At 37.1% G+C, this 945,279-nt stretch overlaps 50 protein-coding genes and 7 long non-coding RNA genes across 122 annotated transcripts; 22 read left to right on the plus strand and 35 right to left on the minus strand.

Moving 5' to 3' along the window:
* Positions 1 to 19,020: 19,020 nt before the first annotated feature.
* LOC126873358 (E3 ubiquitin-protein ligase TRIM71) lies at positions 19,021 to 70,262 on the minus strand. Of its 3 annotated transcripts, XM_050634143.1 has the most exons (13): positions 70,096 to 70,262; positions 69,860 to 69,974; positions 36,660 to 36,776; positions 36,489 to 36,579; positions 36,243 to 36,349; positions 29,655 to 32,996; positions 23,798 to 23,967; positions 23,177 to 23,512; positions 22,922 to 22,981; positions 22,658 to 22,825; positions 21,784 to 22,074; positions 20,376 to 20,930; positions 19,021 to 19,890 (listed from the first exon to the last, which is right to left on the minus strand). In XM_050634143.1, exons 7-13 carry the CDS (start codon positions 23,894 to 23,896, stop codon positions 19,309 to 19,311), a joined length of 2,091 nt encoding a protein of 696 aa, XP_050490100.1. In that variant the 5' UTR covers positions 23,897 to 23,967; positions 29,655 to 32,996; positions 36,243 to 36,349; positions 36,489 to 36,579; positions 36,660 to 36,776; positions 69,860 to 69,974; positions 70,096 to 70,262; the 3' UTR covers positions 19,021 to 19,308. The 3 variants fall into 3 exon arrangements, with proteins under 3 accessions (XP_050490100.1, XP_050490099.1, XP_050490098.1); XM_050634142.1 differs by lacking the exons at positions 36,243 to 36,349; positions 36,489 to 36,579; positions 36,660 to 36,776; positions 69,860 to 69,974; positions 70,096 to 70,262 and having other exon boundaries at positions 22,658 to 22,981; positions 29,655 to 33,325; XM_050634141.1 differs by lacking the exons at positions 29,655 to 32,996; positions 36,243 to 36,349; positions 36,489 to 36,579; ... (1 more) ...; positions 69,860 to 69,974; positions 70,096 to 70,262 and adding an exon at positions 28,582 to 28,962 and having other exon boundaries at positions 22,658 to 22,981.
* Positions 37,583 to 39,761, plus strand: LOC126873362 (telomerase Cajal body protein 1). Its single transcript, XM_050634150.1, has 5 exons — positions 37,583 to 37,910; positions 38,023 to 38,711; positions 38,788 to 39,020; positions 39,112 to 39,345; positions 39,422 to 39,761. Exons 1-5 carry the CDS (start codon positions 37,860 to 37,862, stop codon positions 39,637 to 39,639), a joined length of 1,425 nt encoding a protein of 474 aa, XP_050490107.1. The 5' UTR covers positions 37,583 to 37,859; the 3' UTR covers positions 39,640 to 39,761.
* Positions 40,079 to 53,664, plus strand: LOC126873355 (telomere-associated protein RIF1-like). 2 transcript variants are annotated; one of them, XM_050634130.1, is made up of 16 exons: positions 40,079 to 40,866; positions 40,951 to 41,253; positions 41,444 to 41,647; positions 41,765 to 42,059; positions 42,123 to 42,469; positions 42,548 to 43,142; positions 43,227 to 43,429; positions 43,530 to 43,673; positions 43,764 to 43,929; positions 44,009 to 44,216; positions 44,304 to 44,527; positions 44,656 to 45,048; positions 45,143 to 47,770; positions 47,987 to 49,548; positions 49,632 to 49,929; positions 50,036 to 53,664. In XM_050634130.1, exons 2-16 carry the CDS (start codon positions 41,156 to 41,158, stop codon positions 50,750 to 50,752), a joined length of 8,082 nt encoding a protein of 2,693 aa, XP_050490087.1. In that variant the 5' UTR covers positions 40,079 to 40,866; positions 40,951 to 41,155; the 3' UTR covers positions 50,753 to 53,664. The 2 variants fall into 2 exon arrangements, with proteins under 2 accessions (XP_050490087.1, XP_050490088.1); XM_050634131.1 differs by having other exon boundaries at positions 44,656 to 44,943.
* On the plus strand, positions 57,244 to 80,957 carry LOC126873360 (neuropeptide-like 1). Of its 5 annotated transcripts, none has more exons than XM_050634145.1 (5): positions 57,244 to 57,393; positions 74,036 to 74,496; positions 74,899 to 75,665; positions 76,221 to 76,383; positions 78,602 to 80,957. In XM_050634145.1, the coding sequence occupies exons 1-5, from the start codon at positions 57,319 to 57,321 to the stop codon at positions 78,807 to 78,809; spliced, it is 1,674 nt and encodes a 557-aa protein (XP_050490102.1). In that variant the 5' UTR covers positions 57,244 to 57,318; the 3' UTR covers positions 78,810 to 80,957. The 5 variants fall into 5 exon arrangements, with proteins under 5 accessions (XP_050490102.1, XP_050490103.1, XP_050490104.1 ...); XM_050634146.1 differs by having other exon boundaries at positions 76,227 to 76,383; XM_050634147.1 differs by having other exon boundaries at positions 74,036 to 74,481.
* On the minus strand, positions 79,788 to 110,559 carry LOC126873363 (protein gooseberry-neuro-like). Its single transcript, XM_050634152.1, has 6 exons — positions 110,508 to 110,559; positions 105,400 to 105,713; positions 98,879 to 98,990; positions 84,360 to 84,556; positions 83,286 to 83,706; positions 79,788 to 82,745 (listed from the first exon to the last, which is right to left on the minus strand). Exons 1-6 carry the CDS (start codon positions 110,557 to 110,559, stop codon positions 82,513 to 82,515), a joined length of 1,329 nt encoding a protein of 442 aa, XP_050490109.1. The 3' UTR covers positions 79,788 to 82,512.
* Positions 110,560 to 137,064: 26,505 nt separating this feature from the next.
* Positions 137,065 to 160,348, minus strand: LOC126873481 (protein gooseberry-like). The gene is made up of 7 exons (XM_050634363.1): positions 160,294 to 160,348; positions 150,320 to 150,633; positions 149,560 to 149,689; positions 144,486 to 144,488; positions 142,472 to 142,643; positions 142,024 to 142,308; positions 137,065 to 137,326 (listed from the first exon to the last, which is right to left on the minus strand). The coding sequence occupies exons 1-7, from the start codon at positions 160,346 to 160,348 to the stop codon at positions 137,065 to 137,067; spliced, it is 1,221 nt and encodes a 406-aa protein (XP_050490320.1).
* A 7,695-nt stretch (positions 160,349 to 168,043) lies between these two features.
* Positions 168,044 to 176,346, plus strand: LOC126873457 (uncharacterized). The gene is made up of 5 exons (XR_007692407.1): positions 168,044 to 168,161; positions 169,014 to 169,133; positions 172,921 to 173,274; positions 173,636 to 173,766; positions 173,868 to 176,346. It is a non-coding gene; the product is annotated as an uncharacterized LOC126873457 (long non-coding RNA).
* LOC126873452 (facilitated trehalose transporter Tret1-like) lies at positions 169,503 to 172,914 on the minus strand. The gene has a single exon (XM_050634301.1). It carries the CDS (start codon positions 172,816 to 172,818, stop codon positions 171,670 to 171,672), a length of 1,149 nt encoding a protein of 382 aa, XP_050490258.1. The 5' UTR covers positions 172,819 to 172,914; the 3' UTR covers positions 169,503 to 171,669.
* A 2,385-nt stretch (positions 176,347 to 178,731) lies between the features above and the next one.
* On the minus strand, positions 178,732 to 182,395 carry LOC126873394 (facilitated trehalose transporter Tret1-like). The gene is made up of 2 exons (XM_050634237.1): positions 182,257 to 182,395; positions 178,732 to 181,406 (listed from the first exon to the last, which is right to left on the minus strand). The coding sequence occupies exon 2, from the start codon at positions 181,399 to 181,401 to the stop codon at positions 179,251 to 179,253; it is 2,151 nt and encodes a 716-aa protein (XP_050490194.1). The 5' UTR covers positions 181,402 to 181,406; positions 182,257 to 182,395; the 3' UTR covers positions 178,732 to 179,250.
* A 2,186-nt stretch (positions 182,396 to 184,581) lies between these two features.
* Positions 184,582 to 189,923, minus strand: LOC126873395 (mucin-5AC-like). Its single transcript, XM_050634238.1, has 3 exons — positions 188,952 to 189,923; positions 187,866 to 188,836; positions 184,582 to 187,587 (listed from the first exon to the last, which is right to left on the minus strand). Exons 1-3 carry the CDS (start codon positions 189,903 to 189,905, stop codon positions 185,898 to 185,900), a joined length of 3,615 nt encoding a protein of 1,204 aa, XP_050490195.1. The 5' UTR covers positions 189,906 to 189,923; the 3' UTR covers positions 184,582 to 185,897.
* An 8,117-nt stretch (positions 189,924 to 198,040) lies between these two features.
* LOC126873396 (uncharacterized) lies at positions 198,041 to 199,740 on the minus strand. Its single transcript, XM_050634239.1, has one exon. The coding sequence runs from the start codon at positions 199,738 to 199,740 to the stop codon at positions 198,064 to 198,066; it is 1,677 nt and encodes a 558-aa protein (XP_050490196.1). The 3' UTR covers positions 198,041 to 198,063.
* Positions 199,741 to 200,925: 1,185 nt separating this feature from the next.
* Positions 200,926 to 218,163, plus strand: LOC126873458 (uncharacterized). The gene is made up of 3 exons (XR_007692408.1): positions 200,926 to 201,003; positions 210,663 to 210,738; positions 218,080 to 218,163. It is a non-coding gene; the product is annotated as an uncharacterized LOC126873458 (long non-coding RNA).
* Positions 203,969 to 292,137, minus strand: LOC126873447 (facilitated trehalose transporter Tret1-2 homolog). Its single transcript, XM_050634296.1, has 3 exons — positions 291,656 to 292,137; positions 290,701 to 291,009; positions 203,969 to 206,517 (listed from the first exon to the last, which is right to left on the minus strand). The coding sequence occupies exons 1-3, from the start codon at positions 291,699 to 291,701 to the stop codon at positions 204,509 to 204,511; spliced, it is 2,364 nt and encodes a 787-aa protein (XP_050490253.1). The 5' UTR covers positions 291,702 to 292,137; the 3' UTR covers positions 203,969 to 204,508.
* On the minus strand, positions 208,704 to 238,839 carry LOC126873454 (uncharacterized). 2 transcript variants are annotated; one of them, XM_050634303.1, is made up of 2 exons: positions 238,713 to 238,839; positions 208,704 to 211,684 (listed from the first exon to the last, which is right to left on the minus strand). In XM_050634303.1, exon 2 carries the CDS (start codon positions 210,119 to 210,121, stop codon positions 209,561 to 209,563), a length of 561 nt encoding a protein of 186 aa, XP_050490260.1. In that variant the 5' UTR covers positions 210,122 to 211,684; positions 238,713 to 238,839; the 3' UTR covers positions 208,704 to 209,560. The 2 variants fall into 2 exon arrangements, with proteins under 2 accessions (XP_050490260.1, XP_050490261.1); XM_050634304.1 differs by lacking the exon at positions 238,713 to 238,839 and adding an exon at positions 218,165 to 218,281 and having other exon boundaries at positions 208,704 to 210,820.
* Positions 213,100 to 301,208, minus strand: LOC126873444 (uncharacterized). Of its 2 annotated transcripts, none has more exons than XR_007692403.1 (2): positions 297,342 to 301,208; positions 213,100 to 213,610 (listed from the first exon to the last, which is right to left on the minus strand). XR_007692403.1 is itself a non-coding variant. In XM_050634288.1 (2 exons), the coding sequence occupies exon 1, from the start codon at positions 300,414 to 300,416 to the stop codon at positions 297,696 to 297,698; it is 2,721 nt and encodes a 906-aa protein (XP_050490245.1). In that variant the 5' UTR covers positions 300,417 to 301,208; the 3' UTR covers positions 233,821 to 234,037; positions 297,664 to 297,695. The 2 variants fall into 2 exon arrangements, 1 of the variants encoding a protein (XP_050490245.1); XM_050634288.1 differs by lacking the exon at positions 213,100 to 213,610 and adding an exon at positions 233,821 to 234,037 and having other exon boundaries at positions 297,664 to 301,208.
* LOC126873448 (uncharacterized) lies at positions 234,030 to 236,286 on the minus strand. The gene has a single exon (XM_050634297.1). The coding sequence runs from the start codon at positions 236,245 to 236,247 to the stop codon at positions 234,070 to 234,072; it is 2,178 nt and encodes a 725-aa protein (XP_050490254.1). The 5' UTR covers positions 236,248 to 236,286; the 3' UTR covers positions 234,030 to 234,069.
* On the plus strand, positions 243,239 to 311,296 carry LOC126873456 (uncharacterized). 2 transcript variants are annotated; one of them, XR_007692405.1, is made up of 5 exons: positions 243,239 to 243,446; positions 244,211 to 244,359; positions 283,997 to 284,516; positions 292,131 to 292,400; positions 308,957 to 311,296. It is a non-coding gene; the product is annotated as an uncharacterized LOC126873456 (long non-coding RNA). The 2 variants fall into 2 exon arrangements; XR_007692406.1 differs by lacking the exon at positions 308,957 to 311,296 and adding an exon at positions 271,918 to 272,189 and having other exon boundaries at positions 284,400 to 284,516; positions 292,131 to 292,277.
* Positions 270,230 to 270,778, plus strand: LOC126873455 (uncharacterized). Of its 2 annotated transcripts, none has more exons than XM_050634305.1 (3): positions 270,230 to 270,350; positions 270,423 to 270,566; positions 270,639 to 270,778. In XM_050634305.1, the coding sequence occupies exons 1-3, from the start codon at positions 270,263 to 270,265 to the stop codon at positions 270,761 to 270,763; spliced, it is 357 nt and encodes a 118-aa protein (XP_050490262.1). In that variant the 5' UTR covers positions 270,230 to 270,262; the 3' UTR covers positions 270,764 to 270,778. The 2 variants fall into 2 exon arrangements, with proteins under 2 accessions (XP_050490262.1, XP_050490263.1); XM_050634306.1 differs by having other exon boundaries at positions 270,495 to 270,566.
* On the minus strand, positions 275,037 to 277,064 carry LOC126873450 (unconventional myosin-XVIIIa-like). Its single transcript, XM_050634299.1, has one exon. The coding sequence runs from the start codon at positions 276,992 to 276,994 to the stop codon at positions 275,039 to 275,041; it is 1,956 nt and encodes a 651-aa protein (XP_050490256.1). The 5' UTR covers positions 276,995 to 277,064; the 3' UTR covers positions 275,037 to 275,038.
* Positions 279,969 to 282,876, minus strand: LOC126873451 (facilitated trehalose transporter Tret1-like). The gene has a single exon (XM_050634300.1). The coding sequence runs from the start codon at positions 282,851 to 282,853 to the stop codon at positions 281,528 to 281,530; it is 1,326 nt and encodes a 441-aa protein (XP_050490257.1). The 5' UTR covers positions 282,854 to 282,876; the 3' UTR covers positions 279,969 to 281,527.
* LOC126873446 (uncharacterized) lies at positions 288,602 to 314,216 on the minus strand. 6 transcript variants are annotated; one of them, XR_007692404.1, is made up of 7 exons: positions 312,788 to 314,216; positions 312,101 to 312,334; positions 311,688 to 311,866; positions 311,376 to 311,514; positions 308,186 to 308,303; positions 304,511 to 307,556; positions 288,602 to 288,752 (listed from the first exon to the last, which is right to left on the minus strand). XR_007692404.1 is itself a non-coding variant. In XM_050634293.1 (7 exons), the coding sequence occupies exons 5-7, from the start codon at positions 311,397 to 311,399 to the stop codon at positions 305,017 to 305,019; spliced, it is 2,682 nt and encodes an 893-aa protein (XP_050490250.1). In that variant the 5' UTR covers positions 311,400 to 311,514; positions 311,688 to 311,866; positions 312,101 to 312,334; positions 312,788 to 313,374; positions 313,543 to 314,216; the 3' UTR covers positions 304,046 to 305,016. The 6 variants fall into 6 exon arrangements, 5 of the variants coding, with proteins under 5 accessions (XP_050490250.1, XP_050490247.1, XP_050490248.1 ...); XM_050634293.1 differs by lacking the exon at positions 288,602 to 288,752 and having other exon boundaries at positions 304,046 to 307,556; positions 312,788 to 313,374; positions 313,543 to 314,216; XM_050634290.1 differs by lacking the exon at positions 288,602 to 288,752 and having other exon boundaries at positions 304,046 to 307,556.
* LOC126873453 (facilitated trehalose transporter Tret1-like) lies at positions 288,926 to 289,991 on the minus strand. Its single transcript, XM_050634302.1, has one exon. It carries the CDS (start codon positions 289,931 to 289,933, stop codon positions 289,271 to 289,273), a length of 663 nt encoding a protein of 220 aa, XP_050490259.1. The 5' UTR covers positions 289,934 to 289,991; the 3' UTR covers positions 288,926 to 289,270.
* A 1,588-nt stretch (positions 314,217 to 315,804) lies between the features above and the next one.
* Positions 315,805 to 322,444, minus strand: LOC126873449 (phenoloxidase 1). Its single transcript, XM_050634298.1, has 9 exons — positions 322,099 to 322,444; positions 321,525 to 321,717; positions 320,856 to 321,079; positions 320,416 to 320,618; positions 318,391 to 318,808; positions 317,913 to 318,041; positions 317,465 to 317,789; positions 316,968 to 317,197; positions 315,805 to 316,539 (listed from the first exon to the last, which is right to left on the minus strand). Exons 1-9 carry the CDS (start codon positions 322,207 to 322,209, stop codon positions 316,294 to 316,296), a joined length of 2,079 nt encoding a protein of 692 aa, XP_050490255.1. The 5' UTR covers positions 322,210 to 322,444; the 3' UTR covers positions 315,805 to 316,293.
* A 1,614-nt stretch (positions 322,445 to 324,058) lies between these two features.
* LOC126872763 (enhancer of split mgamma protein-like) lies at positions 324,059 to 360,680 on the minus strand. 2 transcript variants are annotated; one of them, XM_050632889.1, is made up of 5 exons: positions 360,541 to 360,680; positions 331,650 to 331,754; positions 331,305 to 331,394; positions 325,662 to 325,937; positions 324,059 to 324,972 (listed from the first exon to the last, which is right to left on the minus strand). In XM_050632889.1, the coding sequence occupies exons 2-5, from the start codon at positions 331,701 to 331,703 to the stop codon at positions 324,613 to 324,615; spliced, it is 780 nt and encodes a 259-aa protein (XP_050488846.1). In that variant the 5' UTR covers positions 331,704 to 331,754; positions 360,541 to 360,680; the 3' UTR covers positions 324,059 to 324,612. The 2 variants fall into 2 exon arrangements, with proteins under 2 accessions (XP_050488846.1, XP_050488845.1); XM_050632888.1 differs by lacking the exon at positions 360,541 to 360,680 and adding an exon at positions 332,325 to 333,171.
* Positions 360,681 to 367,148: 6,468 nt separating this feature from the next.
* LOC126873464 (tubulin monoglutamylase TTLL4-like) lies at positions 367,149 to 370,056 on the minus strand. The gene has a single exon (XM_050634321.1). It carries the CDS (start codon positions 369,742 to 369,744, stop codon positions 368,050 to 368,052), a length of 1,695 nt encoding a protein of 564 aa, XP_050490278.1. The 5' UTR covers positions 369,745 to 370,056; the 3' UTR covers positions 367,149 to 368,049.
* Positions 370,057 to 370,196: 140 nt separating this feature from the next.
* Positions 370,197 to 607,041, minus strand: LOC126873465 (tubulin monoglutamylase TTLL4-like). Of its 10 annotated transcripts, none has more exons than XM_050634326.1 (7): positions 606,938 to 607,041; positions 605,679 to 605,736; positions 589,421 to 589,591; positions 538,950 to 539,017; positions 451,295 to 451,328; positions 374,167 to 374,225; positions 370,197 to 372,945 (listed from the first exon to the last, which is right to left on the minus strand). In XM_050634326.1, the coding sequence occupies exon 7, from the start codon at positions 372,924 to 372,926 to the stop codon at positions 371,244 to 371,246; it is 1,683 nt and encodes a 560-aa protein (XP_050490283.1). In that variant the 5' UTR covers positions 372,927 to 372,945; positions 374,167 to 374,225; positions 451,295 to 451,328; positions 538,950 to 539,017; positions 589,421 to 589,591; positions 605,679 to 605,736; positions 606,938 to 607,041; the 3' UTR covers positions 370,197 to 371,243. The 10 variants fall into 10 exon arrangements, with proteins under 10 accessions (XP_050490283.1, XP_050490281.1, XP_050490282.1 ...); XM_050634324.1 differs by lacking the exon at positions 589,421 to 589,591 and adding an exon at positions 606,743 to 606,836 and having other exon boundaries at positions 606,938 to 606,996; XM_050634325.1 differs by lacking the exon at positions 606,938 to 607,041 and adding an exon at positions 606,743 to 606,930.
* On the minus strand, positions 380,622 to 385,415 carry LOC126873467 (enhancer of split mbeta protein-like). The gene has a single exon (XM_050634333.1). The coding sequence runs from the start codon at positions 381,810 to 381,812 to the stop codon at positions 381,189 to 381,191; it is 624 nt and encodes a 207-aa protein (XP_050490290.1). The 5' UTR covers positions 381,813 to 385,415; the 3' UTR covers positions 380,622 to 381,188.
* On the plus strand, positions 434,656 to 445,573 carry LOC126873469 (uncharacterized). Of its 6 annotated transcripts, none has more exons than XR_007692410.1 (3): positions 434,657 to 443,240; positions 443,331 to 443,436; positions 443,673 to 445,573. It is a non-coding gene; the product is annotated as an uncharacterized LOC126873469 (long non-coding RNA). The 6 variants fall into 6 exon arrangements; XR_007692414.1 differs by having other exon boundaries at positions 434,659 to 442,612; positions 442,730 to 443,436; XR_007692412.1 differs by having other exon boundaries at positions 434,661 to 442,822; positions 442,892 to 443,436.
* On the plus strand, positions 551,359 to 551,850 carry LOC126873468 (uncharacterized). Its single transcript, XM_050634334.1, has one exon. The coding sequence runs from the start codon at positions 551,359 to 551,361 to the stop codon at positions 551,848 to 551,850; it is 492 nt and encodes a 163-aa protein (XP_050490291.1).
* Positions 602,691 to 605,335, plus strand: LOC126873466 (enhancer of split m7 protein-like). The gene is made up of 2 exons (XM_050634332.1): positions 602,691 to 603,668; positions 603,872 to 605,335. The coding sequence occupies exons 1-2, from the start codon at positions 603,594 to 603,596 to the stop codon at positions 604,418 to 604,420; spliced, it is 624 nt and encodes a 207-aa protein (XP_050490289.1). The 5' UTR covers positions 602,691 to 603,593; the 3' UTR covers positions 604,421 to 605,335.
* A 3,502-nt stretch (positions 607,042 to 610,543) lies between the features above and the next one.
* LOC126873367 (trichohyalin-like) lies at positions 610,544 to 612,383 on the plus strand. The gene is made up of 4 exons (XM_050634155.1): positions 610,544 to 610,805; positions 610,885 to 611,222; positions 611,805 to 611,972; positions 612,048 to 612,383. Exons 2-4 carry the CDS (start codon positions 610,932 to 610,934, stop codon positions 612,177 to 612,179), a joined length of 591 nt encoding a protein of 196 aa, XP_050490112.1. The 5' UTR covers positions 610,544 to 610,805; positions 610,885 to 610,931; the 3' UTR covers positions 612,180 to 612,383.
* A 463-nt stretch (positions 612,384 to 612,846) lies between these two features.
* Positions 612,847 to 614,279, plus strand: LOC126873102 (mitochondrial 2-oxoglutarate/malate carrier protein-like). The gene is made up of 4 exons (XM_050633629.1): positions 612,847 to 613,175; positions 613,262 to 613,398; positions 613,548 to 613,896; positions 614,087 to 614,279. Exons 1-4 carry the CDS (start codon positions 612,961 to 612,963, stop codon positions 614,277 to 614,279), a joined length of 894 nt encoding a protein of 297 aa, XP_050489586.1. The 5' UTR covers positions 612,847 to 612,960.
* Positions 613,177 to 613,751, minus strand: LOC126873105 (uncharacterized). The gene is made up of 2 exons (XR_007692304.1): positions 613,615 to 613,751; positions 613,177 to 613,541 (listed from the first exon to the last, which is right to left on the minus strand). It is a non-coding gene; the product is annotated as an uncharacterized LOC126873105 (long non-coding RNA).
* Positions 613,915 to 616,261, minus strand: LOC126873099 (mitochondrial 2-oxoglutarate/malate carrier protein-like). Its single transcript, XM_050633625.1, has 5 exons — positions 616,067 to 616,261; positions 615,808 to 615,941; positions 615,561 to 615,731; positions 615,038 to 615,137; positions 613,915 to 614,980 (listed from the first exon to the last, which is right to left on the minus strand). The coding sequence occupies exons 1-5, from the start codon at positions 616,225 to 616,227 to the stop codon at positions 614,776 to 614,778; spliced, it is 771 nt and encodes a 256-aa protein (XP_050489582.1). The 5' UTR covers positions 616,228 to 616,261; the 3' UTR covers positions 613,915 to 614,775.
* A 781-nt stretch (positions 616,262 to 617,042) lies between these two features.
* LOC126873101 (IQ motif-containing protein H-like) lies at positions 617,043 to 622,237 on the minus strand. The gene is made up of 7 exons (XM_050633628.1): positions 621,763 to 622,237; positions 620,513 to 620,929; positions 619,836 to 620,343; positions 618,377 to 619,547; positions 617,867 to 618,122; positions 617,488 to 617,689; positions 617,043 to 617,311 (listed from the first exon to the last, which is right to left on the minus strand). The coding sequence occupies exons 1-7, from the start codon at positions 621,912 to 621,914 to the stop codon at positions 617,045 to 617,047; spliced, it is 2,973 nt and encodes a 990-aa protein (XP_050489585.1). The 5' UTR covers positions 621,915 to 622,237; the 3' UTR covers positions 617,043 to 617,044.
* Positions 622,238 to 622,343: 106 nt separating this feature from the next.
* On the plus strand, positions 622,344 to 627,131 carry LOC126873090 (dymeclin). 3 transcript variants are annotated; one of them, XM_050633603.1, is made up of 12 exons: positions 622,344 to 622,499; positions 622,996 to 623,299; positions 623,392 to 623,595; positions 623,714 to 623,958; positions 624,050 to 624,269; positions 624,393 to 624,564; positions 624,652 to 624,777; positions 624,849 to 624,962; positions 625,047 to 625,262; positions 625,336 to 625,518; positions 625,592 to 625,708; positions 625,821 to 627,131. In XM_050633603.1, exons 2-12 carry the CDS (start codon positions 623,013 to 623,015, stop codon positions 625,989 to 625,991), a joined length of 2,055 nt encoding a protein of 684 aa, XP_050489560.1. In that variant the 5' UTR covers positions 622,344 to 622,499; positions 622,996 to 623,012; the 3' UTR covers positions 625,992 to 627,131. The 3 variants fall into 3 exon arrangements, with proteins under 3 accessions (XP_050489560.1, XP_050489558.1, XP_050489559.1); XM_050633601.1 differs by having other exon boundaries at positions 622,349 to 622,720; XM_050633602.1 differs by having other exon boundaries at positions 622,349 to 622,720; positions 624,050 to 624,265; positions 624,389 to 624,564.
* A 6,122-nt stretch (positions 627,132 to 633,253) lies between these two features.
* Positions 633,254 to 646,239, minus strand: LOC126873089 (calsyntenin-1). Its single transcript, XM_050633600.1, has 4 exons — positions 645,983 to 646,239; positions 637,990 to 638,269; positions 635,573 to 636,384; positions 633,254 to 635,489 (listed from the first exon to the last, which is right to left on the minus strand). The coding sequence occupies exons 1-4, from the start codon at positions 646,086 to 646,088 to the stop codon at positions 633,832 to 633,834; spliced, it is 2,856 nt and encodes a 951-aa protein (XP_050489557.1). The 5' UTR covers positions 646,089 to 646,239; the 3' UTR covers positions 633,254 to 633,831.
* A 53-nt stretch (positions 646,240 to 646,292) lies between these two features.
* On the plus strand, positions 646,293 to 650,837 carry LOC126873091 (uncharacterized). Of its 4 annotated transcripts, none has more exons than XM_050633606.1 (5): positions 646,293 to 646,401; positions 647,666 to 647,852; positions 648,178 to 648,256; positions 648,380 to 649,142; positions 649,288 to 650,837. In XM_050633606.1, exons 3-5 carry the CDS (start codon positions 648,224 to 648,226, stop codon positions 650,472 to 650,474), a joined length of 1,983 nt encoding a protein of 660 aa, XP_050489563.1. In that variant the 5' UTR covers positions 646,293 to 646,401; positions 647,666 to 647,852; positions 648,178 to 648,223; the 3' UTR covers positions 650,475 to 650,837. The 4 variants fall into 4 exon arrangements, with proteins under 4 accessions (XP_050489563.1, XP_050489562.1, XP_050489564.1 ...); XM_050633605.1 differs by having other exon boundaries at positions 646,310 to 646,587; XM_050633607.1 differs by lacking the exons at positions 646,293 to 646,401; positions 647,666 to 647,852 and adding an exon at positions 647,859 to 648,044.
* A 355-nt stretch (positions 650,838 to 651,192) lies between these two features.
* LOC126873086 (serine/threonine-protein phosphatase 6 regulatory ankyrin repeat subunit A-like) lies at positions 651,193 to 659,013 on the minus strand. Of its 2 annotated transcripts, XR_007692298.1 has the most exons (15): positions 658,715 to 659,013; positions 657,928 to 658,313; positions 657,662 to 657,854; positions 657,391 to 657,580; positions 657,057 to 657,303; positions 656,869 to 656,983; positions 656,479 to 656,789; positions 656,188 to 656,398; positions 655,603 to 656,129; positions 655,379 to 655,533; positions 655,027 to 655,305; positions 654,711 to 654,946; positions 654,505 to 654,634; positions 654,160 to 654,427; positions 651,193 to 654,058 (listed from the first exon to the last, which is right to left on the minus strand). XR_007692298.1 is itself a non-coding variant. In XM_050633597.1 (14 exons), the coding sequence occupies exons 1-14, from the start codon at positions 658,739 to 658,741 to the stop codon at positions 654,315 to 654,317; spliced, it is 3,120 nt and encodes a 1,039-aa protein (XP_050489554.1). In that variant the 5' UTR covers positions 658,742 to 659,013; the 3' UTR covers positions 651,193 to 654,314. The 2 variants fall into 2 exon arrangements, 1 of the variants encoding a protein (XP_050489554.1); XM_050633597.1 differs by having other exon boundaries at positions 651,193 to 654,427.
* A 164-nt stretch (positions 659,014 to 659,177) lies between these two features.
* Positions 659,178 to 666,353, plus strand: LOC126873085 (protein MMS22-like). Of its 3 annotated transcripts, XM_050633596.1 has the most exons (22): positions 659,178 to 659,481; positions 659,557 to 659,753; positions 659,816 to 659,919; positions 660,006 to 661,737; positions 661,838 to 661,972; positions 662,042 to 662,195; positions 662,281 to 662,466; positions 662,556 to 662,669; positions 662,743 to 662,928; positions 663,007 to 663,254; positions 663,316 to 663,413; positions 663,485 to 663,660; positions 663,748 to 663,906; positions 663,975 to 664,212; positions 664,280 to 664,508; positions 664,569 to 664,665; positions 664,737 to 664,931; positions 665,005 to 665,178; positions 665,248 to 665,601; positions 665,683 to 665,885; positions 665,954 to 666,142; positions 666,206 to 666,353. In XM_050633596.1, the coding sequence occupies exons 4-22, from the start codon at positions 661,523 to 661,525 to the stop codon at positions 666,258 to 666,260; spliced, it is 3,405 nt and encodes a 1,134-aa protein (XP_050489553.1). In that variant the 5' UTR covers positions 659,178 to 659,481; positions 659,557 to 659,753; positions 659,816 to 659,919; positions 660,006 to 661,522; the 3' UTR covers positions 666,261 to 666,353. The 3 variants fall into 3 exon arrangements, with proteins under 3 accessions (XP_050489553.1, XP_050489550.1, XP_050489551.1); XM_050633593.1 differs by having other exon boundaries at positions 663,485 to 663,906; XM_050633594.1 differs by having other exon boundaries at positions 665,248 to 665,885.
* LOC126873397 (cilia- and flagella-associated protein 221-like) lies at positions 659,227 to 661,168 on the plus strand. Its single transcript, XM_050634240.1, has 7 exons — positions 659,227 to 659,481; positions 659,557 to 659,753; positions 659,816 to 659,919; positions 660,006 to 660,165; positions 660,253 to 660,512; positions 660,591 to 660,886; positions 660,959 to 661,168. Exons 1-7 carry the CDS (start codon positions 659,227 to 659,229, stop codon positions 661,166 to 661,168), a joined length of 1,482 nt encoding a protein of 493 aa, XP_050490197.1.
* LOC126873098 (high mobility group protein 20A) lies at positions 666,261 to 668,515 on the minus strand. Its single transcript, XM_050633624.1, has 7 exons — positions 668,280 to 668,515; positions 668,013 to 668,205; positions 667,744 to 667,927; positions 667,381 to 667,657; positions 667,224 to 667,305; positions 666,883 to 667,098; positions 666,261 to 666,806 (listed from the first exon to the last, which is right to left on the minus strand). The coding sequence occupies exons 2-7, from the start codon at positions 668,101 to 668,103 to the stop codon at positions 666,670 to 666,672; spliced, it is 987 nt and encodes a 328-aa protein (XP_050489581.1). The 5' UTR covers positions 668,104 to 668,205; positions 668,280 to 668,515; the 3' UTR covers positions 666,261 to 666,669.
* A 105-nt stretch (positions 668,516 to 668,620) lies between these two features.
* Positions 668,621 to 679,638, plus strand: LOC126873080 (serine/threonine-protein kinase atr). Of its 2 annotated transcripts, XR_007692296.1 has the most exons (40): positions 668,621 to 668,804; positions 668,882 to 669,087; positions 669,166 to 669,336; positions 669,393 to 669,550; positions 669,620 to 669,769; positions 669,867 to 670,065; positions 670,138 to 670,277; positions 670,359 to 670,927; positions 670,997 to 671,161; positions 671,226 to 671,708; positions 671,778 to 671,955; positions 672,029 to 672,274; positions 672,348 to 672,464; positions 672,541 to 672,663; positions 672,732 to 672,979; positions 673,043 to 673,264; positions 673,340 to 673,511; positions 673,585 to 673,711; positions 673,773 to 673,897; positions 673,971 to 674,131; positions 674,208 to 674,368; positions 674,449 to 674,642; positions 674,708 to 674,792; positions 674,871 to 675,016; positions 675,085 to 675,201; positions 675,272 to 675,636; positions 675,746 to 676,006; positions 676,075 to 676,300; positions 676,556 to 676,740; positions 676,798 to 676,997; positions 677,066 to 677,238; positions 677,295 to 677,438; positions 677,494 to 677,651; positions 677,719 to 677,950; positions 678,036 to 678,174; positions 678,250 to 678,364; positions 678,448 to 678,601; positions 678,751 to 678,987; positions 679,067 to 679,403; positions 679,483 to 679,638. XR_007692296.1 is itself a non-coding variant. In XM_050633577.1 (39 exons), the coding sequence occupies exons 1-39, from the start codon at positions 668,761 to 668,763 to the stop codon at positions 679,247 to 679,249; spliced, it is 7,479 nt and encodes a 2,492-aa protein (XP_050489534.1). In that variant the 5' UTR covers positions 668,621 to 668,760; the 3' UTR covers positions 679,250 to 679,503. The 2 variants fall into 2 exon arrangements, 1 of the variants encoding a protein (XP_050489534.1); XM_050633577.1 differs by having other exon boundaries at positions 679,067 to 679,503.
* Positions 679,450 to 681,435, minus strand: LOC126873398 (odorant receptor 13a-like). The gene is made up of 7 exons (XM_050634241.1): positions 680,980 to 681,435; positions 680,745 to 680,897; positions 680,484 to 680,664; positions 680,078 to 680,406; positions 679,915 to 680,017; positions 679,726 to 679,830; positions 679,450 to 679,662 (listed from the first exon to the last, which is right to left on the minus strand). The coding sequence occupies exons 1-7, from the start codon at positions 681,153 to 681,155 to the stop codon at positions 679,450 to 679,452; spliced, it is 1,260 nt and encodes a 419-aa protein (XP_050490198.1). The 5' UTR covers positions 681,156 to 681,435.
* A 203-nt stretch (positions 681,436 to 681,638) lies between these two features.
* Positions 681,639 to 684,309, minus strand: LOC126873095 (actin-like protein 6B). Of its 2 annotated transcripts, none has more exons than XM_050633620.1 (6): positions 684,005 to 684,309; positions 683,336 to 683,681; positions 682,922 to 683,251; positions 682,596 to 682,847; positions 682,319 to 682,516; positions 681,639 to 682,242 (listed from the first exon to the last, which is right to left on the minus strand). In XM_050633620.1, the coding sequence occupies exons 1-6, from the start codon at positions 684,109 to 684,111 to the stop codon at positions 682,027 to 682,029; spliced, it is 1,449 nt and encodes a 482-aa protein (XP_050489577.1). In that variant the 5' UTR covers positions 684,112 to 684,309; the 3' UTR covers positions 681,639 to 682,026. The 2 variants fall into 2 exon arrangements, with proteins under 2 accessions (XP_050489577.1, XP_050489578.1); XM_050633621.1 differs by having other exon boundaries at positions 683,897 to 684,075.
* A 164-nt stretch (positions 684,310 to 684,473) lies between these two features.
* Positions 684,474 to 700,152, plus strand: LOC126873082 (neogenin). Of its 5 annotated transcripts, XM_050633580.1 has the most exons (27): positions 684,474 to 684,583; positions 684,662 to 684,801; positions 690,449 to 690,614; positions 690,696 to 690,835; positions 690,909 to 691,196; positions 691,265 to 691,427; positions 691,494 to 691,621; positions 691,709 to 691,868; positions 691,950 to 692,065; positions 692,319 to 692,727; positions 692,806 to 692,956; positions 693,040 to 693,168; positions 693,238 to 693,444; positions 693,531 to 693,822; positions 693,907 to 694,065; positions 694,142 to 694,347; positions 694,421 to 694,576; positions 694,651 to 694,813; positions 694,881 to 695,075; positions 695,255 to 695,293; positions 695,457 to 695,589; positions 695,665 to 695,897; positions 696,174 to 696,278; positions 696,411 to 696,622; positions 696,698 to 696,914; positions 696,994 to 697,130; positions 697,248 to 700,152. In XM_050633580.1, the coding sequence occupies exons 2-27, from the start codon at positions 684,747 to 684,749 to the stop codon at positions 697,344 to 697,346; spliced, it is 4,458 nt and encodes a 1,485-aa protein (XP_050489537.1). In that variant the 5' UTR covers positions 684,474 to 684,583; positions 684,662 to 684,746; the 3' UTR covers positions 697,347 to 700,152. The 5 variants fall into 5 exon arrangements, with proteins under 5 accessions (XP_050489537.1, XP_050489536.1, XP_050489540.1 ...); XM_050633579.1 differs by lacking the exon at positions 684,474 to 684,583 and having other exon boundaries at positions 684,590 to 684,801; XM_050633583.1 differs by lacking the exon at positions 684,474 to 684,583 and having other exon boundaries at positions 684,590 to 684,801; positions 692,556 to 692,727.
* On the minus strand, positions 684,816 to 690,442 carry LOC126873103 (uncharacterized). Of its 4 annotated transcripts, none has more exons than XR_007692301.1 (5): positions 688,399 to 690,442; positions 688,120 to 688,276; positions 687,820 to 688,063; positions 687,457 to 687,746; positions 684,816 to 687,335 (listed from the first exon to the last, which is right to left on the minus strand). It is a non-coding gene; the product is annotated as an uncharacterized LOC126873103 (long non-coding RNA). The 4 variants fall into 4 exon arrangements; XR_007692299.1 differs by having other exon boundaries at positions 687,457 to 687,749; XR_007692300.1 differs by lacking the exon at positions 688,120 to 688,276 and having other exon boundaries at positions 687,457 to 687,749; positions 688,693 to 690,442.
* Positions 700,153 to 700,807: 655 nt separating the features above from the next.
* LOC126873083 (R3H domain-containing protein 1) lies at positions 700,808 to 730,399 on the plus strand. Of its 9 annotated transcripts, none has more exons than XR_007692297.1 (19): positions 714,591 to 715,017; positions 715,124 to 716,018; positions 716,206 to 717,469; positions 718,125 to 718,421; positions 719,022 to 719,197; positions 719,522 to 719,802; positions 719,907 to 720,180; positions 720,267 to 720,686; positions 720,999 to 721,605; positions 721,664 to 721,860; positions 721,951 to 723,020; positions 723,100 to 723,253; positions 723,325 to 723,515; positions 723,599 to 723,772; positions 723,849 to 724,011; positions 724,094 to 724,280; positions 724,471 to 724,574; positions 724,717 to 724,803; positions 725,464 to 730,399. XR_007692297.1 is itself a non-coding variant. In XM_050633587.1 (19 exons), exons 5-18 carry the CDS (start codon positions 719,182 to 719,184, stop codon positions 724,743 to 724,745), a joined length of 3,867 nt encoding a protein of 1,288 aa, XP_050489544.1. In that variant the 5' UTR covers positions 714,591 to 715,017; positions 715,124 to 716,018; positions 716,206 to 717,469; positions 718,125 to 718,421; positions 719,022 to 719,181; the 3' UTR covers position 724,746; positions 725,464 to 730,399. The 9 variants fall into 9 exon arrangements, 8 of the variants coding, with proteins under 8 accessions (XP_050489549.1, XP_050489544.1, XP_050489546.1 ...); XM_050633587.1 differs by having other exon boundaries at positions 724,717 to 724,746; XM_050633589.1 differs by lacking the exons at positions 719,022 to 719,197; positions 724,717 to 724,803 and adding an exon at positions 718,506 to 718,611.
* Positions 700,971 to 707,138, minus strand: LOC126873104 (uncharacterized). Its single transcript, XR_007692303.1, has 3 exons — positions 706,800 to 707,138; positions 702,501 to 706,276; positions 700,971 to 702,420 (listed from the first exon to the last, which is right to left on the minus strand). It is a non-coding gene; the product is annotated as an uncharacterized LOC126873104 (long non-coding RNA).
* A 1,600-nt stretch (positions 730,400 to 731,999) lies between the features above and the next one.
* Positions 732,000 to 804,633, minus strand: LOC126873097 (cuticlin-3). The gene is made up of 9 exons (XM_050633623.1): positions 803,773 to 804,633; positions 799,697 to 799,734; positions 789,230 to 789,290; positions 767,171 to 767,385; positions 738,033 to 738,200; positions 737,569 to 737,774; positions 736,352 to 736,514; positions 735,989 to 736,174; positions 732,000 to 735,674 (listed from the first exon to the last, which is right to left on the minus strand). Exons 2-9 carry the CDS (start codon positions 799,730 to 799,732, stop codon positions 735,471 to 735,473), a joined length of 1,239 nt encoding a protein of 412 aa, XP_050489580.1. The 5' UTR covers positions 799,733 to 799,734; positions 803,773 to 804,633; the 3' UTR covers positions 732,000 to 735,470.
* Positions 804,634 to 806,557: 1,924 nt separating this feature from the next.
* Positions 806,558 to 808,571, minus strand: LOC126873096 (DNA primase small subunit). Its single transcript, XM_050633622.1, has 7 exons — positions 808,239 to 808,571; positions 807,970 to 808,120; positions 807,718 to 807,893; positions 807,459 to 807,657; positions 807,167 to 807,377; positions 806,701 to 807,094; positions 806,558 to 806,632 (listed from the first exon to the last, which is right to left on the minus strand). The coding sequence occupies exons 1-7, from the start codon at positions 808,333 to 808,335 to the stop codon at positions 806,613 to 806,615; spliced, it is 1,248 nt and encodes a 415-aa protein (XP_050489579.1). The 5' UTR covers positions 808,336 to 808,571; the 3' UTR covers positions 806,558 to 806,612.
* A 125-nt stretch (positions 808,572 to 808,696) lies between these two features.
* On the minus strand, positions 808,697 to 823,244 carry LOC126873092 (uncharacterized). The gene is made up of 5 exons (XM_050633609.1): positions 822,658 to 823,244; positions 817,176 to 817,623; positions 815,117 to 815,388; positions 814,099 to 814,636; positions 808,697 to 811,174 (listed from the first exon to the last, which is right to left on the minus strand). The coding sequence occupies exons 1-5, from the start codon at positions 822,775 to 822,777 to the stop codon at positions 810,762 to 810,764; spliced, it is 1,791 nt and encodes a 596-aa protein (XP_050489566.1). The 5' UTR covers positions 822,778 to 823,244; the 3' UTR covers positions 808,697 to 810,761.
* Positions 823,245 to 824,554: 1,310 nt separating this feature from the next.
* Positions 824,555 to 828,679, plus strand: LOC126873087 (mediator of RNA polymerase II transcription subunit 24). Of its 2 annotated transcripts, none has more exons than XM_050633599.1 (9): positions 824,555 to 824,848; positions 824,918 to 825,165; positions 825,239 to 825,364; positions 825,433 to 826,749; positions 826,859 to 827,307; positions 827,374 to 827,466; positions 827,556 to 827,846; positions 827,939 to 828,386; positions 828,473 to 828,679. In XM_050633599.1, the coding sequence occupies exons 2-9, from the start codon at positions 825,037 to 825,039 to the stop codon at positions 828,617 to 828,619; spliced, it is 3,000 nt and encodes a 999-aa protein (XP_050489556.1). In that variant the 5' UTR covers positions 824,555 to 824,848; positions 824,918 to 825,036; the 3' UTR covers positions 828,620 to 828,679. The 2 variants fall into 2 exon arrangements, with proteins under 2 accessions (XP_050489556.1, XP_050489555.1); XM_050633598.1 differs by having other exon boundaries at positions 825,014 to 825,165.
* Positions 828,680 to 828,745: 66 nt separating this feature from the next.
* On the minus strand, positions 828,746 to 852,314 carry LOC126873079 (transformation/transcription domain-associated protein). Its single transcript, XM_050633575.1, has 11 exons — positions 851,630 to 852,314; positions 842,155 to 842,334; positions 841,741 to 842,040; positions 841,458 to 841,652; positions 833,001 to 840,764; positions 831,466 to 832,824; positions 831,189 to 831,363; positions 830,883 to 831,114; positions 830,054 to 830,696; positions 829,732 to 829,945; positions 828,746 to 829,659 (listed from the first exon to the last, which is right to left on the minus strand). The coding sequence occupies exons 2-11, from the start codon at positions 842,278 to 842,280 to the stop codon at positions 829,316 to 829,318; spliced, it is 11,352 nt and encodes a 3,783-aa protein (XP_050489532.1). The 5' UTR covers positions 842,281 to 842,334; positions 851,630 to 852,314; the 3' UTR covers positions 828,746 to 829,315.
* Positions 842,345 to 853,579, plus strand: LOC126873081 (NACHT and WD repeat domain-containing protein 2). The gene is made up of 26 exons (XM_050633578.1): positions 842,345 to 843,150; positions 843,214 to 843,302; positions 843,629 to 843,745; positions 843,818 to 844,021; positions 844,096 to 844,240; positions 844,702 to 844,927; positions 844,995 to 845,193; positions 845,254 to 845,496; positions 845,770 to 845,967; positions 846,208 to 846,347; positions 846,414 to 847,016; positions 847,119 to 847,224; positions 847,283 to 847,455; positions 847,530 to 847,749; positions 847,811 to 848,023; positions 848,443 to 848,644; positions 848,717 to 848,840; positions 848,916 to 849,269; positions 849,355 to 849,573; positions 849,650 to 849,796; positions 850,430 to 850,635; positions 850,703 to 850,902; positions 851,007 to 851,176; positions 851,233 to 851,391; positions 851,457 to 851,646; positions 852,642 to 853,579. The coding sequence occupies exons 1-26, from the start codon at positions 843,048 to 843,050 to the stop codon at positions 852,786 to 852,788; spliced, it is 5,097 nt and encodes a 1,698-aa protein (XP_050489535.1). The 5' UTR covers positions 842,345 to 843,047; the 3' UTR covers positions 852,789 to 853,579.
* LOC126873100 (protein LSM12-like) lies at positions 852,918 to 855,266 on the minus strand. The gene is made up of 4 exons (XM_050633627.1): positions 855,099 to 855,266; positions 854,194 to 854,570; positions 854,044 to 854,128; positions 852,918 to 853,980 (listed from the first exon to the last, which is right to left on the minus strand). Exons 1-4 carry the CDS (start codon positions 855,217 to 855,219, stop codon positions 853,955 to 853,957), a joined length of 609 nt encoding a protein of 202 aa, XP_050489584.1. The 5' UTR covers positions 855,220 to 855,266; the 3' UTR covers positions 852,918 to 853,954.
* Positions 855,267 to 856,535: 1,269 nt separating this feature from the next.
* On the plus strand, positions 856,536 to 939,004 carry LOC126873093 (QRFP-like peptide receptor). Of its 9 annotated transcripts, XM_050633613.1 has the most exons (12): positions 856,542 to 856,787; positions 877,823 to 878,216; positions 879,029 to 879,159; positions 914,163 to 914,284; positions 921,007 to 921,130; positions 924,211 to 924,416; positions 927,726 to 927,849; positions 929,904 to 930,064; positions 932,307 to 932,468; positions 932,715 to 932,766; positions 934,966 to 935,139; positions 936,398 to 936,524. In XM_050633613.1, exons 2-11 carry the CDS (start codon positions 878,087 to 878,089, stop codon positions 935,047 to 935,049), a joined length of 1,296 nt encoding a protein of 431 aa, XP_050489570.1. In that variant the 5' UTR covers positions 856,542 to 856,787; positions 877,823 to 878,086; the 3' UTR covers positions 935,050 to 935,139; positions 936,398 to 936,524. The 9 variants fall into 9 exon arrangements, with proteins under 9 accessions (XP_050489569.1, XP_050489568.1, XP_050489567.1 ...); XM_050633612.1 differs by lacking the exon at positions 936,398 to 936,524 and having other exon boundaries at positions 856,536 to 856,787; positions 932,307 to 932,577; positions 934,966 to 935,106; XM_050633611.1 differs by lacking the exon at positions 934,966 to 935,139 and having other exon boundaries at positions 856,537 to 856,787; positions 932,307 to 932,577.
* The last annotated feature ends 6,275 nt before the right edge of the window (positions 939,005 to 945,279 follow it).

Consider the following 945,279-nt stretch of genomic DNA (forward strand, 5'->3'; position numbering starts at 1 on the left):
CTATACGGAGGAATCTTATCCAATTGCACTGGCGCTTGTTAAGACTGTAATTCGAAAAGAAGACTTCATCGTAGCAGCCGTATTCGCGTCTGATCTGAAACAAATCGCAGTTATGAGAAACTTGGGTTAAAAAAACCGCATGGGTTGCATTAACTGTAATTGCTATCTGTAATACGTACTTAGCACAGCGTGATCTTCTTACGTTTAAAAAAAAAAAAAAAAAAAAAAGAAAATCGAGTTATGGTAACGAGTTTCTCATTTTTAACTTAAGTACTTTTTCTCGATAGAGAGAAAATCATTTTTCGGTATGAAGAGGAATGAATTAACAAATAGAAAATATTCAATTAATGGATATACTGCTTTTGAGAAAGCAATTTCTAATTATTTGCAATCAGTAATTATGAAGCTACCATTTGAAATCAAATGTATTTAAATATAATAAAAAATAAAAATATAAATTATAGAAATTATAAAAAGATTATGTCCCGTAATTAAAACTGTTAATTTCCTTGTTTCAACATGTATATTCAGATTTATACCTTAATAACTTGTAGAAATATTTATTATTAAGTAAACATAATGCAAATTAATTTCACGTCTGAGTAAATAATAACGATCAGGTGAATTTCAGAATCTACGATATTACTGTACCTGTAATATTTCGTAATATTAGCTAGTTGGATGGATAAAAGTTTATTAACCGTTTAACATTATTCATATTTATTAATACTCAATTACGTATTTTGATATTTATCGTGGCTGCTTATAGTTAGTCTGTTCGTTTTCTATTATTTAAAATCGATCAGGACGTGGCATTATCATTAAGCTACAGAAATTCTGCCGATATACCATATTAAAACGACTGAGAAAATCGCATATAAATGTTGATTGAGCAATTACAAAACACTTTAATGTTATTTTAACTACTATGTTGATATTTTCAATATCGGATGCAAATAAGTTATTCCGATGTCTTGTAATTTAAATATAATCGAACACCGATGTAACATTATTCGCATTACATATAATAAATCCTAATTCTAAGACGTTTCAGACTTACATGCCTCGACTCTTTAAAGCAATTTAGTTCCTTTCGTTCATAATCGACACTTAAACTCCCATTTAAATGGAAATTTTAATTCGTAGCTTAATTTATTCGATAAAGGAAGGAGTTTGAAATTTGAAGTTACGATCTGTACTGTTTCTCGTGTTTCTCCGAACGAATTAATTTTGAAATTCATACGAGGGTGCAATTCGTGGAATCCTTATCTTAGATATCTAATAACCAGAGGGCAAGTCCGTGATCAAGAAAATTATAAAGCGAAATCGAATTAAAATGACCATACGACGACTAATACTCGATAGACTAACTTATACTTAAAACTTGTTGTATTTCTTCTACACTATATTTATGAAATATATTTGAGTTTCTATAAGACATACTTATGCTTCACGAAACCAGAATCTGTTCGTTATTAAATGTTATAGCGCAAGCCTTTAGTTCCACTTGGATCTCATAAGCGAAAGATCTCAGATGGCGATCTCTTTACACAATAAGACGTAGAAAGAAGCGGTCGTTTAGAACTATTATTCACATACCTCTAGCCATTATACCCTATTACCTTACGTTCACACTCTTCCATAAGTTTAACGCACGAAAATGTTTTTGCGACTATTCCAACTCGATACCTGTATAATATCGGAATCATCTCCAACTGTAAGCTGCGTTCCATCGATATTCTAAACAACTTACGATGCCGAAGAAATACTCAAACTTTTAATCAAATTTTTGGCTTGCACGCGAAAACCAGCATTACCTCGCCCCTTACAGTCCGAGTCACACCCGACATTTTATCTCGGCTGATTTACATTCAATATCGCGTTTCGTCATTTATTTATATTTTATATATTTCTATCGACGCTAGAATCATCAATTTGCGGAATGTGAATACAGTATAGTCCCTAGAATTAATACAGCTGTGTTATAATTTTTATAGCGTTTAAATATAATTCCAAGTGTTGAAATATAATCCTTGTTTAAATTGTACGCCGCATTACAATTAAAGCGATACTTTCAGCTTTTCTACCGATAAAAGTCGACTAATTCCATTCCTTATCTTCTATTGTATTCTTTAATTCTATTAAAATTGCTTGCATATCGTTGATATTTACAAAGAGAAACGTTTGAGAGGTCAGACAAAACTGTGGTGCATAGAGTAAGGTTTTCTCGTCGACGGAAAGAAACGAGCTCGATACAGGACCGAAATAGATTAACGGCTAAGATCAATCGCAAGAATCCGAACAACGAAAGTTGGAAGAATCTTACGACGAAACACGTTACTTACATCGTTGTCATCGAGAAGGGAGTAAAGGTCAATCTTGTCGAATCGAATGGAGCCCTGAAAGGGGTAGATCAACGTCCCTGCCGGAATAAGCACGTTCGACCATACGGATATCCTGACGTCCGTAACTAAACCGCCTGAATCATTCTTGAAGAGGCCCTTGTAGTTCGATCGATCATTCGCTAGTGCCAAGGAAAATTCTTTGGGTATCAGAACGCAGGTTTCCATAACAAAGGGCCCGCAAAGGGTAGCTTGGGGAAAATCACAGCTACCGTTGTCTCCACTGTTGTAAACACTTTTTCCCACACAACGACAAGATCCTCGATTCTTTCTTTTTTATCGAACGCTTGTTACCAGACGATCGTGCAAAATGACCAAACGTCGATGTCCTTTTCTCTTTTTCTTTTAACAGTCTCTGCCAGAGATGTGGTTTTCGGCAAGAGAAATGGTAACTCGAGATCGATGGAAGAGGGTGGCGAAAGCAACGTTCTGAATTCGAGGGGAACGATGTTAATTATTTTCGTCAAAAGCCACCACGACGTTGAAACGCACTCGAATCGTTTTTTTTAATACAAGTACAGAGAGACACTGTGTGTGGAGCGCACTCGAAACTGTCCCGTGTTCTCCGGTCGTACGTCGTTTTCGTGTCCGCTCCCGACTTAGATCTAAATGAGGAACACGATCGATCGATATACCCTGCGGGCGGGGGGATCGAGCAATTTCAAAAATTGGAGCAAATCGAGCAAGTGCGGCGTGCGACGATCGCAAAGTGAAATTTCAGTTGCGAGCGTGAGGGTCGTTCGTCCTCCAAGGTGCAAGGGCCTCGGCTGACTGGATAGGATTAACCGACTGATCTTGACCTTGCGACGGGTTACCAGCATTTGCTACCGAATGGGTAGCCCTTCCCCTTCCTTACCTCTTTTCCCACTCACATGGCCACAGTACATGGCCCGCTGCAGACTTTTTCAGTGGCGTAGCCCTCTGCTAGTATCCTTTGACGCCGTACTTCGCCCTCTCTTGCCGATCTTCTCTTCACCGTTCTTTTACCGATTTCCACTTCTTCTTTCATTTTCGTTCGACCTCTTCGTTCGACTATTTATCTCCAACGACTCCACTGTCTTCGTATCTCGCGTAATGTTGTTCTCTGTTCTCGTTTCACATAAGGAAGAAGTATACGACGAAGACTCGTTAGAGATAAGAGTAGCCAAACGGTATACACGCCAATGGATCTCTTTGCCCCACTATGTTCATCCTGTGGCGAGTGCACTTGGTGTATAGAACGAGTATCGGCTGCTTCACCATTACAAGGAAGCCGGCTCGTCGTCCTCGTCGTCGTCATCGTCGTCTTCTTCACCCTTCTACCGTCGCTGCAGCACCGTAAAGAGAGAACCCACGTGGGCGATTGGGCACCTGTCGCTCCCTGTGCCCTTTCCTTCTCCTTCGCGCGTTCTGCTCGCTCGTGTCCATCCTCTTCTAGTTCCCTACCATCTTCCCGCTTCCACGCCCTACCATATCCTTTTATCCGCCGCTCTCCTGCTCCTCGCCATTTCTTCCACCTAACAGCCTTCTGGACTCTCTTATTTCTTTCTTTCGTCGCGTTTCCTCGGGCCTGCACCTTGGCGATCTTCTGCCAACCAGCCGAGGCTGCCTCCCTGATTCCACGCCGTTCCCTCTCGCTTCAACCAGCTTCTTCCTCTGCCTCCTGTGTCCAACTTCTTTCCTTCTTCCTCGTTCATCCTCTTCTTCCACTTTGCCTCGTCGTCGCTCGCCGCCACTCTGATCTCTTTCTCTCGCCCTTCTTCTCGTTCGCCGCCGTTCGCTCTACCCGTCACCTGAAAACCTCTCCTTTTATTCGTTCGTTACGACCAAACGTTGGAACACCGAGGAATATAGTTACGAAATCGATCGGGGACCGATCCCTACGCTTTTACCTCGCGATTACTCGCTCCTTCGCTGATTAGAAGTTCGTCTTCTCACGCGTACGATCGTACAGAAGAGTTGACGAGTTTCCAAGGTTTCTAGTTCCTCGGTTTTTATTTTGGAATCGATCCACGTAATGGTAAACGAGAATGTTTGTTTCAGGCGATATTTGAAAAATGTACTCGAAGAAATGGTAGACTGGAATTTTCATAAACGTAGTAGTGTCTTGTGAGATAATTTTATATCATATCCTTTATCCATACTGTTACTATACTATACTGTATCAACGTGTACCGATTGTAAATTACCAACATTTGTATTAAATATGATTATAATAATTTGTATTAATTGTACAATAAACATTTTATATTAAGCATCTTAAAAAAGCGATGGTTTATCGTGTAGTTTAATCATTGGTTGCCGCTTGATGTTTGGGAGTTCCTTGATCTTCGGTAGTCGTTTGGTCTTCAGTAACTTCATCTTCAATAGTCGCTTGGTCGTCGGTAGTTATTTGATCGTCAGTGATCGCTTGATCTTCGGTAGTCATTTCGTCCGTCAGTGGTTCATATTGTGTGCCTCTTGGACTTCTGGTTATATTTCTCAGGTCAAATATGCGTTTCGCAGTTTCTCGAATTCTAATTGCAAGATATATTTGTTCATTTAAGTTTTTAACCATCAAATTATGGCTTGAAAAATATAAGACGATTGTACATTAAGAAAAATAATACATTGGATAGTGAAAATAATTACTGCACATACGTTATGTAATAATAAGATCCTGCGATTATAGTTGCGACTAAAATCAGAAAAAGAACCAATACGAAAACACCGACGTAATCTTCATTTGGCAACCAACCAAAAAAGAAACGCGTTGCCTGATCTTCCATCAAATGCGTACGCCAATTTGGAGGTCCTAGAACTTAAAAATGAACTTTAAAATAAGCGAATTCAGCTAATATAAAGTAAATATCGTAAAATCAAAATATCTTTATTCAAAAAACTGTATCAAATTTAAAACTGGCTCCGCTATTACATCTACTACAAAGGTAGTTCGCTGTATTATCATAAGTGGATAAATTTTATAGAAATATTGTGTTTTGACAAAACATTCAGATAGAAAAGCTTTAAAGTCTACGAGAAATATTGAACGCGAGTAAACAACCGTGTGAAATTCACTTAGGGAAAATTTTCAAATAATAACATCCCTAGAAGATCTTGAATGTAATGTTACCTACACTGTTACCGGTTTTTCCGGTTCCCACAAGTTTCTACCAAGACTCGTTCAGTAAACTGTGCATATATCAAAAAAGTAGATGATTTTACATAAAATAATATTTTCTATTCTATATTCTATTCTAAATTCATTTGGAATTTTCTATGTTCTTTTCATTTCGTATTTGTTACAGATATTAATTACAGATGAACATCGAACTTTAATTATTTTTCTGTATCGTTACAGTATAAGATCTATTTTACATTTGTCAAGATTTATATCGGAAGAATTTATCATGTCTGAGGTAATTGATGGTAATTATCTTATCATGGGAACAGGGAACTTTTATTATACTACGATTTATTAGTCACTTACTACTGTCCGAATACCCTCTCATTAAAATGTTATTCTTTTAGTGAAGAATGTTTCCTTGAAGATAGTGTATCAGTGATGCACATTATATTCTCGTTATAATAATATTCTCTGATGAAAGATCAAAGCACAACGTAAATTATAATACATACATATACCTATTACCAATTAAGAATACAAGTTATGCAAAATACAAGTGCTAACTGTATACTTTTTATACAAAATATTCAGAAATATTTGCTGCACAGCTTATGATTGATACCAGTATAATGATTTAGACGTAGTAGAATAAAAATACGAAAAATATAGGTAAGATTAAAAATAACAATTACCTCTGATATATATCATATTTGTTATCCATACAAAATTTAAGTCATTTTGCTTCACGACACATTGCCACATCCCGTTATGCGTTTTATTAACTTTTGTAATGTGTTCAACATCGGCTGCCATTGGAAGCGTGATGCCATAATTCTTCCACGTTTTATTGCGTACTAACCAAGACACTTCAAGCTCCGAATAAATGTGTCCTAGGATTGCACAATGGCATTGTATGGTTGTGTCTAGAGTTTCCCTTATTTGTATAGTTTCCTCTGCTGGAATCACTGCCAAGGTGACCACTTTGATAATCGAATACGTTCCATCGATTCGACGTAGTGTCATCGCATAAACGCCAGAATCATTTAGAACCGCTTCCATTATCTCTAAATAAATAATTGTTAATTATCTCTGAACAAGAGATTCTCGGTGACAGCGTGATTTCAATAAAAAACCATGAGAAATTATATTTTACCAATGCTGTAATCTTTTAACTCCAATCTTTCGGGCTCTATCTCCACAAAGACACCATTTAAGGACCATTGTAATTCGGAACGAGGAGATTCCTTAGTAATTAATTGCACGATATCCGAGTCGGATTTAATTGTGATAGAACGATGTTCTTTGGCAGTAAGGGCCGTGTGGTTCATTCTAATTCTTCGATTTATCAATTTTATCGTATCTGCGAGCAAAATAGTTTACGTATTATTTTTGCAGAGATGATATCAAGTTTCATTCTGATATTTTTATATCTAATCTTAATACAATTGTTAGACCGAGGATATTCATGCATTTATGGAAATTGAAGAAAGTAGAAGGACTTGATTATATCTTTATATAATTTCTAATTTTACAAAATTTTCATTTTTAATTTTAATATACGTACATGCGATAATTTCTTCTGACAAATCGAAGATAAATTTATTTGCAGCTGGTTCCAATAAATGACAATATGTATACCGTGTGGAAATTCATAGTTCTCGAATGGAACTAGAATTTTTAAAGTTACCTTCGGTTATATCGCCACAAAGAATTTCGTTGCAACGTCCAGTCATTATACTCGGTCCTACACACGGTTCTCCTCTGATGTTAGGTGTTGGCGAGTCGCAACGTCGTTTTCGAATTCCTGTACCACCATTGCAGCTCACGCTGCATGCCCATGGTCCCCATTCTGACCAACCTCCATCAACTGGTGGTCCTTCTATATCTTTCAAGGAAGAAATTTAATTTTATTAATAATGTTTTACAAAAACTAAATCTCTTCCTAAATCTTCCTAGATATTTAATAACAGAATACAAGGGCATGTGTTTCTACCCGTTGGAACGCAATTGACAGACCAAGTAACCCAGCTGTTGGCACCGACGCCGACGGAAAAGAAGTAGAATATGAAAAGACTGGTATGCTGATAATGAAACACATTTGTGGCGTTGGAGTAGATGTTCATCGTATTTGCAGACCATCTGCGAATTTTAAAAAGTAAATGTCACTCAACAAAACTTTCTGAATCGTTGATCCTACTGCGGATCATAAAGGTATCTATCTTTAGTGCATAATATCGAATTATATTTACCAAGTAAAAATTTATACCATTTTTTACCTTATTGTAATATTAGTCCATGAATTCGTTGTGAATAAAGGTACGCGCGATTTTTGTTTGTGGAAAACCGTCACTGTAGGGTACGTAGTTTTTGCGAATAATATCCAACGATCTGGGTCATTAAGCTTGAGCATAAAATATCTATTAAAATAGTATATATCAGTAAATTACGTTTAGTGGAAGCTCTGGTGTTTATTAAAATGAGTATATCACAAGAATTTAACGTCGTTGGGTAACGATAGATCTTTGCGTGTAACTTACAGGAAGTCGAGAGTACAATTTTGGGATAGTAATGCAGCCTGCTGCATGAAAACTGAATATTCATCTGCAAGAGATGTTCGGGCTTTTAAGAACTTTTGAGGAAAGAATTAAAAAAAAGAAGAATTTATAATATGTAAGATTATAATAATAATTAATATATATAACAATAATAACAATAATCTGATTAATATATTACAGTATTATATATATTACCGAAATTATACATGCGAAATTTAGAGATTGAGAAACTGAAAACAGGTGAGAAAATTTATTACATTTACCCTGGAGTCTCGGGCATCAGGTAGAAAGGGAAATGAACTGCACCTTCCCCTCGAAGATGAAGAGTCACTTGTTGAGGAAGCAATATTTCTTCGTCAATCCATGTTGATAACGATAGGATTCTGGTGTATTTATCAGTTCTCGTGTTTTCTATATGACAATCTATTTGTATCAAAAATCATTTATATTCATTTTAACTTGATACTTGTATCTAGATTAAAATATGAAAGGATATTCATGTAAAACATTAAACATTTCTATGTACCGATATTAAACATTCACCCCTATATTTCTCGAGGACATTACTAACATTAATAGTGATTAATAGACTGCAGATTTTCGTGGACTTATGCGAAATTATAATATTTAGTTCGTTTCTTTAATTGTGAACGTACTTGATCCACGTTCGAACGCGAAGCCAACAGCTTTTGACTGTTCGCTGCCATAATAATAATACATTGGTAGAAAAGCATTGGGAGGATCGGGATGAGTCCATTCGAACAATGGTGTAGGATCGTCTTCGTAATAAAGCAATAATTGTCCGCGTGGTATACGGATGATAAAGCTGCTCCATTTTCCTACATAAAGCAAATGTGGCAGAGTTTTCCTCTTGACTAAGGAAATTTCTGTAATTAAACAGACTTCGGTTAAAAAGCGAAATAATTATAACAAGTTGTTCTTAGAAATATTAGAAGAAGGAGTAGGATGGGAATACACCGAACTTGAAATTACAATGCCGTGCTTTAAAGATATTAATTATACGTTCAATAATAGAACAAATTAATTAAAACTTCCTCTTATCCAGTTTTCCTTTAACCGGTTCCCGCGTTAACCTGTTAGCTGCGAAAGACTAGTTAACTCGTCGGGCTACCAATGTTTTAATGATTTTCAGTTGATAATTTGATTAATCGAAGTTCTTTAGTTTCTTTAAACATGCAGACATATTTATCAACTTCTAAAGGATCTCCTGATTGACAGATAACGGTCAATGATGGTGAAAGATAAAAATAAATTATAAATTATTATATTAACATTTGCAAATTTGAAATTGCCGACTCTAAATTCGATCATTGGGAAACAAACAAGTATTCCGACAGAATATATTCGCTAATTACCTGTAGTTTCCGATTCGTAAAAGAGAAGTACTTTTTCGTTGTTCGACGTTCCTATTTTGAGGATGTAACGCGATTTTAATCCATCATCGGCTAAAAAGACAAACACGACAGAATCTGGATTATCCGGTTCCCAAGCTTTCACAGAAAAGTGTAAACCTTCCGAACGATATTCGGGTAAAACGTATATACGCCTATCTAGGCCATCTCCCACGGCAAGGAACGTGTACTCCTCTGTAAAAACGACGATTAATTATAACTTTCATTGTGATTAATTAGAATTAGATTTTATATTAGTATACTTTAATTGCATCCCAAGAAGAGAATCATTACTTTTTAAATAAATAACAAAAATATTGGAATGTCTTTTACCATCATGCTAGAACGCGCTTTACTATTATTACGTTTTAGCTAATAAACAAGGAGGTTCCAAGTCGCTTGACATTTTTTCGATTCGTTTTTTCCTAATGCAAATTACCTGAGGAAACTATTTCATACGGAAGATCTTGAATAAAATATGGAAAATAAAATTTGTGAATAAAATATTGGAGAAAATAATGCCGCAATATTTACCTGGTTTCCCACAATCTCTAACGTTGCATAGATCATGGGGCACCAAAGGATCCTTGGTATAACACCAAGTGCCGGCGATATTACGCGATGGATTTCTGCAATAATTACTGGCATTCTTGGCACTTCCTTCTGGAAAGACGCTATCATTGAAATATTCTCTACCGACTGTCAAACTGGTTTTGGGAACTGCTACATTTGCTCCAATTTTTGCAGATCTGACGTGAGTCGATTTGGTAGTATTTGCTCGAGACGCATTTTGGGCCATCGCTGGTAATTTGGGTCTGATTGGCCATTTGTCACAATCACGTCCTGAACGTGTTTTCGAAAGTGTTCCCATGTAATCGTTCGCCGTACCTGCCATTCGACATTCTGCAAAGGAGAGTTAATCGTCTTTGTTTTGTACTTGTTTTAATGTACGGTAGAACTACGTCGCTGTACTACTCAACTCCACTTATTGCAACGAAATTTTAGGTAACGCCCGGTTAACTGAACTTTTGCTGATTGAATTCGCTTGTCTGTGCGTGACCTCCTGATTAGGAGCTTTCGTTATACGAACGAGAAACTATGAACGAAGATAAGTAGCGAGGAAAGTTGACGAGTTTCTATATAAACCATTTGTCCTGTCTGACAAATTCAGACGAATGGAGCTTTACTGTATTTAAGTACAAAAATTGTATTTATCGGGACGAAATTTTAATTAACACCTAAATAGAATCATTAATTACCTGACGATCTACATTTTCGAATGGAGCAATATCGTTTTGAAATCGTTACACTCTCCCAAGGGACGTATGCGTAACAATAGGGACCATTGGAGTCGCGAGTGGGATTTCTACATTTATTAAGTGCCTTCAAAGCAGATCCGTCGATAAAATTATTGTCATCTTTGTTCTCTGCTGGGATCTTATATACCAAAATGAAAAATTTCATGTTTACAGTAATTATTACAGTAATTGCAACAATTATCGTTGTTCACTGTAATACAGATTTACATATCTACTATGATTGCACGCGTTATGTAAGTATGTACTGTCTGAAAGATCAAGTGTCTGAATCATGTCAAAATCATTTATCTTTTAATTAACATCTTTAGTTTGATATATTAATAATCTTTTCCTAAGTATATTTCTTACTTCTTTCGATATCCATGGAATACATGGAATTTCTTTAATGCTTGTCCATTGTGTACCTTTGAATTGAAAATCTCCTATATCGGACAAACAATTTGGTGGCCAAGCATCTTCTACCGCATCTGATTCTATTTAAACGTAAGTTTCCTATAATCGTCTTTCGTATCGACGTATAATCATTTATCGAGTATATTTTCTTCAGTATAATTGCATTCTACTATGAAATTTAATTTACGCACATCTGACGATAAATACGCGTAACACGAAGATTTAAATCGAGGAATGTTACCTTCCGGAGAACAAAATAGCGTCCATTGCGCTATTGTCTTTTCGCTTCCAATGCTAAACCACCTCAAACTAGCAAAAAAGATTTCGTTCATGTACAATAATTCGATAGCACCTCTCTGCTTATGTGAATACACGCGTAAATGTCCGCCAAAAATGCTACAACGTAAAAGAGAGCAATAAAGTACTAAAGTAGCGAAATGAACGAATGTAATAATTCGATTGTAATATACGAAATCGTCAACCTGATGCTGAACTCCCTCCATGACCAAAAATCGAGCAAGCCTGAGGTGGAGATCTCTTTTAAATAATGTTTGGACGATTCTTCGAATTCTTGATACGTTAGTGTCGTAACGTCTTTGCTTATTATTACCTATATTATATCGTACGGTAATTTAAAAAACGATCTGTCAAGACTCGAATATTAGGATATTTACCGTCACAGAGGGATATTCTATCGATGGAGTTTGATACAAACGTATTTGGATATTTTGGCTCGCACGAACGAAAAGCCGAACATCGATCGTATCGTTATTTTTTTGCATGGCCCAAACTTTCGAAAAATCAATGCCGAAAGTCGTATGCGTCTCGCAATCTGAAAATTTTAGTATATAGCTATTATTACATATAGTTATATAAAACGATTTAGTATTTACTGTAGTTAAGATTTAGATAATTCTCTGGCCAATATATATGAGGCTTAAATTTTAGAAATTTTAGGCTGTGCTTTAACCATATTTAACAATAACATTTTCTTCGTATTCTACTGACTTCGATTTATCGAAAACGTACGAATGTGACAGAACGCGGTGCTCCACAAAACGTTCGTCCCTCGAACCCCATAATACAGAAATGTTTCTGGGTACAAGCTTGTAATTCCATGTTTTTTCTTATATTCCTGCATCACTAAAGGTTTCATTGCTCCCTCGATACCAGCGGAAATGAAACCACCACCCCATGTTATCCATATTCCCGTCCACTTTGAACCGACCAAAATTTCAGGAGTATTTTCAGCGTTTTCTCCTTCCTGATCGGAGAAAAAAGAAATATATTGTTTCATAATCATTAAATCTTGCATATTACAAATCTTTAGCTTCTCGTTTAAATCACAAAAATTTCAACTTTTTATTTAAGTCTAAGTACTCTTATTTCGGATACTCTAAATGTATATTTTCTTATTTTCTTCACTTATAAATTTCCCTGTAAGAAAAGGCATGAATATTCATACTCTATAGATTGTACCACGTAATTAGGAATATAGAAAAGTTAAAACATCGTATTGTTACGAACATCATCTGCTGGAAATGTTTGACGGCTGCCAGAATTTCCGAACACCAGTTCAACTCCTGCAGTCCATATATCTGCTATTGTTTCAGCGGAAGCGGGAATCGGTAAAAGACTAAGCAATATACCAGCTTGCCCCTGTACGTATGCATTATTCTATTAAACTAAGGAATTTTTTTGCCACAAAGAAGAAAAGTAACTAAGATTTAAACCTTAAAATAATTCTCCATCGATATTCCCTATCTATAGAAATTATATATGCGTTGATCTTTTATCTATATCTATTTTATCTTTTATGTTCTATTCTTTCTCCTGAAAGAATATATAAAGGCATACAAAGCTTTAATGGTATACATATACATTGGGATAATCGAGCATTGAAAATAAATAAATAGATGTGTATACCTTTTTCTCGTCATCTGGATTCCACAATTTAACCCAAAACGAAGTGTTGCCACTGGGTGCGTGTAATTTTGTGAGTATAGCATAATTAGACGAATTCTTCGTAAATGCTACGCAATCTAAGAAATGTAATAACAAAATAATAGTAAGAAGAAGAAGATCATGTGAATAGAATCCATGGGATAAATACAAAATCATGTGAAACCTCTATCGTCGCAAAATGGAACATCGCAATACTGCTTCCGAACATATTCGAAATCTTCTTCGACGTAACACCATGGCCCTCCGACGTCACCTGACGGATTTCTGCAGAAATTTTCTGCCTCCCTACGTGATCGATCAGGAAAGTCCTGATCTCTGAACTTTTGACTCTATAAGACAATGTTACATTGTCGAAGGCAAACAACAAAAATTTCTTGAAATTTTATTCGCTCAGTATCGCATTAAGGTTTATTTTATTCACCTTCGAACCTTCAAGCTCGTATCGTTTGTGCCATGATTTACATTTACTTGCGGACGTTGCGATTTCTTTAGTCCCTCCATATTCAGCTCCTGGTCCCGACAGTTTGCATTCTACTCGTTTATACATAATTATAATTATTATTGTAAATATTTTTCAAAAGAAACGTGATTTCGAAAGAAAATTGAATTTTACTGCGATTCTATTCCATTGAAACCTACCTTTATCGATAATTATAAACTTTCTCAATTTTCCTAATGAAATATTTTCGATCAAATTATTTATATAATCTTTTACACAATATTCTGTTACTTAATAAAGTAGGCAAGTTACAAATTTACTTATCTCAAATTTTGTAACATTGTAAGTTTCACTTTTATTATATTACCTCCAAAATTACAAAGTGGTACGTCACATTCGTCGTCTATAAGCGAAGGTTCCAAAGTATAACACCATGGCCCTCTATTGTCACTCGTTGGGTTTCTGCAGTAATTTTTCGCAATTTTTATCGACCTTTCGGGAAAATCTTCGTCGCTTATATCTTTACTAACCTGACATCAAATATTATGAAAATCTCTCTAGGATCTCTGATAAAAGTGCCAAATTTATTATTAATATAAACAGTTATTACAGTTTAAGTTCATAAGTACGTATTACGTAATTGGTAGATCTCGTGTGAAATTTGCCAATTGACTCAGATTCTCGAAGGAATAATCGATAATTCAAAATTTAAAAATTTTTTAATTTCAAGAGTTTGTCTACGACCCGAATGATTTATGAAAACACTTACACGCCCTACATACAATGGTATTGTAGTGGCAACCACAGTAATTAGTAACATTAACGAATATGAAAATTGTTTACGTCGATACGATTGATTATCGTAATGAATATAAAAGAAAGAGAAAAATTAAAAAGAAAAAAATAATATAAGTAAATAAAATAGTTTTGAAGATTTTTAATACTTTCGTAATGATTTTTCTAATTTACCTCGGTTTTCACGAATATTCCAGTATCTATGAAGTTTCAATAAAAAAAAAAAAAAAAAGATAAAAGGCTTAGATAGAAAAATATTTCTTTGAAATTATCATCAATTTCAAATTAATAATTTAGTTTAGATAAAAGCTACCTCGTGTATTGGTTCTTCTGCGTACCAAGATTGGCATCGAATGCCACCGGAAGTTTTGGCTATTGTTCCTCTATATTCCATTCCCTTTTGCGTTAGTTTGCATCTCATTAAATCGGTAAGGATTGCATTACGTGCTACAATGAACAATGAATAAATATTTCCATCTGATAATATTATGTGTCTCATAATTCTATCTTGTTCGAAAATAGTACTCATCTTTATTCGTTTATCGTTCGTTTTTAAGGAGGTATTCGTGATCTATCGTATTTACCTTTTTGACTTGTAGTTAAAACTATCAAAAAGAATATGAATATAAGGTTATAGGTCAGATACAAAAGCATACAATGCTGCATGTTATTTTTTATTGACTTCTTTTAAACGTACTAATCCTTATTCGTTATTTATTACTTTATCCTTATTATTTATTCTATATCCTACGTTTTTAATTGACGCTCACAATGATGTTTCTTCTTTTTGTTCAACGAAACGAACACTAAAATAAATACGTGAATATCAATTGCGTTATACTGTTTTATCTGAAATTCGTTCTGAAAACGAACGTAATTCAAAGGAAACGAAATTTGAGTAAGAAAATGAAACGAGTCGAAAATTTATCATAAACATAGCTGTGGTACATTTAAAAAATTATGTAACCGATTATATTCAAAACCTGAAATATTAATTGGAGGGAGGGAAGAGAATTTTACAAGTGGTATTAAAATTTGAAAAATTTTAATGGGGGTACTTGTAAAACTGAAAGTTTGCGTCGGATAATATCACACATTCGTAAATATAAAAATTATTGTTATAAAAAATTGAAAAATTAAATGTAAACTATGTCGCTTGGACATAATTCCATTTTGTTAACACTGTATTAACCCTTTTGCTATAGTATCCTTGGAATTAAAAATATTTTAATACAAAAAAGACAAAAAATGTTATATCATGCGAAATACACATTTAGAATTTTCACAAATTCGTATATGCACGTCCTTCGCAGCGAAAGGGTTAATTTCAAACATTTCGAAGAGCAACTTTCTTGCTCTCGATTTTTAACTTAAGTAACTAATTATCTTTAAATATTATTAAGTCCTCTCTGATATTTCTTGAAGAGAGTACTAGTTCATTTTCTTAAAAATGAAAAAATTAAAATAATAAATCGCACACGCATTCTCCAATTTTCATCTTTTCTTATGAAAAAAAAAAAAAAAAAAAAATGGGACTGAAATTGGATTATTGCGTGTTAGTCAATGATTATTAGAAGGTGATTACACCTCTTAGTTATGCAAATATGCATGTAAATCAATTAGTACCATTATAAATTTGTTAAAATGCATGGCGTGCATTTTTAACGAGCATAACAAATTTATAACAAATACAGCTTTTAAATGATAGAACTATACTAGAAAATGATTAAGCATAACAATTTTTTCTTTTAATTTTTTTTCTTTTTCTACTGCTTTTTTATCTTTTTTTTGTTATTACGCCACCTCGCAACGTGCAATAGATTGTTAAAAAGAAACAGCTTATCTGTTTCCAAACATCATCTATATTGTAAAAAACTTTGCAGACATACGGAATTTTTTATAAATTTTCGAAAAAAATTTCGATCTGTGTTCATAATTTTTGTTTAGTTTTGATTATTATTTTCTTTAACACGATCATATATCTCATGTCTGCATTTGCCTCACACAAATATCAACTTTTTATCGTATATCGAGCATACAACATGTTCAAATTTTGACAGCAAACTGCCCGTAAAAAGTTCAGCAGTCTAAAAAAATAACAAGAATCAATTTATTTCTTTTGTCTTCTTGTCACAGAAATCTCATTTCCTGGATAATATCATAGCATTCGTAAACTATCTTGTATGCAAGATTTGCAATACTTTTACGTTGTTTAGTATATATACCAGGTATATGTATATATACATATATAAATGTATACGTGTATATATATATATCTGGTATATATCTATTACATTTTCGGTTTACCGAATATAGTTTTATACATACGTATTATAGTGCACTGTGTATACAATATTGAATTCGTATCAGCATCATTCTGTTGTAGTATAAGAAACTATAACAAAACGTTTTCGTTCATCAAATATCTTATAGAAGAACAAACTTATCCATGAATTTTTTTTAAATGGACGTGCAACGCTGGACAATTATTCTCTGGCTTTGCTCTCATGCTAGAAATCATATTATATCGTGTCTCTTTTGAGAAATACTCAATCGAAAATATTTTGTTGTAACTGTCCCTGATTAGTTAAATGTATGTAGTAATTGAGCAGGATGGTACATATTTAAAATTTAGCTTAATCTTTGTGTCTTAACACATGCATTACATAAGGATATTTTGCTAATAAAATTGTTCTATACCAGGGACAACATTATTGCTATATACTCTAACACTAGAGGTCCTTTAATATGAAGAAATTATTTTTTGTAAAAACTTCTTCTGATAAATCATATTTCGTGTGTAAAGACCTCTTCAACAGTATTAACGTTGAACTGCTGTTTTTGAACATGTTTAGCGTAGCGATTTGTTAAAATAGTCTTTATCCTTCTTAATGTTTCTCCCTTCCTTCCACTTTTTAAGTAGTTCGGTTTTGTGAAGACATTTCTACACAATGCAATTGGAGATCATATATCCTTTGAACATGAGTTCCTAGAACTAATATTTAATTGATTGCTGACTGTGTAAACTATTACGCCAATATAAGTCGGTTATTTGGTAAATATATCGCCATCTTACCCGAAAAGAAGGAAGAAAACGAGAAAAAATATAAATAAAATTTGACATAGTACGTATAGGCCAATTAAATTACTCTACTTAAAAATTCGTCAACTGTAATTGTGAATACATCAAAATAAATATTCAAACAAATTCTTCTTTTAAGTCTCTGTATAAGGAAGAAACGAACTGGGAACAAAATTTCACATCTATTAAGTCAGTCTTATTTCAGTCTTACAGAGTGCAAGTGCAACTAATGCCTTCGTGAGTTTCATTAACGGCAAACTAAATTAGATATCCTCACATTCATTTAAGACTGACTAGCGATGCATTGAATTCTTATACATAGTATAGAATTCATATTTTACAGTAAACACCGTTTTGCATTAACTTTTTCCCAATTGTTGTGACATCAATTCGGATAATTAAGATAATAGGTAACGATGTTACTAGTCACGAATGTGATTGCGAAAGGAAAAAGTCGATGAAAATGGTAAATGAAATTAATCATATGCTAACAATAAACATGAACAAAATAATAATGATAATCATTACTAGTCTATAGATACTAGTACAATGATGCTAGTACAAAAAATGTCTTCGATGTATGATATGTCCGAAATATTACTACGACATTGATTTTTTGTATTTCTTTGACAACTGTGGTATCGTTAAGAGACGATGTATTCTCATTCTTTCTTTATGTAAATACTTCCTTCGTAATTCTGTTCATACCATCGACCGTATATATCTAACTTTTATCTTGGTGCATTCCGTTATTTCACCTTAATTATACACACACCGATAAAAGCTTTTTAATCGCAAAGATCCTTCATAAATTGCATTTATATCTCCTTGCGTAATCAACATGAGACGGTTATCACTAATTTAAACAATATCCTGAATTTTGATAGCTGGTCAATTCAGCATTCTACTCTATCATTATTTAATAATGATTTTTTCTTTAAAAAAAACATCTACTATGGATGGCAGCAAATTTTGAAAGTAAAGCTAATGCAAGCTATAGAAGTAGAATTTCGGTATCTTTGTTACGAAATATCTACTATACCAGAGAAAATAGTTACATTTTCATGGGAAATGACAACTATTTTCTTTATATATATATATATATAATTATATCACTTGTATTGTGCTACTCTCAAACTTGCGGCCCGATTTAATAAATATTCCCACCGAAAAAACAGACGAACAATCTTTTAAATTTTTACTAAAATTCGTTAGTGGGTAAAGAAGAAATAAATAAAAGTAAAACAACTCTACCGTTTATAAAACAAAAAAATTCCAATTTACAATGGCCAGCATTTTATATCACACGAAAAATTTTTGATTTATAAAAATTTTCTAATATTCTTTATTGCAAAAAAATTATTATTGCCATAACCATACTCAATTATTGTAATTTTTCGTTTTCTGTTATTACCCATGAATTTACAGATAACGTTAAGTACGTAATAACGTAAAAATAATATTCCTCTCCAAACGGAACATCTATAGAGAAACGTTATTTCCACGTTGTGCTTATTCGCCACAGATGAGAACATCCATAGCGATATGATTTCAGAACGAAAAGTTCTGAAAGTTTCTTTTTTTTTGTACTTGTGTATTTGGCACATAGACAATCCGAAGTTTCGAAAAGAATCTATACGGATTTTCATAAAATATATAATTAGTAAGAAAATATGTCTCTAATAATTTGTCTGACTAAAGCGTTACACGCTTGCTTCTAAAATATCGAACAGTTGTTGTGTTCGCAATCGTCGCGTAATTTTTTTTTCTTTTTTCTTTAGCCCCCATATATAAAATCTTATTCTTACTGTCGCCTTCTTCCCGCCACACCCTCTCTTATTCCTACAACCGGATTGATCGTTTAAATAAGAAGGAGACGATTGTTACCAAAATCTACGACGGCGATTCTACCGTCGAGACATAAAGATATTCCCGATGGTCTGTCCATTTCTTCATCGCCCTTACCGTAGCTGCCGTATCGTCTTATCAACATACCAGACCTGTCGAATATCTGTATTCGATGGTTTCTAGAGTCAGCTACGATAATGTTTCCTTCATCGTCGATTGCCAGACCTTGTGGTCTCAGAAACTGTTTGTTGCCACCAGCGACCTTGCACTCGAAAATGTTGGCGTTTACGAAATCAGCATCGATAACCACTAGTCTGTGATTATTGAAATCAGTGGTAATGACCTTGCCTTGGGGATTGAAAGCAACGCCACGCGGTGAATCAAAATGCTTCCACATATTCGGCGAGGCTTCGAAGCCGTATTTTCGTAGGAAAGTGCCCTCAGGACTGAATAACTGGACGCGATGATTTCTAGTATCGGACACGGCTATCTGGCATTCGCTGTTCACAGCCACATCCCATGGATAATTGAATTGACCACAGCGGCTGCCTTTTTCGCCGAAAAATAGAAGAAATTGGCCATCCATCGTCAAAATCTAAAAATTGACGAAATACGAATGATTCTTCTTTAACCCTGGCAAATTTAAATTTATCGATTTTCTACCTATTCTATTAACAAGTGTTTCGATCGCTTATTTTTAATTATTATGCTTATAATTATTATGCTTTCCTATTTGAATTAATCATAACGACTCTTGTCATGAAAAAAAAAAAAAAAGATTTCTGTAATATCGATATAAAAAATAATAAGATTGAATGATACAACAAATGAAATCATGTTAATTAACAGAATTGTTGACAGTACTTCATATGGCTAACAAATTTGTTATACTTGCTTCTGAAAGTTGTTTCTCACATTTCGCTATATTAGTGGCATGTGACGGGATCATTACAGGTTTGTTTAGTTGGATTTCTGTAATTAAGCGATATCGTACTAAAGATAAACGAGGGTTCAAATACTTTCAAACTCGCTATTCTCTCACTGCTTATTTTTATTATATTTGAGAATAGTTTGAATTACCTGTATACGATGATTATCTTTATCAGCTACAATTACACGGCGACGTGCATCGACGGCTACGCCAGCCGGGCGATCAAAGTGTCCTGGTCCGGTACCATATGAACCAAATCTTCTTAAAAAGGAACCATCTTGTTTATATATTTGAATACGATTGTTTGACCTATCTGCAACGACTATATGTCCTTCTCCATCACATGCTACGCCCCATGGTCGGCACAGATTGTCATCAACATCGCCGTTGTTTCCAATTATTGTTGAGGCTCTCGTTGGCACATCATGGCCTCGATTTACTACGACGGGCGAATCACTTAAAGCAACTGCTCTTCCTCCAATTGGTGAAACTGATAAAAAACAGTATCTATATTCAAAGACCATAGGACGCGGACTTTCATGGTGTCTCAGAGGTCGTCGATCGCCTATAGGTCCCGGATTATTCACCATAATGCTTCCAAAACCTGCTATAGCGCCCATTACATTCATGTCCGTAGAATTGAAAGAGATCCAATTTTCATCATGAGATGGAAGGGATCGATAGTTCTGATAGATTTGGAAAATCTGTATTCGATAAAAATCATGCGTTAGTAGAGTGTTTATGCATCTTAAAGTGACGGAAAGATATAAAATTTATTACTATAACGCTGAAATTTAGGAAGTTAAAGTAATCGATTTCAAATTTGATCTTTATAGCAGATATCTACGAGACGGTGTTATAGTGATTTTTATATTCCTTTATGAGACCTTTAATATTAACATTATTATGAAAAATAATTCAATATCGATAAGCATCCTATACTAAATATTAATCTAATTTTTTCACTAAGGCAGTGACACAATATCTCTAAAAGAATAATGTAAAAGCCATATGAAACAACAAATCAATCAAATCTGTATTAGATTTTAGATAGAACGTATAAAGAAAACGTGTGTATGCAGAGGAAGATAATTTCAGCATGATTCTGTTCGTCTTTTTCATTAGCCTGTAAATTTATGAATATCGGTAATTCTAGAATTAAAATATTCCACGAGAGGAAACGTTTGTCGAAATACTATCTAGATTTTGGAAAATGATGCACAAGCGCAGGATCAGAGAGGTAGAAAAATGTTTTGTGCCATATATTCACGATTGAATATCAGAAGATTGATAACATGTGATATCTACCAACTAATATCAGATTTTAAAGAAACATTTCATATAGAGTAACCTAATAACTACGATGTTACAATTGTTAAATATATTTAGTTACAGTACTATTTTTTGATAACCAGCAATGTCGATAAAATGATAGTAGTGGAAAGGTTTTTAGTACTATTAGTTTCACTACGTATAACGAATGTTGGGAGGATTCGTTAGTTATCTAGATATCGAAAAACTAAAAAATATTAGATATTTGATTTCATTGATCAATACCTCAGCTGAAGCCATATCCTTGGTAACTGTTAGATTCATTGGATTGTTAATATAAGCTTTGTTCTCCATAATTTGACTAAGTTTGTTAGCAGCTCGAGTTAGTCGCATTATTCCATTTCTGATCCCATCCTCTTTTTCCTGTAGCGCAGCATATTTTTCAATTCTGGCTTTCTCTATACTGTCTAACAGTTCTCTTTCTCTTGCCTCCAAAGCGACAGCTATTCTTTTCGTGCACATCGTCAAATCTGCAGCTGCTTGTCTTGCTTTTTGATCTAACAGTTCTGCCGCTACCTGCAAAAGAAATTGTAGACACGAACATTTTACGAATACATTAAAACGCTCCACCTGCACACTTGTTTACTTTCCACCAGTGATTTTAAGTGAATTTTCATTTTCGCCATATTTTTGTTTAAATTTTGCTCTCCTTAAAAGAATCGAAGTAACATGCAGCGATAGAAACTATCGGAGAGTATACTGGAAACCTGGTTAGAAGAGTATTCGGAAATTTTTATATTGAAAAATTTTTGAAAACAAAATCCTAAAAAAGAACAGCTGCATGGATTTAGACAACCCAGTAAGCAGATGACGTCAAAGATAAGATTGCAAGCGGACGGTTAATAGGAGCATTGTTCTGTATATTTAATTTTTCTAAAAACATTGTATCTAATTATATATTTCGACATAGATGTTGATAATGTATCAATAATTCTTGATTTAAGATATCTAATATTAACTGTTATTACTTCAGTCAATTCGCTGTGCTTAATTTTTCTAGAAGGTACCGACACAATAATATTAAACATTCTCGATGTAAACTATCATTATCATATTTTGTTATATCTGCGATAAATGAATTTCTCAAAGGATAACTTACTTGCACATTATCTAATTCATCGGTGAGGACCGAAACTCCAAGCTTAGCGTCTTTCAGTACTTGGCCCGCTTGAATGCAAGTTTCTTCAATGGCTTTATTGAAATCAATTGTAGCGTGGTCCCGATGAAGTTGGAATCCACACTCAGCGCAAATAGGTATGCAACAAGTCTGACAAAATAATCGTTGACCATGATGATGAATATCGCAGTAAAATGGCCTTTGTAAAAGAAACAAATTTGGATTAACGACTGCGGGGTTCAGTACCTCCACCGGTGCATCTTGCGGCGGAGCACATTCGGCCCCGATCTCTGCGTCCGGAAGATTCTGTGTACAAGAAAAAAAGATACTTCATTAGCATATAACATAGTTCTATGGTAGTTCTCAGATACTATTGAAATTTTTACTTTTTAAAATTTATTTTATTCGTCGATAAGAAATCTATAACGAATAAACTTAAGTTAAAGATTACACATAGAAGTTAACCGTTTAAGGAAGGCTGATAGATCAAAATATATTTACCAAACGCTGACGCCTAGAGCACTTTCCGCAAGGTATCTCAGTACAATCCTTGCATACATCATTAGCTTGTAAGAATCTATTACTGCGGGAACCAGATATACCCGATATACCCGGTATACCCGGTATACCCGGTATACCAGATATACCCGATATACTCAAACTACCGCTGCAGACTTGTGCTAAAGTGGTAATCAATTTATCCATCTGACATTCTTCTGGGGATGCACTGTAACCGGGTGGGGAGTTCATGCTGTTTGGGGACGATGCACTAGTGCCTGGTGGACTTGCGCTGGGATTATCGGGTCTGATAAGTGGCGGCTGGTATGCATTGGCCAACTGTAACGAAAGAAAACGTACAAGTGTGATAGAATAAAAATCAAAATCCTTTACTTTATAATTGAACACCTTGGATCCGTTAGTACCTCACTAAGGTATTGCAAAAATGTTTCAAATTTATGTAGAAATGGATATTAAATGAAACTTGCATTAAAAAATCTTGTTTTTACTTGTTTTGTGTGTGTAATGTGTAAACATGTAAAATTATTTAAAACATCCATATTGATCTTGTGTGTGATTCAACATTGGTAAGTGTGAATAATAAAAGTTTCTTTCACTGCATACCCTAAGAAGTTCTGCATTCGGATCTTCCGGTCCTGGGATGTGTGGAAGGCTTGGAGTATGAAAGAAGTAATTTAATCTAGAATTGTGTTTTTGATCCATGACGCTGTAGGTGTGTAATTAAAACACTTCGGGAAATTCAATATGGAATTGTCTCGTCGTGATAACTTCACCTGGAACAAAAATAATTCAAATAATTTAAATCAAGACTTAAGTAATTATTTTCATTATATTACACAAATTTTTGTCAAACGTGAAAGTAAGTAACCCCAAAGCTGTACTCTAGCTTACACGTTGTATCAACCACTACATACACCGTAAACATAATGTAAGGTTCTGTATGTATAAAATCCTAAGAAAATGAATATTAATTTCTTCGCTGATTTCTGCAGAAACTTTTACTCTTAAACAATATGGTGTATATATATATATGTACGCATACATATACAGGATGTCTAAGGTATTCTCAACGAAATTTTGTCAATACATTTTGTAGGTGGAAATTTTATTCGTAACAAACGACGTACTCGTACATAACATCTTCCCCTTACTTACATCCGTAGAAGAAATTGAAGATCGACTTAGAGAAAACTGGGACACTCGACAAGACATAGGGATACTTCTCGTTGGTCCCTTTAACAGTCATACCGTATCGATTGTGACTTACGGGTCAAAAAATATCGAATGTATTTACAGTATCATAGTTACAAGCTGAATCAAGATCGATTCATAGGGGAGTCAACGGAAAAGCATTTTGAATCGTACGGATGACCTCTTGATCTAGTTTTAAAGACGAAACACCCCTGCACAGCTGGTTCAAGGTCATCATACGAGTCCTGCACAGCCAAGAACCGTGATACCCTTTTTAGTTCGGGGGTCGAGAAATGGGATCCCGCTTCCATTGGTGGGACCTCGTAGAAATCAATAACAGTAGGAAATTCGACGTAAGTACACACGTATCGCCGTCTATGTGTTTCTAAATGAATGTTTCAGTCAGCTTCTAATCGTAACTTTCTCCATCCGTTAAAGTACTATTCGTGACTCAAATATAGAGACTTCGATTCGATGGGATAGAATTCGTTACTTCATTCGTTTCATCGTCACCTCTGTTGAAGATGGTATTGAATGAAAATGTATTTCGAATTCATGGTAAATGGCAAAGACACGGAAAATTTTCCAGGTTTCTATTGTTATTTATATGAACTATAGTCAAATCAGGGGATTTCTAAAGAAAAAAAAAAACAGAATCCTTAAAAACGGAGTCGACTTTCAGTTTTCTATGAGGCCACGTGGCTTGAAAGTTACTTATTTCCTTATATTATTATTGCATTATTGCTATCAGATGATATCTATAGCAATTATCTATAGCATCTATCAGATGATATCTATAGCAATTACTAAAAATCTAAATTAATGTGAATCTCATTCTAGTTCAAAAGCTGCTACTCCAATCGCTCTAAAAGTTAGAAATTACACACTATAACTTCGTAACATGATGCGACTACAGTATAAATCACGCTTGCGTCAAGAATAAAATGAAATTAACATCTCAAACAAGCTGACATTAACATTAATGTACGAATATTTGCATTTCTATTTCTAGAAATACTCATGCATCTACTTATAATATATTATAAAATAGCATATTGTAATATATTTAAAGAATGTAAAGGTAAATATTGTTAAAAACGATGTAAACCAAGTCCCATTCTGTGATCTCTCGGGTTTCGAATTACGTAACAAATAAAGTGTTATTAAGAATAATATTTGCTTTTAATTATTAAAAATATTTCTCCTGTAAATTATATTCCATATTATACACAAGATCGAATGCAACAGTTATATGGTGAGTATTTACGTTATGAAATTATGAATTTTAAACTACATTAAAATTTCTATCGTACATTAATAATAATAAATCAAAAGAATTCCTCAATGAGAATTAATAGCAGCGTTTAAACAAGAATTTAGTCTTTTAGTCTTTCAAGTTCTTCAATTTAACGCATACTTCAAACCGAATATTAATATGACAGGGAAATGACTCGTGTTGCCTTCATAAATGTAAAATCTCATACAACGAGTTCAATACTGACAACCGTATGAATGAAACTTCATCGTCTGGCCGATAATACTGTTAATTAGTTTTCAATTGTGTGAATTCCGTTCTTATGTAACCACATAACTCATTAATTGACACGTTTATCAAAGGGTATATTAGAAAATGCATTCTGAAATCTGAATAAAATTATATTCATTAATTACAACTGTAATATTCGTTTAACTATAATTAATGAAATATCAACAACGACAAAATATATTGTACGTTATTTCAGAGTGAGTATATCCCTTAATTATATTTCAGAAATTTCTCTAATACAAAACGTCAATCACAATTTATTTCTTACATAAAATGACTTGTATGCATTATACGTTTAGGAAAAACCTAATTTATTAACTTTCTATCAAAAGTTTAATATAATACCATGCAATTCTATTGCTTTTTATATCGCGTTTAACAAACGTAATTTGTTTTAAATAATTTGTAAAACGTTTGCTAATAATATAATATTGGATTGGCAAAATTCCTGAACAATCATCCTGAACGAAATTATTGAACAATCAAATTTTAATAAAATGCAATATTGCAATACTCGCCTGATAAAATCTGTATGACCCTTATAGTATAAGGATGACCTCCTCTCACTTTTGTATGAAAAAAAAACTGTTCTATTTATCGAATAAGAGTATAAAATCGACAAAGAAAATGTTTCAGGCAAACGAAAAACTTCTAATCTAACATTCGACTAAAAATAGAAATTTACAACACGAAAACAAAAATATTTCTATAAATATTCTACATTTACAATAATTTAATAAATTAATAAAAACAAATCTACTAATTATTTGTTTAATAATATATTTATAAAAGTTGGTCCACTATGACCGCTAAGGATCAGGGATGGTTTGTCTATGAAGAAATGGCACGTTTGGTTTACGATAATTTCAAGCGAAAACCCTACACATTGACCTGCAAACTTTCCCTTTTTCCGTTTTTCCAGCAGCTGGCCTGCAGCAGTTAGGGGGTGCTATCCTTGAAATTACCATGGTGACGAAGGTTAGGCTTGCTATTCTTTTCGAGGGTCAAAAAGAAAGAGAAAGTGAAGTATGTGTATCTGTCATTCCCTGGGACCCCCAGTAACGTATAGCAACAAGAAATTCCGAGGAATTGTAAACGCGGCTAGTAGCAGGTAACTGTCACTATTCTAGGAGATATTTGAAAAATTTGTCCGATGTTTCATTGTCACTAGGTAACAAAGAAAAGAAGATAAGGAAAATATGAAAAGGAATTATCTAGCTGTTTCCTGTTTGGGTTACTGAATATATATATGGGATGCTTCCTTTGTAGGAAAGATGCTGAGAATTGTTTTCCAAGGATATTGTTTTTGGAATTTTACACGAAAGTAAAATTCAAAAGTTTTTACTTTTGATGAATTAATGTATGAAAATATATATAGAATGGAAATAAAAATTAATGAAATATCGCACCGTAGATTTTGATATTCTAAACAATTCATCCGGAAACGATGCTTTTATTTCATGTCGATCAAAAATAGGATAAGCAAAATATGGAAAACTATTTTGAATTTAAATTGGTTTTAATGATAAATTGATTTTAAATTGTATTTTTATTATTTCTCAATATCGACTGTATGAATGTTTTAAAAAAAACTATGCTTAGAGTATAGCAAAAAATAGCTAGAAATTCATACAATGTTTTGCTACCTAACGAGCAATATTATGTACGTAAAGAAAGATTAGCTAGATATTTCGTGTAAATAGTTATTTAAATATATAATGTAATATATTAAAAGTTAAAATTGAAAAAATATAAGTGGACAAAGTATGAATATAAATCGAAATATTTTTATAAGATTTGTTTCTCAGATAAGAGGAAAATACATGCGTCTGCGTATCTATCGGACAATATATACGTGTATATATTTATTTTATTATATTAAAATATAAATTTTTCCATTATATCATTAAACCCAATAAAATTTTTTACAACACACAATCTATACTTACAGTTTAAAAAATTCAGAAAAAAGTTCTTTTAAACATTCAATGTTGATATTTCAAAATGTCTTCTATTCAAATTATATTAAACAAATTCATTTATATACACTTGTACGTATAAATAAAAAAAAATAAAGAACGATTAAATATTAACTTCACGATACCACCGTATTTTTATTGAAAAATATTTTCAAAGTGACAGAAAGTAAGCGATCATAGAGACACGTTTGACAAACCGATGAAAATGAACGAACTTCCCGAATTTCGTTTTCATCGTTGGGTAACGTCGTCGTAGATACTTACTTTCCCTCTCGTTCGAATTTCAATGTCGTTCGAGAAGAGCACTTTACGACACAAATACACGAATGTAAACGAACAACGTTCGACCTGAGTGACAATCAATTTTCAAGCTATCTAATTAACGCCCTACGTCGCTCTATTCGATCACAACATTAATAATACCTTTAAACTGACCGAGAGTCAAGGATCGATGGAATCGTTTTCACTTTCGTTTCATTGCGGGAGCGTACGCTCTCATTTATTTAAAGTTACATGAAACAGGAGAGTCGTTTGCCTCTCTTTGTCTAACGATTTTCATTCAAATTACAAAAAAAAAAAAAAAAAAGAAAAAAGAAAAAAAACAACAAACGAACTATAAATCTAACATATAAAATACGTTAAAATGTTAAAAAAAAAAAAAAGATAAATACCCTTGTTAAGAAGAAGTTGTTCCTAGAAGGCCAAGATGAATGGTTGAAGCAAGAAGTATCAACTGATCCTCCACCGCTGGAGGCTGGCGCGATAATAAGTTTAAATGGATGGAAAGACCGGAAGAAGTGTGAGCACGTGGTCGTCGAAGAATGCAACTGCAGGGGTATGTCGGACCTCTGATGTCTAGTGATCTCCCGAATTCGACAACTCGAGTACTGAGTTCTGGTTTGAAACTCGGATCCCTTTAGCACCCTCTGCCCCTCTCCTTCTCTTCCTCTGCTCCCCCGCTCCAACCCTCGGCCGTCCGTTTAGCCAGGCAAGCGAGCTTTTCTCGACCAATCGAGAGAATGCATTTTTACCCCCACATTCGAATTGGCGATTCACACCCCCGCACTATCTTTCCACGTTGAGGCAACAAATACACAATACTCCCTTTTTCTCTCTCTCTCTCCTAACTGTTCTATCCCTACCATCCCTTACCATCTATTTTCATTCGATTTAACGTTTACGTTCCTCTACGAGGACCTAAGAATTTTCGTTAAATCGAACCATTTCAGATCCAGATATATATCGGACCATTCCACTTCGAGTTATAGGCAGCATATATACAGCTCCAACATTACATATAAATTATTATAAAAATCAATTATTAAGATTTATAAGTTATTTCGTTTGGAAGTGAATTGGAAGAGGTCGGCGCCTCGCAGTGTGAATGCGACTACACGGAAGTAGTAGCATGCAACAATATGTATCCATATGCAATGAAGCTTGAAGTCCAGTTAAACGTGTTATTCACCAGGTGCAGAATAAATGAATGACCAAGCAACGAGGATGAGCGGAAGCCAGTTCCTCATGACTCATATGACGTGCATGACTCTAACGCAAGAATGATGTAGAGCTCGTGGTCGTAAACACGAGAGATGAGAGCTTTTCACCGAGGGAAACACGGTCACATCACTCTATACATGATTACTGTACGGTGTCATTGTGAACGATTGCACTCGTGTGCGTACGTACGTGCATTCGATAGATCGTTAGTATTTGATTTCTCTTACGAGGGATAGAAGCTTACCACTGTGGCGGCATTCCAGGGCGCAGACGATTTAATCGTAGTCACCTCCTCCAGAGCGTACGTGTACATGCAGCTACGTAATCCAGCACCTATATACTCGGCGGAAGAGTTTTCCATATCAAGGGACGATAGGACGCGTGCGCGGGGAAATCATGAATGGAGCCCACCGCTCAATGCGAGGGGAGTCCAGCTACACAATCACAATCATACATCCACTCTACTTTTATTTATATCCCTCCAACGGCGACCTTCAACCAAGGTAGGTTTGATCAGACAAATCAGGTTCTCCATTCTGTGGAGAAACAGGTGTCATATCCGATTGTTCACGATTTTTATACAACGATTGTTCTCGTCAAAGGACGCAAACCGATGATAAATTATGATCCTGAAGTTGGTGCCTTTAGGTCCATGTGGACATTTTATTTGCACAAGGCAATCGATGATCTCTGTTGGAAATCATGCTTGCTAGAGCTATTTGTAATATGCATAATTTTTGGTCTCTCTTGGGGGTGGGTTAAATAGATAAACAATGTGTCAGACATTTACAATTACAGTTCTTTGATGTATTTCATTAAATTTCTTCTTCCTGATAGAAGTTTATTTTATGAAATTGATTTTTCAGTATCTTATACTCTTTATGAGAATATCGTACCAGTTATTGATAACCGTAGGATAATCTAAAATTAAAATTATGTTATACGAGAAGCCTGTTGAACATTCAAATCGAACGAGTAAATGAATATTGATTTCAATCATGGAAGTGTTATAAGTATTTATGTGAAAGATATAAAGAGATAAGGAAAGAGAATAAGGTGGGAGATATAAATCTGAATATTTCTCTTCAGTTTTCACGTCAATTGCTAATTTACCGAACCAGAATAATAGTCGAGCTTATAAACATATCAGGTGATTGATATGTTCTCTTTTGAGTCCACGCGCCTATTAATATGCAAATAAAACTGGACGTAAGACATGAACGATATGAATGGAAAAATATTTCTATGGAGAGTTGTTGGCACGATCAATTCCCGAATTGCATGTGATTCGCTTTTTAAAAGGTCGCCATTAGTAGTAACATTGACGTATGAAGAATTAGCGCAACCTCAGGTTTATGAATGAGTACCTTGGGCGTGAGGATCACGTGGCGCGGCGCTGTGGCGCTTTAACGATCGAGAACATCCTGTCTCCTCCCTTCGTCGAGCTTTATCACACACTCCCCTCTTTTCTCCTTTGATATGACCAGTACAGGATGTATCATTTATAGGATCTGGGTCGTATCGGAGCGATCAGGATTCAGCAAGTACAGATATCCTGCAAACGAAATATCATTTGCTGGAAACATCGTTGTTCAACGGAGAATATCTTGAGACTTAACGCAAAGAATTTTCCGAATGAAATATTTGTTTATAAAGCATACTTAATTGTCGAAACATATAGGAAAGGTTGAATTAGTATCATCTTTTTTTCTGTAATATCTGAAGTTTAATTTTGGGTGATAGAGAAACTATGATTTTATAGGAATGTACGTGTTGACAGTATATGATTTATGATCTTATCGTAATTCACATTTAAGTATTAAGCATTTAATGCCATCTTTTTATATCATTAAATTGTTATACAATCTATCAAAGTAGTTATACAAAGTAATTTACGATTACTTTGAATTACATTTACTATGGACAATCGAAATATTTCTTATGTTTTAAAATGACAGATTGATCAAAACTTTTTAGTGAGTTGTAGGATACAGGATCCGTGGGCGTACCTAAGTGCTTACATAGTTGTGGGTGCACATGTGGGCGGATTTAGCAGGAAAGTATAAAGTCATTGTTTTTGGCAAGATCACGTCTAACGCAAACAGTTAATTCCTTCATACAATAAAAAGATACAAAGTATCTAGACAGACTAATATCTTTCAAAATATACTGTACGTTTCGCTCTACCACATTAGTTTATGTAATTAAATAAATTGTAACTGTCTCAAATTGAATAAGTCTGTATCGAAGTATATTAATTTAAAGGATATTATCATGTCACAGTACTGTTACGAATAAATTATCTTTCACTAACGCTGAATAAGCATATAATAACATAATAACATTATGCCTGTTTAATGTAGCCATTTCTATAAACTGATTCTCAACGCGAGAATTGATTGTTATTTTAATAAATAACAAAAAAAAAAAAATTTCTATAAACTGTTTATGTATTTTGATATGAACAAACAATGCCTGATGTCAGAAGCACGATGTAGCAAACTGACATTTTAATAATAACGTGTACGAATTATGAATGTGATTAGCAGAATATTTAATAATTTTGAAATCTGCAGGAAAGTACAAATGTTCAAAGTATATGAAATATTCTAATAATATTAAAAATATAAAAAAATACATTTTTTTCAATCAGATAGCTACATTTGTAAACAGCTTATCGACCGATAAGATTGAAACTTTGAAACGAAAGTTTTCATGTAAAATTCTACGTTATAGAGTAACCTTTTCTTTCTTTGCCCAAAACTTTGCACCAATGACTACCATGACGAAATTCGGTGGAACGAATTTTTCTCGAAGCGTCAAACTTTCCATCAACAGACACTGTACTAAACCACGATGTAGCCAACTTTCCAGAAGGAAAGTTGGGAGCTTTTTTTCGCACCGAGGTCCGATATATCTCAAAATTTATTATGAGGGAAATTTGGAAGTTTCGATCGGCCAAGGCTGCTGTAACGTTCGTTGTGTCGTGAATTTTCGAGGATAGGATAGTTGAAACTTTTCGTGAATGGACCAGTTCGATGAATTGAAACGGCGTGTAGCACTAGCTATACATAAGTACACGCGTATATAGTCTCTACCCACGCTTTATGCGCGGGCGTCGCGACGAAGGCGTCGTAGCAGTTTCGCTCTTGCGATGACCTTGGAAGCACCCACGCGCCAAAAGAGACCACCACGCGGGGGTGGTTCGTTCATCGACGTTCCAGCTACTCTTCTCGATTTTCCTCCCCATTCTCTCTCTCTCTCTCTCTCTCTCTATGTACTTACGTATTTCCTATACGCAATATAGAATGCGCGTGCGCCATTCTAGCGCGTAAACGGAATTCACCTTCATGTTAAAATTCACGGTTCCCATTTACGTAAGTAGCTTATTATGTCCTCTCTTATTGGCGAATTCGTTCGTTCGTCAGTTTAATTTGACGATAACGCTTTCCAGCGTCAAAGTATATATTGCCAATGTTTAACGTATCATGATAGAAGAAATGAAAATTAGTTATGTCTGTGACGCCTTTGTCTCATAATGTAAAGGAACTGCTTGGTACTTCGTGCAAAGAAATTATTTCCTCACCTATAAAATAAAGGAATTCGATTTTAAAATTGAACGTTAGAATTTTTGTACTTATAGATAAATAATTATAGCATGTAAAATGTAGAAATACTTATTTGTATATACGTTCCTATATAAGTTATTTAGAAGATGAGAAGTATATGTGCGAATCGTCCCTTATACAGGAATCAATTTACTCAGAAACTGATAATTCTGCTTGAAAAATATACGTTATAACGGAAAAATTTAAAAATTATCGCTGCCTATACACGATACAATTATATCTATTTTTTATATAATTTATATATATTAACTATACAGTTATAACGTCTTTTTTCTGGTCAATTTAAAGTACTTCTCAACGCGAGAATTGATTGTAATTTCAACAAATAAATAAAAAAAAAATTTAAAGTACAATTGCTACTCTACCATAAAAGCTGTTTTAGAAAATACGAAATGCACATCGCTATGGTGAAACACAGTTTCGGAACTGTACTTTCTAACCTAATAAATCACCGGTTACCTACTGTCAGCTTAACAATACGCACAAGCAGGGTACAGTAAATGGTAAGTCGGTAAGTGGTAGGAACAGGTATAAAGAGTGTTCGCCAAACAGTACCCAGCTCATCTTTTAAGAAACTTTCCAATCAGTTCTGGCAATCTTCTAAAAAAAATTTTTTCAATCGTCGTCAAAAAATAGATATTGTTCTTTCTTTTTTTAAGAATTAAACGTCGTTACAAATTGGAAAATTTCGAATCACAACTTGTTTCAATTTTATGTCAAACTTTCTCCTGAAACATTGAGAGCCTTCTTGTTTCACGAAATAAGAACGAGATTGCGACATAAAATTTCGAAGATCGTAGAAACTTAATATTCTATGAAAAATTCTAAACAAAGTGGAGTAAATAATTTTTAAATAAAAATAAAATTATTTTTCTATATTCCTATACCTTTATGGTTCTTAACGTGTAAGCTAAGAAAAATGCCATTGTTCACAAAGTATTTACTGAGGCCTGCAAGTACATCCCATTTAAAAGACTTTTTCAGAATTTCCACGAAAACACTTACCGAGTGCAGATGTTTGTTACGGATTATTGTATCTTTTACTACGCATTTATGGCATGGGGTACAAAGCGAAGGACAAAGATCGGAGGCTTTAAAAATTCTTACTTTTGTGGGTGTGTAAGAAGGCACAGGATTGCAATTTCCGTTGAACTTCCGGAGAAAGTTTTCATTATTATGAAGAATTTAAAAATGTCGAACTTCTAACAATTGTAACATAAAATATATCAAGACATACATTATAAATAATATTTATATTGAATATATAACTATACATATATATTGAATTTCAGTTATAAATAGGGATTTGAAGTAAAGTTATATTAAGAAGTAAAATTATTTTTATTTAATGAATTATATACTTTTCTTACTAGGTAATATTTTTGCTTGTTAATGTTATATTAGAAGAGTAAGATATATATTTATAACAATAACAATTAGAATAAATGAAACAAGTATTTTCGGAGACTTGTCTTTGTGATTTAGCAAACAATTATGGTCAAATATAGCCTGCATTTAAATTAACGGTACAAGTAACAATCTACTTGTCAGTTCAGCAATAATACCATGAAGTTGTTAAAATTTATGAGTCGCATAGTGAAATTTTGACCACTTCGACACATCTGCTACAACCCTGGAAACCTTTGTTCCAACAGTATTTCCTTAATCCCTTTCTGTAATTATACCTGCTTGAACTGTAAAAGGAATTTTCGCCAAGGACACAAAAGATATACATAGGTCAAATGGTACAAAGTATGCATGAGTCTATTCTGTAGAATTTCTTTAAGAAGACTAAAACGTAGTTGTTGGATTCTTAAGGTCTAAAATCCATTATCTTGACAGCGCAATAAATCACTATTACACGCAGTAAATCACGACTACATTACCTTTATTTTCTTATATTTATTAAAAATTTTAAAGTGTTTATTAAAAAAAATTAAAAATGAGTAAAAAATATACTCCTAAAAAATGCTCCTAATAATGTAATAATAATAAAAACAAAGATATTTTTAAGATACAATATAATGTATAAGAATACAATATATAAGAATGTAATACAATGTAAGAATATAAATACAATGTACAGGAATACAATAAAACTGACTAAAAAATCTGTAATAAACTCTTCTAAACATTACGCGAATTGAAAAATGTTATAGTTCAAAATAAAACAATATTATATATATATATATATATATATATATATATATATATATATATATATATATATATATATATATATATATATATATGAACAAGAGGGAGAATAGTTAAACATTTGATTAAATTCAACTTTTTAAATTTAAATTTTTAAACATTCTCATAAAATTAGAAAAAGATATTCTGATACAATTATTCGATTAATTACCTATTTATTGTTTCTTCATCATCCTGTTATTTTATTTATCCACGGTTCAACAATAAAATATTTCTTAAATAATCCCTTCTTACTATTTTAAATAATTCCTCTCTTAGTAATGTGCTATTTATAGTTCATGGAGTGTAGCCATACAAATTTCTTTTTTTTTTTTTATTTATTTATTGAAATTACAATCAATTCTCGCGTTGAGAAGCCATACAAATAATTCTAAAAACCTATTTCGTTACCAATATCCACAATATCTCAATATGTACTTGTAAAACGTATTTGAATATCCTTGTATTATAAAATTGATAGAATATATAACCTATACTTATCAATATGTCTTTTATCACCTATTAGGATTCTAGATTTTTTAAATCTGCTTGAATTTTATTACTCTAGTTTACAAAGAAAACCTACACGATGTAACCAGGATTTTATAGATTTTTAATATATGTTAAGTACATATTCAGTGTGCACTATACGTAAGAATTAACGAAACTTGAGTTTTCTGCAATATACGGAATAAATTCCATATTTGACGTATCATATAATATAAATGGGAAGCACAATTTTCTATTAAAACTAACTATTACAATACACTAATAATGAAAAATGCAATGCATGTTTCATATCTGAAAAAATTACGAATTAATCAGCTTTTATCCTTCATACATTTTGTGATTGGTACTATAATGTTTTGAAAAAAAAAAAGAAACATTCGTATTCAGAGCTAATAATGAGTAGTGTTCAAGTGTTCGAACATATATATATATATATGTAGTTTTCATAAAATAAATATAAATAAAATCTAAATATTTATTTCAATAAATGACTTAACTTTTTAATTTAACATTTACAATGGCGTCGCAGGTGTTATGGTTATAAATGGCTTTAGTTTTCTTCTTGTTTTATTTACTAATGACGCTGACCGCTTTATATTTGATTCTAAAAAAGATTAAATGTTAATATACATATAATAGATTATTATTAGCTTTTATACTGAGAAATAACTTTGGCGTTAAGAAATTTCTCTTTCGTATTTATTTTGTTATATTTAAAATTCAAATACTTTAAGACTACTTACTAATTGCAGAATACGTATATAATTGCTTTAAAACGGCAACTGGTCTTATGGGTTTCGTATCGATTCTAGGTGAAACTTCCAGTGTTTCTTCCTCAATAAAGTAGAAAATAGTTATAATTACATTCTATATAGATATAATATTAGGAGAATAAATATAGCAATAACACAAACCTTGTAAATTTATGTTCGGTAACGATGTACTCCGTCTTTTTCCAAATTTGTTTATTGGGCTATGCTCTTCTTGAAATTCAATTGCATCATAGTACTCTGTACTAGAGTTTGATTCACCTGAGTAAGGTAAAAGAAAGCTTTTCTTATTAAAAAGTACTTCATTAATTAATTTTCAATTTTAAAATTGAAATTAAGTTGTATGTTTGTTATATACAATTATATTAAATAATATTTATACTGTATAACATTTTGTTTAGAAGTAATGTGTTTAAAGTAATTTTTGTTACTCATTTTTCTTCTATTAAAACATTTTATCACTTACAATCCCAACTTTCCATCATTTCAACTTCTCTTTATGATTGCTGACTGCTTACTAAGGGATGGAATGTAAATCCTATACTATTTCGGGACAAAAAACGTTACATTTGATTTAGATGTTATGTTTACCAACAAACTTTAAAATACGTGTAAATTTATAGCTAACGATACTCTTCACTAAAAAAGATTCTATTATGGATTAAACAGGATTTGCTTAAAATTTTAATTTTTAATATACATATGTAAAAGATAATGGAAAAGATACAAGATTCTTTTCGTAGTTAATTTTCATTGAAAAAGTTATAAAATATGAAAAGAATTGTATTTCCGTTTTGTCTTTGCCGCGTATCGTAACGTCACTGATAACCATTGGTAGCATTGATGAAGGAGTGAGCCCCTTATTTTCTTTGCCGATATATAGTATTTTGAAATATCACGTGGCTTTCTATCGCAATTGTATCTTTGGTAATTAATACTTGATACCACGGTCGTATTTTAATACCTAAAGTTTTATTCTGGTAATTTATAGAATTTACAGTTAAGTAAAAATAAAATATCCCTATGTTGTTTATTTTTCAGTTAAATCGCTTTTCATTTCATATATGGTGTTTAATTCTAGTTTTATGAACGATCAACACATGCAGATGACAGTAGAACATAATATACTGAAATAATTTATTATATATAGGAAATAATTTATTATGCCGTAACAGATACAATATATATAAAAACAATTCTTTTGATTTATGTATTATTTTATAAATTGTAAAAATATTTTACAATTTATAAATATTTTAATGTTTACAAGTTTGAATTATATAAAATATGTACTTTTTTAAATATAATAAGGTAAAAAGGTAATGTTTTCGTTCATTATTCACAATGGAATGTTGTGAAGATACAGAAACAACTACAAAACCTGTTGTAGATACGGTAAATCTTAAAACTTAAAATTAATATTTTCTTGATGAATTTATAAAAAATTTATAGAGTAATTATTAAATTTTTATTAATATAGTACTTTCTATTTTATTGTATATTTTAGCCAGAATCAGTGGCGATTGAAGAATCATCAATTTTCAAAGACACAAAAGTGTCACAAGATTTTCAAAAAGAAGAAATTTTAAGAGGGAGAAAAGGAAAAGGTGCTACAGAGAAAATACCAGTAGTCGCGGAAAAGATAAGAGAAAATATTACAGGGAAAATACCAGAAGTAACAGAAAAATTAGAGGAAGATATTATAAGGAAAATACCAGAAGTACAAAACAATGAAAGCTTGCTACTTACTAGTGAAATTGAAGCTATAAAAAATATAGAAGAAACATACTCAACCAATTGGTTTTATTACAATTGGAATAATTCTCCAAGATTATTATGCGAAGCAACTGCAGAATATCAGACAACTGAATCATATGAAAATTTTACAAAGGGTTGTCAGTGGTCTCCTGATAGAACATGTTTACTAGTACCTTCAGAAGATTTTAGGATTCGAATTTATGAACTCCCTACAGAATTATATTCTGAAAAAATTCCTTCAAATTTATCATCCACAAAATTTTCAGCAGCTTTAACAGTAAAAGAAGGAGGACTTATATATGATGCTTGTTGGTATCCTTTTATGAATTCATGGGAACCTGCAAGTTGTTGCTTTTTAAGTACAAGTAAAGAAAGTCCTATACATTTATGGGATGCTTTTAATGGTGAATTAAGAGCAACTTATCGAGCTTATAATCAGTTAGTAATATAAATAGTTTACCAATATATTTATATTTTCATTAAGTTTTTATTAAATATTCTATTCTGTTGTTAGAGTTGATGAAGTAGAAGCTGCAATTAGTATACAATTTATTGACTCTGCTAAAGAAGTATGGGCTGGCTTCAAAAATGCTTTAAGAGTGTTTAATGTGGAACATCCAGGTCGCCAAATAAATACCATTCAATTTAAAAGAGATTTTCCAAATGTAATAGGTCTAGTTTCCTGTATTCGAGAAAATCCAATTATGCCAGGATTAGTTGCTTTTGGTACATATTCTAAGAACATTGGTAAGTAAATGATATCGATTATATTTCATTATGAAAATATCACTAATGCTAACAATATAATTCTGATAATTCACTTATATACTTTTGTTAGGTTTATATAGAGATGGGCCATTATGTACTTTTAAAACAGGAAGCGGAGTGACTCAAATTGAATTTAGCCCTTGTGGAACAAAATTATTTTCTGTAGTTAGGCGTAGTAATGAATTTTTATGTTGGGATTTGCGTAACCCAGGTAATGTTCTGTACTCCCTTGAAGGACGCCAGTCTGATACAAATCAGAGAATTCAGTTTGACATTACATCTAATGGAGACGAAATAGTTTCGGGTATGTTAATAAGTAATTATTAAAATATGTTATATTATTGCAAAGATAATTCCTCTTATTATTTTAAATATTTTAGGTGGTACAAATGGAGATATTAAAATTTGGAAATTACCACAAAGTTCAAATTGCGAAGATCTTAATGCATCACATAAAATAAAATTATCATGTGACTGTATAAATGGTGTAAGCTTGCACAAAAGTTTACCCATCATTGCTACCAGTACAGGACAAAGGTTTTGTGATAGCCTACCACAAGGTAGGGACAATAGTGTACGACTATGGTTGTGTTCTTAACTTGATAGTATAATAAACTATTGTAAAAATAGATACAATTACTATTTTATATATATATGGACCTTTCATGATTTGATATATGTATAACATAGATTTTTAAATAAAATATTTATATGATTGCATTTTATTATTTAACTATACAGAACTAAGTTTATCTACGTAATTTTTAAATAAATTGAGTATTTACTTGTACCAATAAATGACATAAAAGTGAAATTTTTAATGGATATAAAATTTATAATAAAATACATTTATAAATAAAAATGATATTTTTATTTTTTAACTTTTTATAATTGAATAACTTTAATTTAAAAGTAAATTAAATAAATGTTTGTAAATCAATTTCTTATTATTTCTAATAATTTCTAGAAAAAATTATGTTTGAAATATTTCAATTTATTTCAAATACTTTATTTACGAATACAAAAGTTCAAATCTAATTACTATAAATTTGGTATTTTCTTTTAATTTGTTTGATGTGTATATTTGGGAGGAAGTACAACAAACGCGTACATGGTAAGTACATGCATTGAAGTAGCATATAAAGGAAGTACAAAGCTTTTTAAAAATTATTTCAAGCAAATATAAAAGTTATAAATATAAATAACTGAATGGAACCTGCTAAAATTCATATTTAAATAAAGTCAAATAATATTTTGCTTATAAATAGAAATTGTTAATGTTTTTAAACAGCATTAAACAAATATTCAATTTTATCTTTGTTCTACCTACATAGTCGTGGATCTGTACATTACAATTTACAATGTACATTAGTGCGTCACAGTCGAGTGAGTCGTCGAGTCAACTTCAGTTTTAGTTTAATATTTGAGCATCACGTGGTAGGGATACATATTTTGGCGGACAGACGATTTTTACTGATACGCATTTTTCGAATTGTATTACGCAGTTTACAAAGTGCCTCTATAATTTAGATACGTAACAAAATAAAGGATATTTTTGTCTTAATAATTAACATAATTCCTTGATTAGATGTAGCGAAAATCTATTGAAAACGGTATCTGAAGTTTACGTGCACTTTGCAAACTCGCCGGGAATGTGAAACGTTGAACTGTTGTATACCCAATTGTATCTCTTTCCAAAAACAAAACTTGTTTTCGTTGGTTGCATTGTGATTTCCTGACACAAAGAAAAAGGCGGGGAGAGGGAAAAAAAGGTAGGAGAAAGGAAAACGTAAACAGAGAAATGAAGAAAGAGCTAAAGTAGAAGGTGTGTGGCAATATGCGCTATGTATTAATGCGTACTAATACTTAATAATTGCTTACTACAACCTGTTTTCTCGGCTGTTTGTAGGAGATAGTCTTTGAAGATATCGAATGTCTATAAAAAAAGATTTTCGAAGGGAATCAGTAAACGATTTCATTTTAATTTCATGTGATATATTAGTAAGAGCGCAGAAGATCTTATTTTAATTTTCGTGGAAAATTCTTCGTAAACACATTTTTGATGAGATGAACGAAATTCCATTGTAATTCTTTGAAAGACGAAGATTTGTAGAATGGCTTCTAACATGCAATCTTTCCCGCGAATGCTGAAAATGCTGCGGGAAAATAGCAATATCAAGGAAAAACGTGAAGCTTTAACCTATATCCGCAGGTACAAATTTCGATATTTTTATCTGTAAATTCATATATATATATATATATATATATATATATATTACCTTATTTTATTTATACCATATCATATTTTAATTATAATAACATTATTAGCTTTTTTATATAAAATATATTGTATTGTAATATGTAGATTTTGTTAAATTTGCTAATAATTATGTTACTTTCAGTAACAGTAAAAAATTAGAATCTACAAAATCTATTAAAGAAGAGCAATATAAGGAATTATGTAAACTGGTTATAGATGCATTTGCAAATGGAAATAATGACATACAGAACGAAGCATATGAAACATTAAATGTAGTTATTCAGGACTTCAAAGATCATACTTTAAATTTATTTGAAGCTATGTGGCAGATAAGTCCAAAAAATAGGTTTGTTTGTATAAAATTTTAAATTTTAATAGTTTTTGTTAGTGGTAAACTATAATTTTATTGGTTTATGTAAGCATTAATAATTTCAGTAACTTCTTTCAATCATTGCAATTTCAGATTAAAAATTCTTAAGTTATTAGAGGTAGTTGAAGACAATGCTATATCAACATTTGCTTATGACGCATATGCTGTAAACTTCTTTAATAATTGTATGTGTACAATACAAACAAATACAATGCCATGGACGGCATCAAATGCATGCGTAGATAATCTACAAGCATTGATAGATGCAGAAACTAAGCCACTATCAGATGACCAAAGGGTAGAAGAAGAAACAATTAACTATTGTATAACTTTATTAAGAAGATTGTATAAAGTGGCTGCAACAACATCAGATATTAAAGTTCAAAGAGTATGTAAGCAATATTTGTAATATTACAAAAATATAAAAATACTAAATTGAATGTCTTTACAGTTTCATGCCCTGTTAATGGATAAAGTAATACTGTTAGCTTATATGGGTCATAAAAGACAAAGAGGTCCTGCTTTGAAACTTTTACAACAAGCTTTAGCTACAAATATAGTATCACATGTTCGTACTAAACTAGCACCTGCATGGACTCGTTATATAGCAACATTACAGTCTACATACTGCAAACGTATGTTACTTTTAGTATCTACATGTGAATTAGATTGGGCTACACAATGGAATGTTAGTATTCAGTTTCTTGGTGTGGACCTCCATCGTGGTGCTGGTTTAATAAATAATTTATTAAGTGTTGAAGAAAAAGCATTTAAATCTACAGATACAATTATACGCAGGTATATATAACGCTTATATCAATAATTATATTTTTCATTAAAAATTAGAAATAATGATGATAATATCTTATGGTACAGGCAAGCATTTCTTTCATGGAAATTACTGGTGGACAATTTTGCTTTAGACCCACAAGAACTTGCTACTGCTAGACGAGTAAAATTGTTATGTATTCCATTGAATGCCAAAAATAGTAAAACTGAATTAATAGCATTAACAAAGTTAGAAGTTTGGTGGCATGTAATTATTAAGCTTTATAAAGACATTCAGAAATTTGTTAATCCCGTAATCACACAGTTTTTAAATTTTTGTTTTGGACCTCTTGGAGATACACCATTATTATCTTCAAAGTTTGATGTGGTAGCCTCACCAGGAAAAAGATTTTTTAAAACAAAAGTTGTTGCTGTGGATGCTTTATGTCAACTTCTTGTCACAAAACAAGATAGTTATACTGCTCCAATTTTGGAAGAAAGACTTCCGCATCCTATATCTGATGTTGTCTTTCGAGAATGTTATAAAAGTATAATTCACAGTGTAGGAGAAGCTCTGCTTGTACTGAGCCAACTTACAAATGCAGAAATGAAAAACAGATATCAATTTGGTAAAATACTATGGACAAGCTTGGTCAGTTATGTAAAAATTAAAATTAGATCAGAATCAAAAGTTGCAGAAAAGGTTGGTTTAAATATTATTAATGAAAAATACATGATTGTTTTAAAATACATTTATATAAAATAATTGCTAAATGATATTTTACAGGAGATTATGTATAAAGATATGACACGGGTTATTACAGAATTAACAAACTATGCTGGGGATAAACCAATGATTAAAGATTTGATTCTTGACACAATCTTATTTGAAATTGCTGATTTGAGTACAGATTTTGATTTTCAAGATGATACATTGTCAAAATTGGTATTCAAATTTCTACAAACTTCAATTCTAAATAAAGCTGAAAAGTGAGTATTGATACAAATATATATTAGTACTAATACTAGTGCAACATATGTTATTGTTATAAAAAGATTCACTGAAATATATTATAACTGTCTCTTTAAGGAATCATTATAAAGCATTAAAATGTCTTTTTTGGCAATGTATTAAGTCTCAAAAGAAAAACATATATTATTTACATGCATTTAATTGTCTGAAAGAAATGCATGAAAAAATATATTTACTATTAAATGCAGAAGATAAAAATGAGTAAGTTATAGGCAATTTAAAATAGTAATTAATATTAATTATAAAGTTAATTTTATCTTACCTTTTTATTATTTTTACAATATTTTCCAGATCTGTTATTCTTGAATTATGGTTTATTTTGGCATGTGTATTAGGAGAATACATGAGTGATATACAAGAAATTAATGAAGGAAGTACTACAGAACATAACTTTAAAACTGTTGAATCTATTGTAGCATTTCCATTTATGTATATAAATTTGGAGGACCACAAACAGGTTAATTTTATTAAATAATTCATAACTTCTAAATTACATACATAAACTTTTATCTTAGTTTGTATGCTATTTATGGTAGGTTCAAGAAGTAGCAAAGGCTTGGAAATGTTTATATAAGCATTTCGAAATGCGAACAGATCTTATAACAACAGTAAAATCAAACGAAATTTTGTTAAATATTGCAAGTATTATGCAACATTGTTTAACAGAAAATAGAGGGTCTTCTAATCTTATTTTAAACTGTTTAGACATTTTGCTGAAAACTATCAACTATAAGCTTTTATTGGGTATGTTACTGATTTAACGGAAGTTTGGAAAGAAACAATCTTAATGAATGTATAAGATAAATATTTAATTTTCAATCTAACTTTCAGCGAATACAGAAGTTCCATCTATTATACATCTTATCGTGGATCTTGTCATGTACTTTTTATCCCATAAAAGAACTAAAGAATGTGAACGTGCTCTTAAAGCACTGTCAGCAGTAATTATTACTATCTATGGATATAATGCAGAGAAAGCAATATTATATTTGCTCGTTTGTAAACCTGCTATTGAGCTCATGCTTCAATCTGAATTAGAAATGCTACATAAAGAGGTATACATACTTTTTAATATTCTTTTATATTTAGTTGATATAATATTCATTTAATTGATGAATATTCTACAATATTTAATTGAATATATAATAAAAATAGAATTAACCTTAAAATATTTCATTTGTAGATAGCAAGTACATGGGAAAGTGTAATTATAATTTTTAAAGGACTTGGTAAACTAATAAATTATAGTCTTCTTTCATCTTACAAAAAAATAATTATTAAAGCATTAAATCATTCAAGTCTTGATATACAAGTTCAAACAATGTCTCTCTTCCAATTGAAAAATGCGTTATGTGATAGTCCTAAATTAATATTGGAAGAAATTGAAAAAGAAGTAGTGACAAATAAGATATTAAGCAAGGCTGAAATTACAGAAATGAAAAATGATCAAATTGAAAAGTCACTAAACCAAGTAAGTAGTGGTTTCTTAAAAGGAACTAATAGCCAAAAATTAGTTAAGGAATCAGAACCAGTCAAAAATACAGAAAAGAAAGTATCAATTGACACAGAGTCACAGGTATATACATATATATATATATACAGGAATTTATGTAATAATTGTAAATATGTTTCTTCTGTAACTGTTATACTTTGCATTTTTTCAATTACAGGATTATGTTTTCATTAAAACAAACTTAAAGTTTGATGTCAATCGCTTGACAGAACACCAGAAAGAGTCTTTGAAACGAAGGAAAGAAGATATTGCAGCATTGTATAATGATTTGTCACAATCTTCATCACAAGATACTCAAAATTTACAAGAATGGTTTGATAAAAAAAGTAAAAGTTTAGGAGAAGCAGAGAAAGATCATAACAAAAAAGATAATATTTCAATAAGAAATATGTTGGACGATGATGCAAATAAAGAAAACAAAATTGAAATGAAGGAATTAGAAGCAGTTAGTAAATCAATTGCTGAAAATGATACAAAATCAACAGACAACGTTGAACAAAACATACCATTAGAATCCATACAAAAAGCAAAAGATAATGCTTACAGTAATGAAAATTTGCTTATAGAAGAAGATCAAATGATAACGGTGAAAAATGCTTATGACAATGCAGATCCAGAAACTTCAGCAGATTTAGATGCTAATACACAAGAGAAATCTTTAGAAAATAAAGATGACAAAAGTCTATCTCCATCTATGTTAGATAGTAGTAAACGACGCAATCGTTATAATGTTGCTGTAAAGCCTGTTACTTCGTCAAAACTTGAAGAAATTATTTACAATCAACCGGGACAGTCAAACACAAATAAAATTTTGCGAAGCAGCTTAAAGACGAAATTAATCCACGACAAGTCTGAAATAATTAATAAACAAAAAGCATCGGAAAATGTAGAAAATAAATTGACCAAAGAAGAAAAAAGAGGTATTAAACGAAAATCAATTTCAGATAGTGAAAGCGAAACAACTAATGTGCGTCAACGAAGGAAAGTTCTTTTAACGGAGACAGCTAGTGATAGCGATAGGTGTGAATCTGTAGAAAATGATAATGCAGTAACGAGTGTAATAGCAATTGATGAAGCGAATTTAAGCCAACGTACTAGGAATGAAATATCTCGTTTACGTATAAATATGGTATTTGACAGTCCCTTATCACGTAGTCGGCGATCCAAATGTTGTGATGATAAAAAGCAACCAGAAGAAAACAAAGGTGCTAATATTGCAAAGAGAGAAGCAAGACATAGAGGCAGACCTAAGAGATCGGATAAAGTTGAAGTTAAAAAAGGTGAAGATACAAGAAAGATCTTACAAAATAAAAAGAGTGGATTAGAAGAACAAAGAAAAGTCAAAGAAAATACAAAAGAAGAAACTGCAGAGACAGAAGTTAATTCAAAAAGTATACCAAATAATAAGTGCGATTTACTTAATACCGAAAGAGCTATTGAAATTAATGATACTGTTCAAAATATTAAATTTACTGAAGGTAGAAGTCACACTCAAGATGATATGGAAGATGTAGTAGAAGATTCACAAGCATTATCTAAATTAGATAAAAGTAAATTATCAAAAGTAAGAATTGAACTTAACAAAATTGAAGATACAAAAGCTATTTCACAGAATAAAAAGAATTCATTAGAAGGAGAAAAAGAAGTAGGGGAAAAGAAACAAAAAGAAAATGTACAGACAGAAATTACTTCAAAAAGTATATCAGATGATAAATGTGATTTACTTTATACAAAAAAATCTACTGAAAATAATGTTGAAGTAGTTAATAATAATAAATCATATAGCGAAACACAAATTTTAAATCAAGATCTTAAGTCCATAGAAGGAAAAAATCAAACTCAAGATGATGCAGAAGATATAGTAGAAAGTTCCCAAGAAATATTAGAATTGTTAAAAAAATGTACTGAAAAACAATGTTTTATTAAAATTAATAAAGTGGACGATATTTCTCCTTTGATGAAATGCTGTGATGCTACAGCTGAGAATGAGGAGGTAGCTAAAATTGTTTCAAATGATTGTGATAACGACAATATCAAAGTTCCTAAAGATAATGTTAAGGAATTTGAAGAAACCAATGAAATCAGTATCAATGAACCAAAGATTTCAACTCCTATTATTGAAAATAATTTATGTGATAATGAAAAGGATAGTGTATCTGAAGTGCAAAAAGTAAATGATGGATCAGTGTTTAAATCCTTGCTTGAGTTATCATCGCCTAAAAGTAATATCAAACGCCAGACAAAATTAAAAACCTTCTCAGCACAAGGACGTGCAGCTCATATGTTAGGGTTAGTAACAAAACAAGCAAGAATGGAAGCTGAAGACTATGTAATAAATTTAGATGAAGAACATACAGTTAAAAGAGTAAAATCCAAAGATACGGACAATGATATGTTGCTTGGAAAAAAAGAACAAGCACCTATGTTGAAAGAAGTTGATAAAATAACAGCAACATGTAGCAGCAGACAAGAGAAAATTTTTAATAATATGAGGTCAACAGATTATTGTTCTTCCCCTCCAATAAAATTATTTTCTAATTTGAAAAATGATGGAGAAAAAGTTTTCACAAAAGCTGACAAATCAGTAGATTGCATATCTGCACAAACTGATGCTCAAAGTGATAAAATAGGTGAAGAAACCATGCTTCAAGTAGATGAACTGCCAATTCTAGAATGGTCAAGTGCAAATCCACCTTCATTGACTGCATCTCCAAGTGCAAGTATATTGAAACGTCAACGTCAATATATTCCAGAACCTGATCCTGAAGCTGTAACTCCTAGTAAGGTAATCTTTTTCAAATGTATAACAACAGGCTATTTAATAAAATATAAAAATATGATTTTATTTATAATTTTATTTATAATTTACATATTTTTATAATTATATTGATATAATACAAAAAATAAATATTTTTATAAAATAAATATAATAGATATTTTTTAACGTAATATTAGAATCCATTAAGACATGTTAATTGTGATATATTATATTTTATTATAGCGAAAAAGAGTAAGCTTTGCGGATCCTCCAGTTTCAAAGGAAATGGGATATGAAATTACATCTACTGACTCAATCTATAAAGCTATTAAATTTACTTCACGTGGACTAGTACGTAAGGATTCGCCATTAAGGTTAAAACAAATTAAGCAGAAATTGGTATCAACAGACTCAGATAAGTTGGAAAAAGATGAAGAAACTGATGTGACAAATGCATCCGAAGTTGACATACAATGTGAAAGAGAAAACGAATTATTGACAAAAATAGCTGAAGAATTAGAATATTCAGAGAATGTTACTATAGATACTGATGTGCAAATGTGTAATTCTGTAGAAGATGAGTCAACAAATGCAGTTCCAATGCCAAATAATATTAAAATTAATAATTTAAATATTGAACTTGAAATTACCCAAGATTCAACGTCTTCCAAACATGTAAAACGGACATTTACAAGCAAAACAGATCAAAGTCAAAAAGATGAAATTTTGGAAGTATCAAAAGATTGTAATGTTAGTTTAGAAAATAATGAATTTGATCATTCAATGACACAGGAAGACATGTTTACCGGAATAGATACTAAACATAATGATTTTGTTGAAGAAAGGACTTCTGATGTTGATACAAGCGCTATAGAAAATACATCTATTATGAATAATTCATTAGATCTGCTGAAATTCAATGTTCAGGACAATTCTATAATAAAACATTCTTCAGAAAAACATGCGAATTCTGAATATTTAGACGATACAATAGATGCAGCAAACCTTACTGTATTGAATTCTTCAGCAAACTCAGACGAAATTTTCTGCGGAAAATTAATAAGGACTAGTACACAAGCAACTGAGAATATGCAAGAGAATATCCAAGAACAAGATACTCTACCCGTTACAGATTCAGTATTTGGAAGCTTACCTTCAAGTCAAGACAGTGAGAATACAAGCGAATTTAATGTAGAAACTCCACATCCAGAATTATTAGATTCTATTCAACCTATATATCGCACATTAATACTGTGTAAAGAACCTATAACATCTATCATTGATCATTTGACTAATCCTCTTTGGGTGCAACATTTACTTACGTGTTTTAAACATAGAAATATTCAAACCATTGGGGATCTCGCCCAATTATCTGAACGTGAAATAAACAGAATTCCAGTAAAGAGTAATTCAAAAGTTGAATTTGTAAAAAATGTTTTAAAATGCTTTGAGAAAAAACATGCTGAAAAAGTATCAAATAACAACGAAGTATCATGTTCTGTAAATATTAATGTACCTGCATCTACACGGAAAGTAACGACCGAAGATCAAGTAATAAAAAGCAGCACTGATGAAATACGTCATGAATTAATAAATCATATACCATTAAGCCGGTCAAGCTCTAGTACAGTTTTTAACAATGTTATAATCGATAAGAATGCATGTAAGATGTTTAAGGAAACAACAGAATCAGCTTCAAATGAATTGTCAAATATGCTTACAGTTGATGCTTCTAAAACTAATTCTCAAGCAACGTATGAAGTTGCACAAACGACTGGATCAGAATCATCAAATGTGACAACTACGTATGTTAATAATAGTATTAAATTATGTATTTATTCTTTTTTCCTTTATGATGATTGTATAACAAAATTCTGTTTTTATTTAGACAAATTACGAGTATACCAGCATCATCTAAGGTTACCATTTCTACATCAGAAAATGATACTGAAAATTCTAGCTCTTGCGCTAGAAATGCAGTGACAACAACACAAGCAACAAAAACTGTTGGAACCTGTACTAGTATTGACTCTATTTATCTATCCAAAGCAGGAGCGAATAAAGCGACAAAATCGGTTGCAGCACAAATGGCTTTGGAAGACCTTTTGGATGAGATAGATGTTAACTTAGTGCTAGAAAGTGCAGTAAGGAGATGCACTCCAGAAAAACTTCTTCTACAATATAAAGTAAATATTTTGTTTGTATTTCCGTATGACGTTTCATCACAGTTCTAATGCTAATTAAAAATTAAAAGATATTTAGCTGAAAATATACAATTATTTGTTTTTTCAGAATAAAATGAGACATGTATCACAGGTGGAATTGGAAAGTGAAACCATCAGAATGCTTGGCACTGAAAATAGAAAAAATTCTAATGAAGTAATATTGAAGATGGCATGCCGTGCTTGTGGAGTGAATAAAGTTTTGCTTCGGCTTCCTGATATTTTCAGTGCTGACAAACAATTTTTTGTAAAAGTATTGAATACATATAGAAAAAAGATAAAGACCAGTGATTGTTTGGATATTCTCGATTTTAACGAAGTTAAGGATGCTGTTTATGAAAAATGTATATCTTCAGAACTTGCTGAAATGTTGTCCAAAAAATTGAAAGAAGAAGAACAACAGGGGATAAGGAAGCCTATGACAGAATTATCTAGTTTAAACGCTATGTTAAAAAGAATGCCAATGGATGTAATCATTAGCCATACAGTCGCAAATGATGAATTAATACCACCGCGTGTCGTTTTAGATATAGCATTGCAAAATAATAGTCCAGCTGACATAGCGCAAGCTTTGGAATCTCAATCTTCTCCTGTTATGGAGAATATTTTCAGTAAACTTTGGTCTTCCCAGTTTGCAGTCGAATGTATCGAACAATTCTGTGAATCGAAAGAGGATTTATTAAAGATTTTTGAAGCAGTCAGTTCGAAGTTCAGTCGGGAAGATCTTCTCCAAGTATTCTATGAATCTATGAAGGCTAAGCTAATGGTAAAACAAGAGAATGACTAAAACAAGTGTTTTTATTTACTGATCGATTCATGATCTTTGTGTATGATATTTATTATTAATATTATTTGTAATTCTCAATGATATGATCCTTGACAACACTGACATGTATTATAGTATCGTTTTCTTCGCAAATTAAATTTTACGGAGAAATCTATCGATAGTATTATGTTATGGCATGACATATATTAACAGCTTTGTACTAAGATATAGAAGGTATTTATTAAGAGAATAATTGTCTCAATGATTTAATATTTTAAAATTCTGGTTGTAATTATATCGAATACCATCAATATCTGACTTAACTAAATATGCTTACTATAGTTGTTATGTTCTCATGTATTGTTTATTATGTAAAAAAAACAACATTTTTCATTATTTAATTTTCGATTATTTTTACATTTATTTCGTCTATTTCGTAAAGTCAATAATGTAATATGCAATAGCTCCAATTATAATTGGACATATTATTTTTATCGATAATTTGTAATTCCAATTTTGAGAATGTAAAAATAGCTACTTTGTATTATGTGATTGCTAGATTACTCATACAGAGAAGTACTTGAGACGTGACTATAAATTGAACCTTTTTGTAAATGTTATGTCATATAAAAGAAAAATACCCTCTGAGCAAGTAAGGATACTCGATAAGACTTAATGCAATAAAATACTGACTGACAGATTAATAGAATATGTTTCATTTCAAATGATGATCGTGCCACTACTTTGATTTTGGTGCGTTCAAAGAAAAGTATTCTATTTCAGTCAAAGTTAGAAATGAAAATTCAACTTATATAAATCTACTATACAAGCTACACATACAACGTCTATTAATTTTAAAGTATACAATATTGTAAATATTACGGATGTAGATTAACTGTAATAATAATTGTTGAAAAAATACCAATATAATCAGTTGGCTATGTATTGGTTACTATGTTGTTAATCTGTTTAGAAGTCAAGGATCAAATATGAATATTTAACACCTAGTTCTTACTAAATTGAGGTGGAAAATTCAAGTCATAGTTTTCCTTGTCTTAATTTAGGAAGAAAGGAAGAAAAAATTTGGAACAAAGTTAGAAAAAAGCTTTTGTTTCCATGTAAAAACTGTGTTCAAACTTTAAAGTATTTTGCACAGACTGGTACTTCAGAGATTATACATTTAAGTACTCTTTTTTGCGTAGAAAGAAAAAAATCTATTTTATAGGTAGTCTTTTGTGACTGTTTGCATTGAAAATAGAGGAGAAAGAAAGGATAAAAGCATAAAACAATGCATATGTATTTTTAAACGTGAATTGACCAAAAGACAGATTCAAATAAGTTCATATTTTTTACTGAAAGCTTGTTCATAATTAACAGTAACTTGAGAAGTTTAATTGCTGATATTGAAAATATCTTATATCAATAGATTTCATGAAATCTCTCATTAATATTAATCGTATCTCCACTGATTGTAATAAAAGCCAGCTATTTTTATCAAATGCTTTATTATTCTTTAGGATGTATATGAATATGTATAACATCTCAACATTACATGATCTGTGAATGAGAAAGTTGTTATTATTTGACTGTTACTATTCTTATGTTATTATCAATTGCCAGTTATTTTCTTTCGTGCAAATAAGTAAATTTAATCGTTAAAATTTTTCTTGTAATGAGATTCATCTGCAATGGATATTGAGCGAGTACTAACAATTGATTTGATTTGACATTTTCATGTTGAGATGTTATATAGTTTAGAAGTAATGTTGTACATACGAGATAGGTACCTTGACAGACAAGATGCACTTGTACCCGTCATATCGCTATAATAATGATAAAAAAAAGTATACATATAGTAAAAAATATAAAAAAAAAAGAACGTTAAATATACTATAATGGATGGTTACGAACATTTACTACCGATTATAAGAAATGATAAGCTTTAAATATTAAAAGTAAGCATTTTACAACGTTCTTTAGATATAATAACGACATATTTATCGTTATAAGCGCATGCTAATATCGATGTGAGATGTACGAGTGCCTCGAACAAGCAGATAATTATACATTTTCAAAGATTGACATTTTGCAAACGTTCAGGTCTTACTTTGCGAAAAACAAGATCTAACGGCAACAATAATAATTTTTCATTAGTGAAAATCTATAGGTAGGGATAAATTGATATGTGTTTATGATTAGTCATTTTCTCCGTATGTCTCACAAGTTAGTGTTTTAAGTAAAATATCTTAAAAAAAGCAGCTTGCTCCTTTCTGCGTTACAGTTTGGTATGATTTATCAGCACGAAGGAAAACAAAATTTCTTCAGTTTTATTAATTAGAATTTATGTTTTAGAATTTAATTTTCGGAAACTTATTTCTCTAATGGACGTTCTAGCTGTTAATTTTTAAAATGAAGATTCTAAAAGAGAAAGAAAATAGAAAAAAAAAAAAGAAGGAAAGAAAGATTAATCGAAGGTTGCACCAATTTTTTCTTTTTTAGGATTAATAACCGCAAAAGCAATTTTGTTGCACGTATCTTTCCAAAGAAGTCTAGTTTATGTAGTAATTTGTGGCTTTTAAATCCTCAAGATTTCTTAATTGGAAAAATCCGTATGTGATCAAAGTAACTATTTATTTATTCGTGTGAATATGAAATTTAAATTATTGGCAGATAACGTACTTCTCTTTATCTAATCTGATCGAAAGGAGCTATATACTTCTGCTAATGCATTAATCATATACATATGTGTAAACGATTTCAGTTACAGTTTAAGCGGTATATACATAGGTTTTCTTGGGTCTTAAACGATATGATACACGTAACAATGATAAATTGTATAATAGATTATACACGTATCCATGTGTGACCTGTAATGATAAATCAATATTTTATACAAATTGATAAGACACAATAAATGAATTTTATAGTCGTCCTATATGCATTTTATCTGAAAACCTGCTTCGCAACACTTGCAGACATTTCGCGAGTGATTTTGATTTTCTCCATTTCTATTTTTAAAAGCAAAGTCGTGGACGTTTTCGAAAAATCGTTCAACTACAATTATTATATCGTTCATGCACAAAGATTACAGCGGTAATGTTATCAAAATTCAATTCGTATTTATATTTTATACTTATGAATTATTTAATTTGATCTTTTTTTTTATTTAATTGATTTTAAACAACGACAGAATCCTCTCTCGCAAAAATGTAGGTTTGCCAGCGTCTTTACTTTTCATTTCGTCTTAAAACATCAATTTTGAGACGCGAAAACAATTCTTTCCGTATTAATACCTATCATTTATAACAGCGAGTATCTATTTTTAGCTACGGTGCTCCATAAATACGTTTTCGTGTAAAGCCGTAATCGCGTACGCGTCTTATTTGAGACATTATCCACGCTTATTGGATCGAAATCAGAGAGATACGCGTTCAATTATATTTGAAATTGTATATTCCCAAAGAAACTTGTATCAAAATACGATGCCCGCTCTTCGACGTCAGGGGATGCGCGCCATATTCTGCTTCTTATAGCACGTGTAATCGATACACGAAATCCAAAGAGTTATGTATTTATTATTCACATTCTATTTTTCGTCGAACAAACGTAGAGAAAAAAATGCTATACGTATGATGTACGTGTTATGAAACAAGCCATCGAATTAAATCGTACGTGTATTTGTGGGAAATTCGAGCGTGCAAAAGTGCATAAAATATGCAAAGTAAAATTCTCCTTATAATATTTATCATACGAGGCAAAACTTTATTTAGATTCTATTTTTCTGGACGTGCTCGGTAGAATATAAATTAAAATATAAAAAAAGCACATACGGACATCTGTTTTTTTTTTTCAGCAATGACCGGAAAGAAAGGCTGGTAATTATTAAATTTAAATATTGTTATCTATATTATCAAAAATTATTAAAATTTTCTTTAAGATCAAACAGAAACGTCGTTTCCCATTTATTTCAAAGTACTATAATAATCTTTAGTATGAATAGAAGTTTCGAAGCTATTAACTGACTTACTTTTAATAAAGAAACATAATGAAACTTATGAAACTAATTATCTTTGTATTTATGAAGGGAGTATAAGTTTCAGAAATATCTATCCCGAAAAAGCGAAGGGCCTAATAAATCTAAATTAAAATATTCACATTTTTGTTTGTTTCGTCCAACACCTGTTTGCAACGCCAAATATTTTGTTACAACATATCTGTGGCAGTGTCAAATATTAGAAATTCATCGATATTTCGTGAACTCAGTTTTCAATACTGAACAATAAGTTATCACGATAAATACCATGAAAATGTCGATATTTTTAATATGCTATCGTATCTGTATCAAGCTGTGATCTTTATTATTAAATCATGACTTGGCCAATCGGTTATTAAACGACTAAGGAAAGCGATAAGTAGTTTAATTACTTGGCTTATAATGGCTGTACTCGGAAAAAGAGTAACGTCACGTTAGTGGGAAATGCTCGAGAATTTGTAAAACGAAGAAGCTCGTTTTATAAAAATGTTAATGCGTGTGGCAGTCGAATATCGTCAAACAATATCGTTAAAATTATCGTTAAATAAAGAGAAAGAAAAAGGATCGAAGAAAAGTGTAAAGTGTTGTATAAAAAGTATCATTTTTGATAGAATGATTTAAGGCTTAAGGAGAGAAAGGGTATTTTCCACTGTTTTTAAAACAATATGACACTATATCCGGGCACTGCATCGATCCATACAGTTTTACACAGGTCAACATCGGCGTAGCGCAATTTTTTTTTTTTGCAATCGCACATTTTCTTTTTTGGTAACACTTTTTTTTTGTCCACATTCTGTGACTTTTTAACGCCTAACGTATTTTCACTCTCTCGTTTTTTTCGTATTTATGCAGCGTGATATCTTCATTTCAACGAGGGATTTATAAAATCGTTTAAATTACTCTGATATAAAGATACATAGAATAAACAATTTAAAAAGTGAAAAAATAGGTACGATTTATACAGGCCAGTTCGAGGAAAGATATACCGTGACTGTATAAACTGCTATATGCTTTTGGATCAGAGTTTCAGAGGGATATTGCATAAAATTCGTTCGTTTTCAAGTTATTCCTTTGTTTATTATTTTACCAAGAGAATGTTCGGTTCGTGCTCTTTTCCATTAATAGTCATTAAACAACTTGATGTTCATTTGTTTATTCGATATTAATTTTGGCGAATTCTCTATTTATTCGGATATGAAACATAATTAAATAAAATAGTAATCTTCGATAATTACTGCAAATTTTACATTATTACAATTATTCCGTTACGTCAGATTTAGTACACGTTTGATAAATGCGACTGAGTATCGTTATACGATATTAAACTAAATTTCAATAGGATTTAAATTTGACACGGTGTTTAATAGCTGACTTAAACGGTGCATTATAATTAATGGTTGATTATACGCTTTGTACAGAATTCTTTGGATGTATTTTATTAAAAATGTTATTCCATCGTAGTTTGACGTTTTCAATGTTTCAAAAATCGAACATGAACTTTGTGATAAAAAGTAAAAATAAGGATACTTTAAAACAGTGTTTTTTAAATGAAAATTATCATCCGCATTTTCACGTCCTTTACACGTTTCCGCACAGATAGCTGCGTTGCATACATCGAAATTTCGGCGCACGAAGATAAAAACGGACCGAAAAATTTCCACGAAAGATTACGTTTTCATGCCTGTTAATTATACAACCATTTCACCGCGATTCCCTTCCCTTTACCATCTATTCCCCTTTTCCCTTAAAGGAGCATCAGAAGCTAATTTCAGACAGTTTCAAACCCCAAGCGAACTCGAAAATAAAACCGCGAAAAGTTACCGACAGCTTTCGCATTTCCCCTCGGAACAACCTCGGTATACCTATCCTGCACAGTTCCTCAAATAAAGTCACAGAAGGTCTTTGTCCTCGATTCAATTATCAAGTGTCGCTGACAATGCGACTCGCTACAATGTGTCCGCTTCTTCGACGAGGGAATCAATGAGCTATTCATCGGCGGATAAAAAAAAACACGCGAAATAAAAATAAACAGGACTAAAAATAAAAAGAAAGGCGAAAGAGAAGTCAAAAGTGCCAATAAAGTTTCCGCAGGAAGTTTTTCCTCGTTCGAGCAACCGAGTCATCGCGTTTTCCCGTCGACACGCAATAATCCACGGGCATATTAACCGAGTCGTAGTTAAAAAATCACGTCGTGTCTCTTTCTTTTTTCTTCGTCTCGATTTAGCTCCCCCTCTTTCTAGTCTCTTCTCTCTCTCTCTCTCTCTCTCTCCCACTCTCTTTTTTTTTTATCCGTTTTTCCTTTTCAAAGTGGTCCATCGGAGGAGGACGAGGTGTACACGGTACAGGAGATCTACGCATATTGCGTGATCCACCAACAGAAATTCTCAGCGATGGTGTGTGTACAGCGTGTACCATCGGGTGTAGGTGTGCTCTATGGGGGATGGAACGCCTGCGCGGGGTGAAATGTACCCTATATAAGGAAGCGGCCGCGTACATAGCCGGTATTCAGATTTGGCGAACCGCGTTGGAAGGACACTGTGACAAAGTTTACGAAATGGGTCTGACCGGAAACCACCTTGTCAGCCTCTTGCTCTACATCTTCGTCGTCAACGAGATCCGTCTTCCTTTGGTGAGTTTATGATTTTTCCTCTTTCTACTCCGTGCCATTCGGTCGTTTCGTCGCAAAGTACTTACTTAAGGTACTTAGCGGGCAACTTTTCTTTTTGTACGTGTTTAGCGTCAGGTGGCGAGCAAAGTTGCGAGAAATTGAGAGAAAGACGAAGTCACTGTAAAGTTACTGGGATTTCGTTACGAACGGAATATGTAGAGTCGTTGGTAGCTTCTTTGGTATTCTCGTTCGTTAGTTTGTCCACGATGGGGTTTGTAATCGTTCTAGTGTGGTTTAATCGAACGAAGATCGTAAAGTAACGCAAATGTGTTCAGTTAAAAAATGGCAATAAACGTAACCATGGGTTTGTTGGATTTTAAAGCGGATCTTTTACGCGATATTTTGATGGCTAGCAATTTTCTAATTTTTCAATTTCTTAAGGTAACGTATCCTTTCAGACTCAGAAAGGAATACCTTAAGCTGATTGCGTGCTGCGATTTTTATTTGTGGAGTAAAAAATTTCATTTACGCAAGGTTCATAAAGGGACTTTCATATTTTTCTTGTAAAATTTAATAAAACATATTTTCACTTTTTTCTTCTATAAGATACAATGACATAGTTTCAACATTCTTGTTGCATTTTGCTACTTTATTAATGTAGTGGTAACATTACGGGAATAAACAAATTTTTAGAATTATTACGATTCAGGAAAAATCAAATTCTGTAGAAATATGCTGGGAAAAGAATTTTGTAGAAGTAACATAATCGTTAAGAGCGAATAATATTTAACGAACTGCAACGTTAAACGAAAATTTAAAAGATCGCAAAAAACTATATTTCAAAATATTCAATAGAATTTAATAATTCTTCGAATATCGGACATTAGTGGAAAAGATTCGCTAAAATAACAATTTTTACTTGTAAAATAAATTATCAATACGTACGTTAATATACATTTATTTAATTTTGTATTAAATTAATTCAGAAGTTTACATACTTTCAAGAAATTTGTTATTTTTATGCAACACAATTTTTCCAATGTTTTTGAGTTACATCTTTTATACAAATATATCTTTTATAGAAATTAATAACAAAGAGAAAGAAATAATTATTCAAATGATTCGGAAACGTTGAAATTAACGAGCGTACAGAACACGAGAACTTCTTCATAGAGTACCAGTGCTTATTAAAAATTTTAGATCGCTTGAAATTTGATGGTTGGGTAATTAACGCTCTCAAAATGCGATCCCAATTTCGCAACAAAGGGAATATCTTGATCAAATGGATTAGCGCTCGAAATACGGAACTATAGAGATCGAATCGCATGTTCTGGTAATAATTAAATTCCGTAGTTGAAAATTGGTAATCTTATTCCGACTTGTCCGCGTGAACGATTTCCCTCTTGCCACAGCGATCGATTAAAGAATTTTTCATTTTTAATTGAAATTATATTATATCTGGTTGATTAGATAGTTCACCATTTGGGAAGAAATCGCAGAAACTTGATAGTAATCATTCCTCATGATTATGATGGCAAGCATATACATAGTTAACATGTCAATTGATATACTATAACATTGATACGGGGGTTAAGATGATTGATATCGACTATAATAGATTATTATTACGTTGATAGATTGTGAATCGCAATACAGTTCACTGATTCGCAATTGTTCTAATCGCAGCATATAAATCTAGCAATAACTGCACTTTCAAAATCTATACGATTCCTAAATAATTCTAACACATTCTTATAATATTAATTTAACGCCTAATTGAAATCATGCGACATATTTTTCTACGAAAATTGTCCAAACGTCATGGGAAAAATATTATATTGGATTGGCAACAGTAAGCGAGTATGGAAATCTTTTAATAAATCGATCGATTCTTTGGTGATAGAATGCTTGATAACCGTACGTCATAATTGGCATTATAAGATTCATTGAATATTCGGAATATCATTTCCTTAAAAAGCTTCATTAATTAGTGCGTTTCTTTGCCGAAGGGTTTAATTCGCAAGTTTTTCTGTGATCCGATCTGAGTAATAAAAGGCACGTTTCAAGGGAGATAAAACGATGGATAACACGGATAAAGTATAGAGATTCATTTTACTCGAGAAATTACAAGTAATCTTTGATGTGACCTAAAAATTTCTTTAATTATTCTAATTAAAAGATTAATTCATTTTAGAAATATAGAAACATACATTCGATGAAAACACCGAACGATTTAATTGCATAAACATTTGTTGCAATTTTTCTTATAACTGATTCGATATAAAACGTTAAGTATCATGTATCATATACATGTATCATATAAATGTGCAATTTTTTCCGCAAATATTTATGTTGCCTTCTCCTTATATATGAATCTAACCCTCGTTTCCTTGTGTCAATTTGACGTGTTCTGATAAATGGGAGAAACCAATAATGCTACGTACATATCTTTATCTTATTCATGAACGATACCAACAGTCTTATTCTTCGATATACGGAAATTTGATTTCAAATAAAAAATGCGTAAATTAAATACTATCTATTCTCCATTATATTATCATTTTTGCCATTGCGTTAATTTAACATGAAAGAAGAAATTAATAATTCGTAAATGCGAAATCAGTAGTTCGTTGTATCAATAAAATACAATCGGTCAGCAGATATGGAAGTAAAAATCGGTTTTAAAAATCTACTACTTTCTTCGAGATTAAATTATAACAGATCATGCAATACGTTTTTAATCAAAATCTATGTCATCTATACGATGAAAAAGAAGGGACAAATATTAGCTACACGTGTGAAAGAAAACAGATAGAAGCGTGGTACCTATCGTCCGAAAAATCCACGGTTTTTAATCATCGTCAGAATCATTTATTCGATGCTCGAGGGCGTAAATCATGACCATCGATGTTTGGATGGTGTACAATAAAGATCACGTAACTAAATCGATCGATCATAAAGAATATGAATTATAGATATTGCGCGATATTTTTATGCGATCTTTTACTAAATAACGAGCAGTATACTTGTTGAAGGATGCACGTGTTTTCAATGAAATAATTATTTACGATAGAAAGGAAATTATATAAAGTATTTTGAATTTTTAAACTGTACGCTCCTTCTATCAATCTTTCTACGACGCTACATCGATACTTTGTTAATTTGAGATAATGTATAAGTTCGTGTAGTCAGAATTCGAATGAAACTTACAATTTTACATAAAATTAATTAAGATACTATACTCGGACTTTTTCTCCTTTTTGCGTAAGAAGTTACACCGCGACAAGTTCTCGAACACGTATTTAAAACTTTAACATCGTGTTAAGTAAAAAGTTTCATAAATTTGAACAAATCGCTTACGACGAGACTGTTCTTCGACGCTTCGGTCGGTTTCCTCGAAAACAAAGTCTCGTAGTTAAAAATTGCCATTTCCAATTTACTTTCCCACGAACAATTCTATCCATTTTCGCATATAAATAATTTCTAATATACCCTGTGTCTAGAATACCTATTTTTATTCATGGACATAAGAAAAGAAGACTTTTCTAAAGGCGTGATGTAACACGCGTATAATTTCACTGTGATTACGAGATAAAAAGAAATAGTAAAAAGCTATCGATTTCTTACACAATGGTCCATTCGAGAACGCCATTGTTCTTTACTCTAGGCAATTCCCAACTCCATTCATCGCCAAGTTTTATTTGTCACAAAGTAGCGAAATTTTCCCAAGATCGCGACAACTTTCTCGATGCAGCAAGTTTTTTAATTTCACCGTGCAAATTTGTATAGAACGTCGATATTGTCGCTGATTCGTCTTAAAGTTCTCTAAGGCCATCGGCAAGCATCTTTATTTCTGCATCATCTTGTTCTTCATGTCCAATTTATCCTTTACCTGTACCTTTTCTCTCGGAGTTGTTTAGTTTCTCTTCTATCGATTCTTTCATATTAACTGATATTAATAGTATCAAAGAAAAGATCATCCTCTAGAGAACATTATTTTTAACCTTTGTAACAGAGTCTCGTTGTTATTTCAAAATTATTTACCTTCTTGTTATTATTTTCTTACTGTACGCCAAATAATCGATTCAGTAAAAATGTGCTTCCGTGGTAATGTATTATATTCATTGCGCAATTAATAGGAAAAATAGCGTAAATAGGTATCGTTCGAGGTAGTTTTACTATCGTTCTTGCTCGTTTTACGCGTCGAGCAGGGGCAATTGCCAGCAAGGAAACGCGTTATCCTTGCAGGAAATTTAATTAGTTTTCGAGAGTGGTTATTCATTGTCTCTTTTATTCACCGCGACCTGTGGATGACACGCGCCCAGCTTCATTTACATTCCGAATATCCTTTGGAAATAAACCGGGACAACGTGTTCACTAGTCATTCGATCATTAGCTGAATCTGGTTTTCATTATATTTTCTACTATTTCATAGTTGCCATCTCATGTTTAACAAACGTTCTATTGAATCGTGTGTCGTGGATTGATTTTAATTGAGTAATCTTATTGGTTTCGAGACGCGAACGACATTATAATTCGATGGAAAAATTACTGTATAACGAAACGATAGATCTGTTCGACATTATGGACAAAAAGTTAGTGAAACGAAGTTCTGCTTTTGAGAAGATCGAACTCGATAAAGATGTACGTTTTTCAAAGTTAAAGTATGTTTTTTAAAGTTAAGTCAAAGAATCAACAATTAAAATTATATATTTCGTCCAATTTCTTAAATTTGCGAATAGAAAACACCAAATGCTCGTTTACTTTTCTCACAGAGATCAATTAGTTTTGTCGTAAAGATACTCGCAATACGAAAGATTAAGCGAAACAGAATATTCTTTTCTTCAAGTTTCTCAAAATTCTCAAACCTCTTCTTGCAAACTTTTCGTGCTATCTACCAGCAAATATTCAGATGTTATAAATACGTAGTTACTACCGACCGACATTTCACGACACACAATCCAGAACATTTGGCATTCGCACGGGAAATGGTAAAGCATACGAAGTTTATCAAAGTGCAAATTCAAGTGTGATCCGCGATGGGGACCTTCTTCAAGACATCGCGCTGGCTTTTATCGACCATCAGTAATTTCCGTCTCGTGAAAGCGCGATGAGAGTCCACAAGAGAGTGGAATACACATTTGAAAACATGGTTGATCAAAGATAATGCTACCGGTGGCAACTAGCGTAACATCTACTCGAGTACTTGAATAACAATTTAATTGTTTAACTTAAACGCATATTTCACAGTTGGTAATGCATGCGCGTAAGAATATTTTCTATAAATTCCATTAGCAGCTTTTGTCATTAAGAATGAATAGAAACGAATAAGAATAAAATCCAATATTGTGGAAAAAAGCAGAAGTATACCGATAGATTCGGAATGTATTTTCTAAACGAGAAATATCATATGAATATCGATTGGAAGTCAATAGTGGACAAGTTAATTAAAGTCGGCGATCTAGATGAATTTTTATGCGCGCAACTGTCGTCAGATATGTTGGATAATAATTGTCTTTTCTAACATCGTTTAAGAGCCAAACAATTCGATCAAAACTAGATCAAAACTTCGGTATAAAAATTTCGCAAACGAATTGCAATTTTACCGGTTAATCAATCATAGTATCTAATAATTGTTCACGTCTACGCTCACATCCAAAATTATTTTCGTATCCCAAAACGATCAATCTTACTTCCAAACGGTTTCCCACCAAATAATCGCAATTCCTTTTTCCCGGATCTTTCATCGAAATAACTAAATCATAAATAATGACAAGCGCGTTACAATAAGAATAAAACCGAATTCGAATGACCTTTTCATTGGAACATTTGCTTCCACCCACTCGAGGGCTGCTGCCATTAATCTACATCACTTTTAGCCCGTTCAAAATCGCGTAGAACAATTTCTTCGAAATTCCATGTCACAGTGATTTCGTCGAGCTTTGCGCATATTGGAGTCGGTATTCCGCGTATCGGACGATTTACGATTTCCGGTGAGCGGAAATATTTTCCACGAAGCAACCCTCGCCATGTACCGGAGTGCCGAAAATGGTCCAACTGAGCAGATTCTCGTTGACCTCGACTGTCGTGTTCCGGGAATCAAACGATAACGAAAAGGTCACATCTCTTTCGCCGGATTATGTGCGAAACTGGCTCGTCGTGCTTTTCGTCCGTGGGGTTTTCGCACGAACGAGCAACCATTGAAGGTGCGGACCTGTCCTTGCTACGTCGTCATCCATGATCCATCCCTTCCTTTCAGCTGATCCTTTTTTTTCCCCTTTGCAAACGTCACTGTCGGTTTACATGCGATAAGCGGAGAAATGTGATTCGCGTGGAAACCTTGATGAAACCCTGTTGAGTGAAACATAACGAATGATATTTCCATCTTTAACCATTGTGATTTTGAACATGTTTGGGAACGATGATGGACTAGGATCGGAGCTCGTTAGCGGGGGAATTGGCAAATTGCCTTGCGGAAGTAGATTATTTGCATCGAACGTTCTTTATTCGTTGTCTTGTTTGCGATTTGTCGATCGGCAAGATTTGGAAAATTGCTTTTAGACAATTCACTTTCATGTATTTTTCTAACTCGTCGTTTACAGCCGCATCAATCACTATAACAGGTTATAGATTATCAATAATCGCTATTACTATCAGGTAGAATTATAAACTGAGCTTTTTTAATATTTGCAAGAGATCGGTACGTTTTAAAAATTTCAGCAACTGTAGTGTCCGATCGAAATCTTTCGAGTTAGCTCTTATGAAATTAAAGTATGTGTCCAGCCTCGGAAAATTTAAGATATTTCTCATAAGAAACGTGAGCGGGATAATTAACTTTTCTTCCAAAAAAAAAAACAAAAAAACAAAAAAACAAAAAAGTTATGACATTATTTTTAGAAAATTGACTACCGCACAGAGTTTTAAAATTCAATACCTGTAATCGTAAAAACGATGAAAAATGCTACTGTAACTGTGTGTAATTCGATTTTAATTAAATACACGCAAGCTAGTAATTAATTAGAGGACAAAGATTAATTTCTGTGAGGGAAGAAATACGAACGCCAATCTTCTGTAGTATTTGCATGGGACGTTATCAGACTACAGTTTAAAATATTTGTCGAAGCATAGAAATTTGGCTGATAGGTCTTTAATTATACGTGCACATATGTTACTGTGAGGAACGTTATTCAAACGATTTTGTCGATATTTTCTCGGTTAGTCTGTGAGGTTGGTGCAAGTGACAAGAATAAATCACGATACAAGAGCAATACGATTCACATCAGGTGACAACACGCGGCGTCCCTATAGTCATGATTAATATATTTTATTTATAACATTTTGTTCCTATCATTTGTTATATTCTAAATGAAAAGAAGGGAAGTTATACAGAAGCTATATTTTGGGAAATATTGTATAATATACAATATGGTTAATAGTTAGACAGATGATAGACAATAGATAATATGTAATAGGAAAATAAGGGTAAAATAAGATTGTGTCTGTGAACGAATGGACGTGCGTATAGATGACTAAGTGAGAATGCAAAGCGATACAGAAGATAATTATGAATCGAGTTCTTTTTATTCCGCTAGGCTAAAAATAAACTCTGCTGCTGCTACTATTATGTAAAACTTAAATAAAAATTCCTCTCGACTATTACGACGAGTGCCATACTTTGGATATTTTATATATTTTTCTACATCAATCTGTACATTTTTGCAATTTTGATCGTTCCAAAAAGAAACATCCACAATTTAGAAATTATATTTTAATTTGAAAACAAATAAAATTAAGTTACATAGCATAGAACTAAATATCTGTAAGAATCTTTTTCTTACACTTCTACGCATTTTATATATTCATTTTTATAAATAAATCTTCTAATGTCACGGAAAATTCTCGCGTAATTTAATAAGGAATAACATGAAAGAAATCCTCTTTCTTTACATATCATTGACACGATCTTATTTCACCCGTGTCGAGCATAATCTCATTCGCAATATTACAGAGTCGATAGGCGGGTTGCAGGTTTACAGGAGTATTAAATCGATTTGCGATAGGCGTATTCTTCGAACGATTTCGAGACCACGTGATAAGTTGCGATACGAAATGCTCGCAAGTCGGTAAAATAGAGAGACAGTTACACACGTAGAATATATGCAATTGCACGTAAAAAAAAAAGACGCGCGCGGAGGATGCGAAATGTTTGCGCAGTTTCTTCTACGAAGGAAGGAACTATGTCTCTCGAGTGGCTGTTATCGAAACTCGTTCTGGTAAATTGGAAAACGCTTTGTCACTTGTCGCTTCAGTTGTCCAAACGATTTCCTGTCCCTCTGTCGGTAAATTCTAATCGGACAAGTTTCATACCGCGAAATCCATACCGACTTCGGAACCAATTTAAAATTTTACGAATGGATCAACTTGCGATACAACTTCCTTGGTGATTTAAAAATGCTTTATTATTTTTATTTCTGTACTTTTTGTATTTTACGATTTCTGAGATCTTAAGGAGTAGGCAATGAGAAATTCTCAATGCAGACATGGCAATACTTATATAAATAAATTAATAATGATACTTTCTGATAATTAATATTCCCACGTAATAAGGTAAAAGTAACTTTCGTCTCTCTATATTCTTACTTATATTTGTAATCCGCCTATTACCCAAATAATAAATGATAATAAGCTTTTTGTCTCTCGTAGTATGAAAAAAGTTGATAAAAAGTCATTTAAACAGAACCGTGTAAAAATAGCTACTGGAACCCACACATAATTTATTTTTTTAATTATTATTACTTTGATGGATTTATTTTCGTTACGATATATAAAAATAAAACAGATAAGAGAAATTCAGTTTAATTCTTCTTTCCCAAGGAAAATAAATATATCTCGATCAATGGAATTGGCTGTTTCCTTTGACAGGGATGATTTTCGCTCGGTTAATTTTGCCGGGCTTTCTCTGAGATCGTTCTTGATTTATGTAACGGAACGAGAAACCCGGTGACTGAAATAACTCAGGGGCAAGCCACGAAATTACAGAAACTTTAAAAGTTTATCCTGTTGAAACGAGATTGAAAAGTAAGGAGTCATCGTCTTTGGGGTTTAGACATTCAAAGAACGCGCTTTAGAATTTCGCTCTTTGATGAATTGACATTCTTGTCATTTCTAAATACACGAAATATTAGGGCTGTATAGATTCTTGTTGACTTTGACGAGATGAATACGAGGCTTGTAATAAATTTTGCGAAACCCTTTGTGACCAACTTATGCAATTTTATTTTTAATACTATTTTTAAAATATTATTCTTAAAATCTTTAATAACTCATATTTCATAAAAATATAAAAGTATAAATATTCGCGGAGAAATATCGGACTGTTATAACGAATACTCAAAATTGTGTGTTCTGTTATCTACAAGAGTCGAATAATGAACATGACGCGACGTAATCTGTTGAACAGTAATGAAGCTACTTCGTGGAATTGGACTAAATTGCAAAGACAATAGCTTAAAGCACAATTACAAAATACACAGTTGCGCTTAAGTTATTATATGGTGGTTTAATTAGGTAATTCGTTGAAATATTCGTTTAACTTTTAAATGCCAGTCGAGCGTCGCTTTAGGAATGCAATTTAATCTACGTGACCAAGGGCAACGTTGTTAAACGTGTACGAAGAAAAGGGGTGAGACGAGGGTAGATTTAATGAGACACGCTCTTGATTATCGGCGACAATACCTACTGCAAGCTAACGTCAACAGTGGTTGGTTTCCCCTTAATATTGTCAAAATGACGTGCATATGATACGCATGATAATTCTTAAGTAAACGAAAATATATTAGAATTTAGAATTTGCTTCTCAAGTTAAAACGTTTCTACTCTGGTACTCTAGTATTTATGTGAATTTGTACTCTGGTATTTATGTGAATCTGCTACCTCGCTCTTAAGTTTGAAATTCATGTTTACCGATGAGAATTGATTTTGAAACACGGCAAATTCGATACTGTGTTTCGGCTAATCAGATAGGTACGTAAAATGTGGCATAGAGAGGAGATCAACATTTCAATAGCATTGCATAGTGTATCAGATGCATAGAATATTCGTTTGATATGCAGCGAATTCATTGATATGCATTATGCATAACTTGTTTAAGTTTCGTAAGATATTGACGAGGTTTTTAATTATTTATATTGGTCGTGTAACAATGCGCAGCTAATAAGGTGAAGTATGCTTGTTACAAATGACGGAAAGAGAATAATTGTACTGAATTATTAAAATACATCTACTATAATAAAATGATCACATCTTCGTTATTCGACGTTACGAGCCATCAAGAAATTCTAGTAGGTAATTTTGTGGATTTAGATCTGGAAAATTAATCGTAAGCTTTACTAGAAGTATGCGTTCAGTATTTTAAGGAACAATAATGATTTGTTAGCAATTCAAGACTGACAGTCTTTCATTGAAATGTAAGTCAAGTGAGAGATCAGAAAATACAATCAAGAACAATGCTGCGTGAAAGACCATTGAAAATAATCCACGGCAAACAGTAGCAAGATAAGAGTTGAAAGAAAATTAAGCTTTCCGAGAACTGATCGTCACTTAAAAAATAAAGGAAATTGACAGATGAATTCCATTTGAATTACACGGTAGAAATTTTCCATTTTTTACTTTTTATTTTATTTTCCTAATGCGTATTTTAATTGCAATATGTTTGTTTTTGAAATGATATCTAAATCAATGAACTGAAGTATTTGCGATAATTTTATTCTGATAAACAAATAAACGAGCAATTAAAATAGAACGAAGGTAGAACAGTTGTTTTTCTTTTTGTTTAATCCGCGAATAACATTTCAATTTTTATTTAATAATAATTGGAATAAATCTGAATGTAAACTATTAACTTTAAATATTGATATGAGAATATACAATATGTTATGTGTTTTACTATTAAAAAAGATATAGTAAGAACGTTATGTAACTAATTTCGAATAGATTTTGCTATGAATTATCATCTTGTCGTCGATTTCTCATACTTTTAGTGTGATAAATACTTTTGCTTCATTGTGGGTTGGCGTATAATGAAGTTCGTGTAATATCGAGCAACTCGGCTGCACGAAATTGCTGTTTAGTTTCACGATACGCAGTTAACGTCCTCGACATTTGTCCCAACTTCATAAAATGTCTGCACCTGCCAGAAGGCGTGAAGTTACGTGTGTTTATTTCACTGTTTCCCTCACAATTAAATATAATTAAATATAGTACGCAAATATCATCTTCCGTTATTATATTTCTCAAGTACTTTCTCGACAAATGGATATTAGTACTACCACGACAGCAATAGGATACATGCAACAAATTTGCAGAAAGTTGGCAGAAAGTTTGCAGAAGTAAACCAAAACGAATTTAACAAGGATATTATATCGACTAAACTGACAGAAATTTATTTTATTTTAATATTGGAGGTAGATATATTATGTCACCTTAATGTTTTGCACATTCTTTTCGTGTATTAAGTTTTAAATGTTTTAAATAATAGACGTATTTACATTGTTCACGATTATGAGGTTGGATTAGTGTTACTGAGCTTTGTTAAACTAGTTTGCTCAATAGAATATGTAAAATTAGAGAACATGCTTATCGTACCTGATTTGACAGGTTCTGAGAAAACCTTACTATTAATTAAATGGATCTTGATCGGATGAAATACGAACATCCAAATGAATTATCAAATAATATTTCTCTTTGTCTGAAATTTTCCTTTAATATTTAACATTTTTATTCGCATGAAAATCTAGAATGCAGAAAAAAGTTTAGAATAGAGAAGAAGTGAAATATGTCTTTTAAGAACTGGCCTCACACTGAACTCAACTTCATCACTCATTTATTTTCTACTTTACATTACCTTATTTAAATATTATTCTGATAAGAAGCGATACTTTTTAATTTAACTTAAAAATAGCCAAATCACAAATTTAATTTCATTTAAAAACATCCTATTTAATTGTAGATTTAATTCTACTTAAAGATATCTGCTAGTGTATCTCACCTAATTGTAAATCTAATTCAAGTTTCCTGTCAAAAAGATGGAAACGTTGAAAAAATTAACGACAAATATATTTATTAAAAAATTGTTTAAGACTCAATGCAAATATCAGATGCAATAATAAAATATTTTATTCAAAGCTAAATATTAATGTAAATAAAATAACAAGAGCAATGTTCGAATCTTGTTTCTTTGATTCCGAAATTTGCTTGTCGCGAAGTTCCTTGCGCAGTATATTAATTTTCATTTTAAAAGTTTATTATGGTAAACATATTTTCAATCCGAGATACTCAAATTAATATAAAATATCAATCGTCAATCTCATCTTAAATTCTAAAATTTTTTTAATTTCTATGTAATACTACCAGTCACTCGTGTCGAATCGAATCTTTCATCCTACGACATGATTGACTGACAGGAGGTACAGAAATGCATGCGACTTACGATTAGACGTGAAGTTCGTTGTTATCGATGGTGTGATATACGAAAAGTCATCTGAAAAGCGGTTATCAAGTAAAAACCGTCGAGTCCCATGGTGGAAGTAGAGATTGTGAAAAATCTTTAACAAAACACGAATATCATAAATTATTATTAAAGGCAGTGTTAATTATTTGGAATATGCGAAATAATGAGAGAAGTTGATCTTTTTAGAATTGAAATACAACATGCAAGTTACTTACATTCTTGGCTTTTGAAGCACTCATTTAATTACAGATTAGATCCTCTCCAGAGAACGGGAAAAAGTGGAGGTTGTAAAAAAACCTTTAAGAAAATGTGAAATATTACAAATTGTTTTTAAAAACAGTGTCGATTGTGTTGCATATCAAAAGTGATCCCGGTGTAATAACGACCTCTTTATGAGAATAATAAAAGTTACATATTTAAAAAAGTCAGGAGATGACGCTACTATAGAAAATTCGTTCGCAAGGTATAAGTTGGAAGCCCATGGTCCTTTTTTTCTAATCTGTAAACTGAGCTCAATTTAGAATGTTAGTTATTTCAATTTCTAGCGAATATAACGAAATCTAGTGTATCTAGTTTAAGCTCAGACATTTGCTAAGCAAATCTACTCTGTTGAACTGTTTAGAATCTCGTGTGAAATCTTCTGCTTTAATTTATTTGGGACAGACAAATAATTTAATATACTCGTAATAGCAAATTAATTTTTATAATCTTTTATAATTTCATCTTAGTATTCTTAACAAGCTATAGATTATCCATTATTCAGCTATGACATATCAATTATACGTTATAAAGTTATGTATCATGGAATGAATAATTGTATTAATAACTAAATATTACCAGTAATCCGGAGAGCAATATGAACACGAGAAGACTGCTTCCGCCAAATTAAACGTTAATTATCACAGCCTCTATATTTTGAATTCCTGTTTCTTTCATGTCGATCTCTCTATTAACCAATAATCTGTGCGAATGGAAACAAATGTACAATACGAAAACCAATTATATTGAAACGAAACAATATACGAGTACAAAATCTGTCTCAAAAGTAAATAGTACGAGCTATTGATAACTATAATAGTCAAATGTACAATCAAAGAATAAAAAACAAAAAAGAACTTGACAGTATATTTAATTTTGTTACAATAATGTTCAATAAATTAATAAATGAATGCGTATTAATAAAACAAACCTAATAGTAGCATATAAACGTAGAAGAATAGCATTGGAAATGTATTACGTAGTTAATGATCTCAAGCGTCGATCGATACGTCTTGACGCCACGATTTTCGACAATCGAATGATGCCCGCGTGTGGTTTCGTCTAACATTCGTATTGGGGTGGGGATGTTTAGCTTCGCGGGAAGTCGAACGTATTCGAACCGACGAATTCTTGGAAGATGCTAGAACATATCATATAGCATACAAATTAGTAAATTCCTCAGATACAATGCGTGAGAATATATTCTGACTCACGAAAATATTTAAAAACTTACCATAGAAAACTGTACATACATATTATGATATATATACATTATATATATATATATATATCATATTACATACATATGTAAAACTTTTTGGAATTTTAGCTAACCATTTATTTTAAATTTTCCACAAAATATTATTTATGTAATCAATCTCACGTAAATAACAGAATAGCATCGTGCATGATGAAATCTGCGTTCAAATGATATGTTCTTTAATTAGTAACAAACCAAATTAATTTTTGATGATAAGACGAACCTGTTTAATTACGACGCATCTGTCCACTATTTCACGCATCACGCGCGCGCCGATTAATTAATTTCCTCGTTTCGACTATGAATTAGAATTGAAAAATTCTCGCTGATTCCTTGGCCTTTTTTCCTGTAGCGTTCCATCAAATATTAAATGTCAGATTATGACACTTGCCAAGTTCACGAACGTGTGTCAACTGTTTAATTTATTTCTTCGTTAATTAATTACATCGAGAATATTCGTCTCGAAAGTTTTATGCTACACCAACGAAATATAATTTCTACAATTTTCGTCTCGCTTGTGCGACGTTATTTTATCGCAATAAATTCAAGTTTAAGTTTTCGTGTTTCCATCTTATTCCAATATTCCACCTCATATTAATTTGCTTGCGTATTTGAATAGTGGCCCTTAAAACTATATAATTAAATTTAGCCTGTGTGGGTGTAGAATACAAATTGTATTCACATTCAAGCTATGACGATTGGAAGGTAAAAGCGAAATAATTTCAGAGTAGGAGGAGCGACGATACTGTAGCAAATGTTCTGTTATAATAGTTTATGATACCTTTATTTTGTTGGAGTAAAACAATCTGCTTTCTTCTCAAACAATATTTATCTTCTTTTGCACGCTTGAGAAAGAAACATATAAAGGCAGAATTTTGTCTTCTAAGGACTGAACTTTCTCTTGTTGGAAGTATCACTTATTCATATTTTTTCCGTTAAAAAATCCAAGTTTTCCTCTCATCGAATAAACGGTCGCAAACTTTTCTAGCTGCACTGCATAAAATACGAGGTTTACTCGGGCAATCTTTATGCATATTATGGATATCCGTTATCCAGTTAGAAATTATTTAGTTTCCCAAGATAGATCGTTCATGCGATACCAAGCGTAAAATAAGCTTTCAGTAACACGTTATACATGTTATTATGCGGTTTTATAATGGACTGATTTTTCCAATTTTGTATGTGCGATTAAACTAATCTTCTTGAATAATATATCAGAATTTGTTTACAACAATTGCTTTATTTGTCATGTCGAAATGGTTGCCTGCTTCTAATCAAACCAATGGCCAGAGTTCAAAACTGACTCTCGATTCGAATGGATTGATAAATTCTTTGACTTTATGAAAGCTATTGATAAATTCCAAAAACGATAGTACAGTCTATGGAATATCTGAAACACCAGGCTTTGCTGGAAATAAATTGAATACACAGTTTATTCAAGGTTGATTAATCACAGTTGTGCAACTAATCAATTCATTATTTAAAATTTAAATACGGAAATGTTATTCGGTACGCTATAAAATCAAGAATTATTTTCACCTATACAATGATCTTAGAATTTAATTTTGCTTTCTTTTGATGATTAAGAAGGTATACGATATTCCTAACAATTTACAATATCTGCAAAATCGATACATATTAGCGTCGATATTGAAGCTACAACTACTTATAACCGATATAAACGAAGGCGAGGTAATAATGGAATAATCGTGAACGGGATTTTCTTATTATACTTTACGTAGTAGTATCAATCTTGCCTGTTATAAGGTTCCCTATCGAGAAAATTGATTTTAAAGAATTATCGACGATACATAGGCGCACAATATAAATCTTTAATGCTGAAAGATAAAATAGCTTTTTAAGTTTCCAATTAAAACAGTCATTTCCTTGTTCGAGACAGGTCCAAGTATAAAAATGTTGGAGAACAACGAACATATTCTTACCAAGACACAATAGATAGAACAAATTATTGCTCTAGTGTTATTTGATAAGCATAGTTTAATTTGAGGTGGTATGGTGATAGGTGCGTAAGGAACTACTCTTGGTGTTTTTAACGAACAATAGTTTATTTAGAACTAATCAACAATCAGAGTTAACAATTAACAATTAACGATTACACTTAACAGACAACTGGTAACAACTAACAAATAACGATAGACACCGAGAGATCATTCGACGCGTTGCTATGCAAATAGTACCGAGGAGTTACACATTTAATGGCGCAAGACAGACTGCCTGCTCTTTTGTTTCGGATCGCGCAGATTCTTCCCTTCGTAGCCCATCGATATCCCCCAATAGCGTGCATTCATTAGATGTGCCGCCAGTGCTGGCACGTGTATGCTCTTCCGAGAATTCGGCGGAAAGAGTGTGAAGATATCGATGGTACATTGGGCACGTCGGTGTTGCGCTTTGGCGGCGTCGCGTTTTGCATCCGGAGCCGTTGAAAAGTTCCGTGGCCCGTGCCGCCACAAATTAAACTATCCTTTTCGACGCTTTAACATTTATATCAAAATTGATTTCTATCGCGAGAAGACATTGAATTTCCACTTCCACTTAGTTTCCATTGGAGAGGTATTTAAACAGTTATCTTCCCAACAAATCCATCGAGCTCAACAAACGCTGTTTTAAATTTACAGGTGACATGCCAGGATGAAGATAACACTCAATGCATGCCAAAAGCAGCCTTCCTGGCTCTGTTGCGTCATCCGGAAGTCAGCTCGAATTTAGCCGCCTATTCTAGAACAGCGAGAATAACTCAGGATGCAAAAAGTCGTAACGACATGGCGCATCTGAGAGCTTTAACCGAGGAGGCTGACGACACGGAGATCTGCGTACCTGGTCGCGTTTATTTGCAACTATTGAAGGATCTCAGTATTATTCTCAATGGAAGAACACAGAAGTTACCGGATCTCCTAGGACGTTTGCTCGACGATAGCGACGAGATGGATGCGAGGGAGTTCCTGCTTGAATCTCAGAAAAGAGGCCTCGCAACGTTGGCCAAAAACGATGATCTACCGATTAGTATCCAGGATCGTATTGCTGAAAACGAAGATGACGAAGAAAAGAGGGCTGCAATTTCCAGGTACAATCGTATTTAGTACGTATGTATTTAGCATTAGTTTGTTCTATCCTAAATTTTGTTCTGTCCTTTGTCTTAATATCTGCTATTCCATTTCTTAATGCATAAATTATTTTGAACGAAATCGCAAATGAAGAGACTACAATAACTTGGTGTTGTTACATTTCAAGAATGTTTAAATCCAGAACTGATAGTAATTCTTGTGAATCTGAAAAAGAATGAAACTAGTTAATCGTTGAGAAAGTACTTTGAAAAATACAACAGAAATTAGAAAATCAGAATAAGGATAAATAATCCCCTAGAAGTTTTGATCAATTGTTTAGCGTTTGTTATTCGAAAAATAAACGGAATGAACCAAAAGTCAGGAATTTCACAATGTACAAAATCGGAGTTAATCTTCACTGAACGTTTTCCAAACAGCGAGCAACCAGGACAAAACGACGCAGGAATCTCCCGTGATTATCTCCTCTCTGGCGGTCGTTCAGATTTGCAGGCCTTCGCACGAGACTTCCAGATGGAAAAACGAAATGTCGGCGCATTAGCTCGGGATTTCGCGTTGCCACCTGGTAGACGTAATATCGCGTCCCTGGTTCGTGACTACGACCAGAGCAAGAGTAACAACCGGGAATCTACTTTGCCTTACAATGGAAAAAGGAACGTCGCTTCCTTGGCGAGAACGTTCACTCTACCTCAAAACGGGAAAAGGAACGTGGCATCCGTAGCCAGAGACTACGGACTCCCTTATGGGAAAAGATACGTCGGTTCCTTGGCCAGAACAGGCGATTTTCCCGCTAGAAACCAGAGAAGCATCGCTTCTCTGGCGAAAAATTCCGCTTGGCCAGTTTCATTGAAGAGAGGAATTTTCTTGCCCGGAAGCGTGATCCTGAGAGCTCTTTCCCGCCATGGTAGATCGATGGTGGACGAAACGAATGCGAGAAACGACCTGTTAGATCTTCAGGAGCTGAGTAACCTGGAACAAAGTCAGAGAAACGATTACGAGACTGCGGAGGAAAAGTTGAACGATTCCTTGACGAAAATCGATTCGAACATTAGGAGACCCAAGAGACAGATTGACTTCTCCGACGAGTATCCTCTGCCTGTTATGCAAAATACGAACGGTTTTGATTACGAAGAGATGATGGAGGCGCTCAGTGGACAGTACCCGAACGCAGAGAAGAGGTTCATGGGTGAGTAAAATGTATTTGCTTCTTTGTGGAATAAGTTGGAAGTTTAGGGGGTGAAAATTGTAATTCGATTCGAGTATCCAGGAAACTCTTTGTGGAAAGATGAGATTGTTGATTCTTCGAGCGAAATTTATTATTTTCTTTTTCTTTAAAAGAAAAATCTAGATTATCCGTATTAATATGTCAAGTAATTTAACAATTACTTTAAACAGAGAAAATGATTCGCGTCAACTCGTATTTTCGAAAAATAGCTGAACAAAGTGTTAAGAATAGAAATAGTTTCTCAAACACCAAATAGCAATTTCCTATCTTTTTCCATTAAATAGTCCATTCCATCCTTACGACAGACTAGATTAATTAACTTTTCAACCGAATAACAGCAATACGACACGCTATGTCCCTCGTAAGCATCCTTGTGCACTCAGAGCCCGATAAAAGTAGACCTCGACCCGTTCGAGCGAGTGTATTTCATGTCGTCGGGAATGGACATGTCAACCACGTAGTTGAACGTGAAAGTCAGAGATCGAGCGTAAATCGAGCGCTATCTGTGAATGTCAGAAACAGGTTCTGCACCGGAGATGCAGCCAGAGGTAGACCAGTTCGGCTACCCGGAAACGTTTCAAGCGAGTAAAAGACACATCGGGGCCCTGGCACGTCTTGGTTGGCTTCCATCTTTGAGGGTCGCGCGATTTTCGCGCTCACTTCGGTATCCGAATGGCAGGTCAGACCATTAGGTTCTCACCTGCTCCGTCGTTCTAGGGCAATTCCGGAAGAGATGGACCTCGTTGTTAAAGAAACATCTCAAACTTATGTATTTTAAAAGATTTACTGGATATTACACCTCCCCGTATAGCGAATAATTTTTTCTAAACTTCATGTATCTTCGTGTAACTACACGATATATTCATACGCAGATGGAGAAAATTTGCAGCTGTACAAAATTTGGGCTTGTGATCCGATTCCTTCCTCGCTTTTACGAGGGATTGGTTTAACGATAGCTATATTATCTTATCAAATCGATTTCCTAAGTTGGCTCTGAAATCATCATCGTAGATCGAATAAACGTAGTTAAAGATTCTTTTACAAACACGATGTAAGCAGTTCCTCTAATAATAGATTCGTACCAATTCCATAATTCTTAGTCTTATCAGATAACGAAATATCGAGCTTTGACAAAATTTTATAGAGATACGATGAATGAAAATCTGCAGACGCGTCCCATTATACAACAAAGCGGAGCTGACGGATAGTTTAACAGATAGTTTGAGAAATACCTGGTTCGTCTCTCCCGATGGTCCATCGTATTTTTTGAATTACTCTATATCTCTCCTATGTCTCTTTGTGTCGTTGTCTTTCTCCGTCTTTCTCTTTGTACTGTCCTCCATTCTCCCCTCGTCATGCTGTCGCGAACGTCTACGGCCGAATAAAAGTGTAGAAAGAATGGAACGAAAGAACGATCGTTGGGAAACAAGTCGTCGAGTCATCGGGAATATTCGAGTATTTCGCAGAGGGAGATTCTGCGGATCGTAGAAAACGCGATGACCATATTACGCCAAACGTTCGCCGATATACCATCCTCCGCTTCTACTTCTTCTACTTCCACGTGGACCGTTCACGGTAGTTAAGTAGCAACTGCAATGTAGGTGTTTCAATGTGGTGCACTTATCGATGTTATGGAACTGTGTACTCGGTGCTACGGCCAATTTACAGCGCTGATGTGGTAGATGTTTTAGATTGGCTGGGATATAACAACATTATTACTCGATAGTCAATAGGTAGTTCTTTGATCATAGTTTTAGAGTTGCCCTTTGTTAAATTATCGTTGCTATATCTATACAGTATACAGGGTCATCTATCTGAACGAGCGTTTCTAACTTCGATTCGTATTAACCTATAATTGGTGATTTATAATCGATACATTAATTTCACAGGAAAATGGAAAGGATGGATATTGTAAAAGCAGAACATACCTTTTTACGTGACTTCGACGAGAATATATTTGATTTACAATGTGTATTTATTTTAGCGCTTTCTCGTTTTCTAAAATCGTAAAGTGTAAGTAACGTTTTGATCTTGTCGATGTTCCTTTTAGTCGAAGAAGAAACGAGTATAGGTACCACAATAGATTACCCTATTCTTTGTCCTTTATTCTGTAGGCAGACAATGTTTTATTACGAATAGAAAATTTATGTTTCTCTCTTTTTTTTATTTTTTTTTGTTTCGGAAAGTGTGTTAAGGTTATTTCATACGGATGCGTATTTGAGATTTTACTAACATTTCGAAGTTCTATCGCTAAAACATTGCTCTGTCTTTGCTGTTAAGTAGTTACGTGTTGAATATTAGATATGTGTTTTGCTGCCAAATTTCTTCGCTCATCGAAATTTCGTTTCTATCAACGAACAACTTGAGTGTTTTGTAAGCTTATATCTGTAGAATTTTTTATGCAGAGACTAATTAATAGATGGCACAAGCTGTTATGCAAACATAACGAAGACCTACCATTGTGTTCGTTTTTTCCTTAGATATGGCAGTTACACGAGACGCAGTCGATAAAATGATACGTTTGGACAGGAAGTAATGCCTCATGCGAAACTAAATCAAAAGTGTAAAATAAACTTTCTTGGAAATTTCTTGCGTACATATTACTATTGTTATAGCATTTAGACAATAGACGCGATAGACATCGCATAAGTAGTATCTCTCGATAATACTTATTTGCCACTTTTGATTTATTTGTACGCAAGGAATCACCTCCTACTCGCTTGTATCATTTTTGTGACCGTAGTCTGTATTTAGTGATATCAGTGTTTAAGCGCTGTGTAGCGTAATAACGATGACTCTATGTAGACTATATGTGCTATATAGACTAGTAACTTGCAGTGTAACTAGAGAAAACATAGTTTCGCGATTTGACACGAATTTTGAATCATGTATTTTAGGGAGAATCCCGCAGATGGGCCCCCGTCCGACTACTCCGCCAACTCGTCGACAAGGTCGCTAAGACCTAACTTCAAATCAAGGAAACACTCCGTTCAAGCCTTGCATGGGGATTGTCGACACGGCTTCAAAAGGTTTCTCGTCTTACCGACTACGGATAATTATTTCCATGAAAAACTTCCTTACTCGTTGCGATCCAAATCGTCATAAATAGTCTTTTTTTTTACTTATATATCACACGATAAATATCGATGAATTAGTCATTCTGTTCATACTTTCGCTCGTACATCTCTGAAATTGAATAACGATTATAAATACGTAAATACTTTGAGAAACGAGATTTATTTTCGAAGAACTTTCGATATTTATCTGTAACTGGTACGAGATTATTAGCTGGTAACTTTCCTCTTGATTTTGAAGTTATCTGGCACTGGTAAATGTCTTTTCGAATCATCGTGTTTGGCAAGTAAAAGTATATGGGGCGCGTTATTGCTTGTTTTTGACGAACTACTGAATGAAAATCATTTCTAAAGATTCAGGGAAATAAGTAGATTTAATTCTCAACTGGTATCGAATCGTAAATGAATTTGCATTAAGTTATTTAATTTTTATGTTCGAGTTTAATTTTTATTCTATTTTACTTTTCATATAAGAGATAGAATACAAGATAGTCTAAAATTAAACAATCTAGCGGAATCTGTTGCGATTACTTACGATCCAAATGTATCGGTTGAGATTAAACGATGGAAGCTCAAATCTGTGGATACTTGCAGAACTATTATATGCGATGGATGACTGGTACTGTATTTATTATTACGGAATGCTACATTTAAAAGCTTTTTCGTGCTTCAAACGGCTATCAATGTTTAACTAGCTCGAAGTATTGACTAACTATTACAGTATTGTTAATTTTCACTAGCAACCGAAGATTTTATAAAGTGAATTATTTACGCTTCCTATCGAGGTATAGTCTGACACGTACTGTTTTATATATATATACATGTAACGACTTTATATACTGTATTTAATTTAGTGCTTACTAACTTAATACTCTAAGCGTACGTTTAAGGGAAAATAGCAGTCAATACGAAAATAGCAGCAATTCAGAGCGACGTTCAATTCTTTACGAAACGTTGCTAATAGATTAGCAAACACCAATTATTGCAGTAATTTATATCACATTCGATCATGTAGCTTTATTAGTCTAGTATTTTATAGTCTACAAAGAAATTATGTTTACACAGAACGAATGGCCCCTTCTTGTACGGCAGCACAGATACTTATCATTTGCAGGAATTTTATTTACTTTCTGAGTAATGTTAACGGCGTGCAAGTGTAATTACCAGAAATATTAGAAAATTGTATGTTGCTCTAATAATATTTACCTAATCTCGACTCTTTACTTTCGTACTAATTTCTCATGCTGTTTAGGTTAGGTTAAACATATCACGTGTACCTTTTAATGTCTCCTGCGACTTCTATTAACATCAAGAAACTTTCTCAGAAATATTTTTCTCCAAAATTAATGTAATTAGACGATAACCAGCGACAATAACGTTATATTAAAAATAATAATCTTAATGTCTGATCTGATTCGCGAAGCTACCTTGCTTATCGTTAGATACATCTGTTTTGCAACGTAAAATATATCTTAATAATATTTAGGATTTTTTTTCAAATTATTTACTAAATTGCTCACAAATTCTATCTAAAACTTTTCACATACTGTTTTTTTTTAACGAGCAGTTTTACACAACATTAGTTTTCATTATTTACGTTCAGTGCATTTACTTCGAAAATACAGATGTATTCGTATGGTAGTAAGTGAAACGAACAATCAGATAGAATTACTCGATGGTTTGAAGCATTTCCGTATCCGAAAGGATTTCATCGTTCGATTGAGAGATGTTCACCGAGCAAGTTGGAGATTCTTTTCGAAGTTTTCATTCGATATTTCTACAGCCGCGGTTCACGATCGCAAATAGAAGAAAAAATGCAGGAAGCCGTGACGCGATCTTCGACGTATAATAGTAGTCGGTGTAAATCTTATAGCGCTGAGGGCTTGCAGGCTCGATAGTAATAACGCAAAATTCAGCTTTCTTTTTGTTCATGATACATGTTTCAGTACTTATCGATAGATCATTGTGTAATACGTGTATGTTAAATGTAAAAGCGCGGTCTCTGGAAGAATTGTGGTAATTACAAGTCGATCGATATCAACGATTTATCACTAATGCGGATAGCGTGTATCGTTGTTCGATCGCCTTCGATTTTATGAGAATGTATCAATGTGTTTGTCTAGACAATAACGAGTAAACGAGATGACAATAAAACGATAATAATAAACGATGAAATAAAGATCTTGTTTGTCGTATCATCAATTGATATCTCTTCCTTTCTTTTCGGTACTTTCCTACGGTCAAATACGTTCATGTAAAATTCATTTATTTTAATTATAGCAGATCGTGTTTTCTTTATTTTAAATATGCAGTTGATTCGTATATTTATGGCAGAATCATGTTTCGTATTTATGAGAATACTATTTTACGGCTTTTCCTTTTCTTTAAATCGCCCTGTATTCAAGATATGTCGTAGTACTTTAAAAGTAATCTCCTAAGGGAGATTAACTCGTTTCATGATGTTGCAAGTGTAATAAATGTCTCGGGTGGTACATAATTTTTGCTAAATTATGTGCACCTTATTCTCGTATTGTGTTACTTCCGTATTTAATCATTGTTAAATAATTCCGCTGTATGAATAACGAGCTGATCCATTTCTGCAGCATACGTGATTCATGTGGCCTACTTGAATAGGATTTAAGAAGACTAAAGATATCGTAGCGGTAGAATGGTAGAGCTACACTTTCTTTGTAAAATAAATTTGTTTATTTTATGAAGATATTTACTTACGTAGATTTTGTGCAATTGTTTCAGTTGTAATCACGGTTACGAATAAGAATGGAAACTTACCTTAATTTTAATCGTTAAGCAACTTTATATTTTGTTCTACAATTTAGGTTATCCGCCTCAAAAAAATTTGAATTTCATATGGGGGAAGAATGGCGTAAAATGTAAAGGATGTTTAGAGAAGAAAGGATTCGATAAGAATTATTTTCTTTGCACATCTAGAAAAAACATTCCGTGTGTATGTCTTATGTATAATAATAAAAATATAAAAATATATCGATTTATTTACGAAAATAGACACATCTCGAAATTTTTACGAAATTTTTCGATACAAACATTAATTTTTATTCTTCATCTAATTAATAAACGATTGCATTCCTGTACTGAAAACGTTTCAATGTTTTCTATACCACACTTTTTCTCTAATTTAGGGACGATGTTAAATACAAAATATTAATTTTTTAAATAAAACAACTATTAATTTAATAAATAATTTCTTTCTATATTTTACAGATTATTCTTTGATGCTCATACGACTTATGCAGTTTGTATAGGATTTGCTAACTATATTACAATTAATGTTATATTAATACAGCACTAAAATGCGTATTGTGCCAACATATTGCCACGTCGCTTACTCTTCATTAAGAACTCTGTTGAAAGCTTTGTCATTCTTTGGAATGTACAGCGATTTAAAACTCTTGCCCAACAGTGTAAATGCCGCATTCTATCTTGCATTATTTACAAAATGTACAATATAACTCGAAGACCACAAGAGACAAGCAGAACATATCTAAATCCACTTTTATCCATTTTCCTTATTTATATTTCTCAGATATCTCGACTGTCTAAAGTTAAGACAAAGCAAACTTGCTAAACTCACAGGGATTATTGAAGAAGAAGATGGAGAACCGGAAAGTTCTCCAGAAGGCGAAACCCATAATGCGCAATAAAACGTCGATCGATACCTAACTGACTTTTACTAATGCCCATGCAATCATCGTCCGTTAAAATATGCCGCCCACGCTTCGATGATAGTTCAACTGAGCGTGTTGGGAATAATCGTAGCCCTGGTCGTACCACTCCGCTGCCGATGCAGAATTCCCGGTACCAGAAGACGGTGTACCAGCATGACTCGCGTGCGAGGAATGTTGATGACTCGAATGACTCGACGTATATTCACCTTGGAAGTGATTGAACTGTCCCCAGCCGAGTTGCGCCCTGGACCAATCGGTGTTTCCTGAAATTGGGTCATCGTCGTTGCTCATTATCGTGTCTCAAGTATTAAAATTGCACGGGATGCGAGCAGATTTAAGATTGTACACATTAATTTATAAATTATAATTTTTGTTAAACGTATTGCACTTTTTCCAAGAAGGTGGTTCAACCAATCATAAAAAGTGCACAGAAAAAGATGATAATAAAAATTGGAAGTTTTCACAAAAAATTGTATCTAATTCGCTGTGATTTTAATTTTCGCACCACGTATTACTCACTATGTACTATCCGTAAACGATTTTTTCAATTCATTACAGCCCCAAGCCAACCAAACCAATTGCGATTCAAGTACCGGGCAGCTGAAATTGTCGAGTTCCTGCACGGGTTCTCGCACTCTACTAATCATGTACGTACCTGACTATTATGAAATTGCGAACATTATAAAAAATAGAATTGATCAATTTGTCTTTGGAGTGGCTCGATAAATAAAAATAGTAAATAAAAATAATATTGCCAAAAGAAGAACGAAATTTCAATATTTCCATAATATAACACAACTCACCAGGGTTATGAGAGAGGGTCGTAGGTGCCCCGTGAGCCGCAGGAGGCTGAATCGTCGGTACTTGTCCAAGTTGCATTGCGTGTCCTTGTAAAGAACTCAAATGTCCCGAAATCGACACCGCGTGTCCTTGAAGGGCACTACCGATCGTGGAAGGCACTTGGGCCACGGAAGTGGTGGTTGACATCTGTGCATTGGTTCCTGGAACCTGATGAACAGCGGTGCTTGCTTGTTGCAACGTCGTTGGGCTATGGTGCAACGTGGTTGGAACTTGCGTTATTCCAGATGGTATTTGAGGGACCTGTGGTATTTGCGCAAGCTCGTGGCTCGCATATTGACAGGGAGTCAATGGCAAGTTTGCTACCGAGTGAACTATGCTTCCTGCATGCTTTCGTAGTCGCGCTCTGCGATTGCTGAACCACACCTGGAATTAGAAGTGTGTAAAGTTTGATTCAAATATCGAGTATAGAACTTCATAGTCAATTCATTTTCATAGTCAAATATTTGTAGTGATATAAAAGATTAAATTATGCGAAAAATACAATGGTGCGTCAATATATCTTGTAGCCATTGTATAAATGTCGAGATAGTGTTTAAAGTAGCAAGGTATTCTTTTTAATTAACGAATAAAAAATCTAATTAAGAGTCGTCCCAGGAAAATTTGATATTTGTAATACTTTCTAGTAATTAAAAAAAAAAAGAAAAAAAATAGAAATTTTAAATTGTACGATGAATGTAATAACATCTTTATGTGCTTCTTTAAAAAATGCGAATAAACTCGTTGCTCGACCTAATATAATTGAACAAACATCCTTCTATTCATTCCTAAAATTGAAATATTTCCATTCAGTGCATAATTTCAGATTTTCGTTCAGCTATTGTATAACTCACCCTGTAACAAGGAACTAGCTTTCCATTTGAATCTCTTTCAAAGTGTACTATTTATTTTAACCATACGAGGCATTCTGTGAATATACATGTATATCTTGAATACCTCAGTAATTTTCACGTTCCTCGCACGACTAAACGCAAAAAGGGTAAATTGCCAGGATACTCGACAAAAGGCATGAGACTCACTTGAATTCTTGCTTCCGTGAGACCAGTCCTCTGAGCCAATTCTTCCCTAGCATAAACGTCCGGATACTGAGCACGCTGGAACGCTGTCTCCAGTTGTTCTAGTTGTTCCCCAGTGAATGTCGTCCTGCTTCTCCGTTGCTTTCGCTTTAGAGGAATTCCAGGTTCGCTTTCCGTATCGGATTCATCACCACAACGACCTGTGGATCGTTGAATCATGCTATCATCTTATTTACTCTGCGTTATACGGATTAATTTCGAGCCACGATGCAGCTTTATGATTAGTGAATCACGTTCAACGATACGCAATTTACATGCTAAATGATATACCTACCTATTCTTAGTTTTTTAAATACAATATATATCAGAATATAATGCTTTTACGAACTTTGAAATTAATTAATTAACTAATTAATCGCGCGAGAATCGATTGATCGATTATCGATCGGATCATTAATACATAGTAAAAGTTACGTACACGTACAATTTTTGAAGCGCGAGATTCAAACACAAGATTTTCATATCGTGTTATCAAGGTAAGAAATACAATAGTTCCTACTATCTACAGTAGTACTTAGACCTGTAAATACTTAATTATTTAATACTTAAATAAATGTAATTATTTAAGAAGATAATTAAAGAAAATATATTTGGATATTAACTAGGAAAAAACATAACCTTCCAAGATCGAAAGAAGAAATTCTCGTACTCATAGGTTTCTCGAAATCGAATCGAACGATTTCTCCGCGTTCCCTGAAACAGTCTGCAGCTTTCACGCCATTTAATTCCGCTTCACGAAACAAATCCGCAGGTAGGCAAACATCAGGAGAACTAATCCCCATCAAAGGTACGTAAATAGTGTCCTGTCATAACAGACTTCTCTCCTTATTCTTGCATTCATTCTACCAGTTAAAAGAGCACGCGAAACGCGTCAGCGATTGAAGATGAAATCGACCGTGCCAGAGCTCTGATTTCGTTTTACCCAAACGATTCGTTGGACACGTTCGATGGAAGCGAAGAACAGTATTTCAATAACCTCAACCACGAGGAATCGATCCTCGATCCAACAATGGGCCTCGTTTCTGGACGCTCGATTGAACGATAATAGCGGACAATCGATGATACAATAGAGAGTCGACTTAGGGGCAAACTGTGCTTCGATTGATCGCAATGGTCATCTTTATTGGCTTATTTCGTGATCCGTATATTGTTATATATCCTTGTGCTTTTTACTGCCATTGAGAGAAATGGATGCACGAGCTGTTTACGTTCTTATATTTGGCCGAATAAATACGAAGGAAGTGTTTAAAGAATACGAAGAGAATATTTAGTTTACAAATCATGAATACAATGAGTAAGAGGATATGAAAATTGGCATTACTGGTTCGAGTATTGAATTGAAAAAGAGAAGACATCTTGAATGTTCTCCCGAGTGTTGTTTGCGTCGATGAAAGAAGATTTCTGAAGGAAAGAATTTTTGCGTGATGCACTTTGATCTCCCAGTGTGATTCCTGGAAGGGATCTGGGTAAGGTGAGTTATGGAAACGCAGTTTGATTTATTTGTTTCTGACGTATTGGAATTACTAATTGTACGCATTGTTTTATTCTATTACTTATATTATTATATTTTCTATTATTACAACCACAGTTTAAAAATCACCGATACAACGAGCAAGAGGTATTTAACAATCGGCATATCAAGTGTGGAGAATCAAATCGAGGAAGGAAAGACAATTTGGATGTTTCTGGTTCTGGGTGAGTGCTGAATGCTGCGATCAAACGAGTGCTGCCACCTACTCCTACACCTGCCAAGTTCATGCTGCCTCTTCCTTCGATAGATGACAGTACCTGGTTAATCGCAGGTAAGAAACACAACAGCGTACGACAGGAACAAATATTATTAAACTTTGTATTGAGATGAATATTTTTTATCAAAACGGAAAGAATCAGGGAAGAGTCAGAATGAGGACAGACCGGATGGAAATTAGTTTCATTTTTTCACTGCCGTCTATCAGAACATACCTGTAGATAGTGTTTCTACATGCGCAAGTTGTAATAAAAGTAATCCAATTCAGCGGATTACTTTGTTAACTTTTGCTATTGCGTCTTCCTAGCTAGAATCATAATTTTCTTCCTTGTATCGTTCGAATTTCGATATACGTCTGCAGAGACGTACAAATTTTTACGCATATATAGGTGCTGACTATATCGGTTGAGTCATTTTTTTTTTGGATAATATTTAATTACTTGAAAACTAGACTTTTTTCAAATGCAACGTAAAATTTCCAGTTTATAAAAATGTCTATAATCACGTGGAATTAATCTAATTCGGCAAAAGTCGAGTGTTAATAAAAAACCACACAAGTATTTCTTATTGTATGTATATGTGAAGTAAAAATGTTCATTCCGATAATATTACATAACGAATTAAGTACAAAGACAGCGTATTCAGGCTGTATTGAAATAATTAAATATGAAATAAATAAATATTCGCTGTATGATTTTCCTTATGGAAGTTTCAAGGCGAAGCAATTTTTAAAGAATACGATATGGAGGACAGTATCCTATAAATCTCCATTGTGAATTCTAAAAAATTCTATTAAAATTCCAAAGAAGAATGTTAGAAGCAGAGATTTTTTTCCTCGTGCAGAAAAAGATAGTAATATTTGGCAAAGAAGAGGGATCAAAATTTGACAAATGTGACGCGGCCTCCAGAAAGTGGAGCCACTTCAAAAGACCGCCGCTGGGAATTCGACAGGCAAATTGCACACTACTGTCGCAGGCTTGGCCGCTCCCCGGCACAAAGTGAAAACCACAGGAAAAGAGGGTATTGTTCATAGCATGGCAAACGATTCGAGACAGGTTCTACTGTCCAAAAGGCAAAACATGACTCGTCGCCGTTTCTCAAGCAAAAGGATTCCCTTTTTCTCGATGACACAATGTCGGTACCTTTGTGGTTTTCTACGTTTTGTTACCATTTCTAAAGATTTATTGAAGTAAAATGAACGAATAGGATAATATATGTTTTGGAAAAGTATACGAGACGAGTTTCTAGATATTAGGAAAAACATCGTTTATTTATAGAAATGACCGTATTCAAGAAATAAATTTAGAATTAATTGTTCTTAATGAATTGTTGTTTCTATCAGGAATAGTAAAGAGTAAAAAATTAGGCAGGATATCTCAGTAACTATAATAACGTATAATTGTGAGGTATAAAGAAAAATTTCAGAAACGTATCCAATAACATTGTAAACCAATAAGAAGCTAAAAAAGCAAGAAAAATCTAAACAATCTCCGATCCTCGAGTTTGACAATTTCGTTTCACCTCGGGTTATTAGAAAAATTTCAGGATCGTCCTTATAAAGCGATCCTAGTCGTCGTTAAATATCCAATGAGTGTATGAAACGTACGCGTCTCGATGATCGTGGTGGGTTTAATGTGCCGTCGTGGTGAAATATCGAAGAACATTTTTTGGTCTGTCCGAGTTGGTCCGCGGTGTCCCACTACGAGGTGACAGGAATTTAAACCGGGTGTCCGTCGGCTTTATTGTAAATGCAACTTGTCTCCGAAGCATTCTTCCATTCTTCCGTTTGTCATAGAAGAAATGCGTACGGGCCGGCAAAGGTGCCGCCAAAGGGATCACCGAGTCTCCTCTGTCGTTCGTGTCCAACGCGGGAAATTTTACTCTTGCGACCGGTAGCCTTCGGATCGAATGGAGAAACGCAACTTTCCAAGCTTCTTCTTCTCGCGTTGTTAGTTAAAAGCGGACCTTGGAACTCGCTATGTTCTTTCATACTACGTGGCTGTGATTCCATTTAAATTAATTTCATTTCGAGCAACGCCACTTTCGCAGCTTCCTTCTTTTTGCTTCGTTAAACAAAAGCGGAGCTTTTTAAGAAGCTTTTTCGTACTTCGTTTATATAACTTAATTTAATTTAATTTATTTCAATTTCGAGAATCATTATTTTCAAATATTCCCCTTGTTATACGCGTAGCTGGTTAAAAGCGGAGATTGGAACTTCGATAATAGTAAAAATTAATTTAACTTGGAGCAACGGTATTTTTCAAGCTTCCTCTTGCTTAGTTAATTGAAGGTACGTGGAAAGAGATCGTGGAATTTAAGAGAACCCCTTGTACCCTGTTCATATAGTTTAATTTAATTCAGTTTCATTTCGAATATTCATCATGTTATACGTATAGTTAATCGAACGAGGTGGAGATTGGGACGTGCTAAGCTCCCGCGCTATGTTCGTATAATTTAACGTGATTCAATTTCGTATAATTGAGTTTCGAGGAACACCACTTTCTGAGATTCTTTTTTGTATTACGTATAATTAGTCGAAAGCAGAGATTGAAATTTATCGAGTTTCCTCCATGGAGGAACCGCACTTTTCCATTTGAATTCCATTTTCGTTTGTACTTTTCATGGCATTTAATTCGTTGCATGGCTGACGACGAGTCAGTTTCGAAGCTTGTTCAGCTGGATAATTGGCGAGAAGCGAGGATTGGAATTTATAAAGATAATTACAGCGAGTTTATTAACAACGTTCGCGTATGAGGGCGACGTGCAGTCAAATTCTGTACAAAGTATACGCGTGTCGCGTTACTTTCATTCTATTTAACACTTTGACTGCCACGCTGAAATCACGTGTTTCGCTGAGGACGCCACGGAAGTATTTTTCTTATTCAAAGCATATAATGGCAAAATAATAATAAATTGACGATGTAAGACAACATTCTTCCCCGATCGACCGTTTATCTTATTGGTGGTCACGGGTGACCACCGTGGCGCCTTGGTAACAGTCGATAGCGACGTATTATAACGAGGCTTCGTTCATTTCAACAAATCATTCGCATTGGTTATTTCGTCATAGGCAAAACGTGCAGAATATATCGTTGAAACGCGTAGAAGATACTGTAAACGGTATTTGCTCGTTCTATATATAATAGCAAGGTACGTGCACACTTCTAACTTCGATTATACGATTATAAAGCAGCATTTACGATTATTTTCTAAGCTGTGTTTATAATAATATTCGTAGATTACCCCTCAGAGATATGGATGCAGACACAGTGCACCGTTAGATGCAAGATTTGTTCTCATTTTTTTTATCGATGTTCCAATAAAAACGTTTAATCGTTCAGTGGGGCATTTTTTACTTCAAAGTATCTTCTATTTATCGGTTATATTCAAAATGCCCTAACTGTCAATTTTCATTCGATTTTTACAATTGTAAGAAGTTGAAGCTCTTCGGTCACCAATGACCACCGTGGAGAAACCGTGGCGGGTCATATATGACCAACGTGGCAGTCAAAGTGTTTTGTGAAAAATCAATAGAGCTCATGCCGAAGATTGAACAGGAACGTCAAAGTGCGAACGATTTTACTTTACACCGAAGCCATAGAGAAGAAGCGTACGTAGGTGACGAGTTATCTAGCCATTTACAACTGTTGCAAGCGGTCGTGCACAGATATCGAGATTCGTTATACGGCGCAACAGTCTCTCGTTCATATGTAAACGTACAGGACTTTGCTCAGCAGGGATGCTGACCAGCACATTTCAGGATGACGTTGCTTCGAAAGAGATATTTGCTCTCGACTTCGCGGCCCTCTCTAATTGATTACACGCATCTTTTCACGCGTTCTATTCAGCCAATCGCCTCTCTTTTCATCTCGGTTGAGGGCCGATATTGATTGTGCCTATCAACGAGTAAACCCGACCGACAGCCGGAGATCGTCCCGTGTGAAGCGAGTAATTCACTGGTCAGGCATTTGTCGTGCGTCAACCAACGTCGTATATCAGCTTCTGATCATGTGCCGTGGATATCGATGAACGTCTTGTCCGTGTATTCTCGTCGCGAGAGCAAGCTCGAATAGAACGATCGAAGAATCGTCGATTTTGAGCGAAATTTCTCTTAGCAGCTTCGAAGGAAAAACAGTATCAACAATAAGAATCCCTAGCGGAAATTTTGCAAGCGGTAAATTTCATGGCAGTTCTTTATCCGCTCAAAACCACATTCTTCTGCTACTCTCTTCGAATCCGCTTCGGATTTTTGTATTAATTCGTTAGAAGACTATTTTGTATTAATTCAATTTTTTTTTATTTATTTATTTAAATTTTACAATTTGTCCAGTAGGACGTTTGGTAAAATATTATAGCGGTATTAATTCGATGGAGCGGTAATGCCATCCTCATTTACGCGATTCGATCGCTGCTTGCAATTTTTCGAAACTTACGAGTGCTCGTTTAGAGCTTCGCAAGCGGCTCGTACAAGTTCGTACAACGAACGAATTGGTCGTTGAAAATCGTGGAAAATCACGGTGGAGGATAAAATTTTGCTGTTCGAAAGGACGACGGAGGCGTCGAATCTGCCCCCTCCCGCAGTAAAAACGAGGCAAACGTATCGCGCCGTAAGCAAACAACGTTGGTTCCTGTTCTGCATCCGTTGTGTCGTAGGGAGAATCGCCGCTTTCCTGCGCCTCCCTTTTGCTTTCCGCGTGTCGAATCGCGGCCTGAATGGTGGAAAAGGTGCCGCACCTTCGTAGGTTATAAATCTAGTCGGGCCCTCCCTGTCCCACCTTTCTCTCTCGCAGCGGTCCTAGGGGGTCTTAGAGCGTGTGTGAGGTCCCCTAAATGGTAACAAATGTCTACAAAATGCCAACAATGAGCCGCGAAGCGGTTGACATCCGAGAGCGCATTTTATTTTCCTGTCAACGCTCCCTCGTGGTGAGACGAGGAAGGAACCATGTGCTTGTCATGGCAAACTGGTATATGCGTCGTTGTTTAAAATTTCGCACGCGAACTCGCTGTCTGATTATTCGAAACAGTTAAATAAATTTCATCTACAGCTACGTTCCGTTAGAATTGATCGTATTCTACTAATTCCATTTTCCATTCCCCACATATATCTCGTTACTTTTCACGTAACGAAATTTCTTTTCCAGAGAACCTTTCGCGCCTATGAAAAATAAGGAAAATTCTTCGAGTTCGTTGATTCTTAATTTCGCTTTTCCTCGCATCGTAAAATATCTTTCCTCGAATATATAGCGACGATAAAGTAGCTCTTACGTAAAGGAAAATCAAATTTCGTGGATGTAAAGTGAACAAGATCGAGCCGAAACCATAAAATGGCGTAGAAAGAGCGAACCGCATAGATGACTATAATTTATCTTGTTGTCAGCGTTGGCCGCAAGGGAAGAAAGAGGAGGTCGATGGGACAAGACTGTCAACACGAACGACTATTCTTTCCCCGTGTATCGACCTGACCGAACCACTATAGCGCAGTTCTTCAAGTACGAATCAGGGCACGTAGGTACTCTTGGGAATTGTAAAGAAGTCACCGCCCAAGGATCATTAACCGCAAGCATGGTGGTCTCTGTTCATGGTGGAAATCGCACGGCAGAATTTTAAGCTCGGATCTAAGGCCCGTTTCCGTCTTTTGCCTGGCAAAAAGGAAATCACAGCGAACGTTGACTCGAAACGGTTCCATCTTCCAACGTTTCCCAAGCAGATAGAATTATAAGATCGATCATCGTTCTGGATAGCAGATTGATCCTTCCGAAGAATTTGGAGGCGACGAAATGCGCATTTAAAATTTCTATTTTAATTTTGAACCCGTGCTTCGAGCTTATACTTTGCTTTTACAGGGTCGACCATGCGAGTTTCTGCATTTTATTTCAAGTAACTTTAAGCGATTGTAATTTTAATTCCTAACGTATTCGCTGGCAAAATTCCGAAAAGATTCGTCGTGGGTGAAAATTCTTTCGTACTAACTTTACGTTTAATTATCTTACATTTGCTTTTATTCGTGGAACGATACGTTTGTTCTCTGAGAAGATCGGTTAATTATCCCTCGATTCGATCGAGCATTCCGCGCTTGGTAAACATTATTCTGCAGCTGCATTTATAAATCTTGCAAATTGCCGATTCCTAGAAAGCACCTATGTCTCCTAGTCGAAGGCAGCGACTCGCATGGTTCATGTACCGCAATGATTTATCGCTATCATTTTGCCTGGTGGTGGCGCAATGCTCGAGCAACGTATATTGTGAAATTTTTAAGATTTCATCGAATCTACGATTCTTCGAGTGTCACACTTCCCAATTCGACGTAATCTCAAACTACTTTTCATCCGACCGCCTCGATCTCGCCCGGTTGCATTAATGTTTTTACCAGGTACCGTTTCACAGATTACAATCAAACGTGAACCATTACATGGATCGGTCGGTGTATTCTCGATCTGAAAAGGATTATATGCTCGCGTGACAAGGACCGCAACAGCTTGCAGCGTAACATATTAGATACACGGCTTGATATCACGCCGGACAGGCTGCTCCTTTTCTTTGACATTGCTCCTTTTTCCATTCTGACACACTCGCCCCTCACCTCTTTTTCATTTGCTCCCATTCTTTTTTAACGTTGATGCTTCATTGCATCGAAACCTCAACCGTCTCTCGCCTGTCTTTTTTTCCCCCGATCGTTTTGATAAGGTTCGCTGGGATCAACGTGGAGCGGAACATTGACGTTTATTTCATACTTTTAGCGATAATATCGTGTCTCTTATAGGTTTATCGAGCGTTGTTTCCGGACAACACCGTAGCCCGTGTTAAGGCAGCGGTTCGACTCGTTCTTTTGTATTATTTCTATCAAATTATGTATTCAGATGTGATTAAAATATGAACCGAAGGTTTACGAGCGGTTTGACGCGATGTCAAACACCAGTGCCAACACACGCGGATATTCTGTAAGAAGTGGTAAACAGACGAGCAACAAAATACCTTCCGCTAGTAAGATAATACGCTATGAAATTATGGTAATTACAGCCGGGAATATTAATATTTATCGAACAGATTTACTTCTAACAAGTAGAGATTCTACCCTCGTAAAGTCCTTCTATCCTTCTAGAAAACTATGGTCGTCGATGTACTCGTAAAAAAATAAATTTACACAGCGTTAATAACGAGTTAAATAGTCTTAACGAGTGTTCGAACGTGGCATTCGACGAATTACAAAGCCAACTCGTTCGTTGCTAGCTCGATCTCAAGCGTCTTTGCAACCCAAATAATCCTCCTTCGCCTCGTAACTCGTCACGTTCCTTGGATCCTCAGCCTTGCGTCTTTTTTACGATGACTAAATACGTAAATAGATCGATTAAAATAACCCTATGCTACCTCGCAATCCGTTAAATTTGCTCGATTTTCAACACCTGTACCAGACCCTAATGACACGTTCTATCTCTTTTCGCGTGTCAGTGTACTTAGTTGGATCGGTTAAATCAATGTCTCGAATTCTCAGCGGCGCGTCGATCGTCGATACAATCAATAAACCTGATTGTGAATCACTTAGCGGCGTTGCTCATCGGGTCGGTTGGTTCTGATTACGTAGGAGGTCGGAGGTGGTGTAAAGTGTAAAGCATCGGAATGGATATACATATAACACACGTGGAAAGGAATAAGAGAGAGAGAGAGAGAGAGAGAGAGAAAGAGAGAAGAGCGAGAGAAGGAGAGGGTGGGCAGGACCCATTAGGCTAATCCCTCGTCGGCGGCCTCGGCCAAAGGAACGGAATAAGAAGGAATGAGAAAGCCACAGGCTACGTGTCATTCCTGCTCGCCTGCCGACACCTATACTCGGCCGACACCTTCGTGGCCGAGCTGTACGAGTATATCCGTTCAGAGGTGCTCCCTATCACGACCGCTCTCTCGTATTCCTTCGCCATCCGCGCTGGAATTCGTCCATTGTCCTTTCTCTGCGTAGCGCGAATCCGCGTACACCCCTGTTCTCCAGCGTTGAAACGCTTACTATGCATAAAAATCGGACGATTCGGATCATCAGTGAAACAACGTATAAAAATTGATCGCGGTTGTACTACCAGTTAGACATTTGAAATCGTCTTTTTTACTTTTTCCATTTTATCTACCTTTGCTATTCGCATTTCTTGGAAATTCTATCAAACATTCGTAATTGATATTGCAAATATTACGTAACGGTGATTTTCTTCGCGTGGATATTTAGGATTTGAGTGAAAACGTTTTCGAAGGTAGCAGAGACGCGGACTATTTGTATTATATTTTTCTAGATTCGAGGGATCTGTGCGCGTGGTGAGTTTGAACTTACAGTGCAGCGAGTAGGATGCTACATGGGATAGTGATTCTTGGATCGTAATGGTTATGCAATGGGCTGCACATATTTGCACTGTGTGAAGGTATTGGAAGCTAGCAAGCGATCTATACAATTCGCCGCATCCAGGAAGGAAAATGGTACCGTTGACAGAATCTTTAGTCCTATCAATCTGTGATCTTCAAATTTGTACGTTGCAATTCCAGTCTTATTTCAACACTTTTAATGTTTTAGTCGTTGAATTTCCATAGGCACCACCCACGGGTGTGGCAGTTATAATACAAGCAAATTGATAGTTTATGGGTTCTAGTGCCTTCCACTGGCTAGTTTAGTATCTATTTCGATATGCTAATTCAAAACACCGCACGATCATTGGTTTCGTTCAAGAAACGTTAAAAGTTGCGAATGTACTATCTCTCGATAGTAAACTATAGCAGTTGTACCACTATATCAGAGAATAATTTATTCCTTTCCTAAACAAATTACTCCTTTCCATATATTTCTCCTAATTCACCCACATTACTGTTTCGAATTAAATCAGAAAACGACGCGGGCGGAATCGAAGAATTCCTACGCAACGTTCGATTGACGAAAGAAGACTGAGCTACCGAAACGAAAGTTTGTCACACCTTGCGTTAAAAATTTTGCAAATCGATGGACGCTAATTTCTGAGTTCTAAAATGTCCGTTTAGGCGATTTAATTTGGGTTTAGCGATCGCTCAACCCCAGCGACGATTAAACGTGATAATTACAAGCGTTCTCGCGAGATCGCCGTGCACGAGAAAGAAGTTTGATGGATTAACTTTTAATTAAAAGGTATTAAACATCAACGACGGTCATTTGCAGGGACGATGAATGCTCGAGCACGGTCTATGCCGATGGATATCTGTAATTGAGGGGTTCAGTTTTAAAGCGGTCCGTAACACTTCGTTCACGAAACGCTTCAACAACAGCCCTCGATGGCTTTACACCTGTTCCGCTTCGCATTTTATTAATATTCATTTACCCCTATCTCCAACGTTGCATCTGATTAACATACTTTAACGTTAATCGTAACAGCTTTATTAATATTCGTGTCGTTTAGGTACTTGCGGATCAGTTAGCAGTTAAACGTCGGATTATATTTAAATATTTCTTTACGTCGAGGTGTAGCTTTTATTCGAGTAATTATTCTTTCAGGGCTACGTCGAACACCATATCCAATCTGAAATTCGCAAGTAGCTTATTCGTTCTTGGATTATTTAGATTTTTCATTATCTATTAGATGACTGTTTCTAATTATGTAAATTATACCCGATGTATTTCCATTGAATATCCATTATTATATTTACAATTACGCCGTTATTAATCATTTCACGTCTAACTGGTCGTTACATCGGCTAGATCAGATCTATTTTCAATGGAGTAGGCAATTAATGCTCTAATCGATCTTCGTCCACGCAGTTTCTTCGACGCTCAATATATTAACGGTACTGCGTCTACAACATTAGCAGCGATTCACGTAATTTCATTAGATTCTTTCCATTTACTGCTACGGGCAAGCGTTGAATCGCGAACAAGACGTAGCAACCTTTGTTCCTTCTTTCCAAATAAATTATTATCTGACGCTTGGTTCAAAGAAGGTTCTAACGTGTCGTGTATCTTGAAAATTATGCAGATCCATTTACGTTCATTTTCCATGTAGTCCTCGCAACGAATATTCTAGTTAACGTTATTATCAGAAAGAAGACGTTACCCGATACAATTCTCATCTGATATTTTTCAATCACTGGAGAAAAATAATACGGCGTGGCATTTCCAACTGATTAAAGATAATCATCGTTTTCGTCATTTTCAAAAGACCTTGTTCACAGCTACACTGCATCGACAACGAAAAAATTCCATTGTCTTTTCATTTCCAGCCCCTTTTCTTCGTAGCCGTCGAAAGCCAACACGTCGAGAGACTCGCATGAAACTTATTCATCAATAGGCTGCATTGCAAGGTGTCACGGTGCTTACGGGGGTCCGTAAATGAGCACCACTGCCGACGTGTGGCAGGCGGCCCGTTTGATCTCCGCGGGACCCTCGCAGGGCCCTACAGTCCCTTTGCCTCTCGCCTCTTTCCTCGCATTCTCCAAGATCCACGATCGAAGGATCTAGCCGTTCTTCTCCCACCTTCTTCTCCTGGGCCCGTTTCCCTCTCGTTTTCTCTCTAAAAATAAACGCACGTATACGCGCGTCTCTTCCTCCACCATGTCTTCCCTCTTCGTCTCTTTCCTTGTCCGTTGCTTCTTCTTCGTCTCTCGTCCTCTTTCCGTTTCCTCCCTCGCTCGCGCAGACTATTTTTATTTATGAGAAGCCGTCTCTCTCCACGTTCAATCGTCTCTCTTTCTGCCTCCCTTCTTGACCGCGGCAACGCGCCTGACGGTCCCGACTTTTAAGACTTCGGAACACCTGTACCGCTAATTCCTCCTTGTCTACCTGTATCACTCACGAAAACAAATTCCCGCCTCGTGTCAACGGGCAGTGACTCGATGTCGCCTGAAATCGTGTTTGAGTGCTTGATACTCGTGGAGGAATTTTGTTGCAGCAGATTGGTGGGGAACATTGGCTTTGTAGTATTTTTCACGCTGGATGTTAATCGACGAGGATATACCTTGTTTCTATGCTACATACGAACGGAACGTTCTCGTCCTTGAGTTTCTTTTTCCTGGCTATTTGATCGATCAGATGGGCAGGACGAAATTGACTTGTAAGTAGGATCTGTTTCTTACGTCGATCACGTACAATTTCTGATTTCTTCGTTTGGAGATCTTTCATCTTTTCACGTGCCGTTTCACTTATCTTGAGAATAAGTTACTTTCTAGCTATTTTTTCATTATACTCGATTAAATAATTTCTTCGATCTTACATATTTTTGCAACTTTAGACAGATTTCGTTTATAGAATATTTTATTCGGGTAACTTATCGAATATTCTCTACGTTTCCGCACTTAAGAATTTTCTATGAAATACATATACGTCTTTAACTCGCACGTTATACGTATTTACAATAATTTGCTCCATTTTATATGGTATATGGCTAAGAGAAAGATCTGTCGCGTGATCTGTATATTTTTAAATACGTAAACATCCGCGATGGACCATCGACTCAATCACCGCGTGTCTCTGTAATTTGCTCCATTTTCTGATACATATCCGCGAAGAAGAATAAGAGGGAAGACGGGCAAAAATAATCCTTCAGAACTTGAAGAAGGAAGTCTCGAAAAGGGGAGTGCACGGATCGCGAATGAAATGAGAAAAACGACGAGAAAGACTAAGAAAGGAGAAGAACAAGACGAAGACGAAGAAGACGAAGAAGAAGAGGGATAATGCGTGCCCCGTAAGATATTGACACTCCTGTAATCCGTTTGTCGGACGTGTGGGCAACCTGGCTAATCCTGCTCACGCCCACCGAAGATTAAATCCTGAAGGCTTCCCGGCTCATTCGGACTAACTTGGCCTAACCGACGACGTAGGACCGGACTTAAAGTCCTGTACACACGCTCGCGTACGTCAAACTTCGTTCGTAGATACAGCAGAGGTTAAAAGCTCTTGATGCCCTCCGACGATGGATCGGCGGCCGTGTTTTTCTTCTTTCTTTTCGTCTTTGGCCTCGCGATATCGTCCCGCATCGCTACCACGTCCTCTCTTTTTTACGTTTTATCACTCGTCGTCATTCTCTGTCTCTAAGTTTCTATCCACGCGTTTTTCCTTCCTCCGGCCAGATGAATAATTAACACGTCGATGACGCGCGCCACGTCCTACGACGCTGTATCTTTCTGTATCTTGTGGAATCGCGATGTTCGCGTTTCAGTTATGCGATCGAATCTTGAGACGATTGTTCTGTAGCGAGGTTCGAGTTTGGGGCTAAGATTGTCGTAGAGATTATCTTCGATAGCTTGATTGCTTTGGCGAAGTAGATAGAGGAAAATTGCACGGATGATGTGGCGAGGATTTTTGTTGTCAAGGGAATCTTTACACTCATAGAAAGAAGAGTAAAAAGAAAACACCCTACTGACCTCACTGAAGAAATAAAGTAAACAAACCCGAAGATGGTATCCCACATGTTGTTCAGCAATTAAGTTAGACAAATTTACCAAATGTCTAGCTGGACAAATTGTAAAGTACAAATTAAATAATCTTTAGTTATCTCAGTGAAATGAATATGCAAGGGAAAATATAGTAAACGTCGTAGTTAGCTCTAGTGACAGTTATTGGAAATTTTTGGTAGTTCGATATTCCCAGTTGTCGTTTGTGGTACTCGCAAACTGTGTGACGAAGAAAATGAGTTTAAAGCAATCGTTCGAATGTCTCTGTTTAATGCAAAGAGTTACACTAAGCTTGAAATCAATTTTATATACTAAATTCTAATCGTGTACTCACCGCCGCCTAGTATACCATCGATGGTGTAGTCCTTTTTCCCATCATCACCAGGTCGTCCACCGCGAAGTAACCTGCTGATGGAGCTGACACTTGGAGGGTCTGAGAAACCTTCCTGCTTGAACGAAATTTCGTCGACGATTAGCAACAGAATAAATATCTTAACGATAAAATACAAAATAAATCTTCCATTCTTAATCGATGTGCCGATAATCGAGATTCTACTGCTGGTAATATTATTTCAGACGTGATCCATCGATATCTTGTGGAAAATCTGCTTTGTCATTACTTAACCCGATCACAGCTATATATCCTAAATTTAATGTCTCCTTTTCGTTTTATTTTCATTACTAATTCGCGAGAACAATGCAAGCTCGCTGCCGGCGCGCCGTGGGTTGCACTTTGCCTGGCATTTGCGATTTGCAAATGCAGCCTACTGCACTACAATTTCGCGCGATCATTTTCAAAGCAAAATATACATTTTGCGCCGCTGAGATTCAGCGTTATTACACATCGCGTTGTGCACCGTTATGCGCAAGTATTTACTACGCTTGAATTCTTCGATGGTACGGTTGGATAGATCGTGAAATCTTTTTTTACCTACGAGACACAGAAAATTTGCTCGAAAAAGCTGTCAGAACGAACGTTTTAGAAATTGTACGCACCTTCCGCGTTACGAAATTCGCTAGCTTTTACGAATTTTGCTAGCCTTCTCCGCTTATTCTTAGATACGATTATTTTGGTCGAAAGACTTAAGAAACTCGGAGACTTAAGGAATTGTTAATGCTGCGTTTTTAAACGCAGGCAAAGAGCGTAGCTTTGTTTGTTATATTTTATTCCATAAAAATTCTAAATTGTAAATTATCAAACGTTTGTCAACAATCTTCGTGGGATTAGACGATATAGTAGAAGGCATTTGGAAATTATTTCCAGCAAGCTATTCAAATATCTGTACTTGGTGGAAATTTAATATTCTCTTTTCTGGAAGCAATACCATAATTACGTTATTCTAAGAATTAGTAATTATCGCATAAATCATTCTGCTAAAGAGCAAGCTTCGACAAATTGAAAATTCGATATATATATTTTAATATTTTAAACAAGTAGATATAATTACTTGAACGTCTCATTATATATGATAAATACGTCTCATTATCGTATTTAACAAATTTCCTATACGTTTTATTTTACACCACAACTATTTGAAACGCATAAAGTTATCGATCGTCGTAACATTCGACCAACTTTTTAACGTAGAATTAGCTGATTAAAATTTTACGACTAATCCATCAATTACGTATTTCAACCGTATATTTTGCAACGGTGGCATGTAACTAATTATCCGATATAAACCTATGATATCGCAATCGAATATTTACCAGAAGTTAATCATATCCAAACGGCCTTTTTACGAGCCTCATGAATATAGTCACAAAATCTGTATTTAATTTTGAGACAGATCAATATACCAATAGCGTCTACAGGCTGCGGACATATTTTATAGACTATAAACGTCGATAAACGTTTTCCTGGAGTAGAGGCGTGAATCGAGCGAGGCGCAAATTACAGAGCCTTCGATTATAATAGCAACAGTAGTTGGGTATGGCCATAAAAGTGTTCGAGTTTTTAATTCGCAGAACATATTTTTCATTTGCAAAACAAATTGAGTTATTAAAATTCTATCAAATACCTTCATCGTCGATATAAAGCAAGAAATGCCTAATTGACACTCCATTTGTTCAAACACTTCGATACGTATTATGAAAAATGACGATGATTTCGCGTAGGAACGAGAAGGAAGATCTTTGATATTCATAGTGAAACGACAGGATACCATAGGGTATACCATACACTATAGGTATATATTCTAAATATTTGATTACAAAATGTCATAGTTCTCGATATTATACAAAATCATCCTTCTTCGATCGACGCGTCCTACGAATGCTAAGCCGAAACAGCGTCTGATCTTTAATCTCTCGATGCCTCTATCGCTTCACGAAGCGTAGATCCCGACCTACTACCACGCACAACCTCCGCAACGAAACGCCGATACTCATATACATATTACCTCGCATACCCGGCGGCATCTTGAAAATCTGTGAAAATCTGCAAGCCATATCGCCGCTTATCGATCTTCCTTATCTCATCGACGAAGCCCGAGAGATAATCCGAAATCTTACACGGTTAAAGGGGAGCTCGAGGAAAACCGAGAAATCGATGGTGGCAGAACAAAATAAAGGAAGGAGGAGGGAAGAATGAAGATTCCTGAGGAATATATCGAAATAAAAAAGAGATCAAATAAAATAGAAGAGGCTAGAGCGTCCTAGGTCTGAGGTGAAGGAACCGCATCCCTATACATACAGTCGGAGCAAAGATAAGTGGAAGAAGGGTAGTGGAACAAGGTATCGATGAATTTTAAACGAACAACTACTTAGTGTTATGTATTCGAGTTTCGTTTGCTATGTATCTTGCTAGTGCATAGATTATTTCGTAAACGATTGAAAACCTGTTAATACCTATTCCCGCTACCTGTCCGCTTATTTTTGCCCTCGACTGTATATTCGACGAAGATGAAGAGAAAGGTGGAGGCCTGACGAGAAGAGTAAAAGAGCCGGGTCGGTGTAAAAAGGGATGGAAGGTGAAAAAAGCGAAAAAGAGGGTCGCCGGTGTCGATGGCTATCTTTCGGATCGGCGATCTCAGAAACAATAACGATCCTTGTGCCCGTTGGTGGCGGTCGAGGCTTTAGGTCCGGGGCGATGACAGCGCGAGAGAGACGAACCTCTCTGTCGAAGAACGAGCAGAGAAACGTTGTAAGAAGGTGGATGAAGAAGGATGAATGCCGCCCCAGGTCTTCGGCACCAGGAACGCCTCCTTCCAACATTAAATGCCGTATTAATGCCGGCCACGACCGCCCGCTTCCACGACTCTGCAACGGCGTACGCGTTCACGAAACCGTTTTTCCTCTTTCGGTCTCGTCCTCCGCCTCTCAGCTTTGCCTCCACGCGTAGCCCGTCTCTCCTGCCCTTCTCTGCCTCTCTTTGTCTCGGTCGATCCTATGCAGGATGCGTATACTGAGCTGCAACCTTCTCCTCTTCCAACATCCAAGGATTTATCTCTCTATCGACGATCGCCCTGGGTTGTACCACGTGGTTCCGCGATGGATCGGTTCTATTGGTTTCGTTGGTTTTGACGAAACGGAATGGAGGGATGGAATTTTTTCCTGGGCATCTCGTAGATTGAGAACCGTATAGCGATCCTTATCTTCGTCGCGGCAGAGATATGCGGGGTTGGTTCTGCCTTTTTTTTTTCATGTTACCAGGCGAGTGCTACCGCTACCCGAATATCTCGATCAGTGGTTTCAGCGGTCGGGTCCGGTCCCGTTTCGGCCACCTTTGAATTCTGGGTGTTCGCGAACTGCGACTATGGTTTTCGGGGAACGCAACATGCCGTGTATTCATTTTACCTTAGAAGCTTGAGGGATGTTCTTAGAGCGTTGATCCAGCTTCTGCTAATCGAATTTCCGTTACGGTGATTTCGGTAGAAGTCGATTGCTGGGCGATACTGATCAGGTAGAAATGTCTCGAACTATTTGTAGAAATAGCCTGTAGCGGTGACCAAATGTTAGATCGAACCAGGCGGGGCACGTTATTCCGTTACATTCTCGGAATTTTCGCTATATTTGCGAACAAATTCGTTTGACGATTTAAATCCTCCTGTTTCGAAAGCCACGTTTTTATTCGTGTCGATGATAGACAACAGACCAACGATGGTAGTTTCCACTCAGCGGGATAATTTTTGGCAACGCTTGAACTACGAACACGGAGTTCTGCACTGGGATTAAAATACAGGGGCGTGTGACAGGTATAACGCAACAGCTGGTCACACGATTGTTCGAAGATCACATAACACGAGTATAACTATGAAAATATACATATAATACTCGAAGCGTTCCAAGATTAATATCAATCTCACATCCCTACGAATACGAACGATTGGAAGCCTATACGCCATGGACACGATTCACGCCCTCGTATAATCGCGTTACACGTTCTTTCTTTTCTTTTTTTTTTAACTGTCCTCTCTATCGAACATTCAGCGAGGAAATTATTATCTTCCGCGGAGTTCCAGCCGGAACATGGCTGTTCGCATGGTGATGCTTACGATTTCTCAAGGTGTCGAGATAAAACGCCGCACACGGAAGAGGCTATTCTTGGAAAAGTCGTTTTGCATACTCGAAAATCGCGGCACGAACGAGGGAGCGTTACGCCAATGAGGTGTGGGTGTAGGCGGCGGGCAGTAACGTATTAAAGGACACGCGAGTCGCCTCGGGGCGCTCACGTACACCCCTGCCCACCTCGTGCACGCCTCGTGCACAAGATTAAAAAGCCCCACTCACTCGCGATCTTTCGAGAGATAGAGGGACCCTGCGGAAACGTCCACCCCCCGATCTAGAGGTCGGACGACGACGCCTTTCAACGTTTTCCACCGTGGAAAACTGGATCCGCGAAATTGCTACTTCGGTACAGAGACGGTACGGTCAGCTGTTACGCGTTCTAGAGCTGTTTCTATCGTTAGACGCAAGCATTTGCATCTTTCGTGGACACATTTGTCTATTGGTTTATCGTCGATTTTAACTGTTATATACTGACACGTTCACTTCTCTAAATATATGCAAATCGTGTATGGCAGTGAATGTGTCGAGGTCCCATATGTTAACACTTTGACTGTCACGCTGAAATCACATGTTTCGTTGAGGACGCAACGGGAGTATTTTTATTATTCAAAGCATACAATGGCAAAATAATAATAAATTGACGATGTAAGACAACATTCTTCCCCGATCGACCGTTTATCTTATTGGTGGTCACGGGTGACCACCGTGGCGCCTTGGTAACAGTCGATAGAGACGTATTATAACGAGGCTTCGTTCATTTCAACAAACCATTCGCATTGGTTATTTCGTCGTAGGCAAAACGTGCAGAATATATCGTTGAAACGCGTAGAAGATACTGGTAAACGGTATTTGCTCGTTCTATATGTAATAGCAAGGTATGTGCACACTTCTAACTTCGATTATACGATTATAAAGCAGCATTTACGATTATTTTCTAAGCTGTGTTTATAATAATATTCGTAGATTACCCCTCAGAGATATGGATGCAGACACAGTGCACCGTTAGATGCAAGATTTGTTCTCATTTTTTTTATCGATGTTCCAATAAAAATGTTTAATCGTTCAGTGGGGCATTTTTTACTTCAAAGTGTCTTCTATTTGTCGGTTATATTCAAAATGCCCTAACTGTCAATTTTCATTCGATTTTTACAATTGTAAGAAGTTCAAGCTCTCCGGTCACCAATAACCATCGCGGAGAAATCGTGGCGGGTCATATATGACCAACGTGGCAGTTAAAGTGTTAAGTGACAGATCTAAAGAACTATCTAAGTGTAGAGGATGGTTGGTTGTGTGGTTTAAACGACGAGATTGTCAAATCTATTTAAAAATATTTAATAAATACAGAGAAAGTTCGCTAAGACGCTCGGTACTAACTGATTTTCTAAAGCCTGTGTATTGATCGCTATTAAAATCCCTCGAGACTAAGACTGAAAAACTGGTCACCTTACGATCGCGTTCGTTTATTTATATTGGTCGGGGAAGTATCGGAAAGCTTCCATTCGTTTTTGTTTCACGGTTACACGTAGCGGCGACATTGTTTTGCCCGGAGTTGGTTTGTTATTACGTTACGTATATCCTAACACTGTTGGTACTCCGAGGCAAAACAACAGCGTGGCTCGAATTGTCCTCTAGCTCATGCGCCGCTACTTAAGAAAAACAATTTTGAAAATATTTTTTAGAACGAGCGTTTTGTTGTTCTACCCGATAAGATCGAAGGCACGTGACGAGGAAAACAGTCGTCACGCCTTTGGATATCGATCGCTAACGATTATCAAAGTTAGAATTTAATGGAGTATTACAGTAGATATTAAGCTTTGTGCCCTCTGCGGGATGAAGCAGGATTCTACAAAAGAGGGTAAAACATTGTCAAAGTATTTTCCAAGAGCGTTTAGTAGGATGGAAACTTAATTATAACAAGCTTAATGTATATTATATTATAAATAGTTACAAGTAACGTAATGGATTTATTAGCGGTAATAACTTTGATTAATACATCTTCCAGTGTTCTACTTATGACTATATTTATTATCTATTCTAAACCTGTATTATCTTAAATCGTATATCCAATAAGCAATTTAACGTGTATTAAGTTGCAGTCTAAGTACCTACATATAATAAAATATATAAGTAGTTGGAATTTCGTACAATTATGAAATTCAAGTACAATCACCTAATACCTGTAATTTAATTATCTATTTAATTATTTCATTATTTAATATCTATTACGTTAACGAAACGTTCTATTCGATTGACACAAGATAATAAATTACGAATGATTGATAAGAGGTAGAAGTAACTTTTCAAGTCGATCTAATAAAACGAATTGCAAAACCGTTTGTTTCTTACCTTCACCAATTTTTCTCTGATTTCCCACGAGAAGATTGCCGGATTGTCCCTTTTCATTTCTTCTATCCTCGCCTCGATTTCAGGGGTTGCTACCCTCGGCTTGCTACCGCCGATGACGCCCGGTCTAATGGAGCCAGTTTCCTGGTAGCGATTCAAAATTTTCGAAACGCAGCCGTGAGAGACGCGAAGTTGTCGCGATATCACGCAAGGGCGGACTCCAGCCGCTGCCATTTCGACAATTTTCAGGCGAATGTGATTCGGTAGCGGTCGGCCGTTGATGAAGACGCCTCCCAATTGATTCATGCGTCCCTGTCCTGTCGGGAACATTCCATCAGTCTTCGTGTATTCGATTCAACGTGCACGAATGTCTCAATCGGAGATTGAATACAGACAATCGCCAGTTTGCTGCGCAACGTCGTATTCTTCATCGTATTTCTGATTTACTTTTGTAGCGTATGTTTATGGAAAATTGATAGAATTTATGGGAAATTGAAACACATGCGATGCATCAGAAATACGTAAAATATTCAGAGCGTAGCAAATCGTTATAAAATTTAGATAGAACCAGTCTCTGTGTAGGATTTATTTCTTTACAATCGTGCAAGTACGAATCGAACGAAAACAATTTGTACATTTAACAGTTTTTTGAGAAAAGACAGTTTTTAAGTTACAGCGTTCCATAAAATTTAACGTACTTGTTGTGTCGAACGTTGTATCGACGAAATATCTGCCAGCAGTTCTACTAACTAAACCATACTTTACGAATAATTCAACTTTAATTCATAAAATGTGCTACAGATCCTCGCTCGAAGTTTCCATTCGATTTACATAAAACATTCCAAGTAGCTATGATGAATTGACGTTTTGAAACTCGTCTCGTACTTTTCCGAGCAGACTTCGATATCCGATCATGGAACACCATGCTCTTCCAGAAGTTAGAAGCGATTGAAAAGTGGAAAGTGAATCAAACCATCAAAGATAGACGCGAACGTTCGAGTCGTGTGAAATTCTATTGCCAAGGAGATTAATAGACACGCGAGTTAGTTCGTTCGGATTCTTCGACACAGGTACAGGGATCGTGTCTAGATTTTCTCCAGGGTCAAAGAATATTCAATTACGCGGCTGCTGGATGAAAGACGGTGCAAAACGATCGACGATGAGGATGCAAAGAATTGCGCGAGAAAGTAGCATGATTTCGTAGCGAGGATGGAAAAAATTCAGAGACGCAATTGCAGTGATTGGGCTTGAAATTAGCGGCTAAATCCGCGTTCAAGGCGCAAACGTGAAATCAGATAACAGGGAATACTGAAAAAAAAAAAAAAAAAAAGAAAACGAAACGGGCCTAACAACCGTAAAATTGAAGAAGTTATGCTCACAGAAGGCCATTTTCAGAAGGCTAACGGGGCCCAAATATCCGATATCGTTAGTCCAATTAGCCACCCTTTCGTGCGCGATATTATTTTCATTATCACGCTCGATTATGCTGCTTGTAATTAGCATTGGAGAGCCGGAATAATAGGCGAATCACGTGGATTGCTGTTTATCGGTACGCCCTTTAATTAACTATAAAAACTTGATAAGTGGATTATCGTACGGAAATATTGGTATGCAAAGGCGATTTTATGGAACATGTGAGAAGTATCTCCGCGTTGTTTCTTTAAATATGCAAATTTAGGTACACGTTAGGTTGTTTGAGTTAATTAAACGAGAGAGATATTCTTTCATCGTTTTCGAAGAGCGTATTTTTTACCAAAACTCAAATTTCACAAGATGCGATGTTACAATTCTCAGACAGGTTTGATCGTGATTACTAAAAAACTAAAGCGTCCAGGTATAACGTTATACGTTTGACAGATAGTTCGAGTTATGCAAACCTGGTTCTGCACTTGCGGCGGTCCATTTGAAAATTAGTCCGTGTTTAATCTCTCGTGAGAGATACAAAAATACAGGATACAATAGCACTATAAGAAGAGTTATATCTTAGTTTAGTATTTTCTACATATTTTCCCAAAATTAGTAAAGAAATTTCGTCTTCTTTCTTGTAACGTCTCTACATATCCGCGAGGAATCATATAAAATTTATTTCCAACGAATAAAGGAATATACGATATTCTGAAGGAATTATTTAAGGGAACGTAATTTAATATGCGCCGGTTTAACAAAAAACAAGAGAAAATCTTAGCGAAACAATGGCTGTATAAAGATCAGGGAGAGACAAAAGATGAGGAAGTTGTGGAAAAAGGAAGCAGATAATGGTGCTCTTCTGTGTGTCTCTTATGTCTTATGTCACGGTATGAAAGTTGGCAGCTTGTGCAAGAGATTGCGCAAAAGATGGTTTTCTAATACCCGACGCTGGCGAGTTTATTCTATTCGTATATGTACAAGCGGTGAAAAAGACTGCTGGTAAAATATTGTTGGTACGGAGTCAGTGTTGTTGGGAAATCGGTCAGTTCCTAGAGCAGAGGACTTGCATGTCAATTACGCGAGTGTCGGTGATGTGGTTCATTCGAAGAATAAATGATGTTTCGGTAGTAGCGGTTTTAAATCGTGATGGATGGTTTCGAACGGCGGGAGGCGTGGAATCTTTCAATTAGCTTCAGAATTTAAGTTTTCTTCGTGATTTCAATGGAGTCGTAATTTAAATATTCATTTTTATAATTCAAATAAAATTGGTAAACATCATCGATGATTAAAACGTAGATAGATAGTTTCTGTTAAAAATGTTCGCTATCTTTGCCACTCGAAATACAAATCGTATTATTCTTTGTATTTACACGTTGATTTTCTAACTCTTTCTGTAACCAGAAATATTCTCAATTTAATAAACAAATTGTTTCAAACGACAGACTTGATTTCTCGCGTTCTTTAATCGCGATAAAATATTCTTCGAAATTTAATTAGTGTATTTAATATTTTCGACGTGCGTATTACACAGCGACTATGAGATAAGAATTCTAATGATACGATTAATTAAAATTCTATCTCGTGACGTCTTCCTGTAATGATATAATACAAATGCTAATTAAGAGTTCAGCGAGATCGAATATTGAATATTTATCAAGCAACGAGGGTAAAGCAATCATTGTAGCCACATCAAGTTGCGATCTGTTCGCGTAACTACAACAGGCAGAATGAATTTATCAGAATTACGACTGCATAATGATCCGAAAGTATCTTGTACGTTCTCTGATTGAATAAAAGAAGTTACGCGTGACTAGGCCTACTCTTTATATATATTGTTGCACGTGTCATGCAAATGTCACATAAATTCCTTTCACCTTTTTCACTGTCGAAACAGGTATTCTGATTTTTCCCCGTCTGGATACGTTTATATCAAAGAACGAATATTTTCTGTTGACAAATCTATACGAGAAACGATCAACAACCGTATTTGTATAAATAAAATATTTGCTCGGCAAATTTAACAATATGTATAGTAAAACTTTGGCCATCCAAATTAATTGTGATACACACGATTGCGGCCATATTTCCTCTTTAATTACTTTTACACAAGAAAAAAAAAGCAAAGAAAAACTAAAATTGAATTTCCATGGTATAGGAATTTGTGCGTGATTTATAACACGGAAAAAGAAACAACTTTAAAAACAATTCGTTTAGACTGTGTTTTGTAAGGAGGACATTCCGGTTTTTCTACCTAAATCCTTCCAATTACCTTTATTGCTCTTTTACCATTCAGACGTCTTGATTTAACAGGATCGTAAAAAGTGCTTGTGTCGTTTCGATAGTTTCCTTTGAAACTTTTTTATACTATAGGTAAGTACCTATACGCTGACCAATAAACACTTGTCAAGCAACGAATGATTTTTAAACTCTATAAATTTTTCCGTGTCACGTTGCAAGATCGATAATTTCTTGAATCTTATAGGCATTTATATTATACAGACGAATAGCTGTTTCTTTCAAGATTTTCCTACGCGGAATAATAAAGAATGTATATACGACGCAAATGCTAATCAACGTTCAAATCCTACGAGCAATTTTTTTCTAAGAACATATATTGAGAGAAAGGGTCTACTATGACATTTATCGATGTTTCGGCGATTATAGCGTATTCCAATGATAGTTTACAGTTTTTATCGGTCCCTTAGAAAAAGATATTCCACGAGACATTCGAACTCCAATTCTATTAATTACATTCGTCAAACTTCAATTTCGATGTGTCATAGCAAAGAAAAAAAAAACATAATATTTTATGAAACATAATATTACGTCCATTCTTGGGAAAACGCTAAAGGACGATTCAAGGTTCTATTTCCTCGAAGATATCAACCACGTGATATTAAAGTTTCACATACACATACGTTAATTTCCAATTCTATTCAACTTCCCTGTTTCAAGAAATAATTCCAAACATTCGTCCAAGAAACACTCGGTGAAAACTCCAGGTATCCATCGGTTCCTGACGAAACAGTACCACGTGGAATCCAAACTACAATGTTATTCGTCACATACGTGAAATTCGAATTCCATTCAGCCTCGTGTCGAATACGATCTCCTCAAATCCTCAAGTCCTCAAATCACTCGCTCAAATCACTTTGTCCAATTCTACGCGCGAAGCTACATTGATCAAGTCTATAGATGGGAAAGCAGAAAAAAGTTATGATAATAAAATGATTCTAAACATTCCGATAAGGAACATTCAATGGAAATTCAAGGCATTTATCAATTTTTGACGAGACAATACCACGTGACATGCAAATTTCAATTTTATTCGTCGCATACGCTAAATTCAATGCCATTCGGTCTCTCGTCAACTACAACCTGTCTTCTTCCACAGAAACAATCTGAAACCTCTTACGATATTTAAGAGACATTTCAGTAAAGCTCGCATTATCTGATACACAAAGCCACATTGATCGACCCACAGATGGAAAGCTAGGTGAAAGTGACAATGTTGCAAACGTCACATCTCAATTCATCCTAGAATTTTCTATCGTTTCTGTCGTCTTCTTGTAACCAATGAACGGACATAATTTATCTCTCGAGACTTAATCGTCTATTTGAGTAATGTAACCGAGAAGCTGATAAAAAATGAAGTGGATCGATACAAAGAAAGACTTCGGAAGGATTGGCGCAACGGTACCAACCTTGAAACGGGTATCCTCCGAAGATGGGTCTCATTCCACTGGTAACGTCCATCCTTCCAGCAACGTAGGAATTCCTCGCAGCCCTCCAGGTCTGTCGCACGTCTTGGTTACTCGCGTCACCCACTTGTTTCCGATCTCACGGTGGACCACACGACTGCCCGTTTTCACTAAACGCGAAACTATACGGTTAACAGACAGGCAGAAGCACGCGGCCGGCACCGTTGGCCCGAGGCAAAACGACTGCTTGGACAAAACGACTGCTTGAACGAAAACGACGGAGGTGGAGAACGACAAGGACAGACGGGGCACATCGGCGTCTCGGGGCGATGGGGGCAGGGCACGCGCGCCAAGATGAAAGGGGGAACGAAGCTGGCAAGCGCCAGACGAGACGCCGACGACTGGGAAGAAAAGAAGGAAAATAAGAATGGAAGGAAAATGGATGGAAAAACTGGCTTGATAGGGTGAATCGTGGCGGTGCAGCACACCAAGGAAGAAAAGGAACAAGCAGGTAGCACGCGTGGCTCTCGTTGCAAGGGGTACCGCTGCAATAACGTGTCAGTTGGGCCGCTGGTCCCCTCGTGTCCCTCCAACTGGCTCTGCGAGAGCAATGGATGGCTGTCTCTTTCTCTTTTCGCCACGACTGCTCCGGAAAAAGGGGGACTGTCGACTCGTTGGGACTAACGGGGTTCCAGTGGAGTCCCATCCAGATGGTTTACGCCCTGTTACTTGGTTGGCAAACCGCCGCTTTCCAGTGGGCGTTCTTTGAAGCGGAAACGCCTACGGAGCCGCTCTTCGACGTTCACTGGATGTTCACCAGGGGTTTACTTTTTTCTTCTTTTCCAAGCTCCACGGGTAGTTGATAGCGTTTTCGTGGTACAGAGGTGGTCCGCTTCTACAGGGAGCGATATTGGTATTCTGAATGGGCATCGCGAACGAAGAGGTGTAGATAAGTAGTAGTTGATGCAATGAAATATGTTGGTGATTTACTTGGGTAGACTTTAGGGTGCGTTTGAATGTGGTTTTAGGGTGCTTGATTATCTGCAGAGAGAGAGAGAGAGAGAGAGAGAGAGGGAGTTTGATAGGATGTAGGCCTGGAATTACGAGATTGTATTTTAACATTTAACAAGATTTGACATAAATTTCCTCCTCCGTTGTTTGCTTATTACGACTATAGCTACGTACAGTTAATATGTGAATGTTACGATTCATTTGAAAAGTAGATTTTTACTACTGGCTTTCAACTTTGCTATTATATAGATATGTAAGTGCTACTTTGAAATAAATAAAAGGAGAAATAGCTACGTATATGCAAATACAAGTGTTATTTTAATTTAATCGCAGTAGCCAAGACTTCGTCTGAAGCTTCTTCCAAATTAATATTCCATCCAGCGGTTATGGCACATATATTCCATCAACGAAATGCCAATGTACGATTATTTGCAGTCGCACGATTCTTCGAATTTTTACATTGAGTTCATCACGGAGTTCGTCACTGACAATTTCCTGTAAGGCGAGAGCCGTACCAAGATTGAAAACGAGCAATTCATCAATGATTAAAGTGTCAAAGTTATCCATATTTTGAAGCAGAGAAAGTTCTACTTCTTCAAACGCGATATTCCGACCCACTCGAACGAGTCATTTCTCCGACTTCCCAAATCTCTCTTTAAAATCTCTGTCTAAAAGAACCTCTATTTTTCCAATTGTCCACGGTATTCACAGGAGATGATACCGTAGCATTCGTGTATCTTCGAATAAAAGCCGTAGGTACCGGCGGACGAATTTCAATTTGGACCCCGTTGCGTTCGATTGCGTTCTAAGGAGTTTCGGATGCTCGAAAACAGCGAATATTTACGGCCTCCACTGTCTGGAAGTAAAATCATAATGAACGCATGATGGACTGCTATAAATTTTTATGAAGGTCTTTTCTTGCGAGTACGGTCGCCCTGTCTGTAAATCTTTCCGTACGGTAGCGAAACGGACGGACAGCGGGAGGTCCTGCGCAATGAGCAAATGCACGTAATGTCCTCGTCTTTTAGGGCGGCGTTGTATCAACCGAAGGACATTTCGCACGTAAATGCTCGTGAAACGTCGTAGTTGTCGTCCGACACCGAACTTCCTCGAGATTTACGATGTAGTTAACGCGATGACTCGTGATGATCGTTTTATGGAAATGGATAATATGCAGTCCCTTTGAGAGCGCAAGATGTGTCGCAGGAAGACCCTGAGAAATTCTGTTCGGTATTATTTCGTTATGGTGATGTATCCTTACGACTTCTTATCGAAGATACTTCTCGCCAATGTCCGAGATCTGCCTCATCATCCACACGATCATTTCAAAACAACCGTTCTGACTAGCTAGAGAAATATCATAAATGATCGGTCGGAGGACCGCACACGTTTCGTAAATAGCAAAAAGGAGGACCCACGCCAACGTAGGAATAAAAATGACTGGACAATTTCGTTTCTCGGTTGAAAAGGAGCGTCTCGAACACGAAGAAGCTACAGAGAGGTAGTACAAGAGGCTGTAAGGAAGCTTGCAGCGGTGACAATAGAGAACGCTGGAAAACGGACTATCGATCCAACGAAATCGGTAGGTTTGCTCCACTCTTTGGTCCCGTGTGACCTTGCAGTTTCTGATCGATGTAAGGACTTTCTCTTGCTAACGCGAGTAAGAGGCATAGATCCTTCCATTCTTCGACTACCGGCACTTGGCCTCAGTTCACGCCAAATTTACCGATTCCTAGACAATACCAGAGCACCCCCGATATTGGAAACATCGGGTCTCGTTTTGTCTACGTAGCGTGGAAACTACGCGGAACTAATAAGAGTTCGCAACACCTCTTTTTCGCATCCGATGCATCGTCTACGGTTTCGGTAATTTCACAATGGACAGCTTTTTCCTCGCGTTAAATGGGACAGGTATCGAAATGGATAGACCAGTTTATCCTGCTGATGGATCTGCGATCCTGATATTATCTGCATTACGGACTGTTTGTTTTTTTATTTCAAAGATTTGCTCGGTCAATGTTCCGTTGTTGATTTGTCACGTGCGTTCTTGGTAGTAGTAGAATTTCGTTTCCCTTGGTGGTGTTGGGATTTAGAACTGGTCGTTGAGTATCGTTTAAGGTGCTGAGTATCGTTTGTGGATGAGATAAGGTGGAAATTGGTTTTTATTTACACGTAGAGTATACGAGGTTTGTCTATGGACTCGTCGATTTGTCTTGATTCTCGATGTCTCACGCGATGAGAGTGTTGGAGTTTTGCTCCTGTTAGCGATATCCAGTGGTTTATTGCTGGTTATTCGACATCGTTTAATCTTCTCCGATTTGTGGGTGATAAAATTTGGTAACTGATCCTGACGATCTTCTGAGAAGGGTTGTGACTCGAAGTTGCGCGAAATCTGTTCCTCTCGCTTGCTTTTTCCTCGCGGAGATACATAAACATAACATATTTCGCAACTATGTAGCGTCATTAATTGCCAGAGGTCGTTTTGCTCTATTTTTTCTCTTATACATCAAACGTTATGTGTTATCGTTAGAAATCGACTAAAGCGTTCGGACATTTACGAGCGATAGATCAAATCTGATGAAATGAAAAAGTCGGAAAAGTATTTGTGTGGTATGTATGTATGTACATTATAATTCAATAATATGGAACGATTCTATGAAATTATTCATAGAGGATTGTTGGAACTGTGAAATTTGGACGTACGACGAGGACTGTAGCTAAATAATTGGTCAATCAATTCGACAAAACAGGATTGCTATATCGTTTAGGAAAGTGGTAACTTTTAAATCTCAATATTATTTTTCAATAAACTGTAACATGAGTTTCTTTGCATTCTGTAAAATACGAACAAAAAGGTAAAGATTAGAAGGAAAAGTAAGCCTCGTGAACCTTATGAAAAGACTTATTGTGCTTATTATGAAATCTCAAACACAAACAGAAGGCTGTATACTGGGTTATAACGTCTTCAAGGTTGATCATTAGAAAGTAACGTTTTCATTGGAGTTAATGGACTTTGTTAATGATCATTAAATTAAGTTTACACAGAAAAAAATTGATTTCTTGAAAATATCTTACACGATTATCGTACTAAGGAATTTGTCAAACATCATCTATTAAACACACTGATCACGTATTTCTTAGCTCACTTATTTATTTGCAATTTTTTTTTTTAGTCAATGATCGAATTGTGTCTTTTAAATATTGTGGCAATGAGAAGGTATTTGTATTACAATTCTATAAAATTTCAAAACATCGTAGAATTTCTTGCACATTACGATCAACGATATCCAATGTCATTTTTTCAAATCTCTAAAATCTCTGTCTGTGTCTCTTCCTTCGTACAATGATTGTACCTTTTGCGTGTAATGACTTCCATTAGAAAGAACTTATTACTTTTATATGTAAGCTTCTCGTACCTTGACAAACCGATACATAAATTACTTTATTTACATTTTTCCATGATGTTGCATTTACGCTACATATTTATATATTATTACATTATGTTGCGAGAGTGAGAGAATTCGCGGTGGATAACGACCGACCAAGAAGCGAGATGAAACGTTAGAATTGAGCTCGGAGTGCCGCTAAACAAGAAGCATCGTTCTTAAATGATGCGCCGGCCAATTTTTCACGTAATTCCCCCCGCGTTATCCGTGATAATCGTTCGTTGAATCAGCTTTTTTCTCACCATCATCGGTCGGTTTGACTTGGAACACGGTGAAAAGAAAAAAAAAAAGGAAAAAGAAAGACGAAGGAAAAAGAAAACTAAGAAAGGCATCGTGGAAGGGTCGAACCGCTAAGTAGACCCTCTGTAAGGCCGCACGAATTTCTATTAAAAGCGGCAATTAGTCTAAGTCTCGATAAATCTTGATGAGTGATACGCCGACATCAGTCTGCTTGTCAAAGACGCCTGTGGCGAGGGCCACACCGATTTCCAACACACATTGTTTCCATGACCGTGCTCGTTGGACGAAAATAGGAGAACGGAGGGATTTCTTCGCTGTCCTGCGGCACAACGACCACGTGAACTAGCCTCGTTGTTATGTTAAACCAGGTGAGAAACGCGTGATGCGTGTACAGCACCATTAGAATTTTTAATGCGACCGTTTAGCGGCTGCTGGCTTCGAGCCGCCGATCTTCGCAACGAATAACCTTAGAAATATATATATATATATATATGTATTATGTATATATGTATATATATGTATGCAGCTACACTTTTCAACGTGTTCTTTATAACACGTTCTCATTCAGATTCGTTAATTTCCGAATTACAAGTCGGATAAGATTTCCCGAAACTGACAGAAAGAAATACACTGGCCATTAAAAAAAGAAGAAGATAAAAATCGGAGATACGTGAAAAATATTCACAAATATTTATAAAATCCTACGAAAACTTACAAATTATTTTCACCGCTCTAATCGTTTTGGTATCAGCTCCTCGTCTTATAATATCGTATCATACCTACCCTATATATGATATGCTTCGTATTTTCGATTTAACAAAGACGAACTATGTTCCTAACGAAGGTTGGTTTCAATCGCGATTCTAATTTCAATTGTTTAGATCTGTGGATACGGATAAAACGTAATATTTCAATATTTTACATCCGACACGGTGTTAACAACGCTGACCAGCTAAATGTAATAGACATACTAAAAAATCATATGGTAACGAAGAAAGTGTGTGTCGATATACGCACGAACGTAACTTCGTCGAACCATTACGACAAGTTCCTGACGACAAGAGCAATAATAAGAGGGTGCAATATTACTCGCGCGTCCCCGGATTTTCGAATAGGCCGTTTCGCCTGCCTCGAGTTATTTAAATAAAACCCTTTGTCGGCCGGCTGGAGTCCATTACCGAAGTACCTTTATAGCCACGCGTGTACGCCGATATGCCGGATTACCGTTTCCTTTTCTAACTCTTTTTACAACCTTTTGCGCCTCTCGCTTTGGTCGCTGCTCGCTCGCGCATACGTCGTTTGCCAATTGAACAGAACTTCGTTGTTGGTAACACTAGAATGATAATTTAACGTCGTCCGACCATGCAAAGCCTATCTTCGTCTCAGATGGGAAAAACTTTAATTAGCAAAATAAATTTTTTAACGTTTTCCTTTTTTTTATTTCAAGCTACTAAATAATATGGGAACGTGAAATGAAATTTATTTGATTCTCACGTAAATGTTTCAGGTCCGTACTTCGTGGATAAGATATTAAGAATTATTTATTCCTATCGATTTTCTCGAAACAGCAATGTAATTAATGTATTATGTTATAAATTATAACTTGCAATTATTTCTAGATATCGATTCATCCGCGTATTTCACTATCGACCCATTAGCAAAAATAGTTGAACTCGTTGAATCAAAAGCGAATATTTGGACGTATTTGGGAAATGACAAAATCTGGACAGATTGGTCGCGTAATAATTTGCATTATCCCAATAATAATAAGATAATAAGAAATAATAGAATATTCCGCTTCTCTGTACATGTTCCTCTTGAGATCTGTTATAGAACGTGAAATACGAATTAAGAAAATAAATAGCAAAAGAGTGATGAGATTTTAACGAGGGGACGATAGTTTCATGGAGAAAGGAACGTATCAACGGAACATAGCGCCGAAGCAAAAGTGTCGCGTAAATCTAAAAGATTATTCTATTTTTATACGAGGAATTCGCGAATGTGACGTCACCATTTTTCCGTCTGACATATAACTCATATTTCTATCGTCGAAGGGAAAGGCAATCAAACGTTAATCTTGAAAGACTTGTGGTGTTCGCGGGTGGTTTCGCCCGAACGACCGAAGAATCCATCTTGCAAATAGAGAATGCGCATGATGCCAAGGGTCGTCACATATCTTATTCCACGCAGCTCCAATACGTATCGAGTATCGCGAATTTACGTTCGGGACATAGCTACCGCGAGAGGAACGAGTCACTTTGAACACCGTTTCGACCTTCACCACCACGGTCGCATGTCTGCTTATATTATGGCAAAAGGTGTCGCGTAAAGCACTCTCGTTTCTACATATTCTCTGATCACAAAGAGTAAGCTATATATGGTCTTCTTGCGTGTGTCCATTCATTGACAAGTAACGTTAAAATCAAACGTTGAGAATATTTTCCAGCCGTTCAAAGTATTTTCGAAAACTTAGTCGCAGAAGTATCACATCGTATTTAACGTTTCTGAACTATATTTATCATGTCTATTTCATGTATTTTATCATCATGTCATATCATGTATATTTATCATTTATCGATCTATTGTAGCATATCTTTACATTAGGTAAGTTTACTTGTCCGAAACAGATAGTTAGAACCAGGAAAATGATCAAACAATAGTAATTTTATATTTAATATTGACTTTATATTAATATTAATTTTTATATTAATTTTATAATTAATATTAATATCTATATTGAACAATATTTGGAGAATATCGCGATACGCTAATGTTAGGATAACCAGCGATCGTTGGAAATTGTTTTGGATATTCTCGAGTGGAGATGAAAACACAGAGAGGGAACAAAGGAGAGAAGCGGAGAGAAAAGCGAAGACTCGGGACAAAGGTGAAAAAGGGGAAGCACGGTCTACGTGTGGGGGCTTATTGGCGATGCATAGTCGCGAATTATGCAACGTGAAAATGTTGCAGAAGCAAGCGGTGCTGCGAACATAATTCAGCTCGTTATACGCAACGCAAGGTCCGGTCGAGCGTTATGGCTTGGTGGCGGAGCTTATGGGGCCTTATGGGCCATACGCCCCGCGCACGAGGTCAGGGGGTCCTCTGTTCCAATTTTGTGCCCAATAAGACTAATTCCTTCAAAGGTGCCGGCGCGTCTGGGATACGGCCACCTTGCTAGCGAGAACTTATCGGCTAATTTTATGTAAATTATGTGACGCCACGGATTATAGCTTACGACCGTTTCTCCTCTAAAAACGCCTTTTTGGGAACGGAATCGAGCTGGCATATGCGCGCAAGAGCTTCGTTCTTGGCAATCGTCGACGACTTCTTCGTAAATACTGTGTATGCGTGTGGTGTGTGTGTGTGTGATCTTGAAGGAAACGTCAATCGACAAATTCCTGTAAATTTGCGAATTTCTGCAAATTGTCGAATGATATAAAACATAAAGCGGAAAACGAGAATGCCGGGGGAATTAACTTTGTACTGAACAAAACGCATCTGGGATGTTGCATTTTATACGAGTCATAAGTAACAAAATTTGTCGAGTAAAATAACTGTGCAGAGTGGACGAAGAATTTCAAAAGTTAATTAATTCTAATACGTTTCTACTTGTTATTAGCATAACGACTATCTCGACTTTCGAAATTCCACGTTATTCTCAGACAAATAACGAGAAAAGTCTTTCACGGCAAGCACCTTGAAAAAATCGAGCAAATAAAAAGGCTCGAGTCTATACTCAAAATCTTATCCCGATCGTTGTCCCGTTCGTTCTAAGGAGCTTCAAAACAGCTGCCTATGAATCTTCCTATTCTCGACGACGCGTACCGGTGAATACCTGTTCGTGGTTACGCGTTTTTCGAAAGACAAGATACCAATAATTTACGAGAGCGCGCGGACAATGCGCGAAGCACAGCAAACAGGGGATTTTGCATAATTTCTGGCTGCGTCCTCGCGTTCGAGAAACATTGAGAAACAGCTCTTTTTTCAAACGACGGCTAAATACCGGGTGGTCGACTTCTGACGGTGTCCCAGTTCCAAAGTTATGCAAAGGACTCATTCATCCGGTCAATAAGGCAATCAGGAAGATATTTCGGCCATTTGGAAGTCTAACGAGGAACGACCACGCTTTTAAGAGACCTACGGTCGAAGACTGAAGATGGAACGCGGTACGATGTTTCCATCGCTATTCACACTGACGACTCCCTCGTTCGGTTTTCAATTAGGGAAAAAGTTCACGCTTTCTCTGGATCATTTGTCTAGGATGATACTAGAAAGATATTATTCCTCTTTTTTTTTTGGTAAGAAATTGAATACAATATATTTCTTAAATAAGAAAAACGTCATAGTTCACCGTCAACGCTAAGCTCACAGAAATATGTGAAATATGTGATACGTAACTATCAATCGTATCATCCTGGAATGTAAGAAATATAACCAGGCAAGAAGGAAATGAAACATCAAAGACAATGCCAGCTTTCTGCAAGATTATTAGAATTTTCTGGACGCAAACGCTTACCTGTAATGTTTTTTAATTCGGTCAATAGTCGCTAATGATCTTGGACGATGACGCGACTCTAAACTCATGAAAAGAAATATATAACATTTTGCGTAAAATTGTTTCGGTCTAAGCGTACGTACCCGATAGATTTTTAAAGTTGTTTTTCTCAAAAACGAAGCAGCATACGTACGTGGATATATTGGGCATTATTAACTTATTTTCTCGCGAAGAATCTACTAATCTCTGACGAATGTAGTAATATGTAATAGAATGATATTACAATATGTCAAAGGAGTTGTGCAGAACTGCAGAAAAATCTGCGTCTTTAACACCTTCGTATCGTATCACTAATTTATTGCACGATTCATAGGAAGAAAGCTTGTCTCGGAAGAAACTGAAGAAAAGAACGAGTTAATATTCACCTGAAAATAATTTGCAATTTAAGCGATAAGTATGTGACAGCTATTAAGCAAATAACCACGGAATTATTCACTCGCGCGAGGCAAAGTAAAAGGATTTAAAATTACTTGCAAAGATTTACTAACGACGAATGTAAACGTCGGTATGGCGATATGTTTGAGCTGCGGTGAAGCTTTGCATACACTTTGACCACCGTAGTACGCTTCTTATTTTTTCTTCTTACTCAATCTGCGGTTCTTCTTTCTCCCTCAGCGAATGAACTTTGCTACAGTTACGTTGTGGTTGAAAATTACACGGGACTATAATAGAAACGAATCTAATAAAACATGTTGACGTTCTTAAAAATTACTACAAATTTCTCTATTCCTTTTTCGTTGATCATCGCTGTATAGATTTATTTTTACCTATCAGATATTAGTTTCAAACTCGATCGAAACGCTTCGTAGTTACATAATTATGACGCTAATATCTTTAGATGTATTTTATTCAAAAATGTAACGAAACCGCCTATTAGTTTTTTCTATTATCGAGACCTAGGCATTTCTTCTATACACACGCGCAATTCTCGATCAAAGAGAAAGTAGAATTCTCCAGTTTTTCAAGGAAGACAGACGAACTCTTACTTTGGTCTGCAACTCGGAAATGAACACGTCATCGGAGGATCGAAAAGGATGTGGAGATACCTACCTTAGGTACCATCTTGCAAATAAACGCCATGGAAGAATTCAGAAGTATAAAAACGGTGATCGATAGCGAGCGAGAAAAGGGAGAAGCAGCGGCATCGTCTGAAGAATCTGTGAGGTGGAAATCGAGGCGGCCGAAGGCAATCGAAAGGGTGTCGTATGCACCGAAACGAAGTAATCCACTAAACGATCGTTGTCGGAGAGGAGGGTGCGTCGAATGGCCGGAGGAAGTCTAATGAAAGGCACGCGCACTCTGACGGTCCGGCGTGAGAATAAAATAATTAGCTGAGCTGCCCTCCGCGCCGTGAACCCTTCCTCATCCTCTTTCTCTCTCGAAACGGCTGGCTGAGAACGCGAAACGAGAGTTGTCGAGGAAGATGGAGCACGATGGAAGCGGCAAGGTGGAAGGGGACGACCGCTCGGGCCAGGTGGGTCGTAAAGCCTTAGAATGATGCTCTAATAAATCCCACTGAAAAATTGCGAGGCCTCAGGCTCGTCGAGAACTTTCTTCTACCATCTTCCTTCGTTTCCTCTCTGCGCCTTCTGCATCCTCCTCTGCCAACATCGTCCTTGTCTTTGTCATAGTTCACTCTCCTCTTGCTCTCAAGCCACGTTGGAGATCCGCTGTTCCCTTGGCTGAGGGCTGAAGCAGACCAGACGAGAGCCTGGCCTCTTTAGCCGTTCTGTTCCGTTCCGTGTTCGTTCGTGACTTTAATGTCTCGAGAAGAAACGCGTTAGAGATGAGTTGTGCGAACTGAGACACGAATGGAGGTCGTCTAGCCTTCGACGCGTTGGCTGGAAACGGGCAACCAGCCTGTCTGGTCCTGGCGAACTCGTGCTCGGTGACTTTGATGCCTCTTAGGGTGGCGTTCTTGGCACGTCTCCGGTCGGTGCGTTTATCGATTCCGAGTTAACATATTTCTCGTCGACCACGTGGAAATACGTCTTTTTATCGTTTAACCTGGTCTCGTAAAAATACTCTCTTTTTCCATTTATATTCGATACTTTTTCCAGCATAGGAATCTCTTTAGCGAATAACTTTAAATCCAAATGCGAGGGTTTTATGAGTGTGTTTCTGTATAACATGTGGTTAATATTCTCCTAACACGTAGAAAGAAAGTCTCGTACAATATTTCGATTTAAGATGAAACCTTGCATCGCGTATTCTACTTTTCGCTCGCATCTTACGTTTTTCTAGCCTGTCCAGAAAAATTTGTACCGCTCCATATAACTTCGCAATTTATTTACGAATCATCACGAGCCCTTTTCCCCAACCACGTAAGTGTTCCCAACACCTACACAACTATACTTAAATCAATGAGTCGTATCTCGAACCTACCGTAAGTTTCGCTGAAAGCAATTCGATCAAACGCCAACGCTATCCGCATTACTCACACCGGATTAAATAAATCCCATCGAGTTGACTTTCCCGAAGAGGGAAGAAAAAGGAAACGTTCACCGCGCAGTCTCGTGCCTGCCATATTTTTCCCCGGCGGAAGCGGGGAGGTTCCAGGCAGAGATCCTTTATGTACACGAGCCAAGTCGCGCGTTCTTTGATTGCGGACCGTGGAAAAAGCTAAAAAGGATCCTTCGATGCCGAGGCGAGTCTGCTGTTTCGTCACAGTCCGCTTGCTCCGTGAACGCGGATTGGATTCGGCCCGGTGTAACTTGCCCGCGACTTCCTCCCATTTACACATTATTTGCCGTATCCTCCTGTCCCGCTCTGTCCTCCTATCCTCGTAGCACCTTCGTGCTACCTCCGTGTCGCCAGAGACCACGACTGCATCGTGATTTCTCCAGGTTGACCCTACCAGCTGCTCAAGATGCCCGTTACGAATCCATAGAACCGAGAAAATCGAGGAACGCTCCCGAACCTATCCACCCTCCACTGCCTTCTGGGAGTTCTCCACTCGTTCGAGACGCGAAAGGATGATCGAGGACGGTTTTATCGAACGACACACCACAGCACCAAAGTCTCGGCGATGACATAGAAGTCTTGCGAGGATCGTCCACGAGGACTCCGGGGAGTTCGATGCTTTTCTGTACGTGCATCGAGTGGGATCGCGTTTTGGGAGATCCCTTTGGCGACTGCAATTGATCGTTTCGTGCGTTGCTAGCGATTATGCGATCAGTCCGATGTTTTCGAGTACTTCATCGTTGTTTGGGATCAAATATATAAATTTCCATGTCTCGTACGTTTTGTCTTACGACTTTAATCATAAAATTCCGTCGAAGGAGAATCTTTCCCCTTTTTCATGTTATTCGGATGTTTGAAACACCTGTATATAATCCACCTGCGGTAGAAATAGCTTAGTTTAAGAGGGCTGTTTTTTCTACAAACATACTGAACACGTGGAAAGCATAAATCCATCCTAAAATAACAGGCGACGAATCAGAGTGTTTTTACCAATAGATAAAGATCGCTTCAGCCTACCTGGTAAATGTCAGAAACGTACCAAACAGTAGTATATTCAATTTTATACGTTCTTCGCTTTAATTATTTGGCCATTGCGTCGAGTGGTGTATCTTTAATTTTCTTTCGTTCCTCTCGCGTCCTCAGAGGCTACCGATTCTTCGTTTATTCCAATAATAAAATAACAGAAGCATGTTTATGCCGATGGAAACCTACATACCGAAGACTAATCTGTTCGAGTAAGTTCGTGATGTACAGTTTAATTTCCACGCGAAGGAACAAATACCGGAGGAAAGCACTGCAACAACTAGCTCTTCGCTTAACCCTGCACACACATTCACAATGATGGACCTATCTGCAATCTCGAGACAATTTTCTCTAGCATTTATAATTTCACCCATCCTGTGTCGCTTCTTCGCTCGAGAATCCTATTCAAGCAAACTATCATTAACCTATCCATAACGTTTCACGCTGCAAGCCTAACAAAAAATCCTAAAATCGCTTGCTGCCGGTTCAGAGTGCAGCCGTGGAGAAATATTTTGTTGGACTCGGGAAGGGGTATCCGTTTACACGGAAAATCAAGGTGACATCCGAGCGGAGGCGAGAAGACAAGCGAAAAAAGACGTTTGCGGAACAACGGTAGATTGTACGAGCGACCCGTGGCTACGGCTTAAACCACGAAGAAGAGATCACCGTGGTGGCTTGGTCGCTGAGCAGAGGACCCCCCAGTAAGATAATGCGTTCTCTCGCCTCGAGACTTAGCCTCGCCTTAGCCGTTGGATAAGCCGCGAAGCTGACACTAACCCCGTTAACCGTTAGGTCCGTGGCTGCTGACTTTTTAAACCGTTGTTTATTTGCTATCTAAAGCCGTTCTAGAAATCCTCGGTCTCGGCTCTTCGACGCGCCGAGGCTGATGATTAACCTCGCGAAAAACCACGGTACTTGGTTCGCTGATTTCACTCGGTTTAATCACAGTTGTAAAAGTTGTAACGCTACAATCGCCTTTAGAAAATGCTATATTGTTCGCGCGATAAGCACAACCGTATCGGTTCGAGTGGAGAAAATAAAGGGACGAAGAAACACTTGGGTGAACAGATGTGACGTAGAAAACTATGTTCGGAAACGCAGATGAGTCGAAGATACGTTCAAAATCAAAGTTTCATTTCCACGTACATAAGACACTTAAAACATTTTCCCCGCCACTCCTATAGCCTCGTGGAAGCTATCATCTCCGGAAGCTATACTTACTGTCCCATGGAAATAACCGCTACGTAATTACGCGACAATAGATAAATCCTTGCACCGTGAGGAAGCCAATAAACATCATCGGTTGGTGACGAACGGCTCGTTTATCCGGTGGAAAAAGAAACCCGTAAAAACAGGCGAATCAAACCGATTGATTTGCCTGACTAAGTTAACGAAGAACGTCGAATTCCCGTGTCCACGTCTATATCAACGTGGTAACCAAACGAGACTAATCTCGGCGGACCGTCTTAACTAGCTTAACTAAAGCAACAAACGGCCGATGTAACCGTGTCCGCGTTTATCCACAGACCCTTCCACGCATTTTTTCCTCGCGTATTCAGCCATGCAGCCTCTTTTTCTGCCACGCGTATACGTTCGTCTATCTCTTAGCTAGTTCGCGGTACGCCAATCGACCGGCTCCAGCTTTCAGCGAGTTTCGAACGTTTGGGGGTTGAAAAGCGTGGCCGTGACTCGGTCGAATCGCTTGTTCAACCCTCGTACGACCCGTACTGCACGGTTAAATCATATTTTCTACCAGCCGTGTAGATCAAGGTTGAAGCAGGGTGACGAAGAAGATGAACCGACCGGCGTCGAAGGACTTTCACGGTTAAGTTACAGATCGTTATGTTTTCACGGGTTTCTTGTTGCTTTCGCATTGAAACTCGATTTCGAGAGGTTCTGCTGATTTTCTGGGGTAGTTACTGTGAATTTTCTTCTTCCGCACCGTAGGACGAAAGAGAGCAGGCAGAACGAAGCTTCTGTCTGTGTGCATTGGATAGAAGAGAGTGTGGTATAACGAGAAATCTTAGAAGATTAATACATTCTATAAGGAATGGCTTCTTATTCGTATTTTAATTATATTGAACGAGCATCATGGACTCACTATATCATGAGAAGATAGTCGAGGGAGTGGCCTGCTTGAAAAGGAAAAATAACGATGGCATTTCCACGTCCATGTCCATAAGGATAGACATATATACCTAATAGTTGGGAGTTGAATGATAGACAGCAGATATGGTACAGTAAAACAAGATTGTTCGCGTGTGAGTGGATGTATGTATGTGTAGATGACTAAGCGAGAGTACAAGACGATAGGAAAATAATTGTAAATCGAATTCCCTTTGCAACTGACAGGCTACAAATAAACTATGCTACTGGTTAGTAAGAAAATGCTAAATTTTATGTAAGAAGGGAGCAGTTAATTTACATTTATAAAACGAAAGATAGAATTTTAAAGGTGAAGACAAAGTGACGTATAATTACTTAAAGGAAAAAAAATTATCGAAGCAATAACGTCAAGATCGCAGATAATATTACACAAAGAAGAATGAAGCTTTAGAACGAAGGAGGAATATATTACGTTATAAAGAACCGCATAGTTAAGAAAAAGGACGAACAAATTTACGGAGGAAATTTTTCTTGGAAGATATTATTCAGAAAGAAAAAATGTTGAAAAGGAGGACGAAAAGGAAATATTGCCGCATAAAGAAAGGCAAAGAATACGTTACAGAAGTGTCATTCATGTGTCTATTACATTGATCTGTCAAACTAATGCATACGCAAATTTCGCTAGGTTACAACTCGTAGTTTCTTGAATGCGACCGGTCGAACAGCGTCCTTGACTTGTCACATCTTTTTGGTTTTTAGTATATGTATTACCTATTCATTATTAACACGTTCCATAGCCAAAGAAAAGTAAACGCATTGGCAGAATTTCAAATTCCAGTGGGAAAGTACAATAGAATATCTAACGAGAGAACATACAGTACAGAGATGAAGGCAAAGCTTACTGCTTTTTAAGCAGTTGAAATTGTTCCTCGATCTAGCGTTTTTGATCTTTCGAAAATAGCAACAGATATTAAACGAAACAATCGTCATTGGCCATATTAATACCGAAAGCAAATTCAAATATGATTGTACAATTTCTGCTGCTTCAATTTTCAATTTATTCCTTCATTTTAAGGATTATAATCTATTGCTTAGAACTTTCCCAATGAAAATTTGTAAAAAATAAATACAAGAAAATTCGTAAACGAGTTAACGAAACGTAATAAAGGAACTGACGTATTAAAAGAATTAATACGAACAGATATAATCGCACGAAGGTATCTATTATAATTTCTGAACAGCATCTTTTCTGCCTCTTAATAGACACATCACTGTTTTTTAAATATCTTCCAACTTACCCTCTAATCTGATTCTCTCAAACCTGTCCAACCACTTTCAAAACGAGGACTCAAAACCAATACGTATTACCTTTGTACGATAGCAACCTCTGTCACGCCAGCACATACAATTTTGACAGGAATCACAGATAATCTCTGCGAATTTCTAGCGAAAAAAGCATAGAGATAGACGCGATAGAGAGATATCCTTCCTCAAAAGGGTTGTAATCCCGAAGGCGCTGGTCCAGCGTGCTTAAGCTTGTCCCGCCCATTCGATGTTTTCACATGTTTCTTCAGGTTTTCTTTCTCGGGTTTCTTTCGTCAGGCCGGGGATTTTTCGATTCTTTCGACCTTTCCGCGTCAAAATCCTCATGGCCAGAGGCAAATCCACGAGCGCGACAATATTTTCCAAAGGATTTCACATGCTCAATACGATCGCGCGGAAATCTGACTTGAGTGGATTTGCGCATCCACTGGAGAAAGTTTGCAAAACTTGGCAGGCTGACTTTTAAAAATTCGAAAATGAAGTTGTTTTGAGTACAGCTTTGTGAAAGTTTGGTTATAATGTTTCCAAACTGTTCCCTATTATCCAGCGTCTCCACTTTCCGAGGCAGCGAATTTGAAGTCCAATCTTTTTTCAAATTTTACAATGTTAAATCACACAAGACGATTAAATGGATAATCGTTAAGGTATAGAGAGGATTCGGAAATACAAACAGTTTACTTTATTTCACACACAACAGCTATACATATATATGTAGAGGATTGATCTTATTAGATATCACGAATTACAGTCTGATCGTTTGTGAGCAATTAATCAAAGATATTAATTCGACACAAAGCACAAGTTCGCGGAATAAATACGCGCAGTCTCAAGAAACTCCGTATACGCGTCTGATACGTCTGTGTGCTTATACTGCGATCGCTCAACTTCCTCGCTCGTCATTTCGTTTGTTTATTTATACTGGTCGGGGGTCGGGAAAGTAGCGGCAACATTGTTTTGCTCGGAGTTCATTACTCCTTGCAATACCTGTGACCTGACGGTCATGATACTCCGAAACAAAACAACAACAGGATTTGAATTTGTCCTGCTCGCGTGCCGCTATATATATTACACTCTGAAGACTTCGACAAACCTTCTTGCACGCACGCTTGTTGTCAACCAGACTGTTCTAGAAGCTTCTCACATCTAACAACAGTCTTTTGTCTCAACTAAGACCTGGACGTCCTCTGACGCTTACACACACACACTCCCATGTACAGTGTAAATGTATCATCTACCTAACAATAATTACATGTAATACGAAACTCGTTATCGCTATGCAAAACGATTCATTAACACTGATAACCTGTAATTTGCGATTTGAAAATTTCGTTCGATCGCGCAAGAAGATCAGCGCTTCGCTTTATTATCAATTTGTTGTATGTACGTGCAATTGCAGGAGCTCGAAATCGGGGAAAAAGGAGAACGAAATGGTGGCGTGGATTTCGCAATTTTGTCAAATACACGCGAAGGACAAAGCGACGTATCATAGACGATTGAAAAGCATAGCTTTTTACAAAAATAAAAGTGGTCGTAAAGTTAACAATTTAACGCCAAATTTTAAGGAAATCGTTAATCCCCGGTTAGATCGGTCGGTTTATTTGACTGTGATTTCAGGGCTTAATAAAGAGACTAATAATTCCGTTCGGCAGTCCATTTTGCGAATTCATCGGGCGTATGTAATAAAGTCGGTAAGTGTTAACGGATATTGCTCGATAATGGGAATCGTAGCATCAAAAGAATTCCTTCGGCGAACGTAACCGCACCGTTTAATTAAGTTTCGTGAGCCAGCCAGGATACAGATAAAGCTTTTCATGGCTCACTAAACGCCACTCAGGATATTACGATTTTGTGCGGCACCGCGCCTAAACGTAGCCGCCGCTTGCCGCGAAACCGCGATCCCTTCAAACACCATTTCCTTTTTTCTTCTTCTTTTTCCTTTGTAGTATGCTGCTCGCATAAAAATCGATATTACGTCGATGAAAAGCCATTCGGTGTAAAATCTATCGAATAATTGGCAAATTTCAGACGATTCAAACGAGAATTACGGTATAAATAATTTCTCATATTATTAACATAAATATTAATATCATTGTTCTTACGACCATGTCTTTTAGTTTTTCCTCTTAAGAAGTAACAGATGGAAGAATTTCATATTAGTGAAAAGAGTGGGCGACTACGAGTGGTAGAATAATTTTAAAATTATTTTTATTTAGTAAATGCGTTGTACAACTAACGATGACAAAAATACATATTTAATTAAACAGAAATAAGCGTAATCAAATGCTAAGATCGTTCATAGGTGCTGGAATTAATCGTCGACATAATGAATTTTAAAATTGCTTTTCTAGAAGACCATTTATCTATAGATTATCATATTTTTCGTTCGTAGTTTTCGATTACTAACGTAATGGTATCGAATGTATGTTAAATTGAATTGTCGAACGTGTCGTCGAAGAATCGCGAAAGAAGGGACTAGCTTCGTTCCGACAAGCGAGCAAAATGGCCGACGCGTTGTGCGGAAAGACGAGGGGTCCGGAAAGTGTTTTGGGCAGAACTAAAAGTTCATAACGCGCGATGACATGCTTACTTATGGCGGCGTTGCCTTTGTGCTTTTCGTCGGTACTACCGCCGGCGGAGAATTTGATTAGGCCAATTATGTGGCGCTGATCGAATCTTCACGTGAAATTAGATTAGCCACGATGGTTATTACGACGGTGGGCAAGCTTTTTATCAAGCTCTTCTACGCATATTGTCAGCAAATGATACAGTATTTATTTCTTTTATCTTCGTTAGCGAAGTAGAAATAGAAATTGGCCGTCAGCTGTCATTATTGAACATCATAAGCGACCAGAATACTCGTGTCATTTCCTTATGCACGATAAATGCAAATCGTAGGGAAGATTTCTCCTTGCTTTACGATCCTTTTAGTCGCTGTACTATACTCAAGTAAGTATTAACTTCCACCGCAAAGTCAATATCTCATTATCGTTTTGTAAATACTCTATGTTCTAATACTTTCTTTACTTCGAATCGCTTCCTCGTTCCTGATGCTTTCTCTCGCTGAAACTCAAGCAAACACGCGATCTTTTTGCCACTTAACGCGTCCCTCGTGTGGCAAAACGTGGATGAAATGAAATGATAAACAGTCAATTTTGCTCCTTGTCGCTGGTTCTGATTCAGAGATTCTTGCGAACGATCTCACCGTTCTTTGTCTCGCGACGAAAAGAAGGACGAAGAGAAGGTACAATACCTCTTCTTCTTTTCTTCGTATTCACAAATTTTGCTATTCGAAGCTTAGATGCTTACTTCACCACTTTTCCTCGAGAGCAATTCCAAATCGACCACAGCAAGTTCTATCGCTGGCGATGGCAAATATTTTCAAGCTTCGCCTTATCAACGAACAACAAACTACGGACACGCTGCGGTGCAGCGTTTTCCTCGCGCGTTTCAACGCGTTAGAACGCAGGGACGAGGAAGAAAGGGAGCGAGCACGGGGGAAAACGGATGGAAAGAAAAGGGATTTTTCGGGTGGTGTTGCAGCCTGTAACCAGGGTCCTGATGAATGAACCGAAGCTTCATGCCGGCCCGCACGGCAGCTGGCTACGCCGCGCTGATTAGACGCGCATCACGCCGCGTTTGTGCATCTTTTGCCAGTGGATACGCACATGTAGGTACCGGCTACCCTAACCAGGACCCCCGTAGATCAACGTGGTTGTTCTAGCCGCCACTTCATGCCGATCACCAATGATCAGCGCTCGATTTTCCTGAATCAATTCTTCCGCTGTTCACCGTCGGCTCTATTGTCCGGCTCGGCCGTGTTTTCCTCTTTTTCGCTCTGCTTACCGACGATTTTTCAGCATCGGATAGCCTTGCCGGGTCTATTTTTGTTGTTTGGAAGTGCTGCTTTGGGATCTTTGAGGCTTTCAGTTTCGCAGGCGTTCTGCGTCGCTCCTAGGTACAGCAGTTCTGAGTTTTTTCGAGTTTGTTCGAATTATTAATCAGAGCTACTACCGGGAATGTTCTAATTAATGTTTGAAAATAGACCCAAGCAAAGACGAAGCTGTGTTTGAGAAAAATATCAGACATGTAAAAGACATTCGTCAAAAGGAGTTGTTTTGGACTGTAAAATGACAAAGCCTCTGCGAGGATACTTCAACGATGCGAATGAACGATTCAATGACGCGATGGGTGAGTTAGCAGGTTGGTGAAAGGCAATCGTAAGTGAAAGAAGGACAATTTTCAGAAAATGTATCTTCATGCAATTAATATTACAATTTACTGAATTTCAGTGTTCCTCTCAGTGATTTTACGTCTGTAGCTTTACTACTCTTTTCTTTCGTTAAAAATTGTTCGTTCTTTTCGGTAAAGAATTCCTCAAGTATATAATTCCAAGACTTCTACTGTATTCATAATTGCCTGAATCATACCTGAACCATAACCATACTCGATATGCATAATCAGAATCTAATCGTAGCGATACAATTTCCTCGCAACGAAGAATTCGAACAAACTGTTCCAACCACCCAAAATGTAAGTACAACGCACACGACCCTAATTCTCGCATCCCTTTCGAAAGAAACTCCTGGTCCATGCGAGTCACGAATGATCCTAGGCATCCGATGATCGAACGGTCGACGCGACATCGTTAAACGTCGTTAAATTCGCAACACCACACGTTCCCATAGCCTCTCCCCCCATGATTCCCCATAATGCAATGCTCGAAAGATTCACTCTCATTCGCGTTGTCCCGGCCACGTTGTAACGGGCAAGCGCGTACCACTGCGAACTATGCATCCCCCACGCGAGATTTGCACGGCTTTCATTGGCTCAGTTAAGTTTGATTAATCTATTCGAGCGTGCCATTGTTCGAAGTATCGCGGCCCACCCTATTGGTCGGCTTGGAGGATCCAGTATGGGTTGCATGGGGAGCCGCATTGCCATTAAGGGGAGCAGCCATGGTGTCCGCGTGAACTGGTTTTGTGTGTTTTTCGCTCTGCCCGTTTTATGCCCGCTTCCACGTCTGCTTAAGCCGACGATGATTTGTGCCCTGCCCCTTTTCCCTCTTCCAAGGGGACACCGCTTCGCGACGCTCGTGCACGATCCTCGTGATACCGCCATCGACATCGAATTAAAGGTACACTGGCTCGTCGAAGTATTTGTACGTTTATGTACCAGCTTACGTAGTAGTTGAGATTTTTCCTTTTCATTTCATTTTTGGAGGAATTTTCCTGCTACGGACGATTCGGCGATTATCGTCGTAAGGCAGATCTTGTTTTTCACGCATGGCGTGGTTCTTTAACGATAACAAGATATGGTTAGAAAGAGGGATATTAGAGACAGATGTCAAAAGTTGGGATAAATTTGTGGAAAATTAATGGTATCGTCGATACGAATTTTCTCAGGTTATTGTCCGACTAATTTTCCGCTTTACTACTATTTTTCTTTTTGTCCGACTGAAACGATATTCTTGTACGGTTAATGCATTTTCGTGCCATATTATTCTTCGAGGTACTTAGGTATCTACCATTATCTACTATTTTAAAAATTAGTGAAACGTTATTTCAAATCAACAACGTCGTAAATACGTCTGGTGTGTAGTAGCGCAAAGAATGGGCTAGGCGTGGCGATTTATCCGTATACTTGACGTTCTGCTTATGAGTCGAAATTCTGATAGTATCAACGTTTATAAATAGATCGATCGAAGAATGAAATTATAGGAAATCCCAACTTTCCTAAAATAAAAGATTTCATCCCGTGTCGTTAACTTAGTTCCAGTTCTGCTACGAATCAACTTGAATTTCCTATAAAGTTCTCGGTGACGAAAAATTTGTTAAATATTGCAAGTAATTTATTCTCGATACGACATTCCGTATGCGCATATTTTAATATTATTTACTTGTAAATAGGTGAACTTGCCGTTTATTATACGATAATCAGATTCAATTGGTTTTTAAAACAGCTGAATTATGCAAATGCAGATACGTTTTACTGAAATATAGCAAATGTAATTATCTGTAATATGCCTATATTATGTATGTATATTACTCTTTTAATCCACATTATGTGTTTTTTATTCCGCTTTCTTGTACGTGACTCAGTTATATCGTATGATACTGTAACATCGAGTAGTATACCTGAATTTTAAAATCGTACAATAATTGTATTACGTAAATAACATTTTGGAACAAGAATCTTTCCGTATAACATTGTTAATTACACACATAATAATTTATAATCAATGTCCTACTTAAGCATCGATTACAATACGATCAGATAATGGCGAGCTTAATTACATGCAATTTCGTAGAGTTTCATTTTATGCATTTAACTTCTTTTCTGTCTACCGAAACGCTGAAGCAAAAATTATTATAAATTCTCTAGAGTAATTAAAATGAATGAATTGCCTCACGAAACTATCGATTTCCAATTCTTCAATTGATTTCAACCACAGCCATCTCTAAGACGCTATTAAATAAAAATAAGAATTTGCGAAAATTAATAAATTGAATTTATACAATTTTCGTAATATCGTAGAAAGTATTGCGACAAAATGGAAATCATAGAAGGAACGCAATCGCGTACACGGAGGAATGACGATAACGCCGCCCCTAGTTTTCCTTCGTGAGGGTGCGGCTTAAACTTGGGAGGTCGTCACACCTATCAGCTTTGCCGTTACCGATACATCTGTCCTGGTTACTACGACGAAAAACTCGCTGGAGAGAAACAAGTAACGCTTCTTACGAAAATTGCGACCTTTCCGAGAACTCGTGCCGGAAAATTGCTATTGTGAAAAAAGATCAAAGAGGAAATGCAACTTTTCGTTTATTCTCTTCATAATTCTTTTTATCTGTTTAGGTGAAAAGAGGAAAAATAAGTCAACTCGTACGATTATATATCGTATCATGAATATTTCGTATTTAAAACTTGCTACCTTTTATACCTAATTATACTGTGTCGAACTATTTCACGAGAATTCATTAATCGAAGGATCAACGTGTCGTTATTAAACGTAGCAAGAGTGGTTTTATTAAAAAATATTAAGATTTGTCAACATTCTAAAACCTGTACACGCTCACGAATTCGAATTTCAGCTTTCTCAGACCCCACATATCGCTTTTCATCCGGGTCGTGATTCGCCATTGAATGGTCCCCGCCCCGTACTCCATCCCCTTTGGGTGTGCCATGGGGTTGCTTAGCCGGCGGTCTCTTTGTATCCCTCCGTTCTCACCCCCATTGGCAATCCTGTTCGACATTCTGTTGGCCAATCTGTTGCTCCAAGATTCTTTGGTATCCTGGTGGCTATAATAAGGTAGGTCAGGGGCGGAGGGGGAATTCTCGTCGGCAAAGGCTCGTTCTAAATCAACCGTGAGAATTCAAAAATGGAAATTTCTGTCCATTTATTTGTATATTCGCTTAAGAGTTGTATTTCTGACGCCTTACTTATAGACCATATAGTACACATTGTTCCAGTAATTCCGTCCAACTTTAAATATCTCCGTTTGTTCGAAGTAGTAACCACGCCTTATAGAAATTATAATTTCATACTTTGAACCTGCTAATGATATTAATATAGTCATTTAAAACGATGTACGCTTCTCGCCCAAATATTTTAGGCCTGTTCTCGGACAAGTACTTTAAAGCTGACAGAAAATTGGAAGCCGCGAAACATCCTGTTCTCAGTCCTCATCCTATTGCTCGGCTTCGTTTGGTATCGCGTAGGCGCGGCCATTAAATTACATTAAAACGGTCTGCTCCCGATTCGTGCCGATTCGGTCGGCCAGCCCAGCTCTGATCAACTCTCCGTACCAGAGACACTGGCTTTCGGCAATGGGAGATTTCTCTGTGCAGAAGGCGAACCGACGATCGGACGTTCGGCGACAACGAGCAATCAGCCTGCCGTATATCTGTTGCTGCTGTCGCCACGCATTTGTGGCCCATTGTGCCATCGAAGTAGGTGGTCGGCCTTCCCGCTTTTTCCCTTCTTCGTACAAAAGGTATCGTACCAGAACTATTCCCTGGGCCCTTGTGACTTTCGACCTGGAACGATACGCCTGTGCACATACTAATTTTTATCGATGCTTGCCTTCCTTGCCATCACTTTTCTCGCGTGTCCTTTTTCCTTCCATTGTTTCACCATTGTTTCACGTTTCTGACGTGGGTCGTATCGCGCCGTTTTCCAAGTAATATCCTCACGCTGAAACGTTTGGTGAGTGAATTTTTACCGACATTGTTCGCTATCGCGTGTTTCTAGTCGATTTTTCTTTTTGACAATTAGGAATACACGATATACCAATGTACCTGATATCGTATGATATCGTAATCGCTCCTATTTAAATGAGTTAGTATATCTAGGTAAACGTTAGCTCTAATATTGGTTTATATCTACCGTTATATTGTTGCAGCTTTCTTAGAAAAATAGACTTCCAGATCTGCGCGTTTCCTTGCTAAATCGTTTTTAATTTACAATCTCTTATGACATGTAACGTAAACATTTACGAATATCAGGTACATTGTATCTCTTCGATAACATCAAACTTACCATTTTACATCTCTTACCATTTAACATCTCACTGTCGATGAAACGAAGAAGGTGATTAAAGAGGATCAACAATCGCATAATCCTTTTAAATGTTCTTTTATTCCGCAACAATGAATTATACATCGGTAATTATATATAATGAATTACAAGAATATTATGTGCATCGAATAAAATCGTCTTTGTACACAACAACCGCAATTAACTGGCCAATTAAATCATCCAATCGTCGAAGCCGTGGTATCGCTTTCGTGACAGATAATTTCACCTACTGCCTTTTGTTACTTTTAATATTCCATTCTTATTAAATACGTGGCTAGGTGTATAACGTGTATGTACAAATTTGTCTGTCAAATTCCTCGACGATCTTCGATCGCGTTCTAATTCACTGGGTGAAGAAAGGCAATTATAAGGCATCGAATTACAACGAGGCACTTCGTTCTTTACGAAGACTAATTAATAAATGTTACAAAATATCGGATTTCTAGAAAATTCGCAGCGTTTTAAATTCTCTCGTGTACTTGGCGAAACTGAAAGAATATCGTCTGTTCAAAAATCTATATTTACTCGAATCTCTGTTGAACGATGGAACGTTGAATTCGGACAAATGCTACTTCTACTTGAGACAGTAAGTACAATTAATAATTCCTTATGGCGCTGTGTGAATTGAAAATCACGCGTACCAATATGTTTATATCTTTAAATCTTATTTTATTCCATTAACACTGTACTATTGTATCGTATATCACTACGGTAAATATCAAATCAAACGATCTATTTACAAGGATTATCAGTTCGTAAGTTTCAGATTAAGGTAACAACAGTGTAATTTTCTCTCGCGAACGAGTCAATCAAAAATTAGCTGGAATATTCGAAGAGTAATTTTAATTCCAACAGTTGATAAATTTTGCTATCGATCTTCGATTAAATTATTGCAAATCATAGCGAACTAAGAGCGTCGCGTTAAATTATTTAGAATAACGTGCCTTTTTCAAAGATTTACTGAGTCTCAAAATGTTGATGACCTCATCGGTGATAATAATAAAAATTAACAACAAACTTTATGACTTCTTAGTAACTTGTTCGTCGAACAACTACGTTGTAATATTTCGCAAACGACAAGTCAAGACACACGGTTGTTAGTACTTTTATATAGGTTGTTATTATATTTAAATATTTACTATAAAACATCTTTTAGAATGTAATTTTCAGACATAATTTCTTTTAACAACAAAAACAGCTGAGAATTAGGTTTCATCGTTTGTAAGATGGAAATAAACGTTAACGTCAATTATTCGCGTCATTACCGAATAAATATGTGCACTTAAAGATATTCCTTCTCGTGTAACATTTTACAAATCTTCTCTCGAAGGAAACGATAACTTGAAACAGCTAAAACGAATTAAGATATCTTAAGATTCAACAGATACTATATATACATTGCGTGTCTAAAAATAGAAAAAGAAAAATAAAAACAATAGAGGCTTACAGCAGCGTTATACTATATACATATTTGCATCGTGGCAGGCGTTAGGATTATAATTTAACATGTCCAAAGAGAGCATTTCGATTTTCCCCCGTGAAACAACGTACAAACGTAATATTTATATCACTCTACGTGTTAAAGGTCGCCTTTCGTAGATTTCCTCGTTTTACCTCCGCTGTAACGTTGTACATTTTCCATGACGTTACATATTTCGTACGGTAAATTCGAAAATGAAAGATCTAGATTTTCTAGAACTTTCACGTTTTTCTAGAATTTAGTGTAATCTTCTCGAAGGGAGTTACACAGGAAAAAGAATTCGGTTACTGGACTCTCGTTTTTCTCTTTCTGCCATTTGAACTGTTTACCGCGGTTCAGTGAACTCTGCCACAGACCTGCGACTCGATTCCACCCAGATAAGGATAGCCGCTCTTCGCCTCGCTGGGGCTGTGGGGTGTTACGTGATGGTTTATCCCTGCCGGGGTTGGCACCCCTGAAGACGCACCCTGGACCATGCACGCGCTCATATTGGACGCTGTAGGGCTGACACTGCCGCTCAGGCTACCTAGATTCAAATTGCTGGTAGTGAGATTAGAGGCCAGATTGCTGCTACCGTAGTGAGAGGCGTTGAACAATCTGCAACGAAAAAAGAAACGGAGCTCTGCAATGGATGTTTTCTCGGGTTTGTTCAAGGATAAGGAGAGGCAGAGTTAATCGTCGTAATTACAGTCTCCGACTTCTGTTACATCAGAGAAGGGAAATTTATGTGCGACTGCGTGAGTGTAGCGCTGCTGAAGTTATTTAGTTGAAAAATCGTTTATGTTAGGTATACGTGTAATCAACTTGTACCCTGGTATTATGTACGTCATATAATAAACTTCTCTGGTGCGATCATCAGCTACTCTTGAAGGAAAAAATAAAGGGAAGTGTAACTAACTACATAGCGATACAAATTTGTTTGATTCCTGACATAATATCGATCTTGGTAATTAAAACGATACGTCGTTGTATGAAAGAAATTTCTATACGAATAAATGTTCGATCGATAGCGAAGAATTTATTATTTCGTTCAAATATCTCTGCAAACCAGAATTGCATTTTGTGAAGCTTCCTGGATGAAGTTTCAATCGAAGAATCCTAAACGTTGCGATTGTTAATCTACTTTCTGCGATTCTGCATCTTTCACAGACATTTTCTGCGTATTTCGAATCGTTATCTCGCACGAACGTATAAACCAATTTTTCGTTTCTTCGATAAGTACCACGTTTTCTACGAGATTAATTAACAAACAAATTAATAGGACCACCTATGATCCGATCTTACATCTACGGTTCGAAGGAGAAACGAACGGAACATGTTAGTTGCCCCAACTATGCGCAGTTTATATTACGGAAGGATTATCTGTACACGTTTAATTTCTCTAAACCTCAAGCATTCCAATTTGCCCTGAAAACGAAACTCCTTCGCAGCATCTGCTGATTACCTGACACTCTGATCGATACGACAAAAAGAAAGAATTTCTCGTCCAATCTTAGAGAGTCATCGGTGGCGTATTAAAAGAATCACGGCCTATAAAGCGCAGATCTACGTGCATCGTGAGTATCCGCGGATGAGATGATCGCGAGAGATGGGGAACGCAGAAGGCAGCGAAATTCATACGCATGTTACGCTGAATGTAAAGCAGGTCGACGACGCGGCGTTCCTGGCGAGCGCAGGCGCGACCGTATCAAAGTATTAAAACTGCGGGGCAGTTTCGCCTGCGCATAACCTCCCGATGAAATTCTCTTTTCGTTTCTCGCGAGTCTCAAAGTAACCGCCGGCCAACTTCTCCCTCGTTTCGCCGTGCAATCAAAGCTCGCTGCTCGTTTGCAAACCGATACCGGGGCAAGGCAGCGAGCTTCACGCTCGCACACGTACGAGTACGAATCGTTTAGGGCGTGTCGAGGCTGCCAACAACCGATTTCAAAACGGAGTAGCGGCCCTTTTGACCGTTTCGGCACAGCAGCACGGTTAAGGACCCTAAAGCGTGCCGATGCTGGAACCATTTAATTCCTCTCTCTCCTTTCTTCTTCCTTTATCCGCGCGCCTTTTTCCTTCGTCGTATTCTCGTCCACCCTTTCTCGTCCTCCTCGTCCTTGCACCTTAATTCCTTCTGGGAAACGGTACAGCGGAAGCTGCACGATTTATCGACCGTCCCCGCGTGCTCTACGAATCTATTTCCCTCTAGCCAACCAACGCTACAAATCATATTCAGCTCTATGGAATTGTTAATGAATTCCAGCGAACTTTAGCTGCAACGAATAATTTACAATCGACGCTCGCTGAAATTAAGGCAGAGGCAAGCGGCTGGAGAATTCGTTTGGCAAAAGGCGTTTACAGATGGGCTGGTTTGAAATTTTTGCACGTTCGGTGAAACATCCTGACATTTCCTTCACACGAGGGTTCTTTACCGGGGAGATATCTTACCGATGCTCGATTAAACCAACTTCGAATATCTTTATCCGAGCTTAGGTTTCCGTTGTTCGATCGCAGATAGCGAGGAAAGTCGATGGTGTCGTTCTAACAAGAACAGCGAATTCCATTTACTTTACGCTGTATGTTACAAGTATAATCTTGTTACGTAGAACTGCAGTCTTCTTATAATTAGATCACTGGCGTGTAGCAAGATAATAAATATCTAGGAAAAATTAATTTTCACCTATTTATATGAAAAATCGAAAGACTACACGAGTGTAATTATTCCTTGACGTTTCTGCACCAGAGACGGAACATGACTAGAGACTTCGAAAGTAATTTGGAATGATTCAGCAGCGATATAGGTGCAATATCCAACGAAAGCAAATTTCAAAATATAGAACATGAAATTGGAAATATCTCTGACTGTTCTAACGATCGCGTTAGCGTTTAATATAATTCCCTTTGTTTTGGCCGCTCCAAAGCTTCCTGTATTTTGAACCATTAATATTCCTCTCGTGCTTCGGCGTCGTTTTGCTCCTCAAACATCCCAATTCCCTGTGAAATTTCATCGGAACGACGCATACGTGCTACTGTCGCATAAAATGCCTGCTGTCCTTCTCCGGCAAAGTCAATTAACCAAAGGCAAAACGCTACTTCATTATATTTCCGATGCTTGGCGTTCGTTTTTAATAACAACGGAGAGAACGGCTGGCACGATGATTATCGCCTGTATAAACGCAAATGGATATCCATAAAACGCGTGTACCTTGAAAGCGGTGCGCCGCGAAATTCAAACGACGATGATATTCAGCTGAATCGAATCGCGTGGCGTAATCTTCTGCCCGATGTGATTTCCGCGATCGCGCGGCTACCACGAGGCCGATAAAACGAATGAAAAATGGTCCGCGGTAATGTCTACGGTGTCGGTGGAATTTCGTAGAGGCAGACCCGAAAATCGTGGCAGTCGAGGTCGAACCGCTTCCGGGGTGAAGCAGAGGCCACGAAGTCCCCCGGTTAAAGCTGGATCATCGGCGAAGATCAAGACCCGCGTTGGATTATTAGCCGGTAGCGTTTCATTACGGGGGCCGAAGAAGCAACATAATTGAGGACCACACAGAAAACGTGTCGGTGGGGTCCCGGCTGCTTCGCCGTGCCGAGCCAACAACTCTCTTTCTCTCCTTCGTCTGCCTTCTTCTCATTCTTCTCTTTTCCTCCTCGGGGAGTCTTTCGTCTCACCTGTTTCATCCACCGCGCGTCGCTTTCTCGTTATTTTCTTTGCTTTTCCCCGCTCGTTCGGCCGATTCTCCTCTTCAGGGATTCCATCGCCCAGAGATTCGTACGGTTCGAAACAGTTCGACGCTCGTCATTTCTTCGTCGTCTGTTTTTAGCTATTCGCGTGGTACATTACGCTGGTCCACAGTTTCGAATCGTCTTTAATATTCATGACTTTCAAAGCAAATCGGCCAGTAGCGTAGTTCGCTGTTATTTCCTGTCTTTGGTAGCTTCGATGGAGATCAAGCGAATCGTATATCGTCGCGTTTGTATTTTAAATTTGCAAATAGTAATCATCGTTCATCGATTCGTTTCGTTAAAGTTGGGCGCTACTTTAATACACCATGGGCATCGTAATATTTCGTCTTATCAGACACCTGATTCTTTCATTGAAGTATCTTATCTGATATATCTCCATTTTTTAATATATGGTAAAATATTCCAGTTTAAGAACTGTAATGTTACGCAGATTCTTATGAAACGATGACTGAACATTCGAAACCGTATAAAGAGGAAGAAAGATAGGAAGAAAGATAGGGAAATTTGAAAAGACTATAGAGATGAATCTAAGGATAAAGAAGGAACGATATGTACTTTGTCAACGATTAATCCATCGATGAAATCTAATCTTTTCGCTGTATAACTACATACCGATTTCAAACATTTGATTCGATACTTGTTCTCTTGTCGAATAAGACAAATTTTCGACCAGTAGATTGCACATGACGTGCACGCACGTATAGTAGAAAGGTTGTCGCGGATTTAACTCTTCCTCTTCCTTTTCTCCAGTTTCAGATTCTCAGATTCCGCTTTCAACTTCTCGCTACGCTCTCCGGTTCGCTGTTTCGTTCGTCTTTCTCCTAGGGACTTTCGTCGTTTGCGGTCTGCGCTGCAGCGAATTGGCCTCTGCACTCGGCGTGTAACAGCACGCTGCAGCAGGCGAGCATTTCGCCAACCTGTTATTACGCCACAATGGCTGAATTAATTGTTCGAAACACCCTGTGAGCACAGGCTGCCTTCGCTCTTTCTCCTCACCGAGTATCTCCCGCATTTCTTTCCTTTTTTCTACTAAAGCTTTCCCCTCCGTAAGGCTTGCCCGCTTTAAACGCCCGGGATAATGTATCTCTACCCCGACAACGTGCACTTTGCTTCGACAGTGGACCTCGTGGGGGGTCCTTCTCTGACTTTTAAGCTCCACCGAATTAATATTTTTCCCACTTACGATTATGTTCGAAGCGCGAAGAATCACAAATGGAAAACTTTCTTCTGGCAGTGGAAACGAGACACAGTTGTCAAAAATAGATCCGCTCGTTTTGCGGAATTCTTACGAGAAGAGAGAAGAGAAGATACGTTTAAAAAGAAGCATCGAAGCTTAACGGGATGGTGGAACTTGGAAAACGAAAGTTCTCTGAGCAAACGATAGTTTAGAAAATGTTTAACGTTAAAATCATCGCCTCTGTTTGCTATCTCGTTTGACTTTGTATTTCGTGTTCCTGACAGGCAATGAATTCTATCAAATTCTATCGGTTCTAACGTTTATCATTCACTGGCTCGTACGTTTTATCGTCTTGTTTAATAAAAGTCTTCGATAAATAGTAACTCACCCGTAATTCTCGGCAGTCGGTCTTGGCCATTGTTGCTGAGCAGCGTAGTAATTCTCGCTATAGTTGTAATGTTGAGGATAACCAGCCGTGGTTGCTGCGGCTGCAGCTACCGATGCTTGGCCATAGCTCTGATAACTTTCAGCACTGCTACCGTAATGTTGAGTTTGAAACGATTGCAAGCTCATTGTGTTGAAGGCGTTCAACTGTTGACTGTTCAACTGCTTGCGAAGTCTGGCTCGTCTGTTACTGAACCATACTTGCACGCGTGCTTCAGTCAAATTTGTTCTGCAACGAAACCGAGAAAGAGATTTTGAGTCGATCGTTTCGTGTAGAAACTACCACGATTCTGTTCGTTTAATCGTAACAATTTGAATCGGTGATTGGATTTTGTATAAACCAATAAGAACACAGAGTAACATTTATATAGAAAGATAAAAATTCCACGTACTTTTGTGCCAACTCTTCTCTGGTATACACGTCGGGATACTGTGTCCGATGGAAAGCAGCTTCAAGTTGCTCCAGTTGTTCACCAGTGAACGTGGTCCTGCTTCTACGTTGCTTCCTCTTCAAGGCGATTCCTGGCTCGCTCTCTGTGTCCGAGTCATCGCCACTGCTGCCTCCTAAAGTCAGAATGTAAAATAAAAATATTAATTAACAATACGAGAATAATGTCGATCTTTCCTTCGTATCAAACTATTTTCTTCTCGTTCGTCGTAACTTAGTTGAACAAATACTATTAAAACTGCAATTGTATCATTGTTGCACCTGAACCGGAGTAAGAAGTCAATTTTCAATGACCATAGTACATTATACAAAACTATGGTTCCGGTCGTGTCAGCTAGACACGTAATGTAAGCTCGAACGATATGTAAAGAATCTTTCCTCCAATAATTTCGACGAAATCCTACGCAGGGCTGAATTATTACTCTCAACCTATTTTTCATCCTACAATCGCGAGGAAAATCTTGTCACCGACCAAACGCTTTGTGCAATATCAAATTATCTTAGAAAAGATCATTCCTGGTATCCAACAGCATAAAGATACTAAAAAACGAATCTCCTATTTTTAAGCAATCAACGAATGAGGAGATAGAAGGAAAAAGTCGTTTGCGTGTGTTATCACGAACGATCGAAAGATTTCTCTCAATCACGATACGTATACGCAGGCGTGATGAAATTAATTATGAAAAGCGGCGTTTTCTGCTGCTTGGCACGCGAAAGAGGAGGAATTGAAAATTCCAGGGAACGCGGCGGACGAAGCCGCGCTCTTATCGACGAAAGGAATCGATGCTAAAGGTCCAAGAGATCCCGGCGAGATGTTACGGAGCACGCTTCTTAATAGCGGCAAGAAGGTCTCCCAGTCCAGCACGTGCTGCACGTCAGATACCGAAGATAGGAAGCGAGTCGTTCACGCCCACAGTTCACACGCCGGACTCGGCAACCCACCATTAAGACCCTCCTGATTACAGCCGTGCCAGCCGAACCTATACTAAACTAAAACACCGGAGAAATTAGGGTCCGCCGCGAAGAAATTAAGTTCTTTGACATGTCCCGTCCCACCCGAGCTAAACGAAAGCCTGTCCAACGTCCACGAGATACTTCCTTTCGTCTGCCCTCGCGAGGCTCCGTACCGGAAACTCTTTCGTCTCTCCAATCGACGTCGAGTTTTACGACAACGTAATTGCGCGCCTCTTCTAACGTTTCTGCCTTTCGTTCTCTGCAGCCTTTCGTTTAACCCTTTCGAGTATCGCCGCTATTGTTTCTAATCTCTATCTTGGAAATGTTGCGAGACGAACGGTTGTGCCGTCAGCTTGAACACGTTGTAAACGCAAGTTTGATTGTATTCAACAATTGCGTAGGGTCAGTGGATTCTTGTCGATTTATTCGCTTGGCAACTAAGTGATTGCGGGTTTTGTCATTAGGTGGTAATGAGAAAATCCGCAATCACTTAGTTGCCTACCCAATACATTGAGATAACAGGTGTCAGATAAAGAGACATGCAGAGTGGTAGGTGTAAAAAGTGTCACAATTGGATAGAATATTCCATGAGACAAAATAAGGAAACATACGGTAAAATTTGTTCGCACGACGCCCCATTTCCGAGAAAAACGAGTTCCATGATATGACAAGTAGACGTAAAACTGGCTGAACTGAACAAGAGTAATCGACAGGAGTTAAATTACACGTGAAAATAAGTAAAAAGCGTGGAATATGAGGCTTGAAAATGAGGCCTTGAACGAAAAATCTTATTTTACATTTACGACTTATTTTCGCACGAATAATAACGCCCTGCCGATTGTTTTCTCGTACCTAGTCTTGGTACTTAGCCAGGTTTAAGTATACTTGGCAAATTTTCAAACTCGATTTTCTCAGAAACGAAGCGTCGTACGAAAGAATTTTATTGCATATTTTCGACTTATTTTTTCACACAGAATCACTCTGTTCCCAATTGTATTCATCACCAGCTACGATCCACCCTTTCTAATCGTTACCAATTGTTCTGTAATTACATTCCAAATGCTGAAGCGTACGAGACGCTGTATATCTATTAATGTCAGTTATTCATGACTAATGATACTGCACTTTGTAACAGAGAGATTGGAACTGCTCATTTTTGCCCAATTTCCTTTAGATTATCGTGGCAATACATCGAAAGTATCGCAATCCAGCAACCTACTCTCCGTAAGTATTTTCTTAAAAAATACCAAATACGTCGTTTTTTAATTTTCGAGAAGATCGAATGCATCGCTTAAATAACAAAGAATTGTTATATAACTATTTTCGTAGAATTAAGACTTTCTTCGGTCTCTTGTGCTGGAAAGAGTCAAGAGGCTACGCGCATCTACACGGATTAAATAAAATCGATCTTCCAAAGAGAAGAGTTTTTTCACTCTTATAATTGTTCGATTTTAAAAATGTCTGTCGAAAGGAAGATCCTCGTTCGAAATATTCCTTAGAAACTTTCCTGTTCCAGCTCCCTAAACTAACGAAGCTACAGTGTCTCAAGTTTGATTAGACGCGCACGTTTAAGTTGAGATCGGAGTTTGCGAACCTTCGAAGATTAATGTTTAAAAAAATTATACGAAAGAATATTTTTTCTGCATTTCGTTAAAATGATAGGCGAATTAAATCGTGATCGCAGTTTCGTTCGCGTCCGTGCAAAAGTTTTTTTTACATTTTCTTCCCCTTTCGACTCAGACACGGCAATTTATGCGTCGATTCCTGAATTAAGTCGATCGATCGACGGGAACGAACGTCTAAATCAATAGCACCTGCGCGAACGTCAGCTCTCGAATTCATGAAGTTGAACGCCGCGAAGTGTACGGCGGTTTCTTCGAGATTAAAGACCTCGCCGCAGCCGTAAATCCTCGTGACGGTTTGAGCAGAACATCTAACCACTTCTCCAAGCCTTCACGCTTTCCACGGCCAGTCAACGCTCGCTTATACCGTGGTTTGTTTCAACAAATAACGAAAAATATCTTGATCGTTCGTTGTTTACTTAAACAGCATGATTTTTTCATTCGTTTAACGCAACGACGCTACGCTTTGAATACACTTCTTTGAATAAAATCGTGTGACTCTTTGCACAGTGTCGCGAAGGATATTACTTTTTCAGCTTTAAATTCTTCTCGTGAGAAAAAGATGCTTTTTGGCTTCTTCTCGATGTTTTCTCCCAACGTACAGCGATAAACGTAATAATAAACGAAATAATAAAATAATCTAATAGTCTGACTCGTTACATGTACAATATCAAAGTTGTACATTTAAAAGATTTGTAAACATAGAGTAAAGAAAAAATATAAAATAATAAATCAAAGATCTGGAATTAATGTACGTTATCAAGTTTTACTCGCGTTTCGTTAAACGTAACGAAGATTCGTTGAACTCGACGAAACGATATCGTTACGCTACAAAGGGCATGATGAATATCGACAGTATAAAGTCAAACAGAGAACCGCAAAGGGTTAATCGTCCAAAACCGTGTAAACAATTACTGTCGGGGGAAGCAGACAGTTATTATCATTATCCCTGACAGTTTCGCTTGACTACCACTTTAGATCAGCGGAACATCTAAATCAATAGAGTCGGACCCTGTTGTTCCTCGAAGAAAACGGCAGGCTCGCTCTGGTGTTGGCGGTTTGTAAGATTAGAGACAGCCGGATACGGAGCACGAGAGACCACACGCCGCGTGTGTACACGCTCTACCTTTTCCTCTCCGTGTCCTCTCTTTCTCTGCTCTGGCTCTCACCGACCTTCTGCCTCTTCTTCTTACCTTAACCTCTTCTTCTGCCCACTATTTTTTGCCTTCGTGCTGCTTTCTAGCTTTCCGTTTTGTACTAACTGGCCGTTTAATTTTTAACGAGGATGAGAATGCTCAGCCGAGTGTTCGAACGTAAGCGCTACGTGGAATTAAACGGGGTAGATATTATTGCTACTTTATAATGGCACTTGTAATTTCATATATCAACATAGGAATAGAGAGCAAGTCAAAAATTAGGACCTTGGGTGGGCGTAAAAGTGGGTATAAAGTTAATTAGTATCGATGTATCGAGGCAGACATTTTTCATTTTTGTAACTTTAATAAAAAAAGTTATTTATGGCGCGATGACTAAATTCGACGTTGTTCGTTTCAGTTAAGGGAAGCTCGTTTATTAGAAGACAATTAGAAAATTAGTCGTGAGAAAATATTTCATTCGTAGAAAATTATTATCGTAATTAACAGGGCTTCTAATTCTTGCAAATTTACCGCGTTACAAGTATGCGTATAGAAGAGCGTAATCTGATAGAATAATTTTAATTCCTTTCATTTATCACAGCCAGCAGCGTTAAAATCCTAACTTACGTAACGTTACTTCTTATTATTTTTCATTTCATATATGCATATCTATTTTTCTTTCTATACAAATCTCCGAAAAACCCACAATCGCGATTGAATGTTTCAAAAGACCTCATTGCCCTTACGTCGCGCGAAAGCAGGAATGAAAAGATCCATAAAGATTTTACATCCAATGGGGAGAGTATTCAAAGAGATTCTTTATCCTTCCTGACATTACGTCGACTGCACGTCAACATGGCGATGGATACGATACTCCAGTCTTTTATTTCAATTTTATATCGTATCATCCGCCATAGCGGTTAATTAATTACATTTTTATGCTTCGTAATATCGATGTAAGCCTATAATACACGAATAATACATATAATACATGAATTCTATCATTTATTAAATCATTATTTTAAATGTTAAAGAAAATCTATTAAAAAATCCAACTTCAAAGTGTTTCAATTCATTTTGTCGAATTTATCCACTTTTCTCTCGTTCTAACACTACCAATAGCTAAACTCGTTCCAATGAACAATCGTCGAATTTCTTATGTCAAAAACAAGAAGAATAACTGGAATCACGAAGCCATTGCAAAGTTGCTTTTCAAGTATGCCTGTTCAACGTTTTACAACTTTAATTTTTATTGTTTTTAAATAAATTCGCAAGTGTTACCGAAACACGGAGAAAAACGTATATGCACAAACTACCGAGGGAATGAGTATAGTTATTCCGTACAAAAGTAAGAAAAAGGATATCGTAAGCTAAAATACACCCTTCCAACCCTTTCGCCTGTCGTCAAAAAAAAAAAAAAAAAAAAAGAAAAAATCTTACTTAAGACGATCATTAGCCGCAACAAACTAATTTTCTCAAACATTTCCCAAGCAACGCCGTTTATATCCGTAGTAAAATGAGAAGAATCGATTCACGTGATTAAGTATACGCAGAGAGATTATTGCCTGAGAAGGAAGTGCAATTGTAGCTCGCTGGTATAGCAATGCTATTTTCTTCTACGGAGGATATGATCGTGGGAATACAAACTTTACTAAATCATGCAACATTTCACTTAGAAAACGCCTTATAACGCATTCCGGATTCTCGAGCCAGCCGGTACAACGTAATTTGACCGAGGACGAAATGAAGATTTGTGCGCGGCGCGGTGCAAACCGATCAACAGGTAGGCCATCCAGCCGTTCTTACATCGGGCTGCAATTCCCCGGCGTACATCTAATCAAAACTAAATCTTCCCGACAAGGTAATAAACTCGACACATCTACGCACCACGGGACGCCTAATATTTCTTCGCGAGCTTCACCGCCACCAATAAATAAAAAAGAAAGGAACTCCCTTTACGTCCGCCGGCCGGACCTATATTCCCGTTAATCTCCTCTTGCCCTCGAAACTATTCAGTCCTTCGAGCGAGCAAAAGTCTCCCGATGAATAGATTTATTTAAAGAAACGTTGCTGATTTTGTGGAAGAGAAGGTCGGTCGAGTTTTACTCTCGCAGATATTTTTATATCTCCGTCGATATTTTTTCTGAACAATGTTTGTCAAATTCTGCTACTTTTTTTTTTTTTTTTAATATTCCTTTTCTATTTTACACTGTACCCTCTTTGCTTCTGACGCGTACATTTATCAAAATTTTATTTGCTTCTACTTGATCTTTAATCGAGCCGTCCTTCCGCTATGTTGTAGCTTTTTCTAAACAAAATTTGTCAAATTGTGCTCCTTTCTTCGAATATACCTTTTCTCTTTTATATACTTCTTTCGTTGTTTGTAGGCAAAATTTCGTTTGATTATATTTCCTGTATAATCGCGTGGTCTCTTCGTTTCCGAATTGTCAAAAAGTGTTATCTCCATAGCTGCAGCAGATTCGAGCTGTGTGTATGCAGACAAATACGGTAGAAAGTGGATACAGTAACAGAAAGACACAAGAAGTTTCAATAGTGTATCGACTGCTCGTATACGATCCATTATGGTTGTTTGAATATAGAGATACGTATATTCTCGGGGATAATTGTAATGGCCTTTCGTACCAATACGGATGATCTATATTTAGTAATATCTTTCAGAGTTATTTTATATGGGATCCGAGTATCTTTTACTGTAGTAATAGATCATGAAAAGAGACGATCGTTATATCGTCAGGATAATACGACCCGTTAATTGAAAAAAATAAACTCTATAAGTCTCTCATCAACGATCTAACAGAAGAAATTTTTACTTATTAGTACGAGTGTTGTAGATACACGAGGATTAAGCCTGATACGCTAACTATAAACCATAGATTGCTTCTATATATAATTTCAAGAAGGAATAAATTCTGAAAATATAGTAGTAGCGTCGCTATTAAAAAAGGAGCCGAAGGAGATGAAATTTTTCTCGCCATTGAGATAACGTAATTTGTTACAAGGATCGTCGTAATACCACGAACTACAGCTTTTTTTCAGCCGGTACAAAATGTACGCGGTATTTATCGCTACGGTACCTTAACTCAATTAACGCAGCCGTACGCTGTAATTACGTTTATCGGTCGATTACCTCGAGCGTTTCATTTACGCTGGCCTAATTGTTTACGCGATGTTAAAACAGCGACAATGTTCGCAAATTTACACGCGTCGTACATCTCTATCGATTTCCATGTACAGGTGGTTTTTTCTCTTTTAAATATCGAATTACACGACGATGATCTTAAAGAAAGAAATGGTCTCACCGAGTATTCCGTCAATGGAATGATTTCTTCGAGGATCATCTCCAGGACGAGTCTGATTCGTGGGGCCACGAAGAAGTCTCGAGATACTGGAAACTGACGGCGCTGACGCTTTGTCACAGATACCATCCTGCTGGCAGAACCACGTTGGACCAGTTAGTATACTAATGGAAATTAATCAAACTTCATTTTCCTCCCTTTTACGTCCTCCATCATGTATTCTGAATATTTAACCGAATGTACGATCGCATAATGGCTTTGAATATTCTTCAAGAATTTACTGTGAAATGTTTCAACGGTAGATGATATACGACGAGAAACGTGATATATTAGAAATTGTATAAATAAAGTACGTGTCGACTTTCGTTTTATATTTTGAATCACTGTACAGCTAGAATTGTGGTAAAGGGTTTGAAGCTGCGTTGAAACCTCGCACAATCGCAAAATGTTCGATCGGATTCTATTCAAGCAATCTACTTACTACAGCGACTCTTGTGCCAATTCTTAATTACCAGACCAAAACAGGAAATTATAATTAATTATTTTCCCCTCATAAACGAGCAAAATTCCGATTTATTTGAAACGTAGTAGCTTATGTCAATCAACTGTCTCTAATAAATAATCGTTAAAGTAATTCGTCAGGAAAAGAGGAATGACGTCGTTTAATTAACAACCACGACGCGTAATTATAAAAACATTGTCTTATAGACCATAAACATTTTTGCACGGAGCGATCAATAGCGTAAAGACATTATCAACAGACCTTTATCAATTTCTCGCGGATCTCCCAGGTGAATATCCCAGGATTCTGTCTCTTCATATCCTCGATTCTCGCCTCGACTTCCGGTGTCGCGACGCGTGGTTTGCTACCGCCGATCACACCTGGCCTTATCGATCCTGTTTCCTGATATCGATTCAAGATCTTCGACACGCAACCATGAGAAACTCTCAATTGTCTGGAGATCACGCATGGTCTTACACCTGCTGCCGCCATTTCCACGATTTTTAAGCGGATGTGATTCGGCAGTGGACGTCCATTGATAAAAACACCTCCGAGTTGATTCACACGACCTTGTCCTGGAAAAAGGAAAGATGGAAATGCGTAATATACTTGCATTGATACTTGGCGTGAGAACTGGCATGGATGGAACACGCGTTAACCCTGTCACGACTATGAAATCATATATGGCGTTCAAACGAACCGCTTGTTACAAACCGAGGATGTACGTACGCATTTGATACTGGTATCACGTTACTGAATATTTCCTTCGTTTTTCGGTTTAACGTTAAATTCGTTTGAGCACCGAGAATAGAAAGATGTCTATACAAGCGTACTCTGTCGCAGAAAGTTCGTTAGAGATGAAAGGGTTAATATGCGATAAATTAAGTATGCAATGGGAATGAAACGCGTTAGTTGATCCTAAATTAGGTTTTTCACGAGGTCAGCACAATTTTAAGAAATTCGTATTGTGCAACACATTTGCAGATACGAAACATCTTGAACTGCTCTAATTTTATAACGTTGACCTGGTCTCCTGAAAGTCTTTTAATCAACTTGTGTACAGCTTTTTTAAACGCTGTTATTAAACTAAATTCTATGAGATTTTCTTCTGGAACGTGCAATTTTTATCAAGATCGAGAAAATCCAAAGTTCTGTGGATAATACAAGCATCTATTTTAGTTGTTTAAAAAATGTTTAAATCCTGCAACAGTAGCAACCACGATAAAACGTCCAGATAGTCACCCAAGTCATCATCAACGCTGATTTCAATTTCAGTGATCGAAACACGCGTGCAATTTCATGCAAACCGTATATGCAGTGTAAAAATACTTCTAAATCAATTTGAAAGCGAGAGTCGATGCAATACGAAAGCTTAAATCTGCGCTGGTATAAAGTGGACATTTTTCGGTTTTATAAAAGTTGTGCAGAAATTTCGGTGTCACGCGAAATGCCACTCAAACGCTAATTACTTGCAATTAGAAACCACTTTAACGAGCCTAATTATAATAACGAAGTGAAACAAGAGAGCAGCAAAATGTAAGCGAAAAAGTAAGTAGGAAGGAGCGGCAACCCTTTGAAAAAGTCTTCGAAGGAGGAACTTCGAAAGAGATGCTATTGTCGGTCCTTTTATTAAGCGCATCGTGAAACTCGACGAAGAAAGAACTGCACGTAAGACAGAAATCCATGACTAAGCAAGAGAAGAGTAACGTGTACCTCATACACTATGCGTATGGTTTTGCATATGCAAATATTATGTCTACAGAATATAATATCGATAAAAGATGCTCTAGATTCATCAAGTTTTATAGAAATCAATTAATATTGATATTAAAACAAGCAACATTTTAATATCTTCAACATGTTAATATTAGGACAAGCGATATTTTTAAAATTATGAAAAGGGCAGAATAATGTGTTCTCTGTGTATTCTTTACACATTGGTTTCGTAATATACAAATCAAAACAGTTGTAAAACAAGCGATAGGTAAATAACCGTTCGCAACGTTGTGCTCGTTTGATATTTTGAAAAGAATAAAACGTTCAACATCGTACAATAGTAACACCCACATATCTGATTTTGAACAACTTACGGATTCAAAATTATCGAACCGAAGATCCTCCATCGATTACCGCACGCAAAGATAAAATTATCAGCGTGTGTAGAAGATTTAGGTTTCTGTAACACTTAATTAATTTCTATTGCGATCCCGTCAATTTGTACATTCGCTGTAAATCTGCATCGAAATAAAAAAAAAAAAAAAAATATCGCTGAACCGCAAGAGTGCACGGTGTGCTACCCGCGATATAAACTTTACGACGCGCACAGGTAATTGGATGCGATAAAGAACCATTGTTTCAAACACGTTGCTCGAGGGGGTGTTCTCGCGAGAGAGCTCTCGTAAGTCTTCTCGTATATGACGTCTCATTTCTTAGAGTAATGTTAGACGAAACATTGAACTCTATGCTCTCGCATCCGCTGACACTTTATCGCTATCCACCCCTCCAATTTCAGGAACAAGATTGCGAATGATCAAGTCGACGGTTCGAAATCGCTGGTTTTTGCTCCACCTACATCCACGTACCCTTATTTCGGTTGGTGTAATTCGTAAAAAATAGGTAACACGGCTAACAAACCAATAAAAATGATTTTTATTCCGCTTCAGATTTTCTGTTTTCGCGATCGACAAGAACATGCAGTTATCCTTCACTAAATTAGACTTCGAATTTTATCGAGGCAGAAACAGGATTATCTTTTGTATTTTCATCACACGTAGCAAATTTGTTCTGTATCTGAGAATTCGTTACGAGATATTTGACCATACCAAGAGCGTAGATCAATCCAGCAAATTAGATGAACAATCGCTAAAAAAGAAATTTTATCTGCCACCTAAAAAAACACCCACTGCAAGGGTTACGTTACAACGACGCGCAGAAACTGCACGTGTAGTCGAAAAGAAACGCAGAAGACCCAATTAATGTCCTAAATAAAGAAACCGCCCGCAATTCGAATGCTGAAGAGATAGGCAATCAGAGGAAGAGAGAGCGAGAGAAAAAGAGATAGTGGAGGCTAACGACTCGCTAAAAATTGATAATCATCGTAGTAATGGGCCTGTCGTTACACGAATCCTTCGTAACACCTGCTACGAAAACTTCTGCTAATTACCACGGCATAACTCAAAAAGATGTACCCCACCATCGTCTCCATCGGCCGTTTTCTGGTGCCGCCAAAGTAGTCCCGTTTCGTCATTCATCAAGTCCGCGAGATTTACATCCCCCTCCCTCCTACTTGGTGGGATCCCGATGGCCCGTAAGGCGCGTAAGGACATATCCACAAGCGCGTGCAACGCACACACCGCGCTCTTAGGCGGATCGTCGCGTACGCACGGCCCTCGGACACCTCTCATGACGTCAGTCAGGCCGCGGGGCCCGACGGGATTACAGGCAAGATCAAAAGGCGCCGACCGCCGCCGCCGACTCGATCTCACTCGCTCTTTCTCTTTTCACGGTCTTCGTCTTTGCCCCACGTTCCTCTCAGTACGCGCGAAGAGAGTCGCGCGGGATCCAAAACGGGCTCGGAGCGAAAGGACCTGGTCACGGGGTGGCCACTTCTTCAGGGTCCCCATGGACTTCGTTGGCGCGACAATATGTGAAATTTTCTGCATAACCCGGTCGATGTGTCCTCCATTAGCGAAACACGGTTACAAGTTGCGCACTGGCATGGTAAGAGCAACTTTGTTGCGCACTGGCATGGTAAGTGCAACTTTGTTGCGACCGACTACTCGAATAACTCGCGGTCGGTGATCCGCTATATACGTGGTGGTTGAGAGGATTTAAAGGAAGCTACTATCTGATAGTCGTTACACAGAGGAGGAAATTTCGATGAACGTAATTCTTGGGAATTTTTTAGTCTCGTCGGAAGTCTTCTCGATCTTCGAATCTTTAATTCTTCGACCTTTTTTACGGGGTTGTAGTATACCTTTTTCGTGGACGAATTATGCGAGGATGTTTAAAAAGCTCAGGGATACACGTAGTTGGAACGTAGCCAGAAATTGATGAAGGAGCACGCGGTCTTGTGATTCGAAGGTATCGACCATATGGTGGACACGCATATTCACTGTATGTGGACACGGGAGGACACGTAGAAAATCTTCGTATAATAGTAATAGGGTAGTAAAGGGATGGTAGTAGTAATAAAAGAAGTAGTAACGTTTTACAAGTAGTAGAACAGCGCGTATACATGTTGGCTAGTGGGAAGGAAGCAAGGTGGATCTTCGTTGATGGTGAGTGGTAATTGGTAGAAATAAGGAAGAGAGGAATATGTCTATGGGTTAATATCGAGGGTCAAAGAGAATTTAAATTGTTGACTCTGTTGGGTTTCAAGAAGACTCTTTTTCGGATAATGAAATTGCAATCGGATTAGTTTTGAGATGTTTTCATTCAGCTTAGGATGATTAGATTTGTGAATGTTAATGTGTAATGGCCAATTAAGAAACATTCGTGTCAATTAATTTTTATTATAAAATTATAAAATTTATTATAAAAGCAGTACCATATCTTTCAAAGTATGGACGTAAGTTACGTAGTATTACGAAGATGTGATGCTAGTGTCATAGGATTATCGTAAACAGGTCGGTCAGTATATCCTCGTTTATCTTTGAACGAGCAACTTCTCTATCTTTGTTTTTCAACGTATTTCGATCCTCCGATGGAAACTACTTGCTGAAGCATAATCTAGATCTAGAGCAAGAAACGTGTGACGCTCATTAACATGTTTGAGAACTTTGTATCTGGTCGCGGAGCTAAGACCACCCTGTAGAAAAGATAAAAGGGGCCGATCTGTTCGGTATGATGGAGAAAATAATTCCCAGCATGAATTATTGATAACAGGTAATTGATTGTGGGCGATCACGCTAATATCCATGATCGTGCCGATATGAAGCGATAGGGGCTTCCCCGATTTGAATTCGCTCGACGCAACTCGCATGATTAAAATTTACCCTAAGGCTATCGAGTTTCAATGGTGTTGGTATTTGTTAGATATCATTTGACTAGCAGTGGCCATAAAGTATACTTAATTTATCAAATCTCGTGTGCACGAAGTAGACTACGCCTTCTATCATCAATAACGTGAATTTTTCTTTTCGATGTTATTAAACGTTACTTTACTATAGAATTGCAGCTTAGATTGGCAATCCATAAGAAGAATACTATTCCTCCATTACTCTGACATATTTATTGTATCTCCTGAATTCGTTATCCTACATTTCACACATTTATTTCTCCTCTAATTCGTTCTCTAACAGTATTTTTAGATCGCTCTTATTAGTAACATTTATAACACGAGTAAGGAAAGATTCAATTTCTATTCGATGCAAGTATAACTTCGAACGATCGAAAGCAAAGGGACAAATATTTCAAGGCCGTAAGGAGCGCGACAAAAATATATATACATAAGAAACATTGAAAAATGATACGTAACACTCGTCTACGATAAAGAATCATCGTTACATGTTCTACGTTATTTGCGGCTGCCTATCGCTGTATTGAAAATGTTAGAATCACGTATGAAAATATAATAACGATCGTATATCGTAACATATTTATTATTTTATAAAATAGCTGTCGTATCTATAAAAAAGTTACTGACCCCTAGAAACCAGAACAAGGAAGTCGATCAACAAACACGAACGTATACAGAACCACGACGATCTAGAAATACAACGATCAAATTAAAATGAAAAGTCCGGCGAAGAATGAAGTAACTAAAATTCACGTGCCAGCTCATCGAACGTATCTCTACGAGGAATAAATCACAGCGAATCAATAAGAACAGCCGGAGCCAGCACTTTAACGAAGCTAACGAACCTAAAATCCATAACGCGGCGCGTTCCGGACGATTTTTCAGAGCGGCCAAACCCGGCAAAACAAACCGCTCGTTAACCATTCCGAGCTCGGTTGATCAAGAATCAATGACCAATTCCGTTCGTTTCGAATAGCATTCGTAACCGCATGATAAATGACGAATTGCGCAAACAATCGGGACGGGAACGTGTCTCGATCGCTGGTTGCCTGCTCGCCTGGCGGCCCCGATGAAAAGCCAAGGGGAAACGATTTGAGAGCCCAGAAGAAGAGGAGGAAGAGGTGGCCGTGTACCTGAGTGGGAGTATCCGCATGTACCAAGAGGATGCATGTACTTAACGTTCGGTGTGAGTTCCGAGTTGCGAAGGCTTCAATCAACGTGCCGTCGCCCGCGGCCTATCCGATATCAGACATTAGGTACCCACGGCTCTGGCTACGTACTTTAACTCTTTCACGTTCCGACGCCCACGAGCGTGGCCTGCCTCACAGCCGAACTTCTTTCCAGACGTAGCATACGCGTTCACCGAGAAAAGGCGCCGAACGCACGATGTTTAACCCCGAACGCGATGGGTCTGCGTGTATTTCGTGCTTATTCTGGCGAGGCCGATGTATTTTTTCTTATGACCTGTACGAAAGTGGAAACGATCGCACGGTTATTCCAACACTCGCGGAAACTTATTCTGGATACAGGTGCCGTTGCAGGGTTCTTCATAAACTGAAAAGTTACAATTAGACAGGCAGATTTTTTAAACATCGTAGGAAATAATATGCAATTAATATAAAATAGTTTTTAAATGTTTGCACGTGTACGGAAAAATTGAAATCTAACGATTGTCGGGTTCGCTTAAAGTTAAATTGAGAATTTTTCTGTTCTTTGTTTGCAAGTGTTCGTAATACTAAATATTCCTCTGATTATTGGACGAATTTTCTGCAACTAGTAAATTAATTAACTTAAGCACGCGAGGGTATTGGAACGAATTTAATAGAATGGAGCTTAATTGATATTTCTACGTCGGTACAGGGGCTTGACTTTGTTTGTTCGATGAAGAAGCTTTTCTATTAACTTTTCCTGTTAAATTTCAGGTTTAATTATTGTTTAATCCGCTCGTTAATTATTTCCCTATTTGCCCGATATCCCATAGACCATAACAAATCCCATCGCATGACAACGTCTACCGAAAATGCTACGAATTTTCTGAAGAAGCAAATAACTTGTGCGATTTTTGTAGCAACGATTTAAATGATAAAGTATATTTTTTACATAGACGTGGATTTAAAGATACAATACGATCAGTCTGTGCAAGATCTGGAGAAAGTCTGGTTGAGTTATGTGTTGAAGAATGTGTCAGAGCACGTCGTATAAGGTTTGGTATGTAAGATAAAGATTTATCGTGTTGTATATTTCATTCTGAGGTTACGCTAGATGGAATGAAAAGTACGTTGTAAAAAAATATAAAGTAACGTGTTCCGGGTATTTTTAATTAAAGATTCGGTTTCTCATCGCTCGATAAAATGTAATACGTTGCTTTTACCGTGTCGTCGACCTCGGAATTGAAAATAATAGTTGGACCGCGTTATGCTAATTGATATATACTTTACATATTACGTGCAGTCTGAAAATTTTTGCATTTTCTCTCATAAATGTATAACGATCCACAGTTTCCAAACCGAGCAATCAAATATACCCGTATTCCTTTGTCTTCTATTTATCATTTAGGGACATTGTATTAATTGTTTAAAAAATCGAGACAGCGAAAGTATATTCTATGAAATACGATTACAGCGCACCCGTCGATTAATTCTAGGCAACCTGCTCCATAAAAGACATTTTATTACAATTCGTTGTAAAATATGTAACAGTAAACTTCGTTGTAACGATGAGATTAAAATTCTACGTTTCTTTGAAGAAAGCGTTCAACATTGTAAGAAACGATGGTCAAACGTAAAAAAATTGGCCGTAATCACCTGAGAATGACCCAAATTCAGCCACCCATGCTCATTAAAATAAAAATAAAATAGATACAAGAATTTTCTGTTTCTCGTAATGATAATTGAGCAACCCTGTATAATGGAGACCGCGAATTAAAGTCGTAAACGCGCGTGCGCTTGTTTCACGCGCGTTTATTCGAAACCTTTCATCGTTTCTGATGGGAATCGGTAATGGTCGAAACTTCGTTGGCCCGAATTAATTCACGCTTTCGCGGGGCCGAATTAAACGGTTTGCGTAACTCGAAGATGAAATGCGTCCGAAGAAGGTCACTCGAGGCGTGGAAGGGAAAAAAAAGGCAAAAGCGTTTAACGGGCGGGGAATAATTCACTCGAAGCGCATCGTAAAACCATTAACATCGGCTGTAAAAGTTCCATCTGCCCTTTGAGAAGCAGCCTCGAAGAGGAGACCGACGTCGATATATGTCGGTATGCGAAACGTCAACTTTAGCCTCGTTTCGATGCATATCGTTTCTGCAATCTTCATTTGCATCGGATTGCAGTGACAATCGCTTTCCAGACGATATTTCGACTATGATTCCATTTATTATTAAGTTTGTTCAAACGTTAGAATTCGCGAATTAATTAATTCATATGCGAGTTATTATCAATCGAAGATGAGGAAGTAACGACAATTTGAGAAGAGAATCGAAATAAGCGTTTACTATGGAAGTTTAAGCTTTGAGAATAATAATTTCAGCAAGATGATACTTGAAAATGTTGCTGCAGACGATATAGAAAAATGTTAGGTGAACATGAATGTAATTGAAAAGATTGGAAACATCTACGTATTATCATCATACATTACGTTATCGAACATTATAATTTTATAAACTTTAATATGAAATTAAATTGCAAACTCAACGATATTAACGACAGAATAGTTTCGCGAAATTGTTCAACGGGTATAAGAATAATTTCAAATTAAATTCAGCAAGTTATAGAGTCTAAAATTTATAAAATATCAAGCCAGATATTACACGAAATCATAATTCATACATTATGTGATAAAGTGTTTTTGATATCCGTCCCTACCGTTATTATGTTATCACATAAATTAAGTTTTTACGCATCGGACCATCCGAGATACATACGCGCTGAAAATGATGAATGGTGTCGAATATAACGGTAAGCGACGGCTCTCTTTCATCGAATTTTGATACTTCCGATTTTTTAAATACACTCATTCGTATATTTTTTTACGTTACACTCGACAACCTATGTGTTGAAAAAAGTTCAACGTTTCGTCGCTGACAAATTTCACGACGCAATGTACCATCTTTTTGTATTATACATGCCAACCTTTGTACCGATTTTTTTTCCAATAGGTGTAAGATTAATAATAGACAACTTATGATAAAAAAAAAAGATAGCTAATCAATACGAAATACCTGTAATAAATATTCTCAACGTGAATAATTACAAATACCTATGTAAAACAGTAAACAAAATAATTTGTACTCAATCTTCGTAAATAATATTTATGAAACTTTTTATCAATTTACAAATAGACATTAGAATTTGAAATTTTATATCGAACTCTTCTAAAGTAAACTTTAACCATGAAAAAGCAAGTGTCTTAAGATTAAAGATGCATATACAACATAGGAAATTGGATATATTAATCCTTCCTATATGTTCAATACGCAAAGTTGTAACGTAGAATCGAATAATAAATATCGTAATTTAATTTTAATAAATATATCGTAAATACGAGGAGTTTATGTAATTCTAACGAGGAGAATTCCTTCTGTTTTCCTTGACGCCGGACAATCTTCGGTGGCTCGTGTTTAGCGACGGTATCCAATAGAAAACGGCGTCCCATAATGTACATAATACGAATGCTTCTACCAATTTTCTTCAAATAAATTAATAAATTTATACAAGAAAGGATACTAATATCTCTTTAAAATAACACTTAATAAATAATCATTGATATTACAGATAATAAATAACGCCGCGTTGGGATTTTTTTGAGAAGACCAAGAAATAACGCATAGGCCAATTACATAGAGACGATGGAGACGCGAGAACGATCAATTAATTAATTAATCAATACGAAGAATGAAATACTCGGAACAAAATCTCAGTTATCCACGATTTGAAAACACATTTCTCTCCAGACTATCGTATTGCTCCAACACAAAACCTCTAAACCGTTCTTTAACACTAGAACCACCAGAGCAGTTAAAACGACGAACTCATAGTGTTGCATAAAACTGTAATATATTCGCAGTATGTCTGTTTGAACAATTATTGCTAAAGTGATTTAATCTCCCGCGTTATTTATCTTTGCACGTTCTACTTGCTCCAATTTCTTCGATACAAAATTCTCTACCGCCTAATATTAACGTACACGCGAGATCATCTCGTCAAACAAACACACGTACCTTGAAAAGGATATCCAGTGAAATAGGGTGCCATGTTCAGAGTGCTGACTGCCATCTAGCTAATCGTGGTCGTCTTCAGCCGTCCTTGGATCACCAAGCCACCACAAAACGCCAGACGTTATCAATAAACGTAACCGAAATACCGTTTCTCCTTTCGATTCTTTCTCAACTGTCCCTTGCAATCACTTCACACGCAACTTGAACAGAACTTACAATAAAGATACGGCAGGAAAAAAGACGAGCTAGAGAAAAAGGAATTGGAGTAATCTGGTCGCGAAACGATCTGTCTTGTCGAGGATGACCGAAACGGATCTGTTTTGCCGGTTGCGAGTAAAACGATCGTGAGACCTGTTTGCTTCGGGGTCTCGGCTCGAACTGTTCGGCTGCCGATTCGTACGGAGGCTGGCGGCAAAGGAGGCTGAGAATAAAAGAAAGGAAAAGAAAGGCCGAGGTAACACCGAGGGCAAAGAAGGCTCCGCCTTCGTTCAGGGGCCCTGTCGAGGTGGGAACGTCTGGGTCCAAGAGCACCTTGATGGCTCTAGTCGAGCGGTGCATTGGTCACCTCGAAGGTGACCTCCTGAAGGTGGAGGTGGTCTCTTCCATGACTCCGCCCGACTTTCTCCTTTCCTTTGCGAGCGCAGGCCTCTTCGGCTTGCTCTCCACGCGTACCTTCACGCTCCTTCGATGTCCGACCGGTGGAGGTAGGATCGGTAGCTAAATGTAATGACGTTTAATCGAACGCGATCGTTTCTCGATAATGTGCTAAAACACAGGGTTACACGAATCAGCTAAGCTTCTACATCTTGAAACTCCACCTTCGAATGATCAAATTTGGGGTACATTGCGAGACAGCTTTAGACTCTAATGCGATAAGCGGTGAGGAAAGAACGAGGGATTATTGGGTAGTTTAGGATCAGCGAGAAAAGATATGAGGAATGAGAGTATGATTTGAATAATACTATGATAGTGTGCAAGAGCTAGTGAAATAAGGAACAAAATATATCTACCTGTAGATAACGAGGAACAATTTTCATAGGACGTATGGATACTTTAACTTTATTTCTTATTTTCATTTTCATTTTATTTCTTATTTTCTCTTCTTCTTCCATTTGGTGGATTTGATCTTCGTTGGAAAGTTTTGTTCGTTTTCGTAGCGACAGCGACCCTGTCTATCAAAATCAGAACGTTGATCGCGAAACTTGGTAACCCTGGTAGAAGCTGCGTCGCGTGATTCGATCAATGGGATCGTGTAAAGTTCAGAGGAATCTATTTCGCACACGTCATAGTCGTTGCTGTGCCTGTGATTCGATTCGCGTCGTTAATTAAAATGAATTGTATTTGACGAGTGATCGTGCGTTTAATTGAATCGCGAAACCCTAGGGATCGATGATGCATCTTCGTGTCGCGTCGAACAAGCGCGACTCATTTTCCATGCTTTAAGGGAATATTTCCATTTAGAAGGGGCGACAAATTATTTTCTTTCCTTGAATATATAGATTGGGGTTAGATTTGTTTTCCTTTCGGTAAATAGAACAACACGAATCGTGGCAATCATTCGTGCTGCGTTTACCGTAAACATGTAAACAGCCTAAATCGACGCATAAACCTGTTTTTACGTGCCAAACTTTTAGTAAATCAAATGTTACACGGAATAACCTACAGAAATATTTAAATAGGTAACATTAGGTACTAAAGCATTTATATTTATTTTTGTAAGATTTTGTTGCCAAAATGAGACCGGTTAAAAGGGTTTTGAACTACAGAATTGCTTTCTTCTAAGAAACAGAAAATGTTTCCAATCCCATCACGTTCTTCTTTTGTGATCTTCAAACGTAATAGCTTCAATTAATTACATTCGTAGCAGATGTAAAAAGTAACCAAAGATATAAATTCTTTCAGTCTCTTCAAACATATTTTATATGATACAAAGGCTAGTACAAATTTCAAGAGATCACGTGACATATTTTAATACGTCAATGATCAATCTTCTTCATCCTTTCTTCGGGCGTTAGGTATGTCGAGCTGATTCCCCGCTGCGACAAAGGAATCTTCTCTGATTCGCGTGTAATCACCTTTGAGATTAGCCGAAAAACAAGCTGGAATCGTCTGGACGAGCGTTATAATCCAACACAATAGGGCTTACAGCCGCGTTAAGACACGAACCCTGTGCATTGCCATTACAGCTTTATTTTCTTCGCGTCCTCGTTAATATTTATTGTCAATAGTGACCTGTTAATCACGACCGTAATCCGAGATGCGTAAACATGGACAAAGAAGAAAAATACACGAAAGAATGCTGATAACAACGAAAAACTGCGAAACCGCTGTAGCAAATTACAAAAGTATTTATGATTTTTTAAATAAATATAACATTTTACAGAACTGATCATGGATCTGGATAATTCAGCTCCGATAGTAATTTATAATAATAAAATAAAATCAAGTATATCAGAAGCAAGTCTGCAAAAGAATTCAATCGTAGATACTACGATGCAACGCAATTAATTAAAACAGCACATAAAAATCAACTAACAGTAAGAATACGTAAAACAAACTAAACAGCAACCAAAAAAAGCACATCATTTTAACGCATCATCGAACCACGTATGTACATACATACACTTTTAACTTACTGTTACCAATCATTTTAATAACCAAGCTCTATATACCAGTAGTTTATAATTGCAAAATAAAATACTCCAAACGCTAGAAATAAATCTTGTTTAAAAAAAAAAAAAGTTCAATTCTTCGTCAACGCATCGCAATTAATTGAATCACGCGGTAAAAATCAGCTGCCGATAAAAACAGGCTAACGAAACAGGCTAAGCAGTAACCAAAACAAAATCGCTTTAACACATCATCTTCGATCCACGTACACCTATTATCACGTTATCCGCAGACTATACGTTATACATACACAGTAACAGTATAGCGGAATCACTATTAATTGCATGGTACAGCGTCGGTATACCGGCTGGACGGTTAAACCGTGATCCGCGAGCGTTTTGAATTCATCTTCCGGAGGATTTAATCCTTCGCAGCTATCGCCTGTTTACAGGGAGCGCAGGATCCACCGCAGGGATAGCACGTGTCGTGATTGTAGTTTATGGGGAGCTGATTGCAGGAGCGTGGGACGGTTGCAAGATTGTGGATGGGCTGAGTCGCCAGGCCTCGTCGCCATTCACCAGTGCACTTACGTATCCAGGCATCGTGTCAGTGTTTCGTTTCGTAATCATTAAGATATGCATTATCCCTCTAATGACGAGCAGCCGTGTGCAACAGCGTGTCCGATCGTGGACTCCGCGCTTCGTTCTTCGCTTCTTCGAGAGGGTACATAAATTTCACGTAAAATGCCTGTACACGAGCCTCCTTCAGTCTCGGCTCTGATTAAAGTGAAACCGTGGCTGCATCTGTCCTATAAATTAATTGGTTCGGCATCATCCCTCGCTTTTGCCCTTTTCAATGTATTCCTGTGTTTCCCGTTTAATGGATTTGCCGAGGAGAACTGCCGAATGTTCGCATTGCTCCCTTAAATCATATTACGCGTCAATTCCTTTCGTGTTATTAGGTTACGCATGATGATGCAAATACATTTGCAGGCTATAAGCATCGCGACACTTATTCGTTATATTTGTCGGAAAAGTCTAATAAATTTTACGTTATAAGGCGCTATGAGAATAAAGCAACTGGTTTGTAGTAAAATAATTAGGAAACGATAGCAGCGCAGAGTGTTCAACGTTTACTAAATATCAGGTGGTCCGAAAAGTTTCTTTTGTTTCGTAAGGAAATAATGGATGCACAACATTTTCCGTTTTATATTATTTTGTCGAATCACGTATGATCCATTTTGTTCTATCAAAATAAAGATCACAACGTTCGACAGATTAGGTTTCGTGTTCGTATAAAGATGCATCGTTGTAAAAGACGGGTCTGTAAAAGAAAGACATTTTTCGGACAACCTAATACAATCAGCTTTCCCAATACGTAGATACTAATGGCCACAGGTGTAAATATATATTTTCAATTATTCAATTTTAAATCAAACTCTACACATACAAAATAATTTGGAACTTTCGGGAAGCTACGAATAATACTATTATAGAGGATTCTCGGAACAGTCGATATCGAGACAAAAAGACAATTTAGTCGAATGGAAAGCGGTGAGAACGAAACTCTCAGGAGCTAGTTCCATCATCAGCGAACACAGATCATTCAATTTCGAACGCTTGGTCCCAAGAGTGATTCTCAAAGACAGTCTTGAATCTGCGCGTAGATCTAACCTGGCCAGAGGTTTCCAGGTGTCTATAGGTAAAATGATCAATCGGTCTATCGGGAATGATTCACCGGAAGTTCTCAAGAAAATGTCTGGCATCTATATCTTGGAAATTCGTGTAAAACGGGACGACTACAAAGAAACATTTCCAGTGGAATGCGGTTGTAGACGCGTACATATATTTATATAAAAATTCAATATCTTGTTATTTCGTCTAAACTTTAATTTTATACCGAGTAAGCGGAATAACTGACGAATATGGAGTAAGCTTCCGATGTAAGCTCTATTCTATCGTATTTTCCTGAAGCTAGAGAAATTCTCTTTCGATAGAAAACGTAATTAAGTCGTAAACGATTGCAGTAGAAACGTCAGTTGTAAACTTCTATTTCCTCTTCTTTTAATTTATATTTATTTTCCACTCGTAATGCACAAATTCAGCACTTCAAATCCTACGTAGATTCTTTTCCAAAAATATTTGACTAAAACGTTTCAATGCATACGGAATACGGTTCACCGAAGAGAGTCTCCGAAAAAGTCCTGCTCCTCGTAAAATTAATCGTCATCGAGATCACGCCCACCAGGTTCTCGCGAGCAAATTGTTCCCAACTATAGTCGCGTCAGTAGGAGGGTAAACTGTCTCCACTGTGTGACACCGAGAGACTTGTCAAAATACGTCAATGCATAAGTAATAGTGCCGGTTCTGTCGCTTTTTGAGCCTCGGTCCCAAGAAACGGGAGACGAGTGAGCCGCGTCCCAGCGCGAGAAAAGGGGTGAATGGATGACAATTAGGTGAATCGTCGTCCTCCGGGAATATTTCCACGAGCAGCAGGCCTCGTCTACCATGTGTCCCTTCAAAGTGAGATTCCAAATATTTCAGTGAAAAACTGAAACTCTCTGGGGATAGCGACAAACCATCGGTAAATCCCATACAATCGAAGCAACGTTACGAGTCAAATTTTACAACCTACAAATTACAAGTTAATCGGTATTAATAAATTCTAACAAAGAACCATCTGCAAGTGGATATGAAGAATTATGCAAATCATTTTATTGAAATTGCGCTGTCAGAAATCGAACGACGTATTGACACTAATATAGATGTGTTTTACCGTTATTACACAGCAATGACTCGTAATGCACCGATGAATAGCTACTTTGGATTCATCATAATATCTGTATACTATTCGTAGTAATTCCACCGAATGGTTTGAAGGATTACGCAGTCTTAACTAGAATAAGAAATTGATGCAACGTGCAATAAGTGAAAAAATATTTTCATTCATCCATAAAGACTATTGCCTCTATCTATGATAGGGTGACCTAAGAAAGGCCAGTAAAAACTCGTGTGTCTCAAGATCTAACACGTATATTCAATAGATGTAGCGAACGAAGCACACGTAACATGATCAAAAAAGCGCTGGCAAACGGTTCTGACAGAGCCAATGATTCAACAAAACTATCAGCCGCGACCGGCTACATCGTTGAAGCGGCTCGTTTCGTCATCCTCTTCCCTCTCGCGCAACCTGGCCAGCTAATATCTCAATCGTTAAAGTGGTTTTCGTCGGTGGCTGGGTATCCACCTATGCACCTATATAGCAATAACCTATACTAAAGTATATTACACGAGCGTGGCTCGATAATACGTGGCCATTTTCATTTACCAGTCAGGCAAGCCGCGTATAGGCAGAGGGAACGCGCATTGGCAGCTTCGGAGAGAACTGGTACATCTGTACCACGCGAACAGAGAGAAAAGGAAAAGGATAGAAAGAGAGGCCGGAGTCGTCAGAAAAGCACCGGCCATTACGAGTGTTACAGCGGCGGTTCGCGCGGCGCGTCAAAGAGCGCTCATTAAATGCTGGCAATTAACTGCGGGCCAAGCTCTTGAAGGTTCTCCTCGAGAACGAAGCCAGAGCTTCGTTCTTTTCCTCTTTCTCTCTCGTCGCGTCCTCTTGTGGGTTCTCTCTTATGCACGCGCTTTCCACGTCGAGCCTCGCAGCTGTAAAAGCGACCCACAACTATACGTATACGCAAATCGACCCACACGGTTTAATGCAACCCCCTTGCCAACAACAACTATCGACATGCGACCCATCTATCACGTAGTTATTTAACGCTGTGCAATTTGACACGATAGAAGAGAGAATTTTTGACGAATCGTAAAACTTCCGTATTTCGAAAGAATTTTCGTATTCCGGGATAAGTTGACGATGGAATTGTTGGAAATATTAAATATTAAGATATCAGCGTACGGTTCATCTATCATACACGCCAGTGGTGGAAATCTAGCACAGTGTAGCTTATCTTAGGTTCCCGGTGGACTTGCGGTTTAACTTGGTGATCTATCGCGTATGGATGTTAAAATTTAGTCGAGTAGATCTATTTCGTCAGGTTTTTTCATTAGGTTTCCACCGGTTCGATGATAATCATGTTGATAGGAGATATGTATGTATAGGAGAAATTGTGATTAGTTAAATTTATCGTATAGCTAGTGTGTGATAGTAGTAGTTTTGCAATTGCTGCTAATAATTACTTTAATAAACGGAAATTCGTTTGCAAAACTGTGTGAAAGATGGTGCACATATTTCCAACTATGTTCGCGTTTAATTTTGTTGCTAGTTTCGAGCTTAGCCGACGGAAAATGAAATTCGAACGAGAATTTGTATCTATCGAGTAATATGGAATTTGTTAATCTTTATATAAGCATTTCCTGGATCAAAATGAAAGTGGGAAGAGAGCCGAAGGTCTAATCTGAGGGACGCGTTTATAAAAGTTCACAAATTAATCTTTTAATTAGTTTTTTTACGAAATAAAAATTTGATCGAAACGTGGACATACTATGACCATCTGGCGGCAGGGAATGAAGTAATTTCCTCATGACCAAATTAAAAGATCAAACTTTCCTTGCAAGCGTAATTTTTGAATTATTTACGGATTAAATAGAAACTTTAACTTTGTAATTGATTAGTTATATACATGTAATTAATGCAGGGTCCTATGGATATAATGGAGCCATCTGGCAGTGAATCAGTGAACACTAACCAGTAGTAAAAGTATCAGTAGTTCATCATAGATGGCGCGACCAGATTATTTTAGTTGATTATATATATATATATATATATATATATATAGATAAGCATAATACGAAAAGTATTTATTTTATTATAAAGTACCATTGAATTTTCTAACTATATTTCTCGAAAACGCTGATCAATATACATACATATTTATAAAAAAATTACACCATTAATGTTGAAATATTTTCATGAGTCACTGTATGTATAATAATGTATAATATATACGTACATATGTATATACGTAGTTGCTTGACGTTCTATCTGCGAAATACGATATGTTCCGAGATAGATACACTTGCGACATTTGTTGATTCAAACGCGGTCGATTTGCCGCCAGTCGAAACATCCCCACCCCAGTACGAAAGTTATTGGGCGAAACTGCGAGTTGCGGGGCAGTCGATTATGGAAGCTTGTTGCGTGAAGATATACGAATTGACATTTCTGATACGTATTCTGTCAATTGCGTATTACACATTTGTACTGCTATCCTGCTGCCTTTATATACTACTACGAGGCATCAGGTTTGTTTTATTACATACGTTTATTATTATAACAAAATCAAGTATTCTTTTGGGTTCTTTTTTATTTTCCCTTGATCGTACGTTGACTGCTGCTTATCGATAGTTTATACTTCTTGCGTCTGAATTAGATTTTATATTCGATCGTTATTTCTTTTTAATGTATTTGATTCTACTTTTGTGTATTTATATTAAATTATTTGTCTTCTTTTGTACAAGTTGTTTGTTAATGATGTGGTTGGCACGAAAGGAATATAAATTCGAACAATGGAGGAAATATGCAACGAAATATAGAACGACATATCGACGAAAATTCTCGATTCTCGATTAATTTGATGGCTTCCGATGATTTGGTAATGTTACCTTCATTTTAATGAGAGCAATCACGTTTGTATTGTCTTTTCATTGAATCATTGAAAATATTTAGTGTACAATTATTTTTTTCATGATACATATATGATATATATAATTAACAATTTCATACTTTTTTTGAGAATATGAAGATTTTTAAGATGCAAGACAGGAAAGTTTTAGGATGCAATTAAAAAAAATTATACAAATCGCATTGCTAGATCGAATATATCGAATAATTTCTTTGTTATAAATGAATTATAAGAATTATTTCATTGTTTTAACCTGTATATTCCAAAATATATTTGTAAATAATTAAACACAGAAGATTTTCATATTTACAGTAAATATGTTGAATTTTGCTGCATTTCCCGCACAATCTTTTACCGTGGCAATATCGGACTTTCTCAATATTAATAATATTAGGTTTTCATTATTTTACACTTTTCAAGTAATCGACACCGTCTTTAAAAACAAATTATAATATTCTACGCTTTGTTACAGGTTTCTTCTAGCCTTCACTTGTTCCATCGAAATCGATGATCCCGAATTGATGATTCCGGCTTGATCACGACTTCCTTCAGCATACAACAATATCGATGATAACGTTCTTCGCATTTAATAGTGAGTCGCATGCATTTTTCTTCCTCTGGTCACTCAATCATGTCGTAGGATGAAAGGTCCGAATCAGCACGGGTGATTGGTTGTATAAGTAGAATTTTTGACGAGCATAGTAACCCCGGGTATTTATTATACCTGTGAGTAGTAACATTTTCTGGTCTATATTTTATTTATTAATTCAGGATAGGTTTTCTTGCACAACGCATTTTAATGTATTATTTTATAATTATTATATTACTAGATATAATTAATATATATATACATATCATTGAAAATTACACAATATATTCAATACAATTATTTATAAAATTAAATTATATTCAGTATTACTATATATTTATAAAGTCCAAATATCCATATGAATATATATATATATATATATATATGAATATTGAAATAAACGACAAAATGACTTCGTTTAAGTATTTTTTAGTGAAGAAGTCTGATACCCTCAGACTTCGTTAATATGGAAATTCAATTATGATTAAAGTTATTATAATGCTGATGAAGATTATAAGTAATATTTACTTTAATCTTTTACTTAACGATGGTATGGAACAGTTTTATTATTTAAGTATACACAGTATTACACATAATTTCAATAAAAATATGAAATAGAGAAGTATATGTTAAAGTATAACTTTGTCTGCCCGTTATGACGGATATTACCAATTTCACGTGCAAGAAAACACTTCGCGACAGGCTGATTTCAGAATCAAAACGGGTTTTAAACGTTTCTTTGTGTTTTTAAAAATGTGTTTTGATAAAGATATCGCTTGAGGATATTTCGAGTAATAGAGTTCATTTAGAGTCCATTGTTATTTATTCATATAAATATTATTTGCATTGAATCTTAATTTATGTTTAATAAATATGTACATTTTTCATTAATTTCCTTCATTCTAGCATAATAGTTTAATTTTTCATTAAAATAATAAAGTAAAATACAGCATAGAATTATTAAAATTTGAAGTGAAATTAGATTGCAAAATCAAAGAATATTAGCCTGTTAGATACAAAATATAATAAATAGGCTAATCATATTTTTAGCATAGGATTTTCAGGTTTAACCCCTTCCATGTTCATTGTCAGGATCTCACTCACTCACGTGCCCAGGCGCGTCTTGGGTGGGAGGAAGGCAATGGACATGATGAGTAGTCTATAAGCTTAACAGTTTTTTCAGCGACTGACGTTGCGTTAGCGTATCGTGCACGACGTATTTTCTACTGAGTGTGTATGTGGTTAGGCTGTGGAATTGGAATTCAATTACCATTGGAAATAACAATGTTAGTAAATGAGTATAGTGGATGTTAATATTAATATTACTAATCTCAGTATTAAACTACAATGATAATTACATCGATTAAAATACGACGACCTATTCCACTCAAATTATTTCTTTAGATGGTGATAGATATACATGATTATATATACAATTATGTGTATTTAATTAAAATTTAAATTTAAATATACTTGAATAATTAAAGTTGGAATATACAGAATATTTTTACGCAATGATCGCTAGCCATCGTCGATTGATTTCAGGAAAATGTACATTAGAGTGTGAAAGTTGTATGCCAAACTCCGGTATCGGAGGCGTTCCGGGACGTCTTTCTAGTGTAGGCTCTTGCGCCCAGGTTATGTGTGAGAACCGTGGAGTGAGCGTGTTGGTGTTGTCTGTTTTGCTATTTTTTAAATATAGGGCTAGGTAGGATAGGTAGTATTACCTTACGGTGTGAATGTTAATTATAAGTAGGTAGGGCCAGGCAGGTTGGCACGGTCTCTGGTCGGGTAGGCGCGATTTCACTTGTCCAGCCTGTTTCAGGAAATTTGATTTGAAAAATCGACGGCGAAGCTGGCATCACGAATGGAGCATACCATTTGTCTTGAGCCTTGCCTACCGATTTTTCGAATATCGCAGTCGTGGTCGCGAGTACGAAGTAGGTTCCGAAACGAACGTTTATTGCTCGAGTACGCACATACGAATGGACAGCGGTGCACGGGGAATAGCATCCGCGGTTTATCTTTTTATTTCATCTAAGTTATTTTTTATTTTGCGATTAGAAAGACTCGAGCTAGATTTAAGTTTATGCTGCAAATTATATATTGCATACAACAAATAACAGCATAGATAACAGCTGAGATATAAAAAATTGTTCTTATCAGTATTATGTCACCTTGTCCTTTTTTAATATATTACTTTTCTTACTTTTGCAAACTGTTGTCCAATTATTTCGAGTTAATTGGTATTGTTACATTGTTCGTGTTATGAAATGGATAAAAAGTTTAGTTCGAGAACATGTATTCCTCTGAGTTCAATGCAAGTCAATTTATGCAATACATATGTTTGTAAATGACCACTAACTTTGTTAGACACAATTCTAAAATTACACGTACAAACGAATAGAACTACGTTACTACAAAAATTGCATATCGTGATAAAATTGTAGATCTTTATCGTTATACTAATAAAAATGAGAAATAAAATATTCCGAGTATGGAGACACCGTGCTATGGATTGTCAGTGCATTTTCTCCTGTCATATTTCACGACTATCCATTTCATCGGTGCTAATTTCTTCATTCGGTGAATTCAAATTTTCACCAACTAGAAGCGCTTTAATCTCGTGATATGTTTTTCCTTTTGTTTCCGGTACCCATATAAACACCATCACAAATGCCAAGAAGGATGATATAGTGAAGATAAAGTAAATCGCATACGATCCTACATTATCGGTAATCACTTGATACAGTTTCGGCACGGTAAAACCAATTATACCATCGAAAATTATAATGATGGCACGAACGGAGTCTTTTAGTTCCGTAGGAAATAACTCGCGTAGGAGAACATTGGGTAACGTACCTAAACCAATGTAAAACATTAATTGAAATATAATTAAGTCGATAACTGGAAGAATAGAGACGTAGGAAACGTCAAACTTATGTTGATCTAACAAAAGATAAATTGCTAGAACAATCAATGTAGAACACGATCCAAGCGTAGACAGAATCAGAAGTTTTCTTCTTCCAATAGATTCCACTTTTAAGTGGGGTAAAGAGCTAGATATAATGTCGGCAAACAGGACCACCATCGTCGCTACATGTGTTTTGAGGCAAATCGTTGTTTTGCTAAACAACACATGCAGATACTGCATAGTGATGAAGTTTCCGCTAAGTTGTTGTGCCATGATCAAGCCGAGCATGATAAACAAAGCTTTTCTGTTGCTTCGTTGTAGTATTTTTCGCAGCTTGGTTGACCAGGTATATTTAGTGAGTATATTTACAAGCTGTAATTTTCTTCTTCCTAGTGGGTGTATTTCGCTTGCGGGCTCTGGGTGTATTTCGCTTGTGGGCTCTGGGTGTACTTCTCTTATGGACTCTGGGTGTATTTCGCTTGTGGATGGTTGGTGTAATTCACTTGTGGATTGTGAGGGTAAATCTCTTCTTGATTGTGAGGATAAATCGCATCCGGATTGTTGGTGTAATTCGGATCTGGTCTGTGCCCGTGGAGCACGTAGTTCCATTTCCTCTGCGCGAGTATTTTCGGTGCAATATTCCATCGATTGCCGTGCTTGCGTCATTTGATCTGATGTCACCGACAAATATCGAGGTGCGGAGAAACACCTGATCGACATGAAGCATATAAAGGATAGTATTACAAGAAGCAGCAGCAGTGACTTGTACATCATCCAGAGTCCTAGTACGTAGAACAATACTGACGCGATAGATACGTTCGCTGCGGTTACAAAACCTACGATGCCTGTGAATTTAATATCGACGATTTCTGACAGGTACATGGGATTTACCGTACTGCCAATACCAATGCCTATACCGAGAATCACTCGAGCAATGTATAGTACTTTCACGTAAGGTGCTTCGTAGATGGTGAACCAGCCTATGGTTAACATTGTGTTGCATAATACGAGGCAGATATTAGAACAGCTGCTGGCGGCCAACTGTGCAGCCACAAGTGAACCGATCATTGAACCAAGTACTGTCAAAGAAACCATCCATGAAGATTCGTCGTGTGTTATCGTCAGCGGAGCGCCGCCGGTCCCGGTTATTAGATAATAAAGAGAAATCGTTGTCCATCCGTTGACTGAACCGCCTATGATCATGGTTAGCATTACTGGAATGAGAGACAGGTAATGCTATATATAGCATATGTTAATTGTATTGCGGTCGTTTGATAATTACACTGCATATATTTATGCAAATTTGTACTTTTAACATATACTGTTAATATATTTATAATTAATACATACCGCAGGCTATAAGTAATTGAACTCTTCGCGATGTTAGCTGGAATGCTTTCCACTAGTTTCACTTCTTAACTATTCTATCATTAATCTGTTAATCCATTCGCATTATATGTGCATTAGGAAAAATACTACATGAAGTAAAATACTACATGAAGTAAAATACTACATGTAGTAAAATTTGTTAGAGACTTGGGATTAGTCTTGGTATATTAATGTGTAATAATGTACATATTTTCGATTTCAGATTTCTCATTAATATATAAAAGTCTGTACTCGATTTATGATATAATAAAGAATCAGTGCGATGAATATCAGAATCGAAATGTCAAATTTATTATAATGTACGATGGAATAGAAATGCAACTTTAAACGATGGTACGTAAGTCATTAGAATTGAGAAATAATTCAAGAACGCCACTATGAAATATCAATTCAAGGAGGCAAAGTAAATTGCATTCTGCGTATTAAAATTACAGATAAATACATGACGCAATATCAAGAGTGAAAACTAACCGATAATAGATATTAGGAATCGCCGGTATTGTGAGTTGTAGACCATAAGAGCATCCTCTTCCGGTGATGGACGGAAAGGATTGAAATCATCGCTCTGAGACGATCTTCTGGAAACCTGGAAAACAGATACCTTTGTTAAGAATAGAAATCGTAATTCCATTCTAATTAGAGAGTCTAAGCAAACTTTTAAGCGAATATAACATCCAAATCGCGGAAAACATATTAATACGTGTTTAAATATTAATATTTTTCCAAAGGAATTAAAAAATTGTCTTTCTCCTATCTTAATAGAAATACAATTTATGATATTTCTATCAACAGCATTAAAATATGCTTGATGTTATTTGATATTATTATAGATAGAAGACGTACCTGAGTTTTTTTACTGACGTTTGCTAAAGGTTATTTGTACTTTTGAAAACTTTCTTCTAAAATCATTTACTTTGAGTGTCCTCCAAATCAATGATAATTTGAGAGGTTTTTATATATTTCTTAAATATTTGTTGTAATTAATGAAATATATTAACATGTCGTATAGATAATACCGAAGAACTGTTTGAACCTTCGAGTATGATTCGATATTTATAAGAGGTAACAGTTTTAAGCTTTGAACATTATGTTTTGGTGGATCGTGACAGTTTAAATCAGGGTGAAAGATTCAAAATTTTAAATGATCACGTTCGATCAAGATTCAGTGTTGAAGATTTAAGATTATTGTGACTTTTAAATATCGAATCATATTCGTAGGTTCAGACGATTCTTTGGTATTATCGACACGATATGTTAATACGTTTCATTATGTGCCAAAACCTTAAATCGAGACGTAGGAATCAAAAATTTAATTGCTATGGATTCGTCTCTGTTATTTGGAAATAAAAGAATAATAGTTAAATTCGCTGAAAATAGGTATATCAAACAGACGCTTTTTTTATATTCTCGTTGAATTAGAATTTAGGATTTGTTACTCTGCGATATTTAATTTCTAGCCGTTAATTTCAAAAATATTTATCATATTATCATATTAAATGCTTACCGTCCTACGCTGGGTCATGCTGCCAGAAATGAGTACTTTCACGCAATTATATAATCACGATTGATTTTCAATAAATCAAGTTGTAGAATCCAGTTCACACATAATTATTTAAAAACTGTACGAAGGATCATTGGTAATTATCTATCGCAAAGTAAGAACAACTGTAAGAAATCTTTACACTGATTCTCGCGATTAACGGATTTCGTATTGATTTGTACCATTTACACGAATGCCACAACCATACTGGGTACTTCTGAGGATACTTCCCCTTTACATACAGTCGACATTATTTCAACACATAAACACTTCTAATTCTCCTTGTTATATCTTTAAATGTAACGAATTAATTTTAAATATTTCGACATAGGAACAATAATATTTTTGTACTTATTATATCTAGGAAACGTCCTAATTATAATGTTAGAACAGTCGAATGCCAACTATTATATGATACATATTTCCTATAATATAAAAATTAAAATGAGCAAAAATAATTGCACATCTTCGTCTATTAGTTATTTTTGTTCTATGTTACAACATGGGCTACGTTGCGATCACAATGCAGCATTTGAATTTATAACATTATAATACTATAATATTATAGCATTTGGGTTTATAAGGAAACCTTTACATTTTTTATAGCTAGGTTTAAGGGAATCTTTATATTCTTGATCGGTAAGAATTACGAAGCCACTCTGTGCCTTTATTATGTTCGGATTTGTACGTATTATGCAGGGCTTGCGAAAACACCTTTAGGTTTCTAATTATAGTATTGAAATTAAATTAGATGTTCTATCAGGTAGAGTTTTTCAAATTTGATGGGACAGGATCTAGAAGGAACGTTTGTGAGTCTGGTGAGTGGTTATGTAGAGTAGCTTTACTGCTAAAAAGCAATGCTTCCTAGAAGCATTAATCCGTCCCTAATAAGTACTTTAATATTTAATTAATTTATACATGCATTTAATTATACATGCATAATTAACAGTACTGTTTAAGTAGATAAGGTAGTTTAAGTAGATAAATAGTATAATTGTTTATGAAACGCATCATTCTCTTTTTTAAAACAATTTTACCACAGACGAGGAACAGGAATAGACGTGATATTCAGTGCTTGTTCACATTTTGCGGGTCGCATGATCTCTCCATACCAGTTTCGTGTCGCATGCGAAGTTACTATTTCAGTTTAATACTGGTTTGAATTAAAACTATAATCTTATACGAAATTATAAATAAAATATAAAACTGGACATCCAATATTAACAACGAAATATAATTCTATCTTGTTACAATATTTCAGTAAACATCACACACTATCAAAATAATAAATTACTGTATAGTAAAGTACTGTAATAAGAATTAAGTGAATCGTTTAATCAGTTTTAAATAAAATTGCTATTTCATATATCTGAAACAAACATGTGAATTTTTAAATCTTTCCTATTTTCATCTTTGTATTCTCAACCCAATAATTAATTATATATTATCAAGTATAGGTAATCTTATTCACGATCAGAAACTCGTAATACAATCTATCGATGAAACCGTCTCGATAATTTATCGATAACGATCAGACGGCGTACCTCGATGTCCCACGGTGTACCTCGATGTCCTACGACATCCCCGACATCCCAAGATGTTCCACGACGTCCCGCGGTGTCCCAGGTCATTCCAAGATGTCCCATGACATCCCACGATATCCTTACGATATCCCATGGTAAATTCTCCCATGGTAAATTCTCTTCGTAGCATTTTGTGTATCAAACTGTACCAACGGTGTCCAACGTTGCAGTCCAGTCTAGATCATCCTATATTCTCTTCATGGCATTCGGTGATTCAAATCGGACCAACGGTGTTCCACGGTGCTCCATTTTGCTGTCCAATCTAGATCATCGAAAATTTTCTTCGTGACTTCTGGTGATCCAAACTGGATTGCATTAGCGTAGTTCTTGGCTTGGTATCGTTTTCCAAAGATTAGTCAACTGATTAATTTTTGGAAAACGATGCCAGTTACCAGATCTCACCACGAGGAGGTAACTACGCACGAGATCCGCCCATGAGTTATTTAACATTACACATCGATCTTGACCTTCAACCTATTGGCAAGAATGCCGAGTTCTGACTCTGCTTAACCATGGGCGTGCCGGGCCGGGACCACCGAACAGAATTATGAATGCACGGCCCCAACTGAACGTGCGACGTCCACCTCCCCGCCCCCCGAACAAAATTACGGAGGACGTGAAATTGCAGATCCGTGTTCGAGTACCCAAGTTCCAATCGGACAGAACTGCATATCCACGACTGAATCCCCAACAGATTCGCAAGCTTCAACGGTGCGACAACTCCCGTGATCCGATGTAAACGTCGAGCAGTCATCGAGCAGTCACCAAGGCAGAGGTGAAATTACAAATTGAAAGAGCTGTCCAGTGCACGTTTACCTGCATGCACCCAGTATACGCGCGAGCGAGTATGCCATGCAATTATATATTTAAATCATTGATTTAAAAGTTAGGAATTGATGTTATTGTTTTAGATTAATTATCAGGAGAATTAATTTATTATTGTAATTTTTTAGATTTTTAAATTTTACAATCCATCAGAATATTATATAACCATTTACAAAGTTCCATAACTTAATTCCAAGTATATAAAACGGAGCACATTCAAACGATCATATAATGGAAATGTAGCGAGTACCCTTGTCAGATAATTACAACCGTCGCGACGCAACGTTATGAATCGTAGGGAGCATGAAAAACACTGATATTTTTCGATGTCGGTATTTCAGAACACGCAACACAGAGTCCCATATAATATCACGTCTAGACCAATTATTTGTAATAGTGAATGTGCGAAATATTGATACATATACGAATTAGCATCTCACAGAGAATTATAATATAAATGACATTTAGTTTTTGGTTTAACTAAATCTTTACTTTCAGGTTTAAATTTACGCTTCTGTCATTTTTAAAGCTCTTTTTGTTATTTGTTTTCCATAACGATCGAAGAGCTAATATTTTTCAAATGAATAGGAATAAAGAATTTGTCCGGAATCTTTTATACAAAATGAGTAATATTTTGGGAAAGAGGAGGGGTGATGTTACCGTGGAAGATGAAATTTGCTATTCAGAGTACTTTACCGAGTGAACTCGGAGGTTTTCTTACCATGTTAATATCGTTCTCGACGTTACCGATTTTGCATGACGTAGGTTTAGGACCTCAGCACTATTTGTTATTACAGTTGACTCGTCTTTATTCGGACTCCTTTAATTAATTTCCGCTAGGGTTGTCTGTAATGAATTCGTCTATAATATAACTTAAATAAAATAGAACATTCAATATCTTGTTTGTGATTTTATATATAGATAGTAATGTTTCCATGTTTCTTGTAGCTTTTTAATAAGGAAGATATTTATTTAAAAGATATACAATAAATACATAATTGTTGATACACAAAACTTTATAAAATTGTCGATATTTCATTTTTCGCGTAAATTATCGTATATTAAAAGTAGGAAATATTATAAATTTCTGAAGTGAACACTATTATTATAGCCGCAATTTACCTAAAATAACATTCAGCTGCTCGTTAGAATTTCTGCCAGACAAGGCTAGGTATTTATCACTGTGTTATGATACAGTAATTACCGTAATATTCGAACAAACGTATTCAAATATTTTTCAGTAATAACTATAATATAACGCTGAAAAAACCGTGTCTTATACATATATAATTGTACATGTATATACATATGCTTATCAGAGACAAGCTCAATGTAATATAAGTACTTATTAGCAATGCGTTATTTTAATTATATTACATTATTTTTAGCATAAATACTGATTTTTCAGCATACAATTGTATGCTGCAAATTATATATTGTAAACAAAAAATAACAACATAGATAACAGCTGAGATATAAAAAATTGTTCTTATCAGTATTATGTCACCTTGTCCTTTTTTAATATATTACTTTTCTTACTTTTGCAAACTGTTGTCCAATTATTTCGAGTTAATTGGTATTGTTACATTGTTCGTGTTATGAAATGGATAAAAAGTTTAGTTCGAGAACATGTATTCCTCTGAGTTCAATGCAAGTCAATTTATGCAATACATATGTTTGTAAATGACCACTAACTTTGTTAGACACAATTCTAAAATTACACGTACAAACGAATAGAACTACGTTACTACAAAAATTGCATATCGTGATAAAATTGTAGATCTTTATCGTTATACTAATAAAAATGAGAAATAAAGTATTCCGAGTATGGAGGCACCGTGCCATGGATGTACAGTGCAATTTCTCCTGTCATATTCTACGAGTATCCATTTCATCGTTGCTAACTTCTTCATTCAAAGAATTAAAATTTTCACCAAATAGAAGCGCTTCAATCTCGTGATATGTTTTACCTCTCGTTTCCGGTACCCATAAGAACGTTATCAGAAATGCCATCCAGCATGATGTCCAGAACATCGTGTAATTCGCAAACGCTCCTATAGTATCGGTAATAGCCTGATTCAGTTTCGACGTGGTAAAACCAATTATACCATCGAAAATCACAACGATGGCACCAGCAATGCCTTTTAGTTTCGTAGGAAATAAGTCGCATAGGAAAACATTGGGTAATACACCTAAACCAATGTGAAACATTATTTGATACAAAACTAAATGGATAAAGGGAGTCAAAGGGATGGTGGAATCGTCAGACTCATGTGAATGTGTGTAAAGATAAGCTGATAAAACAAACGATGTATAACACGTCCCCACAATAGACAGAATCAAAAGTTTTCTTCTTCCACACCAATCCACTATTAACGCGGTTAAATAGCCGGATAAAACGCGGAGAAGCTCGATCCAAATCAACGCGTTGTATCGATCGATAGAGGTCGCTTTTCTGCTAATTAAATCTCGCAGGTGCTGCGTAGCGGTGAAGTTTCCGCTAAGATGTTGAGCCATGATCAAGCCAAGCATGATAAACAGAGCTCTCCTGTGGCGTCGTTGTAGTATTGCTCGCAGCTTGTCTAAACAGGTATATTTAGTTAAATCCATGTATGGCTCAGATATGTCCGTTGATGCTCGTGAATCCACTCTGGTTGGTGTGTGTAAATCGCTTCTGGCTTGTGAGTGTAATTCGCTTCTCATTTCCGGGAGTATTTGGCTGGTGGATGGTTGGTGTATTTGGCTTGTGGATGCTTGGTGTATTTCGCATGTGGGGTCTGGGTGTATTTGGCTTGTCGGGGGATGGTGTATTCGGCTAGTGGATGCTTGGTGTATTTCGCATGTGGGGTCTGGGTGTATTTGGCTTGTCGGGGGCCGGTGTATTTGGCTAGTGGATGGTCGGTGCAAGTCGCTTGCGGACTGTGAGTGTAATTCGCGCGAGGTTTGGAATGGTAATCCGGGCGAGACGCGCGAGTATTCTACACGTAATTCGCCCGTGGTTACTGTGCGTATTTCGCATTTGAATTTTGAGTCTGCTGAGGATATGGATTGTGAGTGTGAGTCGCTACTGGATGGTAAGTTTAAATCGGACGTGGCTTCTGTGCCTACTACTTCCCGTGTGGGGTCTGAGTGTGTTTCGCGTATAGATTGTGAGGGCAAATTGCTTCTGTACAATGGGGGTAAATCGCTTCTTGATGTTGATGGTAAAATGCTACTGTACGGTGGGAGTAAATCGCTACTCGATGCTGCGGGCAAAATGCTACTGTACGGTGGGGGTAAATCGCTACATGATGCTGAGGGAAAAATGCTACTGTACGGTGGGGGTAAATCACTTCTGGATTGTGAGTGTAAATCGCTTGCGGATTGTTGGTGTAATCCGTATCTGGCTTCTGCGCGTAGAGCACGTAGTTCGACTTTCACTTGGTCAGGATCTTCGATGCCTTTGTAATATGCTATCGACTTGCATGCTTGCTCCTTTTTACCTTTTGCCACCAAGAAATACGGAGTTTCGCGTAAGCATATGAGCAGCAAGGTGAATATAGCGGATATTCCTGCAAGAGGCAGCAGGTGTGACGTGTACGTCAGCGAGGGTCCTAGAGCGTATGTTAGTAGTGACCCGGGATATACGTTCGCTGCGATTAGAGTACCCAGGCGTCCTCTGAGTTTGACGTCGGCGACTTCTGACACGAACATGGGATTTATCGTGCGGGCAATACCAACGCCTATACCGAGAACCCCCCGGGAAAAGTATAGCATTTGCACAGAAGGTGAGGAGTGCATGTCGAGCCAGCCTATGATGAACACTATGCTGCATGCAATGAGGCAGTATTTACGACCGATGCGATCGGCCAACTGCACAGACAGAAGTGAACCGATCATTGAACCAAGTACTGTCGAATAAACGACCCATGAATATTCGTCGGGTGTTAACGTTAGCGGCGCGTTCCCGATGCCAGATGTTAAAAGGAGAAATGAAGTCTCTGTCCATCCGTAGACTGTACCGACCAAGCACATGGTCATCGTTCCTGGAATGAGAAACAGATAATGCTATATATAGCATATGTTAATTGTAGTGCGGTCGTTTTATAATTACACTGCGAATATTTACACAAATTTGTATTTTTAATATATACTACTAATTGTTAGGTAGATGATACATTTACACTGAACATGTAAATGTGTGTGTAAGCGTCAGAGGACGTCCAGGTCTCAGGTGAGACAAAAGACGATTGGTAGCTGTTAGTTGAATCTCGAATAGTCTATTGACAACAAGCGTGCGTGTAAGAAGGTAATCGAGGTCTTCAGAGTGTAATATATATGTATAGCTGTTATGTGTGAATAAAGTAAATTATTTATTTTACCGAAACCTCTGTGTAGCTTAACACTATTAGATTTATAATTAATATATACCGCAGGCTATAAGTAAATGGACTCTTCGCGATGTTAGCACGAATGCTTTCCACTAGTTTTATTTCTTAGCTATTTTATTATTAATCTGTTAATCCATTCGCATTATATGTGCATTAAGTAAGATACTACATGAAGTAAAATTTATTAGAGACTTGCGATAAGTATAGGTGTATTAATGTGTAATAATGTACATTTTTTTGCTTTCAGATTTCTCATAAATATATAAAAGTCCGCACTTGGTTCATGATATAAGAAAGCATCAGTGCGATGAATATCTGAATCGAAATGTTAAATTTATCGTAATGTAGGATGGAATAGAAATGCAACTTTAAACGATGGTACGCAAGTAAATAGAAGTGAGAAATAATTTAGGAACATCACTATCGAGGGGAGGAAAGGAAATTGCATTCTGCGTATTAAAAGTACAGATAAATACATGACGTAATATCAAGAGTGAAAACTAACCGATACTACATGCTAGGAATTGCCGGAATTTTAGGTTACACAGCCTACGAGCTGTTTCTTGCAGTGATGAAACGACACGACCCAAACCACTGCCCTCAGACAATCTGCTGGGAGCCTGGAAAACAGATACCTTTGTTATGAATAGAAATCATAATTCCATTCTAATCCGATAGTCTAATCAAACTTTTGAGCGAATATAAATTCCAAATCACGGAAAAGCTATTAAGAAGTATTTAAATATTAATATTTCTTCACAGCAATTAAAAAATTTTCCTTCTTCTTTCTTAATAGAAATACAATTTATGGTATTCTATCAACAGCATTAAAATATCCTTGATGTTATTTGATGTTATTATAGATAGAAGACGAACTTGAGTTTTCCACTGACGTTTGCTAAAGGTTATTTATGCTTTCGACATCTTTCTTCTAAAATCATTTCCTTTGATTGTCCTCCAAATTAATAATCATTTGAAAGGTTTCTATATATTTCTTAAATATTTTTTGAAATTAATGAATTATATTAACATGTCGTATAGATAATACCGAAGAATCGTTTGAACCTTCAAATATGATTCGATATTTATGAGAGGTAACAGTTTTAAGCTTTGAACTTTATGTTTTGGTGGGTCGTGACAGTTTAAATCAGGGTGGAAGATTCAAAATTTTGAATGATCACGATCGATCCATACACAAGGGCAAAGATTTCGGATTATTGTAACTTTTAAATATCAACACGATATGTTAATACATTTGATTATTTGCCAAAACTTTTAATCGAGTCGTAGGAATCAAAACTTTAATTGCTATGGATTCGTATTTCTATTTGGAAATAAAAGAATAATAGTTAAATTCGCTGAAAATAGATATCTCAAACGGACTCTTTTTTTATATTCTCATTCAATTAGAATTTGTTACTCTGCGATATTTAATTTCTAACTGTTTATTTCAAAAATATATATTGTATAATCATATGAAATGCTTACCGTCCTACGCTGGGACATGTTGCCAAAAATAAGTATTTTTACGCAATTATATAATCACGATAGATTTTCAATAATTCAATTTGTAGAATCCAGTTCACTCATAATTATTTAAAAAATGCACGAATGGTCATGGGTAGTTATCTATCGCAAAAAAAGAACAACTGTAAAATATCATTACACTGAATCTCGTGATTTACGGATTTCGTATCGATTTGTTCGATTTCCACGAGTGCCACAACCATACTGGGTACTTCTGGGGCTACTTCCTGTTTACATACAGTCGACATTATTTCAACACATAAACACTTCTAATTCTCCTTGTTATTTGTTTCAATGTAACGAATTAATTTTAAATATTCCGACATAGGAACAATAATATTTTTGTACTTATTATATCTAGGAAATATCCTAATTATAGTGTTGGAACAGTCGAATGCCAACTAGTATATGATACATATTTCCTATAATATAAAAATTGAAATGAGCAAAAATAATTGCACAGCTTCGACTATTAGTCATTTTTGTTCTATGTTGCTACATTGGTTACGTTGCGATCATAATCCAGCATTTGAATTATTTTTAATTTCTTGGAGCATAGGTGCCTTCATCGCGGCAATTCTTGTTCTCTTTACTTTCTCCCTATTTCGACGTTTCCTACTGAAACTGTCGTATTTTCTACGATCTCTCACGCGTCGAAACACTTCTTCGTTTGAAATTTCCTCAGTAGAGAAAAGCTTCGCCCAAATCATTTTCCCTCCTTGCATCTGCATCTCCGTACACTCGGTACACTTGCATCGTATCTATAATTTGTGTGAATGTGTACAGTATTGCTCGATTCCTGGTGAACTTGTCCCAATTACATCGAATAAGATTGCTTTCAGACTCACGACTCAAAGAATCATCGGACTCTTGTATACATTGGCTTTGAGCTATTGAGTATGAAACTAAATGATTGCGGATTTTGTCATTCGGTGGTTTTGAGTGCATAGATTATTTTTTATTATTAAAATATCCAACCTTTACTTGCAGAAGTTTCCTCTTCATTTTCAATAGCGAGTACCCTTTTCAGATAATTACAATCTTCGCGACGCACCGTTATGAATCGTAGGGAGCATGAAAAACACTGATATTTTTCGATGTCGGTATTTCACGGGAAATAAAGTCCCATGTATTGTCACGCCTAGTCGCGTTTTTACAATAGGGAATGTGTGAAATATCGATACATATACAAATTACCATCTGACAGAGAATTATAATATAACTGTTATTTAGCTTTAGGTTTAACTCGATCTTTACTTTCAGTTTTAAATTTCCGCTTCGATCGTTCTTAAAGATGTTTTTGTTTGTTTTCCATAACGATCAAAGAACTAATATTTTGCAAATAAATGGCAAGAAAGAATTTGTCCGAATTCTTTTATACAAAATGATAAATATTTTGGGAAAAAGAAGGGGTGATGTTATCGTAGAAGAGAAAGTTGCTATTCAGAGTACTTTACCCAGTGATCTCGGTGGTTTTCTTACCATTTTAATATCGTTCTCGACGTAACCGATTTACCATGATGTTGGGCTAGGATTTTAGCAGTATTTGGTATTACAGTTGACTCATCTTCATTCGGACTCCTATAATTAATTTCCACTAGGGGTGTCTGTAATAAATTCGTCTATAATATAACTGAAATAATGTAGAACATTCAATATCTTGTTTGTGATTTTATATATAGATAATAATGTTTCCATGTTTCTTGTAGCTTTTTAATAAGGAAGATATTTGTTTAAAAGATATACAATAAATACATAATTGTTGATAGACAAAACTTTATAAAATTGTCGATATTTAATTTTTCGCGTAAATTATTATAGGAAATATTATAAATTTCTGAAGTGAACACTATTATTATAGCCGTAATTTACCTAAAATAACATTCAGCAGCTCGTTAGAATTTCTGCCAGACAAGGCTAGGTATTTATCACTGTGTTATGATACAGTAATTACTGTGATATTCGAACTAACGTATTCAAATATTTTTCAGTAATAACCATAATATAACGCTGAAAAGACTATGTCTTACACATATATATTTATATCTGTATACACATATCCTTATCAGCGACAAACACAATGTAATATAAGTACTTATTAGGAATTCGTTATTTTAATTATATTACATTATTTTTAGCATAAATACTGATTTTTCAGCATACAATTGTATGCTGCAAATTATATATTGCAAACAAAAAATAACAACATAGATAACAGCTGAGATATAAAAAATTGTTCTTATCAGTATTATGTCACCTTGTCCTTTTTTAATATATTACTTTTCTTACTTTTGCTAACTTTTGTTCAATTATCTCCAGTTAATTGGTATTGTTACATTGTTCGTGTTATGAAATGGATAAAAAGTTTAGTTCGAGAACATGTATTCCTCTGAGTTCAATGCAAGTCAATTTATGCAATACATATGTTTGTAAATGACCACTAACTTTGTTAGACACAATTCTAAAATTACATGTACAAGCAAATAAAACTACGTTACTACAAAAATTGCATATCGTGATAAAATTGTAGATCTTTATCGTTATACTAATAAAAATGAGAAATAAAATATTCCGAGTATGGAGACACCGTGCCATGAATGTACAGTGCAATTTCTCTTGTCATATTTCACGACTATCCATTTCATCAGTGCTAACTTCTTCATTCAAACAATTCCAATTTTCACCAACTAAAAGCGCTTTAATCTCGCTATGTGTTTTTCCTTTCGTTTCCGGTACCCATATGAGCACCATCACAAATGCCACCCAGCATGATGTCGCGAAGCTAAAGGATATCGCATACCATTCTACATTATCGGTAATCACTTGATACAGTTTCGACGCGATAAAACCAATTAAACCATTGAAAATCACAACGATGGCACCAATAATGCCTTTTAGTTCCGCAGGAAATAATTCGCATAGGAGAACATTGGGTAACACTCCTAAACCAACATGAAACGATAGTTGATACCAATTTAAGAAGTAAACGGGAAGAGTAGAGGTGGTGGGGTCGACAAACTTATGTACATCTAAGAAATGATAACCTGCTAGAAGAAGCAATGATATACATGACCCAATCGTAGACAGAAACAAAAGTGTTCTTCTTCCAATATATGCAACTATTACCGTCATTGAATAGCCACATACACAGTGGATAGCCTGGACCAAAATCCTCGCTTCGTGCAGATCGATAGAGGCCTTTTCTCTGCTGATCAATTCTTCCAGGTACCGCGTAAAGGTAGAGTTTCCGCTAAGTTGTTGTGCCATGATCAAGCCAAGCATGATAAACAGAGCATTCCTGTTGCTTCGTTGTAGTAATGCTCGCAGCTTGGTTAAACAGGTATATTTAGTCACACCAATGTATGTCTCAGGTATGTCCGTTGATGCTCGTGAATCCACGTTGGATTGTGTGCGAAAATCGCTTCTGGTTTGTGAGTGTAATTCACTTCTCGTTTGTGGGAGTATTTGGCTGGTGGATGGTCCTCGTATTTCGCTTGCTGATAATCGGTATATTTCGCTTGTGGATGGTCGGTGTATTTCGCTTGCGGATAATCCGTGTATTTCGCTTCTGGATGGTCGGAGTATTTCATTTGTGGGTGGTCGGTGAATTTCGCTTGTGGGTGGTCGGTGTATTTGGCTTGTGGGTGGTCCTTGTATTTCGCATGTGGATTGTCGGTGTATTTGGCTTGTGGGTGATCGGTGTATTTGGCTTGTGGGTGATCGGTGTATTTGGCTTGTGGGTGATCGGTGTATTTGGCTTGTGGATGGTCCTTGTATTTCGCATGTGGATTGTTGGTGTATTTGACTTGTGGATGGTCGGTATATTTCGCTTGTGGATGGTCCTTGTATTTCGCATGTGGATTGCCGGTGTATTTGGCTTGTGGGTGGTCGGTGTATTTGGCTTGTCGATGGTCCTTGTATTTCGCATGTGGATTGTCGGTGTATTTGACTTGTGAATGGCCGGTGTATTTCGCTTGTGGATGGTCTGTGTTTTGCGCTTGTGGATGGTCGGTGTATTTCGCTTGTGGATGATCGGTGTATTTCGCTTGTGGATGGTCCTTGTATTTCGCATGTGGATTGTCGGTGTATTTGGCTTGTGGATGGTCGGTGTATTTGGCTTGTGGATGGTCGGTATATTTGGCTTGTGGGTGGCCGGCGTATTTCGCTTGTGGATGCTCCTTGTATTTCGCATGTGGATTGTCGGTGTATTTGGCTTGTAGGTGGTCGGTGTATTTGGCTTGTGGATGGTCGGTGTATTTGGCTTGTGGATGGTCCTTGTATTTCGCATGTGGATTGTCGGTGTATTTGGCTTGTGGATTGTCGGTGGATTTGACTTGTGGGTGGCCGGCGTATTTCGCTTGTGGATGCTCCATGCATTTCGCATGTGGATTGTCGGTGTATTTGGGTTGTGGTTGGTCGGTGTATTTGGCTTGTGGATGGTCCTTGTATTTCGCTTGCGGATAATCGGTATTTTCCGCTTGTGGATGATCGGTGTATTTCGCTTGCGGATAATGGGTGTTTTTCGCTTGTGGATTGTCGGTGTATTTCACTCGTGGGTGGCCGGTGTATTTCCCTTGTGGATGCTACTTGTATTTCGCATGCGGATTGTTGGTGTATTTGGCTTGTGGTTGGTCGGTGTATTTGGCTTGTGGATGGTCCTTGTATTTCGCTTGCGGATAATCGGTATTTTCCGCTTGTGGATGATCGGTGTATTTCGCTTGCGGATAATGGATGTTTTTCGCTTGTGGATTGTCGGTGTATTTGACTCGTGGGTGGCCGGCATATTTCCCTTGTGGATGCTCCTTGTATTTCGCATGTGGATTGTCGGTGTATTTGGCTTGTGGTTGGTCGGTGTATTTGGCTTGTGGATGGTCCTTGTATTTCGCTTGCGGATAATGGGTATTTTTCGCTTGTGGATGATCGGTGTATTTCGTTTGCGGATAGTGGGTGTTTTTCGCTTGTGGATTGTCGGTGTATTTGGATTGTGGATGGTCGGTGTATTTGGCTTGAGGATGGTCCTTGTATTTCGCATGTGGATTGTCGGTGTATTTGGCTTGTGGGTGGTAGGTGTATTTGGCTTGTGAATGCTCCTTGTATTTCGCATGTGGATTGGCGGTGTATTTGGCTTGTGGATGGTCGGTGTATTTGGCTTGAGGATGGTCCTTGTATTTCGCATGTGGATTGTCGGTGTATTTGGCTTGTGGATGGTCGGTGTATTTGGCTTGTGGATGCTCCTTGTATTTCGCATGTGGATGGTCGGTGTATTTGGCTTGTGGTTGGTCGGTGTATTTGGCTTGAGGATGCTCCTTGTATTTCGCATGCGGATTGTCGGTGTATTTGGCTTGTGGATGGTCGGTGTATTTCGCATGTGGATTGTCGGTGTATTTGGTTTGTGGATGATCGGTGTATTTCGCTTGTGGATGGTCGTTGTAATTCGCTTGTAGATTTTGAGTGTTTTTCGCTTGTGGATGTACGGTGTATTTCACTTGTGGATGGTTGGTGTAATTCGCTTGTGGATTTTGAGTGATTTTCGCTTGTGGATGGTCGGTGTATTTCGCCTGCGAATGATCGGTGTATTTTGCTTGCGGTAGGTAATTGTAATTCGGTTGTGGATTGTGAGTGTAATTTGCGCGTTGATTGTATCAGTAATTCATCTGTGGGTTGCAGGTGTACTTCGTATATGACTGCTGAGTGTATTGCGGGTGTGGATTGTGGGAGTGAATCGCTACTGGATGGTAAGTTTAAATAGGACATGGGTTCTGTGTCTACTACTTTCCAAAAGGAATCTGAGTGTGCTTCGCGTCTTGATTGTGAGGGTAAATCGCTTCTGGATTGTGAAGGTAAATCGCTTCTGGACTGTGGGGGTAAATCGCGTCTTGATTGTGAAGGTAAATCGCTTCTGGATTGGGGGGGTAAGTCACGTCTTGATTGTGAGTGTAAATCGCTCCCGGATTGTTGATGTAATTCGTCTCCGAATTGTTGCTGCAGTTCGTATGCGACTTGATCTCGTAGAGCACCTTGTTCGATTTTCACTTTGCGAGGATCTTCGATGTCTTTGTAGTATGCTATCGACAAACGTGCTTGCTCCTTTTGACCTTTTGCCATCAAGAAATACGGACTTTCGGGGAAGCGCGAGATTGGCAAGAGGGATGCAAAGGATGTTATTACAAGAAGCAGCACCTGTGACTTGTACGTCAGCCAAAGTGCTAGAGCGTAGCTTAGTAGTGTCCCGGAATTTGCGTTCGCTGCGATTAGAGCACCTAGAGATCCTCTGTATTTGATGTCGGCGATTTCTGACACGAACATGGGATTTATCGTGTGGGCAATACCAGCGCCTATACCGAGAGTCACACCAGCAAGGTATAGCTTTGGCACGGATGTTGCTTCGTAGATGATGAACCAGCCTATGGTGAACATTGTGCTGCATACAAGGAGACAGTATTTACGACCGCTGCGATCGGCCAACTGGACAGTCAGAAGTGAACCGATCATCGAACCAAGTACTGTCAAAGAAACGACCCATGAAGATTCGTCCTCTGTTAACATTAGCGGCACGTCGCCGCTTCCAGTCGTTAGGTGGACAAGTGAAGTCTTTGTCCATCCGTTGACTGTACCGGCCAAGCCCATGGTTATCGTTGCTGGAATGAGAAACAGATAATGCTATATATAGCATATGTTAATTGTAGTGCGGTTGTTTTATAATTACACTGCGAATATTCACGCAAATTTGTATTTTTAATATATACTACTAATTGTTAGGTAGATGATACATTTACACTGAACATGTGAATGTGTGTGTGTAAGTGTCAGAGGATGTCCAGGTCTCAGGCGAGATAAAAGACGATTGGTAACTGTTAGAAGAATCTAGAATAGTCTGTTGATAACAAGCGTGCGTGTAAGAAGTTTATCGACGTCTTCAGAGTGTAATATATATGTATAGCTGTTGTGTGTGAATAATGTAAATTATTTATTTTTCCGAATTCTCTGTATAGCTTAATATGGTAGCAGAGCGTGGTTACTAATTTTGCAAGCTATTTAGTGCGTGGGTTTTAGTCTTGCGAGTTAGTTCGGATGAGTTTAGTAAGGGAAGAAACGTTCAAAGGATATAAAATAAAAGAAATAATACTTCGAGCACGTAGAAACGCTTGAGTAAAGAATAGAAAATCAATTAAAATGGGAAGATCGGAAATTATGATACCGATATTTGATGGTGAGGATTACGGGATGTGGAAGAAGAGAATAACGATGTTTCTGAGGTATAAATAATGTGATATTGTTATAACTAGAGTGAAGACCGAAACAGACAATCCCGACTGGGAGAAAATGGATCTGAAGGCGATAAATATAATTTATAGTGCCATCTCAAATAGACAATTAGAATATATTAGGGAAGAAAAGACAGCGTATGAAATAATGAAAAAGTTCGACGAAATGTATTTGAGAGAATCGACGGCACTACAGATCGTGTGCAAAAGGAGATTGGAGAGGATAAGTCTCGATAAATACAGTGATTCAGCATCGTTCTTCAGCGATTTTGAAAAGCTAATAAACGAATTAAAAAGTGCAGGAGCACAAGTGAGTGAGAGGGAAAAGCTGAATTACATGCTAAATACGTTACCCGAAGCTACATCGCTAGATATAATAGATGCAGTGAAAGAAGAGAATCAAACGGTAGCGTACGTGAGGAATAAAATAGAAATGGCGGAAAAGAAAAATACATCAAATCGAGGAGAAATGAAAACTAATGCTTTTGCTGCAAAAAAGGAAGGATGCTTCAAATGTGGAAAAGTGGAACATTTTGCAAGAGAGTGTCAAAATGGCGTCCAAGCGAGAAGCACTAACAGTTATCGGCGTGGGTCAACACGGGGTCGCAGCAGAGGAAGAGGAAACAAAGGCAATACGAGCAGGGTATGTGGAAACTTCCATCGTCAATCAGCAGCCGGCACGAGCGAGTATGGCAATTCAGGAGCAGGCACATGGATGGCAACGGTGCACGCAGCACACAGCAGCGAGATGAACGAGATAAATTATAACGAAATAACGTGGCTATTAGATAGCGGTTGTACCGATCACATAATTAACGATGTAAATTATTTTGATAAGTCTATCGATCTTAAAGAACCGGTAAATATATATTTGGGCGATAATAGATCGATAAAGGCAACAAAAGTAGGAAATGTTATAAGCTATTTTGAAGCATTTGGAAAGCGAAATAAAATAAATATGAATAAAGTTTTTTATGTGAAAGAAATGTCCGCAAACTTGATTAGTTTAGGCAAGTTAACGGATAATAATAACATGGTTATTTCAAAAGGAAATATTGCAAAAATAATAGATGAGAACAATAAGCTTTCAGCTGTAGCGGACAAAGAAAATGGAACATATAAAATGAAAAGTATATTGAAAGGGAAGGAGCACTTAGTAAACAGTGCCGAACGTAGTGGTATGAATAAAAAGGAAAGATGGCATAGGATGCTAGGACACGTAAATGTTAAATACTTAAATATTTTGAGTAAAGAGCAGCTAGTGACAGGTATTCCGAATAAATTTGAAAAGGAATTGTTGAAATGTAAGGTGTGTATAGAAAGTAAAATGCATAATTTACCTTTCAAAAATAATCGGACTAAGGCTAGGGAGATAATGAAAATTATTCATACGGACGTGTGCGATCCCTTTAAGACTACCGGATTAAATGGAGAGAAATATTTTATTTCATTTATCGATGATTATAGTAAAATAGGTAGGATCTATTGTATAAAATCAAAAAATGAGATGTTTGATTCTCTCGTACAGTTTGTAAATGAAGTTGAGAACCTAACGGGCAAGAGGTTAAAAATATTGAGATGCGATAATGGAAGAGAATACTTAAACAATCGAATTTATAAATCTGTTAGGGACAAAGGTATCGTAATAAATAATTGTCCAACTTACGTACATGAATTAGACGGAACAGCGAAAAGATATAATAGAACAGTGATGGGCATGGCGCGTTGCTTGTTAACGGAAGCGAAAGTACATAAAAAGTATTGGCCGGAAATAGTATGTACAGCGGCATACTTGAAAAATCGAATACTAGCCAACACTGTAGAGAGAAAGACAGATATGGGAATTCTGTTAGGATATAGTGAAGTAGGTTACAGAGTCCTATTAGGTGGAAAAATAACAGTAGCTAGACATGTAGAGGTCATAGAAACAGACACAAAATGTATCGGTTTTGAGGAGAATTCATTCGATGCAGATAGCGATGATAGTAAAGATAATTATTTATTGGATATCATGAATAAGGAAGAGTTAGAAAGTAGAGAAGATGAAAATGATAGTAGTTCTGAAAGGTTAAAGATCCCTAGGAGATCTACACGTAATAAGAGAACTCCAATAAGGTATCCAGAAAAGGAAAACAGTAGTGAGATTCACGCAAATTATTGTAAAGTAGATATCCCTCGTACATTTGAGGAGGCGATTTGTTGCGAAAATAGTGAAGATTGGAAACAGGCTATGGATAAAGAAATAGGATGTCTCTATAAGAATAAAACATGGAAATTGGTAGAAAGGGTAAAAGGCAAAGAAGTATTAGATGTGAAATGGGTTTACACGAGAAAATCAGATGACAGATATAAGGCTAGATTAGTGGTAAGAGGATTTCAACGAAGCAACGTAGTCGATGACATATATTCTCCAGTAGCGAGTAATCAGACCCTTAAGATATTGCTATCATATTGTTGCCAAAATGGATTAATCATTGAGCAAATGGATGTAGAAACTGCATTTTCAAATGGTGAGGTAAGCTCGGAGGTATATGTAAATCAACTAAAGGGATATGCAGACGGAACGAATAGAGTTTGTAAATTATCGAGAGCGCTTTATGGGTTAAAAGAAAGTCCGAGGGATTGGTATGAGTGTTTTGATAGGTATGTGATGAGATTAGGTTTTAAGAAGAACAACTAAGAATTGTGCCTATATACTCATGGAGAGGGAGAAAATGTTGTTTATTTGCTAATATATGTAGACGATTTGTTAATCTGTAGTAAAAACAAAAAAAGGGATATAAAATATAAAGCAGTTATAAACTGATAAATTTAAAATGAAAGATTTAGGTGAAGTAGAAGAATATATTGAAAAAATGACACTAAGCCAAACAAAATACATTGAATCATTAGCAAAGAAATATAAATTACAAGACAGCAAATTGTACTGTACACCTATGGAGACAAATTTAAAAATTGAAAAAGCTGAGATAAATAGAAAGGACATTGGATACAAGAATTTAATTGGTGCATTGCTGTATATTAGTACAAATACCAGACCCGATATAAGTTATAGTGTCAATTATCTTAAGTAGATTTCAAAATTGTTGTAGCGAGACACATTTTAAATATGCTTTGCGAATATTCAAATATTTGTACCGGACTAGGGATTTAAGGTTACATTATAAAAGGAATGAAAAATGTGAAACGATAGATTGTTTATTAAGTGTACAGTATAAATGTAAGGAGGCGTGTTAGGTAGATGATACATTGCACTGTACATGTCAATGTGTGTAAGCGTCAGAGGAAGTTCAGGTCTCACTTAAGACAAAAGCCAATTGGTAACTGTTAGAAGAATCTAGAATAGTATGTTGACAACAAGCGTGCGTGTAAGAAGGTAATCGAGGTCTTCAGAGTGTAATATATATGTATAGCTGTTGTGTGTGAATAAAGTAAATTATTTATGTTTCCGAATCCTCTCTATACCTTAACACTAATATATTTATAATAAATACATACCGCAGGCTATAGGTAAATGGATTCTTCGCGATGTTAGCACGAATGCTTTCCACTAGTATTATTTCTTAGCTATTTTATTATTAATCTGTTAATCCATTCGCATTATATGTGCATTAAGTAAGATACTACATGAAGTAAAATTTATTAGAGACTTGCGATAAGTATAGGTGTATTAATGTGTAATAATGTACATTTTTTGCTTTCAGATTTCTCATAAATATATAAAAGTCCGCACTTGGTTCATGATATAAGAAAGCATCAGTGCGATGAATATCTGAATCGAAATGTTAAATTTATCGTAATGTAGGATGGAATAGAAATGCAACTTTAAACGATGGTACGCAAGTAAATAGAAGTGAGAAATAATTTAGGAACATCACTATCGAGGGGAGGAAAGGAAATTGCATTCTGCGTATTAAAATTACAGATAAATACATGACGTAATATCAAGAGTGAAAACTAACCGATACTACATGCTAGGAATTGCCGCCGGAATTTTATGTTGCACATCCTACTAGCTGTTTCTTGCATTGATAAAACGACATGACCCAAACCACTGCCCTCAGGCAAATTGCTGGGAGCCTGGAAAACAGATACCTTTGTTATGAATAGGAATCATAATTCCATTCTAATCCGATAGTCTAATCAAACTTTTGAGCGAATATAAATTCCAAATCACGGAAAAGCTATTAAGAAGTATTTAAATATTAATATTTCTTCACAGCAATTAAAAAATTTTCCTTCTTCTTTCTTAATAGAAATACAATTTATGGTATTCTATCAACAGCATTAAAATATCCTTGATGTTATTTGATGTTATTATAGATAGAAGACGAACTTGAGTCTTCCACTGACGTTTGCTAAAGGTTATTTATGCTTTCGACATCTTTCTTCTAAAATCATTTCCTTTGATTGTCCTCCAAATCAATAATCATTTGAAAGGTTTCTATATATTTCTTAAATATGTTTTGAAATTAATGAAATATATTAACATGTCGTATAGATAATACCGAAGAACCGTTTGAACCTTCGAATATGATTCGATATTTATAAGAGGTAACAGTTTTAAGCTTTGAACTTTATGTTTTGGTGGGTCGTGACAGTTTAAATCAGGGTGAAAGATTCCAAATTTTAAATGATTACGATCGATCCAGACACAAGGTCAAAGATTTCAGATTATTGTGACTTTTAAATAACGAATCATATTCGTAGGTTCAGACGATTCTTTGGATCTCGGATATATTGGATTGGATATATTCTCATTCAATTAGAATTTGTTACTCTGCGATATTTAATTTCTAACTGTTTACTTCAAAAATATATGTTGTATAATCATATTAAATGCTTACCGTCCTACGCTGAGACATGTTGCCAAAAATAAGTACTTTTACGCAATTATATAATCACGATAGATTTTCAATAATTCAATTTGTAGAACTCGGTTCACACATAATTATTTAAAAATTGCACGAATGATCATGGGCAGTTATCTATCGCAAAAAATGAAGAACTGTAAGAAATCATTACACTGAATCTCGTGATTTACGGATTTCGTATTGATTTGTTCGATTTCCACGAGTGCCACAACCATACTGGGTACTTCTGGGGCTACTTCCCCTTTACATACAGTCGACATTATTTCAACACATAAACACTTCTAATTCTCCTTGTTATATGTTTAAATGTAACGAATTAATTTTAAATATTCCGACATAGGAACAATAATATTTTTGTACTTATTATATCTAGGAAGTATCCTAATTGTAATGTTAGAACAGTCGAATGCCAACTAGTATATGATACATATTTCCTATAATATAAAAATTGAAATGAGCAAAAATAATTGCACAGCTTCGACTATTAGTCATTTTTGTTCTATGTTGCTACATTGGTTACGTTGCGATCATAATCCAGCATTTGAATTATCTTTAATTTCTTGGAGCATAGCTTTCTTTATCGCGGCAATTCTTGTTCTCTTTACTTTCGCTCTATTTCGACGTTTCCTACTGAAACTGTCGTATTTTCTACGATCTCCCACGCGTCGAAACACTTCTTCGTTTGAAATTTCCTCAGTAGAGAAACGCTTCGCCCAAATCATTTTCCCTCCCTGCATCGGCATCTCCGTGCACACGGTACACTTGCATGGTATCTATAATTTCTGTGGATGTGTACAGTATTGCTCGATTCCTTGTGCACTCGTCCCAATTACATCGAATGAGATTGCGTTCAGACTCAAGACTCAAAGAATCATCGGACTCTTGTATACATTGGCTTTGAGCTATTGAGTATGAAACTAAATGATTGCGGATTTTGTCATTCGGTGGTTTTGAGTGCATAGATTATTTTTTATTATTAAAATATCCAACCTTTACTTGCGGAAGTTTCCTCTTCATTTTCATTAGCGAGTACCCTTTTCAGATAATTAGAACAGTCGCGACGCAGCGTTATGAATCGTAGGGAGCATGAAAAACACTGATATTTTTCGATGTCGGTATTTCACGGGACACAAAGTCCCATGTATTGTCACGTCTAGTCGCGTTTTTATAATAGGGAATGTGTGAAATATCGATACATATACAAATTACCATCTCACAGAGAATTATAATATAACTGTAATTTAGTTTTAGGTTTAACTCGATCTTTACTTTCAGTTTTAAATTTCCGCTTCGATCGTTCTTAAAGATGTTTTTGTAGTTTGTTTTCCATAACGATCAAAGAACTAATATTTGTCAAATGAATGGCAAAAAAGGATTTGTCCGAATTCTTTTATGCAAAATCAGTAATTTTTTGGGGAAAAAGAGGGGGTGATGTTACCGTAGAAGAGAAAGTTGGTATTCCGAGTAATTTACTCAGTGAACTCGGTGGTTCTCTTACCATGTTAATATCGTTCTCGACTTTACCGATCTAGCATGACGCAGGTTTAGGACCTTAGCGGTATTTGGTATTACAGTTGAATCGTCTTCATTCGGACTCCTGTAATTAATTTCCACTAGGGGTGTCTGTAATAAATTCGTCTATAATATAACTCAAATAAAATAGAACATTCAATATCTTGTTTGTGATTTTATATATAGATAGTAATGTTTCCATGTTTCTTGTAGCTTTTTAATAAGGAAGATATTTGTTTAAAAGATATACAATAAATACATAATTGTTGATAGACAAAACTTTATAAAATTGTCGATACTACATTTTTCACGTAAATTATCGTATGTTAAAAGTAAGAAATATTATAAATTTCTGAAGAGAACACTATTATGATAGCCATAATTTACCTAAAATAACATTCAACAGTTCGATAGAATTCCTATTAGACAAGGCTAGATATTTATCACTGTGTTATGATACAGTAATTACTGTAATATTCGAACAAACGTATTCAAATATTTTTCAGTAATAACTATAATATAACGCTGAAAATGCCGTGTCTTACACATATATATTTATATCTGTATACACATATCCTTATCAGCGACAAACACAATGTAATATAAGTACTTATTAGGAATTCGTTATTTTAATTATATTACATTATTTTTAGCATAAATACTGATTTTTCAGCATACAATTGTATGCTGCAAATTATATATTGCATACAAATAATAACAACATAGATAACAGCTGAGATATAAAAAATTGTTCTTATCAGTATTATGTCACCTTGTCCTTTTCTAAAATATTACTTTTCTTACTTTTGCAAACTGTTGTCCAATTATTTCGAGTTAATTGGTATTGTTACATTGTTCGTGTTATGAAATGGATAAAAAGTTTAGTTCGAGAACATGTATTCCTCTGAGTTCAATGCCAGTCAATTTATGCAATACATATGTTTGTAAATGACCACTACCTTTGTTAGACACAGTTCTAAAATTACACGTACAAACGAATAGAACTACGTTACTACAAAAATTGCATATCGTGATAAAATTGTAGATCTTTATCGTTATACTAATAAAAATGAGAAATAAAATATTCGGAGTATGGAGATATCGTGCTATGGATTGTCAGTGCATTTTCTCCTGTCATATTTCACGACTATCCATTTCATCGCTGCTAACTTCTTCATTCGATGAATTCAAATTTTCACCAGCTAGAAGCGCTTCAATCTCGTTATATGTTTTTCCTTTTGTTTCCGGTACCCATATGAACACCATCAGAAATGCCAAGCTGCATAATGTTGCGAAGATAGTGAAAATCGCATGCCATTCTACATTCTCGATAATCACTTGATTCAGTTTCGTCGCGGTAAAACCAACTATACCATTGAAAATGACAACGATGGCACCAACAATGCCTTTTAGTTCCGTAGGAAATAAGTCGCATAGGAGAACATTGGGTAACAGTCCTAAACCAATTTGAAACAATAATTGATACCCACTTAAGAAATGAATGGAAACAATAGTGAAGGTGGGGTGGTCAAAGTTATGTTGATCTAAGAAAAGACAACCTGCAAAAATAATCAATGAAAGACATGACCCCATCGTAGACACAATCAAAAGTTTCCTTCTTCCACAATATGTCACTATTAGCATGGCTATATAGCCAGATACATAGCGGACAACCTGGACAAAAATCATCGCATCCTGCGGACTGAAAGTGGCCCATTTTCTGTCAATGTCTTGTTCCAGGTACTCCGTAACGGAGAAGTTTCCGCTAAGTTGTTGTGCCATGATCAAGCCAAGCATGATAAACAGAGCATTCCTGTTGCTTCGTTGTAGTATTGCTCGCAGCTTGTCTAAGCAGGTATATTTAGATAACTCCATGTATGTCTCAGGTATGTCCGTTGATTCTTGTGAATCCACACTGGATTGTTTGCGTAAATGGCTTCTAGATTGTGAGTGTAATTCGCGCAAGGATTGTGGGCGTAATTCACCTGTGGGTTGCTGGTGTTCTTCACTTACGACTTCTGAATGTATTACGTATGTGGATTGTGAGGGTAAATCGCTTCTGGATTGTGATGGTAAATCGCTTCTGGATTGTGGGGGTAAATCGCGTCCTGATTCTGAGTGTAAATCGCTCGTGGATTGTTGGAGTAATTCGTATCTGACTTGTTGGTGTAATTCGTGTCTGACTTGATCGCGTAAAGTACGTAGTTCCATTTTCACTTTGTCAGGATCTTCGATGCATTTGTAATATACTATCGACTTGCATGCTTGCTCCTTTTGACCTTTTGCCACCAAGAAATACGGAGTTTCGGGGAAGTACAAGGTCGTCAAGATGGATATAAGGGATATTATTACAAGAAACGCCAGCTGTAACTTATACGTCAGCCATACTGATAGTGCGTAGGTTAGTAGTATCCCCGAATTTACGTTCGCTGCGATTAGAACACCTATAGATCCTCTGTATTTGATGTCGGCGACTTCTGATACGAACATGGGATTTATCGTGTGGGCAATACCAACGCCTATACCTAAAGTCACTCCAGCAAGGTATAGCATTGGCGCGGATGTTGCGAAGCAGATGATTAACCAGCCTATGGTGAACATTGTGCTGCATACAAGGAGGCAGTATTTACGACCGATGCGATCGGCCAACTGGGCAGCCAGAAGTGAACCGATCATTGAACCAAGTACTGTCAAAGAAACGACCCATGAAGATTCGTCCTCTGTTAACATTAGCGGCACGTCGCCGCATCCAGTTGTTAGGTGGGCAAGTGAAATCTTTATCCATCCGTTGACTGTACCGACCAAGCCCATGGTTATCGTTGCTGGAATGAGAAACAGTTAATGCTATATATAGAATTTGTTAATTGTAGTGCGGTTGTTTTATAATTACACTGCGAATATTTACACAAATTTGTATTTTTAATATATACTACTAATTGTTAGGTAGATGATACATTTACACTGAACATGTAAATGTGTGTGTAAGCGTCAGAGGACGTCCAGGTCTCAGGTGAGACAAAAGACGATTCGTAGCTGTTAGTTGAATCTCGAATAGTCTATTGACAACAAGCGTGCGTGTAAGAAGGTAATCGAGGTCTTCAGAGTGTAATATATATGTATAGCTGTTATGTGTGAATAAAGTAAATTATTTATTTTACCGAAACCTCTGTGTAGCTTAACACTATTATATTTATAATTTATATATACCGCAGGCTATAAGTAAATGGACTCTTCGCGATGTTAGCACGAATGCTTTCCACTAGTTTTATTTCTTAGTTATTTTATTATTAATCTGTTAATCCATTCGCATTATATGTGCATTAAGTAAGATACTACATGAAGTAAAATTTATTAGAGACTTGCGATAAGTATAGGTGTATTAATGTTTAATAATGTACATTTTTTTGCTTTCAGATTTCTCATAAATATATAAAATTCCGCACTTGGTTCATGATATAAGAAAGCATCAGTGCGATGAATATCTGAATCGAAATGTTAAATTTATCGTAATGTAGGATGGAATAGAAATGCAACTTTAAACGATGGTACGCAAGTAAATAGAAGTGAGAAATAATTTAGGAACATCACTATCGAGGGAAGGAAAGGAAATTGCATTCTGCGTATTAAAAGTACAGATAAATACATGACGTAATATCAAGAGTGAAAACTAACCGATACTACATGCTAGGAATTGCCGCCGGAATTTTAGGTTGCACAGCCTACGAGCTGTTTCTTGCAGTGATGAAACGACACGACCCAAACCACTGCCCTCAGACAATCTGCTGGGAGCCTGGAAAACAGATACCTTTGTTATGAATAGAAATCATAATTCCATTCTAATCCGATAGTCTAATCAAACTTTTGAGCGAATATAAATTCCAAATCACGGAAAAGCTATTAAGAAGTATTTAAATATTAATATTTCTTCACAGCAATTAAAAAATTTTCCTTCTTCTTTCTTAATAGAAATACAATTTATGGTATTCTATCAACAGCATTAAAATATCCTTGATGTTATTTGATGTTATTATAGATAGAAGACGAACTTGAGTTTTCCACTGACGTTTGCTAAAGGTTATTTATGCTTTCGACATCTTTCTTCTAAAATCATTTCCTTTGATTGTCCTCCAAATTAATAATCATTTGAAAGGTTTCTATATATTTCTTAAATATTTTTTGAAATTAATGAATTATATTAACATGTCGTATAGATAATACCGAAGAATCGTTTGAACCTTCAAATATGATTCGATATTTATGAGAGGTAACAGTTTTAAGCTTTGAACTTTATGTTTTGGTGGGTCGTGACAGTTTAAATCAGGGTGGAAGATTCAAAATTTTGAATGATCACGATCGATCCATACACAAGGGCAAAGATTTCGGATTATTGTAACTTTTAAATATCAACACGATATGTTAATACATTTGATTATTTGCCAAAACTTTTAATCGAGTCGTAGGAATCAAAACTTTAATTGCTATGGATTCGTATTTCTATTTGGAAATAAAAGAATAATAGTTAAATTCGCTGAAAATAGATATCTCAAACGGACCCTTTTTTTATATTCTCATTCAATTAGAATTTGTTACTCTGCGATATTTAATTTCTAACTGTTTATTTCAAAAATATATATTGTATAATCATATGAAATGCTTACCGTCCTACGCTGGGACATGTTGCCAAAAATAAGTATTTTTACGCAATTATATAATCACGATAGATTTTCAATAATTCAATTTGTAGAATCCAGTTCACTCATAATTATTTAAAAAATGCACGAATGGTCATGGGTAGTTATCTATCGCAAAAAAAGAACAACTGTAAAAAAATCATTGCACTGAATCTCGTGATTTACGGATTTCGTATTGATTTGTTCGATTTACACGACTGCCACAACCATACTGGGTACTTCTGGGGCTACTTCCCCTTTACATACAGTCGACATTATTTCAACACATAAACACTTCTAATTCTCCTTGTTATATGTCTAAATGTAACGAATTAATTTTAAATATTCCGAGATAGGAACAATAATATTTTTGTACTTATTATATCTAGGAAGTATCCTAATTGTAATGTTAGAACAGTCGAATGCCAACTAGTATATGATACATATTTCCTATAATATAAAAATTGAAATGAGCAAAAATAATTGCACAGCTTCGACTATTAGTCATTTTTGTTCTATGTTGCTACATTGGTTACGTTGCGATCATAATCCAGCATTTGAATTATCTTTAATTTCTTGGAGCATAGCTTTCTTTATCGCGGCAATTCTTGTTCTCTTTACTTTCGCTCTATTTCGATGTTTCCCACTGCAACTGTCGTATTTTCTACGATCTCTCACGCGTCGAAATACTTCTTCGTTTGAAATTTCCTCTGTAGAGAAACGCTTCGCCCAAATCATTTTCCTTCCATGCATCTGCATCTCCGTGCACACGGTACACTTGCATCGTATCTATAAATTTCTGTGAATGTGTACAGTATTGCTCGATTCCTTGTGCACTCGTCCCAATTATATCGAATAATATTGCGTTCAGGCTCACGACTCAAAGAATCACCGGACTCTTGTATACATTGACTTAGTTTGCAACTAAGTGATTGCGAATTTTGTCATTCGGTGGATTTGAGAGCATAGATTATTTTTTATTATTAAAATATCCAACCTTTACTTGCGGAAGTTTCCTCTTCATTTTCATTAGCGAGTACCCTTTTCAGATAATTAGAATCGTCGCGACGCAGCGTTATGAATCGTAGGGAGCATGAAAAACACTGATATTTTTCGATGTCGGTATTTCACGGGACACAAAGTCCCATGTATTGTCACGTCTAGTCGCGTTTTTATAATAGGGAATGTGTGAAATATCGATACATATACAAATTACCATCTCACAGAGAATTATAATATAACTGTAATTTAGTTTTAGGTTTAACTGGATCTTTACTTTCAGTTTTAAATTTCCGCTTCGATCGTTCTTAAAGATGTTTTTGTTGTTTGTTTTCCATAACGATCAAAGAACTAATATTTTTCAAATGAACGGCAAAATAGGATTTGTCCGAATTCTTTTATGCAAAATCAGTAATTTTTTGGGGTAAAAGAGGGGGTGATGTTACCGTAGAAGAGAAAGTTGGTATTCCGAGTAATTTACCCAGTGAACTCGGTGGTTTTCTTACCATGTTAATATCGTTCTCGACTTAACCGATCTAGCATGACGCAGGTTTAGGACCTTAGCGGTATTTGGTATTACAGTTGAATCGTCTTCATTCGGACTCCTGTAATTAATTTCCACTAGGGGTGTCTGTAATAAATTCGTCTATAATATAACTCAAATAAAATAGAACATTCAATATCTTGTTTGTGATTTTATATATAGATAGTAATGTTTCCATGTTTCTTGTAGCTTTTTAATAAGGAAGATATTTGTTTAAAAGATATACAATAAATACATAATTGTTGATAGACAAAAATTTATAAAATTATCGATATTTAATTTTTCGCGTAAATTATCGTATATTAAAAGTAGGAAATATTATAAATTTCTAAACTGAACACTATTATTATAGCCATAATTTACCGAAGATAACATTCATCAGTTCGATAGAATTTCTGTTGGACAAGGCTAGATGTTCATCGCTGTGTTATGATACAGTAATTACTATAATATTCGAACTGACATATTCAAATATTTTTCAGTAATAACTATATTATAACGCCGAGGAGACCATGTCTTACATATATATATAATTGCATATGTATATACATATGATTATCAGCGACAACCACAATGTAATAGGAGTACTTATTATCAATGTGTTATGTTAATTATATTATATTAATTTCACCATAAATACTGACTTTTTCAGCATACCTGCTGTTTATTGTGACAATATTAGCATTTGTATATGTAAATATTTTTCAGTAATAACTATATTATAACGCCGAAGAGACCATGTCTTACATATATATATAATTGCATATGTATATACATATGATTATCAGCGACAACCACAATGTAATAGGAGTACTTATTATCAATGTGTTATGTTAATTATATTATATTAATTTCACCATAAATACTGACTTTTTCAGCATACCTGCTGTTTATTGTGACAATATTAGCATATGTATATGTGATATACATATGTTATATATTGCAACACAAAAAATAACAGCATAGGTAACAGCTGTGATATTAAAAATTGTTCTTGTCAGTATTATGTCACCTTGTCATTCTTTAATATATTACTTTTCTTACTTTTGCAAACTGTTGTTCAATTATTTCGAGTTAATTGATATTTTTCGTGTTATGAAATGGATAAAAAGTTTAGTTTGAGAACATGTGTTCCTCTAAGTTCAATGCAAGTCAATTTATGCGATGCATATGTTTGTAAATGACCATCAGCTTTGTTAGACACATTTCTAAAATTACACTTAGAAACGTATAAAACTCCGTTACTACAGAAATTGCATATCGTGATAAAATTGAAAATCTTTGTCGCTATACTAATAAAAATGAGAAATAAAATATTCCGAGTAAGTAGACACCGTGCCATGGATGTACAGTGCAATTTTTCCTGTCATATTCTACGAGTATCCATTTCATCGTTGCTAACTTCTTCATTCAAAGAATTAAAATTTTCACCAAATAGAAGCGCTTCAATCTCGCGATATGTTTTTCCTTTCGTTTCCGGTATCCATATGATCACCATCATAAATGCCAAACAGCATGATGCCCCGAAGATCATGTAATTCGCATACGATCCTATATTATTAGTAATCACTTGATACAGTTTCGACACCGTAAAACCAATTATACCATCGAAAATCACAATGATGGCACCAACAAAGCCTCTTAGTTCCGCAGGAAATAATTCGCATCGGAGAACATTGGGTAACGTACCTAAACCAATTTGAAACATTATTTGCTGTGTAACTAAGTTGGATATGGGAATAGAGCTGATGGAAACGTCAAACTTATGTTCAACTAGGAGAAGATAATTTGCTAAAATAATCAATGGACAACACGTTCCAAGCGTAGACATAATCAAAAGTGTTCTTCTTCCAAGATATTCCACTGTTGCGATGGTGAATCCGCCAGATAGAATGCTGATAATGTGGATCGCAAGCGTCGTTTTGTATGGATTGAGAGCGATCGCTGTTTTGCTGAGCAACACTTTCAGATACTGCGTAGTGATGTAGTTTCCGCTAAGGTGTTGTGCCATGGTCAAGCCAAGCATGATAAACAGAGCTTTCCTGTTGCTTCGTTGTAGTATTGCTCGCAACTTGGTTGACCAGTTATATTTAGTGAAATCTACGTGTATCTCATCTATGTCAGCCCATTTGCGTAAATACTCATTGGATCCTGATAGTATTTCGCATGTGCGGTCTGGGAGCATTTCGTCTGAGTCGTCTGAGTGTACTTCGCTTGTGGATGGTCGGTGTACTTCGCTTGTGGATGGTCGGTGTACTTCGCTTGTGGATGGTCGGTGTACTTCGCTTGTGGATGGTCGGTGTACTTCGCTTGTGGATGGTCGGTGTACTTCGCTTGTGGATGGTCGGTGTACTTCGCTTGTGGATGGTCGGTGTACTTCGCTTGTGGATGGTCGGTGTACTTCGCTTGTGGATGGTCGGTGTACTTCGCTTGTGGATGGTCGGTGTACTTCGCTTGTGGATGGTCGGTGTACTTCGCTTGTGGATGGTCGGTGTACTTCGCCTGTGGATGGTCGGTGTACTTCGCTTGTGGATGGTCGGAGTATTTCGCTTGTGGATGGTCGGTGTATTTCGCTTGTGGTTTCTGGGTGTATTTCGCTTGTTGCTTCTGGGTGTATTTCGCTTGTGGTTTCTGGATGTATTTCACTTGTGGTTTCTGGGTGTATTTCGCTTGTTGCTTCTGGGTGTATTTCGCTTGTCGAGGGCCTGTGTACTTGGCTTGTGGTTGGTCGGTGTAAGTCGCTTGTGGATTGTGAATGTAATTCGCGCGAGGTTTGGGGTGGTAATCTGGGCGAGTCGCGCGAGTATTCTACGCGTGATTCGCCCGTGGGTTGTGTGTGTACTTCGCATATGACTGTTGAGTGTACTGAGGATATGGATTGTGCATGTGAGTCGCTACTGGATGGTAAGTGTAAATCGGACGTGGCTTCTATGTCTACTTCCCGTATGGGGTCCAAGTGTGCTTCGCATGTGGATTGTGAGGGTAAATTGCTTCTTGATTCTGAGTGTAAATCGCTCGTGGATTGTTGGAGTAATTCGTGTCTGGTTTGTGCGCATTGAGGATGTAGTTCGAATTCCACTCTGTGAGGATCTGCGATGCCTTTGTAATATGCTATCGACTTACGTGCTTGCTGCTTTCGACCTTTTGCCAACAAGAAATACGGAGTTTCGGGGAAACACGTGTTCGAGAAGAGAGATATAAAAGATATTATTACAAGAACCGTGAGGAGTGACTTGTACGTCAGAAAAAGTCCTAGGGTACAGGTTAGCAGTGACCCCTTTAATGCGTTGATTGCAATTAGAGTACCTAGGGCGCCTCTGAGGTTCCTGTTGGCGACTTCTGACACGTACATGGGATTTATCGTGTGGGCAATACCTACGCCTATACCGAGAATCAACCGAGCAAAGTATAGCATTGGCACGGAAGTTGCTTCGTAGATGATGAACCAGCCTACGGTGAACATTATGCTGCATACAAGGAGGCATTGTTTACGACCGCTGCGATCGGCCAACTGGGCAGCCACAAGTGCACCGATTATTGAACCAACTATTGTGAAAGAAACGATCCATGAATATTCGTCGTGTGTTAACATTAGCGGCACGCTGCCGGTCACGGCTATTAAATAATGAAAAGAAATCGTTGTCCATCCGTTGATTGTACCGACTACGAACATGGTTAGCGTTGCTGCAATGAGAAACAGGTAATGCTATACATAGCATATGGTAATTGTAGTGCGGTTGTTTTATAATTACACTGCGAATATTTACGCAAATTTATATCTTTAATATATACTGTTAATATATTTATAATTAATACATATGTTAGATGTTAGATGAAATGCTTCCACTAGTTTTATTTCTTAGCTATTTTATTATTAATCTGTTATTCTGTTATTAATCTGTCCATTCGCATTATATGTGCATTAAGTAAAATACTACATGGAGTGAAATTTATTAGAGACTTGCGATAAGTATTGGTGTATTAATGTGTAATAATGTACATTTTTTTGATTTTAGATTTCTCATAAATATATAAAAGTCTGCACTCGATTTATGTTATAATAAAGCATCAGTGCGATGAATATCAGAATCGAAATGTTAAATTTATCGTAATGTAGGATGGAATAGAAATGCAAGTTTAAGCGGTGGTACGAAAGTGAGAAATAATTCACGAACACCACTATGAAACATCGATTCGGGGAAGGAAAGGAAATTGTATTCTGCGTATTAAAATTACAAATAAATACCTGACGTAATATCAAGAGTGAAAACTAACCGAAATAACATGCTAGGCATTGCCGCCATCGTGATTCGCAGAAACAACAAGAAGCTTTCCTTGGCAGTGATAAACCGTCAGGATCTAAACCATCGCCCTGATTCAATCTTCTGTGAACCTGGAAAACAGATACCTTTGTTAAGAATAGAAATCATAATTCTTTTGCTAATTAGGTAGTCTAATTAAACTTTTGAGCAACATAAATTCCAAACCACGGAACAGATATTAACACTACGTTTACGGGCGTTTTTTATATATCTGTCGGGTTCACATTATGATTAGGGTTAGGGGCGTGTAACGAATCTTCATTTGGATTACACATTGTTGTTATGCAATAGAGAAGATATTTACTAGTACAAATATGATTATTACCGAATTTGACAGTTAACCGTGGTAATTAGATACTCGAGATGCTAATGACTATGATCCCAGGTTCAATAACGAATTCGCGGTTAACGAGATAACAAAATGCGCTTTCTTCCAAAGTCTAACTTATACTCAACTAGCTTGTCTACGGTACAAGTATTACTAAACTAACTCTTTGTTAAAACGTAGAATATTCACCGAGCGTAAACACGCTATGTAACTCGCTAATGAGACCTGGCGAGAGAATGACTTTCCGTCACGATGATGCTGCAGAGGAAAACTATGATGGGGTGTCTCTAAGGACACGAGATTATCGGATTCGTCGACGAAAGCCTTCGTTAGGAAAGTGAGGGAAATGGACGTTCCTGTTAATTGGTTAATTTCTATGTTGGTGGTTGAAGAAGGATGCTAACCGCCCTTGAGAGAAAGTTGCTAGCGGGAAGCGTTGTTCGTGAGAAAAGCAGATTTCCCGTATATTCCCGTAGTAGGTGATAGATTTAGGGACTGTTAAGATAAAGACTGTTTGTCCGTTTGAAGGACCTTAGTTAACTAAATCCTAAGATTTATAGCGGATCCTCCGGCTAGCTGAACATGTACTGTGGAGATGCATCGACATCCGGTAATCATCTTGCCCGAAGAATAGGGTCTGTGTGTGGCGAGCCACGGGACAGAAACTGTTGGAATGTTTACTGTCGCGTGCCGCTACAGTTATTTCTTTTTAACACTAGGTTTACGGGCGTTTCTTATATACCTATTTCTACGAGGATCCGCCAAATTGACGGGTAAACGAAAATATGTATTTTCTTTAAAAAATCGATTTATTCAAATTAAGTCTGAATTGAACAATATTAGGCTTCACTTTTAAATAAGTTATTAATAAGTAGAAAGTCTTTTTTTATACTATCACGGAAATGATAACAATAACATTAACGCTATAGGGTAATCATATTTATTGAGCACATTTTTTACAAATATACTGAATTTTGTTTGTGCATTTTCCGCGTACGATCTTTTTGCAATATATACAACAATTGCAAAATGTTGCTTCTATTTTTTTTGCAGTAGTCCACTTGGCAACTTTTTCGCACTTCGGACGTTGAAAGTGGCAGAAATGAAGCGTCTGATCTTTGACAAAATATGAACTCCTTTCTGGATATTTTCCATCCGGTGCACTCTTTACACAATATCCACGCGTTTATCGCTGCCAAATCTAAAATATTGAAAAAAAACTTGAAAGGGCCATCGGAAACTCTGGTCAACGACGTCCACACCAAACTTTGTTTTATTATAAAAAGCAATGGTTTCTGGAACACGTTTATGATTGCCTTCTACTTGTATACCTGTATGTTTGGTCCTTAGAAGGAGGACTTTTACGTTAGGCTTACTTTTATATACAGTAAGAGTACAGTTTTCTGATTTATATAAATTTGAAGGAAACAAAGTCATCTTGTCCTTTTTTCCCCTGAACATAGAGTTTCATCTTTCCCTATATGAGAGAAACCATTCGAAATATATTCTGTTTGGACGTCCACTGCAAACCAAAACGTAATGCCAAATTTATAAGGCTTATTCGGCATATATTGCGTAAACTTGCATCGGGCTTTCGTTGGAAATAATTGGCCATCTATTAAGACATTTTCATATGGCTTGTAACAAGCCTGGCTATTACTTGTAAATCTGTTCTATATTTCGGATATTATCACAAATTTATCTGTTTGTAATCTTTCGGAGGCTTTCAATGATCTCGCTTCACATGCGCCCCGGGCATATAGAATTCTTAGAAAACTACGTAACTCAGCAACTGTGATTGTCCGTCTTTTTTCAAAACTCGATGAGTCTCGGTCTCAGTGCAATCTTTTATGTGTTCCATTATGTGTATGTCAATTATCAATTCGAAAGAACTAGTTATAGAACCCGACATAATATTTCTCTTAGCATAGCCAGTAGGTCCTGCGATATCCTTGAATATCATACGAACGGGCATCCTACCCCTAGATCTGCCTGCTTTCACTTTTATCCACTGTGTCCTGTCAATTGCCATTTCAATTTCACCCATTACAGTTTGAGATGTGCTTGGAATACTCGTTCTTTCATCCTCGAAGTTAGAACTAGAAAAAATACGCATCTTTCTCTTGTACCGACACACTTTCAAGAAGTTTTCATCTTCACTACCCGAAGGTCCTTGTATCTCTCCACTTTCAGTGTATTCAGAACTTTCGTTGTCAGCTTCGCTTTGGCCTAATTCATATTGATCTTCTTCGGAGGTGTCCTCAGAACGATCTTCATTGATGTTGACAATTATGTTCAATATCTTATTATATCTCTTGGATTTACTCATAATTGCTAGAAAAGGAGGATTGATCAAAAAAAGAAAATACTATGATCACATTCAATTATCCTATTGTAAATACTTATAATAAGCGGATAAAATAATGGGAAATGTCTACAATAACTGAAACCGTTGCACAGTCTTTAAAAATCGGTTTGTTTATGAAATCAGCTAGCCCGTCAATTTGACGGGTTTTAGAGATAGGTATACTACATACAGATTTAAAACATTAGAAAGCCCAGGAAAAAATAATTGTGTATAAATTCTGTAGATGGAACGATTAATTTACGATGCAAAATGGGTAACATTTTTCAGATATTTCATTTCGAAGTTTGAAATCCGTCAAATTGATCGGCCCCGTAAACCTAGTGGTAATAAGTATTTAAATATTAATATTTTTTCAAAAGAATTGAAAAATGTTCTTTTACCTATCTTAATAGAAATACAATTTCTGGTATTTCTATCAACAGTATTAAAATATGCTTGATATAATTTGATGTCATTATAGATAGAAGACGATACTTGAGATTTTCACTGACGTTTGCTAAAGGTTATTTGTGCTTTTGACAACTTTCTCCTAAAATCATTTCCTATGAGTGTCCTCCAAATCAATGATAATTTGAAAGGTTTTTATACGTTTCTTAAATATCTTTTCTAAATAATGAAATATATTAACATGTATAGATAATACCGAAGAACCGTTTGAACCTTCGAATATGATTCGATATTTATAAGACGTAACAGCTTTAAGCTTTGAACTTTATGTTTTGGTGGGTCGTGACAGTTTAAATCAGGCTGAAAGATTTAAAATTTTAAATGATCACGATCGATCAAGACACAAGGTCAAAGATTTAAGATTATTGTGACTTTTAAATATCTACACGATATGTCGATACATTCCATTATTTGCCAAAACTTTTAATCGAGTCGTAGGAATCAAAACTTTAATTGCTATGGATTCGTATCTGTTATTTGGAAATAAAAGAATAATAGTAAAATTCGCTGAAAATAGGTATCTCAAACGAACGCTTTTTTTATATTCTCATTCAATTAGAATTTGTTACTCTGCGATATTTAATTTCTAATGGTTTATTTTAAAAATATATATTGTATAATCATATTAACTGCTTACCGTCCTACGCTGGGACATGTTGCCAAAAATAAGTACTTTTACGCAATTATATAATCACGATAGATTTTCAATAATTCAATTTGTAGAACCCAGTTCACTCATAAATATTTAAGAAATGCACGAATGATCATGGGTAGTTATCTATTGCAAAAAAAGAACAACTGTAAGAAATCTTTACACTGAATCTCGCGATTTGCGGATTTCGCATTGATTTGTTCGATTTACACGACTGCCACAACCATACTGGGTACTTCTGGGGCTACTTCCCCTTTACATACAGTCGACATTATTTCAACACATAAACACTTCTAATTCTCCTTGTTATATGTTTAAATGTAACGAATTAATTTTAAATATTCCGAGATAGGAACAATAATATTTTTGTACTTATTATATCTAGGAAACGTCCTAATTATAATGTTAGAACAGTCGAATGCCAACTATTATATGATACATACTTACTATAATATAAAAGTTGAAATGAGCCAAAATAATTGCACAGCTTCGACTATTAGTTATTTTTGTTCTATCTTGCTACATCGGCTACGTTGCGATCATAATCCAGCATTTGAATTATCTTGAATTTCTTGGAGCATAGCTTCCTTTATCGCGGCAAATCTTGTTCTCTTTACTTTCGCTCAATTTCGACGATTCCTACTGAAACTGTCGTATTTTCTACGATCTCTCACGCGTCGAAACACTTCTTCGTTTGAAATTTCCTCAGTAGAGAAACGCTTCGCCCAAATCATTTTCCCTCCATGCATCTGCATCTCCGTGCACACGGTACTCTTGCATCGTATCTATAATTTCTGTGAATGTGTACAGTATTGCTCGATTCCTAGTGCACTGGTCACAAATTTTATCGAATAAGATTGCGTTCAGGCTCACGACTCAAGGAATCACCGGGCTCTTGTATACATTGGCTTTGAGCTATCGAGTTTGCAACTAAGTGATTGCGGATTTTGTCATGCGGTAGATTTGAGTGCATAGATTACTTTTTATTATTAAAATATCCAACCTTTACTTGCGGAAGTTTCCTCTTTATTATCATTTTTTTTGTTTTCATTAGCGAGTAGCCTTTTCAGATAATTACAATCGTCGCGACGCAGCGTTATGAAGTTTAGGGAGCATGAAAAACACTGTTATTTTTCCATGTCGGTATTTCAGAACACGCAACACAGAGCCCCATATGACACGTCTAGTCGCGCTTTTATAATAGGGAATGTGTGAAATATCGATACATATACAAATTACCATCTGACAGAGAATTATAATATAACTGTACTTTAGTTTCAGGTTTAACTGGATCTTTATTTTCAGTTTTAAATTTCCGCTTCGATCGGTCTTAAAGAAGTTTTTGTGGTTTGTTTTTCATAACGATCAAAGAACTAATATTTTGCAAATAAATGGCAAGAAAGAATTTGTTCGAATTCTTTTATACAAAATGAGTAATATTTTTGAAACAGGAGGGGCGATGTTACCGTGAAAGATGAAAGTTGCTATTCAGTGTACTTTACCCAGTGAACTTCAAGGTTTTCTTACCATGTTAAAATCGTTCTCGACGTAACCGATCTAGCATGACGCAGGTTCAGGACCTTAGCGGTATTTGGTATTACAGTTGAGTCGTCTTCATTCGGACTCCTGTAATTAATTTCCACTAGGGGTGTCTGCAATAAATTCGTCTATAATATAACTTAAATAAAATAGAACATTCAATATCTTGTTTGTGATTTTATACATAGATAGCAATGTTTCCATGTTTCTTGTAGCTTTTTAATAAGGAAGATAATTGTTCAAAAGATATACAATAAATACATAATTGTTGATAGACAAAACATTATAAAATTGCCGATATTTATTTTTTCGCGTCAAGTATCGTATATTAAAGGTAGGAAATATTATAAATTTCTGAAGTGAGCACTATTATTATAGCCATTATTTACTGAAGATAACATTCAACAGTTCGATGGAATTTCTATTGGACAAGGTTAGGTATTTATCACTATGTTATCATACAGTAATTACTGTAATATTCGAACTGACATATTCAAATATTTTTCAGTAATAACTATATTATAACGCCGAAGAGACCATGTCTTACATATATATATAATTGCATATGCATATACATATGCTTATCAGCGACAACCACAATGTAATATAAGTAGTTATTATCAATGTGGTATGTTAATTATAATCTATTATTTTCTCTATAAATACTGCCTTCTTCAACATACCTGCTGTTTATTGTGACAATATTAGCATATGTATATGTAATATACATATGTTATATATTGCAACACAAAAAATAACAGCATAGGTAACAGCTGTGATATTAAAAATTGTTCTTATCAGTATTATGTCACCTTGTCATTCTTTAATATATTACTTTTCTTACTTTTGCAAACTGTTGTTCAATTATTTCGAGTTAATTGGTATTGTTATATTGTTCGTGTTATCAAATGGATAAAAAGCATAGTTTGAGAACATGTGTTCCTCTATGTTCAATGCAAGTCAATTTATACGATGCATATGTTTGTAAATGACCACCAGCTTTGTTAGACACATTTCTAAGATTACACTTAGAAACGTATAAAACTCCGTTACTACAGAAATTGCATATCGTGATAAAATTGTAGATCTTTATCGTTATACTAATAAAAATGAGAAATAAAATATTCCGAGTATGTAGACACCGTGCCACGGACGTACGGTGCAATTCTTCCTGTCATATTCTACGAGTATCCCTTTCATTGGTGCTAATTTCTTCATTCAAAGAATTAAAATTTTCACCAAGTAGAATCTCTTCAATCTCGCGATATGTTTTTCCTCCCGTTTCCGGTACCCATACGAACAACATCACTAATGCAATTAAGCATGATATCCAGAAGAACGCATAATTCTCAAACACTCCTATATTATCGCTAATTACTTGAGTCAGTTCCGACGCGGTAAAACCAATTATACCATCGAAAATCACAACGATGGCACCAACAATGCCTTTTAGTTTCGTAGGAAATAAGTCGCATAGGAAAACATTTGGTAATACACCTAAACCAATGTGAAACACTACTTGATACAAAAGAAAATGGGAAATGGGAAGTAAAGACATGGCGGAATCGATAGACCTACGTTCAGGTGAGTAAAAATAGAATGTTAAAAGAAACGATGTATAAATCGTCCCAGCCGCAGACAGAATTAAAAGTTTTCTTCTTCCACACGAATCCACTCTTAATGCGATTAAATAGCCAGATGAAAGGCGGATAAGCTCCATACAAATCATCACGCTATATCTAAGTATAGAGGTCGCATTTCTGATAATGATATCTTGCACGTACTGCGTAGCGGTGAAGTTTCCGCTAAGATGTTGAGCCATGATCAAGCCAAGCATGATAAACAGAGCTTTCCTGTTGGGTCGTTGTAGTATTGCTCGCAGCTTTTCTAAACAGGTATATTTAGTTAAATCCATGTATGGATCAGATATGTCCGTTGATGCTCGAGAATCCACTCTGGATTGGGTGCGCAAATCGCTTCTGGCTCGTGAATGTAATTCGCTTCTCGTTTCTGGGAGTATTTGGCTGGTGGATGGTCGGTGTATTTGGCTTGTGGATGCTTGGTGTATTTCGCATGTGGGATCTGGGTGTATTCGGCTTGTCGGGGGCCGGTGTATTTGGCTAGTGGATGGTCGGTGTATTTGGCTTGTGGATGGTCGGTGTATTTCGTTTGTGGTTTCTGGGTGTATTCCTCTTGTGGTTTCTGGGTGCATTTCACTTGTGGTTTCTGGGTGTATTCCTCTTGTGGTTTCTGGGTGCATTTCACTTGTGGTTTCTGGGTGTGTTTCGCTAGTTGCTTCTGGGTGTATTTCGCTTGTGGTTTCTGGGTGTGTTTCGCTAGTTGCTTCTGGGTGTATTTCGCTTGTTGCTTCTTGGTGTATTCCGCTTATGGTTTCTGGGTGTATTTCTCTTGTGATTTCTGGAGGTATTTCGCTTGTGGATGGTCGGTGTATTTGGCTTGTGGATGGTCGGTGTATTTCGTTTCTGGTTTCCGGGTGTATTTCTCTTGTGGTTTCTGGGAGTGTTTCGCTTGTGGTTTCTGGGTGTATTTCGCTTGTGGTTTCTGGATGTGTTTCGCTTGTTGCTCCTGGGTGTATTTCGCTTGTTGCTTCTTGGTGTTTTCCGCTTATGGTTTCTGGGTGTATTTCCCCTGTTGCTTCTGGGTGTATTTCTCTTGTGATTTCTGGAGGTGTTTCGCTTGTGGATGGTCGGTTTATTTGGCTTGTGGATGGTCGGGGTATATCGTTTGTGGTTTCTGGGAGTATTTCGCTTGTAGTTTCTGGGTGTATTTCGCTTGTTGCTTCTGGATGCTTTTCGCTTGTGGATGCTTGGTGTATTTCGCATGTGGGGTCTGGGTGTATTTGGCTTGTCGGGGGCCGGTGTATTTGGCCAGTGGATGGTCGGTGCAAGTCGCTTGCGGATTGTGAATGTAATTCGCTCGTGGTTTGGAGTGGTAGTCCGTGCGAGTCGCGCGAGTATTCTACGCGTAATTCGCCCGTGGCTTGTGTACGTACTTCGGATTTGAATTTTGAGTGTACTGAGGATATGGATTGTGTATGTGAGTCGCTACTGCATGGTAAGTTTAAATCGGACGTGGCTTCTGTCCCTACTACATCCCGTGTGGGTTCTGAGTGTGTTTCGCGTATAGATTGTGAGGGTAAATTGCTTCTGTACGGTGGGGGTAAATCTCTATATGATGGTGGGGGGAAAAGGGTACTGTACGGTGGGGGTAAATCGCCACTTGATGACGCGGGCAAATTAATACTGATCGGTGGGGGTAAATCTCTCCTGGATTGTTGGTGTAATCCGTATCTGGCTTCAGCGCGTAGAGCACGTAGTTCAACTCTCACTTGATCAGGATATTCGATGCCTCTGTAATATGCTATCGACTTGCATGCTTGCTCCTTTTTACCTTTTGCCACCAAGAAATACGGAGTTTCGCGTAAGCACATGAGCGGCAAGATGGATATAGCGGATATTCCTGCAAGAGCCAGCAGGTGTGACGTGTACGTCAGCGCGAGTCCTTGAATGTAGACTACTAGTGACCCGAAATATACGTTCGTTGCGATTAAAGTACCCAGGCGTCCTCTGAGTTTGATGTCGGCAACTTCTGACAGGAACATGGGATTTATCGTGCGGGCAATACCAACGCCTATACCGAGAATCCCTCTGGCAAAGTATAGCATTCGCACAGAAGTTGCGAAGTACATGTGGAGCCAGCCTAAGGTGAACATTATGCTGCATGCAATAAGGCAGTATTTACGACCGATGCGATCGGCCAAGTGCGCAGTCAGAAGTGAACCGATCATTGAACTAAGTACTGTCAAAGAAACGCTCCATGAATATTCGTCGATTGTTAACCTTAGCGGCACGTCGCCGATTCCAGTTGTTAGAGGGAGAAATGTAGAGTTTGTCCATCCGTAGACTGTACCGACCAAGCACATGGTTATCGTTCCTGGAATGAGAAACAGTTAATGCATATATATCATATAGCATATGTTAATTGTAGTGCGGTCGTTTTATAATTACACTGCGAATATTTACGCAAATTTGTATTTTTAATATATACTACTAATTGTTAGGCAGATGATACATTATACTGTACATGTCAATGTGTGTAAGCGTCAGAGGAAGTTCAGGTCTCACTTAAGACAAAAGACAATTGGTAACAGTTAGAAGAATCTAGAGTAGTATGTTGACAACAAGCGTGCGTGTAAGAAGGTAATCGAGGTCTTCAGAGTGTAATATATATGTATAGCTGTTGTGTGTGAATAAAGTAAATTATTTATTTTCCCGAATCCTCTCTATACCTTAACACTAATATACTTATAATTAATACATACCGCAGGCTATAGGTAAATGGATTCTTCGCGATGTTAGCACGAATGCTTTCCACTAGTATTATTTCTTAGCTATTTTATTATTAATCTGTTAATCCATTCGCATTATATGTGCATTAAGTAAAATACTACGTGAAGTAAAATTTGTTAGAGACTTGCGTTAGGTCTATGTATATTAATGTGTAATAATGAACATTTTTTTGCTTTCAAATTTCTCATAAATATATAAAAGTCCGCATTCGGTTTATGATATAATAAAGCATCAGTGCGATGAATATCTGAATCGAAATGTCAAATTTTTCGTAATGTAGGATGGAATAGAAATGCAACTTTAAACGATGGTACGCAAGTAAATAGAAGTGAGAAATAATTTAGGAACATCACTATCGAGGGGAGGAAAGGAAATTGCATTCTGCGTATTAAAAGTACAGATAAATACATGACGTAATATCAAGAGTGAAAACTAACCGATACTACATGCTAGGAATTGCCGGAATTTTAGGTTACACAGCCTACGAGCTGTTTCTTGCAGTGATGAAACGACACGACCCAAACCACTGCCCTCAGACAATCTGCTGGGAGCCTGGAAAACAGATACCTTTGTTATGAATAGAAATCATAATTCCATTCTAATCCGATAGTCTAATCAAACTTTTGAGCGAATATAAATTCCAAATCACGGAAAAGCTATTAAGAAGTATTTAAATATTAATATTTCTTCACAGCAATTAAAAAATTTTCCTTCTTCTTTTTAATAGAAATACAATTTATGGTATTCTATCAACAGCATTAAAATATCCTTGATGTTATTTGATGTTATTATAGATAGAAGACGAACTTGAGTTTTCCACTGACGTTTGCTAAAGGTTATTTATGCTTTCGACATCTTTCTTCTAAAATCATTTCCTTTGATTGTCCTCCAAATTAATAATCATTTGAAAGGTTTCTATATATTTCTTAAATATTTTTTGAAATTAATGAATTATATTAACATGTCGTATAGATAATACCGAAGAATCGTTTGAACCTTCAAATATGATTCGATATTTATGAGAGGTAACAGTTTTAAGCTTTGAACTTTATGTTTTGGTGGGTCGTGACAGTTTAAATCAGGGTGGAAGATTCAAAATTTTGAATGATCACGATCGATCCATACACAAGGGCAAAGATTTCGGATTATTGTAACTTTTAAATATCAAGACGATATGTTAATACATTTGATTATTTGCCAAAACTTTTAATCGAGTCGTAGGAATCAAAACTTTAATTGCTATGGATTCGTATTTCTATTTGGAAATAAAAGAATAATAGTTAAATTCGCTGAAAATAGGTATCACAAACGGACGCTTTTTTTATATTCTCATTCAATTAGAATTTGTTACTCTGCGATATTTAATTTCTAATGGTTTATTTCAAAAATATATATTGTATAATCATATTAATTGCTTACCGTCCTACGCTGGGACATGTTGCCAAAAATAAGTACTTTTACGCAATTATATAATCACGATAGATATTCAATAATTTAATTTGTAGAATCCAGTTCACTCATAATTATTTAAAAAATGCACGAATGATCATGGGTAGTTATCTATTGCAAAAAAAGAACAACTGTAAGAAATCTTTACACTGAATCTCGCGATTTGCGGATTTCGTATTGATTTGTTCGATTTACACGACTGCCACAACCATACTGGGTACTTCTGGGGCTACTTCCCCTTTACATACAGTCGACATTATTTCAACACATAAACACTTCTAATTCTCCTTGTTATATGTCTAAATGTAACGAATTAATTTTAAATATTCCGAGATAGGAACAATAATATTTTTGTACTTATTATATCTAGGAAACGTCCTAATTATAATGTTAGAACAGTCGAATGCCATCTATTATATGATACGTATTTCCTATAATATAAAAATTGAAATGAGCGAAAATAATTGCACTGCTTCGACTATTAGTCATTTTTGTTCTATGTTGCTACATCAGCTACGTTGCGATCATAATGCAGCATTTGAATTATCTGCAATTTCTTGAAGCATAGATTCCTTTATCGCGGAAATTCTTTTTCTCTTTACTTTCGCTCAATTTCGACGATTCCTACTGAAACTGTCGTATTTTCTACGATCTCTCACGCGTCGAAACACTTCTTCGTTTGAAATTTCCTCAGTAGAGAAACGCTTCGCCCAAATCATTTTCCCTCCATGCATCTGCATCTCCGTGCACACGGTACTCTTGCATCGTATCTATAATTTCTGTGAATGTGTACAGTATTGCTCGATTCCTAGTGCACTGGTCACAAATTTTATCGAATAAGATTGCGTTCAGGCTCACGACTCAAGGAATCACCGGGCTCTTGTATACATTGGCTTTGAGCTATCGAGTTTGCAACTAAGTGATTGCGGATTTTGTCATGCGGTAGATTTGAGTGCATAGATTACTTTTTATTATTAAAATATCCAACCTTTACTTGCGGAAGTTTCCTCTTTATTATCATTTTTTTTGTTTTCATTAGCGAGTAGCCTTTTCAGATAATTACAATCGTCGCGACGCAGCGTTATGAAGTTTAGGGAGCATGAAAAACACTGTTATTTTTCCATGTCGGTATTTCAGAACACGCAACACAGAGTCCCATGTATTGTCACGTCTAGTCGCGTTTTTATAATAGGGAATGTGTGAAATCTCGATACATATACAAATTACCATCTCACAGAGAATTATAATATAACTGTAATTTAGTTTTAGGTTTAACTGGATCTTTACTTTCAGTTTTAAATTTCCGCTTCGATCGTTCTTAAAGATGTTTTTGTTGTTTGTTTTCCATAACGATCAAAGAACTAATATTTTGCAAATGAATGGCAAAAAAGAATTTGTCCGAATTCTTTTATGCAAAACCAGTAATATTTTGGGAAAGAGAAGGGGTTATGGTACCGTGGAGGAGATTGTCCCTATTCAGAGTACTTTACCCAGTGATCTCGGTGGTTTTCTCACCATTTTAATATCGTTCTCGACGTAACCGATTTACCATGGTGTTGGGCTAGGATCTATTTGGTTTTACAGTTGACTCATCTTCATTCGGACTCCTGTAATTAATTTCCACTTGGGGTGTCTGTAATAAATTCGTCTATAATATAACTCAAATAAAATAGGACATTCAATATCTTGTTTGTGATTTTATATATAGATAGTAATGTTTCCATGTTTCTTGTAGCTTTTTAATAAGGAAAATATTTGTTTAAAAGATATACAATAAATACATAATTGTTGATAGACAAAAATTTATAAAATTGTCGATATTTAATTTTTCGCGTAAATTATCGTATGTTAAAAGTAAGAAATATTATAAATTTCTGAAGAGAACGCTATTATGATAGCCATAATTTACCTAAAATAACATTCAACAGTTCGATAGAATTCCTATTAGACAAGGCTAGATATTTATCATTGTGTTATGATACAGTAATTACTGTAATATTCGAACAAACGTATTCAAATATTTTTCAGTAATAACTATAATATAACGCTGAAAATGTCGTGTCTTACACATACATATTTATATCTGTATACACATATCCTTATCAGCGACAAACACAATGTAATATAAGTACTTATTAGGAATTCGTTATTTTAATTATATTACATTATTTTTAGCATAAATACTGATTTTTCAGCATACAATTGTATGCTGCAAATTATATATTGCATACAAAAAATAACAACATATATAACTGCTGAGATATAAAAAATTGTTCTTATCAGTATTATGTCACCTTGTCCTTTTCTAAAGTATTACTTTTCTTACTTTTGCAAACTGTTGTTCAATTATTTCGAGTTAATTGGTATTGTTACATTGTTCGTGTTATGAAATGGATAAAAAGTTTAGTTCGAGAACATGTATTCCTCTGAGTTCAATGCCAGTCAATTTATGCAATACATATGTTTGTAAATGACCACTACCTTTGTTAGACACAGTTCTAAAATTACACGTACAAACGAATAGAACTACGTTACTACAAAAATTGCATATCGTGATAAAATTGTAGATCTTTATCGTTATACTAATAAAAATGAGAAATAAAATATTCCGAGTATGGAGACACCGTGCTATGGATTGTCAGTGCATTTTCTCCTGTCATATTTCACGACTATCCATTTCATCGCTGCTAACTTCTTCATTCAAAGAATTCAAATTTTCACCAGCTAGAAGCTCTTCAATCTCGCGATATGTTTTTCCTCTTGTCTCCGGTACGCATGCGCCCATCTTCACTAATGCCACACAGCATGATATCGCGAAGAACGCGTACGTCATAAACGCTCCTATATTATCGGTAATCACTTGAGTCAGTTTCGACACGGTAAAGCCAATTATACCATCGAAAATCACAACGATGGCAGCAACAAAGCCTATCAGTTTCGTAGGAAATAAGTCGCATAGGAAAACATTGAGTAACGTACCTAAACCAATGTGAAACACTACTAGATGCAGAATTAAATGGATAAGGACAAAAAAAGACATGACGGATTTGTCAGATATATCTTTAGGTATTTCAAAAATCATTGCTAAATAAATCCATGCATAACACGTCCCAATCGTAGTCAGAATCACATGTTTTCTTCTTCCACAACAATCCACTATAAACGCGGTTGAATAGCTAGATAAAAGGCAGATAAGCTCGACACAAATCAATATGTCGTTTAGACCCATAGAGGTCGCTTTTCTGCTAATGGAATCTCGCAGGTGCTGCGTAGCGGTGACGTTACCGCTAAGATGTAGTGTCATGATCAAGACAAGCATGATAAACAGAGCTCTCTTGTTGCTTCGTTGTAGTATTGCTCGCAGCTTTTTTAAACAGGTATATTTAGTTAAATCCATGTATGGCTCAGATATGTCTGTGGATGCTCGTGAATCCACTCTGGTTGGTGTGTGTAAATCGCTTCTGGCTTGTGAGTGTAATTCGCTTCTCATTTCCGGGAGTATTTGGCTGGTGGATGGTCGGTGTATTTGGCTTGTGGATGGTCGGTGTATCTCGTTTGTGGTTTCTGGGTGTATTTCTCTTGTGGTTTCTGGGTGTGTTTCGCTTGTTGCTTCTGGATGCTTTTCGCTTGTGGATGCTTTGTGTATTTGGCTTGTCGGAGGCCGGTGTATTTGGCTAGTGGATGGCCGGTGCAAGTCGCTTGCGGATTGTGAGTGTAATTCGCGCGTGGTTTGGAGTGGTAGTCCGTGCGATACGCGCGTGTATTCTACGCGTAATTCGCCCGTGGCTTGTGTACGTATTTCGCATTTGAATTTTGAGTGTACTGAGGATATGGATTGTGTATGTGAGTCGCTACTGCATGGTAAGTTTAAATCGGACGTGGCTTCTGTCCCTACTACTTCCCGTGTGGGATCTGAGTGTGTTTCGCGTATAGATTGTGAGGGTGAATTGCTTCTGTACGGTGGGGGTAAATCTCTAATTGATAGTGAGGGGAAAAGGGTACTGTACGGTGGGGGTAAATCTCTCCTGGATCGTAGGTGTAATCCGTATCTGGCTTCTGCGCGTAGGGCACGTAGTACGACTTTCACTTGGTCAGGATCTTCGATGCCTTTGTAATATGCTATCGACTTGCATGCTTGCTCCTTTTTACCTTTTGCCACCAAGAAATACGGAGTTTCGCGTAAGCACATGAGCGGCAAGATGGATATAGCGGATATTCCTGCAAGAGCCAGCAGGTGTGACGTGTACGTCAGTGAGGATCCAGTAACGTAGGTTAGTAGTGCCCCGAAATATACGTTCGCTGCGATTAAAGTACTCAAGGGTCCTCTGCGTTTGATGTCGGCGACTTCTGACACGAACATGGGATTTATCGTGCGGGCAATACCGACGCCTATACCGAGAATCCCCCGGGCAAAGTATAGCGTTCGCACAGAACTTGCGAAGTATATGTCGAGCCAGCCTATGGTGAACATTATGCTGCATGCAACAAGGCAGTATTTACGACCGATGCGATCGGCCAACTGCACAGCCAGAAGTGAACCGATCATTGAACTAAGTACTGTCAAAGAAACGCTCCATGAATATTCGTCGTGTGTTAACCTTAGCGGCACGTCGTTGATTCCAGTTGTTAGAGGGAGAAATGAAGAGTTTGTCCATCCGTAGACTGTACCCACCAAGCACATGGTTATCGTTCCTGGAATGAGAAACAGTTAATGCTATATATAGCATATGTTAATGGTAGTGCGGTCGTCTCATAATTACACTGCATATATGTTTGGAAATTTGAACTTTTAACATATACTGTTAATATATTTATAATCAATACATACCGGAGGCTATAAGTAAATGAACTCTGCGCGATGTTAGCACGAATGCTTTCCGCTAGTTTTATTTCTTAGCTATTTTAATATTTATCTGTTAATCAATTCGCATTATATGTGCATTAAGTAAAATACTACGTGAAGTAAAATTTGTTAAAGAATTGCGATAGGTCTAGGAATACTAATGTGTAATAATGAACATTTCTTTGCTTTCAGATTTCTCATAAATATATAAAAGTCCACACTCGGTTTATGATATAACAAAGCATCAGTGCGATGAATATCTGAATCGAAATGTTAAATTTATCGTAATGTAGGATGGAATAGAAGTGCAACTTTAAACGATGGTACGCAAGTCGATACAAGTAAGAAATAATTTAGGAACATCACTATGAAACTTCAATTCGAGGGTGGAAAGGAAATTGCATTCTGCATATTAAAATTACATATAAGTACTTGACGTATTTTCAAGAGTGAATACTAACCGGAAATACATGCTAGAAATTGCCGGCTTTGTAAGATGCGGGGACTAGGACATTCCCCTTGCGGAGGTGATCGATCAGGATCTAAACCTCCGCCCTCAGGCGAGTACCCAGGAGAGTTCCTAGGAACCTGGAAAACAGATACCTTTGTTAAGAATAGAAATCATAATTTTTTTCTAATTAGATAGTGTAATCAATCTTTTGAGCGAATTCCAAACCACGGAAAAGATATCGAGAAGTATTTAAATATTAACATTATTTCAAGGTAATTAAAAAATTTTCTTTCCCCTATCCTAATGGAAATACAATTTATGATATTTCTATCAACAGCATTAAAATATTCTTGATGTTATTTGATGTTATTCTAGATAGAAGACGTACTTGAGTTTTTCACTGACGTTCGCTAATGGTTATTTGTGCTTTTGAAAACATTCTTCTACAATATTTTCCTTTGAGTGTCCTCCAAATCAATGATAATTTGTAATGTTTTTATATGTTTCTTATATATCTTTTCTAAATAATGAAATATATTAACATGTCGTATAGATAATACCGAAGAACAGTTTGAACCTTCGAATGTGATTGGATATTTATAGGACGTAACGGTTTTAAGCTGTGAACTTTATGTGTTGGTGGGTCGTGACAGTTTATATCAGGGTGAGAGATTCAAAATTTTAAATGATCGCGATCGATTAAGACACAGGGTCAAAGATGTGAGATTATTGTGACTTTTAAATATCGAATCATACTCGAAGGTTCAGACGGTTCTTTGGTATTATCGACACGATATGTTAATACATTTCATTATGTGCCAAAACCTTAAATAGAGACGTAGGAATCAAAACTTTAATTGCTATGGATTCCAATCTCTATTTGGAAATAAAAGAATAATAGTTAAATTCGCTGAAAATAGGTACCTCAAACAGACGCTATTTTTTATATTCTCGTTGAATTAGAATTTAGGATTTGTTATTCGGCGATATTTAATTTCTAGCCGTTTATTTCAAAAATATTTATCATATAATCATACTAAATGCTTACCGTTGTACTCTCGGACATGCTGCCAAAAATAAGTACTTTCACGCAATTATATAATCGCGATAGATTTTCAATAATTCAATTTGTAGGATTCAGTTCACTCATAATTATTTAAAAATGCACGAATGTCCTAGGGTAGTTATCTATCGCAAAAAAAGAACAACTGTAAGAAATCTTTACACTGAATCTCGCGATTTGCGGATTTCGTATTGATTTGTACGATTTACACGACTGCCACAAACATACTGGGTACTTCTAAGGATACTTCCCCTTTACATACAGTCGACATTATTTCAACACATAAACACTTCTAATTCTCCTTGTTATGTGTTTAAATGTAACGAATTAATTTTAAATATTCCGACATAGGAACAATAATATTTTTGTACTTATTATATCTAGGAAACGTCCTAATTATAATGTTAGAACAGTCGAATGCCAACTATTATATGATACGTATTTCCTATAATGTAAAAATGAAAATCAGCAGAAATAATTGCACAGCTTTGACTATTATATATTTTTGTTTCATTTGCTACATCGGCTACGTTGCGATCATAATGCAGCATTTGAATTATCTGTAATTTCTTGAAGCATAGGTTCCTCTTTCGCGGCAACTCTTTTTCTCGTTACTTTCGCTCTATTTCGATGTTTCCCACTGCAACTGTCGTATTTTCTACGATCTCTCACGCGTCGAAACACTTCTTCGTTTGAAATTTCCTCTGTAGAGAAACGCTTCGCCCAAATCATTTTCCGTCCATGCATCTGCATTTCCGTGCACACGGTACACTTGCATCGTATCTATAATTTCTGTGAATGTGTACAGTATTGCTCGATTCCTTGTGCACTCGTCCCAATTATATCGAATAATATTGCGTTCAGGCTCACGACTCAAAGAATCACCGGACTCTTGTATACATTGACTTAGTTTGCAACTAAGTGATTGCGAATTTTGTCATTCGGTGGATTTGAGAGCATAGATTATTTTTTATTATTAAAATATCCAACCTTTACTTGCGGAAGTTTCCTCTTCATTTTCATTAGCGAGTACCCTTTTCAGATAATTAGAATCGTCGCGACGCAGCGTTATGAATTTTAGGGAGCATGAAAAACACTGATACTTTTCGATGTCGGTATTTCACGGGACACAAAGTCCCATGTATTGTCACGTCTAGTCGCGTTTTTATAATAGGGAATGTGTGAAATATCGATACATATACAAATTACCATCTGACAGAGAATTATAATATAACTGTTATTTAGTTTTAGGTTTAACTCGATCTTTACTTTCAGTTGTAAATTTCCGCTTCGATCGTTCTTAAAGATGTTTTTGTTGTTTGTTTTTCATAACGATCAAAGAACTAATATTTTGCAAATAAATGGCAAGAAAGAATTTGTCCGAATTCTTTTATACAAAATGATAAATATTTTGGGAAAAAGAAGGGGTGATGTTATCGTAGAAGAGAAAATTGCTATTCAGAGTACTTTACCCAGTGATCTCGGTGGTTTTCTTACCATTTTAATATCGTTCTCGACGTAACCGATTTACCATGATATTGGGCTAGGATTTTAGCAGTATTTGGTATTACAGTTGACTCATCTTCATTCGGACTCCTATAATTAATTTCCACTAGGTGCGTCTGTAAGAAATTCATCTACAATAAAACTTAAATAAAATAGATCATTTAAAATCTTGTTTGTGATTTTATATATAAATGGTAATTCCATGTTGCTTGTAGCTTTTTAATAAGATAATTGTTTAAAGGTATACAATAAATACATAATTGTTGATAGACAAAACATTATAAAATTGTCGATATTTATTTTTTCGCGTCAAGTATCGTATATTAAAGGTAGGAAATATTATAAATTTCTGAAGTGAGCACTATTATTATAGCCATTATTTACTGAAGATAACATTCAACAGTTCGATGGAATTTCTATTGGACAAGGTTAGGTATTTATCACTATGTTATGATACAGTAATTACTGTAATATTCGAACTGACATATTCAAATATTTTTCAGTAATAAGTATAATATAACGCCGAAGAGTCCATGTCTTAAACATATATAATTGTACATGTATATACATATGCTTATCAGAGACAAGCTCAATGTAATATAAGTACTTATTATTTATGTATTATGTTAATTATATTATATTAATTTCGCCATAAATACTGACTTTTTCTGCATACCTGCTGTTTATTGTGACAATATTAGCATATGTATATGTGATATACATATGTTATATATTGCAACACAAAAAATAACAGCATAACAGCTGAGATATAGAAAATTGTTCTTGTCAGTATTATGTCACCTTGTCATTTTTAATATATTACTTTTCTTACTTTTGCTAACTTTTGTATCTCGAGTTAATTGGTATTGTTACATTATTCTTGTTATGAAATGGATAAAAAGTTTAGTTTGAGAACATGTATTCCTCTAAGTTCAATTCAAGTCAATTTAAGCAATACATATGTTTGTAAATGACCACTACCTTTGTTAGACACAGTTCTAAAATTACACGTACAAACGAATAGAACTACGTTACTACAAAAATTGCATATCGTGATAAAATTGTAGATCTTTATCGTTATAGGAATAAAAATGAGAAATATAATATTCCGAGTAAGTAGACACCGTGCCACGGACGTACGGTTCAGTTTTTTCTTGTCATATTCTACGACCATCCATTTCATCGGTGCTATCTTCTTCACTCGATGAATTTACATTTTCACCAACTAGAAGCGCTTCAATCTCGTTATATGTTTTTCCTCTTGTGTCCGGTACCCATAAGATCGTCATCAGAAATGCCACACAGCATAATGTCGTGTAGATCTTGTAATTTATAGACGATCCTATATTATCGGCAATCACTTGAGTCAGTTTCGACGCGGTAAAACCAATTATACCATCGAAAATCACAACGATGGCACCAACAATGCCTTTTAGTTTCGTAGGAAATAAATCGCATAGGAAAACATTGGGTAACGTACCTAAACCAATTTGAAACACTACTTGATACAAAATTAAATGGATAAGGGCATATGTAGGGTTCTCGAAATCGCCAGACTTATGTTCAGGTTTGAAAACATGAGATGATAAAGCAAACGATACATAAGACGTCCAAAACGTAGACAGAATCAGAAGTTTTCTTGCTCCACAGCAATTCACTGTGAACGCGGTTAAATAGCTAGATACAAGGCAGATAACATCGACACAAATCAACGCGTTGTATCCACCGATGGAGGCCCTTTTTCTGTTAATGAAATCTTGCAGGTACTGCGTAGCGGTCAATTTTGCGCTAAGATGTTGTGTCACGATCAAGCCAAGCACGATAAACAGAGCTTTCCTGTTGGGTCGTCCTAGTATTGCTCGCAGCTTTTCTAAACAGGTATATTTAGTTAAATCCATGTATGGCTCAGATATGTCCGCTGATGCTCGTGAATCCACTCCGGTTGGTGTGTGTAAATCGCTTCTGGCTTGTGAGTGTAATTCGCTTCTCCTTTCCGGGAGTATTTGGCTGGTGGATGGTCGGTGTATTTGGCTTGTGGATGCTTGGTGTACTTCGCATGTGGGGTCTGGGTGTATTTGGCTTGTCGGGGGACGGTGTATTCGGCTAGTAGATGCTTGGTGTATTTCGCATGTGGGGTCTGGGTGTATTTGGCTTGTCGGGGGCCGGTGTATTTGGCTAGTGGATGGTCGGTGCAAGTCGCTTGCGGACTGTGAGTGTAATTCGCGCGTGGTTTGGAGTGGTAGTCCGTGCGAGACGCGCGAGTATTCTACGCGTAATTCGCCCGTGGCTTGTGTACGTATTTCGCATTTGATTTTTGAGTGTACTGAGGGTATGGATTGTGAGTGTGAGTCGCTACTGGATGGTAAGTCTAAATCGGGCGTGGCTTCTGGGCCTACTACTTCCCGTGTGGGCTCTGAGTGTGTTTCGCGTATAGATCGTGAGGGTGAAATGCTTCTATACGGTGTGGGTAAATCTCTAATTGATAGTGGGGGGAAAAGGATACTGTACGGTGGGGGTAAATCTCTACTTGATGGTGAGGGCAAATTGATACTGTACGGTGGGGTTAAATCTCTCCTGGATCGTAGGTGTAATCCGTATCTGGCTTCTGCGCGCAGAGCACGTAGTTCGACTTTTACTTGGTCAGGATCTTCGATGCCTTTGTAATATGCTATCGACCTGCAGGCTCGCTCCTTTTTACCTTTTGCCACCAAGAAATACGGAGTTTCGCGTAAGCACAAGAGCGGCAAGATGGATATAGCGGATATTCCTGCAAGAGCCAGAAGGTTTGACGTGTACGTCAGCGAGGGTCCAGTAACGTAGGTTAGTAGTGACCCGAAATACACGTTCGCTGCGATTAGAGTACTCAAGTATCCTCTTTGTTTGATGTCGGCGACTTCTGACACGAACATGGGATTTATCGTGCGGGCAATACCGACGCCTATACCGAGTATCCCTCTGGCAATGTATAGCTCTGGCACAGAATTTGCGGAGTACATGTAGAGCCAGCCAATGGCGAACACTAAGCTGCATGCAATCAGGCAGTATTTACGACCGATGCGATCGGCCAACTGCGCAGCCAGAAGTGAACCGATCATTGAACTGAGTACTGTCAAAGAAACGCTCCATGAATATTCGTCGTGTGTTAACCTTAGCGGCACGTCGCCGATTCCACTTGTTAGAGGGACAAATGAAGTGCTTGTCCATCCGTAGACTGTACCGACCATGGCCATGGTTAGGGTTGCTGGAATGAGAAACAGTTAATGCTATATATAGCATATGTTAATGGTAGTGCAGTCGTCTCATAATTACACTGCATATATGTTTGGAAATTTGAACTTTTAACATATACTGTTAATATATTTATAATCAATACATACCGCAGGCTATAAGTAAATGAACACTGCGCGATGTTAGCACGAATGATTTCCGCTAGTTTTATTTCCTAGCTATTTTATTATTTCTCTGTTAATTAATTCGCATTATATGTGCATTAAGTAAAATACTACGTGAAGTAAAATTTGTTAAAGAATTGCGATAGGTCTAGGTATACTAATGTGTAATAATGAACATTTCTTTGCTTTCAGATTTCTCATAAATATATAAAAGTCCACACTCCGTTTATGATATAACAAAGCATCAGTGCGATGAATATCTGAATCGTAATGTTAAATTTATCATAATGTAGGATGGAATAGAAATGCAACTTTAAACGATGGTACGCAAGACAATACCAGTAAGAAATAATTTAGGAACATCACTATGAAACATCAATTCGAGGGTGGAAAGGAAATTGCATTCTGCGTATTAAAATTACAGATAAGTACTTGACGTATTTTCAAGAGTGAAAACTAACCGGAAATACATGCCAGAAATCGCCGGCCTGGTGCGTCGCAGATACTAGGACATTTCCATAGCGAAAATAAACCGACACGATTTGAACCTCCGCCCTCAGGCGAGTGCACAGGAGAGATCCCGGGACCCTGGAAAACAGATACCTTTGTTAAGAATAGAAATCATAATTCTATTCTAATTAGATAGATAAACTTATGAGCGAATACCAAACCACGGAAAAGATATTAAGAAGTATTTAAATATTAACCTTATTTCAACATTTATTCTTTCTCCTATCTTAATAGAAATACAATTTATGGTATTTCTATCAACAGCATTAAAATATGCTTGATGTTATTTGATGTTATTATAGATAGAAGACGTACTTGAGTTATTCACTGGCGTTTGCTAAACGTTATTTACGTTTTTGACATCTTCTAAAATCATTTCCTTTGAGTGCCCTCCAAATCAATGATAATTTGAGAGGTACTTATATGTTTCTTAAATGTCTTTTCTAAATAATGAAATATATTAACATGTCGTATAGATAATACCGAAAACCCGTTTGAACCTTCGAGTATGATTCGATATTTATAAGACGTAACAGTTTTAAGCTTTGAACTTTATGTTTTGGTGGGTCGTGACAGTTTGATTCAGGCTGAAAGATTCAAAATTTTAAATGATCACGATCGATCAAGACGCAAGGTCAAAGATTTAAGATTATTGTGACTTTTAAATATCGAATCATACTCGAAGATTCAGACGGTTCTTTGGTATTATCGACAAGATATGCTAATACATTTCATTATGTGCGAAAATTTTAAATCGAGACGTAGGAATCAAAACTTTAATTGCTATGGATTCGTCTCTGTTATTTGGAAATAAAAGAATAATAGTTAAATTCGCTGAAAATAGGTATCTCAATCGGACGCTTTTTTTATATTCTCATTCAATTAGAATTTGTTACTCTGCGATATTTAATTTCTAATGGTTTATTTCAAAAATATATATTGTATAATCATATTAACTGCTTACCGTCCTACACTGGGACATGTTGCCAAAAATAAGTACTTTTACGCAATTATATAATCACGATAGATTTTCAATAATTCAATTCGTAGAATCCAATTCACTTATAATTATTTAAAAAATGCACGAATGGTCTTGGGTAGTTATCTATCGCAAAAAAAGAACAACTGTAAGAAATCCTTATACTGAATCTCGTGATTTTCAGATTTCGTATTGATTTGTTCGATTTACACGACTGTCACAACCATACTGGGTACTTCTGGGGCTACTTCCCCTTTACATACAGTCGACATTATTTCAACACATAAACACTTCTAATTCTCCTTGTTATATGTCTAAATGTAACGAATTAATTTTAAATATTCCGACATAGGAACAATAATATTTTTGTACTTATTATATCTAGGAAATATCCTAATTGTAATGTTATAACAGCCGAATGCCAACTATTATATGGTACGTATTTCCTATAATATAAAAATTGAAATGAGCGAAAATAATTGCACAGCTTCGACTATTAGTCATTTTTGTTCTATGTTGCTACATCAGCTACGTTGCGATCATAATGCAGCATTTGAATTATCTGCAATTTCTTGAAGCATAGATTCCTTTATCGCGGAAATTCTTTTTCTCTTTACTTTCGCTCAATTTCGACGATTCCTACTGAAACTGTCGCATTTTCTACGATCTCTCACGCGTCGAAACACTTCTTCGTTTGAAATTTCCTCAGTAGAGAAACGCTTCGCCCAAATTATTTTCCCTCCCTGCATCTGCATCTCCGTGCACACGGTACACTTGCATCGTATCTATAATTTCTGTGAATGTGTACAGTATTGCTCGATTCCTGGTGCACTCGTCCCAATTATATCGAATAAGATTGCGTTCAGGCTCACGACTCAATGAATCACCGGACTCTTGTAAACATTGGCTTCGAGCTATTGAGTTTGCAACTAAGTGATTGCGGATTTTGTCATTCGGTGGATTTGAGTGCATAGATTACTTTTTATTATTAAAATATCCAACCTTTACTTGCGGAAGTTTCCTCTTTATTATCATTTTTTTTTGTTTTCATTAGCGAGTAGCCTTTTCAGATAATTACAATCGTCGCGACGCAGCGTTATGAATTTTAGGGAGCATGAAAAACACTGATATTTTTCGATGTCGGTATTTCAGAACACGCGACACAGAATCCCATGTATTGTCACTTCTAGTCGCGCTTTTATAATAGGGAATGTGTGAAATATCGATACATATACAAATTACCATCTCACAGAGAATTATAATATAACTGTTATTTAGTTTTAGGTTTAACTCGATCTTTACTTTCAGTTATAAATTTCCGCTTCGATCGTTCTTAAAGATGTTTTTGTTGTTTGTTTTTCATAACGATCAAAGAACTAATATTTTGCAAATAAATGGCAAGAAAGAATTTGTTCGAATTCTTTTATACAAAATGAGTAATATTTTTGAAACAGGAGGGGCGATGTTACCGTGAAAGATGAAAGTTGCTATTCAGTGTACTTTACCCAGTGAACTCCAAGGTTTTCTTACCATGTTAAAATCGTTCTCGACGTAACCGATCTAGCATGACGCAGGTTCAGGACCTTAGCGGTATTTGGTATTACAGTTGAGTCGTCTTCATTCCGACTTCTTTAATTAATTTCCACTAGGGGTGTCTGTAATAAATTCGTCTATAATATGACTTAAATAAAATAGAACATTCAATATCTTGTTTGTGATTTTATACATAGATAGCAATGTTTCCATGTTTCTTGTAGCTTTTTAATAAGGAAGATATTTCTTTAAAAGATATACAATAAATACATAATTGTTGATAGACAAAACATTATAAAATTGTCGATATTTATTTTTTCGCGTCAAGTATCGTATATTAAAGGTAGGAAATATTATAAATTTCTGAAGTGAGCACTATTATTATAGCCATTATTTACTGAAGATAACATTCAACAGTTCGATGGAATTTCTATTGGACAAGGTTAGGTATTTATCACTATGTTATCATACAGTAATTACTGTAATATTCGAACTGACATATGCAAATATTTTTCAGTAATAACTATATTATAACGCCGAAGAGATCATGTCTTACATATATATATAATTGCATATGCATATACATATGCTTATCAGCGACAACCACAATGTAATATAAGTAGTTATTATCAATGTGTTATGTTAATTATATTCTATTATTTTCTCTATAGATACTGCCTTCTTCAACATACCTGCTGTTTATTGTGACAATATTAGCATATGTATATGTTTTATACATATGTTATATATTGCAAAACAAAAAATAACAGCATAGGTAACAGCTGTGATAATAAAAATTGTTCTTATCAGTATTATGTCACCTTGTCATTCTTTAATATATTACTTTTCTTACTTTCGCAAAATGTTGTTCAATAATTTCGAGTTAATTGATATTTTTCGTGTTATCAAATGAATAAAAGGCTTAGTTTGAGAACATGTGTTCCTCTAAGTTCAATGCAAGTCAATTTATACGATGCCTATGTTTGTAAATGATCATCAACTTTGTTAGACACATTTCTAAAATTACACTTTGAAACGTATAAAACTCCGTTACTACAGAAATTGCATATCGTGATAAAATTGAAGATATTTATCGTTATACTACTAAAAATAAGAAGTAAAATATTCCGAGAAAGCAGACACCTCGCCATGGATGTACAGTGCAATTTTTCCTGTCATATTCTACGAGTATCCATTTCATTGGTGCTAATTTCTTCATTCAAAGAATTAAAATTTTCACCAAGTAGAAGCTCTTCAATCTCGCGATATGTTTTTCCTCCCGTTTCCGGTACCCATACGAACATCATCACTAATGCAATTAAGCATGATATCCAGAAGAACGCATAATTCTCAAACACTCCTATATTATCGGTAATCACTTGAGTCAGTTTCGACGCGGTAAAACCAATTATACCATCGAAAATCACAACGATGGCACCAACAATGCCTTTTAGTTTCGTAGGAAATAAGTCGCATAGGAAAACGTTGGGTAATACACCTAAACCAATGTGAAATACTACTTGATACAAAATAAAATGGGAAATGGGAAGAAAAGACATGGCGGAATCGATAGACCTACGTTTAGGAGAGTAAAAATAGAATGTTAAAAGAAACGTTATATAAATCGTCCCTGTCGCAGACAGAATTAAAAGTTTTCTTCTTCCACACGAATCCACTACTAATGCGATTAAATAGCCAGATAAAAGGCGGATAAGCTCCATACAAATCATCACGCTATATCCAAGTATAGAGGTCGCATTTCTGCTAATGATATCTTGCACGTACTGCGTAGCGGTGAAGTTTCCGCTAAGATGTTGAGCCATGATCAAGCCAAGCATGATAAACAGAGCTTTCCTGTTGCGTCGTTGTAGTATTGCTCGCAGCTTCTCTAAACAGGTATATTTAGTTAAATCCATGTATGGCTCAGATATGTCCGTTGATGCTCGAGAATCTACTCTGGATTGTGTGCGCAAATCGCTTCTGGCTCGTGAGTGTAATTCGCTTCTCGTTTCTGGGAGTATTTGGCTGATGGGTGGTCGGTGTATTTGGCTTGTGGATGGTCGGTGTATTTCGTTTGTGGTTTCAGGGTGTATTTCTTTTGTGGTTTCTGGGAGTATTTCGCTTGTGGTTTCTGGGTGTATTTCGCTTGTAGTTTCTGGGTGTGTTTCGCTAGTTGCTTCTGGGTGTATTTCGCTTGTTGCTTCTTGGTGTATTCCGCTTATGGTTTCTGGGTGTATTTCTCTTGTGATTTCTGGAGGTATTTCACTTGTGGATGGTCGGTGTATTTCGTTTGTGGTTTCTGGGAGTATTTCGCTTGTGGTTTCTGGGTGTATTTCGCTTGTTGCTTCTGGATGCTTTTCGCTTGTGGATGCTTGGTGTATTTCGCATGTGGGGTCTGGGTGTATTTGGCTTGTCGGGGGCCGGTGTATTTGGCCAGTGGATGGTCGGTGCAAGTCGCTTGCGGATTGTGAATGTAATTCGCGCGTGGTTTGGAGTGGTAGTCCGTGCGAGTCGCGCGAGTATTCTACGCGTAATTCGCCCGTGGCTTGTGTACGTACTTCGCATTTGAATTTTGAGTGTACTGAGGATATGGATTGTGTATGTGAGTCGCTACTGCATGGTAAGTTTAAATCGGACGTGGCTTCTGTCCCTACTACTTCCCGTGTGGGATCTGAGTGTGTTTCGCGTATAGATTGTGAGGGTGAATTGCTTCTGTACGGTGGGGGTAAATCTCTACATGACGGTGGGGGGAAAAGGGTACTGTACGATGGGGGTAAATCGCCACTTGATGACGAGGGCAAATTAATACTGAACGGTGGGGGTAAATCTCTCCTGGATTGTTGGTGTAATCCGTATCTGGCTTCAGCGCGTAGAGCACGTAGTTCTACTCTCACTTGATCAGGATATTCGATGGCGTTGTAATATGCTATCGACTTGCATGCTTGCTCCTTTTTACCTTTTGCCACCAAGAAATACGGAGTTTCGCGTAAGCACATGAGCGGCAAGATGGATATAGCGGATATTCCTGCAAGAGCCAGCAGGTGTGACGTGTACGTCAGCGCGAGTCCTTGAATGTAGGCTACTAGTGACCCGAAATATACGTTCGTTGCGATTAAAGTACCCAGGCGTCCTCTGAGTTTGATGTCGGCAACTTCTGACAGGAACATGGGATTTATCGTGCGGGCAATACCAACGCCTATACCGAGAATCCCTCTGGCAAAGTATAGCATTCGCACAGAAGTTGCGAAGTACATGTGGAGCCAGCCTGAGGTGAACATTATGCTGCATGCAATAAGGCAGTATTTACGACCGATGCGATCGGCCAAGTGCGCAGTCAGAAGTGAACCGATCATTGAACTAAGTACTGTCAAAGAAACGCTCCATGAATATTCGTCGATTGTTAACCTTAGCGGCACGTCGCCGATTCCAGTTGTTAGAGGGAGAAATGTAGAGTTTGTCCATCCGTAGACTGTACCGACCAAGCACATGGTTATCGTTCCTGGAATGAGAAACAGTTAATGCATATATATCATATAGCATATGTTAATTGTAGTGCGGTCGTTTTATAATTACACTGCGAATATTTACGCAAATTTGTATTTTTAATATATACTACTAATTGTTAGGCAGATGATACATTATACTGTACATGTCAATGTGTGTAAGCGTCAGAGGAAGTTCAGGTCTCACTTAAGACAAAAGACAATTGGTAACAGTTAGAAGAATCTAGAGTAGTATGTTGACAACAAGCGTGCGTGTAAGAAGGTAATCGAGGTCTTCAGAGTGTAATATATATGTATAGCTGTTGTGTGTGAATAAAGTAAATTATTTATTTTCCCGAATCCTCTCTATACCTTAACACTAATATATTTATAATTAATACATACCGCAGGCTATAGGTAAATGGATTCTTCGCGATGTTAGCACGAATGCTTTCCACTAGTATTATTTCTTAGCTATTTTATTATTAATCTGTTAATCCATTCGCATAATATGTGCATTAAGTAAAATACTACGTGAAGTAAAATTTGTTAGAGACTTGCGTTAGGTCTATGTATATTAATGTGTAATAATGAACATTTTTTTGCTTTCAAATTTCTCATAAATATATAAAAGTCCGCATTCGGTTTATGATATAATAAAGCATCAGTGCGATGAATATCTGAATCGAAATGTCAAATTTATCGTAATGTAGGATGGAATAGAAGTGCAACTTTAAACGATGGTACGCAAGTCGATACAAGTAAGAAATAATTTAAGAACATCGCTATGAAACATCAATTCGAGGGTGGAAAGGAAATTGCATTCTGCGTATTACAATTACAGATAAGTACTTGACGTATTATCAAGAGTGAAAACTAACCGGAAATACATGCCAGCAATCGCCAGCGTTGTTCGCCGCAGAAACTAGGACATTCCCATAGAAAAAATAAACCGTCAAGATCTGAACCTCCGCCCTCAGGCGAGTGCTCAGGAGAGATCGTGGGAATCTGGAAAACAGATACCTTTGTTAAGAATAGAAATCATAATTCTATTCTAATTAGATAGTGTAATCGAACTTTTGAGCGAATACCAAACCACGGAAAAGATATCAAGAAGTATTTAAATATTAACCTTATTTCAACATTTATTCTTTCTCCTATCTTAATTGAAATACAATTTATGATATTTCTGTCAACAGCATTGAAATATTCTTGATGTTCTTTGATGTTATTAAAGATAAAAGACGTACTTGAGTTTTTCACTGACGTTTGCTAATGGTTATTTGTGCTTTTGAAAACTTTCTTCTACAATCTTTTCCTTTGAGTATCCTCCAAATCAATGATAATTTCAGAGGTTTTTATATGTTTCTTAAATATCTTTTCTAAATAATGAAATATATTAATACGTCGTATAGATAATACCGAAAACCCGTTTGAACTTTCGAGTATGATTCGATATTTATAAGACGTAACAGTTTTAAGCTTTGAACTTTATGTTTTGGTGGGTCGTGACAGTTTGATTCAGGCTGAAAGATTCAAAATTTTAAATGATCACGATCGATCAATACGCAAGGTCAAAGATTTAAGATTATTGTGACTTTTAAATATCGAATCATACTCAGACGGTTCTTTGGTATTATCGACAAGATATGCTAATACATTTCATTATGTGCCAAAACTTTTAATCGAGTGGTAGGAATCAAAAGTTTAATTGCTATGAATTCGTCTCTGTTATTTGGAAATAACAGAATAATAGTTAAATTCGCTGAAAATAGGTATCACAAACGGACGCTTTTTTTATATTCTCATTCAATTAGAATTTGTTACTCTGCGATATTTAATTTCTAATGGTTTATTTCAAAAATATATATTGTATAATCATATTAATTGCTTACCGTCCTACGCTGGGACATGTTGTCAAAAATAAGTACTTTTACGCAATTATATAATCACGATAGATTTTCTTTAATTTAATTTGTAGAATCCAGTTCACTCATAATTATTTAAAAAATGCACGAATGATCATGGGTAGTTATCTATTGCAAAAAAAGAACAACTGTAAGAAATCTTTACACTGAATCTCGCGATTTGCGGATTTCGTATTGATTTGTACGATTTACACGACTGCCACAAACATACTGGGTACTTCTAAGGATACTTCCCCTTTACATACAGTCGACATTATTTCAACACATAAACACTTCTAATTCTCCTTGTTATATGTCTAAATGTAACGAATTAATTTTAAATATTCCGAGATAGGAACAATAATATTTTTGTACTTATTATATCTAGGAAACGTCCTAATTATAATGTTAGAACAGTCGAATGCCAACTATTATATGATACGTATTTCCTATAATGTAAAAATTAAAATCAGCAAAAATAATTGCACAGCTTTGACTATTATATATTTTTGTTTCATTTGCTACATCAGCTACGTTGCGATCATAATGCAGCATTTGAATTATCTGCAATTTCTTGAAGCATAGATTCCTTTATCGCGGAAATTCTTTTTCTCTTTACTTTCGCTCAATTTCGACGATTCCTACTGAAACTGTCGTATTTTCTACGATCTCTCACGCGTCGAAACACTTCTTCGTTTGAAATTTCCTCAGTAGAGAAACGCTTCGCCCAAATCATTTTCCCTCCATGCATCTGCATCTCCGTGCACACGGTACTCTTGCATCGTATCTATAATTTCTGTGAATGTGTACAGTATTGCTCGATTCCTAGTGCACTGGTCACAAATTTTATCGAATAAGATTGCGTTCAGGCTCACGACTCAAGGAATCACCGGGCTCTTGTATACATTGGCTTTGAGCTATCGTGTTTGCAACTAAGTGATTGCGGATTTTGTCATGCGGTAGATTTGAGTGCATAGATTACTTTTTATTATTAAAATATCCAACCTTTACTTGCGGAAGTTTCCTCTTTATTATCATTTTTTTTGTTTTCATTAGCGAGTAGCCTTTTCAGATAATTACAATCGTCGCGACGCAGCGTTATGAATTTTAGGGAGCATGAAAAACACTGTTATTTTTCCATGTCGGTATTTCAGAACACGCAACACAGAGTCCCATGTATTGTCACGTCTAGTCGCGTTTTTATAATAGGGAATGTGTGAAATCTCGATACATATACAAATTACCATCTCACAGAGAATTATAATATAACTGTAATTTAGTTTTAGGTTTAACTGGATCTTTACTTTCAGTTTTAAATTTCCGCTTCGATCGTTCTTAAAGATGTTTTTGTTGTTTGTTTTCCATAACGATCAAAGAACTAATATTTTGCAAATGAATGGCAAAAAAGAATTTGTCCGAATTCTTTTATGCAAAACCAGTAATATTTTGGGAAAGAGAAGGGGTTATGGTACCGTGGAGGAGATTGTCCCTATTCAGAGTACTTTACCCAGTGATCTCGGTGGTTTTCTCACCATTTTAATATCGTTCTCGACGTAACCGATTTACCATGGTGTTGGGCTAGGATCTATTTGGTTTTACAGTTGACTCATCTTCATTCGGACTCCTGTAATTAATTTCCACTTGGGGTGTCTGTAATAAATTCGTCTATAATATAACTCAAATAAAATAGAACATTCAATATCTTGTTTGTGATTTTATATATAGATAGTAATGTTTCCATGTTTCTTGTAGCTTTTTAATAAGGAAGATATTTGTTTAAAAGATATACAATAAATACATAATTGTTGATAGACAAAACTTTATAAAATTGTCGATACTACATTTTTCGCGTAAATTATCGTATATTAAAAGTAAGAAATATTATAAATTTCTGAAGTAAACACTATGATTATAGCCATTATTTACTGACGATAATATTCAGCAGTTCGATAGAATTCCTATTAGACAGGTCTAGGTATTTATCACTATGTTATGATACAGTAATTACTGTAATATTCGAACTGACATATTCAAATATTCTTCAGTAATAAGTATAATATAACGCCGAAGAGTCCGTGTCTTACACATATATAATTGTACATGTATATACATATGCTTATCAGAGACAAGCTCAATGTAATATTAGTACTTATTATCTATGTATTATGTTAATTATATTATATTAATTTCGCCATAAATACTGACTTTTTCTGCATACCTGCTGTTTATTGTGACAATATTAGCATATGTATATGTGATATACATATGTTATATATTGCAACACAAAAAATAACAGCATAGGTAACAGCTGAGATATAGAAAATTGTTCTTGTCAGTATTATGTCACCTTGTCATTTTTAATATATTACTTTTCTTACTTTTGCTAACTTTTGTTCAATTATCTCGATTTAATTGGTATTGTTACATTGTTCGTGTTATGAAATGGATAAAAAGTTTAGTTCGAGAACATGTATTCCTCTGAGTTCAAAGCAAGTCAATTTAAGCAATACATATGTTTGTAAATGACCACTAACTTTGTTAGACACAATTCTAAAATTACACGTACAAACGAATAGAACTCCGTTACTACCGAAATTGCATATCGTGATAAAATTGTAAATCTTTATCGTTATACTAATAAAAATGAGAAATAAAATATTCCGAATATGGAGACACCGTGCTATGGATTGTCAGTGCATTTTCTCCTGTCATATTTCACGACTATCCATTTCATCGCTGCTAACTTCTTCATTCAAATAATTCAAATTTTCACCAGCTAGAAGCGCTTCAATCTCGCGATATGTTTTTCCTCTTGTATCTGGTACGCATGCGACCAACATCAGTAATGCCACAAAGCATGATCCCGCGAAGAACGCGTACGTCGCAAACGCTCCTATATTATCGTTAATCATTTGAGTCAGTTTCGACACGGTAAAGCCAGTTATACCATCGAAAATCACAACGATGGCAGCAACAAAGCCTATCAGTTTCGTAGGAAATAAGTCGCATAGGAAAACATTGAGTAACGTACCTAAACCAATGTGAAACACTACTAGATGCAGAATTAAATGGATAAGGGCAAGAAAAGACATGAAGGATTTGTCAGATATATCTTTAGGTACGTCAAGAATCATTGTTAAATTAATCGATATACACCACGTCCCAGCCGTAGTCAGAATCACATGTCTTCTTCTTCCACAACAATCCACTATAAACGCGGTTAAATAGCTAGATAAAAGGCGGATAAGCTCGACACAAATCAATATGTCGTTTAGACTCACAGAGGTCGCTTTTCTGCTAAGGAAATCTCGCAGGTGCTGCGTAGCGGTGACGTTACCGCTAAGATGTTGTGTCATGATCAAGACAAGCATGATAAACAGAGCTTTCTTGTTGCTTCGTTGTAGTATTGCTCGCAGCTTTTCTAAACAGGTATATTTAGTTAAATCCATGTATGGCTCTGATATGTCCGTTGATGCTCGTGAATCCACTCTGAATTGTGTGCGTAAATCGCTTCTGGCTTGTGAGTGTAATTCGCTTCTCGTTTCTGGGAGTATTTGGCTGATGGATGGTCGGTGTATTTGGCTTGTGGATGGTCGGTGTATTTCAATTGTGGTTTCTGGGTGTATTTCTCTTGTGGTTTCTGGGTGTGTTTCGCTTGTTGCTTCTGGGTGTATTTCGCTTGTTGCTTCTTGGTGTATTCCGCTTATGGTTTCTGGGTGTATTTCGCCTGTGGCTTCTGGGTGTATTTCTCTTGTGATTTCTGGAGGTATTTTGCTTGTGGATGGTCGGTGTGTTTGGCTTGTGGATGGTCGGTGTATTTCGTTTGTGGTTTCTGGGTGTACTTCTCTTGTGGTTTCTGGGTGTGTTTCGCTTGTTGCTTCTGGGTGTACTTCGCTTGTTGCTTCTTGGTGTATTCCGCTTATGGTTTCTGGGTGTATTTCTCTTGTGATTTCTGAAGGTATTTCGCTTGTGGATGGTCGGTGTATTTGGCTTGTGGATGGTCGGTGTATTTCGTTTGTGGTTTCTGGGTGTACTTCTCTTGTGGTTTCTGGGTGTGTTTCGCTTGTTGCTTCTGGGTGTACTTCGCTTGTTGCTTCTTGGTGTATTCTGCTTATGGTTTCTGGGTGTATTTCTCTTGTGATTTCTGAAGGTATTTCGCTTGTGGATGGTCGGTGTATTTGGCTTGTGGATGGTCGGTGTATTTCGTTTGTGGTTTCTGGGAGTATTTCGCTTGTGGTTTCTGGGTGTATTTCGCTTGTGGTTTCTGGGTGTGTTTCGCTTGTTGCTTCTGGGTGTATTTCGCTTATTGCTTCTTTGTGTATTCCGCTTATGGTTTCTGGGTGTACTTCGCTTGTTGTTTCTGGGTGTATTTCTCTTGTGATTTCTGGAGGTATTTCGCTTGTGGGTGGTCGGTTTATTTGGCTTGTGGATGGTCGATGTATATCGTTTGTGGTTTCTGGAAGTATTTCGCTTGTGGTTTCTGGGTGTATTTCGCTCGTTGCTTCTGGATGCTTTTCGCTTGTGGATGCTTTGTGTATTTGGCTTGTCGGGGGCCGGTGTATTTGGCTAGTGGATGGCCGGTGCAAGTCGCTTGCTGATTGTGAGTGTAATTCGCGCGTGGTTTGGAGTGGTAGTCCGTGCGAGACGCGCGTGTATTCTACGCGTAATTCGCCCGTGGCTTGTGTACGTACTTCGCATTTGAATTTTGAGTGTACTGAGGTTATAGATTGTGAGTGTGCGTCGCTACTGGATGGTAAGTTTAAATCGGACGTGGCTTCTGTGCCTACTACTTCCCGTGTGGGGTCTGAGTGTGTTTCGCGTACAGATTGCGAGGGTAAATTGCTTCTGTGCGGTGGGGGTAAATCTCTAATTGATAGTGAGGGGAAAAGGGTACTGTACGGTGGGGGTAAATCTCTCCTGGATCGTAGGTGTAATCCGTATTTGGCTTCTGCGCGTAGGGCACGTAGTACGACTTTCACTTGGTCAGGATCTTCGATGCCTCTGTAATATGCTATCGACTTGCATGCTTGCTCCTTTTTACCTTTTGCCACCAAGAAATACGGAGTTTCGCGTAAGCACATGAGCGGCAAGATGGATATAGCGGATATTCCTGCAAGAGCCAGCAGGTGTGACGTGTACGTCAGCGAGGATCCAGTAACGTAGGTTAGTAGTGACCCGAAATATACGTTCGCTGCGATTAGAGTACTCAAGTATCCTCTTTGTTTGATGTCGGCGACTTCTGACACGAACATGGGATTTATCGTGCGGGCAATACCGACGCCTATACCGAGAATCCCCCGGGCAAAGTTTCGCGTTGGCACAGAAGTTGCGAAGTACATGTCGAGCCAGCCTATGGTGAACATTATGCTGCATGCAACAAGGCAGTATTTACGACCGATGCGATCGGCCAACTGCACAGCCAGAAGTGAACCGATCATTGAACTAAGTACTGTCAAAGAAACGCTCCATGAATATTCGTCGATTGTTAACCTTAGCGGCACGTCGCGGATTCCAGTTGTTAGAGGGAGAAATGAAGAGTTTGTCCATCCGTAGACTGTACCCACCAAGCACATGGTTATCGTTCCTGGATTGAGAAACAGTTAATGCTATATATAGCATATGTTAATTGTAGTGCGGTCGTTTCATAATTACACTGCATATATGTTTGGAAATTTGTACTTTTAACATATACTGTTAATATATTTATAATAAATACATACCGGAGGCTATTAGTAAACGAACTCCGCGCGATGTTAGCACGAATGCTTTCCGCTAGTTTTATTTCTTAGCTATTTTAATATTTATCTGTTAATCAATTCGCATTATATGTGCATTAAGTAAAATACTGCGTGAAGTAAAATTTGTTAAAGAATTGCGATAGGTCTAGGAATACTAATGTGTAATAATGAACATTTCTTTGCTTTCAGATTTCTCATAAATATATAAAAGTCCACACTCGGTTTATGATATAACAAAGCATCAGTGCGATGAATATCTGAATCGAAATGTTAAATTTATCGTAATGTAGGATGGAATAGAAGTGCAACTTTAAACGATGGTACGCAAGTCGATACAAGTAAGAAATGATTTAGGAACATCACTATGAAACTTCAATTCGAGGGTGGAAAGGAAATTGCATTCTGCATATTAAAATTACAGATAAGTACTTGACGTATTTTCAAGAGTGAAAACTGACCGGAAATACATGCTAGAAATTGCCGGCTTTGTAAGATGCGGGGACTAGGACATTCCCCTTGCGGAGGTGATCGATCAGGATCTAAACCTCCGCCCTCAGGCGAGTATCCAGGAGGGTTCCTATGAACCTGGAAAACAGATACCTTTGTTAAGAATAGAAATCATAATTCTTTTCTAATTAGATAGTGTAATCAATCTTTTGAGCGAATTCCAAACCACGGAAAAGATATCGAGAAGTATTTAAATATTAACATTATTTCAAGGTAATTAAAAAATTTTCTTTCCCCTATCCTAATGGAAATACAATTTATGATATTTCTATCAACAGCATTAGAATATTCTTGATGTTATTTGATGTTATTCTAGATAGAAGACGTACTTGAGTTTTTCACTGACGTTTGCTAATGGTTATTTGTGCTTTTGAAAACATTCTTCTACAATCTTTTCCTTTGAGTGTCCTCCAAATCAATGATAATTTGTAATGTTTTTATATGTTTCTTAAATATCTTTTCTAAATAATGAAATATATTAACATGTCGTATAGATAATACCGAAGAACAGTTTGAACCTTCGAATGTGATTGGATATTTATAGGACGTAACGGTTTTAAGCTGTGAACTTTATGTGTTGGTGGGTCGTGACAGTTTATATCGGGGTGAAAGATTCAAAATTTTACATGATCGCGATCGATTAAGACACAGGGTCAAAGATGTGAGATTATTGTGACCTTTAAATATCGAATCATACTCGAAGGTTCAGACGGTTCTTTGGTATTATCGACACGATATGTTAATACATTTCATTATGTGCCAAAACTTTAAATAGAGACGTAGGAATCAAAACTTTAATTGCTATGGATTCCAATCTCTATTTGGAAATAAAAGAATAATAGTTAAATTCGCTGAAAATAGGTACCTCAATCAGACGCTATTTTTTATATCCTCGTTGAATTAGAATTTAGGATTTGTTATTCGGCGATATTTAATTTCTAGCCGTTTATTTCAAAAATATTTATCATATAATCATACTAAATGCTTACCGTTGTACTCTCGGACATGCTGCCAAAAATAAGTACTTTCTTCAATTTGTAGGATTCAGTTCACTCATAATTATTTAAAAATGCACGAATGTCCTGGGGTAGTTATCTATCGCAAAAAAAGAACAACTGTAAGAAATCTTTACACTGAATCTCGCGATTTGCGGATTTCGTATTGATTTGTACGATTTACACGACTGCCACAAACATACTGGGTACTTCTGAGGATACTTCCTCTTTACATACAGTCGACATTATTTCAACACATAAACACTTCTAATTCTCCTTGTTATGTGTTTAAATGTAACGAATTAATTTTAAATATTCCGACATAGGAACAATAATATTTTTGTACTTATTATATCTAGGAAATATCCTAATTGTAATGTTATAACAGTCGAATGCCAACTATTATATGGTACGTATTTCCTATAATATAAAAATTGAAATGAGCGAAAATAATTGCACATCTTCGACTATTAGTCATTTTTGTTCTATGTTGCTACATTGGTTACGTTGCGATCATAATCCAGCATTTGAATTATCTTTAATTTCTTGGAGCATAGGTGCCTTCATTGCGGCAATTCTTGTTCTCTTTACTTTCGCTCTATTTCGACGTTTCCTACTGAAACTGTCGTATTTTCTACGATCTCCCACGCGTCGAAACACTTCTTCGTTTGAAATTTCCTCAGTAGAGAAACGCTTCGCCCAAATCATTTTCCCTCCCTGCATCGGCATCTCCGTGCACACGGTACACTTGCATGGTATCTATAATTTCTGTGGATGTGTACAGTATTGCTCGATTCCTTGTGCACTCGTCCCAATTACATCGAATGAGATTGCGTTCAGACTCAAGACTCAAAGAATCATCGGACTCTTGTATACATTGGCTTTGAGCTATTGAGTATGAAACTAAATGATTGCGGATTTTGTCATTCGGTGGTTTTGAGTGCATAGATTATTTTTTATTATTAAAATATCCAACCTTTACTTGCAGAAGTTTCCTCTTCATTTTCAATAGCGAGTATCCTTTTCAGATAATTACAATCGTCGCGACGCAGCGTTATGAATCGTAGGGAGCATGACAAACGCTGATATTTTTCGATGTCGGTATTTCACGGGACACAAAGTCCCATGTATTGTCACGTCTAGTCGCGTTTTTATAATAGGGAATGTGTGAAATATCGATACATATACAAATTACCATCTCACAGAGAATTATAATATAACTGTAATTTAGTTTTAGGTTTAACTGGATCTTTACTTTCAGTTTTAAATTTCCGCTTCGACCGTTCTTAAAGATGTTTTTGTTGTGTGTTTTCCATAACGATCAAAGAACTAATATTTTGCAAATGAATGGCAAAAAAGGATTTGTCCGAATTCTTTTATGCAGAATCAGAAATTTTTTGGGGAAAAAGAGGGGGTGATGTTACCGTAGAAGAGAAAGTTGGTATTCCGAGTAATTTACCCAGTGAACTCCAAGGTTTTCTTACCATGTTAAAATCGTTCTCGACTTAACCGATCTAGCATGACGCAGGTTTAGGACCTTAGCGGTATTTGGTATTACAGTTGAATCGTCTTCATTCGGACTCCTATAATTAATTTCCACTAGGGGTGTCTGTAATAAATTCGTCTATAATATAACTCAAATAAAATAGAACATTCAATATCTTGTTTGTGATTTTATATATAGATAGTAATGTTTCCATGTCTCTTGTAGCTTTTTAATAAGGAAGATATTTGATTAAAAGATATACAATAAATACATAATTGTTGATAGACAAAAATTTATAAAATTATCGATATTTAATTTTTCGCGTAAATTATCGTATATTAAAAGTAGGAAATATTATAAATTTCTAAACTGAACACTATTATTATAGCCATAATTTACCGAAGATAACATTCATCAGTTCGATAGAATTTCTGCTGGACAAGGCTAGATGTTCATCGCTGTGTTATGATACAGTAATTACTATAATATTCGAACTGACATATTCAAATATTTTTCAGTAATAACTATATTATAACGCCGAAGAGTCCGTGTCTTAAACATATATAATTGTACATGTATATACATATGCTTATCAGAGACAAGCTCAATGTAATATTAGTACTTATTATCTATGTATTATGTTAATTATATTATATTAATTTCGCCATAAATACTGACTTTTTCAGCATACCTGCTGTTTATTGTGACAATATTAGCATATGTATATGTGATATACATATGTTATATATTGCAACACAAAAAATAACAGCATAGGTAACAGCTGAGATATAGAAAATTGTTCTTGTCAGTATTATGTCACCTTGTCATTTTTTAATATATTACTTTTCTTACATTTGCTAACTTTTGCTCAATTATCTCGAGTTAATTGGTATTGTTACATTATTCGTGTTATGAAATGGATAAAAAGTTTAGTTCGAGAACATGTGTTCCTCTGAGTTCAATGCGAGTCAATTTATGCAATACATATGTTTGTAAATGACCACTACCTTTGTTAGACACAATTCTAAAATTACACGTACAAACGAATAGAACTCCGTTACTACAGAAATTGCATATCGTGATAAAATTTGATCTTTATCGTTATAGTAATAAAGATGAGAAATAAAATATTCCGAGTATGTAGACACCGTGCCACGGACGTACGGTGCAATTTTTCCTGTCATATTTTACGAATATCCATTTCATCGGTTCGAACTTCTTCATTCAAAGAATTCAAATTTCACCAGCTAGAAGCGCTTCAATCTCGTTATATGTTTTTCCTCTTGTTTCCGGTAACCATAAGATCGTCATCGTAAATGCCATACAGCATGATATCGCGAAGAACGCGTAATTCGCAAACACTCTTATATTATCGGTAATCACTTGAGTCAGTTTCGACACGGTAAAACCAATTATACCATCGAAAATCACAACGATGGCACCAACAAAGCCTATCAGTTTCGTAGGAAATAAGTCACATAGGAAAACATTGAGTAACGTACCTAAACCAATGTGAAACAGTACCAGATGCGGAATTAAAAGGATAAGGGGAAGAAAAGACACGAAGGATTTGTCAGATATATGTTCAGGTGCGAGAAAATACATTGATAAATTAATCGACATATACACCGTCCCAGCCGTAGTCAGAATCACATGTCTTCTTCTTCCACAACAATCCACTATAAACGCGGTTAAATAGCTAGATAAAAGGCGGATAAGCTCGACACAAATCAATATGTCGTTTAGACCCATAGAGGTCGCTTTTCTGCTAATGAACTCTCGCAGGTGCTGCGTAGCGGTGACGTTACCGCTAAGATGTTGTGTCATGATCAAGCCAAGCATGATAAACAGAGCTCTCTTGTTGCTTCGTTGTAGTATTGCTCGCAGCTTTTCTAAACAGGTATATTTAGTTAAATCCATGTATGGCTCAGATATGTCTGTGGATGCTCGTGAATCCACTCCGAATTGTGTGCGTAAATCACTTCTGGCTCGTGAGTGTAATTCGCTTCTCGTTTCTGGGAGTATTTGGCTGATGGATGGTCGGTGTATTTGGCTTGTGGATGGTCGGTGTATTTCGTTTGTGGTTTCTGGGTGTATTTCTCTTGTGGTTTCTGGGAGTATTTCGCTTGTGGTTTCTGGGTGTATTTCTCTTGTGGTTCCTGGGTGTGTTTCGCTTGTTGCTTCTGGGTGTACTTCGCTTGTTGCTTCTTGGTGTATTCCGCTTATGGTTTCTGGGTGTATTTCTCTTGTGATTTCTGGAGGTATTTTGCTTGTGGATGGTCGGTGTATTTGGCTTGTGGATGGTCGATGTATTTCGTTTGTGGTTTCTGGGTGTATTTCTCTTGTGGTTTCTGGGAGAATTTCGCTTGTGGTTTCTGGGTGTATTTCGCTTGTGGTTTCTGGGTGTGTTTCGCTTGTTGCTTCTGCGTGTATTTCGCTTATTGCTTGTTGGTGTATTCCGCTTATGGTTTCTGGGTGTATTTCGCTTGTTGCTTCTGGGTGTATTTCTCTTGTGATTTCTGGAGGTATTTCGCTTGTGGATGGTCGGTTTATTTGGCTTGTGGATGGTCGATGTATATCGTTTGTGGTTTCTGGGAGTATTTCGCTTGTGGTTTCTGGGTGTATTTCGCATGTTGCTTCTGGATGCTTTTCGCTTGTGGATGCTTGGTGTATTTGGCTTGTCGGGGGCCGGTGTATTTGGCTAGTGGATGGCCGGTGCAAGTCGCTTGCGGATTGTGAGTGTAATTCGAGCGTGGTTTGGAGTGGTAGTCCGTGCGAGACGCGCGTGTATTCTACGCGTAATTCGCCCGTGGCTTGTGTACGTACTTCGCATTTGAATTTTGAGTGTACTGAGGTTATGGATTGTGAGTGTGAGTCGCTACTGGATGGTAGGTTTAAATCGGACGTGGCTTCTGTGCCTACTACTTCCCGTGTGGGGTCTGAGTGTGTTTCGCTTATAGATTGCGAGGGTAAATTGCTTCTGTGCGGTGGGGGTAAATCTCTAATTGATAATGGGGGAAAGAGGGTACTGTACGGTGGGGGTAAATCTCTCCTGGATCGTAGGTGTAATCCGTATCTGGCTTCTGCGCGTAGGGCACGTAGTACGACTTTCACTTGGTCAGGATCTTCGATGCCTTTGTAATATGCTATCGACTTGCATGCTTGCTCCTTTTTACCTTTTGCCACCAAGAAATACGGAGTTTCGCGTAAGCACAAGAGCGGCAAGATGGATATAGCGGATATTCCTGCAAGAGCCAGAAGGTTTGACGTGTACGTCAGGGAGGATCCAGTAACGTAGGTTAGTAGTGACCCGAAATATACGTTCGCTGCTATTAGAGTACCCAGGCGTCCTCTGAGTTTGACGTCGGCGACTTCTGACACGAACATGGGATTTATCGTGGGGGCAATACCGACGCCTATACCGAGAATCCCCCGGGCAAAGTATAGCGTTCGCACAGAAGTTGCGAAGTACATGTCGAGCCAGCCTATGGTGAACATTATGCTGCATGCAACAAGGCAGTATTTACGACCGATGCGATCGGCCAACTGCACAGCCAGAAGTGAACCGATCATTGAACTAAGTACTGTCAAAGAAACGCTCCATGAATATTCGTCGTGTGTTAACCTTAGCGGCACGTCGCCGATTCCAGTTGTTAGAGGGAGAAATGAAGAGTTTGTCCATCCGTAGACTGTACCCACCAAGCACATGGTTATCGTTCCTGGATTGAGAAACAGTTAATGCTATATATAGCATATGTTAATTGTAGTGCGGTCGTTTCATAATTACACTGCATATATGTTTGGAAATTTGTACTTTTAACATATACTGTTAATATATTTATAATCAATACATACCGGAGGCTATAAGTAAATGAACTCCGCGCGATGTTAGCACGAATGCTTTCCGCTAGTTTTATTTCTTAGCTATTTTAATATTTATCTGTTAATCAATTCGCATTATATGTGCATTAAGTAAAATACTACGTGAAGTAAAATTTGTTAAAGAATTGCGATAGGTCTAGGTATACTAATGTGTAATAATGAACATTTCTTTGCTTTCAGATTTCTCATAGATGTAGTATCGTGGACGAAAGGCCTAAGAAATATCGGGCGAACTATGAACAATGTCGCGAGAGCCGAGGCGCCGTCGGGCCCATCAATCTGTCATCGGTCCTTTCAAGTGCATAGTTTCGTGGAAAAGACCTACGTGACCCTGGCTACGAGCGTCTGCAGAACACGTGTGCGGTGGGCCTAGGAAAAAGGCAATAGAATGCGACAACGGCCAGAGTGTGAGTCGAGAAACAGAGTGTGAGTCGAGAAGCAGAGTGCGAGTTGAGCGGACACGGAGTGTGAGTTGGCGTGCGAAGATATCGTAGTCTGTCCTTTGTTATTGAATATCACTCATTAAAATACCTTAAACTTTAAACTCTACCAGCAATCACTTGTCCTTACTCTAAGAATCCACAAGTTACTACATAAATATATAAAAGTCCACACTCGGTTTATGATATAACAAAGCATCAGTGCGATGAATATCTGAATCGAAATGTCAAATTTATCGTAATGTAGGATGGAATAGAAGTGCAACTTTAAACGATGGTACGCAAGTCGATACAAGTAAGAAATAATTTAAGAACATCCCTATGAAACATCAATTCGAGGGGGGAAAGGGAATTGCATTCTGCGTATTAAAATTACAGATAAGTACCTGACGTAATATCAAGAGTGAAAACTAACCGGAAATACATGCTAGAAATTGCCGGCTTCGTAAGATGCAGGGACTAGGACATTTCCCTTGCGGAGATGATCGATCAGGATCTAAACCTCCGCCCTCAGGCGAGTACCCAGGAGGGTTCCTAGGAACCTGGAAAACAGATACCTTTGTTAAGAATAGAAATCATAATTCTTTTCTAATTATATAGTCTAATCAATCTTTTGAGCGAATTCCAAACCACGGAAAAGATATCAAGAAGTATTTAAATATTAACATTATTTCAAGGTAATTAAAAAAATTTTCTTTCCCCTATCCTAATGGAAGTACAACTTATGATATTTCTATCAACAGCATTAAAATATTCTTGACGTTATTTGATGTTATTATAGATAGAAGACGTACTTGAGTTTTACACTGACGTTTGCTAATGGTTATTTGTGCTTTTGAAAACTTTCTTCTACAATCTTTTCCTTTGAGTGTCCTCCAAATCAATGATAATTTGTAATGTTTTTATATGTTTCTTAAATATCTTTTCTAAATAATGAAATATATTAACATGTCGTACAGATAATACCGAAGAACAGTTTGATCCTTCGAATGTGATTCGATATTTATAGGACGTAACGGTTTTAAGCTGTGAACTTTATGTGTTGGTGGGTCGTGACGGTTTAAATCAGGGTGAAAGATTCAAAATTTTAAATGATCGCGATCGATTAAGACACAGGGTCAAAGATGTGAGATTATTGTGACTTTTAAATATCGAATCATACTCGAAGGTTCAGACGGTTCTTTGGTATTATCGACACGATATGTTAATACATTTCATTATGTGCCAAAACTTTAAATAGAGACGTAGGAATCAAAACTTTAATTGCTATGGATTCCAATCTCTATTTGGAAATAAAAGAATAATAGTTAAATTCGCTGAAAATAGGTACCTCAAACAGACGCTATTTTTTATATTCTCGTTGAATTAGAATTTATTATTTGTTATTCGGCGATATTTAATTTCTAGCCGTTTATTTCAAAAATATTTATCATATAATCATATTAAATGCTTACCGTTGTACTCTCGGACATGCTGCCAAAAATAAGTACTTTCACGCAATTATATAATCACGATAGATCTTCAATAATTCAATTTGTAGGATTCAGTTCACTCATAATTATTTAAATATGCACGAATGTCCTGGGGTAGTTATCTATCGCAAAAAAAGAACAACTGTAAGAAATCTTTACACTGAATCTCGCGATTTGCGGATTTCGTATTGACTTGTTCGATTTACACGACTGCCACAACCATACTGGGTACTTCTGGGGCTACTTCCCCTTTACATACAGTCGACATTATTTCAACACATAAACACTTCTACTTCTCCTTGTTATATGTTTAAATGTAACGAATTAATTTTAAATATTCCGAGATAGGAACAATAATGTTTTTGTACATATTATATCTAGGAAATATCCTAATTACAATGTTAGAACAGTCGAATGCCAACTATTATATGATACATATTTCCTATAATATAAAAATTAAAATGAGCAAAAATAATTGCACATCTTCGTCTATTAGTTATTTTTGTTCTATGTTACAACATGGGCTACGTTGCGATCACAATACAGCATTTGAATTTATAACATTATAATATTATAATATTATAGCATTTGGGTTTATAAGGAAACCTTTACATTTTTTATAGCTAGGTTTAAGGGAATCTTTATATTCTTGATCGGTAAGAATTACGAAGCCACTCTGTGCCTTTATTATGTTCGGATTTGTACGTATTATGCAGGGCTTGCGAAAACACCTTTAGGTTTCTAATTATAGTATTGAAATTAAATTAGATGTTCTATCAGGTAGAGTTTTTCAAATTTGATGGGACAGGATCTAGAAGGAACGTTTGTGAGTCTGGTGAGTGGTTATGTAGAGTAGCTTTACTGCTAAAAAGCAATGCTTCCTAGAAGCATTAATCCGTCCCTAATAAGTACTTTAATATTTAATTAATTTATACATGCGTAATTAACAGTAATGTTTAAGTAGATAAGGTAGTGTAAGTAGATAAGCAGTATAATTCTTTATGAGGCGCGTCTTTCCTATTTTTAAAATAATTTTACCACAGACGAGGAAGAGGAATGGACGTGACATTCAATGCTTGTCCGACTCTCACATTTTGCGGGTCGGATGACCTCTCCATACCATTTTCGTGTCGCATGGGAAGTTAATATTTCAGTTTAATACTTGTTTGAATTAAGACTACAATCTTGTACGAAATTATAAATAAAATATAAAACTGGATATCCAATACTCGCAGCGAAATATAATTCTATCTTGCTACAATATTTCAGTAAACATCACACACTATCAAAATAATAAATTACTGTATAGTAAAGTACTGTAATAAGAATTAAGTGAATCGTTTAATCAGTTCTATATGAAATTGCAATTTCATATATCTGAAACAAAAATGTGAATTTTTAAATCTTTCCTATTTCCATCCTTGTATTCTCAAACCAATAATAAATTATGTATTGCCAAGTATAGGTAATCTTATTCACCATCAGAAACTCATGAAACCGGTTCGATAATTTATCGATAACGAACAGACGATGTACCTCGATGTCCCACAGTGTACCTCGATGTCCCAGGACATCCCACGATATTCTTAGGATATCCCACTCTGCCCCACGGTAAATTCTCTTCGTGGCTTTTGTCCCACGGAGTCTCACGGGGTACAACGGTTTCCCATGGTGTCCCATGGTATTCCATGCTGCCCCACGGCTTCCCATGATATCCCACGGTGGCCCACGATGGCCCACGTCCAGTCTAGATCATCCAAAATACTTCGTGATTTTTGGTGATCCAAACTGTATTGTATCAGCGTAGGTATTGGCTTGGTATAGTTTTTCATAGATTAATCAACTGATTAATTTTTGGCAAACAATGCCAATTACCAGGTCTTATCACGAGGAGGTAACTACGCACGAGACCCGCCCATGAGTTATTTAACATTACACATCGATCTTGATCTTCAACCTATTGGCAAGAATGCCGAGTTCTGACTATGCTTAAGCATGGGCCTGCCGGGCTGGGACCACCGAACAGAATTATGAATGCACGGCCCCAAGTGAACGAGCGACGTCCACCTCCGCGCTCCCCGAACAAAATTACGGAGGACGGAAATTGCTGGTCCCTGACCCAGTACCGAAGTACCAATCGGACAGGACTGCATATCCACGACTGAATTCCCAACAGATTCGCAACCATCAACGACGCGACGACAACTCCCGTGATTCGATGTAAACGTCGAGCAGTCATCGAGCAGTCACCAAGGCAGAGGTTTTTTTTTTTTTTTTTTTTTTTTTTTATTTAATTTGTTGAAATTACAATCAATTCTCGCGTTGAGAATTTTCAGTAATTTTTCTGGCGTGGCGCAGTGACATGGCTATTTATTTACAATAAGTTAATACTTATTATAGATAGATATAATTTATGATCTATAAGTACTATAAGTAAGTGCATATGCTTAATTTGGATAATTAAATGAATCTAACGTTTAGGTCTAGCGGGTAGTGCCTCTTCAGCCTGCGAATCTGGTCCGTCGTATCGAGTAGTCCAGTGATTAGGGGGTTTCGGTGTTTGTTGATTCTTTTGCTGTATCTGTCGCTATATTTTGCTATTTCCTCTTTGACGGTGGGTATCTTGAGGTCGCGGTGTATTGTTTCATTGGTTACATACCAAGGTGCGTCAATTAGGGATCTTAGCGTTTTCGATTGAAAGCGTTGGAGTATTTCGATGTTGGAGTTACATGCTGTTCCCCATAGTTGGATTCCGTAGGTCCAGACAGGTTTTATTACGGTCTTGTAGAGGGTAATTTTATTCTGTAAATTTAGTTTGGAGCGTCGACCCGTGAGCCAATAGAGTTTTTTTAGTTTGTCCTTTAGTTGCTTCCTTTTATCTGAGATGTGTGTCTTCCACGTTAGTCTCCTGTCCAGGGTCATGCCCAAGTATCGGACTGTGTCCCTGCTAGGAACTGTTGCATTGTTGATGGTGACCTGGGGGCAGGTTTGTTTTCGGAGCGTGAAGGTTACATGTGAGGATTTCTTTTCGTTGACTTTGAAGCCCCATTTGTGAAACCACTTTTCCATGGAGTCGAGACTTCGCTGGAGAGTGGATGAGGCTATTACCGGGTCTGCGTGGGAAGCTAATAGCGCTGTGTCGTCTGCAAATGTCGCTATTGTTATATCGTTTGATATAGGTAGGTCGGCAGTGTAGATGGAGTACAGTAGGGGTCCGAGGACACTACCTTGGGGTATGCCGGCTTCTATTGGGAATGTTGCGGAAGTGGCGTCTAGGTATTTAACCATGAATTGTCTATTGGTTAGGTATGATTTTAGGATGGAGAAGTAGGGGTGGGGTAGGATCTTTTTAAGTTTGTATAGTAGCCCTTCATGCCATACTTTATCGAATGCCTGTTGGATGTCTAGGAAAACCGCTGAGCAATATTCTTTCTTTTCAAGTGTTTGGCTGATCGTATGAGTTAAGCGGTGGATTTGCTCTACTGTAGAATGATGTTTTCGGAAGCCGAATTGGTGATCTGGGAGTGTTTTCAAGTTCTCTAGGATTGGAAGGAGTCGGTTCGTGAGCATCTTCTCGAATAGTTTGGACAGGGTAGGTAAAAGACTGATTGGGCGATAGGAGCAGGTTTCGTGTATCGGTTTACCGGGTTTAGGGATGAGGGTAATCAATGAGATTTTCCAAGCCTTAGGATAGTGTTCCAGGCGAAGGATAGCATTAAAAATCGATGTGATGAGTGCTATCCCTTTTGTGGGAAGTTCCTTGATTGCTCTATTGCCTATTAGGTCGTGTCCTGCTGCTTTCTTGGGGTTTAGGCGACTGATTGTTTCTATAGTCTCTGCAGAGGAGAAGGGTTCGATAGGAGGGGACATTTGGAAGGGGGTGTGCAGGTATTCAGTAACGTCCGCGGCGGCTTGCGGGGAATGGGGTTTGAATACTTTTGACGAGTGCTTAGCAAACAGGTCGGCTTTTTCTATAGGGCTTCGCGCCCATCCACCTTGCGGACGGCGGATAGGTGGGATTATTTGTGGGGGGCGTGTGAGTTTCCTGGAGGCCTTCCATAGTGAGTAGTTGGCGTCGGCTGTGGGGGATAAGCTGGCGAGGTATTTATGGAAGCAGTCGTTTTTATAGTTTGTTAAGGTTCTGGATAGCTTTCTAGTTGCGTTGTCAAGTTTGCGTTTGTCCTCCGGTGTTCTGTGGGTCTGCCATACTCTTCTTAGTCTACGTTTTTCTGCTATTTTTTTTTAGTATGTATTGTGGATATTCTTGTTTGCTGTTAGTTGGCTTTGTCGGTGTGGAGAGGCGGATTGCGTTTATTATGCTCGTGTTTAAGTATTCCGTGGCTGCTTCGATATCTTCCTTTGTTTTTAGTGGGGTGAAGGCTGAGGTTGAGTGTGTAAAGACTTCTCTGAAGAGCTGCCAGTTGGTGTGTTGGTTGTGAATGGAGCCATTAGGTGTACTCTCGATGATTGTTGAACTGTTGCTATCACGGGAGAATGATCAGAGGAGAGATCAACCGAGGAGTTGATCTGGACGTGTCTTGATGGGATATTTTTAGTTATGAAGAAGTCGAGAAGGTCGGGTATTTTGTTAGTGTCAGTGGGCCAGTATGTGGGTTCGTATGTGGTGAGGTAGTTGAGGTTGTTGTTTATTATGCTGTTTAAGAGGTTTTTGCCTCTTACTGTAACCAGTCTGCTGCCCCATTGGATGTGCTTGGCGTTATAGTCTCCTCCAACTATGAATCTGTTGCCCAGGGTGTCCAGGAAGTTATCAAAGTCTTCTTTGGCGATGGAGTGTCTGGGAGGGCAGTATACTGCTGAGGTGGTGATTGAGCCATGACAGTCTTCTATTGCTACGTTTGTTGCTTGGAGGTAGCCTTTCTGGAATGGTGGGAGTTCGTAGTGCTTAATACTTGCTTTGATTATTATTCCGGTGCCACCGTGGGCCTTTCCGCTGGGGTGTTGGGTATGGTAGAATTTGTAACCATTTATTTTCAGGTAGCTCTTATCGGTGAAGTGGGTTTCCGATACGAGCATTACGTCGATTTGCTGGTGTTTTAAGAAGAGTTCTAGTTCACGTTTGTGTTGCGCTAGACCGTTGGCGTTCCAGAGAGCTATGCGCCTTGGTTTTATTTTGAGTCGGGGCGTGCTAATTTTTCCACGATGAGTGTTAGTAGCGATAGCAAGTGATTTATTTGCTCCGATTGTTTCTCTATTAGCTTTTCGAGCCTTGAGGAGTTGTCTGCGTTTGGTGGGTTGGGGACACTGTTTTGGGGAAGGTTCCTTTGGCTGTTCGGGTTATTTTGGATGCCTTGTACTGCGTGGGCATAGGAGGTTGAGGTGGAGATGAATTTGGTAGGACTGGGTGTTTGGTTGGATACCTCTTTTGCTCTGAGCTTAGGGTACCTGTTCGTGTATAGTGTTTTATATGCTGGGCAGCCTTTGTAGTTGGCAGGGTGGTCCCCTTGGCAGTGGATGCATTTCGCTGGGGTTTCCGGTGATTTGGCGCACTGGTCAGTGGAGTGAGAGCCTGCGCATTTAACGCAGCGGAAAGTATGGTTGCAGTATTTCTGCGTATGACCGTACCTTTGGCACCTTTTGCACTGCACTATTTCTTTTTTCACGAGCGGTGGTTCGATCTTTACTATCGCGTTCATTAGGCGACTGATGTTGTATATTTCCTTGTTATTCGGTTTTTGTTTAATGTCTAGGAAGAATAAGGATAACGGGTCTTTCGAGACTCTGTGCCTTATATTACTTACGTTGATGACTTCGTGGCCAAGTTTTGAGAGTTCGTATTTTAGTTCGTCTATGTCTGCTGAGTGGTGTATGTTTCGTAGGACCACCCGGAAAGGCCTTTCCTGTTTGAGTTGGTAGGTGTGGAAGTTGGCGTTCAGGGTCCTGAGTGTCTTGGTGAGTTTTCTGTAAGCTTCTGGGTTCGTCGGTAGTATTTTCACCTTGTTGTTGCTTATCTTAAGGTTATATTCCTCCTTGCTGGTATCTCTCTCTAGGGACTTGATCATTGTCTGTATGTCAATGACGTCGTCCACAAATATTGGTGGGGGAGGGGGGATTCTCTGTGAATGTTGGTTTGGTGGCGGTTCTACGATTTCCATGGCGTCGTTTGAGGATTCCAATACGGCGAACCTGTTGTGTGTGTTTATTTGCGTTGCTGTTTCTATTTTCCTTTTCTTTGTAGTGTTAGCGTCGTTAGTGCGGAGAGTTCTGCTGCACTTCTGCCACGGGGGGGGGGGGGGGGGTAGCACGGGGTAGCTGCGAGTCTGCTCCGGAGAGCCTGGTCGCGGTTGCTGGGCCATCATCGAGTTAGTTAATTCGGAATGAACAACTAGTCGTGAGGCTGTGAGGCTAGTATTCGGGTTGGGGTTAGGTGCGTGGGATTTTCTTCTCCCTAGAGGGTAAGGAACACTTAGCTGCGTTTTCTTTCGACGGTTGGGCGACACGTGTTGTTTTCGAACTACGCTGGGCACTAGAGACACGTCGGCACGCTTCGGCACTCCACAGCGAACTGAAGGCAGAGGTGAAATTACAAATTGAAAGAGCTGTCCAGTGCACGTTTACCTGCATGCACCCAGTATACGCGCGAGCGAGTATGCCATGCAATTATATATTTAAATCATTGATTTAAAAGTTAGGAATTGATGTTATTGTTTTACATTAATTATCAGGAGAATTAATTTATTATCGTAATTTTTTAAATTTTTAAATTTTACAATCCATCAGAATATTATATAACCGGTTACGAAGTTCCGTAACTTAATTCCAAGTATATAAAATGGAGCACATTCAAACGATCACGTACTGGAAATTTAGCGAGTATCTCTTGAGATAATTACAATCCCGACGCAGCGTTATGAATTGCAGAGAGCGTGAAAAACATTGATATATTTCGATATCGGTATTTCAGAACACGCGACACAGAGTCCTATATAATATCACGTCTATTCCCGTTTTTGCAATAGTGAATGTGTGAAATACCGATACATATACGAATTAGCATCTCACAGAGAATTATAATATAAATGAAATTTAGTTTTTGGTTTGACTAAATCTTTACTTTCAGGTTTAAATTTTTGCTTCTGTCGTTTTTAAAACTCTTTTCGTTGTTGTTTTCCAAAATGATCGAAGAGCTAATATTTTTCAAATGAATGGGAATAAAGAATTTGTCCGAATTCTTTTATACAAAATTTGTAATATTTTGTGAAAGAGGTGGGCGACGGAACCATCGTAGAGTAGGTCCCTATTCGGAGTACTTTACCCACTGAACTCGGTGGTTTTCTTACCATTTTAATATCGTTCTCGACGTTACCGATTTAGCATGACGTAGGTTAAAGACCTTAGCAGTATTTGATATTACAGTTGACTCCGGTTTTCGGACAGTTTCCATTCGGATTCCTTTAATTAATTTCCACTAGGTGTGTCTGTAAGAAATTCATCTACAATAAAACTTAAATAAAATAGATCATTTAAAATCTTGTTTGTGATTTTATATATAAATGGTAATTCCATGTTGCTTGTAGCTTTTTAATAAGATAATTGTTTAAAGGTATACAATAAATACATAATTGTTGATAGAAAAAAATTTATAAAATTATCGATATTTAATATTTCGCGTAAATTATCGTATATTAAAAGTAAGAAATATTATAAATTTCTAAACTGAACACTATTATTATAGCCATAATTTACCGAAGATAACATTCATCAGTTCGATAGAATTTCTGCTGGACAAGGCTAGATGTTCATCGCTGTGTTATGATACAGTAATTACTATAATATTCGAACTGACATATTCAAATATTTTTCAGTAATAACTATAATATAACGCCGAAGAGTCCGTGTCTTAAACATATATAATTGTACATGTATATACATATGCTTATCAGAGACAACCACAATGTAATATTATTACTTATTATCAATGTATTATGTTAATTATATTATATTAATTTCGCCATAAATACTGACTTTTTCAGCATACCTGCTGTTTATTATGACAATATTAGCATATGTATATGTGATATACATATGTTATATATTGCAACACAAAAAATAACAGCATAGGTAACAGCTGAGATATAGAAAATTGTTCTTGTCAGTATTATGTCACCTTGTCATTTTTTAATATATTACTTTTCTTACATTTGCTAACTTTTGCTCAATTATCTCGAGTTAATTGGTATTGTTACATTGTTCGTGTTATGAAATGGATAAAAACTTTAGTTTGAGAACATGTGTTCCTCTAAGTTCAATGCAAGTCAATTTATACGATGCATATGTTTGTAAATGACCACCAGCTTTGTTAGACACATTTCTAAGATTACACTTAGAAACGTATAAAACTCCGTTACTACAGAAATTGCATATCGAGATAAAATTGTAGATCTTTATCGTTATACTAATAAAAATGAGAAATAAAATATTCCGAGTATGGAGACACCGTGCTATGGATTGTCAGTGCATTTCTCCTGTCATATTTCACGACTATCCATTCCAGCGGTGCTAACTTCTTCATTCGGTGAATTCAAATTTTCACCAACTAGAAGCGCTTTAATCTCGTGATACGTTTTTCCTTTTGTTTCCGGTACCCATATGAACACCATCAGGAATGCCAAGAAGCATGATGTCGCGAAGATAAAGTAAATCGTATACGACCCTAAATTATCTTCAAATAGTTTATACAGTGCCAACACGATAAGACCAATTGTACCATCGAAAGTGACATTGATGACACCAGCAAAGCCTTTTAGTTCCGTAGGAAATAACTCGCATAGGAGGACATTGGGTAACGTACCTAAACCAATTTCAAACACTACTTGATATATAATTAAGTCGATAACTGGAATAATAGAGACGTTGGAAGCCTGAAGCAGATTTCCAAATAACACTAGATAAATTGCTAAAATAGTCAATGTAATACACGTTCCACCCGTAGAGAGAAGCAAAAGTGTTCTTCTTCCTACGTATTGCACTGCGAAGAAGGTTAAACTGCCAGATACAAAGCTGACAAACAGGACCAAAATCGTCGCTTCGTGTGGATCGATAACGATCGTTATATTCCTAAATAACACTTCCAGATACTGCGTAGTGATGAAGTTTCCGCTAAGTTGTTGTGCCATGGTCAAGCCAAACATGATATACAGAGCTTTCCTGTAGTTTCGATGTAGTATTACTTGCAGCTTGGTCATACAGGTATATTCAGTTCCATGCATGTATGTCTCATCTGAGTCTGTCGACCCTTGTGAATCCACATTAAATTGTGTGCGTAAATCGCTTCTGGATCGCGATTGTAATTCGCTTCTCGTTCCTGGGTGTATTTCGCTTGTGGGTCCTGTGTGTATTTCGCTTGTGGATGATTGGTGTATTTCGCTTGTGGTTTCTGGGTGTAATTGACCTGTGGATGGTCGGTGTATTTGACTTGTGGATGTTCGGTGTATTTGACTTGTGGATGTTCGGTGTATTTGACTTGTGGGTGGACGGTGTATGTGGCTTGTGGATTGTCGGTGTATCTGGCTTGTGGATGGTCGGTATATTTCGCTTGTGGATGATCGGTGTAATTCGCTTGTGGATTGTGAGTATAATTCGCATGTGGATGGTCGGTGTATTTGGCTTGTGGATGGTCGGTGTATTTCGCTCGTGGATGGTCGGTGTAATTCACTTGTGGATTGTGAGTGTTTTCCGCTTGTGGATGGTCGGTGTATTTTTCTTGTGGATGGTCGGTGTATTTCGCTTGTGGGTAGTCGATGTATTTCGCTTGTGGATGGTCGGTGTATTTCGCTCGTGGATGGTCGGTGTATTTCGCTTGTGGATGGTCGGTGTAATTCGCTTGTGGATGGTCGGCGTATTTCGCTTGTGGATGGTCGGTGTAATTCGCTTGTGGATGGTCGGCGTATTTCGCTTGTGGATGGTGGGCGTATTTCGCTTGTGAATGGTGGGCGTATTTCGCTTGTGGATGGTGGGCGTATTTCGCTTGTGGATGGTCGGTATATTTCGCTTGCGGATGATACGTGTATTTCGCTTGTTGATGGCTGGTGTATTTCGCTTGTGGGTTCTGAGTGTATTTCGCTTGTGGATGGTTGGTGCATTTCGCGTGTGGATGGCCGGTGTATATCGTTTGTGGATTGTGAGTGTAAATCGCTTCTGGATTGTTGGTTTAATTCACATCTGGATTGTGGGTGTAATTCGTATCTGGCTTCTGTGCGTAGAGCACGTAGTTCGATTTCCACTCTCTGAGGATCTGCGATATTTTTGTAATATACTATCGACTTGGATGCTTCCTCCTTTATTCCTTTTGCTACCAAGAAATACGGTGATTCGGGGAAACAGAGGTTCGGGAAGAAGGATAGAAAGGATAGTATTACAAGAGCCAGCAGGAGTGAGTTGTACGTCAGCCAGGTTCCTAGGGCGCAGGTTACCAGTTTTCCGATATATACGGCCACTGCGATTAGAGTACCTAGGGATCCTCTGATGTTGATGTCGGCGATTTCTGACACGTACATGGGAGTTATCGTGCGGGCAAAACCAACGCCTATACCGAGAAACAGCCGACCAAAGTATAGCCATAGCACGGAAGTTGCTTCATAGATGATGTACCAACCTACGGTGAATATTATGCTGCATACAAGGAGGCAGTATGTACGACCCCTGCGATCGGCCAACTGGGCAGCCAGAAGTGAACCGAAGATTGAAGCAATGACTGTGATAGAAATCACCCATGAATATTCCACGCGTCGTAACCTTAGCGGCACGTCAGCGGTCCCGGTTGTTAGATGGACAAGAGAAGTCGTTGTCCATCCGTAGACTGTACCGACCATGGCCATGGTTAGGGTTGCTGGAATGAGAAACAAGTAATGCTATATATAGCATATGTTAATTGTAGTGCGATTGTATTATAAGAACACTGCGTATATTTACGCAAATTTATATTTTTAATATATACTCTTAATATATTTATAATTAATTCATTCCGCAGGCTATAAGTAATTGGACTCCTCGCGATGTTAACTCAAATGCTTTTCTCTAGTTTTATTTCCTAACTATTGTATTATTAATCTGTTAATCCATTCGCATTATTTGTGCATTGAGTAAAGTACTACTGCATGAAGTATAACACCTCACGAAGTAAAATTTGTATAAGACTTGCGATAAGCCTAGGTGTATTAATGTGTAATAATGAACATTATTTCGCTTTCAGATTTCTCATAAATATATAAAAGTCCGCATTCGGTTTATGACATAATAAAGCATCAGTGCGATGAATATCTGAATCGAAATGTCAAATTTATCGTAATGTAGGATGGAATAGAAGTGCAACTTTAAACGATGGTACGCAAGTCGATACAGGTAAGAAATAATTTAAGAACATCCCTATGAAACATCAATTCGAGGGGGGAAAGGGAATTGCATTCTGCGTATTAAAATTACAGATAAGTACCTGACGTAATATCAAGAGTGAAAACTAACCGGAAATACATGCTAGAAATTGCCGGCTTCGTAAGATGCAGGGACTAGGACATTTCCCTTGCGGAGATGATCGATCAGGATCTAAACCTCCGCCCTCAGGCGAGTATCCAGGAGGGTTCCTAGGAACCTGGAAAACAGATACCTTTGTTAAGAATAGAAATCATAATTCTTTTCTAATTATATAGTCTAATCAATCTTTTTGGAGCGAATTCCAAACCACGGAAAAGATATCAAGAAGTATTTAAATATTAACATTATTTCAAGGTAATTAAAAAAATTTTCTTTCCCCTATCCTAATGGAAATACAACTTATGATATTTCTATCAACAGCATTAAAATATTCTTGACGTTATTTGATGTTATTATAGATAGAAGACGTACTTGAGTTTTACACTGACGTTTGCTAATGGTTATTTGTGCTTTTGAAAACTTTCTTCTACAATCTTTTCCTTTGAGTGTCCTCCAAATCAATGATAATTTGTAATGTTTTTATATGTTTCTTAAATATCTTTTCTAAATAATGAAATATATTAACATGTCGTACAGATAATACCGAAGAACAGTTTGAACCTTCGAATGTGATTCGATATTTATAGGACGTAACGGTTTTAAGCTGGGAACTTTATGTGTTGGTGGGTCGTGACGGTTTAAATCAGGGTGAAAGATTCAAAATTTTAAATGATCGCGATCGATTAAGACACAGGGTCAAAGATGTGAGATTATTGTGACTTTTAAATATCGAATCATACTCGAAGGTTCAGACGGTTCTTTGGTATTATCGACACGATATGTTAATACATTTCATTATGTGCCAAAACTTTAAATAGAGACGTAGGAATCAAAACTTTAATTGCTATGGATTCCAATCTCTATTTGGAAATAAAAGAATAATAGTTAAATTCGCTGAAAATAGGTACCTCAAACAGACGCTATTTTTTATATTCTCGTTGAATTAGAATTTATTATTTGTTATTCGGCGATATTTAATTTCTAGCCGTTTATTTCAAAAATATTTATCATATAATCATATTAAATGCTTACCGTTGTACTCTCGGACATGCTGCCAAAAATAAGTACTTTCACGCAATTATATAATCACGATAGATTTTCAATAATTCAATTTGTAGGATTCAGTTCACTCATAATTATTTAAAAATGCACGAATGTCCTGGGGTAGTTATCTATCGCAAAAAAAGAACAACTGTAAGAAATCTTTACACTGAATCTCGCGATTTGCGGATTTCGTATTGACTTGTTCGATTTACACGACTGCCACAACTATACTGGGTACTTCTGGGGCTACTTCCCCTTTACATACAGTCGACATTATTTCAACACATAAACACTTCTACTTCTCCTTGTTATATGTTTAAATGTAACGAATTAATTTTAAATATTCCGAGATAGGAACAATAATGTTTTTGTACATATTATATCTAGGAAATATCCTAATTATAATGTTAGAACAGTCGAATGCCAACTATTATATGATATATATTTCCTATAATATACAAATTAAAATGAACAAAAATAATTGCACAGCTTCGACTATTGGTTACATTTGTTCCATGTTGCTACATTGGCTACGTTGCGATCATAATCCAGCATTTGAATTTCTTTAATTTCTTGAAGCATAGCTTCCTTTATCGCGGCAATACTTTTTCTCCTTGCTTTCCCTCTATTTCGACGTTTCCTACTGAAACTGCCGCGATGTCCAATGATGTCCAATGGTGTCCAATGATGTCGAACAATGTCCTACGATGTCTAATGATGTTCCACGGTATCCCTCTGTGCAGTCCAGTCGAGAACATCCAAAATCCTCTTAGTGGCTTTTGATGATCCAAACCGGACTGTAGCGTAGTCCTTGGGTTGGTAATAGATTAATCAACTGATTAATTTTTGAAAAACGATGCCAATTACCAAATCTCACCACGAGGAGGTGACAACGCACGAGAACCGCCCATAGGTTATTTAACACTACACATCGATCTCGACATTCGACCTATTGGCAGAATGTCGAGTTCTGACTCTACTTGACCATGGCCCTGCGTAAAGAAATAGTTGTTTCGTAGCCTAATTTCGAAACATATATCTCTATCGTAGCGCTTACATGTATCTTTACAAACGTAGAAAAGCATACATAACGCAACATCTATCTCCTACACAACGACTACATCGATCAGTGCAAATATCGTACAGTAATTCGCATCCCTACTGGTAGCATTCGGTATCAAAGGCACATTTCTCTAACATTGAACGAGAGAAAGAAAATGTAGCTATTGACACTGTGTATTACAATTTTGTGTCTTGCAAGGGGGACGTACGAGTCGTTACACTAAACTGTTTAACATGTTATTTTCGCGACTCTAAACTCTTGAACGTATTAGAAAGAAACTCTAACATGACCCCAATAAGCTTCCCTGAAAAATGGAAAAACACGAAGAAATCCGAAGAATCAAACGATAAAAGAAAAATCACGGTGCGCCCAGAACGAACGAGATCGCGATCTTTCGAAAGAACTAACAAACCTACGCGACGTACCCCCGTGTACCGGACAACCCTCAGGATCAGCGGAATGCCCTTCACTCGATTCCTGTTTCGCCGTTCGAAACTTACATGAGTCGCGGTTTATGGTACCGACCACTGATGCCAGTGATTCACTGGAGATGCAGCCGTGGATCCAGCACACGGGCCGGCAACATAACACACTCCAACTGAACAAGTGGAATCCGTGGAGGGACCGCTGAACAGGATTACGAATGCAAGGCTGAATAGTGGGGTCCACCCTCTCGGAGACGAACAGGATTACGGAGGTCGTGAAATTGCAGGTCTCTGATCTAGTACCGAAGTATCTATCGGACAAGACTGCAGATCCACGACTGAACCCTCAGCAGATTCGCAAGCATCACCGGCGCGACGGCAACTCCCGTGATTCGATGCAAACGTCGAGCAGTTATCAAGCAGTCACCAAAGCAGAGGTGTCCTTGCGGCGACTTACAAATTGAAAGAGCTGTCCAGTGCACGTTGACCTGCATGCATCCGGAATACGCGCGAACGAATATGCCATGCGATCATATATTTAAATCATTGATTTAAAAGTTAGGAATTGATGTTATTGTTTTAGATTAATTATCAGGAGAGTAGATTTATTATTTTAACTTTTTAGATTTTTAAATTTTAGAATCCATCAGATTATTATATAATCATTTATAAAGTTTCAAAACTTAACTCCAAGTATACAAAACGGATCACATTCAAACGATCACGTACTGGAAATTTAGCGAGTATCTCTTGAGATAATTACAATCCCGACGCAGCGTTATGAATTGCAGAGAGCGTGAAAAACATTGATATATTTCGATATCGGTATTTCAGAACACGCGACACAGAGTCCTATATAATATCACGTCTATTCCCGTTTTTGCAATAGTGAATGTGTGAAATACCGATACATATACGAATTAGCATCTCACAGAGAATTATAATATAAATGAAATTTAGTTTTTGGTTTGACTAAATCTTTACTTTCAGGTTTAAATTTCTGCTTCTGTCGTTTTTAAAACTCTTTTCGTTGTTGTTTTCCAAAATGATCGAAGAGCTAATATTTTTCAAATGAATGGGAATAAAGAATTTGTCCGAATTCTTTTATACAAAATTTGTAATATTTTGTGAAAGAGGTGGGCGACGGAACCGTGGAAGAGAAGGTCCCTATTCGGAGTACTTTACCCACTGAACTCGGTGGTTTTCTTACCATTTTAATATCGTTCTCGACGTTACCGATTTAGCATGACGTAGGTTAAAGACCTTAGCAGTATTTGATATTACAGTTGACTCCGGTTTTCGGACAGTTTTCATTCGGACTCCTTTAATTAATTTCCACTAGGTGTGTCTGTAAGAAATTCATCTACAATAGAACTTAAATAAAATAGATCATTTAAAATCTTGTTTGTGATTTTATATATAAATGGTAATTCCATGTTGCTTGTAGCTTTTTAATAAGATAATTGTTTAAAGGTATACAATAAATACATAATTGTTGATAGAAAAAAATTTATAAAATTATCGATATTTAATTTTTCGCGTAAATTATCGTATATTAAAAGTAGGAAATATTATAAATTTCTAAACTGAACACTATTATTATAGCCATAATTTACCGAAGATAACATTCATCAGTCCGATAGAATTTCTGCTGGACAAGGCTAGATGTTTATCGTTGTGTTATGATACAGTAATTACTATAATATTCGAAGAAGCATATTCAAAAATTTTTCAGTAATAACTATAATACAACGCCGAAAAGACCATGTCTTACACATATATAATTGTATATGTATATACATATGCTTATCAGCGACAAACACAATGTAATATAAGTACTTATTAGCAATTTGTTATGTTAATTATATTACATTATTTTTAGCATAAATACTGACTTTTTCAGTATACCTGCTGTTTATTGTGGCAATATTAGCATATGTGTATGTGATATACATATGTTATATATTGCAAACAAAAAATAACAGCATAGATAACAGCTGAAATATAGAGAATTGTTCTTGTCAGTATTATGTCACCTTGTCATTTTTTAATATATTACTTTTCTTACTTTTGCAAACTCTTGTTCAGTTATCTCGAGTTAATTGATATTGTTACATTGTTCGTATTATGAAATGGATAAAAAGTTTAGTTTGAGAACATGTATTCCTCTAAGTTCAATTCAAGTCAATTTATACGATGCATATGTTTGTAAATGACCATGAGCTTTGTTAAACACATTTCTAAAATTACACGTACAAACAAATAAACCTACGTTCCTACAAAAATTGCATATCGTGATAAAATTGTAGATCTTTATCGTTATACTAATAAAAATGAGAAATAAAATATTCCGAGTATGGAGACACCGTGCTATGGATTGTCAGTGCATTTTCTCCTGTCATATTTCACGACTATCCATTCCAGCGGTGCTAACTTCTTCATTCGGTGAATTCAAATTTTCACCAACTAGAAGCGCTTTAACCTCGTGATACGTTTTTCCTTTTGTTTCCGGTATCCATAGGAACACCACAATATATGCCAAGAAGCATGATGCAGCGAAGATAAAGTAAATCGCATACGATCCTACATTATCGGTAATCACTTGATACAGTTTCGACACGGTAAAACCAATTATACCATCGAAAATTACAATGATGGCACCAACAAAACCTTTTAGTTCCGTAGGAAATAAGTCGCATAGGAGAACATTGGATAACGTACCTAAACCAAGTTGAAACACTACTTGATATATAATTAAGTCGATAACTGGAACAATAGAGGCGTTGGAAATGTTATACTTATGTTCAACTAACAAAAGATAACTTGCTAAAATATTCAATGTTAAACATGATCCAGCCGTGGATATAAGCAAAAAAGTTCTTCTTCCAACGAATTCCACTGTTAAGATGGTTAAACTGCCAGATGCAAGGCTAAAAAACTGGACCAAAACCGACGCTTCCTGTGGATCGATAACGATCGTTGTTTTGTTCAACAACACTTCCAGATACTGCGTAGTGATGAAGTTCCCGCTAAGTTGTTGTGCCATGATCATTGCAAGCATGATAAAGAGAGCTTTCCTGTTGCTTTGATGTAGTATTGCTTGCAGCTTGGTTATACAGGTATATTTAGTTCCATCCATGTATATCTCATCTATGTCCGCCGATTCTTGTGAATCCGCACTGGATTGTAAATCGCTGGATGTATCCTCATTGGATTGGATGCGTAAATCGCTTCTGGATCGCGATTGTATTTCGTATATTTGGTCTGGGTTTATTTCGTTTGTGGATGGTTGGTTTATTTTGCTTGTGGATGGCCGGTGTATTTCGCTTGCGGATGGTCGGTGTAATTCGCCCGTGGGTTGCTGGTGTACGTCGCATATAACTTCTGTTTGTATTACGGATGTAGGCTGTGAGGTTGAATCGGTACTGGATGGTGAGGACATGGATTCTGTGTCTACTACTTCCCAAAAAGAGCCTGAGTGTTCTTCGCGTTTTGATTGTGAGGGTAAGTCGCTTCTGGATTGTGAAGGTAAATCGCTACTGGATTGTGGGGTCAAATCGCGTCTTGATTGTGAGGGTAAGTCGCTTCTGGGTTGTGAAGGTAAATCGCTACTGGACTGTGGGGTTAAATCGCGTCTTGATTGTGAGGGTAAGTCGCTTCTGGGTTGTGAAGGTAAATCGCTACTGGACTGTGGGGTTAAATCGCGTCTTGATTGTGAGGGTAAGTCGCTTCTGGGTTGTGAAGGTAAATCGCTACTGGACTGTGGGGTTAAATCGCGTCTTGATTGTGAGGGTAAATCGCTTCCGGGTTGTGAAGGTAAAACGCTACTGGATTGTTGGTGTACTTCGTATCTGGATTTTGGGTGTAATTCGTATCTGGTTTGTGCGCGTAGATCACGTAGTTCGATTTTCACTCTTTCAGGATCTACAATGCCTTTGTAATAGGCAATCGACTTGCATGCTTGCTTGTTTTGACCTTTTGCGACCAAGAAATACGGAGTTTCGGGGAAGCACATGTTCGACAAGATGGATGCAAACGATATTAATATAAGAACCAGCAGGAGGTACTTGTACGTTAGCCAGATTCCTAGGGCGCAGGTTACCAGTGCCCCGGCATATACGTTTACTGCGATTATAGTACCTAGGGTTGCTCTGATATTTATGTCGGCGACTTCTGACACGAACATGGGATTTATCGTGCGGGCAATACCAACGCCTATACCGAGAAACACTCGAGCAATGTATAGCATTGGCACGGACTTTGCTTCGTACATGGTGAACCAGCCAATGGTGCATATTGTGCTGCTTACAAGGAGGCAGTCTTTACGACCGCCGCGATCGGCCAACTGGGCAGCCACAAGTGAACCGATCATTGAACCTAGTATCGTCAAAGAAACCATCCACGAAGATTCATCGAGCGTTATCGTTATCGGCACGTCGCCGGTTCCGGATATTAGATAAGGAAGAGAAATCGTTGTCCATCCATAGACTGTACCGACTATGACCATAGTTAGCGTTGCTGGAATAAGAAACAAGAAATGCTATATATAGCATATATTAATTGTAGTGCGGTTTTTTTATGAAAACACTGCGTATATTTACGCAAATTTATATTTTTAATATATACTATTAATATATTTAAAATCAATACATACCGCAGGCTATAAGCAATTGGACTCTTCGCGATGTTAGCCCGAATGCTTTCCACTAGTTTCATTTCTTAACTATTTCATTATTATTCTGTTAATCCATTCGCATTATATGTGCATTAAGTAAAATACTACGCGAAGTAAAATTTGCTAGATACTTGCGATAAGTCTAGGTGTATTAATGTGTAATAATGAACATGTTGCGCATTCAGGTTTCTCATAAACATATAAAGGTCCGCACTCGATTTTTGATATAATAAGGAATCAGTGCGATGAATATCTGAATCGAAATGTCAAATTTATCGTAATGTAGGATGGAATAGAAGTGCAACTTTAAACGATGGTACGCAAGTCGATACAAGTAAGAAATAATTTAAGAACATCACTATGAAACATCAATTCGAGGGGGGGGGGAAGGGAATTGCATTCTGCGTATTAAAATTACAGATAAGTACCTGACGTAATATCAAGAGTGAAAACTAACCGGAAAAGCATGCCAGCCATTGCCGGCATTGTGCGTCCCAGAGACTACGCCGTTTCCATAGCGAAAATAAACCGACAAGATTTGAACTTCCGCCCTCAGGCAAGTGCTCAGGAGAGTCCCTGGAAACCTGGAAAACAGATACCTTTGTTAAGAATAGAAATCATAATTCTATTCTAATTAGATAGTGTAATCAAACTTATGAGCGAATTCCAAACCACGGAATAGATATTGAGAAGTATTTAAATATTAAAATTTTTTCAAGAGAATTAAGGGAATTATTTTCTATCTTCCATCTTAATAGAAATACAATTTATGGTATTTCTATCAACAGCATAAAAATATGCTTGATGTTATTTGATATTATTATAGATAGAAGACGTACTTGAGTTTTTCAGTGGCGTTTGCTAATGGTTATTTGTGCTTTTGAAAACTTTCTTCTACAATCTTTTCCTTTGTGTATCCTCCAAATCAATGATAATTTCAGAGGTTTTTATATATTTCTTAAATATCTTTTCTAAATAATGAAATATATTAACATGTCGTATAGATAATACCGAAGAACCGTTTGAACCTTGGAATATGATTCGATATTTATAAGAGGTAACAGTTTTAAGCTTTGAACTTTATATTTTGGTGGGTCGTGACAGTTTAAATCAGGCTGAAAGATTCAAAATTTTAAATGGTCACGATCGATCAAGACACAAGGTCAAAGATTTAAGATTATTGTGACTTTTAAATATCGACACGATATGTTAATACATTTGATTATTTGCCAAAACTTTTAATCGAGTCGTAGGAATTAAAACTTTAATTGCTATGGATTCGTATCTCTATTTGGAAATAAAAGAATAATAGTTAAATTCGCTGAAAATAGGTATCTCAAACGGACGCTTTTTTTATATTCTCATTCAATCAGAATTTGTTACTCTGCGATATTTAATTTCTAACTGTTTATTTCAAAAATATATATTGCATAATCACATTAACTGCTTACCATCCTACGCTGGGACATGTTGCCAAAAATAAGTACTTTTACGCAATTATATAATCACGATAGATTTTCAATAATTCAATTCGTAGAGTCCAATTCACTCATAATTACTTAAAAAATGCACGAATGATCTTGGGTAGTTATCTATCGCAAAAAAAGAACAACTGTAAGAAATCTTTACACTGAATCTCGTGATTTACAGATTTCGTATTGATTTGTTCGATTTACACGACTGTCACAACCATACTGGGTACTTCTGGGGCTACTTCCCCTTTACATACAGTCGACATTATTTCTGTACATAAACACTTCTAATTCTCCTTGTTATTTGTTTAAATGTAACGAATTAATTTTAAATATTCCGACATAGGAACAATAATATTTTTGTACTTATTATATCTAGGAAATATCCTAATTATAGTGTTAGAACAGTCGAATGCCAATTAGTATATGATATATATTTCTTAAATATAAAGATTAAAGCGAGCAAAAAGAATTGCAGAGCTTCTACTGTTAGTTATTATTGTTCCATGTTGCTACATAGGCTACGTCGCGATCATAATCCAGCATCTGAATCATCTTCAATTTCTTGGGGCATAGCTTCCTTTATCGCGGCAATTCTTGTTCTCTTTACTTTCGCTCTATTTCGACGTTTCCTACTGAAACTGTCGTATTTTCTACGATCTCTCACGCGTCGAAACACTTTTTCGTTTGAAATTTCCTCAGTAGGGAAACGCTCCGCAGAAATCATTCCCTCCTCGCATCTGCATCTTCGTACACTGAGTACACTTACATGTGTGCACTTGTCCCAATTATATCGACTACGATTGCGTTCAGGCTCACGACGCAAAGAATCATCTTACTATCATGTACGTGGGCTAGAACTATTGGGTTGGCAACTAAGTGATTGCGAGCAATATTATCCTGCTGCGATAACAGTCGTTCGTTTGCCTCTTGCTTTTCTCGGAAATCAGAGCGGTAAATAGTAAATTTCATTGCATTCAGTTTGAGAGTTAGTGTTGCGTTATTATTCCATCACGATTTCGAAGTATTTTTCCATTTAGCGTTGAGATAATGAATGATCGCGTTTTTTATAGTACTGTTGAGCTTATATTATGCTCAATGCCGAATCGTATTCCACTGGATTCTGGAAGCACGTTTCTGCTCCTAGATCATCTGACGCAATTATACTAGCAGCCACCCAAATGGCTGCATAGGACGTCTCGATATTAGTGTTGCGAATACTCAAATATGAGTGCATATATTACTATTTATTATTAAAATATCCAACTTTTACTTGTGGAAGTTTCGTATTTATCTTTATTTTTTTATTTTCATTAGTGAATTAATTTGTATTACAACTGTAATATCGGAAAATAAGGATAGAAATTTTTTTTTTCGATTACTTACAATTTATTAATATTAAATTGAATATACAAATATAAATTGCACAGAGAACGATATTTATTTAACGGAACTAAATGCAATACTCGTATCTATATCAAATAACTTTACAGTTATTTGATCACTCTCGTCACAACGAATCTAACACACACACTCTCTCTCTCTCTAACAACTCTATCAATTCTCACGACTCTACTCTTCGACAACTCGAAACCTCTAACGACTCTACTCTTCGACAACTCGAAACCTCTAACGACTCTACTCTTCAACGATTCAATTAGCTCTGACTCTCGCAACACACTCGCTTTTCGACTCGCATACTCTGACCTCTCGGTCATCGCTCCTTGAACCCGAAACCGTCCTTCTGCTCTAGCGTTCTTTATTGTTTTTTCTCATATCTCTGTAAGAACTAGGTGACTTTAGTCACATAGGCGCTCTTAAATGTAAACGAACCACAGAAGGACGACGTACACGGTTTTTTCTATTTTCAACCGATCTCTAATTCAAATTTATTCTACGATATTACACTCGGCCTTTCCTGACAATCACATCTGCCCTCAGATGTGCTCCTCATCGCTGCTCGCACTTACATCACTATCGTCAGCATTCCACCACTTCATGTGATCGGCTGCCGTGGTCGTGCTGCTCTCGCTGCACTACGTATCGGTCATTTTGCAGGACCTTTACTTTTAGTTAAGGAACTTCGGATGCAGCTTTAGTCGGGGACCGCCCTGCGTCCTGTATGCTGTCGCCTTCTTGCGTCTCTTGTTATACGTCCACTTGTCTCGGGCTTGGATCTCTTCGATCCGTCTCTTTGCGTCTGTACGCAGCTGATCTCGTTCCTCTTGGAACACCGCGGCCTGTTCGTCCTCGATGCTACTGCTCCTCTTTCGCTCTTCCTCTATCTTCCTCTCCGTTGTTTGTTTACCCATTTCACTCTTGTCAGGGGCTTTGATCGTCGTGGCAGCATCGTGACTTTTTCGTAGGCTCGGTTCGTACATGGAAGACGTTAACAACTTACCATCTACCGAGACTATGATCTCTTCTTTTTCGAAGGTCTTCACGTTCATCGTGTCCTCGACAATCCCATCGTCGTCTTCGTCATCCACATCCTCTGTATATCGAATCTTCGTATCGATATTATTGGAGGGATTCCGCACGTGCAACTTCCCTTGTCTTTTCGTTCGCCTTGCATTGATTCTCTTCGAGTCTAACCGAAAACTTGAAACAATCCTCACACCCGCAACGCTATCCTTCTCAGTAAATTCGCAAATATCATCAACAACATCCTGTTGCTGTTTAGCCAGATTCTTCCTCCTCGTGATGTTCGCTAAGTCCTCCTGCTGGCCGCAAGAATCCGACGAGGACACCATCTCGTGGTCCACTTTACCAATCACCACGTATCTTGCCACTATTCTCCATTCCTCCGACACTTGCTGCACAGCTGCCCGATACTTCTTCAAAACTTCTGCCAACTCTTCTTTATTTTCTTCCAATTGCGACAGTAGCTCAGTTCGTTCGCGACTAGCTACATTAACACGATCTTTTGCTTCGGAACGTTGCCGCAGTACTTCCTGCAACGAAGCCTGCGTCTCATTCAGTTCTTGCTCCAGTGCCTGTTTCGCTTTAACTGCAACTGCTCTAGCGCATTCTGCATCTTCTAACTGGTTCTTCAGCTGTGCTACTTCCTCCTCCGTTTTGCTACCAAATGTTAACTCCTCAAGCTCTTGGCCCAATGTCCGCAATCTTTCTTCCTTCAATTCGATTTCCAATCTTGCGTCACTAAGGATCTGTTCTATGGTAAACTTCTCCGCGATCGCGATTTCTTTTTCTCTAGCTAATCTTTTACGTTGCGCTTTCTCTTGCCACAGATCGTTCATTAGATTCTGAGTTTCTGAATCAAATTTGCGCTGTTTCTTTTCCAGAAGATTATTCCTAGCTGTTTGTTCTTCCAACAGTAGTCTCAAGTCGTGCATCTCGCCATTCAGACTTTGCACGCGTCGTTTCCATTGTCCAACAACCTGACGTTGTTCCTCGACCTCTTCGTAAGCATCAGCTAATTTCTTCTCCAATTGCTTCTTAAATCCAACCAGTTGCTCAAGATCATCCTCATGTTGCTGGGCACTTACTACATTTTCAAATTCATTCCTCAACGCTCTCTTTAGCTTTGCCCAGGACTTCGCGCATCGCTCTTGTCGTACGAAGGCCTGAGCGGAGCCTGTGAGTAATTTCTTAGCATAGGTCACCATGTGGGCGTCTGACCAACCACACACTTCTGCCATTTCCTCGAAGTCTTCCACCCACTGATTTACACTCAGCAGATCATCCCCGCTGAAATTCTCTAATGAGTCTTCTACGTCTTTAAGACTCAACATCGAACCGACGCATACCTTCTGGTGATACTTATCGCGGTCCTGATACACCGCTCGCGTGCCTCTCCTGTATTCTCGCGCGCCTTGTTTGTCGTCCTCGCCTTTACTTTCGTCGGAGCTCTCTTCTTCCGACGATACATCATCTCCTTCTAGGGCCGCCTGTAGCCGCGCGCGTAATTCGGATTTTCTTCCTGTTACCTTCAACCCCAAGCTAGCGAGACGCGCTCTCAGCTCTTTCGTCCTCAGCTTCTCGAGGTCTTCAACGTTCGCCATTTTATTCTATTCTTTTTCTTCTCCCGCACAAATAGCTCCGCTAAAAGGTGTCGTTTTCTGTCCTATTCGATCCCGGACGAGCCCCCACTTGTAATATCGGAAAATAAGGATAGAAATTTTTTTTTCGATTACTTACAATTTATTAATATTAAATTGAATATACAAATATAAATTGGACAGAGAACGATATTTATTTAACGGAACTAAATGCAATACTCGTATCTATATCAAATAACTTTACAGTTATTTGATCACTCTCGTCACAACGAATCTAACACACACACACTCTTTCTCTCTAACAACTCTATCAATTCTCACGACTCTACTCTTCGACAACTCGAAACCTCTAACGACTCTACTCTTCGACAACTCGAAACCTCTAACGACTCTACTCTTCAACGATTCAGTTAGCTCTGACTCTCGCAACACACTCGCTTTTCGACTCGCATACTCTGACCTCTCGGTCATCGCTCCTTGAACCCGAAACCGTCCTTCTGCTCTAGCGTTCTTTATTGTTTTTTCTCATATCTCTGTAAGAACTAGGTGACTTTAGTCACATAGGCGCTCATAAATGTAAACGAACCACAGAAGGACGACGTACACGGTTCTTTCTATTTTCAACCGATCTCTAATTCAAATTTATTCTACGATATTACACAACTATTGCATGAAGCACTGTTCGTGTATTTATCTTGAGAATTTTCTATTCTATACATGAATTTAGTTAATTAATATTGCGAAAAAGAAAAGGTAGTCCACTCACGATTTATTGCTCGGCATTATATCGAGTGGATAATGGTCGTATTTTGCTGGCCGTAATGGCTACTGATTTATTCTTCTTTTCGGGGTTACACAGTGAAACATCTTGATTACTAATAGGTAGGGTCTATAAGGAAGCCTTTAGATTTCTTATAGTTAGGTTTAAGGGAATCTTTATATTCTTGATCGGTAAGATTTATAAAGCCACTCTGTGCCTTTATTATTTTCGGATATGTATGTATTATGCAGGGCTTACGAAAACGCCTTTAGGTTCCTGATTAAAGTATTGAAATTAAATTAGATGTTCTATCAGGTAGAGTTTTTCAAATTTGATGGGACAGGATCTAGATGGAACGTTTGTGAGTCAGGTGCGTGGTTATATAGAGTATCTTTACTGCAAAAAGCAATGCTTCCTAGAAGCATTAATCCGTCCCTAATAAGTACTTTAATATTTAATTAATTTATACATGCATTTAATTATACATGCATAATTAACAGTACTGTTTAAGTAGATAAGGTAGTGTAAGTAGATAAATAGTATAATTCTTTATGAAACGCATCATTCTCTTTTTTAAAACAATTTTACCACAGACGAGGAACAGGAATAGACGTGATATTCAGTGCTTGTTCACATTTTGCGGGTCGCATGACCTCTCCATTCCATTTTCGTATCGCATGTGAAGTTACTACTTCAGTTTAATACTGGTTTGAATTAAAACTACAATCTTGTACGAAATTATAAATAAAATATAAAACAGGATATCCAATACTAGCAACGAAATATAATTCTATCATGCTACAATACTTCAGTAAGCATAACACACTATCAAAATAATAAATTACTGTATAGTAAAGTACTGTAATAAGAATTAAGTGAATCGTTTAATCAGTTCTAAATGAAATTGCAATTTCATATATCTGAAACAAAAATGTGAATTTTTAAATCTTTCCTATTTCCATCCTTGCATTCTCAAATCAATTATTAATTATACATTATCAAGTTCAGGTAATCACAAACTCGTAATACAATACGTCGTTGAAGCCATATCGATAATTTATCGATAACGAACAGACAGTGTCCCACGGTGTCCAAAGGTTTCCGATGGTGACCCAGGAATTTTCATGGTGCCCCACGGTACCGCAGGGTTTGCTATTGTATCCCACGATTTTCCATGGTATCCCACGGTTTATCACGGTGAGCCACGGTGAGCCACGGTGGTCTACTTTGCAGTCCAGTCTAGATCATCCAAAATTCTCTTCGTGACTTTTGGTTATCCAAACTGGACTGTATATAGCGTAGTTCTTGGCTTGGCATCATTTCCAAAGATTAATCCCCCGATAAATTTTTGAAAAACGGTACCAATTACCAGATCTCACCACGAGGAGGTGACTACGCACGAGATCCACCCATGAGTTCTTTATCACTGCACCTCGATCTCGACATTCAACATATTGACAAGAGTGTCGAGTTCTAACTCTACTTAACCATGGGCCTGCCGGGCCGGGACCACCGAACAGAATTATGAATGCACTGCCCCAACCGAACGAGTGACGTCCACTTCCGCGCCAGTCGAACAGAATTACGGCGAATGTGAAATTGCAGGTCCCTATCCGAACAGTACTGCATATCCACGATTGAATCCCCAACAGATTCGAAAGCATCACCGGCGCGTCCACAACCCCCGCGATCCCGCGCAAACATCGAGCAGTCACCAGAACAGACGAGTCTTTGGGGTGACTTACAAATTGAAAGAGCTATGTCGCGTACGTTGACCTGCATGCAGCTGGAATAGGCGCGAGCAACCCTGCCATGTGATCAGATATTTAAATCATTGATTTAAAAGTTAGGAATTGATGGTATTGTTTTAGAATAATTATCAGAATAATTAATTTATTATTTTAATTTTTTAGATTTTTAAATTTTACTATGCATCAGAATATTATACAACCATTTGTAAATTTTCATAGCTTAATTCCAAGTATATAAAACGGAGCATATTCAAACGATCGCATAACGGAAGTGTAGCGAGTACCCTTGTCAGATAATTACAATCGTCGCGACGCAACGTTATGAATTGTAAAGATCGTGAAAAACACTGATATTTTTCTATATCGGTATTTTATAACACGCGACACAGAGTCTCATATAATATCACGTCTAGACCAATTATTTGTAATAGTGAATGTGCGAAATATATACGAATACATATACGAATTAGAATCTCACAGGGAATTATAATATAAATGAAATTTAGTTTTTGGTTTAACTAAATCTTTACTTTCAGGTTTAAATTTCCGCTTCTGTCGTTTTTAAAGATGTTTTTGTTATTTGTTTTCCATAACGATCGAAGAGCTAATATTTTTCAAATGAATGAGAATAAAGAATTTCTCCGAATTCTTTTATACAAAATGATTAATATTTTGGAAAAAAGAAGGGGTAATGTTGCCGTAGAAGAGAAAGTTGCTATTCAGAGTACTTTACCCAGTGAACTCGGAGGTTTTCTTATCATGTTAAAATCGTTCTCAACGTTACCGATCTAGCATTACGTAAGTTTAGGATCTTAGCTGTATTTGGTATTACAGTTGACTCGTCTTCATTCGGACTCCTTTAATTAATTTCCACTAGGGGTGTCTGTAATAAATTCGTCTATAATAAAACTTAAATAAAATAGAACATTCAAAATCTTGTTTGTGATTTTATATATAGATAGGAACTCCATGTTTCTTGTATCTTTTTAATAAGGAAGATATTTGTTTAAAAGATATACAATAAATACATAATTGTTGATAGACAAAAATTTATAAAATTATCGATATTTAATTTTTCGGAACTTAATAATTATCGTATATTAAAAGTAGGAAATATAAATTTCTAAACTAAACACTATTATTATAGCCATAATTTATCGAAAATAACGTTCGACAGTTCGATAGAATTGCTGCTAGACGAGGCTAGGTATTTATCACTGTGTTATGATACAGTAATTACTATAATATTCGAAGAAGCATATTCAAATATTTTTCAGTAATAACTATAATATAACGCCGACAAGACCATGTCTTACACATCTATAATTGTATATGTACACACATATGCTTATCAGCGACAGAACACATTGTAATATAAGTACTTATTAGCAATGTGTTATGTTAATTATATTACATTATTTTTAGCATAAATACTGACATTTTGAGCATACTTGCTGTTTATTATAACAATATTAACATATGTATATGTGATATACATATATGTGATATACATATATGTGATATACATATGTTATATGTTGCAAACAAAAAATAACAGCATAGATAACAGCTGAGATATAGAATATTTATTCCTGTCAGTATTATGTCATCCTGTCATTCTTTAATATATTACTTTTCTAACTTTTGCAAGCTGTTGTTCAGTTATCTCGAGTTAAATGATATTGTTACATTGTTTGTGTTATGAAATGGATAAAAAGTTTAGTTTGAGAACATGTGTTCCTCTAAGTTCAATGCAAGTCAATTTAAACGATGCATGTGTTTCTAAATGACCATCAGCTTTGTTAGACACATTTCTAAAATTACACTTAGAAACGTATAAAACTCCGTTACTGCAGAAATTGCATATCGAGATAAAATTGTAGATCTTTATCGTTATACTAATAAAAATGAGAAATAAAATATTCCGAGTAAGTAGATACCGTCCCACGGATGTACGGTGCAATTTTTCCTGTCATATTTTACGAATATCCATTTCATCGGTTCGAACTTCTTCATTCAAAGAATTCAAATTTCACCAGCTAGAAGCGCTTCAATCTCGTTATATGTTTTTCCTTTTGTTTCCGGTACCCATATGAACACCATCAGGAATGCCAAGAAGCATGATGTCGCAAAGATAAAGTAAATCGTATACGACCCTAAATTATCTTCAAATAGTTTATACAGTGCCCACACGATAAGACTAATTGTACCATCGAAAGTGACATTGATGACACCAGCAAAGCCTTTTAGTTCCGTAGGAAATAACTCGCATAGGAGGACATTGGGTAACGTACCTAAACCAATTTCAAACACTACTTGATATATAATTAAGTCGATAACTGGAATAATAGAGACGTTGGAAGCCTGAAGCAGATTTCCAAATAACACTAGATAAATTGCTAAAATAGTCAATGTAATACACGTTCCACCCGTAGAGAGAAGCAAAAGTGTTCTTCTTCCTACGAATTGCACTGCGAAGAAGGTTAAACTGCCAGATACAAAGCTGACAAACAGGACCAAAATCGTCGCTTCGTGTGGATCGATAACGATCGTTATTTTCCTAAACAACACTTCCAGACACTGCGTAGTGATGAAGTTTCCGCTAAGTTGTTGTGCCGTGGTCAAGCCAAGCATAATATACAGAGCTTTCCTGTAGTTTCGATGTAGTATTACTTGCAGCTTGGTCATACAGGTATATTCAGTTCCATCCATGTATGTCTCATCTGAGTCTGTCGACCCTTCTGAATCCACATTAAATTGTGTGCGTAAATCGCTTCTGGATCGCGATTGTAATTCGCTTCTCGTTCCTGGGTGTATTTCGCTCGTGGGTAGTCGATGTATTTCGCTTGTGGATGGTCGGTGTATTTCACTCGTGGATGGTCGGTGTATGTCGCTTGTGGATGGTCGGTGTAATTCGCTTGTGGATGGTCGGCGTATTTCGCTTGTGGATGTTCGGTGTATTTCGCTTGTGGATGGTGGGCGTATTTCGCTTGTGGATGGTGGGCGTATTTCGCTTGTGGATGGTGGGCGTATTTCGCTTGTGGATGGTCGGTATATTTCGCTTGCGGATGATACGTGTATTTCGCTTGTTGATGGCTGGTGTATTTCGCTTGTGGGTTCTGAGTGTATTTCGCTTGTGGATGGTTGGTGCATTTCGCGTGTGGATGGCCGGTGTATATCGTTTGTGGATTGTGAGTGTAAATCGCTTCTGGATTGTTGGTTTAATTCACATCTGGATTGTGGGTGTAATTCGTATCTGGCTTCTGTGCGTAGAGCACGTAGTTCGATTTCCACTCTCTGAGGATCTGCGATATTTTTGTAATATGCTATCGACTTGGATGCTTCCCTCATTTTTCTTTTTGCTACCAAGAAATACGGTGTTTCGGGGAAACAGAGGTTCGGGAAGAAGGATATAAAGGATAGTATTACAAGAGCCAGCAGGAGTGACTTGTACGTCAGCCAGGTTCCTAGGGCGCAGGTTACCAGTGTTCCGATATATACGGCCACTGCGATTAGAGTACCTAGGGATCCTCTGATGTTGATGTCGACGATTTCTGACACGTACATGGGAGTTATCGTGCGGGCAAAACCAACGCCTATACCGAGAAACAGCCGACCAAAGTATAGCGATCGCACGTAAGTTGCTCTATAGATGATGAACCAACCTACGGTGAATATTGTGCTGCATAGAAGGAGGCAGTATCTACGACCCCTGCGATCGGCCAACTGGGCAGCCAGAAATGAACCGAAGATTGAACCAATTATTGTGATAGAAATCACCCATGAATATCCCACGCGTCGTAACCTTAGCGGCACGTCAGCGGTCCCGGTTGTTAGATGGACAAGAGAAGTCGTTGTCCATCCGTAGACTGTACCGACCATGGCCATGGTTAGGGTTGCTGGAATGAGAAACAAGTAATGCTATATATAGCATATGTTAATTGTAGTGCGATTGTATTATAAGAACACTGCGTATATTTACGCAAATTTATATTTTTAATATATACTCTTAATATATTTATAATTAATTCATTCCGCAGGCTATAAGTAATTGGACTCCTCGCGATGTTAACTCAAATGCTTTTCACTAGTTTTATTTCCTAACTATTGTATTATTAATCTGTTAATCCATTCGCATTATTTGTGCATTGAGTAAAGTACTACTGCATGAAGTATAACACCACACGAAGTAAAATTTGTATAAGACTTGCGATAAGCCTAGGTGTATTAATGTGTAATAATGAACATTATTTCGCTTTCAGATTTCTCATAAATATATAAAAGTCCGCATTCGGTTTATGATATAATAAAGCATCAGTGCGATGAATATCTGAATCGAAATGTCAAATTTATCGTAATGTAGGATGGAATAGAAGTGCAACTTTAAACGATGGTACGCAAGTCGATACAAGTAAGAAATAATTTAAGAACATCCCTATGAAACATCAATTCGAGGGGGGAAAGGGAATTGCATTCTGCGTATTAAAATTACAGATAAGTACCTGACGTAATATCAAGAGTGAAAACTAACCGGAAATACATGCTAGAAATTGCCGGCTTCGTAAGATGCAGGGACTAGGACATTTCCCTTGCGGAGATGATCGATCAGGATCTAAACCTCCGCCCTCAGGCGAGTACCCAGGAGGGTTCCTAGGAACCTGGAAAACAGATACCTTTGTTAAGAATAGAAATCATAATTCTTTTCTAATTATATAGTCTAATCAATCTTTTGAGCGAATTCCAAACCACGGAAAAGATATCAAGAAGTATTTAAATATTAACATTATTTCAAGGTAATTAAAAAAATTTTCTTTCCCCTATCCTAATGGAAGTACAATTTATGATATTTCTATCAACAGCATTAAAATATTCTTGATGTTATTTGATGTTATTATAGATAGAAGACGTACTTGAGTTTTTCACTGACGTTTGCTAATGGTTATTTGTGCTTTTGAAAACTATCTTCTACAATCTTTTCCTTTGAGTGTCCTCCAAATCAATGATAATTTGTAATGTTTTTATATGTATCTTAAATATCTTTTCTAAATAATGAAATATATTAACATGTCGTACAGATAATACCGAAGAACAGTTTGATCCTTCGAATGTGATTCGATATTTATAGGACGTAAAGGTTTTAAGCTGTGAACTTTATGTGTTGGTGGGTCGTGACGGCTTAAATCAGGGTGAAAGATTCAAAATTTTAAATGATCGCGATCGATCGAAGACACAGGGTCAAAGATGTGAGATTATTGTGACTTTTAAATATCGAATCATACTCGAAGGTTCAGACGGTTCTTTGGTATTATCGACACGATATGTTAATACATTTCATTATGTGCCAAAACTTTAAATAGAGACGTAGGAATCAAAACTTTAATTGCTATGGATTCCAATCTCTATTTGGAAATAAAAGAATAATAGTTAAATTCGCTGAAAATAGGTACCTCAAACAGACGCTATTTTTTATATTCTCGTTGAATTAGAATTTAGGATTTGTTATTCGGCGATATTTAATTTCTAGCCGTTTATTTCAAAAATATTTATCATATAATCATACTAAATGCTTACCGTTGTACTCTCGGACATGCTGCCAAAAATAAGTACTTTCACGCAATTATATAATCGCGATAGATTTTCAATAATTCAATTTGTAGGATTCAGTTCACTCATAATTATTTAAAAATGCACGAATGTCCTGGGGTAGTTATCTATTGCAAAAAAAGAACAACTGTAAGAAATCTTTACACTGAATCTCGCAATTTGCGGATTTCGTATTGACTTGTTCGATTTACACGACTGCCACAGCTATACTGGGTACTTCTGGGGCTAATTCCCCTTTACATACAGTCGACATTATTTCAACACATAAACACTTCTAATTCTCCTTGTTATGTGTTTAAATGTAACGAATTAATTTTAAATATTCCGACATAGGGACAATAATATTTTTGTACTTATTATATCTAGGAAATATCCTAATTGTAATGTTATAACAGTCGAATGCCAACTATTATATGATACATATTTCCTATAATATAAAAATTAAAATGAGCAAAAATAATTGCACATCTTCGTCTATTAGTTATTTTTGTTCTATGTTACAACATCGGCTACGTTGCGATCACAATGCAGCATTTGAATTTATAACATTATAATACTATAATATTATAGCATTTGGTTTTATAAGGAAACCTTTACATTTTTTATAGCTAGGTTGAAGGGTACTCTTTATATTCTTGATCGGTAAGAATTATGAAGCCACTCTGTGCTTTTGCTATATTCGGATTTGTATGTATTAGGCAGGGCTTAGAAAACACCTTTAGGTTTCTAATTATAGTATTGAAATTAAATTAGATGTTCTATCAGGTAGAGTTTTTCAAATTTGATGGGACAGGATCTAGATGAAACGTTCGTGATTCAGGTGCGTGGTTATGTAGAGTAGCTTTACTGCTAAAAAGCAATGCTTCCTAGAAGCATTAATCCGTTCCTAATAAGTACTTCAATATTTAATTAATTTATAAATGCGTAATTAACAGTAATGTTTAAGTAGATAATGTAGTGTAAGTAGATAAGCAGTATAATTCTTTATGAGGCGCGTCTTTCCTATTTTTAAAATAATTTTACCACAGACGAGGAAGAGGAATCGACGTGACATTCAATGCTTGTCGGACTCTCACATTTTGCGGGTCGGATGACCTCTCCATACCATTTTCGTGTCGCATGCGAAGTTAATATTTCAGTTTAATACTTGTTTGAATTAAGACTACAATCTTGTACGAAATTATAAATAAAATATAAAACAGGCTATCCAATACTCGCAGCGAAAAATAATTCTATCTTGCTACAATATTTCAGTAAACATCACACACTATCAAAATAATAAATTACTGTATAGTAAAGTACTGTAATAAGAATTAAGTGAATCGTTTAATCAGTTCTATATGAAATTGCAATTTCATATATCTGAAACAAAAATGTGAATTTTTAAATCTTTCCTATTTCCATCCTTGTATTCTCAAATGAATTATTAATTATACATTATCCAGTTTAGGTAATCTGATTTACTATCACAAACTCGTAATACAATACGTCGTTGAAACCATATCGATAATTTATCGATAACGAACAGACAGTGTCCCACGGTGTCCAAAGGTTTCCGATGGTGACCCAGGAATTTTCATGGTGCCCCACGGTACCGCAGGGTTTGCTATTGTATCCCACGATTTTCCATGGTATCCCACGGTTTACCACGGTGAGCCACTGTGAGCCACGGTGGTCTACGTTGCAGTCCAGTCTAGATCATCCAAAATTCTCTTCGTGACTTTTGATTATCCAAACTGGACTGTATATAGCGTAGTTCTTGGCTTGGCATCATTTCCAAAGATTAATCCCCCGATAAATTTTTGAAAAACGGTACCAATTACCAGATCTCACCACGAGGAGGTGACTACGCACGAGATCCACCCATGAGTTCTTTATCACTGCACCTCGATCTCGACATTCAACATATTGACAAGAGTGTCGAGTTCTAACTCTACTTAACCATGGGCCTGCCGGGCCGGGACCACCGAACAGAATTATGAATGCACTGCCCCAACCGAACGAGTGACGTCCACTTCCGCGCCAGTCGAACAGAATTACGGCGAATGTGAAATTGCAGGTCCCTATCCGAACAGTACTGCATATCCACGATTGAATCCCCAACAGATTCGAAAGCATCACCGGCGCGTCCACAACCCCCGCGATCCCGCGCAAACATCGAGCAGTCACCAGAACAGACGAGTCTTTGGGGTGACTTACAAATTGAAAGAGCTATGTCGCGTACGTTGACCTGCATGCACCTGGAATAGGCGCGAGCAACCCTGCCATGTGATCAGATATTTAAATCATTGATTTAAAAGTTAGGAATTGATGGTATTGTTTTAGAATAATTATCAGAATAATTAATTTATTATTTTAATTTTTTAGATTTTTAAATTTTACTATGCATCAGAATATTATACAACCATTTGTAAATTTTCATAGCTTAATTCCAAGTATATAAAACGGAGCATATTCAAACGATCGCATAACGGAAGTGTAACGAGTACCCTTGTCAGATAATTACAATCGTCGCGACGCAACGTTATGAATTGTAAAGATCGTGAAAAACACTGATATTTTTCTATATCGGTATTTTATAACACGCGACACAGAGTCTCATATAATATCACGTCTAGACCAATTATTTGTAATAGTGAATGTGCGAAATATCATATACGAATACATATACGAATTAGAATCTCACAGGGAATTATAATATAAATGAAATTTAGTTTTTGGTTTAACTAAATCTTTACTTTCAGGTTTAAATTTCCGCTTCTGTCGTTTTTAAAGATGTTTTTGTTATTTGTTTTCCATAACGATCGAAGAGCTAATATTTTTCAAATGAATGAGAATAAAGAATTTCTCCGAATTCTTTTATACAAAATGATTAATATTTTGGAAAAAAGAAGGGGTAATGTTGCCGTAGAAGAGAAAGTTGCTATTCAGAGTACTTTACCCAGTGAACTCGGAGGTTTTCTTATCATGTTAAAATCGTTCTCAACGTTACCGATCTAGCATTACGTAAGTTTAGGATCTTAGCTGTATTTGGTATTACAGTTGACTCGTCTTCATTCGGACTCCTTTAATTAATTTCCACTAGGGGTGTCTGTAATAAATTCGTCTATAATAAAACTTAAATAAAATAGAACATTCAAAATCTTGTTTGTGATTTTATATATAGATAGGAACTCCATGTTTCTTGTATCTTTTTAATAAGGAAGATATTTGTTTAAAAGATATACAATAAATACATAATTGTTGATAGACAAAAATTTATAAAATTATCGATATTTAATTTTTCGGAACTTAATAATTATCGTATATTAAAAGTAGGAAATATAAATTTCTAAACTAAACACTATTATTATAGCCATAATTTATCGAAAATAACGTTCGACAGTTCGATAGAATTGCTGCTAGACGAGGCTAGGTATTTATCACTGTGTTATAATACAGTAATTACTGTAATATTGGAACAAACGTATTCAAATATTTTTCAGTAATAACTATAATATAACTCCGAAAAAACCATGTCTTACACATATATAATTGTATATGTATATACATATGCTTATCAGCGACAAAACACAATGTAATATAAGTACTTATTAGCAATGCGTTATGTTAATTATATTACATTATTTTTAGCATAAATACTGACCTTTTGAGCATACTTGCTGTTTATTATAACAATATTAACATATGTATATGCGATATACATATCTGTGATATACATATGTTATATATTGCAAACAAAAAATAACAGCATAGATAACAGCTGAAATATAGAGAATTGTTCTTGTCAGTATTATGTCACCTTGTCACTTTTTAATATATTACTTTTCTTACTTTTGCAAACTCTTGTTCAGTTATCTCGAGTTAATTGATATTGTTACATTGTTCGTATTATGAAATGGATAAAAAGTTTAGTTTGAGAACATGTATTCCTCTAAGTTCAATTCAAGTCAATTTATACGATGCATATGTTTGTAAATGACCATGAGCTTTGTTAAACACATTTCTAAAATTACACGTACAAACAAATAAACCTACGTTCCTACAAAAATTGCATATCGTGATAAAATTGTAGATCTTTATCGTTATACTAATAAAAATGAGAAATAAAATATTCCGAGTATGGAGACACCGTGCTATGGATTGTCAGTGCATTTTCTCCTGTCATATTTCACGACTATCCATTCCAGCGGTGCTAACTTCTTCATTCGGTGAATTCAAATTTTCACCAACTAGAAGCGCTTTAATCTCGTGATACGTTTTTCCTTTTGTTTCCGGTACCCATATGAACACTATCACAAATGCCACCGAGCATGATGCCGCGAAGATAAAGTAAATCCCGCACGATCCTGCATTATCGGTAATCACTTGATACAGTTTCGGCACGGTAAAACCAATTATACCATCGAAAATTATAATGATGGCACGAACGGAGCCTTTTAGTTCTGCAGGAAATAACTCGCGTAGGAGAACATTGGGTAACGTACCTAAACCAATGTGAAACATTACTTGATATATAATTAAGTCGATAACTGGAAGAATAGAGAAGTTGGAAACGTCAAACTCATGTTGATCTAACAAAAGATAAATTGCTAGAATAATCAATGTAGAACACGATCCAAGCGTAGACAGAATCAAAAGTTCTCTTCTTCCCTTAGATTCCACTTGTAATGGGGATATAGAACTAGATATAGAGTCGGCACCCAGGACCAACATCGTCGCTTCGTGTGTGTCGAGGCCAATCGTTGTTTTGCTCAACAACACATGCAGATACTGCATAGTGATGAAGTTTCCGCTAAGTTGTTGTGCCATGATCAAACCAAGCATGATAAACAAAGCTTTTCTGTTGCTTCCTTGTAGTATTTCTCGCAGCTTGGTTGACCAGGTATATTTAGTGAGTATATTTAAACGGTGTAATTCCCTTCTTATTAGTGAGTGTATTCCGCTTGTGGGCTCTGGGTGTATTTCGCTTGTGGATGGTTGGTGTAATTCGCTTGTGGATTGTGAGTGTAATTCGCGCGAGGGTTGTAGGGGTATTTGACCTGTGGGTTGCGGTAATACTTCGCATGTGACTTCTGAGTGTAGTGCAGATATGGATTGCGAGGATAACTCCCTTCTGGATTGTGAGGGTAAATCGCTTCTTGATTGTGAGGGTAAATCGCTTCTTGATTGTGAGGATAAATCGCTTCTTGATTGTGAGGGTAAATCGCTTCTTGATTGTGAGGATAAATCGCTTCTGGATTGTTGGTGTAATTCGTGTCTGGTCTGTGCGCGTAGAGTACTTAGTTCCATTTCCTCTCCGTGAGTATTTTCGGTGACTGTGCAATATCCCATCGATTGCCGTGCTTGCCCCATTTGATCTGTTGCCACCGAGAAATATCGAGTTGCGGTGAAATACTTGATCGACAAGAAGCATATAAAGGATAGTATTACAAGAACCAGCAGCAGTGACTTGTACATCATCCAGAGTCCTAGGGTGTAGATCACTATTGACCCGATAGATGCGTTCGCTGCGATTAGAAAACCTAGGAAGCCTCTGATTTTGACGTCGAGGATTTCTGACAGGTAGATGGGATTTACCGTACTGCCAATACCAACGCCTATACCGAGAATCACCCGAGCAAGGTATAGCATTGGCACGGAAGTTGCGTCGTAGGTGATGAACCAGCCTAAGGTGAACATTGAGTTGCATAATACGAGGCAGATGTTAGAACCGCTACGGGCGGCCAACTGTGCAGCCACAAGTGAACCGATCATTGAACCAAGTACTGTCAAAGAAACCACCCATGAAGATTCGTCGTGTGTTATCGTCAGCGGCACGCCGCCGATACCGGTTATTAGATAATAAAGAGAAATCGTTGTCCATCCGTTGACTGAACCGACTATGACCATGGCTAATGTTGCTGGAATGAGAGACAGGTAATGCTATATATAGCATATGTTAATTGTATTGCGGTCGTTTGATAATTACAGTGCATATTTTTATGCAAATTTGTACTTTTAACATATACTGTTAATATATTTATAATTAATACATACCGCAGGCTATAAGTAATTGAACTCTTCGCGATGTTAGCTGGAATGCTTTCCACTAGTTTCACTTCTTAACTATTCTATCATTAATCTGTTAATCCATTCGCATTATATGTGCATTAGGAAAAATACTACATGAAGTAAAATACTACATGAAGTAAAATACTACATGTAGTAAAATTTGTTAGAGACTTGGGATTAGTCTTGGTATATTAATGTGTAATAATGTACATATTTTCGATTTCAGATTTCTCATTAATATATAAAAGTCTGTACTCGATTTATGATATAATAAAGAATCAGTGCGATGAATATCAGAATCGAAATGTCAAATTTATTATAATGTACGATGGAATAGAAATGCAACTTTAAACGACGGTACGTAAGTCATTAGAATTGAGCAATAATTCAAGAACACCACTATTAAACATCAATTCGAGGAGGCAAAAGAAATTGCATTCTGCATATTGAAATTACAGATAAATACATGACGCAATATCAAGAGTGAAAACTAACCGGTAATAGATATTAGGCATCGCTGGCATTGTGAGTTGGAGACCATAAGAGCTTCCCCTTCCGGTGATGAACGAAAAGGATTGAAATCATCAACCTGAGAGGATCTCCTGGGAACCTGGAAAATAGATATCTTTGTTAAGAATAGAAATCATAATTCCATTCTAATTAGAGAGTCTAAGCAAACTTTTAAGCGAATATAACATCCAAACCACGGAAAACATATTAATACGTATCTAAATATTAGTATTTTTCCAAAGGAATTAAAAAATTTTCTTTCTCCTATCTTAATAGAAATACAATATATGGTATTTCTATCAACAGCATTAAAATATGCTTGATGTTATTTGATGTTATTATAGATAGAAGACGTACTTGAGTTTTTCACTGGCGTTTGCCGAAGGTTATTTATGCTTTGACATCTTTCTTCTAAAATCATTTACTTTGAGTGTCCTCCAAATCAATGATAATTTGAGAGGTTTTTATATATTTCTTAAATATTTGTTGTAATTAATGAAATATATTAACATGTCGTATAGATAATACCGAAGAACTGTTTGAACCTTCGAGTATGATTCGATATTTATAAGAGGTAACAGTTTTAAGCTTTGAACATTATGTTTTGGTGGATCGTGACAGTTTAAATCAGGGTGAAAGATTCAAAATTTTAAATGATCACGTTCGATCAAGATTCAGTGTTGAAGATTTAAGATTATTGTGACTTTTAAATATCGAATCATATTCGTAGGTTCAGACGATTCTTTGGTATTATCGACACGATATGTTAATACGTTTCATTATGTGCCAAAACCTTAAATCGAGACGTAGGAATCAAAAATTTAATTGCTATGGATTCGTCTCTGTTATTTGGAAATAAAAGAATAATAGTTAAATTCGCTGAAAATAGGTATATCAAACAGACGCTTTTTTTATATTCTCGTTGAATTAGAATTTAGGATTTGTTACTCTGCGATATTTAATTTCTAGCCGTTAATTTCAAAAATATTTATCATATTATCATATTAAATGCTTACCGTCCTACGCTGGGTCATGCTGCCAGAAATGAGTACTTTCACGCAATTATATAATCACGATTGATTTTCAATAAATCAAGTTGTGGAATCCAGTTCACACATAATTATTTAAAAACTGTACGAAGGATCATTGGTAATTGTCTATCGCAAAGTAAGAACAACTGTAAGAAATCTTTACACTGATTCTCGCGATTAACGGATTTCGTATTGATTTGTACCATTTACACGAATGCCACAACCATACTGGGTACTTCTGAGGATACTTCCCCTTTACATACAGTCGACATTATTTCAACACATAAACACTTCTAATTCTCCTTGTTATATCTTTAAATGTAACGAATTAATTTTAAATATTTCGACATAGGAACAATAATATTTTTGTACTTATTATATCTAGGAAACGTCCTAATTATAATGTTAGAACAGTCGAATGCCAACTATTATATGATATATATTTCCTCTAAGATACAAATTAAAATGAACAAAAATAATTGCACAGCTTCGACTATTGGTTACATTTGTTCCATGTTGCTACATTGGCTACGTTGCGATCATAATCCAGCATTTGAATTATCTTTAATTTCTTGAAGCATAGCTTCCTTTATCGCGGCAATACTTTTTCTCCTTGCTTTCCCTCTATTTCGACGTTTCCTACTGAAACTGTCGTATTTTCTACGATCTCTCACGCTTCGAAACACTTCCTCGTTTGAAATTTCCTCAGTAAAGAAACGCTTCGCCCAAATCATTTTCCCTCCCTGCATCTGCATCTTCGTACACTGAGTACACTTACATCGTATCTATAATTTCTGCGAATGTGTACAATATTGCTCGATTCCTGGTGCACTTGCCCCAATTATATCGAATAAGATTGCGTTCAGACTCACGACGTAAAGAATCATCGGACTCTCGTATACATTGGCTTTGAGCTATTGGGTTTGCAACGAAGTGATAGGGGATTTTGTCATTAGGTGGTTTTGAGTGCATATATTACTATTTATTATTAAAATATCCAACTTTTACTTGCGGAAGTTTCGTATTTATCTTTATTTTTTTATTTTCATTAGTGAATTAATTTGTATTGCAACTATTGCATAAAGCACTGTTCGTGTATTTATCTTGAGAATTTTCTATTCTATACATGAATTTAGTTAATTAATATTGCGAAAAAGAAAAGGTAGTCCACTCACGATTTATTGCTCGGGATTATATCGAGTGGATAATGGCCGTATTTTGCTGGCCCTAATGGCTACTGATTTATTCTTCTTTTCGGGGTTACACAGTGAAACATCTTGATTACTAATAGGTAGGGTTTATAAGGAAGCCTTTAGATTTTTTATAGTTAGGTTTAAGGGAATCTTTATATTCTTGATCGGTAAGATTTATAAAGCCACTCTGTGCCTTTATTATTTTCGGATATGTATGTATTATGCAGGGCTTACGAAAACGCCTTTAGGTTCCTGATTAAAGTATTGAAATTAAATTAGATGTTCTATCAGGTAGAGTTTTTCAAATTTGATGGGACAGGATCTAGATGGAACGTTTGTGAGTCAGGTGCGTGGTTATATAGAGTATCTTTACTGCAAAAAGCAATGCTTCCTAGAAGCATTAATCCGTCCCTAATAAGTACTTTAATATTTAATTAATTTATACATGCATTTAATTATACATGCATAATTAACAGTACTGTTTAAGTAGATAAGGTAGTGTAAGTAGATAAATAGTATAATTCTTTATGAAACGCATCATTCTCTTTTTTAAAACAATTTTACCACAGACGAGGAACAGGAATAGACGTGATATTCAGTGCTTGTTCACATTTTGCGGGTCGCATGACCTCTCCATTCCATTTTCGTGTCGCATGTGAAGTTACTACTTCAGTTTAATACTGGCTTGAATTAAAACTATAATCTTGTACGAAATTATAAATAAAATATAAAACAGGATATCCAATACTAGCAACGAAATATAATTCTATCATGCTACAATACTTCAGTAAACATAACACACTATGAAAATAATAAATTACTGTACTATAAAGTACTGTAATAAGAATTAAATGAGTCGTTTAATCAGTTCTAAATGAAATTGCAATTTCATATATCTGAAACAAAAATGTGAATTTTCATATCTTTCCATTTTTCATCCTTGTATTCTCAAATCAATTATTAATTATATATTATCAAGTATAGGTAATCTGATTTATTATCACAAACTCGTAATAAAATCCATCGATGGAACCGTTTCGATAATTCATTGATAACAATCAGACAGCGTACCTCGATGTCCCACGACATCCGACGACATCCCAAGATGTCCCACGACGTCCCGAGGTGTCCCACGACGTCCCAAGATGTCCCACGACGTCCCAAGATGTCCCACGACGTCCCGACGTGTCCTAGGACATTCCAAGATGTCCTTACGATACCCCATTCTGTCCCATGGTAAATTCTCTTCGTAGCATTTTGTGTATCAAACTGTACCAACGGTGTCCAACGTTGCAGTCCAGTCTAGATCATCCTATATTCTCTTCATGGCATTCGGTGATTCAAATCGGACCAACGGTGTTCCACGGTGCCCCATGTTGCTGTCCAATCTAAATCATCGAAAATTCTCTTCGTGACTTCTGGTGATCCAAACTGGATTGCATTAGCGTAGTTCTTGGCTCGGTACCGTTTTCCAAAGATTAGTCAACTGATTAATTTTTGGAAAACTACTGCGTACGAGATCCGCCCATGAGTTCCTTATCACTGCACATCGATCTCGACATTCAACCTATTGACAGGAATGTCGAGGTCTCACTCTACTTAACCATGGGCCTGCCCCAGAATTAGGAATGCACGGCCCCAACTGAACGAGTGGCGTCTATCCCTGCGCCACTCGAACAGAATTACGGAGGACGTGAAATTGCAGGTCCCTGTCCGAGTACCCAAGTACCAATCAGACAGAACTGCAAATCCACGACTGAATCCCCAACAGATTCGCAAGCATCACCGGCGCGACGACAACTCCCGCGATCCCGCGCAAACATCGAGCAGTCACTAGAACAGATGTGTTCTTGGGGCGACTTACTAATAGAAAGCGCTATGCAGTGCACGTTGACCTGCATGCAACCGGAACATGCGCAAGCGACCATGCCATGTGATCGTATATTTACATCGTTGATTTAAAAGTTAGGAATTGATGTTATTGTTTTAGATTTATTATCAGGATAATGAATTTATTATTTTAATTTTTTAGATTTTTAAATTTTACTATGCATCAGAATATTATACAACCATTTATAAATTTTCATAACTTAATTCCAAGTATATAAAACGGAGCACATTCAAACGATCATATAATGGAAATGTAGCGAGTACCCTTGTCAGATAATTACAACAGTCGCGACGCAACGTTATGACTTGTAGAGAGCATGAAAAACACTGATATATTTCGATATCGGTATTTCAGAAGACGCGAAACAGAGGCCCCGTATAATGTCACGTCTAGTCGCTTTTTTATAATAGTGAATATGCAAAATATCGATACATATACGAATTGCCATCTCACAGAGAATTATAATATAAATGACGTTTAGTTTTTGGTTTAACTAAATCTTTACTTTCAGGTTTAAATTTTCGCTTCTGTCGTTTTTAAAGCTCTTTTTGTTGTTGTTTTCGATAACGATCAAAGAGCTAATATTTTGCAAATAAATGGGAAGAAAGAATTTGTTCGAATTTTTTTATACAAAATTTGTAATATTTTGTGAAAGAGGGGGGCGATGGAACCGTGGTTGAGAAAGTCCCTATTCTGAGTACATTACCCAGTGAACTCGGTGGTTTTCTTACCATTTTAATAACGTTCTCGACGTTACCGAGTTAGCATGACGTAGGTTCAGGACCTTAGAGGTATTTGGTATTACAGTTGACTCGTCTTCATTCGGACTCCTGTAATTAATTTCCACTAGGGGTGACTGTAATAAATTCGTCTATAATATGACTTAAATAAAATAGAACATTCAATATCTTGTTTGTGATTTTATATATAGATAGTAATGTTTCCATGTTTCTTGTAGCTTTTTAATAAGGAAGATAATTGTTCAAAAGATATACAATAAATACATAATTGTTGATAGACAAAACATTATAAAATTGTCGATATTTATTTTTTCGCGTCAAGTATCGTATATTAAAGGTAGGAAATATTATAAATTTCTGAAGTGAGCACTATTATTATAGCCATTATTTACTGAAGATAACATTCAACAGTTCGATGGAATTTCTATTGGACAAGGTTAGGTATTTATCACTATGTTATGATACAGTAATTACTGTAATATTCGAACTGACATATTCAAATATTTTTCAGTAATAACTATATTATAACGCCGAAGAGACCATGTCTTACATATATATATATAATAGCATATGCATATACATATGCTTATCAGCGACAACCACAATGTAATATAAGTAGTTATTATCAATGTGTTATGTTAATTATATTCTATTATTTTCTCTATAAATACTGCCTTCTTCAGCATACCTGCTGTTTATTGTGACAATATTAGCATATGTATATGTTTTATACATATGTTATATATTGCAAACAAAAAATAACAACATAGATAACAGCTGAGATATAAAAAATTGTTCTTATCAGTATTATGTCACCTTGTCATTCTTTAATATATTACTTTTCTTACTTTTGCAAACTGTTGTTCCATTATTTCGAGTTAATTGATATTTTTCGTGTTATCAAATGGATAAAAAGCTTAGTTTGAGAACATGTGTTCCTCTAAGTTCAATGCAAGTCAATTTATAGGATGGCTATGTTTGTAAATGACCATCAGCTTTGTTAGACACATTTCTAAAATTACACTTAGAAACGTATAAAACTCCGTTACTACAGAAATTGCATATCGTGATAAAATTGAAGATCTTTATCGTTATACTACTAAAAATAAGAAGTAAAATATTCCGAAAAAGCAGACACCGCGCCATGGATGTACAGTGCAATTTTTCCTGTCATATTCCATGAATATCCATTTCATTGGTGCTAATTTCTTCATTCAAAAAATTAAAATTTTCACCAAGTAGAAGCTCTTCAATCTCGCGATATGTTTTTCCTCCCGTTTCCGGTACCCATGCGAACATCATCACTAATGCCATTAAGCATGATATCCAGAAGAACGCGTAATTCCCAAACACTCCTATATTATCGGTAATCACTTGAGTCAGTTTCGACGCGGTAAAACCAATTATGCCATCGAAAATCACAACGATGGCACCAACAATGCCTTTTAGTTTCGTAGGAAATAAGTCGCATAGGAAAACATTTGGTAATACACCTAAACCAATGTGAAACACTACTTGATACAAAAGAAAATGGGAAATGGGAATAAAAGACATGGCGGAATCGATAGAACTATGTTTAGGTGAGTAAAAATAGAATGTTAAAAGAAACGATATATAAATCGTCCCAGTCGCAGACATAATTAAAAGTTTTCTTCTTCCACACGAATCCACTATTAATGCGAATATATAGGTAGATAAAAGGCGGACAATCTCCAAACAAATCATATCGCTATATCCAAGTATAATGGACGCATTTCTGCTAATGATATCTTCCAGGTACTGCGTAGCGGTGAAGTTACCGCTAAGATGTTGAGCCATGATCAAGCCAAGCATGATAAACAGAGCTCTCTTGTTGCTTCGTTGTAGTATTGCTCGCAGCTTTTCTAAACAGGTATATTTAGTTAAATCCATGTATGGCTCAGATATGTCCGTTGATGCTCGTGAATCCACTCTGAATTGTGTGCGTAAATCGCTTCTGGCTCGTGAGTGTAGTTCGCTTCTCGTTTCGGGGAGTATTTGGCTGATGGATGGTCGGTGTATTTGGCTTGTGGATGGTCGGTGTATTTCGTTTGTGGTTTCTGGGTGTATTTCTCTTGTGGTTTCTGGGTGTATTTCGCTTGTTGCTTCTGGGTGTATTTCGCTTGTGGTTTCTGGGTGTATTTCTCTTGTGGTTTCTGGGTGTATTTCGCTTGTTGCTTCTGGGTGTATTTCGCTTGTGGTTTCTGGGTGTGTTTCGCTTGTTGCTTCCAGGTGTATTTCGCTTATTGCTTCTTGGTGTATTCCGCTTATGGTTTCTGGGTGTATTTCTCTTGTGATTTCTGGAGGTATTTCGCTTGCGGATGGTCGGTGTATTTGGCTTGTGGATGGTCGGTGTATTTCGTTTGTGGTTTCTGGGTGTATTTCTCTTGTGGTTTCTGGGTATATTTCGCTTGTGGTTTCTTGGTGTGTTTCGCTAGTTGCTTCTGGGTGTATTTCGCCTGTTGCTTCTTGGTGTATTCCGCTTATGGTTTCTGGGTGTATTTCGCTTGTTGCTTCTGGGTGTATTTCTCTTGTGATTTTTGGAGGTATTTCGCTTGTGGATGGTCGGTTTATTTGGCTTGTGGATGGTCGGTGTATATCGTTTGTGGTTTCTGGGAGTATTTCGCTTGTGGTTTCTGGGTGTATTTCGCATGTTGCTTCTGGATGCTTTTCGCTTGTGGATGCTTGGTGTATTTCGCATGTGGAGTCTGGGTGTATTTGGCTTGTCGGGGGCCGGTGTATTTGGCTAGTGGATGGTCGGTGCAAGTCGCTTGCGGATTGTGAGTGTAATTCGCGTGTGGTTTGGAGTGGTAGTCCGTGCGAGACGCCCGAGTATTCTACGATATATTCGCCCGTGGCTTGTTTACGTACTTCGCATTTGAATTTTGAGTGTACTGAGGTTATGGATTGTGAGTGTGAGTCGCTACTGGATGGTAAGTTTACATCGGACGTGGCTTCTGTGCCTACTACTTCCTGTGTGGGGTCTGAGTGTGTTTCGCGTATAGATTGTGAGGGCAAATTGCTTCTGTACGATGGGGATAAATTGCTTCTTGATGGTGGTGGTAAAATGCTACTGTACGGTGGGAGTAAATCGCTACTCGATGCTGCGGGCAAAATGCTACTGTACGGAGGGAGTAAATCGCTAGATGATGCTGAGGGGAAAATGCTACTGTATGGTGGGGATGAATTACTTCTGGATTGTGAGTGTAAATCGCTTGTGGATTGTTGGTGTAATCCGTATCTGGCTTCTGCGCGTAGAGCACGTAGTTCTACTCTCACTTGATCAGGATATTCGATGCCTTTGTAATATGCTATCGACTTGCATGCTTGCTCCTCTTGACCTTTTGCCACCAAGAAATACGGAGTTTCGCGTATGTATATGAGCGGCAAGATGGATATAGCGGATATTCCTACAATAGCCAGCAGGTGTGACGTGTACGTCAGCGCGAGTCCAGGAATATAGCCTAGTAGTGTCCCGAAATGTACGTTCGCTGCGATTAAAGTACCTAGGCGTCCTCTGAGTTTGATGTCGGCAACTTCTGACAGGAACATGGGATTTATCGTGCGGGCAATACCAACGCCTATACCGAGAATCCCTCTGGCAAAGTATAGCATTCGCACAGAAGTTGCGAAGTACATGTGGAGCCAGCCTAAGGTGAACATTATGCTGCATGCAATAAGGCAGTATTTACGACCGATGCGATCGGCCAAGTGCGCAGCCAGAAGTGAACCGATCATTGAACTAAGTACTGTCAAAGAAACGCTCCATGAATGTTCGTCGTTTGTTAACCTTAGCGGCACGTCGTCGATTCCAGTTGTTAGAGGGAGAAATGAAGAGTTTGTCCATCCGTAGACTGTACCGACCAAGCACATGGTTATCGTTCCTGGAATGAGAAACAGTTAATGCATATATAACATATAGCATATGTTAATTGTAGTGCGGTCGTTTTATAATTACACTGCGAATATTTACGCAAATTTGTATTTTTAATATATACTACTAATTGTTAGGTAGATGATACATTATACTGTACATGTCAATGTGTGTAAGCGTCAGAGGAAGTTCAGGTCTCACATAAGACAAAAGACAATTGGTAACTGTTAGAAGAATCTAGAATAGTATGTTGACAACAAGCGTGCGTGTAAGATGATAAGCGAGGTCTTCAGAGTGTAATATATATGTATAGCTGTTGTGTGTGAATAAAGTAAATTATTTATTTTCCCGAATCCTCTCTATACCTTAACACTAATATATTTATAATTAATACATACCGCAGGCTATAGGTAAATGGATTCTTCGCGATGTTAGCACGAATGCTTTCCACTAGTATTATTTCTTAGCTATTTTATTATTAATCTGTTAATCCATTCGCATTATATGTGCATTAAGTAAAATACTACGTGAAGTAAAATTTGTTAGAGACTTGCGTTAGGTCTAGGTATATTAATGTGTAATAATGAGCATTTTTTTGCTTTCAGATTTCTCATAAATATATAAAACTCCGCACTTGGTTTATGATATAATAAAGCATCAATGCGATGAATATCTGAATCGAAATGTTAAATTTATCGTAATATAGGATGGAATAGAAATGCAATTTTAAACGATGGTATGCAAGTCAGTAGAAGTGAAAAATAATTTAGGAACATCACTACGAATCATCAATTCCGGCGGAGGGGGGGAGGAAATTGCATTCTGCGTCTTACAATTACAGATAAGTACTTGACGTATTATCAAGAGTGAAAACTAACCGGAAATACATGCCAGCAATCGCCGGTATTTTGCGCCGCAGAAACTAGGACATTTCCATAGAAAAAATAAACCGTCAAGATCTGAACCTCCGCCCTCAGGCGAGTGCTCAGGAGAGATCGTGGGAATCTGGAAAACAGATACCTTTGTTAAGAATAGAAATCATAATTCAATTCTAATCCGATAGTCTAATTAAACTTTTGAGCTAATACAAATTCCAAATCACGGAAAAGCTATTAAGAAGTATTTAAATATTAATATTTCTTCAATGCAATTAAAAAATTTTCTTTCTCCTTTCTTAATAGAAATACAATTTATGGTATTCTATCAACAGCATTAAAATATGCTTGATGCTATTTGATGTTATTATAGATAGACGAACTTGAGTTTTCCACTGACGTTTGCTAAAGGTTATTTATGCTTTCGACATCTTTCTTCTAAAATCATTTCCTTTGATTGTCCTCCAAATTAATAATCATTTGAAAGGTTTCTATATATTTCTTAAATATTTTTTGAAATTAATGAATTATATTAACATGTCGTATAGATAATACCGAAGAATCGTTTGAACCTTCAAATATGATTCGATATTTATGAGAGGTAACAGTTTTAAGCTTTGAACTTTATGTTTTGGTGGGTCGTGAAAGTTTAAATCAGGGTGGAAGATTCAAAATTTTAAATGATCACGATCGATCCATACACAAGGTCAAAGATTTCGGATTATTGTGACTTTTAAATATCAACACGATATGTTAATACATTTGATTATTTGCCAAAACTTTTAATCGAGTCGTAGGAATCAAAACTTTAATTGCTATGGATTCGTATCTCTATTTGGAAATAAAAGAATAATAGTTAAATTCGCTGAAAATAGCTATCTCAAACAGACCCTTTTTTTATATTCTCATTCAATTAGAATTTGTTACTCTGCGATATTTAATTTCTAACTGTTTATTTCAAAAATATATATTGTATAATTATATGAAATGCTTACCGTCCTACGCTGGGACATGTTGCCAAAAATAAGTATTTTTACGCAATTATATAATCACGATAGATTTTCAATAATTCAATTCGTAGAGTCCAATTCACTCATAATTATTTAAAAAATGCACGAATGTTCTTGGGTAGTTATCTATCGCAAAAAAAGAACAACTGTAAGAAATCTTTATACTGAATCTCGTGATTTACAGATTTCGTATCGATTTGTACGATTTCCACGAGTGCCACAACCATACTGGGTACTTCTGGGGCTACTTCCTGTTTACATACAGTCGACATTATTTCAACACATAAACACTTCTAATTCTCCTTGTTATTTGTTTAAATGTAACGAATTAATGTTAAATATTCCGACATAGGAACAATAATATTTTTGTACTTATTATATCTAGGAAATATCCTAATTATAGTGTTAGAACAGTCAAATGCCAACTAGTATATGATACATATTTCCTATAATATAAAAATTGAAATGAGCAAAAATAATTGCACAGCTTCGACTATCAGTCATTTTTGTTCCATGTTGCTACATTGGCTACGTTGCGATCATAATCCAGCATTTGAATTATCTTTAATTTCTTGGAGCATAGGTGCCTTCATCGCGGCAATTCTTGTTCTCTTTACTTTCGCTCTATTTCGACGTTTCCTACTGAAACTGTCGTATTTTCTACGATCTCTCACGCGTCGAAACACTTCTTCGTTTGAAATTTCTTCAGTAGAGAAAAGCTTCGCCCAAATCATTTTCCCTCCTTGCATCTGCATCTCCGTACACTCGGTACACTTGCATCGTATCTATAATTTCTGTGAATGTGTACAGTATTGCTCGATTCCTGGTGCACTCGTCCCAATTATATCGAATAAGATTGCGTTCAGACTCACGACTCAAAGAATCATCGGACTCTTGTATACATTGGCTTTGAGCTATTGAGTATGAAACTAAATGATTGCGGATTTTGTCATTCGGTGGTTTTGAGTGCATAGATTATTTTTTATTATTAAAAATCCAACCTTTACTTGCGGATGTTTCCTCTTTATTTTCATTATTTTTTGTTTTCATTAGCGAGTAGCCTTTTCAGATAATTACAACCGTCGCGACGCAACGTTATGAATCGTAGGGAGCATGAAAAACACTGATATTTTTCGATGTCGGTATTTCAGAACACGCAACACAGAGTCCCATATAATATCACGTCTAGATCAATTATTTGTAATAGTGAATGTGCGAAATATTGATACATATACGAATTAGCATCTCACAGAGAATTATAATATAAATGACATTTAGTTTTTGGTTTAACTAAATCTTTACTTTCAGGTTTAAATTTCCGCTTCTGTCATTTTTAAAGCTCTTTTTGTTATTTGTTTTCCATAACGATCGAAGAGCTAATATTTTTCAAATGAATGGGAATAAAGAATTTGTCCGGAATCTTTTATACAAAATGAGTAATATTTTGGGAAAAAGAAGGGGTAATGTTACCGTGGAAGATGAAATTTGCTATTCAGAGTACTTTACCCAGTGAACTCGGAGGTTTTCTTACCATGTTAATATCGTTCTCGACGTTACCGATTTTGCATGACGTAGGTTTAGAACCTCAGCACTATTTGTTATTACAGTTGACTCGTCTTTATTCGAACTCCTTTAATTAATTTCCACTGGGTGTGTCTGTAAGAAATTCGTCTGCAATAAAACTTAAATAAAATAGAATATTCAAAATCTTGTTTGTGATTTTATGTATAGACAGTAACTCCATGTTTCTTGTAGCTTTTTAATAAAATAACTGTTTAAAAGATACAGATTAAATACATAATTATTGATAGTCATAACATTATTAAATCATAGATATTTAACTTTTTGCCATTTAATAATTATCGTATATTAAAAGTAGGAAATGTTATAAATTTCTGAACTGAACACTATTATTATAGCCATAATTTACCGAAAATAACGTTCGACAGTTGGATAGAATTCCCTCTAGACGAGGCTAGATATTTATCACTGTGTTATGATACAGTAATTACTATAATATTCGAACTAACATATTCAAATATTTTTCAGTAATAACTATAATATGGCGCCGAAAAACCGCGTCTTACACATATATATTTATATATGTAAACACATATGCTTATCAGCTACAACCACAATGTAATATAAGTACTTATTAACAATGTGTTATGTTAATTATATTACATTATTTTTAACATAAATACTGACTTTTTCAGCATACTTGCCGTTAATTGTAACAATATTAACATATGTATTTGCGATATACATATGTTATATATTGCAAAAAGCAAAAAATAGCAGCATAGATAATAGCTGATATATAAAGAATTGTTCTTGACAGTGTTATGTCATCGTGTCCGTCTTTAATATGTTACTTCTGTAACTTTTGCAAGCTGTTGTTCAGTTATCTCGAGTTAAATGATATTGTTACATTGTTCGTGTTATGAAATGGATAAAAAGTTTAGTTTGAGAACATGTATTCCTCTAAGTTCAATGCAAGTCAATTTATGCGATATATATGTTTGTAAATGACCATCACCTTCGTTCGACACATTTCTAAAATTACACGTACAAACGAATAGTACTATGTTACTACAAAAATTGCATATTCTGATGAAATTGTAAATCTTTATCGTTATACTAATAAAAATGGGAAATAAAATATGCCGAGTATGTAGACACCGTGCCACGGACGTACGGTGCAATTTTTCCTGTCAGAATCTACGAATATCCGTTTCATTGGTTCTAACTCCTTCGTTCAAAGAATTCAAGTTTTTACCAACTAGAAGCGCTTCAATCTCGCGATACGTTTTTCCTTTTGTTTCCGGTACCCACACGAACACCATCAGAAATGCCAAACAGCATGATGTCGAGAAGATAAAGTAAACCGCACACGATCCTGCATTATCGGTAATCACTTGATACAGTTTCGACACGATAAAACCAATTATACCATCGAAAATCACAATGATGGCACCAACAATGCCTTTTAGTTCCGTAGGAAATAACTCGCATAGGAAAACATTGGGTAACGTACCTAATCCAATTTGAAACATTACTTGATATATAATTAGGTCGATAACGGGAAGAGTTGAGACGTTGGAAACGTCAAACTTATATTGATCTAACGTAAGATAAATTGCCAGAATCATCAATGTAAAACACGAGCCAAGCGTAGACAGAATCAAAAGTGTTCTTCTTCCAACGGATTCCACTGTTATGGTGGATAAAGTGCTAGATATAAGGCCGACAGTTAGGACCAAAATCGTCGCTACCTTTGGTTCAATACCGATCGTTGTTTTGCTAAACAACACCCCCAGATACTGCATAGTGATGAAGTTTCCGCCAAGTTGTTGTGCCATGATCAAGCCAAGCATGATAAATAGAGCTTTCCTGTTGTTTGGTTGTAGTATTACTCGCATTCTGGTTAACCAGGTTTCTTTAGTTACATCTACGTATGGCTCATTGGACCAAATCGATTCCACAGTGGATAGTGTGCATGATTCGCAACTGCATGGTGAGGGGAAATTGACACTGGATTGTGAGGGTCCTGTGGCTCCTGAGCGACTTTCGCTTGTGGATGGTCGGTGTATTTTGCTTGTGGATGGTTTGTGTATTTCGCTTGTGGATGGTTGGTGTATTTCGCCTGTGGATTCTGGCTGTATTTCGCTTGTGGATGGCTGGTGTATTTTGCTTGTGGATGGCTGGTGTATTTTGCTTGTGGATGGCTGGTGTATTTTGCTTGTGGATGGCTGGTGTATTTTGCTTGTGGATGGCTGGTGTATTTTGCTTGTGGATGGCTGGTGTATTTTGCTTGTGGATGGCTGGTGTATTTTGCTTGTGGTTTCTGGATGTATTTCGCCTGTGGATGGCTGGTGTATTTCGCTTTTGATTTTTGGCTGTATTTCGCTTGTGGTTTCTGGATGTATTTCGCCTGTGGATGGCTGGTGTATTTCGCTTTTGATTTTTGGCTGTATTTCGCTTGTGGGTTCTGGATGTGTTTCGCTTGTGGGTTCTGGATGTGTTTCGCTTGTGGGTTCTGGCTGTATTTCGCCTGTGGATGACTGGTGTATTTCGCTTGTGGTTTTTGGCTGTATTTCGCTTGTGGGTTCTGGATGTGTTTCGCTTGTGGATTCTGGCTGTATTTCGCCTGTGGATGGCTGGTGTATTTCGCTTGTGGGTTCTGGCTGTATTTCGCTTGTGGGTTCTGGCTGTATTTCGCTTGTGGATTTTGGTTGTATTTTGCTTGTGGGTCCTGGTTGTATTTCGCTTGTATATGGTGGGTGTACTTCACTCGTGGATGGTGGGTGTACTTTGATGTTGGGTGATAGGTGTAATTCGCTTGTGGGTTGTGGGTGAAACTCGCACGGGGGTTGTAGGGGTAATTCACCTGTGGTTTGCGGTTGTAGATTGCATATGACTGCCGAGTGTGTTACGGATATGGATTGTGACTGTGAATCGCTACTGGATGGTAAGTTTAAATCGGACGTGGGTTCTGTGTCTACTACTTCCCGGTTGGGGTCTGTGGGTAATTCCCGTAAGGATATTAAGGCATAACCACTCCCGGATGATAAGGTGAAATCGCTTCTGGATCGTGGTTGTAATTTGCATGTGATTTGTGGTTGTAGAGCACGTAGTGCGACTTTGACTTCGCGAGGATCTACGATGCTTCTGTAATATGTTATCGACTTGCATGCTTGCTTCTTTCGACGTTTTGCCACCAAGAAATACGGGGTTTCGGGAAAACACGTGTTCGACAAGAAGGATACACAGGATAGTATTACAAGAGCTATCGCGAGTGATCTGTACGTCAGCCAGTTTCCTAGAATGCAGGTAAGCAGTGACCCGCTAAATACGTTCACTGCGATTAGAGTACCTAGGGCGCCTCTGATGTTGATGTCGGCGATTTCTGACACGTACATGGGATTTATCGTGTAGGCAATACCAACGCCTATACCGAGAATCACCCGAGCAAGGTATAGGTTTGGCACGGCAGTTGCGGTGTAGACGTTGAGCCAGCCTAAGATGAAAATTGTGCAGCATGAAAGGAGGCAGTATTTACGACCGATGAGATCGGCCAACTTGGCACCCACAAGTGAGCCGAACATTGAACCAAGTACTGTCAAAGAAACGATCCATGAAGATTCGTCGGGTGTTAACGTCAGCGGCACGCCACCGGTCCCAGATGTTAGATGGAGGAGTGAAGCCGTTGTCCATCCATAGACTGTACCGACTATGACCATGGTTAGCGTTGCTGGAATGAGAAACAAGCAATGCTATATATAGCATATGTTAATTGTAGTCCGGTTGTTTTATAATTACATTGCATATATTTATGCAAATTCATATTTTTAATATATACTATTAATATATTTATAATTAATACATACCGCAGGCTATAAGTAACTTGACTCTTCGCGATGTTAGGTGGAATGCTTTCCACTAGTTTTATTTCTTAACTATTTTATTATTAATCTGTTAATCCATACGCATTATTTGTGCATTAAGTAAAGTACTACATGAAGTAAAATACTACATATAGTAAAATTTGTTAGAGACTTGCGATAAGTCTAGGTGTATTAATGTGTAATAATGAACATTATTTCGCTTTCAGATTTCTCATAAATATATAAAAGTCTGCACTCGATTTATGATATAATAGAGAATCAGTGCGATGAATATCAGAATCGAAATGTCAAATTTATTTTAATGTACGATGGAATAGAAATGCAACTTTGAACGATGGTACGTAAGTCATTAGAATTGAGAAATAGTTCAGGAACACCACTATGAAACATCAATTCGAGGAAGCCAAGGAAATTGCATTCTGCATATTAAAATTACAGATAAACACATGACGTAATATCAAGAGTGAAAACTAACCGGAAAAACATGCTAGCCATTGCCGCCGGAATTTTGCGTTGCACAGCCTATAAGCTGTTCGTTGCAGTAATGAAACGACACGACCCAAACCATTGCCCTCAGGAAATCTCCCAGGAACCTGGAAAACAGATACCTTTGTTAAGAATAGAAACCATAATTCCATTCTAATTAGATATTCTAATCAAACTTTTGAGCGAATATAAATTCCAAACCGCGGAGAAGATATTAATAAGCATTTTAATATTAATATCTTTTCAAAAGAATTAAAAAGTTTCTTTTTCCTATCTTAATAGAAAGTCAATTTATGGTATTTCTATGAACAGCATTAAAATTGCTGCAACAAATTGCAATTAAACAGCTTGATGTTATTTGATGTTATTATAGATAGAAGACATACTTGAGTTCTTCACTGACGCTTGCTAAAGGTCATTTGTGCTTTTGAAAACATTCTTCTAAAATCATTTCCTTTGATTGTCCTCCAAATCAATGATCATTTGAACAGTTTTTATATGTTTCTTAAATATCTTTTCTAAATAATGAAATATATTAACATGTCGTACAGATAATACCGAAGAACAGTTTGAACCTTCGAATGTGATTCGATATTTATAGGACGTAACGGTTTTAAGCTGGGAACTTTATGTGTTGGTGGGTCGTGACGGTTTAAATCAGGGTGAAAAATTCAAAATTTTAAATGATCGCGATCGATTAAGACACAGGGTCAAAGATGTGAGATTATTGTGACTTTTAAATATCGAATCATACTCGAAGGTTCAGACGGTTCTTTGGTATTATCGACACGATATGTTAATACATTTCATTATGTGCCAAAACTTTAAATAGAGACGTAGGAATCAAAACTTTAATTGCTATGGATTCCAATCCATATTTGGAAATAAAAGAATAATAGTTAAATTCGCTGAAAATAGGTATCTCAAACGGACGCTTTTTTTATATTCTCATTCAATTAGAATTTAGGATTTGTTACTCTGCGATATTTAATTTCTAGCTGTTTATTTCAAAAATATTTATCATGTAATCATATTAAATGCTTACCATCCTAAGCTGGTACATGCTAGGAGAAATAAGTACTTCCTCGCAATAATATAATCACGATATATTTTCAATATTTCAATTTGTAGAATCCAGTTTACACATAATTATTTAAAAACTGCACGAAAGATCATTGGGAATTATCTATCGCAAAAGAAGAACAGCTGTAAGAAATCTTTATACTGAATCTCACGATTAACAGATTTCGTATTGATTTGTACGATTTACACGACTGCCACAAACATACTGGGTACTTCTGAGGATACTTCCCCTTTACATACAGTCGACATTATTTCAACACATAAACACTTCTAATTCTCCTTGTTATATCTTTAAATGTAACGAATTAATTTTAAATATTTCGACATAGGAACAATAATATTTTTGTACTTATTATATCTAGGAAACGTCCTAATTATAATGTTAGAACAGTCGAATGCCAACTATTATATGATATATATTTCCTCTAATATACAAATTAAAATGAACAAAAATAATTGCACAGCTTCGACTATTATTTATTTTTGTTCCATTTGCTACATCGGCTACGTTGCGATCATAATCCAGCATTTGATTTATCTTTAATTTCTTGAAGCATAGCTTCCTTTATCGCGGCAATTCTTGTTCTCTTTACTTTCCCTCTATTTCGACGTTTCCTACTGAAACTGTCGTATTTTCTACGATCTCTCATGTGTCGAAATATTTTTTCGTTTGTAACTTTCTCTGTAGGGAAACGCTTCGCAGAAATCATTTTCCCTCCTTGCATCTGCATCTTCGTACACTGAGTACATTTACATCGTATCTATAATTTCTGCGAATGTGTACAATATTGCTCGATTCCTGGTGCACTTGCCCCAATTATATCGAATAAGATTGCGTTCAAGCTCACGACGCAAAGAATCATCGGGCTTTTGTATACATTGGCTTTGAGCTATTGGGTTTGCAACTAAGTGATTGCGGATTTTGTTATTAGGTGGTGTTGACAAAATCCGCAATCACTTAGTTGCCAACCCAATATTATCCGGCTGCGATAACAGTCGTTCGTTGGCCTCTTGCGTTCCTCGGAAATCAAAACGGAAAGTGTTAAATGCAACTGAAGTAGAAAACTGATTCATGGAATCAACTGATTCACTCACGTACTTACACATGTACGCGTGTAATTCATATTCAATCAGACGTGAGCACTTTTGACATCGTTTCGATTGCAAGTGTTTAAAAATTGCGTGCACGCAATTTTTATGGACGTAACTTTTGTGGGCGTCATTTTTACGGACATAGCTTTTATGGATAGGCGTAGTACTCGCGAACTTATTCGTATATGTTAAAATCGTTTAAGTATCAGCCATATTTAGATATTTTACTAATATAACTGTAGCAAAACACCAGTTATTTAAAAACTGATAATTTTTTTCTCGTTTAATTCAGATTTGTGCAAAAAGTTACATTGTGGGTCTCCAGTCATGCATACTTTGGGAAGAGTTTTTTTTCTTTTCTTTTCAATTATTATATTCCGACAGAATCAAAGTATCGATAAATTTAAATGAGCGAAAACGTACCCGTAATTAATTTCACGCCGCATTTAAATCGTCTACGTTCTGTTTACCTAATGAAATTTCATCTTAGTATCGAATGTATTACACTCGGTTACATTATATCAAAGCAGGTCGATCTATTACTGGGATGATGAAAATACGCAATAACAGCTCTGATACGATTAATCGTTCGAATAACAATCTGTTGTATATACACCACAAAACGGATCACTGGCGAAATAACAAATGAATTTAAAAAAAAAAGAAAGAAAGAAACAATTACGCGATATGATGCACTATGCATCGTAATACTTGGTTGTACATAATAATTCACGTTTATACATAAGAACACACGATTATACTTAGTAATACACGATTATACATAGCGATGCATAATAAATTATACAACAGATGTGTAAGTTGGCGACCGGTAACATTTCACATGCTCGCCGTGTGCAGCATGTAAACGCATACACGCACGCGCTATGTATTCGCGCGTAGCCTCGTACTCGATAACATAACCTAATCAAACTGCAAAATAATGATTTCACATGAAAAAGCAATAGCCTACGACCAAATAGAAACGTATATTCATTTATACTCACAAATACATCCGTAGTTCCTGTCATGACACTTTTAATTTCTCACAAAAAAGACCATAATGTACCGAGTGGTTTTCACGATGTAGGTACATAATTAATGTTGACCGACTCGTTAATTCGGCTACTGCTCATTTCACTCGTCCTACAATCGCACATGTTTCCGTGGCAGTCGTTAATAAATCGTAATAAACACGCGAATGATAGCGATGTGCATTCTCCACTAACTCTGTTTTCTTTGCTTTTCCACTTTTATCTGACTTGCCAATGTTACGTTACCATTCTCGTTCTCCCACTACGAATCACGTTTATAAATACCTCAGTCACCGAAGTTGTCTCTCGTTAACTCAGACGATGTGTTCGCCGGATGAAAAGGGTGTAAACTTTCTGCGACCACGAAGTTTCGGTAATTGGTGTTACGTTGGAAAATGTGTTGCGGTCATTTCTAGTTGCCCGGTGCTTATCTAGCGACTGCTATTAATCGCTACTTCGTATCGCTGACACATGTAACGAATGGGGAGATATTCCAGTAATAAGTTTAGACATACTCCTGATGATACGATGTTTGAATGTTTCAAAGCACAATGTTTAATCCTTAATTGATAACGAAACGAGGATAGTAGGGATACGAGAAAAATTTCAATTAGAAACGGTATTTTAGAGAGATGAGTTTTATTTTTGTATTATGTCGTGCAATTGATTCAATTTTCCTGTATTTGACGTTCTCTTACCGATGAACGAGCGTCTTGAAAAACATATAATACCCTACCATTTAGGAAAATAATTATAATTGTAATACGGTTGGATATTTGTGTATAGTGTCATTGGTTAATGATAATAATCCCAACCAGCTGATTCGGTTAGCCAGGACTGTCGATGAGTTTGTCAAACCACTGTCGCGATATGACGATCGCTTTACTTTGCCAATATAAACATACGTATAGGTATACGTATATATAGGTATCCTACGAACAAAATGCAACTTGGATACTATGCGAAGATTACAAGAGCTCTTAACCGAGCCATCACTTCTTATAATGTATCAATGTATACGTATAGCATTTTTTTTTTTAGTATCGTGTAGTTTGAAGTAAAGAAAGGTTCTCTTTTGTCTCGGTCGTACAATATTTTCCTTCTATCGTATTTTTCGCATAAAATAACGAGTCGTGTCCGTACTATATAATAATAATAATAATAATAAATACTAATAATAATAGTAATAAAAATACTAATAATATCTTTCGCAGTCTTATATTTACGTTCACGATGTATCGTAAGCGCATTGTCAAAACAATCGTAAAATATACGAAATCGTTTGTTTATAAATGAAAAGTTTCAAGAGGTTTGCGCGTGTTACATACGTGGACTTTTAAATAGATTAGATTAAAATAAGATACACACGAAGAGTATGTACTTACTTGCATAATAGAAAGCACTTGAAAACAATGTGGCTTTTTGGGCTATTCCCTTGATTTACTGCTATCACTGTCACCAACAATTTTAGCTAGTTAACAGTTTGTTTTTGTTTAGTTAACAATTCCAGTTAACAATGTGTTTTGTCAAATTACTATTTCACGTGACATCTTACGATCATATCGTACATATCAGAGTTTGATACGTTATTTATTATCATGTATTATCGTTAACGTCACCTTTATTCCAGTCTTCTATTATATTACATTATACGTAATCACGTGTTTTATACGTCGAAAGTTAATTTTCACTTTCACGCATGAATTACCGATGTTACAATTAAAGAACATGCCATTTTCTCGAATGATATAACCTTATCTTTTACGTGGCTTAATTCTGATAAGTAAAGCTATTTTTACCAACCATTGTTTTTAAAGGCAGAATATCTAGTTCAACTTGTAGTTTTAAGTTGTAGAGATATACAGTTATAAGACGAGTGAATAATATTTTTGAAGACAGCAGGCTTTCCACTTTTTAACGTATGATTTAATTTTGTTAACATACGTATCACGGCTATTCCACGGTTGATCTTCTGTTTACGCAAATTAGATTAATATTATATTAATTTACATTTAAAAATGAAATACGTAACTGAATTTATAATATCAAATTGTAGAAAATATAATATCTGAACTATTTTATGCATTTCCATTATGTTATTAGCAAACATAGTGGCAATTCTGCAAATAAATTTACGTACTGATACTTTGCACGATGCTGTTCATCGATCATCTAATTATGGAACAAAATCTTCTTTATCTGTTATCGGTATCATCATCCGTCACCGATAATATTATTTCTTTATCAACAGAGCGATGGAAATTGGAAAGAAATCTTTTACTTACGTATGTAAATACGCGCATACTTTCAAATCTAATCCACACACTTCTTTTTTCCTAAATGTATTTATATAATATTATCGATTTTTCCTATCGAATATACTAACACGTGCGAAAATAGGAATAGGTTCGATAAAGTTTTCAATATTATAATATGTAGAATTTCAAAAATTAAATAGCAGATGTTGAATTTAAATATCGTGCTGCTTTACAACGGAATAAGATTTAATATAGCATCGAAAGGATCGATTTTAAAATCTATGTTTATTGAACATTTTTCGCCCTTCTCGACGAATGCTACAAAACCTAATTCCAATCTTAGATTCAATTTCTCTAACACTTCGTACAATTCTAAATCCATTTGAAAATCCATTCTAAATTCAGCCCAGTAATATAACCACATTGATAACACCAGTTTTAAATTTTCCAACACTGCGAACCACGCGACTCGATTTTTTCGTCCGAGGAAAACAAATTCGTACGTTTTAAGTTTAAGGTGTTCGCGAAACTTGCGTTTCCCGCTGACGACTGTAACTATTTATTCTACTGTTCGTAATCAGCTTTATTGGAGCGAGAACAAGCGCTCGTGCCCAATTGGCCTTAATCGGATTATCGTTAATTGCAGAGCCGGTACACATTAAAGCCTGACAGTCTAACTCTAATCACACGTTCAGCAAACATTGCTAAACGATTCAGATTACATCTCAATTGGTACAGCGAAATGCAAATTAACTGTCTGCTATGCGTTTTCTATTCGTATTAGAATTTCGAATCACAACTCTGCGATCGTTTGGTAAAAAATTCTGATTTGAATTTACGGACTATGTATAATAGTTAGCTCATACGCCTTGGCACAAATTGGAGATTGTGACAGTGTGTGTAATGTCTGACGCGTTGCATGACTCCACGCCAGCAGTTAAGGGTTAAGAAAACATTTTCTATACGAGGTAAGTTACGCTGAAGTTATTGTTTCATTTTATACGTTGAATTTTACGCCGCGACAGTAGGTAGTTTGAATAATTTCATTTGATTGTTTTGTAATTTTGGTGAACTATAGTTGATGAACACCGCTCGTATCGTACATTGTTTTATTCTAGGATTCGATGGCTAAATTAAATTAGTAATATGAAAAACGTGAGAAAGAATTCTGCCTTTTAATTGAAACTTCATCGAAACAGTTGGAAAAATTAACCAGGAAACGCGAAGACCAAGATATCGTTCTTAAAGTATGACAATATATGGAATAGAAGTAACATGTTCCCCGAATACGATTTGGTACAAAATTTCAGACAAAATTTCATACAATGGCAGTTTATTAATTATTTTTATAAAACATTTACTTACAGCGAATTTATTCCGCTTCGTTTTAAACAGTCTCTGCATTTATACTATTCGATGAAGCACAGAACGGTTTAGTTGAGGCAAGAATTGTTGTTAATTAGTCTACCTATTCGTGGTATACCTGCCTGGAAAGTATAGCGTGGTCGTAAAGTCTACCGGTAACTGAAATTTACAAGCTTCGATACGTGTACATAATTTGTGCCATTTTTGAGATCGTAAAGATTTTAGGACTTCAAGTTTGCTGATGTAAAAGCATTTGCGGGGAAATTTAATTTACCAAGGTGCAAGTAAAAAGTTTTAAAATAGTTGCAAGTAAATTAACGTGCAATTTTTCTTTACGAAGTGACGAAAGTACAATGATCGATAATTTTTTATTGAAAGTTTCGTGATCCTTAACTTTGCTAGCCAGTATATGTTTCGTTTAATAGTACCTTTCATTTTCACTGTAAGAAGACTAAAAAGGAAGCACCCAACAGATCTCACAAAGGACATAACCAAAGATACAAACACTCACCACACTAAAGAAATAAATCAATCAAATTCGAAGATGGTATCCCACTGAGGGTAGCCATCCACATGCTATATTGCCATATCACTAAGCTATAATATTTTACCAAATGTCCTACTGGACAAATTGTAAAATGTAAATAAATAAATAATAAAAAAAGCACATTTCACTGTATATGACACACATTGGCAGAATGTCAGATTCCAGAATGTAATATAACTATTTTTTAATGACAGATGATACAGGTAATTAAAATCAACGAAACTTGTCTACGTATTTTTAAATACTTGTTTTTTTTTTTGCCTTTTATTTTTGCGTCTTACACGTTACATTTGGTGTTTTATAATATAAAAGTATAACTAAAAGTAATAGTAAAAAGTAAAAGTAAAAAAGTATAACTAAAAAGTAAAAGGTAGAGTTAGTCATCGACATTAATTTTCCTTTCTCGGTAGACGAAACAAATATAATAGTTTTTAATTTCTTCTATTATAAAATTATTCCATTGATTCGAACAATCTGTGCAAATTACAATTTGTTCGCATACTTTTATTACAAATGACTCGGTTAAAAAAAAGAGCTGTTGTTTGAAGAAATTACCAACAACGAGAGAAGAAATACTATTTTTACTTGCTTCGCAATACCAAATAGAAGGAAAAGCTAAATAGTAAGAAATAAAAAGGTCAACCTTTGAACAATTGCCATTCTACGTTTCCGTCGGTATAATCAACAGAACGGTACAATTACTATCCATAAACACGCACGATTATGTAAAAGCTAAGTTATTGCTTGTACTTCCGGATCTAGATCTAGGTACGACCGTGTCGGAAAATCGAATTGTTACTTCAGTTACCGCCATGTTTCCGGTGAGGAACTGAGCTAAATTTTCAACGCCTGGACGTGGTTGACGATCGAATGGATATCCCATGGCACGTGCATCAGGATACTTCTTGTCTCTCAATCCACAGTAACTCACAGCTTCCTTGCAACTACTTGGCTCATCTTGTACAACCTGCGTGATTATAGCAACACAAACGATTATAGTTACGATTAATTTTGATTTCGTTATTTATAATTCTAATGCCGCAGTCTGTTTGCACGACAAATTATTAAACTGTGAATTCTTCTGCAAACTTATATCTCTGTAGATACGCACTCAAGAAGAACAAAGGATAGAATGGAACATAGAACTATGCAACTACGAGGCGCTTGAAAATTTCAATAGAATTTTACGAATCGCGATTAGATTGTAGATTTCTACGCGTCTCTATGGAATTTGAAGGTGGGAAAATGCACGGAATGCGCGTAATGTGCGCATCTATGTAAAATATCGAAAGTACCATACTCGTAATAATATCTAACGGGGGAAACAATTTTCTATTTACTTAGGCGTTTCATCTTTTCAATTATCTTTATAAAATAACGACAAGCGGCACTCACAGCGTCATCCTTATAATCGGACACCATGACGAACAGTTCCATGGGGAAACCTTCTTTGCTGCCTTTTGGTACAAGCATGTGATGCGGCCATCCGCATCCGCAGAAATTAAACTGCTGCAAAGTACTACCTCCTCCTGGCCTTTCACTCAAATTGCGGAAAGTTCGTTCGAATGGTATGGTCACAGCTGATTCTGTTGACTTGCGTTCAATTACATTCTGTCCAGGACGAACTGCGATCAAATGTACGAAGAAATGTTATTGTAACATTTCAACGATAGATTGGAAAATTACGTTATGCGTAGATTGAGCTAACGAACCGTATCTCGATTATAAGATTAGAACAAATTGGAATAAAGATTAGCAGAATATTTTCAAAAACCTGTATCTGATATCGAGGAAACTGAGGGAAAATTTGAAGGAATTTAACGAGTAGTATATTCGATTGGAAGCAGATGAAATGAGAATAAAAGTAAAGTTAACGATATACAGCAACGTACGTATAGTAGTGAATTTGTCCATTTCGATCATGAAATTCTTCTGCTGCCTGAAGGTGAATGGTAGACCACGCTCATCCTCCTTTGGGCCTATGAAGATGCGAACAGTGCCGTTTAGTATTCCGTTGTTGCGATTATTAACAACAATCTTGTACGTGAAGTCAGCGTGATTCAAGTGAGTGAATCTAGCGAGCACGGCGCCACGCGGAGTGAAATCGAGTCCACGCGACAAATCTACATCGCTCTTGGTCCAAAATGTGTTGAGAACATTCTGTTGTCGATCAGTCATCACTTTGATATCCGCTATTTCCACACCTGGGAAGTCCAACTGTAAAGAACGAAAAATATATTGGATGTATCAAGGCGAACATAAGTTGGCCTTCTTTCGAACAAAAAGAAGCAGTAAGTCATGGTTTTTAATTATACGATGAATACGAGTATTATTTCATACCTGTTGCACGGTATATTGAGGCAATGTGTTTTTATGTTCCTGGAAAACATCGTCGACGAAGGCGTGCCATCTGTAGAACACGGGGTCCCTCATAGCGGTAGCCGAATCACCCATAACGCCGAAAGTCTCCTAAGAAGAGAAGAGAAAAGAAAATAGCAATGCAAATCTGCAATCTCGACGCGTTTACTCTCTCAAGGAACGAAGAAAAAAGAAATGAAAATGAACCACGGAAGATTGTCTATATGATACGCATAATACAAAAATTATTGCGCTTCATCTTATTCCTGCGTTAAATTTTCTGCTGACCGTGAAACACTCGCATCGATTCCTTCTGTATAGGAGCTAGCTCGCATAATTTTGATCAACGCCATAAAAATATTGCAAATATTATGAAACTCGAGCTATGATTTTATTTAACGAGTCGCTAATAACCAATTATAATCGTTGAGAAAGGAATTATTGGCCTAAACGTGCTTACCAAATACCGATGATCGGGATCATGGATGTAAGAAATGGCGACATGACCAAAGTTATGAAGATCGCCGTAAAGGTTCTGGTTTGGAGACAGAACGCTAGCCTCCATGATGTTTCCAAGCACGTTGATCCCATCTTTCTCGGTCAATGGAATTCTTTCGCCCCTCGCATTAATTACAGATCCCGTGTGAATCGCTTCGTAGATACGATCACGCCATCTTTCCAGATCCTGGATGTCGAAGTCTAGTTCATCAACCTGTCGATTGATGTCACGAAGTATAGCACCGCTGTGCCGAGCTGGCCACGTTCGGCTTGCAACCAAAGAATCTAATTTCGGGAAATAAGCTTCCGGAATCGGTTCGCGCCAATTAAGCAGTCGCTTCACTCGTCCAAGCCTATTGCACAGGCGTTCGCAATTGTATCTGAAAAAATGTTACGTTTATTATCTATCAATGACGAATTTAACTCTTCTACGCGCTCTCGGTAATTTCTGGTCTAATTAAATTTTTTTCTGACGTTAAAAAATTCCTTCAGTTTGAACCAAATATGAGGCAAGTTTTATTGGCAAATCGGTGTTACGATTTTGCGTTAGGCTTCTCTTTGAAACGTTGCGAATTGTTGTTCGCTGAGATAAGAGCAAGATTGACGCACGAAATTTGGGGGACCATAGCAACTTTGCTGGTGCAGTGGCTCATGGAGATGACGAGAAATTCGGAAAATCTGGGTAATGTGCTTTTAATATTTCATTGCACACAGATATAAAAATATACAGGGTGGTTGGTAACTGGTGGTACAAGCGGAAAGGGGTGATTCTACGCGAAAAAAGAAGTCGAAAATATAAAATAAAAATTTGTCGTTCGAGGCTTTGTTTTCGAGAAAATCGACTTTGAATTTTCGCTCGGTACGCGTGCGGTACGTTATATAACGGATCTCACTGTAGATAGTTGTCTCGATGGAAAAATTTAAAAAAAAGAGAAGAAAAGAAAATTAAAAAAAAAATTTATACTATATTTTCGACTTCTTTTTTCGCGTAGAATCACCCCCTTTCCGCTTGTACCACCAGTTACCAACCACCCTGTATATGTATTATAATATACAAAAGCAAATAGAAACGAAAGAGAACGAAAGACGATGCGATGAAACGCGATGTTCTTTTTTACTAACGTTGTTTGCAGTAATTTAGTGAAAACAAAATAGAGCGTGGACAAAAATGATTCAATGTAACCGCGTAAAATGCGAAAATACACTCGTGCATGGAAAATTAATCAGTTTAAATTAAATTCAATATCGTGGTTCGTATTGGGTGGTGTCATTATTGACAAAATCCGCGATCACTTAGTTGCCAACCCAATACGTACAGTAAGTACATGTTCTCATTGGAAATGTCTTTATCTGAAGTAACAATGTTCGCAGCTTCGATACACTAAGTTTTTACCTTGCCAACGATAAATCATTTTATGAGAATGCATCAAAATACAATCGCATCGGTTACATCATTACAATTGTTAGATATAATTGGAGGATGTAACGCTACGTCAGTATGAACGGAAGTGTTATAGGCTGTAATTACGAATAAGAACATTGAATTAACAATAAAAAGTAGCTACTTTTAGATTTTTTAAATGCGAGAAATAAAACACCCTATCCTTTGTAATTCTTTTGTAAAGAGCTAACATTCCTTGTTGATCTTTCGCGTTACACGTAGGTGCACACGTAACTTCTAAATTGTATAATCTCGTTAGAAGGCAACATTTTAAACGACACGGTCAAAATTAACGAGAAACTTGAAAAGAGGACAAAATTGCGATGATCTTTCAATATAGGAACGGTAGTAGCAAAATCAAACATTAAATGATCCCTTTGTCTAGACATAACACTGATACTACTATTTGTAAACTCGTAGCCTAGAAATGAAAAAATACATTTAGGTTTTTATTTAGTGTATATTTCTAAATACACTTATGTGAGATTTAATAAACCTCGATTGAGACTTGACAGGTTTTATGTAAAGAAAAAAGAATGCATTTACCTTGCCATGATTTGTTCGTGCATGTAGTAAAACAGTTCTCCGCGTCGATCCTTGTTGACAATGCGCATATCACCTTCAAACGGGTATACCAAGTGCCAGTGCCAATGATGAAGATTGATTCCAATATCTTCTCTCCAATAAGCTACGCGATGTTCATCATCCAGATCCGATGCTGTGTAATCTCTTGGAATTTCGATTGGAACCTACACGTGAGAAAAACACTTAGTTAGAGTAATAAAATAAACATGTAAATAATATTGGATTTATTTACTGTTACGGAAACTGTCAGAAAAGTCAGGAAAGTGTGAAAAATGAGGACGATGGTCGTATGATTTTACTTTGACGTCCAAACAGTTATTTGCAATTGCTCGTTAAAATCACGTCAGTTATCGAATGTAATCATTTGACGAATCTGCAAATGACAAAATGCTTTCACGTACCCTGGCACCTTCGGGCACCAGATTAGCTTCCTCTTTGGCCCTGCTAAATATCGAACTGTCCATGTACTTGTCCGGAAATACTTCGGTCAATGGAGGTACTGGGAGATCCTTCGTGTCAGGACGATGAAGTATCGCCACTGATAACGCGTAAATGAACATGTTTGGATTTACACGATCTCGACAATAAACCGCAACCGACAGAAAGTCGTCGTACGTCCGCATACCTGCGACATAAGATGTAAAACTAGAAACAAATATCGACGATATTAGGAACTAATTTTCATTAGCTAACATTTTCTCTGATAATGAATTTCGAACGTAAATTTCGAATTGTAAATTTTGAATGGGAATTTTGCAGTTTAATTAACGATCGAAATTAAACGAGTGTCAATTGTATTGGATGAACTACGTTTCTTTATAATATTTTCCTTTTTTTTTTGGGCTGTACACACCGATTTACGAATTTGTCGCGGATAGTTGTCATCTTTCCAAAAGTTATAATTGCATTTTAGCGAATAAACAGTTTCGCAATGGATAGATCGCACTTTAAATTTCGTTATAGTGAAGAACTATTAGTATAATTAACGAAATACACGACTCTTGAATTTTATTTGAAAAATTATACGCAAGAAAATAAGAAACTATAGAAATGAAGAAACAGTGACATACCCATGAAAATGTCAATTAACCGGGTAGCTATTCTTCGATGCGCTGGAATAAACAGCGAAAATGGCTGGTGACGTCCAAGTTGCATCGGGATAGTAAGATCGGGAAGTGTAATCTGCTTCACTTGAAGTTTCGAATCTGTATCCTCGCCGAACCGATTGAACACTTGGGTAGCGACAGGACGATACCTGTCCGGCTGTGTAGATGATTGGAAACGTATAAAATCGTGAAAAGAAGAGTAAATTCTACGAGTTATTTATAATTTAAGCTATCTGAGGCAATATTTTTCGAAATGTACGTATCAAGGAAAGATAATGGGAATCGTCATTCAAATCTAATTTTTTCGTTATAAGAATAGAAATGTAACCATTGGTGGATTTTGATGGTATTTTACCACGTTTTTCTAGTCTATAAAATTCATATGTATGATCATTGTGACATCGTTGTCACGAGATTTATTTAAGACACAGGAACAAACTAATAATCGGATATTTGCCAATCACGCGAATAAGATATTATCATTTATTGTTTAAATAATTTAAAAATAACGGATAATCCGATAAAAAGTAGTACTTACCAAATAAGCGGCTGGAATATCAAAGGCGACTTTATCTTCGCCTTTAGGTACGTAAACTGGTTCGGCAGGTCGGTCAAATAGATACAAAATACCGGATTTATCAGTCGACATTTTGATTGGTAATTTTAGGATTGAATAATGGTGAGAAAAACGAAAGAAACGCAACTAATGGCAATTTTACGCGCCGCGCGTTAATCAATATACGTTTTCTATGAATTTGTCGTGTGACAAGTATTTAACGAAATGGTGAAACTCGTGGAAAACTTCGATTATTATGGACGATCGAATAGGGAAAAAGTAGAAGGAAAATGTCACGACTCGAACGACTAACGCCTCTGTGCTAGAAACTGTTGATGATTGCAATCACTCGCAGCTTTATATAGAAGCTCGAGAGGATACGATGGTTTCGTTAAAAACCGCAAGATTTCCCACACAGATCTGTACTGTCCAGTGATAGATATTAATACGCTGTTACTCTTGACCATAGAAATCCCGTTTTTCCTGTTTTTGAAGGAAATGGACTGCGATTAGTCTTAGACGTTTACAACTAGATTACAAATATTTCTTTTATATTTCGTTGCAATCATATTTCAAATATATATTATACGAACACGATAACAAATTAATATAGTATCGTAGATGTAAATAGCAACGATACGACGAGTTTGATTTGAGTCTTGTTGAAGCAAAAATGATAGATAGTTGCGATGACAGTTTGTTACGAAATTTATTTCATCGAATAAAAAACACTTTCAATGTTGCGAGAAAGACTTTCATCGAATGTTGAACTATAATTTAATATTCTCAGACCTGTGGAATTCCTTAACGATAAAAGGACACAATTGGATCGAAATGAATGGAAAAGCGCGATAGGATTATATAAATATGTATTTCCGATATTTTTTATTTACAAGATGATTTTGTTTTATTTTATTGCTCCTATCATTTCATGTAGGAAGACCATTTTTTATGGACATTTTATTGTTACATAATAACATAGTAGATACTAATATAGTTATTACCTAAGAGTAGGAATATTTAACATGTGATATATTAATTATATTAAAGCCAAGTACCAAAAAGATTTATCACAATTGTACGTTAAAATTGCTGTTTACAGGTGCACATCAGCCTTGAAACATGTTCTTGCGAAATAGTAATTAGTCGTTACTCGTAATTGAAAGACAAGAGTATCTAATAGCAGATAATTAACGAATATGATATTAAAAGACCTATCTATAAATGGAAACATAAATATATTACCTATTTCTTAAATACGATGATATTATTATAACGGTAATTATTTTTTGATAAGTCCGCGTACTTCGTAAACATTTCTACCATGAACTTTTTTAAACATTAAAAAAATCATTATAATTATATGTTATTTATCACAATGTGCATACGTATGTGTTTTAAACACGTTATACCTCTCAGATCGAAAAAAAGGTACAAAATAAAAATTGGAAATTTTTTATCGTTCACGAATTAGTAAAAATAGTAATGCTTACAAATATTTGTAGATTATGTTTTAAAAAATATGACATTTTTTCTTAAGATAGAATACTTTCTCCTCGTATAAACGTTATCGCGTTTCACTTTAAAGAGTATGGAATTAATTATTTTCCTTATTTAGGATACAATTTTTCTAATGTCATTGTAAATGTTTCTTGTAAAAGATAGTCTTGAATAATAGGAAAATTAATTTATCCGTCTATAAATGATTATCTTGTGCATTTGCAAATTATATTCTAAACAATGAGATCGACTATTCGTTAAGATACAATGTTTCGCGTCCATAAATACGATAAAAACAGAAGTAAATACATTTTTAATATATTAATATCAGAAATAAATTATACAAACTAACATTAATTTATCGGTGTAATAAAAGATTCGTGACATACTGGTAAACAATGTAACAGTACAGATAATGCAGTAAAGATGAATAGGAAGTAAGTAAGATTCAACATAGAATAATTAATATCTTCACTCGGTAAAAAGCTAAATTACTTTGTTAAACTACCTTATAACATTGATAACACAAGAAATATCTTAGTCTCTAAATAAATTCTTAAACGCATTAAATAGTTACAAAATATATGCATATCTCTTGTAAATTTTCATTTTAGCTCTGCTTGGAGTATGTTGTTCATACTCACTATAGTTTTGTATATGTATAACTGTATCACTCATAATCTCAAAACATCGAAAGTAATGAAATTCGTATAAAATTGATCGGTTGGAATAAAATAACGTAAAATTGTTTACGATTTTCGATCAACTTTTTAATTATTAACGCCAACCGCAAACTGAAATAAAGCCAAGTCATTTCCCGGTTTTCCAACAATCTAAACAGCAGATTGTTAATTAAGTAAAACTGTACTAATACTAGTGTAGATATAAACTTAACAAACATCTTTTAAAGCTATATTAATGACGCATCCTGGAACTTTATATTTACATAACTTTAATATAAATTAAGACAACTGTTAACGTATAGTTTTATTAAAACTACCAAGGCCGCCACATAGGGTCAGCTTCGTCAACGCGTTCCACGTCAATTTCTTCGTCATCCTCGACTTTGACTTCCGTTTTAACTCTCTTCGCCATTCGTTCTTCCGTGAAGTCTTTCGCGTGAGAACGGCATCTCGTATTCAATTTTTTCTTATTTTCCAAGGTCACCGTGGTGTCGCATTCAGGTGAAATATTCAAGACGATTTTTTCGTGTATTACTCCACGACACGGCATTGCGTTTTGATTGGAAGACGTTACTTGGACGTTCTCCCTAGCGGAATTTGTAATCAAAGGTGCCAGTATATCAGCAGTGAGATCCAGACTTGCCAAAGTTTGGGTTAACATGCTCGTTTTCAGCTGTCGCAAACATTAAAAGCAACATGATAAATTAGTTTAGAAAACTGCAAGTGCAGCAAAGAGTACAAGTGATTTTCGATTTTTCGTCTACAAAATTGACGAAATTATGAAAGAATGTGGCAAGATATTTTTCTCGTACAAAATATACGAGATCAACGACGAAGAATGAAATGCGATCTATTGGATTGGCAATTAAGTGATTGCTTAGTTGCCAATTCAATACAAACGAACGAGATGTATTTTTAAAATATAATTGAAAATAATTTCAACTTTAGAAAATTAAATTGATAACACATTTTTTTATGTTCCTGTTGATACGGTTGAACGGAACTGTATATGCGTCTGTGATACTTAGATGGTGTAAGATTCTCGACATCGGAAAAGTAGAATATATCGACGAAATTTGACGCGAAAAAGAAACGAAATAAACGTGTTACAGCTGACACGATTTTTCGGAATAATCTTAATCACAGGGAAATTACATAGAGTGACAAGTTACAAAGCTGGCCAATCGTGCAATTTCATCTGACCGGCAGGCAAAGTAACACGCACACGTGGAAAAAAAAACTGAAACAGGACACGCGATGGTGTCAATCTCGGTGAGAAGAACGATGAATTATCCGGTGATGTTCACGGGTCTGGCCACTTTCGCCTTATTGTCTTCCGATCATCGATGATGAGATAATTACCGTCGAATTCGTTTGCCGGCTCTTTTGAAGGCCAGCTGCGAGGTGTCTCGCTAACCTTTCCGCGCCTTCACCTGGAACCGCAGAGAGAAATCTGTACGCCTCAGCTGCGCAATGCCCGAAACCGGACAGCCATCGACTTTCGGCCGATGCCTCTTCGTTCTTCGTAATCGTGCCCGACAATCCAGAAGATCGCGAGCCCTGTAGCCTTTGTAAATGGCGCACCGTCAGCTCCAGAATGTCCGCTTTCTCCAACTTGCTGATGTCCTCCCCCTCCGTCTGCAATCAATAAATCCTTTCAGGTTCCGTTTGAGCCGTATACCGGCCGAGCTAAGCTCATGAACGTTCTTTTGATTATGAAGAAATACGATACAGTGGATACAGTCCACTTAGTGGGACGAAATTTTAATTAGCGTTTGGTTAAATGAACTTTAAGATCGTCTTTGGAGGTAATTCGCCGATTAACGATATTAATAAATTGACAAGTTAAGAATTCACATATAATAGGATAATATAGGTGTAATATCCTTCTCGTTTCGATATTCTACAATTTCATTCGACTGGATAAAAATCAAGGGAATGTCGCAACACGGTAGGGTCGTCCAGTTGAATTGCGAATTGTGTTTTTCGGCTCGCCTTTCGCTATAATTTACCGATTAATTTTAATTTTTGGCGTTAATGTTTGGTAAATTGACAAGTTAAGAGTTCACATATAATAGGATAATATAGGAGTAATATCCTTCTCGTTTCGATATTCTACAATTTCATTCGACTGGATAAAAATCAAGGGAATGTCGCAACACGAATATTGAATATTATAGAATCGTCCAGTTGAATCGCGAATTGTGTTTTTCTGCTCGCCTTTCGCTATAATTTACCGATTAATTTTAATTTTTGGCGTTAATTTTTGGTAAATTGACAAGTTAAGAGTTCACATATAATAGGATAATATAGGTGTAATATCCTTCTCGTTTCGATATTCTACAATTTCATTCGGCCGGATAAAAATCAAGGGAATGTCGCAACACGAATATCGAATATTGTAGGATCGTCCAGTTGAATCGCGAATTGTGTTTTTCGGCTCGCCTTTCGCTATAATTTACCGATCAATGACGTTAATTTTTGGCAAATTGACAAGTTAAGAGTCGATAAGTTAATACTTTTTATTTTACCGCTGTGCAAATTTATTCGACTTTTGCCAAGTTGGGTAATATAGAAGTAGGTGCAATACAGTGAAACTGCGTTTATTGGAACGAAATTTTAATTGACATCCGATTAAACAAACTTCACGATCGTTTTCGGTAATAATTTATCAATTAATATTATAATATACGATATTCAATTGACCAGTCTGCAGAATTTCATCTGGCTTTCTCTGCGCAATTACGAAACTGATTAAATTAAAGAAACGATCAGTTTCACAGTATCCGAAATAGAAATCGTTTCGAGTATATTCAATGAAACAGTTGATGCTCGGAATAAATCTCGATCGGAGCAATAAACATTTGAAAGTTAGTACGAGATTTCAGGTATCCGTAAGATATAATTATGCAGGTAGCAGGAAGAATTTTGCTCGAAATTTATTAGCGATATGTGAAGTGAATTAACAAGGCAGAGGAAACGGTACCGTGAACACGGTGAATGAAAATCGAAGCAGCAATTTTTGCTTTCTCATTTATTATCCGATATACCTGTTCTTTCCATGATGAATCTTCCATTTGGCGTTCCAACCATCATCATCCATCATCGTCCAAAGAAGATTACCAAAAGTGCTGATATTATTACAGAGAAGATCCTTAAACGTTCCGATTGTGGGACCACGTTGATTTCGAAGAACGAACGCTTTATATCAACAGTATCTCGTGGAAGCTAAACGAAGCGATTATCTTCCAAGAGATTTAACGACAACGTTTACGATCGACAAGAAAGTTCCTACGAGGTAGATTTTAAATCGTCGAATAACCTTCTCACCGATGAATAATTTTCCATAGGGAAAGATAAAAACGGGACAGAGTTTTATTCGAAGAGTAAACAAAAACGTAGCGGGAAAAGAAATTGTTCGTTCGATTCAATTATACGCGATAATTTGACCAAATGCTTGTTTCTCTTCCTTCCACTGTCATTCGATACGCATCGGGAACTTGAAAGAATTTTCATTCAACTCTACCCCGCTTTGTTTAGTGGTATTTTCTAAATTATTCTAGTTCCACAGCCTTTTCCCAGACTTTTGCCGCTCCAAAGAGTCTTTGATAGACTAGCGAAGATATAATCGATTATCAGAAACGGCCAGCTATCTCACGATCGAATGTAAAAAGCCACGTGTATTTGTTTAACGCGATCATTCCGACAGAAGAACCGAGACGAATTTGAATTTCAATGGCGTAACGTAGGCGTCTGAGCGTGGAGAGTTCACGCTTTGTGATTCGAACGTGGAACGATGAAGGAATCTGATTGCCCTGATTGCGATATCATCTTTGAATAATATCAAGTACGACAAACCGATAAGCTTCTGAACTTTCGTGTCAGCGATGCAGATGAAATTGTAACCGGCTCGTGTTAATCGACAAATAAACTTTGGAAATACGTTTGGAATAAATCAGATCTTGGTGATCGTATGTTTAAGAAAGAGCTCTAAATACGCGAAGAGGTTCTGTGAAGTGAATTTACTCGGAAAGTAAGAGGAAAACTGTGAGAAATTCTTTTTGAAAATGCTGCCATTATATATACGTATACGGCGAATTAAGCGATTTCTTCTGGAGCTAAATGATTAATATTAAGATTAGAAAATCACAAAGGCTTGCGAAGCAGAAGTATGCGATTGTTTTATAAAAAGAAGTTTCGCAAAAAATCCCCTTCTTTAAAGAATATCGTATAATGGTAAAGATGGGAACCCGTGTGAAAGTTACTGGATGCTTGTACAGATGGCGGAAGACTACGACAGAAGCTACACTGCCGCTGCATTTGAAATTATTTACCCTAGGTAGACAATCTTAATTCATTCGACAAATTTCCATATTTATATTTCTATAATTTACGAGCGTCTTCTTTCACGTTCAACTTCCATATTTCTTTACACGAATTTCGTTACTATATCGTTTCGATTTATTTTTCTTTTCTTTTTCCCTCGAAGCTTGATATTCCTCCTCTATGCCACGGTTTATTTAATTCTATCTATTTATTTAATTCTTCTTCTGTTTCCAATGGTTTCAAATTATCAGCCTTACGGCCGTACATAATCTTCGCTGAACGAAACGCCACTACTCTTGAACGTTCACATCGCTTCGTTATAAAAGGACCATGATAGCCTTGCAATTAACTATTTTTCAACTAAAATGAAAAATGCTAAAATTAATTGGACGAAAGTTTTATAAGGTACTCGTGAATTGAAAAAGTAACTGTCCCGCATAGAAACTGCGTGGATGTATCCCCAGCGTATAATTAGCTATCATTAAATCGCTAAACCTTGGCGTGATCTCGATATTTGCTATTCCATGGGCGATTCTGTCGGAACCGGCGTAAAATGCCGAGTAATTTTCATCCGCGATAAAAATGTAATCAACTTGGCAAATGTAGAGGAACGTTGCGTTTTCGTACGATTCCGATAACAGCTTGATACGTTTACAAAATTGCAATCTGTAGGTTTGCGCGGGTTTTTAAGCAAACTTGTTGCACCGGTATTACCACTTCGTAAAATGACGTTTTATTTTTCTATAAATTTACCAGAGCAGTTCTAACGTCGCGTCGATTCCACACGAAAATCGGATAAACCGAAGCGAAGAGGACACTCGGTGTATCTTAGACGAAATTGTCGTGCGCCAACTGTCATAAGAACGTAAAATTTGTAGCTGTTCATTTCAGAGAGACGGATCGTCGGCATCTGAAAAGCAAATTTTTCAGGAAATCGATTTGAAGTGGAGAGAAGAAAGAGAAATATAGCGGAAAAAATTCTTTTCTTCCGTTTGTAAGACTTTGTAATGAAATATTGTTCTCGTATATATCATTTACTATTAGAGGAGGATTAGAGCAATTTTTAAATCGCAACATTCTCCTTCGCGCGTGTGCGTAACACGACGATGAAAGGTAAATTTCTCCAGAACGTTTGAAAGTAGAGCTTGAAATAGCGAACTATTGGAAATTCGACCACTTTGCGACGAAATGAACTTCTCTTCTTCTGTAATTTATATAATAATTTTCACCTATCGAGAATCTAATAAAATATCGTTTATCGTTTATAATTAAGATACTTTCTTCGCATCCTTCTTATCGATGGGAAACAAATTCTTACTTAGCTCTCGTTTATTCGTTTACTCGTCAAAATACGAATTCGCAGAAAACTCCACGCTCTACATACGACAGATTTCCTCTGACCATCTTAAAAAGGGGACAACAAACTGAAGAATCTCTATTGAATTCAGCAATTTCACGGCAATATATAGAGACAAAGAGAGAGAGAGAGAGAGAGAGAGAGAGAGAGAAAGAGAGCATCACTCTATGACTATTCATAGGAAAGAAAAAAAAAAAGGTGATTAATCATTTCACACGGCGCTTATCTAGGAAACAGGTTAATACAATGGCATCTCTCCATCTTCATCGACGATAGTCAGCTCTGCGAGTTCCGCTATCTGCTAGAAGACATCGCAATTACGCCACGTATTAAATGTAATGAACACAGTCGAAGCGTTAACTACTGGTTTCATAATTACGGGTAAGTCGCGTGTTTACTTGACACCGCGAGGCGAACGAGCGAGCGAGCAGTTCCCACGGTCTAGGAATATTTAAGCACCAAATCGATTGCACGCGTAGTTGCGGCTTGAGAATGCATTTCCTGCTGCGAGCGACTCGTGAAATTACAGAGGGGAAACGTGGTATCGCGAGCACGGCCAGTAAGTCGAGCAAGAAACCGTGGCTTCCTTCCAAAGGTTTCTCCCGCTACGATGATGAGGAAAAAAGCATAGCACGTGCTCGTTGGACCAATGTACTGCGTCCAGAGCCGATCAAATGCCTGTCCAATGGTTTTACTGATATTTACATCACACTTCTGCCATTGCTTCTGGAAATCACCAGGCTTTTTCGCGATATCGTGCAATGTTCGCGTAAACGACGTTCATAGGTTGTAAGTTATTTTAGAAGGAAGATTTTTAGCCAAAGTAAGAAGTCAATGGAATTCATAGACTTTTTGCAAAATCGTAGAAACTTGTTGATTGCAATCGCGTACGAGTTTACGTGAGTTTCTCCTGAAGATAATATCTTTTTTTTTTTTTTTTTTTTTTTGAGAAAACTCGAATCATGCTGTTGATGAAATTTTATAGATTATCATTCAGTAAGTACTTATGATAGGTTTTCTTACGCGATATCGACGATTTGATAGTAAAACAGATGAAATTTTGCTAGTTACAAATTATACGATCATTTGTTAATGGAGGTTTTGTTATCGTTGTGTGATGTGTTGTTAAAAAGAGTTCGGATAAGAGAAATACCAGTCTTTAAAGTTCCAGCATTTTGTGAAAAATGGGAGAGTTCTTCTTAGAAGCTGTGGCAGAATTGTTTATAACGAAACAGTTTTTCAATTGACTATTTCTATGTAAATTTCATTCGTAAATACGGTAATAAAATAAAAGTAAATATAAGAAAATCATAGATACGTACCTCTAAAGTATCTATCATAAGGTTTTTCAACTCATCGAGGCATTTGTTTATTCGTGCACGTCGTTTTCTTTCCAACAGAGGTTTCGTTATCTGATTTAAATAAAAGAACAATATTAATTAAACTTTAACAGCGACGAAAGTTTAGATAGTCATTTTTAAAGCATTTTTGAGGCAAGCGTGTGAAAGGCACTATAATATAACATCAAATAAATTATTAAACTTCTTTTACGAATAAAATCTCTAATTGTTCTACGAAGTAGAAGACGTAGAAAGCTTGGTCGTGGTATTAGAGCGGCGTAAAACAAAAATTGTTCTCGCCCTTCCATTTTTATTTATCTTACTCACTTTTTTGTATCGATAGGTCTTGGAAACCGGATGAGGGCATTCGTATGACATCATTGCACGAGCTGCTCTATCTCTTCAGACTTGACAAACACAAGTACTTCGCACCTGATTGGCAAAGAAATTTATGTATCTTGAAATATAAATATTTAATGAACGCGTAGCAAATAATGAAAGTCCAAGAAACAAACATAATCTTGGCGATACTTATACTTTTCAACTTTCCTTAAATGCCAAGTTCTAGATATCTTATTTTTCCAATTAATAAAAACTTGAACGTTTTCAGGGCAAAATTAATATTGCCTTTTATCGAAATAGAGATAACAATTACAACAATTTTGTCGTCGCAACACGTTGATTATAAATAACAGATTTATAATACTAATATCGATAAATATTTTCTAATAAAATTGACAATTTGTAACGGACACCTTGTCACGTAATTGGTCGCTTTAATGATCGAAAGTTGCCACTCTGTCTCACAGTAACTATCCTTATTTTCAAGTTCAAACATAGCAATCAAAATTCTCTAAATCCTATTTAAAAAAAGAAGAAAAAGAGAAACAGAATAAAAGCAAACATGAGAAAATGACAAAATATTTCAGTACACATAATAATCACTCGGAGCGAATAATATTGACACTTTCCTTCTTATCTTCGACAAGACAACTGGCTTACCTTTTATTTACAATACACTTGCAATATCACAAATCCAGCGAAGCAAGAAACGTCATCGACAACAGCGGTACACGCCCAAGTCTAATTAAACTGTTTGAACCATCGAAGCCTTGTCGATATTTTGCACTCACGTGAACGTCAGAAACGCGACACTGAATCGTGATAAATAGAGAGTGAAATTCACTGACACTAGAAGCGAACGCACCGCGTGCAGTCTCTAGAGAAACTGACTCTCCTCTGCCATTCAAGCAGCCGCTACCCTCACCAACTTGGAACCCTCTGCAGAAGCTACTTCTCAGCCAGAAGGTCGCTCTAAATGCTTTGATTGTGTTGCACCTACACCTTGAAGCACGATGGGCGTCCCGACGCTCTTGGAACTTGTTTGGATCTCGATTCGATCATCGCCGTGGATGTTGCGCGCTTTTAACCAAGCATTGCGCAGAAGAAAGAGATTGTAGATCAGTTAGGGTTATTTCGATCCGTGAACCAATTAGGAAAATTGTCATTACGTGTGTAGCGGCACATGAGTCAACTAAAGATTCGAATCGGGAGAGACCTTCATTGTTGTGCCTTGGAATACCAACGTTGTTTCGGTTTGTTTGGTTCGAAGGTAAACAAACTCCGGGCGAAACATTATCGTCGTTGTTTGTAATCTTCGACTGGACTTAAATTTGAGCTTTTTGTAATACCACCGATCGATACAAATAAACAAACATACTGTCTAGGACAATGATTACAGCGAGTCATACAATGGAATAGCGAGCGTATAGTTGAAGAGTGACATTGAGCGAGCGTTTCTGTACTTGTACTTCAAGCGATTTTAATATAAATAACTGACAATTACCAATTCCTCGCTCGTCTGTTTAATAAACAAACGAACACGTATAAGAAATCACCTCATATAGTTGACAGAAGATCGACGAAAGTTTTCTTCGACGAGTCTAATTATTCGCAAGCTCTTGATCTTTTAGGGGAGACACGCGCTTTACTGTGTTTTAAGTAAAATAGTACAGGAGATTATGTTGCAGGAATTACCTTTATCGTATAGCAAAATCTGGGCCGTAGAATACTCGCAGATAAAATAGTTTGCACCTAAGAGGAACATCGAGAAAGGAAATTGTGCTATTTCTAGTATAATTAATAACTAGTTAGGGTAACGAATCTTCATCAACGCTATAATTATAATTATTTCCTTGAGTTGCGAGATCGCGAAGGAAATGAAAATTACAATTTCTTTGGAACGCGCGTCTATTAATAAAGAAATGTTAAATATAGAAAAGGTTAGCTGATGAGGCAGGAAAGTAAGGATGAACTAACGTAATCACTAAAGTGAACGAGATTAACGTTGCATCGGCTGTAAGAGAAAAGTAAACTCAATGAGTAGAACAGATTAAATTATCGATATCTAAATGATCAGGATCAAGCGTATAGAGATGGATTTTATTTAACAAGAGAAAGATATCTTAGCCGAAACAACGCCATTAATGTTAATGAACAGCCGAAAGCTGGCATCCCTACATGGGCTAATAAGAAATGTTCAACACATTGTAAGCTGCAGTTAAAGCTACTTAACGTGTCCACAGATCGTTTCGAACACGTCTCGCACACTTCCATTAAATGAAAATGAGACACCTTTTTATATTCTCTGTGTTTGAGAAACTTTATTTTATTTAGCAATTACTGCAAAATAAACTGCTGCCGAATGTAATCAACGTGCTGTGAATCGTTCTTTAAGGATTCCTCTTTAAGATTCGCATTGCGATTCCGAATACGAGCGTAACACAATTTTTGTCATTAATTAACGCCTTCCAGACTACTTCGATACATACATAAGAGATGCATAAAGTGAGTGAGAAAATATATAATAATTCACAATGTCTCAGCTGCTTCATATAAATTTTTACGAGTGACATAACGTTCCAGTTTTTCTTTCATCGTGATTCCGCCGTTTTTAAGTCGTTGACATTTCGTGACATTCGAACGAGGTTGTTACGAGCAAGTTAATTATGTAACGTGTAAATGGTAATTGTATTACGACGTTTAAGATAGATAGAAGAATGCTTAAAAGTGGTTTTGTAAACAAATCGACATTGCTATAGGAAACCTCAGTTATTCGTTGAAATTTCATAAGAGAAGAGAAGAGAAGAGGTAAAACGAAGAATCGATATAAACAGCTGTGATACTTGGACGGAACTCGTAAAAAACCTGCGTGAAGCTTCTCAGAAGCATGGTTGGTTTATCGAATTTTTATAGATTTTAGAGCCGGCCTCTTGAAGGTTTGATAAAGCACCAGACGAATCCCCCATTAACATTATCTCTTGTCAACTCGGCCAAATATCTGTAGCCACGTGAATTACGCAGATGTAGCTGTCCACTCGTTGCTTTCGACACGGAACGTTCGAGCGATTCGCCCTAAACGAGAGAGTGGAAGGAAGATAAAGTTTGTTCGCGCGTTGACGACTTGTCAGAATTTTATGGAAATGCCAGCTTTTCGAAATGTTTGATTATTTTTTTGGCAATCCACTTTGATAATCGCTTTAATAAGTGATTAATAATACGATATATTTATCAGACTAGTGAGTTTCTTTTAGTAACCTTTTTTTTTTTCTTTAATAATTTTCCTAATTTTGTTTCCGTTAAAAGCCGAGTATCAGAAATACGTACGTATTTTTATTTGCTTTTTCAACAGATACGAACACGTTTTCATATAATTTTTTTAGATTTGGATTTTTATAAAAAGAACAGTTCGTTGATTATATAAGACTGCTTCAAGTGAAATTAAATTTGGAATAGCAGGCTTTTTATCGGCCAAGCATAATTTGACGATTTCTTGCACTTGATAATCGCCTGGATAAATCCTTCTTTTCCCCTTTTTCTCGCGGCTAGTTCGTTAAGAAAAGGCCGGTTAATTAAAGCACGAATTGGAAATGTAAATAAACAGGTGCGCTAATATCGAAACGATCTGAAAGAATAAGTTAAAAGGGCCTTTTCTTTTTAAACGCTATCCCTTTCCCCATATCTTAGATTATACTTGAAAAAAGGTAATCAATGTAAATATCGGCACATTCGCTTCACGAAATCATTTTCGTTCGTTGCATTATGCATGCGAATAAGTATTCACGAACGAGAAAGGTTTCGTGTCAACGAAAGTAATTTAAGACGAACGGATTCGTCGTTATAGGGGTGAAAGCACCGCAATTAGCATTTGCAACAATTTCCAGGGTTTAACGAGTCGAATGGAAAGAAATGTGAACACGGATGTTATTGAAAAGCCAACGAAAGACGATGGAAATGTATGTTGGTAAAGATACGATTTTATACGAGATATTTCTTCCATATGTTTCGCTTTTTAAATGTACTAATTAATTTTTAAAGAAAAATATTCAGGCGTATGTTGTAAAGAACGGGAAACGTTCTTTTGGTAGATATTTAACGATGTATTTAACGAATAATACGACGATATTTCAATCAAAAAATTTGTTCAATAGAATTGTTACAATTTCTTCGTTTATCGAAATAAGAAAATTGTCTAGACGTTATACATGAACCTTCCTATAGTCTACAGCCTTCCTTAAATGTTGCAAATTCATGTTCGATTTCCAGGTAGCTGTCGTGACACATTTTATTCAAATTTTTTAATCTAAACCATCTTAACATTAAACGACAAAATATACAGAATTCTCAATGTATAATCTCTTTTCTCAACAATGTAAGCGCCAGTTCTACCTTATCATTTCTTAAGATATTGAACGTTAATTACTTGTATGGATAATAAAACAAAAGATAGAGTCGATCAGGTTAGCACGTGAGATCTGTAAGTGTCGATAGATTTCGCTAAAGCGATATTTTATACGCGTCGAACTAACGCGTAACAGTTTCGTCAGATTTCCTATCAATCGAAACAACAGGGCCGATCTTCTGGCTGCTCTCACAGTTCTCGTGTGACTTTCCGACGTACATGGCGGAATACCAGGAAGGAAAACAATAATTAATGATGTCACCGGGGCATCAAAAGCCCCGTGCGGTATCGTGGGCGCAGTTATCGCGAGCGTTTATCGTTTGTGCCACCACGCAGACCGTTATCACCGAGCGGAAAGTACGGGCTCGCGGTCGAAGCGTGCGAATGTTTGCGATCCGTGTCCGATCTTTGATGCCATGGTGCCGTCAATGGAGCTGGCAGAGGAACAGAGAGACTGAGAGTGTCAGTCATTCTTATAAAATACGTTACGTGTTCATATTGACAGGCGCGCGTTTGCTGACGAACCGGCGAATCGGCGAATACAAAGGGAGCTTGTCTCTTACGTTCCCTATGTGTCTTATGTATCTCAATTTAAGTGCAAACTTGGCTGTTGTTTAAATAAGATATTTTAGAAACGATGTTTTAGAAAAGATGGTTATTCACTGAAATGAAACATAGTTGTTCCTCAAGGTATTTGTACATATCTTTTTTCGATTTACGAGCAAACTTGAGTATTATCTGAATAAGATACTTTAAAAATGATTGTTTAAATAATGCACAGTGACTCGCTAAAGTAATTGGACATTTAGCGTAGAAAACTATTAAATTTATATTGTATGTTTTATTACTACGTTTTGTTGTTTTATTATTTATATTTTAGTTTATTATTAGACACAATGGCCGTGATTATATCGGTAAAATTTTAAATCACTCTGAAAATGCATTGCGCTCGTAATTTATTCGTAAAAGATTTTTTTTTTTAATTTATGTATGTGTCGCATAAGAACGCAATTTTCTCTGTCAATGGTATTACAGTTTATGACAGTTCGATACGAATAGTGAGTGATTGCAGACGGAGAGGATAAGATCGAGTGTCTACAACAGAATATCAGTTGCAATTAAAATATGATTCTAGGAATGCACGTGAAGATTGAAATGTTTGATACCACATGGAAGTATACATATATACATATGCGTGTATGTACATAGATGAACATTGTACGATATCTATCTTACAAAGCATCTTTTTATTAAATTCGAGCATAGGGCTTTCTTGGAAAACATTTACAGAAAAATATGTTTGATTTTTCACCATTCACTGGGTAAACGTCTATACATTTTCGTGATAATCTTCTCGAATCTAGTCGAGTAGCAAAACACTCTGAAGATTGTGAATTAAAAATTTGTTAAATTCTCAAGCTTTCAGACGTTTAGAAAATCGAATACTCGAACTTTTCTAAATTCGAATCTTTTCGAATACGACTCAGATTCAAATTCATCGTCAGACGGATATTCGTTAGATATTCAGCGGACATTAAAGTTCAATGCAAAATGAGTAATCATCAATTTTCACTTGTCGATTAGTCTATCTGTCGTTAATATTCAGTAAAAAGTAAGTTCGGATCACCTCGTTTTACTTATCATTGATATATCGACATGAACGTTAAATGTCTGTTCACTAATTTGCACGATTGCGTGTGCCTTGAGAGGAATTTTAATTCCAATGGAAATTACACCGTCAATTTTGTTCCCCGCGGTGACAGGAGTTATGTGCAAACCTTTGCGTTTCGTAATCGCTCGCAAGGCGTCAACGTTATTGCTGAAGGAGGCACGTGTGCAAATAAATGTTACGAATGTGCGTCGCATTAATTCAATTAACTCGACGCTTTCCTTTCTCGTCTCATTTCGGTAAAAAGCAAACACGCGGCAAGATTAAGTCATAAATTTGCGTTTTACATAGGAACAGCCGAAATCTTCTCATTTGTCATTTTATTCTCTATCGTGATAATTGTTTCGACCATTCTTTTCCATGTAACCGCGTACAATACGAGTAGCCAATTACGAGGAAATAAAATGGCACCTTTTAAATTAACAATTAGCAACCGGCACGCTTTTCGTCAAGATTGACTTAATAGTAAAATATGGTTCTACTTCGTATCACGAGGTTGCAGATATCTCGTCATAGGGCGGTTTAACGTCGAATACAAGAAGCACATTACGCGTTTGAAGCTTGCGAATCTCTCAAAATTTACTATTAATGTTTTTATGTTTCTTACAATTAATTCTTTATTGGGAATTATAAGTAAGTTTTATATTAAATATTAGCCAAGTTAGTTGAATTGGTTAAATTTTAGTTGTTAGGATCAGATTAGGGTTGAATTAAAAAAAATAAAGAAATAAAGATATTTCGTCATAGGGCGGTTTAACGTCGAATACAAGAAGCACATTACGCGTTTGAAGCTTGCGAATCTCTCAAAATTTATTAATTTTTTCTTTTTATGTTTCTTACAATTAATTCTTTATTGGGAATTATAAGTAAGTTTTATATTAAATATTAGCCAAGTTAGTTGAATTGGTTAAATTTTAGTTGTTAGGATCAGATTAGGGCTGAATTAAACAAAAAATAAAAAAATAAAGAAGATTTATGTACCGTAGAGTTTTATCGAAAATCTGAGCTCCCCCATTCAATTTAACGATCTCTGTTTCGTGAAAAAGTTTTTGCTGAAATTTGAATAAAAATACCAATGCTCGAAGAATCTATAAACTAGGATGTATATCCTTTAATATCGAAAAAATGATGTTTTATTTTTCATCGCTTATATCGTTGATCGCTTCAACCGGTCAATTCTCTTGGCAAGATTTCCTGTATGAGATGAACGAAACTCAACGCTGCCGTTGGTTGCTCGAGCTGGTCCTTTGAAACCTTTCGAAAGTTTACTCCCCGAGTACGGATGGGTGCAAAAATTGGTGCTCGTTTCCTTTCTCCCCGATCCAACTCTCGAACGATTTTACGAGCGAAGTCTCGCGTGCACGTAAAAAGTGGCAGTCGGGTTTCCTCTTTTCTTCTCTTTCCTTCTCTTCCCTCTTCTTTGCTTCTTTTTTTTTTTTTTTAATGTTTTATTACAACTGATTGCGGGGCCAAGACCTCGTACGAGACTTTATAATACGCGAATCCGGATGCCCTTTCCACCTCGGGGGGATACGCGTGGTAGGTAAATCATTTTGAAACATGTGAATGGCAGGAATTGCTGTCTGGTATAAGCACGAATGGACGTTCCGGTAAATAATTGTAAAATGGCTTACTGTTGCCCGACTGGTGAAAGTGTTCGCGTGAAAAGGGCTCAATGAGTCTGACGTTTGGATTGGAAACATAATACGTTGAAGAAATGCAGCGATACTTTGGCGTAAGATGAGAAAACGTTGGCAATATGCATCTTGTTCGCGTCTGTTCGATTATCTTTCTCAGTTTTCGATTTATTACTACGAGACTTTGAAATTGTAGAGGATGGTTGGTCGAGTGGTTTGAGATGTTGGAACCGTCAAATATATTTTTAAATAATTAATGAATACAGAGCTCGTACTAACTGATTCGCTAAAGACTGTGAATTGATCGCTAATAAAATCGCTCGAGACTGAGACTGCAGCGACATTGTTTTACCCGCAGTTTATTTATTATTGCATTATGTATGTCCTAACGATGTTGATACTCCGAGACAAAAGAACAATATTATTCGAATTGTCCTCTAACTCGTGTACAAAATGAATAAAATGGTCTGGCTTTAGCTCGGATCAGTAGCTCTTTGCTTTAGTCTACAAACAGATCTATGAAAATTTCAATTGCCTCAAATTCAACATGCCTTTGATCTTCGTGAAGAGATCAAATTTTTCCTCCAAAATTCCTCCAAAGAATCAAGCTATTTCGATATTCCTTTTCCTATTTATGTTGCTAATATGAAAATATAGAAACACGTAGAAAATTGTAAATCGAACCGTCGATATACTAAACAAGGACCCAACCACTTTTCGCTTAAAAATTGTTCACGATAGAACTTAACTAAATACAAGATGAATTACTTATTTTAACTTAAATAAGCTCACCTTACGTTATGAATATTTCTACGCTCGAGCGTGTCTCGTGTCTTTGCATACATATTTTATACACAGGTCCCCAACTCGCAACCAGGCTAATGAAAAAAAAAAAACTGTTAAATTCCGCGGAAAGAATTCCCCTTGGAGGTAGCCAGAACGGTTCCGCGACATCGCAGCCCGGTAGCAATTAATCGCAAGTCTGGGTTGGCGTCGTGCCAGAAGGAGCAACATCAATCATTCCAGCGAGAAGGAGAGGAGTATGAACAAAGAGACGAAAGGACGTGAGGTGAGAAGGAGAGCGGTGGAGACGAGGTCGCGTGTGCCCAGGAACGAGGGAGAGAGAGTAGGCACTATACAGGGTGTCACAATATGTGTGTGGGGTATGTTTTATAGAATGAACCCTAGTCATCAAAACGATGAAAAAGGTTCGTGTACAAAATGCTCATTTGACGCTTATTTTACGAATTGCAAACAATTTGATCTTACGCTAGAAGAGTATTAGCATCGATGAATCAGTCGAAGAATCTTCTTCTCTTCATTTTCCGTGTGTGTCACTCTAAAGTCCACAAACTAAACCAAATGACACAGAGTTTTTTTTAAACTCTTCCTCGTTTATTTGCCATCGACCACGAGTAACAATAAACAAATATGTCATTACGAAGTTATAAATATCCGAAGGCGATTGTACATACTTTGACTCGTATCTATCTCCATTCATTTTAGCGTGGAACAGCCATATGGAAGGTTTAAACTGTTTCAACTTGCAAATGTTCAGAAATTGTTCGCATTTCTGAACCACTTGTTACAGAACTGTTACTGTTGATACATTTGTCAGTGCATCCAACAATTTCGTTTCGCCATTGTCATTTCCAGATCGTTTCTTGTTTCGCTGTTCGCCATGCATTTTAACGCGTTTGCGATAGGAAAAATGTTGAATTGGAATTGTTCTACGACATACGTAAAATATGAACAATTCCTTTTCTACGTCTAATTATTTATAATATATATTTACAGGTGGCTCGAATAATCCGCCACATATTCTATGACACTGTGTATAGTCCAGTAAGAAAAAAACGCGGTTTGCTCGCGGCTCGAGCCCTGGACGTGTGCGAGTCGCGTGTGGGGCTCGCGCCTGTCGTTGTCTCTGTCGTGAGCACGGGTCCTGAACGGTTGCCCTGTGGCCGGGGCCCGACCTGTCGTTGTCTTTCCTCCCGTTGTTGGCCTCGCGTGCTGCTCTGCTCCTCTCTCTCTCTCTCTCTCTCTCTTTGTCTGTCGGACCCCGTGCCGGTCGATGGGTCCGTCTGGGACATGAGGCCTTGCCTCGTTCTCACGGTAGCCTCCGACAGGGGCCCTCTTACCCCCTCCCTCACTCTTTCGAACGACGACGATGTTCTTCTCTCGCGATTGACCGAGTGAGCCAACCGATTCCTCCTTCTTTTCTTTCTCTTTTTCGATCGCTCGCGTGTGAGGAAGCGCGTGCGTACCGTGGCAAGCACGCGTCCTCCTAGGCTCCGATTTAGTGCGCCGCGATGCATTGCTTTTCTATCGTAGCCAGCATTCTGGCTAGCGGGATGCGTAAGATTTATTGTCTTTTGGGTAAGCAAGGTTCGGGTTCGTGCCAGGTATGGTTTTAAATTTGACCGGATTTCGGTAGGTTTTGAGAATGGGCAGGGGTCGATGATTTGTTGAGCGATGTTTCGAGGACATCGAACCTAAATATGTCGAATGGAGGATGTTGTCGGTGCGTATGTACTGTGCGAGGGTTGGTAGTAGTTTCACTGTGAAAAAAGGATGTCTAATTTCCGACGTATGGTAGATAGAGTTTTGTAAAATTCAAATATAAAAAATAACATGATTGAATCGTAGTTCTGGTCTTGTTAACGTAACAAGCCGATTATTAACATTCGAGCAATCGAAACCTTGCAGAAATGAAATAAACGCTGATTTGAAATAAATCGGTGCTCATTAATTGTCTGGCTCGTTTCGAAATCAACTGCTGTATATTTTGATTATACACTGAAAAATTGTAGTTAGGCGAGCTTATTCGAAATAAAATGTTCTCTTTCTCTCATCGTCTTATTACGGTTTTCGAACCGAGTGAAATTTCTTAACAAGTAGGTGTATCAGCCTCATAAGGGTTATAACTGATGTTACTTCCGTTACTCTTTAACAGATGTGTGATCTGTATTGTACTACTTTCGTAATTACTCGTATCCTATATGGTTTTCACGCGGCTGCCGGCTATAAATTCCCTACAGTTTGGTTATTGATGGTTGAAATTCCACGCTTGCTCAGCGCTTTTATACATGTGTATCTGACTATTACATATCTACTGGGTGACCAGAAAATATATTTCACTAATTGACGAAGAGCAATTGACCGTAAGGCAGATATTGGTGCGATTAGGTAAAGTTTAGTCTATAAAAATAAATAAAAGTGCGGTAGTCGTTCTTAATGCGATAAAAATGCAACAACTTTCTACCGAATAATTTTTCACAGAACCGAAAGAACGTAACAGCACATCATAAGTATATTATAAGGAGATCGACCTAAATTTCAAAAGAGACAGAAATAAATTATTATTATTACCATACGTACTTCATTTTCAAACAGAACTTATATTTTACTTTTCACCGATTTAATATTAACGATACTGCAAGTTCTCATAAAAATTTATCTTTAAAATCATGATACCCGGCCAACTGTTAACTTACGTATAGCATGTGGTTGTTTAACTACGGCCCAGCAAGAAGTTCCTCAGACAAACATTACGTGTACGCGACTCTCTGGGTTACCAGATCGCGTCTGTTCGTTACCAGAGAACGTACTTGTATATAAAAATACAAGCAATAAATTTCCGTGTAACTACGCAGCATAAACGTGTCCTGTGAAACACGACGAAATAAAGATACGCAGGGAAAGCGACCATAATGTTTTTAACGAAGCTTCAATCCGACCTGCAGAACCAGAGAATACCTACTTTCGGTAGATTCGTACGAACAAATTATATTCAGCCGGCGTCTTATGGCTTAATTATGGGCTCGTTTGTAGTTAAGTGCTTCGATCGAATGTTGGCAGATATACTGCGCTCAGTTTACCTGGTGAAATGCTGCTTGGTGCTACGTTTGAACGTCCATCGACGATTTACAATGGATCACACATTGGCAACTGTAACGGGAACTGTACTTTCTTCCGTGCTCACTCTTCTACTGGTGACATTTTTACGATTACGAGAATATTGTTGCGAGGGTATAAACAAGTCCTTAACCAGGAGGTGAAACGGAAAAAGAAAGATTGTGTGTATTTAAAGAGATTCTTCTCTCGAAGCTCTCGACTATAATGAATAAAATGGCGAAATTTGGGATTGATGTAGCATATTTTTTAAGAAGTTGGAAATTTATGTGAAGTTTTCAAAAGAGCATTTATTTATGTCTTAATTAATTTTAGTTACTTTCATCGCGATATTTTTATAATTCTGTACGAGAATATCGTTGCAAGGTGAAAGGAAGAAGAAAAATTGAACATTGAAAGGGATTTGTCGCCCGAAACTTTCGAAAATGTTAAATTAAATGGCGAATGAAATTTGTTAAGAAAATACGTACAAGGCCTAGCGAAATTCATAGTAGAGCATTTACTTTCTGTATAAATTGTTTTTCAATCATTTTTTAGCTTGATATTCATTTCAACTCTTATTTGTCTCATCTTTTTGTTAATTATTAGCCAAAATTATTATAAATATTCCGTACCCTTAAATTTTAGGATAAAAGTATAGAGACATTCGGCATGAGTAACATGTTCAAAAGTATCATGACTCATGATCTACCTTTCTTTGCCTAGCATGTAATTACGTTTTTGTCTATGGACTTATATGCTTATACCTGTCATTATGTCCTACCTGCTTTTTTCAGTTTTTATTTCACTCTTCCGGCCTTTATCCGCTTCTCGTTTTCAAAACGTCAAAGGAAGTCGTTACTGGATGGGACAAAATTGTCCACGATGTAATGGACGACTCCGTTTGGGCAAGGTCTTTTCAGTAAATGCGACACGATCATCTTAGAAGCAGGACAATCTTCTGACAATTTTCTCTTTACACATACCATACAGCACTGTAAAAGGTTTCGTACAAAAATCTATTATAATTTTATAACTATAATTCTCAAATAATCGCATAAAATACGATACAAGCAAACGATAAAATAAAACGACTTACGATTTAGAGGAAATATATTAAATAATGTAAAAAAACAACCATAGTTGGTATAGTAAAACAATTTCTTAACAAAACGTAAACATATACACGAAATAAAATATAGCAATTTTCATCATACGTGCATCATTTATTCTACTATACCACAATCAATGATCTATACCAATGACACTGATCAAAAGTATTAGCTATATGATTCTCGTCAATTTCGAAGAAACGGAAGGATAAACGTTCAGTTTGAATATTTTATTCCTTGCGTAAAGTAACACGTGCTTTTCGATCATCCTTCTTTACAAGAGGCCGTTGTTCGCAGTGTCATTGCGCCGGTTAACCATGCATTATCCTGTAAACGGCAGCGAATTCGAGGATACTTAAGCGATCGTGAATTGGAAGCACTTCCGCGAACAACCATCCCAAATTGCTGCGCAATGAGTAGCGAACAGGAAAGGAGTACATATTCTCACGCAAGGTTTCAATTTCCGGTCCGGCAAGTCGCGAAAAGGACGACCTGGTCACGGACCGAGCGAAGCCTGCAATTCAATGCCGTGTTCCTTTTCAGCTTCGATGAATGAAGGAATTTCGCTCCACGTTGGTCATTCATTGGTTCGGCAGGAACCAGAAGGTACCGTAAACCCCGAAGATATCGGCAAATATAGGTCCGTCAATTTTTCGCCAGATTTCTACGTTTCGTGCGGAACGTTCGATGACAGATTGAAGATGACACGTAAAAACTGTGGAAGGAATTTTTGACAGACTCGTACACTTTTTAAGCAACATTTGCGAGCAGAATAACGGAAAGTGGGTTAATATAATTGTTTATATTTAGACGCATAAAAAAGTAGACGACGAAGCTTGTCAAGTACGAGTTCATGGAATTTTAACGATATTTTGACAACTTTCAAGGACGAAAGATAGATGATACGTAAAAGAAGAAAGCAAATTAGGTAATTAATAGGAAACAAATTTAAATGCTAATGTAACCCCGGATTACTAGAAATTGGGAAATTTTTAATGCTTTTTACACAAAGTGCCAATATTATCACGTAGTGTGGATCGAAATAAATGGTCTACTTGAACGTACCGTTACAATACAAAAAACTGCATCAAAGTGTCGAGGACCAATAAACACGTTGCTTAACTAACCTAAAGTAAATTTCTTAAAAAGCAGTTGAAGACAAATTGCAATTTCAGTCCTACCTCGAAATGATATCTCATATTCGTGTATGATTGATTTAAGGAAACAGTAATCAATGGAAAAAGTTGGAATAATTGATCCACGTTTCACTCGAAGCTCGCACTCTTATTTCCAAGAGAGAGAGAGAGGGAGGGAGGGAGCTGTTAACAAAAAAAAAAAAAAAAAAAAAGAAAGAAAAGAAAGAAGCATATATACTGTTATTCCCCCTTCCTCGTGTCGTAAATAATTACAGCTGTCAGTTACGTACATCAAAAGAAGATTTAACCGTTCCAACTAACAGCACGTCGTTATTGCAGACATGCGAAGAGACATTTAATGTTGCTTCCCTTCCGCGTTTGACTTCTTTCTGTTTACCGAACCCCTCGTGAATGAACGACGAATAAAATTATCATGAATCAGGAGGGGTGGTTCGACGATGAATTGGTTACGGGGATGAAATGGGCCGGGGTCACTAGCTGCATAGGGATTTCATGAATGAAACACGGGTGTATACGCGCTAGAACCAGGAAGAAACGAGAACGAAACGGATATAAGCCATGTGCTCCTGGCCAAATTCAATTTCAATGTTGAATCATAAATATGCATGAACGTTTATCGACTATGAATCCTCCTGAACGTGCCCACGTATTCACCTGGATCGTGGGAATTCCGAAACGGAAAGTCGGTTACAGGTGGCCACTCGTATTCGTTCTTTTCGAAAATCACGCCTCTACAAACTTATTGTTACGGAGCCGATCAATTTGTCAGAGCTATACAGGCAACAGATTTATGGGGAACTCCTTCTTTTGAAAACTAACTATTTAGGGAGGGTTTATTTAAGGGTTAATTTTCTTCGAAACGTTATTTTCTACTTGCAAATTCCATTGCTAAAATGTAGCAACTCGGTTAATATTTAGTAACTGAAGTAGTCGATGATCGTGTAAGAAGAATATGACGAGTCCATTTTTGTTTCATTTGATTTTCTAACTTATAATTGGTAATTAATATACTTGGTAATTAAAAGGAAATGTTTTATTGAATATGATAATGGTAATATGATACAGAAGGGAATAACTTTATATATTCAAAGACATAAGCCTTTTGAAAATTGGTAATAAATTCACGACGTCTTGCGAGAACTATTAATTAATACATTATCTTATATGTAACGAACGAAGGTTATTGATGTATTTTGAGTGCCGAATGCTGCTGTTTTATAAACAGCGAGAAACATGATTTATCATAAACTTCATCCGCGTTCTATCCAGACATCGTGTTTTAATATCATGTTCACGATCGTACGAATTTGCATAAAAACCCGCGGCATAATCATAACCCAAACATCGAATAACATACGAGTGGAATTCGCTAATTAGTTGGATTTCAATGATCCTAATTAACCAGGGAAATGATCGTGTCTGGTGAATCGGAAACCGTGGACTTATGAAACCAACGATAAAGAGCGAACGAATGGGTCGAAGGAAAGGAGAGAAGCCCGCACGAAGGAAAAGAGAAAGAGAAAGAAAAAAGCGGAGTAATTTCAGTGATTACCGGTCACGGCTAATTTCGTGACTTTCTCTCATGATCGTTACGCTTCTTAACAAAGATCTATTGCTCGATGACGACGTCCACCGATTACAAGCAACCAGTACCAGCGGGGGCACGAAAATAAATTTCGACGTCGGACCTGTTCTTCCGTCTTTTTTCATAATGCTCCCTGAATGATCTCCTGGCATCGCGAGGAGCCTCCATGATTTCCGTCAAAGTACCGAGAGCACGAATGAGCAGGTGCGCGTCACTAAAGGATCATACATCAACTTCTGCGATACGCCATGCATCCGGTACACATTCGAGGTTACGCTCGTAACGTTGGTTCGCGCGAGTCGCTTCTTCTCGTTGCCCCCTGGCTTCTTCTTTTCTTCTTCCTCATTTTCTTCGTCTTCCTCATCTTCTTCATCTTATTCTCCTTTCTCTTTTTCTACTTTTTCCTTTTCTTCTTCTTCTTCTTCTGCTGCCGCTGCCGCTGTCGCTCCTCCTTCTCCTCCTCCTTCTTCTTCTTCTTCAACTTCTTCTTCTTCTCCTTCTTCGCCATGCACGCGAGTGTAAACGCGATGATTGAAGCATGGGAGGTAATTGCTTTTTTTATTGTTCCGATTGACATCTCGTACAGATAACAGATTGAAATATCGATTGGCGAATATTAGTTACTGGTTTTATTGTAATCTCGATATTGATGGCTTAATATAATAGCGATGTATACTATTGGCTATAAATACTAGGATAGTCGTTACATTTACCGCAAAATAAATTTTACTTTCCTTGGTATCTTACGTTATTATGAGTCACGTACGATACGAATGGCCTGATAGATTTATGACGATAATTAATTAAATAAGATAGATAATTAAATAGATAATTAAAAAGTAAAAGATTTCACGTAGTGTCAAAAATTTGCACACTTATGGTGTAGCTGGAAGTTTTGTCAGAGAATTGATTTCTAATAGAAAGTTTATAATAGGAAATTATTCGTAGCTGGTCTATCTACTCAGGAAAATTTGTTTCCATTGTTATGGACGTAATAGTTGTTGGATTTTCAGAGCGGAATATATATTTGTAAATGTAAAACGTTATGATTAAACACATTGTTGACGGTATATCGTAAAATAAATTTTACTCCGATTTCTGCATATTTTTGGGAGATGCATCAAATCGAATAAAATGAAAAGCGTCGATTCAAATGTCTCGTCAAGAATGCGTTAATAGAAGAGTTAAATTAGGTTCTCATTTATGTTCTTTTGCTGAATGGCGTAACTGTAAAGGAAAAGTGTAGCCTTCATTTAACGTGAAAGTTTCCTAATTTTTCAATTTTATAACAATTTAAAGGTATAATTATTGAAAATATGTAAATAATCGTGCTTTCAGTGCAAAATGTGTGTATTATTAAAAGTTCGGGATTAAAGACTTCAGTTTTTAATTGCAAATTTTTCGATGCGTGCCATAACGAGCATGTTACACGCATGTCATTATCTTTAATTGTACATTTTATGCGGTTCATCGGTGCGCTGGTAATTATAAGAAGATCACTCCTCTCGTACCATTTTACAAGCATTGGTCCAGTGGTTCTTGTGTTTTTGTACGCGATGCACGTACAAAAGATGTTGCATGCGAATATGCCGTGTCGACATGCAGGCATAAATCATACGAATCAATGCACATTAATACAATGAATCACTCTTTGCCCGTTACTTAAGTAAAATGTGTACACGTGGAGAAAATGATAGCCCATTCAACATTTTTATTTCTCCACATATACGCAAGAAAATATATATTTTGCATACTTTATATATAGCACATCCTATTATGAGTAGACATTACCGGACGCTCAGTTTGGTAGAACGTGGTTTATGAAAGTCACGAAAGAAATGCGAGATAAGAAGATACCATCGACAATTTTACGAATATCGAACAAATTCTTCTGTGCTAATTCCTCTTTTAAATTATATCGTTAAAAGAATCTACTCTCACGCGCGAAGAAGGAAAGAATCAACTGTTCAACGGATCTAGACCGGAATATCACCGTTGCTCCTTAGACAATTCAGACAAACTACGAACGAATGAAAAGATGACAACGAACGATCGTTTATCGAATACCGCGCTTATTCAACAAATTTCGAAAAATATCCAAAGAACCGACACTCGTCGACGGTCTTGTGATAAGTTCGCCACAAAATAAGAATCGTTAGAAGAAACACACAGATATCGCTAACTCGAAAAGCAATATTAAAAATATATGGAAAACTTGGAAATCCGATCAACTTGCAACGCGTACGATAACTGGAGAAAACGTTCGTTCTTTCCGAAGTAACATCGGCGACAAAGTGTAACGTGTCTTCCGCAAAAACCTGGCGAAGAAGCGAACACGGTACCAATCTCTAGTCATTTCCCTGTTGCAAGCGCGGTCGATACAATCAGCAACGAGTAGAACGTGGCTAATTAACGTGCTGCGTGTATGAAACCGTCCGAGCGGAGCAGCATTAGCAACACGTAGTACAAGAGAAGTTGTACGGAGGAGGACAGCTCCCATTTTCCCGGTGTCGGTCGATGAGGAAGCCGATTGGAGCGTGGGCGTCGTCGAGGCGACTGGAGCTCGAAGAGGAGCCGCGCCGGGGCGTCGGGACGGAGGCACGGAGCTGTTAAGGACGCCCTGGTGACCGCGGGAGCGGAACACCGAGAGCTTCCTGAAACGCTTCACCGCGGACGGCCGCTTCGTTCCCACGAGGCCAACTCTGATCTCTGCCTCCCGCTATTATACACACGCGTCAACAGACTCTCAGCGCGGTAGATGGATGCTGATACGGTCGCGTGCGGAGGGACGAGAATATACGCGTGGATATATGCAGCGTTATGGAGTTGTTACGTCTGAACTTTGCCAGTTAAGAGATGGCCTGTGTCAAGGTTTTTGAAGTTTTTTTTAGCCGAGACTCGGTTCGAGAAATGGCTAATTTTTGTTTGAAAATGGCTATTTGTTGTTGAAATCTAATCGATAAGAATAAGGTGAAATTAATTTGACGCGTGAGCATCCCAGATGCCAACTTGATTGATTCTACTTTCTAACAATTTCTTTATTTCATTAAGTGAGTATACGATTAATGTTCGATTTTTAAAGAACAAATCGCTTCCGTGAGTCGATTTGTTACGGAAAGATGACGTAAGTGATAGCAAGGTAAATTGAAAAAATTGCGTTTGCAACGTCATTACCGTTTTCTGCTTTTCAATTCACGCGGTTGATCGATGCGTCCTCTGGATGTGTCTTGTGATATACCGAGAAAAATTAGAAATATGTAGCAATTTTCATAGTGTTCCTATTAATCTAAAAGAATCTTCTTTCTTGCAACTTGCAATTTAGAAACGGAATGACTCAAATTTGAGGAACTTTTCGTGTAACGAAGCGGTGTTTCTCGAGATGCGACGCTTACAGACGATTACAAAAGTCAATTTTTGTAGAGAAATAATACTAATTTTCTTGCAAAAAAAAAGAAAAAAAGTAGTAGAAGTCTTTAAACGTATCATAAAGAAACGTAAGTAGAAAAGACGCGAATGGAGAATTCGGAAGCGGATCGATCGAGTACAAACGTTTCTCTTATTATCGTCGCGGCCTCGGGCAATTTCGTCAAGAAAATCATTTTTAAATACGTATACGTGATGTTGACGAGTTGTTGCTGATTTACGAGTCGCTGGAAGCGTAGTCGACACATGGCTCGTGTAACAGATATTCTGCTGATCTATTCGTCGAGAAGTCTGGAGACGTTTGACCGGATCGTGGTAATGAATTGATGATGACTGGGTTCCGTATGTCGGATGCAGGAAAAGGAGGATCGATTTGACGACGAGATGAAAGTCTTTAACATGTATCGGAGACGCTCCAATAACCGAGGACGTTGAGAAATGAAGTTTTCTGCGTGGGAGTGATATACAGTGACATGGGCGTATGTTGAGAAATTGTGAATAATATATGCGCGTCACGTTATTTATGAAAAACGGATGCAACAGAGATGTTGCACTTACTCTTTCGGATAATATACACCTATAGAGTTGATAGTTGGAATAATCGATTAGCCAATTTCTATCCCTGTAATCGTATTTTTATTATAATCTTAATTGAGTGATATCTAGATGGACAGATAGATAAGTACTTTATTAATTTTTTGCCTATCGGCTACGAAATGAGATCGTCTTACAAAATATTAGTTACATTCATCCACACGTACGTTATAAATGTATATGTATATAAGCTATACGAAATAACGTAGATAATAATTTGGGTAATTTGTTATATCCTCCATATTTTGCATAACTGGTTACACAATTTCTACTTTATAACTGGATTTTTCAAGGCTAGATTTCACAAATAGATAGAATTCTTTAAATATATTCATATCTAAAAATACTAATATTTATAATATTTGCATTTATATTATACCGAATTTACATTATTCACGGTATGATTTACGTACGTATTTCACTCTATGGAATAATAAAAAGATTATGATAATATACCTAAGAAAATTAATCTCGGCGGTCAGAAAAAACGTTTATAGTATTATAGGTACTTAGTATAATTTATTGCATCGACTTCCAAGTAATTAACGAATTACAGAACCTTCTTCCTAGTTATTTGAAATTAGTAATAGTGGCAGAATACACCGTGTAATAAAAGTACGCGGTGGATGACTAATTGCGGATCGAAAGTGGTAATTTATAGCATAAGTAATAACTCGATCGTAAAATGTGGTTAGATAGCATAAAGGAATACGTGTTGCTAATTACGAATGTAGCTTACGTGCAAGAATATGCTTCACACTCGTAGGAAATTATTTACTGTCGACAGTAAACACGTGGGCAAGCAACTTTGTAGCATCACTCGGTGCAACTTATAGTCGCAGCTTAAAATATCCGAGCTTCGGATTATTTTTCATTTTTCAATCTACTAGCTCGATGCACTTCGACAACATGTTCGATGGTGTTTCACGAATTCCAGAAATATTCCAGTTACGATTTATCCGCTACTTATTTGGATGGGTTCGCGAGATTGATAAATCTAAGAAATAAATCGAATTTATAATAAAACGGATCCTTGGCTGCCTACTGAACAGCGCTATTTAACTTGTTGGCAATTATACAATTTTCCATTTGCGATCAAGAGAGGGTATTTTTTTTTTTTTTTTTATTAAATTTGTAATGTACATTACCCTCGCTATGACAGAAACAAATATATAATACAAAATATGCTATTGCCAAATACGAATTATATCATTTTATTATGTCATTGCAGTATCAGATACGATATAAATTGACTTAAATCGAATAAAATTGAATAATCTAATTCAAATATAATGTAAAGCGTTGTAATAACGTATCCAACGTTGAGTATATATGGTATGTTAAAAAACAGAGGAATACTATTGAAAACGTGAATATTATATTTAGTATATTTAATGGCAACTATGTTATCCTACTCTATATTATAAATAACGATAAATGATTGTTCTAAATAAAACGAGGGTAGGATTTTCAAAGAGACCGTCTAAACGGCTGTATCTCGAGCGAGAAACGAGAAAACGAGATATGTACGAGCTGCAGAAACGCCACGTGGATTACACGGCAAACCCGTTTTGCTTCTCGCGTGAAGCGTGGCTGACACGTGGTAATACGTGCCGGCATTCCAGATATCTTCTTTTGATTATGCCACCGTGTGGCCCCTCCTTTGCAAACGTATTTAAGTAGATACTTACTTAGTTACGTTATTATGTGCTCAAATTTGACATTCTATTCGCTTGGTGTAATAATTTTTAAATACACCTACGCTTACTTTATATTGACAATTTACATTTATATTAATCTACGAGTACGTGTTTGCGTAGTAAGAATTTCGTATCCGCGTAATAAATTTTGTTTCACGTATACAGGCAATTTTAGGGTTAAGAGAGTTAAATTGTATTCTTTTAAATGGCAACGCATTTCTTTTGACAGTTACTTTAGTAGCGATCTAATATATTTAATTTAGTTGTTGGGATTTGTGTAACAGTAAGACATTTATAAAAATACTTTTACGTTTCGTTTTATGTTTTCTAATGGCGTAATTATTGCACCATAAATCACGAATAATTCCTCTTTTATTGCCTCGCGCACTATTTAGTTTGATATAAACTTTATATTAAATATAAAATTATATTTATAACAGTTTAGGTTTTCTTGCGACCGTGGGATATTTCTCATTCGTTATTAAATATATGAATAATATATGAATATGAAAATTACAATTTATTCCGCGGAAAAATAACATCACGATAATTTATCCGTATCGTGAAATTATTCAGAGTTATGCATTTTAATGTTACAACGTACTTCTTCATCCTATCTATCGTATGCAATATGAAAAAAGAACAAAATATATATATATTAAGTAAAACATATGTTTTGACGTAAATAGTGAGAACTATCCCAGTTGTTGATGAATATCAACTTACACCAATCCACGTCTTTCATTAGCCTTGAACATTGCAGAAAAGTCTTCAAACAATTTAATACAGGATAAAAGGAATTTATGTAAAAAACACAGAAACGTGTACTAATTAAAACGTATGTGTTTCATTAATTTTTCATATCGTGCACATATGTTCAGTAATCCGATGGTACACAATAAAAAGTACAAAACGCTTACGATATAAAAAATACAAAAACCTAAATACCAGTTAAAATATACGTTCGACCTTAAACAATGATAAAATATCGTTTATGCCTAATGAGTAAAAATACTTAACTGACACTGACCACGCGTTTCGTTACTTGAAAATCAGCTGTTTCCATGCGCAACGCTATCCCACGTTCGAACTACGTATTCTCGTGCAATTCCAACAACCAGTCGGTTGCGCGTACAACCTTCTTCAATTTTGTAGCTTGCGGTCCGTAAACGGCTAATGGACACATCTGTTTACTCGTTGGACGTAGGCTAACGGATGTATAGCAAGTCGGTAGCGAGCGTGGCGGTCGCGTGGATAACAAGTGGGACGAATCTGAAATCCGCCTGCTGGCTTCGTGAATCGAATTTCTGATCCAGGTCTCGGCGGATTCCCACGATCCGGTAACGAGCCACTTGACTCTGAGCTGACTGAGGCGTGATCTGCGTGCCCACAGTCGCGTGGCCCTTTCATTTCTGGAAAATCCAGGTGTTCGAATTTGGCCAAAACCTCTCCCTTCCACACCGATTTTTCCCATGACGAAGGAATCGCGATGCTGACGGCACAACCGTTGCGCTCCATTATGCTACGAGATTCATTGTTGGCGTATTTCTTTGGAGATTCCATTCTCGTTCTTCGATATCGGGGGATACGAGGACTTATTATGTGTTTCTTTGACCGTCCCTCGCTTCTCATGCGAGTTACGCGCCTGTGCTACTCGGCGTACGAGGATTGTTGCCATGAAAATGTACATACAGCGTTTCGTAGAAGCAGAAGAAGTAGCTTCCACCAGACTGCTACCATCGGAGTGGTCAAAGTAATCGATTCGTAAGTTTTCGTGGAAATTTTCTGGCTCTACGACGACGGATTTCTCAGCATTTTTTAGTCATTAGCAGTTCTGGTATCGAGATGATTAATCGTGGATAGAAAAAGATTTTGTAAGAGAAAGTTGAAGAGTGTGAGGCGGAGCATGTACTGATATTAAGTTTGTCTAACGTTATTGTGCATCTGAGAAGAGCAAGTGTTGCTTGTTTTAAATTATCCTACGTTACACTTCTCTGCTATTAATTCACTTTTACTACTTAATGCACTTTTTTAACCTTTTAAGAATTGTTCTTTATGGATAAGCGTCAAGTATCAAAGAACTTGTACGTCAGGACTGTTATTACAATTTAGAATTGATATCATTAAGTTCAGAGAAACTCGTATCCTCAGAGAAATTAATATCTCGAGATAAATTATTCGAGAAAAGTAGTCTGTAAGAATACATACGCCAGTCTTATGCGAAACACTCGATAGAGAACGCGTAATGGAGAAACAGTGTAAAGATAGAGGCTTGAGTTTTTGAACTGATGTTACATACAGTTTGAAGTCCACGATAAAAATCGTTATTCACAATGTTTACGTACATTTATGAAGTAATAGACGAGTATAATAGACGTCAAAGAATATAAAATATTTCGAGAACGATCAGCCGAGACATTTGTCTGGTGAAAAATTTGTCTCGGTGATATGTTCTAGAAATTCTATACGAATTCTTAAATAAGTAATATGTTACGATACTTGTTAATAATACCAGGAACGAGTTAAATTGCGATAACAGGTGAACAAACGTATATATTATACCGCTATTAAAAGTATGAAATCTGTAGAGTAGCATGTCGCAGGATAATTTGAAGCGGGATTATAAATCGAAATCGACCTTTTCATTAAGATAGCGCAGAAGGTAAACCGCGCGTGTCTCTCTGTAATTTAAAAAGTAGTTTGAAATGTAAGATAAATTGCACGCTAGCGAAGGAAATTACGAGGAAGGGAGCCAGCCATCCCTAAAATAAAAGTTCCACGTGTCACTGAAAGGCTGCTTGTCCCTTTGATTTCGAATATAATTTCCGTAAACATAAATTCACCGTGAAATCAGTGTCTTCGCGTATTAATGACGGTTCGCGACTACTGGAGCAGTTGTATATGCAAAATTAATGGGTCTTGACGAACAGAACATCGACCGGCGGATGATAATAATTTCTCTGCCCATTTCCTTGATCATATCGAAATCGTCGATCAGCCGAACTCGTGTTACGAAAAAAAGAAAGGAACAGAAAGTACAGACGAAGAAACAGACGAAAGATATTGCCATATGGTAAGTTTGTACAAGATAAAAATACAATAAATTCTCCAGATTTAAGGACCATGTACGAAATCTATTAAGAGTCAGATGGCAATCAACAACTAGCTGATTTTAATTCATACGGAATTATAGGTTTCCATTTATAATATAACAGATGCTACGTCTAAATTCATCGCTTGAAATATTAGTCAGTTGTATACTTATTACTTGGAAAGGAGTCGATGTATAATAAGAACAATTTTATTCCATTGGAAGGTATCGGTAAGACAAAAAGAAAAGTTAATTTTGTTATATCTTAAACGAACACGACAACTATTATATCGTAGATAATTTCGTAGACCATTTCAAAACTGAAAATCTCTGTCACAGGTAATTTTTTAACTTTCATCCATGTCGTATATATCATCTGTATATTCTTATGCAAATTTTCACTTTTATAAATACGCGTAAAGAAACAGAATCTAAATGGAAATACGTTCCACCTGTTGATGCTAACGCCGTATACTTTCAACCTCTTTCATGCACACTGTTACACGTCATATGCATTGTGTACATTTTTGCACATCCATATTTCCCACAAATGTATACGTATCCACGGTGCAACAATGAAAATTGAAAACTAAAAAAAAGAAAAGGTATTTGCTCTCGGGTTTCCCCTGTGCTAGGCAACGGTGTACGGTTAGGGTGGCAGAGTAGAGTCGAATCTGGCCGTTACAACTGGAGGAGCGTGGGAAGGCAGAAGTCGCGAATCCTTGTAAGGAACCGTTGTACTTCCTGAAGGAGGTCCTGCACCTGACGTCCTTCTCGCCCGTGAGAAAGATTCCGGCTCGATGCACCAATGCCTCTCCTTTCCTCCCCAACGTGCCGCTCTAACGGCCACGCGAGCAGCACGCTTTCAGCACGTTTCGTCGACGTGGGAAGGATCTCGTGCCTCTGCCATCCGACCTTCTCCCCTATTTTCTTCCTCTTTTTTTTCATGTATATATAGATATTTCTCCTGTGTATAGCCGCCGCTCATTCTTCTTTATTCCTCTCTCTTTCTCTCTCTTTTTCTCTGTTCGACGTCGAATCTCAACCGAATCGAGGCTACTTAAAGAGGGTGGGGAGTCGTTGTCATTGGCCTCTTGGGAAACTTTATCACAGGTTCGCTTTTTTCTTCCGTTTTTTTTCCTTTCTCTTTTTTACCTTACTCGAGAAGGAGAAAGGAAAGATTGTTTCGAGACGTTTCGGGGACGTGTGGAACGGTTCGATTGGGGGGTAAAACGAAGCGATGGCGTTGCTAGTATTCGGAGTCTGTTTCGGTGGTTTTTTTGGGAGGGGGAGGGGCGACGGGGTGGGCAGAGTGAGAATTTGAAGCATTTAGAAGGAGTTGGTGATCGCTTTGGAATGTTTAAGTGCTGTGAGGGAGTGTCGATTATATGGAACGTTAGGTCGGTTCTATCGTCTATTTTGGGAAATCTTCCGAATGATTAGGTAATTCGTATTTTAAGAAATATAAATAGTGAAATGAAACGTAGATAGGAATTTGCGTTTTTGGGATTTTGCATACTGTGTCCCTCTGTATCTTGAAATTATTGAACGTACCTCAATTGAACGTACTAAATATTAGTCCTAATCGAGTTAGAATTCTAGTTTTTCTAGAATATCCTTAGCATTTAATATTTAGTGTTCGGAAATTAGTGGTGTTTTAATATTCTAAAATTCAAATTCTGATATGCCTGTATAAAGAACATGAATTTTTGCTTGACCTTGGGTTAATCAGTGTCATTATACTTTTAATATTGACCAAGAGCAAATATTATTATTGCATTATCTTTTTCTTTCTTTTTTTCTCCGTGAAATGTTTGTTTAGTCTGCTTGAAAAGATAACATGGCCGTCGCATCCCAATATTAAATCTTTTTAATAACTGAAAAAGCGGGTCAACGACGTCATAGGAGGAAAAAAAGAGCGTAGAATAAACCGACGCGAGCTTGGTCGAAATGTTCCTCCGAATGTTAATTGTTGTCTGGTGGGAATGCTCCCCCACGATGGAGCTCCACGATTCTTCGGCAAAAACGTGTCTGCGAATAGCCGAAATGTACAGACGAAATAAAACCTCTCCGACGATTGACACAAGCTCCTTTCTAACTTCATCTTTGGTATCTGTTAATCGACGATTTTAGGAGCAATAAAATTTTTCTTACTCCTCTTTTTATAAGCAAAATTGTGCAATATAATTAGAAGCGATTAAAAACGAACGTGTTTGTTTCTTCCTTTCAACGTCCGCCATGGCAAATTTGCCTTTTTAACCATTCTACGTACCGTGACAACCCTACAAGATTCCATAAAGCTCTGTAAACATGAAAAGGGCATTAAACGCATCCCTGCAACCGCACCCTGTCCATGTGCGCACGCTACGGCACACAGAAACGTGAAAGTTAGAAGATTCCTACGGTTTTTCGGTTCCCACGAGCGGGGTGCGTCAGGTGGCTAGCGTGGGGTGCGTGCATCCTCCTTCTTTCTTTAGCCCTCGAAATAGATGTAAACCTCATCATGAACCCCCTGACGCCGACCCGCCACTATTTTCAACACGCTGCTTCCACGTGTGTACGTACGTACACAAGCATAACGTGGAGATTCTACGCGATGATTCACAGAGATTACCTTCGTCGATCAGCCACGTTGTTGGGGGTGAGGAATTCTTCTGTTGCAAGAGAACGCCTCGAACACTAAATTCTCATCAACCGCAACGTGATTTAAGAAGGTGCACGGATTAAATGAAAAATCGTGTTACGAGTATAATGTAGCTTAAGGTGGATGCGGAGGGGAGAGAATGAATCGATTCTATAGGATGAATTTGTCCAGAGTGAATTATTACCTTGAAACCAGTATTCAGATGGTCAATACATTACAGCAATTAAATTTCCGTGAATTGTGATCTTCCGTAGATTTATGCTTCTATCTTGAATAGAAATGCTAATTTATCTGTTGATGTGATTTATGAGCAGAGTTTAGAAATTAGGTCGGACTGTAGCCTTCTGCTACAAAGGTATAGACAAAAAAGAACGATAGTAAAAAATGCTGTAGTATTGTACAGTCCTATCCGCATCAGGATTTTTGTTTTTTTATCCGTGTATGTTATTTTACAGCGTTAATCCGCAGGAACCTTCTTGACGTGAAATAATTTTTCCTACGGCGACTGTACGAAAGTATTTCGGTATACGATCCCAATATATGAAAACATTTTACGTTCTACTTAGGCGAATCACAGAAAAAGAAATAACGTACAATGGAAATTCGATTCGTGCATCTGTCAGGATTTCCAGCGCACGATTACACGAGAACGAGCATAAAACTGCAGAGCTTTAATAGGAGTTGATGGAGCATCCGGTTTACCGTCGATTTCCAGGGAGCACGCGTGCCGTATGCACGCGCCGCTCTTCACCAGAGAGGTTGTGCCGCATACATGGGAATATGGTGCGTGACAATATTCACCGTCCCGCCCGAGAAAACGAGAGACGGTTTATGAGCGAGTACGCCGCGTGAAAGTATGTGGGAAGTCCATTGCGATTCGAACCAACGTCCGGTTTCTTTGGAACACTCTTGGCTCCCGGCTGTGTATAGCGTATAGCGTATAATATTACGCAGGAGTAACGTTCACGAAAGATGTTGTAAAAAGTCTGCGATTCTTTACTTCACCTGTTCATCCGATCTCTTCGAACTAGTCAAATTTTCAAAATAATTAGAAAATGAAAAGGCAATGGAGACGAAATATTTTCGGTTTGATTGATTTTAAGAATGGAAGAACGATATGATTTATTTTGAACAGATTGGAATATCACGGTACAATTTTGTTACGGAACCTGGGTTTTAATATTTTGGCTCATCGGTTAGAAAACGATGTATAGTAAAGTTTCAATAATCTTTTCATACTTTTTCTAGTGTCTTTACATGATCTTTTAACAGGACATATATGATACTTCTAAATAAAAATATAAACTACTAACAATACTTCAAGAATATTTAATCTGAAGAAAGAAAAATTCAACAGAATGTTGGAATAAATGAAACATGTAAAAAATGACGTAATTCTGATAAAAGGTAAAATACATAGAAATCTTGTGCTAAAAGCAGGAGAGAACAAAAGAGAATATGCGCAAAGAAATGAAAAAAGGTAGGGGTGCAAAGTAACGCGAAGGATGTGTGAGGGGCGGGAAGTAAGCAAGAAACGGGAGAACAAAGGAAAAAAACAAGAAGGGGAAATAAGAAGGCAAAAAGTCAGAAGATAGATTATTGTAATGCTGAAACAATGGCCCACTCTGTATGTAAAAGAACGTAGGCTCTGTTATAAGGGAGAGCGTGCCGTGTCGCACGAGCGCGGCGTGCACGCGCGAATCTCGTGTACACACGAGTGCAAAAGTTAGTGCTTAGGTTTCACCTTGTAGTCGTCTCACGCAGTCTTTTCTCAAAGCAGTAGATTTAATATTAACTTGGTTTATAACAACTCATTTTTACAAGAAAATAATCGAACCTATTATTATACGACAGAAGAAAAAGGCAACGAACGATCATTTTTTAGACGCGTTGCTTAAGGAGAACAGTTGCAAAACTACAACCAAATTACTGATTTAAAATACATATCGAAAATCAATAAGTCATACTCACATACAAATACATCACTTCCTTGAAACTCAATCTCACGCCATCACCAGGAAACTCAGAGTCACCAATCACCATCCCAATTACCTGAAAATGACCTTGGCGATTTAATCCTATCTTCCTCGAACGTCTCCAGAGTCACCCAAGAAACGACGATGACTCTTCGACGTCTTCATCAGCTATTTCAACGCGTCGTTTCAAACCACATTGTCATTTAAACGTCGCGTTCAGTGATGGGATCAAGCATATTGCAAGGCATCGTGTTTCAAAGTTCAACCACTACGTTCGCGAGATTTCACTCATTCAAATATCGAAATAGGAGACGATTCTATGAAACAGAAGCATCATTACGAGAAATTCGAAACTAACTTGGATGATACGTCTGTTTACCTTCACTTACGTTACTCTATAAAATAAAGTATACCTTCTCGTCAATGGCAATCGAATCCCTCAAACTGAATGAGATTCTACGTATCGAACTTTTCATCCCATCGCTACTCGCAACCTGCTCCGACCGACCACCTATCCACGCAATTTCTACAAGAACGAGCCGGCCGTGAAAACGGCCAGGATGACGGCGCGATCACCGGGTCCACGACACCTCAAACAGCACGGTACTTACTTACATATATAATACGCTTAGATGGTGCGGGATGGCGGCACGTTCGAGCGCGAAATCCATGGCGCGCAACGAATTCGAAATCGTCGGCCGTGGCGGCGGCGTGCGGAAGCGTGGGAACGGACGCTGTTAAGCCTTCTCAAAACAAAACACGAGCTAACTACGTGCCGGGAGAAGGGGGCACGCGACGCACCTGACTACCGTCGGCACCGTAGCCCCCTCCACTTCGTAGTCGACTCGCCACCGCATCGCCGCGACCGCGACCCCGGCTACGGCTGCGGCTGCAGCCGCAACCGCACGCGGTACACGTGCCCCTGCCCCCTCTCCGCGGACAGAGACCAGCCGCGCGCCTACACCCAACCCATTGCCCGGCCGAACGGTTTATTAAGTCGTTACCCGGCCTCCAGTACGCCCCCGCAAGCCGCCGAATTCCGCTCCTTCTTTTTCTTTTCTTTGATCGTTCCTCTTCGCATCGTTTTATTTCGTCGGATTTCTTTAGAGGTCGTAGTTGCGCTGGTTGGTGGCTTTTGGCGAATTGTTTCAGCGTTTTGTTGTACAGGTAGAAGAGAAGATTTTAGACACGCGGTATATTTTGTTTGGTCGGAGGTCGTAAGCCGTCGAACTCCGCGCCTTTTTTTCTTCCTCGTTTCTCTTTGGATCGTGTCATCTCTTCGGATTTCTTTAGATCCTATCGCGTGGGTTTTCGAGAATTGCTTCATACCTGACTGATTCTAAGATTAATATATGATAATGTGGACGACGGGTTTTGATGAATTTATAGACGATTTAAAAATGCCATGTAGTGAATGTTTATGTAAATTTGATATCCTTAGGTAACGTTCGTAATAATATAAAATTGTATGAATTTTCGTAGTCTATTAAATTAAACTGAATTAAAATCGACAGATACATCGGTGAACCGTGTATCTAAATTTAGTACGCTCTTAGTACGATTCTTGATAAATGATATGAACTAATCGATAAATATTATCTCGGATTAAAATTTATCATAAATTTACCGTCTTATCAAATACATTAAAATAGTATATGGAATACATGAAAGCTCCAGTACGGCTAACTATACGCGCAAAACAAGCGATTCTCTAACATATATCTTTATCTGACATCACTTGTAGGACATGGAATAAATCTTGCAGAGTAAATTAATGTCTTAGGTTTATACGTGTGCTACGTAAAATTATATGATTGTGTACACTTGTAGATATCAAGATAAATCTGCTGTTTCAAAGATTAATTGCTTCGACGCTCGATTCTGTACATCTAAAAAATTCTGACATGGATGAATAATAGAATACATAGATTCAAAGTGGCAAACCTTCGACTGTGTATCGATTTCACAGCAGTCGTTGGAAATCAATATACTTGTTACACACCTCGTTGAAAATCAATATACTTGTTACACGATCTATCTTTGCCTGAAATATCGTGGCACCGACGCTACGCGATGATTGGAAAAATCACTGAGAAATGTCGATCTACAGCTGACTCCAACACGTATACACGTAAGCCATAGCTAAATGATTCCCATGTAGCGATTAACTACCGTATTGGTCAACAGTTGTAGCGAAGGCTGTTCAAAAAATTTACGACGAACGTTTCTAATAAGAATTCTACTTAATATATTGAAATTACATGACCCGATCTTGTAGTTATCGTATTCCTTGTGCCGACTAACGAATAGTCTTTTAAAGTAATATCAAGAAATTTTGACGAACACTTTTTAAGTCCTTGTATCATAAATGGGATAGCTATGAATATTTTGAAATGAAAGAAAAAATAACACGGATATAAAAGATGCGATAAATTTGACACGATGACTGGGAGAATCAAAGTTCAAAATATAGTATGACACAAAAATTCTATCAACCAGTTAATTTTACTATTTTAACCAGTAATTATAATACGAGCAAGGAGGAAAAGACGATTACGATCAGACAGAACTGGCCACTCTAATCAACGAGCTTCTAACAAAGAGATGGAATTACTACGAATCTTATTACGAAGATATATAAGGATCATTCACTGTGCGAATTGGAGGTTTCAAACTAAAATTTGAAAACGTTAGATCACATTGTATCACATTGTATGCTGTAAACTTAAAGCACACCGATCTCTGACACAACGAAATCTGAATTTTTCAGCATGAAAGAAAGTCATAAAATCGGGCAACATCTTAATATTACAGGATATATTAAACACACATCAACATCATAACCAATGACAAAATCTAAATTCTTAGACACAAAAGAAACTCGTTACTTATACTTTTTTTAATTAATAATGATATATAAATGATATAAGACGCGATACTGCATAAATCATCGCGTTAATTGCAGAAATTTCCGATTTCCTATCTTGAAATTTTCTTTAAATCACCAACTATGACGTGAAATTTTTATAACGTCATTTTGCAGCACCTGTTAATAACTTATTTTAACCACGTTACATGTCTACCAAAATTTCATATCACCGTATAATACCATCTTCCTTAATCACTGCCTGTGATCTCCATTCGTTAAAAATACTTTGGCATATCGAGAGAGGAAAAAAAGATTAATTCTATACTTCCCTCTTTGGGAACCATAAATATTCTGCGCGTGCAGGCGACTGTGTTAAAAAAAAAGTGTGTCGTTTGCAGTAGAAACTACGGTACGACACTTTCCCCGACCGCTTCAACCAGATAAACTTGTTAATTAATCGAAATCGCGTTAATTTAACCGATGTTGATAACGAAGTTCGAACGATCGAGATCTGTTACGATCGACAAGAAGTAGACCGATACAATGCAAATATTGTACGTGTTTATGACCAAACAGCAAGATCCTAGTCTGATATAACGTTGTATAAGTCCATGAAGTACATTTGTATGCAACTGACTACAGAGTCGCCAATACGAATAAAATAACCATCGAAGGTGGACGCGGTTCTAAATAAATAAATAAAAAAAAAAAAAAGAAAAGAAAAGAAAGTAGATTATCGCTGTTACATCGTGCGTAAGTGGTCGTACACCTTGCAGAATCAGCCTCGAGGTATTATTTACGGTATTGGGCTTAAATAGTTGTGGCAAGTGACACGTGAAAGCTGATTTGCGTACAATTACAGGGCCTTATGTATACGACGAGGTTGCAGTGTGTATTACTATTATAAATGGTGGCCCGTAAATGATACACGAAGAAGAAATATTACCTGTAAAACGACAATTCAACTTTACAGGTAATATTTCTTCTTCGTGTATCATTTATACGTCACCATTTATAATACAGTACGTAACCTACATAGAGTATCGACGATAGTTATCGTTAATTGCGATCATTCTTCCGTATTAATGTCACTAGACGAGCAACGCTGTCAGTATTTCATCAATTCGTGAAAAATCGAGCACATTGCAATTATCGTTGATAAAGATACCTACGGTCATGAAAGCATCGTACGCATAAGCGAGAGGAAGGTGATTTTCATCGTGCAAAAATGGGTCACGGGTATAGGATAAAATTGTTTCATTTAGCCTTCGAAGAGTCTGCATCTCGGGTTGAAGTTTATGGCTTGGTTTTCGTGGAAAATCAATTTCGAAGATCTACTGGCTGGTACACGTGTGATTAAGTTTGGAGCATGAGTAAGCAGTAAATATTCTAACAAGGGCTTGTATAAAGCTAACGAGTGGCCGTTTCATTCTGTTGAATTATCTAAATATGTACTCTGCTTTGCTATTATCGTCCAGTCACGTGTAATTTCCACAACGAATTACTCTTTTTCCAGGAAATTATCTCTCATTAGACCCTTTCGTGGGGTCAATTTGAACAAGTGACAAAGCGTGATCGTTAATGGATCCACAGAACGTCTTTCAGCGATTAAACATAATGATAAAGTGACGTTCGTTCGATTTTAATCACGATAATGAAAACTCTCTGCTGCGTCGGGACTGTTTTGATTAACATGTGCGACGAATACAGCAAAAGACAAAGATAGAATTTAAACGGAATAAAAATAAAACAGTAGAATATAATTTCTCGAGATATGTATAATTTTATGCGCTAGACTAGGTTAGCTGCGTATTAGTGACACCTGTATGTGAATATTAGTGTGTGGAAATGTGTGTGCGCGCGGCATCTGAGACGCGTGCAAGTGTGTATCGATGAGTATCTTTGAAATCGTTTATCAAATAAATATATAACAATTCTAATATAAATTCTAAGTGCAAATTTAGTGTTCCTATGCCATTATTTCGGCTATTAAGATCCAAAATTCTCAACAGAATTATATATTTTTCTTAAGTTTATTCCACATATGAAAAAAAAAAAATGAATTAGCAATGAAAGTTGAATTTCTTCTTTTCACTGATTAAAATTTCGACATTCGTATAGAAAAAAAAAAAGAAATAAAATATTCGGTTCTCCATTCTCGGTCATGAAATTATCGCGTAATTATAAAAAGATAGTTCAAATTTTCAGCGATCTCGAATCGAAGCGAAGATGGGGTCCTTAGCCTTACACGCGATGTTTGTAGTAGTTGCGTAATACACACGTACGACTCGCATGAATGAATGCATTCATAAAGGCGAACCGACGCGGCGCGCACGTTACACATACAGTGCAATCTCAATAAGAAAATATGTCTATTATGTTGTTACAATAACGATATCAATTCATTGACTGTCGTGGCACTGTGCGAAGCCCATTGTCTTCAAACGACTGTGTACTGGCTGGCCGTATTTGACAGGCCACGCTCTACGCCCGTTCTCTTTTCTTTTCCTTCGTAAACGAAATTCGTTCTCCCATATCAAAATACACCATGTACATATGTATGTACATTGTCCTGTGCACAGGCTGTGAAGCCTGTAATGTAACAAATAAGTAGCGATGGATGCGAATGTTTCACAAGTCGATTCAGCTATTGACCTATTTTTTCAATTCTTTCTACTAGAATGGCTATAAAATATATTGGCGTATCATCGTGTCTATTATAGGCATTTACATACCAATTAATTAAATTAAATTCGAGTGTATTAAATTTCGTATAATTTAGCGGTATCTTCGCGTGGCTGCAAAAATTTGATACTCTGAATACGAAGTGTATAGAACTCGACATAGAAAGGTTTCGTTTGAGTTTTCGTAGTCGCTGTAGATAGAGAAGTCCATGAATTGGAACGAAATTTTAATCGATGTCTGATAAACTGGATTTCTGCTGATTGGACTCGTTTGTCCTGCTTGTAAAGGAATATTATCAAGAATATTACAGAGAGCTGTAAATGCAAAGATGTGAAGATCTTCTGAGAGGAAAAAGTGAATATGTCGATTTCATCTACAAGAGAGCAACGTGAACGTGATCGGCGAATGATCTCTGTAATCAATGTCGAAGTATAAATAAATGAAAGCTGTACCAAGGACTGGATACAATGACTTTGAGAGATAATTGACTTCGTCGGCCGATCGTGGATCGTACTTCCTCCGGACAAAACTGATATACGATGTTTTAACTGACGAAGCACAGGCTGGTAATTGAATTTAAAGGGCGGAAGCGAAGAAATCTGGTCCCCTTTCGTATTAACCTAATCAAGTTCAGTTGCCGGTATCGTCGGCCGTCGCGGTCACAATAGAGACATTAAATTGTTAGTACGGATTTATTAAACCCGACGCTGTTACAGCCGTGAAACTATTTAACTCTTCGAAGGTCTGCTCCGTTCCAATTATCCGCCAACGACTATAGCCACCTACCCCATATCTTTGCTGCCAATCTTCCGCCGACGTTGATACCTTAATTTCTCCAGAACGAGCAATTAGTTTACAGCGGATTATTTTTATAGCTTTTTAAGATCGTTTTTTTTATCGATGAAAGTTTCTTCACGCTCTACTACATCTTTAATTTTTCATGAATCTTCCTTTTTTTTACTCTCTATATATATTTTTACCTTTTACTGTTACGCGATGTATTTTTTGATCTTTGTTGCTGGTGTAATTTAAGGAAATATTAAATACCGTTGGCTCAGAAAAGAAAATTAATTCATCTTACAAAGTACAATTATTATTCTTTGTCATAGTTTCAAGATACACACTAAATTAATAATATTATACAGTATCGCTAGAAAGTGAGTCACTTGTTGATTGTATATTTACATAAAACTATATATATTTAGCGTGTCGTTTCATTGAAACAACTAATCATTTATGTGTATAATAAACTTTAATATTTTACAATTCTTCAGTCGATTACACCGAATCAAGAAAATACTGCACACTTTACAACTATATTATATTCTGCAATATTAACATTTGTGTAGCGATACGTTTCTTGTTATCAAATTTTATTGTTAAAATAGTTTCGACTAAAAAAAAATTGCAATTTGTAAATGATTTTCTGTCGATCAAACTAAAAGGCAAATAAACTAATTTCTTGACAGCTTTTTAATTATTTGTATATATCTTTTGTTTCTAGACACGATAAGTTACAACTTGTGTAAATTTGTTAAAATGTCGAAAAAATTGTTGCATACCAATGTTCCACTTCGTAAATTATTTACAAAATAATGTAAAATTCATAATAAGCCCATAAAGCATGCCATTATGTTTATGGTTGCAAAATACTACAATGTCGTTTCCTTTTTTGTTACAATATCAACGACATTCAAATTATTCATTCATTGCCAATGTGTTGTTCGATCATCGACTAATTTATTTCAGTTGCACAAATTGCGCTTGGTAATAAATTGCTTAAATCTGATTCTGGAAATACTTGTTAATTTTAATCCACGAGGAAAATGAACTGGCTCCAAGTTACTCGGAAAACCACCAAGTGTAACATTCCTTTGAATGCTTTTTCTCGAACAAAATTTCAAGATAACGCTGCCATTTCGCTTACCAAATAATCACAAGACAGTACCTTCACGACAAATGATATTTTTTCCTACAAAGTTTCCTCAGTCTCTCGATGCCTCTGAATCGATTATGCGTATACTCGTTCTCCCAGGCATCCAGTAACAAATTATAATATCTAACTGCTTCGAAGAAAGGAAAGTATTTGTACGTCTCGCACGTAGGAAAGATTCTCTCGAAACCACCAGTCTGCACGATCTCATCCTCGTGTCTTATCAAAACTCTGACGTCATCCGGCGTAAGATGTTTCAAGATCGATTTCAAATAATATTTCCTAGTAGCCTTGTTTATAAAATTATACTGCTTCTTTCTAACCTGTCGTGTCAGCACGTTCGAGTACAACTGTCGATTGTAACAGATAGCGTTTTTCCTGTAAATCAGCCTAAGAAGCCTCAATTCCTTGCAATTCAACAGGTCAGGCACGTGAAAACCGACTAGGTTCAAGTAATCCTCGGCCAATTGTCCTTTGACCAACTTACACAACGGTGTATCAGGTTCCATGGAAGGAAAATCGTTGACTTCGAGCAGCCAAGGTCGATACTGTCTATCCAATAAAACGTCGAAACCGAAAAGCTGATAGAAATTATAAGCCGTCATCGAAGTTCTCTTCCAGGCTCTGTGTAAAGATGGTTCCGCGGAGATGACGGTCTTAATAGCGATGTCCTTGATCTTGGTCCAGATTTGAAGAATGTCCACGTCGTCCATCGCCGCCAGATACTTCCATAGACAGTTCAACGACCACATGTTACCCTTACACTTGTTTGGATCGTCGTTAGGTTTGAAATTCGGATTAACCTTGTTCACGCTGGTGTTCGTTAGGTGCATGAACCTATCTGACAGCGTGTCCACGCGATTAACATACTTGATGGTAGCTAGTCTAACCAAACCTTCGTTATAAACGTAGATCCTAAGGGGATCGATGCTGGTCAGCAACACGTACAATCTCATATCAAATTTAATACCATCGATCAGTCTGGGCGAGGAGATGTATCTTTGGACCACGTAAGATCGATAAGTAGGAATCTCGTAGAAATTGGAAACTATTTTTATTCCGCTGCCTGCGCAAGAATCCGGAGGCTTCACGATCCAAACTCCGCCATTCTTCTCCATCAGCTTCCTCAAATTAGCTCTCTCGCCAGGTAGAACAAAGGTCATTGGCATGTAATAAAAATTGTTGGCGCCAAACTTCTTCCTCATCCTACGAAAGTTTCTCCAGAGTAGTATTTTGTCGCCTAACTCGTCGCAGCTGGGAAAATGATTCACTTTGGAGAAGTTCTTCGTGCGTCTTAGTTTTGTGTAAGCGGAAGTGCTGCACCAAGTGCCGCACCAGTTGTCTGTAGACCTGTTGGTCGTCTTGAAGCCAGAGTTACGAACCACGGCGGCCAGGATTTTTGGCGTGTTTCTCTTTGTCTTCCACCAAAGCAGGTGTCTGGTGATCTGATCAGGGAGTTTGCCGGTGTCGTTCGAATGAAAGATAATGAATGGCGGCACATGGGCGAACAAGCTCCAGCGCATCGATAGCAACAAGTTTTTGTCGCCAGAACCGACTGGATCGACGATTGTTCGACGAAACGGTCTGGCCATCATCAGGCGTTCGGTGATGTCCACGTAAGAGTACATTTCGTCGTCCTCGAGATTGTAAATGGATGATAATTTACCTGAACAGGTACTCGTACTGGAGTCTCGCTGCGATCGAATTGTCATTGCTCCTTTCTCGCCTCGATTGCCTCGCGATTTTTCTGTTTCTGGTTGTGGTGGTCCCGTTAGAATCGAGTCGAGTTGGAAGCCAGATTGGTGTCACTGGGAATTTAAAGTGTTTGACCGAAAGTGAGAAAGTTAGAGGTTAGTGATGGGTGAAACGAGTGAAGTTTGTGGATTTATCTTTTTGGATTATAGTGTGTTTTGAAGTTGGAACATAGTTCGTGAGATCGATAGCTGGTGGTTTGAAATGACGTTGAATGGCGTGAGATGGGCGAAATTTATTCGCGTTAATTTTCGATTTCTGTAATTTTTATTCGAATTATTTGCTTCATTACAAATATAAGTAGGTAACAAAGTATATTTTTTGGCTTCGTTTATTTATATATATATTTTAAAGGAAATATACGGTGAAAGTATAGTTAAGGGAGCGATCTAGAGAATTAGGACATACTATCTCAATATCAATCTGTATCTTTTTTATTTTACTATCGAGGAATTAAAAAAAAAATTACAGTGATGCGAAAGAACGACGACAGCTGGAAATAATTGACAATTTAATTCGTTTATTTCATACCTACGTACTTCATACATACAGTTCACAAAAATAGAGAATTTGGACAACAAATATTAATAAGCTTTTTGCTTTTAACTATTACAATTTTGTTTATCGACACGTTTTGTTCTACTGTAACACTGATAACAAGTTCACCTAAATGAACAATGACATTTGTCACTATAATTTTCAAATAACATAACTCAACGATAATAGCCATCTTTTTTATCGAATTGAAAATTAAATATTCCAACCTAACTGTCACTTTTGTTTCATAAATAAGTTTAATAAAAACTGAACACGTTAAGACATATTTTTATCAACATAATTTTCGAAAACTGCCCGCCGTTACTATAGGGCGTCGATGCATTAACGCAGTTTACTTATAAATGTTATTATTTCACGAAGAGATCCAACAAGAACCGAACGTGTCAATAAACATCGTATTAACGAGTTATCAATACACTTCTGCATCTGAATTCGTAAATAAAAAGTATCACAAAAGTACGTTAAACAAGAATTTTACAAATCTGTGTATTTTTCCAATTATGTTGACATAAATCCAGGAACCTGATGCTGGAGATCCTGGAGAGAAACAACCAAACAATTCGCTGAAACATTTTCGTCGTTGTAAAATGATTTATTAAGCCAAACAATGTCGTACATCAAAAAAAAAAAAAAAAATTGCACAACCGTGAAATAGGCACATGACGTGAACATTTCGTAACATATCGTCCCTAGATCGGTCATTCGTGTACAACAAGATGGCGATACAGCATACATGTATATAGATATATATGTATATATAAAAAAGAAAGAGAAAGGGCTCCGACATTTTTCCATTTTCTTTTCCTCCCTTTTTTGCTTTGCTGGTTCATCGCGACGGTTTCGTCAATGCGATCGCGATGAGAACAGCATCAGTTTAGGCCCGTGGAGTAAACATGGTCACCTAACAGACAGTTGCCTGCTCCAAATGATATTTCTGCTGGCAGAGTTTCTGCAATCTCATTATCCCTTCCGACCTATTTTCCGCGTATTTCGTCTCCCACGCATCGAACAGCAGGTTATAGTACCTTGGAACGTCAAAGTACTGCAGGTACTTGTAGCTAGTAGCTGTTGGAAAAATTTTTTCAAACGTATTCAACTGCGTTAGCTCGTCCTCGTATACGATCAACTGCCTAACATCATCCGGAGTCAAAGCTTTGATTATAGGTTCCAAATATTCCTCTCGATTCCTCAGATTCGAATAAACGGACTGTTTAACACGTTCGTCGTAACTCAACGTGGTTTTATATAGCCTGTAATCTTGGCACACTACGTCTAACTGATATCTCTCTGCTAGTTTCTTGGCCTCTTTAGCTGGTAAAGAGTTTGGTAGTTGATAGCCAACTATGTTGAACACAGCCTGGATCAATGGTCCTTTGATAGCGCTGTCTAACCCCGAGGAAGACTTCAACGAGGGCGAGATGTTCACTTCTAGCAACCAAGGCTTCAAGTCCTCGTCCAAAAGAATATCAAATCCAAATAGCTCGTAGCAACAGTACCGAGACGGTGTGTTAAGCCTCGTCAGAGGGGTGATATTCGATTCACCAGCTATCATCGTCTTCACCACGATGTCCTTCATACTGGCCCATAACATGGAAACGTTTACGTGTTTCTGCTCTAGATAAGACCACAGCGCCTTAAGTGCCCACTTGTCAGTGTACGTGGAGTTGGTTTTGTTGATACTGTAATTGGTTAGATGCATGAAGCGGTCGTTGAGGAAGTTTATGTCGTCGTTGTATTTGACGGAGGCGAACCGAACCAGCCCGTCCGGATAGATGTAAATCTTCAATGGGTTGAAGCTCGTGACCAGAACGTAGAGACGCAAATCGAACTTCATCCCGTCGATGAGCTTTGGTCTGGACAAGTAGTGTTGAACGATTACCGCGCGCTTCCTCGGTATCTGCGACCAGCGGTGCACCACTTTTATTCCCGTGCCTCTGGCGGACGCCGGTGGTTTCACGATCCATCTTTCCTTGCCGCCCAGTTTCTTCCACATTTGGCGAAAAGAGCTGAGATCACGCGGCAACACGTAGGTTCTTGGAACGAAATCGAACTCTTTCGCCTCGTGTTTCAGCATCATCCTGTTCAGATTTAACCACAGGCAATCCTTTCGGCCGATCTGGAAGGTGCCTGGGAAGTGGTTGATCTTCTGCGACTCTTTCAGTGTCTTGAAGCACGACGACTTCATGTGCTTGCCCCAGGTTCCACACCACTCCTGGCATATTTTCATCAGATGAAAACCTGAGTTGGTCAAGGTATGACGTACGATTAGTGGTGTGATCGTGCTGAGATGCCACTTCAGGTATTTGGTTACTTCGTAGGGCATTATTGGTCCCATGCAGTCGAACGACTGGAACACGATGTACGGCGCCACATTGGAGAATAAGCTTTTCCTGAGTGGTGTATTGCCAGTCTTATCGCCATTGTTCATGAACAACTGGTCTACAGGTAGAACCAGCTGTTCGATGTCGATGTACGAAGGAATCTCCTCGTCTTCGTCCTCGTTCTGACTCTCGGGGTCACCGTCATCGATACTGTATTCGACGTTCGCGATCTCGTGATGGTGATTGTAGGCGATTACGTCCATCCTGGACAATCTGTAACATCTATGGTGAAACATGTTTGGCTTTAGTTCGATCGGTACGGGACCGGCATTACGCGAATAGTTCGCGCAAAGATGAATCGGATTAACGATCATTCCCTCACTTTTGTTGTCTCGCGTCATTTTTGCGGTATATCCAACCTATTAAACGTCGACCGTTTATGGTGTCTCGCGATATATCGACCATACGTCACCGCGAAGGTCGACAACTTCCGGTTAGGTTTTTAATCACAGGTTTCACGAACGAATATGCTGTATTAAATATAGTTTCACGAATGCGCTTCAACTTTTATGGATATCTTTTCCAAATCTACGTGTATTACAAGAAACATTTTGGAATTATGTTGGCAATGCTATGAGACTCAACGTGTCGTGATTGCAAAATATATGGAAATTGCAAATACGTATATACTTCATATAGATCATAAAATATTTAAACGATCGATTATCCATTATATTAACAAACTTAACAATGCTTATTATACGTTTAGGATGATTACTACTAATTTCTTACTAAATACACGTATGTTTGCGATAAATATCTTGTCATTTCTAGATACATTTTCGGATTGGTTTCAGACTCAGACAATGTTAATCACGACCTTCCTGCTTCGCGGTACTAATGAAATTTGGAAATGTTTCGTACGCACGCGATATTACGTTTAAAAAGCTTCTTTCTCGATTTTCGACCGGCGCAGACTTTCTCGCGAATAATAAAAAATTAAGAAAAGAAAAAATAAAGGTGAAAGAACTTTATTTAAGGCAAGCAAACGGCAGGCACGGTACAGGCTTAATGAGACAGATAATGAGGACGGAATTCATCATAATACCGTGGCAAACGACACGGCGACGTAATAACTTTCGCGGAACGACACGGCTCGTGTTCGCTCGTCGGTACTCGAAAAATCGTGCTCGATTTTCACACGATAGAACATACGATACAAAGTCGAATGCAAACCAGCGGTTTAATAAATGATCGGCTTTCGTGCACATTGAAGGGACATCGTTATGATTCTCCATAAAGGATGGCAGCTCGTAAAAACTGTTATCGATGCGTTGGCCGCGTTTATACGCTATCGCTTAATGAGCCATATCCAGACGAGAAAGTTTATCATTCGCGTGAATCTCACGTTGCAATCGCTTATAACTTTTTAAATATCGTTGAGACTTTCACGTACGCGTTATCAGTCCGTTTAACCAATTTTCCCACAACATGCCCACTTACCTATTTAAATTATGTAAACGGCAGCTGTCAGCATTCTGCGGACGGACTTGAGCGGCTACCTGAAACAAACACCAACGTTTCTAGTTATCGTTCGAGCGACAAAGTACATTCGGTGTTATCGAACGTCGATAATAAGGGATAATAAGGGCGAATTGATATATGACGGTATTTGATTACTTTCGTGGTTATTTTCGAGGCTTGTTGATGCAGGTAACTTGTTCTTGCGTGTCGTTGCTACGGGCACGTTAACATTATCGACCAAAGAGTAGTGCACACGACATGATAAAGTAACGCTCGATGCCGTATATGTGTGTGACCATTACGAAGCTATGTACTGCATATGGACAAGAGCATCGACACGCTCTTCGAAATGGAGCTGAATTTTTCTGAGAAGTTGGAAGGATTAATTCACTAGATGACGTGGCAAAAAAATGTTGAAACAATTGTTGATTTGCAATTAAACGTACGTTACTCTGTATAAGTTTTCGAAGAGACAAGGATAATTGCATTGATAATATAGGTGTACAAATATTCCGTCATAATTTGTAATATACAATGTATTATCAGACATGAAGGCGTTGGCAAGATGCGAGGATAAGACATTGCAACAACTCAATCAATCGCTACATTTTCTCTTTCGGTGAGCGTTACACCATATTGAGAAAAATTGCAGAAAAATCGCCAACCACCAACTGGTTTATAATCGAATTATCTGCGAGTGAAATCGATCGATTTCAAGTTCCGCATCGAAGACGAACGACGCGCGAACCGGTCAATTAAAACAACTCTTGAGGCTTAATGCAGCCACGATAGGATCGGGACATGCTCCCTCTGCACTCAGCGTTCGGCCCTCGTTATCGATCGATCGGAAACGGAGCCCATAATAAGAGCAAGATGGAAAAAGAAGAAAGAAAAATCAGGGCAGGGAAACGAGAATGGAAAACGAGGTACATTAGAGCAAAATGGGGTTATTTGAGCCAGTGGAATATTCGAGTCAACCGAAGTAGTTTGCTCTGTAATTTGCCAAATTCGGTTACGAGGGAATTTTTAAGCGGTCTATATTTTTTTTTTTTTTTGCTGTTTGTTATTAAAAGGCGCGATGAAGAGTGAAATAAATAATACGCGTTATGTTTATTCGACCAGTAGCGGGGAGACGCGATCGAGAGGAAGTTGTAAATTCTCGTTACGATTAGACCTATTTCGACTAGGTAACTGGCGGTACAAGCGGAAAGGGGGTGATTCTACGCGAAAAAAGAAGTCGAAAATATAGAATAAAAATTTTTCGTTCGAGGCTTTGTTTTCGAAAAAATCGACTTTGAATTTTCGCTCGGTACGCCTGCACTTTATCACGTCTCGTTATAACGGATCTCACTGTAGATCGTTGTTTCGATGGAAAAATTAAAAAAAAAAAAAAAGAAAAATATTTTTATTGACACGGTCAACGGGATAGCAAATGCGCTTTCTTCCAAAGTCTAAGTCGAAGTGAACTTATTTGTGCACGGTACAACTAGAACTCAATTTATGAGTCTCAGTGGAACTGCACTTATATACTCTTCTCTGTAGCTGTCTGTACCCCTCGGGTCAACAATAGTTTTAAGGAGAGCTATAAAAGTTTTAAGGAGAGCCATACCTCTGTTAGGTAAAAACGTCCATCCCGTGACCCTGATACTTCGAGCCTAAGCCTACTGTCATAAATCTCAGGCGAACATAATCGAATTAAATCATAAACAACTACTTCTAAATTTTATTATTTAAGCACAGCTATAATAAGAGGTCTAGGCTAAAGTATCGAGGATTTTCCCAAAAATTCCAAAAGAAAGGCCCCCATGTTCTTTCATTTCCGACATACATTTCCAACGACTTTATATAGAAGCTAGTTACGCTGGTGCGTAGATTTGAACGAAGTGGATGAATAATTGACGGGTGAAAAGCCTGTAAGAGATGTTTTAAAGTTGCAGAATCAGTGCAGAGATATCGACTGATCTGTAGTCGTAAATCGAGTAAAGTCCGGTGACAATGCTGTTGCAAATGAAAACTCTTGCTCGGCGGAGATTGCCCAACCAGTGGTCGCTTGCGGGTGAAATCTAGAGAAACATGGGAACATTTACGTTTCCCCAAATTTCACCAGGTAGAGCAATAAGCATAAAGAACCTCTTGACTCGAGGATGTTTTGTACCACTTAACGGCCTTAACGGTAAATCAAAAGGTCTCCTTTTATGACAGTTCCTTAGGATTATTGCGGCCCAACTAATTGTGTTGACGTAGCGAATGACCGCCTCGACCGAGGGATTGATCCCAGGCTACGCAAGGATTTACCCGACGAAACGCATTGAAAGCTTCGCGATTACACTTTTCTACTTCTATAACTATTCGACAAAAAGTAACCAGATTAACATTAGCAATCTCTGCCGTAATTAGTGTAATTCGACAGCGTGCTTTATTTCTCGAAGCTACATATCTAGTGATTTATTTCATTAAGAAGATTAAAAAGGAAACACTCAACAGATCTCGCAAAGCACATAACCTAACAAACAAACACTCACCACACTAAAGAAATAAATCAATCAAATTCAAAGATGGAATCCCACTGAGGGTAGTCATCCACATGTTATATTATTATACCACTAAGCTATAATATTTTACCAAATGTCCTACTGGACAAATTGTAAAATGTAAATAAATAAATAAAAAAAAATTATTTTATTAGTTTTCGTACAATATTTCTTCGCTGGCTTAAACGACTCCAGCATAAGCTTATTCGAAAAATTATCTCCGTCTTAATGTCTTTTCTCGCTGGACTCGAAGCAAAGATATTTTACCATTCTTTCGCTATTGTATCAAAGACTAATGGTATCTCGTAATATCGTAAGAAAGTAAACGCCATTATTTCTGTTGCAAATTATCAACTAAAGAGCAACCGGCCAGGTCAAACCCATCGGTCGGTTCCTCGAGTGACTTGACGCTCAAGGTGGGGGAGGTTTCGTGCCTTCCCGGCCAGGATTTTTCCTTGGCCTTTGAGTCATTATTAGGTTTACAGCTCGGGGAGGACAGGTAATTGGGAATTTTCCAAAAAAGGGAATAGGCCTGTCCAAGCCATAAAACAGATGGCGACTCAAACCCCCGAACAACTCGCGTAATAGCATGCATCGATCAAATGAGAAAACCGGACGAAACGTTGGAATTCGCGTGGAAAAGCGCGATAAGAGAAAACAGAAACGAAAATTCCGAGAACGTAGAGGCAGCGTGAAGACTCGGCCGATGGCTATTAACGGATAAAGCTGCGATGAAATTTGGCGCGATCGCAATTATACGCTTCGATCTTTTTTTTCCCCTTCATCGGTGAAAAAACATCTGCGCGTCTTCGCGTTATTACAGTTTTTAATCGTTCGCCGTGAATCGAACCTGGCGATCTCGATCCATTTGGGACATCTGTAATTTATCGCGTGGTTACGGATCGCGCGTTGAAAGTGAATCCGGAACTCGACGCGTGTGATTGGAATGGGGCGCGCTGGGTGTCGAATTGGCGGGAAAAGTGATTTGAATTGCACGTAAAACGTATGTTTGGTATACAAAAACGTAACTGATTATTAAAGGCCAGCTGTGTATGTGTTCTTTAATTTTGACTCGCAAACGCATGAGTTTTTTGAATGTGTCAGGAAACGTGTCTGATCTCTTAGCGATTTCCTCCATTGAATCGCTAAAGGGATTAGTTTACGGTTTATGCGAATGTAATCATAAATCATAAATGAAATAGAAAATTCTCGGTTGTAAATGTTTAATCTCGTGGCTTATTTATTTACAGATTGAATTTTGTACCGTCCTGTACAGTCTGTCGGATAGATAGGTTCATACTTTCGTAAATAATTATGTAAGTAAAATTTTGGATTACGTTAAGAAAGTTTTCTTATCTGATTCTGCCTGAAACCATCAGGAGCGCGATATTTCACAGTCCTTTTAATAAGATTCTTAACTTGTTTAACACGACCGCAACCTAAACGACAAATATTTTAATCAATACAATATCCAATCGTCGATAGTAACGATACTATATCGAATTAAATTTTCCATAGAGATAACAAACAAGGAACAAATTCATAGGAAAACTAAATTAAAAAAAAAAATAATAATTTAATCTGCAGTCCGATTGTTTTCAAAAAAGTTGCCCGTCAAATAATTTCCAAAGACCGTTGCAAAAACTGTGAACAAACCCTGCTGCAAAGATGCGAGGATTTATCTGGTTCATCAAAGATACAAGGGAGCCCCGAATATGTCTCAAATGGCTATCATTAATAACACGAATAACGTCCAAGATTAACCTTCTCGCGCGTAATCTTTCTCACTCATCTACACTCATCTACACGGATCAGCAGCAGCAGCATTAACAACGATTTGTAACGATGCTGGAAAACGCGAACAAGTCTCACTGTCTCGTTCTTTCTGCAGTCGAAAATTTCTTTCTCGTCGACGAGCTCCTTTTTTGGCGAAGGAATCGCCGTCCTTTCGATGATCTCGTAAATTACAGGATCGCAAATTATAGGACACCCTGTATAGTAAGTTGCGAAACGATCCGCGCGAAATGCTCGAGAGAAGAGACGATTGATGGGTCCGCGTGTCGTGAAAGTAGCGAATCAGTGATCCGTCGAAATTAGGTTATCACCGGAATCGCGCTGCTTTTTTTCTTTTCTTCTCTTTTTTCTTTTTCTTTCTTTCTTGCATTTAATAATCGCCCGAATTGATTCAACATGGATGGAGAACACGGGTAAGAAAGATACGTTATACATAATATATGGTACCGGTCAAACACTATCTGAACACTTCCTTGTCTTTAACGAGATACAATTTTAATTGCACGCGAGGACGCCTCAGTTTTATTATTCGTACGTCGTACGTGTAAGTTGTAGAGTTATTACGACACGGTATTTATTTTCGACAAGTGAAACACAGTGGTTTTGTATTGTTCGTAGAAAGTACATTCGTGAAAAAGTGATTATCTAAACGATATACGTCATTAGCGAAAAGTTCGAGATCAATGTGTGTTTAATGGATTATAGGATTTAAGAAATAATCAGGTTGGAATTTTGTCATCTTGGAAGACTCTCTTATCAACGATCTATCGAAATTTACAACAGGAGCAAGAGATTCAAAATGGCTAGAAATGGGGAAGATTCAATATTTTTTGACTGATAGCGTATGCCATCTTATTTGATCAGTTGTTTTCATCATCTTATCATAGATCAGTTGTTTTCATCATCTTATCATAGATCAGTTGTTTTGGTACAATTATGTTAGTTTCTTCGAACAAGCAATTAATTTTTCTTCGAATTGTTTTGATATTTCATATTTCTTAAAATAATCCCGTTGTCCCGGATACATAAATTCAGGCAAATGTTAAAAGGATTGGAAAATTGGAATTTTTATTCAGATATGATCAGGTATTATCGTTTCTTGAAAAATCAGCTTCTTTTTTCAATCTTAATCAGATTCCTGTGTCTGGAATCGAAATCGTCGAACGACAGGTGTTGTTCGGCATTTTACCAATGTCGATGCTTCCCATGGAAGTGACATAATTTCTGTTCCCCAAACCTGTGCTCTCTTTTTGAAGCACACTCCTTTTTTGGTGGGCGACACCATGCTCTTGTATTTTTCCATCGAAATTATAAATTAAAACGAAGCTATCGACCGGCTTTCCGATGAAACTCACGGCGATCGATGGAGACGATTTAAATTTCAAGCGATAAATTATTCCATTAAATTTCGGTTAGTCCTTGAATCTTCTTTCTTTGCACACAACGTCCATAGTTTTTATATATTTCTGTTTGCCAGGTTTCTTAAAAACGAAGTCAGTTTCTCGCGAAAGTATGTACATGAAATGTCATTTTGCCGGATAAAAATGTAACTGCGTACAATTTCCTCAAAATAACATATATTCGATTATCGAGGTTACTTCTCCTGCGATTCAGCGCATTTTTCTAACGACTAATTTTTTCGATCATCAGTTTTAGAATTTCAAAATTCTTGCAATGGAAATTTTATAGTTTCCTTGCCTACAATTTTTTTCCAAATAATTTTTACATTCAAAGTTACTCAGATGAAATGAAGCAAAATCGCATTCTCTCGTCGAATAGATCGATGAATTCTAAAGAATTAGAGCTGCGTAACAATTGCTAGCTGTTATTGTTAAATAACAGAGGAACTGCGACTTTAACAAAATAACGTACCACCGATTATTATTTTATTTTCATTTATATTATATTTTACCACTGATTATCATACAAAATATTTTCTATTTATCAACAGTATGTTTTCATACCATTCTGTCTCTTCTTTTAGGCAGAAATTAATAAATATAAATGAAACAGGCAGTGAACATTGACGTAATGAAATGATAATGAGACTGAGGAGTTTAAAGGACCAAGGATATAGGATCGATGAAACGAAAGAACAAAGAAGAACGATTAAGATTGAAACAATGTGTTTATTTATTCCTGCACGACGTGCGATCGGTTTTAACAAAAACACCGTGTGGACATCGTTACGTCTAAAGAAAATCTTGTCTCTTAAACATAACAAATTAAAATCTATAATAATAATAATCCTTCTACTTTACGAGAATATAGTTTATATGTCAGGTACAAAATCGAACCCTATCACAGACGTGTCACTTAAAGCTTCGTCACCTATTTACAATACAGTGAGATGAGAGAAAAAGAAGAAATAGAGAGAAAAAGAGCTTCTCGAAAACGGTGCCGGATATGATATTCGATTACTTAACAAAGCAACATTAATATTACGAATATTAATTGGAAACGCCCTCGATCAACATAAACGAGGCGTAACAATTTTCGATATATGGAAGACAAATGATTCGTCGTTTTTCCTCCCATTCGCTGTGCCGCCTCTGCCCCACGATCGGCAGAGTTTCTTCACCAGGAAGGAACAAATCAAATCGAATTGTTAATTCAGAATCTTCGATCATCTGCGTCGTCTTCATCGACCAAACTTCGTGCTCTCGGATTTTTCCATCACCACGGCCTCCAAACAGCGTTAGAAGATTCCGTGGATTCGCCCGAAGAACTCACCACGCTGACAGGACTTTGTGGCGGCGTGTAAACGTTTTGTGGCACGTTGATCATCACGTTGGCAGCTGGACTGACAGCGGGTGTCGTTTTACTGACAGCGGTCACCGTGGTGGTGGCGGTGTTCGTCGACGCTGGTCCTTCGAGTCGCCGCAGACATCCGCCAAGGTGTCTCATTAACTGTGCACCGGCGGCTGGATGAACGGCTGCTGCCACAGGAGTCGACAGGAACGACGACACTTCCTGCGCGCACTGGGTGAATCCTTCTCTGAATCTGTCCGCGTAGCTGTTCTCCGGTGTCAGAGTCAGCCTTCTGGCAGCCCTGAGCGTGTGAAGGTGACGAACAGTGAGTTCAAGTATGTCAGCCTTCTCCAGCTTCGCCACGTTCTCGCCCTCGGCTTGCAGAGCGGTCACCATGAGGTCCTTTAGCTCATCGAGACAACGATTGATCCTGGCCCGCCTCTTCCTCTCCAGCATCGGTTTCATCACCTTTCTGTACTGATAAGTCCTCGACACTGGCTCTTCGTACTCCATACCGCCGACCGGTGTGTAGCTGGTATGCGGTGTCATGGTTCTCAGAACGATAAGAGTCTCTTCCTCACTTGCCACTTGTCACAAACCAGCCCACCCTTCAGAAACAATTCGACAGGAACGCGAAACGTTCCAATTGATAGGCTGACAGAAATATACAGTTCGATAAGAGTAACTCGATGACGCACACGAAATATGCGTTACAAGATACTATGTATGACTGGTATGTGCGTGCGTGTGTGTATGCGTTCTCTCGGAGTGCCGAGAATAGCGTACACTGCCGTGTTCACAACGGTTCTGAGTCCCTGGTGGGGACCGACCGGTTACTTATACCCTTCACCGATCCCTCCCACCAACTGTCCCATCGTGGTGCCCCTTCCGTGCAATCTATGGGCTCTTGACGGGGAGAAGGGTGTCGGCCACGGGGAGAAGGGTGTCGGCCACGGGGACAGAGGGAACGGAAAGGGGGGGAGACGCACGAGTGAACCCTGCAGCCCGTACACAGCCAGCCAGCAGCCGGAGCGTATCGTGGGAAGCTCGCGGGCCGAACAGTTCCCACAGATCGGGGGCCTGTTGGGCCCGGCACAGGTTCCCTCCACGCGTCTCCCGGCGCTCTGTGTGCGCGTCTATGTATTTCAGTGAGTGTACACGTGTGTCGCGGTATATCCGTGCGTGTGTTTGAGTGTGCACGGTCGAGTGGCGCAGGGGGGCCCCTTCGTTGGTGCCAGAGAGCGCGCGGGAGAGGACCTTTTCGTGCACACCTGCACGTATTCTGGCTCGGGGTGAGGAGAATGGGCATCTCTTCGATGTGCTGCCGCTCTGTCGTTGCTTCTGCTTCTCTCCTACTACTCTTACCCCTGGCCCCCGCGTCGATACGGGGCGCAGGGCAGTCAAGACCAGGGGAAAAAAGAAGCGGCGAGCACACGCCATGACGCGCGACCAGCACGAGGACGACCCGCGCGATACGCTCCAATCTTCCCGCTCTTTCTCCCGTAGCCTCTCTTTCTCTCGCTCTTCTCTTCCGCTACTGCTCGCCTCGTCTTCTACTTCTTCTTCTTGCTTTTTCTTGTTTTTTCTGGCCGCTTCTCTTGTTCGTCGCTTTTGTTCGAGCCTCTGTGCTCCTCGTCGCCGCCGAGAACGATATTGTTGGTGATGCTATCGCGCGAGCGCGAATACGCTCGCGGATGCGATTTTGGATAGAATTTCAGCCCACGTGGGAGAAGCGTTTAATATTTGATCCGTATTAATTCATAGAGGATAAGCTTTTTAAGAAAGCTGTTTCAAATTTGAACGAATTTTTACGTTCTTTTTGGAAGTAATCCATCTATGCGTTAACATATTTCTAGTAGATTAATGTATAATAGTAACAAATTTGTTTTGCATATGAAAAGCCGTAAACGCATGAAGTTATCGATAGAAATTTGTCGAAAGAGATGAGTTTGATCTTGGCGGAATTTTTTTAGATGAGATTCCAGAGATTGGAAAGTAACAAAAGATGAGAAACATTTTGTAAGATTTGTTATTGGCTGTGCTATTTCTTCGCGGTAAACGAGCATATGAATAAAATCGTAAATTCGTCTCTTTTCACTCAATTATCTCTTAGTTTTATTCGAAACGTTTACAGTCGTTGAAAAATACCGCGATAATGAATATTCGCGAAGCACAACGCAATCAAGCATTCAGCATTTTAAATTTTCAACTAGCCGGTTTATTTTTAAGATCGTCGTTCATGAATAAAATATCCTGAATTTCATATGGCCGTGAAGAAACTCGCGAAACACTTTCCCTCTCCATCTGCTGATTTTGATAGTGCTCTGTTTTCTCGTGTCATGTAAGTGTCATACACCTGTATGTATCGGTGGAAATACACGTTACAGGCCATTACACGTTTCCATCTCTTCGTTCTATTTCTCTTTAAACACTTGTTAATCAACGTCAAACTGTTATCATGGGAAATGCGTTGATTGATTGATTATTCATTACACGAAACGAACATCGACGAGCCTTAACTTTTGCTTCAAACACGATCGATAATGGACGATGGCCTCTTAATAAATAGTCGGTGATATCCAGAAATACGTAACTCGAACGAAAAGAAGAAAAATGTGGGCAATTTTTTTGCGACTTTCACGAAAACGCTTTCGCCGGAGGTTAATTAAAAATTGTCATATCTTCGGTGTGTATCGCTCAACGAATAATCCATTTCCTTTGGCAGCCACTCGATGTGGTAATTAACTCGTCAAATAGTTTGGCTCGCAAGAAATATTCCGTCGCAACGCGTGTAATATTCGTCTTTTTTTAATTTACACGTTCGTGCAACGTTGGCTCGCGGTAATCGTTCGCCTCTTTCGGAACACCGGTATAATGTCCTTCGCCGCAGTTTATGGCTACGTGTATTATGCGAATGGCCGCTAAAGATACGTTATTATTGTTATTATTATGAAGATTCTTTGATTAAATAAGATGCTTTTAATGAATATCGTGGATGAATATTATTTTGACTAAATTGTTATTGTTGGATGAAATGACGGAAGCGACGTCCCTGGGTTACTTGGACAAGCAGATTTTCAATTTCGGGGAAAAATTACACGGCTTTCTTAGATTTTACTGGCTGATAACTAAATATCAATTAAATATTGTTATACAATTATCGACGTTGCAAAGTAGGATAAAAGGAACGACCGATTAAGTAAATTCATATCGCAATGTAAATTGTACGCTGTTCTTCGATGTCCATTTTTCCGTTTCTGATAATTAATGCTTAAAACGCAACAAAGACTAGCAAAAGTTAAATGTTTGCTAAAAACTTGAACGTTTCTGGTTTTGTTTCGCCTTATTTTTCTTTCAGAGCTGCGGTATAAATTAGTCACGAAGTTTATTAAATATCATAAGTTCATTTGAATCCCTAAGACACGATAATATGTTAATAACATGCCTTCTCAAAACAATTTCGACTATGCGCACCGTAGGAAAAGGGTTAACGACCAGCCTTCCAAAGGTTACGATCCAACCAGTACAAAAAACATAGCCAGACGTTTCACGCACGAAGCTCAAGAGCCACTGACTCCTCAAGTTATAATGTAAATTCCATTCACGTCTAAGAGGATATTTTGAATAAAATTAATTCTTAAAAATCAATGTTCAATAATAATATTGTCACTTGTAGCTGTGAAACTAACTGTCTGTCGGTTCACCAACAACCTTTTCCTTCGGATTCCTTCATTTCTGTGCTGTTTCCTAAACAATTTTTAAAACTGATAAAAATAGCGTTACGTTTCTATTGGTATGCGAGGTATTCCAGAGTTTAACATTCAAATTACTCTGTGAATATTCATGCAAACACACATTTCTATAGAACGAACAAAATGCGATCTATTTGTCTCTCATACCACGATATCTCGCGGCTTTTGTATCGTTAAACGTCTCACAAACGCGTACAAAATCGCCGTCCAACTATAAATTTGTACACTTTGACCAAGTTCAAATATCGTTTCTGGAAATCGATCAGAGTATCCGTATGCTCGCGAACGATACTACTCTCCGTTTAATTCATCTTCCGCTTAAACCGTATATTTTTCAATGTTAACAATTTCTGCACATTTCTTAACTTTTTCTGTCTCTATACTATTGGGCTGGAAACTAAGTGATTGCGGATTTTTCAATACCATCTAACGACAAAATCCGCAATCACTTAGTTGCCAACCCAATATAATGTACAGTAAAACACTATGATTACAACATGGAAAGAAAAGTTGACAGACTCGTTTGTATAATTTCATACTATTGGGCTGGCAACTGTCATTAGGTAGTATTGACAAAATCCGCAATCACTTAGTTGCCAACCGAATAATTTCGCAGAACGTGTCCCTATTTTTCGTATCTTACGACGACTCTCTTTGATTCTCTTCTTTTTCTCCGTACTTCAAAATAAAAAAGTTTTACCCATTAATCTCGACGATTAAACGATTAAACGATCTTCGCGATACGTCACTACCATTCCCATCTAATCTAGCGATCTGCGGATCTTACGACGCTGGGAAAGCAGCGTCTCGTGAGACGCGGTGTAGTAGTACGTGGCACTTGTCGGCATGCCAGGCGCTCGACATCGAATTTTCGATAAGGAACGAGTTCTCTGGGACGGTAGTTTTTGCGACGCGGAGAAGCTAAGCGGACGACAGCCTGGTCGCTTTGACCGGTTTATCGGAATCCGGGCGACGCGTTGTCGCGGTGCATCGCCGCGGCTAGAGCCACGACACTTGTTGATTCACTGGAATACCACCGACGCGGAGCACGTGTACGCACGTGTCGCCACCACTCCTGGCACTCGCCGCTTCCGACCGCGCCGCTGAATCACGACTTGGCGGAGCCGAGTGCCGATCGAGCGCCTCACCGCGCTGGACCAGTTTCTATTCTGCTCGATGTGGAACAATTGAAATAGTCGCGTGATCGCTACGCGTCCTCTTTCGCGCTGGTCGAGCTTCGTTACCAGCTGAGTAGAATATTTGGCACGAGGTACACTGGCTCGCGAAATTATTTCGATATTCATCACAGCGAAGCTTTATGTTCGTCTCGTGCACCTGAGACCAAATATTTTCCGAATTTCATTGATGTCGTAATGAGATACGATCGACTCGGTTGCATTGGTCAGGTTTGAAACTGATCCGAAAATGCGTGCAGAAGTTGTAAGTTATTTAATGAAAGATTAGTAGAGAACAGGAGTTCGCATAGCAGGGTGTCCTTTGTTTCTTTGTTAGAGAAATTCCTAGAAAATTAATGGTTTTGTAATTATAGCTAGGCGAATTTGACAAAAGTATCGTAGAAAATTTGGATGTTGAGAAGTACGTACGTTGTACGTTGAGCTAAATATCTCGTAACTGGCGCGCATTTTCAGATTTACTCGTATATAGATCAATGTGCAATAGAATTTGCGAATTTGAGTTCGTCAGTGCATAAGAAATACATATTTTATTCAAGTGCTGTTCCGTTAGTTATGCTCATAAATATTTTAAATATGAATATTTAGATACGAGCATACGTAAATATCCATAATTTCTCATGTTTTTGTCACAGTAAAAGGCAACATTAATTCTGTCAGCGTGAAATTTATGCATCTGTAACTACGCATATCGCATTTATAAACAATCATATTTTCATGAATAATCTTCGTGTGACATGCATTCTGTGATACTTCTGCTCTTCAAATTTTCCATAAATTCACGAGCAGTAGCAATCTGTAATAATACCGATAATAATGAACAAAACAGAAACGTAACCAAAGACCACATTCTACCCTCTATCCAACACGAATTTCGTACGAGTGACAAGCTCGCGTTAAACATCCCTTAGGATGAGACAACCCTGGAGAAACAACACCAAGTGTATTGCACGCACGATAATCCAAGTTCTCCGCTTGCACCACCGATGATCCACAGAAGACCGGTTCACTTTCTTGGGACACGTTTGACCGGCATTAGAAAAGGATTCGCCGTGGTTGTGGTATGAGTAACCGGTTTCCAGGTTGCCAGGATCGTGCAGCTCGGCAGCCGATTTTTCGAATTAAGCGTGCGATCTTAATGACCAGCAGCAGCCCGTCCCTGGCGCAGGCCGCTTGGACAGGTTTCGCTTGCGGGACTTAACGAGGTGTTTAGCCCTTTTGGAAGCCGATAGGCCAAACACGGGTCCGAGTGGGCCGGCCGAGTATTTACGAGGCTTTACCTCTAAACTGCGAAAGCCGATCTCGTGGAGCCATGGATCGGCCGCAACGATCGTGTCCGTTTGTCGTTCGTTAAAGAATTTCGCTGCTGTTTTTTCCTACACCTGGACGAGATGGACTTTTAAACTGGCGATCGGCTTCGTTTTACGAGTCGTTGTACGACAGTATATCGTTTTCAAGAGAAACGTCTCTGTTGTAAAACGAGATTGCTGATAGAGTTTGTTTCGAAAATATGAAACAGCCGAAGTTCATCCCTTGGCGCTCGTATTTTTCATTCTATTTCTCTTCGCGTGGATTCTGGTTTCAACGCTGGACGATATACTATACGTGCGTTACATTGAAAAATTAGAATGGCGGGTTTGACACGATTTGATAGACGAAAGAAAGTTGACGAAGTAAGATACGTCAGAAGACAAATTACTTTCACAAAATGCATTTACACTTAACGAATGCAACGGACAAATATAGCATAAACGTATTAATTTTTGCCTACGATGTCATTCGACATGACTGTGTCGTTGTTCTACTTCAAAGTTCGAGATCGAAGATAAGACATTTTTAATCTGTATAAGCGTCGTTATCGCTTCTACGATAATACAGCGAAAGAAAATTTTGACAAAGTAACACGAGGCGTAAAATTATCGTTGCTACAGAGAGAGAGAGAGAGAGAGAGAGAGAGAGAGAGAGAGAGAGAGTATAGCGAAATATCGATCTTTCGATTCCTCCAACTAGGAATGGCAATATCTGCTTTTAAATAGCAAGGTCGACACTTTCAGCGGAATTATTTCTCAGTTACATAATAACCTGCGTTTTACCTTCGTATCGACGTATCTCACATTTTTCAGCAACTCGTAGTTTACATATACGTGTGCTTAATACACGCATACTACACAAACACAAAATACATAGACACCAAACAAATTCACCTATCATCCAAGCGAAATTATAAATAAACTTAAAAAATTCTCTTCGATGATGTTAAACGTACACGATCAATAGCTTCGTCGAGCGAGTTAAATATTCAAAAATCATCGAAATATTACTCGGAAGTATATTACCTTTCGTATCTTTTCCACGACGAATGCCAGTCAGGAAATTGAAAGATAGACGATTTATCACTGTATCGTACAATAGTGTTCTATAAATATGGAAATACACATATCACAGGTATCGTACGCGCTCTGAGCACCAAGAGGAGCAACCAAAGATAAAGAAACACTGTCTCGGCTCTCCTATCTTGCACTCTATTATCTATGACACGCGAGTGTTCGATACAATTGTGCCGGTGCCGCCACAATATATTTTCGCGTTCGTTTTGGCATTGTGCCGGACTTCTCGGTTACGCTGAAATAATTTCGTCAACTGCGTACTGATGTGTCATCTACTTATTATTAATGCGCCCGCATCAATAGCCCACTCGATCATCGTTGCAAATTTAATTTTAAAATCTTTTTCTATTCGTCGATTACGAGCACGTACTTGCTACGTTCTTATTAATCGAGGGTCGATGATTCATTTTGCTTTTTATAAATGAAACATCGATGCCTGTAACGACTCTTCTAGACTCGCGCAATGTCTGATATTTTGTTGATCGCGGCGTTGATATGCTAATGTTAATAAAACGTCGTGATACGTAATTCGTCTATCGTTTCCGGAAAAATATTTTTCCTGCAAAGTAATTCGAGGAAGTGCAATTGAAAGTGAGATCGAAAGAGCGTTAATTTTTAGGCAACGGGAGTATTGGAGTACTTTACGACTCGAATTCTCGGTTATCGACTGACTAATCGTCTTTGCATGAATTTAAATCTGAAAATAGAAACGTAGGACTGCGAGCTGAATCACGCGATGAAATTTATCAAAACGACGGCTTTCTTCGAATCGCGTTTCGTGATTCTTATAATCGAACCAGTTTAAGATCGATTTTATTTTAACGTTTTACGGACGACTACGATATCTCAATGTTGCGCTTGCTTAATGTTTCACTGGTTCCAAGAAGATGATACATCGATAACGAGGAGAATATCTTTACAGAGAACGAAGAAGAATCGAATATAACGTTTAGAAGGAAACTTCGATTGCCTACCTGCCATAAGCTTCTACGAGGAATAAAATCTTTAAAAGATCCAATATATTGCGCAACAAACGTTAACAGAGTATAAAGTAACAAAAGATCGATGAATTAATGGTGAAAAATGTGTAAAAGAAAAAAAAAAAAGGAAACGTCATCGTTAATCACACACGTACAGACGATGTAACGTTAATATTAAAACGAAGACAGAAAAACTAACAGAAATCTCTAACTGCTCGGTATAAATCAAAGTCTGCATAAATTAACGCTTCTAGACAACAGCGTCTGTAATATAAAACTCGTTTCAAAGAAACTAAAATGTACGTACATTTGCTACTAATTTCTTCGTGGCGAAGAAACGGCTTTGGCTTGCACTGACACATCAATAAAACTAGAATGTAAGATGTATGGAAAGGTATATAAATTATAAAAAGGACAAAGAAGAAGACGATAAGCTATATTTTCTATTTTTCATAAGGAAGTAGTATATCTAAAATTTAGTATATCGATCGATGATCAAAGTTGTTCATTTGTTTGACACGAAAACTGAACGCATGCTTCCCCATCCATTTTTCCATCGTCGTAATATTAAAATATCGAAGATATAAAAATCTTTCATTAACACAAAGCATAACTATAAAACCAAATCGTTTGACTATATCTTGGAGCCTAACAGGTTCTCTCCGCGTTTAGCCATTAGAATAAAAATATTCTTTATTTATCCATTAAAGGCCCATCTCAAGCCTGGAATTACCGCGATGCTATATATCGGGTGAACTTTTTCGAATACAGCGGGCGTTAACGGGTTAATCGTAAAGCGGCACTAAAATCGAAGAAACCAATAGAACGATACTTGTCGTTTCCTACGATCTTTAAAGAATATTAATAAAATTCCCAGGATAGCGCGATCGTAAATTCGTAAAATTTTCTACGAAAACTTACGTAATATTCTTTATTTATCCATTAAAGGCCCATTTCAAGCCTGGAATTATCGCGATGCTATATATCGGGTGAACTTTTTCGAATACAGCAGGCGTTAACGGGTTAATCGTAAAGCGGCACTAAAATCGAAGAAACCAATAGAACGATACTTGTCATTTCCTACGATTTTTAAAGAATATTAATAAAATTCCCAGCAGAGCGTGATCGTAAATTCGTAAAAATTTCTACGAAAAATTACGAATCGCTCGTTTGTTTCACTCCAATAATTTCAGTATCAAAAATAAAGTTTACATTCACTTCCTTTCCTTGAAAACCGGGAAGGATCTTACAATAAAACCGCGCAGATACATCAATTTGCAGTTAAACGCGGTATCGCGAAACAGGTGCACGCGTCGTCATTAATTTCATCGTGACAGAACGATCCCGGACTAAGAGATCTCCACTGAAAGGGTTTTAAACGTTCGGATCGCGATGAAACGCGATTCTTTTTCCAGGTCGACTGATATAATGCTGCCGACGCGACGTCGAAAACGAGGCATTACCATGAGTGCGTAGCAGCAGAGAGACCGGTAGGATAATTACACTGATTGGTCGTCCGAGCCGGATGTGGTGGCTGGTCGCGCGCGCGCGCGCGCGCGCGTCCACGCGACCGTGTGCCTGTTAAGCTGAACAAAACGAGCGTTATCCGCGATGGCACGCCGGTATCATCGAGACACACTGGCTTGCGTTATTATTAATCGTATTAACGACCCTGCAGTGATGTGATACTATGCTAACGGCCGATCGAATTCAAACCTCTTCTTCGCCAGGCGCTTTTATTCTTCCCTTCTTTCCACGAGCTATTTTAATTTAGATCTATCGAATGATCGACTCGTTTCCCTTTTATTTTACACCAGTATAACTTCTCGAAATTATATCGCCAGAAGCTATATACGTATAGAATAAACGCTCGGGGAATAGGTTGAAATATTAAAAATTGGCGAATAGGTGAATTATACAGGGTGGTTGGTAACGTGGTACAAGCGGAAAGGGGGTGATTCTACGCGTAAAAAGAAGTCGAAAATATAGAATAAACATTTTTCGTTCGAGGCTTTGTTTTCGAGAAAATCGATTTTGAATTTCCGCTCGGTACGCGTGCGGTACGTTATAACGGATCTCACTGTAGATAGTTGTCTCGATGGAAAAATTAAAAAAAAGAGAGAAAAGAAGAAAATTAAAAAAAAAATTTATACTATATTTTCGACTTCTTTTTTCGCGTAGAATCACTCCCTTTCTGCTTGTACCACCAGTTACCAACCACCCTGTATAATAATATCGAGCGAGACGATAGTTGGTACAATGTTAATATCGTTTTTTAACGGGATATGCCAATTTAGATGTTTCGAAGGATCGATTCATTTCTCTTCCATTTTCCAAGAATATAATTTTCTAAAATTAGGAAGAACTTTGTTGAAATATTAAAAATTAATCAATTTGTACATTATTTAATCCTCTACTTTGTAATATCGTATATGTGTGAATGGTACTTGTTAATATCGTTTTTCGAAGGGATGTTTCAATTCAGATCTTTTAAAAAATTGTTGGTTGCTCTCCTTCTCATCTTCTATTTGAAGTAGAGGTAGAGTAGAGGGATTTTTCTGAAGTCGTAAAATTTATGTGATGTGATAGATATATCCTTTAAGTAAGGATAAGATTCTTACGTAACTAGTAAATCCAAATCCCCTTTGTCTGGGGATTTACGTATTACGTATATATAACAAATAGGCTTAAATCTTTTTAGTATAAGCATTAAGTATTTTAAATATTTGTGTTTAAGTATTTAATATTGCAGCGTACATATAGCTAAGAATACGTATCGTCACGTTTCCGTAGACATTCTCATCGTATGTTAAATTCCATTCGAATGATCGGGCAATAAAATGTTTAACAATCGATCATTCAAAATTGTTGCTTCGTCTGCCAATAAATAAATACTGCATAAATCATTTGTCTAAACCGTTGGTATATTTCCCTTTCATAAAGTGTACAAAGACTCTCCTAAGTAACCATACAAAAATGAAATATCCTTTAAACTTCGAAGACTATAACAGTAGCTCGAACCTTTCTCCGAGTACTCGAAAATATCCAAAAATATTCAAAAATGGTATATGCAGGTTGCAGGAACGCAAGATGCGTGACTAACTGCGTGGACGAAAAGAGACAAAGAATAAAAAAAAAAAAGAAAAAAAAACGAGCACGATAGAAAGAGAGCGCGAGAGAGGAGCCTAAGTAAGTGAGTTACCTGAAAGGGGCAATCAATATCGTCCAACGAAGCCAGTGCACGTACGAGGAGGCATCGAACGCCGGAACAGCATGTTTACCGAAAAAGCAGCAGAGCGTCTTCGATCCGCTCGGCTCTCCCTCTTCTGGTTTAACGTTCGGTGTTACTATATACCGAGACAATCAGGCCGGGACACGGTATCACGGCAGAGAAGGTGGAAGAAGAAGAGTAGTCAGCGACCCGGCGCACCACCATCGGCAACAGTTCAGCGACGCTAATTCGGAACGTGCTGGTATACGAAACGGTTCCGCACTGTTCCTCGTCTCCCTCTTCTTCATTCTCGCACCGAAAGCGCTTGTAGATCGTTCGTTCTCGCTTTAAATCGCGCGTCGTTCGACTCGCCCATCCTCGTCGAGTGGCGAACCCCCGACGCAAGGTTCACGATTCTCTCTCTCTCTCCTTTCCTTTCTTTCTCTTCTTCTTTCACCGCAGAATGGGTAGCCGCCTCGCCTCCGAAATTCCTCGCTTGTACACTCTTGGCTCGTGCTACGAGAAACGTGGGAAGATTCTCAGGCCTGAGGAAGCCCTGAACGTCCCCACCACGTGCAAGGAACACGCGTTCGCAACCGTCTGCGTGGCCTTTGTGCATGCGCACACCACTGTACCAGTGTACGTTACGTGTATACGTATGCTGATACGCTGGCCAAATACACATACACGCGAATGCTCTTTATGTGGGAACACAGAGAGAGGAGTCTCGTATCTTTCTTGCACTTGGATGGTCGCATTGTGCACCGAGCCGTGAGTCCTCTTTGTAAGAGAAGAGGAGCCAACCTGGCCCGGTAATGTAACCTTAGCGTGGCCCCATTGCCGCTTGTTGTGCACATAATACGAGGCTATTGTACCGAGCACGGGCCATATTGTTGCCCACATCTCGGTCGGCACCCTGCCCAACACACCGACCGACGATCCCCTTTCCTTATTTTCTTCCTTGCTTCGCTCGCTACTTTTTTTCCTTGTATTCTTTTTGCTTTCTTCCTCCTTATGATTCCCCTTTATACGGCAGATTCTCCAGACTGACATCGCGCTGGATCCTTCATAATCCGAATCTATGCGAACGACGAAGCGGGGAAGGTGTAGAAGGGTAGAGTTCCTTCAGAGTGACTCTCGAGTTGTTGCGTTTGATATATGGTGTTTCGAAGATGGTTAATTTCTTCCGATCTTGGGAGATTGGTTTGGTGCTGCGAATAGACGGCGTTGCTCGTAAGATTGCGTTTGGACGAGCCGTGGTATGGTAATCGGTAATTGTGTGTAAATCTTTTTGTGGGAAGCGAGCGAAGGTTAAAAGGGTTAAAGGGACGCTTGGATGGTTGCGTGTGGGAAACAGCGCCTCGCAGATTAATCGATTAATTTTTTTTGTTCTTGCTTCGTGTCGTGAATAGGTGACGTTGTTAACGCGATAAGTAGCGGTATGATACTTGGTGATTAGTATGCTATTTTTCATAAAAGCGTCTAGCGATTAACGTACTGACGTATCGATGGTAAATTCTTTAGCGAGAATTCTACTCGTCGTAGTTACGTGAGTAATAATCACGCAGAATGTTTATTAACAATTGCTCGTAATTGTGACATTTTCTAGAATCGTTTTATCACTTGACGACTACCTTATCTCGAGACTGAATTATAAACCATAAAAATGATAATAGTTAAACATGCGATATTAATACATGCGGTGATACTTAAATAGCAAACATAGTAGAATGCATGCACGTTAGACGATGTATACGTAAATATTCTCACGGTTGAAAATGTTCTTTCGTAAACATTCTCTACGCTATCAGAATTTTCCAGGAAGTCGTTCGACTTCTGTTCGTGCATGCTTCTAACATCACCCCACCGAATTCGCGGCGCGTGTCTGTGACGCTGTGTGCTATTCTACTGTCGAAAATCTCGACGTTAATACGCGTTACCTTGCTCGAGATGCGTCGTATTTACTAACTGCGTATTATTTACATCTCAGTGTTCTAATTCTCCATTCACACGTTTCTACACCACTTTTGATAGCTTCGTTGGATTAAAACGTATTTATCTAAGCGTCTATTAAACATCGCTATAATTAAATTTAATATCTTGTCGAGGCTTCTGAGTACCTTTTTCCTCGCATATTTGAAAGTAAGCTCATTTTACAACACAATTTATTACACATTTTTATATCAAAATATATAACAAAAGTTTATATCTAAATTTAATTAGTTTCATTTAAATAGTTTATTCAAAGTCATTTCTGCAATTCGTTTATTTCAATAAATAATTGGTTCTAATTATTGCAAATTGCTGATTTATCATACCGTTTCTTTATTTTATATAGTCAGTCTTTGTTTCTTTATAAAATATTAGCTAATCGCGTGGTTTAGTTAATAATTTAATAGTTTATTTAAAGTCATTTCTGCAATTCGTTTATTTCAATAAATAATTGGTTCTAATTATTGCAAATTGCTGATTTATCATACCGTTTCTTTATTTTATATAGTCAGTCTTTGTTTCTTTATAAAATATTAGCTAATCGCGTGGTTTCCTTCGAGAGAATAAGAATTGACGATCCATTCGTGAACTAATGCAAATGTGTTAATGTTTGCTTGATTCTAGCAAAGGCAGACTCGTTGCAACATGTATATTCTCTTTTTATTGAAACAATGGCATATCTGATAAATAATTCACAATATTTGTCACGTAACACATAGCATTTGCATTTGCGTCGTTCGCGTTCGTTTAATTAGATTTAATTCGATTTAATCTCGCTTCATTTCATTTAATCAAACTATTGTTCTAATCCTGTCGGCATTCGGTACACGTATATTAGATCAAGTTTCTCCGTTAACGATTCAGAGAAGTTTCGGTCGACGTGCACTTTTTGCAGCGGAGAATTCGTTCGCTAAAAGTGCAGAGCGTGCTGTGAACGCCTATAGGCGTTACGGTAAATGGGTCACTCGGGCTATGCTTGGATGGAAGCGTGCGATTGTTATCGACTAGCTGAACGTCGAAAGGGTTAGGTCGAACGATACAGTGGGTTAAGTGGATTCGTTACGGTTGCTTTAGATTTTTCACGGTTCATTGCGAATGTCAACTTTGGTCGTGTCAACGCGATACAGCATACGGAAAAGCGTAGTCCTCTAAATTGCAATTATTCAACGGTGTCACGGATTTATTTTATAATATGTTGCAAACCATCGAAACGAAATAATTTTATTTTACACAATAAGATCTGTTATCTACCAGAGGAGATGAAAAGAATAATTTTGAAAAAGAAAAGTTTTCGATGAATTTTGAGCAACAATTTTTGTATAAATTTATTTTCTTCGTCAACGTAAGCTTCGATTGCAAAAATAATATTTGTCCGATGCTTGTCAGAGTGCGTGCTTGTTGCTAATAAACTACATTTTTATAAGCTTGCAAATAATTTTTTTACTTTTCCTGGAAAACGTGTTTGAGCCGTGTACACCACTTTTGAAACGCTTCTGCGATATTTCATCCATTTTTATCACTTTTCCATTTAATAAGCAACTCTTATACGTACAAACGTAAATGGTCAACCAAAGTAATCTTGAAAACCTCGTGATTTTCTCGGATGAGTTGAGTCGTTAAAAAGTTACATAAATTAGTCTGTCCGATATTGCAGCGAAGAACTGGTGGTAATTATGAACGGATTAAACCATGACGACACAGAAACATTCTGAAACGTTCCATTATACCGGTCGTTTACAAACTAGCAGACAAATATTTATGCGTCCGGATTTAATCCGTTGCCATCGAACTTGTCACGAGATTTGTAGGAAACAGCTTGCACTGGAACCTTGACGGATAAATCGGGAAAATCTGGTTATTTCGGAAAAAATATAAAGATAAAGGTATACTGTTTATTGTGGTATGCGGGTACTAATACGATTCCTGCATAGTAATTACTTGTACGTCCAGATAGACTCACGTCGAGTTCTCACTTTTACGAATCTTGTTATGAATTTCGATAGCTTCTTCGTTCGAAGAATATATTTTGTTTCAAATTTCATAATATAGATATCTTTCTATTATACGTACAATCTTTTTTAAATATAGTAGAATAAGTAGTAATAAGTAGAATAAAGAAATATAGAATAAGAAATAATTGCAAATTTAATAGCAGAGTTCTTGTAAATAATTTGCAAGAAAATAAATTCAAAGGAAATACGCCTGACGCAAAATAAAATAATTCTTATCAGACTGTGGATTTTATGCAAATTCACATCTTTGAACGTATAATTAAAACAGTAAATTTTCGATAGGAAATTCTTTTACCTACCAAGCACTATAGATAACACTATACTTTTTTTTTATACAAGTTGCGTGTATTCCGTGCAATGGTACATTTCCCTACAATTTTCTACAAACGCACAAACCTCGTAGCCTAATTATTATAGCATTTAAGAGACTGTTCAAACTTCATTATACCTCTGCTCACAAAAATATGAATTTTTGCGTAAACGTTGCCCGTGTCTGGTAATAAAAAATGCTAATAAAATGATAATAAAAAACTTTGCCAAGGCAATTGCGGATATTCGATAATTTCATCTATGAAGTAATTAAATTACGACAGCGATAAAACCGCGAAGAAACACGTGCACGATTGCATGAGTCATGAAACGATCGTTTTCGTGAGCATCTTCGGATACTCTACTTTTTTCTCCTCTTCGTCTGTCCGTTTTTTCCATCGACTTCATTACCGCATTGGATTAATGACCGGGAAGATGGCCAGCATCGATGTTTCCGACTCGTTTGCGCGCTGAATAATCGGGCATTAAGTCGAACGGATTCTCTTCCTACTCATCAAGGGCCACGGAGGCGGTCTTTTAATCGACTTGGCGTTAACGCCACGATCGCGTAGCAAACACCTGTGAAAGCAAAAAGAGCCGATGCTGTTACTTCTTCACGCCGTTAATGGATGTTTATTTTCAGAACGCGATACCTTTCGGTTCGAATGAGAGCGGCTTCGTGAGTCGAGGATTATTCGGTTCACGTCCGTCATCCTCGATATGGATAAATGTTAATTCGAACGTGCAAGTCCGTGGAAAGGATCAAATGGTGAGATCTCTCGCCGCGAGTATCTAAATTACCGATGATGCAAGCGATCACCGTTGAATCGCTTTGACGAAGGCTAAAGGGTTTAGTCTTTGAAGAATTTTTAAAGCTCGTGTCAGAGGATTACGCGTGTCGTGTAATATAGTTACGCTACACTGCCGTGGATAATTACAAACTCGATCCTATTTTTAGATTTGTCGAAGAAACGTTGAAACAATCTTTGGAGCAATATAATTACAACGTGGAAAGAAAAGTTGACAGACTCGTTTGTATAATTTCATACTATTGGGCTGGCAACTAAGTGATTGCGGATTTCTCAATACTACCTAATGACAAAATCCGCAATCACTTAGTTGCCAACCGAATGTAATGTACAGTGAAACAATATAATTACAACATGGAAAGAAAAGTTGACAGACTCGTTTGTATAATTTCGTATTACTGAGCTGGCAACTAAGTGATTGCGGATTTTGTCATTAGCTGGTATTGACAAATCCGCAATCATTTAATTGCCAGCCCAATATAATGTACAGTGAAATAATGTAATTACAACACGAAAAGAAAAGTTGACAGACTCGTTTGTATAATTTCATAGTATTGGGCTGGCAACTAAGTGATTGCGAATTTTGTCATTAGGTGGTATTGACAAATCCGCAATCATTTAATTGCCAGCCGAATATAATGTACAGTGAAACTGAAGCACAAAAGTTGTCTTCTTTTGAAGTTTGCAGAAAATGTAAGTTTCTCTTGTTTCTTCTGTATTTTCGGCTGCCAGGAGATATAAACTCGACCTTAACTTTGTTACGCTTTTATTCAACGTTTAATGAATTTTCCTTTATTTTTGTTTGCTATGTTTTGATTGAATCTGTTAGGTACACTATCCGCTAACTTGTTTAGAATTTCGTTCTGAACATTCGCGAGTTTTAGTCTGTTTTTAAATTCTACTATATTCCCTATAGGTGGCTTTCCCTAGTCGTAAACTCTTCTCGCTGGAATTCCCCACGGGTTGTCGATGGCGTTCAGATTAAGACACGATGTTGGCCATGTTAAATAATTCCACTGCGAAAAAACGTGAAACCAGTTTTTTTTTACAGTGGCGGTCATATGAATAGCAGCATTGTGTTGTTAAAAAGTTGTCTTTTTGTCTGCCGTTTCAGTGATGAAAGGCAATAATTTGCCATGTCACATGTCCTGATATCTTGTAGCGGTCGATTCACCCTTTGCAAAAATAATTTCACTCCAGGAACGATCATCGCTTTCTTGGAAATATCGAAGAAATAACGCAGCAAATGTATTTGATCGTTTAATTATACACAACGCTAAATAGCTACGTTTAATATGGCTAGGAAACTTGTCCATGGGTCACGGATGTCATTGGGTCACTAATGTTTATAATATTTTAGAATTTTATCATTTGTTATGATAATGCGTCGGAAAATTGTATGCGTAACATGTATCGAAAACACAAACATGTTATATAATGAGACACATGTGTGATACTTTGCTATCGTTAAGGTACTTCAGTGTAGACTTGATTTATTTGTACGATCAGACAATGATAAACTATGCATGTCACATATGCGACACTGCGTTCTTACGAACACTATGGCGCGTCAGACGTGTGTGAAAAGGAATCTTGCTACACACTGAAACGATAATACCAATAATTAACATTCTTCCAATAAAACGTCTACAAAGGACGTTGAATCGGTGGATGGAAATTATTGGAATTTAAAGAAGCTTCTTTAGAACTCGATCTTAATTGGAATTAAATTCAAGAAAGAAAGATAAATAACATAAAAAGGATATGAAAAATTAAAAAACTTTTTTTTTGTCTCCAACAGTGAAGCTTCGTAAACGGAGAAACAGACGAAGGATAAAGAATGTCCTCCTTTCTTTTTTCAATTTCAATCATGAAATTTCCAAAGAATTACATTTCCTCTTTAATTTTAATCGCGAAATTTCCAAAGAATAACGTTGCTTGCGCATAAAAGTTGAAATGTCCCGGAACGACGGGTCCACGATTCCTTTGAAGTTGTCCGCAATCGGACACAACGAGCAGATTTTTCATTCGTAGAACCGGTCGACTTCCGTGGCACGATGGCTGTCAGACGGTGCCTCGATTTAATTATCAGAAGCTGGCCGATTTCCACGTCGTCAAAAATCACTTGTTCGATGCCAGACCTCGATGCTTATAGTGACTTTCACCTGAGTCTCAGATTGAGTGGTAAGACTGTCTCGAACAGCTTACGCAACGACGCGTGCAAGGGAACACGCGGCTGGGACATAGTCGCACGAGACCAATTAATCACGAGACGAAAAGAGAGCGAAGGAACCTCCTTTTAAATCGTCGTAACACGCGCGCGATCTGCCAACGGCAATCTGTCGCGGTTACGTAAAATTTACGCGCATGCTGAAGCTTGCATCAACTCGTGTAGCGGGTGGAATTGCTACTTTTTGCTAATTCACGTCAACTCTTTCATCAAAGCTCGAGGAATCGTTTAGAATCTGTTGGACATTCATTTTTCTACATTTAATCCTCTCACAAGTCATACCGATCACAGCTTCTGTGTGACCGCTTTTTAAAAAGTTACTATAATTAGCATTGCACGTCTTACGAAAAAAAGTCTCGTTCTCGTAAATGAATTTATCACGAGAAGATAGAAGAAGTAGTTGCAAGTGACAAGGGAAATTTGTAAAGATGATGTCTATAACGATCATTCGTCTACGTATTTTAATTCATGCAGTTAATTTATCTTGTGACCGCTGAGCGAATCGTTTATTGGATTGGCAATTAAGTGATTGCGGATTTTGTCATTAGGCGGTAATTGATTGATCGATTTAATTCTTGACTGATCGATTTAATTCACAAAACGAGCAGTTTACGCACATTGATACATTTAGTATAAGGAATTAAACAATCCATCTTATTGACATCTTGACAAAATGATAGATATCGAGTTACTAAACTTCAACAGTAAAAGAATAAAAGTTCGCAGCTTTTAGGTACCTCGACACGTTTCAGAAACCAATGGAACGACATTTTTCTGTCACAGCCCGCAAGATCAACCGTATGAAAGAAACCTCGGACAATAGCGGAAGATCTGTAAGATTCGTGCGAGAGGATCGGTTTGGAAATGGGACGAAACCGTTCTCCATTCAATCGGAATTTAACAGTGCGCAAAGGACGAGACACGCGAAAGAAAGAACAGCGGGTATCACGCGAGGCCCTTCGCTTCGATAAACATCGAAATGACCGCGTGACCTGTTTAGCTCGACTCAATTATGCGCCCCGTGGCCCAGCTACGGGGATTACACCTGCTCTCTGCCAGGATGTCTCGGCGACAGGGTGGCAGAACGAATCGCCGAACGACTTATCGAATCATCGCGGCCGACCAACGGCGAAAAATTATCAGAATAAAAGGGAAGTAAAAAGAAAAAGACGAGAAAGAGGGAAGGGGAAGAAAAGAGAAAAAAGTGGAAAGGAGAGAAAGAGAAGAAAAGAGGAACAAATGGGGAAGAGAAAATGGCAAGTAAAGAGAAAAAATGGAAAAGAAAAGGAAGAAATAATGTGGAAGAGAAAGACAGAGAAAAAAAAGAAAGAGAGAGAGAGAGAGGGCTCCGCGGAGGGCTGCAATTTTCGCGGCTCACATTTTTCTCCATCACCGGCGCCCGCGTACCGTTATATTCGCGGTAATCGCGTCTCATCGTTCCCTCGGTCCAGTTCCTCCTCTTCGGGCCACCTGCTTCGCGTATACACCGTACGACTCGAATTAACGTCGATGTTGACTGAAAGGTTACTCGTACAACGGTCCCCTGCCGGGGCTGCGTGTTTCTACCTTTAATTTTAACTCTTTCGCCATGTACGACAACGTGGCGTGGCGTGGTGTTCGATGCTGCCTCCTCGACGGTTCCAAGCGAACCATCATTGGCTTTTGACGATGGTCACTGCGAAATCGCGCCAGGGATCGACGATCTTTCGTAGAAGTGGAATGCTTCTAGTTACTAGAAGGCGGATTTTTATGAATTTCGCAAGGAAACTGAAAGGTACGAACAAAATGCACAGAATTCACATGCAGATTATCATAGGACGAGCACGGCCTATTCCTAAATAGTAAGAAGACCTTATCCTTTTACTATTATTATTCTTGACTTTTTGATTTTAGCGTCAGCCTTAACAAGTGGTATTTTAACATAAAATAGAGCAAAGTAAAAGGAATCTGTTGGGTCTATTAGAAATTTAATCAAAGCAAAGAATATTTGAATAGTTTTCAATATATATTTATTTTTGAAGTTAGAAGGAATATAGGAGAAATACGTGAGATTCAGAATCAAATGAAAAGATGTTTTCGGCAATATGGGTATGATAAGGATGTTGATAACAATGTAAATGCTGAACTTTATAATTGTTTCTCTATAAAAGATGGAAGATGCGATTTATCGTGTTTTCGTGTGAAATCTTCGCATAGTGCGATGTAATTAACGAAAGTGAATGTAGAAGGTGAGAATTATTAAAAAATCGAGCGATCGAGATCTACCACAAGTTGCAGCCTTTTTTTGCACGACGAATTAGCATTGAAATTACGTGTATCGGCTACAAATCCCACGCGTCAACACATTACGTGGTGCGTAAAATGCCAAGAAAACTAGCTTTCATCGTATTTAACAAAAATAAATCAAAGATCGCAACAAAGAATTATCATTCGAATTATCTATTCTCCTAATTATCTGTATCACTCGTATATAACGTTCATAAAATTAGCATAACAAAATTCCGTAAATAACACGGTAAAAAATGGTACAAGCTGCTATCGTAGCCAGATGGAAAGCAAATTACCGCAGCGGCTAGCGTAACCAATTAACTTCATCTATCTTCCTATCATCTCTATCATCTTTCAAATCATTTTTCCAATCTCATCCCTCGAAGCTTATCGATCCATCGAACGATTAATTAATTGCAAATTGATCACGATGAGAAATTCCAGCTGGAATCAGCTGGATCGCGAATAATACCACAGACTGGCCAGATTATGCGGAACAAGTTGTCCTTGGTGCTCTTTATAGATAAAAAGAAGCTCATAAAACGCTGCACGCTGTCGGCTGATGATTTTTGAAATATCCTCTTTTTTCCTTTTTCTTTTTAATTTCATTCGCTGGCTGATCGGTGAATCTAAACGAGCAGCGGACTAATTAACAACTGCTACCGGTTGAACGTTGGCCCGATGAAGCACTTGAGCCGCAGGCGCGATCGTTCTCCACTGACGAACGATATTTCTCGTTCCTCGAACACGCGGCGCCACATCTTTTGTAAAAAAAAAAAGAACACACCGCCGCTTTCCGCTTCCAATTGCCCCTTCGACTCCTCCTCTTTCGTCCATTAGCGTTTCGAGTCTTAATTATCCCGACGTTTTCTTCCTTAGTTTCCCCATTAAAAGAATATCCACGCGGTCAGCCGCAGACTTTAGGGCGGTTCTGAATTATAACACCGGGTACATGGGTAAGAGGTTAATTTGTTGAGGGATGTCTTTTCTCCGATGAACGATACGGGGCTTGAGTCGAGTTTACGTATCTTTCAGGAGATCCAGGCGATTTGTAATTTGATGATGTAGACAGAGAACGATGACACGGTTTGCAGGAGTAGAAACAACGCGTGCGTTATCGTTCGTAAACGCAACGATACTTTGGTCGATTTTGCAGGAAAAGTATGCAAAAATTAACCATGGATTGGTAATTAGAAGCAACAATTGCTATCTTCTGCTATAAATCTAAATTATATATATCAAAAACTATTGCAATAATAAATATCGTTGGTTACATCAACATTGAAAGCCTCTCTATCACTTTAGAAGATACTTTTTAATCTGTCTTCCGGTTGAAGAATCGCAAAATCTGGCCACGAAGAGTTTATCATGTGAAATTAATGATAAAAAAGGAGTAAGCTTAACTTGACTGTGCTTTTATAATTTTCTAGGCTTTTATTCACGAAAATTATTAAGTATAATATTACAATGAAGTAGCGAAGTTAAAATAGTTGTTCAAATCACGGCCAAACTGTACGCAACACTCAAGACTAGTCAGGTGGTCGAATGCTTGCAGTTTTTATATGTTGCGTTTATAGGTTTTGAGGGGCAAGGGGAGGACCCTGATTGCCCTACGTAATGGGGAAAGTGCAATGTTGTGCCATGTGCAAAGGTCAAGTGAAAACCTAATGGTTCGCTGTCAGGTGGCATGGAATGGCGTGGATTTGGATATTGTCGTTGTCACAAGTTCGTCGAGTAACAAAACAGTTCTATTCAACCGTAGTAGAGCAAAAACATTAACTCGATGAATTGGAAACATTTGTAATTCATAAAATAAAAACACGTCACAAATATTCGTATTATATTCTTAATTATAAACATTACGAATACTAAACGCCTTAAGTTAAACTAGTTCGTCGAGTAACAAAATTCTATTCAATCGTAGTAGAGCAAAAACATTAACTCGATGAATTGGAAACATTTGTGATTCATAAAATAAAAACACGTCACAAATATTCGTATTATATTCTTAATTATAAACATTACGAATACTAAACGCTTCAAGTTAAACTAGTTCGTCGAGTAACAAAATTCTATTCAACCGTAGTAGAGCAAAACATTAACTCAATGAATTGGAAACATATGTGATTCATAAAATAAAAACACGTCACAAATGTTCGTATTATATTCTTATTTATAAACATTACGAATACTAAACGCTTCAAGTTAAACTAGTTCGTCGAGTAACAAAATAGTAGTAGAGCAATTCAATCGTAGTAGAGCAAAAACATTAACTCAATGAATTGGAAACATTTGTGATTCATAAAATAAAAACACGTCACAAATATTCGTATTATATTCTTAATTATAAACATTACGAATACTAAACGCCTTAAGTTAAACTAGTTCGTCGAGTAACAAAATTCTATTCAATCGTAGTAGAGCAAAAACATTAACTCGATGAATTGGAAACATTTGTGATTCATAAAATAAAAACACGTCACAAATATTCGTATTATATTCTTAATTATAAACATTACGAATACTAAACGCTTCAAGTTAAACTAGTTCGTCGAGTAACAAAATAGTAGTAGAGCAATTCAACCGTAGTAGAGCAAAAACATTAATTCAATGAATTGGAAACATATGTGATTCATAAAATAAAAACACGTCACAAATACTCGTATTATATTCTTAATTATAAACATTACGAATACTAAACGCTTCAAGTTAAACTAAATAAAAAACCCTATCCCTCAACGATGCAAAAAAGCGAAGGGAAACAGAATGTTCTTTCTCCGCGATTGTCTCAATCATGTGAAACCCTGTGTGACAGCTTGAATAGAAGTAAAGGGGCGAATCTTGTAACCCGTAGCGAATGATTTAACGCCCCCACCCTGCTGTAAGCCGGGTGCGTCGCCGAAATTAGGCTCGAAAATCATGACACGTCCCCTCGACGATTGCTCGTTTGCACGGAGGGTTGTTCGTCCTCATTCCGACGCACAGGTGGTGTGTCTCCGTTTCGTGGGAACCGGTCGATCGGAGTCTTCCCGTGTTGAAACGGCCAGAACTGACGAAGGGCCTCGCAGGCCTTCCATTTCCCCTCCTTCACGACTATCCACCCCGTGGCGAGGGGCCAGAAAAGCCTCACAAGTGTGTCGTATAGCCGCCCTGAATCGGGCCCATTCTTCTCTTCGCTCGTTTGCCTTCGTCGGGGTCTCCTTTTGATCGAGATGGACGCGGGGGCATGTGCGTTGGTTAGAGGGATGGAAAAAGCTGCGTGCTGTGCGTGTGCTGCTCGTGTGCTACGCTTGTGCCACGGTTCACGCACGCATGCCACGACTTGGGCGGTTGTGCGGTGTCTATGGCTGAGTCGGCTGGCTCCAAAGATTCGAAAGACGATTTTTCGCAGCCAGAGCTGACGAATTTGTTAAACAATCAAATAAATATAATTTTCGGTTGCTTAGATTTTATTATACAGGTATATGCGACTGTATTACGAAGAATCGAAGTTGCAAAGATACTGCTTGTCAGATTTTACAGTCCAATGTATTTGTAACTTTGGAATTGATCGGTGTGGTACCAATAGATTATTTATTATTTATTGACTTTTCTATATCTTTGCGATACATGAAATATTTTGAAAAATTGCAACGGCCATTCCAAGCGATGCACCGACGAAGAGGGCGACATTGTGGAGAAAGAACCCAGGAACCTTATAGTTGTACCTTATAGTAAAAAGCAACGACGAGAAATCGTTGAAAAAAATGAAAAAATATTGCCTGATTGCAAGGCGATATTTACAAACGACGGGCTACTTACATCCTGTTACACCGCGATATTCGACGCGTCTCAAACGAACCAGCATCATTTGCCACGCTCTAAAATAACGTCTCTTATAAACCAGCTGACAAGCTTGCAAAATAACACACCATTAGTTGTACGTGTATATATGTACGTATCAACGAAAAATCGTTAACATTCTTACGAGCTGGAATACAGTCGTTAAGAACTTCCGTAAACTGGCTACTTTGCCGCTTATACGAAGGAGAAGCTGAACGATATTCATCGACAGCGCCAGCCTGGCCGAATTTGTTATCTGAATCGAGCGTTCTCGCTTCTGGAACTAATGGAACAGCGATAAAAGGAAGCTGGGAGCGATATCGAACGATCTGCGTAAGGAACGGCGGCGGTATTTATCGATCGTAACGCGAAATTCCAAATATTTGGTGCATCCAGCCACCTTGGGTTTCCTCGCTTCATTTTCGTCCCGTGGGTTTCACCCGTAATTCCAAGTGAACGGAAACCAGTAACCGAAAGAGTAGCGTTGGGAATGATACTTCTCGCCAAAATTACTCACAGTAGCTACGAAAAGCATTTCTACATGCTCTTAGCTTCCGATAAAGCAAAGCTCATTGATCCAGCGTCGTTTTATCCTCGTAGAATTCAATTTCTGTAGCCATATGAATCGATAACGATCTGTCAAACGACGTGGAATTGTAAATGTCGCAGTGAATTCATATAATTGTGAACGTACATACACGTGCAATACATTTTGTAGCCTCTGTGCGCTAATGGACTAATTTACTTTTGTCGTTGAGTGTAACTTTTTACGCTCAAGTTATAAGTGGACTGCAGACATTTATACAAATTCAGACTTTCACGAGTATACGGTGGCGAGTGGAAAGAAGTTTCAAATTGACGAACACGAAGTTTGGTCGTTTCTGTAGTAAAAGTTTTTTATTCCACCGACGATAGCCATCTATTCTGCGGTACGTATTGTACGTGTACTTGTTCGTTGCTCTTGTTGAATATAGATGCATTTTGCAAAATTACGGTGTCTTATACTTTTTGTTTTATAAACTTTCTCTCATTGGTCATAGTAATTAAAGGAATGTAATGTCGGGGAAAAATTATTTTTCCTGATCGACGGTACAGAGAGTAACATATTTGGAATATTTCACTGTAATTAAAAAAAAAAGGAATCCTAGAAAGATTATTTTACCCACTAAAGGATATTTCCTATATTTTCTTCATTTCACACATTTTTGCACCTTCAAACTTTCTATAAATGTATAAATAGGTAAAAAAATGTGCAAAAATAAATGGTACAACGTAAATGGAAAATAAGTCGAGGATCGAAGCGTAAAAATTGGTGGATCGTGACAGGGTTAAGTACGAAATTGTTCGATTGTCATCGATACGTATCGCATCAGTCCCATCACTACCGGCCACTTATACAATTTCGACGTTGCCCCGGCCCAGATCCCACTGAAAATATAACATTTCCGAACGAAATTTGCATACACTGTAGCCTCGGAGCGACAAACGCCCATTCGATAAACTTTTCGTTTTAATAAACCGTGCAATTGCCCTCGGGGCTGACTCATGTTCGATGTCTTTTAGTCTTATACGGTACAAAAAATGGATACACAGTTGGAAAATGATCGGTTTGCACGGTGGTTTTCGTTATTAATATTGTTCCGCGCTGTTGGATAAATTAGCGGTACTATATTGCCGTTGATTAATAGTTATTACTGTTATCGATGGAATCGATTTCTTTTTTCTCATCCTCCGTCGATTTCGGATCGTTCATTTGTCCTGAATTCGTGTCGGCATGCGTATATTATAGTAATTTGCGAAAGAATCCAAAAGTACATAGTATTATTCTTAACCTCGTGACGTTTTTGTTTCGGAGTTATCAGGTAAAAAAAAAAAAAAAAGAAAGAGATGAACAATGTTTTTTTTCTGTTGAACGAAATTGAGCTTGTTTATGTGAATAATAATTACCTTGTCGGCATTGTTTAATACGGTAGATAGATTTTTGGAGAAATTCTACGAAGAAACATCAATATTAAACGATTATTGATTTTAGACATTAAAATTCCACGTAGATAGTAAATAAATCTCGTTGTTTTAGGTAAATCTATAATTTTGCAATAGCAAATTTGAAAAAGGAAATAATTATCATCTCTCTTTCAACAGAACAAAATGGATCGTACGTAATTCGACAAAATAATATAAAACGTTGTGCGTCTATTATTTCCTCATAAAACGAAAGAATCTTTCCGGACAACCTGATAATTCACACACACAGACACTTACTCACGAAAATGCTTTGACACTAGTAAACACCATTTATGAATATGTGTGTCACGTGTGTCATACAAAACATGACGATATTGGTCCAGTTTGAAACAGATCTGAATGTTACAGGATATTTAGTACAACTATATATTTCGTAGAGATGAGGAAATGTAAATGCAAATGAGATCAATCCATTAATTAATCAGCTACAATTTTCGTTCAGTTGTTTTCAGGTTGACTTCGAATTTAATCAATAAAATCAGGACAGTCGCGATAATGAAATTCGTTCATGTTCGAATATAACACATACAATATAGACGTAATAATTTTCTATGATAAATGTTGGGATACTTTTATGAGCCATATACGCATGCTACGAAAATGACACAACTCGAAAACATGGCTTTTCCACAAACTGCAAAGAACAGTTATTAAACGTAATAACACGTTACTTTGTTAATCACATTTATCAACGCACTTAGCGCACGTAACTCTCGTAAAACAGCACCAGGTGTCATTTTTTACTATCAATTTATGATTGCAAAGAACTTTAAAGTGATAACTTGAGAAGCACGTTTTTCAAGTCGTCTCACTTTTTCAAAGAAGATGCGACGCGTTATAATAATCCGGACAAACATAAATCGCCGTCATTAAATCGAACCAAGAATATTCTCTTGTCCCTTGGCGAAAAATTACTTGAAAATAATTTGCTATTTCCCTATTTCCGATCTTGTCGATTCAATTGTACACCTATTTGCATATTTTCTACTTTGCATATAAACATTTCGTCGGATCTTTTTTCCCACGGACTACTTGTATCGATTTATCAGCCGTAATTACCAAAATAGATTGAAATTTAATTAATAATCATACAAGATAAAACGAAGGTTATAATTGACATGCAATCACGCATCTTTCAATTTGCTCGATATTCACTGTCGTATCGTGAATCACCGTTGTTACAGATAATTTAAAGGGAAGGCCTGTTGCTTCGATGTGTACACGGCTGTTCCTTTTTTCTTTTTTTTTTTCTTTTCTCGAGCAAGACAAACTGTAAAAGAAGATAATTTTTAAGTTTCGAGACTTATTACATAGCAATAAGTGATTATTATATCGTTATTAACCGCCATAAAAATTTGGGAGGTACATGGCCCGATTATTCTTAAGATATTGTTCTGGCCTCCTGGCCTATAACCGAAATTAAAAGCAATAATAAACATTTGGTTTTATGAATACAAGCTGTTAAACGAAGGTTTTGCGACTAATTTTCTATGGTTAATATTGTAACTCTTTCAGATAACATCCTTGGGCTTGTGCAGAAACGATTTTATAAGTACAACGTTTCACAGAAATTTCGTTAACTCTCGACTATTTCGCAAATACGCGTTATTCGAATTTTTGTTAACACGTAATTTTCTTTGTGTTTCTTACGAGCACGCGTGATTTTTTTCGCTTTTCTCCCATTGTGTTACATTGCAAATAAGAAAATAAATGGAACTAACTTATGGATCGTTAGAATCTAACCAAACAATAGCTCGCTGTTTGTTGTCTTTCAAATCGCTTGAAAATTTAGTAGAATTATAATGGAAAATCGATGAAGTGATTTTTAGAAAAATGTATCTACGATGTTTCTTAGTATAGAGGAAATGTGAAAACGTAAGTACACGAATTAAGGGAATTTGTCAATTGCCGACTATACAATGTTAATAAATAAATTGATAATAATATTAATAATAAAAGAATATATTTTATATCTCGAGACGGAGGAAGGAAAGACAAGAATATATAAAAAAAGAAATAGCACTCGGTGTAAAATCGAATGATTAAATCTTTCTATCTATAGTCGAAAGAAAGATATATTTGCATCATACGTTGTAACAATTCAAATATATGCAAATATATGCACAGGCTTCGCATAAGTGGGGAATTATGTATTTTTTGAACGATTAGAGATAGAAAATAATATCGCAGAAAAGACTTAAACGCCGTGAAAGATTTGACTAAAAATATCGATATTTCCGTGTAAGAATACTGCGAGTACGTACTGGGCAATATTGCACAGTGAATAATTGGCAATCACTCAGCGTTTGTAATAACAAAGTTCCACGATGCCTGAAGCTATAATTCAAGCGGTTAAAAGAATCGATAAAATCAAGGAAAAAATTAATATGCGAGCCTCGTAAAATTTTCATCGTAATACAGCACGTTAGAACACGGAACCTGATTCCGGGTATGAACCGGGTAAAGATTTATGCAGCATGATTAAACAGATGGCCGATGAATAAGCTCTCTCTTACGAACAGAAGGTTTATCAACGATTTCATTTCTCAGTGTTATATAAAAGCTTCCACTTGTAAACACATATCGCTCGTTTTTCAATGCTTTAATATTCCACCTGCTCGATCGTCGTTCATTTCAGATGGATCAAAACAACGGCAAACCAACCATCCTTTTTAACTTTCGCCTACCTTTTAACTTTTAGATGTGTCGAATGGCTGTACGACAATGATATTCTATTGGGTTGGCAACTAAGTGACTGCGGATTTTGTCATTGGGGGTATTGACAAAATCCGCAATCACTTAGTTGCCAACCCAATAGAATTCAACCCAAAATCCAAAATATTGATATTTATATATTTTTACCAGCCACGGTATATATATTGGATTGGCAACTCAATAGAATTCAACCCAAAATCCAAAATATTGATATTTACATATTTTTATCAGCCACGGTATATATATTGGGTTGGCAACTCAATAGAATTCAACCCAAAATCCAAAATATTGATATTTACATATTTTTATCAGCCACGGTATATATATTGGGTTGGCAACTCAATAGAATTCAACCCAAAATCCAAAATATTGATATTTACATATTTTTATCAGCCACGGTATATATATTGGGTTGGCAACTCAATAGAATTCAACCCAAAATCCAAAATATTGATATTTACATATTTTTATCAGCCACGGTATATATATTGGGTTGGCAACTCAATATAATTCAACCCAAAATCCAAAATATTGATATTTACATATTTTTATCAGCCACGGTATATATATTGGGTTGGCAACTCAATAGAATTCAACCCAAAATCCAAAATATTGATATTTACATATTTTTATCAGCCACGGTATATATATTGGGTTGGCAACTCAATAGAATTCAACCCAAAATCCAAAATATTGATATTTACGTATTTTTACCAGCCACGGTATATATATTGGGTTGGCAATTAATTGATTGCGGATTTTGTCATTAGGTGGTATTGACAAAATCCGCAATAACTTATTTGCCAATCCAATATATATACAGTGGTTGATGAAAATATTTAAATGTTTGTACATCTTCTGGTGAATATATCGTGTGCGTTATGCGAAACATTTTGAAATTTCACGATAGCTGTAACGAGGCACGACTGCCACAATTGTACAAACCAAACCGTGCGAAACCAAATTGAAAATGTAGATAAAAATTCAAAATATCATATTGGTGTACACGTTGAAGGAAATCTGGAAGTGTATGTATACGAGATGACTATTCGTATGGACATGAAAATCTCCTATAAGCGTCGAAATACTTGTTTCACTCGGTGTATACATCTGCAAGTTTTCTTAAATTTCTGTTAAAAAGATACAACGAAACCGCCTTGTCCCTAAGAAATTCTTTAGCAAAAACACCAAAGACACATGATTATTGTGTCCGTATTAATTCCACTCTAAATCATTGCAATCTGACACTAATCGCAGTGAGTATCCTTATCCTTTATCCTTACTGGAAAATCTTCGTTGTGTGAGAGATGAAAATTTCAAGATACGCAAACTACGTTCGACAATTACAATCTTGTGTACGTACAAATCTTACACATACACCATGCTAACCGAGTAATACGAGCAAGCTCGAAACAACAGAGAAATTCAGTTTGCAAACATACGTTGCAAGAGCAAACACCGAGAGCATGCAATTTCACAAGCAATAACTTTAATACGGTTAACCTTCTCGTGTTTAATGTTCTCTACACAATCACGTGCTACAAGACTCTGTCAGTCTAAGAAATTTCATTTGTTAAGAAGCGATGGTTGGGAACTGTTCAGTTCAGCGTGGTCTCTTAAGAAGGACGGTTATTTAATTATGCATCGGCCTCGTACAAACCCACGTATCTGTACGATACACGAAATTGCTCTTTCTCTGTCCTGAAAAAATTCGTTGCTGAAAGGGCTAAAGGAAGCTTATCGGCGCCAGATATCAAAGCGACCGCACACACAGAATTCAAGCGACCGAATCCAAAGCGAGTAATCCCGTCGGCAAGGGTGGCGGTCGAGTGAACCGTGCACGGACCAAGAATTTCATAAGGCGTCCCCCTGAAGAGTGGAAGGATTAGAATATACGCTGTCTCGAGTCAGATGAAAAGAAAAACCGGACAGCCGACGGTGTGTATACGGTTTGGATTCCAAGCGTACGCGCACGCATCGCCGAGAATCCGGTTGGTCACGCATCCTGTCCACGCCACGGTGGTTTCCTTTTGTCAGGTAAATTGACGATGCGAGCCGCGACACGTCCTCCAACGGCCTCGAGAAAACAACACATGCCTTCACACCGCGGGTTCCCATAGCCTCACCACGGTGGCATTGTCCACGAGGCACGAGCTCTGCCTCGCCTTTCCTTGCCTTTTCTCCTTCGATCGACGTTCGCGGTGCCGTTCCCTTCCGCTTTCGACTCCTTCCATCTTCTTCTTTTCCTAATTCTCCTTCCTCCTCTTCTTCTTCTCGTCTCTCGTTTATCCACGTTACACGCGGCCACAGCTCTTCTTTTTCTTCCTTTTCATTCTGACGACTTTGGCTCTGATGTTCGATGGTGTTGGTGCGTTAGGTTCGTGCACGGCTGGTGCACGTACCACGAGCCACTACGGACCCAGCTATCGATGTTCCGTGAATTACAAGTGGAGTCTCGTTGCTTTCAATGCGTTTAATGATTTATCGATTTTCGGGAGGGGGAGGAGAGCAGGAGGAGGCACGTTTTCGTAGAACTGAAGTTTTCGATTCGGTTCGAGGAGGTGGAAAGGCAGCTGGGAATTTTCGCTGGAATTTAAGGGATCACAAAATTCTCGCTTCCATCTTGATTTTATTGCGCCAAAGAGAATTAGTATTTTTGTAAGGAAATGTTGCACTGAAACTGAAACGAGAAATCACGCGTGTAGGAACGATACAGCGCAATCGTGAATCCAAGTATCAGAAAGGAACGGTCATTCGTAAATCGTAAGAGTTACTTGTACATTAATATTTCGTTTATGATCTTGCACTGAAAGTATCCGACACGGTGTAGATGCAGGTGAAAAAGTAAGTCGAAAATGTAGATCAACGATACGTACTCGCGCGTATTTCTTATCCGCATCTTACTTTATGTAACATTTCCAAGCGTTTCGTCGACATTTGGTATGTTTTTTCGTTCGAATAAGAAACATATCGTGCGGCATTTTCTTAAAACTGTGGCCTTAACAGCGATGAAAAATCTGATAGTCAGAGACTATATGCAAGCGCTTATACATATGAAATTCGTTGCATTTCCAGTTTATGCATTCGAATAAATGCACACGAATGCAAAGTACTCTTTCTTTTTTCCATTGATTGACGTCAACGGATATTTCTTTATATCATTTTACCAAGTTATATTTAGTGAAATTCATCGAGATGCAGAGCTCACATTTGCTTCGTAGTTTGCGGTCGGCTAATTTTACGAATCGCAGTGCATTATATGTCTGACGAAGTAGCTTCGTGTAATTACTACTATACACGCAGTATAATTATTACTATACGTCGTTGAACAATTACAGCTTAGTGGATTTCGAGAATCGAAACGTCGATTTAAACGGTGCAATGTTTACGATTGTCTGGGACTTCTGAGAAAAATCAAAGAATAAGATTTGTAATTTTCTGAAAGACAAACAGAGCCTATCGATTTGGAAAGTACGCGAAACATTCGAAATGTTGCAATTTACAATCATTCGCTAAACGAAAAATAAATAAATAACAAATAAATCATTTGACTGTTGGGTTAAAAAATTGTATCAAACTTCTTCCATATCGGGTACTCTAACGCTATTATTATATGTGTTACTTATGTATATTATACAACATGTTATATTGTATTATAATAAATTATTAACGTTATATTATATTAGCTAGAAGCATTCGATGAGAAAAAAATAATAATGTGAATCAGGTTGAGAAATTTGATCATACTTCTTTCGCACTGAGTATTCTGCGTTCTTGGTTTTAGTTTTCCGTTTGTGAATATTAGTTTCGCGCCATGTACAATGTTCGTGCTACTAAGATTCCAAGAATATCGGAGTTATAGTCGATTATGGATGAAGAAAATTATGAATTGGGAAATCCAAGATTTGCTTGACGCAAAACTGTGCTCTGGAAAAAATTGTACCATCGAGAATTATAGCATAATAAATTCTTTGATCGAGAGAAGGTTTGGAAAAAGTTGAGTTTACATGAAAATGCAGTAATTGATCTACATTGTATAGGCATATAATTTATATGAAACAAATGTCTGACTGATAGATGGAAAATGACACACAAGATGGACAATTTATCATTACGAATATAATAACGATGCTGCTTCTATAAATAAATATATTTTTGTTGAGTAAATCGAACTTGATCCGATCTTGAAGAAAGTAAATATAACGTGGATATGGAATTCCTAAAATTACAAAACTGCTTCGTAAATACTTTACACTCAGCGATGCCAATTTTTTTTTTTTTTTATCGCTGATTAATTTTCAAAAACAGACTCTACGTAATTTTCCTTTCGTGAATGGACTCGTTCGCGACCTATGGACTGGCAAAAATTTCAGTACGCGTCCTTGACGCGTGTGTAAATCTCTTCAATGTCCAGGAAGGAAGGAATGAGTCACCGTGTTTGAAAAAACGTCAAAGAGGAAAGTATAGATCGCGTCGTCGAACTTACCGCTCGTAAACAGGAAGCCGCTGATTGTCCAGCCACAGGAAGAACACGTGCAATACTACGTGGAAACATCGCGGATAAATGAAAAATCGAAAACTCTTTGACTTGTTTGCGGTGTATAACGACGGATAATTTCTGCAATTTCTAACAATAAATATCCAGTTATCATACACCTTTACCTTGAGAAGATGCGATAAAGTACCAGTCAACGCATGCGAAGTATATTTTCTTTCGCATGAATTTAATTCCATTGTTCCAAAGTTTGTAAAAGATTCGTTAAAAAGATATTTTATTATCATTTGGAGATTTACGAGTGGGAAAATTTTCGGTAGAAACTGTATTTATACATTACGTTACACGGCTCGTATAATGTGTCTATTAGTAATCATTTCACGAGTTATATAAATAGATAAAAAAACAGTGTTAATACAGTTCTAACATACGAAAAATTATGTTTATTCATCGGCACAATCTCGTAGATAACTGTTACGATGAGTAAAGACAACAAACTGGTATTTCTCATACGTACGTCGTTTCATAAGTAGAATAGTCTGTTGTGGTACAGACCACTCGCGGTTCACATCGTGTTACGTTTCTAACTCGTTTTAACCATCAGAAAACGAACGCTTACGTTTCATCTTCGATTCAAATATAGTTACTTTATTGGAAATAACAGAGTTTCAAGTTTTTATTGATCGATTAATTGGAAGTAAAATTTGCCCATTGTTGGAACGAAAGCAGGTGAGACTTTAATATCAAAAATTGATGCGAGTGTTTCGAGAAGAAACGAATAAAATATTCATCGTCGGAGCAAGATAAGAGGAACGTGCGAACAAGTTGGAGTAAATAAACCAGTTGGAAGTTTGTATTAATAAAATTACTCGAAAAGAAGCAAGAGGCTCGAAACAAGGCAATGTACCGCTTAAAATTTCGTTTGTCAAATATTTTCTTTAAACAATACTCGGCGTCGTGCTTCTATTTGCTCCGGTTTATTCGCAGAAGCTGAAGTTGAAAGACGGGATGCCTTCATCAAGCCGCGACGTTTCTTGCCGGACGCGGAAAACGCGTTTATGCACGGTGAACGTTCGTTCCCACAGACACGTATTCGAAGTGTTTGGCTTTCGATTTAACGGCCGGGCAAAAAATCACCGGCTAATCGCGCCGTTCTCTAAGATCCACGACACGCCCACGGCTTCTCTTTTTCCGTCAGCTTCTCTCGATCGAATTTTTTCCCTTGTCTCCGCGATCGAACAAGACAGAACCCTTCTCTCCCTCTTCGTCTTCGTTCGAGATCCATGGCGGTGCAGTTTTTGCGTGTTGACCTTTGCGATCGTATAAATATTAATACAACGACGAATCGGTCGTAAAACGACCAACGAGTTTTTTTCAATAGCCACAGCAATGAATATTTGTAGACTATGATCTCTGGAAGGTAATTTGATACACAGCTAACGCGTATAATTTATTATTATCTTTTGCATAGGAAGAGTCATGCTTGTTGTTTTTTATACGAAGATCGCAGTAGAAGCATATGCCAAGCACATGCTTTTGTCGATTTTATGAATTTGATGTCACTTTGTGTTTATCAATGGTTCTGACACGAAACGTACACAGGCTAGAAAAAACGTGCAACTATTTGTATACACGTTTCACGGACGTCTTATGGAGATAAGATGCGAGAGTGGGACGATTCATTGCAATCGAAGGAAATAATAATTAAATCGGGATCGTTGTTTTTGTAAATTTACAGTGTTGTTATTTCTATACTCAGAGGTAGGATCAGAATAGTTATTATTTTATCGAATGGATAAATCTGTCATACCGTTCTGAGCCAAAAAAAACCTTTATTGCACGCGCTTACAAAAATTAGGGATAAAAAGAAAAAAGCATCTTAAGCCTATCGATTAAATCTATCAATTGTAATTAGGATCATCCTCTAGTTACTATTTCTTATAACTAACGCATCTGCATGTGGATGGCGAGCACGAACTCACGCTGTCATTTTCAACATACAGTTTATGTAATAGCTAGTAAATTTACAGTGTATGTAATAATTAGTTTTTAATCAACTAGATCGAATTAATAGGAGAATCAGTGTGGCTGTACATTGTATACACAGTACGTACCCTTATTTTCTAACGAAACTATCTTTCTTTCAATCAGGTTTTATATTTCATTCGCGTAGAATCAAATTGTTGTAATCGTACGAAAGTATCGCTAAATGGTGTTAAAATTATAATAATCGGTTCTAATTAATTAGTACGTGCAATCGAAACAATAAATGCGATTGCGTATAGATTGTTCTTGCAGCCAGCGTAATATACCAATAAAATAACAAAATTGAGAGAAAAATCATGAACAGTGGAAACGAACACGTTCGCGGTTCTAGCGTTAAAACTTCTTCGTGTTCCTACAAATTTCGCTTATTTCGATTTCTCCAGAACACGTCTGTAACACGATCGAGAAACGATGTTCACGTTGTAAGGTCGACGCGAACGCCTACTTTTGCAAGTGCTTGCCTGGCCCGGAATTGTTCTCACGAATTTCTGGGACTCGCCCGGAGAATATCAATGAGCCAAAGGACCACACGATGCGCATACCTATAGCCTGGCGCATTTTTGTACACTCGTAGCGTTCGCGTTTCGAGGAATCGTCGATGGGACCATCGCGGCTCCTAACCCTTTCATGTGTGGCTTTTCGAGTTTGAAGAAACGTGTTCCACCTTGTCGACCGTTGGAACAGCGAACCGTTCGAGGAAGAACCGTAGCTGAAGAAAGTGATACAGATTTGAATAATGCATTCTGTTGCAGGTGTATTTTTTTTTTTTCAATTTTGAGGAAGAAAGTGTGTCTAGACGGGTCCATGTGAGTCGTCGTTTTCTCGAATGACATTCCAATTGTTTAATTGTCGCGTGCTATAGAGATGACTACGATTTATTGAAAGTACTTTCCATTATTTTTGTGCATCGCAGAGCTACGAGAAAAGATAGTTGAAGTATAAATTAAGCAATTTCCTAACTGACATAACGCGAGTACCAAAAGAAGGACAGAAGCTTGCAAATGCTCTTACGAAAGAAATTATCAGACGATAATTTCTTCAAATCTTGGATACTTCACATATTGGTTATGAACGTTAAATTGTAAGAAAATTTTTATTCCACGAAAGTTTCTCATTTACTGAAGACAAAAAAATGTGACATACGCTCTTTTTTCTATGATCTTCGTATAATATCGATTTTACTATCGTAGAATAGCAATTTTGTTCCTGTGCTTATCTTACGACTCTTCGAACTATTTTCTAGCTTTTGATGTTTCTTCTGTCTACAACTGAAGTACGCGATATTTTCTTATTATCTGTTTGTTACATCGAAATGTAATGACATTCCATAATACGCAACAAGTTCGACTATTCTATGCAAAATTCGACTTTAAATTCGAAGATATCGAGAGTTTGTCAATTGAAATAATCCCACCTTGTCGTAGCCAAGTGTCAAATTTATCCTCTCTGTGTCGTTTCTGGCTGACGAGCATGTCGGAAGAAACACTAACTGTTCCACCTTTTTCCCTTTTTTTCCCCCTTGAAAGAGTCATTTAATTGCCCTTTCTCCGCACCGATTACGATTTCGGTGCCACCAATTTGCAGTTGCGATTTTCATTGCGCACCTATAATTATCGTCACTATTACCATACACTCTGATCAGGCACCGTGATCCTTTTCAATTATTGTAATTGTGCCAGGACACAAGCCTATACTGTCAATTACACGGAATTAATAATAATAGGGCGATTAACGCAGCTCCGATACGCCCCGAAATGTTGAAGCAAAGTAGCGTTCTCGATACGTGGCGGATAATTATGCAAGTGAAAGCTGAAGAACGGCCGTTTCTTTCGCGATGAACAGCTGTTGATGTAAACAAATTGTGCGTGATCCGTACTTTGTGACGTCCATGTAGCTGTCAATCGTTCGCCGGTCTACTGTCAGCTATGGAATACGACTGGATTAGCGATGGGTTCGACAACTTTTCAATTGGAAATTCGAACGTTAGTCGAGTAGATTCGAAGCCTTCGAAAGTGTCTCGAGAAAAAGAAGGGAAACGACAGTTTCGAGTAGATTGGAACTTAAACGCGACAGATTTGTACCTGCGTAAAACTAATCCGAGAAATAGAAAAAGTTCTCTAGAGAAGAATACTCTGCCTTGAACATTTTATTTATTTATGCATATTATGCGCATTTTCAGCGGCTTCAAATTTCTCGTAAGTGCATAAAAATGCATCAGCCTGCACGACCTATTTACAGCTATGAATTAATATTCGAATCTCGCGAAGAAAATTCACGCGTGTAACACGTGCGATATGTATTGGCTTGGCAATTAATTGATTGCGGATTTTGTCAATACCACCTAACATTTTCCACTTCTTTTTTTCGCGTAGAATCACCCCCTTTCCGCTTGTACCACCAGTTACCAACCACCCTGTATATTACACTCTGAAGACCTCGATAACCTTGTCAACCGACTCTTCCAGATTTTTCTAACAGCTTCCAATCGTCTTTTGTCTCAACTGAGACCTGGGCGCCTCTCTGATGCTTACACGCACATTCGCATGCACAGTGTAAATGTATCATCTACCTAACAGTGGTATTGACAAAATCCGCAATCACTTAGAATTGCCAATCCAATAAATACGTATTTTCTTGATCCCATCGCTAGCACTGGCACGAAACGTGCGTGTTGGAGCGAACGATACGCTCGAAGAGCGCCGAGAAAATTAATTAAAAAATATTAATATTGAATTTTTGCTGAACCGCAACGACGAGAAAGAGTTCGATGGATAAATTACACAGGAAGCGGACGATTTCTTCGTGGATATCGAGAAATTCGCCAACTGGTGTAAACATATTTCAACCCGAGTGTACGATTGATGTACGTGTACAACCTTGCTATTGGCTGAAATCGAACGGTGTTTTTAATGGGAACGGTCGTACTCTCGGTACTTTAAACGATCATCTTGATACAGCGGGAACTATGGTTATGGATAATCATTGATCATCATGAACGACAAGGAAGCTTGAATTTCACACGATTTACATCGCGCCAGGATCTCACGGTGATTACAGTCGATGAACATATCTCATACTGATGGATTTTTAGGAAATTCGAACGTCTCTTTGTCAAAAAAAAAAAAAAAAAAAAGAAAAAATAACAAAAATACAAGTAAAAGCCCATTTTTCTCTTTCGCTCATTTCGCTCAAGTTTTCTATTATTACTTGTCGATGATTCTCGTGTCACACGCAAATTTCATTTATTTTCTAATAAAACGAATCGTTAATATAATTACTATAAACACAAGATTAGATTTTATACAGATCACGCGAAAAGTTTTCCTAAGCTTCGTAAAAGTCGTTACATCTTCTCATCGGAGGGTTAGTTTTACGCTAGTTTGAAAGGCTGTTTGTTAAAACGATCTGAACGCAATAAGTGGCTTTTAATCGTGAGGTAAATGGTGAATTATTAAAGTGGTCGCATGACCGGTCAGAGCCCCACGAGGAAGTCCCCATCCAGCTGATAGCAATTTCTACTCACGTGCTACGTGATTAGAATCACGAGGTCCGTCTAACATGACGTATGCCGTCGACGATCAGTGTTGCGTGACACGTGACACACACAGTCATTCTGAAAATCACGGCCTCCAACGACCTTCTGCACTACTTTTCAACAGGCGTCGCCATACTCTTCGTTATGCGATGTTCACAACACTCGTTTCACGTGAGTTGTCGTACGTACGTGCAAATCCGAGTCTGCGGTTTTCCAGAGATTCGAAAAACCACCTGTGGATTTTTTTGCAAGAATTTTAACAAGATGTTTTATTTCCAAGTTAATTCATGCGATTTAGGTTTTCAGGAGAATTTTACAACGTTGCCGAGGCTATCGATGCCGAGGCTCGTGATTTAAATTCGTGATGGCGAATTCTGAATTTCCAGAAAGATTGTTGGCTTCTCCAACCCTTTGGAATTCCACGTTATTTCCACGTTAACGCGAAGTTTATGAAAAATTCATTATTTTTTCAACATACTTGGAAATATTCGACTTTTAAGAAAAACTTTCCACTTTCTACAGATCATTCCGGCTTTCTCACAGTTATTATTCGTTACGAGTTTTAAGAAACGCTTTCCATTTTTAGAAATTGTATCGTACAATTGTATCGAACCTTCCTGATACGATACAATTTAAGACACGCTGCTATAATCCTTGATTCGCGCGATAGATTTCCACATAAACGAATTCTCAATCGACGCTTTATGAAAGCACTGACTTGGTAAAGAAATGTTCGAGTTGCTGAAATTCCGCAAAATGGGCATTTTTGTTCTTCCTACTTTGAAGGCTGGTTTCAACATTCTCAAGATAAAATATCACTCTAACAGCATGTAGCATAACGAAGAATAATATCCTTGTTGTCTTAAACTGCGTTTATAATCGGTGCTCGTTAATCGCAAACACGCACCGTTGACGATCCACGCGCCACACGCTAACAGAACCAATTTTGAGAATTTGCGATGAGAACTTGTGATGAGGAAACGCGGTGTAACAGAAATAGCTCGACGACGAAACGAAAGAAAACGATTGGAAGGAAGAAACTAGAGAGATTATTTTCTTTGCAATTAAAATTTACGCCGTCACGTATTGTTTCTTGTAATTATCACAGCATGTTTGGCAACGCCATAAAAACAATCCACGTTTCTCGTGGCTAATAATTAGCCATGGAACCGGTTCTATTCTTCGAATCGAGTATTATAATCGATCTACCGGCAGTCATCCTCGGCCGATTAATTAAAGCTTTACAAATCGACGCTCGTTCGATGGTTATGGAAACTCGTGATTGCCTTCTTTAAGGAATTCGTTCGTTCCTGCTGCTCTTTGCCAGTTAATTCCGTTCCTATCTTCCAGTTTTTACACTTCAATCTTCTTTCCATTCTTCGATCTTATTTTCATATATCGATCTTATCTTTGTTTTAATAAATAGAAAGATTGTTCACGTTTCAACCGTTTGAGTGGCAGTGGTCTTAATATTTGTTATTTTTATGAAACACGCCTATGTTATTATACAGGGTGGTTGGTAACTGGTAGTACAAGCGAAAAGGGGTGATTCTACGCGAAAAAAGAAGTCGAAAATATAAAATAAAAATTTGTCGTTCGAGGCTTTGTTTTCGAGAAAATCGACTTTGAATGTTGGCTCGGTACGCGTGCGGTACGTTATAACGGATCTCACTGTAGATCGTTGTCTCCATGGAAAAATGAAAAAAAAAAAAAATTTTTATTCTATATTTTCGACTTCTTCTTTCGTGTAAAATCACCCCCTTTCCGCTTGTACCACCAGTTACCAACCACCCTGTATATGCGTACTGTTAATTTGTAAATATGTCAAATTTTCTTCAATCAAAATTATTGAGAAGATAACAATGAAATACAAAATATCGTCAGTCGTTCGTAGCATTGAAATGTACTGGGACTTTTCAGCACAAAATCCAAACAGCACGGTAGAGCTGCTTGCGACTCAAACGCAAAAAATATTGCGTTGGCAACTAAGTGATTGCGGATTTTGTCGATACCACCTAACGAAAAAGTGCGCAATCACTTAGTTGCCAATCCAATAACATTTCCAGATTAAAACAGCTTGCTAAATTATCCATCCGAGTGTCGTAATTATATACCAGCAGCAATATTTCTGAAAAATGAAGAAGAATGAAGAACGCGTATTCGCTGGAACCACGCAATTTATCAAAATCCCTAGCGTCTGGAACCGTAAAGCTGAAGGCAATGGTTGGTCGAGCCTCGCTCACGAGCAAAAGGGGCTACTCTCGTTTCTGTGTATCGTTCTTTCGTTTTACAAGCGAGATAAGAACGAAAAGGGAAATTATATTACTAAATTGGCGCATATCGAACGTCTCTTCGAAATTGAAAACGATTTGCCCGAATCTTCCATTAAATTTTATCCTATCCGCGACCATTATCGGCCATATTCGGGAAGAAAAGGTAATTTGTTGTAATAAGCGTGTATGGAATATTAATAAGACGTATAATAGAAATATTAGCAGCTCGTTATCAGGCTGTTATCGTTATGGTAGCGATATTGGCGTGTATTTTTAGTTTAATTTACGGGAAATTGCATGAAAAATGTTACATCCGAGAAAAATGGCATAGAAACTGTAGCGTGCGTATAAATGGGAATACTTGATTTTCACGAATCGCGTAAAACACGTGCCGTTTATCAGATCTGGGGGTCATTCGAATAAAATATTTGAAGAATGAATTGGTAAAAATGGTACGTCGTCTTATTTGACTGGATGGTACTTTGAGATAATTACGCGCTTGTTTATTCCAACAAGCAAATTTTCGCCAAATTAAATATTAAAGCATAAAAATATCTTTCCTCTATAATAACTTTCAAATTTTCCTTTCATTGAATTTTTTACTGGGCTGCCCGAAAAATGTCTTTCTTTCGCAAGCGTGGCCTTTACAACAATGCACCTTCGTACAAACGTGAAACCAAGTCTGTGAAATGATTATCACAACAGAACAAAATCGATCGTACGTAATTCGACAAAATAATGTAAAACAAAAAACATTGTGCGTCCATAATTTCCTCATAAAACGAAAGAAACTTTTCCAACAATTTAATACATTAAGTTCAATTTAATATATGCGCTATTTCCATTTATATCCTCGTCATTTTGTATCGGTTATGATCGCAATTTTCAGTTTAGCGATTTTGATCGCCTTAGATGTTGAGGCGATTCTAAGCCCATAAATAAAAGAAAATATTCGTTATAATATAATAAGATTCGAGATAACCACTCAAGGCTTTAGAAACATTTTACCGGCGATTATACTGACAATTTCTCTTCGAATCTTCTCTTTTCGCACGCTAACCCAAGCACACGAAATCGCCTAAGGTGCAGGTATCCGGACGACATTGGCCTAAAGGCAACTACCAGGAACAGCGTTGCTCTAGCGTTTACATGAAAATGGACGCACATGAAACAACGTAAAAATACAGCGACGAGCAATTACCTAGCGTTAATTTTTCTACCATACAATTTTCTCGCTATGCCAACCATCCGTGTCGTGTTCTTAGCTGTCCCGTGAAATCGATGATTATCGGTAGCGCGTTGACGATTAGAGGAACTTTGCAATTAGCTTACGAGGATTTGATGGGTGGTCTTGGGATTCCTCACTCGAGCTGTAATTCTCGCGATTCTTTCGATAACTTTATTTTCCAAATGCGTTTCCGCAAATTTCGTTTCACGCTACACGCTTAATGACTTCTGATGAAATTCTAATTCTACTTCCGTTTGATACGTTCGCTGTTATCGACGCGCGTGCCGCGTCCATTCAATTATTCACGATCACGCGTTGATAACATTTTCAAAATTTAAATCCACTATTTAATCCACTACTTTTGTCCCTTATCTGGCACAACTGTTGTATTTTCAATCTCAACAAAATAAGTCGGGCAAATTAAAGCACACAGCATGTTAGACAGTTCGTCGAAACAAATATTATTATTTAGAGAAAAGTTAATAATCGATCGACCAGTGAATACGATAATCAACCTGGTCGTTTCTTCGATTGAAATACAAAAAAAGGAAGAAACAGATCTCTGCACGCTATGTTGTCTGCAATCTCGGGAAAAATACCGTATCAGTAGCCACAAAGACGTGTCTTTGTCAAACGAGAATTTGTTATTATTACTAACACTTTGACTACAGCGTTAGTCTTTGGTGACCATGAACTTCTTACAGTTGTAAAAATCGTATGAAAATTGACAGTTAGGGTATTTTCAATATGACCGATAAATAGAAGATACTTTGGAATAAAAAGTACCTCATTGAACGATTAAACATTTTTATTAGAACATCGATAAAAAAAAATGAGAACAAATCTTGCATCCAACGGTGCACTGTGTGGAACTAGATAAAGCGGCTCCTGAGATAAAAACTGACGTCGAGTCGCACTCGACATAGAAGTGCAAAGGTTAATATACAATTTTCGCGTTGACGAAATCTTACTTTCGAAATTCTTCGATATCTTTCAGCTACTTGGTTGTGTAATAAACGAAAACTGTGTACAGAATGTGACGTAAGTTTCTCGTCCATTGATCAGCTTAAATACCTCGGAAATATCCATCGACGTTAGAACCATGTGATAATTTTCACAGAAGGAACAGACGATGATTTCCACTATACTATATATTATAGAAAAATTTGATAATTGTAAAGTTTGAAAAATGAAACTAAAATTTATTTGTGTTAATACAAATATCCGTACGTTAACACTTTAACTGTCACGTTGGACGTTGGAGCGCTTGAACTTCTTACAACTGTAAAAATTCTATGAAAATTGACAGTTAGGGCATTTTGAATATAACCGATAAATAGAAGACACTTTGAAGTAAAAAGTACCCCATTGAACGATTAAACATTTTTATTAGAACATCGATAAAAAAAAATGAGAACGAATCTTGCATCTAACGGCGCACTGTGTCTGCATCCATATTTTTGAGGGCTAATCTACGAATATTATTATAAACACAGCTTGGAAAATAATCGTAGATGCTGCTTTATAATCGTATAATCGAAGTTAGAAGTGTGCACATACCTTGCTATTATATAGAGAAAGAGCAAATACCGTTTACCAATATCTTCTACGCGTTTCAACGATATATTCTGCACGTTTTGCATACGACGAAATAACCAATGCTAATGGTTTGTTGAAATAAACGAAGCCTCGTTATAATACGTCGCTATCGACTGTTACCAAGGCGCCACGGTGGTCACCCGTGACCACCAATAAGATAAACGGTCGATCGAGGAAGAATGTCGTCTTACATCGTCAATTTATTATTATTTTGCCATTATATGCTTCGAATAATAAAAATACCGCCGTGGCGTTCTCAGCGAAACACGTGATTTCCGCGTGACAGTCAAAGCGTTTTAAACTGATACTCATAATAAAGCACATGGATACGCGTATTTATTGGCCGATGAAGTTATCGACTTAAAGTTTTCCATCGATCGATACTCTCTTGCATCATCGATCGTTTAGAAAAGTCCTGGTAATTGCAAATTATCGGTGATCTAATTGCACGTCTCGTCGTGACATCGAGGATTTGCACCCTGTCGAACAAGCTGCGGATCCTTTTTGCTCGATATTCCGTGTCTGCTGTACGCGTTTACGATGGAAAAAGAAGAAACAACGGGGTATTACAGGCGAAAGCCTGTCTTATTCGCAAAAGATCCACTATGCTGGCGATCGATGGAGAAATTGATCGCTGGCACGATCGATCGTAAGGGTAAAATCAATTCGTGCCGATGAAATGGATAAAGAGCAAATAAAATGTCACTTAAGGCGAGAAAGATGGAAGGTGGAATCATGGCCATCGTTGAAAATGCACGGTCATCCGTGCCGCATTAATTTGCGGCTACGTTAGCGCTAAAAAGTATCTGGCTACGTGGTTAATGCAGATAGCGCACGGCATCTTGAAAACGTCCGGTTTATGTTCGTTTTACGTTCGTTTTAAGTGTGAACGTTTTATGGCTTGATCTGACCGTTTTTATAAATCCTGCTACAGGATACCTGGATCACGTTGTAGTCTCGTTATAAGCGATTTAAATAATTATTTTTATAATACGATTACTCGTCCCGATAACGCGAATTACGCGAATATCATCGGCATAGTTCGACGGACTTGTCGTATGACAGCAAACTGAACGTCGAATATACGAATTCTCGAGATTGTTTCTTCTTGGCCTTTAGGTTCTTCCTTTCTTCCTCGGATCTCGACTTTTTCCTCGGACGGAGAACGTTTTATTTTCTTCTTGAATTCCTCACGCTGTTTCTTCTTTCTAGATTCTCCAACGTGCTTCTTGAAATTCTTCTTTTCTCCAAATTTCTCTCTCTCCTGACTCTTGAGATTTTCTGTGTGAAAATTCAACACAACGAAAGGCAAAATTATCTCTTCCATTTTGATCCAAGTTGTCTGTTTTTTTTTTTTTTTTAATTTTTTTTTAAGCACAACAATAAATTCTATGTAACATCGACTTGTATAAAAATTGTTAAACTATCCGAAATGCGATGGCAGCTGCACAAATGCTCTTGTCATTCGACAAGAGGATCTTCTCGAGAGAAGGAGTGATGGTTGTTCGTATGATAAAGAGAAAGGAACGAAGTGAATCTGCGATGCGGTACAAAGTAACCTGATTCAATGTAAGAAAGAGTCGTTGCACTTACTTCCCGGATATGATACACGCTATGCTCTACGATCTATGGATGCAGAACCGCATGAAAGATCGATAGAGAAAATGAAATATCATAACGAAGGATGAAGAAAATTATTATTGATCGTGCTGTGCAACCAGTTGCTCCGGTTTCTTTTATCCTCTTCGTTATTCGTACGATAAAGAGGAAGAAAAGAAATCAATGTTCGATGGGATGCAAAACTAACTCGATTAAACGTAAGAAAGAATCATCGCAGATCACATAGATTTACTTCTCAAACGAAACTTGTAATAATTTTTAATACACCAACATTATCGCGATTAAACAATAAACAATAATAATCCATCATTTTACACTTGATTTTCCGCACGGACCGCGCAAGATATAATATTTATAATAATCAAATGGCGAATACATTTGTCCCAGATAAAATTCTTAACTATTTTTCCAAAAGGGTAAAATAAATAAATATTTCTCTAAAATAATTTACAAAATAAAATTATTCTATGGAGTTGAAGAAATACTTGCAACTAAACGAGTTAATTAATTTTTGATTCAACATACATGTAACGCTAGCGACCACCCACCGATCGAGCTATTAAATTTAGCATTAATTAACCATCGCAACAAGTACCCGCGTTAAGATATTAATTGGGGGAATTAATCTCTTGGAGTAATCGTACCACGATCGTCTTTCGAAACGGCTACCGGATGCATATTCATGTCAACCGAGATATTGCGCCAGCCAGATCGCAAAAAACACACCACGAATATTCGGATCAGTCTCGGGTGCGCTCCCATTGACGTCGCAACCTTGATCTCCCCTCGATCTCGATCGAAAGGGCAAACCGATTGTTCTCGCTGGATCTCTCGTCCAGTGACGAGTACGTGCGCGCACCGTGCACCTGCTGTGCATTTTTCGATAGGACACTGTTGTTACATCTAAGGAAGGTCGTCTTAGGAAATTAGATCTCGTTTAACGTACAGGTTTTCCAATTTTTCAACTCGCTTCGATCGTCCAATATCGATATTCCCAAGCTTTCAAACTCTTTTCGATCTTCTAACGTGCGTATCTTCGAACTTTGTTATTTCCAAGCTTCTCTCGATCTTTCGACGTCCGTATTTTGGAATTTTCAAATTGCGAAACTTCTTTCGCAGATCTTCTAATATCCATATTTCCGTTAAATTTAGAACTGAAATCTGAATATAAAATATTACGTACGAAATATTCAGGCGGAGGAGATACTTTTGCGGCAGAGTGTACGTGATAATTTATGCGAATTTATGCGCGTGTTTTTCGTGTCTCACGCCGATAATCGACGGCTCTGTGTCCAAGCGAAGTACGTATGCGAGATTTCTTTGATTTTCGATGTTAATATTTGATGAAAGAATCACAACTTCTTATTTTCTGATTAAATGTTTTCAATTATTACGACGTCGCGATGAAAACCAGATTTTATGGGTGTAACGTACGCTATTAACAAAACTATGAAAACAGACAAAATGATGAAAATCGAATCAACTACAAATTTCCAACATCTCGTTTCTCCGTATCTCGAAAATAAACGTCCAATCTGCAAGTAGCCAACGCGACGAATATCTACGGTGCACAGAAGATTCGGAACAGAGATAGAAAAACGCATAAAACGAGCGAATTAAAAAATATTGCAAATAAAATTCTACATTTCTTGTTATTTCTTTCGTTCACCTAGCTCTATGTAGATTCTTGCATTATCCGACTGATCAATTTCTCAACTTTCGTCGATATAAGAATTTACACGAAGTTAGGCGAACGAAAGGAATGGCAAACGAAAGTAAAATTGGAAATTGAATTTCGAACCGGCCATTTGCCGGGTCTGGCGAGGTCAGTGTTAAGTTACTACAACGCTACTCGACAAGAATTGGAAAACAAGAACGAGTGATCTAACTTGCAAACGATTCGATTTTCATGCGCATACGACGTTCGCCAATCCTCTGGCGATTTTTCGCGAAACTATTAGGTTGTCCGGAAAGTGTCTTTCTCTTACAGACACGTCATTTACAACGATTCATCTTCATACAAAAACGAGACCTAATCTATCGAACGTTGCGATCTTTATCTTGATAGAACAAAATGGACCGTACGTGATTCGATGAAATAATATAAAACAGAAAATGTACGTCCATTATTTCCTTATAAAACGAAAGAAACTTTCCGGACGACCTAATGTACCAAGCTTTCGTGATATCATCGAACAACGATCGTTTCGATTTTTGCCGAGCGCATACCGCGGTGTGCGGTGGCGCAAAAACGGCACCGCGCGGCGGCGGTCGCGTCTACCGCGCGGTGCACGCGCGATGACGGTGTCATTGGCGATTAACGTGCGCGCCGCCAGAGAAGAAGCGCGCGGCGTGCCGTAGTGCGTGCGGCTGTGCGTGTGCCGTGGTCGCGCGCGACCTCTGCACACTGCGCTATCTCTGCACAGCTCGATCATCGACACGATCGAATCGCTGCGGCGTGTACACGCGGCAGCAAATCGGCACCGAACCACGCTGCTGCCGACCCGCGTCAGATCCTCCTTGAAGAGGGGGCTACGCGATGACGTCACGTCCGGCGCGAGGGCAACGAGTGTGGGAACCGGCGGCAGGTGCGCTCGAGAGTCAGTCAGAGAGTGTGGAGGGCCTGGTTCGCCGCGGGTTCGAGGGGAAGAGGGAACGAAATGGCCGGGGAAGACACGGCAGAGGAACGAACCTAACCGGCCCGATCAAGGAGGGAAAGAAGCCGAGCCAACCGGCCAAACAGAGCAGGGAAATGAATGGCCAAAGAAATGGAAAAATTGGAGGCGAGCAACAGCGGCCTCTAACCGCGGACGCGACGCCAGCCAGCAGCAGCCTGATAAAAAGGGACCGAATGGAATGGTGCTAAAAATCATCGGTATCCCTGCTGGCCACAGGAAGCGAGATAGCCGTGGATAGAGGAAAGGGGAAAACCTGTGGGAAACGGATGTGCCTCGCGAACGAGAAAATATGCGGAGATTAGAAGAAGCAGAGTGGAGTTGGCGAGGGGCAACCTGGACAAAGATAAATAGTCTGCGAGTGATAAGTGGGTGGATGAGGTACATAAAGGAAGATTGGGCAACCTCGTGGATGGTGTTTCAGAGAATTTTTCCAGCTTTAGGCTGATTCTAATCACTCGGGGTTGGTGTTTGTTTCGACAGATCAGGACGTAATATTTGTTTTTACTGTTTGAGAATACTCGTCGTAGATGGTCGTTCCTCTTGCATCCACTCGACTTGAAATGCACGCTGTATTTCGATAGATATTGTTAAAACGTAGTCTTTAAAATGTTTGCTTTCAATATTCTATGTATGTATGTATTTAAAGTTGCGTTAGTCGGCCAGGTTTTTGGATTTACCGTGTCTTTCTTCTTGGGAATAAATTTGAAAGCTTGGTAGTAAGACAGCTGTTAAATTTCTTTCAGAAGGTACGTTTTTCAAATTGTGTTTTCTCAGCTGCGCTAATAAATACAAGTCGGCGAATTGAAAAAAAATCCAATGATTCATTGGCTACGTATGATTTGCATATAAATCAGCACGTGTGCCTGCACTGAACATATTCAGAGCAATCTTGCGTGCAATCTCCTTCGTGCGCATAGTATAACATTACGTCGTTCCAAAAAATCTACATTTCCCTCTCCCCTTCTTTGATGCAACTGCAACAACACACCTCTATGTCTATGAATATTAATAACAGTAGATTAATAATAGTAGTAAATAATAGTTTCTTGATAGACGAGAAGACCGATAGTTAATTTAATTTCCATTTCTATACAGTGTCAAGATTCTACTTCATAAAAATAAATTATTTACTTCCTTGAATATATTCGTCCTAGAAAGAACGTAAATAGTAATAAATTCCAAATTGAATTGCAGGAAACAAACTACGTTGGTATAAGAAGAAGATAATATGAAAATCATTTTGTCACTCATTCTGAAGATCCACAATCTGTCATTGTAAACAAATAATCGTCGCATTTAACGACCTACCAATATCAATGGACCAATATAACGTCGTTAAAATTTTCTGTTATTAAAAACCTTCTTCTTCAAACTTTAAGAGAAAATTCGCTCTCGAAACGATCAACACGTAAAATAATAAAGCGCGTAATATGAAAATTAAAGCTCAGAGCACGTACTCTGAACAGTGAAGATACAGTGCACTTTACGATGTACCGATGTTAATGGGTCAATCTAAAGTTACTAAAATTTGCTAAAGAAGAGATTGGCTGCTGGAAAGTACGAAGAAATAGAATAAGAAGAATCACGGCAGCAACAGCGCAGTCGCTTATTCCGAACACAGAGAATTAATGTGGTTTAACTACAATGTGCGACTGTATTACAAAGCCGGTAGTCGGATAAAATGAGTTCGATGAAAAGAGGGTTATTAATGCATTGATCACCAGGTGCATGGTAAGCGACGATGCGAAGTCGAAACGACTTTACCATAAGTGATACATCACGAAATGATGTTGCTGCTCTTTGTGTACCGTGATGCATCATTCACGAGCAAAACGCGTGATGAAGTAGGCTCGGTAAGGTAAACTGGTTGCACGTTCTACATGGCTGTGTATTCGCTTGTGTGGTCTGGAATACTTGAATATGAGTTCACGGTGAATGACGGTAGGAAACGAAAGAAATTAAACGAGATCCTTGAGGCTTTCGCGAGTTTCTTGCGAGTCGGTACAGATCGAGAAGGACGTTGACTTAACGCGTAGGCTTGTCAAACGATACGTAAGATCGAAGAGAGCTAAGAGATACACGATGCTTGTTACTTGGTAGCCAACTTCGTAATTTCATCGCATAAATCTCGAATTTCATAAAAGTTCAGCATTGCGTTTCGAGAGAAGAAAAGAGAAACGATAACGATATCTGGGGAACATAGCGTTAACGATTATGATATCCGCCATACGTAGTGTACGTATTTATACATTTTATAGAGTCAAATTAAAAATAGTCCTCGGTATATATTGTTTATATCACGTAGATATTATTTATCGCGCTTTATCTCCTATCCTTATCAGACGTGATAAGATATTTGGCGAATAAATTATTTGGCAACAGTGTTATTTCTTCCATATGTTTTTTCTACTCCAGTTCGGCTACTATTTCGACAGGAAACTAGGATATTCCTCGTATTAAAACACGCGCAAGGATGCAAGTTCGATACGAATCGCGAGCAAAGTTTCCCGCGCCTGGACGCGCGCGCGTATCACGCGTGCCACCTGTAACACGCGCGTACGAGTCGTGTGCGTGCGTGTGCACGGCGCGCGGCCTCCGCTTTTTGCTCTTTTTTCTTGTCCCTTCTGCCACGATGCTCGAAGGACGGAGGGTGAGGGGCAGTAGGACAGGGGAAATTTCATCCTACCGATACTCGTCACCCTTGATTCTCCTTTTTTCTCTCTTTTTTCAATCCTTTTTTTTCCAAGCTTCGGCCGTGTCCTTTCATATCTCCTCATTTCTCTCCCCTTCTTGGATTTTTCGCCCTTTTTGTTTCTCTTAAGAGCTGCTTTCTGCGGTGGTCGAGGTAATGGACATTTCTCTCTCCGAAGGCTCTTTCATCGATTCTCGTACCAATTGCTCTTTGGGATTTTATCCCGATCGTCGAACACGTGTTCGTATATTTTCTTCCGTTCGATCGAGATTTCTTAATATCGTTCGAGAAAACGGTTTAATTAATTTATTAAAAACACTCTCGGTTAATATACAACGATAGCGAACCACGCTGCTGCATTTCATATTATCGTATTACATTACGGTGATAATAGAGTATTGGAGAGGAAGCAAAGGGTAATCGGATATTGCGGAGAAAAGTAAAAAAAAAAAAAAAAAGAAAAAAGGAGAGGAAGGAAGAATATGAAATAACGAGGCGGAGGCTTAATTAAGAAATGCCGAAAATGCCCCGGTGCTTTATATTTATTGTTTTATTGCTACTCATTTCTAAAACATAACCCGCGGCTACCTGTCTAAAGAAAAGAACACCCGTTTAATTCCCTTCTTTCTCTTTTTGTGAATTATGGAGTGTAGATGGAAATGTGGATGGTGATTTTTATGGCGGTGCAGGATACGTGAGCGGTGGTTGGAATAATTACGATGCAATTTGGTTACGTATCAAGGGGCTTACGGCGGGGTTCTAATTTTTATGCCGCGGAAACAACCCGATGATGATACGGCTAACGCTAAAACCTCAAACAAGAGGCTCGCAATTATCTATTCCTTTTATTCGTTTTTTTTTTTTTCCTTCAAAGTTTTGAAACCGCTCGTTTCGGTGACACTATAATTTATTTCGCTATACTTCAGTGTTGTTATATATTACGTTTCGGTGCTATGTATTATGCTGCATGTTCCTTATGTAAAATATTCTTCCTTTCACGTTACGTCAATTTTTATCTTCCTATCGACCGTCGTACTTTCCTACGAATCCTACGAATAAAGAGAATTTCACGCGCGAGAAAGGGAACTTTTATGAGACGACTTAATCGAAATTGATAAACCGTTCGATCAATCGTTCCAGAGACAATTTTCTATGGTAATTCGGATGCAATATTTCACGATAAACGTCGAATTTATAGAGAGGATTAAACAATGAGAGGAATAATTTAAAGAAGAAATAACACAAAATGACAGGGTACAATACGCTGAGAATAAACATGCTTATAAAATACCACTTTCTCGATATAAAAATTCACGTGCAACGACAACGTATTCTCAGAGAATTACATCGCGCCAGCGAGTTTCTCGTTACGTAAATTATGGAATCACGTTAAAGAAGATAAGTTATCTGCTCTTAACGAACGCTGAAATAGCGTTTTTCAGAAACACGTGGATCTTTCTCAAAGGAAATAGAGGAAAAAGGGGGAATCAATTTAAACCGCTTAATATTGCCTACCAAAGAGAGCGTATCTCTTCCGAAACCCTTTTCTCAGGACCCAAAATGAAGAAGACATTGGAGGCGCTAATTTATGGCGACTGGGCCGACGCGCCTAACTAAAAACCTCGCTTACATCCTCATTTGAATGCGTAAATCGGCCTGTTCCACGCATTCCGGCCATCTTTTTGGCCAATTAACGAATCTGAAAATCTCCACAGCTTTCGATTACTTTTCTAGACAGCGTAACCTAGTTCCAAAATGATCTAAGCACTGACTGGCATCGACTAAGCAGCCTGTAGCGTTGCAAGGGAGGAACGCGAGACGAAGAGGAGAGAAAGGGAAAAATAGAAAGAGAGGGAAAGGAAGAAGGAGGAGATGAGAAGAATGGAACGAGGAAGGGGTGAAAAAATGGGAATGCAATGTGGCTCATTAACGCTCGTAAAGGCGTTCGTGATGGCGCCGATCGCCAACAACGGCACACTTGCGCCCTCAGGCCTGTAATCACGGAACTTATAATAATCTAGTATCCTCGTTCCTGCTGGCCGACTGTAACGACTCGAAATTACAAGCGATATCAATTTTATAGTTATAACACGAGCCGTAATCAGACCTGGTGCTGTCCCAAACGTCCGACTCGTCGTTCACGGAATGATCGCGACTCTTGCCAAGGTCGCATCATTGGTAAAATTCAGCATCGTTCTCCTTTGGCAAAGTAGAATCGTCGTTTTCTAGTCAGACTAGTTCTTCTGTACACTTCGACTCAGATACGTCGGTTTATCTGTTATTTCCGATTGTTGAGGCGATCAGACGTAGTTAACAGAGGAACGCACGGATAAATCGTAAAGTAGAAAATATATGTCGGAGTCAGGTTGACATTTTGGCATTTACCGTTGCGGATGTAGTTAATATTTATCGCTACAAACGTGGACACTACAAGAGGCTATGAGTAATGGCGATAGGATGGTCGAGATGATGGTGACAACGAATTCAGGTTCGATAACGAATCCACGGTCCACGGGATGACGAGTACCAACGTAATACACGATTCGGATAACTCAATTAGCAATTCGTCCAACGACTAACTAACTAACTAACTAACTAACTAACTCGTAATACAAATGAAACTGCAGTTATATATTCCTGTCCCCACTTCTCGGGGGACATCTTTGTTTTTAAGGAGAGCCATATGATCATTCCATACCTCTGTCAGGTACACGTCCCTTCCGTGACCGTGGCTATGTCACTTCGAGCCCGAATCCATCGTCATAAAGTCAGATTTGAACATTAAAACTATTTCTTATTTTTATTACTTAAGTGTAGCTATAGTAAAAGTCTGGACTAGGATATTGGGGGTTTTATCAACATACCATTTTCATCTCCGACATATATTTTAATACAGAAGTGTAAGCACAAGTAGGGATATAATTTGAGCTGGTCCCGATTCGCACGCTAACAGCGTTACCCTATAACTGAAAACCCCGAAGCCATCGTCGCCTGTCTACCGTCTGTGGTCTGCCTTCGTCTATCGTCTAACGCTGTCGATGGCTTCAGTGCTTGAGAAAACTAAAAAGATGTAGAGTTTTCTTAGAAGTGGTGACCACTTCAACACTGGTGGAACTATTGGGTTGGCAACTAAGTGATTGCGGATTTTGTCATTAGATGGTACTGACAAAGCCCGCAATCACTCAGATGCCAATGACGAATTTTAATTACACTTTATGCGAAGGCCACAGGAAAATTATATGACGCGTCGTGTGTTGCTGATTTTCTTACTTTATGCCACTTTGGCGGCTGACAACATGTCCGTATAACACACGTAGCAATGACGATAATAACAAACAGTGATAAGTAGCATTATTTTGGAAGAATAATAACTCGTGTTGCGACTGTGAACCATGGACACCAAATAGTATTTGTAGGAAGAGTCAACGAGCAAATACTTCGTAAATTATATCGATATTTAAAAGGTATCTATTGGGCAGTAGAACTCTGACTGTCTGGTCGAAGCGTTTACGATTCCTTGGTGAAACAGGCAATCCATTTATCGGTTTTGTGTAAGAGGAGAATTGGATAACAGCGGAATGAATAGTTAAATGGAGAATTGTTGTAAGTATTTATTGGCTTAGGACACCTGCTGATGACGTAGAAAAACATGATAAGTGACCGAGATATTCGATAAGCTGATTAATTGGACTAGAATTCCGTACTCTTGCAAGGATAATGATTCAGGTATAAGAAGAGAGATAGTTTCGAAACTATTTGGAGAAAGATTAGATAGAAAATCTTCGACGCTAGTAAAAATTTCAATTTGACTATTCAAATTATTTAATCGTAGAAAAGGAATGTAATTGGAAACCAGTAGGATTTAGTCTTTTAATTTACCAATTTACGATACTGTGAAAATATTAACAATTTATTTATTGTAAAAAGTCGATGGTTGATACGAATGACCGTAACTGGAGAACAGAATATTAGATCGACTAGCGAAGTTAACTGAAACGGCAATCCTTTGTTCCAAATCCGACGTACATCGCTGCGTTAAGATCGCAGATTTTACGCGAGGGTCTCTCATACTCGAAATTAATTTTTCTCAAAATTTGAGATTAGCCTTTCGAAGCCAATTTCGAGCTCTACCCAACGACTACCTCAAAAGAAATTTTCTAATTAAAAGAAGAGAAGATCCGAGTTAGCCTGTTCGTTCCTCGACAATAAATTTCCATCAATCTACGAAAGACAAGACAGAACCAGGACGAGAAACCCTGAAGAAATGCAGCAGACAGCTATCGAAGAGACATCTCCTCGAAGACCGGCGAATAACACGAACATCATCGTGCATCGATAATTGAACGCGGCTATACTTGCAGAAGACCGTGCGTCAGTTAGCGATGAGGTCTGCGCAAACTGCCTCCAATTATGTCCTTTACTGTCGATACGTTGCCAACATAAATTCCTTGCCGGCCCTAAAAAGGAGAGGACGAACCGAGCAATCACTGCCTCGTCGCTTCGAAACGGCCCACTTCCCCGAAGCTAATTGTTCCTTGAAATATATCGTTTAATTTGTATTTATTATAAGGCTCCCGTGGTGCAGGGTTGGCTGGCGAGCAAATAGCAAGGAAGATACACTGTCGAAGGAATACGAGAATATAAGAGACGCGATAATTAATATAAATAGCGATGGGCGCAAGCAACTGGTAATAGCGCAAGCAGCGAACTTGAACGTTGGATTCGAGAAGTCTGTGTTATTTGGAAAGAAAGAATCGGTTACTTTCAAGAAGATTCGAACTTCAACGCAACAGACTCGGGCCCTGTACGAATACTTTGAGAAATGAAATCGCTCAGTTGCCAATCCAATAGTTTAGCGTCGACGTGCCCGTAAGCAGATTTCCGAAAGTTGCGAGTGCTCGTTCCGAGGTTGGAAAACAGCTTGTGAAGATTGCGAATACTTCGCCAAGATACGATGAACGAACTTGCGGAGCTAATAAATGTAACGAATCGACAGATAGATGGATTGGCAACTAAGTGATTGTAGATTTTGTCAATGCCACCTAATGACATTGTATTGGAATCTGATGAAGCAAATCTTGGATGTTGGGCTTGATTCGGATTTGTAAGTATTTGTATCGAACTTAATCCCATCGCTACATGTAAAAAAGAGAGAGAGAGAAAGAAATGTAAGGGTAAAACGGATGGAGCGGATAATTAGAAAATGAAACTGAGCTCTGCACGAATTGAGAACTCGTTCTGGGCTCCCATTATGTTTGTTAAGCTCCTGGAAGCCGACTCGCGTGCAATTTTTTGCGCCTGCTCTTGAAAAGTCGATTAACCCGGCACGGCGGCCGACATTCAAATGAAAAAACAAATCCTGCTCGCTTACTGTCCAATGATATATATATTTTGCAGATTTTTCATCCTCCTTCTTCTGTCTCTTTTTTTCGCTGGTATTTTAGTTTTTTTCAGAGATTAAACCTAACCCAATTCGTTTTACACTATATGTGCCGAGACGTAACTTGCGTGCAAAATCTATTTGCACATTGCACGAGTTTATCATAGTTTGACACGGTCTGTTTCTCATCAATTTATATAGCAATGATATACCAATATATAATTTCCATGTAACATTTATTTGTACATTATACAACTCTCTAATTGTATTCGCATGTTGTTTAGCTTTGCCCGTGTACTCTATTACGAAAATCCTTTTTTTAACTGCTACGATTAGTAATTAACGTGCCGTATTAAAACGTAATTCGATACGCAAGTGCTTAATGTAACGCAACTAGACGATTTCAAACGTCATTAGATATTCCAACATTTACATTTACTCGCGTGCGATAAATTTAAACTACCATTAATTCGAACCATTTATTCCCGAATACTAATCAGACTGGCGTGATAATTACGAACTAAATCAAATTCAACTCACGGCGTAAGATATTCGCCGCAGCGTGTGTGCTTCTCCGCGTCGCCCTAAAAATACGCTGTTTCTATTTCCATTCAAATCCCCCACCGTGCCAACAGAATCTCCTCTTGCAACACGCAACGCGTTCTGTTCTCCGAATCGGGCGTCGCGACGCCCGCGCTTTTTCGGTGGCCGCGCACGAGTAGGCGCCGGCGCCGTCGACCACAGCTGCCTTTCTGCGAGCCTGATAACGGGGGCTGCTCGCAAGCAACCGCCTGGGTGCTTCGTCTTACCGAAAGCTCTCTGAAATCGTCTCGCTTTCCTCCCTTTTTTCCTTACCGACGAAAAGGAATCGCCACCGAGAACCTCGTCGAGGAAATATCTTGACGAACGACCCTGCCACCCCCAGCAGGGGGTGGACAATCGTTCGGATGCTCGCTTTCCTGTCGAAACAACCAATACGCGTTCGTGGATGCGTGACCACGCTTCTATACACTGCGGGGACGATTGCAACCTGTATCGTTCGTCCGTCCTTCTTCCACCCTCGTTTCGTGAATATGCATAGAGCTGTGGTGGTTCGTTGTTCCTTTGTGTCGACCGTGGCTTTCGTTACGTTTTGTTATTGGCAGCCAGGACCGATATAACTGCCACGTGTTCTCCTGATAGGGCGGCGTGACACGCCCAGATCGACACCCTGTTTTCGATACTGTGAATGATATCGCTGGTTGGGGAATAAGACCATCGATGGCGATTATTCACTAACAAGCTACAATTTAATATATTCTGTGTTCTGCATTTATGTTTCAGACGACTAATTTTATATTAAATGTCGTAAGAAACGCGACTGTTAATTTGGAATAATTTTAAAGCAATGCTTGTACGATAATTACATTGTAAAAGTAGGAATGATAAATCCGTGGGAAATTTCTTTTAAGGAATTTCATTTTCTAGGTGCGTGTATCTCGTTCGCGGGAAGTGGTTATTCTCCCTTAGATTCTGATTTCCCGAATTTCCTTTGTGGGCTGTGCGTGGGCAATTTCCAGAGTAGTTTTCCTGCGTTTGATTTAAAAAATGGAATTAAAATAGGATTAAATGGAAAATAGGATACGTGGCATGGGATAGAGGGCGAGGAATATAAAGAAGGAATCTAGTCGTATAGGTTAGGTAATGTAGAATGTGGAATGCCAGTATTGGATTGTGTGTGTTAAATATAGAGAGCACAAGATTTGGGAAATTAAACAAGGAACACTAATGTAAAATATCATGGCAGAAATTCATGAAGCTTATTGAGTAAAATAATGATCAGCTAAAGTGAAAACAATTTGCGCCTGCATTATATAGTAACCTTCATATAAGATATTTTTTACTACACTGATAGCAATCATTTACTCATTGTGTAATTACCTACTTGCGTAATTATGCTTTTCCGTGCTACTTGCTTTTTAAACTTCCTTTCATCTACCTGACCTACATCACAGACGCGTTGAGTGATTATATTGAGGAGCTTCGATTAATTGTAATTATTTGCCTCATAAATAAAAGAAATGTGATTTATGGAAGGTTAGCTGCTATTACGAGGATCTGAACGTCCTTAAACGTTATAAATATAACGTTACAAACGTTATCACGTTATTTCGAGCTGCACACGGCGTTAAGTGTCTCAAAATTAATAATTTTCAATTTTCTTCAACCTGATAATTGTAACTTATGGATCGATATTCTTAGTTCTTCTTGGACTACCTTAAAACCATAACATTTTGACAATTAACGTATTTGTATTGTTTCCATCTCAACGTAGCAGTTAAGAAAAATTGTGATTATTAGGTGAGTTTCGGATGAAAATTGATTTGAAAACGTTAGCGTTGGTTCGATTATCTGGGAATATGTAATTTCTTGCTGAAGTTTATAACGCAACAGATAATTGACGTAAAACGATGATAAATGACGTGAAAGACTCATAAGTTTTTAATAAACATATGTAAAGTACGTAGTTGTTAATTTGATGTATCTAATTGAGATTAATAGCATAGTTATTTAAAATATAATAATTATAGTAAACCTAGTAATATATATTTTTATTAAACACATAAATACGATGTTTAATTCTAATATCGCACTAGATATACATTGCCTATAAATTTAGATAAACTACTGTAATAAATAATTAAAAATAAATTAGTTACGTTATACGCATACGCGAGCGATAGAAGAAGTCGACCGAGGTACTGTGTCTGTCCATGACGTTCTTGTACTACTTCCCTCTTTATCCTTTGTTCCGACAGAAAGGCAGGAACTCATAAGGCTTCTTTGAACGATAAAGCAATTTTCCTGCTGTCTACTTTCTAAGCATTCCCTTTATATGTTTCATACGATCCTGGTAAAAAATTCTTACGTGCGACGCCAATGGCAAAAATGTTGGCTTCGATTGGAAATGCTGCGCAAGTCCGCTACAATTTATCTGCCAATGATGTTACTTCGACAAAGGAAGCGCATTAAAAATTGATCGTTGTTCGTACAGAATGTGTTCGTGAATATATTTGTTAGAATATTTTTATCGATTAATTTCATCGAAAATCTAGTTGTGCTTCGAAGTAAACCGTTATATAAAATAGTACTGACAAATATACAACGAGCGAGAGAAAATTCTTGAAAAATAATCGATACACGAACATACGATCTGTGTTGGCAGATTTTAATTTGAGATATGCGTAAGAAATGAGAAAATATGATACGATATATCATACCTAACAGCGGTTTAATTAACACCGCACGAATCGAAAATTCATCGACCAACGCCCAAAATAAGCAGAAAATCGCAAAATAAAATCTTCAAAATGAAAAATCCTAAGAACCAAGGAGGCTGTCGAAATACGTGAAAACGTTTGCAAAATAAAATCGTTGAAATGAAAAATCCAAAGAACCGAGGAAAGAACAGAAGCTAAGGGGCTCAAATATTCTCGTGCACGTTCCTGAAGAAGGGTTGCAGCGTCGGGATGCCGACATCACATGATGGGCGCCTGGTGCGGCGCCAGCTCGTCTCTCGACCTGCGTGATCGTGGTCGCACAGGTGTGCTCGCACCCTTCGCCCCGAACAACGCGATATCCTAAGCTGAAAGACGTTACGTCGGTCAGTAGACGATCGAAACATCATGTCGACGTTTGCAAAGGGTCGACGTGTCGATGATCCCGATGAGAGCTGCCCACCTGTCGCTCACCGCTTGTCGCGGCTCGGTCACAACGGGTTTCGCGAACCGGCTAACAGAAACGCGACGAAGCTCGAGGACTCGGCGCCGCGACGCTGGCCGACGCCGACGTAGTGGACGACGTCTTGTGGCGCCAGTCCTCGGGCATCGCGACGCTATGCCAGGAGACCAGACTCCGATGCGAGTTAGTTGGCTCTTCTCCAATGCGTCTGGGTTTAGGTGGAGGACTTGCCGAAGTGACACTGATTATTAATCATTGACTTACAGCTTTGAAGATGAAACTAAGCTCTCTGATTATGATGTGATTATTAATATCTGTGATTTGTAACTATAGTTCGTATAGATATGTAGCTATAATTAAAGACGATGTTAAATCGAGGTCGGTGAAGTGAGATTGATTATTAATCATCGACTTAGGGCTTTGGATATGAAGCTAAGTTCTTTGGTTATGATATTATTAATAGTCGGATTATTGATCTGCGATTTGTAATTATAGGTCGTATAGATACGTAGTTATAATTAAAGACGATCGTAATTCGAGATTGCTGAAGTGAAATTGATTATTAATCACTGACTTACGGATCTGCAGGTGAAACTACCCTCTTTGGTTATGACGTTATTAATAGTAGGATTATTGATTTGTGATTTGTAATTATAGGTCGTATAGATATGTAGTTATAATTAAAGACGATCGTAAATCGAGGTTGGTGAAGTGAGATTCTTTATTAATCATCGACTCACGGCTTTGGATATGAAGCTAAGTTCTTTGGTTGTGATATTATTTAATAGCTGGATTATAGATCTGTGATTTTTCATTATTGTTCGTACAGATATGTGATTATAATTAAAGATGACCGTGAATTGATATTGGTAATTAATCCATAAATTATAATGTAGGATATGTAACTGATCTCTTCAGATGTGTAATTAAAACAGTTGAATGTGTAATTAAAGAGTTTCTTATATAGATAACTATAATTAAAAGTGACGGTGAACTAAGATTAAATGTACGCTGGCGAGTTACGATTTACTTTTGAAATCAACTTTATTAATAGAACTTTCCATGTATAACTTATAAGTAAATATACTTTGTCTAGATAATTATAATAAAGACGATGATTGGTAACGGACCCTTGAGATACAGTTTTAGATGTGATATCAACTCGTTTAGTAACGGCGATATTAATAGCAGTATACTAACAAGTAACTAAATATAGATTTTATGTACAGATAATTTTAATTAAAGTAGTATGGTAAAAATAGATAAATGCATAGATCTAATTCTTTTCTTATAAAACAGAGTAAGTGTGTTCTATGAGTAAAATTACAAGTCCATTCATGTATGTTAGTATATTGAAATGTAATTATTTAATACTTAAATATAACAAATAATTTCATTATTATATTTTAATAAAATTGCATTTTGTAATTTTTAATAGAAGGAGACGAAAGAAGAAATGTTACTGCAATAAACAATTCAAAGAAGAAGAAATTGATTAACCTAAAGATGCGATTGAATAGTAGAAACTTAAACGTCACAGAAGATGCAAGTAGAAGCAGCCACTTCATACACAGCCATCGGTCTTCGAACTACTGATCGATGTCTGGCAAGAAACCAACCTCCGAAAGCTTCTTTCCACTAACGTTCAAAGTCAACTGTGCGGATTCAACTGTAGAAACTGTAGAAATGAGCATCAGGTAATCTCATAGACAAGTATAAAACGCAACAAACGATATATTCGTAATAACTCTCTATATTCTCCCGTAAATTTATTAAAATTGAATTCCACTTCCAAGCATTTCATACATAAAGCAACCAACAGCTCATTAATCGAACGCGTACCTGGTAAAACCTATTTTTAGACGAACTTCGATAAACCCGGCGAGCAAAAAGTCCGCTCGCATCGCGTTTCGAAATACCGCGCAGCATCCGCGATAAACCAGGCCGCAATCGCAACAAAGTCAGATCAATATTTCCCAAAAGAGACACGACCGCCCACCCACACAGAACACCGCAACACACCGATTCCCTAGCAGAGCCCTATATGCAGCGGAACACTGGAAAAAAATTGCCAAAACAAAAAACCCTCGATCGATACTGTTCGAACAGCGACACAGCCAGGCCTGGGGATTCTTGGGGCTGCACGCGACTTATATCGCGAACAATAAAAAGAACGTAAGCATCGTACGACGAGAACTCGGACGATTCCCCTAGGATATACCCTAGGATGCTAGTCAGAAGCTGTGGAAGAAGCACGTTACGGAGAAAGCGCCCCTGAGAAAGCTCAGCGGCGCCCTAGGCTCGCGACGCTTTATCCGGCGACTATAAACGCGTCGGATGAAAACGTCAGTCTCGACAACGTCTGACGAAGCTGCCCGTCAAACGGAAGACGTCGTCTGACGTACCATCGGAACAGGGGAACACGTTGAACGTGGAGGCTAGCGTAGCTTTGTCTAGGCGATAGCTTTTCATCGAGCTTTCCGCGTTCCAGGAAGCTTTCCGCGTTGTGGACGAGGGCCGAGAAGCAGATAAACGTTGTCAGAGGCCGCGCTGCGACGTCCTCCACGGCCAGGAGAACAACAGTCGACGAAAGGATCCTTGGCGTCTCCTACAGAGCGTCGCGACGAGCGTCGTTACGGCGAGGAATTGGAGCAGGAGAACAAAGCGCAGAGAGAGGTTGTCGGCGTCGCGACGCTGCTCGGGGTTAATTTTAGATATAGCGCGGGTGGGAAGCATCCAGGGCGACGCGAGGAACGCCCACGGCCGATGAGTGTGCGCGCTGAGACTCGTAGAGAGTCGATGGAATCGAGTAGGGTGAAGTTGCGATAGATAATTTGGATTGGTTGAGACTCGAGGGTGTGAAAGTTGTGTTAGCGTTCGTGTGAGATGATTAGAGTTGTGTGGTATATTTATACGTATATGTATAGCGAGATGATGTTGGTCTTTAACGTAGTAGGGTAAAAATGGAAAATATCGTGTGATTTTGTTGGAGTAAAGAAAAATTTAAAAAAAACGAGGAAACAAGTCAAATAATATGCTATGGTATCATAAAATATGTTAGGCTATCGAAAACGCATCTATTGATAGTCGCTACTTTTGAAGCTTCTGTTTGCTTCTGTTCGATACTTTTATTGTAAGTTTATGTCGAGTAGCTTATACGTATAAATTAATTATTTCTCTGCTTACTTGTTACTTGCTACTCGCTAAATTATAGTGGAAATTGTGTCATATAATCGATAAAGTACGTAATTAAAACAAGTGTTTTCACAATACGTAACTCGCCTATTGTATGTCTAAAGATCATATTACCATGCTAAATATATGCGTTTCTGCTGCTTTGAGGCTGTATACGTAACAACACATTCCCCTTCCCAACAAATTATACTTCACACTAGACGGAAAACGAAGCATTGGGAAAAGCTTCCTACTACAAATTTTCCTATCCACCAGTAACAATTCGAATAACCTCCACGGTTACATGAAACTCGAATCATAAACCTTTATTCCAATACATCTTAAACTCTTCAACGACTTTTCCTCTTTCTCCCGGGAAACCTATAAAAGACGATAATATTTCACCTGAATCTACAAATAGGCAAATGCAATCTCCACGCTTGCAAATTCGCTGAAAAACGTCGATCGATACGAAGGGAATTTATTCGAAAACTTGGACCAATATTTTTTTTTTTTTTTTTTTTTTTTTACGAACAGTCGCGTTTCCTTCGAAAGCGTCGCAGTTTTCGTTGACTCGCCGCTTCTCCGTGTTACCCATCCCAAAAGTTAGGAGAGCTTTCCACCTTCGTTGTTTTACCAGGGTTGTATGAAGATACGCCGGCTGACCTAAGGGAAGAACGTCTCCGAGAACTTAACGAGCTTTCGTAGCTTTTAGTCGGCAAGCGTCGCGACGCCATAGCAGGGTAACATGGTCGAAGGTGGACTAAGCGTCGACGAGAATATTGATTCGTTCTCCGTGGTTTTCTGCAGAACGCAAATGTTGCCTGGTGTTTTAGATAACGTCGAATTTTATCCGAAACTTTTGACAAAATTCATACTAAATCTACGTACGTCGTATAAAAGTGAATATCGAGGAATGTAATTAGGGAAAAATAAAAAAATATGGTGCGAAGGGACGAAAGATATCGAGAAACGATATCTAACGAAGAATAAGCCAAATATCATTATAATATTATTACTTCAGGATACAGAAATGTACGAGTGTGAACATTTCTGTTGATAGAATAACGTATTTCATAATAAAATAGATCAAATGAGTAGATTAAGTGAAAGAAAATTGTAGATAAATATTTCTTTGTGATTTACAGAATTTCGCGGTTTAGTGACTATTTGGTACTTTGATATTCTCATTGCGAATGTTTGCGCAGTTATTTGTCCATAACTGGGCAAATGAACAGGTACATTTCGCTTTAAAAACATCTCCGATCTGTGACTTACATTTGGGGTGACAAGGAAACAGCAAGGGTGAGAAACATACCTCGAGCTTTTCCTAGGAGCAAGTGTTACACGTGTAACTGACTGTTAGCAAATGGAATTATTGGATTATCTGGAAAATTCGTAGCTTTCTAACAGCCTGTCGATCTTATCACGTTGCGTATATTGTATTGGGTTGACAACTGTAGACAATTATTTTTTAACGCCAATCGACAAAGAAGGACATTATTTTTCGATAAGAAAGAAAGAGTTTACATTTTGTCAATAGATGGTATTGACAAAATCCGCAATCACTTAGTTGCCAATCCCATATATATTTGACGTCAACTGTAAACAATTATTTTTTTAATGCCAATCGACAAAAAAAGATATCATTTTTCGATAAGAAACAAAAACTTTACATTTCGAAGAAAAATGGGCAAAATGTATAGATATTCAATTATTCGTATTTCAGTAGAAAAAATTGCTGTACTTACAACGTGTAATTTATGTATTAATATGTAACTATAGCATACAATCTTGCTGGGAATTTTTCAAATAATTCAACAACATCCACGATATTCCTGTTACGAGAGATGCACAGAATTATTTAATTGAACTGTGATAGACGAGCATAAAAAAGGCACGCGTGTTACGTAAAACGTTTGAACGCGTAACCGGGTATACGTGAACGAACCGCGGCCTTGAGAGCTTTTCAATCGCAATTCCATAGCTCACTCACGCCTGACAAAAGGTGACGGCGCGCGCTGCGACCGGAAATTACCTCAGTCGGAAGTTTACTCCCGCGTGTGACGCGCGTTTACGACATTGCGCCGCTCTTCTTGTAATCTTTTGTGTAATCCCTTTTGATCGTCGCTCGACGCGCCCGATAATAGCGTGCAGCGCGGTAACACGCCCGTTTTTGCGCGATCTTACCATTCATTCGACATCCTGCATTTATCAACCGCGATAATTAGCCGTAAAATTGGCCCAAGAAAGGATTACTCGCGCGCGAGAACTCGTGTTTATGGAATTAGTCGAACAAGATTTCGAAAGTTGAAGATCGAGAATATTTACGATATCGAGAAATTTCGAGCTTTTACGTTTCGGTAACAAGATGCTTCTGCTATCAACAACGTCCTGTTACTCTTCGAACATTTTCAGAAAGTGCAGATGAAAATTGTTCGAGTTGTCGTATCGCTTAAATTAAACTTTGAAACGTTGCTGAAATTTTCAAAAAATGAAAGCAAAGATCAATTGAAATTTCTGCGAATTATCGCATCCTTTAAATCAAACGAGATATTCTTTTCTAAGGATAATAATTCCTGAAATTTTAAGCATTCAATTAGAAGGATTCCAGTCTTTAGAATCCAAGGAGGAACGTATCTGCTTGCAGAAAATTATTATAAAGTCTAAAGATTTTATATTTCTACGATGTTCCGCGAAAGGCAGACTAAATCGATATCGCGGGTCTGCACGGACCGTCTCATTCTACTTCGTCGTGAGCGGAGCCAATTCCCCTGTGAAATTCATACGCGATTGCTAACATTATACCGAAGAAAATTTGGGCTATTTGTATCTCCGAATTCTGCTCAACATTATTTCTTTATGTACTTCGACGCGTTAGGTTGTCCGGAAAGTTTCTTTCGTTTTATGAGGAAATAATAGATGCACAACATTTTTCGTTTTGTATTATTTTATCGAATTACGTATAATCCATTTTGTTCTATCGAACTAAGGATCACAACGTTCGACAGATTAGATTTCATGTTTGTATAAAGATGCGTCGTTGTAAAAGACGCGTCTGTAAAAGAAAGACACTTAATATTATTTTAACGGGGAAATAGAATTTTCTTTGTACAATCACCGTAAGATATTACGAAAGTTAAATTCATTTTACTACCAAGGGAATCCTATAATTGTTGCTTTTTCATTTCCTTTATTTCCTCGATATAACAAATATTTTGATATTCAAACATCGTCTGATTCGTCTTTGAATATTTTCTTCGCCGATTTCGTGGATTCTCGTGGATTTCGCACGGTATTGAATAAATAAACTCAAATATACGTTTTCATTAAGACGGCCCGTTAAAGAAAATTACGAGTGGCAGAATTTATACGTCGATTAACGTACACCCAATCGTATCTCTTGAAACCAACATAACGATAAATCGAATATGCTACGCGTGTACGTTTCACAAATTTCAGGCCATTAATACATAAATTTAAAAAATTCAATCTACCATTTTCATCAGCCACATGTACGCGATAATTAAACTACCAGGTAATTAGACCACGAGGTAATTAAGCACATGCGAACTTTAAATAATACCGCTGCAAAATCGTCGTAATTTACTTACAGATTGGTTTAATTAAATTGAAGCATCCTGTGCCAACAATCGATCAGAAACCATATATCGTGTGGTTCTTTCAGGTGCGATTTAACGACCGTACATTCTTAATTGAATTAACATTTAATCAATATCATGTATCAAACGTTAATAACGTCGACTTACTGTATTCATCGTACGTTTCAATAAAATATACTATAGCCGTGAAGCAATTATAAACGTCAGGGATTTACGCGTCAAAAGACCTTCCAGCGAAGAATGAAACCTGTTCCTGAATTACGACCGCCAACGTGTCGCATTTAGCATATTTTTACCCTTTTTCTCATTTTTCCCATTTGGAAAGTTTCGCGGTGCCTGCAGGTATAGAAAGGCAAACGTGCTTCGAATCGGAATAGCTTTTGAAACGAGAACGATAAGGCTGCGTCCTCACTGAGGCAACGACGAACAGATTTCGTTACTGTTCCATTGAACAAGTTGCTATACTCGACGGTTTCTCCATATTTCTCCGCGTGAAAAATCGCCAGTAAAAAGACATCGTTGCTTTTACCGTTGCTGTTTACTGTGAAAGTGATACAAATCGAAGAATAACGTTTGTTATAGATAAACTTTTTTATCGTTTGCTAGGTAATTCGTAAGTGATGATCACTGTCTCGAGAAAAGTATCTTTGTCGACTTTTGTGAATTTAAGCGGTGCAGTTAGTCACTTTCTTACTATGGGAAAGTAGTTTGTAAACGGGTGGAAAACGAAGAAAATGAAATAATTTGTATTATATTATATTTTTTATCGTAGATAATAAGATATCGTTTATTGTCAATTATTCTCTTATTATTCTTTATTTCCTATCTTTAGAGACTGCTTAGCTTAGGTTCGCATAGTTAATCAAGTTTCTATACACGTTTACGCTTAGTATTACATTTATTTAGCATACATACGCAGTAGTAGACACTTGCGTAATAGAACATTTATTTACAGAGAATTTATTTACTAGGTTATTACGTACTTGTTGCATTTATTAGAGACATTATGAAACAGTGTAACACTTGTATCAGCTTTTATAATTTATGGTTTAGATTTGCAGCTATTTCGTGTTACATGTACTTGTACCTGATAAACAAGTGTGTGAAATGAGATAAAACGTAGTTTCTACGAATATCCATCAAATTTTATCGATTAGGTCGTCCGAACAGTTTCTTCCGTTTCATAAGACGATAATAGATGAACAACAATTTCTGTTTTATATTATTTCATCGAATTAGGTATCGTCTATTTCGTTATATTTCTATTATTATGCTCGTGTATAATTTAATAAACTGATATAAAACAAAAAACTTTTCCAACAATATTTTCTTATCTGTCTTTCTCCATCAAAAATATAACATTCTTTCCATTGAAACTAATCAGATTTTTCCTCGCTAGTCAATACATTTAACGTTCAACCAAGAGCAAAGTTATAACCAAATATATCGATTGTCAAAAAGGTTGCGAACTTTCCCGACTATTCGATAACTATCGTATAGTATTTCAGACATACAGCAACAGCAATCGATGGAACATCCTCGTTTTGTTGCTTCAGTGAAAACGCAGTCTAAGCACGAAGAAACTGACGCGCGATTACCACGAGATGTGCGTATCCTTGGAATTTTCAGCGCGAGGCTAATTAGTTGTTGTGTAAATCATTTTAACGCGTATTAATTTCTCCACTTACGCGTATTTAATGGATAGCTACGATACAAGTGGAAGTGCACGTTGCCTGTTTTATATGCAGCCAAAGTGCGACCAATTTTCGTCGCGCGCCATAACTCGCTGAAAACGGACATCGTCTAAATATCTTTTTGTCTTTCGCAGATCGAGGATCGCAAGAGAAAATTCTGTGACATATATCTGGCAGTTTTAAACGTGTTTCCGGAGCTATACGATCATCGACGAGAAAATTGCTGATCTGACGATAGGCAGATCGAAAAATTTCAATGACACTGCTCGAGATAACGCGTTTCTTTATCCCAAAATATGTGCAGATGTCGAAGTCTATACGCTTTAAGCAAAATTTATATTTCCAAGTTACGCGTACGCATGAAAATGCTGTGTACCATTGAAAGAAAATTTATGAAAAATTTAGTGTTTTAGAAATTCATCGATTAGGGTATTGATTATTCCATCTGGTCAGCATAAATCGATAGTTTTCTACTTCTTTTCGAACTGGGTTAATTTCTACGCAAAATCCACTCGATTTTCGCAATGTATGTGCATAATATTCATAATATTAAAATGTTAGTTACTCACTTTTTAACAGCAGTCGTGACTGCTCACTATTCTCCTGTAACAAAGAAATAACGAAAGAGTTAATAATAAAGTAACGAGAGAACTTTTATACTCGAAACTACCGCACATATGACAACTTGTCTTTTCTTATTTTAACTGTAAACGACTGTTCTCCTCAATCGATTCGAGAAATCAATTTCGTAATTGTAAATATATCAAAAGTATCTTTATTCTGCAAATTTAACTCCCGATCGAAAGATAACATTCCAAATATTCTGTGATCTCTTCAAACTACAATTCCGCAATTCACAGTCATTGTAAAATCATCGTTTATTACTTCCGTGTCTCAGGAAGAAGATAAATCGATTTACGTGTAACATTTTTTACTCGAAATTATGCATACGCTAACGAAATCCTGCGAGTTACATTGTGCATATAATTTAGAATTAGAATTAGAAGAAATAAGAAGAAAAATGAAATGTAGGACAAAGATCATCCATTATCGAGTTAATTCAGAGACGATATAAACCGACTAAACAAAGCGCTATGAAAATGTCTTCTGTTCTTTGATGTGCTGTTAGTTTCAGCTTTAAAATAAATCGCGTCGATTTGCATTACACGCGACTGAAAACGCCGTGAATGGAGCTTTTTAACGAGGCCATTAAACGTGACACGAAAGACGAACGAAACGCGACCAGATAAATATCACCGGTTACCAACTTCCTGCTCGTTAATAGCCCAAAACATTTATGTGTCGTTATAAAAGACGACTGAGGATACAATAAACGAGCCGCGGGAGTAATTATGCTTAGTCTTAAATCTTTCTGTTATCGATACGAAATTAACGAGTTCGACATTATCGCACGATCATTAAAAACGCGTTCGACATAAGCACCGTTTCCTCTCAAGCGCCGCCATAAATTCTGCTAAACGGCTACCGGAGATTATGTTTACGTGTTGACGTTTATGCTGTAATTTTGCAAAAAAAAAAAAAAAAAAGAAAAAAAGAGCTGATCGAACCACGTCACTGTCTCTCTTACGATAAACTGTGTTATCTTTATTTTTACGAAGGCGTTACAACGATTTCACACACGTACTATAACGTGTTTCGCGTATATTTTTGATACACGAAACGGTTTGGTAATGTGGATTAAACGCGCACAAATTCTGTCGCAAATAAAGATAAGAAAGAGCCGTTTGGGATCGTTTCGCCTGCCAATTTAATTATTTAATTAGGAGGCTACGTGAAATATTTGGAAATTTCATTAGCGTTATAACGGGCCACGAGTGTCGCGATTATATCGATAAAATATTTATCGCGGACGGATGTTTACTAAAAAATCGCCACGTCGATATCAATTAAGACTTGTCAGCTATTTCGAAACGCCCCGTATCTCTTCTCTTCTTCAAATTCCGTATTTGAATGTTTCTTTCGTGTAATCGAGTGGCGTGAAAGTGAGAGGATGGACAAAATTCGGTTTATCATACTTCTCGCGTGTCATCTTTATACGTTGCATGGATAACGAGGATATAAAAATTCGTGCAAATCAGCAACAGTTTCTGACACTAGCTTATCGAATGTAAGCCAATACAAGAGATTAATGTTCTCCGCTTTAGCCGGTAATGATTCACCCGGTACATTCCAGCGACCTAAAAAAAAAATATTCCTCGAAACACGATCATCCTTTCAGACTTCCAATCTCATCCGCGCACCTGCAAATACTCAACCGGTTAACCCTGTGCAACAAGCAACCCTGCGCTTCCCTACAACTACATTACAGCAAGAGCAGAAAAACATTGGCAGAGAAGCGCGCAACTTCTGTTAGCTGTGTCTCCTATAGAGCGCGCAGCGCAAGTCCCTAAATTCACCAACGCTTTCGTTTAATATCCTTACATACTTATTCGATCCTGTCTCCTTTTTTGCATATCCTACGGAAAGAAGGAGAGAACGATGCTCGTACGTACGTCGCCAGTGGCCGAGGACCAAACGATTATTTTTCTCGTTTTATTCGTGCGAATTCAGCTCGCGGCGGGCGAGAGTGGCTGCGCCCATAAATTTTTGGAAAAAGAAAAAAATAGCAGCGGACCATGGAGGCTGTGTAACACGCGCCTCGGGAATTATTGCACAGCTTGAAACTTGTTGCTGCTAATTTTTTCGTCTGCTGCCCACCTTCCACAGTGTTCTTTCCGTCATATCTCGCGGCCGTTCAGCTCTCTTCTCATTCCCATTTCTTCTTCTTGTTGTCGGCTGCTGCTGGCGGAATAGCCGAGCGCAACGCGTATCCCGGTTGTTCCCTCGCCAGCGTGAGAGACGTTGTTGGACCAATCGGCCGTAGGCGATTTTCATATTCCTCTGCGTCGAAAAACGCGGCCGAAACTTATCTTTATATCGCGTGTTTTATGTATTGTATCTCGATTGATATTTATATTTGTAAGGCGACTTGCCTTAACGCGATACAGAGAAAAACCGAAGGCGGGTGACGAAACAGGATATACGTGGTGTGTCAGAATTAATAGGACTGCAAGTTCCGTGGGAACGTTTGTACGTCGTTTAACGAAAATCGTACGCTGTTCTCTTAAAGATACGAGTTCCGTTGAGAATGTACACCCTATACACCGCCAAAAGCGGTGCTTCCATTCTTGGAAACAGTGCTGCAATTTATTGCTGAATATAAATTGCTCGGTTACGATCTTCCGAACGTCGTCCAGAGTTCCAAAATGATAACCTTTGAAGTGGTTTTTGGTTTTTCAGGAAAGAAAACAGTCGTACGCTCTCGAATTTAGAGACTGTGCAACTACGACGATACGTTCGCTGATGAAAGACTCATTGGCAGAGAGAGAGAGAGAGAGAGAGAGAGAGAGAGAGCGGTGTGTAAGGCGTTCCATTTCCGTAACTCACACTTTTAAAAAATTCGATCGTCGAAAACGCGATGATACTGGGTTGGCAACTAAGTGATTGCGGATATTGTCATAAGGTGGTATTGAGAAACTCCGAAATCACTTAGTTGCCAACCCAATTAATCAATTTTCATTTCCATAGACGCGGAGATACATTTTCCAAAAATATTGCAAAATCGTAAAATTTATTTTTGCCAGCAACGCGTTAACGAAATAAGTGAAACGTGATTTCGCCTGCGGCTGGGGTTGAACTTTTATAAGGCTGCGTGCCCTCTGCTTCATTTTTGCCGGCAGAGAAAGCGACTTTAGCGAGTGTTTCGACTTCTTTGATTTTTGCAACAGACAGCCTAATCGAACGAGGATCAACTGGAAAGAGAAGGATACGCTGGCAAAAGGCGGCGTGTTCTTCCGCGGCGAAAGTGTGAAATTGTTTTCGGTAATCAAAGGCCAAGCACGATTTTTACCTTCGAGGTCTGTTCGAAGGTCTTCCTGTTCCATTCGGACAGGAAATGAAAGGATGATTTTCGGGTAGCGCCAGATTTATCGTGCTCATTCCCACTTGAATACAGTGTTTTAGGTTGAGGCTGTGTTCGGAAATTGTACCACGTTCGATGGTGGAATTGTCGGTTAGAAATCACTGCCTCGTACTCTTATTTGGGAGCCTGATTTTTCTTTTTTTTTTTTTTTTTTTTGTGAAAAAAGACCAAATAAAATTTGTTAAACTTTCAGTAACACGTGGTTTCGATATTCATCGAACTAATTGATATTTTGCGATATACGATAATTAAAAAATATTATTGTTATAATATGTACATTATATAAAATAATGCAATTTTTTGTATCGCGAGTGAACCTTTTGTCAGCCATCGATTTCTTTTATATCTTTTAAGATCGTGAAAGACAATTACTGTTACGCGCCTTGGCAGAGCTTTCTGCAGAATTTTTATTTCTTACATCGTTGTATTCTTTCGGCGAACATTCTTAACGTTTTAAATTCTCCAATGAAGCCAGATGAAATTCACCAAGTGCTAAAAACCAATCCGATCGTCCCGTTGATAGCATTCCTAAGAATGCTAATTATAGCGGTCGGCAAAGTGTTAAAGCGTGTAGCCTTTGCTTCGTACGCGGTACAACGCCGTCTAATTGGACGTTCTAATTATGCACATAAGTAAAATAGGATGGGACGATGAATAGAGTGCACGATACTCGTGGAGGATACGTGAGAAAAATGTTTCCGCGCTCTTCAACTGAAAATACAACTGCGAGTAATTAATTATGAGCGAGGTGCCATATATTTTGAAAAATGTACACGCTACGCGTAAGTTTTGTAGCAGAAAATTTATTCATGCGCGCGTATCTTTAAGTGGCAGAATACAGTGACACACGAAAGTATCGTCAGATGGAAAATATCGTGAGTCATTGTAAGATAAAGTGCAATTACTTGAGTCGATAAAAAAATGACTGGGATCAAGTAAAAATTTGTAAAATAAATTTTTAAATGAAAGAAAAATATTACAGAGCTGTCGAATTGCAGGCAATCTTTAATATAAAAGAAAACGTATAATGTGTGTTCGTGTTTGATAAAACACGATCGAAACGCAATAGTACGATATCTTGTGCCATTGTTTTTATGGCGAGTGAGAAAAAAAATTAAAATTGTAATGTACATCAGGTCCAAGAAATAAAAATTAAAGAGTATCGTTTCAGAGAGAGAGAGCGGCATCTCCTCGGGTCGAATCTTACCCATAATTACTTACCCTACGTGGCATAAATAAGGCTTCTGCAGATGTGCAGACTCTTCAAGAATACGGAAATCAGGTCCATAGCAAATTTTATTGGATAAAGATTAACATACGCTTAGAATGTGAAAAGTAGAATTGAATAAAATTATAGGAGAAAGATAGAAAGTATTTTATTGCATGATTTATGCATCTTTTTTACTTCGATGGCCGCACAATGACTCGGCAAACGAACACTTATTACAAAAATCGGAATTTTTCGAACATATTTGGATATTTGCCATAAAAATCTTAAATGATAATCCTTCGAGTTTAACATACGAAATGTTCGATTTTTCTAACGACAAACACATCGCAAGAAGCAAATAGTATCATTCGTGAGAGTATTTGTTAACGAAGCAAAGTATTGAGAAATTTGATCGAAAGCTGTGTACGTAAAATGAATTATTTTTGAGACGTAACGAGTAATCTTATTTGCGCGAGCGTCGTTTTTCTCGCTCAGCTTTCAGATTATATTTAATTGTGTGTAGCTCGTAAATTGAACACGAAATTTATGTTTCAATTTCACTGGGAGGCAAAGTGAAAGGAGCGGAATGAAATTTGATATGAATATTAATTACAACGTGATAAAGAGTTTTGTGTTTTCCACTTATAGTTTCACATTTCACTTTAAACGTATTTTAATCCTTTGTCAACGTTAAATATATATTTTAAACCTAACTCTACTAATCAGGTTGTCCGAACAGTTTCTTTCGTTTCACAAGATGATAATAGATGAACAACAATTTCTATTTTATATTATTTTATCGAATTAGGTATCGTCCATTTCGTTATATTTCTATTATTATGTTCGTGAATAATTCAATAAATTAATATAAAACAAAGAACATTGCGCGTCTATTATTTCCTTATGAAACGAAAGCAACTTTCCGGACAACCTAATACTTAGAATTCTTCCGTAAATAGATCGTAACATAATTATCGTAACGATGTGTCCAATAAAGTTACCTGCAAATTTAATATTATCGTGAAATATTTAGCATAATTCAATTACGTTTGTTTGGAATATCGGCGAACTTATAGTTAAATATTATATCACACACGCGTATGTAAAATCAGTTACTTCTCTTTTATTTATTCAACGTGCTTACTCTCAGCTGTCTCATAATAGGACCATAATTATAGCTGTTACGTGCCATTAGCAGTGAAGACTCGCGTGCAACTTTACGCAAGAATTTGCGTAGCACCGGCAATGCGCTTAACGCAACGAAGCGAGCAAATACTAACATAATATTTCAGCCAGACGGATAATCATCAAATAAAAACAATATCCTTAAAGCAATAAAAATTGTTAAAACGCGCGAAAACGCTCGCCGAACGTAAGAATACGTGAAATAATTCTCAATGCTCGTTTTTCTGAACGTTCAAAACTTTACTCGGCCATATAATATTAATAAAAATGACAATGTTAGATCAACATGATTTAGCATGGTGCGAGTATTTGTATCCAAAGGAATTTTAACTAACATTTAATAGCAAAGCCACGCTGCGTAAAAGAAGATAGAAGGAAGGAACGCTATTTATTATCGTCTACGTATTTATTTAAAGGATGGCACAAGTCATAAGCTGTCTATCTGGTCGAAGTCTTCTCTACGTCACTTTATACGATACGTGTAATTATCGAGCATTAATCACGAACAACCGACTCAATCGCAAAGGACCATTAATTTCGCATTATAATGTTACGAGGATCTTCGAAAATGGTACGTGAACTTGTTGTTTATTATATCCGTCGCTATCAGCAAACTCGAATCTCCACACGCACGATTTTCATCCAACTAAATTTCTTACAATTTTCATCATTTTTTTTTATCTAATGACGTTCTTATTTGTTTGTCCAACGATCGTTGACAGTTTGTTACCAAAATAAAAGACCCTAGTTTTCCAATCAAAATACATACGATTATCAAAGAATGTTCACATATCGGTGTTGTCATAATCCAAATTGTACCGTGTCATAGATAAGAAAAAATTCGTTATAAACCGCGATGCGAAGATGGAGCGGTGGAATTCATCGGGCGCTACACGTTCCATATACAAAGAGCAAGAGGCGGTAAGGGCCGCGTACCGATTGACCGGAATAAAATATCGACGCGTCGAAAGTCCGAAGACGGGTACGACGGTCCCCTTTTCGACGGTATATACGAGGTAATTACGGTGAAAATAACGACGGTCGCGTTACCGGGGCACCGCGAGTCGAGAGCGTAGACACGAAAATAATGACGACCAGGATAATGATGATGAACGCACGGAAAGAGAAAGGCTGTGCGAAACGAGGCACAGAGGCGAGGCCAAAGCCCCGGCCAAACAGTTTCAAAGTCAAACAAATGGAAAGAAAAGTAAGTACGACACGGGGATAGAAAGAAGGGGCACCCAAGGTGCCGCGTGTGGGGTACCGCTTTGTGGTGGTGGGAGAACGTGGATCAACGTGTGGAGAAAAAGGGGGATAAAGAGAAGACCAAAGGGGGGTCCTGAAAGGACCCAACTGGCCGACCAATAGCGTCTAAGCAACTATCACGAAGGTGTGGTGGAAGCTCTGGGCCTGATCCACTCTTCTTTCGTCTCGACCAATCGCGATCTGGCGGCAGTAAGGCCCGTTTCCGTCAGGCTCCAATTGCTCCGCGTCTTTTACGAGCAATCACAATAGTTTACTGGCCCCGTGGAAATAAAACTGCTATTCCGTGCCAAGACACTCTGCTCTTTATGTGTACACCTTCTCTTCCTCTTCCCCCTCTCTTTCTTTTCTTTTCTTTTTTTCTTTTTTTTAACTCTTCTCCTAACTTCAGAGCTCAGGAGTTTCAACAACAGAAGATAGTCTGACGTTTAGGATATTTGTTGAGATAATTTCGGTCAGTACGTTATTGTTGTTCCGTGCTATGGAAGGTTGTAAAATCGTGCAGACAGTATGTGCCTGTCGTAGCAATCGTTCGTGCTCGCATGTCATTTATAAGTCACTTTCAAGGGATACTAAATTAGGTACCCGTATGTTGCAAAGTGCATGAGTTATATGGTATAGGTCCTTCTAACGTACGCACGCGCGTGCACGTGTCTTCTTTTATATACGTTCAAAACCTGTGCTATTCTCTGGTAAGTCAGCGACAAAAACAACGAACGTTTAGCTAGTTGGGAGGGTTAAGGTCGATGGCGATGGTCCTTGCGACTTCGCGAGCCCGGCATCGATGTATTACGAAACGTGCTATTAGAAATGAAAACTAGAGAAACTAGGTGCAAAAGAATTTATGCTTTTTCACCGTCTATCTGAGAGAAAATTTCTGAAAGATAACGACTATAAGATCTGATAAGATTATTTTTGAAAGTAACTGTCACTCGCGATTCTCAAACGAACACCTGTCTTAAGGCAAGATAGGATTATCGGACTCGAGCTAAGTGATGGCTCATAGAAATCCACAATCTAATGCAAAAGCGGCGTGAGTCGATCTTTTGCATATTTGATTTAGCAGAGCATATTGTCGAAAGCCTACTCTTGGTTCTGTGTCGCGTAAGTACATTTAATTAGTTTCTCGGTAGCCTTGATTAAGCGAGAATCGTCCGCTCGTCTCCTTACGGAATTTTTAATTTATCTCTCGTATCGTGCAATAATCAACTTTTCTGACTTACACCATCTTTGCATGAAACGACTCGTATCGGGTTGGCAACTAAGTGATCGCGGATTTTGTAATTACCACCTAATGAGAAAATCCGCAATCGCTTAGTTGCCAAGCCAACATATCGAAGACTAATGGCGTCTCTCGATAAACGTGAATTTCGATTATTCCGCGCAAAGTTCAACATTAAATTCACAAACGTAAAAGTTTAGAATTACTCGAATAACCCTGTCGTGCAAATGGACATACGCCTAAGGATAGAGGCAAAGGGCTGTTCTTGTCGTATCGCGTGAAAACATCGCACAGCTCGCGGGCAGATGCCAGAAGAGCATCTTGGTTAGTCGTTCTGCACGGATCGGCTTTGTGAAACGACGTTTCACTTTTAGCCTCACGTGTTTACCTCGATAATCGTGATCAACCGTCCAAGTGAACAGTGTATACATTGTTACAAGTCGCGCGCCGGTATATAATTTCCTCGCAGCCGTACCGATTATCGGGTTCTGTCTTCGACGACTCGAGACACAGCCACTTACGCATGAACGAGGTAACCTTGGGACCGGATCTGCCCCGGTATTGAAGACACAGTTTAATCCTTGTCTCGTGAAAACGTCCACGTTCCTTTGAGACGCTTTTTACGAAGGGAATGAAGAATGGAGAAGAGATCGAGCTGGTATCGCATTCGCGAGACTGTTTCGACGTTTCGTCGGATGTGATAGCGCTGTAAGGTAGCTTCGAGTTTTGCAGATAAATTACCTATAAGTAAAAATGGCAAAGGAATGTCACAATAGAATTTTAATTTGTTGAATGAGACAATTCTATAGTGTGTTTTAACTTAGTTTTGCAGATAAATTGCGAGGGTTTAATTTGAAAGTGAAAATGGCAAAGGAATGTCACAGTAGAATCTTAATTTGTGGGACGACGATTCTATAGCGTGTTTTAGTTTAGTTTTGCAGATAATTCGCAAGTGAAAATGACAAAGGAATGTCACAATAGAATTTTATTTTGTTGGACAACGATTCTATAGTATGTTTTAATTTAGTTTTGCAGATAAATTGCGAGGGTTTAATTTGCAAGTGAAAATGGCAAAAGAATGTCACAGTAGAATCTTAATTTGTGGGACGACGATTCTATAGCGTGTTTTAGTTTAGTTTTGCAGATAATTCGCAAGTGGAAATGGCGAAGGAATGTCACAATAGAATTTTATTTTGTTGGACGACGATTCTATAGCGCGTTCTAGAAGTTTCGCGGAATAAGAAATAAGAAAAGAGCGTCAAAATGGAATTACGTTTCGTTGGAGGTTTTGTGAAACACGAGGGCTCTAGTTGCGTAAGAAGGAACCGTCTCACGATACTTTTAGGATTTTAGAATCGGCGAATTTAGAGACGAAGCGTGAGTTACGTGCAACTTGAAAGTTGATATACATCGTCCTGCTCTTATGCGATATTAAATACATACAATATCAAATATACAAGCTTACGATATAGCGTAGAATTTTGTATCGGAAGTTAGGGATGAAAAAGGATCAGCTCCGGTTCCTTTTCGCCAGAAATCTCTTTGGGTTAATAGTTTTAAGAATTCGATGGAATATTCTTTAGCTTGTGCTATCGAAGCGCTACTTTTACTTGAAAATATGTCTCATATGTTTAATAAATATCCTATGAAACAGTTTATTAGAAACGTAACTGCAACATATTTCTGAAATGCAGCGATTATACATAGATACGATTTTATATAAAGAGGGTAAAAGTGGCTAGGATATCAAGTAAAGCAAAATATTGTTCTTGTGAGTAAATACGTCTAATTGTATAAAATAGTCAAGTTTAAAACTCAAGTTACATATGTACATGTTGCTTGTTTTAGGAAAATGGAACATTTCTCAAATATATCTCTAAGCTCGATAAATTTCAATCAATCGAATAGATCTACGAATTTCCAACTGAATTAAAAATAATTCCAATTTCTTCCAGCGAACATTCCCTTAGACGCCAAAAAGCACGCAAAGTCGACCAAAACCCTCGACAGACCTTTCAAGAATTTCGTAAAAAAAAAAGAAAATCTCCGTATGAGAGGATTTTCATCCTGTTTTTTTCCCCTCGCGTATCGGCAATTTTAGGGCGGAGATGAAAATGCGTCAGCGTCTGGAAACCAGGCAGCCTCCCTTCTTTCTTCCTCGGTCTAAAAAGGCTCCTAATTTTCCTGCACAGAGAGGGGGCCTGTTTGTCCAGAAACTCCTCGTCTCCCCTCCTTTTTACACTCCCATCCCTCCATTCAGCGATTCACATTATGCACTTTACGCAGGTTTGTGCACCTGTGCAATGTTCCCCATCTCCCCCAAAAAACACACAATGCCACTTGTCCCGGCGTACAACCCTCGCGTGGGGTTGGCGAACAACAATAGCGGTGATGCGGGATTCCTCCACTACCCTGACACCGATTTCGACGCGTTCCTGGCGGGAACACTCTACCCCTCGGGGTGGACAATGGAATTCTTAAATAGAACGCTCGTACACGATTCTTTCGACTGCTCGTAGGAGGGTAATGAGGGTGGATGCGTGTCCGATCGGATCTATAGTGAAACACCTATGGAATTTTCGCTGGTTCGTTGCAGGAAATTCGATTTCTTCCACCGAGGTATTGTATTTAATTTTCCGAGGGTGAGTAATGGTGTTCGTGTTGGAGATTTAGGTAGCTGCAGGTGTTTGTCGATGCAAGTATTTGCATTCGGAGATTCGTGCGTTGGATCGTTTAAACGTAACCTACTTGTTTAAACGTTTTCAGCCAGATATTGCGTTTGCTTTAGAGTCGGAAGAAATTAAACGAGCGTAAAAGATTATTTAACCAGATACGACAAAGAAGAGAGAACATTGGATGAGATTGAACCAGAAGACGAATAATTTGATTCCATTCCATTAATATCTGTGCGTGTCTAATTTGTTGTCTTTATAATTCAGTGAAGTATCTTCGCACGTTTTGTAGAATTTTTCTATAGAGTTTCGATGGGAAGATTGCAGCTGTGAAGAAGAATAGTAAAATCAGTGATAAAGATCGATATCTATACCGACAATGTCAATTCCGTACAGAGAGTTTACTTGTCCAGGTTGATGAAAGATTTTCTCATAGGTGGAAAACTAAATTTCCAACCTACACAGCAACTAACGATTATCAAGAACATTGGAAGAATAACTGAAAGTAAAGTAAAAGAGGCTGAAGATTCTTAATCGCGACAAGCTTGTATTAACAGTCGTGTACCTGTCACAGTATTTAACATGTAAGAAAGAAAACTGATCGGTGTTGCGTTGTTGGAAGATGGATACAGGTAATCCATAAGGAATCTGGTCGAATATCAGTACATTGGTGCCTACGTCAAACAAAACGACCGTTCGACCACGACCAGACGTCGCCGGAGTATTGGATTTCTTCGACGAAAGAACCCGTCAGAATTCCTAACCAGAACGACATCCTCGACTCGAGGTGTCCGTTTTCTCGTTCCACTTTATCCATTTTACTCGCTGCGTCCTTTTATTTCACTCACGATGTTCGCGTGTTCCCTGCGATTCTCTTTCTTCTCTTTTGCCCGTGCAACGTGTCTTACAAAAACACGTCAACCTGAATAATACGCATAATACGAAACCGGAAAGCGTAATTGTAACAATTCCTGTCGAGAATAATTCGATCGTTCTTTCAGGGTCGATCGTCTCTGTCGTGATTCTTCATTTTGCCATTTTTGACGTTCCAAAGTCACACCGTGCAAATTAGATCGCTCGACAAATACGAATTCCGTAAAGAAAATTATATTCTCACTACGCTGTATACTAAACTATCGTCCGAAATCGGAATTTTCGTAAGAAAATTCTTCATCCATTAACGTCATTCCGCCATTGTTGATCTCGTGGCAAATAAAACTACATCCATGCAAATCTCTGAGAAGCAAAATTGCAACCATCTCTCCCTACGCTACAATTTAACCTCGTCGAGCAAAATACCCCCCCTACCGAGCCTAACCATCCTTGAACCCTAAAGTGTCAGGACCTTGACCTTGGAATTTGTATATTTCAATCTTGTTCACCTGTTATCAGGTGAAAAAGATTACGAGATTGAAAGAAAACTGTAGAACCAAACAGAGAAACAACGCGGATCGACTAAATACTTTCCCGCGTTAAAGAGAACGAAACTGGCCCGAAGATGGGCGAAAGAACGCGGTAGGGTTGGTTCGTCAAAATCGCATTCCCTCGCAGACAAATCCCATGATCACGTACCGCCGGAATATTATGGTGGCCTGTGCAAAGGGTAGGGGGAAACGGCACCTCGTTCGAAATTCGTGGCTTGCGTACAGGGTTGTATATCTCGCGGCCGTACGAAAATATCTAAAAATAAATAAGCGTGCCCTCGTAGAAGGGGCCCGTGGTGCACACGTGTGCCGCCGTTGACGAGAGAGGGTCGTACACTGTAAGAACAAGAAGAAACAGAAGAAAGGAGAGGAATAGAGTAAAATCAAGGTGGAAAAAAAAAGACAGGGAAATAAGTAGAGAGTAAGATGAAGAGAGAGAGAGAGAGAGAGAGAGAAAGGTTGGGGGAAGGAGGAGTTGAAGAAGAGAGAAAGAGAGGCGGCCAAGGGGTGTCGAGGGGTAGCGGGAAACACGAACAGAGGAAAGATGAGGCGAACGTGAGTCCCGGCGTGGGAATAAGCGGCAGGTGCGCGACGGCGCTACCGGGGAGCCACTTGTGGGGGCAAAGTCCCCCCGTCGATGGGCCCCCTCCGTGCCCACGGAAAGCCAGGGCGCTGAGACACGCCGGGGCCCCACCTCGGGCCCCCTTCCTAAAGTAATCAAAAAGTATTGCACGTGTAAAATCGATCCGTAAGCTACGGGGCCCCGTAAGGAGACCGCGAGGTCCACTTCTTCCAACGTACATCCACTCGAAACGCTTATACCGGTATGTATGTATGTATGTATGTATGTATTCTCTTTGGTTTTGTTCTGTGCGCGAAGAAATCGAATTTCTTCTTAGCGCTTCTTCCTCTTGGACTTCAGGGCCTTCGGTTCTCGAGCTTCACGCACTTTTGTCTGCCGCGTTTTCTTCGAACGCTTGCTGCTTTTTCATCGAACGGGGTGAGAGTTTTTTCGAAGGGGGTACAGGCGAGGAGAATGATTATTTTGAAGGCGAGACGTTGGTCGCTATACCGCAGCTTGTGTTTTAAGCGAGTTTACGGAGACGTGGTTTTACGGGTTCATGGAACGGAGAACATTTTTTTCACCAGATTCGTAAGGATAGCGTATGAGAGGTTGAACAGGAGGTTCGTTAAATTGAACAGTAGAGAAAAATGAGGATACGAATACTGATTCATACGTATGGTATAAGACCTTCCATTATCTGCGCCGTGTTCTTGTGATAAATGAACTTGAGCAAGTGATTTTTCTCTTGAGAATGGGACATTAATGGTGTACCCGTACAATGAAACCGAGAAATTCAGAAAAAGTGCATCAGCTTGGCTTCTTAGAGACTCGTGTAGCCCTTGATTACATAAAGGCGATTAAAAATTTGAATCATCGAGCACGTGATGTCGTGGAAACAGAAAGATTATTAAAGCAAGGAAATTATTGGAGTCGAGTAAAATTATGGAAAACGGGACTATCGACGTATATGAATTTCATTGGGCCTTAAATGAAAAATTAGTTGGACAAATTATCAGAAGAACAAACGATGTTCCTATCCCCTACATCTCGTACGAAATGACGTGTCATTGTATTTTTGCTACTAACCGGTTGCCAAAATAAAGTTATCAAAACACATTGGTGAAACGTGGTTATTAAGCCACCCGGTTCTGCATTCAAACGAAAATGATTTGCAAAACAGAATGTTTGCTCTGCCATACCAAGACGGCTACAACAGAAAAGAATGAAATTTTTTTTTCTTATGGCAAGAAGAAAAATATTTTGATGTATGGGCTGCTTGTGTGTAAAACTTTCCAATTCAGCTCCCTGCTTTCCACTTCGTTCCTTGTTCTTTCTTTCTTTCTTTTCATATGGCGAACGTGTCGTTCAAAGAAATTTCATTGTACGCTGGCTGAGTCGATTGTGAGAAAAGAATGTACGTCAACCAATTAGAATCCCGATTACGTAAGCACTTTTCTAATTAAATCGAACATGTAATCAACGAGTTTATTGAATGGTGAAATTAGTCACAGAGATTGTCGAAATCTGGGAAATATTTCAATTACCTTACTCTTTGTTATATCACAGTCCACTAGAATTATGTAAATTTCTTGAAAAATACATTTTTTCCACAATTTATAAACTGAAAGCGGAAAACAATTGTCGTTCGACTCACGTGTAATCGATATAAATTAAAACTCAAATAAAATGAATTAAAACATTAGAATCTTCGATGACGAAACTTTCTCGCAACAAGAATACACTAAATGCTCTTATTAAATAAAAATAACGAATTCTTCTTTGAAGATCAAAGTTGTGGAAGCTTTCCATGACAAAAGACTTTTCTGTACGAATAACATCCCGACAAAAGTGAAACTCGCAGTAGCTTTAAAATTAAGTAATAAATTAATATGCTACGTTAATAATAAAACATAATAATAATAATAAAGCCAGCGATCAAAATGATATCACCATAATACCGCGCGATAAACCAGCCAGTTATTTCCTTATTCCATGCATCTCTAGGTTTTAATCGAAACCAATAAAAAATAACGCGATACGATGAAACGACGTGCTTTAAACACTTCTTAAAGGCCTAATAATCGCGAACTGAAAAAGTTATTAGGAAATGACAGGTTTCCTGTGAACCAGTTCGTGGATGAGAGATGGGGAGTATGGCGGTCGACAACCCTAATAGCTTCTGGCGAATTACGAACGTGTCAGTTTTTTCGGAGACACTGGCTGAATTGGATGGTTTCTCAAAGGTGCGATGACTTGTGGGAAAAACAACACCTGAGATGGCATTCGTGGCGGTTTCTCAATCGATTACGAGACTCGCACTCTCGTAAGGGTGAACGCACGAACCATGAAATGCGTGATTGTTTCGCAAAGTTAATGGTGATGATACTCGGTAGCCGATCAAATTTTCAAGATAATAACCGACGAAAAAATATACCGCCGCAGCATAAAATTCTCGTCGATTAATTTTATCGGACGAGTGACAAAAAAAAAAAAGAAAGAAAAAAAAAGAAACAATCGTGATCTTGCAATTTATAATAGTCACCACCGGATTTCAGCATCTTGCGGTTGATTTAGCTGAAAAATCACGTTTGCCATTCGTATGTTCGCGAGCTTTCAAAGAATTATGATCTAAATTAGCCCCAGTCGTAGTTAACTCGAATTCCAAATTTTTCTCGATTAATTCAGCTGATTTATTCCTAAGTTTTTAACTCAAAAATTATATTCAGATGTTAGAGTTGATCGTATTAAGAATTTGTCTATCGAATTTATCCATCGAGTTTGTCCACGCCATGTCCAAAGTGCTTGTTCTTTTCCCTCTCACGTTTTTTTTTATGGTAATCGTACGGTATCACCGCAATATGTTTCTTTCCAGGAATTTTGTGTGAAAATTATCCAAGACACTCTTGAAACTCTTCGTTAACGTACCGTATTACCATAACGTGTACTCGTTGCTTATTTATATAACGCATACTTCATTGTTACATGTACCGTTTATTGTGATTAAAAAATATATATATACAATGTTATATCTTATGGTATAAGCCATAATTTGATTATTTTACCTAATTCTTATAACTTCATTTATTCGCCGTACGATTCAGAGGGTAATAACGATCGAACGAAATTACGGTCGAGCCGACTCCCTACGATTCAAGACAAGTCAATTCATCTCATAAGACACGGAAAACGACGATGAAACGGATGGAAATTACCGTGGCGTGGATTTACCAGGCCGATGTCCTGTTACTTGATAATTGCTTAATGACTCGACGCACGCAATTAACCCCAGCAACTTTGACGATACGCATTCCACCGAAGGCTGAAGACACCTGAAATGCGAGGATGGAAAAAAAATGCATGTCGAGGCGAGCATGTCGCGATGGAAACAAGAAAATCTTTAAGAGGCACCTGCGATTCTTCAATAAACGGCTCGTTTGCAACTGAAAGACCCGCGTCTCGCAGTTTGTCGCGAGATATGCTTTTAAAACGGGACTGTAAACGATCGAGTCACTTATTCCATCACACAAGCTTTCAGATTAGCGCTGCGTAAAGTCGATGTCTGTGAAGTTTTGTTGTGCAACCGAAACCCTCAGCCTGTATCATTGTGTTGTAAATAACCAGAGTGGCCTGTTCGTTTAAAAGCTTTCATTTTATTTTGTGGATGAAACAATGAAAATTAAAAGTAGTCGTTATCCCATTAAATACAAGTTATAGAAAGTTGACTATTCCAAAATTGAGTTTCTTAAGAAATTCCGATTGATATCGTACGAGGTTAAAATCTTTGAAGCTTTGTAGTAGTTCGACTTTAAAGATCGAATTTTAGGGCCGATATCGTACGATGTTGAAGCTTCAAGGTGGAAGCTTTAAGAGTGAAACTTTAAGCTTTGACTAAAGAAACAAACAATCACACCGTGGTGTGTTTTACTCGTCTTCTAACAAGCATACGCACGTTTCTTCTATTTTCTTTCTGATATTGAATTAATATCGATATTTGAGAATGATTGTTTAAGTACCGACAGAAAATAAGGCTCGTAGAAAAGATTTCATGAAACAGCGAATGATACGAAAGTAGAAATCCAACAACAAAGGTCTCAATAAAACTACAATATAAATAACATAAATAACACATGTTATACATAATGTACATAAATAACAATCAGTTGAAAAGGACTAATTTCATGGAAATTAGAATCGCTTTGAAAAATTGTTCAATTAAAAATTCTAAAAAAATTCCTTGTATGTAACAAGATGCCATACAAACTCGTCCACTAAAAGTCAAACTGAAAAATGTTAAAAAATGACTAAGCTGAGAAAAGATCGTTGATACGAAAATAGAAATCGAGCAACGAAGGTCTCAGTAAAACTACAATATAAATAACATAAATAACAAGCAGTTGAAAAGGACTAATTTCATAGAAATTAGAATCGTTTTGAAAAATTGTCCAATTAAAAATTCTAAAAAAATTCCTCTACGAGATAAACCGTAACAAGATGCCATACAAACTTGTATCATCGTCCACTAAAAGTCAAACTGAAAAATGTTAAAAAAATGATTAAGCTGAGAAAAGATCGTTGACACAAACAGCAGCGATATCATGAGATTTTCATGGGATTTTCATGAGCGGTTTCGATGATCACAGGTGTGGGTAGTGATCGTTTTAACGCAATGCGGGCGTGAATTACATTGATTTCTTTCGCTGTGAAACCGCCGTGGGGATATAGGGAAGGACGAAAGGGGGAGGGGAGAGGTCAAGGACACCGAGGGCTAGAGGAGGCCTTTTAAAAAAGGGCATCAGGTGCAGGACGCGTTCTCCGAGCTCAAGGTGTAGTTTAATTGTTGGCGTAAATTTTTCAGCCAAGGACGTATACGTACGTTTCCAGGCTGACCAACCAAGGTCGTCGCTTCGAGACCACCGATCGACGCTGTCCGCGGTGCTTCACGCTCGATTCCATTGAAAATTGACCATTGTTCGCTTATTGTTTCTTATGTTTCTTAATACGGCAGCCAGTTCGTTGATAGTAGCAATAGTAGTAACAGTAGTAGTAGGTGTAGTTAATTAATACTTGACGAGTGTTTGGCGAGAAAATGTACAAGATGTTGGCGCTGTTAGTTTGCAGAGTATTTTTTCTAAACGATAAGAAAACAAGGATAAGAAAATAGGTGAAAGGTAAATGATTCAGAGTAAACTACATATTGGGGATGATATTCTTTCCATAAGTGGAAAAATGTTTGTGCATTTTGCAGTTTTTTTCAATGAAAACTTTCCTTTTTCTACATACAGCAAACCCTATTTTTTTTTCTGTTTAGGAAAAAAATTATGGGAACTAATAACACGAACAATCTGTACTGCAGCATATGATTTGTTTAGCAAGGGTGGTATAGTCTGATCGATATCTTGGAAAGTTAATATATTGTATTTATATACATATTTTTATAGTATAAGATCTAATCTGTTCTCTTGTATTTATATTTCATTCATCTAAAATAAAAAATGTAGAAATTGGAAATTGTTTGTCAGCCTTAAATAATGAAAGAATACAAACGTGATTTTCATATGGATTTTTATGTAGAATGGTAAAATATTTCCGAAATTTATGCGTGTAATATTAATTAGAAAGGTATCGAAGTATAAAAGTGGTTGTCCTATTACGTAACTAGTACGTGTAGCATACATAGATGCCATTTAAACTGATTTATTATTCCAGGATACCGTGACGCTCATCAACTGGCAAGAAATCCCCGGAACACAAACATTAACAACATTTTAATTACTCGATAATCACTTACGCAACGCAAACTCTAAACCTTAAATTATAGAACAAGCAGAAAATTTCCCTGCTATAATTAACCTGTAGAACATTTGTTGGAAACCAAATAGGAAGAAAAAGATTATTACCTGTCTAAAAAGAAAACGTGTCAAAAGAAAAAATTGATAGCGTTCTCGTAAAAACGAAAGCATGAGAAAAAAACGTGTCCGAGTAAATATTTCCGAAAACTATTATTACATTAAGTAGCTTTTAATCGTGGCAATTAAAGACAGAAACTCGGCCAAAGTCGTAACCAGGATTTTCAGATCGTCGTAACTCTCGTAAGCCACCCTGCGTTCCTCGATTAATCATAACACGAGGGCTGTAATTAAAATTTCAAAGATGAACGCGGGAGAAGACGATTTTGATCGGCACGACCATGTTCACGAAGGTAATTAAAAGACGATGATTAAGGTTAAAGCCGAGGCTAGCGACCGTCAGGAATTTATTATTCGAACGTCCGGTACTGGGCTTGGATTTACGCTCTTCCTTTTCTCCATCTACGTGATATCAAAATTAGCATAAATAGAAACGAATGGTTATAGAAGATCGGGAAATTACAATGACGAACGATGTAAGTTATATACCAGCGGTAGAAAATAATTACCAGTTATAATATTCGATAATTTGATCATTTTTCCCACGAAACTGTTACGCTTTCTCTTTTAAAATTATTTAGTTAAATTGTAAAAAAAAGAAAAAGGCGAAGAAATTGTGCTTAGGTGACCAGGTGTTTGAAAAAGATGCGAAGCAACTTAAAAAGCTTTTCATTACCAGTTTTCCACTTCGCGCTTCGATATATCTGCGTATCCACGAAAAACGGACCTCCTCTTATCGCAATGGTAGAGTTGGAAAAGTGTCCTCTCGACGTCGTACGCACCCTGAATCTACGTTTCGTACGTGAATTTACTTAACAGTAGATAAGTTGGGACTACACGCGGTAGATAAAAAAGGGAAAAGAAGAAGCGTTGAGCTTCAAGTGCGAGTCTGGAGGGCGTGTGCATGGTAAACATTGACGAACGTTTACAGGAATTTCACGTGACGCACAGTGATTCTTATAATATTTGTACATCGGGCGAGGAAAATGTTATTTTATACTCGTACTCTATTTTTTCACGTAAAGTCTTTTCACGAATACAATTTCCACTGCGTGTATATTATGTAAAATTATTACTTTGTAAAATTAATGTGATTTTCTTGTTGTTTAAATATTTGTACGATTTTAAATTTCCAAACTGAGTACCGTACGAATATTAAAAAACAGTCGGTGCGTACGGGAGAATATCGTTGCTGGATGGAGAACCGCTTGCAGCCGATCGTGACTCGGCTAAAATATTGAACATTACCAACCGTGTTACGTTATCGTGGCATTGTCGAAATTGATTTCGATGTTACGCCGTTCAATAGAAATTTATTCGCGATCACTGACAGCCCGCTGGTAAAAAGGAAGATAAAGAAGCTTCACAGGGAGAATCGCGCTGGAAGATCGCGAGAAGTTTAATACACAAATCGATAAGCAAAACCGAATTCTCTTCTTGCAAGCTATACGGAGATGTTTCTTAAACTTGTATCGATTATTGGCGAAGTTGGAAGATGAGAAAAGCAGATACCGAGCGATGTCAGAAAGTTCTATGTAATCAATGATCCGGCGAATTGGTTAACCCTTTTAGGGTCAAACGTTTCTTTAGACCGTGAAATTTTTTTTATTAAATTTAACGATCGCGAAAATATTTTACACGAATGTGCACTTGAATTTAACTACCTTGCAGCCTAACCTGTTTCCTCAAAAAGAAATTCTTATATGGTTTGTCGAAAAAAAAAAATGTTTTAGTTACTGAAAAATTGTAACATCTCGAAAGTGGATAAAAAGATAAAGATAAAATAAGGCGATATGCTTAAAATTCTGTTCTCACATCGACCTTCGCTCGTTCGTAATATAATTTTACGTTATTCAATTAGTCGAAACTTCAGAAATCAAGCGGATACTCTTTCTCTCTCTCTCTCTCTTTTCTTTCGAATTATACGATAATTGACGTTTTATTAGGCCAAAAATAACACGAGCTGGGATGTGACCCGTTTATTCGAGGCGCGGGATGTGGACATATCTCGAGCGGCGTTTATCGCGGTACAAAATCGCAGATCGATTACCGGCATGAGGCTGTACCCGCCGTATCTTGCATTCTTAATGCAAATGACCCACAATATTCACGCTGTGAAAAACAGCCTGACATTGATACTCCGCGTGTACCGCATGGAAGGGAGATCGAAAGCGACAACGACCACAGGACCAGCTTATATATTAAGTTAATTAACGAGACCCCTTTTTCGCGCATCTATCTGCATTCTGAAGCACACGGCGTCTTCAGGTTTCTCAACAGATGAAAGCTATATCGAGTACCAAGCTTTTCTTCTGTACGTCAGACAAAAGTAACTTAACGACCACGAATTTAAATTTTTAGTTTAGTTTTAGTTAGTGCGTTTCGTGAAACTGAATTTACAATTCATAGATCGCGAATTCATATTTTAAAGAAACTCAAATTATTATAGAATTGAAATATTATAGAGATCACTATACTTTCGATACCTACACATTTTTCCATGTCGCCAGCATTTCACGCAGTTCAAACGAACGAACATTCGCAACCTGGTAATCACTGACAATTGCGCGATTTCAGTTTTCGCGAGCAAAGCGCGCCGTAAAACGGAAAATCAGACAAAACGGACCTTCCTCGTTTCTTCTTCCACTTCGCCTGATATAACCCGCGCGATCTTTCCATGCGAGCGTCTTCGAATTTCCCGTAGATGCCAAAAAATTCGCGATCTGCTAATGAAACTAGCGGAAAGAGCGTGACTGGCGAAGAGAGAGGACATTAGAGAAGAAGGAAATCTGTGTGGCGGCACGGACGAGTCAATTCCGCCGCCCCTGGCCGACTCGATGCTTGTCAGAGAGCGAAAGGAGCCAAGGGTGGCCGAGGACGTCCGAGGAAGGAGTGGTGGCTGGGGGGCAAAGCGATCTCGTGGGAAAAAGGAGCAGGTGTGACTCGAGCGAGACTCCGTGCGGAGCGACGCGAGTCTCGGAGCCGTGACGCGCACACACGCACCCGTACGCACGCGTACGACCGTGTTGGACGAAGCGTGTGGACGAAGCGTGTGGAACACGTGGTCACGGCCGCGGTGGGCGTGCGTGAACGAAGCCTCCTGTAAGTAGACGAGCAGCTACGCTCGCCTCAAACATCGTCCAACAAAACGAGATTGCGACACGCAGCTAGAAATATACGTATACGTACACTGGCTCTGGAAAATATTTCAACATTTATCGTAGAAAAGTTCCATGTTCGTATATGAAATACGGTAGAGCTGCTCTTATCCGGACACATATTGTCCGAATATCCCAACATCCGGACGTTTTATTATTCGAACGCTCTATCAACCGAGCGCAATATTTTTCAGTAGCGGATGTTTTTCTCTATATTTTATTGCTGTTTAAATTGTAGGATCTTTACTACAATTAGTTTATTTATAACAAATGGATTAAACAGACGTTGATTAAACAGGAAACGATGGTTGTCGAACGTGAACTAATCACAATAACGTATTATAATTAAGGCAACTAGATAATTAATTTGCAACTCTCGACGATGCTAGCAACGCTATCTCGACGACGCAATTCGCACTCTCTGACTTCTCAACTCACAATGACTGTTAATTCGTTTATCGTCCTTTAGCAAACCCTTGTCTTTTGTCTTAGTCCCACCACGCACATGCTCAGCAACCGCTTGTTTACAATTCGCCCGACACCCCCCAGGTCCCTCGCCCACGATACTACAATATATTCGGTTGGCAACTAAGTGATTGCGGATTTTGTCAATACCACCTAATGACAAAATCCGCAATCACTTAGTTGCGATACAATGTATCTTCTCCCTTACTCGATTCAGTGAACTCTGATTACAAGTATTGGGCTTCCCAGTAAGTTTGGATTTTCTGACAGTTAAGTTTAGGACAACGATGAACGTCAGCGTGGAAGTTTTATGAAATTGCAATAGGAAATCTAATACAAAATGGTAAGGAATTACGTATAGAAGAATATGAGGAAATTGTTGAATTATTTTAGTATTTATAGTATAATTTATAGTATAATTATTTATAGTAATGCGTTCAGGTTACTCTGAAACGTATGTGTATAATTGGTATAATTCCTATTATTTCCAGAATTCTTTCAAACTTTATCGATATACAATCAGAAGTAGTTGCGGATTTTGTCATTAGATGGTAATGACAAAATCCGCAATCACTTAGTTGCCAACCCAACATTTATTACAGTGCAGATAAAATTTCAAAATGTGCCAAAATAATTGTTAATTAAATGGTACCATTATAGCGAATGAGCGAAACGTATATTTGCACTAAAAATTATACAACTTCTATATACGTTTTCACGTGCTTTCTAATTCTATTCGAACAATCGTTTTCTTTGACGTATTCGGATTACTCGTCACGTTTCCTATGAAACAAGTATCTAGATACTTGCGAATAGGAGTGTACTTGTATGTACAAGAGCGTGTCTACGCGTGTGGTTATTATTTGCAAATGAGTCAGCCGAACTAGATAAGAATTTCACGAGAAAGAAATGACGCCAGCAACGGGTTATTATCGGTCATCATCGTTCACTGATCGATGCATCACCGTGACGCGATGTCACGCGGACTCACTAATTACTTTGGCCGCTGTGATTTCCATTAATTGTTAACGACTAATTTAGCAACCGACTGGTTTCACGCGTATCGTAACGAGATCAAATGAACAATGCATATCGGTTCTCGTCCTGTTACGGACTGAGAATTTTCAGCGAGCATTTTCGAGAAAATAAACGATACAAAAATCTAGGAAATTCATAAAATAAGGAAAATAGAGTACGGTAAGAGAAGTGAAAGGGGACGTGATTTATTCGTGAATAATTAGATATTTTAGGTCTTTTGTATGAATCTACTTATATTATCGATTAATAACTTCTGATTCTGAGCAATCTCGTTTAAAACTGGTAGGAGTATTGGCGCTGGCCTATGTATCCAGGTTGTTTACGTGTATCAAGCTGAATAACGAATGGCCGCAGTGCACGTGAAATTCTTAAGCGCTGGAGATTTATCAAAGTAAGGCTATCGCTTCGCAATCGATTGCGTCCAAATAAAAAATTCAATTAAAATCCTTAATTTAACCCTGAATCACATATACACTTTTTTCTCCAATGATATAAGATATTATCAGATTTTATTAATTAAAATACACCAACAGTTATCAACATACAATACTATTACACATAGCCCTATCGCTCTTTTCTCTTATCCTATCTAAATTCGATCTATCGATATACCTAAACCAATTTTTATTCTCTTACTCTCGAAGCTTGCAAATTTATGTGCACCGTGCATATTAAAAAGCTTCGCTATCTAATCGTTTCCAAAGAACGAAGATCTCTATATATCGGTGCTAATTATAAAATAGTTAAATAGCAATTATTCGATGTTCCGGTAATATCCTGTGCATACCATTATCCTGTGCAATTAGAATTTTTCCAATCTGCCATCAACGAGTTTCAGCGATAGCGAAAAAACAAATATAATTGTACAGAATTAAGGCGAAATAATCTAAGTAACTCTGTAGAGAATAGATGATCCGCGATTAACCGTAATTACGCGTAGCCGCGAGACCGTTTCGATGTAATTATCCGTTTGAATAACTATAGTTGCTAGCAATAAATTTCGCGGCCAATTCGAATGTATCGCGAGTACGATCGACAATATGACACGTACGGATCGAAGCTGGAAGAAACGCGTAGAAATTACACGTTCTCGTAAAGAATAAACGATCGATCGGTTTCCAGCCAGCATTGCGCAAAGCAATTATAAAACTGCTTAAATCGCATTGCTGTACGGTGAACCATGCCGATTAATGGCCGTTGATCGTCATCCTGCGCGTTTTATTGCTTTGCCAGAAATACGTAGCAACATTGTGGCGGGCAAGTGATTCATTAATCAAGCCCAATCTCAATTATGTACCGTACGGTATCCATACTTTCATGATTCCGAGGTGTAATTTCGCGAAATACGAAAGAAAGGCGCGAGCGATTCAAAGACGCGCGTTGTATACTCGAAAATTGCCAACGTATAAGATTGATACGTATTCGTGCGGTTTATGACAATCGACTTGCTGCCGGAATCGAGTAAAAAATTCACTTCAGTAGCAAAGTTTCCATATTAAAAGTAATAAACGTTTGATAGAAAATAATAAACGTTTCATATTTTAATTTATTTTTGCTATAAAAGATAAACAGAGGTTCCTTGTTGCCGATAACGTATCCGATTTTTTATTGCAACGATAAAAGTTTCTTTGTATGTTAAAAGTTTGTGGTTAAAAATTGCACGTGTTTTAAATTCGAATCATTTAAACAGCGGTCCATTGATTATTAATATCGTTCGATTAATTATAAGAGACAACGTATATGAATTAGAGTAATTGGATATTTAATTGGTACGAGAAATTTGATAAAAAGTATACTCTGTTCCTTTGTAATTGTAAATAAACGTAAACATTCGTTCGTTTTATTAAAGAAATAAGAACAAAGGCGAAGAGAAGAGAAATTTGAAATAAAAGCAGAGAACTGCAGATGAAAATGACGTAAATCGATTCGAGACAAGCATAACGTTTTAACTGGCATGAAGATAAAATTTATAATATTAAAAGGCTGTATGCTACCGGGAACATTCTACGTATCAAATTCTTATGGACGTTAATAATAACCGACTTTCGATACTACGTAGCAATTAACTCGATACTTTGTGTTAATTAAAGATTCGTCCCATTGTACATAATTACAAGTTATTCGAGCATGCGATTAAACTTCGTTTCTTTTTCTCTACCTTGCCTTCTGCATCTTTTAAGCGCGCGGAAATTCTCCACTACAAACATTATCCGAACGTGTTATCGCAGGTGAGTAATGAAGGCCCGCACGAATTCGACTAACTTCAATTTAGCTCGGATATGAGCGTAGATAATAACGTATAACTAAAAATGGAAATTTTCAAGTAAGCAGAATGATTAATTGAAACATATAATAGATGCTTGCTATATATAGATATATCGCTATCGACGTTAATTGCTATAATATCGTAACATTTAGCCTGATTTGAGAAAATCAAATTACCAAGGTAATGATTAATCGATCGGAATTTTCCATTCTAAAAATTCGTGAAAGCCATTCCTAACAGCTAGAAAAACAGAGCGCTAGTTAGGAATTGTATTCTGTAGAATAATTACATTCGTTAAAAATTGCGTGGTTATTAGTGTGAAATTGAAGAAATGAAGATACATCTGATCTGCCGAATGAGAAGACCATAAAGCAACGATTCTGTTCTTGTTATTCGAATTAGGAAAAATCGTGTGTACACTAAAATCTAATTACTTGAAGATCGGCTCGTTCGTTAGTTTGCTGATTCCTGTCAAACAGTGTTTGCTGCAACACCTCGACTATGAAGAATTTCAGCTCGAAGTGTAAAATGCAATCAAAAGTTCGATAGAAAGTGGCGGATTTTCGGACTTGAAGAGTGGGAACGACGGGTCAGGTTGAGCTCTTTAGGCGTGCGAAAGTTGTAACGTATTAAGAACCTCGGTAGAAGGCAGCGGTAGAAGTCCAAAAAAGTGAATCTGACCGCAGTTGAAGTTTCCGATCAGGTCCAGGTCCAGGTCAAGTTAAATAAAGCCAAGCCAAACCAAGTGAAACCAGGTCGAGCTAAGGTAAGGCAAGCTAGGCCAAGCTAAGAGAACGATCAAGTACATTATATTGGATTGGCAACTAAGTGATTGCGGATTTTGTCATTAGGTGGTATTGACAAAATCCGCAATCACTTAGTTGCCAACACGATACATCATATCTGACACATTAGCGGCAACGTTTAACACTAGAACTACCGATAGTTAACACGAAGCTATTTCTATCAAAACCAGTGAAAATGACTGGTCTTTAAAAAATACCTAATAATAGAATATTTGTATATTTATTGATTTATTACTTTCTCACAGAAGCAATTCCATGTTTTCTAGTACATTTTTGGTATTGTTAATTCATCTGGGTCCATGATCCCTAAACGAGGGTTGACAAATTTACAAAATTGTAGAACCAGTCGTTTTCACTGCTGTGGTATTTCTAGCGTTAGCGTCTGGCGATCTAGCGATCGATCCGCAATTTTCCTGATAACTGATATCGTCATATCGAACGATACGCGGTAGAAATTTGAAAAACGTGTGGGAAGTTGTAGAGAACGAGGAAATTGGTTAATTGGGCTTCGATAAACAGATTGCAGGAGCCTTTTACGCTTTGACAAGTACCAGTGATTTTCATTGGTGTTGGTATAAGTAGCCTCGATACAAAATTATTTTCAGTTTGAATACATAAAAAACAAAATAAAATTCATTATATTATTCTTTTTAAAGTCATTACATCATTGTGGAAAAAAATATAACACAAAGTAGGAATTTGAAAATGAAATTGTAAAACCAGTCAATTTGATTGGTGTGGTAGTTTTAGTGTTAAGAACTGTCCGACGAGAAGCATGCGACGCTAGCACATGTATAAATCGAATTAATTGACTGGTGAACCAGCTGCGTCCGACCGACGACCGATGAATAATCCTGGCTGCAAACAAATTAGCAATAAGGGCGACACTCGCACGAACAACACCGGACCATGCTGTTTAAAAAATCACCGGCAAATTGCGCTTTCACACTGTTACAGCTGATGCGTCCCGTCACAAACTACAGGTGCCTACAAAAGATATTGGCATATATCTTTATCTTTCAATATGTAATAATAATAATGATAATAATAATAATATGTAAAATACGTAAATGTAAAAGAAATGTAATATGTAAAATATGTAATAATAATTTTTCAATCAGGCGTTTCTTTATCAGGTTATATTGGGTTGTGTAATAAGTTCACTCGCTGTGTACTAGTGCGTGCATTTTGTAGAATGTTAAATAAATTTTTGGAAGAACGTCAAAATGCAGGTATTTCAATTTTTCTATAATAAGATATACAACAGTTTCTAGAAAGAAACCAGTTGTTTAATTATTTATATAAATTTTCTATGAAAGTAAGGATAGGGCATAACGTCTAGAGCAAAGATCAGGGCCATTTTTCACAGTAATGAACGGTTCTTATGAACACTTTTTGCCAACGAATCTTTTAATTATTGAAATCAGTGTTAGACCGAGATTATACAGAGTGGCAGAACAAGTACAGAACCAACGCTAACGCTCCTAATGCTAAGTTCCCTGTATGATAATACATGAATAAAAAATAAGCCAAACCTAACCCAATTCATCCAATACATGCAGACTGAGCCATACGGTAGGCGAAGGGTGGCAAATTTTCAAAAAGATATCATCAAAAACCACGAGGATGTCACAGATGGACAGATGGAACGAAACTTTTCACGTCGTATTTCCGTGAGAAACGAACCTCGTTTTCCTCTTGAGAAACCTTGAAAATCCCTGGAAGATGTGATTCTATTTTCCAGTCCGGACACTGTACTAAGATCAAAATCAAAGTAGCAGTTAAAGTGGTTTTTTAAGGGAAGGTGAATGACCTTATTACATTACATTTTCATAGCGTCAAATTTTTGTAGTCGTACAAGTCGAATACCACTAAATGATACGAAATTTAATATACTTGAGCTTAATTAATTAGTATGTAAACGCTATACTAAATGCAATCCTGTGCCAATAATTTTTGTAGTAATGCAAGTATGTTATTAAATGATACGAAATTTCATATACTTGGACCTTGTTAATTAGTATGTAAATGCTATAATAAATGCAATGGTGTGGCAATGCATTTAGTGAGCACACCGTGTACGTATCGTACAGTTAACGTCTTATGTAACATCGGTAGAACGGAACGGGTGTTCGAGAGATCGTCGCGAAGATTTGATAAAGAAAATTGGTCGCGAACGAATATACTGGAAGATTTCGATGCTCGATGCAGAGATAATGTCGCCATCTAGCCGTCTGCGCATAAAGGAAATGTTAATTAAACTGGTCTCTGGTAGAAAATCTTTACGATTCAATTAAATCAGACGCAATGCTGATCGTAGATAAATTCAGATGGCAAACTCGAGCCAGGTGTGCTCTTATTTATACCCTAGTTCGTGGTTACGACAGTGAAGGATTAACCCCTTGGTGCAAGAATTCTTCTTCGTGGATCGCTATATTCGAATAATAAAGAAATTAGAATTTTTCATTAGAATTAACAATTTTAACGTAGACGATTTAATTTGTCGTCGATCGAACGTATGAAAAGTGTCTCGGATAAGTGAGAAAATAAATATAGATCTGGCACTGTACTACCAATGAGACGGTAAGAATCGAGTCAGACGTATTGCCTTGGATTTCTTAAATCGTCACGGAATTCACGGACGATAGAATGAAGGAAGGGTTGCTGCGAGAACGAGTAGAAAAAGTAGGAGGAGGAGCAGACGGAGGAAGGGTGATATCGTTTGAACGACTTAATAGTACGTTCGAACGTTCTCTCGCGGCTATTTATAGCGAGGCAACAGGTTAACGCCTACGTTTCAGGAATACACGTTTAATCGGGCAAAGGCGTTTACGCGCGATACCCGGCCCGATTATGTCCGCCAGGCAGAGGAAGAGCATTTTTTTGTATCTCGTACAAATTATGCCTCGTTGCTGTAATCACAGTTCGCCTAGAGCTTCGAGCGAGCACACGCTTCTCTAACGCGATATCTGCCGCTTCGAATGTGAAACTAGTCACGCCGTATTTCGTGCGGAAATCGATTCCAATTCTCCGAGATTACAAGCTGCGTGCAGTTGAGCTCGATGATTGATTCGTCGAGTAAGATTGTATTTATACGAGACTAGAGAATTATTTAATATTAGGTCGTCCGAAAAGTTTCTCTCGTCTTCTAAGGAAATAACGAATGCACATTTTGATCCATTTTGTTCTATCGAAATAAAGATCACAACGTTTGACAGATTAGGTTTCATGTTTGTACAAAGATGCGTCGCTGTAAAAGACGCGTATGTAAAAGAAAGACACTTTTCGGACAACCTAATACGATTAAACTTGTCATCGCAAGCGTAATCAACACTGTCCTTTAAGTCTCGTGCTATTAACACTAAACACTAAACACTAAACACTAAACACTAAACACTAAGCACTAAACACTAAGTACCAAGTACTAAAGTAACAAAGCACTAGAAAGCACTAAAGTACTCCAAAGTACTAAAAATTCTCCGAAGTGTCCCAAAGTACTAAAGTACCAAGTATTAAAGTACTGGAAAGTACTAAAAGCATCAAGTACTAAAGTACTAAAATTTAAAATTTTTCTGGAGTACATTTTTTCATGCAATGCACGTTTGTTATACGCGACGACCGTCTGAGTCTTTTTATCGAGTGTGGCATTGGAATTAAATCGAAATTAATTCTAAATTAATTAGCGATACAGCAAAATAAAAAATCTATATCCCAATGGTAGAACACGAACTTCGATCTTCCCCCTTAACTCTGCCACCAGACAATCCACATTCCCAAGAATCACTCAATGACAATACCATCAAAGGCTGCGATAAATTTTCGTCATCCAGCCAATTAACCATCCCAATATTACGGCAATTTGTAATACTAATTAGACTGACAGATAAAACGAAAGTAACACAGGAATACCATAGTGACCGTTAAGGTGATATTTCGTGCTAATTGACGGTAAGCACTTTCATCGGTCAAAATATTATTGGCCATAAAATGCTTGGAAACAAATAACAAGATGGTTCGAGTACGAAATCGAGAAAGCAAATGCGTATAATGTACGTGACGTATCCTGATAAAAAGAGGCGAACGCGCGAAAACGATCCTTCCAGTTACATAAACGCGTCTGAGGTTCTATAAATTGTCTATTTTCGTTATTATCACTTGTCATTAAATTAACATTATTATCATTTTTCATCATTATCACAATAATTATTCGAAGAAGTTGAGGAAGCATATTGTCGCGAAAAGCGTAAAAATAATTTGCCTATGAAAAGACGCGAAAGATGTAAAAATCGATCTTCTTCGCGGCTTAACGTATAATAAAAAATTAGAAAAATTGTGGTGGAATGGAAAACACAGGTATATAAAACGCGTTAACGACGGATAATCGTGCACGCCAGGTGCTGATTTACATCGAAAACAACACCGGTAGATTTCGTGACGGTTGTTCGTAAACGCACGTTGCAAAATATTTGTCGCATCTGTCGTCGCTTGTTCGGCATTGTCGCAAGTATTGCGGTAAATATCCATATATTATAGTAATCTACTCGAACGTAAGTGCATTTAACACCTAAATTACCGACAGTTAATTACAAAGTATAGAATTTATACGAAAGCAATGAAAATGAAAGGTACGTGAAAATAAAAAATATACGAGGCAGGGAAAAATTGAATTTTTCCTTTGAGGAAAAGATCTATAGCTTTATGGTACCCGAAATGGGGATTTAACCGTTTCCACGTAAACGAAGCAGTAAAATATTTTTAGCTTCAAACAGTTTTCGCGCGATTTCGCTATTTCCTTTCAAGTTGTTGCGAACAAGTCGTATATGAAAGGCAAACAAAATTGAAAACCCGCCAGGTAGCGTAATAAAAGTAGCGACACGGCTGAATAACTGTAAATTGCACGTTGGAGATTCATCGACGTTTCTCGAGATCGCGAGAGCCCATCGATGAGCGAGTTTAAGTGCTTACATATACTACCGCGCAAAAGTTTCACATCGCGATAAGCGAAAAGAATTTGAATTTTCTAATGAAAATGTACGTGCGAACGAGCATCGCAACCGCATAATGGAAATTACAATTCGATTATCAGTTTACATCTATCTAAAATTCTTAAACACGTCCCGATGACTTTATTCTTGAAACGGTTCTTTTAGTCTTCTATCTTCGTATTGGCAAAAATTGCGAAAGTAATGAAAAATAAATTACCCGACGAGAGGAAATACTACGAGACTCGCCATGTACTAAAATAATTTCTAATTGGAAAATTCTATAATCAGCTCGAAAATAAAACGCAAACGATCATGATCCAAAGTGAATAAATTTCTAACAAACTTGTCAAAACTTTTGACTAGCAATATACAACAACGTTAAAGCAGCGACGACACGCGGATTGCCGCGGAACGTTCTAACAGCATAAATATCATAGTTTTTTCGCTGATGAGCGAAGGGAGATTAAGTCGATTAAATGGAGGCAAGGGAGAGAAAAGAGCGGCAAGGCAAGCACACGTGGTGGTGTGCATCGAAGCCGGAGAGGAGCTCGTTCTACCGGTCCTTGGCAAACGATCTTTTTCTCTGCACGATCGACCGACACGCGGATATCGGGCCGTGGTATCGAGCTGTCACTTGTTAGACGTCTCCCCTCCTGACGAATCGCGTGTTCCTGCCAAAGCCACGCCACGAGAATAACGTCGCTTCTCATGAGTTGCGATGCCCGTTGAATACTCGCTGAACGTGTCCTCTTCTCTATCTCGACCGTACCACTTCTGCGGAATACGTAGTAGTCAGCGATGGGATCAAGTCTCGTACAAGTATGGAATTGTAAATCAAAATGAAATTATAAAATTTCTTTTCTACCGTCAATGAAATATTAAATTTCCTGGTTATTTTGTAGAACGCTCTGAAATCTCGTAGACAATTTTAACGAAACGACAGTGTTTCTGTGAGCTGTATTCTAATTAAAAAATAAGAAGAATTTATTGCCTATAATTCTATAGAAGTTTCGTAAAGATTATTTGAGAAATTCGTTAGTTTGCTATTCTCGTTAAAACAATAGGAATTCTCTTCTTCGTTTACGATTCTGTAGAATCTTCCTAAATCTGATGGAAAGGTTCGACGATTTGTATAATTGGCGTTAAGATTTTTGGAATTTTACGATTCTATAAAATTATTCCGTATTTGTTACAAGAATTCAATAAAACAGTAGCATCTCTGTAACTCTCATAATTAGATTATGAGTATTTCTATTAGTATTACAAGTCAATCTTCAAAATTTGTGTTTCGAAACCAGCCTCTGAGGATGCAACAGCTGAACGGACGAATTATTATAGTTCGTGAATGGTATTTGCTTATAGAGAAGAGAAACTTAGTTCCATCGCTACAATAGTAGTAGTAAGACCCGATCTCCTCGGGAGTAATGACTTTGCTCTCTCGCCGCTCAATGCTTATCGATCCAATGTAAATACAACGCGTCTGATATAACGTGTCTGATATAAGTACCATCCCGCTGGCTTACCAGTGATACGTTGGTCGTTTAAGGCCGACGTTGACGCTTCCTTTTCGATTTCGTCTATCGAACACGACACATTGTGTCTACGAACGCTATATTGGCTTGGCAACTAAGTGATCGCGGATTTTGCCAATACCAGCTAATGACAAAATCCGCAATCACTTAGTTGCCAACCCGATATAAATCGAAATGCACTGCGTTACGTGACGCATGAAGACGAATCGAAGCTTTTGAGAACCGAATTCAGACAAACATATAGTCCGAATTCCCGCGTATTGAGTTGTCCGAAAAGTTTCTTTCGTTTCATGAGGAAATAACAGACGCACGATGTTTTTTGTTTTTTATTAATTTATCGAATTATGCAGGAACATAATAATAAAAATAGAACGAAATGGATGATAATTCAATGAAATAGTATGAAACAGAAATTATTGTTCGTCTATTATCATCTTATAAAACGAAAGAAACCTTTTGGACAACCTAATATTTTTGACGTGATTAAAAAGATTGAAACGATCGCTGGAAAAGTTCGTTCCGATTTACATTTCCATTCGATATACGTTTATTGGATCGTACAGGTGCCATTTTCTTCCACGATCTTTCTTCGTCTTTCGCGCAGCTTGAATATTCCATCGTTGCAGAACCTCTCATGCCTTTCAGCGAAAAACCTTTCCATATGATTTTCTACGTCGACGAAATTCCTTAAAAATCCGAACGAACTTTCCGAGCAATCAACATCATATCTAATATATTGATATTGGTTTCGTGTTATTCAAGCATGTAATATAAAAGCGTATATTATAACATACATTGTCGATTTTACTGTCTTATTCAACAGTAGTTAACATTTTTATAGGACGTCGCATAAAGTATGTAAGACGCGAATTCGCGTCTCAAGTTCGCGAAGTGTTAACGGTATCGAGAATTTTATTCTTTTAATAAAAAATGTAAAATATTCTCTCTCTCTCTCTCTCTTATCTTTTATTTATAAAGAAAGTAACATTTTAAAAAACTCAATTGTTATCACCGATTAATATAGATGAAGTATAAATTTATTTCAAAGATCAAATATTCTCCGTGTAAGAAAAGAAAAATATAAATCTGCGTAACGTAAAATATTGAAAATAATGAGATTTAATCAACTCTCCATAATAACGATTATATATTCATTCCAAGACATGATCGTAAATAATCACTGATTTATTACTTAGATCGTGCAATCTTGATACTTATATAATGACTTTTAATAAAGAATCTTTCATTCAACGAAATTAAATTGCACTTCATTGAAAAAAAGAAACCTTGGATGAAGAGAGAAACATTTTAAAAACACTGCAAGTACGCTTTCCCACGATAAGACGCGGATATTAATAGTAGCGAGTCGAGTCGGTTGCGAGTCGACGATAAAATTCAAGTTTCGACGCTGCTTTAAAGTATAAATACGTGGTATGCGGTACGCGTGTGATTGAACGGCGGCAACGGTCCCCCAAGGAAGGCGGACAGGTTACACCGAACGTTTGGTTCGAATAAAAACGCGCGCCATCGCGAAACTGTGTCACACGTTCGCAACTCGTTTATTGCGCCGATTCATTGCACGAAAACTTCGTCGTGTCTTAATTACAGCTGTACCGCGCACAATAAACGGCATTAATTTCTTTTTTTTCCTTCTTTTTTTGGCCATATCTTTTGCCGAAATGATCCACGAGGTCCGTTGCCTGGCTCTCGCCTCTTCGTGCTTTTTTTTCCTTTTTTTTTTAAATCCACTTAAATCCACTATCGTTGACCTCAATGACGTGTCAGAATCCCAGAAAGAAATTCCAGAAATTAGGGGAAAGTTGCAAAAACTGCAGGTACATATTGCATAAAGTATTTCATGCCATTTTTTCTTCTTTAATTCGTTGATAATTCGTACATATGCTAATTACGCGAACCGAGGTTTCACACGGGACGCACACTTTCAAATTGTGTCATGTACAGCACGAGAAACATGGAACATTTTGAACCTATTGGAAACCAAGTGATTGCGGATTTTGTCAATACCACGTAATGACACTATCACTTAGTTGCCAAGCCATATATGTCGTTACGATATTTCTGTTTCTCTTAAAAATCAGTCCTATCATATTCATATTCGATTCAATTATATCTATAACATATATAGTCATACTGTATATAGACATACTTTCGTGAGCCAGTGTACGTCTTAATACTCTCAATAATTGTTTATTTCAGCAGCTCTGCCTTATCAGCATTGCCAGATAATTTACGGTCTCTTGACTCGAAATTACTGTACGATACAGCACATCGTGCCGGCACAATTTTCCGCTGGCTGCGTTTGTTGGCAGTTTCAACGACGCTGACCGCGAGTACGCAGCTTCCTCTTGCCTGACAGCATCTACGAGCCTCGGTCTCGACCGTTATGAGGCCCAATTTTTTTTCGATCGGATCGCTGCTGGTTCGGTGCGTCGCGGTGCGTGCTAGCCACGAGGCTTGAGAAGGAGAATCGACGAAAGAGAGGAGGGTGCGCACGGGGACCTACGGGGTTTACGGGCCCAAAAACGACGTACACGTTTCTCGCACACGACCACCACGCTTCGTGCACGCTTACGATCCTCAGCCCGCCCGGCCCCGGGACCCCAGGGTGAAACTCGAGAAAACATGCATGCCGATCCGGACAAATGTCTCCAATTGTCCACCACGGAATTGCTTTCGTCCTCTAAAGCAGGAGAAAAGCTTGAAAGAAATTAGTGTGTACAGGGTTTTACTTTTGAGAGTAGTTTGTGTGATATTTTTTTCAACGTGTAGAGGAAACTTGTTTCTTTCTCCTAATTGGTTTTACGAATTTTATAATATCCGGATTTTCTTATGATATTAAGTGTAAATAAAAATTGGAGTCAGAGTAGGTATTTACTTTTATTGAAATGTCCTATAATTAGGAAAATCTCCTGGTACGGATGACAAATTTTGAGAGTAGCTTGTGTGATATTTTTTTAAAGTATCGGGAAAATTTCTTTCTTTCTTCTAATCGCTTCTCCAGCGAAAAGAAGATATACGGGCGTGTAAAGAAACATAAATTGGATATCAAGATCAAATTCGATTTAGTACGAATTTTTAATACAATTTAGCTGAACAATATCCATACGATAGAACTTCAAGTAATGTAAATTAGAAATGATGAAATTTTGTAGTGAAACAAGACGAAGCGTAACGCGTATAATCTTGCGTTATAAATATGAAATTTACATTTCCTCCAACTGTAGCACGAGATAAAAAGCTACCTACAATTAACTACAATTTTCTCTCCCACACACGAACAAAATTCTCGTCTGATCGTTGATACACGAGCAAACACCGACTCATTACGAAAGTGTCTCGGAGACCATACTCAAGCTACGTAAAAACGCCTCTTCGATTAAGAAACAATCCAAGTTAACAAGTTAACTGTCCAAAAAATCCTCTGCTATCTACCACAAGGAATTTGCAAAAAGGAGCATCATACATCTATAATTACCATCGCCACCAAAACTGCGAAGACAGTATTCTCTCGATCACCTAATCAATATTACCGACTGGCAATCGACAAACCCTCGGCGTCATTCATCCCGCATACTCATCAGGACGCGAAACGACGTTTTACGATCACAGTAGCACAATCTGTTGCACCGTGGAGCGGGATAACGCGCTGTGCATTAGCATAACGTCAAAACAAGCCGATACTTTCTCCGGTCTCCGCCCCTCGTGCCTATATAGCGAGGCGTGATTACCTCGCGAAGGGTTGCAAAGGGTGAGGCGGAGGAGGAGGAGGAGAAGGAGAAGGAGGAGGAGGAGGAGGAGGAGGAGGAGGAGAAGGCGAGCGAAGAGGCAGAAGGAAAAGGAGGACGAGGAAAGAGGGTTGGCAGTCGCCTCGAGAGAGCAGCACGAGGACAGGTGGCGACGAGAAACCAGGGAACCTCGGAGCCACCGAGTTCTCACGCGCGAAACCTCCAGCTGCCACCAAGAGATATACAGACGCTGTTGGGGCCGATGGCAGGCAAGCGAGCGAGCCGATCAACACACCCTCGAAAAACGCACCCGCGCGTTACCCTGTGCTGGTGCGTGGCTGTGTGCGCGTGCACGCGCTTCCACGTGTACCCTAAGCGATCGCCTAGATACCGAAATGCTTACACTGCCGTCAGAAATTGTCAGCAGATTTGTCCACAGCTGACGCGCTTTAACTGGGAAATTACGATAGATATTTTTTAATTGGAAAATTACGATAGAGATCTTATACTTGGCAATTATTATCCCTGAATATTACGGTAGAATTTTAATTAGCATAGATTAGCGGATTATTGATAATAATGGCAGATTTGGGGAAGGTTTTACGCGGGAGAAATTGAGAAACGAAAACAGAAACTGGAAAAAATTGTTAAACTTCTTGAAAGATGATACAAAAGCAGATGATCTTGTTTTATATGAAAATGAAGTTATTCGATTACCGGAAGAGAGTGATAGAAAGCGATGGTTAGTTCGAATAGTGAAGGTTCTATTGAAACACTGTACTATCCCACCGCGTTATTATACCGATTGATACGAAATATTCACTTTATAGCCAATATTAGCATATTGCATTACGGTGGACGTAAACGCGTTCGTCATCGGAATTTCCAATTTTCTGCCGGATGACGTCTGGATAGCCGGATACATGTAATAAGGAAATCGATTACCGCCGTACGATATTTCGTGCCTCATCGATTGCGTCAATCCGTAATAGATTGCGCAATGAGAGACCCCGACCAATTAAAATTCCTCATAAACAAGTAAAATTACAATTACAATCGATAAAGAGTCAAAACTACGCCAATGATAAATTCACAGCTACTTTCTTTCAATTTCTTTCAATTGTTCCTACTCAAAACTACAGAGCATAAAGTTACAGGAGATTGTATTGGGTTGATAAGAATATTTTTGATTCTGTAAAGCATCAGAATGCATCCAGATGCATTCGTACACATGCACTGAAATAAACGCGTAGGCGCGTTGGACTATTAAAGGGGGGAAAGGAAGAGGAAATATCGGACAGGGGAAGGCCGACAGATGCGTGCGGTTGGTCAGGAATCTAAATATCGCGAGTGGAGAAGACCTTGCACACCCCTTTGCCATCCCTCGCGTCCCATTCATCTTGAAACTGATTCAACCATTAGTGGAATCCTTTGCTGCACGACTCTCTACGTTACATTTACATGTCTCGCTATTCCAAGTCCATAAAATACGGAGGTTCTGCTTCGCGATGTGCGCATACTTTCCGAGCGATTCACTCGCGAACTTCGTCCCATTCATCTCGAGCTGATTGCCCATTAGAGGAAGCGGCTACTTTCAAGAATTTCGCGACGTCCAACACAAATGCCTTCGTATTTCATGCTTTAAATAGTCGAAAATCCGACAGTAAGACGTCCTTAAACGGATATCATACTTGAGAGCAAATTAGCCACGCTTACGAGACCTTGACACGAAGTTATATCTCCTTAAACGCGTATTAACGGGATTTTTATTCTCCCCTTGGTGAGATTAAAAATAATTAATTAACCAACATTGTGAAAGTTTGTAATACACGTTGTAAGAAGCGTCGATTTAATGAAATACTTTATCGCGTGATTTTAGTCAATCGATGACAAAGTAAGAGTGTGAAGTATACCAAAGTGGCGCATGAAAATGGAAAGTTCGGTGGGTGGAGCTGGTAATTTGATAAGTATATAACACGAAAAGAGTTCTTTGGGAAAAAAAAGATAATTCAACAGATGTGCGTGAGACGTAGTTCCATTTTAAGCGAAGAGAAATCTGTGAATGAAATTTTGTAATAACTTTATACCACGCAGACAAATCGTGGTAACAAATAATGAAAGATGTGAGAAGTTATAAACATACTGAAACGAACAAGCAATGCGATTTTGAACTTTGGTTATAGTTTGAAAATTAGAATTCCCAGGTTAAGTAAACAGGTTGAGATACTATGTAATTTTAGTCTATAAAACCTAATTATGAATTAACATAATTCAACACAATTTTTGTATCTTTATTATTCAGCAAGATCAACAAAATTACCAACAGCCTCCATACAACACCCCAAACAAGTCCGACTAAAGTATCAACCCACGTACATAAGATTCAACATTATAAACTCGGAGCTCGCTAACAAGGATCATATCACATGGATCGTATCCACGATACACGACCGGATTCTTCGTTATAATTAGCATCAAAAGTTTTTGTATTGATTACCAATATACGCCAAAATCCATTTTAAAAAATATCTTATCTCCCCATTAAATTTAAACCACCAATAAAAAAAACCAGACTGAGACATTATTCCAACAAATGAAACGAAATTAAGTTGCAGAGAATTTTCCTCGTGGAATGATAAAATCATTCCGGTGTACTTTCCTTTATCTTTTTTCTTCTTTTTTAATCAATCGTCAAACGAAATTAAAGGTTGGAAATATCGATATAATTCGAGGGCGACGAGTGGCTGTTAACTGAAAATGGTTCTCGGAAGGTTCAGAGATTAAAATACCTCGGAAACGGATTCGCGTATGGATGGTGGAGATCGACGAGGCGTTAATGATCGATAGATCGAAACGGCCCAGTTAAACGATCGGATTATCCGCGCTATCGGCCCATCTTATAACTTATTCCGTAGATACGAGATCTGATCGGAGCGTGGTAATAGCTTCTGGTTACCGGGTGTAACCCGAAGCTCTCAATTTAGTTAGAAACGATCGACACAGACAAAAGGACTATCTCGGACATCCTTGAGTGTATAGGAGCGTTAGCCGGACGTTTTCTCGCGCCAGCCGCATTTAATACGAGCAACCCTCCGGGCCCTCCTATTTGCGTGGAATGTAAATCACGTTCACGGAGATTTTCACTTCTTATCGATCGTTTTCTACGTGGTTGCAGCCATTTTCATCCTCTCGTTTCTCCCTTTGCAGATGCGTCACGTACGACTGTTCATTTAATGCAGATGAGCGCGACGTTCGAATTTCTTGTGCTCTTTCAACGGTTAAATCATCTCTAACGCTCTGATATAATCTTTCTTAAAGGCGTAAAGATTGTGCGGTGATCAATATATAACGGCTATAAGAAAAGTAAGCGAGTAAATAATAGTATTATTACTAATAAATAAATAATAAATAGACCACATTAGTTGTAATCATGTACAACAATAATAATAACACTTGTATAATAATGAATAATTATACTATTATTCTAAATGAATTGTACATATTTTTAATCGTATTATTAGTAATTCTAGTGTTGTAGTAGTATAATATTTTCAATTTTGAAAAATCATATTATTAAGCTAAATGCATAAACATTTGCAGTTAAACAGTCTAATTTTAATAAAGTGTAAACGTGTAAGAAAGAATGTCTCTAACATCTAATTTTGAAATGTTTTCAAAACATGAAATTTAGAAGCCCTGTCTTATTCGCTGTATTTTTATCTTCAAATTCCTACTATACGTTCTAGAGGAATCTCGAAGTTCCGTGATTCCAATAAACTGTAAGTTTCATTATTCAACTGCTGTAACCTAAACAAATTTTAAGGAAACAATAAACCTGTCCTACTCACAAATTCAATATCGTTGAAAACTATATAAAAACTGATTATCTGTATATAGCTTCGTCAATAACCAGAATTATTACAGAAAAAAGATATACAGTGCACGTGAAATTACTGGACGTATCGCAATGAAAGCAAATACATAAACCGCAACAGAAATCGCGTTCCGTTTTCCATTCTCGATCTAAGGTTAAGTTCGCAGTATTACGGCCTTCTGTGCAACAAGTTATCCTTCTATCCCCACCATTTCGTCAAATCGACACGTTTCTCTCTCCCTCCCATGGAAGATCTTTTTCCTTCGCAGTTTGATGCACGGACGTGCCCCATGTAACGACTACATCTATCCGTCTCGTTTCGTTCTTTAGAATATTCCAGTTCTTTCACTCACCTTCAACACACGACGTTCTCCGTCCTTTGTTGCTTCTCGATGCCGAGGCAACTTCTTTCCTCCTCCTGTGCAATCTCACCACGTGCTTCTCTCGCACTCGTTTCTCTGATCGGAGTACAGGCATGTGCCGCGCATGCGCCAAGTGCTACCGTGCGCAGCTCGTGCTGCGCGTACGCCAGGAACGAGCGCCCTCTCCTTTCTCTCTTGCTCCCTCTATGTTGACGCTACTTCCTCTACCGGCTTCTTGGCTTTCGGCATACTTTCCATCCTCCTTCCGCTTTCCTTGTTCCTTTTATCGTGTCTGCATCTTTTTCTATAGTACCGTGCGCAGCTCGTGCTGCGCGTGCGCCACCAAGTACCCATATTCTCCTCCTTTTTCTTCGTTCTCCGTCACAGAAATATTCCATCTTGCTCCTACGAATTCTTACCACGGTTTTCCAACGATCTCTATCCTTTTCTTCGTTCGCTGTCCTTATTCATCCGATTTCTCTCTACCTAACAATTTCTTCTCTGTCTGTTATACGGTGAGCAGCTCGTGCAGAACGTCTGCCATGATAAAACACCTACTTTCCGTCTTCTTTTAGACCATTGTCCCTCTTTGTCGATGATCGCCCGGGTCGTTCTATCTTCCTGCACGGGTTCCGTAATGCTTCTTTTCTTTCTTCCTTTTTTCTCTCCATCGATTTACTTTCCTTTGCTAACTAAGCCCGGCTTCTTCTCATTGCCGGGTTTTTGTTTTTCTGGCGTACCGTGCGCAGCTCGTGCTGCGCGTACGCCACGGCCATCCTTTCTTTTCTCTTTTGCTCTCGTTCGTCACCTCGCTAATCGTTCACCCTCCTCTATCTTTTTACCTTTCTCAGTTCTCCTGCGTTTCTTGTTCTGTTTTCCTTGGCCGTTCTTTTACTCTTTTAAGCGGTCTTCGTTACAATCCACCTATGCCTTCGAGTAATTCCCAATGTCAAACATATTTGTTTGTCTTTCTTCTAGGACGTTTTGCTGTTTTCTTTATTTCTATTTGTTTCTTGTGGATCGACTATTTTCGCAGAGTTTGACGATTGTAGAAAACGAGAGTTTAATAATTTCGTATGAACAGGATGAACACTGATAACTGACACGCGGTTTCCTAGTACGACAAATTTTTACTAACCTAAATTCGCGCGTGCGCAAAGCAACGCATTATTGCTAACCAAAGAATATCGCATTTAGAGGGATATTTGAAAATATAATCTCTAATATTTGTTTTTTTAATTAATTGTGTTTGTGTATTTTTTAAATTTCATTTGATATTTATTTAAATAAAATTATGCTAGAAATCAAAATACAAAATATTTTCTATGAATCTTACGCACGTTTATAAGTGCACGTACGAATATATTTTATACAATTTTATAAACATTCCATGACTGTTTTCTAGGAGCTTTGTCCTTGTTTTCTACTTACGTACCTTTCTCTATAAATTTTTAACTTCAGTTCGTTCAAATTGAAACAGTATAAACACGTTATTTAAATAAGGCCAAGTCAAGCGTGAGAATGGTAATTTTCAGATTTCGTGACACAAATCACAATGGAAAATTGGTGATTCCAAAATTAACATAACAAGATAAACGACAAAATATGATAATTTCACCAGGATGTTAGTCCTCTCTAGTTTATGATAATTCCACTCCTGCAAAACAAAACAATACCATACAACAATGAGTGCCGGACTAATAACAAAATTCTCACATAAAAATTCCCGTTTGCATCACGTGATATGTAAATTACATAACCGGCGGTTACTCGCCTCTTCGACAAGGGTGGACGACACAAACAACAACGAAGGGGTGGTAGGTACCTGCCCTTCTGCGCAGCCGGACCCACGCACGTACCTGTGCGAAAGGACGTTGTCTCCACCCTCTGCCCTCCTCGACACGAAGAACGCGCATGCGCAGCCCTTCTATATAAGAGGAACACTCCTCATCCTAGCTCACACTCAATCACACCTACTCAAAACGTGCACATCTCTAGAGATAAAGGCGAATCATATCCAGAAAGATTCGTGTGCACGTGTTCACCTTATTTCATTTCCGCCTCGCTCTACATTCTTCTTTTATCTCTGTCACTCACAGAGAAGAGGATTGCCTTCTTACCGTACTTATACATACATACATATATACATACATATATCTATATACAATCAGAGTCAACACACACGAAGATCTACGTTGACGTACACGACCAGGCTACAGTTGAGACACCGCAAAGATCGTCGATCAAGAACACCGAGAGTTAGCAGTCTGGTTCTGAAACGTCAGGAATCGCGACCGGTTTTTCTGCTGTGTCGGCGCCACCATGAAGAGGCAAATTTCGAGAGTAACCAACAGTTCGATGACTGATCGACGTATTGACAGTGGGCTGCTCGCCAGACGCGCCATCAAGAACGCTCTGTCGGCCGTTCGAGGATTATACGGCAGGGTTCGTCGAGAGGTCATTCGAGGAAACGAGCAGATTGGCTGGAAGAATTGCGTTAACGAGATCGATCTGACAGCGTTCAGGACGCGGCTGGACGACGAGGAGCTGCGCAACCTGAGGAACGAGAACCTGGAAAACGAGCTGAAGGAACTGGCGATGAAAATGTATAACTGTTAAGAGCCACTTCGGGTCCCGTTAGGAAGAAGACGACTTGACGGAAGAATTTCAAGAAGATTGTAAGATGGCGATGCAGATCGAGGATCGATAGATATCTACCATTAGTAAGGTCTTTCATTATATTTCGCGAATTTAAGTTGCACTTTCATTTCATTTATATTTCGATGTCTTTCACTAGAAGTTAAGATTATAGATTTGCTTGACTTAACTCCTGGTTACCAGCTTTAATCGATATGTGTATTAGCTTTAACGATCGTTAAGAGAAGAATTAATGTTTTAATAAGTAACGTAAAGTTAGGAGGATATTGCAATAATAGCTGTAAGGATGTTTCAAGTTGGAAAATATTATTAGACTGTCAAACTGTGATAGTAAAGTTACATATAAAGATAGATAATCGTAGATGTAACCTCTCGATTTTATTCGAGCACACAGGCCGCCCAGTGCATATTTCCTATAATCTCATAAATTGTGATACGTTACGCAGAAGGCTTTATATTGCATTCGTAAACATCTGATCTGTGATAAATCGTAGAGACTATGCTTCGAAGAAACTGTGATATTAGCGATCGATCGAGATAACTGCGATAGTTTGTAAGCTAAACGAAAGAACTGTGATATGTAAAGTGGTTTGAAGGAAACCGTGGAATTGTTATAGCAACGTGTAACAACGTGATCTCACTGCCTTCATTGTCTTCCAGAAAATTGCAATATTAGTTCGTAGAAAGATAATCCTTTTATATAGAAAACTATAACAACCGATACTGTGATAATTATTCGTAGAGTTAAAATTATGATAATTTTTGTAAGTTAGGATAGAATTAATGGAATTGTAGCTCGAGCGATATCTTGTGATATTTGTACTTATCCAAGCAGAATCGATCGAGATCTGCCCATCGATCGGTAAAATTGAAATTCGTGTGTCGAAATTGTTCTTTTTCTTTTTTTTTTTTTTTTTTTCGTATTCGAGAAATTTTGTATTTGTATGTTTTGTATTTCTGCCTTTTTTGTCTCTTTTTTTTCTCGGTTTGTGCACCTTTATTCGTAATTTTTAGGCTTACTCATACTATTTTATGTAACCATTACTAACTAATCATTAATGTCCTGTGTTGCGTTTTCGTGTTTCATTCTTTGGTTCGATGTTCGAGTGTATGTTTCAATTCATTTTGCTTTTTATTCAACGTATAATGTATTGTAACTGTATTCAATAAATAAATTGTGTGAAAAACTATTTTTTACCATTGCAATTCACTCCTTACTCCTTTGTGATATTTAATTCGAAATATCTTTCGATTTGTAAGTTTGAATCATCGAGCAATGATAGAAATGAAGTTCAATGTTTTTAACATGTAACAGACAACATAACGAAAGGATATACTGTATCGGAAAGTAATTATTTTAGAATAACGACATTTATCTTTCGTAAGAATCTGAGAATAAAATGGACAAATGTTATAAATGCTATACTCGTAGTTTCAAATTTACAAATTCTTGTATGAGTGGAAATAAAAAAGATTGAATCTAAAAAATATGTGTTTAAAGAATATTTTATTGTACGTCATTCAGACAGAACGAATATTTTCAATCATTGTAAATAGGCATTGCTTTATCATCCAACAATTTACATTTCCTATGTTTAAGCGCAAATTACGTATTCCACTGAAACATATCGTAAAACAGACCTAACAAAATTATAACTCTCGCTGTAAAATTACAAAAATTACAAAATACAAATTATATAATAAATTAGTACACAGAATATGTTCTACGTGTTCTTGAGACATAAATCAAAGACGTCTAACGTGGTCACTTAATTACACTTTCTGGTATTTTGCATTATATGCAAATTTTTTTTAAGTACCACGCACCATCTATTATTAGCCCTTTTAACTTCCCCAAAGTGCATGGTTTGGCCCTTCAACGCTAGATGGCGATCATCCAAAGGGCTATCGTGTCCTTAGATCCATCGTGCCCTTCGTACAAACGACCACTATGCGGCAACCATAACACGTTTCTCTTTTTATTATTATTTAATTTGTACCTTACAATTTGTCCAGCTGGACATGTCAACACGTTCGAACGAAACTCGCACAATAAATCCCTTAATTTCTACTGAAAAAAGAAGGCTTTACTGAAAAATGATCGCATTACCATTGGATAATGTTACGGCCCTATGTTACGGTACTTGGAAAAATGTCAAACACCGAGCAATAGCACATAAATATCGAACACTGAACGAAATTTTGATAAGTGAAAGCATTTATAAATATTCCATTGGGTATATTCCTTTTACACATGTGATATTTAAAAAAAAAGAAAAAAAGAAAAAACCACATTTACGCGTCCCATCTAGATAATAAAACAAGCTGACAAACCTGAAGAAAGTTAAATTAAAGAATCGAAGAAACGTAAAGTACCAGGTGGCTGCATCGACATAAACTTCAACTGTCTATACTTAATCGCGGCTGCAGGATCTCTCTGAAATATCTCCAAACTTTCAATCAGAACAAAAAAAGATGACGTTGCCAGCCAGAAAGTAATACGCTGATTATCATATTAATCTGATCAAAATGTAGTTCAAAGTGTGGCTGGAAAGTATCAGCGACCAGGCGAAAAGAAAGAAAGGGAAAGAAAGTGAAAAGCGGTTTTACATGCGAATGGCCGGGCATTTTGGTCACACGTTCACGACGAGCACATAAAATTAATACAGCGAGCGCTGTCATTAATAAAGGTGTTCGCGATTCATCGGTCGACATTCGAGCGCAGACCACAAAAGGGGGCCCAAGGTATTGCGGTATTAAATGACAAGACACGCAATCGCGGCACAGAACGCTCGAAAAAGGAGAACAGGGGCAGTGAAAAAAAGCGAAAAAAAAGAAGAAGAAGAAGAAGAAAAAGACAGACGGCGAACAAGAGAGAGACGAAGGGATGAAAAAGAGGAATAATATAAGCGTTCCATTCGGTCCGTTTCTAGAAGGATCGAAAAAAATAGCTGCCACGGTTCAGATTACGAGCATTAACTGTCATTATACGGGTAGCCAACTACCTGAAGGCTTTCATTATGTTGCTGCTGATTCAATACAATTTTCCATTTAGATTATCGCGATGATCTTTCGCGGATCTAACCTGTTGCGCAGCCCTCGGGAAGCGCAACGTGATATCATCGGATCACGATCGACCCTAAAGAATTCTGTCTTTCTCTGTTCATCTAGCAGCATGAGGATCTTGCCACCGCATAAAAGAATTCCATTGGTCTACAGGGGCCTAATCTAGCCTCAAAAGTGGCGTAGTGTTGGGTTACGTTTTCGAAACTTTTGAAAATATTGTCAAATATTTGATGCCGCCGTAGAATTCGGGCCCTTTCCCAACAGGGCTCGATGGTACGCGCCGGTTCCTCGCGTTCCGAGGATTAGATATCCGATCCTGCGTTTCCAATAGTTCTTTCATCGAACAAACGAAGATTTCAGACAAAATACAGTTCTTCAGGGAATAATTTCCACCTGGACCCCCTTTTACGATTCGATTGATATTATTAAAGAAATTTTACAAGCCATACGAGTTACCAATACTCTCATAGGAAGAAGATTAAAAAGAGAACACTCCAGTGATCTCGCTATTGAAATAAAATAGTCAAACTCGAAGATGGTATCTCGCTGGGGGTAGCCATCCACGCGTTATTCAGCAATTAAGTTGGAAAAATGTGCAGCTAGACAAATTGTAAAGTACAAATTAAATAATAAAAAAAAAAGAAAGAAAAAAAACAAGTTACCAATGCTAGGAAAAATTCCTCTGCATGGTAGGTACGAGTTGAACAATTATTGAACAGGAAACACCCAACAGATCTCATACAGGATATAACCTAACAAACACGAAGATGGTACCCTGTTGGGGGTAGCCACCCACATGATAATCAAACAGCCAAAAAATTTTACCAAATGTCCAAATCGGACAAATTGTGAATGTAAACAACTAAATAAAAAAAAAAAAGAAAAAAAAATTATTGAAGAAGCATACGATTGAAAACTGGAGGAAAATTACTGTTTAGTAAATTACAATTTTTCTTCTCGGTAAAAGAAGAACAATTTTTTTTATTATTTAATTTGTACTTTACAATTCGATAAATCTGTCTAGTTTTATTGCTAAGTAACACGTGGATGGCTACCTCCAGCGGGATACCATGTTCGAGTTTGCGTAGAAGAAAAATTTAACGCTATGAAAATGAGACGTAGAACCTGGTAAAACACGTTTGATAAAAAGACAAAATTTTGTACGATACACGTTGTATGTCCCTTAAATTCTGTTCTGTATATAATTACAAATGCTTTTACGTTTTCGAAACATAAATCATCTGGCAATCAAGCGAACAGCCTGGAAAGAAAGGACAACACGATGACGTGTTTTAGGATAAAATACTCTGGCTCCTAGTGACATTCGTGTCATTTTCGCGATGCCAGATGAATACATTTGAACGTCCCTTTAGTCAGTCACGACGCATCGAAGTTTCTAAAAAGCCTGCTATTGTCGAGGAACCCAGCATTTATGGAGCGATTTTCGAGTTATTCCGACTTATTCGTTTCAAAAGGTGGTCTAGGCTGCGGATCTCCATTGTAACGTCCTTCGAACAGTGGCGTATGCCCTCCGTATAACCAAATTTTAGCATGGGCTGGGAGTAGCCATCCACGTGTTATTTAACAATTAAATTAGAAAAATTTACCAAATGTTCAGCTGGGCAAATTGTGAAGTACGAATTAAATAATAAAAAAAAAAAATTGGACAGGAAAAAAGTTATCGTAAAAGGAACATACAGTGAAATCATATAAAATAGCATGATATATACAGAAAAATAAAACTCGATACATTCTATCGATAAATATCGTTCAAGCTGTTCGAGAAACAATTTGTTAAAAATTTGGCTTTTAAAAATTTGTTAATTCGAAAGACTGCTTCGATTTAGAAGAAACTGTGAAAATTCGCTACGCCAATGGGATCCAGGTGGAATCAGGGACCAGGATAAACTGACTCGGGTCTCAACAAGCCATTTTCGGCAACAATATCATCGGCAAGACAAATTTCTTAAAAATGTACCTTTCTGACTCTTAAAAGGGACAATTATTGTATTATTTGACGCCGTTTAAGCCCGGCAAAACGAACTTAAAGACTTTCCATTGATTCGATCACGCGAGGCAACGTCCACCCGAGTGCACGTGTTGTATTATTTCAAAGGATGAACGTTTAACGGGGCGAAAGTTTCGCGTCGAGATGTTATTCTTGCCCGGGGCCACGGAAATATTTTCGAAATAAAAGGATGGAACCACGGCGGCCAGGTGTCCCGTATGGCTTATTGGCTCTGATAATAGATATATTAAGTCACTACAGAACGTCAAACTTCGCCTTCCTTTATGCGAGGAAGCCAGCTGAAAGGCAAGGAAAGTCGGCAAGGAGGCGGAACCTCGCTGAAAATTTCACTTCTGACTCGAATAAATAATCCCTTCGAAGGGTGGACTCGTCCAGGAGGGTCGATCCGTTGAGAATACGCGTCACTTGTTTCCGTCACCGTTTCGATAAAGTCCATTTCCCATTTTTGATTGCGCTATTCAGTCTTCTTCCATTTACGCTTTCTTACGGATTTATTTTTATTGTATAGCAGAATCTCAACTATACGAAGATCGATCGACGGATCGATAGCCTCGTAGAAAATTTCGCCACTGTCATACTTATGAAATATTTTAAGAGATAAAAATTGGAACCGAAAGGAACTCCATTTTCGTCGCTGTCTTTTTTTCTTTTTTTTTTTTTTTTACAAGTATAATAGAAGCACAACCGGTTGGTTCGGACGATCACGTTTCATACACCTTAAAAATAAGAGGTGTAGAACGTAAGATTTTTGAACGGGAACGTATAATATCATGTCATTATAGAAACGAGTACTTCCGATCAGAAAAAGGAGAAGAATCGAACATTGCTTCTTTAAGAAAATAGCTGTCATCCCAAGATCGATCACCAAACGCAGGATTTTTATGCGTTGATGAAAAAGTATGATCAAAATTTACATAATATGCAAAAATATACAAAGGGAAGAAAATACGGTACTGGGTACAATGTTTAATAAGCGAAGCAGCTGTCTATCTAGGTCGCGCGTTTTTTTATTGAAACTCGCGAAAATATGGATTTGTATAAAGAACAGGAATCTATTCGTCGCTTATTAGCAAGTCGCGAAATATCCAAATTCAGTAATAACACAAGAATTAACGATCACCAAAACCCACTAGTTACACGATTACTCGACACGACGGATCAGATCCGCGGGCTAAAAAGACATTACCCTTTAGATTTGAGCATTAGATTCAACTAGAATCAAACATACGAAAAACATTTATTTTTCAAGTTACGGTACCACGCCAGAATAATTTACTTATAATTCTCAATGAGAATTGATTGTAAAATTCTCCCAAATAAAAAAAAAAGAAAACTTATTAGCAAGAACCGTAAGCCTTGGAACGTGCCAAAACCAATAAACGTGCGAAAAGGAGCGAACGACGCTAGAGCACCGTTTTCGTCGAACTTGCCGAGCGTTCGACGATATACGAAGGCACTTAACGTCGGAAGATGCTGTCAATCAAAGGAAACGTTGCGTCCGATCAAAGAGATCCCTCGCCACTTAGGTATCGATTTTTCTTGCATTCTGTGACAATCGTGGCGAGCATAGGCGAGCCCTTTTCCTTACACTCATCTTCCCACGTATCCCGGACAATTCATAGAGAAAAAGGTGGAGAGGAAGAAAAAAATAGAAGAGAAAAAAAAAAATTGAGAAGAATCGGCCCTCGTGCTGAAACGGGCTTCTCTCGCTTTTTGAGGCGAGCCGTGGAGTCTCTGATCCTTTTGTGAACACGTGCACGAGGAATCGTAAATCTAACTAAAGAAAAACCCCCATAGAAAATGAAGAAGAGAGAGAACGAGACTTGTCGGGATACTTAGGGCACACCCATATATACGGAGGGCTCGTGAAAACCCATACTAAGTGGATAATGGGCCATAGGCGTAACCTTGCTACCGTAAAAATTCTTGCCAGACCTTTAACAACATTTCCAGGATTTTACTGCATCGGAAACGATGGAATGTACGACTATGAAGAGGATACAGGGACCAAGGACCACTAAACTCACGAGTCTAAGGGCCTATTGTTAGTCACTGGCTATTGTATAAAGCGGCTGAATGATAGAAATATTTGTAACTTCGCGCACCAAGGTCTTGGAGAGGCTCGAGTGCACTTTAGAGGCTGAAGCAATATGCCGGTTATCTTCATGGACACCCGAGTGCCGTTTCGAGTACTACTTCGAGAGCAAGATTCTGTTGGCTCTCTACGGATGCTAGCGGTGATGGTACTTTGGCTTTGTGGGCGTTAGGATATTTGTTTCTAGCGACCACAGTCGACAGTGATTTAATAAAACGTGACGAGAGACCTAGAAATTTCTGTTGTCGCTAGAGTTTGATTATTATTTCTTTTAATATTATTCATTTAATTTGTACTTTAGAATTTGGTACATTTTTCTAACTTAATTGTTAAATAACATGTGGATGGCTAGCCCCAGCGGGATACCATTTTCGAATTTGACTATTTTATTTCTTTAGCTTTTTTGTTTTTTTATTATTATTTAATTTATACTTTACAATTTGTCCACGATAAATTGTTCTAACTTAGTTGTTAAAAAACATGTGAATGGCTATCCCCAGATGGATACCATTTTCGAGTTTGACTATTTTATTTCTTTAGCTTTTTTGTTTTTTATTATTAATTAATTTATATTTTACAATTTGTCCACGATAAATTGTTCTAACTTAATTAAAAAGCATGTGGATGGCTGCCCCCCGTGGGATACCATCTTCGAGTTTGACTGTTTTATTTCTTTACTGTTTTATTATGCCGATTTATCTTCAACCCTTTACATACTTTTACCTTACATTTTTATCTTTTTGTCCCATAAGATCGAAATTAATTCACAAGACTTGAACACGTTGGAAGATTTCTCGAATATCCTCCAATTGTACACTTCTTATCGCTGAAATTTTTTAATTTACTATTTATCGATCTACGTTGTGATGGAATATTATGCAACGGTACAATAGCAGAACAATTTTATATTGTCCTAATTTTTGTTCCAATATCTTCATTTCGAACAAGTATGGCTCGTATGGTATACGTATGTGGTATCTGTGTAGAACGTGTACGTTCGTAATGCAAGTAGTTAGGGGAAAAATGAATGATAAAATGGAGCGAAATTGCAGCTTTCCTGCCTTATAAAAATTCAAATAATGAACATTGCATAATCGAGCGACGAGTTGGAGGAAATTGCAGATCGTAGCCGATGGGTACGCCCCTATAATAAATCCTAAAAGTGATTGGAAGTGCACTGCACTCTGTTGCAGAAATTACAATACAAGCGGCTACAAATCATGCCGCGGTTATTCATAAAACGCGCATTAATGATCCGCGTTGACAGGTACTACTTACAAAAATAACGCAGAAAGAATTGTAATAAAGACGGATTCATCAATCATTGTTTTATAAGATACGATCCATTCTTAAATCGTCTTTATTAGGCGTCCTTCATCCTCTGTACATTTTTCATTCGCATCAAGGTAAACTATACAAAGCACGTATCATTTTAGAGCGTTTCTTTATGAGCCGGACAAAAGGTTAATAAATTGCATCTGCTACCGTAGGAAACTTGATAAATTGCACGCAAACTAAATTGTTTATTTCTATTTTATACAATGGATCGTCTGTGGAATATCTTTGCATGGATTGTAGATGCAGGAATGAAAAACAAGAAAAGTCAACGAGTAAAATACATTGATCTTTAATTGAAATTCCGAACCAAATTCGTCCTATTCACTGAACTTTGTAATGCGTTTATTTGTTTATTAATTCTAGTTTTTCGAAGATTAATTCCAGCTTTGACGTGTAACCTGACGTGTGACCTCACTAAAGAAATAAAATAGACAAACTCGATGATGGTATCCTGCTGGGCATCCACGTGTTATTTAGCAATTTTTTTTTTATTTGCATGTATTTTACAATCAATTCTCATTGAGAATTATAAGTAAATTATTTTAGCGCGGTACTATAACGTGAATAATAAGTGATTATCGTACGTTTGATTCTAGCTGGATCTAATGATTTAGCAATTAAGCTAGAAAAATTTACCGAATGTTCAGCTGAGCAAATTGTAAAATACAAATTAAATAATAAGAAAGAAAAGGCGTGTAAAGAGATTTTGTAAGATGAAAGCTATCGAACAGGGAAGAAGGTTCGAAAAAAGACAAGCAGGGACATGGATCATCAGCCACCTAACACTGTCATTAATTACGGTAACCTTGGAAGGGCCAACCCTCCTAAGCTTCCAACACGATGACTGTTAAACGCGTATCAGAAGGCAACAACGAAAAACTGGCTGGTAACACGATCTTTCGTTCAAACTCTTCGTCTAAATGTTTTCGACGACTGTTCTAAATATACAGTCGGACCTATACGACATACTTTGAGTGTTAGTTCATCACCTTACGACAGACATTTGGTGAAACCTGCATAGAAAAACACGTATGCTAATAATACACGGGGTATCTCATAATAAACGCTACTGAGGGCGAATTTCCATTGTTGACACATGTTTGTTTGTTTTAATACTTTGACTCTTTCAGAAACTTGCTCCCTATTTTCTAATTATACAACTACATTTACCAAATATCCAGCTGGACAAATTGTAAAATACGAATTAAATAATAAAAAAAGAAAAAAAAAATACAACTACGTTGTCACAGGGGTGGAAAATCCACGGGATAGAAATAGTACAAAAAAATAGAAAGAAGTGAAGCGAAGTAGTGAAATCGAAGTAGGCCAAAGAAATTACCGCGCAAATTCCAATTATTTTCTTGCCCGAAAGCAAATATTTAAGGGAAGAGAGAAAACTGGCGAAAAGGTTGGTTTGCAGCGCAACAGTGGAACGAAAAAGGAAAACGAGAGCAGTTTCGGGTCGTTAGGGGGTCGAAGAGGCGCAAGTGTCTGGCGTAGTATATTTGTGGAGGGCGAGGAGAAAGGGGCAGAGCAAGGGAGAAACCGAAGCAGTTTCAACTTTCAACCACGTGTGTCTCGCATTACGGACGTGAAGCACTTTTTTTCCTCCACTACGTCGAAATTTTGCGCACATGCCTGAACACTGGCGTGTCGAGAGTGCGCCTTGCCCTCAGGCCAATTATCGTTGGCCTCGAGTGACCACTTCCGGTCCTCTTTCATCGTAGCTTCTCTCACCTAACCGTCCGACTACTCGTCTCGTTGGAACACGATCGCCTGACTCCCGCCAATCTTTTCGCCACTGATATTTCGTGCTTCCTGTTTACCAGAAACCATACGAAACGTTCGCTTCGAAAATATTGAAATTTCCTTGTCTCAGATGGTATCCCGCTAGGGGTAGCCATCCACGTGTTATTTTTTCTTTTAATTATTTAATTTGTACTTTACAATTTGTCCAGCTGGACATTTTGTAAATTTTTTAACTTAATTGTTAAGTAACATGTGGATGATTACCCCCAGCGAGTTACCATCTTCGAGTTTGACTATTTTATAGGGTGTTTTCTTTTTAGTCTTCTTTCTATGGGAGTTTTGCTCGCTTCAGCAGCCAGTTGGGCGTGTTAATTGGCAATAAAGTTAGAAAAATTTTGCAAATACCCAGCTGGACAAATTGTAGAGTAGAAGTTAATAAATAAGAAAAAAAGATTTACTTCTCTTTTCCATTATACTTATCTATAATAAGTATTAACTTATTATAAGTATTTAGCCATGCCACTGCACCACGCCAGAAAAAATTACTGAAAATTCTCAGTGCGAGAATTGATTGTAGATTTTAATAAAAAAAATAAAAAAAAAACTTCTCTTTTCCATCCATGGTGTTGACTTTGTGTCGTATCGTTCTTTGCTATTTTTTAATTTATTCTTCTTAACAGTCGTTGTTTCGTGCTTCAATGGAAAAATGAGATTATTTGAGGACGCTGTTAGAGCGTTAGAGTATGAAAACAATGAAAGATTGCGCGAGATATTAGAATGCTATTGTCGTACGTCGCAGTATCTACGAGTTTTTCTACTGAATCCTTGTAATTTCCAGTAGTACGTGCCTACTGAAAACTATTTGCTTTTTGATGTTCAGTCTTATTCTTTCAATTTCTATTTTCTTACACTTTACATTTTATTCAATTGAACCTCTGCCTAAGTAAACCCAGCTGTCTATATTTGTTGTATCTTAGCAGTTCAATGGTTGTGTATATTTCGCAAACTTTTCTCAATATTTCATACTTATACAAATGTAGGAGACGCGAATAAAAGAGAATTATACCAATTATGGCACGTAACATTCGCTCAATACAACAACAGCTGTCGCCAATACGTCGATTCTCTGACAATTCTCAACATTGAAGCCTAAGTTTTTGATTGCTCTGGTCTTTCAAAAAATCTGGAAAATTTCAAAGATACTTCAATCAATGTCTACGTGAAGTAATTAATTAACTTTCATTACTTTGTTCTCTAAATTTTATAAACATGTCTTAAACATGATTTATAAAATGTTTTCCATTAAAAGATTTTACATTTTCTAAGTATTCTTAATACTAGAACTATCACACCAATCAAATTGACTGGTTTTACAATTTTATTTTAAAATTCCTGCTTCATATTATATTTTTTTCCGCAATGATGTAATGACTTTAGAAAGAATAATATAATGAATTTTATTTTGTTTTTTATATATTCAAACTGAAAATAATTTTGTATCGAGGCTACTTATACCAACACCAGTGAAAATGACTGGTACTTGTCAAAGCGTAAAAGGCTCCTGCAATCTGTTTATCGAAGCCCAATTAACCAGTTTCCTCGTTCTCTACAACTTTCCACGCGTTTTCCAAATTTCTACCGCGTATCCTTCGATATGACGATATCAGTTATCAGGAAAATTGCGGATCGATCGCTAGATCGCCAGACGCTAACACTAGAAATACCACAGCAGTGAAAACGACTGGTTCGTTTAGGGATCCCTCGTTTAGGGATCATGGACCCAGATGAATTAACAATACCAAAAATGTACTACAAAACATGGAATTGCTTCTGTGAGAAAGTAATAAATCAATAAATATACAAATATTCTATTATTAGGCATTTTTTAAAGACCAGTCATTTTCACTGGTTTTGATAGAAATAGCTTCGTGTTAACTATCGGTAGTTCTAGTTTTAATGCCAAAGTAACTTGCCAGATTTTTGTCGATATTTTATCGAATTTCTATACTTTTGATACACGAGATGTATGAGAAGTCTGACAATGGAGAATTTCCGAACGAGTAAAAGCAAACAGCGAGAAAATAAGAAAGAGAACCTTGGCATAACCCCGATGAAACATACCGATGAAACAAGATCCACGTTCTTTTTTATTACGATGAAGATTTCGTGCTTCCTTGTTACCAGCCGTGCGAAATTATTGTAAAAAAAAGGCTATAGTCATTAGCTGACGGAACTAATTGCGTTTTATCGAGGTTACTCGGCTGGTATCATTATTGCATTAAACTTTGTTTCATGCTACGCTGTTTCACGCCATGAAACGCTACTCGATATTGTGTTTCGTTGTAATTGCGTCTTAAAACGGCCAATATTATACGCTAACTCGATACCATTACGGCAAGCTCGTACTGGCCGTGATAAAAAGTTAATCAGCCGGCAAACTATATATCTCAGTTGATACTCGATTAACTCGTTAAGAAATTCTTATTACGCTCAAAAGTTAATGCGAGATGTCGCCTATTTACGTGTGATTTCGAATTTTGGAGATTAAGATGGAAAGGTGGCGGAGTTTTTTAATAAACAGGTGGCTCCAATCGTAAGAGCAACACACCTTGAACTTCTGATAATATTTTACGTTAACATTAACGTTAACAACGAAAGGTTTTAAAAGTATACGTTTGACAGCTTCGAGAAAATAACAAGCAGAAAAGTTTGATCAAAAACTGGGAAAAAATGACAAAATTATTTTTCACTTATCGACGAATCTTCCGTTAAAACGAAAATCCCAAAAATCCGGAAATAAAGTAACAAAGTACGATCTTCCTCGTCGCTGGTTCCTGTTACAACCATAGTACGTGCGTATACTTCTTTACTCAGGCAGTGTCCCAAATTCAGGGAAAATAGAAGATCCATAGATCGAGAACGGAACATGCTGGCGCCTATTAATAGACAATCTCTTGCAGCCACGTTCACGATAAAAAAACGTTAGGAAAAAACGTCGGGGATGGAGAAAAAAGCGACTGATCACGTGCAGCCACAAACACGTGACGTTGTGGGAAAAGGCGAGATACGAGGAAAAAATTGTGGAAAAAAGGAACCGAGCTCGACTGTACGGCGGTGGCCTAACTATCGCCGTAGCCGAAATCCAAAGATTAAATCATCCCTCTCTTTCAACTGACCTCCACTCGGCGATACACCTGAGATTCGAACGCAGGAAATAGCTTTTTCTACTGTCTTTGCGGGGAATCACTCAGATTTATGAACGTCTGGTTTCGCAAGAGTTGCAAGAAAGCGTGAAAAGGTAAAGAAATATTTTACGAAACTACAATTTTTAACAAATTTAATTAAAATCATTACAGAAACAAAAGGGTTAAAATTCCATCAGAACATCGACTAGTACTTTATATATAAAAATGAATAAACAAATTTTCTCACTGGTTGTACCAAATGAACGAAACGTAGAAAATATTCCTTTCGAAGTAACAAAAAAAAAAAAAAAAAAGAAAATTCCACACTGAGAAAAATATCGCTCGATAGCGAGTAACTTTTAATTGAAAGTGAAACACAGGTTTTAATAAAAAGTTGCGGCTGCAACGTGGCGGATCGTGGAAACGCAGAGACAAGGATTCGATGTGATAAATTGCGAGTTGAGTTTCACGAGGTTACGATGTGAGGTTTCGTCTGATTAATAACCCCTGTAACGTGATATTTACCTGCCTATCGCAATTTGAGAACGGAAAGGTTTCTTCCAATTTAAGTTTTTAACGATGAAACTGGATATTCTAGATGAATTTACGGGCGGGCCAATTGCGTTCGAATTTCAAACCGCGTTGCATACTCGCGACAACCATTTAAACCTGGAAAAATCGCAACTACCCCCTTTGGATCAGCTTCGATTCGATTTTCAATCTGATCGAATATTCCATCGTGATACTATACACGTTTCTGTTTTTTTTTTTTTTTTTTTATTATTTAACTTGTACTTTACAATTTGTCCAGCTGGACATTTGGTAAATTACTATACACGTGATTTCCCCTAAACGTCTTTGAAAGCTGTGTCTTCTACTTTGCAAACCGCTGACCAATGTTCATCGCGCTACGTTTTGTGTTAAATTATTCCAAATGTCCTGTTTTTAATTTAATCGAATTTTAACATACCTTCTCGCTATCTCTGTCTTCCTAAAGCAGAATTGTCTCGTAACTACCTGTAACTTTACTTATAATTTTTTTTCTTTTTTTATTTATTAAAATTTACAATCAATTCTCGCATTGAGAATTTTCAGTAACTTTTTCTGGCGTGGCGCAGTGACATGGCTAATTATTTATAATAAGCTAATACTTGTTATAGATAAGTATAATTTACTTATAATTCTCAATGAAAATTGATTGTAAACTACTTCCAAATAAAAAAAAAAGAAAAACTACCTGTAACCGTTCCATGTTTGCTCAACATCATCTTCCAGGTTTACCGAATGTCCAGCTGGACAAATTGTAAAATACAAGTTAAACAATAAAAAGAGCAAAACACTTTGCAGGGTGTTCCCATGAGTCATTTGTCGAGTCCTCCTTCGCCAGGACAATGGAAACTCGGTCGTATTCGTGGAGAAACGTGAAACCGGATGCTGAGATTACAGATTTGCGCGAGATGGTGAGGACATCTCGAACGTCATTGAGTTCTTTCTCAAAAAAACACTGGCACTTATACTGTGCAACGTTCGCTCTGCGACGACGTTCTGACGTCCAAATGATTGTTCTTTTTACGGTGGCGAAAAAACGAAGAAAGCGAACGGACAGAAAGAAAGACACACAGGATGTGTGAGGAGGTTGGTGCCAAAATTCAAGGTCCTGCAGTGTTCGTCCAGAGAAGCAGAAGGGTCTTAGAACCTTGTTAAAACGAGTGCAAATATCATTTATGCGCTTATGGGAAATTTGAAGTTGCCGCAACGTATATTGTTGAGGTTGATTGATAGTGGAACGAGTGGATGAATTTGTAATACATTTTTTTTTTATTTAATTGTTTACATTCACAATTTGTCCAGTTTGGACATTTGGTAAAATTAATTTGTAATAAATGAAAAATATATTGAAATAGGTATAGGTATGAGTATAAGTACAGGTCTGGTGTATGCTGATCCTCACTATTTCAATGTTACAATACAACAGAAAATATGATAGGGAGCATGTTCATATATTTATGGCAGGGGACATTACCAAAAGGTCAACTTTGATGTGTAGCTCTAGCTGAAGGTTACAAGAAACAGCAATAGAAATCTACTTATAGCTCTTTTGTTTTCTAGACCTTTAAATTTTGTTTTGGATTGCAAGATCTAGAAAACAAACCTTTAAATTTTGTTTTGGATTGCAAGGTCTGGAAAACAAAAGAGCTATAAGTAGATTTCTATTGCTGTTTCTTGTAGCCTTCAGCTACATCCAAGAGCACAGTATTTTTTCACTAAATTCTATTCTCTTGGTAACAGCGGTCTCCACGTCACAGATATACAAAGGAAAAGGTTTTCTTTTTATTGTTATTTAATTTGTACTTTACAATTTGTCCAACTGGACATTTGGTAAATGCTTCTAACATCTGACATCAACTTTCTGAAACACCGTGTAGAGGAACAGAGGTAGGTAAAAAAAAGGAAGATTAACGAAAAAAATTATAGTAATCCGAGTGGTGGGTCGAGAATGGTCGCCTCTGTTTAGGATTGCGCTATCTTTTTCCTGAAGCCGCTTCCGTTGTGCGCGACAGGGTCGCAGGTGTGACCGCGTGTAATATTACCGGAATGAAAAAAGGATCCAAGAGCCGGTGGATAGGTGTAACGGCGGTAGCAGGGCTAATGCGTGAATCTACGGTGTTTTTAGGGCAGATTAGAAAGAAGAGGGCTCGGGGTTGCCGCAACAGGTGGACCCCCTTCGCCCTTTCCGCTCGATGCTTTGATTCCAGCTTTTTTATCGAGTGATTCTAAGGCCCCGCTGGGCGCTAATGGATTTGTTGCGAGTCCAGATGCTTTTCTGCTGGATTTAAGTGAAATAAGTCGCATTAGCTGTGAACGATGGACGAAATTTTGATTCGAAGGCAAACATTAATACGATTGCGTCGAACAAAATTTCTTTTAAAATAGTCAAACTCCAGGATGGTATCTCGCTGGGGGAGCCATCCACATTTTATTCAGCAATTAAGTTAGAAAAATTTACCAAATGTCCAGCTGGACAAATTGTGAAGCACAAATTAAATCATTAAAAAAAAAAAAACAAAAAGACTAAAGAAATAAAATAGTCAAACCTGAAGATGGTATCCCGTTGGGGGTAGCCATCCACGTGTTATTTAGCAATTAAATTGGACAAATTGTAAAGTACAAATTAAATAATAATAAAAAAAATCAAAGAAATAAAATAGTCAAAATCGAAGATGGTACCCCGTTGGGGGTAGCCATCCACGTGTTATTTAACAATTAAGTTGGACAAATTGTAAAGTACAAATTAAATAATAAAAAAAACTAAAGAAATAAAGTAGTCAAAATCGAAGATGATATCCCGTTGGGGGTAGCCATCCACGTGTTATTTAGCAATTAAATTGGACAAATTGTAAAGTACAAATTAAATAATAAACAAAAATTTTTCTTTCGATTGGCATAGCTTGTCAACAAATCTCCAGATTTAATCCTTAATTGATCCTTAACAATTGGCGTTAACTTTACGCCACCATTTTGTTGTTTAATAAGCTCTAACTCTTTAACAATTTCAAAATCGCAAATCAACTATAGTACAATAGGAACAACATAGTATAATAGGTTTATCCATTCACTCGTAAGAGCCAATTTCACGCTAATGGCGTATCTGAAAAGAACAATACTAGCCAATTTTACTTTTCATATCCTTCCCTCTAATACCCCGATCTATTCAATTTCGTTTCACTCATTTCCTTATCGATTTCTCAATCACTTTCCAATACACGCACGAAATCATTACACAAAGCATCTTTTCTCCGAATCAAGTCTCCTACCATGACCTAGAAAACCTTACATAAACACATACACACACACACACACACACACGCGCGCGCGCGCAAGGAAATAAGAAAAGAGCTCGTTTAACTCGCCATTTGTCCCCACAGCTCTTTATCCATCGGCAGTTAAATGGATTTCCAGCTGTACACATGTTCGCGAACGAAATAGTTGTCAGTGATTCTCATAAGCGTGCACAATGACTTCGTCCTCGACGACGATGGAACGAACGAAACCGAGAAAGACGGTTTCCCTTCGACTTGAAAGAGAGAAAAGAAGAAGAGGAAACGACGTCGCCCCTGTGTTTGCTTGTGTTTGCTCGATCTGGCGGAAAATCCATTGAGCCTATGGGCCAACAGTGCTGCATGCTCCCCATTGTGGCAGGCCACGGTGGTTGTTATGGTTACCCGTAGCATTCTGACCCGTCTTGTCTACTTCTGTTTACCCACGTTCCGGGGGTGTAAACGGGGCACGAGGAGGACACAGTCAAATCTCTTTCATTTTTTCAACCCCTCGACGACCTCTGACGTCTCTTTGTCGTCTACTAGAATTTACGTCCCAAGCTGGATTTCTCCTCTGGAATCGGTCATTCATCCGCTTGCCGCGTTAAACATCGATTAGCAGGATCCAGATAAATTACCCTCGGGGCTACTTGCACTACGCTGCCTCCACTTCCCTTGGGGATTTAACAGCTGCACGTAATTAAGGAGAGATCCAGTAACCACTTGTTGTTGATGAATCGAGTTTCTCCATAGTTTACCAGGATTTCTCTTTTGGCATTCCTATGGGGTGGTTGGTGAGGGCACATGTCGGTCGACTTTTGAAGCGTTTACCAACGATTAGATTATGAATTTTCACGCGTTTGCGGCGGATTTAAAGATGCGGAAGCTCAGAGGATTTCAAATATTCAAAGTAGATTGTGCGTGTTCAAATTGGATGCAATTAAAGGGATGAAATCTACGCAGGGGCTTGTTTCATCTGCTGAATTTTTTTACGAAATTTTCCATGAAACGACTGAATCTTTTGTACAATTTTTTTTATTATTATTTAATTTGTACTGTACAATTCGTCCAGCTGGACATTCGATAAATTTTTCTAATTTAATTGTTAAGTAACATGTGGATGGCTACCCCTAGCGGGATACCATCTTCGAGTTTGACTATTTTATTCCTTTAGCGAGGTCAGTGAGGTGTTTTCTTTTTTGCACAAATTGAAGGAGAAGCTACGCAAGTGTCGGAATAATGATTCTTGAATAAATCGATTCGTTAAATCTTTCTACCTACTGCAAACTAGTAATCGGATAAGAAAATAAAAAAAGGAAAAAGAGAAAAATCGAAATATATCGTTATAGAAGAAGATAGAAGAAACGTATGAAAAAAAGAAGAAATTATAGAAGATAACAATATCCTATTAAATTTACAAGGCAAAAAATGAACGAATTAAATCGCAGAACGTAAAACAGATACAGAAAAGAAGGAAGAAACGGTACCTATAAACCTCGAAGGCCGAAACGAAGCGAAGGAACTTCGTATGCAACTTCGATGTATCCTGTTCCTTAACGTCGAAAAAGGAAAAAAAAAGCGACTCGTTGGTTTCACTTATTGAACCGCTAACGACGACTTTCTGCTATTTACAAAATAACAGTAAATCTCATTATTCGGTAATTAAATCAAGTTCGCCTGAATGGCTTTTCGTAACGCGAGCTGCAGCTGCTCGAAAACTGTTATGCTTCCTTTAAAACCAATTAGTCGAGTGTCGCCATATTCCACTGACGTTCATATTTCCCCACGGCGATCGTTGTTGAAATGTCTCCTTAGAAGCCGGACATTTCAGAATTCCAGATAACGACTTAATGACTGACTGACAGTAGATGGATGACTTTATTTCCATAGTAGGAAAATATAGGTACGGACATTCGTTACGTTTGAACGCTAGCTAAGGTGGTGTTCTGAATTAGAACGTTCCAAGACTAAACAAATGCAGAGACAAGGTTTATTTAAATAATTGTTATAACACCTTAAAGTTTATTTAAAAAAAAACACACTTTTTTTAAACCCAGAAAAATTTTTAATTTCACATTTTCTTCTGCCGTTGTTTAGTTCACCCAGAAGAAAAATATATAATAATTTAATCCTTTTTTGGTTTTCTGTTTCAGTCAAGAATTACAAGGTGGATCGTTCCCGCCGATCGAAGACTGCAGCGACAACACGCCCATGAAATAGGCTCAGAAATCTGTTATAATTTTTCTTTTTGCTTTAAAACAAATCTTTTTGTATTCGTTAAATATATAGAAAACCATACCTCAAAATTCAATGACTTCGTTTCTTTCTTTCCCTTCTTAAAAAAATCACAAAAAACGCTGTTTTTGAACATTCTAATTCAGGACACCCCTAAATAGAGACATCAACGATCAATTTTATGGTTATCGGGAAAACTATAAACAATGTCGCGAGAGAGCCGAAGTGCCGACAGGTCCAACAATGTATCGTCGGTCCTTTGATCGAACAGTTTGGCGGAAAAGGCCTGCGTGAACCTGGCCACGAGCCGTTGAGGAACACGTGCGTGGTTGGGCTAAGATAAAAGACAAAGGGATGTTAAGGGACAAAGAGGAATTAATGGTCAGTGTTAGTCGAAAAGTCAGAGATTGTGAGTTGAGAAGTCAGAGAGTGCGAATTGCGTTGTCGAGAGAGTGTGGTCCGCGTGAGAAAGAGCGTTGGATCCGTGGTGACGAGACTTGCCAATTAACTATCTAGTTGTCTTAATTATAATACGTTATTGTGATTAGTTCACGTTAAACAACCACGTTTAATCCATTTATTGTAAAGAAACTAATTGTAGTAAAGATCCTGCAATACTTACGTTGGTCTAACGCTTACACTTTATGGCTTTTCCCTGTCACAAATCAACGAGGCAAGCTTTGTACTCCGTGCAAACCTTACAAGTCTTACGCTCGTCAATCGCATTAATTGTCCGTATAAGAAACAATCGGTGTAACGTAATTTATCATAGAAATTTTCTAGAAATTCCACACTTTGAAGGATCTTTGTGCAAAGCATCCGGATAGACAGATCGATTGATCTTCTCGTAGCTTTTCGAATCAAACGAGATCCATAAATGACGACAAAATCAATAACTTGGGAAACACGAAGCCAGTAAATTTAACGACAAACATCTACATCGTATTGGTTTTAATCTCAAAGGAAAAAGACGCGACGAAAAAAAGGACTCTCCTGACTTGGACATCATAAATCGTGCAAGCTAAAAAGTGGCAAGCTGTCACAATCAGGTCGGACGATCCATTTCCCTTGTGCAAAGGTTACGACGTCAAACCCCGTGAATCTAAGTCGACAGCAACCCTCGTGTACAAATGATACGAGTGATCGGTCCCACCTAGGAGCAACCTACAAACAGGCTGACATGCCAGTTTATAGGGAAGATCGGAGAAAAAGGTGAATTGACAATGAAATCGAGACCTGAACAGAGTGCTGCGACCGAGTCATCTGCTCTTACCATAAGAACACGCACGCAAAGAATGCAAGCTTTGGATTGGTCACTTTCGATCTCAGGATGAGAACCTGAATGGTCCAGATCGTGCTTCAAGCGATCTATTTAGACCTACTTGTTCCATTCTTCGGTTATTTGCGGAATGGCGCGCCTCGAGGTGGTCAGTTTCACAGAGATGTCCACGGGGATGAAAATATTTGCCGATGAGCATTGTTCGGCGCGCTGCCAGCTTACGTTAGAAAGATGAATGCGTATGGTAGAAGAAGGATCATACCTGTCGCGTGTTTAAAGATCGACCAATTTCAACGTGCTATTTAAATTTTAGGATCAATGACAGCCAACAATCGGACATTTTTGTCCTGGATATTCCTATTCCGAACTTGCTATAGATCTCTGCTATTGATTTCCACGTACTAAATTTATGTTTGGTAACTTCCATAGTATAGTAGAAATGTAAATTCACAGAAAGAGAATTAATCGAATATTCCGATGATTTGTGACAAATCTCTTGTATGTCTTTCGCGTACTCCTTCGAACCTAATTCAAATTTCACGAATACAATTACGATAATCGTGTCTGGTCTGGTTTCTCTGAATATTATGCCGCAAATGCGTTAGAAGATTCTTACGAAAAGCGAGACTCAAGATACATCTGCGAAACATCTCGAATCTCTCAGCGTAAAACTGCCAATCGTGTCTTTCAGCCGTGACATAATCGAAGAGGATGGCTCAGATACCAGGTTAGGATACCTAACGAGCTACTGCAGGACCGCCTGCCTTCTCCCCAGGTGTCCAACCATAGGTTGACCACCTCGACACAAAGATGTGCCCGTAGACGAAAATATTTAACAACAATCGTCATTGTCCTGCAAGTGTCACGGGGATTTTCCAGGAAAAATTACGTACAACAAGGTGAACGAGGTGCAAAAAGCTTACCAACGTCACGCTGTTCTCTTGATCAAAGTTTGCCCAATACGTTCTTTTCTCCGCCGCCTCGATTCTTCACTCAGAAACTTGCTGTTTTATTATTTAGAACGTGTCTGACGCTGCTTACGATTGTATTGTGTATCTGTCGCGAGAGCAATTGCTTCTGCAAGCAGCTGCCGTCAGTTCCTTGCCACCAGGAGTTTCCTAAATAGTCTTGTTCGCGTTTTTGTAGCGACATGCGATCTTTGGAACCTTCGTGCTGTGCGGAAATTCCGCGGCCAAACTCGACGTCTCGAAACACCACGTCGCATCGATTCCACATTTTTATCAATTTAATTGAACAAACGGATCTGAAAGAGAGACTCGTTCCACTAAATATCACAACGAGTGGATATCTTTTATATTTCCGCGTGTCGTACGTATCCTGTACAATTGTACTTTCAAATTTCCCGCGCGTGTAAATAATTATCAATTTTAATTTAATTGAAGAATTTTAATTAAGAATCGAAGAAAGGGAAGGAGAAAAATGGAATAAACGACGCAACTCTTGTTACGGTTGGCAACTAACTGATTGCGGATTTTATCGATACCACCTAATGACAAAATCCGCAACCACTTAGTTGCCTCTACCAAATGTCCAAATCGGACAAATTGTGAATGTAAACAACTAAATAAAAAAAAAAAAAAACTTAGTTGCCAAGCCAATAGAAGATCACCGTGAGGGAGAAGCGTTTTGTGACTTTACCAAACAGATAAGCGTTACGATCTTCGAACGTTTCATTTGCCGCAACTACAGTTGGCAAGAGAACGTGTCCGCTGCGGAGAACGTAATCAGAATTTCACGCGTCTCTTTATACTTTTCAAGATGAAATACGCTACTTTTATGCGTCTGGTCTGCATCAAAATTGACGATACGTAATGCGATTGCACTATGCGTATCTAGTACTTTGTTGGCCGTGAAAAATGTTTAGAAGCAGAAGGTTGCGTTAAGTACATCGTTCCCTATCGAGAAACGGCAGAGTGAAGGAATTAAGGATCGTGTTATGTAAATGGCAAGGAGTAGGTATGGAGATCGAGTGTCGCATAATCAAGGAGAAAATGATTGCTCGAGGTATATAAAGAAAGAGCAAGATCGAAAGGAATTTAAAAGACTACGGCAGAAGTGGTACCGAGAGGAAGACGCTCGTGTTCAGCTTGCCAAGATAATTCCTTTCGACCAGTTCCATGCGAAGTGGGAGTATATTTTTGAGACTGTAATTAGTAATTAAGCGGTTGAAATGATAAACGACGTAAGTAGAAAAGAACAAAGCTGGCCAGTAATCGCAGCGACCAGTGCCTATGTACTTAGCAGAGGCAAATTTCATGCTAGCAGGTTTGCAATTAATTTCTTGCTTTATGATTTTTCTAATAGCTATTAAGAAGATAGCGGTTATTTTTCTAGCAACTAACTGTTCACAGTCGCTACGCTAAATCAGATAGAAAATACGATCTGTAATTGATTAGTAATTTTCGGTCAGAAAAATCGAAACTAACGTGGAGTTGAAACGAAACTTCTATTACGAATGAAATGTGCCGTTATCTATACTCCATAAAAGACATCAGCTGAGCAACAATTGACAAGAACAAAGTATTTTCTAACTGGCGAAACAGAGATTTCTTCGATTCTTGCACATTGTATCTGTACAATTTTGCATACTTGAATTTTCCGTAGTATAACTTCGATATTCTCCGACATCGATAGCAATCTCAGCTAACGTCGAACAACGTCAAACTTCATCAAACCTCGTCAACCACTGGAATCTAACAACAAAAGGCCGCGAAACGGATACCCATATAATACAAAAATCAAGTATAGATATCGTGGAGCGTAATCGAGCCGCGGCAAACCCTCTCAAACAACCTGAAAGCACAAGCCAAGAGAAGATCTAAAGACGCCGAACAAGATGAAAATGGCGTTAACTGCGAATCCCCGTTTTTTCCGCCCTGTAATCTCGAAACGACCATGACAAGAAAGCAGAGGCAGGGTGTCTCATCAGCAGATTACTAACAGACCGGCGGCGGTGTCACTTTCGACGCCCCTAGGCTCGATCATCCGCGATAATTCTCATCGAGCCTCTCTCGTGGTTCTCGAGAGTATCGAAGCTTGGCCCTTTTCACCAATGAAAACAGGCCGGCCCCTTAACAACGACCTTTCTCTTGCCACACCTCGATCTGCCCATTCGATAACGCATAATGCATAATTACCGGCGATGGCAGCAAGCTCGGTATCTACTTACAAATTCGAATCAAATCCAATGTTCAAGGTATACCTTGCAGCGTTCCAACGTTATTCGTAACGTATAATGTCGATTCGTGGTATTTGCCAAGTATTCCATCTTCGCCAGTTGATTTCGAACTCTGGAATAAGCACTTGCAACCTACGAATCTATACTTTATCGAGTTACTAAATCACGCACTTGCAAGTACTAATCGAATCGCGCGAGTCGGTGATTTAGTCGGGTGGCGAGTAATTTAGTAACTTGCTACGTTCGAGCGCCAAGATACGGCGGAGTAATTCGGTAAAACGTCATTTAGTTGAGTAATTTAGTAATTTACGTTAAAATTTAGTCGGTTCAATAAAACGATTTAGCCCAGAAGATAGATCCATCTCGTCAGAATCTTATTGAAAGGCTGGACGATCGTCGGTAAGAAACGACATCGACAGGAGGTTTCTTCTTGTTGTTTTAACGAGAAAGCAGCTTGAAGAAACACGAAAGGAAGATCGAACGACGACCAAGTTTTTCGAGAAACGCGAAGAAACACGCAGCAGCAACTTTTTTAACGATCGAGAGACGACGAGGAAACATTAAAAAGCATTCAACGGGAACCAGCAACTTTGCCAAAAAACGCGGAGGAACATGGAGCAACTTGGGATTTTCATGGGGAAAAAGTTTCTCGCTTGAGCGAGGATGCAGCTTTGTAAAAGTGGCATCGTAAAAGAATCGTCGAAGCAAGAGGGATAAGGAGGCCAAGGGTGTCAAGTAGGAGAATACTGGCCGAATAAAGATACGCTTAAAATGGAGCTTGCCCTCGGTTGCACACGCTCTACGACTTCGATTATTTGCATAGCCCGCCGCGGGCATTTTGACGCGACGATGCCGAAAAAAGGCGTCTCTTCGATCGTGGATAATGTCAACGGGGAGTGGCTCCTCGTTGGCAAAAAGTGATGCAACGTTAAAGCGTGCAGGGTTCGGGAATTCCAGATCGGAGATTGCTTCCTTCGGTTTCACCGACTTTGAATTTTTTCCAGAATTTGGGCAGACAGAATTTTTTATTTTCCATCGACTACTTTCGACTTTCCTTCTTAATGCAGCATCCGTTAATTTTGTAATATTTTTTTACAGTCTATTAGGTTGTCCGCAAAGCGTCTTTCCTTCGCAAACGTGTTTTTTACAACAAACCAAGTCTGTGAAATGTCGCGATGTTCATCTCAACAGAACAAAATTCGACAAAATAATAGAAAACAAATAACGAAAAAAACTTTCCGGACAACCTAATAGTCTCATCCTCATTGTTTCTTTGTCTTTTCTTTCAATGAATAATCAATCGTCGATATCCGAAAACCTTCGAATGCAATTTCGTATAGTCAAATTAAAAGAAATTGTTACTTAAATTAACCTTCTATATTCTGTATCATCGACCTATATTTTTCGTTCAACGATCCTTGTCTACGTTATCGAAATGCGATTGATCGTACAAAAAAATATTCCCCAAAATGATTCTCTATCGATAAAATACCACATCAGCCCTCCAATTTAAAACTCATATAAATTCCTAGAAGGCATCCAGTCGTCAAGGGACCCATTCTCCGGCGCTGTTCAGCGTCTAAGATTTTTTCCTTGGAGAAATTTGAAAGGTGACAGAAGTCTACGGGTTGGAAGCGATTGCTTTGGTGGAGGAGGAGCAACGTCGGTCAAGTATCATTATAAGGCGTCTGCGTGCACGCAATAAAGCCGCGGCCCTTTCTGAGTTGGAAAACAGGCCGCCCTTCACCTCCCAAGGTGATCTCGCCCATAAAAAGTGTTGGGGCGTTAAAATCTCCTTGCCAGGAAGGACCTCGATGTCTCACTCGGCCGAAGATAGTGAAAGCAGATTCTCTGCTCCGCTTTACCAGAGGTCCACTTATATTTAGATAGAAAGTGTTGTGCGTCGAATCAAGAGACGCGTGAACGCGCCACTTTAACCTGGACAACGTCACGCTGCTGCTTTTTGTCCCTCTAAAACGTATTTCACCCTTGACGAAACGTAAGAGGAGCATTGAAGTATTCGACCAGCGGAGGAACGTTAACGAAACACGTTGCCATGTGATCTCGTCGAGGATTTTAGATAGCGCGTCGTCGACGTGCTCTTTTGATAGAAGCAAACCAGTAAACCAGCTCGTCTGGTTCGTAACTGTGTACGTACTCGAGTATAGCGTTCGAATTGATTGAACGCGTGGATTTCATTTTGTCTCTGCTTCTTTTTCTACGTTCTGTTGCATACGTTTAAAATACAACGCTCTGACACGTCTACGGGTAACTAAATACGATAAATCAGAAAGAAGACTAAAAAGGAGACACCCAATAGATCTCATAAAGGATATAACCTAACAAACACGAAGATGGTACCCTGCTAGGGGTACCTTAAAAAAAATTCTACTAAATGTCCAAATTGGACAAATTGTGAATGTAAACAACTAAATAAAAAAAAATACGATAAATAGAATATAGGTATTTTTTTTTTATTATTTAATTTGTACTTTACAATTCGTCCAAATTAATTGCTAAATAACACGTGGATGGCTGCTCCCAGCGGGATACCATCTTCGAGTTGTAGAATATTAAATGTAACTGAAATATTCGATAAAACGTCGTTATCGAGCGTGGCCTTGGAAAATGAAATTTTGATCGAACATATTCCTACGAAGAAAATTATAAAAAATATTTCACTTTACTTTTATTAATATTCAGACCCGATGAAGCATCCGAACGCTCGCAGAAACGTTTCGCCAATGTATCGGATTATCCGGACGACAAATATCTCGCAATCTGTATACGAATTTTCCGATCGATTTGAAACGTTGCAGATACGACTACAACAGGAGTGTCTCATCCAAGTTAATGAAATTTCAATACACCTTATACATAACGCTTCTCTACGATAAACGTTCAAACGATGTTGCGTGAGCAGATGTACCACCCACATAGATGATGAAATTAGGAAATCATGACAGGAATAGAGCAAAGTCACGTCATTTAACGGCGCGGACGGCTAATTGGTAGCGGTTATGGACCTGCTCCAGGACCATCGTCGACCTCTGAAAGCTCGAAAAACTACTTCCGGCCGGTGGTTGATGCCTGTCCTGGAACCGGTCAAATTAGTTTCGTACGGTAACCTCGTCCTTTCCGCGTTGCGCACAGAAGAGAAAGGAGAGACGAAGAAGGAGAAAGAAAAAAAAAAAACATGGAGCCCGTAAATTGGGACCGCTGCGCGATTTCTATGGGGTCCCCACGGACTCGTGGGCGGAGACCTGCCCCTGGCAACCAAGAAAAAAGATCGCACGCGGGATCACAGCTAACTAAGTCCGACGAGAGGGTGCAGGTGTTCGATCCTCTCCTTTGACCCCCCTATATCTCTCGATATTGCTTGTTTTTGGCGAAAGCACTTTATAAATACCGCGGATGATTCGTTCATCGTGCAGACAGCGTCTAAAAAATTTGCAAATTTGCGTATCTTTTTTTAAAATTGTCGTATAAATGGTCGATTTTCATTGTCTTCTTACTCGAAGATAGTGTCACGCTGAGGATAGCCATCCACGTGTTATTTAGCAATTAATTTGGACGAATTGTAAAGTACAAATTAAATAATAAGAAAAAATACCTATATTCTATTTATCGTATTTTTTTTTTATTTAGTTGTTTACATTCACAATTTGTCCAATTTGGATATTTAGTAGAATTTTTTGGCTGTTTGATTATCACGTGTGTGGCTAGTTCTGGTTACTTTTCAAACAAAATATCTGTTTTATTCATTGCATTATTCGTACAATTCTACGAATGTTTTTAGTACAATTAATTAAACTAATTTATATCGAATTCACAGTAAGAAACGAATGTCGGTTATGGTCCTGGTAGCACCTCGCTATAATTCAAAAACTGACGTAAATTATTCCAACGATTTACGACGTTTACCGTCATATTCAGCTTAGAACGTAATTTTTCATCGTCAATTTATTATTCGATGTAGAATATTATCCCGTTCGATCGATATATTGCGTTCGGTGTACAATATCATTTTTCCTCCAACATACAATTTATTATCTAAACTCTAGCAAACTACCACTAAATCTTCATTATTCCTCCAGCTTCTACGTCTGCATTGCGCTTCAGAATCGAATAAATCAGAAGCGAACTATAGGAATTTACATACACCGCCGGCGTATTTTGTAATTCAAAGCACCAGGATCATAAGCGAGCCACTGTAAGTCGTCTTAAGAATGCCCTATACGAAAATCTTCATAGAGACGCAGGCGACCATTTGATCCAGAGCTTTGGCACGTTTTGCCAAATACCAAAGAACCGTGTAAGAACTCGAGCATAAAAGATCGGCCATGCGTGGGATGCTTCTTAACCCCCTTAAAGACGATCTCTTACTCCTAGATTTGGATCTACGATACGAGCTAGCTAGATCAAGGGCCGATTATAGCCAGTTTGAAACGGGGCTGAACCGGTCGACAGAATGGCTATTTGGGAAACACGAGTTCCACCTCGGCGATCTTCACGCGCCACCGGAGATATTTAACGATACGATTTCTAAGCGCTGTCTACGCGGCTCTTGCGAGAAGGTGTGGACTTTGACGCATGGATAAACGCGTGACACGAGATGCGTCATGGCTGGGAAAAAAAATAACATCGACGAATTTGCACAATGGTTGGCACGAGCATTAAATTCGGCAACGAGGTTACCGAGTTCCTTTCAACGAGCTTTTCCTCTAGCTGGATGCTTAGGTTGATTCGATGATCCATCAATTTATACATCGAATGGATTTAAAAGAGCTTTCTTCCCTTCTAAAATGGGATGTTAAGAAGAATGAAAGGTGAAAGGAAATTGCTAAGTCTGACACAGATTTCAAATATATTTCATACTTTCCGAATTATTTATATGTATCGTATATATTATTTATATTTTCCAAAATGTTAGGTTGGCCGAAAAGTTTCTTTCGTTTTATTTCGTTTTATATTATTTTATCGAATTACGTATGATCCGTTTTGTTCCATCAGGATAAAGATTACAACGTTTGACAGATTAGGTTTCGTGTTTGTACGAAGATGCGTTGTTGTAAAGAACGTGTCCGTAAAAGAAAGACATTTTTCGGACAACCTAATAGATTTCTTAGCAAATTAATATTATTCGTATACTTTATCATTTGGACAAATTTATTCTTTGTCGATTATTAATATCTAATAGTACATCTGTCTTGATTCGTCTGCTTTCTAAAAAGTTCATATTTTTGTTTATTATTTAATTTGTACTTTGCAATATGTGCAACTGGACATTTGGTAAATTTGTCTAACTTAATTGTTAAATAACACGCGGGTGGCTACTCCTAGCGGGATACCATCTTCGAGTTAGACTATTTTATTTCTTTGGTGAATTCAACGGTGTGTTTTCTTTTTAATCTTCTTTCCAAAAATCTATATGACAGTAGAAGCTAATAGAACGTGAAACGATCAGAAACGGCAGCGACTTGAGAAAGATAATTCGCGTTTAAAAATGAAATATTCCACGTGGAATTCAATCAACCTGAATCGTTTCTATCAGGTTGTCCGGAAAGTGTCTTTCTTTCGTGTTTTTTACAACAGTGCACCTTCGTACAAACGTGAAACCAAACCTGTGAAATGTCGCGGTGTTTATTTCAACAGAATAAAATAGTATATAATATAGAACTATAGTAATGTAATATATATAGTATTTAGCCTATATACAGTAATAATATAGAACAAAATAATATAAAACAAAAAACCTTGTGCGTCTATTATTTCCTCGTAAAACGAAAGAAATTTTTCGGACAACCTGATAAAATTGCTTTTCTCAGATGAATGTCGTCCTCTTCCTCGGTAATCCATACGGTATACACAAGGTAAAATGATAAATTTCAGCCCCAACGGGGACACGATATAACCGTAACGATGTAACAAGGCTCGATTCGTCTTGGTACTTGCCGATCGTCCTCGAACGAGCGTGCACTAGAGATCGAATAAGGAAATTAAGTAGACACGGTTCTAGATCGAAATAATTCTCTACGGCGTAGTAGACACGGTGTCGCAGCAAAATTTTCGCGGCTATTTTCCGCGGTATATAAGTGTACGAGAAGCTACTAGGCCAGCTGCTTCTCTTGATTTTTCACGGTATCCTTTTTATATACAGGGTGTCTCAAATTTTTCCCCTATGAAACGGGGCTTTAATTATCGCCTTATAAATTGTTTATTAAAACGTTATTTTTACTATAAGCTTTTACAACAAATTTGTTCAGTTTCAAAGATATACGAAAAAATCGTCGATAACGCGTTGCGATTTATCCTTTCAACTTTCTCAGATGTTGAAATTCAATGGAAACAGCAGGACCAGGAAAGCGTCCATGAAAATGCTAACGACGCTATATTGAAAGTTTCTTCTTATTTTCGAAAAGCTGAGCAAGAATACCGAGACACCCTGTATAAGCTCGGTTCCAAGGATTTATCTCCCCGTGGATTCCATTGTCCGCGGAATCAAGGTGTTCGTGAACGACCGAATAAAAACTGCGGTGGAAAAAATCTGCGACGTCGAAAGGACGATCGCGTCACGCCGATTTCCGCGGGACACGAGCAACACGGCGGCCATCAACCACGCCGATTCACCGACCAAGAGAACGGTTTCAAAGCTGTAGAGAAGCCACCACAGCCCTTGTGTGTAGCGCGACTTCTCCAATGGGACCACCCGTTCCGCTGCGTTATACACACCAGTCCGTTTCCTCGGACGTTTCTCCTTTTGAAATCGGCCGATACGCCGATTTCGAGCCTCGTTCCCTTTCTTTTCTTCGTCGCTCTCTACTTGTACACGACAGCCAAGTTTCTCTCCCTTTATATCTCACCGCCTTCGTCTTCTTTTCTCTGACTATCTTTGGCTTCTTACGTCGCCATTTAGACGAGGCGGCGCGCCACTTTTGTCGCTGCCAACCTCCCTTTCGAGATCAACGCCGCCCTAATATTCCGTGACGACAGATCACTCGCTGCTTTCCACATTGTCCAGTCTTTCTCGGCCTTCCTTTTGTCGCTGTTAAACGTTATTTATCGCGACGCCTTTTTCTCCTGCTACTGTCGTACCGATCGTACGATTGACGATCGCAAGTGGCGTGGACCAGCAAATGCATTTCATCGCAAATGTAGATATACAAACTTACTCGAACGTGGTATCCTGCTGGGGTAGCCATCCACGTGTTATTGGGCTGCCAACTAAGTGATTGCGGAGTTTGTCATTAGGTGGTAATGACGAAATTCGCAATCACTTAGTTGCCAACCTAATATTCAGCAATTAAGCTAGAAAAATTTACCGAATGTCCAGCTGGACAAATTGTAAAGTACAAATTAAATCATTAAAAAAAACACAAAAAAATTAAACAAAATACTTATCTATAATAAGTATTAACTCATTATAAATAATTAGCCATGTCACTGCGCCACGCCAGAAAAAATTACTGAAAATTCTCAATGCGAGAATTGATTGTAAATTTTAATAAATAAATAAAAAAAGTTAGTAATAAAATATATAATAAATAGAAAATATTCCGCTTCTTCGGACAGAGTCAATGCGTGCAGGTTTTTGCTGTACGTGAAAAATTTCTGGCGATTTGAATGAAATAACGCGCTGTTACTTTGCATCGAAATAAATTTTTCGACTCAAGTATCGCATCGTTGATGTAATTTTATCATCGAAATAGAATCTTCTAAATTGTACAAAGAGTTTCACGAAGATTTTGCAAATTCGCGTGTTATTCTTCAATCTCGTGACTGATATTGCGAGAGAAAATGTAGAAAAATAGCAACGAACAGTACCTTTGAACAGCGTGAAATTAAAATCTTTCGTTCGAAAGGCATTCTACCCTATATACAGAGTGTTAAAATAAAAACTAACAATAAGAACTACGTTCTAACTGTTTCTTTTTTCAAAGAAATCTCTATTAAAATCGAAAACCATGAATCCAATTTCGTGGCATTGTAACTCATCATCATCCAGGTCATCTATCATTTGGGGTGGCACGGAAGATCGTGAAATCTAACCTATTCCTAGGCCAGCTAACTTTTGTCTTTTTTTCCTCCCTACGTATACCTTGGAGCCCAGGGAACCCTAACTCGCCATTAGAACACGTGCATCTACCAACGTAACAAGTGCCCCATCGACGCTACAAACGCTGAAGAGGGACACAAAAAAGGAACATGGTCCATCATAAAAGGTTTCTAGCTTCGAACAAGCCTAATGATTATCGTAGATTTAAGAGAGAGTCGGTGCCACTGTTCCTCTTATCTCGCGAGGAAACGTTTCTTCCACTTAAATTAGAAGTTTTCTACATTAGAAGTATCATTATACGAATCGTAAAAAAACATTTCTAGCATGTTACTGCGGGAAGATCCATAGATAATTGGGAACCAGAATGCTTACTCTTGTTTCCGATTATCCCTGTTTTTTTACTGTTTCTCCAGCGCCATTATATTTTTTCTAACAGACATTTGTTCCTTTCGTGATCGATTTAAAATACGTAACAAAAACGCTCGATCCTTGCGTGCACGCTAATTAGTCGCCCCTTTTTACTCTTTTTACATCGCCGTGTTCTTTAAGTAAAATTCCTAGTTTTCAATCGCATTCATAGAATCACGAGAAGTGTTAAATAGCGTCGTAAGCCTCGATGCAAATTTTAACAAATAACATCTTAACGCTTTGACTGCCACGTTGGTCGTATCTGACCTACCACAATTGTAAAAATTGTATGAAAATTGACAGTTAGGGTATTTTCAATATAACCGATAAATAGAAGACACTTTGAAGTAAAAAGTACCTCATTGAACGATTAAACATTTTTATTAGAACATCGATAAAAAAAAATGAGAACGAATCTTGCATCGGTGCACTGTGTCTGCATCCATATCTTTGAGGGGTAATCTACGAATATTATTATAAACACAGCTTGGAAAATAATCGTAAATGCTGCTTTATAATCGTATAATCGAAGTTAGAAGTGTGCACATACCTTGCTATTATATAGGCAACGAGCAAATACCGTTTACCAATATCTTCTACGCGTTTCAACGATATATTCTGCACGATTTGCCTACGACGAAATAACCAATGCTAATGGTTTGTTGAAATAAACGAAGGCTCGTTATAATACGTCGCTATCGACTGTTACCAAGGCGCCACGGTGGTCACCCGTGACCACCAATAAGATAAACGGTCGATCGGGGAAGAATGTTGTCTTACATCGTCAATTTATTATTATTTTGCCGTTATATGCTTCGAATAGTAAAAATACTGCCGTGACGTCCTCAGCGAAACACGTAATTTCCGCGTGGCAGTCAAAGTGTTAATAAACAATTACACTGTTACTTTTCTGCCCTTGCGATTTATCAAATATACAACTTTAACTTTCCGCTTACGCTACCTTTTACGCGAATATATCCGAAGCGTTAGAAATCCCCAAAGTCTAAAAGCACACAGGATTATTTCCGAAAATTACAAGATCTCGCGCAAGCGTGCAAAATTTGTGTAAATATTCGGTCGAGAAATTCTCAACGAGAGTGTTCCACTCTCTTTTATGCGGCGTTCGTTGATCAATATGTACAAATTACGCGGTCGAGGGCACTCGATCATCCACTTCCGTTTCACGATCCTTCGAACGAGCCTTTTTCTGCTCGCCGTGAATAAGCAATTTCAGCTTGCACAATAGCTTGAACGTCATCGGGGCCTGCGTAATTCTGTTTCCGCCGTTTATCCAACGAGATTATTCTTTCCTTTCTTTTCTTCTTTTTTTTTATTCCGTTCAGACTGTGCGTAGGAAGTAAAGGAATTTCCGCTCGAAGGAAAACTCGCAGTCGGCTCGTTTAATTCAGCCTGCAGGTACGTAACGCTGTTCCACTGCTTCTACGATCGACTATCTCCGGGAAAATCGGTTTTCGGATAATCGCGTATTATGAAACGTTAATGGACGCGGAATACCGCTCGTTGCGTTGAAACGAAGCGGAATCGACAAGGAAATTCGTTAGAGGAATCCTTGCGGCGGAAGAAGAAGAAGCGGAAGAAGCGAAGCGGCTCGCAGAGAACAGCATTGTACGTCGTCGGCGCGTCATCTCATTTTGTGACGACAATTTTCAAGAACTTTATGCGTTCGTGCAATAGCAAGAATATTTCCGCGCTGTTTCACTGTTTGTTCTGTTTCTCGTTACGGTTGAATCGTATCAACACGTTAAAATAGAACCTTATTGAGTTTCTTGGCAAGTTCGTTGCAATTTTTAAGGAATTTGATCGACGTAAAAGATCACGTGGAGAAGTTTCTCGCCGAAAAATCTGACAGCTTCTGGAAAGACGGAATATTGCAGTTGCGTGAAAGATGGACAAAGGTTGGAAATGTAACTCGGAACGATCTTTCCGAGCGACCTAATATTATTAGGTCGACGCGTGTGAACTGTCCTTCCTTCAAATAGAAGTTGAACTTATCTTAAGGTATCTTATGTTCTTCTCGTCTACGGTACAACTTTGCTTGAAAGCTAAAAAGCACGAGAAATTTCAAATCTCTCAACGAACGAATCTATCCACATTTAGGTCGATGTATGAGAGACGAAAAAGTACCGCGTAAAATATTCGAACTGAAAGGAAGAGAAAGTTTTATCTGCGTTCAGAAACCACTTCAAATTTCATCTCCAAAGACCAATTGAAGACGTGTACCAATTGTACGCTGTGCCCAGTATTTTTGTTTTTTTTTTTTTATTATTATTTAATTTGTACTTTACAATTTGTTCAGAACGCCCAGTTAACGAAAATATGTGCAGAAGTATCTGGTAGAAAACACAAGAGCGCATCTCTGCGAGCATCAGAGCGTCTATCTCTCGCTTGGATCTACGACAGGGCCTTCACTTTCCTGCTGTACTCTATCACGGTGCCCCGTCTGGCCCAGTCTGACCAGCTCTCTGAGTCACCCTTGCACGTGTTCGATTTCAGCCCCTCTGAACGTTGCTTATCCCGCTGGTCAAGGAACCTCCGAGATCCTTGGCGAGCGAGCTCTTTTTCTTGGCAGACCGCTCCGCCCACAGGACCCTTCCAGCTCGAGAAAAGGATCAGAGGGGCCAGAAAGACCCATCAAACAGTTTCTTCTGGCGCTTACATTGTCCGCTTCTATCCATCGAAAAGCGAAAAAAAAAAAAAAGATCTAGCGGAAACTACGTTCATCTTGCGAAAAGTCATTGTGACTTGATGGACCTATCTGAAAGTTTCGCTTGTAGAATCGACAATGGCCATGGCCGGCTGCAGGCTTTCGTATTATCGCAGAGGAGCGTAGATGCTCCGAGGATGCACGTAGGCGGTGGACATTTCAAATAAGCCAAGTTAAGGAAGAATCGAACTGTGGGACGTGTCGGGCGTTCTGTGGGCCCGACACTTCTTCCATGGTTTATATTATACGCGATAAATGGCGCGGTAGAATCGATTCGGTTTGGAGACACGGTGAGAATTTGTTGCGATGCACGCGATACGAGGAACAAACGCTCTTTGGAATTGATAGTGGGTTTTGTATGCTACTGGCCAAAAAAGTTTGCAGTTTAGTATCGATTTTGTAATTTCCTATATTTCCATATTGTGATTTTTGTTAGATAGAATTGTACATATCTTTGTTGAATCTATTGGTAGGCAGACTAGCGACAGAGTTGCGTGTATGGTAGAAAATTTGAGCAAGTTTTTTTTTTATTTTATTCTAATAGTCTTTGTAGACTATTTACAATCGATTCTCGTTGAGAATTACAGGTAAATTCTTTTGGCGTGATGCTGTAACGTGGATTATAATAGTTTATAGTATGTTTGATTCTAGTTGAATCTAATGCTTCGATCTAAAGGGTATTGTCCTTTTTGGTCTGCGGATCTGATCAGTCGTGTCAAGTAGTTGGGTAACTAATGGGTTTTGACGGTTGTTAACTCTTATATCTGTTTCTGAACTTGTATATTTCTTCTTTGACTGATTCGAGCGAGTGGCAAGAGAACCGCGTTACGATAAAAGGTAGAAAAAGCGCTGTTATCACGGATTAGATGTCTATTTATACGCCTGAGTAAATCTTAAGTTGTACGTTTATGGTTTAAAACCAACTTGCATTTAAGATAATTGATCGTATCTGAAAGCTACAATGTATATATATAGATATATGTTTCCATTATTTCCATTTTGATAACAAATTCTAAATCAAATAGAACATGCGATATCAGCGCAGCGCATAGAGATAAAATTGGAGAAAATTCTACCAGACAGTATATCTTATTTACATCTTAGAAAATGAACTTTCGTATGAATTCCTTGATAATATATACTGACCACTGTGTTATTGTGGTGGGTTTCAACGTGTTATTTCAGATGATGAAATAAGTCGGTACTTGATATAGTCAAATGTATTTAAAATTATTCTACGTACCGAATACAGAGTTAATCGTCCTTTGCTTGATGCTACTGATCGTCCTTTGTTCGATGTTACTAATCGTCCTTTGCTCAATATTACTAATCGCCCTTTGCTCGATGCTACTAATCGTCCTTTGCTCGATATTACTAATCGTCCTTTGCTCGATGCTACTGATCGTCCTTTGCTCGATGCTACTGATCGTCCTTTGCTCAATGCTACTAATACTAATCGTCCTTCTCTCGATGCTACTAATCGTCCTTTGCTCGATATTACTAATCATCCTTTGCTCGATGCTACTAATCGTCCTTTGCTCGATATTACTAATCGTCCTTTGCTCGATGCTACTGATCGTCCTTTGTTCGATGTTACTAATCGTCCTTCTCTCGATGCTACTAATCGTCCTTTGCTCGATATTACTAATCGTCCTTTGCTCGATATTACTAATCGTCCTTTGCCCGATGCTACAGATCGTCCTTTGTTCGATGTTACTGATCGTCCTTTGTTCGATACTACTAATCGTCCTTTGCTCGATGCTACTGATCGTCCTTCGCTCGATGCTACTAATCGTCCTTCGCTCGATGCTACTAATCGTCGTTCGCTCAATGCCATTCGATATACGGATACTAGGTAATGCTTACCGAATACTCGATACTAACTATTCAACTATTTGACTATATCAAGTACCGACTTATATCATCATTTGAAATAACACGTTTGACATCAACCATATTATTCTATATCATACACTTTGAGGAATATAAAACATCATCGATGCATCGAACATGCAAATTTTCTAGATTCAAATGCACAAATAAAGACAAGATAAGGAATCAAGACGAGAAAGGAACAAATCCGCGTTCACAGCGAGGTACGTATTATTTCGTTTTATAAAGAAATAATAAACGCACAATGTTTTTTGTTTTACATCAGTTTATTGAACTATGCACGAACGTAATAATAGAAACACACCTAATTCAATAAAATAAAATAAAACAGAAATTGTTGTTCATCTGTTATCGCCTTACGAAAGGAAAGAAACCTTTCGAACAACCTAATATAATTAACAAAATTCTGTTCGTCGAGATCAACCACTCGCGTCGAGACCCGCAAAAAAAGGAGACTTGGAAACCTCCCCTAAAAACGCGACCCTAAAATCCGGCGAGAAAAAAAAATTCGTAACAGCCGGCCAGCGGATCGTATTTCACCCTGGAAACGCGCGTTCCACCCTCGCGACCAGCCACGAGAGGTCGAAAAATGGAATAGCCACTCTGAAAGAAAAAAAGAAAAAAAAAAAAACGTATGGACCGACGAAAAGGGTCGATCGCGAGTCGCCTTTCTTTCCACCGGAGACGAAATCGAATAGACAGGATACCGCGATGACACGGTTCACGTTAATCCAACGATAGAAATCTCTAAGCCGCTACCGGTCATCCAGCAAAATGGCGGCCAGGATGCACCGGGCGTCCAACACGGGAAATGTATAATTTATAACGATAATCCTTTAAGAATGGATCCGTGCCCTGGAGGCAGATTCACGGTTCTGCGACCTTCAATGCAACACCCACCCTCTTTCACAATCACTTTTCTCCGTTTCCTATTCGTCCCTTTCACAATCCTCCCCTTCAACCTCTTTTTTTTTTCTTCACGGGGTTCACCAATGAATCTCGGATCGCTGGATCCGTCGGCAGTTCCGCCCGTGTGTTTACATAGGTGCAAGACTCGCGAGACTGTTTATTTAGGAGCATAATGGGGAAGCTGATAAATGGAAACGGATCTCCGCTTGCACGACCCAGTCTTTCTCTCTGTCAGCCTTTCTGCTCCATGTTTCGTCATCTAACGATCCATCGTGAACGTTTCGAGGACGTCGGGAAAAGATTTCGGGGGAACTCGTTGGACGCGTTTGCCCAAACTCTCGATCCCGTGTGCGGACCGGTGTTTGGTATTAGGATTCTTAGGCTCGTTTTCACCACCGAGTTTATGTTGACTTCCGAGTTTATCGTATCTCGAACATTTTTGATGCGGCCAATGAAATTTGGATAGAATAGCGATTGTTAGAGTTGTTGATATTAAGATGGAGTTTGTATTTGCCGTTTACACGATTCTGTTTGGTGATTCGATTATGTGGTCGTTATGCTGTTAAGGGAGAGGTTTGATCGCTTCATAAGTGCGTCGTGAAAGGAACAAATGTGGATAACAGACAACGAACACGCATAATACGTACTAACCCGAAAGAAGGTTGGCTATCAACCTTGGAATACCAAAATCATGAAATAATATCCAATAGCATCAATTGTGTGTGTTAGAAAATACATGTGTGTACATATGAATTTCACGAGCGAGGAATTTTTATTTTTTTATTTTATTTATTCATTAAAATTTACAATCAATTCTCGCATTGAGGATTTTCAGTAATTTTTTCTGGCGCAGTGACATGGCTAATTATTTGTAATTAGTTAACACTTATTATAGATAAGTATAATTTATAAGTAAGTATTATAAATAAGTAAATATTACTTAATTTAGATAACTAATTGAATCTAGCGTTTAGGTCTAGCGGGTAGTGTCTCTTCAGCCTGCGGATCTGGTCCGACGTATCAAGTAGTCCAGTAATTAGGGGGTTTCGATGTTTGCTCTTTTGCTATATCTGTCGCTATATTTTGCTATTTAAGCGAGGAATTAAAAGAAAAAACGCCACGAGGCATCGCCCACGTATTGAATGAACGAACGTGCAATAAAAGAAATACATTCCTGTTTGAGATAATTGAGAGTAACTGCGGATTTTGTCATTTGATGATAATCATTTAGTTGGCAATCCAATATAAGAGAATAGAGTGGTGTACGTTAATACTTCGAGTTATTCTGTTGCATATAAATTTGTATTTCATAAAACGTTATATATCGACACTTTATCGATATCATCGATTATTAAACGACGTAACCGTCACAGATAAACCGACTATCGTTCTTGAAAGGTAGTCAGAACCTGACAGACATCATCAATGGTAACACGAAGACTCTTGGCCGTCTCACACGTTGCATTGAAAATTCGCCATTCATTTGGTACGTGCCTCTGCATCGAGCGAGCGAGTTAGAATTCGCTCCCTTCGAAATCTTTTCTTTTCCATGAAATTCCCACACCTACGTCACACTTTGCGTTGAATCGGTGCGGCAGGACCCTTGCATCCGGCAGGATCCTTTCCTCCAGTCGTAGAATATCTTGGGATGACAGCCGACTACATAGACGGGTGATCTATGTCCAGTCTTGGAAGAATTTCAACACGCTGTATCTTGTTCCGACCTAAATCGTGCCCTTTTGAACGTTACAAACTGCAAGTTACATTGGAAGAAAGCAGATCAATTGGTGATGCTATCTTCAGACGTATCGGCTTGACGTAATCCACCGCGAAAAATCGCCTTTTCTCAATCGGTTAGGGAAACGTGACTGAATTGTCATGCAGCTTCTTAAGAGACGATATACCTTAGATTCGTGAAGCGACGCGATTTTTTTTTCCTTCCTTGTTCCTTTACTCGAGGAACGTAGAAACATACGTTAAACACAACTGGAGTATTTATAATTAAATAATTGAAATTCGGAGATATGAATTTCCATTTTACATAATTATTTGCCATCTCCTATTATTTTACAAGCAACACCCAGTGGCATGGAACGTAGGAAAATTCGAAAAGGAGGAAACACTTTTACTCGATGGATGGCCATCCACGTGTTATTTAGCAATAAAGTTAGAAAAATTTACCAAACGTCCAGCTGGACAAATTGTAACGTACAAATTAAATAAAAAAAAAACAATTTTACTTGTCACCGTTGATGATCGATAAAATCAAAAATAGTACGTACATGGAATCTTATCTAACGTTCTATTTCCTATAGGCGAACTCGATAAGAGCTGAGACGCAGATAGCCGCGTGCAAGTTCTAACGTGTTTCTGTTCCGCGCTGCATAAATGCGTGTGAATGCGGAAGATTGTGTAAAGGAAAAAAGCCCCGTCGACCTGCTTTTCTTCGTGCAGGTTCGAACCTGCAATCGGCGTACAATTCACTTTTTAACTGCCCCTGCTGGCAGAGAAACGTGTTCGAACTTGCTCCGTTCCGGAATATAAAAACGAATATTTAAGTTCTTGGATGGTTCACCCACTAACCCACTTGCCAATTCGCATTAACCCTTTGCCAGGTGTGCAATTTAGGGTGAGTTACGCGACCAATACGATTCGAATGGTTTTTTTATGACCGGAAAAAAGAAGGAATCATCGTGCAATTACGATCGACCTATTACCACGCATATATTTTACGTTCTAATTAACGAGCTCCCTCTTAACGAGTTCCCTACGTGCAATCTTTCATTCTTCGTACGTATTTAAGCGTTCCACTGGAAATTTTATCGACAAATTTGATATATCTCGTTAATTTTAAAGAGATTCAAATTAATTACGTGCGTCGTATTTTATCAGATTTCCATCGATTAATCTTTAAAAGACCAACGTTACGTCAAGAAATTTACCAGGCAACCAGGTAAACGGTCATCTGTCGTTCATAAAACAACTTTGTTCGATCTTATCTATTTAACAAATCCATTCCTTCTGGTGAAATTTTTATGGAAAACAACGTTACGTTAAGAACTTCTGTGGAAAATGTTCTCGTGGAACGCTTTTATCTTATAAAAAAATTTAGATAACAAATAAAATATACTCACATAACATACACATATAGTAAATGTACATATAATTATAAATAAAAGTACCAAATTACTGGATGGTAGCTTTATTTAACGATATTAATAAAAGCTACGAAAATTATAACATAAATAATTTTCTCTATTCAGTAACGTATTCGATATTTCTTACGATAATCGAGAACTTTTTTAATATCGAAATACCTGTTCATAGAAAAACTTGTATCTTCATATTTTGCAAAATCTATTCGAATTAAAACTTTTGTTCCCCAGAATGTTTCCTTATCCGTTCTCATCGGAACTTATACAATTTTTTTTTATTATTATTATTTAATTTGTACTTTACAATTTGTCCACCTGGACATTCTTATAAGATCGTGAGAACATTTTCTAAAAAATGCCCATGTCTTAAATAGAACCCGTTAAAAAGTTCCATAACTCTTTCGATTCTTCGTATTTATAGCTCCGCGATATCAGTTTTCCCCGGATCAGATGGAAAGTTTTTCTATGTGATTTGTATAATGGTCTTCCGTACAGTATCTATTATCCTAGCAAAAAAGGAAGAGACACGCTCCAAAGGAAGCAGAGGTGGTCTTTTCAAGAAAAGAGAGATCTCTTGTACAAACTGGAGCAAGTTGGAACACGTCTGGCTATTTTGTTGCTTGGGGAAGGTAGTTTTCGCGCTGAATTGCGTAAAGTCGAGACATTCAAAGGAAACAACTTAAAGCGAGTGTATTCTTCCTGGTGCAGGTTCGAACCTGCAACGACGGCCCCGTTTTTTCGATGCACGTGCGCCGGAACGCAGGAGCGTGATCCTACGACTTTTTCGAAGGTTCGTTCGTGTCCTCGCAAGTTTTTTCTTCCGTGCGAATTTTTCGAATCAAATTCATTAAAGCATATCGTGATATCGACGGTCTAATCGAATACAGAGACGACTAGAGGCTGGCATTACTTTTAGAAATCGAACAGATACGAATCAAAGAACAGGTAAAAAAGTGAAAAGATTTTTGATCGGTGTCGATATAGTCACGTTACAAAATCAGAAGAGATGCTTTTCTAATTAGGTATAATATTAAAATTAGGCATAATTAAAAAAATCTTCGAAATAAAAAATCTACAAACTTCAAAGGTCAATACGACTATAAGCAATAATTCTTATGTCATAGTCACGAAGATGATGGTACAAAAGCGATAAAACTCGAGAGACGTCAAATAAATCACCTCTTTTATATTCTCGACGCGATAGAAAAAAATGATAAAAGCATATTTCACAACCAAACCCAATATTACGTTGCCCGTACCGTTAACGAGATTAACCTGCTCGAACCGATCTGCTAACCCAAATCTTTAACCCTTTTACCTGAACCGAGATCGAAAGGGTTAGCGGAAACCAGCCAGCGACACAAAGGGAAAGGGTTCACCTGTGAAAGGGTTACGACGCTACAAAAGAATCACCGTTCTAGGCACAAGAACAACGCGACAAGTGCATCGGATAGACAAGTCGAAAAGAGGAATAAATAAAGAAAGAAAGAATATTCCAATCAGGCTGATGAAATATTCCAATCGCAGCCGTATGACACGTTTAGTCAAACAGTCGCGTAATCGCACCTGGTCTTTTTCACAAAACGAAGGAGCAAAGGCTGCACATGTCGGCAGCAGCTGCGAAAAGCGTATTTTCTTCGCGCCAACGAACCACGTGGTTACGTGGCTTTATCGCGTCTTTCTGGATGACAGAAAAGAGGAAGAAATCCAAGAAGAAAGCGCAACCCTTGAACCAGACTGAAATCCACGACTCTTGCTAGTTTTTCTTTGCAGTTTTCCACCACTTGCCATACAGCCAACTACGATACGCAGGTAATCTCGTGACAGAGAAAGACGCTGCTACAAGCGTTCCTCTTGCTTCGACCAGTGAAACCGTTTGTCGGCGAGCTAAGAAATCTTCTTTCAACCAGTCGATTCGTCGTACCCCGATCGAAACACGATTTCCCCCTTCACGATTGCGCCCAATAGAGGGGCCCAAATGTACACCTAGCTATGCACGTGTGCCCTTTGTGTCAGCTTTGACCCTTTTTACCTGGAGTCTTGGTCCACGAAACGGTACGCGGGGGAGGAAGCTGGTTCGAAAGGGAAACACGAACAAAACGCCGCGCTTACCCCGTACGGTGGCCCATTCAATGGCGTGTAAGATATGCATCTACGAGGCTGAATAGCTCGGAAAATAACGAAATTCCATCGGAGATTTTCGTGATTTTGAATAATATTACATCCCCCTGTTTCTCTGTGCCGCTGCCAGAGTTTCAAAGGGATAGAAAGGGTCCGTTTGGGGAAGCACTATGGCCGGTTCTTGTTATTGTGCCACGGGAAATTCTCTGGACAGGTCCAGGGGACAAAGAATTTTACGTTGGACAGCCACAGTTCGGTGGAAGAGGAAGGATTTGGATATGAAAAGTGACACGAAGAAAAACTGCGGATGACTAGAGGAACCGTTCGATCTTTATCGAGCAAGAACGTTTGTTCGCAGTTTTCCTATCGAGTTTCAGCGTGGTCGCCAATCTTTGTTTTATCTTTGTGTCGTTCTCCGACGACGAGTAGCATTGTACGATTATATCTACGATGGAGTCAGGCAGATCGAATAATTAGAAGTTTGAATGGTCGTGAGAAACACGAAGAATCGTTTCTTTCGTGCTATTACGATAATGTGATCAACTTCGTATCGTTCGCAAATTAAGTCCGTTAAATTGTACGAAACTCGTCCGCCTCGTAGATTCTAAAAGCTGTAGACGTTTGAAAGAAGATTATGTCACTCACCCGATGATGCACGTGCTCGAGGAAAGTCGAACGTTCTCACCGTCTGCCACTATTCAATCTATAACAAACTTTGAAGAAACAATCTGTCATAAAACTAGGCCATTCGTAAGGTAAAAATTAATATCGTTAATAATATCGCTTAAGTAAAATAGTAGTAATAAAAAAAAATTGTTAATAACAGTAATAACCGGAAGAACCAAGAGTTTCTTAAAAACATAAAACATAACATAAAATAACGTAACATAAAATAAAAATCGTAAAAATCGAAACTCTGATTCGAGCGTCCGATCAAGACACGGTTTTGCGATCGGAAAGATCAACGGCGGACAGAATCGAGGCGTTGAAGTCTCCATCCGTCTAATCGCAGTCGGATTGCGCAAGGAACCGCCTTAATGGCCGAGACTTCTACCAAAAGAGCGGCACCCTTAAAAAAATATTTAATAAGCAGGAAAAAAGCGTAATATGGTCGAGCTACTATAAATTCACCCCGTTACAGCGGCCAAGTCAAGGGGAGAGAGATAAAATTCCAATTACGAAGATCTCTATCTGAGAAGGCCGTAGCCTACCTGCCGAAAACGATTACCAGCGTCGTAGAAGCGAGAAACAAAAAAGAAATACGGTAGTCCGTATTACGGGTTATTTTTCGCCCGGAGCAAAACGGGGGACCATTTTTTGCCTACCCTTTCGGTCTCCGGTTTTCTTTCATTGGTTTTTTCGTGCTCCCCTTCCTGATACAATATTACGACGAATTTTTTGATCGATACGACGTGTACCACTTGTGGTGCTGCGTTTCCCTTCTCTTCTTCTTCTTCTCCTTCTTCTTCTTCTTCTTCTTCTCCTTCTTCTTCTTCTTCTTCTTCTCTTTCTCCATTCCAGTTTATCCATTTGCCGAGCTGTCGTATATTTGGTCACGAAAATACATCAAGTATTTTCTGAAAAATTGCACGTCGCGTTCAGGAATTTGCGGCACGATCGAAGTAACAAAGATTCGATAGCTGGAAACTAGACGGAGACGAAGAAGAATCGCAAGATTACGTTAGAGCGTGGACGTTTCTTAGGATTTAACATTTGGAAATTTGCATATGCGAGTTTCACCGGGAGGAGAGCTTGGACGACAAAATTTTTATCTCCGATTCTCAATTTATTCTCGCACGTAACCGATTATACGAAATCAGTTTTACACGGGTATAATCATTACGTGGACGAGTAAAATTATTATGTCAGGTTAATTGGATCGCTTTCTTATTCACTGGATCGAACGCGAGCGCAAGATATTTTTGAAATCGACCACGCAGAAACTATACGTCTCTGCTTGCTTCCAACGAATCAGTCATTTTGGCGCTGCAACTGCGAGTAAATATTATTCGCGTGGAATTCGATAACAGAGTTTGTTTCCCGATAAAATTCTGTGGATACAAATGTGGCGTTTCATACTTCGATTCTTTAGTGAATCATATCTAAGGTAAATTATGTACGGGAAGTGGAACGTGTGAAGAATTTAAGTCGTTTGGTCCGAACGCAGCGGAAGCTTCATCTTCTGAATAAATAACAATAAAACGTCTAGCAAGGAATTCCTGAAAGTTAACGTTTTATTTAATCTCCAAAAGCCAGAGCTTTCAAGCGTATATTGTAGAAAGTTGAACGTTATTTGCTTCGAAAGAAGACCGACGGATATGGAAGGGAGAGATAAATATTTAGCTAAACTTAATTTACACAAACCATAAATTATAGCGTTCTGGGATATACGCGAAGAAATTAATATTCGCCGACTTGTAATTCAATTTTTGCGCCATAATAATCGCGATTGAAAAATATACGAGTTTCTTTTTTAATATAATAGAATGGTATTACGTTTACTAATAATACGAGTAGTTACGCATTTTTACAAACAAGCGTATCATTAAGCGCTGCATTGTTCGTAGTATATAATAATCAAAAGTAGTTCGTTCGTAAGAGATCGTTACGACTTTCATGATTCGAGCCTTACTGCTCCAGCTCTGAAGAAAAAAAAGAAAGAGAAAAAACAAATTTGATTTTTACCACGAGGTAAAAGTACAGAAGTACAAAGTCATCGAAATTTAATGAACCCATTAAGATTCCACCTGACCTTACCCTCGAGATTATTACTTAGTCGATCATCGAAATGATTCGTCTGGTAACGCACCTTTTGCCTAAGAGGGATGTTGCGCTTTGAAAATTCTAACACGAATATTAAAGACTCACGCGTTTAAATACAAATATTGGATATAAGACATTTTCATTGAAATGATTTCATTTCCTTCCTTTTACGTTTCAATTGCTCAATCTTCTTCGTCGAACTTTACTTAGTAAGAAAAAACGTAGATTTTTAATCATCTCGGTTGGAATGGAGCGGAGAAATTCGAGTAAGCGCGTACTTAACAATTTTCCAATCAAATTTGTCACAATAGACAGATGTGATGAGTTCGAGGGATTACAACGACCCTGGTCAATTTGACCTGGCCTCGTCATTCATCGTTCCCCTTACTTCTCTCATCGTACTCTTGTTATCAGAACCTGCAATGCACCGTAATGATTATCGCGATAAATATAGCAACAAGTATAAATAATAATCGCTAGCGACCGTTCGCAATAAACGACACTGTCAAAAACCAGAAAAACAATGTATTCGTTTGGAAAACACATACGTATTCGAGCATTAACCAAACTAGAAGAAATCAAATTACAAAACCAAAGAACAAGAACTCGTTTTATCCGGAGAAACAACAAGTCATGCACATTCGTGCGCTAAATAAACCGGTGCAACCAAAAATACAAATTCAACGAAAAGGAAAATCAGATCTAATGGTAGACCGGTACAGGGACTACTATTTTAATCCGAAGCCGCGTGTCGAGCGGCCAAGGGGAGCCCAGTGTCCGTTCTTTACACCGTAAAACAAACACGTAAACAGGGAGCGTCATGTAAGCAGGTAACCAAATCCGTGGAGGGAAACCTGGTATCTCGATCATGAAATCAGTACGATTACACGGTGGAGCGCGAGAAGGACAACGGCCGGTTGAGTCGAGGGGCGGAACGAGAGAGAACGAGACGAAGGTGAGAAGGAGAGGCTGAGCCATGGGCAGAGAAGGATGGCCTTCTGGATGCACCTGCCGGTGACGTCAGAAAGGGGACTTCTTGTTTGGAGCTGCACAGCCCCGGGGGTCACTACTACTGTTTCAGTCCAGCCACTTCTCCGAGCTTCTTCTTCGAGTCGTCTTCGTCTTCGTTTCCCTCTCGTCTCTCCCTTTACACGACGAGGCCAGGCTACACGAAAGACCGCGAGAACACCACTCATCTGCCCTTTGCTTGGCCATTATTTATATGCTAATGAAAAACCCGTGAAAAGGCGCGATATCGGCCTACCTCCGCCCCAAGACGGATATCGAGATGAGGTTGAAACTCTGATTCGACCGGTTGCGCTCACCGGTGATGTAACTCACCGAGCTACCGTCATAACTAGGACTGCGGGTGTTTATGCAAATTCCCAGTTTTATGGGGTTACCGGACGTAAGGGATCGAAGAACGGTTCTGGATTTGTAATTACGTTTTCGATCGAGCGCAGCATGGGTGACAGGTTAGATGCTGGATGTTTATGCAAATTCGTATTTTTTCTGAATACAGCTAAACGAAATGGAATGGAAACTTGTTACGCATGCGAAATATTAAATATTGTCGCGAGTATTTTACTTCGGATATTTTATACGAATTTCTGTACCTCTGAATTATATTCCTTGTGAGTTGTAATGGCAAAAGAGGAAAGTATTTCATATTCAACGCGATAAATGAAACTTCCAGTAGTACAGATACTGTGTAACGAATTATATCGATATTAACCCTTTGCACTCGAAATTTTACTTCAATTTCGTTACCAGCAGCTCCCAACGCCTCTAAGTGTTTCATTTGAAATTTACTTTAACCAAAAAATAAGACAATTTAAATAAATAAAGGAAGATAGAAATTCACTCAAATTGCCAGTTTTATTCACACTATTGTCGTATTTTGTAATTTTCAAGTGTATGATGTACCTCGAAACAATTTCCAGCATGCAATCCTGCTTTTCTAGGATACTGATATTTTCTAGGACATCTGTTGATTTGGATATGAAATAATGTCGAGTGGGACTGGACAAAGGAGCTGCTGAGATAAAAACTGAGTTACACTCGCAAAGGATCAACGCAAAAAGATGTGGTTTCGCCAATTATCACACCGTGTCAGATATATAAACCGCTGATGTTTATGCATTTCCACAACTCTACGAATACAACTTGTTTCGTCTGCTCACAAATTTGCTTAATTCTGCTCGTTCTAATGTTACGCTTCTGCCATACAAGTCAAAGATTCTTCTTCCTACGGAAAAAAGAAAACTAAATCTTAATGGTTGGTTATTTTTTTCGTACGAATCCTCTGCGATATCTGGTTGCGCGGATCGAGGCGTGAAGGATGATCTTTTTGAAGAAGGAAACGACAGCTCCAGACGAATATAGTTCCGTTCTAGGGTTTAGCCAGGCCATGAGATATTAGATTATGCAAATGTCCATGGTAGATAGAACGCTATACCGATCAGATAAAACGTTTGGTCCGACCAACGTTTTTTGACATTGCTGGTGGCATTAGGCGAGAGAAGTGACACGATCTTGATTAAAACGCCATTCGTTGAATACCGATTGTATCTGTTCGCGGACGTTTTCGCGGACATTTGAAATAATAAGCTTGAAATCACTGGGTTCTGCATGCATCGACGCCGCGTGTCGAGATAATGGCTTAAGGCGAAACGCAGGAATAGATTAGTTTGCGTTTCGTTCTCTCAGGTTGCGTTTCTTTGATTGCTCTGTCGCTTCGGGTGAAGGCGGTAGTTCTGCTTTAGTAGCGAATACAATTTTTGTAACGAGCTTGTCAGCGTAAGATCGTTGTAAATAATGCGCCAAGCCACGAAATAGTTGGATAATCTCAATAGAAATTTAGATGAACAAAAATCGTAGATGAGGAGATCCTTCGAGTTCCGTCTACCTGAAACTATCATTTCACGGCTGTTTTTTAACGCAGCTTTAAACGTGACTTAAAAGGTAAAGATCATTGACCGAGGGACATAAAAGTTGCAACATATCCAGTGGAAAAGTTCTTCTTATATTTCATTTTCTGAAACCTAACGAAAATGTCATACGAGTTTTATATATATGGTTCTTTATAATATCCATAAAGTACATCATAGTTAAAAATATCATTTTTATGTAGCAAGCTATGGACGAATAATGCGAACTTCCCAGAAACTATTAATAAAACCTGTCATCGTTGACCTTCCAACGTTCAATATTAAAGACAAACCTCTTAAATAATTCATCGCGCTTTAATAAATCATCGAATATTTAATTCAAAGATGAGAAAGAAAACTGCTGGCTGAGTCAACTCGCATTGCCATTAATCGTTAAAATTCAGTTTATCGGAAACCAGTTCGAGCATGCTTTTCCGTGGCACGTTTGCACGGATCTACAGTCAGCCAGGAAAGTCTATATTTCGTATATCTGACTTACCAAAGAAACTGACAATTCACTTGCTCGCACAATTACTTGTACTTACGTGTCGATTCAATTATTATCAAACTGAAACGTTTAATTTAGAAAAGTCTTGGAGCAAAATTACAGCAGAAATTTGCATGCAAATTTCAATCAAACGATTTTTATTTCTAAAATTTAGAAGAAACGATAAAAACTCCAAATACCAAGAAGACAGCAACGTATTATTGACGCTTATGCCAGCTATTATGTTTGTGTAGACATAATAGGCGTATGTAATTTTTCTAACACAGTATTTTATATTCTTTTTATTTCTTTCTTCCTAATAAAATTCCAAGTGAATAAATTATAACGCAATTTACATCTCACCATTGAAAACACTCCACTGACCTCCCTAAAGAATTAAAATAGTCAAACTTGAAGATGGTACCCCGCTGGGGATAACCATCCACATGTTATTTAGCAATTAAATTAGAAAAACTTACCAAATGTCCAGCTAGACAAATTGCAAAGTACAAATTAAATAATAAAACAAAAAAACTAAAGAAATAAAATAGTCAAACCTGAAGATGGTATCCCGCGGGGGGTAGCCATCCACATGTTATTTAGCAATTAAATTAGAAAAATTTACCAAATGTGCAACTGGACAAATTGTAAAGTACAAATTAAATTATAAACAAAAACCAAAAAAACTAAAGAAATAAAAGGTCAAACCTGAAGATGGTATCTTTCTGGGGATAACCATCCACATGTTATTTAACAATTAAGTTAGAAAAATTTACCAAATGTGCAACTGGAAAAATTGTAAAGTACAAATTAAATAATAAAAAAAAAGAAAGAAACTAAAAAAATAAAATAGTCAAACTTTGAAGATGGTATCCCGCTAGGGGTAGCTATGCACATGTTATTTAACAATTAAATTAGAAAAATTTACCAAATGTCCAGCTGGACAAATTGCAAAGTAGAAATTAAATAATAAAAGAAAAGACATCTCACCTGCGAAATTCTTAAAGCTACGCGTTTCTACCATAATATTTTATACTTAAGGGCTGCATTTAGACTCTTGGGGCTGAGTGTACGTACACATAGGTACGTGTATGAGCAATTAAATTGGCGATTCTAAATCAGAGTGAAAGGGGCGGCCTCGAATTGATTAGGATTCGACGACCGTATTAGGAACCGGTTATAAGGCCCATCCGAAGGAATAACGAGGACGAAGGCTGAATTTTTCAAGGACCGCGAAACACGACTCGGACAGACGGATGCTGGTTGACGTGCGGCATTTCAAATTCTTCCTAACGAAACATTCTGGCGAGTGTCGCGTATATCTGTGAAGGTATCATCGACCGGTTTTCTCATCTCGCGCGCAACAGACCGCGAGAAATTAGCCGTTTCCTCGATCTTTTTTCATTTAAACGCCAGGCAGAATTTGAAAATTCGAGAAAATGTGTTACGGCCATTAACAGACGTCGGTTCGATTGAAAAAGCTATAAAAGATCTTGGTGAGATAAGGCTTGGCGAAGCGAACAATTTTTCAGGATTAAGTGTGACATTCGATTATCGGTTTAACGTAACGTGGAACGTATATCCGACGCGCGATTAGAACGTTAGTTGGGAATTAGTAGAGCGTAATTCCACAGTTTGTTCGGTATTTATGCGTCCTATACAGTCTATTTGTAAAATATTTCCATATATTGGGATGGTGTTAAATTATCTGGTATTACGTTATCGAGGTAGTCTGATTAAAAATTCTGTTTGAAATTGGGAGGGAAGGAACCAGAGCGAGTTTCCTTCCTCCTGATCTTTCTATTTTAAATGTGTTTTTGTGATATCTGCGAAACGATGTATCATTTTAAAGGAAATACAGAAAATTGTAAATAATTATACTTCTTTTTACAGAAAATAATAATTTTTTCCAATTCGTTGACGAATCAAAACGACCCAAGTAATTTTTCTAGTGTTGAAATGTTTTTGCAGGTACGAGATAAAAATTTGTAGACCTTGCACGTGACTGTTAGACATCGCTAATATTTTCTGTTGCTATTAAAAACACAACGAAATGCTTATTAAATTGGATTACGTATTCACGCGATGATAATTCGGATGACAGAAGACTATTAGTCTTATTGATTATATCTTGGTATCTTGGTATTAATATCTTGATATATTATATTTGATCAATCGTAAAACACTTTTATAGGAACATAACACACGTGAAATGTACCTTTACGTATCTTTATCGTTCAGGGAATTGTATACGACCAAATGCCGAAGATAACACTGAAAACTTCGCTTTATGCAAATCACGGATTGAAACGAAGAGCGAAACACCTTGAAATTATACAGAATACGATACACTTTGGCCACAGTTGTACTAATAAAATACAATCAACATATATCTAGAAAGTACGCTTCTTCTGAGTCGTTCAAAAAATTATGTACGACGCAATACTGAAATTGAATAACTGCGTTTCATGCAAATGAGAAGCTTAAACGAAGAATAAAACAGTTTGAAATTACACGAAATGAAAAATCATGTTCAGATAACAATTTCGTCTCGATTTATAAATATAAATCTCGGTCGTACGAACAATTTTATACGTCCAGATACTGGAGCTAATAATAATAATAATAAATAACATGCAAACAGACAATTTACACCAACAAGTCACCTTGAAATTATACAAATCGTGAAACACGGTCAGATGAAAATTGTACCGCGATATACGAATCTTAGTCGTTCGAAAAATCATGTACGACCAAATAATGAAAACAAATGACTTGGTTTCGTGCGGTCGACGATGACCACACGAATTACGAAGCACCTTGAAATTACACAGAATGAAAGAGGACTTATTCAGGACTATGATTGTAATTGTTTTCTCATCGAGCCTCGAAGCAAAATCTCCTCTCGTGTACGAACTTACCGAGAGATGTCTGGTCGCGCAAACAAGAGAAAAAACAAAACAAAAAACTGACTGCGAAGAACATAGCTCGAGAAGAGCAAAAGCACGGCTGTCTTCATGAAAGTAAAATCATTTCCTGCCGCCAGGTACGTGCTCCCTCTCTCTCTCTCTCTCTCTCTCTCTCTCTCTCTCTCTGCAGGTTTGACGAGCACGCTCGCTTCACCTGCCTCGGAATGTAGCTGCAGAGCGCAAAGTGAAAACAAATACCCCTGATGTACCTGTCCTCGACGAGGGCAGTAGACGGTACCCCACGAAGCGGTGCATCGTGGTGGGCCCTACGGGATTTGCCACGTCCTTCGGGAACCCTCGTTCCAACCTGGACAGGTTCCTTAGGGAGAACGTTGTGCTCGTGCGGTTCTTCGCTTGTCAGATTTTCCAAATATCCAAAGACGATATTTTTACTATTTTCCATTAGACACTAGCTATTATTGGCAACTAAGTGATCGCGGATTTTGTCATTAAGCGTTGTTGACAAAATCCGCAATCGTTTAGTTGCCAACCTAATAGTAGAGTTACAGCTAGGGGGTGGTTTATTCGTAGAAATAATTTAGTCAGCGATGATAATATTTCTGAATATTCATTTGTTGGAAATATTATATTGTTATATTTATATTTAGAAGCGCGAGGGAGAATGTTAGTAAGCGTTTAGTAAGCGCGTTAAATGCAATGCAATTTCACCCTCTGTGAATGCTGTTTTGGCAGGTTCACTGTTACAGTTGGCATCGGCGACACCTGTCATTTTTTACAGTGATTAGAATGAGATAAATTTTCGGCAATTTAAACAACTCGGGTAGTATTGTTAGAAGAAACTACGTAAATACAAAATAATATTTTGCAGAGATGAATATTTATATCATGGCGAAATATATAAAATTCTATGTGTTAATATCATTGCACTGTAATATCACAAGTTTCCAGATTCCGAAAATATCGAACGACGTTATTGCTGTTTCGATAAACACTAGCCATTAGAAATGTCATTTCAAGCAATACAATGAAACAAAGAAAAAAAAAGCTAATAATTCTACAACAAAAATCATTTTGGAAATAAATAAATTTCACAACGGAGGAAAGAGAAGGAAATAATTTCATGCTTCGCGAACAAAGAGACGAAGAAAGAATTATTTAAAAAATAATTTCCCAACAGAAAGAAACGGAACGTTTAGCTTCCTAAAAAAATCGTTCGCGTCAACAGGTTGACGAAACAGGTAGTTCGTGACGTTCGTAAAGGTGAACAGGTAGTTTGAAAAAAGCTGCTTGTCGAAAAACTTGTTAATTCGACAGATCCATAGGGGAGGCAGTGAACTAGGTAAGAAAAAGAGAAGCAAAAAGAATCCGAGGTTGGAGGAAAAAAAACCTACTTTTTATTCCAGTCTCATAACACACGCCTGGTGTATACGAGGGTGTACGATTCGCTGCAGGGATGCGGACAAGGGGAACGCGGCTCTCATCTGGTCGAGAAAAAAAAGCAAATCTCAAGGCGTAGTTAACGACTCTGAGGGGTGCCACGCTATCTCACTACGTCTAGACGCTCGATGCTCGACCCTAAATCTCTCGAGCACGCTGGGGTAATGGAGGAAGCCGACGAACATTATTGCCGCGCGTTAATTACTATAACTTACAGCCCCCTGCGCCAACTTGTTGATTTAAACGTCGCCGAGTAAACGCGATCCAACTCCCTTCCTATCGAATGTTTCATCTAATTGGACGAATTAATCGTTGCGCGGACGGGCATAAATATTGTACGCGAAAATAGAACGCGAGAGAGTTTGATTATCTTTAAAAGATGCAGGCAGCAACGTTCAAACTTCTATATTTTATATTCTTTTAATTCGGTTCCTATGGCAAATCGATAATAGCGAGGAAGAGACGCAGCGGTGTATTTCGAGAAGAATTTCGAACATTTTAATGAAATGTCAATTTTTAGCGACAGGTTATACATCTTCATTGGATTCGTATTATGCTTAAATTGCAAGATATATGATAAAGTCGATGATAGTTTGGGAAGATTCGAAACGATGCTGCGAATACGTTGTTGGAGAGAATGTTAAAGAACGTATTGATTAAACGTGTCTTTCTGTACGAAAGTTATTTGTTATAATGAGAATTCAATCGACAACGAACATGTTAAAAGAATTTTAAAGAGCAACAGCGTTCCTTCTGATTAATAATTGAATGCCTTCCGGAGAAGGAATTGGAGATTTCTACCGGAAATTCGGCGCTGTAATGCGCCATGTGAATTTTATTTATTCGTCAAGAGGCACGAGATATCTCCACCGACACGATAACGGCTTGAAAATAAGCGGAAAGTTGAAAGCGACGAAGTAAGAAGGAGATAATAATTCGACAGAGGAATGCATATGTGATGTACTCGATTTCGTCTTTTAAGACCAGTGTATCCAGAGCGGCGAAGAAAGTTAATGCTGGAATCTTTCAAGAAGCTTTAATCGTGATACGACTGTTAACGAGAGAAACGAGCTCTTCCTACCTCGAGAAAAAATGAGATTAAAAAGGCGTATCGTCTCTACAGGTAATCCCAGCGTGACGTAACATCATTAAGATAGGTGTAACAAAACCTTATGGTACCATTAACGAAATTAATAGCAACATCAAGAATCTTGAGTGCAAAAATCTTCCAACGAGATCGACACATACTCTCCAAACCAAAGAATTTCTTCTTAAAAAAAAAAAAAAAAATACCAAAAAGGTATGTACATTTCGAGTCAATTGAAATTCCAGCAAAAGGTTCCACTTAAGCCTCGGTCCACGCGTAAACAATCATCGAAATCGTTTCCATCAGTTAGGTCCTTTTCTGCCAGAAACCCCAGAGAGAACCGCGCGGTTGAATTCGCATAGAACTCGCGTAACAAGTGAGAAAATTAGTTTTTATAATTACGAAGAACGTAGCGTTTGTAACTGTGCTGTGTGTATTTCAGTTTGCGAAATTAGCCGACGTAGTCTCTACGCGACTGATACGAGCTGCTCGTTTGACGAAGAGGTTAATTTCGCGGGATAAAAAGTAGAGAAAACTGAGGAAAATTTTGATCAAATTTCGAAAAGCGGAGTTATCTTTGGCCTGTGAACAATTCATATACGATAATAATAAGACGATATAGAAAGACGAGGAACCGCGAGCTACGAAAAGCAGCGTGTATCTTACCCTTGTGTCATCCCGCTAGACAGCTTCTCATCTCTCGATACTTACTCTGGTTTCGAACGTTGAAGAGACCTGTCGCGAACAGGTTCGAACTGGTCCTCCCCCGAAAACGGGCGAAATATCCACCCTTTTGATCGTGTATGAGTAAAAGGGCCGAAAAGGACCCCGGCGGCTTCTGCTCTTCTCGGCATGGAAACCGGAGGAGCAGAGCGAAAAGGAAAGGAAGGATCCACCTAGGACGAAGGTCTAGCGGGGGTGATCGCGGGGGTAGGTGAAGAGGCTATGCACAGGTCGGGGTGGTAGGTTGGATTAGTGTCGGAGGGTGTCAGAGGAGGGAGAAGAAACGGCAGATGGTCGGCGTGGACCCTGACGTGGGAAGCTCCGAATTCTCCAAGTTCCCACAGCCAGAGTGCACCTGCCCTCCCCACTCTGTCACCCCGTGCTGCTCGACGGGGCCTATATAAGGTCCGGGGTTGCTCGTCTAAGGCATCATTCGCTCACTAGCGTTTCGTTCCAAAGCAACTGAGAAAAGAACGTATACAGCCAACATCATACGTATATCTGTCTTCGCTTTTCTCTCGAAGTAGCTTCGTAAAGAACACGCTTTTTCGAGAATTCCAAGTTCGAGTCGAAGTACAGTTTGCGCGCCGATCCGCACGGTTCATTCCGAGTCTCGAGAGTGCACGCACGGACGTACGGACGCGCTCCTCTTTAAAACCGGTTCAGTGTTGAGAATCAGCAAAGGACGAGAAGCAAGATGGCCGCCGCCACAATGAACCACGTGTTCGACTACGAGAACGAGCTCAACGATAATCTCTACAACCTGAAGATGTCGGGCAAGAGCACGGCCACCAACGGCAAACGGGTCAGAAGCGTGTTAAAGCCCATTTTGAGATTGTTGAAGAAGAAGACGAACAGAGGGAAATACGCCAAAGACCAGAAGGCCGTGCCACAAGTGGAGATCTTCACCGAGGAGGTGGACAATCAGAATAATGCCAACGAAGCACTGGAGAGGCGACTGTTGGCGGAACTTCAAGACGCTGAGGAAGGAGCTGCCATCACTGTCTGCTTGGACGGACAGATGACAGTCGTACCGGTTGTACCTGGTCAGTGCTACGTGCCTGTTCATTTCGCGCACACCCACGCTGGCGACTTTTATTGGACGACCCTGAGCATGGCCGACAGTGACCTGTGCTACAAGGAACGCGCCTTCTCTCAACATCAAACACCTGAGATGCAGGTCGCGTGAAAAGTCACATCATCGGCGTACGATCAAGTTCAACTACCTCGTGCTAGAATGCACATCACCCTCGAAAATCGATCTTCGAAGTCGATGTTGAGGATTCATGGAGACCTTGGAAAACCACCTGCGAGGATGCTCCGTCGTAACGTCCAAGTGACACGAAGATTCGACGAGAAACAATGAAAACTTGCTGGGGATCAAAACGGACGAAGATGACGTCTACAAGATGGAGCTGGGGAGAATATTTGACCTTGAGGGGCTGCCTCTCGTGCTGCCAGACTGCCTTTAGATAAGATAACATCGAAACTGTGATAAATAGATTTAGTTTTTTAACTGATCTCTAAGAATGAAATTGTGAAGTTTCATGACACTTTTTGGCTCGATGATCAGTCGGAGAGTAAAATATTCTATTTTTTTTTCCTTTTTGTACTTCTTTTTTATTCATTGAATAATGCGATAGAAAGTTTATCGCAATTGTGATATTCGTACCTATTAGATTAGTTATTGTATACGTTGTGATATTGGCTTTAATAGTCGTTCAGACGAAACTTCCTACCGTCTTCCAGTTTATTAAGAGTATAAATAAATTTACTTCTAAGATGAAATCATCCGATTCGTTATTCATTCCCTTCCTTTAATTATTAAGTTCTTAGCGATAAGTCTTGACCTTAGAATTTGATATATCTAGAGAATATTCAAATTTTTCTGACCGAATCAAGTTTCTCGACTCTTTTCTGATTAAATTAAATTTAAATGGCGCGATGCTATTAAAAATACGAAAGACTCCTTCGACCAATCCCGTAAAAAGATACTTCGAGAAACGTTTCCCCTTTTAGACGAAATTCATTCGTTTCAACGATTCACCTGTGATCTTTGAAATTGGTCAGCCCTTCATAACCGGCTGTATTTTCGAACAAAGGTTTGGAGACTGGAAAGGGTCCATTCATACCTGAAACTGGTTTAAGAAAGCCTCGGGGGTCTTTTCAGCCCTTCGTCCTGCCGAGGAAAGATTCGACAATCCTTTAAGAATTTCGGATTCATCATTGGGAGGAAAAAATTCGACAGGAAACGGTATAGGATTCTGTAGAGTTTTTGGACAAAACTTTTCCTTGCCGAAGTTGATGGAAGTTTTAGGGTTTAGTTTCTCACGAAATAAATAGACGATTTCCTAGAAACCTCCACCGCAATCAGAAAAACTTGTCATCAGAGATTACACGTATTTAGTTAGGGCAACGAAATCGAGGGTTCTAAGAGATTCGTACGATCAGATTTCTTTTTTAAGCTAATTAAAGAATCCTTTTATCTTGTACGCTCCCGTTCAATTATCCTTTTTCACACAATTAATCAATGTACGCACCTGTGGATCCGCTGAATGAAGTAGAACAGGTTTCTTACGTAATCAAGAAATTCGACATTTTCACGACTCTCGTCTTGCTGAATAAAAATTTCTCTAAATATCAAATCCATCAAATATCAAATATTTCTGCTTTCTATTTTATTGATATTATTAACGCTTATTTAACAAAATTACGTACGCAACATCTCCAGAACTGAATGGTTCCCCTTAGGCTACGAGAAAACTTATTTTTCGAACGATTTTGGGAAGGATACGTAATACGCTAAAATCGAAAACTATATTTTTATAACACTGCACACCAGCTAACGTTATTTCAAACGAATTATTATCTTACACTGCGAACAAATTATTTTAAAAGGCACGACAAAAATTGTTCACGTATGGACCAACTTTACCAAATGTCCAGCTGGACAAATTGTAAAGTAAAAGTTAAATAATTAACAAAAATACGGACTAACGTCAGATTATTTTTATGCAACTTAATTAAAAAAAAAAATATCGAATCTGCTGAGACATAGAATATACAAAATAGATTTTATACGAGCTGTTAAACGAAAACTCGTTTGTTGAAAATACGCACACGTGTTGACCATATGTGACAAGCACATGCCCACCAAGGTGCATGGGGTGCATGAATTCACATCATTTTCCGTGACGAGTTGGGGGTAACCGACCCCCGAAAACTAACAAAAGATTGCGGCATGCTTGATGCTCGTGCATCAGACGGCAATACAATAATAGCAGGGGTGCATAATTCGCCGATAGGGTTAATCCAATTTTATGTTTATTTAACGGTCAGCAGACCGCGAGTGACCGAACGAGGGATCGACAGCGCAAATGTTACGTTAAAGAGTAGAATAACGCAACTTATCGGTGAATCTCAATTAACACATAGTAATATCGTATCTGGAAGAAAATAAAAAGAACTTTTTAGTTGCTCACTTTTTATTTTCAAGTGCTCGTTGGATATAATACAATCAAAGAAACACATGGACGATAGTGGTTTTAAAGACGCACTAATTAATCGCGTAAATGGAAGTAAGTAAATATAAAAATTGCCATCTTGTGTTATCTTATAAACGTAATGTCAGATGGAACTCAGCAATGGAAATTTGGATACTTCGAAATTACGAAGAAAATAAACGACACACGTTGGGAAATTAAAAAAATGGTTAGGTAGATCCCTAGATGGAACCCTGAAGAGTAGGCAACCCTTCGTATCACTCTGCGTTAGGACCAGCCCTAACTTTACACTGCCGAAACCATAAGTTATAGACTTTTTATTTTCGCAATTTACTAAAAACGCGCAGGTGTTTGTGGCAAAATTCGTATCGACTCTTATTAAGATAGAAACATTGCTTTATATGGTTATACGTTTTCATCGTATCACTTTAATTATAACAATCCTAAAATAAAGAAAGGCACCTGAATTATATCGATTTAATTTACTTTATATCACATGCATGCTACATCGAGGAGAAATGCATTTCGAATTTAATACGGCAGAAACCGGTGAGAGTCGAAAATGAAAGATAAACGGTCTTAAAGGCAATTATGTCACTGGCATCAAGCAAAACTGGACACACCACATTTCCGTTATACTGTAAATACCAAGCATACAGTATGTTTCATCAACGATAAAATGCCATCAACGCGAACAATTTTTCAATCGCTTGTCTATAATGCCAATGATTTATACGTACGATATTATTATACACCGCTGATCAGCCAATTTCTCCTTCGCTGCGTTTCTTGCCGAGCTTTCTTTTTACCCAAATCGATTTCGAAACCACGAGTCCGCAAATTTCTGCTCTAATCCAATTTTCAGGCGACAAGTAGATGCATATGCGTGATATTATTTCTCCGAATGTTCCCTTTTATACACCGCAAGCTAACCGATTTCTCAATCCACCGCGTTATTTCACCACGTTTTTCATCTTTATTTTTTCTTTTATCCTATCAATTTCAAAGCCACAAGTCGGCAAATTTCTGGCCCAATCGCCTTAAATATTTCTCATAAAATTTTTTCCTCGTTCGAGTGGGTCCAACCAGTAATGAAAGAACCTGTACACACTTAAAGAGGATAAACAGGACAGACACGCGAAATGTATCAATTATACAGACTCCTTTTCGTCGATCGGCTTAATCGACGGCGTTTCCATCGGCGAAATTAATTCATTACGCTCGTATCGCCGATCCGTAGCTACCCGAGGCGGTCCTCTTCTTTCGTCTTGTTCTTCTTTCTTCTTCTTCGGGTACCGGACCTTCGATCGAAGGCAGCGCAATCGATCGGAAAGTATCGACAGTGTCGCAACAAAACCTTTTTCTCCCGAGTAATTGCCATGATTACGGAGTACAGGGCGCGAAATTAGTTGTTCGCCGCAGATCGGAACGTCGGGATATTAAAAGAAAAGAAAAAAAGAACAAATGGGGAAAAAATGCTCTCTCGCGTAAGTCGGTCGCGCGTGAAATTTCGAATATTCTTGAAAATTGATTGTTTTGCCATTCTTTTTTTTTTGGCGGCATTTTTGTGCTGCATAAGGCAGCTGTCACGCGCGCATGTCGATATATAGAACATGTTTGTCGCGACGGAAAATTATATATTCGATTGAAAATTATCAATGCAAGGCGAAACGACCCTTAACGATCCGCTACTGACCCGGTTATTGATTCTCTGAAAAAACCTTCGGCACGAATTTCTTCCTGTTTCGATTATAATTATTAGGTAGGCGCGTACAGTTTCTTTCAAAAGTATTCCAACACTTATAGAAACATTTTATGAACGTATTACGCGTATTAAACGGAACGTTTCGTTAAAATAATTTATATTTCATTAGCACCGCAATGAGTCGCGATTATATTGGTACAATTTGAAACAAATATCTTACTTGTCGTTGTTTTTCGAGTATAAATCTGACTTGAGAGTTTGCGAAAATGAACTCCTCTGAGAGTGGAGAAGAGAATTTTCTGTCCGATTTATCGAACACTTTTCCAACTGACTTTACGTTTGAGAATTGTTGGAGACAACGTGTAATTCTTGACTTATAATTAATCCTCATCGAACTGTCTTAAAGTCTCAGATTCTTTTGCAAATTCTTAGATGCAAATTTTTCCTTTCCCTTTTCCCTTGAATGTAAAATCCCACGAGCCGATCGATTAACCTTCTCCTTGGTAATTGCACCAATTATCACAACTTGTACGAAATACTAAGACCATAAAGTGACCTATATCATCGTAACGTATGAATTTCACTCTACAATGATCTTTTCCCGTGAATGGATAAATAAATTTCAAAAATTTAATAAATTTCACACGCATGTATTTGATCGAACGAATATTCGCACTTGCATTAACACTTTCTCCACGACCTGCGCTAACCGTGACCGCCACTTTGCACGTTATTTCCCATCGAGCAACGCTATTAATAAATAATGTTGTTACCTCAAAAATGGATGTTTTGCCCGGCACGGAAACGAGGAGGTACGAATTATAAAAATTGAACTTTCCTTTCTCTCCCGCATGCAAATCGTTCTCCTTGTCGTATAGAGTACGAGGCTAAAATTGTCGGTCCTTTAATGAAACAGTACGGAAACTGTTACAGAGTGAAACCGTGTGGATTGCATGGCTCAAGAGATGGAATACCGTGATCGGATAATATCTGCTGTAATTCGGATCAATCGTTCGAAGGTGTTTCCCCCCTGCCACTGCCGAACATGCATCAAATGGTCAGACATAAAAGAAATCGAAATTAAAAGGTAGTTACGAAATAACGAAATTGGATTATTACGAATCGATTATACTCTGTGTCTCTGTACCATGTCATACGCTGTCGCAGTAATTCGTGTCTTTTTTCAACGTGTCTACACCTGTCTCATAAATTCCCGAAATCGATGTCCATCGTCACACCGATGTATATTTATTAGAATCGTTATTAATCGATATTTATCATCGATGGTTGTACGTGTGCGTATGATTTTTAAATAATAACGTAACTAGACGTAATGGTTAATCATCGATTATTATGAACGCAGAGTTTGGTCTACTAGATCGAACGATTTTTATACGTATTTTATATGAATTAGTATTAAACATAATTTCGTATAGGCAATAAGGCTGATATCTTTCCCTGGTATCTCTGGAATACCGGCATCTCAGCTTCTGACGAAGAATACAGGTAGCGATAAAAGAGCAAAGGGATGAAAGATAAATTAACACCTTGACGTCTTAGCGATTAATTTATATTTCGTTATTAGAGATCGATCGTGTTTCTCAATTTCCTTTAGAAAAAGTAAAAAATATTGAAAATTGTCGGTGAATCTAAATCGATAATCGAAGGTTGCGCTAACGTACCCAACACACGCAACCCCATTGAATCAGCAGATTGCCTAGTGCAACATATCGTGCATTCCACTAGGACGATGAAAACAATTCTTTTTCGCATAATTTCATCGATATCGTACTTCGAGGATATCTAAGGATCCCCGTGAGGAAGAGGGATAAAACAGTTTTCGTGAGTCGCAACATTCTTCTTGTTAAATAATGCAATTTTATCAAGCACGTACAACAATCCCACTGTAGTAAAATGTTTCAAAATCAACTTTCACAGACATCGTAAACTCGACGATTTCTTAGATACGTCATTCTTCCAGCAAACCATAGTTACAATAACATTGACCAACATCGTCAAATCGTCGGATAGTTCGTTGCTAACACGCTATCTTATGTAAATGTTCTAATGCATACATAATTAAAAAGTATACGATAAAACAGTTTCTCTACAGCGCGACGATCTTCTTATTAAAACGGCGACGATAGTTGATATTCAGAATGGAATTCCACGGCTATACGTTAAAATCGTCAATTCCTGGAACAAACCACTGATGCGTGAAACCGACAAACGACAGCAGCGATCATCGTCAAGCGTCGAATCATCGAATCAACCCGGTCCCGTCCCATAAACCTCGCAACAGCGCGTCTCCGACAACTACGAAGGAAACAAATTAACGCGACACGTAACAAGAAACGGATTCTTTCGATCCTTTCTCGGGATACTTTCTCAGCGAGCGTTTCTCCGGGCGATTTACGAGCGAAGGAAAAGCACGTGTCGCGGATATCGGCGTGGTTTCGATCGGCTGGTTCTTAGCTCCGTGCCGCGTGGAACGGTAATCGGGCTGTGTGTGTCCCTGTCCGCGTCCGCTTTCGCGCCAGTCGACGCTCGTCGCGGCGCTCGTGCCAGAACGGTCGCGGGTACCCGCTCATTCCCACGGCCCCGAGAGAGCGCCGTATAAATACCAGCGTACACGTGCTCGCACGGTGTAAGCGCCTGTGTACGCCACGCGTGTCACGTGTGCCCGTTTGTATAGCCTCTCTTCTCTCTCGCCGTGTCAGGTATAACACACCTTCTGAGCTGAGACGGCGCGCGTGCGTTTCTACCGGTTGCCCCCGTAACTGGTTTCCTGATGACGTTCATCTATCGAGACGCTATTACGATCGTCGAAAGGCCACCACTACCAACGACACACTGTTTATTTCATGAAGCGAAAGCACCGATAGACGGTCGATACGAGCGATCGGAAAGAGAACTATTTTATGGCTGAGGATTTTCCTGCATTTTTATATCTTTATGCATATAACCAGAGAATTCGTAGGTTACATAGAAATTCGTTCTCTAAGACATGGCAAAAATATTATACAGGGTGGTTGGTAACTGGTGGTACAAGCGGAAAGGGGGTGATTCTAGGCGAAAAAAGAAGTCGAAAATATAGAATACAAATTTTTCGTTTGAGGCTTTGTTTTCGAGAAAATCGAATTCGAAAAAAAAATCGAAAAAAAAATCGAAAAAAAGAAATTAAAACAAATGTTTATTCTATATTTTCGACTTCTTTTCGCGTAGAATCACCCCCTTTCCGCTTGTACCGCCAGTTACCAAACACCCTGTATATGTATACATTGTAGTATTGTAAATTGTTATGGTTAGTTTATTAATGATAAATGGATTAAACACGGATGTTAATTAAACAGAAAACAATGGTTATTAAACATGAACTAATTGCAACAAACGTGTAATAATAAAAACAACTAGATAATTAATTAACAATCCTTAATTAACAACGCTAACAACACTATCTCGACAACGCAATCCGCACTCTCCGACTTCTCAACTCATACTGCTGTTAATTCGTTTATTGTCCCCTAGCAACCCCTTGTCTTTTGTCTTAGCCTCGCTACGCATATGCTCAGCAACCGCTTGTTTACAATCCGCTCGACACCCCCCAGGCCCCTCGTTCACGAAACTACAATACGTGTATATGTAGCTTGGATATGTCAGATGTTTTTGTTTATTATACGCGAACATTTCTCGGAAATGGATAAATATGGATTGTCTATTTGGGGAATTAATTCCAGGAACGTGGCGAAGCGTTTTATTTATGGAGCTTGGGATTTTTCGGAATATTTATCGTTTGTGACTTGATTGGTTATTAAGTTACCTTAAGCCTTTCACCGGTTTCGTGGAAAATTTTCACACGCCAGAATGTATAAAAATCATGTAACATACGTATAAAAATATGTCGCATAGATATCCGATTATTGATTATTACAAATAGCGGAATATGATTTGCATGATCGAGCGAATGCAAATTTGTGTGTTGGTGTAATTACAATGGCTGAAAAGCAAAAACAAAATGATTTAAGAGCTAGTCGGCTAGACTTTGTGTCGTAATCGTGCGTATTAATTTTATTCCAATGTGAAAAAAACATTTTGCTTTTCTCTGCAGAGATATGCCGACATGTTAACGTTATTGCTTTATCGCTGTAGGTGTTAGAAAATAAATTTATCGTTATAGGCGCTAGAATATAGGCTAGAAAATGAAACAGCCTTAGAACAAAGTCTCAACTGAGACCGTGACCAACTTCCTTCCAAAGGAAATTCCGGCAAGAAGTCCATGACGAAGTGAACGTAGCAGAGATCATCATCGACATCGACTACTTACTTACAAAATCGTCACTTTCGAAACACACCGTTTACCTTCACCTTTTACTTTTCAGATTGACATCCACCCTGGCTACGCAACGCAAAATGAACAAAGACGTCGGAAAGCAGTGTCCGGTTCAGGTGCTGGTCTCACTCTGCTTATGACTCACAATTCTTATCGCGAACACGTCGCAGCAACGTATTTACCTCGTCTTCAGTTCCACTATATTTCATTCGTGAAATTAAGTTCAATATGTTCTCACGAATTTAATCGGAAACTAATTTCATTTCGTGACATTTGATCAAGTAACGGAATCGAGTTCGATGTACATGTGTATTGTATATCGTATATTACGTATAATGTATATTTATAAAAAATAATTTATGAATCGAACTTCAGAGTTCATATATTATTCATAGAATCGTTCGACTTCGTATCTGTCTGCGACTGCCAGCACTAAATCGTCCAATGAATCGTACGTTAGAATTAGTGGCGACATAAAATGTAAATACTACATTGAGATTAATCGTATGCAGTAACCGTTACATTCTAATCATCTCGCGAAACACTTGGCATTACCAATAGCCACGCTCTTTGTTCAAGAAAATGACACTTTTGCATATTCTATGCGTTTCAACGTCTCTAAATTTTCCGTAAACGCATAAAAATCGGATTATGCCAATGAGACGGGATGGAAATCCAAACTGTTCTGAGAAACGAATTATCTGCGATTAACGCTTCAAAGCACAGTTGCTTTCTATCCAACTACAGGCTCATTAGTATTCGAAAGGTATCAGTTAGGTTCTAATCGGCTCGTAAAATACTTGTTCCCATCGCTAGCCATATTCATCCTTTAGGAAAGTGGCAAGAAATCACAGCTACCGAGGATCGGAAGCGGCAAACTGGCAAAAGACATAGAGAGAAGCCGGTACGGTCCGGCACGGCTAGAAACGAGCTAGGCACGTGACGCGAGCACCGATTAGTCTCACAGCGCGCCAGGCAATGTGGAATAAAAGTGATACCAGCCACGAGCGGCCAACCTTTTTGCGCCTGTTCCAGCCTAGATTTATATGGCAGCTTTCTTGTCGCGCGGCCAAGACTCCATGGAATTCTAGTCGACTACCACAACGCGCTCCTACCGTTTTTCGTACGAACCCGCTAGTTTCGCGCGATTAACTGCGCACCGTTGCGATACGTTCGTTGATTGGAATCGAGTCGATAGGCACGGCCTCGTAATTGGCCCGCTCGGATCGCAGACAGTCGTTTGCGGCCACCGATCGATACGTACGCCGCGACGCTGTTGATTAACGCGCTTTTGCACCTTGCGAGAAGAATTCCAACTACTGATCAAACCTTTGATCTTGCTCATATTATTGGCTTGGCAACTAAGTGGTTGCGGACTTTGTCAATGCTACCTAATGACAAAATCCGCAACCACTTAGTTGCCAACCCAATATTAGGGAAAGTCGAGGAGCAAAGTTGTTACGTTTGTGATACGATAAAATTCTATATAATAAATCCATGTAATAGGAGTCCATCGAAAAATTAAGCTGATTAATAAAAGCTTGATTCAAATAAGATTGATTTGTTGGATCGATTTACGATTACATCTAAACCGATTCTCCCGGTACAGTAGAACTGCACCGAGTCTGTTAACTCAAGTCTATCGAGTCTGTTTGAATCGAGTCGATTCATACGGTAAAACTCTATCAGAATTTCAATTTCGTTTCGTGATTTATTAATATTCAACAACATCCAACGTGTGGATAAAATCTGGAAAAAACGAAGGAGAGGACTGTACACGAAATCGGAAGGGAAATACGAGAGAGACGGTTCATCTGATCGATCATACACGTGAATTTATTTCTCGCTCGTGCACACATAATTAATTCAGGGTATTTCGTGGGGATTTAACAGCGGAGAAAAACTCGGCATCGCGACGGGAGGCTCTGAAAGGGACGGCTATTATATTTCCTCACGAGATAAGATCCAGGATCTTTCTTTCGGGATTCGTGAACCGTAGTAATTTACGCCACGTTCCGCGTTAAATATTCCAGCAGAGAAACGTCCACTTAAAAGAAGTAAGAAACGTTTTCAGTCACGAAGCACCACTTTGCCTGCCATAATTCTATTCAGTAAAACACCAACGTGTTGCCTTTTCATTTCATGAATGAAGAAGCGAACAATCGAGCGTACACGTGTGCGCGTGGAGCCCTGAATCGATCGTTCGTTTCATGATTGACAAATCGATGGAAATAAATGCGAAAATAAATCAATGAAATATTTAAAAACGTCCGCAGAGAGAATCAATGTAATATCATTTTATACCGAGCCTGAAATCTTCAAAGTGGAAGATCGGTCGAATCTACTTCTTCGCTGGGTCAGACACGAACGTTATTAGCGTACGATATAATTTTATTCCTCGGTGAAATTTCATTTTCTCTGCGCTGAGAATTAATAAGATATATCGAAGAAAACGTATTCTCAGAATTAATAATAAGGAAAGGAAGATTAATAAAGATTTTTTGGTAATCAGAACGAATATACCAACGTTTGGTCATCGTTTTACCGCGTTCGTCCATCTTTACGGATTCAAGCTACGATATTTTATATTATACGAAACGCAGAGGACGAAGAATATCACGGTAATTACTGGTTTTTCGACCCATGTGCCTTAACAGTTTTGTACTCGTTACTCCTTCGAATTGCAGGGTCAAATGTTACACGCTACACTTATAAAACTCAAGGCAATCTTCGTACGTCGATAAAAATGCAACGTGATAAAAATCTATACGTACAATTATTACATTGTACACTGCGCTTGATGGTTGTTCGTACAACGAGCCGTTTACAAATAATTTCAAACGATGGAATTAGTTCGCTCGCTTTGTAAATTTTATTGCAAAAATACATCACGTTCATAGAATACCTGTTGCTTTAGGTTGAAGATTAGTTGGAAGATCACATTTTTCTCGAACATCGCTTTTGATCATATTTTCAGGTGTAAAAAAATAATTTATATCTCGAGCTATGTATATTCCATCGCTACATACCGCGTGCCTTTAACGAATTCAAATCACGAGAAAAAGAGAATTATTTTCAAGTGACGCCCGTCGACAAGTAGCAAACATGTAGCTTGTCATGTTGTATTTTTCGAAAGGCCGTAAGAAAATCACTTCTATAGACTCTGGAGAGAAAGCTTGAAAGAAGCGAGTTCATTCCTCGCGAAAAGAACAGACAGCTGACATGGTGAAGGAATCAAATAAACCAGTCACGTGTTAAAATCACATTCTTAATAAAAGGACGAACGCTCCTAATTAAATCTACAATTCCAAACATCCTTGTCCCCCCTCGCTATTCCTAAACTATTCAACTATAACAGAACTGTATAACAGAAATTATTTGCCATAACGTAAAGATATAACGCGAAATTTATTGAAATTTATTTAAATAATATTAATTAGTTAACGTCGTAAACGAAACCAAAGATGACACGAATCAGTTGATCCTCTGATCATTGCCATTAGCAGATTAGAGTATCTGTTAATTCTGACAATCAATATCTCACAACTCGACGAATTTTGAAAAATCACATTGGTCCGACTGTGCGAAAGGAGCCTGGTATCAGACGCAAAAAACACATACTTTCGTCTTTTTATAGAAAACAAATCTTAGTAATTACTGCGCTTATGGTAACACCGAAGATATACAACGCTGTATTTGACGGCCTGTTGCTACATTGTCGAAGAGATAAGCATTTTATACTCCTCTCAGACGGTACTATAAGCGATGAAAATCTTATAGCTGCATACTTTTAACGTCCCATTAACCAGCAATAACCATTTACCCTGCGATGTAGCAAGTACAGCCCTGCGAAGCTGTTTTCCATAAAAAAATGTAAAATATGCAGCTTAACTTACGATACGAAAGAAGGTAAAACGTTTATTGGATGCGTCTTTGATGCGTGTAAAACGGTATTACCATTGACCTTCGATTATCTCGCTGTTAGTTATCTCTAGCAATGTGTTAACTGTAAAAACCACTGGCCGTACGAGCACGTTGTAAAAATAATCAACCCCTGGAGGAAGGTAATGGCGCCTCCACCTGATCCCTTTCTGCTCGGCCAGACACCGTAATAGCGCGGTAGCCGACCATAAAACGGCCGAAAACTCGTAAGGAGCCCCGGGATCTTAAGCAGACGGAACGAAGAAAACGGGAACGGTAACGCGTAGTGACAGCTGAATAAATTGCGCGTTGCGAAATCTCAAATCGTTCCGGATATTCCACGAAATTATACTCCGCGAAACGAAACGCGGCTCCGGCTGATTTTCACGAGCTGGTAACTTGGATGCTAAGGCGCTGTAATTCCACCGAAATCATTTCAAACAATTTTTACGCCTTCCCTTTATTTTCTCTTTCCTACTTTTTTCTTCTTCCTTTTTATTTTACTCCCTGTATATTACGTACTGAGTTTCTACATTACGTGTATAGTTCTACGTAAATTATGCGAAATTCTGCGAGATGACGTAACACCCGAAATGTAGATAATGGAAACTCTGGTAACATAGTAGGTTAAAGTTTCTATAACGTTGCATTAAATCAATTTAATATTTAAACGGATACGATGTAACAGATACACGCACGATACAGTGGATAGTATCGGGTTAATTTGGAATAAGAAACGTCTGTACCATCCCCGGGGAAACAATAAAAATCTACTAGTTTTATCTTGTCTCGTTTCCTAATTTATACGACGTTAACGTGACCCATGATTGCCGGTATGTTTGATATTCATGCCCCTTGCGTACGCTCTCACGCAACGCTGCATTTCTAGAAGAGGGACACGGAGAATTTTTATCGGCGAAGAAAGATAGGAGACAAATATTGATTTAAATATGTACTTATCTTCCAGGTTTATCTGCGGCCCTCGTCGGGAAGATTTAAAAAACCTAACCTAAAGAAAGATCCGAGACGTAGAACATGGAACACGTATGAAATTAATTTTCTAAATTACCTGGGGAAACAGCATGAAAATTCTTGTATTCTGATAGTTTTCAGCCCTTTCACAATTATTCGTATCTATATACAAATGTGCCGAGCATCGACATAAAAGAAATTAAAGAATTAAAAGAAACGAAAACATCGATGATACATGTATCACGTGCACGCATTTAACTCGTTAACTTTCCCTTTGAGAACCACAACTACGCCCTCGTATACCCAACAATGGAAAAAATTAAACGGAACTAATAGAAACATATTACCGAAAGGTAAACTTTTTAGAAACTTTTTTACCATCCGATGCAATAATGAAGTAATTTCAGTATGAAGCACGATCGAAGTAACAATAGGCTATTAGAAGATAATTTATCGGAACGAAGAGTGAAAGTACCATTGCTCTGATCCATTCTGACAATTGAATTATTTTACGTACAATCCTGCTTGGTCGATGCTGGATATAAACTATAACGAAAGGTTACGACAATACCATAGCAATGAAATTGCAATTTCACCGAGAATTAAAAATGATAAGTACAGTGTTCTACCTCGATTTAATAGCACAGACTCGAATCGTCATCTCGACCATATAATGTTCATTCGCAGTGCTGTATACGGTTCAATTGCTGGCTTATTATTTTCCTGATAACGTAACAACAAATAAACGTGAAATACGATACATAAACATGATCTTGTTAGCCAAACGTTATTCGCTAGAATTAGGAAAAGACTGGTCGCAATATCTCGTTCGTAATCGAACTTTAACAAAAGATAAAAAAGAAATACTACAAGTTAGGTCATCTGGTGAATAATCCTAATTTCTTCTATAAGTACCTCTTCTAGGTGTGAATAAACGAATATCCATCGGTAATTATTTCCCTTTATTTTCTCCCATCGCGTACCACCCTTCTATCAAACTTTCCACCCCTTTGCTCAAACCTCTGTCTTACTCAGATCAATTCCATTTTTCGTTTCAAGCTAAATGCGGCGTTCCGATGTCCATGACCCGTTTACTCGACGCTTTACCGACCGATAGCCGATTAATGGGTTGTTGTCGCCGACGCTTACCGACCGATAGCCTATTAATCGGCTTCTTGTTGCCGACAATCTTTCTTATTATTTGAGCAGTAATTTGTTACTTAATACCAAGATACGTTGCTCAGTCGCGTCAGTTGCGTCGCTCCGCAAGCTGCCACAGTTTTATACCAATTTCGATCGGGATGAACGAAAATAATGGTATTGGAGAGTCTAAACCGAAATAGAGCCAGCGCCTGAGCCTGTTTAACCGCTGGCGGTCGGTAAAGTGTTAAAAAAACGTGTAGCACACACGTTGAACTGTTAAAAAGTATTGGTGAAAGAAGGATGTGGATACGCGTATCGATGTCGTCATCGAACGAGTCCCTCCTCCTCGGCTACGCGGTGAATGCGTTAGCCTGTGAAAAAAACATATTACTGGGCAAACGATCTCGCGTACTCTTGCCTATCTGAACCTTCTCTCTGAGATTGCCAAACCCTAAACGATGGAAGGCAACGAGAGGGCCATCAAGCCGCGAGAAGCAAGAAGAGGAGCGATCCGGAACGTATCATCAGAAGCTTGTGCGTAAAAAAGAGCGGCGGTGGTCGGGGTAGAACGAAATCCTCTCGATTCAAGGATATTCCACATACGCTTGGTTCCCTAATCCGTGCGTGGAGTGATCAGGGAAGACAGCGACAGGAAAGACAGTGGCGAATCTTAGCACGCCTCGGCCACGTGGACGGGCCGGTCACGGCGGACGAAACTTTCTCGACTGCAGCTCCCGGCCACGGGCTTCTCCAGGGCCGTTCTCGTGGGAACCCGAGACAGATGCGTCGCGCGTGAGAATCTCGGGCAGATGCGGACTTACGCACCTTCTCTCTCAAGTGCGCCACGCACTGTCTCGTATTTATAAGAAGGTCGTGTAGGTGTACGTGTACGACATGCCGGCTCGAGTATTATACGCTCCACCGTAACCCGCTTACACCCTAGCTTCTTCCATCTCTATTACTCTTCCTATCCTCGTCATCGACCACCTACTATGGTTACGTGTATGCGTATCTGTATGTGTATGTCTCCTTAGCCAGCGATTCTGCTTGGGTGCTGCGCAAGTCCTGTCTTTCGCTCGTCTTCGCGTACATCGTACACGATAGGTAGATACTTTGACAGAGCAAATGATCGAAAATCTTTGATCCGATCTTGGCCTTTCACAAGCACATGCTGTTGCCAGACAGCGACGAATACGAGCTGCCATCGGTACGTATTAGGTTGTCCGAAATGTTTCTTTCGTTTTATGAGGAAATAACAGACGCACAATGTTTTTTGTTTCGTATTAGTTTATTGAATCGTGCACGAATATAATAATAGATATAGAACGAAATGGGTCACACCTAATGCAATAAAATAATATAAAACAAAAATTGTTGTTCGTCTATTATCACCTTATGAAACGAAAGTTATCACAGATATGTAAAATAGACTTCTGAAACGAAGCTTTCGGATAAAATGCAAGTAAATCGAATTTGCGAATGTATCGTATCGTGTACAGGACAAAACTTGCGCGGCAACCTAATATCTGCCCCAGCGGACTTTCTAGGTTCCCCTTGGCGCGTTCTGCTCGCGATTGTAATCTAGGTGCTCGGTCGAGGCGTGTGCACGGAACGTGTACGGAACGTGGCCCTTTTCTTTGTGTTGCCTTTTCTTTGGCCGCCAACGGAGCAGTTTCCTCGGCCGACGACCATCATTAGCGCGTTCACTGTCGCTATGGTCATCGGTGACTCGCGTTATTAAATTTTTTAAAGCGATCGAAAGGAGATAAATTTTATGAAATAACTTCGCCAGATAAAATATCCGCAAACACGGCGTAACATTTTAAATGAAAATTCAACAAAAATTGAAATATATAGGTGAAATATATAGAAATATTGTAAATATATCGCATAAAGATAACCAAAAATGTAAAAAACAGAGTCTCTAGATTAATTACATTGATATTAGACGAAGCTGGAACAACAAGTATTAGGTCTGGTATTAGGTAAAAGTTTCTTTCACAACATTTTCTGTTTTATATTATTTTGTCGAATTACATTTTTTTTTTTTTTTTTATCAAAATAAAGATCACAACGTTCGACAGATTAGGTTTCATGTTTGTATAAAGATGCACCGTTGCAAAAGACGTGTCCGTAAAAGAAGACACTTTTCGGACAACCTAATAGCTAGAACGCAAGCAAACATGCAACGATCGATCGATTTTATTATTTCACACTCCACAATTTCCGAATCTCTCTCGAAAACTTGACGAATAGCAAAACTAACTACGTTTTACTGAAAGGACCATTTATTGAGTAGCGAACAGCTAGCGTGACACGCAGGAAACAATTTGGACCGTTCCTTATGTGCCGTTTTAATCAAACGACCGTATCTTCGGTAATAAAATGTCTGGCCAGTTCGCTTAACCGGCTGGAAAGAAAGACTTTATCGTCAAACTGTCTAAAGCGAGCACGTTGAGGGAAAAGCACATTGAGCCAAGCGGTTTATCATCTACTAACGATCTCTGGTTTTCAGAAGTCAAAGGAACACCGATAGTTATCGCGACAGAAGGGACCATCGAAGAAACGAATAAAGCTGGCAAATTCGAACAATTCAAATGCATAGGAAATAGGTGAAATTACAGGGAACGAAGGAACAGCAACACTTCGTGACAACGTGAAACCTTTGACAGGCCGGTAACGCAGTTGTTCTTTTTACAGTTAATAAGAACTGAAAGCGTGGTGGATAAAACGTCACGCGACTATCAATCAAAGCGGGATTTATATCGCGGCAAAATTAATAACTGAGAACTGGAAACTATCGTTGGTGGGTCGAAATCGTGAAACAATCTCTACACCTTACACGCGAGATATCGTACAGGGGTGAATTTTAATCAAAGACGCTGATGCATGAATTTTTACCCCTTTGATACTGATTTACTTTGCAGAAATTTTCCATTTAAATCTGACAGGATTTCCTCTGCTTTCTGAATCTTTATATCGTACCTTGATCTCGCTCGACGTGAAACTGAGGCGAGAAATGGCGAGTATCGTTGCAAGTAAATCGCGTGTAATGTAATTTAAACCTCCCAGCTTCGAATATTTTTTAGACTTTGAGAAACGTTTGCTTCGATCGATTATTAATAAATTTCCTGGCGTCTTTCCATCGAATATGCAAAATGGACTACGATTTCGAGTTACCTTCTTAGTTGGTTAATAATTCCTGAAATACGATGTTCCTTACGCGGCTAATAGGAATATTTCAACATAGATAACTCGTTGCTTGCAAAGATACAAAATCACATACCAATAACCTGAAACAATTGAAAAAAAATAGCTTAAGAACTAAAACTAGTTGAAATTAAACACCAAATGCGTGGACCTGAAACAGCGTGATCGAGCATATTCGTACTTTGAGAGACACGTTCGATCAGATATCAGCCGACGCAAATTTATTATCCAACGAAGACGAAGAAAATTGAAAAACGAAGCAGCCTGCACCGGAAGGTTTAAAATTGAACATTTTGTTTTTGAATGATACGAATCGATCATGTATTCGCACGTTTTCTCTGGTTTAATATGCTCCAGGGATCAGATAACGTTCAGATAATGTAAAACGTAACGATTTTATCTGCTGGACCTCCCATGCAGATACGGTAGCTGCGATGTAAAATTGTGTGACAGGCGACGATTTATTGCATCAAGATAATTACCGAGACGCTTCGAAAACGTCTTCGTCGAGCGGCTTTTTGGTAGCGTCGATCGAGAAAAGAAAAACCCTGGAGCAATGTCTACCTCGTTTACAGTCGCTAACGAATAATTACGCGATAAATACTTCTTGCGTGTTTCGATGTCATCGTTTATCGACGTTTCCGATGCATTCCACTGTCCGATTATTCACCGCCCAACGAAAGAGAAACTGATCGAGTTTACGAGTACCTTGGAGCCTGACCTGCTTTCTTTGACAACGTCGTTAGGATAAACTTCCTGCAGTTTTATTGTCCGACCAGCGGTCCTGTAATTTCTCCAATTTGTCTATTTCAGTGCCACTTTCCTTTCAACGAATCAGAAGACTCGCAAAGATGCGACAAGATTTTTAGAAATGAAACTGAAATACACTTCGTCGTAGTGAAATTGCGCAGATACCCGGTCACTTCTCTTAGAAATTCTTAGGTAACGTTTTCCAATCTTCCAGGAAATTCATAAACTTGTTTAATTGCCTTTATAAGCCTTCTATCTGAAATTTGATTGACATACTATTTAAGTAGGTTTTATATAGTTGTCCTATAAAATGGAGAATAAAATAAATGAAACGGTCGACAGGCAATAATTAAATCCTAGGAAAGACACAACCCAAATTAAAATGCAAATCCACGTCAGCAGTTTGAGAAAGTATAAACTAGTCTTCATTTCAGCGAATACGATCTCTTTTCAGGGAAGAGAAGACAAATCGTCTCAAACTTATCGCATTCACACGCTCGTAACGTAAAAAGTACATAACGTAACAATAAAAATCGAAAGATTTTTGGTTCCACTAGAAATATCAACGTTGAAAATTCACTCTGTTGTACATAGTAGGAACGTTAAATTAACAATTCGAGAACCGTATGGTCTGACAAGCGTGCAGCCTGAATTCCCGCGTATTTCTCGCAAAGTTCTTTCCCATGTTTACGTCCATTGAAACACATAGGTGACATTTTTATATTAGGTTGTCCCCAAAGTTTCTTTCCTTTCATAAAGCGATAACAGTTGAAGAACAATTTCTGTTTTATATTATTTTATTGAATTAGGTATACATTTCGTTCTATTTCCATTACTATGTTCCTGCATAATTCAATAAACTAATTTAGGATCTTTACTACGATTAGTTTATTGACAATAAATGGATTAAACGGATGTTGATTAAACAGGAAACGATGGTCGTTTAACGCGAACTAATCACGATAACGTATTATAATTAAGACAATTAGATAATTAATTTACAACTCTCGTCACCACGGATCTAACCCGATAACGCAATTCGCACTCTCTGGCCTCTCAATTCACGACTGTTAATTAGCCTCTAGTCTTAGCCTCGTATCTGTTGTTTTAGCCCCACCACGCACATGTACCTCAACCGTTTGTTTATAGCTCGCTCGACACCCCCAGGACCCTCGTCCACGAAGCTACACTAATACAAAACAAAAAACAGTGCGCGTCTATCATTTCCTTACGAAGAAACTTTTCGGACAACCTAATAGAACAGCGCGCGAAGTACGTAAGAATTCGCGTCTCTCGTCGGCAAAGCGTTCATCTAAGATAAACAGAACGACGATGGTAGGAAAAAGAAGGCAACGTGGAAAGACAAAAAGTCTGGTACAGTTGTTACAAAACTAGCGATCGGTATATTTCCACGAACGTCGTAAGTACTCCCACAGACTTCCTTAACGAGAAAGAAAACGGCGCGCTACGAGGCTGGTGATTTGTTGCGTCGAAGAACGATTTCCAAGTCAATGGTTACTTCCGTCGTGGTAGCCGGAGGCAGCAGTGAACGGCGCGACCACTTAATCCGAAAAGTTGTCGGAGCTAATGTTACTAGTCAGTCAGGTGCTGTGTACGAGAAGCAGAAGTATCCGACGATGGTAAAAGCAAGGCGATTCTGGTCGAAAAAAGTCCCATCGTTCTTGGATGTTCTCTGGCGTTCGTCGAGCCGGAGATAACACAGTGAATGGACACCGGATAACCCCTTCTTTCTCTACCATCTTACACAGATGAGTAACGAAAGGCCACGAGTATCGAGTGAAACGTAAAAAGTGTATCCTGCTTAATGACCGTACATCCTTCTGCTTCTATAGCTTGGCCATCTCTCGTAATATCGGGACCTCGTGCAGCCAATTACTTCGCGTGAAAGGAAACAAGCGCAACGCTCGATAAGTGTTAGTCTCGACCGATCTCGGCCCGATCCTCCATCCGCTGCTCTAGTTTAATAGGAACACACTTACAAAACATCGATTCGAGGATAATGAAAAGTTGGCCGCCGCGATCGTCCAGTTGCAGCAGGCAGGAGATGCAACGAGAAACGAACGTCGGGCGAGATTTTCGTTTTGTCAGGCACGGCGAAGAAATTCGATGAGAAACGATCGCGTGGGATTGTGTTTTATGGTTGAGAAGATTGAACCGTTTATTAAGTCGTAACGTAAAAGATGTTTGCTTCTTTCGGTTGGAATAGATGGTTCTGTTACTTCGTGTCTGTTGCTTCAACGCCTTAAGAATCGAATATAGTGGAATAATAAGAGAAACTTGGTAGGAATGCTTGTAATTGTTTCTATTCGCGGAGCAAAAATACGACTGGATAGGAGAATTGGCAACGATGGAAAATTACTTCTCTGATAAGGAAACTGTCTGCTTCGTGTTAACGCGTCAAGCGTACGACTTGCTCTTAAAAATGCTTCCATTCTAAAATGAAACGCGTATATCTACGAAAAAGATAAAAATCTTTACTATCCTTTTAGAATCCAATCTAACGACTGGACAGAATTAGGATAGAGTCATAAAAGATACCTTTGCTAATAGAGACACTATCCGTTTCCTCCTAACGCGTGAAGGATACGATCGCCTCGTAAAAATGCTTCTATTCTAAAATGAAAGAACTACGTGAAGGAAATTAGAATCGATACGATCGAATAGGAGAATTAAGATCAGCTCGAAGGAAATCTTCTCTAAATTCTCTCAGACAAAGAAACTACAGATCGATTTCTTTCGAACGAGTGAAAGAAATCTTCGAAACTTTACAATGTACGTGTACAACGTCGATTCACGATCTTCGCGATCTTGGCACGAACGCATCGAAAAAGCAAAAGTAAAATCACGTGGACGCGTAAATGCGTATAACAGCGTGCTTGGATATAATGTAATCCATTTTCAATAAAATGTAACGATAGGAGTTCTTGCGAGGTAGTACAGGAAATTGACTATCATTTTCAAGAGTCTTTACGATATCGGAAAGTAGAGAGAAGCATCTAACGATTCGCATTACGCGCACGATATATCGTTTGTATAGTACATGGGAAAATAATAATAAACGAGGGATGGCGATTTCGCTTCGTAGAAACGATTTCAATGGTAGGATGATGGAGGTCAATTTTCTGGCGGCAGATCAAAATTCCTCCGCTTCTGATTCGAGTGTTACGCGTCGTTCAGAGGCGCCCATGCGTTCGTGCAATAAGAAGTGCTCGCGCTATTATATTTAGCGACGGAAAAACGACAAGTGAGAGAAAATGTGGCATTTGGAATCGCGCCAGCGTTACGTGTATCTCGAGTAACGAGAACGAATGGCCCGCGAGAACACGCCAAGATAATCAGAACATGGAGAAGATTTGCGAACTGCTAGACCGAGATTCAAGATCAAATGCCAACGCCCTATTTAACGCTCTAAAAATAACGCCAACGCTAGTCTGTATGGCAACAGAATAGTAATTATGCTAAAGAACAGGAGGAATATTACGTACGCGATTCTTTATCTAATTAGACTTCGTACGTAATTTTAAGACTCGATCGATTCTGGACTTTTACTTCTTTCAAATAAAATATATATTTTGCGATAGCAACGCTTGTTCTAAATTCTAACGAATCCTCTGTACGATCCTAATATTCAATTTGACACGTTGATTGTCACAGTGTTCGTCGATTCGACCGACGCTTCTAAATACTTTTAAACGATTAATAAAACGTGAATCATCGACTAAAAAGTTTTAAACGCGGTAAACGGCAGAATATTCTATTGGACAATCGGTAGCTTCCATCGTAATATAATAATTTCAAAAATGAAGTACCATAATCCACAGACGTGTGGATTGTACGTAGCATATAGATCGCACGTGGCACCGAACGCGTTAAGGGACCAGAAAAAGTCGCTGCGAACAATGCACGAAAATCACCACGCTCGCAACTAGCGCGCAAACGAGCAGCTGTCCGAAATAAAGAGCATCGATAAGCCACCGGTGTAATCGGTGAAACGAGTCTCGAGTCGACACGCGGCCACCACGAGCTACAGGGGAGCGGAACACGAGGGCAAACCACCCCGCGCATCACCTTGATTCCCTATGCAGCCACGTGGTTAAGAAATCCCTGAATGCACCAGGTCACGGAATCCCATATAAGGAAGGAGAACGTAAGAAGAAAGAAAGAAAGAAAAAAAAAGGAAGAAAAGGAAAGGAGGGTGGCCGGCCACCCCTAACTCGTGCAGCACACGAGCGGACCGATGCACATGCTCGATATTCCCATGGATTCCTTGCCTTATGGCGGCCGACGTGCCGCGGACAGCATAGGTCCGGTCTTCCCCCTTTCTTTTTTCCCCTCGGTTACTCTTCTCTTTCCAAACACCACGAGATTTCCCCCTCGTGTGCGGACCACGAGCACGGCGTGTGTAGGCACGCACATGTCCCGAATTCCCACAGTCCCGAGGCATCGGCGTCACCTTGTGGGAGAGCCTCGAGAAAAGACGAAGGATGCGCCGTAAACGCGCCCTTCCCCTTCCTCGTCTTCCCCTTCTATACGAGCCACCCCATACTCCGCCGCGCCGGCTTTTACGCTTTTACACACAGCGAGGAGAACGAAGGACGGCCACGTGCACTCACGTGCACGCGCGTCCTTTTGCCGCGCTTTTTCCAACGGCAGGCTCGCCTTTCAAAACAGCCACCGTACTCGCTCTTCGCTAAGTGCTTTTTTGTTTACGCACCACGTGGTTCGATGCCGCCAACGTACACCACGGGTCATCGCGAGACGTCAGGTGTGACAATAGGACGTATCTCGGAGAAATTGACGAAATAGGATACGCGCGTGTCATTTGGCGTGGAATCTTTGTACCGCGGAACTACCTTTGCTGGGACGAACTTTCCCTTGATGTTTCGTTATCCTGAACTTCTGCGAATTGAATATGAGCGAGAGCTTCTGTTACGAGAATGAGAAATAAATAATAGGTAGCGGAGAAAATTGATCGATTATTATCGTATGAAATGATTTTGAAACGTTAGTTCGTATTGGTATAGTTTGTAACAAACCGGGAAAGTTGTACATTGAAGCTACGAAATATTCGCCTAACGTTATATTTCATACTTGTTATCGATGTGTAAGTTGATATTAACTTTCGTTCGTAACAACGTCAGAATGCAGTATAAAGCAATTATGAAATTCGTATCGGTTAAATAAATTGATTAACGATACTCGATTCTTTAAATCGTTCATGCGGAAAACAAGACTCAATTTGTAAACTAATATTGCCCTTCCTTTGTAACAACGTAAAGGATCATAATAAGCAATATAAAACTTGATGGTGAAATTGTTATCGGTTAAATAAGTTGATCAATCATATTTTTCAAATTGTTCGTGCACAAAACGAGATGTAAATTGCAGATTTTTTGTGAACGTCCCTTCGTCCGTTCCATTGTCCACTTGTTTACTATTATATCCAATAATAAGGAAAGAAATCGATGCGATACAAGTTAGGTGATCAATGATTGTCGAACATGCGTTCGTTCTTATATCACAACTTTGCGTCATACACTGATGTCTCTCGTGTAAGGCAGTAAATTGTAGTAATGAGAACAGAATGCAATTTCCTGGTTGAACGTACCGTGTTTTATTTTTGGAAAGCACATTAATTGCTGTAACCACTTATCGAACTCCATACACGAAGATAAGGGCTACGATCTAAGAAATTACGAAGCCAACGAAAAGAAAGTTACTTTTCACAAGCGTTTCATCGGCGTGCAATTAAAACGGGCAATTTTTCTTTGCCACCGATACGAAATACAATTTAATCGTTATCGTTACTTGATTAATTCGTTCCTTATAAATCTAAATCGACATGTATCGAATTTTGTCCAATTTACACAAATATTCCATTTATGTTACGGATTGAAGAGATACAGAGAGACGAAGAGAGTTAAATATAAATTCGACTTGACAATTAATATAATGAATTTTCTTACGTCTATACGAGTGTACCACTTGACATTTAGATCGAAAAGATAAGAAAATATGGAGAATTGAACGTGCTTGTGTAATGTCCAATTAATATTCAAGGGAAACATTCGATGCGATTGATACAGCGTTCCCGGAAAACAGTCGAGAAAATTATTGCAACTTAAACGTACCATTATCGATTTAATCTACGTACGTGACACTACTGGTCCACTCGCATTTCCTTTATATTCCCCGATATCGTCGAAAGCGACCAGTTAATCAAATATCAACACGTTCGACATTATAGTTTCGTACAACCTGTTTTTAACATCGCTGAATGGTTACAGATCGTATTGCTCGATAATATTACTCGCCCTGGACATTATTTCTTAACTCATGGCAGCAATGAAACGACAGAATGATCCGATGTATGAATAATATCTCAAGGTCTGTTAAAAGACTCGACATTCTTACTTATTGATACTTACGAAACGCTATGGCAGACGATATTCACGTTAAAACCACGTCATTGTTTTCTACTAAAAAAAAAGTATATGTTATTGTAATTTTGTAATGGAATAATTTGCTCAAATTCTAAAAACTTTCGAGTAAAATGTAATTTTGTGTTTTTTTCGTAGAGCTTAATTTACTGATCTGTAAATAACGTAGTTTAATTACAATAACGAATGATAACTTTTGATAAAAAAAGAAATTTGAAGATATACATATATCGATCCGTAAATTACATATGAAAATATCGCAAATCAAATGAAATGACATAAAAGAGAAAATAGAGTTTCACTTCCTATCGTAATTTCTTTTCTTTTCTTTTCTTTTTCTTTTTGATGTACCGGCGATAATCTGAATGAATAATCTTTCATCGCGACGCAATATTTTACCACCAATTTTTTGAAGTAACATATTTTCAGATCGATTTCTCCTTATTTACATTTAATGAGTTTTACCATGGAACGTATTTAAATTATGGAAATTACTTAAATTACATTCTACTCCGGAAAAATTGATTCACGTCAATGCATTATAAAAATCTACGCTTACACAAAATTTGTATATATATATTACTAAATTATTATTAGACTGCGGATGTTTACTTGTGCACGAGAAATTACGGAAATGCACACATTGCACATAAAATGCAGAAATGCAATAAAGCGCCAAACAAACTTCTGTTTAAGTTCCATTTCTTTAATAGCGTTTATAAAAATATTAATTTACATAAATATCCGCAGTCCAATTATTAATATTTACATAAAGGAATGTTGTTTGAAATTTACTTTATACCAAAGAAGAAACGCACGACGCCAATGTGTTAACAACTTTACTCAAAATTCGAAATTTATCAAAAGTAGCGGGTGCTGCAAGATTCTTCCAAATACGAACATCGAAACATCATCGAAACGAGTCGATCTCTATATTAATTATCAGGCGAACACCAGACGTTCACGAAGAACCGTGAACGTGTACCAATACCGCAAGAGCGACTAGGTACAACCTTAGTAAATATGCACGTCATTCATTTAAACGCTACGTCCGAGCGAAGCCTACAACTTCTCTATCCACTTGCATGTCTCTTTCGCTGTCGTGTCGTTTCTCTTAATCGTCGACCACTCCTTGCATCTTCTCGCCCACTTGAACAAGAGGAAGACAGGAAGATACTTGAATAAGGAAGACAGAGAGAGAGATTGTCGGCGAAGGAGGAAAAGGAGGATAGAGGAAAGTAAACGAGAGCCAATCTTAGCCACTCGCTTAATGGCTAAACCTACTTCGTTCTTAGGACAGATTCGTGTTTAAAAAAGCAATTTTTAGAACTAGCCCGGAGTAGAAATACTAAAATGTAGCCTTTATATTTTATTTATTCATTTACTTATAAATTTTACGATATTTTATTTACGATATTAACCAGGCAATCTCATGAACATAGCAATTTCTTTTTGGATCTCAGGCTACCAGGATGATGACACGTGGTGACATCGGTTTTTCACGAATAATTGCGCTTGAACTTGGCGTCAACGTTTCGTAGACGCTGCAGTCTACATGCTCTGCGGCAGATCTGGGTTTCTGGTTGCGAGTGCAACAGCCACGCGATTATTCTCGAAAATTCAATATCGCGACAATAATTTCTTCATTTAAAAATTCTCCGTCTTTTTTGCTCGTATTAAAGATAAATTGTATGGAAAGTGGACGTACCGAGTCTAAAGTCGATCTAATTGAATTTAATCGCTTTTATTAACTTTCAATTCCACAATTACAGAAGCATGTGGTTAAGAAACGATTCGATTAACGGGTTAAAATTGCTGCTGTGTTTTGCATTTGATACCGGAAAAGAGAAAGACGGGTCGACCGGCGAGCACGCTCGAGTGAGAGAGAAAAAATGTCTGTCGACGAAGCAGAGCAAGAAGGATAGTGGGAAAGTAAACGAGAGCCAATCTTAGCCACCCACTTAATGGCGATTCCTGGCTGCACGAGCCCACGCGTGTGCACCGACACGTGTTCACGCGTGGCCGAGTACACGCCCGCAGCATACTCCTGTTGCGACGATGCAACAGGTTTCGATGAACTTCTCGCGGCCCAATTTCCCGTGAATCTGATTAGTCAACAAGCTAACCGGAAGATATACTTTTTTTTTCAATTGTAATATCTATTAAAATTCTTAAAATTTTAATTTATTTTAATTTAAATTTCACCTCGCCACCTAACATTTTTCTTATGCGATTATAATCGCCAGAATTAACTTTTTACACGGTTACGTTGCTACTTTTCTCTTTCATTTTCCATTGAACGTTCCTTCGAATGTTACACGAACTCGAGCCACCTGAATTCAAATATGTAACTTGAATTAATCTGAACGTGGCTATACTATCGGTGAATTGCGCAACGTCCACGCCACTTAGGATTTGCCAATACGATCATTTTGATCGATGATCGTCGATTTAATTTCGGTACGTTCAACCCTCGCGAATTTTTTTTGATTTCGCAGTTTATTATACAACGACCGGACGAGATTAGAGATTCAAGCGAGCAACGTTCTACCACTGACCAGCGATTAAGGTTGTCGAATTGGTATTCGGTAGTTGCCGCGATTAATGATCGTAATTATTGTGATTGCTTGGCCAGGTGTAATTTCGTTTTTCATGGGGTAATAACGTAACGAGGAGGAACAAGTTGCGAGGTGTTTGTCTTTTTGTTGACGAAACTTTTATGTTTATGATATTATTAGCGAAATTTTTGCAATTTAAAAGTCACTGGTTACAGTATCGATAAGTAACCTTGTATGATAGTAACCATATTTGTAAATGTGATGGTTATTCGTCAATTGGCTATTGATAATGGATATTATTATTGTAGTATTAATCGCTCTAACATGTCAGTTGTAATTATTATTAATATTAATGAATTGACAAGTGACAAATTGTTGCACGACTAATGTTGGTAATTTTATAATTTTTAAATAGTTCATTCAGCTGATTTGTAATTTGTAGGATCAACTGCTTTCTGAGTATCTAAGCGGCATGAGCAACAAGTTCCTATAATAAATCACGCAACAAATTGTTAATAAACTACTATCGTTCTTAATTGATGCACAGGAACATGTTAATTTCTCCGACGACAGAATACAAGACGCGAAATACTTCGTCATCCATCTGCAATTAAGATATGAAATTTACAATGTCACGTATAGCAACGTCGCCAAAACCTTAATTATCCACGTGATCCAGGAAAAATCAAAACAGCTTCCTATACAGCTCGAAGCTGATAAAATCTTAAACTCGAGACAACCTACTTTTACGTACGAAACTGGCCAGACATCGAGCTCACGATTCGCTAAAAAAACTCGCCCAATTAACCACAAATAACTCACAATTGCGATCAGAAGGAAATTTAACACAGAAACTTGCACGAGTATTAACAACTCTGCACTAGAAGCCTACCTTTTACCATCTTAGCGACGATCGTCTATTCCGGGATAGTCATTGCGTCTATCCTCTTAAAATAGAACTACGTTTGTTAAAAAATACGACGAAATTATAAAACGATACTTTCTGATCTTCCTTTCGTCCGCCGCTGTAAACGAGGTCAAACACTCCAAAACAAGTCCCATAAATTCCAACACAATCATCCAATAATCCGCTAATCCAGGCGGATGGAAATTGGAATTAAGCGACGAGGGGTGGCAACTTTCCCCCAGGTCTCGCGTTAACATATCGACGACAGAGAATCCTTAGGTGGAACGAAGGTAGCTGGTGTCGGAAGGGGAAAGAGAAAGAAAAAGAGAAGAAAGAAGGGAGGGAATCCAGGGCACATTCGTGTGTAATACGGCAGATGAGAGGCTGCAGGAGTCCGTGGGAAACATCCTCGGTGGTTCCTTCCTTAGGAAGGCGTGTAGGGATCCTTAGTGGTCGTGTGCACGTACACGCGAGCGCCGTGGAGGAGTTTCAGGGCAGGCCATCTGCCCGAGTCTCTCACGATTCCAGGCCAGCTGCCGATATCTTCGCATAAGCGTGCATCGTGAAAGAGCCTGCAGGCGCTAAATGCGCGCCTTGCACACTTATTCGCGACTAGGTGTGTTAAACTGCCTCTCTCGCGAACTGACGTGGACCCTGGCCTTCTCCTGATCGTTCCTCCCGTGTCGATTTTTCGTCATGTTGATGAGACCCAACGTCTCTTCACCCCACTTATGGCTTTCAGGCTTATTCGAGATTAATGAGCGACGAGGGTTGACGATCCGGTCTCGTGTCGACCACGTGCAACGTACCCGGCTCCTCCGCGATGCATTACGGCATCTTACACCTGTATTATAGTTCCCTACGTGCGCGACGCTCGCGTGAGAGCGATTCTGGCTGTTTAATGGAACGATAATGATCGCGATCGAAATCCTGCAGACCTCGAGGAAATCGCGAGAGGTATCGAGGCTTGCGTCATTATTCAGATCATTGATTAAGTAAGAGGAGATCGCTGAGGCCGGGCAAAGTAATCGTTTTTACGACCAGAGTTGTGTACACAAGGGCGATGACATAATTAGGGAAATGGGATTTTTCGGCAGACGAGGAGAAACAATCTTCGATTTTAGAAATATTTCGAAATTGTATGTTATAATTAAAAGATTACAAGAAGAGATACGAATTTTCTTCCGAGTTCGAAGAAGAGATTGTAGAATTAACGCATTAAAAAATAAAAAATGAAATTCTATCGAATCGTGAAACCGATACATTTTTCTTAGAATGTATTTCTTAGAAATTATCGTAGATAATTAAAAACTTGCAAATTCTGGTAAAAATCAAACGAAAGAAATTTACGAAACGCATTTCCATATTTCATATATTTATACACAGTGACATATGGCATACACATGCTAATACGTGTACAGAAATTGGAAGAGTAACAAGTCGATGATTCCAGAGATTTGCACGTGTACCGATAAAATATTATCCCTCTTTCCACAACGACCCTAACGATCATTCCACCCTTCAGGGACAATAAATTACCCCTCCAATCTACAACTTCACAAGGGGTTGTTGTAAATAGATCCCTGACGAGTGCAGACGACTACCTGTTGAATGAGCCGCGGGTGTACCGTTCTTGCCACTCGTGCATTTCTATTTTGGCTTTAATTCCTCTACCTGCACGTACCCCCTGGAATGCGACAGAGACTTCTTCGCACCACCGAATCACCAGACGAACGCAATTACACGAAATTTTCGTTATAGTCATAGTTTCGGCGGAAGAATAGCGAAGGACGTCGAAAAATTTTGTTATACGACGAAGGATGGAAGTAATCTTTTTTGTGGGAGAAAAAATACAATTGCAATAATTAAAATTTATAGCTCCTAGCTATTAGCATTTACACTCCTACTATTCAAAACTTTAGTATTCTTAGTCTACTACTTTATGCTTCCAGTTTACTGTACTAATATAACTTTCTTTACAATGGAAACAGCATTTCGTGAATCTTTTGCTACGAACTTGGCCCTTTTCAAATTCCAAAGCTAGCAATAATCGACCTAAGATTTTGAAATAAAAAAAGTTCGTCTACCAAATTCTATTTAAATGTACTTCGTTACGCATTGCAATAAAAATTTATTTGCAGCGTTTCAAACTACATACAAGAGGCGTATTTTCAGATGCAATATCGCGATAAAAGAAATAAAAAAGAAATACGACTTTTGTGTCCTGAATGTGACGACGAATAGAATTTGCAAGTTTTGATAAAAATTGAAAATACCTATGATATGCATATTTGATGTTTCGCGATTCACCGATTGGTGGTAATGCGTTCCGTTGAAATTGTGGCTTCCTTGTTCGACCTACATGCGGCTTCTTAGCACGAGCCCCCCATAAACGTAACAGGATCCCATACGGGTGTTCCTCGGTCCGTTTCTTGCGTGGCTACGTTCCCACACTTTCTGCCCCATTGAAACGTACCAGAAGAATTCACCCCTATACATACCACGAGGGTGGCAGCTAGAAAGCTCGCAACCCATAGAAATTAAAAGCACCCTCCCTTCGGGAAGTCTTTCAGTGGAAGCGTGCAATGCACGAGCTGGACACGAAATTCAATGAACGAACCGTTTCCGCGTTTTCTAAACTTGACCCCGATACAACGAAAATTCCGTCCCTTCTTTTCTCTGTCTCACTTTTCAGGGGTTGAAGGCTTCGTGTTACGAATCAAAGAAGAAAGTATTAACAGACGCGAGAATAAAATACGTTTGAACCCCGTTCGCGAGTATCAAAACACGTAATGACTTTATACAAGATGCGATAGTTAGTCGAAATTGTCAAAAAAAAGAAAAAAGAAATTAATCCTTCGAAATGTGATCAAAGAATCACGAAAAAATTCTTCAACGTCGACACTACGGAATATTATTTCTAATATAGCGAAAAACTGTTACAAAAATAAGGATTCTCTCCGAGGAAATTCGAAATTGAAGCCTCGTTGATGGCTCTATTTGCCTCAAGTTTAGTTACGACCGAAGACGAATATTTCACTGTAAGTAACTGCTCGTTGGATCGGGAAATGTATTCACATTTATGGCTTCATTTTTTATCGGATTAATGCCGTTCGTTCTTGATATACAAGACTCCACGATGGTACAACGTATCTGCCGATGAAGATGTTTCGTGTGACTCTACTAGGCGAAACGAAACGGTATTTCTTTCCCGTATCTCGACTGGAAGAACTCTTGGCAATGATAGATAATCATTTTTGTGGTAACGGGATATGTTTCTAACAGGTATCTAAAATATTCTGACGAAGATAATTTATGTACAAAGGTTGGGAATCGAGGATAAGAAATGTTAGAAATCGTTGCGTCTTTATTTGAAAGTTTTTTCTCGCTAAAATGTAAAAATATTAGTAAAACAGCTTAACATAATTATCTTCTATCGCACGAAAAAAGATCACATTTCGTGTATAACGATTATACATTTGATTTGTATTATTATACGTTTATCTAAAATACGTAAAATGTATAGCACGTGTGTAATACATAAAATATCTCTACCTACGTCTTATTTTTTAAATCATATTTGCAAAACTACGAATTGTCGTAAATATCCGCAATGGTGAAAGTTCGAACGATCGAAGTTTTTTTTATTATGTAATTTGTACTTTACAATTTGTCCAGTTGGACATTTGGTAAATTTGTCTAACTTAATTGCTAAATAACACGTGTATGACTAACCCCAGCGGGATACCATCTTCGAGTTTAACTATTTTATTTCTTTAGCTTTTTTATTATTATGTAATTTGTACTTTACAATTTGTCCAGCTGGACATTTGGTAAATTTGTCTAACTTAATTGCTAAATAACACGTGTATGGCTAACCCCAGCGGGATACCGAATAATCAAAGTTGTAGCGTATTCTTGAAAAGCCGATCGCATGATTATTTTAGAGGCTTGAAAGAAGAATTTCCACGCGTTCAGCGGAAACGCGTATTCGTTAATCGTATCCTTTTGTAACAGGATCACGGTGAATACGGACGGAAGCAGTTGAACGACCGTAAAACGCACATTTCCCTACCCGTTAATCAGCCTGAAAACAGTAATATAGACAGGGAACCGGTGTCAAAGAGGGGCATTCGCCACGTATAAGTGCTTCGAAAGCATCCTAATTAGGCAATGAAAGGACGCTTTGTGATCCTCGAAAGGGACTATCTAAAAGGCACCGATAACACATGCGTCAGAGTTTCGAAGCGAGACGAAGCGACCGGAGTTTCTTCCTTCCGAACGTTTCACACGAGGCGAACGAAGAATTATGAATGTATCTTTGTGCCGAGCCGCTCGTGAAATCACGTCTAAGCCACCATGTGGAGCACGTCGTGCGCTATCACGACAAAAGACAGACTATTAATAACGTCGTTGTACCGAGAAGCTGACGTATAATCGTCCTTTTATGCAACTTTCCACCGTATTATCCTTTTCAACCTACGAATACTTTGAAAAATCCTTCTCATTATTACGTAGAAACCGTTGACGAATTTCTGTGGCAAATTGTCGTTAGACCGCGGATTTTCTTTTTCAAATTTATGTAATATTTAACATGTCCAATTTCGTATCACTGTCGGTGTCGAGCGGATAGATTTACAAAAATTGAGTAACCAAGAAACAAAGGACATTTCACCGATGTAGATTGCCAGAAACTATGTAACTATTTTAATTCTTCGAATATTACTTCACCTAACGAGTACAAGAGGAGCTTTTTAATTGGTAACGCGATCGAAATCCGATGGATGGCAAATGAAAAATCTATGAAAAATTCGTTTGTCCACAATTCGCTATCGAGGAAACATTTCACCGAGTAAATCGATCTTTATCGACGAGAACTCATCGAAAACTACAGTATCGCCAGTACCAGACACGAGTGAGTACGCTGATACACTGATAATGAATGTATCGCGACAGTGTTCGGTGAGGCCAACAAGCGGAACGCGTCGCATACCGCAAAGCAAGTTCTCGATTGCACGAAGAATAATTATTGCTGGTGTAAACGAAGTAATTAATCATACGTACCACGTGACTCTGTAATCGGTCACACGTAAACTCCGATCATGAGATTCTGATGACAGACTATACATCATACTCTGCTATTTACGAGGTTATACTTGGGCAAAATCGTGGCAATTTTGATTAATATTCGTAATATATTTTAATTAGGATCGTCGACACTTTAAAGTCTACTCTATGCTGAATTATTATTCGTCATTTAAATATGCTCGTATGTAAATTGAACCGAGTGTTTTATGCCTCCTATTTTTATTTGGACTAGTTTCAAATGGATTTGGTATTTTATATCAGATAAATTATAACAAAACAGCGTAGATAATTTGTAATTGGAATACCGATCAATTCTATAAATTGAGGAACAGAGAACAAATGATATTTGAGAATAGGGAATTGAAAAATAGTGAAAAGCAATAAAAAAAAAAATGGTTAAGAATGTTATTCAAGTATCGTACATATCCATCGCCAAATAGATCGATCTTTCTATCAAATACAAATAGGTATGTTTTTACAAGCTACTTTTTACAAAGGTCGTCGTAAACTAGTTTCGAACTCTGCTTCTGTACACGCGTATGTTTTGCACGTATATTTAATAAGCTGCTAATCAGTTTTAATACTTAATTAAATCTGCTTGTACTTGTTTCGTCGAACGAGATTACATAAGCAGATAATTGTAATTACAAGCTACTTTCATGACAAACTTCCTTCCATTTCCAAATTAAGCAGATTTCATGAGTTAAAAAGTGTAAAATCCAGGTCAAGGTTGAGCTACATTCGAAATTGAAACATTCGAGAAATACGTACGGAAGAGTAGCGGACGTTTTAATAAACTACAACCAAGATAAAAAACTTTCTTTTACTTTGCACGACATCGATCAATTATTTGCTACACGGTTAGGTAAAAGGTAATTAATGCGTATACCGGATAAGAGATCTGCTACAGGTGCATGTTCTGACCGGATGCGACCGAACGAATGTGAAATCGACGAAAACAAACACGAACGATTTAAAAAAACAATGTATTGTTCATTAGGTGGTAATGAGAAAATCCGCAATCACTTAGTTGCCAACCCAATACAAAACTCGGAAAATCACGTAGCGATAAATAATCGTTTGCCATTACAAATTCCGCAATTTCTAAATTTATCGAGAAATAAAGTTTTCAGAAGCAAATCAACGAAAGTCACGTTATTCCATTTCGCGATTCACGAATCTTGTCACATTTCAGCATTGATCGCATGCTTAATTGCTAATTATTTATTCGTATCTCGGTCGCCTCTCCAGTTTTATTCTGCCTACGTTCTTTATCACAACAAACGATATTTTCCTCTCATTATGCTCAATTACCTGGCCATAAATGAATTTTGCAAGTAATTAGCAATAATTAATCCGATTCGTTTAAACACGGGCATGAGAAATATGATTACAACTTTCACGAAAATAATGTGCACCGTTTCGTCTTCGATATTCACGCGGCAACTACGATGTTTATTATTCGAAATAAATTACCGAAACAAAAGATGTATATTTTCAGCGGGCCTAATTAGTCCAAATTTACCATAATTTGGTACATCGTTTCATTTTGAAAAATTGGGGTTGGCCACTCCTTAGACGAAAGAAGAAACAGCAGAAACGTAATGGGGAGGAAAATTTGTCCGCTCTTTAGAATAATTTAGTTAGACGTCTCCTTATATGTACAACCATCTCTGCTGTCGCCTCCTCTAACCAAGGATGCCTCTTCGTAATGTCATATTATCTTCTAATCAACTACGTAAAATACTAATAATAATTCCCGAGTATCGTCTTGAAAATATAAAAACTCCTGTTACAAAACATTATAGCGGATCGATAGGAATACGAGACACGCAAATAGAAAAAGTGGTCTTGAAGAGAATCAAGTTTATCGAAACGTGAGAACATCCTTAGAAATCTGCATTAGTATGGAAACGAAGTATGGTTAATCCAACCACTACTTTTCTTCCATTATTGCGCGTGCCAATCGATTCTGACTGGTCTGAAACTATCGCAAAACGAATAATCTCTTGATAAAAATAGAAAGAGCAAGAGATAAAGAAAAAGAAAAATTCAACAGGCCTGAGAGAACGAACTATGTTCCCGCCTGAAGGAAGTAGAAATCGCACGTGTAACAAGTACGCGAATGTGAAAGCGGAATGGAGGGCAGAAAAGGATCGAATCGGAGCATCTTAACAATTTATACGTCTCGTACGAATCGGACGCTTATGGCGAGATTGTGCCGTGTAGAATGGAGCCAGCGGCACGGCTCTCGATAAGAATCGTAAGTAGAGTATACAGAGCTGCGCGGTGGCTTTAATTTCGGTAGAAAATTGGCCGAGTTATCCGAGCAACATCGATAAGATACGCATTCGTTTCATTCAATTATCGCCTCCGCTTCGATAATCGGCACTTTCTTCCTGTCAGGTGGCCAGTTTATAAATCCCCTTAGAGAGGTTTTTCCTTGTAGACAGAACTCGATTTCGAGAATACGAAACGAGGATTCGATGTTCGATCATGCGCGTTTTCTTTCTCGCACTGGAAATCGGTTCTTTACGATTCTGTCCCCCATCCTCTGCGTATCTGCTCGTTTAAACGCGAATCGGTGTTTTCACGAAAACTAATTAAAGAACTCGCGGCGAAGCGAAAATTCCATTTAACCCTGACACGCTTGTGATCGAGGCCGATGCCACGAACGAGTCGTTAATGCCCTTAACCGCTGCCATTAATTAAAGGATTGCGCGAATAAAACTGGTGGAAAGCTTGTTGAAAGCATTTTTCGACCTCTTTATTGCCTTATTTTATCGTTATCGAACGGTTAACCAGCCGATAGAATGGAGATACGGTTTTGCGTAAACGTCCTGATGAAATTGTTTTGTTAACGGCAACTGTTTGCTAACGGTAGTTTGTACCTAATTGTCTTCTGCTATATTGCATCTCGCGTGTTTAGTGTTCTCCAATCGATGCGTGTAGTAGCGTGACACATACGATCTTTTCCTAAAGAATCTACGAAAAGTTCAGAAAAACTAGGCTGTGATTTACAAAGTGTATGTGATCATGTTGGGTCGAATTAAATTGTCGCGTTCGCAACTGCAAATAAAACGTACATACTTACGTACGTTTATATAGTACTATACGTATACTATAGTACGTACTATAAACGTACGTAATACGTTTGTAGTACTATACGTATACTATAGTACGTACTATAAACGTACGTAGTACGTTTGTAGTACTATACGTATACTATAGTACGTACTATAAACATACGTACTATAAGTATTACCTTTTTCTTTTCTTTTTTTTTTTTTTTTCGTTCCATGTTCCAACTCTTCCATTTTCCGTTTTCTTATTTTTCAGAAACAATTCTAATAAATTATAGATAACGGATACTATCTGTTGAGCGAAAGTCTAGTAACCATAGTAAACATGATGATATCTCGTATTTTTCATAACTTTCATAGTATTTGGAAAGCATCAATCGCAATGTGAAATTCAATTGTACGACTCAGATTATTTATTTGCTATTTCCAAACGATACAAAACGTGCGGTTGCCAGATTCTCACGCAAGGAAAGAAATATTTAAAAAAGCAGAATTTCCCTCTAAAAAGATCAAATACACATATGTCGAAATATGATACAATTTAGTTAGTCAGAAATTTATACTTTTACGATTAGAACCGAATAATTAAAATTTCAATAGAGATTTGTTTTACCAATTAAAAATTACAAAGAGTATTCTATGCATTTTTACATCTTTAAATTTCTTATAAATTGCATGAGCATCCGCAGTCCAGTGACGATAAAAGCGGAACATATCGTAGGATGTAGAACGCGCGTGGAGAAAATTTAATAGAATTGTGGATTATGCCGAGTGATATGTAAACGGATTGACAAATAATTCTAAAAATAGACGGTGCGTTTGAATATGATTCAACGATCTCATCTCAATCGTAATACGTCGTGTTCATGGAATATACACGCGGAGAGCAATTGCATATAGAATTAATGTTTATCATCACGCGAGTAATTTTCTACCAATTTATACGAACATTACAGACGGCAGGAACAACTTTATCGTTCAGAAGAATAAATACACGCGTTAACCTCTCGTGAGCTCGTCGACACAAAAATTATCGAGCACGAGACGTTATGTCGTAAAGGAAAATCGAAATGACCTAACGATCTTAATTAACTGACAAATCAACTCAACTTTAGGCAAATTACTTACAAGCCAGGACAGTGCGAACGATTTCCAATGAACTTAAATTCAACTCTCGTTTCTCGAGTCCGTTCAGCTACTGGCATCAACCCAGACACGTGACACACACGCAGCATCATAATTGTTGGCCATTCATGTCGTACAAGGTGATTTCATGCAAACGAAAATCCGGTGAACATGCTAGAATTGGAAAACACGGACTGTTTCAGAATCGTATTTCGATACAAACTGTAATTACTTGAGGAAGAAAGTGCGTTAACAAATATTTACTATATTACTAGACATATAGAACCGATCAATCTCTAATTTTCTATTTACATACGTGCATATTCACGTAAACAAACAGATGAAATTTGTACGTTTTATTATTATGAAATATAATTTAGAATTTTAAGTAAACTTGTTTCATTTGCATATTAAGATTATTTAAAAGCCTCGTACTGTATTTAAATAACTTGTGCTATTTTATGCTATAAGTAATAAGCTTGCGCTAATTTACGATGTTACATGCATATTAACGAAATGATTAATTCTATTAATAAATATTATTACGATGAAAACTGTACGTGTTGTTACCATCGCTTCGATAAACGATATTACAAAGAAATTTTAGACTTAAGCAGAAATTGTTTAATCAGTGTTTACCAATTAACATTCGTCACAGTCGAATTTAAACTATTGGAAGAAAGATCGAACAACTGTCTTTCTTCTTCTAAAACCGAGCCTTTTTCCATCGTCTTGCCAAATATGCTATTGTAAGTCTCAAAAGTTGAGTTCGTGCACGCGTGCACAAATAACATATGTTATTTACGACTGTTATTGCTCTCTCTGCTTGTTTTACATTCGTAACAGCTATCAATAAATTATGTACAGACATTTAACGAGCCGACAATTATGTATCTGCCGAGTCTTCTCACGCGAAAAGTTGTACGTTACTTTCTCAGATGCACATTAATACCAACACACTGATGCGGTACCAAATTAGGAAAGCAAACCCGATAAACGCAACGTGGTTCAAAATGATAATTACGAACGAGCCGTTGCTCTCAAAGAGACGCAACATACTTTTAGGGAGTAAAAGTTTTATCAAGTGCAATCGTGCAAAAATCAAACACAACACGTAAGTCTAAAATCAAAAGTTATTCTCGCAATTGCCATTGTAATTATCATTTTTATGCTAAACCTTTCTCGACTGAAGCTAATATTCCTTAAAATTCCGTATAAAAGTCTCTCACGAATACTCGAGGAAAATCGATTACCGGAAAGAGAAGATAGTTATAATTGTCGTTGAAGCATTGCTGGCGTCTGTGTATGTCTTTCTACGTCTGAATCGCTCGGCAATCGAAACGAAACAGACAGAATTGTTATAACCGTACAAAATTTAGCTATGACAATCGCATTGGCCGCTATACCAAAATAGCGACAACATCGATGCGTACGATATGAAACGGGCAGAAAATAGAAGAATCGAGCGTCTCTGGCAGACGAGATTTCTGGTAGTAAAATCCGCAAAGACAAAGGAGCAGCGCGAGAGAGAGAGAGAGAGAGAGAGATCGTGTTTCGATATTCCCGCGAATCTGACTCATCTCGTGCCAGCACGTGTTCTACCTGCCCGCCTTCGGAGGACCTCTTGGTTCTCCATATCCTCCTCCTCCCAGCCCTTCACACACGTGCTCGCGCGTGCGCGCACTATACATCGCCATACACTAAATGGACCGCCATAACCACTTATACTCGTCTCTCCCTCGTATTTACCAGTACAGAGAAACTCGCATCAGGTAACCCTCCGTCCCTTTCACCCTTCGTCCTTTCGTTTTCTCTACAGGATCGTGTCATCTTTACTTGCCATATTTCACTTATTTATTATCTACTTGTTATTCATTCCGTTTGTCTGCTTGTTACCCGGCGCGTTCAGTTTACGCATTTCAGAAGCTACAGTTCATTGAAACGTTGAAGTTGAAAGTTGGCATCAACATCTCACTTATTGACTACATCACAGTGAGGTGTTATAAAGCCGACTGGACTCAGCAGTGACGACTCGAATAACGCTACCTTATGCTATTTGGTATCGTAAAATATTAGGATCATAAAATCTAAGAATGCTGTTGGACAACTGTTGTAACAATGCCGAAGATCGGGCTATTACCAAGGAACGAGCAGCCAAATTTATTGACCGAACTAACGGAGATTTTAACGGTGCCGTTCCGATCACTTTAGGTCCGATTGTATATTTTCCTAAGGTTGAAACCTACCTTAAATCAATGCCAAATATGAGAAAAGTACTATGCATGGCTAACTATTTCTCAAATCAGCTTTACGTTAAACGTCTCTCCGAAGAGGAGTAAATGTTTCACGTTCGCCAAAACGAGAACGAGGTGGAAATATAAAAATTGGAGAATCACGGCAGAATTCACCGTGCAATCTTCGTCCCCGTCCCCTCTTTGTCACCCCTTTCCTCTTCTCTTTCTTCTTCTTCCGTCAACCGGAGGAACTCTCCCTCGTGGTAATCCTGTTTCTCTCTGACCCTGTTTTTCTTCGTCCCTCTCTCCAGCTCCCCCTTTCCTCCCTCGTATACTGCGCTGTCCTTCGAGCTGCTCGTTCCTACACGAGGTTCGTCCTCGTCTATCTCATCGGTATTCGAGAGGTTCTCTCGGAGCTCGTGGGAAAATGAGGCAGGTGGTAGTTAGATCTCTGAGTCCAGAAACGAGAGATGTGCCTCTCCGCCCGGCAGCGCCATTCATTCGTACGCGTACGTTGTACGTGTGTACACGGTACACGCTTATGTGTACACATCTACAGACGCGTACAGCTGGGGACAAAGATAAGTGGACAGGTAGTGGAAATAGTTGTATCAACGAGCTTTCGTTAAACACGACTTGTTTGTACGAAAATGAAAGTATATTAATTTCAATTAGCGGGAAGGAATTTCACCAGAACTCAAACGAGACACGGCTATCGTGATTGCATCGATGAAATTTCAAACGTATCTGAAAATATACATAGACGTTGCGACATACTTATCGCAGGTATACACTTCTCAAGGATCACCGAACCATCCGAGTCTTGTAACTTCCATATACGTCTTTTAATTATGACTCGTTTTTATTCCATTTCTATTAGGTTGTCCGAAAAGTAGCTTTCTTTCGCAGACGTGTTTTTGACAACAGTGCACCTCCGCACGAACGTGAAACCAAGTCTGTGAAATGTCGCCGTGTTTATCTCGACAGAACAAAACGGATCGTGCGTAATTCGACAAAATAACATCAAGCAAAATGTTCTTGCGCATCTATCGTTCCCACCACCAGAACTCAATTAGTTAATTACTTGACACGACGAATCAGATCCGCAGAGTAAAGAGACAATACCCTTTAGATTTAAGCATTAGATTCAACTAGAATCGAACATACTATAAACTCTTATAATCCAAGTTACAGTACCACGCCAAAATAATTTACTTATAATTCTCAATAAGAATTGATTGTAAAAGGTCTACCAAATAAAAAAAAAAAAAAATCTATCGTTCCCTTAAAAACGAAAGTACCGAACTAATTCTCCGGTACCTGCGCTCTTATTTTTCTTCCCGACTGTATTCGGTTAGCAATTAAGTGATTGTGAATTTTATCAATACCACCTAACGACAAAATTCACAATCATTTAGTGCCAACCATTGCCAACCGAATATATCAGCGTATATTATTTATGGGAACGTTTGAACAGGCAGAAATAATGTTGTAAGAAGCGAACCCTATCGATGAGAGGACGGTACATATTTTTGTGCGATGGACAGAGCCAGTAGCAATTAACCGGTGCTCCTTAACGAGAGCTTCCGGCTCGATTAACAAGAAATCATGAGAGTTTCGGCGACGCCTTTTTAAGTGGCTGTCGCGCTTGTCGCTTCGTTAATAAGTCGACAAAGTACTGTCTCGTGATACCAAGCGGAGGAAGGGCTGTAGGGGGATGTATACGTGTAACTGGAAACCTGAGAAATTGGCTTTCGTTCGATGAGTCAGACCGTATTTACGGTTAATCAATTTCAGACGCGAGGGACTCTTAATTGCCATATTTATTCGCAGTTATAATCGCAGCTACGTAACGCTTAAAATTTTCCCAACGTTGCTGCGAGGAATTAAATTCTCCATATAACCGCGTCTTTATCCAGAGAGTTGTTGCGATCGAATACTAAACTAACCGTGAACGAAGAAAATTGTGCAATAACGAAAGGAAATTTCATCTAATTAGCTGTTTTTAACTTTATCGACGAGTTTATTCAGCCGGAGAAAGGATATGTCTTTAATCGGAGCGTATACGTTCAAATCTAACGTTTCTTCTTGGTGTCAGCTTTTAAAAATTCCATAAAATTCTCACGATTATTCGCTAAATGAGACGAATTTGAAATTTTCTTCAAATCTCACATGGTAGTTTAGATTTAATTTTAAGCTGAGAAGATTAATTTTAAGAAGAGGAAGATTACGAGCAACGTGCTCGGTTAAAGACAATAAATTTCAAACAATTATCGTTGACAATGAAACGATGGCGAATATCTTAATAAGGAATTCAGGGGTGAGATTTCACCTTTCGCAATTTCTGTAAAATTATGATTCTTATTTACCTCGGCTTCTCTCATTTTTAAACCAAGTGGACATGTTTGTACATTGATCTCGATCGAAAAATGCGTTGTTGTCACTATGTAAGAAATTATACGTAAGGAATTTATAATGGCTGCTGTTGGACTACATTCGGAACACGGTCTGCAAGCAATCGAAGTCACGAGAGAACGATAAATGCCGTCGCAAATTACGAAGAAATTAAATGGACGAAACGCACATGTAACGCAGCGTGAAACGCGACATGTGCATACGAATTTCGTTCGGTCATCGTCGACGACTTCCTTAAAGGGTCTCTCGTCTCAATTTCGAAAGAAATTATGAGAACCGTGAGTCAGCTCTGCTGGAATTTCAGGATAAGGAACGGCCGCGTCTATCAAATATACCTGCGGACATATCCGGCGTAGGTGGTCCTCGGTTACATTTCTGAAAGCTGCGTCACGGTCAACGTTAAACGGCAAAATCCATCCTAATCTCCTTGCCACGTCGAATAACCAAAAAGGATTCCTCAGATTTCCCGTCCTGATTCTTCCTTTTTAATGGCTACGTAGCTACGTATTCGGAATTTTTTTACACGAGAGATCTATCTATACGAAACACGTAGCGGTAATGGCATAAACTAAAGGATATATCCCACTAACGCACACGGTGCGTCCGTATAAATGGTTACTAGACGCAATTGTTGCGATTTTGGCTTCGAAGATCGAGTCAGGAAGCGACTAAAAATTGTTATTATCCAAACTAAAGATATCTTCTAAGCAGCAGAAGAGGGGGAGGAACGACAGGGAGGGAACGACAGTTAGAAATAAGTAAAGGCAATATAAGAGATGTAATCTTCCAAAGCCGAAAGGCACGGACTAAGATTAAATAAATAATAAATAATAATAACTAAAGATATCTTCTATGAAAGAGATATACGCGGGTAAAGTACGAGTGAAAAGATACGCGATATCAAAGGTGAATAAATTCTTGACAATTTGAACTAGCCAAATAACAACAATTTAGACTGATTTTGCAAGTCTTGCTCGTTTGTCTACTAACACAGAACCGGATTACTCTATGTCTCTTTGACGAATTACTTGTAAAACTTACTTCCGCGATGAAATTAATACTTCTCTTACATTTTCAATACTAAACAGATTATGTATTAGACGAGCGAAACCGTAAAGTACTTAACAGTGATATAGTAGTGTTCCCGAAATAATAAAGCTAAAATGAAAGATTCAGATTTATAGACTTACAGCGTTAAACGGTACATTTGCAGGTAGAAAGTAGCCGAGAAGCGATTTTCTTGGAGTAATTTAGTCTGGTCGAAAAGGAACTGCCTGGAGATCGTTTCCTTTTATTTCTACACTACCAGCAATTTATACCGGTCATTGTTTGCCCGTGGGTGGAAAGAAGAAAGACGAAGATGAGAGAAGGCCTTTAATTTCCAGTGTCTCAGGCCCGTGCTCGACACAATGCGCCCTGTTCCTTTTCAGCTTCGGTGTCCTCCCCCTTGAGCGCAGACCGACGGCTGCGTGCTATACGCGTGGGAAAACCGAGCACGTGCGCAATCTTCAACATAAGACCCCACAATGGACGCCTTTGGGGCCCTATCGGAGCCACTTCGTGCCCCTTCTTTCAAGACGTTGGCTAGCAGTTCTCTCCCTCTATCGATTTTAACTCCTAACGTGACACCAACTCGTTTGCAATGCCCATCGAAATGTTCCACTTTATGCATTAAATATATTTATTTATTTGTTGGGATTGTTTATTCGTGTAAATTTGACCGTAAAATTCGTATATACAAGTCATTGTATAATAGTTGTATTTCACATCGAGACATTCCAGCTTATCTTTCGTATAATTTTCTAATTTTTTCTACACATTTTACCGTAGAATTTTTCACGCACATCTTTCGTATTCGTCCATCTTCGACATCATGTTCCGCGTGGTTTGTCAATTTTTTGCACGGGACCTTTCTGTGTTTCGAAATATTTAATTTAAAGATTCTCTGCGAAGAATCGATACTCATCGCTTGAAATCGATATTCTCGACATAAAATTTCTCTGACACGGCGAGAAACGTTGATCAGATGCTTGCAAATCAGCTTGAATGGATGAAACGCGTAACGATACGACACGCAAAAATTCTCAACAACCGAGCATCGGATGTCTGATATGATCAATAAGCAATTCTACCTCGCTATTATGCGATGACTCGACGCACGTGCTGAAGTCCTCAAACAACTCGTTAAAATCACATTCAGTCCGTACACTCTCGCACAATGGTAATTCGATTCATGTTCTTCATGTTATTTTACGTTTGATATTTTCTTATGAAATATCCCTGAAATTGAAAGCGCGAACATTTGCCCGTCATTCGTCTGACAAAAACAAAATAATAATTCTACTTAGTACCTGTCCGAGCCTAACAATTTATTATTTAAACATAAAACTCTCTTTCTATTCCCATTAAATTCACAACAAAGTATATATCTTTTATAAAAAAAAAAAAAAAAAAAAAAAAAAAAAAAAAAAAAAAAAAAAACACCGCAGACGACGAAATTTTCCAAAAAATAGAATGGAATTTTGCTGTTCAAGGATGCCGAGTTCCAAGTAAACAAGGGGTATCCTGTTGCGCGATTAGTATTATTTTGATGGGGGGAAAAAAATGAAGAGGTGGAAGGTCGAAGGAAGCTAGGCGATTCAGGTTTTACCGGAAGATCCTGCGGAAGCGGAGCGAGGTCGCCGTGCGTACACGGAAGTGATGACGTGTGTCGGGAGCGGGTATTGCGAGCACGTGCCATGAGGTAGCATTCAATTAAAAAAAGAGGAAGGGCAGAAAAGGCCATTTAAATAGGGCGAAGTGCACACGGTGTGTGCACAAGCCGCCAGGTGAACTCGACATTCCGTGAGAATGCTCTCACTTCTCCTCCTTTTTTTCTCCTCTTGTTGTTCTTCGTGGTTACTCGGAGCGAACAGTAGGTCAGAAGGTCCGGCGTGTTTGCGTCAGGAGATGCTAACGGCACAGCATGCAAATTTTACCTCTTCTAAACACGAACAGCCCGGCGAACGAGCATGTTTCGCTCGAAAGAATTTCCACAATCCCTTTCATCCACTGATCCTCACGAACGAATTTTAAACATTGTTTCGCCCTACGGTAAAAATATCGATTCGCTTTTCTTCCAGACAAATGAATTCACGTTTCGAACGCAAAAAAAGAGAACTCTGGTTTTTGTGGAACAAATTGACCCTTTCGATGTTTACGTCTTTACGTGATTAACTTTCATCTGCGAACTTACAGTCCTCTTGGGACTCGAGTCTTATTGAACGTCGGGTTAATACACGGCGATACAATGAGAAACAATAGCGAAACGACCAGATCACATGGTAACTGGGTAATCGATACCATGACAATAGAATATGGTAAGTATAATAAAAACAATCCACCATAATGGTAAAGACGTTCCAGATGTATTTTCTTTGCTCGTGCAAATACAGAAGACCCGAAGAAACTTTGAACAAATGTTTAATTAGTCTCCAAAGTATGGATTTTCCTCAGCTTCGTCGAAAATATGAGATTCCATAAATATCAGCCATCTGTTACTTACTTACGTACACAAAAGCCGCTATAATTTCCTATTAGGCTTCGTCTTTCACCGATTTAAATAATAAATAATACTTTGACGATCAACGACATCGAATTAGGTAACAGCGAATCCACGAGGGGAGGGAAAAAAACTATCATAAGGAACAGTAACAAGTATACAATTGTTATCCATGGGGGTAGCCCCTATGAAAACCCCTCAGATATTAGCTAACCGGAAATCGACGCGTGCGAACCGATGTCACAGGGGTTGATATTCGAGATAGAAAAGAAGGGGATCACGATTTCGTTGGCACGAGCCAAACGACTGGCGACATATGTTCACCAACAGCTGATATACTTGCTAATAAGTCTCTCTCTCTCTCTTTTCCTCTTACACGTCGTTGGAATAAATGATAACCGCGAGCATACACGAAACATGGGAAATTTCATGGCTGTGAGAAAACTTGTTAACGCCGCACGTGTTCCGTGATCCGAAACGATACGTTTTACTTCGAAAGTTTTACTCTGTATGCGTGACAATGATATATAAAGTAAAAGAATATGCTGCTCTTTATCATAAATCGAGCGAGCAAATTTATTATCATTTATTCGACTAACTCAATTTTTGTAAACGTAAATATAATATAAATTAAATTACTAAACCTAAATGTACCTATTTATAAATCAGGGTTAGTACTTCACTTCTAGAAAAATACAAGTTAAAAATGGAACTTTTTTAATACTTTTTCTATTCTATTTTTCTAGAATTTTTCCATTCACTTCGTATTTCTACATTTTCTGCGTTTCTCTGTTTCTTCGCTTTCTAAACTAAAAGAAAAAAAAAGAACACCATCGTTCTCGATAAAAAGAAAGTAAGTGGAAAATGGACAATTTTGTCTGTAGTTGGACGAAAGTATCGCACGAAATACGTCAAATATGGAAATATTGGAAACGTTGCGGTCACTTCCTATTAGCAAAACGTAATCTAGTCATCGTATGTATTCTTACGAGGATACATTAAACATACGGACATAAAAGATAGGTTACATGGTGAATATATTGATTGCACTTGCGTACTCTGTTACGCTTAATATGTATATATGTAGTTGAATGACTGACGTAAGTCCTACACGAGTTCAGCACGTGCGGTCATCGTCTAGAAGCTATTGTATAACGCGCGTAATCCTCCACGTGGATTAATCGAGACGTTGAATTAACTTTGTATTATTCGCCGACGCAGTTGGAACTTCTCTACCCACCCGGGTCGTGCAAAAACAACGAACAATGAACTATGAGCGGCACGTGAGAGGAAGCTGACTTGAAATCGAGTCGGCACGTGGCCGTATTAAGTATGTTTCACCGATTGGCATCGTTCTAATGGACTGTTGTCGTTGATCGCGATAATCCACGTGGGACAGATATCATTAACAATAGTTTTACGATCCTAACCCGATCGATAACCGGACGTATTTTATTTTTTCATTCTTTTTTTTTTTTTTAATAAATGTTCCAACAGATTTCACGTTAATTAGAAAATTCATTTTCAAGCGTATGAGAAACATAAGAGAAACGACGTTTCGTTATTCGGTTGGATAGCGAAAAGCGAGCATTACGTAAATCCAAAAATTCGTTTCCAGACATACAGACGCGATAAGGCTACGTTTTACAAAGTATAATCGTCCTCGTAGCAGCAGAGACGTTAAAAACAATCGTCGATTCGAAAACGTACTTGGACGGTTCGCTAATCTCTCGCGAAATTATTTGAAATTTTGCATCGATGAAAAACAGGGAAAACGAAAGGTGCCGAATACATTGAAATATAAAATGAACGGGCAAGAGCCTGTTACTTAGGTCTTTCACTTTTATCCTCGCGATTAATTTCAAAACGAAACGAGAAAGCGAAAAGAGTGGCAAATGATCGCGCATGCTTCAGGTCGCAACGACTGCACTTGCGATAACGGTAGCCCCGTTTTGGAATGCGAGAAATGCGCCGCATTCATTCGTTTCGATTCGTCGGTGTCGTCTCGATTTCGCGCGACTGTCGTTTCTCGAACGTTCATCGGAACAATCCACTAGGTTTCAATGGGCGGCTACCGTTTTTCGGTGCTCGAACGCATCATCTTTACCGCTTTATTACACCGGCAATACGATCGCTATGAAACAGCCCTAAGACTTCAATCAACATTTTTCATTATCACTTTTTGCGCTCTCGGGGAAACCAATCAACGTATACTGTTACACGTGGAGATTTCATTTACCGGCTGGTTAAATTATGAATCGCAATCTTACAAACGAGATGGGTAACTTTATACAGATTGGAGGTAGTAGCGACACATCGAGTAATGATAATTTGTTTCGATCAATTTAACCGGTGCATTCGTCTTCGCTAGTTGTCAAGTCGACTTATTTAAATCGATTAATTTTTCTCGCGGATAATTAGACGATATAAATATACCGGTGTAATTTATGCGAGTTAAAAATCGCTTCAAATTTTGAAAGATTATTTATCAACATGCAACTCTTGCGATTAGTATTACAACAGACAAGACACGCTACCAGTATGATTTCATTACCATTAATTACCAGCTATGAATTATTTATTGTAATTCTTTACGACGACTGGAAAAAGCTTCGTCATCTTTTATCTGTCCCGTCGTTTACGACAAAAATTAATGCAACATCGTATCTCGTTATACGCGCTTCGTATAAATGAAAATATGCTCCATAGAAAATTTGACGAGCCGACGAATCCGTTCTTCGCCGGCTACACTCCGATTACGAAGAATCCTCGATATCGTCGATTCGAACTACGCCAAGTGAGAATTGCGTCGCGAAGTACGGCGAAACACGCGCGAAATATAAACTTCCCGTTTAAATGGAAATTCAAACGCAACTGACCATTGCTTACATACTTATATACGTAGAACCGCAAAACGTTAACCATTGCCCGGAGCACCAGCAGCTAATTGGAATCCGCGGATGCGAGCGACAAGGGAATGAAGCAGGTAAAAGGCTGCTGGACATCCGCGGAACAAAGAATAAGAGAAAGAAGAGACCGAGGAGTTTCGCGTTATCTCGGCATCGCGTAAGTTCTACGGAGGTGCCGGCGTCGTTAGGGACACGTGCAATTGGCTGGCTTGAAGGGAGTAGCGAAGAAAGAAAGAAAAGAAAAGAAAAGAAAAAAAAAAAGAGAGGAAGCCGAGGAAGGTATGGACACGAAGACGAAGAAGAAGACGAAGAAGAAGACGAAGGATGCCTCGTAAAATCGCGGTAGCAAGAAGAAGGTGGTCGGACGAGGGAGAACCGAGACAGGAGAAGAAGGATGGAACTAACGTGCGTAATTATTCGGTGCGAACGATGTTTAAGTGCCCCACTGGCGCAGAAATAAGCGTGGTAGTTGGCAGAAAGAGCCGAGGCGAGGAGGGAAAAGATGGGAGAAAGAGGCGAAAAAAAGAATAATTGAAGGAATGGCCACGCAAACCGAGAAGGATAGAGAAAGATTGGAGGGGGGTACGAAGTGTATAATTCAGCAAAAGCCTGGACGAAATTAGTATCTGGAAGTGCTTGCAGCAAGCGGCAGGATGTACACGTGAGGCACGCCGAGTTATTCATTCCGGACGATGACTATCCAAAGCGAAGGACGATTTTACGATCGTCTTGGCGAAATTAAACCTCGGCCCGAACAAATCCACCCGAGGGCTACTTTCGACCAATTTTCGACGGCGATCAATTGGCCAAACTGAAAATCTGTAATCTTTTCGTTCGTGCGCGGCTTTAAATCGAGCCGTATACATAGGTAGATACGTTGACGCATGAAAATCACTTCTCCGAGCGTGGCGTCGCGTGTAATTGCACCGCCGACAGAGAAATTCTCGAGATCGATAAACGAAAGATTGTTCCGAGAATCGAAGAATGGCACGCACATTCGTAACTCGTTTGTATAATTTTCAAATAATCTTACGGAAAGGGATATTCGGACTTTGCAACTGTGATCATCCGGCGAAATACTGAAACTAACGATACACACAGCCTTGGGCTCATAGTCGATAGCGGTCAATTAAAAAATACCGTGTAAATAGAAAATCGTTACACCGCAGAAATTAGATCATTTTGTCGACATCGTGTCATTTATATAAACGCGCAAAAACATTTGTCGTTGAAAATTGCCTGTAGTCTCGATCGATGAACGGGATATTCGCTTAAACAGATAAACTTCTCACGCTTTTCTATTATCCGCCAATTCAGTTTGTCCCGACGTGATAGGATATCACGAGGTTTATCCGTGCATCTGAGAACAAAACTGATCGCTCTTTTTCTCTTTCGTGTCGAGCGTTTAATATCAAGAAACGATAATGACTTTGTAAGCATATCGTTAAAAACGCATTTTCAGTGGTTGCGGTTCCTGCAAACGAAAAACGGAAAAAAGACAACCAGAGTACCGTTCCTTTGCAAGTGCTCTTCGAATAATGATTGCACGAGGAAAAATACGGTTACGGTTTCCTAAATAAGTGAATATAAATTAAACATGACATCGTAAGCTTCTTTCAGCAACGAAGAAACCGTAATATAAGAGTACCGTCGAACATAAATTATTCGACCGATTACGATTCTCTTAGACAAATTCAAAATTAAATCATCAGCCATCTAAAACCATATTTTCAACAAGACGAACAAGATACGTTAAATTCTCATCGAAAAAATTAGAAGGTAAATGTTCGACCGCTTCCGGAGACAAAAAGAACCTAAATAATCATGGTATCTGTAAAAGTACGCCTCGAAGAACGATCAGACGTTAAGGTATACGTCTTAAAGAAGGCCTAGACGACCGCGCTAATTGTCGCATTCGGTAATACGGTCGGCGGCCAACGAAGACTCTGTGCTACGCCCACGCGACATTCGTAATAAACGATTCATCACATCCTTTTCATAACGCTGAGTTTTATCGCGCAACGTTTGTGTTCGCATCCGCGGCGTGTCTCTCACGCGACACCGGAGTTAATACGCAGCAGAAAATGATTGATCAATTGGCGGAGAGGAAACGATGAGCGCGAGCGCGACCGGCTACGGTGCTATGATTTCGCGGTGACTTGGTAGCATAGACGCACGTACCGTGATTCAGTAACGTGTAACTAGTGGGATTGCGATCGGGAGGACGCCGGACTTGTGCCCAGCACGCTCCTCCAGGCTGCTCCTCTTCGACGAGGATAAAACTATCGACCGGTGAGAAGGTACGACGAGGATGAGATTACGATAAGAAGACGTAGCACGAGTTGTATACCCTCCTCGGGGCACTAGAATGGAAAAAGGAGGAAGACTAGGTGGAACGAGAAGGGGTCTCGCTCTCTTTCTCTTTTTCTCTTTTGCTGTATAGTTTACTCTTGCGGCAGAGACGAAGAGGACGTGGATACTGGGTCCTTCCGTATGAGCGCACGTTCGTGAAACAGCAAGCCGAAAAGAGTTAGGAGAGAAAGAGAAGAGAACGTTAAGCCGTGCATACCGTGGCACGACTACCCAAGGAGTATCAGAAGAGGTAGGAAATACGGGCTCGAACGGTAGGTGCAACGAGGACAAAGAAACGGTGACGATGGCTTGGTGTGGGCGCGTGTCTGGCAGCTGCCGCTTACAGGTGGTGTGCTTGCTTGGGAACCAACCTCTACGGACCGTTCCCACGGAAGGCCTGTCCCCCACTAGGGACCCTGACAGCAGCCCCTCGCCCCACCCTGCCGATGGGTCCTTGACTATATAAACTACAGCCTCGCCCGACCAGCCACCACAGTCACTGTGATCGTTCACGAAGTTCGAACGGGAGACGCGTCGGAGATACCAGTTTTTCGATACCTTTCCCGTAGAATCGACCGAATAATCATTTGCTGAAAAACTCGTTGTGTGACATCAGAGATAATAATTAGTTGGACAAGAAGTGTGATATCGCGATAAGCGAATCGTAATCAGTGCGACGTTAGTTAATCGGTGTGTGAAGCAACCCCCCGACGAAAGGATTAATCATGCAGATGCACGAGCAGATTATGATGGTTGATGGACAGGAGCAACCGATCTCCAGGACTTATCAATACAGAAAGGTAAGCGTCCTTAGGTTTTCGTCCAACGCCTGTTCTATCTACTCAAATAGATTTTCTATTCTATTGGAATATCATTGGAACTAGAATACAGTTAAACTAGAGTCGAGTAACTGCAAGCCAAACGAATAATTCCTGCAATTCGAATTAAAAGATTCGCCTTTTCAAACGATCGTCTATAATGGTTCGTTCCTTTCGATTTACAGGTGATGAAACCTATGCTGGAACGCAAACGCCGAGCAAGAATCAACCGGTGCTTGGACGAGCTGAAGGACCTGATGGTCACAGCGTTGGCTGGCGACGGCGAGAACGTGGCCAAGTTGGAAAAAGCCGACATTCTGGAATTGACTGTACGTCATCTTCACAAGCTTCAAAGACAACAGCGTCTTTCGGCGAATCCGGTGATCGACGCGGATCGATTCAGAGCCGGGTATACGCATTGTGCCAACGAGGTTAGCCGTTGCCTGGCCGCCACTCCGGGCGTCGACGTTGCCTTGGGGACCAAATTGATGACCCACTTGGGTCACAAGCTGAATTCCATGGACAAAACTGGCCCCCTAACGATACACGTGGCCGCGCCGCAATCTTCCCCGTCTTCGAGCAGCGAGCTCAGCTCCGACGAATACTCGATGCCCCTCACTCCGGCTTCCAGCCAACCGTCTCCAGTTAGAATCGACATCGAAGGCATCTCGCAGAATCATCAAGGTCTTCTGCAGGTTGCCAAACCCAACGAGCCGATCTGGAGACCGTGGTAAACAAGAGGACGAACGATCTCAACGGGCAAAGCCATCGTAGACTCGGTTAACCGAGTTCTCGATGGAAAGCAATCGGACCCTCGCTCACGGAGAAGCGAAATTACCGTGGCTGAATCTTAAGAGGAGTCCATTATGCGAAGAACCATTATCGGTATTGCAATTTTGTCTGTGATTTGAGCGAATAATTCGCGCGCCTTCGATGCAAGTCGTGACGGAGTGGAAACTTCGGCTCCTCTTCGTGGAATCCTTTTCTTCTAAAATTAACGACGGGGAAATATCATTTCCCGTAATATGTGCAAATACAGATTCCTGAAGGAACGAGGATCGAGGAGACGAAGACGAAGAAAAGGAATAGACTTAAGACTTTCTATTTGCTCAAGACACTTTGGAGTGAGACGAGAAGGAGGATCATCGAAATATCTTCCTTTTTGTAATATCGTCTTACGGATAAATTTTGTATGTTTACTAATTGAAACGTAATGACGTGCCCGCGTTAGCGGCTAGAGCTTTAATTTACTTGACAGTTAGAATTTTCTATTGTTTATTTCATACTTTTATCGAGAATATTTTTATTTTGTCCATTTTGGCGCGAGAACAGTCGTGCAACTCGACATGTCGATTATATATATATGTTTCCTCGCGTCGATTACGTCACAATTTCGCGTATACATCGACTTGAGAAAGATTCATTCTCGCGCTAAAAACGTTGTTATGTGTGTGTTAACTCAGCCTGCTGTATTAATTTTTGTGTTTGACAAGCATTTGGAGATTTTGATTCTCATCGATAATTATTACTTATCAACACAAGAAAATAGCTGAGTAGAGAATCTTGTGATAGAGAAACGTGTACCTGTGATATTTACTCTAGATGTAAGAAAATTCTAGATCTTTAATAAATATATATTTCATTGAAAAGTTTCATACTTATTAATTCTTCCTATTCTCCCTCACCAATTAATTATTCTTCTGCTGTAATTAAACTCTTACACGCAGCTTTGCATCTTTAGATGTAGTACTTTTTTTTCGATCGAACAAAACAATTAATTATTGATTGCTAACTTTAATTAATATATCGTCTGCTGTTAATGCGGAAGCCACTGCATAAATTTTAATATTACTCAATATTATAGAAAATATAATTTTTGGTTAATATACATACATTAATATACTACTGAGATTCAGTCATGCGAATGAATCAAACATTACGATAAATAGAACTAAAACAATGAAGAATTGAGAAACTTCATAGTGTACTCACTCTAACAGCCCTCTCTGATGTCAAAGTAAAACATTACTTTCCCGCCACTCGCCTTCACCTGAAATCACGTAGTTCCTTAAGATTATAAATATAGCAAATTCTTCGTGCTAGAACGTTGACAACAATATATTACAATACGCGTATATTGCTAAAAATATTATTTCTATAGTAATATACTCTTAGCTAATATTCTTAAATTTACAGTGCTCATTTCTCTTAAATAGCAATCCCAGTTTAAACGAATTGGAATTGCAAAGGTGATTCTCAACAGTTTGAGAACCCTTAATAATTATCATAAACATATTACGATATTTTGGATAAGTTAATATTACTTCAAAATTGCGTAATGCGATACGTGTTCCAATCGTATATTATCTATCATTATCATAATCTATAATTATCTTATATAAATCTTTCGCAATCCACTTTATTATTTATATAAGACATTAACATACGATATTTTTCAAAAAATAAACTGTATATTTGACCATTTCTTGACACAATGCTTTTACATATATAAACAGAATTAATAATAATAATAATAAGTCCACCACAGAATTAACTTTCTTCAAATACAGATATAGCATAAATATAGCAAATAGTTATCATTGAACAACAAAAGAAAAACAGTCAGTACACTCTGTTTAATCAAATGTAACAATGTCACACTGCTCCGATACGCACGATCGACACATAAATCACAATCGATACGAACAAATGGTTCCAGCTCTAAGTTAACAATTTTCGATGAATATATTCACTAGACATTTAATATTAATCACCAACTAAAATACAGCACTAAAATAATGTTTTTCGATCTACCATAATATCCGTATTGAAACACACTTTACGTGTTATAGTGTGTTACTTAATGATGCTTCGAAATGTACATGTGTGTAAAGGGTTAGGTTAGTGAAGGAAGGAAAGTACGATCCATTTCAAGCGGTACCTTAACCGAAAATATCTATATTCTTAACCACTATCGTTCTCCCACAAGCGTTCGTACGTCATTTATTATTACTGTCTGTTATTAATAAATATTATTCTCTATTAAGATAATTTACCGATCTGCAATTTATTGAAGTATCATTGTCCACACATGTGCGAGCATCGAGTAAATGAGGGAATATTTCCAGGGTATATTCATATTCCGAGGAACTTAGAGGCACGATTCGGAGCACGAGACAGATACAACAATGGATAAAAGGCAGGTAAGCACAGGAAAACGGCAAACACTCTTAAAACACGATTATACTCACTTTTCCGAGAAGGAGACCGCCACTCAGCTGTAGCACGTGTTGTCATTACAAGTGCACGACCACGCTCCGCGGCCATCTTGCGGCAGTTCCTTCAAACTCTTGAGACACAAAATGTTTGAGCATTAGTCAAATAAAATCTGATTATTTGAATTGGAATTTAATTGGTTATTAAATTTGTGAAAAATATAAAGAAAATTAATGAATACGTAAAGAAGCGAAGAAAATGGTGTTTAATATTTTATTCAGTATATAATGGACGATTATGGTTTCTGTATCGTTTCCACTATTACCGATGCACAAATGACATCAATCGATTTATAACGGGATTTGTATGTATGTATTTCAAGTGAGATATTATGTAAAATAACTTCGTCGAAATATAGATGATTGTAAAGTTTTTGAATGTCTTTTTTATGCAAAATACAAAATACGTAAAATATATTAACAATAATCTAATAAAAAATTAGACTATTATTTCATTATTAATTAATTATTTATTAATTAACAAATAGTTAAAATGAAAATGTGCATGGTACCCTGAAATAAACAATTAATCCATACATTGTGTAAGAATGTTCAGCAAATGTTACTTCGATTTTATTGAAAAATGAATATTCCCGTGAATATTATTATTAACAAAATTATATTAAATTTACGTCTATACCTTGGAAATTGCAAGATTTGTAAAAAAGTATAGGAAATATACTATGATAATCAATAATAATCAAATTACAAATAGCCAAAACGAATCTTAGTGGCAATGAGTAAAATGAGAAATTTCGAGACCCGTTTTAAACGCAAAATAAACGCATACCCATGATATTGTTCTTTTTCTTGTTTTTATGTAAATCGATATATCAAATTATACACAATAATAATTTGAGTAATCAATGAATATGAATAAACGTCTTAATTTTTTTCACAGAAATACGCATGATATGTCATAAACGTAAAGTGCTCACTACTCTGAACTATACTAACCGCTTTACTTCGAGAATCGCAAGCAGAATGCATATCGATAAGTACATATATCGTTCCTGCTTTGGCGCCAATTGAACGTTTCCGTTACATATTTGAAATGCAACAATAAAAATATACTCAGAAGAAACACGACTATTGTTATTTATATAATTATTACATATAATGTAAATACAATTTTGATAATTGATATAATTTTATTTACTCTTCCAATCATAGAGATAGTGAGTTTAAATGATATTAGGTTTAAATGATCGAACAGAAAAACTAACTTTAAGAGATATATTAGAAGCTAATCATCAAGAACAAATATTAATCCACCTTATATCTAATCTGTAATATTAAGTATAATTAAGAATAATTAATAAATGCGAGAAAGTAATGTTTGTATATAAACACGATATGCATAACCTAGTAAATGAAGTTTAAAAAACATATAAACAAATATGTATATTTATGTACTTGTATATCATAATCTACTTACTTCGACGTCAATAGCAGCAAATGATTATATTAATAACAGGTATTGTTAATTATTTTCTCAATGTTCCCAATAATTTGCTTTATAAACTCGAAAAGTTCGTTGACACAAATCATCAACAAGCGACATAACTGCATGTGCATATACATATTCGTATGCATTTTCGAAAACTAGAGTGCGTTACAGTTCTTAGTTCATGATATACTACATTACCGACGTAACAATCGATATAGCAGTTTTAAATTACAAAGCCAATTTGAAACATAAATTTTGATACATATATGTGTACGTTTAAGTTTAAGTAAAATCACTCTAATGTAAAAGGAGTATTATCTTCTAATTCCTAATAGATATAATAAAACACAAATCTATAGGCTATTGGATTACTATTTTTCATTATTTTAAGCAAATAATAATGAAATGTTAAACTTTTGAACATAAAAATCTGTAAAAATGTAATTCTTGTATATCAAATATTTTACTAGCAGGGAAATACAATTATATCTATTGAATTTATTATTGTTCTTATGCTTATTGTATAATTTCAATGTAATCAAATGTTCCACTTTATTAACTTGAAACATTCAAATATTTTCCACTCAGAATTGCATCTATAACGAAAGATATTATGTGACTTTTATTAACTTTATCTATCCACAAATCCTATCGATTGGTTCTAATTTAGTTTCCAAGACAACGATTGCGCCGTTTAAAGTTATCCGCAATATCAGTGAAGAAAGAAACCGCGCAACTTACGTCAATCTCATTCATTTGTCGTTTTATTTATATTACTATGCAATAATACAAACATTATATTAAAGAAATCACGATTATGGTTCAAAATCAAATAGTTCAAGCTGCTACACCTACTGTGTGTTACCGGAATAAAGTGAAACCAATGAAAAGTGTTAAGGTATGTGATTTTCCTATTATCAGTCTATTTTTTCTTCTTAGTTTTTCGTTCAACTAAACAGCACGATTTAATTCTTCGAGTAACAAGATAATTTACTCACACTGTTAGATATCAAAAAGTACTGTAGAGACAATAACTCCAAAAAGTTCGCCAAATTCAATTAATCAACCTGCTTTATTCGCGGAGAAACAGAAAACAAAAGATGTAAAATTAAATGAAATCGAAAAGGAGGAACAGAAGGAGGAAGAAAAAATAACATCTACTAAAGAGGTATCTTTTCCATTAGATACTTATTCTAGAGTAATATATATATTATCTTTGTCAAATAAATTATTTCTTTTAATATCATCGATCGAGTATCAAATTATCAAATTATATAAAGAATGGCTTCAAGATTTTATAAAGATAGTTTCCTGTCGTGACAGAATATCAAGAGTAGAAGAAGAGAAGAACGTTTAGCTAGAGAAAAGCGAGAAGAGGAAGAAAGGGAAAGATTCGTAAAAGAAGCTGCTGAAAAGAAGGCAGCAGAGAGAGAAGAAATAATAAAACAAGCGAAAAGGTTTATTCTTTACAGGAAACCAATGTGTAGACGAATTAATCAAGGTCTTCTCGTTTCTGAGGTATTTAAAGAGTAAAAAATGTAGCACAAAAATTTCAATTTTAATCCAGTTGCCTTTTTATTTTTATTTTCTCGTCAGAGAAATATATTTGGATATGGAATTGTTAATTATGATTTCGTTAGTGTTATAGAGAATTGGATGCTCAACTAAAATTTCGGGAAACTCTTAAAAACGCAGATAAAGAGGAAGAAATAGCCTACGTGAATTCAATGAAAGAGGATTTAGCAAAATACGAAGAGGAAATGAAACATAAAACAGAAAAGCAGTTGGAGAAAAGAAAGCATTATGCCTTCGAATTAAAGAAACAGTAAAATTTTACAACATTTTACATACGTGGTAGAAAACATTTTCTTTATTTGAATAACTTAATTTCCCGACGTCGTTAGAATCGAAGAAACTAAGAATGCCGAAGCAGCGAGGGAGAGAGAGGTATTCGAAGCTGGTAAACAAGATCAAACAAATATGGAAAAATACTTGCAAGATATTAAAGAATTTGAAGCGCAACAAGTCAGTCTTTAATAATTAATATGTAATATTCCTTATATGTTTATGTTTAATAATTAATAGCTAAAAAAGAAGACTTATATTTATATATATTTATAATCTAACACGATATTACTTTGGTAATTATTTTTCGTAATGTATATGCGATATAAATGTGTTCGTAGTTGCAAAACAAGAAACAAAAATTAAAGCAATTTTTTAAAGACGCGATAGAGGAAAAGAAACAATTCGATCTGGAGCTTAAACACGAAGAAGAATTCGAGGATCGTGCAAACGAAATTTATCGGAATGCTAAAACGCGAATACAAAAGCTTCACAAAGCAGTGAAACACAAGGAAGAGGAAGAAAGAGAACAGAAATCTCAACTAATAGGTAATTGCATTTCAATTTCATTACAATTTACACGTATATTTTATTATTTATACGATTAAACGATTGATTATTTCAACAGCTGAGAAGTACGGCGTGGTTTTGAAGTCGATAAGAAGAAAGGTAGATATGGAGGAACAACTATTGAAAAAAGCTCAGGAGGAGCAAGAGGAACGATATCAAGAAAAACAAAAAGCACGGAAACAGCATGAGGATCAAATGCGACAGGAAGTGCAACGTTTTCGACTGGAGGTGTTGGCTACGAAGTCAAAGCAACTTCAAGAGGAAAGAGATTTGAAAACGTGGGAGACGATTCAAAGATTTAAGAGGGCCGAGTCCGACGAAAAATACAGAGACGAGGAACGAAAGAAAAATTGGGATAAAAAGATGGAATACGGGAACGAAATAAAAAAGTACATCGTAAGTGTTTTTTTTTTTTTTTTTGTACGTGGAGAAATCCTCATGGACATTCCGCTGTTCTAATAATCGTGTAACAGCAAAGTAGTGTCGAGCTCCTACCGACTAAAACCTCCCCAGACGGAACAGTTAGCCAGTGCGCGAGTTGATCGTCGGGCTCCTGTGTGTTTAATAACACCAAGCACCTTTTTAACCGAGCACACTCCCAGAAAGTACACCAACACACACGCAAGGGAGGGGCTGGCTGGCCACTTGCCTGTAGTATATTACTTTTAAGAGAATGTTTTGGTTTTGCAATCCTCTTTTTGGATTATTCCATCATGCTGAGGTTTCGAACTCGCGACGTGTCGTCTTCAGTTCTGAGCCTTAACGAGCGTAGCTAACTGTCCCGCCAATTATTTTACCGATCTAGTAACTTCACTTTCTAGACAAATGATTTCTGTCTACGATCTATTTTTCGCAAGTTCCTTCAGATCACTGTAGAACTCCGTTTACTTGAACCTAGAGTTCACTGGTTTTCTCCGCTATCTATGATTTTTTATCGGCAGGTTTCATTAATTTGAACGATGCTTGATACATTTTTAGAATGAAAAAATAGCGGAGAGAATAAAGGAGAGAATAGCGGAGGAAAAAGCTGCAGACGTGACAAAAATTATCGAGAAAGAGAATCAGAAGGTTCTTGACTATGCGGAGGAAGTTATAAATGAATCTAAAGGCGTGAGGCCACTTTATCCAATCCTTAAGGTTGTACAGGTATGTAAAATTATTTCTTAATAACTAGTACGAAATGTTTAAATTTCAAATTGACTATGATATTTTTACTGATAGGACTGTAAACGAGAGATGGGTTTAATACAACCCGAAAAGAGAGAAGAAACAATCGTTGAGAAACCTGGAAGAAAACAAAGGGTCCGCAAATGCCAAAAATTTGTCGCCGAAGATAAGATCCGTTATTTGTAACGACAAAAAATAGAAAAAAAGTTAATTGTCACTGTTTTACCAATATAACAAGAATTCTAATACTTAATTTTGCGTCTGTTCAAACTGTTTGAAATCGCTGTAGAATTGTTGGTGTGAAAATTTAAACTTTCCCTTTCGAAATTCATATCTAATTATTCGTTTATTTTGTATATAATTAAGAAATATAGTCATGATGAATTTTAATGTTAAGATCAAGTTTGTGGTATATTTATTTAATAAATGCCCATCAAATCAGATACTTTTCTTACGCCCTGTACAGTTCGTCTTTTAACTTTTAACTGTTGGAATCGAATGTCATATTGTTATAGTGACGCTGGCCCACGTTTGCGATAAATTATCGTACATGTTACTCTAACGTTAAATGTTAGGTTAATGCGATATAAATATATTTTCACAACGTTTACAAGTTTTTCGACGATCTTCAAGAATTCTGACAACATATTTTTGAGAAATATAAGACGAAAATCGAAAGGACGTTGAAAATGTCTGATAAAGAGCCGCAAGAAAAGAAGAAGGAGCCTTTACCCCCAGTATTTACTTTCATAAATGCTGGCCTTTCGGGGTATGTTAGTATAATTTCAAATATTCAATTCCTCTTTATCGACATTTTATCTAATTTCTTACGTCACAAACTTAGATCATAAGTATAAATTTTCTGACTAATATTTGTTATTTTCTTATCTGATAATCATGTATTAAAAGTTATTTTATATAATAGTCTTATGTAATCTTATTACCGCTATTATGAAAATTTGCTAGAATGGCGGCGACATGTGTAGTTCATCCTATGGATGTAATAAAGAATCGAATTCAGATACAAAAGGAGAAAACTTCTGTCGGTAAGGTCGTCGCCTCCATATACAAAAATGAGGGCATTTTGAAATTTTATTCCGGGCTTAGCGCTGGTCTTGTACGACAAGCGACTTACACCACTGTAAGACTTGGTATATACAATCAATTACATGAATATTGGAAGTGAGTGGAAAATAATTTATTTGCGACCGGGTAACTATGTTTTCTTTCTATTTTTACATGTCTTTGATTATGAGCAATATTTTCAGAGAAAAGTACGTGGGCAAACCAAATTTTGGTGTAATGTCACTGATGGCAGCTACAGCAGGAGCTATTGGAGCCTTTGTTGGTACACCAGCAGAAGTCGCCCTCGTAAGAATGACGGCCGATGGCAGATTACCGAAAGGTTATTATCATCGTTTCATTCTATAGTTGCGTGATATACGATATTATTTTTTTAACAATTTTTCCCCTTTTGTTCTTCCTTATATCATTGATGTAAAACGAGTTTTCCTTTTATCGATCTTGATGTTGTATATATGCAATTTCCTGCAGAGCAACGAAGGAATTACAAAAACGTGTTCAACGCGTTTGCAAGAATTTCTCGAGAAGAAGGAATCACCACTCTTTGGAGAGGCAGTGTAGCAACGATGGGACGAGCGGTGGTTGTCAATGTATCACAACTTGCAACTTACAGTCAAGCAAAATTTTTAATATCCACGAAATGTACTTATCTGCTTCAAATATTATCTATATCGGAAGAATTTATATCGATAGAAGTATCAAACACGTTTTATTCCACAGTGAATATACCGGAGGGTGTTGGTCTGCATTTCTCTGCGTCAATGTTATCTGGATTCCTTACTACCTTCAACTCTATGCCATTTGATATAACTAAAACAAGGTAAAATAATTAGATATTGATCTTTTCATATTCACTATATTAATTTTCTTAATAGCGTTCCTAGCAGAAATTTTAACAATCTCGAGAACAATCTTAATGCAAGCGTTCCTATTTCGATTATAATAAAATAGTTCCAAAGAAAGTAACAATTTTCAAGTTAAAAGGAATTTCTGTGACTGTAAATTTTCAGACTGCAAAACTTGAAAGGTGTGGAAAAGCCACCTGGTATGATCACAATGTTATTGTCGATAGCGAAAACCGAAGGTGTAAAGGCACTTTGGAAAGGTTTCTGGCCTACATATTGTAGAGTAGGGCCACACACAGTACTAACGTTTATCATTAATGAACAAATTGCAAAAATGTATAGACGATACGCAACATAGATATATAGCAAGTACAGAAAATATTTTAATGTCTGCTTTCTTATATATGTGTATACATATTATATTGCGTACTGTATTGTACCGCATTGTATTGTATACGAGCATTAATTGTATATGAATCTTTTATTGTATACGAATATTCAAGTGGCATGTACGACAAGATTGATATATTTATGAATAAACGATTATATTCATTTAGTTACTTATTTACAATTCTCTAGTAATAAGACAAACTTTTAAAAATAACGCTAGAGTGTATTTTCTTGCATGCACCGCAATATTTTAAGCTAATATAGTGTCACCTTCAAGCTCGCAATATTAGTCTGCATATTGCTAGGAAAGAATTCAATTTGCATGAATATATCGTTTTTTCTCTGCATTGTAAATGATAACGTAATCAAATATTTATTATAAAAAAAATGACGAATACATAAAATAAAATCGTGTAAGATTTTATTATTGTTGTTGTTGTTTGCAAGAAACTTTTATAAAAATATCACTCAATGGGTTGTAGAAAGAGTATACGATATATTTGTCTTAACTTATCAAGTGTCACCATGGTAATTACAGCATTGGGAGCTGCTCTGCTGTAGTATGGTAGAAATCCACGCCACATCGATGTTACTCCTTCGGTTCTTGCTATGGTAGCGATCGCAGCGATGATCCCGGGTGGTTTCGACGGTAAAGTCCAAGTTTGTATTCTTTGAGAAATAATTGTGGATAAAAATATATTAATTTAGTAATCTTCTGGCAATTACCTAGTTTTAGCTACATCCACAGGCACTGACAACACAGACATCACGAATCCAGATATCATCGCTGAACAGAATGACAATAATATGCCTTCTTCGAATAAACCTATTGTTCATACCATATATGATTAAAGTAGTTGTTAATATAGCTGCAATCTATCCGCTTCATAATCATGTATGAAATGAAAATTACAGGGGAAAAGCACGATGAAATCTTTATAGTGGAATAGTTTTAGAATTGTTGGTTGATAACTATCTTAGCACTGTCGATCTTGAAAATCAAAAAGATACAATTATTACAATATTCTAATATTATAACGGGGAATATTTTGAAAATCCTGAAGAATATAAAAACACAACCAAATTAAAATATAATTTTGGTACCATGGACTTGATTGTCAACATGTTGAATTTTAAAACTACTTCTGTATAAAAGCTATGAAATTTAATTTATGTTCTTCCCTGTAATCTTCATGCTTTTTCACTGCTTGGTCCTTAATGGGTTGATTATTAAAGTTCCTGTATACACCTGTGTCTTTCCACATTATTTTCACTCTACTATAGGTGCCTAACTGCGCTCCATTCACGATCATTGCTCTGGTCATAGTTGGTAGAGCTCCTCTCCATAATCCCTGAACACCCTCTGTTTTCCAAATGTCCGACAGCCCGTGGAAAACGTGTCTGTAATTCCGCCGCTTCTCTGAAAATTTATCCTTTGATTTATATGTCTAAATTAACTAATATAAGAATAAAAGATAGTTAAAATTTATGCTCACCAGGTGGTAATTGCGCATCACCTACCATACGAACATAAATTAAATCGGCCGGCGTTCCAACTAACGCACCACAAATACCAGAGAACATTCCAATGGTGACCATCGTAGGATAATTTAAACGACCAACGTATGATCTGAACACACGTTATTAACTTCTGCTCATACTATTTCAATGTTAAGTCAAATTGACGCTAACATTTAGGTAAAGTTCTTGATAGATACATACTATTTAATTAAATTTAGAAGAAAGTATTCTTACGAGATCAAATCATAGAGTGTGTTATATACACCAAGTCTTGTCGTAGTGTATGTTAATTGTCGAAGTATAGCCGGAGTCCAACCGACATAGAATCCACGTACTCCATGTTTTTGGTAAGTTCTGTATATCGTATCTCTCAAAGAACTTCTTAAAATTTGCATTCGTATCTTAGTTGCATCCAAAGGATGTGTACATGTTTGGCCAATACATCTATATAATCACGTAGTTGTCGTAGAAACATTGTCTTTCACATAATATTACGTAAAGATAAGATAAGAGACAATTTTTAAACGCGACGAGCAATTTCTGAGATTTTTCTCTAAACTTCTTCAAATTTAAATAAATTCCTAGGTTAATTCCTGGTTTCAAAAGTTTATGAAATACATGCAAAATAAAATTAATTTTCAATCAGAATGTTTATGTTTGAAATAAAATAAATTTGCGAAATTAATTAGGTTCAGATTTTGGAAATTTTTAAATAGAAAAGAAATATATACTGATATTTTACCCTGACACTCCACCAATAATGAAGTTGACATAAGGAGGTATCGTTTGGTCTTGTTTAACTAAGAATAACATTGGATCATAGTCCAACAGAGAATTCATGAAGTTAGAGAAAATAATGCATTAAACTGCATTAAAACTTAACACGTGATATTTAATTCTACATTGATATATTTAATTTTTATATTATAGCTTCTGAATATGGCAACATTTCAAAATTGAAAACCAATACTTTCGCATTTCACTCGAGTTAAGCACGATGCAATTAATGAGAATTTAAATATTACAATGCGATCGATAAGATGACAATTATCTACCATCTACGAATTATTTAGCAGATATAAACGCAAGTTTGATTTTAGAAACATGCAGATATATAATAGAAAATTATAAAATATCGCGTTAGAAAGTTATTGTATTATATATTACCGGTACGAAGGATAATAAAATTGACGGACAACTACATGTGATGATTTAAGAATGTGACAAACACTTGTCAGTAGCCAAATTCCTATAGTCAAGAGAGAGTTTTAAAAAGAAATCAATGAGGGTTGGTAAATTCGTTTCTGACTTCGTCTTCGATTTCTTCAGAATTCGATGCAATTTCGTCAGATTTTTATGCATCATTGTTAACGTAGCGGTCATAGAAGGACTAACAGCAACCATCTTGCCGAAATTTCGAATTTCACCATCGTGTAATATTATACTAGATCCTTGACGTTTTTTTCTATCATATGCAATCTGCAAATAAAATAAATCGCAATTGGCTGAAGTTACCTCGACAATGATCCAGCTTGTACGATTTTGTAAGAGTTTCATATTTTATAATATGAAATATTACATAAATTTTACTCGAATAAATTATATTAATAGATACGAATAGTGTTTCACTTTCAGAAGATAATGAGCAAACATACGTCACATTCTTCGAACAGATTTTTAAGGGTTGGCCATCGGTAAGCTGGAAATTTACTGTGATGCAATTGAGTAATTGCGATCGCGTATCTTTCTGCAGTGTTATTCCATTGAGGTGGCTTTTCCATATATAAGAAAGGTGATTTCCTTTTCTCCACATCTGGGACTATTGAAGTATCGATCGTAAATTCATCATCCCGATCACTGTTTATGCATATGAAAAGATAATTTTTAACAATTTCATTTTTCTTCTTTCGAAAGAATATTTTACAATTAAAAAAATATCACACATATACGTATCATTACTATATTTCATCCTTAAATTTACTTTCTTCATGCTTAAATTAAAATTAAAAGTACTTCATAATTAAATTCACTTACTTATAGCGTCCTCCGATCGCGAATTCCATCCAATCGATGTAATTTTGGCAGTAAGAGTAATAAGGGAATACGTTCAATAACAATACCATCAGAATCTCCTCTTGCTTACGCAAATAACAATAGCAATCGACGGCTAAGTAACCAAAATATCCCTTATCTTGCATACCTCTAGCGAATTTATTCACCGTCGGTTTTATCTTATCGATATCCAAAGAAGTTTGAGGTAACATGTAAATAGTCGTCGAATGTGTGGCTTCTGTCATTGAGATACGTAATTTACAAATTACAAATAGATTTTTAATAGAACAGCGCATAAAAATGAGAAATTCTGGTATTAAGTTGGAAAATTTGATTAGCATCCCTTCGTTACCTGCTCCTATCGTAAATATAATAATAAAAGATTCCCCGCCAAAATAGCTTTCAGTACAGTTTTATAAACACTTATATAACCAAATGATGAAATAAAAAGTTTTGATATATTTTTCTAAAGTTTGAAGTCAAATATAATACCTAAATTTATCTTATCCGCAGTCCCCAACCACTTCGGTTTCTTTTTAGTCGCTTTCCCAGGAACAAAGAAAGAAACCATAATCGTCTTAGGATTCTTTTCCGGCGGAACAGCCTGCAGCAAACACCCAAATTTCTGCATATGAGCGTAGAACATCGCCCAAGTACTATACATCTTCGACAACCGAATCACATTTGGTATGATTTTCGGTATATGTTCCCTCATTTTCTGAAGAAATTCAGCCCTCAAGCTTGGCTGCTCCATCCAATAATCGCCGTGTTTCTCTCGTTCCCGTCTCAACATCGGCATAAATGGTACGCTAATATGATTAATTAGAAAAATTCCACTCTGTTTACTAGTCGTACCGTAATTCAACTTGATCAACCACATACTAATTTCAGTATGAAGCACCATTAACTCGGACAACGACGAACAGAGTGTTTCATAATCCGTTATGTTACTCTTATACGGTGGCTGCGAAAGGCCAAAGCTGTTGATCATTTCAGACATGTTAGAAGCGTTTAGAAATTTTCGTTGCATTTCCATATCGGGACTCAGTAGAGGAACATTGAGAGTACCTGCCAATCTCATGTCGCACTCGTCGACAATATAAGGCAAGAAATAAGCCGATTTGCCAGCGATTTTCTTCTCAATCTCGTTTAGAGATTCTTGAGAACAGTGGAGGATCCTGGAGACGTTTAAAGGGAGATTCTTAAAACAATCTGCTTGTGAGAGAGCGATGAAAGTAATTCGTTTCGCAACGCCTTCGTCGGGTGATATCGACTCGATGAAATCGCTGTACATCGTTAATAGATCTTCGGTAGGCTTCACGGGGAGAATATAGATCACCTCAGCGTTTGGATTGCGTACGAAACAAATTCGTAGGATCGTAATGTTCTGGTAAATGGTGAACATCTTGGCATTGAATACTTGACGTAAGTGTCTAGGATGTCCGATGGATGGTAGATGTAAGACTACATGAGGCTGCCTGGTTATAGAGTCGAATTCGTTGCTTAATTTTAGAGTAAGGTCTCGAGTAGTTTGCAAGGAGACCAGCATTTTCCTGAGGTAACGACGGTGCATTTCTTTTTTTGCTTTTAACGAGATCCAAAAGAACCACATGAGACTCGCGGCTATGTAAAGACACTCTGAGAGCCATTTCTTTCTGCGTAACTATGTAAAATAGGTTTCTATATGAGTATCTCGTTTATAATTATTTTAGAAATACATTCCTTTCGATAATAATTTCCCTCGTAATAAAAATTTCCCTTCTACGCATTTTGAATATTATCCTATTAGAGACATGATTGATTAAGTTATAACTTTATTCCTTGTCTCGAGACGTTTATGATAATAAACGCAGAGGGCTACTTTATGAAAAATAAAAGAGATTAGCTTATACGATCATGATCCTCAGCGCTTCATATATAAATTTATTATTAGTAAAAAAATAATATTTACCCAATAACCACGCCAAAAAGCTTGTATCACTGTCGCAGCAACGTGTTTCCCGTCTATCGCCATGAACTGATTTTTCCAGCTCTTCAACCAAATAGCATCTTTCTCATGTTTCAACAGAGTTATTAAGTCCGTTCTCGATAGTACGAAACTTGCAAAGTTCGTAATCTTCGCAAAAAAATCAAAAGTGGCGCGTGGATTTAAACGTAATATCGGTACCAAACGTTTCGTTAGAATTTTCTCAATTTGCGGGCGAAGCGCTAAATGCCACAACGATCCGTACAGAACTCCCTGAACGTCTAAAATCTTTAACCAAGTGTCGTTAGTCTTGAACTTTCCATCGACGAATGTTAAACTCTTCAACTTTGATAATTCATTTTCGTAAGAGAACCCCCGCTGAACTTCTCTCTGCTTAAGAAGTTGAAGGAAGTCTGCAGTCTTCAACGATAACCGAATACTTGCCCGTTGTTTACCATTGACAGTGTCGCGAATAATATCGTGACCGCTTTTCCTAAAAAAAATGTTAAACTACATTACGAATTATAAAAACGTGTGTAAGGTATCAATCAGAACTGTTAGATCTACTTGTCCTCGTTAACGAAATGAATGAATCAAGATTAAAATATTTCTAATCACTGAAATATCAATACTAACATTGTTAGGTTATAAAATTTACCTACACGTCGATTCGTTTCTTTGGTAAGGAGAACATACGCGTTCGAAGATAAACGATTTCTTGAATAAACTTCAAGTCATATTCGTCGAATTCGGTTAGTGCCATTTCTTTTGGTTTAATTAGGATATCTTGAGTATCATCGAGATCCCATGTAGGTTTATTCTCCCAAGTGCAGAGACAGGATAATTCGTTCTCCTTCGTTTCGTTGAATGCATCACGACACATTTTATAAACTTTCCTCATCTCTTTCGGAGATAAATAAGACGGTGGTTGCGCACGACCTTTTATTGCTGTTAATAAATTAGTGTTCAGACGTACGAGACATTCCTCGCATATTCGTTCAATACTTATGAGTTCCTTGAAAGTATTCTCGTAGAACAGTTGTACAAATTCTAAAGAATCGTCCATCCATTTTTCCGTTCTACTTGCAAAAATGAAAGGCAAATATAATATAATTAAGAAATAATAAAAATATAATAGTATTATACTATTATACTTGTAAATGAAAGTATTATATTTCTATTGAAAAATTAAAACAATATCCGTATTATGAATAAAAGTATTCTAGTGTTTGCGTTTATTTGTTTTTCTTGAATTTATAATTTTATGTCTTTTATATTATTATATGTATACAAGGTGTCTCAGCTAACTCGATCATCTGGGATAACTTACAAAGTACGCGTTGTATAAACAAATTTTTTATACAAAAGTTGCATGGTTCGGAGAAGTACTTTGCGCCGTGTACTTATATTTTAAATCTAATAGTTAACGAATAATTTCGCTTTATTTGCCGAAAATTTATTTTGTGCAATATCAAGTTAACGATACAATACCATCAAATATTTCCGTGAAACAGCGGTGTTTATATGATTACGTTTATCAATACTATAGATTTTACCTTATCGCGGTCGTCTATTTCTATTCGTTATCGTACTGTCCTAGGTTAATAAATGATTGCCAAGTAAACACCGCGTCATACGGAAACCTTCGAATCTCCAACTTGATACAACACGAAATAAATCTTTAACCTTTTGAACGAAAAATGTTTTCATACAACGCATAGTTTAGAAGTTATTCGAGTTAGTTATATTCGATCAAGTTAGTCGAGACACCCTGTATAAAAGAAGAATAAAATAAATTAAAAGATAATTAAAAGTCACTATTTTACGTTTCGATTTATTTCAGACATCAGATTAAATTCTGTTTAAAATAAAAATTATTCTTAATTTAAAATTTAAAAAATTACGAACCAACCTGCTAAGTTCAATGATTTCTTTTCTGCGATCGCCAAGAAATTGTTTAATAGGAGTAACTTGCTCTTGTATTCCTTTGACAGCAGATTTTATTGAATCTATAAGTTCTGTATATATTTCTTCGGTTTGTAATAATTTATGATGGCGATTCATTTTGGCAATTTTATCGTGAGAATATAAAGTTGGAATGTGGACAAAATTCCACTCTGAAAATAATCATTAAAGAAAACGTAAATATCGTAATTTATGTATGTACAAAATTTATGAAAATTTACTTGTTATTGAAACTGTATCAATTATGACTTCCTGTTCAATCTAATACGTCTACTTTTTTTTAATAGTCTTCTTTATTTTATAGTAATTCCATTTAATGTTAAAATTATATAATAATGTATCGTATTTTTTTGTGTCAAAATAAATTGTGTGTATTTACAAAATAAACATTAATATAATTGTTGTAAATACGTCAGGACGAGTAAAATATATTCAAATAGTCGATTATCGTTGTAATCATGGTTAAGGCTACGGCATATTGATACGTCATCTTAATGATGTGGAACCTGTTTCCATGTGTTATATACAGTACATATACATACTTTAGTGTTCTTATTTTTTGATTACAATTTTACGCGATAAAATTAAATGAATTATAAGTCATTATTATTTTAACTAATTGAACATGATATTTAATGAATAACGAAGATGGCGCTTATTTGAACTAAGATGATTTATCTATATGTATGTTTGTAAAGTACTCGGTTGACATGTAAAGAGGTTATATTTCTCCGTATTACTCATTGCATTCATATTGACTGGAAACGTGTTGCAAAAAATATATTTAATGTTAATTTCGACACGGAAAACACGTAGGAGCATAAAGGCGATAATATATGAAGCAAAACCCCATATTTAGAAATTATTATTGAATTTTCCAATTTCTATGACAGTGGATTGTCAAAGTATGTTGTTATACGGTGTTTTCATGTGACTGAAATTGTTCTGTAATTTGTTTTCTTTTATTGGTGTGATTTGATGCTCTCTATGAGTTAGCTTTACTATAGTTATATACAATCTGTCAAGAAATATAGTAGATTTAACCTATAATATGAAATTATTAAAAACAGATTGCTGATATGTTAAAATAAAAATAAAAAATATCTCATAAATAAATATGTTACATTAATCTATTAAATCTATGATTGTAGAGAAAATTAAATATGTGTTTTATTTTTAGCAATTTAAGGCAAGGCAATGGGTACAACACCAAGTCGGTACGATGATCTATCTAAAAATGTTTATTTAGAAAAGTTTTGTGGAAAAAAAAGTATTCTTCCAAATGATCCATTTTGGAACACATTTCTGTCTTACAACATGAAACCACCTGTTACAAGGAATGACCAAATAGAATTAGATTCTCGATTGGACTCCTCATGCCAGCAATTACTCGTTAACAATTTAAGTACTGGCAATTTTGGTAGTCTGATACAAGTTGCTCTTATGCGTGCTACTAATTTACTGGCATCAATGCAGAATCAAAAGTATGGTATTTTCATTATCGTATTTCATAACTAGAATTGTATAAATAATTTATTACTTTATTACCCATGTTATACTTGATTATATTTTATAGAATCATATCAGCATGGCAAACATATAATGCATTGTTTGCATTGAGATGTATATTGAAATATTTAATTGAAACAGTGGGTGAAGAAGAAATGATAAAACATATAGAAGCACCACAGTTACCAGTGCCGACACAATCAAATTCATCTTACAGATTAAAAGATCTTTTTGAAGCATTAATTGATATTGTAACAGATGTACCACTGTGGTGAGTAGATTATATTTCTATATTGCCCTATTCCACTAATTTAACATTATGTCCTCATTACTTATATTATATTAAATTATTTATATTAAATTATATTCTGTATACAACATTTTTACAGTGAGTTCACATATGTGGTTCATCTAGAAGCTATAAATTGTTTACTTGTATTACTTTCTGTACAATTGTTTTCACAAACTGCAGCTGAATACAGCTGCATCTACAGAATAGCAATGCATTCACATTCTAGTGAACATGCACCAGCAATGGTGTGTACTTTATTGCATAATTTTGTGCAGCAAGAACATGCTCCTCCTGGTTTACTTACACAACAGCCAGGAGGAAGTATTGTTTTTAGTATAGCTGGTATGTTTAATAATACGATACATTATGTATTAGAATAGAATACTTCTTTCGCCGAAAACAAATATTAATATATTTACATCGAACATTTCAGCTGGATTATGGAATGTAATTACAATGGGCATGGGTAGTAGCTTAAAAAATGTACAAGTTACAAGTAATGGTACTTCTGAAGAAGAAGAACGAAAACGCGACACAGAAACACCTCTTGCTAGTCAATCTTTATTACTCCTATTGGTATTAACAAATCACTGTACTGCAACTGAAAACCCTTACAGGAATGCCCTTTTTACATTTGTTGATATGCAAGGCTAGTAATTTAATGAACTTCTACATTAATTTTCAGATATTAAATGATACAAAAAATCTGTCATTGATAAATGTCAATATTCTATTACTAATTGATTCTGACGTAATTATATATATTTTTTAGAAAGCTATTCCACAATGCAAGCAAAAGGCGCATTTAGGTTTAATTTAAATAAATTGTATAATGCTATATGTAAGATACCAAATACAGATGAAGTTACATTATTATTATACATGTTGCTACATAGGAATGCAAGTATAAAACAAGACATCATGAGAAGACCAGATATACAGCTATTGGTAAATATAAACTTATTAATTTATTAACTTAAAGGTGTCATAAACTTGAAATATATTATGGAATTTCTAACTAACATATTTGTATAGGTAATACCAATACTTCAGATATTATATCATGCTCCAAACAATACATCTCATCATATTTATATGTCTCTTATTATCCTTCTAATTTTAAGTGAAGACGAAACATTTAACAAGAGGATACATGAAATAGTAAGTATTTCAAAAAACTATGCAAAAGTACATGAAATCATAAATAATTAATAATAATTATCAATTTTTAGATGCTTAAGGGCGTGAGTTGGTATACAGAAAGATCAATAAGTGAAATATCATTAGGAGGTCTTTTAATTCTTGTTGTCATAAGAACTATACAATATAATATGTTCAAAATGAGGGTAAAGACATGTACAAAAGCAAATATAAATATAATAGAAAATTAATACAATGTTAAGTAATAATATATTTTTAATATTTTACAGGATAAATATCTTCACACAAATTGTTTAGCAGCTTTAGCAAATATGTCAGCACAGTTCACATCTTTACATCCTTATGTTAGTCAAAGATTGCTAAGTTTGTTTGAAACTCTTGCAAAGAAACATGCTAGATTAGAAGCAAAAATACGCACGCAACCTTCTATTTCTTCTGATAGTACTACTATCACAATTAATGGAACAACAGCAAATACAGATTTGGTAAGATCCTACAGTTATTTGTAATAAATAATTTATGCTAAATAATGTATATATTAAACGTACTTCATTTCAGATTCAAGACTTAACAATACTTGAAGAAGTTTTGCGAATGGTACTAGAGATCATAAATAGTTGTTTAACTCATAGACTCGCACATAATCCGAACTTAATATACACTCTTTTGTATAAAAAAGATATTTTTCAACCATTTAGGATGCATTCAGCATTTCAAGACATTGTGCAAAATATAGATTCTGTAAGTTCCAGTATAAGACATAAGAAATATATATTATAATTCTTAAATTAAATAACTGTACTTTATCCGTCAGGTCATAAATTTCTTTTCTTATAAATTGGAACAAAAAGATCAGTCACAACTTGGCGTGACTCAGGTATTAACTACGATCCAGCAAGGTACTAGTGAATGGCCACGTGACCGTTTAAGGGTATGTTTTATCTTTTTATATTTATATTTATATATTATATATTTATATATTTTCTATTATATACGTTGTTTTTACTCAATTGCATTATTTAACTTGTCTATGCATTATATAGAAATTTCCAGAACTAAAATTTAAGTATGTAGAAGAGGAACAACCAGAAGAGTTCTTTATTCCTTATGTATGGAATGTCGTGTGTCAAAGTGCACTGTTACATTGGAATGCAGAAAATATAAAATTATTTTCACCCCATACTGGTGAACAAACCACGATTATCGTTTGCTGATACTGAGATAAAAACTGCTGTTTGCAGTAAATACATGATGCAATACAAATGGAGTAAAAAATATTGGAAGTATTATTTCTTCATGAGACACCCATTTGATACGAGAAAAACAATATATATTGTTTATTGTAAAGGTAATCATAACAGACGGATAGAGACTAACATAATACATACTCATTTTACGTCTGAAATCAGTTTGTTGGTATTTATCTCTTGCCTTAGTCACTATTTCACTTAATTATATTAATATTTCATTTTCCAAAATAACAGTGCTGTGTTCGAAATGGACATTAGTTAAATCTAATGAAATTTAATTAAAATAACATGAAACCGTGGAATATTTTTATGTTTTTTTTAATGTGCATAAGCCTAATTAATAAGATATGATTTATAAATAATACTAGTTAATTCATTCATCGTGCAGTAATGAAATTGGCTTTAATTTCATAAAACTATGCATTGTTAAGACTGGTGTTACAATCTATCATTTTAGAAAAGCTGCATTATCGCTTGAATCAAATATCATCGATAAATAAAAATATTTAAATATTCAACTGGAGCAGCATAAATTCACACCATGGGTAAGAGTGAAACTTAAATATAAAAATTTTATAATATTCACAAAAGAATATAAATAAATATTGGAGTTTCCAGATGAATTCATGCTAAAAAGTATTTTCGACATATTAATAAAATTTTCCATAATGAAAATGATAATGATAAGAGAAAATTTTCTGTAAATTGGTTATTACCTCCGCTTTTAAAAAATGATAAAAAACATCATTTTTTTCAAATAGCTCCAAATATTACATTATAGAATTATTTCAAAACTAGGATTTGATAGTATTACATAATGTGATTTTTAAGGCATGCAAAAATTTCGTTGTACGCCATTATTTATATAGACGCGAAAAAGTTTATTTACATTTTGTTTATCGTATTTAATTGTGAATATATGATATGTAGTAAAAGCATGGAACAAGATATTGTGTTAATTATTTAATGAAAATTAAAAAAAATGGCATAGTGTAACAGCATTTGTATACATATACAATCGACGCTGTTAATGTTGAAAATGATTTTAATTTAATATATATATATACATATACTAAAATAAAGAATTCTGATATTTATAAAGAGTATGTTTTTATTTTATCAAATGTTTGATTTAAATGATACAAAATAAAGATGTTTTGTAAATATCAAACTCAATAAATGAATTATAATAACCCAAAGAATATAGTAGAAGTATTCCTCAAATGATTTTTAAATAGTCACGGGTTCATATATCAAATTATATTTAACAAACTAATTTTGATTAATTTTCTTTAATAGGTAAAGATTTTTGATATGTATATAAAAGTGGATTTTTTAACTTTTGTGTATATAAACCTATTTAAACTAAACGTATGTAACAAAAGACAATTTACTAAATACTATTAAATGAACATTCTTATCCGCTACAAATTAAGAAGGGAAAAATCAATATCAACTATTTTTCAGCCTATAGGACATATTAAAATACATTAAATTCTTCGAGTATTTTATACATAGATTTTAATCGTCGGTTTCAATCATTATTACTTTGCAACATGTATAACTTTACATTGAAAGCTTCGTTCCTTGATTTTGTAAAACAAAATAAAGTCTAATGAAATTTGTAGCATAGTAGTATAAAAATATGTAAGAAATAAAATTAATATACACTATTAAAGCAAATATACAACATATCTAAATTCCAATACATCCTATCGGCTGTAAAGTTAGTCCCTCCACTTTTCGAATGTACATCTTTATTAAACAAATACAGTTGACGTCTTAATATTATTTATAATATGTCGTTATAGATAGTATTTCATTTTCCTAGCCTGTGCAGCGTGTATATGCGGCCGCGCGTGTGTATTCTGTATGTACTCTGTGTGTGCGTGTGTGTGTGCGCGTGTGTGTGTATGTATGCATGTAGTGTAAATGTATATGACGTGTACATACATATGTATGCAGATGTGTATGTTTCTCTGTGTACAATACTATTGCTAATATTTCTCTTGTCGAACGATTTTCAGTTGCAGGATAACAAGGTAATTTGACGTTTCTGTGCGTCGCGTGCAGACGCGCCGAGTAACTCAGTGTGTCACATGTTTAAATTAAGACTTGTGTTACAATCCTTTCTCGCCTTAGCTGTACTTCACGTCACTTAATGACTTTGAAACTGTGCTTAGCGTACATATAGTATCAGTATTAATAATTAAATTCCTTAACGGTACTATATCGTTACTTATCCTTATTAGTTAACACACAATCAATCTGCGACGGGAGGGAATTTAGTCGGTCCGTAACGTGTCGTCCCTTACGGCCTAGCTATATAGTCGGTATAGTTGATTATTTAATTCATTACAACGTTACCGTAGGATTGGTATTACTTTTACTCTTTTTATCCTTCTCTGTATTTTATTGAACGTTGAAGTGTTTCAATTACGTGACAGACACGTACCTATGCACGCAATTTCTGTGGCCTTTTTTCCTTCTTCTTCCATCGAGAGTATACAGTACTTACGTTTGTATACGAATTAGAGGCGAGAGCGTGTGTTATCTGCCGTGCGCCCAAGTGCTCTAACAAATTCGGATCAAGCGTTTCGCTATTCAGGAACACAAAAATTCGCGGGCTTTTTAAAGTGTCACACTTGATTCATACAATCGCGAACAGTATACTCCTGAATTGTTTCACCTTGGACCGATGTTGAATTGAAAATATTCTGCAGACTATTTAGGCGAACGGTACGTGTAAATGTCGAAGAGTATGTATATTTATATACGTAAACATACATACACGGATACATGTGCATATGTATACGTACACTAGCTGCCTACAAAATACAATAGTACATTACAAATTCATACCTTCTTCCCTCTGGTTTTTCGTTTCTCTTTTCTCTCTTTTTCCTTTCATCTCTTAAATCATCATTTGCAAACAGCTTAGATATATTTTTATGTATAATATATATTATATAATAGTATCATCTAGTTGGTTTTTGTTTTGCGTAGTTCCATTCTTTTCTTTTCTCTTTTTTTCTTCCCTTACTCTCCATAATATAATTAATATAATTAAGTACATCTTTAGAGCAGGCGTGTACACGCCTAGTTAGGTTTGCAATGGTGTCGTTCTCTCTTACGAATCTCTTCGCTAGCAGCCGAGAAAAACGAGTCTTCCTGATATACACATACGTATTACATCTTGCTCCAAATGGCTCGTTAGACCGGGTAACAAAAGAATGCTCCCTTTTCTGTACTGCAGTCGTCGACGGATACCCTTGGTCGAAAACGACTTCCGATACAGAATGCACCGCGATTCGAATTCTCGCGCTCCTAATGCTCCAAAAGCCAGCATTTTTACTCGTTTGTGCAATTGTCAGATTTTTTATACTTATGCCGTGTAAAAGACTCAAGAAAGGGTCTGTGGGGCGCTGCGTGTTGTGCGATCGAAGAAGGAATCGGTCAATCGAAATTTTGTTCTTTTTCTTTTTTTATGATTCACGATAAATCTGATGATATCCGACAAGCGTGTGTGTGTTGGTGTATATAAAGAATGTATAATCCCATATAAAGAGAGGAAGTTCATTCTTTTCTAATAGAATTATTTTTTCCCCAGTATTACACCGTACATAAGTGAAATGCGTTTAGATCGATATCCTTGAGAATAATATAATTGCGTTCCGACAACTACGAACCGAGATTGTAAATCAGATGAGAGATTTAAAATTTGGAATAGAGAGAGGCATGATGGTTCGTCTATTCACGCGGAATTTGCGAGGAAATCCGAAGTGCGCATACACGTGTGTCGCATGTACGCTCTTAAAAGATAAAAAATCAAGTGAAATAAATAGCAGCGGTGTTACTTTCTTCTCCGTTTCGCTTCCGTCGATCATTGTTATTTCTCTTTCTTCTTTTGTGTCTTCCGCGATCACTTTGAATACTTAATCGACGCGCCATTCTGTTCTTCCTCGATCAGAGTTTTTGAAACGAAACAAACGCGTAAAGATAACACGCGTATCTTTATCCAAGACGTGTCGAAAAATAGACAAACCGTTAAAAATAAAATTAATTCGTTGGAAAATAAAAATGGCAAGTAACGTGACGATAGCGAGTTGCTATGTAGGAGCTCTTTACGAAAAGTTTTCAAACTTCTGACAAATCTCTTATAAAAATGATATGATATGCTCGTTGGAAAAATAAATTGTTCATATAGTTTCTATGAATATAGATATCCGTACACAAACTTTCAGTACTAAGTATTCGATCGGTCGGTATAATTCTAAATACACAAATACATACACAAGATCCTTTCATTACTTCGTAGCGAGTATCAATGCGCAGTTATTTACGAGATCATTCGTCGATAATTAATACCCTGCGGATCATTGCACGTACGTGGCATGCATTCAATGACAAACGAACCGTGCTCGTTCTCTATTACAAATAACAGAATACAGAATAATACTTCCGTTTAACACTCGATTACGTTCCTCGTTACATGCTTCTCTTTTTCTGATGAACGCGACGGATCGTGCATCAAGGAATGGCCGATATTTTTCTTTGCGTCTGTCCCTTAACACCTATATGCCATTATAACAGTTAATGTTTTAAAATACAACAACAGTAGAGCAGTTTGCTTTCGAGACGTTCTCAAGCGTCAAGATACGTCTAACATGCGAGAGATATACTGATAGGAAATCAGTTCCAGTGTTCGCTATTAAAATATAGAGTAGAATTCAACATACTAGTCGCGTAAAGGCACATAAAAATCAGTTTCCCTATGAAACGAGTAGGATTGCACGATAATCCTTTAAAAAAATAACAAACGATAGCCTTGCTGGTCGAATCGCTGCGCATTATTTTCCTCCAAGAATAAATTGCCTCTTCCGTAGAGAACGGCGCTCCTCACCACAGAATAATGAACGGACGCTGTATGTATATGTAAGTACACATGTTTTCTTTTTTTCTCTCTTCATGCACATACACGTGTACTTCATACAGTCTGTATACGCAATGAAATTGCATACAAATCTATATGCATGCGCACACATGTATACGGATATGATATTATACCGTACTTAATGGTGAAGCACTATCATAAGATGCGCGGCAATGTCCTTACTAAGAGCTAAGAGTTTTCTTTTTTTCTTTTTGTAAATTGATTAGGAAGGAACATTGTGCAAATTATATTAGAGGTTTTTGTTTCCTTTTGTTTCTTTTACTTAAAAATAAAGTGGAAAATTGGGCAAGTATCATGCGATGGCTTTAGGCTCAGCCCGATTTTACGTGCTACCGATTAGAAATATATATCTATGTATATATTATTTTTTTTATTGTTTGTCCTCATTGATAGCATGCTAATAATAAACTGGGCATCCACGATTTTTAAATACTTAGTTTAGTCGAATATGAAAGACTCGATTGTTATGGAAAAAATATATAGATATATATATATATATATATACTTATGAGATCAAATATCGAGTTAAAAAGTTTAACGCTTAACGCTCCAAGCGTGCCTTTCAGGCACCACCGATGATTAATTATGTCGAGAAGAAAAATAAATTATCTTTGTGAGGAAAATATAGATAGCGACGATGACAATTTTGATTTTTGCGGCTATAAGCGGATCTTCAGCCGGAAGCGTTTCTTGCAAAATTTTTTCGATGTTACACTCGAACGAGAACGCTTCAAAAGCTCAAGGCGTCAGAACGAGAGTTGAAAAAGTAAACAATTTCATCGAATACTTTGACGAGAAATTCCGAGACTATTTTGTACCCGGAAAAAAAGTTTCTATAGACGAAGCTGTTGTGAAGGTTAAGGGGAGGGTTAGTTTTATAAGCTACAATCCACAGAAACCCACTAAATGAGGAATACGGATATTTGTCCTGGCCGACGAAAAATCCGTATACGTTTATGGCATTTTACCAGACTATGGCAAGCTCGCATCGCAAGATCTTATAAAACCAGATCTACCAATATCATCACGAATAGTTTTACATCTGTGTAACAAATTGTTACATTCCGTTCCTAGCTATGCAGGATATCACGTTTACACAGATAGATACTATACAAGTTTAGTCCTGGCAGAGGAATTATTACAAATTAAGTGCCACATAACAGGTACAATACAAAAAAATCGCAAACACATACCACAAGGAATTTCTAATCCGAAATTTATCAATTCGTATACAATTGCAATGCGCCATTCAAATTAGTTACTCCTTGCTTGGAAAGACAAGCGAATTGTCACTATGTTGAGCACGTATCACACCTCTGGGTCAAGAGTTATAACTAGATTTTCACGAAATTGTACTATTGAAGAAGTTTCAGAAGCAAATGTGATTGCAGATTATACGAGTAATATAGATGGTGTAGATAAAGCCGATCAATATGCATCAACATATTGTTTTCTGAGAAAATCGTTGAAATGGTGGCGGAAATTTTTCTTTTGGGGACTAGAAACAAGCGTAATAAATGCTTATATACCTGACAAGATTTCTCAGGAAAGGAAAGGAGAAAGCGCTTTGTCACATTATAAGTTTGTCAAATTATCAGTAAGTCAGCTCATAAGTAACTTTCGGAATAACAATGTGTATGGCAGGCCTTCCGGAACAGATAAGGAACAACGTTTAGATGAGAAACTCCATATAATAAATCAGTTGCCAAAAGGGAAAAAGAAAAAGCGTCTTGTTTGTTCACCAAAAGGAAGTAATGCGAATGTTTTAAAAAATTCCACACATTACTCAATTATAATTAATATAAATATTGTAATCAAAATTATGTTACCTTTAAGGTGAATAAACGACGTTTTGAATGACTTTAATATTATTATTTACACGTCATTGTAGCATTTAAAATCTGACACTTAAAAACTTGCAAGTCGAAGTATGATGAGAATAAGTTGGAGTTGCCGGTCGATATTCGCAATTAAAAGTCGGAGCGTTAAGGGTTAAGTTAGAAATAAGGAAGAGTAATATGTTCAATTAGATAACAGTCAGATTACGTCATCGGGCTGTCCTGTGTATCAAAGGAAATGATAATTGAATATAATAGCAATATATAATATAGTAATTAGCGTTAGTAAATATTTATAACAAGTAATAGTGGAATAGAATAAAAATAGAATAAAAGGAGGAGAAGATAATTAAGAGTATAAAAAAGTTCCCTCGTCCTACCACTACTGATAATAAAAATAATGATGGTAATAATAAAAATAGCAGTAATAATAATAATATTAATAATAATAATAATTATTAGCAGTAATGAGAGTCAAATATAAATTAATTACTTCCAATATTTACCGAGAATTTCCCAGTAAACTTAAGTATCTTTTACGTGTATCTTTCATCCATCAACATCAACCGTGTTGTAGACAGAAAGAGTTTAACTATTCGATAAAGCGTCCCGCACTCTCTTACAAATTTTGCTGGCTTTTAAGGAGAGTACTAACTAGTTGGTGTGCATTAACATTGTACGATACCAATATGTCTTCATCTATGGGGACGGATATAATACGACGCTTTCGTATTTATACATAGGAATATGAGATTAATTATCGAAAATATTAGTATGTTCTTTTAAAAGACGCATTCAAGTTCGAAAAGTTCCAAGTGATAAATATTAGAATAGTTTATAATTTACCAGACCTCGTTATAGAATCACGTTCGTTCTATATGCATTACGAAGCGTCATAAGAAAAGAAATAATAATGATTTTTTGGAAGGGATTAATGACAAACAATATGAGTTAGTACTCCACTTAATCACCATATGAAGAAAGGGGATGGTGAATGCAGAGAAATAGTAGTTTAAACATCACGATGATCCCATTCCAAATCATGAGGTGAATTATGTCGGCGATGTCGGCCATTGCTCAGCTCACAATCATTCTCGCAATCGGAACTATCTAAATCGTCATCTCTGTACGATCCATCTTCGGAATCTGAACTTCCGGAGTCATCGACATCGTCGTCTCTCTGGCTCTGGTGATGAGAATCGTGTTCTGTGAGCCTCTCCATTGGATTCACGGTAATAGCCAATGCAGAATCGTCCCAGGCCATTTCAGTTTCGGCAGCCAATTCATCTCCAGCCGATGGTCGTCTCTTTGCGGCTCCCCTGACTCTCGCTGCTCCCACCACCGCCATTAAGAGTAAGAAACAGATACAAGCAACAGCGACAATGGTAACTGCGTGATTACCACTTGCACCCCCGATGCTTCTGTTACCTTCGCGAAGCGCGGCTGTTGCATATTCTTCTGGCAAATCTGCGTGATGAGGAGACAATTGCACGTGTCCAGGTGCTGGTTCGAGAATTCTGGCGATTGGTGGATCATCGGGAGTAGAATGGGGAAGAGCGGTAGTTTTCTCTTTCGGATGAATGACAGCGAGAGTTTGCACGTATTCGTTGCTAGCGAATCGACCGCTGAGCTCGGAGCAAGTCAGTTTGAATACACGATCAAGATAGTAAGCTGGCTTGCGATTCGTATACATGATGAGACGTATCAATTGTTGGTAGTTATAAGGTGTGTCAGCGCCAGAGAGAACAACACCATCGCGATCTACACGCGCAGTGATAGAACGGAATCTACGCAGAGCATCGCCAGGTAAACCTAAGCTCTCGTGGTCGGGATTAAGACTTGGATAAACACTGACCGCGCATGCATCCAATCTGGCAGCGGAACCGGCAGTGACACGAGTGTCTGGGAACACGCGTACACCTAGACGAAAATCTGCGTATTCCCTAGCCACGTAGCCGGTCCCGTTGACAGTTATACCTGGACGAGGTGGTGGTAGAACAGTGACGTACGATTGAACAGTTGGTACCGGGAGCGGATTGTCTTCACTACCTTCGCAAACGATCGTTGTTTCTAAACGGAAATTACGGCGACCCGGGGTAGGAAATCGTCTGGAGTTGGAATAACCAATACGACGGAGAAGCGTCTCGACGTTAGTGCGATTATCTCCGTCGATTCGTACCTCTGTTAGATCGCAATTGGTGAGCAATTGGGTTCCAGGTTGAAGCAGATCCATCGATGGCACATGAATACCTTCCTGGCAACGACGCAAGCAAGACAACACGTCTGGTTTCTCGTTTCGTCCAACTAGCACGGACAGTCCAGCCAGATAGCCACGGAAATGATGTTTTGTTTTATTATCGGAACCCTGCCAGCATGCACCAACAACGAGAGTTGTGTTAACGCCTTTCGCAGGATGCAACGGCCAGTCGTCGATCACTTCCGGATTCTTCTCGTCTGTATGCCATTCCTCTCCATCAACGAATAAGGTCACGTGGGGGAAGTCGACTTGAACGGCGTAATGGTGCCACTTATCATCGCACACTTGAGTAAGTTTCCAACGCCACTCGGCAGGCCGGAAGATATTAGGATCACCCTCTGAGAAATCACGTCTAAGTAGCAAAATCAGTCTGCAGTTTCTAATAAACAGGGCGTAATGATGTCTATTCATCTCTGCAAATCAAACAATGGATCGTTTAATGATACAAGCCTATTTCATCCGATGTATATTTTAAGAACAGTTAACGTAAACTTACTGTGATCATCGGCAGCGCACAAGATGTGTTCTTTAACATGAGGGTCTTGTCTGGGTCGAGGTCGGTGTTTCACCCAAACTCCGACCGTGAATTTTTGTGCCAGGCTATGCTCCAGCACATCGTTAGGTACAATGGCAGCAGAATCAACGCCGTCAAATTCAAAGATTTCATCCGCTTCCCTGCCTTCGTCTCGAGACAAAGATGCGGTCCAGGAAGTCGTAGGCCCAGGAGTTGGCAATAAATCTACGCTATCGCGAGATGCGCCGCATAATTTACGTTGGCTGCGTACACCGTATGTGTCACGGTCACAACCTTTCCCTATATGGTCCGTAGCAAGAGTTAAGGTGGCTCGAACATTGCGCAATATACAGGGAGCGTCGCAAAGATCCAGCCTAGCGGAAGGAAGCAACGGTTGAGAACCTACGCCAGCGGCATAGTCAACCCTTTCTGGAATTCCTCTCCAACCGGGGGCGCATACACGATTGACTTTAACGGTAACCATAGCAGGTGCAGATTGTTTCATACCACAGTCATACGCTACCACGCTCAAAATGTAGTTATGGGATCGCTCGTAATCCAATGGTTCGGTATTGCGTATCGCTCCTTCATTGTCGATGATGAATGGTTGGTCAGCTGTCAAAATTTCATACTTGCATACGTCACCGAATTTCGGGGTGCAATCTCTGTCGGATGCTTCCACGCGGACAACTTCTTCGTATAGGCGACCTTCGTCCACGGTACTGACATAGGCCGGTTGCAAAAACTGTGGTGCATATTCGTTCACGTCCACCACGGTAATATGTACCGTAGCACTAAAATAACAACGTTGTTTTTTTTAGATATTTCTTGTCATATGTGATTAGTTACGTAGTTATATGATTAAATATTACATATTAACCATATAACTGTATGATGTTTAATATAATAATACATAATATTACTAACTATATACTAACTATAATTAAAAAGAATGAATCCTACAATTTACAACTTTATCTTCATCAAAGTAAAAAATAGATAAATAGTGTAACAAGATTTATCTTTCTATAAACTACTTTATCTCAATGCGATCTGTTACTGCGTTATGAAGTTGAATATGTTTTTATGTTCTCATGTTCAAGAAATAAAAGTTTTTTTATTAAACGTCCTAAATTAGGACCCCTGGTATCTCTATTCTTAACACTTTGATCGCTGCTATTACGTAAACGTCATTTCACTTTACCATCTGTTGTCTGCCCCCGTCACGTCTACGTAACTTCTTTTTTTTTAATTTAATCGGCACTTACGCGTGAGACAAATAATTCCTATATTTGATACTGTTTCTATTGAAACGAAACGATTTACAAATGCACTGAAAAGGCCGGCAATTTGTGAGTCTAATGATCCAGTGAAAGTGAATAGTCAGGAAATGATTATAATCCCGCTTTTTACAACTGTATGCAACGATCAGAAAATAAATAAATAAACTCGTATAATGCATAAGCGTACAAAATAAATTAAGATGATATGATAAAGATTCAGTAATGATGATGGATTCGATGCGATTTTCTCCAAAAGTGTATCATAATTATACGATAATTCGTATAATTATTCTATTAAACTGAGCGAGAAGTACCGGCGGTTGGCAATAAGATCTGCGCCGAAATGTGCGGCCGTCAAAGTGTTAATTAAGGTATAGGCAAACTTCAAACGTCATTATACTCTATACTTTAGTAACAACCTGCACGCATTTATATAGTCGATAGTAATTAGAACGCAAAATAATCAGTAAACATAATAAAATATACAGAGAATTTAAAATTCGAGTTCGACATCTACGAACAAAATCGATGTAATCAAATCCAAAGATTAGATAGTTATAAAGTATAAATGTATTAGTATGTATAGTCTATTATAAAGAGCGGTCGAATTTCTTTATAAGAACAGTAGCTTCGAAGACTCGTACATATAACGGAAGCTCGCAAGCCGTGGAGATAGATGAGAAAATAGAACAACAGGAAGCAGTTCCAGTTCAGAAATACTGGAAGGTAGGGCAAACGTATTTAGTATATATTAAATTTATCTCTGTACAAAACTAGACGAAAGCTAATGGAGTTCTATGCAAGTTCATTTCCAAAAACATTAAATCATTAAAGCGGATCGTATCGTGATATGAAATGAAACGTCAATATTGGAAGTTACAAAATAACTAATTATCGTGTAGCAATTTGGAAATTAATAAAAAATCGATTCGTAAAAGTCGCTTCGCGTTACATTTAAGGATTTAATCAAACTAAACTATTCGTTATATATATATGTATCATTGCTCTACCTACATAAAAGATATATAGAACGTATCGCATCGTATCAGTTTGAACAAAAGATAAAACGAATTACACTGATTGCGAAATGTCAAGTTTATTCAATGCAGTTCGTACTTTTCCGATAGCGATCCGTTGCAGCCAACAGCTTCGATATCGAACTTGTAGTTACGCCGTTTCTCGCAGTTTAGAACTCTCAGTGCCCTCAGCTCTGCCATTCCTTTCTCTTTCAAAACAATCTCGAAGGGTGCATCGCCATGGTGCTTGTTCGCTATACGGAAGGAGCAGACTTTGGCACCTATAGCTCGTATTTGTGGCGTGACCTCGACCAAAGTTTCGTTTTCCTTCACCAGGCCATGGTATCCACTTTCTGGACTGTCCAAATCCAATCGTGGAGCTGGAGGCAGAGACAAATATGTAGTTCAAACACAGATGCAACTAAACAATAATAGCATAGCTCGATATACAGTTGCTCGAAGTATCTGAAGCATACTTATAAAAACCTGTAATGAACACATTACACCAAATATAAGATGTTGTACCAAACGTATTGAAATTTCACTTGTACCGTGATCAGACCTGACTATCGTCATTGTATCAGTAAAGTTTAAAACGAGTCCAAAGGCAGACATAGGAACGTAATAGAAACATAATAGGAAAGTAATTAGACAGCAAGTTTTCCACCATGTTAATAGATTTGAATATTCGATGGGGCCATCTTTAACACTTGTTACGTGTTTTAGAAGGTGATTCGTGCTGTATACTAATTTCTTAGTGAATATATTTTCGCAGTAAATATCTTGTAATTTCTATGCACGCTTTTAAATTCGTTTCAAACTTTACCAATATAATCGTGACAACAGCGTCTCGTTGCGGTGCTAATAAAATCTCAAAATATAGAATCGTCTTTTCGAATAAGAACTGTTGTTTAAAAGCTTCTAGAAGAATTAGAACATCTTCCTCTACATCAAACGATAGATATTATGTAAGTAACATATAATTTGGTCATAAATCTTATTCAAAGTACTATAAGCTGCACATGTTGGAAATTTTTGTTCAAAAATAATTTTCTCATTTCTCTGCTCTGTAACAGTTATGTCAAATTAATCTTAGAAAGAATTACACGTTAATGTTCATAATACAGGATTATTAAGCCGTGATAAAATATTAAATGTTAGTTATTCAAGCGTGGCTTCCCTTCTTTTTTCAAATTAAAAATATCACGAGTCGTGGCTTAATTTCGCAATTTAATCCCTGGGAATTGTTTTGTCGACGAGCTTGTCCAAAAGAGAAATAAGGGTTTACAGAAATAGACCGGAAGCTTCGTAGGGTAGAGAACGAGGAATCTCTCGAAACTCGAACAATGCAAGATGCATTAATTAAAATTTCGCGTTGGTTTAAAAAAGAACTTTGCCGATTATTTTAAATCATTGTGCATGCACCATGAAAACTTGAACCTTCGTTATTCCTACCTTATTAGAACCAACAGGCAGAGATTAACAATTTACCGAGCTTACAACAACTGGGCCATTATTCCTCGTGTACTAATTAATGGTAACTAATGTTTGTTTACGTTTTCTTTCATAAACCTCTGATCTGAAATACTCATATTTTATAGTGGTTGTTGATTGTTAAATATGGTAGTTTAAATACTACTTCACGCGAGATCAAATGATAATAAACACGCGATAGATCTATTTTTATCGATTTTCTTACTTTTACGTCACTTGATGGTCGATAAGAAAAAGAAATATATGTTCATATATATTTTAATATAATCTATAGATCGAAAGTCCTTCGGAAATAAGCGATAAATCCACTGTTTTGTAAAAAATGAACAATGTTGACTTAGCTGTTATGGTAATTTAACTTGGCATTGATATCTTTTAAATATTTGGGAAAGTGACGAAACATATATTCAATTCCAATGTCAAATGTAATGATAATTTTAATGTAGAATTAATCGACAACGTATGGAATTAAAAAATTCTTCTTCTACAAGAGATGGGAAATACATCTTATCGTGTTTGTCACTTGTGGCCTTCATTTCTTTTTGTTCTGTCAGAGTGCTGGAGATGATCGGAATATGTAAATGCCTTTTACACAGAGAATTTAAACTACATGTAACCTGAATTCTTTATTTTTAGAGATAGTTTCACCGCGATCGTCCGAAAAACCGAACGAGCTTTGGCGATTTTTCGATTTCGGGCTTTGATGGAATCGCGATATCCATTTGCATGGTAAAAGTCGGGCTCGTGAATTACTAAAAGTCAAATACTGCAAAAATTCCATGCATAATTGTTTCAACCAAAGGATGATACTTTTAAACGAAACGAAAAATTCATTGGATATTCTTTCTTGTATTTCTTCGACGAGTATAATTGTTTGTAATGTTATCTAGATTATTCTACATCGTATTACAAAGATCCCGTAGGTTGTAAGTTATTTCCTATAGCTTATAAAAATTAGTTAAAATATCTTTATGAAGTAGTCTACCAATAGTATTAAAAGTGAAGAACCGCAGAAAAAAACACTTTTATTAATCTCTTTCCAACAACTAACAATGACAAAACAACAACTTTCTTACTCGACAAAAATGTGCTCCGTAATTTTCCTCTTCGAATATTACTTTTCATCTTATTCCCCTTTAAGCAGCTCATCGTATTAACACAAAAGGATAAACAAAGAAACTCAGTTTCCTACGTTAGTATTATCGATTGCACGAACAAGAGCATCTATTTCAATGAAATTGAATGAAAGAATGATGGAATGAATCGCGTCGAGAATACCATTGACAACCGATAAGTTCGATACCGTTTCCACCGTAGAACAACAATTGCTGACCGTTATTCCGCCCCATATCGGTGTTCCACTGCGACGCATCAGTGTTTCACGTTAACACCGATCCGCGAACAACAGATGAGAATTACTATTTCAGGCTAAAAGCAGTGGTTAACGCATTCACCGCCAAAGGTATCTCTCGTGGTTGTTACAATTCCATTCAGAGTTGTTCTCGTAATTCAATGTAAAAGTAGATTACATACAGCGAGGATTATTCAATAACAATTGTTAGGTAGGATTAAATTAAAAACGCGCGACGAAATTTGTTTATAGAAAACTGCGTTTCTCTGGAAATGAAATTTAAGAGTTTGCGTGCACAATTTTTCAGGAATCTCGTAGACTCGTTTAGATTCAATGATGTAGCGGAGGGTACCAATAGGACATTGAGATTTATCAAATTATAATCAATCGATTAACGAATCGTTTAAATCGCTATTTCTTAGGTAGAAATTTTCTTATATTTCAAGTTCTTTTTCGCTATTCAAATATTCGAGGGTAACCGAATTTGAGATAATATTTCAACGTAGTCGATGCCAAATTCCAATAATTTTAACTAAGTTTACACGAACAGAATAAAGATAATAAAAATAATTCTAGATCGTTCAAGTTCAATTTCATTAAGTGTTTTTACCTTTGGTGAATTACCTTTGGTGGTAAAAGAAAAAGTTGCATTTTTTTTATTACAATTATCGCAGAGTAATATCGACCCACTAAAATATTTCAGTAACAGTAATCTATTAGGAGCCAACATTCAATTAATGTAACGTTTCGTTTGCGATGCTTGTACACTATTGTACACTATTGTACACTATTGAAATGTAATTCAATGTGTTATTATAGTTAGTTTGTTGTCCATAAACGTGCGATTGGTGGTTAGTCAATGGAAAGGTAAGCATGAATACCTTAGAGAGGGTGATAATTGTACAAAGCAATTTCTGGTATTTAGTAAAAGCACCTTGTATCAAGGTGGCATCGGACCCTTGATAAAGTTAAGTGCGGTGCCGACGAAATGTCGGAGCACCACTCTAAAAAAGTTTTATCTTCAAACTTTTACCGCGCATAGCTAAAGCTAATAGGTCGTGAAATTTCCAAAAAATGTATTTTTAAGTAGACGGTGAACTGAAAAATATTAGGAACCCAATAACAATCGTTAACCGTGGATACCGAATCGCTGAAATATTGAACGAATAAATATTTAGTAGCTTAAACGTGCGCGATACTATTACGTAGCTTTTCTCAATAGCGTTAAAATCAATTTAATTGTAGGAAGACAGAGGAGTATGTTGGGAAAATTACGATGAAGTCCCGAAAGTGTGGAAAATTGTAGTCAGTATACCATTAAGCTATCGCTTTGTACGGAACTAACAGAAAGTCAAAGTAAAGTTTGTTGGTGAAATATTTCGTAAACATGAGTCTAATATCTTTTGGTTCTCCATCTACTTGCAAAGTTACATCGAAATCGCTAACATTTCACGTGAGTGCCTGGTAAAGTCTTAAATTGAACGAAACTACGTTCACTGCTGCTTTCTAGAAAGTTTGACACTTCGCACCTTGCCGCTGAGACCAGAATTACTCTTTCAGATGCAAATACATAGTCCACGGATCTAGATAAAATTTATACGATATGTTCCACAGAAACAATATTTTAATTGATATTCATCCTATACCTATTTAATTTTCATTGACCAAACTGCTGAATTTAACATATTCGTTTAACCAACTAACAGAGAAGTATAGTAAGGTAGAGTACATTGGAACGATACCACAACGATCGTAATTTATCTCTTTAATAAGTGTTAAAATGCTTAGGCTTTTTATTACTAGATGACTTTTTTCATTAATAATTTGATACCTCGTACGAGGTTTATCGCATCTATACAGATATCCACTACAACATTCATATAAGCAAAAAACATATAAATTCTTTCCATAGTGATTTAAATCTAGAAAATTGGTGTTTTTTTTTTTTTTTTTTTTTTTTTTTATAAAATTGTTCGTGATTCAACGTGTACAGCGGATAAGATTGAAATAAATTAATAATATACTTTTTATTACTTTCATATTATTTATATTGTATGGCAAACTTGTTTTAAACCATTAACCTGGAACGGATTTCCCTTAAGTACATGCACGTATTTCATTGCATGCTGTAACGAAGACGTGCTACAACAAATCAGGTTTCACAACCAATTATATTAATTCTAGCATACTCCAGTGTACTTGCTCGACTAGCATAATGTCTATCGGTTATTCCGATAAAGATCGAAAAAGAAATGCATAAATCTTATTTAATCTACGGTAATATTATTCAAGAAGCTTTCACGATGGCCAAATTTAATATAGTTAAGCTCGCTAAGATCTTCAACGGATTTTCGATCCAATCACGCCCTCCTATACCAACTTTGAAGGAAATGAACTTTTGACGTAAAACCGAAACGAGGGAGAACAACGCGTATATTTAGACTGACTTGCTTATATTTTTTTATATGTCTAGTAAATAATTTCTTTGTAAGCTTCCAAATAGTTTTTCGCTTTTCCTGAAATTCTTGATCCAGCTGTATCACATCTGAAATATATATGCGATATGTAAGAAGAATGCTTTTTAAATTTGAACATTAATAAATAATTCACAATGTGAATCATATTTATATAGGTTTGGTATAGGTACCGTTTCACAGCATATAACGTTTTATCGCTAAAATTAGGGTCGTTCTGTGTTTCCCGAATATGTGACCATCTCCAATCGATCCGATGGGTATATTTTAAGAGCGCAGTTAAATGCATTCCCAATCAAACGATTCTCCTATCTTTGTTTTAAATCGTACCTCTGAAGTTCAAATTACTCGATTTATACGTATCAATATTTACCAAAATACTATTGCACCTAAATCTAAAGAAAAGGTCTTATAATACTGATCAAGAGAAATAAGAAATGTTTAGTCAACAAAGATGCCAGATTAAATTATTTAAATATTAAATGATTGTTAAATACTTCAAAATCGATAGTAGTACTCGTAACAATTTCAACAGCTAATATAATTATGTATCATATAATGTATGTAATTTTACATTTACTTAGAATGATACTCAATCTGTGCCAGCTTAATTTCCTCGCTCATAATAAATAATGTGATTAAATTACAACGATCAATAGAAAAAAGATATACACATACATATATCGAACGTGACAATATGGAACAAAACAGAAATGACTGAAATTGTATGTATACACCGATTTATGATTCACATACGTGAATGTAGGTATTGCATTGTATTGAAATGAATGGAGAAAACATCAAAAGCTTTATATAAAAAGGGAAACAAAGTTTCATTTAAGTCTCTCTAAGGAGTTAGTAAGTAAGACACATAATTGGTGTCTAAAATCTGCATAAATATACTTGATTGTCCTTTTTATTTGGAAGATTACATTTTTCTCAAATAAAATCATAAAGAGACTGTTTCAAAGAAACATTACTAGATATACAAAATAATTACATAACTTGCTAGCATTTAGAGACACTTCTCTCAAGAACTGTTGCCACTGAGGCCCTCTTACACCCAACAGTACAAATTACACTGTACTGTGAAAAAAATTGATTTGATATTCCACGTTGATTAAACACTTTTTTATTCCATTTGGTAAATTTTGAAAAGCCAGGAAATTTTGGATTCTTATTCTTTTAGCAGCCTATATATAGTTATACATTATGTATCATAATTAACAATCTACATTTATTCTTCTCAGTAAATTCTGTAAGCCCTTAAAACTTTAAATTCCCGTTCTTCAAACACTCTATGTATAATTATACGTTATATATTACGGTTAAATACTTATACTATACGTTTTACTATCATACCTATCATACAGCTTCTCTGAAGCAAATTGACTGATAATCGATATCAAAATCATCGTTATCAATTGAACATACATAATATTACAAAGCTCAAAAGAGATGAATCGAACGTCTGTGTCGATTTATCGCCGTGCGCGCTTCAAAAAACGTTTTGATTCAATTCCACGGGGAACGAGACTTTATTGTGCTCGAAATTAAGCAATAATCTTCATAAACGTGAGATAGATGGGATTGTTTTTAATTATCTTGCAATGTAGACAGTCGTATTTGCAAATCAAGACACGTCGAACAATTAGCACAAATAAAAAGACGAGCATGAAAACGAAAGGACCGGTCGTGTGTACTGAACACTGTCGCTTTATAGAACACTGTCGCACACAGTTCATTAAATACTTGGCGTTGTTACGCAAGATATTTTACGAAATATCGACGAGAAAATATATTACCAGAATCATTTTATTACAATATGTACATTTTAAAGTCGCACTTTACGTCACGAAAATTATTTAATAACATCGTAAAGTTTCTTATCGTCATAAAATGGATTAGTTTCGTTTGTAGTGAAACGAAGAGACAACCATTAAAATGTATAAAACATAATTTGTAGTATTTTATGAGATTCTGTAAGAAAGAAATACATCGTATGTCATTGAAATTACATCGTGTAAAATGTATCGAATGATATGTTGAAAAACGCAAAACATTGCAGCAACCACTTTCGAGCAATGCAAATCGTAATTTATACAGCATCGAGAATTTTGTCTAAGTTTACATGGAGAGATATATCTAGATGTAATTCCAAGTACTGTTAAGATTCCAATTAAAATTTAACTATAAACACCAAAATTAATTTCTTATCCTTTTTAGATCTAAATAAATATTCGATAATCGACCTTATCCTGTCAAAATATCATTATGCGTTAGAAAGAAGATAATACCAGATTTATATAGAAACCTATGCCTGACAGCGCCGTAAAACGTTACTTCATCCGTCTAACTTTAATCAAGTCCTAGTTTCCGATGCGACTGGGTCCAATCTGATTCATATCTATTTTGTTATCGCAAAGCGTGACTAATGCTGTCATATGTGGAATCGTAACATATAATCCGTATATCTGGCTGAAGTGTTATTCTTTTAGCATCACGACTGATCGTATACAGTTTCATAGACGTATCGCAACACCGATCGGGGCTAGTCAATGAATTCGCCATAACAGTTTCGGTGACTGCAGGTGCTCTCGAAAGAACAATTGCACCTGCGAGCTTACCACTCCAATCAGCGACACACCGTAAACCGATGCGTGACTCGATGATAGGAATAAAAACAATTCGTTATAAGCAATTTTTTTAAGCAAGAAACGATAATTGAAGAAATAAGATGAATGTAGGGCACGAGAAAAGAGAAATGAAATCACCTCCATGATTGTTGAAGGAGCTCGGTGTCGACTCGAGGGCTGAGATGCTCGCGTGGGAGAGACCGAGGGTCAACCCGAAAAACACAGTGCTAGCCACCAACAGCATTCTCCTTATCTCCTGCCTCCAGGATACTCCGATTATTTATTCTTCGGCCGACAGCACTTGACTTATCACTCGCAAGAAACTCGCTTTTTAAAAGAGCATCGCCGTCTACTACACGACTCGCTTGTGACACCACGCACAATCGCGAAGTCAATATTTGAGCAGAATATCGATTCGCCAGAAAAACTAATGTCGATTCTCGTCGCTAGTTGGCGCGCATGCACAATATTCTGAGATCAAGTACAAACACCAGACTCCACCACGGAAATTCAAGATATTCAAGAGTTTCCTTATGTTTTCAAGCTTTTATATAGTTGTAAATATGAATTTCACTACTATATAATAAAGTTATTGCACTTTTTCTTCTGTTGCGATATGATAAAAGTAAAAGAAGTCAAAAGTAATATAGAGCAGACTAAAGAACTATTTCTGATGTTTCCATCATTTCATTTTTACTTTATTCCCGCAAGAGGCGCTTGGACTTCCGTCATTTTGCATAGAAGTAATGTATTTTACAAAAAATCTTAGTTATATCTTACTATAATCATGTTACATCTTATACATGTATTATAAAAAATTATACATGTAAAAATGTTGTATTTCTAAATCTTACTCTTATTGCAATGAGAAGAAATATACTATTTACATGTGCACTTTCAATGCATATTATAATAAATTAAGGATAGTGTTTCTTTTTATTTGAGTTACAACAATAAGATTACATCGTTCTTTATAATTGTAAATGTTGACAACAGTCGCAACATTATTAAATACCCATTTATTATATAATAACTACTCGACTGTTAATTTTGCTATGTAACAGTCGAATAGTTATTATATAATAAATGGGTATTTAATAATGTTGCGACTGTTGTCAACATTTACAATTATAAAGAACGATGTAAAACATTAAAATCATTATCAGAATTATAAAGAACGATGTAATAAATGATAAGTTATTTTTACTATGTAACTTATAACTTGTTCCTTTTTTTTAGATTAATAAGTCCTTATAGGGTACATTTCTCAATATCTGATTAGTAATTCTTTTATGTACAGATAATATATGTATAGTTACTAAGCATTAAATTTTTACGATATTGTATAAAATGCAAGATTTTTAAATTTGTTAAATATTGATTGAAACATTAATAGAACTATAATTGTGTAAAGAGCATTAAATTTAGTAAAATAATCCATTATTTCTATAATCCAATGTTGATATAATAGCTTTATTATTAAATTTCCTGTTGATAACACTGATGTTAAATATTCTTAGTTTATATTCTCTAGTTATTTGCAACGTAAGTCACATATTCAGAAAATGTGCAATATTTTTTAATATTTTGTATTATATAATACCAGATTGTCCAACTGTTTCGTTACACTGGTAAGAATGGATTAATCAGTTTAGTTAAATCTGAGAGAAGAGTAAACACATAAATAGATTTTATAATATTTTTGCTGATATATAATATTTATATTATATAAAGGATGTTAATTACATAACAAGAAAAATAATTAGCATCTAAAGAATATATACATAATGCATAATGTCCAAACAAAATTTTAATTTTTAGGTTGGCTAGCTGAGTTGTACAACGGATTTTGTGAATTTTCATTTGGCTGACCTAGATATGTATATTTGAATATATGGTAGAATTTTATTGTGGGGATTTTAGGATTGGGATTCTCATGCTCTGTACACGGGGAAGCACCGATGCAAGAATATATAAGACGTGGCACCTATTTCTTAATACATCGATCGTAAGTTTATTGTGTTTTAAAGTATATTTACATATTCTATTGAATTACACATTACCAAAAGTTTTGATGTGTAAATGAATTTTATCTACTTTGTTGCTATAAAATGAAACATTCAAGTTTAATTTTAGCTAATATCGTAAAAAGATCGATGAAATACAAAAATATTTGTGTTATTAAATAATTGATTGATAAGTGAATATTCATTCATTTTATTGTAATATTTTGTTAATGATTTTAATGTTTTGTCCAATTCGTTTGTCCCAAAATCAAAAAATAATATGTGAAAAGTTAAAAATTTATTGTAATTTAAAAATGTATGTTGCAGGTAAGATCTGTGTAATTTTGTACTTGTAAAAGATTTTACACCTATAATGAATACAATGTCTAGTATGGATCCAGTTTGGGTAAATATCAATTATATACATGTACATAATGCTCGCAGTCATTTTCATTAAAAAATATAAGTTTCTTAAATATCTTTGTTTGCGCACAAGAATTATTTATTCCATTTTTTCAATTCTCTGTAGGATGAAATGTTGGGAATTGCTAAGGTACAGCAACAAGAATATTATGAACTTTTGGCAGAATGGACACTGTATGAGGAAGATGAATATAAGTATTTGAGACAAAATATTGGGTTTGCAATTTATGGTCCTGCATCAGAAGATGAAACGGCTGATGTTGTATTATATAATAAGGATAAAGTAACTAATAACTATGATTTAGTTGAAACATTTTATTACTCAGAGAAAGCCAAAAAAACTATAGATATTATATATGACAAAATACTTCAATTTGGAGAAGAAAACATAAAAGCAGGGACGGAAGAAAAATCAAACACAAAAGGAGTTTATTATGGAGTAATTTTCAACGTAATATTCCATCCTAAAAATAATTCAGTTAATGTACCTACTTTAAAAGAGGAAAACGAAATAAACATACGTTTAACACCAATATTTAAGATAAAATACTCACAATGTAAAAAGCAACAAATTTGGTATATTGATATGAATGGTAGGATATATAAAAGTTGGACAGATTACAAGGACAACAATACTTTACCACCATGTACCATGGTTCTTCCAAAGGATGGATTTTATCAACCGGATACGACTTATGAAATTACTGAAAAATATTCAACAGTATGGTTAGAAATTGTAGAATCACCTGCATGTAAACCTATAAATACTTTTCTTAATGTAGCAGATACAGCTTCTAGTGTAATAAGTGCAGCTGGAGTTGTTTTAGGAGTTGCATCTTTGTTTACACCTATTGGTCCAGTTGTGCTAGGTAGGTTACATAAAGTTGTATTTTATATTCATATGCATAAGTGTTTTTCAATTTATATATATAACAATACAATATATTCTTCTGGGAGTAATTGTTGCATAATAACAAAATAACTAAAATTATAATAATGTTGTTACAATTGCAGGTGCAACAGCGTGTTCTGGCGTAACTGGTGCATGGACAGTGAGTAGATCAGTAAAAAAATTAGTAAACAGAAGATCTCATGAAGAAACTATAAATCCACTAAAGGATAAAGATGCATTTTCTTCATGGTTAGGTATAACTGGCAGTACAATTGGTATAGCAGCCTTAGGTGGATCTTTTGCTATTACTAAGCTTGTTCAGAATGGTAGTAATATAGGCACTGCAACTAGACTTGCATACAATACATTAGTATTAAGTAATTTAGGTATCAATGGTTTTGGTGTAGGATATCAAGCATACTGTATCTATAATAGATATCAGGAAGATGGCACAGTTCATTTTTCAGATGTAGTATCTCTGGCAGCTCATATTTTGTTCTTTGGTAATGCAATTCTAAATACCCAGTTTGCAGCAGAGTTAATTGAATCTACACAAGGTAACATTTTAGATAACTATAGAAGCACTTTACGTTCCAAAAATCTTCGTAGAAAATTTAATCGTGCGAAGCGTACTGCTGCTGCAAATAATACAGATAAAATATTTGAAAATGCTGAAGTTATACGTTACATCAATAACAAGCAACAGTTACAACTTGAAAATAATTTGGGTGCTATTCCCACTCAAATGCCTACCATATCTTTGCAAAATAACGAACTGATAATTTGTGGTATGCATTTACTAGATCCAATGAAATTTGTAGACATATTATTTGCATATGACAAGAAAGAAAATGAATATTCATTTAACAAAGAGAATAGCAATGCTCAAGATAAATTGCCTCAGTTAAAAGATTTGCTATTGTCTTTATTAAAGGATGCATTTTTAAATAATGGGAACAGTATAAAATATGATATTAATCAATTTATTGAAATTTTAAATGATATAAGATACATGAAGAATGCCTCATGTTTTCTTCTTATAATATTTGAAATATCTCTTGCTCTGATAACAAAATCTTCATTTGATTCAGAGTATTTACATAAAGCAGTTCATTTTGTATGGAATTATATAAAAGAAAATTTTAGGTATTTAGATACATCTTCCATTAATGATGAACAAATGCAAAAACTATTGAATAAAATAATAGCAGCCTTGTTTGAATACATGGTAGTTACTGTAAAAGAGTTATTACCTGCTTTTGCAAAATATATGGAAAAATATGGAATTTTACCTAACAATTTTACCTAATATAATAAAAAATTGACTCATGACTTCTTATTCCTTTAAGGAATTTAATTTTAATTTCTTTAAGAAATTAAAGGAATTTGCTTAAACACACATACAATTAGATCATAATATCTATACATACGCAGAATTGTGCCTTATAATAGTATATTGTATGACATTAATAAAACGGCCATGTAAATAATTTTGTTAAGAATATTTAGCAATATTTAATGATGATAAAAGGGCACTTGTTTTCTATTATAAAAGTAAATAAAAGGTAGTTTCTTGTGGTAATTACTGTATTAATATTAATGTATTTTTTTGGTACCAGAAAGATGTACATCTTTATAAAAAATAAGAATAAAATGAAAAAGTAAATAGAAATTCTTTGTTTTATCCTATTAAATTATTAAGATAAGAACAACTGTGCTTTAATCTATGAAATTATTCATTAATTACTGAATTACATTTCCTGAAATAAATCCGTATGATAAAAAATGTATCTCTCAAGCAATTCTCATTTATTGTTTAATTGATTAGTTGTTTGTTGCAAAGAATTGAGGCAAAAAGTGATCTTTTGGATTAGATGAACGTGACAGAATAAACGGTTATAAGCATTAAAAGAAAGAAACAATAATATATAAGATGGATTTTTATAAAGCTGAAGATGTTTGAAATATTGAACTTTTATATTGCAGAGAGAACAGAAAAGACGTGGATCTACAAAATGAAAAGAAAATTGTATAAAAATAAAACATAATGTCGTTTATTGATTACAAATGATCGCGTAATACAGAATGCACGATATCAGAGACAGTCGTTTAATTGTAGCACAATTTTAATATAATATTACGGTATGAAATTCCCAGAATTCATAATATACATACCGATTAATGTATTAAAAAATATTTGTCAATATGTACAACGCACATGATTTTTCACATTTTTCAAGAGAAAAATAACGTATTATTTGATCTTTGCGTGACTCGCAAAAGACGACGTACAAACTGGATTGACTATTTCACCCTAAGTTTTCCACATTTTCGTACCACCGCATTGGTACAAGTACTCGTCTGTGGTATCACGCACACTTGGACATTCACCTGTTTAAACAATCATCGCAATCGATATATATATATACAATAAAAATACATACATATTCCGTGCACGATATGATTTGAAAACTCTTTGATCGGTCGAAATGGACACAGCATTATCTGTTGCGCCTCTATTTTTTGTTACAATATTGATAGTGATAAATGCAAATATTACGGGAATTCTTAAGTACAAAATTAACAGTGCATACATACAGGGTGTCTTAATAATCATGATACAATCAGCAAGGTACTGATGTATGTAAAAATTAACTGAAAATGTAGAATAAAATTGCTACATCTTTTTAAATTAAATTAATTAAATTTTTACATTTTTATCTCTAATAAAGTTTCAGTATTATGAACTGCAAATTATATACATTTTACAATATAAATTTTAATACATTACCAGTGTCATGAATACTGAGACACCCTATATATCGATGTACACATAAAAGAAATCATTCGATTTTTGTTAATTGATAGTTCAATCATGGTCTCGATCAATCATTTGGATCGTTAATGATGCTTCACCGTAACTACTTATGTCATCTTTTACAAGCTCTACTTTCATATTTCCGTGTGTCAATGTGTTTAGGCAGTTTAGGCTTTTACTACAAATATCTAAGAAAATATCTAAACTTTTCTTCTCTTTTTGTTAATCTGTACTATTATATTAAAAATTTTGTCAGGCAATGTAAGTCCGTTTTTTGTATTTACAACAGGACATTTATAATACGGTACTGTTTATTACTTTCGTACTAGTTCTTTTTGTTAATTAAAAACGCTCGCGCTTTATACGATAAAATGCAATTGAACGCAATTGAATTATTAGTTGAGCTGATTTCTCTTTATAAACATATACATATTTCTACAAAAAAACATCAAACGCTTGTATAACGTACCTAATCTTAAAATTCCAAACTGAAAAATTCGAGAAACGGAATCCGCTTATATCGATATATCGCTTCACAGTTTAAATAAAGGTACTACAAATGGAAGACCTTAGATAAACTTATTAAAAATAATAAATGCAAAGATTCTGTGCAATATTTATCTTATATCAATAACCTAATATTCTTTCCTCCATAAGATATAGAGAGCATGTCACTAGTAATTTATCTACTTCTCTATAGATAATAAATTTATAAACTGTAAATGTTCATACAGTTAATTAATCGACTATGCATTCATTGGTTAATGTCCTTTATATGGTCCACTTAAGACTCGTCTCAATAAGTAAAATAATAAAAACTGCCTTGCTACATCCTCTATTAAAATGACTATTACGATTCCAATGGACAACATTAATTAAATCATTGTACAGTGTTGACTCAATGTAAAGTAAACAAAAATATATAGACTTCTTTTTCCTTTATGCTAACTAAATTTCAAACATGATAGCATGATCATATTTAAAAAACTACGACATTTTTTATTCATACAATTTGTACTTTTCCTAATTGATGAAAAATTGATTACATTGCAAAATAGAGAAAGCTTTATTATATTATAAATATCGCTGATTATTAAAAATATGCAAGTAACAGCAGTAAGCTGGCGGGTCACAGGAATTTATTTTAGGAATTAAATTTACGAGTCTATGGAGCATCCTTACATTACAATAAAATCGATAATGCAAGCATTATCGTGTCTTTTTTTTTAATGAGGTATCAATTACGTCAGCAATTCACTATATGAATATCTATGTTTCATCTACAAACCATTTTTTGTACCAGACACATTTACGCATTGACCACAGTGTCAGGAGCATATATGTGCATGCAATTATGACATTGAAGCAAAAATAAAGGTATGTATATTCCCTTAACCCTAAGACACCTATGGGAGTGTCAGAAAATGTCCACAAGACTCTTTAACTTTTCTTTAACACTCTTTAACAAAACTTTAACTTTTCCTACAACAAATTTTTTCTAAGAGGCCAGTAATCTAATTTCTCTTGAGTGTATTTGTGTTATAACTAATTGACCAGTGACAAAATTTACTCTCAAGCTGTATGTAACACTATTATAAATTACATATAAATCTTAAGAGGTAGTTACATGTGTTTCGATGTCAGTGACAGCTCATGTGTTTATTATTATGTCATGTTATCTGAACTGGTTTATTCGTAGTTTATATAAAGACCATAGAATCGAAATATTATAAAAAATATTATAAAAATTTCATGTGTTGCAACAAGATAGTTGCAAAGAACAAAAGGTATTATTGAAAATAGCTAAATTCGATCATTTGCTCAAAGTGTAAATAAGTGTGTCTTTTAATGAATAAAACAAGAAAAACAGGATTCATCGCTCCTTTTTTATATAGACAGAAAATGACCCGCTTTTGGACTGATTTTATATCTTTTAACACCTTAGGTGTCCTAGGATTGATGTAAGATATCTAGTTATACTTACTGAATAATATAAACTTTTAAGCCTAATATTATTGCTCTCTTACCCATTGTTTAAATACATATTATCATACTCCTCTTGGCAGTTCGCAATTCTATCGAAATGTTAATAGTAAAAATGGGGGTATTGTCATTATTACTTGTTAAGAGGTTGACAATTGCAGATGAACGATTGTTAAGGACTGATTTCCCATACCTGATAAATTGGCTCTCTTACATATAGAAGCATTATGTCAAAATTGAAAACAACCAACAGCTTGTCCAAATTAATCTTGCTGCATCAATATTTCCGTGCATTGAATCGACGTTTAAATTTTGAAACGCTTGATGATCTAAGCGTGATGCCTGCTGTCAGTAAAACTCCGAATCTGAACTGTGTTGTGAATCACCACTTCTGCCATTTAAATATACTTCTGATGTTTGTTGAATTGACGGTGAATGTTGTGTAGCTTCCCAATTTTGACCTATGGTAATGATTGACTAATAACTTATGACAAATCCTGGACTAAAAATTTAGGATTAGGAAGATTAATATACGCACCATGTGCAGCAAGAATGGTGGCTAAACATCGTGCTACAGCCGGATTCGGAGCACAAGCTAATGCAGGTGTGAGTCCTTCTGCATCGACAGCAACGACACTTGCACCCGATTGCAATAAACGTCGTGTTACCTATGGAAAATAAATTCCTATGAGTGTTCTTACAATTCTAAAACAATTACTTAAATACAATGAGTCATTTCCTTACCGTTACGAGGCCGTTTCTTGCTGCTAGATGTAATGGTGTTCTTCGCTGCTTATTGGCCATGTTAATAATGCTTTGTTGTTGCTGTGATGTATTTTCACCATTAGCATTAAGTGAATTGATTAAATTTAGTAAGAGTGAAGCAGCAACAGAATGTCGTCTTTGACAAGCTAAGTGAAGAGCTGTGTTTTTGTTACAATCAACAGCACGCACATCAGCTTTCCATTCAAGCAATAATTCTATCAATAGAAATAATTATGAATATGAAAAAGAAACACCAAATAAGTACCAAATATTTACATAATTAAATAAAATATACCAATAGCAGCACATTGACCCGTAATAGCAGCACAAAGTAGTGGCGTTCGACCTGAATAATCTGGAGTTTCGAGCCCAGCTAATTCAGGTCCAACAGAACTTAAAATCAGTTTTGCACATTCTACAGATCCTGAACTAGCTGCAATATGCAAAGGCAACCGACCACCTGGAACATCTCTCGGAGCAGCGACAGTCTTTCCCCCAAATTTATTTATTAATAATTCTAAACAATGTGCTGATCCCTGATAAACTGCACAATGAACAGCCGAAAATGGACTGCCTGTTTATAAAACAAAATAATTTAGATTCAAAACCAAGAATACTCGTTTACCTAACATCGAGAAAATACCTACCCTCTAATGAGTCAATTACATTTTGTTCTAACAGATATTCCACACAATTCGAGTTTCCATTGTAACAGGCCCAATGAAGGACTGTACATCCTTGATCATCTTTTAAAGTGGCAGCAGCAGGATTAGCTTTGACAAGAGAAGCCAATGCTTTTACTCTACAAAAAAATAAATTTTGAGTATATAAAAATACTGACAAATCTTTTAATTAGATAAAAGGAACCAACCTTCCACATGCGGCGGCTAAATGTAATGGCGTTTTACCATTTGTGTCTTGTATCGCTACTTGTGCACCATGTGATAATAATAGTTCCACTAACTGATGATCACGTTCCTTAACCACTGCTCGAAATAATGGTGTATGCTTGTTTATGTCTAGTAAATTACAATCAGCTTTGTATTTTAAAAGTAACTGGGCGCATTCTGGATTGCTATTTGCCACTGCTAGTGTTAAAGGAGTTCGCTGCTTAATATCGTAACAATTAACTACATTTGAATCTCCTGCATTCTCCAATAGAAGTTCTAGACAATTAACATGACCTGCTGCTGCTGCGCAATGTACTGGAGTACGCCTTGTAATAGAATCTTGGACCCATACGCAAGCTCCATAAAACACGCATAAAAGTTGAACGCATGTTTGGTGTCCTTTATAGGCAGCTAGATCCAGTGGCGTTTTACCAGTATCTTCTTTAATGTTAGTATTGGGAAATAATGGTAGTAGTAAGCTTAAAATTTCAATATGTCCATGGTATGCCTATAAATGTAAATAATTATATCTTCAGTTACTGAACTATTAATTTCTTTAGACTTACAGCAAGATGTAAGGGTGTTAATGCAGGTAATGGAGGTTCTGACTTTCCTGTAGAATTAGATGACGCTATTAGATTCCCTTGTGGACAAGCTTCTAATAAAGCTACTAAAGCTGGCTGATTTCCTCCAGCTACAGCGTAATGAATAGCAGTAAAGCCTCGTTTATCGCACAAACGCGGATCTGCTCTGTGCTTTAATAAATACTGTACGCATCTAAGTAGAGATAATATAAATTAAATTTTTAGAGAAATTCTTGTACAGAGTAAACTACACATAAATAATCTAATACTTACTGAGCACCAGAATCTCTGGGATTTGATGCTGCAGCTAAATGCAAAGGAGTTGCACCGTCTACGTCTTGTGCATTAGAATCACTTCCAAATCCAACCAAAGTAAAAACACAAAGATAATGACCTTGACTAGCAGCATGATGAAGTGCTAACCTGCTATAATTATCAGTTAATCGAAAATTAGCTCCATTGGATAACAATAAATCTAAACAGTCAACAGATCCCTTGAATGCTGCTAAATGTAGTGGTGTTCTACCACGAATATCTCTTGAATCTATACGTCGGCTATCAACTTGTAATAGTTTTCTACAGACCTGTAAATGTCATTAAAAAATTAATTTAACAGAAATGTTAGTATATAAATGTAAATATATACATATATAAACACGTTACCTCGATATGACCTGCCAAGCAACTAAGATGCAATGCGGTACGCTGTTCAGCATTGCGTGCTGCTGGGGATGCACCATACTCCAATAAAGTTGTTGTTAAACATTCATGGCCAAACCTACATGAGTTGGGATTCAGATAGATATTGAAAAAAGATCATTGAATAAAATAAAGTTGTTATTGTAATATACCAAGCGGCGACGTGTAAAGCGGTATTTCCATTTTTATCTTTAGTGTCTGGCAATGCTCCAACATCAAGTAAGCTTTTTGATCGAGTAAATCTACCATGGATTGCAGTCATATGTAGAGGTGTACGCCCATCTTCTGATTGAACATTTATTCTCAAACCAGCTTTCAAAAGTACTTCTAAACAGTGAACACCATGAGTGCTAGCAGCAGCAACGTGTAACGGCGTTTGTCCCCGATAATTTACAGCTTCTATTAAAAGAATCATCATCTATCATCAAGAATCATCAATAAAAATTGCAAACAAAATTTTTTCAACAAATTTTAAGATCATCTCACCAACGTTTGCTGCATTGGCAATTAATTCTGTAACTGCATCAGCATGACCATTTAAACATGCAATATGTAAAGGAGTATTTCCATACACATTTTTTGCTTCAATATCTGCCCCAGACTTAATTAATGTGTGCATGCATTCTACATTGCCAGATGCTGCAGCTGCATGTAACGGAGTATACAAATCTCGATCCTTCACAATATACAAGTAGATATAAATAACATTTTATAACATAAATAACAAGAATGAAAAATGTTAAAAAATTTATATTACTTTAACATCTACATCTGCTCCTTTTGCTATAAGTGCCCTCACTATTCCATCATGACCCATGTATGCTGCAAAATGTAAGGCCCTGCGATCTTGCCTATCAGAAGCATTTATTACACAACCAATTTGAGCCAAATATTCTGTCATTTCCAAATGTCCATTGTAAGCTGCATGATGCAAACTTGTTCTACCACCTCTGTAAATGTTTATAGCGTACATGATTAATTTCTACTCAAATAAATTAATCAGGGAATATTAAAAATACAAACCTGTCTGCTACGTTAATGTTCATTAAATGTGGCACTATCAGCTCAACACATTGAACTGCATTATTTGCTGCTGCTACATGTAAAGGAGTTTGCCAACTACGATCCCTGATATTAACATCTGCCTTGTGGCTTAATAAAACTTCTACTACATTGGGATTCCCTGAGCAACAAGCTCTATACAAAGGAGTTAACCATTTCTTATCTTTAGCATTTACTACAGCTCCATTTAACAAAAGTGCTTCTACAATCGCTGGATCTCCCCTATATGCAGCTGCATGCAAAAGAGATCTTTGTTCCCTATCCTGCCAATTTGGATCTTCCTTTCTTGATAACAATGCTCGAACTTCGTCTACATCTCCAAAAAATATAGCTTGTAACAAAGGAGACTGCAAAGATACCAATATTTTATTCCAAAACATATTTAAATCATATATCTTTTATAACTTTAATCATATTTGTAGAATATAATATCAGTACCCTTACATTCTAAAAAATAATACAAATAGGTGAAACTAAAAAGCTTAATAAGAAATAACCAGAAAGTAATTACTATACAAAAATTTTATAATATGCAATGATGCAATAAATTTATACTAACTTAAAGTTCCTAAAGTTCGAGTTACGTGATAATGTGGAGAAATAAAATGCTAACAAAATTATTATATTGCAAAGATTTAGAAACAAATCGGATGTTTGACACATGAGTATAACCTCCAACTTTGCAATTTATCTATTCGAGAACTGTTTAGCAAAATGCATTTATTTAAAGGAATAGAGAAAGACATACCCCATCACGCAATTCCTGTACGTTCATGATTATATATAGTAAATTGTTTCAGTTTATACAAACACGGAAGTATTTATAAAAACATAGTTGTAGAACTGTAAAAAACTGACATAGTAGTGTGAGTCATACTTCACAAGTATCGTTAGAGATGTTACTTCCTTTTTGCAATCGACAATTTATTATAAGCGTATCGTGGAACCAACTGTTCTTCAAATAAACAGCGGTATCATGTATATGAAAAAATTACGAAAATATCCATAATAATTCTATCTTCAAATATAAACAGTTATAGCTATCTTCTCATAGTGCACTCTATCTTTGTTCTGTCAAATTATCAGAAGCTTTGTAAACAGATGGAAATGTGAATGACACACTCGCGCGAAAATTAAATTATTTACCTCAAGTTACACGAAATAATATATGCTTATCTTTCAGCTGTTTCCTGTTGCATTTCACATAACAGATTTCTCTGGTCAAATAATATTATTATAATACCAGTTTTCTACGCTGAAATGGATATGGATATATTTGACCAAACACAATACTGTATAGATAAAACCAAAAAAAAAAATATACATAAATTCGAAGAAGAATCAAATAATGGTATATTAAGCGTAGTACCTTCGAAATTGAAATTTAATTTTGATTTCGGAAATTTTAAAGTTCAAGAGAAAACAGTAGAAATTACGAACTTTTTTGTTAAACCGTGTCCCATTCGATTTTTACCATTGGAAACTCATTATTTCAGGTTTAAAGATATTTATCAGGTGAATAAAAAGGATTGAAATTCTTTCTTTAATTTTTTATGTTTTATATGAAATTAAATTGTATATATTGTATAGAGAACATGGCTCAATCCTGGATCTGTTTTCAAAATGAATATTTTATTTATACCTGATGAAAATAGAGATTATAATGACACTTTAAAAATACTTTATTACAATGATCAAACAACGCAAATAAAAATCTACGCGGAAATGACGACCAAATTTTCCTTTCCCACTATTGTGAATTTTGGACATGTACCACTTGGTCGAACGTAAGCTACTTCCTCGATCATTGTTTGATATATAGCATGAATCTAATTATTTATTGTTAAAGGGTTTGCTACAAAATACCAATACATTCCCACGCAGAGAAAGATTTTTCTTTCACTATTATACCATTTAACGGAGGATCGTGTGTCGACGTTTATCCTCGTTGGGGTAGGGTATACCTATTTACTTATATAACACATAGGATGTCATAGAATAATAATTAAGATTATAAAATTGTGTTATTCATGTTCTAGGTCACATAAAATCAAAGCAGAATCCTGCAATAATTGCGATTATTTATAGGCCTCTTAGATATATAAGTATGAATTTTGAAATTCGAATATTCATATCTGATCTATGCAAAAGTCCACATATTATAAATTTCTATGCCTATACTCGACCAGGTCTTTTACGGTGAGAATACTTATAGACACAATTTCTTATTAAGAAAGGAAAAATAATACAAATAAATATAATTTGAAAACATTACTGAATGATTAGAGAAAAATTGGAGACCATCGATGCAAAAATGGAAAACAAAATACAGCAGAAAAATATTAGCACAACTTTTTGCAAAGGAGCAAAACCAATTTCCGTAAAGAAAAATAAACCGAAATATTTAAAAGAATCTACTATGAAATTCACAAGTTCCGAAAAACTTTTATTAAAACAATGTTATTTTCCCCTTTACACATTGCACGCTGTCAACTGTATTTTAAATTTGAAAATTCGAAAATTATTTAACGAATATGAATTAAAGGGTTAGATTTTATATATATATATATATATATAGGCTTACATGTAAAATATATATAAGAAGTAAATTATTTATTTGTCAGGACCGTTGGGTGTATTTTTATTTCAAACTATGGAGCAAAAAGTGCAAAAACTGAAAGAATTTTTGGTAAAAGTAGAAAATCGCTATCGAGAAAATGAACAAGTGAAATATCATCATAAGGTGAAAGTAAATTATGGAACATCCAATGTTAGTAAAAATCAAATTGTTGAAATTAAAACACAGCAAGAACAAGCTTGGAATGACTATAAAGATTTAATAATGACCTCAGAAAAATGTATCTTCGAACAAAAAAAGACTAAAGAGAGAAGGCAAAGAATTTTAAGGGTTTCTCAAACTGTACACATATATCTTAATTATAAATTATTTATCTTAAAAAAAGAACTCTTTATAACAAACCTTTTTTCTCAGTATCCAAGTTCAATCCCAACGTCGTCTCGGAAAGAAGAGCCATTTTTTCACTATTACAAAATTCTCCCTTTTCTTCAAGTGGCTCGTAAAATTGTGTTAAGGAATCGATTAATAAAGGCACTTTCAAAATTGCAAAACATAACGCCCGAATTAATTAGCAAATTTGAAGAACCATTTGTAAAAAATTATTCACTTACTTTGAAAGCTTGAGAAACAGAGCGTTATACGATTTATTGCGAGCCTTGACTGAAAGTTTAACATTGTTATTTAAATTTGTAATTTACTATAAAATGATCATTGCAAATATTTGTTTCAAAGTTACGCGCGTCATCATATGATTTATATCTAGGTGGCACTGTTACAAATGCCGCCAAAACTTAGGAAAAAGCGTCTGCTCGTGGTTGAGATCTGACAGAGAAAATTTGCAAAAGTTGTGCATAATATTCTTAATGTAACTCTGTATTTTATGTATTAGATCTCAGATTTAAATATAAAAATATGTGTTTCAATTTGTGCACACATTTGCATTGAATAATTTATACCTTTTTCAATAACACTGTACACATGGATTTTTGTTTAACTTTCAACTGTAATGGAAAAGTGAATCTTAATGATTGGGAATTAGATAAAAATGGTTTATTCTCACGAGGAGAAGTGGAGAAAGTTTTGTATCCACAAGATGAATGTCTCTCATCAGAAAAAAATATACAACTTTTTAATTATACTGTGCCTTTTACAACAGCATTGTTAGATCTAAAACATTTTAACAAATGCATGAAGTAAGAAGCATTTTTGTATGATTGCACGAATTGTTCTATTTTATTATAAAAATATTTCATTATACTTATTGTTTCAACATTTATGTTTATGTTTCAACAGTATGCAATTAAAAATACTCAGTAGGCATGAGACTTATAATCAAGTTTTAAGTTCAAAGGCAGATGATATAGATTTTTATTATGTAAGATGTATAATATCAGAATTTATTCTATATATTCGAATATATCTAAATAGGTAAGATAATTTATTCTGTAAAGCTATTTTTGTTTGTTTGTTATGTATACTAAGAATATAAATCTGTAGTATTAAAGGGAATTATCAATCATTGCAAGTTATAAATGAAAATATTGAAGAAGAATTTAATGAATTATTCGTTATAATAAAACATTTCCTAGAAAGAATACATAATATTCCTGATACAACATTCCATTATGCACCCTCTAAATTAGGCAATCAGGTTTGTAGATAAGAATAATATACACAATATTGTATTTAAATATAATGATATTTAATATCATAATTTTATGCTTCACATATTATAGTGTACACAACTAGAATATCATATGTATCATATGCACATTGAATTAAGGTGGTTCTTTATCTCATTAATGTATACAAAACATATATATAGCCAGTATTCAATCGAAAACCATTTGGATGAATTTGAAAATGTTCAAGCAATGATTATTAATGATCTAATTTATATTTCATTAAAAATATTTGAGACGGTAAAAGTATACTGTTTTTTTATAAAATATTATGATTAAATATTTGAATATACCTTTTACATCTGTGTTTTCTTTGCAATACATTCTAGATGCCTTTGACACAAATACAACAGAAAACTCCATATAATTGTACTTGTATTCGTGAATTATGGCTTATGCTTCAGATATTTATTGATAGTTTATCAGATAGAATGAAATCAAAGGTATTGCATATCTAATTTTTTATGGATGTTTTATATTTATTTGTTTTTATATTGCTTGTTTTTATATTTATAGTCTTTTTGGGAGTATATTAATGAATGCATCAATAGATTATTGAACAGAAATGTATCTAATAACAATAAAGACTTTCTAACACTTTGCAAAAATTCTGAGCTATTCTGCTTATGGATTGTTCATCATCTTTCACTTTTATATGGATACAATAGTGATGGAATATACTTAGGATCTAAATGTTCAAGGGTAATTATATTTTAATTTTTTTATTTTTCAAATCTCCATGTGTTCATCAAAGTTAACTATTTATTTATTTTTTTAAAGATCAGGCCTAACTACGAGCAAGTAGAAAGAATTTTGAAAACATATATTTCTAAAGGTGGAAAAGATGGTGAACGAGATGAAATTGATGAAGAGTTATGCATTATGATACCTTTATTAAATACTATTGTTACTAATTGGTGGCACCCTCAAGTTTCAATTATTTCTCTTCTTTGGGACTGCTTTCATAAAAGATTAGACGAACCATTTTTGTTACAAGTATCTGGCCCTTGGACATTGTCAGTTGAAAAGTATGTAAATACTTTATGTATTTATAATTTTTTATCATAAATTTAAAGAATTCTTTGTTAGGAAAACTACTATGGATCTTCTTAAACAAGTAAAAGATAGAATTACTAACACAGAATGTATTAAGGAATCAAGTTATGGAATGTTCTTGCGTTTACTTGGTAAGTCTTGTTTCTATATGAGTTAATTGAATTAATAAATATGTTAATTTTATCGTAATTACGTGTTGTAGGATCCTTTTTACGCATAAATTATAATAACAACGATACAAAACATTGGAATCAAATTAAAGGTCGCATTTATTCTAAATTTTCCAAGGGTAAAGTTGAAGAATTTTCAACAACTGGCTTATATAATTTTCTTTCATTATTCTTAACATTAGCTGTTACTGCTGATACTACAAATGTTGTAAGTTCTGAATACAATTATTATAATCTTCTTCCAAAATTTATGTTCGTGAAAATAGACAACAGATTTATAATTAACTTTTTACAGTGTTCAGTAATGTTAGATCTTTTACCGTTATCAAAAGAATATAATAATGAGAATGGTAAAAAACATAATTTAATTTGGAAAGGAAAACTGACTGTTCTTCTTTTATATAATGATCTTAAACTGAACTTGGCAAATATAGCATCTTTATATATAAATACGGTACAGTATAATAACTTGGTCTCAGTAGACTTAGTATTTTATGTTGTTTATTTTAATTGAATTTTTAGGTGAATATTATATGCTGTCGCAAAGATGATACATCTCGTATAATGATGAATAACTTCATTGATGTATTTAGTACGATTTTGTCATCCACCAACATTGGATTAGGAAAATATTTATTATTTAGTGGATGGATAGATCGATATTTATTAGAATGTTCAAATAAAATGGTAGGAACGTTAATGAAAGTGTTAATTAACGTTTTCGAAAGCTGCATTTACCTCGCTAAAACTTCTAATACAGGTTCGTTATTTTTTCATCATATAAAAATTGTAATTTGTTATCTGTTTTTTAATTCATTTATATGTAGGTGATGTAGAACAGATGCTGGATGCTTTATGGTGTTATGTTGCAAGTAGAGTTAGACAACTTGTATTTGATCCTGCTCTTACTAATGTACACTTTGAAGATATTTCAAAACTTGCTGTTTTATTTACTTTGGAAGCATTGAAAAATCCAGCAACAGCAAAAAAGTATAAGCATTCAGCTACGACTTTATTTCAGCACTTTGCATCATCAGTAATTGTTAAAGACATAAGGTAATAGAATTGAACATTTATATTATAATCAAAATATATTATATGAAAATCTCATTTCAGAATTACAAGACATTATTTGACATTAATACTTAAACAAGACCAAGCAATTCAAGATCTGAAGAAAGAAATAAAAAATTTTGATACAATAATTATACAAGTTAGTGAATAAGATTATTAAATAATAAATTTTTTGAGTAATACAATTTTTGCATTATATTCGAATTTTAGGCATGGATAAAATGTTCCATCATTGGTCATGATACAAACAGGAATGAAATAAAAGTTTTACAAAATTATATATTACAATTGGAAGACATACAAAAGATTTTTGAAACATCTAATGATATTCAAGAATTTCAAAATAACGATGAGTCTATTTTAATGTTTATAATGCATTCAATGAAGAAAAGAAGCACTTTGAAAGTAATATATTTATACAATTATTCATATATATATTAGAATGCAATTCGAGATGCTCATTACTAATGTTTTTTAGACTGAACAGGAACGAATCCAGTACGATATAAAATGGAGATTGTATTTCAATCATTTAGAAAAATGGATTCTTTTACCTATTATGGAGGAAACTAAAGATTCAGAATTGGCTTTATGGATATATAGATGCATTGGAACATTAATTCTCTGTACTTCTATTATGTTATATTCTAAAGTAAGTATATGCAGTTATTCTATGTAATTAATGAATGTGTGTATTATAGTAACTTAAATTGCTTTTTAGAATCAACCAAATAACATATTCAAAACATTACTAAATAAAACTATATTGTCAGTGGAACATAATTTTTTAAAGAATTTGGGAAAGAAGACGTTTTCTATGATACTTTTGGGTATGGAAACCCTTAATGTTAAAAGTGATATATCACTTCAAGTATTAATACGAGATCTTTTTGATCAGTACATGCCATTTTTAATAATACCAACTACTAATGCGAATACTTTTAAAGTATCTGACTCATTACTAAAATGCTTTAAAGATGCAAAAGCAGATTATATACGCTTGATACTTGAGATTTTGATGACGAATTTTTTTAATGTTTCGAATGACAATATGATGCATAAACATTTTTATTTAGTATGTATTATTATTTATATGTATTATTTTATTTTTTATATAATTATAGATCCATTACCATTTATTATATCTTTAATACAGGTAATGATACTTTTACAAAATCTGCTTAAAGATGAAATAAATTATGCATGTCATATAGTAGAATCCATTATTGTAATTTGTACATCATATATTATTGGATGCTATGTAAAAGTTCATGACCATCATCCACATAAACAACAGACTATTGACTTTATAAATAATATTATTAGAAATAGATATTACAAAGAGAATAATTCTTTACAGTAAGTATTGGTTCTCACTAATTTAATATTTGCTTCTAAACAATAATTTATAGAATTAAAAATTCCAGGGATAAGTTCTATAATATAATATCTAGTTCTGTTAAAAAGTCACTAATTATAAATCAGCATAATACTTTCGAACTTTTACGTTCGATTTTACCAATATCGTCTGAAATGGTACAATTTTTATCACCAGAACTTGAATATACTTTAAATGATTTGGAAATCCATCGACGCCCAAATGCGGCATCTTTTAGGTAAGAAAACCATGAAAAATGACTAATTTTGCAAACTATACACGAATTTTGATTCACTTTCAGATACTGCTGGAATCAACTTCGAAATCTTATGAAAAGCAATATGACAAATCACTAATAAGTTTAAAAAATTTATTAATAAATGTCTGAGAGTATCATAATGATACTTCCTTATTATGCTACGAATTGATTAGGTACATGTAAATTACACAAACGAATAATTGCATCTGTATACATAACTCTATGCAATTATACCTCATAAATTATATTTATTTAAAAAATAAGGCATAATTTTAAAATCATATTGGATAGAAAATTATTGTTATATAAAGATATACCGTTATTATTAAACTATACGCAAGATCTATGATATAGATGAATAATATAGAGTATACGCAATTAAAAAAGGAAATTATATTTTACGAAGTATGTAGAAAAGAACACAATCACTTTTTTTATTTTCGATGTGAGTGCCTTGAACGATGGTGTTTTATTGATGTAGTAGTTGTACTACCGGGAGGCGATCGTCATCCAATTAATTCAAGGCGAGATACAGCGTTACGTACAGCGTTTCGCAAAGATTGTTCGACATTGCCAGTCAGTAACGATTCAAGTCTTTCAACGTAATTATCAATATTTTGTAATGTTGCACCTTCGTTCGTACCTAATAGTAAAAAATACATAGTAATAGATGTATGGGGAAACATATCCTGTAGAGAAGATTATTATACAAGTTCAACCTGGTAGAGGTACTGAAGCAAAACAACTTGCTAATTGTGAACGAAGAGAATCCAAATGACGCTGTAAAGCTTGATTAGTCGTGTGTTGTTGGTTTGTTTCAGATTCTAAACGATTTACAGCTGCATACAAACTGTCTACGTGTCGTTGCAGCACCGCATTCTGAGCTTCATAATCTGATGTAGCTTTCCTTAATTGTCTTAATTCAGCTTCACATGCTACACATATAAAAGTTATGTAAATAAAATTTCTATGTACTTATAATACTTCTAAAACATCTATGACGATTTTAAGTTAATTATTTTGCATATGAAGAGTAAATATCAAAATATTTATCATGTACCTTTATTATGATCCAAAAATTCCTCTGTAAAAATAGGTATATCAAAACCTGTGAAGTCATTATCTTTATCTTGTTGAATATCCTAATAAAAGATTAAATGTTAACATTGATATGGTAAATTGAGACATAGTTGATAATTCAGACAAAAATATTATACATTTTGCTCTGAATTTACATCAGTTCCATTTCTTTCCTTTTTATTTTCTTGTTTTTCTGAAGATTGTTTTTCGCTGAATAATCGGTACGCTTCTGTCTGTTTATAATCACTAAATTCACGATTATATCGTTCTTTATCCTGCTCTGCTGCATCTAAATATTGCTGTTTTTGATCAGCAGGTAGAGTACTCCACTCTGAAGCAAGAAGTTTTGTGATTTCAGCAAATGATAGAGTAGGGTTTTCAGTCCTTACTTTTTCTCGTCGATCATTTAAAAATCTGTTATAATTAAATATATTTTTCATTTTTATTATACATTTTTGAATACTGAAAGAACACTGAAAGAATACCCAAAAGAACTATACCTGAAATAACCAGTTAAAGGTTGCTTAGGGGCAGTGGCATCTCTTGGAATTTTCTTCCTCTTTTTAGCTCTATTAGTTGTATTGGTAGTATTACTTGCAACAGCAGAAGCTGTATTATTTTTTTTAACTCCATTATCACATATCGAATCAGGTGTTTTATCTTCTCCGCTTCCAGGTGATTTGTCTAACAAATAAATTGTTACAATTAAATAATAATATAAAGAAATGTTCTTTTATTTTAAATGAATAGATTATCAGTCTAAATATACTCGTATGTTCCTCAGTTTCTCCATTGTAAATGGGTTGTTCTGATCCACCATTACTTTCAGGCACATCATTAATTAGTGCACTTTCACTCATTTTTTAATAATAAATGTTTTCACTTCGTTTTAATATGTTACTTATTTTAAACAAGACACATGACTGATTTTATTAAACTTAAAGTTATAATTTCATTAACACCTGTCAAGTTACATGAAATATACTATTACTTTATAGAAGACATAAATTTAATGATTATGAGATATTATACTTACTATAATTAATATATTTTTAAAGGACGTAACGAAAGAATGTGTGTAATAACAGTTTATTAGGTTAAACGATGCAAATATTAGTATGTTTATAACAATGAAACATGAAGAAAGCACTATAATAAATTCGGATCCGTATTATTTTGTTGTATATATTTTTTAAGAAGGAATTAATATTTTATGACAAAAACAGAATATTGATGAAAACACATAATCCTAAAACTTGGTTGGCATAAACACTAAAGTCAAATTTTCATGAAAACGATTCGAACGATACCAATTCAAAAGTCTAATTTTACCGCTGAATCAAAACACCAAATTTTTGTTTGAAAACATGCCTTTAATGAACGAACACATTTAATATTTTTAAGCAATGTCTACCGGTTAGCGCAATGTTTGATAATTATTTGATTTTGTTGTAATGTAATATTTACTTTTATACATTGCGTACGATCTAAGAAAATTAATAACGTGGATTAATAATATGGAAGTACATGATAACTCAATTATTCTTCAAACTAGTACCAGGTAAAGTATTGTGTTAACATTTTTAAAGTATATAAAATTTTTTATTTTAGATAATAATGAGAAAATGATTTTTCTAGTAATGTGACAGTGGCAGATTCGGTATGGAAATTCATTAATAGTCCTATAATTGCAATATTTTCTGATTTAAAAAATGCAACTGCCAAACAAATGCTTTGTTCTTTATTGGAGTCAATAATTAAAAGTTCAGCTACTCTGACAACAGTTTTAATTCCACCTTTCAGCAATGGAATGCAAAATGAAACGCTAAAATGTCAATATACTGGTATAACAATTATGACTAATAAATAATAATAAGGATACATTGACAAAACACAGTGAAGTAACATACCTTTAATTATAGCATTTACCACCTGGTTGTTTGGTGTTATGTTTCACCTAGTTGGAAATCCTTTAAGTAATGAAGTTCTTAGCAACAGCATAGAGATACAAGCTTGTATGCTTAGAATATTATCTAGACATCATATTACAATGTTTGAAACGATTAGTAATGAATATATAAACATTCTTCAAGGTATGTATTAAAAATGGTATCATATATGCAACACCTAATAATATCATTAATTTCAGAAATATCAGAATTTTACAAAATCAATGGAGAAGAACATACAATAGTATTGAACAAATTTCATACAGAAAAAGATATTATAAAAAATTTGGATTTACAAGCATTTCCTGTTACAATAAAATACTGTGATATACCACAAGTGCAAACATCTATAATTAAAGTAACAAATTTTTATTTAATTTTCATTAATGTATTTTATATTGTTATAAAGATTGTTATATTTTTTCAGATTATAGAAAGGACAGGAGTTTCTGTTTGGAATCATAAAATACTCTCTGAAAAAGTATTAAATATAATCATGATATCTGTTCCAAATGTAAAATTTATAGCATTAAATCTTTGTATAAAATTAATGAAATTTTCATTACTTAGTAAACAGGCAAGTATATTGTGTAGTAAGTTAAGATATATATATATATATATATATATATATATATATATATATATATCAATAATTTGGAGTTAAACATTTTAAGGAACATGAAAATTTGATACTCTATGTTATTGAGATTATTAAGTTACTTCCTACGTGGTTAAACTTATATGAAGTATCAGAGAATCAATTGAATAAATTTTTATGGGCATCTATTGAACTTATTCGGTCTTTATCAGTATCTTCAAACAGCATTGAACTCTGCTTTCAAATCATTGATTTTACAGTTAATGAAATGAAATGTGAGTTAATTATGTATAAATATTTTTGGCCCTCTCTTTGTAATATGTTATAAATTAAAGATTCATGTTTAGGTCGAGATACTAATCTTAATGCTGTAGAAGAAATACAAAAAGTAGCGTGTAGCAAGATTCAGCAATATTTTATCATGAGACCAAGGATTTGTAGTCTTTCTGAAACAGAAAAATTTATTTCATATTTTGAATATTGTCCGGTTTGTAACAATTAAAATTATGTGATGGTATATTCAATGCATAAACTACTATAGTATTTTAATGCAAAAAAATCATTTCAGGATTTTATTATAATTTTTATTCATTGTGTACTTATTGATATCAAACACACAGTTAGTGCAAATGCTTCAGTGAATAATATATGTAATTCATGGAATTTATTAAAAAAAGAGTTAATAACTGCAACACAAAAGGAAAGGTTTAAAACATCCATGTATATCTTAAAAGCCTCACATATTTTACAATCATGGTTGAAAGAACTACAGTTAACAACAAATTTGTATACACATGAGTTAGATTATGTTTTGAAGGTATTATTAAAAAATCTAAATTCTGGGCTACATCAGCAAAAAGATATTATTTTCGAATGTCTAATATATATGATAGCACATAATGAATCAGATAAAGATTTAATTCAGAAAATATTAACATTACCATTTATACAAAATATTGAAATTCCTGTGGATATACTCAATAATCATGCAAAAGAAATTGCTAAATCTCTTAATACTGATACAATGTTAAAATGTCTTGAAGCTTTATGTGAACATGGTACTGGAATGGAACGATTAAAGCTATTAAATACATGTATAGTAGGTTACCAAACTGAGATAGCAGCAGGAGCAGTATTGTAAGTAATTCATGTCTGAAATCATAAAAGTAATGAAATAGATATGTTAAACCATGTAAATATTGATAGGAATAGTGTACTACTTTTAAAGAGTGAAGGAGTACAATTGGGAAGTATTTCAAGATATGTTCTTCAACCTGCATTACATTCAAAAGAACAGAAAGTTCATGAAATGCTTGTAATTGCATTGAGTAAAATATGCTGTTATTTGTCAAAATGTGGAAGTTTCAAAAGGTAATTTGTTATATAATTTATTCATTAATCAATGAAATGTTTGATAAAATATTTTTGTTCACAGAGGATCTGATAATACAACATGGACATTAAAGTGCAAATATTGTAATGATATATCTGAAAACAATATAAATTCTAATGCTTATATCTTGGAAGAATACGATCATCTTCTTCGTCCATATTTCAGTTTATTATCTTCAAATTTTGTTTCAGTACGTTTGAAAATCTCTGAAAATATTCTTTCTTTTTCAAATCACATTATGTCCTTTAACAATAACAAAGTAGCAAAAATGTGGTTTTTATATATAGAAGATGAAAATCCTGCTATCCGTTTCAATATTGCTACAGCAATAAAAAGACTATTATTGAATAAAATAGGCATCGTGTCAAAATTTACTATGACTATTGAAGATGATGTACCTGTTTGTTTAGACGAATTTGTTGGATCACTTATAAATACCATAGTACGAGCACTTATGAAAGCTTTAACAGATGCAAACCATGAGTTGCATGATACTTTACTTATTACTGCAAGAAATTGTGGATGGTATAGTAAATATTTAAAAATATTTATTTTGTTTAATATATATAATTTCCTAACCATTTTCAATTTTAGTGTTCCATTGTTTATAATTGAAAGGCAAATTTTGAATATATTTTTAATTACTATATTGCACTCAACATCATCTTCAGCAGCAGTAGCTTTTGCAACTACCGCATATCATGATATTGCTAAATTCTTAAACGTTTCTCCAAAAGTTTTATACATTAGATATAAAAAAGATTTTCTCAAGGTATATAAATTTTATTAAAATTAGAGGTATAAAATTATATTTTATCAGGCAATAGTATATTTTTCCATTTTAGCTCATAATACAATGTGCAGTTCATAACTTTATACATTATTCTTACAATATGGCTACATCTATACACCGTGTTGCAAAATGTATTGGTTACGAAGGATCACGCCAGTTACTATGCAAAGATGGACATTACGCAGTTTGTTTTTTACTTCCTTTTATTATTGATGTGCCGAATGCAAGAACTCTTTTGCATGACATAGCTGAATTAACCAGTATGGATGAGAAACAAATGTTAAAAGAATATTTTCCTGTATGTATATTAATAAGGAAATGTATTTATTTTGCTGTTGTTAATTATCACTTTAATTTAAATATTTGTTTAGTACATTTGCAGTTATGCATTTCTGAATATGCCTCTTGCTACTGCTACGGAATGTTTAAGATTAGTTTCGAAAATTACGCAGACGAATTTATCACTTTTAACAAGACAATCATTTATGGTAATGTATATAATACACAAACTGGACTACATTATCAATACTCAATTTTAATAATTTCAATAAATGTGGTTAATAGGGCATATTTGAAGAAATAATATTAAACTTTCATGAGTCTCCTAAGAAAATAGTTGGATTATTAAAAATTATATCTGATTATGATAGTAATGCAGATAAAAATTACGTTACACATAAAGGAATTGTAAGTTCATATCTTTAATTGTATCTTTTTACAAGAAAGAGTCAAATATACATGTGCAATATTTACAGGAATCTTATTTGAATTTACGTTTACACGGCATATTAGTTAATTTTGATATAAAGCTTGGATTAAAATCGGACGAACATACACAGCAGTCAGCACTTGCTTCATTAGCTGCACTAATGGAGTATATGGGTGCACAATATTTGACACCGCTGAGGTATAAGATTTTGGCGACACTACGAACTTCGCTAGGATTTAAAAGACCAGGATTTAGACCTCTTGTTTGTGATGCATGGAATGCATTTATTCATAAGTATGTAATAAAAATCATTATGTTCGCAAATAACGAATAATGAATTGTCTATTAATTTTTCAGTATAGCTATTAAAGAACTTGGTCCATTGTTACCAACGATATATGTTTCATTAATATCGTTATTAAATATGTATCGAGAAAAAATAATTACAATGCTAATGTTCCTACTTATTAAATGTAATGAAGAATGTCCAGAACATATTGCAGAATTGTTTTTTATAGATGATATTGAAGTACCTGTTGAAATGTCAAGCATAATTAAAGCACGAATTTTACAAGCTAGGTATATAAAATATATTTTTTTCCAAATATTAAATACTTAAATAGTTTACTGTATTAACGTTTGTATAAATTTTAGGCCTAAAGGATTTGAAGAGAATTTAAAATTATGGCTTAAACGAATTACGCATGAAACGGACGAAGTAATAATCAGAGCTTTGATGTATTTACAAAAATTTTTAGCTGAAAATCGTAGTCAACTGAATGAAATGATTTTGAGTGAAACAAATATCCATCCATTGATTGTTGATGTGGGTTTGTTACTTAAAATAAAAAATATGTTAATGATATATAGTAACTATTATGATATAAATAACTTTTTAGTTATTATACACATTATTAATCGGATGTCAACATAAAGATGAATCTATCCGTCTATTATATGGCGAATGTTTAGGAGAATTAGGAGCTATTGAACCAAGTCTTCTCCCTCGTAGAATTATTTCTAGAGGTATACTGTACATTAATTTGTTATTTATTTAGTTTTTATATTAATTTCTTTTACATTTTAGTTGACAGTAAATTTATTTCTGATATGAATGAAGAATTTGCTTGTGCTATACTTTTTGAGCATGTTCGGGCGTTTCAAATGCAGAAAAGTAGTCAGAGTATGGATTGTTTCTCACTTGCTATTCAAGTAAGTAATACATTATCTTATGGCCTTCTCTATGACAGATACATTTGTATTTTACAAATGTAAATAATTTTAGGAAATTTTAAGAACATATGATATTTCGCCCCAAGGGAAAAACAGTGAACTATGGAATAGTTTACCAGTGACTATGAAACAGATCATTACCCCATTTTTAACTTCACATTACAAGATTGCAACTATCAGTGATGACAAAACGTTTCCTCATCCTATTTATGGGTAAATACTTAATAAAAAAAGGGTTATAATATTGAATTATTATTCATTATATTCAATTAACTTATTTTTCAAACAGTTCTGAAGCTGGTTCCTCTGTAGAAAACTGGGCATATAATTGGTTTTGTAATATGTTTAGTAATATCCACGATGAATCTCTTAATAATGTATTACGAGCATGTAAATTAGCACTCAAGCGTGATATAAAAATATTAACATTTTGTTTACCCCATGTTGTTGGTAAGCATTTTTATTAATATTATTTTCGCAGTATGAGTCATTAACTATAATCTAAACATACATTATATTTTACTCATCAGCGTATATAATAACAAATAGTACTACACAAGAGCACGCAAAAATACGAGAAGAAATATTAACAATTATCGATGTTAGAAAAAAACCTACACTTGATCCTGAACTATCACGTCATAGACCTCTTAGACATGGACATAGAATAAAAGCAGATGATGCCAGAATTTCCGAAGAAACTAGGCGTACACGTTGTGCACAGGTATGTATATAAAAAATGATATTTTTACTGCTCAATTAATAATCTTTTTTATAATTTTCGAATAGATCATATTTTCAGTATTAGATCATTTGCAAAGATGGCTTTGGGAACAACGATTGGTTCGAAATCACAAGTATGAAGCTTTAAAGAGTGAGTCCTTTATATTTAAATTGTTAACAATAAAATATAATAATTATTAATGAATATATATTTTATTGTTGAATCTAGACTTTTGTGAAACATTAAATGCATTAGTAGTGGCAGAAGGATGTTATCAATTTCAAGAATATCATAGAGCACTAATGTATTTAGAACAACACATGGCTTCTTCTAATAAGGGATTATCAGAAGCATTGGAGGGTGGATTACTTGCTGTAAGTATCAATATAAGGTTAAAAATAGTCCGTTTATTAGCTATATCTTCTTTTTTGTGTATATGTAGAAAATATATGCACAACTGGATGAACCAGATGGCATATCTGGCATATTAGCTACACAGGATCATACTCCTACAGTTCAACAACTAGTTTTAGCTCATGAAGTCAATGGGCAACTTCAGGTATAATAAAATTTATTTATTTAAATATCAATATATATTCATATATTCGAAATGTTCATGAAATATATAGGATGCTGCTACCTGTTATGAAAGATTGGCACAGAAAAAAACTTTGAAGCATACATATTTACAAGGAATGATCCAGTGTTATCTTGGTCTCGATCAACCTTTTACAGCAAAACATATCACTGAAGGAGTCTTAAGTAACAGATCAGAGTTAGAGCCATTAATGATTGAACACGAGCCGTTTTGGAGATTAGCTCATTTCATAAGATTTGATGACACTTCCCAAAAAAATATAAAACATATACTACTTGAAGATCTTAAGAAAGGTATTAAACCAGATTTATCATCCTTAAAAAAGAATCTGGTATCATTGTTAGAAGATGCATCACGGCCAGGAGCTTATCAACAAAGCTATTCTTACATTATGAAGTAAGATTAATATTTAAAACTATATCTCATGCTAAAAAACGGTTTATTGTATCTTACTTACTGTCTTACTGAACTAATTATTTTTTACTGTACTTATTATGATGGATAGGTTACATATATTAAATGAATTTGATAAAGCAGTTGCTACTATGCTGACTGATATGGGAAAATTACCAATGATATTCGAAGAATGGGAGAAACGTGGTCAACTTGTCCGCGCTTCACGAGGAGTAGAATTTGTGTTGAGTATGCGTAGAGCTACACTAGATTTGGCACTTCAATTACAGAGAGAAATTGAAAACAAAGAAAATTCTGTATTAAAACAAGAAATTGGCAAGATTTGGCTTAAGAGTGCGAAGATTGCGAGAAAGTAAGTGCCATTATTTATAACTACATATATAATATTTATCATCTTGCTTTGTTACTCATTTCTTTCAGGAGTGGATTACATCAACAAGCATATATGTATATTTTGTCTGCCAGTGATTCTTGTCCTCCACAACAACTTTATATAGAACAAGCACAATTATATTGGCAAAAGGGCTGTCAAGAAGACGCTTTTATAACCCTAAAGCGTTGTTTCTCCAGTTGTTTTCGTCCAGCTATGCACTACAAAAATTTGCCAACAGGCGAATCTTTAGAAGAAAGGAAACAATGTGCAAAGGTTTGTTTATACAAAAGAAGTATAATATTGGTATAGTGTAATATTAGGGTGGGATTTCCTACGTGCGTCCAATCAACGCACGCATCTATATCTTAAGACATAATCTTAAACTCTCAATAAAGAAGCATGCTTTTGTGTTTGTAGCGATATCATGTGATTCGCGTTTAGGATTATGTCTGATGCAACCGCGCGCGTTGTACGCACATAGGAAATCCCACCTTTAGCCAATAATACCAATATTCATTTATTGTATAGGCAAAACTTTTATATGCGAAATATAATGATGAAACAGTTAATGTAGATACCGATGCTAATATTATAAATTACAAAGAAGCTATTGAAGTTTGGAGAGAATGGGAAAAAAGTTTACTGTTTTGTGCACAGTACTATGAGTCTGTTATAGATAGAATGTCTGATGAAGAGAAAGATTCAATGGGACGGTAAGTACAAAACAATACATTATTTCTAATGGGTAAGATAATTAACAATATGTTTAGAGATTTACAAGTGCATACCATGAATTACTATGGGAAGTCACTTCAATATGGTTGTAAGTACATTCATCAATCTATGCCGAGAATGTTGACTATATGGTTAGATTTCGCTTCGCGTGCAACATCACGATCTGACAGTCTTAATGATGGGGAACAAGAAAAATTTCGACGAGACGCATTATTAAAAATGTCAAAAATCATGGGTGAGTATAATAATTCCAACTATTGAATTAAAATAAAACTAAATGATGATTTCTTTCCTATGGTATAGAAGTGTATCATGAAAGACTACCAATATTCATGTGGCTAACTGCATTTAGCCAACTTGTATCACGAATATGTCATCCTTCTCTTGAGGTGCAAAAGACTATCTGTACCATATTAGTAAAACTAATTCATGCTTATCCCCAACATAGTTTATGGATGATGGCATCAGTTATTAATGTAAGTTATTTATCTATTAATAATTAAAGAAAATTTTAATAGAATACTCTTTACAGTCTTCATATCCTGCACGACAAAGACGTTGCCAAGAAATTCTTAGTCATCCTAAACTTAAAACGCCAGAAATGACCAAACTTATTACAGATTTTCATAAATTATGGGAGCGATTAATTGAATTATCAAATAAAGCAATACCAGAAGTAAGTTAAAATACTAATTTATATAAACTTTTATATATTTATGATTCTTTAACAGGGTGTTATGAATACGACGGTAAATCTCTTGTCACGGAATCTTCCCCGTTTACTTTCAAGCAAGGAATTTAGTCCAATAATGATACCAACGACCAAATTTAGACAACTGCATCTGCCGTCTAAGGGCATGTCGTTAGAAAATTATAATGCATTTTCTTCGTATGTATGACATTTTTTTTATATCACTGTATATCATAAAAAGTTTATAATTTTTTGTAAATTTTAGAAATTGGATTCATATATCCGGAATAGAAGATAATGTAGCTGTTATGCCATCTCTTCAAAGACCGCGGCGTATTACATTAAAAGGGTCGGATGGTAAAGATTATCTATTTATGTGTAAGCCAAAAGATGATTTACGAAGAGACTTCAGATTAATGGAATTCAATGATATTGTAAATAAATATCTTCAAAATGATCCAGAATCTCGACAAAGAAGATTGTATATACGGACATATGTAAATACATAATAACTTTAAATGTACTGTTAGGAGCTTAAATTTTAATTACAGAGTTTAAATTAAGTGTAAGTTTAAATTACAGAGCGTTGTACCTCTGAATGAAGAATGCGGTTTAGTAGAATGGGTACCGAATTTAGTTGGGTTTAGACCCATTATTATAAGTTTGTATAAAGAAAGAGGTATTGCAATTTCGAATAGAGAACTTAGAAGCATATTATGCTGTAAGTAGAAATACTATATTGTAAAGAAACATTGTTGATAAGTACGAAAATTCTTACTTGAACATTGCATTGTAGCGTTAAAAGATCCATTGGAGAAGAAAAAGAAGGTGTTTCTACAACAACTTCTTCCGCGTCATCCATCAGTACTCGGAGATTGGTTTCGTCTTACATTCCCTGATCCATATGGGTGGTGCGTTTCACAATTATTTCTGTAGATAAAGCAAACATATATTATTTAAACGTAAAAAAATAATAAACATATATGTATAATAGGTATGAAGCACGTACTGCCTATATTAGAACTACAGCAGTAATGTCTATGGTGGGATATATTCTTGGCCTTGGAGATCGTCATGGAGAAAATATATTATTTGATTCTAAATGTGGAGATTGTGTACACGTAGATTTTAATTGTTTGTTTAATAGGGTATGTAAGAGATTTATTCATAAATTAAAACCTCAATACAATTTAAATGCTTCACATTTATTCTTTGTTTTATCTAGTAAGGCAAAACATGACTAAGTAGTTTATATACAATAATTATTGTAATAATTCAAAAATATTTCAATTATCAGGGAGAATTGTTTGAGTGGCCAGAACGTGTACCATTTCGTTTAACGCATAATATGGTAGATGCTATGGGACCATTAAAAATTGAGGGACCGTTTAGGCGCGCTTGTGAAATAACTATGAGGGTTCTCCGACAACAAAGTAGCACATTATTAAGTGTATTAACACCATTTGTATATGACCCACTTGTAAGCTGGAATAAGAATCATATTAGTGAAGGTGGTGAGAAAACAAATGAAAAAGTAAGCCATAATATAATATATTATAATGCAATAAATTGTTAATATAAATGGAACATAAAATACATAATTGAAATTTTAGGCTGTGGAACATATAAAAAATATAGAACAACGACTCAAAGGTTTAATTCGATATCATGGAAAAAAATTAGAGAATATTGCTTTAAATCTTAGTGTTGAGGGACAAACTAATCAGTTGATTTTAGAAGCAACTAATGTAGATAATCTTTGTCAAATGTACTTTGGATGGGGCGCATACATGTAAAGAATATTACGATTTATTAAGTATTTAATAATTTAATGTTTATACATCAACTGATTATTAGTAAATTGAAACTATACAAACCAGTTCCTAGACTAAGATTCTGAATTAAAGCTCTGAAGCATCATAAAATATGAAAATGCAGTACTGAGTATCTGTAAATATATATAAATGGTCAAATAATTGTTATTATCTCGGTAATATTATGCTAACGAAAATTTTACATATTTTTTTAGATAAATATGTGATGAAACTTTTACCGCTGTAAAATTTTCCAAATGCATTATGTATAATTTTCCTGCTGTAATATAACTAGGTCTTTGAGAACGCACAATGATCATACACAATTCATCTTTAATAAAAGTTGCTAATTGAGACCATTGTATGGAATATACAGCTGTGCTTATACTGAAACTCTTTTACACTTAAAATTAAGTACATCTATTCTTATACATATGTAATTATATAATATCATCCACCTCTTGTATTAACATGTCTCCAGGAAAACAGAAAAGTAATAATTGAAAAAATGCCACGATTAAATGAGAAGCAAACTTAATCATTTTAGACTGTTCCATTAACGTCTGTAATGCAAAAATATGTATTAAATAACATATAATAAGTTGCTTATGATTTATTACAATTTTTAAATCTGTAAATATGCGTACTGCAGAAACCTGAAATCCGACGAAACAAATTAGGAGACTACTGATCATTGCTTGTAAAAAGAGTATTAGATGGAAATTTTTTTCCATATTGTCGCAAAACCTGAATTATATTAAAGTGAATAAGAAATAATAAAATTTTTGGAAGCACATGAAATCTATTTACCAAAGCACTACTTGATGATGTTTGATTACATGTATTATTTGAATTTTGATTTCGTATAAATTTGCATTTATGTGTTTTGAATTAGTCTTTAAACGAGTTATCTGCAATAATTGGATTATTTTAAAATATATAACATTACAATTATATACATATATATAGTAGAATACAATACATACACGATAGATGTATGAATCGAGTTGTTTCACATTTTTTCTAAGTACCGCAAAATGTCCGCATGTATGAAGTAGAGCAGTTGCAATTAGACCATCAGTTGCAAGCATGACCAAACAACAAATACTTGTTGCCAATATTTGAGATGCATATGCAATCTATATATGTAATTATATTTATAAACTAGTAACTACAATTAAATCGTGTTTGTAATGCAAGTGAAATGTAATGGTACCTCATACAAGGGAAATTTATAAAAAGCCACAGGATATGATGCAGCAAATGGAAAGTTCATAGTAAAATTATCTGAATCTTCATGCTTTGTAATTAATATTTCGATAATAGGTAAACTAAAGAAAAATAATAAGGCGTTACACATAGAAATGAGATATCCTTTGGTAATGGTTTTAGCATATCTGAAAGGATATATATTATTTATATGGAAAATACATTTATAAAACAAATAATTTAGTTTTAAATATTAATAATTATATACAATGCATATTTTTTTAAGTATTCAAAAACATTAGCTTCAATTATTTTCCAGTAATCTGTTAACATGAATTCAATAAAAAGCTCTAAATTCTTTCTATTGAACATCCAAATTGCTGATTTTAACATAGCAAGCGAAATTGTTAGTAAAGTTGAGCTACGAACAATAAAAAGAAGGATCTAATAAATATTTTATTTACAAGAAATGTTGATTACTTCATTTTTAGAAATATGCAAACCCTATTTCCATAACAATGTTTAAATCATTCCAATTTGTATAAATCATTGTTATTTGTGGTATAATAATAAGCATAATACAACTAATACATATAACATATCTCACAATACTTATTGGATAAAGTCCAACAAATTTAAGAACTAGTTGATTTATGAAAACATAATCTCTAATATTCATTGTATTTGGCTATCTATTCAGATATTTGATTTATAATAATAAACACATTTTATTTGCACATTTAAAAACTATGTTTCCACACAATTTAGATTTTGTCCATGTTTAGGACTCATTCCGTCATTACTGGACAACTACTTTTAAACAGTGAAACATTGTAAGTTTAACACGTTTAATTGTTGCCCTAAATTATTAAGAGCATAATGACATATTTGCTTTGTGGAGTACTTTTTGCTAAAACGTATAAAAGGAAGTATATAGCCATACGGGAATAGTCATTTAATGAATATGTCTAGTCTCCTTTGAAGTTATATACTTGGATCATATATTATTTGCACATCTTTACCATAGAATATTAAGTATAATGACAAGGAGGAACTTTAAAAAGAAAGCTATATTTTACTGTAGTATTCTATGAGGGAGAATTGTCCCTAGAATTAAAGTTAATTTCAAGAGGAAACATATGTGGAGGAACAACAGTAATCATGAAGATTTCAAAGACACAGCCTTTTACTGCAAGTTTTTATAAAAATCTTAGTACAATTCTTTATACACCATTCTTTATAACATTTTATTGCGTCTATGTTGTGCATTAATAATAAATAAAATTTTCATGTTTGACTACATATTTTACAGATTTCAGTAATACACATAAGTAGAACATACTTATTCATGTCTTAGGTCAATATGTAGAACACACTTAAATGAATATTATTAAAAAAAATCCAAATCTTTCATGATTGCATATCAGACTTAATTGTATCAGATGTATCAATTTATAGTTATTTCCTTAACACATTTATCAGAAATATATTTGTACAAGTACTGATAATATTATTAAGAAAGGACATATGGAAATAGCTTATGTTTCTATTTAAGGACATTTTCGTTCTACTTGGCTTTTGCCGCTTTCTTCATATTCTTGGCTTGATATCCACATTTGTTGGAAAGTTCCAATTGAAGCCAAAATTGATCCACCGATCCAAGCTCCGAATCGTCGTTCAGCACATCCATTTACACTAATTAGTTTCAATCTCATACTAGATGGAATTCTCATGGAAAGATCTCGGTTTAAACGTTCCGGAAAGCCCTGTATGATATTATATGAATGTTAAAAATTATGAAAAATTGTTGATATGAAATTAACATTTTTTATTAATATATACCTGAATGAATGAATTGCCACCAGTCACAACAACACTACCATAAAGTGCTGGTCTTACATCAACATCACACATGCCTACACTAGTTGTAACAATATGACCTACTCCTAACATAGTATTACCAACCAGACCACCACGCATTTGTACCATACTGGGGTCAAAAAGTGCTTCTGGTATACGAAATCTTTCACTTCCAAAATCCTTGAAATTTTATTTTATTGTTTTATTAAATATCTAACTATTCAATTTTTTTGATAATTGTATATTACTTAATTTTTACCTGATGATATCCAGCAGGAAATTCATATTGAACTGCAGGAATTGTGGAAACAATTTTTTCATCATATGGAGTTTCTGATACTTGCAACACTGTAGCTTGGAAGTCCTGTATAAGTTTCTTTACCATATAATTATGCCAAGATTTAGTAACATCAGGTAATCCCTTCTTTCTTACCCATCTTGGTTTTTCATGATCTTTAACAACTTCTTTGCTACCCACCATGTAAGAAGGGGACAAGTCAATGTCATTATCCTGTTATTATTTTGAAAATACAGTTATCCATCTTCTACACTATCATAAAAGAATATTTACAACCATATTTATACCTGAAGAAATTGTCTGCATTGCATACTTATATAATCTCCTCCAAGTGGAGATTTAACTATTGCCTGTGTTAATACAAAACCGTCTTGAACTGGTACAGCAGAAGTATGTGTTGCACCACTGTCAACTACAATACCAGTTGCTCTACCATTTGCAAAAGCAGCAAGAACCGCATTTTTGACAAGGAAATAGGCTGGTACATTATACTTCTCAAACATTAGTTCAGTCAGTTTTTCTCTTTTACTGCGTACATTCCATGGAGATTCAGAAAACAGTACTGGATGATATTCTGCATCTGACTGAATTACTTTGGAATAGGTATAATCTAAAACCTATTAAAACACATACTCAGATATATCTATATTCTATACACATGAAAATGAAATTTACTGTAGAATATTATATTTCTACATTACCTTCTCAAAATGATCCCAATCCTCAATCATCCCATCCTTCATGTAACTTACAACTTCCATATTGCTTCTTGGAACATGAAGTACAGTAGTATCAATATAATACTTGGTCCCAGATTGTGTAATATTGTTGTCTGGCTTTTTATCATCAATGTCCATTGGTTCTGTTTTTGTTGCTGTACAATTGCCATCTTCTCCTACACCTATAACTGCTGGAATTTCAGCTTTAGGGGTATCTTCTTGAGCATAACCAACTCTTAAAGAATGATGACCCAAGTCAAATACTAAGGCTCCAATTTCATCTCCTCCATAAAGCATGCCGCCTGACATTTTGTTTATTTTAAAATATCTATGATAAGAATTAGATTGTTTCAGTTGAAAAATCCTCCCTTAATAACATTTAAGTTTATATAATATAGTAAACTAGCCTTAAATGTAGGTTTTTATAAAAATGATATAAATAATAAGTTTACTACAGACAAATTGAAGTGGTAACAAATATAATACTAACAAATTCGTGAATTACAATTAAATTTCTATCTCTCTCTTAACCTTATAACTCACCGTAACTTTCTTACAAAAATAACTCAATGAAATTGCAAAAATACATGCATTTGACGACTACATGAACGTTTATTTACGTATTTCTTTTAAATACAACAGAAACATAACCTCAAATCAGAAAGACGCTTGATACCGCCACCATAAACATGGTTATCTCTAGATACACACAATCGAATTTTATAATCCTTAGATCTCCTCACATGTGTGTTTCGCATAAGAATTAAAATGAAGGTATATTAATAGTTTATTGTAAACAATTGTAAAATCACGCAGCAATATCATTTTTGTAACACAATTATAATACAAAATAAGTGTATACAATATTTTTCGTATCACTTAATATTTCATTTACGTGACAAATAAGAAATTATAAATGAGATGTATAATATGTAATAACGATGAATGTTTTGGAAGAAGTAAAATTACATTTAAAAATCATCTCCACAGAGAGACAGACGTATAGATTTTCCATCCCCAGAAATAATAAAAAACGTAGCTGGTTTTTAGGATTGTTTAAACCACCTGTTAATTCAGTAAAGTCTCAATGATGCCGCTGTTATCGCGAGATGCCCACGAAATGGCGGCGCTAGTCAGAACGTCGGTAGACTCGAGACAATGAGGAGGTGTGTAGTTGTCTTTTAGCCATGTTCTGCCGTTGGATTCGCGATAGTGTTGTGGAAAAATGAGGTTTGTGGATGCGAGACTCAATCTGTCGTTTAATGCGCGACGGTGAGTCAAAAAAATTGGCATGTATTCGCTCGACAGGACATTATATGCTCGTGCAGCAATCGTGTGAAGAAACTACACTGGGTTTTTGTACGCGTCGGAGTCTGTGACACCCGCTGGCCCAATGGAGCCGCGTATTCTTCCTATCCCGTTGGCTTTGTTGACATTCATCGTATTGGGTAAGTCTAACTTGTTCTTAGTATGAAGGTATGTTAATTTATATTATTTTTACCTGGAATAATGTATTTATCGTGAATTTCATTGAGATATCTTATTATTAGAAATTGATTTAAATCACTGGCACATTCACACGTATGAAAGGGAAAATGTAGTTGTCCGTGGAGGATAAAGTTGTCACTAGCAGATATATTATGAAAATACTTTTTCATTCATTTCTATAGCTAAAAGTGCAAAGTGATTTTATTATATCTTATCTGATGTTTTATCGATGAGCATGGAAACGGGGAAACATCATTGCGTATCGTTTTACAGTTACCACTGTTTGCATCCCGTCTAATCTAGTAGTAAGCAAATATTTACGAAACTATTCTGCGATTTTGTGTTTGCTAATCTCTTAATATTAGAGATTACGTCTTTGAAAATGCTTGAAACTTATAGCCTAGACTTCAAGCTGCAAGGTACTGATATAATTTTTTAGTTAAACGAGTAACAAAATTACGAATTCCAGATATTAATGTACATTTAGAATCCGATTGTTAAATCTTATAAATCTACCTACGTATACACGCATAGACGCGCATATAGAGAACGTTACAAATTGCAAAACAGAGATCGTTTATGTTTTTGTTATGCGCAACATACTTTCATCAAGTAGAATTATTATGTAAGTAGTTGTTTAATTAAATCATTTATCACTGCGCAAGTTCGAATTAAATAATGAGCCGTTTAAGAGTCGAGACTTTATACGTCGATCAAGACGAACGAATGTATGAACGATATCATCGTGTGCATGTGAACAAGTATTTCTAACGATTAATGCTTATTTTGTAAGTGTTTTAAAAGATAAAGTTGAGAAGCACTGCATTTCGGGTGGCTATTATTGATGTAGAGAAGGATGGTAGTATAAGGGGGTGATTCGGGGTGTATTTCCGATTGCAACGATCTGGATGGAGACACATCCCTTGTCGTAATAACGAGAACTGTATAGGTCCCTTGATAAAAGTAACAATGAATTGGAAGAAATTTAAGCCAGAACTAGAGATCATTGTTCTACCGCATAGTACACTACAAGCGAAAATAAAAGTTTCGGACTTCTATATTACAGATTTATTATAGAGGTTACACCGCTGGAAGCATTTGTGTTTAAACACTTCAGCGGAGTATTCCAACAATGCGGCAGGCCTCTCCTTACGATTTTATCGTGATAGGAAATGCATGTGCTAAACATTCAGCGTCGCTATGTTAATCTATCTCAGCAGACCTTCCCACGCAAAAAATTAAACATCCTATTCTTTTTACCATCGCACCGTATGATAAAAATATGGCCAGAATTATCCCCCTTATTATTCTTTTTGTTTGCTTTGATCATTACATACGTTCGTCTAGTTAGATATAAAGATCCATTTCCGGCTCGTCATGGTGGAGAAGTATACAAACACTGAAAGGGGTCTTAAAAGGGTGCGTTCCTCAAATAAACCAGTTAACTTTGCCCGAGATACGATTATACTGATGTGCAGTAAACTGCAGAACAATTATGGATCAATGCAAACAGAAGTTTGCTAGCCTTGTGAACCCTCGAGTTTCAGTTCGATGAACTGAAACTCTATATTAATTGATCCAATGTGAAAAAAGGATTGGGAATCTTTCCTTGTGTTTTTCCATTTTCTCTTATACAATGTGCGCATATAAGGACTTGTTCGTGATGTATGTCCAGTGTACGAAGATCCACTCTAACGCTGGTAGCCCAAATACGGAATGGATCGTACAACATACAGGCGTTCAAATGTAATCCATGTAAAGTGGTATTTACAAACGTGTGTATTCTGCGACTGATGTCGTAACGACACCTTAATGGTCAGCGCCCACGCGATGTATGTGCGTGCATATTGATATATGGGGTGATTTACCTAAGATATTTTCTTTCATCTTGATAAAGAATTCTTAATTAATTTTAATCATTTACTTCGTTTCGATTATTTGATTTGAAAAGAAATTACACTCGTTCAAACGTGTAATACGGTAGCAATTCTATTACCGCTATACTAAGGTATAGGTATGCATGTGAGTGTGTTATCCTTTCAAGGCAGTACGTTGCTTCCTTGATTCTCATTCTTCTTTGACGTTTCGTGGAACAGCACCTTGAACGGAAGTAACAGTCACGGTACAAAGAAGATACGAGAGAGAAAGATGGAAGAATCCGGTTCGAGGAATAAATGTATCAGTCGCAAAAATCAATCTTAGATTCCCGTGGCTTATCCATACGTCTTAACGTCACCCGACAACCCCGACTTTGTAAACGATTAATTGATTTCCCTGTAGGAGGGTCGCAACATCTTTCTCCCCATCGTTTCCGATTCATCAGTATTTATGAGTCACTGTGTAGATTTGTCGTACCGCGATGTATATGTACCTTGCCTTCCTTCACGGTCTGTTCGTCACATGTCGAGTACTTTTACCGCGTTTTTCAACATTCTCCCTCCTTCCCTTGCCAACTTCTACAGACGTACGAACTCGCTCCGCAAATTAATCCGCGCTGTGAAAAAATTCAGGAGATTTATTGACGCGCGGAAATTCACGAGAGGTGACGAATGCGTTCAAGCATTTGTGAATCGAAAAAAACACAAGAAAAAGAACGAGGTTAAATTATTTCTTACCAGGTAATTAAATTAAAAGATACAGTATGGTTATGGATATAGGGGGAAAATACCATTCTCAAGTTATTCTACCGCAGTCATAATTGTTCTATGAAACTCAATAAAATGGTTGGCGATGCGAAATGATCCTTACGTCGATGACGTGAACCTTATTTTCAGGAAATTATCCGATACATCTAACTTGTTCGAGATAACATCAAGACTTGTAAGATTGTACGTGATACTCTCGTTTTTCTTCTTTCTCTCTCTTCTTCTGTCTGATTCTTAGTATTTCTTTCTCTCCCGTTATGCTACTAAACAAGATGTATAAACTGATGTCTGATAGAAAATAAGGTGCAGTGGTTGTTCCCGCGACAGATTTACCTCGCGCATGCATTGCAATGGTTTTCCTCTTGATCTATTTCGGTATGCCGTGCGGTAGGTTGTCGCCCGCGCTCATAAATCAAATAGTCAGACGGCGAACGGTTTATTTTCCTTGAGAATGCACCGTCGTGGCGCTATCGGGCGCCAAATTTCGCACGTTCCTTCCTTTCTCTTCTTCCCTTTTTCTTATTCCCTTCGAAGCATCCACTTTTATACTTTCGCAATAGGGATTAATGGGATTAATCTAGAAATACAAAAATATCGAAAGTTCGAAAATCGAAATATTTGAATAATAATTACCTCGTGCAAAATAATTTTAGTATTTTTGTAACCTATGACTTTAAATGAATTGATTGATATATAATATGTTATATTTCATGAAACTTCTCTTTTCAGCATCCACCTTTACACTTTCGCAATGATTAATGTTCAAGTAGTATCGTTGAGTTATAGATAACTATAATTTATGGCAAATCATTAAAATTCATAGTATTTCATTTAACTTTGTATTTGACATTTTTCATGATTAGAATAATATAATCAAATTAAATTAAAAATTCCAAAAGTAAGTAATCTAACCTATAATTGTTACGGTCCCCAATAACTTAATGATACCACTTATGAATTAATGGGATTAATCTTGAAGCGTAAAAATATCAAAAGTTCAAGAACTATGTTCGAAAACCGCAAGCACTGATCCGATCGATTCAACGAAATAATTCATACTATTTCATAGGTTTTTTGACTACGCGAAGTTTGCTGCATTAGCGTGGTGGTAAAAATTGAAATTATTATTAGACACATTATAATGAAAAAGCGACGAATAGAATTTGAACGAAGAAAGAAGTTTAATATGAAAGAGATATAAATTACTTCTGTCGATCGCTGAAGACGTGTTTGTTCCTCCGCGAAGGTTGCACAGGAAGGTGACAGACCACCGTGAGCGTGAAACTGTAACCCAATAACCGACAGTGCTTCTCAATTTTATGGAAGTATCGATTGAACTAGTTATTACTAAAATTGATACGATTACTCATTATTTTTTAAGTAATTGTATAATGTTGATATTTGTCATGTTACTAAATACGGAATTGATCACTATTAGAAATATTTGACAATTTTGTGTACTATTAACTAGGGATCGTAACCATTATAAATTAAAAAAGTTATGGTATAAGAATTCATATCTTAGTTTAAATGATTTTAATTATGAATAAACATTATAGATGGTCAAAAACCTTTTCGATATTTTTCATAAAATTCTGAGAATAACTGTTATTTTTAGTCTCTGTCATTATCAGATTCGTTGTTGATAATTTACAGAAATTCTGGCATAAAAAATCGCTATTTTCTACTATTAGGACAACCAAAAGAAGTGAAAGATTGCTTTCAAATATCTAGCTTTGTACCACTAACTATTATTAATTTGAATAAATATAAGGAATTCTTCTTTCCTTGGGGTTATTGATACCTGACCATACTTTGAATTATGAAAAAGAAGCAATATTACATTAACGGCGTATTAAGTAAAATTATTTCAATATGCCTACAAGGGTTTTGTAACATTTTCATTCATAGAACTTCTTAATATTTTTTCAACGGCTTTTCCTTGATAAGAAAGTTCAGAGATGAGTTACCTGTACCGAAAGATCATTGGTCGGAGAAAATTTTCGCAATTATCTGCGTATAATGCGACTCTTTTAAAGAGAAGATCCTTAAGAATTTCTTGAGAGAACTCTAACGAGCTGGCTAGAATTCTTCGGCCGTGTCGATCTTTAAGGTCTGCTGCGTGAATGTAGATAAAGAAACAAAACCGTTTAATACGAAATATCTCATTGTTAAACAATATTTCAAATAATTGAAACGCCGCGATAAACTGCCAACGAATTTACACGTTTTTAACTCCATAAAGAGATTATTCAGAAATTCTTTTTGTTCGTTGTTATTTGTTCTGTAAAAAGGAATAATCCGTAAGCATATCGATTGCTTGGAATTAAACAATAGGGTCTAGGCATTCACTGGAAATCGTTCGCATCGCGTCCCATAAAATGGCTCCTTCAGATTTTTCTTATTTCTTTGTTCTGACAAAGAATTATTCAGAAAAGATGTTGAATCGTCCTGCGTCGTCGTTCTATACGTGGTATCGGGCGATCGCAAAGCCCTACAAAAGAAAGAAAAGAAAGGAAAAAAAGAAGAATTTAGGCACTCGGCTCGGGTGTCTCGTTAAAGGGCTAAAGGGTGCTTGCGTAGGGTTGCCGACCCTTCATCCCCACTCTTCTCTCCAGTTACTTTACAACACACTCGTATCTCTCCTCTTATACCTAAACCTCTAATAATTTTTTCAACATGTACCATTATGATACTTATCCACCTACGCACGTATGAGATAACTTACCAAAACACAATTGAGACTTGATGATGTTATGGCTATAATGTTATCCTTTATCCCTCTGTTAGTTGGTAAGATAGATGCTCATTAAAACTTCGCTTTACAAAATTTTTGTAGCAATTTTTGTAGAAATTTTTTGTAGCGCATTTAGGTAATGTTTAGGAAAGTGATAGAATAAATTTATATCCTTAATTTTATTTGTTAAGAATTATAATTAAAAATAGTATTTTCTTGTAACAGCTAATGCAGGTGGATTGTATTTTACTATCGAGCCACAAGATGTAGTGGTTGAACAGGAAAGTCCTGCTAGATTAGATTGTGAAGCAAAAAGTGATTTTGGAAAACCCAGTATACAGTGGAGAACTGACGATGGACAACCGATTAATTTTATTGGAGATAGTTACCGGTAAGGGTATTAAGGTCTAAAACGATATTACTTTGTTCTTAGATGAAGGTTTTCTTTTATCATGCCTTTTTCTTTTTATAGATCTCAATTAGCTAATGGATCTTTGTATATAAATAGTGTTAGGAATAGTAGTCTGGTATTGACTGGAAGCTATCAATGTTTAGCTTCTGTAGATGATGTTGGGGCTATTGTTTCTCGAACTGCCACAATTAAAATTGCAAGTTAGTATTTAGGACCAATATAAGCTTTTCAAGTTATTGTGAATCAAAATCATGTAAAAATGTTGTTTTAAAGGTTTGCCAGGATTTGAAAGAGAACCTCAAGATACTATGGTTTATCCAGGACAAATTGCATATTTAAGTTGTACACTTCTCACATCCTCCAGTTCATTGATTATACAATGGTTAAAAGATGAACATCCATTGCTGCTTGATGATAGAATGACAATTTTGCCATCAGGTGCATTAGAAATTGATGATGTTAATATACAAGATATTGGATCATACAGGTGTAGTGCTAGTAGTTATGGACAATCTAGACTCAGTAATAAAGCACAATTAGGATTGTTAACAAGTGATATTGGTTAGTGTAAATCTTTAAACATGATCTCTATAAACTAGCAGATATTAATTTGTTACCTGCTGCTATAGATCAAGAAAGTACTCCACCAGTCTTTATTGCTAAGCCATTACAACAAATGACTATTGAAGAATCAACAGTCACACTTGAGTGTGCTGCCAATGGCTACCCAAAACCAAGTATACTTTGGTTGAAAGATGGTGTTGCCATTGATTTAACATCTTTTCAATCTAGGTATGCAGTCAAGATGTATATAAGATGGAGAAGTTGAATTTTTAAGCTTCTTTTTTAATTGTTTAGGTACAGTAGAGTTGCTGCTTCCAGTCTTGTGATAAGTAATGTTCAAGAAATAGATGATGGTTCTTATCAATGTCGTGCAGAAAATGAAGTTGAAACATTAGATGCAGCTGCTGATTTAATTGTACAAGGTATTCTAATTTCACTATCAGTATTTCCACATATTCATTTTATTCTACACTATTTGATGCTATATCATTGTTTTATTACCTATATAGTTCCACCAAGATTTATTAGAAAGCCAGAAGATAAGGTAGCTAGTGAAAATCAAGATTTAGAATTTGAATGCGAAATTTATGGCAAACCAGAACCGAAAATTACATGGCTCAAAAATGGAGAACGTATTACCTTAAGCGCATACTGGCAAATTGTGAATGGGTATGTTTACTAACTATCACTGAAAATGGATCAAAATAATTCATAGAGTATAAGAAATTGAAATAAATGTTTCTTTCTTAGTTACAACCTTAGAATTAACGGCCTACTACTGATAGATGCTGGAATCTTCCAATGCATAGGAACAAATTCTGCTGGAAGTGTACAAGCTGCAGCACGTTTAACAATTAATCAGCCTAGTGAGTTCTGCAATTGAAATTATCTATATTCAATTTCCTATATGTACAATCTAAATAATTTTTTGTAGTAAAATTTATTTTTACGTTTATTTAATATATTTATTAGTTTATATATTTTTTATTTATTTATTTGAGAGCATAACGTATATTATATTTAATTTCTATTTTTTTTTTGTACAAATTTTAATTTAATTATTTTCCATTTGTGTTTCCTCCTTTTTTAACTGTGTTGCATGCTAACATATGTATTCAGAAAAGGCAAATCCCCATAAATCAACTACCCCAAAGACAGTTCCTAAAAAGAAGTTACTATTGCATCGGCAATTGTATAATAAAACGTGGCAGCACCCAAGTACCCTTTTAGGTCACACAATGTCTGCATTTACCCCCAATCCACCACTTTCCATTGGTCCCTCTGATGATCCTGCAGATCTGCCTGGATCTGTTAAATTTCCTAATTCCCTTTACGACCCAAAATCCCATTTTGTAGATGACACAGACAGTTTGGAGTCAATAGAAGGAAGTGTCCCGTCAGCACCAAGGAATTTAAGTCACGTCATTGTCACTGCTAGATTCGTAACTTTACGGTGGCAAGAACCCGAGAATAGAAATGGAGAGATTCTAAATTACTATATTTATTACAAACAAGAAGGTGTTCAAAGGTGACAATTAGTTCCTCGATAAATGCACTTATGGTTCGTGTTTAGTTGCGTCTTCTATACAATAGTAAAATCTTACAGAGAACGAGTTACTCATAGGCAACAAAAATTAGAGGCAGTAATACAGGGTTTACAACCAAGTATGACGTATCAATTTCGAGTGGTCGCCGTGAATGAAAGAGGGATGTCCGGAATGTCCAGCGAAATATTACAAGTTACCACACTTACTGAGGTCTGTCTATAATTTCAAACATATCTAGTAAATTAAACGTATTATTCCATGACCGAAGTATTACAAACTTATTATTGCAATAGGCCAATGTCCCTGGACCTCCACTGAATTTAGAGGGACATGCTACAAGCAGTGTGAGCATTGCGTTATCTTGGGAAAAGCCACAAGTAGTCAATGGAAGAATTTCTAAATACATAATTACATTTGTAGAGGTATATCGTTTTGAATAAAAGATGTTAATAATTACTTAATATAATGTATTAAATGTTAAATTTTTAAAGGGTGACAATGAGGACATAACGCGTGAAACTACTAGTACGATGCACGAATTAGTAGATCTCGTGCCTTATACGGAATATAGTATTAAAGTTCAGGCTGTAAATGAGAACGGTCCTGGCGTGTTTAGTAGAGATATCGTAGTCCGGACTTATAGTGCACAACCTACTCAACCACCACACAATGTTACAGTAGAACCAGTTAGTCCTACAGTGGGTATTACATTTAGAATTCCATAGATAAAAATATTGAACAATTCGAGTATCATTGTATAGCTTTTTGCTATTTTTGTTTTTAGAGTATTATAATAAGATGGGAACCGCCACTCGAAGGACAAAATGGAATTGTCACTGGTTATAAAATTCGTTATCGTCGTTACGATCGCGGTTCACAGCCGGTAACTATAACAACTGAAGGAAATCAACGTTCACGAGTACTCACTGGACTTGAAAAACATGTTGTCTATCAAGTTCGTATATGTGCCTTAAACGTTAATGGAACTGGACCTTGGACAGAATGGATACAGATAGAAACATACGAAACCGAATCTGATGAAAACCGAGTGCCAAATACACCCAGCAACTTAAGAAGTTAGTAAATTCTTAAAACTTTTTATGTTACTGTGAGCTTTAATTCATATATGTTAAACATATTTTTTGTTTATATATTTACAGCAAAAGTAATGTCTGATTATATACAAGTTTTTTGGAATCCACCGAAAGATCAAAGTATTAAAGTAAAGGGATATAAACTTGGATGGGGAAAGGGAGTCCCTGATGTTGAAGTTCGACTTCTTGATGGAAAAGAACGGTCTTTTACTATAGATCAATTAGGTGAATAGTCAAATTTGTAGTTTCATGAAGTCATAAACGTGTTAGATATGTTATATTATCTTTCTTTTTTATTTAGAACCAATCACTGAGTATGTTATATCACTAAGAGCAACGAATGATGCTGGCGATGGTCAACCAGCATATGCAAACGTGAGAACTACGGAACGTTCTGTATCTGAATTTTCTGTGCCTTTACTACCACCTGTTGGTCTTAAAGCCGCTGTTCTGTCTGACACTACAGTCGTACTATACTGGACTGATACAACCTTGCCAAAAACTCAAGTACGTAAATGTTTATATTAATATACTATACTAAATTAGGAAACCTTATTAAAAAGAAATAATAACATTACAGTTCGTAACGGATAATCGATATTACGTAGCACGTTATACGTCACATCATCATAGCAGCAACCCTCGTTATAAATATCATAATGCAACTGATCTTAATTGCATGATAAATGATTTAAAACCCAATACGATATATGAATTTGCAGTCAAGCTTGTTAAGGTATTTATAATTTATTATTTCGAAGAATATCTAATTATATATAAGGGTATTTAAATAACTTAGTAATTATTTAGGGAAAACGAGAATCGCTATGGAGTATGGTTGTTACGAATCAAACTCAAGAAGCTGCACCTAGTTCCGCGCCCAGGGATTTGATGATTCAGAGTATCGGAGACCGTCCAACTTCAGTTTTAGTGCGTTGGCAACCTCCTAAACAACCAAATGGACCAATTACAGGTACTCATTAATACTTTTAATAGTAGTGTAAAGTGTATAATAATAATGATGCATACATTTGTTTCAGGATATATTACTTTTTATTCGATTGATAATACGAAATGGGATCGTGATTGGTTATTGGAAGCCGTAGTTGGAGATAAAACTGAGTGCATTGTGAAGGGCCTCCAACCAAGTACAACCTACTACTTCAAGATCCAAGCACGGAATTCAAAAGGATACGGTCCTTTTTCTACAACTGTTCCATTCAAGACGCCTCAAAGTAAGCATTTAATTCTTATAAGTGTATATGCACGTACTACACAATTTTTTTAGTTTCGAAAGTTTGTTCAGTGTTCCGTATATAGTGCTATTTATAGTGACTACTATATCTTTATATCTCTTCATATCGTATGTGTTATGTCGGTGTCTTATTACTATATTTTTTTATTTCTATGCTAGGCAGTGGTATGGATGTCTATGATGAATTGCATGATCGAGGTAAGACATTATTCTTCTTTAGTTTTTTGTTTTTAGCATAGCATGTACTTTAAAGTGTAAATTGAGTGATGAGAGGTAATGTAAATACTGCATTGTGATTGCACTATCATCAATATTACTGTCGTTACTGTTACAACTACTAAACTTTGGAATTAATTTACAGATGGACGTGGACTTTCAAATTTCTTAATCTATGTTATTGTGGGTTCTTCTATTGTTTTAACCACTGGTATAACAGTGGTGGTTGTAATTGTATGTTGCAAGCGCAATCCAGATTCGCCTGATAGGAAGAAAGGGTATGTATTATACATATATTTACAATATGTTTTGTATAACGTTATTTTTACAAAAATTACAATTGTAATGTGTAGATACATGAAAGACACAAATCAAAAAACAAACATTAAACCGCCCGATTTATGGATTCATCATGATCAAATGGAATTGAAAGCTCTTGAGAAATCTTCAATAAATGGAGAGGCATCTACTAGCGGTGTAGCTAGTAATACCTTACCTAGGTCAAATAACCAGGATTATAATCAAGAGAATGTGCATGGAAATTCTAGTTCATTGGATAAACGTACTTACGTACCAAGTTACATGGGTAAGTTTTTGAAGATAATATTTTTCAACAAAACACTTCATCACATCAAACACAATACTTACAAGATTTTATTCATTTCATTGAATTTTTAGCTCTCCATATATTTTATTATGGTTATACAAATATTTAATACCATTTCTAACATAATTAGGTAGTTTTAATGATTTTTTATTTGCCATTAGAACCTCGGTTAAGATTTTTTAGAAAGAAAATTCTATTTTGTTTATCATTTTCCTGATTTTTGTATTCGGTTTATGTTTACTCACTCAACATTAGGTAACACTGATGAGAAGTGCTCAACCCTGAGTAGACAACATAGTCGAGGAAGCCATAAACCTAAACTCATTACACTTCCCGTTGACAGTGCATCTTTACATCAACGTAAGTAATAGTAAAATTAAGCGAGGAGATGTAATGTTTTGTGACTATAGTATATAATATTGATTTGTATACAATAATATTAATGAAATGTAATCTCTTAAGCTGTATGACAAAGTACTGAACTTGTTACAGCTATAGCGACGGCCACACCGATTGTAAACACAAGCATGTCACAGCCAACAATTCATACATCATGCAGTGATACGCCATCCGTGAGACAGAATTATCCTCGAACTGTAGCACAATACAGTTTAAGTCGAGCACACATTACTTTAGAACCAACACCGGAATCGAGTCCAGACTCTTGTAATATTTCAACTTCGTATGAACCAATGCAAAGTCAAGTAAGATTCTTATACAGTTGGTAATAAACACTTAAATAAAGAATCCCATTTCATATAAATTATTTATATTTAAAGCAATTATCATATGGTACAAGTGGTCAGTCCTATAGTGGAAATACTCAATACGCTTCAGGACACTATAGCAATAATAATCAACCATCAAGTGTAGGTGGTGGAGTTGATGGTGGTAGCGGTAGTAAAAGGATGCAGGGACATCCTTTGAAAAGTTTTAGCGTGCCAGCACCTCCACCTCAGTCTGCACCTTCAACACCAGCCCAACAAAAACACGGCGGTGAGCCCCATCGTTTATTGTTTTTATAGCCTATCTCATCTTGCATGTGTATTATGATATTTTTTGTTGTGTTCTTTAGTTTCTCAAGTAACAGTAAGACCTACAATGTCTGGAAGTCCATACAAGAAACCACAAAGTTCTACACAGTTAGCAAAGAATAGATTAGCCTCAGTTTCAAATCCGGTGCACACTTCGGAAGAAGTTGAACGGTTGAAGGTAATCTTTTAATTTTATATCATAGTGTTATAAAGAAAAGATAAAGGAATTTCAACTACTTCTATTACATTCGACCATGAGATAAGATGCTGAACTATTTGTTTTTATTTTTTACAGCCTTCTTACAGTACAGAAGAATTAAATCAAGAGATGGCTAATTTAGAAGGCCTTATGAAAGACCTAAATGCCATAACAGCATCTGAATTTGAGTGCTAGAAGAGGTTCCTAAACCTTGTGCCATCTCAATTCAATAGACTGCAATGATACATTCTCAATGTTAGTACCTGAGAAATAGATGTAACAATTATGTTACACGTCGAAACTCTTGACGAAGTTTATACGCAAAAAAAAAAACATAATTGGCAGTGTATAATCGATGACCGATGAACGGCCCCGATATCGAACTTTTTGAACAATTCATTTGAAAGCTGTAATCCCAGTGATATTGGACTAGAACGAGTTCTTTCCTAGTCAATTTGCTTTTTCCTCTGGTACTAACGTTGCTTTTTACGATAAAATGCAAAGTATACTTGCCAATGTATTCTGACACTGCCACATTCTTGTAGCGAATTTGTATTTTGCAAGAACGTTGAGTAGTATGGTTTGAAAGTGTTGATGAAAGAATTGAACATTTTATTACGGACTTTTAACGGTGTATTTTTGTGCATACGGTGTGTGCAAGTCAATCTAAATGGAAGGAAATGGTAAGTTCGATTCTTATCGATGATCTTTCAACGCGAATAGATTATGTTAAATTAATAATTCAATGAATTCACAGCGAAGAGAAACGGTTTGAATGTTTTTTCAATTTTTATATGTGAGAAAATGATGGGTAATTTCGCGATTATCTTTTATATGCATCATAAAAAAAGTAACGATCTTGCCTAAAAAAGCGAAAAACAAAAGAATTCGTATTGCATCCAAAAACTCACGCGCTCTTTGCCATGATTTTGTAACTTATACTCATAAGAGAGAGTACATTTTATATATCAGTAATATCGACTGCCATACTTACGCTTAGGATGGCTAGATCACGTGAGTCTCTTAATCGAACAATTAATGGTTCATTACACATAAGGCGGACAGTAGGAATATATTTTCTATTTTTTTATCCGTCAGAATGTTTTTCATAACATTTTATCAATGTTCGATAATAGGTTTTATACGGTATGGTACTTTCAAGTTAGTTATTTTAGTATTAGTTGATTAAAATACAATAAATCATCAAGAAGTTTTACTAATTTTATATTATTTATAAAATGTATTAAACGTTGCCTGTAATTTGACGAATTATATTTAACAGGCTGAAATATTTTTCATTTATACAAAATCTCAACGTTTTTGAACACTGTGTAATGGCCTTAAAACATTTTTGTATTAAGTTGACCTATACTCAGTGGCTTTGGCAGCTTAATAAGGAACTTTGTTCCTATTTACGGAAGAACGTACGCGTATACTTTTAAAGCAACAATGTAGTATTACGATCTCATTGAGAAATTATTTTAGGGTTACAAGTGAACATCGAGTATGGGTATTATAATAAGCTGTATAGCATACGAGAATTAAGAATTTGAATATCGCGCGTCTTGTCGTAAGAATCTCATGTATCGATTACACGATACGTTTTCAGCGAGATATCGATAGTATCGATAGTGTTTATATATTTAAAATTTCGATAGTTCGTTTAACTTTTAAATAAGCATTATGTTTTTAACGTCCAGTTAAGGTACGTAAGTCGGTCTAATTAATAGAATTAAATTAAATTTTAGAGTCGTTTTTGCAAACTATTTTTTATGCAATATTTAGAAATTGTTTGTAAGTACTATATGTTATTTCGTTTGAATAGATTTCAACAGCACATCTATTGATGACTTGCAATAGTGCAGGTACTTTGCAAGAAATGAAAACAATCGAATTTCTCTGTCATATTCGAAACGATGACGACGGACAGATTGTCACATAGGATATTAAAGCGGCAGTTCTTTGACCATATCCGTCGAAACACATAGTTAATACATATTTCCTTCCAATGCTAGGAATCTGCTACGTAATAAATTTTTTACAATGTTTTATTGCGATATATACGCAGGTCTCTTTAGTATTAATAAAAGAGAGACTTTGGAAGATGCAGGATAAAAGTAATGATTCTAACTTGAGACATATAAGAAGAAATGCGATCAGGTAATTTCTCATGTAGTATTCCGTATTATACCACCTTTTTAAGCACTTTTGTATTTTCTTAACGTTGAATATAATTGTACAAAAGTCCAACGCGTAAAGGACAATGCACCAAGACTCCCGTTGCGGCAAAGCCTAATATGGAAAATAGTACAAAGCAATATGTGATACTCTATTGTTTGTGATGCAATGCCAGTCGTGAATTATACGAAAGAAATCATCGGCTCGTCCAGAGTATTACATATTACTCGAATATTTGCTGCTAGACGGGAAGTATACCATTCATCTTGAGCAACGCGAAGCGAACTTCTTTTATCGTCGGCTTAGCTCTGATTAGAGAGTTATTCAAACTAGTATTAAGATATATGTATTCGCGACAATGCACGATTTCGATTCATTCTCATCTCCTGTCTCGAATATTACAGTTTTCTTGGATAGAGAAAATATTACGAACAAAGTGGCTGTACGCTTAATAGAGCAAAAATAATTCTAAATAATTTTCGAATGTTTTTCGTTTATGTCGAAATCGGAGATATTTTATAAATGTTTTAAGATTGGCACAATGGAACTGTGTGAGTACATGTGAGCTATACCGATAAGAAAAGAACCGCTTGTATATTAAATATATATATAAAATTTGTAACTATTGCGTGATTCAAAGGGCGATTTAGCTCTTTGTAATTAAAAAGAAAGGAACGGGCCTATAAAAAGGCCTGCAGAAATATTTTACCACAAAAGTATAGTAGATATATATAAAATATATATTTATCTATGTAAAATTATTATTTATTGATTTTTATGTATACTGAAAATATTGAGGATAAATGAATATTGCAAGATGCTAGAGGCTGGTTGGTTTTAATCATTTCCATTGATATATCGTTGTGATCATTGCTATCATTGTCATTATCATTACATGTCATTCTATTCATTGTCGTTCATTATTCTTCTCTTCGATCAGTGTCTTATGAATTTGTTAGGATTAGTATGAAAGTTCGGCGATAATCGGAAACTAAAAAAGAAGCTACAGGCCACTGATGTATGTATATAGATAGAACACCGCTACTTTATAAAGTAATTAAGTATTTATATACATATACATATAGCCATTATAAAATATAATTATTATATTTGTACAATACATATAAGGCAGCCATCTCTAATGAAACATTCATAACAAGTGTGTGATAATATTTGTAAAACTTGATATCCAATAAACAATCTTATGTTCTTTACAAATTATCATTTCAGTTTTTTTGTATGCTAGGTGAAGGAGAAATCGCAAATGTTGAGAAAAGGAGATATAAAGACATATGGGATCCTGCCTTTCTTTCAGTTTCAATATTATCCAATAATTGCTGTGGCAGAATTAAGTACGTAAGAGCAAAAGAAGTTCATTTTCAAAATTCTTGCAGAATGGCGCTAATTTACATCAAGAAATTTCAAATATTTCCATGCATTGTAGTGACATCTACGACGAGGGTGCTGCCATTTCACTAATGCTTCGTTTAATACGAACAAGCAAGAATAGATAGCGTTACATTACCAACTAACTGTGCACGTTTAAAAAAAGCAAAGGACAACAATACGCGATCGAGTGCGGTGAAAAATCGGTGAAATGGTGGAGTTGTGTCGTGCGTATATTTAGAACCAGGTAAGCACTTTATTCGTTAATCAATGCTCCGCATCATTCATCGTATGCCAATTGATAATATATGACGCGTCCTAGGTAGAGAATTCTTTTTCACGATCATTTTCGTACACCTTAATCGGTGAGAAACATTTTATAAAATCCACTAGGTGTCTCCGCTGAATTATGCCATCAATTTGTATACATTTTAGAATAAAAATATTGCGGTTATGTATTAAATCGTTTGACAATTTCATGTCGTGCTTCGTTATCGAAGTACCTTGTATGTATCCCTCATTTTGATGTTCTTTCGCGCATCATAACCTCTTTGCACATCACACATAATATTATGAATCGTTTTTACGAATGGCACATATCATCGACAGGTATTCAACGCATTATCACATGTATAGTATTTATAATATTAATTTATAATGTATCTTTTGCAAACAATAGAAAAAAAAACAATCGAAATTGAGAATGCAATGTATCGTCAGTCATTTGTTTGTTAACTTAGTGACAGATATTAGGTTCTTTGATATTTTCTCATCGATCTTCTAATCATAGAAAAGAGATAAGACTCGATATAAAAATAAATTCAACAAAGCAATATTTATTATAAAGATTTATTAACACTTCTATTCAAATTATTGCTATTAACTATGATATTTAATACAATTTCACGAATATTTCGATTTAAGACCGATAAATGAGGCACTGCTACATTGAAACATACGCCTAATCATGTATTCGTGATACTCGATCATTTTCGCGGGAAGGTAACACGTGGTTTGGCATTCCGTACTTCTCTTAGATGTCAAGCATTCTATTCGTTTTCTTAAACAATATTTCTTATCACTACACTTCTTTTTCAAAAAAAATGCAGACATTCAAAATAATATCTATGAGATTTTTTCTTATACTGAAGGTATATAGATGTTTTTTGATAACTGGAAGATAGTAAATGTCAAGGGAATATAAATTTGATCAAAATAAAATAACATTGTTGAAAATTGTTTTTTTTTCTATTTAAAAGTCAAAATATTCCCTCCTCTGGAATGCCAAAATTCCACGGTGGCTTAATGCCCCCTATCCCCCACCATGATCCGGCCTCTATTGATTGCTCTACCGCACTACTGCCCTACTTTTATGACTTCACTTCACCCCCGCCTCCTCTCTCACTCTCTCTCTCGCTCTCTCCCTCTCCCTCTCTATCTCTCTCCCTGCTACTCTCTTTCTCTTTAGTTCCATGTTCCCTGGTAGCCTACCTCCAATGTCTATCGTGGAGTCATAGACACACGGGAATTATGGATTCTGTGCTGTTTGTTATCAGTATGCAGAAAAACCCCTCATTTAACTTTCTTCTTCAAAGTTCGTTACCGTTGATTGATAATACTATTACTGCTATATATATTATAGTTTTAATTCATTGTTAACTCGGTTAAAAATTTTGATGTTAAGATTATACTCGTTATAGCAATTCTGAAAAGAGAAAGGTTTTTAATATATGTCAAAATAATATCACTATTGCAATGCACGTATAATAGCATACATACACTTACAGAGCCGAAGATGGATTATGATGGACGAATTGCACGATACAAGACCGTAAATTGGAAAATCAGAAATCGGATGATAAATTAATTAAGGTTGCCCATAAATCGACCGATAATATTATGCATCGATGCTATGCGATCCTGTAGATAGTAGTGCATGTGCGTATGGCGATGTTACGCTTACGTGTCACATGTGTATGCACTGTTGCGTGCACAGGATCAAGGTTGCACGTGGTGCAGGTTTATTTTTGAAAAGCCTGTAACACATAGCACGTCCAGAGAAACAAGGCTTTTTTCCGTCGTCTTGCGTGCAGCCTCGGGATATTTATACGGTTTTCTGTTTTCCATCATGCCAAACTGTGTAATGTCTCATGATAATGCGTTAAACAACCACAGATACAGCGTTGTTTTAGGTCGAGTGACTACTAATTAGTCGATTTATTTGCCTATAGGCGGCCACTCAACACGGAGAAAAAGTGATATCTCCTTGTAGAGTTCTCTTTATTCGATTCGAAATCGATGGGGCGATGCGACAAGTAATTATCGTTGAGTAGCACCTCGACGAGAATAATTCTTTTTCTTTTCTTGTAACTTATCGACCAGCTGATAGTTTCAATTCGTTAAATGTTCTTTCTGGTATTGAATACCTACGTAATGTATATTGCGAATGAGTCAGATCTCTGCTTTCGTTTTTGTTAAATCTAAAATAGCGACCTTTCTTGTCATCCTTGGCAATAAAAATTTTGTAATGACATAGGTCAACCTGATGCAGCGTGATACTTAGTCACGCATTGATCTCGTTCAAGTAGTGACGTCCAAAACTGGTCAGGCAGTAAAGTGTACGTTGATACTACTCTAAATCCCATAGACTTCTACGTGCTTAAAATTTATTTTGTTAAATGTTTCAATTAATATTACGTTCATAGCATTCTTTGAATCTGTCTAAAATACCTCTTGGACGATTCATTTCTGTGAATAACTTTCATCTGATCACCGGTGATCAGTCACTGGTGGTTACTTTCTTCTAAATCATTCCTAGCAATTATTGATACTATTGCGAACGTTTCGGTTTTAGTCGCTTCATGGGCTGTCACCATTCTGTTATGCTTCTGGATTTCTCTTAGACGACACATTGCTAGAGTATAGTTTTCCATTATGACATTGAGTTTTAGGAAATTTTCTACGCAATCTTGTCAGAGAGGATTTCAACTTTGAAAGCAAAAAGATTCCAGCAAAAAGGAAAACTGTATGTGCAAGCCACAAAAGATATAGTAGGGGTATAAAAAAATATACAAGAATGCAAAGAAAAGAAATTCTCGTAATAAAAGTCGCAAGTTCATTGAAAGGAATTCCTGTGGAAGAAACAACACAACGATCGTTTAAAAAATTTGAGAAATTCCAACAACAAGAAGCGGCTTAAGAATACAAAGAAAGGAAATTTCAATAATAAAAGAGATGTGCACAAGAGAGCATTAGATAGAAAAAATTTCAGTAATAAAAGAACACTTCAAGAAAAAGAAACACACTAGCAATAGGAACAAGACGATCAAAGAGAAAAGACAAATAGCAATAGGACAAAAACAAAAGAAACCTTGTATCGTAATACACAAAGTTTAGGATATTTACAAACAGAAACGACTATGAAAATCCTAGAATATCCTAGAACACTAAGAGGTGTGTATACCAGGAATCTAATAACAGCAATCTCAGGTACAGAGCTGTCGAATTACAAAGTTGTTGTTTGTTACAGTTGTTGATAATGTATAGTATCGTATACCCGTATACCGCAAACGAGCATGAGTCGTCCTATTTCATTGGTCACCTAGTAGTTTACGTTCGCGTGTTATAATCGGTATGGAGGATTAAACTTCGATGAAAATCACTTATTGCCAGCTGGCTAACAATAAGTAGTCCTCGCGTTGCATTGCATGGGTGTTTATCCAGCAAGGTCATCGCGAAAACGAACAAACGAGATGACTCACGCGGGATTCGCCGAATGCTTTCACCATTGGGCCGAATTGTAGCAGGATCGATCGGTGCCTGGAGTTAAGACGAATTACGAACAGGGACGAAGGGAGGATCGATGGAGAGGAGGGCCGATTTTCGGGCGGGCTGCACGCGAATCGCTCCTCCTCAACGAATCCACCGGACGACCACAGTCACGCTACTCACGGCAACCTCGGTCTCGCACTCCATCTTATTGTGGCATCACACACGTGCCACTGAAGAAGGTTCTATTAACCTTCTTTCGGGGAATTCCCGGCCTACCAAGCATGGAAGTTCGATCGAAGGTAGCCGCGCTCGAGGTGAAGGTCAAGTTCACCAGTCGGACTCGGCCTATCTCGATGATTCGTAATATCGACGCAAGCTCTTAGAATCTTGTCAAATTATCGATGATCTCTCTCCGTCTTCTCCGTCGATGCCTCTCTTTTGTCTCGATTGGTTTTATTCTATATATTCCAGAGTTTGACAGCCAAACTTTATCAATATACAAGGTGATTCACACGCAGCTGGAATAAATCGTATCTCTTTCCTGATCGAAGTTAAAATGTTGTAGTAAAAACGTACGAAATGCGAAAAGAAGAACACTTTGGCTTCCGATGTTGCCTCCAATTTCACGCTATTGGATTATTATATGTGAATAACTTTTAAAAAAGGAAAGTCTATCAAACGAGTATTAGACTGGTTTGTTGAGACAAAATCAAAATGAGCTTCATAGAAAGAAGTTTCTAAAAATTGGATTAATATTATTCTCTTTTTATTCCATTTATCTATCTATCATTTTCTATTTATAATATGATATTGAAAAGCATTTTATGTAAACCAAGAGTAGGAGAAATTTTTCCAAATAACATATAATGATAAATCTATTTTTAGAATAATAAATAGCTCTGCCACAGGAACCATAAATAGAAATAGTCAGTGCTCGCTGATAATGGCACGATAGTAGCTGACAGGACACATAAGAGACTCGTCGAGTAGATAAAAAGTGGTTGCAGTAGCCTTCGAGCAAGGTAGCGTGTCAAAGTTCTATAAGAAACGAGATTGCTCCTCTAAAGATCTAACAGCCATTCCCTTAATGAGCTGTTAGTTTGGTATCCTTCTACACCCACGATGTCCAAGAACTGTATGACGTTTCCACACGACGAACTTTTGTCTTATGTAATATCCATTCACAACTCTTGTCAATACAAAGAGGAGCAATCTTACAAAAGTCATAACAGTTGTTATTCCTTTCTTGGAATTGACGCAACAAAGATGCAACTTTAGAAAGAAAGTTGTGCAAAGTCGTTAATATGCAAGTTTTATGTAAGTTTATGAAATCACGTGAGGTGCGCACGTGTATCCGCAACCGGACGAAGCTCGGAACTATGCCGTTGTTTCGAAGAACATCGTTCCCCGGGTATGAATTCTGAGTCATCCTACAAGCGAACAGGGTCACGTTACATCATTAATCTCTCCCTCGGTAAAAGCAGTCATTTTCACTGGTTGGTATTGCTCCCCGTGGCATGACCGTTTTAACGAGGACACAAACGCTAAATTGATTTTTCAATTAAGAAAGACAGCTGTGATTTCCAATTTTAATCTTTATTCTGGATGGTCTACTGTCCTAATTTTTCATCCGACTCTCTGGAATCGTTTGAATGTCCTTTATTTGCTTGTATATCCTAGAAGATGTGTCCAATATGGATTGCATGGTAGTCGAATTAATTTCTTAAACACCGTAGAAAAATTATTCTTCGTTTGACAAATTTCATTCTTTCAGTTGATACTACCAGTACCTAAAATGGATATTACATCGGTTAAGAGCATTGGTTGACATTTTATAAGATTTTTGTCGTAAAATGCCAGTTCTCTGCTATGTCAGGGTCGATGAAGAAGAGAAAGAGGGTGAGGACGCAGTAAAAAGTTTTGGAAAATGAACAGAAGGCGAATGGCATTGTATGTTTCGAATGTTTTTACGTCATGGTAGCATAATAAATTACAGTTCACTGGATTCGTCATGTTTCAAGTTCTATGATTGCGTGCATGACTTGTTGGGAGATTAAACTTTCGATCGAGTGTTAGTTGATGGAGTTGTACTACGTGTAAAATCGGAGGAAATTCCTGGAAAATTTGCAAATGGGAAAATCATTAAGATTAATATACAATCGTTGAATCATTGATTCCAATAATCCGGATATATCAGTTTTATATATTCTGTCTGTTTCTCTAATGGGAAATATATGATGGCGAAAGGAAATTCCATAAACGTTGGAAAATACGTGGCCAATGACCGGGAATTTGTAGAAGTCTCTTACTCACCCGTGAATATGATATTCAGCCTTTAGATCGCGAGATACAACGACCGTGTGCCGCACGTGTCTGTTGAATTTTTCATAGGACAATTGGTGTTGTCTTTGTGCATATCGTAGGAATAAATGAAACTTGACCGATTCATGTCCATAGCGTTTCAACCGGTCAGTTTCTCAAGTGATTAGATACTATAGCTGAAGCTTCTTTCACAATTGAAACTCGAAATTTCTTCGAGTCAACTTGAATTAATAAAATTATTTCTTAGTATTGTTCAGTTGCTAATTAATTTTCCATGTAATTTATTTCGATTGTATTATTAGTTCTGTTAATTAAATTGTTTCCTTGGTATCTTAGAATTTCAGATGTGAAGCCAGCTTTATTTCAGAGTCGAGTGCACTCGTGATACATCTGCTTTCTTCCACGTGAACCTGCGAACCTTCAGTCGATCTAAGTGCTCTATAACGCCTGAATAATGCAGCATTGGAACGCACAACCTTCGCGATCTCCTATATAAACGTACCGTAAGAATATTATTCTCCCTTAGTAGTTGTTCAAGTAACCGGTTGATGAAACTCATTTTTGTATTGCAACGACCATTTTTTCAACGATTTATTCTTATAGATACACGTACGTTCTACGCTATCTTTTATCAGCTAGAAACCGTATCACTAAAAAGCGGGAAAGAAACAAATAGTGTGTTACCGTACATGATGATGATACAGATTGACGTAAACTTGAAAGCCGAGGAAAGTGTGAAAATTTGTCGACATAAGGCGTGAACCTGAAGTGGTGGAACAAGTGTATCCAATCTTAAAAGAACGATGTACTTAGATCGTATAGCATGAGGACTATCTCGTTCGTATGGCCAAGGAGTCTCTCTCGATGAAAATCGCTCCGGCGTTAAAACACCCGCGTTATTTTTGGTCCAGAGGCCTACAGAGAGATATAACCTGTCAACCGCTCGAGTTTCTCTCCCTCTCGCTTCCTCTTTCACGTTCTTTCATTGATGCTGGCGTCAGAGACTGTCCTGACGTAGGTCTGGACCACAGCCAAAATTGACTAGTTCTCGTTGGGAACATACGACTTGCTGGCGACTCTTCGTTAAACACAGTTCACGTTTGCCACACTGTTGTGAAGCTCCGCTGAACGGAATCAACAGGGTGCTTCGTGCACCTCTTCCGTTTCCTCGTTTTTTACATTCTCCTTCGTCGAATTAGTCTGTGTGTTGACAGAAGAAATCTTGCAGTGAATCTTTTTGATTTATGGACTATATAGTGGATCCTTTTTTCAACCACAAATTATGAATTCAAATTTAAGGTCTCATCGTCTAAATGCAAATTTTCATGAAAACTTACTTTCGTAAATTATTTTCTTCGTCAGAGGAGAGCTCAAATTTTTATCGTGACTTCTTTGCTAAAAGTTATGCGAGTATTTTGATACAAGCCAGTCAAAGATAAACGTTGAAAGAACGTGAAATGCAACCGTCGACAGAGAAGGAACTGGATACGAACAGTATTGATCCGGCATGAGTCGAAACCGCTTCCCTATAGCTGCTTTCAATTTCAGTGCATTCTTCCCAGTCGTCCATCCGTAAATTTATGTCCTATGACAACTAGAGGCACGTGTTGCTTTCCTAACTTGTCCTGTCTACTACCATATTCTTCGCTATTTTTCGTCGATGAGTACGGAGAAAGGGATCACGTTCATGTATGGTATTTCCAAGCTTTGATTCAGTTAAACCTTTCGAAAGAGCGTCTAGTTGAATTTTATAGACTCAAATTTCCTATGTCCTTCTTTTTTAGATCACGCTAGCGGAGTAAAAAAGTCCTTAAACGGACAATCTCGTTTACTATCCTCGTTCCTCTCCTCTTTCCGTAATTGTATCATAGATACCAACGAGACTGATTAAGCTAAACCCGATAAATTCTAAATTTGGAGGATAGATTAAATTTCGATCAACATCACGAGTTGATCTCCTCTTACAGATGGATATGCCGAATTGTAATTCCTCGAAATTCATACTGCTTGTATTAGCGTAGAAAATGGCTTGCAATAAAATTGAACGTCGTATGGTAATTGCTTATCCGGTGGACATTGGTCAGCTTCGAGAAGAGGGGAAAAAAGACGTGAAGAGATCGATGGACGTAGGTGCTAAATGCGCGCCGAGATATATATCTGTCGATACATACGTGGCCAGTGCTTGGGCATGATCGTCGTTGTGAAAATATTTTCATTATAAATAGCGGTCGACTGACACGGAAGCCACTCGTGCTTTCACGAGTCTTTCACGAGTGCCTGGATCCTCTATCGTCTCTTCCTCGAGACGATGAGCGCCCGCTCGTCTACCGTGTTCTTCTCGAGGAGGGTCTATCTTTTCAGTGACCGACCTCCGATGTGATTAGTCTTCGGTATTTTGCTCCATTAACTTGGGAACACTTGCTTCTCCCCTTTTTTCATTGATGCCGAAAATATACTTAATCCTGCTCGTTTCAGTCATTATAACGTCGTTACGGAGAAAGACTGGATCGCGTTGTATCTTTATTAGAGAGATCAATCTTTGGTTTGGGTTTCTTCTTCGCGATTCTCTGGAATCTTTCAATTGTAACGCTAAATGGAACGAGATTTCAATCGCTGGTTTTGCTTTCTTTCGAATGGTTAATAGATATATTTGTAGGATTAATATTCTTCTTATTGTTCGATGTATCGGGCAGCAGCTTCTAGGAACCAATCTATAGATATAGTAAAATAAAAATATGTCGAATGTTTCTCTTTCTGTCTGTCGAATGTATCGAATAAATCTTCCTTCGAAGGAAGAATTTGTTTTGCACAGTAAATTCAGCAAATATATAATTTGCGTATCTGCCGCGTACTTTGTCGTTTTTCTGAAGTATCTCGATAATATTCAAGAAATCCAAAGGACGTTGATTTTTACGACGAGTAAACAATATTCTCCACAATTCGCAAGATTTTCTATTTCTATTTACCGACGTCAACATCTTTACCCAAGGTTGCTCCAAACAGCATCAATAATTCAGTATGCCGCGTTCAAGCAGCCGAGCTTTCAAGAGAACACGCTCTGACTCGATTGTTGAAAAAGCGAGAGGGAGATAGTTAGAGGAAAATCGTGGCTGTCTTGCTTTCCTTCGACGAGGGAAAAGTGTGAAAACACTTTTACGGGGCAGATGAGCTCGATCTATCTTCGTCGTTTATTCTCTGCCCTATTTGTTAGAATATAGGTCATGGAGTTCAACAACCCTCCGCACCCGGGTCGACCACTGTACGGGTTGACCTAAATAAAATTTATCCGGTGAACCGATTCCCCATAATTTCCTCTCGCTCCGTGCTCCACTTTATCCACTTTTTTTGGCATGTTCTTTTTACGCGTACCAATATTTCTTTATCGAGAGAAACGAAGGTATATTTAAGAATGTCCGTAATGTGTTTTAATTTATGGAAAATTAAGGGTAATTGTCAGCATCCAATCGAAAACCGACGAGCATTTCAGCTATATCAACATAGGAATAATCAATTGCTAATACAGATATGCGCAATTATACTTGGAGTAATATAATGGGAAAATAAGTGTACATGATTACATAAAAAAGTCCATTATTAATTTTTTCAGAAGCTACGTGGTTTTAGTAAATGTAAAAAAAAAAAAAAAATGAGCGAAACAAGATTGTGGTAGTTCCAGTATTAATAAGAAGTTATTTCGTCAAAAATGAAACACTAACAGTGTTTTATTTAAACAGTTTATTTTCGAAACTAAGTCTGATATTTAGCAGTCTTTCATTTATATCCTGCAATAGAGACTCGAATTAGATATAGAAAACTCTTATATCATAGTCTTTAACGCTGAGAATCTTCGTAGAACTTCCAACGATTCTAGGAATTCGCGAATGTACCGGAAGTCTATATCGTGGTTCTTGATTTCTGGGTTTTACTGTTCGATTTCACGTTACTTTGTGAAAAGGCAAACGATTTGACTGAAATAAATAGTGGAACGTATTTTTATTCAATCGCGTGGGATATTATCTCGAATTGAACCAAACACGTTCTGAAAAGTAAGAACGGATTTAAGCTAACATCAAGTATTTCTATATTAATTGATAAAAACAAAACATTTTCGTTTGATACGTGACCTAAGACTTATGCATAGTGCTGTATGCATATGTAAGATTGCCAAAATTACATATCACGTACGTCAATGATCGTTTTAATGTCGTAATAGATGATTGGACGCGTTGGTTTATGGCGTAGGATATACAACTAATAATAATAATACAGGTTCGAGCGTCGCCAACTGTGACTCTTCATTGTCTTTTTAGTTGGCAAACAGTGATTCAGTATTGTAAGTACGTTGGTCGTTAGTGTATTCAGTGGCAGGAAATCAGCGATACAAATTTATTCCGCGTTCGCAAGCACCAGCTGCTTTCGCTTTTCCTCGATACAAATCACGTGAGAAACAGCCGTGGACTTCTCTGTATTCCGGAAGAGCAACGATCGATAATTTTGCATCTGGTTTCGTGGCATCGTAGCCGGAACTCGAATTGGAGATCGGTTTTATCGTGATCGTTCCCGGTACCACATTCGATCGATCCTAGCTCGTTTAGTCTTAATCGCTTTATACACCTTAGTATACCTCTACAGTGTAACGAAACGATAAAGGATTTGAAAGAAACGATTTAGAAAATAATTAGCTTTTTATCCTCAAGATTTTCTGCACTTCTGGTATGAGATACGAAAGATACATATAGCGACGTGTATAGATTTCAGAGCATTTGTTATAGTGGTTTCGTAATGACGAGTAATTATATTTTTAAAGTGGAAATATTTCCGTATGATGTTAAGAGATGTTCTCTTTATTTATAATTTTCCTTGGTTCATGAATCTTGTAGAAATATTTTCATGGACGGCGTAGGAAATTAATTCTAGTCAAAACTAATCGAAACAAGCGAAGGATTTTCTTCTTGAGGAATTGATCAAAAACGTTCACGGTTCGCGAGTAAAACGCGCATGCCGTGTAATCAAAAGTTTCCAAGATTCTCGTCTCTTTGCTATTAATTTTCATATCTTTTCTGTATCATGAAAAGAAACATATTACGGCCTTGCTCTGTATTGGTTAAAATTTCGTGTCAAAGAAATTTGTCAGAGTCTTGCGATGATTAAAGAGCAACGGACAAAGTATTCATTAGACGAAGAAAATGGCGAATTGCATGACGGAGGAAATTTGTATTTTTACTCTTGAAGATTGAAAAGGTTTTCTATCGGAAACAAGTTAGATGATACTTTAACAGCTTCCAAGAAATGCAAAATGACACCGGAAGCGTAGCTCGGTGGACACTGGGATGACTGGGATCCGATATTTATAGAAGAAGCGCCCGCTTCAATTGAAGTTCCGGGCTGACTCGTGATTTACTATCCGATGAAAAATCCTTGTTGCCAACGACGCTGGCAAATTTTGACGAAGTTCCACCATATGAATCATCGGCTGTCGCAGCGGTGCACGCGTACGATAGCCGATCTCCGGCATGCTGGAAGATCTGACACGTGTGTATTTACGCGGACCCTAAAACGTCTCTCGAACTTCCTTATAATAACTTGTTTATGCGGAAGTATCGAAGGTTCTTCCGAGTTTTGTGCCTTTCTCTCGAACGACGAAGGAGATCGTTCACGAGAATCCTACGCATATTTTTATTTCAAAAGCCGCTATAAGAAGCTGTTGTAGAAACTGTGCGAAAACTTAAGAAGAGCGAGAGGATATTGGGAAAATGTCTGATAATATTTCTCACGAGGGATTTACCAACGCTTCATTCGTAATATCTTTTTAAAGAAATTGCCTTATTGAATTCTGTTGAACTCGCATTGTGATTGCGAAGAGAGTTGCAAGAAATTGCCCCAATGAATATCTTCGACACATTTCAAGAATATCCCTTTCGTCGCTTCTTCTATGTAGATCGTATATTTTATAAATTTCCGCATTAACAGCGCTATGACGATTTGTTTTCCTTCTCAAATCGTAGAAATTCTTTTCGTTCCTCTGATTCGTATAATGGACTCCATGCATTATTCTAACAAAACGCTGACTTACTTTGTACACGTTTTCTAATAACGTTGCCTCTACGTAACTCTTACATATTGCTGTTTCGTTCTTCCGAAACTTCCAAAATACTGCTTCACGTTTTATAAAATGACGCGATGAATTTCTCCTTATCTGCGGTACAGATAGAACGCGTTGATTCAATTCCTGTGTCGCTATTAGTCTCCGAAGAATGGTCTCCATTTGAAAGAATATCGCTGCGTAAACCAATAATATGTTGCGCAAAATTCGCAAGACATAATCTTTTTGGGAGAACGGTAGCCACAACTGATTGCGAGGTAATTACGATCATTGATCTTGCGAAGTAAAACTGCCGAATCGTCAAACTATTTAAGCAAAGTTCCGGTACCCCAAATGGGCAATGATATGGATTATAGACGAAGGAGCAGTTTTCTGTCGAAAAAGGACAGAAGCAGTAAAGGGGAGGTTCAAAGAGCAGCGAGATATCCTTATTCGAATGTTTAACACGCGGAGGGTGGCCGATGCGTCTGTCCAGGGAGAGTAGGTCGTTTCCATGGCAACAAGGGGTGCATCGGACTGGCACGTATTGCTAAACTGAACGTGCCCCCCTGGCGGCCTCTAACCTCCCCCATATATCCCGTCCTCCTGCAGAATATCCTACCGTACTCCGGCTGCCTCCTCGTGGCTGGGTCATCCCTCCCGCAGGAATTAGGTTACTTCCTGGAATTGGGTTTTACGAGCGGTTCCTCGTGCGCGCGAAAATTTTTCTTCCTTTAACAATGATCGTACACTCTCTCTTATCCAAGGCCATATTTCGGACGCTTTAAGCTTTCTGGTACTTTGCATTCTGGAATGGAAATCGCGTTTTCTGATTAACGTTCTAACGATTACGTAAGAACGATCACACGTGCGCATACATACAGTAGCTCGCGAAAGTATTCGAACGTTTGTAGGAATTTTTTGTAAATATATTACACGCGTTTCGTTCAAATTGTTGCCAGCATTCGTGTGTATCATAAATCATGACTACATGTGTATGTACGTTTCGATCTTCAGATGCTTCAGTGGTTAGAGAGATAGTTGATCAGGCGACGCATCCCATGTAAGCATAGTCTTGTACGAATTATCCGGAAACCACATTGGTCAGTTTCATAAGTTGAAAAATACAAGAAAGTGATGATACTATTTTTTAAACAGAATTCTGTGCCGACGTACCGTTATGCAAAGTTAGTGACTATTGTTATTAAATCATTTCTCTTGAAGAATCAACCATGTACTTATGTAATGAAATTACGGAATTAATGAAAGATGGAGATGATTAGTTTGGCTTTAGAATTTCGTTCATATTGGAACCAACGACTGTATTACAGCCGAAATTCGAATGATCGATTAATTAGCATTCGTGCTGGTCCAATAATTTGCGCACAGAGGCGCGATTAATTCTGTTCCACTGATAATAGTCGACCTACTTTCGTTTCACATTTTTTACCCCCGTTAAATATTCAACGAACGATCCCTGCTTGTTCCTTGGATAGTGGCAGGGTTAATTTGTGCAAACTGATCCTCTTCCTCTTTCGCGGCGTTTCCAAGTATCGTTTTCAGATCGATCGACGCATACATTTTTGAGGGTGCAACGGGAAAGAGATCGGTAAACCAAACGCACCTTCTGGCCTTTTTAGCCCTCCTCTGTCGTCATCTCACGGAATAAACTGGCATCGACGTCCTTTGGTCTGATTCAGGATGCGTCATCGGGAGGAATAGCCTAGGCTGTCGCGTGCCGGAAGCCATCAACTAGCCTGAAAGTAGCTCGAGAGTATGTTTTAACCTTCGTTCCAACGTAACCCTGTGAAACTAAGGAACGTACATTACCATCCATAAGTATTTGAACAGCTGGTACAATTCGATTAAAACGTTCATATCCTTGTAATATTTTCAATTTTTTTTTTAATAGAACAACATTTTTCTAGCGTTTGATTCTTTGCTTCTTGCATCGAGCCCCAATGATCTGCTAAATTGGAACTGACAAGAAAAATATACGTATCTACATCATTCAAGTTCTATGTCTATTTGAATAACGAACGCATGAAATTTATATAAACCTTTAGAAACTAGTGGATAGTTGATCTCATTTGGCCCAAGATCCCAATTTAAAATCACTTAACTCAGGTGACTCTGCAGGATCAGTTTTCATTCATCTTCAATTATTGCTTCATTCTTCCTATTAATAAATACCGTTTTTATCAACGTCTGCTAATTGCCGGTATATTTGTAGGTTGCCTGAGATAACGTACGAGACGAAAATTAATTAGTCAGAGAATTTCATTCGAAGTACGTTTTACATATTTGCGGTACATTGAGAGTGTACCAAGGAGTACTGAAATACTTATGGACGGTATTGTACCTTCTTTTCCCTTTTTGTTTCTTTACTTTCGTTTAACCGATACCGGAGACCCAGTTCTTTCTTCAAAGGAGGACACCCTGTATTATTCCAGGGGATACAGAGGTGCATGACCTAGTTACGCTTGGGCGTGTTATATGGGTCATAGACACCATTCGCAGCGAATCATACGTGCACACGTACCCACACAGGGACACGTATTATAGTCTAGAAAATTATGATAGTTTCCACGGAAACGTGATCCTGCGAATATGGGGTAGTAAAAGTTTTATAACTCACCTACTATATCTTGCAATTATCAGGCATGAATTTACTTCTGGAAACGGAAATACGGCTTTTAGATGAACAACCGAAGTCGATCGATGTTTCTGCATAAATTGTTTCTCCGATTTTTCTCTATTTTTAATTGCCATTTTAATTATCCAGTAGTATATATTGGTAGCATCGAAGAAGCATCCTCGAGATCATTTTAGAAAAGAAAATTCCACGAGTACAGATAGCTCTTTAAAGTGTCCTTTTTCAACGAGGAGCTTTTCAGCGGATCAGAGCTAAAAGGCACGAACGGAAAAATACAGGAAGAGGGAAGCAGTTGAGGTTTGCAATGAAATTGGCTATCTGGGCTCTATCAGTAAGCTCGCGTGTGTATTGCAAAGGCAATTTGTAACTTTCTAGTACTTTCTACCATCGTGTGATCGGTGCATATCCAGGAACGATTAACAGTAACCGCATCGATCATTTCTATCGAAATCAACGTTCTATAGTTTAAAAGGTAAATGTTTGCAAGTTGCATAAAATGCATCCGGAAACAGTATTTGAAAACCTGTGAATGGTTGAGGAAAACAAGGAAATGTCCAACTTTCATAGGAAGTTTTCGTTTCTCTGATCCTGCTATTTCAGAAGTCTCTAGATCAAATAGAAGCAGTATAGAAATTAATTTTCCAAATTTAATTTCCCAGATTCTCTCACGAAGCTGTTGTCTCTGTACGTGTTACTCTCTCACTACCAAGATCATGTTCCTGTACTATTTTAAAGCTTCGAGCTGACACGAAATACTTCCAAAATATAGGCTGGAAGATCTTAGGGTACCAGGATTCTCTTGCGCAATTGGAATATTGTCCTTAATAGAATTTTACAAGTTACAAGTTACGAATTAGCGTTACAAGTTAACGCTAATAAATTTGCTTGCGTATCAGCACCAAATTTGGTAGCGAGGCGAATGAAACTCTGCAAGCGAATTTTACGAATTTCGATTTCTAGTATTTTACGAACTGATTTTTATTCAGCGACAGATTTTAAAATTATAAAATACAAGCCTGTATAACTTGTAAACTATGGCTGCTCAATTCGATATCGTTATTAGTTGGCAAATTATTGTATTGTATTGAAATGGTTCAGAAATCATAATTTCATCGTAAAATGTACAGCGTAGGATAATTAAAATCACCGTAAAACAGTGATTCACTCGACACCCGGTACACTCGAAATACGCGCACGCGTGCACTTGCCCGGCGCACGGACTCTCTTCTTTCTCTCTTCCTCTGCTCTGCCCAAGACCATTCCTTCTCGCTCTTCATTCTCATGTCCCCTTCCTTCCCATCTTCGTCGGGAATTTTTCAATTCTCCCCTTGTATTCGTTTTTTTTTCTACCCTTTCCATCCCCTTCTCTGGATCTCTGGATGGCTGAATCGTTCTCTCTACCTCTCTTACTCTGTCCCTCCCCCTGACAGAGTCCGTCTCGCGCGCTCTCGATATCGCTCTCCTCGTCGAGTCCGCGATTCGAGGGACCGCGCCGCGTTTCTCTCTCAGTCTCTCGCGCAAAGCGGTTTCGTGGCGACGTACCGTTGCACACGATAGATTGTGGCTGGTCCGGGTCTCCTCTACGTGTGTTCCTGTGTGTAGTCTATCTTTCTTTTCCCTCTTGTCAACCCTCTTTTCATTCTTTCGACTCGATTGGATAGCGACAGTTTCTCAGGCCCTTCCATCACGACCCCCTTTGCTTTTCTTTCCACGTTTGTACCCTCTTCCTGCTGGAAGATGACCGTGCTGGTGGCTCAGTTCGCGGGGGACCATGGATCACCGTAAGAAAGAGACGCGGTGGTTGTCTGTCGCGACTGGTGCTCGAGATAGCGGCGAAGAAGGGATCACAGGCCGACAGAGAAAGAGTGTATTGCTATTTTCGAGACGCCGTGGAGCCCGGCCAACGTGTGCGTCCGGTTTACGGTACGAAAAAAACGAGAGGGAATCGCGGGTGGAAGGTCGTCGCGAGGCACGATCTACGATGGATCTTGTGCACGGAAATCGAGCGGTCTTATTCGTTGGTCGGTCTCGAGATATTTGTTTACGAGTGTCCTGATCGTTTTGCATTTCTATGTCGACAATTAATTCCGCAACTGTAGGATATTCTTAATCCTAGTTCGCATAGTGGTAGTTTTAACGTGTCGAGGGTACAGGTTGAGAGAAGAGCACGATGAAAGCTAAACGCTCGAGAGAATCGTTCGATGATCTATTCAGATTACGCAAGTGATCGAGTTGATCGATCTTGGACGTCCAGTCGATCATTAACCCGCATTAACCCTTGCTACTTAATTTGGTTTGGAAAACTTCATTTGGCACCGTGAGCCACCACTGCGCCCAGTCGAGAAAAAAACCAGTGATATCGGGTCGATTTTATGTTTACGCGTCTGGGTATTTTTGGAAAAAGTTTCTACGTATCGTTTCGTTGCTCTTATCGAGAATATCGGGAACTGACCTATCTGAATTCTTATCACGTCGACCGTCGGCCACCTTAAGAAACACACAAGTTTATTCGAATAATTCCAGCGTTCTTCGATGGATCTAAAGTTTAATCCTTATGTTTCCTATTAATTTTTTTTAGAGCTTTACGAGTGTAACCACGAAGCTTTGAAAAAGAGAAATTAAGAATCGTGAAAGGTGAAAGGGTTTCGGTGTACGAGGCGAAGAATAGATTTCGACGACGATGATCGATAAGCTGATAGTGAATCGTGCTTGGTTTATCTTGGATTCAAGACTGTGAATAATGTTGAGTTTGGTCAAGAGAGAAGAGAAAAAGAGAGGATGTCTCGAACGAAGACGTAGCCGTGTTTTCGAGTCACTTTGTCGCGATGATTCCTACTCTTTGTCAATTAATCGTCATGGAGATTGGCCTCTGGAGGTTGGTTGTGGTTTTACTAGCAAAAAAGAAAGATCGCTGATTCATCCCTTTACTGACATCGTTTTTTTTTCTTTTACCATCCAGAGATAGACGATTTATAAATCGAAGTGCAGGTTGCACGAAATCAAAGAACATAGTTGTTGTCAGTGAGCAACGATATTTGTGAACGTACGCGCGTTTAATAGTAATCGTATGTACTCCAGCGAACATACGCTTTTAGCACATAGAACCTCCAGAATACGATGTTTCTAATTGTTAGTCCGTACTTGCGCATGCTAATTTTGCTTCACACTGTTTCCCAAACAAAAGATAGTTCGTGTATCTACGAAAGTTAGTTCGTTAATCTTTGGGAGGCATTGTTCTAATAAAAATATTCTCTAACTCAAAGTGATTGAGTTTTGTCACGTGTAACACCGCTTGTATGCACCAAAGTGTGATAGATAACTTGTGAGCAAGATTTGATTAACATACTAAATTGAAAATCACTCGTTAATCCATAAAAATACTTATTAATTATTTCTTCTCATTTTGTCCTCGATTATAACGGGGATCCCAATTTTTTTAAATAAGTCATTACCTTTGTGTTGTATCTGCTTACAGAGTGTACGATGTTGGAAGGTGGACGTGCAGTGACTTGGCTCCTTGTATCAGCCCTACGAGCTGCACGTCACCCGAAAGATTCACGTACTAACCCAGTTGCACCTGTTTGAACCCACCAGTTGCAGAGTCCTGCACCGTAACCCCATGACGCATTTAACACATGGCCCGCCTGGAGAGTAAGTGTTATTCAGGCTCACGATTTTTCTGCTCCTCGTTGCTTTTCCTCCTAAATCCTGATTTACTCGACAACAGAGCACGCGCGCGTGGCTGACAAATCTTTCCAAGAAATTTGTCTGCTTGCCGTTTTCTCTCGGTGAACGAGTGTACTTTAATATAATACATAGAGGTCTACGAAACGGCGCTGGACGAAGCAACTTTGGATAAGATACACGATTTAGCCGATGCTAAATGAAACGTTTAATCTATCTACAAGGATTAGGTGTCTTTTTGATAAACAAGATTGAAGGAACGTAGCCAGAACTGCGTTTTGGTTGTTTCAGTACCAAGTATAGTGGTGCATAAAGGCAGCAGGTCGCATAGCCGACCTGAGAGTCCCACGGTGGTGGTGCGAGGAGGAATGCCCTCACTGCCATCCTCTAGGCAAGGCTTCGTCATAAGTGGCTCCAATACATCATATCAGAACAGCTCGGAGTCGGATATGATAGACGGGAATGCCAATCCGAATGTCAGCTCTTCTCCTACACAGAATTCTCTCCACCGCAGCTCGCCCTCTTGTCCTCCTGACAAATCAGACTCAGAGAACAAGAACTTTCGTACCAGGGTACGTGTCTGATATGTTTGAAGATCCCACTATGAAAATATCCCAGTTTTTAGTTTCTATTTCCTGAAGTATATGTGTTTATACGAGCGTAAAATCCTTTTTAGACGAATACGAAAGTTAAGTTGCTGGTCAGGAGCCATGCTATGAGAGAGTCGACGTCTCCCCCAAGGGAGCCACACAACGGTTCGTCGTCTCCACATAGCCCTCAGTCGGTGGACGGTGAAAAGAAGTTCGTGGGCAACCTGTCTCCAAATTCCACTAACGTGAAGCTTAATAACAACGAGTCAATGTTCAACAGTAATCTTTGCCCGAATCAATCTCCCAAACAAATGCGTAATACAGCCACTTCACCTACCTGTCGAGCTCCGTCACGAAATGGTAATATTCATTCATTTACGAATGAGCTTTTAACAGGACTTTATCGTTACTACAGCAAAGACAGACAGAGTTTATCTTGATCGCAGGTCAATCTAGTCCCTCCCAAATTCACTCACCAAAGAATAATACCTCTCCAACGAACGGCAATAAGTCGGAGAACCAACGTTCCAAGATGACAGGCTCGCACGTGATTCAAAAATGCAATAATTGCGTAAAGAACAATCAAAATGAACGACCCGGCTTGCTTCAGACGCCCGTGTCTCCGTCGAAGGCTGGGCAGGCGTTGCAACACTCGCCAAAGAGTACCAATCTGGCTCAAAACGCGCAAAACAATCAGCAGAAGATGGAACAACGTAGACCAAATACGTTGAATATTTGCAACAACCAGTGTTCGACGCAGTGCGGCAATACCTTGTCCGTGAGCAGACCTAGCTCGCGGCACAAGCTGAGGCATCAGAATTCCTCTCAGGGTAGCTTTGACAGCGCGTCTCCTTGCCTCTCACGAGGTGCGTGTGTTCCAATTTTTAATATAATGTAACTATTAGAGTGCGGATGTTTATGCAAATTGATATTTATATGAACACAACTAGAGAAATGGTGCCTATGTAGAAAAGATTTGTTACACGTACTAAATATTATAATTTCTTGTATACTGGGTGCACTCTGTATATTTGCATTTTGAAAAATTCGCAGTCTAATCGCCATATAGAAACTTAAATTAAGAAAGCAAAGTTAATCCCTTATTGCAGCTGTCCTGCTATTATTATTTCAAGTATTTATTTGATCTTGAGGCGAAACAATCTTTCTTTTCTTCATAGATAGTAGTACAGAATTGTATACGGACAGTACTGGAATAGATCTGGAGCATTTCATCGCGGAAACTATAAATCGTAACCAGAAGGATCGCACGGTGCTATTAAAAATCGAGAAAGATCTGATAGAATTCGCAAAAGACAAGCAGAAAGTCTGTCATAAGTTTCCAAACATGTCTTCTTACAACAGAATGCTAGTGCATCGCGTGGCAGCTTACTTTGGCATGGAACATAACGTAGATCAGTCTGGTTCCAGCGTGATAGTTACCAGAACGAAAAACATGCGAATTCCAAATACTCGTTTTAAGGAACACATCAGAGACGATCTGATTCTGTCTGAAGAACCACGAAGAAGTATTCTGAAGAGAGATTCTAGCTCATTCGAAGACAATTTCAATTTTAAGTCACCTGACAGATTATCTGGCGATTATTGCCGACAGAGTAAGAGTTTCGAGGAAAGGGAGGAGGAGTATGAACGTGCCAGACGAAGAATATTTAAAGATAGCAGTGGAGAAAGTAGCGAAGTTACTTCCTGGCCTTACTGGTCTTCTTCAGAAAGTTCTGACGCTTCTGCGAGATATCGTTTGTTACATCCTTCGGATCATACGATGAGGTAAATACTGTAATAATAGTTTTTATTGTGTGTTGTACTTATCTAATGTAACAAGAAGGCTATGTTGCGTATGTAATAGGCAAACGAAGCTCTTGAAAGGGGAATCTTTCGATGGAAGAGAATCCTGTCGAGGATCCGTATTGAGGCCATCTGTTTCCAAGTCCTTTAGTTTCGGTGGTTACACCAGGGGAATGCTTTCTAGAGGGGACAGTGTTACATCCACTCATAGTGCTGGGGCTCGCCTTATGAAGCAAGGTTCGTGCTCAGTTCTTTACGAATATACCCTTTTGTAAGTCCTTCCCTACACGCATAAGTTTTATGGCGTGAAATATGTCTATAAATTAGAGATTAAATCTGTTGCAGACTCAGGTGCTAGTATGTGTTCACGACTAAGTCCTTCGAGTAGCGGCTATAAATCGCAAAGCCAACGCAGCGATGCCACGATATCGCCGTCTCCTTCGCCATCCCCTGTGGCAACCATGACCTGCAGTCATACCCAAGTATCTAGTCAGGATCTCGCTTCTCCGGAATCGAATAATCAAACGGTGATGTGGGCGGTTACCAGTATATCCAGTGTACCGCCAGGTAGCATAATCATAAATCCGCAAACGAATCAGCCGTATACCAATCCAGATGGTTCGATTTACCGCTTCGACCCAGAGAACCCACCAAAATTTTATACTGCTGCATTGCCGCACGAAAACGAAAGGAATAACATGTCGCCCAGCAAGACCGTAGAAGTATCCGAGCCACCCAAAATAACACAAAATAACACAAAGAACGAAAATAAAAAGAGGTCGCAGACTAAGCAGCACAACGGTGGTAACACAACAGCAGTGACTCATGTGACGAACTCGGCGACATCACCGAGTTTGCCGTTCACGCCGCCACCTCAACAGAATCCAGGATCATTGCAACAACCGCAACAACAACAACAGCAACAACAACAGCCGCAGCAGCAACAAACTCTAGTCAAATCATCGTCGACAGTGCAAACTTGCAATCACAACCAAGCAGCTCAACCATACACGACCTACGTACCTACCTCAGAACCGTATAATCAAGGTGTCTATCCACCCTCTGTGGGACAACAGACTGTGATGATGGCTCCTCATCCGAGTCAAAATCAGGCGAACGTTCAAAACAATGGTCAGGGTGATGTATTTAATCAGAATTCGGTTTACGCGAATTATGCAGTACCTGTGCAACAAGGACCAGTGTCGCAGACAACGGAGATAACTGAATTGTCCGGATATTTTATGGGTATGAGCATCTACGATCAACGCGTGACTGGTGATAACCATTCTACGCCGCCGCACTCTTACCCACAATCGCAACCATCTACAAATCAAGCAGTTCAAAATGTGCAGACGATGCCGCAGAATTACTGGCAACCACCACCTAATTCTGTACCGGTATTTAATTTTACGGCTTCATTATATTTTCTAATATAACTTTATATTAATTCCTTACTTTTGTTTTCTTTTTCTGTAGGCACAACAGACGATGTACTTCGTACCTCCGCCTGGTGCGGCACTTTCAGTCAGTCAGGGTCCAGGTGATAGACAGCCATTGCATCAACAACAGAGATTTACGACAAATTATTCTTTCAATGCACAAACTATGACTCCTCCGAGCCAATCAAATTGTAAGTGAACTTCTTCAAGATTCTTCTTAATTACGATATGATAATTATTTAATATGTTATTTCTATCTTAGCTAATTACGTGGCTAGTTATCCAGTCCCTTACAATTCAATGCCCGCTGTAACACCAGGACCAGGGGATTACACGTATCAACCATCAGTTCATATGGTACCTACGTATTATCCTCCAGGTCAAACGACGATTCAACCACCACCTGTCATGTACAGAGTGCCGACACCACCAAATACTCCGACTTCTAATCAGGTAGCCATTATTACATATAATTTAAAAATATTGTTAGTTATCTTAAGATCAATCTATAAGTCCTATAATCGATGAATTTACAGATGCCTGGAATGCCACTGATGTACGTCAACTCTGGTAGCTATCCGCCACCAACGATGGTATCCAATGGAACATTTGGCCATCAAGTCGGACACAATGGCACATCACCTGCACCTCCTGGAACTTATATGACTCCCGCGCTGGTTCCCAATCTCGTTTTTAGGCAAAATGTTCCTGTGGGTTTTTTAAGATAGTTACATCGAACGAAATCAGAAAAAGTTAATGATGAAAATTGTTCAATTGACATCTTAGGTTGTTGCTGGTGTACGAGCTTCAACGCCAGGTAACTCTCAGAGAACTAGCAGGTCGCCGACTCCAGCACACGAGCTGTTCGGAAGTGGGAGCGGGGACAGAAGCGCACAACCCCAACCACGCTACCCACTGCCAATGTATCAGGGTGTCCATATTGTACAAGGTATAATGCATTCGTTTTATGCATTTCTGTTACATTATAGTCGAGCATTCTTCATTACTTTATTGATTATTTATTATTATAGGAGATATGAGATTGATGCATCCCGCAGTACCAGCCAATCCACGGTTGCAGTATGCACCAGTACCATCACCACCTGTTGTTCAAGGTTGTCCACGACCGTACCGACCGCCTTCTTATTCGTCGAATACCTCAGGCGCTGGTACACCAACCTCGTTTGATGGAAGAAATCAGAAAATTCGTAAACAGAGGTAATTTATCAATCTTTATTATTTTATATCGAATTAATCAATTATTCATAGAGAATGTCGCTGTACTGGTGTTCTGTAAATGTAGGAAGAAGTAGTACACTAATTTTATTATTGTATTACTCTAACATTATCAAAGTATCGAAAGTGTGTTAAAATGAAAAAGGAAGCGGTAACATAAATTGCTCGTTAGGTCCAAAGTAGCATCGTTGCCACCAACAGGCGTGCGGCCCAATCTTTATCAGACTCCTTCCATGCCGTCGCTCTCGTCTAACGTTCCGAAAGATATCAGAGAAGGTAAGAACCGATATTATCCATTAATTAGTTAGATGTCCGCTCGGTACGTTGCTTGAAAGTTCTGTTACTTTCTACTTTTGTTTCGCTTATGAAGAATGAAATGTGACACAATTTTTGACACGTTCTTGTATCTCCTTAAAAGCGAAACCTGTGGAAGACAATATGATATAAGGTACAGAACTTCAGTATAAAATACTACAAAAAGAACACACGGTATCTACATTGTAACGTAGGTGCTTTTTCACATGCGTTGATTTCGCTTTGTCGATATTTGTTGTTCGTGTGAAAAGTGTGCCTGGAAAATACTTCCTATTTTAGTGTATCCTGTTGACGCGCAAGTCACTGAAGATTATTGCATTATATATGAACCTTTTTCAAGGTTAAAAAAAAATAGGAAGCATCAATTTTCAGAGCATATATGACTGTAGCACTGTACGCTTACACACTCACGCGCACAGGTTTCTGTAGGAATATTTACTTTTTGCTCATCTATTTACGCAAACATATTGCGTTTGTTGCACAACGAGTTTCTAAGTTTTGTTTCACTTCTTTTTTCTTAAATCACCCTCGGACTATATACATAGATTTAAACGAACATATCGTGGTAAATTTTTGATTCAGAAGCGACATGTTTTTAAAATTTCTTCTTTATATTTGTTTTATATTAGCTACAGTTATACGATACATTTGCAATTCATCGTGCGATTTCTATTTTCTCTATACATGGAACTATGCTTTAGATCGGCTGATATATGTATATGTATATGATATATTAATGACATTCGTTTAACGCAATCCTGATTTGCACAACAACAATTCACTGGCATTGTATCACGAGAATCGATAATGGAAGCCTGCGCTGCTCTCAGAAATAATCTTTTAATTTCAGGGACCGTGAAGGTGACAATCACCCGCCGAAACCAACTGGTACAATATTAAGTACCCGGGCCAATTTTGGAAGAGGATCAGTGCTGAATGTAAAGAAAAAGACAATTATATCGTTACAGGCTAATTGAGAAGAACTGAATGAGCAGCTCGTGGTTTACCGCTATGCATACATGATTCTTATTATTAATATTAATAATACTTTTAATTAAATATCTAAAAGAAAAGAAATATAAAAAGCACACACTACTAGAATATAAAAATTCACGTATTATAAAAATCGAAAAAGGAACAAACAAGATTGAAAATCACCCCTAAGATAAAAATGAAAATGTTATACATCTCTTTTGATAAAATGCGGTGACCGATGAAACTAACATAAAATAAAGAAGAAGGAAAAGGAAGACACATTGAAATTCGTTCATACCGATCATATAATAAAAATCTGAATTATCAGAATATTCAAAAGAGAGAAATGAAGCAGAGGAAAATGTACTGAGTGCATAAAGGAAGGATAATCTGTGCGTTGTTCTTTGGCGTAGGGCACGATAGACCCAGTGGTACACACCGAACAGAGTTACTGAACAGAATTTTAACTATTACAATTATTATATATTATATATACAGTATATTATATTATATCTGGAGATATTTTAATCGCGGTTTTACAGATACTATATAAATGTGAGATTTACTTTTAAGAGAAGGTACTTTTAAAATGAACACAGATATATACGCATGGATTGCCTGGCCCGGTCTACGGATCACTCTCGACCGGCTAGGAAATCCTCATTATAAATAACGATAAAACTAATGTACGAGTATTATATAATACACGTTACTGAGTACGTTTACAGTAGCAATCGCAAACGCTGTCCAGCCAGAATCTCTGGATCGGCTCTACGTTCTTTCAGGAATGATCATTGCTCATTGATTCTTCTGTGTACTGCCATCAAAGAGTTGCGTTAATCTTTAAAAAAAAAGACAAAAGGAAAAAGTAAAAAAAAAAGAGAGGAAAGAAGTAGGAAGAACAGAACAGAACAAAAATATTGCTGCCAGTTGTGACTCGCGGATAGGAATGAAATTATTTGCTACCTCAATTTTATATCGAAAAGATTTTTCATGTTATCGGCCTTTTATGGAGTTGTGAATTCTTCCAAGAAAGCTTTCAATTCTTTTCATTCGAACACGAGAGTAACCATAATTTCATCGAATATTTAATGATACTTGCAACGTGATTTATTGTATATAAGTATTGCGTAAACGAAATGTTTCATCAGGGAGATAAACGCGATTTATATTCGAAAGGTTCCCTCTGGCATAATAATCGTCTCCCTGATATCCTGCATTCTAAGATTCGCTAACGCTTCTGATCTCTGACGATTACTTTAGTACAAGTTAATGTATCGCTGGAGGAGAAAATGTAAACGTATTCAGTACATGGATCTATATACCTAGTTCGACACAAGTAGATAAGTAGCGCGAAACCATCACAGCTTAGTGTCACGAAAGAAAACCTCACATACGTCTTTAAAAGAAAGCCATTCTTTCTCTTTTTCCGTTGATCGTCCGTAAATAGGGAATTGATGTAAAGTTTTAGCCGATACGAGACGCGCACGTTTAACGACAATTCTGTATTATTTTGTAAGGTTTCCCCACGAGGGGAATGAACATGAAAACGCGACAGACGCTCCATACAGTAACTATGATTCGTCTTCCAAGCTTCACAGCACGCTTCTGAATCCTATAGATATCCGAACTACGTAATTAGATATACTTTTCACGCCCGATTCTACGAAGAAGTAATATGTAATTAGTTTGGCAGCGGTGATGGTGACGCGTGATCGTCGTAATTAATAATGTCTCCGTCTGTGAAAAAAGTTCATTTGCGGATCAACGTAGACGATCTTCATATCGCAATTAACATTCATTTTTAGTTAATCGATCTACTATCCATAACAATGCTAAATCTAAGTTCAATATTTTAAATATCATTTCTATTAAGTTTTTAGTAAGGCGTGTACGTTGCTCCGCATGAGAAATACCAAGTGGAATCCATCCAGAAGCTTCGCTTACGGTGATTGTACTTCAGGACGTAGGTGAAGGGTGTGCCTATCTTTTTATGAGATTTAATTGAAAAAAATGCGCGCACCGCGACCTTTTATCTACCCTATGCCAAGCGACGCGAAAGAGAGGCACTACTTTCTTCATAAGAAAGCGTGATAAATTTATCTAAAGATCTCTAGATTTAAAAAGAACCGAAAGAAAAAAAAGGTAAAAAAAAGAGGGAGAAAGTGAGAGTGGAAACGAGAGAGACCTGAGCAGAATAAATATTAGACGGATTAAAACTATTCAAATGTTTCAATTATAAAGAGATGGGCGCACAACAAAGTAGTGTTTAACCGTACCTAAAGTCGTCGTAGTGATTAATGAAGATAATTGTACCTATAACAAAAAAACAACAAAAAAAAAGAAAAACAGTTCACGAATCTCTCTAAAACTTAATTAACAAAAGAAGGAAAGGAAAAATGTGAAACAGGATTATAATATCGATTATGGAGAGAAACCGCTTGCAAGTGACGTTCACCATTTTTTTTCGCCACATTGAAATTCATTATTTTCAAATGTTATTCAGTCTACGTAATTTTATGATATTTTTATAATCAATTACGAGAACAAGATGCGAGAATACGATTAAAGAAAAAGAAGTGCATAATGTGTATAATGATATAATTTATGGTCGAGCGTTATTTGCAGGCAGTCGCGCTTACGTCGTGCAACCGGAGCAGCTGAACCAAAGTCATGATTGTAATTGCATAGTCACATTTATTTATTTTTCATTTCGCTCGCATGCGCTTTTATCAGAAAACTCGATGCATCTGCTGTTGCACCACGCTCGTGATTCGTTCCGCTTAACACGTTCTGCAGGAACGTTTTCTTTCGGTGCGTTCTTATTTTATAATAAATCGCTTTATTTAATATACACATGTGTTATACGCTGTGGAAGAAAGAGTTGAGAGTCTAGAGATGTGATTAGCAGGTGTATCGAGCACTGTTCACAAGTGATTTCGTAAGTTCGCCTGGGCTATTGTAGAAATGCAAGAGGAAAAAAACAGAGGGACGAAGAAGGAACGAGAGAATCGACGAAATCATTCGTTTACCGGATGATGGGCTCAAGGGATATTAAAAACTATGTACGATCGACGAAGAGAACGGGTGATAAAGTCATTGTAACCTCACGTTCGTTTCCTACTATTTTTGTATGCAACATAAAAAAAGGAGATTGACGATAGCGAGAGAATTAAAAAAAAGAATAAAATGAAGAATTCGTGTGTGAGAGAGTGGGAGAGGATGAACGATGAAGGGTGAAGAGAATATGAAACAAAAAACAAACAAATTGAAAATGAGGATGAGTACGAAAGAATGAGCATATGAAGTTTTTCGAAGCTTTTTCGTTTGGAGATCCTCGCATCTTCCTGATCACCTTCCGTTGATTGCGTCGCCACGTCGAAGACTCATTAGCCTTTAAGTGTAACCGGGTGCCTGAAAATTGATTAATTTTTGCGCCACGATTAGCTGATCCCAATAAAATACCGGCACGCGGCTAAAACTTTTCCGCCATGTGAGGAGTGTAATCAAACTCTTTCAATTGTTATCCGTGCTCCACGAGAAGCGATAGGAACTTTCTATTTTTGAGAAGAGAAGAGTAAATTAGTTGATTATTTTCGCGGCTAAAACGCCACACAAGTTAGCTTTTCAGTTTGTAATCGCGTAAAGAAGTTCTGGCAACTTCATCCTGTCGCTTCTTGTGCGTCGCATCCGCAAATAGCGCGTTGGATTGGAGATCGGCGACCCTTTGATTTGATTTGATTTTTTCTTATCGTTCTTTATCGTTTCCTCCATTGAACACTGTGCGGGACGCAGAATAAAGAGTAGACGACGATTCGTTCGTTGCCGATCTTTTTAGATGCTAGTTGGCGTGAACTCGACGTCTCACATCAAAAAAGAAAAATCGTTATCTTGCAAGATCGTTTTTCACAATTAGTGAGTATGGAATGCGATGTCCCATGGTGAATACATCTGAAATGTCGATTGATCTTGACTGCGAATATAAATGCAACAAACAAGGTTCAGACGAGCTACACTTGCGTATTTGTATTCTTTCCAGATCACACCTGATTGTTTCTTTTACGTTCGACATATCACGTGGAACAAGAGTAAACGATGGCTGTGCCTTTATGCTTAATATTATAATTTAGAGTTTTCATTTGGACTGAGATTTCTGTGCAGGATATCTTCAGATCGTTTCTTGTCCTGTGAAAAGGTTGAATGTTAATATTTATGTATTAAGAAATAAGAAGATGATTCAAATGTATTCACTGATAACATTGGGCCAAACACTGTGTCAAGATGATGGTTAACTCTTTGAGTCTCAGAGAGAGTAAATTTTCTTTGAAATGTTTGGTCCTTTTTTGTATGAAAAATTCTATGATTTGCATTAATTTTGTGGAAAAAGAGTTTCCATATTTTGTATATAATTTTAAAGAAATGTATGTGTAAAAGGCATATGTAGGATATATACATAGGCTGATCCTCAAAGAGTTACATAGGGAAAAGATGATTGAGGGAAAGCGTGAGTGAGTGTGTGTGGGAAGAAAAGAGGAATAACAAAAGAAAACCTACGACGAATCGAAGAATTCGTATGCATATGCATCACGAAGGTGACCGAGAAGGTGAATGAAATTAGGAATCGTATGATGGAAACAAAAGAGCTATACTACCAACCCAAAGATGCACAACATCATAGAGAGCCGGACAATTTGATAGAACTCATGTCAGTCTAATTATATTTCTTGTTATATTATATACATATATATATCATATTTTCCAAAAACGAATTATATATAATTCAATAAAAAAGAAGACACTCTCGTTTGATACTTTGCAAGATTTTTTAATCATTCCTAACATTTAATATTCGTTTTATTTCCGTTACCTGTTAAGTCATACAAAAAATTTTATCATTTTATTAAATAAATTTGACTTTTTTCAATGGTTTTTGACTACTACCAATAAGTAGCTTCTCGAGTTCTTTTTTGGTATACTTTTCATTATTTTCAGCAATAAATTTCTTCAAGTAGATTATATTTGAGTTCCCTGAAGTCTTTATTCAGTTTCTCGTAATTGAAACAGTTTTATAAAATAAAACATCAATAAAATATTACATCAGGTGAATGACATTTAATATTTTTGTTAAGGTTACGGCAGTAAGGATTGAATAAGCGTCATATGCTGTTTTTCAATAAGTCAATTAATATTATCGTCACAAGTAATTGTCCTGTTAATGGTATATATATTTCAAACAATTTTTTAACGAATTATAAAATTTTGTACAAAAATAAATTTAGAGAAAGAACAGTATCGGGGTACTAATAGAACAAAATACGTAGCTGAGTTATCTGCGTCCTGTGGTAGCTATGTGAACTAAAATTTGAAATTACACCATTTCGCGCGGTGTCATATTAGAAAGTGGAAGCAACTGCAGAGCTCGTCAAAAATTTAATATACAATAACGTGTTATTGCTTCAAGATGGTGAGAATCTGAATTTGTATCAATTGTTATCAACATTTAACATATATATTAATATAATAACAGTTATTAACATATTGCGGACAGAATTCTTATGTTTGTTCTAATTTTTGAGGCTGATCACAAAAATTCTCGTGTTTTCATCGTTGTCATCGTTTAAAAAGAAACTATCTAATTATACTCTGTATACAGCTAGTATTAAAATGACTGAAATGGTTCGCAGTATATTAATTTACAGTGATTTGTCATATTTCCATGTAAACAGAGAGATATGGAAATTTTCAGGAAAATTCGAATAGCATCCGGGTGCTTATAGAACGTGATACGTTCCTGAAGCAACCGCACTCTGATGGTGAATTTTGAAACTAAGATTTGAAATTACATCATTGGGAAGAGGAAGCAACTGCCGGCAGCTCGTTGTAAATGTGAAAAATTTAACATACGACATCAGAATATTGGTTCAAAATGGTAAGAATCTTCATTTTGCTTTAAATTCGGTATTCCCAATTGCATCATTATACGTGATACAATCATGAATTGTATCATAAATAATATGAGCCGATTGGCTACGATCGCGGTTATATGGTTGATATATAGTTAAAAAATTTATAGGATAGTTTCATTAATTTCTGTACAAGTATAGATCTTTATCTCGTCATTGTTTCAGTGAAGTATCATGTTTAAGAATTGAAGAAGTTATCGTTATATTTCTTGAGGTTAGTTTACAATATAGTAAATGCTACATTTAAATCTGTGTTAGGGTATTCGTTTTACAATTGTAAAGTATCATCCCCTGTATATTGTTCATAATTTCATAGTAAAATTAAATTTTACTTCCACCTATGACTAATGTCGTGATTTTCTTCTATGGGACGCTAAAAAACTGACAGGATAAATTTTATTAGTGAAATCGCAATGTTTGCCCGTGGTGTATTAATTAACTACGTTCGTTTATGGTTACAAGATTTATTACGTTTTCGTTATTTACACAAGTTCGTTGTAAGTTTTGGACAAGGGTCCAGAGAAACATTGCAGGACCTAGTGAAGAATCGCGTATCCTTACAAAAAGAACTCTATACAGGCAGTTTTTATCCCCAATGTCGCTATGAACCAATGCCACGAATACGACGGAACGATAACGCTCGTTTGTTATACCATTCGTCGAGTGCTTTCGATCCACGACGTTCTTTAACACTACCGATCGCTCGAAATTATTGCACTTTGTTACACATTTGTGAAACATCGCGACAAAGAATTTTCGATTATTTTTTCATAAAAGTTAGATATCTTACAAGTAAGAACGTCGTATCTCCTAGATTTTATACAGCTTAGATAGTTCACAGAGTTTTTGGACGAATTTTTGTTGGATGTCATGCTACATCTTCGCGCTATTCTAGACAAGGCTAGCTATACTTTAATCTTTTAGCTATACTTTTATATGATAGTAAATTTTCACTTTCCATCGTTTAACATAATTTTACGATAAAAATTCTTATTGTACGATGTTCCTGACCAAACTGAAGTTTATGATGAGCGATCGTAGGTGTACAGAGACAATCGTCGGAGCAAGCGGTTCCATGTAAATCGAATCAACATTTTTATACTTTTTTTTCTGTCCGTTTTCTTAATTTCTTGCGTATAGCTTATAGGTTACGAGTGTTACGTTTGCGTGTCCATTCTGTCTTTTCTTTCCCTCTGTTCTCTTTAAATGTAAATTTTACGATCTGTACCCACCACCACGTTGGACCCATTTACGCGACCGCGTAACTCCTTTTTTTTTCCTCACAAATTAAAAACTAAGAAGAAAAGAACGCTCCGCGCGACTAATAAAACGGCGATACCCTCACTTCTTTTTCGATTCTTTTTCTTCCACAAAAAGTCACTAGATTCTCTACGACGAGATACGCTTGTCCATCGATTAGCTTTTGGTCGTAAAAGAATCGAAGAAACGACGAAGCAATTATACAGGGTACTTCCGATTTGAACGTAAATTACGTCATTCGTTAACAGATATTTTATCCTTATTTATTGTCTAGGTAACAGTCGGAAGTATCCCGTAAAAGAGGGCATCGTTATCGGAGCAGCACCTCGATTCAATGGAAACTAGTTTACGTTTAAGCGTTATAATGGATTATGCACTCGTTTATTGCCACACTCATGCGAATGTCCCGTGGTCATGGACACGAGGAGACGTTCCACTGGTTTATACGCTACCATTCAAAAGTATCTGGACATTTACTTGTATTTGATAAGATTCATTATAAAATTACGATAAATAAATTTTATATTCGGTTGATGCGCATGAAATGTTTTTCCAAATAGCTGTAGCTGTGCATATTTTCTTTACATAATTAATAAACATCATATTATTTAATCAGAGTAATTCGTACCTGTGAGAGAAGTTTACCAAATATTGGAACAATTAATATTTCAATATCGATAGTATATAAATAATCTTAAATATCGCAAATGAAAATGAAAAAATATTGTAATAATTTCCAGTGCCGTCTCTAATTATTACCTTGCTATTAGCCAGTTTATGCAATTTGTTGCAATTCTTATATTGTTACTACGAATCGACAAAAGTATCCAGATATTTGTGAACGATAGCGTATCTAACACCTTTTTAATCTTTGGTGTGTACAGGACGATGTAGCGTGATTCTTTTCTCCTCGTTCCCGCGGCAACGGGACTTAATCTCACGAAACACCGTAGCACATAGTCGGAAGCACGTAATAACCGATGCATCCCATACAAGTTTACCGAGTTGCCTGTTCGAAGCAGCCTCGATTCGTTCGAATGCACAGAAACTTGTCTGTAATCGATTAGCCAGCAGCTGGTTAAGTGCTCGTGATTTGTTTATTGCTTGTCACGAGGAAATTATATTCATTAAGATGATAGTCGAAGATTCTGTAAAGGAAGCAAACTGGTAACTAGAGTGTGGATTGTTATGCATTTACGAGGAGCTTGAAAGTGAAAAAATGGGTGAACTATTTGTCCATACTTGATAAGTCCATATAAACGAAGTTCTAATTGTATTTATAAAGAAGTAAGATAAATGGATTATACGTTGACATGATACGTTTTACATGAAAGTAATAACACTTAATCCATAATATTTAGCAAATGAAAATTTTCTCCTTCGCTTTCATTTCTTTAGCGAAAGATAAATTTGCATAAAAATCCACAGTCTATTGGTAACTGATAGAACAAACTTAGAATTTGAAAATTTAAGAAAGTAAGAGTTTCAGGAGTCAAGGATTATCCCTTCGCCACAAAATTTGGGAAAAAGAAAAGACCGTGACTATAAATATTGAGAAAGAATTGTCATAGATGCGGATAAGAAACATGCAATACTTGGCTAGGAAATCGGGATAGGAGGAAAAGAAGGACGGTAGTTAAAAATCACTGGGGCGTTTGATTCGCTTAAGAAGTATCTCTGGCGACTTCACCTTAAACGCTAGAGTGAGTCGTTCTGCGCTGATGATTAAGTTAAATTGCCAGGATAATGGAGACAGAGAGAATATTCATATGGTGCGCCTTCTGTTTTTAGTGCGGCTGCTAGGTTAGCTAGGACAGCGTATACCGGACTAGTATACAATATGTATATAATATAATATAATATAATATAATATAATATAATATAATATAATATAATATAATATAATATAATAATAAAAATAATAATAATAATATAACGTATATATTAAAGTTAATCCTAAGGATTTCGTGTCGATTCATCTCAAGTTGTCTCTGGCTAGGCTAGGATTTCTCTAAAACTGCTCAGGTTCTAACACGTGCTTCTTATGAACAATTTTACAATTGGGGGAATTTCGAAAGGGCAGTTGTTGGGACGAGTTATCAAACGGATGGCAAGAAACGTATCTGAATAAAATACGCAGGAATTTCTTGATTCAGGAGGTACACCGCCCTAACAATTTGAACAAACCGAACCTTATATTGTATTTCTCTTAAAGGTTTTAGGTAGTTTCCAAATTCTTTTCCGAAATTCACAAACGAAGTTAGAAAGGAAATTATTAGGAAAAAATTTGGAGTTTTCACTTTGTATCGTAATTATCCAAAGAAGATTCTTAGAGTCAACCTATTTTTGAACATTTTTAAGGTGGTGCACTCTCTCTTAATCGAGCACATTCGACCACGTGTTCGGACCTATAGGGTTCTGAGCTATATCTTCAAAGAAGCAACAATAGCATCGGCAGTTGAGCAAAATCTCGTTTAATCCATCTAAATTCTCTACACCTCGATGCACCGAGGCTAACGTAGAACCGATATAATTGGAAAAATTTCCATCTCGACATTAGTATCGATTGGCCGCTCGCTTCACTACCATATAGCTAAAGTTTTTCGTTCTTTCATTCGAATCACCTCGTTTGTTCGAGGATATCGAGGTTCGGATGAACTTAGCTGCTGTGACTATATGCAGTGTTCGTGTAAGGTCCGCTGTAGATGGACGAGCCCGTCGTCGAGATGCTCTTGTGTCGTCTCTTGGCCAGCAGTGCTAGAATGGCCGCGACTACCACCAGCATGAGGATCAGACCCGCGATCGCGATGCCGATGGCGAAGCTCCTCTGCGAAATGCAGATGTTGTCGGGATCGTCGATAGTCTGCAAATTATATAAGCCGAGTTCCTCGGGATCAGAAAATGGGTAAATTGTTGTCTCCTTCGATTCGAAACTTCTTCTAAATTTTCTACGAACTAACATTTGTACTACTACATGTTTCTATCGCGTTTTGATTTCAATTTTTTAGCAGATTCCTCCGAACATCCTGTCTAATGTATTAAAAATTGCTTCACTGTGTTTTCCTTGATAATTTATATTTCCGTCTCACACGTCTTACGAACGAAAGCTACGAAGTTACGTGTGTTTCTGAATTTTACCAGGAAATGGTAACGGACAGGAATATCAATGCGACTAACCCTTTCTCTGAAGACGTCGTCGGTAAAGTCTGACTTGGAGCCAACGTCCGAGGCTTCGTTCACGTATAGTCCGCTATAAACTTCGATGGTAGCTGGCGTTCCTCCGTCCAGGCCTTCGACACCTTTCACTGCGTTGTCGTCGGCAGTGTCCCTGCGACGTCTGGATACCAAATTACACGCCGGTGGCTGCAACAGTGGAATATTGATGATTTCTTTTGGATTTTCTCCAAATGATTCCTCGTAGGATCTTCTTTCTAACCAACTTGTTACAATTACATAGTTCATCCCAATCTTTCTAAACGGTCTTTCAACAACTACGAGGAAGAGAATTTCTATGAGGAAGAAAGGTAGAATTTTGATTACCGTGTTGCTGCATCCTCCACCGTGTTTTACACATAGTCTGACGTTGCATTGGTAGTAGACACTGGCTGTGTAGGGGAATTTATGCGCCTGGAAGTTCACCCTTGCCTCCGTCTTATCTTCGTTATACGTGAATTGTCCCATGATCTCACCGTCGACTGGGCAACTGTAATAGCAACACAGTTTTTGTATATAGATGTGCTAAATCTGAAAATACTTTTAATTGCAATAATTGATAATTATGTATACTTAGTCTGCCGAGTATGGCGGATTTGATCGTTTAAACTGAGAACATATAAAGTCTTAAAAGAGAGGAAACATTGTGCCGAGAAGAACGAATCAAATCGAGAAGTGTTTTCTGGTAATAAACCTCAGAAAAACAGGTGTTGCGTCAGAACTTTGAAATTATATGAATAATTTGCTATCAGAAATTTCTAACATATACTTTTCTCTGCTTATATAATCTTTGCAGAGGCTGTTCTTTCGAGATCGATCAATATGAAAATAGAAGGCGAATACTAGGAATATTCTGCAATTGCACGAACAAATCAAGAGGGAAAGTGTGCGTGCAACCTGTTGGTTGGATCAGCTGATTTGCTTATGAAAAGAAGTCAGTGAACCGGCCCGCTTTATACCCTGAATTCCGACCCTTGAATAATTCATACGATGCTCTGACGCGAACAATTTATTTGTACCGGTCGAAGAAATATTCTTACGTCCGCTATCCTGTCTATTATTAAACGTCTCCGCGGATGGAATAAATATGAAAAACGAAGTAAAATGGAAGAGAGAATTTTTGTTTGGTTTGATTCATCGATGGGTAAATGTGAATCGTTGGACAAAGATATATTAGTCACCGTTTCTTTTCAATGTTCAGCATCCAAAGGAAGTTGATTTAGTTCGTCATTTTATAACAAAGGACCACAGTTATTGAAGACTGAAGTGCATACTCATAAGAATCTATACATTCGATCTTTCCGATGAATTAAACATCTGAAGGATGAAACCCATGCGGTTTGATCATTCTCACAAGAACCTGTGTACCTAAATTATATATAATTGTTTCACGTTGTTGTAATTCGTCAGAACGTTAGTTCTTCAAAAAAGGCATCTCTTGTAAACCTTATACATTTCGAATCATCGAAACATATGTATATCGTATACTCTTAAATATTATATTTATCATTTACATTTGCCAAAGATATGCAAGACAAAATTACCCCTCGTCATTTATGAGTCTCTGCTCTCCCCATCCTAAGCCGTCGCGCACCAGGCAGTCGGAGATCTTCAGCCCGAACATTTCCTGTTTGTCGATGCTAATGACCAAGGTCAAAGGGTCCCCGATCTTCACGTTTTCCGCCACTTGATGCCTCGTTGGATCTCCGTTGAAGATCTTCATCGTGCATCCTGGCATAGGAGCTGTTGCCTGTCGAGAGACGTAAAACGCAATTTATTATTCATCTGCGGAACGTTTCCCGATCTTTCACGATTGCTCGATACTTTTTTGCTCGGTGAAGAGAAAAAGCTTCTCCTGACTGGTCTTTCGCTAAATTAGAAAATAGGCTCATCCTGAATGCCGTAATCATGTTTGACGTTGATGTAACTCGGGTTTAGGGCTTGTAGCAATAATTGAATGAACATGTCTCATTGATCGTAGGATTTCAAAGGAAAATGGCATCGTTACCTGAAGCGGTAGAGACTGCAGCATGGCCACGTGGGTTTGATCGTTCGTTACTACTTTGTCTCGTGTTTGGTATCGGCATCTCACGTGAAAACCTCTGCCCTGGTTCGTGATCAACTTCAGGTGCGGCTGCACCACTATAGTGTTGAAGTACTCGATACCACCGTCGTCCTATAACAAAGTTTCGACAATTTTTTTTTATTACTCAGCTTTATGAATACCATCATCCTTAAATTATACAATATGATTCCAAATTTGGTAGTCTTTGATTTTACCAAGAGTACAATTTTTCTCATCAAACTAGCTTAGTCTACCTCTGCTCCTAGCCTTGATTACTCTCCAAGATCACTGTCCAACCACTCCAAATCAAATATCGTTCCAAATTTGGTCGCTACAGTGTAGATAATTATATAAATTCATGTTTTTATGAATATTAATAAAAAAAGGAAATCTAATTAGAGATTTTATTTATCTTATATGTTTCTGCTTATTATACGTATTCCATATGCACTCTTGCATCTCCAAATTTTTCATAAATACGTAAAACCATTTACGTACCAACCAAATACGTAAAACGTAAAACTATTTATCATTGGTAAATTTCAACGTTTTCTAATCCTTCAAACTGACTCGATCCACTTTTGATCCTAGCTTAAACTACTTGTCAAAACCACTTTGAACCAAAGCGCCTCCTTTATGGCAACGAACACATGAAGTAAATCGAGTAAAATTACAGCGATGTTTATCTGTGTCCCCGTTTCTACGCTGTACCATTATACTACGATCGTCTGGTTAGTTGTTCAAACAAGCTTGGCAAAAACGCGGTGCGTATAGGCGGGTTTCGGTGCCGGCTGTTGCAATTCTCTCGTTTACGAGCGTTTCGGTGACGCTGATCACGTTCCCCACGACTTTCAGTCCTCTGAGCAATCCGTCTGTCCTTGCACCCTGCTAGCAAAAACCGGACCATTCTCGCTCCTCGCCTTCTCTCTTCGCTGATTCCTTCGTCTCGTTCGTTTATACCGCCGAGAAAGGAGCGGCTCCGTCATTTCTTCCCTCGGCCACGTCCACTTTGCTTTGCCAGGCCAGCTCGTTTCCCTTTCGTGCACCGCCGACCAAGTGAAATTGATTATTTATTAGTTTTCTCGATACTCTCTCGGTTGATTCACGTTTCATTCAAAGGCTCTCGCTGAAGCATATTTGAAGATTCACACTCGCTGACGAAAGTACTCTTAATGGTCTTATCAGGACAGTTATCAAATTAGTTTCAAAACTGGACAAATTTTAACCATTTTATCGATTGTTTCCATCGCTTCCTTTAAATTTTACACAGACTTTTGCCTGGAGTATGCGTGTAAGTCTCCATTGGCGAAGTTGCCAGTTTCTGACATCGTAAAGATGGGATTATTTTTAAGTGAATTTTTTAAACTTCAGGCTCCTTCGTTCGTATTTTGTTTGATCCTTGGGCTACAGGAGGCCGCTAAGCAAACATGTAATCGCAGCTACAACGCCCACAGATAATTGTCCCTGTTCTCGAAGAACGATCATCATGGTCGTTTGATTACACTTATTGTCCGTCGTTGTAGCAGGAAGCTTTGATTGCGAATTACTCTCATTAGCGGCGATTATCGTTTGCATTAATGGTAATGATCCGGCAGTGCATGAATGCGCCAAAAGGAGTTAATCGACGTGCAAAATTAAATGGCTACTAGTAGTGACGGATTATAAAGGATACAGGAAAGGTTTGGAATAAAAGGAACAGCCTACACAGCCTTACGAAAGTATTTGGTATATATTATGTGTACTATATATATATTTTGAAATTTCATTAGCATTGTTATAAGATTCGACTGTTACGATTATGTTGGTACAATTTAAGACAAGTCTGCAAATATATATAAAAATTGCAAGATACCAGTTTACGTATATTTAAAACATTTACGATGGCTATTCATGCTTTGCGTTAACTTTTTACTAAATATATGTTTGAAGTAGATTTTGTTTCGTAACTTGTATATGCTTGTTTGGATTGGTTTCAAATTTAATCGATAGAATCACGATAATGTTTCGTTCCAGAGTTCATAGACATTCCATAGACATAACATATTCACAAAAATTTTCTGTGCCAAGTGTCTAAACAGTTTCGTGTTCCGCTGTACATATAAAATATTTATGAAATATTTTTACTTTACCAGTCTCGTTGCTTCTCAGACTCATCTTGGAACATCAACAAGGAGAATTTATTACGAGGTTATTACGAAGATTTGATCGTGGAAGAAAATATTCTGGAAGAATGACGTATATTGTGGTTTACACCGCCGAGGAGATACCTCGTGCTTCCGAGCCGCATTGTAAATCAAGAACCACGACCTTGACAGGATCTTCCAAGCAACTCGGAGTCGTGATTGTCGTTGTCGACGCGGTATCATTATCGTCATTAACGTATTAACACACCTCGAATTAATTGTCCTTTTCTCGTCCTATCTTCTCCTTGCAGGATTATTAAACCGTTAACAAAGTGTAATAAAAATGTGCGGATATCACGACAACAGAACGGATTAAGTTAGTTGAAAAAAAAGAGGATGATCATATCTTGTGGAGAGTATTAAACTTAATCGAGGGATCCAATTAATTCTCATAATCATAGGTAACGAATATCTATGATAATATCTGGACTATATTTTATAAAATGTGCCAGTTTCCACAAACCTGAATTGGTAATCGGAGAAGTTATCTTGAATTCCTAAAGCAGCCGATTAAAATGTTAATGGATTTTAATAATGGAAGAATACTTTCTATTTATTGAAAGGAAAATGAGTATTTAGTGGTATAATTGTATTTATTTTATACGATAAGTTAATGATGGAATCATCAGGAAACATTCCTTTCCAAACATTCCTCAAGATCAGTTTCTAGATCATTTCCCTTGCCTCGAACGCAGAAACAAAGCGAAAGAAACAGGGAACACGAGATTCCTTTCGAAGATCGATTTCTAGATTCATTAACGTAGATCTCGAAGATACAGTATCAGAAACAAAAAAATTCGCTAATCTTTTCAAATCACATCCAAACAAATATTTTCAAAGATTCCTAAAGATCAGTTCCAAATCATCCGACCTACTTTGAACCAGAAAGCAAAGCGATCGAAACATAAATCCCTTCGGAGATCAATTTCTAGATCCTGTAACTCGCATGGAAGCCAAAATAGAGTGGCAGAAACAGAAAATACGGAAATTCTTTCAAAGACCAGTTGCCAAATCACCTAACTTGCGTTTTACGCTGAAACCCGAAGCAACAAAGGCTGGATATGCACGAATCCTTTCAACGACATCAAAAACACACTTGGACTGCCATATCCGCCTTTCCCCGCGAAGTTGAGCACTTTCTGTGCCACGGAGAGAGGCGAACGTGTACGGTGCGGAGGCTGGGCGAAAATTCTCAAGGTACACCGTGTATATCGAGCAGGCAACGACCTTCGACGAAGCTCGGCGTCCGACCTCAGCAAGGATACTCGCAATCTGCAGTGCATCGGCCCGAGCCTCGTCAGATCGCTGACTTTACGTTTCACACCTACCTAGCAACGAAGGGGTATCGCATTTATGGCCAGGACAGAACCGATCCTGGACCCCTTCGTGTACTCTATTTACAGTCATGACCATGATTTCTTCGCGGTATTCATGTACACCACACCCTAAAGCCAGCCTCACCGTGTGTTGTCACACGATCCTTAGTTGGATCTAACTCAGTCGGATGAAAGTAAAAAGACTCGGATAGATCGTTTTTTAGTATTGTATTTCTTCTCCTGGTGGAGACCACCCTGGTGAACGCGCTGCATTTTTACAATTTCGTATTCCCTCACGTACATTTTTCTATGATTCACCTCGACCGTGATCTTCTGTTCGTATTATCCGCATGGGAAATTCCGGATGCTCGGTTACCTTCAATTCAGTTTTTTCGCCTGTGTTTCTTTTTTTACGGCTTGTAGATGCGGTTTCATAGATGTAAATAGACTCTTCGAAGTCTCAGTTCATTGGTTCTTGGCAAGTATAATTATATAATCGATTATAATAATATATGCAAGTACATATACCTTTTATATTTACTATATATACATATACAGCGGAAAATTTTGAAGATCAACGTAGTCGTTCGATGGTGTAACACCATGTAAGCTTAGATATCTATTATCATAAATTGTGAGGTTTATTATCGAAGGTCAATGCTTATGCAACGTATCTATAGTCGAGTAGTTACATCTACGTGCTTATTGCGTGAATGAGCTCATAACGATCTTCAATTAATCCCGATCCTCGTTACGTAACTGCTTACCGCTATTGATCTTCGTCTCTATTAGTAGTTTTATCGAAGATTTCTTCCTTCATAAATTTCTTTTATAGTTATCCTTGCCTGAAGGCTATTCAAAAATTCCTCGAGTCTTAAAATTCAATCTCGAAGTTTGAATAATAAAACTTGTCGTATATTATGAGGTACCATTAGTCTTTAACGAAATAACGAAAGAATGGGGAAATATTCCATAATAATTCATGCATAAATGAAGATCCATCAAAGGAAGATATCAAAAGGAGAAAATCATTCGAATAATCCAGTGACGAAGCGGATAAAACAAGCAACAAAATAACTCGCAGAAATGAAATAATATACACACGCTATTGAAGAGTACGAATTTATATTCTCTTAGAAAAAGCAATGGTCATCGAGTTATCGACGCAAGTACACGATATATTATTATTTCATTGTATATCACGTCACCGACAACGAGTCAAATAGTCTGTTTCCATATGCAGATCGCTTAAAAATTGTTCATAATCGAACTTAGCGTATTACTTAACTCAGGCAAATTACTTAACTCGACTCAAATATTCTTCTGATTCAAATAACCCTACTTTGTTCTATGTGCGTAAGAAATTACCGATTCTTTCGTGAATAGTCAAACAGATGCAGGTACAAAGATAATATTTACTCTGAACGTAAAGCGTGAAGAGTTGAGAGTAGAATACGGGCATTCTCTCACGAAAGGATCACGGAAGAGCCATCAATTAGTGGCCGACGAAAGAAGTCTGTCGAAAGAACCTAACATATATGACTCGGTGTGGCCTTTAGTCTCCTCACAATTCGTTTCAGGCGATTGGCGAACATCCTGGAGGAGGATGTTGAAGTTTTCGAGGTCGCCGATGTGAGGAGCTCACCTACACGAACGAGTCTCCTGCCAGGCTAGAGGAATCGCACGTTTATACACGAGCACGTACGAGAGAGAAGAGAAGGGTCTGCTTGCGTGTGCATGCCTTTATACCGCGAAGATAGGGACGGAAGAAGGATACTGGAGGGCCGGAGATGGATGAAAACGAAAAGGAAAAGGAACGAAACAAAGGAGAAGCCGAGAGGATCTTTGGAACGAAGGTGGTCACGGACTGCCGATGCCTTTGCACAAACACCCATGATGGACGTGTAACGTGTGCTGTACACGAGAATTGATGCTAATAGTCGGGGTTAGAGATTATTTTGCACGAGTCTCGTGCTATTATTTCGGCATCGTTTTACTTATTCCGCAATCTCCACGATATCCGATACTTTGATTGGCGACAGGTTGAAAGGAATTTTGCTACTCGTGGAAGGGTCAGAGAATTCATTATCGTCTTAGAGAAACTTTAACTATAATATGGTTATTTCTTCTACGCTTTATGGACTCCAATGATAATTATTTCATGGTAATAGGAAATGAGATTAGATATGCCCTCATTTTCGCATCGTTTTACGTATTGCTGAATCTCAAAGACATTCGGTATTTTGATAGGTGGCAGGTTGTAAATGGAATGATCGAAATTTTGCTACTCATCGAAAAGCTAGGAATAATTTGTTAATTTTATTATTAGAGAAATTTCAACTATTGGCTTGTTGAATCTCGAGAAGATTCGATACTTTGACGAATGACAAACAGGTTCAAGAGGAATTCTGCTATTCGTGGGAAGCTTCGTTCGAAACCGCTACGAGATTTCCTCGCTTCAGGGAAACTCGCGTTATGGATAACACTTCGTCTAGATTTTCCGTACTTCGGTAACATCAAAGTTAACTATTTTACGGCAACAGGAAGCCTAGTTAGATCCATCTTCTTTGTTGGCAACACCCACTTTGACCATCGTAAAACACGCAGAGCCATGGTATCGCGAATCCAAACGCACGGATCGACCCAAAGTCGGAATTTATTATAAAGTACCGTTGCACCGATCATACATCGTTCCGCTTCTAGCATAGAAGATGAAGCATTGTTCTCTCGTTACGTGCTCTAACGGTTCAAAAATTCTTCAAAACTATCCTCCTAGTATACCGTTGGTTTATCGCGAGACAAGGCCTCGGCCAAGTGACGAGGCAACAGGAATGACAAGAGCTGAGTTCCATCGTCGCGATGCTGGATGAGAAGTTATCAGACCGCAAGGCATCCACGGCATTCCCTTCTTGCACAGTCACGTATATCTATCGGATATTGCATCGATTTCCTCGATGATCTTTCTGTTCACTCAACTACAATCCCTTTTCTTCATGTAACTCCATAAGTTCCCTACAATTTGCCCTGACGGACACTCGGGAAATTGTGTTTTAGTTAAGGATAACGCGAGAGAGGATGCTGCTACTTTCATTGGAGTAGCATAACCACTTACAGAATTTCACTTTTTTAACTGGAATATATATTAATAAATTGTTCCTGACTGTCCAAATTATTACTAGATAGATATATTTATAAGCGATCACGTACTGGCTCGTGAAAGTATCTGAATATTTTTAATAACATATAGAACAACGATATAAAGAAAATAAAAATATATACAATATATAAAAAATAATATTTTCAGATTGGTTTCACATTTTACCAATATAGCCATGGGAGTCGGGCTCGTTATAGTGCTAATGAAATTTCAAAATGTTTTATATTATCTATAATGCGCATACGTCAAAGATTTTTGGTTCTAATTCGATGGTCTGAGATCATCGCATCTGGAAAGAAATAATCAAGAAACGAATTTTTCGATCGAATTATTTGATTGAATTAGAAATCCAATTTCATCTTGATTGGAATTTTAAATGATAATTTCCATAGAAAACGTGACGATCGGGGAGAAAGATTAATGGAATTGTTGTTAGCTGCACGAAGTCAAAGTTTAAGCGAATCATTAAACGTCTATTTCCGCGTGATCGACCACCCAACGCGAGAATCTGAAACCGAGCATGCTAAAAGACGTTTTGCGTGTGAAACCGCGGAGGTGTTTCGAAGACACGCATATCTGATATTCTCAGATTGCTTCCTGGGTTATTATCCTCTAAGAAATCATAGAATCAGTATGATTTAGTTCATTCATATGCAGGCTCGATAAAATGCTGCTTGGTATTTTAAATTTGCAACAACGAACACGTTTCTCGTACGGGAAGTTGCTCAGATGTTAAATTATCGTAATATCAATCTTTGTGATAGGCTGATATACCCATACACTGATACTAATTATTATTATAATTTTAAGACACTGTCTATCATAAGTATAATAAAATAACTCAACGTTTTTGAATTCTTTTATGGCGTAATTAACATGGTAAGGAACAAACTATGAAACCGTATTGGGAAATAATTTAATCTTCTTTTACAGAGGTCATCTTTCGGCCACTATGAAATTTTTCAAACAAATGGCATTCGTCCCAGCTATTGGAAGATAGAACGCTACATTCTTCCAACCTTCTATTTTTTTCAAACTAATTTCAAGTTTGGATAAACCTCCTCGTCAGTCTCGAGGCTATTCGTCCAGGAAATTTCAAAATTTTTAAAAGGTTCCGATCTTCTCAGACTTTGTGGCTAATAACAGGTTTCGCTATGTAATTTGAAAGAAGTATAACGCAAGGAATTTTTGATCACGTGAAACCTTGTAACCGAGGATTATCATTATTATCTTGTCTGTCATGGTTGGTACAATCCCGATAAGAAAATTCGTTATCGGAGCTATGGGAAGGCATAGCATGTTTATTACACCGAGAGGTTCAGGATGCGTATACCTTTTGGCCCCTGGCACGAAAGGGCCGCCGGTAGCCAGGGGTTTTATGCAAACGAACTATCAGCTGATTCATCACCACCGCCTCTTAATTATTACTATTAACGTTCCTATGACTTTCTCACCTGCGGTAGTTTCAATACCTTCCTAGCAATATTTATCGCGCACTATACCTGCAATTAGAATAATTTTATAGCAGCCAGGTTGATAGGTGCTGTACCGAGAGAAAATACAAAGAGGAAGGTTGCAAGTATTCATGGTCGTGAAGATTACAGTAAAAAAGATAAAATTTATGTAAGAAGCCAGTGGTTTGAAGATTAACAATTGGCCTTTTCCCCTTTAATCTATGCGCTGTACTATGTTGCAACCGATGCATATTAATGACGCGTATAAAACACGAATGTTCTTCCACGGTTTCCGTTATCCATTTGATTCTCTGCCAAGTTGGCAGATTTCTTTCGCTGCGATTAAAGGAACTCGCCGAGTAAAGCGGCTACTTTATAAATATTGGAACATACTCGTAAGAAAAAGGTAATGAGTATTCTTAAAATGTCGGATTCATACAAAAAAGATGGGAGAAACTGCTTGTACGTCGGGCGACACTCTACCTAGACCAGGGCACACATCGCGGACAAGATGGGAACTAGATGTCCGTTCATCCTTACTGCGTACTCTCAATAGTCTCAAGGACCCATTATAAATCTCAGGAATTTGCTAGCTAGGGTCCTTATTGTTACTACGGGAAAGTTAGTTCTCTCGCGTATGATGCTTGCCACTAGCAACTTCCTTCCTCACCAACCAACCTAGAAAATTAACCGATTGATAGCGAAGTATTTCCCTCACTCTCCCAATGAAACCTTGCCCTTGACAAATCAGCTCTTTCTTGCGGATTAGACTCACCCACGACTAGCTTTCCTCCGACACAGCATCGTCACTTTACTTCACTTATTCTTCGTCGTTAGAATAGTCAACGTGTCATTATCGGGTTTCTATCCTTAAAACGATCGCTTATTTAACTTGTACATACCCATCAGCGTAATTATCTTCTTTTCAAGATTGTTGGAATAAACATTAATTTATACCTGTTAATTCAGTGGCATCGATTATCCAATCGTAAGGGGAATTTACCACTCCCGTTGACGTGTTATCTCGCGAACGGTCGAAAAAACACTGCTTGCAAAGATTAAAAAAAAAATAACGAGTTCGTAGTATTGTAATCGAAATTTTATTCAAAGAAATTTGGAGTACATTAGGTGGAATACTGCAGTTAAAATTTGAATCTGTATCTGAATTTGATTTACAGAATCATTTCGAGAACTATCAATGTAATAAGAGAATTCTAATAATATAAATTAATATCGAGATTGGTCGAAACGAGTTATCGATGAACGTGGCAAACGTAGAAACTTTGGTTGTACTTAATTGATGAGATTACTGTAACATTAAATATATAAGTTTTACATAGCCAAAAATTTCAAATGGGATAATAATTCTTGAAGGTTTTAATCGTTCCTGATGATCATTCATGTGAATTTAATTTGTTGCGAGTGTCCGCTTACTTATGAATGGGGATATGCGCTTTTCCGAGGGTGTCAAGAGCTTCGCGTAAAGTCAGCAGCAACACGGCGAGATTGCATGCCAGGAGAATGCACGCGAGCATGCACACGTAAACACCGGAGCGTGATTCTTGTCAGAGATTTATATTCACCCACAACGGCGGATATTAATTCCGTCCCTAACCCACGGGAGATTCTTATTAGCCGGAATTTACGTAACATCCACGAGAAGTTGTTATTTCCGTGGCTCGTTCCTTCGATTAGCCACCAGGAAGCTGTTCAGTATCCTTGGAATGCACGTGGGTGTGACTGATGCACGCGAATTTCAACCCGCGAAGGTTGTGCTTGATTCGACAGATAAAAGCGAAATATTTTTGCACAAATCCTTGACTAAGCACATCGAAGTGCTTGTCGACGCAGAGTAATTGTTACTGAATGCATAGTACGGTAGAGAAGTCTCAGGCTATCTACGATAGTAATTTCCTAATGGCAATAAATTATAGTTTTAAGAAGTGTTCCTGCGTGATACTATACGGAAACGAGTTTTTAAATGTTGCCTTCGGTAGTTTCCTCCGACCTGCGAACTTTTTAGAAATATTTCAATAAATAATGTGCTGATTTACAAAGTATTACACTCAAAAGATGTGGTAACCATAGCAAAAATCTGCTCGGCTGTATCAGAACACTTGTTATATATTTGCTTGAAAACTGAAAGACGTCAAGTCACAAATACTTATACCTTTTGTAAATAATTCTTCATTAAAATATTTATGTCGATACATGCCATAACACGTATCAAACGCGCATTAATCACACCACTTTCATCTTGATAGCAATCAAGCGGCCTCAACTTTTTTACGCCTTCTTCGGTGTTGGAAAAGCAATGGCAAGTGGCCAGGATAGATCGATAAAATGGGAATTATCTGGAGATTCATCTGCGGACGTATGCAAATGGTCGAGTGGCGCATCCTCTGTGGGATTCGCCCTGCCCGTGGGCTACTTTGTCTACTTATTACGATATATCTAGCAGGCTGGAGCATTTCTCGGGTTCGACGTCCGGTCAGTTCAGGCTGCGACTGCAGCTGCAGCTGCACCGGCGTCTACGACTCCACCACGTCTTACGCCACGCGCTACGAACTGTAATCCTTGTAAACACGATCTTCGTTGCTCTCCAGCTGACTGGATTCCCTTGACTGTGTTCGTTCAACGCTCACGAACATTTCCTGTTCACTCTTCTCTCTTTGCTAGCCTCCTTGGACTATGCTGATTTTTGATCATTCGAATCAGACAACATCCTCCGATCGTGATCTTTGATTTATTGCTTGAGTAACTACGTCTCTTTCTCGATTAATCGTTAAGTGTCTTGTATCCTCTTTTTTATATTTTTTTTGCGACGAAACCCATCATCTTCTTCGATTTAAGAAGATTTATCGTTAGTGACGTGTAGTGATCATTAAACGCCTTGTCTTTCACTCTTTCATCAACGTCTTTTGCCTTTCACGTTGATAAACTCCATATTGAAAAGTACAAAAAAACGATGATGTTCATGAACAGCCATCATCAATATAATTGATATTTGACAAACACTTTTGTAATCTCTGTGAAACATGTATTCGCACGAAACATCATCTAACTTCTGCCTATATTTTCAGACCTTTTTCAAACTGTACCAATATAATCGTGATCGTCAGATCTCGTCGCAGTGCTAATATGTTCATTCTAATGAAATTTTGTGTTAGAAAAGGTATCTACAAATATTCGAATACTTTCGTGACTTCGTATACATCTCACTCAAAAGATCTCTCAATTTTTTAGACTGGTACCAAGTCTCGAATTTGTTCTAGCGTTAATAATTTCTTGAAGAAAGATGCATAGAAGCTGAATAGAAAAAAATGTTTGATCGAGAGGGTTGAGATATGGGAATGCGTCCATCTATCAAGTCAATGGAACTACAGTTGCGGTTCTGTCAGATGGTTACCTGCCATAAATAATTCTGACGCGGTTTACGTTACTTGCCAAACCAATAAAATGTATGTAACATACATAAAGACGTACGAAGATGCGTAAAGGATTCGTAATGCGTTGAGTATACTCGTCGAGCATTTGCTAGACGAGAGGAATATCTGTTTAGGAACCAATTTATCATCTATATGGCAAAGTTCATGAAAATACGAAATTTTTGCGCTGACAAATAAGTCAGTGCGGGCCATTCGAGCTAAGGAAATGCGGATTTTGTTAATACCTACTAATCCGCTTATCTTGGTTGCCAAACCAATAAAATGTATGTTTTTTCTTTATTTATTACAATTTACAATCAATTCTCGCATTGAGGATTTTCAGTAATTTTTTCTGGCGCAGTGACATGGTTAATTATTTATAATAAGATAATACTTATTATAGACAAGTATAATTTACAAGTAAGTATTATAAATAAGACAATATTATTTATTTTAGATAACTAATTGAATCTAGCGTTTAGGTCTAGCGGGTAGTGTCTCTTCAGCCTGCGGATCTGGTCCGACATATCAAGTAGTCCAGTAATTAGGGGGTTTCGATGTTTGTTGACTCTTTTGCTATATCTGTCGCTATATTTCGCTATTTCCTCTTTGACTGTTGGTATCTTGATACCAGGGTGCATTTATAATGGATCTTAACGTTTTCGATTGCAAGAGTTCAAGTATTTCAATGTTGGAATTACTTGCTGTTCCCCATAGCTGGATTCCGTAGGTCCAGACAGGTTTTATTACGGTCTTATAGAGGGTAATTTTATTCTGTGTGTTTAGTTTGGATCGTCGGCCAGTGAGGCAATAGAACTTTTTGAGTTTGTCCTTTAGTTGCTTCGTTAATAAAATGTATGTAAAATACATAAAGACGTATGTAAAGATACGTAAAGATTCGTTATCGAGTCTGTAGCCGATGATGTCATGCTGCGTATTCATGTTGGACGATGAAGAGAGCCACGTAGGACGCGTGATAAAATTCCTTTTGTCAATATTTGCTATTCATCCCGACCGTGGATCTTTGTTGCATTAGAAACAGTCATTCATAGACGCCATGTGAAAAAGATGGATGTTTACCATGCAGTTTCGAGCGACGAATGCCGTTTACACGACAAGAATTTTTGTATTCCCCACGCCTGTAAATTATGCGGTTATTTCGTTCGCGATTCCTTATTTTTGGCTGTATTTTATCGATAATTGCATCTCTTAACAGGTCTCTTACGATTATGGACTTATCGTGGAAAAAATAATTTCTTGCGCGATAAGCATCTCGCGATACTCGTTTCTTTAAACCTGAAATAATGATAAGGCTAGGAGGAATCTTTGCACCGGAAACGGAGTTGATCTCTAGGATGGAAACTGGTGCATCGATATCACGATCCATTTCTTTAGCCCCAATAATTGTAGTTTTCTTTTCTCATTGCATCCGAGGGAAATTCCGCGTGTTACGAGTAAATGAGGGTCTTAAAGGAAGAATGGTAGTACAAGTAACAGAACTTGTAATTTAAATCCTTTCTTATAGATGTGTATACATAGATAGATAGATATTATAGATAGCCATAAAAGCTTGGAAATTCAAAACAAAATCCTGCGGATAATTACATGTTGTTTCTCGTATTTATCTTGAAGAAGAAAAATTACCTCGTACCATTTTTCTACTGAGTAAATCAATTGCTAGATACAGTACAGAGATTAAATATCGAAGAAAACAATGTGGTTTTGAAATGGCGAAAAATTCCATTGGAAGGAAGCTAAACGAAATTAATCGATCACGTCGAGTCGCGCAACTCGAACGGCAATTTCCAAAAGTGTGTCAATGAAATTCCAAGTGTGTCTGTGGAACGCGTAACAATGCAGAGTAACATAATGCGCTGCGTACGTGACACCTGCAATGACATAAAAGCGTGTTGGAAAACACGGCCAGATCATCCGTGTGGTTCTTTATCGTCTCTTACGTAACGCGTACTAGCCTCTGCCCCTGTGACGCAGGCTGCCTCGTTCAATAAAGATTATTTATTTCGCTTGCCTGGCACCTTGACACCTGATTAACTTGCAAAATATTTTATCATATTGTAGTATCGTGGACAAATGGCCTAAGAAATATCGGCTGAACCATAAACAATATCCCGAAAAAACCTAAGTGCTCTTAGCTGAAGAGGGCCTGGGAACTTCAATGGGCCGGGCGGCCCATCAATGCGCTGTCGGTCCTTCAGTCGAATAGTTAGGCAGACAAAAATTAACGGGCAGTCGTTATTTGGGAGTCGTTACCGGCGGGTCGTTACCTGAAGGGTCGAGTTGTGAAAAGTCGAGTTAGGAGAGTCATGAGAGTCGTGAGTGGAGAGTCGAGTTGTGAGGAGTCGAGTTGTGAGGAGTCGAGTTGTGAGGAATCAAGAGCTGAGTTGTAAAGATGTTGTGAGTTGTGAATTATCCATTCAGCCTTCTTAGTTATAGCACATTACTGTATTTAGTTCACGTTAAATAACCATCGTTTCCTGTTTAATGGATTACCGTTGTAAATAGATCTATCTATCGATAAACTTATCACATAGACCAGAAATCATTGGAAATCCTAATTTCTAATATTTCTGAAAAAATAAAAATCCTATAATATTTGGAAAAATTCAAATTCACGTGTCGAACGGTTCAACTAGACGGTGAAACGCTGTTATATGAAGGAAAACATGGAATAAAAATTGGAAAGTCTGTATTAGTCTGTAGTCAACGATCCAATGAAATTCCTGCCAATTTATTACTGAATTTCACGCGAAGAATTTTTCTTATTTATTTTCCACCGGTAAAGCGAACTTTTTCGGTTGATTCTCAGAAGTAAAAGTATATCTTTCCTCGAGGTGAGTCATTTTCAGAATCTGTGGGCACAAGGTTGTATCCTTGTCACCTGGGCGGCAGAGTATTAATTCTAATCAGTAGGTGAAAGTCGAAATGTTTGCTGGTGTAGGCGAGACAGGCCAAAACAGGTATTCTGTCGTGGGTGGATTTCGCTTAAAAAGCAATCGCGATTCTGACCTCCCTTCGTGGCCTTGGACCTCGCCTTTTCTGAGAAATCGAGTTCTCCCCCTGGCGACTAAAGTATCCTTCGGTCCGGAGGACCAGCTTCTTTCTAACAATTCCTTTTTTTCCCCTTTCGTTTCCCCGTATCGAATAGCAGGGTGGAACATTTCAGATCCTTCTCAAACAACAGTATATTTTAGTATTCAGAAGAAAAGAAATTCACAAAATAGTGAAACAAATACGATAAAGAAGACTTATCATCGAATAAAAATCGTCTGATGTTATGGAATTTTAATTATAGACGTTCCTCGCTCGAATGTTTCTGATGACGAAACTCTTGTTTTGTAAGGATATCATAATGACACAACTAACTAAAGGCTAAACGTATATTTGCTTTCAGTTTTGCTATAAAATTTGAAATACGTTGAAGAAAAATTTGAGACGCGCGTGTGTCTACGTGTATTATCTGTAAAATCTATAAAAATAGAAGTGTTTGCTATGAAACGGTGAGAAACCAGATTCCCTTGCCCTTGATTTTCTTCTCTCTTCTTTTTTCATACCAATTCCCTTGGTATCTAGCGGAAGCTGTAGTATCCTGATCAAGAGAGGAAATAGTTTCTGATTAGCGTACGTTCGCATGATTTAAGAAGAGTAAAGAAAAAACTATAACTTGAAATCAAGGAACCGGATCCTTGGAATAATTATCCAACCATAGGAAAGTTCTCGGGCTTGTCGGTGAGATTAATCGCGTGTAGAGTTTCCGGGAGATAGATACGATCTTGTACCGCGATATTCTTCCTTCGGATGCTGTACCTGATCGTACCGAGCATCTTCTTTTTAAGAAGAAAGCACCGTGAGTGTAAAACGCGGAAGGTGAAGGGTAAATACGAGACAGGTTAACGAAGAAAACGAAGAAAATAAGGGCAAGGTGGAGAAGAATTTTCTCTCTTTCTCTGTTGGTAGAAGAGCGAGTTAATGACTCCAGAACGCCGAGAAGTGATTTCAACGTTGTCGCTAGGCCTGCTTTCTTCTCGTTCGTCCAGTCTCCTTCATTTTCTTTCTTTAATATCCTGTCTCGTACGATTCTGTTCCTCTCCACCGTGAACACGCCTCGTTTAATTTGCTCTAGAACGCGTCCAACTGCTTCACTTTTTAACCGAATACTTCATCCGTCTCGCTGCACATGAAAATACTGGAAAATTGAAAGGCACGTAAGAAAAACCTTGTCGCTGTTTGTCTTTCTATTTAATGGCGTCTTTAATTCCTCTTGAATATCATCAAATGTTCATTGTGTTGCGCAATTTGTATGCGTGTGTCTGTAATTATATCGTAGAAGAATTAAATCTATTTTCATTCGACAAATACAGCGCGACTCGCCAAAGTAATTTGAATACCTATCATAAAATACTTTGGCGAGCATTTTACATTATACGAAACATTTTTTATTTTTATTAGCGTCATAACGAGACACGACTATCCTGGTTGTATTGATAAAATTTGAAAGGAAATTGCAAGACATTTATTGTCTACCATGATATATTCTTCCCGCACCTTCAACAAATCCTATAACCTCATCCTGTTATAAAATCGGTGTCAGCAGATTGTATTTAATCGGACAACCGGAAATCCTTCAAAAATGAACTAATATACAGGTTCGTGTTATTCTTTTCTATTCGTAAATTGCTATGGTAGATCATTGAATCCCCTTGATTATAAGCTCCTTCTAACTTGCAACGAAGGACAGCCGAACGACACGTTGATTAAGATATACCTTGGTGATCGAGTTGGCAGGGATTTACGTTCGATTCTGTCCGACGAAGGACTCGTAAATCTAGATGGAATCCTCCCTCGTGATTATTCAGTGGCTCAATGTCCACAGGAAGTCGATCCACGGTACAACTGGTTACTTTCTATGAACAATCGTATAAAGAGTGGTACGATCGAGTTTAGAATATTTCCTATTCAAACATCGAATCGTGTCTTCGAGTTCCTCTATAAATGAAAGCCAAGTTTCATATTTACAGCGTTTCTTTCACCAGTTCTTTGAAACGATAAATTCATTTTATAATTTTTTCGACTCGACTTAAAGTCAGAAAAGTCTACGAGAACGAACTTATCGCGTTTGTCTTTCCTCATCTTCTATCTACCTTGGCTCTGAAAAAGAAATTTCTAAAACAGTCAACGCGTCAAATAAAGATGTCCAGAGCTTAAGAAACTCGCCTAAAGCCTAAAGCAAATGATTCTTGTGCAAAGTCTTGGTCGTTACGGTCGGAAGATAGAACCGCCGATCATTTCAGAGAAATTGGTTGATGCTTAGGGTTATCCAGATAATCGTGGTGCGACGACCTCCGGGTGTTCGGGGTCGTCGATACCTCGGCGCCAGCATTGTCCAGCGGATCAGGCTGTGGCGTCTCGTCGAGAGAGACTCGAGGGAAAGACAGTAGAAGGCTTCCTTGACGCGGAATAAAGATGGCGAGCCTCTTCAGCAAAAGAGGAGACGGTGAGAGACCGGTCTCTGGGCGAAGTTGTGCAGTATCCTTGCCAGCGTTCCGAGCGTCCTCAGTCTGAAAAACTGGCCAGCAGATATGGCTGCTCGCCCTCAGTCAGAGGTCAACGAGGTTGGAGGACCCGTACTTTGATTCAATACCATAGCGACTCTTCTCTGTGTTTGTCAGTGGTTCTCACGGGCACGCCTTTTTTTCCATTTGCTCGTAATTAATTAATTGTTTCGAAGAATTGCAAAAACTTCTTTCTTCCTATGGGATGCATATATGGATGCGTGTACTATAAAAAGCTGCAAATTTCACTTGTCTCATGGAGGATAGTGATTCTCTTTGCTTTCTTACGAAGATTTTAATCTTGTTTCTGTATAAAAGATTCGACCAGCAGAGGGTGGATCGGTATTGTTTGATTCTTTATAAAAGCCAGGAACACGAGTTCACCGCAACCTGCAGGAATATTTCATGACAAGCTTCTCAGACCGTAAGCGGACCGCGGTGCATTATTATTCGAAATGCACCGCAACTGGGATCATTTTTACGACAAGGGCCGTGTTTCGATGTCGGTAGTGGACGCGTTAACAAGCAGAGTACCAGTTTAACTCGAAAGGGTTTGAAATTGCGAACAATAGGCCATTTGACGAAGCATTCTGACCGAACGTCCTACCACCACCGGCGACCTGATCCACTCCACTGTGTGGGCAAGAAATATGCAGCTTCTTCTTCGACCCTAGAAGGCTTGCAGCCGCTGCATACGTTTGCCAGAGGTTCTCATCCCACCCCAAAAGGTCTTGCATTAACTCATTGTTTCCGCCAGAGAATGAAAAAATTCCCTAACATGGTGCCTCATCCTCGGAGACCTGCGTTGAACGTGTCACGAACGTTTCTCTCGATCGAAATAATCGATCATGAACGCGAGATGTCGTTCGTTCGCGATCGTTCTTTTTTTCTTCGGTCGATTATTCGCTGTAAAGCGAACTGATAACCGGAGGAGCGTGTCGAGGGCATCGAGAAAATATAACGGGTGACGTAACGGTGTTTCTATTAGGAGGGTAATACGGTGTAACAGAGAAGCTCTGCCCGGCATTAAAATTCCCCTGGTGTTTTTTTGTCGATCCGGCCTGGCCGCCATTATACCACTTAACTGCACGGCGTTGCCAGACGGCTGACCTTGAAGTCAATGGTACCACCGATTCACATGGGAGTCTGATTCCTAATTAACGAATTATGAATAATTTTACGCCTACGTTGTGCTGTTCGAAACGGTCGAGATTGACGTCAGAATTTGTCTTTCGGAGTCTACAGACTTGTATTTTAAGGCTCGTATTTCAGGCTTTCCATAATCGCATACAAATTCGCCTGATTACAAGACGATACTTAATGGATTATTTTAGACGGAAGAAATTGTAAGTATTTGTTGATAACACGTTATATAACGGTTGTTACAACTGACGAACAGTTAGATAGAAATACATGGTCCGAGTATCGAGATATTCATCGATAGAAAGTCGGAGTGACGAGAGAGTAGTTGTCGTCTGTGTCAAAGGAAGGAAAGAAGAGGCGAACGGTTTCAGAAGAAGAAGTGAACGTCGACGATTAATTTTTACGTACCGAGGGTGCCTGGCAATTATGCATAATCGTGTGATGACCATCTTGCACCTCGAGGTACGTACAATCTTTCTCACGATGATACCACACAATGCACCAGAAAATCATCCCTTGGACGAAACAGCGAATTCTTCACATTCCTTGCAAACTCTGTAACCCTCACTGCGTACCAAGAAAACAGAAACTCTCTGTGTTGGAAAACAGAATTAAGGAAGGTTGGAGAAAGAATGAGAAACTACTGGAATTTTAACGTCAGAAATAGCATTGAAGAACGATCTTCCTTCGCTTGACACGGCGAATCCTTTGCACCTTTTGCAGTCTGAATAATCTACATCGCGAACATCTTCGTCACGAAAAGATAAAAAGACTTAAAAAATTCCGTAGCTTTCGTTAAACAAACAATAGCGTCTCAAGGAGATTTCCATAGTTCACAATACTGTTCGAGCATTAAATCTCCTCTGATTAAGGACGCTCGTAAAACGGGAAGTCGATTGATAGACAAATTTGCGACGTTCTCGAGGTGCTGTACCCCGAAGGCTCGAGATCGACGAAGAAATAGGAGAGGACTGTCGTTTAGCAAGAAAGACTGGTGGTATAAAACTCGCGTGCAATTTATAAGCCGCGGGCTACGGATTTTACGATGTAATTGGGCCTGGAGCAGGGCAATGGTGTATTCCTCTTTGTGTAACCGGTGGTTACATGTAGCTACTAGAAAGATATTATACTCTTCAGCCGTGTTATCTACCGAGCAAGGGCAACATTTGCTCGGTTAATGTTGGTTACAGAAGGATGCGCCGCTTGCCACGTAGAAAACGAATTTATCTTGAACTTTTCCAATAAAAGCAGGCTTCACCGGGTTGTTTTTCATTCGAAATTATCAGTGGCGAAGGAAATAGCTGATCGAGACTTGGAACTGATAGTCGAAGAATTTAACGATATCCCTCTTCCTGGAAATGGTAGAATGTTGCAGAAATAAAACTATATTTATTTCTATGAAACATCCATCTTCAACGTCGTCTATCCGTTCGATAATCAGCTACCTGTATCGTTTCCTGTACTCGAGATACGCTTATATGTGATTTCCAAAATACGTTTCTACCAATAGAACGGAGAAGATCGTGGTCTGATCATTCGTTAATTTGGACTTTATAATTACCGAGGAAGTGCAGATGCTTGTGATAATATCAACGTTGTCTTTTATTGATATTTACTCTGTTTTATTGAAATCATAATTATCTGTGTGTAATATATTTTATATACTTAAAAGTGTTTAATATTTATTTAGAAAGCAATTGGCTCAACAATGATTCAACGAACGCAATATAGTCACGTGCAATGCGTGATACGGAACATCGACGAGGCAAAGGATAGCTAAGCGGGAAATGGGTTCCGTTAAACGAATGCAACGTCGACAGGAAAATGAAAAACCATTATCTCGATGTTGCTCAACGATTACCCGAGGAACGTCTGGGAAACTCTGCCTTCTGATTCAGCGAAATCGTCGACGCACCCAGTACAACAAGTTAACTCGAATCTTTTCATCCTTCCGTAATGCAAAAAATTCCTTCGAAGGAGAGTGATCGCACACACGAAATGACGAATCTTTTCTATTTTCGCAACTTCGACAACCTTCGTTGCAAACAGAAACTAACAGAAAGGTTCGAGAAGAAACATAGAACTATTTCAATTTTACCCATGCTCTGGCTGCATCTCATAAATCTTCGGTTATTTTCTCCTGCATACTCTTGGCGCTGCATACTTTTCTTTGGTCCCGAACGCATATTTCAATTCACCTTTCATTAGAACGCGGCTGACACCAGGCGAAATTGAGTGCTGATATTAGCAAACGAAACACATCGTATGCCACAGAGCTTTTTTTTTTCTCACAACCAACCAGTTCTGCATTTATACGTGTCAATTAAACGGATGAAGAATTGCACGAGAGTCCGTGGCGTTAACCAGCCAATGATTCTCGGAATGCGAATTTCCGGCGATTTAATGGTAACACAGTGGTAACTGTACGCAGTGTACGAGCCCCTATATCGTTGTACACGCTCGTTGCGACTATGTATCCGCAAGGCCATCGTCAAGGATGCCGTGTAGCAACAGGCTACTTAGAACTGGATACCGGTGAAGCTACCCATCTTACAATTTACTGCAGCTGTCGAAACCACTTTTGTTGCCCCTGTTAAGCGCCTTGTCGTTTTATCGAATGACGTATAGGTTGCATTTTTGCGAACTCGATCATACGTCCCTAGAGTCTCTTAGAGTTTCATTTGCACACGTTTTTCTTTGCGGTGCTACGTTGCAAGGGAGCAAGACTGATAGGCAATTACATTCGGGGTGATGAATGATTAATTCACGGTCGATTTGTCAACGGCGCGCACGAAAACATTTATTTCACTTGCCGTTTAATGGCTATAGTAATGGAAATAAAGTTTTAAAATTCCGTACAACGTCCTATCGGTAGGAAATTTGAGAATAGTCTCGCGGAAGAGAGGTGTTAAAATAAAATTGGACATTTTTAGCCAAAAGTTCTCGTTCCTGTCTGATATTGATATTTGTAAAACGGTTCGCTCGACAAGACAAAGTGAATGACGTTTTCTTACATGAGACCGCGACATTCTTCGCAATATGTGTCACGATTAGTTTCGTTAAAGTACTGCTGTACTTGTGCACGATAAAAAAAATACCATGGAGAACTTGCGAGAAAAAGTTAATCCACGAAGATTTTATAGAAAAAGACGTAAGTGATTTTTCGAATCGTGAGAGATTTTTGACTTTACTAGAGCGTAATGTCAAGCTTTGCTTCCTCTCGCTTTTTTCAAGTATGCGGTTTTTACCGTGCGGTCTGGCTCAGTTTGAGAGCGTGAAGCATGTAATTGCAGTCTATCCCTTGGTGAAATTTCATTCGGAGCAATTTCGTTACGTGACATGGCGTAAAATTACCCGTGCTTCTTCTCAACTATACTTCTGCACCCTTAAGGATGTTAAAATTGGCAAAAAAGTGAAAGATAAAGTAGAGGTTCAAAGAAACCACCTTAATGTAGAGATTCGAAGAAACCACTGCATGTGTAATACGCAGTGGCTAGCAAAAGCACTTGAACGCTCACCATAGAAAACTTTTACGTCTATATTCTATGCTCTGTGAACGTACATTTTGAAATATTATGAACGCTGTAATGGCACATGACTGTCATGATCGTATTTGTCAAATTTTAAACCAATCTGAAAATGTACATAGAAATTACAGAATATTTATTGCAGCCATATATTCAGTGAAAAGTTAGTGTTCAGCAGGAAATGTTATTAGCGTGTTAAACGTATAATAAATGTTAAGTATTCTCTTAATAAGTATCTTGCAATTTTTATATATATATTTTCAGATTCGTTTCAAACTATACCAATATAATCATGATATATTATCGAATCTCGTAACAGTTCTAATGTAATTTCTAAAAGGTATTTACAAGCGTTTGAGTATTTTAACGAGTTCGTATACGAAATGAGACACAAAATTCTGATGCATCGCAGCTGTTCATTTCCTGCAATTTCGCCGCTGCGTATAAGTTCGATCGAAAGTCGTGCAGTGGAGCCAGCGCGAGATGAAAAAATATTTCGGTGAAGACGTTTATGTAACGTCGTCGAAAGTTTAAGACGCACAAGTCCATTTTTGTGCAGGGAAAGCAATCGATTTCGAAAGACAACTGACCGACTTAAATTGTTCCTCTGGTGATTTCGAGATACCCTTCTTCAACGAATATGGATGAGGCGATTAATGTTAGCAAAATGCTAAACGTAACCTCGATGATACCAAACGGAATGGCAGAAGTGAAAATAATCGTTGCATGACAAAGTTTATGCAAATTGATACCAAACCAAGGTAGAGATTCAACGATCGAGGAGAGATCTTTGCAAACGTGAAAGTGATTCACGAGTCTACGCAAAATGCGTAAACTTGCCAAATTTTGGTAACTTCTCCTCGTCTCAATCGTATCGACTAAAATGACAAAAACATAAATACTCGTCGTATGACAAGATTTATGTAAATTGTTACGAAAGCAAAACTCCAGTCGGTAAAGAGAGATCGTGGAGGATTAAACGTGAAAGTGAATATTAAATCAACGCGTATCAGGTACGCGTAAATTTATAGAATTTTGGAAATTTCTCCTCAGTTGCATATTTTCTCTTCATCTTGCATACGTCCCACGTACATTAGTTAAATACTTTTCACCCCGCGAAAATGAACTTAAGACGCGTGCAGCATTCTAATGATGCGATTGGTGTCGAAACAAGACAAATACAGAGGCAAATACGTGGAATTATACAGAAAAGAATCGATCGGCGGACTTTTACTTTTACGAGCGTAGCGTGGGCAACTGTGGCTGCCCACAAGGTATCGTCCCACTCGCGATAGTCATTTTAAGGATCTCTCTCCTGCTGGACACGTAGCCGAAAGAGAGGATGACCTTTGCGTGTTCATAAAAAGAAACGGATGATGGCGACCTTTTGCTACTTTCCAGACTGTATTCTCTTCTCTAGATCGAATTATGCACGAGGGAACTTTCGTATGGTCAACCCTGCGGAAACGGACTCGCATATTATTTTGAAAAATAATTTTCAGGAAGAATCGCAATTTTAATATCAAAACACGTAGACGGTTGCTGGCCGTGAACGTTTCTCAGCAAGTTTCTGGATTGCGATGTCAAAAGCAGAATTTTGAAAAAAGACGGAAATTAAAAAAGGAATAGAAGTTGTGTTTAAAATATATTACCGTGATAGAATTTTTTTTAGCAAAAAGGACTGTGCGTCGAGAATTGCCCTAAATGGGTTAAAGTGATTTCATTTCTCAGGAAAAGAAAGAGACTAGAGTTCATAAACGTGGCATAACAAAAAGTATAACAAATTTTCGATCCGAGAAAATGATGATTTAACGATATTTTAATCGTCTATATAGAATCTTCTGAATTACGGTAAATCTTCTTACAGTGGAACACCGATTTTTCTCGATGAATTCTCTCACGTTGGTTGATTCAGCAAAAGAATAATTTAGTTGCTCTGTTCAGCCGCGAGGTTGTAGAATGTCGTACGTGCCCCGCTAAGATGTATAAATGGAATAGGGAAGCCGGTGCAAATAGAGATATGATGCCATTAATGAGTAACGCAAGCTGGCAACGGTGTTATTTGCATGCTTGTGCGAACATCCGATGCCGGTTTTAGCCTGCCACGGATCGGTTTACGAAACGCTCGCGGTTACATTGACTAGCGCAAGATTCTGGCCGCTCTGTTCCTCTTGATTTTACTCAAAATTGGCCAGGCAAATTAGCTTCTCTGATACTTCTCCGTAATTCGACCCCGAGTTGGCAGAAACAAATATTTGAACGGAATAAAACAAGTACCTTTTTCATAGACTATACTTTGGTCATTTGCGAAATTTCACGTAAATAGAAAATGGAATGTTAATCCTCTAACTGTCGTCCATAAGTCACGGGACACTTGGCAACTTTTAAATAGAAACTCGTATAAACCAATAGGCGTTCTTAGAACGTGGTATAGCTTCACTTTTCTTATGATACGTGCGATCGATAAGCGTTGAGTTCATTTTATAATTTCATATCTATTTATGCTTATCCTAAGTGTACGAAACCTCCTGTAACTTACAGTGGGAAATGTACAGGTTGGTTTTACAGGAACAAAGTGTTTGCAAGATAACGGGACGCGGTATCGAAATGGTACGGAACGAAACAGCGACCTAATATGGCCAAGCTGGGCCAACGAATTCGTTGCTTACGTAATCGCTTCCAAGTAAGATTCTTTCTTTGTGTGTTGGTCCACTCCATTATGTAACGTAATGAAAAAGACATAATATATTTATCTTCGTGAACTCCATTAAGCACACCTTCATATTAAAAGTATTTGCCTTTGCCGGAAAATCAGAGGTGACTGAAATTCTAGTACTTTTAAATTAGAATCTATATATATATATATATATATATATATCAATAGCATTTGTAATATTTTTATACTTTGAGAAAATACATATTAACGACAACTTCCTCGGATAAAATCCTGCTGACGATAATGAATTTCTTAAATAATGAAACCCTATAATGCCTGACATTTACAGAGTTACCAATATTTTTATTGCATATGAATATTTAAAAATAAATTTTATCGTGCCATAATATAAGCTAATAAACGATAAAATCCTCTTGAATCTTTCTACCTATAATTTTCTAACTAAATTACATTTTATCAAAAATAGGCAAGTATTCGGGTAATTTTAAGCGGTGGAGTAGGTAGGATATCGATGGTTGGTCGTAATAGTTTGCAAAAGCACCGGCGTATCGTAAAACTGTTTATTTTACGATCCATGGAAGCGAGCGAACGAGGATCACTATCGTCCAGGATGTCGAGAAACTGCCCACAGTCCCTTTAACGCCCACAACGATCACCAGGAATCAGCAGAGAGGTCAAAGACTCTCTGTTTTACCTTCTTCGATGCTGTTGGCGATCGTGCCGTATTCTTCTTACGGGGCAAATTGTTCCCTTCGGCATCCTGGCCCTTAAATTATGCAGACCTTCGTGCACCGCACAGACATTACTATTAACCGGAACCTTTGTCCTCTTTAATCAAGCGTACTTGCTTTTAGAACGCTTAGGTACACTATCGCCTGCAAGTATTTCGATTCTTCGAAATTATTGCAATTAAATAAAAGTCGTTCTCTTTGTTGTTCCGAGCTCATCCTACAAGCGAAGTCAGAGAGATTCTATACTACGACACCAAAGAAAATAAGCGATAACAAAATTTTACTGCAGGTCTTATATCTTTGAGGAAGTCAAGTTTGAAAAATTGTCAAGTATACGTGAATTCGCCTAATTCTTAGCTTGCGATTTAATAAATTATTTAATCACGATTATTGTAAGAGGTGAAAGATTTAGAATAAGAAAACATCTTTTTTTATTACGACGTAAAAGGAAAATAAAGATATCAACTTTTTAATCTAATTGCGTTAGGTGTCCAAGTGCTTTTGAACTTCACTGAACTCTTGTTCGGAAAATGTTTGTCTGGTAAGACACGATTCGGCCCAATCTCTCTGATTCTTTCGTGAAAAAGGTTTCTCTTAGAGACTGAATTATGCAGAGTCTGGCTTTATAAATCAAAACTAATCAGCAGCTGTCGAGAGTTTTCTTGGCCAAAAATGCGAAAGATCGATCGTGATTACGATCTTCGCCAAGCGCTTTCATCATCAATATGCCGAGCTATATTCGCTCGAGAATCCTCGCAGTTATTATCCGATGATCCATGATGCTGGATACGTAGGTTTAACCTTGGCGTAGAATTCTTCTGTGTTTCAATTTTAGTTTTGTTTTATCAAGGTGTAATCAATATGTATCAATGTTTCTTTTACGTTTTCGTTGAATCGAAGAGATTTATCGAAGAGATGAAAAGCGACTCGAATGACTCACAAAGCTATTTCAGTCTTTCTGAATTAAAAACATACGATGTCAAACACACAGCAAAATTAAAAGTAAATACATGTTTCGTACTATTATCGTTATATACTCATCGTAGAATTCTTGCAAGAACCAGCATTAGTTTTTGCATCATTCTCTGCACAAATAGCGACGGTAAAGTCAAAAGGATTCAAGATGAGTACAGATAAGGAAAGACTAGTTCTGCCATTTGCTACGATCACATCTCGTAAATACATTCGATTAGTACGCTCCAAGTGTTCCGTGAAATGTTAGACCGCACCGAGGAGCGAGATGTTTTTCACTGTTCGATGAATATTTTATATCCCTCGAATAGCATTGTAGATTCGTATCGTGGTGAACCACAACGCTCGCAAAACCTAAGGAATCAAGTATTTCGTAAATCGATCGAGCACCGGTCAATTTCTTTTCCTCGATTTTGCATGGAACCCATTGTCTCTGGACGGGGCAACGCCCAGGAATGGTGAACACGGAAGAGATAATTGTAGCGTGTCTCTTTCCGCGTCCAACCACATTTTCTCGTAGCAGCTTGCGCTGAATATTTAACTGATGAAGCTAAACATACGAAACCAATCAGAAACCAAATGTATGATGTACACGTAGCACACTGAAGAGTGAAATTGTTCAAAATAGTTTGGTCGAGAATATGTTATAAACGTGTTTCTTTTTGATAAAATTCATCTCACATTTCAGTGCATTGTACGTTTTTTAAAGACCCCTTTATATAATATCTGATAATGAGAAATTTGCTCTTCTAAGATTTAATTCAACGTACCCTTTAAATCAGCTGTTCTCTACACAATTATTTGCTGCTTTTCTATCGTTGAAAAATTTCTTTGCCTTCGGGAAATTACGATAATACCGCTACTAATATACACACGTGATTTCTTGCTTCAATTCCATATTTAAGTTTCCCTTGATACACTTGTTAGGTAGATGATACGTTTACACTGTACATGGGAGTGTGTGTGTGTAAGAGTGAGAGGACGTCCAGGTCTTAGTTGAGACAAAAGACTGTTGTTAGATGTTGGAAGCTTCTAGAATAGTCTGTTTGACAAGAAGCGTGCGTAATATATATGCATCGATGTTGTGTGCTAATAAATTTATTAATTTATTATACCTTAACAACGCTAGAAATTCCTTTATTTATCGAGACAAGAATGAGATTGGGATTTAAGAATTCAAAGACTCGAGGACCAAACTAAAGAATTATCGGTTAAAAACCGCGAAAAAAGTCAGAGTCAGCGAGTGGGTAGATGTATCTTGCGTCTTATATCTTCTGGTTGGATTGAAAATCGTGATCGGCCAGTTCATTATCAGCAAATGGTGGAAGGAGCCAGTGTTCCGTTAAGGACACCAAGAGCACGCGTTTGCATGCGCACGGTATATCGCTGACATGAGGCGTAACAGCGTTAGTCTGCTGCTGGCATACTACGTATCTCTTGCAACGCTCGTAAGAAGAAGGCCGTAAGTCCGGTCACATAACGGTCCAGTTATGGTATAGCGAGGAAGCGATCTCTCGCCTCGACACACGATTCCCTCGTTACACAAACCAGCCCCTCCTCTACCACTCTGTATTTCCCTTCTTCCCTTCTTTTTTCATTTTTCCGCCACTCGCCTTCCACACGCCACGATTCTTCCCAAGTCCACTTCTTCGCACGGTCGAAAATATCGTAAATGTCGCAAAGTATCGACAGCTGATCGTATGTGGATCACATCGAAGGATTCCAGTTGGATATTAATCAAAATTCGGATATTTCGCCATTCAAGCGTCAATAACGTTAAGTGATGGGGGTGAAGTATAATATTTCTAATTAATAAATGCGGATATTTACAAAGCATTGTGCTTCAACTTTGATACTTTCGCCAGTGAAGAGGTAGCACAGGGTAAACGTTAATTTTTCCTCGACAAGCGAGAAGAAAGTTTTATCGCTTTTAAAAGCTATCGAAATGTATTGCAGTTAATTTCTAAGTAATTGGATATCGCCAAATATTGACAGTAGCACAGTTTGCGCGATCTTTAAGCCGCGGGCAAGCGTTTCAACTGATTCTAAAATAATTGGCAATATCGGATCGATGATATTATCGCGAATCTATATTTACGACATGTTGTCAATATTATTGATCATGTGCGAACCCCTTTAGCTAAAGCTCTTCTCTCGTCTCAAAGCTCCTCTTCTTGTCGGGTAGTCGCGCGTACATTCACGCCTCCGCAGTTTTTTTTCACCCGGTGCACAGTGTACGTGGACGTCGAGTCGCATGAGCGATCGTGATCGTTGATCGAGCTTCCTCGTGCTCGAATACCGTAGACATATTCCACTTCTTTTGCTCTGATCTCTTACGTAATCTTCTTTCACGTCCAGAGACTTGCGTCGCGTTCTTTCGCGTATCACGATTAGTCAACTCATCGGAGTTTTTGACTGGGACGAGAAAAGAACATAATTCGATGCACGGAACACTGTAACGATGATTTGACATAGGCTTTCTTGTCGGTTACGGGATACTATGGTGGAGCATCGCATTCTTCGATCATTTTGTTTGAATTATTCTCGAGAGATGGCAATTGCTCGTTTAACTTACAATCTTCCAACATGGGAAAGTTATTTCAAAAAGGAAATTAATTGGTTCATTATTCCATTAATTCATTGGTTCAAACATGTTCGTTTTATTTGTTCCTCCGAGAAATGATAATCGCTTGTTTAACTTACAATCTCGTAACATTGAAAAATCGTTTGAAAAAGGAACGTAATTGGTCCATTATTCCATTGATTCATGAGTTCAAACAGTTTTGTTTTAGTTAGTCCCCTAAGAAATGATAATTGCTTATTTGACTTACAATCTTCTAACATGGAAAAATTGTTTCAAGGAGGAACTTAATTGGCTTAATGATGCTGCGAATTAATTTCTGTATTAATTTTGCCGACTTACCAGCTCGGTGGGCATTGTGTTGCAAGACCTGAGGGGCAGATTGTAGGTTATAGGGGTGCGTTGGCTTCTGTACTCTTGCAAGCAAGAGCTGTTCTTCGACAACCCCCGTGGATACACCAGACCATGGAAATCCGTGTTACCCTCCGTCGAAATGTGGACGATTATCGACTCGCTCGCACACTCGATCTGCACGGTGCTTGCTATCGCAGCGGTTGCTGAAAAATTGCAAAAGCATTGGTATTTCGCTTGCTATTGGTAGATACTTAGACACTACATTTACATAATTCTTGGTCTACTTTTTAACGCGCGCTGTGCGAGTGAAAGGAACGAAAATGGTTTCGAATTAGCCAGAAGTGGAGCGCCGTAACATCGACCCAAATTTGATAATAGAATATGCAAATTTTTGCTTTTGCAATTTCGAGAAGCGTGTACCAATCAAATTAAATACTAGTAAAAATAAACGCTAGAAGACTGGTGGTTTTTCAGAAATCGATAGTTCTCTGTAAAGACCGATACTTTGGTTTGGTACATATTTCCAATGTGGTTCTTCTCGGTCGATCTTTTAGCCAACTTTTCATAAAGAATTCTCTGCTACGTTTAACTGTAAATCGAGGTTAGGCATGAATGATATAACGGTGCTGTTGGCCGATCAATTACAAACAGTTCGCACTTTTATCATCGGCGACAAGTCGTGTTCGATCGAAGCGTCACATCGTCCGATTAGGATCTCTTCCTACTCGGTCACTGACTGTCTGATACCACGAGTCTGGCACGATAATTTGTTATTGGTAATTCGGTCCACGTTTGTTCGGTCAGCGAGCCGCTAGCTTTGAGTTTAATAACCTCCAGTTCTTATGAATTTTCGACTCGTATTCAGGTTAAAAACAACAGTCACCCATTCCTTGAACGATCGTTATTATAGCGTGACAAAAACTGAACTATATAATCCTTTCCTTTTTCTTATGCATGCACATTATTTACTGTTCTTTTTTAGGCAACGATACTCGCGTAATAATCAATTGTTTATGTAATTGTTTAACTAGGTATCGATGTATACATCCCCGCTCATAATCATTATATTTATATTCGTCATAGGAAGTAAATCTGAGAAGTTAAGATAGGAGGAAGTTGCACTGTATTTTTTAAAGATTAACAGTGATTAGTATTTGCTTGATAATGTAGGAGGATCGATATCGCGTTTTATATATCATCGTGATATTATTACACATGTAGCAAACAGAGTTCATTCACCGTTTTTTACGGGATTTGCCGTGAAAAGGAGGAAAGCGTACCGTTTCTTGCTTCGCCCAAGAAAATCTCGCGACTTATCAACAACATATTCTATGACCTGCTAATCAGACACAGGTCTAAGTGCGTTCACCCTGAAGTAACTCTTTTATACTTAGTTAATTATTAAACGAACAGTCATGCAAACTATACAATCATTGTCCCATTAATGCGAAAAAGAATTATCATTAGACTTTAGATCTTTGTCGAAAATTTACAAATATAAGGATATCCAGAACGTATTACGAAATACAAGAACACACGCATATAAAATATCTGAAATAAAGTACTTGTTACAAGCGTGGATATAGACAAGTATCTGGAGTCTAATTGTCATAAAATATAAATTAGAATGAACCACGTTCTTGAATCGTCCAGTAGTCATACGCATAACAGATAACAGCATAAACACATTTTAATTGCTAAACACTTTTAAACCTTTGAAATTTTCTATAGACGTTCACGTTTCCCTGAATTCGTACGCGTGAAAAGCGAAGACATTTTAAAAGCATCTTTATTATAAAACACGGTGACGCTGGTTATTGAAATAACTCGTTTAAAAATAAATTCCCCTCTTTAAACCGAGGGTATCGCGCGATTAATCCGCGAGTGATTAACGGCGTCGTCGTTTAGAGAATTACCAGGCGAACGAAATGACAATGATCATCTTTGGTTTAGCATTATCGTCTCGACGATGGGCAAACAATGATGAGAGAGTCGTGAACTTGACTCATCGCGGCATCTTTTTCTTACCCGAACAGTCAATGAGATCTTGGCTAATTTAATTCTTAATACTCGTTGCATCCGCCAAAGGAAACGTCTCTCTGTGAACAGAGACTTGATCGACGAGCAATAAAAGGATCAAGCTACGACGAGTATCGAAAGGAAACGCGACCGGTAAATGCCAGATAAGGAGACCAATTTTTCCATTAGAGATCGGCGATTTAATGAAATTCTATTAGACTTAATGGCATCAATTTGCTCGAGCAACTCTGAGATTTTCATAAATCCGTTTCCTATACTTCTCTTTTGCAAAGATTCTAGCTTTCGATATCGGTATTATAGGAGCCTAACTGTGTTCGGTGTACTCGCGTACTATTCAAAGTTACGTAAGCGTAAAGATAGCGAGTCCATGCGAGAACTCTATTACAGCAGTAAATAACTAAGTAAGTCAAGGAATTACGTTGAAGATTTTTCCCTCACACTTTCTACAGGGTGTTTCATGCTACTGGGCCAAGTGATATCTAAGAAACGACAGAAGGTAAAAGATAGAACGTAATTATTTTCGATAATAGACGATCCGAGTCATCTTGCACGATTGTAGTAATAAATATATAGATACCAGTAAAATTGTACAAGTTAGCAGTATTAAAAAATAGAATTTACCATAAGAATTCCAGAATTCCATTCACGTTAAATTATCTATTAAATTATAGAATATATTAAATTTCAATTTTTACTCTCTAAACGTACAAACCAACAAGCATCGAAGACCACCTATGAAAATCAATCAAGTGACAAAAGATGAAGCATAAAAATTGGCAGATACACGTTCTCTCTTCGCACAAAAATCCTCATTCTTGACACTTGCGTCATTCGCCGTTTCAACTCGTCCGTTCTACGAAACGTTCAATATCGAATAGTGACTCTCTGGTTTCCTCCTTTCTTTCTTCAAAACGCGTTGAAAAAAAGAGCAGCGACGAGCATATTTCTCGGAACAGTGGGCTCGAGTCGTGAGCCAGCAATTTAATAAGAATCTCTTCGTTCCTGGAAAGAATCGATGAACCGAGCGTGCAGAGTCCTCTCGTTTTTCCATTGTCCTTTGCCTTGGATCCGCCACAGGGGAGCAACGATGAAAAACTAAAAAGAAATCACTTGGAAGCGCGAAGCAGAGATGGTTTTCGGTCGACGACCTCTCGGAATCTCGCGTTTACCGGCTTTTTCGATCGCTCTTTCATACTTCCTTCGACTTTCTGATCACTCTATATACATAGTGACTGTTATTGACTCAGCTAACCGAGTGTTACGAGAGCAACGGTGGATTTTCGCGTGCGACTAATTGGCTCTGTTTGCCGGCGGGAAACGTTTGTATAATCTTCGAAGAGAACGACACCGCGATTGCACGCCTGGGAAAGGGTTGTCAACCTTAAATGTCCCTGCGACCGAGCTAATCACTTCTTCCTTAATCACCGTCCTCCTTGTTTCGTTAATTGAAACGCGTCGGGAAAAGCATCTGTTTTTCACGTTCGATCATTGTTCGATAAGATCATACAGGGTGTCTCACGTGTCTGGGACCCTCTCGTACAAAGTGTCGTAATTCTAGATTATCAAGGAACCATCCGAACAATCCATCAGAGAAAAATTTATCTCTGCGTTATAGAACCGTATGGTATACAAAGTTCTTTGTTTGAATTTCTTTATGTAATTATACCATTTTGAGGGAAGATTCCTATATGTATGTTACATGGATGATTATTAAAAGCTGATGTCGAAGCTTCATTTTTTCGTACAATTTTGCCAATGTAGTCACGATACTCGTATCTCATCGAAATCCTAATAAAATTTCACAATCTTTCGTGTAACACGTACAATATGCATATATTCATAAAAAAATTGTCTACGAATCTTCAAATACTTTTATCAACCATTGTATATCGAGTGTTGCTTGCCGTGTATTCTTTCACACTGTTTGCAAACCTGCTGGATAGTTATCGACTAGTACCAATGGAAAAATCTCATAAAAATTCTCAAACGAACGCCGAGATGTAATTGCGAGGCAGATAAAAAAGAGACATGCAAAAATCCTCTTCTCTGAGAGAGAGAGAGAGAGAGAGAGAGAGAGAGAGTCGTTCGTATGTTAAATCGGAGACACGTGCGCTCGGTGTGTAAGTCACGCCGGAAGTAGGGGGTACTTGACCTTAGGGCCTGCTTTCCTGCACGTACAGCACATCGTAGGTAAATCTCAGGATGAGCGTGCAGAAAAACCGCTCGACCACGTGTTCTCCCTTCGATTTCCCTTTCTTTCTCTTCCTTTCCTTCTCTTTCTCTCAACTTCATTTCCTCTCCGACATCTGAGTCATCCCAGAGGTCTCGCGAGGTGAAACAAAGGCGTGTACGGAGTCGCAATTTGCAAACGACACGCGAATCATGCGGTTTCCGGTACCGAGCTCTTCTCTCGTCTTCTTTCCCTCTTTCGTTGGAATAAAGGTGCGTTGCGTGACAAGGGGACGAGAAACGCGTTCTTCGCATACTTTTCTTGGTACTTGAGCCTTTGAAATTTATTTATATGTGCGAGGTATTTCAAATAGTTGGAGTTTCAAAAACTTCCGAAACACGTAGCACTCGTTGGAAAAATGTCTGAATGAATAGACAAATTACAAATTACAGACTATAGATTATTACAGAATTTTACAATTTTATCAAATAGGATAATCAGTCGGCTCGTGATCTTCAAAATATTCTTTTACAACTTGATTTAGGTTTCTGTTTCTTCGTTACCAAACTTGTCGTTATTAAGTAGAACGGTATATTGGTGCTGATTATGTGTTAGTAATTTCGTCAGTTTAATCGTGTCAGGTTGGCCACGGGGAATAAAGTGAATTCATCGCGGTGACAGGAAGTTGTACAGCCAACGATTGATTACGTTGCCGATATGTTATTCCGCTCATGTTCATCGCGGTGCATTAAAATCTCAAGCACGGAAGTCGCAGAGCTGTTGCATAACTGTGCGTCCCACCGAGTCAGCTTTTGGATATCTCGCTCGGTTAAATATTTTCCAACATTTTGTAACGCGTAATTTCTTTTGAAAAGATTCCCCTCTAATATCACAATTTACCCCAATTGCAATTGCAATTCGCATTTACGTTATTACCTAAATACCCACAAGCATAATACGTATTATATAACTGAGATATCTTTATTCCTATACGGGCGACTATGATTCACATAACGCTTTCGCAATCTCGAATTATTAAAAAGTTTTTCATATTTTCTATTTCGAAATATGTATTTCGGCTTGTCCCATTCGCTAAATTATTTCAAATTGGTACGCGTTCTTGCAGTTTCAAATCTCTCTTAAATAACAATATAGACGTCTCCAGTTTAATTACCACGAAATGTGCGCGAAAAATTCTTTCAAACTTGAAACTAATCGTTTCTTCGCTGCGCAGTTTCGAATGCGATTTTGAATTTACCAACGAGCATAATTGCGAAGGAAACGGGTTAACGAGCCGAAATTCAGTAAGGCGCGAATCTGCATAATCGGCGAACCGTCTCGTTTCGGTCTCCGGTATTACGAAACCACGGTATTTTGAACGCCTGCCAAGAAATTAGGAAAGGATGCGCCCAGTAGGCGAGCAATTTGCATATCGCGCGCCGCTGGTCACCTACTAATGGAGTTCTTTTTGGCGAAATTTCCAAACGTATCTTCTTTGAAATACCTTATATACTGAAAGTTATACATTTTTTAATATTTCGTCTACGTACTACGAATCGAACAATTTTCGAATTCTATTGTTTTTCAAAGATTCCTATCTTCTTCCGAAGAAACGACGTGCCAGTGATGTGTAGCGATAGTTGGCTAAAAATAAAAAGCGGTAGACACATTCTTGAGCAGTTAGCGAGGAAATTCCGTTAGACTCGTAAAAATCGTTTCCATTGGCTTCCTTTTCGCGTTATAACTGTCATATTGCACGCGACTCGCGTCTGCATCCTCCGCAACGTGATCCCGCTAACAACCGGAAACTCTAGCAACGTTATGTTCACCGATTAACAGACTTTGGTATAGTTGTTCGATTCGATGATCGTAAACTTCATTCTTCGGCATATTATTCTTTACAATTTAAAAGAATTTGATCCATCTTTTTTCCCCTTTTCTCTTTCAGTTATTCGAAACGGGTAATCGTTCTTCGATGCTGTTGTCCAGCAACAACTTCTCGAGTCTTGCAACTTTATCGTTGCAGCAATAGAAACGGAGAATATATTTTTCTGAACACACAAAGCATACAAGTATGCGTGTCGTTCCGCCTGAAGACGTTAAACAATGGTTTGATCATACGTGTTGGCGGGACTGGAAATTGCAAATACCTCTGCTAAAACCGCAAGGGTGGATTTTCATTCTCCAATTTTCATTATCGAACTTCCACATAAATTTCAAATTCCGAGATAAAAATGGAATTTCCATTTTATTATCCTTTATCAGGCCCTTTACTATGGTCTGTTGATAATGAATTCACTATGGAACATCATTTTACCCTCGTTAATCGTACATATTTCCAACGATACATGCGGATAATTGCTAATTTTGTCGTTAAGATCGCCAGATTACTCATTTTTATTTAATATTTTATTCAAAACACGCTGTGATTTCAGCTTAAACAATCTCGTTAGAAGGATCTTAGATGGTCATTGTTACAACACCGTGTCAAATTATGCGCATAATGTTGACGTATCAATTATACGCACATAGTCTGCAAATAATCTACAGTTGCAGTACACAAATAACATTACATTTTAAATACAACTTTCATTTTCTGCACCTTGGGTTTGTTTAAATATTATACGAAATTTCCGAAGATTTGTCGTAAATCTTCCTGTGAATGCACCAACATCCTTGATCTACGCGTAATATCGCTTTCAGTGCAATTTCTGTTTTTCTACTTTTTTCACCTAAACGTATGAAATTTCTGAGAAGGAAACAGAAATTCCAAGACGCTATTACCAGCGTGTCATAATTGGTACACGCGGAATGCTATGTTTATTAGGAGCCGGCTCTTCCGGTTAGATCTCACAGTTTTCCGTTAAGTCGCAGCTTCTCCTTTTGCCACGCTCCTCCCTGTAGATAATCGTTGCAATTATTCGTAACTTGGTCGCGTAATATCCGTCCGTGGAGCGGCGTAACAGCTGGAAAGGCAACTTCGCGGAATAATCAAGCACAGTTAATAAATCTCTCGGTCGCTTTCCGCGTAATTAACCTTGCGAATACCATTCGAACGTCGTCTTCGTGCTGTCTCGATACCGTCTCATTTGCGATGCATCTCTCTGCCAATCCCGTATTTCATTATACTTGCGTGTTTTTCCAGCCGTAGCATCCGCTCGACATTATTTACCAACATCAAACGTTGTTCGATTCATGAATATATTCGTAACGAAGCAACAGAAGCACTTTTTCAGTTCGTTCAAATATCTTTGGTTTTTTCGAGCTCGTTTGTCCTTCAAACGACAACTGCTCGGCATTAGAAGAATATCTAGAATCTTATTAATCTTCTTTCACCTTCATTATCCGCATTTGTTTCATATTATAACACGTAAACGTGTCATTTATTTTGATATATTAATTATACTCCGAACATCTTATCTTCAAAATTTCCTATAAATAGATAAACATACGCAATCCAGTGATAGCGTGACCGAGACCAGGCCCCATACAAAATATACGGGTGTCCAGGTCGAGTTTATTATTCTACTTGCATAAGCCGCGAACGTGTCCGGTGTTTAAAACGAGAAGAACCAGTCCCTAAAGATATTCGTGAACTTACTCGAATATCTGTAACTGGAATCGAAAAACCTGCCGCAGGATCTGGATCGTCTGGTGTTTGAATTATATTCATAGCCAGGGATTATTCCTTAGATTAGATTATCCGTTGTCTACCGAATGGCTGTCTCCAAAGTACTAGTCATCCGAGTAACACTTTTTGTCAAGGATTAGAAAAGCAGAAGAATTAATCTCTCCGATCAGACGATACTTTGATATAATTAGGTGACTTAATTGGACAGCTACTTCGTATCGGTTCGTTGCAAAGTTACATACAGCCACTTGGCAGAAGTTATTTGCTTAGATTTAAATTGATTTCTCGATGGTCGTAAAGATGCTCATGTTTAATTCATTAGGTCTATGATGGCTCGTAATACTCGTAAGCACTGAACGGTCAAACTCGAGCAAAAACAATTCCTACGCCATGTAATATAAAGAGCATATATATACAGTACACCGTGTTACGAGCAAACGAGAAGCGGAAACGATTTCCACGGAAATTCTAAAGAAATTGGATAGAACAGACTCGCGCGATACAGGATCGCTAGTTCACAGAACAGAGTACACGATTCGAACGATCCTCGACCGAGGGAACCACGATTTCTTAGAAACCATTCCGCCGGTATGCAGTAGTAATCGTGCTGGCCTTGAAGAAAATTGGCAGGTTGTCGTCGAAACCTGCAGCCAAGATCGTCGGTTGCGAAGGCTTTAAACTTCGTGTACACTTGCCGAACCAACAAGCGTTTTCGTACAGTCGATCCACGACTTTCTTCGCTTCTAGAAATTGAAGCACGATTTTCATCGTCTATAACCGCGCTTCAACTACGTTTTCGCCAAGTTTCCAATTTTTCTGAATCGTAGAACTTCCCTCGTATGAAACAACTACTCTCTTAGGTGGACATTTTATCGCATGAATGTTTTCCTGTCTTTTGCTTCTGCACGCGTGTCTCCGTGTAAGAAGAGGCCAACGGTCTAATTTGTTTCGCGAGGGCTGATCGCAAGCGTGGATGCAGCTTTACGATCGCAGAAAGAAACCACTCGTTGCACCGAGGTGCGGAATAGTAACGAAGATTACCGTAACTCCACCGTAAGAGGCTACCACCACGGGCGTAGCCACGGTCATCGCGCTTAGATCAGAACCTGCGAACCGTTATGAATGGTCGTTGTTTTTGCCAGGAACATCCGTCGAAATCCGGACTCTCCCATCATCTTGTCCAATATTTTTTCATTATCGCGAAATCCATTTATAACTATGATAACCGATCAAACCTGTCTTAAACTCGAATTACCGGTATTCTTCCAATTCTTTACGAATACGTCAAATCATCCTTTATTTCTTTTTCCTCGATGTTTTATAATACGAAGTTTCTTGTTAATTTTCTAACGTTAACAGGAAACATCTTCTCATTTTTATTTACGTTATACGAAAGTGCTCCTTTTTAATCATAAACTTACTCGTACAGCATCGAAGTGCGAAGATCAACAAAAATGTACTTATTTAAAAAACGACGAATTTATTTTTAAAAAAACGCTGAATATCTTCAAGCATCGTAGTATTCGTTTCGATAACAGAATGTAACAGAACATTGACAATGACGGATAGAACGAAAATCTGCTCGATAGCAGAATGGTGTCAATGGTGTGTATAATTAACGGTGAGTAGTTCCGAGCATATGCGCAGAAGAAACCGTTAACATTCGCGATTTTAATGGTACGAGATACACGTGGCCAAGATTCTCCCTCTTCTCAGATGGACCTGATGGTTCTATGTAAAAGCGGTCAACAGGACTCGATAAATTGTCATGGGGGTTTGCGCGGATCCGACAGTCACGTGTTTCAAAGAAGTCTTAATCATGGATGCAGTTATGGGTTATCCAAGTATCGATCGATCTTGCGAAAATCTGAAAACACCGTGGCATAGATCATCGTTCAACGACCGTTAAAGGTGATTCCTGTGGTCATTGCTTGCACGTTAATCGGAGAAACATCACGGTGTTTGAATTGGATATTGGTATTAGTTTGGGTATGCTATTTGTACAGAAATACACACACTCGATCACTAATAATACATCGACTACGAACTTTAACTTTCTTATCATACAAGGTATTAAATTAAAGAATATTTCATCATATGTACCTTCGAACGAAGATGTCCGTTCTTTGTCCAGCTTTCGACCAACTGTCGTAACTGTCCTAAGACTCTTTATCGATTCAACGAAAATTTCGTTTCCACGGAGTCGATCGACTCCAACAGAACCGTAAGATCGTTGGAAGAGTATTATCGTCTAATTAAGGATAAGCAGCAGTTGTTGCCACAACTATACGCAACAACCGCGCACCGTGCAACAACAATAGCCAGCAGGCTGGCAACCGAAGATGAAAAACGTTCGACCCACTTTCGACTCTTTCGAGCAACGTCTCCCCCCTTATCTTTGCAGGATTCTTTTCCACGCACAAAGGCACCGATTGCTCGCGTGCTTCTTCCTCGCAAACGATTCTTATCCCGAACGGTGTATCGATCCATCGTACGGCCCTGGCCGGGCCCTCGTTATCTTCCTTCAACGTTTTAAAAGCGCCTGCTGCTCTTTCCAGTCTGGCTGATTCCCGCAGCCTTGCCTCGGTATGCTTCGTTGCGTCCTCCATTCGAACTTCGTATCCGTCTGGAGGATCCTGCCGCTGTTGTTTTTCTATCTCTTATTTCAGGATTCTCGTCTTTCCTTCGCTTTTTTTTTAGTCGAGTTTACCTGCCTTCCCTCGCCGAGGAGTATAAGCATTGCGTTGAAATTGGTTTTTTAACCAGCGAAGAGTCGAGATTTTGCTTGAGATTAGTTTTCGCAACCGAACTGATACGTTGTAAATTGGCATTAAATAGGAAAGAGATTAAATAGGGAATGTTCGTATCTCCAGAAGCAACAAAGATATTCAAAGTGATGAAAGATATGGATCACTCTGTATGCAGCGGTTGTGTGTATGTTAATAAATAATGTATACTTGCGCTAACTACAAACTGCGTTTACCCTGCAGCACGTACCATATTTTTATTACTATACATAGTACAGCGTAGAGTGAGCAAGAATCATCCTCGTACATGCTCCATAGGACTTTGGCTGAGAGAAAATAGTGGGAGACAAGATGTATGAGATAATAGAGGTGTAGGCCTAAACAGGACAGGTGTATAATGATAATAAATTGCAGGGAGAAGAGGAATCAGTCACAGGATTGGCTGGCACAGAGATCAGACCTGGTCTTTCGTTGACCGGGCTAAACTACTCGAACTGATTGAGCTATCTTCGCTGTCGACAGTTTCTTTACCTCGTAACTTTGATACTCCATCGCCTGCAGTGCAGACAGTCTAATAAATCAGGTATCATTGATCTCTTATGTAGACTTTGAAACGAAGTAGTCGAATTGTTTATGTCAGTCGAGCTTCGACACGCTGAAATTTAATTTCCAACTTTGCATAGAATAATCAAACTCGTATATCTTGACACTAATAGGCTCTAACAGGCACTATTAATCTTTGATATAATATAATAATAAAAAAGGAGGAAAACAATATTATGCGTATTTTGTGTACAGCATATTTCGCTATTTTCGGATCAAGTACTCTGTTTTCAGATACGCGTAACTTAAAGGTTATTCATAAGGAAATTTCGAAAATTACAAGGTCACTTCTTATACGTGTATAGTATCTCGACCCAAATGTCCTATTGAATGAAATAACTCTACGTTACCGCAACAGTAGATTCGAATTCCGCTTCTAAAACTTGCGTTTCTTCATTCGTTTAATGATCATGTACTCATTTATAGATTGTATCTCGAGATAATGCGTATATTCAGTTAGAAGACGCGAGGACCAAAATGCCAGTAGGGAAGGAGGTAACATAATTCGCACATTACTCTTCGACGACCTTTGACTCCTCTTGCGGTTCTTCTGATTGTAGCTCGTATCGAAGGAACATTAGTCTCTTCGAAGTAATTTTCAATAATCCGCGTAATAAATAAAATACTAATACTATTTTTCTTTCGATTTTCCATTAAGACATCCCGTTTTAGTCGCAAAGTGACACTAAATTGAACAAATGAACAAAACTATTTCTATCATAATTTTCAAATATTATTCTAAAATGTCTTATCAAGACTCTTCCATAGGAAAAAGGGAAAAGAACAAAAAAGAAGAGGAGGAAGAGATTCACATTCTGAAAGATGCGCTCCACTCGAGATGACTTCCTCCGACTCACCAATCCGATTCAAACAAAACGATTGCGATGCAAGATTCGAGGCTCGAGTTAACAAGGAGTTGAATCTCCTTCCCTTGACACGAGATATTCTCGTTTCTTCGTAACAAGCGCGTAATATCTCGAAATCGTCGTTCGTCATCCACATCCTTCATCCACCTGGCCTTCCAATTTCCTTTATAACGAACCACGAGTTCGAATCGCCCGACGATCCCAGCCTTAACACCTTCTTAGGTTAATTAACGACGTCATTACTATTTCTAGTCACGGTGAATCGTCGACGGATGCCGTCGATTCCGTCCAATCATCTCGGAGAGAGATCTCAAGGTCCTCTTCCGCGCTTCGGCGGTTTTCGCGCGAAAAAATCCTTTTGTTCGAGGTGAGACTAATGTGCGAATAAATTAGCCACGAGCTGAACAAACACGCGTAACAAACGATACTCAAGGTGTGTTAATTAAAAGCCGTAGAATATTAATGTATTTGCTTTAAAATTGAGAGATGGCTAAAATACGAAGAATTGGACAAAAAAAAAAAAAAAAAAATGCCTGTAATTTCAAGTTCGTAATCTACATCAAATAATGGATGTTTATTAAAGATAAAAGATATCCTAGCAATTTTAAGTGGCAGTGTATGTCATATCGTATTAACTCTTGAGAGATCTTCAAGGACGAAACGGTTTCTTTGTTCTCTTTCTAAAAATACGTATTTCGTCGTTACTTTATTCAAAATCTTTATTCCGAAATAATTTTCAAACAGGGAACCAATCGCGAATTTTCATCTACGCTATCTTCGAACTTTTGTTTCATTCTCGACGTCGTATCCTTCGTTTTTCTTCTCAAAATACGCGTCTCATCCAAAACCTCCGCCTCTGAAGTAAGAAATCAATTTCTAATTTTCACCAGTATTCCAGCCATTCTCCTTTCGCGCAGTTTTATAGACATTCTTGTGGAATTTATCCGCGATGCAACTTCTGTTTTATCGTGTTCGTGTTACACGTCATGGTCGCTCGTTTTCCCGCTGGCACTTTAATTAACTCGTTCGACGTCGTCGTTCCACGATCGGGCCGGGGAATCGAGGAAGCGGTGAAAAAGCCGACGCGCATCCAAAGTTAACGGCCAGGCAACGTGGCCAAGCATGCGTGTACCTTTGCACGCTTCTAACGGACTTAGGCACGGCCAAATTGATTCTTACGCAAACGACGTCCGGATGAAGCAAAGAAAACGGCACGGATGAATTGTCCATGGATCCTAACGCCAGGTGTATACCGTTACCGGTGTTTAAATACGCAAGACGAAAAGAAACGGTATACCTGGACCTCTGATGTATCTGCTAGCTTGCGGTTTTTCTATTCGCCGTATCCGCTGTCTTCTTCGCTCCGCCATTGTCAAGGCCCTTTCTTGCCTCGCGCGATCACTGTCCACCTCGACTGTTACAGTTTCTTGCCCGCTGAATACGGCATTTTAATAACTTCCTAGTTGGTCAGCGTTCCATTCTTTGCGTAGGTCGTAGACGACGAGCTTAATAGTCGAGGATGCTCGAGATTAATGGAAGATCGATGTAGAGGCGGTTAATTAGTTTCATGTTACCTGAGATCTAGGTCTAGGTAAAAATTCGATTCTAAGAATCGGACGATCTTACATATATTCGACGCTGTTTTTCGATATTTCCAACGATCAGTGTATTTTTTTATGGATGTTCAAATAGCATTTTGCTTACGAGCCACAGTATATTAAGCCCGTTTCGTTCTTCGAGAATTTTGGATTCTGTCGTGTTCATCGTTGTTAAGAAAATTTGTCAACATATTAAATCCATAATCTCGTCGTTCAACTTTGTATTCGAGCTTTTCAAGATAAGATCGAGATTGGGATATACAAAACCGGACGACAGAGGATGTTCATCGCGTAGTTCTTCGCGACTATGCAGCAACGATGACGTAATTCGACCCTCGTAGGTGTTCTCTTCCCATCGTTACCTATCATGCAGCGTTATTTGTCCAAGTTGAACAAGGAAGGTCGACTGACAAGTGTAAAGCTATAATATAAGTCACGAGTAAACTCAGTAGAAAACAATGAATCACTTAAGAAGCGATGTTCCGTGCGATCGGCAGCGTGATCGATGGCCTGGCTCGAAAGGATCCACCGGCGTTGATCCACGCACGATCGTTACGATCCATTGCGTCCCTTGTACGGAAGCTTGCATCCTCCTGCGAACTATGGCAGTCGACGCGAATCGATCGCCTTCTTTTTACGAGTGAACCCATCCGAACCGATCTGCTTTTTCACCTCGAGCCGCCTTTTCCTCGCCACTTTAAAATTATTCAACATTTCCACGCTAGGTAAAAATCAGCCAAACGATCGTATAATACGCTCACGGAGATAATGATCGGGAAGAAACTTGCAACTCGTGACTCGTGTAGGCAATGGTTAATGTAGAAGGTGGTTTACGTTTATGAGTTTCTTTTTTTAGATGTAGAATTAAATCGCGCTACAATATGTCGTAGATCTCTTGCGTTTTCTTTTGTGGTACTTAAAGGGTGGATTTTTAATCCGTAAATATATAATCGGTGAAATTTTATTCCATGGGCTCTTCGTTCCGATATTATTCTAATACTATTTGCAATCACAGTAAATGCTAACTTGTCTTCTGTTCTCAATTAATATCGAATAGGATTAAAACGTGTAATTGCATTCATCCGACTTGGTTGTTTTCCAAATAAATAAAGAAGCGTGTACTAGGTAGATTGAAATTTCAAGTGTAATAACATTGTATAGTAACACTATCCATCCATCGTGGTTTTCCTACCGGATTACAAATTACGTTATAGCTGTCTGAACCATGCACTCCTACTACAGTGGTATAGATGCCTTACGAAAGTATCAGGTTGTGCCAAAAGTTGCTTTTGTTTTATAAGAAAATAATAGACGCACGACTGAACGTAAATATCGAGACTTATAAATATTTTCTAATTTCTTCACAAATAGAATCACCATAGCCGGGTTTCATAATATACGTATACTCATAATGTGTCTAGAAGCACTTGATTACTTTTGCGAGTCTATGTATAGTAATGCATATTCGTTCAGGAATTCGATTTTAATGGGAGGAAGTTATTACAGTCTACCGCATTGGTTGCATAGAAAACGAGTTCCGATATCATACGATATCAGCGTCGAAGAAAAAACACGCGGGTGAATCTCGTTAGGATAAGTTACGCGAAACGTTCGGAATAAATTCAGGAGTAACGGAACCTCGAGGAAGGAAGCGTCGTTGACCGCTTAATAATCCTGCAATCGTCATTAACCAGAATCATTTATAACTCCCCTCTCGTTTCCTATTTACGACCCACTTGATCATAGGTCGAGCCGCATAATTATAGATTCGCCAAACGTACAGTTACTAGCGTGTATCATTACAAACATTAAGCCAGAAATGCGAATATTTCGTGAACTTACTGCTGACCTTTCGTGCTAAGATCTCCGAAAAATAACGGCGTTCTGGCGCTATTATTTCTTCGAGGCAGATATTACATAATAAGTTGGTTTACACGATAAGTTGGTTCGCATTTGCTTAACAGAATATCGAATTTAATTGTTGAAGTGGTCACCACTTCTAAGAAAACTCTACATCTGGTGTTTTCAGTTTTCTCAAGCACTGAAGCCATCGACAGTGTCACGTAAAGTTGGTACTTGGATTGTAGTAAGAAGGCTGAATCGTAATCCAACTACTAATTTTCCTTTATAAAACTTTATTATAAATGTTAACATTTACAAAATAATACCGAACCGGAGAAAAGGGGTTGTATGAGTACAGCAACTAGAAGAAGAACAAGAACTGCTGGGTGAAGTCTCGGTTTATATACGTTTTGGTTTTAGAATGTTGAGGGACTAAGTGTAGGTTATGATGTGGAAAAGTGTCCGAAGGTCCATATCCTATCTCTGATGTGGACTATGGTGCGTCGCAGCCTTGGTGTATGCTATGATGATAAGGCGGTGATGTGTTATCACTGTCCGGAGGTCGGCGGTCGATGTCGTTATCACTGATGTAGGTTGAGATGTGATCGATGTCACAACAGCGTGTAGACAAAAGACTGCGACCAAGTCAGACCGTAAACGGTAGACAGACGACGTTAGTGTCACGTAAACTTAAGGGTTGGTTGATGAAATAAAATAGCTGAGTCGTAACGCAACTATTAATTTTGTTTCAATTAAACTTTATTACGAATTCACCAATCACAATGTAATACACACTGAATTAACATAAATCACAGTTCACTCCAACCACGTTGTGTAAGACTTAGTTACAACGATACGTTAAGTACGCGACTGTTATAAGGGTAGAGACCGGTAAAGATATGTTGACTATTTCGAGGATACGGAATAAGTGAGTTTAACCGACGATACTGTGTCCGAGGAAAGCTAGGGGTGAGTGTGTCTAAGGACACGGGACTATCGGATTTGTCGATGACAATTTTGGTCAAGGAAGCGAGGGCAGTAGACACCGTCTCCGATTGGATAATAAGACGATTGGTGGACCAGGAAGGGTTTTAGCCGCCCTCGCGAGAAAGTTGCTAACGGAACATACCAGATGCGAAGAAAACCAACTTTCTATGCAAAGCAGGACAAACTCAAATCCTGTTGTTGTTTTATTTCGGAGTATCATGACCGTTAGGTCACAGGTATTGCAAGGAGTAACGAACTCCGAGCAAAACAATGTCGCCGCTACTTTCAACCGTCGAGTTGAAACTTTCCGACTGTCCTCCGACCAGTATAAATAAACAAACGAAATGACGAGCGAAGAAGTTCAGCGATCGCAGTGTAAGCATACAGACGCATCAGACGTATATACGGAGTTTCTTGACACTACGCGTATTTATTTCGCGAAAGTTATTGTATCTAGACTTGTGCTTAGTGTGTCAAATCAAATTTATAGACAATATATTTATCTTAAATAAATTGCTCGCAAACAGTAATCTGTATTTCGTGATATCTGATAAGACCAATCCTCTACAAATCTAAGACAAGAAATACTCGCTTGGTCGGAAGGACCTTAACTATGAAAATTCCAAGACCCCTGGTGGGTCCTTAAGACTATCGAGGGTACGCGCCAAAGATGTGCAGACATCTGGGTGCCATCCTGTCCGCGGTGTGTGTCCTGGTCTCTGATGTGAATCGACGTTACATTAGCTTCGGGGTTCTCAGTTATTGGGTAACACAGCTTGCGTGCGGATCTGCACCAGCTCAAATTGTATTCTTACTTATAATTACGCTTCTGTTTAAATATATTTTCTGCCTTGCAATTTATCCACGAGTTTTCTCCGTTTACACGTCGAACAACCTTAACATTAATATATCGTTGTTTCCATCTAAATAAAGAATGTCGAATAAAGTCATCGATCGTAATTGTTAGCTTTTAAGGTACGCGTGCGCGTCATCAGGATTTCTATAGAAACCAATCGACAGCTTTACATTTTACATAGTCGCAATGAATATTAATTGAACTGTGTACACGAAGAACGTTCTAATTGCTAGGTCGACTGAGAAATTGGCGAGTACACATCGATAGGAATCGACGTGCCTGATAGAACAGATCGCGTCGTTTAATTTAATAGCGAATACATTACACTGTGGAGAGGATGATCGCAAGAAACATGGATGTAGAATATTCTAGAAAAATAGCCTGAGTCATTTTAAATCTTCTAATACTGTACTAACAACTAGTTCATGGCGTCTCGATCGAGAAGCAGAAGATGGTCAACACTGTGGTACCGATTACTTACACGTGCAGAGCTAATGTAAAATAAATTAGAAACCGTGACGTTCGATTAATCGATGTGTAATTAGATGGACGAATAACTAATTTAACTTTTTGCCTTGATAAAACTGTAATTGCCTTCGCACTGATCAAGATACGACTGTGTTATCTTTATTGGCATTTATTTCTAGAACGACTGGTTCGTCGATTGACTCGATATTTCAATAAATTCCACTTGTGTTCGTAAAAATCTGTGAATTCGTATAAATACCCTCGGACTAATCGATTGGAAACCAAAAGGGCAGAAAAGCTTCTTCCGAATTGTTGATTATTCCGCTTAAAGTTATGCTGCGTATTCGCTTTTATGAAAGTCGCGATTTTAACCGAGTCGCAATGAACGCGTGCGAATTGAAACGGCCTTGGAGTTTACCTTGGACGGGCGATAGGGGCGAAATGAAAAGTGAACGTACAAAAGGAAATCTCGATATGTTCGTTAATCGAGTAAATCAATGATTCTCGGGCCGTGGTCGAAGAAAACGAAAGATTTAGAGAAGTTTCACGATTCTGAGCACGAGCATTTTCATGTATAAACGAGAATTAACACGTTCCCTATGTACACTCATCGTCCATTCGTCCATAAATTATTCATAAATTCTTTATTTATATTTTTACAGCTTACGAAAATAAAGTTGTGTCACGTATTTCAGAATATTAGCATAGCGTTCATTGAGAGTAGCACAATGGATATTTCACGTTGAGGATAATAGCTCGCAAACGACAGTCGCTTACGACAAGAGACGAAACGTGCCCGCATGCAAAAGCCAATGCGAGGGGGAAAAACAACTTTCCTCCGAGGCGCGGTTTCTCTTGGGAGAGCAAACAACCGACCGCTGTCCGGATGAACAATGACATTTGTCGCGCAGAGATTGACGTTTTCCGCTTCGCGAAGAATTGCAAGATAAATCTATAATTTCTTCTTTAGGTCATTCTGTAGTGTAATTAACACTTTCACGGCCGGTCCTGATGCGACAAGCTTAACCGAACAGAGTTTTAGTATTACAACGCTAGCGAGAATCGAATATATCGTTTTAATTATTCGTTCAACCACGTTCGTTTAAAATTGAAAAAACATTACGTTTCAAAAAGGAACAACCGATCATCTTCAATTATCGAGAGAGAACATTTCGACCGGAACGAGTGCTTCGATCCGAACGCTGTACATTTATGGATAGAACTCGGGATGATCTCACTTTTTACAGCGTTTCCCCATAAAAGTCAAGGTATTCGAGAAATCCTCGAGCCTGCTTCTGTACCCTCGATGCTCTGCGACGCGGAAACCACACTCTCGATTTAACTGAAACCGAATCGCGTACAATTGGCGTACTTGCATCGCGTCCGCATTTTTCACGCTAACACTGCGTAGTATAGATCGTTTTTGCTTTACTTCGTTAACCGCCGGAAATTTGACTCGAGGGTATGTTTGAAAAAGTTTCTAACCATCTAACATCGAATATCGTTTAATTGCAAGCGCTGTTTAATAAAGTATATAGAAATCATATTACAATTTATAATGATTTCAGAATCTGACCTGTGCGTGCATGCTACCCATTAATCATCGCTGGTGATGTATCTTCGAATCTATCTCATAATACGAAACGAGATCTAACGAGCATGGTTTGCGAAAGAAATATAAAAATATATGTATAATAATACAATTCTCGGTAGTTTGTGAAATGTCAAAGTAATAATCGCGACCAGTACGCGTTTCGCCGTTCGATATGCCACTCGTTCTCCACAGTTCTCTGGAACGAACGATAAAAAGTAAAAGGCCAGTGGCGAGGGGCACTTTCGATTCGTCAGACGTGCTGGTAAAAAGAGGTCCGACTCATTAATCGTTCGTTCGAAGCAACGTAATCGAAGTCGTTACATAAATCCATTACGGTGGGTTTCTAAGTGCACTAGGTTGAATTTTCCTCTGGTTTTTCCCGTCTTGTCGCGACACCCGAGGAATTCCATTCAATTCGCTAAAACTTTTTAAGATACTCTTTTTACATTGCCCGTACTTACGTGATCACATCGCTTGATCACCACTATGAATAATTTTTATACGCGTATATACTATATCGTTCGAATAAAAACGTATCAAATTTGCCGTGTCAAATTAGATTAAAACGCGCGACTCTGTCGTATCAATTTTCAGAGTCTTCTTCTTCTTTTTTTATAAATATTTTGTCTAGTCATTCATAAATCACTGTCGCAGACGGGAGAAATTTACGTATTCGAGAAGTAGATTTTGTATAGTCGAGGAACTATGGTGTCACGTAGCGAACGAAAGTAAAATCATCTATTGTACGCTTATTATCGATACAATATTATCGCACGTAAGCGTGCAATCAATTTCCAAGTTTCGATCTCACCGTCTCACAGTCTGTCACAAGCTATCTGTGTAATACGAGTCGTGGCTGAAGCTAGGTCGTGCAACGTTCTCGTCAGAGATTAACGCAAAATTTTAAGCACGATCCATTGCAAAATGCTGAAACGTTGCGAAAAAATCCAGCCATTTTTATGCACAGGCGATCCTCCTATTCTTTTACACAATTGACATCGACATTCCAATTGTTCGAACATCGACACGAACTTCGTATTAACTACAGACGCGTGTTGAGTATTATAATTTTTGACGGAATGGAAAAATGGAAATTTAAAGATGCCAAGGTGTATAGAACACACAATATATCGAAGAATATATAAAATATCCAAGATTTAGTATTCATTGTAAGAGTCAGTGAATAAATTTCGAATGATAAAAAAGGTCATAACTTGAATTATGAAAATAGTGAAACTACAGAAAGAACGAAGAATTTAGAAAAGGAGGAGTCGATCGGTTTGGTTCCTGAGAGAGGATTCTTTGCAGAATTTTTCCCCAAATTGACAGAATATGCTAGTCGGTGAAATTCTGGCGGAACTCGATGGTAAAAGGTAAAAGGCTGAAAGTGTTTGGCCGTCGTTCGCAAGGACTTTCGATTCGCATCGATGTTGAGGAGGAAATCGTATGGTTGTCTCTGTTTGTAATCGTCTGGTCGTCTCTGTTTGTAATCGTCATCTCGTTTCGTCTCGTTTATATCTCGTCTCAGCCTCTTTCTCTTCTCTCCGTGATCTTTCTCTGGTCGCCACATGAGAATGTAGGTCACACGACTGCGTTCACCTTCCACCGAAGCAATGTCTTCCGAGGAAGGTCGTTGCTCGTCTGGAAAGCCTCTCTTCTTGACCATTCTTTTCCCTTTCTTTCCATTATTACTCTACGTCAACGATTTCGATCGATAGATTCTTCGTAGCTCGATTAACTTGTATCGCCGAACTGTTACTATCGATGTATCGTGAATTACCTATAGCAGCAGCTATAGCAGAGTAGAAAAGTTCTCGTTTCTGAATTTTTTGCCCACCCGTAACTCATTTTACGCGCGATCCCATATTTGACAACGTACACGTATATAATTAAATCGTAATTAATTAACGTCGCGCATTTTACGTATCTTACGTGGCTGAGACCAAGATGAAGGAAACACGTATTCTCAAGTTCATTTCCATATCACAACATGTGAAAACATGCCATAAAGATATTTTCAACTTGCCCTTATAGAATCTAACAGTGGCTGCTATGAGTCCATCAGAAATAATTACACGCAATTATAAATTCAAGAAACGACAAAATCGACTTTCAGCGATGATGCAGCGATTGAGCCACTAATCGTTGCTATGATCCTTGACTACACGCGATCATATCGAATGATGGTATGCTTTTTCCAAGCGCAGATTAAAACGTCTCTCTAATTAGTCCGCTTATTCTCCGCCAACGGCTCGCCAGTAATTAGTCGCGAGCGTAATTAATTGAACATCTCGATCAATCAAGACGACGACCGCTCCCTGCCAGACTAATTAGACCTGTTCATAAACCGGTCATTGTTCGTGGAATCATTGTCATCGTCTACTGGCGCGTATTGTGCTCTTTAGAAAGTGCGTACGCACGCGTGGAAAGCATCTAACTATTTTTTTCTTTTTTTTTTTTTTTATCTGATCGTTTGATTCAACAGGAAACGTTTTCCATGGAAGAGACAATTCACTGGCAGGTGGCCACCGATTCCACCATCAAGTCGACCAGAGGAGGTTCTCGGTTAATTGACCCTCCGTCTAATTAGTTATCGCTGCCACACTGACAATTAGAAAGCGCTACAGGCGTGTATAGGTACTCACATGTAGGCAGCTGCTCGGGTATTTGGGCCGCTTGTGTGGTGCTGTGCCTCGCTATTGTGATCTGAAAAAAAGAAGAGCGATGCTCGTTAGATTGTCCTTAGAGAATCGTTTGTCCCTATAGATAAGACGAACAAGGGATAGCGTGGGACGGCGATGATTAGACCGAAGATATTTTTGCATTTGTGGGAAATTTCGAAGATACAGAAATATACAGAATGTATAAAGTTGTTCGAAAATTTAAGAAAAGTCGAAAAAGTAGTTCTGTTAGTTCTCTTCTCGCGAAAGAAATGTTTCGTAAAGATCGGTATGCACGAATAAGATGATGCAAATTCCTGAGGAACGTTGAACATCTTTTTATCGAAGTGTAAGATCTCTTCTTTTGTTTGGCGAACAGTGGTTCTTTTTTTATTTACCAATGACAATATATCGAAAGATAGTACCTGTGATAACGTTAAACTCGTTTGGAAAGTTCGTAACGTTTCTGACAATCCATCTATCGAATAACGAAAACATTCAGATTCGAATAAATAATATTTCTAATTAATCATTAGGTGCAACAACTAAGGAAACGTTCACTGACTGATATAAGAAGCTTTGAGGACACGTACGATCAGTCATAAGAAAGGATCGATAGAGAAGGTTTCGATAATGACATATTCGAGAATCCAGTCCCGGATCAAAGATCGCGTCATCGACTGAAAAATCCTTGCGAAAATGTCAGGCTGAAACCATGATTCGCTCGACTCTCTCCGGTATTGCTCGAAGTGTGTATGAATCATGCGATTTCAGAGGCGCGTGGAAACGCGAGAGTCCGTTTCTCATCGATTAAACTTGATTATTAGCCACAAGGATCCGTGGAAAACGTGCCAATTGAACACATCCGATAATCTCACGCACAATGCTACATTTTTTCTCATCAATTAACTGTTTTTATTAGTACTGAATTTTAATTTGAAAGGTCTCTGTACTCGCACAGTCCTTGGCCAATCAATTAGAACCACTCGAAACATTGAATTTTACATCGAATTAATTGCAATAACCGGATACTTTGTAAAAAGTTAGTATACAGCGTATACGAATAATTGATCGTTTAAATATCTTTATGATATTTAATTGCGAGATGTATAATAATACTTGCCCCAGATATCTTGTAGTTTCTACGTACATTTTCAATTTGTTTCGAGTCTCGTTAATATAATCACGATGGTTGAGTCTCATTGATTCAAAGTGCTAATAAAACTTATATATAATTGCGAGATGTATAATAATACTTGCCCCAGATATCTTGTAGTTTCTACGTACATTTTCAATTTGTTTCAAGTCTCGTTAATATAATCAGGATGGTTGAGTCTCATTGATTCGAAATGCTAATATAACTTGCTAATATAAGTGCCAATATAACTTATATATAATTGCGAGATGTATAATAGTACTTGCCCCAAATAGCTTGTAGTTTCTACGTATTTTCAATTTGTTTCAAGTCTCGTCAATATAATCACGATGGTTGAGTCTCATTGATTCAAAGTGCTAATAAAACTTATATATAATTGCGAGATGTATAATAGTACTTGCCCCAGATATCTTGTAGTTTCTACGTACATTTTCAATTTGTTTCAAGTCTCGTTAATATAATCAGGATGGTTGAGTCTCATTGATTCAAAGTGCTAATATAACTTGCTAATATAAGTGCTAATATAACTCATATATAATTGCGAGATGTATAATAGTACTTGCCCCAGATATCTTGTAGTTTCTACGTACATTTTCAATTTGTTTCGAGTCTCGTCAATATAATCACGATGGTTGAGTCTCATTGATTCAAAGTGCTAATAAAACTTATATATAATTGCGAGATGTATAATAGTACTTGCCCCAGATATCTTGTAGTTTCTACGTACATTTTCAATTTGTTTCAAGTCTCGTCAATATAATCAGGATGGTTGAGTCTCATTGATTCAAAGTGCTAATATAACTTGCTAATATAAGTGCTAATAAAACTTATATATAATTGCGAGATGTATAATAGTACTTGCCCCAGATATCTTGTAGTTTCTACGTACATTTTCAATTTGTTTCAAGTCTCGTTAATATAATCAGGATGGTTGAGTCTCATTGATTCAAAGTGCTAATATAACTTATATATAATTGCGAGATGTATAATAGTACTTGCCCCAGATATCTTGTAGTTTCTACGTACATTTTCAATTTGTTTCAAGTCTCGTCAAAATAATCAGGATGGTTGAGTCTCATTGATTCAAAGTGCTAATATAACTTATATATAATTGCGAGATGTATAATAGTACTTGCCCCAAATAGCTTGTAGTTTCTACGTACATTTTCAATTTGTTTAAAGTCTCGTCAATATAATCAGGATGGTTGAGTCTCATTGATTCAAAGTGCTAGTATAACTTCAAAATCATAAACGATCGACTACTTTTGCAAGCAATCTCTAACGTAGCATATATCAAAAAATTTCATTATCGGCGTTCCTCGAGCGTGTCCTTCGAAATAGATTGCATCGTAATCAAAATTGTTTAGCTCGGCAAATGATCGATAAGAAGAACAAGAAGCTCGATGGTTAATTCGAGCAGTAAAATCCGAGCTGTTGGCTCGTCGCGCAAGGTTGTAAATAAGACCTCTAAAGGCGACCATACGTGCACGTATATGGTAAGGCCAATTGGATAATGGAAAGGATGAACATTGTGTTGCAAGTCTGGATCGTTTCTAATTACCCTATCCGATAAAACATACCAGCTCCTAATAGTATTTAAACGTTAGGTCTGTATAGTTACGTGCATCATAATTATATTTCATCCTGTCTTATCATTCGTGGGAGTTGTCAAACCATTCTATAGAAAATTAAACAATAATTAACAATCCATGAATAATTCAGTGTTTATGCAATTCATCATCCATAATTCATTCTTTTGAATTTGACGAATGCTTTATGAGGAATAATAGCTTAGAAAAATGTACAGTTTAAGGGAAACTTTAAAGGAAGAGGAGAGGGACACGTAATAGATGTTTAATATCGAACGATGTATGAATTTTAATAATCGACGACTAAAGAGAGGGGAGCGTTTGTTGAAAATTGTTGCAACGATAATTTAGAACCTTGATTCCTTAATAAAAGCCTTTCGAGAGAATTGATCGTTACGATAAATTGCTCGCAGAGCTGATCATTACAGCAGAGTTGGTATAACCGATGACCCAAGATGTTTATGCAATAACGGTGATCAAGACATTGATCATCTTGTTTAGCAATGCTCTCTTTTTACAACACGAAGAAACAAATTTATCTATTCTACATTCTGCTTCTTTGCCGTAATCTCCTTTCGATTGACTTCTCTTTAGTTGCGACTGGACAGATTCAAGTATATTCGATGGCTTCTTAAACCCAATTTCTCCAACTGAGTTTTCTTATTCTTCCGAGATTTGAAGGTTGCAATAATAATAATAATAAAAAAAAAAAAGAATAAAGAGAGGGAAGAAGGAGAAGTGCAAAAACTTGTCCACAGTGCAATAAACGTTCTCCGACGTGATGCGATGACGGTGAACGTAGCAAGGGCACTCGAGACACCTCTTACTCCCTCGACACACTTTTATTTTCCAATCCATGCCGATTTAGGTATCGACATTACGTAGTAGACTCGGACAACTACTGCTCTATGGATTAGGTGAGCGTGTAATTGTCGGAGTTGATCCAAGTTGCACCGTGTCGATGTAAGCGTTACGTCCAGCTCTTTTTCTTCTTGTATACCCGACGATGGTCCGATGTCTTCGTGGCAGATCCACGTAACCCTGAACTGGTTTTATTCGAGCAGTTGATCCACCGATAGTACTATTATATATCTACATTAGAATTCCATATTAGGATATAGAGACGAAGTAAATAAAATACAAATTGGTTCTTTGGATGGAAAGTGAGAGTTTGCGATACGTTTCTCACATCGAAAGTTATACCACACGAAAACGACATTAGAGAAATTGTCTAATAAACACCGACATCGGCGTTGTTAAATGCACTTATCGGTGTGCGCCGATGAAAGTGGTTCAGCGAGTCAGCGGTCATTTCGCATGTGTTTAAACATGCGTCGTAAATTCTAGGAAAGATACCAACGTACATGCAAAATGAAACGCGTTTCTTTCATACACGTTTGATCACATCTTCGATTCTTTGCCGATTTCTGCCAATGCTTCTTCTTTCGAAATATTACCGCTGGACGCTTACTATAGACCAGACGATATTAGGAGCATTTGCTCCCTGATCTGAAGAACTTCGAAGCGGGTAAAATTTTGTAAATTTCACAAATTCAATCAGAGAATGAAAGACGCAGATTTATTTGAAAGACTGTCAATGTGCTTTAGAACGCGATTTACAGAAAATTTCTTCTTCCTTAATTTGTTGATAATTATCCATTGAACAAAATTTAACGAGTAGTATTACCCCGCCAAATTTAAACTTTAATGAAGCGACGTTTCATACGTGTCAATCTAATATGAATATGTAATTGACAGGTAAGGTACTTAATCTTCGAACACGATCTTTTACACCCCGCAATTATGTTCGTGTCAACTCGTCTCACGATAGGGTGTGTCAGAGAAGGGAACTCGTGTTATGGTGGAGAAGGTTACTCTGCTATGGTTTCTATCGGATAGTAAAACTGCAAGTGCCATATACGGATACGCGGAGTCGCATGCAGACGCCTCGTTCATACAACGCCGTCAGTTAAACACTCGCGTTCGTGTTTGATCCAATTACACATAATCGCAAGGATGCAGCGCGAAATGCAGTTTCGTAAAAAAATCCGCCTCGAGGCTGATGTCGATCGATGGGCGTACAAAGCTCAGATCTATATCCACGCGAACGTTTATCTCCCAAGGATGAGACTTTGAAATACGATCCGTGTAACCTCGCAGTAATACAAAGTATAATAATTGTAACTATAGTTTACCGGCATGAACATCTTCCAAAGTACACGTACGACTTTGGTAGAAAAATGATGGAAATGCGCAAGTTATTTCAAGGTCGTTCTGGCATTATTTGCATAAAGCAGTGTCTCTCAAGCCTTATCTCAACTTGTCTGTACATAGAGATCATCGCCTTTTTACCTTTACGACCATTACGTGTTTAACAAGCCATGGTAAACTCATTAGAAATAATTCTAACTTAATATCTAATCAGTTGCAAAAATCTTAGTCTAAGAATAATTACAGCGATCGATGATCCAATTTAGTAGCTCAATGGTTTGAAGAACGGAATTGTATGTTCTTGTAGAATTTGATTCTCCACGAGTACAGTTTTCTTTCTTGCGAATTTCCACCGCATCAACGTGCAAGTTTTATTTTCTTCCTGACGAACTTATTTCTTGACCCTTGCGGTGTCTTCACGCTACAAGCACTCTTCAATTATTCTTGCGATCATTTCCTACGTATATTTAAAGTTCATCGGTACGAAACTCCCAATTATTTTAATTATTCAAATTCCTGAGCCACCGTTGTTATACCTCGACGTACCTCGAGCCAGTACTAGCTGTTTGCAAGCTGTTTTACGACTCCTGAGGAATCCGGATTGAGAACCCAGAGAACAGAGTCTTATTTTCTGTTTATTCTTGGACTCAAAGTCCTGGGATGTTGGTTTCGCGGTAAAAGGAGGATTTCTCCTGTCCTTTGAATAGCAAGCAAATATTCTATATCACGTGAGCGTCGGAAACAATTTTACAGCATAATTGAACACAATTGCTCTCGTCACACGACGTGAAATCTTTCTCTTCGCTCTTATGGTTAAATAATGGTAAATAATCGTTCTCAGATGTGGCCGTTAACCGCGAGATCTTGTAACTAACATTTTCAACGCTGATTTAACGGGAACGTTCGATCCTGTAAGAAACGCGTATCAAGGGACAACAAAATATTATCGTACACTCCAATCGACCCTAAGCAAGCAAGTTATCAAGCGAATCAATGGATAATCGGATCGACGTAGTCGCAGATGTAGCGTAGGTCGAGATCTCCTTGAAAACGCCTCCCAGCGTACGATCCTGCTGGCATAACGCAAGTTACATTACTCATTCGCTTCTACTCGATCGTTGTATCTCTATAAGTATCTAAATGACGTCATCGTTGCACGCTTTTCGCTGAAATACGTTGCGATCTTTATCGACAGGACTGGTTTTCCCGCAGACTCCTTTATTTCGAGATAAGGCAGGATATTTATTTGAACTCATCAGGGGACAAACGATTCATATAAGAGTATAATGTACTGTAATTTTTCGTTCGTACATTCGTTCACGAAAGTATCGCAACACTTATAGGAACTTTGTCGCGGACATATCAAGCGTGTTATATAAAATATTTAAAAATTTCATGCAATTTGTAATCCATTGAGAAAACAATGAATAGCTACTACCGTCACTGTGGTAGGTTCTCGACAAATCTGAGAAAATTTGTCAACATTTATCGAAGCGTCTCTGCTACCTTAAACAATTTCAATGTTTGTGAAAGATCTTTCAGAAGAAAATGCCAATTCTGCTTTGGAAATACAAATGAAAGAATGAAAGGGAGAGTCAGTCTATGTTAATAAATTCCTCAAAATAAATTGATAATAAGAAACGTAGAATTATATAGATTCTTTGCTTGTTTGAAAGATTCGCGTCGAATTATATAAAGTTGACAAAGCGAAATTATCTGGTATACGCGTACATCGGCCGAAAGGTAAATTCTCCTTAATTGCGTCAATTCTGTCGGTACAATTGCACCAAGTATTTTCGAAACAATCGGGAAGCTACGAAACACGACCAACGAAATCAGATTTAAGATACTAAATGAGCATTGTTGAAGGTGACGTGCGAGTGGCAGAAAAAAAAGCTTGAAAGTGGCCGATGTTGCGTGGGTGTAGCCAGAGATTGCAGGCTCTCCGTGAAATTTCGTATTTCAAAAGGAACACCCACGCTCTCTTCTTTGACACGTCCATCGCTCATCGAGATAATCATTCCGAATTTGGATATTCAAATTTCCTGATTAGATTCATTTAGAAATTTGTTTCGCTTCCAACTGAACGCCCTTGTCCGACGAACGTTACGCAGAACGATAGTATTCGACAAATCAGTGAAAAATCATTTACGCAATCCTCGTTCTAAACTTGGTCGCGTCACTGACGACTTTCTCTCGGTCTAAAACAAACGTGATTTTCTATTGACCGTTCGTGCGATAACGTTCCCTCTAGCGTGTGTCCATAAACAGAGAAATCCAATTGCTTTATCCTGCCGATTAGCCTGGTTCATTGTCCACTAGCATCTTTAGTTTTTGCATTACGTGAAATCACGTGCACTATTATAAAAAATATTATAAGCAAACATAAAAATAAATTCCGTTTTTAGTAATAGGAATGGTAAAAATAATTCTATTACGAATAACGTCGACACGAGTTTTCCATGCGTCTTACTTCAGTACAAAATACGTATGTTTATTCGTTATACATTCAACGTTCGTTAAATTAGAAACCTACGATACTTGGATTTCCTATGGTAAAGGAATTATTTCGATGAATTTCGATGTGCAACAGAATAATACTTACGGTATCAAATTTTATAGAATCTATATAAATTTTATTATCTATCATCCATCTATATGTCTATTTTATTACAGACAAATTTTATGCGGATATTAAATTTAATTAAATCCACTTTTTTCAATCAGTCAGCTTTATAACGCGGTGCAAAATTTATTATTCTTTGCGTTCGCGGTAAAATGGAATTATAAAATAAACAGGGTCTCGTCCTAACTGCTTCGAGTAGTACACGAACATAAATTATTTTCTAAACAGTGCCGAAAGTTCACATTCCGTCTTCCTCTTTCTTGGTACGTGTGAACTGCCGGCAAGGGAGCGTTTAGAGGCTCACTTCCGGTATCGATTCTCCTATCGACTTCACAGTGAAACGTCTGTGAAAACGAGCTGCACGGACCTCTGCGAGATCATGCGCCGATATTTAAAAGAACAGCAAGTAAAAGTGGGTGTGGCTGTTTCTCCAGCGATCGTACCTCTTTCTCTCGCATACAGAACATTCGTGCAAATATTTGCATAGCGCTGTTCGAATAACTTTGAAAATTCAGTCTCCGCATGACGCGATTTTTATGCAGCAACGCGCTCCATAGGTTTTCTCTTCTTCCTTTTCCCTCCATTTTATTGCTTCCTGCTAAACGTGAAACTTTCTTGGCTTTTTTCCTTCGGACTGTCCTTTCGGATATTTTAAGATCTGTGCTCTTCGTGTTGTACACATATTTGGCGGCTTGTTTGCACTAGCGCTGATCAGCCAGTTAGAAATTTCAGTGTATTCTTCTGGAGTGTGCTCGGTGTTCCGTAAACGTTTGCATCTGCTCGAGAGTTTTGCTACTTTTTCGTGCGAACCCGATCCAAAGTTCTTCTTCTCTACGCATGCAAATGTTTATCGAGATCTCGCAAGCAGTTGAACATGGTGCGAGTTTACGCATCCACTTGGAAATTCGCATTTCCTGTGTGACGATGATTTCTTCGCGATCACCTACACGCTTTCTTCTCACAAACTTGCAATTTCTACTAAGATCGAGGTTTTTCTTTACGCGAACGTTTGCACGTTCACTTTTCAAATCGGTGACCATTTCAAAGTGGAAAAATAAAACTATACTTGCGCGTCGACGTTATTTCATTTGGTCGTACACTATCGATCAAAAGTATACGGACGCTTGTCCTTGGTCGAATGCAATTCACAAGATCACAAAAATTTATAAAACCACGAACATTTGCGAAATTTGTGGTTCACAAAATTACAAGTCCAGACAATTGCAATGGCTTTGCCATTCGTTAGAGTAGAATATTATGAAATATTATGACACGATAGAATTTATTCTGGAAAGTTAATACGCAATTAAAAAATTCATATCTGTAAGGATCAAACGGTGTATACGATTTCTTGAAACGTATAAAGGAACATTACAGCATAGGTATATGATTCCTTTTTTTTAGCAAGTTTAGTAAGTTTTATACGTCCACTTCCGAGAATCCTGAGGTTCTAATCAGTGTAATTCCTAGATTCCAGGCTATTTGTCGATTATTAAACGTTGCACAGGCCCATAATTGCAACCTTTGAATGAGTTAACGACATCAATTCCACAGTTCTTTGTCGAGAGAACGTCGCTTCATTTTGCGAGGATGTTTACTATGATTATCATAAAAAGAGCAAGTATCTACTCAAATTATCTTGTGCAGCCTTCATTTCGCTGAATAGCTCGTGCAACAGGAAAGTTTGTAACGCTTGTTAAACACGTTTCAAACAAAAACTGTATCATTGCAATCAATACGATATACTAGTGATTCGTTTGAGTAAATTCGTGCTGCATAAAAAGAGGAAAATTTATTGTATCATTGGACTAATGCAACACAGCTTTCACAACCAATAGAAAAGATTATTCTTGCATTGACTAATCACTGAAATCTCACTAATGATCAGAGCGGGGATATTCTTCCAAGTTCAGATTTTTACAAACAGAACTGAAAAAAATGGGATCCGAGTAGAAATCTTTTTTTTATACGTTACGTGTATTCCATATCTTTTAGTTTACTTTTACACCTTTCAATTTCCCATTGACGCATCAAATCTACAAGTTCTGCGAATGATATCAGTTCAATTAAGGTCCCAAGGATAAATTTGCGAATCTCACATCCGATCTTTTCAAATTGTATCCCAATCTTCATCGAATGTAAAGCTGTGAACGAGGTAAAATTATTTAAAGAGACTCGAAGAGCTGGTACATGATAGCGTCGTTTCGCTGGATTGCTGCACTTTAAATTAACTTGGAGGTGAAAAATTGCGGGGCATAAAAAATATTGCAGCCGTCTCGACACAGTTTTCCTGACAGTCGGTTTAGCGGCACGTTGTACCAACAAAGGATTACATAATTCCCCACATTCCTGGCCAACATACTACGCTCTCCAGTCATGCTCGTTTTTCGTACGACGTGATACTAGAGAAAGTATCATACACGTACTTGTTATTTACCATCGAAATTGAAATCGAAATTCAGCGAAAATCGAGAGGCGAAAATTTCGAATTGGGCGGTCCAGCTGTTTCACACGCTGAAGAAACGTATCGAAGTTTGTAATATTTTCGTATTGCATCATTGGTTACGCTTGTGTATACGTTTCGTGTAGTTCAAAGAGTATCTTTCATCATTTGAATCAATCCTTAATGATAATTAACACTGATAAACAAACTAAAGCTGAAAAGTAAGTTTCATTACACTTTACTTTTGATATTTTGCAAATTTTTGTATCTATGTTTATCCTTGTCCATCTGTATACATCTGCGCTGGATATAAATGCATAAACATCGTGGGTATGTTTAGGAATCTAAAGAATCAAGGTTGTGCAATTGATACGAAATACGTGTTAGGGTATCTTGAGATTGTCAGAAGACTTTTTCATTTACTTACCAATAAAAATGCCAGTGCGATCCCCCGCCAGTCCATGGCTAAAATAAAAGAGAAAGTCTTATTAATAACTGGGTCGAACTCCCATGAGTACGATCGACCGTGCAAACGTCTCTCGCGCGAGAACACTTGCAACAAAACACGAAAAATCACACGACGACCGGTCTATCTTCTTACTTAATACATCCACTCGATGTTCTTTGTACATCTATCCAGTTAAACGTCTCTGCTCGCGACCTAACAAACTTCGATTCGCTAACTGTACACTAAACAGGCTACGTAACGAGGTTCTCGATGCCAAAAAAAATCCTCCTCCATTCGCACATTCCAAAGATCCATGAGATATCGTCGAGACCTTCTCGTCGATGTTCCACGGAATCATAAATCAAGCAACGCGACACGCCTCAAGGTTTGTAAGATTCGCAGACACAAGAAACTCGTCTCCATCTTGCCGCGTGCTGACATGGAGAACATAGAGAGAGAGAGAGAGAGAGAGAGAAAAGGGAGGGAAAATGGGAGAAAAATTGGAAGGGTCGAAGGGTTTGATTTTGATGTAGGGAAAACGTTTTCGAGCTGGTTAGTAGAGCTGTGTCGAGAAAGCGACGCGGTGTTTCGCGGAGGTGGCCGAACATAACGCAACGTTCACTTTTTCGAGCAACAAGAGAGGCCGGTGCACGGAACAGGAACGACCTCGAACACACTGGACCACCGTGCTTGACCGTAGCCCTTCCACGCGGACGCCATTTTCACCGCACCACGACCCCTTTATGTTTTTCGATCGAACATGACGCGACGTCGCGACGACACGAACCGCGCGATTTTACGAGGCTGGTCGATCGACATCCCGCGAGGTTCTGCCACCTTCTTTCCACCTTTTCTCGTCGCGGCCAGGAAAGTCAGGCTCGTGCCTCGCGATTTGATGCACTTGGGAACCCAGGGCCGTAACATACTCTACCTTTCACTTTCTCTTCGTCACGTGGAAATTCGTTTCTTCCAACCTTTTCGTTGGACGCGTTTGAAAAATCCGTTACCGACAAACAGAATCGCGAGGAACTCGCGAAAGTAATCGACCACTTGTACACGCTTTTCTATGAAATTTCATTAGCAGCGTAACGAGAACTGACTATCGCAATCATATCGGTCAAGTTTCAAACAGATGTGAATATTTATACAGAAATTACGGGGGATTGTACCTCCCAGAGATCACAAAGATAATTAAACAATCCGTTGTATATCGACACGTACTTGTAATTGTAATATTTATTGCTATATACAGGGTAGGTGGTAACTGGCGGTACAAGCGGAAAGGGGGTGATTCTACGCGAAAAAGGAAGTCGAAAATGTAGAATAAAAATTTCTCGTTCGAGGCTTTGTTTTCGAGAAAATCGACTTTGAATTTTCGGTCGGTACGCGTGCACTTTATCGCGTCTCGTTATAACGGATCTCACTGTAGATCGTTGTCTCGATTGACGTTATTTTTTTAAATTTTTAAATTTTTGTATTCTATACTTTCGACTTCTTTTTTCGCGTAGAATCACCCCCTTTCCGCTTGTACCGCCAGTTACCAACCACCCTGTATATGTCTGCAGTAAGTATCTTGCAATTTCTGTATACGTGGATTTTCATTTTCTGATTGCTTTCAAATTTTATCGATGCGATATATCGCTAATGAAATTTTAAAGTGTTTCATCTAGTACACATAATGGGAATAGATAAGACAAAAGATAGAGAATTTCATTTAATTTTATTGCGAGCATAGCGAAAAGAGTGTACGGCTGTCGAAGCAGATCCCACGTCATGACATACCGTGCGTTGAAGTCACCGGTGACTTGTCTCGCATAAGGCCGATATAGTCACAATACGTATGCGCTCGCGCTGTTACGAAAGCCCAAGATTTACAAGTAAAACAATAGTCATATGAACAACGCTCTATGCAATAATCCGGAAGACGATTTTTCATAAAAGAGACGAGCTTCAAAACCGCTGGCAGGAATGACGTAAGATTGGAAAACTTTCTGCAGAAACGACGTATAACTTGGTGTTAAATGAACAGATAGCGAGTTTATTTTCGACGTAATTAAACGATCGAATCGTTGTCAAGCCTCTCTTTAAAACCTCTTTAAAACCGTATCGTTTGTTAGCTCCTATCGATCGTAAGATGAAAAGTCGACGAAGACAAACGAATGCCGTACTAATTCTATTTTAATCTTCGCCGATACAAACATAGTCTATTTGTAACGGAAGTGATACGACACGATAAAAGACTGAAAATAAGTAAAGAAGGAATCCAAATGACTACATGACTCGTGTTTTCCTATCAACGGGTTAAGATCCACTATCATTAGCAATTCAAACGAGGCTAACATTAAACAACTAGTCCTACGTAGCCTATTCTTAAAAAGTTCAGCCTTTTTAATACCACAACTTTTTAATACTTCTACCTTTTGCTCAAACTTGTACAAATATTTTTAGATCGATAATTCAAGCCAATCGGCCTTTTTCTGCGTATCGGTCGCGATCGATATAATTAATACGCGTCGGTTGTCGAGATGCTGGATGAAAATCGTTGAGTGCGTGAGCGTAGACGATCCTTGGCGCCTGCATATTTGGTCACCAGTGCCACCTACGAGGATGAACAAGCGTCCCGAGCCTTGTACTCGTTTTCGCGTAGTCGCGTTGCATAACGCCGTTTCATTAAACCGACTATGAAGTCCACGTTATACCCATTCAGCCGTTGGCTGTGTGCCCCTCCATTTTCCATGCGTGTCTCCGCAACGTGCTCGGGAAAGGAAACGGTTGCTTCCACGCTGTTCGCACAGCTGTCAGCCGCTCTCGCGTTACACCCCTCTAGCCATCCATTTTTTTTCAAATGTACCCACACTCGCTCGGTTATTCCGAAACGATATTAGGCGTCGAACTCGAAATCGCGATTGTACACGAGACTGCGTTTTCAACGAAATACCAGAACCACCGACTACCAGCCGGATGTAGATTTTTGAAACGTTGTGCCTCGTACGCAACGAACTGCGACGATCAGGGTATTTAAGACGCTTGAGAACCGAACTAATTTCAGGCCAGCTTCGGATTGTCCGCTTTTTTCCACGAATTAAATAATATATCTTTCACGGCGTTAGCGTGCACGGTCAGCGTAGTCATTGGCCTTTGAGATTGCTATGAAAAATTGAACGTACACGTTCTCGGAAATCCAAGAAATCCTGCCGATAAAGAAACGCGTATTTATTTTTTAAATTCTGAATTTTTCACCCTTTCGTGAATTCCACGGGGGGCGGGGGGAGGGTGAAATAGACTTTGATACGATATGTATCGAGCAGTTAAACGTGGCTAAACTTTTTTTTTTAATATGGAAAAATCAAAGTTACGGGAATTGATTTATCGCGAGGGAAATAGAACGAAAGAGATAAATGACAAATAAACGTTCGACGAAATCATTGTGAAACGTGCGTGCTCGCTTTCGACGACCTTGAGAATGGAGAACAACTTAAAACGCGAATCCACAAAGAACGCGTTGTTGATGACGCAACCAGCGAATTTTAGTCTCGTTGTTATTTTTCTATCGTCTTGACGGTAATTTCAACGAGAACTCGTTCTAGACGGCTTCTGCGCCCTTGAATATCCGCCAACGTGGTCTTCGTAGAGTCTCTCCACGCAGCGAGATATTGCGCCATCTTGGTGTCACCACGATTAAAAACGTAAAACTCGAAGAGACGTTTAACAGGACTTTATCTTTGCATCTCCATGTTGTTAGATACATCTGACATAATAAATCCATTAAACGAATCCAGTTAACGAATCGAGTAAACGATGAAAGATTTATTTTCGCTAATCGTCCGATATATGTACGTTTCCCTGTGCTTCCACTCCATTAATCACTTGGATCGATATTTTTATTTTACAACGCTTGAAACTATCCCGCAAGCATTAATTATCAGGATATCGAGAAAACTGTCGATATTGAATAGCACAGGGAATAAAAGACGAGCTTACGATACAGCAACATACAGATTAATATTAACTGGCGTGGAACGTCGAATACGTAGATATTTATTAAAATATCTCACCTGTCGGATCACCGGTCTGTCTCCCAAAATATCCAATTATCAGCGATGTCGCGATATCCAGTCGTTTCTGTCTTCTTGGGGAAAAACAAGGGAACGACGACGAATCTTTTACACTGTTCTTACGAAACAACGAATCGAACGCAAACGAAAACGGAATAAAAGAAACGAAATGTCATGAAGAGCAGGATGGCGGAAATCACTTTTCAAGGAGCACCGAAGTTCGTCGAAATCACCAGTTCGATCTGCCTCGTGGATCCGGCTCGTTCATCATCAACACTTCCGGTAGCACACGAGACTCGTCGGAGAGCGTCGAAAACGCGTTCTCGCCGGCCATAAAGTCCACCTCGCGCACGTCGACATCCCCAAATCGTGACTGATCCCTCGATGACGATTCTTCTCGCTCATTTACGAGACTCCGAGTCTCGACGATTCGTTCTATCTAGTCAGGGGAGAGTCGATCGTTATCGCGCTCCCGTATCGTCAACTTCAACCCTATCTTCGCGAACGATACTATGATTCGCGTAACTTTTATGCCAAAGGAGAGTCAGATGCCCTCGCGAATATTCTTCGTCGAATGGGATTTTCAAATTGACCGAGTTCTCTAGGGTTTCTGCTCGTTTTATTATCATCGATTCCACGTTGTCGTTCCCCGCGATAGATCGACCTCCCCCGAGGATGTTCCCATACTCTGGCAGAAATTCTTTTCATGTGTTTAAATTATCGGCACTGCACCACACACCTACCGGCGGTTCGTTGCTCTGGAAAGAATCAGTCGAGCATGAAGAGAGCCGAGCAACAGACAAATCCTCTGCGATCGACGCGAGGCTCGAGACTGCACTGCTCTTCGTCCTCACGGTCCCTGTTACCTCTGTGTTCCCCTCACACAGCTCGAACAGGGAACCGTGCTGAGGTGAGAGAGGGAGAGCCACGAAGAGAAGCAACGAACACCGCTTCAAAGTACAACGAACAGAGACAGAAAGTTTCATTCGTGGTGGGAAAAAAATAACGATAAAGAAAATAAGTTTGGAGGAACTCTTGAGTCTTAAAGGAAGGAAATAACACGATTCGATTAAATAATGAAAATGAAGAGGAATATCTGACGCGATGTTGTCCTGCGTGTGTGTGTGTGTGTGTGTGTGTGTGTGTGGAAGAAAGGATCGAAGAGAGATACGAGGGAATGAACGTTGGCATGACGAAGAAAAAGGACTTGCAATGATCTACGGAATATTTGAACGATCGACCGATAGGGCGCGACACCGAAGCGTTTGTCTTTGTCTCTGGATCCCTGAACGATGGATCGCTCTGTGAATTAAAGTTTGGTATTTTTGGACGTTACGTATCCGTTATTCGCTTACAATTTTATTTCCAGGATTTAAACATATTCCATGCTACTTCTATAGTATCTCTTTCTTTTATTCAAACTTGAGGATTTCAAGTCTGGAAGTGTATAAGGTAGAAAATTTGAATGGAACAGGCTTTGACGTTTTTCTTTATTTTTAAAAAGTTTCTTTGAGCTTTGAAAATATAGCAGAATATTTTTATCGTGACGAATATTCGCCAACTATAACTGGCTATAAGGTACTTTCGAAGTAGGGGTAGAAGAAGTTGAAATGAAAGAAAGAAAATGTCCGAGCGTGTAGAGATGAGAAGGATAGACTGTGCTTACATCATCGCCCGGGTTAGATGCTGTACCACTGCTTCTCTCAGGGGTGTAGAGGAATTTTGCAACTTTTCTACATTCAAACTACATGTAACATCGCTCCTGCGCGTCCTATACTTCAAACAAAATTGTGAATCCTAATCAAATTTATGTAAATGCATGTTAACTTTCTGAAGAAATAGCAATATATTTTAATTATTCTAAGAATTATCATTAAGTATACTTCAATCATTGATTTTAATTCGTTTTCTTTTATCTTGGTACTCGAAATAAATGTTTAACTTGTAATTCAATTCAAATTGCATTAAATTTCACATTTGTTAATTATAATAAAACGATGAATACTTATAATAAGGGTTTATGAAATATATTAATAAAACATAATAGTGAGATAATACTTTGATAATTTGAATAGTTTGAAAATTTCTAGAAAATTTTAGATTACTTTATCGAATCTTTTCCTAAAACACTTTGTGCTGTTTTTACATTTTACGAGCACACATTAAAAGATGCAACGATGAATATAGGAATTATATTTTATATGCAATAAAAGAAGAGAATACCGAATAAACCTATCACACAATGCAGGTTTAGTAGTGTTTCGAACTTGAAGGCTCTAGAATCCTCTTACCATTTTAACGTCATTTTCAATGTTATCGATTCAGCGTAGACTGAGGAATGACATGTACCTACATATGTACATATCTGTGCTTCCTTCCATACCTATGTCCGATTATTATGCAAACTACACCTGCAGGCATTCTCTCTTCTTTGTTTTATATCCAAATAGTTATATTTCGCTGATCTGGCATTAAAAACTATTTGTATGTTATTCGAATTCGAAATTAAAAAATGTGCACGCATTCCGCGAGTGTGACGATTGTAGTTCACGAACGTTTTAACTCGAGTCGTAATCGCAATGCGTACCTCTTTCCTGTGGAATGATTTGGGTAATTGATATTGTTATATAGAAATTATTCCTTGAGGAGCAATATCGAGCTAAGCGCTACGAACAGTTTGAATGATTTTTGTACTTACAAACTATTATTTTTGTTTTAATGATTTTTTAATGTTTTTAATGGTCGACGTGATGATTGAATCAAACCATGAAAATCATATTACTAAACTACTCTTAAACTTTATTTATAAACTTATTTAAAAAAATACAAATACATTCTAATTAAAATTCCATCTTCATGTCTGGAAAATAAAAATTTGCAAATGTACATATAAATGTGATTATATATTAAACATAAAAGAATATTTACCGTTTTGCTGGAGTCTCTGCACTTTTCTTTCATTTTCTAGATTCCATAGAAATTCTTGGAAGATATGTAATGACTTATTAATACTAGTTTTCTTGTAATCTTTTATCCTCTTCGCATTCAAGTCGTACGTTTCTTGTTCAGTCTTATCTTTTACATCGAATTCGTTTATTTCTTCGATCAACGTTGCAAGCGTTGGAACTTTGTCTAGCTGGAATTTGTCCACTGCATTTACGGTGAATGGGATACAAATTTTGCCAGTTTTTGGGTGAACACAAAAAGGAGATTTCAAAAGATGGTTCAATCCTTTGCTGACAGCTATATCTAATCTCGGATAAGCATACTGTAGCATTACTTCTTCTATCAAATGACGATATTGATACCATTTTTTATCTCCCTAAAATTACACGTTCGATATCAAATTATTTCTACCTATTCCTGTTAGAGTTTCATAAGTATTATAAAATACCGTGGTCTTCTTGTTCTTAACATATTTCACAAATGAGTCCCATCTGTCCTTGCTGGAACTGCATTGCCCAAAAAATGCTTTTAGTTCTTGTCTATCTTCATCATCGGAAATTATCTGCAGAAATTTTTCCATTCCTTCGTCTGTTCCTAATATATTTTGTTCTTCTATACAGAATGGAACAAAAACAGCTTCTATCATTTCCAGCGCACGTCTAATATTATACAAAATTTTATTTTAAACGATGATATGGAAGAAATTGAAGTTGGGTGTAATTCATATAATAATAACATACTTGACGGAGTGGTGTATTCTATCACCAGGTAAATTCACTTTCTTCTTCATATATTCACCACCTTCTACAATTTGCAAATACTCTGCTACTGCACCACGTTCTGTTGCAGTCAGGCTGCGTGCACTAGGATCGCATACCCAGCAATGGATACCTCTTCTGCCAGAAAATATCCACAATATGTGTTTGTATCCAAAATCCACTGAAATTCGATGCATAGATAACATACACATATTTTTAATAGCTTAATAATTATACTTACATCTCAAAGCACTGTCTAAAATTTTACAAGCCAATGCCATAAACTTCCAGCATTTATAGCAGATATCTGCACCGCTGCAACATGTTCTTACATCATCATAGTCAGTCATGTCTATGTCAAAAACCAGTTCTCTTTCAACAGGATGAAAATTTGTTCCTTTGCGTTGATCCTTTGGACTAAGGAGAAAAAGTAAGAGTAAAGTAAGAAAAAGTAATTTAACGATTAAACATCTATTGACTTTGTCATAGATACCTGAGGTTGTATACCGCGCCTATATCAATCTTAATGGGAAGAAGTCTTTTAATCTCATACTCCAACTCCTTTGCACTTTTGAACGATTGGAAACGAAGATAGATATCACCTTGGAGAGTGAATGAAAATTCTCTGTGGGTAAATACATTCACTGTAACGATATAATTATTTCAGTAATGATATGGATTGAAACTAATTCAGATTAACAATCGTAGAAATCAAGAAATTATTGTTAGTACATATCAGAAACATTAACATAATTAGAATACCATTTCCATAGCTGAGCCAACGATAATAATCGTGAAAGGGAAATAATCTTGTATAATAAGTGGGCAACAGATCAGCCAAGTTCGCTATGTCTTCCATTTTGCTTGACAACTATGTTAAAAACTTGACAAGTAGAAATTTTCTTAAACTATCACAGATTTTTTTGAGTTTTGAAACATCTCACTTGGTATAGGTTGTGGCGGGAAAAACTGCCATAAAATAGACACATTAAAGACCATACTTCCTACATATTGTATTGGACGTGACGCTCTGATGGCCATAAACTATATATGAAATGGCGCGAATTTTTAATCTTTCCTTCTTATCATAAATTTTCAAAAAATTAACGCGAATACTTTATACGAATTATTTTCGAAAAGATTAATTTATAAAGATAGTCTGAAAGAGATTTTTATATTTAAGAACTTTTTGGGGAGGTGGGAAAGAAAATAAGGAAGAATAGTGTTCTGAATGTAACATTTTATTTCTAATGTCATTACACGTATATTGAATGAAATTTAAAGTGTAATACCTTTAACCCTTTTACATACGTGCAAAAATAGAATCGTTCTATTTTTGAATGAACATTACTGGTAGGAATGTATCGTTGAACTTATCTAAATAAAAATCGTAGTCGGTGCTTCGGTATCGATGTCGATGATTATCATCCTATATGTGTATGCAATTACAATTCTTTGGAAGAACGACAGAATTTTTAAGTTACGTGAAATCTCGCCACATCACGAAGGAAAGAGCCTGAATTTGCCTCTCGAATGTCATCGTTGATTGTTCGACGTGTATGCTTCCATTCTTCCAACAATTTCATCGGAGAGAAAGAGAAAATTAATGTAAGTACGAAGTATGAAACTAATGTTATTCTCGTATATTTATTATGTACAATTCACTGCGTATCTATATTTCATATGCACGTCGCTTCGCGTATAAAATAAAGATGAATAACTTAATTAAGAAACGTGAGGATTTAATCCTTTTGTTTTTTTAACGGGACGAGGAGAATATGCGTAGAATTTGAAGAAAGAATAAGATATATATTTATATATATATCGGGATACGATTAAACTTATGATACAGTCTTCTGACCTGGTGTCGATAACACACAGTTTTCGTATTTAAATACGTTCCATTTGCAGTTCGCGTAGCAAGTGCACCTCTGGTTTGCATTTCGTAAACATCTCATATAGTATAATATTAAATTAATTATTAACTGCGATACCCCAGCCCCCAAGAAGTGTACGGTGAAGCTTATTCTTCAAATAATCGTATCTATCACGCTTTATAGGATCGAAATATACATGCTACACCCTTTTTATGTGTACCTATATGTATAATATTACAAACAAATTGTTTATCTCAACGAGTTACTTACAATTTATCTACTATACTTCCGTAAATAGCATCTTTAGCGTACAGTAATACGAAGTTATAAATCATATCTTGTGAAGTTAAAGCTACAATATATATCTTTTATAATATATATTTCATAATAATAATAATAATAATAATAATAATAATAAATCTTTTTGTGTCGTTTCGTCGATTAATATAATCACTATTTACAAACTTCCCTCTCTTTCTCTCTTACTATCGGCAACATGAATAATAACTGTAAAACTCTTATAATAGATTCTGCTTATAAATAGATAAATCTTAAATATCATTCAATCGATAAAAACTCTTGAAAAATCACCTAAAAACGATGGATGACGGTGTGCAGTTGGCTGTAACTGGCGAAATGATCGATGAGAATAAATCCAATTAGCGAAGTTTATGATGATCTTCACGGGAGATATCAATGAGTAAAAAGCATAGTTGTATTAAAGGTGAGACTTCGGTGACTTAACAACATCAAAGACACGCGAGGATAGGAAGAAAATATAGAAGAATAATTCGAGAAACTACCCTTAAAACGTAAAACTATGGACTCGCGAATTAAATTTTTCTAACCGCGTGACTATTAAAAAATACCGACTGATTATCCCAGTCATGCTGGTCGATCGGATCCTTATTAACCCATAGAAAATATTCACGCAAGAAAACAATTAAAAAGTATGAAACAAACTCTTGAATTCTCTATTCTTCTTTACATACATCTCTCATTGGGAGGAGATCACTCTAATCTGCATCGAGCCCTTTACGACTTCTCATTTGCTAGAGTTTGATACGGCTAACTAGAAGGCAATGAATGTACGGTTCAAAATAATTTTGAGGATCCTGCGAGAGTTTCAATAATCATTGGTGATAAATAAAACATTTCATTCACAGCTTCATTCATCGTTAGCCTCCTATTATTATTAAAGACATGAGTTTTTAACGTGTCAGTCGTTCATAAATCCTTTAATTGTTTCGAACAACGCACAAAGAATTTTCGGTGGTCCATTCTTTTCATGGTCTCTGATTCTTTCTTCTAAGATCTCCAGGAAGTACCATATCAAATATAGATCGGATCGCAAAGGGTCACGGCAAAAATGATAGAAAAATATAGTGTAGCGAGGCTGCCTCTCCTCCTACTGTTCCTGAGGCACCTTTACAAGAACAGTTCTCGTGCCTTCCGAATCAGAGATGTTAATCTTCAGCTCGTTGGTCAACATCTCGAGCTTGTCCACCACCTTGGCGTTCTTCTGCCCACCTGGATTCGGTGGGGGCCAAACGTCGTCCAACGGAGGTTCGATGTACTTCCTGTTCGGTTTCATCGTGACATCCTGTTTTCCGCAGAGCGTCCCTCCGATGTGATCGGAAGACGAGACGCATTTCGGCGGTGGTTCCGTATCCATGCGAGGACGTTTGTAGAGGGGTGGTTGAATCGTCGGGCTGTAATCGTGATCCAGAAGGCCCTCGACCTCCTGCAGCAACTCCTCGCTATATTGCTGCAGTTCCTCGTCCATCAACTGTTTCGTGTAGAGTAACGTTCGAGAACGACCTGAAACAAACGTTAGTTCGAATATAAGTATCATAGAAATAGAGCTTTGGGATTCGAAATTTTATAATAAAGGGTATTATAAAAATAGAGCTGTGAAATTAGATACTGATCGTGTGGAAATAAGGATGATAGATTTTAGTGAAAATTATCGTGAAATAGATCGAGTAGAATTTCCAAAATTTCGCGATTCTGCGTTTGGGATTTTCTATATAATACTTGTCTTCAAACTACAAGTATCGTATTTATAAGATTGCCGTTATCGTTCACGCAAAGTAAATATCGTAGATAAAAACTTGTGACGCGGTTAACCATGAACATTGCATCCTCAATATGATGATTAAACAACTCGGTCTGTGTCTGGTTTCGTAATCAAAGCGAGCAACTGGTTACGAGTCACTTCACGTAGGAGCGAACGGTCCTAAGGTACTGGTCTCTGAATTTTAACGAAGGTCAATGACATCGTAAGGTTCTCGTTATACTGTGTAAAAAATCAAGAGTTACCACGCCAATGAATCACGGGCGAGAGTCAGGTAAAGAAGAATTTCGTTTATTCGAACTGTATAATTTATCTGACAGGAAAAAATGACACAATCTCAGGTAACACCCAAGATACAATCGAGATAATGCAATGTGAAGCGAAAACAATAGAGTGAACGGCCGTGTTGGGAAAGTAGTTAAAAGAAGATTACAGTTGAATGAGAAAGATCGGCCAGTTCAGGCATCGAGAAAGGATCCGAGCTTTCCCGTCCTCGTTTAGAAAGTAGCTGAGCAACTTCTCGATTTCCTGCTCTGGTTTCACCATCCCGCAGTTAATATCGATACCATACCTATTGATTTCGAAATCATCGTGTTTGTCACTTTATCAGGATTTATCGTAAATTTCTGATAAAGGCTCACTCGTGAGCTGACCAAGATTTTATATACTTCCTTAGATGATAATTTAATAAGTAATAATACAAGCGATTTATGAGGTTGCAAGTTGTAGATTGTAGATTTCTGTCGCATAGTTTTTACAATTTTAGCAACAAGTCGATAATATTCTAACTTGGGAAGCTTTTACAAAAATCGAAGTGACTATCAAATTTTGAGACTAATAACTATATTATAAAATTTTAATCGCGTAAGACAGTCTCGAGCGAAAAAACGTCGAATTGTTCGGAAGAATAAGAACAAGAGTAATTTACGCGTCAACGGATGACTTGAGATCATCGAACGAACATTTATCAGCTCGATAGCTTCAGTGTGCCGTAGAGAGAAGAAGAATATGAAGTAAATTCGTTTCGTAATCTGAAATACCGCTGATAACAATAATATATCGTCTCTCTATTTTTTTCGAGGTGTAACTTCAAGTGTTCTAGCTGCTGTTCTAGCATACGATGATACAGCAACGCGACCTAAAAATGAAATTATCGAGAGAATTATTCGAATCAAGTAACATCGACAAGTACAAATGAACGATTTATAAAAGAAGAATTAAAAGAGAACAGTAACATTAAAAAAGAAAACAGAGGGAATTTAAAAAATTGTTTAGATGTTCTTTACGCTTCGAACAGATATCAGAATTACAAACTAGACATTACGCAAAATATATTCACCTAACATGATTCAATTATCTGGGGTTACTTAATCGTATCTCGTGATAATGAGTTCTTGCTCATACATGCTTGCCGTTTCGTCTTTCATCTATGTGTTCGAATTGTCGATAATTAATAATAATTAATAGGAATCGGTATTAATATCATTTATGATAAGCACGTTGTTTAAATTAATGTCAGTCGTTTATTAATGCTTGCTCGTCATGATCCTTGCTTGCAACATTGGCCAAGGGCATTGTTAAAACAGACACAAAAAACGTCTTTGGAAAACAAATTTGCAAATCTACTTTCAGATAAATCGAACGAAATGATTTTATTGTCGAAGGAATTTTTCGACGTCGTTGAAACAGCGTGATATTGCCACGAGAATACAGAATATGGAAGAAGAGAAAAGAGAATGAGCTTCTTGTTCGCCGTTTCGTTTTCCACGCCGGTAAGAAGCCAGTCGACCGTACGAGGCCAAGATGCAACAAACCTGCAGCACGTGAAAGCAACGCCGAGGAAAAAATCAAATATTTAAGAGGGTTGCGCCTTTCACGATCTCATGCAGTTCAATGTTCTCCAAGCTGGCCCGTGCTATCAAATCCATTCAATCTGTGTGTAACCGCTAATATAACGGTTCGAAAAGGTCGAACAAATATGCTGGTACCATTCACGTTTATTTTTGATATAAAAGCTGATAGCTCGTGCACGTAGAAACGATCGAACGCAAGATCCATGATATTTTCTAATCTATATGATATCCAAGCGCTCGATCGGTTATTATTTTGGGAGATCTTGGAATCAAAATAAGTATATTGATAAGTATATAAGGTATGTATTTAAAAATAATAATCACGATTGATTTTTCGTTGAAGATCCTTTCAGAGTATTGGATCGTTTTATTCGAGAGAGCTAAATTTAAGAGAGCGGCTAATTTTATGAATTTTTCTCATGGACAGAGTAAAAGTAATAGAAATCTTGAAAATGTTCCTAAAGCGATTTGAAAGCCTTCAAATCCTTAAAATATCTAAACAGACTTGGTACAAGTAGCTATAACAAAATATCATCGACGCGAGTAATTACTAGGAATTGCTCGATTATTAGGGTATTTTTTACGCAATATTTTCGTTATTAAATATCTGCTCCATTTATTAAAATGTAAAACAAAGATATAGTATACAAAAATTCATGAAAACGTTCAATAAATTTGTCCATGCAAATCGTTTAATTTGTCCATTGTGCAACAGGGTCAATTCCGTAACCAAAACTATTCTTTCAAATTCGTATGAATAATGACACGATACGACTCCTCGTTAGCCAGAGATGAAAGAAATATACGAAACTTACCCGCTAGCGGAGGCATTTTCTCTGGCTGTTCCTGCTCTTGCGCGAGTTCGTTGTTGGAATTGGAGTGTGGCCGTAGATTCGGCACAGCGACGAGAGCCAACGAGAGCAACAAGACCATCAGACAAGTGGCAGGCTGGGCGCTCTTGTTGCCTTTTTGCAACAGAGCCTGCAGCCTCTTTAGTTGCCCGGCCAGGCTCTGATTCTGCAACTGTAGAGCCTTAATGCGTTTCAGAAGCGTTATGTTCTCCTCGGTGCAGTGCTTCACACGATCCTCCAACCCGTCCACGTACTCCTTTTTCCTCTTTCGCGAGTCCTGCGCGGAGATCTTGTTGCGAATCTTACGTCTGATCCTCTTGAGCTCGCGCTCCTCGTGCTTCGTCAGCGGATAATGAGTAGGCAGCGTGATTCCTTCTTTTTGGAGCAGACGCTTCTCCTCGGCGTTCAGTTTTAGCCTCGGGTACGGAGAATCCGACTCCGAGATCTCGTCGCTCGAATTGCAACCCTTCTCGCTGCTCGAATCTTCTTGTTTGATGTTCATCTGCGGATCAAGCAGAAAAGGGAAATGTAAACATATGAAAATCACAGGTTCAGGTTGATAAAGTTTTATAGTAATCAGTGATATAGCTATTAAAAGGATATTTTAATATTATAATAAGTAGTATTTTTACAGCTACGAAGAAGATGGACGAATGTACGTTTAGATGCAAAATCAAATTGGATAATTTTTATAGTGTGAGATTAATCGACGACGTGCCGCCTTTTAAAACTGATTCTCTGTAAAGGATGATAAATGTAATTTATCGTCTTCTTCCCCTGTATTCTTCTCGTGTAGTTATCTATAATTACGCAATTGAAGTCTGAGAGTGAAAGTTTATAAAAGTTCTATTCAGACTCTGCCAATTATAAGTCGATCAACGTTTTGTTTCTATTTCTCTCGAGAAAAATATTTATAACGATCTAGAATCTAAAGTTATAATTAGAACGTAGACGAGTTTTATCCACGATTCAACTTAGATACCTGAACTGGTTTGTTAATGATATTAGCTTGGTTGATCTTGAATCCTTTGAGATTCCTAGCTTGCGAAGCATTGATGATCTTGATAGTTCGCACTTCCTTCATGTCTTTCAGGCTTACCGGCAGTAGAATCGATCTTGGATTACCAGAACCCATTGGCGTGACGCGTATCAACTGTCTGATATTCCGTTTCCCATTGCACGTGATATTACGCACGTTTATCGTGTTACTTTCTGCAGATGCGACGTGAATTTGTTGTTGCTTCGGTGCCTTTTCTGAAACGAAGGGTTTTATTTCTCGCTATATTTGTCGTTATTTTCAACGTAACCTTATTTCACCTAGAAACAGAACGTTATCAGATATTTTGTAGACCCACTATCTCATCGAGCTTGTCAACTTCAAATAGATATTCCGATAACTGTCCAAACATTTGTTCAAATCGTGCGCCAATTTCGAATCTGTTGAACTTTAGCTTTCACAAATGGATGAGTAAGAAGAGAAAATGTGTTTTCATGCTGAGAACGAGAGAAAATCGCGTTCGCGACAGCACAGGCGTAGTAGTACGTATCCAATGTTACAAAATCCTAACAGAGCTCACTGTTTTCGAGATATTTTGATTTAAGAGTTTTGCAAGCTTCTGCCAGATAGTTGCATGACGTATTAGATGCTCTGGATCCGTATTCGTACATTCATACAATTTTCTTCCTTTTTTTCATTGCAAACAATTTTCATCTTATCTTGCGTTAATCTTAAGATCGACGATTTATTTTAAATACGTTCACGTTCCCTTGATCCATATATAGAACTCGACATCCACTGACTCATCCATGAGGTAAGCATGTCCAAAATCAGAAATTATGTACTGTCCTTTGCGCCAACAATACGAGCGTTTCTCTTTTATTTATTCGTCGGGTTTACATTAAAGTTAGAGTTAGGGGCGTGAAACGAAACTTGGTAATTAGATACCCGGGAAACTAATGACAATGATCCTAGGTTCAATAACGAATCCGCGGTCGACGGGATGAGAGATGAACGTGCTCAGAAAATCTAAATCGGACGCGTAATATTCACTGACCGTAAGGTGTTACTCTATTTGTCGATGGGACCGCAAGAAGGAATGAATTTCTGTCCCGATGCTGCCACAGAGGAAAACTATAATGGGATGTGTCTAAGGACACGAGATCATCGGATTCGTCGAGGATAGCCTTCGTTCCGAAAGTAAGGGAAATTGGCGTTGCTGCTAATTGGTCAATCTCCACATCGGTGGTTAGAAAAGACGCTAGCCGCCCTCGAGGGAAAGTTGCTAGTGGGAGACGTCGTTCGTTGAAAAATAGGTCTCCTCTACCTTCTCGTAGTTGGGACAAAGACTGTTTGTCCGAAGGACTTCAGTTAACTAAATCTTAAGATTTATAACGGGTCCTCGGGCTAGCTGAACATGTACTGTGGAGATGCGTCGACATCTGGTGATCATCTTATTCGAAGAATAGGGTCTGCGTGTGGCGAGCTACGGGACAGAGACCGTTGGAATGTTTACTGTCGAACGTTACAACTATTTTCTTTTTAAGGAGAGCTATAGAATTGCTCCGTGCCTTTGTTAGACAAAGCGTTCATCCCGTGACCGCGGCTACGTTCGGCGACTGGCTATCGCCTCGAGCCCAAGCTCATTATCACAAATCTCGAACAAATACAATCGGATGGAAAGACGACGATCGTTTAATTACGACTATGATAGAATCTAGATTACGGTGTTAGGGGATTATCCCGAAGTTCCAAAGGGGAGGCTTCGATGTCCTTTCATCTCCCACATATTTCTAATTTTTTTCATTAAAAAATGTACTCCTATTGTTCATATAAAACAGATACAGGATTTCTGGTTTTGGTTACGTTTAATTCACGCATGAGTCAGTGCACGATGTGTGCTGTTTATTAATATTATTTTATACAATTATATCATTATGTATCGCATGGAAGCACAGTATGTTTTCTCAGGCTGCAAATGTATTATCCTTTAACCAATGTTGAATATATCTCAGACTTAAAAACAATTTCATGTTATTCTTACCTAGATCGAGAACCGGTTGCTCCGTCACAATGGTCGTGTTAGCATCCGCCAAGGTGTTTGTCGGGTTCACTACAGCCACGAGGGTGTGTTCCACGTCCATTTCCTCGGCGACATCCGTGGCAGGCGATCCAATGTTAGAACTAACCACCGACCTAACAGGACTGTCCACGCTGGCCATCGATTGAATAGGGCTGCCCAAAGAATCGAAATCCATGACATCCTGTGGACTACTCAATTCAGAGTTGCTGATCTCCAGTTGATCCTCCTCGATTGGTAGAAGCGGGCTTAGTTGTTGCTCGCAAGAGAGACTCAATGCGCTTGAAAGTCCGCTGTCCGACGACGAAGACGGGATCGCGTCCAGATCATTGTCGATCAGATTGAACTGATTATCCTCCAGCTTGAAAATGGAGTCCAGGAAGTCGTCCGGGTTGGTTGGCCATTCTTCCGCCTTGAAAACCAAACGGAGAACAGAATGGAAATTATTTTGGTGGGTTTGACGCGTAAGTTCGAGCTGTAATATAGGCGAGATCGTAAATTAGTTACACAGTTTACGAGTGCCGAATACTCTGCATGTCTGTTGAACGCTTTCTATCGATAAAATGCGATTCTTTTTGTTGCAATTATCGCTGCAAGGAAAATACTTTTCGCACTTTATAGATACACGATCGAATTATTATCCTGGTCCTTTACTCTGTGAAATCTTGTCAAATAAGCGAAGCATGTTTTCTTTCTTATTTGAAATACATAGTACTTATATTCGAAGTATTTAAGACAGGTAAGACCATACATTGTATCGTGTCTTATGATCCGCAGCTGCGTCATGCGTCGAAGAATGCGTAGTAGAACGAAGTAGCGACTCGTGTTATTTTATTTGTAAGTAGAAGAAGCTGAAAATATTAACGACTGCTTCAAACTGGTGGAATGAGGAAGAGAAATTACGATGCAAAATACACATATACTTTTATTTCAATATACAGCATGAAGTACGATTTTATACATCATATTCCGTGTTATAAAATATAAGTACGCATAATATGCACATTATAACTTATCGAGGTCAATCTCCTTCATTTGTTTTTCAACGTCGAAAGTTTATTTGATGTTGCATGCAGAGAACCGAGAATGCATTCAGTTTGTTTTTAATGGTACTTTTACTTTGTTGCATCGCAGCTGCACTCGTCTGTACGCCTATGGCGTTCCATTTAGATCAGATTATTGACCCGATGGATCTGCCCACGATAAAACGATCAGAGGCGGCTCTTAAGCTTGATGTAAGCGAGCCATATACTACAAATTCATCGCAGTTTCGCCACGGTGACGCATTGCAATTCAGCAAATTTAACTTTTTAGCTGTGCGACACACATGACTATAATTCATAGTAATCGAATTCCATAGTGGAATTGCATTCCGTATCGCTGGATTGCACCGGTCTTCGTATTTCAAAAAGTTGAACGACACATTCGTGTGTATTGCAACGTTAATGATTAAACCGCAGAATTTCAAATTCATATTCTCGAGAATATAATCGAAAAAGTAGAACATCGGTAGAAAGTCGCTGTATCTATCAAGTATTATAAAACCATACCTTGAATATTCTATACAGGGTGGTTGGTAACTGGCGGTACAAGCGGAAAGGGGGTGATTCTACGCGAAAAAAGAAGTCGAAAATATAGAATAAAAATTTTTCGTTCGAGGCTTTGTTTTCGAGAAAATCGACTTTGAATTTTCGGTCGGTACGCGTGCACTTTATCGCGTCTCGTTATAACGGATCTCACCGTAGATTTTTAAAAAAATTAAAAAAAAAATTAAACAAATAACGTCAATCGAGACAACGATCTACAGTGAGATCCGTTATAACGAGACGCGATAAAGTGCACGCGTACCGACCGAAAATTCAAAGTCGATTTTCTCGAAAACAAAGCCTCGAACGAAAAATTGTTATTCTACATTTTCGACTTCTTTTTTCGCGTAGAATCACCCCCTTTCCGCTTGTACCGCCAGTTACCAACCACCCTGTATTATATCTTTTCGTATTATGCGCATTCTGTGCAATGTTGCACCTTCAAATTTCCTGCGAATGTGTGAAAATCCGCAGTCTATCGATGGCGCAGTGCACACGAGTATAGAAACTGCAGGATGCGGATCGTGTAAGATCGCAGCAATTCACGTCTCTAATAATCTACATAGAGCCTTATGCTCTCAATAGCGGAATAGATGGTGTCTATTGCATCGTTAGAGGTATAAGATCCGGCATATACCAGCGAAGTGACATCATAGCGATGTCGCATCGTGCGATCCCCGTATACTCGATGTGCATTGCATTAGAAATATAAATGCACCGAATCGTACAACTCTGTCGTACAAAATCGTATAAAAACGTGACCATCGCATCATTGGTCCGTGTCAGAAATTCTACAGCTGCAATTAACAGTGTTCAATTCCTAGAATGCTATTTGTCATCGATGGTGATCGATGGCCGATGTTACTACAGTTTTTAGAATGACTAAGATAAGATTCCATGGGCTAACGAATGTTCAACAACGCAAATAATCTACGTAACACTACCAGGATAAAATACGCAAATACGATATAATATTTCGCAAAAATTAAAAACTTTCGTGTAGTATGTTTCAATCTTCCCAGGCTCCCAGGGGAAAATCTGTAAAGTTCGTGTGGTAATCAACGTGTTAAAGAAACGGAAGAAAATTGCTTCGTTCATTAAATATTACAGAGAGGCTATGCTTTGGATATTTTGTATATTTTTGCAAACCATGTGCATTTTGTACATTTTAAAATTTCCTCTTCCCAATGTGTAAAAGTTCACAGCCTATCGATGTACTACGGAAAGTACAAAGCTGATGCGAAATCACGACGCTGTATCTGCGTCGAACCTTAAAGTTCTCGTTGAGCATGGAAATAACAGACTTTGTTAATGCGTACTCCACTTATTGTTAGATGTCTGGATGAAAGTTAGCTTAATCGGTTTAGCGAAGCTTGAAAAGTGGCCGTTCGCGTGGCGCTTGTCGCGTGAATCAAGCGTTTGGCCAATGCCGGCTAACCTAGTTTTCTAGTAGCATACGAGGAATGGTAAATATAGTCAAGTAGCGTGGAACACTGGTGCGCTTGAATTTTAGAATTCCGCTGGTGGACTTTTAGAATCGTAACTAAAAAGGAAATAGAAAGGGAAACGGGATTTTAGGAAAGGGAAACTTCTCTGATTCTGCGTCGTCGTACACCAACTACATTTTATATGAAAAAACTGCTTAACGTGTTTATTGGTAGGATTTTTATTGTCATACAAAATTATTTTCATACAAGATCTACATATTATACAATGTACATGATACTGGATGTATCTTGTGATACATTTTGAAAGAATTTAAAAATAAAGCGTGAGCTAACGCAAAAGGTTTCTCTGTTTATCTGAATTCCCCTGGGACGTCTTCCTGTCTGTTCACATTTAGCAGATCTCGATTTTATATCCCAAATAAAAAAAAAAGAAAAAAAAACAAACATAAAAATTGGACGAAAGTCGAAGAAAATCGAGAAATGTTTTCTTGCGTTTATACAAACTACTTCTTATTCACAAATTAGTAAGGTTATTACGTGAACCAATTACGCAAATGTAGAAACACTTGTGCATACCGCAAGTGGCTCTTGTCTCGTTGTTTCCTTCGAAATTGAGGAGCCAGAATTTTTTAGACTATTCACAAGAAGTCCCGTAAGATAACGGTACTCCTCGTTCGAAGGTCGCTGGCCATGACGAATAGGTTCCCATTCTCGTTCCGATTCAATGCATAAAGATACTTAGTACTTATTTGTGTCTCTAGCAACGTTATAAATTAGTTGGAAACATAATACGGGCTATTTGCGTAAATACTCGCAGTTGAAGGAGGAATTAACGTTAAACATTCTATAAGTTCATCTGAATTAATTGATCTATCATACGCAATAATCATTGTGTACACAAGGAAATATCGTTTTTATATCGAGATGTAAAGCAGAAATAGAATGCATAATTAAATATCGAGAAGGTATCAGACATTTCAATATGGCGGCCGCTGCAGCAGCACGTGCATCAGGCTATACCATATGTTACAAAAAGTCTCGCGATTATGTAATAACGACAAGTACGTACGTTCCCTCATTAATCGATGAAAACAGAAAAAACGTATTTTATATTTGTAGATCGAGTAACTTTCCAGCCTAGAAAAGCTTCAGAAAAGAAACAAATAAGGAAAGCCAATAATGAATTGTTATCTTGATTCTTTTATGTGGTAAATCACTCGATCGCTGATTACACGTGCTCTAATAACCCTTCTAATTGTTACATACTATCTCCGTACACGTATTTTAAATACAATTATCATTAAGTGAAAACGATGAAGAATGATGATCCGGAATTATCTTGCGACAGGAGCGTGTGCACGTTGACACGTGGGTCGCGTACTCCATATGTTAACAGGAATGAACGTGTGCAACGCTCGAATAACGGGAGTTATTGGTTAATCATGGTCGTAACTTACATCAGCTACCGTAAACATTCGTGCCATTATATGAATTGTCGTCCTTTGAGGTTGAACTCTCTGTACGGATCGCTTAGTGGCTAGTTGAGCATAATTGAATGTAATGAAAGCAAAGGATAGTTAGTCCGTAGTCTCGTTAGTTGAACGGCGAATTGAAGACGCGATGAAAGTGGCACAAATCGCGGTGAAGCGTGCATACCATTGCTTTTCGAGCGTGTCCAAGTTTTTCTCCTCTCGCACAACGGTATTCATGGTAAACACATTTTTTGGCATTTCGCCGAAAAAGAGAGTATAGAAAGATTAAGTCGTCGCTAGACAAATTGTGTTTGAGAAGTTTATTGTTTAATATACTCCCATCTGTTGGTACAATAAAACGTGAACAGTTGCGCGTGCCGGTTTCTCGATATTTTGAATATTCACCGATAGCATTGCGTAAAACATGAGTCGATGTTTGAAAAGGTTTCGCTAGCCTTGGGAATTATTCTACGTATTAGCATTCCCGATAACCAGACGCGCCAGAGTTCAACTTCCCTAGTTAGTGATTAAACATCTTGGATTTTCCTTCAGAGACCAATCCACGAGATGTATCCATATCCGTGATTTAAGGTTTTCATTACATAAAGAACTATTACAGAGTATTTAACTATTATGGAGTGGAATAAACTATTCCAGAAACAGGGAAAGGCGATGTTAATAAGCCAATCGTTTAATACAACTTGTCTTTTCTGCCGATGAACGATTATCTCTGTATGATCATTCCACGAAAAATACTCCGAAGATACAGTTCGTCGAAATCCCTTCGAAGAATTCCTACGATCGTGGTTACGATCGCGTGTAAAAGGAAACTGGTTTCCTTCGAGAAGAAAGAAGAACCCGTTTGAAAGCGAGCGGGCTTCTAAGGAAAAAACCTAGCCAAATGGTGAAAATGAGATAAAATCATGCATCGGAGACTTACCGCGATGGCGTCGTCGCTGTAGCTCTGATCTATGAAAGGCTCGTCCTTAACGTCGACTTTTAAAAACGCGTCTTCCCGCGGGAAGAGGAAATCCATCAGAGTGGCATCCGTCGACGACATCTCGACAACGCTTGTCGATTACTATACGGCACGAAGCTATCGTACACCTTGCGTGTATACGTATGTATGTGTCTGTATGTATTTATTGCACAGAATGCACCGCAACCACTACATTCCCATGAAAAACACCGTTTGTGCACTGCACCCAGATTACACTCGAACACGATAAAGCGCACCAGCCGACTAACGGAGTAAAAGAGTCTGTCACTCGTCACAGACAGACGGACGTTTGGCCTCCTCGCCCCACCCTGAGGCTCTTGCTGCAGCCAGAGAGCGAGAGAGACCGGTTTTTCAAAGCTGGTTGCTCTCCTTCACTCAAACATTTGCTTCACTTAGATCACTCACGACGCTTCTTGGAGCATGCCGAGCAATTCGTACGATCTTGCGCCAGCTCCTATGCACCTGTACCGCAAGGAATTGTTTATTTTGTTCGAGGATACCGCAGATGCTCGATCCACGGCCGGGTATTGTCAATTAAACTGCCAGCGTGGCATTAAGTGCGTCACGCAAGGCCTATAACTTCGCGACTACGCGATTGGTTACGAAGCTTCTCACTAGCGACAAGCGATAGGTGGAGACAAGATCCGCAGTACCGGCGTTCACTCGCGTTTCGAACGTTGGAAATCACACTTTGATAAGAGAAATTTGAAATTCGTTCGAAGATCGTGTTTACAGACCTAAAAATACAGCCTCTTCAGTGTTTAGAATGTTTGTGAATGGAAGTTAAACAAGGAGGAAAATATTTGTCATATTTATCGGTCAACCCCATGAATTTAAAAGTAATGATATCACAAACACTTTTTATGTTTACCTTAAAATTTATTATTGTCTATATCATCTTGGGGTAAATGAACTTAAGGAAGTAAGACATTTGTTTCTTGAGGACAGCACGTTAATCGTGTACTTATATAATAATGTCAAAAAATTGGCAAAAGTGGAAGCAATAATACTGTCGTCTTTGATGTTGCATCAGACTGGTCGATTTAGCTATTTGAAAATGCGTGACGCGTTTCATGCGGATTGTTAAGTCATCTGTTAGAATTAGAGAATGGTCATCGAAAATTACTTTCGCTTATAGTAGACAAAAGAAGTGAAAATAATTGTTTTACTTCTTTTTGTATAGACAGGTATCTGTAAAAAATATTTTAAGGATTTTCCTGAATAATTATTGAAATCCAAGTTTCAATCTGAAGAATCAAATCTTCTGATCTTATTTCTATTTTATACGTTGTTTATTATTACTTGGAAGTATCGGGTTTAGAAAGTACAGATAGTGGAATATTTAAAGTAAAAAGCATCTCTTTGCCATAAGCGAATAATGTCTTATCACCAGTTTTAGGTGTTTTTGTTGTAAAAATATCAGGTATACGTAGAATCACGTCATTATTAGGATTAGGATCTCTGTAAAATATTATATAATAAAAAAGTTACTACTCAGTGGTCAATATCTTTTTAAATATTTCTTATGAAATATACACGTACGTGAATGTAAGCATAATAGAATAGCCCAATTGCTATAAGAAGTCCTATCACGTTTACAAAATTCCATCCTTTCCATGCATAAAATGGATCAAATGCCAGTGCTCTTCTTGTACAAACTCCCATTCTTCCAGAGATTTAAATCCTGACAAATAATACTTGTATGTGTAACCTAATGTTTGTAATTATTGTAAAACATAACTGTGCATTGTAGTTAGTGATTTTTACAGATTTGTCAATTTTAAATGAGTTGAAAAGTGAGGGGGGGGGGAATGTTCACGTTAGGGGATATACTCAAACGAAAGCATGTCTCATAAGTATTTTTTATTGCAAGAGACGGAAAATTTTACTAAGTGAATTTAATAAGTTGTCTATGGATACTAGATAGTTTGACATTTACAAAAATATATGAAAGTGTATAAATATCAAATATCGATTATTTTGATGTGAGCCGAATCACGTCTGAATAATTTCTAACAACTACACAATATGGCGCTGATCATGGACGCCGTAGGAGGATTGCTGTCTGAAAATGGATTGAAAATATGTCAGTTGTGGTAGTTTATTAATAAATTAAATTTTCTGAAATGAAGTAAGTAAGATGATTTAGATAGTTACTCTTACTTGAGTAAAAATTACTTTACGTTTTTATGTTTTTGAGGTTATACATTCAGTCATTGAGATAATTTTGTATACATCTATTTTAATGAATAAGAAGTAATTTTTGTGACAACAGAGACAACTAATAACGTTGCAGATGATGTTTAAATAGGAGGAATTATGTGTAACCTCCTAACATCAGCCATGGAGACTAAAGTAACTAGTAAGACTAGTAGTTTGAAAGCTCTTTTGCTACGTGCATGGAGGGAACGTTGGAGTGATTTACAATGGGGTATTAATATCAAAACTGTAAGCAGTCTGTTAATTACTTAAATGCTTATTATCTATACTTCTCAGAAATACTTTGTTTCATCATTTTTAGATTTTACCAAGAGGTGTTAGCGGAGATGTATATAATTTAGCAGACTGTATATTACAGCAGGCACTAGTAGGACTTGGACCAAATCAATTAGTACTTTCATATTTGAAACATTCTTTAAGTTCTCAGGTATATATCATTTATCAATATTTTGCTATTATCTTTTTAAAATAATATTTACATGTATAAATTTTCAGTTGGTCTCCTACGCGGCTGTGTTACAACGAATAAGTAAATACGATGCCTTTCACAAGCCCCATTGTATCTTAAGCCTTCTAGAATTTTTAGAGTCTATTCAAGTAGGAATAACGTGCCGTGGTAAACCAGAGGAGGATCTTTTGGCTGCTGCAGTATTATCCATAGTACATTGGTTGTTACAGTGTTATTTGCATACTTTGACAAAAATGCCACAAAACAATCCATTGACACCACAACCAACAGAATTGATGGACAAACCAGCCAGTATATTGAAGCAGATGCTTAGCTCTGATTTCCTTTGTGCTATGATGTATTTAGCCAAGTATGATGACAAAGATTTGTATATAGAGGTTGTAAAAAAGTGTCAAGAGATTGAAGCACTGTTAAAAACTAGTAGTCTCAAGTCTTCTGTTCCTATAGAGGAATCTCTAAAAAAATTGTGCAATTTGGAAGTTGACTGTGTAACACTATCTCCTGAAATGTCACAAATGGAATCTATAACTCATTGCCTGCAACCTTTGTTTGCAGTGCAGGTGTTGCTAAACCCTAGTACAGAGACGTCCGTATTCGTTAATCAAATGCTTATGGTCCAAAGACTTAAAAATTATACAAACGCGAGACTGTATTGTGAGATAATTCGTGCGTGTTTAATGTGTCTGCACAATGTTACTAGCACGTTTAAAGAATCGCAATGGGGCGCTTTCACTTTTCTAAAAGTGCCCCTTATTTTGAAGGAATTACACGTGGCGCACACGAATGGAGACGATAAATTGGAATATTCACAAGATATTCTAGACGCCTTCGAATTACTACTCCAATTTACTCCGCTTCTCGACATAGTGGACACTGCATGTTCTTGTAACAGCATAGAGTGTTTGTTAAATGCCCTGCAGAAAGTCAACTTGGTTACAGAAAAGCTAACGAAACAATTAAGTGGCAGAAGGGAAGGCGTTACCGCGACGTTACAGAAATTAGAATCGTCCACGTCCACGCCCTCCATTCCTAAAGTAATCGTACGTGCGGAGCCAACTTTATCTGGAATTTTGAAAACCCTCAACGCAGATTATACAAAAATTCACGAGGCGCTACTTAGTATGTTATACCAAGTTTTGACTGGGAAGAGCTTCGAATTGATGCTGGCGGTAGCTACCGTTGAAGGAAAATTGAAAACTTTTGTTACCAAATTAATTAAGTTCAATGAATGCAGCAAGCAAATAAGTGAACCTGTTCCACCAAAGACTGCAGCAACTAGAGCGATGTTGTTCGATATATCGTTCCTTATGTTGTGTTCTATAGTGCAAACTTATGGATCTGATGTAAGCTTTGATTGTTACATAGTATACATATTATACTTACATATTACGCTACATATTACACACTTTTATTACTCACTTTACCATAAATTAATGAATTGTATTTTTCCAGGCTGTTTTAGAGGAAGGAGAAGGAGACTCCTTTTTCGAACAGTGGGTACGTGAGTGTATGCCCGAACGAAACCAACCAAAGTCGCCCCAAAAAATGTTGCAGAATATCGACCCTGCAAGGGTGGATGCGTTGTTAGCGCAAATCAATTCTCCAGAAACGGATTTGAAATCTAGTAATATAAAGTGGCATATTGCGTGTCAATCGGCTATGGGGGCTGTGAAAGAGCTTCTTTGTGCGTGGGAGAGCGACGTACTTGGAGCTAGTGACGTTAAAAGAGCTCTAGATGGTTTGCGTGCAACTGCTTGTTGTTTACCAGTTTGTGCAGCGGCTTGGCTTTGTGCATATATGAGTATTACTCACCAAGATGCACTCTTGAAACCTCTGAACATGGTACAGCATTTCTTAACTCCGCTTCCTGGAGATGAAATGCAGGAAAATCTTAAGGAGCGGTTAGTACAGATATGAGAAATTTTTACGGATACTTAAGATTGTTAAAATTAAAGTTTGTATTTTAGATCAAGTTTAATGTCACAAATCATTCGTAAAATGCAATATGATGTTCATCCCCCTACACAATCGAAAACGAAAGTGCTTTCAATGTCTCATAGGTATCATCTTAAAGCTTCTTTAATTGCTGTTGGTTTTATTTTTATATTTTCTATTTTATGTTACATCTTTACATGTGTGTTTTTGTTAGTATTATATCAAGGCAACCTATATTGGAGCAATTAGAAACTGTGTGGGGGAATATAAATCAGCGAGGATGGATAAATATCCAGGCAACACAATCTTTGGAATCTTTGTTAAATACTGGTGGCTCCTTATGGTTCGTGACGAATATCGTGAAAGAAGTATTGAAATATCGTTATCAAGAGGAGTTGGACCAAGCAGTAGATTTAGCGTTCGCCATTTTTCATCTCGACATCGAGAACTGTACCTTAGATCTCATTAACCATATCATTCCACAATATTTATATAACTCTTTACAGTAAGTTTACTTACCTTAAATTTTCACAACAATTTTTGATAAGTTCATTTATAGCTCGATAACTCTATTGATTTAAAACAAATCTCTTTCAGGAGCGAAGAACTTGTAGAACCACAATCCTCAGTGTTAGCGAAATTATGCGTGTACTGTATATTTTCTACGTTAGAATACAACAATTCGAATCCTTCTCGTGGGAACAGTAAAAAACGAGTCCGTCGAGACCTAGACGCAGATGAACTGGACGCTCTTGGCGTGCCAGCAAACAAAATTTTAAGATTAAATGAGACAGGAGATTCTAAACCTATATTCGGTTCGCAAAGTCCGCAAGCTCAGGGTTCTACTAATGGTCAAAAATCGGTTGTGTTGAGGGACCCTCTTCTCTCAGCGTTAAATGCATTGTTCACGATATTCACGTTTCTAGCTGGCAGAGATGGTGAAGTATCTCAGCAGACTCATTTTATACTTCAATTTTTACGTCTGATGGTACAATGTGGAAAAGATAGAACACGTATCGTGTTACAGGGAATGCCACAAACATTGGTGAGTTTTCATACATATATGTTTATTTTTTTATTTTATAGCAGTGGATGAAAGATGAGATTTTTATTTTTGTTGGTTTGTTTAAGGTACCTTGCCTTCTGAAGGCATTGCCCGAATTGTTCACGACTGATATTCTGCTAAGGTTTTATGATATTCAAACAGCAGTTGGGAGAAAAGCAACTGCTCGTGATTTATGTATGCTGAGAAATATCAATCTGAAACCCTCAAAATAATCTTAAGATAGTGAGATATCAATTGTATAATTATTTTCAAATACATGAATTTAATAGGAACTTGGTTTAAATACTTTTCCTCTTTTTAATTGATAGATACTGGGCTGTAAAGAATTTATCACAGAATTGAGAAAAGGTAATTATTTTAGATAATTTATTTCTCTCTTTTTCTTTCTCATTCTTTAGATTTATAAACACTTTTTGATAAGTCACTATAAATTACACTTAAAAGTAGTATGTACAGTAAATGATACAGATGGAACATTCCCAAATTGAGAATTTTTACACGATATAAACATGTGTCATATAAGAAGATAAATTGATTAAAATAACTGCAAAACTGTAATAATCGGATGATTCCGAGCGAATCACGAACATATACTTTACAAATAATTCCTTACATTCCAGCGTAATATTTACACAACTTAGTACAGTATGTCTTGAGACCACAATTATATGGAAACTAATCGATTGAAATTTAAAAAAAAGAGGAAAAAAACGAAGAAAATGATACACATGTAGTAGATGTCCAAAGTATAGAGAATATCAATGACTGTAGCTGCTTCTCGCAATAGAAAACTGAATTAGTACAAACAATAATACAAGTTCTGCACAAATTATGAGAATCACCCACATCCATCAATTTCTCTATATTTGTTCGCATTGGAAGCACAAGTAGATCCTAAGAAAACTCGATTACAACCATGGGTGCCAAGACGGATCCATTCTGCATAAATTATCATGACTATTGGCTGCAGCGACCAACGTGCTGACTTTACTATCGGTTCCATCGAAGTTGGCCAAAGAGTTCAGCCTTCCAACGATCGCGTTCACTGCTCGAGTGACCATCGTTATCAGAAGCTCACCTTTCATATCTGTTGGAGCTTGCGATGAATTTTCAGCATCCTCTTGTTTCTTATTATGATCCGCGATTACTTCATCTCGTAAAATTGCACGAAGAATCGTATGCACTTTGAAAGACGGTTGGACTAAGCAACGAGCTGTGGCAATTGCACTGGCAGTCAGTGGTCCGGAGACACCTAATTAAAAATGATTCTTCAAATATTTTATAATCTTCATAAGTACAATAAAGTAATATAAATTACACGGACCTGTACTGGTGAGGAATTCTAGAATATTTGGTGTCAATCGGAAGGGAACTGGTCTATTAGCATCTAGCTCGCCAGATGTATCATCAACGTCAAACTTAAAATAAGCAATATTGATGAGACCAGAATCTTGATGCACGTACATCATATCCGGGTTCAATCTTGTCAGATGGAGCACGTATTCGGCGAAACAAGTCAAAGATAGTTGTAGAGTGAACTGTAAAAATGAAAAAAGAAATGAATCAATTAGTACATGGAACAATCCAATAGTGCTCGCTTAGTATAGCAAAATTAAATTTCAATTGATTGGAACGCGTAATATTACTATTTTTCTGAAGGTCCAGTAGTCGGTTGCGCCAGGAAACGTTTTCACCGCCCAGTCTCTGAGCATTGTCTTGGCAACCATCGTCGTCTGCACTTCTTTCAGTATGTCCCTTAGCACCTGATGACTTGCTTGTGCACCTCTAGCTTGTACCGTGGCCAATCTATCGTAATACCTAGCTATAGGCGCGTCATGTTCTATACCTAATTTTGCACAGCCTTGTTTATAAATGTCTAACAAAGAAACGGAAGCAGGATTATCTTCGACCAGTCGCATTTGCGGTGAAACCGCGACCACGCGAGGAACGGTGAAGTGCAAGAACCTCCTTGAGGTTTCTTTTTGTTTAGCCAGGTAGTGATTTAACATTCGCAATAATTGAAGGACACGTTCTTCGCGTCTTGCATCGCCCAATCCAGCATCATTGACAACTAAATAAGGATACAAACGTCCATTATGTCCGCGAATTCGTAATCTTCTAGCCGCTGTATTATGTCGTTGAACAACTTCGACCCTTGGCATGAATCTTGCTATCCTTACGTAATAATGAGAGTGTTTAGGTAAGAGAAATTCGCCTGGTAGTTCTACTTCGGCAGTTTTCAAGCTGAAGTTACTTAGAAATCGACATTTCTCTTCGATTAAGAAGGACCTGTTTGATATCAAGTTGATAGATTTAGATTTTGGAGTAGAAGTGAAATTTATTAGGTTGTGCAATAAATTTATTTGCTATTTTTTACAAGAATGATTTTTCATTTTTCTATAATATTCCACAAAATATAACATTAAAAGAACTTATCGCACAACCCAATACAGATTTATACAAAATGATACTTACTTTGGTAATTGCTTCGTCTTTCCTTCGAGAATCTTGATCCATTTCTTCAGCTTGCTGATCAGGTTATGCAGTAATCTCGCTCCAGGTACGGTGAAGTCGAAGTCGCTTTTGAATTGACCCTTCATCTTCTGGAAAACGGGATCTTGGACGGTAGCCTGAGCTCTGCGTGCCAGAGACTCTGAAGCCGCCGAGCCGAATGTGTTGTTCACATTTTGAGAGGAGGATATATTTTCTGGGATTTGAAAAATCCTTCTTTAACAGATTCTAGAGTTTAGATAGCTATAAAGACTCAGTGTCGGAACTCACCAATTCCTATGCCAAAGGTAGAGACCAGTTTCTTCACAAAGTTCAAGGTGTGCGGAGTTATGGTTGCTTCGCTCACAGCCCCACGATTTTCGAATGCTATCGCGTAACACTTGGCCAGACCTTGTCTTAGCTGCCTCAGGACTTCTTCGTACCAAGTTTCTCGGAACCAGACCATCTGAATCATCAAAATTTGGTATTAATCACTTGATTCATATTTCTCATTTGTTTTAACGCTATGACTAGCTAGTTTAGAAAGGATATAATTTATATAACTAACTTGGTCCACGATGCCTTCTAAGCTAGACAAAATAGTAGGATGAATATCTCTCTGCATATGCATTATCTTCGAGCACCTCCACATGGGCGGCGTGGCTCGAATTGGTCCCGTTTCAGGTACTCCTTGTTGCTGCACATTTCCCGCAGCTCCACGACCTTCCACTCCTTCCTGGCTTTTTCCAGCAGCCAATTCCGCACTCTTATACCTCTCACGTTGTTCAATCTTCAATGTAAGGTACAAAGTTCTAATGGAGAAATACACAGCTTGCGGGAACATTCTCCCAACTTGGCTCAGTAAATTTAGAATCACGTTTCCTTCGTGTCTAACCAAACACATCAGCAACTGAGGTATCCAAGGTAACCACTGAATCGGAGGAACACCTACAGCATATTTCTCTACGGCTTCCATCAGAGAAGATTTATCATCGTCGTAAGTGAGTAGCCATAGAACCTTCGCCAAATATTTCCTGGACTTGGATTCGTTCTGGTGTCTGCAAGCGTGAAGGAAGCAAGTGATCGCCGAGATTCCAATAGAAATCTGGCGTGCATCACGCGTGAAGATGTGCTCCAAGTAATCACCCCATAAAGCCCAAGCTTTCACTAATGTATCGTGCAATTGAACTGCAGCTGAGAAGGCTTTGTTCGCATCGTCTGATCTACCTATCTGTGACAACAGCATGCCTTTCAAAGCATAGAATTCTGCAGTCATCTCTTTAGTGAAGTAACGCAGATTTGTTGATTCAATGACTTCTAGACCTTCTTGCAACTCATTTTTACCACTAACTGAAGCCATCTGTAGATAACATTTCACCTGCTGTCTGATCTTCTGGAAGCAATCGACGATAGGCACGCTGGGTATCGTATAGATCTTCGACAAAGAATCCAAACACACACCACATAGATTATGCTTCCTGGCTATCTTGCCAAAGTGAATGATTGCCTGGACGGAAGCGTGGACACCAAGCATCGAGTGATTGGTCGTTTGGTCTTGTTGTGAATCGTAGTGACTCGAGATGAACGTATAATGATGTTGACGCCAGGTGAAAATGTCCGACCAATGACTCAAGTCATCGGCTATTACGGGTAATCGATTCCGCCATGTTTTCACGATAGCCTTCATATCGTGCAACGACGTGCTTCTTCCGTGTAATAGTCCTTGGTGGATCTGCATCGCTTCTTGAAGCTCCATAATCTGTTGAGCTGCTTGCAGCAATGGTAGATGGACGTGGCTCACGATGTGAGGTAATCGACGCCATTCACGCATGCATAAACCGGATGCTAGTTCTACGTATCGTTCCACTGCGTTTAGGTGCTGATCCTCGCTGTTACATATCGCTAGGAAACCTCGGTACAGATTCACCTGCAAATATATAATTTTTCAAAAATCATTTTACTGTACGTACTAAGAAATATTATCGCGTGTTTGAATGTGTGGTGGAATGAATTAAAAGTATTGGATTGGTAACTAAGTGATTGCGGATTTTGTCATTAGGTGGTAATGCCAACCCAATTAGTTGCCAACCCAATACATTTTACCTTCCAAGCCATCTCTTTCGGACAATTATGTTCCACTTGAGCAAGTGCCTCCTTCATCATAGCCCAATTAGGAATACGCCAAGAACTTTCAAGAATCAAAAAAGGATTCTTCTCCGCCTTTTTACTTCCATAATCCAATAACAGGTCCCATTGGTTCAACTCCTTTGCACATCTTATCCAGTGCTGTTCCCAAAGCATGGCTTCCCTTTGTATTTTAAATGGTGCTGGTGTTGACACATAGTCCTGCTTAAATTTTGTCATCGCTACGTCATAAGCACCCTGTGCTTGCTCAAAAAATCCCTGTTGTTCTAACGCAGTGGCTTGTAAAGTTTCCTTATAGTGGGCGTGTTTTTGCCAGAGACCCGACCACATATCTTCTTCACACAACAAGGAATACATATCAGACAGCGAATCCAGGATCTCCGAATGGGGACTGTTATCAGGTTCGAAGTCGTAGCAGTCTGTCTCTCTCTTAATTTTGAATTGATTATTTCCATTGTCGAACGCCATTTGCTCCAAACTTAGTGTCATCCTGTGCCAGAGATTGTGAGATCTGCCCAGATACTTCATCAAAGCTGGCCGCAAAGGCACTGGTGGATTACAATGAGAAATTGCTTCGACAAACGTGGCTATAGCACTTGGATGACAATCTTTCTGGATGACGTGGGTGCCGCTGCAGATAAATGGCACGATCTCAACTGTCAAGATGCTTTGCTGATGTTCGTCTAAAATACTCCAAATCCTCGGGAAAGTCTCCAGCCAAACACGTTCCGCCAAATTCGTATCCATGTGACAAAGTTGCGCCGTAGCTAATAACAATTGCTCTGTTCTGATCTTCTTGGCGTATTCTATAAATTCACCCTGTTTAGCGATCAACTGCGTCAACGTTGCTTTCCCGGTAGTGATGATTTCCTCTGGGACAGTCGTAGAATCAATGTTAGATAGATCCATATCCAGAATCTCGTCTTTTACATCAGCCGTTTCAGAGATATCCTGAGGTTCTTCTTTTATAGAGGTGTATATTATGAAGTTCTTGTGCTCCTCGCTGTCTGCCATGTTTATCACAGAAGTTATACTCGGTAACAAGGTATCCTGATTCGACATTTGAATCTGAGTGGTCGAATTAGCAGTGACAAGAAGCAATTCGATGCACTGTTTGATCCAATAGTGAGGACCAATCGCGTCCCAACTTTGGCTGCAAATGATATACAGAAGTCTATCATGAAGTCGTCTTCTCATCGAGCCATCGAACACTTCGAAAAACTTGGCTCGTATCTGAGGTTGAACGCATCTTAAACCGGATAAAAATGCAGGTTCTAATTTCGACGTTAGTTCAGAGGATTTCAGAGTTTCGTCTCTATAAATATAATTAACCAGCTCTAAGAATTGCCTGTTTAATTCTAGATCATCAGGGAAACGTTTCTCTACATACTGCATCATCTTGACCAGAAGAATTGATTTCTCTCGCAGACTGGGCGCCTGGTTCATAGCGATAGGGTTTTTATTCTTCATCCACTCTTCGAGCATCTTCGTGATTGCTTTCATTACTTTTATGTCTTGAGTTTTCTCGATCAAGCCGACTAGAATCGAGCCTATGAACGTTTTCCTCATTTCCACGCCCATTACCACCACACGATTCTTAACGAGGTCCAAGCTTAATATTAACAATTCGCTGCCAACTGGATTAGCATCCGCTTGAGCGGAATGCAGATGATCCTTGGCCATTCTGTGAAGAACTCTCATGAACGGAGTTATCAATCTATCTATGTAACTTGGATTATTCGTGCAAGCTGCCTTGAGCATCATCAAAGTTCCGAACAACGTGCTTGGAGTAGCCGTGGTGTTCTTCTCGTACGTAGCCAAACCATCAACGATAAATTTGCCAACAGTAGTGTACAAAGTGTCTAGTTCCTCGTATTTGGAAGCGACCGTGGAAGAAGTCGGTTCTGCAGGGAAGATGGTCATCAAACGTGATAATAATCCATGAACCAAACGAATGACTTTGGTATTGCTGCTCGCTATACATGCGCCTATGCCTCGTTGCAATGATTTGAAACTTGACAAGATCTGCTCCCTTTTCATGACACCTAGTAAAAACGTGAGGACCTCTAAAGCTGTTGAAATATTACCATAATTGGGCTGAGTGCTATCCACGCTAGCTAAAACCTTATCCAACCAACCTAACATAAGATCACAGGATTGTGGCCAGACGTCGGGCTTTAGCGCCATTTTTAACAGAGCCACGCAGCGTCGAGAGAGTTGTTCGCCTGGATTGCCATGAATCGTGGTAACGTCGTTCACTTGACAGGCCAGTCGAAGCAAAAAATTCAAGATAGCGTCAGCGTGAGCTCTTTCTATAGGTTTGGTAGAGCCTGGTTCCATTCTAGGTAAAATAACAGGGACAGTTGTACTTCCTGTCGCTGTCTGAGCGGTCATACGTTTGGTTCCTGTCGGATCTTCGCTCATAGGTCGTTTCACAGAGCTCACTATAGCCTTGTTTCCACCAGGTTCGTTGCTCTCTGCTTCGTCTTTGATTCTATGCAATTCCCATTTTATGATCACTTCTGCTAATTCAACGGCTAATCTCCTATGCTCTATAGTAGCGGTTGGACTAAAGCCTAGCCTCTGAATGGAATTCACTATGTGCTGCACCAAATGATGCCTGACAGGATAGTACACTTTATAGTGTCTGACTACTAATTGGAGAATATGGAACAGTTGTTGCATGGAATGTCCTTCTTCTACGATGATCTTCTTGGTCCAGTGTGTCAGCATCGTGTTACCATCTTCCATTCTGACGGGCATTGCTGGAGTTAGAATCTCTAATGCTTGTCTCACTACGTTTCTTGCATCCAGTGCATGAGCTTTCAAGAGACTGTGAAAAACTTGGAGAACTATCCTCTTATGAATGGCGAACTTTGCTATTATATGGCTTAAAAGTAGGTGACCATGATACCTCGTTGTAGGATCGACACAGTTCTTGCCCAAAAGACACGGCCACGCGAAAGTCATCAACCTTCGCAACTTATTACCTTGTCTCTTATTACTGACATCGTGAATATGTTGAGAAGCTTGTTCGACCAGAAGACAAGAAAACTGGAGTAACGAGATTCGAACGCAGTCCGCTGAACCGAATGGATTGTCCGGGTCGATGATCTTGCTGATGAACACGGAAACTACGTTCTCTGGATTGTCTTGATACGGCATCGGTGCTCCTCCGATTAGTTTCGTGCCTTCGCCTCGTTCGAAACTCACAGCGAAACAAGGAATTACGATCAATTGTAATACATTAGCCTTTAGTTCTTGGGACAAATTGTTCGTAGGGAAATGATCAACGAACCTAAAGAAAGCGCTTCGTTTCCACTCAACTGTATATTCTTGTGCCACTGTATGTTCTAAGAAGTCCCGTAAGAATTGGAAATCAGGAATAAATCTGTCGCAAGTCGCTCGCAATAATTGAAATAGCAAATCGATGTCGTTAGGATGGTGACGAAAATAGTGTAATAAAATTTTTACAATAAGCTTGGGTTCTTTCCAATGGCAATATTCCACGCTCTCGACCTTTTTGTGCAAAGCTTGATATTCGTCGTTGCACCAAATTTGTTTCAATGCACCTACCAATTGACTTTGAGTCGATAACCACTGTTCGTCGAATTTTATTAGGATAGCGATGATTTTTATAGCTTGGTGCTGAAGCTCGCTCTTCTCACTGTGACTCAAGTTCGAATTGGTTTGAGAATGTGCAAGCAGCATGGTAATTAACCTGGTCGTGCTACCGTGTAACACATCACGGAATGGTTTTCCATCTTTTTGTTTGATAAGGAATTCCAAGTACCTACTCCACTGTTGATCTTTGATATTGTTGTCGTGTAAAAATAAATTGAGTGTCTCAGTCGGATATCGTAGCAAGAATTTCATCAGAGGAATACGAAATGGGCTGGACACTTCGACCATTAAGGATTTTTCCGTCTGCAAGACGAGTCTGCAGAGAATGTCGATAAATATTGGAGTGGCTGCAGGAATTTCGTGAAAGATTCCTATAATGGTGGCTATTTTTTGTTCGTTTTCGCCAGACTTGGATATGCCTTTGTGTGCCTGAATTAGATTCTCCAAAAGCTTCTTCAAGTGCTGTAACAGTTGTTCACAAAGAGCAGTGCTGAACGTACTTGGAAACAATTGCGTTAAATACGAAAGTCTTTTAACGCAGTTTAGACTGAGGTTTCTATGATCGCCTAAGGTTAACAGCATAGGTCGCATAATGGCGTGGACGGATTGCATGTCGATCTGGAAACCGGCTATGAACTTTTGCATGCACTCGAAGGCCGCCTCTTGCAGTTCTGCGTTCGGTTTTTCCAAAGCTTTGTACAAAACGCCGAAAATTCTTTCACGGCAGGTTACGATGTAATGACAGGCGGCTAGAGCTCTCAGAGCTGATTTTCTAAGTGGTATAAGGTTCGAGACAGATTTATAACAAGGTAGTTTATTCAGATTAGCGTCTTCTGCCTCGCTGAGTGCTAGAAGTTCTTGGAAGAACACGTCGTGTTCCGTTAAATCGATCGTAAATAAACGTGGATTCAACGTGGTACAAAACGTGTTTCCATCTATTAAACCAATCTGTGCGTTAGCTGGTTGATGTCTGAGTAAATGTTTCTTAGGTGGGATCATGTCTGCCAGAACTTCTTTGTGTGGTTCCATTACTTCAGTGACTGTTTTATTCTGTATTTCAGCGAGCAATCGCAGAGAAGACATGGCCTGTTCTCGAACTAAAGTGTGTGGTGAAGTCACCTGTCTCACTAGCTCATGGGTAACCTCGTATAGACTCTTATTTTGAGCTTCGATTAATTCCGTGTTGCCATCTTGAATTCCAGGGTTTACGCAGACTCTCAGCATCTTCTCCAAATTTGCCTTCGCCATGTCTATCGCACCGTTCGAGACTTCTTCCGTTAGATCCATCATCACGAACATGAGAGCCTTCAGGAATACAAATAGATGATTCAGCACCCACTTGGTCGCCATTCTTTCGAAAAGAAACTTTATAGCGATGCAACCTCCTAATTTTGCGTACCAGGCCCGCTCATAACACAAAGAACACATCTTTTCCGCCAGGTATTCCATTAAAGGTAACTGGCAGGCTCTTTCTTTGGAGCCAAGAATGTTGGTCGCAGTTTCGAGAATTAAAACCAGAGCTAGATGTCCTGATTTGTATAATTCCTTCTCTTCGTGGCCCATGATGACAGCCAGAGCATCGATCAAAACGAGGGGATCTTGACCTTGCATACGAACTTGTCTCCCACTTAAGCAAAATGGACCAGCTTGCTGCGCTATAGCTACCATAGTGTAGTGTCTGACGATGGATACTACAGTACCTAATACAGAATGTCTTAATTCTTTAATTTCTGCAGCGACAAACAATCCTGTCAGAGCTGTCTGCTGAACGTTTCTCGCGACAGTGTCTGGGCATTGATAGTGCGGTCCTCGTTGATGTGAAATTTTTCCTTCTTTGAAGCTGGGATGCATAAACAGCTTATGTAGAATAGCATTGTTGTCATCGAGTCGCAGTGACGCAGCCAGGTAGCAGCTGATCACCTCCCAACACTGTCTACGATAAAAAGAATCCGTGTTGTTAGACTTCAAGGCATTGAACGCGGTCTCGATTACTTTTTCCACTGGGAAATCGATCGGTTTTGTGGGTTCTTGGAAATAGACGACGATAGCTGGCGAATTAGTCTCACGATCGTTGTATTCGAGTTTCTGTGGTTCTATCATCATCTTCCTGTTTCCACCACCAAATTTACCAAGTACTCGAAAAGCCACGTGAGCTTGGTCAGTAGGATTATGCAGTGTTCTCCAGAGCGCTTGCATCAAGTCAGCTCGTACAGGTTGTATGTGTTCGTACAAGAAATCAGGCTGAAGATTGTCCACGCATAATTCGAGAGTTCTTAGTCCTTGACTGACTAGACAGTAACTTCCGTTCAACGCGGAAACTAGAGGATCCATCAACATCGGTAAATAAGGTAGAAGCGAACTGAGTCTCACTGGGACTGTCAGACACAGTTCAACGAACAAGTCCTTCATATGTTGTCTGTGTAAGCCAGATTGCAATCTGTTTAAACCTTCCAACATATTAGGAAGCAAAGGTAAGAATTCTTGATACAGGAGATCATGAGAACCACCGCCAATAGATCTGAAAAGAGCTCTCAACAAAAGGAAATAGTTGTAAGGTTCTTTCGCTGACATGGCTAATTCTATGGCTCGATTGACGATTTGATTCAGATGCGGCCTCAACATATGTTCGTTCTCAGCAGGGAAAAGCGACACGCTACCAAAAACTAATTTAAAAAGTCTTAAGTATAAATTGCTTCTCTCCACGTTGGATCCCATGTCACCCATTCTTTCTAATAAATACTCGACCAATATCGTTGCGAATGTAGACGATATCGTGGGACTAGACAGAAAGGCACTTCCGATAATCTGTAACGCGCAATTCTTGAAGATCCTCTCGACCATGTAGTCGATCGAAGTCGAGAATATTTCCTGGAATGTTTGTGGATTCATCTGAGTAAAAACGTTTCCAAAAAGCTCTAACACTTCCTTCTCTTCTCTCGTTCGAATCGTTTGAGATTGGGCTGGCCTGCCTTGTTGCGCGACAGTTCCGATGGTTGGAGGACCTATCGTATAAATATCCAGTGCTGGCAATGCCCATTTTACCAATTTAATATACACTAATGTCTCTTTCGTCTGAAACTGATTAGACTGGGTCACTTCACCTGTCTTGCTGTTGATACAGTTCGCTGTGATAGCTTTTGCTCCGTGCACCAAACTTTTCACTAAGTTTCTATAATCGGCGACGTTGTAGCTCATGGCTTGAGAAGAAGGAAACCCGAATTTCGACTTTCCAGTCTCCTTCTCCTCGTTCAAATCGGGAACAACTGGTTTAACGTCCTCTGTCTTGATGTCTAGACCGGGAGGTGTCATCTGCTTGGCCTTGTTACGCAAAATTGGTATATAGATCTTCGCTATTGTCTTGAATTTTAATACGAACACTAAGAGAATCCTCATAAGAAGTTCTCTTCCTTGAGTACTGTTCTCAGCATCGGATCTTTGCCTTACTGTGTCTACTAGGTTCATCAGCAGCTTGCAAGATACCATCTGGACGGCCGTTGGAAGACTTTGGTCCAATAAATTCTTGCTATAAAGATGTACAGCTCTGGATACGTCACTTAATGGTAACAATAACCTGACATGATGAACCAAGTCCGCAAGGGTCGAGTATGCAAGAGGTCTGAGAGATTCGTGGGTGGTCCAGCCTCGTCCAATAAATATATCTTCGTCGAAAAAACACTCCATATGTGGTATAAATTTGTTCCGAAGATCCGTAGCCAATATGTGTCTCGATGCAATTACTAATTCTTTTCGTAGATGCGCCACTTCCATTGGACACAACGTGAACAAACCTAAGATTCCTTTCACCAATATCGAGCTGTGTTGAGACACTACATCTTGGTACACTCTGATGACGTACGCTAGGAACGACAGTGTTTTGATCTGAGCACCCATGAAATCGACGAAAACTTCCTTGTTGAATCCAGGAGAGGCTCGATGTTGAGGACTCGGTTGCAAAGTTATGGTCGTTATCACGAGAGGGATGAAATCAGATACGTCCTGGTGCACGTTCTGTTTGTACAATTGATTCATAAGTACGACTATGATCGGTAATTCTTGAAGCACTTTGAGCGACAATACCGCCTTGGGAATCAGATTGTACTGGAAGAAATGAATTAATTTTGGGATTAGACCATGACTGTTCATGCAAACTTATACTTTTGTGAATATAATTGAAGAATTTAAGTAGAGATTTGTTTTATATACTAAATGTTATATCGAGTACTACGTTTTCGATATTTTATATATTTCTGTGTGTTATATACATTTTTGTATCTTCAAATTTCGACTGGCGGAGGCTGAATCGTTGTTGTCGAAATTATTTTATTTTATGCGATAAAGAAGAGCTCCCATAAGACTCTAATAGGGCTTCTATGGCATCCGTGTGATAATTAAATATATTTAATTCTCCAGAATCCCTTGAGCCATATTCAATCGAGTCGTATTCTTCGTCATTAGCAAATTCCTTACACTTTAGGAAAATATGCAATATGTCATTAATATCCATGATTTCTTATCTTAATTCTATGCTAAAGATTTCCTTAAGACACTGAAAGCTTTTTCTCTATTGAAACCAAAGCAAGATCGAGGCACAAAAATTTCAAGGATATTAACGTAACTTAGGAAACTAATACGTAACTAATAAAGGCAAAATATTTGCACGAGCCAGGATGAATCCAGTCTCCGCCGTTCGAGTGTTGAATTTATGAAGTCTCCCATAAAGGTATTTATACCTGGTATTTACCACGGTCTATTTCGTTTTAATGGATAGTAAAACGCCTGATGGTCACTTACAGTAACGACAGTACCATCCGCAGCCTTTTTTTCGCTTTGTATAGCAGTAATCGTGAAGGTTTCTTTTAAAAGTGCTTCTATATTTATTTCTGACAAATCCTTTACCCTCAAGGGTGGTCGAGGCTCGAATATTTTTGGCAGGTTCTTTGGTAACTCGCTATACACCGATTTCACGAATTGCAAAAAATATTGTATCTATAAAAGAGAAAATTCAAGACTTTGTGAAAATTTCTCTGATAAAATTCCGATAGGAAAACTTGTTGTCTTAAAGAAAGCTACTTACTTCCGGATTAAAAGTCGGTTTGTACTGTTTGTGCAGTTCGATAATGATCCTCAGACACACTAAAACGTTCTCCTCGTTGTCGGTTTCCAATAACTTCGACATCAAACTCAAAATCTGTTTTACGTACGGGCGTAGATACTCGTTGCTAGGTAATCTGTGTATCATTTCCAAAATCAATTTTCTCACTTGTTGGATGTTGTACTCTGATATAAAATGTGGTTCTCCCTCTTGCAGTATCTTTAAGAAAATTTTGATCATATGCTCGAGAAATGTTTTATATTGCGAGGAGCACATGATCACCTGTAATAATGTAACATGGCCAAGATTAAAAAGACGTTGAGACGAGATTTAAAAAAAAAAAAAAAAAAAGAGAGAGAAGGTATGTAATTTGACTGTATAGGGGCGAATCGATACCTCAAAATTCTCCGACAATTCTTGAGCAGCCTTCAATTTTAACTCGTCCTTTGAAACTGGATCGGCTAACATGGTTACGTACGATTTGTACGTATTCATTTGAGTCACTGGGTCCGGCGGTGCCATTTTGATTGCTCAATGGAAAATTGGGTCTGTGCTAACTCTGGTCCATTAGAAAACCTGCGAAAAATTGCAACTCGAACGTTTCATTTTCGTTCAAGGTCACCGTATTTAGTTTCTTAAAAAGACGCTCGTTCAAGATCACTAATTTTAATTTCATAAAAAGGAAGGTTCGCTCCATTAAAAATGTCCACGCGAAACTGCAAGTCGAACTCTAAATCACTGTTCTTAAATTTTTTTGAGAGGGAAATATTCGAATATTTGAAAATCACTATTTTTAATTGTTTAATTGTTGACAATATTCATGGAAATGATTTTACGCGAAGAATTAGCTCATTCAGAGCCGTAGAACGTAAACTACATAGTTTGCTTGAAATCAATGAGGAACGTTGAACATTTTAAACGGTGCAAACAACCCCTAGCAACCACCTAAGTGTTTTCTGTCGTCCACTTTAATTAAAGTCGTCGAATTAATCGCACGTTCCTCTCTGATTATTATTTCCCAGGTGTTCAGTGGGAAAAAGCGCACTCAAATTCGTAGAAAGGAACACAACGTGATTTGCCGATTGGTCTACGTGGTTAGGGGGTGAAGTGTACGTAGAAATGTTAGGGGTGAAAGAATATATGTTCACAGCCTATAAATGCCAACGAAATCCTTGGTACGATCTCAGTATCCTTGCAAAGTTGCTGGCAACCTGATGAAATTGAAGCACGATGAAAGAAAAGATCTTTGTACATTGAAAAAAGAAGAAGAATATTAAGAAGACAAAACAATGGACGAAACTATTATTGACTCGATCTTCGCGGGATCCTTGAAGTCCCTACCACCTGTTAGCTCTAAAATCGTCAGAATATTTACCAGTTCCACTTTCACCGGTACGTTGACATATTTTAATCATAAATCTTCTATTCTTTGTATTTTTTGTAAATTCCATTCAGATACGGCGATGGAGCGAAACACATTAATGGCGCAGTGTTATCCAAAGCTGAAGGATTATTGCAGGGAAAAGCATGGATTGGAGTTTCAGGTAAATATTAAACAATTAGAAGAGTTTACATAGCCTGGATCAAATACGATAATTTTCGAAGGTCGAAAGTATTCTCCTTTTTATATAATATGCTTGAAAGATCCGTGTCTTGTGCATAGTCATAGATATAGCTAAAGGGTGTGAAAATCTGTGTTACATAAATGCAATTTGTCGACCTTGAAGAGGGAATTGATTTCTATCGTACCAGGCACGAATCCTGTCGCGCACAGCCAAAACTTTTCCACGGTCTGATAGCTTCTAAATTTAAATCCAGGAACCTGGTACAAGAGAAAGAAACGAGAATCATTTAAATAATTCGATTGCAGGTGGTTGACATGAGATGGGGTGTAAGGGACGAAGCCACTGACGATCACATGACCACGGAACTCTGCATGAGGGAAATAGAAAATTGTCAGAGACTTTCAATGGGCCCAAACTTCGTGGTAGAATATAATTTACCAGTTTAAATCCTATAAATCGTAACTTTCGAACCATATTTTTCAAATTCTTCCAAGGTGTTCCTGGGACAGAAATATGGCTATCGTCCCATTCCAACGTATGTTCTCAGTTCGGAATTGGAGATGTTGAGGACAGAATTGGACGGTCAAGGGATGGACGTCAGTCTGTTGGATAAATGGTACAAAAAGGACAGTAATGCAGTTCCGCCTACGAGTATCTTGCAACCGATATCGTCTATCTTGAAAAATTTTAATAACAAAGTAATGGAATTTTCTCGTTACCTGGCGATCAACGTGACGAAATGTTAGATCACGCGAATATTTGTATATTTCAGAGGATCCCAAAGCTGCAGCAAGAGGACCAGGCGATTTGGTGGGACACTATGGTAAAAATGCAAAAGCTATTCCGTAAAGGAGCACAGTCTTTGTACAATTCTGAGAAATTTGACAAAAATACCATGCACAATTATTTTATGTCAGGTAGGTGTAACATAAACATAGATTACGCTAACTTCTTAATGCTCGAATTCGTGCTAATTAATTCCACAAATAAAAATGCGTAGAAGAATAACAATTATAAACATTGTTTCTTTCCTCGTCTCACTTTCTCTCTTGTCTCGTTGTGTCTAAGGTATAGGTCTGTTAGGTGAGCTTTACTGAACAGTCCATACTAGCAGATTTACGAAACTCGCTTCTTTCCTCGTCTTTTTTAAATTTCCAATTATTTATCCTACCTTCGTAAATAAATTTATGAAAATAAAACTTCTCTTCGAGAAGTTGAACGTTAATAATTATGTAACTGAACACCGGGGGATCGATAGGTTTATCAAAAGTGGAATTATGCGAGATCAGTTTGGCCTGTGATGTTATCCCTCATAAATTAACAAAAAATCTAACCATTGAGTGGTTAAATAAATTGTTGAATTTGTATTTCGAAACAGTGACCGAAAGGGAAGTGATCAACGGTGTGTTGAACGTGAAAAATACTAAAAACCATTGCCTGGCATACATACGATACATCAACAACATCAACCTACAAAACTTAAGGAAAGCCAATTTGTTCTTGGACATCGCTAACAGAAGCTTAGATAACGAGGCTTCCAAGTTGCTGGCTAATTTGAGGGACGAAAGACTTCCGGACAAGATCGAAACTACAAACTTGCAAAGGTATTTATCTCGCAAGGAGGAACACAATTACGTCTTTGAATTCATTTTCCTCGTATTTTCTTTAAAGATACACGGTAGAATGGATTGGTCGAGAAGGTTTGGACCCAGAAACCCATAGCGAGTACCTTCAACACTTTATAACGCATTTCTATCGAAACATAGTGAAGCTTGTGGATCGTGCTATGAGAAAAGAAGACAGTTCAGCACAGGGACAGATCATAACAGAAATTTTGCAACATTTGCACGCCTGTAATAACTCCGTGAAGGTAAATTTACTAAAAAAAATTGTCAAGGTCATAATATGATTTAAATAAAAAATTCTTCAGGTATTTTACGGCCGAGAAGATACCTTGGAGAGAATTAAAGAGTACATGTTAGGCGATAGTGACAAGCCTTTGGTATTGTACGGAGAAGGTGGGTGTGGGAAAACGTCTCTGTTAGCAAAGAGCGCAGGATTGACGAGCAGCGCGTGGCTCACTGGCAGAAAACCAATCAACATAATTCGATTCCTTGGAACTACACCAGACAGCAGTGCGCTGACGCCCACGCTGATTTCCATTTGTCAACAAGCAAGTAGCTGAATGATCGTACAGTAAAATTTCATTCATCTGAACCTGCCGAGGAACAAACTGGTTCTTTCTTGAATTCTTTTATCACTTATGTCTTCTTGTTGACATATCAAAACTTCACGTCTAGATAAGTGACTAAAATTTTGTCTTCTTGTCTAAAAACAACGATTAAAATATCGTTTATAAAAAGTTTCATAATGAGTGAAGTTTTATTGTAATACTTTATATACGATCAAGCGAAGAAATAATTGTAATGGCAATATTTCCTGGTAGATCTCCTACAACTTCATGTTACCCTTTGATGAAATTCCTGACGATTTGGTGCCACTAACTGCTTACTTTAAGTATCTACTAACTTTAGCTACAACCGAACAGCCGATTTTACTATTCCTGGACAGCGTGGATCAATTAACCGGAGTACAAGGGAATAAGCTATCTTGGTTGCCTACCAGACTTCCATTGAATTGCAAGGTACTATACTGACTACGTTTATTCATTCGTGTGAAATTAAAAAATATAAAACTGCATAGGATGCAAACGATGGATAAAGATATATAAAAGTACACGCTATGATATTTCGGCGGGTGGAGAGAACTTAAGTAGCTTCCATTTTTTGATTGCGCCAATAAAAATATGAATTTGCATAAATACCAGTAGCCCACTGATCACAGATCAATTGGTATTCGACTAACATTATCGAGAACTTTTTAGATGATTCTATCTTGCGCGGCTGAAGAATCAAACCCGGTGATCTCTCGAGATTATCAATTACTACGAAGGATGATAGACACCGAGGAGAACTTCGTCGAAGTCGTCGCTCTTGGCGAGGATCTCGCTATGGAAGTGATAAGGTAGCAACAGAAATGTTGAAAATGTAATATCTCAGCGATATTTCGAATACATCCTAATTTTCACAGGATGTGGATGAAAACAGCTCACAGAGACTTGAACAACTATCAATGGCGTCTCGTGGCGAACGCTATATCCAAGTGCTCCTTACCAATCTTCGTAAAGCTGGTCTTTGCAGAAATTTGCAGATGGAGAAGCTACACTAAACCAGCAGATACTCATTTAACGTGCACAGTGATGGACAGTATTATGATGCTTTTTGAAAGAATCGAGAAACAACATGGAAAAATTCTAGTATTCCATGCGCTAGCTTACATCACTGCTGCAAAGTCAGGTTTATCAGAGTCTGAACTCGAAGATCTGATCTCCTTGGACGACAAGGTGTTAGATGACGTCTATCAGTATCATTTACCACCAGTCAGAAGAATTCCACCTTTGCTCTGGACCAGGATACGAAACGATTTGCCTAATTATTTGAGCGAAAGAGAAGCTGATGGTGTCAGTGTGCTTAATTGGTACCACAGACAATTTAGAGACACCGCCAAGGAAAGATACTTCAAAAATATGAACATGGCCATGTATTTTCATTCCATGATCGCTGATTACTATCTTGGCATTTGGGGTGGTGGACGACCCAAACCGTTTAAATACACTGAAATTCAGAGACACAGGTAGATCTATCTTCTTGAAGATATTCTTACAGATATTCTTATCTGGCAAACGCTTTGTAAAATATTTCTCTGCGCTTTAACGTAATTAAGGTGAACTTATAGGTTTAATTTGGCGGACAAAGAAGGAGTGGCGGATAGAAAAGTACCGGAACAACCTCTGGCATTTTACTCGAAAGATGGGACAATCACTAGATACAACCTAAGAAAGGTATAACGTTGATGTCTCCAATCGCTTTCTACGAAAGGTAATATATTTCCAATTTTAGTTCGGTGAACTACCTTTCCATTTGGTCAGATCACGACGTTTCGACGATCTGTTCGAGAACGTTTTATTCAACTACCAGTGGCTGCATGCCAAACTGAGCTCCTGCCCGCTGCAAGCAGTGCTTTCGGATTTCGAAGATGCCTGTAATTTCATCGACGATCAAAATATCGTCAGGTGAATCGAAAAATCGAAGCGAAATAATTGGATTTTCAGCGATTTTCAATCAAAAGCGTCAATTTCTGTTCCAGGGAACTTATGCTGGTTGCAGATGCGCTCAGATTAGGAGGTGCAATTTTGGGATCCCATCCAGATATGCTCGCACCTCAACTAATAGGTCGATTATTGCCAGAAATTGGTGGGAACGTGAATGTGAAGATGTTGCTTCGAGCGTGTGATAACGACGGCGCCAAGGATTGCGCCCTGCTTCCGGTTTATCATTGTCTACATACTCCTGGAGGACCGTTGAAAGTACATGAACAAACTCGCCCGATTAAACGAAAACGTTCTCCTGATCTCGTAAACCTTTCAGTATTCGCTGGAGGGCCATCAATTCGCCGTGTTTGACTTTTGCCTAACGTCGGATTACCGGTACGTCGTCTCGATATCCAATCGATTCATCACCTGGGATCTGAGCACCAGCGACATGGCAAGGGATGTAAATCCTGGTGTTGAGGGAATTATGCAACACCTAGTTCTCAGTCCTGATAATAGATACGCAGCTGCGTTTACCACTAATAATCAGGTATCCATTTGCCCTTCCTGAAACGAAGTGAAAAAAAAAAGTTGAGAATTAATAACTGGGAATATAATTGTGCAATTCTTCATTGTCAACATTTCTTGTATTTCTAGTCCTAGGGCGCATTCTATTCTTAATACAGACTCGATGTTTCATATAAATGTAAATCATGGACTTTTGAAAGGGGGTGTACTTTAATCTTTTTAATAGCGACTTATTAATAATAATTTTGTCGGGTACGACAGTATTTAAAACTTGCAATGTATAGCACTATATTTAATTCTCTCGTGGAAGGGCTGTTAGTTGTAAGGAAATCGATTATTTGGTATTTTATTTCTTTCTTGACACGAAATATCGATGGTACAATAGCGCACGGTTACTTTGTCACAAAATATAAAAGAATTTCAAGTGCTTCTCTTTAACAGAGCGTCGTGTTAAATACCCTGACCAGCGAGTTCGTTATTATCGATAATCCTCTTCCAAATGAGGAACCAGTGTGCGGAGTACATCTGATGAATCAGTTCTTCTTCGTCTATGGTAAACTAGGTTGGTGTAGATTCGACTTACGAGGAAATCTACTAGATACTCACACGAATCCGGAGGATTCTAACAAATGGCCAATTTTATGTGAGTGCAATGATAACGTGCCATCTATGAAATAACGGAAACACCTGAAATAATGCATGCTTCTCTAAATAGGCGTCGAACACACGAATCTGGATGATTATAGAATAGTATTCTGGTCTGGAAACATGGAAGACACCAGTATGCTTTTGCATACCTACAGAAAAAAGATATCACTGGAACCCTTAAATTTCCACAGGTGAACCATCGATTAAATCATTTTTAATTCTCTTCCAATCAACCTTAATACTCTTCTTTAACGTCTATCCTTCAGCGTTATGGTAATGACCAATAGCAAACAAGTTTTATACGCTTGTACAACTAAAGGAGATTATCGAGTCACGAAATACACCAGCGATGAAACGTCCTCTCAATGGGAGAGAGTTTTCGACATGCCCAGAGCTTTCAACGACGATGTGGAATACTTGTTGCAATTGAAGTTGGACAGGGAAGAGGAGATGCTCCTAGCCACAAGTGCCAATGGTTTCATCGTGTGGTTCTTAGAAAGTAAAAGCGACGCGTACGTGTTGATATTGCCCAACGGAGTTCGAAACATCAGCACGAAGATGATGTGCTCGAATTCGATCATGGTCAGTGGCAACAAGAATTACGCCGTTGCCGGTGTAAGGTGTGTTTTATTATGAATTAAACGACAGTATTAATAGAAAAGAAAAAAAAAAAAGAAACTGTAACAAAAGCTATGATTTTCGTAGAAAAAATTTATACGTGTGGAATCTTGAAACAGCTGAATTGGTGAAGATCCTGGATGCTCATTTCGCGAGGATTATTCGACTGGAAGCGCTGACTATTGGAAATTGGAACAGCGTCGTAACATCGAGCATCGACAGAAGCGTGAAAGTATGGAACATAAATAATATCTTCGAGCAGGTTCATGTAATAGACAGACACGAGTTGCAGATTGATATGATAAGGTATTAAGCGTTTTATCGCGATCCCAAAATGGATCGATTTCCTTTTTACTTATAATATTTTCAATTACGTTGAAAGCTTGGCAGAAGAATGTAACTTAGCAGTAACGGTGACAAGAGACTGTGTAGGAATTTGGGATTTGCAAACAGGAAGATTGATCTCGAAATTGGCGGACAGTCCTTTGGGAGCAATTGTCACTCACGCTTGCATAACTCACGATGGAAAGTTGGTATAACTATCAATAGTACTTGTTCAGAAATTTCGTGGTGTTTCTGGCAAGGATTTAATTTGTTCGATACTGCATGCATTTTATGAGATTGGAAAAGGTCGTTCGTAATAAATCTCTGTTAAACGGCAAGACATTTAATTCAGATAAATGCTGCTTTCACGTGGACTGATTAAATGCAATAATCATAGAGGAATGTCTGGAATTCGTTAATAACAAAGACCTCGTTTCTCGATAAGGAAATATTTTTCGATAAGACGATATCACGTGTCTCGAAGAAGACAATTCGCCTCGACAACAATTGTCGATCTCTGACTGATATCTTATTCTACAGCTTTATTAATTACATATACATAGTTCAACTGTCTTCGTATGTTTTCTAGTTCTTAAACTAAACATTTTCTAATGGTTAACATTTGTTTAAAATGTTTTATAGTCAGAAATGATGGAAAACTGATTTGACGCAAACAATGCATAGATTACTTAATAAAATAATTCGCATATAGAGTACAGACTTTTCTATAGTTTGTATTATTTTAATAGGATATTTCAAATTTCGCTACGAATTTTCTGAGCAAATCAATGATACTATATGACTAATCCATCAAACCTGACATGCTTCTCTATTTCAGATATATTGTATCGACAGAATCAGGTAATATACTAATATGGAACAGAATTACAGAACAGGTGTTGTTCAAAGAGGAACAGCAGCACGTGAGGCAGCTGACATTGGTCGAAAATTCGTCTAAATTTATAGCCGTTTCGAGGCCGAAAAATCCTGCAGGAGTGGAAAGCATGAAAATCACTGCTACTCTTTTTATGAGAACTATTCCCGGTATAGTGATAATTGATAGAATATTTAGGGATCCTTAAAGGTGTTATTAATTGATCGTAATTAATAGATGGAAAGACTACGTTTACATTGGAATACTTAGTCAGAAGTCACACAGGTACACCATTTCGAAATGTTGTGGTGACTTCTGACAATGCTTTTCTGATTGCTCCAGCAGCTGATAAAGGCAACAGGGATTGTGTTATCATTTACAATGCAAATACTGGAGCGCTAATAAGTAAAATTCCTATAAAATTACCAGGGTTCAAAGTAAGAATATTATGTAAAAAAAAAAAAAAAGAAAAAGAAAATAGTGTTTCATTTTTGTTATACATAGAATAAGTAATTCCGTATAATTTATAATTTTTTAATAGGATATTTCATGTATCACTCCAATGCCAAATAAACCACACTGGATAGGAATCATTGGATCTGACAAAGGTACCATTTTGGACATAAATAAAAAGAAAATTATCCGTACGATTCCCAAATGGAGTGGAAATATCAGCAGAGATGGGAAATATACCTTATACGCACCCAGCAGGTAATTCTCATTTAAAGCAATTTCAAAAAGAAGTTTTAATGATTTTGATATTTTAGAGGTGGTTTAGAGCTCCTAGAATTGAAAAAAGGAACTACTGTAAAAACATATATTCCAAAAGTTGCAGAGGGTGTTTTCACTGTAATATCCATGTTCAACCGCACTGATGAATATGTTCTTTATTACCATAGTGGAAGAAAAACTATACGTGTATTTAGGTAAATAGATAAAGATTAAATTAAGAAGAAAATATGCAAACCTCTGTCACGTATTTCATTCATAGATCATCAGACTGTGAAATTATAGCAAACTACAGAGTTCAAGCAGAACTGAGTGCTATCGATAGCACTTATGATGGTAAGAGCATAGTCTTAGGAACAGTAGATGGTTGTGTATCTGTTTTAGCTATAGCAGATCCTAAAAAGGAAGAAATAAAGGAGTACATTGCAAACTTACCATCTCGCGATGAAAACGTAAGTAAACAACTGCACACACGAATATTATCACACTAGTAAACAAACGAAACGTGTTTTCAAAGAGATTGTAGAAACTGCACATATGGAAGAATGACTTGTGTTCCCCATTGATTTGATCTTGTACCCTTTTATTGTTAATCTTTTTTTAAATATTAAGATCGAGAATGTTCGATAGAGAATTTATTCCAGTCACTGGTTTGTCAACTTTGGAAATAGGTTAGGATAAACACTTGCCGCATCGAACACTAAAATTATTTAAATATTATTATCGGCCTTTATAAATCCGTAGTGTTGAATAAATAACTCTGATAGTACTTAAAACACTTTGCTATGCTTATTTACAGTTGATTTTATCAAAATTTCGCTTGTTACAATGTCCCGCTCAAAAGCGAAATTAGTCGTAATTTCTGTGTATAGGCCTGGGTATTGTTTTATGAAATTCAAATTTCGATCAATTCCTAATAAAATCGATTAAAATTACCTTATTTCACTTGGTTAGGAAAAATATAAAATTACACACGGAACACGCGTATAGTGCAATAAACTTAAAACGTTCACTCAAAACACTCAACCACGATGTTCTCCCTTTCTCTTTCTCGCTTCAAGGAAGATGGCGCATCAAATCTAGTTACTTTTCAATTCCACATACATTTCCAAAAGTATTATTGTGAATTTTTTATTCGATTAGCAACAGATTTATTTAATCAAAATTATTAGATAAATATGTTGTCTTTTTTAAATTTATTGATATGGTTTTAATATTGAATACAAAAAACATATGAAAATAAAATTAAATATATAGGGAATTAATATCAACAGTTGGTATTATGACAGGTATACAAATCTTTTCGAATTATTAAATTGTATCCTGCAGTTTCTACATCTTTTCAAACAATGAAGAACTTTATTATTTATATCTTACTTTGGTGATGAAAAAAGGCATCTTTTGCTTCTTTAATAAAATACTAATACATAATTTAACGCCATTTCAGTGGAAAAAGAAAACTGAGAAGCAACGAGTAGCTATTAAATTTAAAGCCGCTGCTCGTATTGCTCGTGTAACACACGACTTGAGTGCTATTATACGAAATGCAAACATTGCGGAAACGATTCAGGAATTAGACGAAAATGTAGAATAAAGAATATAGAATAGATTATTTTTATAGAAAACTTGTTTAGTACAGATAACATAGCGTAATATAGTACGGTAGTATGTCTCTTTGGTAGAAATTTCCGATCAAGGAATAATAAATGTAAAACGTTAATAATAGAATTTATATTACATTTATTTGTGTCTTTTTATGTAATTAATTTTTATCATCTTCCTTTCTTTTCTTCTGTCTTTCCGCGTTCAAAAGGTAAAGGGCACGAGACGAGTTCTATATTTTATCATTGTAAATGAAATTACCTGTAAATATATCGTTACAGGTATAGGTTGCCCTTGCACAAACCAAGCTTGATGTCTTCATTTAAATAACAATTTTATGGCTTGCTTTATGCAAGGGGATATCCATTTTCAGCTTACAATGTCACGTCGCGATCGAATACGTCTCGTGCCGACGCAGGCGCGATGAATTGCAACGAATTGCGACGATCATGTTTTTTTTTCTCTTCGTTTGTTTGTTTACAAATTCCAAGAGATCGACAGTACTATAATGAGCGATTAAAAAGAAATGATATTACAATCAGCGAGTGAACGTAAAATTTGAATCAGTATTGAAGTCGGATGTTTCGCGTATGAAAATTTTCGTTGATCGTTTGTTACTTTTCCACTTGCGATGTAGTAGTTAAAAATATATTGAACCGTTTCATACGGACTTAAATTATACCACGTCGATCGATTTGTATTTTTAAAAAAGTTGATATTCACATGGCAACCGAATTATGCTACCATCATGTACATCAATAATCTGTAAACAACTATTAAACGTATTTTATAACAATGTTAAACTAAACTAAAACACACCTGCATCAGAGCACATGTAATTCCAGCAGAACCTAAAGTTGTATGGCAGCTTGTTAGATACAATAAACAGCATTCTTCGTCAAAGATCATGCTCTTTACTAAAAAGTTTAGTATGGTGTGTTTTATTGATTTTGAAAATGCTGCTCATACGATATTATCAAAACATTTGATACTCATTTAAAATTTCAATAATCAATTCACATTTGATTCCTGTGAAGTGTGTTTTCATTCAAATAAATTTGAACTTAATCTGTGATGCTGGTTCTCTTGATAGGCTTATGTAGTAGTTTTGCAGTGACTTTTTTTCATAATTTCTTAGTATCTTGTTATCGTCATTTCCTACTTTTCCTCAAAGACTGGAACTTCTGTGAAAGCATGGTAGCTTTATTTCTGATATAGGGCCTTTTTGAAATTTTATTGCATCGCACCTCCTTTTTGCTTCTGTTGCTGTTGTTGTTGTTCCCGCTGTTGTGCCTGTTGCGACGCTTCCGTATCTTTAATGTGTTTTTCAACCTGTAGGATTGAAAACCATGCAGGTTATAGCAAATTGTCATATTCTACTTTTTTAAATCACTTACCACTTTCTTTACATGTTTATATGCTCCAGATTCTATGTTTCCATGAACGTTGTCAACTTTATATGGTGGTCTGATTGTGACATTGTCAAATACAACAATATTTACTCCATTCCACGTAATTTCTGGGATAGTTTTTGATATAGTACTGAAGAGTCTTTGTCCCTCTGGAGATACTCCGGCCTGCAGAGCCATTACCAGTTTTTTCTTCTCTTCAATTTGATTACGTACTCTTCTGTTCAGCTTTTGTAAATTAAGGCTTTGTGGTGGCTCGCTAGTGGTAGGGCTAACTTCCCGCTTTACTTGGACCTCTGATACCAAGGATAAATTTACTATGTGTACATCGTTTAACGTTGTTGATCCGCTGGATGACGGACATTCTGGTAGGCATCAGTTAAGGAATTATTGTTACCACAAAATGTGAAAATCAAACATAGTATTAATATATTCCAATCATAGGATCACCTGGCTATAAAATAAATTCTCAGGTTATAAGCATGGTTTTCTAACATTTCCCATAATACTAAAAATATTTTTATTCCTAAATCATGAAGAGAAATGAAAGTGAAAGTTTGCGTGTGAAACGTGAAAATACGTTAAAGAACATATAAGCAGAGCAATAAAAAGCAACGGAAAATCCAGCATGGTTGATTGAATGACGAAACTAACCTGACTTCGTGTAGTTGGTTAGATGATGATCAAATAATTGACAAGCGGTATTGCACGTTTCCCGTGTGAAAACACGAAACGTATCTCAGTGGTCGTTCGTTAAAATTCACAAAACCTATCATAGATAGCTCGAAAGTTATTTACACTGCGGCAATGTTAAACGAGCGACGGATGAGCGCTGCATACATGTAGTTTACGGGAAGAATGTTACTTTAAGCGAATTTATGAGAAAAGGATACTTAGGATTAGCATTTTAGTTTGTGGATCGAATGCTAACACCTCGCCTTCGATCTCCTCCTTGTAACAGGTTTTACAGGCCACCGTACTCCCGATGCTGAAACAATCGTTGGCGCCGGCCATTTTTCACTACGAACTTAGAACCGCGGACTCCCTATCGCCATCTGTTCTGATTTCAAATGTCCCTCGAAATTTGTATCACTTATACCATTTCCACTCTGGCCACCTGATCTGAATCCTTCCAAGGAGAAAATATTATTATTTCAAAACAAAAGAGACGTGTTGTTAATTTATTGTCAAATAAAAGTTTAGCGCAGTGATAAGAAATGAGGTGAGAAGTTTTACAACAGTAGTTTGCTTTTTTAAGAACGCATGATTAAGATTAGAGTCCCGCTATTGTATTATAAACCCTTCTTATCAATGTTTTTTGACGAATTTTTCCTTTGAGGTGAATTTTGGGAAGGATATACTAGGGACGGAAGGTAAAAAATGAAGTAGGAGCGAGAGTATTTGTTTTTCGAAATTATATATTCCCAAAACCGTATCAAGTTCGGAGGTAGTTTGATAATATAATAGCATTGTAGGGTTATTTATATTCTTAGCTTAATAATATTATATATGTCGGAGTGTCATTGGGTGTAAAGTTGTGGGCGGTCGAGATATCTTCTCGGGAATTAGCCATGGATGCGGTACGACACGATACGGGTGCGATTTATTACGATAAGGTGGTTGTTACAATCAGTGCGGTTACTTACGACGATTACGTACTCCCGAAGCAAATGACAATGGCTGCAGATTTGTTAACGAATCCACGGTACACGGGATGACAAGTAATCGGGTCGGGTAACTTCTCTATAACTCAGTCCACAACTGCCCTTATGTCCCCACTTCTCGGGTCAATCCTTGTTTTTAAGGAGAGTCATATAATCATTCCGTACCTCTGTCAGGTACGCGCCCCTCCCGTGACCGTGACTATGTCCAGTGACTCGTCATGTCACCCTAAACCCGAATTAGTCATTAAGCCAAGTTGGAACATTAAAAGTTATTTTCTTATTTTTATTGTTTAAATATAAAAATTTTGATTATAATATTGGGGGTTTTCCCATCTCCGACATATATAACACTACTAAAATTTTAAAATTATCGTTTCTTTAACTATTTATTTCATAAAATCTTATATCATGTAATAATCAGATACATTTAGTAAAACAGTCGATAATAAACGATTTCGAATTTTACCATTACAATAACAATTGGAATTTAGATGGTCGATCTCCCGATAATTTAAAGAATCATCGCAAAGACAATCGTTATTTTCGAATATTAATGTTCTTTATTTGTTCATTTCTCTTTTGTTAATTTCAGATCACACAAGGCGTGATTCGAGTGTTACGGAAAGCATCGGCTGTCTTCGTTCGGCGTTCGTAAGCTTTCGCTCTCGTTCGGGGTAAGTCGGGTTGGCGGGTAGTTTCGTGGTCGCACTCGCGTGGTTTCGTCCGGCTTTCAGTTTATAGACAGCGCTCTGTGAGGAAGCATCGCGACGTGAGTGTCATCGAATTTCGAACTTTCTTTCGTGATTATTGAACAGTGAGTGACAGGAATTTAATAAGTGATTTCAAGCCGTGGCAGCAGACAACGTTGTGCAGTATGTCAAAGCGTCGTTTAGTTATTTTCTCCGTCATTTTACCAAGGTACTGTCTAAAGTAAACGAACCATTTTTGATTATGTTAAATAATCGGATCATTTAATTTAAACATTAACTATTAAAGTTCATATCATAACTTGTTACTGATGATTAGATTGGGGTTAGGTTTTTTTACGCATATGTAGGAAATATGAAGGTGTAGAATTGCACAGATTGTACATAGAAAATATTCAACGTATAGTGCATTCTATAATACTTGATAAGTAAACAAATTTTCTAACGAGAATCTACTTCCTTTAATTATATCCTCAAAAATACGAATTGACAGAAAAACGTGTTTATTGATAATTTATTGATAATTTATTGGTAACCATTATTGGCTGTTTACCATGTAGTCTATATAATTTCGCAGTTTTTCAGCTTGAAAGATTTTTACATAGTATGATATCTGTTGATTGACTTTTATGGCGTGAAAGCTTTTCTCGACCAGTTTAACGTCAAGATGTCAAGATAAAGCTTTTAATAGCTGTAGGGGATGTTAACACGTGAAATTTGATATACGCTGTTACTTTCGATTTCTGAAAATTTTCGCCATATAACCGCCAAACCGATTATTTCGCGACTACGTGTTATTAGTATCAAGCTAGAACTTTGCTGCTTTAATTAATTAGTGGCTCGTACAATATTGGTAGCCCGAGACACTTTAAAAGTAATTTATAAAGTAAGTATATAATAATTATGTTCAGGATCATTAGATTTCTATCGAATTATCCCCAATTAGAAGTCGCGTGTGTTAAATTTAATTAATGAAATACCCTGAGTTTTTAACGTCAAACGTATGTTGTATTCTCTTTTTCGAAGATTTCGTTTTATTTTCACACCACTAAACGAGAGAAATTTCATGAAACCGCGTTAGCCATCTGGCGTTCTCAGAAGCTCGAGGTCGACGAGAAAAGATTTTTTTTTTCAAGGGTGTAATAATGCTCCAGGCACGGTTCGCGAATAAGAACTTTAGAAAAACAGGGCGGGTTTTGTGCGTATTTGACATTGGAGTTACGCTTGATGGATACACGCTTGTGTATATTATTGTACGAATGTAAATAAAATAGCGTGATAGAGTGGAGTCGAGTAAGTTGCAGATTAAGATGGAAAGAAATAAAACACGAAAACATTGAAACTCTGTACACTTGAGCGATCACCACAGTATAAATTATTATTACATTTCCTTTTCACTTTAAGATAATATCAAAAAGGGAGAGAAAATATGATACATATATTATTTTACTACTACTATATCATATTTCCTTTATGTTTTTTTGAAGTATTATTACTACAGTTTTATTTACTTCATAATCCTTGCGTCAGGATGACCCAGTTTTATAGCATAAAGCTATAATATATCTTAATCGCTTGTTATATGTCATATTGCATCATGTTCTATATTCATCTACTTACAGTTACAAAAGGATCTTCATACACCTTACAAAAATGTTATTTTTGTTTAAATGAAGCATATACTATCATGTATAATAACACATTTACTCCTTAACACGTAAAATAATAATAGAAGAGGCTTTAGTCTTCTTGCAGTGAAATTTAGTACAGTTTTATTCTAATAAAAATTGTATAGGATGTACGAAGATTCGTGTGACTGACTGTAATACGATTTCTATCCTATCATCGTCCAATTAATGCTATTTTGTATGTCGTAGATATCGATCTTTGAATAATTTGTCGTATCTTGTTATTTTAGTATTCTCCTCTTTTTTTTTATCTATAAATGCTTGTTTTCTATACCTGATATGAATATTTCCTTTGTTTACAACAATTCAGAGCTTAATTCTGCATAAACTATGTTTTTCGTTATCTCTTATCAGTCGTACGAGACATTAGAAAATTATAGCTGTCTGCAAGTTTGTGGGATATCGAAATTAATTCGTCAAATACTAAGAACTCGGTGCACGCTAGATTTGCATTCTGATTATATTTACAAATTGTTGTTTCTCTTTGGGAAACTCACGATTGTTGTTGGCTTCGGATGAAGCGTGATTGAAATTGTTTCGGAGTTTTGTTTTCTGTACGAACTTCGTAGCTTTGTTGTCTTTGCCAGCTAATCACGTGGAATACCGTAACCACAATGAGAGATTACCAGACGAACCAGATTCATTCGATAAAGTTCCATTGATTGATCGTACTTTCCCAATATTCATCGTGAAAACTGTCCCAATTCCAATCGAGTTTTAAAACTTATTCAATATCGATTAAAATTTTGATCACATTTATTAAATTGCTATTTTATCAAACCACTTTATATTCTATTTATATTAAATCGTGGAAATTTCGTTTCATTCTAATTATATTTGGAAATTATACCAGATTAATTAAATTAGCTGATGCATGGAAAAGAACGTCTGCGAAAGCTTTCATTTCCATGCTAAATTTTTCTATTCTATTGCTTAATCTTCGTGCTTAGTCCCCTCAAGAATAAAATATTTTTACTTTTAAACTTTCCGCTTTGCCTAATTAACTTTAAAGTTGCTCGAATGATCCGAGTCTCCGATACGTTGTACACAGGCGATGAGACATTTATTACACTAATTGACGGAAAAATTCTTCGCTACCTAGAATTCCAAGCAAGATAATAATGCTTAAGAAGTTGGTAATTTCTTGGTGATTCTTCAGATTTGTTTCACTTCAGTTAATTCCGACGGCGAAGACACGATGATCTTTGACTCGTGCGTATTTATTTTACGTTTATTATTTTCCCAATATCTAACAACTATCCGTCTTCACATAATATTCGTTGAAATATAAAATTCATGTCAACTTGTACAGACCCCAAAAAGATTAGCAGGAGAGAAAGAAGCAAGTTAAAAGATAAAAAATCCTTATCATAATCGTTTCTCAGCTTTATTGGCATAGAACGAAGTAAAATAGGGTGTGTATTTGATGCTCGTCGCCAATTATCCAACCTCCACTGGGCAATGGTTAACGCGGAAAGTAGATTAAGTTACTCGTAACGTAACAAATCAAGGACACACGACACAATCGTATAATTAATTCCCTGGTGGTCGTCGATGTGCATATCTCGATGGACATTCGATCTACGCGTTTTCGATAATACGCGCGTATCTCATCCCCTCCGATCCTTCCTCGTTCGATTGGGTCTTCCGCAGTACTGAGAATTCGTTTGTGTCTCCCCTCTACGGAAACGTAAACGCGGACAGTACAGAGAATATTGGGAAACGGCCGTGGTTACGTGGAATATGTGATAAATGGGAAAATAATGCATATCGCGAGCTAGGCGTAGCTTCTCTGCAGAGACGTAAATTATTCGCTAGCGTTTTACTCGTAGGACGGCAAATAAATTTCCACGCTTTACCACTCTCGTTTTTCATAAATCTCCGACGTGACTTTGAAATCGGTCTGCTTTATTGCGTGTGCACGGTGTTGATGATGCGCTGGCCTATAGGAATCACGTTATTCGGTAATCGATGCAAATATATCGCTCGAGAGCATCGCTTTATCGTCTGTAGCGTACGACGCTTCCCGTGACGAGTCAAGAGCAATTCCCTCGTCAATCGAGACATGGAAACGAGCTTTTATTTAACGAGTTGCGCGATTCTACTTGAAACTATTCGAAACAGTTAGACGATTGCGTTCGGGTAACAAAGTACTAGGCTTCTCTGAATGTTCTGTTTCATACCTGATTGAAGTGCACGAGAATCATTTATTGCGAAATATCTGCGAAATAACGGTGTTACGACGCCTAAAACATCTGCACGCCAGCCCGCGCGACCGGACAACAACCGACCTGCGTAACGGCACTTCGACCCTCAATAAACCTAAGGACCCACCATAACTTTCACTTCCCTGCATTGTTTCGCTATATGTCTTCAATCCGATTGTCTTGAAGAATTGCTAAAGCCTAAAAATATGCTCGAAACACAGTCGGTTTTAGAGGTGTCCTTGGGTTTATTAATCGCCTTTAAAACACGGAGAAAGTGGGTATGCACCCATTAGGAAAATCCGAATAGCCCTGTAATAAAACAGGCTAGGTTTTCTCACACACACAGTCATTTACGCACCACGATGGTAGAAGACTCCCTACTCATCCCTTCGAGCAGTAGTGCAGCATGACCAATCGACACCCGGTTCGTTACCCTCACTTTTCCTAACGAAAGTGGGACCAATGAATCCGCGTTCTTTAGGCACAGGGGCACACCCACACCGAACTTTTCTTCCGTATTAAAAAAAGAGCGACAAACAGTCTACCAACTAACGCCTAACGCGGCAGTCTACACATAGCGCGAGAGTCGCATACTTCACGCACATCTTTTGTCGGTTCTCGGTGTTGTCGAACATACATCTTCTCTCCTCAACATATCATAGTGCTAAGTCCATTGACACATTAATTTCCATTATAAGAGCCCTGCTCTAGCGTACATATCTATCGCATCTTCGTGCGACAAGTTGTTAAATATTTATTTCTCTACGTCAGTGTAACTAAGTGTTGGGAAATACATACTTTATAATTCTGTGAATCATAGTGTTATACAAACTCAATCACCCCTATTATCTCAACGGAAATCAGGGGATCGATCAAGTCGTGGTGTCGATTGTTATAATCGTAACGGGAATTTACGACCCCCGTTGACGTCTCTCCTCGCGAGTACGTCTCCCCGCGATTGGTCGAACAAACAAACGGAACGCAATATTCCTACGAATATTATTTCTAGTTGGTCATTAAACGTGGTAATGGAAGAGAAATATCCAGATAAAATTGTCAATTAAAAAGTGTCGTTTCTGTATAAAACGGTATACCAGACCAAAAAGCTGTAATTATGTAGTTGGATCGTTCTATTTCTTCGTTTCATTTTCGTGTTCATAAAACGTTTTTCAATATGCAGAGCATTTATACGCGCGATCAACGAGATAAGTAATTTATTGTACTTCTGCAACAAACAATTTGCGGTTATCGAAGGAATATCGAACGATGAGATGGATTATGAAAATGATTTTATAGCACGCCAATTGGAAATTTCGAAATTTTTCATTAAATTAGGAAAGATCATGCGTGTGTGAGTTAACGGAGAAAGGATGAATAAATCATCGTATTGAAACTTTGACCTCGATCAACAATACAAAAAGAAGTCGATAACAGAAAAACTGGAAATGTCATTAATTGTTGCTAAAGGTGTGGAATCGGTCTCATGAAAGATGCAGGAAACTTTTTGTAGATCGTTGAATCTCTCGAATACGTTTTTACCGCGATTACTATTGGCAAACTCGATAGGTATAAAGGTAGATCGCACGTGTCAGAGGCTCGTAAATAGAATCTCGCGTAAGTGTAGGTTGAACACGTGTGGTACCTGGTCCGGCAATCATAAATCAGAACACGTATTTTCCACCATTGTGCGATCGTCTTTTAGCTAAATATCAGAAGCAGGCCGAACTGGGAACTTTTTCCTGACTTTTACAATCCGGTAACCGAAATTCTCCGAGGGAACATTTTTCTTGATGAAGTATTTTCGAATTTCCGAATATCTCGTGTCCTCGACGATATTGTCAAACTTCAAAGATTTATATCGAAATAAATATCTCTTTCTTTGTAATTTATTTCTTCCACGTCGTTTCTCTAATTTATTCCGCGTTTTAGTTCGTCATTTATTTTCGGTTTGGAGATCCAGCGTTTCATTTGCAATTTATAGTAAGCAAATAATAGCATTTCGAGCAAATTATATATGTCGGAGATGAAAGGACACCGGAGCCTTCCCTCTGGAACTTCGGGAAAATCCGTAATTGTAATCAAAGCTTACAGTTCTAATTAAACAATTTGCCGTCATTCTGCCCAATTGTACTTGTTCGCGATTTGTGACAATAAACTTGGGTTCAAGGCGACCATCAGCCGCCGAACGTAGCCGCGGTCAACGGGACTGGCGCTTCATCTAACAAAGGTATGGAGCGATAGTATGACTCTCGTTAAAAGAAATACCCATAGAGGTACCTGACAGTAAAACATTCCAACGGTTCCTTCGGACAATGAATACCAGATGTTGAGGCACCTACACGGCACAGGTGCAGTTAGCCTGCTAATAACCTGCTATAAAACCTGGGGTTTTTGATAATTAACATTGTTCAAACGGACAGGCAGCCTTTGTCTCAAATTGACCAATTGACAACAACGTCAATTTCCCTTACTTTCGGAACGAGGGCTATACTCGACGAATCCGATGATCTCGTGTCCTTAGACACGGCTCATCATAGTTTTCCTCGGTGGCATCATCGGGACGAAAATCCATTCTTTCTTGCGATCTCATCGACGAAGAGAGTAGCGCCTCACGATCTGTGAGTATTGTGTCAGCAAGTATATCTATCCTCCCGTTGACCGTGGATTCGTTATCGAACCTAAGACCAACGTCACTAGTATCGCGAGTGCCGAACTACCGCGGTTGATCGTCGAATCGGTAGTATCCATACTCGTATTACCAGACCGTACCTTCGTTATAACCCAGCGATGGCCCATTCCAATGAAGATCTAGCAAACGCCCACAACACTATTCCTGACGCTTCTCCGACATATATGAATACTACAGATGAAGAATACGAAGAAGAAGCACCGTAAAATTCCGACAATAGACAAAAATGGATTTTGACAGATTTGCAACAAGATTTTCGAAATTCTCGTCATTTGTAAGTTTCTCATCTTGATGGAGCATGGAACGATCGCAAACTTTTGGCCTGTGCAATAGTTTCAATTCCAATAACGCTTTGATCTGTTTATACGAATCCAGTTCACCAAATACACTGTTCCTCTTGAACAAAACTGCTTCTGTAAACAAATTCACTACTAATCGAGCAAACAGAAGCGAAGAAATCCTATACCATTGATGTATTGATATACCATTCGTACGATACTGCAATGAAAATTGATTTGAAGAGGAACATTAAAAGAATATGCAGACGCAACGAGGGAGTTGAGAAGAACAACCTTCCAATTATTTCGAGCAGTGTATACGCTAGAGATTTTTTCTCTGAAGAATATTATGATTGACTTTATCACGGTTATTTCGCAAAGCACCGTTGCAAATTTACGTGCGTACGGTCTACGGCAAGACTTCGCCCTGCCATGTCCTATAAATACTGGTTTATTGCCAACACATGGCGTAGATGCATAAATTGTGCTTCGTTATGGAAGTTTCAGCCGATGTTGATCATGGAACGGTCAAACGGCCGGACAAATTAAGTTCATCTGAAAACTACTCTCGTACTTCGTTTTTCGAACCGCCTTTGAAGTTGCGCTACACGCGTTAACTCTTGCTATTCCGTGCTGTTTAATTAACCCTTTTCCATTAACGTTGATCACCTTCGTTCGCAATCGAATATCGCGCTCTTTGTAAATCAATTCGCCTACAAATCCGCGTTTCGCTCTTTATAATTAGATCGCGGATTTTTAAGCGTTTATGGGTCGTTTGAAGGTATCGAAATGCACAGAGCGCATATACAGGGTGGTTGGTAACTGGTGGTACAAGCGGAAAGGGGGTGATTCTACGCGAAAAAATAAGTCGAAAATATAGAATAAAAAATTAAAAAAAATTTTTTTTTTTAATTTTTCCATCGAGACAACGATCTACAGTGAGATCCGTTATAACGAGACGCGATAAAATGCACGCGTACCGAGCGAAAATTCAAAGTCGATTTTCGCGAAAACAAAGCCTCATACGAAAAATTTTTATTCCATATTTTCGAATTTCTTTCTTCGCGTAGAATCACCCCGTTTCCGCTTGTACCACCAGTTACCAACCACCCTGTATATCGTGCAAAATTATTTAAGACATTTAGAGTATATCGTTTATTACAATATTGAGTAAATGAGATAAATTTTTATTTAGAATCTATATATTTAGCGACGCCTGTAAAACTATAAAATTACATAAACATCAGCATTCTACTAATATCATATAATACATCAATATGTCAATATAACATCAAGCGGATACATCATGCATTGAACGCGTTTCTAGTCTAGGAGACTGCTATTGATCCTTTAAGTATATTTTCATAAATCCCATAAATTCCTCGCAATCGTCCTGCTATTTACAATCGTAAAACATATTTCTGCCGAGGTCGCATTTCTTTATTTGTATTCATAAAAACACGGATTTGCATAAATATCTGCAGACTAGTTATAGTGTATCACGAGGCCTGCGAACGAAGGAAAGTTGGTAACGCGGTTTTAATATGGTGCGGATTGCGCAACGCGATTCTCTTATCGGTAACGTAAGCAAATGCTGTTTAGAAATTGTTATAATAATTACGCAACTATCGTCAGACAACGCTCGATAGAAAGTTCGTACGAATTGTTCCATCCGACGGATCGAGCGTCATTAGCTTCTCTATATCTGTCGATCGATTCGTAATTTGTCACAGGCTGTCGGACACTGAGATCAAACCGATCGAAAAAGGCGTCATTACGCCAACAGGCTACTCTCGTCATCGAAAATTCGCTTCTAAGCCAAGAAATTCGCACTCGCTTGGCAAGAAGCCCGTCCACTATCGACACCGACGCGCATCTTCAGGACGAAGAAACCAGCCGTTTTCTCTTTTCATTTTGCATCTATCTTCTAGTGACAGACGGTGTCCGCTTGTGTGTAATATTAAGCGCATGTTCGCGTATTTTAGGTACTGGTGATCTGCTATGATTTGTAAGCAGTTTTTAGACAGTTTAATTTTTTTAGAATTGGGAAAATAAATGTTGGCAGTGGGCTGTACTTTTAGGAGCATTTCTGGAACATTTCATCGCCGGTCTAATTTAAGGTGTAATTGAAGTAAATATTAATAGTACGGGGTGTTAACATTTTTACTTTTAGTCAAATTTTAAGTAACTTAGTCTCGTAGAGAAAGAAAAAGAAGAGGCATCTGTGAGTGTAATTTACAGTATAATCTACTTGAAATTAGCAACACAAAATTTTTAATCTAGCGAAATTTTAATTGGCACACGCATGTAGAAAGTTGGAGAGTCTGATTTCACATTGATTTAGTAATGTTTTGATTAACGTAAATACGCAAAAGATGGAAAAGAGGCGAGATTGAATTAAAACGAACTGATTAACGAATCAATTTAACTTCTGTCAAAAGTAAACGCGTCGTCACGAGACGATTCCATCGTTAAAGTAGTCTCGCGACGTATTCTTAGCGTCTATCTCTGTTTCATTTACTACATCGAACTATTTATGCCATTCGCTATCTTAAATTCGAAACTCTGAATGAAACTGGCACGCGTTAAATGAAAGTCAATTAAGTTGAATTCGATTCGAAAATTGTTCGTTTTAGCGACGAGGAAGTTTCGGAGTTAAATCGAAATTCGTGTGAGTTTCACGTGGACCACGATGTGTCGATTAAGCGTTTAAGCGAGAAAATCGTGTAAAACTTCGCACCAACCGAATTGTTACAAAATTATCGCTAATGTCTTTTAAATGGCGTACCAATTTTCAATTAACGTGACCCACGCATATCGAACTACCACAATTATCCTTTCTATTTGATTTACTAATGTAAGACAATTGTTCATTGAAATTACAGTTTCTTTCGTATAATTACCCGTTATTTCCACCTATATTCTTTGGTAGTAATTATTTTACGATGTGATCAATCATCCATCGATTTTTTTCCATTTATTTACCTCTTATTAACGCGTAAAATTTTTTTTACAGAAGTCTCACGTATATAATTATTTGATAATTGCATGATCAAACTGATTGTTGTTTGATGTCTTGGAAAAATTGTAGAAATTTTTTTTCTTTTACCTTGAACGTAGATTAGTCGTTACACTCGATAGATGCTCAGCTGATGCTTCAAAAAATTCTCTGTTCGACGCGTTCCTCGCGTTTCTCAATTTTACTAAAATACCGAAACACGTTGAAAGCGAGGTAGTCCTAATTCGATGGCCAGAGTTTGTAGTTGCTATTATGCGAGCTGAATGCCTTTTCTTCACCAGGCTTTATCACCAGGCTAAAATTAGCGCGGTTAACGAGCTTCGTTTTTTGCAACCAGTTCATATAGAAAGGCTCGTCGAACGGAACGCCGGAAATTTGGCGCAAGCTCCGTCGCTCCGTCGCGTGTCATTTTCGTGATTGTTCGTGGCAGAGATTGAACCGTGTCTGACATAAGTCTACGTATATTTTCCCTCTGTTTTGCTCCAACTCGCTGTCACATCCTTTTCGTACAATTTATCGCTTCGAAGTTTCAGCTGTACGAGTTAGTACGCGAACCTAACTCGTGCAAAAGATGCCACATTCGTGGTAAATGGAAAGTGAGATGCGAGATGAATGCAGTTTGGTTAGTGCAGGAAATTATGGGCCATTAGTGAAACGACTTATACGAAAAAGGACAGACGGCTGCGATTGTTCTTGGAATCTATTGTTTTTTGAATTCGATTTTTCATTCAGATCTACATTCGGAGACGTTATTTTTAGGTGCCTTTTAGAATAAAAAATGATCGGATAATTATAGACTAAGGAATTCCGAATTTTATATGTCTGTTCATATTTCAAGAAAATGCAGCCTGACATTTATACAGTTGTCTTTATTATGTATTACTTAAACTGTTATATATTTCTCACAATATGCTATCCTGAACGCCTGCCACGAATTATGTTGGTCTATTTATCCGAAACAGGAAAATGAAAAATAATCTTGATCTTAATAATCTTAAAATAATAGCCAGAAGCAAAAATATCCATTTTTATCACAAATTTTATCGACTTCTTTGGATAATAAAAGAAAACTATTGCAGACGTCGAGCATTGATATAATTTTAATACGGCTGATAAATAGATATCCAGTTTGATATATAAATACAATTTGGAAGAGTTGAGAAACCATGGCAGTCGGTCCTTGTAACTCAGCCACTTCACCGAATTCACATGTAGGTGTTTAGAAACAAGTGCACAATTTTTCAGGAGAATCCAATTGGTAAAAGATATCAATTTATTGACTCCTCTAAGTAGAATACGACCTGTAGCTTTCAAACGTGTGCATTGTTAATTAAACTTTCTTTTGTCTGATGAAACCCTGAAATTCTACTGTATTCATTACATGTAAGTGCAGGTGCATTTCTCTGGGAATCAATGAAAGTTCAATTAGGAAGGTCGCCGTCCAACTCCATTATTCGAATCGAGACTAAAGAAAATCGCTTTCGTGTTCGATCGCAGCATGCACGCTATTTGATCGAATGCAATTACTATTCCTCAAGCACCATTTATTTTTCGGTTTCGGTTTCATATAGCGAAACCGATGACGAATTTGATGAAATTCCGATACGAGATAAAAATTCAGGATACGATGTCATCTAATCACTTGCATATTCTAGTTCGCGTAATTTGTCGAATTTCGCCAGAGAAACGATAGAGAAAATTGACTTCGAGATAGTTTGCGATCCAAAGAACGAAAGTTTGCGAAGGAAAATTTACTCCTCTGCCAGAGGTGACCTTTTTCTTTGCTTTCCACGGTGTTTTCGACGCACTAAACGCTGCCTCGTGTATCTAATGCACCGATAATCACACACGAGGATCGTTCGTGCGATAAACAAGCATCGTATAATCGAGCTTCGGAAATTCATTAACAGAGAGAATGCGGAACGCCCATTGCAATGCATATTCATTCTATCGTGTTGTTCATGGTGCACAAGAAAGCAAGTGTCGTGCAAACTTTTTCTTCTCACCGAGCATTTGAAACCTCAACGAAGTTATGTTTCAGCTTACACGAGGATATATTGAAAAATTAGACATTAATATTTCACTAAAATATTTCTTTAACGAGACGTTATTATTCTCGTGCAAAGCTTTGAAGCACCTTCTGCTTCTTAGATGAATCTTTTTCGCATGGTTTTCATATAAAATGATAATTGTCATTTATAACTATGATTAATTATAGTCTCAACCTAGCACGCTTTAAACTTTTGGAAGCGATTATATATGCATATAGGAATGATAACTGGACATAAATTTTTTAATCAAACGTATAACGACTACATTAGCGGAAAGAAATGCTCTAATTTCGCTATTTCGTCTTACGAGACCTTTTTGCAATAAGCCTTCTTCCAATAAGCCAATATTTTTATTAGCAAGTTTCTCGTCGATTCCGATCTTTCAGAATCGTTAAGTCAGTCTGTATCGCCAGATTACACGATCTATATTTTCATTTTCAAAATTACATTTACATTTTGATTGTCTGTAACATCAGCGCGTGTAGGAGAAGCAGCTAAGTTATATTGTAGCGGTCAGCTTTAATCTGGTTTATCGCAACGACAAACTCTCTGCCTAGTTTTCTCTGTGTGTAGTATGGTATTTTAGAACTTCGTTGTTTTGTCTTTATTTTGTAAATCGCGCACATCAAGCGCTAATTCTAATTTCATTCAATGGACGATACAATCAGGCTGGAATTTACATTTTTCAATCTCTCGTTGTTAATTGAAGCTGTCGCCTCTGCTAAAGATTCTTTATGGAAACTCGTCAATCTTCTTTTACGGTTAGCTCTACGTTCACCGAGAAGTAACAAGTTAAACGTCTACTCGATTATAAAATCGTTTAGCGAAACAAACCGCTATTTAAAATTATATGCATTGCATAATTCGACGATGCAAATGTAGATTCGTTCCGAAATTAATTCAATGCAGCACCGAGCCAAAGAGTCTGATAAGATAACGAACGTTATATTTTAGAGGTAATCGGGGGATTTCACGTTTCGATGCGTTTAACACGTTGATTGCCACGCGAGTTTTATATATTTTGTCGTGATAGCCGCGCTAGATCGAAATATAATAATTTCATTGCGTAACATTTACCGTATAATATCGTCGTAACATTTCACTGTATAATATTTAATTGTTGCAAAATACTTATATACTCTATTTGCACATTTTTTCATAATGTTATCTAAGTCATTGACATTGCGGAAAATTTATGAAATTAGTTTACGAAATTCGTTTTACTAGTCATTTTAAAAAATTGACTAAGCGGTGACCATCGCGGCAAAGAACGTGTTAAACGCGAGGGCGTTTCCACTCCGTTACGCTAAAGACGATATTTTTTTACTTTTCACGATGGTCGAAAGTAACAGAAAAAGGAGTTTTATTTTACCAGAGTCTTCTTCCGTGCAATTAACCCGATTTCAAGTACGTCTCGCTGTGCTTTCTATTTTAGCGCAGTTGTGATTCGAGTGTTCTTAGTTTTGAAGTTGGTGAATATAAACTAGATATATATTCACAATTCAACTCGTATATATGAGCGCGTATATATCCAACACGAAACTCCATTCATTTTGGAGTTAATTCAGTCTGCTCGACGTGAGACAGGAAAAATACATTAGCTTAGGATTGGGTCGTTGTGGAGGTTGCTATAGCGAGATGTTGAACTACATTGTAGTTTTGTATCTGAGGGTCAGATTCCTTTGTTTCTATTACTTTTCAGCAGAGCGAAAGAACAATTAAACGTGTGTTCGTACGTTTCTCCGCGCATGCAAGAAAAGTGAAATTATTTTTCCTTAATGAAAACAACGGGAGAGAGGGGAGGATAAAGGAGCAGGAAGTTAACGATGATCGAAGGAAATTATTTGAAGGGAGGAAGGAAGGTAATGGAAAGGAAAGATAGAAAGGAAGAAAGGCTTATGGGAGGAAAAGACCGGGAGGGAAGGAAAGGTGAGGGTGAAGAAGTCAGAAAGAAAAGAAGGAAGGAAATAGAAGAAAAAATAGTTTACGAGTTTTCAATCGCAAAGGAACGACAGGACGGTACGACGAAAAGAAAATTTAGAAGAAAGTAAGGGAAGGAAAAACGGAGAAAGATGTAGAAGAAAAGAAAAGAGAGAAAACCATTACTAAGCGTCTATTTATTTACCTTTTTTTCTTACTGAATTCAGATCTAACACTCGCTCACGTAGTACCTTCACATGGTCTGCACTTTATCCTTTTTACAAAGTTCTAACCAGTAAAATGCTTGAAAATTTGTCTGCTCGAAAGAGCCGCGAATTGGTCTCTCATAACTCAATTTCCAGGAAAGCGGGTTTCGGTTATCCCGTTTTTCAAGTATGGAATTCATTATCGACTCAATAGAACAGCTAGAATACTTATGCAGGATTTACTAGAGGCCATTATATAGGATTTAGTACACTCTAGGCGAGCTCTTTTACGAATCGAGGCGTTTGCTTCAATTTAAGAAAACGCTTTGTCTTCGTTTTCCATTTGCTTCGCTTTCACGTTGATTTGTTATAGATTCCATCGAACATCTTTTTATTGTTCGTGATAACTGAGCCACAATTTTCCGGGTGCAGTCGTCTTGAATCGAGGAGAATCTTGAATCGGAGGTAGCGAATTTTATTATATTGGAAGATGGGAGAATTTTATTCATTAGCAGAAAGAATCTTATTACTTCCAGATTTATAACGGCAAACTTTCCCAAGAGAAAATAATTTTTCATGATGAATCGATAGTCGACTAAAGACAGCAGTGAGCTTTCGCTTTAACTTCGAAGCGTTCTCCTATTTCCAGTAATAATTATACTTATCGCACGAGACGAGCTTCCTCTAAGTTCTCCCGCGAAAAGTCACCGCCTGCGAGGAATTCACATCGCAGTTTGCTATCGATAGTTGTAAAACTCAAAAAAAAAAAAAAATATCAAATTTGCTTTGCAGTCGTTTCGTGACGCTGCAAGTGGAAAATCCCTCTGCTTTCGCGAATAGTGGCATATCTCGTGTTAAGTCAGTTTCGTAATGTCGTTGAAATGACTCGTAAAGATTTCTTTGTAAATTCTAAAAAGCCTCTCATCTAAAATTTACATTTCGTGCCATTATCAATGCCGAGCAGCGATGTGATCTCTCTCGTCTCTCGAGTGTTTGCCTCCGGCCACGCGGTCACGGGGTCAATCGAGCTTTATTTCGGGATGCAGGAATCTTCACCATAAATCTTTTGGCGGTAAATGAAAGGTGGCATACCGCTACGTAAAAAAGTATCCGTCGAATTCACGAGCAATGGTTGATTATTGTTACGAGAGAATGTGCTGCTTGAATCGTATCTTACATTTTTTATTACCTGTATTTTCCATTCACATTAACCTTGAATCGGTCTCTCCTTGAATCATAGAGATTTCAGATGTGAGGTAGGTTATTTAATTCTAAAGTGTTTGATTGTACTTTGTATTCTGTATCTCACGTGTCTTTATCGCGTGAAATCGAAAATACAAACTTGAATGATAACAAAATTAAATAATTCCATCCTCGCATCTTTATGACCATACTGTGGATGCTTATACACTCGTGGGACAATTAACTCCTTAACCTACGATTTACGTTCGAGAATTTTGGGCCGAAAACGTAAACAAGCTATTATATATTATATCTAGCCCGATCATCTACTATGAGCTATGCCCGTAATATTTACGTTTGATCCGAACATCTACTACGAGCTATGCCCATAATATTTACGTTTACGATCGTCGTACTACGGGCCTACGTAGTTGTAGGTCAAACGCGTAAAAGCGTACACAATATACACACATGAACAATATACACAATATACAAACACACGTATGTATACAAAAACTATTGGAAATGTACAATACTTGTAACAATATGTAGTAAATCCATTATTTATATTGTATTTCATAAACATTAGTCGTGTTCGTAAGAATACAAATGATGACTAACTTATACGACCTAACAACTACCAGTTCAGTATCATAAACACATCGAAATTTCAAAATCCACAAACAATCCCGAAATGGCCTAGTCTAAGTTATTAACAGGTTAACGAATGTCTCTGCCAATATTCGTCGTGTCATCCATCTTCAAAATGATCTGGACCATCTTGCCCTGGCAACCCTTCGTCACGTTTCCCTTTGTCAGTTTCCCGATGCGATGCCTCGATAGATCGAGAATCGATGAATTGAAGTTCTCTCCGATGCGTATTAAACCATGAGTGCACTGTGGTTACATGCTCGCACCCATACAGGGGATTAAATCGAACGTGTCGTTGATTGATAAATTGTATTGCACCGGACCCTCTACTAAATTAATCGTTTCTGGTCGTTTGTAATTGTTTATGATCGTTTATGAATGGATTGCGGACTTTTATGTAATTTCAAATTTTTACGAAGGCAGCCGAATAAATGGAACTTGTATAGTAAATTTGTTTCGTCTACTAAAAATTATGACCCAACTTGGTACGTTTTATATACTTTCGCACGTTATGTATATGATAGTGGCAGCTGCAGTTTTTTTATATTTATATGGATGTTATATGGATATTTGGGGAATCGAGCAAGCTGCAACGATCGAGAAAATGCAGACACGTTGTTTGAAACATCTACCGAATGTTCCAATGGATACTGCTAATTATCTGGTACGTTACGAAACAGGCAGAATAAAGCTGGAAAGTGTAATAATAGAAAGATCACATAAAGATCAGAAACATAAAGATCAAAATATTTCCTGAGAAAATATGTCAAATGGATGAGAATAGATTCCCTTGGAGGCGCCTAACAAAATTGAACGAGCTGGGTGGAAACAAAAATAACCCAAGGAAGTACAACTGGTATACATTAATAAAGGAGAAACTTGCAGGAATAAAGAATGCAGAGATGTTAGAATTAAGTGAACGCGAGGAGATACCTCGTCGAATAAAAAAATATATAGAACAGAGTGGAAGTTAAAATATTCATAGAAGATGGACTAAGATCACTTGCTTCGAGATGTTGTTCGATACGTAAGTGTGTTATGGGTCTGACTAGGCCAGACAAAGAAAAATATTCGATTCGACGATTGCTGAATTACAACTGGCAGGGAGACATAAATTCAATAATGGAAGAAAAGAAAGAAAGAATTAAGATAAGTGACACGGATGATTCTCTACTATGCAATCTGAGAAGAAAGGAAACATTAAATCATATCGTATCTGTGAGCTCCAGTATCAGCAAGATTATGCGTAAAAAGATTATTAAAAAGGATATCCTGAATTGTGAAATATTAGAAATGTAAAGGAAGTAAGAAATATATTCCACTTTGTGCAAGAGATCATAAAAATAAGAAAATTAATGCTAATCGAATCGTAACAAAAATGAAGTTAGTACAATGAAGTGTGTATGTGGATATATTGGTATATATAAGTGTTTATGTGTGTTAATGGTTATATATATGTCGGAGTCAGGTTGGCATTTTTCCGCCGCGAATGTAGCTAATATTTATCAGTACGAATGTGGACACTACAAGAGGCTATGAGTAATAGCAATAGGATGTTCGAGATGATGGTGACAACGAATTCAGGTTCGATAACGAATCCACGGTCCACGCGAGGACAAGTATCAACGTACTATTCGATTCGGATAACTTCTCGACAATTCAGTCAGTAATTCGTCCAACGACTCACTAACAAACTAACCCTCTTCATGCAAAAGAAACTGTCCTTATATACTCCTGTCCTCGCTTTTCGGGTCAATCTTCGTTTTTAAGGAGAGCCATATAATCATTTCATACCTCTGTCAGGTACACGTTCCTCCTGTGACCGTGGCTACGTCCAGTGACCCGCTATGTCACTTCGAGCCCGAACCCATTGTCATAAAGTCAGATTGGAACATTAAAACTATTTCTTATTTTTATTATTTAAGTGCAGCTATAGTAAAAGTCTGGACTAGGGTATTGGGGGTTTTCCCAACATTCCGGAAGTCCCGATGTTCTTTCATCTCCGACATATATATGTACGAGATACGTAGCGAACATGAATAAGCTCTTTTGTAATAGGCTGAAATACGAATATACTTATACTGTACTATACCATATTATACTTTATTATATTACACTATGTTATATGTAGATTTATAGAAAATTTGACAGAAAATCCACAGAAAAATATATGAAATATTAAAAGTATAGTATTTCCTACAATACGTGGCAAGTAATATAATTTTCTGTCGAAGCCCTATTTGTACAGTTATATTCTCGGAAATATGAATTTGCATAAAAATCTGCTGTCTAATTATGTAGTTCATAGACTTTTTCATATTTTTCGATTTTATCATAAATGCATAAAAATCCGTGGCCTAATGATAAATTAATTGTTCTGACTTTACAAGAAAACTCCCTCCCTCGTGTATCGATCAGGAAGATATATGTGTTGACCACTTCTTTATTGTCACTCCGTAATGTTGATTGTTCGATTTTATAAACAAAAGAAGGCAAGCGTCCGAGATGAATGTTAATGGCGATAAGGATAAAATATGATACTCGACTGTGAAGGTAAATTTAGAGAAACTGCATCGGCCTTTGATCTTCCATACCAGAAAGTAAATCTTGTAACGTAAATAATAATATACATATAATAATAAAATAATAATAAAGAAAAGATTTTCCCACAGATTATACCGTTCGTACCGTTAAGTTCTTAAGAAAATTTATTAAGTTTCCTATATTTTATATATGAGCGCTTTAAAAGGCCTATTCAATCGTATCCTTTGTAAATTTCTCATTTCTTCGTTCCACAACTACGCGATTAGGGTTTAATTGCCAAGAAACAACTGGCTTATTTCCATAAGAAGATAGGACAAATAAATTTTGAGGTAAACTTATTCTTCTCTACTCTTCGATTTATGGGGTCGATCGATGTTGCTTCTGGGCGATTCGTATCTTTTTATGAAGTGTTCGATGAAATTGGAGCGGAGATTTTTAATTTGTAAAGCTATTCGTTAAATGGCAAAAATTACGGTGCACGTGTAATTTAACAAAAGTCTAAATCTTTTAAATTTTCTTTGAATTACGCTGTGAATTTTGTAGACAGCCGCATGGATAAAGAGGGCAAACTTTTTAATATATCGATAAGATGTTTAAGGAACTGTCTAAATACTCGCCTAGAGGAAGTTTCGCTGAGTCGAAATAAAATTTCCACGGCGGAGACGAATTTCGATTGCCAATCGGATTTAATGAAGCTCGTGAACGAGGTCATAGCTGTGTAACGCGATGCATTTTACGTTTTGACGATTTTAACGGCTCCGTTTTAGCGAAAGCTCGAATCGCGCTTTAATATCGTGCTAGAAATCTCGAAAACAAGTTCCCGAGCATCGTTGCGCCTGCTTCTTTCCTTTTAAACCGAATCGAGGCTGAGAAAACACAGGATGTTCTGTTCCATATTTTCACCACTTCCGTTCCCTTCTTTCTCGAATCTGTGACACAAGCTTACACCGGATGCAGTAACCAGGAAATTTGCGAAATTATGGTGTGCGAAAGTTCGAAAGTCGAGTCTTCTTTCATACCTACAAATTATCTTCGTAATTCAGAATTTTAATAATAATATGAAAATGAAGGATTTGACAAAATCGAAATTTTGATAATGGTTCATTGCTGTTTTTCACGAAATTGTGTTTTACGATTATTCTTACAAGAAATTCATTGCATTAGGCTGCTTCAAAAGTTTCTTTCGTTTTACAAAGAAACAATAGATGCAGAACATTTTTTGTTTTATATTATTTTATTGAATTACGTATGATCCACTTTGTTCCAATAGAATCAATAGAACTTGAAAGAACGACCTTTTCGCACGACCTAATATTTTTTCAAGTCATGAAAACAATTATAACAAAGAGTTAGATTATAATTTAATTAATTATGAAGCTAAAGAGATAATACTTCTAAATAGGCTGCGGGTTTCAATAGATGGAAGAAGTTATCGTTGTGTATATAAAAATATCTGCTTATAAGAATTTGTAGCGGCACATGAGCTAGAGGACGATTCGAATCATGTTGTTGTTTTGCCTCGGAGTATCAATATCGTTAGGAAACACGCAATGTAATAATAAATGAACTCCGGGAAAAACAATGTCGCCGCTACGTGCAACCGTCGAACGAATACGAATTTAAATTTTCCGACTCTTCCCAGGCCAGTATAAATAAACGGACGCGATCGTAAGGAAGTCAGTTATCTAGCAGTTATCGATCAGTTATCGACGAGTATCTACAAGTATCTACGGGTATCTATCGAATATCCATTAGCGATCTAATCAGTGATTACACACTGTGATTAACAAATTCTTTAGTACGAGCGTCTTGACGACATTAGCTGTATTTATTAATTTATTTATTATCTCAAATACCAATTTTCTAATAGCAAATTTCTAACTATCAATCCTCTACAATCCTCTGCAAATTTCAATAATACGAGGAGATCTAAATTGTCAAAATTTTCATTTATATCACTATGATTTTCATGTAGTGATTCTGTTGAATGTGTTCGACATCTTCTAATCTTGCGTTATATTTTGCTCCTCGAAGAATATACGTGGACATTGCTTGCAAGTGGAATCTCACGGTGGAGAATAATGTAGGCAATTTACGTTGGAAATATATACACAATGGCCATTATGTGGACGAAATTGCAGGGCGGTTTGTGTATTTAAAGAGACTGCTAATTGTGGTATTCGTAGCTTCTAAACCGAGCTCAGAGCTTTCTGTTGAACCAGTTAAAGAGCCTTTCAGCCAACGAGTTATTTGTTTGCGCAGGTTGCTTTAACAGTTAGTTTCTAACTTCACCGCTGGTTACTCGATCGTCTTACTATTTTTATTTGTCGAAATCTAAAACGATCATGTACGTCAACGTTGAGTTACAAGATAACTTAGGATCATATCACGCTACAATTTGATGTACAAAATTTTGCTGTCACCCAATATTCGGGTTTTCCATTATCCTTTGATCGAGTATTAAGCAGCCAACAATGAAACAAAAGTCCTCTATGGAAGCTCGCTATACAGATTAAATATATAAAAAGATATTCATTCTTAGAGATTTTAATGATTTTTCCTACAACATATCGATAAAAGCTACTTGTTACGGTACTATAAAATTTGTCCTATTTCTTGTTACACTGTTTGTTGAACTTTTCTACAAGTTCTATATTTTAGTCATCGATAGTTCCGATCTTAAGAACCAAAGTTCCATATTATAAATCGATTGAACGAAAAAACACCGCGAATGAAATGTCACGCGAACGTTGATTCTCGTCTGGAGCTTAATTCAATTCCAAGATTGATTCGATTGTTTTCTTCCTGCAGGGCAAAGATTATGGCAACGTATCAACGCGGCAGTGTCTAAAACCGTTGACGAGGGAAGCATGCGAAGAAAATCGAGCGAAAGAAGATTTCTCGACACGGAAAGGGCGGATTCTCAAGGGATTTCGTTAGAAAGAGTATTGTTGCAAATCGTCAGTACAACTGAGCAAAGTGCTTAAAAGCGTGCACGATGGAAAACGTGCTGATGAGATATAGACAAGTGGACGCAACCTTTCAAGTGTCGTTGTCAAGAAGTTAATCGTCGCCATGTCGAACCAGACAAATACCACCGATTTTATCGATTACGATCTCAACGAGTCGTTCAGTCACTTCGACTGGGAGGAACTGGCACCCGTTCTCGTCGTCTATTCCCTCACGTTTTTCCTCGGATTAGTCGGTGAGTGAGATGGTACTTTGTCTCGCGGAAAAACCGTCTCGTGGTCTTGTTTCTTTATCCTCTGTTAAGTCGGCTCCAGAAAATCGATCCTTCCCCTTTCTAATAGTCAAATACCATCTTCCGAAGTATCTGGCGAAGAAGGAAACAGGAAAATTGTGAAAAAGATAGCGATATTAAATAAAATATGAAGAAAAGTAGAAATAACAATAAAATGTTTCCAAAATGGATCTAGTGTTTTAGAGTTGTTGAAACATTCGCAACGTTATCATCATTAGTATATAGATACCGGGTTGCGTGGTTTAGCTAGAAAAAATGTTGTTCAATGCGACGACACGATGATTAATTTTATCATCCACTTCCTATTTTGTCACTGCTGTCCACGTGACAGTTATTAGATAGAAACGTACGCCGTGTTATATCATTCAAAGAATTTATCTTAATACTTGTGCGTTGCAATTTTGTACAGTGATGTACAAATATATTTACATAAATTTTGTAAACGTATAAAATTCGCCATTTCTTTCTGCGAAATGTCGCTTTCGCGGAAAAATCGCGGACAAAGAACAGCTAAAAATAGTAAATAGGTATTTCTTAGCTGCGGTAACTCAAGTTTAAGGGATGAAACTTTGACTCAAAGAGCAGCTAAAAATAGTAGATACGTATTTGTATTAAAGTAAAAAAATTAAAATAAAGTAAAATTGTAAAAATTAGTTGACTTTGCCACTGTTTTTCGGTGGAAACTGCTCAGCTTTAGGTAACGTGTTAATTATCTACTTTTGATGAGAACGGTGCAATAAATGGTTTTATTTCAGGAAATGTCGTCATCATCGGTTCGACGCTGTGCCCGAGACTTAGACCTCTACCATCCACACCGACTAATGTCTTCCTGGGTGGCTTGGCAACGGCCGATCTCCTCCTCATACTCTTCTGCATTCCCGTAAAGGTGAGTCCCTTTATCGAATATTCAGTTGACAACTCTAATTCAACGGCACACAAAACGGTGGGGGAGGATTTTTATAAAACTTAAAAACGTGTAATTTTATTTTATCAAGAATCCTAACTCAACAAGTAGACGATAGACAGCAGTTTGTATAGTAAACAGGATTTTGCTGGTAACTGCGATCTACAGAACTGTCACACGTTACCAAGTAATGTTCAATTTTATCGTCTCATGATTCGATCATGTTGTTTTATCAACGACGATTTTGTTATATTTTGAAGAATTTAATTCTATAATAGAATCACAACGTGCAATGTAAACGCGTGATAATCCCTGACCGAATATTAGAACAGATATTCATCGAGGTTCCCCGAAACGTGGAATTGCGGTCGGTAGTTTATTAGTTCGTATCTGAAACGTGCATTAATTCATGGAATTATCAGGCTGTCGTTGCTGATATTTATCATTTAGCACACGCGTTACGCGAGTTTCCTTTATGATACATTGATTTTGATATATATAATATGCATTGTGCAGAGCGTTACACTCGTCATCGAGAAACGCTAACTCTGAGCTTTATTTTACTTCCAAACAAATATTTAAAATTACATTGGATTTCGACGTAGTTTCGCTGCGATCGCGTCAAATTGATTTTCTAACCGCTTCATCCCTTGTTGGGACTCGGTATTCGAAGGAGCTTCTTCTGGAAAGATGCGAGTTACGATATGCGACTGGCGGTAACAGAAGAAAAGACAAAGCCATAATGTCGTTGACATCGCTGGCTTCGCAAAAACTTTCTTTACGAACCGTCCAATTTCTGCGAACTTTCGACGAATGAATTTACCTTTGGAAAATGCATTTCTCCAGGACAAGGATAACTAAGTTAAGTCGGTTGAACGGTGAACATCCACATGCAAGTTGGCGATTGGCACGACGCAATGTAAACCTAACGGCGTTCGATTATTTCGATCATGTAAAGCGTTGCGCTGTAAACCGTTTATGCTCGATTGTTTTAATTGCAACGTTTGATTCGTCGAAGCATCGCGAATTCCGTTGCAAACATTCCGATTCGGTTTATCGAATAGCGAGTTTTCGACAGTGCAGCTTTTGTCGAGTGTGAATACCAATTATTCTATCTCCTCTTCGAGGTTGATTGCGTCCGGAAACTGGGTCTCGAGAAGAAAATTACAGGAAACGGGAATGGAGAATACCTCTTTGACCATTGCTTTTCTATCTCTTTTATTTCTGACGTTATGATTGTTTGAACGGTACACGGGAATTTGCTGTTCTTTCGTCGAAATCGCCGCTAATATTGGCTAATCCTCGTATCTTTAGAATTTTCGAGTAAACGCTTTTGAAATATCGACGATAGCGACAGATGGTAAAATTTCATATCGAGAAGGTGGAAGAAATCGAGACACGTTGTCTGGCCGAGATGGTGCACGATCACGCTGTCAAGAAAGCGCCGCGACGTTCTGGCCCGAATGAAAATAAAATCGAATTGTGCCAAGTTCTAAAATTACGTATCCGAGAAACAGCCCAATGCCGAATACACGGCAAGGTGGTTCGCTCTTCTTTTACATCGTTCGGTTCAGTTACGTTTTGTCTTAAGCGACTTTATTCGTCCCTTGCCAACATGTTTAATTGCACCGGATAGTTCGTACGTTTAGGATTTAACCGACTTTAAACAAACTTGGTCAACTGTGACTAGTCGTATCTTTTCTACTGCTTTAGAAAATACATATTTTTCATTTTTTACGAAGTAAGTCGATAACAAAAGAAATTGTGGTCTGCGAGAGAGATTATTAACAGACTATCGATGCGTATGCATGTTTATATTTTTATAAACGCTAAAGAAATAGAAAATCTAAATGGAGATATATTTCGTTTCCCAAATTTTATAATGATTAGTGCATTCGAATATCTTATGTGTTTTGGAATATTACACATGTTACGACGCCTAAAACATTTGCACGCCAGCCCGCGCGACCGGACAACAACCGACCTGCGTAACGGCACTTCGACCCTCAATAAACCTAAGGACCCACCATAACTTTCACTTCCCTGCATTGTTTCGCTATATGTCTTCAATCCGATTGTCTTGAAGAATTGCTAAAGCCTAAAAATATGCTCGAAACACAGTCGGTTTTAGAGGTGTCCTTGGGTTTATTAATCGCCTTTAAAACACGGAGAAAGCGGGTATGCACCCATTAGGAAAATCCGAATAGCCCTGTAATAAAACAGGCTAGGTTTTCTCACACACACAGTCATTTACGCACCACGATGGTAGAAGACTCCCTACTCATCCCTTCGAGCAGTAGTGCAGCATGACCAATCGACACCGCGGTTCGTTACCCTCACTTTTCCTAACGAAAGTGGGACCAACGAATCCGCGTTCTTTAGGCACAGGGGCACACCCACACCGAACTTTTCTTCCGTATTAAAAAAAGAGCGACAGACAGTCGACCAACTAACGCCTAACGCGGCAGTCTACACATAGCGCGAGAGTCGCATACTTCACGCACATCTTTTGTCGGTTCTCGGTGTTGTCGAACATACATCTTCTCTCCTCAACATATCATAGTGCTAAGTCCATTGACACATTAATTTCCATTATAAGAGCCCTGCTCTAGCGTACATATCTATCGCATCTTCGTGTTAACTATTTAGTTCTTAACTAGGTGTTAACTATTTATTTCTCTATGTCAGTGTAACTAAGTGTTGGAAATACATACTTTATAATACTGTGAATCCCAGTGTTATACCAACTCAATCACCCCTTATTATCTCAACGGAAATCAGGGGATCGATCAATTCGTGGCGTCGATTGTTATAATCGTAACGGGGATTTACGACCCCCGTTGACGTTTCTCCTAGCGACTACGTCTCCCCGCGATTGGTCGAATAAACAACACACGTATTTATATTTCAATTTTCCATAACTGCATGAACATCCGTAGTCCAATTATTAACTACCTCTTAAGATAGAAAATTCCTAATGGCTTTTCATCATTGCAATTTACATAATCTCGGCATAAGCTACTCGATGTCTCGTCCTTTTAGGTGAATTTTTAACTAACAGGGATCGAAAAATACCAACGTGGATTTAATTGGAACGATCGCTTATAAGGGACATCGTTTGAAGAATTTCCCCTTTGTCGGTTAAATTTCAGCACGAAAAGTACGTAGATTAATCTGTCCCCGCCGCGAGATCTCGAAAGTAATTTTCCAAAGAAACATTTTGCCAGATCTCGTATTCGACCCTTGCTCGTTTTTCACGCACTCTGCTAATTTCCTTCCGCGAGATAAAAATGATCCCTCGACGATACTTCTATTTGCTCGAGAAGGGAATAGGGTTGCCATGGGAAGAGTCGAAGGGGTCACTAGGAAAAGCAGTAGCAGCCCTTTGAAAACCATCTTATTGCTTTATACGTGGCCATGGTTTAACGCGTTAACTACCGCGCGAATTTTATATATTTTGCGAGCCGCAGATTGAAATATACTACGCCACGGTTATACCACGGATTTTTATGCAAATTCGCAATTTCACGAAAACATTTAAAACAGTATGACCTAGGAAGAATTTTTTTTCACGTATTAAATATTGCAAAGAGTACTGTACTTTGGATTTTTTATATGTTTTTGCATATCACGCGCCTTCTGTGCATTTTTCTACCTTTGTATTTTTCATAATTGCATAAAAATCCACAGTCTAATTGTAACTATTTAATTTTCGAAAAATATTTTCTTCCGACAATGGTACTTGAATCATTCACATTGTCGAACGTTTTTTAATCCGCGAAGTTTATGTTATTTTAATTATCCTAAAAAGTTTAATAACGCGGCTCACCGATGATCACGATTGACTGTGGCAGTCAATGTGTTAATTCGGGTGAGTTAGCGAGTTGAATCGCTGACGTTTCGTTGACAGTGTCTTTCGTGTGATTTATTTCTCTTCGTCGTTCGTTCCAAGGGGACGTGATTTAATCTATTATCGGCTCAATTCGAGCCTCTTAGTGTCAATGATACCATCTTGGAATAAAGACGATAGACACATATTCTTGCTGATGTTTTTTGTCTCCTTGAAGAAGATCCTTGATGAAGATCGAGTAGCACCGTTCCCTGTTTAGGGAGAATCTGTTTTTTCTCATCTAGTTGTTTGAAAATAATCGACTAATCTTCTTAATTCTTCGAAACTATGTAAACATTTTTAATACCATTAAGAACAAAGGGCATATTTAGTACCATGAACATTATCATGTTTCTGTTCCATTATCATCATTTTATTTGTTACAGTTGGAGCGATTGGAAAAGTTTAGTGAAATACTGATCTTTGGTAACATTTTGTTTTATTGTATCACAACGACCGCTGCTTTAAGTAATTCGATGATTTATTTCGATAGTCATTATTCAGCAATCAGGTTTTATTGCAATTACACTGCAAACGAAATTTCATTGCACAGAAATTGTTGAATTTAGTCGGAATGCGATCAATTCGAACACTACAATGTGTAACAAATAGGTCTCTGAAATACTAAATAGAACTACCCATTCGTTTACTGACCTCTGGAGATCATAAACCTTTTTGCTTTTCTTATTTGATCGACAGTTTTGTTTGAATAGAAAATTAGAATCTCTCTCGTTGATTTATGTGTTCGAAATGAAAGTAATGTTTGTTTGTTGTTGCTGCTCGTGAAATATCCACCGGATGCAAGACGAACCTTTGAAGATGTTAATAGCTGACTCCTTCAATCGTTGTTTATCGCTCGAAATGAAGTCGCGGTGTTGTCGGGACCTTATTAAGAAAATATATTAAAAAAGTAGGATGTAAACTGTCCCAAATGGGACTCCGGTATCTTCGTCAAAGTCAATTATTTGACATTTCCGTGAAAAACGTTTCCTCTCGTTGCGTTACTTTCTAAATATCACGTAAATCACACGTTCGTCCCTGTGTATATTAATAATTTATTCCGCGACGTGGACTTCGATTTATGGTCATTTCGTATCATCATCAACTTCCTATTATTGTATAATTTATTATCACGCGTGATTTTACGATTGCGCATGAATTAATTAAGTTTGCATAATGTTACTGCGTACCGCGTTTTTTTCCCACTAGTCTACGTACATCTAGAAAGAAATGTTCATTACAATTCATATCCTTTTTTTCTAAATTACAGTGATCTATCGCGTCAATTGTAAGATTTTATGTTAATAATCTCACAGTTAAACGTCACCTTCGCGATAACGACATGTTCTCAATTTATTGCTCGTTTACAATTAGCGTACGTCATTAACTCTTAACATCGCTATGGAATAAAAACATCGGTTACGAATAAAAATTCCAAGGGTTTGTTTAATAATATTTCTATCGCTATCTACGCTGAGTTCGAACAAGCTAAATTATTCGTAGCACTATTGATATCACTATGTTGGTTTCTCGGGGGCGAACGTGTTTGCACTTTGCAGTCTATTTCTTTAGGGAAAGCCTGAAACTAGTCTACCCCGAAGAAGTAGACTGTAACGTCTACGAAAAACGTTGGTGCAAAATGCAAGTGCAAAGTGCAAAGTGCAAAGTGTAAAGTGCAAACACGGTTGCTCCCAAGAAACCACCGATATCGTGGCATATCGTGAAAATGTAAAATATAATATTCTCTTATAGATTTACGAAACAGTCTGGAAGTTAATTCACCATGAGTGGACTACATTTTCCATGAATTTCACGGCTTACTTGGCTGCTAATTCTTAACGGGTTAATCGAATCTAATTATCTTCATATTATCCTTGCACTTTTAAGTAAGTAAAAAAAAAAAAAAAAAAATAGGATTTTACGTCGAAGAAACTAAGCAGGTTACGGTGTGCTCGTTATTAATTCATCGCCCGAAGGTGCGTTTCTTGGTTACGCTGAACCATGGAAAGCAACGCGTTCAATCATTATTATCTATCGCGACATTGTTGGCCGAGTTCGTAGGTCGGTTTTATATTTTACATTAGTCTCGTGTTACTGGCCGAGGAGGAAGAAGAAGAAGGAACACAGTTGGTTGCGAAATAAAAGCAACGACGCGGCAGACGACTGATTTATTCGTTATTCGCGGTAGAAAGGGTATCCTTTTCCTCAGTTGGCTCCCATTTCCCTCGTAGAGAAGACATAATGTCCTGAACGTTAGCTGGCAACGAAGGCGAAAGGACATTCGTGCGATAGAATGGCGATCTCTGTAGAAAAATGCTCGTTTCAAGACAAAAGCAGTTTCTAGCAGTTCAGCGAAGAGGATTTAACAAGAATCGATATTTATGTATGAATGGAAATGGTTTATATAATATTTTATTTAATATTTTATTTACTTGTTAGACGTTAATTGTTTGAGATAGTTGGATCCACAGAAATTATCAATATTTTATTTAATTTACCTTTCGATGAAAATTTTTATGACTGCGAATGGTTTGCAACATTTTTCTTAGTCGTTGGAGATTCATCAGAAGTAGTTCAATTTGGGACTGTCTGAAATATTTCGTATCTGTAGAAACGTTGAATATTTTATGATTACAGCGGTTCAACTTTTATAACAAGCTACAACTTTATTGCTCTAGCATTCGCTTTTCTCAGAATCCTTGATTCTGAAATTTACCACAGGAGTTTAGGCGTAAGCAATAAGAAGGCGATTTCTCTAGAAAGGTCGAGGAAATTTAAAATCAAAGAGTTTTCGTCGAATCAGTTTTCGATCCAATAAAACTTTTCGCCATGGCTGTGAACGTTGCATCGCGTTTCGCTTAGCTGTTAGAAATTCGCCGGAAATATTGGAATTTGGAATAATCCGAAATCATTAAATTCACAGAAATGTTAAATCTTTATAATGTTTTAACTTGAATAGCGAGATGAAACTCTGCTTTTATCTTTCTTAGAATCCACGATTCGGAAACTTGCGCGCGGTTAGGCGCAAGTTATACGCGCATGGGTTCATTTGAAACGTAATTTTAGTCGATCCATGAAACCGGTTGTAACCCCGTTTCGAGCAACCACTTTTCATAGATATTATTACGCACGAACGTAGTTCTGGCTCGGGCCAGAAAATTGACTGTAATTTCTGTCAATAGAATTGGATTGCTTTCGTGATACGGTAGTCTAGGCACGATAAAACGTCAAAGAATTCCTTCCTGAGAACATAAACGAACGAAACGTTACCAAACAAATTACAAATTCTTCGCCGAAGATAAATAATTCTGTTCTACTTGAAAACCAGTGCCTCGATGATGCGCTTGTTAGAATAAGCGCATCGATGCGTGATGCAGCTTTTCACCTGCTTGACGCAATACAGCTTGTATATTACGTAGTTGGTGATATTATTCGGAGTGTAGCTGGTCTCGAAATTAGCAGGAAAGTAAAACATAAATCCCGGCGAAAATAGGTTTCCTCGCATTTCGATAGGGATATTTTGCCTCGTGTGTCGCGTAGGTCACGTATGTTCGATACTACGCGTGAATGCGTCATCTAATTGAATAATATTCCCAGAAGTTACACGCCCACGTATCACTGAGAATCGTATCATATATATTCACGATATCTTTGAGAAGCATAAATTTTATAAAATACGCGTTATATCCGATATCGTGCGTAACGAAATTATTTACAGTGGATTATCCGGATTTATCTGAGTTTAGGTATTTACTAGAGCAAATTACATGAACATAGACCAATTAGAAATAACGTAATGAGAAACGAATGAGGGTTGAGTAGGGAAATATTTTTTTGAAACCAAATCGTTAAAGATACGAATTGGCATAAACAAAGTGTACATGAATTTATAAAATTCAATGGTTGCACAGATATTTCTCCCTTGGAAATCGAAGTATCGATATTCAACCGTATTCCAACGACCATAATGGGAATTTTCATTCATCCGCAATGTAATCACGTAGAAATATATGGAGGCGTTGGAAGTTGAATTCCAATCGGAACCCGACAATTTTTAATCCTACAACGTTATTTATGTTTGTGTTATCTGAGTTACAGACTTTTCAGATTTTGAGATTGTCCACGAGTCATCGTAAATGATACAAAAACATTTAAAGGTGTAATAGTATGCTTAAAGAAGTTAAAACTCTCTCTAAAAAAGGTATTCATGAAACTTGTAAAAATTGCGAATTGGTATAAAAAATAAGGCGAGGAATTTTAGTTATTTTCGTCTATAAAAAAAAATCATTTGTCATGATCGACCGATGTACTGAATTTCATCGGCAGTGATAAACGATGTTATTAAAATTCTGCTCTAGACAAAACCGTCGTCAGCTGTTAGTGATGCCTGTTCATTTTTATGGTACACACTTTATCGACGTTTCGTCTAGTTTAATGGTGACCTGAATATACTAGGAGCAACAGGTACGTATGCCAGCGATGTCAGTCAATCTGCTAGGTAGTACGTTTTAATCTGATAATCTATTATAAACTAATGGTTTTCCGTTTGCACATTGTTTCGTACTTTTATTTTTAGAAATCTTCGAATACTCATTTAAAATATTTATTAATAATCAATGTTTACAATACATCTGTCGATATGTCTGTGCGCGAAAACATCATTAATAATGATATTAATGCAGAAAAAAAACGATCGTAAATGTCAGCGATAAATGAGAAAGCAAAATATTCCTAGTTAAATGCTCGTCACCATAATACAAAACAATAACATAAATTAAAAATATGGACTACAACGAAGTAGATATAACATAGAAAACTTATTTGCATAGCAAAATAATTTTGCAAATACAATAGCATTCCATAGCTAAATAACTTTGTAAATATAGCTTAGAAATTAAATTCCTTTCAGGTATTCATGAATGAAACCACGCGTGGCTGTTTATCGAATGAATGGCTGACCATACACGGACCTTTACTACTTACATGCTTCGCATCCTACGCATATTATCGATTTTCAATTTTGCCGTTTGGTCTTTGTACCAGGCTCTGCACCTACCTTTATCTTATTTCAAGAACTACGTGTGCATTCTTCACGTTCGTACCCTTTTCTTCGGATGATTTCGAAAGGGAAGTCGAATCTCGTGTTTCTCAGCCGTAATTTTCCTGCACAAACTTGGAGTACTTGTCCTTTCTTATTATTACCGGGTATTAGAAGTTTGCGGAACTTCGTGTTGTCGGAAGAAAAGCTCGTACATTAGGAAAGATTTTCTTTCACTCATCGAGTTCCCAAGTAGAATGGGACTCCTGGGGAAAGTTATTCGTGCTCGTATCAAGTTCCAAGGATATTATTGGTCAGTTGTTCCAAATCGAACAAAGATACGTTCGTTCTGCCTTCTGTCATTGATCAATCGAAAGTGCACTTCCTGTATTCGGTGATTTTCCTCGAAGATTATTCAATGACCGACCAAAGAAAGCTAAAAAATTTCTATTTGCTTATACTATTATAGTAACGTTTGTATTAGAAATTCTTTGGCAGGTTAGTAATAATCATTTTCAAAAATGATAATTTTTCGCCATCTACTCTTCCAACGAATCTGTAAACTCAGCTCACACGTTTTAACATTTAACGCGAACTATATTTTGGGAATCTATGGCCTATTCTATCTATTTACTTTTGCAAGCAACAATTATTCATTGCTCTTTCATTCCAGTTTTATATCTCGAGTTTTATATCTCAAGATAATTTCTATTCGAAATTATCTTGATACATTTTAGGGAAAGATAGTATAACACTTCGTTTCTTTGTAAGGTAATTTGCTTTCCATAGTGTTCACAATTCAAAATAGTTTCAGCTTGTTTAATTTGTTCTTTTCTCACTGACTTTCAATTAGTATTGGTTAGGTATAGATGTTCAATAATTTCGGTTAAGTTATCTCATGTCAAACTGTTTAAATATGTTTCGTGCTCCTCATTGCGTGAAACGTAGACCGAGAAACAAAATTCAGAGGATCCAGCTCCTTTTCTTATTCAGTAGCGATTCCAAAAATTTACTCAGCAGTATAATCTCAGAAGAGTAAATTTTTAACACGTTCGAGCGGAATTATGGAAAATATTTTTCCTCGTGCAACCGCGTCGTCAATAGGAAATTTTCAAGTTTACGGGAATTGTTCGCGCCGGTTACGTGGATAGTATAAAACAGTTTTGTTCGATGAAATGTTTTTGATACTTTCTCTGACGATCGAACCCGGCGGTGTTTCAAAGATTTTCGAATACGACCGTGTACATTGTCGATGAAATGTGAAAATCGCTTTCCCTGGTTGGATTAAAAAGCTAAATGTTGCTCGCGGAACAGAGTTTTCGATGTCCTCTTGGCAGACGGTGTTGGCATCGTGACAAGCGTTTGAAAATCACGACCCTGCGGAAGTTTTTTGTTCCTCTGTGAAAAATCGCTTGCTACGTTTCGTCAAAAATAAAATCGTTATTTTTGTGGATCGACTTTCCGTTGATACAAACAGCTAAAATGTTTCGCCGTGAGTATTTTTCCGTTCGAAACGAAATGTCTATAGCGAACTATTCTGTAAAAAAAGAAACAGCATGGTTTCTCTTTCATCGATAAACTCGTCATGCCAAACGTATTTTTGTTTTATTTTTCGATTGGACACCATACTCCCCTGTGTTTCCAGGCAAAATAAGAAGCAATCGGAATCATCTGAAAGTATAAACTCGATGCTACGAAACAGTCGCTAGGGAACGATATCTAGCGCGCGTTCTTCCTTTTATACGAATCTTTGTCGTCTGAAAAGGAAACGATAAAACGAGTCGGTCGGTAGTTAGGAAAAAGGAGTGACGTTAAAGGTGACGTGAAACGAGGCAATCGTTGTATTGACAGTAGGCAAAAAGGCAATAGACTCGAGACGATCGATAGCGCAGGAAGTAGCAAATGTAGTCGGAAATTTAACGTTTATTTTCGTTGATGCTCTTAACAGCCTACAGATACGATACGATCGTATATTTTTTACAATCCACTCGAATATATATTTTAAATTGGCGACATTTCTTTTAACGTTTCTTTCGAAGGTTAATATAAATTTAATAGCCGCACGGGGATATATTTCTTTTAAAAAGAGATCGCACTTCTTCAACGGAAAAAGTTTAATATATCTGTCGGTGGTTTTAGAGTACTTTCAATTGCCTGTTGGAACCTCAGACCTTTGAGAATTCCCTGATAAAAGATATAAGGAAGTCTGATGGAAAGTTCGTTTGCTCTGCAAAAGTGTATAAAGTAGCATTAACCCTGTGAGTTCTCACGAAAATAACCAAACGCGGTCGTTTTTCCTTTCCTTTGTCCTCTTTTAGATCTTTCCTGTCATTCTACAGATAATTAATTAAATAATTTCTTCTCGTTTGGTTCTAGCGTTACGAATGTTTATGCATTTATGGAAAATTGAAAGGTTAAAATTTAATAAAAAGTCATTGCGGAATAATTGGAAGTTAATATTCGTCGATTATGAAATTATCACGTTAATAAATCAAATGCAAAATCTTCTTTTCGTGATTAATTATGACGAGTTTTAAAACTTTCCTCCCAAGCGCCTGGATCATCATCTGTACCATCATCTGGACCATCACTGTTGCCATTTATTTCAGCATTTTCAGCATTTTCTTCTTGTTCTGGTTTCTTCGGTTTTGTACGATGATGTTCAAATCTCATAAGATCTCTTGCATTTGCAGACACAACCAATATATTCTGAGAGTATAAATCCACTCTAAATGGACTGGTATATAAAATAACTTTGTTTTCTCCACTTGTTATAGTTATATGATCTGTAGTTTTTTCAATTAAATTTAATTTAGATACATGTGGTTGATCCTGAAGAGCATATTCAGGCTCATATCTGTCACGTAATGGATTTTTTTTAATTGATATGGAGTCTAAATGTATTATCCTTTAATGCAGTTAATTGCAATATATAAAGAACTCTTGTAATGCTTCTATATATGTTTTGTTCGTGATTAATTATAATTAGTAAATAATTGGAAGTTGATATTCATCAATTATTAAGTCACTTATACTGATGAATCAAATCGAAGATCATCAAAATTTTATTCGCGTGATTATCTCCGACTGATAAATACAATTATTAAAATAATTGTATTTTAACATTTATCAACCGCATTAAATTACTATGTTTCGTAATCAGGTTCAAAATCTTCTTTGACCTACTTTTCTGGCCACATCGTTACATTATATCTTGAAACGAATGTTTCTCATGAAAGACAGTCGCCTTTGCAAAGGATGCTTCTCATTTGCTTCCTGTCTCTGTATTCATTTGCTATTCACTGATCGTCACTTACAAATACGCGGCAGTTTATCGTATGTATCATCGTTCCGTGAGAAATCGATGCTAGAAGGCAAGTCGCTCTGAACTTGTCGTTTTGTGGATTCGTTGTTCGCAAGCAGAGAAACGACACGGATGTTCGTCCTACTTTCTACTCGATCATTATGGCAATTCGCGACGAGAACTCCCCTTGGTCTGTCCTCTTTAACTCTTTCTCTCTCTCTCTCTCTCTCGCGAAGAAGTGGCAACTTTCAGTACCTTTGAAAAACGAACTTCTTTGTTATGTCAAAATATCTCATTTCTAAAGACTTTATGCACTTTCTAGATATAGAAGAATGTAGGAGAAAGACAGAAGGCGCAACCTTTAAATACATTATTTCCTAATGTAATATAAAACTTTTTGAAAGTTTCAATTTATGTGCCGCGAGATGATGAAAATGTAACTTTAAAAATTCATTTCAGTTTTCTTCATGTTTTTTAAATGGGAACGGAATGTACGATCCGTTTTTCATAGATACTCGACATTAAACGTTATATTTGACGTTAACATAAAATTACACTTTATACAATATAACCTTTATTTTAATTTCTCTGGTAAAAATTTCATATTTTATGTAATTATGGGATTTCACTCTGCAAAGTCGTAAATCTTCCGTGCGTCCAAATGGAACAGGCGGTTCTTATTTAAATATCATTGTAAGATTTATTAAAAGGCCAGAGAGGAAATATCTTCGTGAATTATATTAAATAGATGTTTCACGAATAGAGGATTGATTTTCGGCGAAAGTAATTAAACCATAGAGGGAATTGCGGACACATTTCGTCTGAACTACATCGTATTATACTACTTGCGCGATGCACGTATACGCTGGAAATTTCCAAACATCGTGCAGTACAAGCCAGGAGTGTTCTTGGCAAATCGCTTTGAGGATTCATTAAGGAGAAACCTTGTCGTATTTGCCCGGTTATTCTCTTGTTCCTCTAGGTATTTTTCCGAGTGGTCGAACTTGCGTATGGATGTGACATTTTGCCACCAGTTTATGCTTTAATCTCGCCAGTTGTTAACATACTTTAACTCCTATATCCTGAGTTTTAACGTACTTTTAAATCTTGCTTCGAATATTTCGCATTTTATAATCTCAAACTTCACGTATTTTAAAGTTTTACGCCATCGTTTAACTCCTTTGCGAAAGAATTTTCGGACTTATTTTTATTCGAATTTACCAACGTGATACTAAGACATTCGGAAGTTAAATCGATCAATTCTGTTTCTTAAGAAATTCTCAAATTTAGTCCTGGAACATACGATTAATGGTCAATTTATTTTTAATGTATGATCAGCGTTTATCCCGTCTATAATTATGAAAGTTAACAATTCCTGTACTAGACCGATAAAAGATGGAAAAATCTTTCCCTCTTCGAGAAACAAAACTCTTGACGCGAAAGAGTTTCAATGTGAAAACTTTAGAGTCGTCGATCGATGATAACAAAAATTTCCAGATTGAAAAGGGGTTTAACGCTGAAAATTTCTATAAATTTCAATACATAACGATCAATAATATTTAATGGAACATTATAAACTACCCAATCTTGCGTTATAATCTCTTCGCGATCTTTTAACAAATCAGCTAATACTAATAAATATTTTATAATTCGACGCGTACAATCTAAGACCCATAAAAAGGAAAAATGAAATTATTCCGAAAGAACTCTGAATTAAAATCATTTCTATGTTTCTATCCGACTATCCGTATTAATGTTGTGAATAAATGTTTCCCATTAGAAGTTTCCCCTGGGAAATCTGTCGGTTAATTATTATTTCATCCTTGCAAGCTTATCAGTATCGTGCTGGTAATACAATATCTTGCATCAGGATTTCTCCCGTTAATTAACCTGTGGGTTTAGAATCGATTATCTGTTAAAGAGTCGAGTAAATATTAGTCACGGTAGATGCGTCGAATTCTAACCCGGTTAATCTTGGTGTGTATTAAAGCTTGTGGTTTAATGCATCGGTTATGACTATGTATAATGTGTACTTAGATCGAACCTGTGCCTTGTTTATGTTCTACGAGCGCAGGTAACAACGCGGAATTTACCTCGTAGATTGCTCTTTAAACGCGAAAATATCCTCGCGATCGTAACTGAATAAATTTTTTCTCATACGTTCGAATGAGGAAAGATCAGTTGGCCGTTGAAAAATTGAAAATAAGAGACAAGGTTCAAGCTCGAATCGTTTCCACTGTTCGAGTTTTGCTCCTTAGAGAATCGAATGTCGCCTCGAAACTTTCGCCTTGGTCCTTACAACTTCGAACAAAGGAGATTTGACATAGAAATCGAAGTTCGAGATTTTCCAATTTATAACATTGGGCCGATCAACTGTATATTTTAATAGACGAAAGAAATTTTAGTAGTTGTTTCTCTTCGGGTTTGAAAGTGGTCAATAGAATTTGGAGAACGATAGAACTCGAATTATCAGAAAACTAGTAACGAAATGATCGATTATTGGAAGATCGATTGAATAGAAACGTTAAGAATGGTAATGGAATAGAAGTTGAGAGATATTTTTATTGAAAATTTTGCATAATCCCTGCATTTGTTTTAAAGGCAAGAAATGTAGTCCGTGTAATAAGAGGTGTGAAATTGTTAGATCGAACTGGATTATCAAATGCAATTTTAACGAACATCTCCTGTCACGCTTACGAACTCCATCGGAGGCAACGAAAATGTTAGTGTTTTACTCTCGTCGTACAGACAACCCACTGTATGTGTTCATACGTGGATTCAAATCAAACTATGCTATATGTAGATTTAGATCAAACTGTGCGATATGTACATTGAGATCAAACTATGCAATACATATGTAAATTCAAATTAAATTGCGAGCTGTGAGTGCGTGCACGCGTTCCATACCATCTAATTGAATATTTTCTTTCTCTCGTACAAAGCTTATAGGTAGTACATAGAGAAGAGCAAAAGGGAGTTTATGGAATAAGAAGAAATACCGCGATTTTATAAAATGGATTTATATTTAAATAAGAGAAACGAATAAATATCATTTATACCGCAGGAGACTGTTACCAAGGTGGTAAAAAATAGAAAATAAAATTCATACCACTGCTTATGCTTCATAATTCGTTGCCACGTGAAATATTTCGGTGGAGAGAGAAAAATATCGAAAGAGAATATTTTCTCTCGTGGTCGTGTTTTTACTTTCACGCGAATGGTGTTGCACTCGAGCCACGAGATTCAACGTTACGAATTATCGGACAATTTTTCTACTACGAAGACGCAGATACATTCCACTCTAGACGCATGCGTGTGTTGCAGTTTGTTAGCGTGGCATTGTTATACAACACTATGTACATGACATATATGTGCCTGCGGGTTACACGTATTACCATGCTGCCTTTATCAAACTGAAGTCTACTTGTTTTAGCCTGCTATATTTTGGGGGATAAATACGATGCCAAAGGAATTGCAAATAATTTTTTAGCCGCTGGCGAAAGTATTCGAATACTCGTAGAGAACTTTTATCGATATGTTTTATCGCATACTGTACGAAACATTTGGAAATTGGGACGCACGCGAGCAACACATATACAGTGATAGTCAAAAGTGAATATACGTCTTGAAGGCACGAAATTGATTCGGAAGTATATATGTTAGGCGTTCGTGTATCGAAAGGTCGTAATTCGTGGAAGAAAAATTGCGATTGTAAAATCTTGAACAGAGATCCTATATTAAGGACATTATGCAGCTTTTACGCGACACTAAGAGAAAAGTGGATTTTTGACGTAAAGAAAATTATTTCTCAATTTTATCGACATTTCTGTCGAGTGCTTCTATATAAGTATTTGATTTTTCACTTGTTAGTGGCAGAAGCTTTACGACGAGGACATGCAGTCTTTTACGGGATATTCTTTCCACTCTGGCGAGGGGAAGCGAAAGTAAGACATTACGTTGGTGCAACAAAAGGGTAGTTCGATATGAGCCAGATGATTCTGATATATGGGTGCTTTCACGGGGTTGAAAAGCGAGACGTTGCAATCTTCAGCCTTGACAAAGCTTCGGGAAATTCAAACGATCCGCCAAACTTTGTATACGAAGATAAGCACAGATATGATAAGTACATTTTTGTTGACTCGCTGATTTGAAGGTCGAGATTGACTCACTTTGTGACTAATTAAAAGAATTTTTATATGATTAAAAATTAGAATTTAATTTAAATATGTGTCGTTAGAAATTGAGATGAATCCTTGAAGATTAGGTTCAAGGATATGAGTCTTTTTAAAAATAGCTGATAGATCGGCCAAGTTTTATGGGAGGGGAACAATTTTTAATTCAAGCAGTATTTTAATATCTTCGATGCTGCAATATCAGGATGAAAAATATTTTGAAAATTTTCAAGAGCGATGAAAAAACACGCGTTTAACTTCAAAACTAAATTTCAATACAGACAATTTTGATAATATGCAAAATGTCACGTCGGGCGACACTCTACCTAGACCAGGCCACACACCGTGGGCAAGATGGGAACCAGATGTCCGTTAATCTTTACTGCGTACACTCAATAGTCTTAAGGACCCATCTTAAATCTCAGGAATTTGCTAGCTAAGGTCCTTCAGACCCAACAAATATCTTTCTCCTAAATCACTTTCTAAAGATTGTCTACCACGGCTTGACACGGGAAAGTTAGGTTTTCTCACGTACGAGGGCGGCTAGACCCTGTCTAGCCCACCAACCTTCGTTTATCCAATCAGAAGCAATGTATACTGCCCTCACTTTCCTGACCAAAAATGTCATGAACAAATCCGATGGTCCCATGCGCTAGACACACCCATCGCTAGCTTTCCTCCGACACAGCATCGGCACGGTAAATTACTTATTCTACAACGTTAGAATAGTCAACATGTCAGTTTCCTTCTCCTATTGCTACGTCAACTATAACAAAAATTCTACGAGCCTTCATCTCCTATCACCAACGAATATTGTGCCAGTGTATCGCATCTCTATACGCTAAATCATTGTCGACGATATATAAAATGAGCAACGGTGTAACTTAAGTGTTAAAAATATAAATTTTATTATCCTGTTAATCGCAGTGTTATACCCTCTCAACCACCCCTATTATCTTAACGGAAATCAGGGGATCGATCAACTCGTGGTGTCGATTATTATAATCGTAACGGGAATTTACGACTCCCGTTGACGTGTTTCCTCGCGATTGTGCCTCCCCGCGATTGGTCGAAAATACACAAAATGTGACTCGTTACGTTCTTCTCCGACGATCTTCACGTGAGAAGCATCGTCACAAACGAAGGAGATTATCTGTCTTGTCAGTGGTGCAATATTTATGGTATTTCTATTCGTCTTTATAGGAGACGATTTTAAGAGAAAGAGCAGAGAATTTGGTCTTCTGTTGTGAGAGAATCCTCATGGTTTTCAAGACTCGGATACCTTATACGATTCGATAGCAGTTTTGGATTCCGGGATCAGGTTATAAAGTTTGATTGCAAATGGTTACCCTCCAGAGGATTCCCCGGGGATCTTTAAACTCGGTGACAGTCGTTGTGCCCAATAAAATGATAACAGTGGCGGATATTATACGAGACAGTAGACATTGCGAAGGGCGTCGACGAAATAATATTGAAACGAGAAAATGTAAATTTGGTGACAGGAAAATATATTCATCTCCGTCGAGTATTAAATGTTAGATTCTTGGGAAATTTAATGATTATTAATTTTAATAAAATCCGTCTCGTTCGAGCACATCTGACAGATCAGCGATTATTATAAAATAATTTATAGAATTACTCATTTTCTCTCTTCTGTGACTTTTCGTTATTAAGTACTTTTTTCTCCAACTGAATGTTACGAAATTCCAATTGCTGCAAAATTTTTGCATCCAATTTTTTAACAACGTGGAAAACATTGGCCGTGATACGTTACGTCACGTCGTTCTTATATTTTTAGCGACGATCTAAGTTTTTTTAGAGCATTCTATGGGGCGAAACCCGTAGGATATCCGGTGAAAAAGTCCGCGGATGCTTCGATAAGAGTCCATTCGTATTCCGTCGAAAGGAAAATGGTGAATACGATGACCCGTGACCCTCTGGAGAGAGTGAGTGTTCGATATTGCTGTTTTTTTTTGCCAGGAATAGATCGCTAGGAGGTAGTAGGTGGAGAAATTACACGACGATCGTTCGCTGGAATTGGATTTTGCTAATCTTATCGCGCTGTCTTTGCAAATTTCAAACACCAGACAATTCACGTGGAAGTTCCCTTAACGACGAGTTTTTTCGAACTATATTTTTCGAACTTTTTACCAAATTTTCCAAAATTCCCAACTTTTTCATTAAATTCGCGATTTTTCATTAATTTCTCAATTTTTCCAAATTTTCCATTAATCTCTCGAAACTATTGATTTTTGTACACTTCTGTTTCTTGACATCAACGTTAAAATTATTTTTCCTAGAAAGTTTTAAACTCGATACAAAACAAAAAGAAAAAACACACGCGCATCGTAAACACAGCAGATTAAGGAAACTTTATATTCATAAAGAAAATTACGAAACTAGAAGCGTAGATCGATAGGTTACGCGCAGCGTGGCAAAAATTCACGAATTTTCATGGGACGTACTGCAACCTTTCGTGGGTGCATTCCATCAGAAAGTTTCGAAACGTGAAACGGAGATCGATGTCAAAAGGGTAACCGGAGTACCAAGAATAGAGACACCAGAAATTCTCGAGGGCGCCGATGAGATATTCTATCCTCGTTTGCACTCCAGCTTGCAACTAATCGATTCCAGAAAGTGGATTGGCATGGTGCAGGAATATTTTGTTAGACCAACATAGCCAGGCCGTAGACATACGCGTTACTAAAATACACTGCCGACCAAAAACATTTAGAGATTTGATAATATTTCGTACAAGTTGAATCCGTTCCAGCCTTCTTATTTTCTAGTTATTTTATGATAAATCTCTCGTTTTATCCTAATAATATAAAATAACGAAGGCATGAGAATTATTAGAGCTTTTTAACGAAGACAAGTAGATCTTCCAATATTTGTATCTGACAGTGTATAGAGTTCTTTTAAAGATACTTAATCTTTTCTTTCTTTTTAGAACAGCTCTCGAGATGACGTGAAAAAAGGGTTTCGTTAAAAGTGGATGGGCAAAAATAACGTACATGCTCAGCTCTTTGTCCGAGGATCGAGGAAATGAGCATGTACAGAAGCGGGAACTACAGTTTCGCGGAATTTTTATTAAATCCCGAGAATCTCGATGCCCGAGTCTTTTTCCGCGTGGCATCTTAAAATTAGAAGAGACGAATGTCTTTGTTACATCAGAGATTTATTCTTACAACGGTGATTTCTATTTTACAGGGAATCTTAACATCGCGGATTAGCCGCGCGACGAATGGTTATCGCGCGAGAATTTGTCTTCGGAATGTTATTGTCACATATAGATATGTTGACTACAATTCGTATCTCTTCTAAACCGACAAACGACTGATCGTTCGGGTATCGCTTTAATTTGTCGCTTTATATAAGACGAACGTTTCGTTTGTACGAAAAAAAAAAAAAAATGTATTTTCAGTGTTGCAACGCAGGTTTTGTTGAAAAATGCCTGACGAATAACTCTATGAAAGGTCGTACAAATATAAAAAGTTGCCAACGTGACGATTTATGATTACAAATTTGATATACCCATTCAACAGAGGCATTTTGGTTTGCTTCAGGGATTGTTCGATTACAACTGTGAAATTTGTACGAAAAAGGAAATTCGTCACTCCAATCTCGTAATACAAGTTGTGTTGTTTGTTTGACAAATAGAAGCATAAAAGTTCGTAAAAATATTCGGTCGCAGCATGACGCTTCATGGTTAAAAATTTGATTTACAGCGATTTAACAGAGCCATTTTTCTTTCCTTCAAAGATTGCATTTTGAAATTTATCGCAAATTTTAGTTAAACGTCTCGTGGCGACTGTAAATTTGATACAGCCATTTAACAGAGTCATTCTTCTTTTCTCATAGAGATTGCACTTTGAAATTTGTCGTAACTTTTAGTTAAACGTCTCACGGTGACTCCAAACGTAAAAGTAAAATACGCGCGTCAAGGAGAAGAAATATCGTTTACGTCATAAAAATCATTGGGATTCTTTCGTCGACGTACGACGATGTCTAATAACATGTCGTCTTGGGTTTTCGTAAATCAGATTTCATCATTCTCTCGAGAACACACGATGACAGACGTGATTGTGAAACAAATATTAAATTCCATGGTTCTTTTCATGTAGACGTTCGAGAAGAAATATGAAAAGTTATTCTTTCTGATTTCCAATACTCTCTTATTTTATTTTCAATTTAATTCCGAGTTTTTTCCGACGAAATTTCTTATTTTCACTTGCAATTGTAATTTTTTCCTTTCACATTTCTTCCATCTGATATAAATGAAGTTGGAAGAGGGAAGTTGTCGTAAACTTATCGACCGTACACGAGTTCGAAAATATCACGAAAGGAGCACGTAAACTCGTCCATTGTGCGATCAAATTTATTTGAAAAGAACTCGGTCTATACATTTTTGCATGCACATATACACATATACATCCTTATTTCCTCTGAAAATATTACTAGTTTAAGCTGATTCTTGTAAGCTATGGCGAATGGAGGCACGTGCACAAGTGCATCCGTGACATGCATAGTATTGAGATTTAGACAAGTTGCTCTTGAAGTTTCTTTAGTCAAAGTACCGTGCAAATTGTTCCTTTATAATCGGTTTTATCTGTTGCCTGTACGTGTGAAATGTGTTCTAATTTATGAGGATCAGTGTCTCGTATGAAAGAAGGTACACGCGGGGAAAATCTTAAGTTTCTTTAGAAAAAGAAACTTAAAAGAAAGTGTTGATTTTTAACTAACAGTAAAAGTAAAATTTTTCTTAATGAAGTGAACTGAAATGAAATTTAAAACATTTAATTAATGCAAAGCAGATATTTGAGTTTATAACGTAGTAGCGAATAAACAGGAAAATGTTTATTCGTATATTCAACTAATTATATCATATATATTTTATTTCCATTTTTCCTTTATAACGTAGAGATTTAAAAATATATTTCTACTCTGAAGCATTATAAATAGAAACTGACTTTCAAATTTTTATTTCGAGTAATATAATATAATGTTTATTTTACACGTATTAAAATGTTCATTTGCAACAAGATATGGAATAGTCTCGAAGTTGATTCGCATAAATCGTAGAACAATTGAATCGTTGTTTCTTGAATAATATATCGCGCAAGTAGCATCGTATGTATGTTGATGGAAAGCGTCAAGTGCAGAGAGCGTCAGTTTTCAGAAGAATTTTTTACTCTTCTGATCGACGTGTGGTCACTGCGTCGTCTGTTATCTCGTTCGATATAAATGTCAGCTGAGAAGCATTATCGAACATCTGATTTATGACAGAGCTTAGCCACTGCCGATCGGTCTTCTGGCGTCCGTGATTTTTCACATGTAACGTTATCACGATGAGAGTTTCACCATGTATAGCAGCAACGATGATACAGAGTATAGAGAGATACTAAATTAAAGCATCGAGTAGCAGCATTGATTAATACAGTCATATCTAGAGTTATCGGTACATAGTATTTTATTACTCCCTGTTACGACGCCTAAAACATCTGCACGCCAGCCCGCGCGACCGGACAACAACCGACCTGCGTAACGGCACTTCGACCCTCAATAAACCTAAGGACCCACCATAACTTTCACTTCCCTGCATTGTTTCGCTATATGTCTTCAATCCGATTGTCTTGAAGAATTGCTAAAGCCTAAAAATATGCTCGAAACACAGTCGGTTTTAGAGGTGTCCTTGGGTTTATTAGTCGCCTTTAAAACACGGAGAAAGCGGGTATGCACCCATTAGGAAAATCCGAATAGCCCTGTAATAAAACAGGCTAGGTTTTTCTTATACACACAGTCATTTACGCACCACGATGGTAGAAGACTCCCTACTCATCCCTTCGAGCAGTAGTGCAGCATGACCAATCGACACCCGGTTCGTTACCCTCACTTTTCCTAACGAAAGTGGGACCAACGAATCCGCGTTCTTTAGGCACAGGGGCACACCCACACCGAACTTTTCTTCCGTATTAAAAAAAGAGCGACAAACAGTCTACCAACTAACGCCTAACGCGGCAGTCTACACATAGCGCGAGAGTCGCATACTTCACGCACATCTTTTGTCGGTTCTCGGTGTTGTCGAACATACATCTTCTCTCCTCAACATATCATAGTGCTAAGTCCATTGACACATTAATTTCCATTATAAGAGCCCTGCTCTAGCGTACATATCTATCGCATCTTCGTGCGACAAGTTGTTAACTATTTATTTCTCTACGTCAGTGTAACTAAGTGTTGGGAAATACATACTTTATAATACTGTGAATCCCAGTGTTATACCAACTCAATCACCCCTTATTATCTCAACGGAAATCAGGGGATCGATCAATTTGTGGTGTCGATTGTTATAATCGTAACGGGGATTTACGACCCCCGTTGACGTCTCTCCTCGCGACTGCGTCTCCCCGCGATTGGTCGAAGAAACACTCCCAACAAGGGGTAAACCAAGACTCTAAACAGTATTTTATAATTGAAATTTTTAATTTAACGAGGGATCGATATAATTAATATTTACATTTATTCGTTAATTTATGGCGCACTCGACAACAAATACCGCCACTCGACACTAACTTCTACCGCATGACGATAGCGCAGTAGTTGGCGCCTTAGGTTACGAACGTTCGGGACCCGGGTTCGAATCCCGGCGCTCGTAGTCCTATTTTTCTTCCACGCATATAAATTAGAAGAAAAATAACAGTACCCCCAGCAGGCGTCATCTACAGTTAGCATCTATACAATCATCAGGGACACAACTACACCTCAAATTTATATTAGTATCTTGCTTGCATGTATTACGCTATTGAATCAAGTGCGGGTAAAAGTTTTCAATCGCTGCTTAAATTGAAGAATTTGAGAGTTAGCTTCAAAGAGAAAGAGTCACAACTGATCTCAACTTCGTTATGAACATTATTAGTAGTTACAAATTTACAAGAAACAAGTTAAAAGCGATTCTGTTACACAAACCATTATAGCGTATGATATGTTGTATATTCATATATCCAATTTTACGCATTAACCGAGGATTGCTTTTACAATCCATTCGTTCTGACGCTATTATAAACTTCGCCATATCTTCCTCAATGGATTATAAATACAACGACGAGTATTCCGAACGTAGGAACACAGTTAAATTATCACAGGTGCGGATTTATTCATGTGTGGTTGGTTCGTATTTTTCGATGGTAGTCTGCCGGGATTAAAATTGTTTTCTCTCGGTTAATAGTTATCCCGTGGACAGAGTGTAATTTGCTGTCCCTTTATTTACCCACTGAACATGATCGCTTTACCGTTTCTCCTGAAACGCTTACCTTTACCGAATGTAATTTCTATGGAAAACTAATTAACGCAGAAATTTGCAACGAACCGTTTGCCTTTCTTTTACACGGTGATACGCCACGCGTGTTTGATGGATACCGATTTTACATTGTGTCCGTTGTAAACTCGACGTGCGAACGCTTTCCATCGCGAACAATATAACATCGGTGTACAGTGTGCACATACACCAGCGATATAGGTACTGGCGTATGAAAGGGGCCTTATTACAAACACAAATTTGCTTTCTGAGAGACGATCGCGAGCGAATTACAATTAGTTGATTTGATAGAATTTAATAGAATTCCCAAAGGAGCGAGTAGTTTCGTCAAACACAAAATTCCATTTAAGGCTGGATGCACACGAGCGACATTTTACCGTCCGAACCCGCTGCTACCATATGTCTTTCTTTGTTTTCCTATCAAGAACAACAAAGATAGACATATGGCCACAGCGGGTTCGCGCGGTAAAACGTCGCTCGTGTGCATTCAGCCTTAGAGTGCAAACATTGTTGGGAAATTACGTCGTTGTGAACTGCATTAAGATATTTTAAGAACGTTTGAAGGGTTTTCTTAGTGTAACCACAGACGAGTTAATCAATAGCGTAAGGCTACCCTCAGACTATCAATATATATCGTCGATATATCAAGTTTCTCAACTAAAAGGATCAATATGTATTGTCGATGTGATGTTATCAATATTTATTGACAAACCATATTTTCGTTGAGAACTGAGGAATGTGTAGTTGTCGTTCGTGATACAAGTAGCTGCTGGCTGAAGACGTAGACGTCGCTATAAGCTACTGCTGCTGCTTTCTTCTCATTTAGGTGCCATGGAAGAAAAATCGGACTACGGGCGCCGGGATTCAAACCCGGGTCCCGAACGTTCGTAACCCAAGGCGCTAACCACTGCGCTACCGTCGATCGGTAGAAGTTAGTGTCGAGTGGCGGTATTTGTTGTCGAGTGCCGCCACAGAACCTTGTAATATTGGTAATATATTGATTGTCCGAGGGTAGCCTAACGATGTTCTGCGTGAAAGTACAGCTTGATTACATCAGTCAGAAGCTGTGTAAATGGGGACGCAGCGGTTTTTCGAATTTGTCGTCGCGAAAACTGTTTTCGTTTCAAACCCGTTTTGAGCTCCATATTATAGAGATACATTTCTTTTTATCAATTATCGATAATGGAATCATAGTTTCTCTGATGTTTCTGCTAGGAAAACGTGGTATGTACACTTGACAAAACTTGAACCATAACTAGAAGAACAAATATTCATGATGTCATTCGACATTTCTGTTAACAAATACCGTGTAAATTTCGTAATTTTTCCTATAATTTCGTACCAAGAGTTTTACGAATTAAGTGTTCTGTAATTTTTAAATTCCTGCTGAAAATTCGTTGATATACTGAGCGTATATGAGCGTATACTGCGAGTATATATTATTTTATAATATATACCTGTTCTATATATACTGGTGTAAAGTATACGCATTTTGATATCAAGATAAATATACAGAGTACTTTTCAAATTCGATAATATCTACGCAACTGACTGTATATTTATCGTGTATTTAGTTAATAATTTGTTTGTTACGGTACAATCTAGCGTATACGTAACATCGAGCGTGGCAGGATTAATTACGCATTTTCATGTTATTATCTCTTGTTTGTTATCGTTGTCAAATGGATGATGGATAAAGGGGAAATGTAATATAACGAGTGAAAGAACATATTATATATTGCCTTCAACATGTTTTCTCGAAAAATCGGAACTGGCTTTTAAATCCTTCCAATTTTCATCTCTAATTTATCCTATTCATCTTTGTAACGATTACAACGCGACAGAAACGGTATATTTTAATATTTTGATTTCCGATTAAATATGCGAGCTGTTGTGACAGAATTCATAATGACGAATTGTAAAATGACAGCGTATGAACGACACTTGTCGTGATAAATTTCGGTGACGAAGTCGATAAAGCGAAAGAAGATGTATTCATCACACTCGAATTAACAATTGGCGTTCGTTTATCTTCCTTCGAACAGGTATACAGTTTACTATACGTATTTCGCTGGAAATTGGATGGATGCACATAAATTGTAGAACGAAACTTCAAGCTTCCTAACTTGTTGACCCACTTGGTAGTCACCGGTGATTCAGGTTACGATTTTCATTAGTACGAAAAATTTTTCATGCGATCGATGTAGATGACATTGCCAGAAAGGGGTGCGCAAATACGATAGAATATCTTTTTCCGAAAATTAATTGTTAATTTCAATCTGTCGTCGTCAGGACAAAATACATAAAACTGGCGTGGCAGGAAATTACATCGACGTTGTTTCGTTCCGCTATTTCGTGAAATTGCAGCAGCTTCTAGTGTTTGCTACTTTTCTGCGAGTTGTCAATATTTTGCGTTAATATCGTAGAAATACGTTTCATTAATTGAATTCTCACAAGAGGTCCCGTAAGATTTTCTTTACTGTTGTTTTAAAAATAGAAAGGGATTTTTCTCCCTCCGGCGGTAGCGAAGTTTGCATAATTCAGGCATGACACTTCAGAGAAGATAAAGTGACGAAGTTGAATCTGAAGTACAATTCGTGGCGGAAGAATGTCGCGTATCATGGGGAAATAGTGGAAAAATTTCCATGGCATTCGTGGTAATCTCGCGGGGATCCAAAAATTTGTGTTTGCAGTTTAGAGCGCGACGTTTCGAAGGGAAAGCGACAATTTCACGGGCAACAAACCAAGGCAATTTGCAATTTGCAGAGTGCCCTGGCGTCGGTGAGCTCATTCTCCATAAGAAATTCGTCACTTCGTTAAAGGGAATTGCCAGAGTGAAACTCCGATGTTATCGCGTCGGATTTTCCCGAGCGAAACCCGACGCCAGTCTCCTCGAAATTCTCACGAACATTTTCGCCGCTCGATTGCACACCACAATACTCGCTTCTGGACATTTATCTGGTAAAGCTTTAGTTGCCTGGATATCTAGCAGTCTTTATTGCTAACTTTATCAACGATTTTCGATCTCGCGAGGATATTAAACGACAATAGGGGTAAAAGTGAAATTTATGGAAAAGTATAAAAACGACAATAAGTTTAGAGCATATATAGGGCTGTTACATAAATTTGTGTTTTTATCTTTTTCTACGATCCGAGAAAACGGAGATAATCATAAGTTATAACCTAGCAGAATTAAAACTTTTTTATTGGATATTTTAAAGAAGGCTTAAATTTAAGGGGGCAAATATAAAATTGATGATAATTTTCGGTTATATCGGGTTGTAGCAAAAATTCGCCCTGTTTTTATTTTTATCTGCGAACGAAGAATACGCGGTAAATATATATATATGTTACTACAATCTAGAATTAGATCTTGCTTCGGGTATTTTAAAAATTTTGGATATCACCCTTTGAGTCTCCGTTCACATATATCTTATCTAAACGTCAAGCAATAATAAATTTTTTGTTTTAAGTATAATCGTTTCCTGGGTAAATAAATGGTTATTAAAACACACACACACACAAACGTACACACAAATTACGTGAGCGTTACAAGAGAGTGTCATTAAAGTATCAAAATATTCTTCAATTTCTGTCGTATAAAAAATTGACAAATATTTCACAGCGCGTTATTGGCTTGTCAACGAGCTAAAAGCTCTATATTTTGGCTCGATACGTAGCGTCAAAATGATTCAGCTACTTTGGAACTTTCCTCTGATCCTATAGCTTCGTAATTCGATGGTTGATACGATCGGACTCTCGGGGGAGTTTATAAGTTCGTGAAAGAAGAACCGCGAATAACACGAAGCTGAAGAGAAATTATTATTAGTTGAGAGTTGTTTACGAACGGAGGATCCGTTTTTAGCCACTTCCTGCTGCTTTGTCATGCCCGTGTCAGCATAACGCCTACGTAACTTCGTTCAGCTAGCTTTAAAAAAGTTGCACGACAAACTTGAAGTTGCTCGTCAACTTTGCTACCACATTTCGTGTTCGAGTTATCATATGGCGTGCGCTACTTTCCCCTTTCCCCTCGTTTCACTTCGCTTTTAGGTCGTGACTTACACCAGATGCCCATTCAGATAGGAGCATTTTCCGATAAATGAAACGCTCGAAGACTACAATGCATACACTCATAGAATTTACGTATGTATATGTAGATATATATATATAGACGAATATAAAAGTTCGATGATCGTAACAGGGTTAATCAATCGTTACAAACGATTCGTGTGTTTCATGAACAAGCCACAAGAAGAGCAGTTGGTAACAAAGTTTGCATTTTGCGATCTAATAGAACGTAGAATTCATTCAATGGATTAATAAATAATAGACGGTGGTCAGTGTTCTGCTTGTTTCATTATGCTTTTCGCTCGTCTACTTCGTTTGCAAGTGAGTTCTCGCTCAATTTTACAATTTTATTCCTCTTGATCAAACATGAAAACCATAAAAATCTTTTCCCTCGATCTCAGTTCTGTTCGTTTTCACGATGTACACGGGAAGCGTACAGGGTAACGAGGTTTCAAGAATTTTCTTCTATTTCGATATGTTTGATTCGTAGAATAAATTCACAACGAATCGTGGCCATAAGTTTCCCACTAAACCGAGCTTTTATCACCTTCACGTTCATTTTACTTTACAGCCACAGGTTTTCTATAACGCACCGATAAATCACTTACAGCATACGATACAACAACAAACTGATGCAATTTTCATTTCGTGACGGGAATCTCGAGTTTCAGCTGGTAACAGCTTTGCAAGATTGCACCGACTGATCGATGGTCTCGCATTACCTTTATTTATTCACCTGGACGTCCGTATTGTACGTCGATTCTTCCGCCTGGAACCTGCTTACACGAACGAGTGCCCCACGCAGGGAGGATTGCGCAACAGCCAACAGGATAGCTCGTCCGTTTAAAGGATACAAAAGGCATAGCATACCATCGCGAATATATCGATCTCTAGCTCTTGTGAGTTAGCCAACCCGTGTACGTTTAATGACGGAGGTAACAACGCGATGAAATAATGACGTGGAATAATGAGCGTGGGGTTAACTTAATTGAGTATTAGAATAATTTACAATGCAGATGTGTATCGGTGGCCATAAGTATTATCCATTTATTGGAAAATTCTAATTATATCTATTTGGTGCCTAATATTATAAGGCAGATACGAAGCGGATAAAATAACAGATTTATAGTAAAATGATTAAATAGGAAACCTCCTTAAATCCTCTTTATACTAAATAGATATATTTTATATCCTAATATTTATGAGCGGCAGTGTATCGTTTTGCATCCTTTTGTAACTGATTCAGTGTTTATTGAATGAAATTAATTAAAAACTGGTTGACATGCAATTTTCATTGCATTATATTCACGCATCTTTGATAAAATGTTATTGACATTGTTAATGGTATAAATTAATTACTTGCTTCGTTATTTCTCTGCATTCTTAATTAAAGTATTCTTAATTGACAGATAAGGTCACTCAATTTTTGTTTTATTTATATTATGGTGCGTATTAACCTTGAGCGAAGGTTGCGAAAGAAACAGTCGACAAAGGGAAGAAACTAGATCTATCAAGAAAAGCCACCAGTTGAGTGTATTCGATCTTGAAAGGAGATTGGCTTGCGTTCAGAACGTACTAAAGTGAAAAAGGCGAAGGAAACGATTTTTCATACGATATAACGTGGGATGTTGACGAATCATTGTGTCGAGAGTCTTTAGAGTGTCGTACGTAAAGAAAGAGTCGACCGAATCGTTTAATCGTCTAATCGTGTTAAAGGTATTGGATTAATTTATAGCAGTCACCATACATTTACTCATTTGTCATTATAATGAACTATGATTTACCGTCTACAAAATTTCCATACTGTGTATAATCATCTCTCGTACAATATTTCATATTTCCTGTTGATAGTGACACGACACGTGTTGGAAACTGAATCCAAATATTTAGTGGATGAAATTAACGAGCGCTCTGAACGCGTTAGCAGCTTGATTGGTAGAGGATTAAGCAATTATCAGGTGGCATTAATTTAATGAGTGTAGAAACAGTTGCGTCTCGGTTCGTTCTTAAACGAATCGCGACTTTAACATTCTAATTAAAGTCGTTATCGATTGTTGCTCGACTATGCAGGGCACAGTACAATATAAATTAAATGTCAGTCGTTGCAACTGTCCTGGGAATGATGGCAAATATTTCGTCGTCAGACGCGGAATTTCATAGTGAAATTACTTTATTGGATTGAACTGGCTGCTTGTGAAATCGGCACGGTGCATCAGTTGGGCCGAAGCGCAATTTATAACGAGATGGAAAATATTTTCGATACATGAAAGCTTATTTATTGCACTGTTGTATTTAAAATATTAGTCCAGATGTGCACGGATTGTTTTGTAGTACTGTTCGAACTAATTTTGTTGTCTCTTAAATTTGAAGGGTAAATTCGATTGTTAATTTCTCTGGTGAAATAAAAATAGTGTAGAATATGAAAGTATTATTAGAAGAAATAATAATAATACCAAATTTAATATATTTGCAGCTGATTAACTGATACGCAAATAGAACCGCATTTATTCGAACGAAATTTTAATCAATGCTCGATTAAGTGAGTTTAAGTGTTTGTGGAATCCACTTATATGAACGCGAACTTCATATAAATGGAGTTCTACCGTACAATGGTACGCCGATAATTTTTGTAACCACTGTTTGCACTTTTTATGATACCAATCACAAGAACCCGGTTATTCTTTTAACGTACTAACTGTCCGCCATTCCATAACAATTTTATTAATTCCGCCACTTGCTCGTAATAAACCAGAATTGCCGCAACAAATATTCGCGACGTAGCGTTTCTCATTACGCGTTTCTTTTTTCAATTTCATTGAAGCCGAAGCCTTTAACGTGCCCGTTTCTCTTATATGCGTTCGTATGGTCGTCCTGCGTGTCGTTTAAAAGTCGCGTTTCATTGAAAATTCTCTCACGCTCAAACATATCGAAGCAGGTTCGATTTGAATCAGAGATGTATTCGTAGAGAGCATTGAAACGGGTTGTACGCGCGTTCAAAAGCGCAGGAATAATTTCGTTATTCGACGCGCAACTGCGCCGCTATGTTTCCTGCAACTCGCTCCGTTATACGCGCCTCGATAAAGTCCAAAGTCTTATTAAACATTTAGTACGTTGCGCAATGGCGAAAGTTGCAAAGTCTCCGCCATAGCTTTGTAGTTGGATACGCCATCGTTCGACGCCGGAGACGGAATTGAAAATTCGAGGAGATCGGAAATCACGAATGAAATTCCTATACTAAAACTTCGTTTCCATCGAGCTTCTGCTGGACTTCGGTCTACACCTAATTCGATTTAAAACAGCTCACTGTTTGGTCGAGCACATTAGAAATTTAATATAGGAATGCTTCGCGAAGAAGATTTCGGCAGACCGGCTAAGCGACTTGTTGTTAGTCCGAGTGGGAAAGCATCTCACTTTTCTTTGATTCAGTTACATCGAGAACAGAGCCACGTACGGAATAGAATGATTTTGCGTTCTTCTACTTCTTTCTTTCCTTTCGCATACTCTTGAATAACTTTTGCATTTTCTATTTAAATCGGTTTGTCGGGAGTATAGATTTTTCGATTTCCAAAGCTCGAAGATTTCGAAGCTTGAATCTCTGTATCTTCATATCCCGAGATCAGAAGCTGAGGTTTTTTTTTTGGATTCTTCAGACTCTATAGCGCTGCGGATCACATAAATTTCTGAATCTAGTTAGCATAGATTTTCTGACCCCTAAATTCCAGTAGATTCGAGACTTGAATCTTCGAATATTTAAATTGTGCGTAATCAGGAGCCACGACTTTTACATCTTTTGAATTGTACAGCATCTGGATGATTTACTTCTGAAATCATGCAAATCAGGTACCTTGAGGAGAAATCTCGAGCAGAGTCTTTTACGATATTGTCGTAGAATAGTAATAATAATGGAATTCTTTCCATTAAATGAATATCAATAAAAATCTGTACTATTGACGAAATCACTTGGTAATCATGGGTAGTCATAAAGTAAAATTAATAATAATAATAATAATAGTAATGAGAATTCCTATTTTATCACTCTTATAATTCTTCTCGACTAAGATTATTTATCTCAGATGAGAAAAATACTTGTTCGCATATTCTATCCTATTCCTTAGATTTGGAAGAATAGAAAGATTTAAAAATGGTTAAATTTTGTTTAATATTCTGGGGCAAACAATTTTAAATGATCATAGATATACATTTAGAAACCATCGGTATTTTTAAACCATAAAATTGAAACCTTAAACGATACATAAAAAGTGAAGTTTATTTAATGATTCCGGATGGAATCCTATAACCGAAACGCTTTCGCTAACTCTGTTAAAACACACTCTCTCTACTCGACCAATACATTCGATCGTGTGAATAAAAGAGAGTTGTCGAAAGCAGATGTCTGGATCCGTTTCAGTATGAAACTGAAAGAGAATTGAGAATAAGATCGAGTTTACCTGCGGATCGTTTCGACCGAGGAATTCGCAGAAACAAGAGTGTCAGCTATGATTGCTGGATGAAGAATTGCACGAGCATTTCTACAGCGCGTAGTAACGCTAATTGTAATTAATGCAGTTAATGTAAAGTTTAGTCGATCGTGGTAATTGAACGCAGCTGGTCTGTAATACGATTACTCGCGACAAGAAAATTGCCGGTTGATCCCAGGATGATCCCGGATGGACAGAGATTAGATTCGATAAAAAAAAGACACTTCTAATGGGAACGAGTTTAATCAAAACCATGTGCTCCATGACCGAGTATAATTTAATCAAGTTTTTAGAAATACGTAATTTTGCAAAGAGATGCATTTACTGTACGAATGCTTCGTAATTAAATCATGCGGAATATCAGAGACACGAAGCAACTCGCGTCTCGTGACTCGGTCAGGTGCAATTCAACATGGAGCTTTTTCAACACAGGACAGTCAGTTCTTTTATCTCCGGTCGTTATGTAGCATTTAATTATTCCTTGGAAATAGTTGCTGCAACTGTGCCGGAAATGTTCAACCGTGCTTTTAACCACCGTCTCCTATTCTACGCCAAAAATACCTTGTTATCTGTTCGAGTTGATTGCTCTCATTGAAACTTCGTTCTCAATTCCCCTTTCTTCGCAAATGACTTAAAGGTATCTCCTTTCCTTTCGTTTCCCTGCTTCGAAGTAACTTAGCGACTTTTCCGACAGCCGCCCATCCACCGACAGCCAGCCATCGACGAACGATCAGAACCGATCGATCCAATCATTTCGTTTGACTTGTTAAAATCTAGACGAGCTTCTTTCGATCCGTGTAAGAAGGTCTTAGATAATAAGTTGGTTAATTCAACTCGTGAATTCCGGTTGATGTTGGTTGGATCATTTTACAACTTGGCACTAAGCGGCAGATCAACTGGAGCAATTGAGATCAGCTTCTTCTTGCGTTTTCTTATATCCGTCGCGATTCGCCAGTTCTCTGGTTGGGCTTTTCATAGTTGAGTGAAGCAAAAACGAGATTCACGTGTTTCAGCGTTGGGGACTACCGACGACTGAAGTGTGAAATTTCTAGTAAATTAGTTAAAACGAAAGTTACGTCGAAGAATACGTAATTAACCGAAGCAATGGAGATCAGCTTCTTATCTTTGCCACGATTCGCCGGCTCACTAATTAGAATTTTCGCAGTCGAGCGAGGTAAAAGCGAGACTCGTCTATTTAGCGCTGAAATTACCGATGATTGAAACGTGGAATTTGCAGTAAGAGTTAAAGTGAAAATTACATGGAAAAATGCATAGTTCAAGAAAAGGACGAACTTTTTAACCACGTACTTTACAAAACGTCATTCGAGTCGTCAAAAATTTTTGCTGTTCTTAATCCATAAAATTTCAATGACGATTCTACTCTAGGAGTTTTAACCAAATTACCGACACGCCCGTGTTCTAAGTTTATCTTTTTCCAGCCCGAGGATTGACATATTAGTAGCATGAAAAATGCAAAAGATTAAGGAACATTCGTTTCTTCGAAATTTTCGTCTTCCAAGAACGTGAGAACATTAGTTCTGGAGATTCAAGAACAGAAAATTAATGATTGTTTAGAGTATAACTTTGAATACTGATAAACGTATATTTATGCTTTGAAGATTAAAAATAAAAGCCTCGATTTTTAAGAACGTTTCTTCTCTTCGATAAATAATTGGTAAAAATCGAGTCTATGTAACGGCCAATTGTTGTTAAAATGGTCGTTTGAATAAAAAAAATTGTTTAATATGTATATATGTCAACGAAAAGAAAATTGTTCGTTTTCTAATTAGCGAAAGAAACACAATGGCACAGTTCAAACAGAATTACCGCTCGTTATTCACCATGATAGTACATTTCTAGTTCATCATAGTTCATCGTAATTATTCAAGGACAATTTTCATTTTCGAACACTGTTTTCGTAATTGCGAGACTGGCGAACGTCTCTAAATGACCACTCCACCGTCACGCATTTTGGTTCTAAAACGAGGAATTTCCTTCTGGCGACGTGCGTTTCACGCTCATTAACGGCTTCAAAGAGCGTGCTTCAATAAAGTCTATCTTCTTTGAGTAAAAGAAGAAAACCCTGTGAAAGGGGTTGATTAAACACGTTTTTGCGAAGAACAGCGACTACGCCTCGTTCCGACGAACGAAAATGTTTCCCTCGAGTTCTTTTATTTCATCCTGGACCCTTTTTCATCCGTTTCAATACACACGCTCATTGTTCTGCATGATTTTTGTTCTTGCGCCGGCATTGTTTTCCGACCTCTCTTCAGAAACTTTAAATTGCGTCTGAAAGGAAAAATCAAGACAGTTGTCGCGTAAATTTCTCTGTATTTTACGCTTAAATCTTTTTTTACAGATTTATCTTTTGTGATTCTCCTTTATTTTACGCTTAAATGTTTTTCACAGATTTATTCTTTTGTTATTTGTCTGTACATTACGATCTAATTTTTACGCTCAAACACTTTTACAAATTCATTTTTTAGTCTTTCTATATTTCATGCTTCAATTTCCTTTTTTTTTCTTTTTTTTTTGCGGATTCTTCTCCTTGCGATAAATCCGTATAAAATTTCAATGTTACGTTTTCATTTGAATATATTTCCGTATTTCCTGAGAGGTTCAACCGCGTTCGTAGTTTACGTGTGTAATAAAAAGGAAAATATGGTTCCGAGGGGTGTTGGAACGATTCAACCTGACAAGACGCGAATGGATTTGTTGCAGGTGGCCAAGCTGTTCTCCTACACGTGGACGATGGGCCTGTTTCTATGCAAGTCGGTGCATTATATGCAGAGCGTCTCGGCTATTTGCTCGGTCGTCACGTTAACCGCAATGTCGATAGAAAGGTAAACCTGACATTATTACCTTCCCTGGCTCCGTTGTATTTTCCTCCTATTTTCTGCACGTCTTCTTAAACCGTGTCGCGTGTCGAAATAAAAATTGAAAGATGGTTAGCGATGCCTTTCCTCTAATTATTAATTTGGAATATTAATTTACCACTATATTGAATTAACGGTATTAGACAAGCAAATGCAAATAATACTGCAATCTCGAAGATAAATTTGAATAATAATGGTTAATTTAATTCTTAACCCTCCTAATCTCGTGGTTTGATTTAGGTTAATTGGAGTAGTGTATTTTATAGTATAGCATAGTGATTATTAGAGTATAGACGTTCATGCATATTCATGTTTCTGCGAATACAATTAAAGCAGAGATTTAGTTCACCGTGCGTTATAACTATTTTATATAGTTTTGCATTCTATGCATTTTTGTAACTTTAAATTCCTTATAAGCGCGTGAACGTTCACGATCTAATTTTTAGAATCGATAGATTATCGCGTCAGAACGAAGCAAAATAATTATCGTGAAAATTTCGTCTAAGTATAATAGAATATAGACGTATACATTTTTCAATAAAACCACGCAACTTCCTGTTCTACTTTCAAATGTTCAGGCGCCAAAAAATTCACGGCGCTTTAATCTTAAAGGGAACCGACTGTTCAGAGATTAAAAGTTGGGAAATTATTTAACGCAGCTCCGTCGTCGTGCGCTCGAGAAGCGTAGTTTCGTTTAATTGATGCACTTAAACGAGCTCTCTTAAATTCAATTTATTTAGGTACAGCTGTAGCTTCCCGTGGACAGTACGTTTTCTTTCTATGAAACACGAAAAAATTCGTTTCACGAGGGACCAGCCAAATTCGTTCCATCTCACGGTGTAATTTTATCGCGAAACCGTATTGACCTTCGTGTCCTCGCATTCTGAGAATTCTTCTCTCTTGCGATTAACGATACGCGTGAATTATATTAAATTTCGCCAACCAACCTGTACTTCGTGATTGATAGATTCAACGTGGATAATGATCGATAATGATTACAACGGAGATAGGAGGAGAAAGTTTGACTAGTGGGAAAGGTCGACACAAAAGTGATAAAGCATCCTAGATTATGAAAAAAATGCATAGGTGGGTTCCTTTATTGGATGTTGCGCGAGATAAATCGATCGGAAACTCATATTTTTCCGACCTTCTCTTCCCTTATCGTTTCTTCTTTGTACCTATGTAATATGTTCCAGGAGAAAATAAAGATAAACAAATATGAACCTGTCCGATGTAAAACTGGTCAACTTCACTTTTTTGCAACTGTCTTAATGTCATAACATATTAAGCTACAAGATTAATCTTTGGTTTTTAAGAAACTGTAAAGACCTTCTTACTTTTTTTTAAGTAAAGTATATTTTTAAGAAAAGTATATTTTTCATAAGAAGATAACACAAGCGAAAACAAATTTAAAGAAAAAGTTACAAAATGCAATGCTTGTTAGATTGTTAGCTTTCTCCACTCTTTCATTTATGGAAGTGGCCAATGTATCGTGGATGTCAACCATTTCAAGAGATTGTCATTTAAATGCTCTAATTAGAAACTAAATTAAACGTATCCGTCGAGTCTTTGTATCACTATCTGTTACTCGCCAGTTTATCATAACTCGCCAGTAAAAATACTGTAAAATGGGAAAAACGTTGCCAAAAGTAAGATAATAAAATTATTCTGCACTCAGCTTCCTTCTGGGAGAATAATACACGTTCATGTTATTTCACTTTGATGATCGAACCTCGCGACAGATGTTAATAGCAATCCCAACACGTCGCCCTGGATTAGATCCAACTAAAATATTAAATAATCGTCGGGTTTTCCTCCGAGAACGCGATAAATGCTTAAAATAACTCATTAACATTTCGCAACACGATTTACATTAAAATAATCTCCGAGCATAAGCTCTGTATCTTACGTTCGGAAACACGATTTCCACAATTCCATACGATTATTAACACGCTCTCATTACCGTTCAATTTACATATGTACATACGTTGAATTTTAATCGGTATAGAAGTCATCTTAAAATTCTTTCCCTTATCCTTTTCCATCCGATTTCTCGATGCGGAAGAATACAGGATTTCGAAGAGTGGTCCGGAAATTCGCAGGGAATTTGCTTCGCCCTTTTCTTTCAACACCCTTCGAAGACAGTTAGCAGGCGAGTAGTCATAAATTCTCCCTTTCATTTCAGATCGGATTGCGGCCCACTAGGGATTGCGATTCTTTTTCCCTTTTGTTCTTTTTTTTTTCGTGAAAAAGTTACCCGCGTGTCTTATTAAACTTTTATCAAGCTTCGTAACAGCGAAATCATCCGTCGTCCGACGACTAGAGAACGTAGGATTAAATGCAAGCCGCGAGAGCTTCTTCCTGGTTTTACATAGTTTGTGTGAAAAATAACAGGATTGCGAATCCATTAATTCCAATACAATCAAATACAATCGTATTGGTGAAAATGGCGACGCAATTTATTTTTCTTGGAGTACATTCCTTCGATTTGTACGCGACGTTAGGAATAAAAAATAATTAAAGAATAAGAATTTTATAGAGTGGAAGTAACGGTGGTAGTTCATAGTCGGAGACGAAGGTAGATTTAATTAGCCGCAACACGTTTTACTGCTAATACATTTTTTAAGATAAATCAGTCACGTAACCGCTAGAAATGGTTAATCGATAAATTAACAGCTTCTTCAAGGTGTATTTGTAAAGTTTCCTTGAATACATACATATTCGCCCTCGGTAGTTTGTCTACGTGTTTTCAACTGAAAGAAACGATCTTACACGATAGAAGTAGTAAAGGTTAGATAGTGGATTTAATTACTTTTATTACGTTTCACTGCTATAGCTCTGTCAAGATAAATCACTTACAAGGCTAGAAAAGACGAACCATTAAACGAGTACGTTTCTGGAGTTAAAGATATTTTTCAAGTTTTGAATGTTTTGTTACAAATATTCTTCTATCGAAATAGATGACTGTAATCGATATGATAAAAAATATGTAGTAGGAAAATCATCTATAAAAGTGTATACTAACTTGAAGATATATGTAAATTACATATAAACGTCACCTCGAAAGGACAGAAAAAATTGATAGATAACATTTACACGTTGTGTACGATCTCTCGACGGAAGCTGTTTCATCTCGCAGCTCACGTTCCCTTTCCATAAAGGACCCAATAAGATAGACCTATACGCGTAATCCAACAGCTTTCTCCCAACGCGCAGTCATGCTTAAAATTTATTTCATTCTAGGGGAAATTGAATCGCCTTATCGTCGCCTGTCTTTCTTCCGCACCGTTGAGCCTATCGACGGTTGCTTCTTATTGTTTATCTCGCCCTTTGTATGGAAAGGAAACAGATAAAACCTAGGAATCGTCCATATTTCTGAAGGTAATATAAGGGATGCTGAGGAACTCCGTAGATGGTCATGACAGATGCTGTTAGGCGATAACGTTGTATAGGGTTGTCGATGACTTTTGTCCTCGAGGTTGGATATTTTTCTCGTCGAACGTGTTAGAACGTACGATTTTTCGATTTACACGATGTTTATCCGTAGACTACATAATTTGTGGTTCTTCGGGTTCTGGTCTCGTGTTTCCGATTCTAATCTTTTCTCGTTCTACTCTGAAAAATGATTTTATTTTATAGTATAAGGATATAGATAGGCATCTATCCTGTTTGGAATATAAAACTGGTAATCATCGAAATCGAATGACAGGAATTTTTTATGGTAATCCATATTGGAAACCAGACGCGCAGATATTGATTTTCCTTTGGATTATTTGGTCTTGTAAATGTAACACTCACTGGTGTTGGATTCTCTGACGATGTATATTAAAACCGAATTCGCCTCTAATCATCTTTATACTAGTCATCATATTTATTTTCAACAAGTAACATCATCGTGGGAGTGAGCATTCGCGTCACCATGGAAAATGGAAAACTGTTTAATCCCGTATTAGGATAAGCTTTTCGTGTCGTCTGCTGTGAAATAAAAGTTTCGTTTCGCGAGAAATTTCCATCAACTTTGGCAGAAGTTTAATTTTCCAACTTCTCTAATTTTTAGGTAACAGAAAATATTAATTTGTTACTTTCACGCAAATAAAACAACTCTATACTTTCATTTTATTCGCAAATCTTTTTATCTTTTATACTTGTCGATCGATACAGTGTCCCTTTTGATGAGAAAGTTTGATTGCATGTTAAACAGCATAGTAAATAATTATGAATCACCCTTTGATCTGTCAAAGAAATTGCCAATATCTAATCTACAGTGTATTGCGTGATGAAACTGATAAGATTATTTCTAGTGCTAATATGTAAGCTGGTTCAATGATGTGCATTATTAGGTACCTTCCTATGTAATATATTTTGCGTTGGCTATGTAAAAAGCCCATTTAATTTCTGATTATGGAGTAATACATATATATGTATAGCCCCTGATATGAAAATTCCATTATTCATAAAATTCTCCGAATTCCAAAATTAATAAATTGCATCAAACGTATTTTTATCTGGCTAGCATGAAATATATTAAATATACTCTTCATTTCGTATGAAACCTATAACGTAAAAGAGCCACATAAACAGACTAGTTGTCCATGGTGTCTATGTTACAATTTCATCTCTTCTTATTATATAAAATCATAATATTTTATAAAATTAATTCATTATTTATATAAAATTTTCTATTCAAAACAGCTTCTTAAATACAGTACTATTTGAGAGTTTCTATCGAGAATTTCATTTTATTGTATGATTATGATTGACGCTATTCGCATTATCTCGTGGAAACTTCACGAAGCTTCCATCTATCTGTCCATTTCATGCCAAAGTAGATTTCTTGGTATATGTAAATAAAGTACAGAATTTACCCTGTATATTCCTCCTCCAGCTCTGACCAGATTCGGTCTCGAGTTTTCATAAAGTTTCAATGAAATATCGTACATTGGTACAGCTGTTTGTTTCGTAGCGAAACAGACTGAAATTTATATTCGGTACGTAACTATCACGTCACTGTTCCGCCCACTAAAGTGACGTTATTCTGCACAACGCGCTGCTGGTATCGAGCGACGGAAGAAAGCGTAGCTTCTGCAAGCGTGATTCTGTTCAATTCGTTTGCACCGAACGTCGTGGGCAAGAGAATTGATTGATAGAGAGGCTAGAAATATAGAACCACTTTGTATTCGTAGCTGCGCCATGTGGAAGAGAGGCGAACGATCGTCGCGAAGCTTTTCATTTAATTGCATAGGCGTGGAGCGAAGAAAATGAGAAGAAGGCAGGTAATGGAAGAAACGAAGATAAACGCGGAACAGTGTCAAGAAATAACCGTAACCATAAAAGAAAGCATTCGTCGTGATTTTTCGCGTGGTTCTATCGACTCCTCTTCTTATACGTAGTCACTTTCCTCATTTTCTTTTTGGCGCGTGGTTCCTATAAAATCCACGGGATCGAAGATTATAGCGGGCCTCTCGGCAGATCGTCCAGTCGACAATAATCGTCTGTCGCTTCATGAAAATCCGCTTGACAAGTATCTCGAATTCCAGTCATCAACATAGTGCATCAGTAAGCAAATCACACGTTCTATATCCTTATTATTTATTCATTTATGTACGAGTGGTAGCCTTTGGTACAGAGAAAAAAATATACAATAATATAAATGAATAAATAATTGTCATTGGCAGTGATAACAAGTCAGAAATAGTGCGCGGACGTATCGGTGAATTACACACTGTGTTTCTAACATTTTTCTCAAGTTCTTTCTCAAAAGGAGCGTAATCGATGGACGAGTATATTAGCATGTTTGCAAACGCGATTAATACAGTTACTAGGAGCGTAACTGGTTCTATATAACGTCGTGTGGAAAATTGGGAAACTCTCGTAAGTCCCGGATGGAGTAGCAAGTTTAACAAACTGAAGAACCTCTGGGCAGCTAGTGTAATGCTTTTTATATACGAATATGGTATCAGCTGTGAATCTACGTTGCTCCAAGGGATAATAGGTATTACAAGGAATTAATCCGAGCGGCGTTAGCAACTGGTCGTAGGTAGTTATGGCAAGAGATGAGAATGAAATTTCCAATTTTGTGGGAAAGAGAACCTACGGATCTACGTTGAATCCTCTCAATGAAGATAACATGCGTCACGTGGACATTCTTATAATGAGACCAAGAGCTCGCCAAGCCAACAATGTAATATGCTTATAATGCTGCGCAAACGATAAGATGGGTGCGAGTATAAGTCCAAAATCCTTCAGGATAATGATCTCGTTAAGAATACATATGTAATTTAATTAGGATTTCATCGAGCGGTATTTTCATGAATTTTCGATATTTTCTACATTCTTTCGGTATATGTGTAGACTTGATAAATATTACGAACGTGTAATAGCGAAATACAGAAATATCTGAATATCGTTAACAGCAGTTTATGTTATATTTATGGGTCAATTTATGTACCACTGTTTACCTCAATATCAATCTATGAAAATTACGCATTTAAAAATATTAATTTGAAGAATTCGAATGATCTGATATCATTCCTGGGATATTTTCAAATAATTTCGTCATTCTGATTTTGTCCATGTAACTTCATGGGTTTACCTACTGTGCAATCTCGCGTAGCCACTGTTGTTTTATCACACGCTGGTGTGTTTATAGGACATTGCCAAATTAATGAAAAATTTTGCCTGTGTTACAGATATTACGCTATAGTTCATCCAATGCGGGCGCAGTACACTTGTACAATAAGTCAGGCACGTAAAATAGTAATTACAACGTGGGTGGTGTCATTCCTTCTCGGTATTCCTATGATCTTCACACAGGTGAGAATTATTTTCCTTTAAAAATAGTATGGTTTAATTAACATTGTTGCTCGTGGTCTCTTGCGATGAGCTCACTGTTTTATATTAGAGATGTTTAATTCAATGACGAAATCCTTTATATAAGTTTTTTAAGTAGTATAACTAAGTACCGCAGTACAAACATTCCGCGTACAGCTTCGTTCTGAACGCATTAAGCCACTTTTTAATTGCACAACAACTACCGTTCTTTGCAAATAAGTACATTGAAACAAGTTGCAGGACTCGTAATTAGACTGTGATCGTTTCTGCCTTTATGACGAATTTAAAAAATGCAGATCTATATGGAGCTTATATAGGATACAGGAACATATTAAATTAGGGTCGAAGAAGCTTCGTTATAAAATTTAATAAGAGAATTAATTTTCATTTTAGATTCCAGATCAGATATTCTGTTAGGTAATTCTAACATACACATCTATGAGAATATGGAATTACATAAACGTCTGCAGGTTTATTATAATTAATATTTATAATAGAAACGTCCACTAAATTATCTCGACGAATTTGTCCTTCGACATGGTACAAAATCATCGTAATTATCGAATGGGTACCTGCAACAAATTTGATCGCAAGTATCGCGATCAACTTACTTGTGAGATTTCAGTCAACTTTCTTTCTAAATTTTGATCACGTACAGTGCCTCGACTAAAATCTATCTAAAGCCAGAAAATCGAGAAAATGGAAAGCTCAATCTTCTTGCAAAATCCAGCGTCACAGCGTCAGTTATCAGTCCCTTTTATCCAAGCTCTTTCACGCAGTTCATCAAAGTAAAAAACTAGACAGAAATCGCAAACAGCAATTTTTTGCAATTTCGATCTCCGATACTCCATTTACAGAAATTGCTGGCTCGTGCAAATATGTATGACACAGCATGATTGCAGCATGATCGCAGCCTGAGGAAAAGTTACTCACAAAATCGACTCTGATGTTTGTTTCATGTTCGTTCCAAGTTTCAAGGCGACAAACATCTGTGCATCGGAGCGTTAAAGGGCTAAATTTTTTTTTTAGAAGTTCAAAAGATCGATAAGAGAAATGGAAAATCGCGGGAAATCGCGTGTTCTGTCAGCTTCAGTCAAGAGATGCTTCGTGCTATCTCTTCGCTATCTTGCGCCCGAGTTATTGCTAACATTCTAAAAGACGGTGTCACTACTGATTCCTTTGATCCGGAATTTCTCGATGATTCTTGTCACTGCATTTCATATTTCGCATTGTCAAAATTTAACATACATATATAATAATTATGCAAATAATTTTACAAGTTACAGACTGTCTGATTATATATATTTGATATAAGATTATAAGATGTTAAAAAAGAACGCCGAGCTCCACCGATATTAAAAAATATTATGTGTATAATACTATGTATACAGGGTGGTTGGTAACTGGTGGTACAAGCGGAAGGGGGGTGATTCTATGCGAAAAAAATTTTTTTTTTAATTTTTCCATCAAGACAACGACCCGTTATAACGAGACGTGATAAAGTGCACGCGTACTGAGCGAAAATTCAAAGTCGATTTTCTCGAAAACAAAGCCTCGAACGAAAAATTTTTATTCTATATTTTCGACTTCTTTTTTCGCGTGGAATCACCGCCTTTCCGCTTGTACCACCAGTTACCAACCACCCTGTGTAACATCGTGTATACGAATACGCCAGACATGCTGTACTATATAATGACATTTTTGTGTTTCCCTATGAAAAGGCTGTTATGGGTAACAAAAGAACGAAAGAGTTAATGGAACACGAGATAACGCATGGAGGTATGTGTTTAGTAAAAATAAATGGGGCGAGTGTGACGATAAACTGGCGTACGATACGACCGTGAAGAATTGTATCGCCGTTTCTAAACCTATTTCGAATAGTTTAATAAAATGTCTTTATGCGATGCCGTAAAGCAGTGGAATGAGGAATACGTTCACGAGTATGTACATAGCTTGTGATTGCTAGACCGAGTCCATGGAGCGACTACCTGTTCGATAAAGTGTTCCTTTCTGCGAAGGGAATCCGTGGTATTCAGGTTTATGGTTTGACATACAGTTTGGGATATAGGATAAAGGAATATTTGAAATTAATATGCTATGAATTTCAGTAATTTTTGCAGTGAAAATTGTTTACCATATTATGACGATAAAGTATAATATTCATTCACTGCTGATTAAATATAAATTCATTTTGTAAAATTACGATGTCCTTTCATACTTTTCATTGTATAAACTTTCTTTTACCTGCTTCGTTTTCTTCAAGATCTTTTAAACCTTTATTTGACGAACATGCATTGAAAATTTATTAAGTTAAATTAGAAAATTACAAACATCTTACTTGTTTAATTTGTAATTGGTAAATAATTGAACTAATGTTACTGATATTTACAAACACATGCTTCATACGAAAATAATATGTATGCGTCCGTGCGACGCATATCGGGCTAACGATCTCTCTGCAAAAATAATGTAAATACCGCCTCGGGGCGAGGGTCGAATTAACGAGCGTCTATCGACAACTGTTTCTCGACAGTCGACATTGCGACGCAGTACGTGACACACGACGTACGACGCTGCTCTAATCGAACGACGGATATAATCGCAAGCCTAGGTAAAAATTGTAGTAATAATTATAGTAATAATTATTCGTATTAGTGCACACGCAATAAATTATATTTATATAACGTAGAGGAACGTTCGTCGATAATAGTTCGCAGTTCGTAGTTCGCAATTCGTAGTTCGTAGTTCGTAATTCGTTAAGGAAATCATATTAAAACCTTCGATAATTGTTCGTTACGCTATCCACGAACATTTCATAAAGATGAAATCACAGTAGAACTCAATTTATCGAAATGAGGTTTTAGTTAATCCCCGATTGACTGAATTTTTGCTGCTTGATTTCGCTTATCTAAACGTGATTTCCTATTACCTGAACTGAAGTATACCAGGTAATGAGGAAAATGGGTAATCTCCTATTATGTGAACTCCGATTACTATATAAACTGTTCGTCCCCCCGACAAGTTCAGATAAGACTAAAACTCGATGTAAAATTCTGTTTCAGACGCATAAGGAGGTTGGACTGAGGGTGATTGCTTACTGGTGCGTACGCGATTCGGAATTTGGACTTTTGTGGCGTGCACACGAGGTTTATATGTTGGTCCTGGTTCTGGTGTTACCCCTGACCGTAATGGGCTATTGTTACACGGCTATTTGTTGGGAGATTTGGCGAGTTATGAAACGTCGATATCACCTGACATCTCGTCGCACGTGAGTTTCTAACTAAATTTTCCATTTATTCGATAAAAAAATCATAATATTTTTGTTCCATAGAATGGTCCAATTGCATGTCATTTTATAATAGCATAACACTATAGTCGTGTATTTCGGTATTCAGACGTTTTATTCACATTGATGAAAAAGAAAAAAAAAAAAAAAGAAAAAAGGAAAGAACGATAGAACAGCGCGATAGATTTTAATAAAATTCATCCCTTCTTATGAAATATAGTTTTCAAGATTTGCATTTCTATGAATCCGTTTCCGCCAAAGATGACCGATTAGGATTCACGTAATATTCGCTGACAGTGCGATCCGTTATCGATGCTGACTTTTATTACATATTTCATAATGGAACGCATCGAAAATTGAAATCTCCGATTGATTCCTGACTTTGTAATGCTAATCTGTGGTGTTCTATTATATATTCACTGTCACTTTCGGATTCAGTGATTCATGATCGAAATAAGTTTTCCTTTCTCGGGTTCATATATTTAGCTTTGTAAATTAGTAACGTTTTACGATTCATCCAGTATGTAATTCTTCGCTAGGTTTATTCCGGAACCTAGAGAGTCTTTATCTTTATTCTCTCTTTATTATACATTAGAATTTTTTAACAAATATGTCCAGACTACTTTTCTCGTATTTATTTTTCATTCGTTTTCCATCAGATTTATTTGCTTGCATTAAAATCCACAGTCAGCTTTTTTTTGATTTATTCGCATTTAGCTTCGTATTTTGATTTACTTCATTTAAAAATCAGCCACGTAGAAACGTGTATAATCAGGAACGTAAAATAAAATTGTAAATATTTATCTACATTTTTATATAGTGAAATATTTGTACAATTATTCAAAAATACGATGGAATGGATTGATTAATGATCATGTGACCTTGAAATTTTATACTTGTCATTTTTTATCAGTTCTTTTTATGAACATCGATGAACATTCAATATAAAACAAACGCGAACACGAGTACGAATGAAAATTTTGTATAAATTCATTGAAAAATTGATCGACTCTGTAATAGCTTTCTCCATTCTATTTTTCATCTGCATACTGTTTTATGTATTTCGTGTATCAATTTATCTGTTGAATGCCTAAAAGCAGCTGTAAGTTTGTATACACGTCAGTGCCAGTTGTCACATATTTTCTCCGCGGTAGAAAAGCAAATACACTTTGCAGAGTAACATCGTGAAAGTTTTCTGATTCCGAAATATCGACGCACCACTGTTACGCCTTAGAAAACAACATTGAAAAAGAATTTCGCTCTTTCATTATATAATACATTGCTTGTTGGAACAGTTTTTAATAGGAAGATGCTATGAATCACTTGCAATCTCGTATTTTGATTTTTAAATGTCAATGAGACTAAAATGGAAACACCCAGCAGATCTCATAAAGGATATAACCTAACAAACACGAAGATGGTATCCCGCTGGGTACCCACATGATAATCAAACAGCTAAAAAATTCTAAAGCAAATATCCAAATTGGACAAATTGTGAATGTGAAATATTAAATAAAAAAAAAAAAAGAAAAAATGTCAATGAGAGGTATGAATAACCTTTGAATGTTTCTATTGTTTCAGCGTTTAAATATACTCCGGTTAAAATATTATTTTCTTGAAATAATTGCTCGATAGTTTATTCACTATGCAGAGTTTTATGAATAGATAATTCGCATGATAATTTCTCTTCGTTCTATATCTTCGAGACAAAAATTCTGCATCGATTAACGTTTATCTTTTCTCGAGCCCCAAAGAAAGGAGTCATTGTTAAGTTCAGCATATTAATATGTCTATCACAATGGAATATAAAATCCTGATTATATGCAGCAGAAATATTCGAAAGCAGACCGTAATGAAACGATTTAATTATCATGTAGAAAGTTTCGATGTAATTAAAAATTGTATAAAAAGAGCTGAATATAATAATGATTCAGAAAATGTTGCAGAGCATTTTCAATTATGTCAGTGAGAGAATTTTTATGAAAATAGCTTCACGATTAAATAAAAGACCCGAACAAGCGTAAGAGAAATTGAAAAAATTTCTTTGGGAAGTTTCCACTTTTGAAAGTTCAGCTGCAGTGCAAAGTAACCCTATTGTTTCGTTCCACAAAATTGCCAGCTCGATTCAACGTTTAATCTATCGAGAAGTTGCATTGCCAGTCCTAGTTTTCGATCGGAATTTATGACACGGTATTCTTTTATGGATCGAAACGCTGTGAATTCGTCGTTGTTCATCGTACTTTATCCATCGAGCTCGTTAGAAACACGTGGAAACAAAATGTTCGCGTGAACGCCAAAAGGTAATTTTGTTTTACGTTTTTGACAACGCAATTTGTATTATCGAAAACAATGTTATTACAAATCTAGTAAGTTTCATTATAAAACATGATATGAATTTACGTTCAAATAAGTGGACTCAGCCTGCAGGATTTCATTTTAATCACACGCTACACAACTAAAATTTCGTCCAAATAAACGGAGTTCGTATAAAAGGAGAATTCTATTTTAATTGAGAGCTGCGTAAAATGTCATTCCGACGAATAGAGTTTAGATAAATAGAAGTAATTCGTATAAACGGAATTCCACTTTAATAAATTACCAACTGTTTATTGGCCTGTCAACCTGTTTATTATATCCGGAATTTGCAATTCTGTAAGGAAAAAAGTACATGAGAAAATAAATTTGTATTTGTATTTTCTCCTCTTTCACACTGCAATTTCTTTCGTTTCAACGACTTCTGCGATTCTGTTAATCATTCGCTTAACGTTAAAGTCATTAACTGTGAATGCTTCCACTAGAATTCGCGATATCCTCTTTAAAGTTATCTTGAATACGTATTGTGTCTGCAGTACAGCGATTATTGCAGATACGACACGATTCGATTTGCCGTCTGGTATCTTAGTGTCTATCGGAGAATTACGTTTATACGTGTCGGTTTATCGGTCTCGTGATTCGACGTTAGAGCCACGCTTGAATGGTATGGTAATTCTGAGTTGCGGAACGGTCGTAGAGACACGCACGATCTACGTTTCCCTGGTTACGAAGCACCTTTGTGTCGCCAGGAAGATCGTGGTTAAAGGAATTGCACTAGCAAAAGAGTGAAATAAAATAGTTTGCAAGTAAAAGATGCCTCGAACGTGTGAAAGGGAGAAATTTAGCAAAGGGAGATGTTTTCCGCTGGAGAAGATGCTTTCTGCGAGCAACAATTTATAGAAGTGGAATATATCGCGCATTCTACTGTAATCACCAACTTCTTTTGTTCTTTCTTTTTTCCTTTCCCGAATGTTACAGACTGAATCCGACAAACGTCGATGTGGAATCCATACCAATGACACAGAGGCAGAGCGTAAGAAATAGTCGTCGTGCCCAGAGAGAGGATGGCCAGACCGAAGAGGAATCTCGAACGATAAGACAGGTAGGATTTGTAATTGAGCATCGGATTTATGGAAACGTTTGTTGTCGAATATCGTATCCAATCTATGTATATTTATCCGCTTGAAGCATCCACTCGTAAAGATCTTCACTCGACTAGAGAACTTGATAAGATTATTCCGAAGAATGAAGATAGGAATTCGTAGAATATTAAGTAAACGTTCGTCAAATTCTTCTGAAAAAGTATTCTTCCGTTGAAAGATTCATGCGAAACAAGAGTCAGAATATTTCTTTAGGATGTCGGAAATATCGAATATGTACCTTATGTAACCATCTATTCCTCGTGACTTTAGGTTAAAAAGGATGATTTCGAGAAAACGCGACGAGAGTTTTAAAATAAGATTCTTACGAAATTTCGAGAATCTATTTAATTTATTTAACGTCGTTAATGTTCTTGAATCGAAAGTAATCATAACCATAAGATTTATGGAGTCTCGACGCGAAATTAAACTATCATTCAAGAAGTTTGTCTCGCTCATAAAAGTCCGATATTCTCCATTCGTTTCATAAAAGGCAATTTGCATATGCAAACCGCTGACACTCTGATTCAAATGGTAATTATTATGCATCTCAAACAGCGCTTTCGGGCCAAATCGGAATGGAATAAACGTTCCGTTCATGCTAACGACGTCGCATTTCGCTTGGTTTCTCGAAATTCGATAATTTCTTTTATCGAATTATTACGAGCTGCGTTTAGTAAGAAAATAATCCACGTTCTCCTGCGCTATCAAATTAACATCGTTAGTGAAGTCCCTTCCCGTAACAGTAATTTCGCTAGTAAAAGAAATTAAATTTTACAAATTATCAGTCACTCGATCATTCTGTGTGATATAAAATTTCGATTTGTCAATTCATCGATATTACTGTAGCAGATTTTTGCGCGAGAGATCCCTGGTAACAGGTTGCCACAAAAAGGATTACAATACCAGGATTATTATAGATTACAATACCATTTTCTTAGTCGCAGCTCGCTACTCGCTAGATCTATCTAATTTCGAATGCACGAAAGGAGCGAACAGAAAAGTGTGTAAACGGAGAATTCGATTAAATTTAATGAGAACGTGATTCTCTCTGTCCTCGATCGACTTCGATTAATTCACACTAAGTTTGTAAGATTTTGATCGCCCGATTGGAAGATGGTCGAAAACAATTGGCAAGAAGCCGTATCGATTGTGGAAGTTACCTCGACGGAGAAATAAAATTCATCCAAAGTGGGTAACCCGCGTTTATCTTAAGTGACGGCTAAAAGGGTCCGAATGTAGGACGAACTGGTAACTTTTGAAAGAGCGAGTTCGCTTCGAATCGTGACTCGATCGAACAGGAAGAAAAAGGAGAGAAAGGATAAAACAGTAATTACCCAAAAGTTATTACTTTCCTGGTTCTACAAACAGTGCAGACCGATATGTTTATTCCTCAACTCTTTCATTTTCAGATATTCTCAGAGAAAGTCTGTATGTTGTAAACATTCAAGAGTATGATAAAACGTGTATTTAATCTGGAAATTAAATGAAATGGTCATTTTAATGTAGAATTGACTGACAGTGTATCAACTTCGTCGTTGGAGCGCGGATATTTGTGCAAATTTATATTCACTTCTGAACATAATTTAAACGTAGATTTGTCTTATCCACTAAATACTTCGCATTTTTGAACTTCCAAATTTTCCATATCAAGATCAGTAGTCTATTTATCATATTTTTCACCTTGTAGCCTTTCGTATTATTTGAGTTACTGTTGTGGCGGATGAAAAGTGAGTTTGCGTTTCGTCCCGGGACTACCGATGGACTCATCAGTAAGGCTATGCCCGGTAGTCCCTGCCTTAGACGTAGAGGAAGTCTCGCTAGGTGCGCTATTTGTATCAATTGTTTGTATATTCGACCGCTAGCGAGTTAGACAGACTCGTTGTCGTCGTAGCCCTCTGGTGTTGGCGGTTGGTACCAGCGGATCGCCGGGGAGGTTGATACCGATCCGCCACACTGTATTGTCAAAAGGAACAGAACAGCCTGTCGCATCCAAATAACAAAATTATGTTGATAGGTGGTGAAAATGTTGGTCGCCGTGGTCGTGCTGTTTGTCATTTGCTGGGGTCCGATTCTCGTGGACAACATGCTCACCTCCTACGGATATTTGCCACGCATAAAAGTTGGCACGTACAAACACCTCAACACAGCTTTTCAGCTGATGGCTTATTTTAACAGGTATGTGGACAAGACTATACACTTTACTAGACATCGGTACGTTGCTCTTTTGCATTCATTAAATTAGCCTGTTAAAGAAAACAGCTTACCGACGCTTCTACTCGTTGCACTCGAGTAACTTCTTAACCTGCTTTGTTTAATTTCGTCGTTGAGTTAACACAGATGATTAGAGACGCGTGTAGAAGTGTTTGTGTTTCCTCGTCTATTTTCACAGACGGAAGGTGGATTAAACCCTTGAATGACTAAGCGGCAGTTCGCTGGGAACAAGTTTCGAGAGCGATTAAATGCATTTCCTACGATTCTTTCATTTTACCTTTTAAGAAACATATAAATTGTTACGAGTCGAGTAACTTTGAATACGATAAAGCTTGTTTGCTTCTTTCGGTTATTCTCGAACCAATTATATTTTTCTACCCTTCACGAATTTTAAAGGAAATATTAAATAAGACCAATGGTACGTATGGTTCCTGGTTTTAATTTTATGTTGGATATCTTCCTAAAACTTTATGAATCTTCGTCATTTGGTAAAATGGGAAGAAGATTAAAATATATAAAAAATGAAAGATCGTAGCAAGATTAAATATTTGAAGAAGATGAAATGGTATTATATTTCTTTCACTCTAGGAATTACGAAGACAAAGAAAGATATACCGTCGCTAAACAGTTTGGAATCGCTTCTAACATTCACAGCTTATGAATGGAAAGCAATTAAGAAATAATGTATGTAGTTCTCTATGTTTTATCCTTATTAGGATATTATATTTGCAAGTAACTATTTTTCACTGCCCTTTTGTTTCATTCGTATGTCTCCAATGATTATCACGTTTCACCTCTGTAATTCCCTAGTAATTGAAAATATATTATTCCATTAATCTGTCGAACAAAAGTTGTCATTTAATCACATAATTTCTGTAATTGAAAAACTGACAATTAATAGCAAAGACAGCTTTCAACAACAACGATTTTAGTCAGATTAGTTTTAAATCTCCAACGTACATTCGCATTTTTCATTAAAATTTCCATGCTCGTTTTTCATCAAACAAGCGATGTCAAGCCTTTCAGCTGCAATAATGCTGATTTAATTACGAAAAGTATCGTTCGATTGCTATTCAATATCACATGTTGCTCCAAGAGTTATTGCGAGAGCAATAAATAATAAAAAAATTTAACTAATATCCTTCCTTGTCAATTTTCGTTTCTGAGTGGCAATGTGTCCCGTTTAGTTAATCGTCATTGTCCAGATGCAATCGTTGTTCTTGACGTAATAACTCTTCGTTAACATAATAATTCGCGTGTGTAACGATCCATGCCGCAAGAAAATTACCTCTCCTGTTACATTAACACCAAGTAACGATCTGTAATCTCCTGACACACTTCTTCGTTACTTGCCATCGTTACTACGAAAAAAAGACGCTTTAAACGCTAAGTAATATTAGCGATGACAAATTACACTTTTTAAGTTATTCGATCGGACGAATCTCTATTTTGTCAATTTCGATGCAGAAGCATTCTTCTCTAATTAAACTCTTCGTTGTTCGCCTATCGTTATTTATTTATTTATTTGCTTAAAAATTGTTAATAGTAGTCGCAGCAATTTATTATGAGGACCTGACTAAAGTGAAAATCAGATTTCCATCGAAACGGATGATGGGACGAATAAAAAAATATGAAATATAGGGAAATGTAAGTAATGAAAGAATATGTCATAAAAATAAAACTGGATTTTGAAATAAATTCCATTGTATCAGAATATTACTTAACGCGATTATAATTTAATTTCATTTCATTTAAATTTTGAGAGCTAACGCATCCATAAAACATAATCCTTTCACGCGCAGTCAAACTGTCTGACCTCACGCGCTCTAATCTACTTATATATTCTCTAAATCCTATTGAAACTTTGCACGCATAAATGTTCGCTCATTTTTTTCACCAACCACACAGATTTTTATTCTCGTTAAATTGCCGACTTATTGTATATTCATTTATCGTATTAATCTGTTAAATAGGTTTGACCATAACACTTCTATAACTATAAAATTACAAATAAATAGTAAAGCATATTTCGATAATAATTCCAGATCAATTTTACATGTCTAAACACATAACGAAACTATTAGCCAAACATCATGGACTTAACTCGTATTTCCCGGTTAATAGGATAAAGTTCATCCACTTTTCAGCTACTATATTATGCTACAATAGTTGCCGGATATTTCATTCTAAGCACATTGTGTTTCAGTTGCATAAATCCGATCGTATACGGATTTATGTCAAAACACTTCAGAGAGAGTTTCCTATCGGCGGCCTGCGGCGGATGGTGGATCTGTTGGTGCAGAAGAGGATACAGAGCGCCTGTAAGACGGCATCCAAGCCTCAGCCAGACCAGGACGACCAGTATCAGGTACGACCATCGCAGGTCCGATGCAGTGTCCGAATGTGCACACACATTCCGGCGTTCTTTTCTTCTCTTCTTTCTTCGGCTCTTTTACGTGACGTGGAAGAAGCGACAGGTTTGCTCGAAAAAAAAAAAACACTGTTTAAACATCACTGTTAAATTTCAGATTGTTTTGGATTAATATGTATGATACTCTGAAGCGGTAGATCTTTCGAAAACTATAACTATCTACGCTTAATCGCGTGATTCCAGGCTCGAAAGACGTTTACCCTGGTCGTCAGGCTGTGATTCTGTTCCGCGAATGGTCTGTACTTTTCTACCCAAATGTTTCGCTTGATCGATACGCCGATTAGAAAAAATTACTCCAGAAAGAGCGAGTCCTTTTCTTCTAATTAACGAGGCAAGTCCGGCAACTCGAACATTCAAAGATATTTCAAACTTTTTTTACATTTCAGACTTGTGGTTCTTAGACTTGCGAAAGTGTTTTCAGTAGGACGTTGCGTTTTCTTCCAACGCTTCGTGAATATTCCAAGACAGTTTCAGGTTCACCTGGAACTGAAAGTGAACTGGAATGTTCGCGAAATGTACAAAGCACGACGTACTATTAAAAACACGATCGAAATCTGAAGAACCACAAATATGTCACATGTGAAACTGTAGAAACGTACAGCGGCTGTGAAAAGTACTTGCGTGCTGTTGTCATTACTGATTAATTAGGCCCAGGTACGTGTATTAAAATTGAAATGATATAAAAAATGTGATACTATGAAAATACAATGTAGGTATAAGAACCAGATGAGAAAAAGGCTTCAGGAAAACAAGACAAATATTTTTGGTAGTATTAGCGACACTAGCAACAAAGCCAATTTTTGTTCCAGCGAATGATACGAAAGGAAAGCTCAGATTTTTAATTTTGCCAATGTAATAACGATGATACGAGCTTGAAATTTCTGAAAGTTTCGTATAACGCGTGAAATATATTGTTAGAATTTAATCTCGAAATTAAGATTAATAATCTGTGGAAGACACAATGTTTATATTGAAATAATATTATGTGATATTTATTAAACAAAAATTACAGCACATATAAGTGAGTGTTATGGAATGTTGACAGTTGGCTAGTTATTCTCAGACTGACTGACTTAGTGACCCATGGCCCCTGAAAAGATTTTGAGCCCCACTCTCTATGCAGTAATGAGTGTGACTTGTGTAGATGCTGTGTGGCGCTAGTGGGAATATCGCTGGGCAACGAAGGGAAGAATCCGTTCGATCAACCACCTCATCTGTATGCGATTAATATCGTTGTGTTGCAACATATATAAATATAATGAAATTCATAAGGTTTGTCGTAAGTGTTGGAATGTTTACGCCAGCCACTGTACGTTTCTACAAAATTACAAATATCTTTGAATCTTCAAATTGCCGAACTTTCCCTGTCAAAATTCAATAATTCGACCTAATCATTTTTATTCACTTGGGAAGCTTGGTTACCTATCGTGCTTTCATACTGCTTTCGATAAGCTTGTAAAATTCAATACACGAGTGGCCAACTGCTCGTGAATTTTGGCGAAACACCGAACAGTCGTGGTTTGCGCGAACCGTAAAATAATTTTACGCGTGTTCGACCCCGAACCGAAGATTTACGAATTCGGGAAATTAGAAGGACGCCCAAAAGTGAATTGGTTTCCGAGGGAATTGCTTGTACATGATTGAACAAAATCGTCGTTCCGGTTTTTCGCATGTCGTAACGCGATCGGACATTCTCCACGTTCCAGCCATTAAGCACGATAAACACGTCCTTGGTGCTTAACATCACTTTGATTTTTCTTATTCGTTAAACAACTAGTTCAGTTCGGTTTACAAAACGTTGAAAATTAAACTTTATTATTCCATCAGGCATGTTAATCATGGAATAGAATTTTTTGTGAAATGGCAAGAGGTTTTTTCTCAGGTAAAATTAACAAACAATCTTCTCCTTTGATGAATGATACAGAGAAAGAATTCGATTTTTATTTTCACTTTTGGCGTTTCCTCTTTCTTATGAAACTGATAATTAATTTCCTCTCTTATGAGGAACGAGGGAAAAATTTACGTTCACCCCACAAGGTGTATGCTTTCTCCTAATGAAACTAATAGACAATGACACCTTTTAATAAACAGCAAGAGAATAACGGATACAAAGAGTATTTCCCTTTGATAAAAAGTACAGAATTAAATTCAATCTTCTCTCTTAAAGCTTTCCTGTTTTATTTGTTAACTAACAAACAGTAAAAAACGAAGAAACAGCTACATTCGATCTTTACGTTTCCCTCGAACATATTCTTTTTTTTTTCTAATGGAACTAACAAATAACGATCTCTTGTGGTAAAAAGAAATTAAGAAATTACAGATTTAACCGTGATTAACGATCAACGCGCCATTTTTTAGTGGATTCCTGAGGCAAAATTTCATTACGCGCTATTCGTGCAAGAAAATATCAATCTGTTTTAAACGCGTGATTCAGGTGGACACGAAACTCGTTCGGGGATTCAAAGTATCGAAACTCGACCGACAACCACCCCGTAGTCCGGCCGTGATACGTCCATGATAAACAACTTGGCAAACATCGTTGTCCACGAGCATCCGAAATATCGTATAATTACGATGAAACTCTGGCTAGAAGCACGATTCCCTCTAGGTAAATCGAACAGTTCAATGAACGACGTTTTCGCGATGTTTAAATGCATCTCGCTGATTATTAGACGCTTTAATTAAGAATCGAAGGCAGAGGGTTGGAAAGGGATGGAAGAATTTCGTCGGTTCTGTCTTCTCTATTTAATAATCCGAATCTTTTGTTTCCAATGTTATGTTGGAGAAAAATTTGAAAAGAATTACGTGTTACATTATTACGACGAATAAATGTTGTATATGAACGAATAAAATTTATAATTCAATATAAATTTAATAGAATTCAATATGAATATAAAATTTTATTGTATCAAACATGAATTTCTTTTTGGATTTTATTATAATTATATAAAGTAGATTTAATAAAAATCAGATTTAAAATTTTATTTTACATACGTAAAGCTTTATTTTTGCTTAATTTTTATAAGTTTGATCAATGATAATGTAATCACGTACGAGAATTTGAAACAAAATTTCTCGCAGAAGGTCTGAAGAATTTATCGATCGACGATGTTTACATCAGTCTCTCATGAACCGACGTTGTTCCCACTTCTCGAGCAATTCTGATTCATCGACGTTCTCATCAACTAAATTATCTCACGTTCTTTTCTATGCTTTCTTCTCTTTAATCCATTTCTCAAATTTTGGTTGCAGCATGCGAGCTTGTTTTCAGTTGATCGTTGCTAAACTCGGCCTCATTTTGTCCCTTTTAAAGCAAAACTAACATAGCCTTCGTGATCTCCGCATCGCCATCTAACTTAATGCAGTTGATTTTCATAGTTTAGTTGAAGTTCGTAATTTAATCCAAATAACAGTTAACTAAGTTTTTATCCTAATCGTATAAAAAATTCCGAGGATCGTTCAAAAACGCAAAAGAAAAATTTGGATCGATCTTTCCATTACAAGAATCCATAATCCATCTTCGATACACGTACATTTTAATTCCATGAAAATTTCCTCGAATCGTCCAAGGTTCCAAAAGTAAAGCTAAAAGAATTCACAATCCATGCTTGATAATCCATCGATTGTATTAGCTCCATCGAAAATCCCAAGGATGAAACAAGATTCCAAAGAAAAAATCTCGATCAAGTCCCATTCGATACTTTTCCATTGGAAGAACCCATAATCCTTTGACCGTAAATCTTAAGAAGAAGCATAGTAGATTTTTCGGAGCTTGGTGGATCGAAGGATCACGAGAGACTTCGAAATTCCGCGAGCAACGGATTTTCTCTCTAATACTCGTCCCTCTGCGTCCCATTTGCTTTCAGATGGACCTGATTATTTCGCCGTGCCCGGCCCACGTCGAGGCAGCTCTTCCACAGGTAAAACCAACCAAAGAAGCACCACAGAACAGGCCACGAAGAAATCCAGAAGAAGTAAAGTGTTTTCCAATAGTTCCTAACCGAGGAAGACGTTGCTATTCACGTTTATTATTTTCAAAGACTCATGTGCGAATTTCAAAACCATATTCGGCGATTTTTTCGCGATTATTTCGCGAATCGTCGCATTGCTCAAGTGTACAGATGCTGAGAATTGCTATGAGAGAGAGAGAGAGAGAGTTTAGATAGGAATTCGTCGCATGTGATATTCGTTTTGAAAAAATTATTCAACGAAATGGTCGAGGCTTTCGCGTTGGATTTTTACTAGAATCTTTCTTTGAGAAATGACCGATATATTTCTTTAGATGCAAAGGTTGCTCGTATCAGAGATTCCGTAAATTCTATTGGCAAGCCTCGTTCATGAAAACCTCGAAATTGGATATTGATTAATTGTCGTTTGCTTGTCTCTTCGGTCGAGAGGTTTAATTGAAAGTTTTATACAGGTAGACTGGCAAGTTTTTTGTTGCAAAGTGGACAGATGTTTGCAAAAATCGCATAAACATCATCATTCGTATCTGTTTACGTGTTTACATTATTGACTAATTGGATGTATAGAATTTTTCAGTCGTTTATGAATTGTGTAAACGTACCAGAGAAGATTATCTGTTTCAGCTGTTTTTAGACGAACATTTCTGATTTGGGATTGTCATAGCGAAGCGGTAGAAGTGGTGTAGTGAAGTCTGTTAAACTTCTAATATTCCAAGTAAATTCGCAAATTGATCAAAAGAACTTTCTCTCATGACGAACACTAGTTTTTAAATTATCGTGACTACGAATGAAACAGATGGGAACTAAACACGTTCGTGAAGTTTGCAGGGTAAATTCTTTCCAGAATATCGTTCATCAAGACGATGTAATTTGATTTGTCTACTACATAGCTGTACATATATAAGCATATATGTTGTAAGTATACAAATAATCTATATCGTCGCAGAGGCTTCGAATTTTCTCAGCAATCGCATAAAATTCTATAAAGAATATACTATACGGAGTAATTTAAAAAAAAAAATATACAGATGCGCTGTAAAAAATCTTCACACAGTCCCGGTATTACATCGATAATTGTAGATTCAACTTAAGTGTATTAGCTATCGACTGAAAATCTTCACTGATTTTCAACCAATGGGAAAAAGAATCGCTAATTAACCGTAAAGTACTGTACGTGAATTCTCTACGTAATTTAATCGCGGTTGATCTATAGAATATACTTTAGCAAATTGTATCATAATGTAGTAATTGAAATTTTCGTCATTTTAATTTCTCGTCGTTCTAGATCCTAGCTAATGGATACGAAGATTCCTACAGTACAGTTTTCATCATACGTTCAGGCATAACATCATTCCACGAGTAATGTAATTTTAATCCGCTGAAATATGGGAACATCTCGGTTTTGATACTTCATTCGCGAATAATATCGTCGATCGTTTTCAGTGACGTTTTAACTCGTCTTCTGGAAAACTGAAATAATCTCCATGTAAAATATTCAATTACGTTACATATAACCGAATTAAAGTTAATCCTCTGATGCATTTGCACGCTTTAAAGTATTTTTGGAATAAATGAATTTATCTTTTGTCACGATGAAATAAATTTCCCCTTTTAAATCACCGGTCTTCCAAATTCTCTGAGTAATCTAATGTTGTTTCCGCTGCATGCGACTAAACGTTATCGCGATAAAACAAACTTCGATTTTAATTCGGTATTCTTTGCAATCTTCTCCAACAACTGTGTTTAAATTAAAACAGCACATTCGCCTTGTAACTTCACCGCATAAGTTAAAGAACGACATTACTTACGGAATGATCCGACAAACGTTCATCTCGTGGAGAAGAAACCGTAATTTTCAAAATTATGCTTCGGTGTGTTAGAAGAGAGCTTTCGAAATTACTCGACGATCGTTGTTAAACCATAAGAAATTTTAGGAAACTTTGCATTCCATCTTGTCGGCATTAGGAACTCACGAAAACTTCATGCGTTCAAGGCATTCATTGTTACGTAGACTATAAAGAGCTTCGTTGTAGTTTGATCTCTGAATGTGAAGACTCAATTAATTAGCTAATTAACGACGATGAACTGTGGCGAAGCTTAATGACACCCCTATCGATCGACAACCTTCCGTTCGAATTAATTATAGATTCGCTTGGATCTGTGCGATCAGAATGTAATTGAAAAGAATGTGTCTGTGTATATGCATATATATGCGCGTGTTAGTCATTGTTGGAGCGAAAAGCGTGTCGTGTACATGGAAATAACGGGTGGTATAATTCATACGCGACTCTATGTCATCGTGGTGTTATATTTTATCCATGGAAAGCTTGACAAAATTGTCTTGCAGAGTCATGCACCGGACTACTGGATCAGATAGGAAGCGTGATTGTATGTAAATGATTTTTCTTCGTGTTTAATTTTATAGGAAAGCGTCCATAAAATTGTATCGATTTTTTACGCCTGCGTTTGCATGTAAATATTCGAATAAACTGTGCAAAATATATCTAACACGGGGTTTCATTGCGAATTATCGTGGCGAAGGGTTGTGCACTGCCAATAAAAATAATATTTCTAAATCTTCGATAATCCTTTGAACTGTGAATTATTCTCGTTCCAATTGTAAAATGTAGGATTAAAGCGAAGGAACGAGAGTTGAAGAAGTAGAAGAGTTTGGCAACTTTCGAAAGGTTTGGAGGATTGGACGGACAGGACAAGTTACGAATGGATACGTAGGGAACGAAGAAAAGTAAAAAGTGGGAATGGAGGAGAAGAAACGGAAAATTAAGGAAGCTAGGAAAATGAAAATAGGAAATGGGGCATCAGCAATGCGAAGAGAATGAAAGTAGTAGTAGATGTGAAACGGGGGAAAAAGTAGGAAAATGGACGCGCAAAGTGAAACATGCAGACAATTGCAAACACTTGAAAAACGTGACAAGTTAAGAAAGCTGAGAAGACAACGAAGACTCATAAAATCATGGAACTTCAAAGAACTGAGAAAAAGGTAATATCTTAGGAAATTCAAGAACACTGAGAAGCTTACTTCTTACAGAGTGTATGAATTATTCTTTAAGGTGTCCCTTAAAGCGTTCCTGAATTTTTTAAACGTCTGTGAAAGAATGACCAGAATGCAATTTATATGACTTTTGAATTTTTCATCTCCTCTCAAGCAACGATATTCAGAACATTCTGCACATGTTCGTGAATATTTGAAGGGTAATCGAAGGTGATCATGCGTTTGCACATATGAAAAACGAGCAATCGATAATCGAACCGATAGGGAACCGCGTAGAAAAATGCACCGATAAATTCTCCGAGTAATTTCTACGAGAATACGGGCGATTAATGCGCGAGCTTCTGGGATCTTCGAACTATTCGATTCAAAGCTCGCGTCTGTTGAAATAAAAATGAGCAACTTTCTAGCTCATCGAACATAGTATTATGAAATCGAGCAATATGCAGCTTCCCAGCGTAAGTTTCACTATCGCCACGTGGCAATAGTTCGTTTCTTTCTGCTTGTCCACATTTTTCTTCGCGTTGGCCTTTTTCTTCGCTCTTGGCGTTGCTTTCGTGCTTTCTTTCGCGTCTGAATCCTTTCCCTCGCTAATAGCTTGAAATCGTACACCGAATTCCACCTGTAACGCGAGAGACAAATTCTTGAAGCATTATCGGACTCTTTGTAATTAGAAACATCGAACTTATCGATTTATTTAATTTTAATTGGACGTTAAAAGCAGAAGACTTTAGGAAACGTAGAAATCTTTGAAGACACGCAAGCGAATTGATCCCTTCAATTTGGAATTATGTCGTCGTTGTTCTTTTTCCGCGGTTATAATAATTAATATTCTTGCGATATTCTTGCAATCGTTAACGACATTCTACGATCCATCTCGATGTTATATCGTAGAACGTATCAAATAAATGATGTTTTGAAAAAATGAACAATATCTTCGAAACCGTAACAATGTGAATGAAAATAAAAATGAACAAACGGTGGAGTTTTTTGTTTGTATAATAAAGCACGATTCATACGAATTCCATCCACTATTCTATAACATCTCACTGGATTTGAAGGAAGATAAAGCTGCGCGCTCCATCCACGAGGTATAAGGTACGTATTTTCCGTATCTGATTACAGAGACACAGAGAATCTTGGAAATGTAGAAACAATTATTTTCTAAATTTATCATTCTGTATTCTTCGCGAAAGGATTAAACGTTTAAAAGGTAGATACGAAACTTTGATTGATTGATGCTTTAAAAGTCAAATCTGTCGCTCATGAAAAATGCTGCCAAGTCGAAGTCATGTCTATGTAAATTTTCAATAAAACAAGCGCACATAGAACATGGGCAGGAGAAAAAGTTTTATATGGAAAGCATAAAAGAAAGATTTCCAATTGAAATCGTATGAGATTTTTATCATACCGTTTTCCTTTCGGGGACCAGTAACTGCATGTTCTCGTCGACATTCCAAAAGGAGAAACCGCTACGATCCTCGGATCGTTTGAGGTTTCCACCGAATATCGCCAATTCCTCGTTCGGTAACAGATTGTCGTCAAACTCCGCCTTCGCCGATTTTCCACTCTCAGCTTTTCCTTTCCTCCTCTTTATGGTGGATCTTTGCGGAGATTTATCTCGTGGGCGTGGGATGTCGCCTTCGAGCACATCCATCAACGAAAGTCGAAAAATCAATGGACACGATCCGGTATTTTGTATCTACAATATTTTCGAACATAAAGTGACACGGGATACCAATTAATCAATTCGGTGCAATTCGACAGCTTGTTGATTAAACATTAAGCAGCCGGCGGGAATTTGAGAAATATTTATATAAATTCATATTATTAACATAAATATATATTTATAATTTTCGTGGCGATGGATAATTCATGCGAATCGCGAAACATTCGAGAAACGAAGCCCTCTGAAAATCGGATAGCACGCGCGCAAAATTCCAATTGATAAATTGTGATTTACATATCGTAAATACAGTATGCGATATACAGTGAATAAAAAATATAATTGTAACATTATTATAAAAGCGGGTGATTCTACGCGAAAAAAGAAGTCGAAAATATAGAATAAAAATTTTTCGTTCGAGGCTTTGTTTTCGAGAAAATCGACTTTGAATTTTCGCTCGGTACGCGTGCACTTTATCGCGTCTCGTTATAACGAATCTCACTGTAGATCGTCGTCTCGATGGAAAAATTAAAAAAAAAAATTAAAAAAAAGAAATTTTTATTCTATATTTTCTTCTTTTTTTTCACCCCCTTTCCGCTTGTACCACCAGTTATCAACCACCCTGTATATTATGCCGCTGAACAACGATTTAATTCGACGAAGTTGAGGATTTTGGTAAGTTGCTTTGGCCATTAGTGGTTTATTAAATTTTTAGAAATATCGTCTCATCGAGCTACGTGTCTAAATTATGCCAAACTATTGTGAAGGACGGAGTGAGGAGACGGAAGTGGTGGAACAGCGAGAAAAATGACGAGAAAAAGGAAGAAGAGAGCGTTACGTTTCGGTGTGTACGAAAAAGATAAGAAACATAAAGATAAATAGAACAAGATAAAAGAATTTAGTCGTCCCTGGTTACTGTAATTTAATCTGTACACGTTAGATGATTAGCTTGGTGGGACAGGTCATTATGAAAGTTCTCTGGTGATTTACAATAATAGAATTCGCGTGAAAATTTATGCTATGCATACCAACGGAAGGTAACCGAAAATGTCTTGATTTAGTTATTTTAGTTGAAGAGTTTCCGCGAGATAAGAGATTTAAATTTTCGTCAAGAAACTGTGCAAATTGTAATATTATATTTCTACTTGAGAAAGGAAGCATCTGATGAAACAGGTCCTCGATATTACGGTAAAACAATACGAGGCTTAATGTCTTGTCTGAAGGAAACTCTTCATTGAAAAGTTCGCCATTGTACAGGTATAATACACGGTGTTATAACAATCCTTCAACGTTAATAAAATGACACGAAGTTTAATGTACACGGTTTGTCTTGCTTCGGAGTACTTTTCACTGGAAAGTTCACCATTCGAAAATTATACAATTTCTCAACGTTGGTAAAACGACACGAAGCTTAATCGTACACCAGTTGTAACAAAAGCTTGGAAATCTATTCGGCCAAAAGTTCACCATTTTACAACTGCACAATTTCTCAACGTTAATGAAACGAGACGAAGCTTAATGATATTTCATTTGTCAAAGAATTCTGTATTCAAAAGTTGCTCATTGTGTTATAAAAATCTCTTCAACATCCATCACATAGACATAATCTAAAATTCTTTTGATCACAATTATGCGCGAGACTTTTCTTTCTTCTTTGCAAAGAATTACAAAATAATTTATTCATCGAATTTATCAGGCCAGTTCATTATAATATATTTTTTTGTTTTTTTTTTTTTTTTTTCAAAATCCATCGCATACATGGAAATCATTTAAATTCCTTCGATCGCAAGCGCGCATGGAACCTTTTTTTATTCCTCGCCATATATTTTTCTACAAAATTTATTCATCGAACTGATCAAGTAGATTTATTGTGCGACACGAGTTTTTCAAGATTCATCGTATAGAAATAATCTACTTTTCGTGGTTGTAATTACGCACCAGACTTTTTCTCACCCGTTATTAAATATTTCTTTGAAAAACTTATTTATCGAATTCGCGGAACTTCGATTTGACACTTTCCATCCACGACACGGCGTCGGTTGTCAAAGATTCTTGCGATCCAATTTTCTATACTTCACCTACGCCGTACAATTTTAACTTCACCATCCTTTGAAGAGTTCGTGGCAATGTTTAAAAGGCAACTTTGTTTGCAAGTATCCGACATGAGTCGTGTATCCGCAACAGGAAATTGTTTCGCTAGAATCTGGGGCGAGTTCGTGGCTTCAAAGCACTTATTGCAAGTCATCCAAGCTAACCCAAAAGGATTCAAAGTGCCGAGATTATATAGACATTAACGAGTTCGATCTGCGTGTTGGCTCGAATTTCAAACGGGAACAATTAAATTCTCCGCCTGGTTTGTTTAAAGGAATAAAACGTAGGGTTAAATAGGTAGATACGGTGGAAACAGTTTAGCAATTGTCAGTATTCGAGGATCATGCCAATTTATTTGCAGCCGTTCGTTTCTGTGTAATCCTTGATTTCCAGACCTGAGAATAGGTATTACAGAGATAAGGAAGAATTAATTACTGTCGGCGTGTTAAGCTCTTGAAGGGAGAATTCATTGACGACAGAAGATAATTATTCTATATTCTTCTGAGAAAGGTAACGCGATACAAACAATTATTAGAACTAAGTATTTCGTACTCTCGAAGATTACCATTCAGAAAATTAAAAGAAATCATCAAGCAGAAGCTATAATTTAAAATACATTGAAACACTTTCAACGATACTTCATTTCACTCAGAAAATTAAATAGTCGCCATTTGGGGAAAGAACATGAAAAAGTATGTTTCAATAAAGAAAATTCCTCCTCTTTAATTCTTTGGAATAGTAGCTGTCAAACGAAGAAAAAAATTGTCGAGGTGGACGTCGAGGGCAATTCAGGAGGGTGGGATTTTTGTCGTTTATTCAGAGAGGGTGTGAAACTCGTCGAACGATCACGGAACTCGTTTTCTCGTTTCCTAGATTCCAGCAACGTTTTCCTCATACTCGTACAATGTAATATTAGAGATGACAACGAAATTACATTTCTCGTCGCGTCCGTATCAAAATAACAGATAATCCTTTGACCACGATAGAGCCATTGGAAGTCGTCGCGAAAGACGCGGATAAAGTTATCGCCATTTGTTGTCCTTTCGAATCCGATACTCGCCTCCAGTCGACGATTTCCTGATTTAGAATAGCATTTTTCTAACCAGACAATGGTACACCATTAGGAGAACAATATTGTAAGCCGTGAGCTGTTTTCTTATATGTTTCGTGTATCTTGCAGAAGAATGGGATTGAATCGATGGCACCGTACGATGGACGGATTTCGAAAGAAACGTAACGTCCACTATACCGAGAATTATTTTTAAAATGGAAATTGGATTTTTAATTGCAGTCTGAATATTCGTGGAAAATTAGCTTTACTTATATTATTGAAACATGAAGATTCCTGGGAAGTTTAGAGGAAATGAACAAATACTCCAGAGAAAAGAATCGTCGGAATAATCTACGAATTATGATGATGATGATGACGATGACGATGATGATGATGATGATGACGACGATGATGATGATGATGATGACGATGATGATGATGATGATGATGATGACGATGATGATGATGTTGATGTTGACGACGTTGAAGTTGATGACGTTGAGGTTGAAGTTAACTTCAACCTCAACCTCAACTTCAACATCAACTTCAACGTCATCAACATCAACATCATCATCGTCACCATCAACATCGTCGTCGTCATCGTCATCGTGGTCGTCATCATCATCATCGTCACCGTCGTCGTCATCATCATCATCGTCATCGTCATCGTCATCGTCATCGTCATCGTCGAAGTTGAAGCTGAAGCTGAAGTTGAAGTTGATGATGATGATGATGATGATGATGACGATGATGATAATGATGACGATGATGATGATGATGATGACGACGATGATGATGATGATGATGACGATGATGATGATGATGATGATGACGACGATGATGATGATGTTGATGTTGACGACGTTGAAGTTGATGACGTTGAGGTTGAAGTTAACTTCAACCTCAACATCAACTTCAACATCAACTTCAACGTCATCAACATCAACATCATCATCGTCACCATC

The sequence above is a fragment of the Bombus huntii genome, chromosome 14, assembly GCF_024542735.1.
Source record: "Bombus huntii isolate Logan2020A chromosome 14, iyBomHunt1.1, whole genome shotgun sequence".
NCBI lineage: Eukaryota > Metazoa > Arthropoda > Insecta > Hymenoptera > Apidae > Bombus > Bombus huntii.

What these genes read in the sequence shown, in the direction of transcription:
- LOC126873358 (XM_050634142.1), bottom strand. Translation starts at nt 23,896, where the DNA reads ATGGATCAAAAACACAATTCTAGATTAAATTACTTCTTTCATACTCCA. An exon ending in CGAATGCAGAACTTCTTAGG is followed by an intron (nt 23,513 to 23,797) that starts GTATGCAGTGAA and finishes CTTTCGTTACAG; the next exon opens with TTGGCCAATGCATACCAGCC. An exon ending in AAGATAATCATCGTATACAG is followed by an intron (nt 19,891 to 20,375) that starts GTAATTCAAACT and finishes GTCAATTTTTAG; the next exon opens with ATTTTGACGATGGATGGCCA.
- LOC126873362 (XM_050634150.1), top strand. Translation starts at nt 37,860, where the DNA reads ATGGAATGTTGTGAAGATACAGAAACAACTACAAAACCTGTTGTAGAT. An exon ending in CAAAACCTGTTGTAGATACG is followed by an intron (nt 37,911 to 38,022) that starts GTAAATCTTAAA and finishes TGTATATTTTAG; the next exon opens with CCAGAATCAGTGGCGATTGA. An exon ending in TACATATTCTAAGAACATTG is followed by an intron (nt 39,021 to 39,111) that starts GTAAGTAAATGA and finishes TACTTTTGTTAG; the next exon opens with GTTTATATAGAGATGGGCCA.
- LOC126873355 (XM_050634130.1), top strand. Translation starts at nt 41,156, where the DNA reads ATGGCTTCTAACATGCAATCTTTCCCGCGAATGCTGAAAATGCTGCGG. An exon ending in CAATTGACACAGAGTCACAG is followed by an intron (nt 45,049 to 45,142) that starts GTATATACATAT and finishes TTTCAATTACAG; the next exon opens with GATTATGTTTTCATTAAAAC. An exon ending in AACTTCTTCTACAATATAAA is followed by an intron (nt 49,930 to 50,035) that starts GTAAATATTTTG and finishes TTGTTTTTTCAG; the next exon opens with AATAAAATGAGACATGTATC.
- LOC126873360 (XM_050634145.1), top strand. Translation starts at nt 57,319, where the DNA reads ATGGGTCTGACCGGAAACCACCTTGTCAGCCTCTTGCTCTACATCTTC. An exon ending in CGCAGAGAAGAGGTTCATGG is followed by an intron (nt 75,666 to 76,220) that starts GTGAGTAAAATG and finishes TGTGAATGTCAG; the next exon opens with AAACAGGTTCTGCACCGGAG. An exon ending in CTTCGGTATCCGAATGGCAG is followed by an intron (nt 76,384 to 78,601) that starts GTCAGACCATTA and finishes CATGTATTTTAG; the next exon opens with GGAGAATCCCGCAGATGGGC.
- LOC126873363 (XM_050634152.1), bottom strand. Translation starts at nt 110,559, where the DNA reads ATGGACGTTACCAGTGGAATGAGACCCATCTTCGGAGGATACCCGTTT. An exon ending in CGATGGTATACTAGGCGGCG is followed by an intron (nt 84,557 to 98,878) that starts GTGAGTACACGA and finishes AACGATCCACAG; the next exon opens with GTCGTTGTGGTGATGAATCC. An exon ending in GACCCTCTCTCATAACCCTG is followed by an intron (nt 82,746 to 83,285) that starts GTGAGTTGTGTT and finishes ACCCAATTTCAG; the next exon opens with GAAACACCGATTGGTCCAGG.
- LOC126873481 (XM_050634363.1), bottom strand. Translation starts at nt 160,348, where the DNA reads ATGGCAGTCAGCACTCTGAACATGGCACCCTATTTCACTGGATATCCT. An exon ending in CACTGGATATCCTTTTCAAG is followed by an intron (nt 150,634 to 160,293) that starts GTACGTGTGTTT and finishes TCCTTTTTCCAG; the next exon opens with GACAAGGTCGTGTGAATCAA. An exon ending in TCCGCGAGAAATTGATAAAG is followed by an intron (nt 149,690 to 150,319) that starts GTCTGTTGATAA and finishes TGGTTCTGCCAG; the next exon opens with CAGGATGGTATCTGTGACAA.
- LOC126873452 (XM_050634301.1), bottom strand. Translation starts at nt 172,818, where the DNA reads ATGATGTACAAGTCACTGCTGCTGCTTCTTGTAATACTATCCTTTATA.
- LOC126873394 (XM_050634237.1), bottom strand. Translation starts at nt 181,401, where the DNA reads ATGACCATGTGCTTGGTCGGTACAGTCTACGGATGGACAGAGACTTCA.
- LOC126873395 (XM_050634238.1), bottom strand. Translation starts at nt 189,905, where the DNA reads ATGGGCTTGGCCGGTACAGTCAACGGATGGACAAAGACTTCACTTGTC. An exon ending in ACTCAGCAGTCATATACGAA is followed by an intron (nt 188,837 to 188,951) that starts GTACACCTGCAA and finishes GATCATTCGCAG; the next exon opens with GCGAAATACACCGACCATCC. An exon ending in AATCCGCATGCGAAATACAA is followed by an intron (nt 187,588 to 187,865) that starts GTAGCATCCACA and finishes ACAATCCACAAG; the next exon opens with CCAAATACACCGACAATCCA.
- LOC126873396 (XM_050634239.1), bottom strand. Translation starts at nt 199,740, where the DNA reads ATGGGCTTGGTCGGTACAGTCAACGGATGGATAAAGATTTCACTTGCC.
- LOC126873454 (XM_050634303.1), bottom strand. Translation starts at nt 210,121, where the DNA reads ATGAGTAAATCCAAGAGATATAATAAGATATTGAACATAATTGTCAAC.
- LOC126873448 (XM_050634297.1), bottom strand. Translation starts at nt 236,247, where the DNA reads ATGATCGGTTCACTTCTGACTGCGCACTTGGCCGATCGCATCGGTCGT.
- LOC126873455 (XM_050634305.1), top strand. Translation starts at nt 270,263, where the DNA reads ATGGATTCTGTGTCTACTACTTCCCAAAAAGAGCCTGAGTGTTCTTCG. An exon ending in GTCGCTTCTGGATTGTGAAG is followed by an intron (nt 270,351 to 270,422) that starts GTAAATCGCTAC and finishes TGGGTTGTGAAG; the next exon opens with GTAAATCGCTACTGGACTGT. An exon ending in GTCGCTTCTGGGTTGTGAAG is followed by an intron (nt 270,567 to 270,638) that starts GTAAATCGCTAC and finishes CGGGTTGTGAAG; the next exon opens with GTAAAACGCTACTGGATTGT.
- LOC126873450 (XM_050634299.1), bottom strand. Translation starts at nt 276,994, where the DNA reads ATGGCGAACGTTGAAGACCTCGAGAAGCTGAGGACGAAAGAGCTGAGA.
- LOC126873451 (XM_050634300.1), bottom strand. Translation starts at nt 282,853, where the DNA reads ATGAGGGAAGCATCCAAGTCGATAGCATATTACAAAAATATCGCAGAT.
- LOC126873453 (XM_050634302.1), bottom strand. Translation starts at nt 289,933, where the DNA reads ATGCTTGGTTTGATCATGGCACAACAACTTAGCGGAAACTTCATCACT.
- LOC126873447 (XM_050634296.1), bottom strand. Translation starts at nt 291,701, where the DNA reads ATGGTCTCCAACTCACAATGCCAGCGATGCCTAATATCTATTACCG. An exon ending in ATGCCTAATATCTATTACCG is followed by an intron (nt 291,010 to 291,655) that starts GTTAGTTTTCAC and finishes CTCTCATTCCAG; the next exon opens with CAACATTAGCCATGGTCATA. An exon ending in GATTCTCGGTATAGGCGTTG is followed by an intron (nt 206,518 to 290,700) that starts GTATTGGCAGTA and finishes GTATAGGCGTAG; the next exon opens with GTATTGCCCACACGATAAAT.
- LOC126873444 (XM_050634288.1), bottom strand. Translation starts at nt 300,416, where the DNA reads ATGTGCTTGGTCGGTACAGTCTACGGATGGACAAACTCTTCATTTCTC.
- LOC126873446 (XM_050634293.1), bottom strand. Translation starts at nt 311,399, where the DNA reads ATGACAGGAACTACGGATGTATTT. An exon ending in CAGGAACTACGGATGTATTT is followed by an intron (nt 308,304 to 311,375) that starts GTGAGTATAAAT and finishes TCTGTTTTCCAG; the next exon opens with GTTCCTGGGAGATTTCCTGA. An exon ending in ATGGCTAGCATGTTTTTCCG is followed by an intron (nt 307,557 to 308,185) that starts GTTAGTTTTCAC and finishes TTCTCATTCCAG; the next exon opens with CAACGCTAACCATGGTCATA.
- LOC126873449 (XM_050634298.1), bottom strand. Translation starts at nt 322,209, where the DNA reads ATGTCGACTGATAAATCCGGTATTTTGTATCTATTTGACCGACCTGCC. An exon ending in GTTAATTGACATTTTCATGG is followed by an intron (nt 321,080 to 321,524) that starts GTATGTCACTGT and finishes CTTATGTCGCAG; the next exon opens with GTATGCGGACGTACGACGAC. An exon ending in CCGATTATAAGGATGACGCT is followed by an intron (nt 316,540 to 316,967) that starts GTGAGTGCCGCT and finishes ATAATCACGCAG; the next exon opens with GTTGTACAAGATGAGCCAAG.
- LOC126872763 (XM_050632889.1), bottom strand. Translation starts at nt 331,703, where the DNA reads ATGATGTCATACGAATGCCCTCATCCGGTTTCCAAGACCTATCGATAC. An exon ending in AGACCTATCGATACAAAAAA is followed by an intron (nt 331,395 to 331,649) that starts GTGAGTAAGATA and finishes TATTTAAATCAG; the next exon opens with ATAACGAAACCTCTGTTGGA. An exon ending in TTATGATAGATACTTTAGAG is followed by an intron (nt 325,938 to 331,304) that starts GTACGTATCTAT and finishes TATTGATTGCAG; the next exon opens with ACGGAGGGGGAGGACATCAG.
- LOC126873464 (XM_050634321.1), bottom strand. Translation starts at nt 369,744, where the DNA reads ATGACAATTCGATCGCAGCGAGACTCCAGTACGAGTACCTGTTCAGGT.
- LOC126873465 (XM_050634330.1), bottom strand. Translation starts at nt 372,926, where the DNA reads ATGGACGTAATCGCCTACAATCACCATCACGAGATCGCGAACGTCGAA.
- LOC126873467 (XM_050634333.1), bottom strand. Translation starts at nt 381,812, where the DNA reads ATGACACCGCATACCAGCTACACACCGGTCGGCGGTATGGAGTACGAA.
- LOC126873468 (XM_050634334.1), top strand. Translation starts at nt 551,359, where the DNA reads ATGGCCGCCGCCACAATGAACCACGTGTTCGACTACGAGAACGAGCTC.
- LOC126873466 (XM_050634332.1), top strand. Translation starts at nt 603,594, where the DNA reads ATGCAGATGCACGAGCAGATTATGATGGTTGATGGACAGGAGCAACCG. An exon ending in GGACTTATCAATACAGAAAG is followed by an intron (nt 603,669 to 603,871) that starts GTAAGCGTCCTT and finishes TTCGATTTACAG; the next exon opens with GTGATGAAACCTATGCTGGA.
- LOC126873367 (XM_050634155.1), top strand. Translation starts at nt 610,932, where the DNA reads ATGGAGGAACAACTATTGAAAAAAGCTCAGGAGGAGCAAGAGGAACGA. An exon ending in ACGAAATAAAAAAGTACATC is followed by an intron (nt 611,223 to 611,804) that starts GTAAGTGTTTTT and finishes ATACATTTTTAG; the next exon opens with AATGAAAAAATAGCGGAGAG. An exon ending in CAATCCTTAAGGTTGTACAG is followed by an intron (nt 611,973 to 612,047) that starts GTATGTAAAATT and finishes TTTTACTGATAG; the next exon opens with GACTGTAAACGAGAGATGGG.
- LOC126873102 (XM_050633629.1), top strand. Translation starts at nt 612,961, where the DNA reads ATGGCGGCGACATGTGTAGTTCATCCTATGGATGTAATAAAGAATCGA. An exon ending in CGATGGCAGATTACCGAAAG is followed by an intron (nt 613,399 to 613,547) that starts GTTATTATCATC and finishes AATTTCCTGCAG; the next exon opens with AGCAACGAAGGAATTACAAA. An exon ending in TTTGATATAACTAAAACAAG is followed by an intron (nt 613,897 to 614,086) that starts GTAAAATAATTA and finishes GTAAATTTTCAG; the next exon opens with ACTGCAAAACTTGAAAGGTG.
- LOC126873099 (XM_050633625.1), bottom strand. Translation starts at nt 616,227, where the DNA reads ATGCAAATTTTAAGAAGTTCTTTGAGAGATACGATATACAGAACTTAC. An exon ending in ACACTCTATGATTTGATCTC is followed by an intron (nt 615,942 to 616,066) that starts GTAAGAATACTT and finishes ACGTGTGTTCAG; the next exon opens with ATCATACGTTGGTCGTTTAA. An exon ending in AATAATGTGGAAAGACACAG is followed by an intron (nt 615,138 to 615,560) that starts GTGTATACAGGA and finishes TATGAACAATAG; the next exon opens with GTTTATTCGAAGAAGGCATA.
- LOC126873101 (XM_050633628.1), bottom strand. Translation starts at nt 621,914, where the DNA reads ATGAATCGCCATCATAAATTATTACAAACCGAAGAAATATATACAGAA. An exon ending in GAAATCATTGAACTTAGCAG is followed by an intron (nt 620,930 to 621,762) that starts GTTGGTTCGTAA and finishes TTTTGCAAGTAG; the next exon opens with AACGGAAAAATGGATGGACG. An exon ending in ATCTGTTCGAAGAATGTGAC is followed by an intron (nt 617,312 to 617,487) that starts GTATGTTTGCTC and finishes TTTTATTTGCAG; the next exon opens with ATTGCATATGATAGAAAAAA.
- LOC126873090 (XM_050633603.1), top strand. Translation starts at nt 623,013, where the DNA reads ATGGGTACAACACCAAGTCGGTACGATGATCTATCTAAAAATGTTTAT. An exon ending in GTAACAGATGTACCACTGTG is followed by an intron (nt 623,596 to 623,713) that starts GTGAGTAGATTA and finishes ACATTTTTACAG; the next exon opens with TGAGTTCACATATGTGGTTC. An exon ending in TTTGTTGATATGCAAGGCTA is followed by an intron (nt 624,270 to 624,392) that starts GTAATTTAATGA and finishes TTTTTTAGAAAG; the next exon opens with CTATTCCACAATGCAAGCAA.
- LOC126873089 (XM_050633600.1), bottom strand. Translation starts at nt 646,088, where the DNA reads ATGCTGTTGGTGGCTAGCACTGTGTTTTTCGGGTTGACCCTCGGTCTC. An exon ending in CTCCTTCAACAATCATGGAG is followed by an intron (nt 638,270 to 645,982) that starts GTGATTTCATTT and finishes CTCTGCCTCCAG; the next exon opens with CTCCACGATTGGATTTGGAC. An exon ending in AACGGATCGCTATCGGAAAA is followed by an intron (nt 636,385 to 637,989) that starts GTACGAACTGCA and finishes TTGTTATTTTAG; the next exon opens with TGCTACGGTACATATTACCG.
- LOC126873091 (XM_050633606.1), top strand. Translation starts at nt 648,224, where the DNA reads ATGAATACAATGTCTAGTATGGATCCAGTTTGG. An exon ending in CTAGTATGGATCCAGTTTGG is followed by an intron (nt 648,257 to 648,379) that starts GTAAATATCAAT and finishes AATTCTCTGTAG; the next exon opens with GATGAAATGTTGGGAATTGC. An exon ending in TATTGGTCCAGTTGTGCTAG is followed by an intron (nt 649,143 to 649,287) that starts GTAGGTTACATA and finishes TTACAATTGCAG; the next exon opens with GTGCAACAGCGTGTTCTGGC.
- LOC126873086 (XM_050633597.1), bottom strand. Translation starts at nt 658,741, where the DNA reads ATGAACGTACAGGAATTGCGTGATGGG. An exon ending in TGCCAATGCAGCAAACGTTG is followed by an intron (nt 657,304 to 657,390) that starts GTGAGATGATCT and finishes TTCTTTTAATAG; the next exon opens with AAGCTGTAAATTATCGGGGA. An exon ending in TAACACCCTTACATCTTGCT is followed by an intron (nt 656,130 to 656,187) that starts GTAAGTCTAAAG and finishes TTACATTTATAG; the next exon opens with GCATACCATGGACATATTGA.
- LOC126873397 (XM_050634240.1), top strand. Translation starts at nt 659,227, where the DNA reads ATGGATATGGATATATTTGACCAAACACAATACTGTATAGATAAAACC. An exon ending in TAACGAATATGAATTAAAGG is followed by an intron (nt 660,513 to 660,590) that starts GTTAGATTTTAT and finishes TTTATTTGTCAG; the next exon opens with GACCGTTGGGTGTATTTTTA. An exon ending in TTTTAAGGGTTTCTCAAACT is followed by an intron (nt 660,887 to 660,958) that starts GTACACATATAT and finishes CTTTTTTCTCAG; the next exon opens with TATCCAAGTTCAATCCCAAC.
- LOC126873085 (XM_050633593.1), top strand. Translation starts at nt 661,523, where the DNA reads ATGGATTTTTGTTTAACTTTCAACTGTAATGGAAAAGTGAATCTTAAT. An exon ending in CAGATAGAATGAAATCAAAG is followed by an intron (nt 662,670 to 662,742) that starts GTATTGCATATC and finishes TTATATTTATAG; the next exon opens with TCTTTTTGGGAGTATATTAA. An exon ending in TGCATAAACATTTTTATTTA is followed by an intron (nt 665,602 to 665,682) that starts GTATGTATTATT and finishes TCTTTAATACAG; the next exon opens with GTAATGATACTTTTACAAAA.
- LOC126873098 (XM_050633624.1), bottom strand. Translation starts at nt 668,103, where the DNA reads ATGAGTGAAAGTGCACTAATTAATGATGTGCCTGAAAGTAATGGTGGA. An exon ending in ATTTTTGGATCATAATAAAG is followed by an intron (nt 667,099 to 667,223) that starts GTACATGATAAA and finishes TTATATGTGTAG; the next exon opens with CATGTGAAGCTGAATTAAGA. An exon ending in TGCTTCAGTACCTCTACCAG is followed by an intron (nt 666,807 to 666,882) that starts GTTGAACTTGTA and finishes TTTTACTATTAG; the next exon opens with GTACGAACGAAGGTGCAACA.
- LOC126873080 (XM_050633577.1), top strand. Translation starts at nt 668,761, where the DNA reads ATGGAAGTACATGATAACTCAATTATTCTTCAAACTAGTACCAG. An exon ending in TGTTAAAAGAATATTTTCCT is followed by an intron (nt 672,275 to 672,347) that starts GTATGTATATTA and finishes ATATTTGTTTAG; the next exon opens with TACATTTGCAGTTATGCATT. An exon ending in AATTATAATGCATTTTCTTC is followed by an intron (nt 677,652 to 677,718) that starts GTATGTATGACA and finishes TGTAAATTTTAG; the next exon opens with AAATTGGATTCATATATCCG.
- LOC126873398 (XM_050634241.1), bottom strand. Translation starts at nt 681,155, where the DNA reads ATGAATATTAGAGATTATGTTTTCATAAATCAACTAGTTCTTAAATTT. An exon ending in AACATTGTTATGGAAATAGG is followed by an intron (nt 680,898 to 680,979) that starts GTTTGCATATTT and finishes TATTGTTCGTAG; the next exon opens with CTCAACTTTACTAACAATTT. An exon ending in TACTTAAAAAAATATGCATT is followed by an intron (nt 680,665 to 680,744) that starts GTATATAATTAT and finishes ATATCCTTTCAG; the next exon opens with ATATGCTAAAACCATTACCA.
- LOC126873095 (XM_050633620.1), bottom strand. Translation starts at nt 684,111, where the DNA reads ATGCGAAACACACATGTGAGGAGATCTAAGGATTATAAAATTCGATTG. An exon ending in ATTGGGATCATTTTGAGAAG is followed by an intron (nt 683,252 to 683,335) that starts GTAATGTAGAAA and finishes GTGTTTTAATAG; the next exon opens with GTTTTAGATTATACCTATTC. An exon ending in GTGGCAATTCATTCATTCAG is followed by an intron (nt 682,243 to 682,318) that starts GTATATATTAAT and finishes AATATCATACAG; the next exon opens with GGCTTTCCGGAACGTTTAAA.
- LOC126873082 (XM_050633580.1), top strand. Translation starts at nt 684,747, where the DNA reads ATGGAGCCGCGTATTCTTCCTATCCCGTTGGCTTTGTTGACATTCATC. An exon ending in TGCTGATTTAATTGTACAAG is followed by an intron (nt 691,622 to 691,708) that starts GTATTCTAATTT and finishes TTACCTATATAG; the next exon opens with TTCCACCAAGATTTATTAGA. An exon ending in TACTGGCAAATTGTGAATGG is followed by an intron (nt 691,869 to 691,949) that starts GTATGTTTACTA and finishes TTTCTTTCTTAG; the next exon opens with TTACAACCTTAGAATTAACG.
- LOC126873083 (XM_050633584.1), top strand. An exon ending in GTCTCCTTGCCTCTCACGAG is followed by an intron (nt 720,687 to 720,998) that starts GTGCGTGTGTTC and finishes TTTTCTTCATAG; the next exon opens with ATAGTAGTACAGAATTGTAT. An exon ending in GGCTCGCCTTATGAAGCAAG is followed by an intron (nt 721,861 to 721,950) that starts GTTCGTGCTCAG and finishes TCTATAAATTAG; the next exon opens with AGATTAAATCTGTTGCAGAC.
- LOC126873097 (XM_050633623.1), bottom strand. Translation starts at nt 799,732, where the DNA reads ATGGACTGGCGGGGGATCGCACTGGCATTTTTATTG. An exon ending in TCGCACTGGCATTTTTATTG is followed by an intron (nt 789,291 to 799,696) that starts GTAAGTAAATGA and finishes TCTTTTTTTCAG; the next exon opens with ATCACAATAGCGAGGCACAG. An exon ending in ACCCGAGCAGCTGCCTACAT is followed by an intron (nt 767,386 to 789,229) that starts GTGAGTACCTAT and finishes GCAATTTTTCAG; the next exon opens with CAACCGCTGCGATAGCAAGC.
- LOC126873096 (XM_050633622.1), bottom strand. Translation starts at nt 808,335, where the DNA reads ATGGAAGACATAGCGAACTTGGCTGATCTGTTGCCCACTTATTATACA. An exon ending in GGCGCGGTATACAACCTCAG is followed by an intron (nt 807,894 to 807,969) that starts GTATCTATGACA and finishes TTTTCTCCTTAG; the next exon opens with TCCAAAGGATCAACGCAAAG. An exon ending in AGAATACACCACTCCGTCAA is followed by an intron (nt 807,378 to 807,458) that starts GTATGTTATTAT and finishes GTATAATATTAG; the next exon opens with ACGTGCGCTGGAAATGATAG.
- LOC126873092 (XM_050633609.1), bottom strand. Translation starts at nt 822,777, where the DNA reads ATGTCGTCGACGGATGCCACTCTGATGGATTTCCTCTTCCCGCGGGAA. An exon ending in ACAGCGACGACGCCATCGCG is followed by an intron (nt 817,624 to 822,657) that starts GTAAGTCTCCGA and finishes TTGGTTTTCAAG; the next exon opens with GCGGAAGAATGGCCAACCAA. An exon ending in GCAACCGGTTCTCGATCTAG is followed by an intron (nt 815,389 to 817,175) that starts GTAAGAATAACA and finishes CCTTCGTTTCAG; the next exon opens with AAAAGGCACCGAAGCAACAA.
- LOC126873087 (XM_050633599.1), top strand. Translation starts at nt 825,037, where the DNA reads ATGTGTAACCTCCTAACATCAGCCATGGAGACTAAAGTAACTAGTAAG. An exon ending in CAGGAAAATCTTAAGGAGCG is followed by an intron (nt 827,308 to 827,373) that starts GTTAGTACAGAT and finishes TTTGTATTTTAG; the next exon opens with ATCAAGTTTAATGTCACAAA. An exon ending in GTGCTTTCAATGTCTCATAG is followed by an intron (nt 827,467 to 827,555) that starts GTATCATCTTAA and finishes TGTTTTTGTTAG; the next exon opens with TATTATATCAAGGCAACCTA.
- LOC126873079 (XM_050633575.1), bottom strand. Translation starts at nt 842,280, where the DNA reads ATGGCACCGCCGGACCCAGTGACTCAAATGAATACGTACAAATCGTAC. An exon ending in CGAAAGAGATGGCTTGGAAG is followed by an intron (nt 832,825 to 833,000) that starts GTAAAATGTATT and finishes ATATATTTGCAG; the next exon opens with GTGAATCTGTACCGAGGTTT. An exon ending in TAGAAGGCATCGTGGACCAA is followed by an intron (nt 831,364 to 831,465) that starts GTTAGTTATATA and finishes TTGATGATTCAG; the next exon opens with ATGGTCTGGTTCCGAGAAAC.
- LOC126873081 (XM_050633578.1), top strand. Translation starts at nt 843,048, where the DNA reads ATGGACGAAACTATTATTGACTCGATCTTCGCGGGATCCTTGAAGTCC. An exon ending in CAATGGGCCCAAACTTCGTG is followed by an intron (nt 843,746 to 843,817) that starts GTAGAATATAAT and finishes AATTCTTCCAAG; the next exon opens with GTGTTCCTGGGACAGAAATA. An exon ending in TTTTATGAGAACTATTCCCG is followed by an intron (nt 850,636 to 850,702) that starts GTATAGTGATAA and finishes CGTAATTAATAG; the next exon opens with ATGGAAAGACTACGTTTACA.
- LOC126873100 (XM_050633627.1), bottom strand. Translation starts at nt 855,219, where the DNA reads ATGGCCGGCGCCAACGATTGTTTCAGCATCGGGAGTACGGTGGCCTGT. An exon ending in ATAAACATGTAAAGAAAGTG is followed by an intron (nt 854,129 to 854,193) that starts GTAAGTGATTTA and finishes TCAATCCTACAG; the next exon opens with GTTGAAAAACACATTAAAGA. An exon ending in GCAACAGAAGCAAAAAGGAG is followed by an intron (nt 853,981 to 854,043) that starts GTGCGATGCAAT and finishes ATGCTTTCACAG; the next exon opens with AAGTTCCAGTCTTTGAGGAA.
- LOC126873093 (XM_050633610.1), top strand. Translation starts at nt 878,087, where the DNA reads ATGTCGAACCAGACAAATACCACCGATTTTATCGATTACGATCTCAAC. An exon ending in TCTTCTGCATTCCCGTAAAG is followed by an intron (nt 879,160 to 914,162) that starts GTGAGTCCCTTT and finishes GATTTGTTGCAG; the next exon opens with GTGGCCAAGCTGTTCTCCTA. An exon ending in ACCGCAATGTCGATAGAAAG is followed by an intron (nt 914,285 to 921,006) that starts GTAAACCTGACA and finishes CCTGTGTTACAG; the next exon opens with ATATTACGCTATAGTTCATC.